Source organism: Notamacropus eugenii, chromosome 1 (assembly GCF_028372415.1).
Source record: "Notamacropus eugenii isolate mMacEug1 chromosome 1, mMacEug1.pri_v2, whole genome shotgun sequence".
Classification (NCBI taxonomy): Eukaryota; Metazoa; Chordata; class Mammalia; order Diprotodontia; family Macropodidae; genus Notamacropus; species Notamacropus eugenii.
This window is the reverse complement of record NC_092872.1, coordinates 94,332,520-95,470,496: the sequence shown is the minus strand read 5'-3', so window position 1 is coordinate 95,470,496 and position 1,137,977 is coordinate 94,332,520. Positions and strand designations below refer to the sequence as shown.

General features: G+C 38.2%; 5 protein-coding genes, 4 long non-coding RNA genes and 2 pseudogenes across 26 annotated transcripts; 4 read left to right on the top strand and 7 right to left on the bottom strand.

Annotated features, from left to right (window-relative positions):
- Positions 1 to 4,941: 4,941 nt before the first annotated feature.
- On the bottom strand, positions 4,942 to 12,730 carry LOC140504903 (ribosomal L1 domain-containing protein 1-like). Its single transcript, XM_072610346.1, is given in 6 exon segments — positions 4,942 to 5,933; positions 6,956 to 7,022; positions 7,024 to 7,130; positions 8,003 to 8,152; positions 9,087 to 9,139; positions 12,718 to 12,730. Coding segments are annotated over 6 exon segments (675 nt in total). The 3' UTR covers positions 4,942 to 5,648.
- Positions 12,731 to 15,133: 2,403 nt separating this feature from the next.
- LOC140504759 (uncharacterized) lies at positions 15,134 to 19,709 on the bottom strand. The gene is made up of 2 exons (XR_011967234.1): positions 19,621 to 19,709; positions 15,134 to 15,272 (listed from the first exon to the last, which is right to left on the bottom strand). It is a non-coding gene; the product is annotated as an uncharacterized lncRNA (long non-coding RNA).
- A 33,668-nt stretch (positions 19,710 to 53,377) lies between these two features.
- GSPT1 (G1 to S phase transition 1) lies at positions 53,378 to 95,952 on the bottom strand. 5 transcript variants are annotated; one of them, XM_072610043.1, is made up of 15 exons: positions 95,707 to 95,952; positions 69,872 to 69,916; positions 69,725 to 69,766; positions 68,760 to 68,990; positions 67,830 to 67,863; positions 67,262 to 67,339; positions 64,161 to 64,341; positions 62,432 to 62,586; positions 61,249 to 61,389; positions 60,404 to 60,497; positions 59,886 to 59,966; positions 57,172 to 57,345; positions 56,309 to 56,398; positions 55,861 to 56,029; positions 53,378 to 53,866 (listed from the first exon to the last, which is right to left on the bottom strand). In XM_072610043.1, exons 1-15 carry the CDS (start codon positions 95,903 to 95,905, stop codon positions 53,814 to 53,816), a joined length of 1,767 nt encoding a protein of 588 aa, XP_072466144.1. In that variant the 5' UTR covers positions 95,906 to 95,952; the 3' UTR covers positions 53,378 to 53,813. The 5 variants fall into 5 exon arrangements, with proteins under 5 accessions (XP_072466144.1, XP_072466150.1, XP_072466159.1 ...); XM_072610049.1 differs by having other exon boundaries at positions 68,760 to 68,987; positions 95,707 to 95,933; XM_072610058.1 differs by lacking the exon at positions 95,707 to 95,952 and adding an exon at positions 95,015 to 95,505.
- A 97,173-nt stretch (positions 95,953 to 193,125) lies between these two features.
- TNFRSF17 (TNF receptor superfamily member 17) lies at positions 193,126 to 196,531 on the top strand. The gene is made up of 3 exons (XM_072610016.1): positions 193,126 to 193,594; positions 193,941 to 194,087; positions 195,307 to 196,531. The coding sequence occupies exons 1-3, from the start codon at positions 193,477 to 193,479 to the stop codon at positions 195,588 to 195,590; spliced, it is 549 nt and encodes a 182-aa protein (XP_072466117.1). The 5' UTR covers positions 193,126 to 193,476; the 3' UTR covers positions 195,591 to 196,531.
- Positions 196,532 to 210,241: 13,710 nt separating this feature from the next.
- On the bottom strand, positions 210,242 to 212,282 carry LOC140504722 (uncharacterized). Its single transcript, XR_011967220.1, has 3 exons — positions 212,066 to 212,282; positions 211,314 to 211,399; positions 210,242 to 210,461 (listed from the first exon to the last, which is right to left on the bottom strand). It is a non-coding gene; the product is annotated as an uncharacterized lncRNA (long non-coding RNA).
- On the top strand, positions 211,320 to 899,640 carry SNX29 (sorting nexin 29). Of its 9 annotated transcripts, none has more exons than XM_072609956.1 (21): positions 211,322 to 211,584; positions 232,116 to 232,180; positions 232,758 to 232,810; positions 252,701 to 252,825; positions 272,582 to 272,762; positions 276,712 to 276,782; positions 277,635 to 277,880; positions 279,882 to 280,260; positions 283,177 to 283,295; positions 287,497 to 287,572; positions 288,773 to 288,855; positions 334,684 to 334,747; positions 336,293 to 336,421; positions 414,944 to 415,026; positions 499,033 to 499,139; positions 596,190 to 596,306; positions 659,483 to 659,538; positions 668,187 to 668,268; positions 778,898 to 779,038; positions 830,800 to 830,939; positions 891,908 to 899,640. In XM_072609956.1, the coding sequence occupies exons 1-21, from the start codon at positions 211,410 to 211,412 to the stop codon at positions 892,035 to 892,037; spliced, it is 2,622 nt and encodes an 873-aa protein (XP_072466057.1). In that variant the 5' UTR covers positions 211,322 to 211,409; the 3' UTR covers positions 892,038 to 899,640. The 9 variants fall into 9 exon arrangements, 6 of the variants coding, with proteins under 6 accessions (XP_072466075.1, XP_072466057.1, XP_072466068.1 ...); XM_072609967.1 differs by lacking the exon at positions 891,908 to 899,640 and adding an exon at positions 844,756 to 845,375; XM_072609991.1 differs by lacking the exon at positions 211,322 to 211,584 and adding an exon at positions 230,168 to 230,190.
- LOC140504726 (uncharacterized) lies at positions 232,817 to 240,432 on the top strand. Its single transcript, XR_011967221.1, has 2 exons — positions 232,817 to 239,113; positions 240,096 to 240,432. It is a non-coding gene; the product is annotated as an uncharacterized lncRNA (long non-coding RNA).
- On the bottom strand, positions 314,614 to 324,703 carry LOC140529014 (glucose-6-phosphate isomerase pseudogene; annotated as a pseudogene).
- LOC140529011 (elongation factor 1-gamma-like) lies at positions 636,722 to 639,960 on the bottom strand (annotated as a pseudogene).
- Positions 899,641 to 1,002,940: 103,300 nt separating the features above from the next.
- CPPED1 (calcineurin like phosphoesterase domain containing 1) lies at positions 1,002,941 to 1,136,504 on the bottom strand. Its single transcript, XM_072609917.1, has 4 exons — positions 1,136,276 to 1,136,504; positions 1,099,253 to 1,099,471; positions 1,037,334 to 1,037,756; positions 1,002,941 to 1,003,580 (listed from the first exon to the last, which is right to left on the bottom strand). The coding sequence occupies exons 1-4, from the start codon at positions 1,136,340 to 1,136,342 to the stop codon at positions 1,003,351 to 1,003,353; spliced, it is 939 nt and encodes a 312-aa protein (XP_072466018.1). The 5' UTR covers positions 1,136,343 to 1,136,504; the 3' UTR covers positions 1,002,941 to 1,003,350.
- Positions 1,032,663 to 1,042,454, top strand: LOC140504662 (uncharacterized). 6 transcript variants are annotated; one of them, XR_011967191.1, is made up of 5 exons: positions 1,032,663 to 1,032,907; positions 1,033,645 to 1,036,796; positions 1,038,518 to 1,038,563; positions 1,042,039 to 1,042,134; positions 1,042,278 to 1,042,454. It is a non-coding gene; the product is annotated as an uncharacterized lncRNA (long non-coding RNA). The 6 variants fall into 6 exon arrangements; XR_011967186.1 differs by having other exon boundaries at positions 1,033,645 to 1,033,738; positions 1,035,742 to 1,042,134; XR_011967189.1 differs by having other exon boundaries at positions 1,033,645 to 1,035,846; positions 1,038,518 to 1,042,134.
- Positions 1,136,505 to 1,137,977: the final 1,473 nt, after the last annotated feature.

Sequence of the window (1,137,977 nt, the reverse complement as noted above, 5' to 3'; positions counted from 1 at the left end):
GGCGCGGAGGGGCCCCGGGCCGGGAGCCTGCCCCGACGTGACCTCCTTTCCGTTCTCTCAGGTCGTGAAGGAAAGGTCTCGCGGAGGGCCGCTCAGCCTCCACGGAACGGTAACTGGTCCGAGCTTTAGGCGTCGAGTCCAGCTCCCTTCGTTTAAAGGGGAGACGGTGACCCAGGGGGATTGAGTGAGTCGTCGGGGTTCGAACCCGCGTCTTCCGCTTCCGCGTCTTGGGCGCCGTGGGCTGCCTTGGAGTGAGCGAGAGGAAGCTGAAGGCCCTGGCCCGATGGCTCGTCCGGTGCCACGTTGGCCAGCCTGGCCGCCACGGCGTCCGTCGTCTGCTGGAGCCGGGGCTCTGCGGTGCCTGCCAGTCCTCCTGGCCAGGTGCGGCGTGAACTGAAGTGGTGTTAGGTGTCAAAGAAACCATCTTTGTGCCATCTTTGCTGAACAGGAGCGTCTTCAGTCACCCGTGGACCAGAGCCCACCCAATGGCATTCCCATCATCCCAGAATCTCAGAGCCACCCCTGATCCCTCCGCCTCTCCACACGTCCATGCTCTTTGTGCGGCTGCCCTAAGGCTTGCCACCATCCCCATCCTTTCACTGTCCTGGGAATCATTCAGGTACAGAATCTTTGGAAATAGCCTCCTTACAGGTTCGGCTGCCCCCGAAGTAACTTGAACGTGTGCTTGACAGTCTGCCACAGATAAGAATAAGGACTGGACCCCTGATTTCACTGGGGTAAGGAATTCCTTTGGAGAAAACCCCCTCTATTAGGGTAGCACCTCATAGTTAAGAGGCTAAGTGACTTGCCCAGAGCCACAGTAGATGTCTGAGATGGCTCTTGAACACAGATATTCTTGCCTTAAGGCTGACTGCATGAAGCTGATTTCCCCCATTGCCTCCAAAATAAAGTATTAACTTCCGACTGACATTGTAAGGATTTCCACAATCGGAGTCCACTTTATGGTCTGCTTCCGTATTCCTTATTTTAGCCAAACTGGAGGATTCATTCATAGTTCCTGTCCTGCCATCTGGATCTTTATGCCTTTTCTTATGCTTTTCCGGATGCAAGGAATATACCTCTTTTTGCCTCGTATTTGGAGAAGGTCCAAGTCAAATTCTGTTGAGGGCCAGGAGTGCTGTTGACAAGATCAGGAAAGACCTTCAGGGAAACTGTTCTTTGAGTCTGTGCTCTTTATCATCCAGAATGGCTCTCCTTGTACCCCAGGTGTTGCTGTCTCCATGAGACAAACAAGAATTACAGAAAACAAGAGATATGTAAAATAGAGGGCTTCTAGGCTAACAGTCATTAAAGACAATAAGACTGGCCAAATCACTGGGACCAGAGCACAATGTCACGCAGACTTGCAGTTTCTGTCTGTAAATACCTTGACCCTCAGATCAATAAACGGAACTGGCCTATCTTTTCCCGCCTCTCCTGTCTCTTTTCTTCAACCACTTCACCGAGCTGTGTAGGGACACGGGCCGTTGGCTATAAAATTCTACCATCGTGAAGAAATTGACTGAAGGAGTACAAATATGCAAGTATTACTAACCCTAGTTAATGCAACCAGTATGCCTCTCCCTTCAGATTTTTCTTAACACTTTGCCTGGATCTTTATTTTGCACTCATTTTGCTCTCACTTGTATCATAGTCATTTGGGGTGCTTGTTCTTTACTTTCACCCCAGGGGCTCAGAGTGTTATATATGGTAGCAAGACATGGAATATAACTGTCTGAAGAACTAAACATGGATATTACATGGAGAGAACTGGAGAGGACAACTGCGGTGTCAGTGAAAGGAGAGGAAATGCTCCAGCACATTGGGTGGACCTTGTAGGGAAAAGACATGGAAGAGTTGTATAGGATAAACAGGCATGGATGTATTGGCATTTTTCATTATTGTAAAGAACTCCCAAATTGATGAAATCACAGATCCAAATGAGTAGGGTATTTGTATGAATACACATGTATGCTGAGAAAATACATAATTTAACAAATTAATGACATAGTTCTATTTGTATCCCCCTCTTCATTTTTTTATATGAATTTAAAAATGTTTTTGTTTAAAAATCACTATTTACTAATTTATCTTATCCCTCCAATAGAATCCCTGTCTTTTAACAAATATATATAGTCCAGAAAAACAAGTCAGTACTTTGGCCATGTCTGAGGATGCCTATGTCTTTGTGCATCTCTTTTCTATCTTCTCCATCAATAAGGCGGAGGTATGTTTCCTCTTCAGTCTCCTGAAGTCATTTTTCACTACTTTGATCAGAATTCTGAAATCTTTGTTTCTGAAGGTTTTGTTACCTAAGGCAAAGGGATACATTCTAGGATGTTAAAAAAAAAAATCAAGGTTATAGTTTAAAAACAGTAATAAATAACAAAAATATAACAATTGTGCTAGAAAACAAAATATGTAATTAAAAGTCTTGTGGCACAGGGAGACTTTACGGGTAGGAGAACGTTAGATGGAACTTATAGTATACTTAGGTAGGAAAAGTAAAGTCAGAGACAGGAGGGAATCTGAAAAAAAATTCATAATTTGGATACTTTATTGTATGTTCTTCTCTACAAGTCCTCTCTCCCCCCCAAAATTAAGTAAAATAAGAGGATGAGTGTGGCAGATAATACATGTACCTAACGTTACTATTTTTCTCTTTGTTAAAAAAGAAATGTATACTTTACAAGTTAGTACCAGTGCTAACCAATGATTTTGAAGTTTTTTGCCATTTAAAAATGTAACTTACATGGATGCAATAATTGTATGTTGTTTTTCTTATTCTTTTTTGTTCACTTCATACAAGACTTCCCACATTTTATTCCTTAAGGCAAAGGAATGTTCCTTTTTTACATTCATAAATCAGTTTGTTCAGGGATTCCAGAGTTGCTGGGCACATAGTACCATGAAAATTTTGTACAGTTGGGCTTTCCTTATTGTCAATAAGCTCCTGGGAGTAGAAACCAAATAGTGGTATTGCTGGGCCAAAGAGTCTGATAACTTTTGCAGGGTTTTGGGGGTTTTTTTGGCATAATTCAAATAATTTTCTGAGCTGGTTGGCCCAATTCACAACTCCACCAGTAGTGAATCAACCTGGCTTCATGCTAGATTATCTTCTAGGCAGAGCTTGCCTGGGCCACAAGCAAGCAGTAAAAATGACATATCAGGTCCTGATTGGGAGGGGCAGGAGGACAATGACCTGAAGAAGGAAAAGGAGGAAATGGATATAAGAAGTAAATATAAAAAGTCACATAATGAGAATTAGGGTAGAAAGGAAGGAAATACCATTCACAACCATGGCTAGAGAAAGCTTACATAAAGGGAGAGAGGGGATCCTCAAAGATAAAATGAAAAATTTTGATTACACAAAATTGAAATGCATTTTCACAAAATTAATGCAGGTAGCTAATGTTGATGAAGGTCTCACAGTCAGAATATATAGAAAATTTGCACATGTGTTATACACACATACACATATTCATTTGCTGAAAGAGTGTTCTAATAGCTAATAAGAAAAAAACATATTAAAACAACTCTGAGATTCCACCTCAACCATCTGATTGGCAAATCAATCATGAAACAACCTCAGTCCCCAAAGAGCTCATGTGGATGGTACTGAGGGTTTGCTGGGAGCAGTGAGGGAAAACATAACACATGCAAAATAAATGCAAGGTAACTGGGGGGTTGGAGGAGTAAGGGCCACTAGCAGCCTAAAGGATTAGGAAAACCTTCATGCAGTAAGTTGTGTTTGCACCTAGATTTGAAGGAAACAAAATGTCCTAGAAAGGATTCAGAGACAGTACATTCTAGGCACAGGGAACAATCAGTGCAAAAATAGCAACAGGAAATGTATGGGAGGAACAGAAGGCCAGTCTGACCAGCCTGCAAAGTGCTAGAAGGAGTGCCTAAACAGGTTGGGGAGTACATGGAGGCTTGGTCTTGAAGAGATTTAAAAGCTAAACCCCTGCCCCTACCCTCAGCAGAGTTTAGCACAGTGCCTATAAGAATAATAACACCAGCTAACATTTATACAGTACTTATTAAGTACTAGGCACTATGCTAGGTGCTTTGTAACCACCCTGGGAAGTAACTGAGATAAATAGAAGTTGCAACTTGCTCAATGTCACATAGCTACTAAGTGTCCATGGCTAGATTTGAACTCTAGCCTTCCTGACTCCAGGCCCAGTGCTTTATCCACTGTGCCTGTTCACACAGAGTTAGATTTGCCTGGCTTAGTCCTTAAGGTAAAAACCAGGAGCAGTGATCACAGATACAAAGCCAGGACCTCTGAGACCATCTAGTCCAGGGATGGGGAACCTGTGGCCTTAAGGCCACAACGTGGTCCTCTGGGTCCTCAAGTACAGCCCTTTGACTGAATCAAAACTTCACAGAACAAATCCTTTTATTAAGTAGATTGGTTCTGTGTAGTTTGAATTTAGTCAAAAGGCCACACCTGGAGGCTGCGGATTCCCCCAACCCTCATCTAGTTCAACCTCACTTTACAAGTGAGACCAAAAATGACTCAGTCCCTTGCCCAAGGTCACACAGCTAAAGAAAGCCATCAGTTATGACAGATATTCAGGTCCTCTGAAGTCAGAACCATCAGTCTTTCCTCCTTTGTCATGTGTCAAAATGAAAAGATTTCAGTTCACTAAAAGGAAATACTTGCAGATCAGGCTGCTCAGAAGCAATAGTGAATTGCTGGCAATGTCCTAAAGGAGATTCCTGCTTAGGGTTTGCTTACATCATCCTACTCTGAGATTTTCTAGGATTATTAAGATAAGCCTTCGAAGGTGCCCCAGGCGAGACAATACCTGGTATGACACTTCCATAGCAAAAGAATAGAGAGTAAAACCATTCCACAATCCTAAATGTGATTAAAAATCCTACGGCTTACTAACACTTCAGTGGGAAACAATAAGCAAATGTAACTCAAAACACTTTTTCAGTTACATTTATTTAGAAGTAGGAGAGTTTAAGACAAAAAAATATAAGCAATATATAACAATATAAGCACATTATAGTGACCAGAAGCGTGCTACCATACCCACAAGTCTTCTGATGGTGCAAAGAGATTATAGCAATTGTCTAAATTTTATAGCAGTTCCTTCATTATTTTGAATTTTTTTTTAATTTTGTTTCCTATATTTTAAACTATGCCTAATTGAGAAATTCCTGGGTGGAAATCCTTAAAAATGACCTGTTAGTTTTGGGGAATTGTCAAACTAAAAAATAAAAGGTAGGGGATTGACATGAATTCATATAAATTTTTTATCCTCTTGGCTTAAACTGCTTCTTGTCAGATTTAATGTGTTTGGTTAAATCTGACAAGAAGCAGTTTAAGCCAAGAGGTTTAAGTTAATATTTGCAAGAAAACCAGTAAAGCACACATATTTTAAACACATGAGGAAGTCTGGCTCAGGAACAAATGCTACAGCATATTAAGGGAACTGAAGCATGTAGATATGGTTCTGAAATCCATTAATTTTTTTCATTGTGTGAAATAACGAGAAAAGCAAGTAAAAATAGATTTTATTTTAAAGTCATTCAAAGGATGTTTAGGTTGACTTGGGGATGAATTGTGTTTTTTCTGCTTTTGTCTGGGAGCTTGGTAACCTTTTTGGGATTTCATAATTATTCCTACTTTATTGTGAGTAGTAAATGACTTGGGTTTTGACTTCTTGGGAGTCTTTTCCAGGGTTTTGACCTCCAGGGAGGTTTTCTTTATCTGCCTTTTTAGCATCACTCCTTGGCTTCTTATATTGGCCAGTGGCTGGAGTCTTAGTCAAGTCTGTGGAACCTTTATCAATCTCTGCTGGAATCTCCAGAGCCATGGAGGTCTTCCTCTTTTTACCAGGAGCTTTAGCTTGTGGCGTTTCAGCACTGAGGCTCTCTTTTGCAGGTTCCTTTGTTAGGCCTGCTTTCTGAAGCTGATAAAGAGAAAGACCATCTAATTAAGCCTATGCAATAAACAAGTAGTTCCCATTCCTCAATGAGAGTAGGATGTCATTTCCAGCACATTCTCACATGAAACTCAGATTATCCCAGCATATCCCCCCCATGTTTCCATAACTAATCACAAAAGATCCCTCCTGTCCCCTCCAAGTATGGGTTGCCCTTTCATTTACCGCAGGAGGCAGATACAGGGTCATGTTGGACCATGTTAGACATAAATTCTGACTCTGCACTTGCCTAATTCCTTAACAGCCTAGTGTTTCACTTTCCTCATCCTTAAAATGAACCTACACACACACTAATGGATGTTATGTATAGAAATGAATTAAGATTATAAAACAAGAAGGCCTTCTGAAGAAAGAGCCAGTTCATACTAAAGAATAAGGACCTTAGTCTCTTTTAATCAGCCTAACCTAAGGGGTCAGAGTATGAAAGGGCCCACTTAAAGTGCTGCTTTTATAAGAAAGAAGGAGGAAAGAAAATTATATAAGGTGTGACGTAGAACTGTAACAGAGGAGGCTAAAGAGCCTGTAATTTATAGTATAATTTGATCTATAATCTGGAAATTACTAGGCAGCCTACATTCTATGGCTTCAGAAGTGCTCTAAGAAAGACAGGACACGCTTAAGGAAGAGATCTCAAGCAATCATTTTTTAGAAATGGTGTTTGAAATTCTCATGATTTCACTGCTAATAATCAAGACTTCTAGCTAGGGTTAGTATTTCAAAGCACCATAATATAGAAATATGAACTCATGGCCACTGAACAACCTCTCTACTGAATGTTCTTCACTACATTAAAAAAAAACTGGAATATTTTCCCAGATAAGTATTTGATGAACTAAAGTCATAGATGTCAAAACCTTAAACAAAATAAGGCAATTTTCCCAATGCCTGGGCCTTTTCTATCAAAGTATTTTTTTACTTTAAAATCTTGCACAGAAAGGTTTCTTTTAAATAAGTACATATGCTTATTTTTTAAAAAGTAACAAAATTACCTCTGGGCACTTTTGAGGAGATGTTGCTTGAACTGGAACTAACTGTGGAATCTCATCGTCAGAGTCAGTCCCCCTTTTCTGCCTCTAGTTCATGACCATCCAAAGCATACTCACTTTCAGGCCTCACTGAAGTTTGGGCAGGCTTGGTGGCCACTTTGTTACCTTGATTTTCTTCCTAATAACAAAAATAAGGAAACTTTTAATTTTGAGCATTTCCATTTCAAAAGTCATCTTATTCTAAAGTGTCACTAGAAATCTTTAATACATAGCCCTTCAGGTGCTACTTGTAATTGTATCTGTAGGCGAATCAGTGGTTTATGAACTATGTAGAATCTATTCCCAAATCTTACCCAATAATTTCAACCTCATCCTCTGCCAGAAACAATAAAACTAATTCTTTCTCTCTGTTACTTTCTGCAAATACTAATGAGCTCATGGAATAACAACTACAATAATTCACATATCTAACACTTTCCTCACAATATCCTGTGGTACAAATTACAAAGATACAAATTAACAAACCTATTTTGAAGATGACAAAACCAACACATGTGCTACAATCACATGCCCAATGAGAGTCAGAGTTTGAGCTCAGTAAGTTTTCTTCTGGTGCCTAGAAAATGCTCATTGCTCACCCCAAGCTGACTCCATACGGAGAAAAAAAAAGATTGAAGGGGATGCAATAACCCACAAAGTGGGAAGCTCTCCTTTCCTCAAAACCTAGAGACATTCCCAGTCTAATGCCTTTAAGTAGCTATCAACTTCCAAACTCAATTGATCCTTGTAAGAAAAACCTCACACAGATGTGGTAGCATGGATACAAAAGTATCTTAAAGCCATCCAAACACATTTAATGAAAACTCTTAACTACAGTATCAGGAATGTATTGGTGGCTTCCTACCTTGTAGTTAGATGGAATTCAACATTTAGTTGTTTCATAGCATCTATATCTATATAACTATATATAACTATGTCTGTGTGACTATATCTATCTATGTGTATATCTGTATAGATATAGATATATAAAACTCTCAATCTACTACTTACCTTATTTTTCTGAGAACCCAAATGAGAGGCACATGAAGAAAAGATTGGAAGGGAAAGAGATTTTCCTGTTTTCAGGTGTAGAAATTTTACACTCTTCCACTTCCGTAAATAAAAAAAATTCAAAATAGTATGCCATCTAAAAAATATTCTCTAGCCCAGTAAGAACTGGCACAACCAAAGCACAGCATCTCGGGCAACTTTTGTGAAAGCACATCTACAATGCAAAAATATTTTCCATTAGGTGATCTACAAGCATTCCTATGTGACCCATATGTATTGTACTGAAATTAAAGAAATATTAATTATGCATAAAAATGAAAATGATTTTTCCCATTTTAAGAAACCATTTGAAAAAAGGGAAAACTAATAGATGCTAAAGAGATGAACTAAATATAATGTTGTGTGAATTATTTGGGATAGGCCATAACTTTCATATGGTTTCATTTTGTGAAGAAATGCTCAGGCATGTATACTTCTGCTAATATTAGGCTAACTTATGGTGTCTTTCTCTGACCAGCTGAAATCATATTAGCTAGTTTCTCCACTTTTAGTTAGCTCTTTTTCAATTGTATGCTAAAGTTCTGCACAGTATATATTTCCTTACTATGGAAAAATGGGCAAATAAAAATAAGAAATCCCTCCATAAGTATTATAGGGATCTTCAAGAAATACATCTAGAAGAAGAGACTGATTCAAAAACACCTGCAAGAAATGTCCCCCAAAAAACAAAAAAAAAAACCAACCATAGCTGGGGCACAAATTCAACTACAATTCCTGGAAAAATGAAGCGAGTTTTTAAAAAAAAAGAATTCAAGAATGTTTTTATAAATGAAATGAGATCACTAAAAGAAAAATGGAAATAAAATGAGAATTATGAAAAAAAGAAATGGAAAGGGAATTAACTTGTTAGGGGCAGCTAGGTGACACAGTGAATGGAGTGCCAACCCTGGAGTCAGGAAGACCTGAGTTCAAATCCAGCCTCAGATGCTTGACACTTACTAGCTGTGTGACCCTGAGCAACTCACTCAACCCTGATTGCCTCAAAAAAACAAAAAAGTGGCTGGAACACGAGGTAAAACCTTGCCTGAGCACCAAAATCCCTGAAAATCAGACTGTACTGAATAGATGCCAATGACTCTATAAGACAACAAAAAATTAACATTTATATAGTGCTTACTATATGCTAGGCACTTTGCTAAGGACCTTACAGTCTCATATCCTCACCACAATGCTGAGAAGTAGGTGCTATATTATTTAACCTGTTTGAAGGCAAACAGATTAAATGACTTGGCAGTAACAAAGCTAATAAGGATCTGCAGACAGACCTGACCTCAGTTCTTCCTCTACTCCAGGCCCAGAGCCCTATCCACTGTGCCATGTCGTTGCCTGTATTAAAACAAAGTCAAAAGACTGAAGAGGTACAAGAAAATATAAGGTATCTCTCTCATAGCAAAAAAAGTAGAAAACAAATCATGGAGAGAAAAATTTAAGAATCATTGCCCTTTCTGAAAATCCCACTTCAAGAAATCTAAAAAAGAAAATTGCCTAGATCTCTTATAACCAGAGGGAGCAATGTAGAAATTCATTAGTCTCCTGAAAGAAATCCTAAAACAAAAAGCTATAGCTAAAGTCCAGAGATTCTAGGTCCAAGAAAAAGAAATGCTGCCAATAACCAGAAAGAAAGAATTAGATACAATCAGGATCACATGGTTTAAACAGTCACCACTATACAGAAGATGAGAGCTTAGAATACCGTGGTGCAGAAGGCAAAGGATGTAGGCTAACAAACAAGAATAGCTTACCTGGAAAAACTGAATATAATCACATGGGAAAAAATAAACCTTTAATGATACAGAGAATTTCCTAGAATTCCTGCTAAAAAGACTTAAAGCTACATAAATCTTTGCAATTCAAATACAGAAGTAAAGAGAAACATAAAAAGGTAAACATGAATGAACAAGGATAAACTGCTTTTATGTTCTAATATGGTGAAATGATCTATGTGTCTCCTCTAAACTTTACCATCATCAAGGATCACAGAGGGAGTATAATTAGATAAGGCTGTGGAGCGATTCTATTGTCTTAATGAGATAAAAGAATAGAAAGAGAGAGGAAGAGAAATACAGTGGGTGACAGAAGGAAAAGGGAAAAGAAAGTTACAAAAATTATTTCTAAAACTGGAGTGAGTCTATATACATAAGGAGGAAGGAATAGGGGGAATGTCTGACATTATAACCTTACTCTCATCTGAACTGGTGAACTGATTTTGCTTTTTTTTTTTTTTTGTGCTTATTTTTGCTTATTGTTAATGTAATTTTACTTCTTAATGGGAAGACCTTTCCCATCCATTAATAGGCCCATGTGATCTGTCACATAGAAGCTTGAGTCACATAAAGCTAAGTCACATGGAACAGGAAGGAGTAGAGCAGGAAGGGTAGGACAGGAAGAGGCAGAACAAGAGCAGAGCTGAAATAGTCAGAGAGCGGTCAGAGCTAGGAGAGGCAGCTGGCTAGTGTGAGTGAGGGAGCTGGTTTGTGGGAAGCCTAACAGAGGGAAGACTTGGGCAGGGTGGTGGCCCCTGCATTGTTATCGTGTACAGATTTCTTTTTTTACTATGATGAATTTGGCTTTCTGATGTCTGAATAAATGTTTTGGTTGTGTCTTCCATGTGGACAGTCTGTTGTATTTTGTGATTCACAACTGAGCTGACATATTCATGGCCGCCGTAGGCACTGTGAATATTGCATTTGCACTACAACTAGTAAAAAGACAGAAGAACCAATACACACACACACACAGAGTTGAGTGCAGACATACACTTAACAAGGAAATAGGAAAGTAGATTAAGGGAGGGATTTGTACTAAGCAAAACAAATAAAAGTAAAAAAAATTGTAAAAAATATTTATAAATCATAAGCAGCTGGAAAAATGGGAGTATGAAGGGGTGTCCATAAACTGGGGACTGGCCGAATGGGTTGTAATACATGGATGTGATGGATTTGCTACTATGCTGTAAGAAATGATGAAGGGGATGATTTTAGAGAAACCTTCAGAGACTTTGTATGAACTAATGTTGAAGGAAGGGAAGAGAACCAGAAGAACTATTTCTACAATGACAACAATATTGTAGAGACACAAAAGCACTTAGGAGCTCTACTCAGGTTAATGACCATCCATAATTCCAGAAGATTAATGCTACCCACCCTGATGGAGAGGTGAGAGACTCAGAGTACAGAATTAGACATAAATGAATAGATTTCTTTTAGACATAAATAATGTGCAAATATGTTTTGCTTGTTTATAAATGTTTGTAACTACCTTCAGCACCACCCCCCAAAAAAGAAGGAAAATATTTATGGGTAAAGCTAGACTTAGAAAAATGGGCTGTTTTCAGAGTTATTCTGACCATTAAATGTGATATGCAATTTCATGCTGAAAAATTGAAAAATATATGACAAAATCTTGTGAATCCATGCAAAACTGTATAAAACAAGTGTTTGCAGTAAAAGGAAACACTACATGAAAAACATTTTAAGAAGTAAAAAATTAAAATGTTAATGTGTAAGCCAATGAATTTAATTTTGCTCTGTCCAAACCTAGCCTGATACATCTGTGAAATCATTTAATCATCCAAAGAACAGTCAAAGCCTAATCAGCTACACTAATAGATGAAAACACTGAAACAGAGTGAATCTAAATGAATTCTACTGATTTCCAAAGCAGCATATTCTTAGACTCCTGGCATCATCGATTGAGTCAGATCCCTACTGTCCAAGGCTAGTGCCCTTTCCAGCATACCATGGACGTCAAAGCAAATAGCAAAATCACACCATGAAGATATAACTTGGTAACTTTTTCATTTCTCACTTCACTGGCAGCATTAAAAAGCATGAGCCAAATCTACCACCTTTGCCTAAACTTGTCACCTGGACCTTGTCTCTCACTGCACAGAGAGAAAATTGCTTATTTGACTTAAAAGATCAAAGAGAAGAAATTATTCACCAAGACATTTTTAAAAATATTTTTATTTTTAAATATATATTGTTATTTTTCTACACATTTTATCTCTTTGATGACTTTTTCCCCTTCACTGAGAATAGGAAAGAACTTTTTTAGTCTTTGTATCCCCAATTCCTAGTATACCAGAGGCACTTGCTAGATGTTTCCTGAAATTTAGGCATAACAGGTGACAATGTCAACAGAACTGATAAGATTTTCCTTGGATAAAATGGAAAGCTGGATAACTGAGAAATGATGATTGCATTCATGAATTTAAAAAAGAGGTTAAAAAGCCATAGAAATATTAAGCGTTCTTTTCAAAGTGACACAAATTAACATTTTCAATGAAAATTCAAGTTATTCTAAGCAAAAACTCTAACCAGGAAGGAGGGCAGGATGGTAAAGTGGGAAGAGCTCTGAATCTGAAATAAGATTCAAGTTCAAACAGCTTCTCTGCAACTTATTAGTTATGTGACTATGGGTACTTTCTGCATTTCCATTTCCTCATCTATAAAATGAGGGGGTTAGAGTAGATGATCTAAGGTCCTTTCCTACCCTTCAACTAGGATTTCTATGAACTACATATTTAGTTAAAGTGGGACAACTCTAAGGAGTGCATTCTATTGTCAATGTAGAGAAATAATTCAATCTACAAAATATCCTAAAAATTCACAAGATTGTTTCCAGCTAAAATGAATGAAAACACTCTTACTTACTTGAGACTACCATGATGGGTGACAGTTAATGTAGTTCCCTGGACAATTCTATTGATATGTACTGACAAATTCTGGGTCATGAGGTCTACTGGCATAGGCACACTATAAACAAACCAGAATAAAACCACCATCATTTCATTTGAGGAAGATCAGTAATGATTCAACAGTTCACAAATTAAACACAACTTCTTTCTTTGACAGATAAGTTTTCCTAAGTGTGAAAGCAAAATTTGTGTAATCCTTTGATCAGCAAGGAAAAGGTCAAAACCACTCACAAGGCACTGCATGGTTTTATAAGTTTTATATTGACGTTTAATATTGAGTAAGGCATGACCTAGGAAGTAGGGGCGAAAATTAGGAATCCTTGCAGACTGAGAAGACATCTAAATATTTTGAAAAACTTCATGGGGGGGGCGGGGGGAGAGCACAGCTAAATGGCAGAGTAAAGGCAGGGACTCATCTGAACTCTCACAAATTCCCTTCCAAACAACTTTACAATAATGCCTCAAAATGAATTCTGGAGTGACAGAGCCAAGAAAAAGACAGGATGAAAAAATGTTCCAGCCCAGGACAACTTAGAAAGTCAGAAGGAAAGGTCTATCTCATTAGAATGAGAGTGGAGACAGTTCCAGGGAATTCTACTCCCAGGCAAGCCAGAAACAGGCTTGGGAATGTTTAGCTCTCAGCCCACAAACTTGTGAGGGGTCTGACAACTGGTCAGGAGATTACAGGGGACCCTTGGCTAACAATGGGTACAGTGTACAGTTCCACTGCCAATACTGATTACAGAAAGGTAAATTAAGTCAACTCTGAGGTACACTTCACACCTGTCACATTGGCTTATGTGACAGAAAAGGAAAATGACATGCTGGGGGAATATGGGAAAATTGGGAAACTAAGAGACTGTTGATAGAGTTGTGAACTAATCCAACCATTCTGGAAAGCAGTTTGGAACTATGACCAAAGTGTTATAAAACCATGCATGCCTTTTGACCCAACAATACAACTACTAGTTCTATATCCCAAAGAAATTAGGGCAAAAAAAAAAAGGAAAAGGACCTATAAGTACAAAAGTATTAATAGCAGGTCCTTTTGTGATGGCAAAGAATTGGAAATTGAGGAGATGCCCAACATTTGGAAATGCCTAAACAAGTTGTAGTATAGTGTTGTGATGAAATACAATTGTCCTCTAAGAACTGTCAAGAAGGATGGTTTCAGAAAAATCTGGAAAGACTTACATGATGCAAAGTAAAGTGAGCCAAACTAGGAGAATAGTGTAACAAGTAAAAACTATATTGTACAACGACCAGCTGCAAATGACTGAGCTGTCCTCCGCAATATAATGATCCAAGACAATTTTGAAGGACTTGTGATGGAAAATACCATCCATCTCCAGAGAAAGAACTGATGAAGTCTGAATGCAGATCAAAGTGTACTTTTTAAAACTTTCTTTATTGGAGAGTAGAAGGGGCTTGGTCAGTGTTTTCTTTTACCACATGAGTACTATGGGAATTTGTTTTGCATAACTGCATATATTTAACTTATATCAAATTGCTTGTGTTCTCAATGATGCATCAATGAAGAAAAAGAATGAAGAGGACTTGGAACTCAAAATTTGAAAAAAGAATGTTAAAAATTCTCAATGGACTTTTGAGGCAAAACGCTTTCCACATTCAGGGAAAGAACTATGGAATTGGATTGCAGAATGAAGCAGACCATTTACTTTTGTATTATGTTTTGTTTTGATTTGTTTATGGCTTCTCCCATTTATATTAATTCTTCTATTCAACATGACTATGGTGAAATTGTATTTAATAGGAATGTATGTGTAGAACCTATATAAGATTGCAAGCCATCTCAGGAAGGGAGTGAGGAGGGAGGGGGGAAAAGGGAAAGGGAGGAGAAAAAATCTAAGATATATGGAGGTGATTATAGAACACTAAAAACAAATAAAATAATTATTTTTAAAAAGAATGTTAAAAATTGCTTTTACAGATAACTGGGAAAAAATAAAACAAAAACTACTTCAGTAAATCCTACTAAAATGTATAATATAAGGACACTGAGTCCAAAACCAAAATAAAAGAAGGTGGCACCTGAAATAACTAAAAGTATAAACATAAATTACATAACACATTAATTTTTCTGATTTGGGAACTTGCCCAAGAAGGAAGGAACTGATTTATTCTCCACATTTACGAAAGTAGAATTATCTTATCTATACTTTATAACTGTTCAACTTAGACTATCCCTAAAAAAAGAGTCAAGAAATATAATTTATGATCACTTCAACTATATTAAAAACTTTTACATATAGATCAATGGGCTTTTTCACACACACACACACACACACACACCCCACACAAAAAAAAACCCACCACTTCTGACACCCTTAGGAAGCATTAAGTTTCCCTTACCTTAATAATGTTTGTAATCTCGTTCTTTTTCAAAAGATGCTTTTAGAATTTCCTGTCTGTTCTGAAGTTAAATTGGATTCATCCTTGGTAAATAAACAAACTTCTTTTGTATCAGGTCTAATACCATGAGACAAAGGTCTGTAAAAATAAAAGAGCCCTAGTATAAAGTCCCACATCTAGCTAAGAGGGAGGCCAGGTGATAAACCTTTGTGTTTGAAAGAATGCAAAATGAACTTGATGCAAGAAAATTTTTCATTCATAAGATATTTCACCAAACAGATATTGTTAATAACTCATTATCAAAAAAATATGTTTCTCATTGACATAGAAAAACAAAACTCAAGAAAACCATCATGAATAGACACCAACAAGCATTGGGGTAAATAAAGCACACATCCAAACATGTTTAAAATTCATGTAATTACGACAAATAGCTTAAAGTGAGACTTCTTAAAAAAAATTTTTTTGTCATGGACTATTGGGTAGTCAGTTATCAAAGTATTAAAACAAGTTAACAACTATGTACAAAGTAAGAACAATATTGTAGGATGATCAGCTGTGAAAGACTTAGCTATTCTCAGCAATATAATGATCCAAGACAACTCTGAAGGACTTAGAATGAAAAATGCTGTCCTTCCCAGACAAAGAGCTGATGGTATGAGAATTCTTTATTTTTCTTGAGGTTTTTTTTTGGTCTGTTTTTTTTCACAAAATGACTATTATGGAAGTGTTGCACATGACTGCATATGTACAACCAAAATAGAATAGCTTGCCGTCTCAATGAGGGGTAGAGGGAGTAAGGGAGAGAAGTTGGAATTCCAGAGTTTTAAAAATGAATGTTAAAAGTCATTTTTACATGTAACTGTAGAAAAATAAAATAATAAATTTAAAAAAAAATAAAACAAGTTTACAAAAACTGGGACACTAATGCACTCCTGTTGGAGTTGTGAACTAATCCAAACATCTGAGGGTGCAATTTGGAACTATGCCCAAAGGGCTATAAAACTATGCATACCTTATGGACCCAGCAATATCACTACTAGATCTGTATCCCAAAGGGATCAGAGAAAAATGGAAAGGTCCTATGCAGATAAGAAATATTTATAGCAGCTTTTATTTTTTGTGGTGACAAAGAAGTAGATATTGAAGGGATGCCCATCAGCTGGGGAACAGCTGAACATGTTTTGGTATATGGCTGTAATGGAATATTATTGTGTTCTAAGAAATGTCAAGCAGGATGGTTTCAGAAAAACTTGGGAAGGCTTACATGACCTGATACAAGGTAAGGTGAGCAGAGCCAGGAGATCATTGAAAAAATTAAGACCAGTATTGTAAGATGATCAATTAAATAACTTAGCTATTCTTAGAAACAGAATGGTATAAGACAATTCCAAAGGACTTATGAAAAATGCTATCTGCCTCCAGAGAAAAAACTGATCAAGTCTGAATTCAGAACGAAGCATACTTTTTACTTTCTTTATTATTGTTTTATGGTCTCTGTTCCCTTTTGCACAACGGGTACTACACATGTGCAATATACATCAAAGAGCTTGCCTTCTCAAGGAGGGAGACAGACAGGAAAGGAGGCAGTTTGGACCACAACAATTATTTTAAAAATGTTAAAAATTGTTTTTATATGTGACTGAGAAAAAAAATGAAAGTTTTTTCCTTTTGTTCTGTTTCTTTCTTCACGACATGACTAATGTGGAAATATGTCTAACATGATTGCACATGTATAACCTATATCAGTGAGACTGCTTCCCACAACCTTTTTTTTCCCATCTCCACACCTTTGCCCAGGTGAACTGTTTGCCTTCAGCAGAGGGAAGGGGAGGGAGAAAAATTTGGAGCTCAAAATCTTATAATAAATCATGCTGAAAATTATCTTTCCATATAATTGGAAAAAAATAAAATTCTCTTTTTTTAAAATCCAAAAACAAGTTCACAGAATGCAGGTTAAGAATTCCTGTCTTAAAATGGCCAGACATGTTTGTCAAGAATTAATGGTTTGGATCTGTGCTTAGAAAAACCTAGAAACAGCTTTAGCTAAAAGTAGTGCCCAATATAGATGTATGATGATTCTTTAAGATCAGGAAAAAAATCTACTCACTCAAAGTTGAGGTTAATTTCCATGCTATCTCATTCATTTACTGAACACTACTGTGTACTTATCATCGAGCATTTAAGGAAATTTAAGACTCAATCCTTCCTTCCAGGGAGCTGAATCTATAATACAAGATGGCTTATGTTAAATGCCAAATAAATGGTGAAGACAAAAAGTTTTCAGGAAAGTTCAAATAAGTTCTGGGGCCATCGAGGGAAGGCCTCTTGTACCAAACAGGTGACATAAGCTAGACTGTGAGAAAAAGAGAGGAGCAATGAGGGGAAAGTAAGTGAAGAAATTATTTCTTATAAGAAAAATAGTATAAGCAGGAACAAAGGGATGGAATTGCAATGGTTTTTCAGGGAGCAACCAATAGTTGTCAGGGTAGATCAGTTTAAGAGTAGTTAAAAGTTACAGAATCATGCTGTAGAGGGATCTCAGAAGGCACATAATCTAACCCTCTCATTTAGAGATAACCAAGTAGCTTAAATCAGTCAACAAACATTTCCTTAGCACATACTATGAATGTGCCAAGAATTGTGCTAAGCAAAAACAATCCCTGTCCTCAAGCTTACATTTTAATGAAACAAAATGGATAAATAAGTACATGCAAGCTACACACAGAGTAAAAGAAGGGCAACATTAGAGGAAGCTTCTAGCAGCTAGGAAAGGCCTTCAGCAAGAGGTGCTATCTAAGCTGCTTCTTAAAAACAACCAGGGACACAAAGAGAAGGAGGTTGGGGTAGAATACTCAAGGTAAGCAGTTCACCTGGGCAAAGGCATGGAGATGGGAAATAAAAGGTTGTGGGAGAGGTATAGCCAGGGGCCAGCATAAGAATGGGTCAAGTTGCGAAGACCTTTAAAAACCAAAAAGAAGAATTTATATTTGATCTTAATCTTGAATTATTGAGAATAGGATTGAGCACATTGAATAGAGGATTGTCCTTTGAATCTATTGAGTATAGGATCAGTCCTATGATTTAGGAAAATTACCTTGATAAGCTAAATGGAAGATGTAAGAAACCCAATTAGAAGCCTACTGAACTTGTCCAAGGGACAGGTGATGAAGGTCTTTACTAGGTTAGAGTAGTGGCTATGTAAGTGGAGAAAATCATAAGATACAAGAGATGTGTAGAGGTAGAAATAAGATCTGTCAAGTGCATGAGAATATGGAGTCCAAAAAGATACTATGGTTTCAAGCTTGGGTGACTAGAGAATGATGGGTGTCTTTGACAGTAGAGTTAGTTCTGTTATGATGTCACCTATGTTCCTAAATGTTACTGCACAATAAAAAGAACAGGACTTATAGGAAATGGGGTAAGGTACACTATATTCAAAATCTTCACTAGTAACACATTTTTTTAAAAAGGCGGGAATCTAATAAAAGTGGTAAAAACAATTTTATACACATTAAATTGTTAAGAAATACATAAATTCTACAATAAATGGTGGTAGTATCCATGGACTGGGCTGCTGCTCAACTTGTACCTCACACCCCAGTTCTCAGAGTTGGCCTGGCAAAGTCAATAGTTACTGGTAAAAGGATGTCCTCAGCAGTCAGTCACATGTCCAGGATGCAGGGGTGGGCTGGACCAAAGCATGGCCAGAAGGGTTCTATCTTGTGAGTTATTGTGAAGTGGTACCAGTTTCTGTTTTCTCATTGTTGCTCCCAGATGAAATTGGGTATAAGCCAATCAAATTTGAATTATCCTCAACTTGTTTCCCTAATATAGCAATCCCAATGGAACAAATTCATGTTTTCAAAACAAGCGTTATAGCAGAACTGATTGTAATAGGGAAGCTCAAAAGAGAGGTGGGTTGAGAGGAGAGAAGATTCTGTTTTGGACATGTTGTTTCTGAAATGCCTAAAAGCCAATTGTCCTGGAGACACAGGACCAGCCTTTAGAAGACTGTATCTGAGAATTGTCTATATAGAGAGGATACCTGAACCCAAGGGAGCTGATAAGTTCACCAAGTGAGACAGAATAGAGAGAAAAGGGAAAAGGGCCCTTCCTCTGACACTCCCCACTCCTATCACTCAGATACACATAAAATCCTGGATGTTAAGTAAAAGTGGGAAGAGACTACTGGAAACCTAAGAAAATTCACTGCAGGGTAGGCTGAATAGTTAAAATAAAGCAAACTGGATTGTGAAGTTCTGGCTCTGCCAAGTGAAAGAAGAGTAATTTTGAGTCAGTCACTTAACCTCTTGTCTTGAAGTTTCCTCATCTGGACAGGAATGATGTGAGGAACAAGTGAGATAATGCCCTCTTTATTAATAAACTGTCAAGTAAGAGCAAGCAATAAAAAGCACTCGCAATAAGGACAAAGAAACAAAGCGTTTAAAATCAACAGCAAACTTAGAACTTCACAAGAACTTACATTCTGATTTCTTTTCCATTTGGGGGAATTTTCCATACTGTCACCAACAAAAACATATTCTCATTCACAAGTGATGTATTCGCATTTTGTTTGTTTTTTCTACATCTCAACAAATCTTCTGTAGCCTTTTTAATCTGCATGGTAAAGATTAGGAAGAAAAGCTTAAATTTGGTTCAGTTATATGATTCAGACTCAGTTTCATTTTTTCTTTCAATATATGCTTTTCTGTTGGGCAGGTCCTACATTTTAACCTTTGTCACATAATCTCAGAATTGACAGAAACCTTAAGAGCCATTTAATTCAATTCATTTAACAATAAACATTTATTCTGTGCCTCCATAGCACTTAAGAATTTATCACTTGGTAGCATATTCCTTAATGATCAAGGACTACAAGTCATCCAGGGGAGCTGGATGGTGGAGTGGATGCAGCACTGGGTTTGCAGTCAGGAAGACTCATCTTCGTGAATTCAAATCTGACCTCAGACACTTACATAGCTGTGTGACCCTGGGCAAGTCACTTAACCCTGTTTGCCTCAGTTCATCATCTGTCAAATGATCTGGAGAAGAAAATGGAAAAGCACTCTATTTTTTGGAAAACCCCAAATGGAGTCAGGGAGGGTCAGATATAACTGAAAATTAACAATAACACAATTCATCTATGCCCTCTCATCCTGAACAATTTTTGTTCATGTCTTTCCCTAGATCTTATACAAAATAAAAACTACAGACTCTATCTGTTCACAAAGACCTGGCAAACTTTATTCAAAAGCAATTGCTAAATAAATATTTGTTAAATGAAACATGGCACACTTCGGGGGTATTTAAAAGTAGGTCACTGCTAATTTTGCCCCCTCCCAATGGAAACAGGACTAATAATTTTGTTCTTTGTTTTTCTTTCATTCTGAAGAGGAGCAGTGGACAACACTGGGTAATGCCCTGACTTGAGCATGAACTAGATTTAAGTGAGAGACAGTTGTACAAAATTCTTAGCTTCACTCTCTTTCAGAGTCATCACTGTACTTGTTTGTCCTTGAAGAGGACCATGGCATCAGGAACATGATGCCATGACTTGCAAGTGAATTGGATTTAAGTGAGGAAAGGCTGTGTGAAGTCAAGAGCTTCACTTTCTTCTCCAGAGCCAACTGAGTCCAGTAAATCAGGATGACTAGAGATGGCCCTGGATGCAGTGGGAGACCTTAGCCTTTTCAAGCTGAGGTCTCTCCCAGGTCTCAGTTTGACTGAGGCAATGCCCATTCAGTGATTAAGGCTAGGTGAGAAATAAGGCAAAGAATGGCTTTTTTGACCTAATCCAAAAAAAAAATCAATCTGGGAGGGGAAGATCCTCTGGGTTTCTGGCCAAAACAAAAACAATTGCCATCTAGGCTCAAACAAAGACCACTAAAGGGGACCAAGTTGGCCAGGTAACAAGATGCGAGTCATCCCAGTTCAGTAGCAAGACAAATGTCAAATTGACTGGTGATGACCAGGGATGCAGTGGATGACCTTGGCTTCTCCACAGTCTAACCAATCTCTAAGTTCCATAGAGCCATGGAACCTGCTTTTGTCACCTTCGTGGCAGGTGGAAAAAATGGTACCCATTCACCCATTCCACCAGGAGAATATGCTTGGAGTAGACATCCCTCTACATCACCAACAGGTCTGAGCCCTGTCTGTTACCCTTAACCTAATTTAGCCCATCTGTCAAGACAGTTTTAACAAGGTATGGCTGCTGTCCATGCTACAGTTTCTTGGATCCACAGATAAGAGTTGAGTGAAAGGTGGACACCAAAGGTGGGATAAGCAGCCATGAAAAGCTCACCAAGTCCTCACACCAGAGGTACTAGTCTATACCCTGAAAAGCCCATAAACTCCAGAGGAGTAACTAAATAGAAAGACCAAGCAATAAACACCATACTAGGCACAGAGGCACACAGAAGAATTTACTGACGTGTAGGCAAAGCAATAACTATGAAGAAGAATTTAGAAAAAGCAAAGAAAAGATTTTAAAAAGATCTCAAATGGAATAAACACGTGAGAAGGGCTTATGGAAGTTGAAACTAAGATAGGCAGAAAAAAGATGAAGAAGAAATAAGTGCACTTCAGGTCTTGGGGAAGGCTTTCGCCAATGCAGAGATCTTAAAGCTTGAAGGGCTCCATCAATAAGGAGATAGAAATGTCTATAAGGCAGCTAGAGATCTCAGAGTGGAACTTGGGGGAGAGAGACTGAGACTGGACACAGATATATTTGAGAATCATCTACATTGTTATGCAATTCTTCGTGACCCCATGTGGAATTTTCTTGGCAAAGACATTGGAGGGGTTGGCCATGTTGGCCACTTCCTTCTCTAGCTCTTTTTACAAATGAGGAAACTGAGGTAAACAGGGTTAAGTCACTTGCTCAGGGTGGCACAGTTAGTAAGTGCCTAAGATAAATTTAAATTCGGGACTTTGACTCCACCTAGCTGCCTCCTAGGATCCTCTACATAGGAATGATAATTTAATAAACCTGGGGAGGAGAGGAGGGAAAAGGAATGGACAACCCAGAAAAGCAGAAGAAACTTGTTAAAACAGGAGAGAGCCGAGTCAAGGCAGGGGGACGGAGGTGGGTGTCAAGTGTCAGACGTACATTCGGGCCAATCCAGGCAGCCCGGGCCCCAAACTCTCCCCTAACCCAGCTACCTCGGCCAGATTAGAAGCAGCTTTACTCAGACCACGGACAGCGCGCGTGGGCAGAGACCAGGTCACCCGCCTGAGGCTGCGGCGGCTTTCGGCTGCTGCAGAGATGACGGTGAAAAGGACAAGCTGCAATCTCGGGGGCCCAAGAGGGACTCGGACTCGGGCCCCTGGTCTCCGGCACGCTCGCCAGCGAGGGGCCGGGCCGGTGGCGCGTCTAGGAAACGAGCTTCTTACAGAAGGAAGCCTAGAGAACAAGGGGGGGCTGCCACGCTCCCTGACTCCCGGCCTGGGCTACCCCGCTTGGCATCCTTGCTCTCCAGCTAGCCTGGAATCCACGCCCACGCCGTGGGCAGCCCCGAGCGCAGCCCCAGAAGCACAGATGTCCTGCGTCCCCCGCCCGGTCCTACCTGCTAGTGCGACACGAGCGGAGACTCCATCTTCTCAAGGGCTGGAGAACTTATTTTCCTCGGTTGAAAGCATCAGATTATAGAGGACTGGGCGGGGGGAAGAGGGTGGGGGACGCTGGAGCAATTCCTGATTCCCGATTTGCCGAAAAGGACACCGGGGATGAGGTAAATTCGCCGCGCCACTTTCCTTGATAGCTCGAGTCCGGGAAGGTGCTTCGTGCGTCAGTGGTTGGGGGAGTCTAGCTCAAGGTCTCCTGGTTTTTCTTTTGTCCTTGAGACAGTATGGTCACTGTGCCTAGGATCAAAGATTTATAACTGGCCTCGAGGTCGTCGAGGCCAGCCTCACTTCGTTTTATAGATGAGGAAACTGTGGTCCAGAGAGGTTAAATAACTCGTTTAGGTTCACACCATCTTCCGAGAGAGGGTTCGAACCTCTGTCTTCCTGATGCCAAGTCTTAAGACTATCCGTTACATTATTACAAGTGGACTGGGAGTGAGAGGACATGGGTTACCATGCCAGATTTTCCACTTAGTGTCTATGGAAGCTGAAGGTACTGGACTAGATGGCTTTTAAGGTCCCTTCCAACTACATAAGTCTCACGTTCGCCAGCCTCGTCCCAGCGGTGTCGTCTTGGGATGCTAACAAGGCTTAATATTAATTTTTTCTTCTCCCTTCTGTTGGAACTGTGACTGTTGTAACTGCATTTTCCTCTTGAATTGGGGACGGGAGGAGTGGGGAGTCATACTGACTAAGTGCGGCATGAACTAAAGTGGTTTTAGGTTTCAAAGAAACCATCTTTGTACCATCTTTGCTGAATAGGAGCATTTTTAGTCATCTGTGGACCTGCTCTGTTTCTATTAATGGCATTACCATCATCCCAGAATCTCAGCTCCTAATCTCAGAGACATCCGATTCCTCTCTCACTCCACACATCCAAACTCTTTGTACTCCTGCCACTGTCTTGCCACCATCCCCATCATTTCATTCTCCTTGAAATCATTCAGATACAGAATCTCAGGACTTTTCACCTGAACCACTGAAATAGCCTCCTTACAGGTTTTGCTGCCTCTGAAGCAACTTGAATGTGTCATTGACACGTCTGCCATAGATAAGAATAAGGACTGGACCTGTGATTTCATTGGTATAAAGAATTCCTTTTGAGAAAATCCCCTGTATTAGGTTAGCCCCATCATAGTTAAGAGGCTAAGTGACTTGCCCAGAGCCACATAGCCAGTAGATGTTTGAGATGGCATTTGAACACAGATATTTTTGGCCTTAAGGCTAACTCCCCATGAAGCTGATTTTTCCCATTGTCTCCAAAATAAAGTATTAACTCCTGGCTAACATTTTAAGGATTTTCACAATCTGAGTCCACTTTATATCTAACCTTAGTTCATACTACACCCAGTTGATCCAATGCAACAAGTGTTTATTAAGCATCTACTGTGTTGAAGGCACTTTGCTAGGGACAAAGGATAACAAACTCAAAGTGAAAACCTGACCTCAAGGAATTCAGTCTACTTCCACATTCCTTATTTTAGCCAAACTAGACAACTTATTCCCAATTCTTGTCCTGCCACCTGGATCTTTATGCCTTTTCCTATGCTTTTCCTATGCATGGAATATACTCCTTTTTGCCCCCTATTTGGGGATAGTCCAACTAAGATTTCATGAAGAAATAGGATAACTTCACCTGACTGAATGAGTACAAGAACACCTGTACAACTTAGTATGTGTTAATACAAGTACTAACCTTAGTAATATATAGTGCAACCAACATCCTTCCCCCTTCAGACTTTTCTTAGGCATTTTGCCTAGATCTTCATTTGCATTCATCTTATTCTCACTTGTATTACAGTGATGGGGTGCTTGGACTCCAATTCTAAAATCACATTTCTCTTTAAAAATTGCCTTTCTCCCTATCCTCAAAACACTATGCCAGGCAGTTTCTCCCCAGCCCAAGGACACAGCCTCCCCTAGCAACAACCATTATCTCTCTTCCTGCTATGGTAGCCAGCTGCACCTATAGAATTTATTAGTCTGAACCAACTGTGTACTGGCTGAGCTGGCTGTGTACTGGGTCATAACAACATCTACTACTTACTGACTAATCATATGTATCCTAGACTTAGACATACGTATGCTCCCTTACATTTATCTTGTCTAAGAAGACATTGATGAGAGCAGCCTGGTATTCCTTAGTCAACCCTGACTGTTAGTTGACTTAGTAATGGTTCAGACCTAAAACCGCACCTTCATGTAGCCCCACCTTGGGCTATTTCCTGATGAACTCTTGTTAAAATACCTGCACAGTAGATACCAAAAGTGCATGTTCCTTTAAGAACTAACCACTTCTTAACCATTCCCTAATCCCGCCCTGAATCACCTAGTTAGCCTACTTGGCACATGTTTTACTATAGAATATCCTATATAAACTTTACCTGTACCTCTCTAACATTGCAGGTTCCCTAAGAACTCTTGCCTGCTGAAAAGTGTAATAAATCTTTACCTTGACCTCAACAATGCTGAGACTGAATTCTTCTCTAGACAGCCCACCCAGGAAGCTCCAGCCTTGGAGTTCCTGTACCCCTATCTCTCCAGCCCTCATCAATAGTTATTTGGGGTACTTGTCCTTTCCCTTCACTCTAGAGGCTCAGGGTGTTACTATATGGTAATAAGGCATGGAATACAACTGCCTTTAAAGAGCTGAACATGGGCATCACTTAGAGGAAATTGGAGAAGATCATGATGGGTGTGAGCAGGATACAACATATGAGCAATGAGGAACTCTGAAGAACAGGAGTAAAAGATAGCATTAAGAAATTATGATAGGAAGACCAGATGTGATGGTCATGTGAAGGAAGGAAGTATTCCTTTGCAGTAGCAGGCAAAAGAGGAGAAAGGCTCCAGCACATTGAATGGACCTTGTGGGGAATCAATGGAAGATATGTATGAGTTGTACAGGGCGAACAGGCATGGATGGGATGCAATTTCCATGATTGTAAAGAATGCCCAAATTGATGAAGTCACAGATCCATCTGAGTAGAGTGTTTTGTGCATATGTCTGTATACACACACACACACACACACACACACACATGAATATCCATATATACTGAGAAAATATATAATTTAACAAATTAATAACAGTTCTATTTTTGTATCCCCTTCTGCAGTTTTTCTTCCATATATTTAAAAATGTTTTGGATACTTTTTTGGGGTGTAAATATTGCTACTAACTAACTTACTTTCTCCCACCAACAGAATCCCTCCCTTATAACAAATATGTATTGTCCAGGAAAAAAAACCAAGTAAATACATTGACCATGTCAGAGAATGCCTATCTCCTTGTGCATCTCTTTTACATCTTATCCATCAAAGAGTGGGAGGCATATTTCATCACCAGTCCCTTGAGGTTCTTATTTTTCACTGCTTTGATCAGAATTCTGAAATCTTTGTTCCCATAAATTTTGTTATCTAAGGAAAAGGTCTGCATTCTAGGATGTCAAAAAATTAATGTTGTAGTTTAAAAATAGTAATAAATGACAAAAATATAATAATTCTGCAGGCAAACAAAATATGCAGTTCAAAGTCTTGTGTTAGAGGGAACCTATCCTATACTTAGGTAGTGAAAGCACACTCAGGGGCAGGGGGGAATTAAAAATAGTAAATCATTTGGATACTTTATTTTCCATTCTTCTCTTTGTAGCTATGAGAGTATTTTCTCCCCAAAAACAGTTAAGTAAAACAATAACAGAATGATTGTTTCTGCAAATACCTAATATCACTATTTTTCTGTTTGTTAGAAATGAAACGTACATTTTATAAGTTAATGCCAATGTTAACCAATGATTTGGATTGAAATTTTTTTGCACAGCAATTGTTCCTCTGTGTTCAGTTCATGCAAGTCTTCCCATATTTCATTCCTTAAGGCAAAGGAATGTTCCTGTAATATATTCATAAATCACAGTTTGTTCAGGGGTCCCACAGTTGTTAAACACATAGTACTTTGAGTATTTTGTACCAGTTGGGCTTTTATTATTGTTAAAAACCTCCTTGGGGTATAAACCAAATAGTGGGATTGCTTGGCCAAAGAGTCTGAAAATTTTTGCAATTGTTTTTGCTTGATTCAAATCATTTTCTGAGATAGTTGGCCCAATTCACACCTCCAGCAGTAATGAATTGATGTGCCTTCATGCTAGGGAATTATCTTCTGGGAGAGTCTGTCTGAGCCACAAATGACATATCAAGTCCTGATTGGGAGTATGAGGTCATTAAAAATCAAAAGTCAAAAAACTGAAGAATGAAAAGGAGAAAATGAATATGTAAAGTAAATTTAAAAAGTCACATGATGAAAATTAGAGAAGAAAGGAAGGAAATAGTATTCACAACCATGGCTAGGTAGAGAATGCTTACATAAGGGGAGAGAGGGGATCATTAAAGATAAAATGGATAATTTTGATTACACAAATTTGAAATGCTTTTTCACAAACAAAAAAAAATGAATTAAAAAAAAAACCAAAACCAGTTTCCTGGGACAAAACCTTTGTAGCTAATATTGATGTTGGTCTGACAGCCAAGACAAAAAATTCACACACATATTACATACATATACACATATCCATTCTCTGATTAGTCAAAATATTTGCACAAGGAATTTTCAAATGCAACATAAGCTAACAGTCAACAACTATATGAAAGACTGTTCCAAGAGCTAATAAGAGAAAAGCGTATCAAAACAACTCTGAGCTTCCACCTCCACCATCTGATCAGCAAATCAATCATGAAACAATCTCAGTCCTCAAGCAGCTCCCATGGATTATGTTGAAGGTTGGGAGGGGAGCAGTGAGGGAAGATATAGACACATGCAAAATAAATAAAAGGCAATTGGAGGGGTTGGAAGAATGAGGGCCACTAGAAGCCTGAAGGATTAGAAAAACCTTCATGCAGTAAGTGGCGTTTGAGTCTAGATCGGAAGGAAACAAAGTCTATAGACATGAAGATTCAGAGGTAGTGCATTCTAGGCATGGAGAACAACCAGTGCACAGGACAGGAATAGGAATGTACGGGAGGAACAGAAGGCCAGTCTGACCAGCCTGAAAAGTGCTAGAATGACAGTAATGCCTAACCAAGTTGGAAAAGTAAATGGAAGAGATTTAAAAGCCAAACAGTAGTTTGTAATTAATCTTAAAGGCAACAGAAGGAGGCAGCCTAGTGACTCCAGTGGATAGAGGGCTGGGCCTCAGACAATTACTAGCCGTGTGACCATGGGTAAGTTACTTAATCTGTTTGCCTTCATTTACTGGATAAGGAAATGGCAAACCACTGCAGTACCTTTGACAGTATGGTCCATGGGGTCCTGAAAAGTGGGATATCACTCAACAATAAAAAATGACAAAAGACAGTAGAAGTCACTGTACTTTATTGAGTGGGTGGCAATGTCATACTTACACTTTAAGAAAATCCACTTTAGCAGCCATGATAGTAGGGTCAGACTTGAGATGGGGAGATCAGTTACAAAGATCCAGAAGAGGTGATAGGAGCATAAACTAAGATGACAGCTGTGTGAATAGGGTTCTGGCCAGAAATTCTGAGGATCTTCCCCTCCCAGGATGATTCTTTTATAAAAACAAACTAGGCCATCTGATGCATCAGTTCTTACCTAGCCTTTAATTACTGAATGAGCATTGCCTGAGATAAACTGAGACCTGAGAAACGCCTTAGCTTATGAAGGCCGAGGTCTCCCACTGCATCCAGGGCCATCAGCAGTCTTCTTGGCCCATGTCTTCCCACTGGACTCTGAAGACTGGAGGAGAGAGTGAGGCTGGTGACTTTGCACAGCTCTGCCTCACTTAAATCACCTTCCTGATGACACTGGTTCTCATTGGAAAGACGATAGATGAGAGAAATAATGTAGAGGTTAAAAAAAAAAGGAGATTCCACAGTAGCCTGAATGTGTGGAGGAAGGGAGAATAAGGAGTCAGAGATAAATACATAGTTTTAAACCCAGGTAACTGAATAGATGAATAGTACTTTGAACCAGATTGGGGAACTTTGTAAGACAAGTGAGTTTTTCAAAAAATATGATTGTTTCTGTTTTGGACATCTTGAATTTGAGATGCCTACAGTTCACCTAGTTCAAAATGCCTAGTAGGGAGGTGGATGAACACAATTGGTGCTCAGAGGAGATGGAAGCTGAACTTAGAGATCTGGGAATTTTCTTCCTAGAGGTGATAATTAAATTCATGGAAACTGTTAATGTCATCCTGTGAGAAGAGGGCCCAGGACAATACTTTGGGATATACTCTCAGGAAGTATGATATAGTTGATGCAACAATAAAGACAGATAAGGAGTAGTTAGGGAAAAGGAGAACTAAGAGAAAGTGTTTTGAAAATCAAGATGAGAGAGTGCTCAACCCCAAGTACTCAGTCTTGCTTCACTCTAGCCATCCCCTGCCTATTCTCCTACATAGATGCTGCTAAATGAAAGAGGAGAAAATCATATAACTGTTCTGACTGGGTATGCTAAAAGCTTATGTTACACAAGCTCCATTGGGCCCTCACTGCTGCTAGGCAGTACTTCTATACTTCCCTTATTAACTCGTTATTTCCCTGTTCCCATTGGTCCTTACAAACCTTTTTATCCCTCCTCCAACCTTTCATGCCTTCCCCTTCCTTTACCCTCTCAGCTGAGAATCTTGCCTCATATTTTACAAAAAAAATTGAGGCCATTATCCATGAATGTACTCTTCCCTCTTCTTCATCTCATAGCATATACTTTCTGACACTTTCTCCTCCTTCAGCCTTGTCTCACGTGATGAGATGGCCTTAGTCTTTACCAAGGCTAACTCTTCTACCTACATGAGTAATCCCATTCCATTATGTCTACACCAACACATTGCCTCCTTTGCCATACCCTACTCTATCGCTGATTTTCAGTCTGTCTACTGACTCCTTCCCTATTGCCTACAAACATGTCTGTCCTTCCATATCCTAAAAAAGCCTTGCTTTGATCCTTCTATCCTGGCTAACTGCCTTTGACCTCTTAAACTCAGTATGTCCAAAACTGAACTTGTTATCCTAAACCCTTCCACCTTCCTAACTGGCTTGTTATTGTAGAGGACACCACCATCCAGTCTCCTAAGGCTATCTATCTAGGTGTCATGCTGGACTCCTCACTGTCTCTCATCCCCCATATTCAATTTTGCTGAAGCCTGTCAATTTCATCTTTACGTTGTTTCTTCAATAAGCTCCCTTCTCTCCTTTTACAATTGCCACTCTTGTGTATGCTTTCATCACCAGGTGAGTCAGCCTGCCTCATATCTCTTCCCCTTTTAATCCAATCTTCTACTCAACCACCAAAGTGATTTTCCTAAAGTGTAGGTCCAACCGGGTCACTCCCACCCCCAACTCAATAAACTCCAGTGGCCCCCTATTTCCTCTGAGAGCAAATACAAAATTTTCTAGCAGCTCCTAGTTGTATCCAGTGTCAAATATAAAACCCTCTGTTTGGTGTTCAAAGCCATTCATAATCTACCCCCCTCCTACCTCTCTTTACACCTAACTCTCTGACATGTTCTCTGCAATCTGGTGACACTGGGTTCCTTGTTGCATGAACACAACACTCCACCTCTCGTGTCTGGTCATTTTTCTCTGGCTGTCCCTCATGCCTTCTCCTTTGTCATCTCTACCTCTTAGCTTCTCTGGCCTCCTTTATTTTCCAACCAAAATCCCATCTTCTAAAGCAGTAGTGTTAAATTCAAATAGAAACAGTCAAATATGGTCAGTAAGCCCATACTTAAATCCTTGCAGGTGCATATTGACTTAGAAAACCACAGAAGAACATTTTTTACATTTTATTGTATTATTTTGTTAAATAATCTCCCAATTTCATTTTAAGATGATTCAGGCCACACTTGTGAGTGCTTCAGGGTGTGTGTTGAGCACCTCCATTCCATAAGAAGTCTTTCCCAACCCCTCTTTATTCTTTTTATGCTTTCCCTTTTTCACTTATTTCATATTTATGAATATATGGCTCATTTCCCTATTAGATTGTGAGTTCCTCAAGGGCAAAGACTGTCTTTTGCCTTTTTATATCCCCAGTACTTAGCAGAGGGGCTGGCACATGGTAAGTGCTCAATAAATGTTTATTGACTGACTGGCTGATGGATGAGGATTGGGGAAAAAAAGTCATCAGAGCTGGTAATTAAGAGATCATTAGCAACTTTGGTGGGGGCAGTTTCAGTTTAGTGATGAAGCCAGATTGCAGAGAATTGAAAAGCAAATGAGAGGATAAGAAATGTTGACAGCTTTTTCTAGGAGTTTGCCTGTGAAAGGGAAGACAGACAGCACAATAGCTTGGGAGAATGGTAGAGTCTAGTAAAGTTCTTTTTTTTAAGAATGTAAAGACTTGAGAGTGTGTACTGATGGGAAGGAAGGAATCAGTAGATAGGAAGAGAGAACAGGCAGTCTGCTAAAGAGGAAAGGCAAGTGAGATCAAAGGCACACATGGAAGAGTTGACCTTGGTGAAGGAGAAGGGGACCTATTTATTATAGATCAGAGTAAAGTAGGAGAAAATGGAGGACAGCATCAAGGAGTTCTGAGATATAGAGAAGAGAAAATGGAGCTCTTAGAAAATGGTTTCCTTTTTTTTCAGTAAAATTTGAATTGAAGTCCTCAACTGAGAGAGAGCAAAGAGAGGTTTGATGTGGGAGACTTGACAGAAGAAAAGGTTTAGAAGAGCCCCTTAGGGAGTATGATAGAGGATCAGGGCAGAGTAAAAGCCTTGCAGTGAAAACCAAGTGGAGATTACGTAACAGAAATCTGGAGTAGACCCTTTCAGCTCAGCTACATGATTTCTTAAAGCTCAGTTCAGCAGCATGCAAAGAAGAGCCAAGGAGGAAGATAGCAAAAGATGACAAAATATGAGAATGGAATTTATTGCAGGAGCAGTCTAAGCACACTAATTCACAGCTGTAGATATGAACTGGCCCAACTATATCCTGAGTAACTAAACTGTATATATGGCTTGGGCCAGTCCTAACAATATTTGCCAAAAAGATCAAAAACTGAAATGATACATATGCAGAAATATGTTTATATATATGTATAGTATAATGTTTATTGTAACAGCAAAGAACTGGGGGAAAAAGCAGGTGCCTCTCAGAAAAACAGCTGAATAAATTCTGATATGTGAATGCAATGGAATATTATCAGCCCTTAAGAAATTATGAATATGAAGGATTCAGAGGAAGTTGAGAAGATGTGAATGAACTCATGTAGAGAGAAGTGAGCAGAACCAGAAAGCCACTGAAGCAAAATAATAAAAAGAGGAAAGCTTTAAGGACTCTCATCAATGCAGTCATCAGTCATAACTTTAAAAATTGGATAATGAATGGAATATGCCTCCCGTTTTTTGGCAAAGAAGTGATGGCAGCAATATAGAATTGTTAAGTTGTTTTTCCATTATGTCGACTCTTCATGACCTCATTTGTGGTTTTCTTGGCAAAGATACAGAAGTAGTTTGCCATTTCCTTCTCTGTCTAATTTTACAGGTGAGAAACTGAGACACATATGGTGAAGTGACTTGCCCAGGGTCATACAGCTAGTAAGTGTCTGAGGCTAAATTTGAACTCAAGAAGAGGAGTCTTCCTGACTCCAGGCCCAGCACTCTATCTACTGTACTACCTCGCTACCCAGAGGTACAGAAGAGATATCCATTTTTAGACACAGCCAAAGCATTGCTTAACAATAACTGCAATAAAAGAGGATTTCTACTTTGAGGTGGAAAATGTTAGTGGACAGTGACAGAGATTTTAAAAAGAGCAAAAGCATCAGCAAAACATTAAAAAATATGCAGAATAAAACAAGAGGTTTACAAAGCAAAAAGGGAAACTTGGTTCATATTTTTTTAAAAACTCCATAACAAGTTCATAGTTTCTTATTCAAATTTTTGTACTTCTTTGTCAGAATCGTTACCTTCAGCGACTGACAACAGTCAACAACCTCAGTCTGTTCCAGCTGTACGCATCAGAGTTTTTTTCTAATATATGTAAGCCATGGGCACTAGAATTAAACCTCTTGTACCCAGAGTCTGGTCACAAAATACCTGCAAGGACTGCTTTCTCTGACTGCCACTGCACTGTGCTTGCCTTTCTCTGAAACCAAAACTGAATCTGCCACACTGAACCTTTCCTTCAAGAGTTCTTATGTACCCTCTGCTCCAGGCAGAAGGAACTTCCATTGTCCCTTTTGGCTATAATTCTCCAAAGTCCATAGAGCCATGACCTGGAAGCCTCTTTCTGCAAGCTAGGAGGTCCATTAGCCTCAGAGCCTGGTGTCATTCCTTCTCAAGGTTTGGAATTTTGCAGTCCCTTGCCAAATCAGTTGCAGTAGACTTGACATTTAGAATTACATATCACAAGATTAAAATAAGTATCAGCACTTCCTAAAGCAAGGATGTTTAACTCAGTGTCCCAGGAACCTTACGGCTGCATTCATAGTAAATATTTACCAACAATACACAAAAACTTTCATAGCACACTGAAGAGAAGGACCTCTTAAAAAGCAGAACTGGCCAAATAGGAAAAGAGGTACAAAAGCTCACAGAAAAGAATAATTCCTTAAAAATTATAATTGAGCAAGTGGAAGCTAATGTCTATGAAACATCCAAAAACAATAAAACAGAGTCAAAAGAATGAAAAGGAGAGAAGAAAATATAAAATATTTCCTTGGAGAAACAAATGACCTGGAAAATAGATCCAGGAGAGAGAATTTTAAAATTATTCATCTGCCTGAAAGTCATGATCAAAAAAAGAGCCTAGATATCATCTTACAAGAAATTATCAAGGAAAACTGCCCTAATGTACTAGTACCAGAAATTGAAAGAATCCACCAATCACCTCCTGAAAGAGATCCTCAAATGCAAACTCCCAGGAATATTGTTATCAAATTATAGAAGTCTCAGATCAAGAAGAAAATACTGTAAGCAGCCAGAAACAAATAATTCAAATATCATGGATCCACAATCAGGATCACAGAAGATTTAGTGGATTCCACATTAAAGGAATGGGGAGCTTAGAATGTGATATTCCAGAAAGCAAAGAAACCAGGAATATAACAAAAAAATAACCTGCACTGAAAAGTTGAGTATAATCCATTAGGGGAAAAATGGATATTTAATGAAATAGAGAGATTTCAAATATTACTGATAAAAAGACCAGGGCTGAATACAAAATTTGACTTTCAAATACAAGAATCAAGAGAAGCATAAAAAGGTAAGCAGGGAAGAGAAATCATAAGGGATTCATTAAGCTTAAGCTGTTCACATTTCTTCATGGAAAAAAATGATACATGTAACTCCTAAAAACTCATTATTAGGGCAGTTAAGAGTATACATAGACAGGACACAGGTGTGAGTTGAATATGATGGGATATCTAAAAAAAATAAAATTAAGGGGTGGGAAAGAGGAATGCACTGAGAGAAGGGGAAAAGGAGAGGTAGATTAGGGTAAATTATCTCACATAAAAGAGGAACAGAAAAGCTTTTACAGTGAAAGGGAAGGTGGGGAAGGCATGGAAGGAGATCTTGCACCTTACTCTCATCAAAATCGGCTCATAGAAATAAAGTTCGTATAGAAATCTATGTTACCCTACAAAAAAAGTAAGGGGAAAAGGGGATGAGAAGTGGTGGGGCTGGGGGGCGGAGCCAAGATGGCGGAGTGAAAGCAACGACTCACCTAAGCTCCTGGAAAAACTCCTCTGGATATCTCCGGGGGGAGAGTCTGACCAGACTTTGGAGGTGTAGAATCCAGTGGGTGACAGACTTTGACGGATTCGGAGCCCAGGCTGGACCGGAGGGTCCACGGGAGGGATCTGTTCCGCGGGGGTAAGACCCCAGCGCATAGCGCAGCGCGGTCGGCACGGCAGGGCGGAGGGGACCAGAGGAGCCCGAGAGTGGCGGGCGAGACCAGCGGAGCAGGAGATAAGCCAGGCCGAGCCGGTGAGAGCCGCTGAGTGCCAGACATCAGCGCAGCAGCCCTTGAAATCTTCAGCCTGAAGACGGACTTCGGTGGGTCACTACTTGAACTTCCAGGAACTGGGATGGCAGAGTGATCAGTAAGTGCTCTCTCCTCCCCCCTGATGACCGTGAGGGAACCATAAAATTCTTCCCCAGATTAATCCTGGATCAGTGGGAACAGCAGAAGGGGGCAGGTGGTCTCATAACACCAGAGGCTGGAAAAGTGGCAAAGGGGGATTCTTCCTACGGTGGCGGAGACGGCTGGAGGGACAGACGACCCAGGGCAGAGAAAATTCGCACTGAGACCCAGGCAAGCCTCAGAGCCGGGAGACGAGCCCCAGGAGGGGTGGGAACACGCATTAGCTTCTAGGCGTGCCCCAGCCCTCCAGGGGAAAAGGGAAGACAATAGGGAAGCTGGGATCACCATCCCCTGACCTTGCCTTTGCCTCAAGTCAGCTGAGGAGATATCCTGAGACCAGACCACCCCTCCCACATACCTAACAAGCTAACCCCAGGGTTGATCAGGGAAACAAAAAACAAAAGCCTGCTTTTAGCCTAGACACACATCAGCTCAACTTAAAGATCTGTACCTTCTGACTGAAAGAACCAAAAGCTACAACACTCAGCCAACATCATGAATCGGAAAAAGCAGACGAAAAGTGAAAAAACCATAGAATCTTTCTATGGGGATAAGGACCAAAACACAAACACCAAAGAGGTTAGAGCTGAGACTGTACTTCCATCTGAAACCTCAGATGGGACTATGAATTTCTCGCAAGCACAACTAGATTACCTGGAACGTCTGAAGAAGGATATAAAAGAAAAACTGGCCAATGATTTTAAAACTATAAAAAAAGAATTCACTGATGAGAACATCACCCTGAAAAAGAAAATTGAAGAAATGGAAAAGGAAGTTCAAAAATTAACTGGAGAGAATAATTCCCTAAAAGGAAGAGCTAATCAAATGGAAAAGGAAACCCAAAACCTAATTGGGAAAATTGATCAGATGGAAAAGGAAACCCAAAACCTAACTGGGAAAATTGGTCAAATGGAAAAAGAAGTACAAAAATTAAATGGAGAAAATAGCTCCTTAAAGGGAAAAATTGGTCAGATGGAAAAGGAGATGGAAAAGCTAACTGAAGAAAACACTACGATGAAGATTAGAATTGGGCAAGTAGAAACTAATGACTCAATGAGGCAACAAGAATCAGTCAAACAAAATCTAAAGAATGAAAAGATAGAAGAAAATGTAAAATATTTAATTGGAAAAACAACTGACCTGGAAAATAGATCCAGGAGAGAAAATCTAAGAATTATTGGCCTGCCAGAAACCCATGATGAAGAAAAGAGTCTGGACAATATCTTCCAGGAAATCATCAAGGAAAACTGTCCAGAAGTACTAGACTCAGAGGGCAAAATAGTCATCGAAAGAATCCACCGTTCCCCTCCCGAAAGGGATCCCAAACTCAAAACCCCAAGAAATACAGTTGCCAAATTCCAGAGCTATCAAGTGAAGGAGTAAATACTACAAGCAGCCAGAAAGAAACAATTCAAATATCAAGGACACACAGTCAGGATCACACAGGACCTTGCAGCTTCTACATTAAAAGATCGAAAGAATTGGAACCCAATATTCCGTAAGGCAAAGGAGTTGGGACTTCAACCAAGGATCAACTACCCAGCAAAGTTCAGCATAACATTTCAGGCAAGGAGAAAGTCATTCAACGAAATAAGGGATTTCCAGAGCTTCCTGACCAAAACACCAGAACTCAATAGACAATAGAAGTGGTGGGGCTGATAGAAGAGAGGGCAGATTGGGGGAGGTGGTAGTCAGAAGTAAAACACTTTGAAGGATGGATAGGATGAAAAAGAAGGACAAACAGGGAAAATAGAATGGAGATAAATACACAGTAATTATTGCTGGAAAAAAATTTTTACATCAAGTTTCTCTGATAAAGGCCTCATTTCTCAACTACATAGAGAATTGAGTCAAATTTATATAAATATAAGCCATTCTCTGATTGATATATGGTCAAAGGATATGAACAAGCAGTTTTCAGATAAAGTAATCAAAGTTTTCTATGATCATATGAAAAAATGCTCTAAATCACTATTGAGAAATGCCAATTAAAACAACCCTGAGGTACTACTACCCCACACATATCAGACTGACTAATATGACAGAAAAGGAAAATGACAAATATTGGAAGAGATGTGAGAAAATTGAGACACTGATACATTGTCAGTGGAGTTGTGAACTGATTCAACCATTGTAGAGAGCAACTTAGAACTATGCCCAAAGGACATACGTACATATTCTTTGACCTAGCAATACCACTACTAGATCTGTATCCCAAAGAGATAAAAAAGAAAAGAAAAAAGACCTACATGTACACAAATATCTGTAGCAGCTCTTTTAGTGGTGGCTAAGAACTGGAAATTGAGGGGATGCCCATCAATTGGGGAATGACTGAACCAGTTCTGATATATGACTGTGATGGAATACTATTCCACTATAAGAAATGATGAGCAGGATGCTTTCAGAAAAACCTGGAAAGACTTACAGGAACAGATACAGGGTAAAATGCAAAGTGAAGAATAACAGTACACAGTAATAGTGATATTGTATAATAATCGATTGTGAAAGACTCAGCTATTCTCAGCAATACAGTGATCCAAAACAATCCTGATGGACTTATGATGAAAAATTCCATCCAACTCCAGAGAAAGAACTGCTTGAGTCTGAATGTGGACCAAAGCATACTTTTTAAAATTTTATTTTTCTTGGAATGTATTTTGTCCATGTTTTCTTTCACAATGTCATTAATATGGAATTATGTTTTGCATAACTGCATATATACAATGTATATAAAATTGCTTACCTTCCCAATGAGGGGGGAGGAAAGGTAGGGAGGAAAAGAATTTGGAACTCATAATTTTAAAAAGTAAATGTTAATTATTCTTACATGCAATTGTGACAAAATAAAATATTAAATATATTTTTAAATTGTTGAATTTGTTGGCATATAATTGGACAATGTAATTCCTAATTATTTCCTTTATTTTCTTGGGAAGTGGGTAGTTTGAGAGGAAACTGAAAATATCTTTTCAAATTGATTCAAATGATATAAGCAGAATTATGAGAACAATTGATACCATATTATAAAGAAATACTGTAAAAACAAATAACTTTGAACGACTTTAAAACTCTAATCAATGCAATGACAAATCATTATTCCAGGGAACCAAGGATGAAATATAATGCCCACTTCTTGGCAGAGAGGTGATGAACTTTAAAATACATATTGAGATATTTTTATATATGGTTAATATGGAAATTGGTTTTGCTTGATTATGCATATTATGAGGATTTTCTCTTTTTTATTCTGCAGTTGTGGGGGCCATAGAAAGGACATAAAATAGATGTCTTTAATTGGTCAAAATTACATAATTATGTGAATTTTCCTTTTCCATTTTTATATTGGCAATTCAACTTTGCTCTTTTTAAAAATCATACTAGCTAATAGTTTATTTCATTGTCCTCTCCTATTTTTTTTTGTTTTTTGTTTTGTTTTCACTGTTATTTATTTTAACCAGTCACTTAGCATTTATTAATTGCCTATTATGTACCAAGACCAGAGCTAAACAAAAATCAAATACGAGACTCAGGAGAAGCATAATAAAGTAAACAGGAAAAAGAAAACATAAAAGATTAAGTAAGGTTAAACTGTTTATATTCCTACATGAAAAAATTCTTGAAACTCTTAAGAACTTTATTATTAGGGAAATTAGAAGGAGTATAAATAAAAAGAGCATGTGAGTGTGAATTGGCTACAATGGGATGATATTCCCCCTCCCCTCAGAAAAATTAAAAGGTGAAAAAAATTATTGCACTAGAAGAAGACGGAAGGGAGGAATAAAATGGGCTAGGTTACCCAACATAATAGAACCCCAAAAGAGCAAAAGTGGAAGGAAAAATGAGGGAGTGTGGGCAACAACTGAACCTTACTCTCATTGGATTTGGCTCAAACAAGGAATAACAGATATACTCATTTGGGTATAAAAATCTATTTTTCCCAATGGGGAAGTAAAAAGAGATGAGGATAAGAGAATGGGGAGGGAGACTGATAGAAAGGAGATAGAAAGGAGGATGGATTGGGAGAGGCAGTGGTCAGCAGTAAAACACTTGTGAGAAGGGACAAGGTGAAAGAAAGGTAGAGAAAGAAGGATGAACAAGGGCAAAATAGGATAGAGGGAAATACATAGTTATCATAACTGTAAATGTGAATGGGATGAACTCATAAAATGGAAGCAGAGAGAATGGCATAAAAACTAGAATCCTCCAATATGCTATTTACAAGAAATACATTTGAAGCACACAGACACATACCAAGTAAAGATAAAGGACTAAAGCAGAATCTCTTATGGTTCCACTGAAGTAAAAAAAAAAAAAAAAAGCAGGACTAGCAGTCATGATCTCAGACTAAGCAAAAGCAAAAAATAGACCTAACTAAAAGATAAGGAAGGAACCTATATCTTGCTAAAAAGGAACACAGACAATGAAATAATGTCAATATTGAATTCACCAAATGGTTTAGCGTCTACATTTTTAAAGGAGAATCTAAATGAGTTATAAGAAGGAACAGACGCTAAAACTAAGTGGGGGATCTCAACTTTCCCTTCTCAGAAATAGATAAGTCTAACCAAAAAATAAAGAAGGTGAAAATTTTTTTAGAAAAGTTAGATAAAATAGACCTCTGGAGAAAATTGAATGGGAATAGAAAGAAATGTACATTTTCTCAGTGATACCTGGCACCTACACAAAAATTGACCATGCATTAGGCCCAACAACCAAATGTAGAAAATCAGAAATATTAAATGCATCCTTTTCAGACATAATGCAATAAAAATCACATTCAATAAAGGCCAGTGGAAAGATAGATGAAAAATTAACTGGAAATGAAATAATCTAATTCTAAAGAATAAGTGGATTAAAGAACATATCATAGATATATGACGAGATATATACGATGACATTATCTCATAGACAGTGAGACAGCATACCAAAATTTATAGGATGCAGCCAAAACAGTACTTAGGGGAAATTTTATATCTCTAAACACATCAATAAAACAGAGAAAGGGCAGATCAATGAATTGTGCATGTAATTTAGAAAAAAAACAACTTAAAGAACAAAATAAAAATCCCCAATTAAACACCAAATTGAAAATCCTGAAAATCAAAGGACAGAAATTAAAAGTAAGGAAACCATTGAACTAATAAAACATGATGTACGTTTTATGAAAAAAATTAAAATAAAAACCTCATTGGTTATAATTTGATTAAAAAGGGAAAGAAGAAAACCAAATTACTAGTATCAAAAGTGAAAAGGGTGAATTCACCACCAATAAAGAGAAAGTTAAAATAATTATCAGGAGCTATTTTGCCTTTTTTTCTCCTGGGACTTTGCTTTTAGTTCTGGATTTACCTCTTAGACCCCTCTTAACTAATAGTATTTCTTCATTGTTTGGTGTTTTCTACTGTTTACTCATATTTTCAGTCCAAATTCCTGGTTTAGAATTTTGTGCTTGGGGCAGTCCTGTTTCCCTTCTTTGATGGGCTTCATTTGGTCTTATTCCCTTTGTATTATGTATGTTACTGCTATACCAGAAATAAATGGAGCAGGTACCATTAGGTCTCACTCTTTGCCTTAATTCTGGCTTTTGTTTCAGAATCTGATGGCTTACTGCACGTTCTGGCCTTTGTCAAACCTGCCTTGTCCTTGCATGATCCCAACTTGGAAATTGACTTCTGTCCTTGACAGGTCTGCATGAGATGCTGGAGATCATGCAGATCTCAAGTCTTCTGCACAGCCCTCCTTGTGCAGCCTCTGAGGCACTGGAGTTGGCCTGGTCTCCTACTATGGGTACCAGTGATACAAGTAATCTTGTACACAGTCACGCCGTGTTTCATGCACGGTTGAGTATGTACTCACTTTTGCTCTGACAGGCTAGAACTGGTATTTGGCTCCAGATCTCCAATTATGAGAGCTTGTGATAGCTTGTAACACTCCTCATCAGACTATTGGCTGACTACTTTCAGGTCCATTTTTTGGAGCTTTTACTGGTTTCCTTGGCCTAGCTCCTCACCTTGCCACTTCTAGCAGATGATTTCTCTGCTACTGCACTGACTTCCTTGGTTTTCTTTAACATTTAACATTGGTCTTTCTGGGATCATTTTCATATATTTGCTCAATTTATCTGGGAGAGGTGGGCTTCTCTATGACCTATCCTATTTCCATCAACTGGAAATTGACTCCTTAGAAGAAACACTTTTCTGAAGTATAGCTTATTGTAACTTTTTTTTTTGTTGGCATGTTAAAAATTAATAGTTTTCTTTTGGAAGCACAGCCAATTATGACCTCATAGTTTACATGCTAAAAGTTTAGCAGTTTTTTTTTCTTTGAAATTTTTGTAAACTCACAGCTCCTTCCAAGGTTGTTTTCAGGATGATGATTAGTACCTGAACCAGTAAGAGTTAACTGTTGTATCCCTCAAATCACTTGCCTATAAGAATTTGCCCATCATAGGTTTTCCTTCAGATAAGGGCTACTTGCTCTATCTTGAATGTATGCCAACGCCAAAGTACTTGAAAAAGACAAATCATGAATTCAGGAAGGCCTTCCCATGAACTTGGTCAAATGCAACCTGTCTAGTCAATGCTCCCAAATGTTCAAGGCCAATTGTAAAGTGAGAATACTGAGAAGCTGGATCAGAAACAAAACTTTTTTATATAAAAGCAATTTCTTCTCAAATAACTTTTATTATAATCCTCATATGGATGCTGGGGCTTGTATCAAGGACTGACAGAGGGCCAGGATCTAGGAATATGCTCCTGACCTGGAAGCACTCAAAAGGCCTTGGCTGCTTTTTCACTCCCTGAACCCAATATCCAACTCTCTAAGTTACAGCTGATTATAATATAAACCTCCTAAAATATACATGAGATGTACATTAGGCTCTGCTTTAAACTTTTAAGGGCTCAGAGGCAATGTTTACTAGATATCTATCCAAATATGGAGCATTTACTGTTAAATTTGTTAAATTTGGGGGAATGGGTTACAGAGACTATGGTTTCACTAATCCTTGGAAATCATTCCACAAACCTAGGTCAGCTGCCCTCAAAAGACACAGTTTTGTTGAGGTTTTTGGGAAGGTAGGTTTACAGCCAGATCATAGAGGGTCCTAAAAGTTGAGGAGTGTATATGCACATTTTTATCAGAGGCTTTGTTTTTCTTGTTTTTACTGTGAGGGAAGGGGGAGGGAGGAGGAAGAAAAGATGCATCTTCATGGAAATAAGATATAAAAAATAAAGTTGAGGAGACCTAGGTCTTAGTATGGCAATCAAAGAATGAGGAAGACTCAAAGATGATTTTGAAGTTTTAAGCCTTAGAGTGACCGAGTAAATGAATGGAACATTGACAGAAGTCAAGAATTCAGAAGTGTTTGGGTTTAGAGGGGGTAATGATGGCAGTTTTGGACACATTTGTGCTTGAAGCAATGGCAGGACATACTGTCAGCAGCCTGGCAGGGGAAGCTGCGGTGGCTAAGCTGTTTAGGACCCTTTGTCTGGAGTGGCAATATGTGCAAAACACAATGAGGCAAGAAAGTGTGCTGTTGTTCATCTAACGATCTTAGGAGTGTGAGATCTTAACTGGACTTAAAGTGAGGCGGGGCTGTGCAAAGTCATCAGCCTTACTCTCGAGTCCTGTGGCAAGACAAAGGTCTGTACGACTGGCAATGGCCACAGATGCAGTGGGAGATTTTGGCCTTTTTAAGTGAAGGTCTTCCCTAGGTCTGTTTGGCTGAAGCGACACCCATTCAATGATCAAAGGCTGGGTAAGACTTCAGACAAAAGATGGCCTAGTTTGTCTACTCAAGGGAAGGCTTAGGTGGCAAAAGAAAGTGAAATAGATGAGACAAACATAGGATTTAGAGGTAGAAGGGACCTGAAAGATAACCTAGGGGTGGGGAATCTGTGGCCTGGAGGCCACATGTGGCCCTCTGGGTCCTCAAGTATGGCCTTTTGACTGAATCCAGATTTCACAAAACAGATCTCTTTAATAAAACAATTTGTTCTGTAAAACATGGACTCGGTCAAAAGTCTACACCCAAGGACCCAGAGGGTTACCTGTGGCCTCCAGGCCATAGATTGCCCACCCCGATAGTCCAAACCAGTCCCTATCACACACACACCCATCCCACCCTTCCATCCCATATGATGGAAAAGGACAATGAGGCCTAGAGGAGTTAAGCTACTTGGCGATGGTTGGACAGGTAGTAAGTAGTTGAGCCAGTATTTGAACCCAAGCCCTTGGACATGAAATTCATTGCTCTTGTCATCATAACACAGCTGCCTCTGTGCATGACATCAGTTTTATCAGTTTTTTTTTATGAGTAATAAGGCGGTGACCCCTTTACATATGCCACCCAAAAGTTTCAGGATTGATACACCCTCCCCAGGCTAGGTGTCACAGGGGATCGAACAATGGACCTGGAGTCAGGAAGACCTGAATTCAAATCCAAAATCAGACATTTGCTTGCTTTGTGGACCTGGACAAAAGATTTAACCTCTGTCTGACTCAATTTCCTCAACTATAAAATAGTGTTACTTACCTTGCTGCGTTGTTGTAAGGATAAAATAATATTTGTAAAAACTCTTAGAGTGCCTGACACATAGTAGGCATTTGATCAACTTTCTTCCCTTACCTGCATGGGGATGATAATTCCCATTTATTGTTTTAAGATTTGCTCTCAACAGTGATAGATCTTACAGTGTTTGGGAGTTAACAGATTAATGAAGTCCTGAAGAAGATAGGAAATGTATGTGGAAATACATTTCTGAGTCTTTGGGTTTCCATTTTCCTTGAAGAGACTTCTAGGGTAGAATTTATATGGTCATGGGGTAATATATACTCTATTTGGAGTTTTCCTTTGGAGTGGCTGGGACACAGGCATGCAGGCTGGAGGGGAAGTAAGAACTAAACAAATCCTGGAGAATTCTTGGGCTCACATGGAGCCTTGGAGAAACTATAGACGGGAAGAAGAGTGGAGGTGAAATAGATCAGATCCAATTTGGGACTGGCTGAGCTACGAAACACAACCATAGGCAGGGACAGCCAACTTCAGCACGCCTCTTTCCGCAGAGCAGTTGCCGAGGACATTTCGGTGGGTTCTAAAATCATGCCAATGCTTTCTTTACTTGATCCCTTCTGCTGAGAGAAAAGGAATTTCATCTTGTACATCACTTCTATTGTGGTTCATAATTAGAATTTTTCTTAAGTTTGCTTGATGTTCCCATGTAAATTGTGCGTGTGTTCGTCCTTTGCTGCCGAAGACCATGCCATCAGAGAAATAATGACATGACTTGCACTTGACTTTGTTTTGAGTGAGGGAGGGCTGTGCAGGTTACCAGCCTTACTTCTCCTCCAGAGCCATTGGTCATTAGGATGACTAGAGAAGACCCAGGATGAGGCAATTGGGGTTAAGTAACTTGCCCAGGGCCACACAGAAAGTGAGTGTCAAGTGTCTGAGGTGACATTTGAACTCAGGTCCTCCTGACTCCTGCTCTGGTGCTCTATCCACTGCACCACCTAGCTGCCCCTCCCAAGTGAATTAATGTTTCAATACACAACATCGAAGCAACATTGCCATTAAGAGGCAACTGATGTGCATCTAACATATTTCAGCTGCTACCCTAGATCTATTTTTAAATGAAACTGGAGGCCAGCTGAAGAAAATCATGTTGACAAGACTGGAGATCACAGCGAATAGGTGGCTCAGTGGTAGATAGAGTGCCATCTAGTGACCAAAGAATATACTAAACCCCAAAGGACATGTACCTAACACTCCATCACCCATGCACACACCATCTAGTAAGTATACATTATCTTATTTGATCCTCACCACTCTGAGGTAGGTGCTATTATCCCCATTTTACAGAAAAGGAAACAAAGGCATAGATTTACTTTGGATAAAGACAGACTTAAGTATACCAGAGAATAGAAGCTGCCAGTACCAGCCAACCAGATAGAATATAAACCCTGAGGGCAAGTTATTTCATTTTTGTCTTTGTGTTTCCAGGGTTTATCACTGTGCCTGGCACATTAAAAGCACCTGATATCTGTGGATTAAGTGATTGGGGGAGATGGATGGTGAAGGGAGAATAAGTCATGAGTTAGTGAAAGGGCTATTGTTGAGTGGCTGCTTTCAATTAGTCTGTTACATTTTTAAAAAGGGATATCTAAGGTGAGGCCAGGGGGAGGATTGATGTCCTTAAGAGTGATTAGCCACTTTATTTCTGGGAAATTCACAGCAGTTTTGTGGCTGACTGTATTGGGATGTGGTTTTAGGTACAGGACCACTTTTATATTCACTTTGGGTTTAAACACCCTCCAACTTCTGTGCATAGTTCTGAGAGCAGGGACAGTATGTCTTTACTGGGTAAAACTGGCACTTTGGACCCAGCCAACTTCTCTGTTGTAAGTTTTTCTAATGCACATTTTTCTCCTGGATTTGCTAACTAGCAAATGCTCATACATTCATCAGACTGAGGTTTGTCTGTTACCATCAAGGTATCATGAAGCTAGGAAAGGAGGCTGTAGTGTTTCCAAGGTGAACTGTCTTAAAGGCAGGTAGCTAAGGATTAGAGATCAAGAACAGTGTAGACTGGAGGTACGGATTTTAAAATTAATCAACCTAGAGTTGGGAAACTACTGAGTTTCCAACTGAGCTGGGAAAGCAGAAATCCTCTGATGGACAGTGAAGAAAATGAAATAGACGAAGGACTGAACTTTGGGTAATAATTCCATTTCAGGGACAAATGGAAGAACTAGAAAAGGGGACAAATTAAAAGTAAGATTTCAGTACTGGTGTAGTGTTGAGAACAGAGCAAATTTCTAGAAGGGAATTTCAATAGTGTCACATGCTGCAGACAGCAATGAAATTAGGATTGCAAAAAAATTCACTGTATTTTGCACCACTAAGGTGCAGGCAGAATTTTAAATATATAGTGAAAGGAATGAACAGGAAGTGAGGAAATAGGGTAAATGTATGTAGGTAGCCCAATCAACTGAAAAGTTTGGTAGTAAAAGTGAAGAGATATATACGTACATATATATATGTATATATATGTATGAGGTAACAGCTTATATTTAAAAGAGAAAGGAAATAGTTAATAGAATACATGAAGACGTTAGCAAGCCTACAGGTACTTTGCAAATGCTTACTGGAGTGAATGAGTAACTGACATAACAAGGTCTCGAAACACATGGGAAGGAAATGACTTAAGAGCAGAAGTAAGGGTAGTGTTGACCCTGGAAAACAGGGTCTGTTTTCATCATCATCAGAGAGAACAAATGGATAGTAGAATAGAGAACCTTGACTTTCAGTAACAACCAAGAAAAATGACTAACACCAGTTAAAAATCCTGGATCATAGCTTATCATAATAGGTCAGGAACATGAGGAAGCCTAGAGTTGTAAGGATAGAAATTGAAATGAGCGACCAGTGACTCACTGGACAAGTACAGAAAAGGACTTTTTATTCACCTTGTACTGGTTACCAATCTGTTCCTTAACAGCTCCATAAAAGAGCAAGTAACAACAGGTGAAACTTGTCACTCAAAAGGTTTGGGATTGTTTTTGTTCAGTTTTATTTGTTCCTTGCACTTCTACCCATAATTCAAAGTAGTTTACATGCTGCTATCAATATTAGTAACTGAATTCAAGTATTGTAATTAGCAAGAACATTAAACACAACATTTCCTACTTCTAAATACTAACGTCCAATCTAGAAGAATTCATATACAAACACTACATTGTTCCCTTAGCTAAGTGATGCAGTGGATAGAATGCCAGGTCTAGAGTCAGAAAGACCCATCTTCCTGAGTTCAAATCTGACCTCACTTAATAGCTGTGTAACCCTAGACAAGTTACTTAACCCCAGTTTATCTCAGTTTCCCCATCTGTAAAATGAAATAGAGAAGGAACTGGCAAACCACTCCAGTATCTTTTCCAAAAAAACCTCAAATGGGGTCGAGTTGGACAACTGAAAAACAACTGAACTGCAAAATTATTCCCTATGAGAATCTCTTACAAGTTTCTATTCTAAAGTTGTTGTATGGTATATGAAAAAAGAATCTTATTTTGGCATCAAAAACACCTGAGCTTGATCCCTGGCTCTGCTTATTTGGCCAAGTCACAACCTCTTTATTCTATCCTCTAAAATGTGATTAATATTTAGAATCCACAAAAGGAATTCTTAAAATTCTGGTGCGAAGATAAGCAATACCTAGTCTATCTCTTCCCCTACCAAGTTTTACTGATAGGAAATTGAGGGTACAAAATGTCTCATCCAAGGTGATATAGTAGTGGAAAAGCTGTAAATTAGAACCTATCCTTCCCCAAGGTTAATGGGAGGGAAAACAGCATTGAAAAAACAAATACTGAAGAAAAAAAACCTTCAAAGATGTTTATACATAATACTGTTTTTTAAGACTACTGTATTCCCATATCTTCAGCACCCACTGTGATCACACTATTATTCCTCACAACAGTCAGATAGCTGGGAAATTAACCTCAAACACATGTTTGGGATGCAAGTTAACCTTAATGAACTTAAAACTGGACAACTCAAAATGTAGCAGGTGAACGTTGGTGGCATTTAAAATTTCATTTGTAGACAATTCTTTTCAGGTGTAGAATTAAGAAAACAGGCAAAAGAACGTGGTATCATACAAAGCTGTTCTGTTGGATAAGGCCTTAGAAGTAAGAACAAGTCTTAATGTGACAAGTCTAGGGAAAGGTTAGTGTGGAGGCTTCACTGAGCAGAGGCAGTAGAAAATTTCACTTTTGTAAGAAGCATTTGGAACAATTTGCACTGCAAATAAAAATACAGGGGATGGTGTAGTAGTCCAAATAGTTTATTTGAAGTGTCCACATATCACCATACCGCTCAGTGGCAACGTGCTTAAAATGCCCTAACTGAAAACCAAGGGATTAATGCAGTAAAATAAGCAGCATCCTGCCTAGGACCTAAATGCTGTACTCTTTAAATTCTTCAAGTATTCCAGATCATGGGGATAATCACTTTCTTCATCTTGAAAAACCGCCTCAAAGGTGGATACACTGCCCTGGCCCTCCCTCACAAAAGGACACCATGTGCTTCACACAGAAACACAGTAATCAGAAGAACAAAGTCGTAGAATCACCCTGCAATACAATAGCTATATGTGGTTTGATGTCAAAGGACAATGTAGATCATCACTCCAAATAAAACAAAACCATTCGTTAGGCTTGCTCTGGGCCCAATTTTACTTAAATCAAAAACTTACAACTCAATAAAATTCAGCTCTTCCCTTTGGTCACTGTGTATCTACATTGAAATTCTAAGCATCAAAAAGCCCATGTGAGTTTCTTCTGTGCCATCAATACATTTGGACTCTGCTCATGCAAAACCTGGAGTGAACACCTTTTACCTAAAGTTCTAGTTGTAGAGATTACAAAAAAGCGCTGATAGCTATGAGAAAGGAAAAAGAGCAAATCTAATAAGTATCTTGCTCCCATTTATAGGTTTAACCACTGTATATACTTCTTCAGTTCGTAGTTTTTCTTTTGCTTTTGCACAGAATACAGGGAAAATGCTATTTGGTCTCTATTGTAAAAATCCTGAAGTTTCATAGATTAGAGCATTACCTGGTAAAAAAGGACATATTGAGGTACATGAGGTTTACCGATTAAATTACTGACATTTCCCAATGGAACAGTATAGAAAAAACTGCACACTGTAATAACTAATTAATAATATCGTTAAATATTTTCAACTTCCTGAAGTGTTGTTTTATGTTTTGCAAGCATCAGTCAGGTAAGCCAGTCAAAAGCCTTGCATGTGGTATGCAAGCATAGCCAAAACACGCATATTTGTTATTTCTTGGCACAACAGAACTTAGAAGAGCCATCCTAATAAAACTAGTTGGTAGGTGCTTCTAAGTCCAATAAGGAGTACAAAAATAAACAAATTAAGAATGTACAGAAGCATGGACATTTGCACTCATGGTATGGTACAATGAAAGTGATTATAAACAAAGAGACAAATCCTTCAAAAGGGAAGATGACAATATTTTATTGTTATTACAAAGGCAAATTTTTACTTGTCATATGAATAGCCGCAAGAGCAGACTAAGCGTAATCCTCACACAGGCATCATGTTAGGCACAGTAGGTAGCTATAAATCATACGGAAAAAGAATTTTAACTGTGGATCCCCAAAATTCCCACTTAAAAGAGATTATTCCTTGACTTTGCTTTTAAAATATTGTAACCAGTTCCCTTTATCCTCCCCACTTAAAAGTAAATTCAAAATCATAGAAAATCTTGAAAGATTTCTGTATTGCTGGGTTTTGTTTTGTTTTTTTTACACAGGAACTAACTGAAGAAACTCAAGTCTATTGGAAACAGAGGGAGTAGACATTTGGCAATTCATTACCAATGAACTCTGATAACACACTTATGTGTGTAAGTATTCAGTACTCATCCATAAAAATAACGGCTGTCTGTGACCCACAGCCAATCTTGTTTTTACCAAATACAACATACATAAGGAAAAAATAATTCTCTAACAACTAAATTTTCACAATTCCTACTTGATGCGCATATGGAAAACAGGGAAGAAATTTGATTACCCAAGAAATTCACAAGCCATAACTGCAATACAAATGCATTCCCTTTCATGGGTAGCAGGAAAGGAGGTAGTGAGAACCGATGGCCAGCAGTATTTGACACAAAACAGCTTTTTCATCTACCAGTGACTAAGCTAACAATAGTTTAGAAAATTAAAGCTAAATATGGGTAGAGGGAAAATATTCTTATTCCATGTCTGCTCTCTCCAAACTTGATAGTTCAATGTTAAGCTTTAGCAGGCACACATAGCTAATGCTGGATGACCAGAAAAAACAGGTGGCACTCATACAGTCTCTGTCTGGTATCTTCAGCTTAACGAAAAGAAACAAACAAAATGGTTCTATTATCTTTATAGGATGTCATAAAAAATGCTCTAATTCCCTGGGTTTTTTTCAATTCCTAAGTGCACCAATAACTCATTTAACATACTGATGTTTCAAGGAAGTATAGGATTAGAAGTGCTTGAAAAGTTTATTCACATAGGGAAGACTCAGTGAGTTCTATGATATTGAAAAGTAACGCAATATCTTAGAACCAAAAATTTATCGATATTTGGCCAACTTGAATCCTAATAGTAAACAGATTCAAATTGATACTGCTCTGAAAATCTGTTGGAAAATAATTTTGGGTAATAGTTACTATAACTGAAATATATAAGGAATACTAAATGCAACTCTCACATTTTCTGAATTGCTTAGAACTGAATAGACTAATGTGTTACTACCATGGTGTGACTTCTATAAGAAAATCACTATCACTATAGCAGATATCAACTGCTAGGTTTCACTTAAAAATTAGCAGAGGACAATCTATGCCAAGATTTCTAGAGTAGAAAAAAAAATACCAAATACCACCCCTGATTGATCACTATCTACCTTACATATGTCTGTGAGAGGATTAATGACAGTTTGCACTGGTATTGTCTGCCCATGCTGAATATAACATTAGCCAATGTGATCCGAACTGTAGTGTTGTAACCAGAGCTATTAAAAAATCAGTTTTAAAAGTTGTCAGATACTAAAGAGACTGACAACTGCATTTAAAACCATGATCACCTAACAACCCGACCCTACCAAAAGCAGTAGAATCATCATCCAAACAGCCGTGTTCAACGGGAAGACTGCCACTGAGGAAAGTTGCTGGAGTGCTCTTTTGTGGAGTAGTCATCAAAAATCTTCTATGAAGTGATGTCAGCCAAATAACCAGTGGTCCTGTAGATCACCGGTGGAAGAACTAAATCCTCAAAAGTTCATTCAGGGTGTTAGGGTTACCACACTTTTTTTTTTGAAGCAAACCTCATTTGGTTTCAAGTATGACCCCAAATGTCTGGAAGTACTCCACTTTGAGTGGCTATTGCCAGTAACAGCTCACTGAATATGGTGTCTTTAATGTCCCATATGAGCAGTTCTCAAAGCATGATAGCATTTACCAGTAGACAAATATGAATTAGTTTCATGTTACAATGAATGACTTGGGCTCTCTAAGGAACATTTATGGTATTCTTGCATTTAATCATCATATACATTATCAAGACTTTCAGTTCAAGATAAAGGAAACATACATGGGGGCTCAAGATCACTATACCATCTATCATTTGATAATGTCTTATTTCATGGCAATATACTCAGTCCAACTCTTTCAAGTTGCAATTTACATAACATTTCCATTCTTATGGCTGGATAAGTCCTTTTTCAAATTAAAAGCAGTAAGTACGCCTTTTTTTTGTTTCTCCACTGAAATAAATAAATATTTAAGGTGGCAATTATTTAGAAAATCTCATTACATTGATGAACTTATAACTAGCAATAGCACTATGTTCCAAAAACTACACAAATGCAATCTTTTCCTTTGCATTCTTCACCCAAATTTAGTGCATCTATCAAAAAATTATGCAAAATGACCTAGCATGAAAAGTTGATGAAGCATATTATTAAACATAAAAAGATGCAATCTCTGAGGAACTTTCAAGGAAAATCATTTACCTAATACTTCTATCATCAAGACATATAAAAAGAAATGTTTAGGTTATATCCTAAACGCATAGGCAACTGCCCTACTGCTTTGCCACTTGACCATTAACATGTAAGCAGATTGCAGAAGACTTGAGAATGACAGCTCAGTATTCAGAGAAGGCTAAAAGGCCAAATTTCCACATTACCAAATCACTTCAAAATCTTAAGCCCCCAGGGCAAAATATCAACTAGATTCAAAGGGGACTGGCTTTAAAAATTACCATCTCTAAGTTGAAATGTTTTCATATGAAACATATTCCAGTCAATTATCCAAGTTTAAATTTCTGTAGAATAATTAATTTAATGTCTGTTACTCAAATGTGAAAATTCTACTAAAAAAACTTTAAAAATTGATTTTAAATACATATGTTAACTGTAAGCACATCCTTCATAGTAAATGTCATTCTCTTTAACAATCTTGGCAATAAGCAGTTATTGAAAGTGTAAACATTTTGAGAGCAAACACCTGGTTAAAAAATTTATTCAATCAAAAATGGAAAATAATCTTTGGACAGAATTTTACTGATTCTTTAATTTTAGACTCTTTGAAATCCAAGAAAAGCTAGTGTTTTGCTCTTGTTCACTTGTCAGTACAAAAGAGCTTATTTTTTTCAATTAAAGCTCTCAGATTTCCCAGAAATAAAAGCCCAGAGATTTGCAGACATAATAAAATTTATTTAAACTTCATGCATTATGGTAGCTACAGGTGTAATCATATGAAACTGAAGGACAATAATTTTGCTCTGTCCATACAATGTAGCCTTATAAGTTAAATGAATGGGAGGTTCCACAGTTACAAAGAAACAGAAATGGTTAAAATGATTTAAGTTTTAAAATTTTTTGAATGGAAATACAGTCAATGACTGTTGCTTTTTCATTTCTAAGGGATGTTACAGGGAGGGGACTTTCCATTATTTAAATACATGATTACATAGTATCTTATATTAGGGGAAAGTAACATTCTAAAAAAGTCAATTCTTCAATAAACGGCAACACTAAAAATTAAATTGGGGCATCTAGTAATACTTTGAAAGTTTTCTTTTCTGTTTCTCATTCACCTTAAATTTGTTTTTAAGTCACAGTTCTGATAAACTGTTAACCTTCAACCTCAAAAGAACAATGCTGACATGTAACTCAATCAAAAAATTAATTTCAGTTTTAGATTCAAGAAAACTCATCTTTCATGTTCAAATTGCTTAGATCACAAATTAAACTGTGCCTGATTCTACTTATCGCACTCCAAATATCAGTATGTGCACACTCTTATGATCATAAACATTTGTAGTTGATTTTCTCAATTCATATCTAGCTTTAAACAGCAAGGATTATCCAGCCTTCAAAGTTACCAACACAGAGTGAACTGAGTAACTTGTAAGAACTGGCATTTTTCACTGATGCAGTTTTCAAAGTCAATGCAGCTTCTCCAAATATTAATAGAGGCACTTTATGCCAGATCTTGCAAGTTATCTTTTTTGTGAATTCCACTGATTTGACTGGTTACTAGATTTTTACAGAAGGGAAGAATTTCATTGTCTTACCTATAAAACCATAGAATGCTGTTTGTCATTTCAAAATAACATGTTTGAGAAATCAAATAAACCTAAATATTAATTTTAGCAGAAAATAAAACTAATAAAACACTGTCTTATTTGAACAAACATATTTTAGTTTTATGAATGCACTAACCACCGAAAGGGACAAGACTTATTTTTTTCCTTTAATAACAACCTTGAACGTTGTTTGTTAATGCCTCATTTAAAACAGTGGGTGGGTGGGTGGGGTAGTTTAGAAAAGTCCAAGTAATAAAATGTATTCAATTACTTGGAGAGTTAAAAAGCTAATGCAACAGTGTTACATCCAGATAAAAAACATTATTCAAAAGCAATTCAAATACCGAAAAGGATTTCAAATTGAATATTTTATTAACATGGTAGTTGTCTTTGTAACATGTGCATACACACTCGCACACTCTGAATGATCTGCCTGGAAAAAAGATGTCTAAATATGCCTAAGGGGAAAATTAAAAATAAAAAATTCCTTTAGGTTTTCATTATTGTAGGCAAATTACGTCCACATCACTTACAAAGCTATTGCCGAATCTGTCCAAGGAAGCAGAATTTGGGAGGAGAAAAAAACTTTGGGGGAAATTCAACAGTGGCATAGCGGAGCTCTCAATATGAGAAAGCTGACATAATGTGGACTTTTGCTGTGAAATTTGTCTTTGCAAAATATGGGGAGAAGTTTATCAACGGGCAGAAAACAAGAGAAGGCGGTGTGAAGTAGGCTTCTGCAGAGTCAATTTTCCTCACAGTATTGTGCAGGGTCATCAAGAAAAATGCTTAGTCCTTCTCTGGAACCAGTTTCAGAACTTTTCCAATTGCAATGGTCTTCCCTAAAAGACAACAACAATGACAAAATAAAAATAAAAAACCACCTTTTCATTAACAGTCTAGACAAACTACAAAATCATTTTGACCTCCTGAGGTCCCATTTTGAATACGAGTCAACTCGAAAAAATTTAAGTCCAAAGGAATAACATCTTACACAATATTTTACTGGTTATGGTATGGACTGTGGTATGGTAAACAACTGTATCAGAATTTATAGTGGAAAAATTATTCAAAAGGCTTACTGACATCTTAAGCCAACAAGAGAATTTCCAAATGCAAAGTTTTAGATAACATATATAAGTGGTTAAACACAAAAGGTAGACGTAGAAGGTGTAATCTCTATCACTAGAACTTTAAAATGTGAAAGAAGTATAACTGTTTAGGACAAAGAAATAGTTATTATTGATGCATATAACAGAGACAGAACATACATGAATTAATGGGTATTGTCATCCCTTTTTTTTTCTGGAAATTTAGTAGAATATCTAAAGTAAAAGCAAAATAGATTACAACAACCAATATGAACGCTACTAAATTGAGTAAGGCCTAAAAGTATCTAACAACCTCATCCTTTTGGCCTTCAGTTATGTCTGCCCATGCTGACTACAACCAAGCGGAGAAGGTGAATGTCTTCACATTATATTACAATGCACTTCCTTCTCCCTACTCAGTGACCACCTGACTTCACGACAGAACCTCATCACATCTCAACTAGCCTAACTGCTCCCCCTCCTTCTCAAGTCTTTTCCTTCACTACATGCCATCCTCCCAAACTACCAAAATGGGGTAGTTCTGATCATCCCTACTGAATTAACTCTAGCCCCTTCCTACTGTCTCTAGGATAAAATATCTGCATATTCCTGTTTATTTTTTGAAGCCCCTCAACAAGTGGCCTCACCCTGCCTTTTCAGTCTCCTTACACAGTACGATCCTGACATTTCTCACACGTCTGACTCCCACCTCTGATCCTTCTCCCTTCCTTTTCTTCAAAACTCAGTTCAAGTTCCACATCCCACACAAAACTTTCCCTGAATCCCCCAGTGCTACTGTCCTCCTCAGACTCCCTTGTCTTTCCATATCTATCTTTCTATCCCTAGAAGCTGGCACATTATCTGGTATACAACAAGTGCTTAATAAATGTTTGTTGATAGACTACATGATGTCACTAGGATTATGTCTTACAAAGAACTGTAAAGTAACAGTGGTAAAGAGAAATCAACCTATGTCCCTATGTACTAAATGCTCTGAGAAACAGAGGGTAAGAAGTTTTAAAATAAAAGTATATTCTATCTTAAGTTTTAAGTTTAAGTTTTAAACCCCCCTCATCAATCTTATATAAATATCTCACTCCAATAAAGTGAGTTTTCTCAAAAGTAGTATTAATTTCATGATTCCTCAATCAAGTTTCTCATGAAGTTTCGGTATCACCCATTTCAGAACCAAAGATCTTCAATGAGGTGAAATACATTTGGTTAGACAATGAAGAGTTAAATTATCATATAACATGCTACTCAAAACTTTGGTTAGTTAAAAAAATATATTCTAGTCACAGAAGGCAAGCTGTAGGTACTGCTCAAGCAGTTAAAATCAAGTAGATAAAAGTAAAAATTTTAAAAATTTTCCATGTATTTAACATATAAAATGCTTTTAAAATTTGGTACTATGGAATCATATTTAAGATTTCCATTCTAAGCAGCCCACCATAGCTAAGATATCACTGATGCACACTTTATGAAGGAGGCAGGAGCTATGGGTTCCAGTCCCAAATCATCTGGCACTCATTAGTTGTGACTTCCAAGAATTCACTTTACCCTTTTCTTTCCAATAAAAGGTGGATTTGAATAGATGATTTCAAAGGTCCCTTCCAGTTCTAAGAGTCTAAGGTTTCAAAGTCCTCTCTGAACCCACAACGATGCAGGATTCTAAAGATGAATTTTATTAAAGCACAAGCATAGATCAATGAGTTATAAGCATGTTATTTTTTTAGTCCTCTTACCCTCATCTCTTAACGTAAAACGACCCATCTGAGGGAAGTCTTTGAAGGTCTCAAGGCAGATGGTTCCTGCTGTCCTTAAACGGGCAATGCATACTTGATCTTGTTTGACAAAACGTGGTCGTGTCTTGCTTTTTTCTCCTGATTTTTTGTCTACCAAGCAGATTAAGGCCTATCCAAAACACAAGTCCAGAAGCTTCACATCAAACCAGATAAACAAAGAGTTTAAGCCAAATAAATAAAAGCCAAACCAGGTCAGCGCTCACTCGTTACCCCGCCTCCCAAGTCACGAACCCTGCAAGAATTAACATCAAAAACATACTCCAAACAGCACCCAAAAAACGCCACTGTGGGGGAATTACAACAGCCAAGTCTGGCTCTGGTATTCAACTAGGCACCATCGCCTCATAGCGACTGCCTCAAAGTTGTGTTTGATCTTACTGAAACTCACTGTTATCTCGACTTCTTCGATACAGGTGTGAATGTGCAGCACCGCATTATAACCTGGGCAGATGATGGATTTGTGCTCAATAATCACTATCTGAAAAGCAATACAAAGCATTACACAGTGTATAAAAAACTGGCACTAATTAACCTATCATTAATAGCACAATGGCTATGGGTTTCCAGTCACTCAGCATAAACTGTTCCTTATAATGTATAGTTATTAGAAAGGTTATTTATGGTATATGCAGAACATGGAGAGTTTTAAAGGAAGGTGGAAGATGGCATGCTGATTTTTTCTGAAATAAACCAAACAGGTAGCATCAAAATTACTTATTTGACAGTAGGTCAAAGGAAAATGCTAAAGAGTCAAGGTCAGCAGTTTGTAATGCTGACTGGTTTAGCCATTTACTTATTACTATTTGACAAGTTAATTAAGCTCTCTGAGCCTCAGTTTCCTCATTTAGAGAATGAGGACACAATCTTCTCCCCTGCCTAACACAGGTTTGTTGTGAGGATCAAATGAGAAAATTTCAATAACACTTTCTAAAAGTCAAAAATAAAGTTTATTTAAAATTTAGAGCTCTTTGAGACATGGCTTTAGTACTCCATTGCAAATTATATGTTGAATAAAAAATAACTAAGACACTATGCATTTAGATGGTTTTGAACTAAGGTATTTATGTCCCAAGTGTCAAGGACTTGGTTAATTTGGTGTCATTATTAAGTTGGTAAAGTTTCTCCTCCATACACTTCCTCTGAAAATCAGCATCATACTACAAATGCAAATCAATGATATAACAACAGTTAGAGAAACAAAGTACTCTATAATCAGACTGAAGATGCGGCGACGTGTGCACTTGCACCTACCTGGGCATCAAACGTGCGTCCAGAATGACAAAGATTATTAGGATCACAAAGTATGAATCCTGGAAGAATTTCTTCTTCTTCAATTCCCTTCAGTCTAATCTTGAGGTTTTCACCTGGGGCTACAGAATCAGTTTCTACGTCATCAGAAAGGATTCCAAGAACTTCCACATTGTGCTTAAAGAAATCAAGATTGGATCTTTTTGATAGTTGCAAAATGTGTTCATTACATTATACTTTATAAAATGACACATATTCATATGTAATTCATTTGCTTAAGTCTTAAAGCTAGGTTTTTTACTTACTGATAAAAGCAATGAAAAGTATCTGTTGTATTGAAAAGATTATTCCATTCAAGATCAATGATGGAAATAAAACATATACCAACAATACAAGTGCCAATCAAAATATAAAGCAATTCCTCACATCTTTACATATTAATCAAAGTACCTGGCACAAATAACTTCATAAATGCTTGTTGCCTTATTCTGATACTGTTCAAAGGAGAAATCAAGGCCAGTATTTGTACATTAACTCTTCTATTATAAAGCACCTAATTTATACTTATTAAATCTTTATATCATGAATATAAGTGGGAATTAGTCATTTGATTCTTCTAAGGTCCAACTTTCTTAATCTCATGGCACATCTCCAATGTCCATCAGTTCCCAATAATCTAAGAGTTTGCACTTTTTGAAATCTATTCAGACATATAAGTTTAAAAGCATATCATATGAAAAAATAATCAGTAGTGTTGAAACAATATCCTTTCTAAAATGTTAAACTGATATTAATGAACAACTAGAAAGGGATCTCCGTGAAATTCTGAACCACTATTTTCTACACCAAAACCTTTCTAAAGGCAATTTCCCCCACTCCCACCCACCATAATTTTACACAGAAAATAGGCAAGGACATTTATTTCTTGTGTATAAATTTAAAGATAGGACTATATTTTTAACTAAACTGTCTACCTTAAGGGAGTAAAGGGGTCGACACTAACAACCCCACCACACAGAAGTGTAACAAGAAATCTTTACTTACTATTTTATGCTCAACTAATCCAGCACCACCCCCACACACAAATGTCCTTTAATGGTTAAGACCAATGGAGCTAATCTAAAGGTGATGTGAATCTTTATCTCGAGATTCCTTTGTCAAATGTGGGTTTGAGTCAAACAACTTCTTCAAGTATATGAAGGGTTATTATACTGAGGATGGTGACCAGCTGTTCTCCATCTCCACTGAGGACAGAACAAGAGGAAATGGGCTTAAGCTGCAGCATGAAGGATTTAAATTAAATATAAGGAAGAATTTCCAGATAGAGGATTATTAAACATTGGAATGGATTCCTGAGTGAGATGGTATTCGCTCCTCTCTCTGACATGTTTGAGTAAGTTGAGGTGTGACTTTGGCTGAAGTCTGGAAAAAATACTAAGTTAACTCTCAAGGACGTAGTCCTTCCTTAGGACATGATTCAAAGGTACATATTAATACTCAGTAAGTGATGAACTAACACTAAAATAACCCTTTCTATACATCCATCTCAGAAGCAGACATGATTTCTCAAGAAAAAAGCATCCTTTGATTGCAGTGAATTGATATAACAGGGTTACTGCCTAGATTGTCAGGTATTCTAATTCAAAAGCTAATTACTTATTCACTCATATTTATTTAGTATCTGATAGTTTTGTAATTTTGTCACGCACTAATAATTCATATTTCTGAACAGTAAGACTACATGATTTCTTGCTGAAAGAGACAGGGAAAAGACAGGAGTTACAGTTTTGGGGTATAGAGCTAATTTTGAGCTTGGAAAAGATTTTAGGCCAGTCATAAAAAAAACTGGTATTCTTACTGGGTTTTAGACATACAATATACACTTTTAATTATTAGTCTAGTCTCCAACTTGCTGGGCCATTCTGCTCTATTATGGGTCTAATGGGATTGGCAGCTTTGGGATTTTTCTGTGGGAATAAGAGTAATTATCCTTATCAGGCAGGACTGTCTCCAACAACAGTCCACCTGTTAAACTGGCCCATTAGGAAATAGTTAATTGTCTACCACTGCTAGTCCATCGTAAGTATCGATGTTCAGGTTCAATGAAAATTATTGAGTGGTTTTTTTTCCCTGACTCCATACATTCAAGGTAGTAACACAGGAATCATTAACCGAAATAATAAGGTAGAAATAAGAAAAAGATTATTTTAAGCTCACAGAGTAGGTGCCACTAATTAAAACACTAACTAGAATATAAGATATAATAATAAAGTTCTAGGATTTGGCATGTTTTAATGAAATACTGATATCTATTTTTGGAATTATCAAGGGCCTCCTTTAGGATCTTGGCAGATCTCTGAAATCAGAGGAAGAAGAACCTATTAGAATCACCCAACAGCATAGTTTATATGGCAGAGTTATAGACACTGTATCACATCTTAACTATATACAGCAAAAGTCACCTTTACGGAGGTTAAGGTCCTATTTGCTTTTCAATTGAATGACACCGGGCCATGGTCCCATCACCCGCCACCCCTGCCAATTTTACCCATTTCTTTTTTTCTTCCCAAAGACTGTGGTGAAACATTCATTTAGATGAATGGTGAATTTTCTTTGATTTGTAGTTCATGGCTTCATGTTCCAAATATTTACTGATATTTTCAAGAAAAGAATGGAATACAGCAATACAACTTACTCAGAAAACTTTTCATTCTTACCTTGTTTGGCATCATCACAAGCTGCTGTCCTTTACAAATAGAGCCTGATTCCAGCTTTCCCAGGACCACAGTGCCCATATCCTTTAGAAATAATTTTTTAAAATTAAATATACAGACATAATTTGTTGGTTACATTTTCAACCTTATCGATTACCTTGTAAACAATACTTGTAAAGAAAATTAATTATTCAGACTAATTATTATGGAACAATCACTAAGGCTGACTAAAGAAGGGAATACATTAGCCCAAGGACCTGAGTAAAGGATCTCAAATTCAAAATAAATAGTATATTCTCAAAAATGGCTCTATGAAAGAATATAATCAATTCTTTGAGAAAGATTCTGTGCTATCTACAGACTACTAACAAGAGCAACTCCAGGATGTGAAGAATCAAAATGACTTACTAAAAAACCCTAAGAAGCTACAAAGAGACTATAATCCATTATTTAGGCTATTTTGTTAACAGAAACTACTCTGAACTAAGACACCCCCATCTAACCGTGATCTTTCTTGATACCTTGTATTTATCCACAATTGGCAATCTGATTGGTCCATCAACTGATCTGTTGAAGTTTGGCAAATTATCCAGATATGGAATAAATGGTAATCCACTGAAAAGATAACACAGCAATTAACAAAACTAGTTTTGCCCAATAAGACAAGTCGGAAAAGTCATAAATCAAGGAATGATTTTAGTACTGGCAACTAATGCAAAAAGGTAAGCATAACTGTTAAAAGAACATTTTCTATTCATTCCAAATAGTCTCTTCCCTTAACAATATTTATTATTTTCCACAGATTGGTTCCTAGGATAGGAACTTCTAACACTTGATAGTATACCAGGTGTTTCACATACATAATCTCACTGAAGTCTCATCATAATCTTGTAAAACAAGTAGTACAAGCTTCATTTTATAAATGAAGAAACTGAGGTTTGAGAGGTAAAGTGACTCCCCCAACGCCCAACTAACAAAATTACTTAAAAAAACACATCTTCTGATTTCAAAGCGAATGTTTCTCCACTGTAGTTCATGTCAGTATCAAACACCTTTATCTGTTACTTTTGTTTCTACATCATGTAGACTAGAGAGGAAGAATTTTTGAAGCAATTATTTGATAAGGCACCTGTAAAATTAAGACTAGCCCAGATCTCAATTTCAAAATTATGATTCTACATAATAAACCATTTCCCTTAAAATGTCAAGGTTATATTCCTAATTACTGTAAATAAATATATTCCACAAGATCATCATGTATTTAAACAGTAAGGGAGACAAATCTCCTTTAAAATTTGTAAGTTGTGGACTCATTGAGCAAGAACACTGTATAGTCATTATCTGCCTCAGCCTTAAAGATACTTACATATACCAAGGACAGAAATCTGATTGCTCTTTAAGGTTTGCACCAGTCAATCCTGAGCAGGGCATGAAGTGTATATCCTTCTTGGGATTGAAGCCAACTTTTTTCAAAAATGGCACCAACTTTTCTTTACATTCTTCATATCTACAAATATTTATTAAAAATTAGCCAATTGTGAAAAAGAAAAGCATATAACATTTCATCTTTAAGGAGAATTCAAAAAGAAGACCCAAATAGTCCCCAGTGGCTTATGAACAGTTTTAAAGTTTCTGAAAGCTTGTTATATGCAAGCTATCAACAGCCATATCAAAAATATTCAAAATCACAAATAGCAAGTGTAAATTAAAACAACTAAGACTGTACCTCAGTACTCAAGATTCAACCAAAGTACAATCAGATTAAGACAAAAGTGATGAGACAAAGATCAATAAACGCTAGAGGAACTGTGGGAAAACAAGTACATTACTGTATTGCTGTGAATGCAACCAACTATTTCAGAAAACAATCTGCAGTAATACTTTTAAAAAAAGTCCCTGAACTTTATATAAACTGAATTAAACTATACACTGCTGCGACCCAGGAATGCCACTATGATCCCTAGGAGGTCAAAGACAGAAGAAAAGTCCCATAAATATAAAAATATGTACATCAGAATTTTTGGAAAAGAAATAAAGGAAAAGTGGGTTCCCATCTATTGGAAGATAGAAGAACAAATTGTGTTAAAATGTACTGCAATGATTATTGAAACATAAGAAAATGCCAAAAATAAAACACTCAATTGGGAAGATCTGCATAAACTCACACATATTCAGCCCCACCAGGAGAACAATTTACATAAAAACTGTAAAGACTTCAGATCTGATCAATGCAATCACCAATTGTGCTTTACAAGAACATAGGGATGAAGCATGCTTCCTGAATACTGGCAGAGATGGTGGACAATAGGTACAAAATGAGCCATAGGTTTTCAGACACAGTTCAAGTGTTGACCTTTTTCACTTGACTTATTTGTTACCAACAAGGTTTTTCAGGGGAAGGGCCTGAGATAACAGAGGTTATCAGCGAAGTTTCAGTGATTTTTTTTTAAGAGCTTCATTAAAAGTTTTGAGAAAACCACAGTTCTCCCCATTAAATGATTAAGAATAAACAGTAAGATAACAGTAAGATGAATATAAGCTTTATTCACCTTTCATTACTCCAATTTACTGTTGGGTCATCCATCTTATTAATAAGCACTATTAAGTGTTTTACACCTGCTGTTTTTGCCAACATAGCATGTTCTCTTGTCTGTCCTCCTTTTTCAAATCCAGTTTCAAACTCTCCTTTCCGGGCAGAGATTACCTATTCCAAGAAAACAGCCTGTAAGTTTTTTTTCAGTGCATACACTTCCAATTTGAAAATGTTATGTACTTCAGCTATACTAGAATCTACCATAAGAAAGCAGGACAGAAATTAGAAAGCCTATCTCTATGAGTATTACCTACCACCACTCTAGTTTGGGTAGATCCTTCATTAACACCTGCCTAGACTTTTGGAATCACTTTCTATTACTTGCCATTTCCATTTCCTCTTCTTTTCCAATTCACCCCTCACATTCCTGACAGAATAATCTTACTCATATGGTTGCTTTACACATTTACTGAAAAATCTTCAATGGCTCCCCACTGCCTATTGAATGAAATGCTACATTTTTTGTGAAACATTCTAGGCCCTAAACTAAGTGGTTCTACTCTATTTTTCAAGCTTTATTTTACAGATTAAAGATAACAGAAAAGTTTGGTTCCCTGTTTCACTTTGTGCCTTTGCTCAGTTTCTTAATGCTTGGAACATCCTCGCTCCTAATTCAGCTAGCAACTTCCTATTCATCTTTTAAAAGTCCAATTCAAACATCATCTCTTCCACTGATTCCACTCTAGTCCTGACATTGAGGCCCAACTGGCCCCAAGACTCAACATTACCAACTTTGCTCTTTGAATCTTAAAAAGCACTTCTACAATTAATGAATTCACTTAATACTGAGTATTACAGTTAACTTCATTTGTGTCTTATCCCTCTACTAAACTGTAACCTCCCCAAAGGAGAGATTCCACACAGCACCGAGCCCAGGTGTTATTAGCCCCCATGCTTAACTTTGTTCAAAGAATGTACTTTTGGGGAGTGGTGTTTGTGTGTCCATGTGCAGACACACACACACACACACACACACATTCATGCACATAAATCTGCTCAAAATAGGGTGAGAAAAATAAAGGTTTGAGGTTTATTCCCCCAGTGAAAGAATATTTCTTCCAGCACCCCCACCAGTGTAGTGTTTATTGATTCATTTATAAAATAATATATAACATATTGATGAAGCTTAACTACTGATCACTTCAACAAAATGATTCATATAATGAAACGTTTTCCCAATCTTTCTCCCCAGGGAGTATTCACATTTCACTTGACTAGGGGCCACACAGGGGAGAAGACAGAAAGACAAACAGACACACATACACACATAAAATCTCTACTAAATGTTTCCCCAACATAAGTGACAGTTCTATCAATTTTTGAAAATTTCATTAAGTATACTGTAAAGCAGATATGTATTTATTAAGCATTTACTATGTGCAAAGCACTGTACTAGGTGCCAGAGGGAAGCTGACTCATAAAACATATGAAGATGTACAAAGTACTGAAATGTAAAGAACTGAATTGGGACCAAGGAAAGGAAGATCTATCGTAAACATGTACCCAGAAGTTAACTCCAGTCACAAACTCATAATGATCAGACTCCTGGGAAAGAAATAACTGAGTATAAAGTTCATGACTATGAACTCTACCACTTGCCCATTTATTCAAAATGAACTCAAATCTCTGGAATTCAAACTAAGCTGCAGTTAACAGAACAAAAGTCAACTGATACAATCTCTTACCAGCACAGCCAGATCAGCTTGAGAAGCACCACCAATCATGTTTGGGACAAAACTCTTGTGCCCCGGGGCATCTAGGATGGTGAAGTGCTTCTTTTCTGTCTCAAAGTAAGCACGGCCCACTTCCACAGTTTTACCTTTGTCTCGTTCTTCCTGATTTGTATCTAAGGCCCATGACAAGTACCTATGAGAAATACAATTTCAAAGATACATTATTTTTAAAACTGGACCTATATTATTTAAGATTTTCTGAATATCGTTACTTTAAAAAAACTCTTACATGCAAGCATATGCTGGGGAATAACTCAGTAATCTCAGAATTGATATTCCCTACTTGGAATCATATGAATCCTACCCCACCCTAATTCCCTTTTTTAAAAAAAAGCAGTTATTGATCCTGAGGATCATACTGTCCAATGGCGGTATGCCATTTCCTTCTTCAGCGCATTTTACAGGGGGAGGAACTGAAGCAAACAGAGTTTAAGTAACTTGTTCAGGCTCACAATGTTGTTATTCAGTCATTTTTCAATTGTGTCTGACTCATCATGATCCCATTTGGGGTTTTCTTAGCAAAGATCCCATAGTGGTTTGCCAGTTCCTTCTCCAGCTCATTTTACAGAGGAGGAACTCAAGGAAACAGGGTTAAGTGACTTGCCCAGGATCACACAGCTACTAAGTGTTTGAGGCCAGATTTGAACTCGAGTTTTCCTGACTCTAGGCCTAGCACTCTATCCACGGCCATCAGCTAGCTGTCTCCTAAAGTCTAAAGTTCATGGTCTAATCTGAATGAGAAAAAGATCAATTTTTCTTTAATTATCAATTCCAAAACAGCATGAAATCTTTTACATCATTCCTGCCAAAGGCCTAATTAGCTGCTTCCTAGGGTGGGGCTTTTTCAAAGCAGGAAGGATTCTTCCTGAAAGTGATTACATTAAGTTTAAGTATCTCAAACTGATCTTTAACCAAGTAGAAAAGGAGAATCCTTGGAGAAGTGGTTTAAAAGGGTTTGAATAATTTTAGGAAAATGATTCTTTAAGACACAGCAAAAGTCAACCGACTACTATTCTGTTTGATGAATCCAAGGTGTTACCTGAACTTCCAAGAGAACTGTTACTATGTTTGATCTTACTATGAAATTTTTTCTGTTGGCTATCTAATTTTATCTAATTGCTTATACATTGTTGAGAGTTATACACTGTTGAAAGCAAAGAGCTTAGGTCAGTTTTTCAAAAAAGAATGAATTTCTATCCCTTTGAATTTTCTCTTTTAAAGCTGAGAATCCTAGAATTAAAGTTATTGTCTCTAGAAGATTTGAATCTAAAGTTCACATTTACAACACTTTTTCTACTAAAAAACCTCAATCAAATGAGCAAAATGCTTGGCAAAGGCAGTATGTTTTTATTTTAAAGATACTCTACCAAACAGAACGCAGAAGATAATTAGGAGGGAGTACAACACAGCAGAAAGAACACTGGGAGGTAATGAAGAACAATGAATATGAAGAATTCAATTAAATATGTTTAAGACTTTTAAAAGATGATGCAAAGTAAAGAAAGCAAAACCAAAGGAACAATATGTACACATATACTGACTACAACCATGTGAAATGAAGAAAATAGTAACAATATTTTTTAAATGGCAAATTCATAAAATCGTATGGTTAACTGCATGACTATCAGTCCTGGTATTTTCTTTTACTATTTTTGCTTAACTCTTTTCAGGAGTTTGATTGGCTTGTAATTTGGTTGTTTATGGTAATCTACTTTGATGGTTCCAGGAGGAGACGTGAGGTTGGTGACCCTTCCTCACTCAAAACAAAGTGCAAGTCATGTCATCATTTCTTTGAAGGCATGGTCTTCTTAAGGCAATGAAGGACAAACACAACTTTGTCAAAACAAGATTGACAAAGAGTACCTGAAATTCAGTAACCTGGCTTTTCCTGATCACTAGGCTCCAGGACTTTAAACAACCAAGGCAAAATTTAACTTCTGAAGGAGTCAGATTATATTAAGTTTCCATGCAGCTCTAAAAAGTATGATTATTCTGAAGATAATACTCAACTATTATAAGTGCTTCAACACCTATGAATAGAATCTCTGAATTTAAACTTTATCTACCTAAATTCAATGAAAGAAACACCCACAAATAAGGAGATTCAAAGTAAAGCTCATTTGTCTACATATTGACAATTCTCAATTCCCCTCATAAGAAAAAGCAATCAAGTATTAAAAAGTATTATTACTGTGACCCTCAACAAAATCAATCAAATGATCTCAAACTCATCATTTCCCAAGTCATTGTAATTAACTGAAGTATGTAAGAAAAATAAATTAAAATAAAAATGTTAGAGCTATCAATCTCATAGGAGTAACAACCTCAAAGTACTTGTGTGAAGAAGTTATAGTCTTCTTATTAAAAAAAAATAATGCAGCAAAATGAATAACTGCCTGGGGATATAGGTCTGTATAATTAAGATAACAGAACGTAATATAAAGACAAAAAACTACTTGATAATTTCTGGGAGAAAAGGAAGGCTATTCACAAGGACACACAAAAAACATTTACAAATTTCTATCTAGCTTGCCATGACCATTTTAGTTTTTTAGGAATTTAAATCATCTTCACTGTCATACCATTTTAATTCATGCTGAAGAAATGCAAAATTCCATTTTCCTTTCAGTACTTGATATACTGTGTGAAATTTGCACTAGTGTTGCCTCCCTTTCCATAAATGTTTCAAAGGATGATATAAATTGCATTTTTTGCTTCACCTCCCTACTGCCTTTTTGTACACAAATGGGAAGAATGGAGGAAAACCTGAACAAAAAGCAGTCTAGTTTTTTTTTTTTAGCACAAAACCCAAAGTTTATACCTCTCAAAGACTCCAGAATTCATTAATATAGACACACCAATCTTTAAACTTTAATCTTTATAACTCAAATAACTCTGAATTAGAGAACTATTCCAAAAGAGAGAAGTGCTTAACAACTATAGTTATGACATATTAACAGGGACCACAGAATTAATCGCTATGGCCCAACATCTAAATAAAATTAGGCAAATTTCCAGTAGTTTCTGTATTACTATAATAAAATTTTCCATACCAAGTTTCTCTGTTTTTTTCTTTAGCTTCTCGTTCATATTTTTCAAGTGTTCTTTTGTCAACCATCCCAGTCAAATACCTAAAAAATGCACATAAACACACATATATGTGCATATGTTAAAACTTTTAGAGCAGTCAGTAAGCAAAAGTAATTATTTTAAAGATTTTGTGCCGTGTTAAGGGAAGAGGAGGCCAATCCAGCTATGTTCTTGATACTTAATAGGTAAAGAGAAGAAAGCATTTCCCTATTCAATACTTTTAGATTCAGTTTTTAAAATCCCTCAAGTGAACTATATTCCAAGTTGACTTAAATAACTTTTCCAGGGAATGAATCAAGAATTACGAATTGTTTCTTAGGTATCCTTAACAACACTATGGGACTCTTCAGTAAATAAACTAGTATTTGAATTAAGGAATTCAAAAGTTTGAAGAAAACTAAGGATTCAACTGTCATAAATACTGGTTTGGAGATGATCAAGGCTGAAAAAGAACCTTCCCTGATGAGAATGTTGTTTTAAAGTTGCTGTTTCTTGATAAAGAGATTTGTTAAAAATACATCATCAACTTACATTATTTGTCCTCCAATAGTTGATTTACCAGCATCTAGCAAAAGCAAAGAAATGTAAACTATTTAAAAATTAAGTAAAAGTGGATACATATGCTATCATAAAGAACCGCTGTTATACTTAGAAACAACGTAGAAACTATACATTGGGCATTATGGGAAGAATCCACATTTAATCACTACTATGTCAGCTTTACACTATCATTCCGAATAACCTCTACCAAGAATGGTAAGAGTACTGAGCGCTAATGCTATCTCCTTTTCTATTTTTTGCTGCAGCTGAACATGGGCACTCTATCCCCATGTCTGAAGTATCTACTCTTCAAATTAAACAAGAAGGTAGCCAACCCAAAAGTACAAAAACAAAAGTAAAGACCACAAAAGAATTTTGTTCCATAGAAATCGATGCTTTGGTCATGGTATATATTTAAGGTCCAATAATCTTCTTGCCCTAGGAGATAACTGTGCAAAAGGAGGGAGAATTATTTGCTTCCTCAGCTCCTAACAGAGCACAAGTGCAGCACTGTTAATTTCTCACCAATGGGATCTGTAAAAGTGGCATGAAAACAAGTGATGGGTTATCACTGAGAAAGCAGCCCCCTCTTCTTCACACTCATTCCCACCCTCAGGTCCCCATTTAGACAACAAATAGCAACAATGGAGAATATTTGAATAAATACATCTTTGGCTAGATAAGAAGCCCCAAAGAATCAGAAAACATTCTGATAAATTTCATTTCAAAGGAAGCTGATGTTGGAATTACTGTATTAAGCAGATTTTATTAAAAACCAAAGAAGAAAGGTTTTAGCTACTAACATACATATAAGTTAGGACATGCAAAGTATCAATGACCGAAACGCCACAGCCAACTGAACAATACTTTCATGCACCTATTACATAACAATTCTCCAGCCTTCACCCATTTACCACTTACCTACATGCCCAATGAATACTACATTTACATGTTCTTTTTTAGGTGCACCTGGTGGTGCGACCACAGATTTAGGTTTTGGTATTTCTTCTTCTTCTTCCATCATCATTTCTGGGACACTTTCCTCTGGGTGTCCTCCATCTCCCATACAGCCACCCCCTGGCTCTGCTTCACTAGGTTCTTCTTTGTGCTCCCATGATTCTTCTGGGGACATTTCTGTCTCTCCATTTTCTACTGGAAGAAAGACAAATGCCTTAATTTTATTGTTGAACTCATTTTTACAACAAACAGCTGTTTTTTATGAAGATATTCAATGGAAAAAATTTCATTTTCTAACATTCAGCTACATACATAAAAGCAGAAATATCTCCACTTATTTCTGAAGCTGATGAAATTAAGAAACTTTTATTTTAGCTAAGGAGCACTTTCATAAGGGAAAAACAGCAATGATGAATATGAATTTAAAACTCGCTTAATGTAGACATCAGATATTCCAATAAGCCAAAATGCGCTAAAAATTATTGTAACTTAATGGGAAGAACAATTAAAAAGTAGAAATTCAAGAAGAAATTCATTAGACATCTAAAAACCTGTCATTTAAATCTGGTCTAACGTTCCATTCATCGACTTGGGAATAACAGAAAATATTAATGAAACACTGACAGTAAAATGGAAGTTTTGGCCAAAAGTAAACTGAAGTACAAATACTGTTTATTTAACAGCATTCCACTTAATCCTGTTATATCTGTGATCATTGCATGTACTAAAGTAATATTCATGACAAATTAAAATCATTCCAAAAGTAACTGAAAAGCATAATATACATTCTACATATGCACTTAACAGCAAAGACTCAATTAAGCCAGTGCTCAATTTAGCCATTATAATATAACACTTACATTTGCACCTTAAATCTTGAGATTGAAAGTTTCATATTACTGTATTAATATGGTCAGAAAGTGTCTTACCAACAGGTTCTGAAACTTCCATGCTAACAGCTGAATTTGAACCTAAACAAGAAATTGAGATATAATGCACGTTTACAAAAAAATACCTATCCTTCCAACCCCACAACAAATGACTTCTGAAGAAGAGAGTGCATAACAGAAAATTACCTTCATACAACACTGACTGTTCTTCTTGAGAAGGTTCCACAGGTGCTGTTTAATAAAAATAAGTTCTTGTTAAACATATATATAATCATAAATTGTTTCATTTCCCAATATGTCCCCCAATGCTAAGCTAAGTACAGTAAGTTCTTTGAAGGGGACCATTAGCCATTACATTCAGTCCACAAACAATGCATTTAAAACATTTCAAACAGTTAAAATACAACCTAATTTTTTTATACTATTAACTGTTTTGCAAACTCTTTCTTCATGGATTGTACAAATTAACTGTTACCCAGGTTAGTTAAAGTTATTATCAGTTACTAGAGTGTGAATTAAAGTTTCACTGTAAAGCAAGTAGAGCTTGACAGGGAGAGGGAATACACTTTGTTATAAAACAACCATTACTTCTCAGTAAAGTTTCCCTTTTTAAAAGAGTTAAGCCAAATGGTCTAACAAAGGTTACAGCTGATAGCACATACAGTATCACACAAAGCTCAACTTCTACAAGTCAATCTAATTAAGGTACATGAACTATGCCTTACTATAACAACACTTAGCTAGATTAAACCTTAAGAGGCAAAAACATGTCATTTCTAAAAGATGCTGCTCTACATTAATACACATTTTTCTCAGCATTTGCAGAAGTGCTTAATACTCAACAGATTAGATTCTTCCTCATTTCTAATTCTATAGTTAAGAAATAATCCATAGTTTCTATAACAATCTCAAATCACAAATTCAGGCTTACTGTAGGAAATGAACCAGTTATAAAAAAACTAGAGAACAGCAGATTAGAAGAGAATTTAGATATCATCTAGTTCAAAATCATCATTTCAAACATAAATAAACTAAGAGCCAGGGAAGTGAAACCACCTGCTCAACACCAAACTGCTAGTCACTGGCTGATAGATGGGCTGCAAAGGTTATCATAAAAGGCAGACTCAAATCTGGTTTTGTATAAAACAGACACACACACACACAGACACACACAGACACACACAGACACACACACAAACACACACAGACACACACACACACACCCAAGAGTTCTATTCCTCTGTTGTAATGACTTTGGGGAAAAACTCAGAAAGGATCACAAAGTTTGGAACCTGATACTCCACGTATAAAGCCTTTCTTTCAAAATCTAAGTCAATATCAAAATGACCCAATAAAATCATTCCGAGAATACCTACAAAACATTCTACTATAAGTCCTTTTTGATGCACTATGTAATGTCAGGATTCCCATGCCAAAACCACACTTTCTTTTTAGTATTAGGAGACACCCTGTTTTCCAGGCCCAGTCAAGCGAGCTCTGTCCTGAACCTGGCATAATCCCTTGCAGTTCACCCTCTGGATGATCTCAGTCATGGCAAAATCCCAAAATTCTTTCACAACAGCATCAGGTGGTCCCTGAGCTTGGACAAGCACTTGTAGCATCTGTGTTTGGGTCAAATTCATCTCTTTGTTGCTGTTACCCCTCATTTTCAGGGCTACAGCTCACTGTGTACCCACTAGTACATGTATTGAGATTTGCCCACACTAAAGCAGATCTTCCACTAGAGGGATATGTGTGTCCAGCATGTGCCTGGTTTCCTTCCTCCAATGGAATAAAGAAAGCTTGTTGCTTATAACCACCGTTAGCTCTTTGGTTTTATTTTATTTTTAAGAGTTAAGTGTGGTTTTGATAACTTATGTGAGCTCTCTGGTTTTTTCCAGAGTTAACAGCAGTTGCAAAACCTCTGTGACTCTTTGGTCACTTGTTCCCAGGGATGACAGTTAATAAGACAAGAGAAAATGTTTTCAAGTACTCAAGTACTACTGCTAATTTAGCAGCTGGTTAGTGATATACACTTCACAATGTCCTACTCTGATGCTTCATCAAGCAAGGTGACAATAATTCTGCTGTCCAAAAAGCAGAGAAGCTAAGAGAAGAAAGGCTCAACACCAGCAGACTGAGCACCTGGTAATGAGTTATTTGACCATTACAACCCATTCACAAAGAAAAATACAAATGGTCCTCATTCTTATGTGGCTCCAGTCTGCTTTTTATACTGACAGTGGCAGAGGGGTAGAAGGGGAGGTAGGGTTTTGAGACCTTTTATAAATGTTCACTTCTCTGGCTAATACTATAAATGTAGTATCCCAGTTCACCAACCAAGAAAACTTACTACTAGAGAAAAGAATTATATCCATCTTGAAGTTCTCAATGTAAACAAAACCAGAAGACATAAAGAATTTAGAGAAAATGGAAGGATGTTTGGGTAGGTCTTAAAAAAGTTAGGAGAGTTGCTTTTTTCATGTATGTAAAGGCAACAAAAAAAATTTCATTTGTCACTTATTTGGTTATCTTGTATTGCTAAGTTCATGATGTTATCTGCAAAAAGTATAGCATGAAAATAACTCAACACCAAACAGATAAATGGTCAAAGGATATGAACAAACAGTTCTGGATGGTGGATCAGAGGCCAGCCCAGTGGAACTCTTTCAACATTCTCCCCCAAACAACTTGAAAATAATGCCTCAAAATCAAATTTTGGAGGAGTGGCAGATTCAACAAAAGATCAAAGGTAAATCAGAAGGAAAAGTTTTTGACACTGGGGTAGAAACTTGTCTAGTGACCATAAATAGTGACAGCAAGAGCACCCACAGCAGTAGCTTTGGAAGTTGTCAGCCAGTAAGGGGATCAGACAAACAGTCAGAGAGCAAACAGCACCCTCCGCTGGCACTGAGAACAGCTAGCCCTGATCAGAAACTTTATGGTCCATACAGAGTTCTGGGTCACAGCTTCAGAGTGGAGAGGAGCACTGAGAGTTAGTCACAAGGAAGCAGGAGCCCTGGGCACAGTTCCAAGGCAGAGAGCACTAGAACTTATGGTTGCAGGTGGTGCTTTGTTCGTGTCATCCTGGGAGAGCTGTGATTACTGCTCTCCTGGTCTGAATTCTGTTCTTTACCCAGGAAGGATTCGTGGTCTCCTGGCAGCCACAAGTTCACCTTTGGGTTTTCTGCTGCTGTTTTCAGACCCCCACAACTAGCTCTGAAAACAGGAGCAGAAAAAAGTCTACAGGTTGGCACAATGCCTCCCCACCCCAACATGAGCAAAGCTCAACTTTAACATAAAATTCAGAGTCAAAAAAGAGGACAAAACATTGAGCAAACAAGAAAAAAAGAACTTGACCATAAAAAGTGATTATAGTCTCAGGAAAGACTACAAACTAAAAAGAAAACATACACAGAGTCTCAAAGAAAAAAATGCTCACTGGCCCCAAACCCAAGAACTCCTGGAAGAATTATAGAAAGAGATTAAAAGTGACAGAGGAAAAATTGGGAAAACAAATAAGAATAATGGAAGAAAATTATGAAAAGTTAACAGCTTGGTAAAAGAGGCACAAAAAAAAAATACCAAAGAAAATATCACCTTACAAAACAGAACTGGCCTAATGACAAAAGAGACACAAAAATTCACTTAAAAAAAAAACCACACTCCTTAAAAAGTAGCATAGGCCAAATGGAAAAAGAGGTACAAAAATCACTGAACAAAAGAAGTCCTTAAAAAGCAGAACTGATCAAATGGAAAAAAAGGTACAAAAGTTAAATGAAGCAAAGAATTTTTAAAAATCAGAACTGGGCAAGTGGAAGCTAATAACTTCATTAGAGATCAAGAAACCATAAAACAAGATCAAAAGAATAAAAAAAGGAGAAAATGACCTCCTCCTAAGACAGCAAGCAATCTCAAGTTATAAACATGTGCAACCATGTAAACATATTTCCATATTAGTCATGTTGTGAAAGAAACAGATCAAAAGGTAAAAAAAAAAAATGAAAACAGAATGCTTCGAGTTGCATTTAGACTCCATATTTCTTTCTCTGGATGTGGATAGCATTAGTTCATTTAAGTCTTGACAGGTTTTTCTGAAATCACCTTGCTCATCATCTCTTATAGCACAATTGTATCCCATTACATTCATATACCACAACTTGTTCAGGCATTCCCCAATTGATGGGCATTCCCTTAATTTCCGATTCTTTGTCACCACAAAAAGAGCTGCTATAAATATTTTTATACATGTAGATCCTCTGTCCTTTTTATGATCCTTGGGATACAGACCTAGTGGTGGTTTTGCTCAATCAAAGGGTACGCACAATTTGATTGATCTTTGAGCATAGTTCTAAATTGTTCTCCAGAATGGTTGGATCAGTTCACAACTCCACCAACAATGCATTAGTGTCCCAATTTTCCCACATTTTCAAGGAGAGATAATTGGAGGAATCCATCAATCATCTCCTGAAAGAGATCACAAAACGAAACTCCCAAGAATATTACCAGAGTTCTCAGGTCAAAGAGAAAATACTTCAAGCATTCAGCAATAAAAAATTAATATATTGTGAAGACACAGTCAGGATCAAAGAAGATTTAGCAGCTTCCACGTTAAAGGAGCAGAAGGCTTAGAATGATACTCCAGAAGGCAAAGGAGCAGGATTACAACCAAGAATAACTTACCCCAAAAAACTGAGCATAATCCTTCAGGGATGGAAATGGATATTTAATGAAATAGAGGACTTTCAAGCATTCCTGATGAAAAGACCAGACTTGAACAGAACAGATGGCATTCAAACATGAGACTTAAGAGAAGCATAAAAAGGTAAACATTAAAAAACATCATAAGGAATCAGTAGTTATTCCTATGTTAGAAGATAATACATGTAACTCTTAAGAACTTCATCATTATTAGGACAGTTAGAAAGAGTCTACACAGACAGGTACAAGTCGATTATGTTGGGATCATCTCTAAAAAAAATATGAACAAGTGAGAAAGAGATGCATTGAGAGAAGGTAGAGGTAGAACAGGGAAAACTTTCTCACATAAAAGAGGAATGCAAGGAACAGATTTTACAGTAGAAGGCAAAATATAGGGGAGGGGGTAAGTAGTGGCAGGCAATGCTTGTGAAATTCACATAGGAACTGGTTCAAAGAGGGAAGAATATATATACACACACTATATAGAAATATATATGTACATATACATACAGACACATACTATATATACACACTATATGGAAATGTAACTTAATCAAGAGGAAAACAGGAGGGGAAGGTATACAAGAAAGAGAGGGGAATGATAAAAAGGGAGAACAGATTAAGGGAGGCAGTGATTAGAAGGAAAATAGACTTTGGAGAAGGGACAGGATAAAAAGAAAGAAGAAACAGAAGAAAATGGGATGGAGGGAAATGCACAGTAATCAGAACTGTGAATAAGAATGGGATAAACTCACTCGTAAAATGGAAGCAGATAGCAAAATGAATTAGAAACCAGAATCTAACAATATGCTATTTACAAGAGACACACTCAAAAACAGAAAGACACACACATAGTTAAAGCTGGAGCAGAATCTAATATACTTCAGCCAAAGTTTAAAAAAAAAAAAAAAGGTAAGGGTGGCTATCATGATCTCAGACAAAACAAAGGCAAAAACAGACCTGACTAAAAGGGATTATCAAGGAAACTACATTTTACTAAAAGGTGCCTGACAATGAATATAAGAAAATATTTTATAGTAAGTTTCTCCAAGAAAGGCCTTGTTTCTCAAATATAAACTGAATATAGAAATAAGTAAAATTTATAAAAAGAGACATTCCCCAACTGAGAAATGGTCAAAAAACAGTTGTCAGAAGAAATCAAAGCTACTATAGTCATATGAAAAAATTCTCTCAATCACTACCGATTAGAAAGAAGTAGTATACAGCAGCTCTTTTTGTGGTGGCAAAAAATTGGAAATTGAAGGAATGCTCATCAGCTGAGGAACAGTAGAACAAATTGTGGCATATGATTGTGAAGGTGTCCTACTGTGCTATAGGAAATGATGAGGGGGGTGGTTTCAGAAAAACATGCCAAGACCTATATGAACTGATAGAAAGTGAAGTGAGAAGAACTGGGAGATCATTGTGCACAGTAACATTGTGCACAATAATGTAATGATGATCAACTATGAAAGACTTGGCTACTCTAATCAATATAGTGATCCAAGACAATTCCAAATGACTTTTGATGAAAAAAGCTTTCTCCAGAAAGAGAAATGCTGAACTCTGACAACTGAAGTATAATTTTTCTCATTTTATTTTTCTTTTCTTTTTTAAAAAATACAGCTAATGTGGAAATATTCTGCACAATTTCACATGTTTAACTGATGTCATGTTGCTTGCCTCCTCAGTGAGTGGCAGAGGAGGTAAGAAAGGAGGGAAAGAATTTCGTACTCAAAATACCAAAAGATTGTAAAAAACAATAATAAAAAAACCCAAGTAAACAGGTCATACAAGAATTGTAAACTATTAAAAATAAAAATTGCTCCAATCACTAATAGAAATGCAAATCAAAACTAAGGCTTCACCTCAAACCAATAAATTTGTGGTCAATGTTGCAGAGGCTGCAATTCATGAAAACTATGGAATTAGTCTTCCCAATTCTGCAATGCAATTTAGAATTATGCTAAGACATAGCTATAATATCCTTATCCTTTGATATCCCACTACCAGGCATACTGCTCAAAGATACCTGCCCACACCAAAATATTTATAGTAGCTCTTTGTGAAGTGACAAAGAAATGGAAACAGAGTTGCTGTCCATCAACTGGGAAGTGACTGAAGAAACCGTGGTATATGTTGTAATGGATTATTACTGCACCATAAGAAATAATTAATATGAAGACTACAGTGAGGTGTAGGAAGACATACTGAACTGACAAAATAAGTAGAACCAACGTATCTGCTAACAATACAAATGAAAAGAAAAAACTGAACATCATATAATTGTAACAATCCAATCAAGTTTGCCCCAAATTAAATGAGAATGAGACTCCTTTCTTTACAGAAGAGGAGAGGTGAGGGGGAAACGAATGACTACGAATGCGGAACTTGATTACTGTATCGGTTTACCTAAACTATCCTACCCCCTTCTTTTAAAGGAACTATTTGGAAATAAAAATGAAATAAAGGGAAAATACAAAATTTTAATCAATTGCAGCTATATATCAGCATTTGTAGTAGAGCAAAAAAAACCCAAAACTGCTCTGTAAGATCCTGTACATTAAATCAACATATTCTTTGATGGCCAGTGATTTCACTGCAAAGGCAAGCTTTAAATGAGAATGGCAAAAAAGGGAGCAAATATAGTTCAGAAATAAAGAATGGTGATATGACCTAAAACTTCCTTCAAGAATTAGAAGGCCTAGCATGACATACAGACTAAGCACAAAATAACATCACAAATTAAATATTCTCTTTTTAAAGGACAGGAATTAACTAATTTTCTTCCTGATATAATCATATATAGATATATATTGTACAGACTCACATATGTATATGTAGTCTCCCCTCAAAAGAACTTTATTCCTTGAGGGTAAAGACTACTTCATTTTTGTATTTGCATCCTCAATGCCTAGAACATAAAGCAGAATTTAATAAATGTTAACCGACTAATGGAGGAATTACTTCCAAATTGGTTATTCGTATATACTTAAAACTACTGACTCATTAGAGAAAACATAAAAATTAATACAAAGCTAAAAGAAAAATAAGAAAATGCAATAAAAAGAAACTTTAGCCTATATAAGGAAGTTACTTTTGCCAAAAATTTGGAAAATGGATGTAATTGACACCAATTATAACAACTGCACACTGAAATTTAGCTAATATAAACTTACTGCCAAAAGAAAACATCAAGATAATCTAAAAAACACCTCAGTCAGAAAACATCTGATCTATTTACCAAGCAGAGATATGCAAAAGCCAACATAGGTGACAACCTTATTTATAAATTCTTACAAAGAATGATGGAGACTGTGAGCAGTATCACCTCATAATACAGTATGCCACAGTGGAATACAACTAAGTTTAAAGAAAGGAAAAGGATCCAAGATTCTTAACCTGGGATCCACGAATGCAGTTTTTTAATTATAGTAACTCTTTCAATATAACTGATTTCCATTGTAATCCTATGCATTTTACTTTAAAACATTCTGAAAGGGGTTCATGGGCTTCATCTGATCGCCAAAGGGGTCATTAAGGACAGCACCAACTTAATATGTGGATATTAAGTACTAAGAAATACCAGTAACTGCTTCACTCTCAGATATCTGTATTAGAATCAAATACAAACTGCTGTAATAGTGTTCAAAAGAGGTAGCGATGGAGGGGATGTGTGTGCTAGGGATTATCTGCATAAAGATCACATCATACAAAGTCTTTTGACAATCAATATGGATGCCACCTGAACTTTTTATTTATATTGTGAATAAGGATACTGGGGTGGAGGTAGGGAGCACTACATTATGTGGCTAAAAAGTAGACATTCATTTACTCATAAACTTAAGGGATAAACATGTTTCTGTTGACTTTACTAGGCAAGATATTTTGAAAAAAAAATACAAAAAAGCAATTGTGACAAATGAGGCCATAATACTAAATAAATCACAAAGCGAAATATACCCAACCACTAGTTTTGTCATTACTGTGTCCTCCATTAAGGCATGTAAACTCCTCAAATGGAATTACAGTTCAATGTGAAGAGTTTCTTCCAGCGAGAGAAGGATTAAGGAAGACTAAATGGAAGGTACTCTGTACCAAAGGAAGGACAGGAAGCAAAAGAGCAGCATGGGGTAGAGTGAATAAAGCAATTTAGAGCTTCCTGGGGGCACTGAGAAATGAAAAGATTTCCTCAGGAGTGCCAGAGCCCTGAATCCCAGTCTTCGTGTTCCTTTCTCTGAAGCACACTTCTTTATACCCCATGTTACACTTTCTCAAGAATAAAGAAAGGGGGGCAGGAAGAATCTAACTAAACAAATTTGCAAAAAAAAATTTTCACATTTGATCCTCACAACAATCCTATGAATTTGGCACTCCAAATATTAACCATATTTTACCAGAAACTGAAACCCAGAAGCATCTAAACTCAGCTTTTCTTCACTCCAAGTCCAGCATTCTATCCACCATACCAATTATCTAATAATGGAATCTTCAATAAAAAAGCATCAGATCCAACTATACAATGTAAACAATAGGAAAAGATAAAGAAACTAGTTGCTAGATTGCTAACACATAAAAAGTTACTATTTTCTCTGTCCATTAATGAAAACAAACATACAGGAGAAGCTCATTCATAAGGAATAAATATGAACGCCTAATACTTTTACAAGTTAAAAGATATTATCCAAAATTCTTTTCTTCTAACTGCTGTTTTAAAGGACAGCTAAGTGGCACAGAGGTGGGAGCACTGGCCCCAGAGTTCAGAAGACCTGAGTTTAAACCTGGCCTCAGACATTTACTAGATGTGTGAACCTGGGTAAGTCACTTAAATCTGTTTACCTCAGATTCCTCATCTGTAAAATGAACTGGAGGAGATATTGGCAAACTGCACCAGTATCTGCCAAGAAAACCCCAAATGAAGTCACAGGCGAAAATGAATGATCTACTGTTTTAAATGAGTCAATGGCTGGTAAATATCTTGTTACAAAGATGTTTCTTGTAATTTATTTGCAATGAAATTAAAACTGTTAATATTAAGTGGAAAGTATGAATGCAGAGGTGGAAATTACTTCAAAGGGTTTGGAAAGAATACTACTTGGGCAGGATTTTAGTTTGGACATGCCAAATTCAACTTGCACATCAAGAAATAGTCAACAAGCCATTAAGGTTCCCATTACGTATGCCAGGCCTGGTTCTAAAAGTTAGTGATAAAAAAGAAAGGGACAAGATGGCTCCTGCTTTAAAGGAGTTCACAATCTAATGAGAAGCCAACATGCAAACAATTATGTACAAACAAGATATAAACAGGAGAAAATGGAGAAAATCTTAGAGGGAAAGCACCAGCATTAAAGGACATTATTGAAAGGCTTCTTGTAGAACTTAGGATTTTAGCTAGATCTTGAAAGAAATCATTGAAGGCAGGAGATGGAGAGGAGGGAAAGAATTCCATGTGTGGGAGACAGCCAATGAAAATGTCCAGGGTTGGAAGCTGGAGTGTCACATGGGAGAAGCAAGGCGTGCAATATCACTGGACAGCAGAGTACATATTGTTGTTCAGTTATTTTTCAATTGTATACAAGTCTTTCTGACCCCCATGGGGTTTTCTTGGTAGAGATACTGGGGTGGTTTGCCATTTCATAACGATCTCATTTTACAGATGAGGGAACTGAAGCAAACAGGATTAAGTGACTTGCTTAGGGTCACCCACAGCTAGTAAATTCCTGAGGCCAGATTTGAACCCATAAATATCAGTCTTTCTGACTCCAGGCCCAGCACTCTATCCATAGAGTACACAGCAGGGAATAAACTGTCAGACTGTAAAAAGCAGGAAGGGGCCATGTTATGAAGAACTTTAAACAAAGGATTATATATTTGATCCTAGAGATAATATTGAGACACTGAAACAGGAAGCCAGAGGCCAGTGTGATTGGATGGCAGGGTACATGGGGTTAAGTAAAGTGCTTCAAACTAAAAACAAAGAAAAATAAACTTTCTGATTTACAACCAACTTAATTTTGAAAACCATTTACACACACACAACCTTTCATTTGTCCAAATATATTTTTGTGCTTTTATATCAAAAATCCTTTATCTAGGTCAAATAGAACGTGTTCTAGAAATGGCAGCAGAAAACTGAATGGTATTTCAAATCCTTAAAATACTGACATGCCTCAGGACTTAGCCATTTCTGTATACTGATGTTAAACCAATACTCAGGTTATATTACAAAGCAATCACATGTTAAGTGCCTGAAGATTTAGTTCTGGACCACTATCAACTCTTAGTGGACTATAATACTATATTATTAAGGCTGTTTCAACACTATTATGGTCAAAATAATTTTCCAGATATGAGTGACAGAAAAATTAAAATAGCCTGTTTTTCATTAACGTTTAGATGATGAAACTGCACAACTTCATGACATTATATATTCAAGGAATTCACAAGGAACGCTACTTCCTACAACGCAGGCAACGGACCCTTGATTTTCTACTATTGTTAGAAGACTGTCCATAACCTTTATTGTGTTAAAATCTGTTGTAAATCTAGTATCCTAAAACAAATAAATTTGTAATATTTCTTCTCTTTCCCCACCACATTCACACACTCACACTTTCCCTCTCTCTCTCCTTTTATTAACAGGATCAAAGAGCAACATAGAAAACTTGGTAAGTCAGCTCATCCATGGAATAGGATTTAAAAGATGAATTACAAAAGAAATAAATTTAGTATTAATTTTGCCCTGCTGAACACTTTAAGCAAAGGCTAGATAACAACTTTCCAGTATTATTGGGGGGGAGGGGGGAGAGGAAGAATGGGGAAAACTTATTTAATTAAATGGCCTATGACGTCCCTTCCTATCTGAGATTCTGTGAAAACTTTCCTTGACAATGCAAAATCTGCAAAATTTCAAAATTATCTTACAAGTGAACCTAAGAAACCTACAACTACAAAAAATTTTAAAATAAAACAGAATACTTCCTTTCTAGCATAAAGCATACTAGGGAGAAAAAAAATCAATGAAAATCTGCAAAGATTTATCTTTTTAAAAATTTCTTAAATTTTGTGCTTACTTAATACCTAGCATAATTCTACACGATAAGGACTCAATACGTACTTACGTCATACTCTTGTGAAGAGAAATTAAGGACAATAAGTAACACAAAAGACCTGGGTTCAAATCCCTGCTCTGAATTCCAAGGTCCCTTTTTCAGCTCTAAAATCCTAAGAGTTACATTTATATAAACACTAGTGTGATATGTCCCAAGTACCAGCCTAGGGCTCAAACTGGATATCAGTCCCTAATCTTTAAAAAGGGTGTCTATAAAGAATCTTGAGACTTAGGTATAAGTCAAATATCTTTGTAGGCTCTCTTAGGTGGTTTTCTAATAAGACATATCCTTTAATTCACAAAAATGAAAGACAGATAGCAGTGTAGTGCTGGCATCCAAGTCATTCAAATATTTGTTAAGCCAAGAGGCAAAATACTCAGAGCACTTTCAAGAGGCATCTATCAAATTAACTTTATCCATAAAATATTTTGCTCAGTTCTCTCCCTTAGTCCCAGAAACACGTAACAATCACAAGATTCTATGGCTGTGCTTAAACATAATGATGCTAATGGTCTATCAACTTTATAACCATCTCCACGGCTGATAAAAGTTACAAGTTTCTTTTTTAGAAAATGAAATAATTTTGTCCTATACGGTATAACAACTTCATACGAATGCTTTCTTGTTAATAATTGTCTACATATGCTATATCAAACTAAAGTTTGAAGGTAAATCAGTGTGAGTTACTATATGGAATTACGTGTTTAATGAATGAGAACAATGATTCCAAACGAGCTAAAAAAACCAAATGTTTTCCCATCTATTTTAACTTATGTGTTAAAACATAAGTTCTCCTAATATAAAGATTAAAAACATGAAATTCTTAAAGCCTAAAAGGCAATTTGAAGAAATATTTCTCCATTAATTGCTGGCATTTACATTCTTCACAATTTACCAAGCATTTTCACATATTTTACTTCATTTAATCCACGTTAACAAGCTTGTACATAAAGAGCAAGTAATAGTTCCATTTTATAGATGAGGAACATGATGTTCAGAGGTTACTTAACTTATCCAAGGTCAATTAGCTGCTAAGCCATGTCTTGAGACTAAATTTTCTGTCTTCAACTCCAAGGTCCTTTCCATTATTACCAGTATCTCTGTAATGCCATTAAGTCAAACAATGTGACACACACACCAAGGATTCAGCAACATGTCCACCTTCTCCCCGTTTACCTCTAGGTCATCTGTCTTCAATCTAACTTAGCTCTATTTAGGACACTCAAGGGGTTCCAGAATATCCTGGCAGTTAGGAAGGATTCTTAGCAGGATATCTGCTAGGAGCAAACACCTGACCAAGACTTCTTAACAGTTCAAATCATGTAAGTGGTACAAGGACCTTAAAATTTGCAGGAAAAATCCAATTTTCAATTCAGAACTGGCAATACAATTGCCAAGTTTAACAACACAAACTTCTCAAGTATTCAAAAAAGAAAAACTCCTAGAATGTGTACTACCAGTACATATTTATAATATTCAAAACTAAAAAGGGAATGTAATTATGCTTACATAATTCTTACTGCCTTCATGTGATATTCAATTCAATTTTAAAAAGCATGTACTAAGTGCCAACTAAATGCAAAACAATGTCCCAGGGCACTGGGGATATCAGGAGCGGGGGTAGGCAAGGTAAGAAAATATTCTCCAGGAGAGGATTTTAGAAACTATATTTCTTGAAACTCTGGTGTCCAACAAAATGTAAAGCATTTTTACGAGGTCTATTCCAGTAATCTCCAAAATATAACATGTGGCAATTTTTAAGTAAAAATTGGCTTATAATTTGCTCTATTTTGTTATGAAAATTTCTATCAATATATATTAAGCCCAGGTCTGGGGCAGCTAGGTGGTACAATGGATAGAGCACCAGTGCAGGAGTCAGGAGGACCTGAGTTCAAATCTCACCTCAGACACTGGACACTCACTAGCTATATGACCTTGGGCAAGTCACTTAACCCTAATTGCCTCATCCTGGGCCATCTCCAGTCATCCTGATGAATATCTGGTCACTGGATTCAGATGGCTCTGGAGGAGAAGTGAGGCTGGTGACCTGCACAGCCCTCTCTCACTCAAAACAAAGTCAAGTGCAAGTCATGTCATCATTTCTCTGATGGCATGGTCTTCTTTGCCAACAAAGGATGAACACACAATTAAGCCCAGGTGCTCTGAGACCAAATTAGTTTGGGAAATGAGACAATCAATTAAAACTGCAAGGCATGATAAAAAGACAACTAAAGCTCAAGTACCTAGGTATGATACAAGTCAATTCTACAACATGAAATAGGTAATTGCAAATAGCAAGTAGCATATAAAAACCACCATTACTTTATCTACATAAACTAAAAACCACTAAACCTTTTACAAGGGAAGACCATGCGATAACAATGCTACTTGTGATTCACAAGAAATGAGAGATGATGTGATATGATTTAGTATAGATTCAAAAAGAAGTTTTCTTTCCATTATGGGAAGAGAAGACATACTGCAATGTCAGCTTTTTACAATATGCCCTACACCTACACTAATATCAAGTGAGGAAATGTCCTTGATTAAGACATTAAGTATTTCATTCTCTGTATAATCAAGCTATATATATATATACCTTAAAATTCAAGTATTAAGAAAAATCTCAATAACTTTCATACCTATCTAGATTTTGAAAACCAGTCATTTATATCTCACTGTTTTAGATTAGGAATCATCTCTAATTCCCAGTCATTGAATACTGCACAGTGAACTAAAAAACAAAAACCACCTTCCTTCTTGAAAAAGGACATTCTACTTTGTTAGGCTCAGCTTTTCTGAGCAATGCAAAGATCTAGGCAATTCCAAAATATTCATGATGGAAAATGCTATCCACAACCAGAAAAAGAACTATGGAGTCTGAATGCAGGTCAAAGCACACTATTTTCTTTTTTTTCTTTCTCATGGTTTTTCCCTTTTGTTCTGATTCTTCTTTTACAAGACAAATAATGTGGAAATATGTTTAAAATGACTGCACATGACTGAATGCTGTCTTGGGAAGGAGGGAGGAGAGAAAATGTATAACTCAAAATCTTATAAAAGTGAATGTTGCAAACTAAAAATAAATTGGGAAAAAAAGAAGCTGTATTCTACCTCACCGTTAAAAGTTCAAATCCAGCTGTTAGCATGAAGTTTCATAACTGGTTGGCAAGATACGTGCTTGACTCCCAAGTTCTAGGCATATTCTTATACAGCCCTTTTTTGGGTGTCTTTTTATTCATCTCCCCCATTCTTTAATGGTTATTAATTTTTATGTAATCTTTAAAGCACACTTTGATGTCCATTTAATCTAGCACCCAAACTCATTCCCATCTGTCAGAACTAAATAACATGATAGATACTAAAAATATACATTTAAATCTGCAAAAATATTTATTAGGAAGATGTACTGAAATGTCACCTGTAATCAAATTAGGGAGAACATGATATTATGGGGAAAAAAACTTGGATCAAAACCAAAGTTTTGACACATACTAATAAATCAGTAAACTACAAAAGTGGAAAGTGAACAAGAAATCATTCTATTAAGTGATTTTGCTAAACAATTTCAGACTGAGGCTTAGGTAGTATTGATTGTCAAATCAATAAAAATAAAAATTTGAAGGAAAAGACCTCCCAAAAAAGAAAACCTGTTTCGACACTTACTAGGCATGAGACCACAGATAAATCATTTTACTTACTCTGTGCCTCAATTTTTTATCAAGTATAAAATGAAGCTAATTCTTATATTATCTTCCTCACAGTGCTGTTATAATAAAAAACTCAATAAACTGTCAAGTGAGCATTGAGGTATTATAAAATGTGAGCAATTATAAAAATTCTAGACTGTAAGTGGACTATCCTAATGGTATAAAACTAGCATTCATATCCCCTTATTATGTAGTTAACTATCATTCTAGTTTGCTTCCTCATACCAGATTATTTCATTTCTATAGAGCGCCCAGTAGAGGAAACTAATATAAATGAACTAGTTTCAGAAAGAAGATTAAGACAATTTGTAGGAATTTGAGAAATAAGTTAAAATCTCTTGATACTTTAAATAAACTGTAAAATATCATATCTTCAACTAACCAGTCTTGCCAATATTGCATCCTAAGATTTTCTCACACAGTCTAGAAAATGAAATTAGAAAACCTGAAAAGTCAGCAAAGAGGTAAAATGTCAACCACCCCTCTAATTACCTAACTATCCTAAAAGTAAAATAAAGTATTACAGATATAAAGGGGAAATATTTAAAGCATTCTATAACATCAACATTTTCAAAGATGCAAGAAAAAAAGGAATTTGAAAATTCACCAAGTGAGAACAGTGTTTACTAACAAAAATGTCCATCTTTCCAAGAAAACAAGTATAATCTTACATTCCTTTTGCTCCCTGGCCTTCTTCATCTACCACTGGCCATGAAATACAAACCAATCCTGGCTTATTAAAAGCACCCTACATCAAAGCAATAAACCTGTGTCAAATGCAACACTTAATGTCTAAAGTACACACAGCCTTCCCTTCTCTCAATAATCTACCAAAAAAGTGAGTTACCAACAGCTATGGCACTATCAGGCAATCCTGCTGAAATGTATTTTGGGGGAGTAAGCCTCAGAGTTAGCACTGGCTAAGTATTTGTTGGGTTAAAATAAAATGTTACTAATACAATTATTTTTTAAAATTATAGTAAAGACCCATTTAAAGGATTCAGACCAACAAATCTAGAGACCTTGTCAATCAATCAAAGCTCTCCTATTTTCTCCTATTTTCTCATCTATAAATAATATTTAAAAAAAAAATCAAAATATCCCAAACTGAACATATGTTCTTTCTCCAAAAACTTGCTCCTCCTGATTTCATCTTCTGTGTTAGTGGCACCAGTCTCTCATGTTTGAATCCTTGGTGTTTTAATCTTCGACTCTTTTTCCCTTTTCAGTTTCTAAATTTTACTTGCATATACTCTTCAACTTCCACCGCCACCAAACTACCTGCCTAGAGTATTACGGTAGCCTCCAACCAGCTCTGACTGTACATGATAGATTTAGAACTGGAAGCTGCTCAGCTCAACACTTTTCAGTTTCCCTACTAATTCAAATTCCTTTGTTTTGAATTTAAGCCTGTCAATAATGTGAGGCATACCCTTCTTTTATATCACTTGTTCTCTATATATTCTCTATACGAACTGGTCTGGTATTATAAATGACATATATTTTTGTGTTTCTGTGATCCAATGCCTATAATTTCCTATATACCTATTAAATTCATATATCCTTTAAAGTTCAGCTTAATTGCAACCTCCACCTGGAGGCTTTCTATGAAAAAAGTTAAGAACTAATTTCTACTTTTATATAGCTCTTTTTTCTGTTGTGAGTTTGCATGTACTAAGCATAATTCTGAAATGAGTTACTAATGTCATATTCCCCTATTACATTATAACTTCATAACAGAAAGGGTTCTATTTTGTATACACTTTCCACCCCCTAAGGCCCATAGTGCTGTGTCACAGTGGGCACCCCATCCAATAAATATTTACTGAATTGAACCCTATACCTCAAACTCTTCCCTCCTTAAAGTTAGTAGGATCATCAATTTAGAATTGAAGGGGACATTAATCACCATCAAGTCTAACCTCACTTCTAAGTCACAGGGATTAAATGACTTAATAAGGTCACAAAGGAAGTAAAGTTGCAGAGCTGAGATTCAAACCAAGGTCCATTGCATCCTTTCCACAGGCCCATGCTGCATTTCCACTATACCACCATACTTATTTCAAGGATTGGTGTTTTCACCACACTCTTGCTATTAGCAACTCTTGTATAGTTTGGTACAGACTTCATGAGTTTCCCTGCTTGAAAACATTTATCACCTAATTGTCAATCTGCTGGTGAGTACTTTAAAAGGTTCTTTTTCCAAGATACACATGGCCCTTTACTGGTCCTATGTGAAAATCTTTTGCAGCTCCAGTAAGGCTTGTCAAAACTTGAGCTCTGCTAATAGCCTTGGAGAACCAAGGTCACCTCCACAGCACAATGAAGGACTTAAGTAGAACTTCAGGGGAAATATACTTACATATTTTTACCCACAAACTTTCTACCATATTTTTAATAAGCCATTTCAAATTATAAAGCAAAATTGTTTCACAAAACTCTAATAAGGTAAAAAGAAAAACTGTTTTAAAAATAAATTATCTATGAGGATGGAAGTTTAACATGATACAGCCCACATTAAGTTTTACAAAAATGGTTAACAAAATGAAAAAATGTGGTTAATTATACCACAATATATGTAATTCTTAAAAGTCAATATTGCTTACGCATCTCAGAATGTGATATGGAATTTAGGAACACTACCCATACTGTCAAAGATATCACAGGACAGAATTATGCTAAGAAATGGTTCAACTTTAAACTGTAAATTAAAATGCTACTACAACAAACTGGGTTATAGGAAGAAACCAATTAACCAAACCTAGAAACACATAGACACACACACAGATACACACAGACAGACACAGAGACAGACAGAGACAGACACACACAGACACACACATATACACACAGAGACAGACAGACAGACAGACACACACACACACACACACCAGTTCTAAGGTCCACAGAGAAATTAAGAACCTAAAGTATTTTCCAATGCACACTCGGTAGGACTGGGCCCAAACTGGGGACTAACGGATATATGAAGATTATAGTGACCTTGTTTTTCAAAGGCACAAAAATATGCTCATGACAGAATGGTGCTGAACGGTTTACACATACATACACACACAGAAAACACACATACATATGCCTGTGTATGCCTAGCATTTAGCACACTGTTTGGTACTTACTAAGTGATGGAGTTATTGACTGATTTAGAAGTACAACTGTCAGATGACAAACAGTATCAAAAAGGTATCTTAAATATACATCTATGTTTGCTCTGGGTAAACTCAAATCAAAATAAAAATCAAAACCATGAGCACAGTACTAAGCACACTGTAGGTCCTCATAGACCTACTGAATTTATTCCCTAAATTCTCCCACAAAGAGAAGTAGGTATAGGGTTTGGGTTCTTTTTGTTCACCAGTTTCACGATTCATGGTAACAAAAAAAGTCCAATGATTTTCAAAAAGGTACAAAATTAATCCCTACATCTAAATTAGAGACAACTGAAACTTAGAAATTCTATAATAACCAATCTGATCTACTCCTGAAATGTTACCAAATCAAATGTTTCTAAGTAGAAATACTATTGTCATATTTGAAGACATTTCCTATTTACAAAACACAATGCACTCCACCTCCACCCCCCTAAGGGCTTATCTTCTTTTTTTTTTCCTTCACAGTATTTTTCCAACTTCTCAGATCAAATTTCAACTTTATGTACTGGTGCAGTCCCCTCTCTTCAATCAGCTAGAACAAAGAACATCCTGTAATAAGCTACCTGTCTTGGGCAGAATAAAATAAAACATGCTCTGGAAAACTTCTTCCAAACCTTACCTCCTAGTAGTTTAAGTGGTTGCCAGCACTGGTTTGTAGCTTCATTAGTTCTCAATACTGAGTCTCTCAGTCATAGGACTGGAGGTGAGTGAGTGAAGGGAATAGAAGGGACCTGTGATGTGTGACTTTGCTGGCATTGGAAGATTCCTCCCCACCAAGGCAGATCTGCACCTACTCTGGAAGAGTAAGAATCCTGAGAGGTTATAACTTCACCAGGGTTGCAAAAGCCTGTTATGTGTCAGAGTCCGGACAGGAACCCAAACAAGTAAGGCTGCCCCTCAGCTCTGAAAGGTGGATTTAAAATTGTGAAATAAATATCAGTTGTTCTTGATACCTGAGTTAAGGTACTGTAAGCTAAGAAAAGACCAAAAACCACCACAAACACTTAGGATGCTGAAGTCCGGAGAATACAAAAGGTCGTTACTAACAAAATTTTAGCCTGTTCACTAGATCTTTTCCTCTCTACGGTCATTTATTTGCCTATCTGCAACCAAAAGAAACTTTTCTTGTACTCTTCTTTTAGTGTTTTATGCTCAGAATTTTTTTAAATTAATAAAAGAAAAATTTCTTGTCTATTTCATTTTTCAAGCACTTTGGTTTACCAAACAAAGAAATGGCAAAACTCAGTCAGGAAACTCATGCAAGACTTAGACACCTTTCGTGAACCACAAGAGCCTAAGACCTAAGAGTTGCTTGTAGCTTAAGAATTTTTAAAGAGAGAGGAACCCACGAAGTCCCCATTATTGAATACATAGTATCTGTAAAGTGCTCCACAAATGTGAAACACTATAAATGACTGCAACCAACAAAACATCTTCTAAAATCCTAACAGTGGTCAAGCCATCAAGCCTTCTTAACACCTAGAATAATACCAGCACCTGGTAAGACCTTAATAAATAATCGCTGACAGAGTATTAATGCTTTTATATACAGTGTTTAATAAAATGTTTGCCCACCCTGCCCTACCCCAATGGCACCACAGATGACAAATGTTTAGACCTATGAATTCACTGGTGTGAGGAAATCTTAATGAGAAAACTCTAGCTACCAATGCAAACTTGCAACTATTCAGCAATTTACAGTCAAGAATTATTTGTCCAGTCAATGTAATCTGAGATGAAACTTGAACCCACATCTTTTGGATGCCTATCTACTAGGTCCCAGTGTTTCTCATGTGGTATCATTATGGCTTGGATCCATAAAGTCACAGTAGTCAATAAAAGTATAATAGTAGCTAAGAAGTAGATATACATGGGGGGAGGGAGGGAGGTAATTTTTATTAGTGACCATTATTCTGCTAATATTATTAGAGGTGTTGCACACAGCAGAAAAAAAAAAAGCCTGATTTAATAATTTAGGAAAACCGTTCGGGGGGGGGGAGAGGGGAAGAGGAGGAAAGGGGGGGGAGAGGGTTGCTTTTTGGTTTTGTTTTAAATAGTACATTTAAGAAGTACAAAGGCTAACTGAAATGTGTTTAGGAAACGGCAATCAGGATGGACAGAGTATTGAAGACCATGTTGTATAGGAACTAGTCCTGTTTCTGGCTGAGTGATTTGGACAAGTCATCTCCTCATCTGGGTCTCAGTATCCTTTAAGGAGAGTTTAGGCTGAAGTATCTCAGGTTCTTTCTAGCTCTAGAGTTCTATCATCTATGATATTTTCCTGTCTAAATGTGAAAAAATGTGTCTTAAGTTGTTCCTCATAAGGACAACCAACATTCCACTGATTGCCATATAAAATAAACTTTTACAGAAGAATTCAAAGGCAACAGCACAAAGGAAAAAATAGTAGTTTCTAGTTTCCTGTCTGCTTAATGAAGGCATGGATGATCTCCACAGCCCCTCCAATTCTAAAATTCCAGAGATAGTGATTTAGCAAGATAAAACTGAGATTTAGTTATGAAGAGTGACTGGAAAAAAATTATTGATAAAAAAGACAGAGGAGTCTTAAACTCAGGACTTCAGATTCAGACACAAAACTAGCATACCTATAAAACCTGAAACCCCACTCACAAATCCCAAGTCTAATCCCTTCAAACCTACAAATGTAAATCTAACAAGCTGATCTTCTTGGAACTATGATGACACAGATGTAACTTCAGTAACACTGAGAAAACAGTTTTAGATTTAAAAAAGACTAGGAAAATGACATGAGTATTATCTTAATGAAATTGTGGATATATTTATATATTTGAGTTTGGGTTTTCTTTTTTTAGCGATTATGTTAAAAATAAAGACCAAAGCCTTTAAGACTAAGAAAAATATCATCAGGTATACAGTATGTTAGCAGTTCTCAATACTCCAGCAGTCTACTCCAATGTATAGAAAAGCAGCTAGATTAACTTCAGAGAACCCTAGACTGGGTAAAGATTGGGTAGTGTCCTTTAATGGACACTTAGTACAACCCCCTCAATTCACACACGAAAAAACTAAAGCCCAGAGAGATTAATGTCACTTGTAAGATATGACATCTAAAAGAGCTCAAGAGATTAGGCCCCAAATTTCTAAGGGCCAGAAGCACCATATGGGCTACTGAGAGAGGGTTTAAAAGGCACAGGAAGGGAGAAAGACCACAGGAAGTTTTTAAAAATTAGAGTTATTTGAAGTTATAAAAAGAAGCTAGGCATGATACCATACTACATAGTGATTAACTATCATACAAAATCTTCTATCCTAATGCACATAAACCCTAACCTTTGGACTCACTTTAGTATTCTAATTCTAGGACTCTATATAGAGATCAGTTTGCTTAGATAATTGAAGGGCTACACCTACACTTAAATTGGCATCATTCAACCACTTCCCCTGAATCATATATTTACAGATTTTAAGATGTTTCACACAGCTCCCAAGTGTCAACCCTCAATCCTAAATTCAATTTCTGATGAAACAATGCTGACAATAAAGTGGTGTTTAATTTCCCATAAAGGTGAATTACAGTTTGCTCAAAAGAAACCCCCTCTACTGGCTGTAGAGGGGTAATACTGAAGTTATTCTTGAAAAGGGGGGTGAGGGTAAAGTCAAACCAGCTATACTGGTTATAGGGGGAAAAAAATCACAGCTATTCATCCAAGACAACACATCTTTTAAAGAAGTCAATTAAGTTGCCTATTTACAAATGTTTCCAATAGTTTAACTGGCACCTAAGTAGTGTAGAGAATACATACTTAAATTTCACCTTAAGTCCTTCCATACTTTTTTAAACACAAAAAATATGCTTGACTCCTGCCATATCCTTTCCTTACTGAAAGTGATTACAATACATGGGGCTGGGGGGTGGGGTGTATTTGAGGCTGTATTCAAAACTGCTTGACTCTACTACTTGATCCTTCTATGGGTGAGATTTTTCTGGCCCAGAACAGTACAAAACATGTAATTTTACAGTTCTATCACAAAAGATGGTGGACCTCAGTTTAGAAAATACTAATCCACAAGCATCTATTCTTTTCTTGCTCTCATAACAGCATTAAAATCCAAAATACATTTCATAGATATAACTGACGAGGTCGAGGACACCAAATAGGCTTCTGGTAGAAAATATAGCTATCTTTTTTTTAAGTAGTAACTCCTGGACTCAAAGATTTTCTTAATCATGAAGAAATCCCTATATTTTATAATTTTTAATCTCTACTAAGACAGAAATGGATTAAAAGTTAAATTGCAGTTAGAGGGAGAGAGGCAACATGGAAGGCAGACGCGAAGACGCAAAGAAAGACACACACACACACACACACACACACACACACACACAAAACACACGAGAAAATTATCTCTCATTTGCTCCTAAGGAAATGCATACAGTAAATGCCTCAAAATGACCACTACTCTGGACAACTACTTTTTAACAGCTCTTTTTAACTATTAGGATGACAGGATCAGCCAAGACTGGCCTGAATTTTGGAAGCAATGCTTGTGGTTCTTGAGAAGGGTAGAATGAGCCAATAAAGTAAATGGTTTGGCAGAAGGAATTCACAAGTTCACACGGACAGAGATGGGTAACAGCCATTTTTAATCTAGACAGAGAAGAGTGCTGGGCTTGGAGTTCAAAATGCCCTGAGTCCCAATCCAGATTACAAAATTTACTAGATGTATGGACCAAGATAAAGTCACTTAACTTCTCTCCAAAAGCCAGTTTTCCTCTTATGGAAAAAGGGAATACCAGCAGTATCTACTTAATAAGGTTGATGAGCCACTCACATGTAAAGCACTTTGCAAACTTTGGGGAAAAAATGCCACAAGTATCAATTCCAAAACCACTAAGTATGCATCAGCAGTTAGTATTATTTACAGGCTGCTCAATGAATTTTTTAGATTAACAAAATGTTCTGTTTCAAGGAACAGAATACAAGCTTAGCTTTTTCTTTTAAAAAAAAAAAATTAAAGAGAAAACACAGACCACCTATGAAACCTGTAGCTAAAGTCATACCAGGCACATAATTTTAGAAAAACGAACCCTTAACTACAGTATGCTACTGCAAAAGTCCTTTAAATGAATGTGTGCTTAAATCTCTACAAATAAATTTTTTCGTAAACTTCATAATTTTGGTCCCAGCTTTGACACATTTCCAAAGCAACACAATCCAAACTCAACTCCTATAACACCTTTATACTTACCTGTGAAATACCGTAACACAAATTCGTTTTAAAAAAAATCCAAAAGTCTGTCCATAGCTTACGTAAATAATTGATGAAGTCTATGATCTAGCTCACCATTACCCAAAATATAAATATTGAAAATTCAATATGATTCAGGAGCATTCAGATTGATAGTTTCAAAATTATCACCATTAAATGGTTTCATATTGACTCATCTGACATTTCTTCAGAACCAATACCTAGAAGATATACAGTACTACCATTTAAGAAGTTCATAGGAACTGGGAAATTTAAGAAGACAATCCATTCTTCATTTAATATTAAATCATAGCGAGCGTGGTTAATAAAATATGACCCCTCCCCCCCAAAAGGCCAGGCCAGTTATTAAGTAGCAACAAATGTCCAAGTGTCTGAAGAATGGAAAAAACTGGTCAATTACAGAAACGCTAACGTGTAAAACAGCAAACCATCAGCTTGCCTGAGCAACACGAAGGGGTTTTAAGACAACGAATGAAAATGTTTAATGTTTTTGATGTCAGAGATTTAGGATTTGCCTATGTGTAAAACCTACAGCTTGGTGAGAAAGAGCACACAAACCAAGTAAGTATAATTTAAAACATTAATACAAAGTGGTCCCTAAGTCAGATCCCCTAACCTAAGTTATTTTGACTCCTATAAAAATAATAAATGGAGAAAGAAAAAGTTTAAACCCCAAATCTCCGAACTAGCCAAAGGCTGCAGCGCACTTTGGGCTCTTCGGGGACATATGGTAGGGTCTAAGCCTAACGTACAGTTACGGATTTAGTTATACAAGTCACGACAGGAACGCTCTCGCTGGGCCTTACGGAACCTAAGGACCAAGCACAGGATCTTTCCTGCCCCGGCTCCAGGATCGCTCCGGACGCGCACAGCCTGCTCTCTCCCTGGCCGGGCTAGCGCAGGGATGGCAGCACTGCTCCACCTGGCTGAAGCCTGCCTACCTCCCCAGCCCGCCCGTCTCCAGCCAGCCTCCCTCCTCCCTCGTCCACACCGCACCAGCCCCAAGGCGGCCTCCTCCTCGGCCTTCCTAGCCATCTTTGCCGTCCCCACGCTGCTACTGCCCCACCCTGGCTGCCCCGGCCGGGCCCCATGTGCCCGCTGTCACCACCCCACGTGGGGGGAAGCTCCGGAGCCCACCTCGCAGCGCCCCCCCCCGCCCCGTCCTCTGGGAGGCGGGCTTGCCCCACCCCCACGCCATGTGGGCTCCCCCCAGCCCGGGGTGGGCCATGCTCTCTCCTCCTGCGGGCTCTCTTCCCACCGGGCCTACCCTCCTGCCTACCCCTGTCGCAGCTGGCCCCCAGCCCCGGGCCTCCGCGGGGCCTAGGCCCCCCTCCCCTGCCACTTTGGGGGCTGCCCCGCCCTGCGCCCCAGTCCCGGGCCTTTTACCCTTGGGGCCGGCGGGGCCTCCTGCTCCGGTGCCGTCTCCCTGGGCGGCGGTGGCGCCGAGAGGGGGCGGCGGCGGTGGCGGCGGCTGCTGGACCGGGCCCCGCAGGAAGGACGGCACGAACTCAGCGGCGTGGACGTTGGGCACGAAGGGCTTGGCGTTGACGTTGAGCTGCCGGCTGAAGGCCGCGCTGAGGTTCTGGGCCTCGACCGCGGCGGCGGTGGCGGCGGCGGCGGCCGGGGGGGCGCCGCCGGGGCCCGGGGCTTCCATGTCCGCCTGGTCCCAGCAGTCGGGCGCCGAGTCGCTGCTGCTGCTGCCGCTGCTGCTCCCGCCGCCGCCGCTGCCCGGATCCATGGTCGGGGGGGCCGTGTGTGGAGAGGAGAGGGCGGGAAATGGGGGAGGGGGGAAGGGACGGGGGGCGAGCGGGGCGCGCTGACTGGGGGGAAGGGGGACGAGGGAAGAGGGAAGAGGGGGAGAGAGACACAAACCCCGGCGGCGCCGCTACAGCTTCGGACCCGACTCTCCCCTGGCGGCGGCAAAGGCGGCGGCGGCTCTACCCCCCCCACTCCTCGTGTGTGCGAGTGTGTGCAGATCTCCTCCCCTCCCTCCCCCCCACCCCAACCCCAACCACCTCCGACTCCCTCGCCACCAACCCCACGCCCGGTGCGGATTGGCCCCTCGCTGCCACCCGTACCTTCGCCCTGGTAGTTCGCAGCCGATTTCCTTATCCGTTCTGGTCTATGGAAAGCAGGAAGCCGAAAGACTACGAATCCCGGCAGATGTCGCGCGACCCTGATGCGGTTTTCCCGGGGTTTGACGGGAGTTGAAGTTCGCGGGAGGCGGTGCTCTAAGCCCGAGGGCAACCGGAAAGGACTCTCCCTCCCAGCATTCATCGGGAGGAGGTAGACGTCTGGTGGCTTGTCACAGGACCCACCTGTTAGCAGCAAAGTGGGAAGGGGAACGGGAACGGGAACGGGAACGGGAACGGGAAGGGGAAGGAAGAGGGGAGGGCGCTCTGTCTCTGAGCCGTCTGCGTCCGGCACTTCTGCGGATGGCGACTCCCTCGTGCCGGAGTTGTCCATTTGGCACGAGAGCATTCTTTTTGCTAATGAATGGGGTCCGTAGAAATTGTCCCCGGCTATAACTTGAAAACCTAGTTGAGTTTTTATTTTGTTTAAAAGATGTGTTTGTGGCACGGGGGTCTTGGCCAACTTTTCTGCGCTTTGCAGACTCCGCTCGAGTCGCCCTCGGCGGCCCTGCCCCTGCTGTGGCCCGGCCCCCTGCTGTGACCCGGCCCCCTGCTGTGGCCCCGCTCTCTGCCGCACTCTTTGGAACCTTTCCCGGTGCCCGGGTGCGCTGGAGCAGACGATCGGACCAGGAAGCTTCCCTGCCGCTCGTAAAACCAGCAGGGCCCCAGCGTCTCCAGGACGGTGCTGGTGGGGTGTCTGGACACACTGACTCACTGTGTGTCGCTTCACAAGTTACATAATCCCTGTGCCCTAGTTTCCAGGCCCTCCCCCGCCCCCCAAAGAAGAGCAGCTGGCTTGGGAAATAGAAGTTTAGTGGGAGCAGCCCTTCCGCAGACTCCCAAGAAGTGTGGCAGAAAAGGCACGGGATCTGGGACCAGATCGCCTCTCTTCTGTTACTACAGCGCGAACTTGGGAGAGGGACTTTCCCTTCCCGGGCCTCAGTGACCTCAGCTGTGAAATGATGTCGGGCCAGACTGGCTGAGCTCTAAAGTCCCTGACCTGCCAGAGCTTCCTGTGCTCAGCTTTGAAAAGATTATTTCACTTCGGGTTCTTTCGTGAGAATGACATCGCAAGCCTAGGTTACCTTCTGTGTGACCGATCTGGACCATAATTTCTGTGATTTAGAAAAAAGAGAATCAAGAAATGGAATTTTTTTTTTTAAATTACTCATTACTCACATTCTACAGTAGGTATAATAGCCGTGTTCTTGTTGAGGGAGTGTTTTATTTTCAGGCATTTCACCAACCCTTGATTAAGGCTCTCCTATCTAGAGAACCTAGGACTCTTAGGTCAGCCAGAATGATAGGAACAAAAGACTGAGAGGAAGCCTCCCAGCAAATTAATAGACAAATGAAGGTTGGGTAAGTTTCCTAGTTGGTGATACTGGAATAGGCTCCAAAAACTGCACCCTGAACTGTGTTTTTAAAACATTTTAAAAGTTTTATCAAAGTGTGCCAAAAATGAAATTATGAATTTTCTTTTAGAACAAATAAGTCCACAGTTTAGAGCTGGAAGGAATTCAGAGGGCTTAGGTTTGAATCCTGACTTATTACCTACTAAGTCACTTTGCCTCTGGATCTCAGTTTTCTTACATGGAAACCTCAATGACCTCTAAGGGCTATCCCAGCTTAAAGTCCTGTGATTCTAAGACTGTCATACAGGTTTACAGAAAACTTGTCAAACAAACAGACTTAAAATAATGTCCCCCACCAACAGTGTCTACTATATATTTAGGATGTTCTATTGCAAAGTTAGATCAGTACTTTAAACACAAAAGTTTTAATGCAGTGCGACTGAAAGGGAGAGGTAGAGAATAGGGAGAAACCCAATAGTAAAATCATACCATGACTCTGTCATATGGAATACCACAAAAAAGCAGATTCTGCCTCCAAGTATACATTCCTCAACCCACTCATGGAAATCTTAACACATGCATCTAGTTTAAATACTTAACTAGGATGCCTCCTCTAGACATATTTTCACTTGATAGGGCACTAGATGGTGTTATCACATATTTAACATTCCCTGGGGTCCTGAATTATCACATTTTGTGATGGGTCTTCAAGTTTAATTTAGCGGTTTCTTTTTTCATTATTTTTTTCTCCTAAGGATCATAGGTACCCCACAACAGAAAAGCTCTGTGATTCAGCCAACACAGGGAATGTTCTCCACTATATTGCAATTCTTGAGGCAATGGAAAGTTAGCTGGATTTAGACTCCTGGCACACAGTGTTTAATAAATGTTTATCGATTGACTGACTCACAGAGGAGCTGGGCTCAAATTCTAAGACTTTTAATTGTAGGACCTTGGACAGTTCATTTTAACATCTCTGCACCTCAGTTTCCTCATCTGTAAAATTCGGTTGGAATAGATGTATATTCTACGGCCCCTTTATACTTCTAAATCTCTTCTTTGATTTAATTGATAAGTCCTAAGGGGTTACTTGAGCCACCAAGAGTTTAAATGACACAGGTCTTCCTGGCTCCAAACCCAGCACTCCTACTATAGGGACCACAAGTAAGAGCCAATTTTAATGCTATAAAAAGCTGTCATCAATTTAATTTATTTCATGTGTTGCAGAGTTTGACCCAGTGTTTCAGGAGACTTTCTAGCATACTACTGACTATTAACTTCTTTTCCTCAACCATCTGGTTTCAGTTTTAAAATGGGGGAGGGGTAGCAGGATTGAGCTAGATGATCTCTAAGGTCCCTTCAAGCTCCCAAACTGTGATTCTGTTTTCCAGAGAAGCCCTGACCCAACTCCAGAAGGCTTCAAGACTGATCCAGAGACTTTTTAAAATAAGGCTACTACTAGCATGGCCAGGTTGGCTTGTGAATTTTAGGAGAACACTAGCCTTCGGCTACTATTTTCAGCTGCTCCACAAAACTACTGTTAGCCTTGAAGGAAAAGTTTTCCAGACTTTCTGCTGCTTATTGCATAATGTATTTTAGGGGTTAGTTTCATAATATCTATAGCGTTACTTAGGTCTATTTTTGTCCAAAGTCTTGCTTTGCCAAAATATGGGTTTATTCTTATCTTTAAATGCAATTTTCACCAACTAACATGTTAATTTCTCCCTTGACCTTCCCTAGTTTCTCTCACCCTACTTAGATTGTTCTCCCTGTAAACTAGGTGAGACTAACACCTGTCTTCCTTTCTACCATCTGGACCTTAGTTTCTAATGAAAGCTTGCTTTGTCTCTCAGGAGTAATTGGTTAAAAACAAGCAGACACAACAAAGTACAAAATGTGACAGTCATATTTTCCAATATTTTCTCCTTAACTCTTCTTGAAATTATATCTACTGCTCCCTGAATCAGAATCTTTGAACCACATATTCATCAAGTTGGGTAGGAACTTTGAATGATAGTGAGTTGATCAGTAGTGATCCAAAATTCTGTCTGAAGGAAAACCTCAGGTTCAATACCAGATCAACATACTCTAGTTGCCTCCCCTCTCTGTTAGATTTCCACTTTTACTACGCAGAGCCAACTCTCAATTATATGTAGTAACAGAGGGTTAGATTATCATGAAGCAGATGATGCCCATGTATGAGACAGGTAACACTAGCACATAGGAGGGCTACTAGCACAGGTTCAGCTAGGTCAGACAGGAAGGATAGGAAGACAGCTTCAAAGGAGTTAATAATCTTAATTTTTTTCTAGTCTGGTCCTCTCAAAGGGAGTTTGCTGTCAATGGGAGCACCAACTTCTACATCTACAGCATTCCCTAATCACCCTTCTAGAAGGGAGTGATAAGAAGTGGGGGCAATTACCCCCTATTTCTCAATGGGGTCAATCAAGACAGGCACAGCTGGCACATGCCCCTAAATCTCCTCAAGCCTCAATGGGGGCTGGTTGAGCAAACACGAATTCCCCACAAGCCTTGATGGGGGCTGATCAAGGCACACACAGCATTCAAACTTGTGCATTCAACCCTAAGGGTTCCCCACTCAGTAACCAGTGCCTACCTGCTTTATAGGGCAACAGACAAAGAAGGCATATTGCCAGCAATCACCTCACAAGTTTACATTATCTTACTGTTATATTTCACTGCACAGTTACAGTGGATATTTACAAATAAAGCACAAATGTTTATATTACTTATCATTATATAATGCTGTGCAAACATGGTAGAGATGTCTTGAACCACAAGCCTGAGAAATATTGTTATCCTGGGAAACTAAACTCTAAGAAAGAATAACAAAAATCTACCTTAAATGCACTAAAATACACATTACTTACACCATGTCAACCAGAAACCTATATTGTTCTTATTCCACTGGACAGCCACAATGTCCTGACCATGGATATTTTCTCTGACAAGCTTCAGCCCAGGGCAAAGGTGCTGTCTTCACCTATGGGAAGCTGTGGAAATACATTAGGCACAAGTCCTAGAGGAAGCATGGTGAAGAGGAGAAAGCATTGTATTTGAACTCAGGAAGACATGGGTTTGAATCCAGCCTCAAACACTTTACTAGCAGTGTGACCGTGAACATGCCATTCAACCTTCCTTGAGCCCTAGTTTTCTCATCTGTCAAAGGTGGAAAACTCAATGCTCTCTGCAAGACTTTTCTCAGCTTTGTCATATGTGATCCCATGATAGCTAGAAGGAAGGTTAGCTGCTATCCTCTCACCTTGACAGAGAATCCAATCCATAGGTACCTTGGACCATCCCCGGCTGTATCCTTGCTGCTTACTAATTGTGTGATCTTCAGAAAGCAATCAACAAGCCTTTATTAGGTACTAACTATGGGTCAAGCCCTGTGGTAGGCACTGGGCACACAAAGACAAAAGTGGGGCAACTCTTGCCCTTGAGAAGCTAACATTCTACTAGGGGGAAATAACATGTTCACAGATAAGTACAGGATAAAAACAAAATAAATGCATAGGAATTTAGTGGTGTAGAGAGGGTAAGGTAGTGCTGAAAGAGGTGGCACTTGAGTTGGGCCTTGAAGGAAGTTAGGAATTCCTAGGGGCAAAAATGAGAAGGGAGAAGAATGCAGGAATGGGAGAGAATCTATCCTAAAGTACAGAGGCAGGAGCTAGATTGTCATGTACAGAGAATGGCAAGTAGGTTAGTTTGGCTAGAGCATAGAGTAAACAAGGGGAATGATGCATAATCAGCCTAGAAAGATAAACTGGTGTCAATTAGAAAAGTCTTTAAATGCCAAGCAGAGGAGTTTATGCATTATCCTGTAGGCAATGGAAACCTACAAAAACTTCTGAAGGAGAAGAGTGACATAGTCAGACCTGTGCTTTAGGATTATCAGTCTGGCAGTTGGATAGAGGATAAATTAAAGAGGGGAGAGAGTGGATGCAGGGAGACTCATTAGGAGGCTATCATAGTAGCCCAGATGAGAGAACAAAAGCCTGAACTCGGTTGTTGTCTAGCCAAGTCAACAAGCATTTATTAAACACCTACTATTTGCCAGTCACTATGCTAACCAAAAAAGGGGGGAAGGGACCCCGTCTCTGCTCTTAAGGAGCTCACAAAATAATGGGAGAGACAACATGTAAACAACTATGTTCAATTAAGATAAAGACAGGATAAACTCAAGATAATCTTGGAAGGCAGGCACTAGAATTAAGGGAAATTGGAAAAGACTTCTGGTAGAAGGTGGGTAGTGCCTGAAGGAAGTGGGAGAAGCCAGGAAGGTTTGATGAAAATGTTCTAGGCATAGGGGACAGCCAGTGAACATACTGGGAGTCAGGAGATAGGAGTGACTTATTCAAGGAACAGGAGGGAGGCCAGTGTCACTAGATCATAGAGTATATGGAGAGGAGTAAAGTGTTAAGACTATGTTATAGTAGGAGAGAAAGAAAAGGATGTGTCAGAGCTGTTGAGAAAATGAAAACATAAGATAACTAAGTGGACATGGAGAGGGGAATTCCTTTCTGGATCTCAGCTTTATCTCTAAGATTTAAAGGGTTGCAACTTTAAATCTAAAAAACATATACTCCCTTTTCAGCTATTAGCTTCCTATCCCACCAAATCATTTTCTGTCAATGGATAACAAGTATAATTTTATGATTGTCTGATTATTGGGTTATAAATTTCAGTTTATCTCTTCTTTTGTTCATTTTTAGCAACATGATTCAGTGGAATGACCCTTGTGCTAGCGAGTCAAGGAAGTACTGAGTTAGAATTCTCTTAGACACTAATTATGTGACTGAATAAGTTGGTTAATCTCTCTGCACCTTAGTTATCATTTCTGCGAAATGGGAGAAAAGTAGCACAAGGTGGATATGAAAATCAAATGAGATAAAGCAAATAACGCACTTTGCACACCTTAAATATGAGCTATCATTTACGTCATCCTCATTGGTCTAATTCTGGTGCAGGTGTTAATGTACAGTAAAATTATCTGGAAACTATTATCAGAGAGATCAAGGGTTCTTAAGCCTTCTCTGGCATGGACTTTTTTGGAAATCTGGGGAAACCTGTGAACCCCTTCTCAGAATAATGCCCTGAAATTCATAAATTAAAAATATGTAGGGTTACAAAGAAAACCAGTTATTCTAAGATATATTTACATATATATGTATATAAAATGACAATTGGAGCAGCTACCCATCTCCTGATCAAGAAGTGATGGACTCAAGATGAAGATCAAGACATTTTCAGACACAACCAATGTGATAATTCAATATAAAAATATATATGTATGTATACATGCACACATACAAGTATACATACATGTATGTATACATACATATGTGTATATACATATGTACACATGTGTGTGTATGAAATCAAATCCATAGCCCCAGGTTAAGAGTCCCTGAGAAAGATTAAGGAATAAGTAAAAGTGGCTTGGAGTTATGTGAATGCGTAATATATTAATACACTCCTTCCATATAAGAGTTAGCTATACATGTATACATATAAATAGGTCTGAGAGTATGAAAAGACTTTTAATGATATTATTTGATTTTGATGATAATGATGTTGAAAAAGGTGAGACAAGTATGGTCAAAGTATCATGGAACAGAGACTAGAAGCCTGAAATTTTGTCTCAGGCCCCTGAGTCCTTAGCCCAGTTTTTGGTCTGACGCTGGATGTCTGACAGTTTCTATGTCTCCACCTCCCTTTCAATGAACTGCTGTAAAGACTGGTTGTACTGGTTTCTCCAAGAATAAGGGATGCTCCATTGAGTAAATCCTTTGTTTTTTAACAGGCCATATTTTCCAGTGCTATTAACCTATTTGAAATGCCAGTATTCTGAGCCAAGACACAAATGAAGTCAGAGTTGCCTCATGTGGCTAAAATCCAGATGGTGTTAATAACTGTGTACTACTGAGTCTCATGATAATTTTGTTCTTCCCTCTAGTGGGATAAGACTGATAGAACCCCAGGAGTTATTTATGTATTTCCTGTGCTACCTCTGTGGCATGAACAATATTTATCTTCAAAGAGCTGAGCTTTTAAATGATATGGTCTACAAAGGGTAAGCCCTAAGACTGAACTAGCTTGTTGATTTGCATTTGAAATATGCCTCATCACTGATGATTGCCTCATTACATTTCCTTTGTGAATGCAAGACTCATAATTTAATATATGTGCAAGAAAAAATGAAGAATGATAATGAGTGATTCAGATGAGAAGTTAATTCATTATCCCAAAATCAGAGCTCATTAACATTGCTTACACTTTTTTGTACTTGAATCTAGCACCTTTCATGCCAGTGTCTCACTGTACTTAAGCTCTCCTGTTGGTGAAGGTGTTTTACAAATAGATAAACTAAGGCACAGTGGTTTACTTTGAGTTGTCTAGCAATTTCACTTAAGGAGATCAGTCTTTGATTATCAACTCTAATCATACAACTTCCTTGCTTTTTGACTAATGGAGCCAATCAGAAATGCAGTAATCCATGCATTATAAAGAATTTTTGACTGTATTCTTGTGAATAAGCTGGTTGCATTCAGCTGACTTGTTTTAAAATTTACAGAGTGCCATCAATGCAATGACCAACCACTGTTCGAGAGGAATGATGATGAAGCAGCTACCGTCACCTGACAGAGAAGTAATGGACTCAGGATGCAGATTAGACATTTTCAGACCCAGCCAATGTGGCAATTCGTTTTTTCTGACTGTGTATTTGTTACCAGTGTTTCGTTGTTGTTTTTCTTTTTCTTCTTATGCAATGAGGAGTAAGAGGAAGAAGGGGGCAAGGAAGAAGTGACAGGGTAGCCAAAATGTGTTTTGAAAAGAAAAGAAGGTCATTGAGGCATTTTTTTAAATGTACAGAAGAGAACAGAAGGAAGGCCAGAAATAATCACAGACAAGCAGGACAACTTTGAAGGTTGAATGTTTAATTTTTATGTATTTAAAAAAGAAAAATAAGTTGGACATGACATAATATAGACCCACAGATTCATGTACAGTCCTATTTTGTTGTTGTTGTTGTTCTACTATAAGAATGGAAATGCCCATTTATTTGATGTTTGTTAAGTTCATATATTTTTTTTAAAGAATGCAAGCCAGGAAAAACAATAACCTTCCAAAGTATTTGGCACTGATATGACTGGAATGAACTTCCTTTTCTTCTTTCCCTCTCAGCTCACTTGCCATTTTCTCTCTGAAACATTATTTCCCCAACGTATGTTGGTGTTCTCTCCGTCTCTTATATCTATTTATCTGAGTACATAAACATACTAATAATAAAACATACTAATAAAATGTAAGCTATTTTTGGGGAGGGACTTTTTTGTATTATGTTCTGATCTTCAACCCTTAGTATAATTCACTGAACATTGTAAGCCATCAAAAATGTTTATTTGACTGAATTGATATACCAGATGCATCCTGCCATCCGATTACTTTGGTATGACTTCTAAATAAATATTAAAGAGTAAAGTGTAACTTTTATTCTTTAGATCTAGGATAGTATAGAATGGATACAGTTATCTTTTAACATAGTAACTAATCAGAATACATGATAATTTTATTCCCCTCCAAACTACTCAATCTTGTTCCAGTTCTTGGCTCTGATGCATACTGGTTATATGACCATGAACATGTCAACCCCTCTAAGCTTCAGCTTCCCTATCTATAAAATAAGGGGTTTGAACTAGATAGCCTCTGAGATCCCTTCCATTTCTAAATCTATGATCCCGTGATAAGGCAGAGTTCAGGACAACACAACTTCAGGCACAAGTAAGGTCACTTTATTTTTCATCACTAGGTCCAAAATCCAAATAAGACTCCCTGGAGTTCATGGAGATTTGGAAAGAGACCAAAACACTAGGAAGATAAATAAGTCACAGGGTTCCACTTGCTTCCCTTACTTCAGAACATGTAAAATGCAGATGGCTTTCCTTAATTAACACACCGTATTGAAGATATTGGAGAGAGCTCAGGAAAATAGGTTAGGCTTTTGCAGTGTCCAATGCCTCATAAACTAAATATAAAGTTTTCAAGACACGAGCAACATTAAAAGGTACCCTTTTCTATCCCTAGTTATTTTACCACAATCATTCCTGCCCCATTGACATATTAAACACCATATAGTATTTATATATTCTTTTATGAATTGCTTAACCAAATCGATAATAATACTCTGAGGTTACGCAAGAGATAAATGAATGGAAGCAAGAAGCTGCTCATTTTCGTTTGGAATTTGTTCCCCCCTCCCTTTTCACTTGTCTTCTCCACTTTAAATAGATATTTTATTTATACCTTTTGGATATCATTACTCAAGGGAATATTGCCTCCCCTTCAACCAACACCCACACTATCCCCACCATCAATAAAATCCTCCCTGAAACAAAATATAGTTACCAGAAACAACCTAATACATTGACCTCTTATGCTTCATTCTGAACCCTCTCTACCAAGGGGCTCTCTCCCCTACTTGGCCAAGAGCACAAGAAAGACAAAATGAGGGGAGGAGCACTGTGCTTCTTACCTACTCTTTTTTCCTAATTAGTATAAAGCATATCTCTACTTCAGGGTTCACTGTGCAGGGCAATCTTCCTTCAGCAAACTTACTAACCAGTGGGGATAGAGGGGGCAAGAAGAGAGAAATATTCATGTCTCTTGGAACAAAATCAAAAGACCATGTCTCCAATTAGCCAATATTGGAGTTCGGGACATGGGATAATGGGAGAAAGTATTCACTGAAGGGAAACAGAATAGGAGGAATTATCCATAGACCATGGAATTTCAGAACTGGAAAGGAATTCTGAGGCTATCTTACAATACATACCTGAAAAAGGATCACTTCTATAATATATCTGAAAAATGGTCATCAAGCCTTTGCTTGATACCTCAAGTTGGGAGAAACCCACAATTTTTCATTCTACTTTCAATAGTTAATCATTAGGAAGTTTTTCCTAATAGAAAACCTAAATTTGCCTCTTTGGAAATAATACTCAACTCATTGCCTCTAGTTCTGTCCTCTGGGCCCAAATAGAGCCAGATGAATTTTTCTTCCATGTGGCAGCCCTTCAAATGCTGGAGGAACAATTATAATGCCCCTGCTAAGTCTTCTCCAGGTAGACTTCAACTGAACTTCATCTAAAATGAATTCATAAGACATGAACCTTCACCTGTTCTCCTTTAATCACTCTCCAGTTTATCGATGTCTTTCCTAAAATGTGGTTCCCAAAATGAACATAACATTCAAAATGTGATCTGAGATGGCAAGATAAATGGTAGGACCACCATTTTCTTATCTCTTGTCATGTAGCCTAATATAACATTTGCTTTCTTGGTTATCATGTTGGCATGGTAGGCTTGCACTACCCTGAACTATCTAGAGCTTTTTTGGATGAACTGCAGCCTATCCATCCATGCTTTCTCAATCTTAAAATTTTGAGAAATGCAGTATGATGTAGAGATTAGATGGCTAAACCTGGAGTAAGAAAAAAAACTAGGTTTAAAACCTACCTCCAGTGCTCATTAACTGTGTGGCCCTGGGCAAATCACTTAAGCTCTCTCCAAATCTCAGTTTTCATATCTGTAAAAGAAGTATGTTAAATCAGATGGCTTGTGAAGTCACTTCAGTCCAAAATCCAATTATTTTTTAAACCCAAGTGTAAAACTTTACATTCATCCCTATTAAGTTTAAGCTTATCAGATTTGGCCCAATGTTCCAGCCTGTTGAGATTTTGTGAATCCTGATTGTGTTGTCCAGTATGTTAACTATCTCTTCCAGATTTATATCTCCAAATCTGATAAGCATGTCATCTATGCTTAGATCCCAGCCACTGATAAAAATTTTAAACAGCTAGTAATCATAGATCTTTGAGGCATTGCACTGGAGAACTCCTTCTAAATTAACACAGAAACTTTCATGACTACTCTTTGGCTCTGACCCTTCACCTAAGTTTGAATACATCTGATTATATAATCATTTTGCCCACATCTCACAGCTGTCTTTGTTTTCCATGGACTAGTGTGGGAGAACTTATCAAATATTTTGGTAAAATCTAGGCAAACTATCTACCTACCTACAAATATATATATATGTAATATATATAACAATATATATGTAATGTATATATATACTCTCTCTATGCACACACATATATATACATAATATATACATAAACAGTATCCACACACATATGTAATAGATACACTCATACATATGTGTGTTTATATGTGTGTGTGTATCCTTTATCTGCTAGTTTAATTACCTTGTCAAAAAAAGAGAATAAGGCTAGTGACAAAATTTGTTCTTTTTAAAAAATTACTTTTATTTTAAATAAGTTGAGGACAGGGACCATGTTTTTTGCCTTTCTTTGTAGCTCTCTAAGCACAGTGCTAGGTACAGAGTAAGAATATAATAATGCTTATGGACTAATTGATGATCAGTTAGAATGATTAACTGATAACTTTTGATTTTATATCCCAGTCATCTTGGAAATACTCCTCCATCCTTCTTCACATTGAACCCTCCCTTTTAATAGAAAATTTGTTGTTATTCAGTCATTTTTCAATCATGTCTGACTTCTCATGACCCCATTTGGGTTTTTCTTGGCAAAGATACTACAGTGGTTTACCATTTCCTTCTCCAGCTCATTTTACAGATGAGGAAACTGAGGCAAACAGAATTAAATGAATTGATCAGGACAATACAAATAGTAAGTATGTGAGGCTGGATTTGAAGTCATTAAGTTCTGACTCCAGGCCTGGCACTCTAGTCACTGTGTCACCCAGCTGTAACAAGAAAAACCACAGAGACTTCTTCTGACAATGCAAACAATACCATTAATGTCTTTGTAGTAGTGTTTCGCCTCTTTGCCATGAAAAACAAGGTATGTTTTATTATCTGGCCTCAAGAGCTATTATTAGTGTTTAAATTCCTCAGAGTTTCGCTACCTTATGGTGCTTCTTTCATGTAGAATTGTTGTAATCATAGTTTATGTTATTCTTGTGGTTCTGTTCATTTCACTCTGCATCAATTCATAGGATTTTTTCCATGTTGCTCTGAATTTCTCAAATTACTGACTTCTGGTGACTGTTCTATTACATTCTTATACCATAAAGCTTTTTTTCAGCCATTTCCCAAGTGATGAACATCCACTTTGTTTACAGTTTTTTTGCTACCACAAAAAAAAGTGCTTCTGGGAATGTTTTCATTTTTGTTGGACCTTCGTTCTTTGTCTACTTTGAAGCTTCAGTTTATCTCCAGAGAGCCCTGGAGATCTGCTTCTTCTGCCTGCTTGGCTTAGACCTATGGTAATTCTGGGAGTCTCCTGATGAATCTGCTGGTATGAGTAAACCTACTCCCCTCCTGCTCCCCCCTGAAAAGCCCATGTTGAAGTGTCCATGGCATTAACTTTATAAATATCTTTAGACTCTACCCTCCCTCTTCCTCATCTCTTCCCCCCAACCCCCCAGGCCCAGGCTCCAAACATAGTCACTACTTCCAGTCATTTCCAGCAGAGTTAATGTTGTAACTGGTGCACTGGACACTCTCAACAGTATATTCCTGGGGAAGAGTAACACCGGTTGTTCTCCAATGAGTCACTTCATCTTTAAGATGATAAGTTACAGCATACTAATCTGCTTTGATGGAGAGAGTTCCCCAATGAGGAGATCTCTTCACCAGATAAATCACAGGACCATCCTTCCCTTCACCCTCTACCAAAAAGTCATTGTTGTTTGCAGACAACTGTGCACTCATTGTAGTGTTTGAGGCTGAGATGCAACAGAGTATAGGTCGATTCTCTGCTACTTGTGTTAATTTTGGTTTTAACACTAAGAAAACAGAGATTCTCCACTAGCCAACACCATACCACCCATACATGGAACTAATGGTTACAGCAAATGGAGAAATTTTTAATGCTGTGGATAAGTTCACCTACCTGGGCAGCATACTTTCCAGAGATGTCCATATAGATGGGGAGTGTGATGCCAGAGCTAGCTCAGCATTTGGGAGGCTCAGCAAGAAAGTAGAGGAGAGAAGAGTATTTGGCTGCCTACCAAACTGAAGGTCTACAAAACCATTGTACTAACTTCATCGTTGTATAACTGTGAAACCTGAACAGTGAATCAGGGCTGTACCAGAAGACTGAACTGCTTCCATTTGAATTGTCTTAGGAAGATTCTGAAGATTACCTGGCAAGGTAAGGCACGGGGCACTGAGTTCCTTTCTTGAGCTGAACTGCCAAGCATTCAAACTCTACTACAGAGAGTGCAACTCCAATGGTCACATTTTTTGAATGCCAAATGTGTGTTTACCTAAAAGATTATTTTATGGAGAACTCAGACAAGACAAAGGTTCACACAGAGATCAGAAGAAGCAGTACAAGGACCCTCTCAAGGTCTCTCTGAAGATGTTACTATCAATTGTGAGACAGAGGAGATGCTGATATGGAACTGCAAAGCATAGCATGCTCACATCAAGGAAGACACTGTACTCTATAAGCAAAGCAGAATTGCAGTAGCACAAAAGAAATGTGAGATGCTCAGCTCTAGAGACATCTCCACTCCAAATGTTCAAATGAACTATTCATACCCCATCTGTGGTAGAGTCTTCCAAACTTGTATTGGTCTGATGAACCGCAGTCAGATAACACTGTACCTAGTCCCCAACATAATGTCACTTTGGTCCTCTTGGAGTACAAAGGACAAACGACAACACTAATGGTAACAGGTAACATTTTGCACAAAATATAATCCTCCCTCCTGTCCCATCCGTATTTTATTGAGGTATATTTAAAAAGCATCATTTTGACCCAGTTTACTTCCTGAATATTTGCTGATCTGACCTAATTGGATAGATTTCCAAGTTGTGTTGTTGGTGTTATCTTACTGCAAAAACTTATCTAGAGGAGAAAACCCAAAAAGAGCACCAGCATGATGCAGTAGACAGAGCAACAGATTCGGAACCATTGGGTTGGAATCTGAACTCTAGTGCTAAAAAAACCCAAAAAACAAAAATTGGATTGGTGATTATGTTGCTAAAAAAATAGATGATGAGATACATGATACAGTGGAAAAACTCTTGGATGGTGATGTCAGAAGGCTCATATCATAACTCTGACCGTTATCTAATCGTGTGACTATGATTGAATTACTTAACCTGAATCTCAGTCTTTTCATCTGTAAAATGGGGATAATAATGCCTGGAAAATTTTCTACAGCTATTGTTAAGAAACTGGAGAAAATACTTTACTGAGCCGTATCCTCATCCACATAATGTCCAGTCCCCTCACTTTTTCAAAGTATGAAGTACAAATGTTAAATAGACGTTAATGTTTTAAAAAGAATTTGCTCTTTCTTGTTTAGATATTTTAACAAATATACTCCACTGGGATTTTCTTTTTTACCCATTTTTGAAAATTTTGTTAAAGTAGGAGAGTATAAGATTGAGTATTACCTCTACTACTTTTCCAGTTGGTGACCTTAGATTAAGTGTTTTCTATGCCTCAGTTTGCCCATTTGCAAAATGAGGGGTTGGGATCTTTAAAGTCCTTCTGTTTCTGACATTTTATGATTCTATGAATTTATCAGGAAAAGCTCAAGAGGAGCTCAATGTGAAGGAGCTATGGTATTGTAACATAAGTGACACTTTTTCATTTAGGTCAATAATCACAAAGAGTTTGACCATGTATGCCATTTCATTCCATATAATAAAGTCACTTTTATAGAGAATGCAGCAGCTAATTTAAATAATAACCTTTAAAACCAGTTGTTGGACATTTCAATTTAAGTAGTAGGTGGAAAATTTGGGGAAAAATGGAATGGAAATGATTAAGGAGATGAGATTTGTGAAGAGCTTATGGAAAACTGATAAGGTTAAGTAATAACTGACTTTTATCTAGCACATTAAGATTTGCAAAGCACTTTACATACATTATCTCATTTGATCCTCACAACCACCTCCTGAGATAGCTGTTATTATTATCCTTATTTTACAGATGGGAAGACTGGAACTTAGGGACATTAAGTGACTTGCCCATAGTCATACAACTAGTACATATCTGGCATAGGATTTAAATCCAAGTCTTCCTGATTTCATGTCTAGAATATTTTCATCTATATCTGAAAGCTGAGGAAACTGGCCAATGAGCCTAACCCTTATGAGCATGCACAGAATATCCAGCTAATGTATTCCCCATATGGACTTTAAAGCATCCATACACATTTTATAGAATGTTAAAGACTTCCTCAGCAGAATGGGCAGATAAGAACAATTTGTTCCAGTAGCCATGAAGGAGACGTTGAAGACACTGTGGTCATCCACTCCATCCCAGGCCATCAGCAGTCATGATGACTTTTGTCCTGCCACTGGACTTTGATGACTCAGGAAGAGAGAATGAGGCTGGTGACATTGTGCAGCTGTGATTTCCTTAAATCCAATTCAAGCACAAGTCAAGACATCACCTATGATGTGATTGGTCCTTTTAGAAAAGGACAAAGACCCATGACAACACATTCTATAATTAGTTTTAGTCTGCTAGCCTTGTGATAAAGAGGAATCTCTTTGATTGGTGAAGTAATTAGAAATGGATATTCATCTGAAAGACAGTAGTCTACCAGAATCTCTTCCTTTCCTTTGATCTGTCTTCTTCCTGCCTGACAGCATTTTGGTGGTAGTAGACCGACAACGTTCTAAGGGGAAAGCCCTCAGGCCCTTCCCAGGTAAGGCCAACGTGCAGTCTATGAATGTGGTTTCAGGGTTTGTTCTTTTGTTTTAACTGAAGGAAATTGAAAGGTATAACCTTGTGAATTTTGATAGGTCAGGAGAACAAAACACCAGGATGTCTGGGAGAGAAGTACGTGCTAATTTGCTGCCAGCCAGTTCAGCATAAATGCCCCAATGACTGAGGAGTTACCTTCCGGAACTAGCCCAGTGGTAGCTGAGAAAAGTACTCATCTGATAGCAATGCCACATTTGGATGAGAACTTGATAGGACTATTGTTACGTGGAAATTTTGTTAAGTCTGTTCTGAATGTTCTCAGAGATTGAGGTAGTATATGGCAGACTGTATCCTTTGGGGGGAGGGATATTTATACTTTTGTTTGTACTATATTTTGAAAGTGTATCTCTTTGTAAAAGCTAATGAATGTTAGTTGGTTAAATGCAACTGGGATGCTAGATGAGGTCAGATAACAGTTGTGGGGAACGTCAGAAGGGGGCTCAAACTGATCACATTAGAGAAAGATACCCCAACTCTTCGTGAATACCCCTAGAATCCTGAAGGGGAGATATAGCTTGCTCCACCTAGGGAGAGTGAGGCAAAAATAATTGTTACACATTTTTACATCATGTTGCCTCTGAAAGGGAAATTTGGATATGTGAAGGGGTATGTTATTAGGCTTTATGGGACCAATTCCCTCAACCTACATTCTTACACTGAAGACAAAACAGCAGAAAACTAACTCAGATTGTAGTAAGATGAATTTAGGCTAGATATGAGGAAGAACTTTCTGATTTTAACCGTTGTGAGCTGCCAGAACACAAATCAGAAGAAGGATAGTCAGTCAATGAGCTATCTTTCTGAAGGTGATTTACTTGTAATATTTTATTGAGATGAAGGCCACTTTAGAGGACTATCATCTTTTTTTCAGTCCTCTGTCTCTGTGAGCTCTCTTCTAGACAGAGTGAGGAAGAATACCTTATGCTGTGAAAAGCTACACGGGAAATTTAAGGAGACAACGCAATTGTGTAAGTTGAAACCTTATTGAGACATAAAGTTTAGTTTCTCTCCTCTTGCTGAAATAAGCCCCGGTTAGTAGCCCCAAATGGTCAGGACTCTTGTGATTACCTTCAAAGGGTCAGTCCAATTAGTAATCTTGTCCTGTGGTTAATTTTCGGCAAAGGAAATGACAATCTGTAATGCAATTTACATAGGCAATTTAAATAACATACGCTTCATTACTGGTGGAAATTCAGTTAGCAGTAATCCATCATAGGATATCTATCTTCTGACCTATTCTTTCTTCCCAGGTATTCTGGAAGCCTGGCTCAGTATTTGCTGTGGCAAGAAAAAGGTGTGACTATGGGAAAAGAAGGGCTCAGGCTGGCCACGCTTTAGAAATTGTTGTGGAGAGTGAAATTAGAGCTCCTGATTGTTCAAGGTGATATTGGAGGATAAGATGCATTTACGGTAGTATATAGAAGCAGCCAGGGGTTTAAAGTGAGCGAAATTGCAAAGTACCTCCTACTCAGGACTTAACCTGTATGGTCCCAGGGAGAATCTGCAAGAGTATTTTGTGGGGGAAGGAAGAGGAAATGTGTGTTGTGTGTTTATCTTCTTTTTCCTTCCCACTTCCTAACCCATAGTCTTTGAGTAAATTGTACTCTCAGCTGACAGCAAAGGAGGGGGAGGCAGAGTGCCTTTCTCCTATTAAAATGATTAACTCTGGTTGCAAGACTACTGTAATCAACTATTCAAGAGAAAGATGGGAAACACTGTAGGAGACTGCACTGACCATCAAGTGTATGCTAGCCCCAGGAAAAGATAAGGAAGGAAGTAAAATCAAGAGCTGGTCCAACTGAGTGTAGACTGAATGATATCTTGTAGATATAATTCCTCTCTAGACTCTGGTACATGCTTGGGAAGCTTAGCGATTTAGCAGTGGTGTCCAAGTGTGCGTAGACCCAAACTTAACCAATCTTCTCCTTGAACGAGGAAGTTGTGGTCATGTCACAATGTCACAGGTGTCTAGTAACTGGTTAAGCACAAGACACGCTCAACCGTATTTAATACGTATGTCATACATAGTCTTCTCCCTTCAGGTACTGACAGGAAACATTTCAACTGCTATTTGAGCTCTCTTCTGGGGCTGCTCCAAAAAGACTATTCTAGTTTCACTGTTATTTCCTCAGTCAGTTTGCACTGAGAATTGTTTACCCAAAAATTGGAATCTAGACTTTTTTTTAAATTCAATTTTATTTTATTTTCAATTCTGAATTTTTACCCTTTCCTCTTCCTCTATCCTCCCATTGAGAAAGCAAGGAAAACAAAACACATTAGAAGTTTCCATGCAAAAGAAATTCCTGAATTAGCCATATTACAAAAAAAAAAAGAAAGAAAGAAAGAGGTCAAAGAAAGAGAAGAGAATATGCCTCAATTTGCAGTCTGAGTCTGTTAGCCCTTTATCTGGAGATGGACAGAATATTTCCTATTATGACTCCTTTGGTATTGTGGTTGGTTGTTGCATTGATCACATAGTAAATTTTTCCACATTAATTATCTTTATGATATTGCTTGTATTGTACAGATTTTGCCCCTGGTTCTGCTCACTTTATTTTGCATCATTTCATACAAGTTTTCTCAGGTTTTTCTGAAACCACCTCATTATTTCTTACTACACAATAGTATTCCATCACATTTGTATACCAGAACTTGTTTAGCCCTTCTCCAACTCAGGAACTGTGACTCCAAGTCCAGTGTTCTTTCTACTCTCTCCTCTTTCTCCCTGATTAAACTATTTGAGACTCTGGATGTGTGTGGAAGGACTTGGTGTCCTTCCCCCACCCCCCCAGCAGTAATAAAATAGAGACTTTAAGCACTGGGCAACTAAACCGTAAGTCCTGTTCAGGTAAACCTGAGCCTAGCTTCTGAGCTACCTCCTCTATTTTGTTTCTCTACTGAGTATAGGTGATATCCCAGCTCTCCATTCCTACTCATCTTTATAAAACAGCAACTTAAAAAAAATTGTATTGATATCTTTTGGTTTTCCAATCTTTCATTTCCCAACACATCCCTGCCCTGCTCCAGAGTCATCTTGCAGAACAAAGAATAAACAAGAAAGGGGAAAAGCAGTTCAAATGAGCCAATTCCTCAAATGCCACTATTTGCAGTATCTAAGTCCATAGCTTAATAATTGGGGCAGAGAGGCAGGACAGTGGACATCATGCCAGGCCTGAAGGAAGGAAAAGTCATCTTCCTGAGTTCATATCTAGCTTCAGAAACATACTAGTTGTGTGACTCTGGGCAAGTCACTTAAACTTGTTTGCCTCAATTTCTGCAGCTATAAAATGGCAAACCACTCCAGGATCTTTGCCAAGAAAATCCCAAATGGGTTCACAAAGACTTAGACAGGACTGAAAAACGACCAAACGATAATATGCCCGTAGCACCACCCCATTTCTGCAAAATAGAGAGGGAGGTAATTCTCATATCTCTACTCCAGGGCCAACCATTCAGTTTTGACCTTCATTTGTTCTTCCCAGTTATATAGCTAAGATCATTGTGCATATTGTTTTCCTGGTTCTGATTACTTTGTTTTGTAATGGTTCATAGACACAAATAAAAAATTCCTATAAAATGCTAAGAGGGAGAAAAGTTGGAAGCAGACTAGTTTGCTTAGTTCTTATCATTCATATAAGTTACTGGCTATTACTGCCATAGTTTATAGTTTGCAACTAATCAAGCCACATAACCACATTTAGAGCCATCCTGCAACTTTTGGGACAGTGTGAGGAGCAGAATGCTTTAATCCCCAATTTTAGATAGACTATTGAAGTTGTGATTACAGCTTATTAAGTGATCTAGTCACAATTTGAGTTTCCTAAGATTTCTAAAATTCAGGCGTTTGGATATCATATTTCATCTATACAGGGGGCCAGTCACCCCTGATACTGGCTTTAATAGAGAACCCTATGGCTAAATGTGAGGGCAGATAGTAAAGTGGAGTCAGAGCCAGAGAGTGATTCTAACCTTATGCCCTTGGCAATCATTCTTTGTGCCTCAGTTTTCTCCTCCTTAGTTATTGCAGATCATATCATAATAATCTATCTCTCAATCAGAGTATGTGTTTTGTTATGAAAATACGAAGTACTGAATAACCATAACTATGCTTTTAAATAGCTTTCCACATGTTATACATGTAAACCTTAAAATATAACTTGGTATATTTTAAGCTAATTTTAATTTAAACATTACAAGTTTGTTGAATCAAATCACTCATTATACTGATAATCATTATTTATACCTCTAATATGAAATACAGATATTCACCCTAAACATAGGCTTACACCTCTCCCTCAGCATGGACACCTACACTAGGAATCAATCTTGTGACACAAGGATTAACATATTATGAATCAGCCTAACTCTTAGGCTAAAAGGTTTACCAATATTTTTCTCCAACTTTTCACCAAGCTCCTTTCTATCTAGGCCAGAGATCATGCCCTGGAAGATTTAACCCTTTCAGATCCATAGCTCCCACCTTTGGTGACCTCCCACCCTTCCTGAGTGGTGAGTACGTCACAAAGCCTATTATACCCAGGCTGGCTACAGCCATGCCTTACTATATCAATGATTCTTGCACCAGCTACTTGGCCATTTCCCTTCTTCACCTCTACTTTCCATAATGAAATTAATTTGCCCTTGTGTTAAAAATGTTACATCAGTCCAGTCCTTTAAGTCTCTGCTCCAACATCCCTGTACCTTTCCAAAACAAAATAACCCTTGTTGTCTACAGCTGCCCTATATTTAAGGGTGTGCTGATAAATGTTTAATGACCTACTTTTAAGTCTAATCTGCATTATTAACCTTTTCACCATCACTTTCTTATGTCAACAGTCAACAAAACAAAAAAATCAAGCCCTGGTTTATACCATTTACTGAATTCTGAGGTTTACATGTTCACACTGAGAAGTTAACAATAAACTCTTGAGAAGGAGTTCAAGCTCGTTCCAACACACCTGTGCTATTATGTATATTATTTTCCTCTATTAGGAAATAGGTTTTTTGAAATCAGGTACTGTCTCATATCTTGAGGACTTAGCACTGTATTTGGCACATAGAATGCATTTAAAAAACACTTTATCATTCATTTGCATTATATTAATAATTAAGATAATGGTGACAATTAAGCATAAATGTTGTTTAAGAAAACAAACATCTCAACTTCTGAAACTAATATGTTAGGACTTAATTTTTGATAATTCTAAAGGATTTTTTACTTTGAGGAAGTTTTCATTGTGTGATTCCCTTAATTTGTAAAAATACCTCCTCATACATTTAAAATATGACGTGATTTGCATGCATCAACACATTCTGTACAGAGAAAGGTACGTCAGCATTGGTCTCCTGGACCACACCTGACATTTTAATTTGAACTCTTTCTTGGTGCCAGCCTGTTATTTTCATGTCTGAGTTCACCTTTTTTTCAGAATATAGACCTTCAGACCTGTGCTGTTTTGCATACCTATTATTAAATCTTGTTAATGATACTAAAGTTTAAAAAAACCTGCAGCAATGACATGAGAGCAGGTTTGTCTTTCATTCACATTTGGGCGATTAAAGTCTATTTTTAATTGCCTGAGGAGAAAACTGGCTATTTTCCAATTAGTAGACCAGATCTATTAGCTGCCAAATGCTATTTATATGAAAATTGTACTTGCACACAATACACTTAGTGTTTCCATAATTCAATTCTTAATTAAACATAAACTTGGAAAATGATAATTGCTGAAATTTTCTGATGTTTAGTTGACAAATGTTTGCACTATTGTTATTTTAATTACCATTTTAAAAGACTATTTTTGTCTCCTTTTGCCTTAGTCTTTCATCGCCTGAAGTACCAGATGTAGAGGCAATAGAATGTGCATCTTGGGAAGGAATGCTCTCATTAAAACTGCTATGAAACAGTGTATAGATTTTCCTCTACTCATTCCTACATAGCAGCTCACATCCGCCATCATGTTCCATGAATGGATGATGCTTTTCAGAATTCCATGAAAGTTTGCTTCAGAAGGCTTGAGAAGGTATCAGAACTAGTCCTTTGGCCACAGAGATTGGTCCTATTGTGGGTTTTCTCTTACCTTTTGTGATTTAGGAAGATTGAAACTCTTTACCTAAAAAGGTTGTCCCAAGTCAGTTGAGGATCACAGGTTAAAAGATGTAAGGGACTTTAGAAGTGATCTAACTCACACCCTACCCACCAGAGCCCCATCCCTCAATTTTTATAGACAAGAAAACTGAAGCCTAGGTAGGTAAATGATTTGCCCAAAGGCACACAAGTAGTAAGTAATAAAGGCCAGAGCAAGGATTTGGGCCCTGGTTATCCTGATGCCAAATCTTGCACTTTTGTCACTGTACAACAGTTTTGATTTTTTCATAGAACACAGTTTTATTAGTTAGGCGATAAGCTTGAATCTCTTTAGTTTATGTTCATCAGGTTCAGGAAAGCTAAATGAATGAAAGAAACTGGGTTCTAGTTCTGTTTTGCCACTAATTCATGGTATAGCCTTGAGTAAGTTACAAAAACTTTCCCTCCTCAAATTGCCTTATGATTTATCTGGCTCTATGTTGTATGTTCCCTCTACCTCCCAGCAGAGCATATTCTACCTGATTGCAAGGATTGTGTGTGTGTGTGTGTGTGTGTGTGTGTGTGTGCCTTTGTTTTTCCAGTATCTGGTACACTGTTTTGCACATGGGTACTTAATAAAAGTGTGTTAGAGTTGTTGAATTTTCTATCATGAAATGGTGATTAATTCCAATCTGTAAAACAGGTTTTATAATCCATGTGTATGGGGTTCTTTTCCCTTTTTTTTTCTAGTGCTAGTATTTTTTTAGAGGAGACTATACTCCAGAAATGGGTCAGTCTATACAATTTCAACAAGCATATATTAACAGACAAGCCAATCATTGTAAACACAAGTTTTTATTAATTTAGTATTAATCTTGTCCAAGCATTGTTCTACTAAGAGACTGACATGAATGCCTTCAAGTCTTCAGGCATTCTCTTATTACGTCATTGTGAAGCAGTATATTTTACAATATGATTTTCAAAAAGGCAAAAGTTTTTACAATTTGCTTCATCTAACAGAATGAGCTCCACTTAACTTTTGGCACAGGCTTAAAGAATCATTTCCCTAAAACTATTCAGTCCCTCTTTTGCCACTCCCTTCAAGGGTTCTCCTTTCCATCTTTTCAATACTACTCTGTTTTCTATTAATAGAGGTAGCTAGGTAGCACAATGGATAGATTGCTGTACCTGTAGTCAGGAAGATGAGTTCGAATTCAGCCTCAGATACTAGCTGTGTGATCCTGGGCAAGTCAATTAATCTGTGTCTTCTTTAGTTTCCTCATCTGTAAAATGGGGCTAATAATAGCATCTACCTCCTAGGATTGTTGGGAGAATCAAATGAGATTATAAATTTGTAAAGAGCTTTGAAAACTTAAAGTACTATAAAAATGTTGTTATTATTATTAACTGAAGTAATCACAGAAATGACCTCTTTTTTTTTTTTTGAATCATTACTCCAATCCTGCCAAGATGGAGTGGTTCCAGGCCTCTTGCCTAGTCACTGCTCTAATTGCTTCAAAGGAGGGGACCTTACGATCTTCCTGTGCTGATCAGAAAAGGGGGAGCAGCAGAATTTTGTTTCAGAATTGATGGTTTGAGACTGATGATAAGATTTCTCTTTCCAATTAGACTGGAATAATTTTTAAATGTTTCCTTAATATTTCTAAAATAGGGAGCATGAGGTGCTTTGTCTTCTTTTATATTATTACATGTCAAGAGCTAGAGAAATAAAGACAAAATAAACTATATCTAATTGCTTACCATATCAGGGTGGAAGGAGAGGAGAGGGAGGGAGAGAAAGATTTTTGAACTGAAAACTTTAAAAAAAAAAAAGTTAAAAATTGTTTTAACGTGTAATTGGGGAAAAGTTATATGGATGTATACATATACATGCACACACACACATATATATACATACATACATACATACATATATGTGTGTGTGTATATAAAAGAAATAAAGACAAAATAAAGTTGATCCCTTTCCTTAAAGAGATTACATTATCCTGAGAGTGGGAATGTGTATGAAAGGCAAAAATAACATCTGCAAAGATAGGTGAATATAAACATTTCCTTTGGCAGAGAATATGTGTACTTGTGATTTCAATTGGTATAGACAATTTCTGGTTAGTAAACTTCTTCTTCCCATTGGGAAATGCAAATGTTCTGCAGTTTATCCTCTTATAGAATTGACTGGGATTTGTTGTTGTGATGTTGTGTTAGTCCTTCCTTTTTGAGGAAGACCATGCCATCAGAGAAATGATGACATGACTTGCACTTGACTTTGCTTTGAGTGAGGGAGGGCTGTGCAGGTCACCAGCCTCACTTCTCCTCCAGAGCCATCTGGATCTAGTGACTAGATATTCATCAGGATGACTGGAGATGGCCCAGGATACACTAGGAGACCTTCGCCTTTTCAGGTATTCACATAGAGGGAGGTAATGCCCATTGAGTAAATAGGCTTCTTTAAGAAGAAGTCAGGGAATGGCCCTTTTAATGAGTAAAAGAAGAAAAAATAACTAAATCATGCTGGGAGGGAAAGAGAAACTGTTACCATTCATAATCACTGTAAGCCAGCCACTAAGTGGAGCTTGGGCAGAGACCTATTGTGTCTAACCTATGGCCTTCAGAGTGTACTGGGTTTAAGGTTTGGCGAATGACAAAGAAAGGAGGAAGGAAGGAAGGAAGGATGGACATCTAGACAGTACACCCTAAAGGAAGAGGAGAGGGGACAGAAGTGAGAGGATGAACTAGGTTACCCAGCTAACTGGGTCCCCACTCAGGCAAATCTGTCTACTCACAGGTTGTGTTTGTCCTTCGTGTTAGAAGACCATGACATCAGAGAAATGATGACTTTGTTTTGAGGGAAGGAGGGCTGTGCAAGGTCATCAGCCTCATTTTCTCCTCCAGAGCCATCTGGATGCAGTAACCAGATATTCATCAGGATGACTAAAAATGACCCCTGACTGGAATTTAGAAGTTAAGTGACGTGACCAGTCACATAGTTACTATGAATTAGAGGTGGGCCTTCTACTTGGGCTTTTGTAGCAGCCAGATCTGTTCACTACTTCACACAGTTTCTCAAATACAATAAGCTGTAATGCTAATGAGATTAAAGATCTTTCTCATCCATTAATGGGCCTTCCCTTTAAAGGAGTGTTTGATTAGGGGAAATTTATAGGAAGGCCCACACCTTTTGTTAATGAGGCACTGGTTCTCAAGGGTTGTGATGCCCTCTGGCTCTGAAAAGTGTATAAATATTCTGAGGTGAGGTTTTACTTTGAGACTTACTCATTGGAAGCGTTTGTTTGGCCAGACACTCTGGGCAGTTGCTAAGGGAACCGTCTCCCCTTTGAAAACCCAGATGTTGGTGCTTCTCTCTCTGGTAACTATGTATGTACGGTCAGACAGTTATCTGTCTGTTGGTCTTTGATGCTGTATTGCTTACTGTCAGGCAGTTGGAAGTCCTGTCTGTTGATTTTGATTTCTCTGTATTTTCTCTGAAGTTTAAGGTGCTGACTTTTCTCCCTGAAGTAGGTGAATGATACATGTGCTTGATTACAGTGATTATTGACCTCTCAAAAGTTGCCTTTCCTTTTAGAAAAGCAGATTTAAGAACTGTGATAGCAGGCCCTCCTGTGTATGTTGAGGTGCTTGCTTTTACATATGCATAAAAAATAATATGGTGAGTTATAACAACTCAGGGGATCAAGAAAGACATCGTATCACTTTAGTTAAGCTTTGAAGGACACTGGGGTTTTCAAGAAGTAGAAATAAGAATGGGAAACATTCTAGGTATGGGAGAAAGGAGTGACTAAGTTATGGAGGAAGGGATGAAATATTTGGTGTAAGGAACAGCATTTTGGTCAGTTTGGATGCAACAAAGAATATATGAAGGAGAGTAATATGAAATCATGTTGGGAATGTAGATTGGAGCCAGATTACTAAGGCTTTATTACTAAGGAGTTTATATTTTATCCTAGTACCTCTAGGATTGGTAGCCACTAGAGATTCCTGAGCAGGAGAAACATGATCAGATCTGTCATTAAGAATATCTATTTGGAAGCTATGAAGGATTTGAGAGGGGAGAGAAAATGGAAATTGGGAGAACAATTACGAAGCCATAGCAATAGCTCAGGAGAAAGGTGATTATAGCCTAAACTCAGACAGTGACTGAATAAATGAAGAGAAGAAAATGATTTCAAGAAATGAGGGGGGGAAATAATTGAAAAGACTTGACAACTGATGGTTTGGGTGATAGAATTAATGAAAAGGGATTAATTATTTGCTCTGTGCCAAGCATTATGCTATATATTGGGAACATAAATACAAAAATTCTGCCCTCAAAGATCTTATATTCTAATTGGAGAAAAGTAGTGTGGTGCCTAGGGAAGGGATCACAGGGATGATGAGTAGATGTATAGTTAATTGGCATGTTCTCATGATCTGATTACCATGACTGGAGCAAAATGTAGAAGCCAGATCAGAGAAGGTGGGAGTGTTATGGCAGGCAAATAACAAGGCAGTCTGGGCAGACAGCTGGATGTTTGTATGGGATATGAAAATGAAATATGGCATCAGATCTGGGGTCAGCCAGTACACGGAAAGTGCTAGTTTGAACTTACTCATACAATCACTCAAGTAACTGACCAGTAAGAATTTAATAAGCACTTACTATGTATCAGATATTGTGCTATGTGCAAGGATACAAAGAAAAAGCAAAAAATAGTTCCTGTTCTGAGCATTTAATATTCTTTTTTAAAAAGATTTTTTATTGATATCTTTTGTTTTTGTATCTCCTAGATTCCCCACTCTGTTTTTTTCCTCCTTTCTTCCCAGAGAACTATCCTTTGTAATAAAAGATTAGAAAAAAAAAAAGGAAAAAGAGGGGGAAAAAGTCAGCAAAACCAATTAACACATACAAAGGAAACCTGACATCATGTGCAAAGCTTCATACCCACAGATCCACATCTCTGCAAAGGAACAGAGGGAAATGTTTTTCATATCTGTTCTTTGAATTCTGTTAGGTCTTTGTAATTTTGCAACATTCAGTTTCAATAGTTTTCAATTACATTGTTGTAGTAATTTCAAAAATTGTTTTCCTTAGCTCTGCTAACTTCATTTTGCACCAGTTCCTATACATCTTTCCATGCTTCTGCATATTTTTTTATAACAATAATATTCCAGTATATTCATGTACCACTGTTTAGCAAGGACATCTACTTTGTTTCCAATTCTTTGTATCATCGACCACAAGCAACGTAGTAAGTACACTGATGTATATGTAGTCTTTCTTTTTGTCAAAGACTTCCTTGTGGCACATTTCTAGAAGAGAAGCCTCTAAGTCTAAAGGCATGGACATTTTAATCACTTTATTTGCATAATTCTAAATTGTTCCCCAGAATAGTATGTAACAATTGACCGGGAAGAACTCACATTCTAATGGGGCACATTTTAAGATATATACCGAATTGATAGAAAGTGAAGAAAGTAACCCTAGAGGGGAAGTCACTAACTTCTAAGAGTACTGTGAAAGGCTTCCAGTAGAAAGTAGTTTTTGAGTTGTCTTGAAGGAAACTAGTGATTCTAAGAGACTGAACATTCTAGGCTTGGGGAGTTGCCAATACGAAGTCAAGGAGACAGTAAATGAAGTGTGCTGTAAGGAAGACCCAGATTCCCAATATGGCTAGATTGTAAAATCTGTGGATAGGATGATATATGTAAGAAGACTGGAAAGCTAGTTGGCAACAAACATTTATTAAACACCTACTGTATGCCAGTCACTGTGCTAAGCACTGGGGATCCAAAGAAAGGCAAAAAACAAAAGAAAGGCAAAGGATTCTGAGATCTCAAGGAGTTCACAGTCTAAGAAGGGAGACAACACACAAACAATTATATATGCGAGTGCAGAGTTTATATTGGAAAAAGAGCCATAAAAATGATGATAATAAATGAAAAATACAAATGAAATAAATAAATGAAAAATGAATGAAAGGCCATAAAAACTTAAACTCTATGAAAAGTGGAAACCTGAACACGGTGATCTGTTTAAATTATATTTTAGACACTGAGTCAAAACTTAAGATACTATGAAAGCCATAATAAGAATATTGTGACCCATATGTGACAGGTACGTGATCCATACACAAACTTATGTTTGGACACAACATTGGCTTAACCCCCAAGCTCATTACTAAGCAGAAAAGCAAAAATATCCACCAATCAGTAGTGATGAACTCTCTAGCTCCTCCTGCCTTTGTCTGTTTTCTAAAATTACCACGGGGATATTGGGGTTCTTCAGCTGGGATCCACAGAACTTTCTGGCTGCCATCTCAGACTGAAGATTATCCCAGTTTGTAAGTATTCATAATGATTGATTAAACTACTACCTATAATCAGTCTAGAGCTCTGTGGCCTCTTTCTTTGGTATAAAAAGGATACCCCATGATTATGGAGGAGGTACAGGGTTCCCCAGCCAGGGGAATTCTGGACCTCAAAGCAAGCAATATACAACTTGAGATAAGCAACGGGAAGGAAGGCACTGAAATTCAGAAGGATTGGGAAAGGCTTCTTGTAAAAAGTGGGATTTTAACTAGGATTTAAAGAAAGCTAGGACGCAAAGATGAGGAGGGAGAAGACTCCAGGCATGTCTGACAGAGAAAATGCTGTTGAGAGGAGTATCTTGTGTAAGGATCAGCAGGAAGACCAGAGTTGCTAAACTGCTGAGTAGGAGGAAAGGGGTATCATTTAAGGTGTAAGAAAGCTGGAAAGGTTGGAGGTGGGCAGGTTATGAAAGACTGTGAAAGGGAGAGAATTTTATATTTGATCCTGGGGGTGATAGGGAAGCAATAGAGTTTATTGAGTAGAAGAGGGTGATGCAACTTATGAAGATCAGTTTGGCAGATGAGTAGAGGATGAACTGAAGTAGGAAGAGATCTGTGGAAGGAGGACCAGGGAAGTGACTATTTCAACAATCTAGGCATGAGGTGATGATAGCATGTACCAGAGTGGTAACAGTTGTGGAGAAGAGGGGCGGGGCATTTAGAAGACGTCAGAAAGGTAAAATTAACAGGCATTGGAATAGATGGGGTATGGAAGAGTAAGAGAAGGTGAGTTGAGGATAACACCTAGGTAATTTCCCAAGAGCCTGGAAAGACAGGTTGGGGTTGACCTTCAGACTGACTCTTTTCCTGTGATACAGGAAAAAAATCCGCTATTATATAGAAGTGACAGATGTTGGGACCACATCTGACAATTCATATAGTATTCTGTTCTCGTAGGCCTGGTTCTCTGGGGTTTTAACAACATAACCACATTTTAGTCACTCCCCTTAAGTCGCTGTCAGGATCCCTTGTTTCAACTTGATTGATTTTTCCTCTTACATGGTTATAGTTAGTGCGTGCACTCCATATTTCTGGTTCTGCTCTTATTTTTTTTTTTTACTTCATATTATTTCATAAAGGTTTTTCTAGATTTATTTTTCTTCCTCTTATCCATCTTAATTACTTTATAATGCAATTAATGTACCATACTTTATTTAATCATATCTCTACCATTGGATATTTATCTTCCAGGGTTTTTTTTTTTTTCAGTTACAAATAGCACAGCTATGAATATTGTTGAATATAGAGGAGACTGTCTTTTTGAAGGACTCCCCTGATGCCATGGAAAGAGCTCCCTGTCTGGATATGAGGAAGACCTGAGTTTAAATCTCAACTATGAGAATTACTGTTTGGCATTCAAAGCCCTTCATAATTTAACCCTCTCCAGCTTTTCCAATCTTCTTAGACTTTACTGCCCAACAAGTACTCCTCTATCCAGTGACACTGGCCATCTTCCATGAACAAGATATTCCATCTTTAAGCTCTGGACATTTTCTCTGGCTTTCCATACCTAGAACACTCTCCCTCCTCCACTCCAACTTCTGACATTTCTGGCTTCCTTTAAATTCCAACTAAATTCTACTTCCTATAGGAAACTTTCCCCAACCCCTCTTAATCCTAGTGAATTCTCTCTGTCTCTTAATTATTTCCTATTTATGCTGTATATAGCATGTTCTTACATAATTATTTGCTTGTTATCTCTTCAATTAGAGTGTAGACTCCTTGAGGGCAAGGACAGTCTTTTGTCTCTTTTTGTATTTCCAGGGCTTAGCACAGTGTCTGGCATACAGTAGGCAAAATTTGTATTTATCCAATGATTGACTGACTGTGTAATCATGAGCAAACCATTTTACCTCTCTGAGGCTCTGTTGTTTTTTTTTTCAAATTTAAACTGGGGATAATAATTGTGAGGAAAGTACTTGGTAAATTTTAGGATGGGTATGTGTGTGTAACACATATATGTTCATATTTATACATATATTCATATAAATAAATTTAGTCTAGAATTATGATTTCAACAATGTGGGAAATACTGTGGAATGGAAATGTCTTTGATCTATACATATAAGGCAACTTGTGAATTTTGTCATCTTAGAGAACTGTCTGGCTTGATTCGGCGGGGTTAGTTAGATTGCTAGTATGAGTTAGAGGCAGAACTTGAACCCAGATTTTCCTGATTCCTCCAAAACCAATATTCTATTCATTCTGCCAAGCTGCTTTTCAAACACTATGTAAATCTAAGTTATTATTTAATTGAATACATGGCATTCAAATTATACCAGAAAAACTGTATAACCTCATCTGTCACAATTTGTTATTGCTACTATTAATAATAATGATGATGACTATCATTTATACAATGCTTTCAGATCACTTTACAAATGTCTCATTTGAGCCTCACAAATAACCCTGGCAGGTAGGTACAATTATTATCCTCACTTTACAGATGAGACAACTGAGGCAGAGAGAAGTTAAATGACTTGTCCAGGGTCATATAGCCAGTAAGGGTCTGAGGCTGGATTTGCACGTAGATCTTCTTGATTTCAAGTCCAGTGTTTTATCCATTGTGCTACTTAACAAAAAAAGATGGTTCATATAGTTTATTCATACATTTCATTTGTGCAAGTTACTATAGCAAACAAATGACTCTTCCATAATGCTTGTGATAACCTATGTCTGTGTGTGTGTGTGTATGCATGCAAGTGTGTATCCTAGAAATTAGAAGTATGATTCAGAGAAACTCAGTATATTTCTCCCACTTGGACATTAGTGTGAGCGTATCAGATTAGCTAATTATTATTTTGGAAGGCAAAGAAAGTCTAGCTCTGAGAAGGTGAGACAGGTGGAAAAGGCAAGCAAAATAAGGACAGAAGCAAGCCCTGGGGAGAGGGGTAGCACACTGAGAAGAAATTTCAGACACTAGCTAGCTGTGTGATCCTGGGAGCCACCCTCTACCCTGCTTCCCATTTCCACATTTATAAAATGAGGATCATAGTATCTACCTTCTGGGCTGTTGTGAGGATAGAATGAGGTAGTACTTGTAAAGCGTTATACAAATGCTGGCTGTTATTAAGATGGAACTGAACCAGGGCAACCCCGAGGAAATTCTGTGCTATGAACAGTGGAGAGGGAGAATAAGAGCCTGCCCAGAGCTCTCCATTGCTCACCAAGGCTAGCATTATTTCATTGTTTGTGTGTTTGCTCATTAATGAGATGAGCCAACTTGCAGGTACTGACTCATTTGTTTACTCTGGCCTCACATATGTACTTGAAGAGCCTCATGTGGTTTGGGAGCAGCTGGCTGCCAATCCCTTCCTGGCTCTGCTCCAGAGAGGCCATGTGCCAGCTAAGCACCCTGGATCCCAGACCAGCTCTGTTCTCCTCCAGCTTTGGCCAAGGACCTGGTTGCTTCATGGGAACGTTGGAAGGATGAATAAGTTAGAGTCATAACACTATCCATGTCAATTGTCTCAGCAGAGATGCTCTAATACAGGCTTTTTTGTTCTGTCTAATAAAAACTTTCAACTTCTAGGATTTTTCTCTGATTTTTCCCCCTTCTCCCCATTGCCTCCTGAACTCAGTGACTAATATACTGCATGTCATTTTACATTCTTTTGGCACATCTCTCTCTCTCAAACTTTTTTTCCTGAAGTTCCAGAATTAGATCACAAGATCAATCGGATTGAGAGCTAGAAGGGACTTTGCTGTTGTTGTGGTTGTGGTTGTGTTCAGTCATGTCTGACTCGTGACCCCATTATAGGGTTTTCTTGGCAAAGAGGCTGGAGTGGTTTGCCATTTCCTTCTCCTGTTCATTTTACAGATGAGGAAACTGAGGCAAACAGGTGACTTGCCCAGGGTCACACAGATAGTAAGTTTCTGTGGCCAAATTTGAACTCAGGAAGATAAATCCTCCTGATTCCAGGACCATTTCTCTGTCTACTTAGCTGCCCAGAAAGGACCTTGGCTGCCATTTAGTTCAACCACCTCATTTAACAGATGAGGAACTATATAGTTATTGAAAAATGAACTATTTTCCTTGCAAACTGGGGATGCAATCAAATCACATTCTCTTTGTTTTTTAACTTAGTGAAGAAACTTTACGCATATCATGAAACAAATGAACTCATAAAGAATCACTTTGAGCTTAATAAATCTCAGAGGTTCATATTGTGTTCTGGGTTTCATTCAGATAAAGGGAAGAACATGGAATTATACTTTGTAAACCTTACAGTGCTAAGTGAACGCCAATTATTAGTATCATAGAAAATTTCAGAGTTGGAAGGAATGGAGGGATTACCTAGTTAAGTTTTCGCTTAGTGAATCAGTTCCTGTTTTCTTAATTGATACTTGGTTTAGCAAAACAAACAGGAAACAAAAAAAATGGAATGTCTGAATAGCTCAACAAAATAACACAAACAAGAAAACGTAAAAAATCTATATTTCCAAACTACTTTTGATATGACAATAAAGAATTTTCAGAAGCAGTGTAGCAGAAGATGAACCTTCTTAAATTAATTGGCAGAGAGCAATACATCTGGCACAGAATTACACTTGTTTGTTACGAAGTGCCAACTTTTCCCCTGCATATCAATATCATAATTAGCAACTGACACCTTCTGGCTATTTGAATGTGAGCAAAGCTTCGGAAAGAGCCTGATATTCCCTTTCCTATTTTCCTCATCTGTATAAGAATGGTCTCCAAATCCCTTACAGGATTTGGTATTACAATTGCTATTGTCAGTAGAGTAGGAGTTCCTTGATTCTGTACTGTGATCCTTAATGAATCATGTGTAGTGGTTTGAGGAGGAGGTTTTCTATTCATTAATGGGAGCAAGACCTTGACTACATCACTGGAAGAGCTTGGAATGTAAAGGAAATGCTATGTTACCCTTTAAAAAAGGGGAGAAACTGAGGCAGACATGTTCCAGCAGAGAAACAACTAAATAGGAGCATGTGACTTTATTTGTCCAAAGTAGTAAGTGGGCTTCAAACAAGTCTGCTGGAGTCTTCGCCTGCGACTTTCCTCTCTCTGTGTGTCTCTTTCTGGCTCTGATAGTAGCTGAACTATCTTTATAATCTCATATCTAGGTAGTTCTTACTTGACCTAGAATAGGTATTAATTGTTAGTTGATTGCTCTCCTTTTCCCAGTATTAACTATGTTTCATATTTTTATTGTTATTAGGGATTTTGTTTTCATCAAATAGGAGTATTTTCTTAGTTTTGCTTTTGTGTTGGCTAGAGATTCCCCCTTAGAAGTTCATGTAACTGGAAGGTCAAATATTCTAGACTTGTATTTTTATAATTCATATGATACTTTTTCTACAGTTTTATGTGGTTAATAGTCCCCCCTAAACCTCTTTTCCTCAAGCAAGAGCTTGTGTTTATTTCATGGGATTTGGCACTATATCCAATCCTAGAAAATCCTAAAAGTACTGTCTCCACTTACCCCTGGAAAAAATTTAGGGTGCAAACAGAATAGATAGAAGTCATGGTGAAAATGACAAGTTTCTTCTCTAAAGTATCCCATGCTTTTAGTAGATACAGTTCTGTCTGTGCTTATTAATAAATCCTTTCTAGGTCCCTTTCAAATTTTCCTGCTGAAACATGTCTACCTCAGCTTCTCCCCTTTTTTTAAAGGGTAACCTAGCATTTCCTTTACATTCCAAGCTCTTCCAGTGATGTAGTCAAGGTCTTGCTCCCATTAATGAATAGAAAACCTCCTCCTTAAACCACTACACATGATTCATTAAGGATCACAGTTTAGAACCAAGGGAGTCCTACTCTACTCACAATAGCAATTGTAATACCAAATCCTATAGGGGATTTAGAGACCATTCTTATACAGGTGAGGAAAATAGGTAAGGGAATATCAGGCTCTTTCCAAAGTTTTGCTCACATTCAAAAACTCCTCTGGTATTACCAAGGAGAAAATTACAGTAATTACAAAAACAACAATAATAGCATCCCTTCATTTACCATAATATAATATAAACTTTATTTACCATGACATTTGATTTAGAATAGCAGTTCTCAAACTTTTTGGTCTCAGGAGTCCTTTATATTCTTAAATATTATTGAGGATTCTCCCAGAGAACATCATGTATTTTTAGTGTAGGTTGTATCTACTGATAGTTACCATATTGGAAATGAAAACATCTTAGTATTATAAAAATAGTTCTGACCTTGAAGACCCCCTGAAATGGTCTTGGGACTCCTAGGGGCCTCCAGACCACACTTTGAGAACCACTGATTTAGACTATATTTCCCAGAAGGCTGTATGTCTGACCTCAGAGCAGTAGCGACTTCACTTGGTAACAATTCTGATTGGATTAGAATCTTTTGGGAAACAGATTTGAAAAGTGGATCTACTGAAGTAGGGTTAGGAAAGGTAGTTGGTTAATATGCATTTATTAAGCACCTATAATGTGCTAGATACTATACTAAGTGCTAGGGATACAAAGAAATACAAAAGGGAGTTCCTGCCCTCAGAGAGCTGAGTTTAAAGGGGGGAGATCAACATGAAAACAAATATGATTTTCCTTTGTTGCTTTCCTTAAATTGCTTTTATGTTAGTTATTTATTTTTGTTGGGACAGTTGGGTGGCACAGTGGAGTCAGGAAGACTCATCTTCTTCAGGAAGAGCTCAAATCTGACCTCAAACACTTACTGTGTGAGCCTGAACAAGTCACTTAATCCTGTTTGTCCCTTTTGTCATCATCTATAAAAAGAATGGGAGAAGGAAATGGCAAACCACTCAAAAAAAAACCAACCAACAACAAGAAAACCCCAAAACCCAAATGGGGTCAAGAAGAGTCAGATACAATTAAACAACCAAAAATGTTTTTGTTATTGGATTTCTTTCTAATATGAATAGAATGTTGCCTTTTTAAGGGCTTGTGTCATGATATGCAAATAGCCTACTCTAAACTTGGGAAAGTAGTAAGGGCCCATAGAGCCAGAATACTCAGGAACCTAGGGGACCAATGTTACATAATCATTTCCTTGATTAATGATTGTTGAATGAGTGAATGCCAATAGCTTTACTTTCCATAGATAAAAATCTCTGCACCTCTGAATGTAAGAATTTTCTTTTTCCTCATATTTATTTTCTTAGGTTACCAGTTTTAATGATTTTCCTATTAAAAGTATAATCCTTCAGTCTATCGAGATTATTCGCCATCAGTAATAGATGTACTTCATGTTGAATGGTTATATACTGGGGATCATAGTTCATACTTGTATAATACTCTAAGTGTTAGAAAATAGCTAATTAAAACAACAGTGGATAGATCCCTAGACCTGTAGTAAGGGAGGTTTGAGTTCAAATCTAGCCTCAGGCACTTACTAGCTATGGGAACTTGGGCTGGTCTGTATCAACTGTATTAGCTGTAAAGTGGGGATAATAATACCATCTATCTCACAGGGCTGTTTTAAAAATCAAATGAGATAATTTTTGTAAATATTAATATTTGTAAAGTGCTTAGTGTGTGCCTGGCACATAGTAGGTACTTAATAAATGCTTCCCTTCCTTTCCCCTTCTCTAGAAGACTCTAAGAAACTAAACAAACACAAACCCAAAGCAAAACTTGCTTATTGTCATAGAAGACCTGGCACTCTTGACAACTACACCATACTTCTGAGTCTAAGGTGATTCAGTGAAAGTCACTTGTCCATGTCCCTACGTGAAAGTTACATTTAAAGATGCAGTTTGAGACTATGAAAAATTATAGTCATGCTCCATGACCCTGGACTAATTAACATAATACTTAAAACCAACTATACTTACCACACCAAAACAAGTCAGGTTTAGTAGAAAGAAAATTCTGTTTTTAAACACATGCACACATAAAAAGGCCTAGGTGCCCCAGGGCCCCACCCTTAAGTTGGGAATGAACCCTATACTGTGACCTCTTTTTATTTCCTACCTCAATCTTATCTACTTCCTGCTTTAGTTAATCTGTGATCTCATCTACTTGAGGTGCTGGAGACTTTCCACAGAGTATTAGTCATCATGGTAGCCTGAGTCCTTGAAGACTTTGCAGTTGGGATATAGGCTCAGGTGGATTACAGCATGCTAGAAAAGCTCCAGCTACGGTGGTAGCCAAAAACCAAATCCCCTTTATGAGGACTAGACTGGCTGAGAGTGGTGATGAAGTTTGTGACAATTGAACCCCTCACTGGTGGGAAATTCTTCAGATCAGTAAGGGTTTGGACACTCTAAATGAATACATGAAAAGGCATTTATTAAGCACTTACTATGTGTAAAGTATTGTGTTAAGTATTAGAGGTACAAATAGAAAAGTTGGGTCCTTGCTCTAGGCACTGGTGATGAGACAACACATATAGTGGGTTTTGTTTCAGGTCAGATGGAAAAGCCCTAGCAGGAAATTAAAGAGCAATGCATCTTCTTCAGTGGCATTTACATGAATAAAATGATACCCATTTGACATTTTCAAGCACTTCGATGTTGAGAATAACTAAAAGCAGTTGCCAGGTTGAATTTCCTCAAGGTTTGCTCCTTTGAATGATAACTTGGTGGAGGAGAGAGTGAAGTTGGAAAAAGGCAGGCTAGGGGTGTAGTTATTCCCAGGTTCTTGGGCTTTCTTGTCAATTGGAAAGAAGTTGGCTGATTTTTGATAGTGGTGGCAAGGATGGAGGGACTCTTCTCATAGCAGTATCTCCCTAGGAAATGGAAGCTTGAGCAAGTTGAAGGTAGGGCCTGTGATCTGAGACTGAAACAGTGAAAAAGCATTTAAGTCCTTACCACCCTGCCAAGCCCCTGGATACCACTGGCCAAGTGTTGTTGTTGGTGTTAGTCCATAGTTTTCACAGATGACCAATGATGTCATGAGGAAATGTCTCAACTTGCCCTTGAATTGGACTTGTGAGGCAGAGTTGTACAAAGTCATTAGCCTCACTCTCTTCCACAGTCAATGAAGACTGGTGTCAAGACAAAAGTCCGGATGACCCTGGTGTCTTGGATGTCTGACCAATCTGTAAGTGCTCCACAGGGGCTGCTTCAACAGACTTCATGGCCGTTGGAACTAATGGTTCTTATTTTGCCCATTCTGCTGACAGACGTCTTCACATGCTTGGGGTAGAAATCCCCCTACCTCACTGAGAGATTGGTTAACTACAAACTGGTTTGCCCATCTGCCAAGAAGGTTTTACCAGAGTGCGGCCACTGCATGTGCTACAACTTCTTGGAGCCCACGGACTATATGAACACAACTACAAAATACTTTTTGTTCAAATAAAGTTAGATGTAAGTGAGTAGAAAAACATCAGTTGTTTGTGGGTAGGCTGAACTAATATAATGAAAATGACAATTCTACCTAAATTAATTTACTTATTAAGTGCCATACCAATCAAACTATCAGAAAAATATTTTCTACAGCTAGAAAAAATAATATCAAAAATTCATCTTTTAATAATATCAAAATTAATGAAAAGAAAAGCTAGGGAAGATGGCCTGGCCTTATCAGATCTGAAATTGTGTTATAAAGCAGCAATCATCAAAACCACTTGGTACTGGCTAAGAAATAGAAGGGTAGACCAGTGGAATAGGTTAGGTACTTAAGACACAGTAGTCAATGAATATAGCAATCTACTATTTGATAAACTCCAGGACCCTAGTTTCTGGGATAAGAACTCACTTTTTGACAAAAACTGCTGGGAAAACTGGATAACAGTGTGACAGAAACTGGGCATAGACCAGTACCTAACACCATACACAAGAATAAAGTCCAAATGAGTACATGATCTAGGTATAAAAACTGATATTATAAACAAATTAGGGGAGCAAGGAATAGTGTATTTGTCAGATTTATGGTGAAAGGAGAAATTTTTGACTAACCAAGAAACAGAGAACATTATGAAGCGCAAACAGATAATTCTGATTGCATTAAATTGAAAAGTTTTTGCACAAACAAACCCAATGCAACCAAGGTCAGGAGGAAAGCAGAAAACTGGGAAAGAACTTTTGCAACTAGTGTCTGTGATAAAGGCCTCATTTCTAAAATATATAGAGAACTGAGTCAAATGTACCAGAATACCAGTCATTCCCCAGTTGATAAATGGTCAAAGGATATGAACAAGGAGTTTTCAGAGGAAAAAATTAAAGCTATCTATAGTCATATGAAAAAATGCTCTAAATCACTATTGATTAGAGAGATGCACATCAAAACAACTCTGAGGTACCACATCACACCTATCAGATTGGCTAACATGACAAAACAGGAAGATGATAAATGTTGGAGAGGATGTGGGAGAGTTGGAACACTAATGCATGGCTGGTGGAGCTGTGAACTGATCAACCATTCTGGAGAGCAATCTGGAACTATGCCCAGAGGGCTACAAAAATGTGCATACCCTTTGACCCCAGCAATATTGCTTCTAGGACTATATTCCAAAGTAATCATAAAAATGGGAAAGGATTAAAAAATATTTATAGCAGCTCTCTTTGAGGTGGCCAAAAACTGGAAATCAAGGGGATGCCCATCAATTGGGGAATGACTGAACAAATTGTGGTATATGAATGTAATGCAATACTATTGTGCTATAAGAAATGATGAACAAGAAGACTTCAGAGAGGCCTAGAAGGACTTAAATGAACTGATGCTGAGTGAAAGGAGCAGAACCAGGTGATCATTGTACACAGCAACAACCACAACGTGTGAGGCTTTTTTCTGGTAGACTTAGCCCTTCACAGCAATGCAAGGACTCCCAAAGGACTGAAACAGAGTATTTTCTTTTGTGTTATGTTTTGTTTTGTTTGGGTTTTTCTCATGATTTCTCCCATTCATCTTAGTTCTTCCACGCAACATGACTAATGTGAAAATAAGTTTAACAAGAATGTATGTTTAGAACCCATATAAGATTGCATGCCATCTCAGAGAGGAAAGGGGGAAGAAGGGGGAAAAAAACCTAAGACTTATGGAAGTGATTATAGAAAACTAAAAATAAATAAATTTTTTAAAAATAATAAAAAAAATAAAAACAACTTCTTGGAGCCACAGGTGAAAGCTGTGTGGCAGGTGGACACTAAAAGTTTATGGGATATTTAGGGACCCTTTTCTGGTGTTTGCTGGACCCTTTTCAGGGCTGCAATAAGCAGATACCTTTAGTGTCTACCTATCTCCCAGCTCTCACTCTCCCCTAAGGTTCTATAGATAAAAACAAGAAAACCAGGCAATCTCTGTCCTTGAAGAGTTTATATTCTAATGTGGGAATGGTGACCTGGGAAGGATGTTTTTGTCTGGGAAGTTACAAATCATTAATGGAACCACAGGATTCCAGTAAATAAGAATGATGCTAATGCTGTTGCTCAGTACTACAGATTTCCCACACACACACACCACTTTTTAAAGTTTCATTGTCTCCTTTTATCCCAAAGAGCTTACATTCTATTTTTTATAATTTTAATAAATAAGTTTTTATTGATGCTATTTTTAGTCACCAAAATTTTCCCCAGTGCTTTTGTTTTTACAGCAGTCTTTCCCCAAAGTACCCCCTTCCATAGAATTCTCCCTTGTTGAAAATGAAATGAAAATGAAAAACAAAAGCCACCAACTCAGCAATCATTTGACAACACATGCAACCTTCTACACAAATACTGGTGGACTTGTCTACTGGAGGGAAATGTGTTCGCACCTCTGAATGTAGAAACCAATCTGAGCTGAGGCTACTCTAACTGTAGGGGAACTAAAATTAAGACCTAATCACAATAAGAATCTACAGTACAACACAGTATGAATGTTCTTGACTTCTGGAATAAAATACCACTCAACCTCATAAAAATTCAGATGGTTGTCAGCGTCAGAGGACAGATGTGGGTATAGAGCCTCTTCTCAGCTAACAGCTCCTGGTAGCTACTTCTTTGCCCTGACTTCCTGGGTGGAATAGCTCTTCTTTCTAACAGGTCTTTCTTCAACTTTTAAAATTCTTTTTGATAAAGAAATGCCAGATTTCAAGTAGGATCCACGAAAATAAAGATATAATTTATTTTTCATCCAAATTCACTCCTGAAATCATGTACCTCTTCCCATCTTCCCCCCACACCCCAGGTTAAGAAGTCCTTTTCATATATGTAAAGGAGAATATTTTGCTTCCCCTGCTGCCGGGTATGTGGAGCCCACATTAGGAAAAGATATCCCTTGTGCCATCTTCCTGTGGGGAGTACTGTTCACCTTGTACTAGCCTCAGAACCCATATAAATGTGAATTTACTATGCAAATAAGTTGGAATCTGTAATATAAATCAGCCTGCCAAGCTGGGGAAAAGTAGTGATCTGGATGTAAGCAAGTAGCCAATTAATGGTATACAGACTCGGGGAACCTCCTTGAATCTTCCCACTTAATCTGGCCTTTCATACTCAAATCTGTTATCCTTAACCTAGTCTGGCCCTCCAACCTAGTCCATAACCTCTGGATTGTCCTACCTGCTCCCACCCAAGCCCTCTATTGTCTGATACCTCCCAATTGCCTCCAGCTGTTTCCCACCCTTGATTACATCACTAGTTACCCCAGTCCCATAAAGATTTTCCTTAGACCCCTCCCCAGACTACTTGATTGGTTGTTGTCCTCTTGAAGAGGACCAAAATGGCATCACCATGATAAAATCAAGTTTCAATGTGTCCAGCTGTGGCTGATTAGACCAGTATGAGCTCGAAATGCTCTGTCACAGGTTGGGCACAGATAGTCCACATGAGTATTTGGGGTGCATACTCCAAATTTGCACACTCTACGTTTCCTTTGTGCTGTTTCAATTCTGCTTTGCTCATAGAACACAGCACCTTTTTGGTGTGAGCATGCCATGCTGAGCAGCCCTGTGCCAGTGTCTCCCATGTCGCACAATTAAATCCAAAGTTCTTTTTTAAAAAAATTATTTTCAGATCCAAAGTTCTTGAGAGAGACCTTGAGACTGTCCTTGTATCGCTTCTTCTGAACATCATGTGATCACCTACCTCATGTGAGTTCTCCATAAAATAGTCTTTTTGGCAAGTGTACATTTTGCATTTGAACAACATGGCCAGCCCATTGGAGTTGTGTTCTCTGAAGCATAGTTTGAATGCTTGGCAGTTTAGTTTGAGCAAGGACCTCAGTGTCTGGTACCTTATCCTGCCAGGTGATCTTCAGAATCTTCCTAAGACAGTTCAAATGGAAACGATTCAGTTTCCTGGCATGACACTAGGAAACTGTCCAGGTTTCACAGGCAATGAGGTCAGCACAACAGCTCTGTAGACCTTCAGTTAATACTTCTCTCCCATACTTTCCTTCAGAGCTTCCCAAACATTGATCTAGCTCTGGCAATGTGTGTGTCAACCTCATTGTCAATGTGTACATTCCTGGAAAGTACATTACCAAGGTAAGTGAGCTGATCCACAGCTTTAAATTACTAGACCACCCCCAGATCTCTCCCACAGTCTTCGTGTATATAAATTCCATTTCTCCTCCATGAAGGTGCTCAGATTCAATAGAGCTCTGATTCTTTCTAACTCAGATTCTACCAGCATCACAAATGGTTAGGCTTCTTAAGAGTCAGCCCAATATGGTGAATCTTTAATACATTTTATTTTACTTTGACTGAAACAAGGCTTGAATCGAATTCATTCAGCAGGACAGGGCGTGTCAGTATTTTGGTGTTCTCAGTATCCCAAACCTCAACATGGTTCCCTGACCTCATCAAACGAATGGTTACGAAGTGGCCTGTACCAGGCATTGTGTAAGTGCTGGGGATACAAAGAGAGGTAAAAACCAGTCCCTGCTCTCAAAGAGCTCTGGTGAGACAACGTGTATGTAACTATGTACACACAAGCTATATACAGGACAAATTTCCTATAATTAACAAAAGGAAGGCACTAGAAATAAGGGAGATTGGGAAAAGCTTCCTGTGGCAGGAGAAGGAATTTAGGTGAGATCTGAGGGAAACCTGGGAAACCAGAAGGCCAAAGTGTGGAGGGAAAGAATTCCAGGCATGAAGGAGAGCCAGTGAAAATTCCCAAAGGGAGAAGAAAATTCCTGTCTAGGGCAAGGAAAGCCCTAGGAGATCCATCCTTAAGAGAGGGAGGATTTTATCAAGGGTAGGGCTCTGACCAAGTCTGTTGCCTACCAGGAACTCTGGGAGGGCTTGAGCAGTGTTCTCCCCAGAATTCAGAGCAGACTTAAAGTCTCTGTTCCTCCTAGAAGCTATAGGAGCCCAGCTCTTAGTAGGGAGCGCTGTATGTCTTCCATACTGTGTCCCGAGTTATATAAGCCATGTTTCCAGAGTTGACTTCTCTTCCAACTGGGCAAAGAAATTTATAAATAAGGAAGCTGGGGGTTCTGACTGGAACCAAATTCCTTATGGAAGTTAATAAATAGGTAAAGGTTAGCCAGTGCTTTACGTATGTTTTCATTTGATCCTCATCACAATCCTCTGAGGTAGGTGCTATTATTTATTACTCCATTTTATAGGAAAAAAAACCTAGAGGCTGAGACCTTAAATGACTTCTCCATGATCGTACAAGAATGAATGTCTCAGGTAGGCTTTAAAGTCACATCTTCTTAAGTCCAAGCTAACCTCAAGATAGAGTCGAAGTCATTTATCCTTTGGATCCCAAGCACCCTCCAAAACTCCGCAGCCCTGTGTTCTCCCGAACCTTCCATTTCAGCAAATGTTATGGCAATACCATCCATAAGAGGAGCTCCCTTAAAGAACTACCAAGCTGTTTTGCCCCTTATATGATGCCAGAATAGTGATTGTGAAGTGATCCTACAGAAGAACCATTTAGTTACCATTTAGCTCTCCGTGAAAAAGTAGGAAGATTTGGGAGGGTTGATTGACTTCTCCCTGGAGAAAGTCCCTGCAGAGGTGGTTTTTCACTTGGGGCCAAAACATTTGAGTATGAATGGGCATGGGGGGAGGTAAAGTTAGAATAGTGCTGAGGACAGTTTGGGTAGGGTTAGGGGAGACCATGCTGTGAATAATAGAGGGAATAGGGCAGCACGTGAAGAGGACAGTCTAATGTGGGTTGCTGTGTTCATTTTTCATTTTTGAAGAAGACCATGATATAAGAGAAATGATGATATGACCTGCACTTCACTTTGCTTTGAATGAGGGAGGACTGTGCAAGATCACCAGCCTCAGTGTAATGGAATACTATTGTGCTATAAGAAATAATGAATAGGAAGACTTCAGAGAGGGCTGGAAGGACTTATATGAATTGATGCTGAGTGAAAAGAGAACTTTGTACACAGCAGAAACCACAGTGTGCGAGGTATTTTTCTGGTAGACTTAGTACTTCATTGCAATACAAGGATAAATAATTCCCAATGGTCTCTTAAGGCAAAATGCCTTCTACATCCAGGGAAAGAACTATGGAATTTGATCGCAGAATGAAGCAGATCATTTTCTTTTGTATTATACTTTGGTTGGTTTTATGGTTTCCCCCATTCATTTTAATTCTTCTATTTAACATGACTAAGGTGAAAATGTATTTAATAGGAATATATGTGTAGAACCTATATAAAATTGTATGCTGTCTCAGGGAGAGAGTGCAGAGATAGGGGGGAAGGGAGGGAGGGAGGGGAAAAATCTAAGATACGTGGAAGTGATTGTAGAAAACTGAAAACAAAACAAATAAAAAAAAAAGATCTCCAGCTTCACTTTCTCCTCCTGAGTCATCTGGATCCAGTGACCAGATATTCATCAGGATGACTGGAGACAGTCAATGTGGGTATACATTACATTAGGAAAGCGGGTGGCATCATCCCCCTTTGCATCCTCCATCCTCCACTACACTGAGAACTCCCTCTCTCCCCTCTTCCTGAAGCCTATCTTTCCTCCCAATCCCTGAGAGTGTGAGATACTTCAGATCAGTAAACAAGAGGCCTTGTGACAATCTCCAGATTGTGTCTGGGAGGGAGTATATTATCCCTATCCCTCACTCCAACTCCTCATATTGGTGTATGAGAAGAGGCCCAGCTACGCATCCTAGTTATATTTCTGGTTTCCTGATTAAGGAAAGGACATGGGGTCTCTTTGAACATTTGCATGACAGTATGCAATAACTGCAAAATTATATTCCTTACAAAGAAAAACAGAAGTATTTCCCCTGAAATAACATGCCCCCCTTCTCTTGGGTGCATATATTCCCTCCCTGATACACTTTTTCTGTCCATGCCCTCCCTTGTTTACCCTCTCTTGCTAGGGAAACTTCCAAGAGAGGGCAAAATCTTCCATTTGCCCTGGGAACGTGCTCTCCCGCTGGGAGTTCCATGAATATCAGGAAGGAATGTGGAGTAGCAAGCATCAGAAGGAAGTGACATTTACCAAGATGGAAAATGGCAAAGGTAACTGACTGTACTCCCAGGCAGCAAGGGCCTTTCCTTTCTTATTCTGCTGATGTCCAGGGCTCCTCTGAGATCAAAGGAAAGCAGAGTCAGCTCTGCTGTGAACATTAATTGGCCAATTGTACATGCCCTTGAGAAATGAGGAGCTTTCTCCCACTCTAGCAATCCAGGACACAAGAAGATTTGATCACTTTTTAGACAATAAAAACAAGGATTAGATCTGGGGGCCTTTTCTTTTCTGTCATTCAAGGGGAACAAATAGCACCTTGTCACCTGGCTTCCCCCTGGTGCTGGGAACTTTAATGACATGGAATCATGGGATCATTGAAGAGAGACCTTAGAGAAACTCTGAAGTACAACCTCCTCATTTGGCAAAGAAGAAATTTGAGATTGAGACAAATTAAATGACTTGCTCATTGACCATATCTAGTTAATAGTAAAGTCTAGACTGGAATCCAGGTTTGCCAACTTTTAGCTCATTAAAGCTACACTTGTGAAATAGTAGGGCAGATACCTTTTAATTAATATATTTTTCAATTATCAAGCATTTACTTTTTCTCTCTCCTACCTAACCCTCCAATGGGGCGGGGGGCGGGGGGGCGGGAAGAAACATGAACCCTTCTAATAAATATTCATATTGAACAAACTAAGTCCCCCTTGACATTTAATTGGACTCTTGGAACAAAGGCATCCATTTATGTTATGGAGACTTAGGGTATTCAGTACCTCTCTCCCCTCCCTCCTCACCCCTTACAACGACTCTGTCCTTTGGACTCTACTGCCTTGTTAGGTCAGATGGTATGGTGTAAATAAGTGGTAAATTTAGAATCAGAAGACCTTGGTTCTAGTCTTACTTCTGCTTCTTTCTTAACTGTGTGACCTTGAACAAGTTATTTAACCTCTCTGGGCCTTAGTTTCCTCCTATGTAAAATGAAGTTGGACCAGATACTTCTAAGGTCCCTTTCATTTCTAGATCTATGAGGCCATGATCTACCTCCTTCAGATTTTTTGTTCTTTGTTTCCCCTGATTTCTTTAAGAAAATTTGTAGTTTATTCTTTATCATGAACCTGAGAAGCTTTCCACATCTCTTGATCTAGGAAACTGCATCTTGACGCAGGGTCTTGTCTCTCTGAGGGACAAATACAGCATTCCCGTTTTATAGATGGGGAAACTTGGATGGAAACAAAAACAAGAAGCCATTAAAAGCATAGGTATTTAAAGACTCAGGTGTCTGGTTATGAATCCCTGTGGTCAGGATACCAATAATTTGTCCCTTCAAAATCTAAAACTATTAATAATCTTAATAAGCTCTATATTGCATTCACAGAATTCTAGAAACTTAGAGCTGGAAGTATGCCAAAAAAGCTATTATGTGGTACATATTCTTTGACCCAGTGATACCACTATAAGGCCTATACTCCAAAGATATCAAAGAAAGGAAAAAAGAACCATATGTACAAAAATATGTAGAGCAACTTTTTTTGTATGTGTGGTGGAAATGAATTGGAAACTGAGAGGATGCCCATCAACTGGGGAATGACTAAACAAGTTATGGTATATGAATGGGATAGAATAGTAATAGTGTATGGTAAAAAATGATGAAGGGGATGGTTCCAGAGAAACCTGGGAAGATTTGTATGAACTGATACCAAGTGAACTGAGCAATACCAGGAAAACAATTTCTATAAAAACAACAATATTGTGAAGATTATATGCTTTGAAAGACATAGGGACTCACAGATATGTTCCCCATTATCAACAAATGAATTGTACTCCATCAACTTTTTAAAAAGGGACTTACGAAGAATGTATAATAAGAACAATTGGTACAAAATACTTCTCCCAAACTGGGGGCACACTCTCCCCTTGTACACATAAGAAGGAGGATGGACTTAAACTTAAAGCATAATATTTATGAGATACACACACAGAGAACACATACAGCCATAGGGTACCTCTCAGCTACTGGCTCTGGAAATCTTTTCCTCCCTTCATAGAGTTCTCATGAAGTTTCTTTAGATGTAATGTTTTGCTAGGTGGGTTATCCATTGCTGAACCACCTGCTCCCCTGCTGTTGGCCACTCCCCTGATTGGATGGGCCACTTCTCTGCTGGACCAGGTTGCTCTGCATTGACTCCTCTCCAGGCTAAGCTGTTTTGGAGGTAGCATCTACCCTTCAATCTCTCTAGACCTTATAATGCTCACAAAGTTACTATGTAGGCATGTTCATCTCAGAGTTGCTGCTCAGTTGCCTTCCAACTCTTCTGACTATTGCTTCTTCCTCCAGTGGACTCTGCTACCAATTGCCAATAGGACCTCCAATGAGATCTCTGAATTTCCCAAACTCACAGGGTCACCGAGGCATTCCCGTTTCAGAATGCTCATTCCCCTGGGGTGTAGGGTTTGTTCAGGGAGGACCAGTACCTTTGGTGTAATGGCTGACGCTTTTCAGGGCTGCCTTCCACCTTTGGTGTCTCCCTGTTCCTTTCCAAGCTAAATATTTGCATTCATCCAAAGTACCACCCCCAAGGCAAAATGACTACCATAAGAATTAATGTCAACAAATTAGAGCTCTTCTCTGAGCATGAACAGTTTGCTGTTGACTTGGAGGGAAAGTTGAGTCAACACATAGTTGGCAACAGTGGAGCAGAAAAGGAGTGGGCAGCTCTTAGACATTTGGTGTACAGCACTGCATTTGCTCATCTGGGTCAGAACACTCACAAACACCAAGACTGGTTTGATGAAAATGATGGGGAAATTCAGAAGCTGATAAACAAAAAAAGAGAACTCCACAGGATTTACCAGCAGGATAGTTCATCCATCTCTAAGAGGGCAGCATTTAATTTCATAAAAAGTAAAGTACAAGCAAAGTTTAGAGAGATGCAGGATTCCTGTCTCAGTAAAAAGGCAGATGAAATTCAGTTTTATGACGATAGTAACAATCTAAAGTGCTTTTATGATTCCCTGAAAGTTATTTATGGACCAAAAACCTATGGTGCATCACAACTACTCAGTGATGATGGAGCCACATTGATTAGTGATAAGGACATGATTCTAGAGAGATGGGTTGAACCCTTCCATAGTGTTTTCAACAGACCATCATCAATCAATGCTGAGGCCATTGACCATTTGCCTCAAGTTGAAGTCAATCCCTCCTCAGCTGAACTTCCAAATGAAGAAGAGGTTTTGAGGGCCATTAGGCTCCTTTCATGTGGCAAAGTCCCTGGTGCTGATTCTATTCCAGCTGAAATTTACCAGGTAGGGGGACCATTGCTCATACAAAAATTGATTGAAATTTTCCAGGTTATATGGAAAGAGGAGGTTATCCCCCAGGACTTCAAGGATGCCTTCATTGTCCATCTCTATAAGGGTAAAGGGAATAAATTGTCCCGTGGCAATAACGGGGGGGGGCTCTCTCTTAGTCATTGCTGGCAAGATTCTTGCTAGAGACCTCCTTAATAGGCTGATCCTTCACCTGGAAGATGGTCATGTACTTGAGAGCCAATGTGGCTTCAGAAAGGGCTGAGAAACAGTTGACATGGTGTTTGCTGCCTGACAACTCCAAGAGAAATGCCAGTAACAGAATAGAGGTCTGTACGCAATGTTTGTACATCTGCCCAAGACCTTTGACACTGTTAGTTGTGAGGGCTTATGGAAAATTATGTCAAAATTTGGTTGCCCAGAGAAGTTCACCAGTATTGTATATCAATTTCATGATGGCATGTTTGCCTGGGTTCTGAATAGTGGACAATCCTCTCGTGCCTTCCCAGTTACCAATGGAGTGAAACAGGGCTGTGTGCTTGCTCCCATGCTTTTTAGCATGATATTTTCAGCCATGTTGACAAATACTTTCAATGAGGATGAACAAGGCATCAAGGTCAACTACCATATGATGGTAAGTTCTTTAATTTGAAGAATTTACAAGCAAAGATCAAAGTGATATTGGTGCATGATCTTCTGTTTGCAGATGATTGTGCACTCAATGCAGCCTCTGAAGCTGAGATGCAACAAAGTATGGATCAATTCTCTGTTGCCTGTGCTAATTTTGGCCTAATAATTAACACCAAGAAAACACAGGTGCTCCATCAGCCACCACCACACCCGCCGTACGTGGAACCATTGGTTACAACAAATGGAGAAGTTTTGAATGCTGTGGATAAGTTCATTTACCTTGGTAGTATACCTTCCAGGGATGTACACATTGATAATGAGGTTGATGTACTCATTGCCAGAGCTAGCTCAGTGTTTGGGAGGCTCCAAAGAAAAGTATGGGAGAGAAGAGGTACTAGACTGATTACCAAACTGACGGTCTACAAAGCCATTGTGCTGACCTCATTGTTGTATGCCTGTGAAATATGGACAGTCTATTAGCACCATGCCAGGAAACTGAATCATTTCCATTTGAACTGTCTTAGGAAAATTCTGAAGATCACCTGGCAGGATAAGGTACCAGACACTGAGGTCCTTGCTCAAACTAAACTGCCAAGCATTCAAACTATGCTTCAGAGGACACAACTCCAATGGGCTGGTCATGTTGTTCAAATGCAAAATGTACATGTGCCAAAAAGACTATTTATGGATAATTTTATATCTTTCATGGGGCAGGTGATCACATGGTAGTCAGAAGAAATGATACAAAGACACTCTAAAGGTCTCTCTCAAGAACTTTGAATTTGATTGTGTGACATGGGAGACACTGGCACAGGACTGCTCAGGATAGCATGCCCATATCAGAAAGGGTGCTGTGGTTTATGAACAAAGCAGAATTGAAACAGCACAAAGGAAATGTAGGATGTACAAATTTGGAGTATCCACCCCAAATATTCACAGTGACTATCTGTGTCCAATCTGTGGTAGAGCATTTTGAGCTCATATTGGTCTAATCAGCCATAGTAGGACACATTGAAACTTGACTTTATCATGGTGATGTCATTTTGGCCCTCTTTGAGAATGAAGGACAACAACCAACTCATTCCTGTAATAGCAGGACAAAATAAACACAAAAGGAAGAGGTACCATGTTCCACAGACATATGGTAACTGACTGATGGAATATGGCCAGTTGTTTCTTCTCCATTGAGCAGCTCGACATAGTGCCCTTCACTTGTAGCTGCTAAGAAAAGAGACTGAGAGATGGGCAGGTCATCCCTTTGGTATGTACTCTGGCTTCAGATCATCAACTCATGCTTCTATCTGCCAATTACAAGACTTTTCAGCAAAGTGCAGAATTAACTCCTAAGTCATGGCTTGAAGTCAGTTTGTCAGTTTCCATATAATAGCTTTGGAAGCAGGGAGAGAATATCTGTGAATGCTCTAAGGACTGAAACAGGAAAGTAAATATCTATACATGTTTCAAGGATTAAAACCAGTTACAGAAATTCTAGTTTTCAAGACTGAAAACAAGCCGAATATTCGTATATGCTTCAAGGAGTGAAACCAGGCAAGGGATATCTGCACATTATTCAAGGACTAGACTTCCCTTTTGTTAGTTTCTCCCTCCCATAAATATTTATTTTTAAATAAAATTTTTAATGTCTTGTGGTATTTTACAACATAGTCATTTCTCCCTATATCCCCAAGAAAACCTTCCTTTCCAACAAAGAAAACAGTTAAGGAAAACTGATCATTGAAGATACTCAAGTGACTTTATCTGACGTGTATTCAAAATTTTGTACCCATAGTCCCTTACTTTTCTATCCAGAAGAGAGAAGTGTGGTTTATCATAAATTCTCTGGGATAAAACAAAACAAAACAAGCAACAACAAACATTTATTAAACTCCTATTATGGGCCAGGCATTGTGCTAATCCCTTAGCAAATATTATCTCCTTTGATCCTTACAACAACAAACTAATCTTTCCTGGTAGGTGCTATTATTATCTCCCATTACAGCGGAGGAAATTGAGGCAGACAGAGGTTAATGGGAATAACTGAAGATGAATACAAAATAGAGTATAGTCCTATACTTAGTATAGTCCAATAATATTGCATCAGGAGCTCTAAAACTCAGAATTAACTCGTGTTAATGAAAATGAAAAGTTTTGTTTGGAAACTATGTTGGCAACAAGAGAAAAATAAGAAAAATGTTAGGAACTGTGCTCAGGATATAGGAGATGATGATAGTCTTTTTAATTATGTCTTATGAAGTAGGTACTTGCTTAAGCACCTAGATTTAGTGCTTTAAGGTGTGTAAAGCACTTCATAAAACTGATCTCATTTTATCCTCCCAACAACTCTGAAAAGTAGGTGCTAATTACCCCTATTTTTACAGATGAGGAAACTAAAGCAGACCTAGGTAAGTGACTTGTCCAAAGTCACACAGCTACTGTCTGAGGCTGGATTTGAATTCAGGTCTTCCTAATTACAGGTCCAACATTCTGTCCCATATTGGATATAGATCAGTATTGGTCTTTACTTTTAATCTGCTTATTTAGGTTGTTGTCATGTGTGTTGTGTTGGCTCTGCTTCCATCAGTCTTCAGTTGATAGAGATGTCAGATTTTTATTTCATTATTTTCATATATCACTTTGTTATCAGTTTTTGCTACATTACATAATATAGCTACAAGTATTTTTGTATGGGGGCAGGGAACCTTGTTGCTTTAGACCTCACTGGAGTTAAAACCCAGTATAGGTTTAGGTGAAAAGACATGAACATTTTAGTGACTTTTTTGTATTATTCCATATTGTTTCTCAGAAAGTTTGGACCAATTCACAAGCCTACCAATTTCTATCTTCCTCTTTGCCCTTGAAGATTGACTATTTCGGTCTTCTATCATCTATGTCATCTATACATCACCTATGTAATTTGATAGATATAGGGTAATAATTTTAATTTGCTTTTTAAAAATTATTAGTCATTAGAATTTTTATATGGCTATTGATAATTTCATGAAGTATACATTTTTAAAGAGGTTTCTTAAGGATTGATAAATATCTATTTGAGGAAATATTTACCATCCATCCATCCATCCATTCATTCAATCAACCAATGTTTATTGAAAGACTACTGCCAAAGAAAAAATGTTAATACTGCAAGTCCTTAGAAACAATCTTATTTAACATTATTCTAAATCCAAACCTTAGAACTAATTTTTTTTCTCTAACAGGAAAAGAAATGTCCAAGTAGCATAGTAAGTTTATACCCTCAAATTTTTCTTTACTTCAAGATCATTTGAGATGACATTTGAAGGAATCTTGAACTAGGAAAAGGATATAATAAATTAACATAAGCCAGAGCTCAACCCCTTTTGAGTAAGACTTTCAATCTCTCTCCATTTATAGGGAAGGAGTGCCCCAAGTTATATGCCAGGGTTTAACTCCCTTTCTATCAAATACTAGGGGCACAAAGACTATCACATTTTATTGTTACTGTTCAGTTATTTTTGTTTTTATTTTCAGTTATCTCCACCCTTCAGGACCCTATTTCAGGTTTTCTTGCCAGATACTAGAGTGGTTTCCCCTTTCCTTCTCTAGCTTATTTTACAGATGAGGAAACTAAAGCAAACAGGGTTAAGTGACATGTCCAGGATCACACAACAAGTAAGCCAGATTTGAACTCAGGAAGATGAGTCTTCCTGAATCCAAACTTTCTTTCCTTTGTGTCTTCTAGCTGCACTAATCACACATAGTGAATAGTAAATAAATCCATTTATTCAAACACATAGCAAAGAGAAATTTGAGAAGATATACAGATGAGACTATATTAGACAATACAAAGCTTTCTTTCTCACTTGGGACAAGATACCTCACATCAACCATAAAGGAGAAATAGTGGCTAAAATGCACTCTCTATAGTGGTACAGTGGCTAGAGTGTGGGCAACCTCAGACATCTAGCTGTGTAACTCTGGGCAAGTCACTTAACCTCTGCCTTGGTTTCCTCATCTGTAAAATGGGGGTAATAATAGTATCTACCTCCCAGGGTTGTTTGGAGGATCAAATGAGATGATAATTGTAAAGCACTTATATGGTGCTTGGCATTAGTATTATATAGATTACAGGTTTTACTATTGTTACAATAGAGTCCCTGATCTCACCCAAAGGGAAATTTCTCAGAGTTCCAGAGTGGTAAGCTAGAAACCATGACATGAGGGGCTGCCTTCTCTATACATTGGCTTTTTCCTGGTTGTTTTCTGTCTAAGTACCCTCCCCTTAAAGACAAGGAAATGACATACCACTCCAATATCTTGGTCAGTGAGATCACAAAGAGTCGAACATGAATGAAAGGACTGAATAAAACAACACCCTCTCTCTCAAAAAGGCCTGGAATCACATATATCCTCTCTAGAACCCATAAGCCAGAAGAACCAAGGATTTCTCCAACTCTCAGCTCTGCCTCAGACAGGCAGGAATCATTCTTATCAACATGGAGAATGTTATGCAAATGTGCTTGAATCTGGAATAAAATTCAAATACAGTTTTAGGTTAACTTTCTAGAACAATAGTTCCTATAGAATTCTGTACTATTCTCTAAAATCTTCACCCTTTTGAAATAGGAAACGAGAAGGCCTATTTATAGCAGGGTTAGATTTAGGGGATGGGGAAAGGAGGAAACTACTCTTTGATGGGTCAATAGGTCAATTACTTCAGGGAATGGGGAAGGCTATAAGGCCAGAAATACTATCTGTTCTATCGAAAGTTGATTATCCCTCTTAATTTATTTCCTTCAAAAAGGATTTTTGCTTTTACCTGTATCCACCTTTCTAAAAGCAAGGAAGAAGGCAAATCTGGAAAGGGCTTTTAAACCAGAGAAATATTTCTTATTCCAAAAGATTTCTAAATATGCTTTTATGTGACTATATACTTCATTCTGTGCTAAGAAAGTTTAAGACGCAGTTTCTGCTCTCCAGGAGTTTATAGTCTAGTTAGTGAGATAAGGCATGCTGTGCAAACAAATGAAATACAAAGAAGTCAGCATATTATAAAGGTCAGATGGCAGTAAAGGGAGTAAGTATCAACAATAATTTGAAAGAGCTCTTTTTGTGGTGACAAAGAGTTGCAAAATGAGGAAATGTCCCTTATTTAGGGAACGGTTGAACAAGTTGCAGTATACAATTGGGATGAAATACTATTGTGCTATCAGAAATTACTAAGGGGATGGATTCAGGAAAACCTGGGAAGATGTATATGAATTGATGCAAAGCAAAATGTGTAGAAGCAGAACATTGTACACATTAAGGGTAATATTATAATTGTGGCCAACTGTGAAAGACTCAGATACTCTGATTAATAAAATGAGCCACGATCATTCCAAAGGATTTATGTTGCTAACCACCTCCAGAGAGAGAGCGGATAAACTCTGAATGCATAATTTCCTCCCCTTTCTTTATTTTTGTCGGGTTTTTTTGTATCATGGCTAATATAGAAATATGTTTTGCATGACTTCATGTGCAGAATGAGCACCATATTTATTACTTGCCTTCTCAATGGATGGGGAAGGGAGAGAATTTAGAACTGAAAGTAAAAACAAACAAACATTAATTTGCAAGGGCTTAACTCAGTGACTTTTCACAAGATAGTATGCTTTGGTCAAGGAAAAATTCTTTATATGGGGGAGAGAATCTTAGCTTTTTAAGAGCTAGGTACTAAATTCTCAAGAGGAATCATCATCTCATCAATGTGGATATGACTCAGTCATGCAATAATAGTGAATTATTTGTATTAAAAATATGTAATAAAAAACAAAAAAAATTATACTAAAAATATGTAATACAAAAATTTGTACTAAAAAAATCTTCATTTCCGGGAGAAGTCTGGGGTCCTTAAAGAAAATTTGCAATTTCCCAAAGACAATATAGCTCATTTTCTTCCTCTTTAAACCTGGACCCAACTTGTTTATTTGCAGACTATTCAAAATACACCTATTGATGAATGAGTTCTATAGACTATCCATCGAATTGCAAGTTAAAACCTGGAAATTCAGCATTTTTCATTCACTTGATTGTTTTCTTTATGAATGATTAGGCCAATTTTTTTGAGTCATGCTCTATTTTGTTCAGGGAGCTCTATAATGCGGTACTTGACGCAATGTCATCTGCAAACTAGATCTCACATTTACAGAGAATCTTTCTCTTCACCTTGGACTCTGTGCTGTAGCTCTTTCATGACTTTCAGACATCATTTGTCTCCCTGTCATAACTTGACAAAGTCCCTCCTAATATTAATGATCAGAGGGTAATTGAACAAGATTATCTGTGTTGCTATGTCTTTCCAAGAATCTTGCATAATTTCGTTAAATACATTGGGAGCACCTTGTTGAAAGAAAGCCTTTAGAGTATCCTTTTGCTCTACTGAACCAATTATTTTAACGTCAGGACCTACAGAATAAAGTTCAATCTTAAATTCTCAACATCTTTCCGTCAATTGTGTGATAGTAAAGGTGTTGTGTACTATATTATACAGCACTTGTGAAAGCTCATCTATTCCATATTGATATCCTATTTAATGATGCTCTAATATTCTCATAATAATTTAATAGTTCTGGGAAAATAAGGATATAGATGGGTGGTTATTGATGTTATTTGTCAACCTTTTTGTTCTTGTTAATAAAATCTGAGATTTTTTCATACTTTTAATATTCTTCCCTACTAAAGGTATCTTGATAAATGATCCTATAACATCTTAACCATTCTTTTACCTTCAGCAGTCTCTTCCTACTTTACCTCATCCAGATGTTTTTCTCATCCTGTTCTCTATTGTAATAATTTTACCTGCTCCATAAACACATTGGAGACTGTGGTTTTAGAGCCCATACATGATGATGCCACTGTCTTAAATACTGAAAAAAAAGTTAGCAAAATCTGGGCAGAATATTTTTCATCTTTCTCCTGTTTGTCCTTTTTCATCCTTAAATGTCCTTGGGATAACTTGTCTAGGTTGAGTCTTTCCTCTTTCTCCAAACTTTCTTTGAACTTCTCTTTATTTTGTTAATGGATACTACATCCAGTCTTCTTTCAGTTTAATGTTAAGAACTTACAAATAAACATATATTTTAAATCTTTGTTGGTCTTGGCAGTTATATCTCCGTGCTTGGCAAGTAAGTCAAGCATTTGCCAAATAAGGTATTTTTAGCTTCTTTTGGTCTCTCCTTGTTGGTAATTGATAGATGATGGTTAAATTTCCATGTGAAATTTTCTAATTGGTATCAATTGTTCTTTCTTCTATCCATAACCCATTTTCTAGCAACATTAGCTCACAAAAATAGATTAGATTGAACTTGCTTTAATGGTACATCATATCTCTTTTTGATTTTTAATTCTAGTTTTGTGCTAATTTTGATCTTTGTTCTGACAAGGCAATGGTTTAACTATATATGAATTCCTGATTCAGGAATAACTCCCATATCCTTCACAAAGTCCTACTCCAATGCCTTATTATGATATGCATGTGACACTAAATTCTTTTGGTTTTTATTTTGTTTTTAAATTTTCATTTTTTTATTCTGAATTTAACAAAAAAACCTAGTCTTTGCACACGTGTATGCACACACACAGCAGAAGATGAAAATGAGATTCTTTACAAAATGGAATCTTTCTTTCATACATTTGTTTTTTTAAGTAAATAAGAAATTCTGCTTATTGCTTTCAAATCTGTCATGCTTGTCTTTTCTTCCTTCTGACCTTTCTTCTGTTTTCTTCTGCACATTAAAATTTTTTTCAACAGTTTCTTCTTATTTTGACAACTCTATTGCTAATCTCCCCATTTTTCTGGAAGTCACACAGAAGAGAGTGACTTTTCCTGGGACAGGACTAGACTTTCAATCTACCAGCCCATTGGAAGAGAGTTTTTGATACCTAATTTAGATCATAATCATGAACCGCTTCATAATTACCTTTCCAATGGCAAGATTACGACAAACTTTTTGTTTTTCAAAATCTACCTCATCAGACTTGAGTGTAACAAAGCTTAACAAACTCTGACCGTGTAATGGGAGTTAGATATATGCCTAGAAGATCTATGATGAATAACAAGGAAGATGCTAGGTAACTATTTCCATGAGGCTGGAGGACCAGTACATATGTGGGCATTCTGTGTTGACCTACCATGTAACTGGAAACAGCCCTTTTCCACTGGCTGCACAACCAGAATTGTTAACATTCTTAAAAACGACCGACTGAGCAGCAGCAAATGAGGCATTCAGTTTTAGGGGAAACGACTCCTTCACTCAGACCATGTGGAAAGTGGAGAGGAATGACTTTTTCTTCCTCTCCCTCTACTTAGGCCACATGGCCCTGAGAAATGAGTCTGGGTCCTTGACTTTTTCATTTGTTCTTCCCCATTCCAGGTGCAGGGAATGGAGTCTCTGATCTTTCCTGGGAGCATAAGCCATAGAGATTAGGGAGTCCAGGAATAGGCTAGGTATAAAAGACATCTCAGAAACAATATTTTGAGGGGAATGATCCTAGGGAGCCAGCTCAGCAGGACTTGAACTTGGTAGGACTAATGTAATATTATGTTAAAGATGGCTCACTGGGTTAAGCTGTGAGCCTAATCCTTTGGGATAATTATGTCCCTAAGGTATTGCAGAAGCCATTTGTGTGTTTGTCTTCCTGTATCTTTGAAGGAAATATCTCTGTAGAATATAATCTGATGTTAAGTGGTTCAAAGGAACTGGGCTGCTAACTACTGGACCCCCAAAATGGATGGAAAAGCCAGTGAGGGCTTAAACCAATGGCAGAGAAAAGAGACTCCTCAAACCTTCAGGGTACCAAAAGAATCCTGTAGAGTGGGAAATAAAATTATAACAGGCCAGGCCCTTACAGAGTAGATCCAGAGAAACCATGTTACCAAATTATCATTCTGGAAAGGTTTTGATGATGATCCCAGAAACACAGTGAATTTCTTTTCTGAGGATGAACTTAGATAATTACAGAAAGGCTCACTGCCAATAGGCTAGCCACTTAGTGATGAATGTTTTGACCCTGTCAGCCTGTGAAGCAAAGAAAAATACAAAATGACCCTTAGCTCTGATTAGTCCCCCATTTCTTTAGTCACAGTGGCAGAGCTGGTGGAAAGAGGGGCAGACTGTTGAAAAAATCATATAGTATTAGAACATCTATAAACTTTAACTTAGCTATTGGTACTCTAAATATAAGATCTTTGTCAAATGAATATTCATACTACTGGAAGTGGTGAATCCTGTTAATCTTTTTATAAATGAATTCAGAAGACAGAAGGATGTTGCCTCTAAATTGAAGTATGGTTTAGAGCTTTTCCTGACAACGGAATTGTCAGTTAGCTTTATTATGTGTCCAAAGATAACTAGAAACATCATTTCACAGAATTTGGTCATTATATATACAAACACAATTCAGGTACAAGTAAATACACTTATATACAATACACAAAAACATACATACATCATATATACATATGTATACCAGCATTTACTCTGGGCCCACTACCAGAAGGCCAGGTATGTTATATTTTACCCTGAGAGATCTCTCATAGCCTGAGGAATTTGGTGGAGGGGTTTGTCCTCTTGGCTAGAGTGCCATCGATCACATTCCCCCAATTTTAGGAGCCCAAGTCCCCCAGTTCCATTTAACCACTTAATAGTCAGATAATCTGTTACAAAGGAATTATTTTCTTTAACAAGAGCAAAAAAGCAAACATTTTTCTCAACATCTCAAAGGTCACTTTTCCCTATGCAACCTCAGCCCTTGGGAGAGGAAGGGATTAGGCTCATAATTTAATTCATTTTCTATATAGTATTAATCTCACCAGTTTCAAGTTCACCCACCCACCTAGAATTCTGAGATCCTGACTTCTTAGGACTTTCCTGCTCATCTGGCTACGAATCAAGCCTGGAATACTGAACTCTGAGACTCCCATGGCTCAGATTTCCAGATGGAAGAATGTACTTAGAATTAATATAAATATTTTTGTGTATATGAGTCCTTTTCCACTTTCTTGGATCTCTTTGGGTTTTAGACCTATGTCCATCAGTATTGCTGGGTTAAAGGGAATGGTTTTTGGGCATAGTTCCAAATTGCTTTCCAATATGTTTGAACCAGTTCATAGCTCAACCAACAACATACCTGCTTTCTCCACAGCCCCTCTAGCGTTTGTCATTTTCCAGTTTTTGTCAACTCATTCAATCTATAGGGTATGAAGTGGTACTTCAGAATTGTTTTAATTGTCATTTCTCTAATTATTAGTGATTTAGAGCATTATTTTCATATAGCTATAGGTAGCTTAGGTTTCCTCCTCTGAAAATGACATGACCATTTTTCACTTGGGGAATGGTTCTTATTCTTAAAAATTTGGTTCACTTCCCTATATATCTTAGAAATAAGACCTTAATTAATAAAGATTTCCTCCCAATTTCCTGCTTCTCTCCTAATTTTAGCTGCATTGGTTTTGTTTGCCTGTACTTAACATTGCAAAGGATAAATGAAACAGACCAAAACCCCCAAGCCTATTTCTCCAGGCCACATGACCTAAAGGGAGAGGGCAGTGGCCCTTAGACCCTTAGCTTTCTGCATGTTGTCACCAGCGGTGAACGAATAGGTTTTCATCCCTGACAGTCTGTCTGGATCAAGTAGTTTTAAAAGTACAGTGAGTTCTGGCTATGAAGCTAATGTTTGAAAGAGGCTGTTCCCAACCATGTAGTAAGCCAAAGCAGAATGAGAAGGCATGATCCAGTCTTCCTGTCTTCAAGAAGCAGATCCCTAGTATCTACCATGTGGATACCTCTATCTTAGGTGATCTGGGTATGGGTCCAACCCCATTACATATTGAAGTAGTCATAATATGTATATGCAAAAAGACCACCATGCAAACAATTTGATTATACAATATGTGCTCATCCTTCGTTGCTGAAGAAGACCATGCCATCAGAAAAATGATGACATGACTTGCACTTGACTTTGTTTTTGAGTGAGGGAGGCTGTGCAGGTCACCAGCCTCACTTCTCCTCCAGAGCCATCTGAATCCAGTGGCCAGATATTCATCAGGATGACTGGAGATGACCCAGGATGAGGCAGTTGGGGTTAAGTAACTTGCCCAAGGTCACACAGCTAGTGAGTGTCAAGTGTCTGAGGTGAGATTTGAACTCAGGTCCTTATGAGTCCTGCACTGGTGCTCTATCCACTGTACCACCTAGCTGCCCCTTATGCAACAGTAATATGCTGATAAATGTTTAACAACCAGCTTTCTGGAAAAAAAATATATACAATACATACTCTTCAATATACACTCTTAACTTTATTCTATATTATTAATATTTTCTCCATTACTTTCTTCACACTTAATGGGACATGAAAACAAGGCCTGGTTTCTATTATTTGTGAATTTGTAAGGTGTAGATGCTTATCAACTCCAGCATACCCGTGTATAGTATTAAAACTATGAAAAACTCAACATGATCCTACATGTTAAATTAATATATACTTACATACTCTTGACCTTAATGCCAAAATGAGAATAGGCAAGGGAATGGAAAACTGTCTGGGAAATATGAGTCAGCAATAAAAAATTAGGGAGACTAGAGACATGTAGATTACACAGAAGCCTCATGCTTATAAATCATGAATATTTTCTTCTAGAAAGGAATAAGAAAGTGCTAGAAAGGGTGAGCAGTGGATAACATCACCAAATAAAGAAATTAATTTTATTTTAATAGACTAGGAGAATTAGATAAAGTGTGCAATGATCAAATCCAAGCTTAAGATTTCTGGCCAGTTTATCGTATTGACACTGGGTGTCACTCTTGAGTCATCTAGAAGTTTTTGCCTGGGGTTGACTTCAAAAATACTTTTTCAAGTGTTTAGTATTCCATACTGGCAACATTGATGGTCTGATTTTTGGCTAATTATTACTCAGAACTCAACTTGAAAAAGCTTTCTTTAACTTGACTCACGGAATAGCATAGCATTGAAAGTCTCAGAAGACTCAAGACTGTTTTGCCCATGGGCATATGGATTTAAAGGGAAGTTGAATATATTGCACAATCAATCAGTTCTGGAGGGTGGATTCTTCTAGGATAGATCTGGGTAACAACGAATTAGTAAATAATCCACAAATACTTTATCTCATTTTTCAAGAATTACCTACTCTGAAGGTCTGACTGAACCCTCAGGATGGGGAGCTGCTGGTCTAGAGACTGGGAGAACTTGTAAGGCTCCCTTTACATCTAGCCTTCTAGCAGAGTGCTCTTTAAGTTCCATCCCTGCAGAGATCCCCCAAAAGAGAATGAACTAAGATCTGGGGCCTTTGGAGCCTTCCATAAATTGTCCGGTGTTAAGAGAAAACAATTCCTTCCCCTAAGGCATGGGAAGAGGCCTTTTTCTGGGAGAATTTTGCCTCGGTAAAATTTGTACTACCCTGCTAATTTCCTCATTGATTTTCTGGAATTTTTAATTCCTGGTAAACATTCTTCCAAACACAGTGATCCCTATCATGGGGGTGGGAATAACTCTCCTTGCTCTATTTGTTTAACAATGGCACATTTCGTATTGGATTCTTGGCTAGATCAAGGAAAGTTCTGCCATTTTAGCTATACGCTGGCATGAAACCCAGCCTCAGCTGTGTTGAAGATGCAGGGAATGGTTGTTTGTCCTTTGTTTGGAAGACCAATGACATCATGGGAAGATATCTTTTTTTATATATATAATATATTCATTTTATTTATTTTTAATGCTCTACAATCACTACCATAAAACTTAGATTTTTTTTTCCCGCTACCTACCCTCTACCACCCCCCTCCTTCCCCAAGATGGCATACAATTCTATATAGGATCTAAACATAAGTTCCTATTGAATACATTTTCGTTATAGTCATGCTGCATAGAAGAACTAAAATAAATGGGTGAAATCATACAACAAACCAAAACATAATACACACACACACACACACAGACACACATACACACACATACACACAATATGATCTGCTACATTCTATGACTGAATTTCATGGATCTTTCTCTGAATGTGGAAGGCATTTTGCCTTAGAAAACCAATGGGAATTTTTTTTTTTAAATGTCCTTGCATTGCTGTGAAGATCCAAGTCTACCAGAAAAAATTCTCGCACTCTGTGGTCGTTGCTGTGCACAAAGTTCTCCTGCTTCTGCTCCTTTCGCTCAGCATCAGATCATCTAAGTCCTTCCAGGCCTCTCTGAAGTCTTCTTGTTCTTTATTTCTTATGGCACAATAGTATTCCATTACATTCATATACCATAATTTATTCAGCCATTCCCCAATTGATGGACATCCCCTTGATTTCCAGTTTTTGGCAGCTACAAAGAGAGCTGCTATAACTACTTTTGTACATGTGGGACCCTTTCCCATTTTTATGATCTCTTGGGGATACAGTCCTAGAAGCAGTACTGCTGGGTCAAAGGGTATGCACATTTTTGTAGCCCTGGGATGATATGTTAACTGGCATATGAATTGGATTTAAGCTGCAGAAAAGTCATTCTGTCTTCCAGTCATCAAAGTCCAGTGGCAAGAGAAAAATCAAGATGATTGTCAATGGCCTGGGATGCAGTGGATGACCTTGGTGTCTTGGATATCTGACCAAGCTTCAAGATGTAGAGAAGGGTAGTGGATTTTTAGGGGGGACACAATGCTGTCCAATGATGTCAAACTTAAAAAAGAAATACAGACTCATAAACTATACATAAGTAGACAGTTCTTTGGAAAGGGTTGATATGGGCTGCGACAGAGACTATGAAATCATCTGGGATTCATTGATTGGTAGAATGTCAGAGATTGAAGCAACCTCTGAGGTCATCTTGTTCGGTGGTGTCAAACTCAAATAGAAATGGGTCCACTAAACTACATATATGAATCCCTGCTGGTTGTGCACTGAGTTAGAAAACATCACTACCTATGACCTATTGTCTTTTTATTTTGTTAAAGATTTCTCACTTAAATTTTTATCTGGTTATGGCAGCACTTTAGAGAGTGGCAAGCTGCATGTTGGACTTTTCTGATCTAGTCCAGCTTTCTTATTAGGTGAGAAAAATGAGCTCCAGAGACACTGTGATTTGTCCAGGGTCACAGAGCAAGTCAGTAGCAACACCTTAAAACCAATTTTTTTTCACTCCAATTTCAGTGTTCTTTATTTATTTTTTCTTTTTCTCGAAATGGTCTCAGAATTTCTAGGAAGTATTTGGGAGAGATTTTGTGACTACTGTGGCTTAATTATTTTTTTTACCAGGCATCCTCTTTAAGTACTTGCTTTCCAGGTGTTTTGGTGTAGTGTGTGTTCATCCTTCGTTGCCAAAGAAGACCATGCCATCAGAGAAATAATGATTTGACTTGCATTTGACTTTGTTTTGAGTGAGGGCTATGTAGGTCACCAGCCTCATTCTCCTCCAGAGTCATCTGAATCCAGTGACCAGATATTCATCAGGATGACTGGAGATGACCCAGGATGAGGCAATTGAGGTTAAGTGACTTGTCACATAGCTAGTGAGTGTCAAGTGTGTAAGGTGAGATTTGAACTCAGGTCCTCCTGACTCCTGCACTGGTGCTCTATCCACTGCACCACCTAGCTACCCCCTGGTGTAGTAGTAAAAGAACATTAAATGAAAAGTCAACAGACCTGTGTTCCAAGATCGGCCACTAACAACACAGAGTAAGCAGTTCAGACAACTGGTCAGAAAATTACAGGGGACCCTTCTGGCACTGGATGTATTTGTCTGTGATTGGCCCATAAATAGTTCTGGGTCTCAGTTCTAGGTCAGAGAAGAGTGCTTATGATGGGTTTCAAGGGAGTGGGATCCCTGATCACGGTTATAGGGCCAAGAGGAGCACTAGCACTAGTGGTTGTAGGGGACCAGGGACTCCTCCTAGGCAAAGAGCAGAATGAAGACCAGGAGAACAGTAACCACACTTTTCCCAGGATCTCATCACCTTGGAAGCACCAAAAACTTGTAAACCTCCAAAACTAGCTCTGAAAACAGCAACACAAAAAAGCCTAAAGTCTGGTACGGTGTCTCCTCACTCCCAGGTTAGTAGGGTCCAACTTTAACATAAAACTCAAAATAAAGAAATAGAGCTAGAAATGTGAGCAAACAACAGCAACAAAAAGAATTTGACCATACAAAGTGACAACAATAGCAGGGAAGACCAAGACACTAACTTAGAAGAAGACAACAATGTGAAAACAGCTATAAGTAAAACCTCAAAGAAAATGCTAACTGGACCTGAGCCCAACAAGAATTCCTGAAAGAGTTAAAGAAAGAGATAAAAGTGATAGAGGAAAAATTTGGAAAATAAATGAGAGTACTGCAAGATAATTATTTTTCATAATTATCTTTTTTATTATAATTTAATTATAATTTTCGAGAACAGCGTGGTAAAAGAGGCACAAAAAATATTAAAGAAAATATCACCTTAAAAACATAATTAGCATAATGGTAAAAGAAACACAAAAATTCATGAAGAAAAGAGCTCCTTTCAAAGCAGAGCAGGTCAAATGGAAAAAGAGGTAAAAAAAAATTCACTGAAGAAAATAGTTCCTCAAAAATTAGAATTGGGCTAGTGGAAGCTAATAACCCAACAGGACATCAAGAAACAATAAAACAAAGTCAAAAAAATGAAAAAGTAAAAGAAAATGTGAAATATCTCATTGGAAAAACAACTAACCTGGAAAAAATAAGAAGGAGAGGTAATTTAAGAATTGTTTAGACTATCTGACAGCCATGTTCAAAGGAAGAGCCTAGATGTCATATTTCAAGAAATTATCAAGGAAAACTGTCCCAATATCTTAGAACCAGAGGATAAAATAGAAATTGAAAGAATCCATTTCCGGAAATTTCTGAGCTTTCAGGTCAAGGAGAAAATATTGCAAACAGCCAGAAAGAAACCATTCAAATATTGTGGAGATGCAGTTAGGATCACACAAGATTTAGTGACTTCCACATTAAAAGATCAGAGGGCTTGGGATATGATATTCTGGAGAGCAAAGGAGCTAGAATTACAACCAAGAATACCCTGCCCAGTAAAACTGAGTAAAATTCTTCAGGAGGAAAAAATGGATATTTAATGAAATAAAGGATTTTCAAGTATTCCTGATAAAAAAATCAGAGCCAAATAGAAAATTTGACATTCAATCACAAGATTCAAGAGAAGCATAAAAAAGTAAACATGAAAGAGAATCAATAAGGTTAAATATTTACATTACTATATCAGAAGATCATAAATGTAATTCCTAAGAACTTTATTATTATTATTAGGGCACTTAGAAGGAGTCTGTATAGACAGAGGGCATGGGTATGAGTCAATTATGTTGGGATAATCTTTAAAAAAAAATGTAGGGATGAAAAAAAGGGGTACATTGGGAGAAGGGGAGAGGGAGAGGTAGAATGGGGCAAATTTTCTCACATAAAGGGGGTGCATGAAGAAGAGTTTTATATAGTGAAGGGGAAAATGGGCAGGGTGGTGGCTGGCAGTGCTTGATTCTCACTCTCACTGGAATTGATTCAAAGAGGGAAGTATATACACACACACACACACACACACACACACACACACACACATATTCAGTTGAGTATAGAAACATATCTTACCTAATAGGAAGATAAGAGGAGAGGATGGATATGAGGGGAGGTGGATATATATGTATTCAAATAATTTTCTCATTATGTTTTTCTTGCCATTTTTAATGATATGGCTAATATGCAAATGTTTTGCATGATTTTACAATGCATAATTTATTGCTTTCTCAGTGGATGGGGGAAGGGTGAGAGGGAAAGAAAGTCTAGACCTCAAAATTTAAAAAAAGAATATTTAAAATAAGTAAATATTATTTTGAAAATATCAAATTAATAGAATAGAATTGAATCTTGCCAGCGAATATTTGAGAGTATCCTCATATATCAGGCTCAGTTCCAGGAAAAAAATTTTAAATATGCAAATATGAAGTTTGTCTTTGATAACTAATTATTGTAGAGGGAACTACATTCAGAGTCAGCAGACACAGGTTCTGCCATTTACTCAATGTGTGACTTTGGGCAAATCAATTCTTTAAGCCCAAGTTTCCTCACTATAAAGTGAGTAGGTTGGACTAGATGACCTCTGAAAGGTCCCTCCCACCTCGAACTCCATGAAGGATTCTTAAGGTAGACAAAGGACCAGTGCCAAATGAATGATTTTAAATTAAAAAACTTTCACCTCCTAGACTTACTTGCATTTTAAAATGGGGTTCTTAGAGACCAGGATGAGAAGAAAATATTGTAACGAGCTCTCTCACATGCACCTGTGCAGGGACCACAGTGAGGAGCATTTAAAAAGCATAATCTTTATAAACTTACATATTTTTAGTGCCACAAAATTGTGTTTTTCCTAGCATATAGTTATTTACCGAGTGAGAAGTCAAATAGTATTTGAACCGTGAAGACTCAAACCTCAGATGGGCAGTAATACCAAAGGCTACAATGTTTAAACTTTGCTTGAGGGTGGACAAAGACTTTGTCCTAGAAAAAGACTTTGTAGCTTTGCCAGGAAGTCTTGGAAACACAAAAGAAAGACTTGTTAATAATAGAATTTCTGGCACTGAGAGGAGGAGGGGATAGGAGGATTTGGGGGGAAGGGGAGTCTGGAGGTCCTGCCTGGTTACCTCAAATAACATTATAGTAGATGGCCACCTATTTATATAAAAGGCTGGTGGTTTTTTTTATTAATAGCTTTTATTTGTCACCTTAATTTCTCAATCCCTTCCCTCCTTCTGTACCTTGCAACAAAAGCAAAAAGAAAGAGGGAAAAAATAGTTCAGCAAAACAAACCAGCATATTAATTGAGTGGGACTATATGTATGTTCAGCGTTTCACACCCCTAGTTGTCCATCTCTGCAAAGAAAGGAGAAAGATACATTTGTTCTCTTACAGCAGGTCCTGCTTCCATACCCTTGAATCAGTCACTTTTTGTGGTGAATTTTTAATGCTTTCTTCTATCTTGCTATTTTTTTTGCTAGCTCTGACAATGATATTATGTACAGGGCAACTACTAGACTAATAAAGGTCTTAGGGAAATATTTATCCTGGTTTTTCTTTAAAAGCAAGGAAGGAGTCTCCTCTAGAAAAGTAGGAATGATGTCCAAATAAGAAATAGTTTAAATGACTCATGGAATATTCCAAATTTTAATAACAGGGAGTGTTTCTCACATTAGGTCCCAGAATCCCCCTTCATTATCACTTCAGGGCCATACTTATAGAGGGAACAATTAATATTAATAATATCTTATATTTAGCTCCATAATAGCCCAAATTAGAAGGTCCTTTCTTCACAATGACTCTTTGAGCTAGGTAGTACCAAATAGTATCCCCATTACGCAGATGAGGATATTGAGGATCAGGGAGGTTAAATGATTTGCCCCCTGTCACCTAGTTAGTAAGGGATCTACAATCAGGTTTTTAAACTCTAAACTCTTTTCACTCTATTATCGTACCTTTACAATTGAAATTTAACTTCAGGTTCATTTGGAAGGGAAACAGGCTACTTTTAAATTTTTTCTGATTCTGTTTTCTGAGGCAACTAGGAGACAGTATATACAAGGCTGGACTTGGACTCAGGAAGACAAGTTCATCCTGCCTCAGACATTTTAGCTGTGTGACCCTGGGCAAGTCATTTAACTATTTTGTCTCTCAGTTCCTCTATCTGTAAAATAGGGGTAATTACAACTAGATCGCAGGATTGTTGGGCTATTGTGAGGGTCAAAGGATACACATACACACACACACACACACAAACACACACACATTTTGGACCATAAACTGCTATGTAAATGCTAGATGTTATTACTGTTCTGTAGAGAAAAAGACTGAAAATATGATGAAGACAAGACTTTTTTTTCCCTTCCCTGAATATTAAGTCTGGGGAAGAGAGGACTTAAGGGAAGACATGTAATTTGAAGCACTGTTATTGCGAAGAGAGACTAAATTTGTTCTGCTTGGTCCTAGAGAGCAAAACTAGAAACAATTGATGGAAATTGCAGAGAATCAAAATTTAGCTTGATGCTGAGAAAAACTCCCCAACAATTGGAGCTATCCAAAAAGTGGAGTGGGCTGGCCCAGAAGACAATGGATTCTCTTTAACTTGGAATCTTCAGCAGACTTCTGGATGACTATTCATTGGGTATGTTGTTAAGGGGATTTCTGTCTAGTTATGATTGGACTAGATGGCCTCTCAGGTGTTTCTCAATTCTGAGTTTCCATCTTAGGGTAGGTAGGTGGCACGGTGGATCAAATGCAAGCACTGGGGTTCGATAAACCTGAGCTCAAACCTGGCCTCAGACACTTACCAGCTACGTGGCCCTGTGTAAATTCACTTTGCCTCACTTTCCTCATTTGTAAAACAACCTGGAGAAGGAAGTGGCAAACCTCTCCAGTATCTTTGCCAAGAAAACCCCAAATACAGAGTTGGACACAACAACATGTCTTTCTTGCTTGGGCATTGTATGGGAGGTATGGACAGATCGTTTCTTAACTAAGGTCTAGATTGACATTAAGAGGATGAAACACAGCTTGGGGCATAACTAATAACAATAATAATTAGCTGCTCTTATAAAGCACTTTAAGGTTTGCAAAGCGCTTTACAAATACTTTATCATCACAGCAATGTTCACAACTGCGTGATGAATCTCATTGCCTGAGAAAACTCAGGCAAACAGAAATTAAGTGACTTGCCCAGGGTCATGGAGCTCATAAGTGTCTGAGGCTAGACTTGATATCAAGTCTTACTGATTCCAGACAGTGCCCTAAATATTGTGCTACCTAGCTAAGTGGAGGATAGAAAGTCAGTCTAGGAGTGAGGAAATACTGGGCTCATGTTCTGCCTCTGACACATACTGGCTAAATGACCCTGGGCAAGTTCACCTCTCCATGTCCCATGCAATTCTTTTAAGATGTGGATCTGCACTGGTAAAAGAAGTCACATTTTTTTTCTTTCAAAATTTAGTTAAATTTTCTTCTTTATTGTGAACTTAACAATTACCAAGAAACATTCCAATCTACAAAGAACAAAAAAGAAGACTGTATATGAAACTTCTTTCATATACAATTTTAAAAATGCATATCAAATTTAATATGGCAATTACAGAATTGCCCCCCTATTTTCCCCCTTTTGAACTTTTTCATCATCATCCTCATCATCACCATCGTCGTTGTTGTCATCATCATCACCATCGTTGTCGTCATCATCATCATCATCATCATCATCATCATCATCATCATCATGCATTTATTAATGTCTTACCATGTGCTAGGAACTATGCAAAGAACTAGGGATACAAAGAAAGGCCAAAACAAGATCTTTCCCAGCAGGAGCTGACACTCTAGTAGGCTTTATTTTCTTCTGTGTATTTTTTGTTTCACTGATGCTCCTTTTTTTTTCTTTTCTTCTTCCTTTCTTTCCTATTCTTCCTTCCTTCTTTCTCTCATTCCTTCCTCCTTCCCATCCTCTTTCTTTCTCTCTTTCTGTCTTTCTCTTTTTCTTTCTTTCTTTCTTCCTTCCTTCTTTTATATGTCTATCACTTTCCATAATTCCAGCATCCCCACCCTTGAAGGATAAGTTCCCCTTTGGAACCAATAAGAACATTGCTATACCTATAAATGCTTGTCTTAATTCTGCACTAGAAGGAGTTTCCTACACCAATGAAATCACAGTTTAAGACACAAAAAACAGTGCTGATATTTTTCTGGTGAGGTGATGTTTTTATGCATCATGGAGGAATAACACCGCCTTCAAAGAACTGAAGCTGAGAATCCCCCAAAGGGCAATGGAGAGGTCCACTGCTGCAACGTATTGTGAATGAGGAAATATACATGAGTATCCTACAGGATATCAAAGAAATGCATGAGTAAGACTGGATAATAAGATGAACTAGTCACATAGAAATAGTGAGGGGTAACCAAAGCACAGCTAGCAGATTTCATTATTGTCTATACAACATCAAGAGACCTAGAAGAAGATCCCTAATATGAGTATATTTTCTGTGGAGAATTACAACCTTACTGTCATTCTCAACTCTTTATTCTCACTCACCTTACGTGTCCAGTCTGTTGCCAAATTTTGTCATTTCTTTTTCCAGAACACCTCTAGGCTACCTCCCATTCTCTCCACTTACAGTCGTCACTTTAGTTCAGGTTTTTGTCTCTTATCTAAACTTTTTCATTAGCTTCCAAATGATCTCTCTCCCTCAAGTCTCTCCTTACTCCAATTCACTCTCCATTTAGATGCCAAAATTATTTTCCAAAAACCCAGGTCTGCACATATAATTCTCTAGTAGCTCTCTGTTCAACTAGGGCTGCTAGGTGGTGCAGTGGATAGAGTGGCAAGCATGGAGTCAGGAAGACTCAGCTTCCTAAATTCAAATCCTTAGATACTTATTAGCTACATGATCCTGGGCAAGTCATCCAACCATTTTCCTCAGTTTCCTCATCTGTAAAATGAGCTAGAGAAGAAAATGGCAAACGATCCACTATTTTTGTCAAGAAAATTCCAAATGGACTCATGAAGAATCTCTCATAACTGAACAGCAGCTCTCTATCACCCCTAGGATATATATTATAAACCCTGGCAATTAAAGTTCTTCACAAGCAGGTTCTTTATTATCTTTCCACATAGCTGACAATCCAATCATATAAGGTACTTACTGTTTCTCACATATGATACTCCATCTCCTTTCTCCATGCCTTTGTACCAGTTATCTTTCATTCTTGAAATGTTCTCCCTCTTCATCTGCATCTCTAACCTTTGGCTTCCTTCAGAACACAACTCAAATGCCATCTTCTGCAGGGATCCTTTCTGGGTCCCTCTCACTCTTTCTCCAGCAGTTAGTGCCTTAAATGTAGAGATAACACAGTACCTGGCACATAATCAGCACTTAATAATTGCTTGTCCTTTGATTGGTTGATTGAGGACATGGACAAAAGTCCAAGAGGATGGGCAATCATGGATGTACTAGAATCCACATTATTATGCAGGGGATGCTTACATTAACAAGCACATGGAAGCATTGGAATAATGAAATATTTTACAAGACTGCACAATACTGGAATCCAAATCACCCAAGGTCATTTGTATCAAATTTTACAGAGCCAAGTCTACAAATAGGTGAAAAAAAATGATGGTTAGCTTATTGTCATTATCATAGTGTTGGAGAGAACCAGGAGGTTTTAACAATTAAGATACAAATAAAGTCTGCTCCTGTCTCCAAAGAACAAGATCCCAAGGCTCCTGAAAACATGCTTAGAACATGTTTTTACATTTTTCTAAGAACAGGGTCTGGGCAGAATGTTTGGTGTCAGCTAATGGCTTGTCACCTCATGTCACTCTAAAGGCTGTGATCAAACTCCAAAGGAGTTTGCTATTGAGGAAAGGTCTGTACAGGTAAAAACACAAAGAGACCAAATGTTCTCGTGGGATAATTTATTTGTTAAAAAAAAGGCTGAAGTTTCATTGAGCAACTAGGGTGAAACAAATGCCTACATTTTCTAACTTCTTTTCCCCTGAATTTCTCCCTGATTCTGGAGGTACCAAGTGAAACTGATGTTTTGAGCATTTTGTTGGTAATTGTTTTGTACATGTCTGTTATCTGTCTTCAGAGTGGCCCAGAACAGTTTGCAGCAACAGCTCATTTGCACACACCTGCATCAGCATTTCTTGGGGATTCTCACCCTCATTTTGCAGATGGAGAAAACTGGAGAGAGGGTAAGTTATGTGATATATGTCATATTAAGAGCTTAGCTGGGTCTGTCTGGAACTCAGGTATCCTGATTCTCACTCTTGGCAAAACAAAATAGAGCGAAACATTTCAGCAAACATAAATCTTTTGCCCTCCTAAATCACCCTCCCCCCAATTCCCCTCACCTCTGCCTAAATCGTTAAGAGTTTAATGGCAGTTCTAGTTTGGGTGGAGACAGAGGAATTTAAATCAACTGCAAAGAAGCTATTATTGTTCTATGCTGATGTTTGAGAAGAAAAGCAGTCCCAGAAAACAACCTGAAAATGTCCCCAAGAGGTGAAAGTACCTCAGGACTTTTAGTGGGATTTGGGGAGCTAAGTTGTGGAGGAATTTTGAGTTTTTAGGCAAACTGCTTGTTCAGCAAGAGCAGAGAATTCAAGGAAACTTGCTTGAGAGTGAGGTTCCTGGGGTGATGAACCCACTAATGAAGTATTCAAAGCCAGCACTGATGGGAGTGGAGAATGAGAGGGTAAGCTGGAAAGGATCCAGATGTTCCAGTTGAGACTGAAGGATCAGTTAGGGGAAGTTCTATAGCTGGGTTGGGTTCTGACCCAACAGGTAATTCAGAGACAATGACTGATTTGGTTTTTAAGCAACGTGGAGAACAGAGCAGAGCAAATTCAAACAGAAGGCAGGAGGATGGACCTGGGTCACAAATAGAAAAAGACTTTGCTTCCCTAAAGACTAAAAGGGAGTTGCTTGCTCCCAGATTAGAGAGTATGAAAAATCCACAATAAAGCAGCAATTAGAAGGAGGTGTGTATATGTGAAAACAGGATCCTGAAAGAGTCTGTTTAGCTTCAAAATTTTACCAAGATAACAGTTAAATCAGAATTTGTATCTCCAATTGCCCTTAAACTGGAAATATTTTGTGTCCTGAAATCAGAGCTAGGACTAGGGCAGGGTAGTCAGATGGCAGATCCAACATGATTGCATAGAAGGAGACCATGAAGGGGAACTTTAAAATAGGATTTTAAAAAATAAATGCCCTTTTTTCTTAACAATTAACATTTATCTCATACCTCCTGTGTTCAAGGCACTGTGCTAGGAAACATGAAAAGGAGAAAGCTCCTACCATCAGAAAGTTTACATTCTGCTCTATCACAATGTAGTCACAGAAAAGTAAATAGAAAAGAGATAGGAAGTAAATACAAAGTTAGGCATTATGATGTGGAGTGGAGGAAGAGGGTGCCAGTGTTAAGAAAGGCCTTGTGGACTATTAGGTAGTACCTGGGCCTTGAAAGGAGCCAAGAATTCTAAAGGGAGGAGATGCTACATAGAACACAGAACATAATATTGTTGCTCTCCAGGGGCCAACTAGACCAACCCTGCTTGTTTTACAGATGAGAAAATTGAGGCCCAGGGAAGTTGAGTGATCACATGGGGAATAAGCATCAGAGGTGAGAATTGAACCCAGGTCAGAGATAACTGTGTGACAAAGAGGTGTGTTCTTCTGGTACACTGCAGCTGGGGACTGGGGCAGGGGTTCTATTTTCAGACTGCCTAGGGTACACAAATGCTTTCTCTGGGTTCTGTTGGAAATTTCTCGGCAGTACAGTGAAAATACTTGTGCGTACTTTTACAACAGCTTGTGGGCTATATCTCAGTGGATAATGGTGGGGCAGCAGTACAGGTTTTCTACTACTAGGTAGTAGTAACTGAAAGTTGGGGCTAGGAGAGAAGCTGGCTGAGGGGAACTTTTTTTTTTCTGGGGCTGCCCTGCTACTTTCTTCTTATCACTAGCCTATAAAGCCTAAAGAACCCTGTTCTAATTTTGCCGATGTGAAAAATTATGCCTTGTATGGATGAGTCAGCACTTCTCTGGTGCCTTTTGATAAGTGATAAAGGACTGACCCAAGGGCTTTGCTCTGATCAGAAGCTTTGCTCGTTTTTCTATCCTTAAAAGGCTGGGCTGCAAGATATAATCAGAAAATCAGTCAGCAGATGTGAATTCCAGTGCTATCCTTGTTTGGTCAGGTCTCTGCTGGTTTGGTCACAGAATTCCTATGTGTCTTGTACTGCTTCAGGAGAGTTCTGGGGATTTTCCTTTTGCTGTTTGAAAACTTCCACAACATTTAGCAGAGTTCCAGTGTTTCAAGTCATCCTTGGTCCTATGTCTCATCAGTTCAGGACACTGCCCCAGAGTACTGGGTTCAATTCTTCAGCTCCTTTCCTTCTCCCAGCCCCAGCTTCAGCCCCAGTCGCAGTCCTAGGGCTCTACAGTTTGTATTCCCAGGAAGTTTCAATACTGTGGTTCTACTTTCCTCATTAGTCAGTACCAATTACTGTCAAAAATGGCTAACTGCCCCCGAAGGTCTCTGGAACCAGCATGTTGACAGGGATGCAGCAGGGTTCTTCAACCCTCCTGGTGCCTTTTTATCGCCACTGTCTGCCTGGAAAATAATGAGTTGTCAGTGTGATCCTGTTATAGCAGGAATTTGGAGGGAGGGAGGGAATGACTTCCATGGGACTCCGGGAAGAACTTTGGGATGATGTAAAAAGCCTTTCTCCTAATTTTTTTTCTTTCTGGGGGGGTGTTTGGAGTGGAGTAGAAGTATCTGGGGAAGGGGAACATCCTTTTTAGTTTCCCCCTATCATAGTTTTTCCTAGTTCCAATAAATCAGCTGGAGACAACTATAATAACAGCTGATATTTATGTAACCTTGTAAGATTTGCAAAGTTTTTCATATATTATCTCATTTGCTTCTCACAGGCAAGCTAGGAGGTAGGCGCTGTTACTACCTCCATTTTATAGATAAGAAAACTGAGGCTCAGAGAGGTGAAATAGTTAGATATTCCTTTATGCCAATAACCAGTTAGTTATTGTGGCAATAAGCATTTATTAAACACCAGTGCTTTGTTAAGCAAGTAATACAAAGCAAGAATACAAAAAAAGACAAAACCAATCCCTGATGGGGAAGATTTGTTGTTGTTCAGTTGTGTAAAACTCCGTGACCTAATTTGAAATTTTCTTGGAAAAGACACTTGGAGTGGTCTGCCATTTCCTTCTCCATCTCATTTTACAGATGAGGAATTGATGAGGGTTAAGTGACTTGCCCAGGGTCACAGGACTAACTAATAAGTGTCTGAGGCTGGATTTGAACTCACGTATGATGAGTCTTCCTGATTCCAAGTCCCGTGCTCTATTCACTATGCCACTTCACTTCCCCAATGGGAGAGATTAGAAGCAAACAGGTTATATGTAGGAAATAATTGACAGTTGGAAGGCACTGGAATGAAGAAGTATTGGGAAAGGCTTCTTGTAGAATATGGGATTTTAGCTGGGACTTAAAGAAAGATGGGGGAGCTAGGAGGTGTGTATGTGTGTGTGTTCGTTCTTTATTGCCGAAGAAGACAAAACTATGAGAGAAATAATGACATGACTTGCACCTGACTTTGTTTTGAGTGAGAGAGCTCTGTGCAGGTCACCAGTCTCACTTCTCCTCCAGAGCCATCTGAATCCAGAGCAAGAAGGCAGATGTCATCGGATCAAAAAGTATGTAGGGGGTATGTAAAGTATAAGAAATATGAGGGGACTAGATTATGAAGGGCTCTGAATGCTAAATAGAGGATTTTGTATTTGATCCTGGAAGTAATATAGAGCAAACCCTTCTATTGGCTCCAAAGAAGCTTGTGCCAGAGGGGAAAAGGACCATATAAATGATGGTAATCTTGTAACAGGATCATCATGGGACAAGGTCTGGTATTCTGCTTGGCAGGCATAGGAACTTGATTTTTATCAATTCATCCAAGGGGACTGATTAAGTAAATTTATAACAAAATGGATTTTAATCCAGCATGTCAACGTATAAATGCATAATGGGTAACCAGAATTCTAATTGTCCAGAGTCTAGGGCACACTAACAACTATCAAGTCATGGAATCGGAGCAAAGAAAATTTTTCTATGGGCCTGATCCCATCTCATAAGAAGTGTCCTTTCTTAGAATTCCAATGTTAGTCATTCATTCCTTTGGATTGAGGACCTAATTCTCTAAGAATCTCTTGTGAAAATACAAATACCTGTAATGACAAGATAGTTTTGTGAGATATTTTAATTTAGGTCTGGTGGATTCTGGTTAATTTGTTGCACTACAGAGTAATAACTGACCTTTTAGCTTTACATATATTATCTCACTTGGGCTTCAAATTACCCTATATATTCCCACGGTCATGCAACTAAATAAGCATCAAGGGTGAAATTCAAAGCCTTGACTCCAAGTTCAGCACCCTTTGGCCTGCAGCATTCTTCGTCTACTAAGGCACTGCCTAGTACACCCAGCTATAGTATCTGAATGAACACTGGCAAATTCTCTTTGACATCCACTTTTTACATTGTATGTAAACATGTTAAGAGATTACTTTGAATATGGTATAGTTAACCAGATCACAGCTTATTTCAGATTAGTCACAATTTATTTTTAATTTATTTTTACTTATATCTTTAGTCTAAGCAGAATTGTCAAAAACAAATTTGTTTTCAGTGCCCTTTTACATTCTCCCACCCCATTTTGGGGTCCTTCCTCTTGCCAGTACCCTTAGGCAAACTTCTGATTGGCCAAAGTCCTCTACTGCAGTGTTCTTTTGGACTTGGGGTTTATCATTGCATTGATCAGAGTTCTAGAGTCTTTCAAAGTTGTTTTTTTTTATAATGTTGTTATCCCTGCAGAAATTGTACTAGCTCTGTTCACTTCACTGCATCACTTCATAAGAATCTTCTCAGTTTGCTCTGAAACTGCCATTGTGTCTTATAGTATAATAATATTCCATTTTATTCCTATTCCACAATTTGCTTATCCATTCCCCAATAGGAGGACACTTTATTTCAAATTTTTGGCTACAGTGAAAAGAGATGCCATAAATACTTCTGTAGCAGGCAGAGCAGTTGCCAATCAATACAAGTAAAGTCAGTTTCCTCTCTAAAAACTCTTCAGTTCAATGCAGTTATGGGTCTACTGCCCTCTCCACCCCCAGAAAAGATGGGCAAGATGACCTTAAGGTCCCTTGCCACACTAAATACAATTAACTTTCAATTTTTTTTGTATTTAAAGCCATCCATTTCATTTTTCATGGTCTCCTCCATTCCTTATTTATTTAAGAATCCTCCTTGGTGACGGACTAGTATTTTAGAATAGAGGTGGCTCAGTGGATAGACTGCTGTACATGAAAGTCAGGAAGACCTGAGCTCAAATCTTACCTCAACTACTTTCTAGCTGTGTGTTGCTAGGCAAGCTACTTAGCAGCTATTTGCCTCAGTTTTCTCATCTATAAAATGGGGATAAGAATAATATTCCCTCTGAAGGTTGTGAATATAAAATGAGATAAAATTTGTAATATGCTTCGCAAACCTTAAAGTGCATGAGAAAAGACTAGCATTATCATTGTAGAATGGGAAATACAATTTGGGACATGACCAATGTGTTGATTTGTTTTGCTTGATTGTACATATTTATTTATAGAGGACTTCTGTTTTGGGGGCTGGGGTACACGATGAGTTGGATAGTGATAGAAATACAAAGAAAGGAGAACATCAATAAAATACTGAAAAAATATACTGAAGGAAAGCAAAAAGAAGTGAAAGATGGGTCGCAGAAATTTTGTTGGCATCTTAATAATTTAACGTATACAAGAGTTTACTCTTGTGAGAATTTGTTATTTTTCCTTTTATTATTTGGGCTTCAGGGACATTCCTCCTGTAATTTTTGGTTAACTCAACATCTGTCTTAACATTAGCCTCACCTGACCAAAACCTGGCCCATAGGACACAAAAATTTTCTTAGTGCCTTAAACATTCCTTTGATAAGAAGTCAGAAAAAGACTTGCAACTGTCTCTCACTCCTCAACAACATGTAAATCTTCTCAATCAGCCTATTGAGAATCTTCTAAATGTAATTTAATCTGTAACCTATAAAGTTTATTTCATGAAGTTTGGTTTTTTAGGTAACGTACAAGATTATGACTGTTCAACTTTTATGACACTGAAGAAAGTGTAGGATTCTGGATCTATCTTCCGTTGAACATGGTTTAAGAGGAATGTACAAGACAGCAATAGTTACACAAACTATTTCTTTGTTACTTTGGTGTAATTTTGCCTATAAAAAGCCTCATCAGAATCATCATAATTGTTCAGATTTTCTCTGAGACCTCAATCTGTGCTTGAGTATAATGATAAAACAGGTTTTTACTTCCATAATTTCAGCATTGTGTTGCCCACTGCATGAATGCAGAGACTAGATATTTTCCCATAACACTCCATGAAAGAAAAAGTTCATAGTTTCTCATACATAGTTTCTCATACAAAATTTTATTCTTTATATATTGAAATATTTATGTTAGTTCGTGATTATTAAATTCATAATAAAAAAAGAAATAAAATAAAAAAGAAATAAAATAAAATAAAATAAAAATAAAAAAAAAAAGAAATTCTATGAACTTTCTTGTCTACAGCTTAGAGGAGCTCATTAGGCTGCGACTCTTCCTTTGCATGGTCCTGTTTTCAGGTCACCAAGGTGGTATAGAATATGGAATTTACACAAAGGATTCCTGATTACTAGAGATAGAACGGAATGTTCCAGGAGCTGTGGACTGTAGCATGCTTACACACACTGAACCAGTATCCAGTGAGAAACACATTCCAAATGATACCAAATTTCTATTAAAATGATCTAATTAACAGCATAGATATGATCTTAAGTATGATAATAAAATAATTAATTTTAGTCATAACTCATAATTGATGGTATCAATTTATGAAAACTTTTGTAATCAGAAAATTGAAACATATTGAAAATACATGGCCATATTTTAAAGTAGTTGCAAAATATATGGCATGCATATTATTCATATATTCATAATTTTATTACAGTACACTGGATTTTAAGATATTAGGAATTAAATGGAGAGTAAAAAGGACATTTTCTCTTAACTCCTATAAAAATTCCATAAGTGAAATTAATTTAGATGTTATAACTAGTTTTCAACAAATTCAAAAGCATTCTTCAAAACATTAGGTGTTTAATTAGGTTGGCAGTTCTTGCTTACTTGAAGAGCTAAATTACTGCAGACTTTCTTTAAAAAAATCTTTTAGAATGTCAGATCAGAGAAAGATTTTTTTCAAAGTGTCATATGAACAGCTGCTTTTCTCTAGCTGTTTTTCTTTGACTCAGAAAGTTTAAAAAATAGTTGAAAAGAGGAAGGGAATAAAAGGTTGAGAATTTAAATAATTTGCATTGATATTACAAAGAGTTCTAAGAAGCTGATACTGCATGTCACATTTTTCAAACTCCTTAGCTTCTCAGCATGTAAGATTCTCCACAATCTGTGGCCTCTATCTAGCTATCATTAGTTAATTAAACATTTATTATTCCATGTCTTTGTGCTGGGCTTTAGAGATACAAAGATAAAAACCAAACAGTTTCTGCCTTCAAGAAGCTTGTATTCTATTGGGGGCAAACAACACATATATAGATAAGTAAATGTAAAATGTTTACCAATCAAATATGAAGCCCCAGTTCCTAGCATTCTCCACCATGTACTCTGTGGTCCCCCCAAGCTATACTTCTTTCAGTACCTTAAACATGCTCTGTGCTTTCCAGTCTCTGTGCCTTTATTCTATTTCCTTGATTAGAATGTCTTTCTCTTCCTCTCCTTTGGAGCCCAAATGAAATACTCCCTCTTCCATGAAGCCATTCCAGGTATTCCCAATCTGTAGTGACACCCCCATCAGATTTCCCATAGGATTTCATTTGCACCTTTTCAGTGTACTTTTCACATTATTCTATATTATATTTATGTAAGTAAATACTTGTCAACTGATTGTATAAGCCTCCCTTCACTAGACTGTAAGATTCATAAGGTCAGGGACAATATATTATCTAAACTTTGTAACTGTCCCAGGTCCTAGCATAGCACCTTGTACAGAATGAACACGGTAGGTATTTGTTGAATTTCAAATCATCAAAGAATGTAGATGAAATCATCCGTATGTCCTATGTATTGTGAAACATTTGTGTTTAGGGATTAGACAAAAAAGAATCATGGGGAGAATTCAGTCATTCAAAAACCCACCTATAATATGAATCTTAAGATTTGGAACAATCAGAAAGTCCTACAAGTCAGAGTAAATCAGCTTCAAAAAGTCATGTAGAGTTGACAGAAGAGAGTATGGTGCTGAAAATGAGTGGGAGCTAAACACAAAATAGTTCATTCCTGGGCTTAACTCTTTACTCCTTACTCTAATCTGGCAAGCTTCCATGATCAATCTTCCCTTTAATTTCCAAAAAAAAACCTTTAAAATTGTTAATAGCTTTTGTTTTTGCATCAATAATTATATTTCTCAATATATACCTCCTCAATTCCTTCTTCCTTTCCAGAGAACCATCCTATATAGCAAAGAATTAAGAAGAGAAAAAAATAGTTGGCAAAACTAACCAATGCATTAACTGAGTTTGACATTATATACAATATTCCATACTCAGAGTCTTTCACTTCTCCAAAGAAGTGAGGGAGGTGCATTCCCGTGTCTCTTCTTTGGCTCTAAGTTAAGTTTTTATAATTTAAAGAATTCAGCTGAGATTATTGTTATTGTTTTTTCCATGAACATTCTTGTAGTCGTATGTGTTGTTTTCATGTTTCTGCTTATTTCACTTTGTACCCATTCAAATGAGTCTTCTCATTCTTCCCTATATTCAGCACATTCATTCATTCATCATTTCTTTTTGCTGCTGGTCAGTTGTTCAATCTTGTCCAACTCTTTGTGACTTCATGGACCATAACATGCCAGGCTCTTCTATCCTCTACTATCTCTCAAAGTACAGCAAAGTTCATGTTCATTGTTTCTATGATACTATCTGTCCATCTCATCCTCTGTTGCCCCCTTTTCCTTTTGCCTTGAGAGCCTTTTCCAATGAATTATATCATTTCATTATGTGATGAAAATATTCAAGCTTCACCTTTTACCTTCCAGTGAACGGTCTGAATTAATTTCTTTAAGTATGACTGATTTGATCTCCTTGCTGTCCAAGGGATTCTCAAAAGTCTTGTCCAGCATCACATTTGAAAAGCAGTGGTCCTGTAGTGCTCAACTTTCCCAGCAATCCAACTCTCACAACCATACATTGCTGCTGGAAAAACCACAGCTTTGACTTTACGAACTGTGGGCAAAATGATATCTCTACTTTTTAGTATGCTGTCCAGATTTGTCATAGTTCTCCAAGGAGCAAGTGTCTTTTAATTTTATGGCTGCAGTTTCTGTCTGCAATGATCTTTGAATATGAAATTTCATATTGTTTCCATTTCTTCTTCCTCTGTTTGCCAGGAAGTGATGGGATCGGCTGTCAAGATCTTTGTTTTTTTGATGTCGTTTCAAGTCAGCTTTTACATTCTCCTCTTTCACCCTCATCAAGAGGCTTCTTAATTGCTCTTTACTTTCTGCCATCAGAGTGGCATCACTTGCATTTCTGAGATTGTTGACGTTTCTCCTGGCAACTTTAATTCCAGCTTTTGATTCATCCAGCCTGGCATTTTGCATGATGTACTCTGCATATAAGTTAAATAAATAAGGTGACAACATACTGCCTTGTTGTACTCCTTTTCCAATCTTAAACCAATTAGTTATTCCATGTTCAATTCTAACTGTTGCTTTTTGGTCTATATACAGATTCCTCATGAGACAAGGAAGATGATATGGTACTACCATCTCTTTGAGGACTTGTCACATTCTGTCGCAATACACATAGTCAAAGGCTTTAGTGTAGTCAGTGAAGCAGAAATAGATGTTTTTCCTGGAACTCCTTTCTGTCTCCATTATCCAGCAAATGATGGCAATTTGGTCTTTTGTTCCTGCTTAGTTCCTAATTTTTTTGAAGAGATCTAGTCTTTCCCATTCTATTGTTTTTTTTCCATTTCTTTGCATTGCTCACTTAAGAAAACCTTCTTACCTCTCCTTGCCATTCTCTATAATTCTGCATTCATTTGGGTATTTCTTTCACTTTCTTCTTTCCTTCTCTCCTTAGCTATTTGTAAATTTGTTTCTTCCTCTTCTTTTCTTTGGAATGTCTTTCATTGCCACTTCCTATACAATATTGCAAACCTCTATCTACAGTTCTTCAGGCATTCTATCTACCAGATCTAATTCCATCAATCTATTTATCACCTTTGCTTCATATTCATAGAAGATATTATTTAGTTTATGCCTACTTCAATTTAAGCCTGAATTTTGAAACAAGAAGTTCATGATCTGAGTCACAGTTAAGTTCCATGTCTTGTTTGAACTGGTTGTATAGAACTTCTCCATCTTTGCTGTAAAGTAAATAATAAATCTGATTTCTATATTGACCATATTGAGTTGCCTTTTGGATTGTTGAAAAATAATGTTTGCTATAACCAGTAAGTTATCTTGATAAAACTCTCAGCCTCTGCCCTGAAATTTTGTGCTCCAAGGCCAAACTTGCCTGCTATTCTAATTATCTATCAATTTCATACTTTAGCATTCCAATCCCCCATGATGCATATGATACCTTGTTTTATTGTTATTTCTAAAAGATGCTGTAGGTTTTCACAGACCTGATCAACTTTGGCCTCTTTGGCATTGGTGGTTGGAGCATAGACTTGTATTATTGTGATGGTGAATGGTTTGCCTTGAGTTCTGTCATTTTCGAGATAGTATCCCGGGATTACTTTTCTCACCCTTTTACTGACTATGAGGGCTACTCCATTTCTTCTAAGGGATTCTTGCCCACAGTAGTATATTTAGTGATTATCTGAATTAAATTTGCCCATTCTTATTCATTTAAGTTCACTGACATCCTCTCAGTGCTTAATCTTTGCATCTCCTGTTGACCACATCTAAACTTGCCTTGCTTCACAGATCTTACATGAGAGGTTCCTATTGCTGACCTGAAAACTTGGTTAAAGAAAAGACAACAGGCTAAATGCATACATTCTATGATTTAATTAATTAATTAATCAATTCCCTATTAAGGAAAACGGTAACATAATGCATTATGGAGCCAGAAAGAAGTACAGAAATCTTCTGGCTTATATACGTTTTGCTGTGAGAAAGGAACTCTCTTAGTTGAACAAATCATAAATTTAGTAAGACAAGACAATTAACAAAGTAGTATCTGTAGGGCCTTGCGATTCCAGGCTATGTAAACATATGTCTTTGTGACTTATGATAAGAAAATCCCACCAGGCTTCCTGTCCTAAACAGGCCTTTGAAGTTGTGGTATCTTAACAGAGTTGACAAAGCTGAAGTTACAACCCAGGCCTTATCACTAAGATGCCTGAAAAAGGGTCTGGTAAGGAAGTCCCATTTGTTTGCTTGACATCAAAAGGTGTCCTCTATGTTAAACAAAGGAGACTATTAGGTCCAGGCTCTTCTTAAGTCAAACTTTGGCCCGTATTAAAGTCTAAAATTTATATTAAATATTATCACTATTTAACATTGGAACTTTATAGCATTGGACTTCCCTTTTGTCACCAGATACATCTGCAGCTGTTTCCTTCTGGTTTTGGCTCAGTCACTTTATTGGTACCAAAGCTACTTACAATTGTCCCCCACTCTTCCCCAGTAGCATATTGGACACCTTCCCGGGTAGCTAGATGGTGCAGTGAATAGAGCAGGAGTCAGGAGGACCTGAGTTCAAATCTCACCCCAGACACTTGACACTCACTGGCTGTGTGACCTTGGGCAAGTCACTTAACCTAAATTGCCTCATCCTGGGTCATCTCCAGTCATCCTGATGAATATGTGGTCACTGGATTCAGATGGCTCTGGAGGAAAAGTGGGGCTGGCAACCTGCACAGCCCTCCCTCATTCAAAATAAAGTCAAGTGCAAGTCATGTCATTATTTCTCTGATGGCATGGTCTTTTTTGGCAGCAAAGGATGAATACATACACATTGGACACCTTCCAACCTGAGTGGTTCATCTGCACTCTTTTATTTTAGTACTCTCCCAGGGGTTTTCTTGGCAAAGGTACTGGAATCATTTGCCATTTCTTTCTCCAGTAGATCACCTTTTGTCAGAACTCTCCACTATGACCTATCCATCTTTGGTAACACTGCATGGTATAGCTCATAGTTTCATTGAGATACACAAGGTACTCTGCAAGGACGAGGCAGTGATCTAGATGAGCCTCCCCCAGGAGGAGAGAGGCTCATCATTTCTTACAGGATAGTAATAATCCATTACATTCATGTAACACTATTTGTTTAACCATTCTCCTCTTGATGTACATCTTTGTTTCTAAGTCTTTGCTGCTATAAAAACATGCTGCTGATGGGGTTCAGACTCTGGGAACTTCCTTGAGCTTCCCTTGAATCTCCTCACTTAACTTGGCTTTTCATACTCAAATTGAATTCTCCTGGAATCTCCTCACTTAACCTGGCCTTTCATACTTAAATCTGTGGCCATTATCTGTTACCTCTTGATTGCCCCACTTGCATCCCACCTAGGCGCTTCATTGTCTGATGTCTCCGGATTGCCTCCAGCTGTTTCCAGCCTTTGATCCTCCTTAGATTCCCTCTTTGAACTTCTCCTCAGGACCCTCCCTAGACCCCTTCTCCCATCACTCTAGAGCACCAGCCCCCCCCCCCCCCCCCATCCCTCCTATAGTCTTTTCTGTATTTAGTCCCATCTTGCCTCCATGAAGGCACTCAGATGCAATCCAGCTCAGACTCTGTCTAGCTGAGATTCTATCTGGCCCGCTTGTGAATACAAGCATTACAAATGCTAAGGCTCCTTAAAAGCCAACCCAATTTGGCAAATCTTTAACAAACTTTGTTTTCTTTGGCTTTAAGAAGGTTTGAGTCGAATTCATTAGAGCACGACGTGGACTGTTGGTATTTTAGGGTCCCCATCACCCCTAAACCTCATCATTGCCATAAATATTTTGCTGTATATGGGATAAAAATGCAAATTTAAAACCTCTAAGTTTTAAAGCCCTTTATAACCTAGCCCAAGGCTGTCTTTCCAACTTGATTAGACATTTTCCTTCTTCCTAAACACTATGATTTAGCCAAAGTGACCCTCCATCTGTTTCACACACACAACATCCCTTCCCCCATCTCTTGCCTTTGCATAGGACACTTCACAGGATTGGAATGTACTTCCTACTTATCTCTACCTTTAAGATGTAACTTAAGTACCACTTTCTTCACAGGCCTTTTATTTCCCTTTTCCTAGTGTCCTCCCTCTCTAATTACCTTGTATTTGATTTTGTTGTATTATTCTCTGTATACTAACATATGTATACGTAGTCTTAGAATGTGAGCTCCTTTATAAGTAGTAATTAGCTCTTTCTTTGTATTTGTATACCCATTATTGAACCCAGCCCTGGGCACATAGAAGTAAGAACTTAACACATTTGTTGATTGATTCATTTCAATGTTGGCCTCTTTGCAGTGGATCTCAGGGGACAAAAACATAGATAGGCATGTCAATCACGTTCTTAGTTTAATTCAAGTTTTCATTCCAGAATTGTTGACCAGTTCATAGTTCCATCAACAGTATTAGTTTGTTTCTTTTCTCACAACCCCTTCAATATATAAATAAGGGAAATGCATGAGATCCAATCAAGAGAAAGAAAAGGCATAAAATCCTGTTGTGGATCTTTTCACAGGACTTACTTTGCCCTGGCTACAACGAATCCTACTTTATTAGATCTTAATTATGTAGAAATCTCTCTGCCCTCCTTTGAGCTACACAGTCAATTTTGCTTAGTCTGTTTCATAGTTGGAGAAAGTGTTACTTGTCATTTGGAATAAACAAAGGTTTAACCAAGTAATGATTTTACTTTATTTACAGTGGAATGGCTTGCAATGGAGGGAAATGTTCTTTGTTATATGGGAAAACACCAGTAAAATTTCTTTATGCAAACATCCTTTTGTCTATTATTTGTAGGGCTTTCGTGTTTCACTGTTGCTGTTAAGCAGTTAAGAATGACTTGTCCTAAGCAAACACTACAGTCTTTAACCATCAATTGTTTTGTAGCACAAATCCCTCTTTTGCTCCCCTAATCCCCATAGGTAGTGGCAAAAGTAGAGTCCCTAGTGGGATAACTCCCACCATTGTGTTTTCTCTTTAACAATCAGCCAGTAAACTCGTTTCTTCAACAAAGTCATTCACTCAAATCTCATAGCAAGAATAGTGATTATGGAGCATTTCCCTTGACATCAGGGACGTATTCTCCCACAAATACACAGATAGTTTATGAGAAAAAGACCAAGCATGAACTTAAAGTACAATGGTAATGAAGCCCTCAAATAAGAAATATACATGGACAAGGGAACTCACAACTCTAGAACAGTACAATCTTGACAGCCTTTCATTCTCTGAAAGGTCCTTATGAAGATCACTGTGAGGGGCTGATGCTGGTGATGGATGAGTTGCCCTGTTGTTCATCTAGTTGGTTGTCTGCTGTATACAGGGTTGATCTGGGCATGATTTTGTAGAATGTAGTGTCTTAGTTGCACTGGTAAGTCTACCGTTGGTTTGGGCCAAGCAGGTCACTTGATTGCTGAAGTTAGCAGTTGAAGTTAGTGAAGTTAGCAGTTGCTGGACTGGATTGCACTGGGTGTACTGATGAGCCATTGGGCTTGGCTGCTTCTAGCATGGATCAGACAGGTCCTTCAAAAACTAGACAATGTTCAGCAGGCCACACTACCCATTGAATAGTAGTTGCTAGACAGTGCTAGGCAGGCTACTCTGCTGTTGGTACTACCTAATTGGGCCAGGTAGGTTGCTCTCTCACTAGATTGCTGCTGCTAGGTTGAGCTGGGAAGGTTGCTCAACTACTGGCTCTTTTTTTTAGGGTATGGTGTTTCTACTGGATAGGTCAATCTCTCTGGACTCGTCCTGCAATGGGCAGTTAGTCTTTTTTTCATCTTCTACTACTCTAATATTCAATTGTGTTATTCTAGGGGTAATCTTATGGGTCATTATTCTTATTCTTGAACACCCTCCTCCCCCAACCAGTGTGCTTGCCATAAATAATCAGTCATTAGACTTAATTAACACTTAGCATAGTCATGTACTATGATGGTATTGGTAAGGACAGTTGGTACACAATATTTCTCCCCAAAGCCTGGAGTCACACCTTTCATTACTGATATAAATCGTACCTGGTCATAATGTAGTCACCTATTCATAATCTTTTCAATGTATTGTAGCCTCTTAGCTAATACTTCATTCAATATTTCCCTGTTCATATTCAGTAGAATGCTCATTAGATTTTTTTCTCTGAGTTGTCTCCCTCATTTAGATATCAAGACCATATTTAGATCATAGAAGGAAATTGGCAGTATCCCTGATTTTTCCATTTTTGAGAAGTTTATGTAATGTAGGAAATATAGTAATTGTTGCCTGACTGTTGGATATCATTCATATGTTCATCTATTTGGTCTTGTTTTTTTTTCCTTTGGGAGTTCATTTATGGTTTATTCACTTTGCTTTTTTGATATTGGGTTAAGTTTTCTATTTCTTGTTTTGTTAATTCATTGTTAATTTATATCTTTGTAGATGTTTACTTTAAAAAATTGTTATGTTTGTTGACATATGTAATGGAGGGACTGGTCAGTGAGGGCTTACCCCAGTGATACTGAGTATTTGATTGGCCTGACTCTAGAAGTTTGTGATGGGGAAACAATTGTCTGCTTCAAATTACTCAGTTATTATTATTATTTTATTATATATTATATATTTTATTACATAACTATTATATAATACTTTTTGTTTTTGTTTTCTACATGGTAAAGAAAAAGCATTTTCATTGCCTGCTAAGCCACAGCTGAGTGCATAACAGTCAGTTTGGTCTTGGACTCTCTTTTACCTGGTGTTGTTCAAGGCAAAGATTACTTTCACCTTCTAAGAGAGGAAAGAGACATAGAATGAGTACTCTACCCATCCAGGTTGACATGTAACCCTGAGTACATATAGAAGTAGATAGAAACAGTGCCCTAAGGGTTAAAATTAATATTAAAGGTTGCTTTTCCAGTACTCTGTGAAGCCCCTGGTTTATTTTCTAACCTGAAGGCATGCTAAAGTCCATCCTCCTTATTTTGAAACACCATAAAACTTCCCCCTTATCCATAAAATTCCTTGTCTCACCTCATCCTGGATCATAAAGTTTCCTGTCTACCTTATCTTGTGTCTTCCACCTTCCTCATCCTGTCCCTAAATCTCCAACCCCCATTAGAAACTCTAAAAATTACATCACCATCCTACAGGCTGTGTATACAAGTCTAGTCCTTCTCCTATATCACTGCCTTTGTTTAGCTCCTTGCTAAATCTCAGGCCTGCTGCTTTTGTGTCAATAAAGCTACCAAAAGATACAGAGAAGGTCTAATGAATTCATTCACATCTGAACCAGCTCTCCCATCACTCTCTTCAACATATGTGAAGCTTTTTTTTCTGTTTCTCTTGTGCCCCATTCCATCCCCCCACCCCCACCCACCCACCTGTTCTTAGGGAAATGGAATGAAATAGGCTATAATCTTATACACTTCAAAATGTCAGAAGAGTCACAGCTCTTCTGGTCCAGAAATGAGAGTCCATACTGGTATTTGCCAGAGATGGAGCTAACACAGCCCCTAGAAATGACTTGCTTAACCCAGAGCAGAAGTGGATCAGCTTAGTAGTAAAGATACCTCGTCCTGCAGTAAGAGAGCAACTTGTCTACTGGGTATTCTCTATTTGGAAGTGAATTTGGTAGGGTAAATACTTTATAGGAGAGACTTGAATTTTGAATCTATGTGGTCTTGGTTTTTTAGGGGGGCATTTTTGTTCTTTGGTTCTGGCGATATTTTTTCAGTAACTACTCCTTTGTAAAAGATAATTTACTAAATGACAGTGGGGGAACTAATTGTTGAATCAATAAATAATATAGGTGAGATATTAACTGGTACTGGTGATTGATATTGGGGAGAACATGCTGGAATGGGGGCATAAATCAATGGTATTAGAAGAATCCCACTAGCCCTCAGGAATACCTCTAGTACCCTGAAGGGAGATGTAGAATAGGGGAACCAAATCTGACAGTAAGAGTGTGAGTTGGGGTAAGGAGCTCCCAGAGTCTCTATTGGCTACATATATAATTGGACAAACTTGTTTTCAATAATTTCCTTTATTTCTTCATTTGTTATGATTTCTTTTATTTTTGATACTTCTAATTTGGTCTTCTCTTTTTCAAATCACACTGTGTTATCCATTTAATTGGTAAGCTATTTTATTGCTTTTCAAAAACAGTTTTTAGTTTTATTTGTCAATTCAAATTTTTTTTTTGCTTTCAATATTGTTAACAACTTTTTAATTTTCATAATTTGTATTTTAATGTTTGAATTTTCAGGTTTTAACGTTTTTATTTAAATTTTATTTATTTAATTTTAATGTTATTTAATTTATTTAAAAATTTTAAATGTTTATTATTTAATCTTAATGTTTTTAATTTTAATGTTTGACTTTTTTGGGTTTATTTTTGAATGTTGAATGTTTTGAATGTTTGAATTATTGAATGTTTTTAGTCCATTGTGTTAGTTGAGCATAGTTCATTGATTTGATCTATTTCTTTCTCTCTGATCTATTTCTCTTTTGATCAAAGTGTTTAAAGGTAGAACAGTTTCCCCTCAGAAGTGCTTTGGCTGCATCCCAAATGTTTTGTTGTCTGTCATAATTTTCCTCAATGAATTTTCTACTGTTTCTATGATTTTTTTTTAAAATCCATGAATTCTTTAGGATTAAATTACTTAGTCTCCAATTAATTTTTAATCCTTTCTTAAGAACCTCTTTACTGAACATAATTTTTATTTTAGTTGGCAGAGAATTTCTACTTTTCTTCTTTTGTGAAGTTTTTATGTTCTAATATGTGGTCAATTTTTGTAAAGGTGCAATGAGAATATGTATGTTGATTTCTGATACCATTTAGTAATTGCCAGAGAGTTGTCATTTCTAACTTTCCTAAAATTCTATTGAGGTCTTTAACTTCTTATTTTAACTTTCTTTTCATTTTGCACATTCATCTACCTTTGAAAAAGGTATACTGAGGTTTCCAACCATTATATTTTACTATTTCTCCCTATAAATCAGTTTTTCTTTTAAGTAGTTTGATGCTATTTTATTTGCTATTATTTTGGTATATGTTGAGCATTACTACCAATTTATTATTTATACCTTTAGGTATAATATAGTTTCCCAATTTATCATTTTTATATAATCATATCTATTATTTTTTTTTTTTACTATCGTCTTGTCTAAGATCACAACTGCTACCCCTGCCTTTTTGAATTTAGCCAAAGCATAATAAATTTTATTACAGTCCCTTGTCTTAATTTTGTGTTAATCTTTGTGTTTCAAAAGTTTTTTTTTTTTAGTTAAAAAATTTATTGTTGAATTCTACTTTCTAATCCATTTCTGCTATCCATCAATCAATAATCATTTATTAAGTGCCTACTGTGTGCCAGACACTGTTCTAAGTTCTGAGAATACAAAAAGAGGCAAAAGATGATCCCTGGTCTCAGGGATCTTACTATGTAATGGTGGAGACAACATGCAAACAAACATATACAAAGCAAACTACATGCAAGAATAGTAGAAAATAAGTAATAGAGGGTAGGCACTGGACTTAAGAGGTGTTGGGGAAGTCTTGTAGAAGGTAGGATTTTAATTGGGACTTAAAGGAAGCCAGGGAGGTCAGGAGTCATACTGGATGAGAGAGAGCATTCCAGGTGTTGGGCACAATCAGAGAAAATGCCCAGTACTGAAAGATGGAATGTCTTTTTTGGGAAACAGCCAGGAGGTCAGTTGTTACATCTAAGAATATTGTCAGAGTTGTAAGAAGACTTGAAAAATCAGAAGAAGGCTAGGTTATGAAGGGCTTTGAATGCTAAGCAAAGTATTTTGTATCTGCTCCTGGAGGTAATAGGAATTCACTAGAGGGGTGTGTGTGTGTGTGTGTGTGTGTGTGTGTGTGTGTGTGTGTGTGTGTGTGTGTGTGTGTGTGTGTGTGTGTGCGTGTGTATGACACCATAGGACCTGCTTTTTAGAAATTGGCTAAATGGCTGAATGAAGGATGGATGGGAGAGACCTGAGGCAGACAGACCCACCAGCAGGACATTGCTATCCTTTTCTCTTCTTGTAGGTGTATTTATTCTATCTATCTTCAAGGTAATAACTATAAAAGCCTTCTCTCCATTCTGTCCTCTTATATTTTTCCCTTTCCTCCTATAGTTGTAGAATCATTCTCTGCCTCCAGACTTGTGTCCTGGATGTCACTGGATCCCTAAACTTTATCTGTTTTTTCCCCTTTATCATTGATATTTTTTGTTTATGCATAGTTAAAATTTTTCTTTCTGAATTAGGACTTTGGTTTTTTTAAGGTCAGGTTCTGATGCTCTTGCACTTTGAACTGGACAGTGGGTTTCTTGTTTTGGTTCCTTGTTGCTTGTCTTGTCCTTCAGTAGTGTTGGTTGATTACAATGCGCTGGCAGGTCTCAGGTCTATACTCAGATACAGAGTGCTGAGCTCTTCTCTCTTGTTAAAGGCCATTCACATCTGCGGCTGCAAACTTTTGATCTACCAGGGTGGGAAAATGATCTCTGCCACCTTGGTTCGAGCCTTGATGTTTTTTAATCTCCAGAAGGAGGTTTCAAATCCTCCTCTCTGGAGTACTTTGACCATGAAGTATATTTGTCAACGCTGGGGTGTTCTTTAATGGAATGCTCTGAGGCTGTGGGAGCTGGTATTCTACATGTTTTATCCCTCTTCTCTGCCTGGGCCTCCTTCCTTAATGCCTTCAGATTTCTGGGTGTTCTCCTTTGCTAACCTAGGCTGGATCAAGGTACATGTTATAGTTTCTCTCTTTTATCCTTAATTATCATTCAGTTTTATCTTTTTATGTTGTACGTGTATGGGAATTAGGCTGTTCTGCTCCTCTTTACTCAGTTATCTTGGTGTTAAAAAAAGATAATCTCTAAAGGGAGAGAGTGCTAATTATTAGGTGGATCATGAAAAGCCTCATCTAGGAAGTTAGACCTGTTCTGTGTTTGAAGGAAGGTAGGGATTCTCAGTAGTCTATAAACATTTATTAAGAACCTACTATGTACTAGGCACTGGGCTAAGCGCTGGATTTTATGGGTAGATGTGTGAAAGGATCACATTCTAGACATGGTAGACCCCTTGTGCCAAGGAATGGAGATGGTAGATGGAATACTGCATACAAGGAATATCTTGTAAACTAGTTTGATTGGGTAGAGAGTGCACGAAGGGGAATAATATGAAACAAAAGAAAAAGTAGGTGGAAGTCATATTGTAAAATGCTTGAAGTATCAGGCTGGGTTAATTTTATGATTTTAGCAATATATACAGAATTTTAAAAAATAAGATACAACATCCATTCCTGTTTAAGAAACAAAACAGAACACTAGAAAGCATAGGAATAACATGACCTTTCCTTAATATGAAAAGCGGTAAAACTAACAGTCATAATATTTGTAATGGGGATAAACTAGATGCCTTTTCAATAAGATTTAAGGCAAAGTATAAGAGTGAGCACCCCAGCCTACACAGGGGGACCTGCTACCACAGGTTTGTAGATCTACATTCATAAAAGGAAAGACAGCTTCTGAGGGGCTAAAAATCACTTTAATTAAGACATGTATCATTCACCTAGGTCAGAGGAGTCAGCACCCTGAATTTCAAAGAAAATACAGAGAAATTAAAGCTCATCAGACATGGCTTCCTCTGCCTGACCATAATTCAAAAGACAGGCCCAACTGTCTGACCATAGTTACCAGAGACTGACATCTGGATTCTCAAAGGGGGTGGAGGGAGGGGAAGCCACTTTTCTTCAGCATTTTTTGGGGTCTCCTTTAGCAAGGTATTGACCCACTTTTCATGCTTTTCTTACATCTCTCTCATTTCTCTTCCCAGTTTTTCCTCCCCTTCTCTAACTTGATTTTCAAAATCCTTTTTGAGCTCTTTCATGGCCTGAGCCCATTGAATATTTATTCTGGATGTTTGGGATACTTTTATGTCTTTCCCTGATGGTAAGCATTGTTCTTCCTCATCAGAAAGGATGGGAGAAGATATCTGTTCACCCAGAAAGTAACCTTATATAGTCTTATTTTTTTTTCTCTTTTTTGGGCATTTTTCCCAACCAGTTACTTGACTTTTGGGTCCTTTGTCAAGAGCAGGGTATACTCTGGGAATCTGTAAGATCTCAGTTCCTCCAAGGTGGCACAATCAAGTGTGTACTGGTCTGGGTGTAGAGAGGGATTTTTGTGCCCAGAATCTTAGCAGTTACCTCTCCACAGCCACCTGGCCTCCTGTTCTGCCAAGTCAGCACTAGGGGCTGATTTTCAGATAAGCTGGATGGGCAGGGCTGCCATTCAGTGTGAGACAAAGACCAGCTCCCCCAGGGCCTCCACACAAGGCCGAAGCAAGAATCAGCTCCTCAGTGTCTGCAGGGTTTTTATGCTCCAACTATGGAGTCTGTTGCCGATGTGGCCTCTGCAGCAACTGCGTGAGGCCAGAGCTATGGAAGGCCCTTCTCCCTTCCTGGACAGCTGAAAAAACCCTGTCACTGACCTTTGGCACCTGTGGGTTGAGGGATCTGAGAACCCGCTGCTACTGGGACTGGGGATTCCGCAACTGGAGATTCTGCCACCAAGCGCTGTTTGAGGAGCTGTGCTCCACGTCTGGTGCAACAGACGTTTCCTGTGGGCCTTTCAGGTCACCCTGGGCTGGAAATCTCCTCCACTCTTTTGTTCTCCACTCCTGCTGCTCCAGAATTTGTTGAGAGCCTCTCTCCAGGTATTTTATGGGCTATGTGGGGAGAGCCTCTGTATCTGTGTCTTTCTACTCCACCATCTTGGCTCTGCCCCCCTGTATCTGTCTGTGGGTTTATTTTGTAACCTGCAAATTTACCAAAGTTTATTATTTCAAGTAATTTTTTACTTGATTCTCTGGGATTCTCTAAGTATATTATCATATCATCTGCAAAGAGTGATAACTTAGTTTCTTTGCCTAATCAAATTCCTTCAATTTCTTTTTCTTCTCTTATTGCTACAGTTAACATTTCTAGTACTATATTGAATAATAGTGGTGATAATGGACATCCTTGTTTCACTCCTGATCTTATTGGAAATGCATCTATCTTATCTCCATTGCATATAATGCTTGCTGAAGGTTTTAGGTAGGTACTGCTTATCTTTTTATTGAAAGTTCCATTTATTCCTATGCTCTCCAGTGTTTTCAATAGGAATGGGTGCTGTATTTTTTCAAAAGCTTTTTCTGCATCTACTGAAAGAATCATGTGGTTTCTGTTAGTTTTGTTGTTGATATGATCAATAAAGCTAATAGTTTTTCTAATATTGAAGCGGTCCTACATTCCTGGTATAAATCCTACCTGATCATAATGTATTATTCTTGTGAAAGTGACTGTATTCTTTTTGCTAGTATCTTATTCAAAATTTTTGCATCTATATTCGTTAGAGAAATTGGTCTATAATTTTCTTTCTCCGTTTCCCTCTTCCTGGTTTAGGTATCAGAACCATATTTGTATCATAAAAAGAATTTGGCAGGACTCCTTCTTTCCCAATTTTCTCAAATAGTCTATACAGTATTGGAATTAACTGTTCTTTAAATGTTTGACAGAATTTACTTGTAAATCCATCTGACCCTGGAGATTTTTTCCTAGGTAGTGTATTGATGGGTTATTCAATTTCTTTTTCTGAGATCGAGTTATTTAAGTATTCAACTTCCTCTTCTGTAAATCTAGACAATTTATGTTTTTTAAAATAACATCTATCTCATATAGATCGTCAAATTTATGGCATATAGTTGGGCAAAGCAGTTTCTTATTATTGTTTTAATTTCCTCCTCATTGGAAGTCTCATTTGTTCTTTATGATTATTATTCACATATCGTCAGCAATGGCTTGGCAATCTCATTTGCTATTTTTTCCCCCATACTCCAAGATGTAGTTCATCTGAATCTGGTGACTTTAACTTAAGGAAGGTACATAAAAACAACTTACTTTTGAAGGAGTTTCAATTCCCCTCTTCTTAATTACTTTTCTTTAAATCTTTCCAAATTGAAGATACATTCTTTAATACATAAAATACAAGCAAAATAAGATTTGAGTAGCTTTATTTAATTTTTTACAAGTTAAAGTTAAATTTAGAAGAGGCAGACATTTTCAGCAACAATTGTGATATAAAAACAGAGGATATCAATAAGATGTAACAAAGTCAACATCAAAAAAAGGCATGCTATTTTATAGTAGACAATGTTGAACTTGGATTTTTTTTTTGGTCTCTGTGTTAAAGACACATTAATAGAAATAGTTTATGAAAACCTTGTGAGATTCAAAAAAGATGTTTATAATAACTGAGGGTCATAACTATTTCTGAAAATGCCATTTTCCACTGAAAATATTATAGTTTGGGGAAAACAAGACATGATGAATTATTTTTGCAAATGTTTAGGGATTATACTATATTGAAGTATCTTAGCATGTCATATGCATTCTGTTACATAAAATATCAAATTGATAAAGAAATATAATTTGAGGGTAAGGCTCCATTGAGACCAGCTAGGTGGTATAGTGGATAGAGTGCTGGGCCTGAAATCAGGAAAACTCATCTTCCTGAGATCAAATCTGGCTTCAGCCACTTTCTAGCTATGTGATCCTGGGAAATTACTCTTTGCCTCAGTTTCCTCATCTGTAAAATGAGCTGGAGAAGGATATGGCAAACCCCTCAAGTATCTTTGCCAAAGAAACCTCAAATGGGGTCACAAAGAGTCAGACACAACTAAACAACAACTGAAGCTTTATTTTATCTTTGTTTGGGTATGTTTTCATATAGCTGCCCCTAAATTCAGTGACTTTTTTTGATTTAAAATGTTTTATGTTGATGTAATTTCTTAGAAACATCTTAGAGACAGGCATCTCAGAGACTCACTTTGAGATACAAGGTCAAATATCTATTGAATTGCCAAGGTTTATCTTGGTTTCCTGCTTAAACAATCTAACAAATTCAGGCTTAATTCCACATTTTTATTTCTAAGCCACAGATACACAGGAGTCAGTAGTGTATCACACCAATATTCTCTCTTTTCTGAGGATCTTACAGACCATAGGGGAGGGATTTAAACTCACTCCAGTACTAGACCAACTCACTAGTGGCAAATGGTTTGGTGATATTGGCTTTTATGGTCTAGCTTGTCTGCCTTCATGGAGTGGGGCATCCCTTGAACAGGACATGCTTTTTCTGCAGTGTCACAGCTGTTATTCATTCTCTTACATACTTCCCCACAAGTGTGACTTTCATAACCTGCTAGTGATCCTGTTTATTTTCTGTCACACAAATGAATATCTGTGAAGGTGAGAGATCTTTTTTGCTCCATAAGCCTACTACCATAGGCATTCAGAATCACCTTCCAGTGTTCCCTCACTCTCAACATTCATATTCAATCAGTCTCTGAAGGCTGGTGGAGATTAAAAAAGTCTGGAATTTAGCTCCAACTCTGACACTGAATTTAGCTGTGTGATGGTGGATACATCACTTAGCCTATTTAGGCTTCTGTTTCCTCATCTGTAAAATGGGGGTAATAACCTTTGCACTACCTTCTGCTAGGTGAGGCTTAGTGCTTTGTAAACTGCTAAGCATTATAAAAATGGAGGCTATAATTTTCATCCTCACGCCTCTCTTATTTCCACAATAACCATCCTAGTTTAAGCCTTTAATAATAATAGCTTACATTTATGTGGCATTTTAATGCTTACAAAGTGATTTCCAAATATTATCTCCTTTTATTCTCACAAAGACCCTGTGTGGTAGGTAGTAGAAATATTACTATTCTTTGTTTTAAGGATGGAGAATTAGAATATTAGACTGTTTAAGTGGCTTGTTTCTGGTCACAGAACTATTAAATATAGAGCAGTGGTATTCAAAGTATAGTATGTGGACCCATAATTGTACTAAGACATTATTTGCCTACTAAAATACTCCTCTCTTTCCCAACTATATATCTGTATGAGACTGGATTTTTTTCATATACTTCCATCAAAAAAATATAACATGATTATTTGAATAAAAAAACAAATATAAGAATCTAGCTGTCTTCTACATGAGAGATAGTTACATAAGTGTTTTTTAAAATTCTCATTTTCTTTTGTTTATAAAGTAGTTATTTTCATAAAATAGCTTATGTTAATGTTATTTTAAAAGAAAGAATAAAAATGTAAAATTATCAATTTTAATTTCTAATAAGGTAAATGTTCATAGAAATAACTCACATAAGCAAAAGTTCTTAGTGATCCTTAATAATTTTTAAGAGTATAAAGGAGTACTGAGATCAAATAAAACATAAAAGTTAGTTATTATTTTCAAAATACACCCAATATCAACACCCAACTCCATTGTCACTTGCTTTACCTCAACCAGGATATCACATTTACCTCATATTGTACTTAACACTACAATACATTGGAGTATCTGTGCATGTGCTTTGTGTCAATTGATAAATTGCAGGCTCTCTGAGGACAAGAACCCTGTCATGTATATATTTGTATTTTCCCGAATGCCAAGTATATTATATACATTTATAACACTTTCTCACAGTCTTTTGACACACAGTAGGTGATTAATAAATGCATGTTGAATGAATGAGTGAACAAAACCTTTAAACTGAACGTCTTCCTCTCCCTAACAACCCTCAGGATTATCTGCACCCTCCAAGTTCTACTTAATTCACCTGCTTGGGAAATAGCTTCTATAAATAAATAGTTTCTGTTTCATGAATGATTTACTTTTCATATTTACACTCCCTTAGTCTTGCCTCTAAGCTACCGCAAGTTAGGTTGCTTAGAAATTTGAATTTAGTTGGTATTCAAATCCTTAGCCACCAAGCCCCTAGTCTGAAAGGGAAAACCTCGTTAAAAAATAACCTCAGAACACAATGCACTATTTGATACTTAGCTGCTGTTGTTACTACATTTGTTAGGGGCAACTTGACAAGACTTTTCCTGTTCATTCTTATTTTTTTTTATGGTTCTCTAGTTTTGGGGGATACTGATACAGATGGCTCAAAAGTGCTTTCAAAATGAATATTTTGACAATTTGCTGTACACTTGCAAACCCTGTCACCTTCGATGTTCCAACACACCCCCTTTGGTGTGTCAGAGTTATTGTAATGCAAGTAAGTAATGGAATATTTCTCTTGCATTTATTTATTAGCTTGTTGTGCAGGTTCTGTATTTGTTCCAAGTAAAATATATAAGGAAGACAGTGACATTTTCTAAATAATGCATGATAATGACAGATTGCAATGATTAAATTGACAAAAATTATTCAAAACAGAACTGAATGCATTTATTCAATCTTATCAGTGCAATGTAGTTTATCAATTATTCAAACAGAGGGTTATTTAGATAATAGAAAGTCAATATTAATCAAGAAGAGAAATTTGAGAAATTATGTTATATTAAAATGGTGTTTGTGTTTTGTCTTGTCTTCATTATATCTGCCATTGTCTATCGATAAAGGTACTACCACTTCCTTGAAAATCACAGATGTGAGTATCTGGATCTGCACAGGTGTGGGAATAATTTCATCGTTGACAGTTTTCTTGTTAATACTTATCCTGAAGAAAATGATCCCTGAGAGATCAAAGGACGAATTGGAAAATACAGGTACAAAATGTTATGAATTTGATTTTAAATCTTTGAAATCAATCTTCATGAGATGGCAGCTGTAACTTTCAGTTTTTTCTTATTGTGTGTGTATAACTTTAGTATCTAAGTCATAAATCTTCTGAGTGCATTGGTGAATGAGTGAATTAGTTCAAATTCTGCAGATCAACATTCATTTCTACTGTATTCATTATGATGTTGACAGCACCCATGCCTTCCCCCCAAATCTTTCCATGAGGTATGACTATCAAAGAACAGAAGTATTTTTCAGAAAACATTGATATCTTTGCAAAGGTTGATTGATTAACTGATTAATGCTAACTAAGAGAAACTGTCAGCCCTATCCTTCAGTATCAGGAAAAATCTGACTGCATCTGTGAATGTATTTTTAATACAAATTTGAATGATTCACTTACGATAAAGTACTTAAGCCTTCACTGAGGAAGAATGTTCAAGTCAAGTTTTTCAGGCATTAGGCCTCCTTGGTCTAAGGTCTTCTAGTGAAGAGCTGGCAATAGAGTATTCATTGTCTCATTTAAGAACTCTTTATGAAAGAAATATTAAGGCTTAGGTTTCCATACCACCTCTGTCCATGACCTTATCCCTAAACATATCAGTCAGTTTCCCAACTTTTCTATTTAGGCTCTAATTTGTGAAAAACATCCATCTTTTTATTTATAATAGAACTAGAGAAGTGAGACATCTGTTCCACTTACTTCTTTTACTTTCATTGCCCAGAGGTCTTTCGGACAGGTAGGGTATAGTGTTTTATGAGGTTGTTAGTTTTTTAAAAATTTTAATAGAATTACTTTAGGAGAATGTCATGGAAAGTATTAAGACTTTTCTTCACATGTATACAATGTATGCATATATACAATATAATGGAAACTTTTTTACATTACATTCTCAATTCAGATTCCTTTAAAGAAAATTCATTAACTTAAAAAATGTAGACCAAATGAATATCAGCTTGTCTCTAGCTCCAAATTTTGAAGTCACTTATAGGGCACTCATGACATTGTGTAATATATGGTTACAGAGGATTCTGTCCTTGTTAAGAGTTTAAGGCCTACTGTGCAAAGACCACTTTGTGGAAAGATGTGCCTCTCAGTGATATCATAGCTTCATTGTCAAAACCTAAGACCTTTTATACTTAGATTTAAGGCAAAACTTTTAGAGCAACAGATGGATAATGCTGTACTTGTTTATATCTTTTCAGAGCCAAAAGCTGAGCTACAGGAGACTGCAAAAGTTGATCTTGATAGGAGTGAAAATAATGAAGCTGGAACTCTCCCTAGAAGCAGCACTTCTATGACATACATAGTAGAAGCATGCAAGTGTGAAGACTGTAATCTAGGCTCCGATATATCCTTCCCACTCCCAGCCATGGAAGAAGGAGCAACTGTTCTTGTCACCACAAAAACAAATTACTTTTGCAAGAGTTCACCAGTTTCCATGAATGACACTTTCATGGGGATATGGAAATCTATTTTCACCACATAATGATCTAGTTTGACTGGGATAGTGCCATTTGTAAAGTTTATGTCAGTGAACAGAGCAATGCATCTCATCCCTTTATAATAGTTGCTGTCATCTGTCATCAAGATAACTCTTTTTCATTTTAGAATCTTTCTTGATTTATTTCTCTATGTTTTGGTTGAGAGTCAACTATAAAAACCTTCTCCACTTCATTATTGCATTCTCTATTCATTAAGAAAAAGGAGTGATGTGTCAGTTTCAAAGTTTCTTATTTTTATATTTGCATATTTACTCAATATTCACTTATATAGTAGAGAAATAAACTGACCATCTCAGGACAGGTTTAAAGTTGTATTCATTGCTAAAGGAAATGAGGGACTGAAAAAATAGGAAATGCCTAAGATCATTTCAACATTAAAAGAGGACAGAAATTATTTTAGAAGACTTTAACGAACTTTTCCTTCAGATGGAGAGTTCATACACACATTAACAAGGCAAAATGGAAACAAGTGAAAATTGATAAATTGCAACACATATAGAGAGGTTCAAGGTACTATAAGAATTATGGCAGCCAGGTTAAAATTTAGATTTTTGTTTTGAGGTTTAGGATGTAGTGATCCTCTTTCATTCATTTACAGATCCCTTCATTTAAGAGAGCAGCTTTATCATACAATGGGAAGATGAAATCCTTCTCATATGGCAGCAAATGTTTTATTTATCCCACCTGTTGTCTGTAATGAAGCAGAAACTGTGGTAATTCAATATATTTTCAAATTAATTGTGAAAGTGTGCTGGTCAAGGAATTATCTATTAAAGTTTCCTGACTCTTCCTCTCCCAGTGAATGCAGTGGTAACATCTTTTGTTCTTGCAATTCAAGTGTTGATGAATTTTACCTGTCATGTAAATATGAATTATGTATTCCCTTTTCTGTTTTTGTGCCTGTTAAAATATTAAGTCATTTTGAGATCTGTGGTTTCTTCTTACATTGTAAGAGGTGCCTTTCATTCCTGGCTGAATTTGTTATGACAACTAAGTTTGATATTCTACTGGCTTTTCCCTGACAGTATCTTTGTAGTTTCTGGGAGGTGGACTGACTTGAAGGTAGAGGTGGGGCTACAAGGAAGAGGTTTTAGCTGGAATGAAGATTGGCTTGCTGATGGAGATCAAGTGTTTTTTATGAGTTTTAGGGACTTCTTGATCTATGGCTTTCAAACTTTCCAAGTTCATACACCATGGTGCAAAAAATTCAACAACTTCAATCACTCTTGATTAATTACTTATGTAAAAGCAATAGCATTGGAACAAATGGAAAGGACAGCATTGCTTTTTATTAGATACCAATAATATGCTCTGAAAAAGTGAACAAGTAAATTGACAGAAGTAGAAGTTTAAATATTACTAATGACCAACTTGTGGACTTCTTGGTAGCCTTTTACAGACCTTGTTGAAGATAAGAGAGAGTTTTAGAAGATGGGGGTGGGTGACTGAGTGCTCGTAGTGAACCTTTTACACTGGCCACACTGTCAAAGTGGTTACCTCAAGTCACTTCTGGCACTCAGATCCATAAGCTCAGGAATTTTATCAGTCTATCCAGGCTGTGAGGAGCTGTTTCTCCATTAAGCAAACTCAAAAGAGAATGAGTTATAAGGTAAAATAACAGATGATTATTTTTGTAGGGAATAGATCTTTTCAAGTATTAGGGAACTGATTATTAGCTAGAATGCTGCTTGGTAAATACGGAATCTAAGTGAAAGCTCTGCATTAGATTTAAAGGATGACAGATATATTGTTATATACACATACATATACATACACACAGACTTATATACATATATATAGACACATATATGTATATATATAAATATGTATATCTCTGGAAGGGACTTCAAAATTCATCTAGTTCAACATTATCTCTTGAAGGGACCTCAAAATCCATCTTATTCAACATGTCATTTTATAAATATAATATTCCTGCTAGGGTTAGTTCTAAACTTTGTACTCAAAGGTTAGGTATCTCTAGGGGATCCGTATCTTGGGTTCATAGCATTCTGTGTTTCTGCCCTCCTACAATTATAGTTAACAAGTTCCCAACGTTGAGCTTACCTTTTTTAACTTTCAGTCACCAGACACAATTAAATCAAAGCAATGGCATTTATTAAGATGGCATCATTCATTTAGGAGCTTAACACCTTGTTGTCTTTGTTATTTGCCACATATTTTCTGTGATAACTTCAACTAGGCTGGGTGGAAAATCATTGATCAGTGCCAATTGGCCCACATTATACAGATATAGAAACTCAGTGTTAGAGAGGTTAAGCGACTTACCCAAGGTCACATAGGTAGTAAGCATCAGGTAGTATGGTTTGATTCTGGGTCCTCTGCCATTGTCTTGAGGAATAATTCAACTAAGATATTGTTTCACTATGGAGAGAGTACACCTTTCTTCGAGCAGATATTTGAATTTATCAGATATGGTATTTCTCTCCCTTGGAGAATAGTGGATACACACTAGTGATTCAATTCAATGAACATTCATTAAGTACTTGCTATGTACACACTAGTATGGAATCAAGGATGATATATTTCTGTCATTAAAAAACTTATGTTCTACTGAGGGAACAGGAACCTGTCACATACACAAGTAACAATGGTGGGATAAGGACAATGAAGGGATCCAAAGTGCTCTTCAAAAGTTTGAGGAGGGGGAAAACACTGTCATTATTTCCAGAGAATATTTCCTAATTCTTTATTTGTTGAGAGTTGGTCCTGACTGATGTGATTAATAAGAAAGTATTCTAATACTGCAGAGCTAGAAGCTACCAGCTCCTTGGAGGAGTTTGCATGTGAAAAAAGATAGTTTAAAATGTACAAAGAAAGATAAGGAGATAATATCTCATGAGGTTATAATTTAGGGAACCAGGTAGGTTTGGCATATTGAGTAGGAAAATCTTAAAATTATTAAGCAATGAGTGGAATGGAATATTAACAATTATAGCAATTTTTTGAACTCAAAGCACTCTCTTACCTATCTTAGTACTCAGCCTTGTTTCTTGGATGATAAGACTGAAGCTTCAGTGAGAATAATGGAAAAGTAACTGTTGTTATCATTAGAAAATATTTAAGTGCTTTATAGCACATGACACCATCCTAGGCAATAGTCTTTCCCTCTGAAAGCTTAAAATTTAGCATAAAAACAGGATAATAAAGTATGAGGTTCTTTCCACTAGTCTAGGGATTCTCACCTTTTTTGTGTGATGGATCCCTTTGGATATGGTGAAACTTATGGATCTCTTTTCAGAATAATTTTTTAAATGTAGAATAAAATATGTAGTATCACAAAGGAAACTGATGATTTTTGAAATAAGGATGGACTTGTTTTCCCAATGAAGTTAATTGACCTTCTACTATAGACTAATGTTTATTGATTTTCATTGAAAATTTAGAATAAAGTCTATACTTAAACAGAATAAAACAAAACTTTAGAGCAGGGGTTCTTAACCTGGGGGTCAATGAATGCCAGGGATCCATGGTTAGATTTTAGAGAATCTATAAACTCAGATGGGAAAAAATGTATCTTTATCTTACTAACTTCTAGATGAAATCCAGGATTTCCTTCAATTATGCATGTAGGAAACAAACATTATTCTGCGAAGGGATTCGTTATCAGTGGAGTCCGTGATGCAAAAAAGGTTAAGAACCTTTACTTTAGAGGATAGAGTATTGTAATTCAATTCAATATAACAAATATTTATCCAATACCTTCTTCAGTACAAAGCAGGATATAAAAGCCCTCACCATGTGCTTTAGAGATTATATCTGGTTGGAGAAGTAGGGTTGGCTTCATGAAGGAAGTGAGGTTTGAATTGAGCCTTGAAGTATAAGTGCTACTCCTATCAGCAGAAATTTAATGGTAGAGGCACAGGGAATAGCATGAACAAAAATACACTTGCAGGGAAGTACGAGGCATATTTGGAGAACAGATGGGAATCCAGTTTGGATGAAGCACAAAGTCCATGTAAATGAGGAGTGTGAGAAAAGTTTAGAAGTATAGGATTGTGGGGAGGACTGTGAATGCTCAGCGGACCAGGGTGGTTTTATTTTATGCCACTGAATTTTTGGGGCAAGGAATCACGGAACCTAAGGGTAGTAAACAGGGGTATGCTGATAAATGTTTAACAACCACCTCTCTAGGAATTAAAAAGTAAGTACAATGTAAGTTTAAGTTTACTCTGTGTTATTAATCTTACCTATAGCTCTAGGAATCAACAAAAACAATAAATCAACCCTTGATTTACAGTTTCTACTTTGGCACAGCTCTAATTATTATGAAGTTTTTCTGTATATCAAGATAAATCTCTCTGCAACTTCTAGTCATCTGTCTTAACTGTGTCCTTTAGGACCAAACCAAAGAAATCTAATTTCTATTCTATATGACAGTCCCTTAAATATGCGAGGATTGTTATCAAGTTTTCTTAAGTTTTTCTGCTTCAGACTAACGTTCCTATTTCTTCTGCTGGTTCATCATATGACATATTATCCAGTCCTCTTGCCATTTTGGTTGCCCTCTTCCAGGTTATCTCCATCTATTTTGTATCACTGCTAAAAGGTGGTGCGTTGAATTAAACTCAGTACTCCAAATATGGCCCAATCAGAGCAGGAACTCCTAATTCCTTTATTGTAGAAACTAGGCCTCTCTATGCAGTGTAGGATAAAACTACCTTTTTTGGTTTCCATGTGACATTTGAGTCATATTGAACTGACAATCTAGCTTACAGACTACAGATCTCTTTTCAGATGAAGTATCCACATTCCCTCCATCTTGTATTTGTGAAGTTATAGTCTCAAATATATTTATTTTCTTTCTACTAGATACAGCCTACTGTTAAGATCCTTTGGGATCTTGGCTTGTCATCTGACATATTAGCTTTATTTCATCTTTGGATTCAATAAATACATATATCTTGAATAAATCTATCTGAGTCATTGACCAAGATGTTGAATAAAATGGAACCAAGACGCTGGTCTGGGATGCTCCATTAGAAACATTAAGCCATTATTAGCTAATTGGGTGGTCTGGTATGACTGCATTAGTGAATTCCCACTTCTCTTAATTTCTACTAAGATTTAGTCCAATGGGAACCACTGGGGATTTGTGATGTTGGTTCAAATGGTTCATACCAAAAATTCTTTAATGGTGCCTTAGGCACTAAATTACTAATATACTATTCCTTTGTGACAACAAGCATATGTATGTTTGAAGCATTATAGCTTGTTTCTGTAAGTTTGTTTTATTTCAAAAGCATCACTGTCATGAAAACGATTTCGTTGTTTCTGCAGTGACTATATCAAATTCTGATAATTTGTAATCATATCTCATCAGCTGTGTAATCATGTGATCAAGATGTTATGAACATTTGATTTCTTGCAGTGCAAATATTAGGCCACATGAAAATCGCTGGGCAGGTACTTTTCAAGCCATCTTGAAATCATTACAAACCATCACATTCTACAGAAGCATGCCTTATAGTAATAAAGCTTTTTTCTGATTTAAACTTATCCTCTTTTTATGTTACCATTCTTCTCTCTGGTGGATTTTCAAATTAACTGGTAGGCAGCAGCAATCATTCATTTTTTGTCAATTGGTTAGGTGGCTAAAAATAAAAGAAATTAATTTCTATTTCTTAGAAAGTGAGCTGATAAAATTTTTCTACATTTTTTTTTTACAACATATTTGTGTGAGTGAGCATTTTAACTTATTCTTGTTTTAAATAAAAATAAACTCACAGTGGAACCAGATTTAAGATTGTGTTTGCCCAGTGTGGAATCAAATACTGCAAACCTTTGTTCAAATAAAAAAATCCAACACTGAATTAAGTTTGTACATGATTATTTTATTATGTTACATTTTATATATCTTCCAAGTTGTAACTTATTTCTGTAAAAATCTAATTTACATTAAACAAAATTTGTAAAATCAATTTAGTATGAATTCTTGCAGATAACTAGAAGTATATGAAGTCTTGTTGGATTATTTTTAATTCTTACAGAATATTCTACATAAAATATTAACAATTATTGTATAGCATAATTTAATATTTAGAAATTTCAGTTATAGATAGAATAAAATTTCATATTTTATAATTACAATTATACAATGTAAAATTTATTTTGGAGCTTTTAGAGGCAAAAGTTATCACTGTAGTTATTCTAAGTACTTAGTGAATAAATATAAAGGAATGAGGAGCATATTAAATTTCCCTAGGGGTCACAACACACTTTTTGTTGTTATTGGAATTGTTATTGGAACAAAAAATGTTGGAAGCCACTGACTTTTTGACATCTTTCTACCTTGTACAAAAGATTATTGGAGAAACTTTGTCCACATTTTAGTAAAAGCAAGAAAATGACATGATCAGAGTTATGTTTAAGGAACGTTATTCTAGAGGTGGCATGGAGAATATATTGAAATCTATTCTTTAAATATGTAGTAAAAATTGAAAACGTGAGATACCAGAGTTGTGGAGCCTAATTAAAAGGCTACTACAATTATTTCTTTGCCAAAAGAGATCCTACGTGGGGTCACAGAGAGTCAGACATAACTGAAATGATTCAACAGCAACAGGGAACAGAATTGGAAGACAATCATTTCAGCATTAAAACTGAAAACTCTTTTTAACTGACTGAAAATAGGAGGTAAAGAAGGAGGGAATCAAAGATGACTCATGTTTTGCACCTGGGTGATTGGGAGAATAGTGATTGTCAACAGTTTTTGTCAGCAGGAGTTAATTTTGGGGGAGTGTCTCTAGGAGGGGATAAGAGGGGTTTAATATTGGACATAATTTTATTTGAAGTTCATAGAGATAGAGATGTTCAACCCATAACTGGAAATAAAAAACTGAAACTCAGGAGAGAAATTACAGGTAGATATAGAAATTTATGACTCATATGTAGAGAGAGGATAGTTCAATCCATATGAGGGGATGACATTATTTTGGGACTGGAGAAAAATAGGGAAAAGTACTAAGGAGAAAATCTTTGTGAATACATACATTTAAGAGGGAGGAAAAAAGCCCTCAGAAACAGAGGAAGAGATGGATAAGGAGAATCAGGAGTATTTCAGAAAACAAATGAAAATATGGCATAAATAAAATAGCTAGCACATGTTACAAGTGAGAAGTATCTCTGGAGCATCTAACTGAAGCTATCCAGCAGGAAGTTGGAAACACAGGCCTTGTGTACTGGTGAGAAGAGAGGGCTGGAGATGTATTTTTGGAACTCACTGCATATAGGTGATAACCAAAGCAGGGTGAAATACCTACCGATAGAATATACAGAGATGACAACAAGGTGAACGATAGGATATTGGAGGATGCCCACTTCTTTGGGAAGAAAGAATAAAGATATGTTGAAAGAGAAAGAAGAACCAGTCTCATAGGAAAACCATAAGAATACATTATGATGTACTCTTACATTGATATCAAGGGAGGAGAGACTATAAAATAAAGAGTAGTGTAAAATAAATCACATTAAGAAAGATGGGAATTAAATTTTAAGAGATCAAGGAGGATGAGAATTTTTAAAAGGTCACTGGAATTTGCTGAAAACGAAGCCAGTAGTGACCTACAAAGAAAGCAGTTCAATAGAGTGGTGGGCTTGGAAGGTAGATTTCACAGAATTGAGAAATGAGGTGGAGAATGTTCATAAATTTTCTTAGAAGTTTGGCAGTATCGGAGTAGAAGTAGCAGCTAAAGAAATGTCTTTTTTTAAAAGGCTAAGGGAGTACTTGGTATGCTTTTAGGCTAAAGGAAAAGGGCCAGTAGAGAAGGAGAGATTTGAGAAATTTAAGAGAGAAAGAATTCAGCAAGTTTGCAAAGCCGATCAGGTGGAACAGAGTCAAAGGCAGGTGGATGAAGTCAGCTTTGGCAAGGAGGAGAGTTACTTCATCTTTTGAGACCTAAAAGAAAAGGGAAGATGGATGGGGGCAAAGAGAGGTTTGAAAGACTGGTGTAGATGGAAAATGTATTAAATACAATATGAGGGTTGAGGAGGATGAGGACTGAAAAAAGATTACTGGATTATTGATGACTAATTTACTGGGAAACTTCAAGAGGGTGGTTTCACAAGAATGGTCAGCTTGGAAGCCAAGTTGGAAGGAGCTGAGGAGCCAGTGATAAAGAAGTAGGAGCAGACTACAGAACATTCTTTTTAGGGATTTAGTAGTGAAGGGAAGGGGAAGTATAGGTAGCTTGAAGGTATGAATTAAATGTCATTTTTGGGACAGGAAAGACTCTGTGTGTGTGTGTGACAGAGAGAGAGAGAGAGAGAGAGAGAGAGAGAGAGAGAGAGAGAGAGAGAGAGAGAGAGAGAGAGAGAAGAGACAGAGAGAGGGACAGGGAGAGGGACAGGATGAATATACTTGAGAGAAAAAAATCTCAGAAGAGAGTGGGATAAAAACCAAAGATGGAAGGGTTATCCTTTGCAAAAAGGAAAGACATTTGATCCTGAGAGACAGAAAAAAGAGAGAAAATGTAGGCAGAAATGAAGCTGAATCAATACCTGTGTAATGTAATCTCAGTAAAGTAGCAAACTGAGGTTATCTGTTGAGAGTACAAGCTAAGTTAAGGGCTAGAAAACACGGAAAAAGTTTTGAAAAAGGTGCTTGGAAAATATGATAAGGAATTTAGAATACGTTGTAACATCATTAAGGGTCCAGCTGAGGTCAAATAGCATGAATCAGTGATTTTTCTCCACCAATGCTTAGCTTCTAGGAGTGGAAGTATTTATATAGTGTCTACTATGTGCCAGCCACTGGGGTAAATGCTTTACAGTTATTGTCTCATTTGATCCTCACAACAACCCTGCAGTATAGGTGCTATTATCACCCTTGTTTTACAGTGGAGGAAAGTAAGGTAAACAGAAGTTAAAAGATTTGCTCAGGGTCACACAATGATTTCAAATTTGAACTCAGGTCTTCCAAACTCCAGATCCAGCACTCTATGGCATGAGATACCTTTAATGGAGATAGGCTGGCAATTAGAGTAAGACTGGTGGAAATGTCAAGCGGTTCTTTTGGTGACTGTTATCATTAAAATGGTAAAGCATGGAGTCTAGGGTATAAGATGGCCAGGCAATCGTTTGGGAGAACAGGGAGTGGTTGAAGGATGCTCAGTAAAGTAGAGATTAGTAGTAAATGACAGTTGCTATTTTATGACCTCAAGACAACTGTTGGTGGTAACCTCTGCTGTATTTCTCACTTCCTCTTCTTTCTCTCTCACTTCCTCTTCTCTTTCTCTGTTCCAATAAATGGCAAAATACCATAAGCTAGCAGGAATATGATTGTACTGGCTTTTGAAGCTCTGTAGTTTAGGAAAAGTGGGAAGAATGAGACTTCCCCATGACCTGTCATCTTTTAGATATCTTATAAGCCTAGCTGTATCCTCAGGAACTATCTAGACTCCCTCATGCTCCCCTTCCTGCCTCACAATTTTTTTAACAGCTTTAAAGCACATCATTGTACTCAGAACTGAATTTGTATCTCTTAGAACAATAATCAAAGCTTTTATTGATGCCTCTCTTTTTTTACACCTGCTATTTTGCAATATACCCCACCAGAATTTTTTCTGCTAACAGAAAATGTTAAGCAAGATGGTAAAAGGTGACCAAATGGTAGTAAATGAAATATTCTGCATCCATAGTCCACCTTTCTTACTGAAAGGTAGAAAGTATATTTCTTTTTCTGGTCTCTGGGACCAATATTAGTAATAACTGATCCGACTTTGCCTAGCTTTTAGTGTTTTTTTTTTTTTAAATTTATGCTTTTAGTCATTGTGTATATTATTCTCCTAGTTCTTATTTTGCTTGGTATCAGTTCATATAGGTCTCATATTTTCTGGACACTTCATTCTGATTGTTTCTTAAAGTACAATTATATTACACTAAATTCAGATACCACAATGTGTTCAGTCATTCCCCAGCAGTTGGGCACCCATATTTTTCCTCCATTTTTGTTATCACAAATAGATCTGCCATGTATTTTGATGTATACGGAATCCTTGTTTTTGTTTTCTTTGGGTATATGCTTAAGACTAATACATTTTGTGACTTTCATAGAATAACTTTCTAACTAGACTTTTGTATTGATCAGAAAGTAATTTGTTAATTTCTACAACTCTGTACTAGTCAGATATGAAACTCAAGTGACCTACCTCTCCCCTACCACTCTGAAAATCAATTCATTGTTAAGTTCTATATTATATGATTCAATACTTTTAAGTCTGTCACTTTGTTGGTATGGGAATACTCTTTACTTTATCATCATGTCTTGTACCTCTTGTATAACAGTGTGTGTATATGAGAATATTAACTTTTTTTGGGTCACGGACTCCTTTGGCAGTCTAGTGAAGCCTATAACCCCTTATCAGAACAGTATTTTTAAAAGCATAAAATACATAGGATTACAAAGAAAACCAAAAGTCCATGAAAATAAAGATATGGTTTTTTTTTCCCATACTATTTCATGGACTCCAGGTTAAGAATCTCTACCTTAGCAGATGGTCTCTGTGAATGGTTGTGGTCAAAGAATTCATTACTCTCTCATGAATCTCTTCCGTTGATCCAGTTTACAGCCTTTCCCAGCTGGAAAGGACCTACTTACCAAAGATTTTTGAGACTACAGGTTCACCTCCATTTGCGTAAAAATGTACATCCCAAGGACCAACTCTAGTCCCATCACCAACTTTTGTATAGGCTACAATTTGTCAGCCTTTGCTCTACATATTTAGCTGCATCAGTGTGCCACTTCTAGTGGTTCATGCCATGACATATACAACAGAAAAGGCCTAATAAACGTGTAAACTTGTAGTGGAAGACGCACTACAGCATGAGTCAACAGGCCTGCATTTTAGTCCAATCTCTGATACCTGTGATCTTGGACTTAAGCTCTTTGGACTTTGCCTTCAGATCTTACAAAATTTTTACACAATGGGAGTAAAATAATTGTTTAAAATAATGGTTCATTCAACAAACACCTACTAATTGACCTATTAGTCAAATAAACATTAAAGAAGCATCTGTTAGGTGAAGAGCACTGTGCAAGGCTTAAAGGCCATACAGTTAAGACTCAGTCCCTGACCTCATGGAGCTTATAGTTCAATATACTGATAATTATCAATAGTTGATAAATGACTGTAACAGACAATGCTATCAGTTGGTCAGTCAATACATAAGCATTTATACATCATTTACTACGTGCAGGCTATTGGTAAGTGCTGGGGATACAAAATGCTAGGCAAAAATACTCTTTGTCCTCAAGGGGCATAGATTCTAATGGAGGAAATATAAAAAATTCAGTATATGAGATATATATAAATATATATATATATATGGCAAGTGATCTGAGAAAGCAAGGCATTGTAAGTTAGAGGACTGGTAAAAGTTTTCAAGACTCAGAACTGAGTCTTGAAAGAAGCTAGAGAAACCAAGAGGCAGAGGTAAAGGGATGGAACATGGGGGGACAGATAGTGGAAGCCATTGATGTAGGAGTATCAACTATGGCAATGTAGCTGGCTTAGGGAATGAATGGAGGAGAGTAATGTAAAAAAAAACAAACCACACACACACACACACACACACACACACACACACACACACACACACACACACACACACCCAAAAGCTAGAAAAATTTTTCCAGACCAGATTATGAAGAGTATAATATAAAAAAGCATACAATACAGTATAAAATTGCTTTTCTCACAATATCCATGAGATATACAGTACAAATATTATTAGACCCATTTTATAGATAAATTGGGGCTCATAAATAATTAGTGTTAGGGCAGGGGCTGTTTTCACATTCAGTATTCTTTGCCTATTAAAGAAGATAAGGCAATGCAAATAACTAATAAAAAGGGAAAACATAAGTTATTCAGAGAGCTATATGTATTTAGAAGAGAGAACTTCTGGTTGGAGGAATCAGGGAAAGTTTCATGAAGAATGGGTTTGGATAGGTAAAGGAACAGAGCTGTTTCAGTAAGACGAGAATGATATAAACTAAGCTGTGGCACAATAATGAGCAGTCAAGTTTGGCCTGAGTATATCTGAAGAGTGAGAAATAAGATGGGAGAGGTTGATTGGGGTCAGAGAAGGGCATCCTTAGTGGCTGACTAAGGAATCTGGATTTAAAGATTCATGGAGCCCTAGAGCTGAATGGTACTTTGAGATCTTTTTATTTGAACCGCTTCCTTTTCATAATAAGAAATGGAAGCCCAGGGAGGGCAAGTGATTTATTCCAAGGTCACATGGAAAGTTAGTGGCACGTTTCCATACTCTTTAGTCTGGGGCTCTCTGCAGGAAACAGCTACTGAAAATCTTTGAGGAAACAATTACAAACTGTTAATAACCATATTAGAGAATGCTTCAAATCACTAATAATTAGAGAAACGATAATCAAAATAGCCCTTCTGGGGTTTCATCAACAGCAAACTGGCAAAGATGATAAAAGATGGGAGTAGACAACAAGGGAAGTGTTGTGTGAAGATGGATATGTTAGTGCTCTGTTGGTGACCAGTCAATCAGCAAAATCATTTTGGAAAACTGTTTGGAATTATGCAAATAAAGTGACTAAAAAGTCGTCAGTCAAAATTCATTTATCAAGAACCTACTATGTGCCAGGCACTATGCTAAGTCTCCCCCAAATCCTCCCAAACCCAACAACAAAAAAACCCCAGCCCCTGCTCTCAAGGAGCTCACAGTCTGATGGTGGAGACAACATGTAAAGAGTTTTGTACATATAAGATAGAGGAGAAAGTGGAGATAGAGAGTTCACACATAAGCCTCTACTCTCTGATCCAGAGTTTCTATTAGTCACTATTAAGAAGAAAGTCCCAGTTAGTGTTGGGCTCTGCTCGCTTCTGGCGGGGACATCTGGTCTGAGCTTCTGTCTTTTTATGACTTTCTGCTGTTTTCACAGTTTAGTCTGAAGGCCTTCAAGATTTGGTGTTTAGTGTTTCCAAGCTGGTATGATTTAGAGAGAAGTTTGTTCACTGCTCACCTGGTACGAGCTTTGTAAGTTCCTGACAGAGGTTTGAGTGAGTGTGCTTGTTTCAACAAACTGCTTTTACTGTTAACTTGGGAATTTCTGGCAGGTTCAGAGTGACTGAATTACCCTTTGGTGTTGGTTTCTTGCCCTAGTTATTCCACTGTAGGTTTGTGTGTAGGGCTAAAGGTTAGTTTAAAGATTAGTAAAAGGTGAGTTTCTCCTCTGTTCTTAGGCTCAATGCCCAAGATTTTTAGAACCTGTCCCTTGTTTGTTACATATCTCAAGACATTCTGGCTTGTGATCACTCTTCTTTTCCCTGAAATATTGACCTGGAACTGGGTAATGGGTAACAGAGCTGCCAGCTGGAACTGAATCCTGTTCCTAGGCCTGGTTAGGGGGCCCCTGGGATCTCTTTTTGCTCTGGTGCTTCTTATGAGGGCTGGAGGATGTGGAGTGAGACCCTGCAAAGACCAGAGTATAGGGACTGGTTGCCTGGAATGAATTCTCGGACTGAAGCATTCTTAGGTCAAGGTAAAGATTTATTACACTTTTTAGCAGGCAAGAGTTCTTAGGGAACCTGCAACCTTAGAGGGGTACAGGTAAAGTTTATATAGGATATTCTATGTAAAACATGTGCCAAATAGGGTAAGTAGGTGATTCAGGGCAGGATTTGGGAGTGATTAAGGAGTGGTTAGTTCTTAAAGGAACAAGCGCTTTTGGTATCTACTGTGTAAGTATTTTACCCAGAGCTTATAGGGAAATAGCCCAAGAGAGGGCTACAAGGAGGTGTGGTTTTAGGTCTGAACCATCACTAAGTCAACTAATGGTCAGGGCTGACTAATGAATACCAGGCTGCTCTCATTAATGTCTTGTTAGACAAGATAAACGTAAGGAAGTATACATACATCTAAGTCTACGAAAAATACACGAATAGTAAATGTCATTATGACCCAGCTCACAAGTCAACTCAGCCAGTACACATCTGGTTCATACTAATAAGTTCTATAGGTACAGCTGGCTACTGTATCAGGAAGAGAGACAATGGTTGTTGCTGGGGAGAAACTACTTGGGATAGTGTTTTGAGGCTAGGGAGAAATATAATATTAGAGAAATGTGATCTTAGAATTGGGGTCCAAGCACATGCACCCAAGCACCCCAACACTTCCAACCCTGGTATTCACCCTTAGCCTCCTTTATCGTCCCTGGGACCTAGAACATTCTCCACTGCTGCTTTGGCTGTCCTGGTGTTATGCTGCTGCCCAGCCTCCACCCAGTGTCCACAGACTTCACTATTTTCTTACGCTGGCTCCAGACTTGAAAAATGACTCACTGAGATTTTTTATGGCTTTCCTGATCAGAATTTGGTATAGCGTATTTTCTAAGTTAAAGAGGTGTGCTGGGTGAATACAGAAAATATACGCTCACTCTGCCTCTGATTTAAAATTTTTTAAAAAGTCTTTGAGAAAAGTAGAAATGTTTTAAATAGCTTAATGTGAGAGAAGTGTATAAGAGGCACTGGAAATAGAGAGATACTAGTTTCCTTTATAGATCTAGGCTCTATAATTACAATTTCCTAAAGAAGTCAATGCCTCAGGACAATTCTTTAGTAGATTGTAAGATTCATTAGAACAGGGATAGTATATCTAAAACATCATCCCTTTATTTGTACCTCCTAAATGAGACTCACAATTTCTCAAAAGAATTCACTCTTATCAGCTTTGGGCATAACAACTGAATGAACGCCCATTGTCTAGACTATTACAGGTAGTTGGATGGATAACCCACAGGATTGCTTCATCAGTAGGTATATCTCGGACAGGCACTGCATACAGACAATGAGCTCAGTGGTCCAGAACTGAAAAAGAAAGAGGGCTGAATTCCCTTTGGGAAACCATCGGTGCCTTTAATGATCCCAAACTTCTCCCTTCTACTCATTTGACATCAAGGTTCTTCCCAAGATGCCACAGTTTCCAAAGCATTAAGGTAGCAAGAGTAATTAGCAAAATGCATGTTGGGTGTGAACAGGTTTAACACAACCCCAAAGAATTGTGTAAGAGAAGGAGCATAAGGGATGTCATTAAAGAAATGTTAAGGCCAGAAAAGAATGTGGTTCTGTTTTGTCATTACAGTAACAGTAACAAATGATGGATCGCTTGCTTGCAACATTTGTATCCACTCAATGTTACAAGTGCTCCATCATCAGAGCGGCTGGGTGGCTCCCCTGGAAGATTTAAGGCAGGAAGCGAGCCTGGACGTCTTGCACAGGAGGAGACTGGGGAGAGGTCGAGATCTGCAACACTGAAGGTGGATCACCTGCTGATCCTTCCTGGGGGGGTCTAACTCAGAGCTCTGCACACAGCAGGCGCATACTACATGCTTGCTGAATCGAAATGTAACTTTCAGCTACGCCTCTACCCCCAGCCTCTCACTACTTTTTGGCCCCATTAATGTAGCAATTAATGTAGAAATTAATTCGGGCAATTGACGTGGCTTCCTCCAGCTTCGAATTCCTCCCAAAGCCCTGCAGGCCCCTCTCCTTCTTCTCTTCCTCCTCCAACCCCACCACCCAGAAGCTGCTTCCCCAGACATATCCCCAGGAGACATGTACCCCCGTCCTCCTCCTCTCCTCCCATACCCCCCTCCCACTTCTTCCGTGCGTGGAGATCTCTCCACTACCCCCTCCCCCCAAGTCCCCGCAGTCACTTGCCTCTGACACCCCAGGGAGGAGGAAGAGGCCGAACCCAAGCCAAGGCAGCCAAGCCGCTGACTCCAGCCCAGTCAGCTCCGGGGAGTCTGGAAGAGGATGTTTACATTCCGGGTCAGAGGGCGGGGCCTGCAGCCGGCGGCGCTTCACTTCCGGGGCGGGGCTGGCGCGCCGAGTGTCTCTCAGGGTCTCTCCCCCGCCTCCCCCTCCCCCCCCACCCCGGCCGGCCGGAGCAGCAGAGGCTGCGGCGGAGGCGGCACCGGCAGGATGAGCGGTGAGTGGCGGGCCCGCCCCGTGCTGCCCTTCCACCCGGACCCGGGGCCGGGGCTGGGGGGCGGGGGGGGGGGGGGGGGCAGCCCTCGGCTAGACCAGCCCTTGCGGACCCCCCGCCGTCACCGGCTCCTGCCCCTCGCTCCTGCTGTACCTGTCACCTGCTCCCCGGGCCCCGGGCGGCCCAGCCCCTGCTCCCCGGGCCCCCTGGGGGTCTGACCCTTGCCCCTCAGGACTCCCACATGTCTGACCCTTGCGCCCCAGGACCCCCGCAGGTCTGATCTCCCCTCCCGTCTGTCCGCTGGGCCGTCCGGGTGTCTGACCCCCAGCCTCCCACTCGCTACTACCCTTCTAGTCATCTGAGCCCCACCTTCCCAGACCCCTCTACATCCCTGACACTCCCCCCATTCCCCTAGGGCCCCCATGTGTCCACTCCTTGCTCCCGGGGCCCTTCAGTTATCTGACCCTCAGCTTCCCAGTCCTACCTGTCTGACCCTCCTCCTCTCCAGGATCTTCTCAGGCATCTGACCCATCCCCTGCTCTCCATAGCCTCCTACTCTCAGTCCTTTGACCTCCAGCTTCCCAGGCCCCCCACATGTATGACTCCTCCCTCCTCCCCGTGGCCTCCACATATTCATTTCCTGCTTTTTAGAAACCCCCCTCCTAGTCTTCTACTTCTCTGACCCTCCTCCCTAGAATCATCCCAGTCAGCTGACCCTCTGCTTCCCAGACCCATCACAGGTCCGACCTGTTAAACACATCATCCTCATGTGTTTAGCCCCTGCTTCTCAAGCCTCCTTAGTTATCCCACCCCCACCTTCCCATCCCTCCAGGACTCTCATCCTCAACTTTCCAGTCCTTCTAGTTGTCTGACCCTCCTACTTCCTTAGTATCCTCTCAGTCATTTGACTCCCAGCTTCCCAAACTCCACAAGTCTGCTCCCCCCTGCTCCCCAGGCCCTCTTAGGTTGTTTGACCCTCCTACTCCCCAGCCTCCTCCCAGTCATCTGACCCTCACCTTCCCAGTCCCTTCAGTTATCTGACCTCTCCTCCCCATGATCCCCATGTATTTATCACCAGCTCTCAGGGCCCCCTAATTATCTGACTCCCCTCCCTCCAGTTTCCTAATCCTACTTGTCTAATCTCTAGTGTCTTCCCAGTTATCGGATTCCTCTCTTTCCCAATTCCCTTAGGTATCTGATCCCTTTGCTCTCCAGGTCCCCCCAAGGTTACCTCTTTTCCCCCTGCTCCCTAGGTACACCACTCCTCCAACTCCTCAGCCTCCTCCCAGTCTTCTGACTCCCTGATTTCCAGGCCTTCCACTCTGTGGTCCCCCTACTTCAGCCTCTTCCATTTGTCTGACCCCATCCTTCTGCATCCCCTCCCCCAAATTTTCTAATTCTTTGCTTCTGGTTCTAGTCATCTACTCCCCTTCTCAGTCCCTCCCAGCTGTCTGTCTATGCCTACTCCCCAGGCTGCTGCCCTTCTGTTTCTTAGTCCCTCCCTCAGGTCACTTTGTTGTTTCACCCCCTGCTTCTTCCCAGTCACTACCTATCTTCCAGTTGCTTGATTGCCTAGGCTCACACTTTTCCTATTTGATTTTCTGTCACTCCTTCTTTCTCTAATAGTTGTTCAGTCTCTACCATCATTTTCTTAACCTGACTCCAGTAGTCTCAGGAGATGACCATTCTACCCAACTACCCTTCACTTCTTGCCCAGGATTTGGCACCTTCCTTTCCTCCCTACTTTCTGTCATTCCCTTTAGCTAGGATTGAGTTCTGGGCTGTTCTACTCTGAGACTGATATTTCCTTTGTTTTTGGCTTGGCTCTGGGTTTTGGTGCCTTGGGTTAGCCAGTCTCTTCTATTCTTGAACTGTGAAGGATCCTGCTCTTGTTTTGTTGCTAAGTCATTCCTGAATGTTTGTGTGTCTGGAGATGGCAGTGACTCAGGAAAACAATTGTGTGTGTATCTGTCACTGATTTGCCCCAGCTGATCTGGGATCAGATTTTTTTAAGTAGCTCCTTTGCTTTTGTTTGTGTATTTATTTCTTCTCTGCATTTTGTCTTTAAGGCTAATGACATTTATTTACTTGCTTTGTAACATGAAGTCTATTGATAACTCTTGATACGCTCTGAGAGGCTAAGTGAAGGGATTAATGTAACTATACATTTCCCCTTCCTTTCTAATGCAGCCATTTTAAAAGACTGTCTGATTTCCCCAGTGAAGTGTTTTCATTTTTCTTAAGTTTGTATGAATTTTATTCTTTTCTTTTAAGAGTAGTATTTGTGGAATTGGTAGTACCTGTGAGAGATGTATTCTTTTAGAACCAGTTATGGTTGTCAGTTTAATTAACGTGCAAGACTGAGCTGAATAGTTAGTAGATTGATTTTGTTTCTGCATCTACCTCTTTATTAGAATCATTTTATAATCGAAACTTTTATACTTAAGTCATACTTTTACAAACATATTTAATGAACCTAACTTTCTGATACGAAATATAAGAGTTGTGAAATTCAAACATACTTAAAAAATGTAAACAACTTTACTTTTCTATGCTCTGTCTTCAAGATACAATTTTATGCCATATTAAAAAATTAACTTTGGCCACAGAAGCATAAGCATAAATGTGGTTATGGCTATGAGTGGGCAGCGCATGTAATTGGTCCATAAGTATGGAGCAAATGGTTGCTCAGTGATTCCAGGGATTTGGAGGAGCTTTTAGGTTCTAATATATGTGTATTACAATACATTGAAGAAAAGATATATTTGTGAGACTGAGGCTTGCTTTTTCTAAGGAAGTGGTTGAATATGACTGTTTCATTCCTTAACAGCAGTAGGAAGGATATGGGGATCCTGTGTCAAGTGCTTAACAAATATGTATTATGTTGTGGGGAGCAGTGGAAAAATATTGAACTTGAAATTAAAAAGGTTTGAATGAATGAATTTTCCCTGGGGAGGGGAGAAGTATTTAAGTGTCTACTCTGTGCCATAGGTACTGTGCTAAGTGCTTTACAAGTATATCATTTGATAATATTACTATGTGCCAAGCACTGTCCTGAACACTGGTGATACAAATACAAAAGTAGACAGTAACTGCCCTCAAGGAGTTTATATTTCTCTTGTGGTAGAATGCACATAAAAGAGAATGATGACCATGGAGGGGTATTTTGGTTTAGAAAATTACAGGGACATTGAGTATAGCCACTGGGGAGTAGATTTAACACACCTCATCCAAGAACAGTGGCAGAGGGGATTTGGTCATGGTTCTTGATTCTAGAACTGGAGGGACCTGGGGTTGAGTAGTCTTGTATTCAGGTCCTGAATTTTGTTTCTTATGGGACCTGTTTTATAGAAATGTTGGAGTCAGTTGACATAACAAATATGAAAACCCATTGTAAGCTGTTTTGTAAACTAAAGTACTCTATATTATGGTGGCATTTTAAAGTGTTTGTTATGTACATATCCGTGTGCTGTGCTAGAGGTAGTGTGGGTTAGAGACAGACTTGGAGTTAGGACAGCCTGGTTCAAATCCAGCATCTGATGCTTGTGGGCTGCATGACTATGAACAAGATGACATAGGTTTGACTCCCACATCTGAGCCCTTGTGCCTTGGACAAGTCATTTAGCCTCTCTTGACCTCAGTTTGCTTACTTATAACACGAGAGCATTGTACTAGATGACCTCATTGGTCTGTTCCACTTAAATCCATGAGGATTAATCTGCCCAATCTTCAGTTTCCTCATTTGTAATATAGATAATAATACCTGTAGTACCTACTTCACAAAGTCATTGTGAATTGCAGATGAGATAATGTATGCATTATGCTTTGTAAAGTCAAGCCCACCAGCATTTATTAAGGGCTTACTCTATGCCAGGTACTGTGCTGAGGTCTGGGAATACAAAAAAAAGCAAAAAGGAAGACAAGTCTCTACCCTCTAGGATCTTCCATTCTAATGGGACAAGACAGCATACCAAAGGAGACTGAGAAGAGTCAGGAGTGGAATAAGAGAGTGGAGAGGAATAAAGGCATGGCCAACCTAGACACTGCCTTACAATGAAGGGTCTGGGAGGAACTGACCAATGAGAAGGAGGGGCTGCAAGAAGGCTGCTATGGCTTGGTGGGGAAAGTTCATAGAGTAAGAAATAGAGCTTGGAGAGAAGTGAAAGTAAGTTTGGAAAAAGCTAAATCAGTTGCTATGTTATTATTATAGTTTTTGACTAATAAGATATATATATATAAATATATATATACACATACACACACACACTTTAAGCAATTAGAAAACAAGATAGCACATAATTTATTTTTGTTGATATATTTTATTGTTTCCCAACAAAATCCCCTTCTTCCCCCCAAAAAATACATTGCCTACCTAATAGCATGATTCCATAACATTTTTCATTTTCTGTAGTTTACCAGAACTTATTTTACCTTAACAGAAAGGACAGATGTGTACTTTGATTTGGGTAGTATGATACCAATAATATTCATCTTATGACTTGGATTTGTTGCCATTTAGCATTAAGACAGTATACCATAACATACTAAGTTGTGTGAATGAGAAAAGAGTTCCAGTAAGTGTTCAGAGAAGGGAGAATGGAGTGAATTGGAGTTTATCAGGTCTCATGTGGGAATACAGGACTTGACATGATTCTGATTCATATCAGCAAATGTTGGTTTAATGTCTTCTGTGTGCTCCACATGAGACACAAAACAGGTATTACACAGAGACATTAATTTCAGGGAATTTGTCATTCTAATGGAGAGAACAGATTTCTACACAAATAAAATTCTGATCATAGATTTAGACTTGGAAGGAGCCTCAGAGAACATCTAGGACAGCCTTCTCATAAATGCAAAGAATAGGGCAAAATGCCATAAAAAATTAAAGAGGGAGAGGTCACTTTTAACTGGGAGGCCTTCATGTGACTTTGTAGAGGAGATAGCACTTGAGCCATGATTTGGAGGAAGGGAGAGACAATCTTTATGGGTGTTTTCATTTGTATTGGTCTGATCCTGTCAACTCACCCTTTAGGGGCAGCTAGGTGGTGCAGTGGATAGAGCACCAGTGCAGAAGTCAGGAGGACCTGAGTTCAAATCTCACTTCAGACACTTGACACTCACTAGCTATGTGACTTTGGGCAAGTCACTTAACCCAAATTGCCTCATCCTGGGTCATCTCCTGTCATTTTGATGAATATCTGGTCACTGGATTCAGATGGCTCTGGAGGAGAAGTGAGGCTGGTGACCTGCACAGCCCTCCCTCACTCAAAACAAAGTCAAGTGCAAGTCGTGTCGTTATTTCTCTGATGGCATTGTCTTTTTTGGCTACAAAGGACGAACACACACACAATATTTCCTGATACTTCAAGGATTAGATAGATTTTATTTAAATTGTTTGCATCAATATTCATTTAGTAAATTAATCTATAGTTTGCTTTTTCTGTTTTGATTCTCTTTTAAATCTAAAGTCCTTTGTTTGACATTTAGCCCCTCCCACCACCACCCCTCCCTTATCTTTCTGGTCTTATTACACAGTATTCCCCTTTCAGATACCTTATATGGCCCCCAGCCGTACTGGCCCATTTGGCATTCTTACCTACAAAATGAGTTCTTTCTCTCATCTCTTTGTCTTTGCACTGAGACTGACTGCCCCCCCCTGCCTAGAATGCTCTCCCTCCTCATCTCATCCTTTTAATCTTTGTTTTCCTTTAAGACTCAGTTTAAATACCCCCTTTTGTAGAAGGCCTAGAAAGATCTTGTCTTTACATTTCCCTCCCAGCTTCCCCCCAATTCCTCTTCAGTGCTTTTCCCTTTAAGGCTTCCCTTTCTCCCTCTACTTTCTATCTACTCTGTGTGTATCTTTTATGTACCTTACCTTACATGGCACCTTCCCTCATTAGAACATAAGTTCCCTTAGAGCAGGAACATGTCTTCTTTTTTTAACTTTTTCTTTGTATCTCTAATGTGTACCACACTGTAAGTATGTAATGAATACTTGTTGACTGAGTGTGTTTTAGGGGGAGAGGAGAAGGAAGACATTCATTCCTGGTCCTGGGGAACATGGGACCAAAGGCAAGAATATAGTGGAGGGCACAGTGAGCATGGGAATGGGTAGTAGTTCAGTTTGAATGGAAGTTAGCTAACATGGAGTGGCATGAAATAACACTGGAAAGATAGATTGGATTCAGATAGTAGAGGGATCAGGATTAGGAATGTGTACTTTATTAAAGTATATAGTGAAGAATCAGCTGCTCCAGATTCTTTGAGTGTTGTAGTCATAGCAATTCTTTAGGAAGTTCCTTGCCTTTCTTTTCTGGAGTTGGCTGTTTAAGGGAATTTGCGGCCCCAAGTTATAGTTGTCTTAGATATGAGCATAGGGATTCCTCTGCTTTGAGAAATATTGATGTTCCCCCATAGTGCCAGGGAGTTCTGATTTTTTTCACTTCTACATCACCTGATAGGACCCTACACAGAAAGGACTTGGTTTATTGACCTGATCTGAGGAGTTCTGGGAAGAGGAGTTGAGACTAGGAACTTCTCCATACACCTGTATCTTTGAACAAGATACCCTCACAAATACCCTGTCCTCCCTCAGGTTTGGTGACAGCTTTCTCTGGTTTTTCTCTTACCTGTCTGAACACTTGTTCTCTTTCTCCTTTGTGGGATCATCGTCTGTTCCACTTTCTAAGTATATGTGTATCCTAGAGCTCCATCCTGGGTCCTGGGCCCCCTGCCCTTTTCTCTCCCTTCTTTTTTCCTTGGTCATCTCATCAACTCCTGTGAATTTGATGATTTCTGTAGATGACTCCCATACCTACGTGTTCAATTCTTATTTCTTCCCTGAACTCCAGTCCTGAATTACCATTGCCTGCTGGAAATCAGATCTTATCTCAAACTTGACATGTTTAAAGTAGAATTTAAGCCCTCTGAGCCTCTGTTTTCTTCTATGTAAAATGGGGTTGATAATACTTTTTCTTCTTGGTATTACTTTGAGGATCAAATGACAGTTTTTACCCTAATGCTTTTACTCAGCCAAGAGACTCTGGTAAGAGAGGTAATAGTATTAAACATCCCAGTTTGGGCCCTTACCACTCTGCTATTATCAGACATTGGTAGATAAACTTGATCATAGTATAGTTATTACAGAAAAAGAAAATTGACTAAGTTGATCTGATCATCGCAAACATGAAGCAAAGAATGGCATTAACCTAAGGGGAAAAAAACCAACCAAAAACCCAAATGAACAAGAAAAATCCCCAAAGACCCAAAACAAAAAGAGTTCTTTGAAAAAAACTGAAGATTGAAAGTATTCTTTTCCTCAGACCATGACACATTTGGAGAGAGAACGCTGATATTGTTGTAAGGGGAAACCCAGGGTACTTTTCAGACTTTATTGGCAACAGGAGACCACAATGATCTGGCACTGGTAACATTGTTAATCAAAGATTCAGGACTGTAAAATTAAAGGTAAAGAGCTTTGTTCTCCCTCTTCACCAATGGGGGTGAAACTCATTTTGAGCTGAAGATTCTGATAGTCCAAAGTCAGTCTCAGTATTAATAATAGTTCAGATTTTAAAAGTAGTTTCTTCAAAACACCCTTGTGAGTTATAGATTATAGTTATAGAACAGGAAATGGAGGCTCGGAAAACTTAAGTGACTTGAGCAATGTCACATAAGTGGTGAATGGGTAACCTGGAATTCAAGACCTGCAAATCTAGCGCTCTTTCTATTCCAGTGGAAAAGGCCTTGATGATAAATGTTACAAAAAATAAAACTCATTTTTAAGAATCTGATATGCAGAAATGTTTGAATCCTTCTCTTAAGGTTAAGAAATCTGGATTTCATTTATTTCTCTTGTCTGTCAGACACTGAGCAAGGAAGTACAAAGAAAGCCAAAAACATGGTTTCTGCCCTCAAGAAGCTCACATTTTAATGGGGGGAAGAGCATGTAATCAACTATGTACATATAACACACACAGGGTAAATGGGAGGGAAGGCTTCAGCAGTGGGAAAGGCCTCTGTAGAAGATAGGATTTGAATTGGATTTTTAGGGAAGCCAGAGAAACCTGGAGGCAGAAATGAAGGGGGAGGTTTGAGGCATAGCCACTGAAAATGCATGGAGTTGAGACATTGAATGTCATGCTTGGGGAACAGTAAGAAGACTGAAATAGAGTCAAGGGAGGAGAATAAAGTATGAAATTGGAAAGCAAGAGGAGGTAAGATAGTAGAGGTCTTTAAAAGACAAGAGATTTTATATTTGATTCTGGAGGTAATAGTGAGCCACTGGTGTTCAGAGGTGGGGAGGGCAGGGTGACATAGTCTGATTGGCATTTTGGGAAGATCATTTTGGCTTGCATGGAGGATGGCTTCATGTGGGGAGAGACTTGGGGTTGGAGATTATCCAGAAGGCTTTTGCAGTTGTCCAGGCATGCGATAATGAGGGCCTGCACAAGAGTTCAGTGAGTCAGAGATAAGGGGATATAGAGAATGATATTGTGAAGATGAAAACAACAAAACTTGACAACAAACTGGATGTGCAGGGTGAGTGCAAGGGGGAAGTCAAGGATGACCCTGAGCTTAGGAGACTGAGAGGATAGTGGTGCTCTCAGTAGTAATGAGGATGCTGAGAAGAAGAGAGAGTTTTGTGGAAAGGAAAATGAGTTCTGTTTTGGACGTGCATTTGAGCTGGTTACAGGACAAGTCAGTTCAAGATGTCCTATGGACTTTTTGGTGGTTTAAGACTGGAGGTCAGGAGAGAACTTAGAGCTGGTGAAATAGATCTAAAATCATCTGCTTAGAGGTGATAATTGAATCGATGGGAGATGATGAGGTCAACAAGCAACATAGTATAGAGAATTGGGAGCCCCAGATCATTAAATAATTCTTAGTCTTATGTAATTTGATATTTATATTTTAATATCCTTTACACTCATTTAACTCATAATTATTATGCGCAGAATCCCTCTGTGGGTAGATTGCTCTTATCCCTTTCACAGGCAGAAGAGGTAAAAGTACATAACTATATATGTATATTATACGGTTTATTAGGTTTATTAGGGTTTGCAAGGTGAAAACCTAGTTTTCGTTTCCTGAGTTTTGGACTTGAGTTCCTTCATTGCTCTTTCTCTTCTTGTGCATATTTTAGCAGCATTTGGACGTTCCATTGGAAGTTCTGAACCTTTCCAACATTTTTATTTTCTTCTCGATATTGACTGTGAAATCTTGGTAAGAGCACTACGATGTAAGAGTCAAGAATCAATGGAAACGGACCTGAAATTACCCAAGATCCCATCCTTAAGCATGATTTTGTCCTTAATGATGTGTTTTCATAAAAAGCAAGAAAAGTGATGAGTTCCTCAGTCATTTACAAAAATGAAAGTAGTACATGATATATTAAGATAGAAAATAAACATTAAATATCCATCAGTGGGTTTGAACACTGAAATCCTAATGATTACAGTTGTTTACCTCAATTACTTGATGATAGGATAAGTAGCAAGGAACTAAACTTTTCAGTGCAGAAAAGCGTTGAAATGGCTTATTTGCTGTTGCCTATTATTGAGTTTGTTTGACATTTCATCATTTTTTAAAAGATTCTTAGGGTTGTTTCTTGGCATTGTGTGGAATTCTTATGTTTTGGTGGATTTTTATGACTTCGCATCAGGAGGTAACCTAGTCTATCTGAATTGTGGTGCAGAGGGAAGAGTAATGAATTCACAGAGATACTGGGTTTGTATTTGAGCTTTGCCATTGTCCTGTGTGACCTTGGGTAAGTTACTCTATCTCTCTTGGCCTCAGATCCCCATCTGTAAAGTATAGGAGTTCAGAGCATCATAGTTCTATAGCCATAAGGAACCTCAGAGACCATCTCATCTAACCCTCTTATTTTATAATAGGGAAATTGACATTCTGAAGAAATGAAATGGCTTACTCATGGTTGCATGGATAGTTAATGTAAGAGGCAGATTTTGAACCCAGGTCCTTTGGCTCCAGAGCTAGTTCATTGACCTCTAAGAACCCTTCTCTTTCTCCAAATCTGTAATCCTGTAATGACCATGAGGCCCTGGAAAGTTTCAGAATCTGTTTTTCACTAGAACTTTATCTGTGCTCACAAGCCAGGTTGTAATACCCAGTGCTCTTCTGCTGTGTTGTGGGGAGTTGTCTTTCTCATTGTCTTGTCTCTGCTACAGTACACAACACCATAATACTTCCAGCTAGTTTTCTGCATTGACTCAACAGAGCAGGTTCATGAGCTTTCACTTCACTATCTGATTCTTTCGCTGATAAGCCTTCATCTTCTAGTCTCCCAACATTCTGTTGTCAGTGCCGCTGAGGATCAGAGACCATGGACTTAGAAATCTTCCTCATATAACATTTGAAAAAGATAGGCCTAGAGATGATAAGTCATTTGCTCTTAGCCTCATAGGCTATAAGTAAGAGAAGCAGGTTTCAAACCAAGGTCCTTCTTCTGATTCCAATCCGGTCCTCTTTCCAGCGTACCATGATTTCAAATAGAGTCAGCCCTGGTAATCAGCTAAAGGACTTTCAGTGTTGTGACTTGATGACCTAGTATAAAGAATTCCACCCTATGTGATACTTTTATCTTGTGTAATAAACATTAATCAAAGAATCTTAGAGCTGGAAGGGCCATTACATATCCACAATCTAAAAAAGTACCAATTGTTGATATTCATAAACTAACCAGGGAATTTTATACTTGTACTCTAATGCTTTCCAAACCGAATTAGTTTGGCTGTGATAGCATGTGTATGTATTTAAAAAATGCAAACACAAGCAAGCCCATGTTTTTTTTTCTTCCCCTTGATCTGAAGGCTTACTGATTTTTTTCATATTTGGGTTTTTTGGTTTTTTTGGTCTTTTAAGAAAACAGTATTATTGCTAACCAGTTGCTGCTTCCATTAGAGTGACAGATGTAGGAATCCTCCATTCTTGCAAGTGTGTCTAAGTAAGAATTTTCTAGATACTTTGAATTCTCTTAATGTGGGTACTCTTTCCTGTGGTGCATATTGAAAGCTAACAATGCCTTCTGATTTTTAATTTGTTCATGCCCTCCTATAAATTTTCCTGAGGAGGGGTTTGAAGTACTGGGACCTTCTTCTGGATTACTTGACATTGAATAGATTCCAATTGAACATAGGCTATCATTGGTTATTCTTCATTTGTGATTTAAATTGAATACTTTGGATGTCATTGTATTCTATTTGGAATGTTTATTTTTTTGATGTGTCAGTAGAAGGAAACCTCAGAAATCATCCAGTTTGATGCCTTCATTTGACTGATGAGAAAAACTAAAGACCAAAGAAATGTACCTTTGCAAAGGCCACACAGGTAGTAAGTAGTTGAGGTGGGATTTGAACTCACCATTCTGCAGACTTGGAACCAAGAATACATGAGTTCAAATTTCACCTGATAATGACTACCTCTGTGACGTTGGTCAAATCTGGTCAAATCACTTAACTTCTCCAAACTTGTTTCCTTACCTGTAAGATGATGATTTTAACTAGATGGCCACTGGGGTCCCTTCCAGCTTTAGATTTATGATCCTTTTAGACAGTGGAGAGCATTCTTAGACCAACAAAATTGGCATATTCCCTGTTTTTATTCTATGATTCTTGGTTATGCAGCATCACCAAAAAGAACGTTGTTGAAAAGATGAGCCCTTATTTCAGGGAGAAGCTTAGGGTTATTAAAACTACTATAGAATTTTCTAAATATAATGTAGTCTATCCTCCTGCTCTGGTCTCAGTTCATTTGCCATCCTACACTGTTTGTTTGAGATAATAGGTATTGACTGACACAGAAATTTCTTCATCCAGGCAAGTAGCACCAACAGAGAAAAAAACCCTAAAATGCACCCTTGAATCAGTTTTTAAATTTGTAATATGATTCTAATGTAAAAGTAATTAAGGCATTCTGTTTGAGTGTTACTATAGTAGCTTAGACAGAATTTCAGACTTGGAAAGGACCTTGGAGATAATGTGATCCAACCCCCAGGATTTGGGGTCTTATACTTTTTTCTGCTGCACCTGAGTGCTTAATGGGGCTCTTATTCCAGGTGCCCAGGGAAAGGTAGCAAAGGGAATATTATCTACCTATATTTAGGAGGAAGTATTATAGCCTATGGAAAAGAAACTCATTTACTTGGAGGGGAGAGGAAACTGTGATGGGGAATAGAGGTGAGTGATTTGTGTGGAGAGATGGAATATAGATGAGTTCACAGCCTCTGTAGCCACTCAAAGCCCAAATTTTTTTCTTGCTTTTCAGCTAACTGGTGTGGGCTGAAGTTTGGATTAGGTCAAAGGGTTACACTTTTTGAGGAAACAGCTTGAGGACTTAGAGGGTCCCACCCTTGAATCTGAGCTCAAGCTTTCTTCACCTCTTTTCCTACTTTCCTGAAGAAAGCACACTTTTTTTTTTATGCTTTCTGTATTTCCCCTTGAGTCAAAGCCTTGGTTGTTCCCTGCTAGTTCTTGACCTGATAAACAACTCTATTGATTTGTCTGTTCACCCTAATAATGTCTGGACAGTTGACATTATTGACTTGATTTTTAATCTGTGGACAGTAAGGCTGTACTCTTCCAAGTGATTATAACTTTGATTTAGGATGCTCTGCAATGTTCTAGGCATCTAAAGAAAGGAGTGTCCTTAGTGTCTATAGGGGCTTCCTTTTAATTTGGATTCTGTGCCAAACATCATTCATGACAGTGGCAAATACCTTTGGCGAACATATGTCTTCATATTTTATGTTGAAATTGTTTTTAATAATTAGAGGATTGTCAAATAGTTATTTTTGTAGTTAAGGCTTTCAAGGAATTTTGTATGATTTTTAACATATGCATGGGAGACAATTTATTGGAGGAGATATATATATATATATGTTTTTTGGTTTGTAAAAATTCTTTATTAATACTGAGTGTGATTGATTATATAGTTACAACTTAGTTTTTATTAGTGGCACATTTGTGCCTAGAATAATTATTCTTTTTACTTTAAAACATTAGTTAAAGCATCTAAATATAATGCTAAATTTTAAACTCCTAGATATAACGCCGTCTCTTTTTAAAAATGTTTTATTTTTTCCCCAATCACATGCAAGGACAATTTCTAACATTCATTTAAAAATTTTTTTTGAGTTTCAAATTTTCTCTCTCCCTCTCTCACTTCTCTCCTCTCTGAGATGGCAAGCAACTCAACATAGATCATACGTATGCAGTCATACAAAATGTATCTCCATATATAATTCTGTTTCTTAAGAATAAAGTAGTCCACACCCTGGAAATTGAAGGAACAGGGTGGGGCGAGGATTACGGGGCTTTGACTACCTTTTTATTTTTTTAACCTATAATGCTTCTTGAACCTAAAATGAGTCAGAAACATAGTAGGAAAGAGAGTAGCAAATACTGAAAGGCCAATGAATGATTCAGGGACAACTATAGTTTAAATCATTTGCCCACTTTGACCTAGAGTACCATGGTATACTCTACACATTTGAGTTGAACACTGTTGGGATGAAGAGGGGCACACTAGCACTTATCTGCTATTTGCTAATAGGTGCTTTAGTGGCCCAAAGTGCCTTGTCGAGTATTCAGGTTGTACTAAACCTGTGGAAGATGGGCTATGGATTTTGTGTATGAGTGGTGGTAATTCCAAAGGCAGGTTTTAAGTAGTTATTTCTCTTAATAACGGATGGAGAAGATATTTTAAGGCAAATTTTTACCCTATAGAATGAAATACTTATTTCATAGCCAGCAAGCACCAAGTAACTTTTTTATTTTTCAGTCAGCTGTGTATTTGTAAAGGTGTGGTTTGCTATAGAATACTGTTTATGAAAGCCTTCGTTGGGGATATTTGTGTAGATAGAATGCTCATGAGAGATATAGATATGGGAAAGGAAGCTTATGTTTTGGTAATTATTGATGTTTTCTTAATACTCTTTTTTTGATGATAAGTTCCTGATTTTTTCCATGCATTGTATCTCTCCCCTCTTGGATATCTCAAAAACCTTAGAATTCTGTTACATTCAGAATGAGCTTTCCCAGCATGTTGGGACTGCTCCATCTTTTTGTCTGTATCTGTTCTTTCATTCTCTACACTCTCTACATCTGGGATGGTTACATTAGAGTCTGCATGTGGTGCTCAGGTGGTCGGTGGTAGAGGAGGGAGCTTGTTAATGTCATCCTGAGAGATCTGTTACATTGTTTGACTTTGGTTGTCCTGCCGGTCTAATCCATAAATGCCTCTGGAATGGTCTGGCTTAATTGGGTTCTGTGACTTGTTTGGCTCACTGTTTTCTAAGGTGACATTGCTCATACTATGCCCTCCTCCTCTGTAAGGTTTCATGAATGAATTCTCCAAGTGATAAATGGTCAAAGGATGTGAACAGGCAGTTTTCAGAGGAAGAAGTTAAAGGTATCTGTAGTCATATGAAAAAATGCTCTAAATCACTACTGATTAGAGAGATGCAAATCAAAACAACTCTGAGGTAGCACATCACACCTATCAGACTGGCAAACATGACAGAACAGGAAGATGATAAATATTGGAGAAGATGTGGGAGAGTTGGAACACCAACGTTGTTGGTGGAGCTGTGAACTGATTCAGCCATTCTGGAGAGCAATTTGGAACTGTGCCCAAAGAGCTACAAAAATGTGCATACCCTTTGACTCAGCAATAATACCGCTTCCAGGACTGTATCCCCAAGACATCATAAAAATGGGAAACGGTCCCACATGTACAAAAATATTTATAGCAGCACTCTTTGTGGTGGCCCAAAACTGGAAATCAAGGTCATGCCCATCAATTGGGGAATGGCTGAATAAATTATGGTATGTGAATGTAATGGAATACTATTGCACCATAAGAAATAATGAACAAGAAGACTTCAGAGAGGCCTGGAAGGACTTATGTGATCTGATGCTGAGCGAAAGGAGCAGAAGCAGGAGAACTTTGTGTACAGCAATGACCACAGAGTGCCAGAGTTTTTTCTGGTAGACTTGGAACTTCGTAACAAAGCAAGAACTTAAAAAAAAAAAAATTCCCAATGGTTTTCTAAGGCAAAATGCCTTCCACACTCGGAGAAAGAACTATGGAATTCATTCGCAGAATGTAGCAGATCATGTTTGTGTGTGTGTGTATGATGTTTTGATTTGTTATATGATTTCTTCCATTTATTTTAGTTCGTCTACACAGCATGACTATAGTGAAAACATATTCGGTAGGAAAGTATGTGTAGATCCTATATAGAATTGTGTGCTGTCTTGGGAGGGAGGAGGGTAGAGAAGGGTAGATGGGGGTGGAAATCTGGTAGTGATTTATGGTAGTGATTGTAGAACATTAAAAAAATATATAAAAAATAATAATTTTAAGTTTAAAAAAATAAATGAGTTGGGAGATTGAAAAAAATAAAATAAAAAAAAAGATTCTATGAATGAGTTTAATATATATTAAACTCACACTGCTTTTGATTGTTGTATCTCCATCCTTGGTGAGGTCAAATGTTTTGCTGAGTTGGTTTTTAGGTTCTTTTGGATTCTCTGTTGTGGTAATGGATCATTTGAACTTCTTAGGAAATGGTGATAGATTGACAATATCTATGACTTTAAAAAAAAAAACTATTTTTGACGCATTTTCCATATTTGTTGGAGGATAGGTTGGAGTTGCCTTATTTTCAAGCATAGCCCTTAATTTTTGCTTCTCTTAGTTCAGTTTTGATTTTGATTTTTTACTTTTACAAGATAATGGCTTATCTGTACATTGGATACCCAACCTGGAAGTCATTGCTATTTTAGAAGAATCATTTTCTGTCTGTTTTCTTTTTTTGTGGTGAGATTTGAGGTTAGGCATTTCTTGTTTCTTATTAGGCATTTCAGAGTTTCTTCTTGAAGAATGTATTAGTGATAGATATATAGCCTCTGTATGTATAGCTTTTGATTTATTTAATTTTAAATCTGAATATAAACATCAATTAAGCTGAACCTTTATACTCATCTATTTAAGCACATATTGATATATATATATATATATATATATATATGTGTATATATATATATATATGTATATATATATATATATATATATAGTAGAACAGAAAAAGAGGAATATACACGAAACTACAAATCTCTATTAGGCACAAGTTGCTTTTCTTTCAAAATATATAGTCAGTTCAACATGTAACTTTCAAAGATGTCTTGCTTTTCTGTGATTATTTCTGGCTTTCTCTTTTCTCTCATACATTAAAAATACTTCTGTTTTTCTTTTCCCCATGCTCCCACATCCCTATCCCTTTCTTCTTATCATGCCTCACACAGTCTTTAGGAGCAGTCTGTACAAGTATTGAGGATATTCTTGAAGGCATGACAGAAAAGGCAGGCTTTTACAAAAGAAAAACAAAAAAGAAAAGAACCCTTGTTATAAATATATGTGGCCAAGTGAAACACATGTCTACACTGAGGCCTCTGTATATATTGAAGCAGCTGGGTGGTGTAGTGGTGAGAACCTTGGGTCTGGAGTCAGGAAAGCCTGAATCTGATTCCATCTCCAGACACTAATGAGCTGGGTCACCTAACCTCTCGTTCTCCGATGTGAAGTGGGAACAATAATAGCGTCTACCTCACAAGGTGGTGTGTTATACACCAACACATGGACGCACACCATCTCACACATGCACACAGTTCCAACAGTCTTAGTGCCAGTACCTAAAGCTTTAAACTTTTGAGACTTCCTTTTCGGCATATGTGCATACATGTATGTATATGTGTTTAGTGCTTTGTAAACCTTAAAGTGTTACATTAATACTAGCTGTTATTATCATTCAATCAGTGAGTCTTTGGACTCTGTCATATCTTATTTCCAAAAAACATTTTCTGACATTTTTTACTGTCCTTTCCTATATCCATCTTTGCATTTAAATCTCTGGTTATTAAACCATATTTTGGTTTACTTTGGACGATCTTTGTAGAATTTTTCTACCCTCTTATCCTTTGTAACCGATCTTTGCATATAAGCTGTCATCTTCGTTGTGTTCTTTTTGTAAATATTTATTATGAGCACTGGAATGTGAAATAAGCATTGAAATGATGTTTCTTGTTGACTTTGGACATGCAATTAAAGATGTCATGCTCTTCTTCATTGGTTTCTTTGTGGGAAGCCATGGGAACCCTCCTTTCATTTAGCAACAACTTTTTGTCTTCTAATTTCCTTTATAGTTAGAATGACAAGATTGATATGATGAAGTATGTCTGCTGGATTGTCTTATATGTAGACTACCATTAATTAAGTTAATATTTATAGATTGTCTAAAAACTGTGTAATTCTTAGCATTTTCTCCTCCTTTTTCTTCCACTTTGATACTGGCACTGCAGGAGTGGAAAGGACACCTAGGATTGAGGATCATTTGTATTTTTCTTCATTCCATGGGTTGCTAAGGTTCTAGAATATACTACGAATTGGCTAATGTGCTGTTGATGAGTATCTCAGCCGGGTTGGTCCTCAGAAGCCAGACACAATCCTTTCCTGCCTGGTCTATACTTAGAGCCTTTCTAGAATATTAGAACCTGTTAAGAGCTTGTGCTTTACTGGCAAAGCCCCCAAGAACCCAAAGTTACTTCCGTACCAGGTTAGACTTTGGGGAGGAATTTAATCAGGAATCATGTTTGAAACCGTGTCTGGAGAGCACAGTAAATTCTTGCTTTGATGAAGGCTCTTAAAGATACTGCATTTTTATGTATTTAAACCTCCATCAGCACTTGGAACATATTATTGGGACTTCTGTTATATTTTCAGCTTGCTCCCTGATTACATTCATGTTAACAAAACAACTGGTTGGGTTCAATTCAGCAAACATTAAGCACATATTGTGGGCTTAGATAGAATCGTGCCCATCTCAGGAGTTTAAAACAGTTGCTTGTCTCCAGCACAGAATCACTGTTTCCTTTAATGTAATTGAACTAATGTGGATTACTTCATGGGGCTGGACTTGCATGAATAATATGACAGCAATAGGAATTTATGGGGCTGAGGACCCTGAATCTTCTCCTGATCTCCTTCACTGACATAGATACTCCTTGAGTTGACTTTGTTTAAAAGTTCTGAAAACTCATTTTCATGTGACTGTTCACTCAGAAAGTAGAGAACAGAGGGCAGAGTTCAATGTGGTTTACAGTTTGGCCTTCACTATTAACTTTGTCTGTTATTGAGTAAAGGATAAATAAGAATGAAGCAGTTGGAGAATTCTTTTTCTGTTCCTGTGTCAGATACAGAAGAGTTATTTTTAAAGTATTCTTGGGAGTAAGGTGACAATGTTAATCTTGTAGCATATTTTCTTTCATATCTCAGAAAGGATAACTGCAGTGGTAATGGTCAGGGAAACTTATTTTGGTGTAAAGGAGTATGGGTGATTGGGTGTTGAGAGATAACTTCAGACCAGAGATTGATTTGTTTTGATCAGTCAATCAATAAGTAACATTTATTAAGTGCCTACTTTGTGCCAGGCACTGTGCTAAGTTCTGTGGATACAAAAAAGAGGCAGAAGACAGTTCCTGCCTTCAAGGAGCTTACAAGCTGATAGAGGAGACAACGTACAAAGAGGTATATACAAAGCAGGCTATGTACAGCAGAAATAGGAAATAATTAAAACAGTAAAAGCATTGGAATTAGGGGCTTGGGAAGGCTTCCTGTAGAAGGTGGAGTTTTAGTTGGTCTTAAAGGAAGGCAGGGAGGTCAGGAGTTGGAGCGGAGGAGAGAGAATGTTCCAGGAAAGGAAACAGCCCGAGAAAATGATCAGAGCTGAGATATGGAGTGTCTTGTTTGTGGAATAGCTAGGAGACTAGTGTCACTAGATCGAAGAGTATGTGGAGAGGAGTAAGTTGTGTGTGTTCGTCCTTCGTTGCTGAAGAAGACCACGCCATCAGAGAAATGATGACATGACTTGCACTTGACTTTGTTTTGAGTGAGGGAGGGCGGTGCAGGCCACCAGCCTCACTTCTGCTCCAGAGCCATCTGAATCCAGTGACTGGAGATGACCCAGGATGAGGCAATTGGGATTAAGTGACTTGCCCAAGGTCACACAGCTATTGAGTATCAAGTGTCTGAGGTGAGATTTGAACTCAGGTCCTCCTGACTCCTGCACTGGTGTTCTATTCACCATGCTACCTAGCTGCCCTGGCGTAAGTTGTAAGAAGACTGGAAAGGTAGGCGGGGGCTGGGTCATGAAGGGCTTTGAATCCCAAACAGCATTTTGTATTTTCTGCTGGAGGTAATAATGTTATTGCTTTGTTCTTTGTTCTTGAAGAGGACCACAGCATCAGGAAGACGATGTCATGACTTGCAAGTGAATTGGATTTCAGTGAGGGAGGGCTGTGCAAAGTCACCAGCCTCACTCTCTCCTCCTGAGCCATCTGGGGTCCAGTGGCAAGATATAAATTAGGATGACAGGAGAGGGCCCCCTCCTGGAGATAATGGAAAGCCATTGGAGGTTGTTGTATGTGTGTGTGTGGAGACATGATAAGACCTACACTAGGAAGAACACTTTAGTGGCTGAATTGAGGATGAACTGAAGTGGGGAAAGACTTGAGGCAGACAGACTCACCAGTAGGCTTTTACAGTAGTTCCGGGGTGAAGTGGTGAGGGCCTTCATATTGTGGTAGCAGTGTCAGAAGAGAGAAGGGGATCTTCAAGAGATCTTGCCAAGACAAAATTGACAGGTTAAAAAAGGAGATGGGGAGAGGGTACAGAAAGTGCTAATGAAGGATGTAGGCTCAAGAAGGGTACATGAAAATAGGACGGAGACAGAAAATGGGAATTTTAGGGTCAGAACATAATTGATGAGTTAGTTAAGAATACAGCAGCATTAATCAAGTCAGAAGAGGAAGATTTGTTCTGCATGGAAAGTTCCCGTCTCTCTTAAGGCATAAGAACATTCAGAATAGCATGCCGAGTTTCAAACCGGCGCTGCTCAAAGGGCAGACTGACCCGAGTATAGTAACAGGGAAAAGAAAGAAAAACTTGTGTATTTCTGTTGAAAGAGTAGCACAGACCAAATCTTCAGTTATTTAAAGAACAAATTTTATTTATAGACACAGATGTTCAAAAGGTGTTTCAGGGACTTGAGTGAGAAAGCCAGGAGAGAACATGTCATCAGGTTAGAGTGAAAGTCTGTTTAAGAGCCTAACTCCCTTAGTAAGTTACAGATAGCAGTGTGTAAAAGGCTAACAGGTTTGAGGTCACTTGTTCTATCTAACATTGCATTTTAAGCATGTTATGTCGGTTCTGCTTGGAACATAGTAGGTGCTTAATAAATGCATGTTGACTTGTATCTTTTAGGAGTTAATCTTAGCGATATTTAAGAAGTTTGCAGAATGAATGTTGGTTGTCCTTAGCAAGAGTAATGTGGGTTTTGGTTTAGCATTGTTTTGAGAGATGATCACTTCAGAAGGGAAAACCATGTGCTACGATATCTTAAGTTGTAATATATGTTTGATAAATAAAATTAATATCATTTTGTTGCATTTTAGGATCACAGAGCAATGATACCAAAAGACAGTTTCTACTAGAGCGGTTGCTGGATGCTGTTAAACAGGTAAGAAAAAAACGTACATGTGTGATTCTGTGCAGTTGTATTGTCTTCAGTGTCAAGCAGTTCTTCCTCTGTTGGTGTGTGTGGGTAGGTATTCCTCCCCTGACTCAGCCATCAGTAGTAGACAGCCTTTATGGGTTATGGGAGCCTAGAAAGTTCACCACCTAGTTATTTCAGTAACTTTCTAGTAATCTTTTAACAATAAGTAGGTGATAAGTGTTTCCTTTTTCGTTTTAAAAAGATGAACTTTTCCTTGCTTCGTTTAAAACAGAAGCAGAGGGCCAGTTTCCTTGCTGACTTTTTAGTCTTGTCTTACAGCTAAAGTATAGCAAGATTCTGATTGAGCATTTTGAGTTTGTCCTTCCTGTGTCCTCTTCTCATTTCCCCCTCAAAATTGTTTGTACAGAGTTGTTTACATGTTTTCTCCTCCATTAGACTGAGTTTTTTGAGAGTAGGGACTGTCTTTTGTCTTTCTTTGTATGTTCTTAAGCACATGTCTAGGACATAGTAGGCACTTATTAAATGTATATTGGTGGACTGGCATTAATGTAAATGGCTTTTTTTTTTTTTTTTGGTGCAGTGTCAGATCCGCTTTGGAGGGAGAAAGGAAATAGCATCAGATTCTGATAGCAGGTAAAACATCCCTTTTAAAAAACTATTTTAAGTCAAGTATGAGACTGTGAAGAGAAGTTGACCTGATTCTATCTAAAAGCTAACAGGTGTCATAATCAGATTTGATAGACTTATTATGTCTTGTGTAATTTATCATGTGTTTGAAATAATGGAGTTAGCCTAAAGCCATGAAGAGCTGGATTCAAGTACACACACACACACACACACACACACACACACACACACACACACACACACACACACACACACACACACACACACACACACACACTCACACTGCACACCCACACCCATACACTCACACTCTCTCTGTGGTACTTTGGGTAAGTTAACTAACTCTTAGTGTTTTAAGGCAGCTCTCTAAGACTCTGAGGTTCAGACCAGGAGCTGACCTCCTTTGATAGAGGGATTTTCCTAGTTTGAAATACTCCTGCTGCTGCTTCTCTGTGCTTCTGGTTGCTGTGAGTATATTTGTGAGAAGTTACCTTACTTTGTTGATTGATATATTTTACATTTCTGTCCCCTTTTCTTAACTGCAACTTGGTATTACTTTCTAAATGAGATTTTTCTCATCTCAGAAATTTTTTCTCTGTCTTCATAAAAAAGAGAATTTTGGACCAATCAGCTTAGGAGCTATAAATGAAAGTTATTAAGACTAAATGATTCAGAGATAAAAGATCATGAAAACAAACTTTTGTATAGGTTTTTTAGATTATTGTTATTTAAGAAAAGCTGATTTAGTGGGGTAAGATTGTATCATTGACTCTACCTGTAATGATTTTTGCATTTACTTTGTATGTATAATAGCTACCATTTATATGGGGTTTTAAGGTTGGCAAAGCATTTTACACATTTTATCTCATCTAATCCTTAAAACCATCTTATGAAGCACTGTTACTATCCTATTATTACAGATGAGTCTGAGAGAAGTTAGGTGACCTGCCTAGCATCACACAGATGGTCAGCAGCTGGGGCAGGGTTGCAGCTTAGGGCTTCCTATCTCCTCTCTCCAATACTTTAAATTCTATCTTCTGGGCCACCTAGTTTTCTCATATGTGTCCATGTTGTTTGCGCCCAGTAGAATATAAGCTGCTTGAAGATAGGCATGACTTAGTTGGTCTTTGTATGTCTAGCACTTAGTACAATGTCTGGCATATCATAAATAAAGCATTGAATTTGGAATTCAGAGGACCTGAATTGGTGTCCTTTCTCAGTTCTTACTAGCTGTGTGACTTTGGATAACCTGTTTCCTCCTCTGTACAAGAGGGATGATAATAATAACACGTAACAAGGTGCTTGTGAGACTCACAAGAGATTACATGTGGAAAGTACTTTGTAGTTTGTGAAGCTCTGTTACAAGAAGCGCAAAGGGACGCCGTTCTTCTTGGGAGCTTTTCTTCAGAGTAGATTGTTGGCATCCACTTTACTCCATGAAGTTATTCCACTAACTTTGTTGGAAAGGAAAGATGGGGAAGGTACTTTATATAGTAGTTCAACTGGCTAATGCATGTCCATTTCTATCTTTTTAATCATATATAAATTAACATTTTCCTATTCTCGTTTTGTGAGTGTTTTTTTACTTTTTTTAGACACTTTATTTTTATAAATTGTTATTGACAGCTTTTCCCAACACTTGACTTTACATTCTCCCTCCTAGAGAGTTATCCCTTATGAGGAAGAAGACATAAGAAGAAAAAAAATTAGTTCTGCAAAATTAACCAGCATATTAAAAAAGTCTGACACTTATGTGAAGTGCTCCACACCCATTGTGCCCGCCTCTGCAAAGGCAGGAAAGATCGGTGCTTTCTTGTATCTCTTTTTTAGTTTCAGTTATTCTTTTATTTCTATTTACATTGTGTTTTGTTTTCTTGCTTCTTTTTACTTGGGCTTCTGTTCATAGGATCATAGATTTAAGGCTGAAAGGGACCTTAAAGGTCAGCAGATCCAACCCCCTCATTTTACATCTGAAGAAACTGAGATCCAGAGACTTTGAGTGACTTTCCCAGGATCACTTAGCTGATCATGAGGCGGGATTTGAACTCAAGTCTTCTGACCACATACCCAACTCTTTATTATTCTCTGTGCTATTCAGTGGCCTGAAGGCACATGGACTGAGAGTAGCTTCCCACGTGTCGGGGAGAATTCTGCCACTGAACCATTCAGGTACAGGGGCCTTCCTACATTTCTCTGTATTCATCATATTACATTGTAATATTTCCTTACATTCATGTACCACCACCCAGTTCATAGGCTACTTCTTTCTTTCCATTTCTTGGCTTCTACAGAAAGTGCTTGTGTAAATATTTTGGAATGAATCTGCCCTTTCTTTTTATCACTGACCTTCTTTGTCAACATGCTTAGTAGTGGAATATCTGGGACTAAGGATACGGGCATTTCTGTCACTTTGTCCAGCTTGCCTCCAACCGACAGCCCCCTCTTTCTTCAATCTTTGAACTTTTCTTATAAACTAGTTCTTTCCCTGTCACCTTCAGACATGCCCAAACTGTTTACTAGATCCTACCATCCACTTAAGCTAAGCATCGTCCCTCCAGAGTTACCCACATTCCCTTACTTGCCAGATCTGGTGGTCTTTTCTCAATCTTTATGCTTTTGCACTTATCGCTTGCATTTGATGTTGCCGACCACTCTGCTCTCTGGGATGTTGTGACCCTTTTCTCTCCTAATTCTCCTGCCTCTCAGGCTGTTCCTTCTCTGTCTCCTTACTGGCTCATAAGTTCTGTCATATTCCTCAACTTTGGGTATTCCACATGGTTTTGTCCGAGGCTCTCTTCTCTTCTCCATTTTCATGTCACACACACATGCACGTGACATACACACACACATCACACACACACACTCACTCTGTAAACTTATCAGTTCTCATGGATATAACTGTCATCTCTATGTAGATGATTCACAGATCTGTATATTTAGCTCTCATCTCTTCCTTGAACTTCACACAGCTCCAGGTGCTTCCTGGACGGCCTGTAGAAATCTTTAGAAGCAGGTGGTGAAGTGGATAGGGAGCATTGACCCTGGAACCAGAAAAACCTGAGTTCAGATCTAGCCATAGACACTTTATGGCTGTGTCACACACATGTATTTGTTGCCTTTCTCTTTAGAATGTAAACTTTTTGAGAGTAGTAATCATGCTTTATACCTGTATCATCAGTGCCTCGTACAGTGCTTGGCCCAAAGTGCTTAATCAGTGTTGTTGATTATTTAACATTTCCAAATTGCTTTCTAAAATATTTGGACTAATTTACAGATCTGCCAACACTGCATTCATGCATATTTCCATAATTCTTCCAACATTTATTATTCCTATATTTTGGCATTTTTGCGATTTTGATGTGCATATCTTTTATCAATTGTTTGGGGCAATGCATCATATGATTTTCTATAGTCCACAATTGCTTTTTAAAAAAAATTTCCAAAAATAGTTAAAAATTTTTTTTATTATAATCTTAACAGATGCCAAATATCAAAACAGAAAAGAAAAAGAGAATTGTATATGAGGTCGTGAATATCTCTTGTGCACAGTTTGAACTTCCTTTTAAGCATATAATAAATTCAGCATGCCCTACTTGTTTGTGCTTTTTTTTGGACTTCTTTCTGTTTACTTCTGTGCATTTAAAACAGTGCTTAATAAATCTCTTTTCCTTTTCTTTTTTTATGTTCTTATCACTAAAGCCATCTTCCTTCTCAGCTCCATTCTTAATAAAAAAAAAAAAAAGAAAAAAGAAAAGAAAGCAAATAAATTTGCTTTGTGGAAGCAAAGGTATTTTGTCAAAGCAAAACACATCCTCACATTCTCCAGGTCCAAAAGTATATGTCTTATTCTGCACCTTGAATCTGTTAGTTCTGTGTCTTGAGGTGGACTGCATGTTTCATCGCTGATCTCTGAATTTGTGCCTTTTACTTCTTACTAGACATAACCTGCCTCTGTTCCCAGATGAAATATTAGTGTTTCTTTTGTGAAGACTTTGAAATTTGGGGTCAAAAGATACTCTTGGTGTTTAAACATGGTTTTGATGTTAGACTGCTTTTTCTTTAATTATTTAAGAATGACTCATCTTGTGTGTATGGTTGGGCGATGATGTCCTTTTATAGAAGGACAGAATCATATTACAAATTTTTGCTGAGCATTACATTTCCAGGGAATGTCAGTCAGCATTTAGTAAGTCCCCACTCTGTGCTGGCATAGTACAAGGAAAAGAAAAGAGATACAATAATAGGTGACACTGATATAGCTTTTGAAGGTTTAGAAAGGCATTTTTATGAATGATTGTTGGACTTTGTCCTTACAATAATCTTGTGATGTAAAGACTGCAGGCGTTGTACCCATTTTACTGATGAGAAAACTGAAGCTCAGGGAAGTTTAGACCAGCAGGTTGTCATTTGGAGGCAGAAGCTGAATCTCTATCCAGTTCTAATTAAGTGACTAAAGTTGATCTAAAGTGACACAGCCACAAGCTTGGAGAATTTGAACCCAGCTTGCCTGATCCAAGTCCACTGTACTTCCTTCTTTGTAAACAGGAGCACTTTGTAAATGGGAGATGTTCATTCCTTATTGTGGCCCAGTTGGATTATTTCAAATATTTTATGTTTTCCTCAAGTTCCCAACTGTAGTTTAAGCAAATGACCTTTCTTCCTACTTTACTGAAAAGCTTATTAGCGTCTAATATAGACACTGTCAATCTCTTTATACCTGAGAGCTTGACAGCAACTTTACTTATTTTCCTTTATGGCCCTGCTATCTCAGAGGAATACATGGTCCTCTACTGGTGTTTTTGACCCTATTTTCTTCTGTTGAATTGCTTTTCAATTGTGTCTGATTCTTTGTGACCCTATTTGGGGTTTTCTTGGCAGATACTGGGATAGTTTGTCATTTCCTTCCTCAGCTCTCTTTGCAGATGAGGTAACTGAGGCAAACAGGGTGAAGTGACTGTCCCAAAGTCACACAGCTGTAGTACTTGTCTGAGGCTAGATTGAACTCGAGAAGATGAGTCTTCCTGATTCTAGACCCGACACTCCAACCTAACTTCCCTGTTTTCTTCTACCTGCTATATTCTCTCCCTCTTCACTTAAGATTTTTCTTTTATACAAATATGTCTTAGGCCTTTCCTGTCCTAAAAGCAAAACAGAAAGACTTTGTCTCTATTGAGTTGTAGGCCCATTTCTTTCCTTGCTTTTATTGTAAAGCTGGTAGAAAGCCCATTCTCCACTTCTGCTTCCATGTAGCTTCCTCCGTCTCAATTCTGGACACTCTGGCTTCCTTCTCTGCTCTTGTGGAAGCCGCTCTTCTCACTAGTAACTTTCTGAATGACCGATCTAGTTTTTTTAAGTTTAAAACACTAGAAAAATTTTAACTATTACAATTACTTTGTCCAAAACTGAATTTTCCTCTTCCTTGACTTTCCTAATATCAGCTAATGCCATCAACATTTTCCAGTCACCTACAGTTTAAATCTTGAAAATCTTTTATTTTTTAATTTTTAAAAAATGTATTCTATTTTTAGTTTCTGGAATAAAACAAGCATTTCTATAACATAGTACAATAAAAAGATGATTGCACATGAAACTATAAATCTCCTGTGTGCAATTTGCTATTCCTTTCAAATATGCAACCAAATTATCATGTAAATTCCTTTTTTTCCCCTTCTCTTCCTCCCTACTCTAGAGATGGCTACCGTTAGACACAAATATATATACACATATATATGTAAAATTATCCTGTACATACTTCTATTTGTCAGTTCATGCCTCTCTTTCTACGTCCGAATCCTCTCCTTCTACTTCTACCAGGTCTCATTCATCCTTCTTCCTTTTCCTGTAGATACCTTATCCTCTTATCTTATGAGGTGAGGTTCTCATGGGTGGGGATTAGGCCTGGTTTCATCCGTGTAATCTTCCTACCGTTGTACAAGGTGGGCGTATATTGCCTCTGAGGGATTCTGTGGATTTCTTCTTTTCTGCCTAACTTTACTACTTGGTTCAGCTTCATTCAGCATTCCTCCCATTTGGAGGAATGGAACCAGAGACCTGATTCTGGCCTCTGTCTGTAGGAAGCGCTAACTCAAAACCTTTTTTTGCAAAGCCTTTCCTTCCTTTGAACTCTCAAGTCGCTTTGCAGGTCCCTTTATTATTTATTTGTTACATTCTACTTTCTATTTATGTTTATACACATTTTCTTTCTTTTACTAGGTTTCTTTACATGGAGAGTCAGCTCCATGAGGGTAGAGAATGGCTTTCATTCTCTGCATTCCTCTTAGTGCCTAGCATGGTGCCATGGAGGAAGTGGTAAGAACTCAGGGCGTGTTTGTTATGTCACTGTCCAAGCATTTTTGTTAACATTTGCATTACTTAATTTCTCAGTTGTGTCACCGTAATATACAGCAGGCTCTACAATTTAAAAGATGTTTAGATCTAAGGAAGTCAGAGGGGGACTTTTTGCCTTTAAGCTTGTGTTCTTAGACATGTCCCTGGGAAGAAGCGGCTGACACGGACGTGGCTCCGTGGTTTGGCAACAGTGGTTCAGTTTCTGTTGGTCAGCTTTCATTGGTGCCTTTTCCTGCTCTTGTTTATTCCCTAGTTTTTCAGTCAGACTTGGGCTGCTGAAACAAGGGACTTGTAGAGACTCCTTAAGTATCCCTTGAGTTTTGTGGATTTTAGAAATAATGGACACGACGAATTCAGCAGGATATGGAAAGTTTCCTACATCTTCTCAACAGCCCAGAACCTTCACATACATTCAGTCAAAGGAACCATCATGAGGACTTTTTGACAGGAATCCTTACTTAAGGAATAGCGCTATATGTTCTTACAGATGGGTTTTTTGGAGAGACACATTTTGTTAAAGCTTCATACTGCTCAGGTGAGGAAAAAGCCTGGCCTCCATGACAATATCACAGACAAAGTGATGTTGAACTAAATTTAAGGAAATTCACCATAAGCGTGTTATGAGATGTCTGTGTTCAGTGTAAATTTTGGCGTTTGATTTTTTTCGATTTTCTAAAATGGAAGACTTTTCTGACCCTTTTAGATGACTTATTCATTGTGTTTCCTCATTCTTGCTGATCCACTGCCCCCTCCCCCACCAGCTGCTGTTACTGTCCCCTTTCATCTCCTGTGGAAAAAGCACATTCCTTGTGCAGTTGAGACACGTCACACATCTTCACTTTGGAACTTAGGAGATGTAATAGTTTCCCCAGGCATTTCTTTTCCTCTTTCTAAATGTCTCTGGATATTAATCATGTGGTTTTTATCTTTTTCTTTGCTACAGGATTCACATGCTGGACTATGCTTCAAGGCAAAGGGACATCCAAAGGAGTTTTATAACTGCTATCCTTATTAGAATTTTGTAGGGTTTAATAATATTATTCTTCCCTATCCTCTTCTGGCTACCAACTGGGACAAAGCCCTTTTATTTATAGTTTGTAGTACTTTAATTTGTAAATAGTTTTATGGCTTACATTTTTTGGTTATTTTTAATTGATAAAATAAATAATTTTTTTGGAACCTCTGTATGATTAATCCTATCGGGAGCTGATAGTATAATTGGCCAGTTTGTATTGTACTGTTTTTCTATCAATATCTGAATAAACACTTTCATAGTTTTCCTTGGTTGCTGTTAAGCTAAGTATTTCTATAGCAGGAGTTTTGTTTTTTAATTATCAAACATAATTTAGTGTTGATCTTATGGAAGCCATATGTTAGAATATCAGACTCTGGGAAAGTGGCGTGATAGGAGACCTGAGAAATTAGAGGTGATGGGATGTTTTCCGGCTAGCCCTCTGTGAGTATACTTTTCTTTAGTAGATCTAGCAAGTAACCAACATTTTGGAGTAGTTGGGCTGTTGACTTTTTCTGCTGTTTCCTCATACCCAGTTTCCTTACCACTATAATATCTTAACCTTGCTTCTACTTTTTCTGTAATCAGCGATTTCTAGTCTCTGTTTCTTCCCCTTCTGATCTTTTCTTACCTCACTGGTATCTAAATCTTAATTTAGGAGATCTCTACTCAAAAAGAGAATCTCAAGAGTTTATTATGATAATACTTTACGTTTCTATAGCTTTTAATAAAATATATAGCAAGTTGTTTTATGGTTGTTATCTAATTTGATCCATCCTGTGAAATAGACTGGGTAGCTCTTATTATCCCCATTTTACAGATAAGGAAAATGGGTTCAGACAAGTTGTAACTTACCCATGGTCTAATGAATAAGAGAGCTAAGATTATAGGTTCAACTTTTTGACTCCTACTCCAGTTTCTGGAGCAAGCTATTTATAACATCTGAACTGAAAAACCAACTTTGTTGCACTCTCTTGGAAAGATGATTCTGTTTTATGTTACCACTGTTTGGAAGATTGACAGGAGATACGCCATTAAAAAGCGGATTATTTCCCCTAGTTATACTTCCTAGGAGTAGATTACTACAATTGCCTTGTCCTTGCTGTATACTGCCATGAGGTTTTTTGCTGTTGGAGTGATATAATTCCATATTGCCACCTGAGTCATTGTAGTACAATCATAAGCATTTCATTTCTATTCAAGTAGGCTCATCTTTCCTTTTTGACCATTTTGTCTACTTTTCTCCACTTTCCATTTATTGTCGTTCCATCTTTGTCTCCTAATTTCCATTGGAAGAATTCTGTCAGTTTCCTTGCCCATGGCATGCACAGGGTGAGAGGGCTGTTGCACAAGGTATTATTGGTGTGGGAAAATTCCTTTAGGGAGGTCTTGTCCTTTACACTTCCAATCTTAAATTCCCAAAGATTTTCAAACAAAACGGATGTTATAAGGAAAAGAATACTCATCACAGCCTTTACAAAAATTCTCTACATATAATCTGAAGATTAGCATAGCATTATATTCTAGTTCTTAAGAATTGAATAATTAATCCAAGGCTTTATACAGAGACCTATTTCAAACAAGCCTCATGTAAAACCTGTGCCATAATAATGCTTTTAAAAATTTATGAAGCCTGCTTTTGTCATATATTTTGAGTCAATTGATTCTTGCAAGTGTAATCGTTCTTATGAGAGTGTCACATAACCATAGAGTTACCCAAGTGGGGAAAATCTGACCCATTTTTATATTGTATTTTAGCTCATGCTTTTGCTTTTCTCAAATAGGCCTGCTGAAAACCCTGCGATGTTAAATGATCCTTTTGATATGTGCTTCTCTATGACACCAGACAGGTTAATTTGGGTTGTCTGGGTGCAACCTGGGAAAATAGGACTTTGGTTAGCTTTTTCCAAAACAGTGTTTGCTTTTTAATAGCTGCTGTAGAAAGTATGAGATTCCTTGGAATTTTACTATACATTAACATGACAGGTTAGGTAGAACTAGAAATCTAGGACAGGGCTCATTAAAACAAATATTTGCTGAATCTTCATAATAAGGTAGTTGTCAGTGCTATGTCCAGAGATATTTAAGTTCATGGATAGTTTTAAGCTCAGTCTAGAGAAATAATTGTTAAAAATTTGGAAAAATGTCAGACTCATAAATTGACTACTACTTATGAGACTAGGAGAAAAAACTTAGTCTGAACAAAATGTTCACAAAAGCTTTCTGGTGTGCTCTCAGCACTAATTGTGCTAAATTCTAAATTGTACTAAACCTCAGACTAGAAATGATCTACCTAAAATACGTTTTCCTTCATAGGTCACTTTATTTGAATTGTTTTCCTTTAGTGAGGAATAGCTTTACTGCCATAGCCGTGTTCCATTCCTTTTATGACCACTGGGTACTGAAACTACTTCAACTAATGTAATATCACTGGTAGTGTAGGAATAACCATTGAGTTCCTTTGGATTCCAGTGAAAGTTGTTGAATCTGATTTAATATTCATGTTACCAGTCGGAGGGCAGTGGCCTCCAATGATTAGTTCTAGTTTTGAAAATTGAAGGGGGTTGTCCCCATTAGTTTTCTTTTTCTCTCTCTTGTTTTTTCTCAATTAAATGTAAAAAGGTTTTTTTAACATTCATTTTTTAAAATTTAAGTTCCAAATTCTCTTCCTTCCCATATCTTCCCCTTTGAGAAGGCAGGCAATTTGATATAGGTTATGTACACATTTCCATCTTAGCCATATTGCAAAAGAAAACACAGACCAAAAAACCCCAAGAAAAATACAGAAAGTGAAAAAGGTGTACTTCCATCTTCATCAGACTTCATCAGTTCTTTCTCGTCTTACATCACAAGGCCTTTGAAGGGATTGTCTTGGGTCATCGTCTGGCTGAGAAAAGCCGAGGTTGTTCACGGCTGATCCTGGTTACAGTGTGGCTGTCACTCTGTACGCTGTTCTTTTGGCTGTACTCACTTAGTTTTCAGTTTGTATAAAACTTCCCACCACTTGTTCAGTCATTCCCCATCTGGGCTTCCTCTCAGTTTCCAATTCTTTTAAGTGTTTTTGTACATGTGGGTTCTTTCTCGTTTTCTTTGATCTCTTTGGAATATAGACCTAGTACTGATATTACTGGGTCAAAGGGTATGCACAGGTTTATAACTCTTTGGGCATAGTTTTGAATTGTCTCTGGAATGGTTGGATCAGTTCACAACTCTACTAATGTTCCAATTTTTTCATATCCCCTCCAACATTTGTCATTTTCCCTTTCTTATGTGACTTTAGATAGCTTTGATTTCTTCTGAAAATTGCCTGTTCATATCCTTTGACCATTTATCAGTTGGAGAACGATTCATACTCTTATAAATTAATGCCACTAGTTTTCAATTCTGAGTATACCACTAGATAGCAAGTTGTATTGATGGGCTCAAGTTTTTCAGCTCAAGGTCATCAAACAAGTTTACAATTTGGTTTAAATGACTTGAATGTTCATCTGAGATCTTGTAATTTAGGAGAAAATTATATCTTAGATGAATTTTTAAGCTTTGGCTTCCCGTGGTTGGTACCAGCTAACAGATATACTTTGTGTCTTTTGTCTTTATGAAATGTGAAAGTCTTTCTTTGCAGATTTTTCAGTAATCTGTACTTCTTTTGTCTCCTGTAATGGCTGTAGACTTCTAAAACATGAGCAGGTTGGCTAAGGATCAGTTCAGATGAGAGACTGGAAAGTAGCATAGTTGTGTAGATGATGCTCATGACTTTGGGATTGAAGTTGACCCCTGTGCTACTTTTTAAGGCTAATTTTTACCTTCTAGGGTAGTGATTGTCAGTTTTAGTATTTTAATATACTCAGAATGTCTCTAGGTATTTTAAGAGGTATAAGAAACTTTAAAAAATGTTTTATTTTTGTCTACTTTAATTTTAACACTTCAAAAAATTTTAAACAGGAAAAATCTGCCTTTTTTGTGTCCCTCACATATCCTCACATAATCCTAGTTGAGAAACAAACAAAAAAACCCTTCAGAATCCCTGTTACAAACATGTTCAGTTAAGCAGAACAATTTTTTGCATTAGCTGTGTCCAAAAAAAAAAAAAAGTCTCATTCTGCACTGAATCCTTCGTATCTCTGTCAGGAGGTGAATAGCATGTTTCATCACGAGTCCCCTGGAGTCACGGCCAGTCATTAATGCTGGTCAGAATTCCTAAGTCTTCAAAAGTTGTTTGTCTTTACAGTGGTGTTGTGCTTGTATAAATCATTCTCTTCATTTCACTCTGAGTGAGTTTATATAGGTCTTCCCAGGTTGCTTTTAAACTATTTTCTTCATCATTTCTCTTCCTTCCTTCCTTCCTTCCTTCCTTCCTTCCTTCCTTCCTTCCTTCCTTCCTTCCTTCCTTCCTTCCTTCCTTCTCTCTTCCTTCCTTCCTTCTTCTCTCTTCCTTACTTCCTTCCTTCCTTCCTTCCTTCCTTCCTTCCTTCCTTCCTTCCTTCCTTCCTTCCTCTCCCTTCCTTCCTTCTTCTCCCTTCCTTCCTTCCTTCCTTCCTTCCTTCCTGTCTCTTCCTTCCTTCCTGTCTCTTCCTTCCTTCCTGTCTCTTCCTTCCTTCCTCTTCCTTCCTTCCTCTCTCTTCCTTCCTTTCTTCCTTCCTCTTCCTTCCTTCCTTCCTTTCTCTTCCTTCCTTCCTTTCTTCCTTCCTCTTCCTTCCTTCCTCTTCCTTCCTCTTCCTTCCTTCCTCTTCCTTCCTTCTTTCCTCTTCCTTCCTTCCTCTCCCTTCCTTCCTTCCTTCCTCTCTCTTCCTTCCTTCCTGTCTCTTCCTTCCTTCCTGTCCCTTCCTTCCTGTCTCTTCCTTCCTTCCTGTCTCTTCCTTCCTTCCTTCCTGTCTCTTCCTTCCTTCCTTCCTCTCTCTTCCTTCCTTCCTTCCTCTTCCTTCCTTCCTCTTCCTTCCTTCCTTCCTTCCTTCCTTCCTTCCTTCCTTCCTTCCTTCCTTCCTTCCTTCCTTCCTTCCTTCCTCTTCCTTCCTTCCTTCCTTCCTCTTCCTTCCTTCCTCTTCCTTCCTTCTTTCCTTCCTTTCTTCCTTCCTTCCCCTCTTCCCCTCATAGTAAACATTTATTAAATAATTAATTACCAGAGATGCAGACAAAAATGAAATAATGACTACCTTCAAGGAGCTTACAATCTACTGCCTTGTTTCCTAGTTTTACAAAATATTTTTCTGTGCCTAACTCTGTGTGTGTGTGTGTGTATGTGTGTGTGTTTACACGTACTCTTTCCTCCTTTGACCAGTTCAGATGAGAGTGAGGTTCAAGTATTAGCCGTTACTCCATTTCCTTATTATTTGTATCTACTTCTCTTTATATACTGCAGTTATGTGAGATAATATTTTCTAATCTTTTTTGCTTCCCCTTAAACTCATATACTCTTCTTCTCTCTTTCCATTCTCTTAAGATTATTAAGGTATAACAGAACCACTCCTGGGCCTTTTATCTAATTAGATTCCTTTGATGATCCCTTTTAATGATAGCGCTCAGAGGGGGCACATATCATCTCCCTATATTGCAATGTAAGCAGTTTATCCATGTTTAGGGGTAGCTAGGTGGTGCAGCGGATAGAATGGCAGGCCTAGAATCAGGACAATCTGAGTTCAGATGTCCTTAGGCACTTACCAGCTCTGTGACCCTGTGTTAACCTCTGCCTCAGTTGCTTCATCTGTGAATATGATGATCACAGTAGCACCTACCTCCCAGGGGCGCTGTGAGGGTCCTGAGATAACAAGTGTCAAATGCTTAGCACAGTGCCTAGCACCTATATATAGCACCTAGCACTGTATAAATGTTAGCTGCTGTTATTAGTGTGACCTTTTTGTGTTTCTCTTAACTCCCTTGTGGATCTTGAGAGTTTCTATGCCTCTCTGATATTTCCTTTGGAATATTTGAAGTCCTCTTTCAGGAAAGGTCTATTTACTTCTCTTATAGGATCGTACTCAGTTTTTCTGGGTAAATTATTCTTGGCTAGCAGCCCATGCCCTTTTTCTTTTGGAATACAGTATTCTGAGATCTCTGGCCTTCTGTAAGGGTGGTTGCTAAATCATGTGTGATTTTTTACTGTGGCTTCTTGGCATTTGAATTCTTTCTGGCTGTATTTTTTTTTTAACCTGGAAGCTCTGGATTTTGCCTATAGTGTTCCTGCGAGTTTTCATTTTGGTGTTTCTTTCATCAGGTGGCTGATGAGTTCTTTCTATTTTTACTTTGTACTCTGGTTTTAACTGGTAGTTTTCTTTTAAGATTTGTTAAAATAGGATCCTTTTTTTTTTTTTTTGGTCATGGCTTTCAGGTATTCCTGTGATTCTTTTTTTTTCCTCATTTTTCTCTTCTAGATTTGTTTTCCAGGTTATTTCTTTTTCCTATGAAATAAGTTACATTTTACTCTACTTCTTCAGCCCTTTGACATAAGACTACTGTCTTACAGAGTCATTGTTTTCTATTTGGTCCATTCTAATTTTCAGGGAATTTGTTGCTTGGGCAAGGTTTTGTACCTTTTGTGCAAAGCTGTGAATTCCTGTTCCAATTTTTTCTTTCATGGTTCTCGATTCTTATCCAGTTTTTCCCTCTAGAACTCTTTATTTCATCTATAAAAAACATTTCCCTTTCTCTTTTTGAAAATGTTTGCTTTATCTCTTTTAGGAATTCTGGTTTAATTTGTGCCCAAGCTGTGTTTTCCTTTGAGACTTTGTTTATAGATGTTGGAGTCATTCTCGGCTTGTGTATTTCAGTCTTGGGTGGCCCTGTCCCCAGAATAGCTTTTTAGGATATGATTTTTTTTTTTCCCCTTCTCATTCCTCCAGTCTCCTTCCTGACTTGAGAGTTTATGTTTAGACATTCTATAGGGAATGTCTGGGCTAGTCCTGCTGTTGCTTTTTTGGTTATTCCAGGATTTCAGGGACAGTTCAGACTTGGAACCTGTAAGCTTTTAGTGCTCCCAAAGTGGTCTGATCCAGGGCAGAGTTTATTTGCTGCTCTGCCTGATCTGAGCCCTGCAAGTTCCTACCCTGCGTTTGAACCTGATCAATGGGCCTGTGGATTTGCCTTTTTGGAGTTTCAGTAGATTGTGCTCTTGGTCTCAGCCATGATAAGACCACTGGAAAGCTTTCCTGGTTCTGTAGACTTTCCTTTGGTCTGGGGTATTCTTTTGCAGGCTTTAGACAGGCTAGAAGTTGGAATTGAGACCTTGTCTTGTTCCCAGAAGGCTGAGCCATACAACTTCTGTTTGTTTCTGACCTTGGTCCCTGCTCAGCACACAGTCTAGATTTGTGACTGCTCCTCACCCTATGATGCAGGTCCCCTCCTTAGTTTACCCTAGATCTCTAACTCAGAACTAGGAAGTGGGTGACAGAGCTGCAAGTTGGCATCTGTTCCTTTGGCCTACACAAGTTTAAGCCCCTATATGCTGGGTATGAGACCTCTTCTTGCCTTGGTATCTCTTCTCTCTGCACTTGAATGCTCTGCATGATATTCTCTTGGCTAGATGCCATCCTCAGTGTCCACAGACCTCTCTGTCTTCATATGCTGACCTGACCTGGAAAAATGACTCGTTGTGATCTATTTTTTATTTTCCAGTCAGGATTTGTTCTGATGCTTTTTCTAGATCTGTTGGGAGGAGATGGGGTGTGAGGAGTGGGAAACTTCCTGTACTTTCTGCCATGCAGCCATCTTGTCTCTGCTGCTCATTTACTTTTATTTTTTTGGGGGGGTGGGTGAGGCAGTTGGGGTTAAGTGACTTGCCCAGAGTCACACAGCTTGTAAACGTCAAGTGTCTGAGTCTGGATTTGTATGTAGGTCCTCCTGACTCCAGGGCAGATGCTCTATCCACTGCACTACCTAGCTGCCTTTGCTTATTTACTTTTATTTTAAGATTAAATTTTCTGCATAAGCATGCCTCTGCTTCTGTGCTCAGCATTGTCTTAAATATTAATCATATGAGACAGAATCCTAATTCTGCACATGCTATAGCCTGACTGGTCATGTGCTTTTAGTCATATTTTTAAATGTGCATGGAAAATTGGGCAAATAAAGATGGTAAGAAGCAAAGCATGGTTTTTCAGACAGTGACAGTTGTTTAGAGAGGTGAAACATGGAGCTGTGAAAAGTTGAGATTATTTAAAATATCCTCTTACAGGATTAGAAATCTCTCCAAATAAAGACAATAACTGAAGGGAGTATTAATTTTCAGTGACTCCCAGTTGCCTGTAGGATAAAACCCAGTCTCCTTAACCTTGGTGGTCAAGGTCATCATTTGTCTACTGCTAACTTGCCTTCTGAACCCGCTCTTCCACTATTTTCCTTTTACATGACTGGTGTGCTCACTGTCCCCTTGGTCACACCATCCGCCTTCCTCTCACCAAGCTTTTGCTTGCGTGTCTAATCTGCCACTTTTCATTCACAGAAGCCCAGCTGAAACTGCTTCTGTGAAGTCTTCTGCTTTAGCTCGTCATCTTATTTTATGTGTTGTTTGCACTGTTCATTGATCACTGAGCAAATCATTATTGATACTGTTATTTCTTGGGAGACATTTTGGCATAGTGGATAGAGAGCCACTCTTGAGGCTAAGAAGGCCTGGGTTCAAGTCTCATCTCTGAAACATGTCAGCTAGAAGATCTTGGGCAAGCAACTTCACCTCTCTGTGCCCTAGGGCCAGGCAATTCTCCAAGGTTATGAGTTGCAGAGAAGTTGCCAGCCTGCACAAGTAGAGGGAGTTTCCTCCCTTGGGGTTTCTCTCTACCAGTGAAATCAGAAGTGCAGGCCCTATCGCTGTTGTATGTAGATAGATCTTATGTAATGGCGTTTATTGGTTTCACAAAAAACCCCCACAACAACCCAGTATCACAAGGAGCAGTCCATTGCCTTGGAACAATGTTTGTTTCACAGTACCCTGCAGTCATTCTGCCAGCCATCTGCTCAGAGACTAACGTGCTGCTGTCTGAAGTAAGATTTGATGACCTTAGTGTTAGTGTATTGTTGTGAGACAGTTTTGGCCAGTACAGTGTTTGTGTGGTCTCAGCAGGCATGTTGGTAATTCTCAACTTCTTTATAAGCTTCTGGTAGACAGGTACCCTGTCTCAGACCTTTTGTATCCTAAATGGGACCTACTGCATTGTCTTACACTGGGCATGGTAGGTGCCTGATAGACATTTGATTGGATTTGATAAATCATTGCTTGCAGTCTTAGCCTCTGTGAGGCTTGGACAGAGGCTTTTTATAAATTTTTTAAAAGTGCCTTTAACTTTTATAGGTTGGGTTCCCTGTGCAGGAAGCATAGGTAATCCTAGAAGAGTGAGAAGGGGCCTTTGGGGAGGTGTGACTTGGGAACTTTGCTTTTCACAGTTTTTTTAATTTTTGAGAGTAGAATATCAAGGTGCCACCATCTGATCTGCCTTTCTGGCTAGCTTGTGCATGCAGCTGTAGTTGTGAATATGAGAAACAGCAGTGTGCCCTAAACTCTTACTTTCCTCTCCTTCCCATTCCCACTCCCATCTTGCCAGTACAGGCCTTCATTGCTTTTTGCTTGGGCTTTTGCACTGGTATTTTCACTGATCTTCTTGCTTTTAGTGTCTCATGTCTCTCATCAATCCTTTGTGCTGCTATTAGACTAATCTTTTTGTAAAATATTAAATTTGCTTGCTCAGAAACTTCAGTGTGTTATTACCTGCAAAATAAAGTCCAAACTCCTTCACCTGTTGTTCAAGGCCCTGTCTGCTTCAACCCCAACCTCCTTTTTTGGACTTATTTCAACCTGCTGTCTGTTACATACTGTGCTTTAACTACACTGGCTGACTTCACCCTCTGAGCGTAGCTATCACGCTCCTCTGCCTCTGCATCTTGGCTTGTGTCATTTGAAATACCTCTATTTGAAATACCTCTCTCATCCACTGCACCAGCCTTCTGCCCTTCTTTACATGTCCAAATTCTTATCTTTCATTACATCACTTTCTCTCTTAAGCTTTCCCTTATTCCCCTTTGTTGGATAGATCTCCAAACCAACGTATCACTTTGTACTTCTCTAGTATTTTCTAACTTGTTTTATAGTTATTTTTTTCATTCCCCCATTGGTTTATGAATTCCTTGATAATGGGGACTGTATTTATTCACCTTTGTACTCTCCTTGAAGTGCCTGTAATATGTGCTCAATAAACTGTTACATTTTTAGAAAAATCTAAAAAGATAGGTCTTTGTCATAAGGATCTTGTCTCCTCTTATCACCTTCCCCTCTGCTTCTTAAAGGAGGAAAAAAATGAAATACTTGATTCTGGCAACACTGAGTATTTTAAGACATCAGATTGTTGGTAATAACTGCAGAATTAAAGGTCATAAATCTAAGGTTGAAAGGGAACTCAGAGGCCATACAGTTCAACCCCTCCTTTTACAAATGAAGAAACTGAGGCACGAAGAGATCAGATGACTTGTGCAAGGTCCCACAGGTAGTGAACATCTGAGGGGGGAGTTGAACCATGTCCCTTGGACTTCAGAATCAGTGCTCTTTCCCTTGTGCCTTTTCTGTTTTCCTGGACATGGATTCCAGGAAATTTTCATTTCAGTAAGCTTATTTAAAATTTTCAAAAATTTTTAAGCTCATTCTAGGGAAACAGAAATGTTTGTGTAAGATAGTTTCAGGGATAGTGAACCTGTGGCCTTGAGGCCACGTGTGGCCTTCTAGGTCCTTGGGTGCAGCCTTTTGACTGAGTCCAAGTTTTACAGAACAAATCCTTTTACGAAGGGGATTTGTTCTGTGAAGTTTGGATTCAGTCACAGGACTGCCCTTAAGGATCTAGAGGGCCATCTGTGGCCTTGAGGCTGCAGGTTCTGCACCCTGGACTTTGGTAGACATCTCTGCAGCCAAGTAGCATATGGTTTCCAGTTATCTGAATATAGATGTGACAAACTGAATATAATATACAGTGACACACAGAAGAGAAGTTAGATAAGGTGTAGTTCTGAGATCATGGGTGGTTCAAGGACACAGTAATTATAATTTATGATAGTAATAGCTAGCATTCGCATAGCATTTTGCTGATGTCATCTCATTCTATCCTCATAACAAGCTTGGGAGGTGGATGCTCTTATTATCCCCATTTAGCAGATGAAATAACTGAGGCAGATGGAGGCTAAGTCAGATGCCCAGAGTCGCACGGCTGGTAGGTTATCAAGGACTGAGTTCAGCCTTGGTCTTTCTGACTCCTGGCTCAGTGCTAGATTTATCCCTTCTCTTTCTGAACTGATGAAGGGGAAAATGAAATGCTGTTCTCTTTGGACTGTAAGTCTTGGATTGAGTACAGGAGAATCAGGGGTAAGTAGGTTTATTTTTTGTGACTAGCAGGGGTGGAGTAGGAAGGGAAAGAAATTAGGTTGGGATGTGCCGTGCCAGGTGGTGGCTCAGTGACTCAATCAGCAAGCAGGGAAGTCTTGACTTCCTCAGACTGACTTATGTGTGACCTGGGGGAAGTCTCTGGGCTTCCCTTGTCTCATCTGTAAAGTGTGGAATTTGGCCGAGATGATCTTTCAGCCCTAAATCTATGACTCTCTGAATTGATAAGCAACAAGAATCAGAGGAATTTATGGAAAAGTGTGATTTTTGTGTTTTGTCTCTGTTGGTGACCATAATATTTAGGGTTCTAGTTCACTTTGCTAATGGGATCACAGGATCATAAATTTAGAGCTAGAAGAGAGCTTGTAGGCATCATAGTCCAGTTCTCTCATTTTACAGGTGAAGCAGCTGAGACCCAGAAAATTTAAGTGATTTGCCTGAGGCAACTTGCTTTGTGAGGCAGGATTTGAATTCAGGTCTTCTAGGCGCTCAAGTCCAGGGCCCTATCCACTGTGCCATAATTATCCCTCACTGTTATTGTGCGTAACATTGTACTCTGGTTGTGCCTTTTTTTAGTTGAAGATTTAGCCAACCCTGTCATTGACTTAAAAACTGAATCTCTGGCAAAACATCAGGTGCCTAATGAAGCAAAGAACAAGAATTTGGAAGTTCTGTTGTTTGTCAATGGATGTAACATGGCATGAAGTTACATGCAGTCTCTAACTTGGCACATTGTGAATTCAATCCATGAAAATATAATCTCGTTACTGCAAATGTGTGAGGCGAATTAGAGCTGAATCTGTGACTTGTGAATTGGATATGATTAACACTCCCACAGGCACCGATTTGTTTCTAAATGGATTTTTTCTTCTCTTGCCGCTCGTACAAATTTCATTTCCCTTGTCTTATGAATTGTTGTTACTGTGTTTTAATGAATACGATGAATATGGCTAGACTCTGTGATGCTCCCACGTAGTAAGTCAAATTAACATAAATCAAAGTTGTTTTTGCCATGTGTCCCACAGGAGTAAATTACCAAGTGTTTTCCTTTGGCATGCTGGTGCCCGTGTCTACCTTGATGCCCTGCATTCTTGCCCAGCGTCCGAATCAACTGCATCTGGATGTTGCTGCTGCTGCGTCTGTCAGTCTCATCACACGATGGTTTGATTAATCGTTTATTCTGTTGCAGAGTGACTTGTCTGTGTGCCCAGTTTGAATCTGTGTTACAGCATGGCTTGAAGAGGAGTCGCGGATTAGCGTTAACGGCAGCAGCGATCAGACAGGCAGCAGGATTCTCTAGCAAGACAGAGACAGGTACTGACTGCGCTGTTGAACAGGGCTTTGGTATTTTGCTCCCCTTTTATAAGTGTCTAGGCTTTTGGTATACGGAAGTGAGGGGTGGTAACTTGAATTGTAAGACTATGTTTGTTTTTTAATTTGGTAAACAATTCAGTGCTGAATGGGCTTTTTCAATCATCTTTATATTCTTGATGTAAGGTTCTCAAAGCTACATTAGGTTCTAAACACAATCCAGGATCCTGCAGGAGGATATTTTGGTGTAAAATGTATTTATTTCACAAATGTGGCATGGCAGTTGGCAGGAAATTAACACTTTGCTTAATATTATGCATGTGAAGAGCATGACATTTCATAATTCTGTCTTTAGAAACCATGGTCTCTGTTTGCAGGAGTTTTTGTGTGATATCTTGTAAGTCTGTGGTGCTAAAGAAGGCCATCCCTGTGTGCCATGCTTCAGTTCCTGTGACTTACTTCGACTGTTATTTACTTTGAAACTGTCACTTACAATTACATCAGTTCTAAGGAAGAAATCAGTGATGATTTACAAGTAATTTGTATTTTGGGCCACGTCTGTGCTTCCCAACATAGTTCAGGATTTTGGAATCTTTCTAAGCATCCTGCTAATGTCTGTGTTGCTGCTAATTAAAATGTGCTGTCTTATGATCGCCATCACTTTACAGGGAAATGAGAGCTCATTGCGCCTGATTTCTATTGAGAGTACATACTAAAACTGTTAAATATTTAGCATCCTAGAATATGCCAGGGCTGAAAGGGGCCTGGGAACTTATCCAATTCAGCTCCCTCAGTTTGTAGATCACCTTGCTGAGGTCCAGAGAAGGGAAACGTCTAGTCCAAGGTCATAAAGCCACTTAGTGGCAAAACTTGAATTAGAACCAGGACTCCTGACTCGCAAGTCTTGTTCTTTTCCACTGCTCATTTTACTTCTTTTTGATTCTGCCTTTCCTTGATGTAGTTTTATTTTTCTCTCCTCTGTCTTAGCTACTCTTCAACCCAATGTAGAGGTTGCCTTTTCATTTTGACAGTATGCAGACTCACGATTGCTTATCTGCCACAGAGCCTAGGAACATAGTAGGGGCTTAATACATGCTTGTTGATTGATTCATTTCAATGGTTTCTCAGTTTTAGAAATCAAAGTGTTTACTTCAGTGACTCGTTAGAACCTCCCTAATACATCAGGAGAATGTAAGTTCCTTGAAGGCAAGAGCTATTTTGTTTTTGCCTTTCTTATCTCCAGTACTTTGTAATCAGTAAATATTTTAGAAGTGTTTGTTGAGTTGAATTGAATTTGATAAAATCCAAACTCCTTAGTTATATTCAAGGTCATTTACAAACCTATATTACCTCATCTTAGCAAATTTATATCATACTACATCTTTACCACTTTTTTTATACTATAGCCAAAGTTGACTACTTGTTACCTCCTATACACGTTCTGGGCTTAACTCATGCTAATTCCTGTCCTTATAATGTTTTCCCTGGCTTTTTCTGCTAAATTAAAATCCTATTTACCCTTCAAGACTCCATCTAATTGTTCCTTTCTCTGTAAAGCTTTCTGTGATTCTGGGTTAGAAATGATCTTTCCTTGCTTGTGCCTAGCATAGCACTTTATGCTTCTTTTATGTACTTATATTTTTCTATTTTCTCTAGTTATTTGTATCAGTGCCATTTTTCTCCATTTAATAGTAATTCTCCATGAGAACTGGGGCAGTATCTTATTTATTCTTGTAGCTCTCTAAGGTCCAGCATGGTACTCTCCATAGTGTAGATGCTTAATTTTACTTTAAACTGAATTGAAAGTTGAAAGAGATTTCCACTTACTTGTTTCCTATTTTCTTTTCTTTTTCTTATTTTTTCCTTTCCTTTGCCTCATCTAATTAGGAAGTGTTCTGAGGTATGAGCCTTAAGGTGACCTTTTTTCCTAGGAAAAGAAACTATTTCATCAAATAGTAGCATATATTGTATAGGTGGGGCTTACATGGTATCATGGAGGACTAGTACCTCTGGTGTGAAAGCTTGCTGAGCCCTTTTCAGGACTGCTCATCCACTTTCGGTGTCTACTTGGCACTCACCTGTGGCTCCAACAAGCTGTAGCATGGACAGCAGCCACACCCTAGTAAAATTATCTTGGTAGATGGCTTAAACCAAATTGAGGGTAACTGAGAGGCCTCAAACCCATTGGAGAATCAGGGGAACATCTACTCAGATCATATGAAGACTTTCATTGTTCCAGTGACCATGAAGGCGGCTGAAGCAGGAGCTGTGGAGCGCTTAGAGCTTGGTCAGATATCCAGGACACCAAGGTCTTCCACAGCATCCTGGGCCATGGCCCTGCACTGGCCTTCAGTGATTCAGGAAGGGAGAGTGAGGCTTACGATTTGTGCAGCTCCACCTCACGTAAGTCGAGGCATTACCCCATAATGCTGCCGGTCCTTTTTGGCAATGAAGAACAAACAACATATTATAGAGGGGTTTGCACACCCCTAGTTTTGTGATATTTTCATAAAGCCACATGCTTACTGGTTGGTTCTGGGGATTGGAATAGCTTTTTTAGGACTTAACTTTTGAGAAGAGACTCTTAGGCATGTTGTGCTCTTGGTTCAGCCTAATACGAAGTCTACCTACTGTGCCCTGGTTGAGTGTGGGCAGGCAGAATGCAGTAACTGAGACTCATTTTATCTCTGTTTCCCAGTGTTTAACACATAGTATGTACTTCTTATTGATCGGTCTTACATTTGCTCTTTCCTCTCCTCTTGTCTCCCCCAGATGTCTCCTCTTTTTGTAACAGAGAATGACTACTTCCCAAACTGGATTTCTTATTATAAGAGAGCATCTAATTTAAGAATTTATATTGTTTTGGAGGAATAGAATGATTTCTCAGCTTCCTTCCCTCCTTCCCCCCTTTTTTCTTGAGGGTGGAAGAAACCACCTTGCAATCATTTGCACCAGAATTTCTGAGACAAAGTTTTTGGTAAAGTAACGATGAGTACAAGGGCAGGGCTTGAGCTTGGGGTATCTTCAGCTCCATTCATATGCAACCATTTATTTTTTACAAGGCTGTGGAAAATTATCTAGTTCTATCTGAGAGAGTCTAAGCTGTCTCTGGCCTTTGCTTTATCTTTCCTGTTTCCCTGTCAAAGTCTAGCTGGATTGTATGCATGAATTAAAAATAGATTAATTAATTATGAAAGCTATTATTTTTGTTTTATTCTGATAAACTTGTTGGTAGCTTTGTAGCAAATTAGAAAAAAAGAGAAAACATTTTTGATAGTTTGCCAACATGCCTTTTATAATTCTTGTCTTTAATTAATATTAATTAAACATTCAGAGTATACTAAATGGTATTCATCTGAGCAGGGCATAAAATGTGATCCCTTCTATTGTTTATTCAATAAAACCTCAGTACTTTGTCCTCATGAAGTACGTAGAGGCACACTTGTGATTAAAAATAGTCTTTGGAACCTTGGTGTTAAATGATAGTATCAGGGACTGTCACAGAAACAAGCAAAGGAAGACTTTCTGAAGTTTTTTTTGATAGGTAGAAAAACTGAGTCGATAGCTTGGGTTATTGAAAGAGATCTTGAAGAGAAATTTATCCATACTAAACAGTGGGAAGATTGGTGAAGAAGGAAGGTGGCTTAAACTTTGATTAGGAGAAGGGTGCCTGTACCACCTGAGCAGCTGATTTCTTGTGTAGACACCTACCTTGTCTGATTCTACATAATTACAAGGCAATCTTTAGACTTCTGATTTGGTTTCCGGAGGCCAGACTCAGAGAGGTAGACAGGTACAGAGAGGTAAGTATCATCGGTTCAGTGCCTCTCCTGATTGTTATTCAACGTTTCTTATGACCAAGAGCAGTTTGAATTTTTGAAAAGTTTTAATTATAGAATATTTAAAAAGAAGTTTTATTAGTCAGACATAAGATTTGAATAAAATTGTCTTGGGCATTTATTGTACATTGACGGCCTTAGAGGACCTATTATAGGGTATAGAATGACTTAAGGTTACCATGTCGATTATTTGCAAATGGTACTTCTGAAGTATGTGAAATTATATATTTTCTTTTGATTATTTTAAATATTCTTCTTAACAACTATAAGGTTTGTATTATCTTTTAAGAAAAGGTTAGTTAGATAAGCCAAGGTAAATTTTAGCCTAGCCTTTGTCCAACAGATAACAAATTCCAAATAGTGGCATTTGAATTAATGAGACTTTGCTACAGAGGTGTTTTTTCATGGTGAACAAGTACATTGTTTGTGATTATTACCCAGTCATCAACTAGAAAAGTTCCTCAATAAAAATCACAAATTGCTCATTCAGTATAACACTTCTGTTGAAAGTGACAAATCTAGAACTTAAGTTTTTCTAGACAATGTGTGTCTGTCTAATCTTTTCATTTGCCCCATCTCTCATAGCCATACTTTGATTTTTTGCAGTGAAGTTCCTGTTGAACTGGGATGCTCTATAAAACACACTATATATTACGAACATACAGATAGGAAAAAGTGGACAAAAATGCAGTTTTGGAGATAGCTAAGTAATTATGTATGAATTTATGATCTTGTGTAGTAAACAATGAATATTAAACACCTGTAGATCTCCAGAGCAGTATCCATATAGCCCAAACACCAAATGTATATTTACCTCTAAAAGACTATTTTATGGAAAACTTGTACAAGGCGAGTGCTCACATGAAAGTCAGAAGATGCGTGCAAGGATCCTCTCAGGGTCTCTCTGAAGAACTTTAGTACTGATTGTGATTTAGATTGATTGTGAGACAGGACTGCCTTGCATGGCATGCTCACATCCAAGAAGGTACAGAGCAGCATTGCAGCAGCTGGAAAGAAACGTGAGATATCTCCATCCCAAATGTTCTTCTGGACTATTTGTGTCCCACCTGTGGTGGAGCCTTCCAGGCTCATGCTGTACTGGTGAGCCACAGTCAAACACTCTGCACCTCGATCCCAACATTGTGATATCCTCAGCCTCTCTGAGTATGAAGATTGAACAACAACAAGGATGACATAGAGAGGAAAAGATAGTCTTTATCCTGAAATCTAAAATTATTCTTTTCAATTACTTGATTAGTATTTATTGAGGGTCTCTTTTGTGTCTAATGAGTAACCCTGGGTTAGATAGGTACTGTGGGTACACATGAGAAGTAGAAATGGTGGTATTTACATTCAGTGAATGTAAAAATTAGATAGGAAGGTGAGACTGGCATGTTTGAATCAAATAGGGTGCAGTATGAAGTCGCATTAAAAGATGTTAGTGATTAATCCTCTCTCTACAGTTCTAAGTTTGTTAGGTTGGAAATGGTACCAGTGAATTAGTGTTTTGGTCAACAAAAGAAGATGTTCTATTACTTTTGTTATTTATAATTTTAAATTTTGAAAATAGAAAACCTGAGCAGGTCATATAATAGTAGCCCTGGAACATTCCTGAGGAATCTGTCCAATCTAAACCCTTCATTTTATAGATTAGTTTAATGTTAAACTGACAAGATTGCTCTTGAGAATCTACAGAATTCATGTCACTAAGTAACTCCTGTTATAGAGGCAAAGAAAGGACATTTTCTCTTATAAATTCATGTACTTAGAACACCTGATTTCAAATTTTGACTTTCTCATTTTCTGCCAGAGTCCTGGGTTGAATGAGTGATCTACTGAGTTTTGTCTAGTATCTTTGCCAGTTGTTAACTACATTTTCTTTACAAGGGAATGTGCTTGTTTTTTTTTTTAAACCAGCTCAGAGAACAAGTTTGCCCTTAAAACAAAGATAAAACTAAAACAAACACCCATAAAATTTTTTATTAGTTATCCACAGTTCCTTTTTCTTTCATTTTCAAAATGATTTCATTAGCTCATTATATTTATCTCATGTTTTAGTTTCCTATTTTGCTTTCCTGTTTTATCTTTTTTATTCTTCTGTGTTTAATACACATTAATACACATTAATGTCAATTAATGTGTATTTCTGAGACAGTGAATGTCTCTGAGATAGACTCTGCAAATGAACCTGAACCCAGAATTGATCAGGAGGAGGAGATAATGCTAGGTTGTCTTTGATAAACTGTACAGCTCTTTTAATGACCCTAAGCTTCTTTCTGAAACAGGACCATCTTTTTTAACATCACGTTTCTTCTGGTGATGTACAATTTCAAATCACAGAGTCCTAGAGACTCTGAGGGATTGAAGTTGCAGATCACTCAAAGGGCAGTGGAGTGGTGAGTATAAACAGGTTGCCTCACATTATCAGTGAGAAATTAGGAGAAATAGTGGAAAGGATTTCAGAAAAAAGTATGATTCGAAAAAATATGGGCTATTCACATAGCACAAGTGAAAAATAACGCATGTGCATAACTGGTATCCATACAGTGTTAAGAGAACTAAAAGAAAGCCCCCAGGATGTTAAGCAAGCCCATTTGGGTCAGATTTGTGGGAGAACATGGACAGTTTTCACAGGCTGGACAAGTGTGGGTAGGTTGCAGCCTTTATTGTTGGAGGGAGTATATGTTAACAATGAGATTATGTAGATTCATTCCACTGTTTGAGATTTTGGGGATTGAGGCCACTTCTATAGCTGCGAAATCTTAGCCAGAGGCACCAAGAGTCTGGACAACTCACCTTTGGCTTTTTGTGGAGTAGTGAAGCATTTACCTAGAGGTATGCGTCATCTCTCCCTTAGATTCTTCTGGAATAGATTGGGCTGGTAAATTACACCAGATTCTTCAAGGACCAGCACAAGCTCACCCAATTTGTTGTAACTTGGAACCTGATTGAGATTCAAACCGTATCTCCAGAAATGGAGGACTGTTGTGTTGAGTGGAACCTTCACCATAGAATGATTGATTACTCTCAGAATTATTTATTTGCTGGTGAAATATAAAGTTACTTCTCCAGAATTCAGTGATTATATCTCATGACTCATATTCTTTTCCTTTTAGTCTTACGCAGTAGTGGCAGTGTCAATAAAAAGTCGGTGATATACTTAAAGAAAAAAGTAGTTTTTAAAATCGCATGTCTTTGGAACTATAGTCACAGATGATTTTGATTTAACCAAAGAGATAAAACAATTAGGAGTTTGACATGACTAAAGATCCCATGGTTTAAAAAAATTTTTTTTCTCACATTTTTAATTAAAGTTTCGAGTTCCAAGTTCTATTCCTCTCTCCCCTAGTTATTTTAAATGGAATTTTGTTGGGATTGGAAGCTCAATTCCGTGTGGACAGTCTCGGGCGGGTAAAGGTGGGAGCTTCTAAATCTTAGAGCTCTCACGAGACCCTCCCAGGAAACGGCAGGGGATCGAGGTGAACCAAGCTATCTCGGGTATTTCCGCCTCTCCCCGGGAGATACGTGATGGGTGGAGTCTCCCTGCCCTCGAGGTCGTCCCGGATCTGGGCACACTATTGTTATCTAACAGCACGGTATTGAGATGCAAACTGTGTGGCTGAAGGTTAAGTAGGATTGAGGAAGCCTGAAAGCTCTCTTAGCACGTAAGGAGCCAAGAGGACAGTAGGCTCCGTTTTCTTCTCTTCTCTCTCCCCTCCCCCTCTCTCCCCGCTTGTACTTCTACTTCCAATCCCTTAAGATCTTAGCCTCCTTAGGAAATCTCCCCCTCTTCCTCCTAAGAAAGAGCCCCCTGCACTTGTAACTAGACCCTGAAATAAAGCTCAACCCTTGTTCGACTCTGGAACGTCCTTTCTCTCATATGTGCATCCGGCGTGGCCAGACGAAGACTTCGGAGGTGAGGTAAGAAAGACTCGGGTAGCCCACACAGGCCTCTAGGCCTGGCAGAATTTCCCTTTCTATGTCTTGCTGCTGGTTTTGTTAGTAATATATAGAAATGCTAATAATTTATGTGGGTTTATTTTGTATCTTGAGACTTTGCTAAAGTTGTTAGTAATTTCAAGTAATTTTTTTAGTTGATTCTCTGGGATTTTCTAAGTATAACATATCTGTAAAGAGTGATAATTTTGTTTCTTCATTGTCTATTCTAATTCTTCCTATTCTAATTTATCTTCTCTTATTGCTATAGCTAACATTTCTAGTACAGTATTAAATAATAAAAGTGATAATGGGCATCCTTGCTTTACCCCTGATTGTATTGGGAAGACTTCTAGCTTATTCTCATTACAGATAATGCCAGCTAATGATTTTAGATAGTACTTATCATTTTAAGGTAAACTTCAATAAAGTTTTTAGTAGGAATGAGTGCTGTATTTTGTCAGACTTTTTCTGCATCTATTGAGATAATCATATGATTTTTGTTGGCTTTGTTATTGATATGGTCAGTTATGCTGATAGTTTCCCTAATGTTGAACCAACTTTGCATTCCATTTGGTTGTAGTATATGATTCTTGTGATATATTGCTGTAATCTCTTTGCTCGTATTTTATTTATAATTTTTGCATCAATATTCATTAGGAAAATTGGTCTACAATTTTCTTTCTCAGCTTTGACTCTTCCTGGTTTGGGTATCAGCACCATATTTGTGTTGTAAAAGGAATTGGTAGAATTCCCTCTTTGCCTATTTTTCCAAACAGTTTATATACTATTGGAATTAAGTGTTTTTTATATATTTGGTAGAATTCACTTGTAAATCCAGCTGGCCTTGGCAGTTTTTCTTAGGGAGTTTGTTGATGGCTTGTTCAATTTCTTTTTCTAAGATTGGGTTATTTAAGTATTTTATTTCTGCTGTTAATCTGAGTCATTTATATTTTTATAGATATTCATTTATTTCATTTAGATTGTCAAATTTATTGGCATATAATTGGGTAAAATAGCTCCTAACAGTTGTCTTAATTTCCTCTTCATTGGTACTGAATTTATCCCTTTCATTTTTGATACTAGTAATTTGATTTTCTTTCCTTTTTTCAAATGATACCAGTGGTTTATCTATTTTATTGTTTTTTTCCCCATAAAACCAGCTTCTAGTTTTATTTATTAGTTCAATGATTTTTTTACTTTCAATTTTATTTATTCTTTGATTTTCAGGTTCCAATTTGGTGTTTAATTGGGGATTTTTAATTTGTTCTTTTTCTAGTTTTTTAGTTGTATTCCCAATTTAATTAGATTTGCTTTTTCTCTATTTTATTGATGTAAGCAATTAGACATATAAATTTTCCCCTAAATGCTTCTTTGTCTCCATCCCACAAATTTTTGTATGTTGTCTCATTGTTGTCATTTTCCTTAACGAAATTATTGTTTTATGATTTTTCTTTGACCCACTTATTTTTTAGGATTAGATTATTTAATTTCTAATTAATTTTTGATCTCTCTTTCCATTGTCCATTATTGAATGTAATTTTTGTTGCATTATGATCTGAAAAGGATGCATTTGCTATTATTACTTTTGGTTGTGAGGTTTTTATGTCCTAATAGATGGTCATTTTTTTGTGTAAGTGCCATGTACTGCTGAGAAAAATGGTATTATCCTTTCTGTTCCCATTCAGTTTTCCCCAGAGATCTGTCATATCGAACTTATCCAGAATTTTATTCACCTCCTTAGCTTCTTTCTTATTTATTTTTTTGGTTAGATTTATCTAGCTCTGTGAGGGGAAAATTGAGGCCTCCCATTAGTATTTTTTATTATCTATTTCCTCTTGTAACCCATTCAACTTCTTCAAAAATTTTGATGCACCATTTGGTACACATATATTTGGTATTGATATGACTTCGTTGTCTATGGTACCTTTCAGCAAGATATAGTTTCCTTCTTTATCTCTTTTAATTAGATATATTTTTGCTTTTGTTTTGTCTGAGATCATGATTGCTACCCCTGCTTTCTTTGCTTCATAACAGATTCTGCTTCAGCCTCTTCCCTTTACCCTGTGTGTATCTCTGTGCTTCAAATGTGTTTATTGTAAACATCTTGTAGGATTCTGGTTTTTAATCCGTTCTGCTGTCTACTTCTCTTTGATGGGTGAGTTCATTCCATTCACATTTATAGTTATAACTAACTGCTTATTTCCCTTTATGTTACTATTTTGCTTGTTTATCCCCCTCTCTTTCTTACCCTCCCACCCTTTCCATCCTCACAAGTGTTTTACTTTTGATCACCAGCTTCTCCAATATACCTCCCTTTTATTAGTTCCCCCTCCCCCTTCTATTCTCCCTTCATTATGGGGTAAGATAGATTTCTATTTCAAATTGAGGGTGTGTATGTTATTCCCTCTTGGAGTGAGTTCTGATGAGGGTAAGGTTGAAGCTTTACCTGCCACCCCCAACTCCCATCTTCCTGTCCATTATAATAGCTCTTTCATGCCTCTTTTATGGTAGTTAATTTACCCGGCTCAGTATCCCATATCCTTCTTCCAATGTACTTTTCTTACCCCTTTATTTTGTATTTTTAGGGTATCATTCCATCAAAGTCACCTTATAGCCACACTTTGTCTACGTTGACTCTTAATTTCTCTTATAGTAATGAAGTTGTTAAGAGTTACAAATACTATCTTACCATATAGAAATATAGAACCTTACTGAATTTCTTATGTTTTTTCTTTCTTGTTCCCTTGAGTCTTGTATTTGAAGGTCAAATTTTTATTTGGCTCTCTGGTTCTGATATATCAGAGTAGTTCTCTTTGATGATTTCTTGAAAGATGTCCAGGCTTTTTTTTTTTTTTTAATCATGGCTTTCAGATAATTCTTTTTTTATCTCTCCTGGATCTATTTTCTAGGTCACTTATTTTTCCAGTGATGAATTTCATGTTTTTCTTCTATATTTTTCCTTTTTGGATTTTGTTTTATTGTATATTGATGGCTCGTAGAGTCATTAGTTTCCACTTAATTCTAACTTTTAAGGAATTATTTTCTTCAGTGAGCTTTTTTGCTTTCTTTTCCATTTGAACAATTCTGTTCTTTAGGGAATTATTTTCCTCAGTAAATTTTTGTATATCTTTTCCCATGCTATTGATTCTTTATTTATAATTCTCTTGCATTCCTCTCATTTCTTTTCCCAGTCTTTCTTCTACTTTAATTTACTTTTTAAAATTCTTTGTAAGCTCTTTTTGTGTCAAATTCTTTTTTGTGTCTAAGACCAAATTACATTTTTCTTTGAGGCTTCACACATAGCCACTTTGACAGTATTGTCTTCTTCTATGTTTATGACTTGATCTTCTCTATCACCGTAGTAACTTTCTATAGTCAAGCCCTTTTTTTGGTTTTTACTCATTTTTTTCTTGCCTTTTTTATTGGCTTGGTGTTATTATGTGAGAGTTCCGGTCCTGCACTGTCCCAAGCTTTTTGTGCTGAGCCTCTAGGTCTTACTGCTGGTTTTCACTGGACTTCAGGGCTTAGCTGCTTCCTTTCTCAGGAGGGTAGGCCTCCCTTCTGGCTTGTACTGGGTATAGGAGCCTCTCTATTGGCTTCCCCTGCTTGTGAGGTTTAGCTGTGGGCCTGCTCCAGGGGTAGGACCCTACTACTGGGTTGCTGTGGAGACAGGGTCTCTCTTCTGGTAGGCCTCAAGGTTGAGGTCTTGCTATTGCCTAGCCCTGGGGTGAGGCTCCACTACTAACTGGTAATGGGGTCAAGGCCTTGCTGGTGGCTTGTGCTGAGGGACTTAGTGTATTGTGTAGAGTGCTTGCTTGCCTCCAGGGGGCTGCTGGTTTGCAGAAGGGTGGGGCCTTGCTAGTGGAGTGCCCCAGGCTTGAAATAGACCTGTCCTGCCAGTCTGTTAAGGTGCTTCCTTGATCCTAGATCAATTCTGAGGTGGTTTTCTAGTTTTTTGGAGGGGAATTTGAAAGGACTTCAGAGGGTTCCTTCCTTATTCCACCTGACATGTTGCCGTGGGAAATTGACCCAGAGTTTTACAATGTGAATGAGTCTGCCCTGGTAAATTCTCATTGATGAAGCATACCTTCTGTTTCTTTTATGAAGAAGTGGATTCAGTTGCTGAAATAGGATGGGCCCAGAACTTGTGTGTGTGTTTGTCCGTGTTTTGCCGAAGAAGACCAAGCCCTGAACTTGTACTGATTATTGAAAGAAGAATTGAGTATTGGAAGAGCATGTACAAGATGAGTGGAGGATATTCCATAGCCATCATGAGGAGGGTAGAAGTTGGAACATAGTGATTTTTTACACAAGATATTTCTTTGTGCTGTACCATGGCAGGTCGTTATTCCCTAAACCTGTAGTTTTGTCATTTGTTAAATGGAGATAATGCATTTGTGTGAAGATTGGATAAAATGATGGAAATGAAAGTACTTTTAAACTATTTTCAAAAGTCCCTGCAGTTTTTATTCTTTCCAGAACTCCGTAGTCTAAATACGTGTTAGCAATATTTTATCAAATGGTAAAATTACAGAAACTGATCTCCTTGGTCCACTAATGCAATCCAACATATGTTTATTAATTTCCTACTACGTTCAGGCTGCTATGCTAGGTGATGGGGGTATGAAGACAAAGACAAAAAAAAAGTCTTGTTCTCCAGGTGCTTACATTATATATACTGAAAGTTATATATGCAGATCAATGTATGCAAGGTAATTTAAGGAGGGAGAAATTACTAATCACCCTGGGTGAGAGGAGGGAGCATGGAAGACTTCATAAGAAGTAGCTCCTGAGTTGAGCTTTGACGGAAACCCAGAATTCTGAAGGAATACATTCCTGGCATAGGAGATAGTCTGGGCAAAGTCACAGAGATGGAATGCTGCCTGCAGGGAACAGCTAGCTAGTAGGCCAATTTGATAGGAATGTAGAGATCCTGAAGGAGAGTAAAATGCAGTGAGTCTAGAAAGGTAGGTTAGTTGGAACCGTGTTTTTGAGGGTAGACTTTTGTAAATTGGTTACATTTGCATTATAATAAAAAATTTCAAATATCAAGCATTTTTTTTTCCTTTCTGCCACCTTCCAGTCCTCCTAAGTTTTCCTGAAACTGTTTTTCTTTGTTTCTTACAGGACAATAATATTCCATTACATTCACACGCCATAATTTGTTCAGCCATTCCCCAACTGGTGGGCATTCACTTAGTGTCCTTTTCTTCGCCACTACAGAAAGAGCTACTATAAGTATTTTTGTACATCGAAGACTTTTTTACCTTTGCTTTTAGACTTCATATCAATCAACTGTAAATTTAATATTTGCTGAGTATCTTTACTTTGGTATCAAGTTTTGATATTTAGCTTCTTTGGTATGTTTAACTCCTCCGTTCCTCAGGTCTTATGTTGAAAGGATGTCAGATGTGGTTTACATAGCATACTTTATTTGATGGGTTTGTCAAATACAAGAATAGATATAAACATGGACACATTCAGATTAATTAACAAAATAGTGACAGAAAAAAAACCCTGCGTAAAATATTGTTTACTTTTCAGGGGAAGAATGATTTTGTTTTTGAAGAATGATTTTTTTAAAAAAGAAAAAAATGTTAGGTTCTGGATAATCTGCTTACATTGGAAGAATATTCTACTGATCTTTTTTGATCAAAAGAGGAAGTCTGCTTCTTCTTTTTTTTTTTTTTTTGCTGTTCTCTTTTCCTTTAACAATTTCAGTTCTCTTTTAAAATTTCTGTTTTGAAAATACAAAACAAAGATTTCTTCTTGGAGAATCATCTTGAAAGGATGACTGTTGGGGCTATAAAGAAAGTCTTTAGATGTGTAAAAGATGAATACAGATACAGATCCAACTCAAGTATAAGGTTGTTTAGGGCTTGATATTCATGCAGGATTCTTTACTGTAAGAATTTTGAACATTTTAGACTTATTGTCATTGTTAGCAGAAAGGGAAATGAAACTCAAGTGAGGTGATTTTTTGCTTGTTCTTAAGAGTTGTTGGTGGGGAAAATTTCAACTTTTTGTTAAAATGAGGCATATTGGGAGCCATTTATAAGGTTGCCAAGGAAGATTGAACCATATTTTGTGGGGCTTTTTAGTAATGCAGTTATAGAAAGTATAGTATGGTTTTATGGTGTAGTGGAAAGAACTTTGGAGACTTTGGTTCAATTCAGCAAACGTTTAATTGCCTACACCAAGCAAGAGAATAGATTATAATCTAGGCTCTGCTCCTACTAGCTACATAAGTTGCATACCCACTATAGATTTCAATTTTTGGTTATGTAAAATAAGAAGGTCAGACTATATCATCTCAGTGATTGCTTGCATCTTTAAGATTCAGTGAATGAGTATATATCTTCTCTACTAAAGACCCCTGTACTATAACAGGGCTCTAATATATTTAATATAAGTATAGATTTCAGTTATATATGCTACCAGGGCCCTTCCTTCAGCATTTTAGAGTTTCTATATATAGACCTGTTAGAATTTCAAATTGTTGCGGATTTACTTGTTTGATCATATTTAATGAAAAGCAAAATGTTGTGGTGGAAAAAGAACCCTTGCCTTGGAGGCAGGAAACTTGAGTTCTAGTCCTAGAAATGCTGCCTACCATTTGTAAATTATTTAAGTTCTTTGAACATGTTTCCTCATCTCGTCTTCCCAACTGGTAATAAAGTTTTTCACCTTGGTCCTCTTAATAATGCCCCACAATGTCATTTTGTTCAGTGGTTGTTTATGCTGCGTTAAACTAATATTTCATCCAACATTTATTAAGTGCCTAATTCATTCAAGTCACTGTACTAGGTGCTGACGGAACTTCTAAGTTGATGAGGTAAGGCAAGATCTCTGGCCTTGTGGAACCTTTGAAAATTAATGGGAAGTAGAAAACAGGTAACTTATAGAATAATGTGACAGACAGAGTTGGAAGGGATTTTAGAGATCATCTATCCCACTCTTCTCATTTTACAGATGAGGAAAATGAGGTGCATACAGGTGAAGTGACCTGTTTGTGAAGAAAGAGCAACTCTGTGATTCAGACTTGGGTCCTCAGACTCCAGATACAGTTCTCTTTCACTTACACCCTGTTGCTGTCCCTGTTCTAGAGAAACAACATATCAGAATAGCCCGAATGCCCTAGAGGGCTGGAGTCCCAGGTGACCTTCAGGGCTCTCTCCTGGACCCTCTTTTATTTATCTTCCACTTTACTTACTAATCCCATGGATTTAGTTACCATCTCTCTGCTGATGATTCTCAGTCTACCTATCCTGCCCCAGCCTCTTTGCTGACCTCCAGTCTTGGATGTCCAGCTGTCTTTCAGACGTCACTACGTGGATGTTTAGTAGACATTTAAAAACACATATATTTTTCCAATTAAGTGTAAAAACAATTTTTGGCAGTTAAAAAAAAATTTGAACCCCTAATTCTCTTTTCCTTTACCTCTCTCCCATACTTTATTGAGAAGACAAGCAATTTGATATAGGTTATGCATGCTTAATTGTGCAGCACATCTCCATATTAGCCATGTTGCAAAAGAAAACAGAGACCAAAAAAAAAAAAATCCAAGAAAAATAGAGAAAGTCAAAAAAGAAAAGTTTGCTTCTTTCTACCATCAGGTACCATCTGGAGGTGGATGGCATTTTTCATCATAAGGGCTTTGGAATTGTCTTGGATCATTGCATTGCTGAGACTATCTAAGCCATTTACAGTTGATCATCATACAATATTGCTGTATTGATTGCTACATACTGATTCACTTTATATCAGTTCATGTCAGTTTTTTTCAGGCTTTTCTGAAAACATTCTTCTTCTTGTTTCTTATGGTACAATAGTATTCCATCACAATCAAATACCATGTCTTGTCAAGCCATTCTCCAGTTGATGGGCATCACCTCAATTTCAATTCTTTTACGCCACAAATAGAACTGCTATAAATATTTCTGTACGTGTCTTTTTTCCTCTTTTTGGGGAGGGTGATGTCTCTGGGATATAGAGCTAGTATTGCTAGGCCAAAGGGTATATTGGGTTTTTTTTTGTCCTTTGGGCACAGTTACACATTGCTCTCCTGAGTGGTTGAATCAGTTCACAATTCCACCATCCAGTAGACATTGTGAGCCCAACGTGCTTCAGAGAGAGCTCATTATCTTTCCTTCTAAACACTTCTCCTACCTTCCCTGTTACTGTAGAGGGCAATGCCATCCTCCAGTCCCTCTGACTTACAACCTGTGGGTCATCCTGGATTTTCCACTATCTCTCACCCCCCCACATCCAGTCTGTTGCCAAGGCCTATCAGTTTCACATTTGCCACATCTCTTGAATATGCCTTCTTCTTTCCTCTGATATTCCCCCCCTCTCCTGGACTGTTGCAGTGATCTGCTGCTGAATCCTCCATTCAGCCACTAGAGTGATTTTCCTAAAAGGAAAGTCTGATGGTGTCACCTTCGTACTCAATAAACTTTAGTGGCTCCCTATTGCCTTATTTGGGCATTCAGAATCCTTCATAGCCTAGCCCACTCCTGCCTTTCCAGTCTTCTTATGCCATATTCTCTAATGTGTGCTCTTCTGTCTAATGACACTGACTCCTGGCTGTTTCACCAGTCCACTCGAACTCGCCGCTCTGAGAATTTCCTGTCTGTCGCCCATGCTTGGAGTGCTCTCCCTCATCATCTCTGCTTGTTGCCTTCTCTGGCTTCCTGTAAGTCCCAACCAAAACCCCACCTTGTGCAGGAAGTCTTCCCCAACCCCTCTTAATTCCAGTGCCTTCCCTCTGTTAGTTATACACTATTTAGCCTGTAAATTGTTTGCTGTGTATATTTGCATGTTGTCTCCCCCATTACATTGTAAGCTCCATGAAGCAGTGACTGCCCTTTGCCTTTTTTTTATATCCTGAGCGCTTAGCACAGTGCCTTCCTCATGGCGCTTAATAAATATTTATTGATCGATTCACCTTGTTTTAAATCCTACCTTTGATATTTATGAGATATGTGAACATCCTCTTTGGGCCTCAACTTCCTTATCTGTAGAATGGGGATAATAACCCCAAGTAGATGGAGAGAGCAGTTTTCAAAATAAGAAATATCAGCTGTTAACAACCAAATGAAAAAATGCTCCAAGCATTAATTATAGGAGAAATGAAAATTAAAATAGTTCTGAAGTGGTATCATAGCTATCAAACTGGGAAAGGTGGTAAAAGATGGAGCTCATATGTGGGAAGCACATTTTTAGTGAAGCTGTGAAATAGCCCAAGGGTTCTATAAAATAATTTGGAATCCTGTAAGGAAAGTTTTTAAACTCTTCATCCTTTTTGACTCAGTGATCCCAGCAGCAGATATACTACAAGAAGATACAATTGAAATGTTTGCTATTTGAAAATTAATTTAAAATGATAATTTTTATACTAGCAAAAAGCTATCCACAAAGCACGTGCCCATTAATTGGGGAATGACTGAACAAATTGTGATATGTGACTATTATAGCTTATTATTATGTTGTGAGGTATTTAGAGAAATATGGGAAGACTTGTATGAACTGATGCATAGTAAAAAAAAAGTAGAATCAGGAAAACTAAATACACAACGACTACAGTAATATAAATGAAGACAGCACTAAAAACAGCAGAATGTTGTTCAGATGCAATGATCTGCATTGGTTCCAAAGGACTGACTGATTTTGGAGCATCTTTCCTTTTCTTGGAGAAGTAATGGAGTATAGATGCAGAATGTTACACACTTTGTTTTGTGAGATTGCTGTATCAGAGGGTTTTTTTAATGAAGAGGAAAATATGGGGAAGAGTTTATTGGGAAGTGATTATTGTAAAAAAAAAAAAACCAAGACCTTGTAAAACATTTTGAAAAGTCTACTTCAAATTGGAGTAATCATTTATTAAGGGGGGAATAAATTGAGTAAATGACTAAGAATGAAATACAAATACATTGGAGAAAGACATTTCAAAGACATGTTGACAGAAGGATACTACCCAGGGAACAGAAACTCCCAATAGTTAGGGCTAGAATGGAACTGGCAAGAGAAATTAATAAATGCGTTTTCTTTGAATAGCAACCTTGAACAGATGGGCCTAGGAGCCAGTGATAAGGCCTAGGGGTGCCCAGGAGATGAAAGTTAACAGCCATTCTAGGTATGAAGGAAAGCAAATGTCTAGATCAATGAAGACTTAATTTGCATTTAGGAGTTTATGTTTCTTTTAATCCTTTTTCTAGCTGGGGAATTAAATTGCTTACAAGAAGAAAGAAATTCTTCCTCTGTTTTCTTAATAAAGAATTATATTAATATAAGGAAAGAAAATGTCGGTAATTGTAAAATATGCATACTAATTTGAATTGAAAGACAACTCTTTGGAAGGTTACCAAAAACTAAATGGATAGGAAGAAATAAGTAAACAATTGTGGTAAGGAAAGATTCTTTTTTTTTTTTAATGGGGGAGAATACACATAAAGGATTGAGGACCTTTCTGTATTTATTAATTTGAGAAATGTTTCTGTTGATCTCAGGTTCCTTTAAGGATATTGGTAATAGCGGTGCTGTTTCAAGGTATTTTCCTTGGTATGATACTCATTTTATATTGAGGCATATATATGAATATGTAATATACATATAAGTTTTTATATTATATCTTTTTTCATTGAATGGTGAATCAGAAAGGAACAACAGTTTTGTATTCCCTGTGAAACAGGGTAAACTCATCAAATGAAATGTCATATTGTAACCTTGAAATGAAACATTAAAAGTGATTTGTTTAGACTGAGTCCAAACTCTGTATCAACGTTGTGCTATGGAGAATACAGAAATTAAATATGTGTGACCTCATTTCTGCTCCTTAAATTTGGCATGGGGGTTGGAGTTATTTTTTCTTTGTAGAATTTTGTCACGTAATTTTAAGGTAATATTCCTGACCCCTTAGAGGAAGGTCTGCTTTGGCAGTATCTGTGCACTTCTGTCTTTGGATTCTGGATTGGAATTTGATCATTGGCCTTATGAACTGCTGACAGTGTAGTGTAGTGTTATAAACTTGTTCTCAGTCTATTTTCTCTGAGGCAGGATGATCTGATTTACTCTGCTTTATGGGAATGGCAAGTAGTGGGGTTTTTTTTCCTATGTAGCTTTGTAGAGGCCATGTTAGAACTGCTCCACTAATAGATTCCCCATCCGATTCAGACTTAAATTTAGTCTTGTAGTTTTTCAGGTATCATATGTTTTTAATTAAACTTGGAGCATATTGTCAACTTTGGAAAGACCTCCACTGTTACCAAACTCCATTAAAAATGCTGCTGCCGTTGGACAACTTTCTCTCTCTCTTTCTCTCTCTCTCTTCCTTGGAAGATGGATTTCAGAGGTCCTGGTCATCAGTAAGTCTTTGCCCACTTTTGGAATTAGTTCAGCCTTTAGATACAAGAGATAGCAGTGTATACAATATCATAGTTCCTAATTAAATTTTGGATCCTACATGAATTAAGTGGTGGATGAATTGAACTTTGAATATACTACCTTAGATTTGGCAGTGGCAAAGGAGCCTCCTGGGATAATCCTTATCATCTTAAGCATTGCTGGGGACAAGCTACAGAAAAATTGTGTAGCAGTAAGCAATTTCCTAAATTGAAGGGTGAGAACATTCTGGAAAATGTTTTACCTGCACTGAAGGTCAATAGAAGGTGATGACAATTTTTAGAAAGACTGACTATGCTGGATAGAGTATTTGATCTGAAGTGTGACGAATGAATTTTAAAAACAGCTTTTTGGCTGAGTAGCCTGGGCATTATACCTAACAAATTCCTTCTGACCAGTCCTCTCCTGAAAAAGAGGCAGTCTGTGGAAAGAATGCCACTGGGTATGATTGGGTTGATTATACAGTTCGTAAGTTAATAGGTAGCCAGAATGACCCAGGTCACATAGGAGGATGAATGTACCTGACGCGAGTGTTTCTAGGCATCATATGGGATGATGGTTCTGTCCTTTCCCTTTTGCAGAGCCTGTATTTTGGTACTACGTGAAGGAAGTCCTGAATAAGCATGAACTACAGCGCTTCTACTCTCTGAGAAACATCAGCACAGATGTGGGAAGAGGGCGGGCGTGGCTGCGTTGTGCCCTCAACGAACATTCCTTGGAGCGCTATGTCCACATGCTGCTGGCCGACAAAATTAGATTGAGGTAACTGGGTGGCCAGTGGCTTGAAGCAGCCCTACAGTCCCCACTCTCAGGGGGTGCCCTGAAGGCTTGGCTCTTGGACATAGTCCAAGGGCTTTTTACGGGGGGAAACCATTTTCTTTAGAAGAGAATGTTACTTTTATTTCCTGACTGTTTAATTTGAGTTATTTTGAAATGTCCTTCTCTTAGAAACCAGAGGGGAAGAGACAATTTTGGATGCAGTCTCATGCTCTGCTTTTCCTTATAGATTGTGTGCTTTATTAATATCCCTGTTAACACGCTAGCAAGAGTAGCTGGCATTTACCTTATGTTTTATCGTTCCAAAAGATTTCATGCATATTCTTCTTTGATCCTTTTCACTTTCCTGTGCTGTAAGCTGCCCGACATTTTTATCCCACTTTTGCAGAGGTGGAAAGTGAGGTTCCTGAGAAGTTGAATTATCCAGAGTTATACAGTAGAGTAAATGGTTAAGCCAGAATTCACATCCAGGCCTTTTGATTACAAGTCCAAGGTTCTTTCCATTATATAATCTTTTATTTCAGGGGTTAAATAGAAGGCCGAGTTAATAAATGGCTTGAATTTAAGATTGGTGAAGAGCTGTTAAACTCCCATTTATTGCTCTCACAAAGGGGAATATCATAATCTTTCACTACCCCTTTTTGTTATCACAAATTGGCAGAGTTGCAAATCTAAATTCAGTTTGATATATTGGAATAATTTCTTAAAATAACTAATTAATTTTAAGTCAAGCGAAGGGATTTGGAATTTATTTATTGGACAGAAGAATGTGACTGAAAGTTTTCAAGTTGATGGGGGTGGGGTGGGGAGGAGTTGAATGATCAGACCTATGCTTTAGGAAGATTAATCTACATATAATTTATAGGAGAAGTTGGAGCTAGGAAGGCTAGTTAAGAGGTTGTAATACCTCTCATTAAGGCGTAACCAAAGCTCAGAGTGGAATGGTAGCAGAATGGAAAGAAGGCAATGAAAGAAGTAGAATCAACAGGGATTTGCAGCTGATTAAATATGAAGAGACAGAGACATTAAAGATCAAAGACTGAGGTCTTGAGCATGAATCATTGGGAGAATGGTGGTTGCACCATTATCAGAAACAGAGAATCTTCAGGAGGAAATGGCTTTTTTTTTTTTTTGGTGAAAATTGTGGTGTTCAGCTTGGACATGTTAAATTTTAGATGCTGATAAGGGACAGTGTGGTGTAGTAGACAGAGCATTAGATTTAGAATCAGAGAACTTAGGTTTGAATCCTGTCTTTGCTTCTTACAACCTTTGTGTCTTTGGTCTCTGGGCCTCAATTTCCTCATCTTTGAGATGAAGAGGGTGGATAAGATTATCCCCAAGGTTTTTTCAAGCTCTAAAACTAAAGCCATTTTCAGGTGCAGATATCCATCAGGCAGCTGGAAATGTGGATCTAGAGTTCAGGAGAACTGTTGGAGCTGGAAATAGAGATTTTGAGTCATTGTTTCAGAGGCCTGGTGAGTAGACGTTGGAAGGAGATCACTGGGAAGAGGGCTGAAGACGGCCCTTTGGTTGGAGACAGGAGGAAGGAAAGAAGGTGAAGAAAAGGGAAGAGAATTAGGAGGGACCAGGGAAGAAGGAAGTTGTACGTAGGATCCAGTGCTCATAAGGTGAAGGGATGGATGTGAACTGATAAAAAATCATTTTCCTTGGAGAGAGTAGTTAGTATGGTAGTTGGGACAGCAACCATGTTGCAAAGTTTGAGCATGGAGTGGGTGATGAAGTGGAAGCAACAAATATAGAATATCTGTGATATCATGTCTTAGATTTGGAAGGGATCTTACAGGTCCATTAGGCCAATCCTTTTTGACTTAATAATACTGTCTTAACAATATCCCCAAGTCACTTCATCTTTTTGAGTTCTGATTACGGTGGGGGTTGAACTCAGTGCTTCATGATGTGGCATATTCCACATGATTCTCTGTATGGAAGTTTGTTAGTGAAAGGAAACAGAAATTGGTTTTCTTTCTTTCTTTTTTTTTTTTTTTTTTTTTAGGAAAGGGTGGATTAGCATGTATGTAGGCAAAAGGGAAAGAGCCAGTGGGGGAGATGAGATCAAAGATGCAGGAGGGACTAAGGAGCAAATGCCCATAGTCAGTGGGAGGTAGGATCCCAAGTAGAAAGGTTGGTCTTGGAAAGGAGAAGGGATATTTTTAAATTTCCAAATTGCCAGGTGACTGGTTCAGCAATTGTGACATGAAGTTGCCTTCTGACCTCCTTCATTTGACCTCACAAATCCAATAGCTTATATCATCCCACTGTTAAAAAAAAACAAAAAAAAAACAAAAAAATTTCATTGGCTCTATATTGCATGTCAAGTAAAGTTCCTGACTGTCATTCAGGGCCCTCCAAAATCTGGTGCCACCCCACCTTTCCAGCTTTCTCTTAAGTTATTTGCTATTGTGAACTCCACACTTCAGTCAAATTGAATACTCTTTATTTCTGAGCATACCTTGTCCTTTTTCACCTTTGTGGCTAGAATGTTTTTACTCCCTACTTAACCTTTAAAGCTCAGCTTCAATTCTATCACTTCCTTGAAACCTTTCCTGAAGTCTTTTATGACTTTACCCTCCCTGACAGCCCAAGGACAATCCCCTCCTGGGGATCTCTCTTAGGTTGTGCACTGGATAGAGTACCAAACCCCCAGTAAGGAAGATTTACCTTCCTGAGTTCAGATCCAACCTGAGACACTGGGCAAGTCACTTAACCAGCTATTTGCCTCGGTTTCCTCATCTGTAAAATGAGCTGGAAGAGGAAATGGCAAATCACTCCAGTATCTTTGCCAAGAAAACCCCAAACGGGGTCATGAAAAGTTGAATGTGACTGAAACAACTGAACAACAGTGACAACTACATCCTTATTGTGAAATATTGTGTAGCATGGTTATCTGTATTTGTATCTATACTGACACTTGACTGAAAGCTCTGTGAGCTAGGGATCAGGTCTTATCTAAGCTTATCATGTCCCCTCGGGCCACTCTTTTACCTCCTGAGAGCTCCCCGTGCCTCACAGGCTCATCTAATGGTTTATGGGTACTCACATTTTGCTCTGGATTATTGCATATGATTATGCATTATATTATTTATGTGTGAAATTTGCATACATACATATGGAGAGAGAAAGAGGGAGGGGTACAAAGGGAGAGAGAGAGCAAGTGCACCTCAGATCGGTGAGCGAAATTACAGCCGGCCTTGGAGCAAGGACGCACCTGGGTTCAAGTCTCGTCTCTGATAGGAGCCGTGTGACTTTAGATACGTCCTAGGCCGCTTTGTGACTGTAAGACCGCAACAAATAGGTTGCAGAGAAAATTCTCATCAGCATTGGTAGAGGGAGTTCCTCACTTGGCTCCAACACTGATAAAATCCCGGGTCACCCTTTCTTCCCCCATCCCTCTAGAACTGTTTATTAAAAAGGCTTAAAGGGCCTGCAGAGGTCTCTGGCAGCTTTTTCTGTTTATTCCTGTTCAATGAGCAAAGCTGGTAGGCCCACTTTGTGGTTCTGCTATGGTGTCTGGGTCTTGATCTGTCTCTCAGAGGGACTTTTTTCATGGTAGTTAACTTTATGTCTGGGACTCTCAGTCTAAAGCTCTATAAGTACTGCATTTACATATAATATCTATTTTAGTTCTTTATCGTTTAGCCTCCCAAGAGACCAGCCAGGAAGTCACAAGACCTATGGGTTGCAGATCCTGTAATTATCCTTTGTTGAATTAGTAGAATTTACCACCCATCAGATACCTCTATATGTACAACATCCATTTTAGCAAGAATTATGATACATAAGAACTTCTAAAATGAGTTTTCTAGGTGTTCTTTTAATTCATTCAATTGGTTAATAGAATCAAATAACCATTTCTCAGAGTGCTTCCAAAACAGGCAATCTACCATAGATTATAGACTTCTCTTTTGTTTGGCAGCATTTTCTACGAAGACTGGGCCTTTGTAATGGATGAAGAACGGTCTAGCATGCTTCCTACCATGGCAGCTGGTAAGCCTTAGTGTCTTCAAATCAGTAGTGAATAGATCGTGATTTAAAGGCTTTTCTGGACTCGTAACTATTCCCATAAGAAAAGGTGGCAGTTAGCCTGAACTAAGTTGTAGAAGTGAAGTTAATAGCTTCTTTTTAATTAGAAGGGATATTAAGACTCCCCAGTTCTTCAGTGACCCTAGAACACTTGTTACTGACCTTCCTACAATGAAATACAATTCCTAGTTTGCTAAACAAGAATTAATAGTGTAGTATGTAGCATGCTCTCACTTGTTTTTTGTGGTTCAAATTAATTGTCATTTTGACTTCTGAGAGGTCCTTAAAAACACAACTGAGAAGTTAATGCAACTAAAATAAATAAAGCAGAGAATTCCCAGTCCTTTAATTACTGTTACTTTTCATAATACGTTGAAAACTTTACAGGTACCACATATTATGGAGTCAAAAAAAGAGCATTGTAGAAGCTGAAAATTTCAGTGCTTGATCAGTATTTGCCTGCATACATAGGGCATGTGGATGAAATCATTGCAGCCCAAGTGTCTTCCCCTTCTTGCTTCTTATTTGCAGCTATTTTAGCAGTATACTGGTGGAGGCAAGACCTGGAGTGGGCTGGCTACAGCTGCTGAAAGCCAAGGTAGAAGGGGTTCAGTTGCTTGTAGGTTTAGTATATATTAATTCTACTTTAGGCGAAGATTTTTGAAAAAATAAGTTTTAAAAGTCAGTGTACATTCTATAATTATAACGCAGGTGGTAGCCTGCGTGGAAGTTCTTGCTTTTCTTTATTGTTATATTTAGAGATGTATGCTTAGGAGTGAACGCTGCCGTTAGCAGACCTTTTCTCTTCATCATCAGGTCTGAATTCTATACTCTTTGCAATCAATATTGACAACAAGGACCTGAACGGGCAGAGTAAGTACACCCCAACTGTCTCTGACCTCCTAAAGGAATCTACACAAAATGTGACCTCCTTGCTGAAAGAATCCACCCAAGGTGTGAGCAGCCTTCTTCGAGAGATCACAGCATCTACTGCTGTCTCCATCCTAATCAAGCCAGACCAGGAATCTGACCCTTTACCAGTTGTATCCAGGGTCAGTACTGGTAAGTATCTTGGTAAGGATGGGCATCAGAGAATAATGGGAGATTAGATAGAGGCATTTGAAGTAATAATTGTCCTTGAAGTAATAATTGAAAATTAAAGACATAAATTGTACTACAGTATCCTGGTAAAAAACTGCTTTAGCCTTGGATTTATTTTAGAAATGTCATTTGGAAAATCAATGTATGTAAAAAGAATCTGAGTGAAGTGCATGGGCGGTGGCCCCTAATTTGTTGTAACTGTGCCTTTCTCTTGCTTATTTGATGTTGTCTAGACTTTCTCCTGAAAGTGCTGTAATGTATATGTATTTTACATATACATACATGTTATTTTAAAAATTATTGATACTTTTTATTTTTACATCAGTAATTTTCAGATATACTCCTACCCTTTTCAGTCTTCCCCTTCCCTGGATATTTTATTTATGCTTTGAAATTTTTTTCTTTGAAAATTTCATGGTCTTCCTTTAGGTTATCTGAGAAGGTGGCAATTGAGGGTATCACATGGTCAGGCTCGGGAATTCAGGACATTCATATATTGAGGGTCTTACTCTTGTTGTTCTGTGGTTCTTAAAACTTAACTGTAGACAGATTGGAATTTCCAGTAATGTTATGCAAATCATGACCTATGGATTAAATATGTGTTTTGTTTTGTCATGGGCTCATCTTTCTGATAGCTAAACTCTTTCTGGTGCTGGAAATATTTAGCATTTTTTCATCTTTTTTTATTAATTTATTTATCTATTTTTAGTTTTCAACATTCACTTCTATAAGATTTTGAGTTCCAAATTGTCTTCCCATTTTCCCCCCTCTCCTCACCCCAAGAATGCATGCAGTTTGATATAGGCTCTATGTATACATTCATATTAAACCTGTTTTCACATTAGTCATGTTGTAAAGAAGAATTAGAACCAAAGGGAGAAACGAGAAAGAAGAAACAAATAGAAAAGAAAAAAGAGAGCAAATAATATGTTTTGATCTACATTCAGGCTTTATAGTGACTTGTCTTAGATCCGTGCATTGCTGAGAGGAGATGCTTATCCAAGGTGGTCATCACACAGTGTGGCTGTTACTGTGTGCAGTGTTCTCCTGGTTCTGCTTACTTCTCTCAGCATCAGTTGAACATTGACTTTTTAAAGAGGTAGTTTATTCTCCAGCCTTTCTGACTTGAGATTTGATGCTCAGGCTTCTTTTAGCAGATTAGCCAGAACGTAGAATTTTCTTTACTGGAGATTTTGAAAGAATCCCAGACACACCCATCTTTGTGAATGATTTATGAGGCACAAAGCAATGTGGCTGATTTTTTAAAGAAGCACACTAGAATTTATCTAATTGAGGTTTGCTCTGTAGTCCCTTTGGGGGGTGCTGCACTTATTCCAAATATGTTGTTATTTCTTAAGATATTTGGGTAATAGTTCTTTGGAAGTTACCTTTAGAGCCCTTGGCATGTTTAAAATAAAATGTCTTTAGGAGTAGTACATCTTTGCCTTTTGGAATAGACCAAGCATCATTTGTAGCCAAATCTAATGGATAAGATGGGTGACAGTGCTGGTAAATCTGGTTTTTGACAAAAGCAAGAATAAGAGTATGCTGTGATGATAATATTATGAACCTTGACTTTTTTCTTGCAAATCTAATAACCTAGCCCAGAAGGTAACCTAACAGGAGACGTTCCACAAATGTTTTGAGTAATGATAGTATTGTTTAGATAAGTATAGAGTTTCTTAGGATGATCTTTGACAGTGCTCATTGGATGTATATATTCTGTTAAAGAGTGCCTTATTTAATAACTATGCTATACCTTCAGCCTTGTGGACGTAAAAGAGTAGATTAAATAACCTTTTGGGGGACTTTTTGGTTCTGAATCATCTAGGTTTTTTAAAAATTGTTTTTATATTTTTTTTTCAGAAGATTTAGGGAATTGTCACAAGCCATGAATAAGACATAGTAGTATTTCAGTTGTCTTGAAGACTTTTTCTTGTAACATATTTTTTCTTTTAACAGATGCAAAATGTAAAAAGGATAGGAAAAAGAAAAAGAAGGTGACTAATATAATTTCATTTGATGATGAGGAGGATGAGCAAAGTTTTGGGGACATTTTTAAAAAGACAGGTGGCACAGGAGAGAGCTCAGAAGAGAATTCAGATCGATCTTCAGTTCATATCATGTCTACTTTTGAAAGTCCCTTTGGACCAAATTCTAATGGAAGCCAAAGTAGCAACTCTTGGAAAATTGATTCTGTGTCTTTCAATGGGGAATATGGATACCAGAAGCTGGATGTGAAGAGTATTGATGATGAAGATATTGATGAAAATGAAGATGAAGTTTATGGAAAACCACTTGGGCAAAAAAGCATGGAAGATCACACAGAGGTTTCTGAGAAGTAAGTTTGATTTTATTTTTTTAAAGGAAGGAATTTCACGTGGAGTAAGTACTTCAGAGTCAGTCTTCATTTGCTCTTTAAACATTCGGTGTAGACAAGAACCTGAGCTGTTCCTTTTCTTTGAGCGCTGCTCAGTTAATCTCAGGTACTTTGTTTTGGAGGGCAGGAATGGTCTTTCCACCTTTCTGAGAATTAATAACACGAAAAGAGCTTATTGTGGGATTAATATCAAAAATTTAAGGGTGGACACTGTAACATTCTTGGGAAGTGTGTCACTTTCTGTCTGCTGTCTTATTTGGGTCAGATTTCTTTAGAGGCAGATGTGGTATAATGGAGAAAGCGTCCACTTTGGAGTCAGGAGACGTGTTCGTTTCCTGTGTTTGTCACTCACCAGATGATCATTGCGAACAAGTCATTTAGTTGCTCCAGTCCTCTATCTCTTAATTAGCAAACTGAGAAAGACGCCTTTCTTGCCTGCCTCGCAGGGCTGTTCTGATCATTAAATGGTATGACGTATGGAAAACATCTTGTCCTCAGTAACGGACTCTATAAGTGCCAGTGAATGCTATTTTATATCTTAATTTGCTGTCACTGCTGGATAGTCAGGGGGAAGGTAGGTTTGTGTTAAGGAAAGGGCGTAGACTAGTCCATTTGACATTTCTTTTCAAGGCAATGTGTGAGCAGTGGTATTTCAACATGGGCTCTTTTGTTGATTCATATATACCTTTTTGTTTAATACCTTGTGTTTTGTACCACTAAACTGGGACAGGGTACTGAAGGCTTAGGACCCAGATGTGACTTTATTGGAGTCCTGGTAGGAGCATCCTAACCCTTTTTTTTTTCACTTGGTTAGCTAAATGCATCCCATCACCCCCATCACTATGGACATCATCCTTTTCACTGTGTAGACTAGAATAACAGCCCATCATGTCCCCAACACAGCAGGGCCCTGAAAGAGAGCACCTCCCTTGGGGTTCACCCTTTATATCACTTAACATCTCTGAGCCTTGGTTGGAAGACTACCTGAACTACTTACTTCCATGTCACATAGCGGTTGGGATCAAACTGGATAATATGTGAGAACGGGCTTTGTTTATTAGAAAGAGTTCTCCAAACCTAAGTGGCTGTTATTATTGTTATTACCATGGTTATTAGAATGGCTTATTTCATTGATGTCTCTTGTCAGAGAGACTCCTCATTCCTTACCAGTGAGTCTGCCCACTGTTCTTACATGTATAGTTTTTGGGAGTTATTTGTGGTCACTGAGAGTTAAGTGAATGCCCAGGTTTAAACAACTAGAAAGTGCCAGATATGGAACTTGAACTCAGGTCTTTCTGGCTCCCAGCTGGCTTTTCTAGCCATTCATCCACAGTTTCTCTTTTTACTAATAATAATAAAATGTGAAAAGAATGGACCGAGTAGCATATTGCCACATGAGTTTACGTGTCACATAATAGTCATGGAATCCTAGATGTAGAGTGGGAAGGGGCCCCTTTATTTTGTACATGGGAGACTTAGAGACTTCATGAAGGGTAGGTGGAATTTGAACCTAATCCTTCTGACTTCAGTCAGTGCTTTTTCCACTACTGCATTGATAAGTTTCCTGTATTCCCCTTTTCCCAGAATTTAAGGCTGCATTTGTTTTACAATCCCTAATTTTTTTTACAATTTTTACAATTAATTTTTTTACAATTTTTTACAGTTAATTTTTTACAATCCCTAATTGTTTTGAAATCCTTAATTTTTCCTGTAGTCCTTAATTTGGCTGATTCCGGAACTAACATTTCTATTCTATGGCCGAGAAAAATAGCTTTATCTCTAGATTTGTCCATAATGTCATTAACAGATTTTTCTCCCTTATGCCAGAAATTCTTTTTTGCGCTCCACTCTCATGCTAAGGAGAGAGACTGGAGGATTGCAGAGGGGCAGCCCTGAGCCAAGCTAGCTGGCATTGTGATGTGCAGAAACACAGAATAAACAGGCCAGTGTGACTTTACATGTCCTCAGAGCTGACTGCAGTGTCGTCTTCCTATATCAGCTAGATGTGCCACAGCGGGGCCCATCCTAGAAAAAGAGGGAAAAAAATGTAACCACAGCTCAGCAAGTGAGTGGCCCTGTAACATGAATATACACTAGTTTGAGTTTAGGGTTTAGTTGATACCCGAGATGGGTGTTTGTAAAAGGGTTGTAAGTAGACAAACCCAATGAAGAGAACATCTTTGGGTGCTTCAACACCCTTCAGTGAAGCAGAGATGCTGTTAGGGTTCATTTTAAGGACTTTTAAGGTACCTGTTTAGCTAAAGGAAGGCAAGCTGTTGGCCAGTAATTCAGAACACAGGCGCTGTCGCCCCTTCCCGGTTTATATGTGGATTGCCAGGGGGTTGCAGGAGAATTTTTGTTCTTATTGCTTACTGTGGAGGTCTGGCCCAGAAGTGGGCAGAGTTGACCTTTAGCACACTGCAGCGAATGTTTCTTGACTACAGACATTCATACTCCCTCAGGTTATTACTATTGAAACTCTTGAGTTCAGATCCCTAGATTCTGTTGACCAAAGCAAGTAATGGCCCCTCGGGTTCCATAGAAGTAATGTTCTACGTGGAGCCTCGGAGGGAGGCATGGAGCTAGTCTAGCCTCTGCCATCAGAATGGAACGATGATGCTGTCAGCATTTTTAGCATTTCTTAATCACTCATTTAGATGGTGTGCATTGATCAGTGAGAAGTTAAAAAAACCAGCCCTTGTTCTATCTGCATTTAGAAGTTATTATACATTGCTATTTTTCGTGTTTGAAATTGTTACTCCATCTGACGTAGCCTGACTAACTTTTGTGGAAGCGTGATAAATAGATGTGGTTGTCATGCAAGCCCTCTGTGGCGCCAGGAGATCTGTTTACATCTGCATTCTTTCACCATCCTAGGCCCCTGGATGGCAACACCTGCCTTTCACAGATGCACAGCTGGGCGCCCCTGCAGGTGCTCCATGGGGACTCTGAGGTCCTTTTTCCTCTCAGTGGAGTGGGATCTTATGCCCCAGCAGGTGGGTCATTTCCTGTCTCTTTTGTTATCTGTAAAAGCTTTTGATTCTGAGTAGAGGCCGTGTGGTATCACTGTAGAGAGCCAGTTGGCCTACAAGGCAGGAAGACTGCCTCTTGAACCCCCACCTCTGACTCCTCCCCACAAGCTGTGTGTCCCTGGGCAAGTCTTTGGATATCTCAGGGCGTGCCACAGGCAACTCTTGAAGCTGCAGCCTAGTTGGTGATTCAAATTGGGAGAATAAGTTTCTTCCTTAGGAGTTCTCTATATCAGTAAAATCACAGGTCCAGTCCCGAATCAGAAGTTTGAAGTCTGAGAGAGAGGGTGACTTTCTAACATATCTTAGAGCCTTATGAAAGAAGGTCAGTGAGCATCCTGAGAGGTAGATCTTGGTGCTCATTATTGGGGTGCACATGGCCTTCTTTTCCAATGAGAAGCCTGCGTGTTACAACAAATAGAGGTGATCCTGAGACTCCACCTGAGTGGTGGAACTTTTAAAGGTTCCCCTAGCTTGAGTTAGATGTTGAGACAACTGAGTTTTTTCATGCTGACTCTGCCAATGAATTGTTGAACTTAGGCAGCATCAAATGTGTTTCATCTTCCACTATAAATAGTTCACCTATAGCTCATAGCAAGGGGAGAGGATCAGTGAGCTAACACAATAAAACTCAACTAATCAATCAGTCAATCAACAGGTATTTAGTAAGTTCCCAGTTCAGGCCCTGGAGATACAAAGATAATGAAGAAGACGTTCCCCAGTCACCAGGAGCTTACACTCCAAAAAGAGACGAGAAGTTTGTACATGAGCATATACAGAATGAATATAAAGAAAATGAATGGAAACAAGTACAGAGTAGGAGAAGAGTGCCGGAGAAGTAGAAAGCAGTCTTGCTTCAGTAGCTCTTTCATTGTCATTGTGCTTCCTTGTAGCTTTCCAATCCATTTGTTGTTTGTGAAGGACTAACATAAAATGGTTCCTGATTTTACTTATCCTTGTTGTTTAGCCTCAGTATGGAACCATGGCACCAAGAGGCAGCTAAAGAGCCAGGTTTCTTACTCCAGCCTTATTTTGTTCTCTCTCCTTTCAAAGGGAAATCAATTGTATTTTCTGTGGGCCCAAATTTAAGGCATTGTTTAAGGTTCTGTTGGGATTCTTAAAAAACAAAAACAAACAAAAAAACAAAACCAAAAAAGGTAAATTATTGTGAACTTATCTTTAAACCATAACAAAATCAACTAATCCTACATTTACAATCAATTAAACTTTAAAGTTCAAATTATTACATTAATTAAAGGGAAAAAAACCTTTTCAACATAGATCTGTTGATCTGTTCCTTCAGGGCTGTGCAGAAATCCTTGACTTGGTGTTATGTTGCCTGGCTCTGGATTTTTCTGGTCATGGTATCTAAGTGCTGATCACATTTGCTTTTTTTGTATGTTCCCTTTGTCAAGGTCACCAGCTTAGGTACAGATAATTTATTGTTTGCCTTGTTGCTAGTAAGCACAATGATTGCATAGTTAGTCAGTCAGCCAGCAAGCATTTATTATGTGTTTGTTATATTCCACATGCTGAGTTAAGTACTGTGGAGACAAAGAAAGGCAAAAACAATTCCTGTCCTCAAGGAACTTACAGATAACCAGATACATGCAAAGTATATATGAAGTAGATGGAAAGTCATCCGAGTGGCAGCCATCAGCAGCTGTGAAGGGTCTCCTGCAGAAGTGGAGATTTGAGATGAATCCTGATATGGGAGCTAGGGAAATTGAGTCAGAGGGTAGGAAGATGAGCATTGTAGGCATCAAGGGATAGTCAGTGAGTCATGGATGCTGAGATGGTGTGTTGTATATGAGAAGTGTCAGGTTAGACCATTGTAGCTGGATCTTGGCGTATGTGGAGGAGAAGAAAGTGTTCTGAAGCCAGGAAAAGGAAGAAGGGCCAGAGGACTTTGTATTTGATCTTGGAGGTATTATAGGTGGGAGGTGATATGGTCAGACCTGTGGTTTAAGGAAACTACTTTGGCATCACAGTGGAGTATGGATTGAAATCAGGTGAGATCAGAGAGATCAATTAAGAGGCTATTTCAGAATATCAGATGAGAGCTGATGGGGCCTGAACTTGTGTTGTGGCTTTGTGAGAAAAGAAAAGTATGTGAGAAAAGTTGTGGAAGTAGAAACTGATTGTTGTGAATTGACTGAGTAATCCCTCATCAAAAACAGCTCTAGTCATCTTGGTCAGTGGTGCCTGTGCTGGTTGTTGACTAACCTGGGAGAGGTAACTCAGAGTTACCCATTTCCTGTACATGTTGGTAATTCAGTGTATACAGCTGTGGGTGGGACCACACCCCTTGATTCAATGATTCCACAAAAATTTATTAAAAGTGCTTAATGTTCTTTCTACCAAACTCTGGCATGCCATATTAGACACAAATGAAGCAGTTATTGCTCCCAAAAGATTTTACTCTTTTGGGAGAAAAACATATAAACATATATTGAGAGAAAAATCGAGGAGACAGAGCACAAACGTGTGTGGATTAGGGAAGGTTTCATCTACGTAATGACATTTGAGTTGAGTCTTGAAGAGACAGATGAAGATGAAGACTGCATTCCAGGGATGAAGGCTGATCTTGCAAAATACGTGCCTTGAGGTAGAAGTGGACTGGGGAGTTTGAGAAACAGCTAGTATTCCAGGTTGGCTGTATAAGGCAGGACATGTAAGGAGGAGCCATATCTGTAGTGGGGTTTAACTATTATTCTGAGAAATGAGAATTTTATCCTACATGCATGTCTATAGGGAATCACCACTACTGAAGTTTTTGCAGAAGGGGGATCTCATGGTCATATTTGTTCCTTATGAAGAAGACTCTTTAAGTTTAGATCAGAGAGGGGACAGTATAAAAGGAGAGAGGATGATGACTGAGAAAAGGCTATTGAATTCAACAGTTAAGAAATAGTTGGTAACTTTAGAAGGAGCACTTTTGGTCAACTAATGGAGTTGGAAGCCAAATAGGTTAGAAAATGAGGTAATGGGGGCTGGTCATATAGACGATTCTTTCTGGAGTTTGACAGTAAAAAGGAAGAGAGGGGTTGGGCAGTGCTTTGAGGGGATAGCAGGGGCCAGTGAGATTTTTTAAAGGATAAGGAGACCTGAACATGGCTGTGGATTTTAAGGAAATCGACAGACATATAAAGAGGAGGAGAGAAAGAATGGATGGAAGAAGGAATAAAGTTGTCTTGATACTCCTAAACAGCTACCTTGATTTTCCTGCTGTTTTTTCACCGAACTATTATTTAGATATTTTGGATACCATTGTGAGATCTATTGGTTGTAGCCAGTGAAAGTTGTGGCATATGGTCTGTGCAATAAGCATGCAGAGGCTGATTTATTCAAAGGTAATTTTTCTTGGAATGATACTTTAGCAGCCACAAATCTATTTATGAGAATCACTAATGTTCTTTCACTACTGTATCTAGATTTTATTTATGGCAGCATTTTCTGTGAATGCCTTCTCAAAATGCAAATGAATTTGGGGACACTTTCTTTAAGACAAAGGTGAACGAATAAGTAAAAATAAACAAAAGCCCCAAAGCCTTTGTTGCCTTTATATATAGATCAGGTACTGTTAATGAGTTAGACTGTACTGCCCTCCAGTGTTGGTTTTACATCCTTGCAGATGGGAACCGAGTTCCAATATGATGTGGTTTGATTATAATCTGTGATGACTCCACAGTCCTCACAGTTGACCCTAAATGACTTCTTAGTCCTAATGGGGATACAGGCAGTCTCTAGGTGAGAACAATTCACAGTTCATGAGATGAGTTTGGCCAATTTAATGAACAAGATCAAATCTAAGATTATAGATTTTTTAAAAAAATTTTGACCTGTGAAATCATTGGTATAGGGAAATTCCAGTGGAGCTCCCTATGCCAGTGTAGATTCCCCACTGTTGCGTAAGTTACAGTTTTAGAGTATTATCCAGGGCACTGGTCGTATAGTCCATGTGTATCAGGTGCACCTGGACTCAGGTCTTCCTCCCTCAGGTGGCCTCGTTTTCCATCATGCCAGGATACTTTATAGATAGAGAAAGGAAAGTGGGCAGCAGAGAAACTCCTGTGTGTCAGTGAAGCAAGAAACAAACCAGCCATGTCCGTAAGTGAGCAGATGCACTGTTTGAGTTTTCTCATCCTGATTGATTTCTGTTCTACAGATGCCGCCTTAAATACCCTGGAGAATGGCAGTGGACCCCAGAGCAGCATTCTCACTGGGCCTGAACTTCAGTACAGGTTCATATAAAAAAATTAGCTTTCTTTGGGATTAAAATCTTAATCTAGTCATTAGAAGGTATTTTATTTCTCTGAGATTAAAGATTATATATTGATTTGTCCCCTAAAGGATGGCCAGATTTTTTTGCCCTCTACCCTCTTCCTATTGTCCTTTGCCCTTCTCTCCCTTGATTGCTTGATGGTTATTAAATTATCTTCATCCAAGGAATACATAAACCTTTTTTTTTCTATTGAGAGTCCTTTTGGAGTCATGCTATTCACATAACCCGCTTCTGGCTCCAGCTTCTCTCTGAGTAGTCATGTCATTGTAGCTATGTTCGGCAAAATAACGGATAGACTTAGGACAGAAGGGAGTTCTTGAGGCCTGTGTATGACAATTAGAGAGTAACATAGACTTGATGTTAATCAGCTGTGGCATCTCTTAAATAAACGGCATGTGGACAACATCTTTGAATAGGGGAAATACAGAACTGGATGTTGGGAAATAAATGCTGGTTCTAATTCCTGCCTTTCAATTGATAGACTGTTTTTGATCCTAAGTAAGTTATCTAACTAACTACTTTGGTTCCTAGTTTCTCTATTAGTACAGTCTTTTTGAGAATTTTCCCCATAGAAATGTATTAATAGTAATCACAACAGTGATGATAGCTAACTTATGTAACATTGATTATAAAATGCTTTAGATATGGGTTCTCATGTGAGTCTTATAAAACCTGTGTGGTTTGTAATGCAAGCAGTATTGTCCCCATTTTATGGATGAGGACACAGAAACTCAGCAAGGTTGGGTGATTTGCCCCAAATCATACAAGCCAATAAATGACAGAGGCAAGATCTCCGATCTGGGTAATGTGACTTAAAAGTCTGGTGACCTTCCTTCTGCTTGAGCATAGACAAAATAGCACGAGTGAAAGGCATTGCACTCCAAAGTATTCTCATTGTCTTCATTGATTCTTAATTCCAAAGATTATTTTTATTTTTAGAACTAAGAGACTTGTTTGCATTTTATTAACTGATGACATAGTAGCTAGGATGAGTATCGCTATTAATTCTTGTATATCTGCACCTTCTTCCTCAAGTAATATGTGCCACTTGGTATTTGAATAGATTTCCATCTTTTTAATTGTCTTTGAGGTCTAGATTTTGTATTAAATTCTACAATATTAGCACTTAACATTGTTCTCTCTTTTAAAAAAAATTCAGTGTGGAAGCCAGTCCTCCAGTCCAAGGGAGCCCTTTAAACAACCTCTTGCCTTCCACACCTGTGCCAGAATCAATGACAATTAGTAAGTATTTTCAGAATTATTTATACCAAGAGTGGATAACCCATCAGTCCCTACCAAATTGCCTTGTTTTTGTACTTTTTCTGAGTTTTCATACTTAGTAAGAAGTATATTCAGTTAGTCAACAAGCATTTATTGTGTTTATCCTGTTCTTATTGCTGGGTTAGAAAAGCTAGAGTGAAACTGTCCCATCTCCCGAGGAGCTTACTTGCATTCTAAGATGGGATACAACATGTACATAAGTATATCTGTAATACATATATAATGAATATGCAAGGTCGCTTGAGGGAGGGAGGCAGGATTGAATCAGGAAAGAAAGACTTCCTGTAGAAAGTGGCACGTGAATGTAGTCTCGAAGGAAACCAGTTATTTCAAAAGGTAGAGGTGAGGAGGGAGTGCCTTCCAGGCATCAGAGACAGCTAACGGCATGGAGACTGGACATGGAAGAGCCTATATATGGAACACTAAGAATAGGCCAGTATGTTTGGATTGCAGATGGTGTGGTGGAGAGTAATATGTAAGAAGACTGGCAAGGTGGGACAGAATCACGTTGTGAAGTCTTAAATGCCAAGCAGAGGTGGAGATAGTTATCCTAACAGCAATAGGGAGACCATGGAATTTATTGGGTAGGGGTTTGACATTATCAGGTTGTTCTTTAGGAAAATCGTTTTGGTGGTTCTGAGGAAGAGGAAATGCTTCGATAGAGACCAAGCAGGCAGCCATTTCAGGGGAGCTCGTGTGGTATTTGTCTTGAGTAGACAGCGGGGCACACGTATGAAGGATGTTATAGAGACAGAAACTACAAGATTTGGCAACTGATTGAATGTGTGGGGTGAAAGTAAAGAAGTGTAAACCTGAGTAGCTGGAATGATGGCATGGCAGTGGGGAAATCTAGAAGAAACGTGGAAGATAACTAGTTCTGTTTTAGATACGTTGAGTTAGATATCTATGGGACATCCAGTTTGAAAGATATACTAATCAAGTGGGATTGCAGGGATGGAGCTTAGAAGTAGATTGGGGCTAGATATATGGATCTGGGAATTATTTGCATAGGGAGGGAAATTAAATATAGGGGGAGTTGGTGAGGCTAACAAATGAGCTTGTATAGAGAGAAGAGAGTCTGAGACAGAACTTTGGGGTTCAATCACATGGATGAGTCATCAGCAAAGGAAACTGAGAAGCCAGTCAGACAGATTGGAGGAGAACCAGGAGAGAACAGTGTCGGTGAAATTCGGGGGGGAGAGAATCCGGGGGAGAGAATGGTCAACAGTTTCAAATCTTGAAGAGAGGTCGAGAAGGATGAACACTATAGTTTGAACAAGGTAGTTTGTTTTAGCGATTAAGAGATCGTTTGGGCATAACAGTTTCACTTGAGGAATGAGTTTTGAAGTCAGATTATAGGAGAGGAAGGGAAATGAAAGCACCCGGTGGAGAAGGCATTTTCAAGTAGTTCCCTTGGAAAGGGAAGATAGATATAAGATGGTAGTTTGCAGGGATGATGGAATCTAGCCAGGGATTTTTGAAAATAAGGGAGATCTGGATGTTATAGGCAGGAGGGAGGGCATCAGTGCACACAGACTGTGGAAGAGAGGGAGGAAGGAGAATACTGAGAGGGCAGTTAGCTGGAGAAGATGAATGGTGTGGGCTCAAGGACAGATGTAGTGTCTTTATCAGAGCCTGGAGGAAAGGAGAAAATGATGAAGAATGAATAGGGTTCTCGGTAGGTTTTTGAGAGGAGGAGGAAGAGGAGGAGGGATTGTGAGATAAAGAGGAGGGAAAAGAGGCAGCTCCTCATGCATTGTCTTTTATGTTCTTCATAAAGTGTGAGCCACATACCTCAGATGAGAGGGTTTAGGGATAGGGGTGCTCTGGAATGCTTGAGGAGAGAGGAAAAAGAACATGAGTTTGCAGCAAACAAAATCGACATGGTTATGTGACTTTTAGCTTTGTTTAGCAATATTAGCTAAGTTTTGCAGACAGGAGTGGAGGAAGAAGAAAGCTGAGACTTGGCAAGGTATGAGGTTTATTTTCTTTTCACTTTGAGGGAGCATCAATACATATTTTTTAAAATCTAATTTTATTTTTTCAGTCAACAAAATAATACTTTATCTTGCTCCTACCTCCTCCTATTGGGGAAAAAGGAATAAAACAAAACCTTTGTAACAAATATGCAGTAATCAAGCACAATTAATTCCTGCATTGGAGTTCCTGCATCATAAAAATAAATGTCTCCATCTGTTTCCTGACTCTATCACCTGTCAGGAGAGAGGTAGCATATTTCATTATCTGTCCTCTCATTGTCATTTTGTTGGTGAGGGTTCTTAAGTTTTGGTTATTTGTCTTTGTGTTGTTGTTGTAGAAATTGCTTTCTTGGTACCATTCATTTTATTCTTCTTTATTTCATATAAGCCTTCCCAGCTTTCTTGGAAACAGTCCCTCTGAAATGAGGTCTTCATAATTTCTTACAGAACAATAGTATTCTGTTCCACTCATATACCATAATTTGTTCAGCCTTTCCCCAGTTCATGGGCACCTTCTAGTTTCCAGTTCTTTGCCACCACAAAAAGAGCTAATATAAATACAGGGTGTTCCAAAAGTCTTATTCCCTTCTAAGCTTTAGTTTGAAATCTCACTAAGCCTTTTGGAACACCCTGTATTTTTATACATGTGGATCTTTTTTCTGTTTGTTTGATTTCTTTGGGGTATATGCCTAGTAGTGGTAGTGTGGAGTCAAAGGGTTTGCATAGTTTAGTAACTTTTTGGGCATAGTTCCAAATTGCTTTCCAGAACGACTGAATTTACAGCTCCAACAACAGTGCATTAATCCTGCAGCTTCTCCAATATTTGTCATTTTCATCAACTTTGCCAACACAAAGTAGAACCTCCCAGTTGCTTTAATTTTTATTTCTTTAATTATTAGGAAATGGCAAACTACCCTGGTATTTTTACCAGTAAAACTCCAAATGGGGTCACGAAGATTTGGACACAACTGAAATGACTGAACAACACCATATTATTAGTTATTTGAAATACTTTTTCAAATACTCATTGATGGCTTGGATTTCTTCCTCTGAAAACTGCTTGTGTATTTACTTTCACCATTTACTAGTTGGGGAATATCTTTTATTCTTATTAATTTGTATTACTTTTAAGGCATAAGTTTTGCTAGAAAAATAGGGCAAAGGATTCTGGAGGAGAGGAAAGTGTAGAGTTGAACTGCTTCACTAAACAGTCTAGTTTGGGAAGGGAAGAGAAGGTGGCGCCAGAGCAAGGGTGCTGGCCCTGCAAAGGACTGAGGGGTGCAGAGATTATAGGATGTGGGAGGATTAAGATTAGGTTTGGGAGAAGAGTAAGGCATGTGGAGAGATGACTGGAGATTGCGATCTGATAAAGGATTTTTATGTTTCTTGATCACGGACATGTCCATGTGGGCGATGGAGAGATCATGGGCATGACCATTTCTGTGTGTAGGTAGTTGAGGTGGAATGGTGGAGTAGACCATGAGAATTTAGCAAACTGAGAAAATGCAAGATTTGGTTATCTGAAAGAGCATTTATGGGGAGACTGTGATCCAGGTACTCAACTCATTGAGAAAGGAGGGAGAATATTTTGAAGGCTGGTAGGTAATGATCACTAGGGTGTGGATTAGGTGATAGATTTGGATAAAGGAAACCTCGGAGTGACGGTGGTACGGAAATTGGAAGTTACAGTAGAGTATTCCAATTCCATCTATGGTCCTAGTAATTTGGAAGGTATGAGAATAAATAGATGCCAACAGTATTGGAAGGGAAGGGCTAGGAGGTAGGATCACCTGAGAGGAGCCAATTTTCTGTGACAGAAGGAACATGAGAGGAAGAAGCCTAAAATGAAAGGATATTTATTAATTATAGAGTGAGAATTTCAGGGCACCTAGGGGAAAGGGTTGGAAGATATGGGGTACAACAATAAGGGGGGTGTGGGGCTAATGGGTCTCAGGATACAAGAGTCGGTGTTTGGGATTAGAGAATGGGGTTTGTTCTTTGGGAGTCTGGGATTCATTATCCCACTACAGTTATCCCTTTCACATCACAACTTTCCCCAATCAAGGTTTTGATATATCACAAGTCAGTAGAAGTTACAGACAACATGTGAAAGCCAGCAGATAATAGAGAAAAAGTTTAGAAATTCAGAAATACATCAAATATATGTATAGTATTGTATGATATCAACATATTTTATCTCAATACCATTGTAATTCATACTTCTTCTCAGGTACAAAGGGAGAAGTAAAAAATTTTACATGTATTTTCCAGATCATGGGGGCACCATGTTCCTCACCCCCATGATATGAAAGGGATAACTGTATCTTCATTTTACACATGAGAAAGTTGAGACTCCTAGAGATACATAGATTTTCTGAAAGGTCATAAAGTTATTGAGCTGTGGAGCCAGGACTCAAGTGCAAGTTACTTAACTCCTAGCCCTAGTGAAATTAGGAATTTACTGACTGTTGGGGAATAAGTCCAGGCAGAGATCCCGTGAACTGGAGGAACTCAGTTAAGGAGGGCAAGTGAACTGAACTTTCACCTGCTCTTACCTTAAAGTCTAGCCTCTAAGTTTCACCTTGTATTCTTTTTATCTTTGTGCCTGATAGTCTGGGTTCCTATGGAATACCTGTGCCATCCTGGCAGGGGCAGCACCAGGGAGCTCATCCCCAGCAGGGAGGCCTGTGCCCTGGTATCACCAACAATAGCTCCGGTGACCTGAGCTGGGAAACCAGGGGTCTGACACACATTTCAGAGTAGGATTGGGAGCTTTTGAGTAATTGTGGATTTTGGATTTATTTTCTTTGAGATAATTATAGAAGTATTATTTCAGTTAATTTTGCCAAAGATTCCTTTGTCATTTTAGGTGTCATTTATTAAATAAATGCAGAGCTCAAACACTGGACATGGATTGTAAAGCGGGGTGATAGATTGGGACTCAGATCCTCTTCCAATACCCTTATACCCTTATTTTACATACACAAAGTATCAATATATTCTCCTCTTCTTTGCCTCTACAGCTGTTTCTGTGCATAGCTACAGCCTTCTTGGCTTTGAAGATAATGATGACCCTGGTTTATGCAGTTTGTTTGAGTTTGACTCCCTGACAGTTTGATGCTGCTGGGATCAGGCTTGGAGTCGTTTTCTATTTTCTGTTACAATTTCCAACAAATATAAATTTATTCTTAGTTGATGTCTTTGACAGGTAAGAACATAGCAAGATTTTTAGACTCCAGTGTCTGAAGAAAAATGTCAGTCCATCCTCTGCCTCATTTTAAACTTGCATGACAAGGTAGTTGGTCTTAAAGGATATAAACCTTTGGTCACAAATAAGCCACTGGTCTTAAAGGATACCTTTAGGGATGGTGGCTGTCCATCCCTGTCATGTCTTTCAGAATTGCTCAGAGATGCAGATTCTTAGAAATTTTGAGTGCAGACTGGTTTTGGCTTAATTTCCCACACCTCCTTCCTGTGCCACATGAGATAAAAATAAGAGCAGACCTATTTGGGTGTCTGATGTGTCCTGAGAATGATCCAAATTCAGATTTGAATCTCATCCCAGTATGTAAAGCCCGTGGAATTTCAGTTTAGACAAAAACTCACAGTAACCACAGAACCATCCACCAGAGAGGAGCTGATCTATTCTGATAAATATTTTCAACCCTTCTCAAGAGTGCTAAATATTTAGGTAGATCCATACAAGATTACCCCTCTAGATTCTTTTAATCCATAAGTGGCCAGGCTTCCTGAAACTATAATTCTGAGCTTTATGCACAGAAAATTGCCCTGTGATTGACAAGGCCAATTTGCTGGCTCCTTTTCCTCCCCTTCTCTGTTGCCTTTGATTTTAACAGCTAAGAGCTGGTATTTAAATGGTGTTTTAAGATTTGCGCAGTGCTTTACAGATATCTCATTTTATTCTCATAATAACCCTGGGAAGTAGGTGCGTTGCCCTGAAGCCAACTTAACCTGTCTTTTTGAGTTGCCATATTTTACAGAAACACTGGACTTGGGATATATCTTATAGGGTATGAGACCCTGAATGAATCAAGGATACACCCCTCCCCCGGCCCTGCCCCCAGCTGACCTAATTTGTTGTTTGCCCCTTTAGCTAGAATCTCAGTGGGTTTTTGAGGGTCAAATCAGCTACACAACAGTTACTAGTTAGCCTGCACCAGATTGATTAACTGTCTGAGCAGCTGGGCGCTTGTAGAAAAGCAGACCATCCTACCTTCATAATCTAGCAGTTCCCAAGGGAGAAGAATGCTGCTTTTGCCGTCCTACTTACTCCTGTTCCCCCTCCTCCTTTCTTCCTCCTCCCATGCCACTCCTTTTTGGGATTGATATTTTATGTATTTTGAAATACTGTTCTGGTAAACAGTTTCAGCAGTGCTAAAGGATTCCATGACACAAAAAAAGGGATAAGAAATCTCTTAGTCTAGACCAGTAGCATCAAACTCAAATAGAAATGAGAGCCACCAAACCATATGTAAGGAATTCTGTGGTTCCCATATTGACTGGTTTTACAATGTAATATCTGTTTCATTATATCTTTATTCATTTTGTTAACTATTTCCCCTTTACATTTTGAGAGACAGCACTGTGACAGGCGCTTCCTTCGACCAGCAAGGACCAGGACTGATTCGTTGGCGTTCCTCCCCTACTGTTTAGGTTCTGTTACTACCATGCCTCTGGTTCAGGCCACACCCAGGAGTGCTGTGGGCCGTGTTTTTGGTTGCCCTCCACCCCTCTCATGAGACTTCCCCCTTTTTGTAGCTCACGAATATTTAAGATTCTGCCTGGATTGTGAAGTCCATCACACTCATGTTAGGAGTTCCACATGTGTGCATGTTTCTTTTGTAATAAATACAGTCTCACACATCTCGTGGACTTGTGATTTTTTTTTTTGTTAACAGTTGCTGTTATTATTCCCATTATATGGAAGATGAGAGTGCGACAGAGGTTAAATGACATAGCCAAGGGCTAGTAAGTGTCTGAGGCTAGATTTGAACTCAGGATTTCCTTGCTCCAGGCCCAGCCCTCTATTCACTAAACCACCTATTTTCCTCTATGAAGTCACTTTCTTCTGGGGACTTTTTTGTACAGTCCTTGTTTCTGTTCTAATAAAGATTGCCCGTTCCTCATTCTACTACTTCTCCCTTGTGCTTTGTACTCTTTTATAGAAGCAGCTAAGTGGCACAGCGGCTATAGGGCATTGGGGCTAGGAAAACCGGAGTTCAAATTCAGCCTCAGGTGCTTACAACTGTGTGATCCTGGACACGGCACTGAGAATCATTAGTGTCTTCAGTAGGAAAATGTAGATCGTGATATCATTGACCTTTCAGGTTTATTGTGAGGATCAAATGGGTAATATTTGTAAAGCACTTAGTACGTGCCTGGAACATAGTGGACACTTAATAAATGCTGGTTTCCTTCCTTCCTTCCTTCCCTCCCTCCTTCCTTCCTTCCTTCCTTCCCTCCTTCCCTCTTTCCCTCCCTCCTTCCTTCCTTCCCTCCTTCCTTCCCTCCTTCCTTCCTTCCCTCCTTCCCTCCCTCCTTCCTTCCCTCCTTCCTTCCTTCCTTCCCTTCTTCCCTCCCTCCTTCCTTCCTTCCTTCCTTCCTTCCTTCCTTCCTTCCTTCCTTCCTTCCTTCCTTCCTTCCTTCCCTCCTTCCCTCCTTCCTTCCCTCCTTCCTTCCTTCCCTCCTTCCTTCCTTCCCTCCTTCCTTCCTTCCCTCCTTTCCTCCCTCCTTCCCTCCCTACTTCCTTCCCTCCTTCCCTTCTTCCCTCCTTCCCTTCTTCCCTCCTTCCTTCCCTCCTTCCTTCCCTCCTTCCCTCCTTCCTTCCTTCCTTCCTTCCTTCCTTCCTTCCTTCCTTCCTTCCTTCCTTCCTCCTTCCCTCCCTTCCTTCCTTCCTTCCTTCCTTCCTCCCTCCCCTCCCTCCCTCCCTCCCTTCCTCCCTCCCTCCCTCCCTTCCTTCCTTCCTTCCTTCCTTCCTTCCTTCCTTCCTTCCTTCCTTCTTTCCTTCCTCCCTCCCTCCCTCCCTCCCTCCCTTCCTTCCTTCCTTCCCTCCCCTTTTACTGATCATTAGAAAACCTTGCCTTTTATGTAAAGAGAGTTGAAAATAGAGGTGAATCTTAGACAACTTTGCCATTTACTAGGGACCATTAGGTGAAAATGGGTTAGGGGAGGTAGATGAAAGGGACAGCTAATGCGAACTTCAGTATCAGTTATTTACTTTGCTTGCCTTTTCCTCTCCTCCTTACTATTATCACGGTCATTGAGTTTTGTCTACAATAACATCCTCTCTTGTATGTTGTCTCTTGTTCTTCCATCTGAAGTTTGGAGGTTGTCTGAAGTTGTCCTTTTCCAGTTAGACACAGTCCTTTTGTCTGAGATCCCCTTGTGTTCAGACAGTGACAGACATCTGCTAATGCTATCGTCTTCCAACTATTTCCATTAGAAGTTTTGAAGATCAGTACGTGATAGATTCTTTTTCTGTCAAATGAAACCAAACTTCTAGAAATTTCAATAAACTGTTTTTTGAAGGGAAATGAGAATTGCACCCTTTCTTTTCTCTTTTCCTTTCTGATCAGGCCTGTATTTGTTTTTCTGTTTTTGAATGCATACTTTGTACTACAAAATACTCAAATATTTATTGAATTGATCAGTGTATAAAAATTGGAAAAAAAAAAAGAAAAAACCCACCCCCCTACCTTTTCAAAGAAAATGGCCCACTAAAAAACAACAGTAAAAAGTAGCATTTTGTTCAGTATTTAGATCTCACAGATTTCTGTAGTTTCTTTTTTTAAAATTGAATTATTTGTTTTCAGTGTTTGACAATCACTTCCATATATATATCTTAGATTTTTTTTCCACCTCCTCCCCCATACTCCCCCTCCCTTCCCACTCCCTCCCTGAGACAGCGTACAATCTTATGTAGGTTCTACATGTGCATTCCTATAAAATGCATGTTGCATAGAAGAATTAAAATGAGTGGGAGAAACCATAAAACAAAACAAAACAGAATAATACAAAATAAAATGGTCTGTTTCTATCTATAGTCCAATTCCATAGTTCTTTCTCTGGATGTGGAAGGCATTTTGCTTCAAGAGTCCATTGGGAATTTTTTAGGTCCTTGCATTTCAATGAAGTGTTAAGTCTACCAGAAAAATTCCTCACACTCTGTGGTTATTACTGTGTACAAAGTTCTCCTGGTTCTGCTCCTTTCACTCAGCATCAGATCATATAAGTCTTCCCAGGCCTCTCTGAAGTCTTCCTATTCATCATTTCTTCTAGTGCAATAGTATTCCATTACATTCATATATCACAATTTATTCAGCCATTCCCCATTTGATGGGCATCTCCTTGATTTCCAGTTTTTGGCCACCACAAAGAGAGCTGCTATAAATATTTTTGTACATGTGGGACCCTTTCCCATTTTTATTATTTCTTGGGGATACAGTCCTAGAAGCAGTACTGCTGGGTCAAAAGGTATGCACATTTTTGTAGCCCTTTGGGCATAGTTCCAAATTACTCTCCAGAATGGATGGATCAGCTCACAGCTCCACCAATCATGAATTAGTGTTCCAACTCTCCCACATCTTCTCCAGCATTTATCATCTTCCTCTTTTGTCATGTTAGCCAATCTGATAGGTGTGATGTGGTACCTTAGAGTTATTTTGATTTGCATCTCTCTGTTTTTTACTATGAATATAGGTAGCTTTGATTTCTTCCTCTGAAAATTCCCTGTTCAAATCCTTTGACCATTTATCAATTGGGGAATGACTTGTATTTTTGTATGTTTGACTCAGTTCTCTATATATTTTAGAAATGAGGCCTTTATCCCAGATACTAGTTGCAAAAATTCTTTCCCAGTTTTCTGCTTCCCTCCTAATCTTGGTTGCATTGGGTTTGTTTGTGCAAAAACTTTTCACTTTAATGTAATCAAAATTATCCATTTTGCACTTCATAATGTTCTCTATCTCTTGTTGGGTTATAAATTCCTCCATTTTCCACAGATCTGACAAATACACTGATCCTTGCTCCACTAATTTGTTTATAGTATCAATCTTTATACCTGGATCATGTGTCCATTTGGACTTTATTCTTGTGTACGGTGTCAGGCACTGGTCTATGCCCAGTTTCTGCCACACTGTTATCCAGTTTTCCCAGCAATTTTTGTCAAACAGTGAGTTCTTATCCCAGAAGCTGGGGTCTGCATTTTCTTAAGAAACAAAATTGTGTAAACATACAAATATAAAATGTGCATAGACATTAGCATACAATAAAAATACAATACAATAAAAATGCTTTCTTAATGCAGGTTCTCCTTCAGTTATTATCACTGCCTGCAAATGCTCCATTCATATGGGTGTCCAGTTGTCGTGTTCTCCCTTCTCCCAATTACCCTGAAACCACTCTGACTTTAGTGTCTGGCTATGGAAGCTGTCTAACCCTGTGCTTCCTTCTGACTGTTCTCCTTTTTTCACCTTCCAGGAGATCACACACATGCCACGTTTCTCTTTTGCATTCCTTGTCATTGCCCACGGTCAGTTACTTCCATTTTAGGTAGTCTGTCTTACATGGATACATGTATCTTCTCTAATAAAAAGAAAAAACATTTTCATGATCACTTTTGTCTTTCTATTCTTCTCATTTCCAAATATACCTCTCCTTCCCCCCTTACACAGAAAGAGATCGGAGTGAAAGAGGAAAAATAGATTTTTAGCAACTCATCCCAACTGTGTTTCTGGTAGCGCATGCATCATTTGTAACCTTCGTTTCCCACTTCTGTTTTTTCAACTCTCCCCTGGAGGTCATGTGTCCTTTCCCTCTCTCTTCCAAACTGTTTCTGTAAACCTCAGGAACATCCCTTCCTGTCTTCCCACATTTTAACTCTCTCCTTTTTAACCTGTGCCTAAAAAATGACTAATTATGGTTGATGTGAGGAGTGAGCTGTACTCCTATTTAAAGAAAAGGAAAGCTATCAATTTTAAAAGGAGATTCTTATTTTCCTTTTCTAGTTTAAACCTGCTTTTCTTAAAGCTTCATAATTCAAGTTAAAAAGGTTTTTTATTGAATTTTATTAGTTTCAAAAAACTTTCAAAGCTGTTTTTGCATATCATCTAATTTTTCTGTCCTAAGTCTTTCCCTAATCTTTTCTCCACTCAGCTGCCAAAGTGATTTTCCTTAAAATAAAAGGCTGCCTGTGTTGCATGCTCAGTAAACTTCGGTGGCTCCCTGTTACCTCCAGGATCAAATGTAAAGTCTTTTTTGTTGTTGTGTTTTATATTAGACTGGAAGTGAGAATTTTATATTAAATAAGAAGCCATGAATTTTGAAGTGAGATTATGCATAATAATTGGTGACATCAATCTTGAAAACCCTTAAAAATGCTTTTAGGATTTTCATTAAAGTCTTCCATCTACCTGGCACAGTATCAGTCTGTTCATCACTAACTGTGGCAGTGGTACCTGAGATATGAATCTGGAAATAGAGTGAATTAGAGTTGATTTTATAATCTGACAATTTACAGGAAAAAGGGATGAAAAAGAATTTATAGTGGCCCTAGTACATGACTTTGTTCCACGAGTGTTTTGCTGTTGCCATAAGGGAAATGTCAAAATGTCAGATATTTCTTCTTGAATTTTGAAAGGGTTTTTTGTATATTGCGACATTATGCCTTGGGATATGTAATGCTGTTGTATATTCTTTGATATTTATAGAATCATAGGCTTTTTGAACTAGAAGGGACCTTAGAGATAGTCTAATTTAACACACATTTTATAGATGAAGAAACAGGCCCAGAAATGTGAAGTGTCTTTCCCAAGGTCAGATAGCAGGTCTGTGGCAGAACTTGGACTACGACCTTGAGCTCTTGACTCCCATGCCAGGCTCTTTCTGTTATTGCATTGAAGAAGACCTCCTGTAAGCTGCTGCTCACTCACAGAATGTCTGTAGATTGGATCAGAACAATCCAAAACATGGCCTGTGGCCCACATGTGTCCCACCGCGCTCCTGAGTGTGGCCTGAGCCAGAGACATGGTAGTAATAGAACCTAAACAGTAGGGATGAATGCCAATGAGTTAGGTTTGGTCCTTGCTGGTGAAAAAAACACCTATCACAGGGTTGTCTCTCAAAATATGGGGAGATATTTAACAAAATAAATAAAGACATATAAAACAGATACAACATTTTAAAATTTCAGTCAATATAGGAGCCACAGAATTCCTTACGTATGGTTTGGTGGCTCTCATTTCTATTTGAATTTGATGCTACAGGTCTAGACTAAGGGATTTCTTATCCCTTTTTTTTGTGTCATGGAATTCTTTAGCAATCTGCTGAAACTGCTTACCAGAATAGTATTTTAAAATGCATAAAATAGTATACACAGGATTCAAAAGTAAACCAATTACATTGAGATGCAGTTATCAAAGTATTGACAAAATCAAGATCATGTACTCCAGGTTAAGCACTCCTAGTCTAGATAGTAATTATTGGTTTATTGGTTTTATGTATTTAATTCTGCATACTAATGATTGGTTTATTAGTTCTGTATCCTTATTTCATTTCTAGATTTTGTGTTTTATTTAATTTGGTCATAGGTCTGAAAAAGGGATGAGGTAGCTTGCATATAACAGTATGTTCAATTAATATATTCTTTTAACATTAAGGTAATAGCTTACAGGCTCTCTCCTGTGTGAAACACAGTAGGAAAGGAGTTACTCCTCTCAAATTATCTGAGTTATTCATTTTCTGAATTATTTTTGTAATGTTGTTGGCCTGAAACAGCCAAGGACCATGTGATAACAGAGTTTTTCTTTGATTAGCAAGGACCAGGCCTGATCTATTGACACCCATTCCCTACTATTTGGATTCTGCTACTACCATGTATCTTCTCTAAGCTGCATCCCCCAGCATCTGTCTTAGCCTATGAGAGAAAATGCATACCTTTTTAATTTCTTTCTGCTGTGTTCTCTGGAAACATATGATCTTTCTTTAGTTTTTTTTTTTTAAGAGTTTAATACCATGTGAGTCCTTCTTTCTTTCCTTTTACTTCTCTGCTACAGCATGTGGTTGTTTTTTTCTGGTTTGAAGGGGAAATCATGTGGTTTATTTTTTAGTAGCTGACTCAATTTCTTTTTTTTCCCCTTTTTTCTGTAAATAGTATTTTATTTTTTCCAATTACATGTAAAAATAGTTTTCAGCATTCATTTTTTTTTTAAGATTTGAGTTCCAGATTTTTCTACCTCCTTCCCTCCTCTAACCCCTCCCCAAGATAGCAAGCAATCAGATATAGGTTATAAATGTGAAATCATGTTGAACATGTTTCCATATTAGTCATGGTGTGAAAGAAGAATAAGAACAAAAGGGGAAAAACCATGAGAAAGAAAAAGAAAAAACCAAAAGGTGAAAATAGTATGCTTTGACCTGCATTTCGTCTCCATAGTTCTTTCTCTGGATGTGGATGGTATTTTCTAACCCAGGTCTTTACGAGTTGTCTCGGATCTCTGCATTGCTGAGAAGACGCAAGTCTGTCATAGTTGATCATCACACATTGTTCTAATTGTGGGTATCTCTCAAAAGATCTTTGCTGGGCCATCTTCCTGTTGTATATTTGCTGATTGTTGTTGGTCAGCTCCTACATCTTCAAATATTATGCCTATGCAGATGACTCCCAAATCTATATTGTTATTCCTAAGTTCCTTTCCTGAACTTTAGTCCCATACCATCCGATTTCTGATGGACATCTCTTCATCATTTCCCATTTGGAACTTATCACTTTTTTGTCTAATCATCATATCCCTCCAAACTTCTTCCTTCTTGGTAGGGATGCGACTATCCTCTTATTCACTTAGGTTTGTAAACTGGGAGTCACACTGGTCTTTTCCCTCTTTTTCTCCTCACATACATGCTACCCCATAACATCTTTTGCATCTCTGTTTTTTTCCCTCTACACTCTAGTTCAGGTCCTTAATACTTCTTAGCTGGACTTTCTCAGTGGCAACTTATTCATCTCCTTGCTTCCACTTTCATTTCTTTCTTTACTTTCTTACATTCTGCATAGCTCCCAAAATACCTTTCCTAAGGGATTCCACTTATGTCATTCTCCTGCTTAAAAGCCTTGAGTTATGCCTCTGGCATCCAGGACAAAATACATACTCCCCAGCCTCCAAAGCCCCTGGAATCTTGCATTACTTCTCTTTTATGCATTGTGTTTCTGTTAAGTTGGACCATTAGCTATTTCCTAAATTCAGCTGTCCCTCTCCTGCTTCTTCCTCCACATTTACAAAACAATTCTCATGCCTAGAATGGGCTTCTTTTGCATCTTGGTCTTTTAGAATGCTAAGTGGCCATGGCAGAGATAGTGCAGTGGATAGAGTACCAAGCCTGGAACCATGAAGACATGAGTTCAAATTCAGCCTCAGACACTTACTAGCTGTATGATCCTGGGCCAGTCACTTAAATCCTATTTGCCTCAGTTTCCTCATCTGTAAAATGAGCTGGATAAGGAAATGTATCTTTGAAGTATCTTTCCCAAGAAAACCCCAAATGGGGTCATGAAGTGCCAGGCCTAGAGGCCTGAGGGCTACCCGAGTCTTCCCTTACCTCTATCGGAGGTCTTCGGTTGGCCAAACCGGATGCTCGTATGAGAGAAAGGATGTTCCAGAGTTGAACAAGGGTTGAGCTTTATTTCAGGGTCTAGTTACAAGTGCAGGGGAATTCTTCCTTAGGAGGGAGCGAAGAATCTCCCAAGGAGGCAAAGATCTTACAATAAGAGATTGGAAGTAGAAGTGTAAGTGGGGAGAGAGGGGGAGGGGAGAGAGAAGAGAGGAAAAGCGGAGCCTTGTTGTCCTGTCCGCTCCGCGCCCCTCCGCCCAAGAGAACTTTCAGGCTTTCCTGATCCTACTTAAACTCTCCAGCAGCATAATTTGCATCTGAATACCGTGCTGTTAGATAACAATAGTGTGCCCAGATCCGGGACAATCTTGAGGGCGGGGAGAGCTCTCTCCCATCATGTTTCTCACGGGAAGAGGCGGAAATACGCGAGATAGCTCGGTTCACCTCGATTCCCAGTCGTTTCCTGGGGGGGCCTCGTGAGAACTCTAAGATTTAGAAGTTCCCACCTTTACCCGCCCGAGACTGTCCACATTGAATTGAGCTTCCATCCCCAGCAATGAAGATTTGGCCATGACTGGACAAAGTCTTCTTCAAAGTCAGCTTACCTACTTTTTGAAATCTTCCCTGAGTTCTTCCCCACTCCCCACCTTCTCACCCCTATTACTAGTGCTCTTTCATCAATTTCTTTCTATGTATTTACATATGTTCATGTTATTTCCTGTCTCCTTTAGTAGAATACAAGTTCCTAGACAGCTGAGGATGCTTTTGTTTTGTCTTTGTGTTATCAACACTCCTCTGAGCACCTTACATGGAGTAGATGGTAAAATTTATTGAATTGAATTGGCATAACAATTTTTGATACATCTTTAATCCTAGCGTGGATTTTCCTTGACCATCTGTAACCATTCTCTAATTGCTTCTTCCCACTACTGGTTTTCTACTCTGAGAAAACAAATTAATCTTAATTGCCTAAGTAAAACATGATCAAAAAGATAGTATCAGCTGAAAAAAAATCATAGTTTAATGCTTTTTTAAAAAACAAAATGTATACTTTTTTGCTTATATGCTATTTTTTCAAAAATTCATGGCACTGCTCATAGAATTTCTGCATGGTTGAATTCAATCTTTTGATCTAGGCTGCTATCCCTACATTTATTTATACTAAGTTGTAGAGTTTTCATTTTGAAGCTGTAGGCAAAAAAAATTGAAATTCTTGGGTACCTTGTTAACCGGATTTGGGTACCAATTTGGTTACGTATTAGTTACATTGAAGGTAAATATCCCATTTGTGAAATATTACTATGAAGGTAATAAGATTGATTTTTTCAATAAATATGTTAGAATTCTTACCTCCAAATAAGGACTGGTCCTTAAAGCTCCTCCCTTTAGGGAAGGGGTGTCACAATCTACTTTCTTTTGTAGTTTCTTCTGTGTCCCAAATATTGTTGAGACTTTCTTTTTAGAATTGCTTTTATAGCTACACAGTTTGTAGGCGTATCTTACCACCTTTGCCTTCTCAGACAACCTGAAATGGTGCCATTCAGTATTATCCGCATACCATATTTACCAGACTTGGCCCTAATGACTCTTGGCTTTTTCTAGAAATCAGTTAAGCCTCAAAAGGGGAAACTTTTGACTTCAAGATATCGTGGAAGAATTCTATTACTCCTCCCTTTCCCTTCCCCCGTTGAACAAATTATTCTGCTTTCATTTTTTATCCTGTTTTTCCTATTTGATAATGTTGTTGATACCTTTTATTTTTAACGCCCCACCAATTCTCCATACTCTATGTCTCTCCTGCCCCAAATTGAACCTTCCCTTTCATAGGAAAGCAGTTTAACAAAATCAACTGCTATACAATCCACATTTGACAGTGTATACTGCTCTCATAATATCTTGAGCATTGGCATGATTTTTGAGTAAAGAAATGGCTTCCCAGGATTACTGCCCACTTTGAAAGGGAGAGGTATGATGCTGATTTATGTGAACAAGTTTGGATGCATTTGTTTGAAAATCAGCCCCATTGCTCTATTGTCTCTATTTATGCTTTTACATCTGAGTAAAGGGTCATACCTTGCTGGATCTCATTTTCTCATTGATTTGAAAATAATAAAATGCTTTATTTTTGCTATGGACAAATACAGAAACTGACCAAACTCAGATTTTTCTCCAAATAGTGTTAAAATTCTCCAGTAAAATTCTTATGAGGCTGTTGACTTTGCACAACCCTCTCTCACTTAAATTTATTCACTTACATGTCATGGCATCACCTCCCTGATGTCATGGTCCTTTTCGAGAATGAAGGACAAACAACCACCTTCATTGTAGCATGTAGATAACCTTGAATTCTTGAAGATTGTGGCTGCTAAGCACAAGTTCTGTCAGGTCCTGCCAAGCTAGGAAAGCTTTCACTTCAGGACCATCAATAGGTCATCTGTCTGTAGTCAGAGCATTAGTCTGTATTCAGACAGTTTCACCACCATGTTATAGGATTTTGAATTTATTGGTCAGCAATTTTGAAGTATGATTTGCTAAGGTGGAAAGCTCATTATTATAGCCAGTGCCTATGAAATTACAAATATCTGAAGTATAAATGTTAAAAAAAAGTGAGCAATAGTTAAAACTGTTTATGTATTAACAAATATATTACCTAACCTATGTCTTAGGGCCCATGAAACTCTGGTCTCTCACAGGACTGTACTGGGTTTGATCTAGTATCCTGGGTTCCACCCTTGGGGACGACCCCCCCCAGAGGGTCAGTTTCTCCTTTATAAATTTTGGGTATAATATTGCTTGAGTCAAGGTTTCTCCAATATGGGCTATAGCTCCTCAATTCCTGCAGTCACTCAGTGCATAGATACAGGTAGAGGGTCTGAGAGAGCTTTTATTTCACCCTCACAGAAAATCTGTACGTAATGCCAAGTCCTTACAGGAGCTCATGGATAAATACAGAAAATGCAGCATGCATATGTAGTTCTTTAGACTTAACTGGAAGGTAACTGTACTTGGGGGACTGCTAGGCAGGTACTTCCCTCCACCTCAGACCTAAGATGATGGTCTGTTCTCAGGAACTCTAGTATGGAAACATTTTTAAAAACCTCCTTTTTTGTTTCTGCAGAAATATAAAGATATACTCTTTCTCCAGCCTATAGCTCTTTCCAGACCTTTCCCTTTGGAAAAGCGGGAAGAGCAAAGACTGAGGCTTTCTTTTGAAGTGAACTAGTGTTGCTAATCAAACTTAACTTCACTAGATAGGCCTTTTCCCTCATCTGATACACCTGCGGACAGTGTTTTCTCTTTGCAATTTGATCACAGGAAGGAACTCTTAAGGGGAAGTGGTTCATTAAAGAACTGAGTGATGATATTCTGAAATGTTAGCCCCAAACTATATTTTAACATATAATTTTTTCCTTGTTCAAGATTCCTACAAATGTTATCAGAAATATTCTTGAGACAGAGAATTATGTCCAGAAGTAATTAAGGACTGTGCCCATTTGGAAATCTTTCTTCTAGCTAGAAATGGTTTGAATGTATATGTTTTAATAGATTGTTTTTGGAAGACTGAAGCCTAAATCACAGAGGACATTGTTAGTATTAATTTTTTTTCTTTGACATGAGTCTCTGACCTGTCCTCAGAAAAGGAAACAGAAAGATGAAATGAGGCCAGGAAATTGACTCAGAAACGAGAGCTTTAGGAACCTCAGGCCAACTCGATCAGAACATATCAGAACATCGTGTGTTTTTCCTTCAAGATACAATTATTGGTGGTAAATGTGGATGTGTGTGGTGGAAGAAGTTCTTTGCCCTTACCTTTGTTTCAACTGCTCTGGAGGTCCAAGGGGGAAGGGAGCCTAAAAAAAAGGTATCAAACTAGTTCATAGCTCACTTTTATGCACCACTGGGGAAGGGAAAAGAATTTATACTCCCAACTTTCAACTGTCAGTCATTTTTGAGGAACTCCTCCCTACCCCCCACCCTTCTCACTTCCCATCAGAAAAGTTCCCTGTGTCCTTTCAGCAAGATGCCAGGGTACATACCCTATAATCTCAGTGTTTATTGGTGCTTAGGAAATCTGTCAACCTTCCTTTTTCACAGATCAGTTATTCTTTTGGAAATTAATTTATAAATCTGAAATATTTAATTTTTTTGTAATAAGCAGAAGGAAGTCAGAATACTTACTAACACTAAATGTAGATCTTGTACCAATGTCACTTTTCATCTGTACCCAAAGTACTTCCCTTTCAAAGAAAAATAACTAAACAAAATGAACCACTACATAATTCACATTTGACAGTGTATTCTGTTCTCATACCATTTTGAGGATTGGTATAATTTTTCGAGTAAAGATATGGCCTCCAAGTATGGCTGCCTACTTTGAAGGGTATGGTACTTAGTCTGTTAGGGCTATGGAAAAGCTTTGCTAAGTAGGGATGTTCTCGTCAAAATTTTTTCTGTTTCATCAATTTATGTCCACAGTGGTTTAGTGCACCTATTTCCCATGGCCTGGAAGGCCATACTTGCATTGGTGGAGGGCACTCATATAATTGAAAAATCTTACAAATCTTTTGAAGTCTTGATTGAAGTAAGTCTATAGATTGGTAAGAAATAGATATAAACACCTAGACCAGGATGGGGAAACTGCAGCAGTTTCCCTATCCTGGCCTAGATGCGTATCTAAATACATGAGGAGAGGGTCTCTGCTGTAACAGCACATTTGTCTGTGTGTAGTGCAAATGGGCAGCAACCATAGTTTTTCAACACAAGAAAAGGCATAATTTAATGTTATGTGTTTTCTTGGTATGCCTTCTAATTTCAAACTTCTCTTGAAACTTATTTCTAATTTTTAACTATTTAAATTTTTTTCTCCTTATTTTTTTTATTTAATTTTTAACATTCATTTTCACAAAATTTTGGGTTACAAATTTTCTCCCCTTTTATCCCCCCCCCCCAACCCCAAGCATTCTAATTGCCCCTGTGACCAATCTACTCTTTCTTCTATCATCCCTCCCTGCCCTTGTCTCTGTCTTCTCTTTTGTCCTGTAGGGCCAGATAGCTTTCTTTACCCCTTTACCTGTATTTCTTATTTCCTAGTGGTAAGAACATTACAGTTGATCCTAACACTTTGAGTTCCAACTTCTTTAGCTCCCTCCCTCTCCATCCCTTCCCTTTGGAAGGCAAGCAATTCAATATAGGCCAAATCTGTGTAGTTTTGCAAATGACTTCCATAATAGTTGTGTTGTATAGGACTAACTATATTTCCTTCCATCCTATCCTTTCCCCCATTACTTCTATTCTTTTTTGATCCTATCCCTCCCCATGAGTGTCGACCTCAATTTGCATTCTCCTCCCCATGCCCTCCCTTCTATCATCCCCCCCACCCTGCTTGTCCCCTTGTCCCCCACTTTCCTGTATTGTGAGATAGGTTTTCCTACCAAAATGAGTGTGCATTTTATTCTTTCCTTTAGTGGAATGTGATGAGAGTAGACTTCATGTTTTTCTCTCACTTCCCCTCTTTATCCCTCCACTAATGAGTCTTTTGCTTGCCTCTTTTATGAGAGATAATTTGCCCCATTCAGTTTCTCCCTTTCTCCTCCCAATATATTTCTCTGTCACTGCTTGATTTCATTTTTTTTTTAAGATATGATCCCATCCTCTTCAATTCACTCTGTGCACTCTGTCTCTATGTATGTGTGCGTGTGTGCGTGTGTATGTGTGTACTCCCACCCAGTTCCCAGATACTGAAATGTTTCAAGAGTTACAAATATTGTCTTTCCATGTAGGAATGTAAACAGTTCAACTTTAGTAAGTCCCTTCTGACTTCTCTTTGCTGTTTACCTTTTCATGGTTCTCTTCATTCTTGTGTTTAAAAGTCAAATTTTCTTTTCAGCTCTGGTCTTTTCATCAAGAAAATTTGAAAATCCTCTATTTCATTGAAAGACCATTTTTTCCCCTGAAGTATTATACTCAGTTTTGCTGGGTAGGTGATTCTTGGTTTTAGTCCTAGTTCCTTTGACTTCTGGAATATCCTATTCCATGCCCTTCGATCCCTTAATGTAGAGGCTGCTAGATCTTGTGTTATCCTGATTGTATTTCCACAATACTTGAATTGTTTCTTTCTAGCTGCTTGCAGTATTTTCTCCTTGACCTGGGAACTCTGGAATTTGGCCACAATGTTCCTAGGAGTTTCTCTTTTTGGATCTCTTTCAGGTGGTGTTCTGTGGATTCCTTGAATATTTATTTTGCCTTCTGGTTCTAGAATCTCAGGGCAGTTTTCCTTGATAATTTCATGGAAGATGATGTCTAGGCTCTTCTTTTGATCATGGCTTTCAGGTAGTCCCAAAATTTTTAAATTGTCTCTCCTGAATCTATTTTCCAGGTCAGTTGTTTTTCCAATAAGATATTTCACATTATCTTCCATTTTTCCATTCTTCTCTCTTTGTTCTGTGATATCATACTTTCTCGCAAAGTCCTTAGCCTCCATCTGTGCCATTCTAGTTTTGAAAGAACTATTTTCTTCAGTGAGCTTTTGAGTCTTCTTTTCCATTTGGCTAATTCTGCTTTTGAAAGCATTCTTCTCCTCATTGGCTTTTTGAACCTCTTTTGCCAATTGAGTTAGGCTAGTTTTCAAGGTGTTAATTTCTTCAACATTTTTTTGGTTCTCCTTTAGCAGGGAGCTGATCTGCTTTTCATGCTTTTCTTTCATCTCTCTCATTTCTCTTCCCAGTTTTTCCTCCACCTCTCTAACTTGATTTTCAAAATTCCTTTTGAGCTCTTCCATGGCCTGAGCCCATTGGGTGGGCTGGGACACAGAAGCCTTGATTTCTGTGTCTTTGCCTGATGGTAAGCATTGTTCTTCCTCATCAGAAAGGAAGGGAGGAAATGTCTGTTCTCCAAGAAAGTAGCCTTCAATAGTCTTATTTCTTTTCCCTTTTCTGGGCATTTTTCCAGCCAGTGACTTGACCTCTGAATTTTCTCCTCACACCCACCTCGACTCCTGGTCCTCCCAGCCAGTGTTTGGGGTCTGAGATTCAAATGCTGCTTCCAGCCTTAGGGCTTTTGGCGGGGGCAGGGCTGCTATTCAGTGTGAGAATTAAGTTCAGGTGGTCAGGTCGGGGCAGGGCTGCCTCTCAGGGTCAGTTCCCTCAGGGGGTTTATGCACAGACCTTCCACAATGGATCCAGGCTCCCGCCCGCTTGGGGAGCCCTGGTCTGCAGCCGCCTCTCAGCTTCTACCTCCCGGGGGGGCCCGAATCATGGGGGCACCCCACTCCTCTTTCGACCTGCCAAAGAGACTCTCTCACCGACCCCCGTCACCTGTGGGCGGAGGGACTTGTGCGGCCGCTGGAGATCCTGTCCCTGAAGCTTGCTCGGGTCTGTTTCTCTTGGTGCCGTGGCCGCAGCAGGTCTGGGCTGGGCTGGGCTCCGCGTCTGCAGCGCGACGGACCTTTTGTGAGAGGTTTGCAGGTTCCTCTGTGGGTGGAGGGACCCGTGTGGCCGCTGGAGATCCCGTCCCCGAAGCCCGCTCGGATCTTTTCCTCTCGGTGCCGCGGCCGCTGCAGGGCTGCCCTCAGCTCCCAGTCCCGGCGCCTAGTCGGCAGCGGGAAGGACCCCCCACGAGAGTTTTGCAGGTCCCTCCGGAACAGAAATCTCCCTCGCTCCAATATTCTGTGGCCTCTGGGTGCAGAATTCGCCGTGAGTTTCTCCCCTGTAGCCGTTCTGTGGGTTGTGGGTTCGGAGCTATGTGTATGTGCGTCTTTCTACTCCGCCATCTTGGCTCCGCCCCCCCTTCTCCTTATTTTAAAATAAAATTATTCAACGAATAAAAACATTTTCTCAAATTGGGGGATAAAAGGAAGAGAAAGACAAAATCCTCATAACAAATATACTAAAGTGAAACAAATTCCTCACTAGCCATATTCAAAGGATGTCTCAGTCTGTACTCTGACTTCCTCTCCTCTCTGTCAGGAGGTGGTAATCATGGTTGGCCATTGTATTGATCAGAGTTCATAAGTCTCTCAGAGGTATTTTTTTTTTACTTTAGAAAAAAATATTTAGAGTACATATTTTCATTTTGTGATCTGATGTGGAAACAAATGTTCACTTGGTTGTAGAAAGCAGAATCAGGGGACGGTAGGGGGAGCAGTGGGTTTTTAATTTTCTATGATTTCCTTTTGGCATTGTTGTTCCTGTCAGTTTTTAATGAAAAAACGCTAGTGTTTCTTATTTCAGTAGATGCAGCTCCTAATACAAATACATATATCAAGGATGTATAAAAATGATTTTGTATATGATATCCTTATTACCAATAAACTTACTAAAAAAAATTCGTATTTTATTTTTATTTGAAAAAAGATACTTAGCTAATTAGCAAATGTCAGTATCGTGTGTGAGATTTAGCTGATTATTCATGAATATTTATGTAAATATTGAAGCCAGAATTCCTTTCTTTTCTTTTTCTCTCTCTCCCCTCTTCCCCCATCCCCCTTTTTCTCTTTCTTTGTGGGAATAAAAGCAGTGAAGGCGTTTTCTTTAAAGTTTTTAGTCATTGATTCAGGCCACGGAGAATAAGAAAAAGTCTTGCTTGTCAATAAGATTTTTTTAGTGGATTTGTTTTTTTTTTTTTTTCGCTCAGCCATCATAGGAAGGGTGGATATTTGACTGCTGGTGAAGATTTCTAGCTTGTTGCATGGCAACATAATTCCAAACATTCAGATGGCTTAGGAAATGAAATTCTTCTGCTGTAGTAAGGCATATAAAGAGATGCCAAATAGCAAGGAGCATTTGTTTTCTTTGGTTGTAGACCTTATGATAACAGGGACAGGGTGAAAGAATAGTGTGCCTGCTGTTTTCTTGGCTGCATTGCAGCGACTGATTGAAGTTGATGAAATAAACAAGAAAAATCCTCAAAGATTATTGGTAGAGTTTAAGAAATTTCTTGGAAGGGAAATCTTTTTGTTAAATTCTCTTATGTTGGCGATTGGGGTAACAGATTAGGTTAACTAATTTTTACTTAAAACAGACTCTTTACTTCTGTGATGATGCTTTTAAACGGCCCCAAGGACTGAGGTACATTTTGAGGGACTTTCTTCACTATAAAGAAGAAGTATTTAATTTGTTAAGAGTCTGTTTACATATTACACATCTTGCTTGCTCCAGATGTTGAAGAGCTTAAGTTCTATAATAAATACAGATGATTGGTAGGTGGGAAGAATGTTTTAATGTTTCCTGAGTGTTCCACTAATTCTGTTATTGTTATAAGCCCAGTTCCAGCAAGTCTTCTAAAGAAAAACACTACATATGGATGACAGAGCCTTCAGAAAAAGTCAGTCCTGTTCCAGACTTGCACCCTTCAGTACAGTTGATAATGAACCTACCTGTTTCTTTACAGCTGTGATTTTATTTTCTTGATCTCTTTTCATGTTAAACAGGATTTTTCAGGAATTCATTATCTTTGTTTTGCTCTATTGCTTTTCAAGTTTGTTTGCATATCTCTTTTAAAACTGGGACTGTAAAATTTCTTAGGAGCCCATTGGTAAAAGGCTGTTGTTATAGGATTACCCTATTCCCAATCTCTAAAAAAGCTGGGATGATTTAAAAAATTTTTAGTCGCTTTTCTTTTTCTGTGGTATGTAGCAGTTTATAAAACAGTTCAGAGTGCTTGCCCCTTTGCTGAGGTGAAATCAGATTCTTTCAAATGTCAGATGTACCCCTTAGAGTAGTTTATGGCTTTGTGAAGTTATATGCCTAGTCAGAGCTAGTATACTTATGATTCATTTTGGGATAGATAGGATATTTGTTAGAATCATTTCGGCTCCTCTGTTGCTAAGTCAGTCAAAGATAGTTAGCCAAATATGTGTAAGCTCTGTTCCTAATCTTTGAGTGTAACATTCTGTAGGTCTAGCTAGCACTATTAGACTTTCTCATAAAGTGTCTCATTGAGCTGAGTACTGTTCTAGATGAGTCTCTGACAATTTTTGGATCCTGAAGTATGGCCCTTTTTGACTAATAAGAAATGAAGGTCTTCAACCATATAACTGACATACACCCCCAAAGTTCAAGCCTGATGAATTAACTTACTCAGTATTTTTTTTCTGAGTCAAAAAGGTATTTGTAAGTAGTTTCTCCTGGCTTTATCAGCATTAGAGAAATGAGGACTATAAGTAGGTAGCGTTCAATTCAACCCTGATGTTGAATCTGAGAATGATTTAATTCAGTGCAGGGGAGGGTAAAGGAGAATGATGACAGCAGAAAAGAAAATGACCTCCTAGAGATACAATAGTTGGTACTTAATATGTCAAGAAAGATTTTTTTTTAATTGTTCTTTAGTTGCTTGGGACATGTTTTCTGTTGGACTTTTTGCTGTTCCCATCTCTGTGATCTCTTCTTTCTCGTTCATCCTGAAATATTTCTCTTAAACGTAGGAACATTACTGAAATCAGGAAAGTATTGCATGTTGAGATTGACTGCTCACTAGATCCTTTATTTAGACGTGATTAAATGATGCTGTTTTGTTAGCACTGCTCTTTATGTGTCAGTGACAACAAAGTAGATATATCAATTTACTGTAGAAGGAAAAGCTTTGCCTTCATTCTCTTACAAATCTACCTACCCCACTGGGGAACCATTTCTTGACAATGCTGCACTAGGGCGTCACTTTTAAAGTCAGGAGTCTTTAAGAAAAAAAATCCTCATTCTGACACTGAACTACTTAGTTGACTTTATTTTAAATATCCTGCTGTGCTAATGGAAGCAAAGCTTTCTTCCTTTCTCTTCAAGCTTCTAAATCTGACAGTGAAAGGAAACATTATCTGCAAGGAAACACGTTTAGGTTTGATGTGAGGAAAAACTTAAATAATTAGGGCAGATTGCTTTTGTGTATGGGCTGGACTAGGTAAATTCTATGATTTTTAAATTCATCCTCTCTTGCTTAACCCCAGGCTGTTTGGCATAAGTACCCTGAGAGCTTACTTTGCTTTTCAGTCAAACTACCTTTTGATGGTCTTGAGCAGAGGACTATTGAAAGATAGTTGACACTGAAATTCTTGTTGAAGGTTTTCTTTTCTTTTTTTAAACTTGTTGCTTTTTCCTTTTAGCTATTTATTCATTGAGGTGACAGCTCATACCATTGGGGCCCATACAGTAATACAGTAGTCAAGCCAGACTTCTGACCTGGTGATATACTTCCCATTAGACTCCATGTCACCCTGCTAGAAATAGGCAGCAGAGTGATGCCTATACTGGTCATAGGGCAGCAGGACCTGAGTCTCCCATCCAAAACAGTTAATATACCAGATGCCTAGCATGGCAAGCAGCACAGGGGTATTCTTCTCCAGGGAGGTGGTGAGGAAGTGATTGTCTATCCAGTAAGCCTCCGACAACAGCTGTCCAAAGTTATCAAAACCAGCATGTAGGACAGTGGAGAGGCCAGTAGCTGACCATGAGTAACATCCACCAACACAGTCTTAGAATTGAGATATATTTTGAGTGTTGATTCCAGACTCTTGAATTGAAAGGCATTGAAAGGCAAGGCCACAAAGTGCTTTGCCACAGCTGAAGGATCCTTTGCTACCTGAAGGAACCATTCTTTGGCTGTCTCTGCATTGGTAATGATCTCCTAGGTGGTGAAAGTTTTTGAGGCAACGATAAAGGCACAAGTTTCTGGGTTAAGTTCAGCAAGGGTCTTGGCAATGTGGGTACCTTCACTATTGGAGACAAATCAGATATGAGGGCCTCCTTTGGAATAGGGCTTCAGGGCTTCTTTCCTCAACAGGGGACCTAAGTCAAAACCTCCGTTGCCAGTGTTGATCACATCTGTATCACCCAGGCAATATTCACAGCTCCAAGGGCAACTATGAATATGCCAGTGTAATTCTGAATCACAAAGTATAATAGACTCTCCATATAGAAGGCAGAAGAAAAACATTTATTCAGACACCAAAAAAGCCAAATCCATTCTAGTAACAAAGAAATCTGTTCACAATAACAATGTAGAGGGCAATACAGTCCCCAAGCCTTCCCTCTGTTACGTTTCCCACAAACAGGCTCCCTTAAATAGACCACAAACAGTCTTCCTTAAATCACAAACAAGCTCTCTCACTCATGCTAGCCAGCTGCCTGTTTTCTCTCTCTCCCTCAGTTCTGACTGCTCTGACCAATTTTCTCTCAGCTCTACCCTAGCTCCACCCCTTCCTGTTCCATGTGAAGACCCATGTGACTCAGGCTTCCCTGTGACTTAAGCAGGTCACATGGACCTGTTAATGAATGGGACAGATCTTCCCATTAATAAGCAAAATTACATGAACAATAAGCAAAAATGCATTATCAATACAATATCTGTAATCGTCTTCCTGGTATAGCCTTTCCAGTCTCCACCACAGACATGCTAGCAGAATGCCTTCATTTTCTCTAGCACTTTGTTCACCTCTGGTACCATGTCCTTGCTGTCCACTTGCGATGGGTGTATTGGAGTGATTTGCAATTCCACATAGAACATAGCCTGGTCTTCCTCCCCTTGAACATTTTTTACTGAGCATCTTCCACCCCTTGAGACTTAGCCAGCTCAGTAAGCATCTTCATCACATTTTTTGTGAGGTAGTTCTTGGAATAATCCACAAAGATATATCCATTTTTGGTGTCGAGATTCAGGTTGAGTGGTCCTGGTCTTCCTCAAAAAGGTGCCAGAGGTTGAGTTTAGACCTTTTCTTGAAGTGCCACTAGACGAGCTTCTGGAAGTTTGAGTCCTGACTGAGTGAGGCCATGGTGGGGACATGGATGGCCCGGAAAGATACGGCATGAAATGGAATCACTTTATAGTTTGAAGTTGGAGTATCAACAGTAATTTTTTTCAGATGTGCTATTGAAAACTTTTAAGGTGAAGTCAAATGCTGTGTTATTAAAGGGACTTTTTTTTCTCCCCTAGAAACCTTGGATTTCAGTTAAGAACCTGTCAAACAAAGGAGAAATGTTCTTCAATGGGGGAATGCTGTGCTTAAAATAGTTTTGCAAGGGATTGTTCTGATAAATATTAAGTTAAAGTGATTGCATCGAGGAGTCAAAACCAAGGGTACCTATGCATATGTGGGAGGAGTCATGTGTAGTTTGTGCTAGGTAAGTGTAGGAGAAGATTAAGAGTTATTGCTTTCAGGAGAGGTTCTGCCATCATTTATCTTCACTAAGTTTCTCTTGCTCTGTAGTGTCTCTCCTTTAGGGATTGAATGCTTTTTATTATCTCCATAATGAGATGAGTAGCATAGAAGTCCCATAGCAAGATCATCACATATCAGTATCGGATTCACTAGGGAACTTAAAAGTATTGGTTATATAATTTCATTTTGTCTCATCTCTGTCACGTGTGGGTGAGAATGCTGATAATGCTTTGGTCATTGTGTGTGTTAAGAACTGCATACACTGGAGAGAAAAACACATTTGTGTTTATTATTTCCTTTGGAAATTGATCACATAATTCTTTGCTGTTTTGATTGACATGACTGGATTAAGACTTGCTTTCATTAAGACTTGAGAGAAAACTAGAAAAAAGAAATTTGAAAGGTCAGTATTGAGCTGGCAGAGTTTTCCTAGTAGATTTATTACTTGATGTTAATGTTTAGGGAAATATTTATGAATATCATATTTAAAAGAGAATAACTCATCCTTTCTAACTGGAATGACAGACTGAACTTAGAGTTTGAACCATGCTTTCTGTTGATAACTCCAAGGACGAGAGGAGCCTTCACTGAGAAGCTCTGAAAACATGCCCAAGAAGAAAATGGAATCCTTCAGATTTGGCATAAAGATTTGATACTTTGTAGCAAGATATTCAGAAAGGGGGCAAATGTAGGACCCCGGACTAATCTTTAACCAGAAGATTGGAATGAATCAATCCTATTTCCTAATACTTTTAAAAGAGATATATATCCCATCCCAGGTGATGGTAAACTGATGGTTACTGATGTGCAATTGCCACTGTTTGCTGATCATGCAGGACTAACTCCCGCACTTTCAAGATCAGAAGTAGGTTTGCAGAGCTGGATGGGCAGTTTGCCAGTTTCCTTCTTTGGAGGCTTAATCGATTAAAATCCTCCAAAATAAGGGGGATACTTCTTCCCTTCATGGCAGCAATTTCTTCAGTGGTACCTGAGGATGGGACTTAGAAAAGAGAGAGTATTTGTTCAGGCCTTTGTTTTAGCTAGCACCTCCTTTCTTTTAATTAGTCAGTTAACTGATAGGCTTTTTGAGTACCTACTATGCAATCAGTGTTGGGGAGGACACAGAAGGTAGGGTGTGTGTGTGTGTGTGTGTGTGTGTGTGTGCGTGTGCGTGTGCGTGTGCATGTCTGTGTGTGTCTGTGTCTCTGTGTGTCTGTGTGTGTCTGTGTCTGTGTCTGTCTGTGTGTCTGTCTTTCTGTGTGTCTGTGTGTGTGTCTGTGTGTCTGTGTGTGTCTGTGTGTGTGTGTGTGTGTGTGTGTGTGTGTGTGTGTGAATTGAACCTCTAATCTCCAAGCATCTTGTAGCCTGGTTGTATACAGCAGCCATACATACCTGAAATACTTGTAGAAGAAGATAAGATAGTTTAAAGAAAGGCAAATGTATGGTATAGATAGTAACTGTGGTAAAGTTTATAAAGATGAGTGGGTTTTGGAGTACTTGAGAAAGTCTGGGCTTGACTAGGTTAAGATCTTAGTCTTAGAATGAGATAGGACTTGAGAAGTTCAACATCATTTTACAGATAAAGAAACTGAGGCACAGAGGGGTCAAATTGATGCAACTAGAGTCACCTAGATCATAAGTGACATCCTTGGGATTTGAACTGAGGTCTCATTCAGAGCCCTGCATGTTTTCCACTGTAGCACATGGTGGTCTGTGATGTGAGAGACTGCAGCAGATTTGGATATTTAGAAGAAGAGAAAGGTCTTCTGCCTTCTTTCCCCCTCTTGAGATCTTATCCTCTTGCCCAGACTAAATACTTTCCTCAGCCTTAAGGGTACCGAATTTTGTCCATTTATTTGGGTACCTAATTCCTTGGTTACTGATGAATAGATTTCTTCTTTCCTCTACCTTAAACCTTTTTGTTGTTTTATTCACTTATTTATTTATTTTGCTTTCATAAAAATAGGGAATAGAGAGGTGAGGAGAGAGTACGTTTGAACCATCTTTTTCTCATACGTTTAGCTTGCACTAATTCCTGGGAATGACCCAAATGCCTGCTTGTCAGTAACGCCCTGCTTCCATTTTCACCAGCCAGTAGGCTGGGGTGTCATTTGCTTTGTTTTATTTTGCATTGCATTCAAATGGATAGGTAGTGTGGTGTAGTGACTAAGAAGCCAGGAAGACCTGGGTTCAAATTTGCTTTTGACATCTAGATTAATAAAGCAGTCATTAACATCTTACTACATGTTAGGTACTGTTCTAAGCTGATACATAATCATCTAACCAGGAGTCATTTGTCACGTGCCTAGTATATGCCAGGCACCATGCCTTTAACACCTACTGACTGTGTAGACCTAGTAATTAATGTACACTTTCAGTGCTCTTGGCACCTTTTTAAGACTGTAAGCTGCCAAGAAGGGGATAGCCTGAATTGGTTGAGGAAGTCTCATCGAGGAGTTCCCTATACCAGTGAAATCACAGATCAAGTCCTTATCCTTAGGGTTTATAATAGCTTATACACCTTAAGCCAGTGTCTGCTTTTGTAATGTGAAATCAAAAATAAAGAACAAAATGCAAACTGTAGGATTTTAATTAAAAATGAGGATCAACTAGTGTCATTGTACTGTGCTCATTGTTTAGTTTTGGAAGTCTGGCTTTCAGCTGATAAGGGCCTGGAATCAAGTACTTTTCACCTCTTTTGGGTTGGTGAACTCAGTCTTGGTGGAAAGAATGGACGGAGACTTGGAATTGGCTCTGGATACTTGCTTCTGCTTATCCGTTTTGCCTGGTTTGGTGGGCCACGTCCAATTGCTAGTTATTTAAAAGCTTCTTATCCAACAAGCTGGGATTAAAGCAGGTCTGAGGAGTGGTGAGACTCTGACAGCACAGTATTTGGGTGGAGAGAGAATGGGATCAATTTATAGGAAATCATTCTATGCGCCCTGTTGGTGCCCAATGAAAATAAACTGAATTTCTTTAGGATTGAAGCTATCTATAATTCCTTGTGGTTCCTCACTGACATGGAAGGAGAAGAGAGAAGGTGCTTTTTTTCTTCAACCCTGATTAACATCTTACATAAACTCACATACATAGCTTCTTTCTGGATAAGGAGGAGGCAGCTTATTTTATCAGAATATAGCAAAGAAACCTATCCAATAAGTACTCCTTAAGTCATCTTCAGTTAAAAAAACCATTGTAGAGTATGCAACGGTAAGCTGAGTTTAGACTGATCAATACATGCAAACTCCAAGCCAGATGTTTATTTGATTGTAGAGGAAATGGTCAGGAGGGGACTGTTTTAAAGAGTGCATTTGTTCTTTTAGGGCATTACTTGAATTCTTTAGATAGAAAAATAGTTGACATATTTCCTGTGGTGGAATTCTTTGCCATTTTGTTTGGCTAGTTGAAAAGATGTTTGTTTCTCTTTTTTATCTCTCATCCCATAAATAATAAGTACTTTGTATCCTAGATAGCTTGTAAAACATGTTATTAAACCCAATAGGAACAATCAGTTTTAAGTAGAATCTAAATTAAAGTCAAATTATTTTAAATACTTTTATAAGAAGCTTATTGAGACTTTGATTTGGTGTAATAAATACGTAAACACATCGACAGATGCGTAGCACAAACATGTGCCTGCGTATGTAAGGTGAGTATGAAATAACGAAGCTTATTTATGTGTCTTCCTTACATATTCATGTTACAGTCCTGTGGCATGTCTATTTCAGGGTGGTTTAAAAACCTTTTAGATCATTAGGTACAAACTCTAGGGTCAATACACTTTTTTTTTGTAAATTTTTTTATTTTAAATTTAAATACAAAAGAAAAAAACAAATAGTAAAACTAAAGTAATACAAAATAAGAAAAGAAAAAAGCATTGCTATGTGCACAGCAGAACGTGAGAGAGGATTCAAAGTAATCAGCAATAAACTTTCATTTCAAGAAAGCCTATGTGATAAATACTGCAAGTGGTGTTGAGAGCTCTCCATCTTTTCTTTGCTTCCTTGTACATTTTCTTTTATTATATGCTGGGCACTTTTTACTTTGTTCTTTTTTCCCTCTTCCTCCCTGAACCCCTCAAAGACTATATTAAGCTCGCACACACGCATACACACACACACACACATTTATATGTACATATATACACACACGTACATATGTAGATACATACACACAAAGACAAACATACATGTCCACACATATGTCCTCACATACATACGCTTACTTATACATGTATATACTTAGATATCAATAATCATAGACATATATAGACATATACATTCATGTACATCTATGTAAGACTGTGTTATACTTATTTATTTATATTTATCCTCCACTTCTCTGAGGGTGCATAACCTTTCCCTTCATAAGTCCAAATCTTACCATATTTTTCCAAGTCCACTAACTTGTCATTTCCTCCATATCAATAACATTCACACCTTTTAGTGTCTTGTTTTTTTAAATAATTCAAAACGATGTTGATAAATATGTCTGACACAGTGTACTTTCCCTATTTTTCTCTTTTGATTAACTCTATTTTAACCTTGACTTTATCTGAGATTGTGACTGCTGCCCCTGCTTCTTTTTCCTAAACAAATTCTATTCCTAATCTTTATTTTATGTTTGTGTGTATCTCATTTCCTATCCCTCTTGACTTCTCTACTTCTACCCACTACATTGCCCTCCTATTACTTAACCTACCCCCCTTCCAAGGAGCCCTCGTTTATCCTTCCATTCTCATTAATGTAAACACCCTTCTATACACCCTTTTAATCTATTCCCTCACTTTCCCCGAGATCCCTCCTTTATCCTCTCCCTTTTCTCCCTATCCCCCTAGCGTTTTATTTCTTAATGAATTTAGAAGACTTTTATACTATTTTAGAGATATATATGTGTTGTTCCTTCTTGAACTCATTAGTGATGAAGGTAAGTTTCCCCGAACTACCAGCCCTCCTCCCCCATCTAATTTCTCTGTATTGGTTCCTCCTCTAGCACCTCATTTATATAAGATAATTACTCTTTTTAGCTGCTCCTAAACGGTTTTACTTTTTAAAGTTATATCATACTCAGGTTTACTCCAGTCTTTCTTATGAACCATGCAATTACTAATAACAATCTTAGACATATGTTTTATATTTTACATACATAAAAGTTAAGCAGCCTGTCTTTATTGAATCCTTTATAATTAGTCTTTGGTATGTACCTTGTGTTTCTCTTGGCTCTTATATGTCATATCTTCTAGTAATTTCAGGTTATTTCCTTTTTTTTAACAAAGTCCTGAAAGTCTGACAATTCATTAAATGTTCACTTTTTTCATTAAGGATTATGCTTTAGCTTTGCTGGGTATGGTATTTTTGGCTGTAACCTCAGTTCTTTTGCTCTTCTATATATACGGTTTTGAGACCTGCATTTAATATCACCACTGCTAGGTCTTGTGTGATTCTAATTGTGCTACCACCATATTTAAATTGTTTTTTTCTCTTGTTGCTTATAGTATTTTATCCTTGAGCTGAACTCTTAAGCTTTAAGCTTAATAAGAATTGAGTATAATTTCTAGAGATAATTTGACTTTAATATTCCTGTGGATTTTCCTCATAGGATATCCTTCAGATGGTGATTAGTAGATTTTTTTCCTGTTTTAGTTTCCCTTCTTGTTCTAATGCTTCAGGATGGTTTTCTTTATTTCTTGTCTTATTGTATCAAGATTCTTTCTTTCTTTTTTTTTTTTAATTATAGCTTTCAGATAATCTGATTATTCCTATGTTTTCTCTTCTTGATCTTTTCTCCAGATCAGTTGTCTTTCTTATGAGATATTTCACATTCTTTTCTATTTCTTCATTCTTTATTTTTTTTATTGTTTCTCAATCTCTTATAATTTTGCTTCTCTCCGTTACTCACTTCTGATTTTCAAGGAGTCATTTTCTTCCTTAAGATTCTGAATCTCTTTTTCCAGTTGGTTGATTTTCTTTTCATAATCTTGTTTTTCTTGGATTGTTGTTCTTATTTTTTAAAAAAATTTTCCTTCATCTCTCACATTTGATTTTTAAAGTTTTTTAAGTTCTTCTCTGAATTCTCTTTGTGCAGGTGATGATTTGATGTTACTCTTTGGAGTAGAAGAGGGTTTCTTTGCTTTACTATCCTTCTCTGAAGATGAACCCTGGTCTTCTCTATTCCCATAGTAACTCTCTGCAGTGCAGGAGTCAGGAGGACCTGAGTTCAATCTCACCTCAGACACTTGACACTCACTAGCTGTGTGACCTTGGGCAAGTCATTTAACCTCAATTGCCTCATCCTGGGTCATCTCCAGTCATCCTGATGAATATCTGGTCACTGGATTCAGATGGCTCTGGAGGAGAAGTGAGGCTGGTGACCTGCACAGCCCTCCCTCACTTAAAACAAAGTCAAGTGCAAGTCATGTCATTTCTCTGATGGCATGATCTTCTTCAGCAGTGAAGTATGAACATACAGTAACTCTCTATGGTTGAATTCTCTTTCCTTTGTTCATTTTATTTTATTTAATTTTTTACATTTTCACTATAGTCATGTTGTATAGAAGAATTAAAATGAATGGGAGAAATCATATAGCAAACCAAAACCAAAAGAAAATGATCGGCTACATCTGCGATTGAATTCCATAATTTTTTCTCTGGATGTGGAAGGCATTTTGCCTTAAAAGACCATTGGGAATTTTTTAAGTCCTTGCATTGCAATGAGGTTCTGAGTCTACCAGAAAAAATCCTCACACACTGTGGTTGTTACTGTGTACGAAGTTCTCCTGGTTCTGCTCCTGTCGCTCAGCATCAGATCATATAAATCTTTCCATGCCTCTCTGAAGTCTTCCTATTCATCATTTCTTATAGTGCAATAGTATTCCATTACATTCATATACCATAATTTATTCAGCCATTCCCCAATTGGTGGGCATCCCCTTGATTTCCAGTTTTTGGCCACCACAAAGAGAGCTGCTATAAATATTTTTGTACATGTGGGACCCTTTCCCATTTTTATGATCTCTTGGGGATACAGCTTTGTTGATTTTTAAAAAGCTTAGTTTTTGTAATCAACTCTAGTACTGGAATATGGGGGTGGTGCCTCTGGTCTCAGATCTTTCTTCAGTTTTTCCCTCTGGTCTGGAACTAAGTGCCCACAGCCAGAGGCGTCCCTGCGCCACTGCTTCTGCACTCACTGGTAACCCAGCTCATTCTCTTCCTTCTGTCTCCCTCTCCCCTTCCTTTGGGGCTTTGGGGTTTACTGGCTAGATGTCCTCCTTCCTTCCTTCCTTCCTTCCTTCCTTCCTTCCTTCCTTCCTTCCTTCCTTCCTTCCTTCCTTCCTTCCTTCCTTCCTTCCTTCCTTCCTTCCTTCCTTCCTTTTCCCAAAACTTTAAATCCCGTGCACTCTGAAGCTCATGGACTACACAGTAGGTCCCTGCCCAAGCTCCACTTACTGCCTGGCTTAGAGTGATTATCACTAGTAACACTTTCTGTTCATTTATTTTTTCTTTTGTTCATTGCAAGGATCATTCCCTGACTACTTCTTAAAGAGGCCTATTCACTCAATGGGTGTTACCTCCCTCTAAGTGAGTACCTAAAAAGGCCAACCTAAGAAGGCCAGGGTCTCCCAGTGTATCCTAGGCCATCTTCAGTCATCCTAATGAATATCTGGTCCCTGAATCCAAATGGCTCAGGAGGAGAGAGTGAAGTTGTTGACCTTGCACAGCCTCCCTCACTCAAAACAAGGTCAAGTGCAAGTCATGCCATCATCTCTCTGATGTTCATAGTCTTCTTTGAAAACAAAGGATGAGCACAGACAGGTTCCTTCTCACTCCCTGACTGCCTGCACCCTTGAGGGACATGTACATTCAGTTTCTAGCTAAAGAAGGGTCATGGTTTCCCCAGACTGAATTTATCCTTTCATGTCTGGCCAACTGGAGTAGTAACAGAGGAAGGAGACTTACTGTATGCTGTGGTTGATGGCAGTGATTGGGCAGTTGTACTGTTCATATTTAGCTCTTTCTGGATCGTAGAATAAGCATTCAGAGCTGAAGGGGGTCTTAGATGTCATTCGGCGTCTTAAAGATGAATAACAGAGGCCCAGAGAAATTGTGATATGGCTAGTTTTCAGTAAAACCAGGACTAGAACCAAAGTCTCTTGATTCCCAATGCAAAATGATTTTTATTACATGACACTGTCTTATTTGTAATAGTTGTATTCCTCTTTCTGCTTAGCTCATACCACACCTCTCCTAAATACCAGTGACCCAAGTTCTAAATGCATGTTTTCACCATGCTCATTGGGATTGTGGAGGACTTTTTTTTTTTTTTTTTACCATTGGTCTCCTTGGCTTTTGTTGTTATAGTTTAAAACATGGAGGTAGTTCCATATTTTAGGAAAGACATCAGTAAACTGTAAAGTATCCAGAGGAGAACAAGACTGTGAAGGGTCTTAAAATATGCCATGTTTGCAGCAGTTGATGAAATTGGGATTGTTTGGTCTGGAGAAGAGAAGACTTGGGGCCTGGAGTTATCTTTGAGTTTTTGAAGATAGGTCATGTGGAAGAAGGATAAAACTTGTTCATCTTGACCCCAGATGATAAAATTTAGAACAATGAATGAAAATTGAACAAAGGCAAATTTTCTTTTGATATTAGAAAAAACTTCCTAATCATTAGATTGATATAAATGTGGAAGAAATTACCCTAGGATGTCACAGTTGAATGATTAGTTGTTTGCTATGTGATAGAGCAGCTTCTTAGATATGGATTGGACTGGGCAGCTACTGACTGAGATCTCTTTCAGCTCTGAGATTCTTCCAGAATAGGTATCACTGATAGATGTACAAGCCGCTTTGGTGTGAATATTAGAAAACTTTAGAAAGTAGATGATAGGACAGTGGCAACCAATTTGGAGGTCTACTAGTTAAGACTTAAAATCTGAAGATTCTGATTTATGAATTGAGGAGCCATGCAAAAAATAAAATTATAACTCACCATCATGTAGTAGGTATTCTATGAAAAAGCTTGTGCAAATCTCTATACTTTGTAACCTGATTCCTGTTTCAGATGCAATGGGGAAGTCACAGTAATATTCTGTCATGATCACATGATCACATACCACAACTTCTTTAGCCATTCCATAACTGGCAAACATCCCAATAATGTTTAGTTCTTTGCCACCACAAAGAGAGCTACTGTAAATATTTTAGAATACATAGTTCTTTTTCTTTTTCCCTAATAGTCTTGGGAAACAGACCTAGTAGTGGTATTATTGGACCAAAGACAGTTTAATAACTCTTTGGGCATAATTCTAGATTGTTCTCCACAATGGCTGGATTAGTTTGGAGTTTTGCCAGCAGCCAATTAGTGTCCCAATTTTTCCATATCCCCTCCAACACGTTTTACTTTCCTTTTCAATCATTTTAGCCAATCTAATAGGTGTAAAATATCTCAATATTGTTTTAATTTGTTTCTCTTATCAATAATGATTTAGAGCATTTTTATATGACTATAAATTGTTTTGATTTCTGTATCTAAAAACTGCCTATTCATATCCTTTGAACATTTATAAAATGGAAATGAACTGTATTCTTTTAGATTTGACAAAGTTATTTATATATTTGAGATGAGACCTTTATCTGAGACTCTTATAAATTCTCCCAATTTTTTGTTTTCCTTCTGATCTTAGCCATATTTGTTTTACTTGTACAAAACCTTTTTGATGTAATGTAATAAAAATTATCTGTTTTACATCTCACACTGCTCTCTGTCTCTTGTTTATTCATAAATTGTTTTCCTATCCATAAATCTGATAGGTAATATGTTCCATCTTCATATTTTCTTGTAATCTCTCTCTTTATAGCTAGATCATATATCCATTTTGATCTTGTCTTGGTGAATGGTGTGAGATATTGGTCTATGCCCAGTTTCTGCCAGACAGCTTTCCAGCTTTCCCAATGATTTTTTGCCAAATAATGAATTTTTATCCCCCAAATTTAAGTTATTACACTTAGCAAACACAAGGTTACTATAGCTATTTGCTGCTGTGTATTACGTCTGCTCTGTACTACCTTTCTGTTTCTTAGCCAGTACCAGATAGTTTTTGATAGTAATGTTTTATATATGTATATATATATAAATAATATTATATATATGAGTATATAATATGTGTATTATAATGTAGCTTAAGATCTGGTACTGCTAAATCTTTCTTTACAATTTTTTCATTAGTTTCTTTGATATTCTTGACTTTTTGTTTTTCCAAATGAATTTTATTATTTTTTCTAACTTGGTAAAATAATATTTGTTAATTTAATTAGGATGGTATGGAATGTATATACTAGTTTAGGTAAAATTGTCATTTTTATTATATTGACCCTGCCTACCCATGAACAGTTATTTAAATCTGATTTTATTTGTATAAAAAGTTTTTTTATAATTTTGTTCATATAGTTCCTGGGTTTGTTTTGACAGGTGTACTTCCAAGTATTTTATACTATCTGGAGTTATTTTAAATGGGTTATATCTTACTGTCTCTTTTAAGGTGTTTTTTTTTGTGATATATAGGAAAATTGATGATTTATGGGGATTTGTGTTTATAAACTGCTAATCTGTTAAAATTATTAATTGTTTCAACTAGTTTTTTATTTGAGTCTTTGGAATTTTTCAAGTATATCATCAGGTTGCTCTCAAAAAGAGAGTTTTATTACCTCATTTGCCATTCTGATTTCTTCTGCTTCTTTTTCTTCTTATGCTGTTGCTAGCATTTCCAATACCATTTTGAATAATATTGTTGACAGTAGGCATCTGTGTTTCACTCCTGATCTTACTGGAAAGGCTTCTAGCTTATCAAGGAAAAAATCCATTTATATCTTTATTTTCAAGAGTTTCAACAGAAATTTAATAGAAATGAATGTTGTATTTTATCAAAAACTTTTTGATAGAATCAAATGATTTTTATTAGTTTTATTGTTGATGTAATCAATTATGTTAATAGTCTTCTGTGCATTCTTGGTATAAATCCTACTTGGACGTATAATACCTCGTTGTATATATTGTAATATACTTCTAGGTAGCATTTTATTTATGATTTTTGTATACGTATTTATTAATGAAATTAGTCTTTTCTTTTTCTGTTTTTACTCTTTTTTGGTTAGTTATCATTATCATATTTTTTTCATAAAAGAAGTTTGGTAGAGTCTCTTCTTTGCCTCTTATTTCAAATAATTTATTTACTATTAGAATTAGTTGATTGTTAAATGTTTGATAGAATTCACTTGTAAATCCATCTGGTCTCAATACCTTTTTCTTAGGAAGCTCATTTATTACCTGTTCAATTTCTTTTTCTAGAATAATTTATATAATTTAGAATTTTTAAATAATTTCTATATTATATATTTATGTATAATTTATATATATAATTTAGAATAATTTATATTATTCTAGAATAATTTAAATTTTCTATTTCCTCTTTTGCTAATCTAGGCAGTTTATATTTTTGTAAATATTCTTCCATTTTATTTAAATTGTTAAATTTATTGACATATTTTTGGGCAAAATAACTCCCTATAATTTCTTTGATTTCATCTTCTTTAGTGGTATATTCACCCTTTTCATTTTTAATATCAATGATTTGGTTTTCTTCTGAACTTTTAAAAATCATATTAACCAATGGTTTTATCTATTTTAGGTGTTTTCATAAAAGCACTCTTAAGTTATATTTGTTGATTCAGTGGTTTTCTTACATTTTATTAATCTTACCTTTAATTTTTAATTTGATCAGCTTGAAGAATCTAGTGATGTGACAATGTGGCTAGACCCTCTCTGACACTGGCATTTGAAGTTGATGTTCACCTTGCTTGATTAGAAGTGTGGCTGCATTTTGACTCTGTAGTATTACGTCTCTAGTGGTCTTTGAGACTTGTGAAAATTTGCTTCTTAAGTCATATGAAAAGAATGATGAACTCTCTCCTCATGCCTGATTAATAGTGCATGATATAAGAGGAGGATTGGGGAAACCTTAATAGGTCAAACTTTTCAAGGCATTGGAAGATTAAAGATTGTCTGTTGTCATTTGAAATTTGTACTTTGTCAGGTAATAAAGAAGACCACAATGATAGAAACTAAACAGATAATGAAATGTGCAGTATTGGGAAGAAGAGAGAAAATTATATAGTACCGACTGTAGTTCTGGTATTGTATGTTGCTTGTGATTGGTGAAGTGTAATATTTATTAGATCTATGAAAATAAACCCCTAAGTTACTGCCTGAGGACAGTGGCAGCAATGCACTGTGGCAGTATATGAAGGCACGTTAACATTGAATGCAAGTTAAAAAATAGTAAAGCCCTCTGAGGGTGGATTTTATTAGGATTTTGGATCTCAGCCTCTCCCTGGTTTTGTGGTCACTGTAAATGTGCCTTTGCAGAGTAGTCAAGCTCTAGCAGCAGTTCTTGCTGAGGCCAATTTTTTTTTTCACTGTGAGTATTGGACTACTATTTTTCTTGCTATTTTGTAAGTGCTACTGCAAGTCATTCTGATGCTGACAAGTATATAGAGACATTCTACTGGAGACTGAAAATGCACATGAAGGGGTGAAAGAGACAGTAAACGTTTTATCACTTGTGGCATGTCTCACATCAGTGTTAGTCAGGTATGCTGTATCCCAGTGTGGGGGCTTTGGGGCTACAATTTGTGCTGATCAAAGGCATTTCTGTGTCTAAGGATGTTAAGAATAGTGCCACTTTCTTTTTAGGAAGAGAGGGAACGTTTTCCACCTTCTATCAAACTGAAGGTTTTCTTTACTTTTTTAAAAAAAATTTTCACGTGGGATCTTGATTTGACTTGCAGTATTGTAGTGGTTATTTCTCATTCCTCTGTTCTGCCCTTTATTCTTAATGCCTGGCCTTGTGCTCAGTAGAATAACTCATAGATAGGTAGTGGCCTATGTTCTCTGTCCCATAGTTGGGAGATCACTCTCTGGCTCTTATTTCATATGATGTACCTGACGATTGTGTTTAAATGACAGAAACATCTATTTTCCCGGAAATGTTGCAAATTTTCTGCAGGTGGAAACTACTATTCTGTATTCACTATGCTAAGAAATAGCCTTCTGTTTGAAGACTGTTTATGTTTCCTTTTAAAATTCTCTGAAAAAAGGTTTTGTTAAGCTTTCCAAAAATCATTGCTGGCCTAGTTGCATAAAGTGTAATATTCTCTCACTTTTGATCTTAGATTCTTAAAAAAGTTCCGTGTGGCCTTGTTTATACTTGTGAAAGTAGAATGTCCTTAGAATAAATAAAATTTTAGTCTGAAATTATGCTAATATCACAAAAAATTAGAAAATCCATTTTCCTAAAAAGTTTGCAAATTTGCTGGAGGCTGAGTCCACTTATGTATTCACAGTGTTGTTTAACTAATATTTTCCCCTATGCACAGTTGGAACATGGGAAATACAGGCAGAGCCCTCCCTGTCTTATAACACTCCATTCAGAAATAAGCCAATAACTGATACAGAGGAATGATTTCTGTTGTCATTCTCTCTTTTGTGTTGGCATACTTTTCTGAAGGTTCCTGTCTGTGGGAGCTCCACATGGTTGTTAGGGTAGTATCTATTAAAATTCCTGTCTTCCCACCTTTTTGCTGCTGCTACTTTCTACCTGTGTTGATATAAGCATAAGCAAAGTGGGATTTTTGTTGTTTTCTTTTTGGAGTTCAGTTTCCCAGGCTCTGGCTAAATTGTGAACATTTGAAGATTGATTTCTTTTGAACCCTGACAATTTACACCTGTGCTGAGTCATGTAAGTTTTGTGCCTACTGGCTCTGTGCCAATCAGGGGCCAAGTCTTTGTTACATATTCTGGGAGGTTGGCATTTTGCTGAAACTAAAATCTCTTTTTGTCTCCATTCCCCACTTGCAAGATAAAAAAATCAGTTGCTTCTCTTGACTTTTTAATGGTATTACCAATCTCTCAGTTCCTTAGGCTGAAATAGTAAGTGATTTTTGATTCCTTCCCTTTTCTTTGCCTCCTTTATCCAATCAGTTGCAAAGTCCTTTCAGTTCTGTCACTAAAATATATGGCTCCAGATCCATCCATTCTCACCATTTCTGCTACCAAAACTCTGATATTGGCCCTATTACCTCTGAACAATCACAGGCTTCTAATTGATCTTTTCACTTCTTCATCTTCCTCTTTCTATCTTACACATGACTGTTGTAATATTCTTTCCAAGCCCAACTGTGATGATGTTACTTTCTTGCTTTCACCAAAACATTTAATCATCTTTCAGGTTATTCTTATGGAGAGACTAGAGAGATCTTGCTTATATGATAGGGAAGCATGGTAGATTGGAAACTGGTGGAATGACTTAATCCAAAGATTGATTCCTCATGGTGTAATGTTGGTTTTGACGGAAGGCCTTGAGTCTGTGTCTTCAAAGTCTTTATCAATGACCTAGGAGAAGTTAAAGGAAATAGAAAAGTTAAATTTGTGGATGACACAAAGGTAACATGTTGGATGACAAAGCCAGGGTCCAGAAAGATCTGAACAGGCTAGAAGAAGAAGCTACCTAAACAGGTGGGGCTAGGTGACTTTTAACCGCCTTTCAGACTCAGATTCTGAATTGCTCTTTATTGCCAGAGGAAGCTCCCACACTCCTCGATCTCCCCCTTGCTGCAATCATATTCTTTAATGTATTTGAACAATAATAGTAATGATAATAACTATTTATATAGAACTTCTAAGTTTTGCAAAGCATTTTACAATTATTATCTCATTTTATACTCATAATAACTCTGGGAGGTAGGTGGTTATAATCCCCATCTTATAGATGAAGAAACTGAGGCAGCCAGAAATTAAGTGACTTGCCCAGAGTTACACCGCTAGTAATTGTCTAAAGCTGCCTGCAAGGAGCTTATTTCCGCTGAGGGAAAGAACATGTAAGTAGATAAAGAAATAGAAGATAATTTGAAGAGGTAAGGAGAACTAACAAGTAAATCAAGAACAGCTTTCGGTAGTGTGAGTGAGTGGAGTTGAGTCCTGCAGGAAGCTAAGAATTCCAAGGGGTGAAAGTAAAGAGAGTACATTGCAAACACTAGGATAGCCTTCACAAGGACATGGAGATAGGAGATCAAGTGTCGAATTTATGGAACTCACTCATCAGTAAAAACAACTCATGTTCAAGATGGGAGTTCCAAAATTGAGTGGATAGGGATGAGGGTGTGTTGTATGAAGGTTCGGTCCAGAGGGTTCCTGTTTTGTTCAGGAACAAGTCAGGTAGCAGCAGGGCAAATCAGTGTTTTCATGATGAAAATTTTGTTTACAGAGCCAAGTTAACCTAAATATTGCCCAGAATATAGCATAGCCAGAAATTTCAGGCATTTTTTCCCCTAGTAGCCTATTGATTCATGTGTGTTAATTAGTTAAGACTCTTTTTTTCCCAAAAAGTTTCAGATGGGTCAACCTAGTTTTCGGGAGAGTGTACTGATCATTTTCTTAGAGGTCTTAGGTAGAAAACCTGAATAATTTCATATCAGCTCCATTGTACACTCCTCATATTTTCCACAAATCCTAACCAAAGAGACTTTTCCACTATAAAAATAGCAATGAATGAAAAACCATCCTGTTGGCCCCTTTTAGGGCACAAACAGACCTTGGTTTAAACAAACACTTTTCCAATTTCCTGAGCTCTTGATGCGTGACTGAAAGATTGTAGAGTTTTCAAGGTTTCATGGAGATAAAAACTAAGGACAGATGATCCTGCCTTTCTGCAAAAAATATGTTATGTTATTTTACCTTTCTCATGACCATGGTGTCATGATTTAGACTGAATCACCTGAATCTGTTGCAGATAGCTGTTTTCAATATTTCCACGAGTTTTTAAAAATATAGAAAATGAATATCAGATTATTTCATTTTTGAGTCTTTGTTGGTGATTGAATATGTGCTGATTGGAACATTAGGTTTATGTTAGCTGTATGTTTTAATGTGTGTGAAAGGAAATAAATGCTTTTTTTTAAGATTTAAGAACTAATTAGCTGGAAGCTTAGCTTTTTTATTTGGAGGTAATTTAGAAAATCATTGTTTCTCTTTCCCTTCCTCTTTTCCTTGAGATCTAGGTGGAGGAAACTTGTTGTTTGGGGCAGAAATAGGAAGAAAAGTTTAATTTCTTGCATAGAGCACCTTAACTTAGTCCTTTGATAGGAATGAAAAAATTGTAAGCAATTCATTGCTAACAGGGCAATGAAAAGCTCTTGAAATGAGAAGAGAACTTAGAATGATACATTTAATTTAACAGAACACCCATTGCACTCAGTGTTTTATTATCTGAAAATACATATTTGTTCAGATTTATCAAAATTCTTAACAGCTTCAGTTTCAACACTCATGGTAATAGCTGACATTTATATAGCATTGTAAGGTTTGCAAAGTGTTTGATGTGTATTATTTGATTGGGTCTTCAGTGAAACATAGAGTGAGCTTATCTGGAAGATGATAAACTTACTTTTTCTTTCCTTACTAAATGATAATCTGATCATCCTCATATGTGAACTTGTTTATGAAAGACATTTCATTAAGGATGGAAATATTCTGTAATGTGATATATCCCTTATGATATTCCATAGTATAATCACTTGCTGGAATTAATTTAAATATTTTTCTTAATGTTGGCTTTTTCTGTCTTGGTTTTAGTTCAGAATATTTCACATGAATTTTTTTCTATATTCAATATTCTTTTTTAGGAATTTAAGACAAGAAAGCAAAGTGATCTTGTCATTTTCCTATTAAAAAACATTAAATGGCTCTCACTTCATATAGGATAAAATCTCAACTTCCTAACAAAGTATTTCAGCCCTTTTTGCCCAATTTATTTTTACAGCTTTCATAGATACTATACTGTAGCTAAGTTGGTACAACACCACCCCTGAACATTCATCACTCATTCTTACATTTGTGCCTTTTCCTGTGCTTCTTTCCACCCTGAAAGTGGTTCCTAATTCCTAATTCCTCTTCATCAATCCAGATCATACCTGTCCTTTGTAGGTATGTAGGTATGTAGGTCCAGCACAAATCCCTCCACCTTTGTGATACAGTTCCTCCTTTCATAGCATTCCATACCTGTATTATTTAGAGAATTCTGGAGTTGGAAGGGAGTTTAGAGGACTGTGAAGGTGTGTGCTGCAGCATGTCTGACAGACCTTGAATACTTAAGTGATGAGGAGCAAAATAAATGTTGAGGCTTCCCATTCTCTGTTGAAATCTCAATTAAAATCTGCATTCCTATAACTTGCAACCATTACACCCTTGTTATGTCCTTTGTAACAAAGTAGAATAAACCTGATTCTTCCTCTAGATGATGGACTTTCACGTAGTTGAAGATGACTGTTGGGTTCTTTCCTAACCCCTTTCTTTTTTCAAACTAACTCTCCATAGCTCCTTAAACCTATTCTCATATGGCATGGTTTCCAGAATCTGCAGCACGCTGTTCTTTTTTTTTTTCTGACTGTGCCAGAGTTTGTCAATAACTCCCAGAATTGAAAATCTATACCTTCAGCAAGAGAAGGAATTTCTCTTTTTTAAAATGCAGCCTAAAATTTTACTACTTTCAACTTTTTGGTACTTATTACTAACTTATGTTGTGTTTTAGATGTACATATACATGCGCACATACATGTGTGTATCTATACAGATATATAAATATATACCTTTGCACATATATGTGTGCATATTTCTCTACATCTCTATCAATATAGCTTGCCTACTTAACTGGATTGCAAAACTTTGAGGGCTAGTCCGTGTATTTTATCCCCCATTGTGCCTAATATCTAAATATATTTAGTAAATAGTTGTTGATATGAAATCCCACTTATATCAGCCACCTTGAAAATTAACTTTTCTTTTCTCTCAGATAAGACTGTTAGGGATTACTTCTCTATAGAACAAAGATCCTCCTCCAGACAAGTTATTTTTAATGACATAGGATGCTGAGATATAAAGTGATGTAATAGGTTTGACCTGTCACTTAATTTGTCTTTGCTTTTTTTCCTTTTAGATGAGCTGCGTCAAGCTATCGTGGCTATGATGAATAGAAAAGACGAACTGGAAGAAGAAAACAGGTATCTTGCGGCTTTCAAAGGATCAAATCCTACTCTCCCCTACCCCTTTTTGGTGCTATTTGTCTGAGGCTAAGTGACTATACACACACACAGAGTAAATGAAACTTATTCTATTTTATGCAAAAATGTATAAAATAGAATTTAAAAAAAAATCTTTTCGTGTCTGTCTTTCAGTGTAACATTGTTCCCCAGAGTAACAAGGGCACCTCTTAGTTTCCTGAATCACTGTTGTTATTAAGAGGTCCTTAAATGGTGTGGTACTTTTAACTATTTAAAAATTCTTTTACCTTTTTCTCCTTATGTGACAAAATGAGTGTTGTCATTCCTATTTTTAGTACAGTATGGTGAAATCACCTTTTTGCCCACTCACAAGAGTAGTTACTGGCTAAGGTTTGACTAGAAATTAGGTCTCTTGACGTCAGGTTCCACGCACTGGAAAGATGGAAGGATTTGTACCCTGAAACATTTCCCATTGTTCACCTCGTGAGTAAGAAATTGCCTTCTATTTTACGACTGCCCATATTTCTCTTTAAAAGTCTCTGAAAAATGTTGTGCAGAGCTTTCCCAAACTGTTGCTGACCTAGTTGCATAAAGTGTGATACATTCTCATTTTAGATTTTAGGCACTTAAGGAAGCTCCATTTGGCCTTGGTTGTGCTTGTGAAAGTGTCTTGCCTTTAGAACAAATGCAGTGGGGCTAGTACTCTGGTGTCAGGTAGCAATATTTGTTCAGGTGTTTAGTGTGTAAGTGGGCTTCCTCTCCAGAAAGGAAAAAGCTTGATGCTTAGGTATAAACGCTGGCAAAGCCATATTTGACTTGCTTTTCAGCAGTAACATTTTGAGTAGCTTTGGAAAGAACTGCCTACTCTTTGGTCTGGAACCAGAAACGATGTTCACAGAGAACTTTTGGTGGGCTGAGAAGCTCTGGAAGGCAAGACATAATTTGTTGTGAAATGGTGGAACGTCAGCACAAAATGTGTTTAATGGGTAATAATAATGGGTATCTTGTAAAGGAAACATCTTTTGTATAATTTGCACATTCTGTGCGTATTTGCATGCCCTTGATTATTTTCCCAACCTTTGTATTCATTTTCTTTGCTAAACTCCTTTTCAGTAAGGCTATCACAAGGTGACCCCTATTTAAAACAAAAAAAGCCAAACAAAACATAAAAGACTAATTTAATGCAGTAAAGGCTTAAATACAGCTCGTTTGGCACCCTCTCTATAATCAGGTCAGGCTAACATTTTTTTATTTTCCCTGAATCTCTTAAATTGGTGACTTGATAACTGACTCTTAGGTATATATTTCCTTGGTCTTATTGACTCTCACTCATTAGCCCTATCATCTAATGTTCTTTTTGCCCTGAGACTCCTGGACATGCTTTAGAACACTCTTTTAAATAACTTTACCTGAAGGAACTTAAATAAATTTTTATTTTAGAGCAGAGGAAAAAAATCCACTGGATTTTAGCAGCAGCTCTATTTTGGTCTTGATGGGCATTTGGCTTTTGTTGTCCAAAAACTTACAGCGCCCTTTTTGCTCCAGATCATTGCGGAACCTACTTGATGGAGAGATGGAGCACTCGGCAGTGCTTAGGCAAGAAATTGACAACTTGAAACGAAAAGTGTCTGAACAGGAGGAGCGACATGTGGCAAAGATCCAGGCTTTGGCAAGGTGGGTAAAATGAAGTTGAGAATTATATGATGGGGAGTTTTATTTTAAAGACGATAGGACGTTGACCAAATAACATGCTGTTCTTTAGAAATGCATTTAGGAGAGAGCAGGATGTAAAACTCTCAGGAAAAGCAGCAAGGCAAACATGAAAATTGAGTGATTCTCAACATATGTCCTTAGGAGGTTGGACACACATGAATGTAAAAATACTGGTTATTGTCCTTCGTTCTCAAAGAGGACCAAAATGACATCACTGTGCTAAAGTCAAGTTCCAGTGTGTCCAACTGTGACTGATCAGACCAATATGAGCTCGGAATGCTCTACCACAGGTTGGGCACAGATAGTCTGCATGAATATTTGGGGTGGATACTCCAGATTTGCATATCCTGTGTTTCCTTTGTGCTGTCTGAATTCTGCTTTGTTCATAGAGCACAGCACCCGTTCTGATGTAGGCCTACCATACTGAGTGGTCCTGTGCCAGTGTCTCGCATGTTGCACAGTCAAATCCAAAGTTCTTGAGAGAGGACCTTGAGAGTGTTCTTGTATTGCGTCTTCTGACCACCATATGATCGCCTGCCCCTTGCAAGTTCTCCGTAAACTAGTTTTTTGGCAAGTGTGCATTTTGCATTTGAACAACATGACCAGCCCATCAGAGTTGCGCTCTCTGAAGCATAGTTTTGAATGCTTGGCAGTTCAGCTTGATCAAGGACTTCAGTGTCTGGTACCTTATCCTGCCAGGTGATCCTCAGAATCTTCCTAAGACAGTTCAGATGGAAGCAATTCAGTTTCTTGGAACCATCGGTTACAACAAATGGAGCAGTTTTGAATGCTGTGGATAAGTTCACTTACCTTGGTAGTGTACTTTTCCAGGGATGTACACATTGACAGTGAGGTTGACACAGGCATTGCCAGAGCTAGCTCAGTGTTTGAGAGGCTCCCAGAAAAGTATGGTAGAGAAGAGGTATTAGACTGACTACTAAACTGAAGGTCTGCAGAGCCATTATGCTGACCTCATTATTGTCTGCCTGTGAAACATGGTTAAAAATACTAGTATTTTAATAGATTATAACATTATATTGCTGTATAATTGACTCTGTGATGAAATCCTGTGTTCATGGTGAGCAGGTGTTTGTTGATAGAGTTTTAATAAAGCTCATTCTTTAGTTTTACTTTAAATACAGGGAAATCCTTGATCTTCCCCTTCATTTCTCTCTCTTTTCTTCCCTATTTTTCTCTCCTTTTCCTTCCCCCTGACATATTCCTGTCACTTCAGGGTTTTAAAGTGAAATCTGAGCGGAAAGAGATAATAGTACAGTAAAACCAGAGATTACACATGCTGTATTTATAGATGTTGTGTACCAAAACTCCCACCAAAATTCTGCTGTGTTCCCTCATTGTGGTGTGGAAGTGATTCTGGTGTCTTCAGGGTGATGTCAATGAAACGTAAGCTCTAGCAGTTCCTACTAATTTATAAAGGTGGGATGGTGTAGAGTAAGTTTTAGATATATAGTTAGAAGATCTTTTTTATTCCCAGTTCTTTTATTGTCTATGTGATGCTGGGCAAATCATTTAGCTGATTTGGATCTATGTTTCTTCACTGGTGAAAATAAAATGGTTGGACAAGGTCATCTCAAAGGTCCTATCCAACTCCAAACCCTGTGATTTTATGACAGGTCTTTGAGTAGCTCACATGTCTTTTATGAAAGGACTAAGTCTAGCTAGTTTGAAGAACTTTGTTACTGGAATGTTGATTGGACATTAGGTGATTAATTTCTTTTTAAACAATGAAGTTGCAAGTTTTTAAAGGCATTGAAATAAATGTCCAGGGAAGGAGAAGTTGATGCTTCCTTTTCCTTCCCTACTAGTCAGAGCTCATAAGTTTCATTGTGTTCGGTTATGGACTCAACACTTAAAACAGGATATGGTCGATTGGAAGCACATAAAGGAGAGAACCTAGGATAGTTAGAGGACTCAAAACCATGTTGTATGAGGAGGACTTGGAAGGAGTTGGTCTGTATGATTTTGGGAAGAGTGAAACCCTACAGTGTATAGGACTAAAGAGCTTCCCTGCAGAAGGCGAACTAAACTATTACATGTAGTTCCATGACTCAGAACTCGGATCAGGGTTTGAAGTTAACAGAAGATTTTTATCTCAGCATAAGGAAGAATTTTTATTAATTAAAAAAAACAATTAGAGCTCTCCAATGGTAGAATGTTCTACATTATTTATGTGATGAGTTCCCTCTTGCTGGAGGTGTTTCAGCAGATATTGACTGACTCTGTTGGGAGAGGGTTTTGAATAAATAGCATCTCAGTTTCCTTCCAACTCTGAGGTTCTGTAATTCAGCACTTTTCTGTTTCAACCAACAGCTCTGCAAATCTGTAGTGTGGAGGAATTAGATATTCAGAATGAGAACCTGAGGCGCTGCAAGTTCTTGAAGTGTCTTCTGACTCATCAGAGAAAGATTCAGTTAACTCTGTGATGGGCAAAGCCCTTCATTTCGTAGGGTCTCAGTATCCTCATCTCTAAAATGAGGAGGTTGTGCTAGATGATGGCTATTGCCCTTTCTTTTTCTGAAGTCTAATTCTGTTATTCGAGATATTTGAAAACCAGCAACCTTTGTATAGTATGTAATGCTATACAATAATCTCTTAGGCAGATAATTTGATTAATCATTATTTCCCTCCAGTTTTGCCAAGTCAGCCCAATTACTCAGAGTTTACTGTACTTCAAAAGTTCTAACATTCAGATTGTCTGTAAAACAGACAACTACTTGGGATGAAGAGACAAAAAGAAGTGAAATGGAATAATTACATGGTTGTGGTATTTATTACGGAATATGTTTGTTTTCAGTTGTGTTCATATCTATCTGCAGCTAAATTCTCTGACAAAGTTCCCTTGTCTTTGGCCCCTTTTGATTAACATGAGCACCGTGTCATCAAGTGTATGTTGTTCCTGTATCAACAGAAGCCTTGGATATCTGAATATTTGGTTTAGCCTGGTTGCTTGCATGCTTGCCATGGTGTGTCTAGGAATCAGCCTTACTGATAGGAAGACTCATTGTTTAGGCAGTGGCCTTCTGAACCAGCCAGGGCGAATTCAAACAGAGGCTTAGAGGGGGGAGCAATCCCAGGGATCAGCTAGATCAGTCAGTTATTTGCTATGTGTCAAGGCTAGGTACAGTTTTGGAGCTACAGTGTTTTTGGAGTAGAACTGGGGTAAATTATGAGATAATATGTATATAAACTTGACATCATGTGAATGTCAAGTATTATTATTATTGATTTTTTTATGGGCTCATCATTCTAGGCATGTTAACCAAACGTAACTTGCCATTTTCTCTAGGTCATTCTCCCTAAAGCTTAGCTACAGTTTAGTCCTTAACTGATCTTGGTGCCACAGTTGTTTGGGATGAATGGTGATGTTTATGCCAGGTTAAAAAAGCATCTTTTCCTTGTATGCACTTTCCAGGGAGCCACAGAATTCATTGTGTCCAGGCCCATTACTCTTCATTTGACACAATACTCCTGTTTCTATGTTCTTCAGGCCTTGACTGCCTTGCAAGCTTTCTTCTTTGTATGTCTGTCCTCTGTGAATAGGTGATGGATGAAGCTTGCTATTTATTCATGGAATGAGTTGCACCCATACCTGAAAGGGACAGGTAGAAATGAGTTATTCTCTGCTGAGTTATGGCTAGTTAGATACCATGTATTGCCTTTCTATGAAAACTCTAAATCTCTGCCTTTGCTCCCAGGCTCTTTCTCCTAAGTTTTAAAGAGAAAAGTCATTCAGGGAGTGAGAATCAATTTCTTGTATATCTGTCCAAAGGGATTAATGGAATTCTTGTCTAAAGAGGTAAAAGGCAAGAACAAAAGCTCTCAGATAGTCGCCTAGTATGGAATTGGCTTGGGAACCACCTACTCATAAGAGCCTGTGAACGTCCAGGGCCAATTCCTGGTGGTCCCAAGTGACGATTGTTCATAGGATCACCTCAGAAGACTAGCCGGAATGGATCTTGGAGGTCATCTAGTCCAACCCCCTTATCTGGAAGATGAAGAGCTCTGGTTTGGAGAGATTAAAGAACTTTCCTACGCTCACAAAGGTATAAAGTAGCAAAGTCAGGATTTGGTCCCAGGTCATTTGACTCTAAAGCCAGTGCTCTTTCTGCTGTACCATGCTCCATGAACTTATTGTTTTCAGTATTATGATAACTGCATGTTCATATAATTGGTTTCCTGTTTGTTTTATGCATTTCAAAACATTATCCTGCCAAAGGTGTCCTTGATGCAAAAAAAGGTTAAGAACTCCTATCTTAGAAGGCTCATGAATATAGCTTGGAGTGATGGCCTAGGCTAGAGTCAGAGGAAGGCCATGTAAGATGGAATTGGAATTATGAAACATAGCTGGTGGTATGATATAAAGGAAAGACAACAGGGAGTGTGAAGGTCATTTGCTTGTTCATATCCAAAGACTAGTGAAAATATTGGAGTTATGGACCCACTGTGTATGTTACTTGGGGGTTAATATTCTCCCCTTTAACGTTATCTTACAAGTGAACAGAGACCAGAAATGAGCTTCACTCTCATCCTATATATCATCTTTATCATCACCTCAAAACTAAATACAGGTTTAGATGTCTAGGCCTAATTCTATATATGCTCTAGTTTTCGGATCTTTCAGTCTAGTGTCTTTCTGAGATGTACTCTATACCTTCTATCAGTGTTTGTAGTTATGATCTAATTTTGTCATTCTGTCATCATTCTATTTTCTTAGATGACAAATGGAGTAGTTGGCTAGTTTATTAGACTGAGTTTCATTTGGTAAAGTAGGCGGTACTTCTTTCTCCTCCTGTAGTACTTTATCAATGACTGACAAGTCTATAGTGACTCATATCACAACAGGCAAAGGAAGTATGTAGGGTGAGGAAATAAAGATGTTTTGTGAGATATGAATGTAAGACACAGATATTTGGATAAGACCTGAGATATTTAAGGACAGTTGTTTTCCTTAGAGTTTGCCAGAATTTAATCCTGAAGTCAGCAGTGCATTTTTTATCATTGCTGAGAATTTGGGGTAACAGTTCATCTAGTAATTAATACTTATTACCTTTTTCTTTTGAGGAAACACCTAAAGAACGGGGATTGACTCCTGCTGTTACTTAGAAGGACGCGTTGCCTACCTAATATACACCAACCTGTTCTTATGTCTCCTCATTTGGTTTGGATTTTTCATAATATTTAGGTAAATAATCCAGCTTTTTCAAATGAGCTAATAGATGTTTTACAGAGGTAACCTGGTTTGTTGACCTTCAAAGAAGAATTCCTAAAAGTAACTTCTTGTTTGTAACACCAATTAGTTGTTTAGAAGATTCTTGTAATGAATTTGTTAGTGCCGTTTAAACAATTTAACCTTTCCAGACTGGACCCTGAGAATGGTCGAAGGAGTTAGGAATGTTAGGATGATGTTAGGAGTCATCCGTTTTGTGTTTTAGGATAGGCTCTCCCTTGAGGATTACATACTGTTCCCTGATTTGGTTGGGAGCTCTTGATGGGGCTCCTACTTCCACTATCAGGCAGGAAAATGCGAGCACTTGGAGCCATCTCTCTGCTACTGGTCACTTTAGCTTTCACCAGTCATGGAAAATGAAGATGTCCTTTCTGGCAGAAATTGTATGGATAATGTATCTCTTAGGAGTAATTAAAAATGGGAGTCAGGGAGAGATAGAAGTAAGTAAAACCTAGGTTTATTTGTGCCTGTGTTTGAGACTATATCATCATCTTCTCAAAGCGTTAAAGAGTATAGAACCATCCATTTATTCAACCCCATGAAAGGTTCTCCCTTAAGGCAGGGATTCTTAAACTTTTTTGTCATGGGCAACTTGAACAGTCTGTTGAAGCCTATAGATTTTTTTCTCAGAATATTATTTAAAAAAAATAAATTATAATCTGAGGAAGTGTTAAATTTCATGTAAAGGTTTGCCAAAAAACCCCAAAAAAGATGTAACTTTTTCTCCATTCAGGTTCTCAGACCCCTTGAAATCTATTTATGAATCTTCAGGCTAAGAACCCCTATTTTAAGAGTTGTCCCCCCATAGGATCACAATTCTAAAGCAGGAAGGGACTTCACAGGCTAATTTCTTCACTTTACAAATGAGTAAACTAAGTATCAGCAAGGAGATTAATGACTTGTCCAAGGTCACACACACAAAAAAAATAATCTCAGATATGGGATATTAACTTAGTTTTTCTGACTTCAGACTCAGCATATTAAGCATGACCTCTGTTAGTTTCAGAAGTACATCATGGTAAAGGCAGAGCTAGATAGCAGTCAGCTTTCTCAATAATTATCCATGTGAAAGTTGTGGAAGAGAGGGCCCAGAACTGAGCATCTTTCCCTGATGTACCAGAAAAAAAGAAATCAACATATTTATCCTTTATGTTCACTCTGGATTCCAACTAAGAACACAGGTTCAGTTTATTTAGTTGATGAGTTAAATTTTTTAGGGGGTAAACAAAAGGAACAGCTGTATTTGAAGCATGTGTCCATATACAATTAGTGAGGTGTTAGCACCATTAGCACCCGCACCAGATGTTCACCATGAAGCCTGCATCAAATGTGGGCTTGGGTGGTTCATCAAAATGCTGAAAATGTGCAGCTGTTTTTAAGGAGAAAGAAAGAAGTCCAAGTCTGAGTCACTGTTTTATCAAAGGGAACAAGCAAGAAGGGATAAAAATTTACAGGAAGCAATAAATATGATACAGTTCTCATTAAAAGGTTAGTGTAGTTATCCAGTGGGGAGAGAAATACATTTATATTATTAATGTTACATTTTGCTGTCTTGTGTAATTAGAAGTGGCCAAAAAATCTCCTCAAAGAAACACAAAGCACAGAGCAGCTGTGTGCAGTGACAGCAGAGGGCAGGTGATGGGTGAGGCCAGGTGAATGAGACTTTTTCACATATCTGCCCTTTGCTGATCTCAGTACTTTGAGACCGCGTTGCTCAGTTTAAGCCCTTCCCTTTTCCCTTCCACTTTGGTGAGGCAGGAATGTAACCTGGTTGTTCCTAGAAGATCATTTTTTGAATCTTCTTTTCTGGTAGCTCACAAGGTGGCAATTTCCGTGTCACTGAATATGAAGACTGGATCTTAAATATAGCCAACATGTGAGTGCCCTGCAGGTGGTAACAGTTCTGATGACATCACTGCCAACCGAGTTCTTGTTATTTGAGTGCTGGTGAGGGAAGCAGCAGGAAGCTGAGCAGAGGAGATATTCTTGGCAGCATCGACAATTCAGTACAAAGAAAGACAACTGCCAAGTCCACATGGCTTTTGAAAGTTAGGGAAATGATTGCTCTAGGGGTCCAGTCATATCTTGGTTATGGTAACAGGAAACAAAGGAGGTAGAATAGGTCATTGAAATCCACTGACAATTGAAAAAACCTCATTTTCATTTAGTGCAGTCATTTCCCCCATTCACCCATGAGGCCTTTCAGCTAACTGCTAAAAAGGAACAAAACTGAGACCAATTTCATCTTCTTTCATCATTTCCTCATCGTGTTCTTGATGACAGTGTAGTGTGTGGTGCCCAAAAGTCAAGGGCCACGCAGAGACATGAGAGCCTCTGAGTGATGGAAAGGTGATTGAGATTTCTTTTCCCCTGGAACCACAGTTGCAGAGTTGTGCAAACTCCATGCTTTGCTTTGTGGTAGAGGGAAGCTGTTGTTTCTTTGCTTTCTTTTTTTTTTTTATCACTTCTGGATGGCTTGCCAGAGCAGGTGAGACATAACTATGCAATTTCCTCTTTGTGATGATCTCTGCCAAGTTCATAGATAGTCTCTATGGTCTCTACATCTTCTGCCGTGGCCTGGAAGACCCTGCTGCTAATGCACACAGCAGCACCTGTGCATCAGGTGGTCTGATGTAGAGCTGCAGAGGTGAGCAGAATTACCCCTGTTGAAAGAGTGAGAATTTTGTTTTCACGGGGTGCTGAGGAGCTGGGAAACAGCTGCAGGTCTGCATTGTACTGTGCTGCGCTGCATACTGTTATAGTTACGATGATGACCCCCAAACAGAGCACTTGTAAGAAACAAAAAAAAGGACAGTGAAGCCTGAATTATATATTGGGGCTAACTTCAGTTTCCCTCACCCTCTGCAGCTCCTCATGTAATACATGAAATTCACAGATTTCTCATTACCAATAAAGACCATTTTTTAAAGCTGGCATCAAGGCTCTTCCCTTTTTGGCTCAAACAAACTTTATAGTCAGATTATTCTGTTAAGTGAAGGCAGTGTGATATAGTGGATAGAATACTGGACTTAAAGACCAGGAAAATTAGAAAGTCAGTATTTGATAGATTCCAATTCTGTCCTTCCTCTTTAACTGTCCTGCCATGGATAATTCATTCACTCTCTCTGACATTCAGTTTATTCATCTGTAAAATGGAGACACTAGTAGCAGTAGTACCTGCCTCATAGAATTCATTTTTGTGAGGCTGAAATGGATTATGTGCATACGTAAAGTACTTTGTGCATGGTGTAAATGTCAGTTATTATTTGTGTCAGACACTTTGTCAAACTGTATTACTTACTGATCCCCAACTACTTCGCTACCTTAATCACTTTATTTGTACCATTCATAAAATTTTGAATTCCTTCGTCATTACCTTTTGAAAACCTGGTTAATTCTCCAAGACCTAGCTGAGATTCCATGTTAGTGAAGGCTTCTTGGGATCCCCCCAACTGTAAAAAATTTCTTTCAGTCATCATGGTATTTTGTATCTCTTATATTTGTTCTTAGTGTATCTTTCTGTATGTGGCAGGGTGATGGTGTGGAAAGAACACTGGATTAGGAATCATGAGATCTACATTCCAGTTCTTGCTCTTCTACTTAATATAGTCATGAGTCAGGTCAAGTCCCTTTCCATTTCTGGACCTAAGTTTCTTTGTCCTTAAATTGTAGGAGCCTGCTTAGATGATTTCTAATGTCTCAGCTCTAAATCTGGTGATGCTGTTGGAATTCTTCATTTGGATATTCTTTCTATTGTCATTTCAGACTCAGCATATCCAAAAGAGATCCTATTATCTTCCTCTGCGATGTTCCTCTTGGTCTGTCTGAACTCTCCAGTTTCTTTTGAGCATGCCACCATTCTTCTTGTCTCTCCGGTTCATAACCACAGACTTATCTTTGACTTTTCCTTCTCTTTCACCTTCTCCTGATCCAACATCCAGTCATTTGCAGAGGCTTGTTACTTCTGTCATGATGACATCCTTTGATTTTACTCTTTCCGTTCCCCTTCTCTTTTTTCCCTTCTCCATTTTCTTCACTTTTGTAGCTGCCACTTTGAATCTTGGTCTTTATCACTTATGGTCTGACATCCTTCAGTTCTGGTTTACCCTCTACACTGTCAGAATAATCTTCAAGGATATACCTATCATTCATTCATTCAAAAAATCTTCACTTCTTTTCTTGCTCTTGGGATAAAGTATAAGCTTATATCTTTAGTATCTAAAACTCTGTCTAATATCATTTAGATATTAGACTATGTGCCAGGTGCTATGGTAGAATTTGAAGTGATAAAGATAAAAGTGAAACAGGCCCTGCCTTCAAGGAGTTGTGTTCTAATTATCTTAGATACAAGGTAATGTTTTTGTGGGGAGACACTTGGGGGGATGCAGGAAAGGCCTCATAGAGAAGGGGATGCTTCAGCTGAGTCTTGAAGAGAGATGGCAGCTGCTTTGCCTGGTTTAGTTCTTATCATTCCCCTTCACACACTCCCAGTTCCAGCCAAATTGGTCGATTAGCTGATCCCCAAACTCAGCATTTGATTCCCTGAATCTGTGCCTTTGTTTTGATTTTCTCTTGGATGCCTAGAGTGCATTCTCTGTGCCTCTTGAAACCATTGTCTTCATTTCAAGCTCAGCTTGAGCATCTCCTCCCTTGGGAAGGCTTGCTTTCCCTGTCTATCTCTCCATTGTGCTGTAGGGTGAGCATTTATTTTTCCTTCCTCATACTCACTTCAATGTAAGTTTCTTAAGGGTAGGGATGGCTTCATTTTTTTCTTCTTATTCTATCTAATATTATTGTAACATACATAATAGGAGCTCAATATGAGGTCTTCTCCTGGATTTAAGACTTCTTCAGAGCAGGGACCCTGTTTTATTTTCATTTGGGTCCCTTCAACATCAAGCACAGTCCTTTTTGCTTGTAAGCACTTAAGAAATGTGTGTTGATTTGAGCTATTATCATTTCTCACTTAGAACTCTTAGATTCTCTTTCCAGTCAGTTTATCCCACAAATGGGGCCATGATAGCATATACAGAAAGTAGTTGTATATGGTGAGGTTTGAGAGGAGGTAGGTGGAGGCCTTGATCTAGTTTTTAAAAAATGTGGTAGTGATGCCATTTTTAAAAAAAATAATGTTTCTTCTAAGTTTCCCTTTCCTTTTGTTCATTCCTACTTGGTTAAATGAGTGGCAGAAAAAAAATGCTAGAAAAAAAGGATGTATAAAGCAATTTGTATAGTCATATAACTTTCTCTGATGTGTGACTAGCTCTTCTTTTTAGATATGATTTGATTAATTGATGAGTTAAGTTACTTTTATTTCATCTTACAGTTTGTAAATTTGTTCCCAAGTTCTGTAACTATTTTGTTATTTGTGTCTTTGAGTATGATATGATCCCACATTGACTTCATATTGTTTTTTTAGATGCATCAAAATGCACTTCACACATTATGCAGTTGCCTTCTTGGGTCTGTTTAACACTGAATCTTTACATAGTTGGTATTCTTTTGGATTAGCAGGATGGAAGGTTCATTTCATGTTGACTGTGATATTTTATTTCACCAAGTTACATGGGGTATATAGTAATATAATTGAGTCTAGTGATTTGGTAGGCTCAATTAATATGGACCATTGTATATTGTTTAATGGACAAATGGAATACTTTGTGTCAGTCCATACCCTTGAAAGGCAGAATGCCAGGTAGTCAGGGAATAGAAACCATTTATTGTTGAAGTTATATCTGAGACTACCTTGGTTGCATATCTAGCTTTAATGGGTCACTCACTGGGTTAGCAGATCCATGTTATTCTCTAATACCCTTAGCTGATAGGGTCTTATAGTTGTGGTTTTTAAAATTTTATAGTTATATGTTAATCAGACTGGATCCTGTCAGAAGTTTTAGAGTTTAATTTTAAACAATTTTCTAAGAAAATTTAGGATTAAGGAACCAAAATTAAAATGAAATTGACCATAACATTTTAAGATTTTTAGGAAGTAAGTATAGAAAGAGCACAGTCCAGGAACCAGTAGATCTGAATTTTTGTTATTATTTGTTCTTTACAAAGTAATTCATAATTGCAGTGTGCCTCATTTTTCTCCTCCTTGAAAAGTAGGAATAACATTTCCAATCTCATTGAATTATCTGAGGATATAGTGGAAATATTGGCTGTATCTGAATAGTTAGGAAACATCTGGGGTAGTCATTTCTGAATCAGTTGTTTGTATGTGGTCTAATTATTGATTGTTAGAACAGTGATCAAAATCAACATCATATTAGTAGAATAAAAGGGGAAGATATGGCATGCAGTTAAAACAGCCTGACCTACTTAAATAACTATCGGCACTGAAAACTGATAAATGGAGAAAAGACCAGGTACCAACACAGACTATCATCATTTTCAAAGGAAGTTCAGTGGTTGAAAATTCATTACCACAGTGAGGAGGCCAATAGAATATTCAAAAGCCTTCAGCCTACAGACACATCATCCATTTGGCACATGGAAAGATATGACAGCTAAGAGCATTTCAGAGAAGGATGGTAGATTATGAACAATATTAATTCATAAAACATCAAGAAGTGGTAGAGGAAATGAATTTAGATAAAACTTCTTATGTTATCCAATTAAGCCAGAATATCTTGGGAGCATTTGAAGGTGAAACTGGAAGAAAGACAATAAGTAAGACCAAAAAGGGGAGAAGATCAGTTCAGATTATTACAACAAAATATTTTCTGCATCATTGAACGTAGATTCGCCACATTTAGACCAGTATCACAGCCCTGATCGTGTTGTGTGAGGTGCTGTTACCAAAGCAAAAAAACTCAGAGTTGGAAGGAACCTTAGTGAGTGAATAACTGAATGAATAAAATATTATTTATTAAACACTATGTTCAAAGCACTGCTTTTTCAGTTAAGAAGGAAAAAAATTTTTGATTTCCAAATAGAACCAATTAGGAAAGCAAAAAATTACTTTGTGGTTTCAAGAAATCCAAGTAAAAATTGGATTATGATATTCCAGAGAGCATCAATTGGTAACCCAAAATAGCATGTTTTGCCAAGCTAAAGAATATCACCCATAGAAACTAACTGGCCATCCAGTGGTGAGCAGAGTATTCAGAATGCAAACTGATCAAAGAGCTGAAAGTTAAATATTTTCAAGTAATAATAACAGATTAAGAGGATGTATAATGTGTCTTTCTAGTTTGACCTGCCCACTCTAGTATAACTGAAAAGTAGCCATTCGGCTCTGGCTTGAAAACCTACTGTCTCCCCAGATATCCATTTTGCTTTGGGATAGGTCTCATTTTTAAGATCCTTTTTCTTGCATTGAGTCCACATTTGCTTTTTTGAAACTTTAGCGTTTCTGCTTTTTCTGTCCTTTGGGGCCAAGCAGAACAAATCTAACCTCCCTTTCATTTCACTGCCCTTTAGGTACTTGAAGACAATATCATATTCCCCACACGGGTTGCTTTTTTTCTTCAGACTAAACATTTCCATATCTTTCAGCTGGTCCTCATGGCTTGGTCTTGAGACTTTTTGCTATTCTGGTTGCCCTCCTTTGGATGTTCTCTGTTTTATCAACATTTTTTCTGAAATGTGGTGTAGAACTGAGCACATTAAGATATGTATGGTCTTTCTAGAATGAAGCGCAAGGAGAGTATCACTTTCTAGCCCTGAACACTGATCCTTTCTTCTTAAAGCCTCAGATTGAATTAGCTTTTATTTTCTTTTTTTGCTGTCATGTCACTCTCAACTCAAATTGGGCTGGCAGTCCACTAAAAACCTTACACGTTGTTCACAGAAATTGCTTTAAAATCATGCCTCCCTCATCTTGTACTTGTGAAGTTGATTTTTTTAAACCCAAGTATGACTTTACATTTATCCCTCTTTAATTTTTTTCTTATTAGATTCAGCCCAGTACTCTCTCTGTCAAGATATTTTTGGATCCTATTTTTGTCATCCTTTGAGTTAGCTAGCTATCCCTTTCAGCTTTGTGTCATCTACAAATTTGATAGGCATCCATCTAAGGTTTTTCCCAAGTTTCTGATAAAAGTCAGAAACAGCTCAAAGCTAAGAAGAAAGGTTCCCTGAGGGTATGCCCCTTGGAGACCTACTGCCACTTTCACATTGAACCACGAATGACTGTTTTCTGCTCTTCTACCATCTCTGAATCCATGTAATCATACTACCATCTCTGAATCCATGTAATCATACTACCATCTGGACCACTTCTGTATAGGACTTTGTCACACCCTTTACTAAAATTTAGGTAAACTGCACGTGCAACTTTTTCCTGAGCTATTAGGTTAGTTAAAAAAATAAAGAAAAAAAAGAAATAAGCTTAGTCTTTCTGGTATAATCTCTTCTTTCAGAAGCTCTACTGATTCCTTTTCTAGGTGATCATTGACTCTCTCTCTTATTACATTTTGAAATTTTGCCAGTGATTGAATTCCAACTTATTGGTCACAGTTTGCAGATATTTTTCTTACTCCCTTTTTTGGAAACTGGGGCAACACCTTCTCTGATGCTTTGTTATCTCTTCCATTACAGTCTTTCACATGTGTTGATAGTAACTTAATATCACATCTTCCAGTTCTTACAGTGCCCAAAGATGTAGTTCATTAGGACCAGGTGAATGAAGAAAAGTTAGGTTCTCTCTTATTTTCTCTCCTTACATACACATTGATTATCAATTCCCTAGTAGCTATTTCTATTTTCCTGTTTCTTTTCCAAACATCATTTGTTTTGGTAGAGAAAACATAAGCCAGATCAATGTTAAGCAGCCTGGATTTCTCTCTGTCAGTTATCACCATTCCATCCATCTGAACAATAATCCTATCCCTTCTTTGACTTAATTCTTTTCAACAATGTAGCTAAGAAAGCATTTTTTGTCCTTTTTAAGTTTCCCTGGTAGCAGTCCTCTCCTTATTTTTCATTCAACTCTGTTCAACAATATGGGAGCATTTTTTTGTCCTGAAGTTTCCTGTTTGGTCTTAGCCCCTTCTGAGCCTTAGAGTCCCTGACACTGTTCATACAGTACCGTGTCATTGCTTTTGTAAGCATCTTCTGTTATCTGCCCTTGCTTTCATCTTTTGTATGTCACTTTAAAAAAACCTAAGTTAGTTGTTTTGTTCTCAGCCATTTCAGAATTTTACTTATTAGAATTGTTTATGTCTTCGGAATTTAGTTCTTGAAAATTTTCCACCCCTTGGGTTTACTTCCCATAGAATTTTAGCTGATATTACAGATCTTTCCCTTTCCTTCCACTGAACCCTTTGAAATCTGCTCTGCCAGAATCCAGGGTGCATGTCACATCTTAAAGTAGAATTGACATAATAAAAAAAAATAGCTGAGAAGAACATGTGAGCAAGACCAAAGAGGTATAGATGTAGTACCTGCTGGAGGCATCACAGTTTTGAGGACATTGAGGGCTCAGTTCTCAAGTTGTCTGAGAGGGAAAGATTGAAAACCAGGGAAGTCTTACAGACTTTATTAGAGTCGAAAAAAATCATAGAGAAGAGGGCAACAGCTAATAACTCAAGCGACCACTTTCTCATCGCTACAAAATATTTCTGGGAATAGTTTACACATCATACATTTTCCACCTTTGGAGAGACCACCCAAAACAATAAGATCCCAAGCAATTGAAGTATAGATAGATAAAGCATTTATTGTTTACTCTGTGTTATTTACTGTGCTAAGCAGTGGGGATGCACTCAAGGACCTTACATTTTAGTTGGGGAGATAACATGCAAAAAACTGTGTACATGCAAGTTATGTACCCAGTGTAAGTGGAAGGTCATTTCAGAGGAAAGCAAGGAGGGGCAGCGGGAAGGACTCCTGCAGAAAGTGGGATTTGAGTTTAGGTTTTAAGGAAGCTAGAAGTCAGAGGTAAAGGGAGCAAGTGTTCTAGGCATGATGGGAAACCAGTGCAAATGAACAGAATAGTGAGGGAGGACTGTATGAGGAATGGCTGAATCTTAGAGTGTCAATGGGAGTGAACAAAGGAGGTCTGGATGGTCAGATTGTGAAGGGTTTTCAAGTGTCAAAAAAATGATTTGATGTTTGATCCTGGAGGAACTGGAGAGTGCTTGGAGTTTGAGTCGTGGGGTGACATGGTCAGACCTACAGTCTACAGGGGTGGGAAACCTGCAGCCTTGAGACCACAGGTGACCTTGGTCTGTGAGTGCAGCCTTTTGACTGAGTCCCAAGTTTTACAGAACAAATCCTAAGGGGATTTATTTTGTGAAATTTGGATTCAGCCAGAGGGCCACACTTGAGGACTTAGAAGGCCACATGTGGCATCAAGGCCACAGGTTCCCTACTCTTAGCTAAGAGAATCATTTTGGCAGCTGAGTGGAGGATATTTTCAGAGTGGGGCATAGACTTGAGGCATCCATTGTTCTTTACTCTTGCTGCATGCCTGTCTCCCCTTCATGTTTATAAAACTCTCTGTAATCTTTTATTCTACTTCTTTCCTGTGACGTTAATATCACCATCCTTATTTTTCATTGTGGTTGTTGATTTCAATTCTTATTGTGTTCACCTTGTGCTAACCTAACACCTTTAGTAACATTACTTCAGGGGAGAATCAGCATCACGCCTTTAAATAGCTACAGTTCTTGGTTAGTAATGAACTAATTCCTGAACAACAAAGATGCCTTGAACACATCACCAGATTATATTTGAGAGCCTAATTTTTCTTAATTACTGCAGTTGCAGTCCATGAGCAGGAGAAGATATTTGTCCTTGTGTGACCCAACTGGGCACAGAGAATGACTTCTTTTCACTCGTCTGGTGGGAGCTCACTGGCTTTGCTTGTATTTATCACTGCTGGAGTTGGTTATAGTGAAGAGATAGTGTCATTTAGTAGCTGAAACATCAGAATGGGAGTAGGACTACCTGCATATTTCCAGATTCATTATTATCAATAATGGGACGTTGTCTTTCTGAGTTACTTAACCTGTCTAAGGTTGAAATTTCTCAGGTATAAGTTGAAAATGACATGGTAATTCTTCTTTCTTTGTTCTTTTGGAAAGATGTTTATGTGAAATGGAATGATACCTGTATAACTCTCGACTTCTTAAAAAAAAAACCCCTAATATTTACAATGTTTCACTTGTACTTTTGCCATGACAAAGTGACCTATTATAAAAACTAACACATAACAGTATTGAAACTAGGTGTTTTGATACTGACCCAGTCCACTTTTATAATCTTTTTTTTCTCCCAGAACTTCCCGTTATATACTTTTTCTTCTGAACTAAGTTGAACTATTTGTTATTATCCAAATATTCCCTGGGCTTTTCTTTTTACATATTTCTGTGCATTCTGTTCCCCCATTTGAAACACCTCAGCTCTCCTGTCACATGAGCTTTGCCTTCAAAGCTGGCTTAATTTCTACTTGCTCTATGAAGTTTTCCCCACTTCCCCTAGCTGTTAACAGACTTTTTCAACTTCGAAATGTTGAAGCATTTTATGTCTCTCTTATGATACCTGCCATATTCTCCCTTAGGATCAAAGCTTTAAAACTGGAAGGGTGGCAGTGTGGTACTGTGCAAAAGATTATGGGGCTTAAGTTTAAAACCAGCTCTGACATTTATTGCTATCTATGTGACTTTTGTCAAGTGATTTAACCTCGTTGGGCCTTTGTTACTTGTAAATTGAGAAAGTTGTACTAGATGGTCTCTGATGTTCTAGAAAGGACATCAAAGCTAGAAAGCTCTAAACTTAGGGTCATACAATTCTAGGACCTGAATTCAAAACCTGATTCTGCCACTTAATACCTTTGTGACCTTGGGCAATTGACTAACCTTTCTGGGTCTCATTTTCCTCATCTATAAAACAAGGACTAGATAACCTGTCTCGTAGCCTCCAGCTCTAGATCCATGATTTTATGATCTAGTTTTATCCCCTTATTTTGGAGATGAGAAAACAGTCATAGAAAGAGGTGTTATGTGATTTTATCAGAATCACATAGTTAATAGATGTCTGAGGGAGGATTCATACTGAGATCTTAACTCTGACTCCAACACTCCATCCATTGTGCCTGCTTGCTCTCAGTAGTAGTGAGAAATAACTATCTAGCAAATAGCTAAGCTGGGATTTGAAACCAAGTTTTCTGGCCTGAAATTCTTTGTACCTCACGTTCCCTCTTGTAATTTTTGTGTGCATGATGTATATGCTCTCTAAAGCGATGTTTTTATCTTTATATCTGCCACATTACTTAGCAAAGTATTTACCACATAATAGTCAGAAAATGTGTTGTTGTGGTTGTGTTCGTCCTTCATTGTGTGGTAAGTTAAGTCTGAGTCTTTAATAAAAGGAAATCCATGGTGGTGGTTATTCTAGCAAGTGACAAATGACAACCAAACTAATCATAACTTTTAATTTCTCTAGCACCTTTTTTGTTCTAAGGAGGTCAGAGCATCTTAGTTTTAAGCCTCATATTTCCTCTCTTACGTGCTGAGCAGGTGATATCTTAACCTGCTTTTTTACAAATGAGGAAACTAAAATAGAGAGGGATTATGCTATATTTCCTGAAGGTTATATGATCATTTCTTAGCAGATGGAGAACTCAAGGACTTAGCCTAGGCCTTTCCCCCCCAGACCATGCTGTCTGTCATTGAGAGATACTTTGAGAGGAAAATTTATTCTATGAATCTTTTTGTTGATTTTTTGACACAATTGCCAAATGTTGGGCAGATTCTTCTAAAAAAATCCCTTGCTTATTCCTGATCTGTATAGAACTCAGCAGGAATCTTACCACCTTTGAAGCTAACAGTTGCTCATGTACTATACATTTTTAAAAAATATTTTATTTTTCCCAATGCCATGTAAAAACAATTTTTAACATTTGTTTTTAAAAATTTTGAGCTCCATATTCCCTTTCGCTCTCCTTCCCCTTCCTCTTCCCTGAAATGGAAAGCAATTTGATAAGGTTATACATATGCAATCATGCAAAACATTTACATTTTAGTCATGTTGTGAAAGAAAACGCAGACCAAAAAAGCCCCACAAAAAATGAAAGAAAGTGAAAAATAGTATGCTTCAGTTTGTATAGAAAATCCATTCATTCTTTCTTTGGAGGTAGATAGCATTTTTCATCATGAGTCCTTTGGAATTGTCATAGATTTTTGTATTGCTGAGAATGACTACGTCTTTGGAGTTGATCATCATACAGCATTGCTGTTACTGTGTACAGTATTCTTTGGGTTCTGTTCACTTCACTTTACATCAATTCATGTCAGACTGTTCAGGTTTTTCTAGAATTATCCTGTTTTTCATTTCCTATAGCACAGTAGCGATAGTCCATTATAGTCCATGATAGTCATGTACCACAATTTGTTTAGCCATTCCACAATTGATGAGTATCCCCTCAATTTCTAATTCTTTATCATCACAAAAAAGCTATTATAAATATTTTTGTATAAACAGACCCTTTTTCCTTATTTTTTTTCGATCTCTTTGGGATACAGACCTAATATACTAGTATTAAAGGGTATGCACAATTTTATCACCCTTTGGGCATCATTCCAAATTGCTCTCCAGAAGGTTGGATCAGTTCACAATTCCAACAGTACCTTTGTATATTACATTTTTTTAAAGAAAATTATGGGAAAGACGCACATACACATAGCTCCGAACACACAAACCACAGAATGGCTAGAGGGGACCAAGCCAGGGCGAATTCTGCATCCAGAGACCGCGGAGTATTGGAGCGAGGGAGATTTCTGCTCCAGAGAGACCTGTGGACCTCTCGCGGGGGGTCCTTTGCGCCGCGGACTGGGCGCCGGGACGGGAGTGGAGTGCGGCCCTGCCGCGGCCGCGACACTGAGGGGAGGAGATCCGAGAGGGCTACGGGGACGGGATCTCCAGCGGCCACGCGGGTCTCCCCACCCACAGAGGGACCTGCAAACCTCTCACAAAAGGTCCGTCGCGCTGCAGACGCGGAGCCCAGCCTGGACCTGCGGCGGCAGCGGCGGCCGCGGATCCGAGAGGCACAGATCTGAGAGGGTTCAGGAGGCGGGATCTTCAGCGGCGGCACGGGCCCCCCCACCAACAGGTGACTGACGGGGATGGGTGAGAGAATCTCTTTGGTGGGTTGAGAGGGGAGTGGGGTGCCCCCATGGCTCGGGCCCCCCCCGGGAGGTGGGGGCTGAGAGGCGGCTGCGGACGGGGGCTCCCCAAACGGGCAGGAGCCTGGATCCATTGTGGAAGGTCTGTGCATAAACCCCCAGAGGGAACTGTGCCTGAGAGGCGGCCCGCCCCTGACCACCTGAACTTAATTCTCACACTGAATAGCAGCCCTGCCCCCACCAAAAATCCTAAGGCTGGAAGCAGCATTTGAATCTCAGTCCCCAAACGCTGGCTGGGAGGACCAGGAGGCGAGGTGGGTGTGAGGAGAACATTCAGAGGTCAGGCCACTGGTTGGAAAAAATGCCAAGAAAAGGGAAAAGAAATAAAACTATTGAAGGGTACTTTATCGGAGAAAAGACACTTTCTCCCTTTCTTTCTGATGGGGAGGAACAATGCTTGCCATCAGGCAAAGACACAGAAATCGAGGATTCTGTGTCCCAGCCCACCCAATGGGCTCGGGCCATGGAAGAGCTCAAGAGGAATTTTGAAAATCAAGTTAGAGAGGTGGAGGAAAGACTGGGAAGGGAAATGAGAGGGATGAGGGAGAAGCATGAAAAGCAGATCAGCTCCCTGCTAAAGGAGAACCAAAAAAATCTTGAAGAAATTGGCACCTTGAGAACTAGCCTAACTCAGCTGGCAAGGGAGGTGCAAGGGGCCAGTGAGGAGAAGAATGCTTTCAAAAGCAGAATTAACCAAATGGAAAAGGAGATTCAAAAGCTCACTGAAGAAAATAGATCTTTCAAAACTGGAATGGTACGGATGGACGCTAAGGACTTTTCGAGAAAGACAGATATCTCAGAACATACCGCGCAGATTCGAAAAATGAAAGATAATGTGAAATATCTTATTGGAAAAACAACTGACCTGGAAAATAGAATCAGGAGAGACAATGTAAAAATTCTGGGACTACCTGAAAACCATGATCAAAAGAAGAGCCTAGACATCATCTTCCATGAAATTATCAAGGAAAACTGCCCTGAGATTCTAGAACCAGAGGGCAAAATAAATATTCAAGGAATCCGCAGAACACCGCATGAAAGAGATCCAAAAAGAGAAACTCCTAGGAGCATTGTGGCCAAATTCCAGAATTCCCAGGTGAAAGAGAAAATATTGCAAGCAGCTAGAAAGAAACAATTCAAGTATTGTGGAAATACAATCAGGATAGCACAAGATCTGGCACCCTCTACATTGAGGGATAGAAGGGAATGGAATAGGATATTCCAGAAGTCAAAGGAACTAGGACTGAAGCCAGGAATCACCTACCCAGCAAAACTGAGTATAATACTTCAGGAGAAAAAATGGTCTTTCAATGAAATAGAAGACTTTAAAATTTTCCTGATGAAAAGACCAGAGCTGGAAAGAAAATTTGACTTTCTAACACAAGAATGAAGAGAACCATGAAAAGGTGAACAGCAAAGAGAAGTCCTAAGGGACTTACTAAAGTTGAACTGTTTACATTCCTACATGGAAAGACAATATTTATAACTCTTGAAACATTTCAGTATCTGGGTACTGGGTGGGAGTACACACACACACACATGCACACACGCACACATACATAGAGACAGTGCACAGAGTGAATTGAAGAGAATGGGATCATATATTAAAAAAAAAAATGAAATCAAGCAGTGAGAGAGAAATATTGGGAGGAGAAAGGGAGAAGTTATATGGGGCAAATTATCTCTCATAAAAGAGGCAAGCAAAAGACTTATTAGTGGTGGGATAAAGAGGGGAGGCAAGAGAAAAACATGAGGTCTACTCTCATCACATTCCACTAAAGGAAAGAATATAATGCACACTCATTTTGATAGGAAAACCTATCTCATAATACAGGAGAGTGGGGGACAGGGGCACAAGCAGGGTGGAGGGGAGGATGGAGGGGAGGGCATGGGGAGGAGAATGCAATTCGAGGTCGACACTCATGGGGAGGGAAAGGACCATAAGAAAATAGAAGTAAAGGGGGACAGGATAGGATGGAGGGAAATATAGTTAGTCCTATACAACACAACTAGTATGGAAATCATTTGCAAAACTAAACAGATATGGCCTATATTGAATTGCCTGTCTTTCAAGGGGAAGGGGTGGAGAGGGAGGGAGCTAAGGAGGTTGGAACTCAAAGTGTTACGACCAAATGTAATGTTCTTACCACTGGGTAACAAGAAATACAGGTTAAGGGGTCAAGAAAGCTATCTGGTCCTACAGGACAAAAGAGAAGACGGAGACAAGGGCAGGGAGGGAGGATAGAGGAGAGAGCAGATAGGTCACAGGGGCAATTAGAAAGCTCGGGTTTGGGGGGGGGGAGGGGATAAAAGGGGAGAAAATTTGTAACCCAAAATTGTGTGAAAATAAATGTTAAAAATTAATAAAAAAAAAAAAAGAAAATTATGAAACAGTATGTGTGGGAAGAAATGCCTTTACCAGAATTAAATTCAACAAATAATTTAAAAACATTTATTAAATGCCTACTGTGCCCTAGGCACTGTGCTAAATACTCAGAATACAAACAAGAAAGAGAGAGAGTCTTTGCCTCAAGGAGCTTGTAATCCAAAGGAGGAAAACAACACCTGAAAGGAAGCTGAAAAAAGGGAGGGCGGCATGAGCAGGGGTGTTCTGTGCAGGGGCATGTTCTGTGCAGTTGCAGCCAAGCAGAGCTGCTGATGGGGAATGGTGATGATTAGTAATGGTATGATTAGTATCTCCCTGAGTTATTAGGAAAAGCATGTCATTCTTGCACTGGTTTCTCTTTTTTTTGAAATTTATTTTTTAACCATAATAGTAGATGAGGAAATAAAATTAAAAACCTGGATGATTGACTTCATAAGGGCTGTTTGTGATTTGACTGGCCTCAACTGACCATAGGGATGAAACACTGGATTCCTAGAGCTCAAGAGGGAAGAGAGAGATGGGCTGCCAGTCAGTAGGCTGAGGGTCAGGTAGATTAATGTAGTGCCAAACGTGGAAGAAATACCCGAGCTCAGGGATTGGGAAACCTGCAGCCTCGAGGCCACATGTGGCCTTCTAAGTCCTTGGGTACAGCCTTTTAACTGAGTCCAAGTTTTATTAAGGGAACTTTTTCTGTGAAGTTTGGATTCACTTGAAGACTGTAGTTGAGAAACTAGAGGACCACATGTGGTCTTGAGGCCTTAGGTTCCCCACCCCTGTCCTAGGTATTGAACAGCTTGCCATGAAGTTGATTTGTTTTTGCAAAGGAACAGATAAGAACAGACCGCATGCTAGAAAAAACAATCAGTGTTGAGTCATTGTGAGACTTAGATGGGATGAGATGAGTGAGATGAGTACACACATACAAATCTGTCTGTCTGTCTGTCTGTCTATCTATCTATCTATCTATCTATCTATCTATCTATCTATCTATCTATCTATCTATCTATCTATCTTTCTATCTATCTGCCTGCCTGCCTGCCTATCTATCTATCTGTCTGTCTGTCTATCTATCTATCTATCTATCTATCTATCTATCTATCTATCTATCTATCTATCTACCTACCTACCTACCTATCCATCCATCCATCCATCCATCCATCCATCCATCCATCCATCCATCCATCCATCCATCTATCTATATCTACTTTATAAACTGCTAAGTGATACATGAATGTGTACTGCTTTTTTGGGTCCAAACCTGTAAGTTCATCCTGTGTGAGAAGTTCCCCACATGGAACCTCTCTCTACCAAAACAAATCAGCAATTGTTTCTTTTTCTTTTTTTTATTCAGTTTTTTTCTAGTCCCAGATTCTTTCATTCTCTTCTTCCTCTCCCTTTTCCATACTCTTTGAGAAGTCAAGAAGAACAAAATGCATTGCAAATATGTGTAATTATGCAGAACAAATTCCTGTGTTAACCATGTCCAAAAAAAATTAAGGAAAGGAAAAGAATGAAAGAAAAGAAAATATGCTTCAGTCTGTACTCTTGAGTCAATGAGCTCTCCATCATGAGGTGGATAGCATGTTTCATCATTAGTCCTTTGGAATTGTGGTGGATCATTGTGTTAATCAGAGTTCTTAAGTCTTCCAAAGTTCATTAACTTTACAATACTGTGATTATTGTGTAAATTATTTTGGTTCTGCCCACTTCATTTGGCATCAATCCATACAAGTTTCTCAGGTTTTTCTGATACTATCCCCATCACATTCATATAGCATAACTTCTTCAACCTTTCCCTGATTGATGGGCATCCCCTCAGTTTTGATTTCTTTGTCACTACAAAAAGAGCTGTTGTAAATGTTTTTACTCATATGGGTCATTTTATTCTTTCTTTCATCTCTTTGGGGTGTAGAACACAGTTGAGTAGCTTTTGGGGCAAAGTTGCAAGTTACTTTCCAGAATAGTTAGGCCAGTCCATAGTACAGTAGCTGTTTCTGACACTTAGAGTGTCCCAGTATTGCACAGGATTCTGAGAGCATAAGTCGCTAGCCCAGAGTCACATCACTAGCATTTGTCATAGGTGGGATGTGAGCCCTCGGTTCTCCAGTCAGACATCAGGTCTCCATTCACTCTGCTGCCCAGTGATTGTTGTTAACAGTAATAATAGCTCATATTTCTACAGTGTTGTGCCATTTGAAAAATATTTTCCTGACAACTGTGTGAGGTAGGTAATAGGGATTAGGACTGCCCTTGTGATATCATCTGTGTAGATAGCCCCTAGGGAAGGAAACTCCGTCTCCCTATGCAGGTCAGCAATTTTAGAGTCCTCATAAGGGGAGGGGGGGTGGGTGGGGGGAGTAGGGGGGGTGGGGTGGGGGGGCGGGCATCAGGAAAGGCCTGGGGCAGGATGTGGTACTTCCTTTGAAGGAAGGTTGTGATTCTCAGAGTTAGGAGTAGAGATAAAATGTCTTCTAGATATACTGTAGATGACTACTCATGCAGAGTCCGGAAATGGAATGTTGTATAAAAGGAAAAGCTACAAGAGTGTTTGATTGGAAAAGTGTGTGAAGAAGAATGATATTTCTAAGACTGGAAATATAAGGGGGTATCAGATTGTATGAGATATTAAATATCAGGCTTAGGATTTTGGATTTTACCCCAGGGTTGCAAGGGAAAGGCACTGAAGATTATTTTTTAGGGGTCGTGGTGTGATATGGTCAGATTCATGTTTTAGAGAGATCAGTTTGGCAGCTGTGTGCAAGATGGATTGGAGTGAATCAGTAACTGGGACAATTGCTTATAGTCACAAAATTGGTCTTTAGAGAAGAGGACTTTTTTTTTTAAAGCTACAGTATACTAGTAGGACAGCTATTTTTTTCCTTTAAAGATAGAGCAGTGGATAATATTTTACAAGATACTTGATCTTTTCAAAAGGACTCTAATTTTGTATTCTCATGGCAATTTTTTTTTGGTTTGTTTCTGTGTGACCTGAGCTTCTGAGGGAAATTGATTCGTTTTCCCTTTTTATTTGGAGATATTTCCATATAGGGTATCATACCCTTACCTGCAGGTGCTCTACCCAAAGGAATGTAAATTTTGATCTCTGAAACTGCACAAAATCTTGGGATTGATGGAACTAGATTTTTTTTTTCCCAGTAAGAACCATGCCTTAAATCCAAATTGCTCTGGCTCTCATTGATTGGCCAACACTAGGTCCTGGGCCAAGCCCTCCTTAGTCATTGTTTGCATCCTGATTGGTCCAGAATGAATGTAAATAGCAGTTGTTTATACTTTGGCCAGAAATCCTAAGGGTCTTCCCCTCTCAGATTTTTCTTTTTCTTTTTCTTTTGACTAGTGATAATATTTAATATAAATTTTAGACTTTAATAAGGGCCAAAGTTTAACTTAGAGGATGCCTTTTGATGTCAAGCAAATGGGACTTCCTTACCAGACCCTTCTTCTAGCATCCTAGTGTTAAGAGAAAAACACAAATACCTTGGGGTGTGACTTCAGCTTTGTCAAACTTTGTTAAGATAAACAACTTCAAAGGCCTGTTTAGGAGAGGATATTTGTTATCCGGGTGATGGGACTTTTTCCTTATCTTAAATCACAGAGACATGCTATGGAAAGAAGATGCCCATAGCTTGGGATCATAAAACCCAACTGATGATACTTTGTTTTCAGTGTGTTTATCTAAGAGAACTCCTTTCTCACGGCAAAATGTATATAAGCCAGAAGATTTCTGTACTGGGTAGCCAGAACATTTCTGGCTCCATAATGCATTATGTTACCGTTGTCTTTAATAGGGAATTGATTAATTAATTAAATCATAAAATGTATGCATTCAGCCTGTTGCCTTTTCTTGGTAAGTTTTCAGGTCAACACTAGGTAAAAGAGACCTTTCTCTGTCTCATTTCTTACTCAGCCTTAATCACTGAATGGGTGTTGCCTCAGTCAAACTGAGACCTGTTAAAGACCTTAGCTTAAAAAGGTCAAGGTCTCCCACTGCATCCAGGACCATCTGGAGTCATCCTGATCTATATCTCGCCACTGTACCCAGATGGCTCTGGAGAAGAGAGTGAGGCTTGGTGACTTTGCACAGCCCTCTCTCACTTAAATCCAATTCACCTGCATGTCATGGCATCGCCTCCCTGATGTCATGGTCCTCTTTGAGAAGGAAGGACAAATATAAGTTTCCATATGATCTTCCTTTTTTTTCTGCATAATGGTTTAAATGTAATATTTGTTTTGTACTCCAGCTCACAGGTAGCCTGGGATTTCATGATTGAGTTGTTTTCCTTCTTTTTTACAATCAGCTCGTGTGTAAGTATTGTAGTATTGTTTGTGAGCTCAGCATTACTGAATGAAGTGATGCACCTAGTTTGTGGACTTGTTACTCCTAGATTGGTCCCTGGAAGCATCTGAAGAGCTCAAGGTGCCTACATTTCACTTTGCCTATCCTTGGGACCATTTCTTTTGGCTTCCTCTAGACAGGATGGCTGTGAAAATTCTATTTACCATAAAGTTAATAATGTCACACCATAGAGAGTTATTGAAGACTAAAATGGAGGTGAATGGCTTTGAGATCTTCAAACAGAATGTACCTTGCAAGGCTAAGAAAATTCTGTATTCAAAGAGCTTTCTTTATAAAATAGTGGGTGGGGTGATTATTTAGATTTAAAAAGGTTTCTTTGCTTTGTCTGTGGTTTATGTAATTTATCAGTATGCCCATTTTAAAAGCTCTTTTTATTGAAGCAGTATTAGTCTCCTGATGAATGTATTCTTTGCCTTAATAAGCTGTTTTCCAACTCTTACCAGAAGCCTATCATTTTGAAATGGTCCTGTCAAGCAGGAGCAAACTTAGTGGAAGATACAGTACCATGTTTGTAGCCAAATGTTAACTTCCTATAAACTCATTTTTTCCTTCTAAAGACAGGATCTTTAGCTCAAAGAAGGATTGAAATAATGACCTGTGTCCCCTGATCTCCCAGGGACCTTATTCGATTGTCTGAAGTCACTGGAGATGTATCCCAGGTTTCTTTTTGCTACATCATTTGTTTCTACATGAGTCAGCAGAAGTGGGTAGTGCTTGGTGGGTTTAATGAGTTTTGGCAGGCTTTTAATCACGTCTCAAATATGTGTTCTGGGAAGGCAGCACACCTCATGATTGGCAATACCATGTCTGCATATGGCAGTCTCCATATACCTCTTCTCACTTCCAGTCAAATCTTGTACATTTGTAAAAAATGACTTAACCTCTTACAGTATATAGAAAATTTAGGCTAATGTGATTTGAATTCCTTCAACTACTCTCAGAACTTCTCAGCATCATTACCTGATCTCTTTTCCTTATGACACAGAGAAAACAAGAAGTGTTCCTGTTCTTTGCTAAGGTTAGTTCATCCTTCTGCCTGTGCCCCTATGCCATCCCTTCCCTCTTGCTCTAACATCCTACTATTGCAATCGTCTCCTTTCTCTAATGTAGCTTCATTTGCCCCTCCTCCATTGCTTTCTTCCCATCTGTCTGTAAACAATTTGAAAATTCAGAATGTTGAGGGAAATAATCATTGACCACCGTACACTTCTTCCTTCTCAGATGGAGATATGTCCATGCCACTTGCTAAAGTCTGCATGACTTCTTTCATGTGTCACTGAGTGAGTTGCTGCTTCTGCTTTGGAAGGTCAAAGCCTATCTTGAGTATTGTGTTAGGTCTGACTGAGTCATCTGTTTAGGGTGGACATTGATAACCCAGAAAGTGTACAGTTAGAGGGTAATAGGGATGGTGAAGGGCCACACTTCAGATCATGTCATATAAGGAAGGAACTGGAGAAGAGCAGACATGGGGGAACACAGCGGCTACCTTGGAGTATTTGAAGGACTGTCTCATGGAGGCTGTTTGAGACACTGCTTGGCCCGAGAGGGCCAGGTGAAAGTTTTCAAAGAGGCAAATTTTTGTTTTGCTATATGGAAAAACTTGATAATGATTAAATCTATCCAAAAGTAGAATGGCTAGTTCTAAAGCTATGGTTTCACCTTTACCAATACCTTCAGACAGAGGTTGTAGAGGAGATTTTGATTCTGGTACAGGTTAAGCTACCATTTAGAAGTTTTCAAGGGGTTACCAGAGAGAGCTACAAAAGACTGATCCATTTGATAGCGAGGAACTAGGAATACCAAGGGATTCCTCTTTCCCTTGTTTTATTTTTGTGCCCCTTCCAGCCCTGAGATTTTTGGATTTTTTGATTCTTTGAAAGTCTCACTTCAGCATCCCCAGGCTTCCATGAAGAAGGGAACCTCTGTGATCACTCCTGTTGTGTGGGGATGAGTCTTTTTTTTCTCTGCATCACATTCTTCCCCTAATAAACCTTTTGACTCTGTCTTAGATTGTACTTCACTTCCTTGGCTTATTCTTCCTCCAGATTCCTTCCATCTAAAAAATTCTCTCTAATATTAGTCAAAGACTAGAGTGGCAGTCTTTAAGCTCTTTCTCCTTCCTTCTGGCATAGAGATTTATTTGCATTTTCAGCATACATCATTGGTGATCATGCCATGTAGAAAGTTGTATTTAGGAATTTAGGGAACAGTGGAACACTAGGCCTTTGGGAATCGTCCTTTCTGGGCATCAAACTTCACTTTAGCTTTTTCTATCCCCTTTGTCAGCGCCCCATGTAAATTGCCAGGTGGCCACTTCTTATCTTAGGCCTGTACTTGCTCTTCCATTTTGGAATAGGCCCAAGGCCCATTAAAAAAAAATTGTTTTTTTTAGAGTTTGGCTGGCTTTATTTTGTGGTCAAGATAGAGTTCTTGTGGTATTTTTTTAAGGACAAAACTATTTTATTTTAGTTAATTTTCTAACTTCCAGAGATGATGGAAAATACAGATTATTTTTTGTCTCTTTAATGTGCTCTGCAGATGCCCACTAATATTCTTAAATGATATTCTCCAACAAAAAACAGGAAATGTATTGAACATTTTCTTTTCTTATTCTTTTAAGTTAAAAATCTAACACACAACACAGGGCAGTTCAGTTGTGGGCCTTATTTCTGCTGTGCTTCTACTCCTCAAGGACAGCCCTTTTGCTAATTCAGTTTCCCTTTCTCTCTTCCTTTCACTCACTCTGATTAAGCCATGAGGTGACAAGGGAAGGAAAATATTTGCTGAATGATTCGTTGAGTGACTACCAGGTCATAGGACTTGCCTGAAATAGACCCTCTAAAAGCAAGGACAAATTGTTCCTCAATAATTTCAATTTCCTCCCCAATTGATAAATGGTCAAAGGATATGAACAGGCAATTTTCAGAGGAAGAAATTAAAGATATCGATAATCATATGAAAAAATGCTCTAAATCACTATTGATTAGAGAGATGCAAATCAAAACAACTCTGAGGTACCACATCACACCTATAAGATTGGCAAACATGACAGAACAAGAAAATGATAAATGCTGGAGAGGATGTGGGAGAGTTGGAACACTAATTCATTGTTGGTGGAGCTGCGAGCACATCCAACCATTCTGGAGAGCAATTTGGAACTATGCCCAAAGGGCTACAAAAATGTGCATACCCTTTGACCCAGCAATATTGCTACTAGGACTATATCCCCAAGAGATCATAAAAATGGGAAAGGGTCCCACATGTACAAAAATATTTATAGCAGCACTCTATGTAGTTGCCAAAAACTGGAAGTCAAGGGGATGTCCATCAATTGGGGAATGGCTGAATAAATTATGGTATATGAATGTAATGGAGTACTATTGTGCCATAAGAAATGATGAACAAGAAGACTTCAGACCGGCCTGGGAGGACTTATATGACCTGATGCTGAGTGAAAGGAGCAGAACCAGGAGAACTTTGTGCACAGCAACGACCACAGTGTGCAAGAGTTTTTTCTGGTAGACTTGGAATTTTGTAATAACGCAAAAACTTCTTATAAAAAAAAAAAAATCCCAAAGGTGGTTCTCAAGGCAAAATGCCTTCCACACTCAGAGAAAGAAATATGGAAGTCATTCACAAAATGTAGCAGATCATGTTTGTGTATGTGTATGTGTTTGTGTATCATGTTTTGATTTATTATATGATTTCTTTCATTTATTTTAGTCTGACTACATAGCATGACTATAGTGAAAATATACTCAATAGGAAAGTATATGTAGAACCTATACAGAATTGTATGCAGTCGTGGGGAGGGAGGGGGGTAGTGGGGGATAGGTGTGGGGGGGATAAAATCTCAATTGTATGGCAGTGATTGTTAAACATTAAAAAATAATAATAAAAAGAAAAAAAATAATTTCAATTTCCTTTCTTTTGGCCCCTTTCCACCACTATTGCCTTTATAAAAATAGGGTTTTTTTTCTTGCTGTCATTCTGGGGAGCATATCTTTTTTACTTGCAATTTCCTTTCAGATCTTCACTGCCCTTTTCTTATGTCTTAGGTAGTTTGTTTCCAAATGGGCCTGAGGAACTCTCATGGTGATTAGGAAAGTTATATTCCTACCTTTTCAAATCCTGTTCAAAGGTTTATGTCTACAGTAATGATGTATCATCTTCTAAAATATTTTCTTATTCTCAGAACTTGAGTTCTCTACCTCATCCTTTCCTGTCTCTAGGGGCTGGAGATACCTGCTAACTTGCACAGCTGTGCCATGATATTGAGGAAAATACCTGTCAGCCCTTTGTGTATTTGCTCCTTAAATCGAATCCTTATGGCAGGTTCTTTGGTATTTTGTCCAGAAAGTTTTGTGTACATAGGCAGTGTGGCAAGAAGACAAATAGTTTGCCTTTAAATTGAAGAAAAGCATGAAATAATTTGTCTCTGCTCCACTTATGTTCTTTTACCTTTTTTCTTAGGCTCTGAATTATAAGCATGATCTCCTGCTACATTGAAGGTGAAAATGTTAGTCTGAGTTTCATCAGGAAACTTCATATTAAAAATATGGAGATCAATTATATATAAAATATCACCCTTTTATTTTTAGAAAGTAAAAGTTGAAACATTTTTTGAAAGGAGAAATTACAGAGCAAGGTGGCACAGTCCATAGAGCCCTAGAGTCTAGAGGACCTGAATTCTGGTCGCAGACACTTATTAGCAGTGTGACTCTGGGCAAATCACTTAACTCTGTTTGCCTCATTTGTAAAAATGAGGTAGAGAAGGAAATGGCAAACCACTCCAGCATCTTTGCCAAGAAGGCCCTAGACAGGGCATGTAGAGTTGGACACAATTGAAACCAAATACAAGTTTTGGTAAAGATCCGGCCGTCTGCTTTCTGGAGGAGCCAGTTGTCTGCTTGAGTGCAGTATGTTGCTGTCCCTGTACCTAGCTGACACTCAGTAAAAAAGTGAATTGAATGAGTGAATGAAACATATTTATTATGTACCTAAGACATTCACAGCTTTGAAGGACCTTATGTTCTGACAGTGAAAGAAAAATATTGGGGAGTGGTGGTCAGGGAAAGGTGTTTTGGTGCTGGTAGGATAGATGAAGTATTGTTGGGTCTGGAGGTAGCTAGATATGGTGGGCTCACATCTGGAAGGAGCCTGTGCCCTTAGGGCAGGATTTCCAAATTTAAGTGGTCTTAGTTCCTTCAGGGCATGGTCTCTCTGGAGGCCTCTTTTATAAGATACAGTAGTGACTGGGCTGACACAAAGAAGATAGGTGAGGAGAATGGAATGAGTAGGGTCTTTGTGATTAAGATACTTTCCAATACTGGAGAAAAATCCTAATTGGGATAAACCCTCCAGATTTTCATATTAATGAGAACAAACCAACATTTGGAGAAGTTTCCCTTGCCAGGGAATATGAAGAATGGACAGGTTGCCTGACTAGTCACCAGCCTGGTGGGCCATGGCAGGGTTAAGTACATACCATGTTTCCCTGTATAATTAGCACCACCACATAATTGTTACCACCATATAACTGTCTCACCCTGGTTTTTTCAGTCCAGAAATTGGTTTATAACCTTTCCTCTTATAATTGTTATATAGTTTAATTCTGTTCATTATACAGCTTAAAAGGTAAACAGAGCAGCAGTGTATTCACCAGTGGCATATGAATATGCATTTGTCTCTTGTGCATTGGAGCTTGTCAGTATATTTTTGGAAGGTGACTTGGTTTAGAGGGCTGCAGTATTAATGGTATTGTCACCCAACACAATGAAGAGCCATGGTGCAAGGGGAGCTGGTGGACAGGCAAAGCTGCCGTGAGTAAGTCATGTGAAATGGCAAGACTTGGATCTTCTCAATTCTATCTTGTACCAAAGATAGTTTAGTAATAAATGATTTTTAAGTAATACTGGCACCATTGCTAGAAAGTTTCACATAATGATTGCAACCCTACTTTTTTTTTGCAAAAAATTTGGCATGGGGGCAGAGCCAAGATGGTGGAGTAGAAAGATGTACATATACTAGCTCTTCCTACACAGCCTATAAAATACCTGTAAAGAAAGACTCTCAACAAATTCTAGAGCAGCAGAAGTGGAGAACAGCAGAATGGAGGAGATTTCCAGCCCAGGGTGACCTGAAGGGCTGATGGGAAATATCTGTCCCACCAGATGTGGAGCCCAGCGGCTCTGGGAGGAGGACATGAGTAGGCCTTGGGGGTGGAATCCCCAGTTGCAGTAGCAGTGATTCGCAGTAGCAGCGATTTGCAGATCCCTCAACCCACAGGCGCCAAAGGTCAGTGATAGAATTTTTTTAGCTGGCCAAGAAGGGAGAAGGGCCTTCCCATAGCTCCTGCCTCAGGCAGTGGCTGCAGAGGCCACATTGGGCAGGTGGCAGCAGTTCCTACAGCAGCCCGCATCCACTGTTGGATCGTAAAACCCCTGGGGTCACTGGGCAGCTGATTCTTACCTCAGCCCTATGTAGAGGCCCTGCAGCAGCTGATCTTTATCTCACGCTGAATGGAGGCCCTGCCCATCCAGCTTATCTGAATCTTAGCCCCCAGTGCTGGCTTGGCAGAACTGGAGGTGAGGTGTTTGTGAGGAGGAAACTCTACTTAAGATTCTGGGCACAAAAATCTCTACTTGCTCTCAGACCAGTGTACACACTTGATTGTGCCACCTTGGAGGAACTGAGATCTTACAGATCCCCAGAGTATACCCTACTCTTGACAGAGGACCCAATGCCCCCAAAAGGGGAAAAAAATAAGACTATAGAAGGTTACTTTCTGGGTGAACAGATATCTTCTCCCATTCTTTCTGATGAGGAAGAACAATGCTTACCATCAGGGTAAGACATAAAAGTCAAGGCTTCTATATCCCAAACATCCAAAATAAATATTCAGTGGTCTCAGGCCATGGAAGAACTCAAAAAGGATTTTGAAAATCAGGTAAGAGAGGTGGAAGAAAAATTGGGAAGAGAAATGAGAGAGATGCAAAAAAACCATGAAAGTGGGTCAGCAGCCTGCTAAAGGAGACCAAAATACATGCTGAAGAAAATAACACCTTTAACAATAGGCTAACTCAATTGGCAAAAGAGGTTCAAAAAGCCAATGAGGAGAAAAATGCTTTAAAAAGTAGAATTAGCCAAATGGAAAAGGAAACCTCCTTTTCAGTGACCTCAAAAGCTCACTGAAGAAAATAGTTCTTTAAAAATTAGAATGAAACAGATGGAGGCTAATGACTTTATGAGAAACCAAGAAAAAAAAATTTGGCATAAAATCTATGACAGTTATGGGGTACTCTAGGTAAAAATGGTGGCAGAACCTTTCTGGTAGTTGTCAACTATCATCAACTATCCTGGCTCTTTATTCTATCTTTAGGTTTCAGAGTTCTTAAGCTTTTTATTCTGATGCCTTCCATACTCTTGTTTTGAATTTACTCCTTAACACTGAGGATTATTAATATAACAATAATGATAGTAACAACAACTAACATTTATACATCACTTTAAGCTTTGCAAAGCACTTCACGTAGGTTGTCGAATTTGATCCTTAGGAACCTGGAGACTGTTGCCTGTTTGCAGGTCCCTTCATCCTCCTGAAGCTGGAAAAGGAAAAAGGAAAAAGGAAAAAGGAAAAAAAAGAAATTAGAATTACTAATTCCCTTTGTCTACAGATGGCAGTATAGATTATTTCAGGAAAAAGGGTCTGTACAAGGCTGTGAAATACAAATTCTTTCAGTAACCCCTAGGCAAATGTTGACTTGGCTATCATTCTTAGAATACCCTGTTCCGAGGTTTAACTAGTATAAGCTGACAGGAACTTTGCCTCAGGCAGGAAATTTAGAGGCCTCTTCCCTAGCCTTAACTCCCAAATTAACACACTTCTTCCTCCAGGTGTGAGGAAGTGAGGAATACCTAAGCTCAGATGATGGCTGGGAAGAAGAGGGTTACGTCTGAGTCAGGTATGGGGATAGGAATATGTTCTCTTCCTCTGTCTATCCCATATAGAAATCCTAAGCCTTTTCCTCTCCTCAGATTTCAGAAACAGTTCTTGATATATGAGAATTTTGTTTTATCTGGGTAAAATCTATTGTTCTATACTTGATTTTAAGTCTTATCTTTTTTTAGTACACTCTTTCCATAGAATTTCATGTTCTGACATGATGCAAAATAGAAATGTGACCTTAACCAAAGACAATATTTCTTTAAAAAAATTTCATTTTGGAAGGGATTAGGGGAAGATCTGTGGGAAACTCTTAAGGGGTTTATGATCATTCATATACATCTCATAGATAGCAAGTCGAAGAAGATTTTGGAAAACTCAGACCATTTTATTTACTTATCTTGGATACAGGATGCCTTGGAATTTGTAAGATTGAAATTTTCATCTTAAGTGTAAAAAAGCATTTGATGGGAATCTAGAAATCTTTAATAACAAATCTGAAGAATGGGCATGTGATTAAATTCTTAGCCATAAGGGCGGAGCCAAGATGGCGGAGTAGAAAGACACGCATACACTAGCTCTTACCACACAGCCCGTAAAATACCTGTAAAGAAGAACTCTCAACAAATTCTAGAGCAGCAGAAGCCACAGAACAGTGGAGTGGAGGAAATTGCTAGCCCAGAGTGACCTGAAAGACTGATGGGAAAGGTCTGTCACACCAGACATGGATCACAGCCTTGGCCACGCAGCACCGGGAGGAGCAGAACTGAGCAGGCTTCAGGGACAGAATCTCCAGCAGCAGCACAGATCCCTCAACCCTCAGGTGCCAGAAGTCAGTGAGAGGGTCTTTTCGGTTGGCCAAGAAAGGAGCAGGGTGTCCCCATAATTCGGGCTTCCTCAGGTGGCAGCAGTAGAGGCAGCAGCAGACGGGGCTCCCAAAGCAGGCAGTAGCTCACTTGCATTGTTGAAGGTCTCAATATAAATCCTCTGAGGGAACTGAGCGCTGCGTGGTAGCCCTGCCCCTGCCTAAAGCCCCTGAGGGTTTGGAGCAGCTCATCTGAATCTCAGCCCCCAGTGCTGGCTTGATGAAACTGGAGGTGAGGTGGTTGTGGAGAAGAAACTCAGAAGTCAAGTAATTGGCTGGGAAAATGCCTAACAAAAGGAAAAAAAATAAGACCATAGAAGATTACTTTCTTGGGAAACACGTGTCTCCCCCTATCCTTTCGGATGAGGAAGAACAAGGCATACTATCAGAGGAAGTCAAGGCCTCTGCCTCCAGAGCCTCCAAAGGGAACTTAAACTGGACTCAGGCAATAGAAGACCTTAAAAAAACAAGTTAGTAGCTTACTAAAGGAGAACCAAAAAAATGCTGAGGAAAATAACAGCTTTAAAAAGAGGCTAACTCGATTGGAAAAAGAGATCCAAAAAACCAATGAGGAGAAGGAGGTTTTAAAAGGCAGAATTAGCCAAATGAAGGAGAAGGTTCAAAAAGCTCACTGAAAAAATAATTTGTTGAAAGAGAGAATTAAGTTCAGAGAAATGAATGACTATGAGTTAAATCAAGCAGTTAGCAAACAAAACCAAAAATTTGAAAAAATAGAAGACACTGTGAACCATCTCATTGGAAAAACAACTGACCTGGAAAATAGATCCAGGAGAAACAATTTAAAAATTATGGGACTACCTGAAAGCCATGATCAAAAAAAGAACCTAGACATTATCTTTCATGAAGTTATCAAGGAAAACTGCCCTGATATTCTAGAACCAGAGGGCAAAATAAATATTGAAAGAATCCACCAATCACCTCCTGAAAGAGACCCGAAAAGAGAAACTCCTAGGAATATTGTGGCCAAATTTCAGAGCTCCCAGATAAAGGAGAAAATACTATAAGCAGCTAGAAAGAAGCAGTTCGAGTATTGTGGAAATACAATCAGGACAACACAGGATCTGGCAGCTTCAACATTAAGGGATCGAAGGGCTTGGAATGGGATATTTCAGAGGTCAAAGGAACTGGGATTGAAACCAAGAATCACCTACCCAGCAAATCTGAGTATGATACTTCAAGGGAATAAATGGTCATTCAATGATATCGAGGACTTTCAATCATTCATATAGAGGAAAAGACCAGATCTATATAGAAAATTTGACTTCCCAAAACAAGAATCAAGAGATGCATGAAAAGGTAAACAGGAAAGAAAAATCATAAAAGACTCTCTAAAGCTGAACTGTTTACATGACTACATGGAAAGAAAATATTTATAACTCTTGAATCTTTTCTCAGTATTTGGGTAGATGGAGAGATTGTCCATACACCCCCCCCCCCCCCCCCACACACACACATAGATAGAGAGTACAGGGTGTGTTGAGTCAGAAGAGATGATATCCACACACACAAAAAATAAAATAAAAATTAAGGGGTGAAGGAGGAAAATACCAGGAAGAGAAAAGGAGAAGTGGAATGGGGCAGGCTATAACTCATAAAAGAGATAAGAAAAATCTTGTTCAATGGAGGAGAAAAGGGAGAAGGGGAGAGGGGAAAAATGAAACTACTCTCTCCACATGTGGCTGAAGGAGGGAATAACATGCTCACTAAATTTGATATGAAAATTTATATCACACCATGGGAATGTAGGAGAGGGAGTGACAAGTGGGGTGAGGGGAAAGTTAGAAGGAAGGGCAAATGGGAGAAGGTAGTTGCTAGAAATAAACACTTTCAAGAAGGGACAGGGTCAGTTGTGGGGGGAAAAATAAGGGGGGATAGAGTAGGACAGAGAGCAATATAATTAGTATTACAGAACGTGATTATTATGGAAGTCTTTTGCAAAGCAACACATATTTAGTCTGTATTGAATTGCTTGCTTTCTCAGTGGGGCTGGGGAGGGTGGGGGGAGGGAGAGAAGTTGGAATTCAAAGTATTAGCAATGAATGTTGAGAATTTTTATTGTATCTAATCAGGAAATAAGAAATACAGGGAATGGGGTATAGAAATTTATCTTGCCCTACAAGAAAACAGAAAATATGGGGATAAGGAAAGCGTGGGGTGTAATAGAAGGGAGGGTACATTGAGGGAAGGAGTAATCAGAATGCAAGGTATTAGGAAGTGAGGGGGGAGGGGAGTGATGGGGAGAAAAATTGGACATGTTATAAAGTGAGATAAAAGCAATTAGTATTAACTAATTGACTGAATTAATTACTGAGAATAAATCAATGACATCTTTAGTTTGGGGAAAAGAATTTTAGTCTAAATTTCCTAGAGGAAGGTAACCTTGGATAAAATTTGGCATTGATGGAAAAGTTAAAGTTCTAATGGTAAATTTGATTTTATGATTGCTATTTAATCAGGAACTAGAACATGTATAGAAAGGCATGTAAGCCACTTAAGACTTGCCTCAAAAGATGTTCCTTAGTCAAAGTGAAACTATAATCATATTTGAAACCTGGTTATTGGAACTTGCCATTTTTAGATGCTATGGGACTATTAAGTGACTGTTCTTCTGAGTCTAATCTAGGTATGGATAGCAAGAAAGGCAGTCTGAGCCTCCAATCCATGATGCCAGTAAGCCGGTGAGATGCTGGTATGAATTGCAAAAGATGATCTCATGGGAAGGGTGGGAGAGTGCCTGTTCAGCCTGGGCTGAGGTAGGATTCTCCTGACTCAATTTCCCCACTGACACCTGGCAGACTTTAAGCCTGACTGAATGCCAGTAGACAATCTAATCCTGCCTGGAGTTGACATGAAGTTGGGGAAATATTGTATCCCTACAGTGTCCCTACTCTTGGTGGCAATTTCCTATAGTCAAAAGGTTTGTAAGCTTAATACCAGATCTATTAAATTATAGATTATTGGTAGGGCAACATCTGAGGTTAAGTCTAAAATTAAGCTATTAGTCATAGAACTTTAGACCCACAACAATAAGTTAGGGTCCTTTAATTCTTAGTAATACTGTGGAGACAATTAGGTCAAGAGCTTGCGAAGTTAGCAACATAAATATTATTTGTGTCTCAGTTGGTTAATGTTTAAAAAAAAGAAAAATTCTTTTGTGGTCCATATTGTAAATGCTTTAAAAAGAAGTATCACTTGACCAAAAGTTTGAATTGTTTTATCTGTTATAAACTGTGTTAAAAATGAAAAATAAAATAAAATTCTTAGCCATAGTTTCCTCATCTCTAAAGTAGGAATAATATGTGTACCTTGTTGGGTTGTTGTGAGGTTAAAATGAGGCAATTATCATAACATTTATATGGTGCTTTAAAGTCTACCCATGTGTCTAAGTGCATATCATTAATTAATGGGTGGTCTAAGACTAGAACTTTTAAACAATTCTTTTAATTCTCAAACCTTTCTTTATCCAGATGTCCACTCATAGGTTATTGTGGAGGCATAATTTCAAGCTATGAGTTTTTATTTGTGAGGGCTTTGGATTTGAGTTTTGGGTATCTCAGAATAAACATAATAAATTGTCACTTATTGAAATATAATATCACACTTGTTTTAGGAAATAAGAATACTCTAACACTTTTTATAATGAACACTTTACAATGAACTTTGAATTTTCTTGTTTTGGGCAATAAAATTTGCATGAAATTTGTTTATTCATATTTTTTTGACTCATTTCTCACACAGTTGTATTTCAGTTTGCATTGACATCACTTGAGTGTGTCAGAGATTTGTTATGCTCACAAGTCTTTTGAGGAACAAATAATGAATTTTTTATGAGAACCTTAGAAGAGATATTAACATATTACATGGAAAAGCACATGATTTAATGTAAATAAGTATAAACATTGTGTTTAGCAAGTAGGTAAGCATGCAGTGTTTATTTTGGTGTCTTCCTAGGTTCATGTGCTTAAATACTTGGCTAAATAGCATGTAGAATGTTGTACCCTGAGTGAGACTTAATTTTTAATAACTGCAAACATCTGTTTTGACTGAAGACAGTCATCTTTACTCCTGAGATTCTCAGACTTGTTCTCAATGTAATAACCTAATTGGAGTTTAATAAAGGTAAACGAGTATAATAAATGTAGTGTAATCAAATTATTGCTTAACAACTTTTAGCAAAAAAGACCAACAAAACGTTACATAATATAGGATTTGGAGTAAGAAAACTGGGGTTTCTGTCACTAACACTGATTAGTTTTGTCACCAAGAGCAAGTCACTTGACCTCTCTTTGCCTCAGGTTCAATCTGTTAAACAAGAGTAATAATATTTACACTACCTACCTTGTACTTATTACCTTCTCGTAGAATAGGATGTGTTAGTGAATAGAACGCTTGGTGCAGTCAGTTGTGAAGTCGCCTTGTCTCTGACACTAGTTATTTAAGCCTGGGGAGCTTGGTGATGCAGTGGATAGAGGGCTGGGTCTAAAGTCAAGAAGGCTCATTTTTGTGGGTTCAAATCTGTCCTCAGACACTTGTTAGCTGTCTGCCCCTGGGCCACTCACTTGATCCTGTTTGCCTCAGTTCTTCCTCTGTAAAATGGGCTGGAAAAGGAAATGGCAAACCACTTTTTTATCCTTGCCAAGCAAACCCCAAATGGGGTCACGAAGAGTCAAACATGACTGAAAAATGACTGAACAGCAACAAGAAATCACTTGTTCAGGAAAAACTCTTTTAAGATTTGCCTACCATGTCCTAGACTGGAAGGTCCCCAGCTTGACCAAAAATATAGGTTCTTTAGATATTCGTACTTCATCAGTTTGTTGTGGAAAAAGTCCTTTGTAAAACTTAAAATTGGACGTCACTGTGAGTCATTGCTATTGTACAACTGAGACATAGTGTCCTAAGAGTAGCAAGCCTGATCGAGTCCTGAAAGTAGTAGCAGTTACTTTTCTGAGGAGCCTACCTGTTCATTTGAATGGGTCATTGAGCAAGTAAGCCTGAGGTTGGGGAATTACATAAGAATATGTATTGTTGATTAAAGTTAATCATGTTTTAGAAAAAAGCTGGTACATACCAGGTAAAACGTATCATTTTGAGAGTCTCCTCTAGACTTCCTGGTTAAGCAGAGAATGAGACCTTTGTCTGTTTGATCATTGTGTTGCTGAGAAGAGCTGAGTCATTCATAGTTGATCATCACACAGTGTTGCTGATACTGTGTATAATGTTTTCCTGGTTCTGTTTATTTCACTTTGTATCAGTTTGTACAAGGCTTTCCAGGTTTTTCTTAAATCTGCCTGTTATCATGTCTTATTGCACAATAATAATCCATTACATTCACATGCCACAGCCTCTTCAGCCATTCCCCTAATTGATGGACATCCCCTCAAATTCCAATATTTTGCCACCATGAAAAGGAGTGCTATAAATATTTTCACACATGTAGGTTTGTTCCCCTTTTTTGTGATCTCTTTGGGATACAGACTTAGTGTGGTATTGCTGGATCAAAGGGTTTGGTTGCACAGTTTGGTTGCTCTTTTTGTCATAGTTCCACTCCTCTCCAGAATGCTCATATCAGTTCACAAGTCCAACAGTGCATTAGTCTCCCAGTTTCCCCACATTCTCTCCAGTATTTATCATTTTCCATTTTTGTCATATTAGTTGTGTTGCCAAGGCAATATTCACAGCACTGAGGGTAACTGTGAATATATTGGTGTAGTTCTGAATCATAAAGTATAACAGACTCTTCATATAGAAGATAAAAGAAAAACATTTTTTCACACACCAAAAAGCCAAATCCATCATAGTAACCAAGAAGTCAATACACATTATCACTGGAGGGGACAAAGCTATTCCCAAGCCTCCCCCCCAGCTGCTGGGGCCTTTCCATCTTCCCATAAGCAGGCACTCACAAGACTAGCTGTGTCTGTCTGCCTGTGTCCTCTCTTCCACCCTAACTGCTCTCACTAACTTTCTCCCCGATCTGCTCCACCCTTCCTATTGCACCCATTCAGCAAACTCTTCCTACCACATGTAACTTAGGCTTCCATGTGATTTAAGCAGGTCACATGGGCCTATTAATGAATGGAGAAGATCTTCCTATTTAAATTACCGTTACAGTTAGCCAATCTGATATGTGTGATGTGGTACCTCATAGTTATTTTAATTTTCATTTCTCTAATCAAAAGTGATTTAGAGCACCTCTAAATATGCCTATTTCTTCATTGGAAAACTACCTGTTCATATCCTTTGACCATTTATTAGTTTGAGAATGGCTTGTATTCTTATAAATTTGAGTCAGTTCTCTATATATTTGAGAAATGAGGCTTTTATCAGAGATACTTGCTGTAAAGGTTGTTTCTCAGCTTTCTGCTTTCTTTCTAATCTTGTTTGTATTGGTTTGGTTTGTGCAAAAACTTTTAAATTTAATATAATCAAAATTATCTGTTTTACATTTCATACTGCTTTATCTCGTTTGTTGAAGAACCCATAACTCACTTAATTTCTCCTTTAAGAATTTGGATACTATACCACTTGGTGCATATATGTTTAGTGTTGATATTACTTCATTGTCTATGGTTTTAGGAAGATGTAGTTGCCTTCCTTATCTCTTTCAATTGGGTATTTTTTGGTTTTACTTTGTCTGAGATCGGGATTGCTACCCCTGCGTTTTACTTGAGCTGAAGCATAATTGATTCTGCTCCAGCCCCTGTCTGTGTCTCTCTGCTTCAGATGTGTTTTTTATAAACAACATCTTAGTAGGATTCTGGTTTTTGATCCGCTCTGCTATCTACTTCCATTTTATGGGAGCATTATTCCCATTCATATTCACAGGTATGATTACTACATATTTCCTTTCATCCTCTTTTTCTTCCTGTTTGTGCTCTTAATCCTTTTTCTCCCTGACAGTGTTTTGCTTCTGTCTATTTCCTCCATCAGTCTTCCCTCTCTTCTTTTACTTTACTTTACCCCTTCACCCCTTTACTTCATCTCCTTCCCTCCTACTTTCCTGTTGTGCAAGATAGATTTTTATATTCAACTGATTGTGTATATTATTCCCTCTTTGAGATGATTCTGATGAGAGTAAGGTTCAAGTGATGTCCATCACCTACCCTCCCATTTTCCCCTCCACTGTAGTAGATTTTTTGTACCTCTTCATGTGAAATAATTTACCCCATTTCACCTCTCCCTCCCTACTGCACCCAGCGTATTCCTCATTCTTATCCCTTAATTATTTTTTATGTCATTTCCTCCAGTTCACCATATACTCATACCCACTTTCTAGCTGTACAATTTTTAAGAATTACAAGTATCATCTTCCCATGTAGGGATATAAACAATTCAACTCCATTGATCTCCTTCTGGTTTCTATTCTCTTTTCCCTTTTTTAGCCTTCTCTTGGGTCTTGATATGGGAGATCAGATTTTTTATTCAACTCTAGTCTTTTCCTTATGAAAACTTCAAATCCTTCTTTTTAATTGAATGACCATTTTCCTTCTTGATCTATTATGTTTAATTTCACTAAGTAGGTGATTTTTGGTTCTAGTTCTAGCTTCTTTGCCTTCTGCACTATCATGTTCAATGACCTCCGATCCTTTAATGTTGTAGCTGCTAAATCCTGTGTAATCCTGATTTTGGTTACCCAGTATTTGAATTGTTTCTTTCTGGTCACTTGCAGTATTTTTTCCTTGATTTGATAGTTCTGTAATTTGGTGATAATATTTCTTGGAGTTTTTATTTTAGGATCCTGAGGTGATTGGTGAATTATTTCATTGCTTATTTTGCGTTCTGGTTCCAGGATATCAGTGCAGTTTTCCTTGATAATTTCTTTAAAGATGACATCCAGGTCCTCTTTTTGATTATGGTTTTCAGGTAGTCTAATGATTCTGATGTTGTCTGTCTTGGATCTATTTTCCAAGTCAGTTTTTTTTCTAGTAAGGTATTTTCTATTTTTTTCATTCTTTTAAATTAATGAGATTGATTCTTGATGTCTTATAGAATCATTAGCTTCTAGTTGCCCAATTCTAACTTTTAAGGAGTTGTTTTCCTCAGTTAGCTTTTTTACTTCCTTTTCCATTTGGTTAATTCTGCTTTTATAGTAATTATTTTCTTTTTTCAAGTTGTTGACTCTTTTTTCATAATTCTTTTGCATCACTCTCATTTCTTTTCCCAATTTTTCTTTTACCTCTCTTATATGATTTTAAAGTTCCTTTTTAAGTTCTTTCTGGGCTTGAGACTACTTCCTATTTTAATTTGGGTTTTTACCTATAGGTGTTTTGACATTGTTGTCATCTTCTGAGTTTGTGACCTGATCTTTCCTGTTACCATAATAACTTTCTCTGGTCAGATTTTTTTGTTATTGTTACTTTTTGCTGATATTCTTTGGCTTTTTTCAAAAAAAAATTTCAGCTCTTTTCCTAGAGTGGAAAGGGCACTGTCTCAGACTTCTTGTGCCTGTGGCTACAGGCTCTGGCTATTTACCTGGAGCTTCACTGATGTTGTGCTTAGGCCTACAGGGGATTCTGTGGAGTCTGTGAGGGTTGGAGTTGGGGGTGTCTGGCACTGCTGAAGGCCATAGGGGTCTAGCAGCTCACATAGTGCTGAGCCAGGGTTCTAGTATTGGTATCTGGTATGTGCTCAGGCTGGTGAAGTATTTCTTTGTTTCCCTGGGCTACCCTGAAGCACAGGTGGTCTGGCTGCTGGTGGCTGCCTGTTAGTCTGGGGCTATGCTGAAACATTGTGGGGGCTGGGGAGGGGTAAGATGCTGGCCATTTGCTTAGGCACCTACTGTAGAGTTGGCTCTACTCCTTTGCCTGGGGCTATCCTGAAGCATGTGGAGGTCTGGCTGCTAGAGGTTATCTGTTTGCCCTGGGCTATACTGAAGGATGGGGAGGTTCTTGGAGCTAGAGTCTGCCTGTTTCCTCTGCCTATGCTGAGGCATGTCGGGGGTTCTGGTGTTGACATTTGCCTGCTCCACTGCACTGGGGCTCAGGGTCTCCCACTGGTTTGCTGAGATGGGGCTTCTTGCTTGCTTGCTGGGATGCTTCCTGTCCTGGACTGCAATTCAGTCCTCTTTTTATCTAAGTGAGACATCTTTTTTTCTGAGCTTCCAAGTTTCTTGGGCTAAAATATTATTTCACTTTGTCTTTTTGCTGGTTCTGCTGTTTCAAGATTTTTTTGGAGGTGCTGTTTTATTGTTGTTTAGAGGTGAATGTGGGAGAGTAATGGCAATTTATTGCTTACTTCACCATCTTGACTCCCCAAAATGAGGTTAACTTCCTATATATTTCATGACCAAAAACTGTATCCATAACTCTGGCAAGACCATGTTTCAAATACCTAACTTTGGTCACAAGTTTTGTATTATAGAATCATAGAGTTAATGCTAGAAGGGATTAGAGGCCTTACAGTTCAACCTTCTAAATTTAGAGAATAATTATAATTGTTTCCTTATTTCATAGTGTAATGGTAATTACACTATGGGAAGATCTTTCCCATTCATTAATAGGCCCATGTGACTTGCTTAAATCACATGGATGCCTAAGTCGCATGTGGTTGGAGGAGCTTGCTGAATGGGTGGAACAGGAATGGTAGAGCAGATCTGGGAGGAAGTGAGTGAGAGCAGTTAGGGCAGAGGAGAAAGGACACAGGCAGGCAGGTTCAGCTAGTCTTGTGAGTGTTTGCTTGTGGGAAGGCTCTGGCAGGGGGTGAGGGAGGAAGCTTGGGAATGACTTTATCCCTTGCAATGGTAATGTGTATTGACTTCTTGGTTGCTATGATGTGTTTGGCTTTCCGATGTTGGGATTTTGCTTTTTGGTGTCTGAATAAATGTTTTTCTTCTGCCTTCTATATGGAGAGTCTGTTATACTTTGTGATTCAGAGCTACACCAACACATTCATATTCGCCCTTGGGGCTGTGAATATTGCCTTGGTGATGCACATAGATGAGGCAGAGAGAAGTTAGTCACCTGGCTAGTAGCCACACAGCCAATCAGTGTCAACAGTAGGATTTCAACACAAGTTTTCCTGACTAATAGACTAGGCCTTGGTCCACTAAACCACAGTATACTTGGTTATACTGTGTCAGGTACTAAGTCACCATTTTGTACTTTGATTTTTTTTTTTTTTGACTGGTTCACCTTCCCCAGTAATATATAATGATTCTTAGAGGATACGCTGTCATCAACAATTGTGATTCTCTTATTATGATTTAAAATAACGACTTCTGGCCAAAGTGCTTCTTGCAAGCCAAGAATTGTTTTATTGCTCTGAGTTTTGGTGGTATTAAGCATTGTGGTTACTTTTACTAGCCTGTTTAATATTCTGTCATGTTTTCTGATAATAGCAATGCTTAAATGATACTAGAAATGACAAAACACATGTCTGAATGTCCTGGTGCCTCAAACCAATAATGCTATCCCCTGAACAAAATCTTTGTGCAATATTTAATAGATTAGAGTCCATTCTGGTGAGTACATCATCGGTTGGCAGATTGGGTGAAAGTAAGCAATTGATGCCAAAAGAGGCAATTGAAAATTCTTTGCCCTTATCAACTTCATCAATCAGTCTGGCTATAAAATTGGTGAATTACCCATTTTAAAATGTTTCATTCCCTCAAGAACCAATCAGCAGTCATTAAGTCTTTGTGATGAAATTACGTAAGTTGTTCTTTAATTTTAGTTTTTTGGTAGCTGACCATTTGGTGGCCAAAGACCAGTTTGTTAGTAAAAATTAAAGTCTCATTATAAAATTCGTCTTCCATTGAACCATTTATGTATTTAGCAAGATCTAACTGTCGACTAGTTTTATTCTGTTTTTCGCTGTCTCTCAGAGAAGATTATAAGGAATCTGATCCAGGTCTATTTGTATTGATAATCTTGTCCTGGAAGCCATTTGACTAATATCAACTGCTAAAATTAAGGGCAATATATTAATTCTGTCCATTCTAAAGGGTAGTTATAGTGTTTAACCCTACCTCTCTGGGGAAGATTTAACCATATTTTCCCTGCTTTTTTGATTGCCCTCAAAGTTTGATGACACTTTTTTAGGAATCACACCATTCTTGAAGACAAACCTAGCAAAAGCCTCTCATCTTGTCTTGCCCACACAGGTCTTTATGCTGATCTCACATCATCCTTGTAAGTAGAGATGGTTTCATTTGTAAGAATTGTATCCTCAGGACTCATAACAGTACTCATAACATGGATTAGGCACTTAAAATATTTAAGGGAAATATGGATTAATTATTTCAGCCTCAATAGGGCAGTTTTGCAACTAATATGTTTAAAGATATATGTAAGATTTAAGTAATAGTTTGTTGTTGTTCAGTTGTTTTAGTCATGTCCAACTCTTATGACCTCATTTGAGATTTTCTTGACAAAGATTCAGGAGTGGTTTGCCATTTCCTTCCCCAATTCAATTTACAGATGAGGAACCGAGGCAGACAGGGTTAAGTGACTTGGCCAGCGTCACATAGCTAGTGTCTTAGGACAGATTTGAACTTCTGAAGGTGAGTCTTCCTCACTGCAGGCCTGGCACTCGGTTATCCACTATGCCACCTAGCAGCCCTGTAATGTAATAGTGATATCTGATTTTATATGTAAAATTTCTTTTTCCTTTTCTCCTTTGTATGTAGAAATGTTTATTTTTGTCATTGTTTGGGAAGTTTAGAATAATGAAAACAAGAAAATGGATTTGGAAGGGACTTTAAAGATTTCAAAGTTGAGTTTTTTTTATGTCTATTGATATTAATTCGGTAGAATGGTGGTATAATAACACAAACAAATTCATGCTGTTTTTGGTTCTTATTTTTCCTAATGTTCACAGTTACTTTAGTAAAAGAAGATTAAACCATAACTATAAGAAATGGAGAAGCAGGAAGAGAACATAAATAGGCTTAGGCAAGAAGAATCCTCCAGTTCACCCACCAAAAACTGAAAATACTATGACATGATTCAAGTTTCTTTCAGAGCTGAAAAGGAAATGCCCATTTCACTTTGTACAAGGTGAACATACATGGGAAGCAGGCAAAAATCTGTATTACAACAGGATCGAGTAATTTTGACAGGTGATGGGAGTAACACAGGGCTGAGGTTTGGCAAGAAATGAGTGGTGGCAGGACAAGGCATCAAGGGATTTAAGAGCCCGGCACAGTGTAGAGTTGAAATGGCCAACGTCAAGATTAGAAAGAAAGTTAAGGGAAGTTAGAACGGGGGTAAAGGCTTGAGAAGTACTGAGGAATGGGTAGATCGGGGGTTTTGATGCAATTAAGTGCAGAGAAAGGTCAAATAATAGTAGATTGTGGTCAGAGCAAGGAATGTCTGCATTTCTATTTCAGAAAATGGAATACGCGTGAAAAATGATACGATCCAGTGTATGACTGTTATTATGCATAGAGGAGGTAGTATGTCACGAAAGATAAAGAAATGTAACTGAGAGATGGAGATTAATATGTTTCGATGACTGGGAACTCACCTCATTTAAATTCCATTGAAAACCTGTGATCTGTAATCAAGGGTGGACTTGGAAAAAGTGGATTGTTTGTCAGAGGTACACTTAATATCTAATCTGATAAAAATGTAACTTCATGATAAATTAGAATGTTTCAAAATTTTGTAAACTCAACGCCAAATCATGTAAAATAAGTGATTGCAACAAAGGGAAGACACATTTCACATTTTAAAAGTTTATGTAGACATAAATATTTGTAAGGTTTATTTAATGTCAATAAATGTCATAGCACTGTAGGAACCATGAATAGTTATTGCAGAAGCATATGCATAGAGGTGGGAGTGATTGATTCAGGGAACCTAGTCACAGAATTAAAAAGGAACCCGGAAGTCATCGGCTCCAACCAATATCAGAAGAAGAATCTATCTCCTCTGTAACACCCCCAAGAATGGGTCATCTACACTTTTCTTAAAGAAAAGTCTTCAATTGTGACCTCCAGAAGCAACCCATCTGACTTTTATCTAGCTCTTTTGGTTAGGAAGTTTTTCCATATACTGAACCACAAATACTTCTTCAGCTTTTACTCTTTGATTCCTCTAGAGCCAAATGGATCAATTCTTATTCCTCTTAAACATGAGAGTTCTATAGGTAGTTCAAGATAGCTGTCATGTCACCCTATTAGGTTTCATCCCATTTAAGCTCAACATTCCTACTTCCCTCAGTTCTGATCTATATGACAAGATCTCATGTCCCTTCACTATCCTAGTTGTGTTCCACTAGACATTATCTGGTTTATGAATGTCCTTCCTATGGTGTGATGTTCCAAGAACTGAACACAGTGCTCCAACTATGGTCTGACCAGAACAGACTACAAAGCAAAAGAAGAGAGAGTATTGCAAGAGAAGGTAGTTAACAAGTGTCAAAAGCTACAGAAAAATTAATAACAAGAAGAACTAGGGAAAGGTCATTCAATTTGTCAATTTAGAGATTATTGTAGCTTGGGAGACCAATTTCAGTTTTGTGATGAGGTCAGAAGTCAGATTCCATGGGGTTGAGAAATACTTGACTGTATAGACAGAAAATGTAGATTTTTTTTCTGTCCAGTCCAAGAGAAAAATGATGAGAGCCTGTACTGAAGTATTGACTATGTGAGCGAAAAGACAACTGAGAGCAGAAATTCAACCTGTCAGTCAACAAACATTTACAGAAAGCTTTACAGTGTGCCAGGTGCAGTGCTGAATGCTAGCCGTATAAAGAAAGGCAGAAGGAGTTTCTGCTTCTAGGATGTCATGGAGATAGCTGGTCAGCTTGACAACTTGTTGGATGTAAGAATGGTGTATGGTAAAAGGAAAAATGAATTTAAGGTATTAACTTGAATGATTGGGAATATTTGGTGGGATGAAAAAGACAGCCAATTCTGTTTTGAGATGCATAAGTACAACCAGGATTTTGCGTCTAGAAGACAGTTAATAATGTGCCACTGGAGTTCAGGAGAGAAATTAGGGATAAGAATATAGATTTGGGAATCGTGAGTGTAAAGATGGTATGTGAATCATTGTTACAGACTGTTACTGCAGGAACCTCCTAGTTGGAGTCCCTGCCTTCAGTCTTCTCCTCTGATCCATCTTCTAAAAATAACTTATGTTATGTTCTTTATATTGTATTTTTTCCCAACTATATACAGAAACCATTTTTAACATTCATTTTTTGAAATTTTGAGTTCCAAATTCTCTCCCTCCCTCATTATGATAGGCTTTAAGGATAAAATACAAATGTGAATGTAAAACCTGATATTTATAGCTCCCGACCATCTGACTCTCACCTGTCTTTTGAATCTTAATTCATAGCATTCTTCATTACGGTGAAACTGGTTTATTAGCTGTCCACTGTGCACGCCATTCCATGTCTCACTTTTTGCTTTTGTACAGATAGCTTGCCTCATGTTTTGACTGTACTCTCTCCTCACTTGTACCTCATAGACTTCTTAACTTTCTCCCAATCACAGTTCATGTGCTGTTCTTTCAAGATGTTTTTCCTGAATCTTGTCCCTTTCCCCTCATTATTGACATTCTTTTTCTGTTGAAATTGCTTTGTTTTGCTTTAAAAAATTTTTTTTTATTGTGGAATAGAATGTATATAATATTAAAAAAAATCAAAAGCTAATCTGGCATTTATTTGTGTTTTCTTTCCCTAGTGATCAAATTGTAAGCTTGGAATTCATTTGTACTTTCTAGGGGCCTTGGTCTGCTCATGCTACTCCTTTCTTCAGGGGGGAGCCATAGGGAGAGATGTGGAAAATGACCTCTAAGGATGACTCATTGCATCCAAGTTGGAAGGAGGTCCTTGACTTGGCCTCATTTTTTCCCCTTAGTTCTTCTTGTGTATGATGAAATAGTCACAGAATGCAAATAGTGAACAGAGTCTGAAATCTACCTTTTCCATTTTGCACTGGTCTAGATCCTTCACAATCTTGTTTACAGCTCAGTTCTAGTATCATAGAAATCCAAGGAACTGTTGTTTCATGAGGACTTTAAAGCCTCTTTTGTTAAGTAGTATTTTTCTCTTGCAAAATTTTGAAAGAGGAACATCATGGCTTTCCTAGTATGTTCTATATGAGGAAACATCTTGGTGTGTTCTTTTGAAACCGCCTAAATGAAGAGATACAGCAACTCTGCTCACATACACACAGAGGGTGAGAAGATAGCAGCAGGCTGTGTTATCCTTAGTTTTTAGGTGTGGGTGGCAGAGAAGCAGGAGCTTTGTATTACTTCTTATTTCTCTAACCACCAAATAGAATCTTGAGTGAGTTCAGGCACTCACAGCATTGCTATGGTAACCTCCTGTGTGCAGGTAAAGCCATCCAGCCAGGCTCTCCTGCAGATGCTAGGTCCTTGCTCTTGTCATCTCCTTTCAGGGACTATCTTTTGAAAGGTATGTGGAAAAGTCTTCTATTTTTACCTCTCTCCTTCCCAGGCCTCTCCAACTGAAGTAACAGTGCCTTTTCTCCATGTATTACACTGCTCTCTCACTCATTGTGACTTCTTAATTAATCTCTTAATTTATTTATGCATTTATGTATGTATGCATTTATTTTTACAAAAGGGAAAGAAAATAGATCTAGAATTTTCCTCTCTTTGGTCTCACATACATTGGCAAGACTTATGGAAAATGCCACAGCCTTTCTCTGTCTGCCTTGGTGCCCCTGGAACCTAACTCAGCTTTGTTCAGCCAAGTATCTCCCTTCTCTGAAAGGTGAAATTCCTCCTCTTTCCTCATTCTGTGCATTAAATAGCAGCAGCACACATTCTGTGTCTTATTGGCCAGGACGTTTTGTAACAGATTAATGACTGAAAACTGAAAGTAGATGTTTTGGAAAGGGACAAAACTTCCAAATCCTGGCTGCCTCTCAGACTTCTTTATTGGGACAATGTGAGCAGAAACTGAAAGACAGTGACAAACTGGACTTTTTCCTGAGAAAAAGAGGGGAAGACAGAAACTACCTCACCTTCCAGTTTTATCCTGCGCAGAAGAGAAGATTCAGTTTGTTACATAGTTCAGATTTATAATGTCACCATTGTTCCTGGTTTTGGCTATTATTTCTGTCCATGCTCTGGCCGATCTGATGGCGTGTCCATAGCGCTACTTTTGTGGTTCTTAGCATCCTTTTTCCACAAGCCCACTGCTGCTCAAGGTTAATTTCAGACTTCCTGGAATTTAGGGAAACATGATCCCTTCTTGGAGGCTTTTGAATCAGTGCCGCATTGAGTAGGGCTAAAAGGAGGGTTTATATTTACTTGTGTACATGTTGCTCCTTGACTCTCCGCCCTCCCCTCCAGTAGAACATGAACTCGTTGAGGGTGAGGAGTGTTCATGTTTATCTTTGTATTTCAATATCTTGTGCAATGCTTGTTCATGGTAGCCATTTAATAAATGTTTTTTTAAATGAGTTGAGGAGAGCTAGGAGAGAGCTGGATTGTACAAGCCAAAGGAAAAGGGAATAAGAAGGAGGAGGGGTTGATCTACTTGTAGGACTTCTTAAATTTTTTCTACTCCTGCCTACATTCATATTCTATGGCCTGAGGGCGTGCGCATGCAAAGTGCACGTGCTTTGTGTTCAGAACCAAGGCTGCCATGGAGTTGCTCAATGCAAAACGGGCAAGTGGTGCCAGAAACATCTTGGATTCATCATGCATTTGATTTTGAATTCATTTTTGGTCCTAGTGTATTTAGAGAGGCCTTTTACTAGCTTTTGTGACCCTGTTTGGGGTTGTGACCTACAGTTTAAGAAATGCTGGTCTGCAGTGTCAGAAGCAAACAAATTGTTGAGTTTGAAGATAAAAGAAACAGAAAGTGATTGATTCCAAGTCTAGAAGGGGAAGGAATCAAAGGCACAAGTGGGGAACTTTGTCAAGGAAGAAGGCCACCATCAAACATTGGAGAGAGAGGCCTTGTACTAGGGAGTTGAGGCAGTGAAAGAACTCATGATGTATTAATAGCTAGGTTTTTTTAATCTCTCAGTAGAATGTGACCTTTTTGAGGTCAGGACTACTTGATTTTTGACTTTGCATCCTCATCATCTACCATAGTGCCTTGGACTTTAATAGTGTTTAATGATTGCTTGTTGTATTGTTGAATTAAAGAGAGGCATGTGAAGTCACTGGGGACTTGAGGAGAGACTGAGTAGCTCCTGATGGAGGAGGAGTAAGAGAAGGACTCAAAAGAAGAATGAAAAAATAAAAAATTCTAATATTTATATAAAAAAGCTTGGAGAGTTATTTCTAATTTGAACTTAAAAAAGCAAGGCTGTTAAGATGTAGTACGAATTTTTAAAGGGTTTATCAGCTAAGCTTGATAGATTTCAATTTCAGTTGCAATTTTCCAGTCATCTCACCTTTCACCCCAAATGTTGACCCCCTTCATACATGGAGAATGCTGAAACTTAGTTTTTATGAAAGTAAATAACACGCTAATTTTTTGGGGGGGGGGGCAAAATTGCTTATTAGATTAGGAATCTTAGATTTCACTGCTACTTGAAAATTCTTTCCTTAGGAATATGTTTCCACAGGTGAGTAATATGTATTTGGGGGTGCCTATGAGATGTAGTTAAGTGATGACACTTTTATTGAAATGACGTTGTTACTGATGCTCTTTCATCATCAAAAGTTTGATCTTTGATTTGATGACATTTGATTCAGGAGATTTTTAGTCTGATTTGCTGTTGCTTTCTGAATTCAATCACCCAAAATGGTGTTGGTTTTTTTTTAATCCACTGATACGATACCCTTATTTGCTGTCTCTGGGTGTATTTTTTCTCATAGTTGGAGTTGACTAGTGATTAATGGTGGAAATAAAAATAAATGGTGATTTTGATTTTTTCTCTGTCTTGCTATTTCAGTGGTGACATTGTTGTCCGGTAAAATGTATTTCATGTAGTTTCCAGTTGTCTATGCTTTGCTTTCTAGGGTATAGAAATGATTTTGTATCATCTGTGTGAGCCAAGACTAGGGGAATGAAATGATATCCCTGAAGGAGGGTAGATTTGCAAGCATTGATCTCTTATTTGCTTCAGTGCAATTCTTGGCTGTTATTGTCCTTAAACTTTTGTTGAATATGTTACGTATTTTTTTCTTCTATCTCTTGATTTCAGTGGCCTTTGCCTAAACCAAAATGTTATTTTTCTCAAGAGGTGGGGTTGAAAGAAGGCGTATGAAGTAGGCCTGTAGAAAGCAGGAAGTCTCCCATCTCCATTTTGGTCTGCAAAACTAATGCAGGTCATTTAGCTTCTATGGTGAAGAGCAGGGCTCTGTCAGTACTTTGTTTTCTGTATCCTTCTGGTTTACTTTTCTCCCGATTATGCCTTAGACCAATTCAGCTCTGAAGTCCTCCACTCAAAGGTATTTCCCCCTCAATACATATGGTAATTTAATTCATTTAAGTTCAGTTCAACCAATGTTTATGGGGTCCATATTACATATAACATACTGTGCTGAGAGTTGAAGATACAAGATGAATTATCATAAATGAGTGATATGATGCTTTAAGATTTATATGCATTATCTTATTTTGTCCTCATAACAATCCCTTGAGGTAGGTTCAGTTATAACCATTTTACAAATATGGAAACTGAGGCTCAGGTTTAGTGACTTTCTCTTTGTTGCATGTCTAGGTAGGATTTGAACCTAGGGCTTTCCGATTCCAAATCCACTGTCATCTCTCTTATATATACTTGCTTCTCAAGAAAATATGGTTTATGCCATGGGTGAGGACCCTGCATCGTTGAGGCCAAGTGTGACCCTCTAGATGCTCAAATGTGTCCCTTTGATTGAATCCAAACTTTATAGAAAAAAAATCCCCTTAATAAAAGGGGATTGTTCTGTAAAACTTGGACTCAGTCAAAAGGCTGCACCCAAGGACCTAGAAGGCCACATGTAACCTTGAGGCCACAGCTTCCCCACTTCTGGTTTATACCCTCTAAGGAGTTTATGATCTAAAAGTGAAGATAAGAGAGTGACATAAATGTAGCACAGATTTGAATAGGACTTAAATATATGTGAAAAGTACAAAAAAAGTACGTAGAGATGAAAAAGGAAAAATTACTCCCTGTTGGGGCAGCTGGGTGGTGCAGTGGACACCGTGCTGGGCCTGGAGTTAGGAACACCTCAGTTTGCTGTGTGACCCCAGGCAATCATACAGAATGAATGATTGTAACTAACTGATATGATGCTTTAAGATTTACATACATTATTTTACTTTGTCCTGTTTGCCTCAGTTTCCTTATCTGTAAAATGACCTGGAGGAGGAAATGGCAAACCACTCCAGTATCTTTGCCAAGAAAATCCCAAATGGGGTCACTAAGAGTTGGACACACCTGAAATGACTGAACAACACCAATGCTGGGGAAGATCAGAGAAATTTCATAGAAAAGGTAGTGCCTTCAAAGCTAGGCCTTGAAGGAAAAGTAAGATTTGTGAAGGTGAAGACTGATGAGGCTATTGTAGCAAAGATGGTTGATGTATCTTGGAAAGGACTCTAAGGCTTGCTGCCCTGAATAACAGAGAGTAGACTGGAGTCTAGAAGAAATAATGTTCTTAGAACTTGGTAATACTTTAAAGTTGCCATATTCCCAGCTGTTTGTTTCCTCTGATGATTACTCAGTTATAATGAGGCTGTTTGATGACATTTTCCTATCCCTTTTTTCTTTCTGCTGTTTGGTATTTTTTACTGTAGCTTCTCTATATAAATTGTTAAATAAATTCATATCAGGTGCATTTTGGCAAATTGCCTTCTCGTTTTAGGAAAACATTTGGAAAGGGAAAGAAAGTTGAAGAAAGTAATTTGTGTTTGGAAATTATCAGAATTCTGGATTAAATTGTACTTGTAGCATCTGTTCTGTGGTCCTGATGAAACATGAATCCAGAGGACTTTGTGTACCCAAGAACAGTGGTTATAGAGAGAGACCTCAGGAAAGAGATGCTTCAGACTTAATGGTAGCATAAAAAGACCAGATATCTGACAGTTCCACATGTTAACAAAGTAAAAGATGCCTTAGGAAAATGATGTATCATTAGTTTAAGCATTCAAAACCTTTTTTAGAATGTTAATTGTAATTGATTTAGATAATTAAGCTCCAGGACTGAAAAAGCATGCTATTCTCTAAAATTTAGATACCAAGTCAGCAGAGCACACTTTATTTGAAACTAGCTAGAATTGACATATGATGGACTGATTTAATTGTTTATGGGAATCCTGAGTGGGAAGAACTCTTCTGAAATGATCTGGATGTGACCTAATGGTGAGATAAAGATATATCTTTGATATCTGAAGCAGCTATCATAAAATGTAATCCCTGAGAGTTCAACCTAACATTAAAAATTTATAATACACCAAGGTCATGTGTCACAATGACAAATGCAAAAAAAAAGTGGTGCTTTATGTGGAGTTCAGAAAGCTCGATAATAGTAATAATAATTTATATTAATGTAGTATTTTTGTTTTCCAAAACAAATATTCTTATTTTACAGTCATATGAACCACATGAAGTAGAGAGGGTAGATATTATATATGTTTTAGAGGTGAGGGTCAGAGGGTAAGTGAACTTCTCAAGGTTAAATGGCTGGTGTGGAGCAGAAATAGGCTTTGGAGGACAGTTCTTCTGACTCCCAGTTTACTGTTACATCTATTATACCATCCTGTCTCTTATAAATTTGAAGATATTACAACATTTTCAATGTTTATTCAGCAGTAAAAAAGAGAAGTCCTTCATGAAGACACAAGGGTTACCATCACTAAAGTTGTATTCATTACTGGAGCACGATAATTCATTGGGGTTATCATAACCTTGGTGAAATATCCTTCCAGATCTTCTAATTTCTTTTGCTCCGATTCTTTGGCCACTAGGAATGGCTCTGTACCTGTCTACTTGAAAGGGTGTTCTCTAGAGCAGAGGAGTCAAACGTGGAGCCTGGCGTTGCAGCCCTGATCTAACCAGATTAAAATGTAATTGAGAAATATTTAACAAAATACACAAAAGTAAAATAGAGGATAGGTAATGTCAGCATATGGTTTTCTAACCTTTGGGAACCCTTACGTAGAGATTCGTGGGTCCCATTTCAGTTTAAGTTTGACACAGTTGCTATCGGTAGCATTTTGGACATAGGAATTCAGTTCCCCCATAGTCAATTTGTAAATTGCTGTTCTAATTTAGGAATTAGTCTCTTTTGAATTTATTTAATATGAAACAGTCTTCAGAATCTAATTATGCACGAATAAAACAATGAAGTTGAGTTTTTGAGCCTCCGAAACTAAGGGCCAGACTCTGTACCAAAATGTTCCTAACAAGAAACTGCCTGTGCAAGTTTATTTGAGACAGTCAAACTAAATTCTTTACTATTCTAGGATAAATGAAAGGTAAAAATAAATTACTAGACTGAAATGTTTTGAAGGGAAGACTTTTTTTCCCTTATTTCTTTTCTTTTATTTTCTTTTTTATTTTTTCTCCACATGTGCTGAGAATATTAACAGGTATTCAGGAGAATTTACAGATTGATTAACTTTTATTATTAGAATTCATCTTAAATATCATCTAGTCTTATCTCATTTTATAGCTGAGAAAATGGAAATCTAGAGAGGTCAATGACCTAATTAAGATCACAAAAAAGTTTTATTCACAGACGCAAGTTTGGTCAAGTTTTTTGACTGCAAGTTGAATGCATCCGGCACTTCTTAAATTGAATTGAAGAGACAGTTATACAAGTGGTGTAATATTTCACTGCATTTATAGCTCAGAGTTGGACAATAATAGCTTGAATTTATTTCCATTATCTAAAAGTCGCTAGTCTTTTTAATGCATGTTATGAAAAAGATATCCCATGAAGTTGATATAAATTTTAAAGGTTCTCTTATAGAAAGAAGTATATGTTACTTTGTGATTTTTGAGGATTAATATCTGAGGCTGTTTATCCACTTTATTGTGAAGTGAATGACTTCAGTAATTTTTGAGATTTTGTCATGTAGGTTGTAGTATATTTGAAATGAAAAAAGAAATGTCTGTAGTTTGAGCTGAGGAATGAAAAAGATGTCTTTATTACTAGCTAGGTATGTTAAGTGTGATATGGAGAGTTTTCCTAGTTGAATTTCTGTATTGTCATGTGTTCATCCTTCGTTTTCAAAGAAGTGCAAGACATCAGAGAAATAATGACATAACTTGCACTTTACTTTGTTTTGAGTGAAGGAGGGCTATGCCTAGCCTCACTTTCTCTTCCTGAGCCATCTGAATCCAGTGAGCAGATATACATCAGGATGACTGGAGATGGCCCAGGATGCAGTGGCAAACCTTGGCCTTTTTAGGCTAGGCCTTTTCAGGTACTCATTTAGAGAGAGGTAACGCCCATTGAGAGAATAGGCCTCTTTGAAAAGTAGTCAGGGAATGGCCCTTTTAGTGAGCAAAAGAAAAAAATAAATCAAACTGGAAGGGAAAGAGAAACTGTTACTATTGATAATCACAGCCATTAAGTGGAGCTTGGGCAGGGACCTTTTGTTGTCTAACCCATGGACTTCAGAGTGCACTGGGTTTAAGGTTTTGGGAACAACAAGGGAGGAAGGAAGGAGGAAAGGAAGGAAGGAGGAAAGGAGAGACGGAGGGAGGGAAGAAGGACATTTAGCCAGTAAACCTCAAAGGAAGGGAAGAGGGAGATAGAAGGGAGAGGATGAGCTGGGTTCGAGCTGGGTCCCCACTCAGGCAGCTCAGTCTTCTTGCAGGTTGTGTTTGTTCTTCATTTTTGAAGACGACCATGACATTAGAGAAATGATGATATGACTTATACTTGACTTTATTTTCAGTGAAGGAGGGCTGTGCAGGTCATCAGCCTCACTTCTTGTCCTCTATTTCCAGAAACAGGCTTGCCGAAATTGCATATGGATACACAATAGACAGAATATATTTTTCATGATCTAAGGATTGGGCCCTCATTGGCTGGCCAGTCATTACAATACATTTTATATTTACTTGTGTTCTTGTGTCCCCTCCACTCCTCTGTAGCATGTAAGCTCCTTGAGGGTAGAAACTGTTTCATGTTTCATCTTTGTATCCCCAGTGCTTAAAACTGTACTGTACACATAATAGGTTCTTAATAAGTGTTTACTTAAGTGGCATTTTAGTACACATAAAGGAAATCCGGGTCGATGATGTCATTTTTCAAATTTGATTTTATTTTTAAGTTCCGACTTTTCTCCCTCCATCCACTGAAAAGTCAAGAATTACAATATCCATCATACATACGAAATCATGCAAAAATAATTCTGTATTTGCCACATTCTGAATACAAAAACAAAGGTTCAGTATGCGCTTTGTTCTCTATTATCAGTTCTCCATTTTTAAAAATCATGAATCCTTTTGGATTTTGGAATTGTGGTGGATTGTTGTTTTGGTCAGAGTTACTAAGTCTTGCACAGTTGATTATCTTTACAGTATTTCTATTACTCTGTAAATTGTTCTCCTTATTTCACTTTGCATCAGTTCATGTAAGTCTTTCCAGGTTTTTATGAAGCCAACCCCTTCATCATTTCTTATAGCATAATAGTATTGTCATCAAGTCATATGTTCATCTGTTTCCCCAATTGATGGGTATCCTCTCAGTGTCCAATTCTTTGCCACCATAAAAAGAATTACTATATATGTTTTTATACATACAGGTCCTTTTCATAATGCCACATTTTTTTTAAAGCAGTGATGAGATGTTTCATAAAATATTTTAGAAAGAAGAATGTACCAAAAGAATGAGGGTTGGGGAGTCATAATCCAAAAAGATGATCAAGAGATGCTAATCTTAGGATCCCTAAGGAGGCAAAGAAGAGCCTGTTTAGCTGTATCAACCGTGATATTTGTTAACAGCCATTTAGACATTTAAAAAATATTCATACTAGTCCTTCCAGTAGCTACATTCATTCATTTATTCATTCGTTTGTCTGTACGTCTGTTTGTTTTTTTATTTATGCCAAAGCAGCATATAAAGCAGATGTTACTAAAATGATTCCAGTTCAGCCTTGGAGAAAGGAGTTTGAAACTCTTGATTGTTGAACATTTCTCTTAATATCTTTTATTCTCATATTGAGTGCTTTGAATAATTATTTTGAATCAGTAGAAGAAAATGAAGTACTTTGAACACTTGGCTATTTTGAATGAATTAGTGAAAAATAAATGAAAAAGAATTTATTTATTGCTCTTTGTCAAGTGAGATAGTACCTGTCCTCAAATAATTTAATTTTAATAGTCAAGACAACACACATTTTTTCTGGTGATCAAGGAGGAGTGTTTTGTTTGGAAATTCATAGATCCAGTGAATGGAGCTGTAGAGGAGTTGATTGGAGTGCTCTTTCCTGAAGCATTGACATGCTGATTTGATTATAGTTTCCAGAGGAAGAAGTAAGGGCAGATGGTTGGGCATGGGTACCCAGACCATGGTCTCTGTAATTAGATTAATCTGGAGGGTACAGTGACAAAGTAGATGGCAAGAAGCTGGCCAGGGTGTAATGTGAAACATAGCTGAGACTGGTTTATATGAGTTAGCACTGAAACTGTCACCAAATAGGAAAGTGTGGATCTTAGGGCTGGAGTAGGTAAGTGGATTAAAGTGTCTCAGAATAGGGTGTTTGGATATCCAGTGCTCCAGATGATGAAACAGGAAGAACATGATTGGGGTATAATGTGAACTTGACTTGGAGGAGTTAGATATAGTCAGTCATCTGAGTTTTTGCTCATGCACTCATCAGTCTCACCTTTGCAGATGTCAGCTCATCTCCTCCTTCAGTTAAGCAAGCAACATATATTTATTAAGTGCCTACTGTGTTTGGGGCCCTATGTTAGGTGCTAGGAATTCAAAGACATCAGTGAAAGATTCCCTATCCTCAAGAAGCTTACCTTCCTAGGGAGGAGGAGAGATAACATGCACATACAAAGCAAGTATAGAGTAACTTTGAATAGGAAGACTATAGCAGGAAGAGTCTAGGGGAGGACAGGAAAGGTCTTATGAAGAAGGCAGTATCTGAACTAGGTCTTGAAAAGCAGGAGTTATGAGAGGTGGAATTGAAGTGAGTAGAGAAGAATTCCAAGAGTGAGAGATAACCAGTGCAAAGACACAGATGGGAGGTAGAGTGTTGTGTGTAAGAGAACAAAAGATGTTCAGGATCACTACTGGAGAGTGCAAGGAGGGGAAGTTATGAGTAATAACACTGAAAACACAGGAAGGGATGAGGTTACGAAGAGCTTTAAATGACAAAGGAGTTCAGATTTGTTCCTAGAATCATGGGTGATGGGGAGATACTGTAGTTTATTGAGTGAGAGGAGTGATGTAGTCAGACTTGATACTCTAAAAAAATCACTTTGGCAGCTATATGGAGGGTGAAATGGATTAAGGGAAGACTTGAGGCAGGAAGACCAATTAGCAGGCAGTTTTAATAGTCCATGGAAGAGATGATGAGGGCCTGAACTAGAGTGGTGGTTGTGTGAGTAGACAGAAGGGGGTAGAGAAATTATGAAGATAGGGAAGACATTTGGCCACTGGTGAGTGAGAGCAGGCTATTGAGGATGATACCTAGGATGCAAATATGGGTAGCTGAAAGGATGGTAGAATTACCAGAGGTTTGGAAGAAGGACAGGTTTGAAAGGGAAAGGTGAATTTTGTTTTGGATCTGTTGAGTTTTATATGCCTCCAGGACATTCTACTTGAAATATCCAGTAGGGAGTTGATGATAGGGAATGGAGCTCTGGAGAGGGACAAGGGCTCTGAGAGTCATCTGATTGTAGTTGATTGAATCCATGAGAGACTGTGGAGAAAAAAAAAAAGGGGACCCAGAGGGAAGGTTTGATTGACACCCATAGTAAAAAGATGTGTCCTGGATGATGGTCCAGCAGAAGAGACTGAGGAGGAGTCAGACAGACAAGAGGAAAACTAGAAGAGAGAAAAGTTTCATGGTAACTCGGAGGGGAGAGAGTATCCAGGAAGAGAGGTTAATGACATCATGTGCTGCAGCGAGGCCAGGAGAGAGGAGGACTGAGAAAAGGCTGTTGATTAATGGCCAACTTTGAGACTGAGGGTTTGGCAACACTGAAGAGAGTAATTGCACTTGAGGCATAAGGTTGCAAGCCAGTTCCAGAGGGCTTAGAAAAGGACAGTACAGGCATTAACTGGAGACAGGTTTTTAAGGCAATTTGGTAAAGGAATGAGAGATACAGGACAATAGCTGGTGAGAATGGTGGGGTCTAGTAAGATTTCTTGGGAGTGACTGGGAATCTCACTGAACATGTCCTGGAGTGCTCTGGGACTTGATGCATTATGTCCTCTTGCAGATAGTAGCTTCTGAAAAACGTCACTATCTTCAGGGGAAGATGTCATACACTTTTATCGTATTAGTTTCCATGGGGGCAGCTAGGTGGTGCAGTGGATAGAGCACCAGTGCAGGAGTCAGGAGGACCTGAGTTCAAATCTCACCTCAGACACTTGACACTCAGTAGTTGTGTGACCTTGGGCAAGTCACTTAACCCCAATTGCCTCATCCTGGGTCATCTCCAGTCATCCTGATGAATATCTGGTCACTGGATTCAGATGGCTCAGGAAGAGAAGTGAGGCTGGTGACCTACACAGCCCTCCCTCACTCAAAACAAAGTCAAGTGCAAGTCATGTCATCATTTCTCTGATGGCATGGTCTTCTTCAGCAACGAAGGACGAACACACACACTCATTAGTTTCCATGGCTTATTCTTGTTTTGGTGTTATCAATTAGAGTATCATTGAATAAAGTTATCTGCTATGTTTGCATCTAATAAAGATTTTTTTTAATGGCAGATGCATGTGAGATCCTTTGTTGGAAGAGAATCTTTAAGGTTGAGTTTTGCTTTACTGAGTAAAATTTCCTCAAACTGTAGATACATACACAGTTTTTCTTTATCATCCAGTTAATTGTATGACAATGAAGATATAATCTGCTTTAGAAAAATCGTCTTTGAAAATTAGGCCATTTTCTCATATTTTCATGAAGGATATTCTTCATGCTTGTATAGACCATTATCATAAATATTTTGTGAAAAAGAAAGCATAATAATATGGATTGGTAGTTGATATTTTTAGTGGCTTTTAAAAATTTTGGCAGTAATTGTTTTATTGTTAGCCATTAGCATTGCAAATATTTTAAAATGTCTGTTAAATCATCTTCCTCTATCTTTTTGTATATGTTTTCCTAAATTTCACAGAACTTCTCCAATATTTATTCTGGTACAATTATTTTCTGCAATTTAGGTTTTTCTTATCCATTTAATAAGGAGAAATGTTGCATAAAATTGAAGTTTATATTGGTTCACGTTCATTCTAGTGCTATTTGGTGTTACTTATGTGGAATTTGTCTGGTATCTTGTAATGGAGCAAAGGTGGGGAAGTTTACATTATAATTTAAGAGGGGGGGAAACAAAAACAGATGGGAGAGTAGGGGCAAGATTGAAAACCAGATATACAAATGAGGCTAAATAAAGCCTCAAAGAGCCAAAATGTTTCTTTGGTTTGAATACTATCGTAAGCTAAAATAATTAAATGGTTGACCATGTAGTGTAGTCATTCATGTAGGTTTCAAATACTAATGCTGTTCTATCCAGGGGAGATTGGGTTCCTGTGGTGGGCAGAACATTATCTGCCTTTGTGGCTTGGGGATATAATTTAGTATTACATATGTAAAATACCTATAAATAAGTTTAATATTTTATGCTTTAACTTGTTTTTACTTTCACTTTTACCCTCTTGCAAATATGGTGCTCCATACTTTTGTTTGTTGACAATGCAGAAAAAGTAAATCTGAATAACTAGTAACAATTATGGGAAACAGCATCATCTTGTTTGTTAAGCGTCCTAGAGAGTGGAGAGAAGATTACCAACTCCTTTTGCTTTCTTGTTGGTACTCTCAATCATCCAAATGCTCCCTCCATCCCAAAATATTTTTCATTTTGCATTTTCATTTCCATGGCTCAGGTTGCTGTAATGAACAAATTATGGAATATAATTCTGCCATATAGCAAGTGGCCTCACAGTTTTCCTTTTGACCTCAGAAAACCTTAAAACCTGTCATATCTTTGTGTAAAGTTGGTAAAAAAAAAAAAATCCCCATCTTGCAAGATAAGTAACTTTGGGTTTTCATCTGTGGCCTCTGTGAGAAGAAAAGTGCCGAAGCACTTCATTTTCATCATTTCTGTCAGCAGCCTGGAATATTTGCAGCTCAACACATGGAAGGTGGACAGCTCTAACAATGAGTTTCAACCAACCATGCAAACACACAGGATCTTCAATTGACCCACTTCAGGATAGGAGGGGAATTAATGATGATAGGCAGACTATGTTGTGTGTCATCCACAGACTTTCAAGGAAGCATCTAAACCAGTACAATCAAATTCTAAAAGCTCATTTAAAAACAGAAGGAAATAGATTCATTTTACATAAGATTACACTGTTGGTGCTTCACAAATAATGAATAATAAATAGGTTAGGTGTTTATGGAATACATGAAAATAAAATTGCCACCCTGGAGCCTGTTTGAAAGCTCCCAAGTTCCTAATTCTTCTTAGTTATGCAGTTAAAAATATCAACATATTTAAGAAGATTTTCCATTTGTCTATTTTGGGTCTAGGACTTTTCACAGAAAAGGTACTTTACAAATTCAAAGTTTTATAAAATATTTTTAAAACATAATTCCCGTATCCCAGAAGTTTAGGAGTAAGTAAATAATTTCTTGTCCACTTTCCACAAGGTGATAATTAGAAGAATGCTGATTTTATTTTATTTTTTTCCCTTGTGTGACTTCAAGAGGATTAATGGATTGGAGAAATTTTTTTTTGCTTGTACTGTTGAGTTTTAATTCTCATTTTCAAGTTTTTACTTAAATTATTTCAAGAGGTAGAGAAATGGAAAGAGCACTTTCAATTCTCTTTCAGTGCCTTTGTTCCTATTATTTCACATGTTTGTAATGGACCCCACTCCCTCCTCCGTATCTTGTTCTGGTGAAGCCCCTCCATTCTTTCAGGGCCCAACTTAAAAGCCATCTCCTTCATCAAGTCTTACCTGACTCCAGGGCTCAGGAGGAGAAAGTGAGGCTGGTGACCTGCACAGCCCTCTCTCACTCAAAACAAAGTCAAGTGCAAGTCATGTCATCATTCCTCTGATATCACAGTCTTCTTTGAAAATGAAGGAGGAACACACATCCTGACTCCACAGGGTAAAGTGATTTCTTTCTCCTAAACTTTGCATTTGTCTCCTAGGCCTTTGTTTGTTTGTTCATTCTGTTATTGCAAATGTTTTGTGAATTTTCAGGAACTGGGAGGAATAGCTGGTTGAAGCATCATAGCAATTCTTACTTAGAGTGCAGTGAAATATTGCATCTGGTCTTTAGTGCTATCAAGATTTCTTCATTTCTGAGATTGTATATTGCCCCAAAGGGCTTCATGGTTTAATGGGTAGTGTAATGGGCTAGTTGTCAGATCTCACCTGTGATACTAGCTGTGTTTGTTGGGTAAGACACTGATTCCTCTGAGAATTAAGCAACTAAGACTTAAAAGACTAGTTGTGATGTGCCTTGGTTGAAAGAGTTCCCACACTGCTGAAAAAAAAAATATATGTGGTCTAAAAACTATGCAGACCAAAAGATGTATGAAGATTTGGCCTTATTCATGGTAACTTTTCTTTGGATAGAATTGAGTTTTTTGAAAATTGATAATTTACGTATGGCATATATGATAACAATTAAGTACATTCTTACTATGTATACCATAAAACCAGAACATCTCAATCTTCAATCATTCTTGTATAAATAGGAATATACAGGATACCTTTTACAGTAGTGAATCTGCCTCCTTCGCAAGTAAAACTCTCCACAAGGAATCTATCAATGATTGTAAGAAGTGGAGGTAATTCGTTAGTAATAGCGCAGGATTAATCGTAATGGGTCAGAATTTATTACCAGCTTGAAACTGTTTAAGATGGTTACTCCTGATAAAATATGTTTATTTCACCCCCAGCGCATACACTTTTACTTTTGCGGGTTAATATTATAGACAGCTATGGGTAGGTTTTGCCATTGGGTTTTTGTTTCTCCAGTGGTCTCTAACCCTACTCTGCCTAGTGAGAGAGACTATTATAATACTTGAGAATTTAATTTTATTTTTCAACCCTAACCTTTATGAAGTTTTAAAAAATTATATTCCTAGGCAATATTTACTGGCTTTCTTATATTTAGTGACTGCCATGCTGGGACCTGTGAATTCAGAGTACTGACTCTTAAATTTCAATATTTCTTTTTCTGCTGGCCTTTCAATATTTATCACTAAAGTGCTCATTGAGATTGAATAGAGGCATAGAAATGTTTTAATCAACTATGTACTCTGGCAGTAGTGACAGACTGCTTTGAGCAGCATTGGGTTTTCTTATGCTTTGTCAACTTTCTGAGCCATTAACTTGTGAAATGAAAATAAATTTGCTACTTCTGAAACAGGCTGTAAATGTCCCTGGTCCTTTGGGCTTCTTTTGTGCTGAGATAGGTGTGTTTATATAATTATATTAGTATCTTCGTTGAACCTTCTGAGTTAGAGTAATAGCTTTTGCTCCCCACCTCCAAAAAGTGTGTTTTTTTAGACCTGTATTTTTGTAGTAATTTGATTTCTGCGCTTTGGCCTTGGTGCACTCCCTGACATTCCAGACTCATGGATAACACTTGAATTCCAAAGCACCTGAGTGCTCACTTACGGTAAATAGATTTCTCTCCCATAAGCAATGTTTTTCTCTCAGCTATTCTGTTTCTTGCTCTTCCACTTAAATTGCTGTCTATCTCTTCTCTATTTCCCATAGAGATTGGGTTTTTGTAAAAATAGTTTGACCCAAGAAAAAGCAGTATTTATTCTGAATTAGCAATTCATTGTTCACACACACACATCTGTCATAGAAAGGTACCTCTTGTATTCTAGGAGCACTTTTCTTTCCCATCAAAATAGTTTGCTAAATAATAACAGTAATTATATTGTGTTTTTATCTGGCACCTTTTGAAGGACTTCATAGATTTTTTTTCCTCCTTGGTAATCTTTACAGCATACCCATGAAGCAGGCAGTCAGGTATTGTAAACTTCAGAGAATTATGATGTTTATTATAGTGATAATAACAATCATGAATTTTGCTATTCTTAAATGTGTTTTTATATTTAATACGTTTGTATTTGTGTTTCCAAAGCAAGCTTTCTTACATTATGTGTGCTTTCAGACTATTGTTCAATCCATTTTTCCAGGTTTCCAACTTGGGTAGTGAGTGCATATTTATGAATAGTGTCTCATCTTAAAGAAGTTGTATTTATTTTTATTTCTGTTCTGTTTGTGCTCGAACATAGTGGATAGCTTACAAATATACTATCCAGTTTGCTGATGGGAAAATCAAAATCAAGAGGTAAAAATTATTTGGGCAACAAGGGTAGGAGACTCATATTTTTGACTAATAGTTTCAGTCTACCTTCTGTCCAATACTTCTGTCTTCTTAGTGATTCCTTATAGTATAATTAATTTTTATTATGTTTGTTTCATAACTGAAGCCCTTGTCCTAACATTGCTTCTTGGGATAGTAGTTCTTTGATGAGTGGTTTTTCATATTTTACTTCTCCTATATATTTGTCTGTTTGGCAATAAGCGTCATTATTATCATTATTTTTCCACTATCCACATAGATTCTTAGTTCTTAGAGTGTAATAGCCATATAACAATTCTGTCTGAATGTCTTTGTTTTTGTTTTTTTAATTGTGAAAACAATACTTTTAGAGTGAGAGGATTTCTAGTCAGTTTCTGACTAGAACAGTTTATAAAGCAGTTTGCTTTTACTCCACAGTTCCCATGGAATGAGACCTACAGGGTTAAAATGTATATTTCACAACTACCTACCATTGAAGAAAATGATAGTGGATCCCCACCCTTAGAAATGCTGTCTGCTGCCCTGGAGCCCTAAGGATTTTCTAGGACTGCTCTTGTTCCCTTTGTTTTTCAAGAAAGCATTCCTTTCCTGAGGTAGAGCAATAACTGAGCACTACCTCGAGAAAACCTTGTACTACAATCTTTCTTCATGTGCCATTGAAAATGCTTGGGTGCAGGGTGTGTATGAAATAAGAACAAAATAGAAAATGAGGTTCTAAGATTAGAATACTCCAACTATTACATGTTGCATTTGGTGCCTTTGGAGGGATGTATTACCTACAGTTAATTATTTTCATGAGTTATTTGATGTTTGGGTTGTTTCCTTGGCCTCAGCTATGAAGTGAGGAAAACAGGTTGCTGTGGAACTGAATTTACTGGGTGGCTAATCAGATGGAGTTTATAGGAGAAATAATATAATGATGGAAATGGGAGAGTGCACTAAAAACCAGACAAACTTTTAATGTATTTTTCTTTCTACCTGGCAGAAATTAGAAACTGCACAGAAAAAATAGCAGAAAGTCAGCAACAAAGTCAAGGAGAAATATAAGAAACTATATGTTTATCTGCTCAATTCTCCCACCTTTAAAGGAGAATTAAACATTATTTGTTCCTTGTGACTGAGAGAAGAAAAAGCTCTTGTTCAGTTTTCTGAATGGTTTATAGGTCTAAACTCGACAGATTTGCTTTCTGTTGATGATTATGGCTTGTGACCCTTAGTACAGCCAGAACCCTGATTATCTCAGCTGATGGAGCCTGTCCTTCTTTTCCCTCAGCTGGCAATTAGGAGACCTAGGAAAATAATGGAAAGAGGTCTCTTTGGAAATGGAAAAGAGCTTGAATTTGGAAAGGAGCTATAAAGGATGGAAGGGAAAGTCTGAGAAATAGAGTTGATCAGAAAGCAAAGGTGTTAAGTACTCATTCACATACATGATCTCTTGATTAGTGCCTTGAGTATCGCCACCCTCACTTTATAGAGGAGGGAACTAAATTAAATTCTTCCTTCTGAATGGCTTGGTTTTATCCTAATCCACAGTAAGAGGCAAACTCCTGTCTAGGCACCTAAGTCACATTCTACCTGTTCTTCTGTAGCAGATTGCCCCCTCTTTTGCTAACTTCAGCTTCTTTCCATCTACTGGCTGTTTCTTTGCTGCCTACACACATTCCCATGTCTCTCCTATCCTTAAAAATCCTGTGCTTGAACCTTCAGTTCTGGCTAGCTATTGTCCTACATCTCTCCTGTCATTGCCATTTGCTTATTTGACATATCCAACCAGTTGTCTCATATCTAACCAGACATCTCAAATTCACATGTAATAAAGTAAACTCCTCTTTTTTCCCCCAAAGCCTTGCCTCTTCAGAACTTCCCTACTAATGTCCTCACCTTCCTTCAAGAGGAATGCATGGAGTCTTCAGGGAGGACTAACACCTCTGGTATGAGGGCTGGCTGAACCCTTTTCAGGGTTGCTCATTCACCTTTGGTGTCCACCTGTCATTCAACTCTCACCTGTGTCTCCAAGAAGCTGTAGCATGTACAGTAGCCACACCCTGGTAAAACCATCTTGGCAGATGGACTAAACCAGGTTGAGGGTAACTGACAAGCCTCAGATCTGTTGGTGAGTTAAGGGGATGTCTGCCCCAAGCATATGAAGATTTCTGGCCAAATGGGTGGATGAAAACAGTTTGTGCTAGTGACCATGAAGGTGGCCAAAGCAGACACTGTGGAGAGCTTAGAGCTTGGTCAGACACTGAAGACACCAAGGTCATCTACTCCATCCCAGGCCATCACCTGTCATCTTGACTTTTATCTTGCCACTGGGCTTTGATGACTCTAGAAGAGAGAGTGAGGCTGATGAGGTTGTGCAACTCTGCTTTCCTTGAATCCAGTTCACCTAGTCTCTTCCCTCCTTTCTTCTTCCTCTCTTTGTCTTCTCTCATTTCAGTGCTCCCTTCCTCCCTCCCTCCCTTTCTCCCTCCCTCCCTCTCTCCCCTCCCTCCCTCCCTCTTCCCACCCTTCCTTCCTTCCTTCCTTCCTTCCTTCCTTCCTTCCTTCCTTCCTTCCTTCCTTCCTTCCTTCCTTCCTTCCTTCCTTCCTTCCTTCCTTCCTTCCTTCCTTCCTTCCTTCCTTCCTTCATCTTTCCTGCTTCTCTTACCCCCTCTCCACCCCCAAGGAAGGACCAGTACCTTTGGTGTGATGTCTGCTGAGCCCTTCCACCTTTGGTGTCCACCTGTTCTGCCTAACTCTCATCTGTGCAGGCCCACTTCCCCCCCCCCCCCCCCCCGCCAGGTAAACTGTCTTGGCAGGCGGGCCAAAGCAGGTTGAGGGTAACCTAGGATTCTCAAACCCATTGGTGACTTAGGGGGGTGTCTACCCCATGTGAAGACTTCCTCTGGTGAAATGGGTGGATGAGAACAATTTTTTCCAACGTCCATGAAGGCAGATGAAGCAGGTGATGTGGAGCACTTAGAGCTTGGTTAGACACCGAAGACACCAGTGTCATCCACTGCATCCTGAGCCATCGCCAGCCGTCTGTTAACTCTGTCCTGCCACTGGACTATGATGACTCTGGAGGAGACAGTGAGGCTGATGATTTCATGCAACTCCTCCTCATTTAAATCCAATTAATGCACAAATCAAAAGAAATCACTCATACCATTTCACCACTTCCCTGACCCTCTTTTCCTTCATGCCCTTTCCCTGTCTTTCCTTCCCTTCCTCACTCTCTCCCCCTTCTTTCATGCCTTCTTTCATTCTGTGCCTCCTTCCTCCCTCCATCTTCTTATTTCCTGCCTCCCTTCTTTCCACTTTCCTTTTTTCCTTCACTCTTTTCTTCCTTCCCTCTCCTTTCTTTTCCCTTTCCCTTTTGCTGCTTTTATATAACCATTATAGTTGAGCATTTAACGACTTATTTATATATTTACTTTCCCATTGAATCATAATCTTGGCTCCTGGTGATCAATTCTTTCTTTGGGTATAACAGCTGATTGTTCCTTATTCAAGAGTAGTATCATGTTCTTGATCCAAGGTAGATTAGACTAAATATATTCTTGTTGGGGATTGGGGTGGGAATTGCTTTTGTACCTTTGTGTTGTGCAGTTGTGACACTTGTGTCTTTGTAGATACCCTGGAAGGGCTTATTAGTTTTGTTTCAAGTAATTATTCTTGCACAGCAGTGTTGTCTTCAGTGCTTAGTTGTTTATTCTGACACTGGGGCAGCAATAATTACCTCAACTTATAAACATTAATTATTGAAGTAATTTGCAGATAGTTCACTAGCATTTGCAATTTACCTGATGCTTTGCTTTGTCTTCCTGCTGTTTTAAACCAACCGGCAGTGTGTTGTATGGTCGAGGTATGTGTTTATGTAAGATTTATCTGATATGTAAAGGTTAATTAATATGTGTTTATTCACAGTGGTGGAGTGTTGATACGTTACTTTTAGCTTTTTTTATGATCTCTGACTGTATGAAATATACTATGCCCTTTTCATGTGGTTAGATTTTCATATTACTTTGTGTCCTTTATTCTCTGATTATTTATTAGATAATATATGTATATAAATATGTATAATAGAGTGATTGTTTTTATTGCCATTAGCACTCATAAATGCCTATGCTATCATCTGTGGTGTGTAACATTTTATGATGACAGTCCAGAAGTAAATACTTTTCCTTGTGTATATTACAAGTAAGCCACTGGAGCATAATTAGAATTTACATTAGGACATAAGCTCCTTGAAAGCAGTGCTCATATTTGTATTCTGAGAGCTTAGCACAGTGCCTGGCACATAGTAGGTTCTTAAAAATGCTTGTTAATTGACTGTAAGGATCACAGCTTTTAGAAAAATTCCCATCCTTGTTTGTTGTGTTATTCTTAAAGCAGATGCTTCGTAATTTTTTTCTTGGTGATGATGTAGCTATATTGCAATCAAAGAATGAGATTTGCTGGTTGTCAAGTCCTGTAGTTATTTTAGTATGCTAGATGAAATGAAAATTAAATACAATTATAAAATTCCTTTGATGAACCTATTTTATGTCATTTGAACTCTATCACATTTAATACAAAGAAAAAGATAATCATCATGGAATATGTCTAAAGCATACAGATGTGTTAAATTTAAAAATACCCTATTATTGTAAATTTTCCATAATCCAGCATGATTTGAAGAATGGGTTATTCCTTAATCACATATTCTGGCTAATAGAGTATCATCATGTATGCTACATGTTGATTTGTGGTTTTCATATAATTAAAATTTAATAAAATGCGTTTAATAGTCTTCCCTGAGCCTTTTGGTGATTGTGAAAGCACATCAGGATATTGCAGGTCTTTAGATTCATCATTATGCATGCCAGTCACTACCCTGGATCTGTGTGGACCTACTGTGTAATGTGGATCCCTGCATGGAAGACTAGAACCTGATCAGAGTTTATCATATATAGTTTTTTTCAGTTTTTATAAAATCATTTTTCCTTTACAAGGTAATGAGCCTTAAACTTCAGATTTCACTCTGTGTAATAGTTAAGGAAAAGTCCTTCCCCCTCTCCACCAATGTCACACTCAGTGCTGACACTTATTTATATTCACGTTTGCCTGATCATCTTTCTTAAAAGAATAAGAATTTTAGAAGATCATTCTGCTCTGTCAGAAGCTTATTTTGTTATTGTTTTTTTTCTGCACAAAAAGATGCTGTAGAAAGGAACCAAACATAATGGCGCCATCTGGTTGCAGGTTATTCTTAGTAGTCAGATCATTTTGCTTCAAGTTTAAAAGCATGTAATACTCCAGTTTGTTTCATTAACTATATCAGGTTATGCCGTTCTTCAGATGTGAAGATGTTTCTATTGATCCTTATTAGCTGAATGTCTATTTTCTTTTCCTGCATTAGTAACAGATTTGTGATTATCAGTCACTTTGCCTGTCTTACCTGTGACCAGTGACAGCTGGTTGTGGACGAGGATACAGTCTGTGTTTATACAGCCAAGCAAAGACAACCTGCCAATAGAAGATTTGACCTTGTCCTTGTTCATATGTATAAAATAATTTTCCCCCCAAGGTGATAATTCTAGGACCAACATGTTTACGACTTGGATCAGTAGGCTTCATTTCTTATTTCATATTTATTTTATATTCTTATTTTTATGGCCATGTATGTTTGTATTTTGTACATTGTTTCACATATGAAAGTATGTGGTATGTAGTATATTTTATGATGACCATGTAGAAACAATACTTTACCTTGTGTATTTTAAAAGTAAGCCACTACAGGATTATTAGAATTGACATGAGAGCATAAGCTACTTGACTGCAGTGACTGTCTTTCTGCTTATATTTGTGTTCGCAGGGCTTAGCACAGTGCTTAGTAACATAGTAAGCTCTTAAATGCTTTTGACTGATGAACAGTAAGGAACATATCTTTTTGAAAAATTCCCACCCCTGTTTATAGTGTTATCCTTAGAGCAGTGTGAATGTACTATTGATTTTTTGAGTAGTTTTAAAATGTTTTTTGAAAAGAATCCAGAATTTTATCCCCTTTCCCCCATTTCCATTTACAGAGTAACACAGAAAAAGATGGTATGCTCTCAGTTGTAAGAATAAAGCATGGAGACAAATGTGAGTGAGGAATACATCCTAATTATTTCATTTAATGAATCCATCTTATCTGTCTTATTCTACAACTAGCAAGGTAGAAGCTATCATTCCAAAGGCCTGTGCCCTCTGGTGCAGAGATTCTTAACTCTGAGTCCATAGACCCCAAAAGGTCTACAGCTAGATTTCAAGGGTGCTGTGAACTTGGATGTTATTTTCACTGACCTGTGACTGAAATTTAATATTTCTGTCAAATATGCACGTAAGCAACAAACACTATTCCAAGAAGTGGTCTGTAGATATCACCAGATTTCCAGAGGGATCTATGACACAAAAAGGTTAAGAACTTCTGCTCAAATATTTCCTTAGGGTTTTGGTTATGCCTTACTTGCTGTTTTGCAACTATTTTATCTGGAAATAATTTATCCAGAAACATTTATCTCTCTAATTCCAGAGAGGATACTCTGCTGTTTAAGCGGTTTCTTTATTCCATTCTAACTGAGGCATCTAGGTGGTACATTGCATAGAATATGTATGGTCGATGGATCCTGGGGGTCCCAGAGGCCTCTTCAGGGGTCTATGAGGTCAAAATTATTTTAATAAAAACACTAAGACAGTATTTGCCTATTAAAATACAACTACAACTCTATGTGAGACTGGATTTTCTTCATATACTTCAATCAAAACTGTATTTTGCAACAGACTGAGTGCAGAAACAGATATGAGAATCCAGCTGTCTTCCATTAAGCTGTGCATTACAGAGATATGCAGATATGTAAAATGATACTTTCATTACTAAATTCTTTTGTTTTGGAAAAGTATTTTTATAACAATGTTATTTACATTAATATGTAGTAGGCTTACTATTCTTTTAAATGAATTAATAGTTTTTAAAAACTTATCAGTTTTAATTTCTGGTATGATAAATTTAAATAGATTTAATCCGCATAAACAAAAGCTCTTTGTAATCCTCAATAATTTTTAAGAGTATAAAAGATTCTGATACCAAAAAGTTTGAAAACTCAATTCAGTAAGCTTTTCTAAATGCCTGCTATGTGCCAGGTACCTCTAAGCACAGGAAATACAAACAAGAAAAAAAAGTTTTTGCCCTCCAGGAGCTTACAATCTAATGGGCCAAGACAACATACAAAAAGAAGCTGGAAAGGTGGGAGGAGTGACACACAACAAGGGTTCTCCTTAGTGGGGGCTCTTGTTCTGTGGAGTTGAAATTAAATAATGCTGTAGATGGAAAAATGGAGTCAGCTAAAAATTTAATTCCTGCCCTCTAAAAAGGAACAGTTTGTAAGGAATTTAGTGCTCTGCTCTCCGGTCCTTGAATTAGAGGAGAGAGGAGGCTAGATAGAGCATACAATTTGGAATCAGGAAGATTTCAGTTCAAATGCTGTCTCAGACACTTACTAATCATGTAACCCAGGGTGAATCCCTCTCCCAGCCTTAGTTTTCCTACCTGTAAAATCAGGGTAATAATAGAACATATCTCAGATGGGTATTGTGTGGATCAATCAAGATAACATGTAAAGTGCTATATCAATGAATATAATGAATACATAACATATATAATAATATATTAATGAAAGCATTTATTAGTAAGCACTTACTAAGTGCAGAGTACTTTGTTAAGTGCTGTGGATACAAATAGAAATATAGGACATAATAGAAAAGTAACACAATGATAGTCTACATTTTAATGGAGCAGATAATGGAAATGTTAACTTTAATTATTCAATTTATTTCCTTTAAAGAAAGAAGATATCATATTTCCTCTGTCATTCCTCTTCTGAGAAATCTTCAGTGGTTCCAGCCTTTTGCTCACTGAATAAAGTTCAGATTTGTCTGGCATTCAAGGCTCTTCAAAATCTGATACTGTTTTATCTCATATTATTCCTCCTTGTTTATTAAAAACAAAATCTTTTTAGAAGAGTTAAATAAAAAAATGCTAGGCATAGACCTAACTTTCCAAAATAGTTAATAAAACATTTAAAATTATTACATTTAAAACCAGGGATTATCTTGGGTCATATAATTTCTGATTGGGAATCCTGAGTGATAGTATGAGTTAAAATTCCACAATAAGTGATCTCATTACAGCAAAAACCTATTATGGGAAAAAAAAAGATCTCTAAATCTTAATTGTTCATATACGTAAAGCAGGATTAGATACTTAATTCCACATACATTTGTGCTATCTTTGGAAGTTGTTATAATATGATTAGTCTCATAGCTGCAGACTTTGGAGGAAATCAGCACATGTTGTGGAAAGGGTATTGGGGTTTATGGTTGGTTCTTCTTCTTTCAAATTCTGCCTCTTCTACTTGCTATAATTTATTCTTGGGCATGTCACTTAATCTCTGTGCCTCAGTTTTCTCCCTTAAAAGTGAGGGAATTGGACCAGATGATTTCTAAGGTCCCTTCTGGCTAAATCTATGAGGCTACTCTCTTCCACATGCTCTACCAAACTCATTTGCTCATTCCTTCCTCTGAGCTCTTGTCTGAAATGCCCCAGCTTCCTTTCTTTGCCTGTTGAATATCTATGCATATTTTTAAATCCAACTTACATGCCATCTCCTCCATAAAGAAAGTTTTTTCTCCCTCTTTCCTCCTGCCTTTATTAGGATCCATCCTGCTTTGATTTCATGTAATGTTTTGTACTGTTTTTGTAGTATCCTCATTTATGTATATGTTTCTTGCCCTCTTCTTAGATTGTAAAAACTCTAATTGAGAAGGGACAATCTCTTAAATACACCTTTTAAAAAATTAATCTTATTTTGGGTTTAGCAAAAGACTTGGCACACAGTAGGGATTCATTGAATATTTGTTAAATGAATTTAATTTTTCCTCCCTGTGATATATGGTTTTGTTCTTTGCCTTTCTTTTACCTGATGCTAAGAACGTTAGAACTGCTTTCCTGAGCAAGTGAAACCTGTGAACACTGAATGAGTATAACTTAAAGACTAAGAGGAATATGTCTTTAAGTTCCTACAGGTACTTATTAAAAATGATGGTGGCCTTCTTGATACATTTAACTTTTCGGTACCTACTTTTGCCTTTAACATTGTTGCTGTTCTGTAGAATTGAGGGACAGTCTTCAGAAGGGTGAATTACTTGATTTTAATATGCATGTATATAATGAGGCTAAAGCTGAAAGAAGCCAATCTTTGGTAGCAGCTGAGTTGCCAGCAAATAAATGATTTGTTAGTCTCATTAAAGAACAATCCCAAGCATGACCCTGGAGTCAGGATGTGATAGGAATTCTGAAGGAGTAAACCTTTATATCAGTAGAGTACTGAGTCTACCATATCTTTTCCAACCAAAAGTTTGTCTTTCATCTCTATTGAAATGTATAGTTAGGGGATGAATAAACAGTTCTAAGAATTGTTGAGACAACTGAGTAAATTTGGTAGGGGAGACTTTGCTCCCAAAGCAACCTATTTATATTAAACCTACTTTTTTTAAAATCTTGGTATCAACCAGTTTAAATGACCTACTTTTTTGGTTGATTGGAACATGAATGTGCCCAGGCTTGTTTTTTGTCCAGAAGTTTATTGCTCATTAGGATTATAAAGGATCATAGACTTAGAGCTGAATATCATTTATAATGCCTTTCTCAGCATGAGAATTGTGTTTTGGATAGCATTCATTTACAGAATTTATGTACTACATATTAATGTCCAAAAAGTCAATTCACTCCTCCACCCAAAAAAAAGTGATCAGTTCAATCTTCAACTACTATTTAAAGCAAAATTTTCTTCTACTTTTATAATTCTGAAACATCTCCATGTAGTGATTGCTATTTTGCCCACAATTTCCCGATCATTTTGTTTGGAATTGTACTTTTATTAAGATCTTATTGCCTTTTATTTATCAGACTCAGTTTTAGATAGATTCTTATGGTATTCTTAAGGAAAAAAAATGAGGTGGTTAAGACTCAAAAAAAGGGAAGTGTTAGTTCAGTGTGGAAAGATAGATTGAGGTAGATTGAGATGAATGAAGATGCTGAGAGGCTGTCTGACTCTCAACAGTCTGAGGATTTCAACAGATATGAACAGATAACCTATTTGTTAAGTCATGTGTATAATGTTCTTCTGTATACAGTTTTTATTAAATTTCTGTAATATAGAAACATATCTAAATTGTGTTTGTGCTTTACCTTTTTCTTTAAAAAATGTATGTGATTTGAATTCAAATTTAGAGTTCAGGAATAGAGAGAAGAATATTCAGAGGAGGAAAGGAAAATGAAAAGTTCTTTGAAACTTTTTTTTCATTAACCAACCTTTGTGGTTTTACATAGTTTAGCCAATTAGTTTGCTAATACTTCCTTCTATTACAGATAGAGAAAATCAATATGCTTCTAGAAGGAGCCATTGAAAAATAGAATTGGCTTGTGAATTAAGGGAGAATTTACTCATTTACAGTTTCCAGAGCTCTCGTGTTGATTTCAGAGGCTTCAGGAAAGACTTAATTGTATTATTTTAAAATCCATATAGATAGTACATGCCTCACAGTGTTTTGAGAATCTAATGTGATCATAATGCATGTCACATGCTTTGCAAGCCTTAAAGTGCAGCTTCTTCTGATGGAGAATCTGTGATTCTGTGATTATCATAATCCTTTCTTGATGTTGTGTGTAAAAAGCCAGAGACAAAATAAAATAATCCTGGTAACTGAGAATCTTCCTCAAAAATCTGTGAAATAATGTGTATTATTATTATCCTATTTAATAAATGAGGGAACTTGGGTTTCAGAAGGTTAATTGGTTCAATGATCATGCGCATCAGAGCTGATACTGGAGTTTAAGTTCAGTACCAAATCTTGGGGCTTTGAGGCCTAATCCAATTACAGTTTGTTTTTCATGCCTCTATCAACAGAGAGGAAATCCAGGCTTATGGCATCACTAGGGGGAGCTGAAACAGTAGAAAATGGGAATTTACAGCTTTCTTCACGTTGAAGCCAAAGCATAATCCGTAAAAATAAAGCAGACATCACTTATTCCCTATATGAATATATGTTGCTCTTGCTCAAGAGGAAGAAGCAAATTTTTCTGGGAGCTTAAAAAAAACAACCCAGCAGTCAGGTGTTTTCCCTGATCCATCTCATTAAGATGGTTAATACAGGCTTTAAAAAATTATGTATATGTGTGCATACATGTGCATCTTTTTCAGTGCTGCAGAAGGAAAAGTCATCCCCTCTTTGACTTATTAAATGCTTCCTTGAGAATTTCCGTAGAATTTAAGTGACTTGCTCAGGTTCTCACATCTAATAAATACTAAGGGTGAATTTGTGTCCATGTTCCCACTGTGGGTGATCTTTGTAGTTTAGTCTTTTATATAGGTTAAAGAGTAGTCTTGATATTTCCCAGGTGGTGATTATTTTGACTTAGCTTTGGAAGTGTTCCTTAAGGTAATAGCTATCCTCAAAGTGCTACAGGTTAACTTTAAGATGTGGTATAATATAGCAGCTAGAATGCTGGGCTTGGGGCCAGAAAAGCCTGTGTTCTCTTTCTGTTTTTAGCACTCCTTAATTAAATTACCCTAGGCTAGTCCCTTCACCTTTCTGAGCCTCTATTTTCTCATGTGTAAAATGGAATAAGTAGAGCTCTAATGGCTGTCTCACAGCATTGTTGTGAGGATCAAATGATATCCCACATGGAAAGATGTTCAAAACCTTAAAAATTCTAAGTTACATTATTCAGTTATAGAGTAAAACATACTGACTTTAGAATAAGCATAGTGAATTAGTGTGTGCTAGAGCCACTTAGCTTAGTATTTTCCCTTTTGTAAAAAATAGCTCTTGAAGGTCCCACTCATGCACGCCTAGTCTTCTGTTAAAAAATTCACTTCTGTATTTTCCCAGGGATAATAATCTTTAAGACAGACTGAACATTAATATTTATAGGAAGCACAGCACATGTTTTTCTTTATATAGGTTTTTCTGCCTCCAATTTGCTCATGTGTTAGTATCCTTTTAAAAATTCTTTTTTTTTTCTGCAGAGAAAATGAAGTGCTGAAAGTACAACTGAAGAAGTATGTTGGAGCTGTCCAGATGCTGAAAAGAGAAGGACAATCTGCTGAAGGTGAGGAGAAGGGGGAAAAAACGGCAGAAAGTATTAGCCACAACCTGGGCAAATTAATTTCATGAAAACTCCTTTTAAAACTTCTTACAAGATATTATTAACATAATAAGAGCTTGGACTGGGGATTAGGAGACCTTATTTTAGTCTTGGTTTGTTCTGCCTCCCTATTGACCTTGGGAAATTTACTTAGCCCTGTGTGATGCAGGTTTCTGTCCTGTAAAATTTGGCTTTTTACTTTATGAGGATCTTTCTAGTTCTTAAATTCTATTAATTGCTGAGTGGACATTCGTTTCTTGAATTATTAAGTAGCATACTTAAAATTTCTTAAAGTTCAATTAAAGCTCGCAGTTTCTTAAAGATCTGAAGAATTTTTAAAATAATAAATCTAGGAAAATGATGATGAAAAGACAAATAGTTATTTGTCCTCATGTTCCAAATCCAGAAAATCAGGTAGACATGAAACCCAAACTCACACAGAGCAGAAAGAAAAGTGTTCTGCTTCTGTTTTTGACCCCAAGTTAGCATCACAATTTTTATTAGATGTTTCTCAAAAAATCATCAGGAAAGGAACTCTTGACTTTGATTTTAATAATGGTAATAATAGTTATCATTTCTGTGGTACCTACTATGTGCCAGGCAGTGTGCTAAACATTTTACAATTATTATCTCACCTGATCCTCCCAACAGCCCTTCAGGGTAGGTGCTATTATCCTCATCTTACAGTTGAGGAAACTCAGACAGCCAGAAGTTAAGTGACAGCCAGTAAGTGTCTGAACTGTTCTCCAGGCCCATAATTCTATTCATTAAACCATGTAGCTGCCAATGGAATCTAAGATAACTCACACATTTGGTACCTGGCAAAGACACTAAATGTATCCATAAACGGTATAACTTCCTATAAGGAATTTTTTAACAAGTGAATTTAAGTTTATTTTTTGTGGCCATATTCACCATTAACACTATGTAGATGTGCCATCTGATAGAGGGAAGTAGGCTTTGAATCTGGTTATGCCTTGTGACATAAACTCATTAAATTTTGCAAAGCCCAAACTGGGTTTATCATGAAGGTTGAGTTTCTTTTAGTTTAAATTTGATTCTGCCTAATCTTTAATGTTTATATTTATGCAACATGATTATCTCAAAAACAGTTTATAACAGTTGACAATCTAAAATCTACACGTAAACTGAAAGGTAAAGTACATATCAAAAGATAATGACAATGAACAACCCTTGAGGAGAAGAGAACAGCTACTTAGGTGAGATGGCCTGGTGAAAATTAAAGGTTTAGAGGGTGTGGAGGTTACAATGCATGTGAAGAGAAAGGTTTTTTTGTTTTTTAAGGGAAGACGGGGGACAGGTGAAAAGCCAATAGATTTTGGTCAAATAAGGTGATAACATAGTTCTTGAACATGGAATTGTTGTGGATAATGGCACAATCAAGGGTCTGACCATGTTTGTGTGTGACTGAGGTTGGGTGGCAGTGTAGCTCATGGGATGTGGGTAGGTTGAAGAACTGAATGTTCAAGGTGTTTGAGGGAGAATCATTATGTATGTTAAAGTCCCCTAGTATGAGGACACAGGTTGGGGAGGAAAGAAAAATTGTGAGCCAAGTATTAGATTCACTGAGGAAGGAGGGAGATTGATGAGGGGTGGAAGTGGCAAGGGGTGGGGGGAGCTAGAGGGATGAGAGGGAGTATGTGGACAACTGTTACCAAGATTCGGTTTGGGTAGTAAATGTGAATAACATTAACTTCAAAGGAAAAGAGGTTACTGAATGAAGGAGTTAAGGGATAACCTAGAACAGGCCTGCATAACCTGGGGCTGCCAAAGGATTTTGGGAATTCATCCTCTACGTTTTTTGGGGGCTCTCACACTGTAGGTTATACAGGCCTGACCTAGAAGCACTAATGGGGAACAAGTAGTATTCCAGCTCCCCACTTCAACCAGTGAAACAAGGACAATGAGTGAAAGTACAACCAGTACTGGAATATATGGCTAAGGAAGCCGTATCATCAAGGGGAAAACCAGGTTCAGTAAGAGCTAGTCAATGAAAGGAGTAGAAAAAACAGTAGATTTAAGATGAAGGGAAGTTTGTTTTCTGTAGAATGGGCTGGATGGAGTTAGGATGTGGAGGGGCTGGATAGTTTGGCTGAATTTTTGAAGATAGGAAGGCTGGGATAGATGGGAATGAATAATCACATGGTTGGGGAAGTAATAAAACTTGCCCAAGTTTACCATGTAGACTCAGATTCAAACTTAGATCCTCTTGCTCCAAAATCAGGATTCTTTTTATTATAATAATTGGTTTAGGTAAACTGTAACTTTTCAAATTCAACCAAGTTTTCATGGTTGGATAGGGAGAGCATTCCAAGTGTGAGTATTGTTCAGTCTTTTTTAGTTGTGTCTGACTCTTTGTAACCCCATTTGGGGTTTTCTTGGCATAGATACTGGAGTGTTTTGCTATTTTCTTCTCCAGCTCATTTGATGAGGAAACTGAGGCAAACAGAGTTAAATGATTTGCCCAGGATCACATGGCCAGTAAATGTCTGTGGCTAGATTTGAACTCAGAAAGATGAGTCTTCCTGACTCAAGGCCAGCCATGCTATCCATTGAGCCACCTAGCTTCCCAAGTATGGGTGATCACCAGTGCAATGGCACAGGTTAGGAAGAAGATAGTGTGTGATATTTGAGGAACAGCAAGGATTATAGAGTTTATAAGATCAGCTCTAAGCTATAAGAGGACTGGAAAGGTATGGATGGGGATGTCATAAAGACCTTTGAACACCAAAGAGAGAATTTTATATTTCATATTGGAGAAAATAAGAGGCTACTGGAGTTTACTGAATGGGGAAGGGAAGGAATAACATGGTCAGACATATGCTTTAGGAGGATCACTTTGGTAGCTAAGTGGGAGATGGATTAGATTTTGAGGCAAGGACAAACCATCAGGTTATTGCATATGTCTAGGCATGAAGTGATTAGGACTTATACAAAGTAGTGGCAGTGTCAGGAGAGAAGGGGGTTTCTAAGAGACTTGTTGTGAAGGTAGAATTGACAGGACTTTATAACAGATGGGATATTATTGTCAATGTTTTTATTTGGCAGATTGAACTTTTGAATTGCAAGCCCTTTGCTTTTTTTTTCTTCTTGTGTCATATTACTTTTTACGTTCAATGTGAATTAACTTTGCATGACATTCAATGAGAAGACTCTAAAGGAGCTAAGTAAATCTTTATACTCTTGGAGAATGGCAGTATGGAGTAGCCTGTTAATAATCTTCCAATGCACACAGTGGCTTTTTGAGCCTTTATTTCAGGGGTTAACATGGAAGGGCTTTGTTCATGGAAAGATATTTCCGTATCTATTGTTGCTTGATCTCAAGGATCACATTTATGAAACTAAATTCCCCTTCTTTTCATCAGACCATAGACTTTCCTGCTTGTTTGAGTTGAGCTTGGGAATTTATGTATGTCTTTGACTTTGTACCAAATACTGTCACCCATACATTCATGATTTTGCACAAACAAGTGAACCTATCTGTGTGGAAGACCGTCTTAAGCTTAAATAAAATGCTTTAATTTCTTCAGATTTATTTTATTTGATTTATTCTAAATATTTTTCTCAATGTCAATAAAACCTTTCCCTCTTTCTCTCTCATCTCTCTAACCAGGCATGTTCAGCAGTGTTTTGCATTCGTGGTGTCATAAGTCCCTGTTCCACAGTGATTAATTTCAAAGTTACAAACTTTTATTGGTGGATTCATTAATTAATCTGCAATAGGCACAGGGATATTAGGGAGGAGAAATGGCTTGTTGATAGAAGCAATTTCAGTAATCAGCAGTAAGAAGAGATGGAAAAATGGAATGATTTGATGGATGAGGAAGCCTTGGAAATAATTTTAAATGTTGTTTAGATTGTAGTAGCTGCAAGAAACAAAGGAAAATGATGCCAGCTATCCATTCTTGTGTCACTGCTGATTTGTTGCACGTTTGGTAACCAACCAACTCTACTTTCATAGATTCCATACATTTTCTGTTAGAAGTGATTTCCCTCAGCTCTCAGGAACTAGGTCAGAACAACATAGGAGGTCTGTAATATATGGAGACAGATGATCTTGTGGGTACATACTCTCAAAGCATTCATGATTTTTAAAACAAAGAACATATACATACACACACATATATTTAAGTAGTTTTGTGGGACTAGGAAGAATCTTGTGTTGAAAGTGGCTCTGTACTGAACTTTGAAACAAAATGGAGATTTTAGAGGTGGAAGTGAGATTCCAGGCATGGGGGGTAGTCTATGCAGAGTCATAAAGGTGAGATAGAATGCTATGAAGAGCAAAAGAAACGGTTTGGGTGGACTGGGAGTGTGTGAAAGGGAATAACATAAAAAGGGTGAAAAGGTCATGTGAAACCAGATTCCAAACATTTCATATGCCAAATAGAGGACTTTGTTGTATTTGCTTCTAGAAGTAATGGAGAGCTACTGAAATATATTGAGCAAGGAAGTGACATGGTCGTATGTGTGCTTTAGGAATATCGCTTTGGCATTCCACCATTCCGTGGATGATGTGTCAGAGAAGAGAGGAAATGAAGTAACAAATGGCCAAATGAAGAGGTTATTGGAGTAGAAAGAAGTGTGAAAAGATGTAATAAATCCATTAAGTAGTTGGAAGTTTTGGCCTGGAGATCAAGATAGAGATGGGTGATGTAGAGCAGAGATGGAGGTTTCAGAGTTAATTATATAGATTTATCTTTCCGCATGCACCAAATTAAAATCATCTTCTTAGGGAACCTTTCCCCCTCTGGCTACCCTATTTATGTCAGTGGTAGCATAATATTCAGGTGTGTGTAACCCTATAGTTATTTATGACTCCTCCCTCTTCTTCAGCCCCTTTATACAAGCAATCAACAAGTACCATGAATTCCTGTTCCCAACTTGTCTTACTTTCCTTCTTTCTTTGTTTTTTGAAGAAACGAGTACAGGGTAACTTTTGGGGACTTCGTATGGGTGATACTATTAGCATATAATATGTGTATGTTATTACTGACATAATTATAATCGTACAATTAGCATAATTATACTAGTAGCAAATAATATTATGTTAGATAACCTCCCATTAATGACTGTGCTTAGGGATGAGCAGTGAATATCTGTAAAAGTCCCAAATGGGAATTCCTTGATGACCTCCCAAACTTGAAAAGATTCCACCTTAGCCTAGGAGACTGAGGAGACCTGGGATACCACACATCAACCAATTACTGACAGGTCATTTTGAACTCTGCCCTGCCATGAGTATCTGAGCTTCGATCTATATCCTTAAATAAATCTCAACATTAACAAAGCCCCATGTCTGCCCTTTCTCAGTATATCCCCCCCCCCCCCCTCCCCAATCTTGCTTACATTTCTAATGCCTCCATGAAGTCTGGACCCTCATTATCTCATTCTTGGAATGCTGCCAGGGCTTTCTCATTGATCTCTTTGCCTCCAGTTACTTTCCCCAATTCAATGTAGCCTGAAGACTATATTAATGAAGGCAGTGCTTTCCTCATATCATTCTCTTGTTTAAGAATTTATGATCTGTATGATAACATTTTAAAAGACAACCAACTTTGAAAAATTTGAGATAAATGCAATAACCAAACATGATTCCAGAGGACTGATGATGATCTGTACTGCTCACATGCAGACTGAGACAGATTTTTGGACATAGCCAATGTATGATTTTTTGGGGCATGATTGTGCATATTTTTACACAGGTTTTATTATTATTTTTGAAATTTTGCAGTTTATGCCAGGGAGAGAAAATAAAGGCTTGTTAATTGAAAAAAACATTTAAATGAGTTTATTATCACTATTAGATCAGGCCTAAAGTCCTCTGACCTGCTAGTCAAGATTATTTGTAAACTGACCTAATCCTGTTTCCCAGGATTATCTCCCATTTGTTTCTGTTTGCCCAGAGTCAAGTATATTTTAGTGATATTTTTTGGTATATAGCTTAAGACATGCATAAATTGAATGTCAGCGGTTCATTGAAAATAAGGGAAGGGGCGTTTTCGTCTCCCACATAGTAACTTTTCAAGTGAGCAACAAGAGATATGGAAATACCTTTCTAAGAGCAAAGTCCTTTCACAAAATGTAACTGTCATAAGCTCCGGAAACTACCTTTGCCAGGTGCATGGGAAGAATGTGAATAGTCAGTATAGTAAAACAGGATGCTCCATTCCACCATTCTCCAAGAATGTAAAAACTTATTTAGTTTCTGCAGAGTCTTCTCTTTGAATGTTATACGAAGTTAATTCACATCATAAGAAATAGAGAAAAGTCATGGGGCTTGCAGTTCAGAAGATCAGTTTGTCAAACAATAATATGAAACGTAATATCCCCAATGCAGCCTGTTGCTAAGGGTTATCCACATTGGCCTTTTCTTACAGTCATCCAGATTCCTTGCTGTCCCATTCATGTACATGCCATCTTTGAAAGTTGAGAAGATTGCAGGGGATATAAAAGTTCTGGAGGAGTTTTCCTTGTTTTGTTTGGTTTTCTAACAGCAGGAACTTTCTTCATTTTACTCATAGCAGTGTTATTTGGACCTTCAAACTCTAAATCTATGGTCATATAAAAGAAAAAGTATAATAAGAGTTCGTAGATGAGTAAGATCAATATGAGCTGAGAAGGCTTCATGGAAGAGGGAGAACAGAGCCTGGATCTAGACCTTGGTTGGTGATGAGAGAAATGGAAGGTGCACCAGGGAGAGAAGAAGTATGACTGAAGTCAAGGAGGGGAGGTGGCAGGTTTTCTTGGTCTGTATTTGTTTTTTATTTCTTGTGCTATACCAGCCTTGGTATCATCCTTGGCTCTTCTTTCTCTCCCATGCCCCATTTTCCCTTCAGCTATGAAGGTTTGTCATTTCTACTTCCGTGACATACAATTAGCAGTTCAGAATCTTGTCTCCTCTCATCTGAATAATAGCAGTCTCCTATTTAGACTCCTTGCTTCCAGTTTCTCTCTTCTGCAATTTTCTTTCATAAAACTATTAAGTTAATATTGCTAAAATCTAAATATAGTTTTATTACTCCTCTACTGGAAAATCCATCGTGGCTCTCTGTTCTCAGGTGAAGTGGAAGATTCACAATCTCATATTCAAAGCCCTTACGGTATGGTGCTTATCTATCTTATTTCCTGTTATGCTCCTTCAGTTGCTTTCTGTTTCAGTCTAATTGGCTTGCTAGTAGTTCCTTGTGTGTGATATCTTCATACTTTTTTTTCCCCTTGCCTTTAAATGAATGTCCCCCATGTCTGGAAGTAGGTTTCTTGCTCACCTCCTCTTCTTTGAATCCCTAGCTTCCTTCAGGATATACCTGTAGTAGCACCTCTCATACAAAGCCTTTCTGGATTCCCCCTAGTTGTTAGTACTCACTGCCTTTTGAAATAGCTTTGTATATGCTCTTTACTTTTTGTTAACTCTCTAACTATGAGTGTCTCCTCCCCGCCAAACTCTGTGATGGACTCTTTTTCTTTTTCCTCTATGCTAGTTCTCTTAATGGTCTCATGAGTTTAGTCATCATTGCTATGTAGATAATTTTCAGATCTATACATCCAGCCCTAGTTTTTCTGCTGAGCTTCAGTCACAATTGTCCCACTACCTTTTAGACATCTCCAAATGGATGTCCCATAGACATCTCAAATGTGATAAGTACAATGCAGAACTCATTATCTTTCCTCCTCTCCTCCCCCAGTTCTCCCCATTTCTGAATTTCCCTATTACTGATAAGGACACCATCATCTTCTCAGTCACCCAGGCTTGCAACCTTTGGGTCATCCTTGGTTCATCAGTTTCACTCACTTCACATTCCAAGCCATTGCCAAACTGTCATTTCTACCTTCACAGTATTTTTTTTATACATCCTTTCCTCTCTTGTCATACACCCACAACTCTAGTTTAGGGCCTTATTATCTTTTTTTCATTACTCTAAATAGCCTTGTAATCTTCAAGTCTTCTCACTCTAATCCATCCTCCACTCAGTTCAAGGTGATTCCAAAGCATAGGACTGACCATGTCATTCCACTGCTCACAGAGCACCAGTGGTTCACTACTACTTCCAGGATTAGATATAAAGTCCTTGTATGGCATTTAAAGCTCACCATAGCTTAACCTGTTGCTACCTTTCAGCCTTCTTATACCTTCTTTTCCTCCACACTATGATCCAAAGACACTGTCCTCCTTATTATTCCTTGCACATGGACATCCATCTATATCCTTACTCTTTGCCTTGGCACTAGATGTTCCTTTTCCTGGAATGCTGTACCCATTCCCCTTTTCCTCTTTGTTTCCCTGGCTTCCTTTAGGATCCAGCCCTAATACTGCCTTTTGCAGGAACTTTTTCCTGCCCCAGCTGCCAATGTCTTCCCTTTGCAGATTACCTTCATATATTTTATGTATACACACACACACACACACACACACACACACACATATAGTGTGTACCTAAAGATTTACATCTTGTCTCTTCCATGGAATGTATGTTCCTAGAGACCAGAGATTTTGAGGGCTTTTTTTTTTCTTTCTTTGAAATGGCAGTGCTTGGCACAATGCCTGTCACATAGTAATGTTTGAGAGAAACTTTCATTCTCTTTGTATACTATGAAAATACTCATTGTGAATCTCTGGATTCTTCTATAGCAGTCATTTTTGCTTGTGTTGGAAGCTGGTTTATAGACCTTTGATAATAAGATTAAAAGAGGTCAGAAAAAAACACTTGAGTAGTAATATCTTTTACACAGTCATTGAGTATAAATAAAACATAAGCTTTAGGTGATTGGAAATATTGTATTACTTTGGGGAATTTGTGTTTAGTGTGTTGTTGTTAGACTCTTTAGAATTTTAAGATATATTGATAGGTTTACCACCATCTGATTATCACCCCACCCTTTGGGTTTGTCTAATTTTTTCCCTTTCTGTGCTATCTAATTTTAGCCACACTGGGTTAACTTCTGTGTGTCCCAAATTTATCCCATATTTTCTTGTTTCTATCTTTACTTATATCAGTCCCTGTGACTGTGCAATTTTTTGTCCATAAAAATGTATCATTTTCATATGTGCTTATGTCTTCTTTCCTAAATAAACTCACTTCTTGAAGTCCAGAACTCTAGTATTACAAATTTTTTATCTTGCACAATGCTCAATAAGCAGTGAGCAGCTAGGTGGTAAAGTGGATAGAGTGCCTGGCTTAGAGTCAGGAAGACTCCTCTTCCAGAATTCAAATCTGGCCTCAGACACTTGCAAGCAGTGTGACCCTGAACAAGTCACTTAACTCTGTTTGCCTCAGTTTCCTCATCTGTAAAATGAGTTACAGAAAGAAATGGCAAACCACTCTAGTATCTTTGTCAAGAAAACCCCAAATGAGGTCATAAATGTCAAGAGTTGGGCATGACTGAAAAATGGCTGAACAACAGTGTACTTCAATCTGTTTAATAAATGTTTGTTCATTGTTGAATGAAAATTACAAGTTTGATTCCTCTAGGATCTAGATTTGCAGAGTTTAAAATGTTTCATACCTGCTGTAATTCTTCCTTTTTTTCATCTGCTTTGAAACGGAATCCTTCTGTATATTTTGTCTATCTTAATGAGAATGTAAGCTTCTTGAGTATAGGGGCAATCTAGCTTTTTTTCATGCTTTTAAAAGTTGATTTGTTGGATTACTTCTTAAAGCTGTGTTAGTCGTTTATTTACAAATAACAATCATTAGTCTGGGAAATATTGTCATTTGTATTGATATTACAGTTCCTTAAAAAAAACTGTCAACAAAAACTGTCTGCAAACTAGAATATACATAGAAAATAGAATTAAGATACATTTATTTTCATATGCATGTGTATGTAGGCACATGTGTATATATAGATGTGCATACATGACTTTGTGGTGGTTTGTACCTCCTTTTTTACCCCCAAAGCAGCACCTAATGCTTAGAATGACCTTTTTTTCTTACCCTTGCCATGCAGTTTTTCTTTTTTTTCCTTTTTAAAAAATATATAGTTTATTTTTTGGTTCTTAACATTCACTTCCACAAGAATTTGAATTCAAAATTTTCTTCCCACCTCTTGCTATCACCCACCCCAGGACAACATGCACCCCTTCCTCCAGTCTGTCCTCCCTTCTATTACCTAGCCTTCTTCCATCCTCCTTCCCCTCTGTTTTCCTGTAGGACAAAATAGATTTCTGTGCTCCATTGCTTCTGTAGTTTCATTTCCAGTTACATGCTAAAACAGTTTTTAACATTCATTCTTAAAGCTTTGAGTTCCATATTCTCTCCCTCCCCTCCCGCCCCCCCACCATTGAGAAAACAAGCAATTCAATATAGGTCAAATGTGTAGCAATGCAAAGCACTTCCATAATATTTATGTTGTTGTAAAAGACTAACCACACATTTCCCTCTGTCCTCTCCTGCCCGTCATTTATTCCATTTTCTCCCTTGACCTGTCCTCCCACTATAGTGTCTGCTTCTGATTATCCCTTTTCCCAAATTGTTGTCCTTTCTATTATCTTCCCTCTCCTATTCCCTTCCCCCTTGCCTTCCTGCAGGGTAAGATAGATTTCCATATCCAACTAAGCGTGTGTTATTCTCTCCTTAAGCCAAATCCCATGAGAGTAAGGCTCAATTATTTCCTTTCACCTCCCCACTCTTCCCCTCCATTGTAGAAGCTCTTTCTTCTCTCTTGTATGTGAGATGATTCCCTACATTCTACCTCTCCCTTTCTCTTACTCCTAGTACATTCCCTCTAAATACCCTAATACCGAAAAATATCTCATGAGTTACAAATAACATCTTTCCATGTAGGAATGTCAACAGTTCAACTTTAATGAATTTCTTAAGACTTCTCTTTCCTGTTTACCTTTTCATGTTTCTCTTGATTCTTGTATTTGAAAGCCAAAGTTTCTATTCAACTTTTCATGATTTTCTTGCATTGCTCTCATTTCTTTTCCCAATTTTTCCTCCACCTCTCTTACTTGTTTTTCAAAATCCTTTTTGAGCTCTTCCATGGCCTGAGACCATTGCGTATTTTGTTTTGGAGGTTTTCAATGTAGAAGCCTTGACTTTGATGTTTTCCTCTGATAGTATGCTTTATTCCTCCTCATCTGAAAGGATGGAAGAAAATACCTGTTCACCAAGAAAGTAACCTTGTATAGTCTTACTTTTTTTACTTTTTTAAAGCATTTTCCCAGCCAGTTACTTAACTTCTGAGTCCTTTGTCAACTGGAGGTTATACTGTAGGGACCTGTAAGTTCTCAGTTCCTCTAAGGTGGCACAATCAAGGGAGAGGAGCTTACTCCTCTCCTGGCCTGTGCTCTGGTCTGGGAGCAACCACAAGCACTCTTTTCTGCCCAGGATCTGAGAGAAGGATTCCCTCTCCAGAGCCTACACCAGTTCCACCACACCAGTGCTCCTCCTCACCCCAGAACTGCTACTCAGGACCGAGACCCAGATCAGCTACTTGATTCCCCTAGGGTCTTTAGGCCAAGGGTTCCGAAAATGGACATTGCTGCCACAATGGCTGCTGCCACCCTGCAGCTGGGGTGGAGCCAGACCACACTCCCTTCTCACCCAGGTGAAATAGCTTTCTTACTGATCTTTGAAACTGTTTCTGGGATTTGTGGGTTGAGAAATCCGGGAACCCCAGCTGTTACCTGCCCTGAAGCCTGCTCCAGTTCTGTCCTTGCCATGTGGCTCAGGCTGGCCTGCGCTCCACTCCCAGCCTGGTGTGATAGACCTTTCCTGTTAGCCTTCCAGGCTGTTGGGCTGGAAATCTCTTTCACTTTGTTGTTTTGTTGCTTCTGCTGCTCTAGACTTTGTTTAGAGTCATTTTTTACAGGTATTTTATGGGCTATGGGGGTAGAACTAGAACTGGTCTGTCTTTATACCTGCCATGCAGTTTTTTAGCCATCTTTTTAATGACTTCCGAAAGTCACCCTTCTTCATGATGCCTTCTTATATTGATACATCTAAAGCTGGTATTTACACACAGACTTACCCAGTGAAAAACTGGGTCTTCTTTGGCAATTCTCTTGAATCTTCTTCTACTGGTATACTTCCACAGCAGTATATCTTGGATTATAAGTTCCCAGTGGCTGGGGATTCTATGTATTCTTTCTTTATAAGAGGGATGGCATTTCAGAGGTTTGAAATACTCCATCATCAGAAAGCATTTCCTGGCTAACAAAGTGGGCATGATGCTGTACTATAATATCCATTTGTAAAGAAAGAATTCCCAGTCCCCAGGAATCTATAATGTCTGATGCACCAACGTGGATATAACCCATTAGAGGAAGATTTAAGACACTCAGAACAATTTGCCCACAACTTGTACTTTCCTAGATAGAACTTTCCAACTAATTGACAAGTATTTATTGAATGCTTACTATGTGTTCAGCAGAGCACTATTGAGAAGTCTTAGGTGGATGGGAATTAGAGTTCATAAGAGCTTAAGAAGGGAACAAAGGACATGCATCCTAGACTTTCAGAAAAATAGAATGTTCAGAGACAGGAGAGGCATGATCATATCATTGCACATTCCATTGACTTTTTAATGTATTTATTTTTGCCTCATGAAGTCATTGATTTATATTTGGTCCATTAGAATTTTCATAGATTTGTTGCTTGGATGTAGTTTTGTACCTTTTTTTTTTTTTTTTTACCAAGCAAATTTCTTTCTTGTAATTTTTTTTTTATTATCTGTTTATTTTACTTTATTTTTTTCCAATTACATGTAAAGATAGTTATTAACATTCATTCTTAAAATAAGATATTGAGTTCCAAATTTCTCTTCCTCCCTCTCCTTCACCCTCCCAAGACACCAAACAATATGTTATAGTAGGTTGTGCTTGTACGATCATGTTAAACATATTTTCACTTTAGTCATGTTGTTGAAGAAGAATCAGAACAATATTTGTGAAAGAAGAATCAGAAGTAAAGGGGAAAACCCTGAGAAAGAAAAACCAAAAAAGTGAAAATAGTATGTTTTGATCTGCATTTAGATTCAATAGTTCATTCTCTGGAAATAGATCTATGTTGCTAATTTCTTTTCCAATTCTTTTTTTCCATGACTCTCATTTCTTTTCCTTTCCCTTCCCCCTCCCCCCCAATCATAAAAACATTTTTCTGGACTCTTCATCTGTTAGAGGAATTGTGGTTGAGTTTGTGCCTAATCTGGGTGTTTCTGTAAGGGCTTTGCTTGTAGATGTCATTATTTTCTTCTGCATTTGTGTCTGAGCATCCCTGCCAACATAATAGCTCTTTGCGGTGTGGCTCTTTGTTTGCCTATTCTTCTAGCCTGTCTCCTGATTTTGGATTTGATATTAGGGTTAGTCTCTACCACACTTCTGGAGTGAAGTTGTGAGCTGGTCCTGTTGCATCATCTAAGGGGAGATGGTGGTGATGGTGTAGTTTGAACTATCTGTCAAATGATGCCTCCTGTTTTTCCATCTAGATGCCTTTCTGCTTCATCTCATCGGGTTCCTTGCTTGGTTTGTGGTAGTTGTTGAGGATGACTGGTCCCTTTACCACAGGAGCCAGTTCCTCAGGTGATAACTGTAAGAGGTAGACTAGACACAGGACCAGGTTTGACGAGTTCTGCCACTTGCAGAGCTTTTGTGCTTGTCTGCTGACTGTCAGCAGCTGGTCTTCAGGCATTGCTGGTGGTGATGAGAAGGTGAGCCTCTTCTCCAGAGTGGATCCACTGATGGCTAAAGAATTGGATCATACAGGAAGTTTGCTGTTGATTCCCAAATGAACCAGTCAGTGGAGGAGGTCGCACATGCCTCCTGAGCTTTTTGTCCATTCAGGACACTGACATCTCTAAAATTATTGCAAAAGCAATTTCCTGGAAATTCTAAGTATTGATCCATAATGACTGTACATCTTCCTTTTGTTATTTTGGTTCAGGGAAAGGCCCAGAAACAAAATGAAAAGTTTCCCAAAGATCGAATTATTTGAAAGACTGAACATGCATGAATGTTTTTGTGGTTTTTTTAGTATCGTGCCATTTGTCAATCTCTCCTTTTATTTGAAAGCTACTACTCTTATTGGAAGTATTAGGTTGGTGTGTTTTGGTTCTTAAAAGACTTCTTGGTTTAATTTTATTAAGTTACAGGATTTATAAAACAAGTAGGCATTTTGTTTTGTTTGGATGGATGATGATATCAAGTACCTTTGTTTAGAAGTGACTTATGAAATGTAAGGTAGTTTTCTCTGAACTGAAAAGAAATAATCGATAATGGATAATTCCACATTCATAAGAAGAAGAACCTGTATTTTCACCTACCCTTTGTCCCAGGGGAAGCCTGGATTTCTTCAGAGTACCTCAGTGCACTTTCTATAGGAGACCTTTTCTTCTCCATTCAATTATTAACAGTTCTCTCCCTCAAAGTTAGAGAGTGCTAAGTTGTAGTTTTCCAAGTCAATATGAGACACACAGGAATCCATTTATATTTAAGTTTAACATCAGTGCTTTAGAAGAATGATTTTCTGTTTCTACATAGTTTTTATTTTTTGTCATCTTATTTTTAAGTTTTAATTTTATCACTTTGAAATCTGAAAATGCAGCATGTGTAATTTTGTCACATTCGAACCTGCTGCAGGATCAGTTTTTTTTTTTGAGCATCCCATGTGTATCTGAAAAGGATGTGTACCTCCCCCCCATTTACCTCACTTAGTTCTCTATACTTGTTTTAATTACAATTTAAATAAGTAGTTCAGATCTGTGATTTCTTCATTGTTAGTTTTAAAATTTGATTTGTCATTCTCATAATGGAACATGATAGGTTCCCCACAATTATTATAATTGTGTTAATCTTTCTTTTATTGATTTAAATGTTGAATTGTTTGGTGCACATACATTTATTCATTTTTCCTGTCATTATTTTGTAATGCCTTGTCAGTCTCTTTCAATTTTGAGTTCCTCTTTAACAGAGGAATTTGAACTGGCAGTTAGCCTGATCTTTTAGACCAAACTTTTAAATCACTGAATCTTTTGACTAGATGTGGGCATTAAAGTCCTGTCAATTTAAGGAGGATCAGTGATGAACAGCTGGGGATATAACAACTTTTGGACAAGTGGGAGTGGGGAAATTTTTAATGCTTCCAGCAGAATGACCTTTGGAGAAATCCAGGATTTAGACTGAGTATGTAGGTGGGTGTGGGAAAGGATTCCCCTATTTTTTTGCTCCATTAAAGTTTGAGTGTGTGTGTGGAAGACATCTAGTGATAGGCTCCATTTTTCCAGTAGGTTAACAATTTTAATATAGTCCTCTCTGGAACTCATTAGTACAGGGAGCTTTGGGCTCTCTTTATTTGAGGACAGGTATTTGGTTGGGACTACCAGAGGGACTAGACTCTCACATTGTCATATGGGATGTAGAAAGAGGAATTATTCATTTCCAGTTTGGGGAGGCTCTGCATGGTAGATTGAGACCATTTTGGGTGTGGTTTATGGAACTAATTAGCATAGAACCAAGTGGGATGGAATGGTTTATGGATGATTTAAGTCCTTGGGCAGCCTATGGTTCATGACTCAAACTGGTAGTTAATGTGGGGAGGTGGTTCTGGTTAGACCTGCTCAGGCTGCCCTTGGGAGTGTAATAGGCAGCAACCAGAGTAGCAATATCAATTTTTCTCAAGATGATTTTCTACTTGTGTGTGTGTGTGTGTGTGAATGAATGTGTAGGTTTGTGTATTGATGGAATTTCTGTTTCTTGAAGGCCCCACTGGCTCCCTAGCTTCTTTCCACTCTGCTGTCTTACATGAAGGTCTGTATGGCAAGGCAGGAATCAGGAGACCAGGATCTGTGTCTTGGTTTCATGACCATAGAAGAGTCATCCAATTTCTCTGAAACTTGTTTGCCTTATTTGTAAAATGGGAATAATGGCTATATTGCATTATAGTAGTATCATTTCTCTCCTTGCTGCTCATGATCTTCAGAAACTCATTTTTCTGAAGATGAATTTATCTCTATAACTTCTAATTTCCCAGGTCATTTCCTACTTCTATTGCTAAGTACTTTTCCCCCGCTGCCCTCCATTTTCCAGCTTCTTTTTATGTGTTGATTAGATTGTAAGCTCCTTCGGGGCAGGGATTGTCTTAACCCTCTCTATGTACCCCCAGCATTTAACCCAATGCCTAGCACATAGTAGGCTTTTAATAAATGTTTATTTACTCTGATTCTGGCTATAACACTTATTTTAGTGTGGTGTTGTGGAAAAAAAAACTTTGTAAATCTTAAAGTACTATAGAAAAGTGAACTCTTTTCAAGAAACATTTCTTAAATGACATCTATCATCCATCCATCCATCCATCCATCCATCCATCCATCCATCCATCCTTCTATCTATCTATCTATCTATCTATCTATCTATCTATCTATCTATCTATCTATCTATCTATCTATCTGTCTTCACTAGAATCATAATCATGTAAACCATGCTCATTTCAATGTGGAAGTAACCTTGTGTTCTCAAAGACTATGCCAATGGAGCATAAGCTGTAATAGGTTCTACCAAGATAAAGATACTAAAAGTTTCAGCTAGGATGGATTGCATAGAAATTCCAGAGGCTCATCACTAGGAGTTGGGCTATAAGATGATTTTTTGTCTTTCTTTTTGATTACTACAATTCATGAAACCAACTTCAAGACTGGGGAAGGGAAACAGCCTTCCTGGTGCATAGAGTTAATTATGTTGGTGAAATCAGAAATCTTTTAAAGTATTAGGGTTTGTTCAAGCGCTACACTAACCTGTAGGAGACACGAAGATCAATAGGAGGCTGAGCGGTATAGTAGATAGAATGCTGGACCTATAGTCGGAAAGAACCAAGTTTGAATGTGACCTCAGACATTTAGTAGTGTGACTCTTGATGAATCATTTAATCTCTAAGCTTTCTCAGTTGGAAAAAGGGAATTAGTAATAGTACCTATCTCCTAGGGTTATTGTGAAGATCAAATGAGATAACATTTGTAAAATGCTTTGTAAAACTTAACGTTATACATGCTATTATTGTTATTATTATTATATCAGGCCTGAATATAGTTTGTAGGTACTATAAGATACACATAAGAAATGTTACAAGTACATAAAAGAGTGTAATGAGATGCCATGAGAACTTCAAAGACAAATAAATTATTTGTGAATTAGGACTGACATGGGCCAACGTGAATTTGGGGCCTGCAGGATGCAGCATTTAGAGATTTGGTATGGGGAGAAAAGGGAATGCGTAGAGGGATCAGCATGAACAAATGCTTTGATGTGGGCATAATAGCATAGATGTAAAAGGATAAAGGAGGCAGCTACCCATAGTCAGGAAGACATGAGTTGAAACCCAGTCCCAGACATTTATTAACTTTGTGACCACTTAACCTCTGTTTGCCTTCAGCCATTGGAAAAAAAAATGGCAAATCACTCTGGTATCTTTGCCAAAAAAAACCCAAATCCCATGGACATTGTGGTCCATGGGATCATAAAGAGTCAGACACGACTGAACAATCACAATCAGAAGGAGAAAAGCCATTAGTCTAGTTTGACAGGACCATAGAGTATATGAAAATAAAGATAGAACATAAAGGTGGAAGGGCAGAGTTAGAAGTAAGCTGTTTGAAAATTAACTCATAGTCAGTTTAGACCTATAGAGGTATAAGACCCTCTGTACATGGAATGGCAGGATGGGAAGCGCTGAATATATTCATTAGTTAGTGAGGTTGATAATGATAGAGACACTGTCTTCTTTGTGTGAGTGTACAGTGTAATTGTAGGAGTGCAAAAGAGTGAAGATGTAAAGATTGCTTTGTATTCTTCAGAATTGATAAATTATAATTTTAACTTATTTATCAATGATAGAGAAGTTGGGGAATAAAGCTCATGTTTAAATGGATTGGGAGTGGTTTCATTGGCTACTGTTGTTATCTTTTTGAATGTGGTGTACTATCATTACCTCAAACAAGAATATTTATTATGGGTATTTGTGTATATGTATTACATATGGTTCTTTTTAGCTTAAGAAATTTGATGAAGGAATCTTATTGTTAAACTTTTTCATTCAGCAATGCCTTTTATTTTGAATAGTATAAAAGCAACATTTTATATAATGTAGAAAGAACCTTATTCCCTCAGGGAGTAAGAGGTTTTCACAAAGAACCAGAGAGATGAGAAATGTTTAAAATAGAACTTAATTTCACCATGTTTAACTCATCTAAAGCTAGACTTAAAGCCTAACACTTAGGGACAAGAAAATATGGGTAAAAGGGCAATGAATGAAATGGAATTTAGGGCAAAGAGTACACTTGGATCTGTTGGTAGACCCTTGAATATGGTGCTGTTAGGTCATGATAGGAAAAGGAAGGATTATAGGCATGCCACATCTAAAATTCCCTTAGATTCTTCCTAGTGTGGGAGATATTTGCATTCCTGTAATTTCCACAGTGGAGTCATTTCTAACTTTAGGGTGATAAATGGCTTTTTTATAGAGATGGGGAACTAACAAATCCCTGGGCTCCACTTGCTTCTGACTTCAAAATCGAGTGAACTAGGCAGGGAACACATATTGCTGAAGGGTTGAGTTCAATGTGTATGACCTTCTGGGTGCTTCTAGACAGCTTCTGAGGTAAAGAAAAAGGGTGGGAAAGGGGAAGTGTACAGAGAACCACACTGTCTTAACATTCTAACACCAAAGACGTGGGGTGGTCTTGGTGGCATTGTAGAAAGAGCACTAAACTTAATTCTTTGAATTGGGTTTGAGTCTCAGTTCTGTCCCATACTATCTTTGTGACTGTGAATTAACCTTTCACTTTTATCTTCTTCACCTTGAACATGAAGATAATGATTCTGGCCTTGCCTTCTTTATGTGGTGATGGATATCAAATGAGATAATGTGTGAAAGAGCTTTGTAAATGGTAAAGTGAGGTACAAATATAAGATATTATCATTATCATCATCATTGCCTCTCTTAATTTTCTCATAATGGTTTATTCAGTGACCTATTATTTGTGCCACAAAAAAGCCACAGAGGAGCCATGAAATTAGTCCTGAGAGAACCATTTTAGCTTCCATTATTATTACCTGTGATAAGATCTTAGGAGAAGGTCTAGTTGTGATATTTCTTACTAATAAGAAGTTCAGTATCTTAACAGTATTTTAGTCTTTTACGTTTATGCATAGTCCAGTGAGGAGATATTTTCCCACTTTCCCCCTTCTTTACTGTGCTAGAACTTTTAGTTAGAGATACAGGGTTGTGCTTATATACCCTTGGATTCAGGGTGAAATCAACTTTTATCGGTATCATATGGCTTTTCACCCTCTTTTTAAAAAAATTTAGTCTTATCTGAGAGCTCCATGCTGAACCTTCATGAGCCATTAGATGTTTGAATATTTTGCTAGAGTTGTTTCTTCCAAGTAGGGATTTTTAAGGTAAACCTTTGAGGTCTAAATCTTAATCTATCAGTAGTGTAGGACAGGATTTTATTCTGTCTGTTTGATACTGAATTACTCGTTACTCTGCATATTTCTGTTGTCATAGTTCACTGTTCTAGTCTTAATTGTTGCTATTTGGATATAGGGTGAAAAGTCACTATTAAAGGGAACAGTTGAATGTGGATCATGAAGTGGCACAGAATCATGGAGTCAAAGAACTTTTATTGGAGATGATGCTGAGATTTTATTTTCTCATTGTTTTGTTTTCTCCTTTGTTTTCTCCATTGTTTTCTCCTTTCTGAGAACTTTCTGATATCTACATGACTTATGTACAAATAGGATGTCTCTTCTCTATACATATAATCTTCTCCCTGTCACCCCTGCCCTGCTCAGAGTTTCTGAACCTCTCTATATTTGGAGCTGTTCATACTGGAAATTTTTAGTTCCAAGGCTAAATGCAACAAACCTGATTATGGTAGCACACTTGAGAAACTAATCAGACATACTTGATCAAGTTGTGTTAAAGCTGTTTGGTGTGAAATGATGAATGTAGAGCCATTGCTTGGGGATAAATAGTATAATGTTGCACATGATAGAGAGAAGGCAGTGCTATTTACAGATATTCTAATTTTTTATCAAGATGAACAGCCTTGCCAACTACAAGGTATAAAGGAAACCTCACTAACAAGGCATTGAAGCTAATAATCATTGTGTAGATAATAAGAAAGCGCTTAATTGTTTTAAATGCGTTCATGTCTTCAGGTCTAGACACATGACATCATAAGGTACTGAAGAAGCTGGCAGGTGTGATCCCAGAAATAGGAATATTTGAAAATCATAGATTGCAGCAGAAATAACAGTTAACTGATAATGGGGAAAATGTTCTGGTTTTTAAGAGGGGTGGTGGTGGGGGAAGCCAGGTTTCAGAAACCGAAGATAAGTAAGTTGATGATCCTTGGCAGAAGTTTAGAATCGTTTGGTTTGTGAACTCTTAGCAAATAAAGGGGTGATCATTAGAAGCCAGCATGGGAGGTTGGTTCCCAAGTGTTTTATATATTCTATAGTTGTTTTAAATGGAATGTCTCTCTCTTTGTTTTTTTGCTGGTTTCATACAGAAATGCTGATGATTTCTCTGGATTTATTTAACATTCTACAACTTTGCAGAAGTTTTTATTTCAATTAATTTTTCACTTGATTCTCTAGGGTTTTCCCCAAGTATACATACTATCATCTTATTTGCAAAAAGTGATAATTTTTTCTTTTTTCTAACCTGTGCTTAGTCTCTCAATTTCTTTACTGCTAAAGAAGAACACTACCTATATCATGACAGAAAGGTGATAGACTAATATGCAGAATGAGAAATGTATTTTTGAATGTTGCAAATTTGGGAATTGTTTGACTATCTTTATATGATACAAAGATACATCCCTTCCTCTCACTTTTCCTCCCCGTTGTCTTTCATGTAGGGTAAAGGGTAAAAAAATTATTCACAAATTTAATATATTTGTTTGAAGACTTAAGAGTTTATTGATTGTAAATTCAGGCTGAGCCATCAGTTTGAGTGAGGTGCCTTCATAAAAAAGTGTTTGTTTGTAATATTAATCTTGTATTATTTCTGTTAAAGTGTTGTCTTCCAGTGTATTCTGTATTATTCAGAGGGTACTATTTAGACCCAGTGTGGATTTGTGTGTCCTGTTGTGCCTTACTTTTAAAAGGACATTGTCAAATTAGAGAACTGATGAGGAAGATTGAGACCCAGGATAGGAGGTAATATGGAAACTGTATTTTTAGTGTATGATTGAAGAGGTTAGATGATTTAATTTCTAAAATATAGTTGTGTGGATATAGTTTAAATGAAAGCATATACATGTGTCTCCCAGAAAGTGGAAATTACAGTGATAGTGATTATGGCTGAAATACAAGGGTAGTGGTATAGCCTCTGTTAGAAAGGTCTCAGCCTAGTCACTAGAAGCGTTTAAATAAAAGGGGGATGTTTCTCTCAGGAGTGTTCTTAATCCTTCCTTATAGGCTCAGCTCATGTGCTACTTTTTATGGGACAGCTTTCCCAGTCCTCCTAGTTGTTGGAGGGGGGAGGACTTTATCAATTTATCTTTATTTATTTACTATATTTCTTTATCTTCATACCTGTTGTATCACACAGTAGAATTTAAGTGCCTTGAAGGTAGAGATTTCTTCTGGACTTTGTGTACTCGGTGTTTCCTAGAGTGCATTGTAGGCACTTACTAGAAGTTGTGCTTGTACCCTGTACTTATTTGGGACAGAATTACTATTTATGTCATAGTTTATATAATCTTATCAATAAAAGAAGCTTTAAAGTCCAACCACTCATATTATATATGAGAAAACCAAGGACCAATGATGGGGTAGTGACTCACAAGACCTTATGGCTAGTTAATGGCAGAGATTACACGAGAATATGTGTCTTGATTTCTAGTCTGCTAGACTTTTTACTGTGCCTTGCAGAAAAAAAAATAAATGAATAGGAGCTGTCATCGCATTAGGACTTTCACTGGGACTAAGACATAGATGTGATTCTATCAGGTATTATGGGGAGAAGATTTTGACATCTAGTACAGTTGTAACTCTCTTGCCACTCTTAGACTGTATTGATTCAATAAAACCTTGACTAGACGTTGGAATGGCCAGCATTTCTGCCTCCTTTTAGACCCTCCTGCTGGTGACACAATCACATCTATAAGAGGACAGAATGAGAAACGCACTGGTGAGTGACCATTGTGAAGTCTTCTGCCACAAATCTGTCTGGATATTCTGAGTTAGTGAATACAGAACAGTTTCTATGTATTGAAGAATGAATAAATAAATGGAGGTCTTTCCCAGCAACTCTGTGCGTCTCTGAGTTATTTCTGGGGCCTCCTTTGTTTTGTTGTTGTTGCCTTTACTTGGAAAAAGGAAATGGAATAATGATGAAAGAACCATTGATTTGGACCCTCAGAGTACAGCAGTGAGTGCGTCTGCTTGATGCCAGATGTCTGCACACTTCTGTCTTCCAGTTCCTTCGGGTAGTTCTAGGTATGTGATATGGACTTAAGATCATAAAGGCTTCTACCTCCTTTGGTATAGGTTTGCCTCATTGTGCCTGGACGATTGCCTTCTGGGTGATACCCCTGCCTTAAGTCACTCCCCACTCCCGTCTCCTCTATTCAGCTGTCAAAGTGATCCTCCTCATCCCTCACTCATAAACCCTAGTGGTTCCCTGTCACCTTTAGCAACAAATACAAATCTTTTCTGACTTTTAAAGTCCTTTATATTCTGGTTCCTTTTTACCTTTTCAGTCTTGTTATGCTTTCCTCCTGTCCACATTTCTGAGTGTACCACAGCCTTCTGTTCTGGGCCCTCTTCTGCTGTTCCTATAGACATGACCACTTCTCTGCTGCTGGTTCTCAGATCTGCCTGTCCTGCTCAGACATCTCTGCTGACTTCAGTCTTGCATTTCCAACTGCCTTTCAAATTTTCATTTCAATAAATGTTTATTAGGTGCCCCCAGTGTACCAGGGACTGTGCTAAGTGCCAGAGATACAAAACGAGGCAAAAGACAGTCTCTGCCCTCCAGTGGCTCAGACACCTTGAACTGGATGTCCAAAATGGAACTCGCTATCTTTCCCCCTAAACTCTAGCCCCTTCCTACTTTCCTGTTAATTTAGAGGGCTTCATATCCTCCCAATCTCAGTTTTTCAACCTACAAGTCATCCTCATCTTCTTCGCACATCCAGTCTGTTGCTAAGGGCAGTTAATTTCACCTTCTTGAATATGATCCTTTGCTGCTCTGATACTGCCACCATCCTGGTACAGGCCTCCTTCCCTTTACAACTGGACTATTGCGATAACCTGCTTGTGAATTGGCTTGCCTTAAGTCCCTCCCTATTCCAATCTGTCCACCAAAGTGATTTTCCTGAAGCGCAAATTCAACCACATTACTCCCCACCTACTCAGTAAACTCCAGTGGCTCCCTATCACCTCCAGCATCAAATATAAAATGTCCTGTTTAGCATTCAAAGCCCTTCAAAACCTAGCTCTCTCCTACATTTCCAGTCTTCTTACAACCTACTCCCTGATGTGTACTCTTCTATCCAGTGACGCAGACTGGCCTCCTTCCTGTTCCTCCAAAAAGACACTCCATTTCTCAGCTCTGGGCATTTTTTTCTGTCTATCCTGGAGTGCTTTTCCTTTTCATCTCTGACTCCTAGGTGCCTTTAAGTTCTGACTAAAATCCCATCATCCTATAGGAAGTCTTTTCTGACCCCTCTGAATTCTAGTGTCTTCTCTCTCGTAATTATTTCCTATTTATCTTGTGTGTGTGTATGTATGTGTGCACGTGCACACATAAATGTTTATTAATTGATTGCTTGATTTTTCTTGATGCAACAACATTGACTTCATTGCTGTTCCTCTCACATGACACCTCCATCTCCTGCCTCCATGACTTTTTAGTGACTGTTGGCAGTGCCTTTCCCTCCTCACCTCCATTTTCTGGTTGCTGGTCTCCTGTAGGGGGTGTTTTGTCTCCCCTCCCCAGGGCCTTCCTTTTGAGATTACCTTCTGGCCATACCAGTTACGTCTTGTATGTACAGTTTTTTTACATGTTATTCCCCCAGTAGAGTGGGATCACCTTGAAGGCAGGGACCCTGCTTTTGCCTTTCTGTATATCGCTAGCACTAAGGAGAATCCCTCGTAGACAGTAAGCACATCAGAGATGCTTGTAGATTAAATATCAGCTGGACTTAGTGAACGTGTCCCAGTTTCTCCTTCAGGTCAAGAAGATGACAATGAAAGTTTTTACTTGCTTTTTATAAGTAATTTCCAAAGCAAGGGATGTAGAATAAAAACCTAGTTCTTTATTCTTTTCATTTTGAGAGTCATTGCCTCACTTTGACCTCATGCATGTGCTTTGAGGGAAAAAAAAATGATTTTTTAAGTCATGAACACAGGGAGAGTGCATTTGTGGCAGAAGTAAGTTTGCTTACATTGTCATGTAATTGTGCTTCCATATTTTCTCCTCCCCCCGTCATTTGCCAATCTTGCCTACAGCATGAATTTCTTTTACTGCTCTAGACATTGAGTATATCAGAAACTATGCTGTCTTTAAAAGGAAATGTTGTTTTTAGATACCTACATTAAAAAAAAAATTCTGACATTGTTTGAATTTAATGATTCATATTAAGAATTATTCATGAAAATGATCTTTTAAGCTTCTTATAATAGCTGAAATTATCCTTCATTAGAAACTGACAGTTTCTGTGATGGGTGTAATTATAAAAAATATTCTTAGTCTTCGCTGTATTCTGCAGTGTTAAAATTACGCAAATGAGAAAGATAAGAATAGAAAGTGAGTAGGATGGTCAGAATTCATGGGAGAAAAGGGGGGTGGAAGAGTAGCAAAATCTCTAAAAATGAATAAAAATGTGCTGTTACACGTTAAGTGGGCTTTATTACAGTCTACGCTAAGGCATACCCTCCTTTTGTTGGCAGAGGGGAGAATTAATTTTATTACAGCGAATTGTTTGTAGCTCCTTTCCATATGTGAATTCCTATGAAAGGCAAGGGAGGTTTCTTTTTTTTTCCTTTTCTCCAGTCAGCATTTTATGTTAGGCACTTTATAGTAATCTCCTGTGCTGTGTAAGATTTGGCTCCTCTGTCACTAATACAGGCAAGGCTGAGGGGAGCAGTGTGGGAAGGCATGGCAGGGGGAAAGGTGGGACTCCGCCGTTGTGAATCCCTGTGCCTGTTTAACTGAGAATGAGAAAAATAACAACACATGCTATTTGCTTTTTGACTATTTGGCTGCCAACCTTCTTGTCTTTCAACTTTAGAGACCCAGTGGGAAATTATTGCAGATAAAGTTGTCATAAATTCAGAAGAGAGTGTGTTATTCCATTCAGATATTTATTACATGTACCTACTGTGGTGCAGGTTACTGTGTCAGGTGCTCAGAATACCAAGATATTTGACACACACCTGATATTCAAGAGGGAGGACTTGTCCTCAAATAGATAGAAAGAAGAAAGGTCCAGGAAAGGCAACATGCAAATTTGAGAAAGATATAGAACACTTTTACATTTAAAAGGACGCTCATATGGTAGCATGAAGCATTAAAGGATGCTTCCCAGAAGAGGTTGTAGTTGAATTTGGACTTAAAGTAAGGGAAGAACTTCAATAGGCAAAGAAAATATGAGTGTATATGGGTGAATCCATTCCAGTGATAGGGAACAGGTTGAGCAAAGGTGTTGAGCTGAGAGAGGACAAGATGGAAGGAAACATAGTCCAGATTACTTAGAAGTAAAATATATGAAATACAGCAGTTTGAATTAAGGCTAGACAAATAGGTTGGAGCCAGACTATAGAGATTTAGGTGAATGGTTTTGTGGAGGCCTTTATGTTTTACCTGGTTGATAGTGGGGAATTGCTAGAATTTGTATTGTAGAGGGGCTCATAGCAGAGCATGAGGAAGACTCAGACAGCAGCAATAAGGAAGAATGGGTAACACAGCAGATAAAATACAAGAGAAAAAACCCTTTTGGAGACAACATAATTCTAGCCAGGGAGAGCTGGGGACCTAGATTGTGGTGGGAATGGAGAGAAATGACTCCATATAAGAGCTGTTAGGGAGGCAATTGAAGAGAGAGTCTTCAATATGGGAGAAAGAGTCAAAGATGACTCAAGAGTCACTTGAATGGAAACTTGGGCTGATAGTGGTGCTGTTAATAGAAATAAAGAAGATAAAGTAGGCTTAGTGGAGAAAGTGGTAAGTTCAGTTTTGGACGTAAGACTTAGAGTCTGGAAAGTACCATTGTGATTTCTATTGTGCAGCCATTTTGTTTTCCAAATGAAGAAACTGAGAGATAGGAAGTGGCTTGCCCACAACCATGTTAAGCAGCAGAGATAATTTTTGGACTTTAAAATCCAGTTTGATAATCAGAAATCCAAAATTTATTCTGTTGTTCCCAGTTGAATGTGTTTTGTGGTGCTCCCAGATAATCCAGGTTGAATCCAGGTAGCTAAAAGTAAGAAATGAGGCTCTGGGGAAAACTTGGGGTTGTTCATAATGATGATGATTGAGGCTATGGGTTGGTTGCGATTACCAGGGGAGAGATAATGAAGAACGGAGATCAAGACCTAGGCCAGAATCTTTTTCGATAACTCTTATTGAAGATGAAAGATGGAGATAGAGGAGTAGAAGAATTGTGAATTCAGTGTTTACAGAGACTAAGGAGGAGAGGGTATCAGGAAGGAGAAGTTAGTAAGAAAGAGAGGATCTTACACAGTATCTTATGATGCAGAGAGGTCAAAGAGGATGACATAATAAAGGCCATTGGATTGGATACCTTTGGAAAAGCCTATTTTGTTAGATGGACGGACAAAACTCAGTGCTAAATATGAAGGAGTGATTGGATAATGAGGAAATTGAGGCAGCGAATGTTAACTAATTGCTCTAGGATGGTTTTTTTTTTTTTAATTAAGGATAGGGTATATTTGACAATGATTATAGGCTGAGTTGAAGGACTTACTTTGAAGATGCATGAGAGTAGATAACTGGTGGAACAACAAAGTCTAAAACAAGAAAGAGTGGGATTCCCAGTACAGGTGGAAATGAGGAGGCCTCACTCTTCTTTGAGTGCTGTGTCTTGCACATAACAGATGCTTACTACATGTTTCTTGAATTTAATTGAGTTTAGGGGAAAGGAGGTCATGTGGGAAGAGATAGAGGGGATTACAAAAATTGAAGAGGGAAGTTGTGAGAGTTTATTGTTTGACCTCAGTCTTTTCACTAAAGTAGCAAAGGAGATCTCTTAAGATTGAAGTGGGAAGACAGCGAGACAGAGATTTTAGGGGAGGGAAGGTTTAAAACAGCCACTGTGGTGAGTGTAATGAAATGTTAATAAAGGTTTAGATGGGCTTAAATATTCTTTATTTGTAGTGAGACGGAATCCTCTTGACTTTATTCTCGTTATTTATTTATCTTGGGTTTTGTTAGATTGCATGCTCGTAGAAGGCAAAGACCATTTATTTCATCTTGTCACTCCTAGTGTCTAGACCAGGACCACCTCACACGGAGTAAGCACTTAACAAATATATGTTAGATTGAATTGAAAGGTACAACTTCACTTCTCAAGACTGTGTGGCCCATGGGAGTTGGTTCCTATTAATCACATGTCCTCCAGTGGTTACTCTCTAATGTTCTGAGTTCTTCAGCAGGAATTCTTGTCACTGTTGTTCATTGATAACGTTCAGCATCTCTGAAGAAGTTAATATGTGCTACATGCTGGTGGAAATGTAGATGATTATGGTTACTATTTATATGGTGCTTAAGATTTGCAAAGCACTTGAAGTATATTGATCTCATTTAATCCTTCCAATGACCCTGTGAGACAGGTGTTATTATTATCCCCATGGTATATAGTTGAAGAATATGAGACTGAGAGATTACTTGACATGTTCAAGGTCAATCCAGCCTCAGTTACTTACAGCTAAGAAATATCTGAGAGAGAGTTCAAACTCAGGTCTTCCTAATTCCAGGGCCTACACTGTCTATGCCAAGAGATCTAGGTATCTAGGACCTTGCTGTCAATGAGCTTATAGTTTAGATGGGAATACAGCATATGTACTCTTATTTATATGAATAGCTTTTGCACAAAGTAAAATGTCAAAGATATTAAGTCAAGAAATGAATAGGAGGAATGTAGTGGGCTTAATTACATCTGTGTAGTTGTACAATACTTTTAATAACTAAGCTTCTCCTTGAAACAGAGGTACATCTTTGAAAAACCAGTATTCTATTTCTGATGTTTATAGTAGTAAGTAATGAAATACCACAGTCTCCAAAAACTTAAAGTTGAGCATCCCTTAGCAATAGAGTCAGCATGGTGGATGTGAGCAGGTTTCAACACATTACTTTCTTACTGGAGGAGGTATGTTGTCATGTATTGAGTGTGAGCAATAGACCACTTGCTCCATTGGACTTACGACAATATCAAAAGGCCTGGAAGGCCCCTAGGAGACAACCCACTGTGGAGTGTTTACTAAAACACAGGAACAAGAGCCCCACAGGACAGGAAAGCATGGATGAGTTGTATTTGTACTATGATTTATTTTTAGTTTTTGTGAGGCATGCAAGGTTAAGTGACTTGCCCAGGGTCACATAGCTAGTAAATATCAAGTATCTGAGGCCAGATTTGAACTTGCATCCACCTGACTCCAGGGCTGGTGGTCTATTCACTGCTCCACCTAACTGTTTCTATTTGTACCGTTTGATGGATTTCCTGCCTCATTGGAATCCCTGGCTTCCTTCAAAACTATTCAAGAGCCACTTTCTCCATGAAACTTTCTCACCAGCTGTTATTGTACCCCTTTCCAGAACCACTTTGTATTCATTTTGTGTATGTTATTTATATATGTGTATATATATGCATATATACACATACATATATGCACATACACACATATGTTGTCTTTACTGTTGGGATGTAAGCTTCTTGAGGCCTGAAGCTTTTGTCTTTGTATCCCCAGCTTTTGTCTAGCCCAAGAGCGTTTCCAATAGTAGGATCTCCTAGACCATCAACTCTAAATCCAGCCCAATCTCAATAGCTGTCATCTAGGGAAATGACCTTTGTAAAGATGTGACCTGGTGACTGCCTCTGTAGTTGCTGCAGCCTTTGCCTCCTCAGTAGCCATAGATATTGAAGACCCAGGAAAGAAAATTCTCACCATCAAAAATCCTTGAAATACCATAGTCTCCAAAGTTTTTGGAATATACCAGTTACCAAAAAGTTAAAGTTGAGAGTCATTTGGCAGTAGAGTGAGCATGGGGAACATGAGCTGGTTTCATCACATTGCTGTCTGATTAGAGAAGGAGGTATGTTGTAAGAATGAAGAATAAATTACTTGCTACATTGGAATTATGGCAATAACAAAAGGTCTACAAGGCTCCTAGGATAGAACCACTATCAAGTGATTGAAAATAAAAATTAAAAAAATAAAAAATAAAAAAATAAATAAAATAAAAAAAATAAAAAAATAATAAAAATAAAAAATTGATATAATTTTATCAGATTTAAAGAAGATACAACATTATTTGCTTTGATGATGAACCCACAGGATTATGAAGCCTTACCATCTCATGGCCTTTATGTGTTGTTTCCCCCTGTTAGAATGTGAACTTCTTAAAAGCAGGGACTTTATATCCCTGGTATTTAGCACATGGTAAATCATTAATAAGTACTTTCCCCCCATTCATTTCCTGTATCCTGCAATCATTTTTAGGCAGTTGACTCTTCATATTAATGATCCTTCTGAATACCTTAGCCCTTTCAGTTCCTTTACCTTCTCCATTCCAAGGCCTGTCCATTTAGTCATTGTGTGTCCAATATTATTTATTATTAAAAACATTCTGAGTGTGCTGTGTCCCTTTTTCTTGTACACTCTCTCTTGTACTCTCTCTCCATCACTATAGAAGGGTATGGAAATCACATAGGACTGAGTTTTTCTTGGTTTTGTAGGTTACCATAGCCAATTTAACTGCCTAGTAGCAAAATTACTGGTGATGAGCCTTTCCATTCTTAGCTAGATTGGTGCTTGGATCACAGACAGTGTAACAAAGACTTTTTCTAATTGTAGTACCTGCTAGATCTTGCACTCTACTGGAATATCCTTTAAGAAAATAGCATCAGGATTGAGCCAAGATGGCAGAGTAAAGGCAGGGACTCACCTGAGCTTTCCCAAATTTCCCTCCAGACAACTTTAAAATAATACCTCAAGTTAATTTCTGGAATGGCAGAACCAGGAAGTGGTTGGGATGAAATAATTTTCAAGCCCAGGACTATTTGGGAGGTCTGCAAGAAAGATTTATCTCAGCTGGTAGTGATGATCTGGAACCCAACACTGACCTAGTAGCACAAGCTGCCTCAGGGCACCAGTAGCAGGCCTTGTCAGAACTTCATCAGTGGCAGCAGCAGTTTCAGGGGCTTTCAACCCATAGATGATAATGGAAATTGGACAGCTAGTTAAAAGGAGATTATAGGGACCTCTTTGCTGGCACTGGGTGCAGGATTTTGTCATGTTGCCTATACATAATTCTAGGTCAGAATCCCAGGGCATAGAGGAGCACCAACTCACTAGTGCTTGTGACGGTAGGGGTATGGGGATCCTTGTTACAGTTTCAGGGCAGAGAACAGTACTTTCCATTGATCAGAGGTCAGAGCACAGGTCAAGAGATCAATGACCATACCTTTCCTTAGATCACACCACCTTGGAAGAACAAAAAACCTATCGACTTCCAGAGCTAGCTTTGAAAATAGCTGTAAGAAAGGCCAGAAACTTGGGACAGTGCCCCCTTACACTGGGAACAGAGCGCAACTTTAACATAAAGTTATACGTCAACAAATAGGCTGAAGAACTGAGCTAACAACAACAACAAAAAGAACTTGACTGTAGGAGGTTACTGTGGTTACAGGAAGGATCAAGACACAAACTCAGAAGACAATCAAGTAAAAACAGCTACATGCAAAGCTTCAAAGGAAAATGTGAATTTGTCACAGGCCCCCAAAAAAGAATTCCTGAAAGAATTCAAAAATGATTTTAAAAGTAAAATAAGAGAGGTAGTGTAAAAATGGGGAAAATGAATGAAAGTGATACAAGAAAATTATGAAAATATAGCCGACAGCTTGATGGAGACACAAAAAAACATGCTGAAAAAAATCACAGGTTAAAAAATAGAATTGACTTCTGGTGCCAAGGTTACTTAGTGAGGACAGAACGTTCTGAAACCCCCAAATTCTCCTCCAAACAACTGGAAAACCACCTCAGGATCTAGAAGCAGGGAAGCAGCTTGGTAAGCATGGCAGGAAAGGTGTGTTTCACTGGGGTGGGAGAAGAACCAGGTTCAAGAACAGCAGCAGTAGCCAGCCTCACAAAAGGGGATCTGCAGTAAGGCTTCAAGTCTGGGGCCCTGCCCTCCTGCAAACCAGCAAGCCCCAGGCAAGTGAACAGTCTGTGCAGTTTTACCAGGTCCCACTCTCAGCACAAGCCACCAGCAAGGCTGTGTATCCAGTTGTTTCATCCTGGGCTGGGTCAAAGGGTATGCACATTTTTTAGCCCTTTGGGCACAGTGGAACTCAAAACTTTAAGTAAAAATATTAAAAAATTGAATAAAAAAACCCCAGAATTGGCCAAATGGTAAAAGAGGCACAAAGATCCCCTGGTGAGAAGAATACCTTAAAAAGTAGAATTGACCAAGTAAAAGAAGAGGCGAAAATAATTCATTTAATTCATTGAAGAATAGCCCTCTTTAAAAAAGAATTGGCCAAGTGGAAAAGGATGTTAAAATAATTCTTTAAAAATTAGTTAGACAAGTGGAAGCTAATGACTCTATGAAACATTAAGAAACAATTGCCTGGATTGACAGAAGAGGAAATAGAAAACTTAAGAATTTGAACAAGCCGTCAGTGAGCTCCCTAAGAAAAAATCCCCAGGACTAGATGGATTCACAAGTGAATTCTACCAAAAGTTACAGAACAATTAATTCTAGTAATGCAAAAACTATTTAGAACAATAGTCAAAGAAGGAGTCCTACCCAATTCCTTTTATGACAGAAATATGGTGCTGATATCTAAACCAGGAAGATGAAGAACAGAAACAAAACAACTATAGACCCTAAGAAATATTGATGCAGATTTTTTCAATGATGTCCTAGAAAGAAATATATGTGTGTGTATCATCAATATCTATCTGTTAGTAATTATATACATGTATATACTTGTACCTATATATACATATATATATGGATAAAACCTCAATATATCACAAAGATCATATACTATGACTAGGTGAAATTTATAACAAATTCAGGTCTGGTTCAGTATTAGGAAAGCTTTGAGCTTAATTGACCATATCAATAACAAAAACAACAAAAATCATATGATTATCTCAATAGATGCAGAATAAGCTTTTGACAAAATGCAGCACTTACTCCTTTAAAAATACTGAAAGCATAGGCATAATTGGAGCTTTCCCTAAAATGATAAGTAGTATCAGTCCAAAACCATCAGCAAACATTACCTATAATGGGGATAAGCTAGAAGCCTTCCCAGTAAGATCAGTTGTGAAACAAGGAAGACCATTATTACAACTATTATTCAATATTGCACTAGAAATGTTAGCTATAGCCATAAGAGAAGAAAATGAAATTAAAGGAATTAGAATTGGCAACAAAGAAACAAAACCATTGCTCTTTGTGACTGATATGAGAGTATGCTTAGAGAATCCTAGAGGATCAACTAAAAAACTAGTTGAAATAATTAACAACTTCACTGAAGCTGCAGGATATAAAATAAACTAATTAAATCATCAACATTTCTGTATGTTACCAACAAAATCTAGCAGGAAGAGATAGAAAGAGAAATGCCATTTAAAATAAAGGCATATAACATAAAATACGCAGGAGTCTACCTGCTAACACAAACCCAGGATCTATATGAACTCAATTACAAAACACTTTTCACACAAAGTCATATCTAAACAATTGGAAAAATATTAATTCCTAATGAATAGGCTGAGCCAATATAATAAATATGATAATTCTACTTAATTTACTTGTTCAATACCATACCAATCAAATTACTAAAAAAATTATTTTATAGAGATAGAAAAAATAATAAAATCCATCTGAAAGATAAAAGCTTCAGTATATCAAGATAATCAGTGAAAAAAAATGTGAATGAAGGTGTTCTAGATCTCAAACTGTATTACAAAGAACTAATCATTAAAGCAATCTGGTGCTGGCTAAGAAATACAGTGATGGACCAGTGGAATAGATTAGATACATAGTACACAATAGTAAATGATAATAGTCTCATGTTCGATAAACACAAAGATCCAAGCTCTTTTGGGACAAGAACTCTCTATCTGACAAAAATTACTAGGAAAACTGGAAAGCAGTTTATCAGAAACTAGGTATAGACCAATGTCTTATACCATATACTAAGATAAGGTCAAAATGGGTATGTGATTTAGATATAAAAGTGATACCATAAGCAAATTTGGGGAGCATGGAATATCTTATCTGTCAGATCTATGGATAAGGAAAGAAGTTATAACTAAACGAGATAGAGAGCATGGTGGGAAGTAAAATGGATAATTTTGATTAAATTAAATAGTATACAAACAAATGAGAAAGGAAGCATAAAACTGAGATTTTTTTATACAGTAGGTTTCTCTGATAAAGGCCATATTTCTCCATTATATATAGAGAATTATGTCCAATCTATATGAATAGAAGGCATTATTACCCCATTGAACTGAATTCCCTAAAGAATGTGAACAGTTTTCAGAAGAAGAAATCAGAGCTATTTCTGGTCATATGAAAAAAATGCTCTGAATCACTATAGATTAGAAAAATATAAATTAAAACAACTCTGAGGTACCACCTCACCTTTCAGATTGACTAATATGACATAAGAGGCAAATGACAAATGTTGGATGGGATGTGGAAAAATTAGGGATACTAATGAAGTTAGTGGAGATGTGAACCATTCTGGAGAACATTCTCCAACCATTCTGGAGAACATTTTGAAACTATCTCCAAAGGGCCGTAAACCTTTTGACCCAGAAATAACACTACTAAGTCTGTATCCCAAAGATATCCCCAAAATATCCCAAAGTCTGTATCACCTATATGTGAAAAAAAATTTATATCAGCTCTTTTTGTGGTGACAAAAGAATAGAAAATTGAGGGAATACCCATCAATTGGGGAATTACTATTGTGCTATGAGAAATGATGAGCAGAAGGATTTTGAAAAGACTTATATGAACTGATGCAAAGTGAAATGTACAGAATCAGGACAACATTTCCAGTGGTGACTAATGTTGAAGAGAAGTAGTTTTAGTGTGTGTCACTGAGGAAATGTTTGACTGGAAGAGGTGACAGCCTAGGTCTAAAGTGAAAGTGATGCATAACAGATACAATATCCAATGTCCTGCTTACAAAATGTAACAAGATTTCAAGACTTGCAGCTTATTGGCCTGATCTGTGGAAGACAAAGGATAAGAATCATTCAGGATGACAAAGTCTGGCTAAGATAGAATTTGAACAGATTGGGGAATGTCCTTATTAAGAAAATTAAAGATTCTCTGGAAGATTGAAATATTCAAGGTTTTTAAGAAAGGATGGATGTGCATATGAGTGTGTCAAGAGGCAAACTTTATAGTAGAAATATCTAGGGAAGCCAGAGAGTTCTTTTTGTTTTGTTTGAAAGTTTAAGGAACAGATTTTAGTATTTAGTAAGTTAATTTTTTCCTTTGGTAATTTACCAAGATATCTCCAAATATGATTTTGTTTCTGTAGAAGTACGCTGATTAGAAGTGGGGGGTGTTTTGTTATGGGTCCTTCAATGAAAAGCCCACATTTCCTTTATCATTTTTATTTAATGTTCTTAATTTAATATTAATGAATTGAAATGAATAATGTGACTCTTCTGCCTTTTAACTGACCAGTATTAGACAGATGAAGCAATTTGTATTTTATACTTGGAAAGTATCCAGAAATGTTACTTTGGCAAGAGCTGAATTTATCAGAGATGTTGCAGAATCTGTCTGCTACAAATGATTTCTCCGGTAATCGTTTCCCATCACAACAATTAATCTTAGTGATGATTAATATTCTTTATCCATTATCTAAAGAAAAGCCTTGTTAAACATGCTGGGAAGCTGGGAGCATGGTATTATATATGTGTTTAATGTTAATATGCAACTACTTTGAGAGATGAAGAATAAATCGAGTTTATGTTGTCTGGGAGTTAGCGATGTAGTAACTAGCAGAAGTCCAAAGGAGAAATATGTGTTAGTTGGATGCATGAATCAAATGCGCTCTTTGTGAGAGTGTTCCCATGTTTTTTTAATGGCAACTAAAAATTAATGTACAACATTAAGGTGAACTCTTTAAAGATTAAAGCTTCCCTAATGTTGGTTTAAAAAAATAAATCTTTAGAACAAATGACGGATATGAAGACAGTACTTGAGCTTATCTTTGTCAGAGCTCTGTCCCAGGTTTTCTGTTTACAGTTGCTCAGTGGCTTCTTGCTCCAGGGGAGCTTATTGCCCTAGTCTGAACAGTTGGAGCTTTGGCATGGTTTACTGAATATTGAATACACTGGGCAGCTGATTCTGTCAGTAGGCAGCAGGGGTTGGCTCTGCTCCAGAATTCAGACCTGATAAGATTCAGTAGCTGTGAGTACAATTTGGACTTGTTTGCTTTGGAATAGCTGTGTTTGTGGTCAAATAATCATTGAATGACCGAGCTCCCCATGAGAATTCATAGGGGGTATTTGAAAGTGCAAATGTGATCATAATGCAACTTGGTTAGAAAGGCCTGGAAGCTTTCCCTTTTTGTTTATCCTGACTCATTTCTAACCTCTCTGTAGGCCTTAATGTAAAGATAATGGCTTTATTGGTAAAACCAGATTCATTCAACACATTTACATGCCTTTTCCCTCAGTCTTTTTTGGATCCAAAATGATATCATTCATCAAGATGGTAAGATGCATGTCCTTCAAAGCCTAAAATAAAGCTAAATTATCTCATAGCAGACTGAAGATGTTGCCCATGTTATACAGTGACCTTTCCCTTTATTCATTGGTCTTCACTTTTCTGAATGTTTTTCTCAGTTCTTTGTGTGTTGACTCAGGGCTTATATGAGTATCCTGAGGAGGCGTAACCCAACTTGAATTTCAAAAAAATCCTTTCTTTAGATGTCTGTCTAGATTGGGAAGTAATATATAGCTAGGTTGTGTTAATGCTATTTAATTGTTGTACATGAGATGGTTGTAATATGCATGAGGAGCTGAGCCATTTGTGAGTGATTTTAGAGCTTTCCAAACAAAAATCTGTCATCCCTTATTCTATCAAAAAAAAGTCTGAGTATAATATTAACAGAATGTAACATGTACCATTCCCTCCCTTAAGTAAGATGCATATTTTCCTTCATGTAGGACTTAGGTCATTCATTCATTTATTAATTTGTTTATAAGCATTTATCAAGTACCTGTTATGGGTGTATGGAGATTTCACAGAATTTGAAATAGAGTGTGTCTTCTTTGGTGGGTTTGGAGTTGTTAATGGGGAGATATAACCAACCTGTGAGGGGAAATAATTTTATTTCTGGTTTCTTTTGAAACCCCACCATCCTTGCTAAATTTCACAGTGTAGTTTCTTACATTTTTTTTTTAAAGAGCTTCCTGCTGTGGATCATGGCATGTAGTGCCCATTGTCTTAGATACAAATAACTTCCTTGTGTTTAAGGTTATAGGATTTGCCTTTTTTCCTCATAGAAGTATCTAGTATTTTTGTTACTCAACAAATCTGTGTAGTACACTAGGAAAGCATTGCATCGAAGCCATTTTGAAACACAGTAGTTCTTAGATTTGAAGAAGCAAGCACCATTGTCCTTTTCTTATTACTTGAGATTCAAACTATCATTTATCATTTACAAAATAATGGTTTTAATTTTTCAACAAATAGTCATGTTTTCTTCATTTTTGGCTAATCTTCCAGTTCCTGTAGTGTTGCTTGTTCTTGCTTAGCACTGCTAGCATGCGAAGGTAATTCCTTGGTATCTGCTTTCAAATTTGTCATTGGATTTGCCAGTTTGATTTGGGAATTTCCCCCACTGATGCAGATTGCACCCTGTCCATACCTCCCTATCCTTTGTGACTCTTGTCCTCCCACATGTTCACCATATGTTGCCCACTCAGTGTGCTGGAGGCCTTCCTTGCCTTCATTTGACTTCATGAAGATCCTAGAGCAGCACTCCTACTGTCTATTCCTTGCTCTTATTGTGTGACCAGCCCATTATCTGTTCCTATCACAGACTTCTATGATGATATTTTTTACTCTTCTTTTTCTTCAAAGATTCTTGATATGTTACAACCTTCTCACACTCACCATGTACTTTTCCATTTTCCTTCTGTGTTCTTTCTTCCTGTCAAAGCCAACTCCTCTATGTACCCTTCATTCCATCTTCATTCATCTCTCAGGCAGATTGTAGCTTTAGCCATCTCTCCCCCTTCATCTTAACCTCTCCCTACTTACTGGTTCATGTTTCTTTTTACTTTCTTCAAACATAACTATCTCCTTTATTTTAAAAAATGTTCATTGTTCCCAACAAGTTATCATTCTATACCTTTACTCCCTTTCTTAGCAAAACTCCTTGAAAAAGCTAACTATGCTCATTGTTTCTACTTTTTCTCCTCCCAAGAATCCCTCACCCTTTTGTAATTTGGCTTCTAAACTCAATACTTAACTGAAATTGCTGTCTCCAGAATAATCAGTGATCTCTTAATTGTAAAACTGATATCTTCCCTCATTTTCATCCTTCTTGATCTATCTGCTGTATTTTACATTGTTGATCATCTCTTCCCGTTACTCTCCTCTTATCTGTCTAGACACTCTTAAGTTTCTTTTGTTCTTTTACCATCTAAATTATGCCACTTAACTAGTATAGCACTTAACTAGTAGGGCACTTAACTAGTATGGCACTAAAAGAATGTGTTCTGAGTCCTCTTTTCTTGTCTAGCTACACTCTCATACTTGGTGACCTTATTAGCTCCCATAGGTTTTATCATCTCTATACAGATCGCTCATAAATCTCTCTATCTAGCATAATTTTCTACCCTAAGCTTTAGTCCCAATTCACTATTTGCCTGTTGGACACTTTTAACTGGATATCTTGGATGCATTTTAATCTCAACATATACAAAACAACTCATCATTTTCCCTTCTCAAACCCACCCTTCTTCCAAAGTACTTTATTTTTGTTGAAGGGACCACCATTCTTTTAGTTTCATAGGTTTATCAGCTACCATTATCTTTGATTCCTCACTCATTTATCCTAAATAACCAACCAGTTACCAAATCTACACAACATATCTCATGTTGGACTTATTCTCAGAACTCAGAGTTTCCATTTTTATGCAGGGCCCCATCACCTATTACCTAGATCTTTGTCTACTAATAGGACTCTTCCAACTCCCATTTGTTCCTTTATGTTGCTGCTTAAAATGTTTTTCTTTAACAGAAAGTTTGACCATGACACTTCTTTGCTTTTAAAAAAAAAACATTTTATTCTTTCCGCTCTTACACATAAAGACAGTTTTTAACATTGATTTAAAAATTTTTTTGAGTTCCAATTTTTTCTCTCCCTCTCTCACCTCTCCCTTCTCTGAGACAGTAAACACATTCAATCATGCAAAACATATTACTGTTATTAGTCATGCTGTGAAAGAAGATACAGATCCAAATGGGGGAAAAAACATGAAAAAACTACAGAAATGGAAAAATAGTATGCTTTGATCTGCATTCAGACTCCATCAGTTCTACCTCTGGAGGTGGATAGCATTGTCTTAGATCATTATATTCCTGAGAATAGCCAAGTCCTTCACAGTGTATCATGCAGTATTGTTGTAACTGTGTACAATGTTCTTCTGGTTCTGCTCATTTCACTTTGCATTAGTTTATATAGGTCTTTCCAAGTTTTTCTGAAATCATCCTGCTTATCATTTCTTATAGCCCAGTAATATTCCATTATAATAATTTACCTCAACTTGTTCAGCTATTCCCTAATTGATGGGCATCCCCTCAATTTCTAGTTCTTTTCCACCACAAAAAGAGCTGCTTTAAATATTTTTGTATAAATAGGTCCTCTCCCCTTCCTCTTTTTAAAATCTCTTTGGCATACAGCCCTAATGACAGTCCCTTCCTTACTAAATTCCTGAGGCCCCCTATTGCCCCAGGATAAAATACAAACTCCTGTATAGCTTTTAAATCCCTTTACAATCAGGTATCCACCTCTCTTTCCAGTCTCATTTCACATTATTCCCCTTCATGCTCTCTGAGAATAGTGTAGCCAAACTGACCTTCTTTGTCACTCACTTTAGATGCTCTATTTTCCGTCTCTATACCTCTTCACTTGCTGTCCTTTCTCCCTGGAATGTGCTTTCTCTTCATTTCCACCTCATACAATTCCTTTCTTTAAGATTCAACTCAAATAGCATTTTCTTCCAGAAGCCTTTCTGGATCCCCTTGACTGCTAATGCCTTCCCTTTCAATCCATGTTGGATTTGATGACATTGTATTTGTATTTATTCTCTGTATATTTTGAATACATGTGTATATGTCCTTGCTCTTTTCCCTGTTAGCATACAAGCTTCTGAAGAGTTGGGATTGTTTCATTGTTTTGTGTTCTCTAAGCCTTAACATGGGTCCTGGCATGGAGTAGATATTTAAAAATGCTTTTTGATTGATAGAGCAGCACTAGTAGAGCATTGGTGTTAAATATGGGCCTTTGCTTTTATTGAGGGAATTTGGCGATCAGTAAATAAATTTTGCTATTTGTACTCTCTGTCCTAAATATATAGATAGGCATATTCATAGTTCTTTATCCAAATGCATGATGTAATCTGGGCAACATTCTTTATTCACTTGGTCTTTCTTATGCTGAAGGTCATGCCAGATTCCTTTGAGTGATTATGGCTGATATAATCATTACAATGACATCCATATCTAGAGAACTTCATTATTTTTGAGGAACTCCTCTTTTACTTACACTCTCTTCTGGAACTCTTCTTGATTGTGGCACATACATTTGGTGAGCTTGCATCTCCCTGTTTTATGCCTGGCCAGATCTTTATGATCAGTGGGTAGTTGAACAGGCATTTTTCTCTTCTTTTACCTTTGAGTGAAACTTAAATAATTGGATGAGAGACACTTTTTTGAAAAAGATTGTAAGAAGGCATTTTTGTTTTATTGAATCAGATGCTTTTTTTCTAACCAACAAACAGTAATTATTGTGAGATCTTATATTGTCTACATCTTTCAGTCAGTTGTAAAATGATAAAGATGTGGTCCATTGTTGCATATTGCTCATGGAAGCCTGTTTATCCCCTGCTTATTCCCTTGTCAGGTTTGCCCTAAATTCCTGTATGGATTATTCATGAAAATGTTGTATAAATTGGAGAGTATGGTTATTGATGTTCTGTTAGTTGACTTTTTAAGAAATTCATGAAGTCTGAGATTTTTTTCCCACATCCTTTGCATATTCCCTCCTTCTGACACCATCTATAGTGATTCCTCAATGCCCTCACTATTTTGTTATCTCCAGCATGGATCTTCTCTGTACACTGTCAAGTCCAGCTGCTTTTCCTATCTTGACTTTTTTCGTGCCATTTTGACCTGCTGTGTCAGCATATCTGGGACTGGGACATTAGTATCCAAGTTGTTTGGTTCCACTGCCCTTAATGGGCAAAAGTTTATTAAAATATTTGCTATCAACACTTTCTATTTTACTTCTGTTTATTGTTTTCTTTCTACTTTTGTCTTTAAATGTCATTAGTATTACTTTGCATAGTTAGATATCTTGTCTATCTTAACACTTCTATTTCTGAGACTAAATGACTCCTAATTATTTATAACTCTTCTTTATGAGATTTTACAAATAAGTTTAGCTTCTAACTTGCTTGCTGTCTTTCCTTGTTTGGGCAGATGTCTACTGACTTAGTTATTTTCTGGTCTCTTTGTGGCAATTAATTTATGCTGGCTAAACTTCTTTATGAAATTATTATCATCATTGCCAATGCCTTTTCTCTTGTCCAAAATATATTTTTTAAGATGAAAAGGATTTATTTAACACTTACTATGTGCCAGGGGTTACGCTGAGAGCTGGGAATTCAAATGTAAAAATGAGCCTTTCTATGTTCTGAGAGCTTACATTCCAATGGAAATAATCCAAATTGGAGAATGATAGCCAGAGGAGAAAGTTTTGGTCTGGGAAATCATAACTAGGGTGAGTAGAACAGTAGAGCAGTCTGGTAACACAAACTTTCTTTTTAACACTCATTTTTTAAAAATTCTGAGTTCCAAATTTTGCTTGTTACTCACTCCAGTCTTTCTCGCCTCTCATTGAGAAGTCAAGCAACATGATATCCATTAAACATCTGATGACATGTATGTCTCCATATTAGCCCTACTGAAAAAAAAAAAGCAAGAAAATAAAGTGAAAAACAATATGCTTCAGTCTGCACTTAGAGTTCCTCAATTCACTTTCAGGGGGTAAAGAACATTTTTCATTGTAATCCCTTTGAAATTCAGTCAGTGTATTGATCAGAGTAGCTAAGTCTTTGACTGTTGATAACTGTTACAATGTTGCTATTACTTGTACAAAGTTCTAGTTCTGCTCACTTCACTTTGCATCAGTTCATATATATCTAATGAGGTTTTTCTACAAAATATTCTTTATGTGTTTCATCCTATTGTAGTTCTTATCAGATGGATTAGAAAAATTGGAAATCACTGTAGTAGTGTATTATTCAGGTAGGGAATATTTTGGCTTATGTGTAGAAATCAGCCATTTTGCATACAAGCTTGTCTGCTTCTGTTCCAGGGAGCTTTGTTTAATGTAGAAAACCATCCATTCAAAAGCCAATGAAATGTCAACACTTTGAAAAGAGGTCACTTTATTGATAGGAAATTTCCCTCCTATTCTTCTCCCACTTCCTCCACCCTGAAGACCATAAACAAATTTGTAGGAGTTAGATACTTGTAACACAGACTAAAAGGCAAATCAGAAGAAACAAGGGAATGGAAAGAACCCCAACGGGGCTGATGGAGGGAAGAAGGGGAGAGGAGAAGAAAGGAAGGAAGGAAGGAGGGAATGAGGAAGGGAAGCAGGGAGGTGAATAGGCATGCCCTGTGCCCCTCAGCCATTCCTTAGTGTGTTTGTTTTATTCCACCCCTCCACCCCCCCCCCCCCCCCCCCCCCCCCCCCCCGTCATCAAATCAGATGTGGGAGGGACTTGCTTTGGCCTTGGGGGAGGCTGTGTTGGAAAGGTCACCAGCTTGGGGGGAGGAGTGGCATTAAAGCCCTTAAGGGTGTAGTTGGGGCTGGAGGTAGGGCAGGGGGAAAAACAAGCTGTGCAATTGGAGATCTTCCAAGTAGGGGGAGAGGATCTTCATTCCTTCTCCCACCCTGTACTTTATTGATAAGGGGCAGCTAGGTGGTGCAGTGGATAGAGCACTAGTGCAGGAGTCAGGAGGACCTGAGTTCAAATCTCACCTCAGACACTTGACACTCACTAGCTGTGTGACCTTGGGCAAGTCACTTAACCCCAATTGCCTCATCCTGGGTCATCTCCAGTCATCCTGATGAATATCTGGTCATTGGATTCAGATGGCTGTGGAGGAGAAGTAAGGCTGGTGACCTGCACAGCCCTCCTTCACTTAAAACAAAGTCAAGCGCAAGTCATGTCATCATTTCTCTGATGGCATGGTCTTCTTTGGCATCAAAGGATGAACACATTTTATTGGTAGGAAATTGATAGGAATATTGGTGAAACTTTTCGGTTCCAAGTCCTTGCTTGTGATTAGTTTCCCAGAAAAAATAACCAAAGCTAGGTTATACTTAATGAGGGGTTGTTTTGAGGATGTTTGTTCAACAATTTTCATGACTTTGAATAATATTGTGCTAAATGTTCCTTTTTATTGAGGTGGGGTCCATCAGTCTTTCTGTGGATGGACGCAGCCATCTGTAAATGGGCCAGTTTCTATACAATGAGAAATAAAAACAAAAAGTCTAAATTCCTGGGGAGAATTCTATGAGGTCTTTACCATCTTCTTTGTAGTGTTCTCCAAAGGGCTTGTGATCATTAGGAAAAACCCCAGCATGTGTAGTAAGCCTTGCTGAAATCTCACTGTGATCTCTGCTTCAGGATAATTGCTTCACTAGTCTATGATTCAGAAGATTGAACTCTATGTTTAAATTTCCACTGGTAAACAAGAGAACAACTTTCCTTTTTAATCTCCCAAAGAACCTCACAGCAGGATAGTTGAAACTCCAGGTAATCTGGCAGCTCTTGAGAATGTTATTTCCCCCGCAGCAACAAAAAAGCTTGGTATTGAATCTCTGTTTTGTCAATTATAGTGAACATTAAGCAGGAGTTTATGACGGGTTAAGGAAATTGTGACAGTTGTTAATATCATTAAATGCCTGGTTTATGTCTCTCCCTACAGTGGGTGCTCGGAGGGAATGTAAAAGAAGTATAGGACACAATCCCTGCCCTTGAGGAAATTGCAATAGAGAGACAGAAAAATCAAGATATTTATAAATTGCTAGTTTGGGATTTGAATTTTTTCTTTCCTGTTTGCTTTGGTTTATCTTTCTTTATGGTATAGTCATTTTACTTTAAAAAACAGTTGTAATTAAGAAATAAGAAATGGTTTGCAGATCAAGCTGAATTGGACAAATACCATCTACATTTATGTTAATTATTCTGTTAGCATTTAGATATTAAAAAGTCTCATGTCACAGTGGTCATATGCTGAAACCTTTCTCTATTTTTACTGAAATATGAGGCGCTATGATACAGCAGAAATGAAACTGAAGCTGGTGTAACTGAACCTGACTTTGAATCCCTTCACCACTTTATTCCTGTGTGACCTTAGGCAAGTCATTGAGTTTCTTTGATCCTCTGTTTCTGCATCTTTATAATGAGGAGGTTGGACTAAATAACTTCTAAAGGCCCTTCTAGCTCTAGAACTCTGTGAAACTTCCCAATAGATGGACAAGTTATTGAATCTCCTGTCAAATTTGGATTTAGGCTCAAATCTAAACTTGCTATGTATTTCTTCCGTTATCTTGAATGCATAGCTTTACCTCTCTGGCCCCAGTTTCCACAGATGTGTAATACTGACTTCTTGATATGGGACCTTGAGATTGTGAAGCTTTCATGTTGTCTTCCTTAAATTTATAGACAGTGTCTCAGTGATTGTTGGTCAACAAGAGTGTAGGATCAGAACTCTCCACCAGGTGGTGTTTTACTTGAGTCACCAGTCCAGCCTTGACAGTTCCTGTTGATGGAGCTTGCTGGATTGGACACTTTTTTGATAGGCTGACTTGCCTGAAAATGTCTAGTTCCATCTACTTCTAAGCCCATGGGGGAGGAGGGGATGCTGAAGCAGATTTGATTAATCCTATGTCTGATGCGTGAGAATTAAACTGTGTCATGGACTGACCACTTTGGCAGTCTGTTGAAGCCTGTGGATCTCTTCTCAGAATAATGTTTTAAAATAATTGAAGGTAATGGCAGATTTCAATTAGTTTAATTAAAACAAAGATGCATTTTTCTTCCACCTAAATTCCTGGGCTCCAGGTTAAAAACTTCTGATCTAAGGAATGAAATGGTACATTGCTCAATATACTGAGATTTGAAATCTGCTGTCCATACCTTGCTCAGAGTCCCTACCCTGTCTGGGTCCTACTCCCTCAGTTCACTTCTCACTAGATTCAGAGACTTTGTGGGGTCTGATCACATCATTTACTATACAAAGAATGAAATGAAAAAGAAATTAGACCAAATCCTCTTGCATAGAGACATTAATTTCCTGCTTCTTCCTGGTTCCCCTTCTGTATCCCTCCTGTACCATTAACATGTTTAAGAATTCTGAAATTTCCTATCTGATCATAATCTATTGACTTTCTACCTCTCTTTCTTCCCATGTTAAATCCTCCTCTTTATCTACACTATGAACTCTAATTATTTGACCTCTTAGATCTCTCCTAGGCCCTCACCTGCGAGTACTAGCCACTCTCTCCTCCTTTCCCTGTCTTAATTCTTTGGTGATCCATTATCCTCTTTTCTTGAGTTCCCAGCCCCCTTAACATATTACCAGTTGTGCTGTGCCAAGCCTTAGCCTTGGCTCACTTTCATGATCATCTCCCTTCACTCCTACACATGTGCTGTTCAATGGAGGTGGTGGAGAAAAATCATGCAACCATTCTATCATCCTACATTTCTTCTGCCCTCTGTGGCTAATCTCCTTGAGAAGGCTGTCTACAGTAAGTGCTTCTACTTTTCTTCTCATCCTCTTAACTCCCTGTAATCATAAAATAAGGTGAATAGACTAGCTGTTCTCCAAAGTCCCTTTCAACTCTGAATTCCCAAACTCTAAATCTGAATCACTCTTGCTTTCATATAGATGGCTTTTATTTCTTAAGTATCTCTTCTCTCTCTTAAGTATACCATACCCCAATTCTTATTAAGATGCCTGCTGAGATTTTTGTCTCTAAGGGTCTCCAAGAGACAGTTGTCCCTGTTTCTGCAGCCTTAGCCCCAGTTTCATGTTTCTCAGTACTAAGAAGAGACCTTAGAGGATTGCTAAATGCTCAGATGTGAGATTTAGACGAGGACGTGATTTGACATTGAGGCATAATAAAAGGAGGTGATCTTTCATTTCTATTCAGACTTTTAGTGGTGGTGAGTCCTAGCATGTGCTGGACATGACTTATGCATTGTCATGATTCTAGAAATGAAAATTATGGTTTGACAGAGTTGAGCTAGTGGCTACTGTGTTATCTGGCAGTGATTCCCTGGTCTCTTGGGAATTAAATATTCTTTCATATGTATAAATGTGTATAAATCATGTCATCTAAATTTTGAGGCCTTTATGAAAAACATTTCTCCTAAACCTGCCCTATTTTCTTTTCCTTCTCTTCCTCATCTCATTTTTTTGTCTTCTCTTTCTTTTGAGAAGTTTACACTATCATATGATTGGTCGCATGCTGAGAGGCAGTGTGGTAGAATGGATACAGTAAAGGAAGACCTGAGTTTAAGCCCAAACTCAGATACTAACTCGCTATGGAACATGGGCATGTCACTTAACCACCTGAAGGTCCCTTGCAGCTCTTCATCTATGATCCCATGAGTACAGTTACATATTGGAAACCCTTCTGTCCCCATGGCCCCTTTGATTGGATGGCTCCTTCCAGAACCTCCATTTAAAGAGGGTGACTAGTGCTGCTTCATTCCTCCCCAGTCTGCACTCAGGACCTTCTTTGTCATGCTCCTGTGCCCCCTGCTGCCCCTGCCTTCCTAGTTTACTCTTATGTGTTGTGTTCACCATTAGAATTAGCTCTTTGAGGACAAGGACGGTCTTTCTTTCTGCTTGTCTTTGTATTTTTAGCACTCAGCACAGTGTCTGGCACTTAATAAATGCTTAAAAAATGTTTGTTGACTGCCTGGAGTCCTGCCTCCATTATTTTCTTGTCTACCTCTTACTACCCCCCTCCCTTTAATAAATGTAGGGAGGTATTAAAATATTATTTTTCTTCTTCTTATTATGCTCATTGAGTTCGCAGAAGTCATTCACTGGACAGTTGCAGATGAGCATTGTGATGCATATTTTTCTTTCTAGGATCATCCTTATTTTGAGCTTTAGTTAGGGGACTGTAGTAATAAATTTTCAGAATGATAGGTAACTTTGCTGAGTGGCAGAAGGGAACATCATAGTCCAATTATTCCCTGAATATAGACTTCACTATTTCTGCTTCTCAATTTTTCCAGGTTATTTTCCAATATTGATATGTTCTCCTGTATAACAGTATGAGAAAGGAATCTACTTCCAACATACTTTCTAGTTCAAGTCAAAATAAGACATATGAGGGGAATTTCAAAAAAAATGATCCCTAGGTAAAGATGATTTATGCTCAACATTATGTGCAATGAAAGGAAAATTATTCAGTGTTTTCCACAGAAACTTAATAAAATATAGATGAAAAACAGATCATCAGTTTTATCTTAGTATTTGTATTGGGAGAACAGGTTCTGCTTGTAGAATCAGAATTTCTCTTGCAATACCTAGAAATCTCAGAAAACAAAACAACAGGAGTCTTGTTCAGGATTAGTATTAAGTTAAGGGTTTAGAAATCAGCATTGTTGCTTTTTCGTATGGCCCAATTCTGTATACGAAGGAAGGCCAAGGAACATAAAACACTGGCACTTTCTCTTCTTTGAAAATATGTCTTCAGGTCATGGAGAAAGCCAAATACAATCTTTGAATATTTATTTCCTAGTATTTAACTCTTTGGTGTCTTTTTTAAAAAATTTATTTATTTAACTTTTAACATTCATTTTCACAAAATTTTGGGTTCCAAATTTTCTCCCCATTTATCCCCTCCCTCCACCCCCAAACACTGAGCATTCTAATTGCCCCTATCACCAATCTGCCCTCTCTTCTATCATCCCTCCCTTCCCTTGTCCCCATCTTCTCTTTTGTCCTGTAGGGCCAGATAACTTTCTATACCCCATTACCTGTATTTCTTATTTCCTAGTAGCAAGAACGGTACTCCACAGTTGTTCCTAAAACTTTGAGTTCCAGCTTCTCTTCATCCCTGCCTTCCCACCCATTCCCTTTGGAAGGCAAGCAATTCAATATAGGCCATATCTGTGTAGTTTTGCAAATGACTTCCATAATAGTCGTGTTGTGTAAGACTAACTATATTTCCCTCCATCCTATCCTGCCCCCCATTGCTTCTGTTCTCTCTTTTGATCCTGTCCCTCCCCAAGAGTGTTGACTTCAAATTGCTCCCTCCTCCCATTGCCCTCCCTTCCATCCTCCCCCCCTCCCTGCTTATCCCCTTATCCCCCACTTTCCTGTATTGTAAGATAGGTTTTCATACCAAAATGAGTATGCATTTTATTCCTTCCTTTAGTGGAATGTGATGAGAGTAAACTTCATGTTTTTCTCTCACCTCCCCTCTTTTTCCCTCCACTAAAAAGTCTTTTGCCTATCTCTTTTATGAGAGATAATTTGCCCCATTCCATTTCTCCCTTTCTCCTCCCAATATATTTCTCTCTCACCCCTTAATTTAATTTTTTTTAAGATATGATCCCATCCTATTCCATTCACTCTGTGCTCTCTGTGTCTGTGTGTGTGTGCGTGTGTGTGTCTGTGTGTATGTAATCCCACCAACTACCCAGATACTGAATAGTTTCAAGAGTTACAAATATTGTCTTTCCATGTAGGAATGTAAGCAGTTCAACTTTAATGAAGTCCCTTATGACTTCTCTTTGCTGTTTACCTTTTCATGCTTCTCTTCATTCTTGTATTTGAAGGTCAAATTTTCTTTTCAGCTCTGGTCTTTTCATCAGGAATGCTTGAAAGTCCTCTATTTCATTGAAAGACCATTTTTTCCCCTGAAGTATTATACTCAGTTTTGCTGGGTAAGTGATTCTTGGTTTTAGTCCTAGTTCCTTTGACTTCTGGAAAATCCTATTCCATGTCCTTCGATCCCTTAATGTAGAAGCTGCTAGATCTTGTGTTATCCTGATTGTATTTCCACACTACTTGAATTGTTTCTTTCTAGCTGCTTGTAATATTTTCTCCTTGACTAGGGAACTCTGGAATTTGTCCACAATGTTCCTAGGAGTTTCTCTTTTTGGATCTCTTTCAGGTGGTGATCAGTGGATTCCTTGAATACTTATTTTGCCCTCTGGTTCTAAAATCTCAGGGCAGTTTTCCTTGATAATTTCATGAAAGATGATGTCTAGGCTCTTTTTTTGATCATGGCTTTCAGGTAATTCCATAATTTTTAAATTGTCTCTCCTGGATCTATTTTCCAGGTCAGTTGTTTTTCCAATGAGATATTTCACATGATCTTCCATTTTTTCATTGTTTTGGTTTTGTTTTGTGATTTCTTGGTTTCTCATAAAGTCATTAGCCTCCATCTGTGCCATTCTAGTTTTGAAAGAACTATTTTCTTCAGTGAGCTTTTGAACCTCCTTTTCCATTTGGCTAATTCTGCTTTTGAAAGCATTCTTCTCCTCATTGGCTTTTTGAACCTCTTTTGCCAATTGAGTTAGGCTAGTTTTCAAGGTGTTAATTTCTTCAACATTTTTTTGGTTCTCCTTTAGCAGGGAGCTGATCTGCTTTTCATGCTTTTCTTTCATCTCTCTCATTTCTCTTCCCAGTTTTTCCTCCACCTCTCTAACTTGATTTTCAAAATTCCTTTTGAGCTCTTCCATGGCCTGAGCCCATTGGGTGGGCTGGGACACAGAAGCCTTGATTTCTGTGTCTTTGCCTGATGGTAAGCATTGTTCTTCCTCATCAGAAAGGAAGGGAGGAAATGTCTGTTCTCCAAGAAAGTAGCCTTCAATAGTCTTATTTTTTTCCCTTTTCTGGGCATTTTCCCAGCCAGTGACTTGACTTCTGAGTGTCCTCTCCACACCCACCACGCCTCCAGATCCACCCAGCCAGGCTTGGGGTCTGAGATTCAAATGCTGCTTCCCAGCCTCAGGGCTTTTTGCTGGGCGGGGCTGCTGTTCCGAGTGAGATTAAGTTCAGCTGCTTCGGTGGGGGTAGGGCCACCACACGGGGCTCAGTTCCCTCAGGGGGTTTATGTGGAGACCTTCAACAATGGATCCAGGCTCCTGCCTGCTTTGGGAGCCCTTGTCTGCTGCTGCCTCCGCTGTTCCCTCCCGAAGGGGCCTGAGTTATGGAGGCACCCTGCTCCCTTCTTGGCCAGCTAAAGAGACTCTCTCACTGACCTTTGCCGCCTGTGGGTGGAGGGACCTGCACAGCCGCTGGAGATTCTGTCCCTGAAGCCTGCTCGGATCTGCTCCTCTCAGTGCCATGTGGCTGAGACAGGGCTGGGCTCTGGGCCGGTTCCAGGGTGCCACAGACCTTTTGTGTTGGCTTTTCACGGCTCTCTGGAACAGAAATCTCCTCTGCTCTGTTCTTCTGTGGCTTCTGCTGCTCCAGAATTTGTTGGGAGTTCTTCTTTACAGATATTTTATGGGATGTGGGTTAGGAGCTAGCATATGTGTATCTTTCTACTCTGCCATCTTGGCTCCTCCCTCTTTGGTGTCTTTTCGGCGTGTCCTCACACATCTATCCGACAAAAGTTTCATTAAACAGATGAGTCTTTTCATGTTTCCTAACAGTTAATAAATGTGGATTTTGTTGAACCAGAAGCAGAGAGGGTAGATTTCAGTCTTAGACCCTTTATGTCATGCATACTGTCTTCAGGCCCCAGTAAAGATATTTTGCAGTGGTCCTGTAGCATTCCTTGTTTTGTTCCATTGTCCATATGACTCAGTGTGGACTGGTAGCTGACGATGCCTTTCAGGCACTCCTGGTCCTACCTCATCATACGGCCTCTTGGCTCTCATCTATTTCACTTGTTACCTGACTGCCTTTCTCCCTTGGTTCACTTGACTGTGTTCCATGCATGTTCTCCTCCTCAAACACATCTCTATCCAGTGCTTTTCCATATTCTTCATTGGATCTTCTTTTTCTTTTTATTCTTTGCATTTGGTCATATTATCCCAAGGTTTTTCCCTTTACCCTTGGACCTTCTCCCTCCCAAGTTCTCCTCCGTGATGATTGCATGTAGCTCCGTTGACTCCCAAATCTTTGTTTCAAACCCTCCTCTTCACCATATGGCTTGAGTTTACTTTTTCATCTTATTTGGAAGTATTCCCCTTTATCTTTTCCTTTGTACACTACAGTTCCAAATGCAACCCTAGCTGTTTCTTGATTTTATTCTGTCTCTTTCTGTGCATTTCTGTTCAAGTCTTTGGAATTCTCCCTGTTTCCTTGGCCCCTGCCTCACTCTTCAGGCTCTTAACATTGATCATATTTAACTTGTATTAGTTTTAATCATGTGTATGCTTTATTGATCATTCTAGATAGGATTGGTAAGTACCCTCTTTATGGTAGGAACTGCGCCATTTTTCATCCTTTTGCTCATAAATCCTGTCTAAATATGTTGTTCTACACAAAGTGGTAAATGAATTGAATTGAATTGCATTGTCTCGACCCAAGTAGTGATCCACACATGACTGGTCATGAAGTTTGGGCCTCTTTCATCCTAACACCTCTGTAAGTTACCTCAGTTTCACTTCTCCTTCAAACAAGAACAAATAATTATTATCTACTATCTTCCTAAACTTCTCACTACACATATCCCTTCCTGTCAGCAGAGGACTTTGTCTTATACTTTTCTGAAAAAACGGTGATCATATCACCATGAACTCTTCCCCTCTATCCTACTTATCATAATCCCTTGATATCACCTTTCATTCTCCCCTCCTTTACTCCAGTCTCTGGTAAGGAGTGACCCCTATCCTGGTGATGACTACATTTTTTTAACTTAAGTTTTGACCCTAGATTTCCTGGCACATGCCATTCCTCCCTTCCCCAGTCATTCTTTCCTTTTTTCTGATCTTTAGTCTCTCTCTGCCCTATCCTATCTGTCCCCTCCCCTCTCCCTATTTGAAAACAAACAAACCCCTTTCATTGTACCCTGCCTTTCCCTCACATTTTTGTCTGATTTAGCCCTTCTCTACCAACAAACTAGAAAAAAAATCTTCTTTTCTTACCTTCACTTTTTCCCATACTTTCTTAACTCTTTATATTGTGCTGTTGTGCTTCATTATGCAATTGAACATTTTATCTCCAAGGTTACCAATAATTTCTTAATTCTTAAATTTAGTGTCCTTTTCTCAGAATTCTTTCTTGGTGACAAGGGTTGTTAAGTGGCACCATAGATAGAGTGCTGGGCCTTTAGTTAGGAAGGCCTGAGTTCAAATAAAGCCTCAGATACTTTCAAGCTGTGTGACCCTTGGCAAGACACTTAACTTCTCTTTGCCTCAGTTTCCTCATCTGTAAAATGGAGATAATAATAGCACCTACTACTTAGGGATCAAATGAGATCATTATAAAGTGTTTAATGCAGTGCCTCGGACATAGTAAGTGCTATTTATTAGCTATTATTATTGTTATCAAGCAGCGTATTATTTGACAGTGTTGGCCACTGTTTCCTCCTAGGTGTTCTTTTCTCCCTTGGTTTTTGTGACATTATTCTCTCTTGATGCTCTTCAGTATCATTTGCTGAAGTGCAGTTTATACCCATGTGTATCCTTGATGGTTCTGTCCTGCTCCCTCTTTTTTTCCTCCTCTACATCGTCTGTCTTGGTGATTTCTCCTACTCCCATGTGTTTAGAAGTCATCTATACATCCAGTTCTAATCTCTCTCCTGAGCTCCAGTTCTAGAGCATCTGCTGTGCTTCTCCCTCTGGATGTCCCACATCTCAACATGTTCACAATGGGCTTTATCACATCCCTCGTATTCCTTGGGCCTGTTCCCGGGTTTCTTTCTTTTGAGGATACTACTATTCTTTCAGTCACTTAGGTTTGTAACTTTGGAATTAGCCTCAACTGTTCCCTCTTCTTTCTACCTTTCCCTACCTCCATTTGCCTCCTATTGCCTTGTGCTGTCAGTTGTCAACTCTGTTTGAATATTGCCACAATATATTTCTCTCCAGTTATACAACTATTACTCACATTCAGGCCCTCATCTGACTATTACAAGTCTCCCACTTGAATTCTAGCTTCCAGGCTTTTTATCCTTTTTAATCCATGCTCTAACAAAAGTGCCGACATAATCTTTCTGAAGTACGTCTCACCCTATCACTCCCATGTTCAATAAACGTCAGTTATTTTCTGTTGTCTCTGGAATAAAGTGAAACTTTCTTAGTTTTCCATTTAAAACTCCTCAGTCTGGCTGCAGTGTACCTTTCTATATTTATTTATTATTACTTCCCTTTTTGTATTCTCCTTTCTTGCCAAACTCCCTCCTTATGGTTCTCCATTACCTTACCTCTCCCATGCCTTTACATAGGCTATTTTGCGTGCCTAGAATGCCCCCCTCTTCACCTCTGCCTCTTTGAATCATAGATTTAGAACTGATGAAATCTCAGACTCCATTAAGTCCTGTAGTAAACTGAGGCTTCCCCAAGTGTCACACAGCTGGAAAGTAGCAGAGACAGGACTTGAACCTGGGTCTTCCTGACACCAAGGTCTGTGTACTATCCAATATGCCACACTACATCTTGAATCCTTGGGCTTTCTAAAACTCAGCTCACATGTCAACTCATGAACAGCTTTTCCTAGTTCTCCTAGTTGTTAACATGAAATTTCTTCTTCCTAAATTATCAGGCATATGCTTATCTACTTATGTGTTATATCCTCTTTGGGGAATGTAAGCTCTTTAGAGGAGAAACTTTTCACGGTCTTTATTACCAGCACTGAATATAATGCCTTGCACATTACAGGTACCTAATAAATATTCATTGTTTTGTACCGTAGGGGAGCTGTGGTTAAGGAATTAGATTCTGAAAAGGTTGAGCCACCCAACCATTTTGCTAATATTTAGCCTCCACCAAGTCAGCATACTGACAAGACCCATAAAATTTAGGCTATTTAGGGGCAGATGTGAGCCAAAGAAGTTTTTCAGTTCTGGAGCCCAAGTACCTGATGTTAAACACTGCTTGTGATTCTTAACTGTGTGATGTCAGCAGAGCATTTAGCTACCCGTGTCTCGGTGCTTTCACTTATAAAATGAGAGGGTTTCCTTCTGAAGTCTCTTTCAGCTCTAGATTTATGATCCTATAATCCTAAGTAAGACAGAATAAAGTTAATTTTTTTCCAAGTGGGACTAGTATTGACTATTATGATTCCTGGATTTTCAAAATTCTTTGTTCATTATTTTTACTCTGTATTATTACTTTTGGCATTTTAAAATGTCTAAAATAACTGTATACTGGAATCAAGGGAGAAGAGAAGGGTCTATATCTCTTCCTGAGTCTTGTGTCAGTACCATGGGTTTTGAGAAAAGTCATGGTAATGGTAGCTAGAAACCATCAGGAGCCAGTAGTAAAGTGGAGTATGCTAGTTGCTGAAAAAGGTGTTGTTTTGGGTGCTGTAGTAAGTTCCATACAGGTGAATATTGACTTGATATGAGGAAAGACTTCATATTTAGTATCTCTCTAGTAGAGAAATTCTTCCTGTCTTTCAAGGCCCAGCTCAAGTACTCCTCCATGAAAGGTTCTCAGATCTCTCTTTGAAGAGCTTCTCTCACTTCATTTTCCCTGCTTCTCTCACATGTTTTCACAGAGAGGCAACAAGGTGAGCACTTGGAGTTGTCTTTGAAGTCAAAAACATCTGGACTAAAGTCCCACCTCTGACATCTGCTGGCTGTATGACTCAGGTTCAGTCACTTAACTTTTCAGAGCCCAGGCAACTCTCTTTAAGACAGAAGTTGCAGAGGAGATGAGATGCCTTTCCGCATTAGTCAAGGAAGCATCCTTACTGAGAGGTTTCTGTACCATTACAAGCACGATTCTGGTCCTAAAGAAAGTCATCACATTGTAATGATTTATATATTTGTCTTATCTTTCCTGGAACATTGTAAATTCCTTAAGACTTTTTTGAATCCAAGTTAAAGATTTACAAATTTGGTAAGGCTGCCATCCATGCCTTTATCTAAGATATGGAAAGCCAAGTCAGGTTTCAAGTTGACATTAAACTGTTTGTCCCTGCTCTTTGGTTCCCATTGTTCAGCCAGTTTTCATATGTATTATCATATTTTATGTAAGAATAACCTGTGATACTTTGTCATATGCCTTTAGAGACCCACTAAACTGTATGTGCTGTGTTGCCATGAACTTTCTATCTAATATCCCTGTGGAAAAAGGAAATGAGCTTAGTCTAGTATGACTTATTCTTCATGAAGTCATCCAGACTCTTTTTGATTGGACAGTTTATTTTTCTGGATGTTTATTGTCCTTTTAATTAACCATTCTAGAACTTTGCCAGGAATTAAGATGAAGCCTAGGGAATCTAGAATTTGCAAACTATTTTTTTCCTTTACTGAGAAATGAGACATCCTGGTTCTCGAGTACCTTTACTGTTCTCCATTATCTTTCAAAGGTTCCTGACTGTGGCTTAGAAATAATATGTGCCAATTCTTCTAGAATGCTGGTGTGAGATAAGGTCTCTCAGAAATGAAGCCTCCTCAGAGTTAATTGTTTCTTGTACTGTTAAAACATACTCCCTTGAACATCTGCAGCTAGCTAACATTGTAGAGAAGCACACTTTATATCTTGTACTGTGCCTGACTTCCCCTTGGTCCTGACCTTGTCTGTGCCTTACACCCCCCACCCTCCACTTCCCTTCCTTTTTTTTTTTTTTTTTTGCTGAGCAAACAGTTCCGTTTCATGCCTTTTTGTCTTTTGTTCTTGGGAAGAAGGTCCTGCATTTAGACTGTGAGCTCTGAGGCCCAGCCAATGGAAGAAGGAGCCAGTGGATGGGTGGAGGTTCTGCGTTAGGGACTATATAAACTTGCTTTGAGCTGTGTGTATTTGTACTCCCTGGCTGGTGCTATTAGGGCTATGAAAAGAGTGGGCGGATCCCTTTCTCATGAAAAAGCAATAAACTCCTTTTTGCCTTTCCGAAGACAAGTCTCTGACTGATTATTACAAGGGATCAAAAATACCCCACACAGTGGCATATAGTTTGCCTGTGCCTGGTGAGGTAGTGGTGTGCAGTCTGAGGGCTGGGGTTGAAATCCTAACTTTGTCTCTTAGCATCCTCTCTCTTGGGCTTAGTTTTCAGGACTAGCTGACTCAGGAGTTTCCTTTCACCTCTATGTTTATGAAGTTGTAACTTGAATTTATCTAGGGCAGTTAGCTGTTTGTTGCTATCTCCCTCTTTGTTAACTTGGATTTTTCTCTACTCTTTCCAATTCAAAGGTCTTTATTCTTGGTAGAAAACAAAAAAAGCAAAGTAAGGCTTGAACAGCCCTTGGCTCTGTTGCCTGCGATCATCACACTCCTCATTCTCTCAGTCCTGCACCTTTATTTCACTTTTCTGTGCCCAGGCTTTCAGAATTCTCTTTTTGTTGTTGTGTTTCTCACTTCTCTTGTTCTTCCAGAGCCTCAGTGTCGCTGACACTGCTCTTATATGAGAATGCAAGGCTTCCGTGTTCTCCCTCTCTTACATGCCTTTGTTTCCATCCAATGCTGTTTTTAAAAGACACAACACAATATATTTATATTAACAACCATATAGAAGTTGGCTGGTAATTTGCCTGTGTATTCTCTTCCGTCTCTCTAGACAGCTTTTTCTTTTCTCCTCATCAGAATTTGTTTCTCTTTAGAATTTCATTCTTGAGAGCTTCTTATCTTTCCTGTGTTGACTTTCTCTATAGAATTTTAGACTTGGAAATTTAATTCAATTCAACAAAAATGCATTAAGTAGCTCCCTTGTGTCAGGCACTGTTCTGACTGCTGCAGATCCAAAGGTAAAAGACCACTCCATCTTCAGTCTTGTGGTAGAGAAGGCGTGGTCTGACATGCACCCTAGATTTTAGGAAAACAGATTCCAGAGAGTTAGCGTGGTATAATAAATAGAGCTCTGGACTATGAGTCAGAAGACTTAACTCCGATCACCCTGGACAAGTCACTTAACCTCTTAGATCCTCAGTTTTCTCATCTGTAAAATGAGGGGGTTTCCTTCAGTCATCTCTATGAGTCCTTCTCTAAATCTTTGATCTTATGAATAGGGCTGTCCCCTTTGTTTTCTTGCCTTTTTACCCTTCACTCCTCTCTGCATTTAATCAGCATAGGGAGATAGGCAAAAATGTTTTAATTCTTTTTAGCAATATGCCCCATTGGTTCACAAAAGCCGTTCTCTGACCAGATGGAGGTGAGCATTGTAATTAATGTAAGGGGAAAGCAGGTGGGTGATCTTCAGTATACTTCAAAGATAATGTCACTTATGTTTCTACTTTTGTCAATTTCTCAATCAAATGCTTTCTGCTATGCATTCTATCTTTGGTCCTTGGATTTCCTCACCTGAATTTTTTTTTCATTTTTCATTTTCTTTTCCAAATGAAAATCCACATTTTCTCCCTCTCATCTCCTTCCCTATTGCCTTGCCCTTACCTGTTCTCTTTGTTTTGAATGAAGGTTGCACTACTACAGCCACATTCCAGCCATGTGTTCCATTCCTCTATTTTCATGATAGCAGTGAGGTCAAATCTGCTTCTTTGTGTCACAATCAGTAGTTGATTTTTTATCATATGCTGTGTATTTGTATATAAAAATATGAGGACATGGATTTTATTTCTGACCTCTTTGTTAGATTTTGTCCCTTGCAAATTTCTTTTCTTGGCTGTTCATCTTACTTCTACATCACAGATACTATCTTTGATATTGGGTTTTGTGAATAAATATAAAGATCATTATATTTGATTGTCAGTCTTTATTTTCCTCTCTAATTTAATCCCAGTCAGATGTTGCCGAGATATTTCCTCCATTGTGTTTGCGTCTTAAGTATTTTCATTAAAGATGGAGAAAGGTGAAATTCGTCCCCTACGTGCTAGTGCTTGTTACTGTGTCTTTACCCCTTTTAGGGTTGTCTATGCAGAGATCCTGCAGTGCTCTTCCATTTCCTTCCCCAGTTCATTTTACAAATGAGGAATCCAAGGCAAAGAGGGTGATGTCACTTGCCCAGGGTCACACAGCTAAGAAAGTGTCTGAGGCTACATTTGAACCCACAAAGATAAGTCTTCCTGATTTTAGGCCTGGCCCTCTATCTACTGCACAACCTAGCTGCTCAAGCTCGTGCTTAAGGAAGTTTGAAAGATAGAAACTATCAAAAATTTGGACAAGAAATTCTTGTCTTATTAATTTCATGACCCTGGACAAGTTATTTAACCTCTCTGTGCCTCACTTTCCTTGACTATATAATGAGAGTAGTTATACTCAATGGCCTCTGTAGTTCTTTCCAGCAGCAGTAAATTTTGACCAAATGAGATGTTTGTAAAGTGCTTAGCACAGCACCTAGTACATAGTAAGTGTTTAATAATATCTTGTTCTCTTCCTCTTCCCTTTCCTTGAAAGGTTTCATGTTGAGAGATGGGGAAATTGTATGCCTTTAAAAAGCCAAAAATACAGTAAATTCACATCTTACATGAGGTTTAAGTTATAAAGTAAGCACATTAAGGTGAAAATTCTGTGTCATCAAGATTACTTTTGGAAATCGATTAAATTGACCATAAAGTATAGTACAGCATTTTAAAAGTCATGCTTGCAAAGGGGCCAACATTTCTTTACAAGAAGGTAATCTGTGTCAGAGAGCAAATATATCAGAGGTAGTTGTGGGGAAAATAGCTGAATATTAATTTTATTTTTCATTGCACTTAGCTAAGTTGTTGATCAGGATAAATGTTGGAACCAAAATGGCTCAAATAAATGTGAACAAAGGTGAGTGAAAACTCAGGAAGGAAGAAAATAAACATTTATTACTGAGCTAAGTACTTTTGATCCTCACAAAACTTTGAGAGGTAGGTGCTATTATTCCCTCCCTTTTTATAGTTGGGGAAACTGAGGCAAACAGGTTAAGTGACTTGCCCAGGGTTACACAATAAATGTCTGAGGTCAAATTTGAACTCGGAACTTCCTGACTCCAAGGTTCAGTGCTCTTTCCAATGTACCACCTAATAGTCTAGTAGGAAAATTGATAACTTAAAAAAAAAGATGCCCTTTGAAAAGTCTTCACATTTAAATGTAATTAGAACCTAATCATGAAACAGCTAAATCATTTCTTTTTTCTTATTTACCACAATGTAAGAGTAGACACAATGAATTTAGAGAGAGCACAGCAGGGGCCTTCTACTGTAGTTCACCAAGAATCCTAGGAAGGCGAATTAATAAGACTCGTTGATTCTGCTAGTCCACGCATACTGAATAGACTGTGGTATGATGGAAAGGAGATTCTCAAATTGAAATCAGTTTAGTGAGATTCTTGTGCTGATGGGAGGCATCGAGGGACTGAGACTGACTAGGGAAGCCACAGATTCACATCTTCCATCCTACTGAGTCATCTACTCACTGAATGGGTTAAATCAGCCTGAATTATTTACATGGTTTCTCTCTCTCTCTTTCTCTCTCTTACTTTTTCTCTCTCTCTCCCACCCCTCCCCATCTGATAAATCTTTATAGTTGAATTAATAGAATTTAAATCCATTCACTCTATGCAATCATTGTACAGTCTAATTAAGATAATATCCTCAACTTGGCAAATACCAACAGACTCAGACATTTTCACCTGAAAAAGAACAGAGAGGATTATGTATGAAACTGAGTCCCATTTAGTAAAACTTTTTTTTAAAAGTATGTCTTCAGTTTAACACATTAATTCCACAGCTGTCTTGATGGTTTTCTGAACTCTACCTTCTCTTATTTTCTGTGCATTTTCTTTAAATGCTTTATTGGTACTCTTTTCTTTCTTTTGGCATCACTGTTACTAGATTCCTCTTCCCCAGTAACAAAAACAAAAAACCTCCCTTGTAACAAGTTAACATAGGCAAGCCAAACCCTTGGACTCATTGGCCATGTCCAAACAATGTCTATCACATGTTGCACCACTAGATCAGCACTTCTTACTATGGGTCACACCCCTATACCGAGTTGTGAAAAATTTGGCAGCAGTAAAAGGTTTCTGAATGCACAATGGCCAAAACGAATTCAAAATCAAATGCATAATGAATCCGAGGTGTTTCTGGCAGTGCTTGGTTGTGTTACATCATACACCTTCCCTGCAACCTTGGTTCTGAACACAAAAAGCAGCTGCCCTATGCCCTGCAGACACCCCGTTCCCTGCTGCGCCTTCAGGCCACACGACACCAGTGAACGCTGCTGAGATGTGAGAAGGGGGCGAGTGGACAGAGTATAGGATGCCCTGCTCTGGATCCTTGCCCCTGCATCAGGAGGGGGAGCTTGCTGCATCCGTAGTCCTCTGTCGTCATATGTGGTTGTTGCGCTGATCTCAGCTCCTTAACTCCAAGTTGTTTTTCCTTATATTGTTCTCCTGGTTCCATTCACTTTACGCTTCATGAGTTTATGAAAGGCCTTTGTCTTGGCCAGACCCCAGTCACAGATGTTTACATTCTTCTTTCCTTTCAACTTCCCATTTTTGATGTACTCTCTGTGTATTTGAGATTGGTTTTGCATGTGGCCATTTTTTCTCCTATTCTCACGTTGCCTCCACTTTAAATCTCTTTCCCCTTTTCCTTATTCCTGCTTGTTTCTTGTTCTGCTTTGAGTGTAATGTATTACTGCACCAAAGTGTGCAAGGGTGTGAGTGTATGTACGTGTGTGTGTGTGTGTGTGTGTGTGTGAGACTCTCTTTTGTCTTCAGTTAAGAGTGAACTTCATGTTACATTTAATGAAATAGTCAGTAATGAGACACAGGAAGTTACATCTCCCTTTCTCTCATTTTTCCCATAGTGTTTTCCTTTTTTCTTCCTTGTTCTTTTCTCCCTTTAGACAGTCAAAACAGAACAAAGCCACCTCTGTTCCCAGTGTTGGTCATATATAATCGACTTTGTCACCCATGAAGACATTGTCATTATTTGTGGTTATTCAGTTGTTTAACTGTGTCTGATTTTTTGCGGCACTGTGGGCATCAGTGCTGGTCACGGGGTTTTCCTGGCAAAGGTGGTGGAGTGGTTTACCATTTCCTTCTCTAGGCAAACAGAGGTTAAGTGACTTGCCCAGGGTCGCTCAGCCAGTAAGTTTCTGAGGCTGGATTTAAAGTCAGGTCTTCCTGACTCCAGGCCTGCTTATTGTGTAGTGTCTTTCAGTTACTCAAATGTGTGTACCTTTCTAGGTTTCCATTGATTCCAACACTTATAATTCATTGTTTTAGCTCTGGTCTCTTAATCAGGCATGCTTGAAAGTCTTCTGTTCCATTAATGTTTGCTTTTCCCCTGTAGGACAAGTTATTTATTCTTAGTTGTAAACTCATATCTTGCATTTTGCAGTAACATATTACAGGATTTTCTCTTGTTTACAGTAGTGGTTGCCAAGTTTTATAAGATCTAAATTGTGGTCCCTTGGCCATATGAATTTTTTTCTTTCTGGTTGCTTCTAGCATTTTTTCTTTAACTTTCAATCTTTGGAAGTTCTCAAATTCTTTCAGGGAGTTTTGACTTGTGAATTTTTTCCCCATTTTTTTTCTAGTTTTCACTGCTTCTGATTCTAGTAAATTTGGGTAGTTTTCATTATTTCTTGAAATATAGCTTTTCATTTGGTGATGGGAGTCTAATGATTTTAAAATTATCTCTCCCTGATCAGTTTTTCCAGGTGTGATGTTTTTGATAGAAGATAGCTTACGTTTAATTCCATTTTTCAGGTTTTTGATTTTCCAGTTAGTCAGCAGTCAGCAAGCATTTATTAAATGTCTTTCTTTGAGTCTTTCATACTTAGCACACACAAACCTCCATTTCTTCAACACGGAACTCTCAGATCATACTAAAAAAGGACAGGGGGCCTTCAGTTTGCTGAATGCACCTAATCTGACTATTCCACAGCTTCTTTGTATGACCATGTACCTCCCCTACTCAATTAATTCCTTTGTTTGCTCTTTCCAGTCTGACCCCAATCTTCTTTTTCAGTCTCATTGGATATTACTTTTTCTCCTACACTCTGTTAAGGACCTTATTTGTTTGAAAAGGCCAGGGTCTCCCATGGCATCCTGCGCCATCTCCAGTTGTCCTGATCTGTATCTGGCCATTGGACCCATTGGCTCAGGAGGTGAAAGTGAGGCTGGTGACTGCACAGCTCTTCCTCACTTAAATCCAATTCGCTTACATGTCATGGCATCACCTTTCTGACGTCATGTTTCTCTGAGAACAAATGACAGATATTGGCAGCGACTTAGCGCAGTGCCTGGCGAGTGGTAGGTGCTTAATAAGTGCTTGTTGACTAACTGACCACAGTCTTATACTGAAACAGTTCTACTGATGTTTTTTCCTCTCTTGCCTCTATGCTGACAGTGTTGGCATTTGCTTTCATTTGGGATGTTTGCAAAATATTCTATTGGTGGGAACATGTATGTAATTCAGAGGCATCTGTAAGGAGCTGCTTTATTTTGTTTATCTTACCCTTTATGCTTTTTTTTGCATTCCATTGGGCTTTCCATAGACCTTCCTTCAGCTGATCACTGTAATGGGTTTATCTTGTAGGCATGTTTTTATTTAGCTCTGTCAATTATGAAGTCATTTCTTTTTGAAAAAGAAATTGATACATACGGTTTTTCACAGAAAAGACTTGTCAAGAGACAACCAAGTAAAACTCCATCTCCAAGTACATTCACATGATTCTTTCTTTTCTTTCTTTCTTTTTTTTTTTGGCTGGGACCTTCACTTATTTATTTATTTTCAGTGTTCCACAATCACTACCATACAACCTAGATTTTTTCTTTTCCTCACTCTCTCCCCCTGCCTTCCCCCTCCCTCCCTGAGACAGCATACAATTTTATATAGGTTCTACACATACACTCCTATTAAATACATTTTCACCATAGTCATGTTGTATAGAAGAATGGGAAAAGTCATATAACAAACCAAAACATAATACAAAAGAAAATGATCTCCAATCTGCGATTGAATTCCATAGTTCTTTCTCTGGATGTGGAAGGCATTTTGCCTTAAAAGACCATTGGGAACTTTTTTTAAGGCCTTGCATTGCAGTGAAGTTCTAAGTATACCAGAAAAAATCCTCACACACTGTGGTTGTTGCTATGTAAAAAGTTCTCCTGGTTCTGCTCCTTTCACTCAGCATCAGATCATATAAATCTTTCCAGGCCTCTCTGAAGTCTTCCTGTTCATCATTTCTTTTAGCAAAACAGTATTTCATTACATTCATATACCACAATTTGTTCAGCCATTCCCCATTGATGGGCATCCCCTTGATTTCCAGTTTTGGGCCACCACAAAGAGAGCTGTTATAAATATTTTTGTACATGTGGGACCCTTTCCCATTTATATGATCTCTTGGGGATACAGTCCTAGAAGCAACATTGCTGGGTCAAAGGGTATGCATATTTTTGTAGCCCTTTGGGCATAGTTCCAAATTGCTCTCCAGAATGGTTGGATCAGCTCCCAGCTCCACCAACAGTGAGTTAGTGTTCCAACTCTCCCACATCTTCTCCAACATTTGATTATTTCTGTATATGCTGTAAAGAGAGAGCAGAAGAGGTTTCATTTTCGATAGGCTTATTTGTGATTGGCATGCCCTGAATAGGAGCAGATAGCATGCATAACGTGATTGTGACTCTCAGGAATGGACGGAACTGTTACACTACTCTGTGTGTGGTCACTGTTCATTCACGATATCCCCACCATCCCCCATGTTTTTGTTTCGTACCTTAATCACATAATTAGTATTTTTAAAACTCTGGCTTGTTCAAAGAACATCTTATACTATCTGAAAATGTCTAATAGAAGACTAAACAGGTAATGTAATGACAAAAAAGTTAAAAAATGACATATAGAAGAGAATTTTTAGCTTCAGGATTAGATTAATTTCTTTCCAAAAGCGTTCCTCCAGTGCTGTTTGTATATGACATATAGGCAGGTAGGTGGTACAGTGGATAGAGCACCAAGCCTAGAGTCAGGAAGACCTGAGTTCAAATGTGACCTCCCACATTTACTATTTTGTGATCCTAGACAGGTCAGTAAAATGAGCTGGAGAAGCAAATGGCAAACCATTCTAATGGGGCCATGAAGAATCCGACAAGACTGAAATGACTGAATGACAAAAATATGACATATAATACGTCTATATCCTCATTCATGTTATTTGGAGTATTAGCCCCATGTGCTATTTTTACTCAACTGTATAACTCTTCAGCTACCTTCTACAGTGCTACTTCGCACATAGTAGCTGCTTGGCAAAAATTTGTTGCGTTGAATTTTTATCCCAATTCATTCCCTTCTGTTCTTTGATTTACTAAGCTCATTCATTCAATAGCCTTTTGTTTATCGTTGCTTAAGGAGAAAGCCTAATGAACTTAGCCATCACTTAATCCTGAAATTGATGAGATGTTGATATTTGTGACCCTAATATCTCTGAGGTTTACTTAGTCACTTAGCAAATCTCAAAACAGTATTGAGTTTTAGAAGTTAAAGTACATATTACGCTACAGTATTCATTATGCACTTTTGCTGTGTTACAGCAGCCATTTTTTTGCCCTCAAGATATTACAAGTTAGAATTTTTAAATGTAAGAAAAATATTTTAATCATATATACACATAGAACATCTGTGGTACTCTTAATTTATTTTTCTTGTTTAAGGAATATAAGCCAGTGAAAGGATATATACATGAATATTGATTTTGGTTATCAAATTATATATCTGAAGACAGTCACTCTTCATCCCCAAACAGCCCCAAAATCCAAAACACCTTTAGCTGTAGTAAATCATTAGGATGGATTAATATGGAAAGCCTTTAGCTAGTTTTCAAATACAGATGCAAAAAGTTCCAGGAGTCACGTTGCACACCATTTTTTATTGTTAATCTGAAATGACAGTTTTGCGATTTCAAAAGAAGTCACATTTTTTTTCCAGGTTTGTTTATGTTAATTTATTAATCATCTAATTACAGTGCTGGAAAGGAGCTTCAAGTAGAACCACAAATAAATTGTTTATCATTACCTTTTAAAAAATTAAGAAGAACATATTTTCTTCATAAAAGCAGGCAAGCTAGATTTCCTAAAAAGTGTTGTTAAAGAGCTAACTTTTCTTTCCTGAATGCTAGATTTTTTGGTTTTGTTAGGATCTGTTAGCATGTTAAGTTGTAGGAACTTTCCTTTACTTTTTAATAGCCTTATGATGGTGACCCTATAGAGTTGCTTTTTTGAGCTTAAAAAAAAAACCCTTCCTCTCCCTCCAAGTTAAAGCTGTGTTTTATATATCTACAGATGTTTGTAGGAAATTTATAATTTTATTTAAACTCCAAAATTTTAATTGACATTTATTTCACTTGAGTTTCCAGTCCTCCAAATTATATCACAGAACTCAGGGTGAAATGGTGAATTCTGAAACATTTTTTTTTTTCTTCAAGAATTGGTATATGATGACTTGGGAGGAAGCACGTTAAGTATTGGCTATTTCAGTACAACTTGGTGGGAGAGGAGAGCTGTAACATGGTTTTATTTACTAATTATGAGTTTTCTTGTTGACCTAGAACTATTTTTAATCTATGTGGTAGGTATGCCCAGTTTCCTTTAATAAGTCCCATCCCTTTACTTGGATTTTTAGAACCTTGGAAACTTCAAGTTGGAAGGAACTTCAGGAGTCACTTAAATCTTCATCCCTATTTGACATATGAATCCTCTTTTACTGTAATTGGTATGTCCTGATAGTAATAGATAACATGTACTATGTGATTATGGACAGAGCTGTCATCTGCTGCATGCAGTTACCCTTTATCCCAGATCTTCCCACCATCCCCAGTGTTGTTTGGTGCCTTAGTCACATTATCAGGGTTTTTAAAACTCTGTGTTGTTTGAATAGCATCGTATGCCAGCTGAAAAGACCAACCTGGTATCTGTTTACAGGGTATAAGTGATAACAGTGCTTGTCACTTCCTTCTTATAAAGAAAATTAGGGAAATGCATGTGCCTATATAAGTATGTGTATGTGTATGTGTGTGTGTGTATGTGTATGTGTATGTGTGTGCATGTGTATGTGTGTGCATGTGTATGTGTATGTGTGTGCATGTGTATGTGTGTACGTGTGTGTATGTGTGTGTATGTGTATGTATGTGTATGTATGTATTTGTGTGATGTCAATATAATCAAATAAAATAGGATGTAACATCAGATTTCATTGCCATCACCAACATTCTGGAATGGTCTAATCTCATCTTTAATGGACTACTCTTAACGTTGGCATAACGTGACATTAACATAAGTGACTGATTACAGAAATTATAAAGGGAAAAGATCTATTTAAATGCTGTTTAAAAAAAACAAAACCAAGCCATGCAGCATACATTCTGCTGTCACTGAGTAGCTATCTGCTGTCTGGTGAAATCAAACAAAGTTCTTAAAGACATAAAGCAAACATCTCACTTCTCTGAAGACATTCTTCTTTCCCCCAAAGCAGGAATAAGTCAGTGGGAAAATGCCATTACCCCTCTAAACTGGTGGCCAGAACTCTCATTCCCTTTAATTTTCTTGTAGCCCATTTCAATGAAAACTACACAGGAATTGGTGTAAGAAAGCCTGGGTTTGTGGCTGGACCCTTGAAACTCTGAATGAGCAATTATTCAGCTTCAGTTTCCTCATTTGTAAAAAAGATAGTAGTACTCCACAACCTCACAGGGTTTTTGTGAGAAAAGCACTTAGTAAACCTTAAAACACCATGAGGAGTTAGTATTATTAGATGTAGTAATAGTAGCTGAATGACAGTCCTTTGTCAACATTGTATTTAATATTCACAAGGCTCTTGACTTATTAAACTTAGTCTGAGTGAATCTTAGATAACATCAGAAAAATAAAAATTGTAGAATCACAGAATCATAAATTTAGAGCTAGAAAGGACTACTGCCTCTAATCTAACCAGAAGTTAGGTGATTTGCCTCAGTTCATATGTCAAAAGTAGTAGAGCTGGATTTCTATTTCAGGTACTCTAATTGCATATCTGGAGCTTTTCTCACTTTGTTGTTGTTTAGTTGATGCCAAGAAAACACAGGTGCCCCATTGGGTGCCACCACACCATTCATATATGGCACCATTGGTTACATCAAATGGAGAAGTTCTGAATGCTGTGGATAAGTTCACTTACCTTGGTAGTGTACTTTCCAGGGATGTACACATTGACAATGAGGTTGATGCACACGTTGCCAGAGGTAGCTCAGTGTTTGGGAGTCTGTAAGGAAAATTATGGGAGAGAAGAGGTAACTGAAGGTTTATAGACCTGTTATGCTGACCTCATTGCCTGTGAAATGTGGACAGTTTCCAGGAAACTGAATCACTTGCATTTGAATTGTCTTAGGAAAATTCTGAAGATCACCTGGCAGGATAAGGTACCAGGCACGGAGGTCCTTTCTTGAACTATACTGCCAAGCATTCAAACTCTCCTTCAGAGAGAACAATTCTGATGGGCAGATCACATTGTTCCAATGCAAAACATATGCTTCCCAAAAGACTATTTTATGGAGAATTCACACAGGGCAAGTGTTCACATGGTGGTCAGGAGAAGTGATACAGAGACACTCTCAAGGTCTCTCTTAAGAACTTTGGAATTGATTGTGTGACATGGGAGACACTGGCATAGGACTGCTTATCATGGCGTGCTCATATCAGAGAAGGTACTGTGCTCTGTGAGCAAAGCAGAATTGAAGCAGCTCAAAGGAAACACAGGATGCACAAATTTAAAGAACCCACTACAAATGTTCATATGAACTATTTGTGTCCAACTTGTGATAGAGCATTCCCAGCTTGTACTGATCTGATCAGCCACAATTGAACACACTGAAACCTGACTCTAGCATAGTGCTGAGAATGAAGGACAACAACCAATCAACAGATAGTATCCAAGGCTTCATCTTTCTTTGCAAAGATACTCAGGTTTGCCATTTCTTTCTCCAGCTCATTTAACAGATGAGGAAACTGAGGCAAACAGTGTTGCCTGGGGTCACAGCTATTAAGTGTCTGAGGCTAGATTTGAATTCAGGTCCTCCTGACTCCAGAACTGGCACTCTTATCCACTGTGCCATCTGACTGTAATTGAACTGTTTACAGATCTTTTAGATCCCAGTTGTCAAAAGAATGGAATTCCAACCTTGGATTCAGAGCCTTTTTTTATTTTGAATATCATAAATTGATTGGTGAATGTCACTTGTGGGGAATTATAAGACAAAAAGAAGAGAACTTCGAAAGAGATTCTGAAGGAAATCCCTACCATTCCACATAAACCCTTACTACCTCTTAAATACAATTCATGTGTTGAAAATAAAATTAAGGATCAAACAACTTTCCTGGCTGTTACATTTATCAACCAATATTTTTCTTCTTTAGATGTTTTGTATCCTTTACTTTTCTAAACTTTTCTTTAGCAGTCTTGTAGAATCAGTTTTTCTACTTCATTTTACAAATCATTTATAAACAAAAATAAATATTTTCCAAGTGAAAGTTTCTTACCTTCCAGATGAAGTAAAGAAATAAGTTGAACAACTCAGATGAGCATTGATTTTCACTGAGAAAGGAACCACTGTACCATGATTTTATACAAGTTTAAACTGTGCTCTGGTAGATTATCAGTTTTATATTTCCAAAATGTATTGCAGGAAACATTTCTAATGGCATTGGAATATTGTTAGTTTATTTTTAGTGCTCATTACGGTTTGCACAGAACGATGGAATTTCAGAGTTATAAGGGACATGAACAGCATAGTTAGAGGGCACATTCCAAGTGTGTCCAAGTACACATCAACTAGACATTTTCCCGCTTTTCGAGTCCTTTGGCTATTTATATTGGTGGCTTAGTGTATAGTATATGATCCTGAGGCTATGATTTGTATGAGGAAGATAAACAAATTAAATTTTAAGAAGTTATCCGTTTGGTCACCAGTCCTTAAATTGCATCACCAGCTGTCCTTTGCAAAATATTGGGGCCCAGGCAATAGGGTCTAATTGTTGAGATGTTTTCTTCCTTTCCCTTTCCCTTGCCCTTCCCTTTCTCCTTTCCCTTTTCTCCTTCCCCTAGCCCTTCCCCTTTTCTGTTCCGTTTCCCTTCCCCTCCACTTTCCCTTTCTCTTCTTCCTTCTTCATATTGATGAAAAGGTTTTTCTGCATTTTAGGGAATGAGGAATGGCTTAATTAAAAGGAATCCTTTACAAATTTTTTATTTTAAAGTAAAATTTTGTTGTGAAAAAGTTAAATTTAGTTCAGCTTTAGTTGCCTGATGAGTATTCATTGTTTGCCTTAAAAAAATTAAAGAATGTTCTCTACTTAGTATGTAACTAATGAAATATGCTGCACTCCGCCATGCTCAGCAGTTATCTAGCCCAATCTGTGTCCCAAAAAGAGTCCTCATTACTTCATCTGGGACAAGACTCATCTTTACTGTGAAGGGGGACCCACTCATTACCTCCCAAGGCAGCTTACCCCACTTTCCAGTAGTTGTGTTAGGAAGTTAAATATACCTGTGATCTTCTATCCAGTATTCCTGGTTTTAGCTGTGGAGTGAATCAGAACAAGTCTTTCCCCTCTTTTCCCTGGATAGTCCTTCAAATACTTGATGTCAGTTCCCTTGTACTTCATTTCTTCAGCTTTTCCTGATGAAATGGACCTGAGGCCCTACTCCATTCTACCTGCCTTACTTAGGATTTTTCCATCTTATCATCATCCTTCTTGAACTGTTGGTTCCATAACTGAGTATGGTATTCCAGATGGGGTTAGAAACAGGGCAGAGTAAACCAGGACTATCACTTTCTTAGTACTTGAAGCTGCACCTCCTTATTGCTGCCCAAGATTTCATGAGTTTGGTTTTGGCTGCCATATCGCACTATTGAGTTGTATTGAATTTGTAGCCCACCAAATCCCCAGCTTTCCTTTAGATGAAGTGCTGTCTAACCACATCTCCTTGTCTTATATTTGTGAAGTCAGTTTGTTGAAATCAGGTGTAAAATTTTCCATTAGTCTTATGAAATTGCCTATTGGAATTTAGTTTTTACAAGTCTCAGTTCCATGCCATTTCCAGAAGATTTTTTTTTTTTAAGGCAGTATTACTTGTATGGCACCCTTTAATATATGCCATTGGAGTACATCCTACTAAAGGAAAACAGCTGTTCAGGCAGCTTCATTTGTGTCTCATTTGAGGAACTGAGCTTCTGTGAAAGAAGTACTAAATCAGATTCATACAGAGCTTTAGTGTTTTAAAATAAGAAAAATACATTTTAAAATGATGATCATTTTTAAATTCATAAAAAATGACATGTTGCAGCTAGTAGAGTTAGTGGGATAGAAACGGGCTACTAATCTGTACATAAAAATCACTGTGGGCTGCATATTCATATCCTTTTAAGTTGTATTATCAGTGTTTTATTGTGTTTTTTAGTTATTTTGTCAAATATTTCCCAATTACATTTCATTCTGGTTGGGCCAACCTACAGAGGCTTGTTGGCCACATGCAGCCTTCAGGCAACATGCTTAATTCACTTCATTCCCTGGCAGGTGCACCAAGGGGTTATTTGTTGGGAGTAGTCATGGTTATGTCCTAAGACCCTAGATTCAAAATATTAGGGACATTCTTTAAACATCTCAAAACTTTTCCTTAAAGATCATGTGGGATCATCAAATTTAGAGTTGGAAAGGACCTTACAGATGATCCTAAATGACCCCTTCCTTTTACACATGACTTTTACAGGAAACTAAGATCTTGAGAGACCAAGTAACTTTATGTCACCCAACTAGTAAATGGAAGACCTGGGATTATTTCCCCCATAGGCCATCTGCCACCACAGCTAGTGCTCTTTCCGCTCCATAAATAGGTTATAGATTCAAGTGGTATATGTTCCTAAAGCCACTTGGAAGCCATTTATATATAGTTTTAGCCTGTACGGTAAGAAATGTAAGTTGCATTGATTTATGACCAACTTTTTGGTTGTAGAATTTCCTTTTCTTTGTTCTGGGGCCTAATGAACAAGATCTTGTTCTTTTTGCTCAAATCTATAAAAGCAAACTTAAAAGGCAGTCCTCAGTTTAAAGGGGCTTTGGGCACCTTGCCATGCAGCCCCTTCGTGAAGCTCCAGCTGGTTCTGCAGACTGCAACACTGCCTGCAATAACTGAGAGCAGCTGCCTCTTCCAGCTGTCTAATGGCTCATCAGATTCACTCCAGCATCTGGTTTTTTTTTTCTTAAAGTGCATTAGCTTCTTCACCTGAAACCATCTTTTTTATTGTTTAGATTGCTAATTTTTTTTGGTGGAGGTGCTGGGGTGATTACATTTAATTGGGGAAGGCTTCAAGTCCATGTGAAGCAGTTGTTGATATTTTGACTTCCTGGTCATTTCTGCCCCTGGGGAAATATAAGGCAAAGTTCTTAATTTATGGAGCCCTTTGGTAAAACTTATGGACCCTTTCATATAATTAAAAAAAAAAAATCCAATTAAATGCTGTATTTCAAGTAGAGAGTAATGACAATAAAGATTCATTTTTTTCTTCATATCCAAGTTCATGGACCCTCTGAAATCTGTGCGTGGACCTTTTGGGGATCTGTAGACCATGTGTTAGGGAGCCCTGTTCTATAGAGAAAGTAATAAATGATGCTTTTTATCCTGATGTATGTTAATTTAGGAGAAGGTACACAGTACTCTCGAATTATGAGAGCTCTGGGGTGCCTTTTGGAGAAGTAATTTAATTTTTTCTATCTCTCAGTCTTCTCATTAGCTTAAGTGGAAATAAATACTTCCCATCTGTCACATGAAATTTCAGAATTCTGGAGTAAGGGCTTAAAAGCATTTTGAATATGCTCAGATGAAGGCATTATGAACATATAGCATATGTATTATATATATGTGTGTATATATATGCATATATATGTATGTGTACATGGATCTCTCTCTGTGTCTCAGTCTGTCTCTCCTTTGTCTTTTATCATTGCTGTACACTCCAATTTTATAGTATAAACAAGGGATCAAAAGTAGATGAGTCCATCTAAAGATCAGTAAGTAAATTTGTATTACCAGCCTGTATGTAATACTTTCCCCCCAGAACTCAGTTTTTTAAAAAATATTTTTCTCTTGTTTAATTTTTCTTTGCTTGCTTGGGATGCAATTAAGATTTTTTGAGGAAATTGCAGGATCCTTTGTGGGCTTTTTGCTCTAGTTTCTTATGATTATATTTTAAATATGCCAGCATTTTCCTTCCTAAGTGAGAAAATACATCAGATTTTTATATTCACATGTCATTTGAAATAGAATATGATATTGGCAAATCAGCATTTCTTATTTTTGAAGTTATGAACTCTTTTTTGGAGGGGGGTCTAGACTTATAATTTTATAACTGAGGGAAAATCATCCTGTAGAAACTCCCTTCACTGTTGTAGATATGAATAGCTAGTAGCATTGACATACAGTGCCTTAGGCTTTACAAAGCACTTTACACATTATCATTTGTTCCTCAACAGTAATCTGGAAGGGAGAAAGTTTTATCCCCATTTTACAGAGTTAGAAATTGAGCCTCAGAATGACTCCTCTGTGAGCAAATCAAGGCAGCTAAGTGCCTGTTACGTGCCAGGCACTGGATTTAGTGCCAGAGATACAAAGAAAGGCAAAAGATGGTCCCTTCTTCCCATGAGCTCACTGTCTAGTGGTGGATACAACATACACATGTCTATATATATATATATTTAGTATGTACAGGAAGAATTAGGGTAATCAGCAGAGGGAAGGCATTAACATTAATGGAAACTGAGAAAAACTTCTTTAGAAGGTACGATTTTGGCTAGGACTTCAAGGAAGCCAGAAAAGACAGGAGGGAAAGCATTCCTTATACGAGAAAGACCCAGTGAAAATGCCTGAGGTCAAAAAATAAGAGTGTCAAAGACGATGGATCGCTGAGTGTGTGGGAAAGAGTCAAATGTACAGACTGGAAAAGTGGAGATTATGAAGGGTTTGTTGCGTGTCAAACGGAGGATTTATATTTGATCTTAGAGATGGGAGGGAGACACTAGAGTTTTGACTAGGGGAGTGACGTGTTCAGGTCTGCGTAAGTTTAATTTGACAACTGAGGGGAGGGAGGATGCACTGGGGTGGTAGGGGAGGCTCGAGGCGAGAACAAACAAGCAACTAGTGCAGCTGCCCAGCTATGAGATGATAAAGGCCTGTACTGGGGGTGGCAGTGTTAAAGGAGAGAAGGTGGGGTATATGGGAGTGGTTGCTAAGGTAGAAATGGCGGAGCATGACTGTTGATTGGGTGTGGAGAATGAGTCAGAGGGAGGAGTTGAGGATGACATCTAGGTTGGTAGTCTTAACAGTAACAGGAGAATTAGGAAGAGGGGAGGTTTTGAGGGAAAAGATAATGAGTTCAGTTTTAGATATGTTGACTTTAAGATGTTGATGGAACATCCACATTTGAGATTTCCAGTGGGCAGTTAGAGGTGTGTGTGTGTGAAGTTAGAAGAGGTCAGAAGACCAATAGATTTGAGACTCTTTAGCATTGAGATGATAATTAAATCAATCAGAACTGATAAAATCTCAGTGAAATAATGAAATAGGAGAAGAGAGGGAGACCCAGGACAAAACCCTGGGAGATACTCACTTTTGTAGGATATGCTGCTAATTGTCTGAGGGAGAAGAATCCTCTAATCTTCAGAGTTCAGCAACTCCATTGCAATTTACAGTTTGATGGTATTTCCTGGGGCATTGGAAAATGACTTTGCCCAGGGACACAGCTCCAAGGTCATCCAGCTCTCAGCTGTGGGACTTGAACAGGGACTCTGGAATATCCACTATAGTTTTCTGTTGCTGTGGACTCTTAACCTATGTTATTTTTGCGTGATTAGACACGCACACATCAAATGACTCAGTAGGAATTACTGCTTTCTGAAATTTTAGCATTAGTATTTTGGGCCCAAACAGTTTAGGGAAGTTGTATATTTTCCCTGTTTTCTTGACTTTATATATATTTTTGGGGTGCTTACCTTTCATCCCTAATCACTTAACTTCAGGTCTCTACTTCATCTTGATTTCCAAATTTCTTTTTCTGGCACATAAATAAACCTTGTGATCCTGTCCTTGAATTGTTTCTGCCTTGTAAGAGTAGGATTTTGATGACCTCTTTTTTTTAGGATGTACATCTATTTTTCTTTGTCCTTCTTTTGCCCCTTTCTGAGATGCCAGGTTGGACATTCAGTGTTTATGTGAATCTACGTAGTATGCACATTAGTAAACCAACTGACCTGTTGTCATGGCCTTTTCCTTATCACCAAGGCCTTCCTTCTTTAAAGCCTTGTGGCATGTTTTAGAATTCATAAACATTTGACTTTCAAAGTTACTTTCTTTTATACTCTGTCATATTTTTTCCTTTAAAAAAATGGCTTTTTTTGAGCTTGAGTTTCACTGTTGATATTTTTTCTCACGCTGTAAATTAGAATTTTTAGAATTTTTTTCTAAAAATTTTTTAGAATTTTCATTTTTAGAATTGTCATTGTTCCTTCTTGGTGCTCCTGTAGTGGGGATGTAATTTAGTTAGTTTTTTTTTTTTTTAACCATTAGTTGAAGTCTTCCTCCCTTGTTGCCCTCCTAGACTGGCTTGTGCTATGGTTTATTGGGTTCCATATCTTTTGAAATCCTTGCTCCTTAGAGAGCACATCTTTTCCATGGCTGATGACTGTTTTATATTACTGCTTTTTCTTAATACATTTCCCCATATATCTTATGTTCATGACCAAGCATTCTCCTACTGTTTCCCAGTCCTGTATTCTGCCATTTTGGTTGAGAATGCTTTAGTTTTGTGGTTGTGCTCTGCTCGTATTTTTGTTTGTTGGTTTGTCGTCTTTGGTCAGACTTCCTTTGGAGAGTGGTTTTGTGTGCTCTGAGCAGTGTGGTTTAGTGGAAAGAGTACTGGATTTGGAGTTAAAGAACCTGGGTTCAGTTATGGTTCTGCTACTTAAAAACTGTTAGGCCTTGTCACTGTTAAGAAGTCATTTGGTCTCTCTCGGGCTCATTTTTCTCATATGTAAAATGAGGACTTGGACTAAATTGACATCTAAGCTCTTTTCCAGCTCGAAACATAAGACTACGTGATTCTAAGTCAGGGGTGGGCAACCTGCGACCTTGAGGCCACATGTGGCTCTCTAGGTTCTCAAGTGCAGCCCTTGGATTGAATCCAGACTTCACAGAATAAATCCCCTTAATGAAAGGAGCTGTTCTGTAAAACTTGGACTTAGTCCAAAGGCTGCACCCAAGGAGCTAAAAGGCCACATGTGGCCTGGAATACTCCTGTCCTAAGTATATCTCTTTCCATGCCCTTTCTCATCTTTTTTGACTCTGTTTCGAATCATAGGGTTGTCAGTGCTGGAACAGGCCGGTAGAGATTGTTTAGTCCAGTCCTTCGTTTTATAATTTAGCTAACTGGTGTCCTAGTGGATTAAGCAACTTCTTCAAGGTCACATAGCTAATCTGAGGCAGAGTTGGAAGCAGAACTTAAGTTTTCCTGATTTTGTGGTCTTGTATCCTTTTTACCATACTACTAAGGAAGAACGTTCCATGATTTAAAAAAAAATCCCTGTAATATTGTGACTTTAAAACTAAGCTTTGTCTTTTTCCCGCTTTGTCTCCATAGTAAACATCATTCATTCTACCCGCTTGGACAAAGCTAATATTATGGGAGTGCTATTCCTATGATTTTTTGTTATTTTTTCCTCTTTTATTTCACAGTACCATTTTGTGTGCATTAAGTAAGTTAATAAATGTACAAATAAGTGCTTTGGCAAGTGTAAAAGTAATTACCTATAGATTGACTGTTCCATGCTAGATGTTTTATGCAATACCTTAAAAAGATTTCTTGATTACACTGGTAAACAATTTTAATACAAAGGTAACATCATACGATTACTAGATCTGAGAATTCATAGTAGGCACATTCTGGTGATGGGGATGGAATTCTTAATTAAAGTGTCAGTTTCTGGTTTGATCAACCACAATTGAAAGTTTTATACATTTAGACACCTCTCTGAAGCAAGAGATGTTGATCAATGCATTAATGCAATAGCTTGATTGCCTTGTTAAATAATGACCATCGCTATTCTAGTAGCTGTAGGGGATACCAAAGAAATCACGTTTATAATCCTTGTCCTCCAGTTTATACTTTACTTAGAGAAAGAAGACTAACCCATTTGAAATAATCTACAAAATCGTAGATGGTTAACTGCTAAAAGATATGGTAGAAATTCTTTGTTGTAGTAGGCAGTGGGGGTGGGGTGGTTCTCTATTCCTCCTCCTTTCTGTGTAGCCTCAAAAAACCCAATTTGCTATTCATTAAGATGAAATTGTGTGAATTTTTCATCAGATTTTAATTTCTCTAAGCTTAGGGTTTATAGATTAGCAACAAGTTACTGGCTAAGGATGTGTTGAAACATATACCATTTCCATAATTCTGTTGCCATCTTGGGACCAGATTATAAAGATGCTATTTTCACACAATTTTTTGATATAAACATATTTTTGTAGAATGTGCTATTTTTAAAATGAGTATTTAAAACCTATACAGAATTGTATGCAGTTGTGGGGAGGGAGGGGGGTAGTGGGGGGTAGGTATGGGGGGGATAAAATCTCAATTGTATGGCAGTGATTGTTAAACATTAAAAAATAATAATAAAAAAAAAAGAAAAAAAAATGAGTATTTAGAACTGTTGAGAAGGCCAAGTGTCCTGTTGCTCCCCCTTCCCCTGCCCATTTCTGTCATTGTAGTTACTTATTCTGTGATCCTACATTGGTTAGATGGAATCTGTGTCCAGAGTTTTATGCAACAAATACTTTTCTGTCCTTTGGATAAAGATGAAAAAAATGACTTCATCTGGCATGACTGTCTGAATATTTTATTTCAGCTCAAAAGTAGTTTTCACTGTCAAACTGCTCTTCACTCAGCACAATTTTAAAGTGTGTATCAAAGATTCTGCTATTCTGCATCACATGAGCAGGTGAAAATCTGGTTTGTGAAGAGTGTGATGACAGTTCTGATTTTATAAAATAGTCATTCCCAGCTGTATTTCTGCATGTTATAAATTTAGATAATATCTCTTGCAAGAAGGATGAGGCATTTGAGCAGGTGAGCAGGTCTTTCTGGAGAAGAAAACTGAAAGGTTAATGAGTGACGGTGGCTGACATGAAAAACTGAAGTAAGACTTGTGGGCTCTTTGTGTTTGTCATCATATGACCACAATGCTTCTGGTCAAGAGGTCTCAAAAGTCTTATTTACATCAGTAAAATAGAATGGGGTGTGCATGAGGTTCATTTCCAGCTGACAAGTCTGAGACTCTGGCGTACACAGCTTGCCTGATGGTATGTATGACTCTGTGTATGGTATAGCTCAGTCTGCATTTTTTCTTTGACAATTAGGTTCTGGTCTCTCAATTATTTTTTTCCCACCTCTCCTCTCTCCCACCAGAAGTTACGAATTATAAAGAAGATCACAGAATGCTAGATACAGAGCTAGAAAGGACCACTGATTCTGACCTCTTCACTTTGGAGTTAAGGAAATTGAGTCCTAGTGAAAGGAAGTGACTTGCTCAAGGTCACATAGGTAATTTGTAACAGAGACAGGATTTAAATCCTGGCCACTCACAATTTCAGTACCTACTATATGTCTGCCTCTATGCTAAGTGCAGGGAATACAAAGAAAAGCAAAAACATGGTCCTTACCTTCAAGGAGCTCAAATTCTAATGGGGCAGACAAAAAAAAATTGTACAATCGAGATATTTATAATGTAAATGGAAGATAACCTCAGAGAGAGAAAGCAATAGCCATAAGGAGGTCAGGGAGAAAAGACTTCTTTTAGAAGGCATGATTCAAGCTGATTCTTGAAGGAAGCAAGAGATACTAAGTAGAAGGCTAAGGGGAGGAAGGGGAGTGTTCCAGGACTGGGGGAGCCATCAAAAAGGTACAGAGTTGGAAGCTGGAACATCCCATGTGAGGAACAGCAAGCAAGCTGGTATTGCTGGATCATAGAGTACATGAAGGGGAGTAAAGTCTACAAAAAATAGGAAGGGGCCAGACTGTGAAGGGCTTTACATGCTAAATAGAGGATTTTCTGTTTGATCCTGGAGATAATAGGGAGCCATTGAGTATGGAGGTGTGATCAGAACTGCTTTAGGAAGAATGCTTTTGATAACTTCCTGAAGAATAGATTAGAGTGGGGAGACATTTTAAGCGAGGTGACCAAATCGCAGGCTATTGCAGTAATCTAAGGCTGAGGTGATGAGGGCCTGCTCTAGGACAGTAGCTGTGCACCCAGAATGAAGAGTTCATACATGTAGGTGAGAAGTTTTGAAAGTAGAAATGACAAGATTTGGCAGCAGATTGGGTATGTGGGGATGATTGAGAGGAGTCAAAGATGACACTTTGGGGCTTGGTTTGGTTTGGGGCTTGGTTAAGTAGGATAATGGTACCCTGGACAGTAATAGGGCAGTAGATATTACTCTCCTTTCCTTACTTTATGATTCTGCCAAATTGTCCTTCTTGTTGCTCCTACCAAAAGGCACTTCGTTTTATCTCCTTGCCTTGGCACAAGCTTAGAATGCCCTCCTTCATCACTTCCACGTTACAGATTCCTTCTCTTCCTTCAAAACTCAGAAAGTCACCTTCTGCATGGTTTTTTTGAATCATTACTAGTGCTCTCTTTCCAATACTACTTTGTATTTCCTGTCCCCTCCCCATATCCCTCTCCCGAATAAGCTCCTTGAGGTCGGTGACTTCATATTTTTCTACAGCACAATGCCTGGCACTCAGTAGAGGCTTAGTAAATACTTGTTGATTTGTTCTCTCTTCCAGTATTACTTTGTATTTTTAAAAAACTTATTCTGTATAAGTACTTGCTATGCCTTCCCCAAATCCATCTCCTAAGTAAGCTTCTTGAAGACCAGGATTGTTTCATTCTTTTTATCTGTTTTTATAACACAATGCCTGGCGCACAGTAGAAGCTTAATAAATGCTTGTTGATTGATGTCGAGTAGAAGTGGGCATATTGATGGCATCAACTTTCTTGCCTCTGTATGGTTTGAGGATGCACTGCATGGAATTTTAAATCTCTGGACCCCTTCAGCCTTCCCTTTGCTTGCTTGGGTTTCTACAATCTGTAATTACTTCACTGAGGGAAGAAATAAAGTTTGGTCTGTTGAATGTGCTAATTTTCTTGTTTTGTTTCTAGTGGGTTTGAGGATGCTATATGCCTTAACTGATTAACTGAATGGTATCTTAGAAGAATTTATGGAGTTTATCCCTTGGAAATTTCCTAATGTTCAATAATTGCTATGTCGCAAAGCACAGCTTTCTGTTTCTAAGCCTAGGTTTACTTCCTTTTATTAAAGTTAGAAAATCCTATGAAATCAGACCTGAATTTTATGCTACTTTTAATTCTTGTCAAGTCAAGAAACTTTTAAGTGCCTACTAAGTTCCAGGCACTGTGCTAAGTTCTGGGGATACAAAAAAAGGGGGGATAAAGAAAATTGAAAACAGCCTTGCTACACTGCATATCCATATGGATATCCTTATCCATAGATCTTGGAAAGTTATTCAATAGTACGTTAGACAGAAGTGTTCATTTGCTTTCTGGATCACAAAAGTAAAACAGCCACAAAATAACCACTTAATTTTTCAAAGTACTTAGCCAGAGAGCCATGCAAACAGGTATTGCCCTCTGAAATGACTAAGAACTGTAATGTGCTTTCTAAGTTTAAAAGGATCTAAATGTTTTCACCAGAACCGGCAGCTTTCTGAGCAATAATAACAAAAAGCTTTCTGTAACAAAGGATATGCTGTTTCCTTGGTTTTTGGCAAAACACAGTTTTGGGTTCTGATGACATAGCTTAAAGAAGAGAAGTTTTGTTACTTTTTTCCGCATTATGCTTTTTTCCCCCTCTAGAGCACTTTCAGTTTTCAGTCTGTTTTCTGTAATTATATCATCAGAGAAGTGTGGGAGAAAATTGACTTTGACTTCTCTGAGTGTATTTAATGCACACAGCATTGATTTTTGTTAGAAATAATTATAATTTTCTCAGCACTAATGGTATTAATGGGCATAAAACATCAATACTTTTGGCATCACTTCCAAATTATGAATACTCCTACTGATACAGATTGCAGCCCCTGTGTGTCTCAATAGAGGGTCTTCATAATGGATGGAATGTTGAACTTAGGATAACTTGATTTGAATTCTGTCTCAGCCACTGCTCTGGGACCATGGAAAAGTCATTAAACTCCTCAATGTCATTTTCCTCATTTATGAAATAGATACTAGTACTGTGTAACTTGCATGATTATTATGAGACTTAAATGTGATAATGTACATAAAGTTCTTTGTAAAACTTAATGTGCTTTTTTCGTTTTTAAAAATTTATTTTACTTTTAATTCAGGAAACAAAGCAAACATTTCCATAATACAATACAGTGAGAAAGATGGTGACACTTGAAACTGCAGATCTGCCTTGTACAACTTGTTATTCCCTCTAAGTATACAACAAATTTGTCTTGTAAATTTACTTTTTTTCCTTTTATTCTTCCTTCCCTCTACCCCCTCGTCCTTCCCTTCCCTAGAGAGGGCTACCATTAGACGTGAATAGGTGTGTTTATGTGTGTGTGTGTGTGTTCTACACATCATTATTCTATACATCTTTTTCTGGATACAAATAGCATCTCTTCATATCCTTTATTTTTATTTTGTGTGTTTACAATATGCTTTTTAAAATTAATTTTAAAACATTTATCACTTGGTGGTTAACTATCATATACTTTTTAAAATTAATTTTAAAAACATCACTTGGTGGCTATCAATAATTCTCTTAACTTTTTTGGACAAAAGACATGGTCTATTGCTGGGCTTGTATTTCTGGTTTGGGTAAGTCCTGCCAGAGGCGATGTTCCTTTGGCATAACAAATGTAGGTGGAGGGGCGCATTGGGAGCCATGTTACAGGTGTAGCATTTTGTAGGGTAGATTTGTAGCCATAAGACCTAGACGTTGTGATGTACTGGTTATGTGAACTTGAACAAGTCATCTTGATGTCCTCATCTGTAAAGTGGGAGTGGATTGGGTTGGACTAGATGACGTTTAAGTCTCCTTCATGTCTAAATCTGTTGTAGAACCTTTGATATTATTACCAGAACTTCTCTTTTATCCTGTAATTAGGCATTAGAATAAGAATTTGATGGGGCTAATTCCTGCTGACAAAGAGTAATAAACCATCAAGTTAATTTGCTGTCTTATACATGAGAAAAGTCCCTTTTATAAATGTATGAAAACATGTTTCAGAATTTGAGTTGGAAATGTAGGACCCCCCTTTTTTATTGCCTTCAGGATAAGTTGAATTGGAAAGATGATTACATTTGAAGGTAGGAAAACCTGGGCCCTGGGCTTGGCTCTGTTGCTGACTTTAGCTCTTCACATCTCCTCTTTCCTTCTCTGTGAAATAGAAATAATAATCCCTACTAGAGAGAGGATTACATTCTGAAGTGCTTTATAAACTTGAAGCCCACTGTATGAAGGCAAGCCATTTTTATCATCTTCCTCAGAATGCTAGTGAATTACTTCTTCAAGAGAAATATTGAGTCACATCTAGTACTAGCATTAGGCTTGGAAAACCTAGACTCCCTTGAATACAGTGAGCACCGTCTTTGACTGGGACCTTGGAGCAACTCATGCCATACCTCTGGCCCTAAATGTCCTTCTCTGTACACTGAGGTATTGCAGAGTAGACAGTCTCCAAGGGCCTTTCTTACTCATGAAGTCTAAAACTTGTTTTCTTTGCAATGTCACTGCCAAATATTGACAGTTCTACTTTTTTCTGCTATTTTGGACAAAGGCAGGTTTTAAGCTGTGATGTCAAAATAATTCTGAAATAGACCCAAATGGTTCATGGTTAAATTTTAGATATAAGCTGAAGTTTTGCTAGCAAATGTTTTGAAACATCATTTTGTTTAAATTCAAAGTTTGTATTTATGGACAATCATAGAGAAGCATGATTTTCTTGTAGGGTATTAAATTGTCACTCATTTGATTTCAGAACTAATGCCCCCCCCCCTCAGAAAAGCTGCATTTTTTCTCTTTTCTATCTGATCAGTCACATATATTTGTGTTTATTCTTTATATTCTACTTCTGTGACACTGCACTTTACTCAGTTCATGTTGATTGACATACGTAGTGAAAACAGAATGCTGACTGTACTTCTTACTCATTTGTTAGACTCTGTGAGACTTAAGCTTTCTTGAAGTTTTTATTGTCCACTTGGAACTTAAATAGCTAACATTTTTGTTAACTTTAGAGATAAAGTAGAAGCTTCTTATTAGAGAAGAATAAAAGTCAGTAGTTATGTACCTACAGGTCCATAAACTTAGCTGTCTAGAACATAATTTCTCATGTGTGTTATTTTAACCGTAGAGTAGTAATGGGGAAAGAATGAAGTGGGGAGAAGGAATGGACATTTTCTAATTTATTAAATGCCCAAGCTTCTAATACTGGTAACTGATATAGATGCCTTGGGCAAGAGACCAAACCTGCATAATATAGAAAGACCCTTAGATTTGGAAGAAGAAGAATGGGCTTGGAATCCCAGTTCTTTTATTTCAGTACAATTCACTGAGCATTTATTAAACAGCTACTGTTGACATGGCACAATATTCAAAAACAAAAAGTGAAATAGTCCCTGTTCTCAAGGTGCTTGCATTCTCCTGGGAAGAGGGAAACATTTATTAAGTACCTATTGTGTGCCATCCATATTTCACTTGATTCTCACTGCAACCCTTGTGGGAAGTGTAAAAGTAGAGTTGATAAAATTTGGCAGCTGCTTGGATATGGGCGTGTTAGAAAGAAGGAAGAGTCAAGGATAACTCTGAGGTTGAGATCTGAGGCAACTGGAGGGATAGTAGAAATAGGTGTATTTTGAGGAAGAATAGGTTTTTGAGAAAATGTGATTTCGAGATTAATATTTAATGTTCTATCGAAAACCTCTCCCAATGCAAAACTGGAGGTCAGGAGAGTTTTGGTGGGCATGCTGATCTGAGAGTCATTTGCAAAGAGATAATAATTAAATTCATGAGAGTTGGTGAGAGAAAAAGGATATAGAGAGAAAAGATAATGACTGAGGGCAGAGACTTGGTAAATGACCACACTTTTTACAGCATAATAATCTAGCAAATGACACTGAGATGGAAATTTCAAACAAGTCAGAAAGGGCACAAAGAGAGAGCAGTGTCAAAGAAGCCAAGGGAAGGAAGGCTTATCCTGAAGGAAGGGGATATTCAGCAATGTAAAAACTGCAGAGTGCTCCTTTAGAATGAGGACTGAGGACTGAAGGTAATTGGACTGAGAAGATCTTCAGCAGCCTCAGAAAGAGTAGTATTCGCTCAATAAGCAGTAATCAAAAGCAGTTTGATGAGGCCTAAGAAGTGAGTGGGAGATGGAGAAACAGAGGAATTGCAGATCGCTGCCCCATTTAGAAGTCTGATGAGGCTTGATCTCTGCGGGCCTTTATTTTTTCCCTTCCCAGGTGATCTTTAAGTGTTCTTCTAGACCTAAGTCCTCTGACTTGGAATCAGAAGACAGTTCACTTGGGCCTCTATACAGTGCTCTCACAGCAAGGCAACTGTGTGGATAGGAAGAGAGGAAGCATCGAATTTGTTTTGTGACGAGAAGGCACACTGTGCGCACACACTTATTACTGATAGTTTCTTTTAAAGTGGAAGCCATTTTCTAACTACAGCTTGGGAAATTTGATTGAAAAGTTGAAATTGATTATTTTCATTGTTTTTTTTGTATTTGTTTTGAAAACTAATTCTAGCAGTTTTTAATTTTGAGATGTTTATGGTTTAAAGACATTTCTAAGTGTCTGTGTATAAAATCCATCCTCCTTCCCCTCTCTGTGCTGCATAGCCCTTCTCTTCTTTTTCCTTATCAGACCACGATTTGTGTGTGGAGCAGTGACATCAGTGGCTAACTTTTTTGATTAAGGAATGAGAACATTCATGAGATTAAAGGAGAAAAGTGAATTTACATCTATTTTGTCAAGGTGATAGATATTTTTCATTGGGAAAAGCATGTGGTGTAAAGATTATCCCCAGGGTTCTTGCATTTGTCCTCATGACAACACTTACAATGTTTTTTACAGCTTGTCATTCATATTATTGTACTTGGGTGAAAAATTTGCTGTTACAGTAATTAGCAATTGTGATTTTTAAAAAGATCACTTTCTCTGGAGAATCAGTTTGGAAAGAGATAAAATGTTTTACTCAGAGTATAATTTCCTAGTAGTATTAAAATATTCATGAAGTGTCTTTCTTTTTCTAAAGTTGTGCCAAATCTTTGGAACATTGATGGAGAAGTTACGGTCCCTGAGCAAAAGCCTGTAGAAGTCAGTGAGGAACTAGCAAGCTCCTATGAAAGAAAGCTCATAGAGGTAAGAATGTTGGAGACTGGAGAATCTCCGGCTTGAATGTACTTACGCCGGTATTTTTTTATTGCTGTCTTGTCTAGTTTTATTAATGGGCTGACTGAAACAAGCTGTTTAAATGCATGCCAAGTATTGATTAAGTTCTCTATGTATTAGAAAGGTAAAAGAATTGGAAACATTTTAAGTTTTGTGGCTGTTAAAATAACCCTAAACATTTCAATGACTTGTATGTGATCAATACTAGTCTGGGTAGGGGAAATAGGATATATGAATAATCTCAACTTAAAATATCTGAATTTAAATATACTCAAACTTTTATGAATTTAAGTTCAGTTTTTGAAAGTCTCAGCCATGAACTCAGAGGTACACTACATCCTCTTTTCCCCATGGAGGAAAAAAACCAAAGCCATGCCCATCTTTGATGCCCTGGGACTGTGAATTGCCACTTTGCTGACAAGGAACAATGAAAACTGCTGTGGAAAAAGACCCAAAGTTTTGAGAATACACTCTGGGCATTACACTAATAATACAGTTTGGGGAGTCACTTTGCTGATCAGAAGGAAGAGTGCTTTGTTTGATTAGCATTAGCAGAAGGTCACTTTTTTTGCACAAAAACCAAGAAACATGGGAGAAAAGCCAGAAGAGAGAAGTAAAGATGGAGCAAAGAGAGAAAAGAGAAGAGAAAATAAAGTGACAGATTAGAGGAGATGGCAGTGGGGAGCTCATTGTCTGGTCATCATGGAACAGGAGATACAGGGTAGGCCAGCTCTTTTGTCAAGGCACTCATCAGTCATACCAGAAGACATACAGTCCTGTACCTCTGTTGTTTTTATGTGTGTTTAGGGGTTTGCAGGGAGGCAAACCCTCTGTACCTTTGTCTTCCTTGGTAGACCATTAGATCAGCTGAATCCACCCAAGTATTGATTGACTCTCAGGTGGCTGCTCTTGACACTAAGGGTGAAAATGATTATAACCCTTCTAGGAAGTATTTGGTAGGAAGATAAAGTATGGTACAGAGAGCACTGAAATTAAAGTCAGGAGACTTGGCCTCTGTTTCAATTCAATGTATTATCATTTTAACCTTGATTCTTTAGAGCCTCATTATATTCATCTATTTTATGGGAATAATGATACTATGAGGCTTGTATGAGATATGATGTATTTATAGTACTTGTAACCCTAAGGCCTTTTATAAATAATTATTTATTTTCATGACTATTATGCATTTTAAAAGAGGGCCATGTTAGCTTAAATTAATATTTAATTTGCAGAACTATGTGGTGAGAATTTTTCACTGTCTCTGTGCAGCTTGCCAATTGCCCCTCCTCCTCCTCCACCAGAACAGCAGCATTCATTCTTCACCTTGGCACCCCATTTATGCAAGATACATTAGATTTAGGCCATTTCTGCTAAGAGATTATTCTTTTTGTATATTTACTGCAATTGTTATTAAAAAAGTAATGAGGCCAACATTATGGCTTTGAAATATTTGCATAAGTGAGCCAACAAATGGGAAAAACAATACAGTTTTGCAATTATACTGAGGTTTTCTAGCCTTTAGATATGGCTTTATATGATGCATGATGTAACTCTCCAGTACAGTTGAAAGGAGCTGGCTATTATCTCTCCATAGCTATGTTTTCATATGTGTTTTTGCTTGTGTGTACATCAGTAGTCAGGCAAAATGTATTTGAATGTGCAGCATTTTTGTAGATTTTTTTTTATATAGGGGAAAAAAACTGCTTTGGGGCTGGAATTGGTAATCAGATAGAGAGCATGGCAGATCAATAGACCATAGACCTTAGTTAGGCTACTCGTGTATATTAAGAATTTGCTGGCTTCTGGCATTTTCCCTTTCTTGCTTGAGATTCCTTCTTGACTTCAATAAAAGATATGGGTTTGGTTTGTGTTAATGGGACAGTGCCCCATGGTGAATGTTGATATGTATAGGGATACCAGTGCTGTTAAAGGCCTTATTTTTGGTGGTATGTCTGGACTAGGAATCTGAATTTCTTGAGAAAGAATAGATGAATGCCCCCAGAGAGACATTTGGAAAATGATCTAGTTCTCTTTTTTGGGAGATAGATAAAAATACTTATAATTATAGTGGCTGGGATTCAGCTTTTCAGGCTTGCACTATTTTGGGCCCTTTTCATAATTGCTTTCCTCTCTGAGGCAGAAAGTGGCTTCTATCAAAGCCACTTCTGTGCTCCCAGGAAGAGTTACCTTGTCATGAAAAAAAGGGATTATAGGATAGAACATAAGAATCATTGTCTCCTCTGGGTGGAGCTCAGCTCTTGAGGCATACTTGGGGAAATGTATAAAATGGTTAAATGTAGGAAGTGAGATGATTGAATTGGTCAGTAGTGAGTGGTGTATTCAGCATCAGTGAAAAATTATTGTGATAAATTTTTGCTGATAATCAAATAGAATACCCTTTCCAAAAGGGGAAGGGTCAGTGTAAAGGCCAGATGCAGGGGGCATGGGGAAGCAGGATATAAGAAAGTCAAAGGATGGTAATGGAGTTAGGGTAAGTAAATGGAATCAATTAATGATATGCTTACTGTTATCTGCCAGGCTCTGTACTAAGGACTGAGGATATCATTCTAGGAATGGGGAACTGTCAGGACAAAGGCATAGAAGGAGCATTGTGGGTCAGAAACAGCTAGCAGGGCAAAATGGCTTGGTCGTAGAGAATGTGTAGAGGGGGGCACTACTAAAGAAGCCTGGCAAATAGGAGGGGAGCAGATTGGGGGAAGTTTTAAATTCTACTCAGCTCACTGGTGATGAGAGTCTGTACTGGAGTGGTGACTGCATTGGGCCGGCAAGGAGATGTATGCTGGAGAACTGTAGTGAAGGAAAGCAGGGGTGTATTCCTTATTGCCTTTACTCCCTGAGTCAAAGTTAGAAGCTTCCTAGGTCAGCTGATTCCGCCCCTCCCAGAATCAAGATTCTCCGCTACACCATACCTGAGGAGTTAGCCAGCCTTTTTTTGTTCAGTCAAGTTTGTACCTCTTTTTCCAAACTGTTAATTCTCTTTTCATATATTCTTTAATTCTTGCTTCTGTCCTATTTTTTCCTCTCTCACTCTCATTTGGTTTTTAAAATAATTTTTTAACTTTAAAAATAAAAAAGCCCAAAACAAACTCCTGTGTTAACTCTTTGAAGAGTTTTTGTTGGACTTCTGTACGAGCAGCATTTTTTCTTTGGGGCCTTTCTATGGATTTTTTTTTAGTCATTCTCTTCTTCTGTATTTGTGTTTTGTTTCCCTGTCACCACAATAGCTCTTTATGGTTGGATTCTTTTTTTTTTTAATTTGCTCATTCTTCCATCTTTCTTATAAGTCAATAAGACTTTTGTTAGTGCTGAGCTCTGGATACTTCTGGGGTTGTGGGGTTTGTGTCCTGATCATCTGTCCTCTTAAATTCTTCTACTGCTTTTACAGCTCAGGCTGGGATGCTTGCAAGCTTTCCATGCTTTCAGAGTGACGGGAATCAAAAGGAAGTTCTGTTTTACCTCCTGGTCTGAGCTCTTCAAGGTCTTAGCCTGGGTTTCAGTCTGTCAGTTTGTCCCTGGTTGGGAGTTTCAATAGAGTGATGCAGGACTTAGCCATTATTAGCCCACTGGGAGACTGTGCAGATCAGAGGGACTGAACCTCAAGTTTTCCTTTGGTCTCAAATTCCTGCGCTGGTTATTTCATGGCAGGCTTTCCTACTGGACCAGAGGCTAGACCTGAGTTGCTGCTGTGTTCCTAGTATCAGAGCCGTACGGGTGTTTCGCTTCTCAAAACTCATTCCTAGCAGAGTATACAGTTAAATCTTGTAATAAGGAAATATAGCCAAAAGAAACGAATCCATGTAATGGTCCTGCTACAAATCCATACAATGGTCCTGCTTTTTTGGCAGCTTATTTCTGCGATCTCTCTGTAAGGAGTTTGATAATAGACTTTTCCATAGGTCCTCTGGCAACGATTGCTCGTTACAGTAATCTGAGTCTTTGTTACTTTCTGTTTATAATTTGTTCCCCTGGTTGTGCTCTCTTCACTCTGCATCAGTTGATGCTATTAGGATTTTCTGAAATCATTTCTTGCTATTTCTTATGACAATTGTTTTCGGTTATACCACAGTCTGTTCAATCATTCCCCAATCCAAGGCACCGTCTTAGATTGTGGTTCTTTTATTTTTTTTTCTCCTGCCCTTTTCAATCCTTGCTTTCATTTTCTTTGCAAAGCTTTTAAGCCTTAGTTTGCCAATGAATTCTGCTGTAGTAACATTGGCTTCTTTAGATAACTCTTTTTTTCTTCTTCAAGAAAAAAAATCAAATTAATTTTCAAAATAATCTTTAAAATAATTTGTCAGAATTTCATTTTTGATAGTCTTAAATTTCTTTTAAGCCAATTTTTAAAAAGTAGTATCTTAGGCTGTGGGTTCCTACCCATCCTTTATCTACTGCTTTGAAATCTTCCCTTCCCAAAGTGTAGAGTACTTGCCAGCTAATTCCAGATATTTCCCCTCATTATTTACCGTGATTGATAATGTGGACATGGTAACTTTCTTCCAAGGTTCCCATCATATCTACTATGGTAACTTGTATTCTGTAGTGGTTAGAATGTGATCTGTTTGTCACTACTTCTACTAGGAAGTAGTACTGAAATTATTGGCAAAACAAATTAAGACCATTTAGCACAGCAAAGAGCTTTGTGCGGTGGTGATGTATAAGTACCTTATGAGATCCAACCAAGGAATGATTATTTCAAGTAGATATCAAGATGGTTGAAGACCTCTGTTGCCTCTGGAAAGTTTTGAGATCTAATTTCAGAATTTATTATTCATTTGTTCCTTCAGGCTAGACAATGCTTGTTTTTTTTTACACCTAAATATTCGTGACCATACACCAATAGTGTATTTCCCACCCAGCAGTGTCTATATACCTTTAAGAGTCTAAATTCTACCATAGATGACAAGTTAAAATATGTAAGGAAGAAAAATGTTTGTCTTCTCTCTGTATGTCTGTCTCTCTGACATATGCACATCATTGAAGTCACTCTCTGAATCCTAAGCAGCCATTTCTGAATTGTTAAAAATTTGTTCATCACAAAATTCATTAGCTGAGGGAGACTTTTGACTTTTAAAAATATTTTGCTCGTCAGTTTTAAAAGCTAATGCTAATAAAGATTTAAGCTGGAATGGTTTTTAAAAGTACGTAGCTTAGTAACTAAATTAGGTTCTATATTATAAAATTATGGAGAACTATGGTATAGTAGAAAGAAAACTGACCTGAGAGGTAGAGACCTGGTTCAGATTTTGTGCCTGTGACCAACCAAGTATGTGAACGTAGGTCCTTTAATTTCCCTGGTCCTCTGTTTCTCCATCTGTAAGATGAGGGAATTGAACTATATGATTTCTAAGGACCCTTCCTGCTCTATCATTCTATATCTTGTGTGTGTCTGCTATTTTAGAAATGCCCCTCCACATAGGATGCTTAAGTATGTGGAATTATGGTTTTAATAGTCTAATTTTTTTTGTGAAATTAATTTGAAAATTATTGGAAAATAATTATTAGAAAATAACTCTGGGGCAATGCTGTCTTTTGCCTTCTTTTGTATATATTCCGTCACTTAGCACAGTGCCTGACACATAGTTGATTTTTAAGTAGATGTTTATTCAATCAGTTAATTGAATATTGAAGTTTTTAGGATTTTTGCTTTGGCAATATGGATTATCACAAATAAAACATTACCAAGCCCACCCTAAGATCAAGTGTAATTTTTGCCACCTTCCACTGCCAAATTCCAATCTTAATCCAATCCCCAGGTGTCAACATTTTATCAATATTGTACATGTTAAGTCTCTTCTTTCAGTTTAGCTGTTAATATCACAAAGGAATATTAGACCTATAAATATTTTTATAGGAGCTATTAACTTATAAGGTCATGCCTATATTTTTAATAACATTACAAGAAATAGGCAACGTTATTTCTTCCACACAGTGGCTTCTGTAACAGAAAAAAAATTTTAAAATGAGTTCTTTTGAAAACTTTTAATATATTTCAATAAGCTCATTGATTTATTTATTCAACTTCTTGAAGGAGGGAGAGTCCAGGGGTATTTGGCTCCTGAATCCTTAGGTTGCTCTTAAATCAGTTATCTTCCCTCTCTACACGTTGTACTAGAACTCATTGGTTTTAAGAGCAGTTCAGGCTTATTAAAAACACATACGTAGAACAAAAATTCCAAATTCAACTTGGTTATTTATCATAAGATAAAAGAATACACACTGCATAACAAAAGCAAAATGAGATGTGGAAGAACAGAAATTAAGTTCTGGCATACAAATGTACATGATTTAGCACAGTCTATTTCTTTCAGTGCTTTTGGCTTAAGTATGACCCTAAAATTAGTTCTCTGGAGAAGGAAAAATATTGAGGCATTTCTGACTACCCTCACTGTTCTCTGAAGTGTGGACCTAGATAGAAGGCATCTTTGGTGGTGGAGTAAAAGTGGAGAGATCTCTACAAAGAGCACTGTGTTTACTTTTCGGAATTCAAACAATTGCTCAAATTTATTAAATAGATACATTTTTTCTATAAGAGATTTTCAGGTGAGGTATGATTCAGTGTACTTTTCCTTTAATTTTTCTGTTTCTCTGAAAGGTATGTTGTACCCTCTTCTGTTGTGGACAGTAGGTTTCTTTCCTTCTTTTTAAAAGACAATATCGTGTAAGAGTTGTCCTTTTTGGCTAAATCAGAAACTATAGGTTAGGGCAGACCTGTATAACTTGGCAGGAAGTAGGGTCCAAAATTAAAATAGGCTAACCTTCTTTGGGCCACAGATAGTCTAGTCCAGGCCTGTTCAACATACAACCTGCTGGCCTTGTGTCCCACCAAAGAATTTAAGGTGGTCCAGGAAATATGTAGGGTTGCCACTGTGCACTCTCCTGTTTGTCACATGATTTGTGGCAACCATAGTCAGTCTGTCTGTAGTCTAATCTGTCTTCAGCCTGAAGAAGTTTAGCCTCTTTTAATTTTGGCCCCTACCTACTGTCAGGTTGTGCAGATCTGGTCTAGCTACTGGAGACAGACTGACAATGGTTGATTGCTGTGGGTCACATGACAAACAGGAGAAAGTGTGCCAGTGGCAATCCACCCACCAAGTTACATGACACTAGTGGAAAGCAGGTAAGCAGGGCTCAGACACGGTACTCATTACATCTTTACTTTCTTTTACATTCTCTTCATCTTTCCTGGGCTTCCCCAAATCCTTTGGCGGGCTATAAGTGGCTATGGCTCGTGGACTGTATGTTGTGCAGGCCTTGGTCAGGAAATCCATGATCAGGAAGGAATTAGCCATTCCTTCCAATCCTTTGGCAGAATATTCATCTTTTAGCCTAGGAAGGATGTTACAGACCATCTGGTCTAAAATCTTTATTTTACTAATGAAGAAAATGAGTCCCAAAGGGGTGAAGTGAATTGCCTAAAGGGTCACGGAGATGGTAATTATCAGAGTAAGGATTTGAATTCAAATAGTCATTGATCTCCAGATCCAGGTCTCATTCCGCTATAACTCTGTTATCTTCTTGTTATCTCGACAGCTAATTTGTGTCCCCCTGCCCTCTTTCCCTAACTTCCTCTGACTTCTGATGAGTTATTGTGCTTGCTACTGTTTCCTCATTAGCAAATAAATCCCCTTCTTCTGACTCTGATACTGCCCTGGTGCAGGCCCTGATTGTTTAGGCTTAGACTATTGCAATGGCCTGCTGCTAGGTCTGCTCTCCTCAAATCAGAGTGATTTTTCTGAAGGGCAGATTCAACAAAATCATCTCCCTGCTCAGTAAAATCCAGTGACTCCCAGTCACTTCCAGGATCAAATAAAAGTCCTCTGTTGGCATTTAAAGCCTTCATAACCTATGCCCCCCTCCCTGTAACACCCCACCCCCACCCCACCAACCTTCCTTATTCAATACTTCTTATACCTTAACTGCCCTCTACAAACTCTTCAATCCATTGACACTGGCCTCTTTGTTGTTCCTCCACCAAGGCACTTCTTTAGACTCTGGGTATTTTCACTGGCTGTCCCCACCATACCTGGAATGTTCTCCTTCCTCATCTTTAACTCCTGGTTTCCCTAGGTTGCTTCACATCCAAACTAAAACCGTGTCTTCTACAGGAAACCTGTTCCAACCTCTCTTAATTCTGCTGCCTTCTTTTTGTTATTTCCTATTTATCCCATACATAACTTGTTTGTGCATTTTCATTTAATTGTTGTCTGCCCCATTAGATTGTGAGCTTCTTGAAAGCAGGGACTGCCCTTTGCCTCTTTTTATACCCTCAGCACTTAGCACAGTGACTGGCACATAGTAGGCACTTAATAAATGCTTATTTACTAATTAACATTCCTGGGATTCACTAACATATCCAAGCAGCCTAATTTAATTGTATGTAATCTTAGCAGCCCAAGACTAAGTCTAACCTCCTTGTTATAATATAGTCTCAATATAACAAATGAGATAATATTTGTAAAGACTGCTTAGCATAGTGCCTGACATATAGTTGATTGATTGTTGTCCTTCATTCTCAAAGAGGACCAAAATGGCATCATTATGTTGGGATCAAGATCAGTATGGCTGACTTGGAAGGCTCTGCTGTAGGTTGGGCACAAATAGTCCATACGAACATTTGGCGTGGAGATGTCTCTAAATTTACACATCTCATGGGTTTTGGTTTTTTTGAGCCACTGCAATTCTTCTTTCACAGAGCACAGGATCTTTTTTGATATGGGCATGCCATGCTGGGCGGTCCTGTGCCAGTGTTCCCCTTGTCTCACAATTGACTCCAAAGTTCTTCAGAGACCTTGAAGAGTGTCTTTGTATTGTTTCTTCTGACCTTGTGTGAGTTCTTCATAAAGTAGTCTTTTCAGCAAACATACATTTGAGTGCTCTTTGCAGTAAGGTTTGAATGTTTGGCAGTTTAGCTCAAGAAAGGACCTCAGTGTTTGATACCTTATCTTGCCAGGTGATCTTTAGAATCTTTCTAAGACAATTCAAATGGAGGCGATTCAGTTTCCTAGTGTGGTGCTGGTGTACTGTTTAGGTTTCACAGTCATACAATGAGGAGAGTGGCAAAACAGGTTTGGTAGTCGGTCTCTTCTCTCTTCTCTCCCACATTTTCCTTTGGAGGCTCACAAACGCTAAGCTGGCTCTAGCATCAACCTCATTTTCTTTGTGTACATCCCTAAAAAGTATACTGCCAAGGTAAGTGAACTTATCGATAGCATTCGAAAGCTGTAACTGATGGTTCCAGGCATGGATGTTGTGGTGCTGGGTGGTGGAGAACCTCTATTTTCTTGCTGTTAATTTTCAGACCACAATTAGCACACGCAATGGAGAATTGATAGATACTTTGTTGCATCCCAGCACAATCATTTGTGAACAAAAAGTTATGCACCAATTCTCCCTCAAGTTTAGTCTTGGCCAGGGGTGAGGAACCTGGAGTTTGAGGCCACATGTGACCCTCTAGATCCTCAGGTGCATCCCTTTGACTGAATCTAAATGTCACAGAACAAATCTGTGTGGCAGCTGATCTTGATGCCATTTTTATCCTCATTTTGAAGGCATCTGACAACATTGCTGAAAACATCATGCCAAAAAAGCAAGGGAGCAAGCAAGCACATGACCCTGCTTCCTTCCGTGGGTGGCTAGGACACTGCGCGAGCATCCTCTGCCATTTAGAACTCATGGAAGCGCACCCTCCTAGAATTAACATACAGTGGGCACTGTTCTTGCAATATTGTGGGATGGTTTTATACCTCAGCCCTAACTGCTCCTGAAGCATTATTTTACTGAATTATTTATTACTTAATTTGTTATTTGTTATGAAGCATTATTTCACCCAAGTTTGTGACTTCCTAGATCTAGTTCCTGACTTTAGGTAATCTGTGACTTCTGTGGTCTCACTCAGAAGATATGCTTATTTAGGAATATACGTGTTCACTGACATTTTCAGCAGAGATTGAGTTTGATGTCTAAAAATTTGAGGCTTTCTTTGGCCTGAAATTGTTCATCTCCTAAAGTATTACATATGGCAGAATTTGGAACTTTTGACAACTTTATTGAGATTGTAGTCTCTTTTATTTCAGTGTAAATTTAACAAATTAACTATGTTATTTTATTGTTAAATTTCTTTTAAATAGTCATATAAAAAGAACAAATTCAACATTGCTTTATCCATTTTGGTAGTGTGTTTAAGCATTGAGTTCCCTGCTTAATTAATTCTGAACCATTTAGTTGTTTTGTGAGATATTGCACATGATGATTGCTTGTTAGATGGATCATCTGATAGTGTCCATATCTAAAATGTAAAAAAAAGCCCAATGAAATAAGAGTAATACTTTGATCTGGATGCTGGCATAAGAGCAGATACAAAGACTAAAATGAAAGCTATTTAATTCTCTCTTAGTCTCTTTCTCTCTCTCTGGTTCTTTTCCTACCATCCACGACAGTGGATTTTGATTATGACCTGTGTGCAGAGCACCTGAATTACAGTTGAAGCTTTATTTTCCCCGGCCTTCAGCCCCCTTGTCAAAGGTGTAGCAGGACCATGGGGCCATCTTTCTACTTATTGTGGATTGTCTGAGAAAGGATAATTGAATCTTTTAACTCCAACTCTTTCCACTAACTTGAGAACTTTCTTTTGCCAACTTTTCCTTGGTTTTGTTGTTTGAAAAACAGCCCTTTGTAACTTCCTCTGTGACTGATTTCTCTCCATCAGCTTTCTTGCTTTCAGTGTCTTCTGTTGATGAAGGTAAAAGTCAGCTCAAGATCCGGTGAAGCAAAGGCTGAATATACCCTATTTCCTCGGGCCTACTCGCTATGACTCACACCTTCCATTTCTAGTACATGAATACCGAGCTCTGCTAGGGCAAACTGTCAGCCTTTCACTTATTGTGACAAGTACTTTTAAAAAGCATTTTTTAAATAAATCCTTTAAAAAGTCCCAATTCACAAACATCCTCACTTAATACAACTAACTTTTTGCCCTGCTCCGGTAGAAAAAATGGTATCTTTTCACCTGGGACTATCTAAGTTGGTGCATGGTTAGGTTTCCTGTACGAAGCTTAAAACTCAGATTTTAATAACATAAGTTTATATATGGCAAGGAAGCCCTACAAAACCTTTCAGGCTTTTTCCTTACAAAGACCATTTTTTACATCCAATTCTTTCATTTCCAGAAGACTGAGATTAATGCTACTGAAAATGAGTCTTTTAAATTCTAATTCTATAAGTGAAATGTGTTATACAGTAAAAGCACAATTTTTTCTATATAATATGTAGAAATTATTTTCTCTTTGTGGAGAAAACTGAATTTAAATGCTAAAATATTGCCTTTTTGTCTTCTTGAAATATCTTTTCTGCATTCTGTGGTAAAGGCTTTTAAAATTAATGGGAAAAATGTATTTCCCCCTTTCTCTTTGGCTCAGGGAAATAGAGAAGATAATCAATTTAGCAGTAAATGACTTGCCAACTAGTTTATACAGTGTCTGAAGTATGAATTTCTTTGTTGGCATAAATTTTGAAGCAAAGCATTGTGATCAGTTTGGTTGAAAGTTTATAAAAACCAAACAAATCAAATTGGCATTTGTTACTTCATAACGTTTATAGATAGAAGTAGATTTAGAGGTAATTTAGTCCAACCTTCATTTTGTAGATGAGGAAACTGGGACCCAGAGAGGTGAAAAGTTTTCCCAAGGTCATCCAAAGATTTTTCCCAAGGTCATCCAAAGGGTAGGTAGCAGAACCTGTATATTCAAACTCAGATTTTTTTTGATTCCTTATCTATTGCTTAAGTTTTGAGCCACATCACGACATAGAAGACTAATTAATTTTTAATTCTAGTGTTTGCCCATTCATAATGATCTCCCTTCTCTTTTCTAATAGAAAAACTAACTGAAAAAACCAAGAATGTTGCCAAGCAAAAATTTTATCCATGGCCTTTTCCTCACTGCTTTCTCTGACTTCCAGTTTCTTTCTTCATCATATTAGACATTTGTTTTTCCCTTGTCTACCATCCATAGCAGTGTTTCCTAGCTTTAGCTATGCTAGCTTCTGCCAGCAGCCTTTAGAGGTTTTTCTTGTTCATTGATACTTTGCCGTTGCATGCTTTTGACATTTTTTCAGAGCTCAAGCAATTTTACGTACATCATGTCCTATATGCTTTGTTGAACCTAAGATTTCCTTCTTGGCTAAAACATTCTGTTATCAGTTCCCACTATTAAAGGCATAACCTTTCTATAGTATTTAGGGCATTTGTTAGGCAGGTGAAATATTGACTTTGAGAGTAAATGTTAAGATATCTTGACTTCAGGGTATAGATATTGATCAAAGACAGTGGAATCCAATATTTATTTAGAAGCACAGTATATAATAATTCTGACAGAGACAATAAACCAATGGACTTATACATCAATAACTTAGTTGTTAGAATTGGCAATAGATCCCAATTTAACATTTTTCTTTAATATTTAGATTACAGGTAGGCTGTATAGAGAAAAAGCATGGTTAAAAACAAAACAGATTCAACTGTTAAAAGCAGCATGATTTCTACAAGTTTTTCATCACTAACTATCTTTCTCTTAGAACTGTTAACTAAGAAATATTTTTAAAGGTTTTGTGCAGTCTGTTTCTAATGTGAATGTATTTTAAAAGGAATATCCTCAAAATAATTTCCCACAAATATTTAATTTTCTGAAAGTGCTTAAGCGATCTTCTGGGCTGACTAAACTTCTGCAAGCATTAATGCCTCCATTAAAGTGGTTAGGGAAATCATATTGATCATTTTATTGCTCTGTTGTCTGTACTCTAAGATAGAAAGTTTGAGTTACTTCTCTGTCCATAATAAAAAAAACCTGACATTTTAAAAGCACCTTAACATTGATAAAATACTTTAAAAACATTTTCTGATTTGATCCTCAAAGACTATCTTATTTTGTCCTATACTTGATATTATCTTTTATGATTATCTCTTCTGAGACTATTTAATATGACATGCTGGGGAAAGTATTCTAAAAAGACAGTGCTTGAACTTCCTCTTGTCACAAGAGAACTCTTCCGAATTTGGGAGGAAGGACTTTGCCCAAAGTACTCAGACTGATTAAATGTGTAACTGAGAGAGAGTATAGGTGTGAGTTTCTACTCCCTCCCACAATTAAGGCAATTAGAAGGTCTTAAGTGTAAGTTTTGCCACATATGAAGAGCTTTTAGATGTTAGAACAGGGTGATTTGTGCATCATCAATTGGTGAACTGCTGTTTCCTCCTCTTTATAAAATGGGGTTAACCACATTTGTCATAATTACCTCCCAGGGCTATGGGGAAGAACAAATGAGATAATCTTGTAAAATGCTTTAAAAAATTTAAATGCTAAATAAATGTTAGCCATTATTACAGATTTCCTTCTTTTTGGAGGAAAAAAACACCCAAATTTTTCATTTTCTGTGATCCCAGTCTTGATTCTTAATCACCCTTCCCAGCCTTGCCTTTTATCTTAGTTTACTTGGTTGCTTATTTCTTACCTGTTGTTATAAATGAGGGACAAAGCAAAAAAAAAAAAAAAAAGAAATGGAAGAATATAAAAATAGGAAGTCTTTAAGTCCTACTTAGTTCCATATGTGATGAGTCTGGGAGAATGTCAAGTTAAGTTAGTTTATCTTCTTAGGAAGATAATTCTTCTGTAACAGAATAATCAGAAAAAAAATATGCCTTAGAGTTTATTATAAGAGAATTTTGCAATTAATTTTTAAAAAATGTCCAAGCAAAAAGACCCAAACTTGCTGTCCTAAATATTGAATGATTCCCTTACGACAGCATGCCAAGTCAGTTTTGTGATATTGACTTGGACTTAATAAAGGCAAAGTGAACAAGAAAGGCTTTGACTCCAGTGGCAAATCTTCATGTGCTCTATTTTTTATGAATGTGAAAGATAAGAGGTATTGATGAAAGACTCATAATGTAAGCTGAAATATATGGTCTAGTGAAGGGGAAAAGTTCTTTAATGCTACAATCAATTAAAACAAAAGCTGTAGTCTTTCTCTGAGAATTCTATGTTTGCATATATAGAAAGTTAGTGAAATTCAAATGAAAATCATAAACATTTCCTCATCAACATAAGACTTTTCCCTCCTTGATTTCTGTCATTGCCATAGTATAGAACTGGGATATAAAGATAGTTGTCAGTGTTCTGGGGTTGTTGGGGTTAATTCCAGTAGAAATATAGTGAAAAACATATTGGACTGAGAGTAACATGATTTTAATTTGAGACCTTGCCTTACCACTTGTCAATTACATGACATCCTCTCGGAACCTGTTTCCTTATTTGTAAAATGGGGATGATATTTTCATTACCATCACAGGGTGCTTATTATGGGGATCAAATGAAATAACGTATATAAAGCCCTGTGAAGTGATGTGTGTGTGTGTGTGTGTGTGTGTGTGTGTGTGTGTATGTAAAATGTTATTAGGAATAACATGAATTGTTGTTGTATTTTAGTTTCAGGAACCCAGAGAAAACTTTTGGCTTAATAAGTTAATTGATAAACTGTTATGCTCTGGAGGTTTCATGGTTCAAATCCTGACTCTTATTTCTAAGTTCCTGGCACTAAGAAGATATGAAACAAATGGGTCCAGCAGGAAATAATGTGTTCCTCAGAAGGAATGTGAAGGAGGAGAGAGCAGATTAATCACTATTATATCTATTAAATACTCTTAGATGGAAACTGTTTATAGAACAATACTGTTAGACTTCTATAATGTGATCAAAAACTTAGTCATTTATAAATAATGTGACATTAATATATGATTCAGTTATTCAATATTAAAGAGGCAAAAGCCTTTTAAGTACAAGCAGCAAACACACATTTATCCAGAATGGTTGGAGACTGAATGTGTTCTATTTTGTTGAACATTCATGGGTTGCCATTAAAAAAAATAGAATAATATTGGAGTGAAATTACCATGAAACCTCATTTACTGTATTTTTGACTATTTTTGGATCAGAAGTCACTTCAGGGGCTTGTATTATCTCTTGGTCATCCTTACAAACTTTGCTTTTCATTGGAGAGACCATGTAGTGTGTGACTGGCTCTGGAGACAGAAGACCTGGATTTATCATACCAGATCAGTTCTGATACAGTTCTCATTACCTATGTAATTTTAGGCAAGTCATTTAATATAGGTGAGCTCTCAGGACCCTTCTACTTGTAAATCATGATCGCCCTGTGTAGTGCTGAGAAATAATTTCAGAACTTGAGCTTTCTGATTGGTTTTTAGATAAATCATTAGATTTAGTTAACATCAAGAATATAAGTAGGTATTCAGATCAGATCTTATGACTATAAGGAATAGGGAAGGGAAGCAACATAGTGTAGTGGAAGAGACGTGGATTTTAGACTGTTCTGTCATTAACCAGCTGGCTGTATGGGCAGAGGAACGACATCATTTTTTTGGCCTTTATTTTTCTTATCTATTGGCTGAGTTAGATCATATCTTTAATGTCTCCTTCTATTCTAAAATCCCATGATATGTGTATATGTGTAAATGCAACTAAAATTTATGTATACATATTATAATATCTCATGTATATGTGTGATTATCATTCATAATTATGGCTCTTTATGCATGGAATACAAAAGAACAGCATGATTGCCTTTTTAACGTATGTAAATCAATTACTCTTTCTAAGCAAAGCATATTCAAAGAAATAACCAGTCACCAACCAGCATATGTTTAGAGTTGTTCCTTCTTTTAAAAGGTGTTGAAATAGTGAAATCTCTATACTCAATTAGATGGAAAATTAAAATATTACATAATTCTTGAAATTCTTGTCTGGAGGTAGCTGTACATAAATGCAAAATCTCTTTTGAATGTGCATTTTATATGCTTTACCATCACATTTCCCTATTAATGAAAATGAAAGCAATCTTAAAGTTTTAGATGATCATATGTTGTTGATCAACTGATAATGCTACAATGCTATAGTGCCTGTGAACTGCTTTGATCTTTGGGGTGCTGGTCACATCTCTCTCTCTCTCTCTCTCTCTCTCTCTCTCTCCCTCTCACACACACACACACACACAGATATACACATACCAAATGTATATATACACACAAATATATACATTTGACTTACCTAACACTTTAGAAAAAATATGAAAAAGCTGACAACAAAGAGACAAACTTGACTGATGAGCCTTTCAGTTGTGTTCGAGGGGAACTTCCCTGGGCTCTAATAGTGGCTTAGTAGGGGATATAAATAACCACGCTCGTCATTTGCATTTCAGCCAGATAGACTTCTGTATTGTATACTTTATCCTAGTGTACTTCACTCACCATTTCTGTTGAGTGATATTGTCATGAAAACCATATGCTGAATTCTGCAAGTGTGTGTGAAATTGAAGAGGTGTTCCCTTCCCTAAGGGGCCTCTTTGGAGGGTAAATTATGTTGGTAAGGAAACAGCTAAACAGTAACAAAGGACAATGTAAATAATCTAGTTCTAGGTTGTATGTCATGGACTAGAGTGTTTTAGTTACTCACAGAAGAGAAGGTCTTTTGTGGCATAAGTTTAGGGATGGCTTTGTGGAATTTGGGTATGTAAGTAACTTGGTTTTAATGGAAATGTAAGATTTAAGTCCTTAAGGGAGGGCAGCCAGGTGTGGGAAACAAGGTGAACAAAGCTAGAGGGTGGAATAAGCATGGGGTCCAAAATTGGGAGCAGTTGGGAAATACTAATCTGAACACATAAGGTAGGGACAGTTGGGAGGACCTTGTACAGTAAGCAGAGGAATTTTATCTAATAAACTATACAAAACCATCGTTGATTCTTAAGCAGTGATGTGATGCTTAGGGCCCAAAAGAAATCAAGGTGACCCTAATGGAACCTCACTGGACTTAGTGAGATTTTTCACATCTATTCTTTTTTTATAATTAACTTTTATTGAATTTTCTGTGTAATATGTATTGGCTTTTTTTGGAGTGGGGGGAAGGACAAGGGAATGGATTGGAAAGATATTGAATTCTATTTTTAGTTCTGCTGCTAGTTTGACTCTGGGGAAATCACAACTTTTTTGCCACAGTATCTAAAAATATTATGTGTGTGTGTTTGTGTGTGTGTGTGTGTGCGCATTAAGAGAGTTAGAATAGATGATCTTTAATGTTTGTTCCCAGGATCACATTCTGTAATTTTGTATTGTGATAGTTTAGTGATATGGAAAGCCCTAGAATGAGATGGGGTAAGTATGACACAGGGAAATAAAAGTGGGGCTAATTAAAATGGAATATTGGCAGCCTCATGATATTTGAAAACTCTGGGTAAAATCCCATTACAAGCATATCATTACAGAGGTTTTATATAACAAAGCTATTTCCATGTCCCAGTAGATAGGCCATAGAAACAATGGGTTATTGATTTGGCTGCAACTAATTGCAGACAACAAATAATCCCATAAAACAAGTGCTGTATCTAGTTCCTTCCTCTCTGAGAATCAGCTCTTTCTTTATAAATATAAGAACTTGATTATGTACTGGATGATCCATTTTTCAAAATGCTTTGTTGATGATTGATATTTGGAATTTTTTCTTTCTCCCTTTTTTCTTTTTAAACAGATAGGAATGTATTTCTTGACTTTATCTCTTGGTTGGCAGGATCCCCAAAATTCACAGGGTTTAGAGATGTTGCAATTAGTATGTTACAGAGTATGTTGCAGAGAGTATAGTAAACTCTCTCATTTTAAACCTGAGAAAATTGAGAGTCAGAAGGTTGAAGTCGCCCACGGTCACACAGGTGAGAGTTTAATCCAAGTTTTCTGTCCCCAAATCCAGCCCATGCTGTTGCTTAAAAATCACGTCATGTTTGTTAGCTCAAGAGAAAAATCTCCTGTCTTTCATAGCAAAAGATCCCAGGAAGCGTTGTGAACTTGTGAACTATCATGTTTTTTAGCTTATCTTGGTCCTATTTCCTCTATATACAAAGCTGCTCACAGCATTATCTTTAAAATAGGGAGAATTGATACCTGCCTCACTCACCTCAAAAAATTATGAAAATCAAATTAAATGTTCATACTAGAGTACTGTTAGCATTTAAGTACTCTACAAGTATAAAGTATTATTATCTACCAATAATTTAATAACATATAGAATTTACTGTATGCTAGGTACTGTGCTAAATGCTTAAGAGTTCTTTCACTTGATCCTGGGAAGTAGGTGCTGTTATTATCTGTATTTTACATATGAAGGAACTGAGGCAAACAGGTTTACAAGACTTGCCTAGAGTAACACTGCTAGTAAGTATCAGAGTCTCTGACTGGATTTGAACTCAGGCTTTTCTCTCTATTCCCCATGTTGTATCCATTGCACTGCCTGTGCTAAGCAAGAAACTCTCTAGGCACTGGGAATACAGAAGAAGGAGATGTCTCCTTTGCTCTCAGTAAAATAGATGCAGAGGTAGAGCATACATATGATAAATTAAATCTGTATGTTTGTATATATATTTACATATGCATATATACATACATATATAAACACACACACATATATGTAGTAATATAAGCCAGAAGCCAAGTAAGTGCTGCAGATAATTAATGACTGGCTGTAGGGAAAGAGACATAGAAATAGAGAGGCAACAAGAGATTGTGTAGATGGGAGTATATGAAGATATGGGTGTACAAAGGGGATTGTGAAGGGACAGTCAGTGGTCAAAAGCAGAGGGTGTACAAGTGTTCATGTGTGAAGTAGAGTTAAGGAAAGAGAGAGATGGAAAGAGACAGACACAGACAGACAGAAATGAGAGAGACCTAGAGACAGAGAGAGGTGGGGGGAGTCGTTATCAGTGATCTAATTGACTTTTCTTAATCTTTATCTGCTACTGCTGACACTCTTGTTCAACCTCTTTTAGATACTCTTTCCTCCCTAGATTTCTGTGATGCTGCGCTCTCCTCAGTCCTTCTTCCTCATTGACTAGTCCTTGTCTGCTTTGCTGGATCTTCACCAAGAATCTGCCCACAAAATGGGGTGGCTTCCAAGGCTCTGTCTTTGCTTCCCTTCCTTTTTTCTCTCTATACTGTCTTACTTGATTCTGGGGTGGATTTATATGAGAAAAACCTATTGGGAAAATAAGTTCTTGATTGCTAGAGCCAAATTAAGTTCATGAGTAGCTAACAGAGACTACTTTAAAAGAAATCTGTAAAAGAGGTAGTTAGAATATTTTCTTTCTACTGGAAGATTAGATTACTTAATTGAACAAATGAGAAACTGGTAAAAAGATATGATTATCCAGTATTTTTGTAATTTGATCTTTTTTATTTGTTTCTTATTAAACTTTGATTTTAATTGAATTGAATTTCTGAGCCCTGAGCATTGTTTTTGAGGAGAAAAATAAAGAAATGATCCCTATTTGAAGAATTAGTCTTCCCTTTTGAACTTCTCCCATCCCCTAAATCACCAGTCACCACAGGAAAGTTTGAGTTTATCTAGACCTTAGGTTTTTAATGTTTTTTTGTGTCATAGACCTATTTAGCAGACTGGTGAAGTCTGTAGACTCCTCAGAATTACATTTTGAAATGTGTACAGTAAAATGCACAGAATTACAAATGAAACTGATAATATTGAAATATAGTTATAAAAATATTAAAACAACAAACCTAAGCATTCTAAGGCAAGAACTGTTGATCTTGGAATGCTTTTCCCATCTAGGATTTCCAGTCTAGGGTTGATCAGGTTTCAAAGTCTTAGAGGGAAGGTTAGGGTTTATAGGTACATAGATACAAAGCTATAAGGGGTCTTAGAAGTAATTTAGTTCAACATTCACATTTACTAGACAAGTAAAATGAGTCCTAGAAGGAGGAAGTGACTTCGTCATGTATTAGAGGCAGTAAGTGTGTGTGTTTGTCCTTTGTTGCCAAAGAAGACCATGCCATCAGAGAAAGGATGACACGCCTTGCACTTGACTGTGTTTTGAGTGAGGGAGGGCTGTGCAGGTCACCAGCCTCACTTCTTCTCCAGAGCCATCTGAATCCAGTGATAAGATATTCATCAGGATGACTGGAGATGACCCAGGATGAGGCAATTGGGGTTAAGTGACTTGCCCAAGGTCACACAGCTAGTGAGTGTCAAGTGTCTGAGGTGAGATTTGAACTCATGCCCTCCTGATTCCTGCACTGGTGCTCTATCCTCTGCACTACCAGCTACCACTAGGCAGTAAGTAGCAAAACTAGTAATCACTGTGAATCTTGTTTGTTTAAAGTTGGAAATCCATTTTATTAGGGTCCTGGACCCCTCAGAGATCAGGATGTGACTTTTATTATAGTACTATGGTGTCAGGACAGCTTTGATCCCCAGAGCTTTTAGCTTTGATCCAATTTGGTACCTAGGGCTATAACACCCCATGCTATAAATAAATCTCATCTTGATTAACATGCACTAGAGGAGACTTTAGTTTCCTAAGTCATCACCATTTTCATTAATGATTTTCAGATCAGTGGTCTGTAGCCAGGGCTGAGATGGCTATCCATATTAAAAACAACTTTTCAAATAAGCCAATTAGAACATTATGTGTTTGCCCATGAATAAGGAGTAAGCAAATGGAGAACTCTTGGAATGGGGTAGAGTAGTTGAAGGTGAACCTTTATTTGAGAAATGGATATTTCAGGTGGAATCAGTATAGGATGTTCAAGCACAGAACAGTTTTTGCTAACAGGTCTGAAAAAGTGCAGCAGTTGATTTTGACATCTGATTGTGGGGAAAAAATGTGATGTACAAACAGATGATGGAGTATAGCATTAAAAATTAAGGTTGAAGTTGTATGTGGTATCTAAACATATTTGGAAATCTTCCACTTAGTACTTGAGGATCTTGCTTGAAAACATGTCATTATGATGAAAAATAACAGAGAAAGTGGCACTTTGCCTCAGGGTAAGTTTGTTATCTCTTAAGCATTCCCTGTAAAAAGGAATGTATGATGAGATATGACTTCCCTTGGGGGTATATAACAAAGTTATAAATTGTATTAAAAAGAAAATAAGTCTTCCTTTAAAGAGAAAGTTATAAACACAGGGTGGTCATTTATAGTCAGTTCTACAGGGCAGAGAAATATTGCTGAGAAATAATGCCTTTCATTTGAAATCTTGTCAGTATACTCAGAAAGAAGAATATTGTACTGGAACAATTATCCTGTATGCTAGGTGGAGCAATGCTAACAACCCAAGACTTGGAATCAGGAAGGATTTGAGTTTAGATTTTGACTCAGACATTGGCTGTGTGACCCTGGCAAGTCACTCAATCTGTCTGCCTCAGTTTCCTCATCTGTAAAGTGAAGAAGATAAGAATACCTACCTCCTAAAGTTGTAGGGAGGATAAAATGAGATATTTGTAAAGTGCTTTGCGAATCTAAAAGTGCTGTGTAAAGTGCTTGTTACATCATAAGCTTAATGACCATCTGTGTAGGAAAGACCATGGTGGATAAAGAATATCTGTTGTCCATATTAAGACATTCATCTGAATGTATAACCAATAGAGCTCTCCTATAAGTATGTTGTTGTTTGTCCTTCCTACTTGAAGAGGATCAGTGACATCATGATGTTGGGGCAAGACACTGTGGGTATCAATATATGTATCAGGGTCAGACAGTTCAAATGGACAGTCAACTGGGACCGGAACTGAACAAAAGGAGGGAGACAGACCTCGTTGTCTTGACAAAATTAGAGAACCACTGGATTAGATGATCTCTAAGATCCCTTCTGGCTCCAAATCCATGGTGCTCTGATGTAATTATTTTCCTCCAACTGACCAGTTGCCTCAATGATTTTCTAAGAATGAGTTAGCAGTTTTGGGAAGAAGATTTATCTTTTGGAAATCAATGTGCTAATTTTTACTAAACTCCTCCACTATACCAAAAGTCACTTTATGCTCACAGGGTCTAACTGAATACATATGCCATATTTTGCATTGTGAGGGCAAACAGAATATTCGTTGTTGCTAGTATTTTTACTATTGGTAGCTGAAATTTATATAACACTTTAAGGATCCAGACATTATCTCAGTTGATCCTCAGTATACCCTGTGAATCAGGTAGTAAAAGTACCTCCTTTTCCTTTTTTTTTAAACAAATAAAAAAAAATAAAGCTGAGAGTGTTTAGGTGATGACTTCCAGGTTGTGAACCTTTAGTTGCTGACAACCCCAGCTTCAATCTAGATATTCTGACTCTGCACCTGACGTTGCACTATGCTTTAGGATTAGTTCTTTAAAAAGCTCAGAGGGAAAGAATTTTTTACATTAGTTATTTTACAGTAATTAAAACTGTAGTGGAGTAAATTTTTAAAAAAGGAATAAAAATGAATAATTTTGGAACATCTATATATGTTAGAATTTATGCATATATGAAGTAATTCATTTTCATTCTAGAAAGTCTGTAACATAGAATTCCCTTGTCTGGACAGTGCTTGAGTGGTTTGTGAATTATTAATAGAAGTAATGTTAGCAAACCCCATGTCCTGCCAAATTGCTCTAGCACTGGCATTTGACAGGTAATTCGGTTCCCTAATTTTCTGGGTATATTCTAATTACAACTATTTGATGCTTGTTCTTTTTTTAATCACTGTTATAATATTTTGTAACCATTGGAGAGTTTTCCAACAGACTTACTTCATAATCTACTCAGAATAAGAGTACTGGGTTAAAAAACCCCCACCAAGAATCCCAATCCAACAACTGATCTTCATGAGGTAGAAGGAAAAGTGGCAAAATGAATCATGCTAGGCAAAAGAACATTTATTTAATTTGCATTTTTCTGAGGTGTTTTTACCTTTCTTTATATCCCCATCATTTAACACATTGTTTGGCACATAGTGATTGTTGCCTAGGTGCCAGCCCTGTGCCAGGATATCATGCTAGTGATCTGTGGGGAAAATCAAGATGAGTAGGACATAATTTTTACTCCTTAAGACACTACTAATTTAATGAGTTTAGCTTTTGGTTCTTATGATTTAAATTTTTACATCTGGTAGGGGTCCCAAAGTGCCTATTATTGCTGTGGTATTGAATATGCCAAACTCTGTAATTATGGTTTTGTAGTATATTTGGGGAAATAATTGCCATTTGCCTTTTATCAGTTTTTTTTCCTTCTTGACTTTTTCATGTCTTTGACAGCGGTGACCAGCTCTTTTTTTCTGAATACTTTCTGACTTTTTGTTCTCAGGGGCTTCTGTGTCACTGTTTTTGTCAAGTTTTCCTTCTTAGTCTCCATTGTTTGTTCGTCGTCTTCTCTGGATTTCTACCAGATCGCTGTTCTTGGCTCTTTTTCTCTGTCTTTCTTCTTCCCTGTTTTCATTTATCATCTCTAGATGATTCCCAAATCTGTATAAACAGAGCCTGTTTCTCACCCTTGAGTTCTAGTCCCTCATCTTCAACTCCTATTGGACATGTTTTCTTGTGTATCCCCAAGTTGGCATCCAGAACTAAACATGTGCCAAACTGTCAAGATCTTCTCCACTAAACTTACTTTTCTTTTCAACTCCTTAATCATTGTTTTTTAATACTCATCATCCTCCCAGGCATCCAGCTAACATCATAGCATAGGAATTATCTTGGATGCTCTCTCAATCCCTGCATGCAGTTAATTGCCAAATTTTATCATCTGTGTTAATGTATTAGGCCACCATGGTAATCTTGGGTCTCATTATTTCTTATTTGGATTATTGTGATGACCTAGCAGGTGTCTCTGCCTCCAGTCTGCCCCCTTTCCATTCTGTCTTTCACACAGCTGCCAAAAGAATCTTCCTGATGAATAGCCTCACCAGGCCATTCTCCTTCTTAAAAACTTTCAGTGCCTCTCTTTCAGCTGTGGCATTAAATACAAATGCTTTGTCATTTTTCCTTTCCCCCCGATGACTATTGTTTTCCTTCTTCTGTTCTGTGTTTTAGTCAGACTGTACTATCCTCTTCATTCCTTTTCCTAGGTCTGCATTTTTAATGAAGACATGTCTGTCCCACACTACTTGCTCATCTCCATAGCTTTTATCCCTCTCTTCAGTTCCCAGCTTAGGTACCCTCTCCTAAAGCCTTCCCTTGATTTCCCTAGCTGAAATTGTTATCTCCCTCCTTAGCTTTATGTGGCATTTTGTCTTGGTATTTCCTTTGCTGCAGTCATGTCCTGTCTTTCTTATACAATAGATATTGATTTATGTACCTTTTCTATCTCCATACCCTGCTCTGCTCCTTACTAGATTATAAGCATCTTGTGACTAGGGGTGGTACCATTCCCCACCCTGCCCCTACTTTTATCACCCTGCTGCCTAGTAGATCGTCTTAGAAACCATAGGCTCTGTGTTCAGTTGAATGGAATTGACTTGCATTGTCGATGGGATAGCTCTTTTCTGTGTAATAAACAGGCTGTTTTCACCTATAGCATTTTGCAAACTTGATGCCCTTTGGGATTGCTCGTTGCTCTGAGTTGTAGTAGAATAGCCTTGTCTGCAGTCAGGCTCCTTGAGAAGAGGCAGAGCGCTTCCCTTTGAGATGATCGTCTTAGCCAGGCTTTCTGTATCTCAAGGTCATTGAAACCCTGCCACAGGGCAGGCCATGATTTAGAAATATGTGGAGTAGAGTTTTTCAGTCTCAGGTGGAAGATTTAAAGAATATTGCATGAGCAAAAGAAAAAGGGGGGAGGATTACTTTAAAAAAAAAAAAAGGTGAACCCGGAAGGCACAAATGGGTGACTTCATTAACATTATTTTACTATTTTTAACATTAACATTATTTTACCTGATGAGACTGTGACATATATAAGCACATGGTATAGGTTTAAATTTGAGGTTCCCAAGCAAACATTTCTGCAAAGATCTTATTTGTTAGTTGCAAATCGACCAAAGAGCTCCTTCTTTCTATGGGCTTCTCTGAAAGATGCAGCAGCACAGTATTCCTGTATCCGTGATCTTAGTGTAGATGCACCTCCCAGATTTTTCATAGCCTTTATCTTTGAAATGACTGCTTTTGAAGCTCTCCTGTGTGTATACTTCTCTTTAACTTCCTGTTTTACTTTATTTCATTGTCACAGTAGACTAATCTACTAGAAGTCAGGAACCCTGTTTTTTGCACTTTGAAATTCTAGGACTAAGTGCAGTACCTTCTCCATAATAGGCCTTATACATAAGTGCTTGTATAGCCTTATGTGTATGTGTATATATATATGTGTCTGTGTATATGTGTGTGTACATATGTATCTGTGTGTATACACACAGACATAAGTGCTTGTATAGCTTAGCCTCCAATTATATTGTAAAGCTTTTTAAAGGACCCTTCCTTCTGCTCCTTTTGTATCCCCATAACCTACACCAACGCTTATCTAGAAGGCATACCATAGATGTTTAATGGAAACTTGTTGCTTCATTGACTAATGAGGGATTTGAATATATAGTTATTTTTATTTGTTACCATTAAATAATGAATAAAATTAGAAAGACTGTTTTTCACTAATTGTAGTCCAGTTTCATGTGGTTTGTTTTAGTGTGTTTTCTATGTCAATTTATAGTCTCCTCATAAGGACTGGATCTTTTCCTAAGGTTTTATATAACTTGACATAACTTTTGATGATAACATTAAGAACATTCTACTACTGGATTCTGGAAGTGACTCACCTTTCTAGCATTATGAAGAGGAAAGAGTACTGGATTTGGAATCAAATCCTAGCTCTTCAAATTCCTTATCTGTGCCTCAGTTTCCTTATCTAAAAAATGAAGGGATTAGACTAGATGACCTCTGAAGTTCCTTTCTGGTTCTGGTTTCATGATTTATGATCCATATTTACTCATATTTAGTCTGGAATTGTTTTTGAACTAAGTCATGAAAGTCAATTCAATTTAATTCAATAAATATTTATTAAGAGTTTTTACTCCAGGGATTATGCTAGGCACTAGGAATGTAAGAATAAAAACTAAACACTTTGTGCCTTAAACTCCTTACATTCTATTGAAATAGGTGTAGGTGGGATAACAAAACAGACCTAGACATATACATATAAAATGTTTGGTCTCAAACTATGGTAGTTGGTGCTCAGTCATTCAGTCATGTCCAGCTCTTTGGGACCCCATTGACCGTAGCATGACAGGCCCTTCTACTGTCTCTCAAAGTTCGTCTAAGTTCATGTTCATTGTTTCCATTACGCTATCTGTCTCATCCTCTGCCATCCCCTTTTCTTTTTGTTTTCAATATAATAGGCATCCCACATGAGAAAACTACCCCTCAAACTGAGGCAGATCAGAAATTGTCCTCCATTTTATTGTTTTGAAGAATTCCCTGAACACATTGACAGCTTAACTGAATTACCCAGAGTCACCTATATAGTGTGTGTGTCAGAGGCCCATAGGTTTTTCTGACCATGAGGCTGGCTTTCTAATCTTTGTGTCACACTGCTTTAGAAATTAAAATGATATATAAGATAAAAAGAAAGAAATGTAAAAGTGCAGAAACCTTAATACCTGGGAATGTCAGAAAAGACTTCTCATGAAAGGTAATACTTGTTGAACCTGGAAATGAACTAAAGGTTCTATGGGGAATAGAGCACTACAGGAGGGAGTTGTGGCCTGTGAACAGGCCTTGCTTTTAGACAATTTACCAGGCAAGCAGTTTATGCTCCATTATCCTCAGGGTTGGGCTTTTTCAAGAAGAGAAAGATAGTGAAAAAGGGATAAATTGGATCCATCTTCTTTATGGCCCGCTGTGGATTTCATCATATCGTAAAAGCCCTTTTCATTGACCTTACAAGCAAGTCCTTGAATCTGAATAACCAATTTTGAACAATAATAGGAACCTTTTGGATTTCAGAAACCAGAACAGAAGATATTTTACTCATAGTGGAGCAAACGTGTTGGTTCATACGTTGAGACAGAATTTACATTCATGCAGAATATGGACTAAATTAATTAAAGTAATGAATGAAAATTTAGAATGAAGAAGATGAGCATAAAGAAATTGTGTGCTCTTCTCTGTGTCAAGTGAGGAAACCGTTCTCAAGCCTCCTACGAGCTGCCTATAGCATGGAAACCTTCTGCAAAGGGAGTGTACGTGGCCTGGTCTCTCTTAATGATTGGCTATGAAGTCACTTAGCACTAATTCTGAACTTTAGAGTTAAGGTCAGCCCTGGAACTTCAGACTGTGTCTATATCTGGAGTTCAGGTGTCTCCAGTCTTGATGTGATATGTACTGAAGACCACAGTGGGGGTGGGGGTTAGAATGGTAAATGAAATATATTACATAAAGTGCTATGCCTTCTGCCAACACTCATTTTCTTTAATTAGGTTTACATTTCTTTTTTTTTTTTACCTTTTTAAAAAGTTTCTAATTTATTTTTAGTTTTCTATATTCATTTTCACAAGATTTCAAGTTTGAAATTTTCTCCCCATCTCTCCCCTCTGCCCACCCCAAGACAGTGTGTATTCTGATTACATCTTCCCCCAATTTGCCCTCCCTTCTATCACACCCCTCCCTTCTCTTATCCCCATCCCCTTTATTTTCTTGGAGGACAAGGTATATTTCTATATCCCATTGCCTGTATATCATATTTCCCAGTTGCATGTAAAAACAGTTTTTAGTATTCGTTTTTAAAACTTTGAGTTCCAACTTTTTCCACAGACCTTCCAATTTGTCCCCACCATTTTGGGGTCCTGAAGTCAGAAAACTGCCACAGGTACAAGAAATTCAGTCTCCCCAAGGCCTGCTCAGGTCCTGTCTGTGCTAAAGCGGCCCACACTGAACTGTGCCCTGTCCCTTGTATGGCATGATAGACACTCCTTGGACACCTTCCAGGCTGTCTTGGGCTGGAGATTTGCTTCGCTCCATCATTCTGTGGGTTCTGCAGCTCCAGAATTTCTTTAGAGCCATTTTTTACTAGCACTCTAGAAAGTGTGTGCTGTTACTTGGCTCCTTGGTTTGCATTTCTTAAAAAGAGATTTTGAAAAAAAAAAGCAAGGAGGAAAAACATTTCATTCTTTGTGGCTGTGCAGGTGGTCTTGAAATAAGGAGATAAGCTTGAGTGAACTAGAAATCGTAGGATTGAAAGGAAGTTGACTGAATGCTGGCAGAGAGAGTGTGTCAGTGACTCAGTCAGACTGATAACATTTAGGGTAAGTAATGAAGACCATGTGAAGAAGAAATGTCTTAGAATAGGACATTTTTCTCAGGATATCCGATCTAGTTTTTTTTTTTAAAAAAAAGGCAAGACAAAACAAAGTAAAAACCAAACACAGGGTTGGTATTTGCTCTGTTTTTTATGAGTGTGAGGTGTGTGTGTGTGTGTGTGTGTGTGTGTGTGTGTGTGTGTGTGTGTGTGTGTGTGTGCGTGCATGCGCATGCATGTATGTATGTGAAGAGAAGGCCAGATTTGCAGGCTAAGAGCCATGGAGATGGCAAAGCCATATAAGCAGCCCTTGGGCTGGATTTCAAATTCTCACCCTCTAAAAGTATTTAAGGCAGCTAGTTGTGATAGCTAGGTGGTACATTGGATGGAGTGCTGAACTTGCAGCCAGGAAAATCCAGGTTCAAATTCTAGCTGTGTGATCTGGGGCAAGTCACATCACCACTACCATCACCACCATCATGGTCATCATCTCCATCTCTCATATTTAAAGCTCTTTAAATCTGTTGACTCATTGATCATCGCAACAGCTCTGTGAAGTAAGTACTATTATTACCCCCATGTTGTGGATGAAAAAATTAGTCAGAGAGAGGTGAAGTGAATTGCCTAGGGATAGACAGCCAGGCTTGGTTTCTTCAGCTGTAAAGTGGGGATGATAATCTCACAGGATTGTTGTGAGGACTGAATGAAATGACATGTAGTAAAGTTCTTGTAAACCTTAAGGTGCTATATAAAAACTAGCTATTATGATTATATTTGGTTTTGCAAAGACAGTGTGACTTATTGTAGACCTTTTTTGAGTGTAGGGGAAGAATTTTGTCGTACTTTATGAGAAATAGCAGGGCCTACTCTGGGGTCTGGGAGTAGGTTTAGGGGGAAGGGGTTTGGACATAAGATTTATTATAAAACCAAAGTAAGGAAGTGAGATTTCAGTAGAAAATTGTATTCCATCAACAGTTTTTTTTCTTGATGGGTCTTTTCCATGATAATTTCTAGTAGCATGTTTTGCATGAAAGGAATACTGCAATAGTGCTGAAACTTATATTGCTCCAGCTTTGAAGACCCTGCCCTGCAAACTCTGACAGTTTAATTGTATATTATAATATCTATAAAATTCTGGACACTCACAAATCAATGAAATTGTTTAGAAAAAAACGTTATCATTAAAATGTCTGAATTTTACCTTTAGCCACCCTAATTTAGACCCTCTACAAACAGATTTTTTAAAAAATCAGCACCTGTTAAGAGTACTTGCCAAAGCTGTTTGTTTATACATTGCCTTTTGGAGTTTGACATTGAACATTTGTCTAAATGAAGAATTGAGAAGCCAATGAAATAGGATTCCGAATCCTATTTCCTATTTCCGAATCCTTTTTCCGAAGGTTTGCTTTGTAAAAAATTGCTCAATGCTTTTTGGCAGCTGATCTTTTCAGGTTAATTGTGATCCCAACGGTTAAGGAAAACCTAATTTATATTAACATTAAAAACTACGTCTAAGTATTACTAAGCAAAAAAAAAAGCTGAGCAATTCAAGGTCAGGGTTTTAGACCTTATCTTCTACCTTGTCTCCTATTGTTTCCAGCAGATAAAATAAATTAATTAAATATTTGGAAAACACTTTTAATCTCTTATTTATTATCATGTTCATTTGATGTCTTGGCAATTTATGAGAATAAAAGAAGCTATAAAGAGCAGTTTATCTGTTCCTTCTTGTGATTTTTAGCAGTGAAAGGATTGTATTTAGATATGTTTTCTTATATGTTTTTTCCCAATGTTTATATTTGTGTATATGGTAGGAACTTATAGGAAGAGGTGATTGAGTGGGATGGGGTTAGAAATGCATTAAGAAAATTTTTTTATGTGCATGGAATTAAGCATGCTCAAGTTCAAAGACGAAAAACTAGGATTTAGACTCATTGAAATCTCTTTGATTGTGACAGGCGAATCATTATATTGCCCCAGGCCTCAGTTTTCTCATTTGTAAAATGAGGATAACATCATGTACCTTACTAGCTTTAAAGGGATGGAGAGATTATGTGGTAAAATGAGATTGTACATATGAAAGCATTTTCAGAACTTGTATACTAACTGATATACGATTATCAGCAGTATGAGCAGCACCATTTAAAATTTTTTTCACTCATGCCTATGATTTTGGTGTGATAACTAGCATTTATATGGTCCTTAAAAAGGTGGCAGAGTATTTTTCAAATATTACCTTTTCTTAGTGAGGAATCTTCCTCTCCAACAATGCACATTTGCAGCTATTTTGTATTTTAGAGATTCGAGAGTTTTCTGGGGCTCTGATATCTGAAATGCTTAAATGACATTGGTGATTACACAACAGGTATATGTGAAAGATGGAAACTGAACTAGGTCTTTCTGACTCAAGTTGGCTCTCCATCCATACAATTATACTTACTGTGCTTTTTCTCATCACTATTTCTAGGCTCCATTTTCCTAACTGGAATTTTTTTTCAGTCCAAGAGAAACAATACTGCAGTTCTTAAATGGAGAGGCAACACTGGATTTTAATATAAACTCATTTGTAAAACCTTATGAAGAAGGATGATGGAAAATTATGCACAATATTGACTCACAGAGCAGAGAGAGCAGTGGAAGATGAAAGGTATTTAGAGAAAGATTGGCAAGATATCCAACTATGCAAAGTCATCCTAGGGTCACTTAAGGATAAATGTGAAACAAGGATTACAAACTGAAGAAAAATGGAAAATATTTGCAGAAATTATTACAACCCACTGTTTTCTCCATAAAGGATAGTATGCCTCCCCTCCTTGGTTCCTAACATCATTGCTCCTGAGATGACTGCAGAGGAAGTACTTATGGCCATCAAAAGAACAAAGATGGGGCAAGCTGTTGGACTGGAATATGCAGAGGAGATCCATGATGAAGATGACACAATAGTGAAGTTACTGAGAGACTATTTTACAAGGTATCTAAAGGAGGAGAAGATCAAAAGATACAAAAGAAAAAAAAATCTGGGACCTTATTGATTGCAAAAAAGAAAAAGGGTGACTGAGAAAACATCAGCTACTACTGACATAAATGCCTGCTCTCCAATCTATACAAAATTTTTATGGGATTCGTCTATAAGGAATTGAGAGCAGCCTCAATGATGATAGTAGATATCAAGTAGGTGTTTACAAATGCTATTTAACAATGGGCCACATATTTACCACCTCACATTTGACTGAGAGATATAGAAACTCTCGTGCTTATTTGCTGATTATGAAAAAGCACTTCAATTTGGAGGTTCAAAACACCACCTTTCAGGCTTTTTTTTAAAACAATGTCTCCCATCCAGTTATCAAGATCATTCAAGATTGCTTGGAAGATATAGCAACAAAATCAACTCCATATAGTTATCCTTTGATAATAAATACCAAACAAATGTGCTTGCCAAAATATTGACCACTATGAATGAGTTTATGCAGTGCAGAGTGCAGATCAAGAAGGGATTCTCTCTGGATGATGAAATCCTCCAGGTACTCTTATTTACAGGTGACACGTTTATTGCATCAAGCTCTATGATGTTGTATATGTCATGTATAATCGATATTATCTATACTTACTTGAAGAAATTTGGCTTGTCTATCCACATAGGAAGTACCAAATGTATGAAGAATTTCAACATGCATCTGAACCAGACACATAATAGAACTTGTTCAGAAGTATGTTTATCTGGGACAATCAGAATAGCTGGACAATGAGCTTAACTGAGTGATGCAAGGGAGAAAAGAGGGCCAGATTGTTTTCAGGAAATTGCAAAGCACTTTTATTGACTTTCAATTTTTCATAACGGCAAAAACCCATCTTTTATATGCAGACATTTTATGAGGGTTGTATGGCAGTGACATCTGGAACGCCCTGTCTCTAGAAAAGTAAAGATAGCGTCACACAGAAGACAGCAGAAAGGTATGGTGAGTCTGACTGGAGAAACAGACAAGGAGCCCTGAAGAAGAACAGACGTAAAGGACGTTATCAAATAATTCTGTGACAGAGAAGATGGAGCGGTCCTGTTGTCAGAGGGATGACGTGGAGATAGCTGGAGTGCTCCAAAAGAACCCTAATGATGTCATAAGCAAGCCAGGCACGGCCTCTGGTATATTGGCTGGAGCCCCTGTGGCAAACTTTTGGAAGACCTTGAATGAGAGTAACACAGGAAGGAATGCATGGGATGTGACTTGTATTTTGGAAAGTATGATGTCATAGACCACAGATCTGCTTGAATATTTGAGAACCAAAAAAAAATCAGTGTCTTAATTCTTGTGCCAGTAGATAGCTTTCAATGCCCTTTTCCTGAGTTAACTCAAGGATATTTTTGTGAGAGAAAGAAACAACCCCAGTTTTTGCACCATGCAGCCTGCTGGTATTCTGAAGGCATTTTGTATTGCTATAGTTCCTAGTAATTTAACTATAAGATCATCCAATTCAATCCCCAAAAAGCATTTTTAAGTGCTTATTTTGAGTAAGGCATTGTATTAGGTGCTGAGGTTGCATAGACAAAACAGAATATATTTTGTACCCTAAAGGACCCTTTGGGGAAATACAGCATGGAGACAGGAGAATAAATGTGCTATAATTTGGAGAGAGAGAGAAGACTAATACAGGGAGTGAGACAGAGGCAAAAAAGAAATCTATTCCAGGCTTAGGGGACTTCTTGGGCGAAAACGAACTGGGATGCTGAGTTTGGGGAGCTGCAAGTCTGCCTTTTTTATTAGGATGTGCTACGTAAAGGAGAGTAACATGAAATAAGTATGAGAAGCCTCTTGGCAGAGAAGAGATATACTAGAGGTACAGAACCAGGCTGTGCATTCTCAAACACTGCCCATGTATTGATTTGTTTTGCTTTAATTTATATATTTGGTATGAGTGTGCATCTGCTTAGTTAAGGAGGTGTTGAATAGCACTTTGTTAAGTTTGCATTTATATTTTCTTTTCCTTTTCCTTTTCCTTTCCTTTCCTTTTCCTCTCCTTCCATCCATCCTTCCTTCCTTCCTTCCTCCCTCCCTCCCTTCCTCCACATCTCTGTCCTTGTATTGAATTGTTTATAATTGCTGATAATTGTTGAATTCACAATAAAAAAAAATAGAGACAGAAGTACAGAGTAATGCTATGAAGGACTTTAAATGTCAAGCTGTGGAGTTCATATTTTATCGTGGAGTCAATAGGGAGCCACTTAAGGTTTCTGAATTGGTGGGATGGCATTTCTTACTTGTGCTCTAGGACCATTATTTTGACAGCTTTATAGAAGATTGATTGCAATGGGGAGATACTAGAAGCTTGGGGTCCATTTAGGTTGTTGGAATAGTCTAGATAAGAAGGTGAAGCCTTATTTTAGCATTGTAACTGTTTGAGTGAATGAGAGGGATGGTGTTGTAGAGGTGTCATTGACAGGACTTGACAATTTATTGGATATCCTTGGTGAAGAGAGAGGAGTTGAGGAGGATTCTAATGTTATGACTCTGGGCACATGAAAGGATGAAAGTGCCTTGGAAAGAAATAGAGAAGTTTGGAATTGTGGTTTAGAGGAGAAGTTCCATAGAATTTTGCGTTACCTCAGTACTTTATATCCTCTTCTATATTAACCCATTGTTTTCTATGGAAGAGTACTGAAGCTTTTTATTGATTAAATAAGTCTTAGAGTGTTGGTTGTTGGAGATTTTTTCAAGGTTTTTAATTGGTTCAAAAACTTGGAGTTTGAGGGAAGCAGCTATTATTTCATAGGAATTAATAAGACATGAAGAGAAGAGTGAGAGGAAGGTGCTGGAGCCATTAATATATATAATGATGAAATGGACCAAAGATGTTCTAAATTAGCCATGATGGTAGCCGTAGCAATCCCACTGTGACACGGTAGATATTTTAGGTTAGGTCAGTATAAAAAACTTGAGCAATTGCACTGACATGAGTGAACTCTTTGGAACCTAGTACTGCCAGAGTAGCATCATTGGTAGCATTATTGAATTTTAGACCGAATCAATATCATTTGGTACAACCTTTTTTTTTTTTTAATTGAAATGACAGTTTCGGAGAGATACAGTAGTTGACCTGAGATCACAGAGGTCGTGAGTAACAGAGCTGAAGTTTGACTCCAGGTCTTCTGACTCCATATCTGTTGCTCTTTCTGCTCTGTGGATAGGAAATAAATGTGTGATTTCACTTGTATGTGGAATTCCCAGGTAAGAAAACTTTCTTTGCCACTGCAGATCTTCACCTTCTCTGAAGCAGTGAGAGGCTAAGAGACTTGCCCAGGTTCACTTAGTGGGTGTCAGAGGCTGGGGTTTGACCTATGTCTTCCTGGTTTTAAGGCCACTTCTCTTTGAACTATGCCACACTGGAGGTGAAATTTTTGTCTGAAACTTTTTGTAATTTCCTTTTTATACTGTCAGACTGTAAATTGACATCATTGTTACTCTTCTGAGGCAATTTTTGGAGCTGACTTCAAAGAAGATGGCAAGAGGAATTATCTTATTTTGCAACAGTTAAAAGGCACAGAGCTTCATTAAAAACAATCTGCTTTTGTTCTTTTGCTACTTCACTGCCTTGTTTTTATATGAGGGTATGAATAATACCTGGATGCATTAGAGATGTAGATGCCTCCAGTTTTCTCTAATGTGCTAGTTTCTCTGTCATGCAGGCTTCTGGAGCCCCCTGTGAAGACACATATTCAATTGATTTTGAAAGTGTTCCCTTGCTCATATTGGAGACAGCTTTTCAAGATGAGCATTCTTTAAAGGAATACTTGGGGCTTAAAAAGGGTACTTCTAGATTTTTTATTCCTTTATGCAGAAACAAAATTTTTTTTTTAAAGGGGCACAATTTTAAAAGCATAGCCATGTTCCATGGAACATGGTCATCTTAATGAGAGGAAGTATTGGGTTGCTAGGTATGTTGGCTTACACATGGTACCTCTTCTGTTGGTAAGGATGAGATTGATAGATTGCTTGAGCTTGGGAGTTCTGAATTGTAGTAGAATTAAAGATACTCAGGTATTGCCACAAGTATGGCAGCAAAGTAATGAGCACCAGGGGGTAGATGTCACCTGGCTATCCAAGGATGGGGGGAGGGGTGAGAGTCAGAAAAATGGAACAGGTTAAAGCTTCCATACTAATCAGCTGTAATATAGCTTCTAGCCTCGATAAGATAGGAGACCTAGTCTCAAAAAAAGAAAAAAAAAGAAATAACTTGGATTCAGATGCTGTCTTTGACACTTGAAAGCTGTATGTCTGTGAGTAAGTCACTTAACCTCTCTAAACCTCAGTTCCCTCATCAGTAAAACAAGAGGGTTTACTTGAGGGACTCTTAGGTTCTTTACTACTCTAGATTGTTTTCCTGTGGTCATGAGGAGCTCCCACTTTCTAAAAACAAAATTGAACCCCAGGGCTATTTAAGAAGCAGATTGTCTGTATTTTCTCGCATCACAGTGAATCCCAAAGGTGACACGCTGAAGCATGGCCTGGTCTGTGGACACGTTACTCTTCCAGGCATGCCCTTGGACTAACCACAGCTCGCGTAACTATGAGGGATGAGCTCTGTCACCGAACGCTCACTTCCATCGGGAGTCATGCCTCTTTATCTCTAGAGTTTAATTCAGAGCTTTAGTGCTCATCTTCCATCACTGATTTTTTCTTCCTGCTCTTCTGCTTATTGCATCAAGGCTTTTTCCTTGTAAAAATGATGATGTAAAATGGCCTGGGATATTCACATGATCTAGCTCATTCAGTTGCTTGTCTGGTTGCGTCTTGAATGCTTTCTTATTTTTTTATGATTTTGGCAAATACTTTTTTTCTTCTGATTATTCTTGTTTTCCACCTTTTTCAGAAGAAGATTGAAGATTTTCAGAAATGAGACAAATCAAGGTGTCAAGTCTAAGAATATAAATTTTGGAGTTTATTTTTTAGTGACTACAAACCACATTTTGTTGCCCATTTGTCTTTAGTGTATATTCCTTATTTCATAGCTCAGCAGTGAGTACTTTTTGCTTTATTTCACTCAGAAGAATCAAATAGAGCTTGTTTGTGCCTATATAAAGTTTTATTAATCTTTCTGGCCAACCTTCAATAATATTGACTTGTGCTTTTTAGATGCGTCAAATAAAAAGTCCCCTAAATAGGATCATAGATCTAAAGCTAGAAAGAATTTAGATGGCATCTAGTACAAATCTCTCATTTTACAGATGAAGAAAATGAGGCCCAGGGAAGTTAAGCAACTTTACCAGGTTCTCATAGGTAGTAAATTTCAGAGATAGGATTTGAACCCAGGTCCTTGGATTCCAGAACCAATGTTCCTTCTACTCTATCATAATGGTCCCTTTATAATAATTTCATTAAAGGTTTTATGATATATAACTATATTAATATTTATATAGGCAGTATCCAACTTAGCAATGAGTTGTATTATAAAATTTTATGAATTATTTTTTTAATTTGTAATGTGTTTTTCTACAGAATATTATGCAGATCACCTCCCTCCCTTCCTCCCTTCCTTCCTTCCTTTTCATTCCCATCTTAAAACCCAGTACACCCTGAACTCCACAGGTTGCACAATTGACCCCTGCCCAAGCTCCACTTAATGGCTGCATTACTGTGATTATCAAGAGTAACAGTTTCTCTTTCCCTCCCAGTTTGATTTAGTTATTTCTTTTCTTTCGCTCATTCAAAGGGCCATTCCCTGACTACTTCTTAAAGAGGCATATTCACTCAATGGGTGTTACCTCCCTTGAAGTGAGTACATCTAAAGGCCTAGCCTAAAAAGGCCAAGGTCTCCCACTGCATCCTGGGCCATCTCCAGACATCCTGATGAATATCTGGTCACTGGATTCAGATGGCTCTGGAGGAGAAGTGAGGCTGGTGACCTGCACAGCCCTCCCTCGTTCAAAACAAAGTCAAGTGCAAGTCATGTCATTATTTCTCTGATGGCATGGTCTTCTTAGAAAACAAAGAACAACCTTAGCCAATGTGAAATTACAGTCATATCTGAAACCTGGTTATTGGAACTTGCTATGTTAAGATTCTATGGGACTATTAACTGGCTACTCTGAGTCTAACTCCAGGTGTGGATAGCAAGAAAGGCGGTCTGAGCCTCCAATTCATGATGCCAGTAAGCCGGTGAAATGCTGGTATGAACTGCAAAAAGTGATCTCATGGGAAGGGTGGGGGCGCAGCTGTTCAGCCTGGGCTGAGGTAGGATTCTCCTGACTCAATTTCCCCACTGACACCTGGCAGACTTTAAGCCTGACCGAATGCAAGTGGACAATCTACTCCTGCCTGGAATTGACATGAAGTTGGGGAGATACTGTTTCCCTGCAGTGTCCCTGCTCTTTGTGGCAATTTCCTGTAGTCGAAAGGTTTGTAAGCTTAATGCCATATCTATTAAATCATGGATTGTTGGTAGGGGAACATCCGAGGTTAAGTCTAAAATTAAGCTATTAGGCTTAGGACTTTAGACCAACAACAATAAGTTAGGGTCCTTTAATGCTTAGTAATAGTGTGGAGACAATTAGGTCAAGGGCTTTGTGAAGTTAGCACCCATAGTTATTATTTGTGTGTCTGTTGGTTAATGTTAAAACAAATTCGTTTGTGGTCTATATTGTAAATGCTTTAAAAGAAGTATCACCTGACCAAAGGTTAGAATTGTTTTATGTGATATGAACTGTGTTAAAAATGAAAAAAAAAAAAAAGAACACAGAGAACGACCACCACAGCAGCAACAATGCAGATCAGCCCACTCAATTCTACCTCCTAACTAGTGCAGTTGAATTAACAGCACTACCCTTGTGGTTGTATAGAATTCATTCATTTTTCATACTTATCGCTGTTTCCTTCCTTCAGTGTGCTAGAATTCTCCATTTTGTTGGTAGCCATGACTTTGGCTTCTTCTGTGGCTCTGGCCTCTCCTGTCATCATCCCTACAGGAGCCTAACTCAGGGGTAGTGTGGGACTTTGGGGGGAGAGGGACCAAGGGCTCATGAGAGCAAAGATTTTTTCAATGAGATCCATTTTTTGTAGACTATTTTTAAGTGGAACTTCCTCTTCACGTATGTTTATATCATGATATTTATTTATTTAGTTAGTTGTTGCAGATGTTAGGCTCACTGTGATGCACCCTAGCAGCTTGATGAATAGAATGCCGGATTTAGAGTTCAAGGACCTGGATCTGGTATTGACTCTCTGTAGGATCCTAAATAACTCACTTTACTTTTCTGGGCTTTACTTTTGTATGGTCAGAATAAAGGGATTTGACTCAGGGGATGCTAAGATCACTTTCAACCTAAAATCTATGATGATATTAAATAATTTGAAATTATTATACAGTTGGGTAAGCATCAGATATAGACTTCAAATTGTCACTGTATTTCCTCCTAATTCTTTTCCTACTTGACATTAGACTAACTGTATTTCTTTTGGTTGGTTTAATGTTTGAAAGGAAAATAATTTTGTCTTCATAGCAGAGATTCTTGGTACAAGGAGCTATCTTTCCTGAGAAAATGTCATTCTTCATTCTCTGTTCATGCTGGCATATATTGATATGTTTCATGCATTTATTGCTAACTTCTATTTTGACTCAACTTCTACTTAAAAACAAGTTAGTTTTAAAGCATTTTAGTGTGTGAATCCAGTTTTAAGTTTTTGCTTGGTGCATAGCATCTTCCTACGTTGGCAGGAATGCAGCGCTTTTCTGAGGATTCCAAACCAGAGCCAGTAGCTGGTGTGAGCTTGGCAGAGGCAGAGCCCAGATGCCCAGTCTGGCAATGACACATGAATGTCAGCAGTTTAGTCCTGACTTAGCAAGCTGAGTCATCCAACCATTTCTAAGACCTGAACTGAGGAGGAAAGAAGAGACCACTTCCTTTCTCTTTGAGATCTGTTGGGCTTTCTGTGATCAATAAAGGATTGAGTGTTGAAAAGGTTGTAGATGTTTTCAGCATTTGTGATCCACTAATGCTAGGAGGCAACTTGGTGGCTCAGTGGGTAGAGCACTGGGCCTTGAGTCAGGAAGACCTGAGTTCACATTTGGCCTCAGACACTTGTGACCTATGTAACCCTGATCAAGTGAATTAATGTTTGCCTTAATCCTCTGAAGAAGGAAATGGCAAACCATTCTAGTATCTTCACCAAGGAGACTCCATAGGCAGTGTGGTCCATGGGCTATGAGTGAATAACTGAACATCAACGATCCTAGAACAATAGTGTCAACATTGAGGGCAATGAATGCGAGCTTTCTCTAGGGCCCTAAAGCACATACACGTAAGAGTATGTGTGTGTGTGAGTGTGTGTGAGTGTGTGTATGTGTGTGTGTGTGTCTGTGTGTGAGTGTGTCTGTGTGAGTGTGTGTTTTATACATGTTCAGACTATTTTAATCCTGTTTAATATTTCTTCTCAACATGGACCTAAAGATTTTTACCGAGGTATCTGAATACATTAAAAACATTTATTCACATAAAAATTGTTCATTAGTAGTTATTTCTGTTAGGAGGGCAACAGTTTCATTTTTTTTTTCAGTGAGTTTGCTATATGCCAATTGCAAGGTTATCTTCCTGTGCTCACGTAATCTTATTGGCATGTGAGAAAAAATAGAAACTCCTGGTTCGGGAATCATTGGTATAGGACCGTGTGCTCTTACTACTTGTAGAATTCCAGAATATGACATTACCAGAAAAACATTTATGTTCTAAAGATGCTTTGCCCTGTCCCCCCTTTTCTGGGGGCAGCTTGAAATCGTTAGTATTAATTTTCCAAATGAACTCAAGTCTTTTGTCCTTGTTCTTGGCCAGTAGAATCATTGGCTCATAGATCTGGAGTTAAAAAGGATCTCAGAGTCCATCTACTCCAGCCCCTTTCATCTTGAAGATGAGAAAACTGAGGCCCAGGGAGGTTTAGTGACTTGCACAAGGTCACACAGCTAGTAAGAGTCATAGATAAGATTTGAACCAAAGTCCTCTGACTTAACAGTTGATGTTCTTTTCTAATTCATTAACAACTTTTATTGTCTGTCCATATGTACATACTGATGAACCAGATCTATGAGCTAGGCATACAAAGAGAAAACCAATTTTGTTTTAAACAAGTCCCTGGCATTAAGGAGTTTATAATTCATTGGCAGCACTTTGCCATAGCAAAATTGATTTTTTTAAATTAATTATTTGCTGAATATTCCTTCTGATTTTGCACCTCCATTATTTTTGCTTACTGTTCCTTATACCCTTGAATGCTTCCATTGAATGCTTCCATCTTTCTACTTATCTCAATCCTACCTGTCTTTATTTTGCTCAACTATACATATTTGTTATAATGGTTTCATTTGTCTTTTTTAATTGGTGAGGGGTAGTATGAATGGGAAAGAGAGAAGTTGGATTTGGGTTAATTGAACAAACTAAAATTTAATTTAAAAAACCCTGCTTGTCATACTAGTCCCACCTCAAAACTTTACTTTTGCCTTCAAATCCCTCGCTCTCAATTCACAACAGTTTTTCTCTTTGAAGAACTCTCATAGTCCCTGTTATACCACATTTAATATCTATATAGCATTAGTTATCTTTTAATATTTATACATGCTGTGTTCCCAGCTAGGTTATAATCTGTTTTAGGAGAACCTTCCATCATTATACTGTATCCTTCACAAGCCTAGGGAAGTTCTTTGCCTATAAATGCTTAAGTATATCTTCAATGTCTGGGATGGATTCCTTTCATATCATTGCCTCTTTTAAATCTTTCCCTTCTTTCAGGGGCCAGCTTAGCACCTTTCCTATGAAGCCTTCTGTAACCTCTCTAACTAAAAATTATCCCTTCCTTCCTGAATCTCTTATGCCTCACTTTGTGACTCTGAATATATTAATATCATATAGCTTCTATTATAGTATATGTGTTCATGTCTTATTCCTCCGTAAGGTTATAAGCACCTTGAGTAGGAACTGTATCATTTAAAATTTTTTGTATCTTTAGTAATTTTGATATCTTTAGTTATCACAGCTAAAAGAACTCTAGAGATCTTTTTGGGGCCAGTCCCCTCATTTTACGTTTGAAACAGGATGCCTACATCTTAAAGTGACTTTCCTGCAGCTATGCAGGTATTGTGTAGCAGAGCTGGGATTTCAAACCTTTGACTCCAAATTCAGACAAATTCATCACTCCATTGTGGACTTAGACTTGTCCTGAGTATGTCGCACCACTTAGATTGAATTGAATTGAAGAGAAAAATGTGGGCAAGTTGGTGTAGTTTTCAGAGACCCATGTTGCAGACAAGAAAAAAAAAGTTATTAAATGCTTACTGTGTGCATGGCAAAGCTACTGAATCCAAGGCTTTCAGATATTAGAGGCTTCAGTCTTAGTGATTTCCTTACAAGCTATGTCTCCTTGCTGGAATTTTTGTTGTTTTTCTCTTATCTGGTTCCCTAAAGACTTTTGTTGTTGGGTCATTTTCAGTCATGTCCATCTCTTCTTGACCCCATTTGTGGTTTTCTTGGCAAAGAAAATTTTCCAGCTTATTTTACAGATGAAGAAACTGAGGCAAAAAGGGTCAAATAATTTGCTCAGGGTCACATAGCTAGTAAGTGTTTGAGGCTGGATTTGAACTAAAAAAAATAAGTCTTCCTAATTCCCTGCCTAGCACTGTATGTACTGTGCTACATAGCTGCCCACTTAAGGGCTAGGATTTTTTATTTTTACATTTTTGTATAAGATGAAGGTCTCTTTTCAGATGTAAGGAAATCTGAAAATGTTACCTTACTATTTAGAAATTATGTTTTATTAAGTGATAGATATAAGTTTCTGTGTAGCGTTTGAATAAATTAATTAAAGGCTTATGGTTTTTGTTGGAAAACTAATGAAATAATCGATATTGATTTGAAATCTTATTCTGTATCTGAATCACTCTGATGTTTGAAAAAAGGACAATCAGACTACTCCCATTTCCATCAGCTGCTTGTTGGCTTGGGATTTCATATAGTTAAGCAAGCTTGAGAATCTGTCTCTGAGGTTTGACATATAGTTTAGTGATTGATTTTCTCTATTCAGGTGGAGATCCTACTTTAAAAGTTCAGTATGAAAATCCAAATATTCAGTTTTCCAAAGGTAAATTGGAAGTCATGATTCATGCCTCACACATACATTACACATATATTCATGATTATATGACTTACTATAAATTTCTGTAGGAAGCCAGCTCTCCTAGTACCTTTAAAATAGGAGTTGATAGACAGTTGATAACTCTTGAGAACATCTGTGCTGCAGAGTGTGGGCTCCCCAAATATTTATCTTCGGTCAGGATTTACCCTGCTATTTTTCAGTTCCACTGTGGGGATAATGAAAGGAAATCATTTAAATTGCAGGAGAAGAGAGTAAGATGAAATGTACAATAGAACTTTACAGAAGTGTAGATTACGGAACATAAATGTAGACATTTTTAGGGAATATATGACTTGTCTTTGGAGATTTTCAAGACTAGGATTTACAACTTTCTTACTTGAATGGCTAACGTAAAGTTCTTGGAAATAGAGAACTAATCTCAGTCCCTTGTAGAGATAAATCACAGCTGTAGAACTTAATAATAATAATTTACTTGAAATTAACTCTGGTGACAGTTAACAAATCAGAAAAGGTTTTACACACTGACATATAGCTCAAGAGGCATACATGGAAATCTTCCAAGAAGACCCTCTTTTTTCTATGAGTGTGTTCACAACAACTGATAGGAAACTTTGTATTTCAGTGTTCTCATTTTCTGTTATTAAACGTTTATTAAATTAAGAGAAGATCTAGCTTGCTTTAGGAGCACAAAAAATTGTAATATTTACATTTTAATTAAATCTGATCATCTACCAAGAACCAGATACTGTGATCTCAGGAAAGCTTAGTATTTACAAGGCAAGTTATCGTTCTGTGGAATGGTGGGTCTTGTTTAAAACAAAACAAAACAAAAAGACCAAACTATTATGAAATGGAATTTAAACAAACTCAAGATTTTAGAATAATGACAGTAATAATGGCACACATTTATTCTGTTCAATAAATGTTAAGCACTTATTGTGAGCATGGCATTATGTTAGGCACTGTGGATACAAAGATACAATATGGACACAGAGAAAGAAACAAAATTAATTTGAGAAGGGAAAGAGCATTAGCAGTCTAGGGAAATCAGGAAAGGCTTCCTAAAAAACAGGTAGCATCTCACAGATCTCGGAAGGTTAGCCAGGGGTAGTGGTTGAAGGTCTGGACTTGGAGTTAGGAAAATTTAGATTTTCAAATCTTTCCTTACAATTTTATTAACTGGATGACCTTGGGCAAGACACTTAACCTCTCCTAGCTTCAGTTGCCCTATTTCTTAAATGAGGATAGTAATAACACCTATATCACAAGTTTTTCATGAGGATTAAGTGAAATGACACACAACAGTGCTTAGCAAACCTTAAAGCACCATATATTATCATGAAAGGGTTTTGAATGAGCAGAGTTAAGCAACAAGTATGTAATGAAATGAAGATGGACATTGTATGAAATGAAGGCTTTCATTTCCATTTATGAAAGAAGAAATAAATAATGTAGCCTACCTGCCTGGTAGGATAGAAGGTTGTCCTAATTTGGAAGTTTTTAACCTTTTTTGTGTCCTGTGTCCTTTGACAGTGTTCTGAAATCAGAGGAATCCTCAGAATAGTGTTCTTAAATGCACAACATAAAATACATATGGTTATATAGGAAACTAATTATATTAAAATAAAATTATTGAAATATGAAAAAAAATCATGGATCCTTGGGATCTAATTTCAGGTCTTCTCTTCTAATCTCTGCCTCTGGCAACCAGTCATCTAGGCTTGGTCTGGGTTTAAAAAAAAAAAAGTAAAAGGACTAATACTTCATAAATGGAATAAAGCCTTGGTTCCTATGTTTGTCCTCATTACCAGCAATTTTATTCAGAAAAATCTCCAAATATAGCTTAGGTGTGTCTCATGTCTCATTTCTTATTGAGTCTTACCTTCTTCCACTCCATGTAACCCAAAAGAAAACGCACAGTTTAATATAATTTTGCCAAAGAAAGGATAATTAGTAGGACAGAAACAAAGTGGTACCTAGTCATTCAGATAAAGGATCAGATATCTCTGAGCATAGCAATAGCCAACTACATTAATGACTTAAGTTCATATATTTATTTTTCCCAAAGGTAAGGTAGGAATAGCAAAACTTATTCTCCTCTCAAAGAAACGCTGCTTCCAGAAACTCTTTGCAAAGTAATAGTACTATTTGTATTTGTGTTGGACCCTCCTTCCACCAGTGCTCTGACTTCAGTCTCAGAATGGTGGAGATATGTTGTTGGGCTCGACCAGCTTGGCTTCTGAGCAGTTCGTCAGAAAAGGCATAGGCTCAGCAGCTGTCTACATTTTTTCTCTGTAATCTCTATTCTACAACAGGCCGTATCTCTCCTCCTTTGGATGTACTTGGTCAATTTTTGCTCATATCTCTACTGTCCAGAATGGAGGTTCTTTTTTCCTCTTCTTCCTGTTCTGTATCACCCAAGAGAGAGTAGACAAGTCCAATCCAGCAATCTTTTCTTCATGGTACATCATGTGGTCTTCCACTATCTCTGTTTCTTTGTGGTCTTGACCCATACCCTGGCCATATGATCCATTTACACTTTTTAAAATGCCTCAGTCATTATGATACTTTATGACATTCCCATCCCTTTTTAGTTCTGGACACTTACTCTCTTGGCTCTATACATTTGTTCTCTAGAATGCACAGTCCTAGGCAGGAATCCTCAAAATATGAAGGGAAAATTTGCCTTTCTGGGTGGGTGTTACATATATATTCCAGGTAGAAGGGTATTCCAGCTTGGACAAAGGTACAAAGGTGGGAAATGACATGGTAAGTTTGAAAAGTAGGTCAGAGAAAACTAGTAAGTGTTTGTATGGAACAGAGAATACGTGAGGGAATAAAACCTCAAAAGGTAGATGGGAGCTATATTTTATAGAATGCCTTCAAAATACTTCCTATAGAATATTTATATAATACTTTAAAAAGTAATTTCCTCGTGATAATCGTATGAGGAAGGTGTTATCAATATTAATTACACTTGGTGAAGCAGAGGTTGAAGGGACTTGACCAGAGTAACACAGTTATTAAGTGAAAGACCTCAGCATCCAGGGTTCTGACTCCAAATCTGGTGCCCAAGATGAAACTATGTTTCCTTATTCTCTGACTTCTCTACCACTTTACAAACGTGTCAAGCTCTCCATAATCTTTCAAAGAAAACACTCGGATTGACTTTCCCATACCCTCAAGCTGTCATTCTATACCTATCCTCCTGTTCAGAAAGTCCTCAAGCTAATTGCTTCTGTTTCCTCAACTCCTACTTCCTTGTAATAATCCCTCTGTCCATTTTTCTCCTGAAGCTGCTTTTTCCTAGGTCACCATTGATCTCTAAATTGCTTGGTCCTATGATCAAGGCTTAGTTCTTACCTTTCTCAAGCTCTCTCTAGCTCAGTTTTGCTTTTTGGAACCCACTGATGTCACCACCCAGCTGCTGATCAGAGCAAACGAGTTAATTATCATTTTTTTTGTGTTTTTGCTCAAGACATTTTGAAAAAAGTATTTCTTCATGGTACTTACCAGTTTAATCTTCTTTCTTGACAAAGTAAAATCTCATTGGAAAGTTTAAATGACTTGTATTCAACTAGTGGTTTGTTTTTTTCCTGAGGTTTAATCAGACTGAGAACTGATCTTAGGTAGATATTGGCCTGTCATTAGCACCTTGGAAAAACCAAATGACTTTGTTTTTACCTCAGTTGTTTTACCTGCCAAGTGTGGCAAAGGCTTGTCACCCATCTTGAGATTACAGTGGTACAATAAAGTTGAACATATAACCACTTTATGAGGCACAGTCATTTGCATATTTTTTCTTAGTTCACAGAATTTAAAAATTTTGATGAATATTTAAAGTATTGATCACTGTAACACAAATAGCATGTTTTCTGGAAAGACCATTGAATTTTGCCGTGAAAAATATATAATACTTCATGTACCATATGGTACAATATTTATGATTCATTCTCAAAGTTTTTATATACTTAATTTTATTTCTAAAGTGTACTTAGATTTTAATTATAGATTTAAATTATAAATTTAAATTAATTCAGTAAGCATTTATTAAGTGCCTGTTGTGTGTTACCCACTGTGTTAAGCACTAGAGATACAGAGACAAAAGCAAAATAGTCCCTTTCCTCAAGAATATTACTTTCTACTGGAGTGATATAGTATGCATTAGGCAAGTAAATACAAAATGTATAGAAAGTTATCCAAATGATTTTATGTTTGAGAATACTAACCCTTGGGAGGTTTAGAAATGGACTCATGTAAGAGGTGGCACCCGAGTTATTCTTTGATAAGGAAGTACAAAATGTGTACAAAAGTAATTTCTTGGTGGGGGAGCATTAACAGCTAGGGGGGATCAGGAAAGACTGAATGGAAGAGGTGGTACTTGAGCTGAGCCTTGTGGAAACTAGGAATACCCTTCTGCCTGATCTACCTCTTAACATATTTATACTTCATTGTTATCCTCCTATCAGGCAAAATGGTACTGCAAAATGTAAAGATATTTAATTTTTGGAATTTTTAAATCACTTTTTATTAACAGCTCTAGACTGGGTTATCCATAAAATTGGAGTCCTAGTTAAAGATAGAATGAGGGATTTTGACATTTAATATAATGTATCTTGTTGCTTATATCTGTATCCGTGGCACACAATAATCACTTTAAAAATGCTCCTTCTATCTACATACCTACCTACTTATTCATCCATCCATCCATCCATCCATCCATCCACCCTTATTGCTATACATTTCACTATGGAAGCCACTTATTACAAAGGGGGAGGGGAGCTGACTTTCCTCTAAGGGTTTGTACTTTTTAACATGGTATTTTCTTTCACTACTGTTGTGTCCCTCCAGGCACATGTCAAATAAGTTGAGGAAAAGGAATGCTTCCCACTTTCATCTTCGCTCACTTTTGCCAGAAGAAATGGACAACTAATCTTCCCTGCATTTTACATGTCAAGGGAAATGTTTTTTCCTCCAGGCAACTGTTTTGGCTTGAACTGGAGACATTAACTTGTAAAATTGGCAGCTTTGTCTACTTAACACCTTTTTAGTCCGGTCTGCCCTTCGTTTGCTTCTCCTCGGTGCTGCAGGAGGCGTCAGGACACCAAATCCACCTAGTATTTCTGTCTTTGTTACTTAACAAACTCATTGTGTACTCCACATATATTTCTGTTGTAGCTCCTGGCATAGCATTGTCATTTTAGTGGGACTTTTTTCAAAAGCATTGCATTCAATTTGTGGCTAAATTTATGTCTAAACATATGCATATATATTTATATATACATGTGTGTGTATACACACACAGCACACACATGTAATATTCCAATCACAGGTTTGATTTCTCTATTGTTTAAACTTTTCAAGTGAGTCAGGCATTTGAGAAACTACACTAACACATCTGGGGTTCAGTTTCCTACAGCAAAGCAGGGATTTACCAAGTTGCCTCTAGTGGATTGGAAGAATTAATGCAGCTTTTTAAAAAGCCCATCGTAAGCCCAAGCAAAAATGTCTATGTGTAGGAAAAATTCTGACTATTTTATTTTTATTTTATCCCCTCTCCTTTCTCATGACGGCATGCAGTCTTGTATGGGTTCTACACATACATTCTTATTAAACACATCTTCACATTAGTCATGTTGCATAGAAGAATTAAAAGAAATGGGAGAAACCAGGAGAAAAACAAACCAAAACAAAAGAAAAAAATAGTCTGCTTCATTCTGCACTCCGACTTCATAGTTCTTTCCCTGCATGTGGATGGCATTTTGCATCGAGTCCTTTGGAAATGTTTTAAGTCCTTACATTGCTCTTGAAGGGCTAAGTCTTATCAAAAACAGTCCTCACTCACTGTGGCTATAACTGTGTATAATGTTCTCCTGTTTTTGCTCACTTCAGTCAGCCTCAGTTCATGTAAGTCTTTCCAGGTTGTTCTGAAGTCTGCCCGTTTATCATTCCTTAGTATTCCATTGCATTCATGTACCACAACTTGTTCAACCATTCCCAATTGATGGACATTCCCTCAATTTCCAGTTCTTGGCAATAATAAAAAGAGCTGCTATAATATTTTTGTACCTAGGGGCCTTTTCCCATTTTTCTGATCTCTTGGGGTTACAGCCCCAGAAGTGGCATTGCTGGGTCAAAGAGCACGCACGTTTTTGTAGCCCTTTGGTCATAGTTCCAAATTGCTCTCCGGAGTGGTTGGATCTGCTCCCAGCTCTGACTGATTATTTTAGAATTAGGTTTCAGTGATAATCTGATCCAATCTACTAACCAGTGGAAGACTCTTTTTTTTTTTTTTTTTTTTTTATCGTATTCCTAATAGATATCTCCCACTGAAGGGTGGTGTTTATTGCTTCCTGAAACAGCGTGTCCCATGGTTGGCCAGCTCTGATTGTTAGTATGTTGCTCTGTAATAACTCAAAAATAACTTTAGAAAAATTTTACAAGAGAGAGAATATTAATAAGCAGCAGTGGATGTTAGTGTATATGGGATAAAAAGGCCCTTACTCAAAATTTTAAATAAACGAAGAGGCTTCTCAATAAGAACAGAAAATGATTTCTTACAGTTCTCATGAGAAAGAGACGTCTCTCCACCAGGTGGGGAATCTGATGGAAGGAGGCAACTTACAGAAATTGAAGCACAGTTTTATACCCTAACACGGAGAATCCCACCTCCCCACTATCCCACCTCTCCATTGGCTGGGAGGCGGGCTTGCAATCTAAGCACGAAAAACTAGGCAAACCCTCGGGAAATCTCACCCTATCCCAGCACAGTTACCTCATCTAATGTCTAACTTAACTGCTGATGTGGCTTTAGAAAGGAGGGGAGGGGAGAGAAGGGGGAACTGGCAGTGCTAATGTGGCGATGGTACAACAAACAAAGGGGAGGTTTGAGTAACTTCCAAGCTTTGGCTACAGCCCACAGCACTTTCATAAAGAAAGCTGGTAGTTGATAAGGGTGGGGTGGGGGGAGACAGCTGACCATCCACAGGCCCTAGATACCTTTTAGGTATCCAGGAAAAGAGGCCTTATGGAAGAGAAATTTTATTTAGAAAATCCAATATTCCCCATATTTTTATTATGAAAGGTCTTCACAATCTCCTCATCTCACTCAGTAGGGATGCTGGAACATCAGAAGACTATAAACTGGCCCTTCTTGAATAAAATGCTGTTTCCTCAGTCCTGTGTGTGTTTTTTTTACTTTTGATGAAGAATAAGTTCCGTAGATTGCAAAAGGGCAATGAAAAGAACCAGTATCAAAATTCAAAATACTTCTTCAGCTTCATAACACCATAACTTTACTACATGTACTATCCCCCTAGACATTCAAATGCAGAAATGAAATAATGTCTCCCTTCAGCAGTTCAGCTTCTTCTGAAGGAGATAGAACATATATACACTTAAATTCAAAGTAATTTTGTGAGGTTGAGAATATTGACAAACTAGTAGAATGATTCCTGAGCTGTGTTTTGAAAGAAGCCAAATGGATGCATTTTGCAAGTCATTCGTTATTCTTCCCCAAAGAATTACCAGTGGGGTTAATATGTATTCGTGTTGCTTCTATTTATGTTCATTAAAGAAATAAAATCTTAGAAAAGTAGAATAAGAAGTGATTGTAGAGGTCATCTGCCCAAATCTCTATGTTTATTGCTCAGGAAACAGACCTAGAGAGGTAAAGTGACTTGGTCAAAGCTAATCTCCTAATGCATTGCCAAATGAGACTAGTAATCCATCACCCAATATGCCTGTTTTCCATTCTTCAAAACCCTAAACTTGGAAGGCTATCAGACCTTCTTATTAGAAAAACTTATGACACCAACGAAAATAGTAGAAGTTTCTAACTTGTCCAAGAATTCAGTTCATCTTGTTAAAAATCCAGTGCTCCATTGTCCTGTGCTTATTGCTGGGCAGCATTTTATTGTTCTTTAAGAATCTTTCTGCTCTAAGTAAAGCAACTAACTAAGTAGCCATTTAAAAATATATCTTGAACAAACTTCTGGAAAGTTGGATTGAAACTGTACCTCAAATTTTAGGAACCATATGACTGAAGGGATAGCATGAAGATTTATGTTTTTTTCAAAATTCTTCCTCAAGGGCCTTGCTATCTGGCAAAGCTGAAAATGGAAAAGGTTTGTTTGTTTGTTTTTTCTGGTCATAGAACATAATGAATTTCTTCCTGTTCATCTTGAGTGGAAAGAGATAGTATATTATGCAAGTTTTCTGGTTGCACCATCCTACTCAAATAGGCTGTGGTTGTTCAGTTGTTTTAGTTGTATCTGACTCTTTGTGACCGTATTTGGGGTTTTCATGACAAAAATACTGGCCTGGTTAAGTGACTTGCCCAGGGTCTCACAGCTAGTAAGTGTTTCAGGCCAGAATTGAGTTCAGTAACATGAGTCTTCCTAACTCTAGGCCTGGCATCCACTGTGCCATCATAGCTGCCCCTAGTGTAAATTAACTATCTATATTTCTCAGTGTAGATCCACCCCATTGATTTGATTAATCGTGGAAGAACAACATACTAGTCAGTAATTGAGAAAACGTTGAAGTAGTAATTCTGGGCAAGTCACTTGACTTTTTTTAGGCTCACTTTTCTAATATGTAAAATGAGAGTGTGGGAGTAGATGATCATTAAGGTGCTTTACAATTCTAAATTGATTCTGTGTAGATTGATAATCAAATATTGTTGACCATCGTGTATTAGAAGTCATTTATTACATTACATGTGATTCTTAGACTTAAAGAACTCGATAATTGGCAAGAACCTTGGTCTGTTATCCTGCATCTGAGCAAGAATCCAGTCTGTAGTGTAGAAGTCACCGAACATTTGCATGAAGGAGAGCTCAGTTACCTGTGAGAGAGCTCAGTCAACTTTGGGAATTCCGCTTGTCAGGAATCTTTTCTGGTCCCGTGCTTAAGTTTACCACCTGTGAATTTTGCACTTTCTCTTGTTCCGCCTTCTGGGTCCAATGGAATGAATCCAATCCTTCTGCCACATGACAGTCGTTCAAGAGCTAGAATATAGCTATCATATCCCTTCCTACGTCTTCTTTTCTCTAGGCTACCGACTCCACGTTCATTCAGCTGATCCTCATATGGCATGAACTTGTTTACCTAGCTTAGAGGTAGAACTGTGAGCTCTTCTTGCAATATCATGTATGAGAGGGAATGGGTATGATTTCCTCTAGCCCTTTTCTCCTTATATTTTTATTAGAAACTGTGTTAAAAAAGTCAATGTTAAAAAAGCTAAATGGTTCTATGTGCCAGTGTTGTTAAGTGAAATTCTTTTAAAAAGGCATTGCAAATCTGTTAAGATTAAGAGCCATTCCCCATTAGACATGTGGTCAAAGAATGTGAAAAAGAAATTGTTTAAAAAAAAGAGATGTCTACTATCAAAACCATCTGGAAAAATTTTCAAAATCACTGGTGATGAGATAAATGATAATTCAAACAGATTTGCGTAATAACCTCACACTCATCAACTTGGCAAAGATAGCAAAAGATGGGAAAAACCATTGTCAAACCATTGTTGGGGAGGGGCTTTTGGAAGATAGGAAATGCTGATTGATTGCTTATGGAGCCATTTTAGAAGCAATTTGTAATTATGCCAGAAATGTGTTCATATCTTTTGACCTCTTATAATTATATCCTAAGATAGTTAATGACACCAAAAGACCCATATGTAAAAACATTTATTAATGGTATTATTTATGTTAACAAAAATCTAGGAAAAAAACTGCCCAGAGATTGGAGAAATCTAAAAAAAAAAAAAGGATATATGGCTAAAATATGTTCAGATTTCTCCCATCTATAAAAATCCTTCACTTTTAATCCCACTGTCCTATTTAATTCTTGTCACATAGCACCCCTTTTGCAGTCATTCATAGCAAAAGCTGTGTGCACATTATTCCTTTACTTTCAGTCAGTCAGTAAACTTAAGCACCTAATATCTGGCAGGCATTATGCTAAAGTGTGGGGATACAAATAGAACAAGACAGTCCTGACCTCAAGGTGCTTATAATCTAATGGTGGAGAGCAACACACAGAAAGAAGTCTAAGAGTATATATTCAGGGAGACGTGCCTAACTACAAGTATGAGAGTGGGGAGAGAGGGAAAAGAAGTACAGCTGGGTACAAAATGAAGAGCCTGGGTGCTTTCCTGAAATGGAGGTTCTGGAAGACACTCTGCTTTATGTTCTTCAGTCCTAGGGAGGAAGTCCAGGTGCAGAGGGGACTAATGAAGTCTGAGTTCTAGGGCTGAAGTTATCTTGCAGCATAAAGGGGTTGCTGGGGCATGAGGGAGAAGAGGGAGAGTCCAGAGGAGTTTACTTCTCATCCATTCCCATTATGGCTTCTGATCTCATTCAACTGAAACTGCTCTCTCTAAAATTGCCAGTGATTTTTTAAAATAAGTTTTATTGATGTCTTTTTTTTTTTTTTTTACATTGTCATAGTCTTCCCCAGTAGCCTTCTCTCAGTCTCTCCCAGGGAGCCATCTCATACAACAAACAGCATTTTTTTTAAGATAAAGAAGAGGAAAAAAAATCACAGTTATTCAATTTATTGGAAAAAGTCTGAGAACATGTGCAAAATCTGTGGTTCTCTAGACTCCATGAAGGGGTGGGTTGGGAGTATACTCTCATCTCTTTATTTAAGTTGTACTTAATCTTTATAATTTTGATATGTTCGCTTTTTAAATTTTTTAAATTTTTAGTTCCAAATTTTCTCTCTCCCTTTACCCCTCCCCCACCCATTGAGAAGGCAAGAAATATGTTATCCGTTATACATATGAACTCATGCAAGACATTTCTGCATTAGGCATGTTGTCGGGAGAAAAAGCAAGAAAAAAATTAATTAAAACCATTATGCCTCCCTCTGTACTCAAAATCCATCAGTTCTTTCTTTGGAGGTGGATAGATGTTTTTATCATGGGTTCTTTAGAATTGTATTGGATCATTGTATTGATCAGAGTAGCTAAATCTTTCACAGTTAATATTGTTATAGTGCTGTTACTGTGTACAATGTTCTCCTAGGTCTGATCACTTCATTTTGCATCAGTTCATATAAGTCATATCTGAAGTGAGAGGGTTTTATCTGAAATCATTCCCTTTGTTTCAGATACCACAGTAGTATTCTATCACAATCATATATATCTGTGATGGCTACCAAAGCAGAATCTTTTGCTGTTTTTGTTTTAGTATAATCAAGTTTCTCTGACTGAACAATGTGAGAAAAGATCTTCCCCACTCATAAATGGGCCAGGGAAAAATTGTTGGAAAGCCCACACCTCTTGTTAATGAGGCACTAGTTCTCAAGGGTTGTGATGCCCTCTGCCTCTTATTATCCTTCCTTGGCAAAGAAGACCACGCCGTCAGAGAAATGATGACATGACTTTCACTTGACTTTGTGTTGAGTGAGGGAGGGCTGTGCAGATCACCAGCCTCACTTGTCCTCCAGAACCATCTGAATCCAGTGACCAGATATTCATCAGGATGATAGGAGGTGACCCAGGATTTATTGGGAGATCTTGGGCCCTTTAGGCCAAGGTCTTTGCAGGTACTCACTTAAGGTGAGGCAACACCCATTCATTGAATAGGCCTGTTTAAGAAGTAGCCAGGGCTTGGCCCCTGTAGAGGTGAAGAAAAACAAAGACATCAGGCTGGATGAGAAATAGCAAGAGTTACTATTGATAATCACTCTCAAGCTAGGAGGGTCCAGAGGAGTCCTTAGGCAGGGGCCCATTGGAGTCCTAGTGTCAGAGTGCAGTAGGTTTAAGGTTTTAGGACAGGACAGGACAAGATAGGAGAAAATGAAGGGAAGGAAGTAAAACCTAAGTCAGCTGGGCATGTGGATTCAGATGGCTCTGGAGGAGAAGTGAAGCTGGTAACCTGCACAGCCCTCTCCCTCTGGCTCTAAAGAGTGTATAAAGACTCTGAGGTGCAGTTTTACTTTGGGGTTTGCTGACTGGAAGTGTTTTGTTTGGCTGGAGGAGACTCTAGGAAACTGCTAAGGAGCCCTTGGCTTTGAAAACCTAGATGTTGGTGCTTCCCTCTCTGGAAACTATGTATGTATGGTCAGACAGTTATCTGTCTGTCATGTATGTCAGACAGTTGGAAGCCTGTCTGTTGATTTTGGTTTCTCTGTATTTTCTCTGAAGTTCAGGGTACTGACTTGTCCTCCTGAACCAAGTTAATGATAAATGTGCTTGATTAAAGTGATTGTTGGCTATCCTTTTAGAAAAGCAGATCAAAGAAGCTGGGATAGCCAGGTTCCCCCCCACCCCCACCCCCCCATGTTGGGGTGCTTACTGTTACAATATCCTAGTTTGTTTAGCTATTCTCTGATTAGTAGGGGAATCTACTATTTTTCCAGTCCTTTGGTATCACAAAAAAGAGCTGATACATATGTATATGGGTTATTGATCCCTTAATTGTCAAATCCGTTGGCCTTTTCTTAATCCTTCTCTTTATTGATTTCTGTGTAGCTTTTGACAATGTTGACCACTCTTATCTCTCTGGATTTTCACGATACTGCTCATTCTTCTTTCTTTCCTATCTTTTTGGTGATATCTTCTCAGTCTCCTTTGCCAGATTATCATCCATATCCGATATCCAACTGTGGCTATTGTATAAGGTTCTTTGCTGAATTTATTTTCCTTCTTTTGTTTTTATAGCTTTTCTCTGAGTGATATTATTAGCATCTATGGTTTCAATTATGTATGCAGCTGACTCCAAATCTAAGTATACAGGCCTAGTTTCTTTCCCAAGCTTCAGTCGTACATTACCAACTGCTGATGAGATATTTCTGCTGGATATTCTATTGGCATCTGAAACAGAGCCCATTATCTTTCTCCTTGAATATCCATCCCCTTTGCTAACTTCCCTGTTTCTGTCAAGGACACTACTGTGCTTCAGATCACACAGATTTGTAACCTAAGAATCATCTACTCTCTTCTTTCTATTTCCAAATGAGTTGCCATTACCATATTGATGCCATTTCCACAGTTGCGCTCATCTCTGTACTTTTTTCATTACCCACAATGCCACTATACTTATCACCTTTCTTTTAAACTATTGCATTAGTCTTCTGATCAGTTAGCCTGCTTAAAGCCTCCCATCTCGAATCTTCACATAGCTGCCAAAATGGTATTCCTAAAGCAAACATCTGGTTGTACCATTTCTCTCCTCAAAAAAGAAAGGCAAAAACTGAGATGCACAATGATGACAACAATGCAAATAAGAATATCTCTTTATTCACCGGTAGAGGAGGAGGAAAATCAAATCCCATACAGCTAAAAGTGGTTGATACTATGCTGCTGCCAGACTTATGCCACACATCCTTTTTCTCTGCTAAGAACTGGCAAATTACAACAGTGCAAAGGTACATGTATTGATGGTGGCAATCATGCTATTATGTGATTTGGTTTGATTGGTTTGGGAGAATATACACTTAACGTTTATTTGGTTATTTGTTGGTAAATGTCTTTTGGGTGAAAACAAAACATACCAATTTAGAAAACAGCAACTTAGGAACCTTACTTAGCTGAAGTCTTTTGATCTGAAAAGCTTGAACAATCTACTATATTACTGTTCTGTTGGTCTTCCATAAACAATCTAGCTTAGGTGGCCCAAACTGATAGTTTTGGGGGCCTATAATAAAAGTGCAACGTAAGGGGGATTTTGATTTTAAATTTGGTGAGAAATAAAAGTTTTCAGGACTGAGTAACAGTTGAGTAACATTTTAATAGCCTACCCTCAACCTTTAAAAGTTTAATGTGCTGCAGTCCTCCCTGTAGCTAAAGTTTAGATTTCTTGCCAGCCACTTGCAAATGAATGTATGAATCATCTCCAGTTGGTGAATAGTCAATATGTAGAATGGGGATATAATGAATTTTTATTCCTTAACGTTGTGTACATCCACCTAAATGTCTCATCTGTGTTTTCAAAGACTGAGTCATTAGAGAGGTGGGATGTTGATCAATTGTTTAGGTTGAAAATTCAATTTTAACTTGCTGAAGGCAAAGCTTTTGTTTTCCTGGAGAAAGGAGATGTTTGAGATTATTCTTTTTCCTAGGTAATGTGGAAACAACCCTTTGTTGTTGTTCATTGTTTCAGCTGTATCAGACACTTCATTTGGGGTTTTCTTGGCAAAGATACTGGAGTGGTTTGTTGCTGTTTCTTTCTCCAGCTCATTTTACATATGAGGATCTGAGGCATATAGGGTTAAGTGACTTTCCTAGGGTCACACAGCTAGTAAGTGTCTGAGACCAGATTTGAACTCAGGCAGATGATTTCAGGCCAGGCCATCTGTCCACTGCACTATCTCACTGCCCATAAAGCAACCCTAAGCTCCCGTTTTTTTCCTGGGGGAAAGAAAAAAAAAAGATTCAATCAGACTTGAACTTCTTGTGGAATTGGCTATCTTAAGGGTTCTCTTCTTTGACATGCTTAGTTACCTCGGCTGCTCTGGGCTCGTTAGCTCCTGGGATGGGAGAGTTTCATTCCCAGAAAGCATGTTGTTTGAAATTGGTACCTTTCATACGTAACCCCCAATATTAACTTGTCCTTGCTTGCCAACTTTACCCTGAGGATGTCTAAAAGATGAGTTCAAAGGAAAGAAATAAAAGCATCTTTCTTAGGAACATCAGTAAAACCCTTTAAAATGAATGTACTTAAAACTCTTTAAGGGCAGAGACCATGCTGTCTCACTCATATTTGCACCCCCTTCCCTCCCCTCCTTCCCCGCCCCCCCCTCCCAGAATAGTACCTTGCACATTACAGGTGCTCAGTAAATATTTCTGAATGAAACAAATACTGTTTTAATGAACTCATTTAATGTGGGGTCATACATATCAATAAAACTTTTTCTCTGATGGTGGAACGTTTCTGTACTTTAGCTCACAGGCGGGAAAGCGGTAGCTTGTTCTTCTTTGCTAGGTTATTCTCAATAACGTTTGATTAAGCAAGTATTCGTTAGATATTGGCTCCGGGCAAAGTGTTGTGGGAGGTTTTGAGGTGACCAAGACAAAACAAGTATCAGTGCGTTTCCTTAACTTAATGTCCCACTGGGCAGGTACACCATTTAGCCCCAGAAGTAAGTAGAAGATAATTGTGAAGGAAGAGACTTCCGAACAACTAGGGGGTTCAAAAAAGGTTTGTAGTAGGAAGTGACACAGAAGCTGAAGCTTGAAAGAAACTAGGGTTTCTAAGAAGTAGAGGTGAAGAACGGATGCATTCTGGAACCTGAGGATAGCCTATGTCTTGCTGCCAGCCACTGGGAGTAATTAATAGGTCATTTTGTCCAGAATGTCATGTGTATGAAGGGAAATGATAGGACAGATATCTGTAGTAGTCTGGAGGCATATTGTAAAGGACTTTAAATACCAGAGGAGTTTAGGCAATAAGGCAATAAGGAGCCACTGGATATTCTTGAGCAACGTAGTTAGAAAGATTATTTTGGTGGTCCTTCATAGACTGGATTGGAAAGGGGAGAGCCTAGAAGCAGGCGGAACAAGTAGGGGCTATGGCAGTAGTCCTGGTGAGGGTGTTGAGAGGGCAAGAAGCAGGCTGGTGGCTATGTGAGTGCAGAGAAGAGACAGATCTGAGATTGTGAAGGTGGAACTATTAACTGACAGCTGACAGAGTGTGGGAGAAGAGTAAGAGAGGGAGGAATCAAAGGTGATTCGGAGGTTATATAGTTTGGGGACCAGAAGGATGGCAGTACCCTCGATGGAAGCCGAAAAGTTTGGAGGAGGGGACAGGATGAAGCAGTAAAATAATGGATTCTCATTTGGAGATACTGAGTTCTAGATGCCTACAAGACAAGGAACAAGACAGGGAACGGAGATCTTCAGCAGGCAGTTGGTGATGTGGAACTGGATGGAGTTCTTCAAGGAGATTAGGGTTGCATATGCCAGTTTTTATAAGCTTGTAGTATAATCTGTGCTTCTGGAGGGCAGAGTATGCTTCCTCTTTCTATTCTTGGTATGTTGGTGCCCCACAAATGTTTGCAGAATTGACTTGAGTTCCACCTGTGTAGCCTTCCTCCAGAGTTTACCCTCACCTGGAACTTCTGGATTATTTCCTTGGAAACATGGTGGAAAAAATCAAAAGAAAGCAGTATTTTTTTTTAATGACCTCTAGATGGTAGCCATATTTTAAGATTTTTTTGGTATGATTTTGCTACATATATTTTTACTATTCTCCACAGCCAGTAGTTCTTAAATATTTTTTCATGGGCCCAAATATGGTCAGATTTGTATTGTACAACAGAGCCACCCTGGAAGGGTGGGTTTCAGTAGACCGAGGAGCTATCTGCTAGGCACTGGAGCTTTCCAACTTGTACTTTTGCCATATTATTCATGCTCTAAGGTCGTAGTGGGAAAGTTGTGAGCATGCAGACCAGCCATTGTGCTCATAGCATTCCTTTTTTTATAGCAAGGTAATTGGAGCAAAATTTTGAGTTGAATGCTTTCCTTCAAAAAGAGAATAAACGTGTCAAAAATTTGTTCAGGTTGTTGTGTTAAGTTAGTAAGAAATGATGTGAACTCAAATTTACCTCTAAGATTCTAGGTGGTGGGTGTTGTTTATTTTTTCCAGTGATAACTGATTACTAAGTAATATAAAACAGCAAGAGCGCTGCATTATATAAAACATCCTATAAAAGAGAACATTATGATGTCATTATGTTCATCTCCATTAAGTGTATAATGGGGGATGGAGTGACATAGAGTGCTATCAGTCCTGTTTTCCACTCTAGTGATCATGGACCTAGTGGAAGGGAAAAATTAAGGCAGCTTGTGCCTAGACTACCCTGTGTTTGTGTCTTCTCCTGGTGACAGCTGTTTTTATTTCTAACTCTCAACTTTCCCAGATAAATTGAAAGGAAATTAGTTTTGAGAGTTTGCAGACTTCTTTTGTCTTTCAAAAACCTATAATAGCCAAGTTATTGACCTTAAATGTAATCAAATGCTGCTTGATATGAAAAGCTGAAGGTCTAGGGAGGGAATGTTTTTAAAAGTTCATGAAATTTAATGTTTTTCTTTTAATGTTTTTCATTTAAAACTTAGATATAATTTATGAAACTCAGTTTGAAATATTTAGGAGGTCTATTTGTATTTCCTTTAGAAGGAATATGATTAAAAATGGGAGATAGGTTTCCTTAGTTTCTAAGAACACATTAGAACTTGAGTAAGAGCTAAATCTTTTCAGGGTTTATATATTTGTAATGAATTCTGTTCTTTATGGTAAAAAGAGCAATAAAATGTAAAAACAACTCTTTGGTGTGAAATATTTTCTGGAGAATTTGTAAATTGGCAGGTCTGTAGTGAATGCCTGCTTTTTGTTTTTGCAGCCTAAGGACTGTGTCAGAGTTTTGCTATGTAAATTTGGCTCAAGAGTACCTGGAGGGCAGCAATAATTCCCAGTACCCCCCAACTGGTGTTTTTTTGAAGGCAACAGAATTATTATATTAATAATAAAGATAATTAATAGAGATAATTAATATTATTAATAAAGATAAGTCTTGTTTAATGCTGGGAACTGTCTTATTTAGTGTTTGAGTAGCTGTGACTAGAGAATGAATAGATTTGCCCTAGACCTGAAGAGTGATGCTCGCTCACACCAAAGGTGCATTTGTTTTTTCCCTTGGCTAATTTTTGCCCTTTGGGGAAAGTAGACTCTCCTATAATGTCTGTGTTGTGAAGCCCCAAGATAAGGAGGGAAGAAGGAGACCTGGGGTGGTATAGCTTGGGTCCTGATTGGATCAGAAGTGTTTTATGGAACTCTAGTGATTAGAGGATCCAAGATCTGCAGCTGGGAGGGATATTTGATTTTCAGCTAGTCTAGCCCACTCATTTTACAGACGAAGAACCCGACTAGTGCGTAGAATTTATAGGCAAGAAGTACTTTCCAAATACTGGAGCTATTCAAAAGTAGAACAAACTGTTTTTGCAATGTAAGTAGTCTGTGTGGTATATAGTTTTACCAGCATTGAACTTGGAGTCAGGTGACCTCGGTTCAGATTCCAGCTTTGTTGTGTGATTGAACAATTCACTTTTCCTCAGTTTCTTTGTCTATAAAATGAGATGATTAGACTAGGTGATTTCTAAGATCCCTTCTAGTCCTTTCTGACTTGTGTGATTTTTAGCGTTGTTAACCTGAAAGTTTGGTTAAAGAAATGGCAGCAGGCTAAATGCATACATTTTACTATTTAGGTCATCCCCATAAAGTAATGGTTACATAGTACTACAGAGCCAGATATTATCTGACTGCTGATACAAAAATTGGTCAGCCTTAAATCTTGTTTTAGGATAAAGAAGGTGTTCTGTGTCCTTCAGATTTATGGTCTCCATAAGTGATTAACTAGGCCATTAGGAAGCAATTTCTTAATTGCATAGGTTGTAAATACAGTAAGATTGCAGTTTGACAAAGTTTCAAATAGAAATTACGACCCAAGATGTCTGTGTTTTCTTTACCATTAGCATGCCATAACGTAGTATATGTCTACAAAATATTAAGATATGTGAAACGTCCCATTATTCAGAAAAAGTGTCTTAGGTTAAAGGTCCCTTAAGGAATGTTAAGTCAACCCAGGTTTTGTTGACATAGGAAGAGGCATTCTCTGAATTTCCTTCAGAGAGAACAAAGAGATTATTCCAAAATTTATATTAAATATTATCAGCATATTTACTTAGTTCTTTGAGGAAAGGAAGCTTGCTGCCTAGTGCCCTCTATTTAATATCCTTTCAGAATCTTTCAGACAATGATTGAGTTACTTCTAAAGCTTTTCTTGTTGCTTTGGTCTTTCTCAATAAGGCCGATTATCTGAACATCAAATTGTTTTCATTTTTTTCCGTTGGTTGCTTTTCAGTTTAGAACTTAGTTGCCGAAGTTCTCGAAATAGTCATAGGCACCACTGTTCCAGAACGTTTCTGTATCTTGGCCCCATGCCTCATTTTTAAACACTTGTACACTGCTACCCTAGATTTACCTTGTTATCTATCCCTTCTGCCTTCTAGACCTTGTTCTTGTGGGGTTCTTCAAAGTGAGGTCCTGTTCAGTTTAATCCTGTGTTAATTTTTCCCTGTAACTTGAAAGGCCATTGTGATACATAATCCTACCTCACCATCTGACTGGCTAGCCTAGATGCATTTTGAGAAGAATCTCTGTTATACAACAAGAATGTATATCATATAATGGAGTGGTCAAACGGTGAGGAGCATTAGTATCAGTAATATATTCAGGAACTAAAAACGTTAGATCTCTGACTCGCATGTCATTCTGATCTTCCTGCTAATTTCATGTGGCGTCAATATTTGTTGACGTTTGTTCACTCTTCTAGGCGGTGAGCTCTGTGGGGGGCAGGGGCCATGACGTCTTATACTTTCTTGCACCCTTTTTTCCTCATAGTGCCTTGCGAGTACTAGACACTCAATTAATATTAAATAAATATTGAAAAAATGAATAGGGAGACAAGATGGCGGAGTGAAAGCAATGACTCACCTAAGCTCCTGGAAAAACTCCTCTGGATGTCTCTGGGGGGAGAGTCTGACCAGACTTTGGAGGTGTGGAGTCCAGTGGGTGACGGACTTTGGCGGGTTCGGAGCCCAGGCTGGACCGGGGGGTCCACGGGAGGGATCTGTTCCGCGGGGGTGGGACCCCGGCGCACAGCGAGGCGCGGCGGGGCGGAGGGGACCGGAGGGGCCCGGGAGTGGCGGGCGAGACCGGCGGAGCAGGGGATGGGCCAGGCCAAGCCGGTGGGAGCCGCTGAGTGCCGGACATCACCGCAGCAGCCCTTGAAATGTTCGGCCTGGGGACGGACTTCGGTGGGTCACTGCTTGGACTTCCAGGAACTGGGATGGCGGAGTGATCAGTGGGTGCTCTCTCCTCCCCCCTGGTGACCGTGGGGGAACCATGAAGTTCTTCCCCAGATTGATCCTGGATCGGCGGGGGCAGCGGGGGGGGGGGGGGGGGGGGGGGGGCGGGTGGTCTCGTGGCACCTGGGGCTGGAGAGGTGGCAAGGGGGAATTCTTCCTACTGTGGTGGAGGCGATCTGGAGGGACAGACGACCCAGGGCAGAGAAAATTCGCACTGAGACCCAGGCAAGCCTCAGAGCCAGGAGACGAGCCCCAGGAGGGGCGGGAACACGCATTAGCTTCTAGGCGTGCCCCAGCCCTCCAGGGGAAAAGGGAAGACAATAGGGAAGCTGGGATTACCATCCCCTGACCTTGCCTTTGCCTCAAGTCAGCTGAGGAGATAGCCTGAGGACAGACCACCCCTCCCACATACCTAACAAGCTAACCCCAGGGTTGATCAGGGAAACAAAAAACAAAAGCCTGCTTTTAGCCCAGACACACATCAGCTCAACTTAAAGATCTGTACCTTCTGACTGAAAGAACCAAAAGCTACAACACTCAGCCAACATCATGAATCGGAAAAAGCAGACGAAAAGTGAAAAAACCATAGAATCTTTCTATGGGGATAAGGACCAAAACACAAACACCAAAGAGGTTAGGGCTGAGACTGTACTTCCATCTGAAACCTCAGATGGGACTATGAATTTCTCTCAAGCACAACTAGATTACCTGGAACGTCTGAAGAAGGATATAAAAGAAAAACTGGCCAATGATTTTAAAACTATAAAAAAAGAATTCACTGATGAGAACATCACCCTGAAAAAGAAAATTGAAGAAATGGAAAAGGAAGTTCAAAAATTAACTGGAGAGAATAATTCCCTAAAAGGAAGAGCTAATCAAATGGAAAAGGAAACCCAAAACCTAATTGGGAAAATTGATCAGATGGAAAAGGAAACCCAAAACCTAACTGGGAAAATTGGTCGATTGGAAAAAGAAGTACAAAAATTAAATGGAGAAAACAGCTCCCTAAAGGGAAAAATTGGTCAGATGGAAAAGGAGATGGAAAAGCTAACTGAAGAAAACACTACGATGAAGATTAGAATTGGGCAAGTAGAAACTAATGACTCAATGAGGCAACAAGAATCAGTCAAACAAAATCTAAAGAATGAAAAGATAGAAGAAAATGTAAAATATTTAATTGGAAAAACAACTGACCTGGAAAATAGATCCAGGAGAGAAAATCTAAGAATTATTGGCCTGCCAGAAACCCATGATGAAGAAAAGAGTCTGGACAATATCTTCCAGGAAATCATCAAGGAAAACTGTCCAGAAGTACTAGACTCAGAGGGCAAAATAGTCATCGAAAGAATCCACCGTTCCCCTCCCGAAAGGGATCCCAAACTCAAAACCCCAAGAAATACAGTTGCCAAATTCCAGAGCTATCAAGTGAAGGAGTAAATACTACAAGCAGCCAGAAAGAAACAATTCAAATATCAAGGACACACAGTCAGGATCACACAGGACCTTGCAGCTTCTACATTAAAAGATCGAAAGAATTGGAACCCAATATTCCGTAAGGCAAAGGAGTTGGGACTTCAACCAAGGATCAACTACCCAGCAAAGTTCAGCATAACATTTCAGGCAAGGAGAAAGTCATTCAACGAAATAAGGGATTTCCAGAGCTTCCTGACCAAAACACCAGAACTCAATAGACAATTTGATCTTCAAATGCAGGTCTCCAGAGAATCATAAAAAGGTAAACAGAGGGGAAAAAACAAAAACAAAAACTTGCTACTCAATTAGGGCAAACTGTTTACCTCCCTATAAGGGAAGATGATACCTGTTAATATTGAGAACTGTGCAGCTATTATGATAAAAGGGATATATGTAGAGGGAACGGGCATAAAGTAAATGATGTCATGTCAAAAATATGATTTAAGTATGAGAAGGGAATGTAATAGGAGGTGTGGAAAGGGGGAAGCAGAAAATGGCAAATTATATCACAGGAAGAAGTACAAAACTATAGTAGAGGGAAGGAGGGGAGGGAGATGAGCATTGTTTGAGAGGTACTCTCATCTGATTTGTTCAAAGGAGGGAACAATAATCTTAAGTAGATAAGCCTAACTAGCTCTATAGGTAGTAGGAGGGGAAGGGGGAAGAAAGGGGAGGGTGGCTAAAAGGGAGGAAAGAAGCAATAAGAGTAAAGGGGACTAAAAGGGAGGGGGGTCAAAAGAAGGAGGGGAAGGCTGCAGGAGGAGGGGGAGAAAAGTGAATACTATTGAGGAGGGGAAGGGAGACGGGAGAGCTAAAAGCACAAATGGTGGGAAAGAGGTTGGAGGGAAATACACAGATTGTAATCATAACTGTGAATGTGAATGGAATGAATTCTCCCATAAAATGGAGACAGATAGCAGAATGGATTAAAAGCCATAATCCAACAATATGCTGCTTACAAGAAACACATTTGAAATGGGGGGATACACATAGGATAAAGGTCAAAGGATGGAGCAGAATATATTGTGCTTCAGCTCATGTAAGAAAGGCAGGAGTAGCAATCCTAATCTCAGACAAAGCAAAAGCAGAAATAGATCTAATCAAAAGGGATAAGGATGGAAACTATATCCTGCTAAAAGGCACCATAGACAGTGAAGCAATATCATTACTAAACATGTCTGCTCCAAGTGGTATAGCATCCAGATTCTTAGAGGAGAGGTTGGGGGAGTTGAAGGAAGAAATTGATAGCAAAACTATACTAGTGGGGGACCTCAACCTCCCCCTCTCTGAACTCGATAAATCCAACCTCAAAATAAACAAGAAAGAGGTTAAGGAGGTAAATAAAACTCTGGATAAGGTAGATATGATAGATCTTTGGAGAACATTAAATGGGAATAGAAAGGAATATACTTTTTTCTCAGCGGTACATGGAACATTTACAAAAATTGACCATGTACTAGGACATACAAATCTCACAATCCAGTGCAGAAAGGTAGAGATAATCAATGCATCCTTTTCAGATCATAATGCATTAAAAATTACATGTAATAAAAGGCCATGGAAAGAGAAACCAAAAATCAATTGGAAACTAAATAATCTAATTCTAAAGAAGGGTTGGGTTAAAGACGAAATCATAGAAACAATCAACAGTTTCATTCGAGAGAATGACAATAGTGAGACAACATACCAAAACTTATGGGATACTGCAAAAGCAGTTATTAGGGGAAGTTTTATATCTCTGAATGCTTACATAAATAAAATAGAGAAAGAGGAGATCAATGACTTAGGCTTGCAGTTGAAAAAGCTAGAAAAAGAACAAATTGAAAATCCCCAAGTAAATACCAAATTAGAAATACTGAAAACCAAAGGAGAGATTAATAAAATTGAAATTAAGAAAACTATTGAATTAATAAATAAAACCAATAGTTGGTTTTATGAAAAACTAATAAAATTGATAAACCTTTGGTCAATCTGATTTAAAAAAAGAAAGAAGAAAACCAAATTACTAATATTAAAAATGAAAGGGGTGAACTCACCTCCAATGAGGAGGAAATTAAAACAATAATCAGAAACTACTTTGCCCAATTTTATGCCCACAAATTCGATAATCTAAATGAGATGGATGAATATTTTAAAAAATACAAATTGCCCAGATTAACAGAAGAGGAAGTTGAATACTTAAACAACCCCACCTCAGAAAAAGAAATTGAACAAGCCATCAATGAACTCCCTAGGAAAAAATCTCCAGGGCCAGATGGATTCACAAGTGAATTCTATCAAACATTTAAAGAACAGTTAATTCCAATACTACATACACTATTCTTGAAAATTGGGGAAGAAGGAGTCCTCCCAAATTCTTTCTATGATACAAATATGGTTTTGATACCCAAACCAGGAAGAGACAAAACAGAGAAAGAAAATTATAGACCAATTTCCCTAATGAATATAGATGCAAAAATTTTAAATAAGATTCTAGCAAAACGAATACAGCATCTTATCACGAGATTAATACATTATGATCAGGTAGGATTCATACCAGGACTACAGGGCTGGTTCAATATTAGGAAAACTATTAGCATTATCGATCACATCAACAACAAAGCTAACAAAAACCACATGATTATCTCAATAGATGCAGAAAAAGCTTTTGAGAAAATACAACATCCATTCCTACTAAAAACACTGGAGAACGTAGGAATAAAGGGAACTTTCCATAAAATAATAAGCAGTATCTATCTAAAACCTTCAGCAAGCATTATATGCAATGGGGATAAGCTAGATGCATTCCCAATAAGATCAGGGGTGAAACAAGGTTGTCCATTATCACCACTATTATTTAATATGGTACTAGAAATGTTAGCTGTAGCAATTAGATAAGATAAAGATATCCAAGGAATTAAAAGAGCCAAAGAAGAAACTAAGTTATCACTCTTTGCAGATGATATGATGATTTACCTAGAGAATCCCAGAGATTCAAGTAAAAAATTACTAGAATTAATAAACAACTTTGGCAAAGTTGCAGGGTACAAAATAAACCCACACAAATCTTCTGCATTCCTATATATTAGCAACAAAGTCCAACAGCAAGAGATAGAAAGAGAAATCCCATTTAAAGTTAGGGTAGACAGTATAAAATACTTAGGAGTCTACCTGCCAAAACAAACCCAGGGATTATATGAACACAATTACAAGACACTTTTTGCACAAATAAAGTCAGATTTAAGTAAATGGAAAAACATTAGTTGCTCATGGGTAGGCCGGGCTAATATAATAAAAATGACAATTCTACCCAAATTAATATACCTATTTAGTGCCATACCAATTAAACTATCAGACAATTACTTTCTAGAGCTGGACAAAATAATATCAAAATTCATTTGGAAAAACAAAAGGTCCAGAATATCAAAGGGACTAATGAAAAGAAATGCTTGGGAAGGTGGCCTAGCGCTACCAGACCTCAAACTGTACTATAAAGCAGCAATTATCAAAACCACTTGGTATTGGCTAAGAAACAGAGAGGTAGACAAGTGGAATAGACTTGGCACTCAAGATGCAGTAGGCAAGGAATATAGCAACCTTCTGTTTGATAAACCCAAGGACCCCAGCTTCTGGGATAAGAACTCATTGTTTGACAAAAATTGCTGGGAAAACTGGATAACAGTGTGGCAGAAATTAGGCATAGACCCATACCTGACACCGTACACAAGAATAAAGTCCAAATGGGTACATGATTTAGGTATAAAGATTGATACCATGAATAAACTGGAGAAGCAAGAAATAGTGTATTTATCAGATCTATGGAGAAGGGAAGAATTCTTTACTAAAGGAGAGATAGAATGCATTATGAAATGCAAAATGGATAACTTTGATTACATTAAACTGAGAAGTTTTTGCACAACCAAACCCAATGCAACCAAAATCCGGAGGGATGTAGTAAATTGGGAAAGAATTTTTACAGCTAAGCTCGGGGATAAAGGCCTCATTTCTAGAATATATAGAGAACTGATCCAAATGTATAATCATACAAGTCATTCCCCAATTGATAAATGGTCAAAGGATATGAACAGGCAATTTTCAGAGGAAGAGGTTAAGGCTATCTATAATCATATGAAAAAATGCTCTAAATCACTATTGGTTAGAGAGATGCAAATCAAAACAACTCTGAGGTACCACATCACACCTATAAGATTGGCAAACATGACAGAACAAGAAAATGATAAATGCTGGAGAGGATGTGGGAAAGTTGGAACACTAATTCATTGTTGGTGGAGCTGCGAGCGCATCCAACCATTCTGGAGAGCAATTTGGAACTATGCCCAAAGGGCTACAAAAATGTGCATACCCTTTGACCCAGCAATATTGCTATTAGGACTATATCCCCAAGAGATCATAAAAATGGGAAAGGGTCCCACATGTACAAAAATATTTATAGCAGCACTCTATGTAGTTGCCAAAAACTGGAAGTCAAGGGGATGTCCATCAATCGGGGAATGGCTGAATAAATTATGGTATATGAATGTAATGGAGTATTATTGTGCCATAAGAAATGATGAACAAGAAGACTTCAGAGAGGCCTGGAAGGACTTATATGACCTGATGCTGAGTGAAAGGAGCAGAACCAGGAGAACTTTATGCACAGCAACAACCACAGTGTGTGAGAGTTTTTTCTGGTAGACTTAGATTTGTGTAATAACACAAGAACTTCTTACCAAAAAAAAAAAAAAAATCCCAATGGAGGATCTCAAGGCAAAATGCCTGCCACACTCAGAGAGAGAAATATGGAAGTCACTCACATATTGTAGCAGATCATGTTTGTGTATGTGTATGTGTTTGTGTATCATGTTCTGATTTGTTATACGATTTCTTTCATTTATCTTAGTCTGACTACATAGCATGACTATAGTGAAAATATACTCAATAGGAAAGTATATGTAGAATCTATACAGAATTGTATGCAGTCGTGGGGAGGGAGGAAGGGAGTGGGGGGTAGGTGGGAGGGATAAAATCACAATTGTATGGCAGTGATTGTTAAACATTACAAAATAAAAAAAAAGAAAAAATGAATAATGATCAAAGGCATTAAATAGCCTTGGAACCAAAGCCAAGGGGTATGTAATTCTGATCAATAAGTCCTTTGATGGCAGTGGATTTTCTGTTTTAGGCTGCGTTTTCTTGATTCTTTCTCTGCTATGTTGGCAGGGGTAAGGGGGTGAATATAGAGGGGAAAAGAGGGCAAGACACAGATATAATTTCTGATACGAGTCTTTAAATTATATCACATGGTATAATGGGAAAAGCACTGAAGTAGAAGACTTGGATTCCAGTCTCATCTCTGTAATTAGCCAAATGTATGATCCTGAGCAGGTATCTCCACCTTATTGATCCTTAGTAGTCTTATTTGTAAAAATGAGTCTATTTGGATTAGATTATCTTGGCAAGTACCTTCTAACTGTAAAAATCCATGCTCTGTGACCATCTTTAAAAGTATAATATGCTGGAGCAACAATCACAGAATGCAATATTAAAGAACATAGAGCACAAAAAAACCCAGAGGTCCTGAACACCTTATAATTAGACTGTCGCAATGGTCCACTAGTAAAACTCATTGCTTCATGATCTCATCCTTTCCGTTCACCTTGTGCTCTGCCTCCACATGGAAGTTCTTAAGACACCATTGTCTACTCTTGTGCTTGTAGCTGATGTTTTGGTTCTTGTCTTTCAGTTCTCTCTTGTGTAAACCCTGTGCTCTGCTCAGACTACCCTGCTCACTCCCTGAATCTTGCTAATCTGTATGTTCTAACTCTTGGAATTATTTCCTTCCCATTACTTTTCTGAATCCTCTCCATCTTTCAAGTTTTGAACTAAAAAGATTCATAAACCTTTAATGAGTGAATCAGTTGCAAATATTTATTCAGTACCTGCTATTTATATTCCTGGGGACAGTAGAAGATACAGGCATGAAACTCAGAATTTTACTTCAGGAAGCGTACACGCTAGTCAGGTATCTTTAAGTCCCTTCATCTGACATTTATCTTAGTAATTGATAATTGTATACAAACTGAGAGAGCAAGAAATACTTTGCCTGTCACATTTATGGAGAACAGAAGAATTTATGAACAAATAAGAGAATATTATGAAATGCAAAATAGATAATTTTAATTACATTAAATTGAAAAGTTCTTGTGCAAACAAAACCAATGCAGCCAAGATTAGAAGGGAAGCAGAAAACTGGGATTTTCTGTGATTGTAATGGCAAATAAAATAGGATCTTTTGCTGTTTTTGTTTTAGTATAATCAAGAAGTATAATGCTTCCATTTGAATGTGACTGAGGAGGATCTTTCCCACCCATTGTCAAACCTGGAAGATTTCTAAGAAGGTCCATACATTTTGTTAATTGAGGCACTGGTTCTCAAGGGATGTGATGCCTTCTGGCTCTAAAAAGTGTATAAAGACTCTGAGGGTGATGTTTTATTTTGGGGCTTAGTTTTTGTAGTAAGGTTTGAGTGCCAGATGAGGACTCTGGGAAGCCTCTCAGGAGCCCCCCACTTTTGAGAACCCAGATGTTGTACTTCCCTCCCTGGTAACTGTAGCCAGACAGCTGTACCTGTCTATTGAATTATGGTCAGGCAGAGGAAGCCATGTCTGTTGATTACTTTGGGGCTTACAAACTGGAAGTGTTTGTTTGAACAGATAAGGACTCTGGGAAGCTGCTAAAAGAGCCTCCCTGCTTTGAGAACCCAGAAGTCATGCTTCCTTCTCTGGTAACTATGATTAGACAGTTGGAACTGTCTATTGACTTTTAATTTCTCTGTATTTTCTTTGAAATTAAGGGTTCTGACTCCCCTGAATTAGGTGAATGATGTATGTGCTTGGTTGAAAGAATGATATATGTGCTTAATTAAAGTGATTGTTAACCCCTCAAAAGTTGCCTTTCCTTTTATGAATGCAGATCCAAGAACCTGTGATAGCACCCCCTCCATGTATGTTGGGTTACACATCACTGTTACAGTGATAAAGGCCTCATTTTAAAAATATATAGAAAACTGAGTCAGATTTATAAGAATATGAGTCTTTCCCCAATTGATAAATTGTCAAAGGATATGAAAAGGCAGTTTTCAGATGAAGAGATTAAAGCTACCCATAGTCATATGAAAAAATGCTCCAAATCGCTATTATTAGAGAGATGCAAATCAAAACAACTTTAAGGTATCCATCACATCACACCTATCAGATTGAATAACATCACAAAACAGGAAAAGGATAAATGCTGGAGAAGATGTGGGAAATTGGAACACTAATGCATTGTTGGTGGAGTTGTGAACCGATCTAGCCATTCTGCAGAACAATTTAGAACTCTGCCCAAAGGGCTATAAAACTGTGCATTACCCTTTGACCCAGAAATACTAGTGCCAGGTCTGCATTTCAACGAGATCATACAAATGGGAAGAGGACTCACATGTACAAAAATATTTCTAGCAACTCTTTTTGTGGTGGTCAAGAATTGGAAATTAAGGGAATGCCCTCAATTGGGAAATAGCTAAACAAATTGTGGTATATGAATGCAATGGAATATTATTGTTCCATAAGAAATGATGAGCAGGGAAACTTCAGAAAAATCTGGAAAGACTTACATGAACTGAGTGAAGCGAGCAGAACCAGGAGAACATGTCCACAGTAACAGCCACATTGTGGGATGACTCACTTTGACAGCCTTAGCTCTGCTTAGCAATGCAAGGATCTAACACAGCTCCAGAAGACTCATGATGGAAAATGCTGTCCACGTGCAGAAAAGCAGCGATGGAGTCTGGATGCAGATTGAAGCACATTGTTTGCTCTGTCTCTCTCCCTCTCTCCCTCTCTCCCTCTCCTGTTTGTTTCTTCTCTCTTATGGTATCTCTCCTTGGTTCTAATTCTTCTTTACAGCATGATTAATGTGAAAGCATGCTTAATGTGAAGGTATATGTAGAGCCTATTTCAGACTGTGCACCATCCTGGGTCAGGGAGAAGAGAGGAATGGGGAGAAAATTTAACTCAAAATCTTATGGAAATGAATGTTGAAAACTAAATATGATAAAAATATATGTAAGGCATTGTGCTAATAAGTCTTGTGGATTGTGACGTTTAAAAAAAAGGTTCAAGAGACATAATTTCTAGGTAATTTTATCTTTCTATTAATAAGCCCAATATGTTTATTAATAAAAAGATGGTCCTTGGGCCGTCTCTCTTAGACCAAAGAACATTCATGGCTCACAGTTTATATTCCCTTCAAAGAGTAGGTGTTCCTGAAGGTTGCTATCAACTCTGATTGGTTAACAATTAATGAGAAAATAGGTATTACAATGAGAGGGTGGGCTCTGTTACAATGAGAGTCTTGGAATATGTCATCCAAATCTTGGTCAAAGAGATTTATCAATTTCCCTATCACCTGTCAGACAAAAGACAATCCCTACTCAGACCTGTCTGAGCAAACAAATGAGCAGGAATACCCCCTTTAGCCCAAACTTAGAACTTTTTTTGCTGTCTTTGATTAAATCTTAGCCAGGGCAGTCTGGATTGTATGTCAGTTTGGAGTAAAGAGAGAAGACATTCTGGTATTGTGGATTCTTCCTTAGCAAAACCTTTTGTAATGCGTTCTCTCTGTGTCTCTCTGTCTCTGACTTTGTGTGTGTCTTTCTCCTCCTCTTTGTAAGTTATTTCTTTTTTTAATTGGTGCCTTTTGTTTCTGACATGACCCTAGTACTCCATGTATCTTTCCCCTGCCCCTTCCTGAGAGCCAAACTATATAACAAGTAGTATTTTTTAGAGTGAGCAAAGAAAGAATCAGTACAGCTGATGCATTCCAAAGTCTGGACATATGTACAGTTGGTAACTCTTGTGGTCCTCTCACCTCCTTTTCTCATCGTATCTCCTTTTGAGGCCTGCTTGGTCTTTGTAAGCTTGTTGTATTTACTTTTGGTTTTTGGTGCGTCATTCTTTTTATGTACATTGTTGTATTTGCTATGTATATTATTTTCTTGACCCTGCTTACTGCACTCTGCATTAGTTTATACAGGTCTTTCTATGTTGCTTTGTATTCATCACACAAATCATTTTTTACAGCATAGGAATATTATATATTGCATTCATGTACCACAATTTGTTTAGCTAATTTTCAACTGATGAGCAACTATTTGGTTCTAATTCTTGCTGTCATACAAAAAAAGTACTGCTATAAATATTTTTGGGTATATGGAGACTTCTTTGATGGTTTTCTTGGGGGTCTAAGCCCATTAATGGAGGCTCTGGTTCAAAGTATATGGGCGTTTTATCACTTCATTTGCATAATTCCAAATTGCTTTAAAAAATGGTGGTAGCATTTCACAATGCCACAGCAGTGTGCTTTTGTGTTGTTTGTATTCAGTTGTTTCAGTTGTGTCTGAGTCTTTGTGACTCCGTTTGAGGTTTTCTTGGTAGAGATGCTGGAGTGGTTTGCCTTTTCCTTCTCCAGCTTATTTTACAGAACAAGTAACTGAGACAAACACGATTACATGACTTGCCAAGGTTCACACAGCTAGTACGTGTCTGAGGCCACATTTGAACTCAGGTCTTCCTGACTCCAGAACTGGTGGTGTGTCTATTGCACTGCCTAACTGCCTTATCAGTGAGTTACTGTGCCTATAATTCCACAACCCCTTCAATATTGACGATTGTTATTTTTGATCATTTTTCCATTTTGTAGAGTGTGAGGTGAAAGCTGTTTTGATTTTCATTTCTCTTATTATTAGTGATTTGGAGGATTCTTTCATGTGATTGTAAATTCTTTGCAATTCTTGTGAGCACTGTTTCTCTATCCTTTGACCACTTAGATATTGGAGAATGAGCCTCCATCTCTTTTTATTCCTCCTGCCACCATTCCAATAGAGCCATCATACATGGACTGTTTCAGTGGTCTCCTAATTGAGCTTCCTCTTTCCCCTTTCCAAACCATCCAGAATTTCATTTTCAGATTAATATTAAAACACTACTTTCCTTATGTCACTTACCTGCTCAAAAACTTTGAGTGGTTTCTTATTGCCTACAGAATAAATCCAAAATCCTAAGCCTGCTGTATTAGTCTTTCTACCTTCTGTTCTTAACCTAAACCTTCAATCTTATTTCTTACCCATTCCCTACAGAAATCCTTTGCTCCAGTCAGCTTACCTATTCACTGTCTCCCTATATTTCTTTATTTTAACTTCTGCTAACATTTTTCTATGCCCTGGATTTCTCTTTACTCCCATCTGAATCTTTTTAATCTCTTAAGGTCCCTTTCAAGTTAGTCTCTTAAGATCCATCAAACCTTTCTTTTCTTTTTTTGGATCATCTTTTTATTTTATTTTTAAAAATGTATTTAGTATTTTATTTTTTCACCAGTTATATGTAAAAATAATTTTTAACATTTGTTTTGAAAACTTTGAGTTCCAAATTCTCTCCCTCCTTCCCCACCCCAACCCCTATATTGAGAAAGCAAGCCATTTGATGTAGGTTGTGCATGAGTAGTGATGGGGAACATTTCCATAGTAGTCATGTGTGAAAGAAAACATAGACCCCCCCCCCCTCAAATCTCAAGAAAAATATGGTAAAAAACATGTATGCTTCAGTCTGTCTTCAGATACTGTCACCTCTTTCTCTTGGGATGAATAGCATTTTTCATCCTCAGTCCTTCAGAGTTGTGTTGGCTCATTGTATGTTGAGAATAGCTAAGTCATTCACAGCTGATTTTCTTACAATATTGCTGTTACTTTATACATGGCGCATTTCACTTTGCATCAACTCATGGAAGTCTTCCCAGGTTTTCCTGAGAGTATCCTACTCCTCACTTCTTAGAGCACAGTATTATTCCATCATAATCAAATACCACCATTTCTTCAGCCATTCTCCAGTTGATGGGCACCCCTTTAATTTTCAATTCTTTGCCCCCAGAAAAGAGCTGCTAAAATATATTTGTATTTTCCTTTATTTAAAATCTCTTTTGGGATACAGACCTAGTAGTGGTATTGCTAAGTCAAAGAGTATGCATGGTTTTGTAGCCCTTAGGGCATAGTTCCAAATTGCTCTACAGAATGGTTGAATCAAGTTACAACGCCAACAATGAATTAGTGTCTCATTTTTCCCACATCCCTTCCAACATTTGTCCTTTTCCTTGTCTGTCCTATTAGTCAATTTAATAGGTTTGAGATAGTATCTCAGAATTGTTTTAATTTGCATTTCTTCAATCAGTAGAGAGCATTTTTTCATATGGCTATATAACTTTGATTACTTCATCAGAAAACGTCATATCTTTTGATCATTTATATATTGGGAAATGGATCTCTTTTTTAACATATAATTTATTTATTTTTAAATTCTCAGCCTTCACTTCCACAAGAATTTGAATTCAAAATTTTCTCCCTATCTCTCCTCATCCCCACCCCAGGACAGCATGCACTGCTTCCACCCTTTCTTCCAGTGTGTCCTCCCTTCCACTACCCACCCTTCTTCCATCACCCTTCCCCTCTATTTTCCTGTAGGGCAAAACAGATTTCTGTAGTCCATTGTCCATATATTTTAATTTCCAACTACATTCTAAAACAGTTTTGAACGTCCATTACTAAAGTTTTGAATTCCAATTCCATTTTCTCTCTCTCCCTCGCCACCCACCCTCACTGAGAAAACAAGCAATTCAATATAGGTCATACATGTGTAACAATGCAAAGCACTTCCATAGCAATCATGTTGTAAAAGACTACCACATTTGCCTCTGTCCTATCCTGCCCTCAATCTATTCCATTCTCTCCCCTGACCTGTCCTTCCAAAATAGTGCTTACTTCTGTTTATCCCCTTCCCCAATTTGCTGTGCTTTTATTATCTTCCCTCTTCTATCCCCTTCCCCCCACCTTCCTGCAGGGTAAAATAGATTTCCATGCCCAATTGAGTGTGTGTTGGAATGGATCTTTTTTAACCCAATTTAATTCAGTTTAACTCAATTTAATTCAATTTAACTCAGTTCTTTAGATGTTTGAGAAATGAGACCTTTATCAGAGAAACTTGCTTCAAATTTTTTTCATCGTTACTATTGTTAACTATTTCCCTCCATCCTGTCCCACCTCATTTTTTTCTATTCTCTCTCTCCTTTCACCCTCTCTCTCCTAAAAAGTGTTTTACTTCTGACTCCCCTCTCCCCCAATCTGTTCTCCCTTCTATTTTCCCTTCTATTCTATTCGCCTATTATCCTCTTCCCCTCCTACTTTTCTGTAGGGTAAGACAGATTTCCATACCCAGTTGAATGTGTATATTATTCCCTCTGAGCCAGTTTTAATGAGATTAAGCCTCACTCACTCACCCATATCCCTCTTCCCCTCCACTGTAAAAGTATTTCCTTGCCTCTTTTATGTGTGATATTTTACCCCATTCTCTTTCCCTTCCTCCCAGTACATTCCCTTCTCACCACTTAATTTAGTTTTTTAGATATTGTCCCTTCATATTCAGCTCGCATTTGTGCCCTGCCTATATATACTCCTAACTCCTCTAAGAATGAGAAAGTTTTTATGAGTTAGAATTATCATCTTCCCCTGTAGGATTCTCAACAGTTTAATCTTATTAAGTCCCTTATGATTTCCATTTCCTATTTGCCTTTTTATGCTTCCCTTGAGTCTTTGAAAGTCCAGGGATTTGAAAGTCAAAGTTTCTATTCAGCTCTGATCTTTTCATCAAGAATACTTGAAAGTCTTCAATTTCATTAAATGTCCATCTTTCCCCCTGAAGGATTATACTTATTTTTGCTGGATAGATGAGTCTTGGTTGTAATTCCAGCTCCTTTGCCCTATAGAATATCATATTCCAAATCCTCTGATCCTTTAGTGTACAACCGGCTAAATCCTGTGTTATCCTATTCTGGCCCTGTGATACTTGAATTGTTTCTTTATGGATTCTTGCAATATTTTCTCCTTGACCTGGGAACTCTGGAATTTGGCTGTAATATTCCTGGAAGTTTTCATTTTGGGATCTCTTCCAGGTGATGGTTGATGGATTCAGTTTCTTATTTTCCCTTATGGTTCTAGAATATCAGGGCAGTTTTCCTCAATAATTTCTTGAAAGATGAAGTCGGGGCTCTTTTTTTGATCATGACTTTTATGTAGTACAATAATTTTTACATTACCTCTCCTGGATCTATTTTCTTGTCAGTTGTTTTTCCATTGAGGTATTCCACACTATTTTCTATTTCTTCCATTCTTTTGGTTTTGTTTTATTGTTGCTTAATTTCTCATAAGTCATTAGCTTCCATTTGCTATATTCCAATTTTTAAGGGATTAATTTCTTCAATGAGCTTTTGAACCTCCTTTTCCTTTTGGCCAATTCTACTTTTTAAGAATTTTTTGTCTTCAGAGAATTTTTGTTCCTTTTCTTCCATTTGGCCAGTTTATCTTTCTAAAACATTCTTCTCCTCATTGACTTTTTGTACCTCTTTTACAATTTGGCTTAGTTTGTTTTTTAAGGTATTATTTTCTTCGGTATTTTTTGTGTCTCCACAATCTAAGCTGTTGACTCATTTTTTCTTGCTTTTCTTGCATCCTCATTTCTCTTCCCAGTTTTTCCTTTCCCTTTCTTACTTGAATATCAAAATCCTTTTTGAGCAGTTCCATGACCTGAGACCAATTCATATTTTTTTGGGAGGCTTTGGATGTTGGAGTTTTGACTTTGTTATCTTTTTTTGAGTATGTGTTTTGATCTTCCTTGTCATCATTGTAGCTTTCTGTGGTGAGAATTTTTTTTTTCTGTTTGCTCATTTTCCTGACCTATTTCTTGACTTTTAACTCTTTGTTAAAGTAGAGCTTTGCTTGCAGGGTGAAGGGCTTACTGTCCCAAGCTTCAGAGGTTTTGTGTCACTGTTTTCAGAGATACTTGTAGGGATCTTTAAGTTTTCAGTTCCTCCAAGGTGATATGATCTAAGCAGAGGTTTGTTTACTACTTTCCTGGTTTATGTTCTCATTTGTGAGTCACCACAAGTACTTTTTTCTGTCCTGGAATTGTGATGAGGGTTCTTGCTTTATTGTGACTGCAAGCTCTGAGTGGTAGTACTCCTCTTTGCCCTGGGACTGCCACCTGGGACTGTGACCTGGACCCAAATATGGGTGAAGCCACAGAGTCCTGCCTCAGTGCTAGCAAAGAGACCCCTGTGATTTCCTTCTGACCAGTTGTTCAATTCCTTTATCATCTCTGGGCTGACAGTTCTAGAAGTAGCTCCTGCCCCTGCTGACTCAGTGGTTCCCAAGGCCTATTCTTGGTTTGGGGGCTGGGGCTCTGATGGCACGGCCTGTGCTGGACTGTGCTCCACTCTCTCCCAGATGAGACCTGGTGACCTTCTAAGTTGACTTTGGCTGGAAAATTATTTCCTCATTGTCCTTTTGTGGGTTGTGCTGTTCTAATAATTGTTTTATAACCTTATTTAAAGGTGTTTGGAGGGATTTTGGAGAGAGCTTAGGTGAGTCACTCCCTTTTTTTTTTCATCTTGGTTTTGCCACCCCCCAGTATATCTCTTCTGTGAAGCCTTTCTACAACCCACAATGACCCTGAACAACCATTTGATAAAGTCTTTATCAGTCATTTGGTGTTTACTCCTTTACATTACCTCTCTATACTTTCTTTGACAGCTGCAATTATATCTTTTTTATATCCTTATAACACAGTTGAGATTCAATAAGTATTTGCTGCTTCTAGAACAGTTCACTACATTGTATGTCCTTCTTTGTGCAAGAATGATCTTTAGGCAGCATAGATAGAATGCTAGGTTTAGAGTCAAGAAGACCAGAGTTCAAATTCAGCCTCAGGCACGAACTGGCTATGTGAACTTTAGCAAGTCACTTAACCTCTGTTTGCCTAGTTTTCTCAATGTAAAATGGTGATAATAACAGCGCTTACTTCCAAACGTTGGTGTGAGAATCAAACAAGATAATGCTTGTGAAGTGCTTGGCACATAGTAGACACTTTATCAATGTTCATTTCTTTCTCCTTTCCCTTTTTAGGATGCCTTAAGGTGGTGTTGTTATAGGGTTTGAAATGATCGATATGAAAAGGGTTTTAATAACTAGCATTTGTATAGTGCTTTCAAGTTTGTAAAGTGTTTTGCAAACATTATCTTATGTAGTCCTCGTACCAACCTTGGGAAATGGGTGCTATTATCCCAGTTTTATAAATGAGAACACTGAGACAAATGCAGGTTAAGTAACTTACACGCAGCTAGTAAGTATCCAAGGCAGGATTTGAACTCAGGTCTTCCTACTTCAGTGCTCAGTGCCTTGTGCCTCCTAACTTCTTTTAAAGATGAAAGTTCTACCATTATAGGTGGAAAGAATGAGTAAACTTGCTTTGCTACATGAATGCAGCAGTATCTGTCTGCACGAGACAACAGTGTGATATCTTTATCTTCTCAGCAAATGCTCATTTGCCTGGAATGACCTCAGGGAAGGAATCTGCCGATAACTTAGCAATGTAGCTTCTGGATTTTGCTTCTGCTATTAAGAGGCTATTAGCAGATGGCAGGTGAAGAGATGTGCTATTTTCACTGTCATTCCTAGCTACCCATGACCTTTCTCTGTGGCTTGTGGAGTGCACTGTTTGAAAGGTTATGTGTCAAAAGAAATGACTTCTCATTTTAGAAAATGGGACATGCCTGCTTGATGGAAGAAGTTTTACAGTTATCTAAACTTCTCTTCTGTGGAAATATGTCATTGCTAATTGGGCTGGATTGGAGGAAAAACCCCAAACTTGTATAATAGGAGCAGACTGTTTTATGTATCACTAATCTCAAGCATAATTCAAGATAGAATGTTATGTAGTAGACTTTGGAGCTATTTTTTAAACATTGTGTTTTTACCTGGTTTGCTTACAAGTTTTCACACAGCTCCTTTGCCTGGTAGTCAGACCACCTACATCATTATCAGTCTGCAGTATGTTCCGTAAGAAATCTCCCTTTCCTTATTCCAATAAGCACACTTCACTGATAATTTGAGAATGTAATTCAGCATGTATCATTCCTGCAATAGAGGTCTCATAAGTCATCCTTGTAGTGCCAACTTCCCTATACTTAACAGGTAAATAATTCCAGTAATTGAAAATTGAATTTTGAATTAAATTGAAACAGTTGAATAATTTAAAAAACCAAGTGTCTGGCTAGTGAAACCTTGAAGCCTCTAGCATCATTTGAGTTTTACTCTTGGAGACTTACATACGGGTCGATAGTGTAGGATAACACGTGACATATGAGGATCTGTCTGGTGGAATCTGGGACCATTGATTTTTATTTAAGCATGTATTTGACATTTTCCATATTGATATGCCACAGCTGTGTTAGTATTTTGCCTCATCACCTTTTGAGAATGCATGCTGGAGTGGAAAGGGGACTGGATTTTTAGTCAGCAGACTGGAGTTTGAATCTTTGCACAAATCATTTAGTATCTCTGAACTGCATTTTTCTTTTCTTTAAAATGGGACTGGGATATGCCTCATATATTTGATCAGATGTGGAGAACAATTTGAACCATTCCTTCCTCCTCGATAGGTATTCTCATCTTCTTTTTGGGGACCTGTTTCAAATCAGAATGCAGTCTTTTCTATTTGTTCTCAATTTGTACTACCTATTATTACTATTATTTCCTACTTCAGATTTTGCTGTTTGCTTTACACCAGGGTTGGAATAGCCAGCATTTGCTAAATCAAACTCAGAATCACAGTCAGATTAGAGGGCAGGGCAAGCAACATCTCCCAAACCATTTATCTTTACGTGGCCATGTAATAATAGTCATTTTTCAAGGCAGAGTCCTACTTTTTTGAAAGAACTAGAGACATCCATTAGGTAAATTTTTTACATGGTAACTAGTGTTATGCTGTGGTCTTGTATTTTCTCAGTTTATTTCCTCTTTCTTATTCCATTCTTTACTGGTCTCAACTAGATAATTTTGGTAAAAGTCATTTGAATCTGGAGTTTTTTTCTTTTCTTTTTTTGGCCTTTGTAATGTTAATGCAAGGGCATTAATCTTTGTTCCCCCATCTTATGTAGTAGGAAATATCTCTTAGTGTAATCATGGTGATGATATTTTCCAGTGGGCTACTGGGGGCAACATAGTCCTAAACACAGCACCTTTTTTCATGAGAGTTCACTATTCTGTGCTTAAAAGGATAGGCAGATATTTCTACCAATTTTCCTTAGTGGAATGACATTTAGATGCAGATGCTCCTCTTGATTTTGCCATGAACTTGTAGTATGACCTTGAACAGGTCACTTCAACTCCTTGAACTTCAGTTCTCTTATTTATAGAATTAAGGAATTAGTCTAGGGAAGGAATGTTTCATCATCAGTTCTGTGGGATCATAATTATTCATTATTGTTAACAGTTTGATTTGCTTTTTAATTTGAGAATTTGAGAAAGCTTAGTTATGTCCCTGACTTTCCTTCACATCTTAACTCCACCTGGCAAAGGATTCTAAATACCTTTCACATATGCTCACTTCACGTAGTTTTTAAAGCTTTGCGTGTTAGGAGGAAGTGCATGATCACTGCCAAATGAGAGAAAGTGAGGCTGATGACCCTCCCTCACTCAAATAAATGTCAACTGCAGTCATGTCATCGTTGCTCTGATATCATGGTGCTCTTTGAAAACACATACAATGTACATTCTGAATGGGGACTCAGCCAGCTGAGTAACTCAGATCATCCTCTCCCTCTTCCTCTCCTCCTCTCCCAAGGAAGGTAAATTTGAATGACCAAAAGCTGCCCAGTTAACTTGTGGTTTACTGGCTAGATTCCTTCCTTTCTTCCTTCCTTCCTTCCTTCCTTCCTTCCTTCCTTCCTTCCTTCCTTCCTTCCTTCCTTCCTTCCTTCTTCCCTTCCTCCCTTCCTCCCTTCTTTTCCTGCTCAAGCTCTACTTAATGGCCGTGTCAATGATAACTATTTCTTTTGGAATAGCAACCCTGAAGGTCTTTCCCTCCCAGCTTGATTTTTTCTTTTTTCTTTCTAATTAAAGGGGCTCTTCCTTGACTCATTTCTTAAAGATGACTAAAAAGACCTTAGCCTAAAATGGCTAGGGTCTCCCATTGCATCTTGGGTCATCTCTAGTCATCCTGATGAATATCTGGCTACTGGACCCAAGTGGCTCTAGAGGAGAAAGTGAGACTGGTGACCCTACACAGCCCTCCCTCTTTCAAATCAAGGTCAACTGAAACTCATGCCATCATCATTTCCCTGATGTCATGATCCTCTTCCAAAACAAAGGGTAAACACAACAACTAGTAAGAAGAGTGGGACTGGGTCATTACACTTTTAAGGCATGCCCCATTCATTTGAGTAGTGGGTCCTGAAGCTAGGATGACATTCTTGGAAGGGACAATTTAAACTTGTACACCAGTGCAAATAGCATGAATGAGATCAAGTCAAGACATCAAGTATAATGCTTACTGTGCTTAGCTCAGTGCTGAGCCCTGGGGATACAAAGAAAGGCAAAAGCTATCTCTGTGCTTGAGGAGCTCACTATTTAAGGAGGAGGAAGAGGAGAGACAATGTGTGAACAACAATGCAAACAAGATACCTGTCTGTGTTATGTCTGTCCATCTGTCTCTGTCTGACAAATCAGAGATCATCTCAAAAGGAATGCACTAGCATTAAGGGGAACTGGGAAAGCCTTGAATTAGGAAGATGAAGATAAGATGAAAATACAGCCATCAATAAATATTTTTTAATATGTGCCAGTCAGTCAGCATTTATTAAGCACCTGCTATGTGCCAGACACTGTGTTAAACTTTCGAGATACAATGAAAGGCAAAAAGCAGTCCTTGCTATCAAGGAGCTCACAGTCTTATGGGGGAGATAACATGCTAACTCTATGTGTGAATAAGATCTATACAAGGTAGATTGGAAGTGTCTCATGGGGAAGTCATCAAGATTAAGGAGAACTGGTAAAGGGTTCTTGCAGAAAGTAGGATTTTAGTTGAAATTTGAAGGGAGCTCTGGAAGCCAGGAGGTTGAGATGAGCAGGGAGAAGCATTCCAGACATTGAGGACAGCCAGTAAAAATACTCGTAGTTCAGAGAGAGTGTCACAGTGCAAAGAACAGCAGGGGGATCAATATCCCTGGATCACAAAGTGTGTGCAGGGAAATAAGGTATAAGAAGATATAAGAGAGAAGAGTCAAGGTTGTGAAGGATTGTAAAAGCCAAACAGAGGGCTTTGTATTTGAGTCTAAAGGGAACTGCTGGAGTTTATTGAATAGTAGGTGGAGAGTATGCTTTGATCTGTGTTTTAGAATGATCACTTTGACAGCTGAGTGGAGGATAGATTGGAGTGGGGAAAGATTCTACTGTGGCAGGGAGACCAATCATCAGGCTATTGCAATAGCCTGGGCATGAGGTGATGACGGTCTGTACTAGGGTGGTGATAGTGTCAGAGGAAAGAAGGGGGAATTTACAAGAGATATTAAGAAGGTAGAAATGACAGGAGTTAACCACTGATTGTACCTTAGCTCTATGAGAGGGAGTTGAGAATGACACCTAGGTTGCGATGGTGGATTAATGGGGTGATGGTGATACCTTGGATAGTATAGGGAAGTTAAGAAGAGGCTAGTATCTTGGTGGATAGAGAATGAGTTTAATTTTCTACATATAGTTTATAAGATGCTTACATCCAGATTGAGATGTCTGTCAATTAGTTGGAGATTTGAGACTGTAAGTTAAGAGAGAGGGTAGAGCTGAGGATCCAGAGTCAAAAGTAAGAGAGTCCCTGCCTTAAAGGAACTCGTATCCTACTGGAATAACATGTTCGTTGGACCCCAAGGTATGAAAGTCATTTACAGAAGTAAATTGTTATGTAGTCAAAGATCTCAGTAGCTTATGTGGATTTCCACCATTATTAAAAAAGCAGGACATTTAATGTTAGAGATAAAAGGACCTAGGGAAACACAGCTACTCCTTATGTCTTCTTAGAACTTATACTAAAAGACACTATATCTAAATATAGAGGTCATAGCAATGCAAACTGGATACATTTTGCCCAGATTTCTGGGACTGACGATATCATTAATGTGATCTTTTGATGCCAAGTCTTTTTGAAGACCTGTATATCAGGCAGGCAACCTTGACAGGAGTTTCATTTCTTGTGGATGAAGTCCTAGGAATTTTCCATAAGTTTTAGTGTGCCATATAGTCTCATTAGGATATTCGCTGCTCCATGCCTTCAATTATGTTTGTAGTTCCAAGCCTATGAGGTCATTGAACATAAAAACACTTGTATTGAGTGAATAAAGAACAGTTTCTAGCCACAGTGTTAACCCAACAAATATAACCATTTCAGTTCAGTTGTTTTCAGTAGTGTTCAACTCTGTGTGAACCCACTTGGGGTATTGCTGGCAAAGATACTGGAGTGGTTTCCATTTCCTTCTCCAGCTTACTTTACAGATGAGGAAACTGAGGTAAACAGGATTAAGTGACTTGCCAAGACTCCCGCAGCTAGTAAGTGTCTAAGGGTAGATTTGCATTGAGGAAGATGAGTTTTCCTGATTCCAGGCCTGGCTGATATAGAAAAGTACCAGGTTACTTTGCTTGGTAATTAAGGATGGAAGGAAGGAGAAAGATTTAAAAAAAAAATTACTGCTATGGATTTCATTCCTTTAGCTAAAAATATTTGGCTTTCCCACCAATTCCACCTCCTACCCCCATCCTTAACTAGTCGAATGAGGTAGTGTAAGCAGAAGATACTATTGCAGAGCAAGCATCAATTTCTACAGAAGCCTGTATAGAAAAATTCAGGTTAATGTTTCTCTTCCCAACTCCTACCTCAGCACTGTATTTATGAGTTTAGTTAGATTAAAAAAAGATAATTCAGAGCATATAGGACACAGGGCATCTGTAATAATATAGTATGGTAATTACTACAAAGACATTTCTGACACCTGACTGCAGCCAGTGCAGATGAGAATGTCAAAAAAAACCAACTGGCTGTTTTAAATTTTAGTCTGCGTAAGTGCAGGACAAATAAAAAAATGCTCTAAGAAAATGATTTTGGGTCAACAACATTTTTTATGACTTAATAACTACCAGTGAATGCTGTTAGCTATATACTATAAGGGACAAGGCAGCTAGGTGGTACAGTGGATAGAGCACCAGTGCAGGAGTCAGGAGGACCAGGGTTCAAATCTCACCTTAGACACTTGACACTCACTAGCTGTGTGACCTTGGGCAAGTCACTTAACCCCCAATTGCCTCATCCTGAGTCATCTCCAGTCATCCTGATGAATATCTGGTCATTGGATTCAGATGGCTGTGGAGGAGAAGTAAGGCTGGTGACCTGCACAGCCCTCCCTCACTCAAAACAAAGTCAAGTGCAAGTCATGTCATCATTTCTTTGATGGCATGGTCTTCTTCGGCATCGAAGGACGAACACACACACATAAGGGACAAGATCTTTCCCTAAGCTCCTAGTCTTTAATTAGATAGAATTCAGTGAATTTACAGACAACAAACAAATAAAATAACTTTCTTTTGTTGTTTCACGTTTCCAGTCATTCCCAAAGTTCAGTCACCTTTGGCCCTTCTTTCCTTTCTTCTTTTTACTTTTTTTTCAAACAATAAAATTGTAGAATTGTAGTTAGTATGTATATGTACACTTTACGTTCTCCTTCCATTCTCTCACTCTGTATTACTGATGTCAAACTCCATGGCAATTTAGAAAGCCACAAATTAGCATTACCTGTGTTGTACTATATTTTTATTTATTTTGTTAAACATTTCCCAATGACATTGTAATCTGGCTCTATCATACATTTTTGTCAGCAGCTTGCAGCTCACCTGTGAATTTGACACTTCAGGTCTGTACTACCTCCTTTATGTGAAATTGATCCTGCCTTCCTTGCATGAGTCACGTTTATTTTATTTATAGCATCCTAGTATGTATTCTCTTGCATTAGTTTTTTTAAGGGTATCTGGATGTTGGTATAGAGTAGGAGTTCTTAAACTCTTTTTGGTGTCCTGGATCCCTTTGGTTATATGGTGAAAAATATTCTTCTCAGAATAATGTTTTTAAATGCATAATATATAAAAAGCATAGGATTACAAAAAAAATCAATTGTATTGAAACATTACTATCAAAATTTATTTTTAAGTTCACAGACCCTAGTTAAGAACTCCTGATATAAGGTAATTTCAGTGAGGAAAATCTCTCCACCAATACAGATAGCAACTTGCCCATACGTTGTGGTCTTCCAGACTTGCCTGGGGATACTGAGAGGTTAAGTGATTTGTCCAGAGTCACGTGACCAGTTTAGTGGAACCTATGTCTCTGTGCTTCACAGGCGGACTTTATCTACTCTGTCTTGTGAATCGTCTTCTGTGTAGACGTTGATTTAACATAATTTGTTCAGCCATTCCTTGATTCTTGGACATACACGTTGTTTCTCATTTTTTTTTGATAGTACAGATTGAGCAGCTGTGAATATTTTTGAATAGGTAAATACTTCTGCCCCCAAGACTTTTTTAAGGGGGATAGAATCCTAACAAATGCTTGTTTTCCTAGAATGACCTCAGATGAGTAGTGTAGTAGCATTGTGGATCCTGAAAATGAACTCATGAAGGAGGGGCATTTGGGCGAGGGTCAGTGAGGGAGAAGCAGAAGCAGTGTTGCTAGCTAGTGATCATCTACCTTATCAGAAGGTGGAGTTAGATGAGTCCATGAGGAAGACCGACACAAAATTCTCAGTGATGAAAAATGAAATGACAATTTCATTTTTTGGAACTCTCTTACTTATTTTAATGATAAGTTGCAGAAGTGACAAGATTTTCTACTGTGGACATGATTCTGACCGATAAAGAACTGGCTGTTGATGTACATACATACATACATATATACACATACATTTACATACATACTTTCATGCACACACTGAGATAATTACACTTTGGTGTAAATAACTTCAGCTGAAAATTTGTGAGAGAGAAGGAAAGGAAGCAGAATATGTCGGCCAACATGTGCCCTAGATGTTGGGAGGGCGGAGCATAGCTAGGATCCAATGATACCGTATTCTCCAGTTAAGTCTGCATGAGAGGGATGGGAACCTCTCCAGGATGAGTTTTTGAAGACAGAACCAGAAGTAATTCCAACAGCTGAAAAGGAAGGGAACTATGATCATTGTAGCTCTATAGAAAACTTAATGAACAACTCACAATTTTAGAAGAAATGTATAGAAGATAAAAGCAGGCGCAGACAAGTATGGATTAATACAATTTTAGCCCAGTTGTATAAGAATGCTATCATGTACTGAGGCCTAGAATGAGCAGAGGTTGGTGACAGATGTAAAGGAGAATAGGAAAGGTCTTTTTGGCTAAGCTGTGGCTTAAAGAAGATTAAAGAAGTGGTTAATCTTACAGAAGTGCCCAAAGGCGTGTAGAGACCAAGCCACTTGTCCAGAGTCACGTGGCTGTTATATGCTCAAAGTGAAATCTAGATCTGCCTCAGGCCTACAGACTTGTGGTCCTCCCATGCTTACTGCCCACAGGCCACTTGGAGCATTCCAGAGGATTTTCTCTACTTGCAAAGGATTTTTTCCTCTACGTTTTTTGCAGGCATTGGAAATCCTTTGGCTTGCCACAGGTTGTGCAGGTTTGAACCAGAATATTCTGCCTCCCAGGCCTGTCCTCTATCCACTTTATCCTGCTTCCTCTCATTATTCAAGGTAGATGATGAATAGTTATGAGAAGGCTGAACTACTCAACCATTAATTTACTTCTCTTTTCTGTGAGGAGAATCATTTTGGGACTGGAAAGGACAGAACACAAATGTTCAATGCCCCCTTGAATAACCTGAATCCATTGTTGATGTTGTTGGTCTGATGTTTTTGGAAGAGGACTAGTGACATCATGGGGTGATGCATTGACTTGGATTTAAGTGAGGCAGAGTTGTGCACTCTCCGTTGATGCTAAAGTAACTAACTTTGCAAGATCTTGGAGGATCAGAGAATGTTCCAGCAGGACAACTGCTCTGGCCTTTACAAAAGTGAACAAGGCCTTCACTGTTGCCCAGCAAGCACTGAAATAGAATACGACATAGAGGAAAGCTGTCTGTGTACTGGAGAGGTTTTATGTAGATCTGTGGGAGATTGTGCATGAGGATTACACAGGATGAGAAATTGATCTGTCTTGAAGAGGGATCCCATGTTTGAGACTGCACCAGCTATGACCAGTCACAAAATATTTTCTCGTGTATTTGGCAGTCTACGTTTAGCATACTGAATCGAGCATCTAAAAAATGTGGAATGTGGAAAGGTTCCCAAAACAGTTAAGAGGCAACACTTTATATTAAGGCAGAGGAGAACATTTTATCATTGATATTTAAGACAGATTGGACTAAATACTAAGAAAGTACATATTCTTTTAATAAATATATATATATATTTTTAATTAACCAACGTTTGCCTGCAGAATGTGCATATTCTGTGAAATCATGTGGCACTTGTGCTCCTCATCACTGCTAGCTGCCTTGCTTCTTATGCCTGAGGAGGTCATGGCACTGTTGAGTGAAACCAAGAAGAAATGTTTTCATTATTTTGCATTTTCATTTTTCCCAGCAGAGAGATGTACATATATACATACTTGTACATGTATGTATGTGCATGAGTGTGTACTTGACTAAGCTTAAAGGGAGATGTTGTTATTCTCATGTAATTTTTAGACCTAGAAGATGTACACATTTTATACTTCACCTAAACTCCTTTTTTTGCAGGTGAGGAAACTGAGGTCCACAGAAGTAAGTTGACTTGCCCTAGGTCACACAGCTACCCAGTGGCATATTCAGGATTAGAACAGTAGTATCCTGCCTCAGTCTCCTGCTGCTTCTCTCTAAGCACTCTCCTACTCACTATATTTGTGTTTCATCAGTGATCCGTATCTGCCTGTGTGATAGGTAGGGAATGTAGGACAAATGATAAACAGGGATTCTAATATCCTGATCTTGTGCAGCTCTTAGAAAAAAAATAATCATTATAGGAATAATTTATAGTTATAGTCTCCTGTTTAAAAGCTATTTCTGAGTCTTAAATTTTTATTTTCTTTTACCCTGAAGATGTAAAATATTATTCAAGGATTCCTACTATTATAGGAATCTTTAATGTGATACATATATGGGAATATAGCATATTAAAATTCATAGATTTAATGATGTTTAGTTACAGTACTCCATAAAGGTAAATATGGCAATTCCATTGGCTACTAGGAATTATTATTAAAGATTTGATCAGCTTTTTCTCTGTGAAATGAAAGCATTGTCTGATATGGTCCAGACAGTTTTATAGCTTCATGAGAGAAATTAGATTTTGGATAAACACAGGGCGCTGGGATGTTTCTATGTTTAATGCATTTATGGAAAATGATTTTAATGCATTTCCTCCCATTGCAAAATATCGGCTTTGGAAATGGCAGTGAAGTTTATTTAAAGATCCCATTTTGTGGTGCATATTAGCAGGTATTTAGCAGCAATATTGGCAGTTGTATAATTCCTGCCTACTATGTGGTAAATTGATTCACAGCCTTTAGTAGGCTCATGGAGGGCTGATGTGATATCAGTTTGGAAATGTTCACAGAAGTGTTATTAAAGATATTGTGTTTGTTAGAGGCCAAAAGGATATAAGCTAAAGCCTTTTAAGTAGAAAAGAAATATGCAAATTAGATATATTAATTTCATTTCTGTATAAAGAAAAGAGTGATTAAATGGTAGTGAATTATTTTTAATTTTCTAATTATATGGTTCTTGCTACATGCTTTATCAGTTTTATACCATGATTGAAGCCTTCCTTTAAAGAAATAGGGACTGTGGAAATAGGGTCATTGCTGATTATATGAAGTTCCACAAGTTTTAATTAGAAGAATTAGGATTAGAGCTTAGAGCATAATGTGAAGTTTGTTGCTTATCCTGAGTTGTAATATTCTTTGTTTTCAAGGAAGAAACAGAACTTGTCTTCTATTTTAAATTTCATGTCATGCTAAATGATCTCTTCTAGCTATCATTATTATTTATCAAGCATGTTAAGTATAAAGATTACTTTGAATGGATGCAGAGAAATGCGATATAGGTCCTGCCCTTCAGGAACCTGATCTATATAAGAAATAGGACATTACATTATAAGGCAGGTTATATAACTGCTACTTTAATTGTCTAAATTACACAGTCAAAACCATTTACGAATGATTTCACACATATAGGGCCTATAAAAAGAACCTTATGGATTAAGTTTAAGTGAGCCTGGTTCCTTCCCTTGAGAAGTTTCCAGATTGAATTCAACAAGAAAAAGCAATAGGGCACGAACATGACAACACAAACATTGGAAAAATACATGAATACATTAAAATATTTATTAGATTAAAATATAACCTGCTGTTATATTGATATTGAACCACAGTAGTACTGGCATTCTTATTGTAAATGAAAGTAGAAGACATAAACACATTTCAGTCAAATGGAGGAATGGCTCATAGGTTCTCCTTGGAGAGATAAATACAAGGACTGATGGAATCCTCCTTTATTCCAAAGCAGTAAGAAACATCATTTCATGGGACGCTGATCACCTGGTCTGACAGCGCACACAGTGAATGTAAATAGATAGACCACTATGAAAATAATTGCACTTTGTGCATTAACATCTGTTATGGAAAATGAAGAAACAGAGAAACTCTGATGAGGCCCTGTCATTCATTCCAAACTCAACATATACCTTGATGCTTGATGACTTCAATGCCAGGCTAGGCAGAGGGGAAAATTAAGAAATATAAGATGGCAGAAACTTGTAGCTTACTCAGAAGCCTTCCATTAACAAGAATAAATGAACTGTTTGTCATGAATACTTCAAGAAGAAAGATGCAACATTTTGAAAATGACAAGGAACTAACTACTCCATGAAAAATAAAATTGATTGTATCTTAACAGATGTGAAACCTTTGGTAACCTATACTGGAATTATTTTTGAATCTGTGTTCAGTTAGATCATTACTTAATTATCACAAAGATAAAAATAAATATCAAATTAGAAGAAAAATCATGTATTTGTAGCTAAAATGGACCCTGGTAATCCTAATCTTTTCAAATAAGTTGCTGATTCTGTAAAATGAGAATTGGGTTAAGGTATAACAATGACTTTGATTATCACTATTTTTTATGTGGTTAACATATTTAAATAAAAATTGGTAACATTTAAATAATATTTTACTTTATCTCCTTTGATCCTCACAATAGTACTTGGAAGTAAGTACTACTGCTTTAGTTTTTTGGACTTTTTTTGCAGGGGAGGGTTGCCTTTTTTCATTTGGGCCTGTGAGGATCCCAGGGCGGAAAGTTCTTTTGCTTATGAAGATCAGCAGCTCATCTGGAGCAAAATGAAGTTGATAGAATTTCCGTGGTGATAATTTCTCATCATTGAAGATAGTAGAATCATTAAATTTGAAATCTGTCATGTTGATACCACTTGTGCTATATGAGAAAATTGAAATGGCATTAAAAAAAGTGAAACTTGGAAAAGCAACTAAAAGCAAGTGCAAGCAGAAAAAAATCCTTGCACCACTATTTTCAAAATATAGGAATCAATTTTCAGGGCAGTGCAAAGAAGGTTAGGCACCAAATAATTAGAAAAGATCTTAGATGGTGACATTAATATACAAAAAGGGTATTTGTACAGTAGCAAATAATGACATGCATGTGTATTTTCTCATGCCTTTAAAATCTTTGAGAATGATCTGTATATATTAGACTTTCAGAGATGATTAAAAAAATTGACATATTGTTTTCAGTATAACAACAAATATCCAAGCAAACTTGCATACAAAGTTACGTTCTCTCCAGTTTATTTATTTATTGCTGTCTGGAAAGAAGGTTACGGCCTTTAACTTTGAAAAGATAGAACTAATATTGACCATTTTATTTGATCAGTTTTGTTCCTTCTCAATAATTATTGTAGTATTTGTTTTAGTTATTGTGTATAAGGTTCTTTTGACTGTATGTTTTCGTCCTCTGTTATTTCACATGGGTCCTCCAGTTTTTTTCCCCAAATTCTTCATATTCTTCATTCATTGTGATTTACTAATATGTCATATTAAATGCAATTGTTCATTCCAATTATTGGGCACATATTTCCAACTCTTTGTTATAGCAAATGATGTAGATTTTTTTCTTGCTGTTCATAAACCCCCTTAGAGACTGGAATCTCTAGGGCTAAAGATATGAAAAAATTAGCAACTTTTCTTGCATAATTCCAAATTGTTCCCCAGTTCAGTTGAACCAACTCATAGTTCCAACGGCAGAGAATTAGTGTGTCTTTATTCCCATAGCCCAACAATGAATTATCTTATGTTTTCTCTTTTTTCCCCCTAGCTTAATGGTGTGAAGTAGTACTAGATTTCAGAAGTAATTTTCTTCCTCTGATTATATGTTTTGTTCTTCCTCATCTGAAAGGATGGAAGAAAATACCTTTTCACCAAGAAAGTGACCTTCTCTGGTCTTATTTTTTTCCCCTTTTTTGGGCATTTCCCAGTCAGTTACTTGACTTTTGAGTCCTTTGTCAAGAGGAGGGTATACTCTGGGGACCTGTAAGTTCCCAGTTCCTCCAAGGTGGAGCAGTCAAGGGAGAGGAGTTCACTCCTCTCCTGGCCTGTGCTCTGGTCTGGGAGTTACTGCAAGCTTTTCTACCCCTGTATCTGTGAGTATGATTCCCTCTGCACAAGTGCTTCCAGCTCCAGCTCCAGCTCCAGCTCGTCAGTGCTCCTCCTCACCCCAGGGCCGCCTCTCAGGGCTGAGATGCAGATCAGCTGCTCGATTCCCCCAGGGTCTTTAGACAGAGGGCTACAAAAATGGATGCTGCAGCCCTGGGGCTACTGGGCCAGAAAGAGCTTTCTCACTAACGTTTGAAGCTGTCTTTAGTGTTTGTGGGTTGAGCAATCTGGGAACTGCAGCAACTCCCTGTGATTCCACCCCCTGAGGCCTGCTGCCATCCTGTCTGAGCTGTTCCAAGCCGTGCTGGGCTCTATGGGCTGCACTGTGCTCCAAGACTGGTGGGATAGACCTTCCTTGTCGGCCTTCCAGGCTGCCTTGCTCTGGAAATCTCTTTCACTCTGACCTTTTGTGGCTTCTACTGCTCCAGAATTTGTTTAGAGTCATTCTTTACAGGTATTTTATGGGCTGTGGGAGGAGAGCTCTTACAGGTCATCCTTCTACTCCGCCATCTTGGCTCTGCCCCCGGAAGTAATTTTCTTAAGGAGACTTTCATCTTTAGTCATACAGTTGACTAACAATACACCATCTTTATCAGTTACTAGTTACCAAAGCAATATTGTAATATGCAGCTTTAAGTGGTCTTCTTCAATGAGGAATCTCCTGTGCATATTTTGTATAGAGATTATAAAAGCTTTATGTGTAACAAATAGGCACTCAGATACTGAACCTGTACCTATGAAATGTTAAAAGACATTGATGATTATCCACTAAATGAGACTGAGTATGAGTGGCTATGCTGTTACGAGAATCAGGAAAGAGAGCATGGTTTCAAAAGAACAACAGGTGGTAGAGAGGAGGTTGGTTAGCAGAGTCAAAAATTATATAAGTCAAGTAAAATGAGGACTAAGAAGAACCTGTCACATTTGGCGATTAAAAATGAAGCATTTGGGGGGCAGTTTTGGAGAGAACAGTTTTAAGGGGGTGATGGGATTAGAATCTTGATTTAAAGTATTTGAAAGTTTATGGGAAGTGAGGAGTTAAGGCAAGATCCTCAAATAGCTTTTTATATAATTTGAGTATGAAAGGGATCAGTGACATGGATGATTGCTTGAGGGAGTGGAAGAATTGAGTGATTTTTAAAAGGATGGTCAGATCTTGTTTGAGGTAGATGTTGAGAGGCCAATTAATAAGGAACGAAGACAAAAAAAGGGGAGACCTAGCAAGGGGTAAATTACTAGGGAAGACTGAGAGGGATGAGATTGAGGGCATAAAGCCTTAACCTTGACAAGAAAAGGAGTCACCAGTTCTTCATCAGGGACTGGAGCAAAGAACCGAAGAGCAGAGGTTGCTGAGTGGTGGAGGCTGAGGGAGGGCCTGGAATTGATGGTAAGGAGCAAGTAGTTTGTCTTTTCTTGGCTCCTGGCTCTGTGTGAAGTTCATGAGGGAACGTATGCTTGATGCTAGAGGAGAATAACGAATGAGTAATGGTAGGAGATTTTAAGTGATAGGGATAGAGAGAGGAGATGGAATTTTCCTAGCCATAGAATAGAGAAATAATATCTCTTACAACTAGTTATAACTCTCAAGAATGATTCATTGAATAGGATTATAACATTTTTTTTTGTAATGGAAACAATGGAAAAACAGACAAAACTTTTATTAGGTGTTTACTGTGTATCAGGTACTATGTTAGATTTTGCTTTTGAATCTCTGTTCTGCCATCGTGTGACCATGGGCATGTTATTTAAATTCTTTGAGGTTAAATTTATTTATAAAACAAGAGGAAAGAACTAGGTGTCCTTTAGGAACCTTTCTACCTCCAAAGCTAGGATGCTATGAGGAGGGGACATTGTGCTGAGGATGTAGGTCTGTAAACACTTGATGATCAAGTCCCCATGGACCTGAATGGTATATTCAGTTGTACCATTTTCTTTGCCTCATCTAAAGATAATGGCGAATGATGCACAATCAGAAGATTCCTTGTCCATGGGAGCATGTGCTTTAGTCTGGCCTGGTAAATGAGACCCTTCTTTTGCTAGAGGTCCTGCTATGAAGTCTGGTTTCTGTGTGTCTCATCCTGGACTGTGTCCTGGACTGGAGAGGTTTGGTGTTGGAACCTCTAAGCCAGACTGGAGACGTAGTGGTGAGCAGCCTGACATGTGGTACTCTGGTCAAGCAATGGTAGTTTCCACATTTGTCAGCATAATAGTGATGAAAATCAGCCTTGTTGCAATGAGACTGAACTAGGGGTGGGAGGGTAAGGAAAGGGACTTAGTGCAAACAGTAAGCAGGCTGGAACTAAAGGTGTCACTCTCATCAACCAAGTACTTCCCTACATCTTTCAGACTTATAATGGCAGCTCTTCTGGCTTGTGTTTCACCTCTCCTACCTCTCCTGACTCTGTTGTGTTTCCTTGGTGGATTTTAAGTTTTTGGAAATAAAGCCTTGCCACATATTTGCAACACAAAGCGGCTACTCTGAGTGGGAAGGAAGGGACGTCATCAACCTAAAGGAGACCAGTATTAGTATCTAGATTAACTTAATGAATACAGATAGTTTGTTGGTATACCAGTGAAGATACAGGGTTAGTAATTAGGAGAGGAAATAATACATACATTGAATTTGGTTCTGTATGTGGTGAAGGCAAAAATCTCTTGATTGATCTATCCTTAAATTTGTGTTCTGCAGGAGAAAGGCCCATTTTTCTTTACCCTTTCTTTCCCATAATTGGTTTGAGATACCATTTAGTTCATTTGCTCAATGCTTAAAGTTTAAAATATTATAATACTTTTTAACTCTTTATTGAAAAATAATGAGGTTATTATTTCAAATAGGAGTTTCCACTTCTTGACATCTGATCCTGACTTGCACTTAAAATCAGTTCCAGATACCATTTAGAAAGATACACATTAAAAGGCTATTTTTTCCTATATTCAAAATCAAACTTTTATCATTCTGTACCATGGAAGATTTTTGTCTCCTTCCTTGACCTTTTTTCAAGGTCTGACTTCATCTGAAGCTGCTTGAAGGCCATTTCTTAACTGTATCTCAAAAGTAGCCCTAGAGAATTTCTCTTAGCTGTCTTAATTTTATTATATCCATGTTATACTTTAATTGTAGGCCTGTATTTAACTAAAGACCTTTGATTTATTATAATCAGTAGGGGAAAATAATTTATTAGAATTTGTTTTCTATTTATTTAACATTATGGAGAGTGGTTATTTTTGTGTCTAGATATTATCATGATAAAATAGTTGTTAACTTTGTGCAAATCACTGGGGAATATTAAAAGATTTAGTTGCAGCCGTTAGGTGGCACAATGGATGTAACACTGGACCTCAAATCAGGAAGACTTGAATTCAAATATTACTTCAGACACTGTCTAGCTTTGTGACCTTGGGCAAGTCACTTAACCCCTATCTGCCTTAGTTTTCCATCTGTAAAACGGGGATAATAATAACATCTACTTCCCAGAATTTCAGACTGCATGGATTAAATGATGTAATTGTGAAATGCTTAGCACAGTGCCGGATATGAAATAAGCATTACCTAAAATGTTAGTTATTACATAACATTATCCCAGTCCTTAAGGAATCGGATCCATATAGAAAATATGGCACAATAGCAGATCAAGTTACTACTCTGGGACTTAAAAGAGTGCTTTATAGTGGAATGAGACCATCCCGTTCAATCAGAAATTATAAATCTTTCCCTGATGTGTTCAAGGAAAGGCTGTATAGCTTAATTAGATACTGTGTAGTTTAATTAGAAGCAGTGTGGAGGGGGAGATGGAAAGGATGATGGGGCAATACCTAGTACCCAATCTGAGGTAGTAGATAGTAGCGTCCACTTCCACAGAGCTACTGGAAGAACAGGAGCGATACAAGCAAAAATGTCACCAGAGCAGGAGGGGAAAGTCCACTATGGTCCTGTCAGATGCTGTCCCTCATCTGACATGTTATTATACCAAGCTTTTACCACTTCTCTAGGTACAGTGAATGGGACTCCTGATTCCATCATCACCCTACACATGACTAGTTGAGGAATGTAGAAGAGAACTAGGGATTTTAGAAAGAGGGGAGGAATATCATCCCATTGGCTTGGAAACTGGAGGTTTGTAGCATCCAGGCATAAAAAAAATCAAGTGGAAAAGATGCCATGTGGGAGAAGGGGCCATGAGGTAACTTATCACCAGAGAGTTTAAGCTCAGAAAACCAGAGATTTTTCTGGATTATCACAGTGTAACTATTCTAAGATTGCAATATATATTTAACAGATAGCTTTGAATATACGAATTTACTTATCAAAAAAGCAGCCATGTTTTCTCATCTGAATTAACTCAAGAAAGAGTTTTAGATTTGGAGTCAAAGGACCTGAGTCTGAATTCTTGGCTCTACGAGTTATTGCCAGTATGATCTTAAGTCACTTTACCTCATTTGACCTTAGTTTCATTTGGTGTAAAATGAGTGGATTGTATTAAATGACTGCTAAAATTTCCAGTTTTAAATCCATACATCTGTAATCCAGTAGTCTCAAAACTAAGGTTGTCATTTGACTTGGAGATTTGCTTCTTGAGTTTTTTTCCTTTTCAGTAGGCATTGCTTCTTTCATTGTATTTATAGACTCAGTGCCTAGTGAAATATCTGGCACATGGAAATGCTTAAAAAATACTTGGTGATTGATTGACTGATTGGGGTTATATATTTTTCAGGTGGCAGAAATGCATGGAGAACTTATCGAGTTCAATGAGCGACTACACCGAGCTCTGATTGCTAAGGAAGCTCTTGTCTCCCAGATGAGACAGGAACTCATTGATCTTCGAGGACCAGTAAGTATTTTGTATGTGAAATTCCCAAGGTTTGTGGTTAGAATATTTACGAAACTTCGATCCCTTTAGTTAATAGAACTGCAAAGCCTGTGGCCCTCCATTTTCCTTGCCATTTCAGTCTTTTGATTACATTAGGGAAAAAGCATATAGTAACCACTTATTTCTCTTCCTTATATTTGTTAGTTTCTGTGATTAAAAGTTAGCAAGCAGTAGTAAATACAAACAGCTGGCCTTGGAGTCAGAGAGAAATGAGTGTAAGCCTTGCTTCTACTTATAAGTAGTGTTACTACGGGCAAGTCACCTGACTTCTGTAAATTACAGACCAATTACTGATCTTCATTGAAGGAATTTTTCCACTGGTGTTTCTTTATATTAATGAAATTTTCTTAATGAATTTAGAGAATTTATTATTTACTTATGTTAACAGTAAAAGCAAGTCAACAAGCATTTATTAACTTTAATTTAACTTTATTTCCAAGTATTCACATTTGAAAGATTAACTTAATCATAGAAAATGTCTATAACAGCTTAACAGTTGTTCCCTCCGTGACTTTCTCTTTATTATCCATTCCCTTCTGTATGAGTGCATATATTGTGTATGTGTATATAGTAGATACAATGTATCTGCTGTCTGCTTGTGCTTTCTTCATTCCATGTTACCTCATACTAATCTCTCTAAATTTCTTTAGATATCCCCTATTTTTATGTTAAATTGTTATTGCTCCACTTAATTGATAGATCAGGGTCCACTTAGCCCTTTATTGAACATTCTTTATGTTTCCAAATAATTCTATTATCTATTTTCATATTTCAGGGTTTTGGGGGGTTTGGTTCTTTTTTTGGATAGTGTACTTAGCTTATTTTCCTCACCATGGAATTATTGGCTTAAAATATTTTTCAAAACATTTTCTGACTCATGTATTTCCAGATATGGCTAAAAAAGATTATGGTTAATTTACAAATTTACCAAATATGTATCCATTTTTCCATAACCTTGCCAGAATTGAGTTTCATGGCTTTTTGTTGCTTTTATTGATTCATATGTGTTTTTCTTATAGTGCAATTGAAAACATTTTAAGTGGTAGCTCAAATAAATGTATATGCTCAGGTGTAAATTACTTATTCATATCCTTTGCCTGTTTAAAGGAGACTAGATATTGCCCTTGAATTTTTAATCAATTCCTTATATGTTTTAAATGTTAATTTTCATTAGTTGTGTTTGCCCTAAACTCTCCCCGGTTCTTAAATATTAAATATATGGCTGTCATGCAGAACTTTATGATTTTTATAATAAAATCTTTCGTACACCATCTCTAATAATTTCGCCCGTGTGATTAAAAAATTAAATTTTGTTTGCTTTTCACAATTAAGATATATAAACTTCATTTTTATAACTTTTGTGGTCACAATTCTGTGACGTAGCTTTAATTTTCTATGTTATGTGGTTTGAAGTGAGAGATGTAAATTCTTTTTTTTTTGTATGTATCTGTCCATTTTCTGACCGTTTCTAGCAAACACTTATTTAATAATGAAGCATTTATTTAGTGTTTATTTTCTGCTGATTTTTTGAAAACTCATCTTTTTTAATGTCTAATATTGTTTATTTTTGGAATTTTGTCAATTCCACTTTTTAAAATTTTTTTTGCTTAGTACCAGTTAATTTTGATTATAATTGTTTTATTTAGTGCTTCAGTTCAAGAAGGGTTAGGGTTACCTTCATCGTCATTTTTTCCCTTCTCATGTTAATCCTTGATAGTCTTGCCTTTTTTTTTTCCACATAAGTTTTAATATACTATTATTCAGTTCTGTAAAAGAAACCATAGTCTTTTGAATGGTATCAGCTTACATTTCTAAGTTAATTTGGGGGCTAGCATTTTTACATTGCTTTGTCTCATGCTTCAGGCTTGGATTTTCTTTAAAAGATTCTTATCGATATCTTTTGTTTTTATATTGCCTTCATTCAGAATATATCCCCCTCTTAACTCCTGTGAACTATGCCATATAAAAAATGATTTAAAAAGAGAGGGAAAAGAGTTCAATAAAACAAGTAATAAAAACAATAAAACAATATATCTAGCAAGTCTGCTGTTGTATGCACCGATTCACATCCATAGCTCCCCACTCTTCAATGGAGGGAGAGAAAGGGGGTGTATTGTCTCATCTCTTCTTGGGGCCATTCAAGCTTTGTCATAATTTTAGGAAGTTCATTTTAGAGCTTTTTGGTCACAAGTGTATGTCAGTGCAATAATTTACATCTTCTATTATTTCTGTCAATGTACTTTTATAATTCTTTTTACTAAAATCATGTACATGTCCATATAAAGTAATTTCATAGACATTTTTTGCCTCCCTGTTATTGGAGTTGATTTTTTTCTTAAAACAATACTTTATCTGATTTTATTGGTATGATCTTGATGTTGTTCAGTAGTTTCAGTTGTGTCTAATTCCTTGTAACCCCTTTTGAGATTTTTCTTGGCAAAGATACTAGAGTGGTTTGATATTCCCACAATACTGAAATTCAAGTAAATTTATTAGTTTTATTCCATATATAGTTTAATTCATCTCTGTTACTTTTTTTGCTGAGACCACTGGATTTTCTTGTTAAACAACCATATCAGCTATTAATAATAATATTTTATCTTTCAAGGATATTTACCTTTCAGTTTCCTAAGTTATTTCCTCTGACATCTTTTTTTCCCATTCTTACTATAGTTGTTAGAATTTTTATTGCTATGGTAATTAGAAGTGGTGAAATTATTCCTCTCCCTTCTTTTACCTTGCCATAGAATGTTCTTTAGGATTATGGTTTATAGAGTTAGAGTTAGAAGGGACCTGAGAAGCCATCTCATTTCACACTTTCGTTTTCCAAATCAGGAATATAATTCCCAGAAAGGTCAAGTGATTTGCCCAAGGTCACTTCCTAGGAAAGCTTTGGGTTTGAAATAGATATTTTGTATTATTTTTATGAAAAAAATTCTTTTTCTATTTTTTTTGTGTTTGTGATGTGGTTTTCTTTTTCTTCAGTATCTTGAATGGATAATGAATCTCTGTGAGTCTCAGGCAACTCTTTAGAACTTATTCATGATAGTTATGACCTTTGGGGGAAGAAGTTTGCTCTCTAGGAGTTCCCCTCACTGATGTGTATATCATATTTGCATATAATAATTATAATAATAGTTTTCCTAATACTGAGCCTTTGCCTCTCTCTCTCTCCATATATATATGTATGTGTTTATTTATATGTGTGTATCTACATATACATATAGATATATAATTTAGAGCTTTTGTGTTTATATTTATTGAGATCAACCTATAGTTTCTTTGCATTGGGTCTTTTGAATCAGTGCCATAATTCCCTAATAATTATAATTGGGTAGCATTCCATCTTTCACTGTTTCTAGAAACAGTGTAGTATCAGAATGGTTTTGTTCTGTGAAGATTTGAGAACATTCATCCATGAATCCATTTGGGTGAGATGAGTCTTTTTCTCTAGGTAATTTATTATTGACTTTTCTTTTTTTCTGATGGTGACTATTTAAGTTCCTTACTTCTTATTTCTTCTGATTATTTTTGGTAATTTACATCTGTTCAGCTATTCAGTCATTTCATTTAAGTTGTAAAAATTTTTAGGACAAAGGCGTTGTAGTGCTAATGTGATATTCACAGCACCTACAGTGTCTGTGAATATCCCAGTGCAATTCTAAATCGTGAACTAAAACAGATTTTTCACATGGAAGACATAACCAAACCATTTATTCAGATACCAGAAATACATCATAGCAACAAAGAATCTATACACAATATCAATGCAGGGGGCAACACCATCCCCAAGCCTTCCCCCTGCGAGGCTTCCCACAAACCAGCTCCCATAAACAAATCACAAACAAGTTCTTTCACTCATGCTAGCCAGCTATCTACTTGCCTAGTTCTGACTGGACTCATGACCACATTTCCTCTCAGCTGTGCTTTAGCTCTGCCTCTTCCTATTCCACCCTTCCTGCTCTACCCCTTCAGCAAACTCCTCCCACCACAGGCTCCATGTGACTCAGCCTTCCATGTAACCCAGGCAGGTCACATGGGCCCATTAATGAATGGGAAAGATCTTCTCATTTAAGTTACTGTTACAGGTATGTATAACATTCCTTGATAGTTGTTTTTCTTTCATAATTGTTGTAAGCGTTCCCGTTTTCGTGTCTAATTTTGGTGATTTGTGTTTTCTTTTTCCATTTTTAATTTAAATTTAGTGATGATTTATTAGTTTCATTGCTCTTTTAAAAGCCCAGCTTTTGATTTTACTTATTAATTCGTTTGAAATGTTTATTAACATTTTCTATTACATTTATTTCTGCTCTGATCTTCATTTTTCCTACTTTCATTAGACTTATACTTTGTTCTTTTCATAGTGTTCTGTGGTACAGATTTAATTTAGATCCTATTTTTTTTCCTCTTTACTGTAGATAAACTCTACTAAACTGCTCTAAATTTGGCATTAAGTACTTCTTTGAATACATAGCATACGTTTTGTTAAATGCTTTTCATAGTATTATATTTCAAATATCCTGGTATTTTTAATTTCTTCTTTAAAAGCTTAGTTGCTATTTAATGTTTTTTTACCATGTAGCCCTGATGGGGTGCAAACTCTGGGAACCCCCTTGAACTCCCCTTGAATCTTCCCACTTAATATGACTTTTCATGCCCAAATCTGTTACCCTTAACCTAGCCTAACCCTCCATTTTCTGTTACCCCAGGATTGCCTGCAGCTGTTTCCCACCCCTGATCACATCACAATTCCACTCTCTTGGTTCTGACTTCTATTCACCCCAGCACCATCAAGATCCTCCTTAGACTTCTCCTCAAGCCTCCCTAAACCCCTCCTCCCATCACCCCAGACTACTAGACCATCCACAGATCCCTCCCACAATGTTTCTGTATAAAATATCCTTCTTGTCTCCATGAAGGTGCTCAGATTCAGTCTAACTCAAATTCAATCTGGCCCACTTGTTAATACAAACATCACAAATGGTGAGGCTTCTTAAGAGTCAGCCCAATATGGTGGATCTTAAATAAACTTTGTTTATCTTTGGCTAAAAGAAGTTTTGAGTTGAATTCATTTGGGCAGGATCCTGGGGTATTGGTATTTTGGGGTCCCAAGCACCCCAAATCTCAGCATATGTTTCTCTGACATCAACAGCACTATAGGTTTTACTTAAGTAATTATTTATTTTTAATTTTATTGAGCTATGCTGTAAATGTCATATAGTGTATAATTTCTTGCTTTTTGAATTTATCCAAGTATAATCAGTGAAAGTGTGAAAGTTCTTCACAAAAACATGTGTTCTCTGCTTCTTCCATTTAATTTTGTTTATATGTCTGTTATTTTCAGTTTAAAAATATGTGGTTATCTCTGATTTCTTTGTTAATCCTTTTATTTCAGTACTTCAAGAAAAATTTCTTGTAATTTCTTGAAATTTCTTGTAATTTCTTTAGAGTAGGTATTCTCTCCACCAATCCAGATTAAAGACTTGTGACATATCAGAAGATGGTTTTATGTGGCTCTCTGGCCAAAGAAATTAATCACCTAATGGCCAGCTTTCTAGTGGTAAGCTGCTCTATTTCTTACATATTTTTCTGTACTGCAGACTCTGCTTCCACCCCAACACTCCAACTTCCTGGTCTGGGACCCTTGGCTTCTAACTGGTAGGCATGTACCTGATCTTGCCAAGTCATAGATCAGTCAAACTACATGCATACCATGTGCCTACCCTTAATCCTTTCCCTCTATCTAGTAGTACTCTTGCCCTGTCCTGGGCTTCTTGCAACATCTAGAGCAGATGCAGATTCACCAGCTGACCATCTCTTCATTATCCGTTCTTCATCCCATTTCCAACTCTGGCTCTAAAAATAGTAATCAAATCAATATTACCAAGATACTTCTTCCTGACTACCACCTCCTTATCCTTATATGCATTATCTTCCCCTCTTGGAGTATAAGCTCCTTTGAATGAACAGCTCTTAAATTGTTCAATTACAGACTGTTAGAAAGAATGCTCTAAATCACTAATAATAAATTCAAGTCAAAACAAGCCTGAAGTTTGACCTCATAACAGACAGAGTGGAAAAGATGAAAAAGATGGGAATAATCAATGTTGGAGGGGTTGTGGAAAGACAGGGATTGTTGATGGAGCTGTAAATTAGTATAACCATTCTGAAAAAAGAGAATAGGCTGTGATCAGTAATGTTGAAAGGATTTCCCAAATTAAATAGATCATAGGCCCATGTATTATTGAAATATATATTTGTTATATAAAAACATGAGGAATGTTAAATGAAATGTTCATTTTTTTGAGGTTTTATGGTTTGAATTCAGTCTTATCTGATATCATTGCCCATTTTACCTTATCCTTTGTGATGATAAGTATATTCAGGGGTGGAGCCAATATGGTGGAGTAGAAGGATGAACCTGTAGAAGCTTTCACCCTACAGCCCATAAAATACCTATAAAAAATGACTCCAAACAAATTCTAGAGCAGCATAAGCCACAAAATGACAGGGTGAAAGAGATTTCCAGCCCAAGACAGCCTAGAAGGCCAACAGGTAAGGTTTATCACACCAAGCTCGTTAGAGAGCACAGCCCATAGAGCCCATCCCAACTGTGGCCACGTGGCACGCAGCATGGACAGGACCATCTGCTTCAGGATGTGGAATCACAGGGATCAGCTGGAATTCCCAGATTTCTCAACTTACAAATGCCAAAGACAGCTTCAAAGGTCAGTGAAAAAGCTCTTTCACCTGGGTGAAAAGGGAATGCAGTCTAGCCCTGGCCCCAGGCAGTGGCAGCATCCATTTTTGAACCCCTCAGCTTAAAGACCTTGGGAGAATCAAGCAGTTGATCTGGATCTCAGCCCCTGAATGGCAGTCCTGGGGTGAGGAGGAACTCTGGCTGGTGGAGCTGATGGAGGCTCTGCAGAAGAAATTCTACTCACAGATCCTGGGCAGAAAAGCTTATGATTGTTCCCAGACCAGAGCGCAAATCAGAGGAGGAGTAAACTCTTCTCCCTTGATTGTGCCACATTGGAGGAACTGAGAACTTACAGGTCCCCAGAGTATACCCTCCTCTTAACAAAGGACTCAAAAGTCAAGTAACTGACTGGGAAAATACCCCAAAAAGGGAAAAAAGTAAGACTATAGAAGGTTACTTTCTCAGTGAACAGGTTTTTTCCTCCATCCTTGCTGAAGAGTAAGAACAAAGCATATCATTAGAGGAAGACATAGGCTTCTTCATCCAAAACCTCCAAAATAAATTTGCAATGGTCTCAGGCCATGGAAGAGCTCAAAAGAGATTTTGAAAATCAAGGAAGAAAGGTGGAGGAAAAATCAGGAAGAGAAATGAAAGTGATGCAAGAAAATCATGAAAAGAGACCCCCCAAAATGCTGAAGAAAATAATACTTTTAAAAATAGACAACTCAAATGGCAAAAGAGGTCCAAAAAGAAAATGAGGAGTAGAATGCTTTAAAAAGCAGAATTAGCCAAATGGAAAAGGAGATTCAAAAGCTCACTGAAGAAAATAGTTCTTTAAAAATTAGAATGGAGCAGAGAAACCAAGAAATTACAAAACAAAACCAAAAGAATGAAAAAATAGAAGACATTGTGAAATATCTCATTTGAAAAACAACTGACTTATAAAATAGATCCAGGAAAGACAAATTAAAAATTATGGGACTACCTGAAAGCTATGATCAAAAAAAAGAGCATAGACATTATCTTTCATGAATTATCAAGGAAAACTGCCCTGACATTCTAGAACCAGAGGGCAAGATAAATATTGAAAGAATTCACCGATCACCTGCTGAAAGGGATCTGAAAAGAACAACTCCTAGGAATATTGTAGCCAAATTTTAGAGTTCCCAGGTCAAGGAGAAAATATTGCCAGCAACCAGAAAGAAACAATTCAAGTATTGTGGAAATACAGTCAGGATAACACAAGATCTAGCAGCTTCTACATTAAGGGATTGAAGGACTTGGTATATGATATTCCAGAAGTGAAAGGAACTAGGATTAAAGCCAAGACTCACCAGCCCAGCAAAACTGATTATAAAACTATAGGGGAAAAAGTGGTCATTCAATGAAATAGAGGACTTTCAAGCATTCTTGATGAAAAGACCAGAGCTGAAAAGAAAATTTGACTTTCAAGCACAAGAATCAAAAGAAACATGAAAAGGTAAACAGGAAAGAGAAATCATAAGGGATTTACTAAAGTTGAACTGTTTACCTTCCTACATGGAAAGATAACATTTGTAACTCTTGAAACTTTTCTCAGTATTTGGGTAGTTGGAGGGATTATACACACACACACACACACACACACACACACACACACACAGGGCACAGGGTAAGTTGAATAGAAAGGGATGATACCTAAAAAAAATTAAGGGGTAAGAGAGAAATATATTGGGAGGAGAGAAGGAGAAATGGAATGGGGCAAATTATTTCTCATAAAAGAGACAAGAAAAGCTTTTTCAATGGAGGGGAAAAGGGGTGTGGCGAGAGGGGAAAAGTGAAGTTTACTCTCATCACATTGGTTTAAAGAGGGAACAACATGCACACTCAATTTGGTATGAAAATCTATCTTACCCTGCAGGAAAGTAAGGGAAAAGGGGATAAGTGGGGTATGGGGGGGATGATCAAAGGGAGGACAAATGAGAGGAGGGAGTAATTAGAAGCAAACACTTTAGAGGGAGGGACAAAGTCAAAATAAATGGGGGCAGGATAGGATGGAGGGAAATTAGGCTTTCACAACATGACTGTTATGGAAGTCTTGCAAAACTACACATATATAACATATATTGAAATGCTTGCCTTCTTAGTGGGGATAGGTGGGGAAGGAGGAAAGGAGAGAAATTGGAACTCAAAATTTTGAGAACAAATGTTGAGAGTTGTTTTTGCATACAACTGGGAAATGAGAAATATAGGTAATGGGGTATAGAAATCTAACTTTCCCTACAAGAAAAGAGAGAAGATGAGGATAAGGGAAAGGAGGGGTGCGATAGAAGGGAGGGCATATTTGGGGAAGGGATAATCAGAATGTATGGCATTTTGGGGTGGGAGGAGGGGAGAGATGGGGAGAAAATTTGAAACTGCAAATCCTGTGGAAATGAATATTGAAAACTAAAAATAAATAAATTAATTAAAATAACAAAAAATAAGTATATTCAAATTCTTTCCTAACTCCACGAATTATAATGCATATCTGAAATTCCAAATTGTTTGTTTCTATTTTTAAAAATTCAATTATATTTTATTTTCACTTTAGAATTTTCTCTTTTCCACATCTCCCTGCTTTTGTTGTTGAGTCATTTCAGTTGTGTCCCACTTTTGAGGGTTTTCTAGGCAAACATCCTGGGAGTGGTTTACTATTCCCTTTAGCTCATTTTACAGATGAGGAACTAAAGCGAATATGGTAAGTGACTTGCTCAGGATCACACAGCAAGTAAATGTCTGAGACCAGATTTGAACTCAAGAAGATGAGTCTTCCTGACTAGAGGCCTTTACACTCTATCCACTGTGCCATCTAGTGGCCCTCTCCCTCCTCTACCCATGGAGGAAGTAAGAAAAACAAAACCCATTACAAGTATGTATGATGCAATATAACAAATTTCCACATTAGCCATATCTCTTCCCTCCCCCAATATGCTTCCTTCTGCACTTGAGTTTACATATCTTTCTATTCTGTTCTTTCCTTTTCCTTTCTTTTCAGCTGATAGGAGGGAAGTGATTTGTGATTTCATTGTCATAGGGAGTCCCCCTGTGAGGAACTTCTTTTTATCAATGCAGATTGGCATCTGCTGTGAAACTCATGATCTTAAAGGACTGTCTAACATCTCTGCTGTTCTTCAATGAATATAATAGACTCAAAATATCTTAGTGTCTTTGTTGAGAGGAATTCTTCCTGGTTTGCAGGGACCTTTTAAATGGTGGACTTTAGGAAATATATATATATATATATATATATATATATATATATATATATATATATATATATATATATATATATATATATATATATATATATAAGATCTTATTTTTCTTCTTTTTTCAAATAAAATGTCCATATTGGTGTGATATGTAATATTAAGATCTAATCTTGTGCTTTTATGACATCTATATTTTTCACTAATTGAGCTATTTTTATTTTATGCATTTGGAATGGTTCTTTGATACATTCTTATTCCTCATCAGCAGTTTAAGAATATTTTCTTTTGTTTCTATCATTTTGAAACTTAATAATTATATTCTTAGAGACATGAATTTTGGATTTTTTGGTCATAGGGTAATATGATTTTCCTCCCAGATATACATTTCTTACTAATTTAAAGATTTTTTCTGTTTCTCCTAATTTTACCCCCAAATTGACCACCATATTATTTTTAAAAAAAGAGATTCAATCAAGTTTTCCTAGGGATTGTGATCAGTTTCTTCAAGAAAATATTCTAATTTTACTTTCTTTCCTATTCGATGACTTCTAGAATTCTAGTTAATCTAATATTTGACTTCATGGATCTTAGGAGTCTTTTACTTTATTACCATATTGTCATTCATCTTTTAGTAAGTTTTATGACATTTTGTACCTATTCTTTGATTTTTATTCTCTGCTACTTCATTACTGATAAAGTGCCAAGTGTGTGTCCTAGGTCATCTCAAAAGAATTCACTTAGCCAGTCTCCAAATCAAGTAAAGGCATTTATTCCAGATAACACACCTAGCAGGCCCATTTGCCCAGGGTATTTGCTCTTTTGCCTTGTTAGTTCTGGTGGTTCATAGACCAGTGTACTTGAAGCTCATTATCTCCTCAAGTGGCTCTAAGTGGTCCTTGAGATAATGGGCTTCTTATTGACCACTCTATTTGAATCTCACCAGTTGCTATTTAAAATTCAACAATATTGTTTTTTGTAAATTGTGCTTTTATCTGCTTTTTAGGGAAAATGAATTGATCTCTTCCTTCACTACATTTGTTATACAGATGTATTTTATCCTATAGTGTTTGTTTTGTTACTTTTGGTGCTGATTGAACTTGTATTTCAGCAAGTTTTGTCCTGTGTGTTTTTTAATATTCTTTATCAAGTTTTAGTTTTTCCATTCATTAAGTGTTGCAAAAGCTTTCTTTTTTCTCTTTGTTGCTTCTATATAGTTTAATGTTCTTTACTATTCTGATGAGTAGTTGATCGCAGACAAGAAAAGCACCAGCAACTACAAGAAGCTCAGAATTGAGCTGAAGATGGAACGAAAGTAGCAACTGTGTTTGTGATCTGTTCCTGAAGCTCCTGTTACGCCCATGGGGGCATCTTTTGGGCTCTTTTGTAGATTATGTTAGTCTAATATTAGAATGAATCCCAACATATGAAATAGTTTTTAGAAGGAAATGTATTTGGTCTTTTGGTAGAGAGGTTGCAATAAGTGTGGGACCTATCCAGTCCCAGTGAAGTTTACATTGTATGGGGTTGTGATAAGAGTTACCTGCAGATCATATAAGCAGTTAAACAAGTTTGCAGAGGGGGTCAGTTTCCAGACAAGGACCTTTGAGAAGTATACCAGTAAGCATAAAATTCAAATTAAGGTCAAGTGAAATGTAAGCTTAAGTATTCTAATATGGAGAACCCAGGTGGATCCAAGTACTTCCTGAAGTCATTCAGCTTCTCCAGGAGCATCTCTGAAGGTCCGCCTGACTTATAGTGTAAATTTTTGGATTAGACAATTTCTAGCCGCATAAAACTAGGTTCAGACAATATTAGTAAATGATAAATAATAAAGTATTCTTTCCACAACTATCACTTACTTGTATCTTTGCTCCATTTCTTCCTGCTTGACTTCTTTCCTAGCATTATATAATGGTCATTTCATTGAATTGTTACAGTAACCCTGGGAGGTAGGTGCTATTATTATCCCTATTTTACCTAGGAGAGATCTGAGGCTGAGAGAGATTAAGTGATTTTTTTCCAGTCATAAAGCTAGTAAGTAAGTATCTGGGGTAGAATTTGAATGCTGGTCTTCCTCACTCTCTCCATTGTGATACTTACCTGAGATCAATTTTAGAATTTCTTCAGAGTTGAGGAGAGAGATAGGAGAGCTTGTTAAAATGTGAATGAATTCACTTAGAGCTCCTCTGTAGCCATTGGGAGCTTTATTGATGCAAAAGTAGCAGGCTTGAAATTTAGCTAGGAACTAAACTAAGGGTTTATAGGAAAAGGGTCAGACATACATATTTCCAGAGTTTGTAAGAGGGTTTGGAGATTTAGGGACAGGATGATGGATGACATAAGATAAGGGAGCCAGGGGAAACTTTACAACTAGGATGGGGGGGAACAAGGAATTTTTTGGTCAAGGATAAGGGGGAAGTTTTATGGTTTAAGAATTTAAGGACAGATCAGGAGGACCCAGGTTAAAGATTAAAGGACCTGGAGAACACAGCATAAGGGAGACAAAAGGAATTCTTTTGGTCCAGGCTCAAGATAAGTTGATCCCAGAGAAAATAAGGGGGGAAAGGCCTTTAGGACCCCTTCATGTTACAGAATAAACTAGGGGCTTCACAAAGTCAGCCCTTAATATTATTTTTAATTCTTAGGGCACTGTTTGTATCCACATCATACAGGGTGTTTAATGATTAGGAACTCCTGCTTATTAAAATTCTCCAATAATTGTTTCAGTGTATCTGTTGCTTTTTTTTTGGTTGTGGCAATCAGGGTTAATTGCCACCTCGCTGCCCTTCTATATCTCTTTCTTTGTTGTGCCATTTCTCTTTGTAAAACCTTAGAATATGTGATACTCTTTGACATCTGAAGTTATTGTGACTATATTTTGTTACCTGAAAAAATCTGTGTGGTGTTGAATCCAGAGAGAGATAATGAATAGTGAATTTAAATGAATTTCATGTGTGTTAATACATTTTAACAGATTATTTTTTTGCCCCCCTTTCAAATCCTACAAACATGGACTGACTTTTGAGTAGATACTAGGTTAACTGTATTTCACTGAAGTGGAATGAGCTCAAGATCATCTGGGAAAGAAATCTGACAGTTTGTTTATTTTTTGTATTTATAAGCAGTTTAAACATACAGGAACATCACAAAAATCATTGCCACATTAATGTAGTGAGGTTGACCAACAGGTCAAAAGGTGAACGCTGAAATAGAAAGAAAAGAGAAATAAAAAAAATTGGAGCAGTAGCCTTTCTTGAAGACTTCTTACACGTAATATTCTATATTACCAGGATTTTGCCCCTTTAGGAGGACATCCAGTTTGCAGATTTTGAACATACTTTTCTGTCATGAAGTTGTTTGTTGAAATCGAAGGGAGTTTATTTAAAAAGTTCACAGGGTGGTTGTGATCCATAACCACAGATGGAATTTATTGTTGGATAATAAGAAACATTAACTGAAAGGTAAACTAAAAATGAAGGAAAATATCACAGTCCCCCTGAAACTGATACCTTTCTCACACATAGCCTATCCACACAGTAGCTGTGTCCAATTTCAATCTTTGTAAAATCATTCCCTGGCAGCAAACAGAGCTCATTAACTATTGGCAGTGTGTAATGTAATGGTGGGAGAGAGAGAGAAAGAGAGAGATAAACAGAGAGAGAGAGACAGATTATTTTTTCTTCTAGCAGCAATTAGCCATACCTTACTTATTTATTATCCTTATTTGGTACTTTATGTATCACAAAGCATTTTCCTGTGAGTCAAAAACTGCCAATCTGAATAGCCCCGGTTTATAGAGAAAGAAGTCAATACTTTGACAGGTAAAGGAACCTGTCTTTTGCCGTTTGGCTATCCATAGTTAATGTCAAGTCTGGAGTCCATGTCCTTTAATTTGAAGTCTAATCCTCTTTCAGGAGCCATTCATTCTTTCATCCTTTAATTTATACAAGCATATTTCTAGTACCTTTGTGTGTTGAATATGTGTTAGGTGCTAGGAGTGGTACAAATGATAGGTATGACATGGTTCTTAACTTCATGGAGTTTTGTGGTTGTTCAGTTGTACAGTCATGCCTGACTCTTCATGAACCTGTGAACCATATTGTCCATGAGGTTTTTTTGGCAAAGATACTGGAATGGTTTGCCATTTCCTTCTCCATTGGATGAAGGTGAAGAGAGGTGAAGAGACTTGCCCCAGGACATGCAGCTAATAAGTGTCTGAGGCCTTATTTGAACTTAGGTCTTCCTGACTCTGGGCTCATCGTTTTATGTACACTGAGTTTTCTAGCTGCCCAAGGAGTTTACAGTATAGCATAAGGGGAAGACACAAGCATTGAGTAGATGAATATAAGTTCCTTGAGCCAAGGAATGTTTTGTTTTTGTGTGTGTAAGGTGGTGTCCTTTTTTAAATTTTCACATTCTAATAAATAGAAGCAAAAATAGGGATAGTTGTCAAAAGAATAAAAGAAAATAGCCCCACAAAGCAAAGGCACAGCTTTAGAATAAAGATGGTCAGTGACCTATTATCCAGTATCTGATCTTCATGTGACTGATTTGAGGACTTTGAGATGAATAGCTAGAAAATGCTAATACCCAAAATTATTTCGTGACTATGAGACAATTATATATTGTCTTGTTGTGGACTGTTGACAGAAATGTGGTTTTAAAAAATTTTTAATCATAATATGTAGACTAGTCATTTCATTTGAGACCTACTTCGGAGCAGTAGAGTTGATTAGGATTAGACCTCCAGTTCTGTCTGTGAAGAATCCTTAGATGGGCAGAAGTGTGGAACCTGCCACCTCAAGGTCACATATGGCCCTCTAGGCCCTCAAGTGTGACTCTGACTGAATCCAAACTTCACAGAACAAATCCCCTTAAAAAAAAAAAATTTATTGGGGGGTGGAGACAAGATGGCGGAGTAGAAAGACGCACATACACATAGCTCCGAACCCACAACCCATAGAACATCTGTAAAAAGGAACTCATGGCGAATTCTGGAGCAGCAGAGGCCACAGAACAGTGGAGTGAAGGAGATTTCTGTTCCAGAGGGACCTGCAAACCTCTCGCAAAAGGTCTGTCGCTCTGCGGACGCGGAGCCCAGCCCAGCCCTGCCGTGGCTGCGGCACCGAGAGGAGCAGATCTCAGCGGGCTTCAGGGATGGGATCTCCAGCGGCCGCGCGGGTCCCTCCACCCACAGGTGACAGGGGTTGGTGAGAGGGTCTCTTTGGCAGGTCGAGAGGGGAGTGGGGTGCCCCCATAACTCAGGCCACCTCAGGAGGCAGAAGCTGAGGCAGGAGCAGACCAGGGCTCCCCAAGCAGGCAGGAGCCTGGATCCATTGTTGAAGGTCTCTGCATAAACCCCCTGAGGGAACTGAGCCCTCTCAGTGGCCCTGCCCCTACCTGAGCACCTGAACTTAATCTCACACTGAATAGCAGCCCTGCCCCCGCCAAAAGCCCTGAGGCTGGGGAGCAGCATTTGAATCTCAGACCCCAAGCACTGGCTGGGAGGATCTGGAGGTGAAGTGGGTGTGAAGAGAATATTCAGAAGTCAAGTCACTGGCTGGGAAAATGCCCAGAAAAGGGAAAAGAAATAAGACTATAAAAGGTTACTTTCTTGGTGAACAGGCATTTCCTCCCTTCCTTTCTGATGAGGAAGAACAATGCTTACCATCAGGCAAAGACACAGAAGTCAAGGCTTCTATATCCCAGCCCACTCAATGGGCTCAGGCCATGGAAGAGCTCAAAAAGGAAATTTTGAAAATCAAGTTAGAGAGGTGGAGGAAAAGCTGGGAAGAGCAGACATGCAGTCAAAGCATGAACAGCAGGTCAGCACCCTGCTCAAAGAGACCCCAAAAAATGCTGAAGAAAATAACACCTTGAAAAATAGGCTAACTCAATTGGAAAAAGAGGTTCAAAAAGCCAATGAGGAGAAGAATGCTTTCAAAAGCAGAATTAGCCAAATGGAAAAGGAGATTCAAAAGCTCACTGAAGAAAATAGTTCTTTCAAAATTAGAATGGCACAGATGGAGGCTAATGACTTTATGAGAAACCAAGAAATCACAAAACAAAACCAAAAGAATGGAAAAATGGAAGAGAATGTGAAATATCTCATTGGGAAAACAACTGACCTGGAAAATAGATCCAGGAGAGACAATTTAAAAATTGTGGGCCTACCTGAAAGCCATGATCAAAAAAAGAGCCTAGACATCATCTTCCATGAAATTATCAAGGAAAACTGCCCTGAGATTCTAGAACCAGAGGGCAAAATAAATATTCAAGGAATCCAGAGATCACCTCCTGAAAGAGATCCAAAAAGAGAAACTCCTAGGAACATTGTGGCCAAATTCCAGAGTTCCCAGGTCAAGGAGAAAATATTGCAAGCAGCTAGAAAGAAACAATTCAAGTATTGTGGAAATACAATCAGGATAACACAAGATCTAGCAGCTTCTACATTAAGGGATCGAAGGGCATGGAACAGGATATTCCAGAAGTCAAAGGAACTAGGACTAAAACCAAGAATCACCTACCCAGCAAAACTGAGTATAATACTTCAGGGGAAAAATTGGTCTTTCAATGAAATTGAGGACTTTCAAGCATTCTTGATGAAAAGACCAGAGCTGAAAAGAAAATTTGACTTTCAAACACAAGAATGAAGAGAAGCATGAAAAGGTGAACAGCAAAGAGAAGTCATAAAGGACTTACTAAAGTTGAACTGTTTACATTCCTACATGGAAAGGCAATATTTGTAACTCTTGAAACTTTTCAGTATCTGGGTACTGGGTGGGATTACACACACACACACACACACACATGCACACACGCACACACACATAGAGACAGAGTGCACAGAGTGAATTGAAGAGGATGGGATCATATCTTAAAAAAATGAAATCAAGCAGTGAGAGAGAAATATATTGGGAGGAGAAAGGGAGAAATGGAATGGGGCAAATTATCTCTCATAAAAGAGGCAAGCAAAAGACTTACTATTGGAGGGATAAAGAGGGGAGGTGAGAGAAAAACATGAAGTTTACTCTCATCACATTCCACTAAAGGAAGGAATAAAATGCACACTCATTTTGGTATGAAAACCTATCTTACAGTACAGGAAAATGGGGGATGAGGGGATAAGCAGGGTGGGGGGGATGATGGAAGGGCGGGCATGGGGAGGAGGGAGCAATTTGAGGTCAACACTCATGGGGAGGGACAGGATCAAAAGAGAATAGAAGTAATGGGGGACAGGATAGGATGGAGGGAAATATAGTTAGTCTTTTACAACACAACTATTATGGAAGTCATTTGCAAAACTACACAGATTTGGCCTATATTGAATTGCTTGCCTTCCAAAGGGAAGGGGTGGGGAGGGAGGGAGGTAAAGAAGTTGGAACTCAAAGTGTTAGGATCAACTGTCGAGTAATGTTCTTGCCACTAGGAAATAAGAAATACAGGTAAAGGGGTATAGAAAGTTATCTGGCCCTACAGGACAAAAGAGAAGATGGAGACAAGGGCAGAGAGGGATGATAGAAGAGAGAGCAGATTGGTCATAGGGGCAATTAGAATGCTTGGTGTTTGGAGGGGGGAGGGGACAAAGGGGGAGAAAATTTGGAACCCAAAATTTTGTTAAAATGAATGTTAAAAGTTAAATAAATAAATTTAAAAAAAAAGAATTTATTCTATCAAACTTGGACCCAGTCAAAAGGCTGTAATCAAAAACCTAGAAGGTGGCCTGGAGGCCACAGGTTTCCCACCCCTGCAAGGGCTTAGATATTGAAAAACCTCAGAAGCTGTGCTGCCATCTACTGTTAGGAAGAATTAATTGGACCAAAATTGCAAAGAGCTGATAGGAGGAAAAGCTTTGCTGCTGAGGAAGCTGACTGGAAGAGTTCAACTTTGCATTGTCATCTTATGCCTGAGAGGTGGAACCCCTCAATTCCAACCAAAGGAGCAGACCTGGAAAAGCTTTTGCTGAGAAGCACATAATGCTGCCTTAGAGCCAAGCCAAGGAAAGAGATGTGGGAAAAACTCTGCAATTAGCAAGGCTTATGGTTGCTGTTTTGGCTAATAGATCTTAATACTACCTTGGTAGCCCAGAAGAGGAGTAGCAGCTACTATAAAATCTGGGAGTCTAAAAAGACACTTGGTCCTCCCCAGCAGCAGAGGCTCCATTCATCAGTAAATTGTGGATTCATGTTATCTCTGAGGGAGAACGCTGACCAAGACCCACAGTCTAGAGCTGTGAATTGACCTACACACCTGTGTCCTCTACTCCATTGCTATCAAACATGCAGCCCATGGGGCACATAACACTCTTGGATATACCCAAACCCGATTAAAATATATTTGGAAAATATTTAACACAATCATTAAAAATTCCATAAAACACAGATAATATTACATTTTTATACTAGTTTGTGACCTGCAAACATCCTGTTAGTGACCCTCATTTCTATTTTAATTTGACACCATTGTCCTACTCATATGTGTTTTTAAAAGTTTATATCCACTGTCCCTCACAGTCCAGTGACTGTACATTGGTGAAAGAGCATGTCCCAGATTTAAGGATGGAATGGTGAGTTTGAATTATTCTTGCTTTGCTTTCTATTTGCTAAATAATTAGTAAATAAATTTACTAAATAATTCTGATTAACAATTATTGGTGACTGATTTGTTAAATGTGAAGCATCCTAGTGGGGGATGAGGAACTGTACTTGTCAATATTAGTATATTCCCTCCACCATGGTTATCCCTAAGACTCTGAGAGTGAGTTGTAGCAATGTGACCGCCTCTCTGTGTACCTCCCCCATTCCCCTGATCTGACAGTGTTAAGTTCAGGTTGGGTGAGCAAGCAAACTCCAGCCCAGAGAGAGAAGAGAAATCATTGAGTGCCCATGTGTTCCATTTGTATCTCAAGTACCTTACACATATGGTACATGCTGTAAGAAGTTAAATGTTTGTTGATTCAAACTAAATGAATTATGTGATATCCCTGTTAGAAAGCTGTAAAACAAAGTGATATATGAGATCCAAGGGAAAAATGGAGTGGGGCACAAGGAAAACATGAGAGAAGTGGCCTTTTAATCTATAAAATCTTTCTAAATCTGTAAAGAATGGGTCAAAATCCAACAGGTGAATTGGGGGAATGGAGGACATTCTAGGCATAAGGAACAGTGAGAAGGAAGGAAGCATGAGATCCACATTGCTCTCCTTCATTACAGTGAAGCTAGTCGTCTTCCTGTTCCTCACCACCAATATTTCATCTTGTTTCCGTGCCTTTACTCACTGTCTGTCCCACGTCTGTCATCCATTACCTGTCTTGTACCCTTTTTTTACCTCTGTTCCTTAGAGTCCTTAGTTTCCCTCAAAGCTCTGCTCAGATACCACCTCCTCCATGGAGCTCATTACTGAGTCCTGCAGTTACTAGTTCCTCTAACCTAGTTACTTTATATATATATATTTTATATACTGTATGCTTATTAGCATACATGTGTCTTCCCCATAGAAGTAAGCTTTTGGAGGGTAAGGACTGTTTCATCTTCCTGTTCGCAGTGACTGATATGGGACTTTACACATAGTAAAGTGCCTAATAAATGCTTTTTAGTTTATTGTTTGACCTATTTGGCATATGAAAGTAGTTCAATTTAGGTAGGAAGAACATAGATTTGATGGATGATAGTAATATGATAGGAGGTTAAAAAAGGTAGAGTGGATCATATATTTCTTCCCAAGTTGCTCTGAGACTTTCCTATCCTGACAGAGAAGTGATGGATTAAATATGCAGAATGAGACTTATATTTTGGACATGGACATTATTAGAATTTGTCTTTCTTGGTTATGCATATTTGTTATGTGTTTTCTCTTTTTTTCTAGCGGGAAGGAAAGAAAATGAATAATTTTTAATTGAAAAAAATTCAAAAAGGAAAAGGCAAGGTTGTATCAGATTGGAGGGCAATGCTGGAGATTTTCATTGTTACTCTATAGATCTAAAGTCACAGTACAGTATAAATGACTTATCAGATACTTTTATTGGAACATTTTAAGATTTATAAGTATTCATGAATTTATGTTTTCTGTTCCTTTTCCTCTCCTATGACCTGATTTACTGAGAGGCTATCAATTGTGAGTTTTCTCATCTCTCTTCCTCTGCACTTCAAAACCTTTTCTTTTTATTTGCTTGTCTTCTTTCCTCTCATCTGAGAAGATTAGGTGATCCTTTTTGCAAAGACTATTTTCTCTATTTATACTCTGAATTCTGACTCACTTTGTGTCTCCTTCAAGAGTTTGAGCTACCTCTTACTTTCGTTCTCTCTGTTTTCCAGACCTTTCCTACTGTGTACAGATAAGATCAGTTTTCCCTTGTCATTAAATGTTAAAATACTTTCTCTTTACCTTTTTATTCTTTCAAGCTGTTTGAAAAAAAAAGTCTTGCCCTACCTTTCACTGCGCACCTTCAAGAAATAACTTACACTTGTAGCCTCTGCTTTCCATCATCTCACTCACACCTTCTGTCCTTGACATCTGGCATCTACTTACCCCCACTCCTAATCCCTGTATATACTTTATTCAAATTGGACCTTCAGAGGTTGTTAAATAATCCCTCAATTTCTAAGTATCAGTCATTTCCTCTGTTGATCATTCTTGAGCGCTTGGCAACTTGCAACACCATTGACTACTCCTTTCTCCTGATTTCTTTTTTCCTTGGCTTTTATGATGCTTCTTTCTCCTGGTTCTCTTTTCTCTTTGACCATTCCATTCTTACCTCCTTGACCAGTTCATCATCCTCTGTTCACTAAGGCAAGACCTCTTAACCAGGGACCTATGAAGAGATTTCAGAAGAGTCTATGAATTTGTTTTTTAAATTTTTTGAGAACTGTATTTCAATGTAATTGGTTTTCTTTATACTACTATGTATTTTATTATATATATAAATTCTGGGAAAGAGTCCATAGATTTCACTAGGCTTCAAAGATGTCTTTAACAAAAAAGGATAGGAACTTGTACCCTAAGATATCTTCAAAGTCCCTATCCTAGATCTCCTCTTCCATGTCTCCCCTGCACCCATTACTCTCTTAGTTATCTTATCCAGTCCTGTCAATTCAGTTATCTCTATGTAGATGATTCCAAATCTATATATCTAGCTTAAATTAATTTCCTGATCTCTGTCCAACATCTCCATCTTTAAGCTAGATATTTCAACTTGTAGATCATACCAGGAATTCAAACTCATGTCTCTGTTAGCCAGAATATTTAAATACCTAGGATATTGGATTTGAGTAGCCTTTTTTAGAATTTGTAGGATAAAAGTTTGACATAATTTTTCTTGTAAGCTAGCTGAAGTATGTGTCCAAACACTTATCATAAGTTCCAGAAATTACGAAATTGAAGTAAAGTACTTTTAAAAATACACGCACAGCAATAGAAGAAAAACCCACCTGAAGTTTCATGACAAGGTTCACATAAAAGAAAAACTCTTTTTGAAGCTTTCTTAGTGCTTCTGAGACCTTCACTGTAAATGATCTCCTTGAATACTGTTGCCTTTTAATCAGGAAAGCTTAATAAGAAATATATCTTTCATCTGGGAAGCACTTTAAGAATATCAAATGATCACTTACCAAATTCTTGGGAGTCCTGTAGCAGCTCTAAAACATTACATTCCAAATTTTAAAAAAATCTAAAGTACTTGGATATCATAGGTTTCAACTATCTCCCTTCTTGGAGAAGATATTTTTAAAATGCTATTTAAAAGAGATTATGAGCAAAATCTGCACTTCACAGAGGTAACTTTAAAACATTAATTTTTACATAAAAGTAAGTGATACATATAGAATCCTTTTAAAAGGATAAGTGCTACATGAGAACCAAGGAATAGTAGACTTTCCTCATTAAACTAGCAAATACCCTAGCTGATCACACCTTCCTTAAGGTTTCTTCATCTGAATGATTGATACAAAATATATCCCAAATGTTTTATAATGCAAAAAATAATTTACATTTCTGGTAAAATATTGCGATATTATGCTTTCTATGCTGTTTTTTTTCCTGAGGTGCCCGTAACAGTGAGCATTTCTATACTCTCCTGAAGTTCCATATGGACAAATGTATGTGGTTTCAGTTTAGCTGCATACCTTTATAAGGCTTATATCTAGGCAAACAATTTTAAACTCAGATTTCCTATGAATGTAAGTTTTTTGTATGCACTGGTAAATATAGCCTAGTTAAGCCTTACTTTCACATTTGTTCCCTATTTATGTAAATACGCACAAAATAATCATAGTCTTCTAATGCTGGTGTTACATAATAACTTCAGTTGTTGGGTAAGAGAAGAATTTTAAATATTCTTTTGTGATGCCAGTCAGTGGCAGTTCATGTGCATGATGTATAGATCACTCTTCTAGGCAGTGAGTGGAAAGGAACAAAGATTTAGAAGAATGTGATCTGATGATGCCTACTTTAGAAGAACCTACAGTATAATGGTAGAGATAGAACACATACCCAGATCCATATGTAAGATGAGGCTTGTACAAAATGACAGAAAGTAAAAACTCACGCTAACACTAATCTATCAGAAGTGTCACTCACATGATGCTACATGGTTACGGAGCAGTCTTTAATATCTTACCTCATCCTATTCTCACATCAGTTTTCTGAGGCACGTTGTATAGATGTTGTTGCCACTTTTATGAGAGATGATGTGATCTGTCCCTGGTCAGGCAGCTCAAGGGGATCTGAGATTCAAACCTGGCTCTGGATTCCAAATTTGGTCCTTTTTCTGTTATACCATGCTAATTTTTCTTAAAAGAAAAGAGAAGGATGTGATGTTTATTAACTGATGTTCTGTAAGCCTAGTGCCCAGAAGACAAATCAGTTGATCTTGTTTGGACAGTTAGGTTAAAGTCCAGTCCTTTGATAATTCACTTTGTGATCTTGAACTTGTCAATTGACTTTTCTCTGCTTTTGTTTACCCACTTAACAATTTCATCCTTGGGAAGGTTGAACCATCCAATATCTATGCTTCTGCTCCATCTCTGCTCAGTTTTGATGGAAAAAATAGTGCAATTGATCTGACTTAGCCCATGGTAAACATTTTATTGCAAACAACACTAAAAATACCAGGTTCTAACTGCTCCTTGCCAGTTGGACTCTGTTCTTATCGACTATGAATTTCATTGCCCACGGTGTTCCAAACCTCTTCTATCTCTCCTCAAATCACACCTTTTAATAGAACCCTTTAAAAAAGGGTTCTCATGCTTAAAGCAGATGATCTAGCCTCCTACTTGACTGAGACAATGAAAGTCATCTGAGCTGAACTCCATCAGCCCACTTATTCTATTCTCCCAAACTTCTTCACATCACCACCCACTCTGTCTTTCTGTCCTTTGATCACAGAAGAGGTGTTCCTGCTCCTCACTAAGTTTTATCCTTATTCTTATACGCTTAATCCCAATTCCCTAGTCCCTTCTCCAGAATTTTACTACAGCAAGAATTTTTTCTCATCTAGTTTTTCCTTCATGTTCCCCTCTCTTCTTCCTTAGTGCTAAAAAACCCCAACAAACCCTGCCAAAACTTAATCTGGACATGATAGTACCTACTTGTAATCTTTGGTACCAGGGAGACTGAAGTTGATAGATGATTTGGTTGGACTTTAAACTGATTTGGTATCTTTGCTAAATCTGGTGCCAGTGTGTTGAGTCCCTGAGAGCAAGGGGCCAACAGACTGCCTGAGGAGGGGCAAAATGGCCCAGGTCAGAATCAGAGTAGGTCAAAGCTTCTATATTGGTTAGATGTGGAATTGGGCCTGTGAGGGGCTACTTCATTTCCAGTCTAGCAAAGAAAAAAACAAATGCTTAGTTAGATCTTTCCAGTTCTAAAAAAAGCCTTCTCTTAACCCTTCTAGCCTATCTGGCTTCCATCACATTTCCTATCCTTAGGGTTGAAACTGCTTGAAAAAATTATCTGTTTTCCCTTTCCTTAATCTTTTGCAATTTGACTTCATCCCTACCAGTGTATTAAATTTTCCCTCACAATTGTTGCCAGTGACTCTTTAATCTCCATATATAACTGCTTTTTCAGTTCTTATCTTGTTTCACTCCTTTGCAGCTTTTGATACAACTGACCCTTAACTTCTGTTAGATACTCTTTCTTCTCTTGACTTGTGAAATATCACATTCTTTGTATTCTTCTCAAACACTCTGACTTCTTTTCTGTCTTTACCTTTTATAGTATAGTAGGAAAAAAAAAACATTGAATTTGGTTCTGATTCCCAGCTTTGCTAGTGATCAGTTGGGTAACCTTAGGTAGTTTTTTTTTTTTAAACTTATCTGACCCTCAGTTTCCTAATATATAAAATGAAGAGATTGGACTGTGTGAATTCTAGGGACCTTCCAGTTCTGAATGTAAGATCCCAGGATCCTCTTTTCAATTCCTTACTGTGGATGGTTCTCATGGAGCTGTCCAGGGTCCCTTGTTCTTGTTATACTCTCCTTTGGCAATTTTATTCAGTCTCATGCTTCAGTAATGACTCCTGTACACATGATGCCCAAATATGTATTTCTATCTGTGGCTTGTCTTTTGATTTACAGATCTTTTCAATTTACATGTCTAATTGATGTCTTAAATTAAACGTGTCCCAAACCAATTTCTATGCTAACTTCTTTTGATTTCTTGAATTCTTTTTGACACTACCATTTACTCATTTATTTGTAACCTTGGAGATCATGTATTATTCTTCCCTCTCAAATATTAAATTATTCTGTCTCTTCTTTCTCTTCCATATTTTAAATCTATTTCATAGCCTCTGTTTTCACTGCCATCCTCTTCTTTTCACTTATACCTTGTGTGCATCCATATTAACCAAATAATATTTTTACATATAAATCTCCGTGGTTATATTATTGGTTTCTTATCACCTATTAAATATAGTTTAAATGCCTGTGGTTGACATTCAGAGTCTGCCCTGATCCCCTGTCATGCACTCAGAGTTGTGTCCTTAGAACATGTCTTATCCCTTATTTCTGCCTTTCTTCCTGCTTTTGCTCACGCTTGCAACGCTCTGTCATTCGTTACTTCTTGTATTTCTGTTTAACATTTAAAGCATATTTCATATAACACACTCTCCATGAACTCTCCCCTCATCTCCTCTGTTAGTAATATCCTTCTTAATGAAATCCTTGTTTTTTAACTCTATTCTAGTTGTGTCATATTATGTATATAGTTATGTATATTTGTCTTATTCCCCTGTTAGACTGTAAGCTCCATGTGGTTAATGATTGTATCTAATCTAATCTTGGTATCTCCCCCAGTGCTTGCTGTAGTGCTCTCTGTACGCAGGAATTTAATGTTGGTTGAATGAGTGCATGAATCTTGGAAGGTATTTATAATGCTACTTGCCTTCTCTCTTATTCACAGAGATACAGTGAAAAGATCAAACAGCGTAAATGACAACAGCAAGTTTGTTAGAATCAGGGTACTAATTGGAGGTGTTTTCACTTATCTGAGATGACTTAAATGTTGTTGTGTCTGAATGTGAGGGAGTCATCATGCAAGATAACTCTTTGTAGAAATCATGTGATTTCAGTTAGAAAATTTTGAAATAATTCAGTTCACTCCAACCCTCTGTATTTTATAGAAACTGATATCCATTCAGGTTAAGTCACTTTTTCAGAGTCATAGAATTAGTGAGGAACCCACACCTGAAATCCTAAGGTTAAATTAAACTCAGTGGTATGCCCCAGTGTGAAAGCAAGTTTTGTGCTAGATGGCTGCTTCATATTTTTTACCTAATGGTTTTCAGTTATTTAATCTACTCCTACTGATTTTCTGTAATCTAATAAATAGATGTTACCAACACTGTATTTAGTGTATAGGTTTATGACTTTTTGCCCTCATGAGCCCTTAAAAGCTCCCTATAGGTTTTGAAGCATGTGGTGTCTTAATATCTGTGTCACTGTTTTTCTGAGGCCAGTGATTCAAATGATTATATTGGATCAAATGCACTTTTGAAGAATGTTACCTTGGTTCAGTAGACTAGCTCAGTGGTTCCGATTTCAAGTCTTATGATTACATGATTTCTGTCTACTCAGTGGCAGATGTCGTAGACTTGGCTTCCCTGCATTTGTCGGAAGCAGGAGAGACCAGAAATGTTCAACATCAAGAAGCAAAAAAAGCACAACTCAAGGGTTGTCATATGCATTCTGTGGTCTCCAACAATAGTAGCAACAATAATTTTCTTTATGTGGGTCTTTGCAATTCTGTTTTCCAGTGGGTCGTGAATATTAGCATCATCAGCACTGGTGTGTGATATGATTAGGAAGCTGCTGCTCAGCAGCCCAAGAGAGGAATTCTGATTAAGTAGAAAAAGCCTTCTATTTCTTTTCCCCTCTTGAAAGTAAAGTTTCCTAATTTATTGTTAAGGACCATTAAAGAGATATACTTGGTAAGAGGTTGGTTCAGAATGTCCATTTCAAGTCTAAAGTTCAATGATTCTAGATGTATGGGATGGCTGAAAATGTAGTAAAAACTTCTTTTGACTTGACTGCTACCTCTTCTGATGCATCCTCCTTTGCAGTGTAATGTTTTTATTTAAAACAAGAATGTCACCAACAAGAAGCCCTGAAGCAATATACTGTTCAGATATTTCACCATTTTGTTATTTCCAAGAAACTGTAGCTTTCTCACTGACCATACCTCAATAAATCTTCCTGGCAGATGGACTGAACCAAGTTGAGAGTAACCTGAGAGCCTCAAACATGTGGGTGAGTTAGAGGGATTTCTCCCCCCAGCTTGTGAAGACTTCATCTGGTAGAATGGGCAGATGAGAACAATTTGTTCCAAAGTCCATGAAGGTGACTGAAGCAGGCCTTGTGGAGTTCTTAGAGCTTTGGTTAGACATTGAAGATATCAAGGTCATCCACTGCATCCTAGGCCATCACCAGTCATCTTGACTTTTGTCTTACCCCTGAACTGTGATGACTGGGAGAGTGAGGCTGATGCCTTTGTGCATCTCTGCCTCACTTATATCCAGTTCACCTGCAAGTTAAGACAACACTTGTGATGTCATTGGACCTCTTCAAAATGAAGGATGAAGAACATTTCATTATTCCGCCTGTTCTTGCCAGGTTGGTGCCTGCCTACAGCCGCAGTGTCAAACTCAAATGAATTCCTAAGGGCCTCATATTGACTCTGAAAACTGCAAATGAACATTATCGGTGTTATATTGTATTTTCATGTATTTTGTTAAACATTTCCCAATTACATTTTAATCTGGTTCACAGAGAGTTTTGCAGCCACTTGAGGTCCAAGTTTGTCCCCTCTATTCTTGGACATTCCGTGAATGACAGACTCACTTCTGTCTCTTAGCCTTTAACTTTATTGTACTTGCTCCATAGAATGCCCTTTTCCTTTCCTGTTTCTTCTTTTCCAAAATCTACTCATCCTCCAGAGCCTGTAAAATACCCCATGAAGCCTTCTTTGACAGTACAGCCCACATCAGTCACCCATGCAATTGGAATTTCCCATGCAGTCCCCAGTCTCTTACTGCCTGTACCACTCACTTTGTCACCATTTGAGCAGTATTTTTAATCTCTCTTGAATGAGACTCCCCTAATTGAAGATAGGGAATGTGCCTTATTCTTCTTTGTTTCTCCGTTAGCACTAGCTCAGTGTTGAGCACATAAATATTTGTTAGGTCAGATTGAAATAAAACACAACTACACTCTGAAAGTACACAGAAATAATAGTGTGTTTATTTGTCACAGGATGATCAACTTTTTTGTTTGCATTTTCTGTCAAATGTAAGTAGCTATCCTACCTCTGCTGCCCTTGAGTTTTTTGATGTCTCCGTTTTAAGCATCATTTACAGTTGTGATGTGAAATTACCCATCAGTCACAGAAAGATAAGTTATACTGTCAATGTTGGTTGCCAGCAGAGCAAGAATATGTTTGGAAAGAACACTATTATGGAAAATCAAGGTTTGTCTATGGAAGGATGATCTCTTTCAAGGTTAATTAGGCCACACCTGAGAGGGAACAAGCCTTGAGCTAGAAATATTTGAAGGACTAAAACTATTTAATGAATCCTAGTCTAAATGTTTACTGTGGAGACTTGCTTAATGATTTAATGAAGCAGACAAAATGTATTTAAGTACTTACTGTATGCCACACTTTGTGTTAGGCATTCGGGATACAAAGGCAAAAGTGAAGTGGTTCTTGTCTTAAAGGAGCTTAAATTTCAGGGGTGACACAACATGAAAATGAGAACTACATTCAAAATACATACAAAATCAATGGCAAGCCATTTTTTGGGGGGAGGCACTACTAAGTGGGTGAGTGGGAGTCAGGAAAAGGTTCATATAAAAGGGGGCGGCATTTATGCTGAATTGAAAGAACACAAGGAATTCTAAGAGATAGAGGTGTAGAAAGAGTGGATTTCAGATGGAAAGCTGTGTATTTAAAATCATAGAGGGTGAAGATGGAATGTCTTGTGTCAGAAAAAGCAAGAAGACCATTTTGGCTAAACCAGAGAGTTTATGGAGGAGAGTAATGTATGCTGTAAAGACAGGTTGGGATCAAGTTGTAAAGACTTTTAAGTAAATAAACAGAAGAATTTATATTTGATTCTGTAGATAATAAGAACCTCTTTTCCACTCCCAGTTGTGTATGAATTAGGAAATGCTGAAGTGTAGTAATTGCACAAAGCAACTGTGACTCTTCCAAGTGGTCCCTAGGATAATCACTGACTTTTTTTTTTTGAGTAGGGAGAAAAAAAGGTCAATGCTGTAGCCTCTGAAAGAAAAAATTATGCCTAATAGCATGATGTCATAGAGATTTTCCTGGTTTGCATTGTGATGAACTCAAAAAAAAAAAATTACTATTATTTTTTTCTTTTGGAGAGCTTCTTCAATATGTCAAAAGAGTCTATGATACATGCATGTGGGCGGTCCTTTCACTAAAACATATCACAAACCTTTTATAAATTTACAGGCAGTTCGAGGAATTGTTGTGGCTGAAAAAAAAGTCATCACCATCATCTGGTGGTCATCTTTCTAGCAATGAGCCTTTCCAGACTTAGCTAGGTTGGTCTTAGGAATGCCAGATAAAAGATTGTCATTGACTTGTGCTCAAAGTATTTCTCCCTTGGAAGGATTATACTTGGAAGGAAACTCTCTTATTTCTTTGTCATCACCTTTGAGAATTCAGGGGGACTTCCATACTGGCCAGAATTGGGGTCCTTATGTATTAATGAACAAGCATCTGTCAGATGCTTAACTTGTGCCATACACTGTGCTAAGTGCTGAGAATACAAATACAAGCAAGCAGGGCAGTCTCCATCAGAGAGCTTACATTATAGAGGAAGGCGAGGCTTGGAATGATGTCTTAGTAGGGAAGTCAAAAGAAATGTTAATTGGAATGAAAGGGTAATTGATAGATGTCATTTTTAAGAATGTAATTGTTGATTTAATTACTGTTCTCAGAGCTGGAGCTGGAAGGTGGAGATGAAACTGGGGAAGAAGGGAGGCTATGTGCACAATGACAGGGCTTGGAAATGTCTAGGAAGTGGTGTGATGGATCTGGAGCAGAGAGATAAGATGCCAGCTCACTAATCAGAAGCCTCAGGTCTTAGGAGAGAGAACTTGAGTCTCAGGTTGGAGACAAAGAAGGTGGCATGACATGAAGGTGACTAGGAAATCAAAAGCACTTCAAATATCGGCCAAGTCATTATCTCAGTATGTGAATTAGGTAAGGTAGGAGGAGGGAGGGGAATATTCTTCTCAGTTTATAAGTACATAAATAGAGACAGAAAAGCAAAGTGACTCCCCTATTGGGATAGTCATTGAGTCAGCATCTTTCATCAATTAGGGAATACTCCTCGAACATCTCTAGAGACTTTGATTCACTCAGTTTAAGAAAAATGTATCAAGTGCTTCCCACATGCCATGTATAGCTTTGGTGTCAGAAATACAAAGACAAAAAATGAAAGCAGTCCTTGCCCTGAGGGTGCTTGCATTCTATTGAGGGTAAATAGCATAGTTGCATAGATTTAGAACTTCATGGAAGGTTCCTCAGAAGTCATCTGTACATATAGAAGTCAATACAAAATCGCTTCAGACTGGGAATGTTTTGATGCTGGGAAAGTAATAATGGTAGTAATAGCAAACATTTACATAGCGCTTGGGTTTGCAGAGCATTTTGTTCATCTTGTTCAGTCCAGACAGCAGCACTGACCTGGGGTTTATTATCAGTCTTCCCATTTTACAGAGGAGAACAGTGAGGCTATGAGAGCTTAAGTGACTGGCCTAGGGTCTGACATAGGATTCAGATGCACAGCTTTCTAATTTTAAAGTCCAACCCTCTCCATTACACCATCTAACATTTGAGCTGAGTTCTGAGTGGGACTAAAGATGCTAAGAGGTGGAGGGCAGGAGGGAGAGCATTCCAGGCATAAGGATGAGGATGTGCAAAACTGCTGAGGTGGGAGGCAGAGTATTGTGTTTGGGGAAGAAATAACAAGTAGGTCAATTTGGCAGGACCATAGATAGTATGAATGAGGAGGAATAATGTGAAATCATGCTGAAAACATAATGTGGAACCCGGGTGTGAAAGTCTTTTGAATGTCAAGCAGAGAAGTTTCTGTTTTATCCTAGAGGCAGTAGTGTGCCTAAAGCTTCTTGAGCAGAGCAGTGTCCTGGCCAGACATGTACTTTAGAAATATCAGTTTGCCCCCCCACCAACAGGTGACTGACGGGGGTAGGTGAGAGAGTCTCTTTGGCAGGTTGAGAGGGGAGTGGGGTGCCCCCATGGCTTGGGCCCCCCCAGGAGATAGAAGCTGAGAGGCGGCTACAGACTGGGGCTCCCCAAACGGGCGGGAGCCTGGATCCATTGTGGAAGGTCTGTGCATAAACCCCCTGAGGGAACTGAGCCAGAGAGGCAACCCTGCCCCTGACCACCTGAACTTAATTCTCACACTGATTAGCAGCCCTGCCCCCGCCAAAAACCCTAAGGCGGGAAGCAGCATTTGTATCTCAGTCCCCAAACGCTGGCTGGGAGGAACAGGAGGCGAGGTGGGTGTGAGGAGAACATTCAGAGGTCACGCCACTGGTTGGAGAGAATGCCAAGAAAAGGGAAAAGAAATAAAACTATTGATGGGTACTTTATCGGAGAAAAGACGCTTTCTCCCTTCCTTTCTGATGGGGAGGAACAATGCTTGCCATCAGGCAAAGACACAGAAATCGAGGATTCTGTGTCCCAGCCCACCCAATGGGCTCGGGCCATGGAAGAGCTCAAGAGGAATTTTGAAAATCAAGTTAGAGAGGTGGAGGAAAGACTGGGAAGGGAAATGAGAGGGATGAGGGAGAAGCATGAAAAGCAGATCAGCTCCCTGCTAAAGGAGAACTAAAAAAATCTTGAAGAAATTGGCACCTTGAGAACTAGCCTAACTCAGCTGGCAAGGGAGGTGCAAGGGGCCAATGAGGAGAAGAATGCTTTCAAAAGCAGAATTAACCAAATGGAAAAGGAGATTCAAAAGCTCACTGAAGAAAATAGATCTTTCAAAACTGGAATGGTACGGATGGACGCTAAGGACTTTATGAGAAAGACACATATCTCAGAACATACCGTGCAGATTCGAAAAATGGAAGATAATGTGAAATATCTTATTGGAAAAAACAACTGACCTGGAAAATAGAATCAGGAGAGACAATGTAAAAATTCTGGGACTACCTAAAAACCATGATCAAAAGAAGAGCCTAGACATCATCTTCCATGAAATTATCAAGGAAAACTGCCCTGAGATTCTAGAACCAGAAGGCAAAATAAATATTCAAGGAATCCGCAGAACACCGCATGAAAGAGATCCAAAAAGAGAAACTCCTAGGAGCATTGTGGCCAAATTCCAGAATTCCCAGGTGGAAGAGAAAATATTGCAAGCAGCTGGAAAGAAACAATTCAAGTATTGTGGAAATACAATCAGGATAGCACAAGATCTGGCACCCTCTACATTGAGGGATAGAAGGGAATGGAATAGGATATTCCAGAAGTCAAAGGAACTAGGACTGAAGCCAAGAATCACCTACCCAGCAAAACTGAGTATAATACTTCAGGAGAAAAAATGGTCTTTCAATGAAATAGAGGACTTTCAAATTTTCCTGATGAAAAGACCAGAGCTGGAAAGAAAATTTGACTTTCTAACACAAGAATGAAGAGAACCATGAAAAGGTGAACAGCAAAGAGAAGTCATAAGGAACTTACTAAAGTTGAACTGTTTACATTCCTACATGGAAAGACAATATTTGTAACTCTTGAAACATTTCAGTATCTGGGTAGTGAGTGGGATTACACACACACACACATGCACACACGTACACATACATAGAGACAGAGTGCACAGAGTGAATTGAAGAGGATGGGATCATATCTTAAAAAAAAAATGAAATCAAGCAGTGAGAGAGAAATATTGGGAGGAGAAAGGGAGAAGTTATATGGGGCAAATTATCTCTCATAAAAGAGGCAAGCAAAAGACTTATTAGTGGTGGGATAAAGAGGGCAGGCAAGAGAAAAACATGAGGTCTACTCTCATCACATTCCACTAAAGGAAAGAATATAATGCACACTCATTTTGATAGGAAAACCTATCTCATAATACAGGAGAGTGGGGGACAGGGGCACAAGCAGGGTGGGGGGGAGGATGGAGGGGAGGGCATGGGGAGGAGAATGCAATACGAGGTCGACACTCATGGGGAGGGAAAGGACCATAAGAAAATAGAAGTAAAGGGGGACAGGATAGGATGGAGGGAAATATAGTTAGTCCTATACAACACAACTAGTATGGAAATCATTTGCAAAACTAAACAGATATGGCCTATATTGAATTGCCTGTCTTTCAAGGGGAAGGGGTGGAGAGGGAGGGAGCTAAGGAGGTTGGAACTCAAAGTGTTAGGACCAAATGTAATGTTCTTACCACTGGGTAACAAGAAATACAGGTTAAGGGGTCAAGAAAGCTATCTGGCCCTATAGGACAAAAGAGAAGACGGAGACAAGGGCAGGGAGGGAGGATAGAGGAGAGAGCAGATAGGTCACAGGGGCAATTAGAAAGCTCGGGTTTGGGGGGGGAGGGGATAAAAGGGGAGAAAATTTGTAACCCAAAATTATGTGAAAATAAATGTTAAAAGTTAAATTAAAAAAAAAAGAAATATCAGTTTGGAAACTGTGTGGAAGTTGACTTGAAGAAGGGAAAGGCAGAATTGAAAAAGGAAGGGGCAGGGAGACCAATTAAGAGACTGTTGTTGCATTATACAGGTGAGGGGTGATGAGAACCAGAGAGTTTATTTGGTTATTGTTGAGAATAAGTGGTTCTAATCATATTCTTTCTTACCAAAACAAAATTCTGTGTTTGGTTACCAAAGGTAGGTTTTGTTCAGTTGGTTGACAATGTATGTTAAATGCCCATTGCTTTAAGAACCTTGGCTCTCAGCCTCTGGGGGGAAATTCTGCTGGAGTAAATCACAAGTCATTTCACTGAGGTACTAAAGAAGAAGAAGATATACCCGTGAAAAATCCAAAAGAATACCTACAGTGAAATTATACAAACAAGTACAAATGAATAGAGCTCTAAGGCTCTACAATATTTACACAGGTTTTGGATACTGTAGACTAAGAGAGAGAGAATGGAGCCATTTTTGACTGGAGATGTTTTATCAGCTTTACCAGTTTACAAGAATTACTATAGTTCACTTGTGGGTGTAATTTTCTTTTCCTGATAAACATTTGCAATATACTAGGGGATAAGACCCAAACACAGATAACACAGTGTTACAAGGTAAATGCACTGAAGATTTGTAAAACAGAATGGTGCTTGAGACCTGGATAAGAAGGCCATTACCAACCAGGGGAATAGGGAATGTTTTACTCTTGATTTTGAATCTCTCAGAAGCTTGAAATTATATTTGACTCACCTTTTTTTGTCAGTTAAAAGATAATATTTATATTGTTATCATTATTGAAGTGTTAGGTTAAGATTGTTGTTATATTGAAACCTGGATTTCTCCTAGTTGCCTGGCAGCTCCTTCTCCTCATCCTGTCTTGGAAGTTAATGTAAATTTTTTTTTCTCCACACCAGACATTTATTGCTCACTTGTCTTTATGGTCGAATCATTTATGCTTGGAGGTAGCTATCCCAGATTTCCTTGAAGGTGCCACAGTCACCGGCTTAGACATATGCACAGAGCAGAATGAAAAGATGAGGAAATTATGTTAACGCCATCAATTTAACCAATATTTATAGAATACCTAAATTGTGTAGAAGGCACTGTGCTAGATGCTAAGCATACAGGAGATGTGACCAACATAGTCATTGTCCTCTATAAGGTATTACCAGTCTATTGGGGTAGGGAAATACTGTTAGTATACAAATGCATGTAATACCAAGTTGAATGTGATGGCGATAAAAGAGCAGGGCCTCTGGAGTGTCTTTCCTCAGGAGCAGCTGGACAGGGCCGGCATTTAAAATCCTGAAACAATTGGCTGGGCTGGAAATGATCCCCTTATTCCCCAAACAGGAAGAAGAGCAGTCATGACTTTTTGTAGCCTGTGGTCCAGTACATTCTGCATCTTTTTAGTAGAGGACTGAGGCTCTAGGAGATCTCTTTATGTAATGGGCAGATGCATTTTTATGAATCTTTGTCCCTTGGAAAAAGCATGACTGGCAGTCTCCAAGAACTTCTCCTTGTAAGTGTTCGTTGAGTCACGAGAACTCATAGAAACTTTGCACAGAAGTGCTGTGTGGCCCCAACTGGGGAACTTTTAGCTGCTTTAACCCAATCTCAAATAACATCAGTATGAAGAGCAATCAGGTTGCAAATGGGGGAAAAAGCATCATGCTGAGGAAGATGTGATTATAGGGGGATAGAAAATTGCAGAATGCTTTGCATCTTTAATGAGCTGCTCTTCGTCATTTATCGCTTATTGACTAAAGACAGATTTAAAATTAGGGAGATTTATCTCTGGCAGGGACATTTGCGCTTCTGATTTTTGTTGAGGATGGTTTCAGTCTCTAATTGAAGGTTTCAGTGATTGGTTTCAGAAGTCATCAATCTCAAATAGGCGCTGCTGAGCAGTGATGAAGTCATTGTTTAGTGGGTCACAGCAGGTTTGTGTCAGCCCAGTGTTTATTCCTTGTGCACTTTATTCAGAAGGCTGAATTTGGAAGACACCAAGGATCATCTGGTGCTCTGTGTTACAGAGCAGGTGGACTGGGAGGAAGGTTTGTCATGTGACTCTGGCCTTGTTGTTAGAGGAGTCAAGGGGGAAGTGGACTCTTGAACATTCTTTTTTTTTTAAATGACCATCCTGATACTTCTCTTTTTCTTTTTTTTTTGTTGAGAAAAATGCATGAACTTTGATGCATTAATATTGTGGGAGTTTTTTGTTCTGTTTTTTCAATTTATTTATTTATTTATTTTAGTTTTCAGCATTCACTTCCATAAAAGTTTTAAATTTTCTCCTGCTCCTTCCCCACCTCTTTGTCCAAGATGGCACACAATCTGATATGGGCTCTACACATACATTTCTATCAAATGCATTGTCACATTAGTCACGTTGCACAGAAGAATTATAACAAAGTTGAAAAACCATGAGAAAAAACAAAACAAAACAAAATAGTCTGTTTCACTCTGCATTCCAACTCCGTAGTTCTTTCTCTGGATGTGGATGGCATTTTCCATCATGAGTCTTTTGGAATTGTTTTAGGTCCTTGCATTGCTGAGAAGGGCTGTCAAAATCAGTCATTGCATACTATGGCTTTTTCTTTTTTTTTTTTTTTTTTAAGATATGATCCCATCATCTTCAATTCACTCTGTGCACTCTGTCTCTATGTGTGTGTGCGTGTGTGCATGTGTGTGTGTGTGTGTGTGTGTAATCCCACCCAGTACCCAGATACTGAAAAGTTTCAAGAGTTACAAATATTGTCTTTCCATGTAGGAATGTAAACAGTTCAACTTTAGTAAGTCCCTTATGACTTCTCTTTGCTGTTCACCTTTTCATGGTTCTCTTCATTCTTGTGTTTGAAAGTCAAATTTTCTTTTCAGCTCTGGTCTTTTCATCAAGAATGCTTGAAAATCCTCTATTTCATTGAAAGACCAATTTTTCCCCTGAAGTATTATACTCAGTTTTGCTGGGTAGGTGATTCTTGGTTTTAGTCCTAGTTCCTTTGACTTCTGGAATATCCTGTTCCATGCCCTTCGATCCCTTAATGTAGAGGCTGCTAGATCTTGTGTTATCCTGATTGTATTTCCACAATACTTGAATTGTTTCTTTCTAGCTGCTTGCAATATTTTCTCCTTGACCTGGGAACTCTGGAATTTGGCCACAATGTTCCTAGGAGTTTCTCTTTTTGGATCTCTTTCAGGAGGTGATCTCTGGATTCCTTGAATATTTATTTTGCCCTCTGGTTCTAGAATCTCAGGGCAGTTTTCCTTGATAATTTCATGGAAGATGATGTCTAGGCTCTTTTTTTGATCATGGCTTTCAGGTAGTCCCATAATTTTTAAATTATCTCTCCTGGATCTATTTTCCAGGTCAGTTGTTTTTCCAAAGAGATATTTCACATTCTCTTCCATTTTTCCATTCTTTTGGTTTTGTTTTGTGATTTCTTGGTTTCTCATAAAGTCATTAGCCTCCATCGGTGCCATTCTAATTTTGAAAGAACTATTTTCTTCAGTGAGCTTTTGAATCTCCTTTTCCATCTGGCTAATTCTGCTTTTGAAAGCCTTCTTCTCCTCATTGGCTTTTTGAACCTCTTTTGCCAATTGAGTTAGCCTATTTTTCAAGGTGTTATTTTCTTCAACATTTTTTTGGGTCTCCTTTAGCAGGGTGCTGACCTGCTGTTCATGCTTTGACTTCATGTCTCTCATTTCTCTTCCCAGCTTTTCCTCCACCTCTCTAACTTGATTTTCAAAATTTCCTTTTTGAGCTCTTCCATGGCCTGAGCCCATTGAGTGGGCTGGGATATAGAAGCCTTGACTTCTGTGTCTTTGCCTGATGGTAAGCATTGTTCTTCCTCATCAGAAAGGAAGGGAGGAAATGCCTGTTCACCAAGAAAGTAACCTTCTATAGTCTTATTTCTTTTCCCTTTTCTGGGCATTTTCCCAGCCAGTGACTTGACCTCTGAATATTCTCACACCCACTTCGCCTCCTAATCCTCCCAGCCAGTGTTTGGGGTCTGAGATTCAAATGCTGCTTCCAGCCTTAGGGCTTTTGGCGGGGGCAGGGCTGGTATTCAGTGTGAGATTAAGTTCAGGTGCTCAGCTGGGGGGCAGGGCCGCCTCTCAGGCTCAGTTCCCTCAGGGGGTTTATTCACAGACCTTCAACAATGGATCCAGGCTCCTGCCTGCTTGGGGAACCCTGGTCTGCCGCTGCCTCTCAGCTTCTGCCTCCTGAGGGGGCCTGAGTTATGGGGGCACCCCACTCCCCTCTCGACCCGCCAAAGAGACTCTCTCACCGACCCCCGTCACCTGTGGGTGGAGGGACTTGTGCAGCCGCTGGAGATCCCGTCCCTGAAGCCTGCTCGGATCTGTTCCTCTCGGTGCCGCGGCCGTGGCAGGTCTGGGCTGGGCTCTGCGTCTGCAGTGCGACGGACCTTTTGCGAGAGGTTTGCAGGTCCCTCTGGAACAGAAATCTCCTTCACTCCACTGTTCTATGGCCTCACTGCTCCAGAATTCACCGCGAGTTACTTTATACAGATGTTGTATGGGTTGTGGGTTCGGAGCTATGTGTATTTGCGTCTTTCTACTCCGCTGTCTTGGCTCTGCCCCCGGCTTTTTCTGTGGACAGCATTTTCCTGGTTCTGCTCCTTTCAGTCAGCGTCAGTTCATATAAGTCCTTCCAGGCCTCTCTGAAGTCTTTCTCTACATCATTTCTTGTAGCACAATAGTATTCCATTACATTTATATACTGCAACTTATTCAACCGTGACCACCACAAAAAGAGCTGCTATAAATATTTTAAGCACATGGGTCCTTTTCCCATTTTTATAATCTCTTTGGCATATAGCCCTAAAAGCAGTATTGCTGGGTCCAAGAGTGTGCACATTTTTATAGCCCTTTGGGCATAGTTCCAAATTGCTCTTCAGAATGGTTGGATTAGCTCACAGCTCCACCACCAGTGCATTAGTGTTCCAACTTTTCCACATCTTCTCCAACATTTAGCATTTTCCTATTTTGTCATGTTATAGTACCCCAGAGTTGTTTAGATTTGCATCTTTTTAATCAGTAGTGATTTAGAGTATTTTTTCATATGATTATAGATAGCTTTAATTTCTTCCTCTGATAATTGCTTGTTCATATCCTTTGACCATTTATTAATTGGAGAATGACTTATATTCTTGTAAATTTGAGTCAGTTCTCTATATATTTTAGAAATGAAGCTTTTATCAGAGACACTGATTGTAAAAATTCTTTCCCAGTTCTCTCCTTCTCTCCTAATCTTGGTTGCATTGTCTTTGATTTTGCAGAAACTTTTTAATATAATGTAATCAAAATTATTTGCATTTCATAATGTTTTCTGTCTCTTGTCTGGCCATAAATTCCTCCATTCTCCATAAATCTGGCAGAGAAACTATTCCTTGCTCCCCTGATTTGTTTATAATATCAGCCTTTATGCCTAAATCATGTGCCCATTTGGAGTTTATTTTGGTATAAGGTGTCAGACATTGTTGGTCTGTACTCAGTTTATGCCATACTATTTTCCAGTTTTCCTAGTTGTTTTTGTCAAATAGTGAGTCCTTATCCTAGAAGTTATGTCTTTGGGTCTGTCAAACAGTAGATTGCTATAATCATTGACTACTGTATCTTGTGTTCCTAATCTATTTCACTGATTTGCCCTTCCATTTCTTAGCCAATTCCAAGTAATTCTGATGATTGCTGCTTTATAATACAATTTAACATCTGGTTAATTCCCTTGATATTCTGGACCTTTTGTTCTCCCAGATGAATTTTGATATTATTTTTTCTAGTTCTCTCAAATAAGTTTTTGGTAGTTTGATTGGTATGGCACTGACAAAGTAAGTTAATTTAGGTAGAATTGTCATTTTTATTATATTAGCTCTGCCTACGCACGAGCAACTTGTGTTTTTCCAATTATTTAGGTCTGACTTTATTTACATGAAAAGTGTTTTGTAACTGTGTTCATATAGTTCCTGGGTTTGTTTTGGCAGGTAGACTCCCAAATATTTTATAATGTTTACAGTAACTTTAAATGACATTTTTCTTTCTATCTTTTCCTATTGGGCTTAAATTTATAGGAATGCCAATGATTTATGAGGGTTTATTTTATATCCTGCAACTTTGCTCAAATTATTTATTATTTCAAGTAGTTCTTTACTTGATTCTCTAGAATTCTCTAAGTATATCATGTCATCTATAAAGAACAATAACTGAATCTCTTCTTTGCTTATTCTAATTCCTTCTCTTATTACTAAAGCTAACATTTTAGTACCATATTGAATAATAGTGGTGATAATGGACATCCTTGTTTCACCCCTGATCTTATTGGAAATGCATCTAGTTTATCCCCATTACATATAATGCTTGCTGAAGGTTTTAGGTAGATGCTACTTATCATTTTAAGGAAGACTCCATTTATTCCTACATGCTCTCTATGCAAACACTATGCTGTCTAGTGTTTTTTAATAGATATGGGTGTTGTATTTTGTCAGAAGCTTTTTCTGCATCTATTGAAATAATCATATGGTTTCTGTTAGGTTTGTTGTTAATGTGATCAGTTATGCTGATAGTTTTCCTAATATTGAACCAGCCCTGCATTCCTGGTATAAATCGTACCTGATCAAAGTATATTATTCTTGTGATAAGTTGCTGTAATCATTTTGCTAATGCCTTATTTAAAATTTTTGCATTTATATTCCTTAGAGAAATTCATATATAATTTTCTTTCTCTGTTTTGGCTCTTCCCAGTTTAGGTAGCAGTACCAGATTTGCATCGTAAAAATAATTTAGTAGGACTCCTTCTTTGCCACTTTTCCCAAATAGTTTATATGGTATTGGAATTAGTTGTTCTTTAAATGTTTGATAGAATTTGCTTGTAAATACAACTGACCCTGGAGATTTTTTCCTAGGGAGTTCATTGATGGCTTGTTCAATATCTTTTTCTGAGATGGGATTATTTGAGTATTTTACTTCCTCTTCTGTTAATCTGGCAATTTATATTTGTGTAAATATTCACAAATTTCACTAAGATTGTCAAATTTATGAGCATACAGTTGGGCAAAATAATTCCTAATTATTGCTTTAATTTCTTCTTAATTGGTGGTGAATTTATCCTTTTCATTTTTGATAGTTGCATTTTGCTTTTCCTCTTTTTTTTTTTCCTGTGTTCAGTTTCATTTAATGCCTGGCACCTCCCTGCAGAGGAGGAAGCAGGCAGCTAGGTGGTAGCAGGGAGGACGTTCACTTGAAGATCTTGCCCTGATATGCTGGAAGGCCCCCTCCCAGAAGAAGTGCTCTCTGACCATGGTGTGAGCCTCCTCACTGCCAGGATCCAGCTTATGCCGTGTGTAGGACTTGTAATCTACCTGCCAGTCTGGACTCAGTGGGAAGGCGAGTTCCTGGCCCCAGAAAACCCAGACTCCAGAAATGGTGCTGCTGTTGGTGCCACAAAAGATGACGCTGGCAAATGTGTTCTTCCTCAGTTTGTCCAGGTGCTGGAACATTCCAGTGATGAGGTGGCAGCTCATGAAGGTCTGGCTGAGCTTCTGGGGGAAGTGGTACTTGGCATACCTCAGGGACCAGCCATTGCGGTCAAAGGTCTCCTGGAAGTATGGCAGGGCCACTGTCAGCATGTCCTCATTGGAGTACTTTCACTTAAATTCATCCAACACAAATATACTCTTGGGCGGGTGGACAAAGGGATCCTTGGCCTTGGGCTGTGCAGCCAGAGCCTGGTCACACTCATCCATCTCCTCCTCTGGGCCGGGAGCCACCACCGCCTTCTTCTCCTCCTTCCCCTCAACATGGGCCTTCTGTTTTTCTTCTCGCTGTCCCTTCTCTTTTCTTGGGGCCTCCTTCTTAGGCTGACTCTCAGCAAACTTTTTAGCATCAAATTGTGCCATCTTCTCGCAGAGCTTCACCTTTCCCAATACCACCCAGAATTGGGGCTGGTGGATGCAGGTGAGGAACCTGTGGTTGGTGTTGGGAAAGGCCTGCTGGAAAGATGACTCTAGGACCTGCTTAAACAGCACAAGAGGGTACACACAACTGTGATGTCAGCCAGAGTCACACGCTGCCCCACCAGGAAAGTCTGGGTCTTCCGGTGGGCATCAAGCAGCCCCAGAACCCACCTCACCTCCTCCTTGACATTCTCTGTGGCCTGTTTGTTGTGGTGCATGATCCCCAGAGTGGGGAACACCGAGGTACTGGCTGGAGGAACGATGTTCCTGTCAGCAAAGCTCACTCACCAGATCACCTGGGTAGCAGCCTCTGGAGTCGTGCCTTGAAGGTCATTGTTGCTCACATAGTTTGCAGTGGCATTGTTTTGAAACACACAGAACCCATCATCACCCTCAAAATCTGGAGCCTTGCCAGCAGGGAATTTTCAGAGGAATTCAGGGTGCAGTTGATCTGACCAAAGTGGAAGTAGGGAGGGATGGACAGCATGCGAATCTGGGGAGTTTGACTAGGGAAGATTTGTAGGAAGGCCCACACATTTTCTTAATGAGGCACTGATTCTCAAGGATTGGGGTGCCCTCTGGCTGTAAAAAAGGTATAAATACTCGGAGGGTAAGGTTTTACTTTGGGGCTTAGTTTTTTGGAAGAAGGTTTGTGAGCCAGATGAGACTCTGGGGAGCTGCTATGGAACCCTCCCTTGGGGCTTTGAAAACCCAGATGTTGGTACTTACCTTCATGGCAACTATGGTCAGACAGTTGGACCTGTCTGTTGATTTGTGATATATGTATTGCTTATGTCAGACAGTTTGGAAGCACTGTCTGTTGATTTCCTGAATTAGTGAATGATATATGTGCTTGATTAAAGGAGATTGTTAATCCCTCAAAAGTTGCCTTTCCTTTTAGAAAAGCAGATCAAAGAAACTGTGATAGCAGGCCCCCCCCCACCCCGTTTATTGGGGTGCTTATTGTTACACTTTTCTAAAATTCTATTCATCTCTTAAACTTCTTTTTTGTTCATTTTGAGGTTAGATTTATCAGGTTCAGAGAGGGGGAGATTGAGGTCCCCCACTAGTACAGTTTTGCTGTCTATTTCTTCCTGTAACTCCCTTAACTTCTCCCTTAACAAAGAATTTGGCTGCTATACCACTTGGTTCATGCATGTTTAATAATGACTTCATTGTCTATGGTTCCTCAAGCATTCTTTCCTCATTGACTCATTTTATTCTTGAACCATCTCCTTACCTTGCTTCATCCTTATTTGTAGCATTGGGATTCAGAAACCAGTCCATTCCCTAACACAGCTCATTGATGATTCTAGAACCTGTGGCGAATGCGAAGGCCACGTTTAGCTATAATGACAGAGGAGCCAAGAAGAAGAAACTCCATAGAAGCTGTGTTCTAGAAGAAAGAGCAGAACAAATTACAGAGCTCAACTTACAGATTTCAGTTACTGATCTAGAAAGAGTCGGCTCCTAAATGCCCCAGTCATCAAGTGTACTGGAAGAGAACCTGGGTTATATCAGGCTGATTTCTTTCCCCTTCCTTATTGAAGCACTGCATGGGGCTGGAGAATACACCAGTCTAATGAGGGAAGTTGTCTTTTTCCAATGTCCAGTACATTTTTCAATGTTGTGTTACCACATTTGTGATGTTAGATGAGGATTCATCAGAATGCACCTGAAAGATTCAAATGGTCTTTGTTTTCTGAAAGGCAGAAAATGGTTCCTGGGTGAAGGCAGAGGTTGAGCTAAAGGGGAAACGTAGAAGAAACATTTTGAAAAATTTTAGAAAAAATAAGAAAGAAGGAAGAAAGGAAAAAAAGAAAAATTTTAGTATTCATCTTTCCCTATATAGGTTCCATGTTATAGCTTTCTTTTTCCTTATCTGTAAAATGGGGCTAATAATAGTAGCCACTTCATTAACTTATTGTGAAGATCAGATGAGATAATATACATAAATATCTCCTTGCATATTTACATATATACCATATGTAACTATATAAATGTTAATTATTGTTGTTATTATTCATTTCATAGATGAATTTCAGAGGGAGCTGTAAGTTTAGAAAAAACATTAGGCAAAATGAGAGGTATCACACCCCCTAGCTTTAGAAATATACTGAATTATCTCATCCGTTAGCCATGTGGTTTCAGAGAGAAAATCTGTACTACATTTAGTCCCTGGCAGTAACTGTAAATGTATTGACCCTGAGGGAACCACCTTTCCCACTGGTCTCTAATAACCAGGACTGCTAACTAAGGAGCTTAATTTAAAATGTACCCTCAATACATGTGCTGCAAGATCTAGGCTGCAAATATATTTTTTAAGTGGTAGAAATTAAATTCCCTGCAAGAATTCTGGGAGGAAAGATTCTGGAGTCATTTCGTTTTTATCTGCAAATTAACAGTGCACATTGAGCTTCATCAGCTGCAGCTGTAATCATAGCACTTGGAATGTTAAAAATATAGTATGTACATGTAATCAGCAGCGAATGGCTCACGCGCACATGCTCCAATTGCCATCTCGTAGTTTCTCATTAGAGCAAGCATTTTCACCCACTTGCTAGCCTTTACAGATTTCTTCTTACAAATCAGCCTGTAGGGGACGCCAGTTGCAAGGCTCAGAATTTTTTTCTCTTTAATATTTTCTCTTTGTCAGTATCTGAACACTTATTTCCATTCATTAGTTGTTTTTGAGACACTGATAGGGTCATTTAAAGAGACTGGTGTGCTTGAAGACTTATTTCTCCATGGTGTTGCTAACATGGTATTTATTCTTTACACTGAAATTGTTTTTCACAGAGACATCTCCGTGGAATTCTGGTATAGTATATGTACTTATTTTAAGAAGGCAACAATTTATAGAATATCCATAGAGTGAACATTCTGCAATTTTTCAAAAGAAATGCTTATATTAGATCACCAGATTATAATAAACTTTTGTTTGCATTATTGATTTTCTACTGGTTAAGTATTTTTGTTGTCTTTTAATGTTATTAAATGTTGAGTTTCAAGTGGCCATTTCAGCTGTAATTTTCCCCCGTGAATTTAGAAAAACATTTAATGCCTTTTCATTCCTCTGTGGGAAGCTCTAGGAAGTTTGGCATCTTGTCTTAACACTACATTGGTCATATCTTGTGACTAAGCCTGTCAAAAGACCTGCCTGAGTTCAAGATCCACCTCTGCCATTAGTTAGGTGTTTGATAGGTGTTAGATATAGTATGACTGTGCACTATGTGTTTCCGCTCTCTTAAACTTGGTTTCCTAATCTATGAAAGGAAAGGATTTATCTGTAAGGTTAAACATCTAAGATTTTACATATGAGTCTTTCTTAAAGAGAGGATTTTTCAACCCTTTCTTTTTACAATTTTGATTTCAAAATTCTCTCCCTACCTTCCTCCTCTTCGCACTCCTTAAGAAGGAAAACAATTTTTTAAAGGTTTTATGTGTGCAGGCATGCAAAACATATTTCTGTTTTAGTCATATGAAAGAAAACACAGACAAAAAAAGAAAAATAAAAGAAAAAACCCAGTATGCTTTCAATCTGCATTCAGATTCCATCAGTTCTTTGTCTGGACATGGATAGCATCTTTCATCATAGGTCCTTCAGAATTGCTTTGGATCTTTGCATTACTGAGTTATAGCTAACTTATTCATGGGTTGATCATTGTCCAATATTGCTGGTGCTGTGTATAGTCTTCTCCTGGTTCTGCTCGTTTCACTTTGCATTGCTTCATGTAAGTCTTTCCAGGTTTTTCTTTTATTAATTTTTTTTTTAGAGTACAACATCCATTTCCATAAAGTTTTGAGTTCCAATTTTTCTCCCCCTCTCTCCCCTCCCACCACTCCTTAATACCTTGCATTCTGATTACCCCTTACCTCAATGTGCCCTCCCTTCTATCACACCTCACCCTTCCCTTATCACCATCTTCTCTCTTTTCTTGTAGGGCAAGATAGATTTCTATACCCCATTACCTGTATTTCTTATTTCCCAGTTACATCCAATAACAATTCTCAACATTCGTTTCTAATACTTTGAATTCCAACTTCTCTCCCTTCCCCCCTCCCCACCCATCCCCACTGAGAAGGCAAGCAATTTTATATATGTGTAGTTTTGCAAAAGATTTCCATAATAGTCATGTTGTGCAAGACTTACTATATTTCCCTCCATTCTACTCCATCCCCCCTTTATTCTATTCTCTCATTTGACCTTGTCCCTTCCCAAAGGTGTTTACTTCTAGTTACTCTCTTCCTCCATTTGCCCTCCCTTCTATCATCCCCCTCACTCCACTTGTCCCCTTCTCTCCTACTTTTCTGTAATGTAAGATAGATTTTCATACCAAATTTAGTGAGCATGTTATTCCCTCCTTAAGCCACATGTGAAGAGAGTAAGCTTCACTTTCCCCTCTCACCTTCTCTCTTTTCTCCTCCATTGAACAAGATTTTTCTTATCTCTTTTATGAGTGATAGTCTACTCCATTCCATTTCTCCCTTTTTCCTCCCAATATATTCCTATCACCCCTTAATTTTATTTTTTTATAGATATCATCCCTTCTGATTCAACTAAACCTGTGCTGTGTGTGTGTGTGTGTGTGTGTGTGTGTGTGTGTGTGTGTGTGTATAATCCCTCCATCTATCCAAATACTGAGAAAAGTCTCGAGTTAGAAATATTATCTTTCCATGTAGGAATGTAAGCAGTTCACCTTTAGAAAGTCCTTTATGATTTCTTTTTCCTGTTTACCTTTTCATGCTTCTCTGGATTCTTGTGTTTGAAAGTCAAATTTTCTCTTAAGTTCTGGTCTTTGCATCATGAAAGCTTGAAAGTCCTCTATATCATTGAATGACCATTTTTTCCTTTGTAGTATCATACTCAGTTTTGCTGGGTAGGTAATTCTTGGTTTTAAATCAGTTCCTTTGACTTCTGGAAAATCCTATTCCAAGCCCTTCAATCCCTTAATATAGAAGCTGCCAGATCTTGTGTTATCCTGATTATATTTCCACAATACTTGAATTGATTCTTTCTAGCTGCTTGCAATATTTTCTCCTTGACCAGGGAACTCTGAAATTTGGCCGCACTGTTCCTAGGAGTTTCTCTTTTTGGGTCTCTTTCAGGAAGTGATCGGTGGATTCTTTCAATATTTATTTTGCCCTCTGGTTCTAGACTATCAGGGCAGTTTTCCTTGATAATTTCATGAAAGATGATGTCTAGGCTCTTTTTTTTGATCATGGCTTTCAGGTGGTTCCATAATTTTTAAATTATCTCTCCTGGATCTATTTTCCAGGTCAGTTGTTTTTCCAATGAGATATTTCACATGATCTTCCATTTTTTCATTGTTTTGGTTTTGTTTTGTGATTTCTTGGTTTCTCATAAAGTCATTAGCCTCCATCTGTTCCATTCTAATTTTGAAAGAACTATTTTCTTCAGTGAGCTTTTGACTCTCCTCTTCCATATGGCTAATTCTACTTTTTAAAGCCTTCTTCTCCTCATTGGCTTTTTTGAACCTCTTTTTCCAATTGAGTTAGCCTATTTTTAAAGGTGTTATTTTGTTCAGCATTTTTTTGGGTCTCCTTTAGCACGCTGTTGATTGGTTTTTCAAGCTCTTTCATGACTTGAGTCTATTGCATATTCATTTTGGAGGTTGGGGATGCAGAAGCCTTGACTTCCTCTGACAGTATGCATTCTTCCTCACCCGAACAGATAGAAGGAAATACCTGTTTACCAAGAAAGTAACCTTCTATGGCTTATTGTTTTTCCCTGTTTTTCGCATTTTCCCAGCCAGTTACTTGACTTCTGAATCCTTTGTCACAAGGAGGGTCCTAGTGCTCCTTTTCACCTCAGGACCGTGCTTAGGGCTGAGATTTAGATCAGCTGCTCAATTCCCCCAGGAGATTAAGGTGGGGACATGGCCGCCACTCAGGGCTGAGGTTCTGATCAGAGGCTCAATTCTCCCAAGGGCTTTAAGCTGAGCCCCTCCCAGGATGGAAGCTGTTGCCCAACTTGACCACTGCCACGCAGCACTGCCTATGGCCCATACTGGGGGGGACCTTGCTCCCCTCTCGCCCAGCTGGGAAAGCCCTCTCACTGACATTTGAAGCTTTCTTTGATGCTTTTGGGTTGAGGGATCTGAGACCCTCCCTGCTGAGAATTCTGCCCTGGAGGCCTGTTCTGGTCCTGTTCCTCCAGGTGCTGTGTGACCAGGGCTGTGCTCTGCTCCTCTCAGTGTCCCGTGGTGTAGACCTTTCCTGTCGACCTTCCAGGTTACTTTTGGCTGGAAATCTCTTTCACTCTCTTGTTCTGTGGCTTCTGCTGCTCTAGAATTTATTGAGAGCCATTTTTTATGGGTATTTTATGGGCTGTCAGGGAAGAGCTATAGTATGTGCATCTTTCTACTCCATCATCTTGACTCCCTCCAGATTTTTCTGAAAGCATCCTGCTCATCATTTCTTGTTGCAATATATTATTTAAAAAAAAAAAATCATATACCTCTACTTGTTCAACCAATCCCTGGTTGATGCATATCCCCCCAATTTCCAATTCTTTGCTACTACAAAAGGATCTGCTATAAGTATTTTATATGCATAGCTCCTTTTCCTTGTTTTGTTTTGTTTTTTAATCACTTTGGGATACAGATCTAATAGTGGTGTTGCTGGGACAAAGCATATGTATGGTTTTATAGCTCTTTGAACATAGTTCCAAATTGTGCTCCTGAATGATTGGATCAGTTTATATTTCCATCAGCAGTGCATTATTGTCCCATTTTTCCCACATTCCCTCCAATATTTATCATTTTCTTTTTCTGTCGTATTAGCCAATCTGATAGGTATTAGGTGATAACCTTAGAGTTGTCTTAATTAGCATTTCTCTGATCATTTGTGATTTAGAGCATTTGTTCACATGACTATAGATACTTTTGATATCTTCATCTGAAAACTACCTGGTTATTATATTCTTTGACCATTTATCAATTAGGGAATGACTCATATTATTAAAAATTTGACTCATTTTTCTATATATTTGAGAGATGAGACCTCTGTCAGAGAAACTTGCTCCAAAATTTTTTCCCCAGTTTTCTGCTTTCTTTCTAATCTTGTATCTCTTTTTTGGTCTTAAATTTTTCTCTTATCCATACATCTGGCAGATAAACTATTTCATGTTCCCCTAATTTGCTTATGGTATCACCCTTTATGTCTAAATCATGTCCCATTTTGACCTTATCTTGTGAGATATGCATCTATACCTAGTTTCTGCCAAACTGCTTTCCAGTTCTTCCAGAAGTTTTTATCATGTTATGAGTTCTTGTCCCAAAAGTCTGGATGTTTGCATTTATCAAACAGAAGATTACTTTGGTAGTCTGGTAGTACATATCGTGTACCTAATCTATTCCACTTATCCACCACTCTGTTTCTTAGCCAGTACTCGATTGTTTTGTTGATTGTTATTTTGTTATAGAGTTTGAGATCTGATGCTGCTCAACCACCTTTCTTCACATTTTCCCCTTATTAATTCCCTTGATATTCTTGACATTTTGTTCTTCCAGGTGAATTTTGCTATTACTTTTTCTAACTGCATAAAATAATGTTTTTGTAGTTTGGTATGGCATTGAATAAGTATAATAATTTAGGTAGAATTGTCATTATATTGACTTGGCCTACCCATGAACAATTAGTATTTTTCCAATTGTTCAGATCTGTTTGTGTGAAAAATGTTTTGTAATTATGTTCATATGGTTTCTGGTTTTGTCTTGGCAAAGATACTCCTAAGCATTTTATATTGTCTACAGTTTTTTTAAATGGAATTTCTCTTTTTATCCTTGCTGCTGAGCTTTGTTGGCAGTATATAGAAATGGTTATGATTTATGTGGTTTTATTTTATATCTTGTGACTTTGCTAAAGTTGTTAATTTCAACTAGTTTTTTATTTGATTCTTTGGGAGTGAAAATTCTTAATTTGTTGTTTTGGAGCTAAATATTTATTTTCTGAAGGTTAGTGGTAGACAAGGGGAATGAAAAGGAAACGTGAGAAGACTGCCTTACATCAGTAACATGTGTTTGGAAATAGTAGGACATTTCTAATTTGCATTTATGTTGACTGCTAAGCTGAAATTTCTCATTAAGAATAAATGAGAAGTGCAGATGAACTGTTATTATCTAGTGTAGATGATAGGTAGAAGCAATAATAGTTCACATTTACATAGTATTTTACATGGGTTACAAAGTGCTTCACATATATTAATAGTCATATGACATAATAATCATAAATCACCTTGTGATATAGGCGGTGTAAGTATTATTATTCCCATTTTACAGATGGAGAAGCTGAACCTCAGAGGCATTTAATGACTTTTTCAGAGTCACACAGTTAGTAAGTTTTGGACTTCGGTCTTGATACTGAGTGTTTTGACTCTAAGGTTACTATGCCTTCTAATATGCCATAGTGCTCTGTGGGTTTTTTAACATTAGATGAAGCTGGAATATTCTAAGCAACATTTCTAGGATGTGCTAGAATATAAGATATATTATGCCTAATACCTATAATTATACCTAATGCCTAGGAAACAACCTAGTAAAACAACCTAATGTAAAAACTTCTCTCTTTAGTAATTTATTTTTTCCCCATTTAAAAGGAAAGTATATGGAATGCCCTAACCTCCACCTTTGTCCAGAAGCCACTCCTTTATAAGGAGGACTCAATTTCTACATTCAGCAAATTAGGTTATCCTTCCCCACATTTCTGATGTTGAATACCATATTCTCTTGCATGTAACTTGAAATTGGGAGACTTGTCAACTCTGCTTTTATTTTTAAAACCCCATAGATCAAATGTCCCCTGATTTATGTTTTATAAAAAAAAAATGAAAGTGGAAAATAGAGCAAGCATTGGGGCATGATGGCATTGGAAAGGAAAAAGGGCCTGGATGTTTTCATGATTATATAAATTAACATTAGGATTTGACCAGACTGTCCCCAGTTACACCAAGGTTTCGAAGACAATGTCAGCTAATCCGGTGTTGTTCCCAATTTTGTTTTTCATTTTAAAAACTAATTTAGAAATTTAGCATAGTAAAAGAACAGCAATTGTGTTTCTTTCCAATGGAAACTGAAAGCCAAAAGCTAAAGCACATAGTCCTATTAGTACCAGGAAAGTATACCCAGACATAAAAGAGTATGAAATATCTTTGGACAAGACAAATTAAATGGTTTCTAATGAACTAGGTGAAGATATTTCCTTTCTTGCCCTCTTTCCCAACAATGCTGGTACTTCAGTTGAAAAAAAGTCATTTTCTTCTAGGTGGTTCTTTTTTTTGTCTTAATTATTTTTTACCTAGATATTATTTTGCATTTTTAATAAAATATGTAATAATCAATTTGTAACTTAACATAAAATATTACTTTTATGATTGTGCAGATAATGTGTGGATAATCTATCCAAATAGCTTCATTAGTAAATTAAGACTAAAGAATATTAGTTGTAAGAGATTTTAATAATTATTTTATTATATTTACCAAATGAGAAAGCTGAGGCCTAGAGAAGTTAAATGACTTACTTAGGTCTCATAGCAACATTAGGAATAGAATCTACCTCTCCTAATTTCCATTTTATTGCTAAGCATGCTACCAATCTACCATTCTCTAAGGTATCCCATGGGATATTCTTGAAATAGTGCAGGTGCTCTGCCCAAAGGAATATAAATTTTGATTGCTGAAACCTGGCAAGGTATCTTGGGGTTCATGGGCTATAATTGTTTCTTAAAGGACCTTGCCTTAAACCCAAATTATTCTGGCTGTCGTTGATTGATTGGCCAACAGTCAGGCCTTGAAGGCTCAGAGTGAGTATAAGTAGCAGTTGTTTTTGTTTGGGCCAGAAATCATAAGGGTTTTCCTCTCACAGATTTTTTTTTTTTGCTAGGTCAAAAAGAGGCCATTTTTGCCTCATTTCTTACCTATCCTTAATCACTGAATGAGTGGGCATTGCCTCAGTCAAGTTGAGCCGTGGGAAAGACCTTAGCTTAAAAAGACCAAGGTTTCCCACTGTATCCAGGGGCCACCTCCAGTCTTCCTCATGTATATCTTGCCATTGGACACAGATGGCTCTGCAGAAGAGAGTGGGGCTGGTGACTTTGCACATCCCTGCCTCACTCAAATCTACTTCCCTTGCAAGCAATGCCATCACCTTCTTGATGTCTTGGACAAACAACAGCTCAATGGGACAGTAACGCTGTCCCATTGAAGAAGATTTTCTTCTAATTGAATGACTTGACTTACACATTTCTGTTTTGTGGGATTTCACAAATTTTCCCCCTGAAATGTACTACAACCCCATTTAAAATTTTAAAGTATTTGTAGATGCCTTCACTGTCTTGTTGATCAATTTAGTAGGAAAGTCAGAATAGGAATAATTCAGAAAAACAGCCCCAGGAACCTAGATGGTCCACATGAGATTTTTTTCATAACTAAGTAATGGGAGGCTAGAATATATGAGTTTCCCATCATCATTGCCACAACTAGTAGTACTAGTACTGGTACTACTGTGACTACCACCAGCTGCCACACTACTTACCTTTGGTCCTACATACTTTGTTTATGACTGAGTAGGGTTAGATTGATTGGAGATGGATGAAGATGTGAGTATTTTCAGACTGCAAGCTCCTTGGACTAGTTTAGATATGAACATTTGTATGATTTCCCAAGGCCCTAGCCAGATTGAGACAAGCCTGAGCCTAAAATAAGTAAATAAATCAGGCCGCAGGAAAGTAAGAGTTTTAGTCAAAATTGAAATTGACCCTAGGATGGTTATGATTTTCAGGCCACATTTTATTTATTCCCCTAAATACAACTAAGGATGAAAAAGACACATATAAATTTGTGTTACAGGAGAGAGTATTTAAAAATTATTCTAAATTATTTATTTATTTATTTAACTTTTAACATTCATTTTCACAAAATTTTGGGTTCCAAATTTTCTCCCCATTTGTCCCCTCCCCCACCCCAAAACACCGAGCATTCTAATTGCCCCTATCACCAATCTGCCCTCTCTTCTACCATCTCTCCCTTCCCTTGTCCCCATCTTCTCTTTTGTCCTGTAGGGCCAGATAACTTTCTATACCCCTTTACCTGTATTTCTTATTTCCTAGTAGCAAGAACAGTACTCGACAGTTGTTCCTAAAACTTTGAGTTCCAACTTCTCTTCATCCCTCCCTCCCCACCCATTCCCTTTGGAAGGCAAGCAATTCAGTATAGGCCATATCTGTGTAGTTTTGCAAATGACTTCCATAATAGTCATGTTGTATAAGACTAACTATATTTCCCTCCATCCTATCCTGCCCCCCATTGCTTCTATTCTCTCTTTTGATCCTGTCCCTACCCAAGAGTGTTGACTTCAAATTGCTCCCTCCTCCCATTGCCCTCCCTTCCATCCTCCCCCCCACCCTGCTTATCCCCTTATCCCCCACTTTCCTGTATTGTAAGATAGGTTTTCCTACCAAAATGAGTGTGCATTTTATTCCTTTCTTTAGTGGAATGTGATGAGAGTAAACTTCATGTTTTTTTCTCACCTCCCTTCTTTTTTCCTCCACTAAAAAGTCTTTTGCTTGCCTCTTTTATGAGAGATAATTTGCCCCATTCCATTTCTCCCTTTCTCCTCCCAGTATATTTCTCTCTCACCACTTAATTTCATTTTTTTAAGATTTGATCCCCTCCTATTCAATTCACTCTGTGCTCTCTGTCTGTGTGTGTGTGTGCATGTGTGTGTGTGTAATCCTACCCACTACCCAGATACTGAAAAGTTTCAAGAGTTACAAATATTTTCTTTCCATTTAGGAATGTAAGCAGTTCAACTTTAGTAAGTCCCTTATGACTTCTCTTTGCTGTTCACCTTTTCATGCTTCTCTTCATTCTTGTGTTTGAAAGTCAAATTTTCTTTTCAGCTCTGGTCTTTTCATCAAGAATGCTTGAAGGTCCTCTATTTCATTGAAAGACCATTTTTTCCCCTGAAGTATTATACTCAGTTTTGCTGGGTAAGTGATTCTTGGTTTTAGTCCTAGTTCCTTTGACTTCTGGAATATCTTATTCCATGCCCTTCTATCTCTTAATGTAGAAGCTGCTAGAACTTGTGTTATCCTGATTGTATTTCCACAATACTTGAATTGTTTCTTTCTAGCTGCTTGCAATATTTTCTCCTTGACCAGGGAACTCTGGAATTTGGCCACAATGTTCCTAGGAGTTTCTCTTTTTGCATCTCTTTCAGGTGGTGATCTGTGGATTCTCTGAATACTTATTTTGCCCTCTGGTTCTAGCATCTCAGTGCAGTTTTCCTTGATAATTTCATGAAAGATGATGTCTAGGCTCTTTTTTTGATCATGGCTTTCAGGTAGTCCCCTAATTTTTAAATTGTCTCTCCTGGATCTATTTTCCAGGTCAGTTGTTTTTCCAATGAGATATTTCACATTCTCTTCCATTTTTTCATTCTTTTGGTTTTGTTTTGTGATTTCTTGGTTTCTCATAAAGTCATTAGCCTCCATCTGTTCCATTCTAATTTTGAAAGAACTATTTTCTTCAGTGAGCTTTTGAACCTCCTTTTCCATTTGGTTAATTCTGCTTTTTAAAGCCTTCTTCTCCTCATTGGCTTTTTGAACCTCTTTTTCCAATTGAGTTAGCCTATTTTTCAAGGTGCTATTTTCTTCAGCATTTTTTGGGGTCCCCTTTAGCAAGGTGTTGACCTGCTTTTCATGCTTTTCTTTCATCTCCTCATTTGTCTTCCCCGTTTTCCTCCACCTCCCTTACTTGATTTCAAAATCCTTTTTGAGCTCTTCCATGGCCTGATCCCATGGTATATTTATTTTGGGTGTGTGGGATACAGAAGCCTTGACTTCTGTGTCTTTCCCTGATGATAAGCATTGTTCTTCCTCATCAGAAAGGAAGCGAGGAATTATTTGTTCACCAAGAAAGTAACCTTCTATAGTCTTATTTTTTTCTCTTTTCTGGGCATTTTCCCAGCCAGTGACTTGACTTCTGAGTATTCTCTTCACATCCACTTTGCCTCCAGATCCATCCAGCCAGCACTTGGGGTCTGAGATTCAAATTCTACTTCCCAGCCTCAGGGCTTTCGGCAGGGGCAGGGATGCTATTCAGTGTGAGATTAAGTTTAGTTGCTCAGGTAGGGGCAGGGCCACTGCAGAGGGCTCAGTTCCCTCAGGGGGTTTATGCAGAGACCTTCAACAATGGATCCAGGCTCCTGCCTGCTTGGGGAGCCCCTGTCCATCGCTGCCCCCCGCTGCTGCCTCCTGAGGGGGCCTGAGTTATGGAGACACCCTGCTCCCCTCTCGACCCACCAAAGAGACCCTCTCACTGACCCTTGTCACGTGTGGGTGGAGGGACCTGAGCGGCCGCTGGAGATTCTGTCCCTGAACCCTGCTTGGATCTGCTGCTCTCAGTGCCACGTGGCCAAGGCAGGGCTGGGCTCTGCTCCAGGTCTGGTGCCCAACGGACCTTTCGCGTCAGGTTTTCAGGGCTCTCTGGAACAGAAATCTCCTCTACTCTGTTGTTCTGTGGCTTCTGCTGCTCCAGAATTTGTTGGGAGCTCTTCTTTACAGATATTTTATGGGCTGTGGGTTTGGAGCTAGCATATGTGTGTCTTTCTACTCCGCCATCTTGGCTCCTCTGCCTAAATTTTTTAATTTTTTTGTTACCATAATTTTTCTCAGTACTACTCTCCCTTCCTATGTCATATAACAAATGATATTTTTAAATTTTTTAAATTTGGTATATTATTTTTCCCCAGCTACATGTAAAAGCAATTTTTAACATTTGTTTTTAAAACTTTGAGTTCCAAATTCTCTCCCTTTCTTTTTCCCCACCCCTTCTCATTGAGAAGGCAAACAATTCAGGATAGATCATACACGTGTAGTCATGTTAACATATCCATAATAGTCATATTGTGAAAGAAAGCATATCCCCAAAAACTCAAGAAAAGTAAAGAAAGTTAAAAAAAGTATGCTTCAATCTGTATTCAGACACCATTGGTTCTTTCTCTGGGGTTGGATAGTATTTTCATCATAAGTCCTTCAGAATTGTCTTGGATTGTTATATTGCTCAGAATAGCTAAGTCCTTTACAGCTGATCATCTTACAATATTGCTGTTACTTTGGGCACAGTACATTTCACTTTGTGTCCACCCATGCAAGTCTTTCCAGGCTTTTCTGAGAGCATCCTGCTCATCATTTCTTATCGTACAATAGCATTACATCACAATCACACACTACAACTTGTTCAGCTATTCCCCAGTTGATGGGTATTCCCTCAATTTCTAATTCTTTGTACCCAGACAATAGCTGCTATAAATATTTTTGTGTATATAGGTCCTTTTCATTTTTTTGTAAATCTCTTTTGGGATACAGACTGAAGTCAAGGGTATGCATGGTTTTATAGCCCTTTGGGCATAGTTCCAAATTGCTCTGCAGAAATTGAATCAGTGTGCAACTCCACCAACAATGCATTTTCCCCTACATCCCCTGCAATATTTTTCATTCACTTTTTCTGTACTACTAGTCAATCTAATAGGTATGAGTTAGTATGTCAGAATTTTTTTAATTTGTGTTTGACCAAACAGTAGTTAGTTAGATTAACAAATAATATTTTTTAAAGAAAGAAAAAAACAAATCAGCATAATAGATGTTTTTTATTTTTTATATGTAATTATTCTTTCCAATTACATTGTTGTAGTCAGTAAATATATTGTTTTCTGGATTTTTTAAAAATGTTTTACTGTATCAGTTCATGTAGATCTTTCCGTACTTCTCTGAATTCATTCCATTTGTCACTTATTATAGTGCAATACTGTTCTGTTACATTTATGTACCACACCCAGTGTAGCCTATCTCAATTAATGAATATCATTAAATTAATGAATTAATTTAAACAATTAAAGAATTGTTTCCAATTCTTTGCTACCAGAAAGAGTGCTGCTATTTTGATATATTTGGGGATTTTCTTCTCATTAGCCCTCTTGGGGTATAAACCCAGTAGTGGAATCTCTGGATTAAAGAGCATGAGCATTTTACTCACTTTATTTGCATAATTCCACATTGTTTTCCAAAATGGTTTTACTGATCTACAGCTCTACCAGCAATGCACTACTATGTCTTTCTTCCCACAACTCTCCTAACATTGACTATTCCCATATTTCCTTATCTCAGAGACAATTTTTGTCTTTGGTTTGTTTGCTTGTTTTGGGAGAGGGAGGGGGAGGAAATAATGATTGCAAAAATAAGAGAAAGTAATGTTAGTGAAACATTTATAAAATACACAAAAGACAGCAAAAAGAAGTTCAGAGATAGGGATAAGCAGAATAGTATTAGAATTACTCTGTTAAACTTATCAGTGTCAATAGTCATGTAGTTTAGTTGATAGAGGGCTAAGTTTGGGGTCAGGAAGACCTGAGTTCAAATCCTGCCCCAAACATTTATTCAGCTCTGAGATACTGGGCAATTGTTTAACTTCTCTCAGCCTCAGCTTCCTCATTTGTAAAATGAGGATAATAATAGCATCTGTCTTCCTGAGTTGTTATGAGGATAAAAAGCATTAATTTTTGTAAAATTCTGTAAAAATCTTATAATGCTCTGTTGATATTAGTTGGATTTTTTTCAAAAGTCAGTTTTATATAATTGAGATCATAGTTTCTGTTCATTCTTTATGGAAATGATCACATTTATTGATGTCTGTCAAGTTCATACTGTTTTAGATAATAATTTTGTGTTTTCATCAGCTCCCATGAGTTGTATTATCATCTCTAATATAGATAATTTCTAGATCTATATCTATCCCTATATCATATCTGAACATATATAAATACATGTTTGTCTTTCTTTCTTTCTTGTCTCTTTCCTGAGCCCCAGTTCCACCCTGCCAAATGCTTTTTGGACATCTGAAATTGGATGTTCTGTACACATCTTGCCTCAACTCAAGTTGAGTTGTACTCAACTTGCTTGAAACAGAATTTATCATCATTTCCCCTAAACTCTCCCCTCTTCTCAGCTTCTGTATTACTACTGAACATAATAACACTGTCCTCCCAGTCAGTTAACAAACATTTATCAAGTGCCTGGTATGTGCCAGGCAATGTACTCAGTGCTGGAGATACAAAGAATGGTTTAAGAAAAGTTCTGTGTTCTCCAGGAGCTCACAGTCTAGCTCAGTCTTGCAGCCGCCATGTGATGCTGGCCTCTTTACTCACATGTCCATTATATTGCCAGATCTTGTCACAGCATGTTTCATATATGCCCCCTCCTCTCTTCCTTAGTTCATGACCTTATCATTTCTTTCCTGGACTATTGCTATAGCTTTAAAATTAGTCTCCCTGCCTCAGCTCCCTCCCCATTCGAATCCATTGTCCCCTCAACTGCCAGAGCAGTTTTTCTGAAGTCACGCCCCTTCCCCACTCTATTTAGTCATCTCCAGTGCCTCTCTATTATATCCAAGATCAAATATAAAATGCTCTTGGCATATAAAGCTCTACATAATCTGGCCCCTTCCTATCTTTCTATTCTTTTTACACCTTAAATTCTTCTGCATACTCTACAATCTAGCTGCTTGGGCCTGCTTGCACAAAAACAACCCATTTCCTTTCTGTTCTTCTGTACTGGCTAGCCTTCATTCCTTGGCTGATCTTTTTCCTCACCTCCTATTCTTAGCTCCTATCTCAGCTTAAATCCCAGCTTTTGCAGAAAGCCTTACGCAGTGTCCCTGTTAACCTGTTTTTCTCTAATGGTGCTTTTTGTTGCCTGTGTGTTTGTTATATGTACTGGTTACTTACATTTCTCTTCCATCAGAATGTGAACTCTTTGAGGGAAGGGGCTATTTTTGCCTTTTTAAAAAATCCTCCCTGCTTAGCACAGTGCCTAGGATATAGTAAGTAAGCACTTGATCAATGCTTGTTGACTTGACATGTCCTGACTTAATACCTGATCATTTGAACCTATTATCATTCCATGTAGGATAAAAGATCCTTTCATCCAGAAAACCCTATTTGATATTAAGATTTTTGAAGGAGAAGGGATTGTTTCACATTTTCCATCTGGATTGTAACAAAGAGGGGAAATTTATACATTTTTGAGAAGAAATGTAGACCATAAAAGCAGGAGGACTGTTAAGATTTTCTGACAGAATAGTTAACTCTAAAAATAGACCCCTACTTTCCAACTCCATCTCTAAACTCAAGTTGTTGCCTTCCTTGAAGTAAAGTGCCTGTTTTCCTAGGCAAAATCTACTACCTAAAGTAACCATATTTTTGACAACAAGCGTGAATGGTGCTAGAGGGCAGAGTCAGGGGTAAGAAAAGTTAGGAAGAATAATTCTCTTTGTTCTTCTATTTCCCCCAAGATTTCCTAGATTAGTCTTGAGGAGTAGTTGCAAGTAGGACTTAGCTTCGGGAAGGACCCTGCTCTTTTTCTGTGTGTGTGTGTGTGTGTGTGTGTGTGTGTGTGTGTGTGTGTGCATGCACACGCGCGCACGTGCGTACGTGTGTGTGTGTGTGTGTGTGTGTGTGTGTCTGAATTTGGTAGCTTTGAGAGCTAGGGATGTTTCTTTTTTTTTTTTTTTTAAGCCTGATGGTTTTCTGCCATATGTTTTACTAACTGATGAAGCATAGTTCAGAACTGTTCCTAAATCAGTTGGTACAACTCAGGTGTTTAACAAGCACCAACTAGATGTGTACTACGTGCAAGACAGTGCCAGTAGAAATTTAATATAACAACATAGAGTCCCTGTCCTCAATGTATAAGTACCAAGGTGATATCCAGACAGAAGTATGAGAAATTTGAGGTGGAATAAAAAACTTTCTAGTGGAGTGATAAGGAAAAAAAATATGAAAGATGGAGTATGTCAGCAGGACCTTGAAGGAAGAGAGAGGACCATAGGATTACACGTTTAGAGCAGAAAAGAGCTTTCTATTCCAAATTCCCTTACATTACATTTGAGATTCAAGGAAGTTATGTTAACCAAGGTCACCTAGCTAATAATACCCAGGCAGTGTCAGGATATCAGAAGGCAGACATGTATTATGCATTCTAGTCACAGGCGTGGCCTAGGTTAAAGTGTAGAATGAGATGGGCACACTTAGAAGTTCAGTTTGATTGGTCTGTAGGCTATGTGAAGGGGAAGTAGGATGAATAGAGGTGATGCTAGATTGGAGTCCAGTTATGCAGTGGCTTAAGTGTTGGGCTTAGCAGTTTATATTATTTCCTGTAATTAGCAAGGAGTCTTTTTTTTTTTATGATCATCTTGGGGCAGGAGAAAGATATATTATAAAGAGGATAATTTTGCTAGTGGTAGTAAGGGTTTGTTGTAAAGGAGCAAAAACTAAGAGTCTAGGAGCTTTGTTAGGAGGGTGTCATAGTAGTCAAGATAAGAAGGGATAAAGACCTAAACTAGGGTGATAGCAGCATGATTGGAAAAAAGATGATCTGTTCTCTCTAGATTTCAGTTTCTTTATCTGTAAAATGAGAAAGTTGCATTTTTTAGATGCTATTATATTCCATGAGATACATAAGATATTATAAGGTAGTAATGATAGGCCCTAATAGCTGATTAGATGTATACTGGTAAAGGAGAAAGAAAAACAAAGGTGACTGAGAGTCAGAACTGCCATCAACAGAAAGACGCAAGTTGGGTAGAGTGTTTGTGAAGTAGATGAGATGAGTTGAGTTTTGTTTGGGGCGTCAGCAAGACAAGCCTGTGGAAGTGTCCAGTAGCACTATCGTTTTGGAGATTCGTTGTGACTCCACAAGTAGATTTGGGAATCATCTACCGAGAGTTGATAACCTGGAAGATGAGATCACCAGGGAAGACGATGCACAGGACAGGGCCAAGAGAAGAGAACCAAGAAGGGGATCTTGCTGGATTCCCATGCTGAGGGGTTGCAGGGAGCAGTTAGGCTTGTGACAACACTGAAAGAGTGTCATTGTGCTATTATTGTGCAGTTGGCACTGGTGGCTTTAAAAGAGACCTGGATGGATATTCTTTCTGATTCCTCGGTTTCCATTTTGATACCAGTGGGCCAGGATTTTTCACGTGGACTTGGCAGCTATTGTATGCAGATTTTTAAATTTCACTTCCTTTCTCCACATCATTCCCACCTCCTGCCTTGAAACCTGCTTTCATAGTGTGTGTTCTAAGATGATAGATTAGGTGATGAGGCACCTTACACTAAACATAGAGAATAGTGCCTGATATTTTCATTTGTAATAATTTATAATCATTAAATTGTGATTGGTGTGAAGGATGAATCAGAAGAGAGGCCTATAGCACAGAGAACATGGTTTTCCCAGTAAGTGTAAGATCTCTGAGATTCAAAAGGTAGAAGACATTTTCATAGAAATATGGAATTTTGGAATGAATATGGAATTTTCATAGATATCAGTGGTAAAAATCTAATATTTCTTAAAATTGACTCTTTCTTTGTTGCTAAAATATTCTAGGTAAAATCATTTTTCTAGAGCATTACCACAAATCTTTATAGGTATATTTTAGGCTAGATTGTATGGTGATAAAAATCCTTAAAACATTTAATAACTCTTCCTGTCAGTTATAATTATACAAATATAGTAATATCAGTTGTGATTATCCAGGTGTATTCTATGAAGGTTATAGAGTTCATAAATTATGTTCCTAGCTAGCTAACATGACACTCATATAGGTGCAATAAATTTAGAACTGGCTTGGCACAGAGAACACTACATCATTACAGGAGAAACTCATTTAAAGAAAATTTACTTGAAGGTTACATACTATTTAATCTGTCCAGAATATAATTAAAGATAATCAAAAGAAAAGAAAATATTTCTATCAAGAGAATTATTACAGCATTTTAAGATTAAGCCATCATGCCAGTCCTCTTTATAATCACAAAGTAATACCTGTCATTAAAATAAATACATTGTCAATACTGCTGCCATATCTTTTCTTTGTTTCTTTGCCTCTACACTTCTTGGTGGATGTGCTAGGAATTATATTTTATTATAAATTATATTTGCTAGTTCAGAACAGCAGTCTTTTCAATTTGTGTATGACATAAGATAGAATTCAAAGGAGTCAGCAATTTGTAGTGATATAATAATACTGGTACTTAACAGTTTTTGATTTCTACCTTCGGATCTATTTACTTAATGCTCACAGTATCCCTTAGAGAAATGTCCCCTGATTTCTCAGATCGTGAAGTTGAAGTCAAGAGATGAAAGAAATTGCCCAAGGCTTCCTTGCCGATGTAATCCATATATAAAGCTAGAGACGTGATTTTCAGCTCTGTCTTTTTAGAGTCCTGCTTCCTCTCAATATAAATGAAAATGGTTTTTAGGAGTTGATTCAAAATGTAGTGTTGGAGTCATATCCTTGCCTCTAGTGTTTAACCTAGCAGAACTCCATTATAATATCAGTGTTGTAAAAGTAAGAATATCAGCAGCATCTGTGCTGTGATTAGAATTGTGTATCTGTATAGGGAGTATGTGTGTGTAATTCAACCTAAGTTCTTTAAAGTTCAAAATCATCTTACTCTTTGCCATGGTTAAGGAGATCCACCCCAGTAATATCACTTCATAGGGCATTCTTGCTGTTTAATGAAGCCCAATTTAACCAATTAGGACCAGTGAATCTTAGAAGAACAGAGACCCTTGAGAACTTAATTTAGGCTATCTGTCTGGATCTAGAGAGGATTTTATTAATTCTATCCTAGACTAATGACTAGACTAGTCCTATTTTTAGATTTCCATAAAGGAGAGACCATCATTTCAGTGAGGCTACATGATACAGTGGAAAGAATGCTAGATTTGGAATCAGGAGGACCGGGATTGAATTCCAGCTCTGACATTTGAGTTATGTCACATTGGGGAGGGCACTTAGATTCTAAGCTCAGTTTTCTTATTGGCAAAATGAGATTAATCATGTTTGCATAACCTGCCTCAAAGATTATTTTTAATGTAAAGCACTTTGGAAATGTTAAACAACTGTATGATTGTGAGATGTAGTAGGAATAGTGGCCACATCAGTAATGGCTGCTGTTCTTATCACAGGTATCAGTTCATCCAGGTATATAATTCTCATTTTAAAAGAAAGATCATCTGTACGTCTAACCTAAAGCCTTCACACTCCAGGTTGTCCATTTCCTTTTAATATGCTCTCAATGGAAATAGAAATTATCAAATTAATGGTTATTTCTTCTCTGATTCATGCAACTCCTCCTTCATTCTACTTTTCTTCTTGAAGATTCAGCAGAGTTTGACTTGGCCAAACCAAACTGGGAAGCTCAGTTCGGAGATGTATCCCATGCCTGCTTTTGGGCTTTGGTACTAACACCAGTGACTTGTTAGTAAAGTGCAAAGTTCCTTTAGGACTGGAAAGATTAATTTTCTGTTTTCATATCCTCGGTGCCCAGCACTGCACCTGGCACATGGGAGGCATTTATTAATCACTGTATGTTGATTAATTGATTCGTAGTTTCACTCCATCATCTAGCTGTTCTCCTGATGATCCTGAGGCTTATCACTGTCTTAGAACTTCTTTCACCCAACCCCTTCTGAAGGGTCTTATCAGAGAATTTTCTATACATTCCTTTTCATAAACATAAGCTCAGTTATCCTAGGGGAGAAAATAGGGCTGTGCTTAAGGTAGACTTTGGTATCTTATATCTACATATTATATATGCGATGCTTTATATCATGTGTATTTTTCATCCACACATCCGATACCTTCCATCTAGGATTCTGATTAGCCTGTTATAGCTCCAAATTATGCGCTTGTACATGCCTATGATTATCTCAATAGGATTAGCAGCTTTTCCCCCCATAAAGATAATTAAGATCTCTCACTGGTGGCATATTTTTATTACTAGAACATGCTCCCCTCCTATTATCCACCAAACCCTTTACTGTTTTTCAGTAATCGCTTTTTAGCTGCATTCTTAAAGAGAGATGTTCAGGGATCATTCAGATGAAGAAGTCTACCATCGTTATGCACATACCATAATAATCGTTATGCCTTTCCTTTCTCTCTTGTGATGGCAGGTACCTGGAGATTTGAGTCAAACATCTGAAGACCAAAGTTTGTCAGATTTTGAAATGTAAGTCTTCAGCATCTTCAAGATGCACTTTAAAGTGTAAATGGTTTAATTTGGCTAACACGCAATGCCAAGTTTATCACTGAGCCATTGTACCATAAGGAGAAAAAAAATAACCATTCAGATCTCAAAAGGGTTAAGGTCTCAAGTTGATCACCTGATATGACAAACATAATCTTGGTGTTTTGGTTTTTTATGCATGCACACATATACACATGTGATTAGAAAAAAAGAGATGGGCTGGCAATGTAATGAAAGCAAGAGACAGTAGGTGAATAGTTTGAGTGATACATTGTTACGCTCCTACCACAGAATAAGAAGGCCTCTAACACCTTAGATATTCAGTTCAATTAAACAAGTATTAGATGCCACACATCGGCTACAGAACCTATCACGATTCTGAAGATTGTGAGATGAAAAATAACACAATCCCTTCCATAACTTTGCACAGAATGTGGGCTGAATATACCGGCACATCCACCTCATAATAACAATATAACAGCATGATCTATGTGAACACAAATAATGATATTGCTAGTGAACATATGCATAAAAAGGGTCAAGAATGAGAGATTAGAGAAGGGGAGAGATCACTGCTAGCTGGGGAGAAATCTCACTTGGGTTGATTGTATATGGAGTTTGCATGGATTCTCTATGGACAGTTTATGGGAAAGTGTGAACAGAAAATTCAAGAGATAAATTGTTGAGCGTTTGAGATACCCATCAGTGGTAGAAGTACCCAAACTGATGAAATCCCAGATCTATCATAATATCAAAGGTAAATAGCTTGTTTGTTATTTTGTGAGTTGGGTACAGAGAGATAGTATCAAGGATAATAAAAGCCTGAGTACCTCACTTCCATGAAATACAGAGAATGGGAAGAATCTTTCTAGAATGTTTAGCGTTCATCTTCAGTCATGGTCAAATAACTGTTATCCATAATCCAAAGAACAGGCTGATCTCTCCTCTGGAGTCAAAGAGGAAAGGACTTGAGGAATGTCTCTCTACTCCATCAAGGGAAAAATGAGATGTTCCTTTGAAAAATAGAAGTTTCAGAGGAAAAAAGACTCAGATGGTTGTTCTTATTTCTGAGGTGAGAGAGTAAAATGCGAGAGGAGAAAGGGAAGAACCACTGAATGTTTGGAACTAAATAAGAGATAATGAGTCTTTTCCTAAAGGCAAGGGCTCTGGACCATCTCAAGAGAAATCAAAAACAAAACAGAAATGATTGTCCTTCACCCAGTGATGTCAGGTGCAAGATCATTATCAGAGGAAGAAATAAGAGCCTCCTTGCTGACGGGTACTAAGGCAACTGCTTTGCAGCTGACATTAGCACCACAGAAGTCTCATGTATTCTTGGGAAGGGTATCCAGATCATCATAGAGAACCACTAAGGCTGATCCAACTGGATGCCTGCCACTCCTTTCTGGTCATTCATGATGGCAACAAGTCTTCCTGCAAAGAAGCCTTCTAGAAGACATTGCTAAGGAACATGACGTCTTGGGGAAGAAGTTGAAATCCTTAGAGTAAGTGCTATTTTCTTCATTGCTGTCATTGAAAGGCAGGACCATTGAAGACAGTAATAGAATTGAAAGAAACAAACTGGTTAAGGAGTTAATGAACAAGAAGGGGACTTTGACTTCTGGACAGTGACTTAGAATGTGGGAGTAGTAAGCTTATATTATAAATAAAGGTCACTTACATCTCTAGCCCAGGGCTAGTAAAAATGCTCTTTCCAGGATTTTTGTAAATCTGTACAAAAGAGAGAGGGAGAAAGCTATATATGTATATCTGTCCATTAAGATTTCATAGAAAATAGCTAGATTACAGGAAGAATGAGAATCTAGTCAGTCAGTAAACATTTAAGTCCTTTCTGCGTGCCAGGTACTTGGCTAAGTGCTGGGGATACAAGAAAAGCCAAAGATGATTCCTGCCCTCAAGGAGCTCCTAGTCTGATGGGGGAAACAATATGCAGACATATGTACAGTCAAATGATGTATAGGATAAATGGGAAATAATCAACAGTGACAGGGCTGTCGAATTAATGGGATCAGGAAAGCCTTCCTGGAGAAGGCGGAATTTTAGCTGGGACTTGAAGGAAGCCAGACAAGCTAATAGACAAAGTGGAAGAACATTGACGTCGTGAAGGACAGCCAGTAAAAATGCCTGGAGCTGGAAATCTAGACATAGAATTTCCTGTTTAGGGTACATCAGTGTTACTGGGTCAAAGAGTACCTGGAAGAGTATGAGTTGTTACAAGTCTGGAAAGGTAGGAGGTGAAGACTTTAAGGGTTTCAGATGCCAAAGAGAGGGGTTTATATTTGATTCTGGAAGTGACAGAGAGGCACTGAAGGTTATTTAGTGGAGGAGTGACACAATCAGATCTTTATTTAGGTAGATCAGTTTGATTGCAGAGTGGAGGATGGACTTGAGTAGGAAGAGACATGTGGCAGGAGACCAATCAACAAGCTGGTATGTTGAGTTTGAAATGATATGGTGGTACTTCAGGTGAGAAATTGGTGCTATGGAACTAGTTAGGGAAAATATCAGAGATGGAGATACAAATTGGAATATCATCCAAATGGGAGATAATTGAAATCATGCAGCAAAATGAGATTTCCCAGTGATCAGTTTCCTAGGGAAGGAAAGAATGATGGAGGGGTCCAAAGACAGAAAAGCTGATAGGAACTGGGGAGAAGGCTGTGAAGACTCAAAACAGCGTCATCAATACATTATAAAGTTGCAAAATCCCAGTGTAACATCATTTGATTGATTGCGCATTTATAACATTATTTCTCTGAACCTTTTTTCAGGACCAATTAATGATACAAGTTGAGGCATTAGGTTTCTAGATACAAAATGGTACTCAGTAAATATTTTTAAATTAAAATGTTAGAGTTAATTATGGCAAAAATAAAGAACATTACCTGTGTGATTAGGGAAAATTGTTTCTCTTTAGATCAGTCTAAGTAGTCTTCATAGAATAGGGGGGATGTAAGGATCTATTTATAAATTATGTTAAAGAGTTTACTAAAAGAGCAATTAAGCATAACGTTCAGATCATAAAAAACCTGCACTCTCTATATGCATTAGAAATAAAAATCTGTATTATACTGATTGCCATCCTAACTTTACCATGATAAAAGTTGACATAAACATTGAGCTAAAGAAATTTACTTGTCCTTTTTTTAATCCCACATTGCTTGGTTTGAGAAGCAAATTTAGCTTTGACTTGTTTCATGATCTATTTTAGGAAATACAGCAGCTGGAGACTGAAGCAAGAGCTTCATCATTTCCCATCAATTTTTGGTTGACTTACGTCAAGGACCACCCTTTAACCAATCATTATTGCCTGTGATAGACTATAGTTTATATATTACAAGTAGAATTGTGGAAACTTTCTTTTGTGTAAGAGGATTACCCTTGAATTTTGGTGCTATTTACGTGAAAATTTCTCTAGAAGCATATCTTCTCCAAAGTTTTTAGGTAAAGTATTTTGATACATGTGGAGAACATTTGCAAATAGTACTTCTTTATCTTCCCCACAGTGTCCAGCATAGAAGGAAGAAAGGAATGAAATCTTTGTGTTTGTATGCATAGAGATTAGAAGCTTTTTAATGTATTTTATATATCTGGGATATCTAAGGTCTCTTTCTTTTCTAAATCTCTGACTCAATGATCAATAACATTATTCTACTAATAAAAATGTAAACATAAGAGCATCCTAGTTGAAAGTTTTCTAGCCAGGGAGTTATATGGTGAAAGTGGTATTTAAGAAAATCATTATGGTACGTGTATACAGGAAGGTTTGGAGAAGGGAGATAGAGGCAAAGATGTTAAATTTGGTTTTTAGATATGCTGAGTATGATGGTGCTTCAAGTGAGGAATTGGTGCTACGGAACTAGTTAGGGAAAATATCAGGGATGGAGATATAAATTGGGCCATCATCTGAATAGGAGATAATTAAAGTCATGAGAGTGATTAGAGGGAGAAAAAGATCAGAGTTGTTGTATGAACGCTGTGAGAATGCTTGTAGTTAGAGGTAGAGAAAAGTATCCCCAAAAGTATTAGTCAGAAATTAATGCAGGGTATTGTAGAGTCAGAAGAAAGAGAGGGTTTTATTATGGAGTGGATCATAAGACTTATTATCTACATCAAATGGTATATAGAGGTCAGAGAATAATCCAAGGGATGAACTATGAGTAAATAGAAGAAAATTAGTAATAAAACGAGGTGGAAAAAATAAAACTCTTCTCGCTTCCTCCCTCCCCGAAAAGGGAAGGCTTTTATATACATTTGAAGGCATATGATTAGGATCCAATGAAGAAAAGCAAATGAAATTAAGAGGGATTGGGGTGGAGCCAAGGTGGCCCAGTAAAAGTAGGGACTTGCTTGAGCTTTCCCTCAGACCGCTCCAAATACCTGTAAAGAGTGACTCTAAACAAATTCTAAAGTAGCAGAACCCAGAAAATAACAGGGTGAAACAAATTTTCAGTCCAAGGCAGCTTGGAAGGTCTAAAGAAAAAGTCTGTTGCACCAGTCTGGGAGAGGAGCACAATCCAGCACAAAACATGCCAGGACAGATCAAGTCTCAACAGACCTGGAGCAGGCCTCAGGGGACTGAATCACTGGCAGCTGTGGTAGTTTCTGGACTTCTCAAGCCATAGATGCCAAAGACAACTTAGAAGGTCAGGAGGAAAAGCCTGTTGGACCTGGGTGAGAGAAGAGTGTGGTCCAACCCCAGTTCCAGGGCAGCAGTAGTTGCAGCTGCTTCTGGAACTCTCAGCCCACACATGGTGGTGGGATAAGGTGGCTGATCAGAGGGGGATTGCAGGGATCCCCTTCTTGGCACTGAGACAGAATTCTCTTGTTTTGACTGTGCTTGGATCTGCATTGTAGTCCTGGGTGGACATCCTTGGGCAAGGAGGAGTGCTGGCATGGCAGAGCTTGTGACACTAGTGTAGTGGGAATCCTCCTCACAATTCCAAGGCAGAAAAGAGTGCTTGTGGTCAATCACAGACCAGAACACAGGCCAGAAGAGGAGTAATTACCTCCCCTTTGATCATAGCACCTTGGAAGAACTGAACACTTACAGGTTCCTAGAAGTACCTCTGTAAATGACTGCACAAAACTCCTAAACCTTGGGACAGTACACCCTCCAACCTCCAGAGTCCTACCTTAGCAAAGACTTAAAAAGTCAAGTAATTGGCTGGGAAAATGAGTAAAAAGAGGAAAAAATCTCAGACTATAGAATCTTACTGTGGTGACAAAGAAGATCAAAACATATGACCAGAAGAAGACAGCAAAGTCAAAGTTCCATTGTCCAAAGCCTCCAAGAAAAATATGAATTGGTCTCAGGCCATGGAGGAGTTCAAAAAGGATTTTGAAAATAAAGTAACAGAAGTAGAGGGAAAATTGGGAAGAAAAATGGAAAAATGAGACAACAGCTTGCTGAAGGAGACCCCCAAAACTACTGAAGAAAATAACACCTTGAAAAATAGACTAACCTAAATGACAAAAGAAGTTCAAAAAGCCAGTACAGAGAAGAATACCTTAACAAGCAGAATTGACCAAATGGAAAAGGTGGCCCAAAAGCTCACTGAAGAAAATAATTCCTTAAAAATTAGAATGGAGCAAATGGAAGCTAATGACTCTATAAAAAAATAAATTATAAAAGAAAATCAAAAGAATGAAAATAAATACAGGACTATGTGAAATATCTCATTGGAAAAACAACTGACCTGGAAAATAGATCCAGGAGAGAGAATTTAAAAATTATTGGATTACGTGAAAGCCATGAAAACAAAAAGAGTGTAGACATCATCTTTCAAGAAATTTTCAAGGAAAACTGCCCTGATATTCTAGAAGCAGAGGGTAAAATAGAAATTGAAAGAATCCACTGATCACCTCCTGAAAGAGTTTCCAAAAGGAAAACTCTTAGGAATATTGTAGCCAAATTCCAGAGTTCCCACATCAAGGAGAAAATATTGCAAATAACTAGATGGAAACAATGCAAGTATTGTGGAAACACAATCAGGATAACACAAGATTTAGCAGCTTATCCATTAAGGGGTCAAATGTCTTGGAATATGATATTCTGGAGATTAAAGGAGCTAGGATTAAAACCAAGAATCACCTACCCAGCAAAACTGAATACAGTACTTCAGTTGAAAAAAATAGACATTCATTGACTTTCAAGCATTTTTGATGAAAAGATCAGAACTGAATAGAAAATTTGACTTTCAAATACAAGAATCAAGAGAAGCATGAAAAGGTAAAATTAAGGGGTGAAAGAGGGATGTACTGGGAGAAGGAGAAGGGGAGATGTAGAATGGGGTAAATTATCCACATAAAAGAGGCAAGAAAAAACTTTTACAGTGGAGGGGAAGAGATGGAGGTGAGAGAGAATGAGTTGTGAACCTTATTGTCATAGGATTTGACTTAAGGAGGGAATAGCATATACACTCAACTGGGTATGGAAATCTATCTTACCCTAAAGGAAAGTAGGGGGAAAGGAAATAGGTGAGGCAATGGTGGAAGGGAAGGCAGATTGGAGGAGGGGGTAATCAGTAGTAAAAGCTTTTGAGGAGAGACAGGGTCAAAGAAGAGAATAGAATAAATGAGAAGTGGGATAGGAGGGAGGGAAATATAGTTAGTCTTTCACAACATGGCTATTATGGAAGTGTTTTGTATGACCACACATGTATAACCTATATTGAATTGCTTGCCTTCTCAATTAGTGTGGGTGGGGAGGGAAGAAGGGAGAGAATTTGGAACTCAAAGTTTTAAAAATGAATGTTAAAAATTTGTTTTTACATGCAACTGGGAAATAAGAACCACTGGCAAGTGGCTATAGAAATCTGTTTTGACCTACAGAAAAATAGAAGGGAAGGAGATAAGAGAAGGAGTGGAGGAGTGATAGAAGGGAGGGCAGATTGGGTGAAGGGATAATCAGAATTCATAATGGGGAAAGGAGAGGTATGAGGACAAAATTTGGAACTCAGAATCTTGTGGAAGTGAATGTTGGAAACTAAAAATAAATTAATTTTAAAAAGAGATTAAGAGAGATTGTTTTCTGTGAAGGATAGTGAGCTGGTTGAGGAAATGTTAAGGAAAATGCAGAGAGTATGAAGTAGACTTCATAGGGAGTGCAATAAATGACCCACTTGAAGATAGACAACATGTATTTGTACTAGGCCAGTTATTTACAGCTCTAAGACTTTCTTCAGCAGACCTCTTATGGCGTGCACTTAATGGAGCAAGACTGAAGAGAGAAGACAGAAGCAATCCAACTGTAAGAGGGAATGAGTAGAGTATTAAGAAAATGAGAGCCTAAGGGTGTTGGGGCAGGATCGAGCTTTAACCATGCAGACAAGACTTTGTTGTTGACTTGTGTCAGTGGTGTCTGACTCTTTGTGACCCCACTGGGAATTTTCTTTGCAAAGGTTTAGCAGTCAGTTAAATGTAGTCAGGCAACAGTTAATATCCTAGATAGGGTGAAGTGGGAGAGACCAATAGAGGAGCTGAATTTAAAGCCAAAGGACAAGTTCTGTGGCTATGAGGTTTTCTAAAAGCTGAGAAGTAGAGTCTGGTTTATGTGGTAAGTGATTGTAGAGAGGTTGACTAAATGAAAACTCTTTAACCGTTTATATATACTTTACTTCTGGGAGCTGCTGTTTCCCAAAATGGAATCCATGGCTGGTGGGGAATGCTATAATATGAATCAAGGGCTTTTTTTTTTCTTGATACGAAATCTGTATCATTTACAGTGACTTATAACCTTTAAGTGGATCTTTAAAGAAGATACTGGAATGTCTTTCTCACTGCAGCTGTCTTTGTTAACAGAATACCTAGATTAGCTATGTCCTGAAATATCTTCATAGGGAAGTTAAAGGAGGCGGCTCTGGGCACTTGTGCATTTATTCTGACTTTTACAAAAGAAATTTCATTAGACATACAAACTAATTTGGAGACTTCAAAATGCAGGGCTATGCTTTGAGTGTTAGAGATGTGATCAATAAGTCTTACTTTCTTCCTGGAGGGGGTCACTACCTTAGAGCTGAGCTTAGATGAAATCCTGCCTCAGGAGATAACTATTAGTTGGAGTGTTGTTTTCCTGGTTAAAATAAAATGCTTTTTACTCTAGAGGTTGAGAGAACATTACATCACAAATACTTCCATAGTAAACATCTCAAATTGTGCCCTAAGTGCAAGAGTTAGAGAATTTTTACGTGCTGTTCTTTAGAGAGAACACTCTTGAAAATGCATTTACCAGTACAACAGCTTTAATGAGCAGGAGGGTCTGGTACCCTCACAACCATGCAATCCTGTTTTTATAGTTAGAACACAGTTGATTTTGAATTCCCATTGCCTATAATGCTGTCTGCTCTGCTGTAATTTGGATCTAGCCATTAGTGGAGGGGGGATAAAATTCTTTTTAAGCCACCTTTCCCGTGAAGACAGTTTATGGACTGACACATTAGACTGAAATAGCTTTTTACTTAATTTGAAATAAAAGCATATGTTGTTGTAAATGGTTTACTTTCGGTATTTTAAGTTAAAGGTGAAATCGTTTGTTTATTGTCATGATTTTAAAACAATGAGTGGCAGTGACCTATTTTGACCATTTTCTCTCTCTTTATTTTGGTTAGATCAAACCGAGCTCTGATAAATGTCTGGATTCCCTCTGTTTTCCTTCGGGGGAAGGCTGCTAATGCATTCCATGTATATCAGGTGAGCACCATTATTCTTAAGCAGACTTCATAAGGGTAATTAAAAAAAAATCAAAACTTCTCTAAGACGATTTCATTGTTTTTCTTATTTCTACCATGTATATAGTCTCTCTGTCTTAGAGGCAGAACATTAAATACATACAAATCAGATCTACTTCATTTCCTGGCTCTCTTCATCTCCCTTTTCTCTGTCCCCCAACCCCCTCTACACTACATATTAAACTGTAGAATCCATTGCGGGAAATGTTTTGTCTTTCAGTCAGACAGTCTTGGCAAAAATCTTAACATAAGGAAGAATTCTCCCACCACCTGAGCTTGCTTGAAACCATACTTCTGTTGGCTTTAAGGGAACAACACGTTAGCATGTCAGGATCTTCTGCTATTTTAAGTGATGAATGAAGAGATGAAGGGAAACTTCATAGGTTCTTTCCTAAGGTCTGCTAATGGTGGTAGAGTATAATAGTTCCATATTTTGTACTTTTTAGATTGCCCTCTATAATTAAATTTTTTCCCCTTTGGTTACATTGAGACTATACTGTTTCTTTTGGGATTAATTTGTTTTGAGGATATATATCAGTTGATCCCTGGTTATGATTGATTGATTCTTCACTTCCTGTGTTGTAACTTGGTTTCCCCAAATTTCCAAACATTTTCTGTGGTATCTTTCAAGAGTTCTACACTTATTTTTTATGAACTATGTGAAAAATCTTAATGCCTAATATTTTCTTAAGTGTATATTAAATAATAAATGACTAAAGCTACCTAATAATTAAGATGCCTCTCCAAAATTACTCACCATACATGGTATTTTGGAACAGGTTTTTTTTAGGGAATGCACACATTGTGTGAGTAGCAGGTTTAGGTGCAGCTGCATATATACCTAATTTGAAATCCTGCTGATAGAAATGATTTTTTTTGGCAAAGAAATATTCAGAGGAATGTTATTTTATCTTTCATGTTCAGCTCGGCAACAATATCAGTATAATAAAAATTGGAAAAATCTGAGTTCTGGTTTAAAAAAATAACTGAGAGAAAGCAGATTTTCAAATATCCTCTTCTGTTTATTTCTTTTTCCTCTCACCCAAATCCTGAAAACAAAACAAACAAACAAAAAACCTCCAGTTTCCTTCTGTTTGGATGTTTTCCAGTTCTGCTTTGAGGTCATGAGAAAGCAGTAAGGTGTTGCTTGGAAAATGGAAGAAGAAAGCAGACACTTCTATTTTAAAGTGAAATTAGAATGTTCCATTACCTGAGAGGCTTTCATGACCTTTAAGAACAAACAGACGTTTTTTATTTATTTTTCTTTGCCATGAAGATATTTAGGAATTTTCAGCTTTTGAAAGTCAGATCCTGAATGAAATGGATACAGAAAATATGTAGTTGCCAGGGAGATGGTTTCCACAGCACTTAATCGCATTAAAGCTACCTCACTTCTGTTTTCTGTGTTCAGAGCTTTTTAGAGCTTTGTCCATCCTTCCTGAGTTTTGAGTATGCAACTGAGATTTAAGAGCACAGCAGAAATAGTGATTACTAAATGGCTTTTGTTATTATAAAAATGGCCTTTTTAGCATTTTGAAATCTTTTTTGAGATTGGAAAATTTGTTACAACTCTTTTTCTTTGCAGTATTATTTTTGCCCTTTTTCTAGTATCAGTAACACACAATTACTGATCACTGTGTATGATCAGTAATTGACAAGGCTACTCAATATGTATTTAGAGGCATGTTGGAAAACTGTACCTGTGTAAAGTGCAAAGGAAGTGAACTAAGACCATCAGCGTTGGAATGTGTTACACTGAAGTGTACTCCAAAGGATGCTGTGCCATTGACAGCTCTGGTTGTATTTAATTTGTCCCTGAAACAAATTGGGAAGCAAATATTGTGGTTGTCAAGACTGTATAGAAGTAAACGTTTTCTGAAACCTACATCCTATTGACAGTGTTTGTAGGAGCATTTCAAATCATTATCTGCCTACAGTTCCACTGTGTATAATGCACTTCAACATTTTAGTGTGGCTATAAGAAATGTTAACTTCTGTTCTTTTCATTTGTATATAATTAGTAAAACTCAGGTTACTTTTTTAAAAAAATGTGGCCATGATTTCTGAAAAGCATCTCTTTCAGCTTTAGCTTCCTTCCCTATAAGGAACAGAGAATCTTTGTTAAATATTGTATGTAGTAAAGAAGACCTACTCAGTATTTAAATTCTGGTAAAAGAATTAACTGACATCATTAATTTTGAAACGTTTGTCCTAGCTCAGTATATTTATGGGTCTTGGGAAAGTGACATCTTTCCCCTCCCTTTTAATAACAGGTCCCAGAGTATATAAGTAGGATGTGTTTTTTGAGTCAGTTGATGGTGCTTTTGGACATTGCATTTTGGTTTTTCTCAAACATTCCTTTTTGTCTTCCTTTCCAAGATAGAAGATTTACCCCATAGACACTTGTTTTTTATTTTATGTAGATGTCTCCCTTTCTGTTCTTTGTCAGTCTGTAGCTAGGCAGATAAAGAATTCATTAAGCAGAAAAATATGAAATTGAGTTTGATGCAGAAATGTGAAAACTAATGGTATCTCCAGGAGTTGGAATAAATCTTTCTTTCCAGGTAGGTTCCATTCCAACTTAAAAAATCAGCGCGATTGAGACTTTAGCAAATCTCTCTCTTGTTTGTGTTGGTCCCTTCTGATGTGACTTTTGTGTTTCACAGGGGCCCTAAATCCAGCTGCAGATTTAATTTGCCATTTGGGTCTTTGATTTCTCTGTTGCTTTTTTAGCCAGCACTGGTTGGTTTGTATGCTGCTATGAAGATAAACTAGGGCAAAATCCTTCTTTGTCCTTGCTGTTACCCCCCTCCAGAACTTTACATCTGGCAAGCTTGGGCATCTCTACAGCCCTGGCACATTTCATGGATTATAATCAACAAACGTGTGGCCCAGTTTTGCTCTTCTTGTAGCTCCTGGGATTGGAAGGCATAAGGGAACAGGCCCAAAGAGGCTACAGGTCTCCATATTTGTCTCTGTCATATATTTTTTTTAATCTTGCTAATCATGAAAAACAATTATTTTTTCCTTAACTGATTAGAAGTTGGAGAAGCCATTAAGCCCGATTTCAAATAGAAATAGTTGTTTGTAGAATAATTGCATATTTTCTGTGGTATATGAGTTTTTATTCTTCTTGCTCCTTTAGACCCCATATCCAGTTTGTAAGTTGAAGATAATCATTGTAATACCTACCTTTCAGGAAGGTGTTGCACAAAGTGCTCTGCCCATCTCACAGCCCTTTATAAATGTGAGCCATTGTTGTTATCCATCACAAACTGCTGCTAGTTCTGTCTATACCCACCTGCCCAATATCCCTTGCACCCACTCTTTCTTCTCTATACCCCACTGTGTTGACTGTATAAGGACCCATTGAGTCTTGCCTAGACTACTGTCATATTGTCTATTTAACCCTCACATTGGTCAGCACTTTAAACCATTTCCTGAACAACGTTCCTAATGCCTTGCTGCTCTGATCACGTAATTCCTCTACTCAAAAGCTTTCAGAAGTTCCCTACTACCTACCAAATAGCATGTAAACTACTTATCCTCGCGTTCAAAGCCTTCCACGATTTGTCTTCAAGCTGAATTTTCAGACTAATTTAATTCTGCTTCTGTCAGTCCGCCAGTCAGTCTTCTACAATATTTCTCATATCCATCTCCTCTCTTCTCACATAGCCTTTACTACTCTAGCTCAGGCCCTCATTAACTTTCACCTGAACTATTTCATTAGCCTCTTAATTGACCTCTCTGCCTCATCTTTCCTGTCACTTATTTGACCCCTATGCAGCTACCAAAGTGATTTTTCTAAAGCACAGATCTGACCATATTATTCGCCACCCTTGTGTTCAGAAAGATCCAGTGGCTCCCAGTTGCCTCTAGGATAGAATAAATACACTCTTCTCTTTGGCATTGAAAGCCCTTTATGGCCTGGCTTCACCCTGTTGTCCCAGGCTAATTACATAATCTGCTTCATGTTCTCTGTTTTGTTATAGCCAAACCAGCCTATGTGCTGTCCTTCATATATGACATTCTGTTTCCCATATTAGTCTTTGCACTGACTCCCATCCTCCCCAGGCCTAGAAGTAATACAGTACTTGCCTAGAGGGCCCATGGTGAGTACTCAACACATGCTGATTGATTGATTTCTTCAAGGCCTACCTCAAGGTCTCCTTTCTCCATGAAACTTTCTATAGTTGTCATCTTTTCCATGCCACTTCTCAGAATTCTTAGTACTTTGAGGTCTGTATCCCAAGAGATCAAAGAAAAAGGAAAAGGACCTATTTGTACAAAAAATATTTATAGCAGTTCTTTTTGTAGTGGCCAAAAATTGGAAATTGAGGGGATGCTCATCAATTGGGGAATAACTGAACAAGCTGTGGTGTATGATTGTGATGAAATGCTATTGTGCTATAAGAAATGATGAGGGAGATGGTTTCACAAAAACTTAGGCAAATTTACATGAGCTGATGTAAAGTGAAGTGAGCAGAACCAGAATATTGTACACAGTCACAGCAATATTGTCAGGATGATTAGTTGTGAAAGACTTACTCTGATCAAGACAACGATCTAAGAGAATTCCGAAGAACTCATGATAAAAAGTGTTATCCACCTCCAGAGTAATCACTGAAGAACTGGTCGATTGGTTGTTGTCCTTCGTTCTTGAAGAGGACCAAAATGATATCCCCATGATCAAGTGAAATTTCAGTGTGTCCGACAGCGGCCACAGGTTGGGCACAGATAGTCCATATCAGTATTTGGGGTGGATACTCCAAATTTGTGCATACTCCATTTACTTTGTGCTGTCTCAATTCTGCTTTGCTCATAGAACACAGCACCTTTTCTGATGTGGGCACACCATGCTGAGTGGTCCTGTGCCAGTGTCTCCCATGTTGCACAGTCAGATCCAAAGTTCTTGAGTGTGGCCTTGTATTGCTTCTTCTGACCACCATGTGATCGCCTGCCCCATGTGTGTTCTCCATAAAAAAGTCTTTTTGGCCAAGCATATGTTTTGCATTCAAATAGTGTGGCCAGCCCATTGGAGTTGCTCTCTCTGAAGCATAGTTTGAATGCTTGACAGTTCAGCTCGAGCAAGAACTTCGGTGTCTGGTACCTTATCCTGCGAGATCATCCTCAGAATCTTCCCAAGACAGTTCACATGAAAGCGACTCAGTTTCCTGGCATGGCACTGTTAGACTGCCCATGTTTCACAGGCATGCAACAATGAGGTCAGCACAGTGGCTCTGTAGATCTTCAGTTTGGTAGTCAGTCTAATACCTCTTCTCTCCCAAACTTTTCCTTGGAGCCTCCCAAACACTGAGCTAGCTCTGGCAATGCATGCATCAACCTTATTGTCAATGTGTACATCCCTGGAAAGTACACTGCCACAGTAAATGAACTTATCCACATTATTCAAAACTTCTCCATTTCTTGTAACTGATGGTTGGTTCCATGTAAGGATGGTGTGGTGGTGGCTGATGGAGCATCTGTGTTTTCTTGGTGTTAATTATTAGGCCAAAATCAGCACAGGCAGCAGAGAATTCATCCATACTTTGTTGCATCTCAGCTTCAGAGGCTGCATTGAGGGCACAATCATCTGCAAGCAGAAAATCATGCACCAGCAGTCCCTCCACTTGGGTCTTGGCTTGTGGCATTTTCAAATTGAAGAACTTACCATCAGTACAGTAGTTGACCTTGATGCCCATGTTCATCCTCATTGAAAGCATTTGTCAACATGGCTGAAAACATCATACTAAAAAGCATGGAGCAAACACACCATCACTCCATTGGTGACTGGGAAGGCACGAGAGCATTGTCCACTATCCAGAACCCAGGCAAACATGTCATCATGAAATTGACATACCATGCTGATGTACTTCTCTGAGCAACCAAATTTTGACATAATTTTCCATAAGCCCTCATGACTAACAGTGTCAAACTGATGAACTGAGTAGAGATGGAAGCATATTGTTTTCATTTTATTTTTTTTTCCTTTTGCAGCATGGCTAGTAGAGAAATGTTTTGCTCGGCTTCATATGAATAGTGCATAGCACATTGCCTTCTCAATGGGTAGGGGAGGGACTAGATGGAAGGAGAGAATTTGGAACTCAAAATAAAAGACAAACGTTAAAAATTAATTCTTAATACTTTGCATAGATCTTTCCTTTGTACTCCTCTCTCTCTGAGTTGTATCATAGCTGTTTGTACACATATTTTTTAACTTTGTAAGGTTCTTGAAGAAAAATGCTGTCACATCTATCTTTGTAGCCCAGTGCTTGAAATATATTAGGCATTAATAAATGTTTGCTGGATTAAATTGAGTTGAATTATGTTTGATATTCATTTCAGAGTCTCTACTTTGCCTTTGGATTTCAAGTATGAAAACTTAAAAGTATTTACACCTTGTGAGTCCTCTTCATCAGAAACAGGTGAACCTATGGCTATTTCTGTAACATGCAGATTTAACAGGATACACTCATCTTTTCCCCTGCTGAGTATGCTACATGCTTTCGCCAGGCAACATAAGTACAGCAAATATTGCTTTCAAAATTATATTTATATATTTCTTTAATTAATCATAGAGAGTGCAGTACCTAATAATTTAATTAAAAGTTTCAACAAAACAAAGGAAAAAATTTAATGAAATAATGAGAGGTTTCAAGAGAAATACCTTGAGCCATATCTTTCTCTATTTTGCTCAAAAGAAAAGTATCCTTAATCATTTTCATAGTCTAAGATTATTGTATTTCTGAAGCCTTGTTAAAGGTTATACAGAATCTTTCTTCCCACTGCTGACTGAGAAGACCTTCATTAGCCCGAGTGGGCCCAGAGTAGGTGACACTGCAGTGACAGGAGCCAAACATGTAGACAGTCCTTTGGTGGATCGTGGGCCTCGTCCATGTAGGTCCTTCCTCTCTGGTACAGATCACAGTCGTTCCAGGGTTCTGTATCCTGCATGATTCTAATCTATGTCTTCTCATATATCTTTCTTAGTGGATGAACCCAAACCTTTGCTTCTTCTAATAGCTTTAAAGACCGCAGGTATAGCATTTGGCTTCAGCTTCTTTTACCACTCGTTGAGTTCAGAGATCCGTGTCATCCACAAGGAGAAGCAGAGGGTGCCTTGGGAGTCTGTAACCAGGATACTTGAATACATATTTAGGAAGCAGAGGACAGCTGTGTATCATCGGACATGTTGCATACATATTGGGAAAGTAAGCTTTGCAGGGTTCACAGAAAGGTTAGATGAGAACCCATGGACAAAATTTTTACATTGAAAGTAAGTTCATGGAGGTGAGAAAAGAGTTGAGTTCTGGTTAAAATAACAGCTTGAGAAATCCTGATGGAGCTTCTTTGTCAAGCAGAGATCTACAAGGGCAGCAAGTAGAGGAGAAATAAAGGAAACCAAATAAAAATAACAGGAATTACTCCATCTAGTTCAGGACTTCACAACAAGTAGTCAGAAGCCTATGAGTTCTTGGAAAGGGGCATAGTGGGGAGGTAAAAACCAACATAAGCTCCAGAAAGCAGGGGCTGTAGGAGCTCTGAATGGAGTCACATCAGCAGGTTTGGAAGCTTGCTTGGTCACTAGTAAATGGGACCTGAAGCCTGCAGGAGCTCTTAGTCAGGATATAACAGTGTTGTATGAAGTCATTTTACTCTCAGCCCTGAAATTGGAGCTGAAACAGGGAGCAGAGCCAGCACCAGATAGATCATTACATAGGAAGACAGGGCTAGCAAGTTCACTTGAGACTCCAGGAATAGACAGGGCCAGCTCAACACTCAAGTTCACAGATGACATATTTATTAAATTTTCAGAGACAAAACTGAGAGATGTCTCACGAGGCTAAAAGGCTAGGTTGACATCTAATAAGAAAATTAATAAGAATGCACATAAAAGCTCACTCAGAAATCAACTTCATAAGTATAAAATAAGGAAAGCAAGGCTAGATAGATTATCTGAAAGAAATCTGGAGATTTTAGTGGACTGCAAGTTTAATATAAGCCATTAGTGTCATCTGGCAGCCAAAAAGCTAATCAATATGATCTTCGCTTGTGTTGTGATAGGCAGAGTTTTCAGAAGGAAGAAGGTGACATTCACACTGTAGTTTGTCAGTCCACATCTGGAGTGTTGTATTTTGGTTCTGGGCAGCACATTTTTTGAAGGACATTTATAATCTGGAGCTCATCTAAAAGATGACAACCAATGTGACCAAAGACCTCGAGCAATGGCAGGACCTGTGGATATTGAAATGGGAAAAGACTTAGGAGAGATGTAGTAAGATGTCTCTCATTTGAGCTCTTCATGCTAAAACTTGATGCCTTCTAGTTGGATCTATTGTAGACTGGCTTCTTGTTCAGGTACAGTTTGACTCTGATGACCTCTGAGGTCCCTTTCAACTCGGAAATTCTAGGATTCTTTTTAGGACATCCTACGTGACTGTGGTAAACATGTTACACCCATATTTGTCTTCTTGTTGGTCATGAACCATAATCTGTTAAATTGCACTTACAAAATTTGAGAAGTTTCCAGACAAAAGTGAACTCTAAAAGCTGTTGGGATTGGAAGCTCAATTCCGTGTGGACGGTCTCGGGCGGGTAAAAGTGGGACTTCTAAATCTTAGAGTCTTATGAGGCCCTCCATGAACAGCGGGGGTTCGAGAAGGTCAGACTGAGCTAGCTCGGCTAGCTCGGGTATTTCCGCCTCTCCCCTGGAGATACGTGATGGGTGGAGTCTCCCTGCCCTCGAGGTCGTCCCGGATTGGAGCACACCTAGTTACCTAACAGCACGGTATTGAGATGCAAACTGTGTGGCTGAAGGTTAAGTAGGATTGAGGAAGCCGGAAAGCTCTCTTAGCACGTGAGGAGCCAAGAGGACAGTAGGCTCCGCTTCTTTTCTTTCCTCTCTCCCCTCCCCCTCTCTCCCCGCTTGTACTTCTATTTCCAATCCCTTAAGCTTAGCCTCCTTAGGAAATCTCCCCCTCTTCCTCCTAAGGAAGACCCCCCTGCACTTGTAACCCAGACCCTGAAATAAAGCTCAACCCCTGTTCGACTCTGGAACGTCCTTTCTCTCATACGTTTATCCGGTTTGGCCAACCGAAGACCTGGGACAGGTAAGAAAGACTCGGGTAGCCCAATACAGGCCTCTAGGCCTGGCAAAAAGCCCTTGGGATTTTGAGACAATTTTGTCTAAAAACAAAATTACCTAGGATCTCTGCCCAAGAACTGGTCTAATTTCAGTTCTCTGTGCCTGTAGCCCTCAGATAGGGATTTTGGTCACAGTTTTCCTCTATCATATCTTACACAGGGTTGAAATTGAAGAAAACTTAATGAACAAGAATTCCAAAGATACAACTAAGATTTTTTTTTGTTTGTTTGTTTTATGTGGCTTGGCTTAGGCTCAGGAATGGGGTGGGGGGTGGGGCTTTCTTAATTTTCCACATTCTACACAAACTTTTGTACTTTTTTGCATATGACATATACAGATATCATCTTCTTCATTACTTCCTTCTGACATCTCTCTGTTCCAGTGCCTTTGCCCACACCTTCCTACCGTAATGTGGGGGCAATCCTGTAAATGGACATTCTCTCTTTAAGATTATCCTTTAAGGTTATTTTGGTACATTCACATCCCTCCGGATTGTAACTTCTTAGCAGTAACTAGAATTCACCATTAAAATCATCATCATCACCGTGATTATCATCATCATCCTCCTCCTCCTCTTCGGTTCTATTTCTACCTTCACTATTTACCTCTCCACTTGGCACCCAGTAATCAGATTTTAGCAAGTTACCATATTCCTTACTGTTTCATCCTAATAGCCCTTTTCCTCTAAAGATCTCAGAATTTCTCTTAAGCCATAACTCTGACCAAAACTGTCTTTTTCTTCTTTGAATATTGTCTTCCCCATCGGGATCTTCAGAAGGTCTTTGTTTTTGTTGGTTTGTTTTTGCCTTTCTTTATATCTCTAGTTTATCACAGTCTATGACAAATAATAAGCACTTAATTAATGTTTGTTGTCTTGATGGCAGTCTGAGAAGGTGGCCTGAGCACTCATGGTCATACAGCTAGTTTGTGGCAGAGGTAGGACTTCAATCTTGGTCTTCCTGACTCCAAAGCTAACCTTTAGCATTATATCGCACTGCCACTCCAAAAACAGACAAAAGCAAATGTTCAATGTAGAAGAAGAAAGTATGGTTCGTTCTGCATCCAGAGTTTGTAAGTTCTCTCTTTGGAGTTGGATGATTTTTTTTTTTATCATGGGTCCTTTGGAATTGTTTTGATCAGAGGAGCTGAGTCTTTCACAGTGGATCATCCTTATGTTGCTGTCACTGTGTATAAGTTCTTGTTGTACTCACTTCACTTTGCATGACTTCATTTAGGTCTTCCCAGGTTTTTCTGAAAACATTCTGCTCATCATTTCTTGCAGCATGATAGTATTCCATCACAGTCATATACCATGACTTGTTCAATCATTCCCCAGCTAATGAACTTCCCCTTGATTTCCTATTCTTTGCTACGAACAAAAATATCTGTTATATTTTTGTATAGATAAGTCCTTTTTCCTTTTCTTTGAGCTCTTTGGGATACAAATACAGTAGTGGTATTGCCGAATTAAATGGTATTCATAATTTTATTGCTCTTTGAACATAGTTTCAGATTGTTCTCCAGAATGTTTAGACTGGTTTACCACTCTTCCAGCAGTGCATTAGTATCCCAATTTTTTCTGCTTCCCTTCCAGCATTTGTCATTTTCCTTTTCTGTCATGTTGACTAATCCAGTAAGTGATTTTAGAGCATTTTTTCTTGTGGTCATTAATAGCTTTGATTTGTTCTTCTAAAAACTGCCTGATCATATCCTTTGACCATTTATCAGCTGGGTAATGGCTCTTATTTTTATAAATTTGGTTCAGTTTCCTATATATTTGAGAAATGAGGCCTTTATCAGAGAAATTTGTTTCAATTTTTCCCCTGGTTTCCTATTTTCCTTCTATTTGGCTATATTAATTTTTTTGTGCTAAAGCTTTTTAATTTAATATCATCAAAATTATCCATTTGACTTTACATGATGCTCTCTGTCTCTTGTCACAAACTCTATCTTTATCTATAGATCTAAACAGGTACATTTTTCTAAGTTTCCCTAATTTATTTATGATAGCTCTTCATTGATTATTAAACTAAATGAATTAGTGAATACTAAAATTTAAGAACTTGTGGAGTGTCAGATGCTGTGTTAAGCATCATGAGTCAAATGTAAGAAAGGAAGAAAGCCCCTACCCTCCAGGAGTTTACATTCTAAGGAGGATCACATATAAAGGGGATCTGAAAAGTGGGAGTCAGTGGTTTGGGTTAGGAAATGGCCTAGAAACTACATAGAAGCCTTGTTTTGGGGAAGATAAATTGAAAGCTCACCTTTCAGAAGCCAGGTTTTGGGAGCAGAATTCAAGGTTCTGGTGGGAGGGGAATGGGAAAGATGAGGACAGTGGGGAAGATGTTCTGTTAATCATTTGACCTTTGCTTATAGAATAAGTAATCATGAAAAAAATGTATCTATGCAATTCATTTTAATCAATATTTTTTAATTGCCTGCTGTGTAAAAGGTATTATTCTAGGCATAAAGGCTTCAGACATGAAAATAACATGGTCCCTGATATTCCAAAATTATCCTCTAATAGGTAGAAAAGATAAATTTTGTTTCCTAAGTAGAATAAGGTAAGCCTGCAGGAGGCATCCAGATTGCTTTAAGACAGTTTCAGGAGGCTTGGATCATGTTTAGCTCTGGGGGATCAGAAAAGGCTTCCTGGATCAGACAGTACCTGAGCTAGGCCATGTAGGAAAAGGAGGCTATGATAGAATATGGATGTGGTGTAGGTATGTAGGTACCATATTCCATGTAGTCTATACAAATGCACACAAGGATAAAATCAGGCCAAACTATACTGTAGACTTGAATGGTGAGTCCATGAAAGGCCATAATTCATAATAAGGCAGGAATAGGAATAGTAGGTTGAAACCAGATTGCTGAAGGCCTTAACTGCAACACTGAGATCATTTTTTTTCCCCTCCCCTCAAAGTGAAAGGGAAACACTGGAAATTTTTAAACAAGGAAGTAACATAGGTAGATGTGTTTGTTAGAAAGACTATTTCAGCAGCCATGTGAAGGATGGGTTGGCACAAGGGTGAGAGAGGGAATTACTGGGCCATTATAATAATCCGGTCTTAGAGTAGAGTGAGTAGCAGTTTGAGTGGAGAGAAGGGATCCAATAGCATTGATGTTGTGGAAGTAAAAAAGAAGTTGGAAACTGCGAGGGGGGTAGGGATAAAGGAGAAGAAAGCATCAAAATAATAGGTTTTGGGCGTGAGAGACTGGAAAAGAGTATATTACCATTGACAGAAGAAATCTGTAGACAAGTTATAAACATAGTTTTACTTATCTTTATTCAGGGAGTTTATATACACATAGTAGGACCACAGTGGGATACTATTTGTCAAGGTGTCTATTCATATGGAATTGCTAGCATCATATGTTCAGCAAAGACCTAATGGAAATAGACTTTTAACAAAATCTTACTTTTCCATTTTTCACTTTCTCCTATAAACTTGCATAATTTTTCCTCTGGTTGTGTTGAATGAATTAAAGACATTTTTAGCGTCGGGAACACCAGGGACCTATCCTTGTTCCCATGCAATGTATCAGGCTTTTTTGATCATTTTAATAAGCATCAACAAAGCAGCTTGTATTTAGACCTAAGATAGAGATCTTTGATCTCTTACCTTAGATGTCTTTACCAACTGTATAGTAGTAACAGGTTTTTTATCTGTCTGTTGTGACATCTTCATTAAAAATATACTATTAAAATCGAGTAGGTATTGATCTTAAACAGAATAGATTGCCAGTGAGAATCCACTTCTATTGCCAGCTTTTCACTGATGAACTGAAACTTTAGTGACAGTTTTGAGGTTCCAGAGAGAATCTAACACCCACAGTGTTGAATTCATGGATCTCTGGTAGTTTCTGCAACTTATTTGTTCTCTTTTTTTCCTATCTGCATACTTAGCACTTAGCACCATGCCTGGTTACCATAATAGGTGCCTAATAAAATTTTGATGAGTGATAGATTCCTTAAGGAAATGGACTTTTCTTTTGCTTGTCCCTGAGAACACTTTTTATTTACAGAAATGATTCAGTTAGTATGGATGCTGATGACTAATTAGTTCAGTTGCAATTCTGTTTTAACAAAGGCATTACTACTTTGAAGATAAATAGTTTACCACATGGAGTACTGAATGAGAAAATATAGAGAGCTTTCTAAATACATTCTCTTGTCAAGTTAAGTCAATAAGCAATTACCAATTCTTACTACGTGTCAATCAGGCATTCTGCTAAGCTCAGGAATACAGTTTGCAGTCACTTTATAACTATGGGTGTGGGGATTCAACCTTTACATTTATTTGCAGTTCAAGTAAGCTGAGCCTGCAGTTGGAGAATGTTGCAGTAGTATATGGTCAATAATTCAACAAAATTTTATTAATTGTTTATTAACACTTTGTTTACTGTTTGCCAGGCACCATACTCATTGTTGTGCATAGAAAGATAAAAATGAACATGATCTTGTCCTCAGTAAGCTTGTATTTTACTGGAGGAAACAGGCACATAGATAAATAAATGCAAAATGACTTTACGGTAAGGAGGCATGGAGTGCTGTCATCTGGGATCAAAGATATTTGGCTGAGATTTTTTTGTGAGCTCTCAGAGTTATTACCTTGGATTTTTCATATCATTTTTAAAAATAAAAATAATAACAGTGAAAACAGCTAAGTTTAAACAATATTATTATACTAAATTTCACTTAATTTCGTAGCATTCTAAGCAACTTTCTAAGGCTGTAAGCTACAGATTAGTTCTTGATCTACATCACTGAAGGGAATTTCCTCATGGGAATTTCCTAGATAGGATGAAATCTTGTTCTCAATCTCTTCCCACTCTCCAATTATTTATATTCAAATAAAATCCTATTTATACCGTATGACAGTAGAGATGACCCTGACTCCTTAAGGGCCGTATATCAATGGGCTGTCACCAGTCGTCTTGACCTTTGTCTTGCCGCTGGATTCCAATAACTAGAGGAGAGAACTGATGACTTCGTGTAACTCTGTCTCCCTCAGATCAGTTCACTGGCAAGTCAAGACCTAACCCTCCTGATGTCATCGGTCTTCTTTCAGAATGAAAGATGAAAAACAAGGCCACATTAGCACAGTTTCACCTTGCATTATTGTCCTCTAGCCAGAAGTATTTGGAGTGGGTTGTCATTTTTGGGTCATGGCATATAGATGTATTAGTCATCCGGTCCATCCCTCTTGTTTAACTGAGGAAGGAGCTGAGGTTTGCCCAAGATCTCAGAACTGAGACTTCGGATCCAGCTTTCTTTCCACTGTAGATCAGTGGCTGCCAAGTCACAGTGACTCACGAAGTTCTTCTGGTGAGGTGCATGGGGTTACAGTTTGAGCTGGTGGGGCAGTGACTTCCTCAGTGAATCATGGGTCCTGGAAACACTGAGGTAGAGTTGATGGTGATGCTCTAGGGAAACTGAAAACAATCAATTTACTGTACAATTCCATAGTTTTCATGAATTGTTAGTATTTACCTCCTTGTTCCAAGCCCATTGTTTTACATAGATCTTCACTGGTTTGTTTCTGTTTAAGTTGTCAGAAACCCTGTGTTGTAGTTGGTCTTTAACCTTCAGTTTGAGTCAGTGTCAGAATGCTTCCAAAATAGTATTTGCTAGTTTCTCCTTCCATTAACTAGAAGAAACATTGTCAGAAAGCCACACAGAAAGAGCATTTCCTCTCCAGTTTCCTGCTTTTAACCTCTCTTTTATTTTTCTTTCTCTTATGGATCAAAAAGGAAAGGATTTGCATTGAAGGTGTTGTTCCCCAGTCAGGAAGAAGTTATTTTCAATTCTTCTTTCAAAGCATGTTCTCATGGTTCTCAAGGATCAGTTTCCATTTTGATCTTTGACTTGTCATGACTTGTTTTATACTTACACACACATATAGATATATACATACTCACATACATGTATATATATATGTTGGTATATACGTGTGTGTATATATCTATATATGTATGTGTATTAAATATAGTGCTTAATTAGATAATAATTCTCTGCTAAGTTGCCCTAGCAACACTTAGTACTCTGTAACTTTCACAAAGTATCTTTCTAAGGGTTCTTCAGAAACTTTTATGAAATAACCATTAGCTCTTAAAATGAAAATATGGAGCATAATTTGAACAAGGACTTTGGATGGAGATTTAACCTTATTTTCTGATGTACTACTACAGGAAAACCTTACAGAGAATGTTGTCATGTGTATCTCTAGTGCTGTCTTTACAGAGGAAGGACAGGACGTTCTCAGCCATTTGACAAGCTTTTAAAAACAAAAGATCCAGAGACCAGGTACTTCAGCTATGAAGATCTCACAGGAGGACATCAGGGCACTAGCCCAATTTTTGTTTCACCATCTAAATCCAGTCCTGCCTCTATTCCATCTTCTTCCTGTAGGTTAGACTGTCCTATCCCCATTTACAAGATGAAGAAAGAAATTTACAATTTAAAAGAACATTATTTCACACTGCTAGAAGATAGACTAAGGCATGAAAACAGAGATCAGTGGTTATAGACTATTCTCAAGTAATCTCAGTGGAAAAGATGAGCTTGTGGTTTGGCCGAAATCCCATAATGTATACTTGTTCTCTGTAATGTGAGCCAGAAAGTCCACAATCTATCTAATTTCTTAACATTCTTTATCTAAAAACAGTTTGTTGTTTTTTCCTCCGTGGTGGCAAATGATTTGTTATTAAATTGATATCTTTAGAGTATAGATATTGGACTGGATTGAATAAAAGAAAATCTTATTTGTAAATCCTGACATGAAAAAGAAGTATTGAATCCGTTTAAAGAATATGCCTTTTGAAAGTTGGCGAAAAGTGCATTTTAACTTCTTTTCTGCTATTTGTCTCCTACCTCAGGAGAGCTTTTAATAGCTTATTGCATTGTTAGAAAAAGGAGATGTTTGGTATTCCTTGAAAGTGTGGCTTTGGGGTGCCTTGTTCTTGAGTCTGTAGAAACTTCTGTTCTGCATTGGCCTCTCTACTTTCTAGAGTGGATGAATACTGAAATGAAAGATGTGTGCATATATGTCCCCAGGGAAGGAGCTGTTACTTTGAGAGTACTCCGTTTTTGAATAGAAAACTAAGCTTTGGGGGAAAAATTGGTAAGGTTTGTAGTCTCACCTTCTTACTGCTGGGCAACTCAAGAATATGCTTTAAGTGAACTGAGAATCACCCAAGGAAATTTACTGTTCCCAAAATAGTATACACATTGTCATGAAAGCAAGATAGTATTTTTTTTTTGAAACTCTAGATTTTTACAGCCTTCTGAGATTTTAGTTATAGATTTATTTGAGGAGCTCGTTTCAGTTGAGGTATTTATGCTAGCTTTCCAACTGGCTTGTACTTGAGCTCTTTCTGCCTCCTATTACCCTTCTCCTGTCTCATCACTTTCCTTGCCCTTTGACCTCTTTCTTGAGTCTTGTCATTTTTGCTCATTCAACCCAGCTACTTCTCCAAACAAAACAAAACAAAAACCAAGCACACATGAAAAACAAACCTAAAAACATCAGTCATTTTCTGTCTCATAATGACTCCAGGAATATTCTCTGTGGGTATAAGCTGCCTCCCTTCCTTAGATCCAAAGGTCTGTTACGATGGACTACTTACATGGTTTTGTTTACATTTTCCACTGATATTTCTAAACTGCTCCTCACTTCTCCTAAGGCTGTTTCCAAAGCATGTGAACAATGTAGCCTGGGCTTCAGTTGAAGATCTTTGATGATGCATTTACAAAATGTGGTGTTATTTTTGAGCCATTTGCCTCCCTCTCTCTTCCTTTCTAGTTTACAAGTACCTTCCTGCCCTCTTGTCCATATAGAGAAACAATCACAGTTCTTCTTTCTTTGACTGTAACTTTTACAGACTTCTACTTTTGATGGAAGTGTGCTAAATGACCATATGTGTATGTATGCAATGTATGTATGTGTGTGTGCAACTAAGTGAACAGGTGGATATTTCATGACTATACTGAATGTAAGAATTTTATTTATTCCATCTCTGTCTCCCTGACTTTTTCTCTCTTTAGACTTTCTTCTGATTTGGGAATGAAAAGGAATTAGATAATGAGTCTAGACCGTGAAAATGTGTGTGGTGTACTTTATTTTCAAGATGTCCAAACTACGTGCAAATTTGACATCCCTTAGTCTGAATGGCTATAGATCTTTTAATTTGACAGTCAGTGCATTTTTGGAAATATCTTTCCCCACTGACATGATTATATTGTCACTACTGGCATTCACAGGCAACTTTCTAATGACCAATTATTGAATTTGTCAAGAATTCAAAATTAATGTTAAATGGCTGGTGATATTTTTGTGCTAAAAGAATTAAGCATTTTTGATGTTTCTTTTCATTAATTGCTTTAAAAAAGCCATATGTTACTTTTTGTTAAGTTAAAATCGTTAAATTTTTTAAAAAGCAAAATATATCCCAGTTGAAGAATCAGCGAGTGAATGCTTACTCATAGAAAGTTACAGGGGGAAAGAAATTTAGAGATCCTCTATTCTGATTCTTACATATGTCGCTGAGAAATCTGAGGCCCAAGAAGTGACTTGCCTCATCTGGAATCATACCGTTAATTGGTGGTGTGGCAGTGGTTGGACGCCACTTCTCTTCTGAACCTTGATTCTTCTGCACTGTTGGGGATTCAATGCCAACATGGTTGTTTCTTAATCAAAGTCAACTAGACTAGAGAGGAATGATTTCTTTCACCACTTGCCTTATTTTGAGACCGTGGGCCTAGATTTAGCATTTCTCTTAGTGTCTAGTTGTGATTCTGTTGAGTTTTCTTCACATTTCTGACATTAATCCTGAGGAGGAGTGGAGATTCAGTTATAGGAGGCCTGGATGTTATGGGAGCCCTGAAAGCAGCCACGTGAAGGAGTCAGGATGCATTATGTTCTGGTGGTCTAGTCCTGAGAAATTGTGAGCTAAGGTGGCTGGGTAGGTTGGGCTGGAAAATACTCTAAGAATTAGGCCCAGATTGGAGGAGGATATATACTGAAATGCCCAGACATTTGTTGTTATATTAGGTCTCTTAACCCTATCCTTTTGATCCAGCCAGATAAGCCCTGTGTTCTAGGCAGCCCTTGCCCATCCAATAAGGCATATCTTGACAAAGTAAATAAAAAAACGTTGGAAGCTTTGTCTTGGTTTCAGTCTCAGTTCTTTGATAGGCAGTGTCTTAACCTCAGTCTCCTGTCTGCCTGGATTTGGGGCTGTCTGCCTTGACCCTCCACGAGTTGCTTTCCCTCCAGCACATCCTTTTGAAGTTTATTATTGTCATCTTGAGCTCCTGTGCTTTTCTTTGACTGCTCTTGGTCTCAGTTAAATGATCGTATGGAGGAGATTTCTGCCTGGGTGAGAGGTTAGGCTGGCTGATGTCAAGGGTATATTTGTGTATCTTTCCCTTCACATATTCAGACCATGAAGTTTCTTTTCAACTCCAAATTCGTTGATTCTATAAACTAACTCTGACTCTTAGCACCAAAAAATTCCCTATGACTTTTTCTACCTTTTCCATGGAATATACCCAGTACAATTGATCATAAGGGGTGAAGACCAAGGCTAACAGAGCCATAGCAGGGCAGGGGAATAAGAAGACTGAAGATGCTTCCTTTACCAGTACCTTCCATCCTTGCTCCTGGTCCAGTTTCGCTGAGACATCCAATTTCTATTCCTTTCCTTAATCTTTATTCCTCAGCCCCTCTAGCATGGGCAATGGAATGGTACCTGGTATGGAGAATCCATCACCCTCCATAGATTCCCTTGGGCTCAGTGCCAAGAAAACCTGGAGGCCAAGATTGAATACCTTCTCTGTGTGCAGAGCAAGTTCATTTCAGTGCCAGAACCTTGCAGTGGAAAGCCGTGTTTACTAAGTAGATAGCTGGTAATCCATGGGGCCAGGTACTGTGTGCTTTTTTATATTTTTGTGGAAAAAATAAGAGAATGAATTGTTTTTATCAAAGCAATTTCATCCAGATATTTTCGTCTTTGCACTACCTTCTCCTTCCCCTCTACTCTCAAATTGCTTAATATTCTTTCTTCTATTTACCTGGGTACACGGACACACATGTACATATGTGATAGTCTTGACAGTTTTGATGATGTTTGAAATGTCTGTCTCCCTTTTATGGGGAAATGTAGTTGTTCTGAGATATCACGGTGTACTTAAAGATCACTGGATTTTGGAGTCAGCATTCTGTTTCTGTCATCTTACTGCTTGAATAAACATGGTGAATCATTTCACCTCTGTGGTCCTCAGTTTCCAGCTGAGAGGGTTAGACTGGATGATCTTTAAGTTCCTTCTGGCTTTATGTGCAGGATCTGAGGAGTCACTCATTTCATTTAGATTCAAGATCACTTAATTGTTAGTCCATTTCAGCATTTGTGTGTGTTTTCCCAAGGCACATGGTATGTGCTTACACACACACGTGCGCGCACACACACACACACACGCACACGCACACACAGTAGCATATCCCCTTTATCTTTATAGCATAATGAATTTTTCTGTGCTAAACGTTTGTCTTGTTATAAATCTCAATAAATTTTGATCCATTTTTCTCTAACTGTTCTTCTGTTTTATGTGTTGAGTTGTTTTGAGAATTTTTTGTCCTTAGCAGCTCATATACACATTAATAAGGGTAGAGTTCTTCTCTGAGGTTTGAGAAGCATTGAAATTGACGTAATGAACTATTAAGCATAGGATACTACTTAAAACAGTGAATTCTATATCCCTATCGATAGAGAAAGCCACTTTAGTTCCAACCTTTAAAGGTTATCTCCTTATATTGGACACAGCAGCATCACGAGTGGCTGTGAATCCCAGCTTCATGTGAAAGTACGACACCAAGTAAAATACTGTCAGACTGCCTTTGTGTATTTGGGTTTGGAAGAAGCAGCCAGTCAGTGAAGGTTTAGAGGATGTTGTCAGGGAGATGACAAAGATAAGTTTATGAAAAATGTGTAATTTACTGATTAGAGTCTGAGGGAGTATTGAAAGATGGCATTACAGCAGTCAAAATAAAAGAAGATGAAAGTATAAATGAGCATTAGGAAAGCTGGGGTTAAGATACGAGACTCATTTGACCCAATTGTGAGACAGATTGTAGGTAGGTGTACAGGCTGAGAGCCAAAAAAAAAGAAGAAAAATAAAGATTTAGAGAGAAGAAACATTAGGATACTTTAATTCCTGAGAGTAGGATTGAAGATGAAAAATAGAACTGCATTTTGAAAGCTGTAGTGTTTTGCATGGGGGTATACTGCTAACCAATAGTTTGGTCTGTTGCATTTATACTTTGGTTCAATCTGTTCAGGAACCTAACGCTTGCATACTGGATTTAATTTTTCTATATTTAAGAGAAAAGGAGAGAGAGCTATAGCATTAGAAATAAAAGTAATGTAGTGTTTCCCTTAAATTGCCTATCTATGTTGAACAAAAGTATATCATGAACATTTAAAAATTTATTTTTCTCTGTTGAGACCTTTAACAAATTATAAATGTTAATTTTTCATAGTCATGGTGGTATAAGTATGATAACCAAAACCCACAGATTATCTTCAGACTTCATTTTAATTACTAGTTTAAAATCACTCTCTAACCAAATATTTTACCTTAAAGAAAGAAATAAATTTATCAAATATATTAAGTGCCTGCTTTGTGCCCAATCTTGTGTTGGACCCTGAGGATACAAGGATAAAAAATGAAATACTCTTATCCTCAAGATACTTATATTCTCCTGGGAGGGAGGAAAGAGACTAAATATAAGAATATGAAGAAAATGAAAGAGCAAAAGGGCTCTAATGATGGGGATAATTGGGTCAAACTTCATGGAGGGATGGCCCCTGAACTGAGCCAGGAATGTGAGTGTGAGAATTCCAAGAAACAGAAATGAAGAACTCCATTCCAGGCCTTAGAAGTATTTCCTTGTGAATGTATAGATATGGAATATCAAGCTTGGGCAATGACTAGACTCATGGAGTTGGCAGTGAGGAGAGACTTTGGAGTCCAGTGTCCTCAGGGTCTCTGGTAAGTGTCTGAGGCAGGATTGGAACTCATCTTCATGACTTCGTCCTGCTCTCTATTTGGGGAACCATGTAGCTGAAGCTTGATTGGATCATAGAGTTTGTGAGAGGAATAGATGTACTAAGATGAGGCAAAATGAACTAGTTTGAATTTTTAAAATTGCTATATTTTATTTTGACACAGTAAATACTTCCCCCAATGATACCTGTCCAGTCTCCCTTTTACAAAACATATTCACTGAGAAAAGAGGTTTTTTAATTACCTATTATTAACACAAGTGTAGAATGCTTTCTTTATCCCTTTTAGTCTGATACTTAGCACTGACAGTTAGATTTGGCCAGAGCTGACAATTATAGTCACTGTATATATGGTTCTTTTGACCATTTACCTTGCTTTGTGTCTCTCCATATGAATCTCCATATTTCTCTGAACTTTTTGTACTTGTTATTCCTCTGAGCCCAATAACATTCCATTACTTTTATATATCAAAATTTGTCCATTGATTCAGAATTATTGGACATATATTTAGTTCCAATTTTTTGTATTATAAATAATGCTTCTATGAAAGTTTTTTGTACAGATGAATATTTCTTGCTACCTCTGTTAAAGGATATGAAATACTTAGAAATTTTTCTTGCGTAATTCCAAATTATTTTCTGGAACAGTTGAAGTATTTCACAACTGCACCAGCAGTGAATGAGTATATTTTTACCTGGCCCCAACAATGAGTTTTCCCAACTTTAAATTGCTCTCCAGTTTGCTAACCTCTCTGAGCTCACTTTCCTCATCTGTAAATGGAGGGGGTTGGAACATATGACTTCCAAGGTCCTTTTCAGCTCCTCATGATCCTGTGATTTGATGATACATAAAAGTTTTATGGTAATGCCCACTTTTCTTATCATTAGTAATTGTGACTTTTGAAGATTATTATTAATAGTTTGTATTTCTTCTTTTGAAAATTGTTCATATTTGTTGACTACATATTGGGCCGATGGATCTCAATCATATTTCTATTAATTCCTTATAAATGTGTGTCAGACTTTTATTATAGAAATTTAATAGACACTATTTCCTTCAGTCTGTTTTTTGTTTTTCTTCAGAGTCTAGCTTCATTGATTTTCATTTAGGTGAAGCTTGTTAATGGTATGTGTATACCTTTCCAGTTTTCTTACACCTTACTTCCCAGCACATATTCTTCAGTCCAATGATACTGACCTCCCAGCTGTTCTACGAACAAGACATTCCATTTCTCATTTCCAGGCACCCTGTCTGACTGTCTCCCATGCCTGGAATGATCTCCTCCTCCATTCTAACCTACTGATATCTCTGGCTTCTGTCAAGTGCCAACTAAAGTCCTACCTTCTGCAGGAAGCCTTCCTAACTCCTATTAATCCTAGTGCCTTTTCTCTGTTAATTACTCCCTAGTTGTCCTATATATAGCTTGTTTTATATATACATTTTTGCATGTTTCTCCCCCTTTAGATTGAAAACCCCTTTTTTCAGGGACTATTTTTTGTCTCTTTTTGTATCTTAGCACTTAACACAGTGCCTGGAACATAATAAGTACTTAATGAATATTAATTAATTGATGTTGATGTCATCTCTTTTGCTTTTTTTGATTTCTTGTAGTCTATGTCTGGTTATGAATTTTTCCATTTTAAATTTTAAATCATACTACCTTCCATACTCTACTTTTTTCATGGTATATGAAAAAATGTTTATATTTGTTATATTTCTATAAAAATTATTTCTAGGTACATTTATGTAAGTATCATACGTGGTATGAAAGTTGAGATCCCATGTTTAATGGCATTTTGTTGTTATCTTAAGTGGATTTTTTCTTCCTCTTTCTCCTATTTTTTCTTAAAGTAATACAGAGAAAATCACCTGATTTTGCCTCCTACTTTACTGGTTATTTTCTTCATGAATATTTTCATTGAGAGCATAAATTGTAGTTGTGATCTTCCCCTCATTTTTACCTGTGTTTATAACCCCAGTTTCTCTTGCCTTACTGCTCTAATCAGTTATCCTACAGAAGTGACGAGATAGTGGGCATCCCTGCTTTATGTTTGAGCTCATTGGGGAAGCTTCCTTGTTTCTTTGTTATAAATAATTCTAGCTCCTGGTGTTTTTTTTGGTAGGATTTTTTTGTCATATCAAGGAAAAGTCCTTATTCTTATGCTTTAAAAATGTAAAAACATAAATAAGTACTGTTTTGTCTAAGGACCATATAGCTTTATTATTATTAATTTTTTTATTATTAATTTTTTTGTTATTAAATTGACATCAATGTATAATTTTCTTAATATTCAAGTATACTTGAACTTGTGTACAACTCTACTCTTCCTGGTTTGAGTGGTGGAAATATATTTCTTTCATAGAAGAATTTTGGCAAGGAAATATTTTTGTAATCAGTATATGCACCATGAGTTACTTTTTCTTTTTCATGCTTAATAAAATTAACTTGTAAATCCATTTAGAATAAAGAGTTTTCCCCCCAGTGGGAGTTTAATGACTTGTTTGATTTCTGTTTTGGAGATCAGGCTGTTTAGATGCTCAGTTATCTGTTCTATTCTTTAATATGTTTCTTTCCCCCCTATAATATAGGTGTTTTATATGTATATGTATATATATACATATATATGTAAATATTTATCCATTTCATTTAGCTTTTCGGTTTTTGTGATTATTCATTTGTAACTTTTCCAGTTGAATACTCAGTTCCATTGGTTTTCTCTTTTTTCTTTTGTTAATATGTTTTTAGATTTATAAATTTCCTTTCAGAATTGTTTTGGCTGTATCACATAAATTTTTGTATTTGTCTCAGTAGACAGCATTAAAAGCAGCTAGATACAATACAGTCGATGGATCTCCAGGGTTGGAGTCAGGAGATAGATCTGAGTTCACATCCAGCCTCAAATACTCATTTGTTATATGATCTTGGGCAAGTCACTTAATCTCTGTCTGACTCAGTTTCCTTAACTGTAAAATGAGGATAATAATAGCACCTGCCTCCCAAGGTTGTTGTGAGATCAAATATTTATTAAAGGGAAAAAAAAGCCCCTAGCATGTATGTGCTTGGCCCATAGTAGGTGCTTCATAAGGGCTTATTTCCTTTATCATCATAATTGTTCTTTGTTGTTTCTTTGTTAGTTATTTATTGTTTCTTTGATTTAATCTTTGACCTGCTGAAAGGAATAAAGGAATAGGTCTGAATTTTAGCCAAGGAAGTAGTCTGGGAAGTAGAGAGAGACACTAAAGTGGCTAATAAAAGCTCTTGGTGAGAGTTATCGCCACACTTAATGACAGCCCTGGCAATATTACATCTGAACCCACCACAGCTCCTGTTCCAACTGGAGAATGAATCATGACGCAGACTCACCAGTGGAATAAACTGGCAGCTTATTCTTATACATTTTCCCCCTTATTGCCTTAATGGAAATTTCTTTTTTTGTTTTTGATTATTTGGCACATTTCATGTTGTTATGAGAGGGCAAATGGAAGCTTGATTTAGTTACAACTTCTCCCTTGACCATTTTGCTGGAAGTCAGCTAGTTTGAATTTCAACCTACCCCCTGGTTTATTGCCAGTGTGCAATGAAAGGTGCTCTTTTTATCTCTTCTTTACTGTTCAGATATGTGCATGTACTGTTTCCCTTTTCTCCCCAGAATGCTTGATGTCACCTCAACCTTCCAGTATGGTCACAACTTGGCAAAACTTGAGTCAAGAAATGTAGTCAATGTCACAAGTTAGGATTTCTTTGTGATTTACCCTGATGTTGTGGAATGGTCTCCTTTAGACCCTGGTCAATACACTAATTTGATTATCAGGCTTCACCTTAGAGATTTGTGGCCAGTAAAGTAGCTAATCAGCCTCCTTGGTTGCCGAGCCTCCCTTATCTTTGTCCCACACCTGGCAGTAGCCTGGTCTTACTTGATTCATTCAGTCAGAGAGAGTAAGTACAGCATTGTTTGAAAACTGCAGTCAGACCTGATGAATAACTGTGCTGAGCTCCTGGGTTATGGTTTAAAACCTGCAAGAAAATCTACCAGTCTACCACCCTGGAAAGCAGTGCTATATTGTCCAGTTCTGCAACATCCACAGTACTGGAGAAAATAGAATTCAATATGACAATCATCTCAGAACGCCAGCATGATTAATCACATTTTGGGTGGTTTTGTGGGTGTGTCTAAGAAATGTGTATACGACTGGTGTCCATTAAGAAATCTTTGTTTCAGAAACTTATTTGCTCCATCTAATAGAGTGATATCATTCTTGAGTCTTAGTACCCGGGCTGTTATTGTTTTGTATCTGGGACTATTACATATTCCAATTGTAATGAATTTGCCCAAAAAAGCTTCCCAAATGCTTGTTGCAGACTGACCTATTTGCCACATATTTGTTCTTGTATTTCTGGATGTAAGTTCAAGTATTCTCTTATTTTTAGTTTTTAGTGTCACATACATGTTCATCTTGTTATTAAAAGTGACTCTCTTTTCTTTAATTTTTGACAATATTATTCACATATAGTGGATAAACTTAGTGCAAGTTTGACTGTTTCACAGAGAAGGGCTGTTAGCATTCCAAATAGACTCTTTGGATTCAAATCATCCTAGTGCCACTTTTCTAAAATTCTGCTCTCTCTCTGCTCCTTCTTCCCTGAGCACTCTGAGTCAGAAGAAGCCTGTCACCAGCTATTAATTTTTGCCTCAGAGAAGCTGAGATGTGTATGAAATGGAGTTGCATGATATATCTTTCTTATTCATTATTTTGTTCTATCAATTATGATTTGCCAATTAAATGCCAATCTTAATTGTAGTGCTTTCTCTCTGAGATTACCACCAGTTTATCCTGTATATATCTCATTTGCACACAGTTATTTACATGTTTTCTTCTATATTAAATTGTGAGCTCCTTGGTAGCAAGTGATTGTTTTTGCCCGTTTTATATCCCTAGTGCTTAGTACAGTGTCTGGTACATATTTGTAAACACTTAAAAATCTTAGATGACTGATTGATTAAATATATAAGGGCATAATGCATGTAAGAAGAAAGATCTGTTACAGTATATCTTCCCTCCAAAGTAAGGGAAGGATTAATTTCAGGTAGCTGAAATACAAATATAATTTCTTCTCTGATGTAGTTTAATGTATACTGTGTTGAATAACTTCTTCTGTGTTGACCCCTGTCATGCATAAAATAGAAATAGAGATTGGACTTGTGAATTCATTGGTACTAGGAATTCCCAAGTGAGGAAATAAACTTTCTCTCCCAATATAACTTACATTCTTAGAAAGTTACATAGTGCACTGAGAGATTATGACTTGACCAGGGTCACATAGCTGGTATGGACCAAGGGTCCTCCTGTTTCGAAGCCAGCCCTTCATCTCCTATGTCAAGCTGCCTTATATGAATGGGGCCTGCTCATGGGCTTGAGTTCAGTGTAGCTTTCTGTGAACTAAACCTAGCTAGTTAGTGAATGATGCTTATAGAAACACTGTTTTCTATTTTCATAGTTTATCAAAGCTCGATCTAGAAAACGGTGCTTTCTAATGTGATTTAACGTCATGATCTTTCAGGCTTTGATATTGTCTTTGAATATTTTACAAAGACTTTTGAAATGATCATTTTAACAACGTGACCTGAATAGTTTTATCTTTTGAATGTGCCAATAGTAATTACCCTCATAATGCTTCCCCTTGTAAATTCCAGAGGCCAATGTTGTCTTGGTAGACATGCCATTTCAGCTTGCCTCCTAGTTGCTGTTTCGGTCTCAAGTCTCTCCCCTACTCTGACCCATCATCTGCAAAAGAGACTTTTTAGGAAGAAGGGATTTTTTCTTAATACTCAGATCTGACTGTCGTCTCAATTTTTGGTGAGTAAACTCCAGTGGTTTCTTATTAATGCTCTAAGACAACATAGAAGCTATTTGGCATTGGGAGCTTTTTGTAACCTGGCCCTTAACTATCTTTTTAGTTTTCTTATATGTTATTCATAGTTCATAGATTTAAAACTGGAAGGAGCCTTGAAGGCTAAATCTAATCCCCTTATTTTGCAGATGAGGAATCCAAGTCAAAGACAGGTCAGAGATCAGTAAATGAGCATTCGTTATGCACTAACTACGTGCCATGCACAGTGTTAACCCTCAAGAAGCTTCAAGTCTACTGGGGCAGACAACATGCAAACAACTACGTACAAACAAGTTATATACAGGGTAAATTGGAGACAGTCAACAGAGCAAAGGCATTGGCATTAAGGAGAATAAGGAAAGACTTTCTGTAGGAGGTAGTATTTTAGCTGGGAGTTAACGGAAGCCAAGGAGGCCAAGAGTTGGAGATGAGAAGGGAAGGATTTCAGGTTAGGATGAGAGCCAATGAAAATGTAGTGTTTTGTGTGAGACCTGAACTGAAGAGCGGGTGGATGAGAGTGAGAGGTAAGAAGACTAGGAAGGCACAAGGGGGCCAGGTGATGGATACCAAGCAGAGAATTTTATATTGGATCCTGGATGGAGTTTATTGACTAGGGGGTTCAAGTGACTTGCTCAGGGTCACCCAGCCAGCATTCCTCTGGAAGGATTTGAACCCGGGTTGTCTTAACTTCACATCTAAGGCTCTATCCATTGTTTCCTACTTCATTTCATGCGCTCGTTGGTCTGACATAATGACCTGCTTGCTGTGACTCATGCAGCCACCCCCATTGAGGCATCTGGGTGGTGTCGTGGATAGACCGTGGGGCCTGGAGTCAGGAAGACCAGAGTTCAAATATGGCCTCAGTCACCTACCCGCTGTGTGACCGTGGGCAAGTCAGTTTCCTCAGTAATAAAGTGGACATCATAATACCACCTACCTCTCAGTGTTTTCTTGAGGATCAGATGAGAATATTGGTAAACTGCTCAGCATAGAGACACATAATAAATGGTTATTCCCTTCCTCCTCCCTGGCTTACTTCCTCCATGCTTGTATCTGCCCTGATCCTCACTCCTGCTTGCAGTACTCTTTCTCTTTACTTCTACCTTCAAGATTAAGTGCAAACATCACCTTCCATAGGGGGCTTTTCCTGATCCTTCCAGAGGCTGGCACCTTCTCTTAGGTTACCTTGTATAACCCCTTTGTGTGTGAAACAGTGCACACACACACACCCACCCCTACTAGGCTGCAGGGGCTCCTCATTCTGAAACCATGCCCATTACTTGGTTCTGTGGCCTCGGAAGAGAGAAGACGGGTGTGTTTTGTTTGTTTGTTTCCTTCTCAAACATTGTTTCTTTATACCCTCGCATCCAGAGTCCCAAGGAGAATTAATTAAAGCCTAGATTTGGCTTATGTCTAATGAATATTAGAAAGATATTCAGGTTACAGTCTAAGTCATAAATAGGGCAGCTATTTATTTCTTCCACACAAAGGAAATGCTAAACACAGAATACTTACAAGTGCATATTGATAAAGCTTTAAACAAGTACAGTGCCCTGCAACTACTGTTACATTCTCCCAGGAAATTGAGACTTAAAACATAAAAAAATTAAGCATTTTACTCGACTGCTGAGTTGATGATTCACCTCTGACCCAGCTCTGTGCTATTTCCTTTCAAGGTCCTTGTCCTCTCTTAAGTTATGCTACTACTCCCACTTACTACAAGTGAACTACAACTCCTGTCGCTGGTTCTTTTCCAAGAAGTGCCATGGTAGCCACGGGGGTACCAGCTGTAGTGTAGTCAGCACCACTTAAGGAGTCCAGGGACTTCCAAACTCTCAAGCTCACAAACTCACTTCTATGACAAGAGACATTCATCTCAGGATTAATGTTCAGCCTTCTGTTTTCAATGTTATAAACAAAGCATAGCCAGAGGTCCAGGGTTAAGCTCACCAAGTTGGGGAGCCATTTGTTACACTAGCTGCCATGTGCTTGCAGGTGACCATGCTGCTAGGTTGAGAAAGGGCACCTTCCCCATCTCCCCCACTTCTTGAGGTAAGTCCCACAGATATGTAATACCACATATTGCAGAAAGAGGAAAGGACAGAGAGCTAAGGCAAATTGTGTCTCATTTTAAAATGATCCAGCACCCTTCCCCTGCTGCCATCATTGGGAGGGGACCATGCAATCACCCAGAATTTGCTGTTTTACTCCAAATGGCCAAGACCTTCATAGCTGAGCATGTTTCCCCAGAAATAGACAGGGAGAAGACGTAACACTCCATGGAGTGTTTTAGCCAGAGCCAACCCAGAGGGTCTGTACCTCTAAATACACATATAATATGTAGTATTGTCTCCTCCATGAAAACATAAGCTTGATAAACATGATAGTAGGGACTGTTTTGTCTTTGTGTCCTCAGTGCTTGGCCTGGCACATAGTAGGTACTTAATAACCAATTGATTGATTGGTGACACCGAGCCTTTTATCACTTGTACATTATTACTCATTATAGTTATACATCTTCAGCGGCAACAAAAGCCCAAATAATTTGAGAGCTGGATACATATATGAATATAAACTAACCAGAGTGAAAGGGAGTTTGTGGTTTATTTCTTATCCTAATGTTGAATTCTCCTGCAGTTCTTTAGAGCTACACATTTTGTATTGGTTCTCTTGAGAAGTGCATTAGAAAAGACTAAGAAATGTTTTTCTTCTCTCTAGGGGAATAACCACATCAACATCCACGTCCATTTGGGTGCTTTGTCTGCCCTACACTTGTATTTTAAAATACATTTTCCCCCAATCTGAAAAACCCAAAACTTTTGGGGAGAGTATGCGTCATCAAATGGATTGATCTTAATATTTCAACACATTCAAAAGATGAAATTACTGAGTTCAGATTAAGATGGTTTTTTCAGTTTTCCTTGTAAAATACTCAAAGACTAAAAAAAATACTGAGCGCTCAACCGTGTGTGTAACACTGAGCTCTTTAAGATATTCATATACTCAAGGACCTTGTAATATAATTGGGGAATGAAGGCACGCACATGTAAAAAGTGAAATAACATTAAAATGAAATATATTTCAAGTGTTCATCTGCAAAATGAGGGAGTTGGACTGGTTGGCCTCTAGGGCCCCTTTCAGATGTAGACATATGATCTCTATGCCAAATGAGGTGTTCAGATAATAAATAATGTAAAAGTTCAGAAGAGAGAGAAATTACTATGGGCTGAAGTCATCAGAGAAAGCAATCAAGTTAGACCTTAAAGGTTACAAAAATGAATAAAAGAGAAGTGGCCACAGTTTGTGAAAGGCATGGACTATTAATAAGTTATGCATGGGGTCATTGGTTTATAACTTGAAGTCATTAGAGGTCTTTTATAATTCAGTCTTCATTTTACTGGCAAACATCTGTGTAAAAGAGATTTAATGCTTTGCCCCAAATCACACAAGGTATAGCAGAACCAGGAATGGAACTCAGGTCTTCGAAATCTAAATCAAGTCTCTCATCCGTTATCCCACCCATGCGAGCCCAATTATACCTCACATTCAGGGGACAGTGAACAGAATAACCTACTTGGAATAAGAAATTCTTGGGGAGCAGTGGATGATCTGACAGGAAAAGTAGACTGATGCCAGCCCAGGGTAGACCTTGAATACCAGGTCAAGGAATTTGGATTTTATTTTGTCTGCTGTGAAGGAGGTATGGACAATTTTTTGGCAAGCCATTAAAATAATGAATACAATGCTCTAGAATAATTAATCTAGCAGGAAAGAGCAAAATGGAGACTGTTTCCATAAGATGCTATTTTAGCAATCTAGACATGAGATATAATGTCTAAACTAGGCAGGGGGCAATGGGAAGAGATCTTGCTCTGCATTGTCAAAGCTGCCATTGTTCCAGAAACAAAACAACACTGTTGTAAAAAGGACACCACATGGAATAACTGAATGCTAGACAGAGCTCTTTTGCAAACTCAGGCTCTGACCTTGGGCAAGGTCACTGTTTTCTTCATTTATCATGGAACTGGCTCATGTTTACCATGAAAACCGGAATTGACATGAAGCATAACAATTGGCACTGTTTGATTTGTTGTTTAATGGGGAGCAGTAAGCCATGATAAATGAAAAAGGAAACTTGGAAGGAATCCAGCAGTGAAGTAAGTGTAAAGGTTGTTGTTTCATATCTTTCCAACTTGGAAAAAGCCATAAACTACCATGCGGATTGTCTTTTGGTGAAATTAAAAACATATCTGTTGGCATTTTATTGGAAATGAAGCTGTTGCTAAGGAGTCCAGGAAACTCACTACATGCACCCTAGAAGAAATATCCTTAGGGCAAACAGCACAAAAAGTTATAAAATAAAATTAGATCAAATACTTAAACTTAGATTAAGTTGGTTTTTTTCTAAGATGAATTATGTTGAGCAGCTGTGTGTGTCAGTTGAGTTTTTACTTTAAATATGTTGAAAATCATATGGATTGAGGAAAGAAAATTTGTTGGGCCTAAATGAGAATTCAGAAGTACTTTTCAGGCTCAGTAGATGTGCTTGAATATTCAGTTTTCCTTAATTTTTGCCTCCACCTCCAACTTCCCATCCTCACCATCTTTAATGCAAATGTGATTCTGTTGAGTTTATACTGTTACCCTCTCAGCAAACAAGCAATCAAAACAAGGTTTAGAACAGTATTTGAGCTGCAAATAAGTTTAGTACAAAATGCTATTATTGTGCTCCCAAATCAACAGCAACAATTTGGACATGTGAAAGGCTTAAATTACCCTTAATCAAAACTAAGAGTGATGTCCACTATGGATTAAAATAAGAAAACACTCAGCTGCAGTTAAGTGCAATCGATATTTAATTATGTAATCCTGGGAAATAGGGGAAGAGTGATTGGAGTGCTGGCCAGGAACTATGTGCTGAACCAATTCAGGGAAGGAGACAGGAGGTTCCTACGTTTTTGAGATGATCACGATGTGGGTTTGAAATAAATGCTGAGTCTTGTTAGTATCACAGACCTCGACCAAGAAGCAGAAGCATTTGAGGGAAGATGATTTTCAAGGTTCAGTTTCCTTTTGCCAGTTTAATCTCAAAGAATATAGAAAGGATTTTGTCTTTTGACATTTGAGTTAATGATTCCCACACCCTGTCAGTGTGTATTGTAATCAAACTCTTGCTTTTTGGTGGACAACAGAAAAAATGAGAGGTGAGTCAGATAAATAAATAAATAAAATAGATTCTATAGTTTAGTAAAAGTATTTGGAAATGAGTCCATTTATGTTATGGAAGCTCTACTTGTGTTTAATTTCCTTTTAAGCTGAAGGAAGAATAATTGACAAAATCCTCCAGTCTCTTTGACCATGCTAATGGTTCAGTTTCTTCACAGCCCACCCACTGAAATGCCAGGTATTCACAAAGTAATGAGGGAAGCTACACAAGCCAGCCGGATGATTCCTTGGTGTGTATTTTAAAGTATACTTCAGCAACCAGTACTGGCTTCTCTTCGGCTAAGAATATTAACCCTGTTTGAAAAGAGGGGAAGATTATGAATGGGTTCAAATGATGAAAACAGGAGTTTGTGTTTTGTTTTCCTAGGGGCAACAAGTAGCCATTAAACCTTCTTGAACAAGGGAGTGACATGGTCAGCCCTGTGCCTTAATGATGTATCAGTTTGGCAGTTAACATAGATGTTTTGGATAGGAAAGAGACAGAAGGCAGGGATCTCATTTGGGATGCTATTGCAACAATAGAAGTGATTAGAGTCTGAGGCAGGGGTGTGAGTGTGTGAGGGGCTAAGGTGGACAGAGGTAGAATCAAGAAAATTTTACAGCTGATTGAATATGAGACATATATGGGGAGGGAAGAGTCAAAGATACTGCTGAGATTCTGGGTGAGGTTAGTGACTAGAAGAATGTGCTCTCAATAGAAAAGGGGAAGTTTGGCATAGGGATAGATTTGTAGTCCAGGCCTGAGGGGTAGGAGTGGCAGCATGGAGGGGAGGGCAGAATTGTGAGCTATGCTTTGGATACATTGACTATTAGATGTGTTTTGGGATATCCAGGTGGAGACAATGTTCAGTAGGCAGTCAGTAGAAATATGGAATATTTCAGAAATTTGTCTCACACACAAGAGAAAGTTTGTGGCTTTGAGGGAACGCTTGGTAAAGAAGGCAAGGGGCAACTTTGGACCATGACAGGAGGAGCTAGAATGAATAAATGAAAAAATCATTTATTAAAATGTGCCCGGTACAGTGTGATAAGCACAAGGAGTGCAAATACAAAAGCAGTCTCCCGCTTTAGAGGAGCTTCCTTTCTCTGGGTGGAGGGCTTTGGTCTCAGACAGTTCCTGGGATAGTAAGTGGGGACTTAGAGGCCATCATACTGATATACCCCATCCAGAAACAATGACAAAGTGGATTTGGTCTTGATTCCTTGGTTCCAGACCTGGGAGGAGGAAGTAAGTTGAGATATAGCCAAAACTTTCTTGAAATTGTGTTCCTGGACTTATAGTCACTAACTGAAGAGGGAGGCCTTAGAGCAGAAGTTGCTCCAGGGCACATCTCAGATGGGGGTGAGCAGACTGTGGAGGAGGTGGTGTGAGAAACAGAATCTTCAAGGATATTTTGTGAAGAAGCCGCTTCTCAGTTTTGTCATTCAGAACCTCAGCTCTCTGGTCACTTCTAATTCATGTGGAGGATATCTGGGAACCTGCTTCCTCCACCAGAGCAGCAAAGCTAAACCCTTAACAAATGCTCCTTATCATCACCCCAGTAATCTTTATAGTCCTCATTTTTTGAAGGTTCATCATGTGGGGAGACAGAAAGTATGATGAGGAACCAAGAGTCTTGGATAATGGTTTCCCCTCTACTGCACGTTGTGATTTTGGGCAAGTCACTGTCATTATTTCCTCATCTATAAAATGGATGTGATCATTAATCCACTTTACCTGCTTCATGGGGTGAGAGTCAAATGAATATAGTATATTCTTATAGTATAAGAAAGCATGAGAAAAAAACAAAGAAAAGGTCCAGGAAAAAGTCCTAGGAGAAATTCAAGGGGGAAGAGCTTATGCTCAGCTGGAGTGGGTGCAGTGGTGTCAGAGAAGGCTTCATAAAAGGAGTGCCTGCTACCTGAGTTGGGTCTTGAAGGAAGGAAGGGGGGACATTCAACAGATATGGGGAGGAGGACACTTCAAGTCTGAGCGACAGTATGTCTGGCATGGATAGGAATGAAGGACAGAAGAGTCTATTTAGGCTGAAATACAAAGAATAGTGAAAGAGCATAGAGTAAGATAAATGTGGAAAGGTATTCTAGAGCTTGATTGTAGAGTCCATTAAATTCCAGGATCATGTGTTTGTAGTTGTTTTGGCAGACAGTAGTGAGCCACTAACAGTGTTTATGTCCAGGTATCTTAGATATTAGTAGAGCTTTAGGAAGGGTTACTCAAGGGAGCAGTGTGTGGGATAAATTGGAGAGAGCTGCACCTGAGGCAGGGAGACCAGTTAAGGGTCAGATCAGGCAAAAGCCTGAGTGCAAGGGTGGTTGTAAGTGCAGCTGAGGAGGGTATGCATGTGAAAAGTTGTGGAGGCAGACTTGGCAACTGATGCTTCTAAGCAAGACTTCTTTCTTCCTTTAAGACATGAAGCTGGAGGAGCAGAATTCTTAGTCCTCTTCCTTGTCTGTGCCACTCCTTCGCTGTGTATATAACCATTCAAGCGGCACTTAAATGAATGAAGTCTGAAGGAATAACTCTTTCACAGGGAACACATGCAGATTCTTTTCTAGAAGTAATTGCTCACGTTTCTTGAATGGGTTATATTTGGGGTTTGAGACTAGGTCTTTTTTACATAGAGATATTTTATGCCTTGAAGGAGTCCTCTGTGACTTGTGAATTGAATTCTCAAGATTAGTCTGTTCTCCATGGAATCAAATGTGGTATTACGGAACTGCAGAACTTGAGTGTTGGAGGGACCTTGTGGCCATCTAGTCCAATCATACTGAAAGCAATCTAGTTAAGCAAATGCGACAAGTCGCTGTCTAGTCTCTGCTTTTCCAGTACTTTCAGAGATCTAAAGTTGGAGGCTTTGTAAGTACAGAATTTATGATTTTGTAATTCTTTCCTAATATATTTTGTCAGAACCTGAAGGTCACTGACATATTGAATTTAGGTAATTGTGTACACCTTCTATCTTGGTAATAGCTCAGGACAGCTTTTGACACTGATTTTATTTAGCTCTATGAATGAAAACCACAGCCTGAATAATAAACCTTCCCTCTTTGTCGCTTTAATGCCCAATTTAGAAAATTGTCTGAAAAGAAAATAATTAGAATTGTGGAGATTAAAGGTCCTATTCAGCTTCTTGTTGTTTTGATGAAAATAACCCCAGTATGTGGAGGTGTTTAGGGGAAGGACAATAAGAAGAAAGTTTTGAGTCATGGGCTCTTCCATTCTAATTAGCAGCTCTTTTCACTATCTGGCATTGTTCTGTTTTTCTCCTGAGTCTTTAATGGCCAATTTGCTCCGTATCATCACCCCAGTAACTTTCATATTCCTCATTCTTTTGAGGGTTTATCACATGGGGGGATAGAAAATACATTGGATAAGGAACCAAGAGTCTTGGATAATAGTTTCCCCTCTGCTGCATGTGGTGATTTTGGGCAAGTTACTGTCATTATTTCATCATCTATAAAATGAATGTGATAATTAATCTACTTTACCTGCTTCATGGGGTGAGAGTCAACTGAGATGACTTATGTAAAGGTGCTTCGGAGTCTGTAAAGCATTGTACAAAAGTGATTGTTATAATTATTATAGAAAAATTATGTCAGATTCATTTTTATCATGCTTTTGGTAGGTGTTTGTCTAGATGTCATGTGAAAGAACTTCTAATTTTGCAGTCTTAGGATTTTGAGCCATTTTTTGCTGAATTTATTATGATTTAATGTACCTACCAATGGTAAATCTCAAGATAACTGAATTATTAAAGGTGAGGGCAGCTTCATGTCTCTGTGTCTGAGTGCAGCATCCTCTAGAAGGGACAAAATAGGTCAAACAATTCCAAAAGTGGGTCTTCTATTTGAAGAATAGGAAAGGGAAGGTAGTAACACCACATTGGTTTTAGTACAAAGAGTTGGTGACAGCTTGGAGCATGTCTCGTGATATTCTAGGGTGTAAGGTGTACTTCACGCTTGCTGGTGCAGATAGCAGGCATCTGCTATTGGTTCCCTTGCTGCCAGATACTATTTCAAGGGATGCTTCAGCTTTGCAAACTCACATATTTATATTTCTGGTTTTTGTTTCTTTGGATTAACTAAGATAGTCTTTGGTTAATTCAACAAACCTCAGCAGTAGCATTTCTCCAGGTTAAAGACTATGGTGGAGATCACTTGGTCATCTGTAAAATAGTAAGAATACTTGAAATTCACAGGATTTTGAGGATCAGAATGAGATCATGTATGGAAAGTACACTGATGGAAGGCACCATTTATATAAAAGTGAGATGTGAAGATAATGATTGGTGATGGTGAACATAATGATGTGACCTTGCATCCACCAAGTATAAGCCACAAGGTCTAATATTTCAAAAGATTATTTAGTTCCCAATTGAAAGAGAAATAAGAAAAGAGGGTGCAAAGGGAAGAAAGGAAAGGAGATTGTGTGGTTTGTGTATGTGATTTTTTGGGGGGGAGATGGGGAAGATTTGGAAGGAACCTGTGATTTCAAACTCTGTACCAATGCAGATTAGTCAAAATCTGCTTTGCAACTTATATACTGTCTGGAGTGCTGAGAGGCATATAGAATCACATATCCAAGCTGTATCATATGCAAACCTTCCACCCAAATATCTTAGGTTGTCGATCTGTGGCCAAAGCTGGGGATAGAGAAGCTCCAGAAAGTCCCACTTTTTTCTGAATCACTTGGACAAGTAATTTTGCTCATTTATTTGTTTTGTTTGCTTCTTCTGTTGGTGGTTGGATTTCTTTTACACAATTCCATTGAGAAGAAAAGTGTCCGCAATGTGGGACACCATAAATCCAGCATGATGATTGGTGGCAGGAAGGGGTGGGAACTGGTCCCCATTATTGGATGATACATTTAAAATTCCAGTCTAGTAACCAGTCCAACAATATATCCTCGTCTTCTGAGAATGTCAGCAAAATAGAACTGGACAATTTCAAGCTATCTTGAAAAGAAGAGAAGTTATTTGTCAGCATAGAGCTAATTGGCCTGCTTGATCTAGACCTCCATATTTCTCTGTGGTTTGGGCCTTAGACACTTATTTGTAACATACTGAATGCTGACCTGTCATTAGATCACATTGACCTGATGTCTGAGGATGAATGAAAAACTCCAGTTTAGCAACACATTAGAAATTCTAAGAGTTAAAAAGCCTCAATAATTGACAAATTTACTATAGGCTTTTCAGAAAAGTATTGGTGAATCATCTTTAAGATTATAAATCATGGCTCTGGCTTGCATTCAGAAAGGGGGGAGGACATTTTACCTCACTTGATTACATCGGATTATATTAATGAAATCACAGATCCATACTCTGTTGAAGTGGATGGATCACAAAGCAAGTATTTTTGCCCTTGCTCCCCTGCTAAGGTCATCTCTCTTTCTGGGTTATTTATATGGCCTATGTGTTTTCAGTCTATACCGTCTATTTCTCTCTTCATTTTTTATTTATATCCTTTTGTATTTTAAAAAGATGCCCTTTTCCATCTCTTTTGTTTTCCATTAAGTTCCAAATTAATCTCCCTATTTAAATTCTTTATGTCAGAACCTTTCTGCAGTTATGTACCCTGTTTATCCTATATTAATTTGTACTTGTTACTACTACCAAAACTAGTGCTTAGGGACATGAAAGGAGAGCCTCCCACCCTTCCCTTTTTCCTACTCTCACTTGCATCTGTAGCATAAATGGTGACTGCCTGGGGAGAGAGGAGGAAACATTCTACAAAATTTGCGTGGTGGTGAGTAATTTGAATCCATGCTACTTTGGACCTCATTTAATAATAAATGCTTGTTGGATTGTATGTATCTTGAATTTTTCCATCTAGAAGATACATTCTTTACTGACAAAGAATCTATTTTTCTGCTTAGAATTGGAGTACTCAGTTGTAAAGTTACGTTGTACAACTTTCCCTCCAGTGCAGGACTCTTCTCTGTATCCTCCCTCACAAATACTTACCTAGACTCTGCTTAAGTTCACCTTGCCTTCTTGGAATGCTCTGATTTCTTCCATTTTTTCCTATGTGGCCTAGGATAGTGCTGAGCATGCAAAAACAGGGATGATGAACAGAATTTTGCCCCCTCCAGTCTCTTCTTTATCTCTCCTGCCTTTTCCCATATGTCCGCTGTTCCCTTGGGATACCATTTTCCTCCTTTCTCTTTAGCTATCACCTACATCTCCTTCCCTCTCCTCATCTTCCTGCTACCTCCCTGAACTCTTTTCTCTTTGATTGCAGTCTCATTCTCTTCTTTTTCCCATTCATCTCCTTATCTTTCTTTTCCTTTTCCGTATTGCTCATTGGGGAAAATAGGACATACAGAGAGTGGGAGGGTTTTGGAGGAGAAATGAGTGGCTTTGTCTAAGTCATGTATGCTTCAAAGTATATGCAGTTCCCTGTCAAAGTGCACAGTAGAGTCCCATCCACTCTGTGGGATGCTCAATTAATATTACATCATGGTGATGAGATTACATTGTACCTGCAGCGTATGGTAAATTGATTTGAAAAATGAGATTGCTATTTAAATTCTCCCTCCTTTTCCAACCTTCTTGGAAAGCCCTAAAAAGATAAATATCACAGCCCAGGAAAACTAAGACATCTTCTTCAGATGTTCAGTTAAAGTGAAATAATGTCAGCAGAACATTCACACCTTCTGCAAAATCAGGTTTCCACACTGACTTCCTGATAAACTCAGGTTTGTGACGTCCATCTTTGCTATGGAAATTGGAGCAGGTAGACATTCAGTATCACCTGATGTTTCTCTGTGTATTTTACTTCCTCTCATTCCATTCTGACTGGATGGTTCTACTTGGGAGTTAGTTGGATGGTTTGGATTCCCAGTCTGGCTTGGGACAATTCTGTCAGGTTTCCATTTAAGAAGGAAGCATGTTAGTTTCTCTTTAGGCTAGATGCTACAGGGCACAGTGCCTGAAGAGCTAGAGATGTGGCAGATCGAGATTATTTCTGTGTTGTTTTCTTCTTGGCAATTATCCAGACTGTAATTTTCACCAAAGTTTAAATCTCCGTTGTGAGTTAGATGTTTGAAGAATCATTTCCTTTTTCAGGGCAGCAGCCGGTCATCAGTGTAATACTGCAGTTTTTTGAAAGAATTCATATCCTTCGATTTGATAGACATTATATTCCTTGAAGAAGTTAATTTATAGGTTTTTAACAGAAAATGAAAGATGTGTCTTTCAATGTTTACAGTTTTATCCTCATATTAACCTTCCTTGCTGATCAGAGTTTTGTTGCCTCTTTGTTTACTCTACTTACGTTGCTATAGATGTTTAGATCTTTAATATTTTCGTGTGTCTATGGAAGTTTGCATTTCTTTTGAAAACTCTTAATATATTTTGACCACTTGTTTATTAGGAAGTAACTCAATCATATGTTTGTCAGTTCCCTATGGATTTTGTATATGATACTCTTATTAGAGAAATTCAATACAAAGGATTTTCCCAATCCAAAGTTCTGATCTCAGTTGCATTTTTATTTGTGTAAAATCTTTTACATCTTGTATAAATGGTATATTTTCTTTTATGATCTCTTTGATTCCTTGTTATGAATTTCCCTCTCTCCATAATTGTAAAAGCTATAGCATTTCATTCTCTTCTGATTTTTAAGTGGTCATGGTACATTTATGTTTAGATCATTTATTCATTTACGACTTAATTGTGACATATGGTAAATGATGTTGACTGAAACCTATGTTTTACCGGATTGCTTTCTAGTGTTTTTCACAATTTTTCACAAAGAAGATGGTACTTAAGCTGAGCTTTGATAGAAATTAAGGCATCTAAGAGGTAGAAGTGAGGAAGAGGTACCTTCCAGATGTGAGAGGCATCCGGTTTAAAAGCATAGAAGTGGAAGATAGATAATAGGGAGCCTCTAGAATTTATTCAAAAGGAGTGACTGTCAAATCTGTGCTTTAGGAAAATTACTTTGGCAACTATGATGGAGACAGGTTGGAGTGGGAGTACTTGAGACAAATGGATCAATTTGATTATTGTCCAAACAAGTGATGATAAGGGACTGAACTAGAATTAAGGCTATATAAGTGGGAAATTGGGGAAACATGTGAGAGATGTTGTAGATGTCGAAATGACAAGATTGTTTGGACATGTGAGGTGAAAAAGAGTCATTCAAATGAGAACCAGGATTGCTTACTGGAGTGAATGACTAGGATGATGGTGGTGCCCTAGACAGAAATGGAGAAGTTTGAGAGAAGGCTGGATCTGAGGGAAAGTTAATGAGTTCTGTTTTGAACGTGTTGAGCTTGAAAAGCTTGAAAACCTCTAATTGAAAAATCCAATGGACACTTTGTGAGGCAGGACTGGAGTCCAGGAGAGAGAATAGGAATATTTAATATATTGATGTGGGAGTCATCAGTGTAATTAAATCTTGTAAATTATTGAGAGAGAACCAAGAAAGAATGTATAGAGTACAGCAAATTGTTAGAGCAAAGATCATGACTGACACTTGACTTTGTGTTGAGTGAGGGAGGGCTGTGCAGGTCACCAGCCTCACTTCTCTTCCAGAGCCATCTGGATCCAGTGACCAGATAGTCATCAGGATGAGTGGAGATGACCCAGGATGAGTGCTTATCAGTAGTAACTGTTGCTGTTTCCTACCCAGCCTGATGTCTTTCTTTTTCTTCACCTCAGTAAAGGGGCCATGCCCTGGCTGCAGCTTAAACAGGCCTATTCAATGAATGGACCTTGCCTCACCCTAAGTGAGTACCCGCAAAGACCTTGTCCTAAAGGGTCCAAGGTCTCCCAGTGCATCCTGGGTCATCTCCCACCATCCTGAGAAATATCTGGTCACTGGATCCAGATGGCTCTGGAGAAGAAGTGAGGCTGGTGACCTGCACAGCCTTCACTCACTCAGAACAAAGTCAAGTGCAAGTCATGTCCTCATTTCTCTGATGGTGTGGTCTTCTTCGACATTGAAGGACGAACATGAGAGCAAAGATCAAAATTAATACAGAACTACATGAAAGAAAAGTACCTGAGAAAATTTAAACAAGCCTGCTACCCAGACTCAACAGCAGCATTGCTATTGAGAAGCAGTATAATGTTGGGACCTCTGTTGAAGTCTTACCTCCAGCACGGGATCCTGGGCAGCTTAAACTCTTCACTGTGCTCCAGGAAACTCTCCAAGACTACAAGATCCCAAGCAATTGCTCATCTGTATAAATGGGAGGCATTTCCTTCCTGGGAGCTTGTTGTACCTAGGAAATCACAGGTTCTGAGAGCAGCAAAAGTCAGTGCTCACAAATAGATGGAGAAATGGGCATTGATACATATTAGGAACATTTCTTAAAAAGTTTAGCCAATATAAATCAACTACTATAGTAAGGAGACAAAAACAATGTGAAAACTGCTTCAGCCAATAAGCAATCTATTTTTAAAAAGAAAGTTTTTATTATAAACTCTAAAATGAGCAGATATGAACATTTTATCATATAAAGAACAGAAAAGGAGATTGTATATGAAACTGAGAACTTTTTATACAGTTTTAAAAATTATATTAAACAAAACAATATTATTCTTCTTATCTTTATCCACTTTAGAACTTCCTTCTGCTCAGTTCTTTATATTTTAAAATATTTGCTAACATTATGCTATTTTCTTTCTTTTCTAGCTTATTATCACTGTCTGCCAATTCATACACCTCCATCTCCCAAATAGAAGCCTTCCCTTGTAATAAATGACTATATTCAAGCAAAAGAGATCAATGTACTGACAGTGTCTGAAAATGCATGTCTAATTCTGTACCTCTTGCCAGTCAGTTCTCTTCTAACATGTGGAAAGCATTCTTCATCATCAGTCTTCTAAAATCATGGTTGATCACTGCATTGATCAGAGCAATCTTTCAGAGTTGTTTTCCATCATATTATTGCATTCATTGTGTAAATTGTTCTGCTTTTTTCCTTCTGCATTAATACATACAAGTCTTTCCCAGTTTCTCTGCATTTGTCATATTCATCCTTTGTAAGAGTACAAGAATGTTCCATTATATTATATAAGTTGTCCGTCTGTTCTTCAATTGATGGGCAAGCATTTTTTAAAAATAGTTCTTAGCCATAACAAAAAATACTATTATAAACACATTTGTACATAGTGGTCATTTTCCTTTGTCTCTGATATTTGGTGAGTGTGTGTGTGTGTGTGTGTGTGTGTGTGTGTGTGTGTAGTAGTAGTAGTAGTAGTAGTAGTAGTAGTGGTGGTGGTGGTGGTGGTGGTTTCATTGTATGAAAAGGTATACGCAGTTTAGTGACTTTTTTGAGTGTGGATGCCAATTACTTTCCAAAACGGATGGTCATTTTGTTCATGCCCAGTGGGTCAAGAACAGTGATGCATTAATATCCTGTCCTTTCACAACCTGCCCAACAATTGTCATTTTCCTCTTTTGTTATCTTTGCCAATCTGATAGGTGTGAAGTAGAGCCTGTTATTTTAAATTGCATTTATTTTAGTAGTAATGATTTGGAACCTTTTTTTTTTTCATATAGTTGTTACCTTCTTTTGAAAATTATCTATAAATATCCTTTAACTTTCTGTTGGGCAATAGCTCTTCTAACTTATATTGTGTCCTGGCTATGAGAACATTCTAAGAGAAATTGGCTGTGAACAATTTTGACCTTATTTTTTCTCTTCTAATTCTAACTGCATTTGATTTTGCTTGTGTAGAAGCTTTTCTGTTGATGTAATTGAAATTGTCATTGTATCTTCTGTGATTGGCTTTGTCCCTTATTTAGTTAAGAATTATTTCCAGGGGCAGCTCCATGGTGCAGTGAATAGAGCACCAGGACTGGAGTCAGGAGGACCTGAGTTCAAACCCAGCCTCAGACACTTGGCTCACTTACTAGCTGTGTGACCTTGGGCAAGTCACTTTACCCCAATTGCCTTGCCTTACTCCCCCCAAATTCCCATTTAATAACATAAGTTCTCACTTCCCCCTGGTGCTGCACCCACAGGATGCCTTTTGCCCCCTTCAGATCACATCTCACTTATTTGCTTGAATGTATGGTTATTGTGGCAGTGATGAAGAAGTGCTCTTGCCACGTTTGCTGACCTGGTTATCTGCATGGCTGAAAGCTGTTTGGGGAGCAGAACTGTTACTCTGTAGATTCTGCATGGTAAGTGTCTTTGGCAGTGATTTACTTACAGTAGAGCATTCAATTCGCTGTTAGTAGTAAAGCATTTAAAATTTTTTTAAAAAACAAAAGCTTTTGGGGGCACCAAAAAAAGAATCATTTCCTCATCTCTGCGTCTGAAAGTTATTTCTCGCTCAATTTGTTTATGATATGACCTTTAATATTCAGATCATGTTTTCATTTGGGATTTATTGTGGTGTGTTTATGAAACGTTGGTCTAAACCTAATTTCTGCTGCACTGTTTTCCAGTTTTCTCAGCAGCTTTTGTTGACTAGCGTGTTGTTATCTTGATAGCGGGTGTCCTTGTGTTTTTTTAACAGTATGCTTCAAGATTTTAATTGCTTCTGAGTCTTGTTTGCCTAATCTTTTCTGTTTATCTTTTTTTTAAAGTAGTACCAAATAGTTTTAAAGATTACTGTTTTCTGGTATAGTTTCAGATGTGGTACTGCTAGGCAGGGTTCTTTCATTTCTCCTTTTTTCCCCCTTGATATTCCCCCTGAACAAATATAGTTACTCTCCTTGCCAATTAAGAAGATATAGTATCTAAGGACAGTATCAATTTAAAATATAAACTTGTCTATAAAATCTTGTGGAGGAGGATAATGGAAGATTATGAGCACGTTCATTTCATAAAGCAGTTAGATGCAGGGAAACAATAACAAAAAGTTTTAAGGAGCCTGTGAAGATTTCATTTAAACAAAGTCATCCTAAAGCTTTTAAGGATGGAAGGAGGAAAACAAACTAAAAAAAAAAGAGAAAAGATCTAAAGATTTTTTAACAAAGTGTTTTCAAAATCTGTAACAGCAGAACCCGTGCATTTAGATTCTAACCTCCCAGGCACAGATGTGCCTTCATGCGGAAGTGAAAATGACACAAAAGAAAATATATAGGAGCTGATCTAGAACAAGATACATTTAGGAGATCTGTGCCAGAGAAAACACAGTTGTGAAGTCAAGGAAGACTGAATTTTCAAGGTTCTGAGAGATGGTTGGATTCCCAAGGCAAGGAGAAAGTTTTGGCCTTATTAATATGCATTTAAAAGGTGACGGGATGCCATTGTCTACAATCCCTTTCTTAGCCCTATAAAACCACTTGTATGAGACTAATGTAGGCGTGCATCAAGGACGTCTTTGATGAAGGTACAAGAAGTAAACCAGGAGACTTTCAAACATGCTATCTCTAGCTGTCGGCTTCTTTACGGTCTTACAACTAAGCGAACAAGCAGAAGATCAAAAAATGCCAGTGTATTTATTGTATACTGAACATAAAAACCACTTTGTGTGGTAGAGCAAAGCACCGCTGTGAGGACTTTTTATTAACAAGGGATTTTCCACACTTGTCAGAAACATGCGATATTCCCTAAAATCTTTAACAACAGAAATCCAATCGTTAATATCAAACAAGTCCTAAAGAAAGGAAAAGGAAGTTCACCAAAGGTCTGTGCTTCCATCATGAGGTCTTCCTGATACCCTAGCCCTCACCTTCTAATTCCTCTTTCCCCAAATCACCTTGTATTTGCATTGTATATATTTTGTATAGATGTATTTATGTTTGAATCAAATGACCACAAACTTAAATTTAACAGGGACCTTAAAGGCTGCCTTGATCAATCCCCTCGTTTTATGGATGATGATCTGAGGCCAAGAAAGGTTAGAGGACTTGACTAGGATGACAGTGCTAATAAATCTTTGAGGTAGTATTTGAACTCAGGGTCTTCCTGATTCTAAGCTAGAACTTTCTAAAGGTGCAAACTCTTTTAGGCTAAGGAGTTTTTTTTGTTTGTTTGTTTTTATATTCCTATAAATATTTTTTGTCTTCATGTTCCTAGCACTTTATTATAGTGCTTAGCACATAGTAAGTGCTTAATTCTTGTTTATTAATTGACTGATCATGCAGTATATTTCTTGCATTCATCAAATTGTTGGATTTTGCATTCTAATCCTCTTCTATTTAATAGATGAGTTCATCTCGTTTACATTCATACTTATGAGATACATTTCCAACAAGTTTCTTTTTCAGTCAAATTACTTTATCATAGTTCCCTTTCTCCTAAAATATATCAGCACTGGCTATATGAAGTGTATATCAGTAGCAATCACATGCCATTCTTTCACCTCTCTAAATCCAGGTCGAAATCAGTTGACCTCAAGTTTCATCCCCATTTAGCTTATCTTTGTTTTTCTTGAGGTAATTCTTTTTTGTAAAGTTCAGATTCAAACATCCATTCTTCCCTTCAGTTTTCTCACTCATTACCCTGCATACTTTATTTTAGTAATGTTATTATGTATTTCAAAATATTTCTTTGATGAGCTATGTTGAAGTTCATGAAATTCCTTCATCTACCCTCCACCTCTGTTTATATGACATTCACCTTAGATGTCCCAATCAGTGAACAAGTATTCAATAAAAACCTTCCATGAATTCTGGTGATATAAAGACAAAAAATGAACACAATCACTGCTCTTAAGGAGCTTACATTCTATTAGAGGACAATATGTACACATATACAGCTGTACAAAATATGTACAAAGCAATAAAAATAATTATTTTGGGAAGGTGGCGCTAATAGAAGAGTATCAGAAAAAGCTTCATGTAAGAGGTAGGGCTTGACCTGAGTTTTAAAGAGAGAGAGAGACCCTAAGAGGTGGATATAAGAAGAGAATGCTTTCCAGCTCTAGATGACAGTTTGTTCAAAGACATAAAAATGGGAGTTGGAATGTCAAGCCTGAGGGACACATAGACCCATTTGACTAGACTGTATAATGTTTTAAGGGGAGTAATGTGTAATAACTTGGAAGGGTAGGTTGGGGATAGGTTGTTATAAAGGACTTTTTAGCACCAAAGATAGGGTTTTTTATTTTATCCTAGGTATAATAGGGAGCCAGTGAAGCTTTTTGAGTAGGGGAATGACTTGGTCAGACTTGTGCCTCATATATAGGTTGTATGGAGGGTATATCAGAGAAGAGAGAGGCTGGAGGCAGCAAGACCCATTAGGAGGAAGTTATAATAGTCCAGTTAAGAAGTGGTGAAGGTTTGAACTTGGATACAGTAGTGTGAGTAGAGAAAAGTTGTAAGTAATAGTGAGGTAGAATTGACAAGATTTGTCGACTTATTATATATTTGTAGTTGTGTCTAACTCTTTGTGCCCCATTTGGGGTTTCCTTAGCAAAGATACTGGAATGGTTTGCCATTTCCATCTCCAGCTCATTTTTAAAATTAGTGAAACTGAGGCAAACAGGGTTAAATGACTTGCCCAGGGTCACACAGTTAGTGTCTGAGGCTGGGTTTGGATTTTGCATTCTAATCCATTTTGCTGCTGTCTTCTATTTAGTAGGCAAGTTCATCCCATTTACGTTCATGCTTATGATTAACAAGTCTAACAAATTTCTTTTTCAATCAAATTATTTTGGTTGCAAAAAGCGGGTGGCTATAAGGATAATGTTACCCTTAGGAGAAATAGGGAAATTTGGAAGAGGGCTATGTTTGGGGAGAAAAGCAATGAGTTCCTTTATGGACATGTTGAATCTGATATGAATTAATGCCTGGTGCTCTCTCATACCATGTCATATTGTCAATTGCCTACTCATAAAGCTGTTTCTGTCATTCTCTTAACTTACTTTTGTGCTTTGTCTGCGCCCTCGCCTTCCTTTCTTTCCCCCGATACCCCCACTTTCAGTGACAACCTTGAAAGTTCTGTTCTTACCATTCAGTTTAAAGTTTAGTTCAGTTTAAATTTCAGGATTAAGTTTAAATTGTAGTAGGCTTGGAGATATCATTTCTAGTATAAAACTGTAAACATATCAATTTGAAACCTAATTCCTTGGCTATATTATCATGCTTAGGAAGAACCTCATGAAAAGTATACATTAACATATTTCTTTATGTCTTTATATCACTGAGTTTAGTGGTAAGAAAATACTCTAATGTATTATGTTATTTATATAGCCATTATATGTTATCTGCAGTTTGATATCTGATATGCTCCTCCCCATTTCAATTTTAGTTGTTTTTTTTAACTCTACCTCAAGTAATATTATTTTTTTCTAGCTAGGCAATCTCTGGATTAAGAATTCCTTCATGGTCTTTATCTCCCATTTCTCATTCCATAAGAAGGGCTCTCTTATAGCCTAAGAAAATTTGTAAAGCTTCTTTCCCTCCTTTTATTTGTTTTAGGGCAGTGAAGAAACCACTATGGGGCTTTCAGCTTCAGGTTGGAAGAAGCAAAACTGTAGACAATTATTCTTAATGACCATATTTAATACATTTTGCCTTGTTTAATGGTGGTTTTGGTTTGATCTTCTATTGCTAGGAGTAGTAACATTGTATTCTCTGCCCTGAAAAGACCAGAGAAAGGGATTATGTCATATATTATTCCACTCTATAGAAAATCCCTATAAATATTTTTCTAGTTTTGATTGGAAGGAGTTGGCTCTGTGCAAGGGATTCCCCACAAAGCTTCTTGGCAACTACCTTTAAACGTTTTTAGAGAATAAGTTGCTGACTGATGCTTCTTTTGGCTTTTTCTTCCCTAGCTCTTCCTTCATGGAGAACCTGGTGTTTATCTGAGTTTTAAACCTTGATACTTTGGGGACAAATTCAGGAGAAAGGAGAATCGAACCATCCACAAAACATCCACTTTTTTTTCTTCCTTATTGACATTCAAGCCTGAGAAACGTTGTAAGGGAGAGGAAAGTTGTCTATAAGTAAACACACAATAGACACATAGTCCTACAGCCTAATGAAAACACATACATACCTCTTATGTGCCATACATGTATATGTGATATGTATGTATGTGTGTGTAATTATTATTATATTATATATTATAATATATTATTATTATCTATTAGGGATAGAGGGAGCATTTCATTGGTATAAGGAACTCTCGCTGTCATTTCCTGATGTCAGTGACATTGACATCAGCTGTAATTAATTTTATGCAGAAGTTAAAGGAATGTAAATTAATTGCTACAATGAGGAGACCAGAATAGCCCAGGCAGCACTTGGTTAACAACATTTGAAGACAGAGGAAAGGGGCATAGTAGGTGTGAGCAGACTCCAACATATAACCCACAGTGAACTCTGAAAAAGAACAGGAGTAAAGGACGCCTTCATATGATTGCCTGTTCACATAGTGAGAATGTGGTATGACCAGGGAGTAGCTGGAGTGCTCTTCGGGTCCCATCATGATTTTGGGAAGCAAGGAGGAAGCATATTGGGTGGCAGATTTTGGTGAGGATGGCTTCTTATCTGCATCATTGCAGGCATGTTCCGACTTGATGAGGTTACAGATCTATTACATAGAAGAAATTCCCAGGTGAGGAACCTAGCTCTTTTCCTAAATGTTCACTTTTAAGCTTTTAATATTATGCTGAAATACATTGGTCAACAAAACCCTGAGCAATTTATTGTATCTTACTTCACATGCAGTGACCTAGACATGGTAAGAGACAGAATCCCATGTTTGAAGATGTGAGGAGACATTTTATTCACTTAGTTGCGCTAGGCTTTTTTCTCTTACAGGGATGAAGTAGAGAGAGTGGTGTTAGATCTTCGTAACTCTGTGAGGAGGCTGAGGACAAAATGGAGCAGATGTTCCGAGATCTAGTTTCTGTTCCTTTTTGTGAAAGAAATCATCAGCTTAAAAAGTTCTCAGGCTACTTCTGGTCCGAGAGGCTTGGTTCCTAAGGTACTCCAAAGGAACTCACCTCTGAAAGGGTTTAATGGGTGGGATGCAGGAAGGGGAAGAGAGGCTATGTGGGTTTTGTATATGCTACTCTGTGCAGTCTATAGAGTATTTATACACGCGCACACATGGACAGACATTCACACATAAATGGATATATGTAGGTCAAACTAATGTTCATTAATAGACTATAAGAGGGATCTTAGGGAACTTGTTGTGGATATAGAATCAACCAGAATTGGCAACTGACTTGGTATATAGGGGCTGATGAGAATAAGGAGTTGAAGACACCTTGAAGGTGGTAAATATGGATGACAGTAAGAATGGTAGTACTCTCGGCAGAAATAAGGAAGCTCAGAAGATGCATTTTTTTGTGTGTGTGTGGGAGGTATGTGGAGATAATGAGTTCTGTTTTGGCATACTGTTTGGCTACAGGACACTTAGTTTGAAGTGCCTAATAGGCAACTGGTGATGATGGCCTGAAGCTCAGGTGAGAGAGACTAGGGCTGGATTGAGAGCTCTGTGAGTCATTTACCTAGAGGTTATAATTGAAGCTATGGAAACTGATGAGATCCCCGAGTGAATGTAGAGAGAGGAGAGGACCTAGGACATGCCCTTGGGTATACCTCCAGGGGATGGTATATGGATCACGGTCTAGCAAAGGAGACTGGGAAGGAGGGATCAGATAGGTGGGAGGAGAAGTAAGTGGCATCATTAAAAGCCAGAGAGGAGAAAATATTCAGGAGGATAGTATCTACTATTTAATAGTCATTTGTCAAAACTGCAAAAAAAACCCCAAAAACCTACTTGAGATGTGAATATGATGCTCATTTGATGATTATATCTGTCCTCATTTATCCATTAAATTAAAACTGTCCTCTTCTTAAGACAGTGGAGCTGGTAGTGATTTTCTTACACATTGACTATACTGAGTATCTCATGTTAGCTGACAGGCCTTTAGGCTAATGTTGAGTTAGAAACAATGGTTTCTTTTTTGCTGCCTGAACTGAATTTCCATTGTAAAAGACTAATTTATCATATTATCCAATCTAGCAGCTACATTTTACCTGTATTTGTGCACACTGCCCTACACATTCTCATTACTTCATAGCTATGGTACAATACCAATCTCTCCACCCAATGTGATGAAGCTAGCCTAGGAACCTGAGCCCAAGAGTATTATGAAGAACAGTGCTACAAAAACCATTCTACCTGTTTCCACCTGGCCTCCAGTGCCACTGGGGGAGAAATCACTCTAGAGAGGGGGCCTGCCTTCCACATCACCACCAGCAACATCTGTGGACCAACTACCACCAGCAAGCAGATGGACCTAGGAATCTTGGCGGTTGCTCCCTCCTCCAACCCTCATAGTCAGTATCTGAGGAAGCAGCCATCCCCACTAACTGACACCCAGCTGTCACATGCAGGGCAAGCCACAGTGGCTAAAGCAGTATGTCCTTCTAAGGGAGAGACAGAAGACAGCAAGTCCAACCACCATCTTTTTTCAGACCCTGATAGAGACAAGCCAGGACCCTGAGACCAAGAGCCTTGGAAATTGCATTGCTTCTAGCTCAAGGTTCTCAACCATCATTCTGGCAAGTAACACATATAGAGAATATATAGAGAGATGTATCTGGCAACTGCTCCTGCAGATCCCATAGCTTTGCTATGGAAGCCCTAGGAAGGAATGTTCTTGTCACCAAAGTCCTTGGCAATGTCAGATAGTTCAGCGTTGGAAGCATGATATTATCAATAGAAATTACATCAAAGGAGAGAGTCCTAAACTCTAAGGACCATGGGACTTTTCCATCTGATTTGTTGCTGAAAGCTTCCATACATGTGTCTCCCTCATTAGAATGTGAGCTCTGAGAAAGAAGGAACTGTCTTACTTTTCCGTTTTATACCTAGCACTAAGTACAATGCTTTGCACACAGTGAGCATCTAACAGATGCTTCATTCATTCATGGTAAGTGCCCTGGTTCTGGAGTTAGAAGTTTTGGATTGGTTTTCCAACTCAGCCATTTACTATATATGTAACCATGGGCAAGACCCCACTGAGCTTTGTGTCCTCATCTGTATAAGTGTGTAATTGCAGAAGCTTTCTCAAAAAATTCTTGTATGCATCCAAAGGAATAATGAGCTTAATGTACTTTATAAACTCTAAAATGCTAAGAGTCAAGCACTACTCTCTAAACCTCATGAAAAAGTCTCAGCTCTAACATAGACTGAGAGATGATGGACAAATTACTCTAAGTTCTGGCTAGATTTGAACACAGGAAGATAAGCTGCCTTCAGGCCCGACACTCTATGCACAATGCCACTTAGCTGCTCCATAGGATATTACGCATGTAAACAAAATATTATTTGGGAAAGTGACCACAAAAGAGCATTACTTTAGTAATATTCATTTCACATATCATGAAAAAGGAATTTTCTTGATTTTCCATAAGAGGACTGATCTGGAGGGAACTTACCTGGGTTTTAGTGCCAGCTCTTTGACCAAGTTATGTCATTTGGGGAAGGACAAAGGCTTTTCTGAGGCTAGCAGTTTATGGAAGTGTACTAAATGACCTTAGGTTCACTTCCAAATCATTCTGTTACTGTAAATGAAGTGAAGAACTGAGAGCCTCATATATTTTTGAATTATCATAGAAGTAAGACATTTATATATATATAAAATAGGATGTCATATAATAACTAGGTATCACAGTGGATAGAGCACCAGGCTTGGAGTTAGGAAGTCCTAATTCCAAATCTGGCCTCAGACACTTAGAAGTTGTGTGACTCTGAGCAAGTTGCTTACCTCTGTTTGCCTCAGTTTTTTCATCTGTGAAATGAACTGGAGAAGGAAATGGCAAATCACTCCAGTGTCTTTGCCAAGAAAACCTCCGAAATGGGTTCGCAAAGTCAGACATGACTGAAAATGACTAAACAACAACAGTATTTGATTTGATATCTTTTGTCTTAATTTTAATGACATTTGGAATGTTCATACTCTCATTTAGTACTGCTGTCATGAGAAACTGAAGGGCTGTTTTTTATAATATTAGGAAAATAGTATTTTAGAACCTGTATTAACTTTCTTTTCCCTCAGTTGGAATTATCTCAGTAGTAGTGTCTAGAATGCTGGACTTGGAATTACAAAGGCTTCAGTTCCAATCTTCTCTCATACATTCACCTAGGCGTGTGTCCTTGGTGAATCATTTAGCCCCTCTCAGCATTGTCTTTCTCATCTATAAGATGATAGTAATGGTACCTACCTTACAGGGCTGTTGTGAGGATCAAATGAGATATATGAAGTATTTTGCAAACCTTAACAGTGCTAGATACATGTGGTTTTTGATGATTATTTTTAATGATTTTGTCATGCCATATGATGAATTTAAGAGATTTTAAAATGTTGGAAATGCTTACATGAAATTTAAGAAAACAAACAGAAGAAGAAACTTGTTTTGCCTTTATTTAGAGGTTTGACTCACTAGGACTGAAGCAGTAAGAGTGGAAAAAAATGATTGGAGAAGAATGCTTTAAGAATATTTTTCAATCTCAGTTGGTAGGTGAGGGAACAGGAAATAACATTTGTCCTCTGCTTTCCTTTATATTTGAAAATATATTAAATCCAATTTTATGAGCAAATTATATTATTCAAAATTCATTTGTAATTTCCCTAAACTAATAGTTACTTTATTTTACTAAAAGAGCTAAATATAATTAATGTGTGTCAAAATTTATCCAAATCTCCCATTTATAGAAATTCTAACCTTTTTCCATTTCTTAGTTGCACAATTTCTAGATTTAAAAAAAATGTCTCTACTTTTATCACAATAAAATGTATATCATTCAGATCCTTTAAGGAATGAACTGTTCTACATAGCTGTTCTCTAGGTAGTTGAGAGTAAACCCTAAACACCAGATCTCTTTTCTTATAATTGTGATTTTAAACATTTTAGGTACTGTGTAGATTGCATTCTTTTTCCTTAAACATTCTTCATTAATTCAACAATCATTTATTAAGCATTTATAGTATTGATGGCACTGGAGATACAAAGAAAAAAATTATTTCTTCAAGAAACCTACATTCTATTGAGCAGACATACATATATATATGTTAGATATATGTATAATATATTATATGGAGTTATACTAAAGAGACCATCTCTTTTCAGATAAATTAAAAATTATCATCATCAGCATTAGTTATTATACCACAGTGTAATGTACTGGTGCCCTTAGGGGAGTGATGATCTCATTTTAATATGGGTTTGTTTGTTTTTCTTTTGAGTTTTTTTTCTTACTTTTAAGTAAGAACACTCTCCCTTTCTGCTCTGCTCAGAGTACCTCGCCCCTCCTCAAGTTTGGCCTTTCCATGCAGGTGTGGATCTGAACACAGGATAAGATCACAAAAATTCTTTTTTTTTTTTTTTATTAATTTATTTTTTTTATTTATTTAACTTTTAACATTCATTTTCACAAAATTTTAAGTTCCAAATTTTCTCCCCTTTTGTCCCCTCCCCCCACCCCAAAACTCCGAGTGTTCTAATTGCCCCTGTCTGCCAATCTGCCCTCTCTTCTATCATCCCTCTCTGCCCTTGTCTCCATCCTATACCCCTTTTCCTTTATTTCTTATTTCCTAGTGGCAAGAACAGTACTCGACAGTTGTTCCTAAAACTTTGAGTTCCAACTTCTCTTCCTCCCTCCCTCCCCACCCCTTCCCTTTGGAGGGCAAGCAATTCAATATAGGCCAAATCTGTGTAGTTTTGCAAATGACTTCCATAATAGTAGTGTTGTGTAAGAACTAATTATATTTCCCTCCATCCTATCCTGTCCCCCATTACTTCTGTTCTCTCTTTTGATCCTGTCCCTCCCCATGAGTGTTGACCTCAAATTGCTCCCTCCTCCCCATGCTCTCCCTTCCATCCTCCCCCCCACCCTGCTTATCCCCTTATCCCCCACTTTCCTGTATTGTAAGATAGGTTTTCATACCAAAATGAGTGTGCATTTTATTACTTCCTTTGGTGGAATGTGATGAGAGTAAACTTCATGTTTTTCTCTCACCTCCCCTCTTTATCCCTCCACTAATAAGTCTTTTGCTTGCCTCTTTTATGAGAGATAATTTGCCCCATTCCATTTCTCCCTTTCTCCTCCCAATATATTTCTCTCTCACTGCTTGATTTCATTTTTTTAAGATATGATCCCATCCTCTTCAATTCACTCTGTACACTCTGTCTCTATGTGTGTGTACGTGTGCATGTGCATGTGTGTGTGTGTAATCCCACCCAGTACCCAGATACTGAATAGTTTCAAGAGTTACAAATATTGTCTTTCCATGTAGGAATGTAAACAGTTCAACTTTAGTAAAGTCCCTTATGACTTCTCTTTGCTATTTACTTTTTCATGCTTCTCTTCATTCTTGTGTTTGAAAGTCAAATTTTCTTTTTAGCTCTGGTCTTTTCATCAAGAATGCTTGAAAGTCCTCTATTTCATTGAAAGACCAATTTTTCCCCTGAAGTATTATACTCAGTTTTGCTGGGTAGGTGATTCTTGGTTTTAGTCCTAGTTCCTTTGACTTCTGGAATATCCTATTCCACGCCCTTCGATCCCTTAATGTAGAAGCTGATCTTGTGTTATCCTGATTGTATTTCCACAATACTTGAATTGTTTCTTTCTAGCTGCTTGCAATATTTTCTCCTTGACCTGGGAACTCTGGAATTTGGCCACAATGTTGCTAGGAGTTTCTCTTTTTGGATCTCTTTCAGGCGGTGATCTGTGGATTCCTTGCCCTCTGGTTCTAGAATCTCAGGGCAGTTTTCCTTGATAATTTCATGAAAGATGATGTCTAGGCTCTTTTTTTGATCATGGCTTTCAGGTAGTCCCCTAATTTTTAAATTGTCTCTCCTGGATCTATTTTCCAGGTCAGTTGTTTTTCCAATGAGATATTTCACATGATCTTCCATTTTTTCATTCTTTTGGTTTTGTTTTGTGATTTCTTGGTTTCTCATAAAGTCATTAGCCTCCATCTGTTCCATTCTAATTTTGAAAGAACTATTTTCTTCAGTGAGCTTTTGAATCTCCTTTTCCATCTGGCTAATTCTGCTTTTGAAAGCATTCTTCTCCTCATTGGCTTTTTGAACTTCTTTTTCCAATTGAGTTAGCCTATTTTTCAAGGTGTTATTTTCTTCAGCATTTTTTTGGGTCTCCTTTAGCAGGGTGTTTACTTGTTTTTCATGCTTTGCTTGCATGTCACTCAATTCTCTTCCCAGTCTTTCCTTCACCTCTCTAACTTGATTTTCAAAATCCTTTTTGAGCTCTTCCATGGCCTGAGACCATTGAGTAGGCTGGGATACAGAAGCCTTAACTTCTGCGTTTTTCCCTGATGGTAAGCATTGTTCTTCCTCATCAGAAAAGAAGGGAGGAAATGCCTGTTCACCAAGAAAGTAACCTTCTATAGTCTTATTTTTTTTCCCTTTTCTGGGCATTTTCCCAGCCAGTGACTTGACTTCTGAGTGTCTTCTGCACCCCCACCTCGCCTCCAGCTCTGCGCAGCCAGCACTTGGGGTCTGAGATTCAAATGCTGCTTCCCAGCCTCAGTGCTTTGAGCGGGGGCAGGGCTGCTGTTCAGTGTGAGATTAAGTTCAGGTGCTCAAGTCAGGGCAGGGCCGCCTCATGGGCTCTGTTCCCTCAGGGAGTTTATGCAGAGACCTTCAACAATGGATCCAGGCTCCTGCCTGCTTGGGGAGCCCTGGTCTGCTCCCGCCTCCGCTGCTGCCTCCTGAGGGGGCCTGAGTTATGGGCTCCCCTCTCGACCCGCCAAAGAGACCCTCTCACTGACCCTTGTCACCTGTGGGTGGAGGGACCCGCACGGCTGCTGGAGATTCCGTCCCTGAAGCCCAGTTGGATCTGCTCCTTTCAGCGCTGCGCCACCGAGGCAGGGTTGGGCTCTGCTCCAGGTCCGGGGCGCAAGGGACCTTTTGCAAGAGGTTTTCAGGCTCTCTGGAGCAGAAATCTTGTCCGCTCCGTTCTGTGGCTTCTGCTGCTCCAGAATTCGCCTGTGGTTCTTTTTTTTTTTACAGGTATTTTATGGGCAGTGGGTTTGGAGGTAGTGCATGTGCGTCTTTCTACTCCGCCATCTTGGCTCTGCCCCCTGCCATCTTGGCTCCGCCCCCAAAAATTCTTAGTGTTATAATAAAACAAGCATAAATAACCTTGGAAAGAAAGACTGAAAGGATTTGTGGCATGCATAAGAGTACATAAATTTGGTGACAGACAATGTTGTACAATCGAAAGAACACCAGATTTGGATTCCTGTAACCTGGATTGAACACTCGGCCTTGGCATTTACTACCTGTAGGACTTCGGGTAGGCTGCTGTGTTCCTCTGGGCCTGTTTTCTCATCTGTAAAATGAAAGAGATGGACTAGGTGACCTCTAACGGCCTTTCAGAGCTAAAATGATGATCCTGCCCTCACTCCTTAAGCAAAATCATTTTCCTTCTGTTATTTCAGTAGAGACCATAGAAACCAGTTGACTGAAATATTTAAATGGAAGCATTTTAAAAACCCCTCAACCAGAGGTTAGATTGGGGTTAGCATCATCAAGGCCGTGAACCTCACATGGTATTTAAAAAGGCTCTCCAACGTAAGTGTTATTTTCCTGTTGTGACTAATTCTTGTTCAGCATTTCATTTCACTGGCTAAAAGCTGATTTTTGCAGCTACCTACATGTCATTCCTTTCTCCTGTCATCCTGCCTGTCTAACATATTTCAGAATTTCTCTCTTATTGGCACAGGCTTTTAGCGTGAGCCTTTTGAAAGGCATTTGCTTATAAGGCCTTCAGCACACATTGTTACCTTCCACCGAAATGATGTCCCTAAACAGTCCACAATAACTCTTTCTGGGGAAGTTACCATCCTTTCCAGAAAACCGTTGACACTGTACCTTGGATGGAAATGTGGCACCCAGTTTTGGTTATTGTTTAGTAACAGCAGCAGCTGTTTGTATAATGCCTTGCTATTTACTCGTTACTTACATACACTGTCTCATGTAATCCTTAGAGTAAACTCTGAGATAGTGAGTATGAATATTACTGTTCCAACTGAAGCACCTTTCCAGTTAGGAAATGGCAAACACCAGTTGACCTTTCTGGCAAGGCATAAAGTTGTATTATTTTCTTGGTACCACAACTGTCTCTTGTCATTTTTACATGTTCATTTACATAATAACATTTACATGTTTACATGTAAATATATTCTCATGTCATTTTTACAGGTTCTAAGCTAGATTGTTCACTTGCCTTGGTATTTACTTATAATTCGTGATGGACTTAGTATTTCTGTGCAGCTGTCCTGTTTTTGACACATAATGTAGCAGAAAGAAGTCTGAAATTGGAATCAGAGATCTGAGTTTGAATTTTACTTTTCATTTAATACAACTAAGTGTCATAGTAGCTAGAATGCTAGGCCTACTATCAAGAAGACTTGAGTTCACATTCAGCCTCAAACAATTAATCAGCTGTGTTACCCTGGGCAAGTCAGTTGAACTCTTTCTACCTTGATTCCCTCAACTGTAAAATGGGGATGATAATAATAATACTTACCTCCCAGGGTTGTAATGAGATAATTTTGTAAAGTGTCTGGTACATAGTGAGCTTAGAAATGCTTATACCTTTCTCTCCCTTTCCTTTCATTTACTGTGTGACTATGAGCAAGTTACAATACCTTCTGGGCTGCAGTTTCCTCATCTGAAAAATAAGGTTGGCTTCTGAGGTCACTTTGAGCCCTAAATCCATGACGCCATGATCCTGTGATCCATTATACAGAGTAAGAGATGTCCATATTTAGTCAGAGTATATTTATGAAAATACAGTCGATGATTATGGTGTATGGATGCTTCTCCATTACTTTGTTGTTAGCTGACATGATATGGCTGTGTAGAATATTTTGGTATATTATAACACAGCAGATCTAGTTGTGATTGACTTCATTTGTGAAATTCTTTTTCTTAGTCCAGAAGTCACATTTGATGTTTTCCATAAAGTTCTTGGTTTATGCATTATCTCTCTCTCCATGATGATAAACTGGCCTAATGAGGAATTTTAGGATATTCCCGTGTCCTTTTCTACCATTTGGATTACTTCTAGTTGATAATAATGTCTTCTCTTGTTTTAGTGAGAAAAATTATTTGGTTCTCCTGTGGTATTTCCCAGAGTGTTTGTTCACTAGAAGCAATTTCAGGAAAAATCAGAGGCCTTATTTTACAATGTGGGGTTACACAATAATTTTCCATAATCAAATGTGCAGTTGTTGATGATCTTGCTTCAGAGTCTATGTGACCAGAAATAAGTCACTGACACTAACTTTAAAAGTAATTGTCAACTTTGTTCACCCAAAGTGATGATTTCAGAGACCAGATAATCTTTCTAGGACTGGGAGTATGAGAGGTAGACTTTTTGTTTCTAATGACTTCTAGATAATAAAATAGCACTCCAGCCTAGATTACTACTTTGGGCCAATTCCAAGAGAGTCATTGCCATTTGATAAGACAGTAAAATTCTGAAGAAAGACTGATAAATACATATGTATATATATATGTATATGTATGTGTGTATACATATATATGTATATATGTGTATATATGTATATATGCGCAAGATCATCCACAACTGTACTTTTGGTCATGGGAAGCAAAATTACTTGTACAATCTCCATATTATAAAATAAGGCTTCCAATTTTTCCTGAAATTGCTTCTTGTAAACATTTTAAGCAATGCTATAAATGAACAAGTGGTTCTTCTCATTATGTCAAGGGAAGACATTATTAATTAGAAGTAACCCAAATAGTAGAAAAGGGCATGGTGTCAGTGGGAGTGTGTTGTTAATATTTTAACATTCCTTATTAGGCTGGTTTATCATCATGGAGAATAAACCAAGATTTTTGTGGAAAATATTAAATGTGACTTCTGGACATAGTATTCTAGAATAATTCTAGACAATAAAATGAGACAATATAAATAATTCTATTTTAGGATATACACACACATACATATATATAACTTTTTTCTGAAACTGTAAATCACTAGCAGTTTTTCAATGGGACAAACTTTAATTTAGAAAGCACTTCCTTTCAGGAATTTTTTATATGTATATATATGTGTGTATATATGTGTGTTTGTGTGTATATGCATCTTTATATGTGTGTGTATATATACATCTGTGTGTATGTATGTGTGTGTTTATATATATATATATATATATATGTGTATATATGATTGGCTATAATTAGTATTTGGAATGCAAATATAAAAATGCGAGAGTTCCTGTCCTTGAGGAGCTTACTCTGTACTGGGGATACACAACATACATGTATAACTAAGTAATGTACAAGGCATTTCTTTTCTTTTTTTCAATTTTATTCATTTATTTGTTTTCATTTTTCAACATTCACTTCCATAAATTTTAAATTTTCTTCCCCTCCCTCCCTCCTCCATCTCCAAGACGGCATGCAGTCTTATATGATCTCTACATTTACATACCAGTCACGTTGCATAGAAGAATTATACTGAATGGGAGAAACATTGAGAAAAAACCAAAACACAACGAAACATAACAGAAACGAAAATAGTCTGCTTCATTCTGCGTTCCTACTCCATAGTTCTTTCTCTGGATGTGGATGGAAATTTGCATCATGAGTCCTTTGGAAATGTTTTAGGTCCTTACATTGCTGAGAAGAGCAAAGTCTATCAAAATCAGTCCTCGCACACTGTGACTGTTACTGTGAAAATGCAAGGTATTTTGAAAAAGAAGAAAGCACTAGGATCTTTGGTGGATGAGGAAAGACTGCAGTAGATGTTATCTAAGCCAGGCCTCAAAGGAAAACAAGGTAGAGGTAAGGAGAGAGTCCATTCCAAGTGTATAGGATGGCCTGTGCAAAGACACAGATATGGGAGGTGGGTTGATGAGTGTGGGGCTAAACTAGTAAGTTAGTTTGACAGAAATATTGAGTGTGTGAAGGAGAAAACGAAATAAGTAGGGAAAAGAAGACTAGAGCGAGATTATTGAGGGCATTTTGAAGTGCTTTATCTTGATGGCAACGGGGAAACCACTAATGCTTTTTGAGCAAGGGACTGACATATCAGACCTATGTGCTGTAGGAAAATCATCTTGGTAACTGTGTGGAAATTGAATGGGAGAAGTAGGATGCTGGAGAAATGAAACTAGTTAGGAAGCTTTTATCAGTCTTACATGAAGTGGTAATAAGGTTCTGAACTAATAAGGTAGTGGTCTGATGTAGACAGCAGCAGGCAATGAGCAGGAGATGTGGAAATAGACTTGACAAGACTTGGCAGCTGGTTGGGTGAAGGAAATGGAAGAGTGAATTATGACTATTGCATCCTCTTTTTTTTGACATTTCATCTAATTTGGGGGCTAAGAAATTTTCTAGGATGTAGGAGCCCTATGCCTACAAAGTAGGGAAGTAGTAAATTTAAAAAAATTGTTTTGAAGAGTGAGTTAAATGCTTTTGAAAGTTGTGTTCACTCTTTCAGACCCCAAGAATTAGTCTTGGAAGGGATATCAAATATCATCTAATCTACTTTCTCACTTTGTAAGTGAAGAAGCTCTTCCTAGTGTTCTCTCTCCTCTTGACCAGAGAGGTGCCCACTGAGACATGAGAACAGTAATTACTTTAGTACTGAACATTTATTTGACATCTAGCAAATAAAAGGAGCAGCACAGGATCTTGAGTCCCCACTAGCAGCTCAGGACTGCCCATATCACATTCGCTGTCACATCCCATGTAATTCCTCCTCTGGCTCTGCCTCCTCACCTCTGTCCCATAGTAGTAGTTATCTATCTGGGTTTGTCATTCCTTTTCAACATATTTGTGAGTGTTATTGCCAAGGGAAATTAAAAGAGTGCTCTGGTGGAGTTAGGTAGCTGCTAAAACTTATCTTGTAGTCTTGCATTTAAGGACCGTTAAACTGAACAAATGGATACAGATTATTGTTTCATGCTTAGTACTTTTTTATATTGTGAACTGTACCTTGTTATATAACTCACTCCCACTTAGCCTTTTGACCCCAAACAGAAACTCAGTCTCTGAGCAGTAGCCCAAAAATGTATAGTGAGTTAATCGCAGAATGGGAACATGAATTCAGGAGTCCTAATTTCTCATACAGTGTTATTCCACTGTGCCATACCATATCCCCCTAGGGAACCGCTGGTTAAATTACTTTTGTACTCTTAATTTTAGGATGACAGATCTTGAGTGACAAACACATTTTGCTTCTCTAGAATGGAAAAATAAGTAGACATTGTATCTTTTCTACACATGCTTACTATGCCTAATTTCCACATAAATGCATATGAGAAATTGACTCTCATCTGTGTTTTGAACGCTGAAAATCTGATTTTAGTTTGTTAGGATGTTAAGCATTTGTTATTCCTTAATTTATCACTTTTCACTTTAACTAAATTATTAAAAAAAATCAAGAGATATTTGTTAAATGATAACTGTATTATGGCACCATGCTAGGCAATACCATATTCATCATAGAAGGTCTCTAGGAATAAGAACATAAAAGGGGGGTTCTGAATGAATTAATTCAATATAATTCCTTTCTTTTTATTACATAATTAATGTATTCAGTATATGAAATTGAATGACAGATTCCATCCAAATATTCCATTACATACACATTTAATCCCTCTAATATCGTCATAGTATAGTACGAAGTACACTGGACTTAGAACCAGAAGACTTGCAATCATGTTCCTCCAGTGTTTACTTGTATGAAGGTGGGCAAGTCACTTAGCTTCTCTCAACCTTGGTTTTCTTATCTGTAGAATGGGGATGAAAATACTTGCAATGATCCATTGGATACACTTACAGTTACAAAAAAATTTCAGTGTTGTACTGTATTTCCCAGATTTCAGTGAAAAATTATGAATCAGGAAATGAAAAATAGAAATTACATTCAGTTTCTGTCTAAACCAGTCATCTATTTTATACTAGTCTCTTTCTATATAGTCTGTTAGAATTTAACATGTAATGTATAGTGGGAGAAAGGATGAACTGGACCTTGTTTTCTTTTATCTTCCTAAAGAAGTAGTTTGTTTTCCAAGTAGGAAGCTTTTTTTTTTTTTTAGTGGTTTATTTATTTTATTAGTTTTTTCCCCATAAAACCAACTTTAAGTTTTATTAATTCAATTGTTTTCTTACATTCAATTTTATTAATCTCACTTTTACTTTTCAGGATTCCCAATTTGGTGTTTAATTGAAGATTTTTAATGTTCTTTTGTTCTAGTGTTTTTTTTTTATTTAACTTTTAACATTTATTTTCACACAATTTTGGGTTACAAATTTTCTCCCCTTTTATCCCCTCCCCCCCAGACCCAAGCTTTCTAATTGCCCCTGTGACCTATCTGCTCTCTCCTCTATCCTCTCTCCCTGCCCTTGTCTCCGTCTTCTCTTTTGTCCTGTAGGGCCGGATAGCTTTCTTGACCCCTTCACCTGTATTTCTTGTTACCCAGTGGTAAGAACAATACATTTGGTCCTAACACTTTGAGTTCCAACTTCTTTAGCTCCCTCCCTCTCCACCCCTTCCCGTTGGAAGACAGGCAGCTCAATATAGGCCATATCTGTTTAGTTTTGCAAATGATTTCCATACTAGTTGTGTTGTATAGGACTAACTATATTTCCCTCCATCCTATCCTGTCCCCCATTACTTCTATTTTCTTATGGTCCTTTCCCTCCCCATGAGTGTCGACCTCATATTGCATTCTCCTCCCCATGCCCTCCCCTCCATCCTCCCCCCCACCCTGCTTGTGCCCCTGTCCCCCACTCTCCTGTATTATGAGATAAGTTTTCCTATCAAAATGAGTGTGCATTATATTCTTTCCTTTAATGGAATGTGATGAGAGTAGACCTCATGTTTTTCTCTTGCCTCCCCCTTTATCCCACCGCTAATAAGTCTTTTGCTTTCCTCTTTTATGAGAGATAATTTGCCCCATATAACTTCTCCCTTTCTCCTCCCAATATTTCTCTCTCACTGCTTGATTTCATTTTTTTTTTTAAGATATGATCCCATCCTCTTCAATTCACTCTGTGCACTCTGTCTCTATGTATGTGTGCATGTGTGCATGTGTGTGTGTGTGTACTCCCACCCAGTACCCAGATACTGAAATGTTTCAAGAGTTACAAATATTGTCTTTCCATGTAGGAATGTAAACAGTTCAACTTTAGTAAGTCCCTTATGACTTCTCTTTGCTGTTCACCTTTTCATGGTTCTCTTCATTCTTGTGTTAGAAAGTCAAATTTTCTTTCCAGCTCTGGTCTTTTCATCAGGAAAATTTGAAAGTCCTCTATTTCATTGAAAGACCATTTTTTCTCCTGAAGTATTATACTCAGTTTTGCTGGGTAGGTGATTCTTGGCTTCAGTCCTAGTTCCTTTGACTTCTGGAATATCCTATTCCACTCCCTTCTATCTCTCAATGTAGAGGGTGCCAGATCTTGTACTATCCTGATTGTATTTCCACAATACTTGAATTGTTTCTTTCTAGCTGCTTGCAATATTTTCTCTTTCACCTGGGAATTCTGGAATTTGGCCACAATGCTCCTAGGAGTTTCTCTTTTTGGATCTCTTTCATGCGGTGTTCTGTGGATTCCTTGAATATTTATTTTGCCTTCTGGTTCTAGAATCTCAGGGCAGTTTTCCTTGATAATTTCATGGAAGATGATGTCTAGGCTCTTCTTTTGATCATGGTTTTCAGGTAGTCCCAGAATTTTTACATTGTCTCTCCTGATTCTATTTTCCAGGTCAGTTGTTTTTCCAATAAGATATTTCACATTATCTTCCATTTTTCGAATCTGCGTGGTATGTTCTGAGATATCTGTCTTTCTCATAAAGTCCTTAGCGTCCATCTGTACCATTCCAGTTTTGAAAGATCTATTTTCTTCAGTGAGCTTTTGAATCTCCTTTTCCATTTGGTTGATTCTGCTTTTGAAAGCATTCTTCTCCTCATTGGCCCCTTGCACCTCCCTTGCCAACTGAGTTAGGCTAGTTCTCAAGGTGCCAATTTCTTCAAGATTTTTTTGGTTCTCCTTTAGCAGGGAGCTGATCTGCTTTTCATGCTTCTCCCTCATCCCTCTCATTTCCCTTCCCAGTCTTTCCTCCACCTCTCTAACTTGATTTTCAAAATTCCTCTTGAGCTCTTCCATGGCCCGAGCCCATTGGGTGGGCTGGGACACAGAATCCTCGATTTCTGTGTCTTTGCCTGATGGCAAGCATTGTTCCTCCCCATCAGAAAGGAAGGGAGGAAGTATTTTTTCTCCGAGAAAATACCCTTCAATAGTTTTACTTCTTTTCCCTTTTCTTGGCATTCTCGTCAACCAGTGACCTGACCTCTGAATGTTCTCCTCACACCCACCTCGCCTCCTGGTCTTCCCAGCCAGCGTTTGGGGACTGAGATTCAAATGCTGCTTCCTGCCTTAGGGTTTTTGGCGGGGGCAGGGCTGCTATTCAGTGTGAGAATTAAGATCAGGTGGTCAGGGGCAGGGCTGCCTCTCTGGCTCAGTTCCCTCAGGGGGTTTATGCATAAACCTTCCACAGTGGATCCAGGCTCCCGCCCGCTTGGGGAGCCCCTGTCTGTAGCCGCCTCTCAGCTTCTATCTCCTGGGGGGGCCCGAGCCACGGGGGCACCCCACTCCCCTCTCAACCCGCCAGAGGGACTCTCTCACCTACCCCCGTCAGTCCCCTGTTGGTGGCGGGGCTTGTAACGTCGCTGGAGATCCCGTCTCTGGAGCCTTCTCGGATCTGTACCTCTCGGAGCCGCGGCCGCCGCCACAGGTCCGGGCTGGGCTCCGTGTCTGCAGCGACAGACCTTTCGCGAGAGGTTTGCAGGTCCCTCTGTGGGTGGGGGGACCCACGTGGCCGCTGGAGATCCTGTCCCCGTAGCCCTCTCGGATCTTTTCCTCACGGTGTCGCTCCGCGGTAGGGCTGCCCTCTGCTCCCCGTCCCGGCGCCCAGCCCACGGCGCGAAGGACCCCCTGCGAGAGGTTTGCAGGTCTCTCCGGAACAGAAATCTCCCTCGCTCCAATATTCCGTGGTCTCTGGGTGCAGAATTCGCCCTGGGTTAGTCCCCTTTGCCATTTTGTTGTTTGTGGGTTCGGAGCTATGTGTATGTGCGTCTTTCTACTTCGCCATCTAAGTAGGAAGCTTTTAAAATTAATATGCCCCTCTCATTATCTCATCCTGTTTTGAGTAAATTATGAAACAAAAACATCTAGTGCAAAATACCAAATCCCTCAATATATAGCTACATTGTCCAGCAAGACAAATTCCCATGTTAGCCATACCCAAAATTTATTGTCTCCTTCTGCATTTTAATTTTATTGTCAGTCTGTTAGAAGACGAGTGATGTGTTTCATCTTCATTCTTTTAGATTCATGATTTGTTATTAATTTGATAAGACTTCTAAAATCTAAGTTATTTTTCTCTATTATGTTGTTATGATTTTATGCTTCCTTCATTCAGCATCAGTTCATAAAGGTCTTCCAGTTTCCTCTGAAATTGTCCATTTCATCTTTTCTTCTCTCTCAATAATATTCTACTACAGTTATATATCACAATTTGTTTGGCCATCCCCTAATAAAGGGAGATGCCTATAAGTTTCCAAGTTTTGGCTACCACAAAAAGAGCTTTTATAAATACCTTTGTTCATATAGATCCTTTTTCATTTTCTTTGATTTCTTTAAGAAATAAGGCCTAGAAATCATGTAACTGGGTCAGAGCATGCAAAGTTTGGTAACTTTCTAGGCCTACTTTCAAATTGCTTTCCAACATGGCTGGACTAATTCACAACTCCACCAACAGCTTAATAGTGAAACTGTTTTCCCAGAGCCCCTCCAACATTTGTGATTTTCTTCTTTAGTTTTCCTTGCTAGTATGCAAATTGAAATCTTAAATTGATTTTAATTTGCATTTTTCTGATTATTAGGGATTTAAAGCATTTTTCACTTGATTATTAATATGTTCCTGTTTTCTCAGTGTATATGCAATTATTGAGGTTAATCTTTCTGGAATTCAATCATTTGTACTGTATATTAAGGTCATGGAAAATTGGAGGTTTTTTTTCCAGTTGCACAGTTGGGCCAAATGTTGATAACAATTCAGATTGCCTGCCTCTTCTGTTAAAGCTCTAACTCCATTACCTAAGAAACATAAGAGAGAGGACAAGTGGAAATTGGCCGCGTTACTGGTGCTAGGAGCTTCTCACAAAAGTATTATAACGGCGAGTAGTGCTATGCAGGTAAAATATTTAGGTAACGTAATCTGATCACTCAGACAAATCCAGTTCAGCCTTTATTAAGGTATCTACTAGATTCAAGTCACATAGCAGGGAGTAGACCAGAGATGGCAAGGAAGAGATGAATTAGTAAATCAAACATTGCAGTGACTTTCATGTATTCACAAATAAAATGTTAACTCATTCTTAAGTCCAAACCAAATCAATAAAGATTAAGATGTTGTAGAAGAGAATCAGATCTCAAAATGTACTACTAATGAATTTTTATCATAATGACTCCTTACTACTTAAAAATACACAAATGGAACAGATTAGGTACGTGAAATACAATTGCAAAGGAACATAATAGCATAGAGTTTGATAAATCTGAAGATCCCAGTTATTGGGGTAAAGAATAAAATTGTTTGGGAAACTGGAAAGCAAATGGTCAGAAGTTAGGTTTAGACCAAGATTTCATGCCATATACCAAGTTAAGATTCCAGTGGATATATGACTTAGGTATAAAAGGTCACATCATAAACAAATTAGAAGGGCAAAAAATAAACTACCTCTTGCAATTCTAATTTATTTTTTATAAATCCACAGCCTTTTAATGCCATTAGTAAGTAGTTATTTATGTTGTGATAAATCACAAATAAACGGCTATAGATGACAGAAGAGTTTACGACCTAACAAGGGAGAGAATCACAAAAGATAAAATGAACAATTTTGATTAACTTTGAAAAGGTTTTGCACAAACACAATACAATTAAAATAAGGAAACCAGTTAACTTGAAAGACAATCTTTGTAGAAAGTTTCTCTGAAAGATCTGCTATCCATGATATATAAGGAACTGATTTAAATATGTATATGAGAACAAGAGCCATTCCCTAATAGATAAATGGCTAAAGGGTATGAACAGGTATTTCTCAAGGGAAGAAATCCACATTGATAAGAGCAATGTGAAAAATGTTCTGGACCACCAATAATTAGAAAAATATAAATTAAATAACTAAGTTTCTACCTTATACTTATCAGATTGGCAAAGATGATGTAAAAGTAAATTGACCAGTATTGGAGGGTCTGTGAGTAATGAAACACATTTATATACTGTAGGTGGATCTGTGAATTGGTATAGCCATTCCAGAAAGTGATTTGGAAGTGTACCTAAAAAAAAAGGTCAAAAACCTGTGATCCAGAAATATTACCTACTGGTATGCCTATACCCAGAAAGAGATAAAGAATCAACATGTGCAAAATATATCAGTCGTAGTTATTTTGGTTATAGTGAAGAATTAGAAGCAGAGGAGGTGCCCATCAGTTAGGGAGTAGCTGAAGAGTTTATGGCATATGAATATAAGAGATTATTACTGTCCTTTAAGAAACACTGAAAGTGTAGGAGAAGCCAGAGAAGACGTGGATGAATTGACGTGTAGTGAAATGAGCATAAACAGAAGAACAATTTACACAATAACAGCAACGTTGTAAAGAAAAACAGTTTTGAAAGCCTTCAGAGCTCTTGAAGATCAGGTCGGTGGTCAAACACAGATCCCATGATGGAGCAAGTTGTCTGCCATATGTTGGTGGATTCGAGGCACAACTTGAGGTGTACGGTTCTGGTCATGACCAAAAAAGGAGAAAAGGAGATAATGTTTATTTGTTATATGAGCTTTGTTTTTCTTTTGCTCTTCTTCATTGGGTGAGGATTTCTTGGGGGCAGAGTTAGGGAAGGGGAGAGAAAGAAGGCCAGTCAATAGGAGTGTTGCCAGAAAAAGGGAAATAATTGTCCTACAAACATTGAAAAGAAATGCACAAAAAGAACAGAATTAAGTTCATAATGAGGCACAATCAGGACACCTTTGTAAATAGCATGCTGAATTTTTAAAAAATTAAATGCACTTGTTTATAATATTCTGTTGTTTAGAAATTTTTAGTTTCATATGTGATCATCTTTTTCTGTTCTACTTTATATGTGGAAATTCTCATTTAGTGAGAGTGTTGATTAAGGGCAGAATACAGAAGATCAAATTACTCCATTTAAGGTCATGTAATCTATGTAGCTCTTATCATAATGATACCAAATACATTTTGTCATTTTAAAAAAGTAAAACTTTTAAAAGATGATATAGCAGTAGCAAGTAGATCTTTGCTCCTTCGGTCTTCCAGTGGATCTGAGTTCTCACTGATAGTAGGGTAGGTACCCTTCAGTCATGAAGGTCTCAATTGCCCATTCTGTACATGACTAGACTAGCAAACAAAAGAAAAAGCTAAATGTCCTTTATTTTGCCTTTCTTCTGCCTTGATAGTGGCCGAATTTGGGACAGAGGATGAAGACCTTTGACAGTAAAATAAAAAATGCCTTGAAAGATACTTTACCTATTTCTAAAAAAAAAAAAAGGAATAACTATTCTAATAATTAATGGAAAAAGCTCCAAAAGCAATATTAGATGCATTCATTCAGTACCTCTCTATGCAACAGCCCCCCCAAATACTTTAAATTTATGATCTCATTACTCTTGACCAAGTTCCTCTACAAGATATATGATGTTCATAAACATAATTTTAGTATGCCAAGAACTTAGGTTCATTGTAATAGAAAATTAACTCCTCTGCAAGCTATACTTAATTTAAATTTCTTTCCTATTCAGGGTTTCTACTTAGGGAAAAATAGAAGAGTTCAGAGAGGTGAAATAATTAGTGACTAGACAGTAAGTGTTAGTGAGGGCATAGTACAGAAAGTGTTTTCTGTTTTCTTTATGTACTCCCTTCATGCCTCCTCCACCCCCAAACCCATATTCTGGGCCATCTCTGGTCTTCCTGATGAATATCAGGCCACTGGACCCAGATGGCTCAGGAGAAGAAAGTGAGCTGGTGACCTTGCACAGCCCTCACTCACTCAAATCAAAGTCAACTGCAAGTCATGTCCTTATCTTGATGTCATGGGCCTCTTTGAGAACAAAGGACAGACACACAACAACAACCTTCAAACCCACAAATCCCATGAGAAAATGGAAAAAAAAAAATGACAAAAATGAAAAAAACCCATATTGTTTAAAGTAAGTATGTACTCAGTATATTTTAGAGCAGCCAGCAAGGTCTCCTTCCTACAAGCATAAGATTCTTCCTATTCATCAAATTTTGAAGCTCTTATTTATCTATGGTGTAATGGAAAGAATTTCATATTTGGTATAAATACATACCCAATACATTGGGTTTCATTCCTGATTGTTCCACTTATTTCCTTTGTAATGTTGAGTAAGTTTCCACTCTGTTCTTCTGGCTTCATTTCCTCAACTCTAAATCTGTAAGCGGAGGGCGGAGCCAAGATGGCGGAGTAGAAACACACAAATACGCTAGCTCCGAACCCACAGCCCATGAAATATCTGTAGTAAAGAGCTGCCAATAAATTCGGGAACAGGAGAAGCCACGTAACAGCAGAGCGGATAAGATTTCTGTTCCAGAGGGACCTGCAAACCTCTTGCAAAAGGTCCGTCGCGCTGCGGACGCGGAGCCCAGCCCAGCCCTGCCGTGGCTGCGGCACTGAGAGGAGCAGATCTCAGCGGGCTTCAGGGACGGGATCTCCAGCGGCCACACAAGTCCCTCCACCCACAGGTGACGGGGGTTGATGAGAGGGTCTCTTTGGCGGGTCGAGAGGGGAGTGGGGTGCTGCCATAACTCAGGCCACCTCGGGAGGCAGAAGCTGAGGCAGGAGCAGACCAGGGCTCCCCAAGCAGGCAGGAGCCTGGATCCATTGTTGAAGGTCTCTGCATAAACCCCCTGAGGGAACTGAGCCCGTGAGGCGGCCCTGCCCCCACCTGAGCACCTGAACATAATCTCACACTGAATAGCAGCCCTGCCCCCACCCAAAGCCCTGAGGCTGGGAAGCAGCATTTGAGCCTCAGACCCCAAGCGCTGGCTGGGAGGATCCAGAGGCGAGGTGGGTGTGAGGAGAATATTCAGAGCTCAAGTCACTGGCTGGGAAAATGCCCAGAAAAGGGAAAAAAACCAAGACTATAGAGGGTTACTCTCTTGGTGAGCAGGTTTCTCCTCCCCTCCCTTCTGATGAGGAAGAGCGGTGCTCACCATCAGGGGAAGACACGGAAGTCAGTGCTTCTACATCCCAGCCCACTCAATGGGATCAGTTCTGGGAAAAGGTCATAAAGAGCTCAAAAAATTTTCAAAATTATGTTAGAGAGGTGGAGGAAAAACTGGGAAGAGCAATAAAAGACTTGCAAGCAAAGTATGAACAACAGATCAGCTCCCTGCTAAAGGAGACCCAAAAAAATGCGGAAGAAAATAACACCCTGAATAATAGGCTAACTCAATTGGCAAAGGAGGTTCAAGAAGCCAATGAGGAGAAGAATGCTTTCAAAAGCAGAATTAGCCAAATGGAAAAGGAAATTCAAAAGCTCACTGAAGAAAATAGTTCTTTCAAAATTAGAATGGAACAGATGGAGGCTAATGACTTTATGAGAAACCAAGAAATCACAAAACAAAACCAAAAGAATGAAAAAATGGAAGATCATGTGAAATATCTCATTGGAAAAACAACTGACCTGGAAAATAGATCCAGGAAAGACAATTTAAAAATTAGGGGACTACCTGAAAGCCATGATCAAAAAAAGAGCCTAGATATCATCTTTCGTGAAATTATCAAGGAAAACTGCCCTGAGATTCTAGAACCAGAGGGCAAAATAAATATTGAAAGAATCCACCGATCACCACCTGAAAAAGATCCAAAAAGAGAAACTCCTAGGAATATTGTGGCCAAATTCCAGAATTCCCAGGTCAAGGAGAAAATATTGCAAGCAGCTAGAAAGAAATAATTCAAGTACTGTGGAAATACAATCAGGATAACACAAGATCTAGCAGCTTCTACATTAAGGGATCGAAGGGCATGGAATAGGATATTCCAGAAGTCAAAGGAACTAGGACTAAAACCAAGAATCACCTACCCAGCAAAACTGAGTATAATACTTCAGGGGAAAAATTGGTCTTTCAGTGAAATAGAGGACTTTCAAGCATTCTTGATGAAAAGACCAGAGCTAAAAAGAAAATTTGACTTTCAAACACAAGAATGAAGAGAAGCATGAAAAAGTAAACAGCAAAGAGAAGTCATAAGGGACTTACAAAAGTTGAACTGTTTACATCCCTACATGGAAAGACAATATTTGTAACTCTTGAAACTATTCAGTATCTGGGTACTTGGTGGGATTACACACACATACATGCACACGCACACACTCATAGAGACAGAGTGCGCAGAGTGAATTGAATAGGATGGGATTATATCTTAAAAAAAAAAATGAAATCAAGCAATGAGAGAGAAATATATGGGAGGAGAAAGGGAGAAATGGATTGGGGCCAATTATCTCTCATAAAAGAGGCAAGCAAAAGATTTTTTTAGTTTGGGGAAAAAGGGGAGGTGAGAGAAAAACATGAAGTTTACTCTCAACACATTCCACTAAAGGAAGGAATAAAATCCACACTCATTTTGGTATGAAAACCTATCTTACAATACAGGAAGGTGGGGGACAAGGGGATAAACAGGATGGGGGGGACGATGGAAGGGAGGGCATGAGGAGGAGGGTACAATTTGAGGTCGACACTCATAGGGAGGGACAGGATCAAAAGAGAGAATAGAAGTAATTGGAAGCAGGATAGGATGGAGGGAAATATAGTTAGTCTTATATAACACGACTGTTATGGAAGTCATTTGCAAAACTACACAGATATGGCCTATATTGAATTGCTTGCCTTCCAAAGGGAGGGGGAGGGGAGGGAGGGAGGAAAAGAAGTTCGAACTCAAAGTTTTAGGAATAACTGTCAAATACTGTTCTTGCCGCTAGGAAATAAGAAATACAGGTAAAGGGGTATAGAAAGTTATTTGGCACAACAGGACAGAGGAGAGGATGGAGACAAGGGCAGAGAGGAATGATGGAGGAGAGAGCGGAGTGGTGATGGGGGCAATTGGAATGCTTGGTGTTTTGGGGTGGGGGGAGGGGACAAGGAGGGAGAAAATTTGGAGCCCAAAAATTCTGTGAAAATGAATGTTAAAAGTGAAATAAATAAATTAATTAATAAAAAAATAATAAAAATAATAATAAAAAAAATAAATCTGTAAGCCTTCCATGTTAGTCAACTAACTATAGCCCTACCCAGTTCAGTTATATTTCTATTATAAAATCTCTAAAGCAGACGAAATGTGGAATATAAGGGATAATGATCACAAATCTGCTTCAGTGGTAGGGAAGAACTATTGTCATGGCTGTTGGTTAGGCTCGTTAGCTTGAGAAAGACCTTGCTCCAGTCTTTTCCCAAACATGTATAGCTGAACATCAAATGATGGGAGCATGTTCATGGAAGGGTTACACTGAATGCTAGCCTGTTATGTGTATGACTTAGCACCAGGGAGTGAGGGAGAGAGTGAGAAAAGGAGAAGGGTGGTAATCTTGGCAGGAATTGCATTCTTGAACTTGAATTGTTGCCTTCACCCACTTACAAAATTTCAGTTTTATCCTTTTAAAGTTGTGTTTTTAAATAAAATTGCACCTTGTTCTGACTATAGCTGTCAATTTCTTTTGTTACTACTGAGGCAGCTTATTAGTAATAGGCATAGTTTTAAGGCTGGAGGTGGCATTTATTTAAATGAGTTGCTAAGCACCCATTTTTTTCGACTCTACAAAATTCATCCTGTCAGCTAAAAATGGAGCTTTATTGAGTCAAAAGGGCCAAATCATGGCTTCTTTCCTCCAAGTTGCCCAACTCGTCCTACTTGAAAGTAAAGGTCAAAGTGAGAGTGTTGGATTTTCATTGATGTAATGGACCATTAGAAGAACGTAAAGTCGAGTGGCATCTATTGTCTATACCACTGCTAATCTGACAAGTCTCATTTACTTTATTTTATTCTCATTCATTCATACACCAGATATTTAACAAGTACTTAGGATGTCGAAGACAGGGGATGCAAAGAAGAGTAAATCATGATCTCTCCTTGGAGCACATGATTGTTTTACTCTTCTAGCCAGATTATAAATTCTGGGAGTAGGAGCCACTGTTTGGAGTTAGAGGACTCGGATTTGAAACCCATGGCTAGCATTTATTACCTATTAGACTGTCAGCAAGTCTCTTACTATTAATATTAAAGAGCTCAGTTTCTTCACCTGTAAAAATGAAGATTTTGGACTAGATAACTTAAGGTCCCTTCCAACTCTAAATGAATTTTCTTACGTTCTCTTCTGCTCAGTGAGTTGGGCCAGTAAATATTTGCTTAATCTTCTAAGGATCATTCAGAGACGGCTTTGACAAGTTCAACCTTACTTTACCCAGTGAAGGGCCAAATAGGTATTTGGGTTCTGCAGGGTTTGCTGCAGGTTTCAGTCACCACAGAGACCAGCACCATATGAAACCATGTAGATGGATTATTTCAAGCATACCAAAGGCCTTGTGGGATAGGCCACGCTTCTTTGAGCTTCATTTCAGCAAGCATATAAAGAACGCTTCCTTCCCTCCAAGAGCTTACCAATATTAAACCCCAGTGACACAGATGAATGAGTATAAGATGATTCAGGTAAAGTAACAACTGAAAGGGAGGGGTGAAAAGTCACTTGAATCACAGCCTGTGCTGTCCCAAGGTACAGAGGTGCATGTAGAGAGGTAGAAGATAAACTGCTGAGATCAAATACACCCAATAGATCCGTTTTGCTGGAATGTAGAATGTGTGAAAAGGAAAAGTGATAATGAAATAAATCTGGAAAAGTGGTTTGGAGTCAGACTGTGAGGGGATTTAAATGTCAAATTGGGAAGTTTGATTTTCATCCTGCAGTAAGAATTCTTAACTTAAAATATTTTTTTTTTTTGCCTTTTGGTAATTACATTTCAATTAGTTTTCATTGTAATCTTACACATTTTATCTTACGCATTTAAAAGCATTATTCTGCAAAGGCATCTTTAGATTTCACTGGAGGGTCAAAAGGGACCATAACACAAAAGAAGGCTAAGAATTCCTGTCCTAGGGGCCATAGGAATCCACTAAATATTCTTAAAAATAGAAGTCACAAGGCCAGACTTGAGGTTCTAGAAGTGTACTTTAACAGCTCTGTGGAAGATGGATTGGAGAAAGAGCAGACTAGAGTGGGGGCCATTGCGTTTAACCATTAAGAGATTGAAAAGTGGTTACAGAGTTAGCTACTGACAAAAGAGGAGTTATGAATGTAGACAGCTTTGTAGGAGTTGAGCTGTACAGTGGAGGAAAAGATACTGGACAAAAGTTTAAGGGAATAACTGGGTCAAGTGAAGTTTTTTTGGTCGTTTTTGTTTTTTAAAGAGAGCTTGGGGGTGGACCTGGACATAAAGTTATAGGTAGCAGGGAAGAAACCTGTGAGATAAGCAGAGATGGAAGATGGAGGGAGTAGGGGATGCCAGGAATGCTAAAACAAAGCCAAGGTCTCAGAGGAGTCTTCTACCGCTGCAGCATCAGTTCTCTGTCCATTTGTGACTAAGGTTTATTTAACTCTTGAGTTAGAGATCATCTGTCAGAACTGATGCTTAAGTCTGTCCATCTTCTTTTTCCATTTCTTTCTCACAGGCCTTGTAAATGGCTCAGTTGGTTGCTGCTGTTGTTTTCCTCTTACATCCACTTTAAGAGTGGAGAAAGTTTAGCTTAAGCAGCTTTCCCAAGTTACAATGCAACTTAGTTTAGTTTATACTCCATTGCTTAGTTCACTTAATAGACTGGAATGATGTCTGGCTGGAACTTCTCCATAACTCTCCTGAGGTTTATAGAATGGTCACCGCAAAATGAATCAAGACAGTAGAACCCTGAGTAATGAAAAGCAAGAGTGAGAGCACTGGCTGGCTTTGATCTGTAGCTCAAAGACATGCTTTTAAAAATACCTCTAGATGACCAGCACATTGTGCTGTGAACACAAGACCTGGATGTTCATGCATCATGCCACAGTTCTGCTGATTCTGAAGCATTTCTTCTTGTGGTTCCTAGGACATATTGAAAGCAAAATCTGCCTAGAAACAGTTGTATTTACATCTGACCTCTAGGTGGTGATAGCTCCCTACTGCCTCTTCATGAATACAGAAGCATCTGGTGGTAGCAGGGAAACCATTCTTTCCTTTTAGTCGTAGTGTCTCTTATTTCCTAAACACTCGTATTTTGGGTGCTGATTATTTGTCCGTTTGTTTCCTTTCTCTTTCTCTCTCACAGCCTAATAATCATCTAATAGCATTTATTAAATACTTACTTGTGCATCATACCCTGCTAGGTCCTGTACAGTGAAAAGTATATGTGTAGACCTTCGTATCCTGCTGTTATGAACTTAACAATCTGAGGCATGCTGTCAGACATAAATATGGATGCACCATACATTGCTGTTGAACATAAGCTGTACCCTTAAATGGAGTTTTCTTTAGAAGGAAATGAAACATACCTCAAAATAGACCAAAGAAAGAGGAGAATGGCCCTCTTGTACAAAAAATTTCTAGGCTCTTTTTGTGGTGGCAAAGGACTGGAAACTAAGGGAAAGGGCCGTCAGTTGGGGAATGACTGTACAAATCATGTCATATGAACGTAAAAGAATACTGTGGTGCTACAAGAAATGACTGAGGACAATCTTTTTTATTTTTTGAAATACTTTTTGTATCTAATTACAAGTAAAAAATGTTTAACATTGGTTTTAAAACTTTTGAGTTCCAAATTCTCTCCCTCTCTCCTATTCCCTCTCCCCTAATTGAGAATGCAAGCAGTTTGATATAGACTATACATACGCAGTCATTTAAAACATACTTCCATATTAGTCATGTTGTAAAAGAATACGTAGACCCCACTTCCCTCCCAAAAAAACAGGAAAAATAAAATAGCAGAAAGTATGCTTTGATCTGCGTTCAGACTCCATCACTTCTTTCTCTGTAGGAAGACAGCATTTTTCATCAAAAGTCCTTTGGAATTGTTTTAGATCCCTGTATTGCTGAAACTAGCTACACCATTCACAGTTGATCATCATGCAGTGTGTACATCTTGGTCTGCCCTCACTTTACATCAGTTCATATACGTCTTTCCAGCTTTTTCTGAAAGCATCCTGCTCATCTTTTCTTATAGCAAATCATATAGCATAACTTGTTCAGGGATTCCCCAATTGATGGGTGTCCCTTAAATATCCAATTCTTTTCCAGCACAAAAAGACCTGCTATCAATATTTTTGTTCTTATGGGTCCTTTTCCTTTTATGGAATCTCTTTGAGATACAGATCTAGTAGAGCTAGGTCAAAAGGATATATCCTTTTCAGCATACTTCCAAATTGCTCTCCAGGATGGTTATATCAATGTCCTAATTTTTCCACACCCCCTCTAGGATTTGCCATTTTCCTTTTCTGTCATATTAGTCAATCTGATAGGTTTGAAGTGTTACCTCACAGTTATTTTAATTTGCAGTTCTCTAAGCAATATTGATATTTAGAGCATTTTTTTCATATGACTATAGATAGCTTTGATTTCTTCATGTAAAAACTGCCTGTCCCTAGCTTTTGACCCTTTATCAATTGGAGAATGACTTGTATTCTTATAGATTTGACTCTATATATTTGAGACATGAGGCTTTTATCAGGGAAACTTGCTGTAAAAATTTCTTCCCAGATTTCTGCTTCCCTTCCAATTTTGACTATGTTAGTTTCATTTGTGTAAAGCCTTTTTAATTTAATGTAATCAAAATTATATATTTTCTATCTCATAATGCCCTCTATCTCTTGTGTGGTCACAAATTCTTCCCTTATCCATAGATCTGACAGGTAGATTATTCCATGCTCACCTAAATTGCCTATGGTATCACCTCAAGGGGACAATTTCGGAGAAACCTGGGAAGATACCTATGAGTTGATGTGCTGTGACGTGAGTAAGACAGACAACATTGCAAAGACAAACAACTTTTAAAGACTGAAGAACCCCGATTAGTGCAATAACCAGCCCTGATTTTGGAGGACTTGCGATAAAACTTTCTACCTGCTTCCTAACAGAGATGATGAACTGAGGATTCACATTGGAGACGTTTTTTGAATATGGTCATTGTGGATACTTGTTTTGCTTGACCATGCATGTTTGTGTTGAGGGTTTTATTTTTCTTTCTTTTTCAGTGTTGAGATGAGTGAGAGAGAAAGAGAGAAGGTTAATTTTTAATAATTGAAAAAAGTTTTTTTAAGTTATGTTTGCCCCCAAAGAAAGACACATGAGAAGATACTCCTCCCCCTGCCTTTTTTTTTTTTGTAAAAGAAGTGAGGTGCCATGGACTCTGAATATAATGTCAGACTTTTTTTAGTGTCGTATTTAATTTTGCAGATTTTTTCTCTTCTTTTTAGTTCTTTAATTTAAAAAAAAAGATCCTTGAAAGTTGAACCTTTCAGAGCCAAAATCAAAATCTTAGCTCTAGAAGAGACTTTCTAAACATTCAGGAAGGCTTATTGGTGAGTCTCTGGAAGGGGATGGAGGAAGGAGTACAGTGAGTATAAGTGGTTTTAAAAAAACAAATAAATTTTTTTTTTAAAAGAAAAGAAATGTGCTAAATTGAAACACCCCCCCCCCCAACAGTTTATAGACCATATTTGGATTTTATGCAAATGCTACTCAGGGACAAAAGTAAGTTTATTTTACAATTGCAAAAATAGGTACAGATAGAACAGAAAGGTTACGCAAAGGCTTGGATGAACAACATATCATATGCAGAACAAAGGTAAATAGACTTTAGGTAAAAGAAAAAGGTAAGTTGGGCTAAAGAATAAATTCTCAGTGAGGTTGATGGTCAAGAAGAACAGCCATAAATGTTTCATGTGGTAAATAGTTTGGGAAATGAACTATGGGAAAATGGAACAGCAGGAACTTGGACAATTATTTAAGTGATTAAAGATGACAGTAGAGTGGCAGAATAAAGTATTTCAAGCATACAGTGCTATCATAGACTGTTATTGAACTCAGTATAAATAAATAGAAAAGGTTTCAAGAAAGTGTGACCTTGATAAACAGAGAGATATAGGTTGGAATGGAGAGAGAGATGAAGGAAGATGTTTTAGAATACATAAGGGTTTTGGAATACTTGGCGAACATTTTGCCTTGACTCCCAGGGCAGTGGAAAGTTATCATGAAATAACATATGGACTTTCAGAAATCTTCAGTTGTTTAGTATTTGATCATAGTTCCAAATATTGTTAAGATAGGATGTGTCAACAGCTGGAAAATATGAAGTGCTAATGTAGTGTGTGTATTGGTAAAAAATTCAGCATACATTAGCCATTATTGACCACTTACAGTTCTTAGGATGAGTATTATTATATAACTGGAAAAAGTGCTTACAGATGGAACCTGGGAATAAACTTTAGTACCATTTTGGTCTGAGTAATCACCTTAGAAATTAAAGATACTTTGGATTTTAGTGCCGTCTTTTTTCTAAATGCTTTCTCACTTATATTTGCCTTACATAATGGATAGGGAGGAGATGGCAGCAGAACTGGAAAGGCCCAGGGTTTTCTCTCTCTTTTAGGATTAGGGCTGTGTGGAGATTCAAGGTTTCATGGTAGATCAGTGGCAAACCCTCCAGTAGAATCTACATCTTGGACTCAGAGATCAGGCTATATCTTCCTCTAAACCAAGTTGCTTTTGTATTTATGACCACAGTGTTTAATTTGATGTGTTATGGAGCTGTTACCACAGTTCACATTTCCTTCTGATAGAAAGCTCAGATTTGTTTGCCCAGAGAATTACGGATGCATCAATAAAATAGACTCAAATAGTCATAAAACTCCCGAGTTAGTACCAGGAGGTACCAATGGTCAGTAAGAATTTTAGCTTGGACATATACAGTCTTATTATTGTGCCATATTTTTACTCTATTTACTAGCAGCTAAGGTTACATACATTTGCTAAATTTACAAAGAATTATATTTTCTGCACCTTGTAGGTCACTGAATTTGAAGGGCTTAATGGTGTAACTGGTTTATTAAAACTGATTTCTTGGAGCCTAGGCTGTACTTTCTCTAGGCTAGGAGAGTGCTTCCTGTTTCTTCTGAATCAGTCCTCTCCCTAAGTGCCTACTTCAGGCATACTACATAAAATGGCTATTCATGACTACTGTTATTAAGTTTAACTGATTCAGATGGAGAAACTGGAGAAGTGGTACTGAGTAAATAGTACATCTTCCCCCCTCCCCCCCAAACATCTTCTAATATGTCAGATAGTCCTCTTTTCTAGCTTAAAGTTACCTTAAATCTGCTTTGAACTTATACCTTCACCCAATCCTAAGCATTTTGAAAACCCATTTTCCTTCTATTTCTTTTCCCCTTCTCATGGAACCAGAGTATAAATTATGAACCTTTCCCCTTTGTCTGTAGCTTCCAGAAAGTCAAGAGACAGCTGAGATCAAGTGCTGGCAAGTTACGAGAGCTGTTGGCTCTTTTTCAACTTGGGCTATTTCTTTGGACATAAACTGCTTGAAATTTTCCTATGTATATCATTATGGAGAAAAATGAGTGTATTGGGTAAATTAGGTGCATTATGATGTTTGTGGTCTGCAGGCAAGGAAGAATTTGGTTTTGTGGAAAGATAAGTGGGTTCTTTATAATTACTAATAAATCTTGGTAAAATGTACATTAGAAAGAAGGGACAAAAACTCCTCTTATCACAGCTGAAATATTCTATTGTTCCATCAGTTTTTCATTACTCTGAAATGATTACTGCAGAAATTCTTAAATTGGATGCTTTTCAAAGAGGAAAATTAAAGACCATAAGCATAATCTTGCAGCTGTGTCAAAAACAATTTACATCTGTGTTTATTTGTGACACTTTGAGAGACTAGCTTTAGAAAATTCACCTTGGGCTAATGATATCACACAAAGAAACCTTAAGACCAGTCATAAAATGAATCTACCATATTCATGCTACTACATTGATTGGAGCAGAATTAAAAACTTGCAAAAGTTTTCCACAATGATCATTTACCATCCCCTTCTTCATGAACAATTCATCCATTATAGCAAGTGTTACCTAACGTATTTCCATGTATGCCTTGTCTCTTGAATGGCAATAAAATGTTTTTATAAGTATTGTCATATTTTAAAGAAGATTTCCACAAGATCCCTAAGTTTCCTCCTAGCTCTAATGGTCTGTGATATGAAAGAAAATATGTTCTGGTTGTGTCCACTACATTCTTGAGAAATGCTCCTAATCATGTGGCCACATGGGAGTTAGATGCTGTTCGAAGAGGCATCTTTTCCATTGGGTGGGTGTGTGCGTGTGCGTGTGTGTGTGTGTGTGTGTGTGTGTGTGTGTGAGACATCCATACACTTTATTTCCAAGTTAGAACTAGTCATGTTTCTAGGCTGAGGTACAGAAGTATTTGTTTTGTATTTGTTTTGCTGCCCTGGTACTGTGCTCATAAATCAGTCATTCTTTCACCAGGGAACAATCTGGTTGGTAGGGTTGCTACAGACACTTCTCAGGTGGGGTGGAAGAGGAAGCACTAAATTATCATCGGAATAAATTATTGGTACATTCGAATCTCCATGTGTTAATGTTCTGGGTAGTGGGTGTAGTTTTTGCCTGTAGGAGAGAGTGATGGCATTTCTATGATCAGCTTAGAAAGATTCATTTTATGCTCTAAATCACTATTGATTAGAGAAGTGCAAATCAAAACAGCTCTGAGGTACCACATCAAACCTATCAGATGGATTAACATGACAAAACAGAAAAATGATAAACGTTGGAGAAGATATGGGAAAATTGGAACACTAATGTATTGTTGATAGAATTGTGAATTGATCCAGCCATTCTGGAGAACAATTTGGAATTATGGTCAAAAGGCTATAAAACTGTGCATACCCTTTGACTCAACAATACCACTGCAAGGTCTGTATCCCAAAGAGATCATAAAAATGGGAAAAGGACCCACATGTACAAAAATATTTCTAGCAGCTCTTTTTGTGGTGGCCAAGAATGGGAATTGAGGGGATGCCCATCAGTTGAGGAATGGCTAAACAAATTGTGGTATATGAATGGAATGCTACTGTTCCATAAGAAGTGATGAACAGGCAGACTTCAGTAAAACATGGAAAGACTTGATTGAATTAACTGATGCTAAGTGAAATGAGCAAAACCAGGAAAACATTGTACATGGTAACAGCAACTTTGTGTGATGGCCAGCTTTGATAGACTTAGCTCTTCTCAGCAATGCAGTGGTCTAAGACAATTCCAAAGAACTCATGATGGAAAATGCTGTCTACCTCCAGAGAAAGACCTGTGGAGTCTGAGTGCAAATCGAAGCATACTATTTTCTCTCTCTTTTTTTGATTTCTTTCTTGTGGTTTTTCCCTTTGATTCTAATTCTTGTTTACAAAATGACTAATGTGGAAATATGTTCAATATGATTGTAAGGTATAGCCTGTATCATATTGCACACGTTGGGGAGGGGAGGAGGAGGAGAAAATTTAAAACTCAAAATCTTATAAAAGTGAATGTTGAAAACTAAAAATAAATATTTTTAAAATATCTAATTAAAAAAAGAGAAAGATTCATTTTACTTTTCCAACCTGAAGGGAAGAAAGCCTCATAGTATGAGAACAGAGGTAGAAAAATGGAATAAGTGCCCTAGTAGAACATAAGTGCAGCCCTATTTGGGTTAAATATCTGAAGAGGGATGATACCCATTTTTCAAAAAGTGATTTAATGATTGTCACTGAATGGGAGTGTTATTCTTCATGACATTAAAATGATGTCCTGCTGAATAGCATTGCTGGATTACTGCTTCAGAGCCTGATAGTTTACATAAGAGCTGTTTTGTTTAACTGTATAAGATCATTCAACCCAAATGTTAGGCCTGAAGCAGCATAACATTTCTGGAGCATGTAAGACCATGTTGTTTTTCAGTCATTTTTCAGTCATGTCTGACTCTTTGTGACCTCATTTAGGGTTTTCTTGGCAAAGATGTTATAATGCTTTGCCATATCCTTCTCCAGCTCATTTTACAGATGAGGAAATGAGGCAAACAGAGTTAAGTGACTTGCCCAGGGTCACACAGCTTAGTGAATATTTGCAGCCAGATTATAACTCAAGAAGATGAGTCTTCCTGGCTCTATCCACTATGCCACTTAGTTGCCCAATGGAAAACTGTACTTGACTCTTTATTTAGAAAAGCCTGTGATAAACATGTCTTTAGAAATGTGAGATATCCTCTAAGACATGAGAATAGTTTGCTGGGAGTCCAAATCACTTCAAAAAACAACAACAAAAAAACCCCACTTCTGTGTTAATGTTAGTTTTCTGGTATTGAAAACCCTTTAATTATTTGAAAATGGTTCTTCCATATGCATTGCCTTCTTTGATCGTTCTCTTAGCCTTACACTTTTGTTTATACACAAAAAGATGTGCAGCCCATAACATTGACAAGGACGGTGTTCCCATTTTTTCTTCCCGTGATTATAGCGTTAGAAACAGATTTGGCCTCCCACTCATTTGGAGTTGTGCTCTCAACGAGCAAGTTCACACTGTGGAATGCCAGCACAGAGGGAAATAGAAACCTGTACTGTTATTAAAAGTAATGTCATGAAGCAGCAAACCTTCCTTGATGTTTTGGCTAGATTGATGCAGAATGTAAGGTAAACTACAGTGGTGGTTTCTTTTGGCTCCTGAAATCTAACTTACCAGATCATCAGAGATGGGTTTTTAACACTATTTTGATAGTCTGGGCCAGAGTCGACAATATATTTATCACAAATTTATAAGAGCTTTTAACTTTTCAAAACACTTTCACATCCATTATCTCATTTGAGGTGAGAGGCAGCTGTGACCCTGGGGTCTGGTCCTACTCCTACCACCAACTGGTCTTGTGGCCTCTCATCTGAAAGATGTGGATAATGCCTCACAGCTATAAAGTTCTGCACAATTTTAAGTTAGTGTGGTATAAGGTAAAGAACAGACGGTTTGAGATCAGCTTCTTTCACTTATAGTAGTAATTATTTTACTCTAAAGAAATCATTTCTTTGCCCTTGCCTTTAGATCCCTCATTTTAAAAAGGAGCTAGTGGTAGTGCATGGTTTTCACTAAAGAGGCAATGTGGAATAGGAGAAAGAACACTGAATTTGGCATCAGAAAACCTGGTTTCATTGTTAGAGTGGAACAGAAGTAATTTCACCTCTCTGGGCCTCAGTTTCCTCATCTGTAAACTGAGAGGGCTGAACTAAATCATCTTTAACATCCCTTCCAGCTCTAAGATACCATCTTCTACTGACAGTACAAAATCACATAGATTACAGGGTTAGAGGGACCTAAAGGCTTTCTAGTTCAACCTATACTTGAAAAAAATTGCTTCCAATCAGGCTGGACAGGGGATCATTCATATTTTGAATTTTCACATAACTAGAAATTTCATATAACTAAATTTGCCCCAGTGATCTAGCTGGTCGAGATCTTTTAAAATCCTGATTTCATCATCCATGTATGTGCTACACCTCCTAGCTTTGTGACACCTGCAAATTTGATAAGCATGTTGGCTATTCCTCTGTCTAAATCATTGATAAGACTGTTTAGTTGTTTAGGGAAATCCACTAAAGATCACCTTCCAACTGACATTAAGTCTTTAATAATAATTCTTCTTTGAGTCCAGCCATTTAACTGGTTCCAAATTCATCTGATTATATGATTTTCTAGCGTATGTCGTTTTGATCTGCATAGCATTTTCACCAAAATTATTTTATAGTTGACAAAACTGAGGTCCAGAGAGCTTTTTACATTTACTTTTATGAAGTCATGTATCTAGGCAGAGTAAAGCCACTACTTGAACTATATGTCTTGATCAGTAGTGCTAGTAGAGTATGTTTGGACTCTGTGACCTTCAAGGTCCTTTCCAGTTCTAAATCTGTAATCCTTTGATGACTTACTCTACAGGCTACCAAGATTTGCCTTTTGTACGATCCTAAAGGCATAGTGCAACAGAGAGCTCAAGAGGGCAAAAGATTGGGAAAAGATCATTAACAGATCATTGATAACTGTGGAATGAACAATTTCAGTTGAGTAATTTGACCTATTTTTCCATGCCAAGAGGTTTTTTTTTTTTTTTTTTGGATCCTGATGTCCAATATGTAGACTCTTTTCCTTCATTTCATGTCATTTACAAATTGCATAATTTGTAAATTACATCTGTGCCTTCTTCTAAGTCATTTACAAAAATGTGAAACAGCAAGGGACCATGATTTGATCCCTGGGGTGCTTTTCAATGGCCTATTGTACGAAATGTTCCTTTTGCTTAATGAGTTTGAAGTGACATGTAGAAACACTCACCAATCCAATCCTGTTGTTAAATAGGGTATCTTAGAGCTTGAAGAAATCCTAAAAAACATTTAGTCTAACTGTTCATAACATGAGTAAGGGAAATGGAGCCCAGAAAGGGGAAAATGAGTTATTCAAGGTCACATATCTAGTAAGTAGCAGGGCGCAGACTAATTTCATTTCAAAGTAGCTCTCTCAATAGACTAAACTCTTGGGGGACAATGAAATCCTTAATATGTGGAAAGATTTGAGGAACTAGTTAGTCTAGAATCCAAGTCAAGGAAGTCAATTCATTTTACTTTTAGGATTCTTCTGCAGGAAGAAAACATAGGATCTAAGTGAAAGAAGTTATTCTCTTAAATTGGCAGTTTTTATAAAACATTTAAATGCCAAATATAGAAGAGTTTAACTCCACAGCTATATTTAAGCACCAATGAAGGTTTGATCTAGCCTGAAGATTTATATGGGGTATATGAGACAAGTTGTGAACTGTTATTTTCTAGGACTTTCTGATTGGTATAAAGCTCCAAAAATACAACTTTTATTGTATTGTTTTAAACCTAGGTGCATGCTCTGTCAACCTCTTATTGAATTTAATTGTCTTAGTAAGTGATATTTTAGGATTTTAGAACCGTCATTACAGTCAAGGATGATGTTTTTAATAGAAACAAATAATAAACAAAGTCCTTTCTGCCCACTTTCCAAAGTTTTAGTTTGAAATCCTCATACTTTAAATGTTTTTCATCATGATTATCTCCTGAAGTTTCCTAGTAAATAATAGGTTTAATGTTTTATTAGCAGGCCACATTTACATAACCCACTGAGCTGAACGTCATCTCTTTTATGCTAAGTTATTTATCTTATTTGTGGCATTTGGCATTAATGACATCACTCCATCAGCATGAGCATGCAGTAGTTCAGTCATTGTGTTTAGCAGTGAGGACACTTATAGTTAATAGCACATGAAGCCATTTCATTAAAAGGAAAGTTTTGTTAGGATACATTAACACAGGCCACTAACCAAAACACAAATCATTTTGTTCCTTGTACTATTAAGGGGGTAAAATAAATTTGAGGACTCAGCCACGCTTTTCTTTTTAAAGAACATTCTTTGGCATAAAGTTGCCTTGCAGTGTAGTAGTGATAATAAAAATAACATCTTAAGTTAATATACCATAAACTTTGAATTTTATAAAGCATTTTTACATGCAGTGTTTCACTGACCTTCAGCATTCTGGCTACCTTCCTCAGAATGAATGGCAGTTTATTTATGTTGCCCTTACAGTATTATGCCCAGAGCTAAATGTAATACCCCAGATGTAGTCTGACCAAAGCAGATTAGAATAGTATCCATCACTTCCACTGTTCTAGATACTGTGCCTCTTTTAATACAGCCTAATACCTTTAGGTTTTCTTGGCTGCCTTATCCCACTTGACTCATATTGAGCTTACAGGCTACATTCCATTAAAACCCACAGGTCTTTTTTAACATGAACTAGTATTATAATAACAATTTTTAAAATATACCTTTTAGCACTATTTCCTCCGTCCCCCCATCTCACCTGAGGGGTTGACCCTTCTCTTTGGCCAGGCAAAGTCCTCTACCTGCCCAGGTGATCCTATTCCATTTCATCTTCTCCAGATTTCCCCCTCTATTATCACTTTTTTCTTACTAATTACCTAATTTTCATTTATTCCCTGTCTGCAGACTGCTCCTCTAACATTCCCATGTTTTTCCTTTCACTTGGCCCATCCGCCATTGCTCATTATCTTCCTTTATGAGTAAACTCATCGAGAAGGCCGACCATGACAGATGCCCCCACTTCTTTTCCTCAAGTTACATTTCTTAACTCTTTGCCGTCTGGCATCCATTCTTATTTTTCAATAGAAATTGCTCTCTCCAAAGTTACTAAGGATCTCCTAGTTGCCAAGTATAATGGCCTTTTCTCAGTCCTCATCCTTCTTACCCTCTGCAGCCTCTCCTTGATATTCTCTGCCCCTCCTAGTTCTCCTCCCGTCTCTTCCTGCCTGTCTGACCACCCCTTCTCAGTCTCCTTAGCTGCATCTTCATCCAGGTTGCACCTGCTGGCCATGAGTGTCCTTAAGGCTCCGTCCTGTACCCTCTTCTCCCTGGGCACCGTTTCACTTGGTGATGATCTCATTAGCTCCCTCTGTTTAGATGATCCGTGTGCATATTCTCAGATTCTCTGTTTATCTAGGCCTAACTTCTTTTTAGACATCTCAAACTAGATATCTTGTAGAAAGAGTTTAAACTTAGTGTGCCTCAGACTAAAGTCGTTATCTTCCTCCTCTCCCCGCCAGACTCTCCCCTCTTCCTAACTTCCCAATTATTGCCATGAGCACAGACTTCCCAGACACCTAGACTTACAACCTAAGTGCCATCCTCTCCTCCTCTCTCTCACTGGCTCCGTAACCCATGCCCACATACAATCTAGTTTTAAAGTCCTGATTTTCTAACTTGTTAATGTTTCTCAGGTATATCTCCTCTCCTCTAACACTACCATGATTGGGGTGCAGGCGCTCAGCACCTCATACATGAACTATAGCAGTAGCCTGCTGGTGAGTCTGCCTGCCTCAAGTCTCTCCGCACTTCCGTCCATCCTCCACTCACCTGTCAAATTGATCTTCCTAGAGTGCAAGTTACACCATGTCACCATCCTTTCCCCTTATTCAGTAAACTCTAGTGACTCCCTTTTATCTATAGTATCAAATATGAACTCATCTCTCTGGCTTTTCATAATCTGACCCCTTCCCTCCTTTCCAGTTTTCTTATACTTTATTTTACCTCCATGTGACAACCACCACCACCACTACCACTACCATAATAGCTAACATTTGTATGGCACCTACTATGTGCCAGGCATTGTGCTAAGCACTTTACAAATGTTATTTCATTAGATTCTCACAATAATCCTGGGAGGTAGATGCTATTATTATCCCCATTTTACAGTTGGGGAAACCGAGGCAGGCAGTGGCTAAGCTACTTACCCAGGGACACACAGCTCATACTTATCTGAGACTAGCTTTGAACTCATTTCTTCCTGACTCCAGACCCCAACTCTATCCACTGTACTATCCAGATGCCTCCTTGTGCTCTCAATCTGGTGACACTGGCTTCCTTTCTGTATGTGAAACTCCCTCTCCTGACTCCAAACATTTTCAATAAATGTCTCCCATGCCCAGATTTCTTACTCCTGAACTCTGTCTCCATTTCTTACTCCTGAACTCTGTCTCCTGGCTTCTCTAACTTCTTTCAAATCTCAGCTAAATTCCCACCTTCTGCAAGAAATCTTTCCCAGTTCCCCTTAATCTCAGTGTCTCCCCTTAGAAACCACTTCCAGTTCATCCTGTATAGACCATGATGGTCCCTGGTTCGTTCTGTGCTGTCTCCTTCATTGGACTGCAAGCTCCTTGGGAGCAGGCTCTCTTTTTTTACCTTGTGCCTCTTACCCCTGCATTTCGCATAATGTCTGGCATACTGTAGCACTTAATAAATACTAATTAACTGTTCCTGCTAGTAATAGTTTTAAGATAATAGCTAGCATTTATATAGTGCTTGAGGTTTGCAAAGCACTTTAGAAACATTATCTCATCTTTTCACAACCTTGGAACATAAGTACTATTATTTTCCACATTTTAAAGATGAGAGTACTGAGGCAGACAGAGGTGAAATGACTTGTCCAGTCATGTGACTAGTAATGACTGGTAAATGGCTGTGGCCAAATTTGAACTAAAGTCTTTCTGACTTCACGTTCAGCTCTATCTACTGTGCCACTTAATTGACTCTCTCTACCCATCTCTCCTTCGCTCCATATTTATGCTGTGTGTTCATCCTTCGTTGCTGAAGAAGACCATGCCATCAGAGAAATAGTGACATGACTGGCACTTGACTTTGGTTTGAGTGAGGAAGGGCTGTGCAGGTCACCAGCCTCACTTCTCCTCCAGAGCCATCTGAATCCAGTGAGCAGGGGCAGCTAGGTGGTGCAGTGGATAGAGCACTAGGGCAGGAGTCAGGAGGACCTGAGTTCAAATCTCACCTCAGATGCTTGACACTCACTAGCTGTGTGACCTTGAGCGAGTCACTTAACCCCAATTGCCTCATCCTGGGTCATCTCTAGTCATCCTGATGAATATTTATGCTATTGGTTTTTGGAATCCAGGTATAGCACTTTATGCCTTACCCTTTTGAATTTCACTTCTTTAAATTTGTCCCATAATTCTAGCCTATTTTTTTTCAGATCTTAATTCTGTTGTCCACTTTATCAGCTATCTCTTCCAGTTGAAATTCGTTCTTTGACAGAATTTTATAAGATGTTATCTCTGCATTCCTTTATATCATTGGTAAAAATTTCTCCTTCACTAGGTTTATTGTTCCCTTAACTTTCTAAAGATCCCATCAATAGAGAGGAGAGGAACAAAATAGAAGTTTGCTAGTTCTTGTGTTTCTTTGTCAGTCTGTTACATTGTTGCATAGGGAGCAGATGTACTCTTTCCTTTTACTCACCTCTGCCTGTTGGAATTCCTATTTTTTTGGGTCAAATCTCAGCTAATACTCTATGTCCTGACATAGAATTGTCGATTTAAAGTTGGATAGAACCTCAGAGACCATCCAGACCAACTCTTCATTTTATTTATGAGAAATCAGAATCTCAGGGAGGTCAGGTGAAAACCCAAAACCCTCAGAAATGGGATTTGAACACAAGTTCTCTGACTCCAGAGCCATTGCTCTTCTCACAGCATCACGTCGCCTCCCCTCTCAATTGGATGTTTTTCTTGATCCTCCCAGATGCTGGTGCATCTCCTTCTAACTTGTCTTTTTGTCTTTATGCACATGGTACATATATATTAGATGTGTACTTATGTAATTAGTCGATCAACCAATCAACAACCTCTCCTGATTGATTGTAAACTCCTTGAAGGCAGGGAACTGGAAAACAGTGCCTGGCACATAGTAGGTGATTAACCAATGCTATATGGTTAATTGAGGCTCACAATACTTATATAGGAGAGACAAGGCAGGTGTTATCCTCCTTTTGTAGTAAATAAAATAGAAGCTGAGAGGTAACTTGCCCAAGAGAACATGGCTGAGAAATAAGAGTGAGAATTCAAATTATAGTTGTCTGACTCCAAGTCTAGTGCTCTTTATAGGTGAACAAATGAAAAGATAACACAGTAGAGTAGTTATTGTTCAAGTTACTAGACTCAGGGCATTTTTAAGCTTTTTATGATGTTCATTATCTTGTATCAGTTCTTCATCATAGCAAATAAATACAAGAAAGTTAGAATCATTAATATTTGTTGTTTGTTCTTAAATATTAAAACTCTCCTAAAAAATGTATTTTATACTGAGTATGATGAGTTTGGGTAATTAAAAAGTCACGTGACATTTGATGTACAGGAAATACTAAGTCTGTGCTGATAAGTTAGTGAAACATAATGCTTTCTTTCTAAATCCAAGGCACGTAAAGAGAGGAAAAGTTATTTCAGAGTTGCTGCTGTATTAATTTCAATAGCTTCATATGATCATTTATAGTATATCAGATACCTTCTGTTGGGTCATCTCCTTTTTTAGTGTTTCCTTCTAAAACAGCATATTTGTCAGAGCACATTGTAATGCCAGTTATAGGTGCTGTAAAAATACACTAGTAGATAATTTTTTTTTTAAGACTAGAGAAGAGATGTCCTGGTATCTTTCTGCGTAGGAAACCCTAGTCACATTTCTTAATTTTCATTTCAGGACCTTTAAAAATCCCCTGAAGTTCATAACATAAAGTATACAAAAACACTACCACTTAATTACCATTTTTTTGAAGCAGCCCAAACCTCACAACTGCCCAGCCCACATGTTGTACATTTAGTTTTTGTTTATAAGACTGCATGGCATTTGACAATTCATTAAGCATGGTAATTACCTGCTTTAATTTCATGAGTGCATATACTATAATTACCCTAATTCCATAATAGCAAAGTTCACATACACAAAAGCTAAGGAATAGTAAGGTAATAGAAATAAACCATACATATAGTTAAAATCAGCTGGTATTTAGGGTAAATGACCATGACCTTATATTTTAGAAAGATCAGATTTTCCTTTTGATTTATTTTAAACAAGCTTTTAGTCTGCCTTTGTTTCTGTTGTAACTGTGTCCCAATCTGGTATTGACAAAATGGAATGAGTAGCCTAGTAGTGAAACCATTTGCTGATTTTAACCAAATTACATACTTCTTTCCACCGATGAAAGTAAATCTTAATTTTCTCTGTTATTTTCCTGAATTAGGACTTAAAGTTCAGTCTTATATAATTGGATAGTCTTAAAGTTTTAACAATTCAAAGGATTCTCCATTATCTGTTCTTGTGAAAGACTATAATAGCTTGTTTAAGCAAAATCTATAATTTATCCAAAAAGACTTCATTATAGGTGTTGATTTTTGCCTTCTTTCTACATTTTTAGAAGTAGAAAAAAATGTCCAGTGTATTTTGATGATTCTTTTTTCTTGCTCTATCTAGTTTGTTCCATTAATTTTCTTTAAAAAATTTTAATTAGTACCAAATACTGTTAGGCCATTGTTATTTTAGAATATGATTTGATATTTGGTAATAATATGCTCCCCTCATTCCTACTTTGCTCTCATCATTTCTTTTGGTATTCTAAATCTGTTTTGTCCAATTCTACGGAGTAATTCCACTGATATTTGAGTGGTATTACACAGTCTCTAAATTAACTAAGTAGAATCTTCATTGTTGGTGTTTTGGCACAACCCAACCAAGAACAATGAATGGCTCTCTGAGTATTTGTCTGGCTTTATTTCTGTAATGACTATCGTGTGTTTGAAATTATATACATCCTCAATAGATCTGAGGTAGATTAATATCCAATGTTTTGATTCTTTTAATGGAGTTTCTTTCCTTCTGGTTTTTGTTAGTACTGTATAGAAATGCTGATAATTTTTGTAGATTAATTATTTGTTCTATTTTACTGAAACTTAATTATTTCATTTGCTTTCTTTATTTTCTGGGGTTTTCTAAATGAGCAGTATTGTCTGCAAATAGGATGTATCACCTTTACTTTCTTTTAATATGTTCTGGTGAATATGGTAATTTTCCGTGAAATGGCTGAATCAGAAAGGATAAGTTAGAGCACTAGCTAGTCTATACATTATATCATTAACCCTTGAAAAATCAGCCATTGGTTATGTATTCAGAATCTACAGTGCACTTAATAAAATTGACCAAATTGTCACCTTCTGATGTTTATGTTTGCATGATCAAATTAGGTAGTAACTGGTGTATGTTCTCAGGTATTTTGATGGATCTGTGTCTTAATGGAGACAGATTTTGCAGCTTTTCTTAGTCTTTTCATTCTATATAGTTGGTTATATATTTATATAATTCCTCAGTAAAGGATTCTTCCCTTGTGCTAGAGACCTTTCTTTAGTATTTAAGTATTTCTTGGTTATCAGTGAAGCTCTCATACTACCTCTGTATTATCTCTTTGCTTGTTACATAACCAGCCCAACTCTTTTTCTGCATATAAATGTCTTCTGTGATATATCTCATGCAAGTCATCATTGCTACATCATATGCTGCATACAGCCTGCATATAGATTCATTATCTATATTTATGTTACCCTTTAGATGACCTGTATACAGTTCTGATTCTTCTGAAATCATGTTATGGTTCATTTAGAGAATATATTGGTGTTAAAAAGATGTTTTAGGACTTTGGTCTGTTAGAGGATTCACTGGATCAAATGGTATCCAGTTTATATTACACTCCCCTCCAACCTCCCTACTTCAGTGGCTTCTTATAGCTAAGGATCAAATATGAAATCCTCAGTCTAGCATTCAAAGCCCTGCATAGCCTAACAGCACCCCCTTTCTAGTCTTCTTAAAACTTATTCCCAGCCACATAATTTTTTATCCAGTGCCACTGTTTCCTTGCTGTTCCATGAATAAGCACTCCATCTTAGCTCTGGGCATTTTCTCTGACTGACCCCTATAATCTGGAATTTTCTCCATCCACATCTTCACCTACTAGCTTCCCAGCTAAAATACCATCTTCTACAGGAAGCCTTTCCCAACCCATCTTAATTCTAGTTTCTTCCCTCTTTTAAATATTTCCCATTTTTCCTGATATATTTTGTTCATATTTGCTTGTTGTATCCAAGATTGGATTATGAGCTCCTTGAGAGCAGGTACTACCTTCCCCCCTGCCTTTTTTTATATTTCCAATATTTAGTACAATGCCTGGCACATAGTTGGTGTTTAATAAATGTTTATTGAATGAATTTAGTGACTTTTTGTGCACAGTTCCAAATTGCTTCCAGATTCACTGGACTACTTCATAGTTCAGCAACAGTGCGTCAAAACAAAACAATGACAATTTTCTTTTTTTTTTTTTTAACAGTGCCTATTTTCTTGCAACAACTTGAACATCTGTCATTGTCCCTTTTTTGTCATCTTTGCTAGTCTTATGGATGTAAGGTGGAATTTCAGAGTTACTTTAATTTATATTTTTCTAATTATAAGTGATTTGAATCTTTATTTCCCCCCATATGGCTGTTGATGCATAGGTATAGCTTAGATATTTTCCTTTAAGAGCTCCCTGTTCATATCCTTTGACTATTTGTCACCATCTCTAGTCGTCCTGATCTATATATTGCCACTGGACCCAGATGGCTCCAGAGGAGAAAGTGAGGCTGGTGACTTTGCACAGCCCTACCTCACTTCAATCCAATTCACTTGTAAGTCATGGTGCCATCTTCCTGATGTCGTGGTCGTCTTCAAGAATGATGACAAATAACAACGGTTGGAGAATGGCTCTTATTCTCATAAATTTGAATCCGTTTTTTATGTTATTAGAAATGAGAACTTTCTTAAAGGAATAATTGTCTGCAAAGATTTTTCCAGCTATTTTCCTGTTAATTTTAGCAACAGCCAAAGTTGTATTCTGCAAAAAACTTTCCAATTTTATTTAATAAAAATGTCCTTTTTATCTTTTGTGAACCTCTCCATCCCTTATTTGACCTTGAACTTTCCCCTATTCATAAATCTGTAAAGAAATTTCTTTTTTGTTCCTCTAATTTATATAATAATAATAAGCTAACATTTATATAGTACCTACTGTGTTCCACACACTGTGATAATAAGTACTTTACAACTGTTATCTCATTTGATCTTCTTAACTAGAATGGGAGATAGGTGCTATTATTACTCTTATTTTAGGAAACCAAGGTAAACAGAAGTTAAGTGACTTGCCCAAGGATACACATCTAGTAAATATCTGAAATTATATTTGAACTTAGCCCTTCATGACTCTAGGTCCAGTACTCTATCCAGTGCATCATATACCTGCCCATGTTTTTTTATGTGAACTTTTTAAAAAAATCTAAGTCAAATATCCATGTAGAGTTAATTTGAAAATATGATTCCTGGTCTTAATTTCACCCTAATTTCTGCAGAAGGATTTCATGTTTTTCAACATATTTTCTCCAGTAGTGAGTCCTTAATCCATTACCTGGGATCTTTGCATATATCAAATATTATGCTACTAGTTTCATTTGCTTCCATTTGTAAAATTTTTCCAATGATTGACCTTTCAATTTTTTAACTAGTACCAAATGATTTTGATCATCACTGTTTTGTAGTATGATTTGAAATCTGATACTACTCTCAAACCCAGAGAAGTTAAATGATTTAATTAGGATCATTGACTGTGAGACCCAAGACTTGAACACAAGTCTCCTGACTCTGAGTCTTACGCATTCCCACTTTTCTGCACTGTCTCAGCTGAGTCATTTAAAAATTGTGTTACCTCTGTCATAGGTTCCTTCTGTGTTCGTCTGGTTCAATCTAGACCATTCCTTCCACCTCACTCTCTTGAATGGCATTGCCTCATAACGTAACACAGTGAATCCTGAGATAATAGATTCCAAATGTAGTAGTTCCACTATTGTTGCTCATGATCGCTATATTTATTCCAGGGGTGCTGACTTAGCTAAGTCTTATATCAAGTTCTTTGTAATCTCACTTTCAGTTCAACTAATTGTCACTGTGTTAAGAGGCAGTCATATTTATAATCTACCACCATCTCCCTCCCTACCACTTTGCAAATAAGCTTGGATTCTAACTGGTGTTACGCTTGGTTGCCTGGCCTCTTGGCCAAGAGATTGATTGTTTCCTAGCTAAGGTGGATTCTTAGGTTTTTTGGTCTCCTAGTTGTGGCAACTACTTTCCAAGTTAAATGAAGGAGAGTTCCAAAAAGATAGTGGTGCGATTGATTATAATGATCTATTAATTATGATGATATGTTGATTATGACATAACTTCTAAAAACCCTGGCAATTATAAAGAATATCACTAACAAAATAACACAAAAAAGAGAAGGAAACTCACAGAGGAAAAGAAGAAGAAGACTAAAGAAATTAGTCTAAAAAAATAGATCCAAGGACAATGAATAAATGCTGTTGGATAAAAGCACACCAAGAGAAATATCCATAATTCAGGAACAGGACCATATCAGCAATTACTACATCTCTAGAATAGAAAATGAACATAGCAAGCTCATTACCAAAAATATCTTTAAATCACAATAATATAAGGAAAAATTTATCATCTATTAAATTTGAATAAGGTCATTAATGGGAGAATATAGGAAACAAAACATGATTACAAATAGTGTGTAAAAGATAGTTTAAAATATCAGTGGAATGGATCCATTCAGAAGCAGACAAATTGAAAAACAGTGATGAAAGAAATAAAGTAATGGGAAGACATTTTTAAATGGAAAACTTGAAGAAAATCTCAGAGTTCTACAAACCAGAAGAGTGTTAGAGAATAGAGGTCAGTGACACAATATGAGAATTATTGATCTTCCAAAAAACTATACTAAGAAAGAGGATGTATTTTCAAGACATCATTCAAGAAATTTGCTTAGTAGTATTAGAAACAGGATAGCTCAAATTAGTAGAATACTCATTTTACCAACAGTTAAGAGCCCCAAAATTAACTCACCTAGAAATATACTTGTAAGGCTTCAAAGTTTCAGTGTCAAAAAGGCAGTCTAGGAGGAAGCAATTCACATGCATAGTATTCAGATTGCCTAAAACTACTCAATGGATATAAGAAAATTTTAAAAAGTGATTAAAATATGATATGTTGAAGAATAAAATTTTCCTCCCTCCCAAAATTGCCCATCCTTCATAAATGGGAATACTCCATCAGGAGGAAAAAGTGGTTCTCATGTGAATTCAGAACCTCTCCATCTGAGAATTCCTGAACTGGGCAGGGTCCTAGAAATAGACCAGGTAGCTGGATTGGTAAATGAGCCTAGACCTGAAAGCACGGAATAAACAAAAGATGAAGCAGTGTTTACCTGCTCTAAGGAGATGATTCCTGTTGTGTCTTTTAAGCCTTATCTAATAAAAGGCTCATTGGAAATACAAAGGCTAAGGATTTGAGAGATGAAAAAAACTAAAATTATATCATTTGGAAGATGAAAGGGAAGTTGGAGAAAAAGTGAAACATTTCTTGAAATCAAGCATTACAGGTAAAACTTAACCAAAAATAAACAAAACTCAACCCAACAAATTAGGTCAGAGAAGCAGTCATATTTGTTAAACAAGGACATCCAGGAAAGGGTTAAAAATTATAGTAGTAAAAATAAATTTCTAGGACTTGTCTTTATTGTATCCAGGAGAGGAAAGGAAGTGGGATAATTAAAACTGAACTGTTGCAAAGTAAGGTAAGCTTTATTTGTATTGGGGGCAACTGCGACTATGGGAATGGAATCTCCTGTTAAAAGCAAAATAGGTAATGTATTACTTGCTGCTGATCAAAAGGAAAAAAAGACATGTAATGGAATCAGAGAGAAAAATCAAACCTAGAAATTAAAATCCATAAGTGTTAATGGGCTAAATATAACAAGGAATCAATTTACATATGGATTAGAAAACAAAATCCCATAGATTTCTGTTTATAAGAACCACAATTTAAGCACCAAGACTGAAAATGAAAGACTAGGAAAAAAAAGTCTTTTCTGCCTGAAACAAATCCCGGAAATCAGGAGTTACAGTTAAAATTTCAAATAAATTTCAAATAAAGCAGCAGCAAAAATAGATGCCACTAAGATAGGTAAGCATGAAATTACGTTGTGATTAAAGGCTTTATAGCTAATGAAACAATAACAGTATTTAGTTTGTACACATTGAAATGACGGAGCATCCAAGTTCCTAAAAAATGCTAATTAAGATAGGAAAAAAGGCCCAGATAATAAGAACAACTCTGCATAATTTAACATTACTCTGTAGAAGTTTGATGAATCAGAAAAGAATAAAAAAGAAACAACAGATTTAAGCAAAGTGTTGGAAAAACTGGATTTGGTAGATTTATGGCAATTTTTCAGTGAGAATCGTGGAGCATATACATATATCTACTCTTCCTATAGACTCCTACATGGTAAGGCATGAAAAACTCATAAGGAAATGCAGAAAGGCATAAATATTTTATAAGCCACAGTGCAATAAAATAACAAAAGATGTTAACCAAACAGAGACTAAATATAATAATCTGTATGTTGAAAAGTTTAACAAAGAAACCACAGGAACATTTAAAAAAGGTAAATAGAGTGGTTGCTTATGACAGGACAAGCCATATTGTAGGTAATATACTTAAAGCAGTTCTCAGAAGAAAATGTTATTTTTCTAAACATTTATATTAATAAATAAGAAAAGAGGACTATTGAATTGGACACATAATTTAAAAAAAAAACACCTAGAAAAGCAGCAAATTAGTAATCCCCAAATAAACACAAAAGAGATTTCAAAAATTACATGAGATGAATAATTTATAAAATTTGAATTAAAAAGCTATTTTAAAATAAAATAACAAAATTAATTTTTAAAATTAGCTAATTTAATGAGAGGGGTTCAATATCTATTCTGTTATAAATCTTGAGCATAAAAAAATCCCTTCTAAATTTTTTTGGAGAGGAGAGACTGAACTTTTTGGTTCAGAGTATCTTAAGAACAACTCAGTTTCTTGGGGAATAATTCCAATTTTTGATCCCAGTGGCATTGTCATTGAACAGAGCAAAATGCAGTATGCTGTATTTTAATAATATTTGGTGTCAGAAGGGAAAGACTTCTCTTATATTGACTAATACAAAGACAGTATCAGGAAACCTAATGCTGAGTCAGCTGAACAGAACCTAAGTCGTATTTTACCCTTTCCAGAGGATGTAATAAAGGACCTCATCTTTCACATCCTTTTGTCTCTTTGGTCTGCCATGGCAAAAGCCACATCTTGCCATTTTGAGCCAGGTCAGTAGAAGCTTGATTTAGGAGTGCTGAAAACAGGAGCACAGATAGAGCTTGTGGAAGGAAAAGAAGATTCCTTTAAGAAACCTCTTTATAGGGGTTTCTCATATTTTAACGTGGAAGAGGTCTCAAATACCTTAAAGAAGTTTCATTTACCTTAAGTAGCTATTTTTATTTGCTTTATTCTTGCTTATATTAGCGTTAACTTACCTCCCATTTCAGCCTTTGAAGCAGAATTTTCTCACTGTCCAACTTTCAGATAAAGACTGTTTTATTAGCATAGTAGTAAGGTCAGAGGTGGGAAAGGGTTTTAAATAGTGGGACAGAAAGGAATATTTGATTTTTCACCTTGAATAGAAAGGAGGCTATTTTCTAACATGGAGTCATTTATTTTGGAAGAGAGAAGGTACAGGGTAACTCCACATATCCTAACACTGTCCCCAAGCATGGTAGCAACTAGATTTTTACATAGTCTCAGTGAAACACCAGAAACAGATAATCACTGTCACTTAGCAACACTAATGCAGTCTAAACTTTTTGTCTTTTTCTAAGCCATAATAACCTAAGACTTTAAATCTAATCTTGCTCTTGAGAAGGCTACAATAAGAATCCCAACTTCCAATACAGTGTTGTACATACAATATGTACTTTATTTATTGTTGAATGAATGAATTTCAAATGTTATTTTTTATGTATTTATTCTGGACTGCTTATTTCTGTTTATTTCCAAAGACTGTCCAATCTCTCCCATTTGGAAAAGTTAAGCCACCGTGATTTAATGGTTTAAATTAAACAATATTTTATTTTTTTATTTCTTTTCAGTGTTCTACAATCACTACCATATAACTTATATTTTTCTTTCCCTCTCTCCCCTAAACAGTATTTTAAAGACATTCATTTTTGTTATTGCCAAGAAGGTACATGGAAAGGTAGATTAGTGGATATTAATATGCAAAAATGGAAGTAACAATAACTTTATGTTGCATGATAATGTTAGTAAAAGAAGTTAATTCCAGGATCCAGAAGTTGAAGAATCTTCTACTTCACAAACCCTTTCTCAGAAAGTTACTGATTTTAGACTGAATTTCCCTTTTCACTAAATTTTTTAAAATAAATTTTATTAAAAAATTGCATTATGTTTGAATGATCCAGATTCCAAATTAGAGAAAATTGACATATCTCTGTGAACCTGACCCTTCTTTTAATGGGTCCCTATTGCTTCTGTAGGTTAAAATAAATGTCTGTTACACATTTAAAGCCCTTCTCAGTTTTGCTTCGACTTGTGTTTCTCAGCTTATTACGTGACTCTCTCTCACTCATCTTACATTCCAGTCAGACTGGGCTGTTTCTCATCGAAAACATTCTCTATCTTTTCTTCATGCTTTTGTACAAATTCTCTCCCATGCTTGCGATGCTGTCCTTTCTTACCTCCACTTTGGAACTCCCAGCTCCCTCAAGGCTTTTTTCAAGTGTGATCTCTTACAAGCGACTTCCTGATTCTATCAGTTGTTAATGTTTTTACTCCCTTCTGTGCTGTCCATGGAAGCTATTTAAAATATATATATATAACATAATATAATATAATAATATAATATAATATTATATATAATAATAATATAATATAATAATATATAATGTAATATAATATAAAATCTCTGTTATCTGTGTATGTCTCTCCTTGCCACCATCCCCCTGTCCTTTTCTAGAATGTAAGTTCCTTGAGGAGCAGTTCTATTTTAGTTTTAGTTTTTGTTTCTCAGTTTTCTAGCTTCTTGCCTACATGTGGTAGCATTATAATAAATGCTTACTGAATTGAGTTATACTAGGATGGCTGGTGATTAGATAAATGATTAACAATTACAGTGAAATAATAACACCTGGCAATTCTGTATCTCTTTAAGTTTTCAAAATGTTTCCCCCTGGGTCCTTAGATAAACCCACAAAAGTCTGAGACTTTTAATAGAGCACTAATACAAATAGTAACATAGAACTGTACTATCCTTCTAAACACTTCTGCTATGGAAATATGTGTCTTGGGACATAATTTGGGAGGCTAAAATACCTCAAACCCCTCTCACAGGATTATAGGATCCAACCCAAAGCAAGTGCATTTTTATTGAGATGGGGTGGTGGTAGGCTGGAGCAGAATGCTGTTGCTTTCACCTTCATAATGTCTGGAATTTCACAGTAACTTTTTTTTCTGCTGCTACTAAAATGCCTCATTCCTCTTGGCTTCCTTGAGAGCTCCAGAAACCAGATTTTTAAAAAATATATGTAATTTTATTGATATCTTTTATTTTCACATCACTGGCATTTTACATTGTATCCTTCTACCTCTCAAGGCAATAACAAAAAATAAAAAAGTAGGAGGGGGAAACAATTCCGCAGAACTAACCATTGTGAAAAAGTCTAACATTATGTATAATATTCCATGACCTCAGTTGTCCACCTCTGTGAAAAAAAAAAAGAATAGAAAAAGATACTACTTACTGTATCTCTTCATGTGGCTCTGCTTGGTCAGTATAATTTTGCAATATTCAGTTTTCATTGCTTTATTGTTGGTATCTTTTCCAGTTCCAATGTTGTAATCATTGTATGCATGTATTTATGTGTGTGTAATTGTTTCCCCTCATTTCACTTTGCATCAGTTCATGGAAGTTTTCCATGTTTTTATATATTCATCGTATCATTGCTTCTTACAACCCAGTAATTACAGAAATATTCTGTGTTACTTATGTACCACAACTTATGGGCATCTGCTTTGGTTCTAGTTGTTTGCTACTACAAAAGATGCAACTATATATTATTTTGGTATATGTGCGCTCCTTCTTTTTGTCATCGATCTCCTTGGGTTGTATGCCTGGAAGTGGAATTTCTGGGTCAATGACTTTATGAACCTTTTAGTCATTTTGTTAGCTTAAGTCCATATTGTTTTCCGGATAGCTTCAACAACAATGCATTAATGTGCCTGTCTTTCCAAAACTCCTCAGGTGTTCACTGTACTCATCTTTTTAAAAACCTTTGCCAATTTGTTGGATATGAGATCATGTGAGATGAACCCTCATTTGAAGGGAATTTAAATGAGGATGTGGATGGGTTGTGATTCCCAGTGGAGGGAATACCTCCAATTATTAAAAGATGGATCCAGTGAAGTTATCAGTAGATACTGCAGGGAATACAAGAGTGAATGTGACGTTACTTTCTATCAAACTATAAATCCAGTTTGGCATCAGATCTCTTCTTGATCAGTATATGCTTTTATAATATCTTTTCCTAAATATTCTTGAAAACAGAGAAGCTATCACACTATTTTAGACAGCAGTATGTTGCATAGCATTACAATAGAAGATGAAATTTGAAGTATCATAAAATTCTCTAGATTTGTTTTTCTTATATACTTTTGTGAGAATGCTTCAAATATCTTTTATCAGATGTTCATCTTCTTTGATGCTGAAGCGGAGACTTTAATGCTATATCATTTTGGGTTATATTTTGATATCTTTTGCTTTTTGAGTGTATTATTTCATTCTTTTTTTGTAGTTTATAGTTGGTACAGAGTATTAGTCTTATTCAGATTTCCTTCCTTTTATATTTGAAGATTTTTTTTTAAGAAGCTTGCAGAATTTTTTGTCAATGCAATTGTTAAGTTTAACCATTATTTGGCTTGAAGAGCCAAAGCGTGTGGTTATTTACTGGAGGCAATCCATGGATTCTTTTGATAGGTGATTTTTTTTTATATTTAGAAGTTCTGGGCAGCTTCTTATGTATGTTATTTCTTGTATTATGGTGCTGATTTGTCATGTTCTTTTAGGAAGTCTTTGATCCTCAAAATATCTCTATGTATAATGTCTTTGAGATCAGTGTTTTACTTGTATACCAGTTGTATTCTCTTAATGTAATTGCATTTTGCTTCTCTTCTTTCAAATTGCCCTTAATTTCAGTATATATGTATTTTGAATCTGTTCTTTGGAGAGATCACTGTGTATTCAAGATTTTTTATTATACTGATTATTTCTTTTGTAAGGGCCATAAGTTCTGCCATTTTTTCTGTTTAGCATTCTCTCAGAGTTTGATTTGTTCTTCAACCATTTTGGATCATCCTGGTATCATGTCCCTTTGAAAATCCGGCTTTGATTAAATGTTGATTCAATTTCCTTTTTTCTTGTAGTGTTTACTTAAAGATGTTTTCAGTCTTTTTGAAGTCTTGTTACTCATCTTTTTTATTTGAAAATCTTTCCTATTGATTGATCTACTTGTGTCCTAGTTTCTTAATTGAATTTTCTTCTCTTGAGATCGTTGGTGCTTTTAGTCTTTTTTCCTTATATACCTTTGTGGATTATTTTGTGATCCTTTCATGGCCAATTCACACCTGAGGATTGACTTCAAATCTGGTTTAGGCCCTTTGAACATTGGTTCACCAGTCTGGGAAAGTAGCGCTGGACCCAGCTAGAAGCTAAGTCACCTTTTCTTCAGGTACACTATAGCCCCATATGTTTGTCCCCTAGTCTAGTTCCCTTCCTTCTTTGGTTCTGTTTCTGGGCCTGACATTTTTTGCAGGGTTGAGAGAGGGTGAAGTAGCTATTTTAGGCAAAGTTTCTATTGTTGTGTAGGATTCTCTAACCCAGGGGCTACCACAGGCGGAGAACAAGTCTTTCCCTGCTTCACTCAGAGTCCACTGTTAGTTGCAACAGAATGCTGGGAAAAGGTCAGGAGTGGTGTGTGTAGACAGAGACCCTCATAGCAAAAAAATCACTGAGCATATATTCTAGGGTTTGGGCCTTGCTAGAGCTCAGTGGCTAGTGAGAGGATGAAGAATGTTTGCATTAGCTTTCTCCATTGTTAATTAGTTTCAGTCTATTACATTATGGACATTTTAGTTTTGTTGTTTTGTAGAGATAGCTATGAGGGTTCCTCTGTAAGAGTTTTTATTTTTTGAGATATGGGACTAGAGAAAATATCTAATCTTCCACCTGGGTAGGTACTTGACCTGTCTTCTATGCCAATACATGTGGTAAACCGTTGTGGGCTCATTGTTTTTCAAATATTCATCGAATGCCCATAAGGTAGTTTGTTGCTTTTAAAACTGCATATAAACCCACTAAGACTATTCCCCCATTAAAACATTAGATATTGACTCCTACATAGTTCAAGAATATTATAAGGGAAGAAAAACAAAAAACCCTTGATATATTGCATTTACTGACACTTTATAAATGCAGTGTGAGTGTGCTATCCAACTTGTTAGTGGATTAGAAGTATTTAAATCACAGTTATCTTGAAACCACAGGTACTAATGGCCCATCCCGGGTAAAATGTTGTAGGAGCAATAACCTCTAAGTGACTTGGGAAATAGTGCTAAATGGTAAATACATGTTTAAAGAAAAAAAGAGATCGGTCAGTTATCTAGGCCAGTTATATCTGACCATCTTAGAAAACAGTCCCAGTCCTGTACGAGGAGGCACTGAGGGTAGTTTTTCTTATGTTCCATGTACACTGCTAGACTGGAGTCAGGAAGAGTTATCTTCCTACGTTCAAACTTGTTCTCAGACACTTACTAGCTATGTGGCCCAGGGTTTCCTCAGTTTCCTCATCTATAAAGTGAGCTGGAAAAGGAAATTTCAAACCATTCCAGTATTTTTGCCAAGAAAATCCCAAATGGGGTCATGAAGAGTCAGACGCAGCTGAAACAGCGAATGTATCCCTGTGAAGCTGATGTTTTCATTCCGTTTCCTTCTGGACCAAGACGTTTTGTTTGTATCCTACCTAGGCAGCTGGTGAGGCTATGGAGAGAGTTCTGGGCCTGGAATCAGTAATACCTGAGTTCCCATATGACCCTAGATGCTCCTAGCTTTATGAGTCTGGGCAAGTCACTTAGCCTTTTTGTTTCACTTTCCTTGTAGGGTTATTGTGAAGAAAGGATGAGATAATATTTGTACAAAGGACTTGGTCCAGGGCCTGGCACAGAGTAGATGCTGTATGAAAGCTTATTCCCCTCCTCTTCCATTTCCTTCCCTGCTTTTCATTCACAGTAATTCGATTGACTAGTCATTCTGTTTTAATTTTCTCAAACGTCTAGTACAAGTGGCCACCTGAAAACTTTAGGTTTTACCTATTGCTTGACTGAAAGGACTAGTTTTCTCTAGATTGACCTACTATTTGATTGAATATGTTTTTAAAAAGTAAAAATAGTTGTGGAAGTGTACATCTTGGCTAAATTCCAGGCAGTATCTATTATCCCATTCCTACCTCCAGGTAGTGGTATAGTGTTAACTATAGCGTTTCACACAGTGAACAAATAAACTTTAGAGGTTGGTTCTTATGAGTGCCTTATAAGGTCAGACTGGTAGAGATGCTGCTAATCCTTAAATAATTATTTAAAAAATAATAGAGGGACCCTTTACCTTTAAAAATAGCTTTATAATACATATTTCATTTAATTTCCTCAACAACCTTGTAAAATTGGAAACACACTTCCAAGACCATGGATCTAAAATAAAAAGAACCTCAGGGATCATCTTTTTATACCTAAAACCCTTATTTTACACAATAGAAAACAGAGGGGAGGTCAGGTGGCTACTCCTATGCAACAGAGGTGGTAATCATCTGAAGAAGGGTTTGAACCCAGGTCCTCTTGGTCCAGAGCTAGTGTTCTTTCCATAGTACCATGCTACCTCACCATTATTCCCATTTTGTAGGTCAGAGAAGTTGACTTGCCCAAGGTTACATGACTAGTAAGTTAAAGAATGAGACTTTATCTCCAGATTTTCTAATGCGAGTTCATTACTCTTTATTGTACAATAATCAGAATGTGTCATTCCTTTCATAGGCTAACAGCTCCTTATAAGAATTACTAATCCCTAATATCTTTTTGCTTAACATTTTTAAAAAAGCTTCTTGCCAAAAGGCCGGAACGGTCCAAATCTAAGAATTTGTGGTCCATAGCCAGGCACTAACCTCAAGGAACACAGGATGAAGCTTATATTCTTGTGCCATCCCTTTTCTCAGTTTAATTCATTTCAGCCAACAGTTAAGCAGTATTTACTATATACTAAAAGCCAGAGGCTACACAGATCAATAAGATACAGCTGTATAAAAACATTTTCTCCAAATAATCCTTGCATGGTATGTTTTCATGTCCTCACTTTAGTCTGTTCCCCAGAATAAGTTCCTTTCAAATTATAAACCCTGTTTTAAGTTTTTAGAGCCTGAATTTTGACTCCACAAACATCTCCTATTTATAAAACTGGTACCATAAAGTTAACTTCCCACTATAATGTTATTTTGCCTGAAGTCAAGTATTTGGTAGCTAAATACATTAATGGAGGTCAAAAAGTTTATGGATTTAGAGCTAAAAGGGACCTCAGATGCCATCTAATCAAATGCCCTCATTTTACAGATGAAACTGAGGGACATGGAGATTACGTGTCTTGCCCAAGGTCATACAGGTAGTCAGAAGCATCAGAAGTGGGATTTTAGCACTGCTTTCCTGACTGAAAAAACCAGTGTTCTTTCCAGTGTACCTCCGTGCTTGAACATCAAAAGATAGGGGCCTGCACGATGGTATTGATTATAATAACAATTCACATTTATATAGCACTTTGGGGTTTATAAAATGACAGTACACTAGCCTTGCAGTTGCCTCATGAGGTAGGTGGTGATGGGTTTATCATCCTCATTTTTCAGATGAGGTTAAATGATTTGAGCCAGGTCACACTGCTAGCAAGTGTCTAGCTGCAGTCAAGATTCAAAAGAATTTCCCTTGATTCCTAATTTCCTGGTGAAGGTAAGGCTAATGTTCTCCATACCTCAACACACTGCCTTTCTGTCTGAGGCAAATGCAGGATGATTTAAATGGAGCACATTCTAAGTGTACTTTTAAAGCAGGGTTACGGGACCGTAATTATTCACCAGTATCAATAAACAATTGTATCCTCATGTTTTTTACTGTTTGTAATTTTGTAACTTAGCTTTGTTGAGTCATTCACGGTAGTTCAATTGTCTAGTCATCCTGTCTAGTACAGATATTACTAGATGTACAAATAATTCTTCCTGTGAAATTTCTTCTGAAATTTTCATCTGCAAGGCTGAAGTGTTCTGGGGCTTTGAGAGTGCTTCAAATAATGGTGGCGAGTAGTGCAGCCTGTAAGGATGGTGCACAGAAACAACGACTCATATTCTGCTGTACTGTTCAGTTGCCTGCTTCCATTCTCTTTGTCCAGTATCCACAAGAGGCTGCTCCAGTGTCCTTTTCACCACCACATTCAGTTGAGTTCAGCTCAAAAGGAAAAAAAAACTTAATTTTTTTTTTAAGTAAAAGTCAATCCTGTCAAATCAAACCTGAAATCAAACTGAATCCAGAAGACTTTATTTTTATAAAGTAAAAATACTTTACTTCTCATTAAGTTAACTATGTATTATGAATGGAAAATTAAACCAGGTAAAATGTAAAAAGCTTTAAGCTTCTAGTATTTGGATTTTTCTTCCCTCTCTCAATCTGCCCCTCCCCATAGATTTTTCAAGCCAAAATGAAGGTAATCTAACCTCTTCATTCTGCAGATGAGGTTACTGAAACCAAGCAAGAAAAAGTGACTTTTGCAGATTCTCACTGCTGGTTAATTATAACAAGACCAGAATTAGAACCCCATTTTCCTAGTTCACTGAAGGTAAGAAAAGCACTGTCAAGAGCATTCAACCATAAATACTTATTCAGTTCCTATTTTATACCTGGAAAAAGGACTGTGAGATATATTCATAAAAGTAGCACCTGCTTACTTTTATTAGCTTACATTCTAATGAGAGAGATTAAACGTAACAGTAAGTCAAAAAGGAAGTTGTAGGATCTCCCTTTAGGCAAGCTAGTCAGTAACTTAATAGATAAGTCTTAGAGTAATGTGAGGTGTAGAGAGTTTTAAGTGAGTAACCTGTCATCACACAGGCGGTAAATATAGACAGAATATGAACCCATCAGTCTTCTTGACTCCAGGTCCTGCACTTAATGTGCTGGCCATGCTCTTTCTCAACAATACAAAGTAGAGTATAAGAAAGGAAGAAGAAAATGCTGTTGAGCAAAGATCATTTCCAGGTTGGGGGGAATGATGGGGTAATAGTGAATTAGGATAGAATAGATGCCATTTGATATTGGTCTTGTGGTTCAGCAAGTATAGGTAAAAAGGGTACATTCTAGGCACATGGGAGAATGTAAGAAATAGTTAGGGAAGTAGGAAAGTTGGAGTGTGTATGTGGAACTAAGTGGTTTGACTTGAATGTAATGTTGAATGCCTTCAGGGGTAGGTTTTAAAGTAAGGCTACAAACGTAGCCTGATTGTAAAGAGCTTTGAATATAACCCATTAGGTAATGGGGAACTATTGAAAGTTTTTGAGGTGTGGACTGACATGATTTTAGCTGTATTTCAATCTGGCATTGATGAATATGATAGATTTGGCAGTAAGAGACTAGTGACAGAAAAGCTGTTTAATAAAGTATCAGAGTAGTCATAGGGAGAAGTAATGAGGTGGTGACTTTTTCATTATATGGTTCTGAAGATAATCTGCTTCTGATTCTGAGTATTTTTTTACACCCTTAGCATGTCATCTAAGTTCACGAGTCAAATGTGAACGCCTAGATTTTCAGCTACAGTTCGTTGTTTATGCCAGAGAATGTGGACAGTGTTAAAAGCCATCTTAAGAAGTCAGATAATTCAAAACTTATTTCCACTTGGTTTTGGCAGATATTATGCAATTTTTATTCTCCCTCCTTTTTTTTTTCAAAAGCAGACTTAGCTAATTGTCATGGAGATTAAATTTATATTTCCCACTGGAATTCTTGTGGCCAGAAGTGATTGTTTTATCCCTCTTGACCCTACACATGTAACCTTTGGGCCATATAGATATTGAGGTACAGAAAATTGATGCTTAGTCAGGGATATCCACTGACTGGCTGATCTGAGATCACAGTGGAACAGATAGAGATAAAGAGTACAGCACATTTCCCCACTCTGGATTAAGGAGCTTGGATTGTCTGTTTTCAGTTGAATGGGGAAGGGGATATGAACTATGAAAGCAAACCTTGGTGTTTTAAAAATGGTGGAAAAATTTAACTATAGTTATTTAAAGGGAGTCCTTGGGATTTTTAGTAAGAAATCTTATGTAATGGGGTCTTCAGTAGAACACATCTGGAAACCCTTGGCATTGAATATATAGATATCTCTAAAAGCTTAACATAACTGAAAATGCCTTCTTCTGTGATGAACAGTCAAATACTATTCTTTGACTACCTATATAGGCATCGTATTAGGATTTTTTATCACGTCTCCTGTTGTAAAAGAATCTTTATAGTGTGAAATTCTTGGCTTCAAAATGTTTTATGAAAAATGCAAAGTCAGAATTTATTGTTCCCTATTAAGTATTTCAGCTGTTTTTCTGAACAACCCACTTAAATCGGAGAAGCCTATTGTTATAGCAATGACAAAGAGATTTCTAGAAGCTTATTGACATAAAGCAGTTGCAAATGATGTTGGTTTGCATTTATTATTGATATTTTACTCTCTAGGCTGTTATTAACTAATACGAAATATATATATTTTAATACATTCCCCCCCCCCCCCCCTTCCTTCCCTGTTTTCCTTTGGCTGCAGTTGCTGTAGGGAAACTTAACAGCCTTTCAGTGCTGTATAAAATACCTTTGGCATCCTTGCCCACAGGATATGCTTCTAAAAGGCAGAACATCTTGATGAAAGCAATGAGGTTTTTATGTCCGAAACGTGCATTTTACACCTCACTGTTGTTTTATCTTCACTTTTTCCTAAAGTGTGAGACCAGATCTGAAACTCATTTCTTCTGTACCTATCACTATACTCCAAACATGTAGATGAAAAACAACAAAATGGGTTGGCCAAATATTCAGATATTTGGTACCACTGAGACTAAAGCAATCTGGTGATTAATTGAATTTATCATTTTCGTGTGGAAGTTTTGGCATTATATCCTTGTAACCTTTATTGATACATTTCCAGCTAAGTGGATGCAAAGGTCATACTTAGGCAACCCTACATTCTGTAAATACCTAGTTCCTACTTTATTATTCTAATAATCTGTAAATTGCTTGACTTAGTTGGAAAGGCTTATATGGTTTATATGGTCTTAGATGGCTTGTCTCAGAATGTTTGCATAGATCTGATTGGGAGTAAATCAGGGCATCTCTGAAGTCTGCAACCCAAATTAGGTTTTCTTCAAATATGAAAGCAGTTTTGAAAACATTTATATTGAGTGAACATAACTTACATATGTGGTTTTTCTTCCATCTTGATCAAGTCAGTCATCACTTGAACTTTGGATGATATGTTTATCTTGCTATTTGGTAATGCTAAATGATAGTAGGAAGCATGTTCTTTACTGCTTAACTGTGGATACCTTTGAAGCCATGTGGGATAGTGGAAAGAGCACTGAATAAGGCAGAAGATTTGTGTTCAAATTCTGGCTCTGCTGCTCCCTCACCTGTGTGACCTTGGGCAAGATGCTTAACCTCTCTAGGTCTCAGTTTCTTGTCTGATCTTTGAAGCCCTTCACAATCTAGCTTCAGTCTACTTTTCCAGGTTTTCTCTTACCCCCTAATTTACTCTCCTCCATTGATTCCTCTCCTTCATAGAATGTGCACTTAAGCTGAACTGACCTTGCTGTTGCCTGTATATATGATATTCTGTCTTCCATCTTCTCACCTTTGTAGAGCTTGTTCTCCATAGCAGACATGGCCTCTCTCTTCACTTCTGCCTCCTGTAATCTCTAGCCTCCCTCAAAGTTCAGCTCAGGTACTCCTGTTCTTCTTTCCAAAGTGTTCTCCCCTTCAGTTTCTTTGTATTTCATCTTGCCACTGGACCCAGATGGCTATGGAGGAGAAAGTGAGCCTGATGATTTTGCACAGCCCTCCCTCACTTAAATCCAATTCACTTGCAAGTCATGGCGCCGTCTTCCTGATGTAATGGTCCTCTCTGAGAACGAAGGAGAAGCAACAGCAACAATTTCATTTCCTACATACACATTGTAAGAATGTAAAGGAGCAAGTTTTTGTTTTGTCTTTGTATACCCAGTACCTAACACATTGTCTAACACATAGTAGGCACTTAAATAATGCTTGTTGAATACATGAATAAATGAGTAAAATGAGGACATGGCCTCCATCAGTTGTGTCAGTCAAATAGAAATGAATCCTTGCTAATCATATATTGAATTAGAAAACCACAAATTAATATTATGTATCTTGTATTTTTATTTATTTTATTAAACATTTTCCAGTTACATTTTAATCTGATTCAGGCTACATTTGGGAGTTTTGCTGCACCTCTGGACTAGATGATGACCCCATCCAGCTCTGTGATCCTGTGACTATTAGTAAATCCCCATGGATGAAGACCCTGAATTAAGAGGTTTTAAGAGGTACACTCAATGTGCTTTTTCTACCTAGAGTTTAATGTTTTTCTATCTTTTCCTGACAGGTCTATATCAGGATAAAGGATGATGAATGGAATGTATATAGAAGATATACAGAATTCAGGAGTTTGCACCACAAGTTACAGAACAAATATCCTCAAGTGAGGGCCTACAGTTTCCCACCTAAAAAGGCCATTGGAAATAAGGTACTCTACTTTTGTTTGTGTCATACAATTAATCTACATTCCTAATGGTGTATTCTGATTTTAAGAGATGAAGTTTGTGAAACCTAAGGAGACTCCATTTTTGGTAAATTCTAATTCTCTTCTATTTTGGGAATTAACCTGTAGATACTCCATCTCTCCCAATTTCATCTTGGAAAAGTATGATTAGAGTTCATCGTAATTCAGTTCTTCCATGTGTAACATAATGTTGTTTGGGTGAGAATAATTGTTGGCTGCTAATTTGTATCTAATCTTAAAATACGTTTCATCAGTATTTCATCTATTAAAATCAGGTTAGAAAACTCATTTAGTCATAATGTAGCAGACTCCAAAGGAAGAAAGCAGATTCCTATGTCAGTTTCATCTCAGTCTGATCGGATTTTCTTTTAAGATGGTATGGAATTAAACCCATAAAAATGCAAGATTAAAAAATTCTCCAGGGTGTTTTTGATTTGCTGACACCAAGAAGGAGTAAAATATTTCTTTAAAAAGAGAAAAATCACATAAGCTGTTCATTTTTAAGCTATGACAAATCTTGGGGTCCTTCCAGAAGTTCTCCAGATGCTTCAAAATAGCAGCCTCCTTAATCAGTAATAGGACAACACTATTCTGTGGCATGTTTCTTAAAAATACTATGATGATGATGATGATGGTGATGATGGTGATGATGTAGCTATTAGAGAGGCAGATGGACTTAGTAGATACAGAATTAGCCTCAGAGTCCGGAAGACCTGGATTCATATCCTGAATCTTAATACATAATGGCTAGGCGAGTCACTTAACCTTTCAGTGCCATAGGCAAAAAGTTCTAATCCCTATTAGGAGAGGACATTCCTCACTGACAGTTCTTGCACTAATGAAACTGCATATCCATTTCTTTTTTTTTTTAAATAACTTATAAGACACATTTCTTTTTTAAAAATCACGTTGAGAAACCTTTGCAAGGTTCACTGTTCCATTTAGTTCACTGTTTCCATCAATCTCAAATCATTTCTAGTAGAAATTGTTCTCTTACATAGGTGATTTATGGCAATTCAGATCAAATCAAGTCAAGAATCTGAATGCTTAATATGTGCTAAGTGCTATGAATATAGATGTTCTACGTAGCCTCTTTTGAACTTGACCTGAATTCTAGCGTTCTAGGAAATCTATTCTATAAACCCCTAGTAACATCAAGAGACAGAGGGTATTTAGTGATTATAGTGTTAATCTTAGACTCAGGAAAACCTACCTGCATTTTCTAGCTCTGTGACCATGAGTTAATTACTTAATTTTTTAGTACTCCAGACAGCCTTATAAACCTATGTAGACTAGTTTTTCCATATTGGTGGAGGTATTTTCTTCACTGGGAGTTCCCTACACTGATAAAAATCTTAAGTTCTGGCCAAAAAGAAAGTTGTAGTTTTACAAGTTGAGTTTGGTGAGATGAATCATCAAATCCATAAGTGAAAAGGAACTTTAGCAACTATAAAAGGAAGTAAATATGAGCTTTATGTTTGTGAGCCAAGTCAGAATGTGTTGTTGATTATGCAGCTTCCTAGGGGAGGTAGCCACCTTGCTTCATGGGAGGTTATAACTAACTGTGCCATGTCTACATACATAATAGGAAAGATGCATCTGGGTCAATCCTTAGAATGAGTTAAGATTTGAATACATTACAAAAAGAGCGTACTACTGGTTTTTTTTCCTCTTGATCTATTATGCAGACGTTTGATCTCTGCCTTGAAAGGTGACACCTTTTGTGTCTTGACTCTTAACTCTTAGAAGCTGTGTGTGGTGGTGTTTATAGGTAATAGCTTTCATTCCTGACTAGATGATATCCTCTTTCCCTCCATGTTGGTGGTCACTTTGGTGCAAGAGTTAGGAGGAGGGTTTTACGTTGTTATGTATGTTACATGTTATGGCATATGACAGTGGCTAATTCATTAAGAAATACTAGGATGAAGAGCTTCTTTCCTGCCCAAACTGTCATCTCAACCTTTTAATTCCCCCGTCCCATAGTAACTGTACTTTGATTTCTTCTTTTCTTTCCCTTTTGGCTGAGTAAGACATAATGTCTTCCCCTAAGTCCACTTTGGCTGCTACTCAGGACAAGTCTGATGAATTCTTATGATTTCCATTATTTTCAAGAATACACTGAGTACAGGACTTGGAATTCTCAATACTCTCGTAATGCTAATAGGCTCATTGGTAAAACTGCATAACTCAGTGCTACCAAATGATTCTGGTAGCCTAATGAGTTTTGGTACATGGCCAGTAACTGCTCTGATATCATTAAGGGCTAATTGTCAAAAGGTTTTTGATTATTAATTGGCAAAGAAAAATCAGTGGGGCCAAGAAACATTTCTTTTCTTATGGTGGCTTTACTTCAAGAGTAGCCACCAGTCCACTTGGTCATGAAGAGATATCCAAGTGGATACTATAATGTATTGGGGTTGATTGAATAATAAAACTTGTGTTACTGTAATCCTAGAACTGTTACATTAGTATTCATTTCAGAATATATATTTGGAGTATAATTTCAGAATACCATTGAAGCAAACATTCTACAAAGTCTATCCCTTCTTTAGATAAATGTGTTTCTTCTCTAATTGTCTAGATTTCTATTCTGAAGGTACTGCCTTTTATCAGTGGCCATTGATAATGGTATTAGTCATCATCTGAGTATTCAAAAATTTAAATATCCTCTTAATTTGTTCGTGAACTTGCTTTTTTAAACTAAAGAATATTTGGTATAATGAACATACTCAATATCTTTTATATGTATAGAATTTGTCTTTACCAAAGCATAAACTGCTACCTTCATATTCAGAGCATGTATTTAATTGGATATGCATGAGATATGAGAAGGGAATGCTAACTCTTAGAGACTGATACATACTTAGTAATACCAACACATTCACTTGGGATATCTTTTAGTTTTATATCCCATCAAGCCTAATTCACATGAGAACATAATTTTCTTTCATATCAGCTACAATCTGATGATGTTGAGTCATAGGAGAATTTGATGCCTGTCTCATGGAAACATAAGAGACAGCGTGGTGTCCTGTGAAGAACGCTAATCAGGAGTTACTAATCATTACTTTTATTTTGACTGAGTTCCCACAGCTTCCTTTCCTTGTTGTGCCTAGTTTATCCTCTACTCCTAAAGCAGACGCTGCTGCTCGCTATTTTAGAGACTTCCTAAGAAATCTGTAGGAAGTCTAAAACCTTTTAACCTTTGGAATTTCACAAGGTCATGCTCTGTTAGAGGGTTAGGGAAATTCAGAAGCTGTTCTGTTTGATTCAACAACTCTGTTTCCTCATTTGTAAAATGAAGAAAGTAGATTGGATTACTTCTGAGATCTCTTCCAGGTCTAGAATTCCGTGTCTGTGTCAGTAGTGTATGGACATTAAAGTTACTCGTTCATTTTGAATATTGCAGACTTGGGGTTAAACATGTCTCACCATACAGAGGACCTTGAGGGTTTTTTTTTAATAGAGTTTGTTAATAAATTTTTTTGCATCACTTGGATATCCTTCTGGAGAACCAAAGAATTTTCTTTTAAAGGAAAAGGAGGAAGAAGAAGAAGAAAAAAGTCAGAAAAAACAATCAATACATCAAAAAAATCTGACATAATTTTCAGTGTTATACACATGTAGACCTTCCCACCTTCTCACACCTCTGCAAAGGAGTATTGGAGGGGATTTCCTCGTGTTTCTTCTTGGGGACAAAATTGCTCTGTGTTATTTTGCAACATAACTTCTTTTATCGTTTTGTGGTGGTTATTCTTTCCATGTGCATTATTTTAGTTATTGTGTATGTTGTTTTCTTGGCTCTACTTATTTTATTTTGTATCATTTCATGTCAGTCTGTCTATGCTTCTCTGTCTCCGTCATATTCATCATTTCTTACAGTGCTTTGTTGCAGCACAGTTTGTTCGACCACTCTCTAATTGGCAGGCATCTGCTTTTTTCTAGTTCTTTACTACCACAGAAAGTGCTGCTCTCAGTATTGTGGTGAATATGAAGTCTTTCTTTTTTTTTCTTCCAGTGACCTCAATGAGGTATATACATGATAGTGGGATCTCTGGGTCAAAGAGTATGGACACATAAGCTAATTTATTTGCATAATTTCATATTGCTTTTCTGAATTGTTATACTAATGTAAAAGCTTCACCAACAATGGGTTAGTGTTCCTGTCTTTCTACACCCTTTCTAACATTGACTGTTCCTATCTTTTGTTATCTTTGTCAGCTTGCTAAATTAAGGTGAAAGCTTAGTTGGATTTGCTTTTTTTCCTTATAAGTAACTTGGAACATTCTTAGATATTGCTGTTTTGAAAACTGACTGTTTTTATATCCTTTAACCAATTATTTAATGAGCAATGTCTTTTAGTCTTAGGTATTTCTGTTAATTAGCTGAGATATTTGGTTTAAAAAATACTTTTTTTCCCATTCACCTGGAAAACTTGAGATTTTAATAGACTAGAATACCAAGAGGAGATAGCTAACACAAAACATATAAATGAAATCTTTCTGGTTTGTTCATACCATGGAGTCTTGGCAGGCAGATTTAAAATGAGGCCTAAAAGTGGTAGGCAGCATGGTATAATATAAAAAGTGCTGGATTTGAAATCAGAGGATTTGAGTTCAAATCCTTGCTCTTTAACTTGTCATCTGTGTGGCTTTGGACAAGTTCACTTAATCCCTCATTGGACTTCTCTTTCCTCATCTGTTAAATGAGGTGGTTGGACTATATGATCTTCCAGTATCTTTCCCATGTCTAAATCTTATGATCCTCTGATTATGAGATAAAAAATGCTTTCACTTTAGTAAGTTGTTCTCTCTTTTTTTCTCATTCCTCTTCTATTTCCATATCATTTGACAGAGGGTGCCAGATCAAGAAGGTACTTGGAAACTTTAAAAATAATTCTCTAAAATGATAGATCTGAGATATTCTTATGGACAACTTACTGATATGTTTCTTGTCTGAATAGAGTTTGCCAGTATTAACTAGACAAAAGACTGAATTTCATGTTATCAAAAGCCTAGATTCAGGAAGTATTCCTTTATTAAGCCTAAATAAGATTTAAGAAACTATAATTTTTTTTTCCTTAGGGTAACAGATTAGTTCACTGAAAGTTTGTCCAACTGAATTACCTGCTTTTCTGGAATTAAGGCAAGGCAAATATGTTTCGTATATGCTTCAAGTAGTTTGGCTTACTGTATAAATGATGCATTTAAATCCTCATTAAAAAGCACATATACCAAAGTGTGATAGAGGATCAGACTGGACTTCATTAAATTGTGGAAAGCTCCTTTTGAGCTTTTTGATTCATGCATTTAAAAATATCCCCACCGAAAAAAAGTACAGTGACTGAGTAGAATTCAGAGCAGAAGTTAAGTTAACCTTAGAAGATGTTTAGACTTGTGAAATCCCATTGTTTCATTGTGAACATGTGAAGAAGAAGGACAGGGGAAAGAGGCATTCCGAAGGTTAGCCAGTGGAAGTCTAGGTTAAATATAGGATGCCATACAAAACTGTGGACTCACTTCCATGTCCGCATTCATTTGTAAATCTGTGTTGAGTCCTGTTAGCGCCTTCATATAGGGCACACAAAAGATTTTTCCTCCCTGATACATTAAGAAATTTCTAAATGTCGATAGGTACAGAAGACAGGGAGTAGGTAAGAGAGAAAGGGCATTCATTTCTTTTCTCTCTAGGTCTTAGTCTTCTCCTTTGTAGCTGTTGCCTTAGAAATTTTGAGATGATCCATGTTTTTGCACTTGAGCAAAATATTGCTGTGTTTAGGTCTCTGTGAAACACTTGATTATTTCACTATCTAGATGAAATTCAAACTTATGGAAAATTCCAGAGCTGTGAGCAATGTGCCATTGTTTGTCTTGCCTTATGAATTTAGAAAAAAGTGCCAGGATTGAAAACACTGGAAAGCATAGGAATAAAGGGAACTTTCCATAAAATAATAGGCAGTATCTACCCCAAAACGTTCAGCAAGCATTATATGCAATGGGGATAAGTTAGATGCATTTCCATTAAGATCAGGGGTGAAACAAGGATGTCCATTATCATCATTATTATTCAATGTGGTATTATTATTATTCAAATGCTAGCTGTAGCAATAAGAGAAGAAAAAGAAATTGAAGGAATTAGAACAGGCAGAGAAGAAACTAAGTTATCACTCTTTGCAGATGATATGATGATAGACCTAGAGAATCCCAGAGAATCAAGTAAAAAACTACTTGAAATAATAAACAACTTTGGCAAAGTTGCAGGTTACAAATAAACCCATACAAATCTTCTGCATTCCTATATATAAAGCCCATTAGCAAGAGATAGAAGGAGAAATCCCATGTAAAGCTAGGGCAGACACTATAAAATATTTGGGAGTCTACCTGCCAAAACAAACCCAGGGACTTTATAAACACAATTACAAAACATTTTTTGCACAAAAAAAGTCAGATCTAAGTAAGTGGAAAAACATCAGTTGCTCATGGGTAGGCCGAGCCAATATAATAAAAATGACAATTCTACCTAAATTAATTTACTTATTCAGTGCCATACCAATCAGACTATCAGATAATTATTTTGTAGAGCTAGAAAAAATAATATCAAAATTCATCTGGAAGAACAAAAGTTCCAGGATATCAGGGGAACTAATGAAAAGAATTACTAGGGAAGGTGGCCTAGCTCTACCAGATCTCAAATTGTATTATAAAGCAGAAGTTATCAAAACTGCTTGGTACTGGCTAAGAAACAGAAGGATAGATGAGTGGAATAGGTTAGGTACTCAAGATACAGTAGTCAGTGAATATAGCAATTTACTGTTTGATAAACCCAAGGACCCCAACTTCTGTGATAAGAGCTCACTATTTGACAAAAATTGCTGGGAAAACTGGATAACAGTGTGGCAGAAACTAAGTATAGACCAACATCTTATACCTATACCAAGATAAAGTCAAAGTGGATATATGATTTAGATATAAAGACTGATACTATAAGGAGAGCAAAGAATAGTATACCTGTCAGATCTATGGAGAAGGGAAGAATTTATGACCAAATGAGATAGAGAACATAATGAAATGCAAAATGGATGACTTTGATTACATTAAATTGAAAAGTTTTTGCACAAACAAAGCCAATGCAACCAAGATTAGAAGGGAAACAGAAAGCTAAGAAATAAATTTTACAGTCAGGGTCTCTGATAAAGGCCTCTTCTCTAAAATATATAGAGAACTGAGTTGAATCATTTCCCAGTTGATAAATGATCAAAGAATACGAACAGACAGTTTACAGAGGAAGAAATTGAAACTCTCTATAGTCATACGAAAAAATGCTTTAAATCACTGTTGTTTAGAGAGATGCAAATCAAAACAACTCTGAAATACCACATCATACTTATCAGATTGGCTGACATGTCAAAACAGGAAGATGATAAATGTTGGAGAAGATGTGGGAGAGTTGGAACATTAATGAAGCTGTGAGCTAATCCAACTATTCTGGAGAGCAATTTGGAACTATGCCCAAAGGGCTACAGAAATGTGCATACCCTTGGACTCAGCAATATCGCTTCTAGGACTGTAACCCCAAGAGATCATCAAAATGGGAAAGGCTCCCACATGTACAAAAATATTTATAACAGCTCTCTTTGTGGTGGCCCAAAACTGGAAATCAAGGAGATACCCATCAATTGGCTGAATAAATTGTGGTATGGATGTTGTCTTTCTTCTTTGAAGATGACCAAAATGGCATCACCATTGTAAAGTGAAATTTCAGTGTGTCTGACTATGGCTGATCCGATCAATACAAGCTCGGAATGCTCTACCACAGGTTGGGCACAGATAGTCTGTGTAAATGTTTGGGGTGGATATCCCAAATTTGCACATCTTGCATTTACTTTGTGCTGTCTCAATTCTGCTTTGCTCAAAGAGCACAGCACCTTTTCTTATGTGGGCACATCATGCTGACCAGTCCTGTGCCAGTGTCTCCCATGTTTCACAGTCAAATCCAAAGTTCTTGAGAGAGACCTTGAGAGTGTCCTTGTATCATTTCTTCTGGCTACCATGTGATTGCCTGCCCCATGCAAATTCTCCCTAAAGTAGTCTTTTTGGCAAGCGTACATTTTGCATTCAAGCAATGTGGCCAGCCCATCAGAGTTGCACTCTCTGAAACTTTGTTTGAATACTTGGCAAGGACTCAAGTGAATACTTGAGCAAGGACTTCAGTGTCTGCTACCTTATCATGCCAGGTGATCCTCAGAATCTTCCTAAGACAGTCCAGATGGAAGCAATTCCTGGTGTGGCACTGGTAGACTGTCCATGTTTCACAAGATATAACAATGAGGTCAGCACAGTAGCTCTGTAGACCTTCAGTTTGGTAGTCAGTCTAATATCTCTTCTCTCCCCAACCTTTTTTTGGAGCCTGGGAAGGCACGAGAGCTTTGTCCATTATCCAGAACCCAGGCAAACATGCCATCATGAAATTGACGTACAATATTAATGAACTTCTCTGGGCAACCAAATTTTGACATAATTTTCCATAAGCCCTCATGACTAACAGTGTCAAAGGCCTTGGTCAGATCCACAAACATTGTATACAGACCTCTATTCTGCTCCTGGCATTTCTCCTGGAGTTGTTGGGCAGCAAACACCATATTGAGTGTTCCTCAGCCTTTTCTGAAGCCACACACCCCCAACTCACCAATGGGTTTGAGAACCCTTGGTCACCCTCAGCCTGGTTTGGCCCATATGCCCAAATGGTTTACAGGGGATGGCCACTGTGCATGCTGCTGCATTTTGGAGCCACAGGTGAGAGTTAGGTGGAACATGTGGACACCAATGGTGGAAAGAGGCCCAGAAAGGTCCCAGCCACCATCACAACAAAGGTACTGGTCCTCCCTGAAAACACTCTACACCCCAAATTGTGGTATATGAATGTGATGGAATATTATTGTGCTATAAGAAATGAAGAACAGGAAGACTTCAGAGAGGCCTAGAAAGGCTTATATAAACTGATGCTGAGTGAAAGGAGCAGAACCAGGAGAACTTTGTACACAGCAACAACCACAGTGTGCAAGGAATTCTTCTGGTAGACTTAGTACTTCACTGCAATGCAAGGACTTTAAAAATTCCCAGTGGTCTCCTGAGGCAAAATGCCTTCCACATCCAGAGAAAGAACTATGGAATTCGATCGTGGAATGAAGCAGACCATTTTCTTTTGTATTATGTTTTGTTTTATTTTATGATTTCTCTCATTCATTTTAATTATTCTATGCATCATGACTAAGGTGAAAATGTATTTAATAGGAATGTATGTGTAGAACCTATATAAAATTATATGCCCTCTCAGGGAGGGAGTGGGGAGGTAAGGGGCGAGGAGGGAGAGGAAGCGGAAAAAAATCTAAGATATATGAAAGCGATTGTAGAACACTGAAAACAAATAAAATAATTTTTAAAAAAAATTTAAAAAAAAGACTTTTGAAAGATAATAGGATCTGTAAAAAAAAAAAAGAAGAAGAAGAAGAAGAACAAAGACAAGGAAAGTACAAAAGACAAGGAAAGTACAAAAGACAAGGAAACAAATTCTGGCCAGAAGTCTGAGAGTTACTAATGCAGGAAGTCACAACATTCTACAAGTTCCTGTGTAGAGTAGCCAAACTCAAAGGGGAATCCTGCCAGAAACATCATCATGTAGAACAGGCTTTCAAGGGCTACTAGATTCTCTCTTGCTTTCTTGTAATAGAGGCATGAGAGAGCTCAGACACCATCAAGAGTTGGTTGAAGGTCTGCCAGACAGGAAGTAAGGAAAATATTGTTCCAAGTGACTGAAACTATAGAATAAATGCCACAGAATCTGAGCTTGTTTCCAGTTTTGACATTCTGATAATCACTGTGTAAAATGCATAAGTGCTTAATGTTTTAAGTGTAAAGGAAAAAATAATTTTTATTACATAACATACATTCATATTCCTTCTTAATGCTTTTTTCCAGAAATTAGTTACTAAACACTTTTTTCCAGGAAAATCTTATCAGAGGGAAATGTACTCCCAAATTTGAACGCATTACTTTTTAAGTGGGAATTGGAGAGAATTTCCCTTTAAATCCAAATTAACACCCAGGCAAAACCTAATCCATGAAATATCATGTGTGATGTCAACAGGTCAAAGCTAGCTTCTTCATGTACTTAATGAGAGTTCCCATTCCTTAATGAAAGAGGATCGAAGTTCTCTGGAAACTTAACTTAAGTTCTATTTGAATGGAGAAGCTGAATTTCAGTAGATATCAGGACATAGGCCGTAGGTGAACATCCATATTTGTCAGTTAATTGATATTGCCCAGAGCACAATGCTTTTTGAAAAAACTGATGCTGTGATTCTATCGTAATCTTTTTCTAGAATTGCATAATTAGTTTCTTTTTCATTTCACAGTTAAAAGATTAAGTTCCCTTGCCCCATCACCTTTCAGTAAACACATACACACACACAAAATTTTATTGAGTAAAGTAAGTCGCTATTGAGTGAGTTTGTTTCCTGGCAACATAGGATTTAGAGTCAGAAGGGGTCTTAAGAGATCATCTGGTCCACACCTCACTCTCCATTTTAAAGATAAGAAAACCATGGCCCATAAAAGTTAAATAATTTGTGCAGAATCATAGCAGGAGCAAAGCTAATATTTCAGACCTTAGGTTCTCTGACTCCAAATCAGCGCCCTTTCTAATATGCCGTACAAAAGAAATGATGTGTTGCATTTCAGTTATGTAAAGTCAATAGTCCCAGATACTCAATTCTCTACGTGGATTCCTTTAACAACAGTATTTCTTTCTTCACAAGGCCATATTCCTTCTAATAGGCTTACATACAAACGAATAAATTATATATTCGTGAGTTAAACAATTTTATGACCATTAGTCATCAATCATGTTGTCTTACGATAGGCTTCCCATTCTGGGACCATAATAAAAGAATTCTTAGAAATTCCAGTTCTAGAGAAAGGTGGTTGTTTTCATTTGGATTGTAAGATATCTGAACTCTTCTCCATTATTACTTTATGTAAGTTAATGTTTCTCCATATCTAGTTAGTGTTGCTGGCTAGTTAGCGTTCAAAGCATTTCCTAGATACGAGGGTATAGATAACTCCTAAGATTTACCCTTTGCCAATCAAAAGAGAAATCTCAAATAAATGCATTGATTTTCCAGAAAATTTCAACTTAACCTTTATAAAACCCATATATTTGTGGGGGCAGGGGGGATAGTCTTAAGTTTCAGTAAATAATCTTTAAAGTATCTTAGGGCTTAGGCATTTTTTAAAAGGTGTGTTTATAACAGTCTTTTCATGGTCTCCTCTCCTGTTCCTCTTCTTGTTGCCCATACCCAGTTCACTGTCTTGCTGGGTTTTTCCTTTCAAAATCAACCTTCTTTACCTGTAGTTTATTTACTTGAGGCTGTCCCCTTCCTAAGCCTCCCTTATCTTAGCATAGTCTACCATTTGCTTCCGTAAAGTTCTACTTTTCTGGGGGGGGTGGAGCCAAGATAGTGAAGTAGAAAGACGCACATACACATAGCTCCGAACCCACAAACCACAGAACGGCTAGAGGGGACCAACCCAGGGCGAATTCTGCACCCAGAGACCACGGAATATTGGAGCGAGGGAGATTTCTGTTCCGGAGAGACCTGCAAACCTCTCGCGGGGGGTCCTTTGCGCCGTGGACTGGGCGCCGGGACGGGGAGCAGAGGGCAGCCCTGCCGCGGCCACAACACCGTGAGGAAAAGATCCGAGAGGGCTATGGGGACGGGATCTCCAGCGGCCACGCGGGTCCCCCCACCCACAGAGGGACCTGCAAACCTCTCGCAAAAGGTCCGTCGCGCTGCAGACGCGGAGCCCAGCCCGGACCTGCGGCGGCTCCGAGAAGCACAGATCTGAGAAGGCTCCAGAGACGGAATCTCCAGCAGCGGCACAAGCCCCCCCACCAACAGGGGACTAACAGGGGTAGGTGAGAGAGTCTCTTTGGCGGGTTGAGAGGGGAGTGGGGTGCCCCCATGGCTCGGGCCCCCCCAGGAGATAGAAGCTGAGAGGCGGCTACAGACAGGGGCTCCCCAAGCGGGCGGGAGCCTGGATCCATTGTGGAAGGTCTGTGCATAAACCCCCTGAGGGAACTGAGCCAGAGAGGCAACCCTGCCCCTGACCACCTGAACTTAATTCTCACACTGATTAGCAGCCCTGCCCCCGCCAAAAACCCTAAGGCAGGAAGCAGCATTTGAATCTCAGTCCCCAAACGCTGGCTGGGAGGACCAGGAGGTGAGGTTGGTGTGAGGAGAACATTCAGAGGTCAAGTCACTGGTTGGGGAGAATGCCCAGAAAAGGCAAAAGAAATAAAACTATTGAAGGGTATTTTCTCGGAGAAAAGACACTTCCTCCCTTCCTTTCTGATGGGGAGGAACAATGCTTGCCATCAGGCAAAGACACAGAAATCGAGGATTCTGTGTCCCAGCCCACCCAATGGGCTCGGGCCATGGAAGAGCTCAAGAGGAATTTTGAAAATCAAGTTAGAGAGGTGGAGGAAAGACTGGGAAGGGAAATGAGAGGGATGAGGGAGAAGCATGAAAAGCAGATCAGCTCCCTGCTAAAGGAGAACCAAAAAAATCTTGAAGAAATTGGCACCTTGAGAACTAGCCTAACTCAGTTGGCAAGGGAGGTGCAAGGGGCCAATGAGGAGAAGAATGCTTTCAAAAGCAGAATCAACCAAATGGAAAAGGAGATTCCAAAGCTCACTGAAGAAAATAGATCTTTCAAAACTGGAATGGTACAGATGGACGCTAAGGACTTTATGAGAAAGACAGATAATGTGAAATATCTTATTGGAAAAACAACTGACCTGGAAAATAGAATCAGGAGAGACAATGTAAAAATTCTGGGACTACCTGAAAACCATGATCAAAAGAAGAGCCTAGACATCATCTTCCATGAAATTATCAAGGAAAACTGCCCTGAGATTCTAGAACCAGAAGGCAAAATAAATATTCAAGGAATCCGCAGAACACCGCATGAAAGAGATCTAAAAAGAGAAACTCCTAGGAGCATTGTGGCCAAATTCCAGAATTCCCAGGTGAAAGAGAAAATATTGCAAGCAGCTAGAAAGAAACAATTCAAGTATTGTGGAAATACAATCAGGATAGCACAAGATCTGGCACCCTCTACATTGAGGGATAGAAGGGAATGGAATAGGATATTCCAGAAGTCAAAGGAACTAGGACTGAAGCCAAGAATCACCTACCCAGCAAAACTGAGTATAATACTTCAGGAGAAAAAATGGTCTTTCAATGAAATAGAGGACTTTCAAATTTTCCTGATGAAAAGACCAGAGCTGGAAAGAAAATTTGACTTTCTAACACAAGAATGAAGAGAACCATGAAAAGGTGAACAGCAAAGAGAAGTCATAAGGGACTTACTAAAGTTGAACTGTTTACATTCCTACATGGAAAGACAATATTTGTAACTCTTGAAACATTTCAGTATCTGGGTACTGGGTGGGAGTACACACACACACACATGCACACACGCACACACACATAGAGACAGAGTGCACAGAGTGAATTGAAGAGGATGGGATCATATCTTAAAAAAAAAAATGAAATCAAGCAGTGAGAGAGAAATATTGGGAGGAGAAAGGGAGAAGTTATATGGGGCAAATTATCTCTCATAAAAGAGGCAAGCAAAAGACTTATTAGTGGTTGGATAAAGAGGGGAGGCAAGAGAAAAACATGAGGTCTACTCTCATCACATTCCACTACAGGAAAGAATATAATGCACACTCATTTTGATAGGAAAACCTATCTCATAATACAGGAGAGTGGGGTACAGGGGCACAAACAGGGTGGGGGGGAGGATAGAGGAGAGGGTAGGGGAGGAGAATGCAATACGAGGTCGACACTCATGGGGAGGGAAAGGACCATAAGAAAATAGAAGTAAAGGGGGACAGGATAGGATGGAGGGAAATATAGTTAGTCCTATACAACACAACTAGTATGGAAATCATTTGCAAAACTAAACAGATATGGCCTATATTGAATTGCCTGTCTTCCAAGGGGAAGGGGTGGAGAGGGAGGGAGCTAAAGAAGTTGGAACTCAAAGTGTTAGGACCAAATGTAATGTTCTCACCACTGGGTAACAAGAAATACAGGTTAAGGGGTCAAGAAAGCTATCTGGCCCTACAGGACAAAAGAGAAGACGGAGACAAGGGCAGGGAGGGAGGATAGAGGAGAGAGCAGATAGGTCACAGGGGCAATTAGAAAGCTTGGGTCTGGGGGGGGGAGGGGATAAAAGGGGAGAAAATTTGTAACCCAAAATTGTATGAAAATAAATGTTAAAAGTTAAAAAAAAAAAAAAAAGTTCTACTTTTCTAATTCCTTTACCTTTTTTCTTAAAATACAAAATAAAACCAAACCTTTCGTCTTTGCTAGCCCAGATGAGAACAGCGTGTGAAGCTCAAGAAACCCCCGCGCTCTCTGTTCCTAACTTCTTTGTAGATTCTATAGTTATATGAAATAACCCGTCTGTAATTACGAGAAATAATACGCTCTTCTCCCTTCCTTCTGTCTCCTTCTCTAGGGTATTTCTTTTTCCCCTTGTATTTTTTTCACACCCCCACGCCCGTAGATTTTTCTCTTATTCTCTTCCTGCTCTCTTCCTTGTCCCCTCGCAGCGTGTAGTACTTGAGTTTCATTCGGCCCATTCTGCTTGTTTCTTACATTTCTTTTATTTGTTGAGCTTGTCTTTTGAAAAGTCTGCCTATTATTTAAAAAAACAAACTCAGGATCCTTGGCAGGAATTAGTTCTTTTAAAAATCTGACCTTCCTTGTTCCTCTCTCTCGTGGAATTATGCTTAATTTTGTTGGATGTGTTAAAGCTTATGTGCCAAGGACTATAGTGATCACTGGGGATACGAATACAAAGTAAGCAGGACAGCCCCTGCCTTCAAGGGACTTCCATTCCAATCAAAAAAGATGACGCTTAAACCGAAGCTGGAGAGCAAGCTGGGGACCAAGGGGTCAGCGTGGCACGGAGCCGGTTAGGGTGTGCGAGTCTCCTTCAGTACATCGTATTCTAACCTCTTCTTTCCTCTCTCGTAGTTGGCGCAGTGTCCCATCTCTTCCTGGCCACTTGTGGTATTTTTTTGATTGCTTTGGTAATTCGGCATTTTGGTAATCCCATTTCTGAGAATCTCAGGTAACAGTCTGTGGATTCTGCTAGTCTTTACTTTGCTTTCTGGTACCAGTGATTTTCCTTGATGTTTTCTTTAAATATTTATTCACATTTTTTCTTTCATAGTGCTCATTTAGTAGGTTAATGAATATTATGTTATCTCTCCATACTCTGTTTTCCAGATTAGGTGTTTTTGATAGTAGATCATAGCTTTAGTGCTAGAAAGGACCTCATAGGTCATCCTGGGCCAAACTGTTCATTGTACAGACAAGAAAATTGAGACCCCAGAGGTTGTCACTTGCCTGAATCACCCAAATAATAAATGGCAGAAGCAGAATATTTTACATGTTCTTCTAATTTTGTTTTTTGAGTTTGCTCCATTGTTTATTGTTGTATCATTGAATTTTTGTTTTCCATTTCCTCCATTCTCTTTTTCACTATATCCACTATTTTGCCAAAGTTTCTCAACCTCTCTTCTAAGCTGTCTACTCTACTTATCTCTTTTTTCACTTCTGTTATTCGTCCTTCCAAAAAGTCTTGGAGTCTTTACAGATATTCCATAATTTTTCCTGGAGTTTTAGTTATAGTGGTTGAAGAATTTTTTTCTTTTTCTAGGATATTGCTCTTAATTGACATTTCTTCATAGTATTAAGAGTTTTCCATGCATCGTTTGGTCTTCTCTTTTTTGCTGGTTCCATTCCCACTCGCCTCCCCCCCCCACCACCACCACACACACGTACACATACACCAAGGCTATGACTTTCCCTTCTCCCTATTGTGGAGTTATACTTATTTCTGCATGAATCATTGCTGAAGGAGATACCGTCTGAGATAGCTGGCAAAATTCCATAGGGATTATTCATCCCAAATGCATTTACTTTCAGGCTTCTTGGCTCCATAGCTTCCATTACTACTACAGCTTCATGGTGATAGATAGGGGGATAGCCATCGTGCATCGTCGGAATTCGACATAGACTTTGAGGTGGGTAGGAAGGTTCTTGGTGGTTGATGAGCTCATATCCCTCCTGTAACTAAGCTCATGCTCATGTTCAGAGGGAGGGTAAAGTGGATAGAATCTGGTACACCTACTCCCCACAAAGTCTTCCCCATGTGCTGACACCAAACTTGGCATCATAATGTTGCTGCCCATTCCCAACCAAATTGCAGGTGAGTTTTCAGCAGCAGTTGCACATCTTGGGGATTAAATGCTCAGGACTAACTCCATGTAACACCTCCAGGTATTATCAGCTCATTGAACATGTCAAGTTGCAATAATCTTTACACTCTCCTGACCTTTTCTTTAACCTGCCTTATTAATAGACTTGCCCATCCTTTCTTTGTCTCTGATGTGTTCATTCTCTTTCCAATTTCAGCTGAGTTGCTATTTTTTTCTTTCTGAAAACTGCTTTTCTCAAGCACCGTTTGGTTCTGACTTTTTTTGGATTCTGTGTTGAAAACTGATGTCCTCATTTATGTCTAGACCTGCCCTTTACTTCTGGCCTTTTGCTGATTCTATATTAACTAACCCACTTTTGATCATTTCCCTACAAATAAATGCCAGTTCTTGTAGTCCCTATAACCTTCCACCATCATTTCTTACCCACGTAATAGCAAAGTACATCATTTAGTCTCTCAGTGCCCTAGGCAACTCACTAAGACAGAAATTGAAGAGATTTTCATTATAGAGGGAATTTCTTCATCTGGAAGTTCTCATTTCAGTAAAATCACAGATCCAGTCCCTAGCACTGTCCAAGTGGATGATATTTGAGAATTATTAGGGGCAAACATTTCAAATGAACCTCTCAGAACTTAGGTTATTCTCCAAAATTCTTTGGAGTTTTGGACTGAAGTCTCCAAGACTTTAAAAACTTATCCTACCTCATCTCTCACAGTGTGTGTTTTCAGTTTTCTACAATCATTTCCATATATCTTAGATTTTTTCCCTTCCCTTTCCACCTTCCTCCCTCATTCCCCACTCCCTTCCAATACATCATGCAATCTTATATAGATTCTACACATACATTCCTATTAAATACATTTTCACCTTATTCATGTTGCATAGAATAATTAAAATGAATGGGAGAAACCATAAAACAAAACATAACACAAGAGAAAATGGTCTGCTTTATTCTGTGATCCAATTCCATAGTTCTTTCTCTGGATGTGGACATTGGGAATTTTTTAGGTCCTTGCATTGCTGTGAAGGACTAAGTCTACCAGAAAAATTGCTCCTACACTGTGGTTGTTGCTGTGTACAAAGTTCTCCTGGTTCTGCTCCTTTCACTCAGCATCAGATCATATAAGTTCTTCCAGGCCTCTCTGAAGTCTTCCTATTCATTGTTTCTTATAGCACAATAGTATTCCCTTACATTCATATACCACAATTTATTCAGGCATTCCCCAATTGATGGGCATGCCCTTGATTTCCAGTTTTTGGCCACCACAAAGAGAGCTGCTATAAATATTTTTGTACATATGGGACCCTTTCCCATTTTTATGATCTCTTGGGGATACAGCCCTAGTACTGGTATTGCTGGGTCAAAGGGTATGCACATTTTTATAGCCCTTTGAGCATAGTTCCAAATTGCTCTCCAGAATGGTTGGATCAGCTCACAGCTCCACCAACAATGAATTAGTGTTCCAACTCTCCTACATCTTCTCCAACATTTATCATCTTCCTGTTTTTTCCTGTTAGCCAATCTGATAGGTATGATGTGGTACCTCAGAGTTGTTTTGATTTGCATCTCTCTAATCAATAGTGATTTAGAACATTTTTTCATATGAATATAGATAGCTTTAATTTCTTCCTCTGAAAACTGTATGTTCATATCATTTAATCATTTATCAATTGGGGAATAATTTGTATTCTTGTAAATTTGACTTAGTTCTCTATATATTTTAGAAAGGAGGCCTTTGTCATAGACACTATGCAAAAAATTCTTTCCCAGTTTTCTGCTTCCCTCCTAATCTTGGTTGCATTGGGTTTATGGGCTGCTTTCTTTTTGCTTGTGTTTATATCTCCAACACAGTGCCTGGCACATAGTAACACTTAAAAAAGATTATCTCCTTTCCTTCCCTCCTTCCTTCCTTTCTTCCTCCCTTCCTTCCTCCCTTCACCTGCTGGAGTTTGAGTTTCTTATATCCTTTTGGAATACAAGGTCACCTCTACACTACACTGAGGCATTGATTTTAGACATACCCCTTTTCAGACCCATTTGAATTATATCTGCAGACTTGTTACATGTGAATATTCCCAGGTAAATCTTACTGTATGTTTCTAAAGGGAAGCATTGTAGGATTGTGGTTGAAATAATATCTTCAATATTACAAGACTGTAATTAAGATTTAATTGACTCAGAAGACTAAGTTCTTAAGCCATTGATATAACTTCTTACTCACTTGGGAACCCCTCCCCCATAAAAAAAAAACCAGAGCATGAACAGCTCTGTCTACTCCCTAAGGCTTTAACCTGCCGACCATCTTGGATAATACAGAAGCAAGGAATCTGTGCTTAGCTGAATCAAGGTTCTATCCCCAGTGAATAACTTTTTCCTGCTTTAAATGACTGTCTTTTGGTATTGCTAAATAATTTTCTTTTTGTTGACCATCAATTCTGAGAGCTACTTTTTTTAAAAAATGTTTTTGAGTATGGCATTTCAAACCTATCTTGAGTCTGAGGTGTCATACTGGACCGTCTCAGGCCTGGTCTTGTGTAGGTATAATGCAAAGACATCTCTTTAGAGCAGGAAAACATGCATTCTGGTCTTGCTTCAGCTACTAACTAGCAGTGTGACCTTTGGCAAGCTCCTTACCCTCAGTGGGCCTCATGTCCCTTTGTGGCATAAAGCAGGAATATTTTTATTTTGTTAATGATTTATTTCCATAAATCTTAGTTGTAATACACTAATTTCTCCTTTCAGTTATAAAGGCTTTCCAAATATATTTATTTCCTGTCTTATAATTTTTTTTGTAAATTCTTCGATGACTAATTAAAAATAGCGACTAATACATCTCCATTTTTACTCAGTTCTTCACTGAGGATGATTGATTCTTCTTCAGTGTCTTCCATAGTATTTGAAGAGAGCTCATTGTATTTCATTTGTCATCTCTTCTGCAGGTTACCTCCTCCCAAAAATTTATTAGCTACTTATATTTTCTCCTATTTTCTATCCATTTTTATTTCTTGTCTTTTTGTCCTACTCCTTTTTCCCCACAATGTACATGTTTTTCTATTTTGGATTCCTTATAAACACAATGTAGAAAGATAGGAACCTTTTCCACTTATTCTTTCTCTGTAAATGCACTGCCATGAGTATTGCTAGCAGTGATACTCCTTACAATTTTGAGTAAATGATCTCCACATTAAAATCCAGTGTGTGTGTGTGTGCACGCACACGTGCACACATGCATGTGTGCTCACAAATATAGGACCTCCTTTCAGTATGGGCTTCCTCTTCTAGGCCCACATGTTCTTGTATGATAAAAGTCTATTTGTTTTAAATACACTTACACAATAAAAGATCCTTACAAGTTGCTTGGAAGTATACAACCTAATACCTTTAATCTATAATTCAAACTTCCAAAGTCAGGCTGACCATCCTGAACATTATTTAAGGTAGTGTTATTTTAATCCCATCAAAATCCAGTTCTCTTTTCACTTTTAGCTGATTTTCTGAATTTTACAAGTTCTATGGCTATTTGACTTCCTAGAAATTTCTTGAAGACACAGTTTTCATTGGATTCACTTCATTGATGGATAAGAAATTTAGCTTGTATTTCATCTTTTAGAGTCAGAAATATAGAACTAATCTTTCCAGTCATGTTATCTTATTTCCCTTTTAATTTCCCTAGACAATACTTACTAAAGTCATTCTCTTATCAAGAAAAAAGTGAAGACTTACTAGTAACCTTTCTTTAGAATAGTTTTCTAGTTTTTAGTTTAACCAGATGACCTAATATATGTTGGAAATATTAAAATCAGAAATGAATTATCTATATGTTCATTAAAATAACATTTCTTGATATTGAGTTTGGATATCTGATCTTTCATTTGCTTACTGAAACTTGTCCTTTTTACATTTTTGCTTCTTGCCATCATATCACCTCTGCCATTGGATCTAGCTGAAGCTGATGGACTTTCTAATCTCCTGCCTACTTTACTTACATCTTTCATAAAAAAGTTTTAAAATGTAACATTGGTAGAGTAGAATTTAATGGGATTTTTAAAGGAGTTTTTTAGCCACCTTTCTTTAAAGATGAGCAAACTGAAGGACATGAAAGTGAAGCGATTTGAACAAGATCTCAGCTAAGTGAATGTCAAAGTCCAGAGATCAGAACCCAAGTCTTTGACTTCTGGACCAGTCATCTCCCTAATATACCATTCATTATGACTCACAACTGAACACATTTCCTCACATATTAAATTAATTGTTTAGCTCGAGCTAATTCCTCCAGTAGATAAGAAGACTCTTTAATTTTTTCATATCAATTGACTGCATTGAACTATGCCAGACACTAAGGTTACAAGAGATTTTTCTTATGTCTATTGATTTTGATCTTAAATATAAAGTTAAATAATTTTCATAAAGCTGAACCAAAGAATTATAACACTTCAAACCATTTTTATGCTTCATTAACTGATGTCCTTGTGGGAAGCATGCCTTATGTTCAATTAAAGGTATAGTTTTATGCATTTATTAAGAGCCTGTTATGTTCTAGACTCTGTGTTAAGTGTTGGGGTTACAAAGAAAGGCAAAATACAGTCCCTGGCCTCAAGGCACTCACATTCTTATAGAAGAGATGATACATAAGCAGTTATGTATATGCAGATGTGTACAGGATAAATAGGAAATAATCAACAGAAGGAAGGCATTGATATTATGAGTGGTGGGGAAAGACTTCTTGTAAAAGGTAGAATTTTAGCTGGAACTTGAAGGAAACCTGGAGGTACAGATGAGGGAGAGAGAGCATTCCAGACACAGGGAACAACAGCCTGTGAAAATGCTCAGAGTCAAAAGAGGAAATGTCTTGTGTGAAGAACAGTAAGAAGATTGGCGTCACTTGATCAGAGAGCGTATTGGGGAGAGAGGAAGGGGAGTGTAAGATTAGAAAGTTGGAGGAGAGGTAATGAAGGCTTTGGATGTCAAACAGAGGATTTGACATTGGAGCCACTGGCGTAGAGGAGGGTGACATGGTTGAACTTGTGCATTAGAAATATAACTTTGGTAGCTGAATGGAGGATAGACTTGAGTGGGGAGAAACTTGTAGCAGGGAACCCAGTCAGGAGGTTATGGCTGCAGTCCACGTGTAAGGTGATGAGCGCCTGCACCAGGATGGGGACAGCATCAGGAGAAAATGGGGCATGTTTGAGAGATGTTGCAAAAGTGAGATTGACAGGCTTTGGCAACAGATTAGATTTGGGGAGGGGCATGGTGACAGAACTTAATTTTTTTTATTATTATTAAAGTTTTTAATTAAAATATTAAACAAATAGAACGAAGCAAATATAAGTGATTTTCTCTGACCATTTATTGAAGGTCTCTAATTGTGGATTATTTACAGTAAGAAAATTGTGGATAGTGAGGACTTAGTAATTTAATGTAATGGGAAGTGAGGGTGGGAGAAGGATAATGAAAGCCTTCTGAGTGCAAGTTCTGAATTAATGGAGTATTTCTTAAGCTTTTGGTTATTTAAACTCTAGTAAATATTATAACTGTTGCTAATAATAAAATTAGGTAAGATAATAGAGAAAATGGTAGTATCACAATAGACCTAAATTGCATACTAATGTATTATAAGCTTAGAAATCTAACCAATCAAAAACAAATTATTAGACCCAGAAAATAGGGATTCGTTGAAAGAAGACATGTTTGAAGAGACTACTGTTTTTAGGCTGCATTCCTTTTCCTTTTCTAATAAGACCCTGAAACTGTATAGAGGAAGAAGTTATTGGAAATTGTACTTAGTAAAAATATACGTATGTGTGTGTGTGTGTGTGTGTGTGTGTGTGACACTGTCTGAATTTTCACATACACTGAATTACTGAAAGACTTAAGATCAAAGTATTTTATAATTTCTCTTCTCATATCTAGGAGAAGTTGTAGATGTAGCACGAGTATTGTTTTTTTAGCTAAGCTGAGTCGCATTCTTTTAGAGAGTCTTTCCTATTATTCCAGTTCTGTCAAGCTCACTAAGGTCTTTGCTCCCAGTAGATCAGTGAGAGAGCAATGTATAATGAATAGATTCCTGGAAGGTTGCTGAGAAAATCGTGGATTGTGAGAAGATGAAAGAACCCTAGAGATCTTTATCTTTCCCTTCATTTTATAGATCAGCAAACTGAGCCACCCTGCCCAAGATCATATCAGAAGTCTTATGTTTTCTAGCCCTTTCTAGCCCATACCAGGGATGTAGGGTTTGTACTTGTAGGAGAGTGGTTTCTAAAAGCCACTTTTTCTTCTCTGAGCAAAGCTTAAAGATGATGAAAACAGAACAGATCCAGCTCTGGGTGATTGATGTGTTCTGCAGATGCTGCCCTAGTTTATACTTTTATTAGTGAGCTTTTGTAGTACTGCGCTGATGGTCTAAGGCAGAGAAGGCTGGTTTGGGCCAGAAATCTGCTTGAAGCGAACACCCAATGCCAGCCCACAATCTACTTGGAACATATTGATTTTCATCAGTTTGGCATTACTGGGTGCACATGTTGAAATTTGGCAGCAAGTCTGCCGATAGGAACTGTAATTAGATGTGAAAATTATAATAATCCTGTCAGCTCAACTAAAAGCATTCAGACAGGACCAGGATATTAATATTCTGCATCAATAATTAATAAAAAATTATCTAAGATTTTACACCTGTGTCTACTGGGTCTGAAATGGAAAGAAATCCAACTGTTTCTTACAGTAGGTTTTCCTATTAAAGGGCAGTTATTCCATTAGAAACTTGAAAGTAATTTCCTCTCAAGGAGAGGGAGAATTTTAGTTCCATGTAAAAAGTTTCCCTGCTGGTCAGTTGCTGTCCTTGCATTGTGAGGACTTTGGGAATTTAATTGACCTTTTTCCCATTGATGATATCTATGATCTTCCTTTAGAGAAATGAAAGCGGTAAGGAAACAATCTCCATTAACTCCCAATCCTGGGATGTCCCAACTGATTATGGATACAGAAAGACAGAACCCAGAAGGCACTGATGAGTCCTAATGTGACATCTCAAGTTACTAGGACTAGTAATATTCAGATTGACTCACTTGGAAACACCGTGTTAGAGGTATTGATATATAGAGCCAATCCTGGAAATTTGGTTGTCTTTCAATTGTTAGCATAGCAACTGAACTGTGTTAAGGAATGTTAAGGGGTCCCCTGAACTTGTCTGTATGAGTTACCGTATTTTCCAGAGACACTTGACCCAGAGTGTGCAGGAGGCCTTGAATGTGTCAAGGACGAAGTCCCCTCCTATCTCCCCCAGGTGACAAATTTGTTGGTTGTTTCACAAACTGAACTCTGAATGTCCTTGGGGGTCAAAATAGGTGTCAGTAAGTCTGCACCAAGCTGAGAAACTGCATGTGTAGCTAGGACTCTTGTGGATAAGCACACCATCCTGTCTTTGTGGTCTAGCAGTTCCCAAGGAAAAGGAATATTCCTTTTGCCATCACCTTACTCCTCCCCTTTGGGAGGTGTTTTGTCCTTTTCCCATCTTTACTGTACCTTTCCTCCTCCCCTGCCACTCTCCTTTAGGAGATTTCTGGTACCTCCTCCTCCCTTTGTCTCACTATTATAAATATTCCAGCTTCTGTATGGATTGTGACCTCTTTGGGTTCCACATGAGTGTTCATTTGTAATGAACAAAGTTATAATTGCCTGTTGAAGCTGTCAGGGCAGGAAGGCAATACCAACATTTCTCCAGTATGAAGACTGTTTGTAACTGGTACACAAAAGCAACGCTCGCTTTTCAGTCTGGCCTTGAAGGTTTGGATAATTTTCATTGACCAGAGAAAGGTCATACGATGTATAGTTGGAAACGGATCTTAAAGATCATGTACCACAACCCTTATTTATAAATTTATAAAATTTACAATTTTATAAATGAAATTGAAGTCCCAAGTGGTTAATTGACTTTTCCAAGGTCACACAGGTAGTAAGTAGCAAAGCTGAAATTCATACATGGCAGAATTAATCAGGTCTTTCTAAATACAATTCATTTCTTGTGTTCCAGCTCAGCCTGGGCATATGGTGCACCTTCAGTGGCTTTTGACCCATGTTATCTGGATGGGAAGCCTATATTGGGCTTTAACCTCATCAACCTAAAAATGGCACGCATTAAGGAACCTTGGAAGGCAGATGTTATCTTAGAGTGAGCAGACAGCTCAGTGCAGCTGCTAATAAATATCCTGGCAATGAACTTGGAAAAAGCGAGAGTCATCTTAGAGAGGAGTTTCTCACAAAAGTTACAAAAGGTGAAACAAAACTGTTGCACTTTTAATAATCTAGCTAAGAAGTTGCAAGCAGTTCAGATCTAAGAAAATTGAGGTAGATTCTACTTCAGAGAAAGCTATTAACCTTTAACATGCAGATACAAAATGGCTGTAATACAGTTCACTTCTTGTCTTGGCTCTACCTTTGACTTTGATTTGAGTGAGAGAGGGCTGTGCAAGGTCACTAGCCTCGCTTTCTCCTCCAGAACCATCTGGGTCCAGGGCACGATATTCATCAGAATGACTAGACGTGAACCAGGATACGATGTGAGACCCTGCCCATTTTAGGCTAAGGTCGTATCACATTCTTACTTTAAGTGTGACACACCCATTTAATGAATAGGCCTCTTCAAGTAGTTAATCAAGCCCCTTAAAAAAAAATCAAGCTGGAGGGGGAAGACCCTCAGAGTTCCTGGGTGAAAGAGAAACAATTGCTATTTAGTATTTACATTAACTCTGTGCTAGGTGGGCAGGAGCTGATACGACTTGACTAGTCCACCAAAGTACTAAACACATTGCCTTTATTCTGGTTGTGACAGGTCTTCATCACTTTACTCCTCAACTACTCCAATAGACTTTTAATTGATCTTTCTCCCTACTCTAGTTCATTTTCCATGACTCAGCTGTCAAACCTATCTCCTTAAGCATAGGTATGACCATGCCACACCCTGCCATCCCCACTGCATAAAGTCTGATGGGTCTAATACATTCAGGATCAAACCGAGAGTCCTTTCTTTGGCTTTTAAAGCCCTTATTGTCTCAGCCCCTTCCTACCCTTCCAGGCTTCTTGTACATATCCCCTGCCCTGTAAATTCTGCGATTGATTGGTTTTGGCTTCTTTACTGTTCCTTGCCCAAAACACTCACTCCACTCACTCACCCCAAATGAAAATTTTCACTAACTGTCCCTTATGTCGGGAATCCTCTTTCTCTACCTCTCTACTTTCTCTGGCTTTCTTGTCTTCCTTCAAGTCTCAGCTAAGACCCACCTTCTGTGAGACTATCCCCGAGACTTTATTTGTATGTAGTTACTTACATGTTTTCTCTTCCGTTAGACTAAGTTCCTTGATAGCAGGCACCATTTTTGCCTTTCTTGGTATCTCTAGCACTTACCATGTTGTCTAGGCACAAAGTAGAAACTTAATCAATGTTGATAACCAATGGAATATACTTTAAACAAGGGTTTTTTCTCTAGTTTGGAAGGGAATCTCCCAAAATGAGGGTTGTACTGGTGGTTACAGCCACAGTAATGAATAATAAATGAATGGAATTCCACAATCACTTGCAAAACAATTTTAAAAACCCCAAACAGCCCACACTCTGCCAGTTGTGCTCATGTTCCCAGGCTGTAGATCACTGATAAATGCAGGGGATCATTTAGAACTCATCTGCTATAAATCTACAATATCTTGCTTCAATTTGGCTTTCTACAGATACATCAATTCTATTATTTGCCTCCCACTGATTTCCTATTACAGTCTTCATGATGGGTCTTCCAGGTGGCCTTCTTTCCCTTTAAACCCCCTGTGTCCTTCCCTCAAATTGTTTACTACATCACAGAAAAGCTTGAGAACATTTGACTTAATCTTCTTTATCCACACCCATGCCCATATTAACTTAATCATTCAACCCACAAATAAGTATTGTCTGCTATGTATAATGGATAAGGGAGATACAAATACAAAGAAGAAATGGCCCTTGCTCTGAAGGGCCTTAGAACCAAGGGCCTTAAAATCTAGCATGGCTAATTAGAGATGTATATACAGAAATGTAATAGAAATTAGAGTAGCATAAGTGTATAAAATTAGTATACAATGAGATCAGATGAGGAAGAATCACTTCAATCTGTGGAAGATCAAGGAAGGTTTCTGGGAAGAATAAGCATTTTAACTGATCTTTGAAAAACTTAATATTGAAGATGGGGAAAGGATTCCAGTGTGAGCAAAGGCAAAGAGTTGGGAACATGTGGGATTCATTCACATCTTTGTGTACTACACGTATTTTCTCATCCTTACCTCTTGTCTCAAAGGAAGAAATTATTTGTCTCATTAAAAGCAAACTGCCTTCATCTGTGCTCTTAATTTCACCCTCTTCTGATTCCTGAGGAACCTTGCTCTGGTGTGTAACTGCCAATAGGATGTGCAATGAGTGTTTTATCTTCACAGAATGGACCTCAAGGCAGAAGAGGTTGAGTGAACATGATAAAGGGAGGGCTTGTACGTTACAGTGGAGAACCAAAAGTGTGCTGACTTCTTGTCTCAGACCAGAATGCCAGGGGAGGTTTGCATGAGAGAATGCATAACCAATCTTGTAAAGGAAGACTTGTCTTATGGGAGTGGGAGAGCGTGGGGTGGGGAACAAGGTGTCCATGAATGCTAGAAGGGAGTCTGCTTATTTCTTAAAAATTATTTCATCTTTTTCTCTTCTTTCTTTTCATTCTCAACATACTTTCCCAACCTCGTGACAATCACTGAGAACTTCTGTCACTGATTCTTTGATTTAAATTGCTAGCAGTGACCTTTCTTTCATCTAGGCACCAGTTCCATATTTCCAGACTGCCTCCAGGACACTACTGCTTGGAAATTTATCACTTTCTCATTGTCAAATCTGACTTCATTGTTCTGTATCCTTGAAGCTAAACTGCTTCAAGGTCTTCGTCTGTAAAATGGGGATAATAATACCTTTACCCTATCCCTATTTCATGGAATTATAATGAGAAAATTTCAGATTATCCAGCTAATAGGGCTTCTTTGTAGTTTATTGTCACCATAATTTGGAGGAACATCAGTAACTGTAGTTATAGGTCTTCAATAAATCCCTGCTGACATTGGTGATACTAACAAAAATGCTACATTTTTCTCTCCCTATTTTCAGTGTTTGGATTGAGGAAAAGTCAAAATTTTTAATATCGTGGAATGATCTAGTCCCTCTTCTGTTAAGAATTAATCGGTGCTCTACTACAAGTCAAATGTCTAGCAAGCTCTACTTGTAGTGCTAGAATTTTTGTTTTATCATATATTTTTTACACAAGTGCTCCTTCAGCTAGGATATAGAAATCTTTTTTTAAGGTATACATGTCATAGGATCATAGATCTATGTCTGGAAGGAACCTTAGAGTTCATCTATTCTGACTCTTTCATTTTACAGATGAAGAAACTAATTATCAACTAGGTAAAATGTGACTCAAGGTCACAAAAGTAGTTAGTGGCCCAACTCACACTTGAATTCACATCTTCATTATTCTCTCGACTATACCATGCTTCTTTAAAAACAAACAAATAATGAGGTAGGTGTGGAGGGAGAGAGAGAATATGGAACTCAAAGCTTTAAGATGTTAATTGTTTTTGCATGCAACTGGAAATTAAAATATACAAGCAATGGAGTATAAAAATCTATTTTTGCCTATAGGAAAATAGAGGGGAAGGGGGATGGAAGAAGGCTGGATAACAGAAGGGAGGACAGACTGGAGGAAGGGGTGGATGGGGTTCTTGCTGTCCTGGGATGGGGGTTGGGGAGAGATGGGGAGAAAATTATGAATTCAAATTTTTGCGGAAATGAATGTTAAGAACTGAAAATAAATAAATTATGTATATATTTTAAAAAGCATGTTGGGGCTAGGGGATATTATTATCCCCATTTTAGATGTGAAAAAAATGAGGCAGGCAATGGACCAACTTGTAAAAAAACAAACAAACAGACAGACAACAACAACAAAGTTAGTTTCACCTACATGTCAGAATACTGCCGTGGCAGAACGTTTTCCCAGGGACATAAATGAAAATTCAGATCCTCTTTGCTTGGCAGAAATATTAAATTGCCTGGGAACTGGGTCATGTCTCTCAACATGGACACAGAATAACTAACATTCTGCATTTATTGCTCAGATGCATCTGTCATATAAATAAGGTCTGGAGACCCATGAAGCTTTGCAGTGTATGTGCAGCACTGAGCGCATATTTTCTGGCACTTGGTTCATCATTTTAGGGACCATTAGCTCTGTGGAACTTTCTGTTCATATAATTTCTCAACTACACTGATTTTCTGGGAAAACCGAAATCTTTGTGACAAACTTAGAACATTTGGGGACTAAGCGTATGCTCCTCCATTATCCCAGGGAGCGCTAAAAGTCCAAACCAGTGAACTAAGCTATTAGCCTACAATCTACTGAAATTCCAGTGTTTTGTATCTAAATCTTCCTTTCACTAAGTAAACTTTAGACTCATTCTTTCTGATGGGATTTTGTTCTTGGCATATGGACTAAGAGAGATTAGTAGTTTTTCCTCTGGTGGTTGTACGGTATCAGCTACTGTAGTGTGTTGAAAATTGATGCTCAGAATGATGGCTCAATGTAGTCCTGAAGCAGTTGCAAGTCTTTTTTTTTTTTTTTTAAGACTAAATGATAGTTTTAGGGTTTAAATTAATTTATTGTATTTTGATTTTTGAATATTATAACCCAAAAATGGTTTATATGGTAACTCTCTCATTTAGAATCTTTGGTTAACCTGAACATACCATTCCATGTTGAAGATAGAGAACAGAGAAGTTACAATAGTAATTTTCTGTGGTGTCACTTACTCAGATCTCCTCATACTCTGAAATGAAGATTTCTGTAAATTTTCAGGGTTTTCTTTGTTAAGCCCTAAAAAAAACCAACGCTTTTTTTGAGATTTTAAATTAGTAATGGTGAGAGTGGCTGCCCTTAGGGGCTAGATAAGCTCCCCCCAAAAGAGGGTTAAGGAAAAAACTATCTAGTCAGTATCACCATTAGGGCTTTCATACCCTCTGTATGATTGTCCATGCCTTAACCAAGTGAGACAGACAAAGGAGTTGGATGTAATAGAGAGAACCATATTTCTTAGGGAGAAAACTCTGGCTTTTGCTGTCATGGGAAGTCTTCTGACCTGAAACAAATGCAATTTTAAGAAAAGTTGGGAGGAGAGAGAGATGTTCAATTATTTTTATTCTTCTTACTCTAAATGTTCTGTATCCCTATCCGTGCTGCTTACTATACTCTAAAGATTTAGATAGCTCTTTGATATGAATAAACATACTTTTATATTATATTGTAAAAAAAATTACTAATGATGAACTTTCGGCACTCTTGTTTTAGAGTTTGATTCAATGAACTCAGTGACTTAATGTCACAATGAAAAGAAGGGCCTAAGAGTTGAACTATGCAGCTGTTTCTGATTTTATGAATTTTTCATCATCTTTGGAAACTCAAGGTAGTGAGTTTCTTGGGGTGCTCAGTAAAACATCAAGGGGTGGAGAGAAAGGATGACAAATGGGAGCATTTGTAACATTACCCTTATACATGAGAGCTTCTGCAAGATAAGAATTTTTTTTAAAATGCCTACAGCGTGCCTTTGATAGAAGACTGCTGAGATGGAGGGCCAGTGGCATGAGTCAGGACTTCATTTCTGATTTATTAAGAATATTGGCAGACCAAACAAAGAATTCCTGGCAGTAACTCAGCTTTGTTGGTCACCTGTGCCATATACTGCACATACCAAATAAATTCTTGTTAATTTCAATGCATCCAGGAGATGGAGGCCTCTACAAGGACCAAGATGCCTATGTATAGGAAGAGCTGATAAAATCATGGTCATTTCCTTCATTTGGCCTCTCTGAATCTGTTTTATCCCCATTTTCTTGACTACTTCACTTGTGTAGTGGAGGTTCTCCCTTTCCTCCTTTTGTGTAACCTTAGAAACATTTGCCTGTTCCTTACATGAAGCAAGTGAGACCCGCTAATGGTACTGGAGAGGTTTTGTTCTGCCTGCTTCTGCAGCATAATGGCTTATATTTACATAACGCTTTGTAGTGCTTTACTTGAAACAACCAAGTGAAGTATTGAGTGTAAGTGTTAATATTCCCATCCATCAGATAAGAAAGCTGTGACTAAGAGTGGCCTGAGCTCATATTAGTAAGAATCAGAGTGAGGACTTGAACCCTGGTCTCCTCCCTTTGTAAACCCAGTATTCTTCCCACTTCATTCTACTGTTCTCTGACTGTGGCTGAACTCTGCCATGCCATTTCCATCCTGGGGAAAGGTCTGGAGATATTTCTATATATCCCCCAGGTTTGGATACATCTGCATCAGGCCTATTCTTAGATGAATCTAGAACATACAGACCTAATATAGAAAGGGGAAGCATGATAGCTAGTGTAGAGCAGAGTGCCATAGCATCTTTGATCTAGGAAGGGGTGTTAGGGGATTTATTTCCTGTCAGATTTTTTCCCCCTAGTCTAGTATTTCCTCTTTTTATTTTTCCTGATATCTAAGACATAGAGAAAAGATACAGCCAATGAGGGGGATATAGTAGCAGCAGGTGGAAGAGTGGCTTTGAGTCTTGGATGAAAGTCTGAAAACAACAAGAAAAAAGATACCTTACAAAGTGATAGACAAATCAGTGGTTGATACTGGTCTTCACCTGTCAATTGCCCTTACCTTGTTGAGACACAGACAGAAGAACATCAAGAGCAATTCAGCAGTCACATGGAGATCAGAGAAGTTTCCATTTGTCAATCTGCTTTAGGAAAAGTTCCTGAGTCATAAATTGCACAGTGATCCTTTCAGTTTTTTGCACATAGGTATTGAACGAAAAGTTAGCTACACGACTGTTGAAAAGTAATGTTAAAAAATAGGTAAGTTTACCCATTCACTTAGAGATCCTTTGGATTTGATTTCTTGCTTCTGAAAATAAGCAATAACATTGTGTGCTTTGTAATGGATATAGTTTATTTTAAATACATATACTTGGCCGGGGCAGGGGGGGTGGGAGGGGTAGAGTGGAGAGAGCAGGAGAGCCAAGCTACCCAGGCAAATATGGTGTTTTTGCTTAATCTTCATTTGCCCCTTTAATTTATTTATTTTCTAGGCCCTTTTTTTCCTAGAATAGGAAATCCCAGTGGAAAACACAAACAGGGCAATGGCAGGCATTTTTCAAATAGAAAATGGAATACAACCAATAAAAAATGTTCCGTTTCAGGGGCATTTCCCTTAGTAATGTCATTTGTGTCTTAACCGATCTGGAGAATTGTAAATCATGCTTTCACTGTTGCTTTAGGGATTACTGCCAATGACTCAAATGCATTGATTTAGTAAGTAATTGAATTTAACTATTTTCCTTTCCTGGTAGTATGGTCTTCTCTGCAGTGCTACAGATGACAGGCAGGCAGTCAATAACTCTGGTATCCAAGATGATAAATAATGGATGTATCTTCCCTGTATTTTAATGACTTAGAGACAAAGCAGTAAATCATTTCCTTGATCTGAGTAGCATCCTTTTAAGAAAAATGCACTGATATGACTTGACTAGTCCACCATCTTCATGATTTTATGTGACATCAGTACAGTCCTGCACTATGGGAGAAGAAGGATTTTGTGTCAGACATTCTTTTTGTATTGGATTTTCTGTGCATGAAGTGGTTTGTATTCAGCCTGTTCGTTTTGGATTCAGCAGAAGTAGGTATACCTGCTGTGGCTCAGACAAGACCTGTTTCATTCTGTGAAAAAGAATTCCTCTCTGAACCTTATCTGGTCTATGTTCTTTGCCCCTTGCCTCACTGGCAGTGCCTATTCCATCACCAGCATCTGACTAGGTGCTTGTCTTTATGGCAAGTGGTAGATAAATAATTAATGGTTTAGAAAGAACTTGCTGGAAATGATACAGTACCTGTTTATTTTTAGGCAGCAGAATTACATATCTCTAGGTGCAGTACAGGTGTGAGAGAAGTATGTTTGTCTAAATTAAGGTACCGTGTTGTTGTTGGGATACTGCTGCTCAGAGAAGAGTATTTTTAGATGAACATATGCATTAGAAGATTTTCATTGTGCAAACGAGGTACACAGTGTCTGGAAACTGTTTGTTACCTGAATGATTGGCTGTTAAATACCCAAGGAGGGAAAGGATATGGAGGCCACTTAGAATCTAACCTTCAGTATGAATGATATCATCCCTTCCTCCCTCAGCTCCCTCCCCCCACCCAAATCTCTTGAAACCTAAACAAAAATTTAAGTTTATAGATACAACTGTGAAATTATTCTCAGGTTGTAGAAAAGGTAATAATTTTGTACTAGATTGCTATTTATTTCTGTTTAAAAGCAAAAGAAATGGAAAATTTTCATTAAAGGATAACTAAAATGACATTGAACCATGGACAGAGCCCTGAAAAAAATCATAGAAGCTGAGAATTGGCCACTTGGGCACTTCACTGGCCATTTTCTAGCTTTTTGACCTTGAAAAAGTCATTTCTCATCACAGTTTCATCATCAGTAAAATGAGGAAGTGGCTGGAAGTTATCTCAAGTTCCTTCCAACTCTAAAATCTTGTGATTCTCAATGATTTTTCACTAAAATAATTCATATATGTAGCACTTTACTGAATACACAAATCAATAACCTAAAATAAGCTTGGAAAAAAATCTTTGATATAGTTATGAAATCATGAATATTTCAGTTCAACAGCCAACTAGAGACATCATCAAAAAAGTACAGATAGCTGAACAAATACAGAATAGGTCATTGTAAATTCTCTCAGAGAGTAGGAAGAATTGATGAATCAAATGCCCCTTTGGGTGATGGCATGCTCAGAGAGCTAGATGAGAAGACATAAGCATAGAAGACATCAAGCCTTAAGGCTTGAACCTTATGGGGCAAAGACACTACTATGGAATTGCTTGTGCTTTTTCAAAATCACCAATATTTCAACCCTGGGTATATATTGTTCCTGGGACACTTGGATTTCATTCATTAATTCATTCAAAAAGCATTTAGCAAGTATTTGCTGTTTCCGCAACATTATGTTCTACAACATTAGGTACTGGAGGAAAGAGATTAAATAATACACAGTTTCTGCCTTCGTACAATTGCATTATAGTTAGGAAAAAGAAAAATGTGGATAATTGTAATATATAATATTATGTGATAAATGTATTAGCAAGGCACAAGACAAAAAGTTGTGATGACCAAAGCTGAGATAATGAAGGTGTTAGTGCTCTGTAACCATAAAGTCCTATATGTGTGTAAGTGGCATTATTATTACTATGTCAGTGTTAATTTGTATACCTGATTGGCACAGTTAAGACTAGGTAATTATCAAGGACAGGCTTTTCCACTTATGCTCTTTTGACCATTAAATACTGCTCATTTTCAGAGGTGTCCTTCCTAATTATTTACTTAAATTATAAAAGTTTGTGATATCAAGCTAGTGGAGAAAAATTAGTGCCTGACTTATTGCTTTCTCTCATTTTTCATTGTGATGTTAAACTGCTGATTCAGAGGGTCCTGGCTTCTGCACAGCTTGGTTGGGAATTTCCCCATATGTGGGCCAGACCTGCATTGAGGCAAATTGTAACCCATTTTTCTTTTCTCCTTGGCATGTCCAATGTTCTCTTTAAATCATCTTTGAATATCACACAGAAATTAGTATTTCCCACATGAAAGCAGAGTTGTTCATTCCCTGCCCATTCAGCACTGCTCTTTCATATCATTTATTAAGTTTGAACTGGGTAGTTTTATGATTTGTCTTTTTTTCTTGGCCATTTGTTGCCAGGGTGGCCATTTATCCATCAAATCTTTATTGGATGCCTAATATAACTAGGTGCAAAATATTATGCTCAGAAAGGCAGGAAGCTCAGTAAAACAAAGTACTTGCCTTCATGGCATTTAAGGTCTAGTAGGAGAACTAAGGCATTTACAAAACCAATAAATATGCCAGGAAGTGGAGTGTGATAAATACATAAGAGATATTGAGGGTATAATCAGAGGAGACACTGTGACATAGTAAATAGTGTTGATTTCAGAGTTAGGAAGACTTAGGTTATATTTCTATTTTAGACACTTTCTAGATAGAAAGTGGGCAGTCCACAACTTTGAGCCTCAGTTTCCTTTTCTGTAAAATGGAGACCAAACACTTTTGCAGTAAGAGACGAAGTAAGAGTGAATACAAACACTTTCAATCTTAAAGTTAAATATAAACGAGAACTTTTATGACAATTCAATAAAGAGACGAACTGCTTGTGGCAAGGAGGAGAACAAATCCGCTCGTGTTTTTCTTTGACTGCAGTTTAGATTTCAAATGACTTTAAATTCAAATGATATTCTTATTTTTAAAAAATCCCAATACCCATATATTCAGGCAGCCTGGAGCACCCAATGTCTACTTTGTATTTCTGAGAAATTTATGTAAGCAAACTTTGTAATTACCAAACGATGTGCTAGGATTGTTCATCTAGCCTTTCCAAAATGCAATTGTCTGATTCACCCGGAATCATACAAAGGTATTGGAAATTATCTATACTTGTACCTCACCCCCAATTTTACAAAACAGGAAATTGAGGTCCAGAGAAGTTGTAGAGCTTGCCCAAGGTGACCCAGCCAGGAGGTGACAGAGCCAGAAGTAGAACCCAGGAATTCGGCTCCCCAGTGCCATGTTCTTCCCCTCTGCTCATGCTGCGCTTTCTTGATCTTGATCTGTAGTTGTCTTTACGTGAGTATCCTTCAGTACTAAAGCCATTTAACTTTTCTAGAACTTGGTTTTCACATCTATAAATTGAAAGACTTGGACTCCATGAACTTTGAGGTCCCTTACATCTCCAGATCTACAGTCCTATGATTATGTTGTTTGTGAACTCTCACAGTGGGTGACCATGGCTTTGACTGGTCAGACCTAAGGGATGCCCTTTTAGAGTGGAAGCTCTGAAGGAAGGACAACATTTGAACTGCTTAGCTGTTGTTGAGCTAAGGAATTAATGTTCGAAACATAAACTGACAGCTATGAGGAAGTCCGAAAAATATTTCTGCATTTGATTTGTTTTCCCCTGCTGACATAAGTAGTGAAGAATTTATACTGATCATAGAAGGACTTATTAGGCAGTCAAAAATGTCCTCCAAAATATTGATTGTGGCGCTGTTAAACCTTTGACCACAGGCATTCTAAGCATTTCTAAATCATGCCATTTATGGTTATAACATTTTCAATAGACTGTGAAATAATTCAGTGTTTTAAGTGAACTAGCTCATCAGTAATGTTCAAATACCAATATTAACCATCTGCCAGGCAATCTCAGTGCATGTTTAGGGCCAGTAGTGCTCTTAAGTGCCAGTTCAGACAGGGAAGACTGGGACAGAGGCCAACGGGCCCCAGTAGAAGTTGAAAAAATAAAATCTATGACAACACTTCAAGCTGTGCATTTTTGTTTTATAACCTAAACTTGGTTTGGTATCATTGTACTTGGGAGCTTTTTCAGGTTAGAAGTACCAAGGATCTGTACCTTAGTATTCAAATTCTACTACAAGTGAAACCCACATACTTATACATTGAAAAAAATTGCAGAGAAGAGAGGTGACTTAAATTTTTAGTTATGGAAATCAGAGCAAAACATAGAGAAAAATAAAATCTTACAGACTCTTCTCCAAAAAGGAGTCTTTTCCATACATTAAAATCATACAAAATTACTTAATGATTACAATTATGGGGATTACTGTGCAGTGACTCCCAGTTTATTATCAAGCAAGGCAAAAAATAAGAGGTCTAAGGAGACTGGTTCATTTTTCTACTGCCCTGTGGCAAGAAGGGACATAAGGTGTGTCAGTAAGTAAATGTCTGATCAGAAAAGGAGATGGGTCAGTTATATAATAAGATTCGGAGATAACAGGTGGATGATGGCCAGAGTGCTCCCCTGATGCCCAGGAAATGGTAAAAAAGAAAAAAAGACCTTGATATAGGGCCTCTATGTACATTGAGTAGATACTCTGTAGAGGATCTCTGAGTGAACATGAATAAGACTCACAAGATGAGAAGGCTTGTGGCACCTACTTGGCCATAATGATAAGACTATCGGTCTGCTGACATGCTAAAGTACAAGGGAGTAAAAACTCAGAATCGGTTTAGATCCACAAGGAATCTAAGCACCCTTCCCCCACTTTTAATGTGGAAGGATTTTTAAACCTTGCAACCAGAATGGTTGGATCAATCCTAGCAGTACGTTAGTAAGAGAAGGGGACGTTAGTTTAGAGATGAACTGAAAAGGTAGAAATAATAATACAGAAAGGCTTGGTTGTGGGGCTCATAAAAGAATCTTGATTAGAAGTATCAGACTACTGTCCACAGCATGTAGGCAGCAAAATTCCTGAGGTCCAAACTAGATTGAAATGTTATTAGGAAAGGCTTAATAGAATAAATAATAATATAGTACAACATAGGTAATATTAATTTGTGGTCTTCTAAGTCAATATGCAGTCCTCAGGGAACTGTTTTCTGTTTCATTTAGACATCACTGGTCTAGATGAAAAAAGAATGCAGTCTGAACTAAAGTGGTTGCAGTATGGATAGAGATGAGGGCCTGTGTATGAAAGAGATTGTAGTAAAAAAACAAAACCAAACAAAAACCAAACCAGTGATTGACAACCAAGTAGATCGTAGAATGAGGACTCCAAGATTACTCTAGAGTTACAAGCCTAGGTAACTTGGAGAATAGTGGTGCCATCTTCAAGGAAAAGTGAAAGAGCTGTTCCTGCCCAGAAAATCAAGCTATCATCTTATTTTCTCTGGTCATAGTGCAGCAGTGGGGAGGGCTAAGAGTGGGGAATGAAAAGAAGGAGCATTTGTGGACAATCAGGGACCCTGGCCTCCTGTCAGGACTCAGAGTGCAAAGGCTCCATGATTCCATGGTCATACTATCCTTCCGGGCAGTGACCGCCGCTCTCATCTTTGATTAGGGATGGTGATCTTCTGATTAGAATCCTCATGGCTCTTTTCTTGATGGTTCCAATACCTTAATAGGTCTGTTTAAATGAAGCCTGATTTGTCGTTTGATGTTAGATCTCACCAGTGTTATTTTGGACCCTTCTGGAAGTGGTGGTGGCTTTAGACATTGATGGGGGGCTAGGTGAGTGTCAAAAAGTTCAGTCTGTGCCAAAACCTCACCTTCCATGGCAATCTCTGAGAGCAGAAAACAAGTTTAAGACTTGGTAGCTTTTACAGGAGTAGTTCTACTAATTCTCTAGGTTTCTGATTTGCCAGTTTGTCCATTTTAATTCATCAGCCAGAGGGTATACTTTTCCGTAGATGATTTGAAGCCATAGGATTATTTCGCTGTCTTAGGAGTTAAATTAAATTAACCCCTGAGCTCTCCCTAAGGAGAGCAAGCAAAGAAGAGAGTCCCCAGCTTTCAGGGTGTGATAAGACAATGTCATTGGAGAAACACCAGCCCCGGCATTCACATGACGCCTGTTCAATGAACAGTAAATCAGTTATTGAGATTCACTGTCTGCTTACCTCTGCCATAGGCCTCTGAGAGATTTAGCAGTATAAGAGGTGTCCCTGGCATCCAAGAGCTTATAGCCTAACGGGAAATGGAAAGCTAATACAAATGAAATCATTAAATAGCATTATTACTCAGTGATATGTAATTAGTATTGGATTGTGTGCAACTGGTTGTAAGAGCTGTAGGAATTGACAGAAATGTAATGTCTTGGAAGACTGAAGCACTCAGAAAAGGCTTTCTGTTTGTTCCTGAAGATAATAGAACTTTATCTGCCTTTTCTTCTTCCCCCTGTCCTTGCCCAACTTTTTGTCAGGTATCAGGGAGTTTGATCAGGACCCTAGAAGGTTCCTAAGGATTTGGCCTTAACCCCAGTCACTTTGAGTCTGGAAGCTTAAGGTGATTTTTAGAAGTGAGGTTGAGATTCTGACTGACATTGAAGTAATACTGTTATGGTTACCTGTATGCCTGTGTTATCAGAAAGCATTTTTCAAAATGGGATTATATGGCATAGAATTCTGGAATAACTGCTGCATTTCACAAAAGGATTATTTTTCATATGCTGAGACTTTATTCTCCACAATTAGTAAGGTCAGGGTTTGTGATTTCTAGTTAAAAGTTAGCAGGACTTGTTGAAATGTGCTAGGCTTAGACATTCATCTCCTCAGCTGTAGTAGACGCATACAAACTGGTGTAATTGGGGAAATGATTTTTTATAATAACTCTAAGTGAGAATTTCTTTCTATGCAGCTGCATTCAAGCTTATTACTGTACACACACAGAGCTGCAGATGCCTGGCATTCAGTTCCCATCTGTGGCCACTGGTTACTTAACTGAACCAGAGTTTTCTTTCTAGTTTTATTGCATGGTGCCCACAGGTGCATGAAATGGAATTGTTTGTGGAAAATCTTAAGCCTCTTGCTAGTAGGTAAATAGTCAAGATATTTTCGTGTGTTTGGCCAGATGCATGTGTGATGAGCCTTAGCAGTTTTCGGGATGTTACCTATATAAAATCTAGTTTTCGCCAAGACTTCAAGGAAAGTGACTTGATACTCAAACTGAGTTCCTTTAGTTAGCTAGGTTTTTCTCAATTAAGAACAATATCCAACTTTGCATATGAGGACTTGGAAAGTATAAAATTTACCAAATTCATCTGCCTTTACTGTGGTCAGGCACACTCTGGACTTTTGTGTTCAGTTTTCAGTGTTACATTTTTAGGAGCATGCTTTAAGACACTTGAAAGCCTCCAGAGGATGGTTATAGGCTTGAAGGTCATTGCACATGAACTTAACAGATGCTTAGGAGGTTTAACTTGGAGAAGAAACTTCAAATATTCTAAAGGATTTCAAAGGGAAGAGGGGTTAGATTTATTTTGCTTTGCCTCCATGGATACATGCAGGTACAGTAGATGGAAAATGCAAAAGGCAGATTTGTGCTATGAGGAAAAACTTCGCAACAAAGCTATTGAAAAGTATAATGGAGCTGAAGATAATGAGTTCCTCTTCTCTGGAGATCTTTAAAAAAATAGGGGGGCCTGGTTGGCAGCTTTTTTAATACGTTGTAGAAGATATTTTGCTCAGATGCAAGTTCTACTAAGATTCTTTGAGGTTATTTCAAACTCAAGATCTTATAATGCACCCACCTCCTTCACCTTTACCAAGAACCTCCCCCAATCCCCACCGCCCCAGCACATCTTTCCTCTGTCCATACCGTACATCTCCACATTTTCCCAGGTCCTCAACATTTTGCTAGATCCTATACTGTCATGTTGCCATCTCTCTTTTGAAAATGTATCATACTTCTGCCCCCATGCCTTCCATGTTCCCACCCTACTTTGTGTCTTTTCTTTTATCCATCTTGTTTTCCAAGTTTTTCTTGGGAACTTTGCCTTGACCAAAACAGCTGGACAGATCATTTTTGGTGTGGGCCCCTACTTAACTGTGCTGCTATGTATCTTGTGTAATGATTACTGAAGCATCCTGATGATAGGAAGACACAGGAAAAAGTAAATGGAATTTTATTAGGCACCCTTTGCATGCTCCCAAATTGTGTCAGACTTTCAGAGGGTGATCTGTTTATGAGCCCCAACTGCATAAAGGGTTTTTTCCCCCTCTAGCTGCTCTTTCTTCAGACAAATGCAAATCCATAGTGTTCCTCTATTCCTTTAAAGAGTAACAGCAAGGAGCAGGCAAGAAGCTCAGCCATTGCCACTAATGACTCTCCAGATGCATTTTTGAGTCCATTAACGTGAATAAGTCCTCGGTTATAAAGCAGAGTACAAGAGTCAGTGGAGGTTGGCATAGAAGCCAAGTCCAGGGATGGAACCACAGGCTGATCTTCTTAGCCTCTTGTTTCCTCCTTCCTCATAGCTGGCCCTAATTGATCCCTAGATTTCATGGGCTGCATTGTCTGAAAATCATGGTAGATTGGGCAGGATATAGAAACTAGTCCAAAAAACGGAGCCAGAGGTGCCCTGCTGCTAACACCAGTCCTTCTGCTGATACCCGTAAGGGGGCAGGACCATCCTCTGTTCTCCAAAAACTTGTCCCCAATTATTCCCTTTCTCCTCCTCCCATCTTCTTAATCCACTGGTCCCTTCCTTGTTGCCCACAGTTCTTCCCTATCTTCACAAAAGTTCTACTTTGCCCTTCCATCCCCTCAAACTATTTTCCTGTGTCTCTTCTGCATGTGACAGTCAATACCCAGAAAGAGTAATCCACCTACATATGTGCAGATTAGCAACTCATACATAGCTCTTGAGGTTAACCTTGAAGGAAATAAGGGATTCTATGATACAGGATAAGCTAAGGAGAGTATGTGTTCTGGAAAAGAGGAACAAGCTTTGCAAATACACAGAGAAGGGAAATGGTATGTTAAATTTGGTCAAATAGCTAATTGTACATTTTAGGTGGAACAAGGAATGCCTGAAAGGGCATAATGTGGAAATGTCTCAAAGTGTAGGCAGGAGTCAGATTGTGAAAGATTTAAAATGCCAACTTGAAGAGTTCTGTTTTATCCAAGATGTAATAATCCAGAGACACTGTAGACTCAAGTAGGGGAGTGATATGGTCTACATGAATTTATACCATTTCCTCACTTTCCACTCACTTTTTCTACCTTTGCAACCTGGCATTTTATTGTACCAGTTGACTGCAACTCCTCTCTCCAAGGTTTCCACTCAACATTTAACTGTTAAGCCCAGTGTCCTTTTTGCAGTCCCCATCTTAACATCCCTGCAGCTCTGAAAACGCTTCCTACCCTTCCTCCTCGATGCTCCCCTTCCTTCACTTCCTTGGCATCGCTCACTCTATGTTCTTACATCCCTGGTCACGTAAGTTTCCCCCAAGGTTCTGCTGTGCACCCTCTTCTTTCTATATACTTCCTCATTTTGATATTCCTGTTAGCTCCCATGGATTTGAATATTCTCTTCTGATGTCTCCAGATTTGCACATGTATCTCTAATCTCTCTTGAACTAAAATTCTGCATCAATATTGCCCTGCCTGACTTCTCTATATACAACTTACACTCAACATGCTCCTAGGAGAACTTGTTATCCTACTCCCAATCATATCCTGCTTCCAACTTCCCTATGTATGTTTAAGGGACCACTATACTGTCAATCATCCAGGTTCATAATCTCAGTTCTTATCTTCCCTTTCTGTCCCTACTCCCAGTCTCACCAGTAGCCCCTCATTTGGCAAATCTGTGTCCACAACATTTCACACCCAACCCTCTTCTCTCTGCTCACCAAACAGTACGCAAGGTTGAGCCCTCATTACTTTGTGCCTGGTCTGCTTCCAGGTTCTCCTCTCTAGTCCATCTTCCACATGACCATCTTCCCAAGGCACAATTCCGATCATGTCATTCCCCTGCTTAGGGATTTTCCGTGTCTTTTTGGTTCCTCTAGGATAAAATGCAGACTCCTCTTCCTGACATTTGAAGGCCTCTAACCATCTGGCTCATATCTTCCTTTTCAGATTTCTTTCTCATGACTCTTCATGCACTTTATATTCCAGTCAGTCTAGACTGCTTAACTGTTCCCCACATTCAGCATTCCATCTCCCTCTTCTGTGTCCCTGCACTGGCTGCCCCTCCACCCACTTCCAGCTTTGTTGGAGTAAATGATGATGGTAACCTTGAAGCGAGCATCCTGAGGGAATATAGAAAAAAATGGCTAATGCTTCCCTTGCCACCTTTTGGATTGAATTCTTCCCCATGATAAATCTTCTCCCAGTAGAATTATTGCACCTTCTCTCATTCACCATCATCTGAGGCAGATTTCAAATTTGGGAGAGTGACCTATAGTAAAGGAGAGGCTTTAAAAAAAAAACTTGCCCCAGCTCCCTCAGCCAGCCAGCTGACCCAGATGTGAGTACATTTAGAACTCATGCACAAAATTAAGAAATACAATTTTCTTCTCTATGCTCTTGACTTTTATTATTTCTCTGAGTTTATTGGGTAAATATACTTTATTCAGCTTTGCTTATAACCACCATACCAGAAACTTATAGAAGTGATTTAGTAATCTTTGGGAGACCATTAAGATGGTCCATAGTGACTGACTATTCATTGAACTATGAGGTCCCCTTAGAGAGTTTTAAAATTGACAAAAAAAGGAAATTCTTCCTCAATTTTCTCACTTAGCAATTGAGAAACAATTGCTAAGATATTGTTATTGGTATTGGCATTGAATCCAGGCATTAAATTTGTAATGAAAAAAAGAAATCCACATGTTTGCATAGTTTTATATTGATTCATTATCCATATCCTAGTTATTTAGTCTTCATTTTAGAATAGCTACTTCCACACCTTTTGTGGGATTTGAAACTTGAGAGGAAAAGGAGTGTTTGAGGACTCAAGAAACAAAATAATCACTTTTATTTTTTAAAACTGAAATGCCATAGCTAAAAATCATATGGAAGAAACATTATTAAATACAGTGGCAAAAGCTGGTGGTCCTAGGACTCTGTTCTGTATCCCTGTCTTTTTAAAAATTTAAATAAATTTTTTTAAATTTTTAAATATTTATTTTTTCTCCCTCTCATTTCCTGTGCCCCAATGAAAGGGGCAAAAGCCCCTTGAAACAAATATGCATAGTCAAGCAGAATAGATCCCCATATTGGTAGTGCCCAAAAATTTGTCTTATTATACATATTTTATCTATCACCTCTCTGTCAGGAGACTGGTAGCATTCTTTATCAGTTGTTTGGAATCATGGTTTCTCATTGTGTCTCTCAGAGTTCTTTAAGATTTCCAAAATTGTTCATTTTGACCTTGTTATTATATAAATTGTTCTCCAGGTTCTGCTCACTTCATTCTGCCTCATTCTGTACAAGTCTTCTCTCACTTCTCTGAAACCATTTCATCATTTCTTATCACACAGTAACATTCCATCATATACATATGCCATAATTTTTCAGTCATTCCCCAGTTGATGGGGATCTTATTAGTTTCCAATTCTTTGCCACTGCAAAAAGAGCTGCTTTAAATATTTTTATACGTAGAGGATTCTTACCTTTTTCTTTAATCTCTGGAGGTGTAGACCAAGTAGTGATAGTGCTGGGTCACTTTTTTTTTTTTTTTTGCCATCACCAATGTGGTGGTGCTTTAGCAGATTTGAGAGCATAGCTCCAAGCTGCTTTCCAGAACGATCGTGCCAGTTTGCAGCTCCAGCAGGAGTGTATCGGCGTGTCTTCCTTCAGGCTCTGCAATATTGGCTATTTTGGCGAGGGGCAGGGGTGGTGGTGGTATCGATTTTGCCATTCTGATATGTCCCTAATAGTAGCCTTTCACTTAAACTTTACATACTATTTAGCCCCTTGAGTGTTGGTTTCTCTTCCCTTCCCCCTTATCATAAACATTGCTTTGAAATTCTTAAATTCACAACACTGCAAATATAAAGTATCTGGTAACTAACGAGACCAATACTAAATAGTGATTTGAAACCTGCCTACACAAGTTAGTCTGAGAAATTGCCTTTTTGCAAAATAGGAGTGCAGTAGGAAGGACGTTGCTTGGAATGCCCGAGAAAACTGCAGCTTCAGTGCCAAAGGGTGAGGGGGAAACCCCTTCTCTTCCCTATATGAATTTATAATTCAACCTTATTCATAACATTCAATAGTTTTAAAAATAGTTATTCTTAATTTGACTGTCTTTATCCTCTTTAAGCTCAAAATAAAATTAACCTTTCTGGGGGAAAATTCCATTAAAATAGTCTTGACTGCTCTTTTTAAAAGTGAGCCCTAACTCCCAGTGCTCCCTATTAATAGTTTAAAGCATAATTGACAATAGTATTATGATAGGGAAACAGCAGCTGAAAGACAGAGAAGACACAAGCTGTTAGATCTCATTAAGTGGCTACCCGAGCTATTTGGCACTTTGCACAAACTAGGCTTTCATCCAGTTTCCTGGCTTCTAATGCTGTTTTTTGATTGGGGACCCAAGGAGCCAAACTAGGAAACTCAAAAATAAGTAATGCTGATTTAGAAAACCCTGGTATTTGTGCATCTAAGCGTTGTCCTTAAACAGATGACTTCTTTCATCCCCGGAGCTATCAGTGGTGCTCAGTAACCACTGGTGATAAACACAGTCCATGAAGAGTATTGCCTTGTGGTCGCTGATTAGTTTGGGAACTTCTGTGAAAGAGGAATTTTAAGATAGACTTTTGTTCTAGTCCAGCCAGGAAATATATTAACGTATTAAAAGGAGTCACTTCCAGATGCGTTTCTTGGATACCTTTATGTCCATTAAAGACGTTATTCTTTTATTGAATGGTACCATGGCATGGTAGAGACAAGTGAGCTTTACAGTGTTGGTTTCTGATTTGTAAGGTTACTTCAGTTAACCTTGCAGTTGAAGAATCTGGTCATTTAGTTCAATAATGTAATCATGGTAAGATAATTTATTAGGTAACCCCTATATGGTCAAAGTATATAATTTTATATCACTTCTGCAAAGGGAGCACCAGTGTATTTATTATACTTCACTGGATAACTTGAGCAACTCAACCCTATAGTTAAATATAGGCATTGGTAGAGAGATATATGCTTCTTCTGAAATCTTCCTTATCACTCAGAGAGGAAGTAAAACTTTGTCCTGTTAAGTTGAAAGCATAGATCTAAAATGGGGGCAGAATCACAGAATGTTTGAATTAGGAAGTGCCTTCAGTATAGATAATCTAAACCAGAAAAGATGAAGGCCTTTGGGGGGTAGTGACTTGTCCAATGTCAGGTAGCTGGTGAGTGGCAGAGTCAGTACAAGAAACCTAGTCTTCTTTCTTCTTTCATAACACAATGCCTTCCATCAAATAATTTGCCCATAACTGGTCTGAATGTACACTTTTAAGAATACATTTTCACTAGCAGGCAAGCTTTATAGATGTGATAGGACCATAAAGCTACAACTGAAAAGGTCCTCTTAGATCATTGCATCCCATTCCCTCATTTACAGATTAGGAAACCGTAGCCCATGGTGATAAGTGACTTTGCCTAAAGTCAAACAGGTCATAGACATCAGAGGAAAAATTTGAACCCTGGTTCTCTGACTTAATAGTCAATGCTTCTTCACTGTGCAGTGCTGCTGCTACTCCTGAGAGGACATAGCCAAGGGTCACGTACTATGGAGCAGACATGTAGGGGTTCTTGTCTGCATTATTAGAGAGAACTATCAATGAGATTATAGATCCATCTGAGCATCTCTCATTTTGTACAGGAAATACCTTACTGAAGAGTTGTTATAAATAGATTTTTTTTTTGTACATTAAATCCTATTTTAAGTAGAGTTAGATATATGACCAGATTTATGTGGGCTATTTATAAAACAAGGATAAAAGATGGATAGATAGACCATGAAGTCCACTGGTGCCCCCATACTGTCAAGAGACCTAAGGGAAGGTCTCCTGCATGTTGGATAGACTCTGATAAAGGATTTGTGAGAGATCTTAGAGAACGGTCAAGTAGCACTAGATCAGAAGGTGTGACTAGGTTGTAATATGTACTATTGGAAGGATTATCTACTTTACCACCTTGATAAATCCACCAGACTATTTTAACTACATCTTGATGTTTTAAGGAAATCTCTGTTGAATCTTACATAAATTTTAAAAAATTTTTATAATACAAATAATCATTACCCATATTGGTTGTTTGAATTCATATGCTTGTACATCACATTTTCTTAAAATAGGGGTTAGTTGTTTCTTCCCTGTGGTTTTGAATTACACCTTTTCATATAGAGCTACATATGGCAGTTATTTAGATATTCTCCAGAATTAATTACAGTTCTCCTATGCCAACTCTGTCTGTCTAAGTTTAACCAGTATCATGTATCTTTACATCTGTTTCGGAGCCAGTCTGAAAGAGTGGCCAGAATGCTAGCTAGGCTTGGAGCCTGCACATCCTACCTCTGACATTTTGCTAACTGTGTGGCTAGGTTCATACATCACTTGACATCTCTGAACTTAAGGCATTTTTTATAAGACTTAGGTTCTAAATTTTATAGAGTTCCCCTACTGAGGATACTCACTTGTCTTTTACAAGCATAGCACAGCATTGTGCATATAATAGATACCGAGTAAATATTTGTTAAGTGGAATTAAAAAAGCTAACATTGAAAGATCTGATATCCTTTTCCCTTGACTTTGCTGTGGTTTTCAATTTTAAATTGGCTGTAGAACTAAATCCCACTCCCTTTCAAAAGCAGAGTTGAGAACAAGGCAGATAAGTGCCACCTTAAATTTTCCTTTCCTTCTTTATGACATTAAAAGAAATTTTTTTAGAGAATTTCACACACTTTACTGGGTTGATTAGCTATTTTGTCAAAAGTAGTGGCACTTGTGCAGCCCTTCAGGAATTTCCTGTACAGATTAAAAATGTGGGCTGATTAGAAACGTTCAGCACAAACTTAGAATATTAACCACCTTTCCACTGAGGGCCTTCTAATTGCTTAATAATGGGTGGAGACTTTGAGACTGCAGAACATTTCCTGACATTCAAACCAGGTGAGCCAAATATCTGAATCAAAGAGAGAAGTGGTTGGCTCCTGAACAAAAGACATTTCGATCTCTCTGAATAACCATTATAGTCTCACTCTAATGTGCTACATTTACTGACAGATTGTGTTGTATTTTAGCCCATGAGCATTGTGTTCCCTACCGAAGGGGATTATGCTGCTATTAAAATTATAGAATGTTAGCAGCTGGGCCCATTGTCATGTACTCTCTGGCTGTAAGACACACCGTGGGATAAGGCAGAGGAGACAACTCTCATTTAGTTGTGCCAGCAGTGAGTGTCATTTCCAAGGCCTACACAAATGGTGAACTTAAATCGCATGAAGATATGAGAATCCCTTCTCTGAAATGAAAACAATGGTTATGGACTCCTTTATCTCCCAGAGTGTCCAAAGAAGTCAGTAAGAATGTCAACGAACCAACATTTCTACAGTTTTTGTAAGGCTTGCAAAATACTTTTCATGTATTTCCTCAGAGCAGTATTATCATTCACATTTCATGAAGGCATAAATCAAGGCTCAGAAATTAAGTGACTTGCCCATGGTCAAAGAATAAGTAAGTACCCAAGGCAGAATTCAAACCCATTTCTCTCCTGACTGGCCGTTCAGTGAGTTTTTTTCCATTATGCCATACTGACTCATAATCCTTACACCTTCCCAATTACTAAATAAAAAAGAAATTTCTTTAAAAGTTCTAAGATGAAAGAATTCCTTGGCCAGAGATGTTATAGAATTTGCTTCTCTTGTAAGTAAAAAAAAAAAAAAGATATCAGAGAGGGTTCTGTGTCTGAGATCTTTAAATAAGGGTCTGTCTAAAGCAAGTGTCTTTAACTCTTGTTGTGTCGTGGATCCTTTTGACAATCTGAAAATGCTTTTTAAATAATTGGAAGAATTGCTAATTTCAGTTAGTTTAGTGAAAATAAAGGTATATTTCCCCCATCTAAGTTTTCAGCACCTCTGAAATGTATCTGAAGAGCTCTCTGATATAAAGTAGAGGGAAGGAAAGGGAGCAAGTATTTATCAAGTGCCTGTTTTGTGCAGAAGTACTATACAGATATTATCTCGTGGTGTTCCAATTTTCCCACATCTTCTCCAACATTGACCATTTTTCTGTTTTGTCATGTTAGCCAATCTGATAGGTGTGATGTGGTATTTCAGAGTTGTTTTAATTTGTATTTCTCTAATCAGTAGTAATTTAGAGCATTTTTCCCTATGACTATAGATAGCTTCATTTCTTCCTTTGTAAACTGCCGGTTCATGTCCTTTGATCATTTATCAATTGGGAAATGACTTGCATTCTTACAGATTCAACTCAGTTCTGTATATATTTTAGAGATGAGGCCTTTATTAGAGACACTGACTGTAAAATTTATTTCTCAACTTTCTGCTTCCCTTCTAATCTTGGTTGCATTGGCTTTGTTTGTGCAAAAACTTTTCAATTTAATGTAATCAAAGTCATCCATTCTGTATTTCATTATGTTCTCTATCTCATTTGGTCATAATTTTTTTCCTTTCTCCATAGATCTGACAGGTACACTATTCTTTGCTCTCCTTATAGTATCAGTCTTTACATCTAAATCATATACCCACTTTGACTTTATCTTGGTATAGGTATAAGATGTTGGTCTATGCCTAGTTTCTGCCATACTATTTTCCAGTTTTCCCAGCAGTTTTTATTAAATAGTAAAGTCTTATGCCAGAAATTGGAGTCTTTGGGTTTATCAAATAGTAGATTGCTATAGTTATTGACTGTTGTGTCTTGCATACATAGCCTATTCTACTGATCCACCACTCTGTTTCCTACCCAATACCAAGTAGTTTTGGTGATTGCTGCTTTATAATACAATTTAAGATCTGGTACAGCTAGGTCACCTTCCCTGGCATTTCTTTTCATTAATTTCTTTGATATTCTGGATCTTTGGTTCTTCAAAATGAATTTTGTTACTGTTTTTCCTAGCTCTGTAAAGTAATTTTTGATAGTTTCATTGGTATGGCACTGAATAAGTAATTTAATTGAGGTAGAATTGTCATTTTTATTATATTAGCTTGACCTACTCATGAGCAACTGATAATTTGCAAGTTGTTTAGATCTGACTTTATTTGTGTGAAAAGTGTTTTGTAATTGTGTTCATATGGTTCTTGGGTTTGTTTTGGCAGGTAGACTCCCAAATATTTTATAATATCTACAGCAACTTTGAATGGAATTTTCTCCTTCTGTCTCTTGCTGTTAGGTTTTGTTAGTTATATATAGAAATGCAGATGATTTATGTGAGTCTATTTTGTATCCTGCAACTTTGCTAAATTTGTTTATTATTTCAGGTAATTTTTAACTTGATTCTCTAGGATGCTCTAAGTATGCCATCACATCATCTGTAAAGAGTAATAGCTTTGCTTCTTCTTTGCCTATTCTGATTCTTTCAATTTCTTTTTCTTCTCTTATTGCTAAAGTTAACATTTCTAGTACAATATTGAATAACAGTAGTGATAATGAACATCCTTGTTTCGCTCCTGATTTTATTGGAAATGCTCCTAGTTTGTCTCCATTACATATAATGCTTGCTGGTGATTTTTAGATAGATGCTACCTATCATTTTAAGGTAGACTCTGTTTATTCCTATGCTCTCTAGTGTGTTCAACAGGAATAGGTGGTGTATTTTGTTGAATGTTTTTTCTGCATCTATTGAGATAATCATATGATTTCTGTTAGTTTTCTTGTTGATATGGTCAATTATGGTAATAATTTTTCTAATATTGAACCAGCCCTGCCTTCTTGGTATGCATCCTACCTGGTCATAATGTTTTATCCTTGAAATAAAGATTTGATAAAGACTGAAAAGACTTGCATGAACAGAACCAGGAGAACATTGTACACAGTAACAGCAGCATTGTGTGATGACCAGCTTTGATAGACTTACATTTCTCAACAATGCAGTGATCTAAGACACTTCCAAAAGACTCATGATGGAAAATGCTATCCACATCTAGAGAAAGAACTATGGAGTCTGAGTGCAAATTTAAGCATGCTGTTTTCTCTCTTTTTTTTCTTTCTTGTGGTTTTTCCTTTTTGTTTTGATTCTTCTTTCACAATATGACTACTGTGGAAATATGTTTAATATGATTGTACATACATAGCCTATATCAGATTACATGCCACCTTGGGGAGGGGAGGAGGGCAGAGGGAGAAAAATTTAAAACTTAAAATCTTGTAAAAGTGATTCTTGAAAACAAACAAAAAATACGTTTTTTGAAAAAGATTATTGTTCTAGGTGCTGAGGAGACAAAACAGCAATGAAAAACTCTTAGCCTCTAAGCATCTGCTCTTCTAACAGGCGGGAGAAAATATACCCAGATAAGTAGACAGAAGCAAGTGTAAGGTTCTGAGATACATCTAGAAGACACTCCAAGCTCTCAGTCTTTGAGTCCCCAGAAGTATGGGTCTTCTGGTTCCTTTGGTTCCCTGAGGCTCAGATTCTCTCCGGATCCCAGGTGGATTTGTCCCCTTCAGTTCAGATCTTCTCCTGCCTTCATTGTTTTCCTGCAGAGACTTTTCTTGCACTGTCACTTTGACTGATACAAAAATATGTCTTTTAATGGGTACCAGCTGACAAAATATTAAACTTCTGAAAATATTTGAGCAGTTTTGCATTATCTATGCCTGATGCTAAATTACTGCATCATAAACTCCTTGAGACCAAAGAACAGTGTTGGTTGTTTTGTTTTGTTTTTCCATGATATACATTAATGCATTGAGGACACATGGTGTCATCAGCATGGGAACTCCTATTGTGGAAACTCCCTCCACTAATGCAGTAACCTACACATATCCTTAGATAACTGCTTGAGTCCTGTGTGAATTTATGATCATGTGAAGACACCCAAGCTGAATAACTGGAGGGCTGAAACCTAGGTCCAAACCATAGCCAGCAGTGGTCTTGATGTGGTGTCCAAAAGTGTTTCTTTTTGGTGATTTTTATAGTTGATATATTTTGTAGAACTAGAGATGGAACATCAGCTAATGTGTACATTATGGAAAAATATTTAGAAAGTTAGTGAATGGGAATTCTATTAATACCTCTACTGGGAGGAATTCAGATAGGTCAGCATAAAACCTCATTCACTAATTATTGATTTTAGCATTTGAACGTGTTAGCATTTGAAGTGTTAGTTGAGTGTGGGTCCCCAAGGTAAAATGCAAAATGAATAAAATTCATCTCTCTAAGGCTATAAATTGAAGAGAAGGTATAGACCTGTGTTGATAAGGGGTGGGGGCAGGGGGAGTGTGTCTTCATCTGGGAGTTCCCTATAGCAATTAAATCATATTTTCAAGTCCCTATTCCTAGCCCTGTGAAGTTCAGACATATTTGTGGACTTCATAGTACTTGCTAATGGCTTTAATAAAGTTAGTATGTCATGTTTATCCATTGTAATAAAATATACACAGTACCCTAGTTTGTGGGAGGATTGGTTATGTTGGTTATGACAATTCTATCTCACATATTCAAAGCTGAAGTTGTAGGACTCAGAGTTCTATTTCTGTGAGCCTCTGATTTTACGTACATTATTCTTTCTCTGATACAATTGGTGAGGAAAGGAATAAATAGAAGTCTTTAATACCAAAGCGTGCACTGGCTCCTGGGAGGAGTAGCATTGATTACCGATCCTGTTGTGAGGAAGGCAGAAGCCAAGGCACGTGTGCTTGCAGATGATCTGTGAGTGTCATCTGTCAGTGCTTATCCAAATGGCAAATCCAGTTCAGTAGGCCGACCCATTTCAGCACATCTTTTTGCCTTTTTTTCTTTCAGGATGCAAAGTTTGTAGAGGAGAGACGAAAACAACTTCAGAATTACTTAAGAAATGTTATGAACAAAATCATCCAGGCTGTCCCAGAATTTGCAGCCAGTCCCAAAAAAGAGACTCTTATTCAATTGATGCCGTTTTTCATGTGAGTATATGTCAGATGACTGTGTGATCTTTCAAGAACAAGAACAACAAAATAACCCTTTTCCCCCCTTCTTTTCATGGGATGAAGTACCATTTAATTTCCCCGGACAGAAGTGGACTCTAAGAAAATTTCAAAACACATGAAAGAGAATACATTCATTATCTTAATGTTTTTATGTGATTTTGAGTTTACTTTAATTACATTTATCACTGAATTTTCAAAGCCAATGTGCAATTAAAAATGGTACTTGATTTGCAAAATAAAACAGAGCCACAAAGTGCACATTTTTGCACATTTCAAAGGTATCATTGAGACTCCACAAAATTAATGATAAGAATTTCTTTCCACAGATTCAATTGTTCTTATACAAAAATGACTCATGGGACATTAGCATAAAAACACTCCTTCCTTTTAGTACTCAGAACATTAATGGTTTCTTTGGTGATCCAGTGCTTTTAGTAAACAGTCTTCATGAGTTGCTCTTGGCCTAATGGCCAACCTTTTGTTGATGAGTCTAGGCACACTTAGAAACTGGTGCTGCCATGATAGCTATAGACATGTTCTGTTGCCAAATGGTTACTCAAGCCTTTCCAGTTTGGTGAGATATCCAGGATGTCATGCTCCACTAGCTAGCACTTCTTCTCATGGGTTTAACAATTGTATGGTAATAATTGCTACGTGGCACAGTGGATAGAGGGCTGGGCCTAGAGGCAGAAAAGTCCAGTTTCAAATCCAACTTCAGACATTTACCACCCTGGTCAAGTCATTTAACTTGTGCCTTGGTTTCCTCCTTTGTAAAATGGGAATAAGAGTAGCACCTTCCTCTGAGGGCTCTTGTGAGAATAAAATTAGATAATATTTTAAAGTGCTTTGCAAACCTTAAGGTACTATATTAATGCTTATAATAATAATTATTAATTACACATTTGCAACTGGTATGGTGTTTACCAGCCCTTTTCTTCAATAAAAGTTTTAGCAATATAAGTTTAAGATCCTGAACCATAGTCTTAAATAGCCTAAGATTCATTTTACTACTGAATCTTCTAAACTCTCAAAGTTTTTTTTTCCTACCTCAGTGATAGAGCTAGGTACTGGACTTGGGATTTCATTTCTACCAATAGTGGTTGGCACCTTTTGTGAGCCTCAGGCTCTAAAGATCTGGGGGCTTACCCAGAGTCACAGGTCGGTCACTATGTATCAGAGCCAGGACTTAAGTCCATACTTTCTGGGCTTTGAGGCCTAGATCATGCTACCTTCTAGTCATTCATAATTGTGATAATTGTCACTAATTATTATCAAGATATACTGTTAATTAAATGTCAAATTTAGCCCATTGTACAATTTCTAAAATTACACGAACTACTTTATTTTGATGTCTTTCATGTGGGAAATCCTTATTCCATAGAAGACAGTAGGTAAGTTTGATACATGGATAAGTTTATGTTTTTGTCACTCACAAATTATTTGTGACATAAATGTGTGATTTTTATGTTTCTCTAGGGCCACACATTCTAAACCTAAAGCTCTCCAGTTATTCTTTTAAAGGCACAAAATTAATATATGAATCTCCTTTTACATAATCCAATTTTTTTCTCCCCTCCTTTAGTAAAATTCTACCTTAATCTAAGAACTGGGCCAGTATAAAGCATATCCCCAAGCTGTCTGAAATAAAAAAGCTGAGAAAACTGTAGGTGTTTTTGGTTAGAGCAACTCTAGTAATTTCTAGTGCCTGTTTACTAAACATTAGTCAGTTGAATTGTAAAAATTGTATGTTAACGTGAACATCTCTGTATGTTGTGTAATTTTAATCTCACTGGTTACCTTTAATCAGAGCTGAGGAAAAAGCCTTTTTGTGCCTGATTAACATAGAGAACATAAGGTTCAATTTCATGGGCTTTTAAAAAAGAATCCTGTAGGAGACTAACAGATGACAAAATATTGATACTGGACTGTTGACTAAATATTGGTCCATACTTCAGTTGCTGAGATAAAGCAGTTTTTCTCTCCCTTGACTTTACTTGCTCTCCTAAGTCACAATGATTTTTTTTTTTGAGGGAGAAGGAATTTACAGATTGAAATATTCATATTGGCATAATGAAGCTGGATTTGTAGCCACATCTCTGACATAACCAATGACTTTCTGAATGCAGTGGTTTCTACCTGCAAGGAACTCGGTGTGCCTTTAAGCGGCAGTAGATTTTAATTAACCAGGGCTGAAAAGTTAACAGTGGGGGCATTTCTCACTGCAGAAATCAATTAGAATAGAAATCTTACCTAAGAACACCTCCTTCCAAAGACTTTATTATTATTCTAAATTTGGGTAAATTCTACCTAGTTTTTTTTTTTTTGTTAATCCAAGGTTACAGTGTCCCCTTTTTTGTTGATGAGAAGAAAAATCTTTAGTCATTAATGACCAAGCATGCCATATAAACTAATCATATTAATTAAAGATTTAGCAGAATGAATTTTGCTCATAAAAATCTTCATTCTGGTCTTATCCTTGTTAACAAGAGAAATAACTCTTAATGGAAAATAAGATGGCAGAAAAGTATACTAATCCCCATTCCTTTGAATTCTACTTTCTTCATGAAGCAGCCTGCAGGAGAGGTCTTACCTTGGAATACTGAGGAAGCAAACAGAAGCCCCAATAGTGCCCCCCTGTGCTGGGCATCCTGTGCTTTTAATTGTTCCTGCTTTTCTTTTCATTAGAGTAACTATGACCTGACACATTGAGGTTGCTGTCATAGGATAAAAGAAGTGTCAGTTATTTTGAAATTGCCTTAATGAAGAACTTATATTATAAGAATTCATTTTGTGGCACTGGACGGCACATGGGAAAGGTGTGAGTGATTTGTTGCTTCTCGTTTAGCAGGTTATTAAAATGTTTTTCAGCAAGGTAATTCATCCTTGGGAAGTGCATCATGTTACACTGCTCCTTGAGGGGAAGAAAGTAATGGGGGTGGAAGAAAGAATAATGTAGGTCACAGCACAAACTCCTAGCTGAATTTTTCAGCAGAAAACTAAGTTTGTTTTTTTTTTCCCCACTTCTGCTGCCACATTCACTCTTTAGGTTGTTAAATATATTTTACCAAGATGTTACTCAGCTATGCTGTAGTCCCAGTGAGCTGCAGTTTAGCTAGAAATATAATGCATACCATCCTAAGCCATTGTAAGAGCTGGGTGATTCAACTGGGGTGACAGTCTGACCTTGTAATCACGGCTGCCTGAACTGGGTGCAGGGCTCAGCATTTGGTCGTGGGCCACAGAATCTCTGTAAACATCCAAGAGATGGATGTTTACTCTCTGGTGGGTGTAAGCCTGGGGGCACTGAGGTCTTTGGCTTCATCCTTTTAACCGTTCTGAAGTTATAGCTTTATTCCTCTATCTTTTTCAATACAGAATTTCTATGACTGGAGTTTTAAAAGACGAATTCCCCCAACTCCTGTACTCCCTTGGTTATGCTAATGTTTTCCTGTGCATTGCTTAGATGGGAAGATTGATGATAGTTAAAACTTCTCCAGAAAATGTTTGGATTCACTTGGTCCAGTAAAAGGATCATTTCACGTAAGGGTGTCTCATACCAGAGGATCCTATGAGGAACAATCAAATCAGTGCCTTTCTCTACACAAAAATTCCACTGTTCCCCCAGAAAACCAATTTCCTAAAGTCTTTCTTTTTCTTTCTCTATTTCTTTCTCTTTTTCTTTCTTTCATTTCTATTTCTTTTTCCATCCTTCATTCCTTTCCTTTCCCCTTTTCTTTCCCTTCTTCCCCTCCCCTCCCCTCCCCTTCTCTTCTCTCTCCTCTCCTTTCTCCTCTCCTCTCCTCTCCTCTTTTCTCCTTTCCTCTCCTTTCTCCTCTCCTCTCCTCTCCTCTCTCCTCTCCTCTCCTTTGTCCTCTCCTCTCCTCTCCTGTCCTCTCCTCTCCTGTCCTCTCCTTTCTCCTTCCCTTTCCTTTCCCCTCCTTGCAACATAAGATGACATATTAAATGGTATTTAGCTATGAGAACTGTGATGTCAGTGTCTGAGGGACCCTAGTTTTGAGAGGTATCAGAAAGTAGAATGTGATAGGAGTACAGCAAAACAATGACAATGATAAATAATCTCTAGTGTTCAGGTCTTTAGAAATAAACTTCACACCTCATAGAAAATAATGCTAATTTTCATATAGAAAAGTAATGTATTTGCTCCTTTCCAGTGTTCACACATTCTTCCTTTTCCCTCAGAATTCTCACTGTAATCAATAATGTTCCCTCGATCTTGGTCTCCTCTTCCTCTGTGCTTATTGGTGAGGCAGGATTAACTTATTTCTTGGCAGGGATTATTCAGAGAGTAATGAACTCTAGAAGAACTGCTATAATTCCAAGGCTTTATGTATCATCTAGTTGAGAAAAAAAATCTCGTTGAAATTGTCCTATTTTATAACATTTGAGATACTAGAGTGGCTGTACATGGACTGTTGTCATAACTTTTGTATTTTGGTGAAACGAACCACCGAAGCAACAGTAATGATCATTGATAACAGTGGAGGCACTTCTATAGCACTTTAAGGTTTGCAGAGCACTTAGCAATTACCTCTTTGGGACACAGATGCTGTCATTATCCCCATTTTGCAGATGAGGAAACTGAGGCAGACAAATATTAAATGCCTTCCTTGAAGGTCTCAGAGCTCGTACTAAGTATCTGAGGCTGCATTGGAACTCAAGTCTTCCTGACTATAGGTCCTGCACTCCATCTGCTGCACCACCTAGCTGCCTAACATATAGCATACCTACGAATGCCCCCAGAAATACATGTGGGAAACTCCTATGGCCTTTATTTTCTATTCTATTCATTTGAGGCACACATATCCTTTTTTCTGTCACTTTATTATGTATATATGTCTGGTTTTTCCAGATAAATTGCATAATCTCAGGGGTCAGGTACTATACTTTTATATCTCTGTGTATTGCTCTACAGTGTCCATTATAGTGACTTACATAGAATAAGGCACTTATTATAAATGTTATTAATTGGCTCCTCAAATCAAAGGTTCTACAGCATCCCACCACCTACCAGGGACTGTGGTTAAATTCTTTTTCTCTCCAAATAGAAGCGTGTTTGGATGCAATGTGGATTATTAATAGTGGGCCTATGGCTTCCAAATGAAATTAAATATGCTAGCGCAGAGTGTCAGGAGCAGAAGGGGGCTTTAATCATAGAAATACACTCTTCCTAAACATATGCGCAGTGATCATTACAAAGCTGCAAGCATCTGGCCCTGCCCTTTGGTCTGACCAGTGTCACAGTGAGAAGGTGTTACCTTGGAAGAAGATACAGTACTGCCTTGTGTTCTTGCATATCCCCATGAGAAGATTAATAAAGCTACCCACTGTTTAGCAATGGTGGAAAGTGTAGACTGTTCAGAAACCTTTGTCAGTTTGAAGAACCTGAGAAATTAACACTTAATCCCAGAGTATTAAGAATAGCAATCCAAGTTGGCTGAAGGTCTGCTGAGCAGGTGGCAAGGCACAGCTGCTGTGACAGTCAGGTTTAACCTTGTCAGCGGGGAAACTGGAGAACAAGTTATTGATGGCAGCAAAGGGGAAGCTGCGTCCTAACAAGCACCAAATCATTTGTCATGCATTAAATAGAAATTTGATAAGATGTGCTGCTCTGCATAGAAACATGAATCAATAGTTCGAATTGGCTAGGAAATGTCTCTCACAGAAGTAATTGGTTTTAAAGGCTTGGCAGCTTGCTGAGGCCAGAGTGGATTGTTTACTGTTCTTAATAGGGATTATTCCATTGCAGAATGTTTCATTCATTCTGCTGATTAGCATTTCACACAATTTGGGGCTTCTGTTCTAAAAGGTCAGAGGTGGTGCAGCTTGATTAGCAGACAAACTGCCAGTTGTGCTGCTGGTCCAATGAGCAGTGACTCCATTAGAGACACATCACCCAGCTGATGCCTTTTGGAATAGAAGGGGCTCCTCGTCATTTCCATGTAACGTATTGTTAGGGATCATTTGGTGTAGTTTTGCTATGGAGAGGAAATACTGAGTTTGTAGAGGTTTTATTGGCCAAAATCTTTCCTTTGTTCAGAGACGCTTGTTGCCTTTCAAAGGAATAAGCATGTTGCTAGGATTTCTCATTCTTTTGATTTTTTTTCTTGTGTCATTTATGGTAGCCATTGAGAAAAAGCCTAGCCATTCTGTTATCAAAAACAAAATGAAAAACTAACCAATTCCCCCTATCCCCTAATTTTTTTTTTAGTCTGCTTACAAACTTTTTATATAAATAGCAAGTTCGCCTTGGAATTTAATTCATTTTTATTTAAGTAAGTTGATCTGAAGGTATCAAAAGTTGAAAATAAATGTACACTTCCTTACCTGTCCTGTTCAAAGCAAGGTAATCTGTCCCCATATTAACTTTTAAGTCCAGAAGCAATAACTATCAAAAGAAGAATTCACACTTTCAAAGACATGCTCTCTTACCTCCTATCCATGACCCCATAATGCAGGGAATGTCGTTACATTTCTAGCCTGAGTCCCAGGTAGTTTTAGTTTGGTTCAATTGTGGTTCTTTGGAATTTGATGCTCGGTCTTTCTTACTCACAGGAATGGGCCATCAGGTTTGTCAGATGCCTCATATCTGGTTGATCTTTGCTTCCTATTGGCTGTGAAAGTTTAACTACATTTTATATAAAGTAGAAGTGTGCCTTTTAAATCCTGGATTTTGTAGGTTGCTGTCCTTGGTCCTTCCCAGAGCTCTTTATTCACTATAACAGTCTTGTTTAAAATGTTCTCATGGAATCATAGAGTGTTAGAGCTATAAGGGACCATAGAGATCATCTAATTCAACTCTTTTTCTTTACAACTCAGAAAACTGAAGCCTAGTATTTGCAGAAAGGCTAGAAAATGAGTCTGAGCGAGGTTTTAAAGCTTCAGCAATTCAGCAGGATTTGACTTACTTTAGCAAAAGAGTATTGGGCATCCTGCCATGTTATTTCCATCATTTTAGCACATCGAACCTTTCTAATCTAATCTCTCTATTGATAATACTTTAAAAATATGTCCTACAGATGTTTATTGAGAACCTACTCTGTGCGAGGCCCTTTACTATGAAAGACACATAGCATGATCCTGTCCTTTAGGATATTACAGACTGGTAGGAAATTTAAAGCAGACCCACGTAACTGATGTGAGACATAACGTGGTCTGTGCCAGAGTTCAAGGTATGTTTAGCTATTAAGAATGACTATAAGATATGCAGTGAAAAGATAGCTGTCTGGGAGCTGGCTTAGAAAATATTATTCAGAAGAAAAAATAGCTAATGAATTGATAGGCAAGAGTAGGACTCGACATTTTACCTTTAAAAGATTTTAAACAGATTTATCCTGTGATACAATTGTGATTTTCTTCTTACCACTTTGTTCTAGTAATTCAAGTAAACTACTTCCTTGACTAGAAGTAGGTCACTCCCTCAGTGTTTTGTGCTGAGCTTTATCTGATGACTTATGTATTGGAGGGACAGATTCTCCAGACTGCCAGACTGACTTCTGAATTCCTTGGAATCCTATCAGAAGCTTGGATTATGAAGACAGAGATAGAGGAAATAAAAGAATCCGATGGAAAGCTGTTGCTTCAAAAAAACAAACATGAATTTACAAAAAATTTGTAGGAGCTCCTAGAATATCTCTATGTGATAGTTCCTTTGCTTCAGGCGAATGGAGCTGTGAGTATGCAGCTCTGCCATATAAACAGGCATTCCTCAGCCTCTGAGTGCATGATGAGGACTGAGAAGTCAACTCAGAACAGTACCCTGACAGTTCTTTTTCTGGCTGGGTAGGTTAGGGCATTATGTGAAGAATGCCAATTCTAGTTGTACTTAACATGGGGATAAGATGTAATTCATCAATATATAAAATGCATAGTTTTTATTTGTATTTGGTTTGAAAATGATTACATTTTGCATATGTGGATTTAGAGGCTTGTGAAAAATAAGGATGCAAAAATAAGATACAAAAAATACATTAAACATTTTGCCCAAGAGCCTTGAGTATTTTTTGTTTATAAAAGAAAAAAAAATATTTTTTCCAATACCAACCAGGTAAAGTCAAAACATTTGGCACCCTTATTAACTTTTAAATAAAAACGTATAATACTTTGGACAGAATCATAGTTAATATCAATAATACTTTTGCTCTGGAGGGATTTTATTAATTTCAAAGCATTATCATTTATCTACCTTCTAGTGCTGTACTTTAAAGTGATGAGTTGAGACAGTATGGTATAGGGAAGTGAGTACTACATTTAAAGTCAAAGGTTCAGTTCCCAAACCTGATTTTTGTAGCCTTTATGACCTTGGGCATTTAACCTCTTCTGAGTCTCAGTTCTTCATCTGTAAAATGACTTGGTCTAGATTACCTCTAAGGTCATTTCCAGGTTTAATTTTTTATAATAATGATGAAAGTTACAAATTCTAAAAAAAAAAGAAAAGAAAAGACACAAAAAACCCACAACCAAACCAACCCTGCCATCAAGAAAACCATCTACATAAATGCTGAAGAGGATCTGGGAGGATTGGAACACTAATACATTGTTGGTGGAGCTGTGAATTGATCCCACCATTCTGGAGAGCAATTTGGAACTATACCCAAAGGTCTACAAAAATGTGCATATCCTTTGACCCAGCAATACTTCTTCTAGGATTGTATCCCCAAGAGATCATAAAAATGGGAAAGGGTCCCACATGTACAAAAATATTTATAGCAGCTCTCTTTGTGGTGGCCAAAAACTGGAAATCAAGGGGACACCCATCAATTGGGGAATGGCTGAATAAATTATGGTATATGAATGTAATGGAATACTATTGTGCTATAAGAAATGATGAACAGGAAGACTTCAGAGACGCCTGGAAGGACTTATATGATCTGATGCTGAGCAAAAGGAGCAGAACCAGGAGAGCTTTGTGCATAGCAACGACCACAGTGTGCGAGAGTTTTTTCTGGTAGACTTAGTACTTCATTGCAATGCAAGGACTTAAAAAAAATTCCCCAATGCTCTTCTAAGGCAAAATGCCTTCCATGTCCAGAGAAAGAACTATGGAATTCAATCGCAGAATGTAGCAGATCATTTGTGTGTGTGTGTGTGTGTGTGTGTGTGTGTGTGTGTGTGCGTGTGTGCGTGCGCATGTGTGTGTCTTGCATTTTGGTTTGTTAGATGATTTCTCCCACTCATTTTAATTCTTCAACACAGCATGACTATAGTGAAAATGTATTTAATAGGAATGTATCCGTACAACCTATATGAAATTGTATGCCGTCTCAGGGAGGAAAGGTGGGGAGGGAGGGAAAAATAATCATCTAAGTTATATGGTAGTGATTGTAGAACACTGAAAATAAATAAAATTAATTTTAAAAAATTAAAAAGAAACATCTACAATTTTCAGTCACCATTCTTCTTTTTCTGCGTCAAATCTTTATACTCTTATACCTACAGAGGCCATATACTTCCCTGCCCCCCCAGGAGTCATGAAGACTTAGATTCAACTTCTGACTCTTATTGGCTCTGTGATGTTAGGCTCCTTATGTGACCTCTTAATGGTCCCTGTCAGCTCCCTTAAGGTTATAAACTCCACAACAGTTGCTGGTCTAGATTGGTAAAAGAAATTTCCTCATTGAAATTTCCCTTCACAGACCTGAATCCTTATCTTCAAGAATAGAAATCCTTCTGATTTCCATAACCCAAGAACTTCTTTATGTATATAGTATATAACTGTCTATAAAGTGACATACCTAAATAGGTTGCCTGTGGCTTTCTGTAACTGTCTTTCCAATGTTTTGTGAACGTAGCTGCAGGACTCTTTTACATTTCATGCTTCTGGAAAAACCATCATGTAGAGGGGCAAGAATACTAACCGTAGCATCAAAAATTTAAATACCACCTTTGCTCCTTACCGTCTTTGTGATCTTGGCCAAGTTACTTCACTTCCATTCATTCAGTGGCCATCTCTGTGCAGATAGTTTTCAGGTCTGCTTATCCAGCTCCAACCTCTCTCCTGACCTCCAGTCACTCTTTTCCTCTTAATATCTTGTAGACATCTTAAATTCAACATGTCCAAAATGGAGCTTATTTTTTTCACCCCAGTCTACCCCCTCTTCCTAATTTCCCTGAGGTCCTACCATCCCTTCAGTTACTCAGGCTCAGAATCCAGATGCCAAGCTGACTCCTCTCCCCATATACAGGTTATTGCTAAGTATTGTCAGTTTTGCATTCCTAACATTTCTCATACCGCCACTTTCTTCTGATACTGCTACCACACAGTTCCATGCCCTAACTACCTGACACCTCACTGTTATGGTAGCCTGGCTGGTCTCCTGGCCTAAAGTCTTTTTCTACTCCATTTCATAATCCATTCACCTACCAAAGTGATCTTTCCAAAACATAGGTATGGCCATGACACCAACCTACCCCCCATTCAGTAAACTGCAGTGTCTCCCAAATCAACTGTAAAATTCTCTTTGACTTTTGAAGCCCTGCACATGCTGCTCCCTTCCTACCTTTCCAGGCTTCCTACTTCCTTTCACAGGCAGCTAAGTGGCTCAGTAGACAGAGCACTGAATTTGGAGTCAGGAAGACCTGAGTTCAAATCCAGCTTCAGACACTTACTGGCTGTGTGATCTTGGGCAAGTCACTTAATTGTTTGGCTCAGTTTCTTCAACTGTAAAATGGGAACAATAATGCATCTTGCAGAGTTGTTGTAAGAATCAAATGAGATAATATTTGTAAAGCACTAAGTACAGTACCTGGCACATAGTAGGCACTAGGTATTTTTTTCTCATTAGATCATGATCATCATGATCTCCTTGAGGGAAGGAGCTGGTTTTTGCCTCTTTTGGTATCTCCAATGCTTAGCACATAGTAGGCGCTGATGACTTTATATACTCTATAGTTCAGTGACATTGGTCTCTCTGCTGTTCCAGGAACAAATGCTCTCTCCACTCTAAGCATTTCCACTGCCTCTCCTCCATGCCTGGAATGCTCTCCTTCCCCACCTCTGCCTCTTATTTTCCCTGACTTCCTTCATGCCTCTGCTAAAATCTAATCTTCTCCCAGAAGCCTTTCCCAGTCCCGTTGAATGCTAGTGTATTCCCTCTGAGATTACCCAGTTTGCCTTTTATATATCTTCTATATACACAGTTGTTTGCATGTTTTCTCTTACATTAGATTGTGAGTTCTTTGTGGGCAGGGACTGTTTTTTTTGTTTTTTGTTTTGCCTTTCTCTGGATCCCCAGCACTTAGCACAGTGCTTATACATAGTTAGCATTTAATAAAGGCTTGCTACCTCGCTGGGTTCCCTGACTTTAGATTCCTCCTTTACAAAACGAATAGTTGTCCTAAATCCGATTTCACCTCTAGCTCTAAATATATGAAACATTTATGAAACAAATATCATGAAATAAATGCCTATCAGAAATGGGACCTCTGATTGGTTTGGGAAAAGGGGATGCTAGTAACTGTAGATTGCTGTATTCTTTTAGGAAGGCTCACTTCCTTAGGTTTTGCTTCATACCAACTAGCATTTGTTTGTTCCTACTCTGATGAGTACAGCCCTAGACACAAGTCAACTTAAGGTGTGTGTGTTCCTGTGTGTCTGTGTGTCTGTGTGTACATATACGTAATTACACTGTCCTGCTTTATATACAAAGAACCTAGAAACATATTTTGTTGTCTTGTTTCAAAATCAGCCCTCCAACACTCAGAGAAGCTAGCTATGATGGTATTTCTTTGTACAAGTAGCTTATGGCTTTGGTGACTCAACCCTCTACCTCTACTGATTCCAAAGATTATGCTTTTGTATAGGAATTAAATACACATCCCCAACTAGTCTTCTTAAGAGGAAGATTGCCTTAGCACTTGCTGATAGGTATCGTCTATCTTTAGAAATGTGTTTACAGTCTATTTTTGGTAAGGTAAGCTTATTGTCAAATATTAACTATGACAAATTCATTTAGTGGTGAGGTTGCAGTAATATATACTTTGATTCTGTCTTATAAATTTCCCAAGGTGCCTTTGTAGCTAAAGAGTTTTTGCCAAACAATTGTCATGAAAGCAATAGGAACCATGTTTGGACTTGGAAGATAAAATTCCCAGGATAGAAATAAGCATCTCAGTGTTATACTGAGAGAATCTACTTCCCTTGCCACTTCAGAAGGAATCATTATTGAATTCATTTCAACCCAGCAGACATTTATTTAGCACCTGCTAAGTGTTCAGCATTGTCTGAAGTTCTGGGGATACAAAGATTTTTATGATATGGATTCTTTTTTTTTGAGATGCTAACAACCTAATGAAGGAAAATATGTAGACAATTATGCTAGAGAAGAAAACATGACAAGTACATAGGAGAGGTTCAGGAAAAATGTTATAATAAATTTTAATAGGGAATAATCACTGATGATTATTTTCAAGCAGAATAAAATATTAAGAATGTTGGATATGGAAAGATAATTTAGTTATGTACCATCATTTTATATGTTAAATCAGAGTGAACCAGAAAAGTTCATTGTTTTTTTCTGTCCTGAATTTCACAGTTATTTTGTGGCAGATATAGGATTAGAATCCAGCCCTTTTGGCTCTTCATAGTCACAGTAATTTATTCTACTTCCATCAGATGCAGTAAAATATATTTCAAGAATTTTGATTAGCACATCTTTTTCTTCTCTTCATCCCCTCCTTTCATATCCCTTGGCAAAAAAAAAGGGAAGGAGACATGAAACATATTGCTGTGAAAGCATGATATTGTAATGATGGAAAAGGTTAGCTTTTCTTTTAAGAAAATTTGTTCTGTGAAGTTTGGATTCAGTCAAGGGGCCATACTTGAGGACCTATAGGGCCACAGGTGGCCACAGGTTCTCCACTCCTGTTAGGTACATAATACACACTAGTAAATTACCGTCGTAATCTAGTATTTGATATGCCCAAAGATCCAAAGTTTGGGGGTAAAAACTATACATTTGGCAAAAATTATTGGGAAAACTGGAAAGCACTTTGGCAAAAATTAGGCATAGATTAACATCTCACACGAAATACCAACTTAAAGTCAAAATGGATAAATGATTTAGACATAAAAGGTGATTTCATAAGTCAGTTAGGGAGCATGGAAAACAATCTACCTCTCAGATCTATGGATAAAGGAAGGGTTTATGACCAAACAAGAAATAGAGAGGATCACAAGAAGTAAAATAAATAATTGTGATTACATAAAATTAAACAGCTTTTGCACAAACAAAACTAAAGCAGCCAAAATTAGAAGGAAAACAGAAAACTGTGGGGAAATTTTTACAGCAAGTTTCTCTGGTGAAAGCCTCATTTCTCAAATATAGGGAACTGAGACAAATTTATAAAAATAAGAGCCAGTCCCTAGTTGATAAATGGTCAAAGGATATGAGCTGGCAATTTTTAGAAGAAAAATCAAATATGTCAAAAGTCACGTGAAAGAAATGCTTCAAAATCTCTTCTGATTAGAGAAATGCAAATTAAAACAACTCAGAGATACCACCTGACACCTGTCAGATTGGCTAACTTGTTAGAAAAGGAAAATGACTAAAGCTTGAGGTGATGTGGGAAAATTTGCATACTAATGTACTGTTGGTGGAGTCTGAACTGGTCCAATCATTCTGGAGGGCAGTTTGGAACTATGCCTAAAGGGCTATAAATCTGTGGGTACCCTTTGACTCATCAACACCACTACTAGGTTTGTGTCCCAAAGATATTAAAGAAAAGGGGAAAGAAACTGTTTGTACAAAAATATTTATTGAAGTTCTTTTTGTAGTGGCCAAGAATTGGAGATCCAAGGGGATGTCCATTGATTGCGGAATGGCTAAACATGATTTGATGGAATGCTATTGTATTATGAGAAATGGTGAGCGGAATGCTTTCAGAAAAACCTGGGAAGATTAATATGAAGTTATGCAAAATGAAATAAATAGAACCCAGAGAACATTATACACATTAACAGTTTTGTAAGAATGATCAACTGGGAGGAACTTATCTACTCTGATTAAGACAAAGATCCAAGACAGCTCCAAAAGATTCATCATGAAAAATGCTGTCTACCTCCAGAGAGAAAACTGATAAACTCTGAATGCACATTGAAACATGCTTTTTTTAACCTTCCATATTTTTCTTATTTTATTTTTTGTCTGTGTTTTCTTTTGCTAAATGGCTAATATGGAAATATAGTTTGCATCACTTCATATGTGTAATTGATATCAAATCACTTGCCTTCTCAAGAATGGGGAATGGGTTGGAGGGTGGGAGAGAATTTGGAACTTAAAATTTTAAAAAATGATTGTTAAAAATGTTTTACGTGCAATTGGGAAATATTTAAAGAAATACTTAAAGTATATCTTATAAAAAGAAATATTGAAAAATAAAAAATTCTTTATGTAAGTCCCTGAGTCATTATTTGAATTATGACAGTTCATTATTCCAAACTGTGCAGCTTTTGTAGGAATTTGGTCTCAGTTTAGAAATCTACTCTGTAAGATATCATTTGGATTCCTTGGGATGCAGACCTCAACTGAACTTTGGGCCTAGCCCAGATGTCAGATTATTGAGACTATTATAGCCAGGCAGGTTTCATCTGGTTTTCATTACAAAGCCTTCAGTAGCTCTGGCAAGCCACATCTCATCTTCTGTTACCACAAAGGTGATATAGTCAGAGAGGGACAATAAAGCATTGGAATATCCTCTATACCCAGTCATTTGACAAAAAAATAAAATTGGAGGTTTAGCTTCAGTTTATTAATCAACTGGAGATACTCCAAATATTTGGGTATTCTAAGACCAGAACTTGGACCTCAATCAGGATTGTAGTTTTAACAGCTGAATGTCTTTTTTAAAAAAAATAAAAGAGATGTTAAAATAACTTCATTTTATCTTCTCAGCTGTAGTTGTAGCTAACACTAGCTCGATAATCGGAAATAGATTAAAATACTAGGGTCAATAATTATACACAATGACAAAGAACCAAAAACCCTCTAATTTCTTAATATCTATAGAGCTCCTGCTATCAGACCTGTTGTTTTGACTGGTAAACTGAGAAAACATGATGAGAAAATTACAGTGAGGTTCAAGCAGCTACCATATATGAAAGTACAATTATTAAAGAAAATTTTAAATGAAAACGTTTTAGATTGCTTTCAAAATACTTGAAAATAAAAGGATTTAAAATTAGTTGAAACACTAAAATGTAAGACAAAACTAAACTGCATCTCTTTAATATCTGTCAGAATTTCAACTTAGCATGAAGTTATTTCAGCATGAAATTCCAACTGTAATCAATGAATAAAAAAAGAAGCCTCATTTTGAAAACCAAGGAAAGAATTTGAGAAATAGAATAGATGATCACATTTAGGGATGGTGTGGATGAGACTCCTTTACTGGACAGAAAGTTGGGCTTCAGTGACCTCGAAGGTCCTTTCGTATCTTAAAATTGTGTGAACATTTTCCTAGTATCTTCCTTTTTCTTTTTCCATTCCCCCCCAAAAACAGTTGTCTTTCTTCCAAGTCTCCAGTGTTTGATATTCTTAACTAATTACTCATACCTTCTCTTTTCCCCTTCTAGATTTCTGCTGCCATCCATACTCTTCATAATTTCATTAATTCATTCAATATCACAAACAGACACGATGCGCCATGTTGTGACTGTGAGGATTTACCTCAGGGGGAACCTATCACTAAAGAGTAGGGGATGCGTTGGAGTCATGATTTCTCCATGGATTTCAGTCCATGCAGATTACAGCCTGTCCACACCACCTTTATTTTGCTGTGATTTTTACCTGTGTTGTTCCATAGATCCATCATCAATGGAATGGAGCTAGAGTTTCTTTATTGATTTTTTTTTTTTTTCTTCAGACTTCTACTAAATAGATTGTTCTTAGAACAGGAAAGAACAGGACAAAATGACTGATAGGAAGTTGAAATAAAAAAATAAAATTATAATAGAAGAACAAGTAAATGTTCTTGAGTACTGTAACAAAACTGAAATTGTGATTATTGAGCTCCTGGCTTTAAAAGATTGAGGGAGGAAGGAAGGAAGGAAGGAGGGAGGGAGGGAGGGAAGGAAGGAAGGAAGGAAGGAATTCAAACTTTAGACCAATGTGTTTGACTTGAATTCTTGAAAAAATTCTTAAATGTATTTTTAAAGGAATGGTTACGGAACATACGAAAAAAGGAAAAGAGTATCATACAGATTTAGTGTGGCTTCATCAAGAATAAACGAAGCCATACTAAGCCCATTTCCTTTTTGAGAAGGGCATGCTTTAGGTATAACTTACCTAGATTTTAGAAAAACATACGACATTTTCTCATGTCATTCTTTTAGGAAAGGATGAGAGAAATGTGGATTTTACAATAGTACATTTAGGTGGATTCAGAACTGGTTAAAAGGCCTGAAAAGGGCACAGGGGCACAGTGAACAAAGCATTGGCCTTGGAGTCAGGAGGACCTGAGTTCAAATGTGACCTCAGATTCTTGACACTTACTAGCTTTGTGATGTTGGGCAAGTCACTTAACCTCAATTGCCTTGCTTTCCCCCTCCAAAAAAAAAAAGGCCTGAAAAAAAGCCACAACTTAGTGTGTCAACTTGAAAATTGATCTACAGTAGAGTACCCCTAGGGATTTATTGCTTGGCCCTGTGATGCTTAACATTTTTATCAGTGACTTGAAAACTTGGTTTAGTATGCAGATGATGCAAAACTGGGAGGAATCATTAACATGTTGGACAACAGGAACCAAAAAAGATTTTTAAAAATTATAATGTTGGGCTTAACCTATTAACATGAAGTTAAATGAAGGTAAATATAGTCTCATACCTGTATTCCAAAAAACAGCTTCTTGAGTTCTAAATGTGAGGGACAAGGGCTGACTAGAGAGCAGTTCATCTGAAAAACCTGTAGGTTTTAATAAGCTGAAAGTTCAAAAGAAGTCAGCAGCATGGCATGGCCTCCAGAGAACCAAATGTGATCTTAAACTGCATTAGGAGAGACCAACGGAATTTATAATAATATTGTACTCTTCCATCATCAAACTACATTTGGAGTATCAGATTCAATTCTAGGCACCGTATTTTAGGAAGGTGTAAGGTTAATGGTGCTGGTGGGGAAGACTTAAAAGATCTTTCCTGCCAATTAATAGGCTTCATACACCTCTAATTTCTAATGAGGCAGAGGGTCATGAAGGTCTTGCCCTCCAGCCCTGTAAAGAGCATATCCTGAGGTGAGTTTTTGCTTTGGGGCCTATTATTTAGAAGAAGGTTCCTGTGCCAGATGAGACTCTGGGCAGCTGTTTTAAGAAGCCCCCTGACTTTGAAAACCCAGCTGTTGGTGTTTCTCTCTCTGGTAATGACGTGTGTATTGTCTGTGGTCAGACAGTTGGAAGCCCTGTCTGTTAGTCTTTCTGTTTGTAATTTCCCCTTGTAATTTCTGTTTGTATTTTCTCTGAAGTTCAGGGTGCTGACTTTTCCCCCTGAACTAAGTGAATGATAAATGTGCTTGATTAATGTAGATTGCTGACCCCTCAAAAGTTGCTTTCCTTTTAGAAAAGCAGATCTAAGAACCTGTAGAGCAGGCCTTCCTGTGAGTGCCAGGGTCCTTGCTGATGCTGGACATTGTCAAGTATTTAGAATAGGGTGACCTGCGAGGTGAAGGGCCTTGAAGTGATGGTGTGTGAGGATCAGTTGGAGGAACTGGGTATGTTTAGCCTCGGGAAGTAAATGCTTAGAGGCAACATGATTGCTGTCCTCAAGTCTTTGAAGGGTTGCCCCAGGGAAGAGCAGACTTGTTCTGCTAATCCCAGAGGCTAGAATTAATATTTATAATGTAGCAATCTCATTATGTCACTCCTCTGTTCAGAAACCTTGAAAAACTCACCGTTATTTACCAAATGCAATATAAGCCTCTTACCCTGGTATTGAAGGCCCTGTAGAGTTCATCTTCACCTATCTTTATAACCTTATGACATAACTTCACCATTTTATGCATGTTATTTTCCCACCAAACAGACCCATTGAATATGCTTCGTTCTCATTCTGTTTCTCCCATTGTGGTATATTGGCTTCTTCACAACCCCACCCCACTTACTTTACCTATAGATATCCTTCTTTCACAGGAAATTCAGGTGCCTTCCTTTTCTTCCCTCCTTCCCCCTCTTTCAGTGTTTTTTTTTAAATTTCTTTTACTCTAAACTAAAACACCAAACAAAATGAGCATTTTATATTCTACATTGAACAGAAAAAGGTTGCATATGAAAATGTGCATCTCTGTTATATAGAATTTGCTTTTCAAGTATGTAATGAAGTCAGCATGTCACTTTCAAAGGTATCTTGCTTGTCTGTGATCCATTTTGGCCTTCCTTCTGCTCTGCTCCTATCTCTTTGCCATTTCTACCCATCCCCACCCCAGAATAAAGATAACCTTGGTAACAAATGTGCGTGGTCAAGCAAAACCAGTCCCCACCTTGTTATACCCACAAATGCAGGCCTGTTCTCCAGGTTGTAGTTTGTTGTCTTTTTGTGCATCATCATCAGGCCTCTGGAATCATTGATTCTTGCGTTGATCGAAGTTCATAATCCTTTCAAAGTTGTTCATGTCTACAGTTTTGTCATTGTATAAATTGTTGTTCTGGTTCTGTTCATTTTACTCCACAACAAATGATACAAAAGTATTTTTAAATTATTCCTGAACTGTTTCATCATTTTCATAACACAAGAATAATCATGCACCAATTCATATGCCATAATTTGTCCAAACATTCCCCAATTTATGGACACCCCTTTAATTTCCCCCTTGCCACAATTTTTGGTTTGGTGTTCAAACCCTTCGTAGTCTCATGTCCTCCTTTTCTGCTCTCTTTACCCCTTACTCCCCCACACACTCCCCTGGTACTCTTTGATCCAATGACCTTGGCTTCCTTGCTGTTCCTTAAATAAGGCACTCCATCTCTCTTGGATCTGGGCATTTTTACTCAGCCTCCGTGCCTGGAATGCTTTTCCTTCTCATCTCTGCCTTTTGACTTCCCTGGCTTCCTTCAAGCAAGTCCCAGCTAAATTCTTACCTCCCACAGGAAGCCTTTCCCAACCCCTCTTACTTGTAGTATTTTCTCTCTGTTGTTTATTTCCTGTTTGCCCTCTATATAGCTTGTTTGTATACAGTTGTTTACATATTGTCTCCTATATTAGATTATGAGCTCCTAGAGTGCAAGACCATCTTTGGTCTTATTTTATGGTCTTAGCCCTCACACAGTACCTAGTGTTTAATTAATTCTTAATGACTGACTGATTATAAATATTTTTAGACATATATGGCCTTTTTCTTTTTTTGAGCTCTTTATAATAAAGGTCAAATGGTGGTATTAGTGAGTCAAAAGGTAGGCAACAATTTAGTGATTTGGGAGGAATAGTTCCAAATTGCCTTCCAAAATGACTACACTATTTCATAGATTCAGTAAGAGTACATTAGTGTTCCTGCTTTCCTGCAGCCATTTCAACATGTGTCATCCTCCCTTTATTTATTTGTTTGTTTGTTTCTTTGTTTGTTTATTTTTCATGATTTTTGCCAGTCAGATGGATGTAAGGTAAAACTTCAGAATTGCTTTCATTTGAATTCTGATCATCTGTTAGAGAATGGCTCTTGTTCTTGGAAATTAGAATCAGTTTTATATATAGATATATACATATATATGTACACAAATATACATATTTGTACATGTGTTTTATATAAGTTGTAAGGTCTTTATCAGAGAAATTTACTGCAAAGTTTTTTTTAGTTAACTCTTTCTCTTCTAATTTCAACTATATTACTTTGTGCAAAAACTTTTAGAATTTTATATAATGAGAATTATCTATTTTGTCTTTTTTTGATCCTCTCTATTCCTTGTTTGGTCAGGGTTTCTTCCCCATCCATAATTTAGAAAAGATATTTTCTTCCTTGCTCTTCTAATTTGTTTATGTTGTCATTTTTTCACTGTCGTGTCTCCATTTACATTTTATCTTGTTATATGATATGAAATGTTGATTCTTCTTGAATGCTTTTCCTAGCAGTTTGTGTCAAATAGTGAGTACTTATTCTAGCAGCTGAAGTCTTTGGGTTTGAAGACACCTATGCTAATGTTAATTCATTTTTCTCTATTGTTTACCAAAACTCTTCCACTGATCAACCAGTACCAAATGATTTTAATGATTACTGTACTGCTTCATGGTATAGTTTGAGACCTGCTAGGCCTCCTTTCTTTCCTTTTTTTTTCATTTTTTCCCTCAAGATTCTTGGCTTTTGATTGAATTTTATTTTTTTCCCGGCTCCATAAGGTAATTTTTGGGTAGTTTGATAAGTTAGGTATTATTATACTTCTTTATTCTGTTGTCTCAGCCTACACACAAGTACTCCATTATCCATGAAGCTTTCCTTGAATCACCCCCACTTCCTTACTCAGGGGTTTGTAATCTTACCCTCCTCATATTTCTTATGCCATTTTGGATGTCTCATTTTGAATTTATCATTCTGATTTATTTTACTTATTTCTAAATGTTTTCCCTCACCTACTGCATTGTAATTTCCTTAAGATCGGGGATTATGACTTCTTTATATCTTCAGTACCTATGACAGTGCCTTGAATATAGTGGGTGCTTAATAATCATTTATTGAATTATATATATATTTTTTAATTTATTTATTTAACTTCTAACATTCATTTTCACAAAATTTTGGGTTCCAAATTTTCTCCCCATTTGTCCCCTCTCCCCACCCCAAAACACCGAGCATTCTGATTGCCCCTATCACCAATCTGCCCTCTCTTCTATCATCCCTCCCTTCCCTTGTCCCCATCTTCCCTTTTGTCCTGTAGGGCCATATAACTTTCTATACCCCATTGCCTGTATTTCTTATTTCCTAGTGGCGAGAACAGTACTCGACAGTTGTTCCTAAAACTTTGAGTTCCAACTTCTCTTCATCCCTCCCTCCCCACCCATTCCCTTTGGGAAGGCAAGCAATTCAATATAGGCCATATCTGTGTAGTTTTGCAAATGACTTCCATAATAGTCATGTTGTATAAGACTAACTATAATTCCCTCCATCCTGTCCTGCCCCCCATTGCTTCTGTTCTCTCTTTTGATGCTGTCCCTCCCCAAGAGTGTTGACTTCAAATTGCTCCCTCCTCCCATTGCCCTCCCTTCCATCATCCCCCCGACCCTGCTTATCCCCTTCTCCCCCACTTTCCTGTATTGTAAGATAGGTTTTCATACCAAAATGAGTGTACATTTTATTCCTTCCTTTAGTCAAATGTGATGAGAATAAACTTCATGTTTTTCTTTCATCTCCCCTCTTTTTCCCTCCACTAAAAAATCTTATGCTTACCTCTTTTATGAGAGATAATTTGCCCCATTCCATTTCTCCCTTTCTCCTCCCAATATATTTCTCTCTCACCACTTAATTTCATTTTTTTAAGATATGATCCCATCCTATTCAGTTCACTCTGTGCTCTCTGTCTCTGTGTGTGTGTGTGTGTGTGTGTGTGTGTGTGTGTGTGTGTGTGTGTGTAATCCCAGCAACTACCCAGATACTGAAAAGTTTCAAGAGTTACAAATATTGTCTTTCCATGTAGGAATGTAAACAGTTCAACTTTAGTAAGTCCCTTATGACTTCTCTTTGCTGTTCACCTTTTCATGCTTCTCTTCATTCTTGTGTTTGAAAGTCATATTTTCTTTTCAGCTCTGGTCTTTGCATCAAGAATGCTTGAAAGTCCTCAGTTTCATTGAAAGACCAATTTTTCCCCTGAAGTATTATACTCAGTTTTGCTGGGTAGGTGATTCTTGGTTTTAGTCCTAGTTCCTTTGACTTCTGGAATATCCTATTCCACGCCCTTCGATCCCTTAATGTAGAAGCTGCTAGATCTTGTGTTATCCTGATTGTATTTCCACAATACTTGAATTGTTTCTTTCTAGCTGCTTGCAGTATTTTCTCCTTGACCAGGGAACTCTGGAATTTGGCCACAGTGTTCCTAGGAGTTTCTCTTTTTGCATCTCTTTCAGGCGGTGATCAGTGGATTCCTGGAATACTTATTTTGCCCTCTGGTTCTAGAATATCAGTACAGTTTTCCTTGATAATTTCATGAAAGATGATGTCTAGGCTCTGTTTTTGATCATGGCTTTCAGGTAGTCCCCTAATTTTTAAATTGTCTCTCCTGGATCTATTTTCCAGGTCAGTTGTTTTTCCAATGAGATACTTCACATTATCTTCCATTTTATCATTCTTTTGGTTTTGTTTTGTGATTTCCTAGTTTCTCATAGAGTCATTAGCCTCCATCTGTTCCATTCTAATTTTGAAAGAACTATTTTCTTCAGTGAGCTTTTGAACCTCGTTTTCCATTTGGCTAATTCTGCTTTTTAAAGCCTTCTTCTCCTCATTGGCTTTTTTGAACCTCTTTTTCCAATTGAGTTAGCCTATTTTTCAAGGTGTTATTTTTTTCAGCATTTTTTTGGGTCTCCTTTAACAAGGTGTTGACCAGCTTTTCGTGCTTTTCTTGCATCTCTCTCATTTCTCTTCCCAGTTTTTCCTCCACCTCCCTAACCTGATTTTCAGAATCCTTTTTGAGCTCTTCCATGGCCTGAGCCCATGAAATATTTCTTTTGGATGTTTGGGATACAGAAGCCTTGATTTCTATGTCTTTCCCTGATGGTAAGCATTGTTCTTCATCATCAGAAAGGGAGGGAGGAGATATCTGTTCACCAAGAAAGTAACCTTCTGTGGTCTTATTTTTTTTTCCCCCTTTTCTGGGCATTTTCCCAGCCAGTGATTTGACTTCTGAGTTTTCTTTCCACACCCACCACGCCTCCAGATCAGCCCAGCCAGCACTTGGGGTCTGAGATTCAAATGCTGCTTCCCAGCCTCAGGGCTTTTGGCTGGGCAGGGCTGCTAGTCAGTGTGAGATTAAGTTCAGCTGCTTGTGTGAGGGAGGGGCTCAGTTCCCTCAGGGGGGTTTATGCAGAGACCTTCAACAATGGATCCAAGCTCCTGCCTGCTTTGGGAGCCCCTGTCCGGGGCTGCTTCCACTGCTGCCTCCTGAGGGGGTCTGAGTTATGGGGACACCCCACTCCCCTCTCCTCCAGCCAAAAAGACCCTCTCACCGACCTTTGGCACCTGTGAGTGGAGGTACCTGTGGGGCCAGCCCTGAAGCCTGCTCAGATCGGCTCCTCTCAGCAGGCCAAGGCAGGGCTGGGTTCTGCTCTGGGTCTGGTGCTCAACAGACCTTTCGAGTCAGTTTTTCAGGGCTTTCTGGAACAGAAATCTCCGATCCATTGTTCTGTGGCTTCTGCTACTCCAGAATTTGTTGAGAGTTCTTCTTTATAGGTATTTTATGGGCTGTGGGTTTGGAGCTAGCATATGTACGTCTTTCTACTCCGCCATCTTGGCTCCTCCCCCTCTGGATTATATTTTAAAACCATACATTGAGTTTAAAATGAAGTTAGGTCACCCAGGTGGAGATGGCAGTGTGGCTGCTTGGATGAGGATGTGTTCATTTCCCCTTTGGGAAAAAGTTGTCAGGCTGTAACTTGTGTACCTGTAGAGACAGGCGCATTCACGTGTCCTTTCTCCTTTGCTTCTTCAGTTCCTGAGCAGCCACACGCCTCATTTACACCATTTCACCTCTATGTTCACCAAGAAAGGTTCCCTTCAGTGTCCCTAGGCCTGCCGGAGCTTTCCCTTTCTTCTCTCTGTTATTGAGACCAGTGGCCTTTAGCCTCATGAACAAACATTATAGGAAAAACCCTGTATCCTAATAAAAAGGACATTCTTTTTAAAAGTCAGGAAATCTGGGTCCACTTTTGCCACTTATGTTGACTCTGACCAATTATTTTCTATCCATCTTGCGGTTTTCCCCTCTGCAACAGAACAACAATATCTTTTCCTTCCCTCCATCCCAGGGGTTTTTGTTATTGTTCAGCTGTTTTTCCATCATACTTGGCTCTCTGTGCCAAGGTTTTCTTGATAGATACTGAAGTGGTTTTTCCATGTCCTTCTCTAGCCCATTTTCAGAGGAAGCCAACAGGTCACACAGCTAGAACTCATGAAGTTAAGTCTTCCTGACTCCAGGCCCAGAACTCTATCCACTGTGCCACTTCACTGCCCATTTCACAGGAATTAGGTGAGATGATAAAGGAGGTGTGTTTAGAAGGAAAGCTTGGCACAGAAGAAAGGGACTCTGCAAAGAGTAGACTTTTCAAGTGTAGAGTAAAGAGTAAGTTAACCTACTTAACCTACTAAGCATTATCAGTCTGTCATTTGAGGCAGGTGGTTGAAAAAAGTCCTGAAAATGTGCCTTGAAGGGAAACAAATACTGTTTATAGATTTTTTTAAAAATACAGATTGTACCTATTCCTAAGCCTCTGCCCCATAATACACTTGGGCAGTGTACTATATTTAACTTACTCTAGTTGGGCCCAGAATTTGATGGAAAAAGACGTTCATGTTGAGGAAGGGGCCAGAATCCAGAGTAGTCACAAACTAGACTATTGTTTCCATATTCACTAAATAAATGCTTTCTTCGCCTGGCCCTAGCAGTTTAGGGGATGTTTATAGGCAATTCATTTATAATGACTCTCAATACTCACTTTCCCAGCTGAGTGGGCTGGCCCCCTTGGAAATATCTAGTCACTAACCCAGCTCACTAATACCACCAATGACTTTGCTCATCTCCTGCAGCTGGGCAGCATTTGGTATTTTTAATCTCCTTGTTTATTGAGCATAACTAGAGCCAAGAATTACTATCCTCATTCACTGTGTAAATCAGGAACACCAGCTCTTGGGTCCCACCTCATTATCCATGACCCTCAGGCCCTTTTGGCTGCAGCTCTCTAGCTCCTGTGGTGCTGTGGGATGAGAAGGGAAAGAGGCAACTCCAAGTTAAAAAGTATGCCTTCTAGAATGTAACCATGACTGCAGGAAAGTGTCAGCCCATCTCCACCAAAACTCAGTCAGTAGGTAGAAGAGAGAGCAGGAAGAGCGTCAGAATATGTCCTTGTGCGTAGGCACTGCTCATAGCGTCATTGGAAAGACTACGTCCACATTCTAGTTTAGCTCACAGAGCACCACACACACACAGACACACATACATACAAACACACACATACACACACACACACACACACACACACACTCTTCTGCCATTTTTAATTTCTGGAATTTTAAAAGGCTCTTCCAGGGAGTAAAATCCTTCACAATTAGAAGCAAAGGAAAGCATCCATAATATCCAATAAGAATCTTAGAAACAAAGGAAAGCATCCATAATATAGAATAGAAATCTAAGGTCCAATAAACATTGGAAAGGAATAGGTGGAAATTGAGGTGAAAATATCCAATTTTTGGAGCTCAAGCTTAAAAAGGTAAAGATCTCATTTGAAGAAGTGAGAATTTGGCACTTAGAATCATAGTAGCTTAGAGTTCTAAGAGACCATAAATTTTAGGCCATCTAGTTCAGGCTCTCCATTTTACAGCTGAGAAAAGTGAGACCCAAAGATGTTAAGTTCACACAGCTAGTTAGTGACAAAACTGTGTCTATGGCTGAAAACTCCCAAACCCCAGTCCAATATACTTTGTGCCCAATACTGGTGCCTCACTGTTCCACTTAACCATTCTGAACTCTTGGGTGAAACAACTTTAATGACAGTTCAGTTTTTCCATCTAGAAAATGTGTGCATTTTGGGGTGGGAGTGGACTAGGTGGTCTCCAAGGGCCCTTCCATCTTTATGCTTTTTATCATTTTAACCCTTCCTAGGAATTCTGAGAAAGTGCCCCGGATCATTATTTCTCTACAGTGTAGGTAGGATATTTTGCAGCACTGGAAATATTTGTAATTACCATAAAGTGTTCTGGATCAGCTTGGAGGTTCTAGACAAAACCCTAAATGGCTGCTTATTTACCAACTAGAACAATAGGAACACTCCTAAAAATTGTGGTGGAGCTGAACTCTTTTATTTGAGGCTTCACTTCCTCTCCTTAACAAGGCTAAAAGTAGCATTCTTGCTGCAGCCTGTTATATGTGTTCTATTTATAAGACATGACTGTGGATAAATCCTAGCAGATAAATCCAGTTATGTTATCACTGACCTAGAAAGTGTTGGAATATCAGGTACTTAATACAAAAGGTGTCAAAAATCACACGTCATATTTTCTTTCCCCTATTAGCAAAGTTGTTTTTCTTTGGTGTTTTTTATGTTGGAAACTCACTGGAAGTGAGTCTAAGCCTAAAAATTCTCTAACTAGCCAAACCCCTTCAGTGAAAGAAATTCAAACTAACTTTGGGAACATCCCAATTCTAGCCCGTTGTAGTTTGGTTTTGGCTTTTTTCTTTTTAAAAAAAATGAAATGCAAATTTCTCATCCAAATGATGGGCCTCTTATTTTCATTACCTTGAAAAAGTGATTTTCTGTTTCCTAGTAAAATTTGACACCTACCATCATAGACTCCTAGTGTTGTGCACTTTCCCCCCATAGATATGTGATAGGAAAGGTTATTTTACCACTGATTTAAGTAATGCGTTGCTTGAAAGAGTACTGAAAAATGAAAAATCATAGTCATAGATTAAGAGCTGGAAGATATCTCAAAAGTCATCTACACTCCCCCTAGACTTTATAGATGAAGAAATTGAGACCTAGGAAGGTTAAATTACTTGCTCAAGGTCACAAAGTCGGTGGCAGAAACAGGGTTTTTCAGTGCCAGTTCAGGGTATATATAAGATTTCATTCTCATTGAACATTTACTGTTTCCAGAACTATGCTAGGCACTGTGAATAACACAAGATAGTTTAAGCCATGGTTTCTACTCTCAGGAAGTTTAAGATATTGGAAAAAACTTTCACAGTGAGGAAGAATGTGAAAATGCAATTGTCGCCTTAAAGAGTGTTATGGTAATTTAGAGTAAGGAGAAATCACTTCTGACAGAGGCTGGGGACAAAGGGATTCAGGAATTAAGGGAGGTTTCATGGAGGAGATGGTATTCTGTTTTCAGATTTTTGGATTTAGAACTGGAAGGGACCTTAGAGGTAATCTAGACCAACTCCTTCATTTTGCACATGAGGAAACTGAGGCCCAGAGACATGAAGTGATAGTCCAAGGCCACAAAGGGACTGTGGGGCAGAGCTGGGGTATGAACTCAGGTTGTATGATTCCAGAGTCCCTTTCTACAACCTCACAGCTCCTCATACGGAGCAGGGGAAGCCACCTGCCAAACCACTTTTATTGTCACATGATATGGTCTCTAAGATGAAACCTGAATTGGAAGTGGATCCACAAAGGTCAATTACATAGATTACTACATCTGTTTTTCCCATCCTGTATGAAAACCATAATGCCTTTATAGTTTCTGTATATGGAAGTTTTTTAATGCTTGTAGTTTAGATATAGTTAAAAATGGGTGTAGTTTGGTGAACTTTCAACGTTAAAATGTAATAGATTGAGGTCTTTTTAGTAAGAGCCTCTAGATTCAGAGAAAGAATCTACCTTGTTTTCTGTATAAAGTCACAGTACTAATCATAATTAATGTGTCTTACATATTTACAATGTTAAATCTAGTAGATTGTAAGCTCTTCAAGGTCAAGAGACATTTATGTCTCTCAAGACTGAATACAATGCCCTGCATATAGCAAGACTATAATTAATGTTGATTGAGGTGAACTGAATCTAGAACCTTAAGAGAACAAAATATATTAAAATGCTGAGAAATCTTAATACATGCTTGTGGAAGAGGTGAAATATTGCTTTCTGATTAGAGAATTGAGGAGAGTCGAGGATTTATGGAGGTGTCTTGTTCTGTTAGATACAGCAGTGATTCCTAGATTGTAAGTGGACCAGTTCTGGCCATTTATCTTTAATTCAGCACCATGTGCAGAGAGTGAATCCTCAATGTCTTTAGATGATGAGGAACTGAAGAAAGCCCTGTTCTTCATTGTATTGAGCCTATCATGAAGCAGTATTCCCTGGAAAAGAAATGTATCCATTCCAAATGAATTAAAGTCCAATGGATTTCTTTTTTGTTCCTGTTTTTAAAGCTTCTTTATCAGTTTCCCACCCAGCCCTAATGAAACACCTAATCTGCCAGTTTTCATTTGGACAGCTCAAGAGATGGTACGGTGCCTCCTTGTGTGTCGCCTTCTCCTTAGTGATATTCTCAGAAACTGTTGTGTCCTTCTCCCACAGTGTGGCTATAAAGTCTGTCTTGGAAAAACCCATGGCCAAAAGAAACCTTAATGTTAATCCAAAAACCTAAACTCAACAACCTCTTAAGCTGTAGGATTCTTGTTGAAATTAGAACTCAGCTGTTAATTGCCAGGTTTTGCCTAACAGCTTTCACAAATAGATAAAATAGGATTTGTCATCAGTAGCATCCTGTGTGGATGCCCTTGTACATGAAGCTCCTTTTCTGGCCTCACAAGAATAACATCATGCCTAACTTCAGTAGCATTTGAGCTGAACGGGCTGTAGTCAGAGCGAGCCGCCAAAACGTGAGGGTTGGTCAGGTTTGTGGCGTTGTCGCTGAAGATTGAATCATGAAATAAATCGGTTTTGGTTTTGGTTTTGGTTTTGGTTTTTGGTGGGGGTCAGATTTTTGAGCCTACGTAAGCCATAGATTTAGTCCAGGGTAGATGGGTGTGAGGGCAGATGAAGCACTCCCCACCCCCAGAACAAAGGTGTGCCTGCTGTTCCATTTAGAGACCTGTTGGCAGAGACACGCTTAGAACAAGACCTCCCTTCTGTGGTTTACTTTCTGTTGCCCAGTGATCACGATATACAAGATCACTGTACTACAAGTTTCCTACAGGGATCTCCAAAGAGCAGGTGAAATTATGGAAACAGCAGATATTTTTACTTTCACCTTTTGGGGAGTGTAAGGGGATACAGGAGTAGAAAGGAGGTAACAGGCAAGGAGGTGACAAGCTTCTCTCTCACTGTGTGTGTGTGTGTGTGTGTGTGTGTGTGTGTGTGTGTGTATGTATTCAAATTCTGCTGCCTGCTGTACTTGGAAACCATCAGGAAAGTACTTGTCTGCAGGGAGGGAAAATAAGCCTCAATTAATCACCTAAACTTCCCTCCCCCTTTAACGAGAGACATGCAGAACTGCTTACTGACACTCTGGGTGGGCTGCTTAACAAGCCTGCCTACCAGTTTCTCTAGTGTCAGTAACTTGCTCCCCATGACACTTTTCCTCCTACGAGCTCGTGCAGAACTGTGTGAAGTCATTATGTAAGGCCAGTCCACATGATTAAATTGTTGTTTACTTGGGTGTGTGTGTCTGCATGTGAGCTCCATGCACAGTGGTCATTTCCTTTGTGTACTCTCTGCATCCCGAGTGTCCAGCCTTAATGGTAAAAGGCTGAGAGATGTGTCCCCCACCCTGACACTCAAGCAAACTTGTTTCTCTACCTTTGTCCTTTCCCCTATACTGCCAAGTTTGCCAGCACCACACATCGTGTCCTGGGCAATCAAAACAGCTTCTTGGAACCAGCCTGGTCAGCTCTTCAGTAGCTCTTCTCAAAAATAGAATGTGCAGCCAGTTGAAGTTTGGGGTCATTACAGCAGCGCTCCCATCTCCTTGGTAACAAAGGACTGACATGCACTCTCCCATTGGTAGAAGCACTCTTCAGATATGTAGTCATGCTTGGGCTGCTTGCAGGTGTCTCTGAAATTATGCTACTAAATTGGGAGTTGGCTGCATTACCTGTAAAGGAATGAGAGAGAGGTTAGGCCTGGGGAGAGGGGGGAGGGAGAAGGAAGAAGAGAAAGAAAATGCAGCAGGAGAGAAAGTGATGTGATTATGAATATGACTTATACAAACTTGAACCCACTCCCTGCCGCCAAGGGTTATCTTTAGACTCTTCCCCTCTCCCTTCTGAGGGCTGCTTTTGGTTGTCCTATTCTTAGCTTCCATTTGGGATGTATTCTTCTTCTCCCTGTTTATGATGCTCTGCTAGAGTAATGAAATGTATTGCCAAGGAAGCAATCCACAACCAAGAATGTTGACAAATGCATTCCCCGGCTGGGCAGAAATAGAAGCGCGCAATCTGGGATGCTTGACTGATAGGGAGGCAAGTGAATCATAGAAGAAAAGGCAGGGTCTCTGAGAGTGAGGATGCTCAGAGGAGCGCTCAGTGTTGGTCTCTTCCATAGGTGGGGGAGGGATGGGGACTAGAGAGAGTGAAAGTGGAGGAAATGAGGCAGCAGCTGATACATGAGGGAGAGAGCCGTCATGTGGGCACAAACATTGGTGTAGCTCAAATGGCACCCACTTAAATGTTTGCTATTCTCAAACTCTGGCTTCTTATGACTAGGGTGGCAAGATCCCTTATGTAGTGAAGTCATCTGATACCTGGAACCAGCCTTCATACTACCCACTCGCACAATTTTAGCTTTGGGATGAAGCATGAACTTTCTTATCAGGATCGCTGAATCTTGGAAAGCCTACAGGCAGAGCAGCAGTCTGGGGCTTCTGCTAGCTAGGGAATCGATCTGGGTTCTTCTCCAAGGGAGATAAAGATGAGCTGATGTTTGAACAGCCCTAGAGAACTAAGCAGAGCAGTTGGTAACTAAGGCTTTCTTATTCAAACCTATGCTTTCAGTTTCCCTAGCTCTCCAGGGCTGTGAGCCCTGTTCACACAACCATTTTTCGAATACTTTATCCCTCTTGGGTAGAGTTGGGTCATGGTTCTACACTGAGGCAACGTCAGATAGGGCCCAATTTCCCTGAGGTATGTTATTTAGAACATATAAAAATATTATATATGAAAGAAAATATAAAATATATGAAATGTACTGATATAAAAGGAAAAAATCTTACAAAGGAAAAATATTCTCACAGAATCAGATGTAACGGATATCCAGATCATTCCATTCCTCTACCTAGGAGCATCGACTTGCTCCTAGTAAGTTACACTAACCTAAGAATCTATCAAAGGCACTTCTTTGTCTAATCCCATTTTAGCAAGAACCCAGAGCAGTTAGAGCAAACATGGCTTAAACATTGTGGTGGCAGATTCCTTTGCCACATTGGTGTGAGAGTGGGTGTATTTCTAGCATAGAAACATCATCTCTGATAGGACATTACTCTTCCCTGAGGGAAACCTGTGTGGGGTTCCTTGTTAAATGACTGGCATTTCTTTATCCCACAGTGTGTGACCAGTCCATTTCAATACCTGCCCAGATGTTCTCTTTTCATACAAGAGCCAGGTAGTCAGTTAAGAATATGTGATCATTCTGATATATTCTATAGGTATTGTGCCTATTCAGGGGGAATCACTAACAGCCCAGAGGAAGAAAAAATTGCCTCAATTATGTGAAATAATAAGAATCATAATAATACAAATGATTCTTCAAAATCAAGAATCTGTTTAATGGGAGGAAAATATTAGACAGAAGAATTAAAGACCTTAAAAGAGAATACCATTGCAAGTATAACTGGAAAAAACCCAGAAGTTAGACCTGTTAGATGAATGAGTCAGGTATCAATGTATTCGTCTCTCCAGCATGATACAGGGATGCATTTTCAGGAGTGGGAAAGCAGGTTGGACAAATTAATTGTCTGATCTGGTATATTATTTCTTCTGCCCTTATTAGTATGATACATAAGTCAGAAAGTAAACTCCCCTCTGTATATGAAGGACTAGTCAAATTCTTCCAGGCAATTTTTCACCTGTTGGTGGAGAACAAAGATAATGTAGAAAAGAGCAATCCACAAAAGTGGATGAGACTGTCCTTGAGGAAAAGTTAAAGAAATAGGGATCCTTTTTATATAAACCCAACTTGGAGGAAAGAGGCTATTTGGTGACTGTCTGAAACATACATGAAGGGATAAGATGCTGACCAATTATTCTGAGTGTCAGACTAAAGATGATGGTCTCTTAGTATGATAAAACAACAGAACAGGTAACCAAGGGGGTCTCCATGATCTCTGGCCACAAGGCTCCCCACTGTCTATCCTTTTTCCTGTCATTCAGTGTCTCCCTCATTAGAATGTGAGCCACTTGAGGGCAGGGGATGTTTTCCTTTTGTCTGTGTATCCCTAGTTCTGAGCAGAGTGCTGGGCACTTAGTAGACCCTTAATAAATGTTCACTGATTGGTGAGGGACCTCCTCAGTCCTCCTCAGATTTATGTGCTGCCATCTCTTTCCAGATTTATTTTACTGCACTTGTCTTTGAACATTCTGTGTTCCATCCAGGTTGGACTAGGAGCTATTATCTGGTCTCATCTTGTTCTTTCTTACTTCCGTGCATTCCTGTAAAGTTTTCCCCACTCCTAGAACATATTTCCAAAACAACCGTCTGTTGATCTATTTCTTCCTTCAAGACCCAGCTCAGGTGTCACCTTTTACAAAACCATCTTTGATAACCCAACGCCACTCTTTTATTCCTCTCTGTTATACAGTGATCATATAGTATAATTTTAGGCTGAAAAGGGACCTCAGAAGCCATCCACTTAACTCACAAAGAAGAAAACTCTGACCCTGGGTGGTTGAGACTTTGTCCAAGGGCACACAACAGTAAGCTTCGGAGGTAGGATCACATTCAAACTTGTCTTACAGTGATTTATTTACATAATAATGTCCCTATCAATTTTTAAACTCATTGATGGTAAAGATTTCATTTTTTTTTTATTTGTCACCATAGTACCTATGTACTTAGTAGGACATCTACTAAATGTTTGTTGAGATGAACTGAGTTGATGATTAAGATAGATGATCCTAAGATCTGTGATCCTGTGATCTTTCATGGATTGGTTGAGTTCGATACTGGTACTAAAGGCAACAGATAACATCTTTGTGCAGACCTAAGACTGTAGGATTCATTCTGATTAATTTTTAAATAATTGGTAAGGCAGGATGATATCATTCAGTTTCCTTGTTTGTAAAAGGCAAGCAAGGTGGCATGGAGATGGCTCAATGGAGAGGGTGCTGGACCTGCAGTCAGGAAGACCTGAGTTCAAATCCAGTCTCACATTCTTAGTAGCTCAGTGACCCTAGGCAAGTCACTTAACCTCTGTCTGCCTCAATTTCTTCATTTATAAAGTGAAGATAATGGCACCTACCTTCCAAGGTTATTGTGAGCATAAAATGAGATAATATTTGCAAAATACTTTGCAAACTTTAAAGTACTGTGTAAATATTTATTATTTATTAATTAATAATCAATAAAATTATTGTTATTATGGATCTGGAATAGATGATCTTTAACGTGTCTTCCAACTCTAAATCCTACAGCTGTATTTTGGGATTATGGGAAGAAACAGCTTCCATCAACTCCACTGTTTGCCTTGCCCTTCCCCCTCAAAATCAATAAGATGTATAGGAGCTTTTCTGGAATTTCACTTAGTTGTTTTTTCAGTTGTGTTCAACTGTTCATGACCCCATTTGGAGTTTTCTTGGCAAAGATACTGGAGTGGTTTGCCATTTTCTTCTTCAGCTTATTTTACATATGAAGAAACTGAAGCAAATGATTAAGTGGCTTGTCCAGGGTCACACACCTAGTGTCTGGGGCCATATTTGAACTCAGAAAGATGAATCTTCCAGACTTCAGGCCCAGCACTCCATCCACTATACCTCTAGAGCTGGAAGGAGCCTCAGAGTCCATTCAGTCTAACCCCTTCATATGACAAATGAAGAACCTGAGTTCAAAAGAGGCTAAAAGACAGGGAGTAAATAGAAGAGTAAAGATACGAACTTAGGTTCTTTGTCTTTAAGAACAGCAGTTTTTCCACTGTACCAGGTGCTTCTTGGACGCTATCAACTTTAGAATTAATTTTGGAAAAGAAAGCAGTGCTAACTGAACCAGCTTTAACTGTCTCAAGTTCTGGCATGCTGATATTCATGTATGATACTCAAGTGGCCAGTTTAATCACTGAACATGATCCATTCCAGCATTTCTCCTAAAGTCTGCTGGGTCCCAAGCAGATTGATGTTTTGAAATTGCAGTAATGTTCCAATATTTTTCCTAGAGGAAAGACTAGTTAATGGTCCTAAGACTTCCGAGCATTATCAATGCCTCTTTGTTATATTGTCATGGTCGTTAAAAGATAAAATTGGAATTACACAGCTGTAATCAGTTTAGATTATTTACTGGGAAGTATAAACCTTTCCAAAGGAAGAACTTTTTCAGGTTATCTTTCCTTTCCTTATTGCTTTTTTTTAAAAGAAAGAATAGTGAAAAGGGCCCTAGATTTGGAGTCAGAAGACCTGGGTTACTACCTGGATGACCTTGGCAAGACATTTCTCGTTTTTAATCAATAAAATGAGAGGGTTAGAATAGATGGTGACAAATCAGATCCCTGCTGGGACCCTCTAAGTGTACGACCCTATGATGCCCTAATTTTAAGAGCTATGTATATATCTTTTGATGTTGCTTTTATGATTATTCTTTTAAATTTTATTTTATAGGTAAGACTTTTCCCAAGAAGAAAGTTTTTCCTGGGCAGAAACCCATGAGAGGAGCGCAAAATTGCAGATTATATTTAACAGAAAATAAATTTCCAGCATAAGGAGAAAAGACTTAGGGCATAATAGAAAATGTATTTTTGACCTAAGTATTTTGTAATTCTACCCACCATGCATCACATCTCTTAAGTGAGGCATCATTTTGATAAGAAAGGTGAAGAGTTTACCTGTTACAATGAACCTTAATTTAGAAGACTGAAATAATGACACACCATCACTGAGAAAACTATGGAAAACTTTATAGTGCTCAAAGATAATTTCTAAAGGACCTCCTAGATCGTCAAAGTATTGTAAACAGAATGTGTACCAAGACCTGTAGTATTCCTTCATGTATGGTCTTTGAATGGTTTAAATTTGTTTTTTCAGAGTTCAGAGTGGTTATATAATACTAAGGCCAATTTGTTCTCCAACCCAAAAGCTATCTTTGACTTCAGGGATGCATAAAATCATCATAGGAAGTATCTAACGTTCCTTTTAACTAGTATTTAAAGTTGCATAATTTCCCAACATAGTATAAAACTGCTTCAGAGATGTTCTTTTCACTCCCAAAATAAACACCAAGAACTCTTTTGGATGAAACAAACCTTTCTTAGTAGGTATTATTGCTTCCATACCTTTTCAAGTTCATCAAGAAATTCTGTTGGAAACCATTAGTCCAACTTTTAATGAATCTCAGTGCCTGAGAAGGATGCGCTGTGGTTCTAGCATTTAACTTCGCATTAGGTGGTTGGCAGTATTGACCACTCAACCCTGTAAACATAGGTGTGCTTAGAACAGGGGCACACTAGGCCTAGTTCTGTAAAGATTCTTTGAAGGAGAGGTTAGATCAGATCCAATGCCCCATCTCTCTGATGCTAGAACACTGTGCAGGTAGTTTTCTAATAATGTCTTCTTAGGTTCATAAATTTTGAATTAGAACGGACTTTAGAAGTCATCTAGTACAACCCTCTCATTTTACAGATGAGGAAACTGACCTGATCAGAGATAGTAAGTAGGTTCAGTGACTCATTCAAGGTCACAGAGCTGGTGAGAAATCCTCACAGAACCAGGTTTTGAGCCTGGTTCTCTAAATCTAGAGTTAATTCTACTTCTCCATGATTGTTTATAAAAGGGCACACTCTACAGTTAACAAAGCATTTCCATCACAACAACTTAGATAGCTGATGTGATGATCATTACCACCATTTTAGAATTTGAACAAACTGAGACTCAGAGAAGTTAAAGAACTTGTTTTGCTCAGTATTTGCATAGTTGGAGGGATTATACACACACATATATATAGACAGAGGGCACAGGGTAAATTGAATAGGAAGGGATGATAAATCTAAAAAAAATAAAATTAAGGGCTATATTGGGAGGAGAAGGGGAGAACTGGAATGGGGCAAATTATCTCTCATAAAAGAGACAAGAAAAAGCTTTTTCAATGGAGGGGAGAAGTGGGGAGGTGAGAGGGAAAAAGTGAAGCTTACTCTCTTCACATATGGCTGAAGGAGGGAATAACATACTCACTTAATTTGGTAGGAAAATCTATCTCACACTACAGGAAGGTGGGGGGAAGGGGACAAGTGGGGTGTGGGGGGGATAATAGGGAGGGCAAGTGGGAGAAGGGAGTAATTAGAAGTAAACACTTGTGGGGAGGGACAAGGTCAAATGAGAGAATAGAATAAATGGGGGGGGCAGGATAGGATGGAGGGAAATATAGTTAGTCTTTCACAGCATGACTATTATGGCAGTCTTTCACATAACTACACATGTATAACCTATGTTGAATTGCTTGCCTTCTCAGTGAGGATGGGTGGGGAGGGAGGAAGGGAAAGAAGTTGGAACTCAAAGGTTCAGGAACGAATGTTAAGAATTGTTTTTACATGTAACTGGGAAATAAGAAATACAAGTAATGGGGTACAGAAATCTGTCTTGCCCTATAAGAAAATAGAGGAGATGGGGATAAGGGAAGGGAGGTGTGTGAGAGAAAGGAGGGCACATTGAGGAAAGGAGTAATCAGAGTGCAAGAATGGGGAGAAAATCTGGAACTCAAAATCCTGTGAAAATGAATGTTGACAACTAAGAATAAGTAAATTTAAAAAAAATTTGCGCAAGGTCTCACACGCACTTTGCAAGGAGTAGAATGAGTGCTCTAGGTTAAGTCTTCTGATGTCAAATTGAATTTTACCATGATTCCATGCTATATCTAGCAAAAAAAAAATCATAATTTAGTGAATCAGAAGATCGTGGTCCTGATGTCACAGTGCGTGTATGAAAAATGACGTGTTATTATTTGTTGGTGCTGTCTATCCTTGGTCTTCAGAGGGGCTGATGACGTCATAAGGGTGATGTATTGACATGTGCATGACTTGGATTCAGGTGAAGCAGAGCTGTGCAAAGTTGTCAGCCCCACTGTCTCCAAAAGTCATCAAAGACAGTTAAATTTGTAAGGAAAGGTGTCATCATCTAGTAAATGCTTTTTACTTTACAAAGTAACTTTCTTCACAATCAAGTATTATCATTTTCATTTCACAAATGGATGAAAGTGGGGCTCAAAGGGAATCATGTTGCTATATTTCTATAGCTGACACAGGTGTAGTTACAGGTAGGATTTTAAATATAGATCTCTTCACTTTAAGTCCAGTAATCTTCAGCTACACACTTTTCTCTCTGTTGGAAGCACTTAAATCTTGGGGATGGAGAAACAGTTTCTGTGGTCATTTTTACCTCATATACGAGGTCCATGCTTAGGAAGAGAGAAAGAAAATTTTCTGATATATACTCCCTTATATGTTCATTGGCCAAAGGACTATCAATAACTCTGGGTTTAAATTGGTGAATTAAATAAGGTGTTAAATTAGAAAATAGTAAAACATTCTATAAACTTTAAAAATGCCATGGAAATGAGTTGTTATTAGGTAGCCAATGTATAATGTTTGTATATGGTTAAAGGAATTCTTGATGAATTTGCCATATTAAATGTAAAAATTGTTTTGGAACCAAAACAAGAAGAGTTGACAAAATTAATGGAAAAGGTAAGAAATAAATGTTGAGTTTTTTCCCCCATTGGTCAAATGAGGGACTTAGACTAGATGATTTCCAGCATCACATCTTCTAAATCCTATAATCCAACAGTAAAATTCATTGGAGATTAGGAAGCCTAAAGAGCACATAAAGATGCACATTGTTTTAGGTAGTTTTCTAAAAATTGCTTCTTAGGATTATGGATTCAAAGTTGGGAGGGAATTTAGAGGTCAGGTCATTTTACAGATGAGGAAACTGAAGCTACTTTCTATGTCCAACCCTCTTTGCCCTAAACCATTGGGATATCCCCTGGTGTTCTCATCTGTAATAGGAACTACAGAGTAGGGACAAAAGTCATGGTCAATGCTCATTTGTCCAGAACCAAATTAAATCTACCTGACTTTAAAATTCAGTTTAAAATACCATGAAATTAAAGTGCAATTCACTTTCTGCCAGTGCAGTGTGCCTCTTTTGGCATTAGTGGAATGTCTAAGTTTCATTTTCCTTCTCTCCTTTTGTTTTCTCTTATACTCTATGTATCTGATAACTTTACAGATACTAAGTACTGCTAAATACTCAGATTGTTTTTTAAGCAAACACCCCATCTTGGGCTTCCTACAGATTTCATTTGTTTAATCAAACTTTGTCACTTGCCTCTTGTCATAGGTCCTGGGAAATAGCAGGAAGGTACATTGAGCCTACTTTCAGTGGCCACAGAAAGCTCCTTTATATCTGTTGATGCTATCATAAGTTAAGTAATCATAAACTAGATGGATTGAATCTGTAGATTCTAGGAGTTGTACTGAGGGAGAGCAGCAGTTGCAATTCCTTTAGATTTCTTCTTCTAGGATTCATGAGCACTTAAAGCTTGAAGGGACTAGAAGGAATCAGGCCTCCTCACTTTCCATTCTGCTTGTCCCAGGTCATGTTGGACATACTAAGGAGCAGAGCTAGAATTCAAATCTAGATCCCTGGACTCCATATTGAGGGTTCTTTCCATTACACCACACTGCCTCTCCTAGAATGAATCTTAGACAGATATTGCTTTTCCCTGTCACCATGACCACATATCCTGAGGATGATCTGGGGAATAGATGTACCCAGTGTTACACACCATTAGCCAGATATCCTATATCCATAAGTAAAATTGAGGTCATACAGAAGGAAAGTCATTTTATGTATCGACAAAAGGGTGAAGAACTTGACAAATGACTCAAATTCATGGAAAACATGATTTAGCTTGAATGATTATTTTTGCTGAAAACATCTTAGAAAATGACACTTTTCAACATCAATAGAAATTTCATTTCCAAGGACAGAGAGTCCATTTTTTCATGCCCACTGTTTTGTATATTTTGCCTTGCCTTTGGAACCAATTGTGCCTTGGAGAGTTAACGAGATCCACTTATAGTGAGAAATTTTGGCCATGGGAATGAGATTGAAGAGGAAGACAAGAGTCTCTAGCTAATATGATTCACTGGAGAGGCAGCATGCCATGGTGAATAGAGAGTTGGGTTTGGAGTCAGGGAAATGGTGGGTTTGAATCTTCCCTTAGGCAAGGGAAATCACTTCATCCCACTCAGCTTCAGTTTCTTTATCTGTAGAATGGGGGTAGTAATATCCATACTACTTGCCTCTCAGGACTGTTGTGAGGATCAGATGTGAATAGTAAAATGATTTGCAAACCTAAATAATATATAAATTCAGTTGTTATTATTCCAGCTTCTATTTTGGTAAAAATATGACACACATTTATTCCTAAAAAGAGAGTGACTGTGGATGAATGATTAACGCCTGTCCTGGGCTCACACATATGTGATATGAGGGCACATAGTTTTCTCAACTCCTACCACAAAGAAGAAAAAGAGAAACAAAAAAAAAATTCTTTTAAACCTCCTGCTCACACGTCAGGCTGCCAGAAAGAGCATCACTATCTGAGGATATCAGAAGACAACTAGGTCAGTGTAAGATCAGGTGTGGACTCTAAAAGACCCATATGGAGTCCTGCCTGTCCCTTATGTCAAATCAGATCCCAAGTCTTTTTATTAGTATCTATGCCTGTTCATCATGTCTAACAGTTTATGTTCTGCCGGCAAAGGAGTCAGCTTCGGAACAAAGAGTCCTCCCTTGCCATCCCATTCATCTAGCCAACATAACCAAATCCTTGCCCAAGTGATCTGCCTTCCTCAATATCCCACAGGAGCTCCTCACTCCTGAGAAAATAAAGGAAGCTGACTGGTTCTCTTGGGAAGATGGGCCAAATCAGTGCTATGCACTTTTGAAGGCCAGATTTTCCCCAGAGTTGATAAAAAGACATCCTCTAACAGCAGTTTTTCCTCTCTTAGACAATGCTAACCTTTACTGCCACCATAAAATGTTAAAACTCAGAAAGTTCTTTTCACCCTTGAAAAGCAAAGGGAAGTCATCATCTTTAAGGACATGGCAGGTAATTAAGACCAATATCACCAGAGTGCTCTGGGCCTGAGTCACTGTGGCCTCTAAACAATGGTTCTGTACAGTTAGAAACATGATGCCTTTCAAAAAGGGAGCCAGAAACGGAATTCTCTGTTGATTCCTTTGGATTTTGGTGGGGGATTTGGGGCCCTAATCCAGCAAAATCAAAGAATTCTGACTAATAGCTGATAGAAGATATTGGGGAAGAAAGGGAAGCAGCTTGGCGAGGTAGAGATAGCACTGGCTTTTTGTCAGAGAACCTGGAGTCCAATTCCAGGTCTTTCACTGTAATCCATCCCTTTTCTGGGCTTCCAGGGATCCCTCTAAGATTGAAAGTAGAAACTAATCCGTTTAGTATTTAAAGCCTTTTATGACTTGGACCTTGCCTACCTTTCCAGCTTTATTTCACATTACTCTCTTTTATATACATTGTGGGTCAGCCAATTAGTTTCCTTATTGTTTTTTATACTCAGCACTCCTATCTCCGTGCTTCTACCCTGTCCACTACACTCCTTCCTTACTTCCACCTCTAAAAATCCATAGGTTCCTTAAGATACACTTTTACATGAAACCTTTCCTGATTCCCCTAGCTAGTAGTGACTTCCATCCACCCCAAATTATTTTCTATCCATTACCAAATTTATTTCTCTCTGGGCCCTGCTTCTGACTCTCTGATTTCACCACCCCTTCTCATTTGCCTTCTCCTCTTGGAACGTCCCTCTCTGGCCCCTTCTCTCAGCAGCAACCCTTTACTTTAATGAACGGTCCAGGCCAACCTCCCCAAGTTGCTCCCCTGGCTCCGAGTCTGACTCTGCACTTTGTCACCAGGCTTCCAGCCCCTGCTTTTTAGCTCCCTTTTATGTGTTGTCTTCCCATGCTAGAATCAGGAGAGTTCTGATTCACAGCTGACAGAAAATATGGAGGAGAGAGAAGGAGGCAACTTGGTGCAGTAGAGGGATTCAAATTCCCTCTGGATTCAAATTCAAATGTGACCTAAAGCAAGTCCATGAGCCAAGTCATAAAGAAAGATCATGGACTATGTTTCTTTTTACTTGCATTTATATCCTTAGTGCCTAAGTGCTTAATAAGTATTTTGGGTGTCATGTACATTTGGTCTTCTAGAATGAGAAGCATTCTACAGCAGGAACTATTTCTTTTTAATCTTTGTATTACCAAAACCTAGCACAATGCCTGGAACTTATTTGGCACTTAGGAAATGCTTATTGATTATTGAATTGTTAGAAGGTGGTTTAATACGTCCAAAAGCTTTGGCAAGGAAGTGACTGGGAGATGCTTATGACAGTCCAGGATTCTCTGAACAAATGTAATTGTGAAGAAATTTGAACACTTTTGGGCCTTTTTTTTTTTAAACTTATCTGTCCTCACAAAACTTCTCCAGACAAAGCTCCCCAAACAGAGTTACTTTGCTCCTTAACTTCCAAAATGTCAGTGTTGTAGTTCATGTGCCCTTGAGGACTATGTTCATAGCATGTACCGAGAGAATTTAATTGATGTGGCTTAGAGTGAGTTAAGTGGTACAGCTCCATCAGCCAGTCATAGCTTCTGTCATTTGTAATTATCAGCATCTCCCCTAAAGTGATCTTTATACAATAATTAATAGGTGAAATTCATTGTATCATCAAAGTCTGTGTTTAGTAGGAACAGGATAGTATTTCCTGCAATGCATTTAATTATGGATTATTTCTTGGAAAATCAAACCAAAAGAAGACACATCTTCACTTTTCTACTTATTAAATTCAGCACTGTGGCCCAGAGGGTGTCTTTCCCTTTTTACTATTAAACTAAGAAGAACAAAATCGAATGAGGACTATCTTTGGAGAGACGTTATGGTGGAGTAGAAAGAATACTGACTTTGGATTCAGAGGACCGGGGTTCATATCAGAGCATTCAGTAAACCTGAATGCTTCACTCCCTGCTCCTTCTGGACAAAAGACTTTGTATTTTGTCTACTTTGTTTCTTTTGACTTGGAAGTTCCTGGCTCAGTAGGTTTCTGAGATATGTATATAATAGGGAAAAAAAAAGTACTCTTGGAGTCAAGGAGCTTGAGTGCAAATCCTGACTCTAATGCTTACTAGCACTGTTTGTGGCCAACTCTCTTACCCTTTTAAAAAAATTCCTTGTCTGTAAAATGTAGATAATAATGTTGTACTATTTACCTCATGGGATCATTGTAAAGAAAGTATCTATTGTAAAATTTAAAAGCTTTATTAATCTGAGTTATTATTAATAGTGTTTCTCTTAGGCTCAGTAGAACTCAAATTAGAAGATACCTACTGGATGGGTCTAACATAGTTAACCTTTCTCCCCTCTACATTCACAGTGCTTGGCATGATACATTCTTGAGAGCAGGAGCTGTTTCTTTTTTATGTTTCCCAGAACCTAGCACAGTGCCTGGAACTTATTTAGCACTTAATAAATGCTTATTAATTATTAATTGTAGATATCAGGTGCTTAATAAAGATTTTCTGAGTGAACAAGCCCCATCCAGGTACAGAGACAGAGATGGAGTTAGATGAGCTAGATAAAGAGACAAAGATAGGTAGACGTATTTGTTCTGCGTCCAATCACCATTTACACTTTACATTTGCTTCTATTGTTGAGGTGTGTTTTTGTTCGTCCTCTTAATAGGAAGCACTCTATGTTTTATCTACCTCTGCAGATTGAAAGCTCTTCTAGGGTAGACACTTTCTTGGTTTATTTCTTATGCCCCTTTAAGTGTCCAGTTCTGGGAATCACAGTTGTCACTGGAAAAAAAGTGGATAAATCGATTGTAAAATTATTCTGGATTGATTCTTTGGAAACATTTAACTTTCACAATTTTATAGCTTCTTTTAATTATTATTGCAACAAAGTAGAATGGATGGTGGCTGCCACTTTCCAGCCAACAGGGTCCAGAACCTGATCCACTGATGCCCCCTACTGATTTCTTACTCTTACCACCTCTCCTCTTGATCCATGTTCTTCCTTAAAACTACTTTAATACTCTGGTCTTTTCATCAAGACTACTTGAAAGTCCTCTATCTCAATGAATGTCCATTTTTTACCCTTAATGATTATACTCAGTTTTTATGGATAGGTGATTCTTGTTTGCAATCCTAACTCTGTTGGCCTCCAGAATATCATATTCCACGCCCTCCAGTCCTTTAATGTAAAAGTTGCTAGATCCTGACTGTGGCTCCACCATATTCGAATTGTTTCTTTCTGGCTGCTTGCAATATTTTCTCCTTGACCTGGGAACTCTGGTATTTGACTGTAATATTCCTGGGAGTTTTCATTTTGGGATCTCTTTCAAGAAGCAATCAGTGGAGCCTTTCAATTTCTATTTTACCCTCTAGTTCTAGAATATCAGAGAAGTTTTCCTTGATAATTTCTTGAGGGATGATATCGAGGACCTTTTTTCTTTATCGTGGCTTTCAAGTAGTCCAATAATTTTTAAATTATCTCTCCTGGATCTGTTTTCCACGTTGGTCATTTTTTTCAATGACATAATTCGCATTATCTTCTATTTTTTTTCATTCTTTTGGTTTTGTTTTATTGTTTCTGATTTCTCATAAAGTCATTAGCTTCTATTTGTTACATTCTAATTTTTAAGGAATTATTTCCTTCAGTGAACTTTTGGGCCTCCTTTTCCATTTGACCAATTCTGCTTTTTAAGGTACTCTTCTTCTCGTTGCCTTTTTGGACCTCTTTTGCCATTTGGCCTACTCTGTTTTTAAGGTGTTATTTCCTTTGATTTTTCATAATTTTCTTGCTTCATTCTCATTTGTTTTCCTAATTTTTCCTCTACCTCTCTTACTTGATTTTCAAAGTCATTTTTTGAGCTCTTCGATCACCTGAGACCAATTCATATTTTTCATGGAGGGTTTGGATGAAGAAGCTTTGACTTTGTTGTCTTCTTCTGAGTGTATGTTTTGATCGTCACCTTAATAACTTTCTATTATCAGAGTTTTTTCCATTGTTTGCTCATTTTCCCAGACTATTGCTTGACTTTTAACTGTTTGTTAAAGTAGGACTCTGTTTCCAGGGTGGAGGGCACACCACCTCAAGCTTCAGGAATTTTGTACAGCTGTTTTCATAATTACTTCTAGGGACCTGTAAGTTTTCAGTTTTCCTAGGGTGGTATGACCTAAGGAGAGGTGTTTGCTACTCTCCTGGCCTATGCTCTGATCTGTGAGTGACCACAAGCGCTCTTTTCTGTACTAGAACTGTGAGGAGGATCCCCTCTTCACTGTGGCCACAAGCTCCACTGTGCTAATACTCCTCCTCACCCTGGATCTGTGTCCTAGGACTGAAACCTGGATCCAAGTATGGGCAGAGCAGCAAAGTCCTGCTTTAGTGCCAACAAAGAGACCCTTCTCCTTCTGACCAGTTGTTGTCTGTGTGCTGAGAGCTCTGGAAGTAGTTGCTACACTACCATTGCTGATTGAGTCACTGCCTAGGCCTGCTGCTGGTTTCCTGGGGCTGGGGCTGTGCTGGGGCTGCCTGCTCTGAACTGCACTCTGCTCTCACCCAGGCGTAACAGACCTTTCCTGGCAACCTTCCAAGTCATCTTGGGCTAGAAATTTGTTTCACTCTATCTTTTTATGGGTTATCCTGCTCTAAAATTTGTTTAGAGTCATTTTAAAAAGGTATTTAAATGGGTTCAGGGGAGAGCTCAGGCATGCCCCTGCCTTTACTCCACCATTCCCCTTTCCCTTTTCTGAAGGCCATGTCCAGGATACCATTTATAAGCCTGCATCTCCTTGCTGTTCCCTGTAGATACCTTCTGCACTGAGTTGCCTTTTTCTTCCTCCAGATCTGGGTAAATTTTGAATCCAATTTCTCTTTCTTGGATTCTTTAAACTCTGTGATTAATAATTGACAGAGCTGAGATAAGGGGAGATGCAAGGTACTGTTACTTTTACCTGGGTTAGCCTGCTATTCAGTCCATATCCCTGTTTCAGATTGAGGGTTTCCAGACATACCCTCCACACTTTAGGGGATTGGTTCATTAGAATTCCCCTTTATATGTTGTAACAGGGAGGCAAAAAAAAAAACCTAATGCATAGTAGTAAATAATAGAACATTCACCCCATCAAAAGAGGAGTGGTGTAACATCCCACAGAGGAGACACAGAGACAGAGATAATACAGGATATGAAAGTGATATAGATCTTGATGAATCTCAGAATTTAAGTTAGATGAGATCTCAGAGGCTAAGAGGTCACAGCAGTATTAGTTCCATAATACTTTTTACAGCATTTTCAACAAGTTGTCATCCAGCCTGTGTTTTCTTTTGTAAGAACTTTGAGTAAGAGGGAACCCACTACCTCCTAAGGGGCACTTCATTCTACTTTGGGGTAGCCCATTCCACATTTGGATAGCTCTGATAATTAGGAAATTGTTCTTTACTTCCAACCTAAATTTCCCTCTCTTTATCTTCCATACATTGCTCCTATTTCTGCCCAGTAACTACTTAAAGAAACCTGTTCATTGAATGGATGTATCTCATTCAAAGAGAATGTGAGAAGATCTTAGCCTGAAAGGACCAGGGTCTCACATTGCATCCTGGGCCATCCCCAGCTGTCCTGATGAATATCAGACTATGAATATCAAGAGAAGAAAGTGAGGCTGGTGACCTTGCACAGCCCTCCCTCACTCAAATCAAAGTCAACTGCAAGTCATGTTGTCCATCTTGATGTCATGGTCCTCTTTGAGAACGAAGGACAAACACAACAACAATAACAGGCCCTTGGAAGCCAAGTGGAAGAAATCTAATCCTTCTGCATGAAAATTCGTCAATTACTTGAAAAGCGCTATATTTCCTTAAAGTCAGGAGCTCTTCACCTCTTTGTGTCATTGGGCTCCTCTTGCAGTCTGAAAGCCTTATAGACCCCCTTCTCAGAAAAAAAAATCATTTTTAAAGGAAATCAATTATTTTGAAATATATTTATCAAAATGTTAATGAGAACAAATGCATAGAGTCCAGGCTAAGAACCACTGCTTTGTCTTCTCTTCTCAAGGATAACTTATCTAGTTCTCAGGAAAACAGACTTAAAATAGTAAGGGAATTTAGAGTCATCTAGTAGCATAGGGCCAAGGATAGAGGTCTTAAGCACTCTTTTTCTAAGTTGACATTGACCTGTTAATGATTATACTTTTAAATCCAGTCCTTGAATCAGCTCCCAGATCACCTAAATCTGCCCTCAGTTAACCTATATCTCTTCATCTTATCCATTAGCATCATATGAGAAATTTTGTCAAATATTTAGTTGGAATCTATGTATGCTATGTCTTTTTTTTTTTAAGCAGAGATTTTTTTTTTATTGTCGATGAATTTTTTAGAAAAATGCCTAAGTGAGATCTTTTTTTTTTTTTCCATTTTTAACACAGTTCATATCACATAAAACAATTCCAACTTTTGGTCAGGTGATACTTCTTTAAAAGCATTTACAATATAGACCACAAACAAATTTTTTTTTTAACATTAATCAACTGACAAATAATAACTATGGGTGCTAACTTCTTAAGCCCTTGACCTAATTGTCTCCACACTATTACTAAGAATTAAAAGACCCTAACTTGTTGTTGGTCTAAAGTCCTAAGCCTAATAGCTTAATTTTAGATTTAATCTTGGATGTTCCCCTACCAACAATCTGTAATTTAATAGATATGGCATTAAGCTTACAAACTTTTTGACTATAGGAAATTGCCACTAAGTGTAGGGAAATTGCAACTTCATGTCAGTTTCAGGCAGGAGTAGATTGTCAACTTGCATTCAGTCAGGCTTAAAGTCTGCCAGGTGTCAGTGGGGAAGTTGAGTCAGGAGAATCCTACCTCAGCCCAGGCTGAACAGCCGCTCTCCCACCCTTCCCATGAGATCACCTTTTGAAGTTCATACCAGCATCTCACAGGCTTACTGGCATCATAGATTGGAGGCTCAGACTGCCTTTCTTGCTATCCATACCTGGAGTTAGACTCAGAAGAACAGTCACTTAATAGTCTCATAGCATCTTAAAATAGCAAGTTCCAATAACCAGGTTTCAGATATGACTGTAATTTCACATTGGCTAAGGAACATCTTTTGAGGCAAGTCTTAAGTAGCTTACATGCCTTTCTATACATGTTCCAGTACCTGCTTAAATAACAATCATAAAATCAACCTTAACTTTTCCATCAATGCCAAATTTTACCCGAAGTTACCTGCCTCTAGGAAGCTTAGACTAAAATTCTTTTCCCCAAACTAAAGATGTCTCTGATTTATTCTGATTAATTCAATTGTTTTAAGACTAATTGCTTTTACATCACTTTGTAACATGTCCAATTTTTGTCCCCATCTCTCCCCTTCCCCCACCCCTTAATACCTTGCATTCTGATTACCCCTTCCCTCAATGAACCCTGCCTTCTGTCACATCCCACCCTTCCCTTATCCCCATCTTCTCTCTTTTCTTGTAGGACAAGATAAATTTCTATACCCCATTACCTGTGTTTCTTATTTCAAGGTTATATGCAATAATAATTCTCAACATTCCTTTCTAATACTTTGAATTCCAACTTCTCTCCCTCCCTCCCTACCCACCTCCACCGAGAAGGCAAGCAATTCAATACAGACTAAATATATGTTGTTTTGTAAGTGACTTCCATAATAATCATGTTGTGTAATACTAACTATATTGCCCCCCTTATCTTTTTATTCCCTCATTTGACCTTGTCCCTTTCCAAAAGTATTTATTTCTAGTTATTCCCTTCTCCCATTTGCCCTACCTTCTATCATTCCCCTCACCCCACTTGTTGCCTACTCCCCTACTTTCTGTGGTGTAAGATAGATTTTCATACCAAAGTTAGTGAGCATGTTATTCCCTCCTTAAGGCATATGTGGAGAAGGTAGCTTCACTTTTCCCTTCTCCCCTTCTCCCTTTCTCCCTTTTCTCCTCCATTGAACAAGATTTTTCTTTATCTCTTCTATGAGTTAAAGCCTGCCCCATTCCAATTCTCCCTTTCTCCTCCCAGTATTTTCCTCCCTCAGCCCTTAATTTTTATTTTATTTTCTTTTGTGGCTATCATCTCTTCTGATTCAGCACAGCCTGTACTCTGTCTATATGTGTGTGTGTGTGTGTGTGTGTGTATGTGTATGTATGTACAATCCCTCCACCTACCCAAATACTGAGAAAAGTCTCAAGAGTTATAAATATTTTCTTTCCATGTAGGAATGTAAACAATTCACCTTTAAAAAGTCTTTTATGATTTCTCTTTTCTGTTTACCTTTTCATACTTCACTTGATTCTTGTGTTTGAAAGTCAAATTTTCTCTTCAGTTCTTGTCTTTTCATCATGAATGCTTGAAAGTCCTCTATTTCATTGAAAGACCATTTTTTCCCCTGAAGTATTATACTCAGTTTTGCTGGGTAGGTGATTCTTGGTTTTAATCCCAGTTCCTTTGACTTCTGGAATATCCTATTCCAAGCCCTTCAATCCCCCAATGTTGAAGCTGCCAGATCCTGTGTTATCCTGATTGTATTTCCACAATACTCGAATTGCTTCTTTCTAGCTGCTTCCAGTATTTTCTTCTTGACCTGGGAACTCTGAAATTTGGCCACAACATTCCTAGGAGTTTCTCTTTTTGGGTCTCTTTCAGGAGGTGATTGGTAGATTCTTTCAGTATTTATTTTGCCCTCTTGTTCTAGAATATCAGGACAGTTTTCCTTGATAACTTCATGGAAGATAATGTCTAGGCTCTTTTTTTGATCTTGGCTTTCAGGTAGTCCCATAATTTTTAAATTCTCTCTTGGATCTATTTTCCAGGTCATTTGTTTTTCCAATGAGATTTTTCACATTATCTTCTATTTTTTCAAACTTTTAGTTTTGTTTTTTAACTGCTTGGTTTATCTCATAGGTATTCATTTCCCTGAACTCAATTCTCTTTCAGAGAACTATTTTGTTCAATGAGCTTTTGAACCTTCTCCTCCATTTGGCTAATTCTGCTTTTTAATGCCTCCTTCTCCTCATTGGCTCTTTGGACCTTTTTTTCCAATTGAGTTAGCCTCTTTTTAAAGCTGTTATTTTCCTCAGCATTTTTTTTTTTGGTTCTTCTTTAGCAAGCTGCTAACTTGCTTCTCAAGCTCTTCCATTGACTGATTCCAGTTTAAGTTCACTTTGGAGGCCCTGGAGGCAGGGGTCTTAACTTCCTGTGACAGTAAGCCTTGTTCTTCCTCATCTGAAAGGATGGAAGGAGACACCTGTTCACCAAGAAAGTAACCTTCTGTGGTCTTACTTTTTTCCCTTTTATGGGCATTTTCCCAGCCAGTTACTTGACTTCTGAATCCTTTGTCAAGAGAGTCACCTCAGCTGCTCAGTTCCCCTGGGCTTTGGGTGGGAGCAGGGCTGTTACTCAAAGCTGGGGTTTAGATCAGCTGCTCCCTACTGCCAGAGGCTTTAAGCTGAGCTGCCTGGACAGTGGACCCAGGTTGCTTCCTGGCCACTGTAGCTACCTGCAGTCTGCTGCCATGGCCTCTGCCGTTGCCTGGGGCTATTGCTGGAGGAAACCCTTCCCCTCTCGCCCAGCTGGGAAAGCCCTGCTACACTGAGCTTTGGAGCTTTCTTTGTTGCTTGTGAGTTGAGGTATCTGGGACCATCCCTGCTGGAGATTCTGCCCTGGCGGCCTGTTCTGGTCCTGTTCCTTCCAGAGCTGTGTGGCCAGGGCTGGGCTCCACTCTGCTCAGCATCCCATGAGATAGACCTTTCCTGTCAGCCTTCTAGTTTACTTTTGGCTGGAAACCCCTTTCTGTCTGTTGTTCTGTGGCTTCTGTTGCTCTAGACTTTGTTGAGAGTCATTTTTTACAGATATTTTGTGGGCTGTGGAGGAAGTGCTAGAGTATATGTGTCTTTCTACTCTGCCATCTTGGTTCCACCCCCTAAATATGCTATGTGACATTTGTCACACGGGGCAAAAAGATTAGTCTCAATAATAGGCATAGCCCATTTTCCAAGGTATGCCAAAGATTCCCTCTACCTGCTCTTTCAGTACTCAGTGGTCTAGTATTTCAGACTCGGATGGCTTGCTTTAGATGCTGCTTGGTGGCATTTCTTGGGTTTCTACTTTCTGCTAACCAGTTTTGTTTTACTGTTTCCAAAGATTGTTCTCATTGGAAGAAGAAACAGAAGCAAAATAAGAGATGAGAAGTCATTCTGCTCCCTGTCTATTATCATACTCGTCATTCCTTCTTTGATCTTTCTTCTGCCCCCAATTTAGCTCATTTTCTCCTTATGATGTTTACACTAGCCTCAGCTCATTCTGGGTTCTAGCACTCTTTACACATTCTTACAGGACTATGATAACCTTTTGTATCCATTTGCAGTTCCTTGCTCTTGCTTCCATGTTCTATGCATACTCGTTCTGACTTTGTTGAGGAATTCTTTGTTCATCCACATTGATCTCTTCAAACCGTTCCCCTTTGTCCTCCCTTGGAATCATTTCTCGCTTGTGTTTTCAGAGCTTCCTATCCTTGGGTTGCCCTCTCGTTCAGGTTTCCCTCTCCTTCATAGTATTCAGCTATCAAATTCCACTTCTCTTTTCTGTGGAGGGTTTGAAATGTGCTTATCCAGAAATCCAGTGTGCATGCTCAGTTCTGCATGGCTTTCTTCTCTTCCCCCACAAACCTAATGATGAAGTTATCCTGTGCCTTTGAGGATTTCTTCATCTGTACTTCAGCAGCGAGCTCCTCATGGCAGTCAGAGTCAGGTCTAGAATCAAAGCTTCCCATGTCACTTCCCCCGCCTTCTGAAGGATGAATTGATTCATTCCTTTTGCCTTTTCTCCCGTTCTTGTTGTTATTCAGCCTCTCAGTCATGTCAGACTCTTCATGATCCCGTTTGCGGTATTCTTGGTAAAGATACTGGAGTGGTGTGCCATTTTCTTCCCCAGCTTATTTTACAGATGAGGAAACTGAGGCAAACAGGCTTAAGTGATTTGCTCAGGGTCCCATTGCTATTAAGTGTCTAAGACCAGATTTGAACTCAGGAAGATGAGTCTTTCTGACATCAGGCTCCGCACTCTATCCACTGCGCCACCTTGCTGTCCCTTCACTCATCCTTGTGTTCCCAAAAGCTTTAATTTCCTCTTCTGTGTTAGAAGATAATTCTCAAAATTATATAATATATAAATTTATATTATTTATATTAATTATTAGTTAATATAGTATTATTAATATGTAATATAATACATATCTTAATATATTGAGATGCAGGAGGTGTTTAGAGCATCCAGACTGAGCATCTTGGTACATTCAGAAAAACATGTATTCACATTAGACATGTACAGATATGCTTATAAGCCATCACATATCATTTTCTAAAATGTGTATACAGGTGTTGGACATAGGCAAAACTGGTGAAGTAGAAAATCCATGTCTTATAATTTCCATCCTGTCATCTATGCCCCTTCTTTCTTCTTGTTTTTTCCCCCTTCCCAAGAACACATGACTTTCATACCATCCCTTGGTTGAGCTGGCAAAAGTACCCTTGTACTTGACTTTTCCCTTCTACTTTGCTCTCCCTCCATCAAACACATCTCACTGCCCTGCTCTCTGATAGAACTAATCTCATAAATTAATTGTGATTAGATTAATTAATGGCTGGTAATGGTTCAGTGTGTTATCCCTCCCAGAATCTAACTATTTTAACATGAGTTCTCACCCAACGTGTGTGAAATTAGGAGATAATAGCAACTGTGGCAGGGCCAATGGGGCTGAGGAGAAGTTTTTGAATTGCTGCCCTTTTGGTACCAAATCATATCAAGTAAATTCTACCTATTTCCCTATGTATCGAGCCGTTGCTGTCTATATGTAGGATTGTGTGGCACTAAACACCTAAGCATCTGGGCGTTCCCCCAGACTTATCAGGCTAATGATGTTTTGGAAGAGCCAGTACTTTCTGTTTACATGCACAGGCTGTATCCAGGATAACTCTGTTTGTGCTTTGCTGATGAGCTGAGCAGAAGAAAAGTGTGTGTTTCTTATCATCTCCTGAACTACATCAGAAATTATTCTGGTCATCACCGTTTTCTGTGAAAACCAAACCAGGCTTTATCAGGATGACTCACATCTGGCACTCTCTAGCTGCCTACCTCTTGCTCATATGCTGAGCCCTGTTTTTGTTGAGCAGGAAACTTCTCTGCCTGTGTACTAGCGACTTGTGCTTCGTTGAAGTCAGTGTTGTTTCAGGAATGCTGGTGGGAATAATGGGAGTGGGGGCTGGAGAAGAGCAGCAGGGCAGTTGTCTTGCTGTCATAGGAGGCAGCCTGGTTCAGTGGAAAGCATACCAGATCTAGGAGTAGGGAGACCAAAAACTGAGTCCTAACTCAGCCATCGTATATCAGCTAGATAGCACTGGACAAGATATGCAACTTCTGAGCCTCGGTTTCTATATATGCAAAATGGGGCTAAGAATTTTGCCATTGCCAGCCTCGTAATATTGTTGAGAGGATAAAATGAGACAACGTACGTAAAGTACTTAGTAACTACAAAGCATTAAGGCAGCATAAATTACATTATTTGACTGTAGATTTTAAAAGAATGATGCTTAGGTATGGCTAAAGCTGTTGGAATTAGAGAAGAGAAATCCTAGAGGACTGGATTTTGGACTCAGAACTGCCCTCCCATAAGTACAAGCAGTATAAATAAATTTCTCAAATTGTGAAGGAAACACACGTTCCTCACCTCAGAGACATGGGTAGTGTAAGCACGGAACGTGGCCCAGGTTGTCGGTTTCAGTGTCCTTTGTCCTCATTAAACAGAAGTGTTCAGTTGGTGGGGTAGCATTAGATGTGAGACTGCGGACCACAAGCAAAAGGCAACAATAACAAATGCTTTCAAGTTTATGCTCTAGGTGCCTCTGCTAACTCTTTCTCCTTCCATCCTTTTATCCTGTGTAATTGGTCCACCGTTTGTCCTTTCATGTATCTGAATTAAATCACTTACTATATGTAGCACATTCACTTTATTTTTATTTTTATAAGTGTATTTTATTTTTTCCAATTACATGTAAAAATAACTTTCAACATTCATTTTCATAAAATTTTGAGTTCCAGATTTTTCTCCCTTTCTCCTGCTCCTCTGCTCCCAAGGTAGCAAGCAATCTGATATAGATTAAACATGTGCAATCATGTTAAACATATTTCTGTGTTAGTCATGTGAAAGAAGAAATAGAACAAAAGAGGAAAACCATGAAAACAAACACAAAAAACCAAAAAAGTGAAAATTGTATGCTTCTATCTGCCTTCAGATTCCATACTTCTGTCTCTGAATGTGGATAGCATTTTCCTTCATGAGTCTTTTGGAGGTGTCTTGGATCATTGCATTGCTGAGAGAATAGCCTGTTCACTTTAAGGTACTCAGCACTTGTGCATATAATAGTAAATGATTTCCCTTGAACAAGAGATTTTAACCTTTTTGTGTGTGACATAGACTCCTTTGGCAGTCCAGTGAAGCCTCTGAACTTTTCAGAATAGCTTTTTTAAAAAACTTCATAAATGAAGGAAATAGTAAACTTCAGTTGCAGGATAGCGATAAAGATTTTTTGTAACCATCCAGTTTCATGGAGATCCTAAAATCCATCCAGGGTCCCTTGGGAATCTGTGGACCCTAGGTAAGACCTCCTATTTTAGACACTAAGATTAATGAGAGACAGAAAAAAAGACTTTATATTAGGTTAAGGCAGATTGTGGAGGACCTTAAATGACATGCTAAGGAGTTCAGATTTTATTCAAATCTTCTTGCTGACAGAATTACTAAAGATATTCTACCTAGATTACTAATTTGCAAAGAATTTGAGTAAAATTAAAAACACTTAAAACTAAAATAGACTAAACATCATTTAATTTCCCTTTGGTGATTCAGAAGCCACCTAAAGATCCTTGCCATGGTTCATGGTCATCATCTTTATGAATATCAATTATCTTTTTTATTGGTGGAATGCCAGTAAATAGATTGCCAAATTGCAGAAAGTTTATTGGAGCTGTGCCTTTTTTTAGCAGCAACACGGAAGAAACAAGAGTAATGACTCCTGTCCTGAGTCTAATGTGAGCCCTGTTTGTTGTCAACCCTGAGCCCCGCTTATTAGCAGGATTTTGAAGCACGGTTATCGTTTAAAATACCTTTAATAAACAATTTACAAGGCCAATGGAAACTGTACTTGTCACAGAGCTTCACAGTCAGTCAGTATAAAGTCTTGGCAAGTTATAGATGACAAGGATGTGTTAAACTTCTGAACCTCAACACTCATCGAGGCAGATTGTTCTAAGAAAGAGGGCCATTAAGGCACTCCGGTGTTTCTTTCCTGTTTCCATGTTGTTTTCTTCCCCACTGGCCATTAGCCGTTGATGGATGGCTGCAGAATATCGCTGCGTTCCCTCTGCGTGTATTTATGAAATAACCCAAGGAACTCCAGAATAGCACTAAAGATAAATATTTCCAAGACAACAGCCCTTTGTGGAATAAAACCTTCTTTTAAAAACCATCGTAGAAACTGTTAAAGAGATTACTGGTTATCTTGGGGAAGTGGGCCTTGCTCGGGTCACAGGAAGGCAGCATCCAAGCCTCTGAGCAGAACACCCAACTCAGTTATTTTTTGTTTTGGTTTTTGTTTGTTCACTTTTGTGGCCAGCCCCACTCTCTCTGCTATTCGGTTCCAGGAAAAATAAGATAGGATATCAGGATTTAGAGCTTGAAGGAAGGTTAGAAATCTTTGTCTATTCCCATCTTTTTGTATACAAGGAAACTGAGGGTCAGAAAGAGAATGATGACTTTCCCAAGTTCACATAAGCAATATCTTGTAGACCTGGGGTAGAGGAAAGTTAAATCTCCAGGTAATCCCCAAGCTCATTTTGCGCCATTAGTTTCAATCTCCTGTCAAAATGGAGAATTCTGTCTGTGAGGAAAAGGAGCTGAATCCCAAACACACAAAAATAAGCCCTCCTCTGCAGGGAGCCTCTGAATATTTCAGCTCTCCTGAATTATCGTTATGGGTCACAAAGCTGTAGCCATCGTAGCACCCATAGGTTGCACATCTGGGCTCTAATTTTTCGTAAAATAGAATACATCAAAGAGGATGTGCCCTTGTGCCCAAGGAGCAATGGAATCCCAGTGCTTGTCTCTCTCCTCTTAAGCAGCCATCACCCAAGTTCACCCCTTCCTCACCTCTTCCCTGGATTGTTGCAGCAGCCTCCCGATTGGTCTCTGCCTCAATGTCTTTCCTCTCTGGTTCTTCCTCCCCAGAGCTGTCAATTGGATATCCCTAAAGCAAAGGTACCAAACTAGCAGCAGCAGCAGGCAGAACTCCTGAGTGTAGCTGGAATAAGATTGAAATGAATAAAAAACAAAATAAATAAAAAAGACAACCTAGACAGTGCTCCTTTTTGGAGTTTTAGATCAGTTTGCCATTGGCAGGGATCTGTTTCTACTTTGATGGGACACCAATGCCCTAAAGCACCAGTCTGACCTTAGGCATCGTACTCTAGCTCGTAGTACTCTGTGGCTCTGGCTAGAATGAAATACAAATTCCTCTGACTGATATTGAAAGCCCTTCCAGTAGATTACACATCACTCCTCTTCATACACTTGCTGTCCCTCCCACGTGCCATCCCATGTCCATCTCCATGCCTTTGCATCGACTCTCACCCAGATCAGAGACACATACCTTCCTCCCCTGCCTTGTGGTCTCTGTGCTCAAGTGCCACCTTTGGAGGATTCCTTTCCCGAGTCTCCAGCTCTGGTTGGACATGCGCCGATTCCCCCACTAGATTATTAGTTCTTGTCAGGCAAGAATCATTTCATTTCTGACTACATATTCCCACACCTGGCATGTAGTAAACACTTACTATGTGTCTATTGAACATCAAACCTTTCCTGATTCCCCTCCCCAGCTGCTGTGCCCTCCCCTAACTTCTTTGTATTTATTCTGTATTTATTCTACTTTTGTGGGTACATGGTGTGTATTTCTAATACAATATAAGTTCCTTGAGAATAAAGATAGATTACATTTTGTGTTTGTCACACATATGTGCACCTGGTCCAAGTAATTAATACATTTTTGTTGATTGATTGATAAATTGAACACCCCATCTGCAGTCCCATTTACTGCTAAGCCACGATATAAGGTCAGCTTTTTCCCCCTAAGAAGACTCAATTCAGGATTTCTTTTTGACTTGCACTTGCCAGAATATTTGACCTGTGAGAAGTTTTACAAACATGTAGAATTGGAAGTAGGGCTCCTGATGCAGTGGTGGAAGTTGTAGGGTTTTGTGTAAGGCTTCTCTATAGAACAAAGATTATATTCCAATGAAGGAAAATAGTGAGTCCATATGACAAACAGTAGCCCTATAAGTTAAGAAAACTGTCTTCTGTTGAATGGAGCATTGGCTGCCTCTCAAATCCCAGTCCATAAGTGAAATGGAAAGCAAACTTCTTTTCTTGAGTAGTCGTCTCGTTGTCAGGCATTTCAGATCATATGGATCAATTTCACACACACACCAATGATGGGGTAAGGACCCAAAGCTTATTAAAAAGAGCAATTACCATCAAGGGCTTTCTGCAGTTGCCACTCAAACAGACATTGACACTGTGGGACCCTGGCAGTTGTGAGGAGGAAAAAAGATCAATGAAACTGAATAGGTTTCTAAAATGGATGCAGGGCCAAGTAATGCAAGAATGCTTACCGACTGAGCACCGACCTGATAGGAAGAAAGAACTGATGCCACAGCTTGATTCATTCCACCTGTGGCAAGAGAGGAGAGAAGGAAATAGAAAAGTAACATTTGAATAATCTCCTGGGGAGGGTGGATACCAGGGACACTTCCAGAAACTACCTTCCAGACAAGCTTCTGTAAGAAATTCCAAAGAGAATGGGAGGCCAAGCACATGATGCACACCAAAGAAGTAAGAGACACCCCTGAGCGTATCTAACCAATCAATAAACATTTTTAAAGGCCTACTACTGTGTGTCAGACATCATAGTTTAATACTGCAGCTTCAACAGATTCAAGGGTCTAGGAGAAAGTGCAGCAGGTGGCAAACTTTTGACATTTATCCAAGAAGTTATATTAGAAATAAGATTTTTTTTGCAACCAATTTTTGGCTCAGAAGCCAAAACCAACAAGCCAAGAGTTATCCTTACTTGTTAAATACAGTTGGATTTTACTATCTGGCTGGATCCTCTGGAATCTGTTTTTTTTTTTTTTTTTTTTTTGTAGGAACTTGTTTATTAATTATCTACTACGTACCAAGCACTGTGCTAGGTGCTGGCAATACAAGTACAAAGAACGAATTACCTGGAATTTCATCTTAGGGATGCAACCCTTTTTTTGGCTGGGTGAAATCAGCCAAATGGCAATATTCTTTGGCAAAGTTTATATTCAACCATCCTCCACCCCCAACCCCTGTTTTGCTATTTCCCACCCTCTCGTCACTCCCTCTTATAAAGCACTTGTTGTTTTTATGTTATTCTGGTATCTTCTGTTAGGGGAAAAATGATCAGGTAAACTCATCCATACTCTAGAATTTATGACTAAAGTATTATACATCTCAGTTATTTGCAGATTCAGGAAAATCAGTGCTTCACATAGAGGAGAGAAAATAGGAAAGGAGTCTTGGATAAGGACTGTAAAACTTGGGTTCTGGTCTTATCTGTTTGGTTAACTTGCGTGACCTTAAAGAAGTCATACTGTATCTCTAAACCTTAGTGTTCTTGTTTATAAAATGTAGAATTCGATAACATGATTTGGAAGCTTCTGCCCTAAATGGAGGGATATTTTCAAGTGGAGCCTCCCAGGTGGGCCTCAAACCACACCACTCTGGGTATCACCTAACTGCACAATTGCAAGATCAAGCCTGAGCTGGAAAGACTGGTTTTTAGTTGCATTGCTGCTTCTACTGGGATGTTGCTGGAAAAGGATGGACATTTATTCTCTGGGATCTTTACATAACAAGCATACTTAATGTCTGTTTTCCCCTTCCCTCCCATATCCCCTCACCACCGAGTGGGGAACAGTATTGCCTCCAGTCAAGGACTGAGGCCTATTGGAGGTGGATTTGTAGAAACAGGAAACACTTCTTGTGGAGATTGTGCTACTCTGATCCGTTTTCATGAAGCAGAGAGTCATGCTATCAGGACCACAAAATGCAGAGCTAAAATTTAAATGAAACCAACGTTCGAGACTTTACACCATTTGACCTTGTTAATCAGTCGATCTCCTCCAAAGGTACTTGGGGCTGCAAAGTTGTTTTTAAAAAAATACTGAGCTAAGAAGCCTCCAAAATCAGCTCTGAGAGCCCAGGCATACCACCATGATAAGGAGCTCTTCTTCAGTGGCCTGATTTGTATCGGCAAAGTGAGCTACGGAATGACACCGTCATTTTAAAGTCTCACTGATGCATAATAGCAGTACAGCTGTGGCTAACAAGTGTTGTGAGGGATGAGAATTTCATACAGAGGATATACATGCTCTCCTTAAATAAGGAAGAGTTAGTGCTGTATTGGGGCCTTGAGTGAACCTTAGTTAAAAATCAGTATCCCTTATTTAAAGCTGTCATTTTAAATGAGGCCCTGCTCTGCACTAACTGCTCTGCACAAAGGACCACACAACTTCCTCACTCCACAATGCCTCCAGAAAAGCATTTTCTTTACTGCCAACTTTTTAAATGTGTAACTGCTGACTTCAGAACGATGATTTCACCTTGCTTTCTTTCTACTTTTGGTTTTAGAGGTAGAATGAGCTGTGATTATTTCACTGTTTTCAAGCTAATGGTGACCCCAGACCAACCCCCCCCCCAAAAAAAAACCCCACCAGATTGAGTTCCTTTTGAAAGCAGTCTCTCAGGAGAAGAAGCAAGTGTCCAGGTTTTATTAACTCTGGATTTTTACTGTCTCACAGCCCTTAGTGGAGACCAAAAGCCTGGCCACTGAAGTATCCCCCAGTGTGATGTCTTCAGAGCCTACAAGGCAAACTGTTCTCACTAGAATAATAAAATGTTAGCACCTACTAACCTCAACCTAAAAGCTCATCTTTTCCAACCTCTTAATTTCAGTGACGGTTGGGTTTATAAGGATAGGGACCTAAGGAGACACTCCCCCGTCACCTTTTCCTTATATCCAGAGTAAAAGCAATCCTGAACATAGAACATACCTACATGATCAGCAAGATTTGGGGGAGGAGATACTTATTGAATTTAAATTCCTCAGATTTCATTTACCAATAGAGATATAATTTCTCTCAGGGTCAGGGAATAGGAATAGCCCTTTAGGAAGTTTATAGGAAGATTAGTAGTTGTTCTGGTGTTTGCTCTTGTTTTCAAAGACCATGACATCAGAGAAATGATGACATGACTTGCACTGGACTTTGTTTTGAGTGAGGGAGGGCTGTGCAGGTCACCAGCCTCACTTTTCCTCCAGGCCCATCTGGATCCAGTGACCAGATGTTCATCAGGATGCCTGGAGATGGCCCAGGATGCAGTGGGGGACCTTGGCCTTTTCAGGTACTCACTTAGAGGGAGGTAACACCCATTGAGTGACTAGGCCTCTTTAAGAAATAGTCAGGGAATGGGCCTTTTAATGAGCAAATAAAAAAAAAAAGCTAAACGAAGTGGGGAGGGAAAGAGAAACTGTTACTATTGATAATCACTAAGCCAGCCATTAAGTGAAGCTTGGGCTTTGAAAATGAAAAACATTTTCACTAAAGGCCTCTCCATGGACTCTGCCTGAAACTGAGGCCTAGAGTGTCCAATGAACATTGTATGTGCACCCACAAGTGTCCAAGGACAAAAAGTGACAAGTCCTTCAGAGGCCTCTGAGTCCAAACCCTTTATGTGATTTGAAGGGAAACTGAGTCCTGGAAAGCTGGATAGCCCAGTGTGGTTCCTTTCTGAGGAAAATATGGGACACAGTGCCCTTCTCCCTCTTCTTCTCCCCGCCCCCCCCACTTCCATCATCCTCCAGGGTACATGTTTTGTTGTTGTACAGGCGTTTCAGTTGTGTCCAACTCTTTTGTGATCTTCTTGGCAAAGATATTGGACTGGTTTGCAGTGTCCTTCTCCAGCTCATTTTATAGATGAGGAAACTGAGGCAAACAGGGTTAAGTGACTTTTCCAGGTTCACATAGCTAGTTAGTATCTGAGGTCGTATTTGAACTCAGGTCTTCCTGATTCCAAGTCAAACTCTCTATTCACTATTCCACCTAGCTGCCCCTGTCATTGTAAATTGCCCTTTTATTCCCAGTGTTATTCTGTCTTCTGCAATTTCTAAACCTTTCTCTAATAACCCTGCTTCCAAACACTCCCTACCCTTGGATATTGGCATGGGATGGCATTGATTCTAGGTTTGCAGCAGTGTTCTTTAGGAAAGGGTACTGACACTTAGGTCAGAGATGCACACCTTGGAGAGCAAAGATTAAAGGGTATGATTTTAAATACTAACCTACATCAATCAAGTAATAAGCATTTTTTGAGCCTTTTATGTGCCAAGCATATGCTTGGTGTTAGGATTACAAAAACAAAAATGCTTCAGGGACTAGGCTAGAATCGAGGCCAGTGATCTGGAAGTGATCTGGAAGATTCTGCTATTTTCAGAGCTCTTGGGCTTATCAGTCCATTAGTGGCTTTAGGTAGGTGGTTAGTGTTTAGATTAGACTTAGAGTCAGAAGTGACTTGAATTGGAATTCTAGCACACTTTTCTAGCCGTGCAGCCATGGGGAAGGCACCTCACCTACCTAAAGATGTCTTTTCGTCTATAAAATGGGAATCACACTTACATCACACAGTTCATAGGATTTTTACAAGGAAATTATTTTTGAAAACCTTTAAAGAACTATTCAGATGTGAGTTATTATCATTGTCTTGATATCTGGTTTTAGGCTGTAACACACTTCCATACCAGGCAATCAGAATCGATGAAGAACTGGAATGAAGGACGAATTCTCTGTAAATACACACCCTTTCTCTTTCTGTCTTGTAGTGACATTACACCTCCTGGAGAACCAGTAAGCAAAAACAGCCGGACCAGAGTGGCTTCCCGCTTCCCCAAGTTATCCCGGAACCATCCAAGAGAGCCACGAAATGTGGAACCCCAGAGTGGTGACCTCTGATCCTTTTGTAGGCTCCCAGATGCTGGTGCTGTGTACTCTTCAGACTGGCCCAGTGCTTCTGACCCGTCTGAGGCAGCTGGCTCCTGCGCCTCAGAGGAAAAACCAGTCATGCTACGTTAACCCTGGAAAAAGGACACCATCCACACCGTGGTTTCTCACTCTGATTAAACAGGTCGCCTAGAAGACAGCACTTGCTCATGGTCCTCACCTGGAGATGCAGTGGCATGGTAACTGATTTCCCCTTGGCCGCTGCCTTTTGGCGTTCCAATTTTCCCAGCTGCCCTTGACCTCTTGCAGGAGACACCTAATGCAGCTGGTGGGAAGTGCAAGGGTCACCAGGTCAGGAGACAAGATGCCTTGGATTTGGAGGTGCACAACTGAGACTTTTTGCTTCTTCGGAAAGCTGTGATTGAAAACCTCTGACTTTTTCCTTTGGGGGGAGATAGAATGACTGTGTTTTTTGTTTTTTTCTATGTAACTCTCTGCTACTACCCATCAACTCCTAACTCTCCTCTGGGGGCTCTCTACGTATGTTAAAAAATACAGCAAGCAGAATAGGACAAGTGACCTGAACAGCTGTTTCTAGGCATCTCTTTCCTCATGGTGTGTTACCCATGACTCCTTTGAGAAAGAGCCTGGGAAGACTGAGATTGTATTGGCTTTTTATTTTTAGAGCAACTCCTTTGTTTTTGCCACAGGGTGGGGCACAGCACTAAATACAGATCTTTTCCTAAATAAGACTGAAGTTTAATAAGGAAGTTAGTACTAAGGTAATCCAGTCTTGAATGGAATTCTGAGCGTTTTGTTAGATCCCGTGGCAGGTTGTCAACTTGACTGTTACAGAAGTCCCCTGTATTACAAGTGGAGGCTGTTTGGGCATTCTTTTGTCATTCAACATATAAAATGGGTTAGAAATGGCAAACAGACCTACTGATCATTACCTTTGTAGAAGAAGAATGTCTTGTGCCTTAGGGTAACTAAGAGGCTGAAAAAATCTCTTAGGGGTTGAGTTTCCTGGGCTCGCTTGCTGTGCTGCTCATGTCACTGGCTGTTCGGATGAGTTCTGATCTGAATATTTTTGTCTCCCATTATTCATCCTTCTTCCCCCTCCCCCCCCCAAAAAAGAATCATGGTTTTTTTTCCTATTTTTCTAAACATAGATGCTTATGGTAGATTTTGTGCTGCCTTATTTTCATTTGCAGAGCCTTCCCATTTCCCCATCATTGGAACATTCAGTTTAGATGTCAGATTGGAGAGGGGGCTCATTGACTCCATAGTGATATCACCTGCCTGGAATTTGGGAAGAAAGATGAGAATTTCATGTGAACTCAACAGTTAGGAAAAAGGACCAAAAACAAAGAAATAGAACTCCATCAACTAAATATAACGTTAATGTCATGGTGCTCTGTACTGAAGTGAGACAGCCTCGTAATGATGTGAGTTAAGATGATGCCAAAATACACAAGGAAAGTTAGTACATCCTAACAAAATCATGAAATAATCCTCCCACTGCCTTCCCTAGCCACTGAGAGCAGTTTGAAGCAGGAAGCTTGAGAGATGGGCTGGAAAACAGATTGTATGAAGAAAGGTGAATGAATTTGGGGTTCTGAGACAGAAAACATCAGCAGAAAGATAGTAATCATGTAAAAATATGGGGATGATAATTATTAAAAGAGTAGTCTGCCTTCAGTCTGTAGCCAATTTGAACTGTAGTCAGTCAGTTAATAAACTTTTATTAAGCCTCTAGTATGTGCCAGGAGGCAAGATTTAGGAGAAACCTCCACCTGTTCCAGGAGGCTCTTTCTTTATGTCACTACTAGGTATTTCCCAGGAGACATATTGGGCCTCTGTCTTCCGTAACTTTAAAAAATAGTCATTTGGGATACTTTTATCATTGCCCTGGATGGAGGCAGAGACTAAGACTAAGTAACAATTTTAGGAACCCTCCATTCGAATGATTCATATAGGGATGAATTAAAGTATAGAGAAGAAATTAAAGCTTAGATTTAAATAATAAATCAAAAAACTAGAACCTGTGAAGAAAAGACAGACAATAATGGAAGGGAATGGGGGAGGGGGAGGAGAGAAAGAACCCAAGCCTATCCTTGGAACAAAATATTGTCTCAATTCCCCACCAACTTATCTTCCCTGGCAATATCCATAGCACATCATAGCAGGAGAGCCCCAGGGGCCACTTATCAAGAACACCAGGAGTCTCTGAATAGCCAGTCATGGAGTATTTGTCCCTAGTATTCTACAGAAGGTTGCTTTGAACATCTAGCCTTGAATATATCTATAATAAGTTAAATAAACAGAGAAGGTTTAAAAGCCAAAGTGACCCTGTACCTTTATGCCTTGTTTTTGGCTTATTATATATTGGTTATTTTGAAGCTTTTCTCTTAAAAAATTGCTGAATGTGTTCAGAAACACCACTTTGAAAAGTCCAGGTGCCAGACACAAGGAGTGAATATCTCTCTCTAGCTTCCATATCTCATATTACCTCTAGAGGCTAAAATACACATAGAAACCCAAGTGTAGACGGACAAGCCTCTTTTTTTCATATTGTTTTTAGTGGAATGATTGACCTAAAATTTGCTTACAGTGTGACTCTATGTTCATCTTCCCCAAACATGACACCAAAGTTCTCCCCCACTATGAAAATCTGCCCATCATCAGAGCACAAGGTGCCAAGAGAGTCAAATGCTAAATGGGGAAAGAACTACGCATGTTGCCCATATTTGTAAAAACTACTGTTCATTTTTAGCTTCACTATTCACTGAATAATTTTTTTCTGTTCTTCCCATATTTAGATTTTTTTAAAAAATCGTTCACTTGATGACCCCAAAGACAATATTGGGGTTCCAAACTGCACTTGCCTATTAGCCTATTAGCATCCAACTCCCTGTTTCAAGATCATGTAGAAATCCTGGAATCATCTTTAGTGTGCAGATTGTCCTCTGCTAATTTTAGCTCAAAGGCACATGTGACACAAAAATTGCAGCAACTCCAGACAGCCTTAACTTTGGAATCATGTATAATGCACTGCAATTATCAATCCACTGAACACTTCAGAATTCTCTCACCCATTGCTTCAAATGAGGTCGGGGGAAGTGTAAGAAAATGGGGCAGATAGGAGCAGGATCGGTAGGTTTCTCAAGCAGCAGAGGTGAAACCCACGTCACAGCAATCACTGGTCACAAGTCATAAGAATGCCATGACACTTTCAAAGGTAAGGTCATGAGATGCTGTGCCCTTCCCTCCCCAAAACAAAACCCCGATTTTTGACCCAATCCAGTCTTCCCCATGTCATCTTTCTCTGATGCTGTGGTCTGTGTTGTGAATGGCTGGGAAGGAAGGAAGGAAGGAAGGAAGGAAGGAAGGAAGGAAGGAAGGAAGGAAGGAAGGAAGGAAGGAAGGAAGGAAGAAAGGAAGGAAGGAAGGAAAAAGAATAAGAAAGAAAAAGACTTTTATGTGAAGTTCTGATACCATATATAAGATTCAGGAAAGAGAGAAAATAAATGCTTGTTAATTGAAAAATAAAATAAAAGCAAAAAGTTGCTTTTTTGTTTTTTAAAAACAAGAAGCATCCCCCCCTTCATTTCTCTCAGGCCCCTCAAAGGCCTTTTCAAAGGCAGTAGGGATGAAAAATTAGTAATTGTTTAAGGGTTGTTATGGGCAGCCTTAACAAAGCAACAAGTTTGCTTTTTAAGAACAAATTCCCTGTTGAAAAGGATATTGTCTCTGCAATTTAAGTTAGAGATATAATGAAAAGAGATAGTTAAGGGCTTGGGCTTCCTTGGGTTCAATAGAGAGACTATGGACCACCCTTGAAGCCACGTGTCTTCAAGTCTTTAACTGAATCCAAACTTCACAGAACAAATCCCCTTAATAAAAGAATGTGTTCTGTGAAACTTGAATTCAGTCAAAAGGCTTCATCCAAGGACTGAGAAGGTCACATGTGGTTCCCCACCCCTGCTATGGACCCTTCAAGGTTCAATTCAAAGGAATGCAAGACTTTATGGAAAGAATGTCAGTACTGTACTGAATAGCATATTTTATTCATCCTCAATAAGGAAAATGTGATTTATGGGTTGTCTGATTTAGTAAAAAGCAATCCAGGGTGTGATTAGGGTCAATTATTGTCAATCTTATTGGCTTTTCACTTAATTGAACAAGCTACAACACAGTATAACTGAACTTATGTAGCTGAAATTACCAGTACAATTATCACCAATACCAGTAGGCGTTCTTGGCCACAGTTTCTAGGGATATCATCTATGGAGAGAGCGTTGAGGTTATCATTGCCAGGCACATATTCTCTGCATCAGCATATAGCAAGTCTGCTATTTAGGGAAACACACACACACACACACACACACACACACACACACACACACACTCACACACACACACACACAATAGCACCAACTTAGTCCAGAATAAGATAACAAGCTGGTAAAGAAGACTTGACTTGACAAGGCTGTTAAGTTTCATGTTGTTAGATGGGCTGATAATAACTAGGCCGGTCAAATTTAGGTTTTTATTTACCAAAAGGATTGCCAGAACATGTTGTAAACAAATGAGACCGTCTTCTACAATCTAATGCAAGGCATAAATCATGGAGAGGGAATTAATATTGGCAAGTATTTAGAGGCAAGGCACAGTTATAGGAAGCTTGGCATAATTCCATAGACTGCAACTTTATTAAAATGAGTTCTTATCCATGGACAATTGCAGCATGAGAGCAAATTTTCCTGGGAATATTTTAGTGTTTTGTGTGTGTATGTGTGTGTGTGTGTGTGTGTGTGTGTGTGTGTGTGTGTGTGTGTGTGTTGTAAATTAATCCCAACTGGTTTATGCAAGTGAAATTTGTCAGGCTGTTGTTATGATTCACAAGGGGCCACAATTCCCAAGCCTTGGGGCAAGAGTGGGTACTGTGGACACTGATAAATATTCACTAACAAACTGAATGAAACAAAAAGGCCTTCTTGGGTCATGTTCGAAGCAAACTGGAAACCTGGGGTTGTTTCAGATTAATTAGATTCTCTTCCTGCTTAGGTAGAATTGGTCTATTGAGAATTCAGTTGTGTTACCTTTAAAGTGTCACAGGGGTGGGGGGGGGCAGTCTTTAGCCTTGCTACCACTGAATTCTGGCATAGTCTTCAAGGTAGCAGATGAAAGTTGAGTTGGGCTGGCCCCAGCTTCCTAGTCCCAGGCTAGTCCCATGTCTCTTTCCACACTCTCAAACTTTGTGTTGGGACTCAGCCAATATGAGTTATTTCATTCTCCTCCTTTCAGCCCCTCCACCCCAACTATATAGATGGCACACATTTCAGGGGTTATTTTAAGGATAAAGAAATTCTTCATATAAATCAGCCGTATTCTTACTCACAGTATAGTAACAGTCTCCCATATTCCTTTTCTTGATTTTTTACTGACCAGCAAGTTCTGGTGAATTTGCTCAGCTTTTCAGTCATTATCTTTAGCCTATGAATACATTCCCCTTGATGTGATCTTTTAAAAAGTTACTGCAGACTTGTAGCCAACAGTAGAGGCATGGAGGATGCTCCCATGGGAATGAATTTCAATCCATAGTTGAAACCCCACCGCATCACTCGCTCTTGGGCAAATAGTAGGGCTTTTATTCAGTAGCAATGATTTTTCCACTTTACAGAGAAGGGGATTTTCTGCCTCTGTGTCCACTTTTTCCTCACCTGTCATGAGACAAACTATCAATGTCATGCATATTGGTAATTGGCATATCTTGTCAGAAATCTATGGACAACCTGTGAAATTGGGTCTCAGTGATGGAAAAGAGTTTGACGGTCTCCTGTCAAAGCTTCACTCATTGAGTCCCACCCACAGAGCGTTGAAAGTTGCGTAGCCCCCAGAGCCAGGGGGCTGCCTCATGTTTCATTTTGAGTTGTTGCATCCACTCTTTCCCGGTGTTCTCTTCTCCATGTTCAGATCTTTTAGCATCTTCATGGTCTTGTACCTTCAGAACTAGAGAAGCTTCCAGGAAAATGTGCATTGTCATACTCAACAAAATCTATTGTAATATTAACACTTTTCAAAATATTATGTATTGTTTCATTAAACTTAACATTAAATGTTTGCTTTTTCCAAATTTTTCTCTGTTCTATTTTTGCACAATTGTAGCACTGTATATTTTATCTAACATTTTTGTGCCAAAAAGTTCATTTTATGTTTCCATAGCATATGATCTTGATTATATTTCTAAAACAAAACATCAGTTAATGCATCAATAGGAATGAATGTGTAAAGTGTAGAGCCGATGTTCTTTTTTTTTTTTTTTTTTTGGAAGGGGAAGGGGGAGTGGCCTACTAAATTATATTCTTCCCAATCTTATTTAAATACATGTGATTGTAATGTCCTTGGTGACCGTGCCCATTTAACCCACAATAAGTGCTTTATTATGGACAAGTGTCAGTCTCTGATATCTCTGAATTCTGACTTATGGGCTTATTTTGGAACAATGCCAAAAATGGAAGTTCTTGGGTTTCATCCATCAATAAGCAAAAGAAACAATTTCCCAAGCAATCTAATCACTTTTAAAATATTTTTTTAAAAATGCCACAATCCAATACAATTAACAAATAAGTGGTCTAGTACCTTGTGTGAACAGAGCTATTGTCTAGAAAGGTTAGATGAATAGTTGTTCCAAGGGCCTGTGCTTAGACCTTTCACCTAATTCAAATACTCCAGGAGAAGCACCAGAATTTTAATATTATTTTATCACATTTGGAAAACCACTATCTTGGTCATGTCCAGTCACCTTGGGACATGTTTTCTTTGATTTTCATTAGTCCTGCCTCCTATCTCCTAACAGAATGGAAAGCACCATTGCTCTAGATTCACCTTAGAAAAATTCAGTTGGGGAGGGGAGCGGAATTCATGAACATGGAGCACTCAGGAAAATTAGGGTGACATAGAGTCAGAAATGACAACTTCTAGAGAGGCGATCAGAGTTGCTGACAGCTAAAGAAAAGTGAAAGCTCTAACATACATTTCTGCAAAACAAAAATGCCTAGTGAGTGTTCTCATTAGCTAGAATTCTTCTTGGAAAGAATTTATTCACCTATGCATCAATAGATTAGCCATCACTGGAATTATCCCTTGAATAGTAAATATTGCCTAACTCCTCAGGCAGGAACATGGAAGAGGGTACTTGAAAAGGATAAATCCCAAGGAATGTTGATCATTGAGTGCAATAGGAGAGGACTGTCATTGGTCTGGGCCCAAACCTGCAGGCAGTTGGCCAAGCTAGGGTTATCTGTTGGTTATGATCTTGTTGGCTGAATGTCAATGGTAAGAAGGATCATTTTCATTCTAAAGTAGTGTGTATGTATATAAGGCATACAGATTATGCATTTATGTACCGGAATGTGTAGTATTATCTTAACCCCTCTTCTGTTATGGTTTACATAATAGAATTTTTAAACAAATGTATTTAATTTTCTAAAAAAAAACTTGTATTAAATATTTCTTTTGAAATAAGCTGTGGTAATTTTGTTATAATCCAATTGAAAATATGCCTCTTTATGATAATAAAATAAAAATAGTGGCATTTTATAAATTAAAAGATACTGTGTTTACAGCCTATCAATAATTCTTGATTCTATCATAACTCTCTTATATAAAACTGCCCACTTTTAAAATGGGCGTTGTTAACATCCACAGGTCTGTTGCTTAATTTCCCATATGTTATATTAAACATGATTTTATTGAGGATAATGTCATCATTAAATTTATTTGATGTGAACTGCAGTTGAACCCAGTTATAGCACAAGGTATGTCATTATGCAGATTTCTTGATGTCAACTCATGTCTCCTAATCATAATTCCATATAGTGAATGATTGAGATAGCATAGTTTTATAATGTATCATTATATGTTGAGGTTGGTTCTACATTATCAGAGATTGATTGTATGAGAGAAGTTTGTAGAAATTAATTCAAATGGATGAATGTTCATAGGATAACAGATTTATAGCTCGAAGAGACCTTAGAAGTCATCCAAACCAGCCGCTTTGTTTTACAGATGAGGTAACTGAGGTCCAGGTTCACACGACTCATGACAAAGGCAGTATTCAAGCCCAGGTCTTCTATCCATGATATGAAACTGCCCCATATTATGGAGCCATAGAAAATAAAGCAACAGTCAGTCAAATGTGTATTTTCAAAAATTAAAAAACAAGGCTTTCCAATTGTTTTTGCCAGAAGCTCTTGACATCACTATTGGGAATGCACTTCTATGTAATGTGTCTGAAAATACCTTCCTAGAAAAAGTCAGTTAAAAGCAGAATGAAATCTTGGTACTCAAAGAGTGGGTTTCCAGGGGGTGGGGAAGAAGCTTAATTAAAACATTGCTATAAATGGGGATAGTGAAGACATTAAATCCAAGCTATTTGTTTAGAAGACACATTGCAAAATACACCAAAGAACATGCCAGTTTCCTTTTGTCTATGTTTTCTATGGTGATGCCTGAAACCCACTTTCAGAGAATATTAAGAATTCAATTTGTTTTTTTGAATTTAACCTTTGAAAGCATTGCCCTCTGTGTTATATTGTTTGGGGCAGGGGAGAATAACTGAAAGAGTGGTTGGCTTTGAAATACTTATTGATACCATCAAGAAGCCTTTGAAATCAACCTTGGTGACCTCTAGTAATGGGCAAGAGAATTGGCTTTGCTAATAATATTAAATTAATTAAATAATTAGATTAAATTAAAAATTAAATTTAAATTTAAAAAATTAATAATATTATTAAATTTATTCAAACTCACAGTCTCCTGATTCCCTATTTACTGCATCTAATATACATTCAGCTTGATTTTCAAGACCCTCCATAATCTGGCTCCATTTACCTGTATCCAGTCATTTCCTGTTTCCCTCTAACCTAACTAGGTTGACCCCACTGTCCCACAAACTTAATTATTTCTTTCTTCAGTCATCTCTTTTCATACCAGTGTGCCTTCACTGAAGTGGATTCCTGGAATGCCTTTTCAGCTCTTTCTGCTCATATATATGAAACTTTCCATATCAAGTCCAGTTCTCATTGAACTCACTTTCCACCAAATTTTTAGAGCATTTGTTGGTTGCACTAAACAATTGAATATCTAATTGTAAATTATCTTTTTTCTAATATTCTAATGTTTTCTGTCTTCATGTGTCCTACCTCCTTAACTAAAGCTGCAAGCTCTTTGAAGATAAACTCTGTGTCATCTGTATCATGTCCTGTACCTAGTATAGTACCAAACGCATAGAAAGCGTTTTAAAGATACTGATTTGATTTGATTTATCTGCTTTGGCAATGAAATATCTCCAGCCTCATTTTTGAAGCCCAATTCCTAGACCTTCACATACCATGAAAAGTTAGTGACTCAGATGTTGTCCATTATTCATTTAAAACAAATTGAAAGGATGGAAGATATTTAGGCTTTTATTTAAGAAAAAAAGGATCTTATCCTCCCTCTAAGATTCTAGGGTCCTTTCTTCAACTGATTAAAATTAAAATCTCAACATTATTTTGATACTTTTGTATGAAACGTGACCTAAAGACAAATGTCATTGTGGACCAACTCAGACCTCATTTAGTTATCTAGGACCATTTTTCTTTTAGTAGTTCAGTCACAAATGATGTAAGGATGATCTGGTATTGGAGAGGCATAATAAAAGCTACACTAAACCACTAACTTGTGCTGACTCAGTAACCCTTGGTAAGTCCCTTAATTTCCTATTACCCCAGATCTGTATTAATAGACAATATTTCTGACCAGGAATTCCCTGTGCTAATGAAACTTATGCACTGGATTTGGAATTGGATGATCAGAGTTCCAATCGTGGAACTCACTTAGTAACTGTGACTTTGCGCAAGTCGATGGCGGAGTAGAAACACACGAATACGCTAGCTCCGAACCCACAGCCCATGAAATATCTATAGAAAAGAGCCGCCAATAAATTCAGGAGCAGGAAAAGCCACATAACAGCAGAGCAGATAAGATTTCTGTTCCAGAGGGACCTGCAAACCTCTTGCAAAAGGTCCGTCGCGCTGCAGACGCAGAGCCCAGCCCAGCCCTGCCCTGGCCCTGGCACCGAGAGGAACAGATCCGAGTGGACTTCAGGGATGGGATCTCCAGCGGCCACGCAGTTCCCTCCACCCACAGGTGACGGGGGTCGGTGAGAAGACTTTGCGCAAGTCACTGCTTCTCTCTAAGCCTAGTTTCTTAATCTATAAAATAGGAACACTTCTAATACCTACCTCAAAGGGTTATTAAGTGAGTCAAATAAGAATAATGGAAGATGGCGGAGTAGAAGGATGGACCTGTAGAAGCTCCCCCATATAGCCCATAAATTACCTGTAAAATGACTCTAAACAAATTCTAGAGCAGCAGAAGCCACAAAGCGATAGTTTGAAAGAGATTTCCAGTCCAAGACAGCCTGGAAGGCCAACAGGAAAGGTCTATCGCACCAGGCATGGAGGGGAGCACAGCCCAGCGTGGGCCGTGTGGCTCAGCAGGGACAGGACCCAGAACAGGCTTCAGGGAGCCACCAGCAGCAGTAGTTCCCAGATTGCTCAACCCACAAACACCAAAGACAGCTTCAAAAGTCAGTGAGAAAACTCCTTCATCCAGTAGAAGGGATTGTGGTCAGGACCACCTGCAGCAGCCTCTGTAGCAGCAGCTTCCATTTTTGGAGCCCTCCACCTAAAGCCCCCAGGAGAATTGAGTTGCTGATCTGAATCTCACCCCTGAGCCCAGCCCTGGGATGAGGAGAAGCACTGGCTTGGTGGAGCTGGAGGTGGTTGTGAAGAGGGAATTCTACTTGCAGATTCTGGGCAGAAAAGTTTTTGGTTACTCCCAGAACAGTGTGCAGGCCAGGAGAGGAGTAAACTCCTCTCCCTTGACTGTGCCACCTTGGAGAAACTGAGAACTTACAGTCCCCAGAGTATACCCTCCTCTTCACAAAGGACTCAAAAGTCAAGTAATTGGCTGGGAAAATGCTCAAAAAAGAGGGAAAAAAAATAAGACTATAGAAGGTTACTTTCTTAGTGAACAAGTATTTTCTTCCATCCTTTTGGATGAGGGAGAATAATGCATACCATCAGAGGGAGCCAAGGTTTCTGCATCCCAAACATCCAAAAAAAAATATGCAATGGTCTCAGGTCATGGAAGAGCTCAAAAAGGATTTTGAAAATCAAGCAAGAGAAGTGAAGGAAAAATTGGGAAAAGAAATGAGAGAAAAGCAAGAAAATCATGAAAAGCAAGTCAACAGCTTGCTAAAAGAGACCCCAAAAATACTGAAGAAAATAACACTTTTAAAAATAGGTCAACTCAATTGGCAAAAGAGGTCCAAAAAGCCAATGAGGAGAAGAATGCTTTAAAAAGCAGGATTAGCCAAATGGAAAAAAGGGGTTCAAGAGCTCACTGAAGAAAATAGTTCTTTAAAAATTAGGATGGAGTAGATGGAAGCTAATGACTTTATGAGAAACCAAGAAATTACAAAACAAAACCAAAAGAATGAAAAAATAGAAGATAATGTGAAATATCTCATTGGAAAAACAAGTGACCAGGAAAATAGATCTAGGAAAGACAATTTAAAAAGTATGGACTACCTGAAAGCCATGATCAAAAAAAGAGCCTAGACATCATCTTTCATGAAATTATCAAAGAAAACTGCCCTGATATTCTAGAACCAGAGGGTAAAATAAATATTGAAAGAATCCACAGCTCACCTTCTGAAAGAGATCCAAAAAGAGAAACTCTTGGAATATTGTAGCCAAATTCCAGAGTTCCCAGGTCAAGGAGAAAATATTGCAAGCAACTATAAAGAAGCAATTCAAGTATTGTGGAAGTACAATCAGGATAACACAAGATCTAGCAGCTTCTACATTAAAGGACTGAAGGACTTGGAATAGGATTTTCCAGAAGTAAAAGGAACTGATTTAAAACCAAGAATTACCTACTCAGCAAAACTGAGTATAATACTTCAGGGGGAAAAAATGGTCATTCCATAAAATAGAGGACTTTCAAGCATTCTTGATGAAAATATCAGTACTGAATAGAAAATTTGACTTTCAAACACAGGAAGCAAGAGGAACATGAAAAGGTAAACAGGAAAAAGAAATCAAAAGGAACTTTCTAAAGTTGAACTTTTTACATTCCTACATGGAAAGATAATATTTGTAACCCTTGAAACTTTTCTCAGTATTTGGATAGTTAGAGGGATTATACACCCCCCTTCCTCCCTCCCCCCCCCCCCACAGCACAGGATGACTTGAAGAAGAAGGGATGATATCTAAAAAAATAAAATTAAGAGGTAAGAGAGGAATATTTGGGAGGAGAAAGGGAGAAATAGAATGGGGCAAATTATTTCTCATAAAAGAGGCAAGAAAAAGCTTTTTCAAAAATGGAGGAGAAAAGGGAGGAGGTGCCAGGGAAAAAGTGAAACTTACTCTCTTCACATTTGACTTGAGGGAATAACATGCTCACTCAATTTGGTATGAAAATCTATCTTACACTACAGGAAATTGGGGAGAAGGGGACAAGTGAGGTGAGGGGGATGATAGAAGGGAGGGCAAATAGGAGAAGGGAGGTAATAGAGGTAAACACCTATGGGGAAGGACAAGGTCAGGAGACAGAATAGAATAAATGGGGGATAGGGTAGGATGAAGGAAGATATAGTTAGTCTTACACAGCATGACATTATGGAAGTCTATTGCAAAGCTATACATATATAGCCTATATTGAATTGCTTGCCTTCTCAGTGGCGATGGGTGGGGAGAGAGAAAGGGAGAGAAGTTTTAATTCAAAGTTTTAGGAACGAATGTTGAGAATTGTTTTTGCATACAACTGAGAAATAAGAAATACAGGTAATGGGGTATAGAAATCTATCTTGCCCTACAAGAAAAGAGAGAAGATGGGGATAAGGGAAGGGAGGGGTGTGATAGAAGGGAGGGCATATTGAGGGAAGGGGTAATCAGAATGCAAGGTATTAAGGAGTGGTGGGAGGGGAGAGATGGGGAAAAATTTGGAACTCAAAATTTTGTGGAAATGCATGTTGAGAGCTAAAAATAAACAAATAAACATTAAAAAAAGAATAATGTACATAAGGCCTTTTGGACTACAAAGCAATCCTGACTATAAAACATCCAAGAAATATGAGTTATTGATTAAGGATGCCTTCTTTTCCTTCTCTAGCTTAGATCCAAAAGGGGAATGCATACATACCTGGAACTGGGCTACTTTCTTTAAAAATAAAAATCAACTTGTGTTTTAAGGTTTACAAGATGCTTTGCCTCCTTGATTTCATTTGAGACACACAACCACCCTTTAACATAGGTTCTACAGGTTAGGTTTCTCCATTTTACATATGAGAAAATGGAGGCTTTTCGAAGTTAAATGATTTTATTATCATCCATCATCATCATCATTTTAGTTGCCGAATGGAAGTTGTATCTTACTTTCCTTGAGACACAATATAGAGTCTTAAATTCAATATCTTTTTACTGATAGCAACTCAACAGGGGAAGGTTAATGTCCTGGTCTGATAAGGTATCTATATTCTAACATCCTGGTGAAGTCAAGATAATCCTGAATCAGAAATGTGAGACTAGAGTTCACTGGCATGGACCTCATTTGGATTTATTGATTTACTGTAAGGAATAACTGCAAGGCTGAAGAGGGGGGGAAAACAATTCCTATATATATACCTGAACTTCCTTTAAACTCTGAGCTGTTTGAAGATCCATGATGTGATTTGAACTTAATGTTGGGTACCCTCCAGTTCTTGTACATTTTTAGCTAGTTTTGCCTTAGAGCCATTCAGAGTCTGAAAAGCATTTTTCTGACTTGATATGAAAACACAGCAAGATCTCGAGGGGGAGGGGTAGTGGTGTCAGAATTCAAGTTATTAAGATCAAGGAGCTCAGTATTCTGCAGAGCCATCTACATGGAGATGGGGTAACAGAGAATGACTGAATCTTGACTTTTAAAGGAAGCATAGACAAATCAAAACTAAGGAGTACAGTCTTCCTAAAGCCAGGGGTATGCTTGGAGCAGAGTGCCTCTTAGCACAGAGCCACTCTAGGATCCATATGCATAAATATGCAACCTTTGTAGCTGTGTCTTTTGCAGACAACAGCTGGGTCAGGGGTTGCCAATTCCCTGAAAGAAAGCATTAACCATTTTAAAATGGTACCTGTCTGACGGCTTATGAGCAAAATGAATGATGTGTACTTATTGGAATCAAAGAGTAACATACTTCAGTTTGTCCCTGTTTGTCTGGGTGCCATCCACTTTCTCCACCAAATATTTGTTTTGTGACCTGGCACCTTTACTAGCCTGCAAACAAGACCGTATGACCAAGTAGCAGCATCGATTTAAATCAATCAAATTTTCCACTGGTAAACTCATCTTGATTCTCATTAAGATTCATTACACAGTGAAACATAAGATTTGTTACCTCAATAAATGAATACATCAGCTAGTTTGCAAATGGTATAACATGTTTATACTGAAGTATAGGAACCAGTAGGGGAGAGCATTATTTCGCTCCTAGTTCTTGGCAACACTAATAAGCATGTGTTAGGTCATCACGTTCCCTTTCTCCACATAGAATCCGTAGCATTAATAACTACCTCTATTAAATTCGCTTCAAGGTTTACAAAGTGATTTCCTCACAACCCCACGAGATAAATAGTATAAGTATCATTACCCAATTTTAGATATGAAGTGGCGGTTGTGATTTCCCCAAGGCCACACAGCCTAGTTAGTGATAGAGTCCGTACTTAAAAGACTGACTCCCAGTGCGAGCAAAACACATCAAGATATTGACTATATCTGAGAATGCACATCTGGCTCTGCACCTTTAGTCCATCCCCTTTCTATCACGGGGTGGATCATCTTTTGAAGTCATACTACTTTGGTCAAATTTTGTTTTGTCCTCATGTTGTTGGGCTCATTACATAAATTGTTTCAGTTCTGCTAACTCATTTCACTCTGCATTAATTCATACAAATCTTTCCCTGTTTCTTTGAATTTTTCATAATCTTCACTTCTTAGGGTGTAAAAAAATTCCATTGTATTCATATGCCACAATATGCCCAGCCACTTTCCAGTGTATGGACACATTTTGTTTTCAGTTCCTTGCCACAATAAAAAAAAGTACTGCTATAAATATTCTTGTACTGAGTCCTTTCCTTTTGTCCTTGACCTCAGTGGAGGTGCTACATTCCTCATAACTGGGTCAAAGGTAATGTAGAGTTTAGTTAATTTTTCTGGACATTGTTTCAAATTGATTTCCAGAGTGGTTGGACCAATTCATAAATCTACCACCAGTGCATTTATATGCCTATTCCTCCACAGCCCCTCCAACGACTGCCATTTCCCTTTTCTTTTCTCATTTATACCAATCTGTTGATTGTAAGGTGGAATCTCAGGGTTGTTTTGATTTATATTTTCCTTATTTTTAGTGACATTGAACATTTACCCGTATCATTATTGATAGCTTTCATTTCTCTGTTAAAGAGAAGAACTCCCTGGCAATATCTTTTGACCATTTCTATTGGGGAAAGTAGAGACAGTTAGATGGCACACTGGATAGAGTGCTGAGTCTGGAGTCAGGAAGACTCATCTTCCTGAGTTCAAATATGGTCTCAGACACTTACCAGGTGTTTGACACTGGGCAAAGCACTTAACCCTGTTTGCCTCAGTTTCCTCATCTGTAAAATGAGCTGAAGAAAGAAATGGCAAACCACTGTCAGTCATCCAGGTTTGCAGTGTTCAAGTCATTCTTCTCCATCACCTGCTATATTCAATCAGTTGCCAAATCTTGTCAATTCTACCTCCACAACTTCTTTCACACTGGACCCCTTCTTTGTACTCACAGCCCTGATTTAGACCATCACCTCTTGCCTTAACTATTATAAACAGCCTCCAAATGGGATTCCTGACTTCCAGAGTCTCCCCTCTCCAACCAAAATAATCTTCCTAAATAAAGTCTGACAGTGCTATTCCCCTGTGATCTTCAGTGGCTTATTGATAAAATGCAAACAATTTAGCTTGGCATTTGAAGCCTTTTACTCTCTGATTCCATCCTTTCTTCCCATACATTTCACATAACTTCCCTTCAAGCATCTTATATTTCTGCAAGACTGGCCCATTTGCTCTTTCCTGAACTTACTTTTCCATCTCCATTTTTTTTTGCCTTTACATAGTTTGCCCCCTGTGCCTGAAATGCCCCTCCCCGCTCACCTCTGCCTCTTAGAATGCATAGCTACTTTTAAAGCTCAGCTTATGTGCCACTTCTTTATGGGAAGCATTGTCTTATCTCCCTTAGTTGTTGGTGGCATCTCCCCTTCCTCAAATTATCAAGTATATACCCACCTATTTTTTACAAATTGCATTTCCATAATAGAATATAAGCTTCTTGAAGGAAAGGATAAGTTTTTATTTTGCCTTTCTATCCCCAGCATTTGGTACAATGTCCTATACCTAATGCAGGGGCCACATGTGGCCCTCTAGGTCCTGAATCCAAACTTCAAGGATTGCACTTGAGGACCTAGAGGGCCACATGCAGCCCCAAGGCCACAGGTTTCACACTCTGTAATAGACATTTAATAAATGCTAATCAAATTAGCTTGGATTAGATTGGAAACTACCAGATGATCTTCAGATGTAGGCTGTTCCCTCTCCCTTGTGCCAATCTTGTGGTCTCCAGTCCCTCCACCCAACTAAGAATAATTCTTGGCCAAGGTGAAAAAAATTTCTCATCCCAAATATGCCTAAGGCAGCAGCTTTGTGTGTGGCTTCCCTATTGGTCAGGGCCTGCTTGACCTCCTAACCCTTTCCTTTGCTTCTCCGTCTTAAAAAGCACTGCGTTCCTCTGTATCTTCCTTTTCTAAGTTGATCCAGCAGCCTAGGTGGGGTGAGACAAAGCCACAAGGACCTGGTAGACTCAACATCGACACCAATCCTGCCTGCAGATCCAGCTGCTGACTCTTGCTAGGTCTTCTAATAGCACTTGATGTTTTCCTCACTCAGCTAGCCTGGCAGCTCAGATCCCTGGCTTGATCAGTGACTGTGCCCACCACAGGCTCAGCAGCCTGAGGGGAAACAGTGAAACATGAGCTCCCTGAGGGAAGGAATTTTTTTATTTACACTTTATATTCCCATTACCTAGCGTAGTATTTGATCATCATTCTTGACATCATGCTTAATAAATGCTAGTTGAATTGAATTGAATAGTCAAGAAGGAAAGGAGTTCTTTGCAAGGCTTCATGGCCTCTTAAGTAAGAAGTTATTACTCACAAAAGAGCCTGGAATTATCCTATTTGCAGATCCAGAAGGAGAAAAACAAAACACTGGGAATAATTGGGCCTGAATACTCTCATTTGGTGAGTCCAAGATCAGTGGGAGTTGTTTGGGGCAGTTCTGGCACCTATTGCCTCATCACCCTTGGTCTGCTCTTTGGTGGGAGCCTTTGGTTTCCATGGTTTTCATCGAATCAGCTCTTAATTAGACATCTCATCCTCTTTCAGGGACCCCAATTATTCAGAAAGACACAACAAGCTCATTGTACCCTTGATTGTGGATGACGGCACGTAGAAGTGAAGAAAACATATATTCTTACTGGAAGGGCAGTTTTGTAACTGCCGATGTTCATTTGTGATGTCACAGATGATGGCCTTTTATCACTGATTATCTGTGGCCCCTGTATGGATTTTATTTATGGCAGCTTAAAATCTAGATAGGAAGGGCTCTAATGGTTTTGCCGGCAGTGTCTGCTTCGCAGACACTTTGGGAAGGAAAGGAGGACAATGTGATACTGGGGCTCAGTTGGGGAAATGTAATTGCATTATGTGGCCATCAGTAGACTGGGCTTCCTGAGTTAATGTAAGGAAAGGAAGGAAGAAAAAGATAAAAGAAGGAAGGAAGGAGGGAGGAAGTGAGGGAAGAAAAAAGGATGAAAAGAAAGAAAGAAATCCACTGCTATAACATACTGTTGACTAGGTAACAGCAGCACTCTAATGCCAGTGAAGAAGACTGCCTCATGAAGTAATCATTTTCACAGTGTTTCAGAGTTGGGAGGGCTCTGTCTCAGTGATCATCTAGTGTAACTTATATCTGAAAAAGAATTTTCCCTATCACTTGACAAATAATCATTCAGCCATTATCTGAAAATGGCTAGATCAGAAGAACCTCCTATCTGCCAAGGAAGCCCATTGTACATCTGGATAACATTACTAGTTAGGAGGCTTTCCTTACAACAAACCCAAATTTGCCTCTTTTCAGCTTTCACTTAATGTTTCTAATTCTACTTTCTGAAGCTAAACAGAATGAATCTAAACTCCCATACTTATATCAGTCCTTCAAATACTTGAAAATAGCGATTGTGTTCCATCCCCTTACTCCAAAGTCTTTCCTTCTCCAGGCTTAACATCTTATGTTATTTAGTCATTTTTCTGTCATGTTCCTTTCTTCATATTGGACCCCATTTGGGGTTTTCTAGATAAATATACTGAAATGGTTTGCCATCTCCTTCTCTGGCTCATTTTACAGATAAGGAAATGGAGGCAAAGTTAAGTGACTTTCCCAAGGTCACACATTGAACTCATGAAGATGAGTCTTCCTGACTTCAGATTTAGTACTCTATCCACTTCTAATTGATCCATTTTTGACATGATCTTCAGGTTTTTTGCCAAATAGTATCCCACGTTATACCATGTTACTGGATCCTCTGGAATCTGACCAAGGACTTTCATTCCTCTGGTTCTGGACACATTCCTCTCAGTGAAGTCCACGATGACAATGATATAGTTTGGCAGCTATTATATCACACTGTTGAGTCATTTTCAGTTTACAGCTGTAGAAGAAATGATTTATTATAGGGGGAAATTATTGCACTAATTAAATCCAACCTTATGTAACTAAAGGTTTTCCATACCCATGATGTCAACTGACTGCAGTGACTATATGAATGCTGGAGAAGGCTCCAAGGTATTTTGGGTACCTCTGGCTTCTGGATCTACCCAAAGCATTCTTGTTTTGGGTTACCACATCCAAGAACTTTTAATGGTCAACCCAAGCTTGTGTTTTGAGTTCCCTTGTATTTCTGTCAAGTTTCTCTCTCATCAAAACTGCTTAACTGTGTACAAATAGTTGGTGTGAGGGTACCCTTGTCTACAAACTTTCCGACAACAACAGTAGGAGTGAAAAACTGTGGCCTTTTCATCATCCTAGCCACCTGAAACAAAAGACTTGTCCTTTTGTTCAACTACCTCTTTGCTATATAATATAACTTAAGAAAATCTTATTGTTGTCCTAGATTTCCCTCCAACTCAAGAAAGTTAAGTGCACCTGACTGTATTCTTATGGTGCCATGCCATCTATGTGCTTTTATCTTTAATTACCTACCCTCTCTTCTATATTTTCTTCATCTTTTAAATGTTTCACTAGGTTTATGAGTTCCCTGTATATTCACATGGGTCTCTTTTGTTGATCCCCTTTTCTTCCACATCAAAATTATTTTTCTTTGTATCTTCAGAATTTCATTCCCAAGACCTTCCCTTCTTTTCTAGGATATATTCATCATGCTCCACACATACTATTCACTATGTCCCTTGTATGTAATTACTTATATACATGATATGTCCCTCATTAGAATGTATGATCTTTGAAGGTAGGTACTGTTTTTGCCTTTCTTGGAGTAGAGACTGTCACATCTCAATAAATGTTTGTTGAAAGTGATAATAATCAGAACAATCTGGTCCTGGCTAAGTGACAAAATGGTAGATTAGTGGAGCAGATTGGGTACACAATACACAACACATAATACATGATAACCTAGTGTCTAATAAATACACAGACCCAAACTTTTGGGACAAGAACTCACCATTTGACAAAAACTGCTAGGAAGACTGGAAAGCAGTTTGGCAGAAACTAGGAACAGACTAACATCTCATACCATATATCTTGATAAAGGCAAAATGGGCGCATGATTTAGACATAAAAGGTGATGCTATACACAAAGTAGGAACGTCTGGATAAAGGAAGAATTTATGGTTAAACAAGGGATGGTATTATGGGATGGAAGGTAGATGATTTTGATTACATTAAATTGAAAAGTTTTTGCACAAACAAAACCAATGTAGCCAAGATTAGAGGGAAAGCAGAAAACTGGGGAAATTTTTAAGGCAAGTGTCTCTGATAAAGACCTCACTTCTCAAATATACAGAAAACTGAATCAAATTCATATGAATATGAATCATTCCTCAATTGACAAATGGTCAAAGGCTATGAATAGGCAGTTTTCAAGTGAAGAAATCAATGCTATCTATAATTATATGAAAAATACTCTAAATCACTAATGCTTAAAGAAATGCAAATCAGGGAAGGGATAAAGGGAGGGGAAGAATTTGGAGCTCAAAAATCTTTTTAAAAATGTTAAAATTGTTTTTACTTATAATTTGAAAAAAGATATAAATATTTTAAAACTAAATGCTTGTTGATTGGGGGGAAGGTAGCAGATCATTATCTGTTGTCATCAGGTCAACAGATATCTGCTTCAATAATTCTTCAATAATTCAATAATTCTTCAATAATAAAGCAAGGAATGTACACCCAGCACTAAAAATTTCTTCATATTGATCCTCTTCCTTCCTTTTTTTGTCATAAAAGGTGTTCGGAGAGGGACTGGAGGACCACTTATCTACACCAGGTACAGGGCTGGACTTAATGACCCCTAAGGTCCCTTCCAGTTTGGTAATCCCATGACTCTAAGAAAGGTAAAGCCTTCTAGTCAATTTTGTTTGGGGACATTGTAGGAGTAGGGGGGGGGGGTGGTATGTGGGAAGGCTTGAGAGGGGAGATAAGAATTGGTAGTATGGAGCTGTCTAAGTTCAGTGGGGATATGTTCAAGTTCAGTGGATGCCTTCAGGAAAGACCCTATTGAAAGGAGAGGCATATGGATACCAAATCAAGTTGATCATAAGGGGACAGATCTCAAGGTGAAAGAGACCTCAGAGACCCTCTAGTCCAACCCTTTCATTTTATAGAGGCCCAGAGAAGTTAAATGATCAGATAAGTATATAGACCTCAGAGGTAGGTTTAGAACTCACATCCTCTGATTTCTTAACCAGGGCTCTTTTCACTGTAGCCGGCCTTTATCTCCTTCCATATTGTCTTGATTTGGTCATCCTTACTGCCTGGAACCCTGCTAACTTATAAGGACTACTCTAGGTGCCTCAGTGACAGGAGTTTTCTTGTCCAGGGAGATCTGGCCCATTGTTTCTTTGTATATTGAAAGGTACCTATGTGGCATTGCTCCACTCTGGAGTCAGTCGAAGACCTATTTGTAGACATTAAGTTAAAATTTTGAGAAAAAAAAGTCAATATTGTGTTTTAATGAGATTTTGAAAATACAAAAAATAAAAGCTCTTAAATCAGCTACTGTCGCTAATAAGATCTGTCATAGAAGCTGATCATGGAGTTGATTAGAAACCAAATGTTATTAATATTAGCTTTCATGTTCTGGAGGGGGGAAAAAGAAACTGCTTCATTAACTGGGTTTGGGAGTTTTTTGGTTCAAACTAAATGAAGGCCCTTGATGTTTTCCCAATTAGTAATTAATGTGTTTGAATTTGGACTTTTGTGAGCATTGACAAATAGCACACCTGGTATGGTCTTGAATTTACAGCTTTAGCCCTAATGATTTTCCCTGATTCAGTAGTAAATCTTTATTATGAGGAATAAAATCAGCCCCATTAAAGGCTGAGCACTGGTTCAATGCGATTGATTATTCTATAAATAAATTGCCTCCAAGCTGGGTCTGGGAAGGTGTTCTGTGCCTGGAAGACAGTCCCTATCAGCCTGCTTGGAACAAAAATGACTTCTTAATACAAATTCCTTAGCCTGACAGTCTGTGTGCATTTTATTTTCCCATCTTTATTTCATATTACTTCCCTTAATGTACTTCACATTGAAGCTAGACCTTCAATCGACTATTCCCTGACCTCACCCTGCCTTTTCCACACTTCACACTTGGATGAAATCCGTCTTGGACCAGGACCTTCTCTAGTGCTGGAGACAGGTAGTCAACATAGGGACAAGACCCTGTTCTGCCTTCCTGCTTCTGTAGTCTGTACCCCAAGACAAGACTCTTTCCTCCCTCTACTCCTGCCCCTGGGGGAGGAACTAGACCCCGTGCATCTCCTTCATCTCTAGGGCTTTCTCCAGCTCCTTCCTACCTGAAAACAAGACTTCCTAGCACCTTCTGCAGACTCAGGGCTTTCTCTAGCCCCCTACCCTGGGAACAAGGATCTTTGCATTCTCCAGTGCAGATGCAGGACTCCTGCCCAACCCTCCCCCAACAAACTCCCCCAGCCTCCAGACTGGTCTCCCATACCTCCTCCTGCTCCTCCCACTTGGTAGGAGGCTGCCTAGACCTTCACAAGATATAATACTTTATGCCATGAAGATCAACTTTTACATAGTCTAACCACCATGGTTAACCTCAAAGGACTTCTCAATAACCATCAATATTCTGTGTGAACTCACTTCTCAAAGGTTATTGTCCTCACCCCCTTATTCCCTACCAAACTCAGTGATTCTGAACCCTAGGCTGCTAGATTACAAACCCCACTCCCCATCCTCAATAGCTGGCTCCTTCACACCCCATCCTAATCCCCCTTAACTTTGCCTGCCTGTCCCCCACTGCAGCTCTGTTCACTGTGTCCTCTGGTATACCTGCTTTCACCCTAAACTTTTTCCTTTCTCTCTCCTTCCATCCTCTGGCACTCATTGAGACCTGCCTCCCCTTTCATGCGGATGCTTCATTCACTGTCCTTTTCCAGAACTTTTCCAGAACACTTTCTTTTACAACCCTTACTTGCACTAGTCATAATGGTGCAATTAGAATCCTTGTCTTTTTTTCTCCATTGCCATTTCCAAAGGGCACCATCACACCAATGGCACTGTCACACCAATGGCACCGTCACACCAATGGCACTGTCACACCAATGGCACCGTCACATCAATGGCACTTTTCCCCCTGTGAGATTCACGTTATCGAAATTTAGGACCTGATCCAGACCCTGGTGGCTGTTATCTATTAATACCTTGAACATTTTCTTTTTATTCCTCAATGACTTAAGTGCCCTCAACTCCTGCCTTTTTTATACTAAGGGACTCCAACAAACATATTGTTTCCACAACTACCCTAACTTATTAATTCATCAGTCTATTCTCCCATGTGTGTTCATCCTTCGTTTTCAAAGACCATGCCATCAGAGAAATGGTGACATGACTTGCACTTTGTTTTGAGTGAGGGAGGGCTGTGCAGGTCACCAGCCTCACTTTCTCCTCCTGAGCCATCTGAATCCAGTGACTAGATATTCATCAGGATGACTAGAGATGGCCCAGGATGCAATGGGAGACCTTAGTCTTTTTAGGCTAGGACTTTTCATGTACTCAGAGAGAGGTAATGTCCATTGAGTGAATAGGCCTCTTGAAGAAGTAGTCAGGGAATGGCCCTTTGAATGAGCAAAAGAAAAAAATAACTAAATCAAACTGAAAGGGAAAGAGAAACTGTTACTATTGATTATCACTCTAATTGGGCAAGAACCTATTGTCTAAGCTATGGGCTTCAGAGTGCACTGGGTTTAAGGTTTTGGGAACAGGAATGAAGGAAGGAAGGGAGGGAAGAAGGAAGGAAGGGAGGCAAGAAGGAAGAAAGGAAGGAAGGAAAGAAGGAAGGAAGGAAGGAAGGAAGGAAGGAAGGAAGGAAGGAAGGAAGGAAGGAAGGAAGGAAGGAAAGAAGGAAGGAAGGAAGGAAGGAAGGAAGGAAGGAAGGAAGGAAGGAAGGAAGGAAGGAAGGAAGGAAGGAAGGAAGGAAGGAAGGGAGGAAGGGACATCTAGCCAGTAAAGCCCAAGAGAAGGGGAGAGGATGAGCTGGGTTACCCAGCTAGCTGGGTCCCCACTCAGGCAGCTTGGTCTTCTCACAGGTTGTATTCATCCTTCATTTTTGAAGACCACGACCTTCTACAGAAATGGTCATCCCTTTGGTCTTGCCATCACCCATTAGTATTCCACTTTTATGTTCACAAATTCTGAAATTCTTTTTTATTGTATCATACTCTATTGTCATTCTATCTTTCCCTGTGCCTTAGAATTCCTTGCCCTTTTCTTTATGCTCACCGTGAACTCCATTCCTTCTCTCCACAGTTCTTTCCCAGGCTGTCTCCAGTACACTGGCTGGATTCTATAACCCTTCCCTGTGTAAATCCCTTGGTGATCCCTGGATCAGCTTTACACCATTCTCTGCTCCTGAATCCTCTGTCTCCTTGGCTTATGGCCAATCATGACTTGCCAAACCTGAACCCTGGATTGTTCCCACTATCTACCTCCTTTATACCCCTATTCATGTGCTGCAGTCCAGAACTGGAAGAAATCACAAAAGAAGGCATACAGGTTGGGTCTTCTAATCACAACTGGGCCCTCATTGCATCAAAGTAGTCTTTCTCTCTTGACTAATCCATTACCTACACCACTAGCTGCAGCAGTCCTTCCAGACCTCGTCATCTTTCCTCAAGGCTCTTACAGCATCAGTCCCAGTCCCAGTCCTCTCTTCATATTCTAGCATCAAAGTTGAAAAATTTCACCAAATTCCCTTCCTCTTCCTCATCTCACTTCTTTCATACATCTGTCCTCTCTTTTACGCTAGTCTCCTTCTCCTTGCTAAAGCCACCCTCTTTAATGCACTCTTAATGACATCCCCTCTGGCAAATTCTTTACACTATCATCCCTACTCTAATCTTCAATCTGTCCCCAACTACTGGCTTTTTCCTGACACATCTATGTGATCTCCATCTATCTCCATCCCTATAGAGCCTTCACTTGATCCTACCATCTCTTTATGTATATATTCAGAATATGGCACTGTCTATCACCTCCTTCTCCTAAATACCTTCCCAGATGTGTATATCCAGTTCTAGTTTCTTTCTCTTTCTAGTCCCACATCAATTACCTTTTGCATTTGACCAAATATTTCAGAGATAACTCAAGCTCAACCTGTCCAAAGGAGAACTCATCTTTTTCACAAGTCTTCTTCCTATGTCTGTTGAGCACACCACCATCCTCCTACCTTCCCAGGCTTTCAACTTTTGGGACATCCTTAACTTAGTTTCCTCCTCTTTCAACTCCCTAAACTCCTAAAAACCAGGATGAACTAGCTCAAGCATGAGAAAGAAATGTATTCAGTATATATAAAAAAAAACAATTCTTCAAAGATGTGCTACTTCAAGAAAAATGAATTTTTATTTTCTTTTGTTGTTCTAAGAGTATTCTGATGTTAACATTATCTGTTGATCTGCCATTTTCCTGTGCTCTTTCCTTTCCTTTCTTAAAGAGCAAGGTATTTATCACTTTGTCTTCATATAATCAACCAGATCCTGGAAGGAGCAAAGTAACAGGTTGAGGGGCAATTCAGTTTGCTATGGTTTATAAATTTAAGATTTTGGAGCAGCCAAGATAGCCAATGCCCCAAACTGGATTTGATAAGCCTTATTATGTGTGTAGGGATGTCTTTAGAAATGTCCCTTATCCATGTGAATAGGTAATAGCACTGTCCCATTTCAACACATTCACAGGACAGCATGATGTAGTAGGGAGAACTATGGCTCCCCAGTCAGGAGACCTGGGTGGCAATTCCTGCTTTGCCATCCACTCCCTATCTGTCCTCAAACAAATTATTTAAGCACATCGGCCTCATCTTTCTCACTTGTAAAAAAAGTGAGACGGTGGGATGAGAGGATCTAACGAGTCTCCTGTCTCTTGATGTTCTCACTACTATGCAGTACAAGTCAGATACAGACGCACTTGTAATATGGTTGTTGCCTTGTGAGTCAGTGTAAGGGCAGTAACTCTGCTTTGTCACTAGAGGGATACCTATGACATGTAGTTGATCTTTTCTCCTGTAGCATAATGAGTAATAATAACAGCTAGCATTTATGCAACGCTTTAATATTTGCAAAGTAACTCAAGTCATTCTATCCTCACAAAATGTGACATGTAGCTGATCTTTTCTGTCTTGTTAATAATAATGATGATGATAGCTAGAACTTATCTAAGTACGGATCACAAAGTGCTTTACAAATATTGAATAATTTTATCCTCATGACCACTTTGAGAAGTGGATACTATTATTATCATCAGTTTTACAGATAAGCAAACTAAGGCAGACAACAGTTAAGTGACCTGCTCCTTGTCACACAGCTAGTAAGTATATGAGACAGGATATGAGACTCAGATCTTTCTCATTCCAAGTCCAGCACACCACTCACTGTGCCACCCAGCTGTCCAGTTTAAACAGAGGACAGACATTGGGTGAGGATTGGGCAGGGAGAAAGGAAGGGAAAGTAGAAGGGTAGTAGGCCAGTTGGCATGGTTAGGTGGGCATGGCCATCTTAGAATTCAGAGATAAGCAATATTATCTTAAATCAAGCTTATATGTTTATGTGGTTTCATAACTAGTTACTTTAACATTTTAGAAGATCTATGATTTTTTCAGTCTTGGTACTACCTTCACAGATGCTGATCACAGCCCTTTAATGGGATCATAGAATGTCAGAGCTGGAAGGGACATAGCTGTCTAATCTAATGTTTTACAAAGGAGAAAACTGAAGGAGGTTTAGAGAGTGGAAGAGATTTGTTTTCAAGGTTGGTGGGATGATGACAAGAGCCCTTCCACAGATGGTATAACCACAACTATGGAAGACTCAGAAAAGAAAGGTTTTGCCTCCCAAGTCCTTGGCATTGTCCAATGGTTCAACATCACAAACTGATATAATTTTCTCAGTGGAAATGATGTTAAACCAGAGGCATTTAGCATACAGTCTGTCACATAGTAGGCACTTAATAAAGTCTTATTGACTAACTGCTTTGCTGCTGCACCCTCAGGACCATGGGACCTTTCCATCTGACTCACAGTTGAAACTTTACCTATGCCTTCTCTCTCCCATTAGAAAGTGAACGTCTTGAGAGCAGGAGCTGTCAAAACTTCTCTGTTTGTGTTCCCAGCACCTACCACTGCGCTTTGCATACATTAGTGCTTAATAAATGCTTCATTCATTCATTCACTTCTCCCTATTGCTTAATTTTGAACAATATTCCAGTGAGAGGCAATATGTTTTAAAATAATTTAAAATTATTTTTGATATCGACTCCTCCCCCGGAAGTATTCTCCAACCACAATGAAGTATCGTCAGATTACCAAATGAGATTAAACAATATGTCATAGGAAATGTCAAAATAATTGTTTTTTCAGATAGAATTTTCTGTCATCTTTTTTTCTAACTCCCTGATATTCCCTCAGAAAAGAAGAACTTACACTTTTGACTTGTACAGCCTGCATTTGTCAGACTTCTCATGTCTCCTTGTCATTTCTGCCTTTAGCTTCCAGAAAGCTTTAGAACATTGAATTTCAGGTAATTTGGGGGGGACATCTAATTACATAAATGCAACTAACTGTAGCCACTCAATTATATAATTAGCAGACTGGACAGAGATTAATGCCTCTCCAGAGCATCTGGTCTCAATTTACCTGAAGTTAAATGAATAGGCACAGGGACTTATGTATGATTTCATTAGTACAGGGAACTCCCAGATGAGGAAACTATGTTTACCGATGCAGGTTGATACTGTCTTTACAATTTATAGTCTTAGAGAGTTGCCTAAAGAATTGAGTGACTTGCCCCAAGTCACATAGCCAGTATGTAGCAGAAGTGGGACACAAACCCACACTTTCTGGCTTTAAGGTCAACCCTTTATTTGTAAATTTCTTCTTCAAGATCTGAGAGCTTTTTTTAAAAAACAAAACAATTGTACATGTATAACCTATATCAGAATGCTTGTTATCTTAGGGAGAGAGGAAGAGAGAAAAATTTGGAACTCAAAGTCTTATTAAAAATCAGTGTTGAAGACTATCTTTAGATGTAATTGGAAAAAATAAAATACAAAAAAACCCCCAAAACCAAACCAAACCAAACCAAACCAAACCTGGGATCTTGATCCAATCAGGAGAACCCTTGTATGAGTGCCTCTGTTTCAGAAGAACTTGGATCATGTTTATTTGGAACAACTCCTGACATACACACTTTCTATTCTTATTTATTATCTTTCCTTTGAACTCAACAGAGTTAGTCACTCATTATGATGCCTTACATATTTGAGGAATCAACAGGCAAATAGATTCATTGAAACATCCAATTTTCTTTCTTTTTTTTAATTGATATTTTCAATTTTTTTTTACATCACCCATAGTTATCCCAAGTATCCTTCTGCCTCCCCCTACCACTCTTAGACAGCCATCCCATATGGCAAATGGTATGATTTTGGAGAGGAAAAAACGCACCAATATATTATAAAGAAATAAAAACAATGTATAATACCTGTGGAGTTCCTCCATCCATGAAGGGGTGGGTTAGAAGTGTTTCATATATCTTTATTTGAGTCCTGTTTGACCTTTATAATTGTGTTACATTTATTTTTGATTTTTTGGTGTGTAGCTGTTCTTTCCATTTGCATTGTTGTAATATAGATATGTGTGTCTATATCTATATATAAAATTTTCTTGGTTCTTCTTACCTAGTTTTTAAACATTTAATTACTTTATTTGTTTTCAGTTTTCTACAATCACTTCCATAAGTCTTAAATTTTCTCCCCCTCCTTCTCCCGTCCTTCCCCGAGACCACCCGCAATCTTATATTGGTTCAACACATACATTCTTGTTAAATGCATTTTCACATTCTCCCCCATTTTTTATGGTCCCCACACATGTAACCATAACAGGCAAACTTCTAATTTCCAGAGACCAAACCTGGTGGAAAGATGAGCCAGAGAGTTTGTGTGAGCACTCAGTCTATGTGAACCTAGACATTCCGTAGAGGTTGTACATAAAAGCCATATGAAATCCTACTTCTTAGAGTGAAAAGCTATAACGAGCCAGACTTTGGGCAACGTGAGTGCGCAGTACTATTGCATCTGGGTTAGATCACATGGTGGTTATGGCCCATTTGATACATATGATTTAACCAAATCTGCATAATAATAATAATAGTTTATCTGTCGCTTTAAACTTTAGAAAACACTTTCTGCAACCCTGTGAGACAGGCAGTACAAGGATTATATCCTCACTTTGCAGATGGGGAGACTGAGAAATTAAGTGATTTTTTCCAAATCTTACAGGTTGTTGTTCAGTCATGTCCAACTCTCTGTGACCTCTTTTAAGGTTTTCTTGGCAAAGATATTGGAATGGTTTGCCATTTCCTTCTCCATCTCATTTTATATATGAGGAAACTGAGGCAAACAGGGTTAAGTGACTTGCCCAGGGTCACACAGCTACTGAGGTCAGATTTGTACTCAGGACCAGTGTTCTATCCACTGCGCCACCTAGCTGTCCCTGACTCACAGGTAAAATGGCAGAATGTGTAGATTTCAAATCATGTCTTCTGATACCAAATCCATGTTTTTTCCCCTATGCCTTGTTGAATCTTTGAAAATTAACTATGTCAGTCAGTAAGTATTTATTAAGTGACCGTGTGTCAAAGAGAAAATGCCTCCATATTTATCCAAATATTTATTGCAATATTTCCATAGTAGCAGAGAAATGGAAAGCAGATGTCTAATGATTAAAAGTGGCTAAACAAATTATGGCACATAAGTGTACTGGAATATCTTTGAGCCATAAAAAATTGAATACGAAAAACTCAGAGAAGAGTGGAAAGACTTGTATGAACTGATGCAGAGCTAATCAGAAGTAATCAGAACAAGGAAAAAATATAGACAATGCCAAAAATAACAGAAATAGAAATAATAACAGTAAAATTGAATATGCTGAGTAATTATAATGATCAAGTCTGACCTTGAAGAACAAAGGACAAAGCATATCCTCTTTTCTTTGAAGAGGTGGATGACTGTGTACATGAACGTGACATTTATTGTCATTACATTTATTAATCTGTGTGTTAATTAGTTTTGAACCGCTTTTTTTTCCTCTTATTTTTAAATTCTTTGTTATAAGGGATGCCCTTCTGGGAAAGGCAAAGAGGAAGGATATAAGTAGAAATAAGGATAATGTAGAAATAAAAGATACCAATATAAATTTAAAGAAAATAAACCAGAGTATAATGGATTTCTACTATACTGAAAACATCAACCTGCTGAAAACTAGAATGCCCCTACTGGGATGGTGTCTTCCTTCCTCAACAGGGCTAGAAAATAAGACAGGATCAAAGGCTCTACTATTGCATGAACCCTCCTTTTCTTCACCTCCAAAGCCAGTATTTCTCAAAGCCAATGTCTTAATTCCATTAGCTCTCAACTTCATGGAAGAAAGGAGGTACTTGGCCTTTAATCTCTAAAGCCATATCTGTAGTAAGCAGGGAAGGGCTTTAGAAATTTAATTTGAAACAAAAGCAAAAACTTAATCTCCTTCTGTAACCAGTTGACAGCAGATGAGCCACACTAAGGTGGCCATGATGAAGAGATAAGGCAGAACTGCTGGGCAAGGACAACTCTTGGTTATAGAGGAAAATATACACATCTATAAATCAGGGAAGTCTAGCAGCTAGTAAGTTTAGTGATAGTTTGACAGATGATGTAGGAGAGACGACAAGTCATAGTAGAACAAATACTGCATTCTGAGTTGAAGGAAGTATATAAGCATTTATGAATATCTACTATGTGCCAGGTGCTGTGCTAAGCACTTTACTCATTTGATCCTCACAACAACCCTGAGAGGTAGTTTGGTGAATGTCTATGATGTTCCTCTACAAATTGTACCAGATATGATTTTCCAGAACTGTACATTTTTACTGGAGGCAGTTGAAGAGAGAGCAATGATTTTTAACAAAGATAAGCAGCTCCACTTACCTCATCTAGTCTTATTCATTGAAGAATTATGATGGCATGATGGGAATTGAAATGTTTTTAAACTTCAAGCAAAATAATAATCATATATGCGCAGTGTTCTCTGAAGAAAAAGCAAAAAGGTCAAAAAGGCAGACTTAATAGTGTAAAGATTTTTTGCTGGCTGGCTGTATGTCTGAGACTCTTAGTTTGACTCACAGAAGTGTTAGACTAGGCAGCTAGGTGGATCAGTGGATAGGGTATTGACAAGTCACTTAAGCTCTGTTTGCTTTACAGCAATGGCAAACCACTCCAGTATCTTTGCCAAGAAAACTCCATGGACAATATGGTCCATAGGGTCATGAAGAGTCAGACGCAACTGAACAACAACAAAGCCTTGAACTATCGGCTAGCTACACAAAGAAATCTGTGATTGCTTCTCATGGCAAAGAGGGGGCATAGCAACTATAATCAACAGAGGACAAACATGGCAGGAGTTTGGCAGAGAATCAGCATCAGAAAACTATTGAAGAAAATAGTTTGGAGCTTGTTTGAGATAGTGGCTTAGTAGATAAAGTTACCAAATTGATATAACAAGATTTACTGTAACTTCAGAGGTAGATGAGTGTTCCAAAAAGCCTTAAGAGTGTGGCTTCCTCTGGATGGATATTCATGTTTCCTACATATGTTCCCTCTTTCATGTATGTTTCCTGACTCTTCTTTTGCTCTATATTCCTTATATGCATTCCCTCTTGGTCCGTCAGCTCGTAAGTCAACTTATATTTATTAAGCACCTACTTTGTGCCAAGCACTGTACTAAGTGCTGGATATAAAGAAAGGCAAAAACAGTCCCTGTTCTCAAGAAGCTCATAGTCTAATAGCACGGACAACATGCAAACAACTGATATAAAAAAAAGATATGTGCAGTATAAATTGAGGGTAGTCTAAGAGGGAAGGCACTAAAATTAAGGAGGACAGGAAAGGGCTTTGTTTTCAGAATGTAGGACTTTAATTGAAACTTGAGGTTGTGTTTGTCCTTTGTTCTTGAAGATGGCCATGACATCAGAGAAATGATGACATGACTTGCAGTTGACTTCAATTTGAGTGAGTGAGAGCCATGCAAGGTCACCAACCTCACTTTCTCCTCCTGAGCCATCTAGGTCTAGTGACCAGATAATTCATCAGGATGACTGGAGATGGCCAAGGATGCCTACTGAAACTTGAAGGAAGCCAGGGAAGCTAGGGTGGAGAACATGGGACATAGATAGTGAAAATCCTCAAAATCAGAAGTAACTAGAAGTCTCTGAGAGTGTGCTCCTATGTATATAGGAGAAATTTTCTTTGTTATTATGTTTAAATAAATGACATTTTCTATAAATTAATAGGTTTTCTGGTTTTGTTTGGTATAAGAGAAGCATCAATGAGTACTTATGAACTATGGTTTTAAATAGATACTGACCCAAAGTGTGTCTTGGAATTAGGAGCAACATAATTGAGGTGGGCCCAAACTTCAGAGGCAACAGGCAGAAATCTAGGAAGGTAGGTGGTTAGGGACAGACAGGTCCTGGCTATAGGTCACAGAGACCTAACTGGGCTACAAGGGGTAAACTTGTTCAAGAATAAAATGAGGCCTCTCAGTGGGAAAAATATAAAAGAACAATTGTGTACTAACCTATGAATTCTACAGAGGTATCTTATTCCCAGAAAAGAAAGGATGAAATCTATCTCTCTCCTGGCAGTAGAGCAGCGATCCAATATGGGTGCAAAATGTGGTATACTGCCAGATACAGTCCTTGTGTTGGTTGGTTTTGTTCATTTTTATTACAATGGAAGTTTCAGTGAAGAAAATGGTAAATTAAAAATTGACTGTGGCATAGCAACAAAAATATTTTGGAATTATGCTTAAAAAGTGACTAAAATCTCCCTGTCATTGACCCAGAGGTCCTACTTGTTTAGGCTTCTACCCCAAGGAAGTCAAAGATGGACAGAAAGGTCCAATAAATACCGAAATGTTTATAGTATCACTTTTGGTAGTACTGATTAAATGGAAACAGTTGGCGCCCACTAATTGGGAAATGGCTGAACAAGTTGTGGTGAAGTCCTACTGTCTATAAGTGATATTACTGTTCTTCAATGGGGGTGAAGAAGGAAGAGGAGCATGGGAAGACTTAAATGAACTGATGTCCAGTGAAGTAAGCAGAAGCAGAAAACAAGATACCAAATGACAAGGCTGTAAATATAAATAAGAAGTCAAAACTGAACAGCGTCATTGTATTGACCAAGCTTGGGTCCAGTGAAGAGTTGAGAAAATATATCCTCTTCTGTTCTTTGCAGAAGTGAGGAATTAAGGTTATGAAATATTGCATTGACTGTCAGACAAGATCAATGCATTGTTTGATTTTGCTGAACTAATTATTTTTCTTTTCTTTTTAAATCTTTGTTACAAGGGAAGGCTCATAGAGTTATGGGGGAAGGGATATACTTAGAAACAAATAAACAACAAGCTTTAAAAAGTCATCGATAAAACTAAAAATCAGCAAATCATTTTTCTGGAGATAGTTTTACCAGAGAAGTCAAGAATGACCTGTAGACAGAGGTGTGCTGATTAATGTTTAACATTTGGCTCTCAAAAAAAAATACAGAACATTTTTAAGGTTAACCTTATTATTAACATTTTCTCTGTCACTTTCTTGACTTTAGAAATCACCAAAGCAATAAATCATCCCCAGCTACATAACATTGCGTATTTCCAAGGTATAATTCTCAAATTGAAAACTTAATAGGCTTTGGGAGCTGTTTGAGCTGGCTCCAACACATCCCTGTTTGGAGGTTTCTCTCTATTACAGGGGTGTGAAGCCCACTTCCTTGTAGATGCCCAGGAAATTAACAAAGGAAAGTTTGTTGGATCTGGGAGAATGGGTCTGTCAACAAATGGCCAGACTTAAAACTTACTTAATCTGTGCAACCTTTGAAAATATTCAATCAAACCTTTATTTTTTTTCTGGTTTGACCCCTTTTTTGTCTCCTAGAATAGAATTCTTACAGCCTGAAATCCACACATTGCCTCTCAGCATCTCCCTTTTTGCCCCCTCCTGCTTTATATCCTGTTTGCAGCTCTTATTTCACCTCCCACTGCTGACACTTTTCAGTGAGTCAACTTGTGGCCCCAGAAGAATGGAAGCTCTATCCCAGTAGAATAAAAACTCTTTTAGGTTTCAATTTTATCTTTATCTTCAAATGACTAGCACAATGGGTCATAGGAATATAGATTTAGAACTAGAAAGTCCCTTTAAGGCTCAGCTAATCCAGCCATTTATAGGAGACATTCCATAGACCTTTAATAGATTAGCGTCCTTTCAAGTATTCCTGATGAAAAGACCAGAGAAGGATAGAATCTTTGAAACACAAACACAGAATAAGAGAACTGGCTGAAGAGAGTGTGATGCGGCAGAAGGGTGGGATCAAATCACTTTAATTATAGTTTTTTAATGTTCCTTTTCTCTCCCCCACCTCCTTCTTTGTAAAGCTCAGGGCATGAGATGAAGAGGTAAAAAGTACGGTATGATGGTATGATGGTATGATCAAAGCAAAAACACAATTAATAACTATTACCATTAATATGAATGAGATGAAGTCACCTATAAAATAAAGCAGGTTAGCAGAATGGATCAGAAAGAAGGATCCAACAATATGTACTTCTCTTGAAACATAAAAATTAATATGGAGTTAAAAATGAAGGGTCAAAACAGAATCATTATGCCTTAGGGGAATTTTTAAAATAGGTATCTGTAAAAAGAAATATGATAAAAAGAGATATGCAGATAGAAGATGCTTAAAGATATAGATAATGAGATAATGCCAGTACTTACTAAGTATGCACCAAGTGGCATAAAACGGAAGGACTGAAAAGAAAAGTTAATCAGATTTTAGAGAGAAATAGCAAAACTGTAGTACTCTGAGAACTTAATGTGCCTTTTTCAGACATAAAGCTAACAACAACAAAATAAAGCCAAGAAAGAAATAAGGGACCTGAATAGAATTTTAGGGAAGTTAGATCTTATAGATCTTTAGCGTTTGCTGAGTAGACACACACACACACACATGTGGCACCTTTACAAAAATTGTGCATAAAAATCACATATGCAAATAGAGAGATACTTAAACAAGAAAGTGTTTTACTGACCAACACAATTATAGGCTTTAAACTTCAATGGAGACTAATCCTAAAAAATGGGTTAAAGAACAAATCAAAGAAATAAAAGATAATTTCATAAAAGGAAATGTCAATAAGATAACATAAAGCATTCTTGGATGTAGAGAAAAAAGAACAGATAATCAAACTAGATATGCAATTAAAGAAGCTAGAAAAGTGTCAAATAAAAATCCCAATTCAACACAAAAGTAGAAATTCTGAAAATCAAAGCATCAACAAATTGAAAACAAAAACTTCAGTCAATCAAGTAAAGTAGGGCCTTTTTATTTTGAAGCAACTAATAAAATAGACAAACTCTTAGCTACTTTCATATTAAAAGGAAAAAGGAAAACCAAATTGCCATTACTCAAAAATGAAAAAAATAATTCAATATAGAGCAGAAATAAAAGACACTATTAAAACAATTTTGTTCAATTATATAGGAACATGAATAATTTAAATAAAGACATGAATATTTACAAAAAACATAAATACCTGGATGAAAATAACAAGAATTGGAGAGAGCTTAGAAAAAGAAATTCAGCTAATGATAATGATAACTGCCCCTCCGGAAAACAAAACAGAAATACTCAAATGACCAGATGAAAGTACAAAAAATATTCTATCAAACATTCAAAAACAATGAATTCTAGCATTACATAAATTATTTACAAAAATAGAGAAAGAACAGATCCTATCAAACTCTTTGTAGGAAATAAATATATTTCTGTTTCATAAAGCAGGGAGAGAGAAAACTGAAAGAGAACTATAAACCATTATCTCTGATGAATACCTACACAAAAATATTAAATAAACTATTAGCAAAGAGTCTTCAGTAATATTTTTAAACTGTTATGAACACTATGACCAGGTTGGATTTATATGAAAAAAATGCAAGATTGGTTCAAAATTAGCCAAACTATAAATGCAACAGATCAAATTAATAACAAAATAACATACTGTAAGTAGATTCTGAAACTCCTTTTTGACAAAATAGAACACACAATTCTATAAAAAAATTCAAAAGCATAAGAATAGATTGACTTTTTCTTATCATGGTAAATAATATTTAATCTAAAACCAACAACATTATGTATAACAAAGAAATGCTTGAGGCCTTTTCAATAAAATGAGGAATAAAGCAAGGATATTCAGGGTCACCACCATTATTTAATGGAATTCTATAAGTGCTAACCGTATTAAAACATAAGAAAAATTGAGTTAATACACATGGTAATGAAGAAACAAAAATGATCACATTTTGCAGATTGTGAACTTCTGGAGGTCAGGCACTGTCTTTTGCCTTTCTTTGCATCTCTGGGACTTACCATAGTACTCGGTTTTATAGCAGGCACTCGAATATTTGTTGACTGACTGATTCTTTCTACCACATCATGTATGTACTCAGTCTTTTTAGTTCTTTTTGTAAAACTACTGTAGAGGATACATAGAGTTTGCTTATTATCACTAAACAAGGGAGTCATATTCCCAAAGGATTCAGAAAGATTTGAAGTGTATTATAGTGGATTGACTACTGGGTTTAGACACATCAAGTCTTGGGTTCAAATCCAATGTCTGATATTTACTAGCTCTGTAACCATAGCCATATATCTTAACCTCTCAGCCTCAGTTTCCTAATCTGTAAAGCAAAAGGATAATAACTATTGCTAGAGTATCTATCTCACGCTCAAGTAGAAAATATAAATAAATACAAAATATAAAAAACGAAATAAATACATGAATAAATACAAAAGAACATAAATACAAAATAATTTAGTGAGTAGGACACTGGAAACTAGAGGGATGTGGGTTCAGCTGTCAGGCTCCATTGAGATCATGTTGGCAAATATTTGCAAAGGCTTCCTCTTGTCTCCCTTTCCTACACAAGTGCCAAATATCCAGGCTGTCCCGCAGGCCTGGTGGCAATATCCCATTGCCTTCTGGGAGTAGTTGCATACTTCCTGGGACTTGGTACATAAGGGAAGAAGGAGCTAGGCAGAGAGAACAGAGTTTGTATTAAAAAATCCAGGAGATAATGGTGCCACTCCACAGGCTGTATACACTCCACTGCAGTATTCCAGTATCATGGTATCAGTATTCCAAGGCCTCACCAATCACTATCATGTCAGGGGAAGTCAATTCATCAGAAGCGTTAGACCTGTTAAGGTTTGCTCTGTGCTGTGCTGGTAATGAGGGAAATCAAGGCTGTGGATACAGAACAGCTCTTACATAAACAGTATAATTCACTTAGGTGCCACTGTGCAATTAAAAAACTAGCAGTGACAGGAAGAAAATTGTCTTGTTTCTGAAAGGCAAAGACAGAGAGGAATATGATGAGCTTGTAAATGCCAGCCTGATAAAGATTTTTCACAGAGACAGATAACTCTGATCATTTGACTCTCCGCTCCCCTAACATTTGTAGTTACAAAATGGGTCACACAAAGCTAGAACTAGGAATTCTTGTACCTAGAATAAAGTTAAGTGCATGCGTGTGTGTGTGTGTGTTAGGGATGGGAGTGCACAGTGGACATTTCAAGTCCTATTTATTCTCCCTCCACAAGCTTCTTCACGTCCAATCCTTACTCTCTGCTCCCACTGCTAATGACCTCCTAGTCCTCACTACCTTCATGAAGTACTGAAGGGGACACCTAAAAGGTCTTCCTACCTACACTTTCTCCACACTCCTTCCAATCCATTCTTCATACTGCAAGAATAATCTTTCTTAAGCATGCCACTCTTTTGCTCAAAAATATTTAGCAGCTCCTTTTTGCTTCCCAAGTAAAGTTCAAACTCCCTGTCTGGCATTCAAAATGTCCCCTTCTCATTTTTTTTTTAATTAATTACTTTTTAGTTTTCAACATTCACTTCATAAGATTTTGAGTTCCAAATTTTCTCCCCCTCCATTTCCTCTCCCCACCCCAAAATGGGGTGCAATCTAATATAGGCTCTACACATCCATCTCTTTTAAACATAATTTCACATTAGTCATGTTGTAAAGAGGAATTAGAACCCATGACCTCCCAATAATCTTGGCACCATCCTAGCTTTATCTCCTAACACTCCCTTCCTTGCGTGTTGTCTTCCATTCAGACTTAGAGGACACTGTGCCTTCTAGATATGCTCTGAACTTTTCTACCTTTGTGCCTTAATTATGGTGCTCCCTATCTTACTGCCCATCATTGTCTCCTTCACCCAACCTGCCATCCAGCCAGATTGGCCCACTTGCTATTTCCAGGACACAACAATCCATTTCCCATCTCCAGGGCCTTGAACAGAAATGTTCTTCCTCCTCATCTCTGCCTCTTAGAATCCCAAACTTTCTTCAAGGCTAAGTTCAGGTGCTGATTCCTTCTCAGGTCGTCCAGGTCCCTTTACTCACTAAATTATTTTGTATTTATGTTCTTTTGTATTTATTTGTGTGTTTATTTTTCATATTTTATATTTATCTGTATTTTGTATTTGTTTATATATGTTCAGGTTATTTCCTTTCCAGAGGAATAGCAGCTCCTTGGGAGTAGAGACCCTTCCTTCCTTCTTTCCTTCCTTCCCTTCTTCCCTCCTTTCCTTCCTTTTTCTCTTCTCTTTCTTTCTTCTCCCTGTCTCTTCCTTCCTTCCTTCCTTCCTTCCTTCCTTCCTTCCTTCCTTCCTTCCTTCCTTCCTTCCTTCCTTCCTTCCTTCCTTCCTTCCTTCCTCCCTTCCTTCCTTCCTTCCTTCCTTCTTTTCCCCTCCAGCACCTATCAAGCATGCCTGACACATACAAAGTAGGTGTTTAATGAATGCTTTTTGCATTGAATTGCATTGGATTGGATTGGATTGAACATCATTTCTGTCTTGACTGGTTAAACCTTAGCTATCTTTTAAATTTGTCTTTTATCTTCAGTCAAATCTTAGCTATCTTTGAAATTCCAACACAAATGCCATCTCATTCTCATAAAGCCTTCACCTTTTCCTTTAGTTTTGGTTAAAACTTTCACCTTCAGAACTCTTATTTCTTTTATAACTCTTTTATTTATTTTATAAAATCAGCACTTTTATTTTGGACTTGTCTAACTCACTTATCAGGTATTATTATGCTTTAGAGCTATCTGTACTTGAATCTTATATCCAAGAACAGGGAATGTGTCTTATGTAAACATTCCTATCTGCACAGTTCTCTGTAATGTGAGCGCCATCACTTAACCTCTGTTAGCCTCAGTTTCCTCATCTGTAAAATAGAAATTTTAATAGCATCTATCTCATAGAGTTGTTTTGAAGAAAAAACTAAGATATTTGTAAAGTACTTTGAAAATATTATAGTGTGATATAAAATGTTAGTTATTATTTCTACTGAAGGGTGAATGAATGCAATGCCCATTTCCTATGTATAATAAGCCTCTGTAGATAAATCAGACACTCTGATGGATGCTGAAGACAAAAGAAAAGAAAGAAATAATCTCTATGCCCTAGGAGCTCATATTCATTTGCAAATATGGGACTTCCTTTAGAAACAGCCTCAATATATCTAAGTAATTGAGAGTCTGTTGAATGGGGAGGGACCAGACTATGATTTCACTGGTATAGAGATTCTTCGACCAAAACAAGTCTGCATCTTTTCTACAATTTAGGCTCTTAGAGATCTGCCTGGGGGGAAGCTAAGTGACTTGTCTGAGGTCACCCAGCCACTATTGCTGAGGGAGAACTTTATCTTGTGTTCCTGACTTTGAGACCTACACTCACTCTTACCCCCTCACTATCTAGAAGACCCTGTCCTGTGTGACCTGTTTTTGTTATGTCCTTAAATCCAGGGGGAAAGTTACCCTGATGGGTCTGTTGACTTCAGCTCTGCTGTTTCCATGCAGTGAGCTAGCTCTGGGTTGGTGCCGAATTGTGCCACTGAGATAATTGCGTGAGAGAATATATCATTTTCTAATTGAAAACTGAGCTCTGAATGCTTTGCTGCTTGCACTGGCTTTCTATTCTTTTCACTTTTTTTAAGGGGCCTTAACTTGAGAGGATTCCAATCAAGCAGGTCCTAATATTCTAGTAATTAAAGCTCTTGGTTCCTTTTTTTTCCTCCTTCTCTTTTCCTCTCTCTTCAGAAGCTGCCAGAAAGTGCATTAAAATAGGGAGAGTCAATGTGCAGGCCCAAATTATACTCTCCTTTCCTTCCCTCAATGAAATTACTTTGAGAAAGGAAAACACATCCAAATAAATGAGTAGCCAATGTGGGTATGAGATCTTGGTTCAGCAGATGTAGGAGAGACTAATCTGTAAGGTTCTAAATGTGAACATTCTGGAATCGAGTTATTAATGGGGAGAGTAGGTGAACCTACTGATCAGGGAGGTGACATAGTACAATGGAAAGCATTCTGGCTTTGGAGTCAGAGGAGCTGGGTTTGAAACCTGATTCTGTCCGTTATTGGAAGAGATGGCTTCTGAGGTCCTGTCCAGCTTGAAATTGATCATCCCTGGATAGATAGCTTATCTATATCACTTGAAAATAATAAGAACTTATATAGAATTGAGGGGAACCTAATACTGAATAATAAGAATAGCCATAATTCCTTTATTACTTTAAAGCTTGCAAATCACAGTATATATTATCATTATCTCACTTGATGGAAGAAGCAATATCCTACCCCAAAATGTGATTTGAAGTGGATCAAGAGGATTCCCTTTTAAAACTACTTGTCCATGTGGTGGCTCAAGGTCTTTATTATCTCCTCACTTCCTTTAAATTACAAAAGTTATCTGAGAAAGGTGGTGTTGTCCATAACCATGGAGGTTGGGCAACTGAGGTGTGGGAACAAGAAAGAGTGATTGCTGTTAATAGCCTTCACCATGGTATAATCATGAGGTCAGATGATCACAGATGTTTAATTAGAAGGGGCCTTCCACACCATCAACTCCAATATCCTTATTTTACAGATGAGGAAAGGGGGCCCCAGGGACCAAGGTCCCATATCTAGTAAGGGCAGAGCTTTCCTGTGATTGTAAGGCTACTGTTTTGTTGTTCAGTCATTTCAATCATGTTAAACAATTTGTGACCCCATCTGGCGTTTTCTCAGCATGGTACTGGAGTGGTGTGCCATTTTCTTCTCCGGCTCATTTTACAGATGAGGAAACTCAGACAAACAAGATTAAGTGACGTGTCCAGAGTCACACAGTAAGGAAGTGTTTGAAACCAGATTTTAATTCAGGAAGATGAGTCCTCCTAATTCCAGATCTGGCACTCTAGTCACCATGCCATCTAGCTGTCTGTAATGCTACCCATATGCAGAGAATACAGAAAAATCTAATACCTCTGGGCTAGTATTCTTAAATGGTCCCTGAGACTGTGAATACAAAAAATGATTGTATTCATTTCAGTGAACATCTATCAAACATTTGAGGTATACAAAGCACTGTGTCACATACTGAGGGAGATAAAAAATTGAGTCTTTGTCTTCATAAAATTTATAGTCTAGTAGTGGGATAAGACACAAATACACATAGCTATGTTAGGTGCTGTTACAAGTCCAGTAGATTATAGCAGTTTTATCACAAAGTGCTATGTGAGGTCTGGGGGGGGAGATTGTTACTACGAGAGGGATCAGAATAAGCTTCATGAAGGAATTCACACCTGTGTTGATATTTAAAGGATAGATAAGCACTCAACAGATAAAGAAGGGCAGGAAAAACATGCCAAGCAAGAAAAAAAACAACACAGTGTAAGCATAGGCACAGAGTCTGGAAAATACAAGGCATGTTCAGGGACAAGAAGGTAGGTGAGTTTCGCTGGAGTGTGAGCAGAGGAGTAGTAATATGGCATAATGCTGGAAAGGTAGGGTGGTGCCACTTGGGAGCATAAGATCTTAAGTTCAGAGCCAGAAGAGACCTTAGGTGCTCTTGAAATCAAAGTAAAGCATTTGATTTTTTTCCTTTATAGGCAATCATCACTAATTTTTTTTTTTTGAACAGAATGACGCCCCTCCAGATCTGTGCAGAAGAAAGCTTATTTCATTGGCAATATGAAAGATGAACTTGACAAGAAAGGGTCAAAGTGGGTAGATCTGATAGACTGATCTGCTGGAACAGTCCAGGCAGGTGATAATGAAAGCTTATACTAGCCTGGTAGTTGTGGGAGAAGAAAATAGAGGATGCATGAAAGAATTATTGTAGAGATGGTATTTGTTAGACTTGACAACTGGCTGTATGCAAAAGGTTTTAAGGATTTAAGGTCCTAGTCAGAAATTATATAAGAGTGAAGGCTGTGAAACTGGAGAATTGGATGTGTATCCTCAGCCACAGTGAAAAGTTCTGTACAGGGTAAGCAGTAAATCATCTTAATCAGACTATTGACTACCACCACGATAGCATTATTTCCCTAGGAGGAGGGAAAGTATATGATGAACTCTAATGTTACCACTACCCGGGAATGGAGGAGCTTGGGAGGGGTTCCTTAATAAAAAACTTCAGTGGCTCCTGCTCACTTCCAGAATCAAAATGAGATCTTCTGCTTGGAATGCAAAGCCCTTCGATATCTATCCCAGCTGTTGTGTTTGAGATATTAACAAAAGGGTAAACTGAGGAAGATCTCAGCTCTAGGTAACATTTATTAACAGGGGCATGCTGACAACAAATGGGTCAAAGCATTGCCTCCATTTATTCCAAAGACCCCAAGCCAAAGAATAGTTCCACTTTTATAGGTTTAAGGGAGTACAGAACAGAGAACAAAACAAGGTAGATGGCATCATGGAATCAAGGACAACATGACTGGCTACAGAGTGGAGGTGCAAGGAACAATATGATTGGTTGGAAATTTGATAATGGGGTCTAGCAACAATCCCCTTCCTTCTATCATGAGACTAAGAAGTGTTTATTGTTTGAGTACAGGTGTGAAGTAGCACACACTTTTGGACAATAAACCAGACATCCTTAAAGGATAGTTTGGTAGAGCAAAGATGTCCCTTTCTCTCACACACATTCCCTAAGGTTAGCAAAATTCCTTGAGGCAAGAATAGATCAGTGATTAGCAGGAGAGGTGGATGTCTAAACTTCAGCCATTGCAGGCCAGATGATTATCTAAGTTCAGAGACAGAGTCATGACTGAAGCCGTTACAGGACAAAATCAATTACTTGTAAGCAGGATCAATAAAAAAATGATCTTATATCTTACTTTCTGATCCAGTGTCTCTGACTGTTCCATGAACAAGACATTCCATCTCTCAGCTCTGGGTATTTTTTTCTGGCTATCCCTTATACCTGGAATGCTCTCTCTCCTCATCTCAGCTGTCAGGCTTCTCTGACTTCCTTGAAGTCTAAATCCTATCTTTTACAGGAATCCTTCTCAACCCTCATTAATTTTAGTGCCTTCCCTTTGTTATATTTCCTGTTTATCCTTTATTTTAACAATTTGTATATATGTTTGTTCTCTTGAGGGCAGATTGTCTTTTGCCTCTTTCTGTATCCCTAGTGTTTAGCACAGTGCCTGATATATAGTAAATACTTAATAAATGTTTATTATTGATTTATTAATTGTCCCAGTAGACAGTAGAGAGACCATATATTTCATGTCATTAGATGTCCATAGGTATTGTATTACACTTCTAGCCTCTAAGAGCTACAAATAATGGATTGTCAAGTTTTAGCAAATCCAGTGGACAACTGCTAGTTTTTAATGACCAGGATAAAGCATCAGCCTGGAAGGAAACCTAGGTAGACAGCTGGGGCCTAAACATAGAGATTCTGCACCTGCCGTGGGTAGATGAGTTCTAATAGCTCTGGTTAAGGATTCGTGTGCAAAACCCATAGAAGAGCATCTTGGGATGATTCATCCATCAACTGTTCAAATTCAGGTTTTTGTAATAACTCATCTTCCAGCTAATTGCATTGTCTGAAAATAAAGGCAATAGGGATAGAGATGGGGATAGGACCTGGGATTTCATTGGTCTAGGAAACTCCCAGGGAATTTCTCTGCCACTTAAAGCCATAGGGAGTTGCCTAGAGCACCAAGTTAAGTGACTTGCTGAGGGTCACATAACCAGTATGCATCAGAGAGAAGGGGAAGAGAAGAGGAAGGGGAGGGGAAAGAGAGGGGAGGGAACAAATATTTGTCAGACATTCATTGTGTACTAGGCACTGTGCTCAGTGCTTTATGTATATCATCTCATATGGTCCCCACCGCCCTGAAAGTTATACTGTAAAATCCCCATTTTACAATTGGAGGAACCTGCTAATCTACCTCAGTGACTCCTAAGCCTTGCCATCCACCTTACAGGTGGAGCGCCATACTTCTCCATCTACTGTGTGCCTAAATTCTTCTATACTTGTTCTCTCTCCTACTTAGAATTCGAGTTCATTGAGAGAAAGGACTGGTTTTTTTTCTATCTGTATTCTTAATGCTTAGCACATAGTAGGTACTTAATTTTTTCATTTTCATATTTTCATTAATTACCAAGATATATTAGAATTCTGTCAGGGAAAGTTGAATGCTAGATGAACCTTTTCCTCTGGGCTTGGACTGGCCAAGCAACAGAACCCTCTTTTCACACAATCAAACATTATATTGTAGGGCAGATTTTCTACCTTAGCCATACTACATATGTGGGAATGTGGCAGCTCTATATCAAAGTCATAAATAGGTAGGCCAGTAAGTGGGAAATGAGAAAAGAAAGTCTAGGGAGTCCCTTGTTCAAAACAGTTGGTCTGTGGTTAGCTAGTTCCCTGATTAGGTCGAGTTCTGTGCTCAGCAGTGGGGATGAGCTAAGAACAGTGTTACCTGAGTGGAACTGACTCTTCTCCTATCATGTCATACAACCAGCTCCCAATGGCTGCGTGAGAGAGTATGGGAGTTTCCATCAAATTTTTATTTCAGCTAAAGGTGGAACTCAACACATGTTGTAGTATAAATACAGATAGGTCAGCTACAATGTCCTCCTGAGTTCATTCATCCCAAAGCCAAGCCCTCCAAAAAATGAACCTGTATATTCTTCCATGGTCTCTTGGCCCTGCAGGAATCACTGAACCTGGTAGTTAGCAATCTTCCCTCTAAAGAGGTAGGGTTCTCCTGAGCTCCTGATGAAATCCCTCCACATTATCTATCAGTGAAGGAAAAGATAGCCTGGGGGAAAATTTATTCCATTACATGGGGCACCTTGAAGACCACCCTGGTCTGACCCATGGGAAAATCTTGTAGGTAAAAGTTTAAAAACCCTTAGGACCCTTGGGAGGCTGTTGGCTCAGCAAGAGAGTAATACAATAGACCATTAACATTTTGGCTCAAATGAATTCATTAGCATCCTAGAATTACTTTTCCTTGAAATAATTCTTGACTCTTCCCTTTCCCCTAGACCAATTATCTGATGTATTGCTAAGTCTTTATTGCTCCAGCTTCCATAATATCTTTCACATCTGACTCCTTTCTCATCACCTCTCACTTGGATTATTGTAACAGCATCCCAAATGGCCTCTCTGTCTCCAGCCTCATCCCTCTCCGATACATCCTCCAGACAACTATCAAGTTACTACTCTTATATGACCGCGTCATCCCTAAAGGGGATGGGAACCTGAGTCCCTAAAAGGAGAAAATCATGTCTTTGAAAGCAACGCAGTTCCTGAATTTTCCTATACATTTCAGTAGCCCAGTTCACTGGTGCCTCTGCCCAAGGCACCTGGCCCACCCTGGCCCACCTTGATTACATAATTAGCTTTCTTGATACTCTTTAATCCCATCTAGGGTCCTTTCTCTGTTGCTTCCCTACCATTCCAGGCTATTTGCCACTCCTAGATGCCATCCAGATCTTCCTATGGTATTTTTGTATAAAAATATCAGTCCCATCCTCATCAAATGCACAGATTCTTAAAATCTGGCCCTCTTGTAATGCACCATAAATATGGCAGACTCATGAGGAGTGTGGCCCACCTAACTGATGTCTTAATAAACTTGCAACTTGAAATGAAAGAAGGCTTGAGTGGTCAGATTATTTGAAGGCAGACCCTCACCTTGTATCCTTGCATTTTGGGGTTCCCAGAACCCCTAAACTGCAACAATCTCCACTCCCAATCTTCAACGTTGCCCTTTCTCTTCTAGGGTAAAACATAAATGTATTGACTCTACAATATGATTCCCACAACCTTGGCTTCCCTGTTGTATTCCCTAGTACTTCCTTTTCTGTACTCTGCTCCTTGTACATGCAATTCCATTCTATGTCTGGAGGTCATTTCCTCCCCTCCTTGGCCTTTGATAGTCCCTAGCTGCCTTACATTCACAGCCCATGTGTCAGCTCCTACCAAAGGCCTTTCCCACTGCCCCCCCCCCAACTCTTCCCCTTTGCAAATGATTTGACTTAACGTACTTCGTGTACTTATTTATGTAAGTTGTATTTTCCTTAGTAGAATGTAAGGGTAAAATCTGTCATTTTGTCTTTGCACCCCTAGTATGGTACCTTACGTGGGCTTATTTGTTTATTTTAATGGACTTGTATTTCATCATGTGGGAGTATCTCTGGTGAGAAATTCCTTCTACTCATGGAAGCCTAGCCCACATCTACTCAACAACTTAGTCTTAGGGAGTTGCCTTGGATACTGAGAGATTAAGTAACTTCCTTAGGGTCTCACCTTGCACATAGTAGTGACTTAAAAACATTTGCTGAATTGTACACAATTTTAGAGCAACAAAGGATTGTAAAGATCATTGAGTACAGTCACCTTATTTTACAGATGAGGGAACTGAAGGCTAAGGAGATGATATGATTCACCCAACCTCTCACAGCTGAGTTAAGAACTGAGCCAGGGGTAGAACCCAGGTCTGACTCTCAGTGTGGTGCCCCTCCTCCTGTATGCTACATGCTGTTTGAGATGAGGCTCTTTTCATTCTCCTCCTCTGTACCATGATGACATTGTTCTTCCCTCTCATATCAGGTGATTTGCCCAAGGTCACACAGCCAGCAGATGTCAGAGCTGGGATCTGAACCAATGTCAGAGGATAACAGTCACTGTACCATGTTGCAGACTGAAGCAGGAAATCGGGAAGGGGCCCAGTGCTGAGTTCCCTTTATATCTCACACATCCTTGTCTATGAAGTATTAGACTCCCACCAAATGATTATTTCAAGAAGGGGTGAGGCAGAGTTGGAAATCACTCAAAAATATTTTACTTAAAGCAACAATTTAATTAAAATATATTGAAACTGATTAGTCAATCAGTAAACATTTATTAAGCACCTACTGTGTGCCAGGCATTGTGCTAAGTTCTAGGGATACTAAAAAAAAAGACAAAAGACAGTCCCTGCCCCCAAGAGGCTCATGATCCAATGGGGGAGACAACAGCTCACCCAACAAATGGAACACACTATCAATAACTTCATAACATCTGGTTTTTACCACTCTATTGTTCACGTGGTGGCATTAGCCAATGTATCATGGAAACAGCTCCAGAGGCACTCATTCTACATGCATGCTTTGCTTTATTCAGCAGCAATAAGATAAATAAGTTGGACTTGGAAGCAAAAAGGCCTGGATTCAAATCCCAACTCTGACATTTACTGCCTGTGTGACCTTGGGCAAGTCAACTGTGACATCATCTCTGAGTCTTGGTTTTCTCATCTGCAAAATGGCAGTGATAACACCCCAGAACTTACTTCACAAGGTCAGGGATCAAGGGGTATTAAGGGAAGACAAGCACCTTGGGTGTGAGAACTTACTGACCCCTTTGCAGGACTATTCATCTACCTTTGGTGTCTACCTGCCACCCAACTCTTACCTGTGGCTGGCTCCAAGATGCTTCAGCATATGCACCAACCACACCTGGTAAAACTATTCCAGCAAACACGATAAACCACGTTGAGAGTAACCAATAGACCTCAAACCTATCAGTGAGTTACAGCGTGCCTACCGCAAGCATATGAAGATTTCCCTGTAGAAACAGGTGGAGGTGAACAATTTATTCCAACAGGCCGTGAAGGTGGCAGAAGCAGGTGTTAGAGCTTGTCCGCCGTTGAAGAAGCCAAGGTCAGCTACTGGATCCTGGGGCATCACCTACCATCTTGACTTTTGTCTTGTCACTGGACTTCAAAGACTCAGGAAGAGGCTAAGGCTGATGATTTTATGCAACTCTACCTCACTTAAATCCAGTTTATGCAGGAGGTTCAAATGAGCATATGTGAAGCACTTTGTAGACCTTGAGGCACTATGTAAAGGTCATTTATTATTATTTTTTATATTATTACTATTTTGAGTAGGTGATTTAATCAATTAACAGGTATCTATTGAGTATCCACAGATAGCACTGTGCGGATCCAATTTTTCAGAAACATATGATTTTGCAAAGGAAATGATTTTTAATGCCTTTAGGGGTTGTTCTCTTTTAAGGATATCCTTTGCTGAATCCTTTTGTAAAGTGAATAATCCTCTGGTAATTTATTTTGTGCAAATCTGGGTTTTCATGTCCTAGGATCTGCTCAAAGGAAGGCAGGCAATCCGATGCATTCACAGTTCCTGGTTAGAGAGAGGAGAAATGGGTAGAGTGGGGTCCTCCATAGAATGGTGAAAACAACCTGAACCTTATCTGGGAACTTTCAGTACCTTGGATAACAGATGGAACTTGCCTGACCCAGAGACTTCATTACTCTAGGGTCATGTGGGAAGTGGAGACATGAAGTCAGGCCAAGGTCAAGCATTCTACCTGGGCCTCAAGAAAAGCCTATTGCTTTCTGTTGGACTTGATCTCTGGCGGAGGCAATTCCCAGGGGCTTACAGTCCTGAAAACTGAGAATAAAGGAAGCTACTTTCCAGAAGAGAGACTGGAACTCCCAGGGTTCTGACTGCTTCTTATTTCAGTCGCTATTTCTTACGTCAGTTATTAAATTACTGGACAAGTGACCATAGGGTCAAGTGGCTTGCAGCCCTCTTGGCTCCTTACCTTCTCTCACACTGAGCTGATGCTCCATTTTGCCCATTTTTTCCTATTTTATTTGTTTCTAAAGGCAAGATTTAACTATTGGCAAATGCTTATCTCAGGGGTGAAATTTCCTTCTGCTCTAAATGGGATCCCTGATTCATGATGCTGGTATTGTAGCAGTAAACTCACTCCATGGGCTATGTTCTCATAGGATTTTATTCTACCTAATCATGCTGGAGGGGATGGGAAGGTGATTCGATTTAAGTATATTTGGTTATAGGGACACTTAGGTGGTGCAGTGGATAGAGTGCCAGGCCTGGAGGCAGGAAAAACTGAGTTCAAATTCAGCCTCAGACACTTATTAACTGTGTGAACCTGGTCAATGAACCCTGTTTGCCTCAGTTTCTTCACCTGTAAAATGAGCTGGAGAAGGAAATGGCAAACCACTCGAGTATATTTGTCTAGAAAACTCCAAGGAGTGTCACGAAGAGTTGGGCATAATTAAAATAACTGAACCACAAAAGCAACACGTAGTCATATGTATGGCTTGGGTCAGGAGTCCAGTCCCTCTTACCTTTGACCCTTACTATCTGTGTGACAGTGGACAAGTTGCTTAAATTATCTGAGCCTCAGACAGCTCTCAGAAACTATGAATTATAGATAGACTTCAATTTGGATAAGTGAAGACAACGCCCATACTGATGAAATCTCAGCTCCTTTACATATCTCCATTCAAATTGCCTTTATAAATTGGAATATTCCATTATAATTAAATAAAAAATATAGTCAATGATGATTCATGTCAATAGAGGGGAGCAACAACATTGATAATTCAAAACACCAATGGATATTCCAAAAATCAGCCTTCTTAACTTGGGAATGCATTATGTCGTACTTACTTTTGCTGCAGAAAAAGCAGACTAATTTGTTTTTCCTGGGAATCCAACCAACTTCCATTAGGGAAAGGTAGCCTGAGCTCATGCTGTGTGATAGGAGGGAAATCAGCCTCTGATTTTAAATATACCACAGGTAACGGATAAAGGAAATAATCCCCAGGGAGATAATTGACAGGCCGACTGTAATATCCTAGAAAAAAACAAGTCTGGCCCATTCTATTGGAGAAGGGATGCATGGATAAATGAGGAAAGCGTGTTGATTTTGTGTCCAGGAAAAAATTACCCATAGTGACTACTTCTCCAGCCTGATTTATTTTTGAACAGACTGAAGAGTTTTCTTAGGAGGATTTGGGGGTTTTGTGGTTGTCAGTTAAAGTCAGAGCAGGCTTCACAAAGGAATCAGGCAGATTAGTACTGCAGAAGGCAATAGGCTATTATTACTGTATGTGTGAGATAAAATATATTCTAATAAAGGCCTATTGTACATTACTCAGAGGCAAAAGCTAAACACTCAGGGTCAGGAGCTACAGGGAATGAAGAGACAAGGAAGCGTATGACCAGGGTGGTCCCTGGGCCTCTGGGTAGATTGGTCCTCAGGTCACAGTGGGAAGAAGGGACGCGGGGGCCTACCCTTGGACAAGACTCAGTTACCTCTGAGTAACCTCTGCTTCCCCCCTCAAGTTCAGCATCCATGGACCGGTCCCTTTACTCCCCCAAGTTAACCTGCTGTGTGATAATAACAATCACTGCCATTTATAGGCAGCTTTCAAATACACCAAATACCTTATTATATACATTGATCTGTCGGATCCCTAAAACCTCCTGTGAGATAAATACTGCCCATTTAAGGTTTGCAAAGTGCTTTACATTTATCCTTGTAAGAAGCCTGTGAGGTAGGTGATAATAGCTCCATTTTATGCATGAAAAAACTGAGACTGAACTAGATGGTATAGTGGAGAGAGTGCTGGCCCTGGAGTCAGAAAGATCCAAGTTCAAATCTGGCTCAGATAATTACTTGGCTGGATGAACCTGGCAAATTATTTAACCTCGGTGTACCTTAGCTTCCTCATCTGAAAAATGGAGAGAATAAGACCACTTATTTCCCAGGTTGTAGTAAGGATAAAATAACATAATATCTGTAAAGTATTTTGCAAATCTTAGAGCTCTATATAAATGCTAGAAAACAAAAACCACATGACTTGCCCAGGGCCACACTGTTAGCTGGCATCTACTATACCACCTAGAGGCATTTTTTTAAAGATGCAGAGAAAAGAAGAAAGGCTAGAAAGAACTATAGATAAATAACTTTGAAAGCTAAAAACTGAACTTGACAAGAAATGCAAGCTGTACATAATAGAGATCTGCAGTTACAGGGGTAATCCTCTTCTGTTCTACTATAAATGTGGAAACTCTCATTTTATTTGGTATTTGCTAAGTTCAGAATAAACAGGAGAGGAGATGAGAGAAAAGAAAGAAGGGGAGAGAGAATGGAAAGGAGGAAGGAGAGGAGAGAGAATGGAAAGGAGAAAGGAGAGGAGAGAGAGAGGAGAGAAGAGGAGAGGAGAGGAGAGGAGAGGAGGGGAGGGGAGGGGAGAGGAGAGGAGAGGAGGGGAGAGGAGAGGAGAGGAGAGGAGAGGAGAGGAGAGGAGAGGAGGGGAGGGGAGGGGAGAGGAGAGGAGAGGAGAGGAGAGGAGAGGAGAGGAGAGGAGAGGAGGGGAGGGGAGAGGAGAGGAGAGGGAGAGGAGGGAAGGGGAGAGGAGGGGAGAGGAGAGGAGAGGAGAGGAGAGGAGAGGAGAGGAGAGGAGAGGAGAGGAGAGGAGAGGAGAGGAGAGGAGAGGAGAGGAGGGGAGGGGAGAGGAGAGGAGAGGGAGAGGAGGGAAGGGGAGAGGAGGGGAGAGGAGAGGAGGGGAGGGGAGAGGAGAGGAGAGGGAGAGGAGGGAAGGGGAGAGGAGGGGAGAGGAGAGGAGAGGAGAGGAGAGGAGAGGAGAGGAGAGGAGAGGAGAGGAGAGGAGAGGAGAGGAGGGGAGGGGAGAGGAGAGGAGAGGGAGAGGAGGGAAGGGGAGAGGAGGGGAGAGGAGAGGAGGGGAGAGGAGAGGAGAGGAGAGGAGAGGAGAGAGAGGAGAGGAGAGGAGAGGAGAGGAGGGGAGGGGAGAGGAGAGGAGAGGAGAGGAGAGGAGAGGAGAGGAGAGGAGAGGAGAGGAGAGGAGGGGAGAGGAGAGGAAGGGAGAGGGAGAGGGAGAGGAGGGAAGGGGAGAGGAGGGGAGAGGAGAGGAGGGGAGAGGAGAGGAGGGGAGAGGAGAGGAGAGAGAAAGGAGAGGAGAGGAGGGGAGAGGGAGAGGAGGAAACAGGGGAAAAAACATAAAATGTATGACCATAGTGGATAGAGTGCTCAACTTGGAATTTGAGTTCAAATCTTAACCCCAGCCGCTTCTTAGCTGTGTGACTCTGTGCAGGTCACTTAACCTCTTTGTGACTGAGTTTCCTTATCAGTAAAATGGGGATAATAACAGCACCTGCCTCTCAGGTTTGTTGAGATAATAAAGCAGGATGATATTTATTGAGTGCTTTATTAAAGATTTGAGAGCTCTATCATTGCTAGTTTTTAATTTTATAATTAATAAGCCTTTGGTAAATTGCTACCGTATGCCACGTACCATGCCAGTCACTGAAGATACAAAAACAAAAGTGAAAATAGTCTCTATGCCCTCAAGAAACTTAGTCTTCTTGGGGAGATTAAAAGTAGGTAGAAGATGATTTGAGGGGGCAGGGAAGGCACTAGCAGCTGGTGGGATCAGCAAAGTCCTCAGCCACTGTACCAGAACGTGGTATAGAAAGAATGAAGGTGCTCCTTGAACTGAACCTTGAAGGAAACTAAGTATGCTAAGGAGAAGAGTTGAGAAGGAGTACATTCTAGGCATGAGAGGACAGCCAGTACAAAAAAGTGGAGACAAGAGATGAGATGTTGTAAATAAGGATGAGGCTGGATGTAGACATACTGTATGTAGAATTGTGTTTTTCCTTCATTGCTGAAGAAGACCATGCCATCAGAGAAATGATGACATGACTTGCACTTGACTTTGTTTGGAGTGAGGGAGGGCTGTGCAGGTCACCAGCCTCACCTCCTCCAGAGCCATCTGAATCCAGTGACCAGATATTCCTCAGGATGACTGGAGATGACCCAGGATGCACTGGGGTGTAGAATGCAGTAACATGAAACCAGGCTGGAAAGGTAGGTTGAGGGAGGCTTCCAAGGATTTTAATCAAGCTATTGACAAATTTACTGAACAACACATAGCCAGTGACAGATCCCTGCAGTGCTTTATTGGATATCTTTTTCCAAGTTGACGCTAGATCACTAATGAGTACAAGAGGACTGTTAGCTTTTTATTAATACCTCTTAATTTAACATATATCAGATCAGCCAAAACAAAACAAAAACCCAGCCATCTGGGCAGGGCTTTTGAGTTTGGCCATTCAACTAATTCAGAGTCTACTTAATTAAGTATGCCATTCTGACCCTACAAGTCTCCATCTTTTCTTCAAAAGCAGCATGAAAAGATAGGATTAGGGATTGAATAAGCCTAAATCTGTGATTTCGTTGGTACAGGGAATCCCCAGATGTGGAAACTCCCTTTACCAATGTTGGTTGACACCTTATGGTCTTGTAAGTTATAGATGCCTGCGGTAATGAGAGATTGGATTATAACCCTGGGTCATATAGCCAGTATGTGTCTCATTCCAATATGCTAAAGTTTAGCAAAGTCCTATCATAGCATTCCTTTGATCTACCAATATAGTTATACTCTGTCAATAAAAAGAAATTAGATTACTTTCTATGAAAATGAATTCATGTCTCTGGTACCTCTCCCAAATATGAAATAGACAATAACATTCGGATTGCACAGCCCTCTGTTTCAAAATAAGAAGGAAGGGGGAAGAAATCTCTTCCCATCTCTGCACATGTGGCCCTCTAGGTCCTCAAGTGTGTCTCTGAATCCAAACTTCACAGAACAAATCGCCTTAATAAAAGGATTTTTTCTGTAAAACTTGGACTCAGTCAGAAGGCTGCACCCAGGGACCTAGAAGCCCACAAATGACCTTGAGGCTGCAGGTTACCCACCCCTGAGTCCTAGGGGATCTTTGTAGTCAGCTAATAAATATTTATTAAGCACCTAGTATGATCTAGACTCTGTGCCAAGTGCTAGAGATACAAATAAGAAAAAGAAAGACATTCTTTGCTCTCCAGGAACCTACAATCCAGTGGTCTGGTGCTCTTTAAATGGAGTCTTTGGGAAGAATTCTTTGCTCCATCTTCCATTCCTTTAGTCAGAGGTGCAGAGGTTGTTTGTCCATCCTTTCAAAGAGGACCAATGACATCACAAGGTGATAACTTGACTTGTGTAGGAACTGGATATAAGGGAGGCAGAGCTGCACAGTCACCAACCTGTCTCTTTCAGAGTCCTTGTGGTCCAATGGCAAGACAAAAGTCACATGGCTGGCGATGGGTCAGGTTGTCATGGATGATTTTGGCATCTTCCATGTCTGACCAAGATCACAGTATCTCCTTCATCAACCTTCATGACCACTGGAACAAGTTGTTCTCATCTACCCATTTTGTAGAGGAAAGTCTTCACATGCTTGGGGTAGACATCTCACTAACTCACTGACAGGTTGGAAACTCATTGGTTACCCTCAACCTGGCTTAGCCCATCTGCCAAGATGGTTTTACCTGAGTGTGGCTGCTGTGCATACTACAACTACTGGGAGCCACAGGTGAGCATTGGGGACAGAGGGTACTGAGGCTGCTGATGAGGTATGAGGACCAAAGCTGATGAAATCTCACAGGATGACTTTTCTGGTGACGAGGTTTCCTGGCTGATGATCATGGTGGAATCCAGTCCAAGGAGGGCAGCTTGTGGGAAATGAAGCATACAGCAGCCTCAGTGGGTTGAACCTTCGTGGTGTAACTAAGCTAAGCGCTATGTGATCTTTCCACTTGAGGGGTGCATGCAACTCTTCAAAGTATGCTTTATAATGAGAGAAAGGGTTAGTAAAATGAAGAGACTCCATGTTACACCTGGCCAGGAGAGGGGAAGATGTGGACCTTGTGTGTGCTTTAGATCCTGAGGGTATCCTAGAGAAAGCTTCCCCCACCCTTTTCTACTACGCTGTAGCACAGGCTAAGTCAACCCAGCTATTCAAGACATAGTCATTTATCCCCAGAAAATGTTTAGTCCCAGGTTGGTGGATCCTCCCTGCTGTCTAATACACGGATGGACTGCCTTTCCCTAACAACAGCTAATGTGTGTTCAGGGAAAGCAAATTCACTTTAATGTCAGACGAAGCTGAAGATAATACAGGGTGATTCAAACCCAAGTTTAAATGATTTACTGGATTATTTGTTTTGGAGCTAGCTGTGAGTCCTTGGGTAAGTTATGTGACCTTTCTAGGCCATTTCTTCCTCTTTAAGATCCAAGTTTGGCTGGTATGATCCCTTAGTCCCCATCTTTTGAATTTTTTGTTGGCCCCATAAGTTAGTTGAAAGTTGACTACACATATTTGCCTCAAAAAAAGCTTCATTAATATAGAGCTCCCAGAGAGCAATGTCATCTGCGAATGCAGATGAACATTTTTTTCTGCAAAGTAGAGTCTTGGATTGGGAGCTGCCTGGGGGGTACTGAGAAATTAAATGATTCACCTATGGTCACATATTATGTGTCAAAGGTAGGATGTGAACTCAAGTCTTTCCGACTCCAAGACAAGCTTCCTATGTACGATCTGCCATGTTGCTCCTTTAGTGCTGATTTGGGTGAAAATTTTAAAATCTAAAAGTGATTTCTGGCACCAGAAAAAACATAAAAACAAAAAGCTTATACCAGTATGTTTTTTCAGGCTGAAAATATAAAGGGACAATTAAAATGCCCTCTATCCTTCCTTATCCTCCAAGTTTAAGGGTCAGAGCGGAACACCACAATGTAGAGGAAAGGTGAGGGTGAGATCACGTGTTTGGTATGTATGGCCCTCTACAGTTCTGTGTGTGTTTGCATGGGGTTGGGTGGGTGAGGACTGGAGTCTAATATTTTCAAAGAAGAGACGATGTGAGGGCTTAACAGGTTAAGTAGTGTGGAGGAGACCTACTGCAAAATATACAGAGTCCCTCGCTTCCTTCAAAGCTCAGCTCAAACACTACCTTTTGTCTGGGATCTTAGATCTTGAACCAAAAAGGATTTCACAAGCCATCTAGTCTAACCTCTTCACTTGGCAGATTAGGGAAACTGAAGCCTGGAGAGGTGAAGTCACTTGTCCAAGGTGTCATATAAGAAGTGCCAAAGGTGAACCCAGGTCCTCTGTTGCCACTCAGTGCGCTTTCTATGTTTTGCTCTGCTGGGAAACCTTTCATGATATATTTCCTAACTACTAATGCTGCTCTTTCCCTCTCCCCTACTGAACTTGGGTTTATTTTGAATATACTTTGTATATACTTATATATGTAGATGTCTCCCCTGCTTGAATGTAAGTTCCTTGTAAGCAGGCACTGGTTTCTTTTGGTTCTGTGTCCCCTAGCATCAAGAACAGTGCCTAGCACATAGTAGGCATTTAATAAGTGTTTATTAATTGGTTTTATTTTTGGCTACCATTGAACTCCAACCAGAAAACTCCATAGGACCCAGAATGCTAAAGCCGTTTCATGAATCAATAGCAATCTGAATGCCAGAAGGGCTGGCGGCCAGCTATGTATTCAGACCCAAGTGGGAGCATGGTCTTCCACTATTAGTTTGTTTTCCATATGCAATTCTGAAATGTTTGTTTTAGGGCACCCCATCCACATCAGCTGAGCAGAATATTTCTTTCAGCATCTCCCGCCTTGAGTGTTCAGCCTTGGCACAGAGAGTAGAAAAGACCACACTTTGAAGCCTGTTTTCCATTACCCTTTGAGGATTATTTGACAACTAAAGGTCACAATTTGCCATCTGCTGAGAGAGTCCCTGGTAAAAGAATAGGTATCTTAATTAGGAAGAAGATAGAGGGTAGTGATTGAACCATCTGCTGTTGGCTCTTTGGAGCAAGGGAGGGGAGATGGAAAAGGGAGATTGAGTTGGTGACCTCAATTTGGTTTGGTGTGAAGCAGCCTTCAAGTCAGAACTAAAGAGAGAGAGGTGTCCTTGATGACTGCTTCAGCAGAGGAATAAAGGTCTTTGCAACCCAGGTCTGGGAAATGGCCTCTCAGCCTTCTCCAACGGAGCTTGATCACCTTTATCAGCAGGAAATCTGTGCTCATTCAATAGTAATTGAACAACAGCTGTGTGTTCCCAGCAAAGGTGTGCTAGGGGTACAGTCAAAGCAGGCAATCAGCTCTTTACCAACCAGAGTCTGGTTCTTCTCCCCTCCCTGCTGTCTTGGCTATAGGGCTGGAATGGAAAGAAAGGGATTTTAGAGATCATTAATTTTAACATCATCATTTTATGAATAAGAAAACTCCGGCCAAGATAAGGTAATACAAGTCATTATCATTAATAATAACAATAGCATTTTATGGTTCTCTAAGATTTGTAAAGTATCTTACAAATACCTCATCTTATCCTTACAACTACCCTAGGAGATAAGTCCCACTATTATTTTACAGATAAGGAAACTGAGGCAAGAGACTTACCCAGTATCTGTGATTGGCTTTGAATTCAGCCCTTCCTGACTCCAGGTCCAGAACTCTTTCCACTGCACTCTCTAACTGGAAGAAGAAGAAGAAGCGCTATTGTCTCAGAGCAAAGGAGAAGCAAATATCCAGAAAGGGGGGAGATCAACAGTGTTAAATGTCTCAGAGCTAAAGGAAGATGAGAACTATAGAGAAGCCATTGGAGTTTGTGATTAGGAAGCCAGTGGTGACCTTTGGGAGAACAGAAATAGAGCCATGGCACAGAAGTCACAGTATAGGGGGCTGAAGTAAGAATGGGTCATGAGTAAATGGTGGGATCAGGTGTAGCCAATTTTTCTTGAGGTTTGACAGTTAAAAAGAATAAAAAAAAAATTGGTTGAGAAGGCAGACGGGGAGATTTATCAATTTTTTTCTTTAGGAATTGGGAAATCTGAACACATTTGCAGGCAAAAGAAGAGAAAATGATGATGCATGAAAGGAAGAGGATGCTTGCTGAAGCTAGATGCTGGAGATAACAGAATTCATGGACTCCTCGGGCCCCCTTCACACCCCTTCATTCAATTTATAGATGAGGAAATCAAGTCCAGGGAAGACAGTTGATTTGTGACGAGTCACTTAAGTGATAAGAGGATAAGAATGATGTCAAACTCCAATAGAAAAGGAAGATTCCTGCAGCGTATGTTGACTTAGAAAACCACAAGTTAAGAGACAGCTGGGTGGTGCAGTGGATAGAACACCCACCCTGAAGTTGGGGAGACCTGAGCTCAAATCAGATACTTTACTAGCTGTGTGACCCTGGGGGAGTCACCTAATCCTGATTGCCTCTAAAAAAAAAGAAATTCATATGTTAACATTACTCAATGCTGTGTTGCATATTTATTTATTTTGTTAAATATTTCCCAGTTATATGTTAATCTGGGGCCTCCCCAAGACCCAGTTTGACTTATCTGGGGAAGAGCACGGAACTTGGAGTCAGGAAGATCGAGCTCCTGTTCTGTAACTGCTTTTACTTACCTTAGTCTCCTCACCTGCAAAGCGGGGCTAACAGCACCTACCTCACAGGGTTCTTCCATGCAGTGCTTTGCCAATTGTAAGGCACCACATAAATTCTAGTTATTATTACTGACACTTTCTCATTAATAGTACTTGGATTTGACCCTTGCTTTCCCTAACTTCAGGTCAGGTGCTCTTTGTCCAGCAGTGAATGAGGCCTCACGCAGAGCTGTGAGCTTCATGTTCACAAGCCAGTTTTTCAAATTTAATACACCAGCCTTTTAATTGTTCTTGTAATAGCAGGAGGGCCTCTTGGTATCTATTTCCCAAAAGCTCACTTTTATTTATTTAATTAATTAATTTATTTATTATTTTACTTGTTTTCAGTGTTCTACAATCACTTCCATATAACTTAGATTTCTCCCCCTCCCTCCCCAAGTTGGCATACAATTTTATATAGATTCTACACATACATTTCTATTAAATATGCTTTCACCTTAGTCATGTTGCATAGAAGAATTAAAATGAATGGGAGAAATCATAAAACAAACCAAAACAGAATACAAAAGAAAATGATCTACTACATTCTGCGATTGAATTCCATAGTTCTTTCTCTGGGTGTGGAAGGCATTTTGCCTTAAGAGACCATTGGGAGTATTTTAAGTCCTTGCATTGCAATGAAATTCTAAGTCTATCAGAAAAAAAACTTCACACACTGTGGTTGTTGCTATGTACAAAGTTCTCCTGGTTCTGCTCCTTTCGCTCAGCATCAGATCCTATAAATCTTGCCAGGCCTCTCTGAAGTCTTCCTGTTCATCATTTCTTATGGCGCAATAGTATTCCATTACATTCATATACCATAGTTTATTCAGCCATTCCCCAATTGATGGGCATGCCCTTGATTTCCAGTTTTTGGCCACCACAAAGAGCGCTGCTATAAATGTTTTTGTACATGTGGGACCCTTTCCCATTTTTATGATCCAAAATCTCACTTTTAACAAAGCATAGCCACAGGAGCATTTCTTTGAAAACAGAAATTCTGTTCTGTCCCTTATTAAAGAGAAAATCACTGAACTGGAAACCAGGGAACCTGGGCTTGAGTTCCAGCTCTGCCATATACATTTGCGGTCATAGCCTCAATTTCTTCATCTGTCAAAAAATGAGTTTGGACTAATTGACAGCTAGGTTTCCTTTCAGGCTTCAGATCTCTGATGTGCTGAGTAGGTGATTTCTAAGGTCTTCTTCCAACTGAACTGTCTATGATTCTATGACTCGTATTAAAAATTACAAGAAAAACAAACTCCCAGACGAGGAAAGGAAAATGACAAGAAAGAGGAGGCAGGGAAACCACATCCCTTGAGAATATGAAACAGATTGTAGGGAATGCCCTTTAGATTGCTGGCCTGAGCTGGAAGAGCAGGGGATCCTTAATATTTCCCTTTCCCCAAATGCCCTTAGAATGACTTCTACATCATTGATTCTTTCTCAAAGTAGAATCAAGGATCATAGATTTATTACTATTATTAGCATTTATTATAAAATTAATATATCAATATATTAATATAATATTGTAATAATAGATTTATATAACACTTTAAAGTTTGCAAGGAATTTTGTGTATCTATTATCCCATTTTACTTCCAAGAGACCTCGTTTAGAATTTGAAGGGACCTTAGAGGTAATCTAATCCAACCGCCTCATTTTATAGATGAAGAAACTGAAATTTGGAGACTTTGACTTTTCTGTGGTTACGCAGATAGTAAATAGCAAAGACAGCAGTTGAGCCATAGTCCTCCTGACTCCAGGTCTAGCACATCAACCAGAGGCAGCTAGGTGGTGCAGAATGGGGCTGGGAGTCAGGAAGAAGGGAGTTCAAATCTGCCCTCAGACATTTAAGGTATGTGTGATCTTGGGAAAATCACTTGACCTTGGTGTGCCCCAGTTCTTTAGTGGTAAAATCAGGATGATAATAGCCCCTACCTCCAAGGGTTGTTGTGAGGATAAAATGAGACGATATTTGTAGAGTGCTTTAGAAACCTCAAACCTCTTATCGTCATTCATTTTATCTCTCCAGCTCTCTGGAGACGGAGGATGCATCAGAACTAGATTTGCTGAGTTTTCACATTTATTTTTCTTCTCAGGAATATTCAGACATTGCTAGGAAGGTTTTGTAATATCTCTTTTTCATTTCAATTTGCACAGCACTCTGCTTCTGAAGTTTAATGAATGTTTAACAATGTTTACCAACATCTTCAGGGCTCAGTCACCCCAGTTTTTTCAGGCATATGGCACAGATTTCATGGCTAGTCATGAGTTCACTTTGCTACAGGATGATGAACTTTCCATTTTACATTAATTTCCATGATTTAGTCTTTCATTTTTTACATGAGTTATGTAAAACACCTTTGTACAGCTCAACTGGGATGTGAATGTAGGAGATACTGAAATACATGGATGAAAAAATATTAATTACACATATTTGGGCCAAATGCCACTCTTCTCATTTTTTTCTAAATTGCATTTTTTGAATTGCATAGAATCATAGGATTTTACTGCTGGAAGATCCTTAGAGGTCATATAGTCTAATCTCTCATTTTACAGATAAGGAAACTGAGGCCCAGGAAAATTAAATTACTTCCTATGGGCATGTGGGTAGTTATCATCAGAGAAGGAATTTAAACCTAAGTCATTTGACATTGAAAGCAATGCTCTTTCCACTGAACTGCTCTGTCTCCCTAGTCCAAGTCACTCAATATTTTTTAGAGTTTTATTGTTGCCTTCTGTTTTAATACCAGTTATATATTTTTTTCATTAACTGCACCCAATCCTCACCCAAACTAACCCTTTCTTGTAAGGACACAGAACAGCTGTTAAGTAAGGTCCACTGACAAAGCAGCCATGTCTGTCAGAGTCCAACACATTCCACAACCACAGTCTCCACTGCTGTCCTTAGAGGAAGGGTTTCATTGTCACTTCTCCCTAATTTCATCACTTTACAGAGGGGTAAATAGGCAATAAGAAGTGACGGAGCTTGGACTAGGTTCCAGGTCTCCTGATTCCAAACACTACACCAAGCTTGCCTCCAAAGATAAGTAAAAATTCACATTGCAGAATGTACCTCTTTTTGACACTGTTGCCAGGGCACCCTTGTCTTTGACTAGCCTATCACTTCCTCCTCCATCATCACTCAGGTACCAAGTACTATCTCCTACCATTATCTATTTCTGCCTTCAGGGTTAAAAAAACATCCTAGATCTAAGAACTACAAGGTATTATCTAGTTCAGTCCCAACTCCTTTCCAAGTTAGGTTGTTACTATTCTCATTTTACGAATGAAGTCCAGAGATATTAAATTACTTATTCAAGTTCCCAGCACTAATAAGTGTTAATCAGTTAATAAGCGATATTGTGTTGTGGAGAGAGCACTAGATTCAGAGTCAAAAACCTAAGTTCATTTCCCAAGATGTACATCCACTCTTACTACCTGTTTGATCTTGGGAAAATTCAATCACCTCTTTGGGTCTTAGTTTCCTCATATATAAAGTGAGGAGGCTGGACTAGATGAACTCTAAGTTTGTCTTAGAGGCAGCTGGTTTCCCAGCAAATGCAGTGCTGAGCCTAGATTCAGGAAGACCTGAGTTCAAAGCTGATCTCAGGCAAATCACTGTCTGCTTGCCTTAGTTTCCTCAATGGTAAAATGCAGGTTATCCTGGCACCTACCTTATAAGCATAGGTAGGTGGCACAGTGGATAGAATGCCAAGGCTGGATTCAGGAAGACTCATCTTCCTGAGTTCAAATCCATCCTTAAACACTTCCAGCTATGTTACCTTGGGCAAGTCATTTAACCCTGTTTGCCTCAGTTTCCTCATCTGTAAGGTGAACTGCAGAAGGAAATGGTGACCCACTCTAGCATCTTTGCCAAGAAAACCCCAAATGGGGTAATGAACTGAAAAGTGACTGAACGAGGATCTAGTGGACTAATAATTATAAAGCACACAGTGTGTGCTCATCCTTCATTCCTGAAGAAGACCACGCCATCAGAGAAATGATGACATGACTTGCACTTGACTTTGTTTTGAGTGAGGGTCACCACTATGCAAGGTCACCAGCCTCACTTCTCCTCCAGAGCCATCTGGATCCAGTGACCAGATATTCATCAGGATGACTGGAGATGACCTAGGATGAGGCAACTGGGGTTAAGTGACTTGCCCAAGGTCACACAGCTAGTGAGTGTCCAGTGTCTGAAGTGAGATTTGAACTCAGGTCCTCCTGCCTCCTGCACTGGTGCTCTATCCACTGCACCAAAGCACACAGTAGGTGCTATGTAAACACTCGTTCCCTTTCCTCTAAGGTTCTTTCCAACTCTAGCTCTTTGTTCCTATGAAGTCAACTAGAACCTAGGTCTCTTGCCTCAGAGTTCAGGGTTCTTCCCACCAAAACAGGCTTCCCCTCTCCTTATATTCTCTTTCTTCTTTAAAAAAAATGAACTATTGCTATATAATATGCATATACAATATGTAAAACATTGTTACATAATGTCATATGAAATTCTCTGTAAATTGGTAGTTTAATTATAGAAAAATTTTCAAGCCTCTTTTATGTTAATAGGTTGCACTAATGGATTTGTTGTTGTGTTCCGCCGGACTCAATAATGCAGTGGCTAACTTGCTTCAATCAGCCTGCGTTGCAAGTGTACTGATGCTTAGGCTCATCTTGAATGTCCCTGATTGGTTCTTAGAAGCTGAGCATTCCCCAGTTGACTGTTGGTAGTTAAGTAAGAAAGCAAAGCTATATATAGTCTATAGGTAAGAAGAGAGCTCCAGAACCATATTCTAAGACTCCAGAACATCCTATTAGCCAGCCCCACATAGGATCATAGAACAGAATTGGGAGAGACCTCAGAGGCCATCAAACTCAACCCTCTTCACTTTTCAGATAAGTAAACTGAGACGCAGAGTGGTTAAAGTGAGTTGTTTAAAGTTGTACAGACAATAGTCAACAGAGGTGGATTTGGAGATCATTGAAAAGGAGAAAGTCCTCAAACACAGCGAAACGTTTGCAACAATATTTTTTGTAGTAGTAGAGATCTGGAAAAGAATTAGAATCCATCATTTGGAGAAGGGCTAAACAAATTGTGGTACATGAATATAATGGATGATTACCATGCTTCAAGAAATTATGAATGTGATGAAGTCTGGAGAGGCTTCCATAAACTGATGCAGAATGAACTATGCAGGACCAAGAAAGTTTGATAGATAGTGACTGCAACAATGTGAGTGGAAAGAATAAACACTAACAATCATAGTAAATGCTGTAAAATGACAAAAAACAAGCCTAGCCTCAGAGAAGAGATGTGTGAAGATGCCCTCCTTTTCCCCTCCCCCAAACCAGCACTCATACACGGACACATTCCTTTGCAGAGAGGAGGGCTCCATAGATGTGGAACCTTGGGTATATTTCCAGATCTGTTTAGTTTTATTAATCAATTTTGCTAATTGTTTTTTGTTCTTTTTTTAATTGAAAATTTTTCTTCATTATATAGGATCACTCTGTGGTAGGGGAATTAAGAATATATAGAGAAATTTAGGCAACGTGGAAACAAAAGATAGCAATAAGAAATTATTATTTTTTTTTTTTTAGAACCAAAGAAAACAAAGTTTATTAAGGATTCGCCAAATTGGGTTGCCTCTTAAGGAGCCTAAGCTTTTGTAACGCTTGTATTCACAAGCGGGCCAGACACAATCCCAGCTAGACAGTCTGAGCTGGATTGCATCTCTGAGCTGGATTGCATCTCAGAAATTATTTTTAAACATAGGAGATGATTTGAACCCAGAGCTTCCAGATCCAAAACCAGAGTTCTTTCTGCTGTACTAAGTTCCTCATTCAGGGGGTCCTTGAAGGAGGTGCCTCAGTCTGTGCTTCTCCAACAATCGGTCTTCACTCTTGGTTCTTTCTAAAGTCTTAGTTTTCCTTCTGCCTGGAGATTAATACCCTCAGTCAAGAATGTCTACTTTTCTTTTCCAAGTGACATTTCATTTAATTGAGGAGCAGACAGGGTTTTTTTAAATCAGAGACCTAATTAGCTCTGTTAGTGATAGAAAGTGAGCAGTGATGGGCAGTCCAGCCCATGCCCAGTTAACCCAAGGCAGACATTCAAAGCAGAAAAAAGCTCTCATTTGTAAGGAGATGTTGAACTCACAGAATGGAGAGGGAAAGCTGGACAGAAAATGAGTTATGGCATTGAGAATTTCTTAGCTAAGGTAGGAAACATTAACTCTAAACAAAACTGAGCTGCCACCTGTTCCTTGGGCCTGAGGGTAGAAGGTCTTCTTGTCTTTGCCGGTGCCTGTTGTTCCAGATGGTTGAGAATAGTTTTTTTTAAAGACAAAGATTCTGCAGTGTAGCTTGGTTGCTAATTCAAAAGGCTAATAGCTTTTTTTAATCAGAAAAGGGATTGGATAATTAAGTTCTTTGAATTTTAATTTTTCTTTTCTTTTTTGAGACTGACCTTCTCTGTCTCACCTAGGCTGGAAGCCCGGTGGTCACTCACAAGCCAGATCCCACTGCTGACTGGCATGGAAGCTTTGACCTGCTCCATTTTTGGTCTGGGCTAGTTTTGCTCCTTAGGCAGCCTGGAAGCCCCCTGCTCCTGGGGTCTCACCATTATTGGGGGTTGATTTAACTCCAGTACCAAATCAGCTGCAGCTCTACTGCAGCTCAGAACTCCTGAGCTGAAGTAATCTATCAGCCTCAGTTTCCCCTGTAGCAGGGATTCTGGGCATGCATTACCATGCCTGGCTAAACTCTAATTAGTTCATGATAGCTGACACACATATAGCTTCAAGATGTGCAAGGCTTTTTGCAGATTTCCTCTCATTTCATCCTCACAACAACACTGCAAGATAGACGTTACTATAATCTTCATTTTCCAGATGAGGCTTAGAGAGGATGAGTGATTTCCCTGTGTTCACAGAGATAGTGCCTGAGGCTAGATTTGAATACAAGTCTTCCTGACTCCCAATCAGTGTAACGTTTGGAAATGAGACATCTTTGAGGCTTGCTAGATGAAGTGACTTTCCCAAGGTCCCACACTGAATGAGGGGCAGAGAAGTTCTGACTTCTTTCCACTCTGCTTTGCTCTGCCCCATTCTCCCAAGAATCTCCTCATGGAGCCTGACCCAGCAGCCCTGTAAATTTTCTTACCTTCTTTAGTTATTTTTCTCTACTCCAAATTTGAGCATTGTTTGGAAAGTTCCTAAGTTAAACTGACAATGTGAAAACTCACCCCAGTATTCCCTTCATTTGGCTCTCACTACTAAGGTGATTTAAATACTGATCCAGGACTTGTTTCCATTAATATATTAGATTCGTATAGCTGCTTTCCTACACATTTTTTTTTTTTGGTGATTGGAGTTCCATGAATAACTCTGTCTGGTTTTGAAATTAGACTCTTTCAGGAAGGTTCAGAAGGATAAAGACTTTTGGCTTAAAAAAAGCCACACCTCCTGCTAGAGGAATGAAAATTATTTTTTAAAGCATCCAGGTTGGACCCCTGGGATAACATGCCCATCTATGTATTGCTTTTTGTACTATTGTACCACAAACATAAGAGACCCTCATTTCCATGTATTTTATTTGACTATATCCAGCTTGAAGGTCACCACTCACTGGTGCCCATCACAGACTTTTAAACTCATACTAATATAAATATGCCAACCTCGTAATGCTACAGCAGGTCAGCTGTGAAGGCATGTGAGTGATTCCTCCTCTCCCCTCTCGGAAAGAAAGCTGAGCCTGGAATCAGGAAGACCTAAGCTCAAATGTATCCTTAGATATTAATTGTGCAACTCTAGGCAAATCACTTAACCTCTTTCTGCCTCAGTTTGTTTATCTATAAAATGGGGATAAAAATAGTACTCACCTTTCAGGGTGAGGATAAAATGAGATATTTGTAAACCTTAATGGACCTAAAGCCTAAATGCTAACTCCTATATATTATCACCCAAATCCTACGCATTCCTTCATGGCAAGTTGAGCTAGCATGTAAATACTAGCTACTACTGCTGTTGTCATAATTATCTGAATCCTACCCATTCCTTTAAGCTATGTCAAGAAGACTTGGGTTTGAATCCCACCTGCTGGGTGTACCAGAGTCCACCTGGCTCTCAAACTAATTGATAAATTTTCAATATGAACATTTAGAGCTTGGAAATCAGTGAACACTACAGATTGGGGCTTGGTTTATTGTTTTGTTGATTACCTTGACTTAAGGTAATCATGGGAAAAATGCTAATAATGCCTATTAAACATGAAAGTTTGTCGTATATACATTCTCCCCCTTCCTGGACAGCCGGTTGTTAAACATTTACCAACAGATCCCTGCCTGCCTCTGATACTTTATTTGCTGTCTCATGATGGCTGAGCTTTTCTCAGCTTCAGTTTCCTCATATGAGAAATGGGGATAAAGATAATTATAATATCAACCTTTCTTGCAGGGTTGTTGCAAAGCTAAGAAAGATATAATGGGTGTAAAGTCCTCTGTAATTTGATAGCATCGTGTAAATGTCAGGTACTAGTGTTATCACTGTTGTTTCTTTTTCTGACCAAGGTCCTCGCACTAATCTTTTTTTCCTTTGGATAATTGAAGTCTGAGCTGTGCCAACGAGTGACTTTTGTGTATTGCTCTGTGTTTATTTGTCTCTCCCCAAAACTGTAAATTCCTTGGGGGTAGGTCATTCTCTGTTCTTGTTCCCCTTTCATACTTAGCCCAGTATTGGGCATATTCTAGATGCTGAGTCAAAATATGATTGATTTTTGGAGCACTCCCTGTCTCGAGAGTGTAACATAGGTTAGATACAGGGGTGGGGAACCTGTGGCTGTGAGGCCACCCTCTAGGTCCTCAAGTGCGTCCCTTTGACTGAATTCAAACTTTACACAACAAATCATCCCTTAGACTATGAAGGAGCCATGGGTTCTTGGGGGATAGTAAAATTTTCCTGCTCAGAAAGAAGGTTAGTGCTGGAAATGTTATATCAAACAAGGTCATAGGCATAAATCTTGTCTTATAATGAGCCCTAGATGTTTTGAAGATCTGGATTTCTGAGTAGTGAAGAAGATGATGAAAAGATAGATGGAGAGAGTCTCCTTCTTCTCTCTCTTGAATTCTGGTGGCCCTAGATGAGAGGAAAGGTTGACATGGGGAAAGAGGCAAAGCCTTAGGGTCTTCTTCTCTCTGAACCATCACCCCATGGCTTTATGCTCCCTGAGAATGAGCCTCTGTCCATGGTCTTTTCATTTGTCCCTTTCCATTCTAGGTACAGGAAGCAGACTCTCCAAGACTGAGAGTCTCAAACGCAGGGAGCTTAAGCCAGTTCAGGAATCTAAGCTGATGAAGCAATCATAGGACCATGATGGATTTAGAAGAGATCACAGATTTCAAACTTACTTTCTGACCTGAAACCAGATATTCCAACTCCAAGGAAGGGGTTATGTGGCCTACTAGAATGATTGCCATAGTTCACTTCCCTGTGTGACTGCCATGAGCCTTCCTATAATAACTCAACAAGTAGGCTAGGTGACATGATAGCTGCATCATTGGTCTTGGAGTCTCAAAGTCCAGAGTTCAAATTTGAATTCAGACACAGCTTTGTGACTCTGGGCAACTCATTTAACTTCTATGCTTCAGTTTCCTCATCTGTGAAATGGGAATGATAATAGTTCCCAGGGTAGTTATAAGGATAAAATGAGATGAAATGTGTGAAGTGCTCTGTACAACTTCAAGTGCTATGTAAATGTTGTTCAGTTGTGCCCATGGAGATAATATGCTAATGCTATGCGTGGGGCTTTCTTGGCAAGGATGCTTGAGTGGTTTGCCCTTTCCTTCTCCAGCAGAGGTAAACTGAGTTTAAGTGAACTTGCCCAGCGTCACATAGCTAATAATTATCTGAGTCCAGATTTGAACACAAGTCTCTATGCCCAATGCTCTATCCACTGAGCCATCTAGCTGGCTCCAAGACAAAACAGAGGTTAAGTGACTTGCCCAAGATCACACAGCTAGTACGTATCTGACGTCAAATCTGAACTCAGGTCTTCCTGATTCCAGGTCCAGAGTTCCAGATACTGAATCATCTAGCTGCCTTTTGATATATAAATATTAGCTATCATATTTCATATGAAAAAGGATACGTTTGCTATTTAGAAGTATCATTCCATTCATCCCTTAGGAACAGAAATGAATTGCTATTGCATACTAGAGAATATGTTCATGCATGCATATATTTATATAGAGATATATTAGTAATGGAAGCCCCTTTCTCCTGATATTAGAATCCACGTGTGCTGGAAGTTTATTCCCTACACCTAATAGTTTATTTAGGGGAAAGGTATAAAAATACCTTCATCCAAAAGTCTTTGTCCTCTCACTTGAGAAAACAGGCCAAGGCCCTCTCCCAGCACCAACCAAGAGATTTAGAGTCAGAAAAATCTTCCTGAGGATAATTTGCTCGTTCCAATTGTTTGTTTTCCTGAACATCTATAGAGTCTTAATTGTACTCAGTCATTTTTTACTTTCTACCTTTAAATCGAACTGAAAAGTTCTCCTGTTTTTACCATTATGATTTCACTGCCTTAGGAACCAGCTGAAGGAAAAGGAGCATCCTTAACACACATCAGGGATAGGAGTTTTCCTGTACAAAAGGAGAAAGCTAGAAAGCCATCTTTGGAAATTTCCCTTTCCCACCTTCCCTCTCCCACTCCAACTCCCTTGTGCTGGACACAAACTTGGAGACTGGGAGCATTCTCACCCGTTCTTCTTCACCCCTCCTGAGGTCTCTGTGGGTTTACACAGTGCATGCTTCAACAGGTCTCACTTGGACCACCTAAGTTTTGTACCTGATTTTTTTTCCTTTTCCTTTCTTTGTATGGTGCCTCATTTGCCCCAAAATCTCTTATTTGAAAACACATTTACTACCAAGTGATGGATCAGAGAAAGGGATCAATTATCCTTTTCATTTTAAGAAAAATCAGAGAAAATGATAGTTGTTCAAATAGCAGTCTAATTTACTCACTCTTCCTTATGCCTCTCAAAAACAGAGTTGTAAACCTTAAAAAATAAGAATTCCCTAAAAGTTGCTTATTAAAGGAAAATGGGGAGGGAAGCATAAATTTAATCATATTTTAAATTCTCTAGTAGATCTGGCTACATGAAAGAGCCCAGTGGTTTAGTCTTGTATTGTAATTACCCTCTATTCTATTTTTTTAACCTCAGATTTTTACATGCTAAGATTTTTAGACAGGGGAACATATATTGAATATGTTTATTAGAAATTTTGCAGAAAATTATCTAAATGAAATATCTAAGGAAATGACATAGGATATTAACATGACAGATTACAGTCCAGTGAGCTCTGGCTTTAGTAACAAACAAATGGTTGGTCTTCCTCTGAAAATCTCTAATGAAACTTTCAGTAAAGTAGGACCACTCTTTCCTGAGGTCCTATGAGGTAACTAGAAAAAACAATGGTTACATTAAGAGTGAGGCTACAGGTTAGTGGTGCATCACTCTTTCTTAGGGTTCTGGCTTTGTTCTAAAGTGATGTGACTTTTTGTACTTACTCTGTCAAAAGGCAACTTGTAAAGGAAGTCATGCTGTTTGGATTGCCCAAGGGTCATGGTGATACACTTAGAACTGATGTGAAGTTAATAAAATGTGTGTAGCTGAAAATGTGCTCAATTCAGATTCAGTTCTTAAGAGGAGAATTCTGCTTTTTCCTGAAAAAAAACAAACCCAAACCAAACCAAAACAAAAACCAGACAACCAATCCAACAACAACTCATCTTTTCACAATAATTTTCATCTAGTGATGATATATGGCTGACCTACCACAGTCTCTAATCCAATCCAACAAATATTTATTAAGTTCTCCAGGTTGAAAGACAAAATGGCAAAGGACTGAAGGACATTTGGAGGTCACCCAGTAATGGAGCAATGGAGATGCACATGGTGGAGGTGAATATGTGTGTGTGTTTGTCCTTCGTTGCCAAAGAAGACCATGCCATCAAAGAAATAATGACATGACTTGCACTTGACTTTGTTTTGAGTGAGGGAGGGCTGTGCAGGTTACCTCCTCCAGAGCCATCTGAATCCAGTGACCAGATATTCATCAGGATGACTGGAGATGACCCAGGATGAGGCAATTGGGGGCAATTGTGCCCAAAGTCACACAGCTAGGGAGTGTCAAGTGTCTGAGGTGAGATTTGAACTCAGGTCCTCGACTCCTGCACTGGTGCTGTATCCACTGCACTACCTAGCAGCCCCCTTGAATATGTGACACTAACTGTCCAGGAGAAATGATATGAAGGATATCATCAAGGAAGATGTGGGAAGGGAAAAGGAAGACTGGTCATGTATAGTCAGTACACAGCATCATCAAGTATCTCATGTGGTCCATTGGCATACATGATCTCTTGTGCTCTAGGGGATAGCTCCTAATAGGTTGGGTGAACCCTTTCTCTGCAGGAGGAGGTAGACAAGAATCATAGGATCACAAATTTAGAGTAAGAAAGGATCTCAGAGGCCTTTGAGTCTAACACACTCACTTTACAGATAAGGAAACTGAGGCACAGAGAGGGTTAAGTGACTTGCCCAGGGTCACAGAGCTAGCAATTGTCTGAGCAGATTTTGAACTCACTCTTTCTGACTCCCACTCTAGTGTTCTATCCATTATACTACCAGGAAAAGTGGAAGGAAAAAGGAATAAGCATTTATATAGCACCTACTATATGTCAGGCACTGTGCTAAGAAAGACAGTGCCTACCCTCAAGGAGCATACTTTCTAAAGGGAAAAGACAACACATAAAAGGAAGGTAAAGGTCCTGGAAGGAGGCATGGTTGAGAAAGAAGTTCAGAGAGTTAGGAGGGAAGCTAAAAAAGCAATGAAAAAGCAAACCTCTCTGGCTAGGGTACTTTCCTTAAAGTGGAGGTTCCAGGAAGAACTGACCAGTCAGAGGGAGGGATAAGAGGGATAGAATGATCTTCCAGTGTGAGACATCTGACTGCTGCGACATGGTGGAAAAAGAAGTCTGGAGAATCAGGAACACAACCTGGAGAGGAATGAAAAAGTGAATGAGAATGAAGGAGAGCCTGGGTTCAAGTCCTGACATGGGCGAATGTTGCTTTACCTCTCAGTGTCCTAAGACTTTAAGTTACAGATGAGTTGCTGATCTGTACCAGTAGATGGTCTTTCCACATGGATGAAATCACAGGGTCAGCCCTAAAAAGGAAAACAATTATGACTGGTGCCACATTAGGTGCCAAAGACACTAAGATGAAAACCAACATAGTCGCTGCCTCCCGAACCTCAGAGTTCATACTGAAGTAGTCAGCCTTTTATTATCAATAATTATCTGTCCTCACAAACAGAGATAATGAAAAATAAATTATCCCTCTAATTAACTTCAGCCTCAGATTTCTTGGAAGTTCCAAGGTTCAAGAGAGGACAACAACAGGTCCTTTAACATGGAAAAGGTGGGGAAATTGCTATTATAATGAAAAGGAGAGTTGAATAAACTTTTGTCTCCTCAGCTGAATGGACACCTGGGGATTTGGATAATACCCTCTGAAAAGTAATTAGTCTGTGCTTTCAAAAATGGGTCACAGCAACCAACAGAGAATACACTTGTCCTCAACTTCCTGTTCTCCTTTTCTCCTTGGACCATGAGCTTCTAACTCAGCTCACGCTCTGCTCGGGATCTGTTCTTTTTGAGGCTTTCTCTCCTTTATCTCTCCCTCCCTCTCTCTATCTCTGTCTCTGACTCTGTCTCTCCATCTACCCACATACACATTCCCTCTTGCCTCTCTGTGCCTTGTTCCTGTTTTCTCTTTTCTCTTTCCCTTCCCCTGTCTCAATTTCTCCAGTTCCAAAGGATCCTAGATATAGAGCTGGATACAGACCTTAGAAGTTATTTAGTCTAATCTCTTCATTTTACAGATGAGGAAACTGAGACCCAAAGATAGTGACAGAAGCAAGATTTGAATTCAGGTCCTTTGATTTCAAAGCCCCATGTCTTTCTACTATATTATACTGTTTTTTTCACTCTCTGCTCACTTCCTTTTACTGATTGAGGTTCACCCGCCTGTCATTAGATCATTTGTCCAAAAATGGTTCTAGGTTCACATAACCTCTGGACATTTTAAAGAAAAGGGTAAGTCATGGATCATTAAACTATATTGAAGATGGATCTCCATGGAGACTGACTTCAACGCTTTCAGAAGAATGTGCCCAGTTCATAATTCTGAATTTAAAAAATAATAAAGTAAGACTTAACAATTGTTCTTAGATGATACATTGAGGCAACTTGTTTTAAAGCCTCTGAAATCAGAGGGGAAAAGGTCCTGCTAAGTGGGACCTCTTATCTTTACAATGGGAGATCCACAACATCACGGGAACTTAGTGTTTATGGGTGTTAGAAGTGAGCCCATTTAACAGGCCCACATCAGTGAGAAACGTGCTCACCTTAAATAAAGGGTAATACCTGTTATGAAATCAGGAAGGCCTTTATTAATCTTTATGTCCATTCCTTCGAATGAATGGGTAGCCTCCCCCGGTAAGGTTACACAGGAAGACTACAACATGTGCAGGAAAGATGGGACTTCTTTTACTGTTTTCTGAACTTTGGATCTTCCGCTACACTGTGCCCTGGCCACGTGACTCTACGTTCTCCTCTCTGATAGGCCCTTCCTCACACAGCTCCTTGGGTCTGTGCCTCAGTTTCTGACCTCCAACCTGTCCAGGCTAGGTCACAAGCCCTATCACTTGGGAATGTGGACAGCAGAACTTTACTTCCCACATAGGTGATCCTGATGATTTTTGGCACCTCAACCTAATTAAAGCCCGAGACCAAGGAAGCATCTGTCAACGTAGTAATTGGTTCATTATTGTGTGAGTACAAAATGCTACAAGTTTAATTCTAGTGCATGGGAATCCTGACAGCCCAACCCCACAGTCTGGGTAGGACTTATTAACAACAGTTCACATTAATATAACACTTGAAAGTTTACAAAGGACTATGCAATCGTTACTTCATGTGATATTCATAACACCCTGTGAAGTAAGGCATTATTATACCCATTTTATAAATGAGAAAACTGAGGATCAGAGACCCACCCACGGTAACACAAACATCAAGTGCTAGGATTCCAATCCCAGGACCTCCTGACTCTAGGTCTCATGTCTTCTTCCTGAAAGACACCATTTCCTCAAGAGAGGATTCTATCCAGATGTCAAAAACTCAGCCTGTGGAATGTTGAAATTCTCTATGTAGGCCTTGTCTCAGAAGGACCTGGATACTCTCGGGAAGCTTCTCTCCTTTGGCTAATGACCTAACTGCCTAACATGACCAGTCTATTGCCTCTAATGTAAGACTCAAAAAATAAAGAAGATATCTTTTCTAGGTCAAGGAAAATGGTGTCATAACAGAAGATAATAACGTCAGCCGCAATCAGCAACACTTTCCTGGTGACTCAAGTCGCCTTAGTTACTTACTGCCATACAAAGCCCATGGCTATTGGCAAGCACTGGCTCTCACCCTTCTTCTGTACACCCTTACTCTTTCTTTAGCTGACCACAGTTTCTTCTGAAACCTCCTCCTGGGTAGGACACGTTATAGGTAAGAATAAAGAGGCTGGAATGCACATGGCGTGTACAGGGAACCATGCACAGACCACTTTGCAGTAGAGAGTTCTGCACAGGACAATAATATGATCTGGAAATAAATAAAGCCAGATTATGGAGGGCCTTGGATGCCTCTCTATTGTTGAGACCTGGAACTCCGCAGACCCAGAATTCTCCTATCTACTCCTCAAAAGTAAGATACAAATAGAGGCTTCCTATGCTGTAAGCTCATCGAGATTATCAAGGAACTCTCATGATCATTTCTCTACAAATGCAAGGGGAAGTTATAAGGTTGGTGCTATTGTTTAGTTATTTCTGTCACATCTGATTCTCCACAATCCTATATGGGGCTTTCTTGGCAAAGAGACTGGAGTGCTTTGCCATTTCCAGCTCATTTTGCAAATGAGGCACTGAGGAAAACAGGGTTAAGTGACTTGCCCAGAGTCACACAACTAGTAAGTGTCCGAGGTCAGATCTGAAGTCATGAAGATGAGTTTTTCTGCTTCAAAGCCCAGTGCTCTACCCACTGTGCCACCTCACTGCCCTGTGAGTCATACACACACATGCATACACACACCAAACTTGTTCTTTCATTGGTATAAGGAGATCGCAATGATAAATACCCTCGGTCAATGCAGGTTGGTACTTTCTGTGCTATTTATAATCTGAAATAGTTGCCTAGAATGCTGAAAGGTTAAGTGATTTTCTTAGGGTCACAGAACAAGCATGTGTCCAAAACAGGATGTAGACTCATCTTCCTGCCTTCCAGGCTGGCAAGTCTCTCCTCTTGAGCAAAGGGATGGTGTCAAGGCATGTTTCAGGAATATTAATCTGGCAGGGTTGTGCAGGCTACAACAAGCGTAGAGAGAGCTTGGAAGTAGGAAACCCAGTTAAGAAATGAACTCAATAACCTCTGAGAAGGAATTATGTGGGGGCACAGAAAAGAGTTCAAGCCTCATGACTCATCTTGGTCTTCTCCCTTGACCTTGACTGGAGGAAGACCTTGTAAAGTTTGGAAGGTTGAAGAACTTGTGTTTACATTGACATTCTAGTGGTGTTTTTAGGACTGTAGCAGCTGGCCTTTGTGTCTCTGCATCAGGAATTGTGGTAAGATAGCTTCAGGACTCTACAAGGACACCAGCAAAGAAATGTAATGATTAAGGAGAAATTCATAGAAATTACCCCTTTTACTACTATGTACTCTAAGGCTGAGCCTTTCTTTCTCCTAAACTCTGAGAGGTTTGAGGGGATGTGCTCTAGTCACTATGCCACCACGGTAAATACCCATTTCTAAAAGCTAATTAAATCTGGCCAATGTCAACTGAAAGTCATGGGGGAAATTCAACAGTGGGAACTCATGAGCTATAAAATTAGAAAGGCACCCTCCAATCCCTCAGGGCTATCCCTAGACTCTGAGGGCTAAGAAGTAGCTGAATTAATGAAGTTGCAGCTGGCCAATATGAGTGGGTTAAGAGTAGTTCTAGATCCTATATATACACTATGCTTACTTTAAAAAGAAACTTGTCATTGCTCTCAAGTTTGGAGTTCAAAGGCATGACTTTTCCAAACTGGCTGTTCTGGAGGCGGTGTGGAAGAAAAATTCCATTTTCCAACTGAAGAATGAAATTTCATTGGAAAAGGATGAAAATTCCTTGTACAAGCATTTTGCCTCAAATCTAGATTACTATTATTCTGGAAGCTAATTTTATCTTATTCTCTTGGGAAAATTCACTATCTCTGTTCCCTGAATAGGATTCTCTAGTATATTTACCAATATTTCCTCAAAGAATTTTCTTTGAGGCATCAGAACTCAGTGGAAGGCATCCCAGAATGCAGTGGAAGTTTCTCTGTGAGGGCTGACCAACATGTCAGACTACCCCAAAGTCCATACCTGAAAACTGCAATTCACTTAGAATTGTTCCACATTGGGCAGGTTGTAAGATATCTTTCTGCCTTTCAACAATCCTCCTCTGCTGGGGAGATGAGTCTGACATGTACTCCTCCATAAGAATCTGGTTAGTGATAATCACAGATGTTCAGAAAAGATTTTTAAAACTACAGCTATAACTTAGTCTTATTCCAGGGAGATTAAAAAATATATATTTTAAAAGTTTTATTTAAAACTGAATCCTTTATAGTGACCAAGATTGTTTCTTGAGAAGAATGATATATCTCCTTTCATTGGAGAGACTGGGGACCAGTAATATGGAATATTACATATATTGTCAGACATGGATGGTGTACTTGAGAGGATTTGCTAACAAGGGCTCAGGTCCTCTGAGCCTTCACAATCTACTCTTCCTGATGTTGACCCACTTGGAGCCTTGGGAAGTAGCCTTCTGGAAATGTGTGATGACATGTAATGGAGGGAGCCCTGCCTCAGATTCAGAACATACACAGATATTCTGTGATTATTTCTGATTTAACTATCAGCAACATATTTGTGTCATAAAAGGAATTTAGTTGGACTCTGTCTTTTTTTTCCAAATAGTTTATATAGTATTGGGATTAATTATTGTTTAAATGTTTGCTAGAACTCACTTGTAAATCCATCTGACCCTGGGGATTTTTTCTTAGGGAGTTCATCAATGGCTTGTTCAATTTCTTTTTCTAAAATGAGGGTAATTTAGGTATTCTGTTTCCTCTTCTGTTAATCTGGGCAATTTATATTTTTTGTAAACATTCATTTATTTCACTCACATTGTCAGATTTATTGACATATAATTGGGCAAAGTATTTCCTAATGATTGCTTCAATTTTTTCTTCATTAATGGTATGTCCACCTTTTTCATAGGGGAATAGGTCTTTCATGACTCCTCATGTGAGATAATTTACCCTGTTTTATGTTTCCCTTCTTTCTGCCCCCAGTGTAAGCCTCTTTCTCTGCACTTAATTTTTTTATGTCATCCCACCCCAGTCACCTTATACCTACTCTGTCCATGTATATATCTTCTAACTACACTATTTGTGATACAGTTCTTAAGAATTATAAATTATAATTATAAATCATATTCCCATGTAGAGATGTAAATAGTTTAGCCTTGTTGACTTCCCTATTACTTTTTTATGCTTCTCTTGAGATTTGATATTGAGAACTGAATTTTTTGTTCAGCTCTGATCTTTTCCTCACGAAAACTTGAAAGTCTTCTACTTCTTTGAATAGTCATGTTTTCCCTTGAAGGATTATGCTCAATTTCATTGGGTAAACAATTCTTGGTTGCAGTCTTAGCTCCTTTGCCTTCCAGAATATTATATTTCTTGACTTTTGATCCTTTCATGTTGAGGATGCTAAGTCTTGTGTAATCCTGACTGTGACTCCTTGATATTTGAATTCTTTCTTTCTGGCTGCTTGCAATATTTTTTCCTTGACATGGGGGTCCTGGAATTTGACTATAGTGTTTCTGGAAGTTTTCATTTTGGGATCTCTTTCTGGAGGTGAATGATGGATTTTTTCAATGTCTATTTTTTTGTTTTAGATATCAGGGCAGTTTTCTTTGATAATTTCATGAAGTATAATATCTAGGTCTTCCTTTTAATCATAGCTTTCAGGTAATCCAATGATTTTTAAATTGTCTTTCCTGAAAATGTTTTACGTGATTGCATACGTATAACCTATATCTGACTGCTTGCCATCTCAGGGAAGGGGGAAGAGAACAGAAGGAGGGAAGAATCAAATTTAGAACTCAAAGCTTTTAAAAAAGCAAATGTTAAGAAATTGATTTAACATGTAGTTAGGGAAAATAAAATAAAAATTTATATATGTATGTGTGTGTATATAAAATTATCTCCCCGAATCTGTTTTCCAGGTCAGTTGTTTTTCCAATGAAGTACTTTTTTTCTATTTTTCATTTTTTAAAGTTTTGATTGATTCTTGATGTCTCACAGAGTCATTAGCTTCCACTTGTCCAATTCTAATTTTTAAGAAGTTATTTTCTTCAGTGGTCATATTCTTTGGTTGTTTGCTTGTTTCTTTTTGCTCTTCTTTTCCAACCTTTCTCCTTATTTTTAAATTTGAGCTCTGCTTCTTGGGTATGGGGGTACTGTTCTAAGCTTCTTGGGGAGTGGCTGCAGGTCTTGGCTATTAGACTAGTGTTGCCTTGAGGCCCACAAGGGACTTTCATACTGTAGAACTTTTGGGGTCCATTGGCTCACCTGGTGCTATGCTAAGGGGATGAAGTGTGGTAGGAAGTGGTTAGTGCTGCTTAGTGCCATAGGGATCTGGCAGCTCACCTGGTGCTGCACTGAGACATGTGGGGATCCTGGCACTGGCATCTGCCTGTTCACCCAGCACTGTGCCAAGACACATAGTGGTGGTGATGGGGGAAGGATGCTGATGTTGGTGTTTGCCTGCTCATTTGGTGCCATGCTGGGGCTCAGGACTTTTCTGAGGACACTTCCTGTCCTCTGCTGTACTCCCCTTTCAGCACAGTGAGACAGACCTTTCCTGCCAGCCTTCTAAATTTCTTGGGCTAGAAGATTTATTTCATCCTGTTTTTTTGCTGGTTCCTCCATCCCATAATTTGTTTTGGGGTGCTATTTTATAGTTGTTTGGAGATGAATATGAATAGGAAATTTAGACAATTTCCTGCTTGCTCCACTGTCTTGGCTCCCAGAAGTCTGGGACCTATTATATAATCTTAATAGATAGCATTTATAGAGTGTTTTAAGGCTGGCAAAGTGCTTTACAAATGTTATGTAACAAAATAACCCTGGGAGATAAATGTTACTGTTTTCTCATTTCACAGATAAAGGAACTGAGGCAGACAGTGGCTAAATAACTTGCCCAGGGTCATACAGCTAGAACGTGATTGAGGTCAGTCAAGACTTTTTGACTTCATGTCATAGTGTTCTATGCAGTTTATCACCTAAGCTCCCTCCCTCCCTACAACCCATTTTTTTCCATGATCACATGAGTCTTGTGATTTATCTTGGCTATTTTGCTGAATGAATACACACACACACACACACACACACACACACACACACAAATACACACACACATTTATTCCATCTGGATATCAACCAAGCTGTCTTAGGCCAACAACACCACCCAATGGCTGTTACAGGGTACTGTGCCTTCTATTTCCTCTCATTTCAGGGACAATTTCACAAACAACAGTGCTTTGTTCTTTTTATCTCTTCCCAAATGGAAAAAGGAAGGACTAATTCTGCCAAACCATGTTTCTCTCTCTACTCATTAGATTGGTTCAGAGAATAACTTTTCTTTGATTATTGACCTTCCCCCCATCCCTTTTTTGTTCACTTTTGAGACTGATGGTTTTGTCTGGGGCTCTGTATTTAAAGCAATATCTTATAACAAATGAGTTCTCAATTTTAGCCTAGGGATGGTGACCATCAGATCCACATGAATCCCTTTCTCTGTTATTTGAGGGAGCTGAAGAATACAGATTATCATTAAAAATAAATACCATAAGATCTTTATTCACCCACAAAGCTTGTCAAGCCCCCAAGTGGGAAAATTCTTAATATTTGATCACATGAGTAGACTCACAACTGGGTTAAATTCTGTATATTCAAGTTTGTCACTACCTTTTTCCCATTTTCACTTTATGTACACAATTAAAGGCATATGTAACTCAAAAGCAACTGACATCTATCTTATCTTTATCCCTAGAGATATTTCACTTTTAAAAGTACTATTGAAAAGAAACAGAAAATTTCTCTCCTTTCTTTGGAGGAAAAGGGAAGAGGAAGTTGGAGAAAGTAAAGTAAAACTTTTACACAGTTTTCCTCAGCTCTTGAAAGCTGCCAGGCTTAATCTGAAGTCTTTATTCCATAAAGCAGAGGTTTGGCTCTGAAGTCAGCCTGCCATGCTTAATTTCCAGTTCCAGAGCACAATACATACCACAGCACTTCTTTAGTAGGGGCCCAATGTCATTCCTTCACACTAAATAAACCATTCTTGTCTCCCTCCCCTGACAGAGTACTTCAAAACTCCCAATGGCAGAACTCTGTCTTTCCTGCCCCCATCCCAATATTTCCATAAAGGAAATTGGAATGTAATTTGATTGTAAGTTTAGGAATTCTTGTAAGTATATTAAAGAGCAACTGGTCACAATACAATGTAGTAACCATGATGGTCATTTGGACTAGATAAGGTTCCCTCTACCCAAGAAGAAAATTCTGTGTAGATTTTGTGGGATTCCACCTGCCATGCTGAGAAACTGAGTCACATGCCACTTCTTAGAATTTCAGGTGATTTCACATGGATCTTGGCTCTGTCATAGAACTTAAAATGTTTCTTACAGCCTCCTGCTTCTACAAAGGTGAATATCTGAACCATCCATGTGGTTGTTGAGGGTTCTTTTCTTGGACACTAAAGCCTCTTCCATCTTCTTTGCTGGCTTATTTCAGGGTTTTACCAATGTGCCAGCCAAGAAGCTCTCCCGTATAACCAGCTTTAGATCTCTCCTGCTTAAATGTAGACTTATTTCCTTTACTTTAAACTTCCATAGCCAACTCCTTAGCCTACTGGTGCAGCGCTATGCACAGAGTAGGTGCTTAATAATGGATTCTTGAACTGAATTAAGTCCATCTCATAAAAAAAACCTCCTTATTATATTCAATTGATAAATCAAAAGCTGTGATTGAACTCTTACTATGTTGCTAGACCTATGTGCTGTGCTGGAGATACAAAGACAAAACAAGTACAGTTAAAATAACAATTAAGTAAGTAAAGACATAATTTATACAAAATGAATGTAAGGTAGTTTTAATATGGAAGATACCAAGTGCTGGGGGATTAAGAAAGGTTTCATGCTGAAGATGAGCTGAGGATGGAAAGATTTCCAGGGGCCAAAGGGGGGAGGAAGTCCATTTCAGGCATGTTGGAGAGCCAGTGCAAAGGCACAGAGAGAGGGGAAGTAGAGTCAGTGTCCATTGTACAGAATGATGAGTAATAAAGCATACAAAGTTTGGAAAGACAGGAAGGAGCCAGGGGGTAAAGATTTAAATGTCACACAGATGAGCGTATGTTTACTCCTAAAGGGAGACACTGGGAGTTTATTCAGCAAGGGAGTGACATGATCACACCTATGCATATCAGAAGACAGGAATAGAAATTACTCCTTATCCTTACACTGAGTAGGCTTCAATCTTTTAAGCTTCCATTATAAGACCCATTTTTCACTCTTGTAACTGGACCAGCATTTCCCTGACTCAGCTTTTTTCCTCTCACTCATAATATGGGTAGGTTTTACCCAGGGGTGTGCTGATAAATGTTTAATAACTGGGCTGTCTGGAAAAAATAGTATTAAACTGCATTATTGACATTTTCTTAAGTCTAGACAATAGGCAGAACAATAAACCAAGTCCTGATTTGTAGTGGTTGGTTTCTAAGTTCACACTGAAAAATCTAAGTCATTTAGAGCTTGTCTCCAGCTATACCCTTTTTTGAACAAAGCTGCTCCCATGACCTGATTAAACTAAATGGAATTTCCTCACCCCAACCCCCCAGACAATATTGAAGAGACCTAGAACAAAGCTGTTCTTGGGTCTTGCTTGACCCTGACTTCCATGATGGAATGTCCAAGTCATCTAAAAGGGTCTAAGGACCTAAAAAGTTATAGCCAAGTGGAACTCCTTGGACTCAGTATATTTCTGAAGCCGCTCAAGGCTTGTCTTGCTGACCACACCTATTTCCTTATGGAGATAGATGGTCCCAGGCTAAGTACCTTTGTTTCTTCCTTCCATATCTTTGCTGTGTTAGGGCAAAATCAGCCACCTTATGTTAAATGTCCAACAATTTGCAAGTGATTCATTTCATCCGATGCCTCATCAAACCCAGACAAAGAGCATCGTTCTAATAGAGAGCTTGGAGGAGCTCTTCTCTAAACCTCTTTTGGGATTAAGTCCCCTGATCACAGAGGTTTTGTGACTCCATGTCTGGTGCTTTCTCCACTTTGTCTCTTCAGATCTCAGTTTCCTCATCCGTAAAAGGGTAACTTTGGAGAAGATGATCTCTCAATGTCCTTTCTTGTGACAAGAGTCAGGTTCATGTAGGAGCATTTTTTTTTCAGGTTTGTAAATGGCACTCTTTTCTACTATATCCCCAAATTTTCCACCCCCCTCTCCCCAACAAACTTTGTGGTTATCGATTAAAGAGATTAACCTAAAATGATTTACCAGTATCTAGGTGAAGCTGTCCTAAACTAAGGGTTACTCACTTTTTCCTCTTCTTTGTGAAATCATTATAAGGTCATCTCCTTGGAGGCAGAAGGTTCTTACCAATGGAAAAGCAAAGGATGCCATCTGTTTAATATGTGGCTAGATTATGATGATGAAAATGACTTTTTAAAAAATTGACCTCCTACAGGGTGATAAGACTAAATGTAGGTTTAAAAAGGATTCTAGGTGAAGTGATGGATGACAGATCCAGAATGGCAAAAAGAATCAAGGGATGTCTTAGGGGAACATTACAAACCTTTAGAAAAGTAATGTTATGGAAGATTAATTACATTAATTACATTCTTCCTTCCATAGCTTGTCTTTTTTTGATGTTCACATTAGATACATTGGGCTGGATGGACCAGGGGTCTGACCTACTCTGACATTTCTGTAATCACAATAACAATTTTTCAACTATCTGGTGACCTTTTAGGCTTTTCTCTCACACACACACACACACATACACACACACAATTGTTTATAAGTCTCTTGTCTTAATCTGTTGCTCTTACAATCTTTTTCATTTCCTTTCCTTTTTATTTTCTAGTTATGTTTGTCATTTGGGCATGAGCCAACTTCTTAATAACTTGGCTGTTCATACACACCCTGATTTTTTTCTCTCTTCAAATCTACTTTATCAATGCATTAAAAGCATTAATTGATAAAGAATTTTAATTTGCTTTCCTCACAATAACCCAGTAAGGCAGGAAATCAATCAATGTCTCCCTTTTTGTAGGGGAGGATACCAAAGTTTTCAGAGGTGATTTGCCACAATCACAGAGCTAGTAACAGAACTAGGACTCCAGTCTGGGTTTTCTGACCCTGAGGTCAGTACTATTTCTACCCCAGCATGCCCCTGTGGGTCTTGTATTCTTCATCTATAAAATAAAGATGTAACTCACAGTGGAGAGTGTGCTGAACTTGATGTCTTAGGACCTGAGTTTAAATCCCAGCTCTGCCACTTAACTAACTTGTGTGACCTTGAGCAAGCTAGTTAACTTCTCTGAGTCTCATTTTCCTCAGCTGTCAAATCATAGGGTTGGACTAGATGACCACTAAAGTTCCTTCCAATTTTAGAACTACAATTCCATGTTTAGATGCCCTCTAAATCCCTTTCAGTTCTTCTTATGACACAGATGATACAGTTGTCTTCTCCCAAGAGGCTTCTATAAAATCAAAGACAGCTTTATCCTAGTTTCATCATGGAGTTAAAGGCATTGTGGGTGAAAGAGATATTCAGATAGATTGTGGTGAATAGAATTCATTCATTTACTACCTAGACATGACTCAGTTGCCTTTGGTGGCTCTTCTCCCACTCTACTGTTTTCTCAACCTTTCACAACCTGGCCTCTAGTTCATCAAGTAGATTGAAATGTCCAAAGTTATGAATAATCTCTTCATTGCTACATCTGATTACCTTGGAATCAGGTAAATTTGGGTTTAAATCCAGTCTTAAACACTTCTGTGTGGCATCAGACAAGTCACTGGAGCTCTCTGATCTGAGTTTTCTCATCTGTAAAATAGGGATACTAATAGTACCAGCCTCAAAGGGAAATGATTGAGATAATAATAGCTAATATTTATTTAGTACCTACTATGTGCCAGATACTGTTCTGAGCACTTTACAAATATTATTTCATTCGGTCCTCACAGCAGCCCTGTGAGGTAGACGCTATTGTTATCTCTGTTTTATAGATGAAGAAACTGAGGTGTCTTGCCCAGGATCTCAGGTCTTCCTGACTCCAGGCCTGGCTCTCACAGTGGGTACACTGGGCCATCTGGATGATGTATACCAAGTACTTTTCAAACCTCAATGAATGTGAGCTATTATTCCTGACCTCTCTGAATTGTTCGATGCTGTGAGCACCATCCTTTCCTCCTGGGCATTCTCTTCTCTTTCATTTCTAATGACGTCATTTTTCTTTGGTTCCTCTCCTACCTGTCGGTTAAATACATGTGAATGACTCGCAGAATTCCTTTCCTTTTCTGTCTCACTTTCTTGGTGTCAGTTCCAATGCTTCAAAGAATCTTAAGGAGCTGGAAGGGACCTCAGAGACCATTTAGTACAACCCCATCCATTTGCCCTCCCATCATACAGAGGCCCAGGAAGATCAAGAGACTTGCCCAAGGTCTCACAGGTGGATTGAAATGCAAGTCCTCCAGAACTCCAGAGTCAGTGCTCATTCCACTTTTCCAAAGTGTCTCATTAAAGTAATTAGAGACTGGTGCTAATTTTATCATATTTGTGATTTTACCAAATTGTCCAAAATGGAAAGAACCAAAGGAGGGCTTAAACTGGTTCTTTCTAGTACCCTTGAATGGCAAATGTCTTCCCTCTGAGATTACCTCTAATTTATCCTGTAGGTTTTTAGTTTGTATGTTGTCTATCCCATTAGACAGTAAGCTCACTGAGGACAGGGGCTGTTTTTGTCTTTCTTTATATCCCTTATGCTTAACCTAGTGCACGGCATGTAGCAGATATTTAATAGATGGTAGTTGACTTGACTTTTCATTCCCTAGCTAAGAGATGACCCTTATCTGGCCTAAGAGAGTTCTTATAGCCATAAGGTTCCTGTTAAACAGTTTTACTAAGAGGTAAAAGTGAGCCTGAGTCTTCTATTAAAGAATTAAAGCAGTTAATAGGGAAATTTTCTGGATTCTAAGAAGACTAAGCCCTATAGGAAGGGCAGTCCTTATAGTACCCTGGATTCCAGTTCCATCTGTCTGGAATGGAAGAGGAGGAGAAAGAGGAGGAGATAAATTCATCTGTGCCAGGTCTGTGTCATAGCATCCTGGCCACACCAGCAGGACAGAAGTCTTGTTGTAGCATCAATGGCTTCTCAGGTGTGTGGGCATTTCAGTAGTGCTGTTTGGCCCACATTGTGGACTGCAGCTCACTGAAGTGACAAACTCTTGGTAGAATAAAGGTAGAAAGGAATTATTGTTTACTAGTCTGTTCAGAAATGAGCAACACATGAGCCAGAAACTCTAGAATATCAGGTTTCAGGTGACTCTCAACTAGGAATGCAGGTCAACCTTATTATGGTAATAAAACCTGGATTTAAGCCTTCTCTTTACCTCCTCTCGGGGTATGTAGTTACCATTTCAGCAATTTTTCTGGGCCCCAATCATTTAATAAGGGGGGAAGCCATTGTTGCCATGAGACTGACATTTTCAGATTATAATTAACTCTGTTAAAAATCTTTGCTCATCAAAAACTAAATGGAGTTCTGTCATCAGGGGATTCAAATTAATCTATTGTATGTTTTTTTAAGCCAAAGACACTGTAGAAATTTATCATTGGCATCAATTAATATTTCCTGATTTCTCTATAATTCACCAACCACTGATTCTTTTCTTTTTGTTATGTTTAATTGGAATTAGATCCTACCTGCTAGCTGTGCAATTATTGTTGGCATTTGAATTCTTGATTCTCAGAATATTCATGTAAAGATGACCTCTTGTCTTCTCTGAACTCAAAAATCTAGCAATCAGCTGTGGGTCCTCTATTGTCCATTTTACTTCGTAAATGTCCAGTGCTGAGGGAACCAAGGGAGAGAGCTTCTTGTTGTTCTCATTCCCTGACAGTGTGAAATCAGCGGTATCACACTTGGGAAAAGCCAACCATCCCTTGACAGGAGTTATAATTACCAGCCCTGTTGGAGGGATACTGCCAAAGTGTCTACACAGCATCAAATAGCTTATTTTCTTAAATGATAATTAGAGTGTCTTCCTGGGTGGACTATTTCATAAGGGAGCTTCATGTGAAGTCTCTTCTTTTACACAAACAAACGAGATGAAATGTTGTGACCAACAGGGCACAGGCCACTGCTAATTAGACATGGTAGCAGTATTAATAGTCCTTTGTTTAATTATACGTGCTGAAGTAAATCAAACCAACTAAATTCCCCTCTCTCCAGCTCACCCCCCATCAGTACTAGGAGCTTCCCATTCTCGTTAAATAACTAGTTAAGGCTGCCCAGTAATTTCATTGTTATAGATCTTCTTGGTTGATTCTTCTTGATTCATTACCAGAGCTCCTTACAGGAAGATTTTAGAATTTGTTTTTCGAAGGGTTAATGAAAAGAATTGTGTCCTAAGGTGAAACCTAGTAAAGACCTAAGCGAAGGCACTATGATTCTGGAAAAAGGAATCTGTGAGACACTTGATGGGATCACAGTACAGATGGGCCACAATGGGCTTGAGTTCTTGGGACTACAGATCCTTAGGTATTTACTGAGCAATTGGTATGGTACTATGAGCCTGACACTACTAGGTGCTAGAGGAGGTAAGAGGTGGGAAGGATACACACATATACACACACACACACACACAGAGTATACGTATATGTGTGGATATAGATACACATGTATACATCTATGTACATGTGTATATGTAAATATATGTATATATGTGTATACAGACATATTTTAGTCATGAGAACAGAATATCTGAATCTGAATAGTTTTGGAAAGAAATTTATTTGTTCATTTGGTGGAGGAAAGAGCCAGGAAGGAGAGGCAGCTGTCACTGAGTCTCTGTGAGTTTACTTTATCATATAAAGTTCAAACAAGAGCATAGGGGCATTGGCCTCATTGGCCTCATGTAGGCAGTAATAATCTCCAGAGTAGGCCAGTTTGAGATGTATGTCAACAGCAACATCAATCTAGTTTGGGGACCCCAAAATATAAGCTTTGGGTAGACCCCCAACAATACCTGAGTGGACCAAAAACAAGCACTCGGCGGGATCTAAGCATTCGTTGTGGCCTTCTTCCCTGAAGTGTCTCTGAGATCAGTCTGATCTCTACAGTAAGCTTTTGGGTTTGGCAATTCTCTAGTCACATAAATCTAGATTTAAAAACAATAAATGATAAATAATAAAGCATTTTCCACATATACTTTAAAGCAGATGATAAAAGTGATCCTTTTTTTTTTTTGCCCTTGAGGAGCCTACTAGATAGGGATAAAAACATAGAAGAAAATAAGACTATATATGTATAGTCTTGTTTGTTCTTGCCATGTACTTGTATAGATATCCAGAGGGGTACTGAGGTATAGTAGATAGGAAACTGGCTTTGGAGTAAGGAAAACCTGGATCAAGTTCCACCTCATAGGCCTCATATCTCATATCTCCACCTCATATCTCTACAGATGAGAGACGAATCTCTTAGCCCCTCAATGCCCCAGTGGATTCTGTAACACCATCAGTAATAAACGACAAATATCAGCACTGTTGAAGGACATTTCCACACAAAGATTTTTCCACCATGGTGATATGGTGATTGACTTACACATGCACATCCATTCTCTCTCTCTCCCTCCCTCCCTCTCTCTCTCTCTCTCTCTCTCTCTCTCTCTCTCTCACTCTCTCTCTCACACACACACACAGACACACAGACACACACACACACACACACACACACACACACACACACTCCAACAGAACTATGATCTCACCAGTGAGGGAAATCTTTCCTATGGTACAGATGACAACCCATCCATCCCTATCCATTTTCTGCGATTTTCCTCAGTGCCCTCTCACAAATCTGCCTTAGGCACTTTCCCCAACATGTTGGGGGCTTCCTCACATTTTCAGGATATAGACACCAGTGAAGTATGTAAGCTGTCCATCGTTTGTTACTTGCTCTCAAGACATGACTGACTCATGGTTTTTTCTCCCTTTGTTGGTTATGTTCTTCTGACATCATCTCTCATACAATTTCTCCTGTATAAATTTCCCCTTGTTATAGATTGTAGCTTGTTTTAATCTACCATATCACTCTCCTTTGTCCTTCAGATGTCCATCAGCTGCAGTTCTTTGGAAATTATAGTAGTCTATGACTCACAGTCATACGGCATCATTAATAGATTTTAAAGGATGGGCCTTTGTTTCAAGGAGAAACTTGAGATCATTAAATAAATTATACCATGTCCCAAAAGCAAATCCAATCTTCTCTGCTCCTCCTGTTCAGCTCTGGGCCCAGTTCATGGTTCACTTGCAGTGTCTGTCCCAGATATACCACTGACAGATGAGTGCTAAAGGTTGTTCATTCAGCTACACACCATAGTCTGGCTAATAGAATCATTTCTCTGACTGTACAGACTGTCTATGAAATTAATGATCATTATCTGGACAAGAGGACAACATATCCACACAAACACTCCACTCTTCCACCCACACACCCACCTATACATACAGATACACACAACCAAGAGCTAGTTTGTGTAGGATGTCAGAGGAGGGAGAGATCGGCAAGGGTTAGGGTAGTCATGGAAACCCTCTTGGTGGTGGTAGTGAATCCTTAAAGAAATGCCATATTTGAATTTGTAGAGAGGAGAGCATTCTAGGCTAGGAATAGTCTAAACATAGAGGTTGGGGGAGGGGGAGAGGGAGAGCAAGCCTTATTAGAAGGCAAGATTTATCAAGAATAGTGAGAGAAAAGATTTGATGGATATACAGGAGTTCATGGAAGGTCTTGACTGCCAGACCATTCTAAAGGATTTGGTCTTGATCACATAGGGAATTACGGAGCCAATTATAGTTTTAAGCATAGAAGTAAAGGAAAACAAACAGGATAGTACCAGTCATTTCATTGGTCCAGGGAGTCTAATGTGAGAAACTTCCTACTAAGGTCACAAAGCCTATGAGTCAGAGACAGGACTTTAATCGAAGCCAGTCTTTCTGGCTTCAAGGTCAAGTCTCCATCCAATGTGCCATGGGAGTAACAAGATACAAATGTTTTGTGAGCTGTCATCTGGCAATGATATGCAGGACAGACTGGAGATGTTGAGAAAATGGAAGCTATTGCTGAGGAAGACCTCAAAAGAGTGGCAACTGTGGACAGAAAGGGGAAGGGACAGACTCCAGAGGCATTAGTTCTTTCCATTTGGTTGGATCTAATTCATGGTGCAAGGCTAAGAACTGGGGGTTCAAAGGAAAATGGATTTGGTCTTATGCTACATCTCTTGGACGACATGGTCCTTTTTATTTGACAACTTTACCCTCAAGATTGGCATAAAAACCTAGAAAGGAATTGGCAGATTTTCAGAAGTGGCATGTCAGCTCTCCATTATCCACTCTGTTTTGAGCTGGAATGGGCAAGTGAAGTATGTGCAATTATTGTTGTCATTGTTGTTTGTCCTTTGTTTTCGAAGAAGACCATGCCATCAGAGAAACGATGGTATGACTTGCACTTGCCTTTGTTCTTTTTTGAGTGAGGGAGGGCTGTGCAGGTCACCAGCCTCACTTCTCCTCCAGAGCCATCTGGATCCAGTGACCAGATATTCATCAGGATGACTGGAGATGGCCCAGGATGCAATGGGACACCTTGGCCTTTTTAGGCGAGGCATTTTGACATACTAGGGTGCCACATTTCAAGAAGGATGGCCTATATCCCTTGATGGCAATAATATTGGAGACCATATCACATAATGATCTGCTGAAGGAACTAGAAATGAAATCTGCTGATGGAGCTAGCCTGGAGAAGAGAAGGTACGGGAGGGGCACTATGATGATAGCTATGTTCAAATATTTGAAGAGGTGTCGGGCAAAAGGCAATTACACTTTTTTCTCTTCAGTCCTAGAAGGCAGAAATAGGAACAACAGATAGAAGTCGATAAGGAGCAGACTGGGCCATATGTAGGTAACATCTTCCTGAAAATTAGATCTGCCCACAAAAAAGAAAAGTTTGCCTCTTTAGGTACTAAGTACCTAAAAAAAAAAAAGTATTAAAGTATCAGTAGGTGAGCAGGTGCATGGAATGATATTTGAAGTCTTTTGCAGCTTTGCAAGAGTCCCTGATATCCAAGGTATTAGTTTTATTTTGTCATTACCATTACCTCTTCTTGGAAAATACGTATGTGTCCGAGGCATCTACTCCAAGGAATCAAAGACAGAAAAAACAGTCCTATGGTAACCAAAATGTTCACAAGCAACTTTATGTTAGCAGAGAGATGGAAACAGTGGGTGTCCATCCACTGGGGAATGGCTGAACCAACTGCAGTATAAGCATATAATGCAATATTATTGCACTGTGGCAAATGAGGAATCCAGAGAAACAAAGGAAAATTCATACGAACTGATACCATGTAAAATATGCAGACATGTGGAAAAATGGGACCGAAAGCTGTGTAATTATAATGACAAAATCTGACCCAGGAGAAGAAAGGAGAAAATGTCCCCCATTTCTCACTTCAGAAGGGTGGGTGTCTATGGTCTGGAATTTTGTGTGTTCTCTCATGTGGGGTTGATGCATCAATTGGTTTTTACTTTTTTTCTTCTTTGTTACAAGAGAAGGTTCACTGCAGGGGAAGGGAGTGAAAGGAAAGAAGGACAAATCACGAAATGATGGTGTAAAAATATTGTAAAATGGTAAAAAAAAAAAAAAGGTATAAAAAGAATAATGTCAAAACAAAAGACAGTAAGAAAATTTCAAAACTTCTAAAATATGTATATATGTGTGTGTGTGTACATACATACATACATATATATATATATATATATATATATATATATATATATATATATATATATATATATATATATATATATATATAATTGTGTGTGTGTGCATATAGACATGACTATGGTTGCCATTGGGTCACCCATATCCCTTCCCTACCCCCCTACCCCCACTCCTGTGCAAATAAATGGTAGCAGGGTCCTAGGATCTACTGGGAATTTTAAGCTGGAAGATGCAATTTAAAAACCTTGTCTATGTTGCTTTCCCCTCACCCCCCACCCCCCCTTCATGATGAGGTCTGGCATTTTACTGGCCTTTTTGGTTACAGCAATATTTTACATCAACAGATCTTTAGGGAGTAGTCTACAATAATGCCCAAATTCCTTTTCTGGATTTTAAAAAATGTTATTCACCACAGTTAGTTAAAAAGAGCAAGCCCTGGAAATGCAAACATTTTAAATAAAAAAACAACATAAAGAATAATTAGCAACGCACATGCTTCAGTTGTTATCAGGAGTGAGGCTTAGGTTAAAAAGAACATAGAAGACCTAAAAATGCAAGAAAACCTCCAAAGTGGCAAAGTGATCGTAAAGTGGAATACTGTATATATATATATATATGTGTGTGTGTATATATATATATGTACATGTATACACACATATGTATATATGTATATGTATATACATACATACATATATATATATATACATATATATATATATAAAACCTTTCATGTTAGGTGGTATACTGGAGAGAGCACTGGACCTGGACTCAAGAAAGACTCAAAGATCAAATCCAACCTCAGACATTAGCTGTATTACCCTAGGAAAGTCACTTAACCTCTGTTGCCTCAGTTTCCTCATCTTCTTTTATTTTTATTGCTGTTCAGTCCTTTCAGTTGTGTCTGACTCTTTTTCACCCCTTTTGAGGTTTTCTTGGCAAAGATCTTGAAATGGTTTGCCATTTCTTTCTCCAGCTCATTTTACAGATGAAGAAACAGAGGCAAACAGGGTTAAGTGAATTGTCCCACAGCTTTTAAGTGTCTGTAGCTGAATTTGAATTCAAGTCTTCCTGACTCCAGGAGCAGTGCTGTATTTAAGGAGCCACCTAGCTGCCCCTTCCTCATCGGTAAAATGGGGATAATAATAGCACTAGGAGGATTGTTGTGAAGATCAAACAAGATAATAACTGTAAAGCACTTAGCACGGTGCCTGGCACATAGTAAGCATTATGTAAATTTTAGATATTATTATAATTATTCCCTGATTAATTTAATAGCAGTGCAATTTAATCCATAGAATCAGGCTTTTCCTAATAAAGAAGCCAAGCATTCTATTATCGAAGTAACAAGGAAAGAACAGAGATGGAAAGAAAGAGGGAAAGTAGAAAATCGAAGCATCATTGTAAGCTTTAGAGCTTTTTAGAGCAGCCACTACAATGAAGGACAGCCACATCTGTACATATCTAAATGAAAAAGTTTGTCATTATCCATATTCTATGAGTGACCTTGTTTTTTCTTTGTCATCATATTGGTGAAGGATGACTCTTTTAAATATTTATTTATAACATGCTTTTCTTTTCACATTTTTGAGTTCCATAATCTCTTCCTCCCTCCCCCCTCTCCCTTACCATCCAAGAAGGCAAAAAGTATATATCAATTATCCATGTGAAATCAGGCAAAACATTTCCCATATTAGCCACATCACAAAAAATAAATAAAGCAGGAAAATTATACTTCAATTTGCACTCAGAGTTCATCCGTTCTCTCTCTAGAGGTGGGTCGCATTTTTTTTTCCCCATCATGAAGTCCTTGGAAATTGTCTGGGATCACTGTGTTGACTAAAGTAGCCCAGTGTTTGCCAGCCGATCATCCTTACAACACTGCTGCTGATGTGCATAATGATCTCCCAGTCCTTCTCACTTCATTTTGCATCAGTTCATTTAAGACTTGCTATGTTTTTTCTGAAACCACCATTTCTTATAACACAATAGTACTCCATCACAATCATAAGCCACAATTTGTTTAACCATTCCCCAATGAATGAGCATTCCCTCAATTTCTCATTCTTTGCCACAACAAAAAGAGCTGCTGTAAATATGCAAGTACATAAGCATCCTTTTCCTTTGATCTCTTTGGGGTACAAGTCTAGTAGTGGTATGCTGAATCAAAGAATATGCCCTGTTTTATAGCCCTTTGGGCTTAGTTCCAGGGTGTTCTCCAGAATGGTTGGGCCAGTTCATTACTCCACCAATTATTCATTAATGTACCTATTTTCCCTCATCTCTTCCAGCATTTGTCATCTCTGATAGGTGTGAGGTAGTGTCTCAGTACTGTTTTAATTTGCATTTCTCTAATCAATAGTGATTTAGAGCATTTTTTCATAGGACTAGAAACAGCTTTGATTTGTTCTGAAAACTTCCTGTTTCTATCCTTTGACCATTTATCAATTGGGGAATGGCCCCAATTATTTTTCTATGCATTTAACTCAGCGCTCTGCAGATCTGAGAAATAAGGCCTTTATCAGATAAACATTGTTAATATTATTTCAATGGCTATGGTGCTTTTTAGCAAAATGTAGTTTTCCTGGTTATCTCTTTAAATTGGCCTTATTTTTGCTATTGCTTCATCTGAGATCATGATTGCTGCCTCTGCCCTCTTCACTTCAGCTGAAATACAATAGATACTGCTCCACTCCTTCGTGTGTGTGTGTGTGTGTGTGTATGTGTGTCTTTCTGTCCCAAGTGTGTCTCTTGTATACAACATATTTTTGGATTCTAGTTTCCAGTCCATGCTGCTGTCTGCTTCTGCTCTTGGGGTTAGCTCATCCCATTTACAGTTATGATCACTAACTGTGCATTTCCCTCCTTCCCATTTTCCTATTTATCCTCTAGTCTGTCTTGCATCCAATCATTGCCTCTCCTAATCCACCTTTCCCTTTATCATTCCTCCTCTCCCGTATCTCTTTGCTCCTTCCCCTAATATCTATTTATTGGGTAAGATAGATTTCTATACCCAACTGGGTATAGAACACACACACACACACACACACACACACACACACTTTTTCTTCCCTCTTTGAACTAATTCCAGTGAGAGTAAGATTCAAACATTACCTGCTACTGCTTCCCTCCATTTTCCCCTTCCATTATAAAAGCTATTCCTTGAATGCCTCCTTTATGTGAAAAAAATCTGTCCCATTCTACTTCTTTTTTTATTTTTTAATTAATTTTTAATCTTCAACATTCAAAATTTCTCCCCATCTCTCCCATCCCTCTCCCTGAGATGTCATGCATTCTGATTACCCCTACTCCCAGTCTGCCCTCCCTTCTATCACACATCCCCAATCTTATCCTTTTCTCCCTTACTTTCTTGTAGGGTAAGATAGATTTCTATACCCCATTGCCTGTATATCTTATTTCCTAGTTGCATGTAAAAACAATTTTTAACATTTGTTTTTAAAACTTTGAATTCCAAATTCTCTCCCTTCTTCCCTCCCCTCACCCTTATTAAGAAAGCAAGCAATTCAATATAGGATATACATGAGTAATTATGTAAAACACTTCCATAATAATCATGTTGTGAAAGGCTAACTATATTTCCCTCCATCCTATCCCCGCACTTATTCTATTTTCTCTTTTGACCCTGGTCCTTTTTGAAAGTACTTACTTCTGACTACCCCCTACCCCAATCTGCCTTTCCTTCTATTATCCCCTCCCCTTATCTCCTTCCCCCACCCCTTTCCTGTAGAGTAAGATATCCAATTGAGTGTGCATATTCTTCCCTCCTTAAGCCAAACCAATGAGAGTAAGGCTCACTCATTTCTTCTCACCTCCCCCCCTTCCCTTCCATTGCCAAACATTTTTCTTGCCTCTTTTCTGTGAGATAATTTACCCCATTCCATCTCTCCCCTTCTCCCTCCCAATATAATTCCTGTCTCACCCCTTAATTTTATTTTTTAGATATCATCCCTTCCTATTCACCTCACCCTGTTCTTGCTGTCTATCTGTCTGTCTGTCTGTCTGTCTGTCTGTCTGTCTGTCTATCTATCTATCTATCTATCTATCTATCTATCTATCTATCTATCTATCTATCTATCTATCTATCTATCTATTTCCTCCAACTACCCTAATACTGAGAAAGGTCTCATGAGTTACAAACATCATCTTTCCATGTAGGAAGTTGTTTGGAGGGGAGTGTTGGGAGAATTCTGCTGGGTCCCACCCTATACTCCATCATCTTGGCTTTGCAGGATGACTCCCTTTTTCTGGATTATAATTGATACTTATCATCTCATAAATATTATTCATGATCTAGTGGATATAGCACTGTACTTGTAGTCCAAAACCTGGATTAGAATCTCTACCTTACCTCAAAAATATTACAGCCCCCAAATCCAACCTTATACCAAACATTTCTTGCATACATCATTGCTAATGTGCTGCAGTCTGCTTGCAATAATCATACTTCTCTCCATTGCCCTTTAACTAACCTACAGTTATGATTCTTTAGAGATTGTAGTGCTCTATGACTTAGAGTCATTCATCATCGCTAGGAAAATATTCGTGTTAAAAATGCAGGGTTTTATGGCAGGGAGCAGCTTGAGAGTATTGGAAAGGCTGTCTAATTTCTTCTTCCTGAGTTCAAATTTTATCTCAAACACTTACTAGCTGTATGACCCTAGGTAAGTCACTTAACCCTGATTGTCTCAGTTCCTCATCTATAAATTGATCTGGAGAAGGAAATGGCAAACCACTCCAATGTCTTCACTAAGAAAATTCCAAATGGGGTCACAAAGAGTTGAACACAACTGAGAAATAACTAAGCAACCACAGCAGGTTTTGCAAATGCTATTCTATATCTTTAGTCACACACAGTAGACTAAAAGGTGCAAAGGATTCATGATTTCACTGTTCTCATTGTTTATTGATTGGGGAAAAGCTCATATGATTCCATGCAGTAAAATGATGCCTGAAAGTCTCTCTTCCCACATAATATTCATGGATTTGAAATGTACATAAGTATCTTTCATGCATATTTTAAAATCACATGATTCTTTGAAAGACACAACAAAATAAATGTGCACAATAGTACCAAGTGAATCATAAACCAAGGATTGTGAGGTTTTTGTGCCCTAATACATGGCCAGTTTTTGTGTAGCTGCCATGTACTGCTGAGAAAAAGGTATATTCCTTTCTATACCCATTCAATTTTCTCCAGAGGTCTACCATATCTAACTCTTCTAAAATTCTATTCATCTCCTTAACTTCTTTGTTGTTTATTTTTATATAGTTCTGAGAGGGGGAGATTGTGGTTCCCCACTAGAATAGTTTTGTTGTCTATTTCTCCCTGTAACTCCCTTAACTTCTCCCCTAAGAATCTGGATGCTATACCACTTGGTGTATATATATTTAGTAATGATATTCATTGTCTGTGGTACCTTTCAGCAGGATATAGTTTCCTTCCTTATCTCTTTTAATTAGATCTATTTTTGCTTTCGCTTTGTGTGAGATCAGGATTGCTATCCCTGCTTTTTTTTACTTTAGCTGAAGCATAACATATTCTGCTCCAGCTTTTTACCTTTACTCTGTGTGTATCTCTCTGGTTCAAATGTGTTTCTTGTAAACAACATATTGTAGGATTATGACTTTTAATCCACTCTGCTGTCTGCTTTTTTTAATCTGTTCATTCCATTCTTCTGTTCATCCCATTCACATTCACAGTTATGATTACCATCTGTGTCTCTCTCTCCATCCTATTTCCACCCTCATCCACTTATGCTTTTCTCTCTCCTTACTAAAATTTTGCTTTTGACCACTGCCTCCCTCAATCTGCCTTCTATCTACCCTTCCCTTTTCTTTCCCTTTTGCCTCCTACTTCCTATGGGGTAAGTTAGAATTTCTATATCTGATTATGTCATTCCCTCTGAACCAAATGTGATAAAAGGTTCAAACAAAGCACATCCCTCTCCTTTCTTTCTTTCTGCTGCAATAAGTCTTTGTGCCTCTTTTTGTGGTATAATGTACCCTTTTCTGTTTCCTCTTTTCCTCTTCTCCCAGTACAATCTCTTTCTACCACTTAGACTTTTTATCATCACATCAACATTAATTTATACCCACGCACTCTATGTATACCCCTTCTAAATGCTGTAATAAAGATACAGTTCTCAAGAGTTACAAGCGTCATCTTCTCTTGTAGGGATGTAAACAGTTTGTCCTTATTGAATAATTGTTTTCCTTTCCTATTCTTTTCATGTTTCTGTTGAGTCTTGTATTTGAAGATCAAATTTTCTTTTGAGCTCTGGTCTTTTTATCAAGAAGGTCTGGAAGTCCCCTATTTCATGGCATGTCCATCTCCTCTACTGAAAGATTGTGCTCAGTTTTGCCAGGTAGTTGATCCTTGATTGTGATCTAAGCTCCTTCGCCTTACAAAATATCATATTCCAAGCCCTCCAGTCTTTTAATGTAGAGGCTGCAAGGTGCTGCCTAATCCTGACTGTGGTTCCATGATATTTAAATAGTTTCTTTCTGGCTGCTTGCAATATTCTCTCTTTCATCTGATAATTTTGGAATTTGGATACAATATTCCTTGGCGTTTTCAATGAAACAAGGAAACCTATGCTACACAAAGGTATTTTGCACTGTCATGGAAGATATAAAGTTTAAGAGGAGTTAAAAAAAGATATTAAAGCTCCTGTTTCTGGATGACATTATGTGGATTTTATCATAGGAGCACAGACTTAGGAGGACTCTTAGAATCTTAGGTATCATTTAGTTTAGTGACTTGCTCAAGTCATTCATTTGGTCAAGGTCATATAAATAGTAAAGCCAGGCTTATAACCACATTCTCTGTCTCCAAATCTAATAGTGCATGCCCATTGAGTCACACTGCTCTGAAGTCCCATAATACGAGAGAATATTTTTGTATATGAGTTTATATTTTTCTTCTTTTTTTTTGATCTCTTTGAAGTGTAGGTTTAGTTGTATGACTGGGTGAAAGATAATGAACATAGTAACTTTTGGGCATAGTTCCAAATTGCTTTTCAGAATGGCTGGACCAATTTAGAACTCTGTCAATGGCATATTTATGTGCCAATTCTCCTACAGGTCCTCCAACATCTTCCATTTTCATTTTTTGGTCAATGATGGATGTAAGAGAAAACTTCAGTAGTTTTAATTTGTATTTTTCTAAATCTAAAGCATTTTTTCATGTTGCAATTGATAACTTGAATTTCTTCCTTAGCAAACTACCTGTTCATCTTCTTTTAGAACTTCTCAATTGGGGAATGGCTTGTATGCTAATAAATTTGAATCAATTCCTTATACATCTCAGAAATGAGACAGCAAAACTTGCTGCAAAGATGTTTCCCTTTTAATTTTAGCTGTGCTAGAGTTGTGTTTGTGCAAAAATCTTTTAAATTTTATGTAATCGAAGTTGTCCATTTTAATTTTCTGAGATCCTGTCTTCTGCAGTCATGCATTTTTCCTCCATCAGTAGATCTGAAAGGTCATTTCTTCCTTGTTGTCCAATTTAAATCAAGCTTTTATTTCTTTAAGTGTAACTTGATGTCTAAGTCATATATGCAGGTAGAGCTTATCTTGATATACAATGAGCTGTTGGTATTTGGTATATACATAGTTTCTCCCACACTGCTTTCCCTCCTAGCAGTTCTGGTCAAATAGTGAGTTCTTATCTGAGTAGCTAGGGACTTTGGGTTTATCAAACATGAGGCTACTATGTTCATGTGCTTCTATAAATTATATACTTAATCTCCACTGATTCGTCTATTTTTTAACCAAACTGTTTTGGTGATTACTACTTTGTGGGCAGAGTTTAAGTTCTGGTACTAATGAAAGGATCGTTGAACAAAGCTGTTGTTGTAGCTGCATTTATCACGGAATATTATATGATGTCATATCTCAGAGTTAGAAGGAATCATGGAGGCCATCTAAATAGATTGATAAAGCATTTGTTAAATGCTTACTGTGTGCCACACACATATTATATATATACATATATGTGTATATATACATATGTACATACATACATACATATATGTACATATTTATATATACATATATGTGTGTATATACATATGTACATACATACATACATATATATATGTACACACACACACACACAAGCAAATAAGACTGTCCTCAAAGGGGAGCTAGAAAATAGGAGGGGAAGGAAGGGTATTGGCAAGAAGGAAGAAATGAACTCTGGAGAGTTTGGGGGTCCCTCTTGAAATAATGGTCTAGGCAGGCAGTCACCAACCAGAAAAGTGGATTTCAGGGTGTAGGCTTCTTAAGGGTGGCAAGAAAGTCAGTGAAGGGGAAGAAAAAAATCTGGAGAGTAGTCAGGAGTCCAATTTGCATCTGGTCCAACTTATACCTAATTAAGAATTCCCTCAACAACATGCCCAATAAGCAATCATCCATCCTTTGCTTAAAGACCTCCAGGCAAGAGGAATTCACGACCCCAGAAGGCAGCTCATTCTACTTTTGTGTAGCTCTAATTATTAGGTTCTTCTTTACATCATGACTAAAATGTTGCCTTTCAATTTTTACCTATTGCTCTTAGTTGTGGCCTCCAGGGCAAAGCAGAACAAATTTATTCTCTGTTGAATACAAAGGCACCTTGCATATTCCCTGACTTTTTTTTTTCAGACTAAATATTCCTAGTCCCTTCAGTTAATTCTCATATGAAATGGCCCTTTCACCATCTTGGTGACTCTCCTCTGAATGCTCTGTGGCTCTCAATCACTGTCCTTTCAAAAGAGTGGTTTCCAGAACCGAATAAAATATGGTAGATATTAATTGCTCAGCACAAAGTTCTATCACACTCCCTTTCATGGAAAGTGTAGCTCTCAACTTAGCCATCATCTTACTTAGTTTTTTTGGTTGCCATATTGGACTGTTGTATTGAATTCATAGTCCTCTAAAACCTCCAGATTTTTTTTTCAGATGAAATGTTATCCAGTCATTCTTATTCTATCCTTTACTGTAGGGCAGCTAGGTGGTGCAGTGGATAGAGCACCAGTGCAGGAGTCAGGAGGCCCTGAGTTCAAATCCCACCTCAGATACTTGACATTCACTAGCTGTGTGACCTTGGGCAAGTCACTTAACCCAATTGCCTCATCCTGGGTCATCTCCAGTCATTCGGATGAATATTTGGTCACTGGATTCAGATGGCTCTGGAGGGAAGTGAAGCTGGTGACCTGTACAGCCCTCCCTCACTCAAAAAAACAAAGTCAAGTGCAAGTCATGTCATTATTTCTGATGGCATGGTCTTCTTCAGCAATGAAGTTTATTTTTAAACCCAAATCTAAGACTTCACATTTGTATCTATTAAATTTCATCTCATTAGATCCAATCCCACTTTCTAGTCCATTGTATTCTTGAATTCTAATTTTTTCATCACTTAAGTAATCTGTAAAACTGATAAGCATGACATCTATGTGTTTATCCAAGTCACTGATCAGTTTTGAACAGCGCAAGGCCAAGCACATGTTCCTGGGGGACATCCTAGTGGAAATCTCTTTTCAAGTTTATACTGAATCATTAATGACTACTTCATAGTCTGGCCTTTTAACCAGTTCTGAATATTCCCAACAGTATTATCGTTAATTCCAAATCTTTCTGTTTTGCACACAAGAACAGCATGAGAAGTTCTGTCAGAGTTTTTGCTAAAAGCCTGGCTAAGTCATATCTACAGTATTCCTTTCATCTACTGGTACACTAACCCTTCCAAAAAAACAACTAAGTTTAGTTCTGCATGACCTGTTCTTGATGTAGTATGCTCCTTCTTTGTGGTCCACATTTTCTTTTCTGCTGATTATCATTAATTAACTGGCTAATTAGTTAACTGACTAACATTAATGTTGACAAACATTAAAAATGTTCTTGAATTTTACAAGGAATTTAAGTCAATCTCATTGTTCTATTTTACTGGAGACTTAATTTTCTTCCTATTTCTGGAAAATTGGACATTATTTGCCATATTCTAGATCTATGCAAACTTTGCCATTCTCCATGAGCTTTCTGAGAATGGTGGCAACAACATCCAACCATTTTTTCAGTCGCTGGATTGCAGTTTACCTGGGTCTGATGTTTCCGAATTCATCAAGGGAGGGTAGGTACTCTCCTACTATACGTATATTGATCTTGAGTTTCATACACCATTTTTGTTTTCTCTGTCCTTTCCAGTCCAAAGGTCGTTCTTTCAGAGACACAAAATATGAATGAAGTTTTACCATTTCTCCGTAGTCAATTTTCATTTCGTAGCCCTAGTTTTATCCTCGGCTCCCCAACATTTGTTGTCATTAGCATTCCTTGAGAGCTTCTTCTCCATCTGAATTTTTGTCCTCTTAACATATTTTTTTTTTACAAGGCTGTGACTTATTTTTTAAAATTATTGCTCCCATCCTTTCTTCTAACTTCTGGAGTCCCTAAATCTTAAGCTGTGGTCCAGAAATATGAAATAATGGAGATAGATTCCTTGTGGGAGGTGGTATTATGCTTTAAAGAGTGACATGCTTTTTAGGGATTCAATCAAAAATAAACACAGCAGGATTCTTTGTTCTCTAGACATTTCAGGTTTGTAGATGAGATGTGGTCTGCTGTACAAAATTGAGAGTCTTTCTGTTCCTTTCTCGTATTTTCATCAAGGCTACTCTCTCTCACATATATGGAGATCATTTTCATGAATATTTTTTAAAGATGAGAAAATAGGCACAGTCTCGCCAACATAATATTCACAGAACTGAGGGCAACTATGAATATGCCAGCATAGTGCTGAATTGGTAAGTATAACAGACTCTCCATGTAGAAGGCAGAAAAAAAAACCATTCAGACACCACAAAGTCAAATCCCAACACTAGAAAGCCAAATCCATTATAGTAACTAAGAAGCCAATAAACATTAGCACTGCAGGGGACAACACCATTCCCAAGCCTTACCCTCCTCGAAGGAGCCTTCCCACAAGCAAAAACTCACAAGACTGTCTGCCTGCCTGTGTCCTCTCTCTCTTCTGCCTTAACTGGTCTCACCAGCTTCCTCTCAGCTCTGATACAACCCTTCTGTTCCACCCATTCAGCATGCTCTTCCTACTATATGTGAGTTAGGTTTCCATGTGATTTAAGCAGGTCATTTGGGCCTATTAATGGATGAGAAAGATCTTCAAATTAAACAAAAACACATTAATAATACAGGCACATGGGTTGGTAAGTTCCAAAGGCAGGTACATAGTTTGGGTACGTTCTTGGTTACCCTTCTTTGGTAATAATTCCACTCATAATGTATTTTTTTTACAACTGTTTGATACATTTTCTCTTCAAGAAATCTTGAAAATTGATGCCAATGCTTTCAAAATTGCGCTGACTCTGGTATTGGTTTTTCTCACTCCATCATTCTGGTCAAATGCTTCTTCCTGACTTCATCTGCTCAAGTGCTATTTTCACTTGGCTACATAGCATGTTGGATCCTGAAACGTTTAAGGAGTCCAAATGCAGTGGTTTCACTGTCACCAACAATGAAAATAGACCATTACAGAAGTGCTGACAAATGTGTTATTTTCCATTCACCTGTCCTCTTTTTTTGATCTTTAAATGCTACCAGGATGATACACTAGATCTGGGTCTCATGCTAGGTGTTCTGCAGACTCATTTTTCCTTTCCATAGATTTTTGTTATTTTGTGAAGTTGTTTGTAATTTGCCATCCTTTTAGCTTCTATGGCTCTACACTTACAAAGAGATCAAGTGTTCACTGGTGATGGGTTGCGGCATACAATAGATAGAGTGCCAGGTTTGGAGTAAGGAAGATGGGTTCAAAATCAACCTCTCTTGTTATCTCACCATTTAACCTCTTAGAGCCCCAATTTCCTAATATGTGAAATGGGGATAAATATTTGGAGGACCTAATTCACAAGGTTGTTGGGAGGCTAAATTGACATAATGTATGAAGTATCTTAGATATTTCAAAAGAGCTATTTAAATATCTATCGCTGTATTGGTTTCTGGACCTTCTTTTGGTAACTACTTATCTAATAATTGATGATACTCAAAGTTCAGGTCTTTACCATTACTCAGGTTCCATTTTTCAGAGCAAACTCTTTGTCTGAATAAGTCAGTTGGAGCTGTTGTTACCACATGTAGAACCTTCTCATCTAATTTGAATTCTTCCTTCTAGTTTAGTGCCAGTTTTGGCTTTTGCTTAACTTTGAAACACTTAAGAACTATGATCATTGGAAATTACTAACCCCAATTCCAGTATATTCAGGAGGAAATAGTGCTACCACTTCCTTAACAGCGAGTTGATGGACTCACGGTAGAGACTGAGACGTATATTTGTTTTGCTTGATTATACATACCTGTTACAAAGTTTTTGTTTATATTTCTTATTCAATGGGAGACAAAGGTGAAAGGAGAAGAAATAGATTTTAATTAAAAAATTAAAAATTTAAAAAATGCTTTTGATCTTTGCTCTAACTAGTCTTCTGTGATAAATGAAAACAGTATTTAAAAATAAAGTGAGCTAGATAGAAAGATAGCTCACAGGTTCTTCTGGGAGAGGTATTGAAAAAAGAAGTTATATTCAATGAATGCATCCAAAAGTAATCAGAAACAAAATTTCATTGGTACATTTAATTGGTCTACATTGTTGAGCTTGTGATGGGCTTAGAAAATACAGCACAGCACTCATAGATTTTGAGCTGGAAGGCATCTCAGAAGCCATGTAATCCAACTTCCTGGCCATAATATAGAACAATCTCAAAATTAAGCAATGAGAAGGAGGGGCATGGGGGGAAGACAGGGGCGGGGAGGGAGAGGGAGGGAGAGAGAGGCAGAGAGACAGGGAAGAAAAGCTTGTAGACTGTTACTCAAAAGTTTCATGACAGTACATCATGAATATTTTCTTCTAAAAGAGAATTATAGACATGAAGAACATTTAACATTATAAAAAATGAAAGTGTTTAAATTTTCACACAGATGACTGGTTACTGACATGGGGACCATTTCCAGGTTAATTGTCTTTGTCAAAAGTGGCATTCTCAAAAATTAATGTGACATATTATAAATTTTACACACACTATTGTAACTTAACACTATTTCTGAGGATAATATAGACAAAAAGAAAATACTTTCTTTAAATATGTCCCCAAATTTTTTTTCAGCTATTATTTACCTGAGAAATAGTTGTCACTATTTCTCACATGGCTTGTTTTGAGTAATTACCAAATATTCTGAAGTTGACATTTTAAAACATGGTTCAATGGTGACAGAGACATTATTAACTTCTCTTATTTATGCAACTTTCAAGGAATCTGCAGTAGTACATATATATAAAATATGTGTAATATATATAATACACAGTGAAATGAGTATGGTGCGATGGAATTATTTGTCAGTTGTGGGTTTTGTTTTTAAATTGAGGCAATCTTTCATATATATAAACATATATATATGTATAATAGTGTAATGGAAAGAGTTAGATGTCAGGAGATTAGGGTTCAAGTTTTTCCATTACCTACTCTTAGGACCTTGGACAAGTCTTATATCCAGTTCCCTCATCTATACAAAAACCAGTGTGTGAACTATCCCTAATCCCTAAGATTCCTTCCAGTTCTAAAAACCCTATGATTTTATGACTGATCCAAAGACTGTGACCTTTAAGACTTGGATACACTGTGCTACATTTATTCATAACTAGTTCTATACAGTAGAGCATAGCTGAAAATAAAGATGTAGTGAGAGGCAGATGGTTCCCAATTCTAAACAGATGGTGGGAATGCCATTGTATTTTGCCAAACAATAAAAAGGTACAATATGCTGAAATTCAGAAAGTCATGAACTTTCTTATGAACCACAAATAACTGAGTACTTCAGTTGAAAGTGCCTTATAGTTAATTTTTTTAAATTTAATTTTATTTAATTTTACTGAAAAATTAATCCATAACTGAGAATACATTTCAGAATGAAACATCATGAGCTCCAATAAGATCATATTTCTTTTGTCACACCTTAGTAGAATTTACTAATAGCATTAAGGCACATGACAGCTGGATTAAAGTTTACCAAGTTTTGGTGCTCTGTGTTTTTGTTTGTGTCAAAATGACATTGCCATAGTGTCCTTTACCAATAAAATTACTTTTTAATGTTCAAATATTACAGCAGGATGGCATGTAAAATTTTGGATTATATATCATCAATTTTATCTACCCAGATTAAGCCTGTAAGCAAAAACTTTAAAAACCAACAACTATGCCAACTGGACTAAAGAAAGCAAGGCAAACAAAAATCCATCAATGGAAAAAGAGAATTCATCCCTTTCAAGATTTTTTAGTAAGATGACAAGTCTTTATTATTTTAAGAAAACAATATTTCCTCAGTTTCCTAAAAAACAAAAAATTAATGCCAAAGGCATCTATAATGTCAGAAGGTGGCATTTTTTAAGGTTACTTGTATTACACATAGTAGGTTGTTAATTCATATTAAATGAATGCATGAATAAAAATATATATCACCTGATCTCTTCTAATGCAAGGAAAATTTAAAATGTTATATGAAGAATAGTACATATTACAAAAATACACATTGTGTTTTGTTTCTAAACCATTTTTTAAAAAATTCAATACAAAATCTAGACTTTGAAACTTAATTAGATTTTAGTTACTACTTATAGAACTGGTGCTCAGTTGCCTTTCCCATATATTTTTTTTTTTTACCTTAAAACATAAGCTCTACTGCTTATGCTACATATATGTGTCTACATAAGAGAGACAACGCTGTGAATTAATTAAGGGATCAGCCTTGGAAGAACTGGGTTCCTGTCCTGCCTGACACTCGCTATGTGAGTGAGAACAAGTTTCTTGGCCATTCAGTACTCCAGGCAGGTTTTTTAAGATTCAATAAGCTGCAGACATATTGCTGATCTACATTGTTGTAAGGAGTTTCCAAACCAGAAGTTTCTCATGCTTATGAAATCCCAGGTCTGGACAAAAAGAAGTGTGTGTGTGTGTGTGTGTGTGTGTGTGTGTGTGTGTGTGTGTGTCTAAATCCAGTTACATATGATTTGTTAACTAGGCATCTTTCTATGAAAAAAATCCATTTTCTCCAAAGCTATCATAATATTTAGGCTTGAAGTCAACACATCTCCTCTTAACCTAACTTTCCCTTAGCAGTGGGTAATCCTATCATTGAAAATTTTAAGGTAAGATCTTAATGCTGTAACTATTTTCTGTCTCTATTTTAATGCCAATGGAATAATTTTAGGAAATATTTTTTGGTCTCTATAATAATGTTACTATAGTGACATTAGATATTGTCAAGAAAACTTGCATTAAGATAATCATCTGAGGGAGGAGCCAAGATGGCGGAGTAGAAAGATACACATATGCTAGTTCCAAACCCATAGCCCATAAACTACCTGTAAAGAACTCCCAACAAATTCTGGAACAGCAGAAGCCACAGAACAACAGAGTGGAGGAGATTTCTGTTCCAAAGAGCCCTGAAAAACTGACCCGAAGGGTCCGTCATGCACTGGACCCAGAGAGGAGCCCAGCCCTGCCTTGGCCATGTGGCACCGAGAGGAGCGGATCTGAGCAGGCTTCAGGGACAGAATCTCCAGCAGCCGCGTGGGTCCCTCCACCCACAGGTGGCCAGGGTTGGTGAGAGAGTCTTTTTGGGTGGCCAAGAGGGGAGCAGGGTATCTCCATGACTCGGGCCCCCCCGGGAGGCAGTGGCAGAGGCGGAGGTGGTGGCGGGGGCTGCCAAGGCAGGCAGGAGCTGGGATCCATTGTTGAAGGTCTCCATGTAAACCCCTTGAGGGAAATAAGTCCCTTGAGGCAGCCCTGTTGCCACCTGAGCACCTGCACTTAATCTCACACTGAATAGCAGCCCCCCCCCCCCCCCCCACCAAAATCCCTGAGGCTGGGAAGCAGGATTTGAATCTCAGACTCTAAGCACTGGCTAGGCAGATCTGGAGGCGAGGTGGGGGTGGAGAGGATACTCAGAAGGATACTCAGATACTCAAGTCACTGGCTGGGAAAATGCCTAGAAAAGGGAAAAAAAAATAAGACCATAGAAGGCTACTTTCTTGGTGAACAGATATCTCCTCCCTTCCTTTCTGATGAGGAAGAACAATGCTTACCATCAGGGAAAGATGTAGAAATCAAGGCTTATGTATCCCAAACATCCAAAAGAAATATTCCATGGGCTCAGGCCATGGAAGTGCTCACAAAGGATTTTGAAAATCAAGTTAGAGAGGTGGAGGAAAAACTGGGAAGAGAAATGAGAGAGATGCAAGAAAAGCATGAAAAGCAGGTCAACAACTTGCTAAAGGACACCCAAAAAAATGCTGAAGAAAATAACACCTTGAAAAATAGGCTAACTCAACTGGCAAAGGAGGATCAAAAAGCCAATGAAGAGAAGAATGCTTTCAAAAGCAGAATTAGCCAAATGGAAAAGGAGGTTCAAAAGCTCACTGAAGAAAATAGTTCTTTCAAAATTAGAATGGGACAGATGGAGGCTAATGACTTTGTGAGAAACCAAGAAATCACAAAACAAAACCAAAAGAATGAAAAAATGGAAGATCATGTGAAATATCTCATTGGAAAAACAACTGACCTGGAAAACAGATCCAGGAGAGACAATTTAAAAATTATGGAACTACCTGAAAGCCAGGATCAAAAAAAGAGCCTAGACATCATCTTTCATGAAATTATCAAGGAAAACTGCCCTGAGATGCTAGAACCAGAGGGCAAAATAAGTATCCAAGGAATCCACAGATCACCACCTGAAAGAGATCCAAAAAGAGAAACTCCTAGGAACATTGTGGCCAAATTCCAGAGCTCCCAGGTCAAGGAGAAAATATTGCAAGCAGCTAGAAAGAAACAATTCAAGTATTGTGGAAATACAATCAGGATAACACAAGATCTAGCAGCTTCTACATTAAGGGATTGAAGGGCGTGGAATAGGATATTCCAGAAGTCAAAGGAACTAGGACTAAAACCAAGAATCACCTACCCAGCAAAACTGAGTATAATACTTCAGGGGAAAAATTGCTCTTTCAATGAAATAGAGGACTTTCAAGCATTCTTGATGAAAAGACCAGAGCTGAAAAGAAAATATGACTTTCAAACACAAGAATGAAGAGAAGCATGAAAAGGTAAACAGCAAAGAGAAGTCATAAGGGACTTACTAAAGTTGAACTGTTTACATTCCTACATGGAAAGACAATATTTGTAACTCTTGAAACTATTCAGTATCTGGGTACTGGGTGGGATTACACACACATGCACACACACACACACACACATAGAGACAGAGTGCACAGAGTGAATTGAAGAGGATGGGATCATATCTTAAAAAAATGAAATCAAGCAGTGAGAGAGAAATATATTGGGAGGAGAAAGGGAGAAATGGAATGGGGCAAATTATCTCTCATAAAAGAGGCAAGCAAAAGACTTATTAGTGGAGGGATAAAGAGGGGAGGTGAGAGAAAAACATGAAGTTTACTCTTATCACATTCGACTAAAGGAAGGAATAAAATGCACACTCATTTTGGTATGAAAACCTATCTTACAATACAGGAAAGTGGGGGATAAGGGGATAAGCAGGGTGGGGGGGGATGATGGAAGGGAGGGCATGGGGAGGAGGGAGCAATTTGAGGTCAACACTCATGGGGAGGGACAGGATCAAAAGAGAGAATAGAAGTAATGGGGGACAGGATAGGACGGAGGGAAATACAGTTAGTCTGATACAACACGACTATTATGGAAGTCATTTGCAAAACTACACAGATTTGGCCTATATTGAATTGCTTGCCTTCCAAAGGAAAGGGGTGGGGAGGGAGGGAGGAAAAGAAGTTGGAACTCAAAGTTTTAGGAACAACTGTCAAGTACTGTTCTTGCCACTAGGAAATAAGAAATACAGGTAAAGGGGTATAGAAAGTTATTTGGCCCTACAGGACAAAAGAGAAGATGGAGACAAGGGCAGAGAGGGATGATAGAAGAGAGAGCAGATTGGTGATAGGGGCAATTAGAATGCTCGGTGTTTTGGGGTGGGGGGAGGGGACAAAAGGGGTGAAAATTTGGAACCCAAAATTTTGTGAAAATGAATGTTAAAAGTTAAATAAATTAATAAATTTAAAAATATATATTTTTTCTGCCTCTTCCATGTCCCTTTTCCTCCACAAATAAAAATTTTATATGACGTTTATTTTTAAACGAAAATTAATTTTGTTTTGTGATGCTTTCAAGATAGGTAGAAACAGGGGAAAGGTAATTCAAGAGGAAGGAGCAAATGAGCTAAAAGGAAGGCAGGAAAGCACATGAGTGTTTAAGGATCAGGTTGGCCAGAGAATAGGACATAATCTGAAATTTTATAAAACTTGCAGTGAGAAGTCTGATTCTATACAGTAATTGGTTGACAAGAAGAATTCTGTCCCTAACCGTCAAATGCTTCAGGAATGCTTTTCAAGACTCAGTTTAACTCCTTTGTTTAAATCAAAACAATCTGTCCTTCCCTAGACAAAGAGGCTGAACAGGGGGATCATTTGCATTATTGCATTTTCCCAAAGAGCTGTCATACCATAACTGTATGAGGGCTTCCCAGGAATGGCCCTTGGGTCCTAGAACAAACACACAACTTGAGTTAGCTTCCAATCGAGGTGCTAAAACTTAGTTCTACTAGGCCAGTGAAGACTAGAGGGACCCTAAACCTTTCACTTACCTAAAACCAGATACTAGTAATTAGTTTCTAGGTCATGCAAATCCAAGTTGCCTAAGGCCATGAAAACGTGCACAAGAAAAAGTAAACAAAGACTCCTTAGAGCTATCAACACCAAACTTTTTTTTTCTGTAGGTTTTCTCTTTACCTAGTTTACCCATCTAGAAGCAAACACCGATTCCTTCCTCTTTGGTGATCAGTGATGTTTCTTCTCATCATCCTGAAAATTTAACCTGCGTTCTCCTACCTGACTAAAAATCTCAAAAGCATCTCACATATGGCTTACTTTCTATTTCTGATCTTTCTTACATGAATATTTAATGGTGAAAAAATTGACCAAAATAAGTAACATGGCAAAGTCAAAAGAATAAAGGATTCCCTAAATAGAAAAAAAGTATACACTTATGGCATGTTAGGCTGTCATCAATCTATCAAGTATAATAAACTTCTTTTGTCTTTTATTCTTCATACCTTTGCATAAAAATCATTTTTGTTTATTTTCCTTGATTTTATTACATTGACCAAGATTTTCTTATAAGAAATATGTAAATATAATAGACTTTGCAGTTCAGTTGTAACTGGTGAGCTTTTTCTGTGGCTTTAGAATGCCTGAATGTTACATGATATAACAATAATTTTTTTCCAGGCACTCTGTTTAAGTGATTTGCCTAGGGTGACACAGCTAGCAAGTGTCTGAAGCTCAAATCAGGTCTTCCTGACTCCAGGTTCAGTGCTCTAACCACTGTACCATGTAGCAGCCTCTGACAGTAACTTTTAAGGACAACTTAAAGTTAAGTACCAGAGTAACCAGGTGATCAATTATTGCAGCAGAATGAAATAGATGGATGAAATTAATATGTTGCTCAGAAATCACTGGCTTCTCCCAGGAAATTTAAGTTTCTTTATTCAGAAAATTACCTACATAAAAACTGCCTGTTTTGAATAACATACTTTATTTTACAGAGAGAAATTTAAACAATTAACAAGTACAGTTAATTAGTAGTCAATGTAGACAACAGTAATACACAAATACTGTTTTTTTCTAAAAATAATTTCCCCTGGTTTCTTGGTCACTGCCTAAATTCCCTTTGTGTAAGGAGACGGAGGCAAAGTGTAATAGAGTGATTCAGACTTAGGAAACTATATGCTTATATATACTGCGTGTATATACGATGGGCTGGTAAATGACTTGGCAAGGCAGATTTCTGATCTACTTTTTCCTGATGCCTCCTTTATGTACAAGCCAATTTACGTGATAATATAGCTTTCCTAGCTTCAAGGCAAACATATACTACTAATAAGAAAGAGAGGCAGTTATTTTCACCAGAAAAGAAACCAACACAAAACTTCTAAAAGAATTAACACTTCTTTATTACAGTTGACATCTTGGGAGTCACAACTGTAGTTTGACTGAGGTGTTCTCAATGATTAGACCTGGATCTATTAGAATTAAAGAGAATGGGGAATCATTGACAATATGGGACCATAAAAGAGTCAAGAAACGCCCTCAGGAACAGTGAAGCATGAGAGAGTCTAATCATCATTATCATTCATTGAATTCTCTTTCATAAAGGAGAGGAAGCCTTTCATTTTGTTTTTTAGGAGAGAACAAAGCTAACTCTTATGCACAGGTATCACCAAGTCACAAATCTTCAAGGCTCTGCTATTGTGTTTCAGTGAAGTATTCCTTGGAAATGCTCTTCAATGAAAAATCAAAAGATAAAAGTGAAAACTGAATGGCACTTAGAGAAAAATTGTTACTCTTGCTTAATCATATCCATCAGCTCTTTCTCTATTCCTTCATTACTTAGCTTATCTAAGCTGTAATAACGATGAACAATTTTCTCAGCTGTGATCACCACAACCCGGAGTCCGTGGGTATCTTCACCTAGCTGGCAGCCTATTGCAGATGATACCACCATGTCAAGGTCGTTGCAGAATCCACCTGCATTCCTATGGTAGTGTCCGGAGAACACAGCCTTAATGCCTAAGAATTTTAAAAAGAGAGAGAGAGAGAAAGTTTAACAATTGTGGTACATGAAAGCTGACCATTCACATCATTAAATACTTCAACTTTTTATTTTTGGTATAATAAACACTAAGAAACCAGGCTACTTAAGTGACCTCTGTGGTTTTGTTAGCCTAACTCATCCCCAGAAAATAACACCAACAGCTTTTTGACCCCAAAGAAGGTCAAGAGACAAATGTATATTATGGATATTGCACACATGCTCTACTTTGCATATACATGCTGTGCTTGAATGGGCCATTCTACATGTAGGGAATTAAAAACGTATTGTGGAATTCATTACAATTTTGATAATATTATTAGGCATGAGTTCTAAACCACTTGTCCTGTGATGTTTGAAGGAAAATGCGAAAGTGTAGGATTAGGCCTGCCAGCCCTTGGGAGCTTGTAAAAGCCTGATATAGAAAACAGTTGACTTTTCTGCATGGTAAACCATACTGATGACATTTTACTCTTGATGCTTTATACAGTTGTAAACTACACTATTTTGGAAAGATGTTGGTCAATTTTGAAGTAGTTCACATTAGCAATACTTAGCTGTAAAAGCTCATTTATGTTTCACTTTCATGCCATATTTATTGGCATTCTCAAAGAAAAGTACATTGATGGTGAATTTTCAAGTAACCAGCAATGCTTTTACAAAGAATCCAACTGGATAGTTTTCGGTTTTTAACAGTATGTATATTTTTTAAAAATTATTTTGTTTGGTACAATCCTGCTTATAGTAAATTACAGCGAATATAATCACAGAAACAATCTCAGAGTGGCCGTGGCGCTTAAAAACTTCAGGAATAAGTGTGAGACTGCCTGGGATCTAGTCAGTTCTGTTCAAAACCTGTTCTTTTTCTTACAAAGCAGTTTGCTTACTAAAATAAAGTATGCAACGTTTTTGTTTTGACCAAAAAAAAAAAAAAAAGAAATCAAATAACTGCATAAGGAACATTTGTAATAGGTGATCCTGCCCCTTGGACAAAACATGTCCCAAGGGCACACACAGGGCCTTTGGGCATGGACAAAGGGTGGCACCATGCAAGGCAGAGTGAGTGGCTTTGTGACAACCTGCTACCTCTAAGCAGCTGTCTTTTCCATTTCTCCTGCTACCAGCCTTGTACAGGCTGACACGCTCACTCTTACCTAGAGTTGTGGGCTTCTTAACCTTTTTCACTGGAGACCGCTTCAGCACTTCTTAAACTGTGAGTCACAACCCCATAGGATTTCAACTGTTCTTCCAGCCCCTCAGTTTTCTTTCCTTCCAATCTAGTCTACACATGACTGCTGGGAGAATCTTCTCAAGGCACTTAGGATCCTACCACTCCCCCTTGCTCAAAATCTGTCCAGCTTGCTCCAATTCTTCGAGCATAAAGTCCAAACTGTTGTTATTCCTTTACAATTTAATCCTTACCTAGCTGTCAAACCCAATGACCCTCTCCTAGAAAAGAAACTGTCTTGTTTCCCCTTATCTCGAGGGTTGTTGATAATTTTTTTTTTTTTTTTGCCACTGATAGCTTACAACATAAGCATTTTGGCCCCAATACCAGAGAATTGCAAACTGTAAATCTGTTGACACTGCTTTCAGTTATGTCTGGGCTTATTGGCCCTCCCAGAGCATTAGGTGCAGTGGCAACCTGTTACAGAATCATAAGAAGTCAGAATGGAAGGTCCTCTAAAGAGTAATTTAGTCCAATCCTTATTTTTACAGATGAGGAAAATAAGACCCAGAGATACAAAGTGAATCGCCCAAGTTAAAGAGTCAGTGGTGAGAGCCTAGAATTCTTCATGGTCAAAATGGAGCTATTTTCTTTTGCTCAAAACACCTCCCTTATTTCTGTTAGGAATTTCCATTCCTCTAGTCACACAGATTTGCAAACCTCAGAGACCCCTAGGTCCCCATTGCTCCTCACCCCACCTCCCATAGCTATCAGCTGGAATGTGGTGTCAATTCTACGTTCACATCTCTTGCAACAATCCCCTTCTCTTCACACACCAGCTCACAACCCTAGCTCAGGTCTTCATCACCTTCTTCCTGGACTACTGAAATATCTTCTTAATTGGTTTCCCTACTTTGAATCTCCCCACTCTTCAATCCATCTTCCCCATAGCTGCCAAAGTGACATTCCTACATCATGGGTCTGACCATGTCATTCTCTTGCTCAAAAAGCTCCAGTAGCTCGGTACTGCCTATAGAATCAAATACAAACTCTTCTTTTTGGCAATTAAGGCCCTTAATAATTTGTCTCCATCCTATTTATTACTTGTTACATGACTTCCCATTTCACACGTTCCCTAGTCCAGGAGAACTGTCTTCTGACAGTCCCCATTAAGCAACATTCCATCTCTAGTGTCTATGCTTTGGCACAGGTCTGCAATGCTCTCCTGTATTGTGCTTTTCAGAATCCTTGGTTTCCTTCAAAACTCAGCTCCCATGCTACATGGGGCCTTTCCTAAGAACCTCAGCTATCAGCACTTAACCCTTCTCTCTGCCCCAATCACATCACTTTGTATTTGTTTTGAATACATTTTGTAATTACTTTCATGTGTACGTATGTGTGTAAGTCCTCCAGGGCAATGACTGTTTAGTTTCTGTACGTGTATGCTCAGTGCCTAGAACAGTGCCTGAAACAGTAGATATCTAATACATGCCTGTGTACTGAGTGATCCTAATTCCTAGTCTGATGCTTTTCTTTTTCAAATTTTGATTTTAAACACTTAATAGTAACAACAATAATCACTTCCACACAGTACAGAACACAAAAGATTGTACATGAAAACAGGAATCTCCATTTTATGCATTTTAAAAATAAAACTATAATAAATTCTACATGTTATTTTCAAAACTGTCTTGCTTGCCTGCGTTTCCTTCTGAAATTCCTTCTTTCCTGTGCATTCTGAAAAAGTGCTTCAGTGGTCTTTTTTGGCAGGGCTCCTAATTGTTAATTCCCCATTCCTTCTTGACCCCTCTTCCAATGAAAAAAAGATTAGGAAAAAAACCCCAAACTTTGTAACAAATAAACATAGTCAAACAACATGAATCTATAGAGGAGCCATGTCTAGAAACATGTCTCTTTTTATCATCTGAGTCTATCACTTCTCTGTCAGGAGGAAAGTGACATGTTCCATAACAAGGCCTCTGGAGACATGGTTGGTCACTGCATCGACCCGAGTTAAGTCTTTCAAGGTTACTTTTTTTACGTGCAATAACGTCTTCCTTGTATATAGTGGTCGGGTTCTGCTATCCAGGATTCTCTGCAGTCATGTCCACAGCATTTCTTATAGTGCAATAATATTCCATTCCATTAATATACTTGGTTTATATATATAAATACATAAATATTATTTGCTTAGCCATTCCCCAATTGATGGGCCCCCCATTTGCTATTACTGCTTTCATTTCTTTCAGTTGTCTGACCTTTGTGACCCCATTTGGGGTTTTCTTGGCAAAGATTCTGCAGTGGTTCGCCATTTCCTTCTCCAGCTCATTTTACAAATAAGACAACTGAAGCAAACAGGGTTAAGTGACTTGGCCAGAGTCACACAGCTAGCAAATATCTGAGGCCACATTGGAACTCTGGTTTTCCTGATTCCAGGCCCAGCACTCTCTCCACTGCAACATTTAGCTTCCCTGAGCACCTCCTTGGAATCTAATTATTGTCTTTTTTTCCTTTCTATCTCTCTCAGCAACCCTCACTCTGCCATGCTTTTCCTTCAACAACACAGCATATTTTAATCTTTAGACAAATTTGCCTATTCCTTGAACCTGTGAAATGCTTTCTTGCCTCTACATTTTTGCACGTGTCTTCCACTCCCCTGTGCCTCCAACTATCAAGATCACACTCATCTAAGAAGGCCCAGCTTGAATGGGGACTTATTTCTGAAGACCTCTGTTCCCCTTAAATTGATAAAATGACTTTTCTCCTAACATCCAGTCTTGTGTCTCTAATTGTCTATTGGATGTTTCAGACATCTTAAAACTCAACCGTGTCCAAACATTCCCCAAGCCCTTCCCTATTCCTAACTTCACTATTGCTGTTGAGGCACCATCATCTTCCCAGTCACCCAAACTCCCCACCAAGGTGTCATCCCTATCCCCACATTTTCTCTCTCTCTCCCTACCTACCTCCCCCAACCTTCCCTTATTGAGGCAGTTGCCAAATCCTTTTCTTTCCTACTTCACTCAGTTGCTAAACATTGATTAAGTTCCTACTATGTGCCAGGCACTGCTGTAAGCTACTTTTCTAACACCTCTGGTGTGTATCCCCTTCTTCCCAGACTGCTGCACTAGCTGCTGGTTGGTCTCCTTGCCTCGTCTCTCCCTACCACTCTAGTCCATCTTCTACTGAGCTGTCAACCTGGTCTTCCTAAAGTACAGATCTGATCATGTCACCTCTTATTAAATAAAGTCCAGTGGATTCCTGTCATGTCTGGGATCAAATACAAACTCCTGCCTGACTTTTGCAGCTCTTCATAGCCTGCTCCCTTCCTGCTTTACCAGTCTTCTTATGCCTTACTCCATGATGTACTGCCAATCTCCCGCCCTCACTGGAATCCTTACTGTTTCTTGAACATGACACTCATCTCCTGATTCCTGACATTTTCCCTGGCTATCCCTCAGGCCTGAAACTCTCTTGTTCCACATCACTGCCCATGGGCTTCCTTTAAGTGGGCTAAAGTCACATTCTTCTGCAAGAAAACTTTCTTGCTCCTCCTTAATCTTCCTTTAGATTATCTCCAAAATTTTCATATATGTATATATATATATGTGTATGTATGTATGTATGTTTGTATGTGTATGCACACAAACACACACACATACAGATCTAGATCTGTATCTATCTTGTCTGTATGTAGTTGTTTGCATGTTATCTCCTGGTTCAACTTTAATCTCTTTGAGAATAGGGACTGTCTCTTGCTTCTTTGTATCCCCAGTGCCTAGCACAGTGTCTGGTATACAGTAGGCACTTAATAAATAGTTAGTGACTTGACTTTTGGTATTCATTTCATTCTGATTGGGATCATAGTTACCTGTCTATTTTATGTTCCTCAGCTAGAGTATGACGACAATAATTTGCACTGATATAATGTTTTATGGTTTATTTCCACTGGTGCCATACATAGTTCAATGCCTCATTTTTACACAGAAGTGTCCTGAGGTTTCTGAAGAATATGCCAGCTAAGCTCAAATCCTGGAGGAAGGGCTTTGAGCAGGATCTTGGCGACAGTGTCTGAGGATCAGCTTAGCTAAGAGGCAGAGAAGCTCACCACAACAGGTTGGTTGTATTAGGTAATGAATTATTTGGTTATAGAGACCTATGAAAAGATGAAAAAATAAAACAGTTCTCAATACTGTGCCCTTGTTTCCACAGTGATGGTATTGGAGTGGACATAAGGAGGCTAAGAATTACACAGTTTTTAGACAATATGCAAAAATTAATTTATCATTTTGTACTTGAAATGTGAAGTATTTGTACAACAACTAGTGAGTTTAAAAAAACTAGTGGAGGAAATTAATCAAATCCATATTAATGTTCTTTTTTGTTAAATAGGACCACACAAAGAAGTTGTAGTCAAAAGAAGGGATGCTTTTAATGAGATAAGACTAAGGACAATAAAAAGGACTTATTTAATTATATTAGTGGAGGAAAAGAGGATTAAAGAAAAATAGGGCCACTTGCATGGGATGAATGACATTGTGATAATGGATAATGGGGAGAAGGCAGAACTACATTTCTTCAAGAAGATTAACTGTTCTTAATCATTTTCTACCAAGGAAAATGTTCTTTGAACTAAAAAGGACAGAAACAAATTGTTAATGGAGAACTGAAACCCCCTAAGTAGGATGATAGTAAGAGGGCATCTAGATGATATTGATGAGTTCAAATGATTAGGCCCAGGAAAACTGCATCCAAGGATACTGAAAGAACTGGTAGATTAAATTGCAGAGGACCTGGTCTGTGATCCTTGAAAGACTGTGGGAAAGAGAAGAGATGTTGCAGAACTGAAGGAGAGCAAATGTTTTTTCCCAGTTTTCAAAAATGGGGACAGGGTAGGATCTGAATACTCTTAGTCAGTAAGTTTGACTCCAATTCCTGACTAAACTGTAGAATCTATTATGGAGGAGCTGGTTTGGAAAGGAAAGGGGGTGATATTCGAAGAGCTACATCACTTTATGAAGAATAGGTCTTACCTAACTCAGGACACTTCCTACATTACTTTAAACATGACTAAACTAGCAACTATGGAGAATGTTGCAGAAACTGGACTTTGATAAAGGTATAGATGCCATGCTTATCACATTTGAAGATGACACAGAGTTAGGAGGGATAGCCACCCCAAGTTACAGTGTAAGGATCAAAAATTTGTCCAGAAGATGAGGATGAGCCAAATCTTCTTGTTCTTCAGTCATGTTTGACTCTAATCAGATGGTATTTAATGATATATAAAGTATGCACTTGGGTTAAAAAAAATCAGCTTCACAAATATAAAAGGATGGAGATGTGGACAGACAGACAACAGTCTAATAAATTTGATTCAATTCCTTATATGTTTGAGAAATGTGGCCTTTATCAGAGAAATTTGCTGCAAAATTTCTCCCAGTTCCTTATTTTCCTTCTAAATTTGGCTGCATGGGTTTTGTTTGTGCAAAATCCTTTTAATTTAATGAAATGAAAATTATCCATCTAACCTTCTGTGATGCTCTCTGTCCCTTGTTTGGTCATAAACTCTTTATGTACAGATCTGATAGATTTTTCCATGTTCTCCTATTACTTTTATGATATCTTGGCATATGGTGTGACATGTTGGTCTTTGCCTAGTTTCTGCCAGATTGTTTTCCAGGTTTTTCAGCAGTTTTTGTTGAATAGTAAATTTTGGTCCCCAAAGCTTGGATCTTTGAGTTTATCAAACATTACATTACTATGGTCATTTACTTCTGTACAATGTGTACCTAATATATTCCACTGATCAACCACTCTGTTTCTTACCCAGTACCAGACTGTTCTGATAATCAATGTTTTGTAATATAGTTTGAAATCAGGTGCACTTAGGCTGCCTTCCTTTACTTTTCGTTCACTGATTCTCTTGATATTCTTGACCTTTTGTTTTTCCAAATGAATTTTAAAATTATTTATTACAGCTCTATAAAATAATTCTTTGGTAGTTTTATTGACATGGCACTGAATAACTGAAACAATTTAGTTAGAAGTATCATTTTTATTATACTGGCTTAGCTATACATGAGAGCTTAATATTTCTCCAGTTGCTTAGATCTGTCTTCATTTATGGGAAAAAATGTTTTGTAATTGTGTTCACATAGTACATGTGTGACTTGGCAAGTAAACTTTCAAATATTTTATACTGTCTGTGGTTATTTTAAATAGAATTTCTCTATCTGTTCTTACTAGATGCTGTTGGTAATATACAGAAATGCTGATGATTTATGTGAGTTTAAGTCCTGTAATTTTGCTAAAGTAGTTAACTGTTTTAGCTAGGTTTTTAGTTGATTCTCTAGGGTTCCTCTCTAAGCATACTATCATCTCATCTCATTTTCAAAGAGTGACAGTTTTGTTTCCTTGTTGCCTATTTTTCTTCCTTTCTTTTCTTGTCTTAGTGTTATAGCTAGCATTTCCAGTAAAATACTAAATAATAATTGTGGCAAAAGACATTCTTGTTTCACTCCCTGATCTTACTGGGAAGGCTGCCCACTACAGAAAATGCTTGCTCTTGGTTTTAGATAGATACTATTGATCATTTTAAGAAAAGCTCCATTTGTTCCCATGCTTTCTAGTGTTTTTATTAGAAATGGGTATTATATTCTGTCAAAACCCTTTTCTTCACCTATTGATTATAATGAATTGTTTTTTGTTATTGATGCATTCAATTATATCAATTTTGCTTATAGTTTCCTTGATACCGAAACATCCCTACATTCCAGGCATAGAGCCCACCTGGCCATAGTGTATGATCTTTGTGATATATTGCTATGGTCCCCTTGCTGGAATTTTATTTAAAATTTCTGCAGCAATATTCACAAAGGAAATTGGTCTATAGTTTTCTTTTTCTGTTTTTGCTCTCCTTAGTTTAGTTATTGCTTTAATTTCATCTTCATTGGTGGTACTGTTACCTTTTTCATTTTTGATACTGGTAATTTGGTTTTCTTCTTTTTTAAAAAATTAAACCAACCAATGATTTAATCTATTGTTTTTCTCATTACGCCAGCTCATGGCTTTATCCATTTTTTTTTTAACTTCCAATTTTATTATTTTTGCCTTTGATTTTCAGGACCTACAAATTCTGCTTAATTGGGGATTTTCCATTCATTTGAGGATTTTTACTAGGATTTTTTTGAAGTTGCATTGCATTTTTTTGATTTGCTCTTCCTTTTTCATTGATGAAAGAGATATAAATAAACAGATATAAATTCTCTCATAATTTCTGCTTTGGCTGCATCTCACAGATTTTCCTGTGTTGTCTCATTGTTGCCATTATCTTTAATGAAATTATTGATTGTTTCTATTACTTGTTTATTGACCCATTCTTTAGGATTGGATTAATTTCTAATTAATTTTTAATCTCTGTTTTGACAACTCTTTCTTGAATATAATTTTTATTGCATTATAGTCTGAAAAGGGTACATTTAATATTTCTGCTTTTCTGCGTTTATGAAATTTTTATATCATGACCCATGGCCAATGTTTGTGGTGCCATGTATAGCTGAGAAAAAAGGCATACACCACCCAGTTTTCTCCACATATGTCATATTTAATTATCTATTCTTCTTATTTATTTTATGGTTAGATTTATCTAGTTCTGAGATGGGAAAGTTGAGGTCTTCTACTAATAAAGTTTTACCATCTATTTTTCTCCGGTAATTCATCTAACTTTTCCTATAAGAAGTTGGATGCTTTGCCCTTTGGTGCATATATGTTTAGTATTCATATTACTCTTCTTCTAGAAAAATGTAGTTACTCTGATTATCTCTTTTAATTAGGTCTATTTTTGTTTCTGCTTTGTCTGAGATGATTGTTACCCCTACCTTTTTTACTTCAGTTGGAGCATAACAAATTCTGCTCTAGGCCCTTATTTTAACTTTGTGTGTGTGTCTTTCTCTTTCAAGTATGTTTTTTTGAAAACTATATATTGTTGGATTCTGGTTTCTAAACCATTCTGCTCTCCACTTCCATTTTATGGGTGAGTCTATCCCATTCACAGTTTATGATTGCTAACTGTGTATTTCCCTTAATCTTATTCTATTTATCCTTTTTTTTTCCCCCCAGTCCCTCCTCAAAAGTTTGTTTTGCTTCTGAATACTATCTCCCTTAATCCTCTCTTTCAGGTATAGTATGTTCAGGGAAGACTAGTACTTCTGGTGTGGAAGCTGCCAAGCCCTTTTCAGGGCTTAACATTTCCATAGTGTTCTCAGCAGATCATCATCAATTAATCAGCGCTGAAGTCACTGACTGTATATTTCAAGTTGAGGTCAATTCCTGTCCAGCTGAACTTCCAATTAAAGAAGAGGTTTTGAATGTTATCAGACTCCTCTCCTGATACAGATTCTATTCCAGCAGAGATTTATAAGAAAGGAAATCCACTGCTTATACAAAAACTGGCAGAAACTTTCTGGGTTAGATGGCAAGAAGAGGTTATCCCTCAGGAGTTCAAGCATGCCTCTGTTTATCCTTATAAAGGAAAGGGATATAGATTGTCTCATGACAATCACTAATGGGGTCTTGTAAAGCTCTTATCTTACCTTAAAGTTCTATAAAAATGCTATTATATTACTATTATATTATTAGTCACATGCAAGGCATAAATTGAGTAATAAGCTGAGTATGATCAATTAATAAAATAGGAGCCTACAGAAAAAGAGAAGTAAATAAAGTATACTTTGGGTATAAAATATTCATAGAAGGAGATGTAAATGAAGTCTGCCCTGCCTGGGTATGTTACCTCATCAGAGCACTTTTACACCAAAAAGATCAAAGACCAAAGAGAAGTGATAGATGTTTAACAAGTGGGCTTTGAAGGTGCAAGCTGCTAATATGTGTTTAAATACCACTTGATGCTCTCAGTAAGAGGCTCTTTATTAAGTTAATTTGGTTGTCAGCTTAGGAATTCTGAATTCTAGTATAATCACCCTCTGCAGAATTTCACTAATAAGCATTATTTAAAAATGTCTGTTATCCAACCATAGCACCATGTTATGGAAAGACTAAAGGTTTGTGCACTAGTGGTTTGGTAGATCAACCTTCTGACATTTCTATGACCCCAGCTGCAAAGCAATTACAGGAGATGATCGTGAGGCTCTCAACTTTCTTAAAACATTGGATCTAAATTCTGTCTTCATGATATGATTTTATAAACTGAAATTCCATTCTAGACGCAAATGAGGAGACTACTAGCTTGGACAGCCACAATAGAGGCTTTTAGCAGAGATTTTAATTGGCAATGACTCCTTGTTGATAGAAGAATGACCTTTCCCTGAAGGTCTACGTTATAGAGGAAATGTGTTATAAAGGAATTCCCCTAGTTTTAAACACATTTTTCTGCAAAGCAGGATTTCAGGAATCATAGCATAGGAAATTGGAATAGAGAGATGATCTCATCCCTATCTTTTCCTTTGGTAGCTTATCCTTCATTTTGCTAGTCTAGACCAAAAGAATTTCTATTGCTGGAACAGCTCAGAGCCACTCAACTCAATCACTGTTAAGTGTAACTGTCCCACTTCTGGGTTTTGAGAGAATATTAACTATTTTTTCATCTTCTTACCTTTGAAAATATATGGTTAACTGAAAATTCAAAACTTCCCTATTTCATACTGAGGCAGAACTTTCCTAGTTTCTACTGTCCAAACCACAGGAAAAAAATGATAGAAATAAAAACCAAAAAACCTTATCTCTCTTACTAATATCAGTCAGAATTTTTATAACTAAGAACAGTAAAAGTGGGCCTTCAGAATACATTTATAAAATTGCTTCTGAAGGAACAATTCCATTAAGATATCAGGGATCTACTTTCCATAATACTTTTAAAATGTCTACCTCTTTATAAATTCTGAGACTTAAATCTCATTTCCTTAAAAATTTAATGCTGGAAGCTGTCATAGGAGTGCCATATAAGTGACATAATTTTGAATTTATAATAAATATATACTCTCTAAACTCTTAAGAATGCAAACAACTAGATTGAGTAGAACTTACAATCATATGGTTATGAAGAACATGCCTGCTTATGCTGACCAAATGATTGTTTACACTGGTCAAGATGACTGTTGTATCAGGATTATCCTTAAGTGTTCATCAGTATAACTGAATATTGATACAAACAACCGGGGCCATAGAATATATCAACAAAATTGCAGATTGGTCACAATGGACTCAAGCTGACACACTAACTCATGGCACAATGGCTTAGGACTACCTCAGAAACCAATTATCAGCCTAAGCAAAGTGGAAACACAAAAGTCAGTACTGGAAAGGACCCGGGATTTTAGAAGAAACTGTACTGTGAGCTTCCTCCTTTTGGGGCTCAAAGAGGGACAACTTTAGCCTCAACAGAGACCAGACTGGGTAGAAACGAGCTCCCACCCATCAATGTCCATAGCTTTGGGGCTTGATTTACCATACCCAACTCCCTGTACCCATCTTCCTCAAAAGCCTCAAATCTATCATGGTCATTTCCACCATCCTGGGAGTGATAAGGCTGTTTGAAGGTAGTCTGAATATGATGTTGGGCTGGGTTATTTCCTCTTTATACATTTCAGAGAACTTAGGCGATTTACACAATGTAGGGTGGTAATCAGAGTAGGGGCTTTTCTTTATTAAGCGATTGAGTGACAAAATAAATTTAGTAAAACAACTAAAAGTGCATGTATTATTAATTAAAATCTACAAATGCAATTTCATTAGACAAATCATTGAATGACTTTTTTTCTTTGGAAGATACATTATTCACTTAGCTCATTCTTTCTCACATAATGCCCCAGGTACCTGTACTCAGGAAGTCAATAAAAGAATTGAGACAGAAGTCTTTGTGCTAAATTAAAGAATGAGATGTTTGCCATTTAGTATACTAAGTTATGGATGTCATAAGCAGACTAGAACAGCTAGGTAGGGATGTATATGACTGAATAAAGAATAGTTATTTTAATCACAGAAGAAATGCTTCTGCTCTGAGGTTCAAGATTTCATTTCATTAGGCACTAATGTTCTTATTCTTGGACTTAAAAAGTAATCTAGATGAGAAAAAATTAAGAAGACTGGCATGTTTTTGATTACTCACTGATCATTACTATAGAATTTCTGTAGTTACTACTCATAATACTCTAGTACAGAAGCCTGAGTACTTGAATATGATGTCATAGCACAGGCTTTGACAATTCAGTCCAGTATAATAAACAGCTTATTAAGTACCTAAGAACCTGCTCTGATGACTCCTTGTGATGTGGAGGTGACCCTAGGTTCTTGGAAGCAATGCCAGTGGTACACATGCTATGTCAGGGACATTAATTCTGGAAAGGTTTCAAGTAGGTCCTTTCAAAGCTTGGCTCAACTACCACCTCTTACAGAAGGTCTTTCCTGATTCCTCCTGACTGCTGGTGTATCCCCAAATCATGACACATTTACTAAATATATATATATATATATGTATATATATGTATATACATATATATATACATACACATACATATATACATACATACATATGTATATATATGCCCATATACAAAAATATATGTATGTATATATATATGCCCATATACAAAAATATATATGAAATTATATTTATATTTGCTTAGATGTGTACATGATATTACCCTCATAGAATTTAAGATCCCTAAGGGCAGAGACTATTATGTATTTACACCTTCAGTGCCTAAAACAATTTCTAACACAGCAGGTGTTTAATAAATGCTTACCAATTGATTGACTATGATCCCAGTGATACGTTGTGCCTGTTGTCTTAGATCTAGCTAAATGCGCTGTTGATTGCATCAAGTCTGAGGATGCTGCAAAGCCTCTTAAATAGGATCCATTATCATATATGAGCAACTATGGATCTCATTTAACTAACATAGGAATAACTAGATGGATGAAGTTTTCTACACTAGGGTCAGTAAACTATGGTCTGAGGGTCAAATCTAGTCCACTGTCTAATTCTGTACTGTCTGTCATATATTTTTCTTTTAAATTGAATTATTTTATTTGTTTTCAGTGTTCGACAATCACTTCCATATAACTTAGATTTTTTTCCACTCCCTCCTCCTCATTCCCCCCTCCCTCCCTGAGATGTCATACAATCTTATATAGGTTCTACACATACATTCCTATTAAATGCATGTTGAAAAGAAGAATTAAAATGAAAGGGAGAAACCATAAAACAAAATAAAATATAATACAAAAGAAAATGGTCTGTTTCTGTCAGCAATCCAATCCCATAGTTCTTTCTCTGGATGTGGGAGGCATTTTGCCTCAAAAGTCCATTGGAAATTTTTTAAGTCCATGCATTTCAATGAAGTACTAAGTCTACCAGAAAAATTCCTCACACACTGTGGTTGATGCTATATACAAAGTTCTCCTGGTTCTGCTCCTTTCACTCAGCATCAGTTCATGTAAGGCTTCTCTGAAGTCTTCCTGTTCATCATTTCTCATAGCACTATTACATTCATATACCACAACTTGTTCAACTATTCCCCAATTGATGGGCATTCCCTTGATTTCCAGTTTTTGGCCACCACAAAGAGAGCTGCTATAAATATTTTTGTACATGTGGGATCCTTTCCCATTTCTACAATCCCTTTGGGATACAGTCCTAGAAGCAATATTGCTGGGTCAAAGGATATGTACATTTTTGTAGCTGTTTGGGTGTAGTTCCACATTACTCTCTAGAATGGTTGGATCAGCTCACAGCTCCACCAACAATGAATTAGTGTTCCAACTCTCCCACATTTTCTCCAACATTTATCATCTTCCTGTTTTGTCCTGTTAGCCAATCTGATAGGTGTGATGTGGTATCTCAGATATCAATTGGGGAATGACTTGTATTCTTGTACATTTGACTCAGTTCTCTACATAGTTTAGAAATGAGGCCTTTATCACAGACAATAGTTGCAAAAATTCTTTCCCAGTTTTCTGCTTCCCTCCTAATCTTGGTTGCATTGAGTTTGTTTGTGCAAAAACTTTTCAATTTAATGTAATCAAAATTATCCATTTTGCATTTTATAATGTTCTCTTTCTCTTGTTGGGTCACATATTTCTCCATTCTCCATAAATCTGACAAATACACTATTCCTTGCTCCCTTAATTTGTTTATAGTATCAGTCTTTATACTTAAATCATGTGTTCATTTGGACTTTATTCTTGTGTATGGCATCAGGCATTGGTCTATGCCCAGTTTCTGCCACACTGTTAACCAGTTTTCCCAGCAATTTTTGTCAAACAGTGAGTTCTTATCACAGAAGTTGGGGTCCTTGGGTTTCTCAAACAGTAGATTGCTATATTCATTAACTACTGTGTCTTGAGTACCTAACCTAGTCCACTGGTCTATCCTTCTGTTTCTTAGCCAGTACCAAGTGGTTTTGATGATTGCTGCTTTATAATACAATCTGAGACCTGGTAAATCTAGGCCACCTTCCCTAGCATTTCTTTTCATTACTTCCCTTGACATTCTGGACCTTTTGTTCTTCCAGATGAATTTTGATATTATTTTTTTCTAGCTCTAGAAAATAATTATCTGGTAGTGTGATTGGTGTGGCACTGAATAAGTAAATTAATTTAGGTAGAATTATCATTTTTATTATATTAGCTTGGCCTACCCATGAGCAACTGATGTTTTTCCACTTATTTAGATCTGACTTTATTTGTGTGAAAAGTGTTTTGTAATTGTGTTCATACAGTCCCTGGGTTTGTTTTGGCTGGTAGACTCCCAGATATTTTATAGTGTCTACCATAGCTTTAAATGGGATTTCTCTTTCTATCTCTTGCTGTTGGGCTTTGTTAGTAATATATAAAAATGCAGATGATTTATGTGGGTTTATTTTGTAATCTGCAACTTTGACAAAGTTGTTTATTATTTCAAGTAATTTCTTTACTTGATTCTCTGGGATTCTCTAAGTATATCATCATATCATCTGCAAAAAATTTTCCAGCCTGAGACTATTTAGAATATCAGCAGGAAAGATCTGTCTCAGTGGGGTGAGAATGGAACACAATAACTTATGGACACTCCATGTGTTACACTGGTACAATTGAAACAAAACACCAAACCTTAAGAAATGTCCCCATAATTTTGAGGATTTATAGATGGACATGGATTTGAGTCACATGGGACTCATCAATGTGGGTGGAAGGTGCCATATTAGGTAGTAAGCACACAAATAAGAAAATAAAAGTCTCTTACCTCAGAAAGCTTACATTTTGCAGGAAGATACAACATGTGCCCAGATGTGTACATGAAAGACAACATGAAGAGGAATAAAGCAAAAACAACCAGGAGACTCAGGAAAGACTTCCCAAAGGAGGTGGCACCTAAGCTGTCCCATGAACATGGCTAGGGATTCTACAAGGTGGAGGTGGGGAGGAAGGGTATATTCCAGTCTTGCAAAGGCAGATGCATAGGGAACTACATGCTACATATAATCAGACACAGGAAAGAGCTCCTGGGTCAAGGTTCTAAATGTTAGTGAACATGAACTTACCTAAGAGTTGAGTACTGGAGAGTGCTCCAGAACTCCTGGTGGGCATCAACCAAATATAGTATTAATCACTAATTAAATAAGCCACTGCAAAATTGACCTTTAACCTAGAATATGGGCCATGATACACAATAAAGCCAACCAGATGGTACTTAATTTACTAAGGAAGTTCAATGACTGGGAAAAATAAGCCAAATGGGGATGGGTGGCTGATCAATTAAATCAAAATTGTCAATATAGTACCCTCAAAGAGATAAGAAAATCATGCTTTAGCCACTCACAGATTTCATCAAGAATTGGAAATATTTCATCAAGAACTGGAAAAATCATGTAACTTGGAGATAATGCAATCTTAAACTATAATTCTTACTTCTGTTGGTCTGGAGATAAGCTGTGGATTCTGAAAGTGCTATTATATATGTCATTGAAAGCATCCTATAGTTGTAAAGGTGTGAATGGTGAAATGACAAAAAACCCTGACTTTTATTTTTAAAAAATCTGAAGTGAAAGCTATGTGATTTTACACAACGTATCCATCACTCTTGCCTTTTTATGAGATTGCAAATTCTTGAAGGCAGAAACCATATATTACATTTTCTCCACATTTGTCCCTAACTATATAACAGATGCACTCTAATTTTGCATTTCTAATTGCCTTCTGTGGGTATTCATTTGTTTTGGTAATTACTTCAAACTCAACAATCTAAAATCACTCATCCTCACCCCAAGAGAAAGTCTCCATCATGACTTTCCTCTTTGTGTCATTTTCTCCTTAGTTCTATCATTGTCTGAATCAACCAAACTCAAAAAGTTAGGACTCATTCTCACTCCTTCTCTCTCTCATATTTCACTTCCAGTCAGTAACAAAGTGATGTCTCTTTGTAATATCACTACATCCATTCTTTCCTTTCCATTCCCACTAATACCACCCTAGGGCTTTATCTGCTCAGGTGAATCCAATGAAAAGCCTGACAGAATTTCTGGGCAATTAATAATAAATTTATTAATTAGGCTAGCAAATAATCATTAAATTGATGGTCAGTAGTCTCTTTTGGTAACCAAAGACAAAACCATGGAGATCATCAAATGCTTAAATACCATTGGAAAAGTGGGTGCCCCCAATAGGTAGAGATCAACCCTGACTAGTAAACAATTAATGAGGGGGAGGACTTTCAAATGCCTTCAGCTACAGCATGAGACTCAGATGTTTCCAGCTATCTGGACAAAAGAATCCATCTCTACCCAGACCAACTGAACAAGTAGCGGGGCATGGGAGAGTTTCAAGGATGTGAGCTTTTAGGACTGGAATTCACCTAGATTAGATTCTATTTATACTTTAATCAGAAGCAACTTCTCCTAATTGGGTGGGATCCCCCCCAAGATTGAGGAGAATGTTCCTGAAGGATCAGGCCAATCTCATCATCAGCCCTGTCCTTCAGAGACTGACTACAAGGACTGGTCTCTGAATGAAGAAAAACAGGAAAAAAGCCTCAATCCCAATTTAATAACTGGCTGTAATAGAAAATAATCATTTCTCTCATATGCTTGGCCTGTTACACTAGTCTTTTATTTGGTCTCTTTACCTCTTGTCTTTTCTATTTCCAATCTGCCTTGCAAATTACTGCTAGATTAATGCATGCTAGCTTCAAACTCTTACGATGATTCCCTAGTGTCTACAGGATTTGGGCATTCAAAATTCTTTACAATCTACCTCTTCAACCTTAAGTTAACCACTATCCAATATTATTCTTTCACTCCAAATGATTTTCAATTGCTGTTCACCTAAAAATTGTATGCTCCTATGTTCTCTCTGTTCTACTTTCCTTTCCATTCCTGGTTCACTGGGAAAAATTCTACACTCCTTTCAAAGCCCAGTATCTCTGTGAAACCTTTACTGAGAAATGAACCCCACTTTCCTACCCTCACAGTGATCTCTCCTTTGAAATTATACAGCAGTGATATTTTCTATCACTCACTTGGTATTTATCATATCTTGTAATGTTATTAATAATTTTATGTTATATAAATGTCTGATATCTTCAAGCAAACTCCAAAATTCTTGCTATGTCTCTGCATCTTTAGACACAGTCACAGTAGCAGGTGCTCTTTAACATATGACACTGACAGCATCATGTTTCTGTAGCTATGATTCGTTCACCTGTTCACCAACAAATAGTTATTAAGCACTTACTGCAGGTAAAACAGAGGTGAGTGCTACAGAAGATCCAAAATTTAGATAAGATGCACTCCCTACCCTCATGGAGATTACAGTCTTATAAAGGGATAGCATACGCACACAGATAACTAGAAGTGATCTCCAAGGAGAAGATTCTTACTAGTAGGGTGGGGTGGGATCAAGAAAGGCTTCATGGTGGGTGAGTGGAAATAGAATTTGGGTAGGGATTTTATAACCAACAGGGGAGAACGATGACCTGGAGGTGCAGGGCATCAGGATGGGAGGAGCACATGACATGTTTGGGGGTCAGAGAGGAGTCTACTTCAATATGAAACAAAGGCAGAATGGTGCCAGATATTCGAGGGCCATGAATGCCAGGCAGAGGACAGGGAACTTTATTCAAATGAGCAAGAAAAAAGCCACTGAAGATTTCTGAGCAAAGGAGCAAAACAACCTGATTCATGCTGGAGGAAGCGTTTACTCTGGCAAAAAATGGAGGCAAGATAGCCTGGTTTTAGAGCTTGGTATAAGAGTTACTATGGGTGGCAAGAAGAGTCTGTGTTAGGGTGCTGGGGTGGGAATACCAAATAGGGAATGAAGATAAGGAATATTTTAAAGTGGAAGGATTCAGTAACTGGTTGGATATGAGGTGAAGAAGGGGCAATAGCCTACACTCCAAAAGGCTCTAGCATTTGAAGTTGCTGCTTTTTAGTAATGTCAGCAAGATTTATTCTTTAAATAGCTTTTCTGGTACTGGTGACTGATAGGACGAAGTCCTCAGTATAGTCTTGTCCAGACTCAGGGGTTGGTACTTTGGTTATCAGTCTGAGATTATGGAACCAAGTTTCTTAGCAGGAAGCTAATCTGTACCCAGATTAGCTTTTATATTAATTATATTATATTATATTATGAGTACGCTCTAAATGACTAAACCAATCTACTGGAGTCCAAAGTCACATTTTTAGAACTGGATGAGATCTTGGAGATGGAAGAAGCTGCGCCTCAGAGTGGTGAAGAGGCTTGTTTACAATTGTACATTGCCCCGGTGTACTTCCGGATCCTGCAGGGCCAGATCTTTGTAAAAAACATCAGTCCCTGAACCCAGCACCTCTTTTCAATATTCACACACTACTCACACAGCAGACTTAAGTTTATCTACCTGATTTAGTAACAGAAGGGAAGAACAAAAGAGAGCCTGAAGGTTCTGAATGTGAGAAACTGCAATAACTGGTGGGGCTACAGTTTGGAAAAGTGGAGTCAAAAGGAGAAGATTTAAGGGAAAGCAAAGTTAGTTTGGGTTTGAGAATGTTGACTTTGATATGCCAGTGTAGCTCCCTGGGAGTAGTCTGGAGATACCTGACAGTACTGGCTCTTGAATTCAGAATAAAGGTCTGGGCTGGAGATACCAATTTGGGAGTCATTTACAGAATGGTATTAGCTAACGCAAAGAGAAATGCATAGAGAGAGCAGAGAGAAGAGTCCCAGGAAATCTTTGGTGAACACCTACTTTAAGGGGACATAAGAAATAAGTGGACTGGGTAAAGGAGACAGAGGAGGATATGTCAGAGCAGCATTTCTCAAAGTACGGCCTGGCGACCCCAGGTACTTGGAATCCTTTCACGGGTTAAGAGTCAAAACTATTTTCCTAACTAAGAAAACACTTGGCCCTTTTCCAACGATATGACTATATATGGCTGGATTTTCTTGATATACTTCAACCAAAACATCACAACAGATTAAATAAATGCAGAAACAGATATGAGAATCCAGCTGGCTTCTATTAAGACAAACAATAAAGAAATTTGCAAAGATATGTAAAACAATGGCACTCTTCACATTAAATTTTTTTTTGTTTTGGAAATAAAGTTATTTTTCATTAAAATGGTTACATTTATGGATCACAGCAGGTTAGTATATGTTAACACATAATGGGTTTATTATTATTTAGTTTAGGATTTATGTTAACATGTAATAGGTTTATTACTGTTATTTTAAATGAATCAATAATTTAAAAAATGATCAGTTTTAATTTCTAATGTGGCAAAATCAAGGTATAATTCACATCAACAAAAGTTCTTTGGGGTCCTCAATACTTTTTTTTAAAAACTGTAAAGGAAAATCAAAAGACTGTGGTGATTTGGAAGCCAAGGGATGTGAGACCATCCAGTTGAATAGCACTGTCGACAAAAGCCACAAAAAAGTCAAGGAAGATAAAGATTGAGGAAAACTTAATTATCAAGATTCATGGAATCATATGATCTAGAGATAGAAGGGATTTTAGAGATTATCTAGTCCAGGGTTTCTTAAACTTTTTCCATTTGCGACCCCTTCAGAGTTTCTTTAACTGACCCAATAGAGTTCCAAACCACTGTTTAAAAAGCCTAAATTCTAATCCCAGGTCTTTAAAAGACGCCTCCCCCCCCCCCCCCCCCCCCCCGCCCCCATACACAAATAGGCCCCAAAGTCAAAGAGAGATTAAGTGGCAGATTGTATTGGGATCTTGGTCTTCTCGGTGACCTTGGGGAGAGCAGTTTCAGTAGAGTGTAAGGGCAAGAAGGCATCCCTCTTGAAATATGTAGAGACTTCGTATTTTCTGACTTGTGTCCCCAGTCTCAGCAGAAAGTAAGTTTTTCTAGCAACGGTGATGTCAAGAAAAAGAAGAAAAGGTGGGCACGGAAACTACTTTTTTAATGAACAAAAGAAAACAGAAGGAAATTCAGGAGGAAGCATAAACAAGCAGTTCAGCTTTGAGAGAAGCGTGCTGAATTTATTATGTACTTAAAAACACAGATTGCATGGAAGAGATTCAGAGTTTTACACATAATCTTTTTTATGTTCCACTGTCTAGGTTAAGAATAAAAACACAAAAGGGAAGGAATAAGGATTTAAACAGCAGCCACTATTATGTGCCAGGCAATGCTAAGCACTTTATAACCATCATCTCATTGTGTCCAAATAACCCTGGGAAGTAGGTGCTGATGTTATTTCCACTTTACAGTTGAGGAAAGGGAGGCAGATAAAGATTACGTGACTTGCCCAGGGTCATACAGTTAGTAAGTGTGTGAGGTTGGATTTGAACTCAGGTCTTCCTGATTGCAGGCCCAGCACTTTATCCACTGCTTCTCCTAACTGTCAAAAAAAGAATGCAAAGGTTTCCTAGGTGGTGAAAATTATTTCATTTTTACTTTTGTATACCCAGCAGTATTTCAAGTACAGTGCTTTGTACCTAGTAGGTGCTTAATAAATGCTTGATGAATTGAATTGCCTTAAGTTAAGGAGAAAATAAGTGAGAGAGAACTTTTAGGAGGTTTAGAGATAGAAGGCACTTGAAGTTTCTTCAAGGATGAAGTCCAGTAATACTTTGGGGCACAGCTTTTACTGTGGCACACTGGTGGATTCATAAAACTGTAAATCAAGGGTATAATTAGGAGATATAAACCCTAAAAAAGTCTGTTCAGTGGGGGACATATCGAGAATTATCTGGATGATGCCTGAACAAAGAAAAGAGCTTGACTGAGCCTAAAATCCATTTTCATTCACTCCATTAAACATTATTTATTGAGTACCTACCATTTGCTTAATAATCCCATTAAGTACCATCACACCACCCCCCTATCTTTATCCATGGCTACGTCTCAATGATAATAGTTGAAAATGGAATCTGTCAACTAACTGTTTACTTAAGTGATGTTAAGCTACTGGTTTGGCTGAAGTTTTCACTGGACTAATTTTTGAAATGATGCCAACGAAGTAATAGGTAGTTATTATGGCATGGTGTAGCCTGAATTTATTGCTTCAGTGAGCTGCAATGCAGTATGCTTTTCTAACAAAACTCACTGAAAAACACTGATCTCTAAATCAATTTTGCTTTAAAGTATGAATCTGAGGACAGTGTGAGAGCATTGTTCCTCATCAGGAGGTCAGAAAAATAGTTGGAGAAAATGACACATCAGTGGACACTTCTAAATATTCAGTCATCATTCCAAGGGCAAGCAAAAGCTAAGGAACAATAATGTGCTTTATCCACTAGTGTTCAAGGGACAAGAAACATAACCTTGACAAACAGTGAAAAGGCAAAGTACAGAAGAAACTGGCTTGTCTGGTATTCCTCAACAGAAACCTTTAATCGAGTACCTGGAACTGGTGCAGAATCAGTTTAAAATAGCATTGTCAGACCACACTGGGACTAGAGTAGGGCTGGATTGCTTAGAATGCTGTTATTTACATTACCATGGGAAAAAATGTGTCTCACGAGCAAAGGTGATTTACATGTATAAATCTCTGCCCTTTGATTCTTCAAGGACCTTAGGAGAGCAAAGGAAGTGTGAGTCATCTAAGACAACATAGAATTAACTCAGATAAGTCTAGAATTTATGAATAACCTTCCCTCTCCTTGCACATTTTCCTCTCTCCCATTAACATGAGACAACAAATGTTTTTTTTTTTAAATTTAAATGGAGCTTCAGCTAAATTGACAACTGCTGTCTGAAATACTGAAAGTTCCAAATGCATGAAATCTAGAACTTTATGATTATTTTGAAAACTCACACCAAGGTGCTACTCTGCTGGTTCATTGAATCATTGAAGTTAACCCTGAATTTTCACGGTCTATGATGCTATAAGCCCTGATAGGTCCTACTACAATGGAAAGGCAAGGCATGCCAGGCCAGTTGTTGGAGAGTATGTCTCCAAGAAAAAGCCTGAGTTCAATCTGTGAGTGTCATCAGCAGGCTGGCTCCAAGATGATAAACCTTTTTTAGCCACAGTAACTGTGGGAGGTGGCCTACTTGGTGGTAGCAGGGTCATGCTACATGTTACAGCTCTCTGAATTATGAAGAAGTGTTTGAACCAAAGCATTTAGACCCAGGAAGTCAAATACTCTGGGACTTCTTTAGGTCCAAAGTGACCAAGAAGTAAACTGGAGCAGGAACAAATTTAAATTTCTTACTGGCCTAAAAGAGTTAACACAATTTCCCACTGTGTCAAAAGCATTTCAAAGAAGGAGATCACACCTTGGGAGAAAATATTTACTCTAAGCACAATTCTCAGGTGAGGGCAACATAGTACTTGTGTTTCAATAGTATTAAAACAAAAATTTCTTGGCTTATGAAGTATGCCAGCCAAGTACCTAGATTGCTGAATAACATTTGATGAAACATAACCTCATTTCAACAACTGAGTCACTGCCTTTTGAGAAATCCTAGCAGAGAAGGCACGGAAAGTTTCCCTGTTCATATGAAAAGAGTATATCATTCTGATGAGAACAGATTTTTTCCTGAACAGTCACTGCAGGAAATCTAAGCATTCATACCTTTTGTTGGATCTACACAATAAATACCCAGATAGTTAGTGAAAATTCAGTCACTTGTCCAGACGTTTGGTCTATGTGACACTTAAACATTTAAACGCCTAAAGGCATCACAGGTTTTGCTCTCATTTCTTGTATTTTTCTCTTTTTCAGAAGAAAATCAAGCAGTTGCTGAAATGACATTCCATCCAGGGTCATTACAGAGCACAGATGCTTGATTGGCACACTTTATAACCCTGGAGATTTTCTCTTTTTGTGCTGGTAACTTTGCAAGTTTCTTGCCTAAGAACTAACTTGCATATTATCTTTCCTATGCCAAGTAATAATGATGAAAAATATTATTATTCAAGTATTTTTTAATACTTTACTCAATTTAAGTTTCAGGGAATGGGAGAAAAAAAGAAACCACAAATTCTTCATTAAGCAGAAATAGAAACAATAATATTTAGTTATTTATTTTCAGTTAATTAGCAGTGGAAACTGTACTACCTAGAAAAACACCTAGGAATGAAGGGAGGGAAAAAGAGTTCTACTTGTGAGTCCTTCAGGACATCCTGAAGCAGTGGACTCATTTTTTAGTTACTACAGAGATGAAAAACTCCTATTTGTAATATTTTAAACTTCAAAAATACCTCATTCCACTTTCAGAAAAAAAATTGTCTTTTCATTCCTTGTGAGTCCATCATCAGTTCTCAAACTCCAGGGAAAAGGACAGCATTCTTATGAAATAATTACACTCTGGCACAACAGTAGCACCTTGCTCTCTCATGCATCCAAATCCCCAGGAGTGTGCTTATGCCATAACATCTAGCCTTTACGCTGCTTTACTGCCTAATTCTGGTCCTGTAATTTGCAGGCTTACCCTATTTCTATGCTACAAGTCAAGTTATGCAAAACCTATTTGTATTTTTAATTTGTCCCTGATGCTTTGGTCATTCAAACCTGTTAGTGAATGTGAAAGGAGGTTAAGTAGAAAGCACATTTTATTACACAAAAATCAGTATATATGTTTCTAGTTGCCATAAAAAAGTGATTTGAGTATTCATAATATCTTTTATTTAGATATTAAGTCTTTTAGAGTTCAGGATTTATCTTCATTTCAAAAAGAAGATAGTTGGCTTATATATAAAGTGTAGCGTGGAGCCCATTACAGTTATAGTCCAAAATCTACAATTTTCTAGATTTCTATTACAGGGTATACACAGATTCCAAGTTCTACACTAAACACAGCTGTCAAGACAAGAGGCTCATTAAAAAAATTGTTTTGACTGATGGAATGTTCATGTATCAAACTGGAAATTTGAATTATGGGCCAAAAATACTTGAGGGAGGTTTGGAAAGGTGCAGTCTATTTATCCACAGAAAGGATGTTCTTTAGAATGTTAAAGATGAGTTTGTTGGGGTAGAGTGTGTTATCTCTGAATAGCTAAACATTCTTTAACAGAGGAGCTCTGAAGCTAACAAAATGTGAATTCTTTAAATAAACTGCTGTTGGTCTTAATAACTAGGAAAAGAAATCCCAGGGTGACACACTATTTCTGCAAGGACTTTTTCCTTAGTCTCTTGGAAGTACTAAAGTATCAAACCAGAGGCAATGCCTAAAGTATTGCTTAGCATAAATGAGTTACTTGTCCCAGACGAGAAACCCATATAGACAAGGGGTGCACATTATGAACTTCTTAGAAACAGAATTTCATGTAAATATGATTTTGTAATTATGCACATTTCTCTCCCAAAATGAAAGGCCAAAAGTTTTGTGAGGCATAATACGATCCCTGACACAAACCTCTGCAACGTGTGACTAACAAAATAAAGTTCTGAGCATATTAATGAAGGTTAGGTTCATACTGCTGCAAAAAGAAATACAATATCTGTGGCTAGAATTTTATAATGTCTTGTATATCTTTCCCCCTACTTTTCATGTTCTCTAAGGGAAAGAGAGTTTCAGAATTTAATGCAATTCTAGTAAAGAAAAGAATTACAAGTTGCTGCTATAAAAGTAGTCAGGAAATGATTTACAAGCTAGGGATAAAATGTTTTCGAGCAATTTCTGTGAAAATAAGGCACTAATGGGATGCTTTCCTTCTCATTAAATTCATACCTGGGTAACCAGGATGGGATATCACAATGGCATGACTGCCACTGTAGGGGTAAGCAATGGCAGGTAATCATCAGTTTCTGAACCATGTTAAGACTTAATTCATGAAGCTCCTACAGGGTGATGGAGTTCACAAGCCACTTGGAAAGTTCTGCACAATTCTGTTCCCTTTAAGTCAGAATTCAATAGCAATCTTCACAGTTGTAGTATTCAGCAAATGACAGTGTTTAGTAACCTCCTTGACATCATTTCCATCTTTCATGAAATTGATTTTCTTCTTGTTACAGACAGTGTGCATGCAATAAGACCAATCTACAGAGTAGATGGTAGTGTGCCGGTAGCATAAATTGACAAGCTTTCTAAAAGTGGACAAAATACAGTTTATAACTTCTGTATTCTGATAGTATAGTCTTTGCCAAAAAACAGGCACTACTTGGTGGGGAGAGAAAGCACAGTTACCATACATGAACAACTATGCAACATTTTGGAAATGAAGTGAACCTCTTCTCCCACCTCCCCAGCATAGTTAGTGAGAGTCTAGTTACAAATGCATCTAAAATGCTGTCACTAAAAATGTACTAAAAATATACTTTAAAACCCAAACCAAAAATATGGAAAAGTTTGACCACTGTTTCCATTTCTTCTGGTGTACACTTCCATGCCTGCAACTGGCATAGATTTGGGATATGACGTTATTCCTAACTGTCAATTCCTTCTATGAAAAGCTTTTCTTTGCACTGATCCATTCCATCCATACTGTTTCTTCATCTCCCAGTTGTATACATCCCAAAGACAGCTGGCTAATTCTTAAGATGCTCTTTGTGAAAAGAATTGATAGCTACATAACTACAGTGCTTAAATATGAATATTTTTGAGCTTTCCATAATTAATCTTAAGCAGTAAGGCTTCCACAGCTTACTAAGATGTACAGAATTGTGGAAACACTGAACTGCAGGTGGGTCCAATCATTATAGGAGGCAGGTGGGACCAATCATAAAAGTGTTTTAATGCCCCTGGAAATGTCATTGCTGCTGTTGTGTATGTGGGTGCCAGAGGAAGATCTCTGACTAAAACATTTGTGCTGCTGGCTCTGTATATACAAAGCCATAAAGAAAAATAGGTTGTTAGAGGTTTTTTTTAAAAAAAGAACTGAGCTAAAAGTTAAAAGTAGTAAATTTATTATCTCATTTTGAAATTAAATTTGTATAAGAGTATTCATTGATGACAGATGGCTATGCATATCTATGAAAATAAGAATCCTATCACATGGGCAGAAGAATTCTATATGCAGTAAGTATATATTCACATATATACAAATATGGTTTAATGATAGAAAATTATACGAAAAAAACTAGGGTGTTATACAATACTTCAAAAGAGTTATCATTTCATGAGTGTTGCTACTACATTAATTGGGAATCTAACCTTTTCTTACCTTAGTAATCATTTTCTTTTGGAGGCAACTGGGGTTAAGCGACTTGCCCAGGTTTGAGGAGCTATTAAGTGTCTAAGGCCAAATATGAACTCAGGTCCTCCTGACTCCACAGTTGGTGCTCTATCCACTGCACCACCCAGCTGCTCTGAATTTTTTTTTTTCTTAGTAATCATTTTCAAGATTTGCCATAGCCTCCTACTCATTACTTAGACAGTGAGGTGGTACTGTGGAGTAAATGCTGGGTCTGGAGTCAGGAAGCAATATCAGCTAGTATTACCTGTGTGACTTGGGCAAGTCACTAAACCTCTGTTTGCCTCAGTTTCCTCAACTGTAAAATAGTAATAATGTCTATCACTCAGGGCTGTTGCAAGGATTAGAGAAGCTAATATTTGTTCAGCGCTTAGCACAGAAACCGGCACATAATAGATGCTTACAAAGGCTAGCTATTACAGAGGCTAGTTTTCTGGTGGCATGCTTGTCTGTATAAGATAAGATGGGCCTCTAAGACAGATGCACGGTCTGTTACTGGGCTTATACCCCAAGCCCTTCCAACTTGATGAAGAAAGTGAGAGCCTGTTTCCATTGGGAACCCAGGGTCAGCTCCCCACCACCACAAGTCACTGAAGTGTAGGTTGAGTGGAGAGATACAGTAATAATATAAGCAAACTCTACATCTATGTTACAAACTCTCCTTTCTATCTTCAGTGTGTCATGTACACAGCTCCATGCTCAAACTGGCTGGCATCAAATCTAGCTGTGAACTTACTCCTTAAAATATAAGAATTTTTATTCTAAGAACTTTGCTGTAATATTACTTAGCAGTAGGAATGATTAATTTTGCTACTGAAAAAATGACAGGCATGACATGTTTTAAAGTTAGTTAATAAGTGTTTACCAGAGTACCTACCCAGGAATCCTTTCCTACCAAACTGTGACTCACACTTCTAAGCCAACTGATTACAATACCATGCCAATGAGCACATGGTCATAGTCTCAATTATTGACTGAACCAGCTAATTTTTATTCAGATCCATGGTCACAGATGGTCTCTCAACTCTAGTCAGTTTTCTTTGATATGAATGCAACTGGTCACAAAGGAAACAAAGCAAGAGTATGGGTAGACCACTACAAATCCATTATTATCTCTATAAGGAAAACAACTCAGGGCATATTCTATTGGACAGATCAGTAGCACCATTAATGTATAAGGAAAGTACATTTCATACATGCAATATGAAGTGGAGGGTTGAAGCAATTATACAAGCTAAAGAAGAATCCTAGAGTTGAATTACTGAATATTGATCAAATTTTGTTGATCAAACAATCCACATGTCACTTCTCTCAGAGATAAAGTCTTTTCTGACTCTAAAATTCTGATTCTATCAATGAAATTCTAATGTGACATATACATTTACAACATGGAACCCTGACAATAGTTAAGAGATATTCTATGAGCTGTTTGAGAGCTGGGACTTTCTTTTTTTTTAAACTTTCTTTCTATTCCCAGATATCAATACAAACAAATCAATAAATATTGATTTATAGCTATTACTACAGTTCTAAGAAAACTCATTTTTGGCTACACTAATGTGACCCAAAACTGCACCTTCTGGGACACTGAGAGAGTTGATGTTAAAAAGTTACAGAGCCACTAAACCTAAAGAGCCACAAGATATTTGACCACAAGTACATGACAGTGTAAACTATTCTCTAAAAATAATTCTTTTTGGGTAATTTGTAGTCAGTTCAAAGAACCGGAATGTTATTGTGTATGTGTATATATATGTATATGAATTGAATACATGTATATGTATTGAATATATGTACATAGCACGCACACACACATACACACACGGTGAAAGAACAATTTGTCATCCTTTTTTTTTATTTCAGAGAGTATGTGAGGCACTCTGCTAGGCATTGAGGATAAAAAGATGCAATTTAAAGTATTAGAGAGTTAGTTTCCTAGGAAACATAGAGGTTAAATTATTTGCTAAGAGTCATAGAGCCAACATGTATCTGAAGGAGGAATTGAACTCAGGTCATTTTGACACAGAAGTTTGCTCTCCAGGGCCCCATGCTGTCTCACAAATTAGGATATCAACAAGTCTCTTCTTACGATGAAGAGAAAACTACCCCTTATAGTTACATCTAATTTCTAGTAAGTGTCAGGGGCGGAACCCCGACCACCGCATCAACTCACCCTGCCCAGGGTCTTCAGACGTCTCTGGCTCCCCCCTTGGGGATCAGGGGGAGAAATTATCAGGCAGAACTCCGGAGGTGGATAAGAGCACCTTTATTACATGATAGTCAGCCAGAAGTTCCCCCCCCCCCCCCCCCCCCCCGTTCCCCTTCCGTGTTCTGCCTTATATCCCCCAGAACTCACCCTCCTATTCCGGGTAAGCCCCTCCCCAGTTCCTCCCTGAGGGCGGAGCCCAGCCCAGTCCAGTAGAGCCGCCCCAGTGCCAGCGTGGCAATGCCGCGTCAGCAGTGCCACCGTGGCAAAGCCACGTCAGCAGGTCCAGACCCTTGGGCGTCTCCTATCCTCTCAGGGGGGGCCCAGGTCCAGAGCGCCCCTCACAAGTAAGTAGAAAAAAATGGCATCTAGCATGTAAAAATGTTTATTCAGATTTCAGAAACTAGAATTTTTAGTGCTGAAAACAATTGGTAATTGCAAAATTAGACTGATTCTTGTTAATATGAACTAAAAGCAGTAACTCTTCTATTTTCATTTCACTAAGTCTTGATCTAGTTAGGCCAGGTCAGTGTTTTCGTGTCCTTCCTCATTTGCAACACTTGAAACAAAAACATCACTTTCCAAAAATCATTGTTTTTTGGAGGGGGAGGGGGAGGCAGGTGGAAAGAAAACAACAAAATAATAAAGAAAATTATTTTCCATGGAAGAGTTATCCTTTTAACTTCAAAATATAACAGTACACATTTACAAGCACCAGATTCTCAATTCATAAATATTTATCATAAGGACACGATTTTAAGTTTAATTAGCCCAACTGTTAAGTATACCTCCAATGTGAGGAATGCAATTCATCACTTTGCACCAGATGTAGTTTCTTCAGTTGGTCTTTTATCTAGGTTTACAGTGAATGAAATACAGACATCAAATGACTAAAACATGATGTTTACACAGAATTGATTGTAACATAAAAATGGAGCTAACCTCATCAAAGTGAGATTTAAAATTGGAAAATGAAATCAAGAGGCTAAAATTACTGACGTGGATTTAATCCTAGAGGCTTCATATTGTGAAAATGTTAATAAAGGGACTGTTTATTATTCTTTCTCTGTTTTTTAATTTGAAGATCGGTAAAACGTCGCTGAAATATTTTCTTAAGGAATGAATTTGAAACTAGGGACAACAACATATGGTTGCCAACTTTGCTTCCTGACTTTTAGGTGAGGAACTTAAAAATGAACATTGTGTACGATATATGGTACAAAGTTTGCATATAAGCTTGTTTGCCAATAAATCAAAGTTGTGTAGGTTAAAAACAAAAGTTTAGTGCCATACATGAATGAATTTCAGAGGAATTTTTCCTTCAGAGAAGGAAATATGAATAATAAGCAGATTTTGCTAAGAAGTTTTTCTACACAGCCCATGTAAGGTATGTCAATGCAACTGCATAGTGGTCCTTCTACAAGTTACAATATTTTGAAGGTGGGGGGAAGGAGGATATTCTCTGAAATATTCTGGGAATTGCTTTAATGGTAGTTCTTGAGCATCCCTATTAACTGGCACAGAACTATTTATGATTTCTTAAGACTTTCAGGACTTGACATAGGAAATATTCCTGTGGGTAATGAAATTTTCCACCTGAAAGTCAGCAGAGAATATTTCCCCAGTCTGTGCTGGTGACTAGATATGGAACCAAGCTTTTGTGGCTTAGGATGACTATGAAACCTGACTTTTAATAGGCTCTATAAACTATGCATTTTGTCTTCCAAATTTTGATGATTCTAAAACCACCACTGTCTTACAACATTCTCCCTTGTACTACCTTCCACTTCTGTTTTTAGAAAAGAAAGCAAAAATACTGGGGGAAAAATCTCCATTTCTATGAAATGCCTTATGAACTTTTAGCAGGGAAAAAAATCAACCTACTGGAGTTTTAAATAAGTATTAAATTTGCTTGCAGCATTTTAAAACAGTTCTAAGTACTATGTTGAGGAGAGAAAGAGGCACAAAGGACATCAGGGGAAGCATGTTCACTGAAAAGCTAATTTTTTAAATTTAGTTTTTAAAAACTGCTATACATATCAATTGCTCAGGATATTAATTTCATGCTGAAAAAATACAATGGCTAAAGAAAAATACAAGTACAAATGGAGCTTCGTTGTCTACTGTCTGTTTTCTGAGAACTCAAAACAGGTATCCAGTGAATTAAAAGGAAAACTAATTTTCCTAACTGTGAATTTGATGAAATTATTTATTCCTGAGCAAGACAAAAAGATACAATGTAACTGGAGCAATTTCATATCTGTGTATCTGTCCTACCATAAAACTGTTTATTTACACTATCTACTGACAACATTTCGTACACATACAAAGGAGGTTTTCCATGAGACTTAAAACGTCGGAAAAATGTATCTGTTACTAAGGAAACCTGTAGACAAGAAGAGCTCCCATCTCTGATTAAGAGAACCCATCCCAGCATTCTTTAGTTGCCCTATTGTATGCTTCTGCCTCCTTCTCTTCTCGGGCCTCCTCTCATTTAAAAAAAAATTAATACAACAATGTGAGAAGATTATTGGTATTCCTTATTAAATCATTTATTCACCCACACAATGATTCAGAATTATTCATTAAAATAGCTACAAAGGATCTGGGTTTGGCCTCCATGGTTGTTTGGGGAGGGATTTGTTCTTTAAAAGGATGTTTTATCACAACACAATTATCATAATTAAAAGCTATCCTAATATTCTGATGAGCTTTTGACATATTTTTGAGTACTGGCATTTCGGCACAACTAGAAAAATGAGACTGAAATAGTATTAGAAAAAATACTACTCAGAAAAAGCCTGAGGCAATATTAAATACAATCTGCCATCATCACCTATAATTTTTATCATGGTCTTTAAGTTAATAAATTTTTACAAAATATCACTTGACCCTCTGGCTTTCCAAAATGAGTTGAAATTAATTTGCTATTAACCAAGAAATTTTTTGAATTACTCATAGATGTTTACATGTATCATTATAACCCATCTAATTACACTTCTAAGCCAAACATATAATTCACCTATTGACATGAAACCCTAAGCTTCTTTTCCCATAATTGCCTTTTTTGGGGGGTTATGGGGGGGCTATAAAGTAATTAAAAGGGAAGGTCTGTTGAGCTGACAAAATCAGAATCAAGGGTTAACGCAGACCCTGTTTGAAAGATGCCCTCTGTTTCTAGATTCTCCAAGGTGAGATTTCAGAGTCATTAAGAATTCGTCATGACATGACAGTTTATATACCGGAAGAGGCAGCTGTGCTCAGACCTAAATTTCAGTCTCTTAAGGTGAGGTGAAGTACTAGGTTTGTGCTTACATAGAATGTTTAGGTCTGCAGGGAAATCTGGTCTTCCCTTCTGATCAAAAGGCAGTTCCACAAAAGCAGAGAATAAGGAGCAGAAGTCAATGTTACATTAACAAATAAATGTCTGCCATACCGATGACATTTACATGGTTTAACATTTGATAGGAAAGAAATAATTTCAGCAAAATTAAGTGTTCTCACTGACAATTACTTCCTGCTGTAAAAGTCCATGGCAATGAAACAAAGAGGCTCTGATGCCATCTTGACACTTCATTCATTTGTCACTGAGATGGTTTTCTGCACTACTTCAAGCATGGAGTAAAATTCAACAACCCTAATGGAAACTGCCCGACTACAGCACCATGCTACAGTTAAAAAATGTCTCCTATTATGCCTGCTTTATGTAAAAATCTTCCCAAACAGAGAAGTGCATATTACTCTTCACAAGTAAATGCTACCATAGTTAGGGAACAAGGATTACAAGGAATCTATTGAGGGTTTTTTTTGGGAGGGGAGACTTTCTTTCTTTTTTTTTTAGTAATAATTACTTTCCTAATATTGAGAACAATCTTCTGCAACGAAACCTCTTTACTTTATTATTATCAAATTTCTTTGTAAGGTTAGCCCATTAGATATAACCCACTATTCCCTCCCAAACAAATACCCACCTGTGATTGTGACAAAAATACAGTAGATTATATCTAACTACATCTTCACAAGTTTAGGGTTCAGGTAAAATGTATTATTAATTATAAAATGCTGGGAATAACTTAGTTCACCTCACCAAAGCAACCATTAAATATCTTCTTTGTATCTCCCCATTAACGGCACTACTCAATGTTTCTTAGATACTAAAAATAAGTGTTACTCTTCTCTCTCATCTATTCAGATAACCTCCTTGTATAAACACATGCAGTCTGTGGGAATGGGAAGGTATGTTCCTTCACTGTACTTGTTCTGTGTACAGATGATAAAAGCTATCACAGTTACTTTCTCAGAGGATGAAGCTAAGCTGATGACTGTCTAAAGGGGGCTCTTCGTGCCTTCCCTTGAGGCTTTACTTACAGCGTAGATCTAAGAGAATCAAAGAACTGGAAGGCTCTTAGAGACTTCTAGTCTATTCCCTTCATTCTTGGTAAAAGGAAACTGAGGTCGAGAAAAGGAAAGGAATAGCTCAAGGTCACAAGATTTGTAAGTGGCAGAGTCATGACTGAAAACCAGATGTTTTGACTCCAAGACCAGTATTCTTTACATGATGGCTTTTTTCCTCTGAAACATCCAGGTTTCCATCTATCTAGACACCATACTTCCTCCCCTTACATTATTTTTTTAAAATGGATATCAATGCTGTGTACTCCACCACTTTAAACCCTAGGTTCATTTAATTTCTTCAAAAGGTAGAAATAACATTCATAAGATAAAATGAGGAAAATCAAGAAAAAACATTGTAAAAGTACAAAAAATACCAACCTGCATCGGTGAACTTGTCCATTAACTCTTGGCGTATTGGCTTACTTATGTTGAAGTAATCATCTTCTTCATCGGCAGTTTTGAGAAAAAGAGGGATGTGCTGGAATACAATGGCATGCTTACACATCCTCTGTTTGGCCATTGCTAGCTGGCTGTCAAGCCATTGGTCTTGGGCCTGTTTCAAGTTGGAGCACTTAGAGGAATCAACATATAACTGTGAATTCAGGACAAGAAAAAGCACTCCTCCAACCCAGAAACTGAAATAGTCATCTCCCCAAGTACAGCAATACTCATCTATAGTTTCTGATGTAGGAACATTACCAATATCATGGTTTCCACTGACAAATACCAATGGGACTTCTTTGTCGATGTCCTTAAGAACTTTCTTTAAATCCTTTGTTTGATTTTCTCTCCATTGAGTTCCTAGAAGAATAATAACAGTCATTAAACTCACAAAAGGTTTTAAAATTTATTAATTTTAAGGTATTAAAAAGTCCATACACATAAGAACACAAAAAGAATACTACACATAATTAAGATAGGAAGTTAGTAGGTTGTTGATACCATGGTTATTAGTACTGTGAACACAGGCTGGCATATAGTTGGTACTTAAATGCTAACTGACTGAGGTTATAGCAGAGTCTAAATATTAAGGAATTAATATTAGACCTAAAGTGACTAGAATTCAGTGACCAGTTTGGTTCTCCCTGTACAAAGTCTATAGGAACTGATTACTAACATTCTCAGGGTTCTTTTAATTTTAAAACAATCTAGATCCCAATAGGAAGAATAAAATGTGGTTCAGGAAGAGATTGTGAATCTTTATGTTCTGCCTTACAGGCTTGTAAGGACCTAAGGTGGACCAACTTCTGTTTATCCTGGCACTGAGAAAATGGTGTTAGTTTCTATCCACTGGCAGAAATAATTTTCTAACAGGGCTGCTTCTTTTTGCTGCAATGATATTTATCTTATGTCAATTTATTTATTCTTGGCTAAGACTTGGTTTTTCAGTTTAAGGATCGCTTTATATAAAATTTGCTTACTCTGTGGTTTTACGCTTAACTTTACAAGTACATTTATTACATAATTCACTTTAAAGTTCTATTGCTTATTTGTGAAATATTTGTGGATATGGAGATGATACATTCTCTTAATTAAAACCCTTTCTCCTTTTATTTCCACAGGACTGATAGAAATCTCTAAGGTGACTTGGGTCTCCCTTGTATTAAGGTTAATTTGGATTTTCTACTCATTATAGCTAGTTTTTTCCTTATCTGACTTTGTAAAAAGATCAAAGGCCTACACTTATCTGGAATTTTCTTAAGAGATAAACTCTAAAGGGATAGGAACTATGTAATTGGCACAGTTATGGGACATTACATTATGAGGCTGATTATCTTGTTATAAACAATTCCCAGTGAGTAAATTAAGTCTTTTTGGAGGCTTTAGTACAATAACTCATTGCTTCTATGAAGTTTCCAACAAGTTTTAATGTGGCTTCCAAAAATGCATTTTACTGCTTACAGTTTAGGTATGGGAAGGATCTCTGTCAATAAAAAATAACGATGATCGTTTTCTTCCTTGCACTAGATACGTAACATTCCTTAACTTCTAGGTTTGTGTTTCATGTTGACCTAAAGATCTATCTATAGCAATACTTTGGCCTTAGCCATTTTAAGTCACAAATAAACCACTACTTCACAGAATTATAGAAGACTCAGAACTGGAAAGGGGCCTCCAGCCCAACCGACCATTATCTTAAATGGGAACAGCCTCTCCATCTCTGACAATTGATCACCCAGCCCCTATTTAAAGACCTCCTGTAAGAAGAAACCATTGCCTCCCCAGGCAGCTCATTCCACTTTGAGACAGTTCTGATCATTAGGGAGTTTATCTCAGACGGACCTGAACTCTGCCTCTTTGTAACTTCTATTCTTTGCGCTTAGCTCAGTCCTCTAATACCAAGTGGAACAAACCTAATTCTCATCTTCGAGAAAGTCCTCCAAATACCTGATGACAGATATTTCAGTCCCTTTCCCAAACGGTCTCTACATCAGCAGTTCTCAGATTTTCTGGTTTCAGGACCTCTTTACACTCTTAAACAAAAGCTTTAGTTTATGCCAGTTATAGCTATAGATATTTACATTAGAAGTAACTGATAATTTTGAAAAAAATATTAATTCATTAAAAACAATAATAAACTTATTACATGTTTATATAAATAACCTATTTATGAAAAGTAGCAATTTACTGAGAAGAGTAGTACTGTTTTACATATTTGCAAATCTCTTTAGGGTCTGACTGAATAGCTAGTTTCTTCTGCTTCTGCATTTAATCTGTTATGATATGTCGTTTTGGTTGACATATATGAAGAAAATCCAGCCTTATACAGGGACAAAGATGGGAAAGGAAGAAGTATTTTAGAGGCAAATAACACTTTAGTATTATGAAAATAGGTTTCACCTTTCAGAGACATGATTTTTGAGACTCTCTGAAAGATTTTCAAGGACCCCCCACGGGGACTGTGGATCACACTTTGAGAACCACTGATCTAGAACAAAACATTTTCATTTCCTACAACTGTTCCTTTCATAGCAGTCTTCAGTTCTTTCACTCTCCTGGTCATCCTTCTTGAAGAGTTTTACTTTGATAACATCCTTTCTCTAAAATATGAAATTCAGTACTGATTACCATGTTCCAGAGTACAGACCAGGGGTGGGGAACCTGTGGCCTTGAGACCACATGTGTCCCTCTAGGTCCCCAAGTGCAGCCCTTTGACAGAATCCAAACTTCACAGAACAAATCCCTTAAGGATTTGTTCCCCACTCCCGTTCTAGACTTAATGTGGTACAAGATTTCATTAGTTTATTTTTTAAACTATGACACTGATGGGGTGGTGGGACCTGGACCCCCAAAAACCTAAGGCCAATCTCTGAAAATAACCAGTCCCCTTCCCTCCCTGTGAGGACAATTTCCCTTGCTGTGACTCTGGAATTCCCTTATCAGGATAGAGACAGGGATACTGACCCAAAGACCCAAGGATCCTGGTTCTGGTGCTTCCCCAACATCCATGCCTTTGACAATTGCCTCAATGTCTGGTATACTTCCAACACTTTCCCATCTATAGCTCCCAGACACCTGGATCCCTAGATTACCTAATTAGCATCCCTGGCATTTCTTTCTTGTGATCTTTTTGTATATAAGTTCTAGATTCACTCACATTAGGATACAAGTTGCCCAAAGGGACTTCACCCACTTCTATTGGTGTTATAATAAACTCTCTCTTGACTGATAGGTTGCTTGAACGTATGAATTCATTCTAAGCGGCTCTGCCTTGACATTCTCAGGGTCTCTGCACCCCTAACCTCTACCCCAAAATCTCTTCAATATCACTGACTCAGATCGAGTTGGTAGTCAACAAAAAGCCCAAATCTTTTTTCTGATACTATGATCCTCTCCATCCTATATTTCTAGAGGTGATTTTTTAAAATCCATATAGGAACTTTATCCCTATTAAATTTTCTCTTACATGATTTGGTTCAAAACACAATATTTCTTAGGAACATCCAAAAAGGAAATCCACTCTATAATGTGTTTTGAAACTATCTATTGTTTTTTGTTTTAAAGGGACAAAAATAAGGGACAAAAACCTACTCAGACAGAGTGAATTCTTATTGCTTATTGAATAGTTAGTAACTACAGAAAACAACAAAAAAGTTGAAAAATTGGTATTAAAACATAAAGGACTATTTAAAGTTTGAAAAAGAAAACTAATTTGAACAATTCTAAATGAAAGCAGTTACAACGCACAGATCAACATGTTGTTTCTTTTTTTTTCAGAGAGAACATTCCTGGGGTGGGGTGGGGACTGCCTATCACCAATAATTTGAAAAAAACTTACCCTGTGAAATATAAAGTGTCAGAAGTTTTTTTTTTTATTAGATCAGAATTCAGGAGTTCTCTCAAAGGAACTGCTTCTCTATGAGTGAGTTAATTCTAGAATACCTAGGAAGTAAAGCTTAATGAAAATATTTAAATTATTTTAAACTCTTTCCCCTGTCTCACGTTTTCAAAATCTATTTAGGACCACGATACCAAATTTACTTTAGATTCAAACAGCTTTTATCAAATAGCTTTAATATGATAATTATATTTTTAAGAAATGCCAGATGAGGTCTTTGGAAATAGAAGAAATTAGTAAACCAGGGAACTACTGAAAACAGAACCTGAAAAACAGAAAGCAGGACTCCGTGACGCAGGCTTTTCTGATGACTAAGTAATTCTCAGAACTAGGGGCTTTCCTGGGCATTTAATTCAACTCACTTAAAGAGAAGGAAGTTAAGACTCACAGAGGTTTTGTGTTTCTTGTGGCCAAAGAGCCAGTCAGTACAGGGCTGGCACTGGGACGCAGGTCTCTGGAATCACAGCGTGCTTGCCAATACTATGATGTCCCTTCAACCAATGACAAAGCTCAAAGACCTCAAAGTATAGGTCTGGCTGCAGACACAATAAATAAAACCTTTCTTCCCCCCAGTCACTTTTCCAGAAGTCTTGGCAAGCAAGGAAAACTAGTAAAACACCACTGATACACATCAGAGCTGGGACTTTTCTATAAAAAGGGACAGTTAAAAAGCCATTTTTACTATTCTCTTTCCATTTATCCCAAACCCTCCTCACTCTCCTGACACACTGGTCACCTAAACAGCCCCAGCTAATGGAGCCTGCCCTGAGATGCAGATTTGAGCTTTTGCAGCATTCTCTGTCTTCAGTTCTCATGAATAAAGAGTAACAAATCAGTTGGGTGAGTAAGTTTTGTGTGTGAACTTTATTGTGGATTTTTATCTAATTTGGATGTTAAGTTACTCATCTGGAGTGACATTTGTTACCATATGTAGGAACTGAAATGGAAAGGAGAAGTTGATCAATTTTCCTTTTGGTTTTCAGAGGAAACAATTTCTGTGGACCTAGAGAAACAACATTATTCATCTCATCTGCCTTATCTACCTGTGTCACATGCAAAGTACTCTTCAAAACGTTCTACCATGTATGCATGTAGAAGAGTAACTGCGGAGACAGAGAAAAAGAGAAGAAGTTTCCAGTTAAATAAACATTTAAATATCATCATTTCTAGTGATCTGCAGCTATGGTGTCATTGTATATAAATTAAATGATGTGCCTTTGATTGCAAGATAAATAAGGTTTTGGAATAAATGTTCCTTAGAAATCAAAAATGCCCAAATGTACCATCTTAACAAATGACAATAGAAGTCCAAGGCTGTGCTCAAGACACAATGTTTGGCAAACGGACTTTTGCTAGGGGTAAATAAAACTGGTCCTGGGATATGTAAGTTTTAGAAGTTATATTTCTACATGAATATGAAAGCTGAAGGGTCTCTACTATCATCAGAGCAGCTAGGTGGCACAGTGGATAGAGTGCCTGGAGTCAGGAAGCCTCATTTTCCTGAGTTCAAATCCGACCTCAGATACTAGCTGTATGATTTTGGGCAAGTCACTTAACCCTGTTTGCCCAGTTTCTTCATCTGTAAAGAGAGCCAAAAAAGGAAATGGCAAAGCACTCCAGTATCTTTACTAAGAAAATTTCCAAATGGGTCACTAAGAGTCAGATATGATGGAAAAAAATGACAACAAAAATCGTTATGAGATCTTAGTGAGAAATAACATAAAGAAAGTGATCATCTTTCCTACGATAAAACTTTTGACTTAGTTGATTCATTTCATACATATTAATTTACCCATTCAACAAAGATTTTACAGGTTAGTAATAAAGGTACATTTAGTAGTAAAGCCATTTTAAAGAAGCCATTAACAGTAATGAAACATTTATTAAGAATTTATTATGTGCAAGTCCTGCCTTAGACTCTCGCGACAAGGATGAAGTGAAACAGTCACTGGCCTTCAGGACCCCATTAGAGAATACCACATATACACAGATGATTCAATAAGACAAGAAGATTATTCCAGGAAAAAGATCACTAACATGTATGAAAAACTCATGGAGGATCTAGGACCGGAGCTGGTGCTGAAGGACGAGAAGAAAGGAGAGAGTCCGAGAGGCTGCATGGTGTGGGGGAGGAAAGTGCATTTTAATATTTCGCCAGACTGTGAATAGCCTTAAAGGCCAGCCTGGGAGGTTATGTTTTTGGCTTAAATGTGACCTCAGTCATGGTAGAGGGAAGAACATATGGAAGAAATTGGTTTGTTTCCTTACCTTAGATACAACCAAGGATTCTTTTAAATGGAGGAAGTTGGGGGATGGAGGAATCATTTTAAAGAAACTGATTTGTTTCCTTTATCATAGAAGCATAAAAAGTCTCTGAAGATTTCTGAGCAAAAACGTGATTTGTACTTTGGGAAGATTATTTTGGCAGGTGGGTTTGTGATTGCAATGAGAAGACACCAGGAAATGAATGAATGAATCAAAAGGCATTTGCTAAGCATTTACTATGTGCAAAGCACTGGAGATACAAATAGGAAGAAGAAAGCTCAGGATGAAGCCGCCTTGTGTTTGTCCTTCATTCTTGAAGAGGACCATGACATCAAGATGATGACATGACTTGCAGTTGACTTTGATTTGAGTGAAGGAGGGTTGTGCAAGGTCACTTTCTTCTCCTGAGCCATCTGGGTCCAGTGGCCTGATATTCATCAGGATGACTAGAGATGGCCCAGGATGCAAAGGGAGACCCTGGCCCTTTCAGGCTAAGGTCTTATCACATTCTCACTTTGAGTGAGATACCAGTCTGGACAATAAAAGAGTGAAGGGTCATATCGTATACCAATACCATTTTAGCATACAGTGTGTAAGAGATGCAAGCCAATGCTATTCGTTAATTTTGATTTGTTTATTTATTTATTTGGTTGGTCATTTTGCAAGGTGGGAAGGTTAGCATTCTGTCATTTGAAGTATAATTGTCCTGGTAATTTTAATAGTTTTTTATTCAGATTTTGTATTTTTATCCCATTAATCTTATAGTAAACAAATGAAAAACAAATTACAAAATGGTCAAAAACATTTTTTACTGAGGAGCAACACTAGTTTCACTGTGTAGAAGATCTGCAAAATTTACTATTAAGTTGGGCAGTGGAGACACACTCCTGGGGCTTTGAAAGTTCTCCCTTGATGGAGCATCACATACTGTAAACTAATCTGGTTACATATACTAACAGAGAGCCAACCTCCACTATCCTATACAGTCTTATTCCAATGACTCATCATGACATGAAGGTGACCTTGAGTATTGAAAGTCTACACAAACAAAGTGTAAACTCTGAAAAGTCCTACCAAACTAGAAATACTTCAAGCAGAAGCCTGGTAATAAAATATCATTCAGGAATCAGCCTTGCTAAGCTCAGAGAAGTTCAGTACTACAAGATTAACCATGAGGTGGTGAATTTTTTGGCCACAACAATCCAAATAAAATCCTCCAGTCTATCCAAAATGGTCTGCTTTCCATCCCCTGAATATGCTTTGTATTTTTCTCCTTCCACATGCCATATACCTGCAATGAAATGTTCTACCTCATCTTGTGAACCTATTCTGATTGTCAAGATCCAGTTCAAATCAAAGCAATTTTATTGCACTAATTTTTTAATGAATTCATCAAATGAGTATTAGATAATATTAATAACATATGTATAATACATACATATATATAATATAGTGTTCTTTTTTAAATTTAATTAACTAAAAAAAGCATTTAAAAGGTCCCTACTATGTACCCAAGACTGTGATAAATACTGAGATACAAATAGAAAAGCAAGTCAGGCCTTGATCTCAAAGAGCTCAGAATCTAACAAGGGAAGACAAAACATATAGTAAAGGTGAGGCTACCAGGCAGATAGCAAGGCCAAGGAAGGTAGTTAAAAAAGCTTTGCACCTGTAAAGAGTGAGGCAAGGGATGCATAGTGGTCCAATGCAAAGAGCACTACTATGGGGCAAAAACAAATTTTTTAATATGACAATATTTATTTATTTATTCTTCAGAAAGAGTTGTATTTATTGTCTCAACGCTATAGCACAACCATGTCAAAATGTTGGCATTAAAAAGATGGGGCTTTACTTCTATGGGAAGTTTGGGGTCATTAAAGGAGCTTGGTGATTTCCCAAAGGAAATATCCTAACATTCTATAGAAGTAGAAAGATCAGTTTCCTTCTGGAGTACAAACTGAACTAGGGCTCCACCAATGTCGTGTCCTTAGCTTTTGGTCTTCCCACCATCAAAAGTTTGGTAGCCCTTCTCCCAATAGTAGCATCACTGTCATAGCTGCCCTGACCATCTTTCCTGTACCTATTTTACCTTAATCTTCTCTATTATCTTCCTACTCTGAAAGCTCCTTAAGTAGGTCCCCTTCTCCTAACGTGCCACTTGTCAGTTCAGAAGATTAGAATGTGATGTCACCGGAAAAAACTGTCTCTAATGATTTCTGCATGGCTCTTTTCTAGCTCTTCTCCACCAGAGCTTCTTCTAAGGCAGGGGTGGGGAATTTGTGGCCTGGAGACCACATGTGGCCCTCTAGGTCCTTGGGTGAGGCCTTTTGACTGAGTCCATTAAGGGCACTTGTTCTGTTAAGTTTGATAGTAGAGGATAAGGAATTTGGGCTTTATAGAAGGCTTCTGAGTAAGGGATTAATATGAAGTAAATTAGCGTTAAGAAGTATCCTCAATAGACTGGAAAAGAGAGAGCGGAACAGGGTGATCATTTAGGAGCCTTTTTTCCTTTCTTCCCCCCTCCCTCTTCCCTGCCTTTCTCCTTTCTTTCCTCCACCCACACACCTACCTTTATTTCCTTCCTAAATCAGAGGTGGCTTTCTGGTGAAGGGAGGAGGAAATTATAATATATATATTTTAATATATATTAATATATTATATATATTTTAATATATATTATAATAATATATATAAGAAATTAAGCAGATGTAAAAATAAAGAGACTTTAAGAAAGGAGAGAGAATGAGGGTTTACATTTGGTTTGCAGAAGCTGTAAGGGCAGCCATTTTTATTAAAACTTTTATCTTCATCAGAGGAAAGAGAAAACATCAGAGAAACCAAAACATTCAAACTGCCTGACTGTTATTGCGTCAACATGGCTGCAACCAGCCAAGGGCTTCCATAAACTGATTTCTCCGTTTTTATTAATATTTATAGCTAATCTTGTTAGTGCTGCAACGTTTATCCACACATAATGACAGGCTACTGTTCAATGTGAAAGAAAAAAGAATGAAGAATTTCCAGTAATGAAATTTTGTAGGTTCACCTCTGGCACCCACAAATATTCGTGTTTACAGTAATCAATTTAAGGAATAAGTACAATTCATTTATATTTTGATCTTCTGGGATGCCAGGTGTTCAGAAAAATCATGTTCCAAATGACTGCCTTTATTTGTAAGACTCCATTTAGGCAATATCGACTTTGGAATCAGTTATGCCACTGTATTTTTCAATACCATTTGGAGGTTTGTATGTGATCTGGTGAAAGTAAATGAACATTTCACAACTGAAGAGCCTCTAAACAGCTCCTAAAGTTATAAAGTCAGAGACAAAACACAGAATACCTCCTAGAATGGCAGAAACTGAAGTTACTTTTCTTCATCTATGTACAAGAAATTCCATATCCGTCACTTTATCAGTGTTAACAGAGGACAATTAAGTTAAGGCATTTAGAGCATGGTATGCAGTGCCCAGTTTCTGGTTCAGTGCTTTTGAGGGCTCTGACTTTATGTGTCAGAGGTGGGATTTCAGTCCTGGTTGCTCTTAAGTCACTGGGCCAAGTTGCCTCTCCAGTTCTTGGCTATCATAAAAAGGGGGCAGCTAGGTGGTGCAGGAGTCAGAAGGACCTGAGTTCAAATCTCACCTCACACACTGAACACTCACAAACTGTGTGACCTTGGGCAAATTATTTAACTCCAATTTCCTGATCCTGGGTCATCTCCAGTCATCCTGATGAACATCTGGTCACTGGATCCAGGTGGCTGTGGGGGAGAAGTGAGGCTGGTGACCTGCACAGCCCTCCTTCACTCAAAACAAAGTCAAGTGCAAGTCATCATCATTTCTCTGATGGCACGGTCTTCTTCGGCAACGAAGGACAAACACACACATCATAAAAAGAGCTGCTACAAATTAGTTTGGTAATAGAGCTTTCTCCTCCCATAAAACAGAGACGGATAGCAGAATGGATTAAAAGCCATAATCCAACAATATGCTGCTTACAAGAAACACATTTGAAACGGGGGGATACACATAGGATAAAGGTCAAAGGATGGAGCAGAATATATTGTGCTTCAGCTAATGTAAGAAAGGCAGGAGTAGCAATCCTAATCTCAGACAAAGCAAAAGCAGAAATAGATCTGATCAAAAGGGATAAGGATGGAAACTATATCCTGCTAAAAGGCACCATAGACAATGAAGCAATATCATTACTAAACATGTCTGCTCCAAGTGGTATAGCATCCAGATTCTTAGAGGAGAGGTTGGGGGAGTTGAAGGAAGAAATTGATAGCAAAACTATACTAGTGGGGGACCTCAACCTCCCCCTTTCTGAACTCGATAAATCCAACCTCAAAATAAACAAGAAAGAGGTTAAGGAGGTAAATAAAACTCTGGATAAGGTAGATATGATAGATCTTTGGAGAAAATTAAATGGGAATAGAAAGGAATATACTTTTTTCTCAGCGGTACATGGAACATTTACAAAAATTGACCATGTACTAGGACATAAAAATCTCACAATCCAGTGCAGAAAGGTAGAGATAATCAATGCATCCTTTTCAGATCATAATGCATTAAAAATTACATGTAATAAAAGGCCATGGAAAGAGAAACCAAAAATCAATTGGAAACTAAATAATCTAATTCTAAAGAAGGGTTGGGTTAAAGAAGAAATCACAGAAACAATCAACAATTTCATTCAAGAGAATGACAATAGTGAGACAACATACCAAAACTTATGGGATACTGCAAAAGCAGTTATTAGGGGAAGTTTTATATCTTTGAATGCTTACATAAATAAAATAGAGAAAGAGGAGATCAATGACTTGGGCTTGCAGTTGAAAAAGCTAGAAAAAGAACAAATTGAAAATCCCCAAGTAAATACCAAATTAGAAATAATGAAAACCAAAGGAGAGATTAATAAAATTGAAATTAAGAAAACTATTGAATTAATAAATAAAACCAATAGTTGGTTTTATGAAAAAACTAATAAAATTGATAAACCTTTGGTCAATCTGATTAAAAAAAAGAAAGAAGAAAACCAAATTACTAATATTAAAAATGAAAGGGGTGAACTCACCTCCAATGAGGAGGAAATTAAAACAATAATCAGAAACTACTTTGCCCAACTTTATGCCCACAAATTCGATAATCTAAATGAGATGGATGAATATTTTAAAAAATACAAATTGCCCAGATTAACAGAAGAGGAAGTTGAATACTTAAACAACCCCATCTCAGAAAAAGAAATTGAACAAGCCATCAATGAACTCCCTAGGAAAAAATCTCCAGGGCCAGATGGATTCACAAGTGAATTCTATCAAACATTTAAAGAACAGTTAATTCCAATACTACATACACTATTTTTGAAAATCGGGGAAGAAGGTGTCCTCCCAAATTCTTTCTATGATACAAATATGGTTTTGATACCCAAACCAGGAAGAGACAAAACAGAGAAAGAAAATTATAGACCAATTTCCCTAATGAATATAGATGCAAAAATTTTAAATAAGATTTTAGCAAAACGAATACAGCATCTTATCACGAGATTAATACATTATGATCAGGTAGGATTCATACCAGGACTACAGGGCTGGTTCAATATTAGGAAAACTATTAGCATTATTGATCACATCAACAACAAAGCTAACAAAAACCACATGATTATCTCAATAGATGCAGAAAAAGCTTTTGACAAAATACAACATCCATTCCTACTAAAAACATTGGAGAACGTAGGAATAAAGGGAACTTTCCATAAAATAATAAGCAGTATCTATCTAAAACCTTCAGCAAGTATTATATGCAATGGGGATAAGCTAGATGCATTCCCAATAAGATCAGGGGTGAAACAAGGTTGTCCATTATCACCACTATTATTCAATATGGTACTAGAAATGTTAGCTGTAGCAATTAGACAAGATAAAGATATTCAAGGAATAAGAATAGCCAAAGAAGAAACTAAGTTATCACTCTTTGCAGACGATATGATAATTTACCTAGAGAATCCCAGAGATTCAAGTAAAAAATTACTTGAATTAATAAACAACTTTGGCAAAGTTGCAGGTTACAAAATAAACCCACACAAATCTTCTGCGTTCCTATATATTAGCAACAAAGTCCAACAGCAAGAGATAGAAAGAGAAATCCCATTTAAAGCTAGGGTAGACAGTATAAAATACTTAGGAGTCTATCTGCCAAAACAAACCCAGGGATTATATGAACACAATTACAAGACACTTTTTGCACAAATAAAGTCAGATTTAGGTAATAGAGCTTTCTCTCTTGTCTTTGACCTTCTTGGACTGTGTGACTAAGAGGGCTATCACCGAGTCCACAGGTATGTGTATAGTTGAATGGTTTTTCTGGTATAATCAAACTGTATTGGATTAGCTGGATCATTTACACAAAAATCAAAGCTTCACTAACAATTCATTAGTGTACCCTTCCTTTTATAGATATTTTTTGTCAACTTGATGGTTGTTAGGTGAAACTAAAGAGTAGGTTTAACTCTTATTTATCTTATTATGAGAGTGATTCTTAGCATTCTTTCATATGGTAGTTGAAAGTTTTCAGTTCTTTTGAAAACTGCCTGTTCACATCTTTTGAACTATTTGTCTATTGGGGAAAGGCTCTAATTCTTAAGTGTCTGTATCAACTGCATATACACATATAAAGGCAGCTAGGTGTTGCAGTGGGTGGTGCGGTAGACTTGAGTGTGGAAGACCTGAGTTCAAATCCAGCCTCAGACACTAACTAGCAGTATAGTCCTGGGCAAGTCACTTGACTACTGTCTGTTTCAGTTTCCTCATATGCAAAATGGAGACAATACCAACATTTGTCTCCCAGGGTTACTGTAAGATAAAATGAGATCACACCTGTAAAATGCTCTGCAAACTTACAGTGATAGTATACATATCAGTTATTAATATACATGTTAGTTATCACTACTTACTACTATTACATATCTTGAATATTAGAAATAAATGAAGCAAAGTTTTTCCCCAAAGACTTCTCTTCTTATTTTTACTAAATTGATTTTGTTCGTGCAATTTTTTCTTCATTTCATATAAATGAAATTGTCTTTTAACTTCTACGATTACCTCTATCTCTTGTTTAAATAAGAATTCTCCCCCAGACCTGTGGTTTTTATCCTTTCCTTGTGTTGTGGAAGGCTTTTGCAGGCTTATGAAGCTTGGAATTTTTAAATGCATAAAATAAGATAGATAGGATTGCAAAAGGTAATATTGAAATACACTTATCAAATTTTATTTTAAGGTTCATGGAACCTAGATTGAGAATGCCTGCCTTAGACACAGATGTAGCCTTCAATTTCCTCTAAATTTTTTTTTAACGATTTGACCTTTTTTGGGCTAGTTATCTTGCAAATGTCTGCCACTGTCATAGAGTGAAACAGACAACAGCTTGGATGGCTCCACACAAAAATAAAAATAACTGACATTTATATACGTTTTTAAGAAACTCACAACAATCCTGTGAAGTAGGAAGCATAGATAATATTACTTTACACATAAGAAAATTGAGGCTAAGAGAGGTCAGACTTGCACTTGGTCACAAGGCTACCAAATACAAGCAGTAGGATTTGAAACAAGGTCTTCCTATCTCCAACTTGAATATTCTATCCATTGTGTAATTGGGTCTTTCCACAATTAAAAGCACAAGTTTTGCTGATAATTGGTTTTAGTACTATCTTTATACACAAATGATGGAGGAAATAACCAAAGCAAATAAATAAATAAATAAATAACCGAATCTTTTTGATTGACCAGTGGGTAGATAGAAGGCAGTTCTTGAACAAAAGTTTAAAGTTCATTGTTTCAGCAATCATTTGTTAGGGGCCTATTATGTGCAAGGCACTAAAGTATCAGCTAGTTTTTTTTGGCTATACCATACTCAAAAGGAGCATGAAAATGTATGCTTCCTCTTCCATTACTGATGAATGATTCTGTTTGAAGAGTTGCTTTATGGTAAACTATTTGTGCAGATCTCATCTAGTGACCTGTCTTAGTCAAAGTACTATCTTGTATTTTTAATTAAAAAAATGTTAATTGGACAATTCTCCACACATATGGTATACTGAAGTCTTGATTTAAATCAAGCGTACCAAAATCCAATTAAATCAAATGATATACATCATTATGATGCAAATGCTTTATATAACTATTTCATCCCATGATTAAACATTTTATGGTATGGTAGATTAAACAACACGAAAAAGCAAATATAGCAATAGTTAATGAAAGATTGCGCTAATACTTCAGATGCCATAGTAAAACCCCAAACGGATGAGGTGACCTTTCAGGAGTGCAGCTATTCCTGGAGCTTTAATGCATTACATTACGTTGGTTATTGTGAACCTAGGCTGCTTTTCTTTTTGTTCAGCTACACAGGTGTCCACTTAACTACCCATTTCTTGAGATTATGGTTCTACCTTCTGCTGTGAAAATAATCACTATGCTTCATTTAAGCACATCTCACCCAAGACTCCAAATATATACCTCAGTGATTTAGTCCTTCCTGTCAACTACAAACTGTCACAGTTTAAAAAAAAATTTTTTTTTTACTTTGAAAAGTAGGGAAGTCTATGCTAATTATAGAAAAGTTTGAACAATAAGGAACAGTGAAGGCTCCAGCTACATGTGCCTAATTTTTCTGTTTAAAGGCTTTCTCCTCTCCTCCTCCTCCTCGCAATATGCATGCATGGAATTTTTTTTTTTTTTACATATAAACAACTGTTCCAAACCATATTCTGGCTTCCACCTTTGAGGCCTTCAAAATATTTTCCCTTTCCCACTGAGATGCTACCAGGTTGGCAAATAATGGATACTGCAAATAGATTTAAAAAAACCCTAAACTCCCAAACTAGGAATCTACCTTTAATTGTAGGAGGAAGTCTCTTTTTATGAAGGTAGTGGCAACAATCTCCATAGCAAACAGATGAACAGGGAGGGGAACTGAGATGTAGTACAAAGTACTAGAATGTGAGTCAAAAGGTCTTGGTCCTAATTTCAGTGATTCCACTGACTGGTAATCAGACTTTAGACAAGTTGCTTACCAGCTCTAAGTTTGGGTTTTCTCATCTGTAAAATGAGGGAGTTAGATGACATGAACTCTGTCCCAGTCCATTCCATATATCTGTATTTTAATCATGTTTTATCTCAGAGAAGGTAAGGCTTAAAGGTCTGACATGTCACCCAGAGAAAGGATGACTCCAGGGATTTGAGGGGAAAATGTGGACACTGGAAGAGGGGTGCTGGATAGTCTGTGGATGATGAAAGAAGGTTTACTGATTTAATAGACTGCTACCTGATACTCCCTTCACTGGAGCTGGTGCCTGTAAAGCTGGGGCCTATCCTGCCCCAGTGTTTCCCTCCATGGAAGGCCTTAGTGATGTCCTCCCTTCCTGTTCCAGGGCCTGAGCCTTGTTGCAGGTGCTGTCACTGTGTCTGTGTCTGGCATTGCTACTTCTGGGTTGAGCTAGGAGCTACACTCCTGGTAGCAGGCTTGTGTTGTGTACAACATGTGCCACAGGCCAGGGCATCATTGACCTTGCCTGCTTTACTGAGCTGATGAAGTTAGGGATGGCCATACATACTGAGGCAACTCCAAAAGGTTTTGGCCAACAGGCCAGAGCTTAGGTTTCTCTTCCTCTCAGCAGTCACATTTTCCAATAAAGGAAGTTTAACCTGCTGCCAGTCAGCCCTGACTAAAGGATTCAGGATTTCCTGATTTCTCGAATTCACATGGCTGCTGTCAAGATTGGGAATTTCCAGCTCTGAGTCTTCTATTTATGCTTGGGGAAAGAGACTCAAGGAACAAGAGGCAGCCAGAAAATGTGAAGTACATGCCATTTATGCAAAGTTGGAGAGGGTACCTAGAGCCTGAGTTCCACAGACACCCTTCATTCTCCCTTCAGGGAAGTCTGAGAGACAGAGAGAGAGAGAGAGAGAGAGAGAGAGAGAGAGAGAGAGAGAGAGAGAGAGAGAGAGAGAGAGAGAGAGAGACAGAGACAGAGAGAGACAGAGACAGAGACAGAGATAGACAGAGATAGAGAAAGAGACAGAGACACAAAGAGGTGGAGTGAAAGATAAAGTGACAAACAGAGACATAAGCACAGAGTATTCTGGAGTGAAATGGAAGCGCTCTCTCTTTTTAAGCTTATGCAGTCCCTCTAGGCTCTTGGAGAAGACCAAGCACTATCCTCTCAAGAGCCCTGCAAAGCCAATGGCCTCCCTAACCCCATATAAAAGACCCAAGCAGTTCTTTAGTAGTTTTTAGGCAAATTCAAAATTCCAGCCTGGGAGAGAGAATGGGGCTTGATGGGTCTGTGCAATCATTATTACTCTCAATTTTAAAAATTATGCAACTTCAAAAAATGACCATTTATCTTCATGTGACAGTTCTTAAAGACACAAGCATATTCCTATTTGTCTCTGGTTCAAAATGTTGAAAATTTACCAGCAAATCCTCCAGGTAAACGGGGGATGCCTCACAGTAATTGGCAATCACTGCCAGAAGCACAGAGCCCACTAGGAGAACATCTTCCTCTGTGTAGCTAACCCATCTCCCACTTCAATAAGGTCCATTTCAGACCAAGACCACACCAGCTATGCCATTTGTAATAGACAAATTACACCAGGCTGGGATGGTACATGAGGTTTGATATTAGAATAAAACACTCATAGTATATCTAATAGTTCACCTAAGAATATTTGTTTAACCAGAACAGGGGAAGGACATTCTGAGAAGGAAATGGATATTCATTTAGCCAAGGATACAACACTGGTTGAATACAGCTTTCCTGAGCAAATAGTGGTCTACTAGTGACTCCTTAGGTCCTAAATGGAGCTCCTCATGACTCTCCGTACTCAGTGGGTCAGGAAGTTATGTTCATGCCTTAGTTTCTTGAGCCAATTAAGTCTCAAGGACAGTTTCAACGCTTTTTAAGGAAAAGAACGAGCTTATTGCCTTTGGTGGCAGATTCTAATAGATATTCATACTACCACAAGTGATAATCCTGCAAAAGGTCACCCTCAAACTTGGCACACAAAGGTTACACGCTAAGTTCTGGTTTACTCTTCCTAGCTGATAGATGGCACACCCAGGTGCTTCATCATTTCTGCACCTGTGAGTCAGAGGAGGAGCTGAGCTTTGCTCAGATACATTTTGATGTTCACTCATCTCTGATATTTATGTGATGTAGAAGGAGCTAGCTGGGGGACAGATGCTGCTTCCAAGCAGGGATGTGAAAGCTTCCAATTTCTAGGAAAGAGCAGAGAGGGCATTTTACAAAAGAAAGACTACCACAAAAGAGAATATTGTGCCTACCCCCACTCCCATGGGTTGGAGAGGGACAGTCCGTGAACACCACAGAGTTCTTTGTAAAGACTATCACAATGTCTAATGTCTTCCCAGCTCCCAAATTCTAGGATTCCACGATATGACTTCATGAACAATGCCTGGCACAGAGTTAAGTCCTTAATAAATGCTTGTTGATAGATTTACACTGCTGGTATGAAAGACAAATCAGGAGTTAACTTCGAACAGAAAAATTTATATGAAATGACAAGACAACCTTAAAGACTGTTCAGTGCAGTTAGGCAATGTAACGAGCTTTCATTTATTCTCTGAAAGCTGGACCTGCCTTCACAATCCAATACAAGTAATAATGAGGGAACAACAAAGTCAGTATGAGGCTGGAGTGAGCAGACCATGATCCTTCCAGACGACACAAGCTAAGGGAAAGAAAGGTGAAATCATAGTTTACGGTTTGAAAGAATTCCTGACTAAGAATTTCATTACTTTTCTGCATTGTGTTCATGGAGTCTCTCCACCTTCTTCCAATTTTCCATACTATTTGTTTATTAGATCTTACCATCCCTTCCTTGAAAAAAAGCTGGTTTCATCCGGTGTTTCTGCTTCTTCTCTCACTTTCTCCTAAACTCTCTGAAATCTGGCCTCCAACATCATCACTCAAATAAAACTGTTCTCTCCAAAATTATCACTTTTTAAAAATGTATGTATCTTAATTCTCATCCTTCTTTTTACCTCTGCAACATTTTACTCTGTTTGACCTCCCTCTAGAAAAGGAGTTCTTAACCTGGGGTCCACAGACACCTAAGTAGTCTATGATTAGATTTCAGATGGTTTATGAAATTGTATGGGGAAAAAAATTACATCTTTATTTCAATGTCATTGGTTTCTTTGTAGTCCCTTGTATTTTATTTTATCAATATAAAAGCATTATTCTGAGAAGGGATCCATAGGCTTCACCAGATTGCCAAAAGGGTTCATGACATCAAAAAATTTAAGAACTGTTTTAAGACTGTTGAGAAAAAAAAAATCAAAGCCATTAATAGTCATATGAAAACATGCTCTAAATCACTAATAATTTGAGAAATGCAAATTAGAACAATTTTCTGGTACCACTCCACACCTATCAGATTGGTTAAAATGGCAGAAAATGAAAATGACAAATGTTGGAGATGTGGGAAAACAGGAACACTAACGCACTGTTGGTGAACTAGTTGAGCCACTGCGGAGATCAATTTGTAATTATGCCCAAAGGACTATAAGCTGATGAAAACCCAGCAGTACCCCTAACTAGGTCTAAAACTCAAAGACATCAAACAAAAGGGAAATGGACTCATCAGGATAAATACAACGATCCACAATTCCACAGTATCCTCTGCTGAGTGAAGTGAGCAGAACCAGGAGAACACTGTACACAGTAATGGCAGCACTGTGAGATGACCAACTCTAATAGACTTAGCTCTTCTCAGCAATATAATGATCTAAGACAATTCCAAAAGACTCATGATGGAAAATGCTACTCATATCCAGGGAAAGAACTGTAGAGTCCAAATGCAGATTGAAGAATACTATTTTCTCTTTTTTTCTTTCCTGTGGTTTTCCCTTTTGTTTTGATTCTTCCTCCACAATATGATTAATGTGAAATTATATCTAATAGGATTGTACATGTATGACTTATGTCAGATTGCATGCCACCTTGAGGAGGAGGAACTCAAAATCTTATAAAAATGAATGTTGAAAACTATCTTTACGTGTAATTGGAAAAAACAAAATACTAGGGGAAAAATAAAAAGCATGAAAATTAAGAAAAAAGAAAAGTACTATCCTCCTCCAGATAGAGAACTGATGGAGTCTGAAAACAAACTGAAGCATTTTTTTTCTTTCTTTACTCTTCTTACTCCCCCCCCCAACATGATTAATGTGGAAATATGTTTTGCATGACTTCATATGTATGATGGGTATTGTATTTCATTACTTCTCAGTGAGTCGGAGAGGGGTAGAGGGAATTTGGAACGGAAACTAAATACTAAAAAGAAAAGAAAAAGCCAACAAGATTTAAAAAATATTAAAGAAAAATGACCTCCAGTTCTAGAACCTCTTGGATACTCTTTTCTCTCTGGGTTTCCTCCTGGTTGATCTCTAGTTCTCTGCCCGGTCTTTCTTGGTCTCCTTTGCTGGATCACCCCATTAACTGTTGGTGCACTCTAAGCATCTGTCCTGGGTCCTCTTGTCTTTTTATCTCCACTCTCACTTGATGACCTCATTCGTTTCCAAGGATTCACTTCTCATTTCTGCATAGACGACTCTTAGATCTATACATACGCAGCCCTGTCCTCCTGAGCTCCAAGTCTGAATCACCAGTTGTCACCAGGCATCTCCAATCAGATGTCTCATGGATATCCCAAACACAAGATGTCCTTTCCTGTAATTCTCGATCTCCACCGAGGGCACTGACATCCTTCAAGTCACCCATCATTGATTTTGTTGCTCTCTAACCATTCTTTGTATTGAATTGTGAAGTCTAGTTCATATTTCAGTAAATAAGTGAAATGCTTCATTAGCAACCTGTTACATTGCTTATCTGTACTTGGACTTTTTAAGACTGCCACTCTAAATTAATTTCCCTGTTTAAAGTTGAGTCCTATTTGGTCTTTCTTGCCATCTGGTCTTTACCCTTTACAGTGTGAATCAGTCAACAAGCATTTATTAAGTACTTTCTTTGTGCCAGGTACCAAGGACTAAGAAATATCTTTGACTCCTAAGCTAATGGAGCTGAAAGGACCTTAGCATTATATTCTACTCTTCATTCTCACCAACCCAACTGACTACAGAGAGTCATTGACAAATCTTGTCTCCACGATTTGGTGTCTCATATTTATCCTCTTCACTCTCACTGCTTTCATGCTGACATGGCTCCTCATCATCTCACATCTGACCAATAACTAGATGATCAGTCTCTCGCCACTCCAGTCATCCTCTATTGGCTGTCAAACTGATTTTCCTGAATCACAGGTTGGAGCATGTCACCTCCCCTATCTCTCCATTTCAATGAACTCCAATGGCTCCTGGGGGGTGGGGAGAGGAAAAGGGGTGATATCCAAGAGCAAATACAAAAAATTTTGTTTGGGATTCAAAGCCCTTCACAAAGTGGTCCCTACTTTACCTTTCCAGTCTTCACCTTATTCCCCTTTGCATGCTCTGTGACCAGTGACACTAGAGAGCCTCTTCACTGTTCCTCAATCAAGACACTCATCTCTTGATTCGGCATTCTTACTGGCTGCTTTACATGCTGGGATCTTCTCCCTCTTCATCTCTGCCTCCTGGCTTCCTCATGTCCCAGACAAAATACTATCCCCTGTAAGAAACTTCTCTTAGTTAATTCCAATTTAGCCTGTATTTCTATTATGTGTACATAATTGTTTTCATGATGTCTGTTCCATTAGACTGTGAATTCCTGGCAGACTTCAGAAATACCTGGAAAGACTTCTATGAACTGATGCTGAGTAAAGTGAGCCCAGCCAAGAGAACATCAAACACAGTAACAGCCACAGTGAGCGAGGACTGTTTTTGGTAGACTTAGCCCTTCAAAGCAAGGCAAGGACCTAAAACATTTCCAAAGGACTCATGATACAAAATGCCATTCACACCCAGAAGAACTATGGAGTTGGAACACAGAATGAAGCAGACTATTTTCTCTTTTGTAGTTTGCTTTTGTTTAGTTTTACTCATGCTTTCTCCCATTCATTTAAAATCTTCCATGCAACATGATCAATGTGAAAATGTGTTTAATAATATATGGGTAGAACCCATGTAAGATTGGCCATCCGAAGGAGGGAGGAGATAATGTAAAACTTATGGAAATGATTGTTAAAAATTTAAAATAAAGAAATAAATAAATTTGGAAGAAAAGAAAGATTGAATTCCCTGTGTGTGGGTCCAAGTTTTGCTTTTCTTTGTATTCTGAGCACTTAGCAAAGTGCCTGGAACAGGGTAGGTGCCTAATAAATGCTTAGTGACTGACTAGTTGTCAACTGGTCTAGTTGTTCCTCTTGCCTAGAATATTCTCCCTCCTAAGCCTTGTTTCCTGGAATCCCTGGTTTCTTTTCAGGCTCAGATGTTATCTTTTGCATGAGGCCTTTTCCTCCTCCCCCAGGTTAATTATACCTGTTTATATATATTTTATATGTACCTATACAGCTACGTATCCTGTCCCTCCCTCCCTTACCCTTTCCTCCATTAAATGTAAGCTCCTAGAGTTAGGAACTTTTATCTTTGTATCCCTACTACCTGGCACATAGGAAGCATTTTTTTTTAATTAATTGATTAAGTCTAGGATCTTGGCCATAATTTATAACACTGTCTCTACAACAAAATAAAAGCTGCCACCAAGGATGTTGGTAGAGTTTGAATAACAAGGGGATCTTTGCTGAGATGACAAGGAATTTCTGCTTATCTCCAGCGACTTAAGAGATACACAGAAGAAAATGAAGGTGACTGATGACTGAGAATGGGGGTATGTGGGAAGGGATTCACAGAGGAACCTTCCATTCTGTGGTCTAGAAATGTCAGCTAAGGAAGTGGTTCTGAACACTCTTTTGAACCATTCTCTCTTTGTATTCCAGGAAGGGAGTAGGGGGGATTTCTCCTATCCCCTCAGTGGCAACTGAGTCTTCCAGTGAAAGTATATGGAGCAGGGAAATTGCTTGTCCAAATAACTTGAGAATGGGGTCCCTAATATGTCCCAGTTCTTGGATACCTTCTACTTTTGTTTCTTTTTCTGAGCATAAGTCAAAATTAAGAAAAAGATGTTTATAGCTTTAGAATATCATGAGTAATCCTGAGCTTTCAGGTACATAACTTCCAAAGTGGTTGACCAAAGAAAGGCTTTTTAGACAATGTGCTCAGACGACAATCAACAGGACTGCCGTGTAGCCAGACATCTTAAGACATGTGATGAAGGACAGGAGATTGTGATCTCATTATGAGTTGTTGAGACAGAATAGCTCCAAAGTGAATTTGAAATATCTCTCCAGCAGTGCCACAAAATGGCTTTCCCTTCTGGGGGAAGTATAGTCAGTAAAATGGCCTGCTTAAGTGTTCTGTGTTTCCTTTATTTGTTCATGAAGACCTTTGAATCTCTTGGGTATTATGTAGTGGTGGAAGAAATAAAAGCTGTCCCATAACTGTTGTCCATGTTGTATGAGAATGAATGCCTTTGTGAGAGAAGATCCTATGACCCAGACCTAAGAAGACTCAGACATGAGCCTATGTTTTAAAGATTTTTGAGGAAGAATCCTGGTGGGAACATTAACAACACAGAGGGAGAATCAAATCCTCTCTGGAGGTCAGGCTGCCCAATTTTGAACATAGATCCATGTGAGCCCAGGTTCCTTTGGGGGAACTTTGGGCCTTGGAGTATGGTGGCTTCACATCTCAACACACTGACCTGACATGGTGGAAGTATGGGCTTTGGTGGTAGGGATGGTCATTCTCATGTGTAAAAGGATCATAAGTCAAGTGTTCATATTTCAAAGCCTGGCTGTATTTTGTTATAATATGGCCAATATTAAGATCTAGACTACACTGTAGAGTGCTGAAAACTCAGGGTAACATTTTTAAAAAGCACATACTGTGCTCATGTTTGTACTTCATCATTAACCATCAAGACCAATAAAGGCATCGGATTATAATGTATCTGGAAATTTTGTTGGTAATGCAGGGCACAGAAAATGATGCATCCAGTTCGTAAGTAGCTCCAAAATGCCAAGTATAATAAAAGCACATTTTTATTAGACCATTAAGTAGATGACTCAGAGAAAACATAGGGAGTAGTCACGTTCTGAGTAACAAAAACATTCAAATTTTCTTCTAGTTATATCATACTGGTTTTATTTAGTATATGTGTATTGTCTGTGTTAACTATGTCATGAAATAATTTATTTTAAAGCTTAAAAAATCCCCTCAAACTACAACCAGTTATATTATATTGCTACTTGTGCATTATATTCTCTCCTTCCCCTCAATTTTTTTTAATTATTGAATTCACTATAGTATTTAACTGTTATTTAAATTTAGGGTTTTATACTACAGAAATACTGTTCAAAATTTATAAACATAATTCCATAGTTACTATAGTTAAGATTTCTATATAAAGTGAACAGATCAATAGCAGGGCTAAAAAAAAAAAAAAAAAAAAAGGTGTGTTGTCTGACCCTTTAGAAATACTTGTCAGGCCTATGATTGGGTTTTGGGTGGTCTTCATCCAAATTTGAATAAATATCTAAATTTACATCTCCCTTAGGCATTGTTTCCCTCAGTTCTTTCCCCATTTCCACTAAATCCAGCATCCATTTGCCTCCAAAGGCCATCTCCCCTTGGTGCTAGTATCATAATCTGATGAAAACCCAAGGAATAGTAATGTTTTATAAGACAGGTAATTTTAAATTACTGTTTCTTATTATAATATCATTTAGTATAACAGCTGTATCAACAAATGAGATATGTCAAGGGAGAACATGTCTATGATCAAACTCCTTTTGTAGTCTAGAGAGTTCCCATGAAGTACATGAGCAAGGCAAAATCACTGAACGGTATAGACTAAATATAAGATACTAGGAGTCAAAGGATCTTCCATATTGGAATTATCCTTTAAACATCTTTTTCTTTCAGCTTAAAATATTTTCATTTTCTCATACACAATGGTATATTAAGCATTACAATTCTCACATTGTAGGATGACTACAAATTTTGGTTTTCTATTGTCATGTGAGAACATTAAGGCAATGTACGAAAATTTTATGCAAATTCACTTAGGTGCACAAATTTACATATGTGTAAATACAAACATTTTTTGCAATTCAAAGTTGAATGAATTGGGGGGGAAACTGGGTTAAAGAGGGGAAAAAACAAGTTCTGTAGGTTTGAAATCAATATATGTTCCTTTCAGGATGGTGGCAAGATGCAATACTCATTTTTGAACTCTTTCTTGCCAGCCTTTAGGAAAGAATTCTAGAAAAATGAGCACTTTTTTGCCCTTTAGATATCTTATACCAGATCTAATGTTTTATAGAACTAATGATTCTATGTGAAGAACGTTTACAGAAAAAATTATGCTTATAAATGAAGGATTCAGAAAAACAAGGGCCAACAACTGGACATGAGGCAAAAATCAAAGATTTTGACTTTGAAGACCTCTCTGGCTAAATCTGAGCTGGCTTGGCTAATCTCCAGATTGTGTCATTGAAGTAGGGTTAAGGCAAAGAGAATGAGAAGAAGAATCTGGGTCATTGACCAGGTCGATGCAGAAACGGAAGCAGAACTGGAAGAAATGAAGTTGGTAAAAATTCTTACAAGGAGAATTCTCCAAGAAAGGAGAATTATATACATGGCATAGTCCTGTGCTTCCTCCAAAGAAACAGAATGTTAGAGCTGAAATGGATCTCACTGATTACGTTTCTCTGCCATTCTATCAACTCTTCAACATTTCAGGAAAGAGAAAACTCATCATAAAATTCTGAGAGCTGCCTCACCCCGGTCAAATAATACCATTAACTATGCCAAGAGGTAGGGCTCAAAAATAGGTTGAGTTGTGAATTGAGGACAGAACCAGTACCAGGAATTTTGGGGCCTCAGGCCATGTTTGAAAATGGTACTCTGCATATTCATCAAAGATTTCTGAGTCTTTATTCTAACACTTAAAACTTGATACATCACAACGCAAACTCCTACGTGAAATAAGCACTCGACCACTCCATATTTTTTTTTTGAGGGGAGAATTCTGTTTACTAGAATAATGAAAATTACTCTTTTGGGCAAGGATGAACGTCTAATGACATACTATGTAGATACAGTGTTTGCTAATACTTATGTGAAGTTTTAGATGGCTGATAATTCAATATTCACATTATTAAAGTTACGTAGCAAAGATTAAGTTTCTCAGACTAGTTCAATTCACAAAAACATGGCTGGCAGGCTATGACCATGAACATAGTACTCATATTATACTAAAATAGAAATGCTAGACTTTTATGAATTTTAAAGGGCTAAAAGCTTAGGGAAAATACCTTGCCTACTAAGAAAGAAGAAGATTATTCAAAGTATTTATAGTTTTAGTTTAATGTACCTGTAAGGATAATGCTTATTAAGCAATTTTATGTGCACAATACCATCCTAAATGCTAGAAAGAAATTACATTATAACTGTGTTCATAAAATAAGATAAACTAGCCCAATCTCCAAATATAAAATCACCCAAAGTTACAAGTGGAATCCTTCAACAAACTTGTTCCATAAAAACATGTTTCCTTTAGAGCAGATCTTCACAAAGATGACTGCTGACCTTTTAGAAAATGGTCAAAAATAAAAATTCGAAAAATCTGATCCTAATATTTCTATTACAAACACAAATCATGATATGTGTAAAGTGGGTGAAAATTTTTCCAATTCTATTAAATGGTAAAGCATTTGTTCATCTGAATACAGTACATCTACAAAAGCTTTTTGTTTCTGTGTATTTGTGAATCTATTTTTATATAGCTTTCTTGGGCCTAAACACAAAGCAAAGTACCAGGAATCCATATGCATTTGTCATGTGTGGCAAGTAATTTAGTTAATAATTAATATTTACTTAATATTCCCATTTCTGTACTGGGCAAATTGTCTATTGCAGCAACACAACAGAGCAATTATGACAAAATATGACAGTCACTGTGGGTCAACTAGTCATCTAACATTTAGAATTTCACTGTGGGGGGCGGAGCCAAGATGGCCGAGTAGAAAGACACACATATGCTAGCTCCGAACCCACAGCCCATAAAATATCTGTAAAAAAGAACTCCCAACAAATTCTGGAGCAGCAGAAGCCAGAGAACAACGGAGCAGAGGAGATTTCTGTTCCAGAGAGCCCTGAAAACCTCTTGCAAAAGGTCCGTCCCACCCCGGACCCAGAGAGGAGCCCAGCCCTGCCTTGGCCACATGGCACCAAGGGGAGCAGATCCAAGCAGGCTCCAGGGACGGAATCTCCAATGGCTGCGTGGGTCCCTCCACCCATGGGCCCCAAAGGTTGGTGAGAGGGTCTTCTCGGCTTGCCGAGAGGGGAGTGGGGTGCCCCCATAACTCAGGCCTCCTCAGGAGTCAGCAGCGGAGGCGGGAGAAGACCTGGGCTCCCCAAGCAGGCAGGAGCCAGGATCCATTGCTGAAGGTCTCTGCCTAAACTCCCTGAGGGAACTGAGCCTGTGAGGTGGCCCGGCCCCGACCTGAGCACCTGAACTTAATCTCACACTGAATAGCAGCCCTACCCCCCCCCCCCAAAGCCCTGAGGCTGGGAAGCAGCATTTGAATCTCAGACCCCAAGCACTGGCTGGGAGGATCTGGAGGCAAAGCGGGTGTGAAGACAATACTCAGAAGTCAAGTCACTGGCTGGGAAAATGCCCAGAAAAGGGAAAAAAAAATAAGACTATAGAAGGTTACTTTCTTGGTGAACAGGTATTTCCTCCCTTTTTCACGAGGAAGAACAATGCTTACCATTAGGGAAAGACACAGAAGTCAAGGCTTCTGTATCCCAGCCCACCCAATGGGCTCAGGCCATGGAAGAGCTCAAAAAGGATTTTGAAAATCAAGTTAGAGAAGTGGAGGAAAAACTGGGAAGAGAAATGAGAGAGATGCAAGTAAACCATGAAAAGCAGGTCAACACCCTACTAAAGGAGACCCAAAAAGATGCTGAAGAAAATAACACCTTGAAAAATAGGCTAACTCAACTGGCAAAAGAGTTTCAAAAAGCCAATGAGGAGAAGAATGCTTTCAAAAGCAGAATTAGCCAAATGGAAAAGGAGGTTCAAAAGCTCAGTGAAGAAAATAGTTCTTTCAAAATTAGAATGGAACAGATGGAGGCCAATGACTTTATGAGAAACCAAGAAATCACAAAACAATGAAAAAATGGAAGATAATGTGAAATATCTCATTGGAAAAACAACTGACCTGGAAAATAGATCCAGGAGAGACAATTTAAAAATTAGGGGACTACCTGAAAGCCAGGATCAAAAAAAGAGCCTAGACATCATCTTTCATGAAATTATCAAGGAAAACTGCCCTGAGATGCTAGAACCAGAGGGCAAAATAAGTATTCCAGGAATCCACTGATCACCGCCTGAAAGAGATGCAAAAAGAGAAACTCCTAGGAACACTGTGGCCAAATTCCAGAGTTCCCTGGTCAAGGAGAAAATACTGCAAGCAGCTAGAAAGAAACAATTCAAGTATTGTGGAAATACAATCAGGATAACACAAGATCTAGCAGCTTCTACATTAAGGGATCGAAGGGCATGGAATAGGATATTCCAGAAGTCAAAGGAACTAGGACTAAAACCAAGAATCACCTACCCAGCAAAACTGAGCATAATACTTCAGGGAAAAATTGGTCTTTCAATGAAATAGAGGACTTTCAAGCATTCTTGATGAAAAGACCAGAGCTGAAAAGAAAATTTGACTTTCAAACACAAGAATGAAGAGAAGCATGAAAAGGTGAACAGCAAAGAGAAGTCAGAAGGGACTTACTAAAGTTGAACTGTTTACATTCCTACATGGAAAGACTGTTGGGATTGGAAGCTCAATTCCGTGTGGACGGTCTTGGGAGGGTAAAAGTGGGACTTCTAAATCTTAGAGTCTTACGAGGCCCTCCATGAACAGCGGGGGTTCGAGAAGGTCAGACTGAGCTAGCTCGGCTAGCTCGGGTATTTCCGCCTCTCCCCGGGAGATACGTGATGGGTGGAGTCTCCCTGCCCTCGAGGTTGTCCCGGATCTGGGCACACTATTGTTATCTAACAGCACGGTATTTAGATGCAAACTGTGCGGCTGAAGGTTAAGTAGGATTGAGGAAGCCTGAAAGTTCTCTCTTAGCACGTAAGGAGCCAAGAGGACAGTAGGCTCCGCTTTCTTCTTTCCTCTCTCCCCTCCCCCTCTCTCCCCGCTTGTACTTCTACTTCCAATCCCTTAAGCTTAGCCTCCTTAGGAAATCTCCCCCTCTCCCTCCTAAGGAAGACCCCCCTGCACTTGTAACTAGACCCTGTAATAAAGCTCAACCCTTGTTCGACTCTGGAACGTCCTTTCTCTCATATGTGCATCCGGCGTGGCCAGCCGAAGACCTCGGGAGGTGAGGGAAGAAAGACTCGGGTAGCCCAATACAGGCCTCTAGGCCTGGCAGACAATATTTGTAACTCTTGAAACTTTTCAGTATCTGGGTATTGGGTGGGATTACATACACACACATGCACACACACACACACAGAGCACAGAGTGAATGGAATAGGATGGGATCATATCTTAAAAAAATGAAATTAAGGAGAAAATACTACAAGCAGCCAGAAAGAAACAATTCAAATATCAAGGACACACAGTCAGGATCACACAGGACCTTGCAGCTTCTACATTAAAAGATCGAAAGAATTAGAACCCAATATTCCGTAAGGCAAAGGAGTTGGGACTTCAACCAAGGATCAACTACCCAGCAAAGTTCAGCATAACATTTCAGGCAAGGAGAAAGTCATTCAACAAAATAAGGGATTTCCAGAGCTTCCTGACCAAAACACCAGAACTCAATAGACAATTTGATCTTCAAATGCAGGTCTCCAGAGAATCATAAAAAGGTAAACAGAGGGGAAAAAACAAAAACAAAAACTTGCTACTCAATTAGGGCAAACTGTTTACCTCCCTATAAGGGAAGATGATACCTGTTAATCTGGAGAACTGTGCAGCTATTATGATAAAAGGGATATATGTAGAGGGAACGGGCATAAAGTAAATGATGTCATGGCAAAAATATGATTTAAGTATGAGAAGGGAATGTAATAGGAGGTGTGGAAAGGGGGAAGCAGAAAATGGCAAATTATATCACAGGAAGAAGTACAAAACTATAGTAGAGGGAAGGAGAGGAGGGAGATGAGCATTGTTTGAGAGGTACTCTCATCTGATTTGTTCAAAGGAGGGATCAATAATCTTAAGTAGATAAGCCTAACTAGCTCTATAGGTAGTAGGAGGGGAAGGGGGAAGAAAGGGGAGGGTGGCTAAAAGGGAGGAAAGAAGCAATAAGAGTAAAGGGAACTAAAAGGGAGGGGGGTCAAAAGAAGGAGGGGAAGGCTGCAGGAGGAGGGGGAGAAAAGTGAATACTATTGAGGAGGGGAAGGGAGACGGGAGAGCTAAAAGCACAAATGGTGGGAGAGAGGTTGGAGGGAAATACACAGACTGTAATCATAACTGTGAATGTGAATGGAATGAACTCTCCCATAAAACGGAGACGGATAGCAGAATGGATTAAAAGCCATAATCCAACAATATGCTGCTTACAAGAAACACATTTGAAACGGGGGGATACACATAGGATAAAGGTCAAAGGATGGAGCAGAATATATTGTGCTTCAGCTCATGTAAGAAAGGCAGGAGTAGCAATCCTAATCTCAGACAAAGCAAAAGCAGAAATAGATCTAATCAAAAGGGATAGGGATGGAAACTACATCCTGCTAAAAGGTACCATAGACAACGAAGCAATATCATTACTAAACATGTATGCTCCAAGTGGTATAGCATCCAGATTCTTAGAGGAGAGGTTGGGGGAGTTGAAGGAAGAAATTGATAGCAAAACTATACTAGTGGGGGACCTCAACCTCCCCCTCTCTGAACTCGATAAATCCAACCTCAAAATAAACAAGAAAGAGGTTAAGGAGGTAAATAAAACTCTGGATAAGGTAGATATGATAGATCTTTGGAGAAAATTAAATGGGAATAGAAAGGAATATACTTTTTTCTCAGCGGTACATGGAACATTTACAAAAATTGACCATGTACTAGGACATAAAAATCTCACAATCCAGTGCAGAAAGGTAGAGATAATCAATGCATCCTTTTCAGATCATAATGCATTAAAAATTACATGTAATAAAAGGCCATGGAAAGAGAAACCAAAAATCAATTGGAAACTAAATAATCTAATTCTAAAGAAGGGTTGGGTTAAAGAAGAAATCATAGAAACAATCAACAATTTCATTCAAGAGAATGACAATAGTGAGACAACATACCAAAACTTATGGGATACTGCAAAAGCAGTTATTAGGGGAAGTTTTATATCTCTGAATGCTTACATAAATAAAATAGAGAAAGAGGAGATCAATGACTTAGGCTTGCAGTTGAAAAAGCTAGAAAAAGAACAAATTGAAAATCCCCAAGTAAATACCAAATTAGAAATACTGAAAACCAAAGGAGAGATTAATAAAATTGAAATTAAGAAAACTATTGAATTAATAAAGAAAACCAATAGTTGGTTTTATGAAAAAACTAATAAAATTGATAAACCTTTGGTCAATCTGATTAAAAAAAAGAAAGAAGAAAACCAAATTACTAATATTAAAAATGAAAGGGGTGAACTCACCTCCAATGAGGAGGAAATTAAAACAATAATTAGAAACTAATTTGCCCAACTTTATGCCCACAAATTCGATAATCTAAAAGAGATGGTTGAATATTTTAAAAAATACAAATTGCCCAGATTAACAGAAGAGGAAGTTGAATACTTAAACAACCCCACCTCAGAAAAAGAAATTGAACAAGCCATCAATGAACTCCCTAGGAAAAAATCTCCAGGGCCAGATGGATTCACAAGTGAATTCTATCAAACATTTAAAGAACAGTTAATTCCAATACTACATACACTATTCTTGAAAATTGGGGAAGGAGTCCTCCCAAATTCTTTCTATGATACAAATATGGTTTTGATACCCAAACCAGGAAGAGACAAAACAGAGAAAGAAAATTATAGACCAATTTCCCTAATGAATATAGATGCAAAAATTTTAAATAAGATTTTAGCAAAACGAATACAGCATCTTATCACGAGATTAATACATTATGATCAGGTAGGATTCATACCAGGACTACAGGGCTGGTTCAATATTAGGAAAACTATTAGCATTATTGATCATATCAACAACAAAGCTAACAAAAACCACATGATTATCTCAATAGATGCAGAAAAAGCTTTTGACAAAATACAACATCCATTCCTACTAAAAACACTGGAGAATGTAGGAATAAAGGGAACTTTCCATAAAATAATAAGCAGTATCTATCTAAAACCTTCAGCAAGCATTATATGCAATGGGGATAAGCTAGATGCATTCCCAATAAGATCAGGGGTGAAACAAGGTTGTCCATTATCACCACTATTATTTAATATGGTACTAGAAATGTTAGCTGTAGCAATTAGACAAGATAAAGATATCCAAGGAATTAAAACAGCCAAAGAAGAAACTAAGTTATCACTCTTTGCAGATGATATGATGATTTACCTAGAGAATCCCAGAGATTCAAGTAAAAAATTACTAGAATTAATAAACAACTTTGGCAAAGTTACAGGGTACAAAATAAACCCACACAAATCTTCTGCATTCCTATATATTAGCAACAAAGTCCAACAGCAAGAGATAGAAAGAGAAATCCCATTTAAAGTTAGGGTAGACAGTATAAAATACTTAGGAGTCTACCTGCCAAAACAAACCCAGGGATTATATCAACACAATTACAAGACACTTTTTACACAAATAAAGTCAGATTTAAGTAAGTGGAAAAACATTAGTTGCTCATGGATAGGTCGTGCTAATATAATAAAAATGACAATTCTACCCAAATTAATATACTTATTTAGTGCCATACCAATTAAACTATCAGACAATTACTTTCTAGAGCTGGACAAAATAATATCAAAATTCATTTGGAAAAACAAAAGGTCCAGAATATCAAAGGGACTAATGAAAAGAAATGCTTGGGAAGGTGGCCTAGCGCTACCAGACCTCAAACTGTACTATAAAGCAGCAATTATCAAAACCACTTGGTATTGGCTAAGAAACAGAGAGGTAGACAAGTGGAATAGACTTGGCACTCAAGATGCAGTAGGCAAGGAATATAGCAACCTTCTGTTTGATAAACCCAAGGACCCCAGCTTCTGGGATAAGAACTCATTGTTTGACAAAAATTGCTGGGAAAACTGGATAACAGTGTGGCAGAAATTAGGCATAGACCCATACCTGACACCGTACACAAGAATAAAGTCCAAATGGGTACATGATTTACGTATAAAGATTGATACCATGAATAAACTGGAGAAGCAAGGAATAGTGTATTTATCAGATCTATGGAGAAGGGAAGAATTCTTTACTAAAGGAGAGATAGAATGCATTATGAAATGCAAAATGGATAACTTTGATTACATTAAACTGAGAAGTTTTTGCACAACCAAACCCAATGCAACCAAAATCCGGAGGGATGTAGTAAATTGGGAAAGAATTTTTACAGCTAAGCTCGGGGATAAAGGCCTCATTTCTAGAATATATAGAGAACTGATCCAAATGTATAATCATACAAGTCATTCCCCAATTGATAAATGGTCAAAGGATATGAACAGGCAATTTTCAGAGGAAGAGGTTAAGGCTATCTATAATCATATGAAAAAATGCTCTAAATCACTATTGGTTAGAGAGATGCAAATCAAAACAACTCTGAGGTACCACATCACACCTATAAGATTGGCAAACATGACAGAACAAGAAAATGATAAATGCTGGAGAGGATGTGGGAAAGTTGGAACACTAATTCATTGTTGGTGGAGCTGCGAGCGCATCCAACCATTCTGGAGAGCAATTTGGAACTATGCCCAAAGGGCTACAAAAATGTGCATACCCTTTGACCCAGCAATATTGCTACTAGGACTATATCCCCAAGAGATCATAAAAATGGGAAAGGGTCCCACATGTACAAAAATATTTATAGCAGCACTCTATGTAGTTGCCAAAAACTGGAAGTCAAGGGGATGTCCATCAATTGGGGAATGGCTGAATAAATTATGGTATATGAATGTAATGGAGTACTATTGTGCCATAAGAAATGATGAACAAGAAGACTTCAGAGAGGCCTGGAAGGACTTATATGACCTGATGCTGAGTGAAAGGAGCAGAACCAGGAGAACTTTATGCACAGCAACAACCACAGTGTGTGAGAGTTTTTTCTGGTAGACTTAGATTTTTGTAATAACACAAGAACTTCTTACCCAAAAAAAAAAAAAAAAAATCCCAATGGAGGATCTCAAGGCAAAATGCCTGCCACACTCAGAGAGAGAAATATGGAAGTCACTCACATATTGTAGCAGATCATGTTTGTGTATGTGTATGTGTTTGTGTATCATGTTCTGATTTGTTATACGATTTCTTTCATTTATCTTAGTCTGACTACATAGCATGACTATAGTGAAAATATACTCAATAGGAAAGTATATGTAGAATCTATACAGAATTGTATGCAGTCGTGGGGAGGGAGGGGGGGAGTGTGGGGTAGGTGGGGGGGGATAAAATCACAATTGTATGGCAGTGATTGTTAAACATTACAAAATAAAAAAAAATGAAATTAAGCAGTGAGAGAGAAATATATTGGGAGGAGAAAGGGAGAAATGGAATGGGGCAAATTATCTCTCATAAAAGAGGCAAGCAAAAGACTTATTAGTGGAGGGACAAAGAGGGGAGGTGAGAGAAAAACATGAAGTTTACTCATCACATTTGACTAAAGGAAGGAATAAAATGCACACTCATTTTGGTATAAAAACCTATCTTACAATACAGGAAAGTGGGGGATAAGGGGATAAGCAGGGTGGGGGGGATGATGGAAGGGAAGGCATGGGGAGGAGGGAGCAATTTGAGGTCAACACTCATGGGGAGGGACAGGATCAAAAGAGAGAATAGAAGTAATGGGGGACAGGATAGGATGGAGGGAAATATAGTTAGTCTTATACAACACGACTATTATGGAAGTCATTTGCAAAACTACACAGATATGGCCTATATTGAATAAGAAATACAGGTAAAGGGGTATAGAAAGTTATTTGGCCCTACAGGACAAAAGAGAAGATGGAGACAAGGGCAGAGAGGGATGATAGAAGAGAGGGCAGATTGGTGATAGGGGCAATTAGAATGCTCGGTGTTTTGGGGTGAGGGGAGGGGACAAAAGGGGAGAAAATTTGGAACCCAAAATTTTGTGAAAATGAATGTGAAAAGTTAAATAAAAGATAAATAAATAAATAAAAAAGAATTTCACTGTGGGCAGGAGAGAAGTTGGTAAATCATTAGAAAGGGCAGTTCTATTTCATGAATTTTTTTGAGTAATAATAATAATAATAAGGATCAGAATAATTTCATGTCATGTTTTAAGAACAAGCAAAAATACAATTCTCTGTTCAAATGTCTATTGATAAACCATGTGAATGACCACATGCATGTTTACAAATCACTAAGAATATTCAGATGTGACTACAAATGGATACTAGTGGCATTAGCATCAGGAAGACGAAAGAATCTATATTCATCATGTTTGTGGTTTAAACCTTGTTTTGGAAAGGAGTTTTTAAATATCCACAATTATTTAGTTTCTTCCTGATTTAGTAATTACTTGGTCTGTTTATACACAAGAAGTTGAAATGTGCTAAACACAGTGCTGTAATTATCGGAGTTAATCCGTGTTTATCAGTATTATTGGAGTTGATCAGTGTTATCGGAAAAAATAAAAAGAAATTTATAAAGGTACATGTCTATGATACAAGAGGTAAGGGAACAAGCATTTATATAGTGTCTACTATGTGTCAGGCACTGTACTAAGTGCTTTTACAAATATCTTGCCTCTCCCCCAAGAGTACCAAAGGCAAAGAAGGAAGCTGTTGTCCCCCCCAAAACAGAAGTCAAGTCCAAGGCCTTGAAGGCCAAGAAGGCGGTGTTGAAGGGTGTCCATGGCCACAAAAAGAAGATCCGAACATTCACCACCACATCAGAGGCAGCCCAAATACCCTTGGAAAAGTGGCCCTCAGAGAAACAAGCTTGATCACTATGTCATCATTCAGTTATCATTAAGTTTCCCTTGACCACTGAGTCTGCTATGAAGAAGACTGAGGACACCACCACCCTAGTCTACGTTGTAGAAATTAGGCCAACAAGCACCAGATCAAGCAGGCGGTGAAGCTGTAGGACATCGACGTGGCCAAGGTCAACACACTGATCTTATTTGATTCACATAACAACTCTGTGAGGTTGGTGTTATTATTTTAGAGCTTCATTTTAGAGCTGAAGAGACTGAGGCAAACACAGGTTAAATGACTTGCTTTAGACTCGTGGTGTCAAACGCAAATAGAAAAGGGGGCAACTAAACCATACATAGGATCCCTGCAGCCTCATGCTGACTTACAAAACCCCCCCCAGTGATGACTGCCAGGTATTTGATATCTCTGTAAAAAAGACATTTGAGAAGCAATTGAAAGGAAGTGTACACAGGACTATGTCGAAACTATTATGATTCCTATCACAGCTCTTTGTATACATGTTTATATAATAGTTGCTAATGCACAAAAATAACAGCATTTCAGTTTTAAACTAAAATGCTTAACATACTATGAAACAGATTGATTCCTATAAACAAATGAACACAGAAACCATACACAGAAGTTGCTGTAATATTCACACACACACAAATCCAAAGGTAACGACATACGTTTCCCAAATTGTTTTCATTTTATGATTTAATGAGTGAATTAGTTAATACTTGAAGAAGCATTAGGAGAATAATTCCACCTGCTTGATCAGCTAGCCCAGTGGCTTAGCAAACTACACAGTGATTTATGGGAAAGACAGTGAGGTATGTTAAATAACCTTGGGATTTATAATTCTTGAGAAGGATTAGACAGGTTGTTACAATTTCACGAGCTGAAGATATTAAAAGGAAGTGATTAAATTAAAAGTGAAATTTTAATGTAGTTTTATACTTTTAAAAAGAATTCAATTTTTAAATATTAAAACCTAAAATAAATGTGGGAGACAAAAACAAAAATAATAAAAAGAAATTCTCTAAAATACCACTGTCAATTCAATACCGTAAGTTTTTGTGTTAAAGCAGTGAAGGCTTCTTTCTAGTATTTAAACAGTCTAGTATTTAAAATAACACATAATTTGGAGCTGATAAGGGAGAAGTGAAAGACTATCTATATGACCTGGCTAATCATTTCAATGGAAAAATCTTGTAGATAAACACTAGAGAGTGTGACTAGCTTTGTTGAGAAGCATCTTTTAGAAATGTTAGAACTCCAAAACTACCTAGTGGGGTGTGCATACTATTTCTATATGTGAAGCAGCTTTTTTTTTCAAGTTTTAACAAGTGCCATGCTTGATAACCAACCTTCCCATTTTCTATGACCCTTCTGCATCCAAGCTCTGCTTAAACTTGACAGATTCCACTTAATTCTCTCTCAGATGTTTTGTAAACTTCAATTTAAATATCAGGGGAAAGAAAACAATGCATGTTATTTTTGTCAGGATGCACTAATTTGTTAAACTTTGAAAACTAGTAAATGGTGTGCCAACCTTGGCAGGTAAACAAATGAATAAAAAGAGGAGAGTGGATGCATGAGAAGCCACAATTATGTTTTTGTATTTGGAAGTTTGCTGCAGGGGTAGATGGGCTCTTAATTTTTAGATGCAGGCAAAGGATTGTGGAGCAGTAGTGTAGCTTCAGCAAAATAAAGTATGGTTACCTTAAGTACATTAAGTAAAACATGCCTAAAATGCTTTAAGTTCCAATGCACTTTGTCACAAAACCAATTATCTTTCATTACATTTCCCGGTTAACATATTGGCAAACAAAAATGTCTGTCAAAGGTTACTGAATTGTTTAATATTCTATGGAAGAATTCCTTTAAAAATGATGCATTCAAGAAAGGGGAAAACAAGGTAATGCCCATTATTAGTTATTTCTGGTAGGGAAATTTTGTTCAATCAATTTCATGAGTGCTCTTTCAGTGTATTTATTAAATGAGTACATTTTTATGCTATTTAGCAAGCATCCTTACATGTTCACTTTCCTTTTGTGAATGTAAGTAATCTAGATATAAAAGTTATGGTTCACAAATCTGAAACCACAGACCCCCTTGGTTTGTGGGAATCCCAGACCTCAAGAAGGATGAATCTTCACAGATTTGTGAATACAAAGCTTTGTTTTAATTGTGTTCTCCCAGAACTACCAGAGGCTAGCCCTCAGGGAATGAAGGCTGGTCTGATGGTATCCAGGGAGTCTTTTTGAGGGCAATATTTAATAACTAGTTAACACTGAGTTTCAATCAGTGAAAATTAATTTGCTTCGTTACAACTTGTGCCCCTTTCCTGGAAGAACTTTTTCCTTTGTTTTGTTTTTAGCTTTCCCCTTTGTTTTGTTTTTAGCTTTCCCCTTGCTCTTTCTGGCTTTTGTGGAGTTGGACCTTCCTTATTTCTTGCACTGCTCTGCAGCAAAAAAGCAGACAAGCATTTCTATTTCTCTTTTCAGGTATAAAGAAATGTGGATGACATTTGCCTAATTTTTCAAAACTGTATTTCAGTCAAGGATAAATGGACTTAACTTAAGCTAAGTTAAATCACAGATCCAGGTCCTCCTTCCCTTCCCATGGAAAAAAACAAAACCCTTTGAATCTGGCCATTTGAAAATTGATTTTTGCAGAAATTCTGTTGTAAAGTCTTTTTCAGTCATGTCTGACTCTTCATGATGCCATTTGTGGTTTTGCAGGCAAGAAAACTGGAATGGTTTGCATTTCCTTCTCCTACTCATTTTACAGATGAGGAAATGGAAGCAAAAAGGGTTAAGTGAGTTGCCCAGGGTCACATTGCTAGTAAATGTCTGAGACCGGATCTAAACTCAGGAAAATGAATCTTCCTAACTCCAAGCCAGGCACTCTATCCACTGTGCCACTCAGTTGCCCCTTTGTAGGAATAGTAGTGAAATAACACTGATGCTAAAAATTTCTCTCTATCTAGATTAATTTGGCAAGATGGATGAATACAAAGCAAAACACAGATGAAGCCCTCTTTTCTGATGGCAATTATCAGAGCAGCTATTTATTGGTTTGGGGTTTTGTTTTAGTTAAAACAACCATAAGGAAAATATTTTTCTTCTTTGAGGAATGGTACATTACATTCACATTGACTTTCTTCTTTTAGGCCAGGTGAGCCCACTAAAAAAGAGGTGAAGATAAAAAAAAACAATTAAAAAAACAGATGAAGATAAAAATTCATAAAACACAAAGAGTTTGATCCCCCAATACCAGAACTATAAAAGGATTTCAAGGTATTTGAAAATGTACTTATAAGTGAAAACATTCATTGGTTTTCCTCTGTTTAAAATTGTGCAAATATAGAGAACTGATATTTTTCTAAGCATCCTCCATATACATTTGCTATCAAAGGCTAAAAATTACTAATTAGTCATAGATTGATGACAACCAATACAGAGACCATTTAACTGTATCAGAACTAATTCAAGCATATCCTTCTGTGACCTCAGCACATGTTTGACAATTCAGACCCATAGTAGGCTAAATTCTTTCTAGCTGACTTGCCAAACTTTTCTTACTGGCAACTTTTTGAAAAGAGTTGTTGGGTTCATACAAGTGTTGACAGATCCTGCCAAAAAGAAATGTTAGCTAAATTGTTAAAAGAAAATGTTGATGTGTTAGGTCAAGAAAATACGGTAAAAATGGCAAAACTTCCTGAATAGAGATTTCAGAAAATGCCTACCAAAATACCAATAGAGTATAGAATTAATTAGAACAAAAAACATGGAAAAAATAGATAGACAAGAATATCAAATAGTATGAAAAAGAAGGGAAAAAAGACAAGCACTGCCAGATATCAAAATGCATTTTAAATGAATAATTATAAAAAATGCTAACTGGTACTAAAAAAGGAAACAGAATAATGGATCAATGGAATAGAACAGAAAATCTAGAAATATAACCAGCTGAATATCAAAAATTTATTTGCTATACCTGCACTTTAATAAACTGAGAAAGGAACCACTTTAGTAAAAACAGCATGGAAAATAGGAAGAAACCACAAAAAACAGTTTGGATCTAGACCACACATCATGCAGCAAAATAGGGTACCTAGATCACTGGCATGAATACCTTTAACAATAATTTTTAAAACTAAAAGAAAAGGAATAATACTCTATTTTTAATCAAACTGAAGAAATCACTGGAGACAAAAATCAATGGCCTTGATTATATAAATATAAAATGATTTTTCTTTATCAAAAAGTAACATTTTAAATGAAATGAAAACAGAAACAGGAATTATTTGGTAAGTATGAGATAAAGGTCTGATACTCAGACTATATAAGGTACTGATGTATGGTATGAAAATGGATGTGCTAATTGCCTTGATTTGCTTGAGCACCTGCCTTCAATTATCCAAGTAACAGAAGAGCTATATGAGAACTGGCTGTATTAGCACAGAGTGGCTTAACATCCAGACAATCCTTTGCAGTGACCAAGAGTAAACCCAGCTGAACATGCAGAAAACCAGCAACTCTGAAACCAATTAAGCTCATGCCAGCTTTGAAGCAGACCCCGGTGGTTTATGGACATTATCTTCAGAGATTCTCTTAACCGCAGGTTATGGGGCTCTCAGACACATCCCTTTACCTGTTTGTGTTTAAGCCTTGAAAAGCCAGATCTACTTGTGACCGGAAATGCCTTCTGATTTGTGTATCAAAGGGCCACAGCTCTAATACCTGGAATTCCTCACCCCCTTTTCCCTGGATCTCCCCCTCCCCTTGGGAATGGGGCTCCCTGCTTCATCCTTTTCTAGAAACTGCCCAATTCTCTGCCTTTTTTGTTTGAAGAGTATAAATATCTCACCATTTATGGCTGGTTTTTGATGCAAACTTGTCTCGTTGTTTTAGTTTGCAAGCTACTTCTCAGGCAATAAATGCATTTATAATTATTGTAAATGGTGATTGGACTCTAGTTCATTACAGGTTCCCGTTTTTCAACTTGGGGTTTCTACCATTTTAACAGTTCACAGGGGTTTTAAATTTAACAAAGCTGTGAAGAAAATTTTCCATAATCTTCAAAGGAAAGGTGATGAATAGTTAATTTAGGTAGGAGGAAAAACAAACTTAATAGCCATATGAAAAGATGATCAAATTTCCTAATAGAGAAATACAAATCAAAATGACCTTAAGAGACTACTTTACACAACAGAATAGAAGAAATAACCAAAACTGTAAAGTTCAATGTTGGCAAGACTGTGGGGAAACAGACACTGTAGGTGGGAGTACATACAAGTGCTGATATTTTAGAGAGTCTAAAGGCAATAATACCTTTCAACCCAATGATACCACTGCTAGGCCTCTTCCAAAAATATAATGAAGAGGAAAAATGAAGTTGTCCATGCAAAAATATTCATACTTGTTCTATCTGCAAAAGCAAAAAGCCTAAACAATTTTAGATATGCCTGACATGTCCAAAGAAATTGGAAAATGGATGAATAAATTACAGCACGTTGACGTAATGGATTATGATGAAGCAATACAGGGATACACACAAAGACTTAAATGAAGTTAACACAGGATCACAAACTTAGAGCTAGAAAGGATTCTAAAGGCCATCTATTCCACTTAATCTCTCCGGACCACAGGGAAGTGCTCACGGTTTTCAATTCAGATCCTTTGATCCCAAATCCAACCCTCTTTCCATCGTGCCATGCTGCCTTTCTAATGAAGGGTGAAATCAGCAAAATCAGAATTGTACATACACTGACTACAATGCTATATATCTCTCTCTGTGTGGGGATAGATAGGTATGTGTATAAATGCACATACACGTCTATAAATATATATATATATGAACATGTATCTGTATTTTTATATCTGTAAAATCATATATACATAAACATATACTTTTAAGAAAGAAAAAAGAGATATAAAAATATGCCAAAGGTGGCAGAAATTGCCACAGGTTTGGAAGGGGACACAACAAATAGCATTTCTCTCTTTCATGTTCCTTAATTTGTTCGTTAAATGCTAAAATGTTTCCCCCCTTATTTTGTGTATCTATTTGAGTGATTGTTTTTTGTTAGTGGTTATTAAGTTCACATTTTAAAAGTTTTTATAATGTTGATTTTCAATAGTTTATTAGATTAGGGCTGGCTTGGGACAAAGCAAACTCTGTGAATAAAGGGGAAGCGAAGAGGAAATTGGTTTTGAATTTAGATTAAGTCAATGAAGCTGAGGGTCCTTTTCCCTTTGTAAGTACAGGATAGTCTGCTGGACTCCTATGAACTATTATTTTATGCAGCGAGTATTCAGAATGCTCTTTTCTGTAGCTCTAGAGAAAGAAAAAAGAAATCCTTTTTCACCTTCTATCTCAGGCTGCTGCAGCTGTTTCCAAAGCAAATTATGTTGTGAAATAAGCACCAGGGAAAGTGGATCTTCATCACCAATAAACATTTACTGAGCACCTACAATCACATGTAGGGAAGAGTGCTGAAAGGCTAAGATGCAGTCCCTGTCCTCAAGATGGTTTCAATCTCATTGGGGGAGACAGGACCTGCACATAAAAAGATGAATGATAATATAACACAGCATATTCTACATGCTAAATGACTAGAATAGCTAATGACAAATGTTATAAAACTATGAAAAAATGTGATCAACAAGGAAAACTTTGTGGAGGAGATGGAACCAAACAGGTGGTCCTTGAAGGAAGGGTAGAATTTTGACAAGAGGAAAGAAGGGAGAAGGCATTTCAGAAAATAGCATGATAAAGCAGGGAAGAATGAATATGGATAGCATATTTTAGGAACATTGACTGCAGTCAATTTACTGCAAGGTTGTGGTGGGGAGCAGAATGATATAAAGCTGCCGAGTGACAGTCTGTAGAGGATTTTTAATACCAAGTTAAAGAATCAGGATTTTCTTGTGAGTAATGGGAAAGCCACTGCAAGTTTTTCTTAACTTTTTTTTTTATCAGAGAGAAATTCAAAGAATGACTTTTAAAATGATGCAAAAGGAGGTGGTGACTCTATACCAAAGAGATGGATCAAGGATTGTTTGAAAGACAATGTGGGGAGGGAGAAATTAAGAGACTATTATCAATGGTCCATATAAGGATTAGGATGGGGCAGTGTGTATGGAAAGGAAAGGACAGACACAAGAGACATTTTAAAGGAAAAATCCACAGACTTTGGTGACTTCAGGGGATGCAGTGAGAAAAAATAACCCTATAGTAACGAACCTAAGGGACACAAAGAATAATAACAGCTTATGTTGTATGTACACAGTTGTTTGTACGTTGTATCCACCTTTAGAATGTTAACTTCTTTAGGGCAGAGACTGATTTTTTCCCCTTTCCCTTCTATCCGTAGTGGATAGAGCACATACTATATGCTAGGCACTGTGCCTATGGACGGGAATTCCAAAAAGAGGCAAAAGACAGTTCCTGCCTTCAAACAACTTATACTCTAATGTGGGAGGCAACATGCAAACAAATATATACAAATCAAATTACATATAGGACAAATTAATAATTAACAGAGGGAAGGCACTAGAATAAAGACGGGTTAAGGCAGGCTTCTAGTATAAGATGAGGTTTTAGATGAGATTTAAAGGAAGCCAGAGAGGTCAGTAGTCAGAGCAGAGGAGGGAGTTGTTCAAGGTGTAGGGGACAGCTGGAGAAAATGCCTAGAATGGAAAGATGGAATATCTTGCTCATGGAACAGCCAGGAGGCCAGTGTCACTGAATTAAAGAATACATGGTGAAGAGTTAGGCGTAAGAAGACTGGAAGGCTGGAAGGGGGCTGCATTATGATAAACGTGAATGCCAAACAACATTTTGTTTTGGATCCTGGAGGCAATAGGAAGCCAGTGGAGTTTATTGAATGGTGATGGTGGTGGGAGGGTGATCGGGGAGTTGGGGCTATATGACATGATTGGACTTGAGCTTTAGGAAAATCACTTTGGCACCTGAATGGAAGAAGGATTGGAGTGGAAAGAGATCTGAAGCAAGCAGACCTACAAGCAGGCTATTGCAATAGTCCAGGCATGAGTTAAGGAGGGCCTGCACTAGTGTGGTGGCAGTGTCAGAGAAGAGAAGGGGGCATATTTCAGAGATGTTATCTTGACAGCAGACTGGATTGGGGGCGAGGTCCAGGTGTGAGATAGTGTGGAGTCCAAGATGACTCCTACTTTGCAAACCTGAGGTACTGGGAGGATGGTATTGTTCTCTACAGTAATGGGGTAGGTGAAGTAAGTTAGGGAGAAAGATAAGATGTGAATTCAAATCTGTCTTTAGAAACTAGCTATTTGATCTTGCACAAGTCACTGAACCTCTGACTGCCTCAGTTTCCTCAACTGCAAAAAGGGGATAATAATAGAACCTGCCTCCCAGGGATTTTCTAAGGATAAAACAAGACAATGTTTGTAAACTCTTAGAACAGTGCTCAGCACATGGCAGCCACTTAATAAAGGCTCTTTCCTTCTCTCTTCCCTCTTCCTTCTTTCCTTCAGTTCCCTCAGTGTGGGAACTCCTTCCATCACTACTGCTCTTCCTTCATCCCTTGAAAGATCGTCTTTCTGATGTATTGGGGCCAAAAAATGGTAAACACTTGGTGGTCAAACTAAGTGGGTATGATGTATGGCCAAAAGGCAAACAGGCCGATTACTGCGAGGCATTTCAAAGTCTTTGCAATCTGACTAGACCTGATAAGAGTTGTCCACACCATGACAAGGCATGAGAGTAGGACTTCAGCATAAGAAGAGTCATATCAGTCTAATAACCTAACTCAATCTCTTTCTTTCTGGATGTCTAAAAATATAGATTATTTTAGTTTTGTTTGAGTGTCCTGTTGAAGAAAAGGAGACAGTAAATTAGTACTTTGGAGTGCTCATTCAGGGATTATAATATGATAACTTTAACTTAGATGTAACTTTAAAATTTTACTCTTAAAGAAAAGAATAATGTATTTGACTTTTATTCCACCACAGATGTTATGTATTGCTCGAGATAAGATTATTTAATTAAAAGATTTTCTAGTGCCCTGCCTTGCCTCCCATCCCCAAATGACCACAACTTCAAGGTCATTTGAATCTAGGGGAATCAAGAAATTAAAAAGAAAAAACACCATCAAAACCCGAGAGGTACATCAAATAGTTAAAAGGAGATGCAATTAAGTTGTAAAATATTATAATTATGATGACAAGAAGAAAGCACTTTAAAATTTTTTTCTCTGTATCTTGAGTGCCTAACATAGTACCCTGAACTTAGCAGTATTTTAATAAATAAATAACTGTTGAACTGAACTGACTTGTATAATGATTTATTTCTTCATTTAAATAGATTAGCCCAAACAGTCACTGAATTTTCAGTGCAATAACTCTGATTTTTGATGTTTTTTTATTGTCCTTCATTGATCTGAAACTTTGCAAGCATAAACATTACTAACTTGCTGATCCGTTATCACATTACTAACAGATCGGGCTTAATCAGATTCTGCAGTTTTTTCAATTATGCACATTATTAGACAAGATTCATTTCATTCAGCCTCTAACAGCTATAGCTTATTAGAGCAGGAGCTACTAGAAGGTTTTTTTTTTTTGCAATTAATTTACTGTCACAGTTGTTCCATTACCGAACTAATTCAAGCTATAATTTGTTAAATAGATTTAATTACCTGGAAGGGCAGAGGATGACACATTTTAAAGAAAGGTTGAAGAACGTATACTACATAAGAATTTAAAAAAAACCCACCTTATTAAGTAGCAGTTAATGCAAAGTTTCTTCAAATCACATTACTTGTAAACTAAAACATATAGCTTATAACAGCAACATTAGGGAAGATAAGAGAATAAGCGTTTGCATAGCGTCTCTCATGTGCCAGGTTCTGTGCTAAACATTTTCCACAAATATTATCCAATTTGATCCTCACAACAAGCCTGGGAGGTAGGTGTTGTTATTATCTTCATTTTACAGCTGAAGAAACTGAGACAGATTTGGGCCAGGGTCCCACAGCCAGTATGCTTCTGAGGCAGGACCTGAGTTCAGCTCTTCCTGACGCTAGGCCTCTTACTCTGAGCACAAGGGCACCATTGTGGCTGCTGCAGCATGCTCTATATATGCATTAGATATACAACAAATGGCATATAAAAAAGCAAGGAGGTAACTGATTTATAATGCAACTCAAATAAAATGTAATATACAGGGCCTACTATAGTTATTGATAAACTCCTTAGGAAGTAGGAAAAAAGAATTAACAAGCTAAACGGGCTAAATTCCAGTTCTCTATAAAATGTGTGTTCTCAGCAGTTTTAGCATTTAAATGAGTTCCATTTTCCAATCTCTTTAGTTTTTTTTATTACACATTCTATCATTTGACCAATTACCTGGTAATTCAACCCCTTTGGGATCATGAACCTTTTTGGTTTTTCCATTTACTAGCAGAAAACTGGCCCATCAAGAAGGTAAAGTGGGCCATTCCCAGGAAATGAGTGTTTAGAGTAAAAGTAGAATAGAGGAAAGGAGACTTGCATATTTTCATCAGTTAAGACAGGATGTATGAGCTGATCCAAGTACTTTGGAGAGCAATTTGGAACTCTGCCCAAAGGGCTACAAAAATGTGTATGCCCTTTGACCCAGCAATAGCACTTCTAGGACGGTATCCCAAAGAGATCATAAACTGGGAAAGGGTCCCACATGTACAAAAATATTTATATTATTGTATATTATATATATATTATATATATTATATTTATATTTGTGGTGGCCAAAAACAGGAAATCAAGGGGATGCCCATCAAGTGGGGAATGGCTGAATAAATTGCGGTATATGAATGTAATGGAATAGTATTGTGCTACAAGAAATGATGAACAGGAAGACTTCAGAGAGGCCTGGAAAGACTTATATGAACTGATGCTGAGTGAAAGGAGCAGAACCAGGAGAACTTTATACACAACAACCACCACAATGTGCAAGGAATTTTTCCGGTGGACTTAGTACTTCATTGCAATGCAACAACTCAAATAATTCCCAGTGGCAAAATGCTTTCCACATCCAGAGAAAGAATTATGGGATTCAATTGCAGAATGTAGCAGATCACTTTCTTTTGTATTATGTTTTGGTTTGTTTTATGATTTCTCCCATTTATTTTAATTCTTCTATGCAACATGACTAAGGTGAAAATGTATTTAATGGGAATGTATGTGTAAAACCTACATAAAACTGTATGCCATCTCAGGGAGAGAGGAGGGAGATGGGGGCAGGGGGGGGAGGGAGGGGAAAAATCTAAGATGACCATGATTCTCTTCTACCTGCCCACAAAAAGTAGAGGAATTAGAGCATGACAACAAAGAGGAAGAAGGCCATGGCCAGGAGTAGAAAACAGAGCCATCTGGGCAATGATCCCTTACAAGGCAACTCCCTTCTCTCTCAAACTCTAAATGATCAATTTTCAATTTTCTAGTTCATGATTCAAACACTGGAAATCAACAACAAGGATTCAGAGGAAAGAACAGGAAAAATTTCCATAAACACTAATAACTCTTCGCAAAAATACTATTTCTGATCACATACCTAATCAAAACAACTTTTCAAGTAATATTCTGAGTTTCCTAATTAGTATTATTAGGTAAATCAGTTCAAACCACTTTTAATCAGCATCGGTCTATGAAGGCATTGTCACTGATTACTCAGCTACTTTAACAGCATTTGTAATGGAGATGGAGTGGTAACAAATCCAGGCATTTCACCTGATTGCGTCCTAGGTGACCTGCTCTTCATTCTGCACATCACCTGTCTCTTCTGGCAGCCCCATCTGAAGGAACCAATTCAAGTAACACACTTCATTTACAAAACCTTCCTTTGTATCAAAAAGGAAGTAGATTATATTTAAATTTTGGAATTTCTTATTTGAGGTCAAGAATTAAGGAAATTTGCCACCAAACACAGAATTAAGAAGCTATGGTTAATTACATTGTGGTTGTGATAAACCTGGACTAAAAGAATATTTTTTAAAGCAAAACTCAGATTGCAATATTTACAAAAGCATTTCCATTCTATTTTGTCACTTGAATGATGACAGTACATAAAATGAAAAATGCAACCAAGACAATAAAAATCTAAAAACAGTGCTCAGCCCTCCCAGAGTCTGCTCTGTGGAAAATCACAAAATGAAATGGTGACTTGTGCTTTTCACAATGCAAGAATTAAAACAATCCAGAGCACTAGACCAGGCCATGCACATCTGATCTGTCTGTCCACCCCTACTGTCCTGTCATCCACCCTGCTATTTCCCCCACTCTACTACCCTACCATCATCACTCCTGGAAAGGGCATACCAATTGATTGCCCTACTGAACAATTCCCCATCCCAGTGACTCTAAACATTGTATTCCCTGGTCACCATTCCATTATAGTCTTTTGAGTCTCTTGAGGGTAGAGAATGTCCTGTTTTTGTACGTGTACTCCCAATGTTTAGTTTAGTAGCACAGTGCCTGGAAGACAACGAACACTTAATGAATGTATTCATCTCCATGTTCCAAATATCAACAAAAGTAAAGGACTGGAGTCTAAATGGTAGGAGGGATCATTAAAGAAATAATGTACTACATATAATCTCCTTCAACTCTAAAACCCAATAATTTTTACATAATTACCAACTGATGGTGCAGTGGATAGAGTACCAGGTCTGAAGTCAGGAAGACCTAAGTTCAAAACTGGCCTCAAACACTTAGTAGCTGTGGGAACCTGGGCAAGTCATTGTGCCTTTCTAAGTTTTCTCATCTGTAAAATGCAGAAACTATCACAGATAATAATGTCACAGAGTTGGTGTGAGAATCAAATGAGATAGCATTTGTAAAACACTCAGCAGGTGCCTGGGACATAGCAGGTACCGTATCAATGTTAGCAATTATTATTATTGTTTAGACAACGTTTTTGGAGTTCTTGACAGTCACTACCAGGCATTCTCCTCCCTTAGCTTCAGTGATGCTGCTTGCCCCTGGTTCCCCTCCTGCTTGTCTGCTTATTCTTCTCACTGTGCTTTGCTGGATCAACATCTTCATCTTCTCCACTAAATGTGGGTCTGCACCAAAACTCTCCTCTCTTTCTACACTCTCTTCCTTGGTGACCTCAGGAGTTCCCCTGGGCTCAATAACCAGTTGTAGGCAGATCTTTATGTCTAGCACTAATCTCTCTCCTGAACTCCAGCCCTGACTGTAAGCGAGTCACTGAGCTCACTGGGGAAGGAAGAAAGTGGATAAAGAAAAAGAGACTAGAGAACACATCCAAGTTTTGACAAGAGTTTGACTAGAGAATGCTCAGTGTATGTGGAGGGGAGTAATAAGAAAGGTCATTATGTGAAAGTGGCACCAGATAGTGGAGAGCCAGTAATACCAGGCTAAGAAGTCTGAATTTTATTTGGAAGGCAACATGAAGTAACTATAGATTTTAGCTCAAAAGTGACATAGACTGATCTAGACTGAAGAAAGTTTACTTCAATAACACTATAAAGGGAATATTTAAATGGGGAGGAGAAGATGGTAGAAGCAGGAATTCTTATTAGGACACTGGTTTCCAAACGTTATGTAATGATACTTCTTTTTTTAAATACAAAAAAATTTCATACTCTATATTTTTCATAAAACAGTATATACAAACAATTTTCTTAGTAGATATTTTATTCAAATAACATTAAGAATTTGCTGTAATTATTTTATAAGAACACATAAACCTCAAACTTACAATAAAAATATTAAATAATATACATAACCACTGTGCTGCATTCATTGTCATAGAACCACAGATTTAGACACAGAAGGGTCCTTTAAGGTTATCTACTCCAAACCCCTCATTTGAAAGCTGAGGAAACAGGATTCAGAAAGTTTAAATGATTTTCTCAAAGTCATACAGGTACTAAGTGGCAGGACCAGGACTTGAATCTAAGTCTGACTCCAAGTACAGCACTGGTACAACCTCATTACATTACCTGGCAAAGCAGGAGGGGAAATAAAAACTCCTCTAAATCTATGGTTCTAGAGAGGTTTCAGCAGGACACTGGCCCTGTCTGAGAACTTCAAGAGAAGGGGACAAAAGGGAGGCCCAGGAAGGAACATGGCTGTCTGTGGCTGAAAAAGCCCAACAGAGCAGCAGTACCCCATCACCTGACCAGGGGGCACAGCAGGGGCAGTAGGACATTGAGGCATTTTGCTACCAAAAGAGTACTGGCCCTTTTCCCCAGATACCAAGAGTAAATAGTGATAGGTACCTATGATGGCCTAAGAATTGTTGTGAGATGCAGAGGATAAGGGCATGTGGGAAGGGACATAATGCAGTAAAAGATGGTGGCCCTTCCCACAGTTTGTAGGAAAAACAATGTCTGTTTTCCCTAGATTGTTAAATAAACAAATTTAAAAGATCTGTAACATAAAGACCAAGTCTGGCTTTGAGTATATGTTTATAAGATTATTCTAAAGTATAACTAATAGTTAAATTATTGAGCTTTTTTAGTTTTAATTTCAATTTATTTTCAGTTCTAAGTTCTCCTCTTCTCCTTCACTTATTGAGAAGTCAAGAAAAACAGAAACTATTACAAATATGTATAGCCATGCAATACAAATGAACATATTACCCATGCTCCTTCCCTCCACCCCACCAAAAAAGCAAGAAAGAAGACTACAGAAGATAGAAGAAAATATGCTTCAGTCTTCACTCTGATATCAGCCCTCTATCTGGAGATGGATAGCATGGTTCATCATGAATCCTTTTAGAATAATGTTGGTCATTGTATTTTTTTAGACTATATAATAATGTATTTTTTACACTCACATGTAAAAATAATTTTAACATTTGTTTTTTAAAAAATTTCAGTTTCAAATTCTCTTCCTTCACTCTCTTCTCCCCTCATTGAAATGGCAAGCAATTAGATATAGGTTATATGCAATTTTGCAAAATAAATTTCCACACTGGTCATGTGGTAAAAGCCCCTCCAAAAGAAAAAAGAAACATGAGTGAAACAGTATTCTTTGACTTGCATCCAGAATCCATTAGCTCTTTTTCTGGAGGTGGATGACATTTTTCATGACTCCCTGTGGAATTCCCTTGGATCACTGTATTGAACAGAATAACTAAGTCATTCACAGTTGAACATCATATGATACTAGAGTTAATTATGTACAATGTTCTCCTGGTTCTGCTCACTTCACTTTGCAGCAGTTCATGTAATAAATCCAGATTTTTCTGAAAGCATGATGCTCATCATTTCTCATAGTGCAATAGTATTCCATCATATTCATATCCCATAACTTGTTGAACCATTTCCCAACTGATGAACATCCCCTCAATTTCCAATTCTTTACCACCACAAAAAGAGTTGCCATGAATATTTTGTATAAATAGGTACTTTGCCTTTTTTTTTTTAATTTTTAAATGTCTTTAGGATATAGACTCAGTAGTGCTATTGTTGGATCTAAGGTTTTACACGATTGTTTAGCCTTTGGGCATAGCTCCAAATTTCCCTCCAGAATGTTTGGATCAGTTCAGAACTCCACCAAAAGTGCATTATTATCCCAATTTCCCATATCCCTCCAACATTGATCATTTTCCTTTTCTTTCATATTTCTAATTATAGTCAACTCACACCCATGCTCTCTATATACACTTTCTACATTCCTTTTAACTGTCTTAATAAAAGAAAAACTACTTAGGAATTACAAGTATCATCTTCCTATGTAGGAATGTAAACAGTGTAAGTTTAATCCCTTATGACTTCTCTTTTCTGTTTATCTTTTTGTACTTCTCTTGAGTCCTGTGTTTGAATGTCAAATGTTCTATTCAACTCTGGTCTTTTCATCAGGAATGGTTGAAAGTTCTCTACTTCATTAAATATTTTTTCCCCTGAAGGATTATATTCAGTTTTGATAGGTAAATGACATTTGGTTGTAAAGGAGTTATCCTTTGGCTTCTGGAATATCACATTCCAAGCCCTCCAATCCTTAAATGTAGAAGCTGCTAAATCTTGTGTTATCTCGATTGTGGGCTCATGACATTTGAATTGTGTCGTTCAAGCTGCTTGCCACATTTTCTCCTTGACCTGGGAGCTCTGTAAGCCAGCTAAATATTCCTGGGAGTTTGCATTTTGAGATTGCTTTCAGGAGGTGATTGATGGAATCTTTCAGTTTCTATTTTACCCTCTGGTTCTAGGATATTAGGGCAGTTTTCCTTGATAATTTCTTGAAATAATGATGTCTAGGTTCTCAATTTTTCTCATGATTTTCAGGTAGTCCAATAATTCTTAAATTATCTACTTTCAATCTATTTTCCAGTGTGATATTTCACATTTTCTTCTATTTTTTTCTTCCTCTGATTTTGTTGTATTGTTTCATCATATCTCATGGAATTGTTAGTTCCCACTTGCCCAGTTCTAATTTTTAAGGAATTATTTTCTTCAGTGAGAGTTTGTACCTCTTTTTCCATTTGGCTAATACTTTTTAAGGAATTCTTTTCATTGGATTATTGTGCCTCTTTTAACATTTGGTTTATTCTGATTTTGTTTTAAGGTCTTATTTTCTTCAGTACTGTTTGTGCCTCCTTTACTAAGCTGTTGACTCATATCACTTTCATTTCTTTTTCCCATATTCCCTCTGCCTCTCTTGTTTGGTTTTTAAAAGCCTTTTTGAGCTCTTCCAGGGCCTGAGACTAATTTGCATTTTTTCTTTGAGGTTTTGCATGTAGCTGCTTTGATCTCACTACCTTCTACTGAGTTTGTGTGATCTTTCTGGTCACCACAGTAACTTTTTATGGTTGGGTTCTCTTTTTGATGTTAGCTCATTTTTCCAGGTTTTTTCTTGACTTTTAACTTCATGTTAAAGTTGAACTCTGCTCCAAGGACAGAGGAGGGAGCACTGTCCCAGTCTTCAGGTTTTTCATGCTACTGTGTTCAAAGCTAGTTCTCAGGTCTGTAAATTTTGGTTCTTCCACGGTGGTATCATGTAAAGACAGATGTGGTCATTTCTCTGTTGGCCTAAACTCTCGTCTGTGAGTGATCACAAGCACTCTTTTCTGTCCTGGAACTGTAACCAGGGTCTTTGCTCCTACTAGTCCTTCTTCTCACCTTGGGATTGCAACCTAGAACCGCATATGGTTAGTGTAACAGTCAGCAAAGGATCTCCTACAATTTCCTTTTGGCCACTTGTCCAAACCCCTTACTGTCTGGGGACTGATAGCTTCAGAAGCTGTTGTTGCTAACTCAGTTGTTCCCAAGGCTTGCTACTATCTTGCACTGGGGCATGGGGTCTGCACTGTTGGTTTGAGCTGTGTGGTGAGGTTTAGCAGCTGACCTGTGGAGGGATAGGGTTGGAGGAGGAGGTGGCCTGAGCTGGACTACCTTCCACTCTCAGTCCAGTGAGACAGATCTTTCCTGTTAACCTTCTAAGTTGTCTTGGGCTGGAAAACTGTTTTACCTTCTCCATTTGTTGGTTCTGCTGCTCCAGAATTTATTTTGAGGCATTATTTTTTATGGTATTTGGAGGAGGATTTAGGGAGAGCTTAGGCAATTCCCTGCCTTACTCTGATACTTGGTTCCGCCCTCTAACACCATGCTCTTTAACAGATGAAAACAACTTTAATACTGAATTTACAAAAAAAAAAAAAAAAACTTCCATAAAACCCCCTAAATTCAATATAAACAAGTCCTAGGTAACGTTAACCACTGTATCTTGTTTTACAGGTAAAATTGATACATTCATGAAAGCTGTATACTAAATTGTAACTTTGAAGATCAAATCATGTTACAGTTTCATGAGAGAAATTCACTACTTAAATGATTCTCCAATTTTTTGAAAACCATATGAATTTCTCCTGATTTTTCAGCAAGCTTAGATTCCAAATATAAGGTTTTACTAAAGAGTATATCTGCAATATTATCCAAGAGCATTATTAGGGCTCAATGAAAAAGCTCATGTTCAAATTTTATCAGTAGCTCTCATATGTCTGTCTTTGTTTAAAATTAGTAAGGTTCCCGAGCACAAAAAGTAGGTCAATGCTTCAAATTTAAGTGTGTTTTTGAAAAGTAAAGCTGGGCTTAAGAGACAGATATTAAAATCCATTGTGCCTCAATATTTTGGTAATTTTTACTTATTATTTAATATCCATTTTGTCCTCTATATGTTTTTGAAAGTACTGGCATATCTCACAAACTGTAGTGAATAAGAATATCTGTTTCATAATGAAATAAAGGTCCCCAATAAAGAAAATGCAGGAGAAGAATCTTACTATGAGCCTTACTTAAGACTCATTTACAGTTAGAGGACTTTAGGCATTATCTGATTATTTGGTCCATACCTTTCATTTTTATTAAAAGAAATTTTATTGTCAGTATTTATAATGGAAAGAATACAAACTTTAAATAATAAACACCATTACTATAAAACAATTTTTATTCATTTTGAAATTTAAGTTTTTTACACTGAGATAATGTCATTTGCAGGGTATAAAATCTGCACTGATGTTTGCCATTAAAATGATTAACAATTATTGACATTACGCAAATGAATAAATAAAGCATAGTTTTACAGTGCCTTCCCAGCACTCTCATCCTCCCTTGTTGGATATTAAAGGATGGATTAGTCTATTTTCAAAACTTTACATTTAATTTCAAACTAAAATATGTAAAATATTAAGGGTCATTCACTAATTCTTATAAAATGCTATTAAGTACAAACTTTCAAAACAGAAAACTGCACATTCACATTGATTCTGCTCATATAACGTTGTGTACTTGCATGATAATAATAAGACAAATGTTCAAAAATTTCTAGGTGCAATTTGGGAACTAATTTGACAAAAGCGGTCCGTGGTGACCTGCAAATACATTTTGCAATTTACTTGCTCAGTAAATTGTATTAAAGAGACAATGTCATCTCATGGAAAGCCTTAAAAAAATTCCCATTCTGAAATGATATGCCAGAATGCATTAATATAATCTTGAACAAGCTAGTAAACACCTATAAGAACATTTTATATGATCATCCTTGGAAATATATTACACAGATTTTTTTTTTTATAACAAGGAAACTAGTGGATAGAAAAATGCTAAACATTGTATCTTCCTTAAATCATCAACCAAGCAAAGAACAAAGGATGTCATAATGTGTTTTTGAGGGAACTATCCAGCTTGGTACTGAAGAATATAATGAACTAGATTCCACCAAGACTTAAAGAAACTACTTAAGGGGGTGGAGCCAAGATGGAGGAGTGAGAGCCATGACTCATCTAAGCTCTTAGACAAATTACTTCAGATACCTCTAAAAAGAGAATCTGACCAAAGTTTGGAGGTGCAGAATCCAATAGGAGACAGACTGTGGCAGATTCAAAGCCCAGGACAGACTGGAAGGTCCACGGGAAGGATCTGTTCTGTGGGGGTGAGCCCACAGCGCAGCGCATCCAGCGCAGCAGAGCAGGAGGGCCTTGGGAAACCTGAGAGAGCAGCAGGTGGAACCAGCAGAGCTGCAGCCCAGGGTGAGAGCCCAGCAGAGCCCAGAGAGTGACAGCCACTGAGCAACAGATATCAGTGCAGCAGCTCCTGAGACTTTCAGCCCGAAGATTAAAGGTCTGTAAGTCACCTACTTCAACTTCCGGAAGCCAGGATGGCAGAGTGATCAGTAAATGTTCTCTCCTCTCCCCTTGATGACCTTGAAAGAACCATAAAATATTTCCCCAGAAAAATCCTGGATCAGCAGGAATAGCAGAAGGGGCAAATAGTCTCATAACACCTGAGGCTAGGAAAACAGCCAAGGGGGATTACTCCTACTGTGGTGGAGGCAAATGGGAAGGAAAGGGGACCCAGGGTGGAGGAAACTCACACTAGGATCTAGGTGTGCCTCAGCACCCCAGAGGAAATGGGAAGACAATAGGGCAGCTGAGATCACCATCCCCTGAGCTTGCCTTTGCCTCAGTTCAGCTGAGGAGATCTCCTGTGACCAGACCACCCCTCCCCAACACTTAACAAGCTAACACCAGGGCTGATGGGGAAACACAAAACAAAAACCTGCTCTTAGCTTTTTCACATAAGTCAGCTCAACACCAAGTTCTGCAGCTTCTAACTGAAAGAACCAGAAGCCACAACACACAATCACCATCATGAACAAGAAAAAGCAAAATAAAGGTGAAAAAAAAACCATAGAATCTTTCTATGGGGACAAAGACCAAAACACATACAAAACACAACACCAAAGAGGACAGTGGTGAGACTGTACTTCCATCTGAAACTTCAGAAGGGACTATGAACTGCTCACATGCACAAACAGCTCTCCTGGAATAGCTGAAGAAGGAAATAAAAGAAAAACTGGCCAATGATTTTAAAAGTATAAAAAAAGAAGTCACTGATGAGAACATCTCTTTGAAAAGGAAAATTGAACAAATGGAAAAGGAAGTGCAAAAATTAACTGGATATAATAACTCCTTAAAAGGAACAAAGGAAGTACAAAACCTAAGTGGGAGAACTGGACAAATGGAAAAGGAAGTACAAAAATTAACTGGATGGAGAAAGTAACTCCTTAAAAGGAAAAATTGGACAGATGGAAAAGGAGATGCAAAAGTTAACTGAAGAAAACAATTTGATAAAGATTAGAATTGGGCAAGCAGAAACTAATGACTCTATGAGACAGCAAGAATCAGTCAAACAAAATCTAAAGAATGAAAAGATAGAAGAAAATGTAAAATATCTAACTGGAAAAACAAATGACCTGGAAAATAGATCCAGGAGAGAAAATTTAAGAATTATTGGCCTGCCAGAAAGCCATGATGCAAAAAAGAGTCTGGACAGCATCTTCCAGGAAATCATCAAGGAAAACTGCCCAGAAGTGTTAGATCCAGAGGGCAAAATGTCATCGAAAGAATCCACCATTCACTTCCCGAAAGGGATCCCAAACTCAAAACTCCAAGAAATATTGTTGCCAAATTCCAGAACTATCAAGTGAAGGAGAAAATACTACAGGTAGCTAGAAAGAACCCATTCAAATATCGAGGAGCTACAGTCAGGATCACACAGGACCTTGCAGCTTGGATCAAAGGAATTGGAATCCAATATTCCATAAGGCAAACGAGTTGAGACTACAACCAAGGATCAACTACCCAGCAAAGTTCAGCATAACATTTTGGGCAAGGAAATGGTCATTCAACAAAGTAAGGGATTTCCTGACCTTCCTGACAAAAATGCCAGAACTTAATAGAAAATATGATCTTCAAACACAGGTCTCAATAGAGGCATAAAAAGGTAAACATGGGGGGAAAAAACAACTTGTTACTTAATTTGGGCAAACTGTTTACCTCCCTATAAGGGAAGATGATACCTGTCAATCTTGAGAATTGTGCATCTATTATGAAATATAAAAGGGATATACATAGAGGGAATGGGTATAAAGTAAATGATGTCATGTTAAAAATATGATTTAAGTGTGTGAAGGGACTGTAACAGAAGGTGTGAAAAGGAGGAAGCAGAAAATGGTAAATTACATCACAGGAAGAAGTACAAAATTATAGTAGAGGGAAAGAGGGGAGGGAGATGAGCATTGTTTGAGAGGTACTCTCATCTGATTTGGTTCAAGGAGGGAACAATAAACTTAAGTATATAATCCTAACTAGCTCTATAGTCAGTAGGAGGGGAAGGGGGAAGAAAGGGGAGGGAAGCTAAAAGGGAGGGAAGAAGCAGTAAGGGTAAAGGGGAGTAAAAGGGAGGGGGGCTAAAAGAAGGAAGGGAAGTGTGCTGGAGGTGGTGGTGAAAAGTGAAAACTATTGAGGAGGGGAAGGGAGATGGCAGAGCTAAAAGCACGATGGTGGAAAAGAGGATAGAGGGAAATACACAGATTGTAATCATAAGTGAATGTGAATGGAATGAACTCTCCCATAAAACGGAGACAGATAGCAGAATGGATTAAAAGCCATAATCCAACAATATGTTGTTCACAAGAAACACATTTGAAATGGGGGTATACACACAGGATAAAGGTCAAAGGTTGGAGCAGAATATATTGTTCTTCATCTGATGTAAGAAAAGCAGGGGTAACAATCCTAATCTCAGACAAAGCAAAAGCAGAAATAGATCTAATCAAAAGAGACAAGGATGGAAACTATATCCTGCTAAAAGGCACCATAGATAATGAAGCAATATCATTACTAAACATGTATGCTCCAAGTGGGATAGCATCCAGATTCTTAGAGGAGAGGTTGGGGGAGTTGAAGGAAGAAATTGACAGCAAAACTATACTAGGGGGGGACCTCAACCTCCCCCTCTCTGAACTTGATAAATCTAACCTCAAAATAAACAAGAGGTTAAGGAGGTAATGATAGATCTCTGGAGAAAATTGAATGGGAATAGAAAGGAATATACCTTTTTTTCAGCAGTAAATGGCACATATACAAAAACTGACCATGTACTAGGACATAAAAATCTCACAATCCAGTGCAGAAAGGCAGAGAAATTCAATGCATCCTTCTCAGATCATAATGCAATAAAAATTATATGTAATAAAAGGCCATGGAAAGATAAACCAAAAATCAATTGGAAACTAAATAATCTAATCCTAAAGAAGGAGTGGGTTAAAGAAGAAATCATAGAAACAATCAACAACTTCATTCAACAGAATGACAATAATAAGACAACCTACCAAATCTTATGGGATACTGCAAAAGCAGTTCTTAGGGGAAATTTTATATCTTTGAATGCCTACATAAATAAAATAGAGAAAGAGGAGATCAAATTACTTGGGCATGCAGCTGAAAAAGCCAGAAAAAGAACAAATTGAAAATCCCCAAGTAAATACCAAATTAGAAATACTGAAAACCAAAGGAGAGATTAATAAAATTGAAATTAAGAAAACTAATGAATTAATAAATAAAACCAATAGTTGGTTTTATGAAAAAACTAATAAAACTGATAAATCTTTGGTCAATTAGATTAAAAAAAAGAAAGAAGAAAATCAAATTACTAATATCAAAAACGAAAGGGGTGAACTCACCTCCAATGAGGAGAAAATTAAAACAATAATTAGAAATTACTTTGCTCGACTTTATGCCCACAAATTTGATAATCTAAATGAGATGGATGAGTATTTTAAAAAATGCAAATTGCTCAGATTAACAGAAGAGGAAGTTGAATACTCAAACAACCCCATCTCAGAAAAAGAAATTGAACAAGCCATCAATGAACTCCCTAGGAAAAAATCTCCAGGGCCAGATGAATTTACAAGTGAATTCTATCAAACATTTAAAGAAGAGTCAATTCCAATACTCTATAGACTATTTTTAAAAATTGGGGAAGAAGGAATCCTCCCAAATTCTTTCCATGATACAAATATGGTTTTGATACCTAAACCAGGAAGAAACCAGAGAAAGAAAATTATAGACCAATTTCTCTAATGAATATAGATGCAAAAATTTTAAATAAGATTTTAGCAAAATGAATACAGAATCTTATCACGAGAATAATACATTATGATCAGGTAGGATTCATACCAGGAATGCAGGGCTGGTTCAATATTAGGAAAACTATTAGTGTTGTCGATCATATCAACAACAAAACTAACAAAAACCACATGATTATCTCAATAGATGCAGAAAAAGCTTTTGACAAAATACAACACCCATTCCTACTAAAAACACTGGAGAACGTAGGAATAAAGGGAACTTTCCATAAAATAATAAGCAGTATCTACCTAAAACCTTCAGCAAGCATTATATGCAATGGAGATAAGCTAGATAAGATAAGATCAGGGGTAAAACAAGGATGTCCATTATCACCACTATTATTCAATATGGTACTAGAAATGTTAGCTGTAGCAATTAGACAAGATAAAGAAAATGAAGGAATAAGAACAGGCAAAGAAGAAACTAAGTTATCACTCTTTGCTGATGATATGATGATATACTTAGAGAATCCCAGAGATTCAAGTAAAAAACGACTTGAAATAATAAACAACTTTGGCAAAGTTGCAGGTTACAAAATAAACCCACGCAAATCTTCTGCATTCCTATATATTAACAACAAAGTCCAACAGCAAGAGATAGAAAGAGAAATCCCATTTAAAGCTAGGGTAGACACTATAAAAAACTTGGGAGTTTACCGGCCAAAACAAACCCAGGGACTATATGAACACAATTACAAGACACTTTGCACAAATAAAGTCAGATCTAAGTAAGTGGAAAAACATCAGTTGCTCATGGGTAGGCCAAGCTAATATAATAAAAATGACAATTCTACCTAAATTAATTTACTTATTTAGTGCCATACCAATTAAACTATCAGATAATTATTTTCTAGAGCTGGATAAAATAATATCAAAATTCATCAGGAAAACAAAAGGTCCAGAATATCAAAGGGACTAATGAAAAGAAATGCTAGGGAAGGTGGCCTAGTGCTACCAGATCTCAAATTGTATTATAAAGCAACAATTATCAAAACCACTTGGTACTGGCTAAGAAACAGAAAGGTAGACAAGTGGAATAGAGTAGACACTCAAGACACAGTAGGCAAGGAATATAGCAACCTCCTGTTTGATAAACCCAAGGATCCCAGCTTCTGGGATAAGAACTCACTGTTCAACAAAAACTGCTGGGAAAACTGGATAACAGTGTGGTGGAAACTAGGCATAGACCCATGCCTGACACTGTACACAAGAATAAAGTCCAAATGGGTACACGATCTAGGTATAAAGATTGATACCACAGACAAACTGGAGGAGCAAGGAACAGTGTATTTATCAGATTTATGGAGAACGGAAGAATTTTTGACTAAAGAAGAGATAGAAAGCATTATGAAGTCCAAGATGGATAATTTTGATTACGTTAAACTGAAAAGTTTTTGCACAACCAAATCCAATGCAACCAAAATTTGGAGGGATGTAGTAAATTGGGAAAGAATTTTTACAGCTAATCTTGAGGATAAAGGCATTATTTGCAGAACCATGAACAAGTTATTTAACCTCTCTGGGTCTAGCTCCTTATTTGTAAGATAGAATAATAATCCAGTAATCCCTCTCATAGGCTGTACGTAGCTATAATGCTTACAAAGGACTTTCATTTGATTCTCATATCTCTATATCTGAGGTAAAACGTTTTAATTGTAGCTTTCAAAGCAGTAAGAATTTTTAGCAGAAATTGATGAACCTAAGGTCTCACCATAGAAGTTAATGTCAGGAGGTGATTCAGAGCCCTTGTTACTTTTGGTTTTTCAAATTGCAATCTTTAAATTATTTTGTAATTAATAAAGTGCTGGGCCTACAGTTCAGAAGTTCTGGTTTCAAATACAGCCTCAGATCCTTACAGACTGTGTGACCCTGGGCATGTTTTTTAACCTCTATATGCCTCAACTGTAAAATAGGAATAATGATAAATAGCTAGGTCACTGTGAGGGTCAAATGAGTTAGTATTTGTAAAAATGCTTATTAGCACAGTGCCTGGCACCTAGGAGATGCTTAATAAATGCTAATTCCTTTAATAAATGCCTCTTCTCTTCTCCTTCATTCCCTGCCCCTTCCCTCCCCCTCTTCTTCATTAAGCTGAAAGACACCAAAAACCAAAAGGCATTTGCTGAAGTACCAGTGACAGTGGGCACTTTCTATAGCCAAAGCTACAACTAGGAATTTTTTGAGCCAAGACAAAAATAACTAGAGATTGAAGAGGAAGATAATGGATAGTTCACTCCTTCTACAATCCAGTTCCTGCTGAAGAGGAAAACAGGGTGGGGAAAGGGAAGGGAGGTCTCTGGAAGGGCCTGATCCTGGGGTGCCACCCAGAGGGGGACGGCATACTCCAATGAAGGACACCAAGGTGATCCATGGGGATGGTGTTTGTTGTGAAGAGCAGAAAGGATCCTTCTGAAAGTCTGTATCCTGGGACAAAGTTCTGCAAGGCTGGCACCAGTTACAGCTTGTCCTTCACTCCTTCACTAAGTAACAGCCACTTTATTTTGCTGCCACCTTTCCACTGGGCTTGTTCCTACACAATACTATAACAGGGTAGTGTAAGGAAAAGAGAACAAATGGAAAAAAGCAAAGAGAAGAATAAAAGGTTAGGAAAAGAGAAAAAGATTAGAAAAAACAGAGAGATAAAGAAAGCTTGTGGGAAAAGTGAGGAGAGAGCAAACCAATAAAAAAAAATCTCATTTACAGACGTGGACACCTAAGAGCAATTCAAGTTTTTCCTTTTGGAAATAAAAGAAAGGGGGTAGACTGTGATCCTTTGAATTATTCATATTTAGGAAAAATTATAAAAACTCTTGCTTTACCTAATTACTCTGATTAATCTCCCCCAAATCTAAATGTAAAACCAATACAAATTTTCATATGTTCCATAATGCTGAAATGATCACAAAGAGAAGCAAAAAACACTTGCTGAATAAAGATTTCTGTTCTCATCAACCATTCCTTTTGCACATTAAATATGTTACTAGTTAAAGAAGAAAAATCACCATTAATTTCTTAAGTCTTACCGGGCATAGCATGGATGAGGTCACCACAGAGAACAAAGAACTTCGGCTTGGGGTTGAGCTTGTTAATAGCTTGCACAGCTTGTTCAGTTAATCTGATCTCCTCTTCCCATTCATCACCACAATTACTACAGTCACCAAGTGCCCAGGCTTTCATCAGTCCAAATTGTGGATCTGCTCCTTGGATGAAGTAGAAAGGGGATTTCCATTGAAGCTCTTTTTCTTTAAAGGAAAATGGAAGAAATATAAAGTCTTTGAGGGAAAGCAGCCAGGTTAAAACATATCATTTTCTTAAATTAAGTAGGTCATTTTAATAAACTATTGTTCAAATACACCATTTTCCTATCACAGACATTCTTAATCTTTTTTTTTTTTTGTCTGAAAGGCTGAAGAAGTCTACCAATCCCTTCTCAGAATAATATTTTTAAATGCACAAAATAAAACATATAAGATTACTAAGGAAACTATATTAAAATGCACTTATCAAAATTTTAAAAAATAAAGTTTGCAGACCCCAGGATAAGAATCCTGGTTCAAAGCATTTTGATTTATGTTAATTCTGAGAAGTCATGTGGCTAGAGAGTTGCTTGAAGTTCAGGAGGACCTGGATCCAAGTCTTGCTTCTGACATACAGGAAGTGACTAACCTGGGCAAGTAAGTCACTTAACTTCTCAATGCTCCAGGCAACTTTAAAACTAACTTGCCGAGAAGGCACAGTTCTGTATTGGTAGAGGAAATTCCTCCCAGGAACTCCCTATGCCAGCAAAATGACAGGTCTGATTAAGAAAAATAAACAAGACTTTGATACCCAAAGGCTGGAGAAAAACATGGGGAAGAACATGGCCAGGCCTTGATTAATGCAAAGAAGGAATCCTGTGAGGTGGTTGGAATCAATGACCATATTTTACATAATTTTAACTTTAAATAGTGCAAACTCTAATACATGTGACCACTTCACAGAATTCATTATTCAAACTTGGTTTGTATAAGCAATGAAACCAAGCTGTTTGTTTAAGAATTGTAGAATCAAAATGAAGTACAGAGCATTAACATAACACTGTATACAGGATATTAGCTTTCAATAGCAAATTTGAGAGCTAGATTTTAAAATATCATGAATATCAGCTCTCTGAGACAGATTAAATACTTCAAAATTGTTATTCTTGACATAATGTTTGCACTATTTAGGGATAAGCCAGCATTTTAATTATAAAACTTGGAACTTGAAAATTTGACTATCTGGTTGAATATATAGTGCTATAATGAAATCTTGAAATTAGTCAACATGGAAAATGCTAACATTTTAAAGACCGTAAGTTTAATGTGGATACACATGGGGATAAGAGTACTTCTGGGGGAAATCTTCATTACTGCATCCTTACTGTTGAATTGAGTTTTGTGAGTCATTAATATCTATCTTTAGAAACTAAAGCCTTAAAAGGAAATATAAAGGGGATCTGTTTGTTATTTAAATGTTTTTCTATTTAACCTAGTTGAATCCTGGCTAAATAGTAAAATGTAAAAAAAAAAATTTCTTTTTTTGGCTTTAGTTTCTGAAGGTAGATGGATTGTGACGCTTTTCCATTATTCATATTTAGCAAGGATCATCAAAACTATAGTTCTGCCTAATTACTATTTAGCTAAGATTCCACAAGGTTAAATAGCAAAACATAAAAATTTCCATATACATTTTTTTTGTGTGTCCCTAAAGACAGAAATTAATGTTGAAGGTACCTTCCAGCTCTAAATTTATAGCCTATATTAAGGCTTCCTCAATGAGATCCCAAAGCTGTTTGGCAGACATACTAGACAGAATTCTGGATTTGGAGTCAAGAGACCTGGTTTCAAATTCTGTCTTAGGCCTTTACTAGCTATGTGACTATAGTCAAATCACCTCTCAGCATCACCTTGAAAATAGGGAAAATATACTGCTTGCAAGATCTACCCCCCAGGGCTGTAAGGTTTAAAATGCTTTGTGAACTTTAGAGCACTTTACAAATGGGTATTTTTATTGCTGTTGCTATAATAATATAACTTAAAAGAGATCAGGTTAGCAATCCACATGAGAAAAAAAGTGGATGAAAAATGCCTAATAACAAAATTACAAAATGCACTTGGACAGAACACTCACTGAGTTAACGCAGCAATATAAACATCTTGGACAGGCTACAGATGCACAGCAAGCTAGGTTCATAACTGCATATGAGGAGCAAACAGACTGTATTCCATTTGGGAAAGAGTGTATTGCTTTCAGTGGTCCTAAACTGCTCCTTGCCACCAAAGTCAATCGGTATTAATATTCTCCCAATGTTGACAAACAGGTACAAATAATTTCACACCAACATCTCAGAAGATACACAATGTCAGTAACCCAAAGGGCAATGTAATAACAGTGCAACAATGGGCAGTCATGTAACAACTGTGGGTTTAAGGAAGGTACAGCATATTACCAGGAATGAACTGAGTTAGAAATAGCATGAAAGGCATAGACAAAGGACATGAATGACTAGAAAAAGATGTGCATCAGTCATTTAATGAGAATCATGGAAAACAGACGGACAGCCTGGATGTCACGCTGTATGTGTGATGGATTTGTGATTCCGTCCATTCAGGAGTCCATGCCAAAGATATAGATCGACATCCATCCAGGCCTGCCCATTCTGGGTGACTCAAATCCATCTTCCAAATTTCTTTGACTGATCCCAGATTTCTAGGAGAATTTTCTGCAGTATTCATAAAATAATAAGAGAATCAGAGAAAGTCTTCTAGGGTGCTGAATGGGTCCTGTACAGAAGATTCATGGAAGGGCATGGACAAAAATTCCAAAGGATAAGAACGCAAGGGTGGGATGCAATCAATCTCTATCAGTGGCAGGAATATTAACAGGGATGAGGTGATGGATACACTGAAGTATCAAAATGAGGTAAATTAAGTAAGCTAACAGTTCCACCTGGACTTTTAGTATTAAATTTCCTTTTTCCTCCTCTTCCAATTAGTTTTATACACTCATAAAGTTCTCTATAACATTATACATTTGTAAAGTTTTTCATAAAGCACAAATATATTAATAGAATAAAATTTTATCTATTGGCTCTATTATAATTATCATTTCCTCAATCAAATCTCAAGTGGATGTAAAAAGCAACTGCATAAAACTATGATTCATGCAATCTTTAGTCAAGGTGAAAACAGAGTTATAATTCTATGTGCTCCAGTTAGAGCTGCCACAGTGCCACTGAAACATGGGTATACATATCTAAGTAAGAAGCATGACTTTCTTCACAATTAATCTGGGATGGTTGAGAAGTCATGAACACCTGCTGTCACAATGAGATCTTTCCAGTGTTTGTCAGTCAATGAGCATTTATCAAGCACTTGCTATTCGCTAGGCCCTTGCTAAACACTGGGGATACAAAGAAAGGCACAATACAGCCCCTGCCCTCGAAGGGCTCTCAATCTAATGGGGAAGGTAACATGTACACAGCTATATACAAACAAGCTACATGCACAATAAACAGGAACTAGACAACAGATGAAAGGCACTAGAATTGAGAGGGACTGAGAAAGACTTACTATAGAAGGTGGGATTTTAGCTGGGACTTGAAGGAAGTCAAGGAGGTCAGAAGGAAGAGATGAGACCTGAGGAACAGCTGATGACAATGCCTGGAGAGTGTGCTTCTTGTGTGAAGAATAGCCAGGAGACCAGTGTCACTGGATTGAAGTGTGAGGGAGTGCAAAGTGTAATAAGATTGGAAAGGTGGGGAGAGGGGCTAGGTTATGAAAGGGCTTGAATGCCAAACAAATTTTACATTAGATTTTGCAAGTAATAGGAAGTCAGTGGAATTTATTGAGTAGGGAGTCATATGGTAGGACCAGCACTTTAGGAAATCACTATGATGGCTGAGTGGAGGATGGACTGGAGCAAGGAGAGACTGGTGGCAGGGAGATCAACCAGCCAGCTATTTAACAGTCCACACGTGAGGATATGAGGGCAGGACTGAACCAGGGGATAGCATTATCAGAGGAAAGGGTGTGCGTTTGAGAGATGTTACAAAAGGTAAAACTGACAGGTCTTAGCAAAAGACTGGATGTGAGGTGAAAAAGAGTTGAGGATGACACCTTCGTGGCTAGCCTGGGAGACTGAGAGAGTGGTGGTACCCTCGATAGTAAGAGGGAGGTTTAGAAAAAAATGGGGTTTGGAGGAAAAAGATAATGAGTTCAGTTTCTGACATGCTGAATTTTAAGATGTCTGCAGAACATGCAGTTTAAGATGTCTAGTAGGCATTTGGAGATGCGAGAATGGAAGTAAGCAGAGACGTAAGGGCTGGATAAGCAGATGTGAGAGTCATTTGCACAGAGATGGTAACTATATCCATGGAAGCTAATGGGGCCACCAAGTGGAATAGTACAAAGGGAAAAAGGAGAAGCGAGTCCAAGACAGAGCCCATGGGTGTGGGATATCCATAGTTAACCGGCATGACCTGGATTGAGATACAGAAAGGATTCTGGGAAGGAACAGTTAGATAGGCAGGATGAGAACCAGGAGAGAGTATTGTCCCCAAAAACCTAGAGAAGATAATATCATCAAGAAAAGAGTAACTGAAAGTATCAAAGGCTACAGAAAAGTCAAGACGGATGAGGTCTGAGAAAAGGCCACCGGAACTGGCAATTAAGAGGTCACTGATAATTTTGGAGGGAACAGTTTCAATCAAAGGATGATGAGGAAAACCAGAACATAGAGTCAAGAAGAGAGTGACAGGAGAGAAAATGGAGACACGGTTTGCAGACAACCTTCTCAAACAGTTTAGCCACAAGCAGCAAGAGAAATATAGAATGACAGTATGGATGATCAAGTAAAGGTTTTTTGAGGGTATGTTTGTAGGCAATAGGGAAGCACTCAGCAGACAGGAAGAGATCAAAGAGAAGCACCTACTATGTGCCAGACATTGTGCTAACTACAAATTACCTTGCCTTTTTACTGATTTGAGTACATGTTGTCTCACTCAGCACAATGTAACCCCCTGTAGGTAAGGATTCGTTCTTTTTCTTCCTGTATGCCCATAAGCTAGCCTAGTGCCTTGAATTTAACGTGTAGTAAATTGAATTGAATAGACAACCTGAAAACTGTAAGACTACTAGCATCTTCTGCCTGCTCCTTTTACACCATTCTGTCATGAGGACTTATTTCAGAATCAGAAGCAGGCTACACAGGACTGCATTTTGTAGTTTTCTTTTGTTTATTAATTAATGAATTAAAAAAAAATTAAGTGCTTATTATGTGCGAAGCTCTGTGCCCAGTACTGGAGATACAAACATAAGAAGTGAAATAGTCTCTGTGTATGAGGTACTCACACACTATGCCCAGGAGTGTCTATGGTAGATTAACACGTCAGGTCCAAATACCCTGGCATAGCTGGAGGCTTAGAGAACCTTAGGATACTGTAGCAGGGCACAAAGCAAGGCCCGATGGTCCTCTTTCTTACCTGATTATAGTTGCTGACTCCTAGCTCATAACAAATAAAAGTGAGCACCCATATCCACTCTGCAAGGCAGTGGGTCTGCAGGAGCCTGGTCTCATTCTGATCAATGAGAAGTAGAGAGGGCACCTAATGGTCTGAACAGAACAGGGATCTTGAGTTCTTATGCATTGGTAGGGACAGGCATAGGTTAGTGTCTAGTCAAGAAGAGAGGTGGAGAAGAAGGCAACATTGACTAGAAGATTGAGAGGAAATATTCCCTGGTGATAGTTGTCCCTGACCAACTGTCCTTGACAGGATCTTGGATGCCCTATTCAAACAATTAATCAGCTACTGATATGATTAAAAGATAAGGTCCTATTTAGCTAGGTTGGTCCTCAAACAGCAGACAGTCTGTTTTAGAGAACATAGTCTTAAGACTTTCTATTTAACATTTATGCTCTGCTGGTCTATCCTTGGAGAACTCAAGGTCTCTTGCAATGAGTCAGCAAAATTCAACTTTCTGAAGAGTAAGTACTTAATATACTGACATGACATATGAGCAGGTTCTATAAAAAATTAGCCTTTTTACGAAAATGAAATAAAAATAGTTGTTTTGATTAGTTGCAAAATTATCTTGCTAAAATCATGATCATGATCATCATCTGTAATCTGGAAGAAAATCCTTACAATCTCAAGTTACTTTCTATATTTCTCTTCCTCTTTATTTCTGACCTTCCAGAAAAGTAGTCTACACTTGCTACTTCTATTTGATCTCCACCTATTCATTTTCCAATTCCATGCAATTCTGTTTCTGTCTCTCTATTGAAACAACTCTTTCCAAGGTCAGCAATAATCTCTAAGTGGCAAATTGAGTGGCTATTTCTCAAATGTCTTCTATTGTGAGGCTCTGTAGCATCTGACACCGTGGACTATCCCCTCCATATTTTGCTCTTTGACTTCCATGATTCTGTTTGCTTCTGATTTGTCTGTCAATGGAACAGGAGCAGAGTCACTGGATAATTTGTAAGTTACTGAAGGTTTATAACTCTGAACCCAAACCATGGAGCAAAAGAAGTCTCCTTAAAGGCAAGAACTGTTTTATTTTTTATTTTATTCAATGTTTAGCCAAGGTTCCTTGCATATAGTAGGTGCTTTTAAAATGCCTGCTGAGTAGAACTGAAAAAGCAAGTTAGGTCCAGATTGTGGCTGAAAGGCATTAAATGACAGCTGAAATGCTACCCTAGACTCCAGCAAAAGATCTGAACCTGAAGCCTGTGAACACTTTGTTTTATGTACATAAAAATATTATTTTGAGACGAAGCTCATAGGCTTTATCAGACTGCTAAAAGAACACACAAAAAAGTTAAGAACCCCATTTTTTGAAGGCAAAAGGAACCACCAAGGTTTTTGAGCAAGGGTGTGGTCAAACTGCCCTTAGAAGATTCTTTGGTAGCTGTGAGGGGAATGGGTTAAAAAGTAGAAAGAGATGAAGCAGGGTGATCAATCAGAAAGTTGTTACAATAGTCCAACTGAGAAGGGATGAGGGCCTGAAATAAGGCTATCTAAGTGGAAACACAGGGATAAAACCTACAAGACATGGCAACTGACTGAATATGAGAAATAAGTAGAAGAGAAAGTCAAGGATTACTCCAAGATAACTATTCGGAGTGACCAAGAGTATATATAGTAGCACTCTCCACAGAAAGAGAGGCGGGTTTAGAGGGAAAAGTATTCCATTTTGGGCATACTGATTTTGAGAAGAGAACGGAACATCAGGTGGCATTGTCCATCAGTCAGTCCATAAACATTAATTGTTGACACTCAGAATGTGAGATCCTTGACCAATGAGTCAAAATAACACTGGAGGAACTGAATTATAGCAATGTTGACACTGTCACTACAATTAAAACAAATAAAACCAAAGGACATAAAGAAATTACAACTAAATGGAAGCATGACCTCTAGGTTTTTCTTGGAGAGAAAAATGTGAACTGGGGAGCTATCGTCTATCAGAGCAACTCCTTTATAAGGACACTAAGAGGTCTTTGGGAATAAGCCTGAGAAATAATTTATACTAACACACACGTAAAACATTTGCACGTGTGTGTGTGCGTGTGAACACACATATACGTATGAAGCTACAAGCCCCGAATCAAATCAAAGAACTCCCAGCAGAAGCTTGACCTAGGCATTCTGAGGGCTGAGAAGGAGTGTACTGGAGACGTTTCTTACTTGCTTGGGAGTACGAGCATTTATACCTCAGAATGATAATGGCAAAAAATATGGTCTTGATTTATTGTTTTGATTATTCAGACTTGAAAAACTTAAGAATTTGAGTATCCTCCTCCCCTCCCCTTAAACATTTACCAGTACACGCCCTATATATTGCTCTAGGGAATGAAATAAGCACCAGACCACCTCTAGACAGTAGGTTAACCACAACTGGTATTTACATATCTCTTGGAGGTTTGCAAAGTGCTTCTAGCAGGCCTACGGCACCTGGATAGTCCTACAGAAATTATTCCCTTTAGCACTTCAGCCTGGGTTCAGTTTAGTCAAATTAATTAAGATTCCTCTCAATAATTTATCATTTATCAAATGATTCAGCCCCTATCCCATAGAGATTCTAAACTCTTTCTCAACTGGCTGACCCAGAAGGATGCAGTGATTAAAATACATTTAACTAAAGCAGAATTGAAATGAACCAAGTACAAGATTAAAAATACAAAGAAGCAGAGCTGTTCCTGGGTAGAATCTGAAACATCAACTCTTGGGTGGTCATTACTACAGTGAAAAGGAAATGAACACTATCAGCTTTAAAACTCCCAAGTGCCACTATGTCACAGCTCCTTGTAAAGGCCCAAACTTGCCAGTCACTTTTCTTTACATTTGGTGTTTTCCAGTTGTACCCATAGATCTCATTGGTAGGGGATTTTCCCATGAAGATTTGGTGAAGGATACAGGGCAATCTCTGGTCTCAGATTACCCCATTACACCTTCTTCTGGCTGGTCTGTAACCACTGTCACTTGAATTCCTTCACTGATCCTTCAGGGTCCCTCCAAAACAGCAGTTAGGCAGAGATCTGCTGCATAGTTTCCAGATGGCCACCAGAGGGCACATGATCAGGTACAGGTCTCATGTACATATATACATCATGCATGTGTCTCATGCATCCTCCTCTGGACCACTTCTGGTATCTTTTTCATGAAGAATTTTTTCTTTCTAAAAATCTTTCCCTAATAGTGTGATATTAGAATGACTTTAAGCAACTTCTCTGAAATTAAATGGCCGGGTCAACTTATGTCCTTTTTTCCTTTGACATCTGAATATGGCAACAAAAGAAAAAAGCTAGCTGAGTTATATTCTTGCCCTCAGTGAAAGATTCTAGATGAGTCAGCATATGTAAAGGGCAGAAGGAGGGGGAGTGTGCTCCCATACGTAGGAGCGCTTGCATTATGCTGCCTCTAAGAGAAAGAAACAAGGTTAGAAAAAATAGTGGGGGGGAAGGTGTGCGTGGGAGTGCAATAACCCACCAGAAGGGGCTTCGACTTCATACTGCATCAGCTTCCCTCTACACAGATAAGAACATAAGCAGGAGTGAGCAGGACCTAGTCATTCCAAATCCTAAATTCTTTTGCATATGAGCAAAAAGGACCTACTTAGGTCTGAGGGTTCCCACTGCCTAATCCAGGGTTCAGCTGAGTCTAGGGGTATGGCTATTTTTCCAACAATAATTTATAATTTATTTGGCTCTTGTTAGCCTTGAGAGTCTACTCTTGTTACAAACTTGCATAACTTGAAAGGATTTCTCACTTATATATAGGTACATTTATGGAATGATATCAGAAGTGAAATATGACATTAAAACTCCTGAACAGCTGAGCACAACTAGTAAGACTGGTATCACAGACTACCACATCTTATTTTCTGCACCTGGCTTTGTGTGCACACTGAAGACCTTTTAAGTAAGCATTGCTCACATTTTGCTTTCAAAGTCTTATGGGAGAAGGAGAAAACTTGTCTCAGGGATATCTTGTTGATGGCTCTCATGCCAGGTGAAAGCTTTCTGCTTCTGGTTCTCAGCTGCCTGCTCTTACCTCCTGGTGGTGGAGAAGGAAATGGCAAACCACTTTTCTGCCAAGAAATTTTTTTGGCAAGAAAATACAAAATGGAGTCATAAAAAGAATCAGACATGACTGAAACAACCGAACAACAAACTTCCTAACGCTATCCAGGTAAGAGTCACTGAACAAGAAAGCCAGCTGCCCAGGAAATGCAGTTGGGAGCCCATATTCTCCAGTGTTTTTACCTGGTATTCCTGAAAGCCAACCTGTAAAAGACACACCAGAAACTTTGCTTCTGTAACCCACCGATGCCCATGAGTCTCCATAGGTAAAAGCAAAACACTGTGCTGCTCTTTCAAGAATCATGGACCTTTGCAACCTACTGCAATGCCTACAGTATCCCTTTATGATAGCTGAGTTCTTCTCTTCTCTACTTTTATCTGCATAACAAATAACAAAAAGGAAAACAGTGAGTAACTGTGAGTCGTAAAGTCTGCCACAACCAAGTCTAACACAAATAAAGTGACTGTTGGTTACTTTTATCATGTATCCAAAGGCAAAATGAAACATCATTTCTTGGTACACTTGGTTATCTTGTCTTGCAGAATTCATGATGGGCATAAAACAAAAAGGCCATTATGAAGAAAACTAGATACGTTGCAGAGAATGAAGAAATAAGTTATAAATAAATTAAAATTATAAAAAATAAATTTCCACAAAAAACTCAGTAAGACCCTACAAATATTTTAGTATTGTTATTCCAATGCAAAGGTGGGCATAGATGAGGGAAACAGGAAATATGGCTTTAAGACTACACTGAAACCACATGTCTATATATCCTGAATTCTTTCTCCAAGAAAAAAATTGCATGGAACATAGTGAACACAAAGTTACATCATTAAAAATTTAAAACTGAATAAATTTTAACAAATGACTGAAACTGATAGAGCAAAGGTTAAAATAACACCAAATTAAAATAAAGTTAAGAATATATGATTTACAAATAGAATAGTTCCATCTTGACCTACTGACCAACTTGAGCTATCAACACTATGAAATGAGAAGTGGATGAAGGAAAATGCATCAACATGAACATTTACTGTTTCCTACCTAAGTTTGCTGAACGTAAAGTAACTGGCACAACAAGGAGGAAGAAGAAGCCTAAGAATGACCTAGGTTGGTAAACACTTGATCTCTTTGCCAAGCAGAGAAACACAGCAGCCAAGGACAACAGTTTAAAGTACAAAACCATTTTCAGGCTCTTATAAAGTAATAAAGTGGAAGATGATAAGCACTGCCTCATTACACAGGGAGATGTGGTGTATGGAAAAACATACCAGTCAAACAATGATCTCAAGAACATTAAGTGATAAAGCTGAAAGAATGACAGTTTTAGAAGTGGGGGAATATCACAATTTCTATAACAAATTATTCTTTATATTAATCCAAAGCATGGTTTACAATGTTGGAATGACATGCTCCTAGCCAGATAGGAGTATACCTAATAAGAGTCAGTAAGAATGCACTTCCCTAGAGTCTTGCACATTTAATCAAAAGACCTTTAAACTGAAAGAGAAGGAGGAAAAAAAATTGCATACATATATATGTATATATACATACAAATATATATATGCATATGTATATATGTGCAGACAGATACCACTGACAGTAGCTATATATAATATACATATACACACATACATATATGTGTATATAATATGCCATTTTCTCTCTTCCTTCCTTTTCATGTATTTATGTCTATACATATGTGTGTATATATACATGTGTGTATATGTGTTTACTTATGTGTATATGTATACATATGTACATGAAATCCAATAATCCGAGTGAGGAATCATGGTGGAAAAAGTTTGGGTGAAGATCAACAGAGATGATATTGTCATTAAAGCATATTTCATAAAATACAAAGAAGAAATAAATGAGGAGTTTGGGAAATAGATCACAAGCCAGGCACAGACCTATATATAAAAGTGATGGTGAATTTCCATTATCTCTAGACATATGGTGAAAGTTTCTCTTTGTCCAAAACAGAGCAGTTAAATTTCTTACTTTGCCTTAGTTTTAACTAAATCCTTCAAAAGGAAGAATCAAGAAGGAGAACTTTCATATTCGATCTGATTTTTACCAACAAGAAGGAACTGACTATTGGAATGGAACTGATGGAAATCAAGGAGGAAGTGGCAACTCCATCGCAGAATTTGTGAAAAAGAAGAAAGATAGTCATAGGTTCTAAGGCTCCTTTAAGCTCCTGATCTTTGATTACATGCCCCTAATAATCACTGCTACAGGTGGATGAGACAAAGATACCAAATGATAGACAGAAGGTAGATGTAATCAACTCATTTTGCTTCTGTTCTTTCTGCCAAGCATAATCTTTGTTCTGCAAATGACAGAACAAAAATAATTAGAAACAAGTTGAAATCCAGCATCAATTGGCAGAGAAGTAAAAGACTACCTACCTGCCCCTCGGGAGTTCAAGTTGGCAGGACCATAGGAACTACTCCTAAGGGGACTGAAAGAACTGGCAGATGTTACTGTCGAGCTAGTTATTAGTTTTTTGAAAGATGGTGGGAAATGACAGAGAGTTAGCACAGGATAGGAAAAAGTCTAATGTCCCCATTTTAAAAAAAAGTGAAGTAAATGGGACATACAAACCATAGATTAGAGAGACTTTCTTTGACTCCTTGCAAAATTCTTGAATACATTATTAAAGACACAGTTAGTAAATGTATAGAGAAGGAAACGGTGATCACGAAAAGCTAGCACGATTCAATTAAAAAACAAAAAAACAGGCCATGCCATACTGAAATCACTTTACTTTTTGACAGGGACCAACAGATTAGTAAATAAATAGAATGCTACAGTTATATACGTATATTCACACATGCACATAAGCACTATATATGTGTGTGTGTGTACTTATGTCATATTTTGCTTAAAATATACATATACATGTATATTCATACATACTTTAAGCAAAATATGCTATAAAGTCTATTATCCTATTCTCATTGACAAGATATAGAGATGAAGGGTAGCCAATTTCATAGTTAAGTGGATTTAGAACTGACTGAATAACTGAACCCTAAGAGCAATCATTAATGGTTTAATGTCAGCATGGAAGGAGATTTGCAATGAAGTACCTCAGTGATCTATGTTTGGTTCTGTCCTATTCGACATTATTTTCCAATGACTTAGATAAGGACGCAGATAGCATGCTTGTCATATTACTAGATGACAAAAATCTAGTGGCATTAACTACTTCTACCTAACACAATGGATGACAATGTCAAGATCAAAAAAAAAATCTTGACAGACTAGAACACTGGGATGTATTAAAAAAGATGAAATTTAATAGGCACAAATGTAAAGTCTTATGCTCAAGTTCAAAAAATGAGCTTTACAACCACAAAATGGAAGAGACATGGGAAGACAATAGCTCATATGAAAAGGATTTGTGGATTTTAGTGGACTGAAAATTCCATTATATTAACTAAAAAAGTTAATGTGATCTTAGGCTGTCTCAAGAAAGGCAGCTTGTTCAGAAACAGGAAAGTGATGGTTCTACCGCATTCCATCCTAATCCGGATATAAAAAAAGTACAGCTAGGTCACAATTAAAGTGAGTTCGAATAATGTAAAATTTGACAGAATGAATTATAAAATAGTTCAACAATGATATGAGTTATGTGATGGTTTTAACATGTCACTAAGTAGCCAGTCTACACTTGCCTATAATTGTGTGATAATGTAACATGCTGTTGCATAGCATATTACCAACAGCTATGTTAATATTTTTAAGAGCCCTTAACAAAATCGATAAAAAGAATACTTCAGATAGAAACACTGCCAATGCAAAAAATAAGAGTCTTATAATTACATTAGAACAGAAATTTGATGTAATAGTACAGAACAAATGTAGTTACCGCAAAATAGGACAAGATGTCAGAATTCCTGAATCACTATATAGTATGGAGCATTATAAAATATGCAGTTAAATGATGAAAAATGCAAAGTTGTCTCATATCAGAAGTATGATAGTATGCTCTGTCTCAATTTCTGAGAATAATTTTTGTAGCATAACATTAATTGTTCTTTAAGTGTTTGGCAAAATTTACTTTTAAATTGATCTGGCCTGTGTAGGACTTCTTCCTTTCGCTGTTTATGGCTTGCTCAATTTCTTTTTTGGCAACTAGGTCCTTTAATATCTCTACTTCCCATATTGTTAGTTTGGGTATTTTATATTGTCTAGATACTCATCAATTTTCCTTGAATTCTCAGTTTTGCTGCTGCATAACTAAGTATGATACGTTCTGAGTTTTGAAGCTAAAATAACCCTGTTTAAAAATCCTTTGATCATGAACACTAAACACAAAGTAACCCTTAACCCATTCCCTCCCTCTAGGAACTGTGGAAGGCTTATTTTATTTGTAGAACTCCCAACTAGAGGATTCCAGTGGGCTAAGGATTCCTGCCTGCCTACTTCTGAAAGAAATCGTAAGTTTCCACAGCCTTCTAAAAATTACAAGGTATAGAGTCAGAGGATTCATGTTCAAATCTATTGCCTTTCCTTTATTCACATGGCCACAACCACTATAGTGGTGGGTCACTTCCAACTTAGACGACTGCAATAACCTCCAAATTGATTTCTCTGCTTCAAGTTTCTCCTTTTTCCAATCTACCTTCCACTCAGATGGAAATTATTATTTCTAAAACACCAGTGTGACTGTCACTCCCCTGCTCAAGAAAGTTCTGTGGCTCTCTATTTCTAGGACAAAAATACCCAATTTCTCTCTTTGGCATTTAATACCCTTCACAACCTGCCTACAAATTATCTTTCTCCAGACTAGTTCGTATTATTCCTTCCTCCCCCAGCATTCTACATTCCAGTCAAACTCACATACTTGCCATTTTCCTACTGAACATACATTCTATCCCATCTCTACTTTTGAACAAACTGTCCCCCAAGTGTGGAATTCTCTTCCTATTTACCTCTATCTCTTAAAATCCCTAGTTCCTTTTCAGGCTCAGTTCAGGTACCACTTCCTACAAAAAGCTTTGCCTGATCCCCACCATCTTCTCCCATCCTTCTAAGCTCGTTACCGGTGGCTAATGCTTTCTAACCTCACTAAATTACTTGTATTTACTTATCTAGGAGATATTATCCAAAAGAAACATTTTTTTTTGGATGCAGATTCCTATTTAATTTTTGTCTTGTACTACCAGTGCCTAGCATAGAACCTTGTATATAGTAGGTACTTAACAAATGCTTGTAGAAGTGAAATGAATTGAATTCATAGGGAACCCTGGCGCATAAGCCACAAGTATGGATAACCAGCAGCTCTTCCTGGAAATTGCCATAAATGTTGGTAGATCCCTTCACTCAGGAGGTATATCTACTATGGGACCAGGTTCTAGACACCTCACTGCATATTCACTATATGCTACACTGATCTTTGGGATAACAGGTTGATCTTGATCTATATCCTCCCTCCAAATCCTCACCCACTATAATAAGTAGATATTCAGGGAAAAAGGTTCACAGAGTATTTTCAATTCATAGTAGCATCATTATTGCCTCCAGTACCTATTAGACTGACATGTTGAGGCATCCAAAGAAAGGACATGAGTGTCAGCACACAAAGTACATACCCTGGAATACTGGTAGAGGCTTTCCACTGAAGGTAGTTACTCCATCAAGCTAGGGTCTCCTAGTGTTGGGAAGTGCTGTAGGGGAAAGGATGGTACACTAACTGAAAAGAAGAATTTGGGGCTGGTCCAGCAAGAGGTGATGGAATCCTAGGTTTGGAACATAAGAGGTGATGGGGCAAGGAGCACAAGAACATGGATGTAAACTTTTGTGTTTCAAAAAGGTATCAATTTACTAATATGCTTTGTGCTAGGAGATCTTAACTCTTCCTTTGTCCTGGATTCTCTAATCAGTACTTGTCTTTATCCCTTTGGATATTATGTGTCCCACAAGTGAATCTGCTAACTGGCATTGGTCTCGCCTAGCATAATGTTTGCTGTCTTCTCATCTTTAATCTCCCCCTCCATATTTTCGGAAAACTGTATCCTTTTCACATCTTCCAACCCAGTTTATTTCTCTATTTGCTGGTTCATGCTAGACCTGACACAGAGGAAGTCTGACAGAAATATTATCTTAGATATAAACAAATTACATATAATTTGTCAAAGAGATTATGCTAAAAATAAGGCTTCAACAACTTTTTTCTGTTCTGGCTTAATTTCTAAACTGACTTCAGATTCTTTGTCTTTCATATCTTTAAGTGATTCAGTTTATATTACAATATCCTGATTAAAAGACATTCAACCAAACTAACCATTTTGACTTTTAAGATATAATTAATATCTAATTTTAATATCTAATATATACTTTGCTTGAATTTTTCTGTGCATGCATATTTTTCCTGTCATCTTTATTACACCTTTTAGATACTGTTTGTTAACTGTTAATGAAATAGACTATTTTTTTACACACAATAATTTAAACATCTCATTGACACTTTTGGCTATTGTCAGCTGATCAATGCCACACCATAACAAAAGAGTCACTAAAACCAAATGAATCAAGCTTTTAACCACTCATCTAGGACTACGTGACTAAATACTGCCCAATTATATGTTCTTATCATGTGCTAAAACTGCAAGTGATGGATAATCTCAAGTGATTAACTACTGAAAGCAAAACAAAATCTCATTTTTTTAAAAATGGATACTCTTTTCTATTTCTTTAAGCAATTTCTTTACTCCTATAACTTTCCTTTAATGAGTAAAGTTAAAATAATGAACATAGCTGTTTTAGGTGTCTAGTCCTTTGTCCATAAAACCTCAGATGTATTCACACTGCAAGAAACTGATAAGAATCTAATCTACTGGCTGTAGTTAATTCTTCTGTCTCAAGGTTAACACTGACAATAGTCCTGGAGGAGCCACATATATCCATTAGAAATCAGGTGTTACTACATAGTTAACTAAGAATTGACTACTGAAGATGGCTAAGTCATTTTATATTTGTTTTTCTTTTTAAAAAATGCTTTAGCTAGACATCCACTTTTTTTTATATCATACTTTGTTGTTTCAGTTGCTTAGAAATGGGAATGATGAGTACCTTAACAGAGGATTGGAAAAGTTTTAAGCTTGATAAAAAATGCCAATTAAATGAAATTTCTGCAATTTGTCACAGTTGTATACAGCAGTGAATCACAACGAAAATGTGTTCAGCAATACTCCTAATCTTATCTTGGGATTAATCCCATTTTTGTGGTAGAAATAGTGTCTTGTAACATGACAAAATAGGAGGATGACAAATGTTGAAGATGTGGGAGAGTTGGAACACTAATTCATTGCTGGTGGAGCTGTGAGCTAATCCAAACATTCTGGAGAGCAATTTGGAACTATGCCCAAAGGGGTGCACAAATGTGCATACCCTTTGACCCAGCAATATCACTTCTAGGACTGTATCCCAAAGAAATCATGAAAAGAGGAAAGGGTCCCACATGTACAAAAATATTTATAGCAGCTCTCTTTGTGGTGGCCAAGAACTAGAAATTGAGGGGATGCATATCAACTGGGGAATGGATGAACAAGTTGTGGTATGTGAATGTAATGGAATACTATTGTGCTATAAGAAATGATGAACAGGAAGACTTCAGAGAAGCCTGGAAGGACTTATATGAACTGATGCTAGTTGAAAGGAGCAAAGAACGGGAGATCATTGTACACAGTATCAACCACAGTGTGTGAGGAATTTTTCTGGTAGACTTCGCCCTTCACAGCAATGCAAGGGCCTAAAACATTCCGAAAGGACTCTTGAGGCAAAATGCCATCCACATCCAGAGAAAGAACTATGGAAACAGAACACAGAATGAAGCAGAATATTTTCTCCTGTGTTATGTTTTTGTTTTTCTCGTGGTTTCTCCCATTCATTTTAATTCTTCTATGCAACATGACTAATGTGAAAATGTAAGAATGTATGTGAAGAACCCATGTAAGATTGTATGCTATCTTGGGGAGGGAGGGCAAGAAAAATCTAAAACTTATGGAAGTGACTGTAGAAAACTGAAAACAAATAAATTAACAATAATAAAAAAAGAAGAAGAAAATATATTAACATTATTCACTACTTCTGAGTTCTTTCAGGTATGACAACCTAAGTCTCCTTATTATAAAATAGCTCTCTGCCTCAAATTAAATACAATAGTTACATATAGGTACCTTAGCATTTATTTTTGTGACTGCTATGCCAAGAAAAATAGTCTCTAAATTATATGCCCCAAGGACCAGTGAGAATGCATGCACTTTCTCATACAAATGTAACCAAATATTTTTTGAGAGTCATATGAAATTCTGAAAGACAATGCTGGGGCCCTCCCAAAATCCAGAAGTACCAACTCTTCATGGAAGCAGGAAAGCAAATAGGCAAACCACACTTCTGTCCACTGAGCAGTTTTCAACATTACTGGTTCACAGTAAGAAACAAAAATCCAATCAGCTATTCCCAATACCTCTCAAAGTCTCTAAAGGGAGGTATCACCTTTTCAAAATTTTTCACCTTTCCCTGGATGTGTGTAACTAAGCAAAATAGAATCTTTTGCTATTTGAGTTTGTCAGTCAAGTGCCTTTGATTGACTCAATTTGATTGAATCAATCAAGAGTCTTTGATTAGAAACAGTATACACACACACACACACACACATGTGTCATGCAGCACACATACAGCAGAGCTGAGAAACGACTATGAGTTGGCTAGAGAAACTTGCTTGTAGGGAGGTCTAACATAAAGAATGTTTGTGATGTCAGTGCTCTGTCTGTTGATCTGTGTTAATTTCTCAGACAGAAGCCCTGTCAATTGGTCTTTATGAGTGAATTGAGATGATAGTGCTGGTAATGTGTATGTATATATATGTATGTATATATGTATACATACGTGTATATATAAAAATATATATGTGTGTGTATATATATATATATATATATAGAGAGAGAGAGAGAGAGAGAGAGAGAGAGAGAGAGAGAGAGAGAGAGAGAGAGTTATATATTGTTATAGCCCTGTTAAGCTTTGTTTTCCTAGAAACAGGGAAGAATTTGGAATGGAACAGTCCCTGTGAGCTGAGACAAGGACCAGGAACAGACTACTGCCTGTGTGTGAACCTAGACAAGGGCTAGGAGTGGTTGGCCCAGGGAGGAGGAGCCCACAACGGAGCAGCTGTGAGGTTTGGAAGTCAGCCTCGAGTGAAGATGAGAGAAGACTTTACTTGGACACTGTGCATTGATTAAGAAGATCGTTCTTACTATGACCTAGGGGTGGTATTTTGAAAAACCTTTAGTTGGATACTTGGTATTGATTAAGGATGTTGCTGCTGTTATGATATGTTTCACTTAAGGATGCTGCTATGAATGTTACGCTTTACTTTACTGAACAATGTTTAGTTTGATGCTGAATAGAGTTCATTATGCAATTAGACCCTTGAAATCATTCACAGCAACAGTCCTCAGATGTGCTGCCATACTGGCTTTACAATGTGCCAACTATGTCTTTTTTTTCATTTTTCTATTTGCTGGACCTAATTTACCAAAATATGAGCTTTGCCCAATCAATTAATCAATCAACATTTCTTAAACTCCTCCAATGTACCAGGCACTGTGCTAAACACTGGGAATACAAAAACAGATAAAAAGACAGCCGCTGTTCTCAAGGAGCTTATAATCTAATGAGTGAAGGGTAACATGCAAATATATCTATACAAAGCAAGCTATATATAGGATAAACAGGAAATAATTAAAAGAGGCAAGGCACTAGAATTAAGAGAGTCTGGGGAAAGCTTATTGTAAAAGGTGAGATTTTTAACTGGGATTTAAAGGAAGCCAGGGAGTATACAAAGTCTTACTAGCTCTGCTATTAAGTAGCTAAATGACTTTAAGCAAATCACTAAAATTCCCTGTGCCTCAGTTTCCTATTCTACAAAATAGCAATGACAGGGGTTCTTTAAAGTATCAAAAACTGTCATTTACTCAGATGAATTGCTTTCATAGATGACAATACAATCAGAAGGACTGAGAACTGACTGTATAGCTAGACTCAAAGAGAAGTCACTAATGGTTCATTGTCAATGTGGAAAGAAAGTCTCCAGTGGAGGGTCACATGATCTGTGCTTGCCCTTGCACTGACTTGTATTTTTATCAATGACTTGGATGAAGGCATAGATGACACGTACATCAATTTTCAGATGAGAGTCAGGATCCAAAATGATTTTCACAGGCTTGGGCATTGAGCTGAGTCTAATTAGATGAAATTCAATAGGATTACACGTCAAACCTTGCACTTGGATACAAAAAAAAACAATCAACATATAACTCATCAGTATGACAAAGGAGGCATAGACAGTAGTTTATTGTGTTCAGTTCTGGGCACCACAGTTTAAAAAGGATATTGATAAACCTGAATGTGTCCAACACAACCAGAATGGTGAAGGACCCTGAGTCCATGATATGTGAAAATTTGTTGAAGGAACTAGGCACATTTATCTTGGAGAAGGAAGAGGGGATTATTGATACTTGTCTTCAAGTATTTGAAGAACTGTCATGTGGAAGAGGAAATAGACTTGTTCTGTTTGGCTCCAGAAGGCAGAATCAAGAGCAATGGGCAGAATTTGAAAAGAGGCAAATTTATACTTAATGTCAAGAAGAACTTCCTAATAACTAGAGGTGTCCAAAGGACCGGATGGAATGGGCTGCTGAAGAGTGGAAGAGCTTGTAATCTCCCACCCTCCTACTTTGGAGGTCTTTGAACAGGAGAGATGACAAATTACTGGGCATGTCACTGTAGGGATTCCTTTCTCATACAGGTAGAATTAGGTAGTGGGAGGACTAGGGTGTGAAGGCTGCTTATCCACCTTTACCTAATTCTCACCTTGGCTCCAAGAAGCTGGAGCATGTGCAGCAGCCACACCCTGGTAAACTGTGTCTCGGCAGACAGGCTAAATCAGGTTGAGGGTAACCAAAGGCCCACAAACCTGTCAGTGAGTTAAGGGAGTGTCTATCCCAAGCATATGAAGACTTCCCCCGGTGAAATGGGGGAAAGAGAACAGTTTGTTCCAAGAATCATGAGAGCAGCTGAAGGAGGTACTGTGGAGTGCTCAGAGTTTGATCAGACAACAAAGATGTCAAGTTCATTCACTGCATCTTGAGCTATCACCAGTCATCCTCATTTCTGCCTTGACACTGGACTTCAATGACTCTGGGAGAGTGAGGCTGATGATTTTATGCAACTCTGCCTCACAAACCCAATTCACATAAGACTCAAGCCATCACCTTGTGATGTCACTGGTCCTCTTCCTAAATGAAGGACTAACAGGAACAACAGAATCAGATGGCCACTGACCTCCCTTCCAAATCTCAAACTCTATGGCTCTGAGAAGTACACAGTTAATATTTGCTTAATGGGAAGATATTTCCCATCCATTAATAGGCCCATGTGACCTGCCTGCGTCACATGAATCTGTGGTAGGAGGACTTTACCAAACAGGTGGAGCAGGAAGGGTGGAGCAGAGCTGACAGGAAGTTGGTCAGAGCATTTAGAGCTGAGGGAGAGAGAGGAAGCAGAGAGTGAGCTGTGAGTGTCAGTTTGTGGGGAGGCCCTAGCGGTGGAAGGGTTGGGGATGGTGGTACCCCCTGCACTGTTACTGTGTGTAGATTTCTTTGTTGCTAGGATGGATTGGGCTTTCTGGTGTTGTGGTGTTTGAATAAATGTTTAGTTCTGTCTTCCATGTGGAGAGTGCTAAATTTTGCGATTTGGAACTATGCCAGGATATTCATCACCGCAGGGGCTGTGAATGTCACGTTGGTGCTACAAGCTACCAAAGTGACATTCAGTTTTAAAAAGGTAATGGTTGGTGAAATGATGTCAGAGCTCTAGAGGCTTGGGATATATTGCTGAAAGTCATCTGCATAGACATGATAACTGAACTCGTGGGAGTTACCAAGTAAGAAATTAGAGAAGCCACAGGTATTTTCCACCCCTAATCAAGAATGTGATCAGTGAGGACATTCTACCTTTCAGAGACACAATAAAAAACTTCATCCTTTAACCTTGTTAAGTTGCTCAGGCATAATCCTGTTCTCATCCCCTATACCTATACTAGCTATTTCATAGGGCTATGGTGGTGAAAATTCTTTATAAACTTTAAACCTATTATAAAAGTGAAGAGTAAGCCTACATTTTGATAGATTTAAGATACTCGAAAGATAAAACATGAATAATTCTCTCACACTTGATTTCGTAATGGTTCAGCAAATTTACTTGATTATCATTAAAACATGTATTCATTCCCTTCAAAGATTTTTCAAAATCATGGTATATTTTTAATACCATTCATAATCTCATTTATATTTTTAAGAAGCATTTTAAAATCTAGTCCTCTACTTCTTCTATGGCCATAGATTTTTCTAGATTTGAGAGATGATCATGGAATATGCTAAGAGTGGAAGGGACTTCAGAGTTCATTTAATTTAATACTTTTATTTTGTAGATGAGAAAACAAGAGGTATGGTGATTAAGGCAAATCTTTGAAAAGATGAAGTGAGTCATTTTAATGGAACTTGTATTTATTCACTATTGCATGGGAGGATTTCCCCAGAGAGAATCAAAAGAATCTTCAAGGACATTAAACATGCTCTCTGTGCACCTGAAGAAGTTGGAAAGGTTTAAGATGTCTCAAGATTATCTTTTTTTTTTTTTTTTTTTTTTACGCACTGAAGAGTCTTTTTCTTCAGAAAAAAAAAAATTACTCTGATATCAATAAGAATGATAAATCATGCTGGAAAAAGAGAGTTACTAGTTTAGGACAAGAAAGCAATTGGCAATATGTAAAAAAAAATCTTTATTTCTCTAATGTTTAGAAATGTTTCACCCTTTTTTCATATTTATATCTTTAGAAAACATTTCTCTTCACACATGACTTATTAAAAGCCTGTCTAAAAGGAAATTATTTGTTATGAAAGAGCAGTCTTAATTAGGAAATGTGTTAAGGAAAGCTAATTACCAATTTCCCTAATTAAGGTGAATATATGAACAAAGCTTAGAAGTTTACACCTCCCAGCTGAAGTTTATACAATTTATTTTTTATGTAATATCCTTCAAACTGAGATTAGTAGAATATCTTAATAGGAAGAGGGCATGATTGTATCCACATTTTGTATTTAACATTGTTAGACGAAAAGGTTGGGGAAATTGTTAAAATGGCCCATATAAATCATAAAGAAAACGGTAATATTAAGGTAAAGAATCCATTTGTTTACCTGACATTCATCACTTAAGGACAGTAGATACAGAATATATCTGCGTTCACCAAACCACACAAGTATTTCTTCACCACCCAAACACATGTAGATATCGTTCCCACCCTACTTTGTAGCTTGAATTAAGGGAAATACAATTTGCTTGACTGACAATCACTCTTTTCATTGTCCTAAGTGAAGGAAACTTCTGGTCACCCAGCTTTATAACATTAGGGTAATTCTCCATTCCTCATCTTACCTTATCTCATATATTAATGCAGTGGCCAAATCTTGCTGATTCTACCTCTACTTACATTTCTTAATCCCATCTTTCTTCTCTACTCTCTAGTTCAGGCCCTCCTCGCCTCCTGCCTGGAATACTGCATCAGCCTCCTGCTCAGTCTCCTATCTCCAGTTTCTCTTTCTGCTCCAATCCATCCACCACACAGCCACCAAAGTGACACTTTTAAAACACAGGTCTGATTATGCATCTCCCCTGCTTTAAAAACCTCTTACTGTTTTTAGGACAAAATGCAATCTTATTTGTTTGATATTTTAAGGTGTTTTACAATCTGGTTACTTTCTAGACTTATTTTAAGCCCAAATGGCCTATTTGCTGCCCCTCACAAAGAACATGCCATCCCCTTTCCCTCTGCCTTTGCATAAGTGATTTCCACTTCCTGGGATGCACTTCAAGGCTCAGCTCAAGGACCACTTGCGATAAGCCTTTCAGGACCACCAGCTGCTAATGCTTCATCACTGTCATGTACTTTTAATAATATTTTGCATTTATTTTATCCATGTCTGTCCATATTTACATTGTCTCACTCTTTAGAATAGAAGCTCCTTGAGGGCAGGGACTGTTTGGTTTCTGGATAGAACCCAGGGTCTAACATAGTATATAGTAGGTGTTTAATAAATGCTTTTATTGCTATCTCTTTGACTTGTATCTTGTGAGAAACAAAAGAAGGAATTCTGTTTTCACAGGGTTAAAACTCCTCCTAGCTTTAAGGGATAGCAGCTAATCAGAGTTGTGACCTAGTATGCGGGTAAAAGGTCAGAAGCTTGTGTGCAGGCTTGACAAGCTGTTTGAAGGAAGCCTATCAGAGAAAAGAACATGAAGTGAGGTGTTCAGAAGGCCTCATTTAGCCAACAGATGGCAAGGCAAGAGATTCAAATTTGGAACAGTATAAGAAGGCTTGCATGGGTCTGAATAATGGTAGCCCTCCTCTAGGAGCTACCCATTCAATCAGGGGGAATGAATGTAAAAATTAATGCAAGTTTTCCTGATTTCACAAGAAGTATTGTGCTTTGTTTAAGGTGGGCACATTTCTCACAGTTGGGGGCTCATTTCTCATAGTAATTGTGAGACATATGAAATAGTAAGTTTCCACACTGTTAAAATCATCAAACCTGGGGGGGAGGGGGGACGCAGTAAGAAGCTGCTTAGATAAGATAAAAGTCATCAGTCAATAAGCAGCAAACAAAGAGGCTCAGAAACCATAAACTTGGGGGCCCTTGGTAAACTGGACCAAGCCAATTTGGAGTCATGAACAGTTAGCCTTTCTCTTACTACAGCACATACTTAATTAACCTCATGTATTATATGATGGGGAACTCCTTGCATAAAATTAGAGGAATACTGGACGCATGAGGAGGGAGGGAGTACATGTGAAGGGGAAACATATGAAGGACGTATAAGTAAGATTGTAACGCGGAAGGATTAGACCAATCTGATCCAGAAGGGAGGAGCTATGAGAATTATTAACCCTATAAAGCCTGATTTTGCTTCTATATTCAGCACACTCCCTTCTTATGGAGGTGAGCATGCTTCTCAAGATTCAAAGGGGAACGCACTTCAACCTTTCCAATAAAGAAACTTTGAGACACCAGTTTTAGGAATTGAGTCTGGGGTCTTCTTTATAATATCCCTAAGCTGAAATTGTCTTTAAACTGTTCAAGCTATTTTCCTACAAAATCTAATTCTGAATCCAATGATAGTGCAACATCCTAAAATAGGAGAAAAAGCTAACTGAATGAAGAAGGCTGATTTTAAAGGGATCATGGAAGGAGAAAATCAAAAGTGGAAGCTGATTTCAGAAACTGAAAATGATTCCCACTAGATGTCTGACCAGCATGGTCACTGTTACAGAACACAACTTTCCCCTTTGCTACCAAAGTATACTACTGTTTACTTGCACAATTACTTGCATACTGAGTAGGATTGCTGCACCACAGAGTAATCTAAGTCAGGGAACCCTCTTACTTTTCAGAAGTCCCACAGAAAGGAGAAAATTGAGAGAAATGATTTTACTATTTTAAGAATGAGAAAAAGAGGTCCTGGGTTTGTTCCTTTGTACCTTCCATACCTGAACAGTATTAGCACCACACTTGGAAGCAGGCATTCAGAGTTCTAGTCTAGGTTTTTATTTTTAATCTGTCAAATACTAATAGTGTATAAAATCACTTATTTCCAGGTGTCTGTCCAGGTTTTATCAACATCTTTCTGGTTGTTCACAGTCCTCCAATTCCTTCCCCTGAAAAACACTATAAACTGGAGTATAGCTTTAGTGGCAGTGGCTTTGACTATATATAGCAGCTAAAGGAATTTTAGCATAAAGGAAATGAATGGAAGCTGGGTAAATGAGAGAAGGTGGGAGCAGTCAGAAATTTTAAAAATATAAGTGACAAGCTTCTTAAGGGAAAGAACTCTATCCTTTATTCTTTGTATCTCATATAATAAATACCTAACATCATACCTTCTATGTAGTAGATATGCAATAAATAATTGTTAATTAAATTATAGAAGGGAATCTTAGGAGTTGGACCAGGCCTCTGAGGCCTTCTAGTCTAACTCAACCTGTCAAGATTCGCAGCACTAATATTTCAAACAACTGGTCATCCAGATTCTGCCTAAAGACCTCCAGTGACACAGAATTTACTTTTCCCCAGAGGTAGCCCATTCCATTATCTGAATAATTGTAGAAATTTTTTCCTTACGTTGAATCAAAATCTTCCCTATAACCTTTGCCTATAGCTCTCATTTCTGACCTCTAGAGCCAAGCAAAACAAATCTAATTCTTTTTCCACATAGCAATTCTTCACTGAAGATTATTGTGTCCCACTTAAATCTTCTCTAAATTCAACATCCCCAGTTCCTTCAACTAATCCTTACAAGGCATGGTTTCTAAAGCTTTATAATCAGTTACTCTCCTCTGGCCACAGTCCAGTCTGTCAATATCCTTTTTTTAAAAAGGGCACCCAGAAATGGACATAAAACCCCAGAGGTGGACTGATCATGGCAAAATACATAGGACTATCGATTGCCTTGCTGTGGTTACTATACTTCTATTGATGCTGCCTAACAACTCAATTCAATTCAATTCAATTTCATGTGAATAATTCAATTCAATATTCAATTTAACATTAAGTATCAATTATGTGCAAAGCACTTTGTTAGGTGCTGGGGAACAAAGATAGTTATGATACAGCCTAATATTCTCAAATGACTGAACTCACTTATTTTCCTTATTTATTTCAGGCTTCAACTCTTATCAATCATTTTTGTTCCATTTTTCCCAGCTTGAAGATCATTTTCTTGAGTTTAGTTCTCTCTTTGCTATCAGGGTTCTATCTACATGTAGCAAAGAATATATCCTCTCTTTGGTATTCTTATTACTAAGAGCATAGCAAAAAAAAAGTCCTTTTTCTTGACTTGGGTATTTATAGAGGCAGTGTGACATAATGGATAGTGTTGAACTTCCATTCAGGAAGATCTGAATTTAAAACCTGTCTCTAACACTAGCTGTGTGATCTTGGGAAAGTCATTTAGCCTTGCCAAGCCTCAGTTCCTTCATCTGTAAATACCTACCTCACAATGTTAGGCTCCAAAGAAAGGTAAAAACATCACTAGGTAAAAACACCATACAAATCTGTACAAATATCACAATATTATTTATCCAGAGTCTCAGTTCACATTGCAACTGTTTTTCTGACATTATTCTTACAGGACTTTTCCACTCTTTTATTCATGTCCTTAAAAAAACTGATTTTTCCATCATTTCCCTCAGGTCTGACAGCTCTTGGGAAGTCCTCAATCACATGCAAAATGTACACCCCAGGAAGATAGCATATTTTCCCACTACTGGGTCAAGCTTATTCAAAATCTTCCTTTGTGGTCTCTAGATTTTCCTGAGCTCGTGGCAGAATAGTGTTCTTGTAGCTAATCTCATGATCATTCAATCATTTAATATGCTTTTTCCATGAATCACAAAATATGCCATTCTTTAACATGTTCCTTCCTCTCTTTAAGAACTCACAATGGCTCCTTACAGTGAAAGAGCAATGGATCAAGAGAACATCTGGTTGGTTCAAGTCCTGGCTCTACCACCTGTGACAAAAATGATTTGACCTCCCTCTCTTGACAAAAGAGGTCTAAGACTTGTATACCACTACAGATACTACTATATTTTTCTTACAGGTTTTGTTGCAAGGAAAGCAATTTGTAAACTATAAAAGATCACATAACAGGAAATTACTACTATGAAATCACACTGAAACTCTCCTGTCTGGGTTTCTGGTTTCTAAGACCTTCAGAATAGGGTATCATCTTACCTACTTGATCATTTTTAACTTAAAATGTTTTTAAAAGAACATTTTTACATATTGTTTTTATATCATCTACACTTCCCATACTTCCTTTCTACCTCCCCCCCCAGAGGGCCTCCATGAACCTTCTTTCACACTATTCTTCAACATAATCATCCAGACAAGTCAGTACCTTTTTAGTTCCCCTGCTATGACACAAGGACTCGTTTACTTATGCTATAACCTTTGCAGAAACTCCCCTTCTTGATTCTCTCTATATTTATTTATATAGAGATTCTATTCAAACCTAAAGCGGTGGGTTAAGGTGTCATTTTCTTCTTTCCACAACAATTTCACCCCATAATCGTTTCTCTTTTCTGCTAATCCTTTGTGCATGGTCTATACTATACGTTATTCCTCTACTCAAAACTTTTCAATAGTTTCCCACTGACTACCAAATAAAGAACACCCTAGGTCTGGTATTCAAAGCCCTCCAGAATTTGGCTCCAACTTATTTTCTAAGGTGCATTTCACACAATCTCCCCTTACGTACAACAAAAAAGTCAAATTGGACTATTCATTTTCATCTATAATGAATTCTATGCTTTTCCACCTCAGTGTTTTTGCCTATCTACATGGTTCCCTATGTCTAAAATAACCCTCCTGCCAGTCCCACCTGTAAAGATCCTGACAATTCTTCAAGATCCATTTCAGATCCCATCTCCTCAATGCTGCCTTCTTTGATTCTGGCTCCTCCCTAATATGTTCTCTTGGAATTCTTAAAATATTTTTTAGGGGCGGAGCCAAGATGGCAGAGTAGAAAGACACACAATGCAGGCTCTCCCCACACAGCCCATAAAATACCTTGTAGAGAGGGACTCTCAAGAAATTTTGGAGCAGCAGAAGTGGAGAACAGCAGAGCAGAGGAGATTTCCAGCCCAGGGTGACCTGAAAGGCCCAGGTTACACTGGACTGGAGCAGAGCCCAACCCAGCCCAGCCTTTGCCGGAATCTCCAGTCCCAGTAGCAGCAGGTTCACAGATCCCTCAACCCACAGGCACCAAAGGTCAGTGATGGTGTTTTTTCAGCTGGCCAGGAAGGGAGAAGGGCCTTCCCATAGCTCTGGCCTTAGGCAGCCTCCACAGAGGCCACATCAGCAGGCAGCAGCAGTTTCTACCGCAGTCCTTACTGCAGCCCCATCCATTATTGGAGCTTAAAAACCCTGGGAGCACTGAGCAGCCCATTCTTGCCTTGGCCCTGTGTAGATGCCCTGAGGGAGCTGCTCTTTATCTCACACTGAGTGGCAGCCCTGCCCCCACAGCTTATCTGAAAATCAGCCCCCAGCACTGACTTGGTGGAACTGGAAGCCAGGTGCCTGTGGAGAGGTAAGATTCTGGGCACAAAAATCCCTCTCTACACGCAGACCAGTACACGCTTGATTGTGCCACCCTGGAGGAACTGAGATCTTACAGATTCTCAGAGTATACCCTACTCTTGACAAAGGACCCAAAAGTCAAGTAACTTGTTGGGAAAATGCCCAAAAAAGGGGGAAAAAAATAAGACTATAGAAGGTTACTTTCTTGGTGAACAGATATCTTCTCCCATCTTTCAGATGAGGAAGAACAATGCTTACCATCAGGGAAAGACATAAAAGTCAAGGCTTCTGTATCCCAAACATCCAAAATAAATATTCAGTGGTCTCAGGCCATGGAAGAGCTCAAAAAGGATTTTGAAAATCAAGTAAGAAAGGTGGAGGAAAAACTGGGAAGAGAAATGAAAGAAGAAAAGCATGAAAAGTGGGTCAACACCTTGCTAAAGGAGACCCAAAAAAAATGCTGAAGAAAATAACACCTTGAAAAATAGGCTAACTCAATTGGCAAAAGAGGTTCAAAAAGCCAATGAGGAGAAGAAGGCTTTCAAAAGCAGAATTAGCCAAATGGAAAAAAAGATTCAAAAGCTCACTGAAGAAAATAGTTCTTTAAAAATTAGAATGGAACAGATGGAGGCTAATGACTTTATGAGAAACCAAGAAATCACAAAACGAAACCAAAAGAATAAAAAAATGGAAGATAATGTGAAATATCTCATTGGAAAAACAACTGACCTGGAAAATGGATCCAGGAGAGACAATTTAAAAATTATGGGACTACCTGAAAGCCTTGATCAAAAAAGAGCCTAGACATCATCTTTCCTGAAATTATCAAGGAAAACTGCACTGAGATGCTAGAACCAGGAGGCAAAATAAATATTGAAGGAATCCACCGATCACCTCCTGAAAGAGATCCAAAAAAAGAAACTTCTAGGAACATTGTGGCCAAATTCCAGAGTTCCCTGGTCAAGGAGAAAATATTGCAAGCAGCTAGAAAGAAACAATTCAAGTATTGTGGAAATACAATCAGGATAACACAAGATCTAGCAGCTTCTATATTAAGGGATCGAAGGGCATGGAATATGATATTCCAGAAGTCAAAGGAACTAGGACTAAAACCAAGAATCACCTACCCAGCAAAACTAAGTATAATACTTCAGGGGGGAAAATGGTGTTTCAATGAAATAGAGGGCTTTCAAGCATTCTTGATGAAAAGACCAGAGTTGAAAAGAAAATCTGACTTTCAAACACAAGAATCAAGAGAAGCATAAAAAGGTAAACAGCAAAGAGAAATCATAAGGGACTTATTAAAGTTGAACTATTTACATTCCTACATGGAAGGACAATATTTGTAACTCTTGAAACTTTTTTCAGTATATGGGTAGTTGGTGGGATTACACACACACACACACACACACTCACACACATAGAGAGACAGAGAGCACAGGGTGATTTGAATAGGATGGGATCACATCTTAAAATAATGAAATTAAGCGGTGAGAGAGAAATATATTGGGAGGAGAAAGGGAGAAATGGAATGGGGCAAATTATCTCTCATAAAAGAGGCAAGTAAAAGACTTTTCAGTGGAGGGAAAAGGGGGGAGGTGAGAGAAAAAACATGAAGCTTACTCTCATCACATTCGAATAAAGGAGGGAATTAAATGTACACTCATTTTGGTATGAAAACCTATCTTACAATACAGGAAAGTGGGGGAAAAGGGGATAAGCAGGGTGGAGGGGATGATGGAAGGGAGGGCAGTGGGAGGAGGGAGCAATTAGAAGTCAACACTCTTGGGGAGGGATAGGATCAAAAGAGAGAATAGAAGCAATGGGGGGCAGGATAGGATGGAGGAAAATATAGTTAGTCTTACATAACACGACTATTACGGAAGTCATTTGCAAAACTACACACTTAAGGCCTATATTGAATTGCTTGCCTTCCCAAAGGGAATGGGTGGGGAGGGAGGGATGAAGAGAAGTTGGAAGTCAAAGTTTTAGGAACAACTGTTGAGTATTGTTCTTGCAACTAGGAAATAAGAAATACAGGTAATGGGGTATAGAAATTTATCTTGCCCTACAGGACAAAAGAGAAGATGGGGATAAGGGAAGAGAGGGATGTTAGAAGGGAGGTCAGATTGGTGATAGGGGTAATTAGAATGCTCCGCATTTTGGGGTGGGGGGGAGAAATGGGGTGAAAACTTGGAACCCAAAATTTTGTGGAAATTAATGTTGAAAACTTAAATAAATTTAAATTAAAAAAATTTAACAATTCCTTTCCTACTATACACATTACATTTTACTACCTTCTCTTATGAACTTCTACCACATTCTATCTGAACTAAACTATCCTAATCTTCACTTGGTCATTTTCCATTTTACCTCTTAAGCTCCCTTTCAGAATGGCAATCAAAATGATATAACTACTGCTCCAGGCAAGGTTGGGTGAGAAGAAATGTCACATAGTTCCACTTACCATCTTCCTGCCCCCCCCCCCCCCCCATAGTTGTGATCTCCCTCCATTACCATGTAAGCATAGTGACAGAAGGAGCTGTCCAATTTGTATTTTCCTCTTAAGTACTCAGTATTGAGCTGGACACATAGGGCTTAATTAACAACAATAAAAAAAGGATTAAGTGCCTGCCATGTGTCAGGCACTGTGTTAGGCACTGGGGTTATAAATACAAATAAAATAATCCCTAATCACAGTGAATTTACATTCTGATGAGGAAGGCAACAAATTAAATGTATATGTATGTATGTACTTATGTGCGTCTATATATGTATATAGACACACACATGCACAAATATATTCATATATATACACACATATATAATTCAAGATATTATATAGATATATAATCATACATATAATAATACCTAATCATAATACAATTCAAGATACACAAGATACATACAAAGTTAATACAAACAAATATACAAGTAGCTAAATACAACGTACAACAGGGGAGAAAGGGAATTAGTAGTTGGGGAGATCAGGAAAGGTCTCCTTCAGAAGATGGTGCCTCACCTGCACCTCATAGGAAAGAGGGAATCTATGAGGTGGAGGTGATGGTGGAATGGGACTGAAACCCTAAAAGGAAAAGCCCTTAAACTTTCCCACACATTTCTCAGCAGCTCAGGTCACTGGCATTTCATCTGAGGCATACAGCCCATCCCAGTCTACGTAGATACTCAACAATCCTTTCAACAGTCCTTCACTGTGACCCAGACAGCTTAACTCCTTTCACTGTCTGTCCCCCCCCCCCCCCCCCCCAGGTTACTTGCCATTCCAGACCATCTCAGTCTTTTCTTGTATATAAGTATCAATCGGTCTCTCCACTTTTATTAGCAATAAACAATTAACAATAAGTTCTACTTGGACGAGAAGGCTGGAGTGGTAGAATTCTTTCCAGGCACACCCAGACCCAATGGGGATAGAGGCTACATTGTAATGGGCTTTCAGTGCTAAACAGAAGGGTTTATATCTTCTCCAACAGAGGAAAGAAACTCACTTCCTATCCCAGGAAGTTTTACAAAGTAGAAAGAGAATTGGGGTTGGAATCCTGAGGATTGGCTTCTTACAACCTGAGTCACTTTCAACAAATTACTTTTCCTCTGGGTCTCATTTTTTTCTACTTTAGAATGAGAGGGCTTCTCTAGATAGTCTTTGAGATGCCTTTCCCCTATAAATCTATGATCCTATGACAGTTTGCACTCAAGTTTTATATAGGACAAATCTGGGGAAAAGAAAGTATGCCTCTTTTCCCAAATGAGGCTACTCAATTAAATTCTTTATATTTACATTTCTGCATTAGCAGTTATCAAGTTTTGGCATGGAAATCCTATGAAATTGACTATGTGCCAATATTTACATTTCTGGACGGTACATAAAAGTCAGTTTCTATAGGCCTGCAAATCACTCTCCTTCCATTCTTAAAGAGTTCAGTAACTGGCTGACAGTAGCTTCTCCTCTCTACCCCAATGCCTTCTTTCAAACTTAAGAACTTAAAACTTATGTCCTTTGGAACTTATTGGTTTCCCAGTTCATCAATGTCCTTTATATTTTTAACTTAGTAAACACAGGGATCTTGCTATCACTCACAAATGTACTACCTCCATGATCTTGTACTGAAATTCTTTTCTTTGATCACAACTCCTTATCCTTCCATGTTTCTCTGCCTCATTCCTCCTCATTCTATTTGTCCTGTTTTATTCTTTGTCCTCATTGTAACTTCTGGTCTCTCCAGTACTCCATATTCTCATAATCAATCAATCTAGCTCTAGGGTTCCATTTCCTTCCTTCACAATTTAATCCTGCTGTTGACTCATTATATACACTGACCTCCGCCTTTGAATCCTTTGGCCTCTAATCCTATTTTCACTCACATTTTAGCAAACCACAACCCCAGGTTATCTACATTATCAACCTTCTTCATGCACACTACCATACTGCTGAACATTGCTAAAAGAAGACATACTCACTGGGCCTGATACATATTCATGCTAATTTCAATTGGGCCCTCACTGCTACACAAAAATCCTTGTTTTCCCCTAACTCATGAGTTTACAAGCAGCTATTCCAAACCTTTTACTTCCTGTTAAAACCTTCTACACTATACACACCACTCTTAAGCAGACCCTTATTCCCTACTTTAATGAGAAAATTAAGGTCACTATTGTGAGCTCCATCTTTTCTACAGATTTCTATACATCTATAGAACTATTGTTCACAAAGACCTAACTCTTGAGGCTTCCATGAAACCTGTTTTGTCCTAATTCTCCTAGGACCTGTCTGACTTTTCCTTCCCAATCTTCCTTAATCAATCAATCATCTCTCATCTCCAAATGAATGTCTCGAAAGCCTCTATTCTTAACAACGGCATTTTTTTTTCTCCATAGCCTTCCCATGGTGAACACATCAGTTCTGAGGGATTTAATTATCATCTCTAGGAAGATAACTCTCAAATTGAGACACAGTATAGCAAAGCAAGAGCACTTGACTTGGTATCATATGATCTGAGTTCAAGCTCTAGCTAAGTTATGTGCTACTGTGTTACTTACTTTTGGGAGAGGAAGAAACTAGTTTTACCCAGACCCAATGGAAATCACTGAAGAAGGTAAGTAGCTGAGAGCTGAAGTATTAATGTGTCACCTGAAGTGCAAAGATGTTATCGTGTTACTCCTTTATAAAGTGTGAAGGAATTCTCCCTAATGGAATGAGACAGACAGCTTGCTACCAGCTAAGCTGTGGGAAGTAAGAAATTTCTGTTGTCCACATTCCTAGGTGATAAGGGTTGTGACCTAGCATGGACAGGTTAGAGGTCAGAAACTAATGCCCAGACCCAAGTGTGAGGAAAGGTCTATCAGAGAGGAGAACATGGAGTCATATGATCAGGGGACGGTGTCTCGAGAGATCCAAAGTTCAGAAAACAGTATAAGAAGCCCCATCTTCCTGTACATGTTGTAGTCTTCCTGTAACCTTACTGGGGGAGGCTAACCGTCTATTCAGGGGATAGGGGGAATGGACATAAAGATTAGTAAAAGTTTTCCTGATTTCACAACAGGTATTGTTCTTTATTTAAGGTAAGCATGTTTCTCACTGTTGGGGGCTTGTTAGACAGGCTCACTTCTAACACAAACTAAAGACTGGTCACATCCCTGGTGGTCTTTAAAAAGCAAGCTTGCCAGTATCAAAGTAGGAAGCAGTTTTGAGAAGTGTGACCCTTCTTCTCCCTACTTTCCCACTAATGGCCCTGGCTAAAAGAGTAACCCCTGGCAGCAGAGAATCAACTATAGATTAAGAGATAAGTAGTCTTGGCAGACCTTCACCGAGTAGGGCAGGTCTAGGAAGCCAGATAACTATATCATGAAAGAAGGTGCATGAGGACACCTCAAGAAATCAAAGAAATTTTGAAGTGCCAGAGATATGAGATGATGTGGCCACCACTGCTTATGTAGGTGCATTACTACTGGTGTACTAGGATTTGTATTTTTTTAAAAAGCACTTTGCTATATAAATGTAGCTGTGTTATAAATGCTTATTCCTCCCCTACCTTCCTTTCCTATTCTAAATGTATTCCTCTCCAGGCCTGCAGAAGTTTTTGGTTTTTTTCTTAATGATTTCTGTAGGCTGGAAAAATAAAAAAGCTTTGAAAAAGTCCACTGTGATTCAAATGGAGCTCCTGACTATGCCTTTAAACCCAAATCACTCTGGCTTTCACTGAATGAGCAATAATAGGTCCTAGTTCAAGCTTCCCAAGCTCTGTTCGGGTTTTGATAGCTTAGAGTGAAAGCAAATAGCAACTGGTTTTGGTACCCAGAAATTCAGAGGGTCTTCCCCTCTCAGACAGATTTTTTTGTGATAGCAAACTAGGTCATCTGTTGTCTCAATTCTTACCCAGTCCTAAATCACAGAATGGGCTGTGCTTCAGAGACCTAGTTTAGAAAGATCTAAGTTCAAAATGGCTAAGGTCATTGACAGCCATCTTGACTCTGTCTTGCCACAGGATTCCAACCACTCTGGAGGAGACTGAGGCTTGTCTTTACTCAGCACTGCCTCACTTAAATCCTATTCACTTGAGAGTCGAAAGAGGAAGAAAAATAACTTCTTACTAACACAATATTTATGGGAGAGTAAACCCCAGCTTTATGGGATGAATATTTTGTTATTATTTTTATTATGCCTTCTTAGTAAATGCCTTTGAGCTAACTATTAAAGGTAAACACTAGTGGGGACTCATGAGCTATAGTTTTAGGAGTGAAGGTACACTGAGTATCTTTGAACGCAGAGTAGTAGGGGCACTTTAGGGGACCCAACTCATGAGTTTAATTTGGAGTTAGAGAGGGGGTAGCCCTAGAGAGGGTGCCAGACTTAATTTATGTGCGCCTATTTCCTCATCTAAAAACGAGAGGGGTTGACCCTATCTCTAAGGTCGGCTTCATTTCTAAAATCCGCTTACATCTCTTTCCTGACCTGTCTCATCTCAACAAATGTGTTCACGAATATGCATCTGGATGTACTCTCACTATCTCAAACTTGATCATTTCCAAAATGAACTAATAACCCAAACTACCCATTTGTTGCCCCCATTGTTCCAATTATCCAGATTTACAATCTAGTAATCATCTTTGACTCTTCCCTCTCCATTCCCCTTCATTTTCAGTTAGCTGTCAATAATAATTCTCTTTTCCATCTCAGCACCTTCACACAAACTGTCCCTGTGGTTGATGAGCACTTGTTCACTTCTCGGATCTTTATTCAATACTGAGTTAATGTGCCACTGGCTATATAAATCTAGACCTATCCTCCCAGACATTAGTGTTTTCTCCTACCTCAAAGTACTCTATGTTTAATTACCTCTGAATAACCTGTCGTTCCCTCCCTCCTTTCCCCACCCCCAGATCCTAAGCACTGGAAGGCAAGAACCATTCCTCTTTTCGCACGCAGTTTCGGTGCCACGCTCATGGCAGGGGCTTCAATAAGACCAAACTGAACTTTGTTTTGCTCAAAAGTGAAAAACTTAACAAAACCTCAGACGTGAGACTGGCTCTCTCCAAGGATTTCGTTCTACTCCCAATAAGGTTTTATTTCACAGTTAACCACGCGTAACCAAATCCTCTATTTTCTTCCCCAATCCACCTTCCAAATTAAATAATTCCAGCTTTTGCAGTTTAAGCTTTTGCATTCTCAGTGGTGAAAAAAAAATAAACGCACACATTTTTCCCAGGGGCCAAGTAATCATTAACAAAGAGCGGCGTTGGGACACGAGGGCTTTGGATCTGCCCCCTTTCCCGGATCAGCACCAGGAAATGGGCAGCGGGTCGGAGCTCGGTCCGGCGCGGGGACCGCCCCAGGGGATGGGGGTGCAGCGTGTGACTTAGGGATCTCCCCAATTCAAGAAGGAAAGGCCCTAAAGCCGAGGAGGAGGGTGCGAGAAGACTGATCGAGCAGACACCGCCAGGGCGGCCCTCCGCGGGGGGTAAGCGGGGCGGAGCACGCGGAGCCTCCGGTGTTCCCAGAGCAGGCAGGCGCTCCCGGAGGCCGCAACTCCGTCGCTAGGAGACGCCGCGCGCCCACTATTCCCGCCCCCCAGGGCTGCCGGGAGCATCGGCCCAGGAGGGTCGGCCGGAAAGGCGCCCCTCCGCGCTGCCACGTTCCGCTCGCGGCCTCGGCTCCTCCCCGTGCCGCCCCCCCCCCCCCCCCCATCCGGGGCCGAGAATGAGCATACCTTCAGGGAAAGCGTCCAGCGTCCTGCCCCGGGCTCTGAGGAAAATGTCCCTCTCCTCCTCCGCCATATCGCTGGCACCGGCGTGCAGTCTGAGCTGGGGGGAAGAGACTCGGACCGCTCAACTAAACTGTCCGGCCTCGGCGCCCTTTGCTCTGGGCGGGGCGAGGGGGGCGGGGCGGGGCGGGGGAGTCAGCAGCCACTAGTCTAGCCTGCAGAGGTCAAAGCCGCCGAGCATCGATCTCTCGGGGCTCGATCTCGGCGCCTGGGCCGGCCGACTTGGAGGCCTGGAGGAGGCCGCGCGCTCGCCAAGTCGACGCCTCCTTCCCCAACTTGGATCCTCGTCCGCGGCGGCGCATTTCGGCCGACTTAGAAGGGTGGAGAGGAAGAAGCTGGAGCGCTTCAGTCAGCGTTGGGAGGCCGTCCGTGAAAAGGGCCCCGGTGGTGTCGTGTCAGGCCTGGGGCCTTTGAGGCCGCCCAGCCACGCTGTTAGCTGTGTGACCTTGAGAAGGACACTTCATCCCCTGCCCTCCCAAAAAAAGCCGAGCTGGAGATTCGAACCCGCGGCCTCTGACGGCAGAAGCGGCAACGCGAGCGGGGCTCTAGTGGGAAGTGCCTTGGGGAGGAGCCGGCACTTCCTGCCCTTGTGCATGACTCCAGACTCGAGCCTCGTCGGGAACGAGGTTGTGGAAAGCGCGTGTACAGAGGAAGTCGGGGTGGGGGTGGGGGCGGGGGCCTCCGTTTTCCCGTTTGTAAAATGAAAGGCTCGGACTTGATGAGCCCCCCTGCGGCGTGGGAGAATGCCCTGGGGTGGCCCTTCTCTTTTGGGGGCACACGCCCAGCCCACGTCTGCCCGTGCTGACCCACGGAGGACGTGACTTCTGCACCCCCGGAGCTCGATTTAAACGCGGCACCCTCTGTAGTGCTTTTCCCTGATCGCTGCCTCCACCCTCGAGTGATCTTCGATAGCAGTTACTGGAGATCATGATGTAGAGTTGGAAGGAGCCTTAGAGGCCACCTGGGCCAGCACCCTCATGGTACAGATTAGGGGGACTGAGACCAAGAGAGATTCATTTACTTGCCCACATTCTCTGTTATAATCTCCTGACAAGGATGTGGCAAGCTGTCTCTTGTTTGAAACTCCATGCCCTTGGGTCAGGAGTGGGGAACCTCCCACCTCAAGGCCAGATGTCTTACCGGGGTCCTCAGGTACGGCCCTTTGAATCCAAACATCACTCCACAAATCCTTTTAATAAAAGAATTTGTTCTGTGAAACTTGGATTCAGTCAAAAGGCTGAACCCGAGGACCTGGAAGGCTGTCACAGGTGGCCTGGAGGCTGCGGGTTCCCCACCCCTGCCCAAGACAATTTAATGAGAGAATGTGGCCAAAATGAGCTGATGTGTTACTTTGATGATGAACCTCTGGTACGTTGGCTGGTCCTTAGGTCTTACAGGCTTATGCTTATAGCGTTTCTAGCTTGGTAGGCCCTCTTAGATCTTGTGTTCCACAGCTATAGCCTTTGAAAATCCATTATCATTTTGCAGTTAGGAGATATTCGGGTAGGATTGTAGCGAAGAACTATGTTCAGCCTAATATTTGTGTGTAGGTTGTATTTTCCCTACCAGATGTCAAGCTTACTGAAGGCAGGCATCCTGGCCTGTTTATCTGTTTTCCTCAGTATCTAGAACACATCTTTGTCAGATA

Excerpts from the sequence above, each read along its gene's own strand:
- GSPT1 (XM_072610058.1), bottom strand. The coding sequence starts at position 95,366 with ATGGATCCGGGCAGCGGCGGCGGCGGGAGCAGCAGCGGCAGCAGCAGC. Across the intron at positions 67,864-68,759 it reads AGTATTCATTGGGCATGTAG|ATGCTGGTAAATCAACTATT; the intron begins GTAAGTGGTAAA and ends TGCTTTTGCTAG. Across the intron at positions 56,399-57,171 it reads GACGCACGTTTGATGCCCAG|ATAGTGATTATTGAGCACAA; the intron begins GTAGGTGCAAGT and ends ATTGCTTTTCAG.
- TNFRSF17 (XM_072610016.1), top strand. The coding sequence starts at position 193,477 with ATGGCTCAAAAGTGCTTTCAAAATGAATATTTTGACAATTTGCTGTAC. Across the intron at positions 193,595-193,940 it reads TCAGAGTTATTGTAATGCAA|GTACTACCACTTCCTTGAAA; the intron begins GTAAGTAATGGA and ends CTATCGATAAAG. Across the intron at positions 194,088-195,306 it reads GGACGAATTGGAAAATACAG|AGCCAAAAGCTGAGCTACAG; the intron begins GTACAAAATGTT and ends ATATCTTTTCAG.
- SNX29 (XM_072609956.1), top strand. The coding sequence starts at position 211,410 with ATGTTTACATTCCGGGTCAGAGGGCGGGGCCTGCAGCCGGCGGCGCTT. Across the intron at positions 283,296-287,496 it reads GGGATCTTATGCCCCAGCAG|ATGCCGCCTTAAATACCCTG; the intron begins GTGGGTCATTTC and ends TCTGTTCTACAG. Across the intron at positions 659,539-668,186 it reads AGTTTGTCAGATTTTGAAAT|ATCAAACCGAGCTCTGATAA; the intron begins GTAAGTCTTCAG and ends TATTTTGGTTAG.
- CPPED1 (XM_072609917.1), bottom strand. The coding sequence starts at position 1,136,342 with ATGGCGGAGGAGGAGAGGGACATTTTCCTCAGAGCCCGGGGCAGGACG. Across the intron at positions 1,099,472-1,136,275 it reads GCTGGACGCTTTCCCTGAAG|AAAAAGAGCTTCAATGGAAA; the intron begins GTATGCTCATTC and ends TTTCCTTTAAAG. Across the intron at positions 1,003,581-1,037,333 it reads GGACAAGTTCACCGATGCAG|GCATTAAGGCTGTGTTCTCC; the intron begins GTTGGTATTTTT and ends TAAAATTCTTAG.